Raw genomic sequence first — 1,130,237 nt, forward strand, 5'->3', positions numbered from 1 at the left:
GAAGGGGACCCCCTGGGGTGGGGTTAGGCCCACTCAGTGGCCTGAGGGACCAGGCACCCCAGGCAGTACAGGGCACTGCGGCCAAGTGGCCAGTCGAGGGGTCGAGGGAAGGTACCTGGAACCCAGGACCCATGAACCCGAAGACCTGGGCTCCCCAACCTCCTACAGCAGGGGTGGGGAATGCCTCCTGAACTCATCAAGAGCTCCGGCCCCACCCCAGCCCAGCCTAGCCTGGCATGGTTCCGGTTCCGGTTCCAGCTCTGGCCACAGGCGGGATGAGTCAGGGCCGGCTTGTTGAAACCGATACCCAGACACCAGACACTGGGGTTCATGAATAATGGAATCTCCGAGTCAGGACCCCCACCTCAGGCCCCTTTTTTTCCTCCAGTACCCCCACCAGCCCTGAGGGCCAGTGGACCTCCCAGGAATCCAATGGGCAACCTTGCCCCACAGCAGGGGCCTGGGGTGGGAACTTGGTGACCAGGAGAGGCCACGGGGCTGGAGCCAGGTCCGTGCCCTGCTGGCAGCAGCCTGGCCTCCCTGGCTGCAGCACACAGCTGCTTGGGGGTTCTCCCTTGGAGCCTGCTGGCCCAGGGCCACACCTGGCCTCTTAGACTAAGGGTGGAAGCTGCCTGTGTGGGCACGCTGGCCAGGGTGGGGCAGCTCTGCCAGCTGTCTCCCAGCAATGCAAACAGCACCCCAGCTCCTCCCTCCCTGGGACCTGGGCCTTGCCTTTCACCCTTTGGCTTCCAAGGCCTGCCCTGAGGCCTCTGGAGCTAAGCAGATGGCAGGGGTACAGCACAGGGTCTTGGCTGGCTAGGCCCAGGAGTCCCAGCTGAGATGGGGAGGCCCCTGCACCAAGCCACCCACCCCAGGGTCCTGGATCCTGGGACCCTAACATCTTTTTTGTTCCCCTAAGATTTATTGATTTTTGTTGGAAAGTCAGATCTACAGAGAGGAGAGACAGAAAAATCTTCCATCTGCTGCTGGTTCACTCCCCACGTGGATGCAACAGCCAGAGCTGAGCCGATCTGAAGCCAGGAACCAGGAGCTTCCTCCTGGTTTCCCATGCAGATGCAGGGTCCCAAAGCTTTGGGCCGTCCTCTACTGCCTTCCCAGGCCACAAGCAGGGAGCTGGATGGGAAGTGGAGCAGTCAAGAACAAACTGTAGCCCATCTGGGATCCTAGCGGTTGAAGGGGAAGGGTTAGTCAATTGAGCTATTGCACCAGGCCCCTCCCTCCTGCCACCCAACATCTTTTTTCTGTGCTTTAAAAAGATTTACTTGTTTGAAAGGTAGAACCCACAGAGGAGATAGAGAGAGCACGCACTTCCATTTGCTGGTTTTTCTCTCCAGATGGCCAGCCAGGAACGCCATCACAGAGTCTCCCACCCGGGAGACGAGAGCCCAGGCACTCTCCCTCCGCCTTCCGGGGAGCTGCCGCAGGGGCCTCGGAATCAGGGGCAGACGGCAGCCTGAACTCAGAGCAAGCACCCTGATGCCGGCGTCACCAGCAGCGGCTTCCTCCGCTGTGCCACATCTGCCCCAGGCACTGTACTTGCCGGTGCCAGAGAGGGCTGCTGGGAGGGAATGAGGGCGAGGTCCTCGGGGCCACCTGCCCTGCGCTCCCCCCCGCCTGTGAGAGAAGGAGCTGGCCAGGCTCCTGGAATGTGCGCTCTGAGTGGCAGCGGCTGCTAGGTCTCAGCGTGGGTCCTGCCCCCACCCAGAGCAGGGAGACCTCGCAGCCCGGGGCTGCTGGGGACCCGCCTGGCCATTCTCTCATCTTCTACTGAGGTAGGTTGGGGTGGTGACACAGTGGGCTGAGCCACAGCTGAGGACGTCAACACCTCCCACGCGAGTCCTGCTTGAGTCCCGGCTCCTGCGCCTCCCGGTCAGCTCCGGCATCTGGGCTCAAGCCCTTGGGTCCTGGCAGCCCACCTGGGGACCCGGATGGAGTTCAGCCCTCCCACCTTGGGCCTGGCCTAGCCCTGGTTAATGAGGTGTCTGGCGAGTGAACTAAATGATCCAAGTTTCTCTCTCCACTCCCGTCATTCCGCCTTTGAAATAAATATTTACATCTTTAAAAAAAAAAAAGGCATAATAAGGCAGCACGCCCCTACAGCCTCCTCCCCAACCCCAAACACAAGAAAGGCGGGGCTCGGCAGACTGCCCTCTAGTGCCCCCTGCTGGCCCAGGGGACCTCAGCAGTGAGGGCCAGCGGGGCTCCCAACCACCGTCAGTGCCAAGGCCCCTCCAGGACCACCCCGCCCCGACAACAGCCCCCTCACAGGGGCCGGGGTCCCATCATTTCTCCTGGAAGCCCCACGCTAGTCATGGGGGCAGGGCGGGCTGGAGTCCGGACTCTGGATTCTGTCCACTCATTCCATGGTGGGGGTGGGCATCTGGTGCCCAGCTCCAATTTCTCCACAAAGCTTGCCCAGGATCATGCGTCTCCTCTGCTGTGGCTGGACCTTGGGTCCAGACTGTCAAAGACCCAGGGAACCCCAGGGGCCAGAGCTGCAAGGCCAGCTCAGCGCCTACCAGGGCTCAGGATGTCGGGTAATTATGGCAGGCTACACACGTGCTCACACCTGGGCAGGCGTGGGGACTCAGGGGACTCTCCCCCGGCCCCTGGGAGAGGGGGGGACAGGGAGACACACTAGCAGCGGGACTCGGTGGTGAGGGTTGGGAGTGTCGCTGGCTGGCAGGAGGCACCCCAGGCCAGGCTCCTTCTGTGAACAGCTGGAGTCCGAGCTGCACCCACGTGGTCCCCCAAAGCACCCCTCCTTTCTCTACATCCCACTCCAATTAGGGTCACATGGGGCCAAACAAAGGGGCCAGTCCCCACACTGCACAGACTCCCCTTACCCAGCAGTGGTGCCCACCAGGGCAGGAGGGCAGACTGCAGCCCAGCCCTCTTCTTTACCCTTCCCAAGCTGGAGAGCGCGCCCGTGCTGGGGTTCTGCAGGTCAAAGCGTTCCCCTGCACAGTCGGGCTTTCCCCAGCTTCTGCAGCCCCTCCCAGCAGGAGCCCCCACCGCGCCCCCCTCAGCACCTCTGACTCCTCTCCTCACCCCTGTTTGCTCGGCCATGTGCCCCAGACTGCCCCTGTACCCACAAAACCACTGAGCCAAAGGCCAGGCCACTCCGCTTCTCTAGCCCTGCCCTGCTTTCTTTGACGGCAGATGCCACATCCCCCGGCCACAGCTGACCAACATGTCTGAGGGATCACCACCTTTACAGACCCACACCTAAACAGCGGGCCATCCCCCTGCGTGGACCCCCAAAGCGAGGCCAGGAGAAGCGGTGACTCACTGCATCCTGCCCATTCTCTTTGCCCCGGGCTCCCGGGCCCACCCCTTCCTCCGACTGGGGCCCCCACCCGCAGACACTCGTCCCTGACTCATCCCTGCCACCTCAGAGTCCATTGTTAGGCCCAAAGGGAGCTGAGTTCATCACCTCCACGCTGCACTGTCCCTGGCTCTGCTTCACTCCTAAGACCGGGTGGGGCGGGGGCGGGGCAGAGGGCTCAGCATCTCTGCACCTGGGAACCAGCCGCAGCTCGGGGCAAGCTCTCCCATCTAGATACAAATTCACCTCCAATCCTCCGAGGAACACCTCTACGGCTGGCCAACCTGGCTAGAACCCGGGGTGGCCTTGACAAGGCCTCTGGCAGGTCATTGCCGCATGGCGTGGGAGGCACGGCCGGGCTGGGATGAGGCCCCCGATCCAGGGCTATGCCCTGGTCATGCTGTGACATCCAGGTGCAGGGGAAACACCCCTGCCGTCTGTCTCCTCTGACGTGACTGGGGCCAGGCACTGCGTGTGGCACAGCCAGAGAAGCCCTTCTGTGACACTGGCAGCTCAGTCACTCCACTTCCAGCCCAGCTCCCTGGGAAAGCAGCAGCTGCTGGCTGAAGGGGACGCCCGGATGAAGCTCTCAGCTCCTGGCTGCAGCCTGATCCAGCCCTGCCCATTGCAGGCATTTGGGAAATCAGCCACTGCATAAAATGTGTGTGTGTCTCAACCTCTCTCTTTCAAATAAACAAATATTTGGGGCAAGCACTGTGGCCTAGCAGGTGAAGCCACACCTGCCAGCTCTATATCCCATACACCAGTTCCAGTCACGACTGCTCCACTTGCGATCCACCTCCCTGCTATGTGCCTGGGGAAGCAGCAGAGGACAACCCAGTGGCCTTGGGATCCTGCACCTGCGTGGGAGACCCAGAAGCAGCTCCAGGCTCCCAGCCTCTGACCAGTCCAGCTCTGGTCATGAAGCCCTTTGGGAAGTGGGTCAGACGATACAAGATTTTTCCCTCTGTGACTTTCCAAGTAAAATAAATAACTCTCTTTAAGTGTTAAAAATAAATGTTTGAAAGATTTATCTTTTAAAGATTTATTTTATTTTTATTGGAAAGTTAGATATACAGAGAGGAGGAGAGACAGAGAGGAAGATCCTCTGTCCACTGATTCACTCCCTGAGTGACTACAATGGCCAAAGCCATACCCATTTGAAGCCAGGTGCCAGGAGCCTCTTCTGGGTCTCCCACACTGGTGCAGGGTCCCAAGGCCTTGTCTGCTTTCCCAGGCCACAAGCAGGGAGCTGGATGGGAAGTGAGGCTGCTGGGACACGAACCAGCACCCATATGAGATCCTGATACATTCAAGGCGAGGAATTTAGATGCCGGGCTACCACACCAGGCCCTGAAGATTTATTTTTATTTGAAAGGCAGAATTACCAAGAGGAGAGACAGATCTTCCATCCGCTGGTTCGCTCCCAGATGGCAATAATGACTAGAGCTGGGCTGATCTGGTGCCAGGAGCCTCCTCCAGGTCTCCCACATGAGTGCAGGATCCCCAGGACTTGACCCATCCTTTGCTGCTTTCCCAGACCATAAGCTGGATCAGAAGTGGAACAGCTAGGACTTGAACTGATGCCCCTATGAGATGCTGGTACCACAGGCTGAGGGTTAGCTCACTACACCACAGTGGCAGCCTCTAAAAAATAAGTGTATTTTAAGTGCAGTGACCCACAGACTCTTAGGATACAGCTTCAGTCCTCCTCTATGTCCCCTGACGACCTGGACTGCCTTAAACAGACCATGGTACCCGGGATATGGAGTGTCCAAGCAGGGTGCTATGGGTCCCTAGCAACAGGACGGGGTCAGTCCCAGCATGGTGCCCTGCCTTGGTCTCACCCCTTGGTGGCAGAGGATGTGAGCAGAGAACTCTGGGAGTAGTAACAGGGCGAGGTGGCTGTGTCATGTCAGGAACCCCAGCCCCCGGAAGAGCCTCAAATAAAATCTCCAGGGTGGGTCCAGAAATGGAAGGGCACAGCCCTTCCCAGGGCAGCTGGGGCCAGCACCCCTCGCTTCCCTGCCTCGCCCCCTCGAGCACAGCCTGCCTGCCCCAGTGGAGTTCCTGGGACAGCCAGGGCCTAGAACGGGCCCAGGACAGCCAGGGCCTAGAACGGGCCCAGCACAGAAGGACACCCAAGGTTGAGTGAAGGAATGAGTGAAGGCACCTCATTTGGTGAATAAGTGAATGAATGAAGCCACTGTCTTCAGAACACTCCTCACCCACTGGGGAGCAAGGCTGGAGCTCTTAACCACGAGGAGGTCCACTTTCTGGGGTCAGCACAGCCGTCAGCAAAGGCTGGGGAGGATGAGCCAGAAGGGGAGCTCTGAGACCCCGTCGGTGGGACTCTGGAGTGGGGCAACCATCGTGTGACAACAGGGTTACGGCTTAATTGCCCCTCGATGTGGCAATCCACGCGACACAAAACCACCCGCGCCACCACATAAACAACACAGCTGCTAAGACATGGCCCGACCAGGGATGGAGAAGGATGCAGAAGGAGACGTGGGGCAACGTATTCCTTTCACCTGCAGCCAAATGCATGGAACCAGAGTACGTGACTTAAGTCAGGCACAGAAAAAAAATAACACGTTCTCGCTCATCGTAGGAGCAGAGCAGACAGAACAACCTTCCTGTGAACGGACTGCACGTGATTGACAGGGATGGAGCAAGGGAGGGACAGAGGGAGGGAGGGACAGAGGGATGATGGGAGCTTTGAAGAAATTTGGGGACAACTGGGTGTGGTTGCAAAGCATGAGGAATACGCTGACGTCAAATGCTAACTATAGTGGGAGGAGGCTTTGGACCTCATGGGAACGCCACACAACTTCACATTTCCTGCTTTATAAAGATAAAATTAGTCTGGAATGAGAAGTTAAAATGAATGGAACCTGGGACTGTTGCCATGGCGTAGCATGCTAAGCCTTCACCCACAACTCCAGCACCCCACATGGGCACTGATGTGAGTCCCAGCAGTTCCAGTTCCCATCCAGCTCCCTGCTAATGGACCTGGGAAAGCAGTGAAGCACGGCTGGCACCTTGGGCCCCTCTCACCCACGTGGGAGACCTGGAAGAAGTTGGCTCCTGGCTTCAGACTGCCCTATTGTGGCCATTTGGGGAATGAACCAATGGATGGAAGATCTCTCTCTTCTTAGAGAAGATCTTGTCTCTTCTTAGTTTTCTGTAACTCTGCAGCTCTGGGTCAGACAAGCCTTGCTGTGGGCTGGCCGCCTGCCACACTCGTGTCTCTGAGCCTCAGCTTCCATTCATGTCAAATGGTGACAGGACTCCCACAAGGAGTTCACTGAGGGCCAGAGACACTGCCTGGGCACAGCAGCTACCACCGGGCTGCTGGGCACAGCAGCTACCACCCGGCTTGGCCCCCACACCAGCCTGGGTGTCCCCTGCCTTCTCTCACTCTGGGCTTCTGTGTTTCCATCAGCGGCAGTTCCCCTGTCACATACCTCAAAGACCACTTCCCAGGATGTCCTCCAAGGCAGCCCCTGCTGCCCCTGCACTCTCAAGCCCTTCCTGTGACACGTCTCATGGCTCCCCAGACAGGCCAGGGCTCAGCTGGAGCAGACCCACACTGCTCTGTGAACACTGCGCCTTCTGCAGTTCCTGGGCCAGGTGCTGGGATGGTGTGCCTTGGTCCTCCCGTCACCCCCGGTCACACCCTCTGCAGGTCCCTGGTAGGATGTGGGGGGTCAAAGCCACTTCTTTGCCCGAAGAAGCATCAACCAGCCTGCACACACAGAGTGCCATGCCAGGCACAGGCGGCAAGCAGATGGTATCTGACAGCAGAGCCGCCCCCTCGCCCGCCCACCCAGTGACCACGGCAACTGGGCCCGCCTCCCCTCCCGCCCCCAGAACAGTCGGCCCATCTCTTCTCACCATGGTCATGCTATGGCTCTGAGAAGGGGGTGGGGGTCGGGGGAAGGCTGGCCTGGAAAGGCCCCTGCACAGTTGAGCCACAGGGGCTTGGCCACCACTCAGGCCCAGGTACCAAGTTGGAACCCTAGATCTCCACTTTTTAGCCACATGCCCTCAGGGGAACCCCAACTGCTCGCCAGGTCAGTGGGAGTGGGAACTCCAGGCCTGGCCCTGCTAGTACCAGGGTGTGTCACTAAGGAGCATCTGGGGAGACAAACCTGGGTGCGAACCCCAGCCTTCAGGAGCTGTGGAGCTCAGCCACTGCACATGACTGCGCTCAGGGCGCAGGGCCCGGGGTGCGTGGCACACAGCCCGGCACTTCACCGACACAAGTGCCGGGCGGTGGCCTCCTTGCCTCTTTTCCTTCCCTTTTCTCCCTGACTTATCTTTGACCCCCCCATGCCCCTGCCCCACATCCTGGCATCCTTCCTTCCTTTTGTCATGCCACAGCCATAGTCACACTCGCCCAGATGCCCCACACTGCCCCAGACGCACATCCAGGCCTCAGCAGGTGCTGGCATCCGTGACATGGGTGCACGGATCCTGTTCCCATGGCAACAAACACTACAAGGCCCCCAGTACCAACGGAAGGCTCCTCTCCTTGTCCCTCCCGCTGCCCCATTCCCCCAGGGCCCTGGACGGTCCCCAGGGCACCCGGCTATCCCCAGGCCGTCCAGTCTGCCTACCTTGGCGGCTAGCCCCTCGTCCACGCAGGCCGGATGCTCACAGAGTAGTTCCTCCTGGGCCAGGCTCCCGCTCGGGTCCTCTGCAGCAGAGGGGCAGAGAGACGGGTCAGGCAGGGTGGGGCACCCCGGGGGCCCAGCGGCCTCCCCGGTCTCCTCAAAGTTCCCTTTAGAGGAGGTCAATGTCCCTTCTCTTTCAAATGCCCACTTATCTTGGCAGGAATCTGTTAGCGGAGCCAGGAGCCCGGGTCTGGCTGTGGTTCCCCAGGGAAATGATCCGGATTCCACCGGGAGAAAATAGCTTTGGAAGTGGACTGGGGGCTCTCTGTCCCAGGAGTGGTACTGAGGGGTGGCTCACTGACCTTGTGGGGCCCCAGGCTTCCTGGGAGACCCCCTCCCCGACGCCCAGGGCTGCTGGCAGGAGGGACACACTCCATGGCTCCAAGCTCGCCCCCCAACCCTGCCCTCTCTACAGGAACAGACATCCGGGTAAACCCCCCTTTCCCTGTTGTCTGTCTCAGACCCTGAATACGACCCCCTCCCCCAAGCTGCTTTGCTTCCTGGGGGCTGGGGCACCCCCAACCCCACCCAGCCAGCTGGATGCAGGGGGGAGGGGAGAAGCGGGGCGACCTGGTGGCAGTCTGGGTCCCCAAGGCGCCGCGCCCTGCGCAGGCCCTCCCCGCAGCGGCCGAGGCCCCGCCCGGCCCCCCGGCGCCCCCGGCCGCCCGGCGCGGCGCCCCTCCCCCGGCCAGGCCCGGCGCTGCTCCCGCCCTCCCGCCGGACCGAGCGCCCCAGGCCCGCACTCACCCATGCGGGCCGGCGGCGGGGAGCCCGGGGAGCCCGGGGAGCGCCGGGGAGCCCGGGAGGCCGCTGGACCCTCGCGGCGGGAGGCGGGGCGGGGCAGGTGGGCGGCGGGAGGAGCCGGGCGCGCGCCACGCCCGCAGGGGGCGGGACGCCGGGCGCGGGTCCGGGGCGCCCCGCGGGCGGAGCAGCGCCGGGCTCCGGAAAGGCCCCTGCGCGCAGGTGGGGCACCGTGCCGCCCCGCGGGCCCCGCGACTGCTTGGCTGAGATCGGAACACCTCGGCTTCCTGGGACGGGGCACGGAGGCGCAGGGGAAGCCGGCGTGGAGAGGGTCGTGGGGACGCACCGCAGGGCCGGTCCCCGTCCCCAGCCCCATTTAGCGCAGCGGCGAAGGGCAGGGTCCTGCAGAGGGGAGTGGGCCAGCCGCCGCCACTAAGGCTGCTGCTGCGCCTTCTGTTGGCTCAGTTTTGCCAACTTGCCTGAAGGGCAAGTCTGTCCACACAGGTACACCTGCTGTGAATGCTGGGCTCCAAGCTGCACACAAGGCTCCGCCGTCAGAGCGCCAAGCAGAGCGTCCCCGCCCCCCTAACCTGCACCAGCCACTCCTTCCCACTGCACCCCGCTCTGCCTCCTCCTGGCCTTCATGTAAATGGTATCACACATCACTTCGCTGCAGGTCGAGATCAGGAAACCCTTTGCTCTACAGAAGTGGGGACAGGTGGCTGGCTGGGACTCCCCAAAGAGACCCGCTGTGCTTGAGCCTCCTGTGCTTTGGTGCCTGCAATTCTGGGTCAGCCAGACCTGAGTATGGAAGGGCTCCGGTTCCAGGCTTTGGGGGGGCTCTGTCCAACAGGTGGGAGTAGGCTCCTGGCCGCTTCCCTGGAGGCCTCTCTGCTGGAGTTGGTGCCTGCCAGGGCTGGGTGCTGAGGCTGCAGAGTCCCCAGAACCTGGCCCACGACCCTTGGCAGAGGGAAGTGTAATGGTCTCGGGTCTTCCAGGTTCCCTCCCTGAATTTGTTCAGCAAAGCAGAGCATGGGGGAGGGAGAGCAAGGGACTCCCAAGGGTGTCCTGAACGCCCAAGGGTAAGAAGGAAGCAGTGGCCCAATGACCCGTGCCCGCACAGGGGAGCTTGCGGGGCCTTGGAACTAGACAGCCTCACGCTCCACGGCCAACTTCCCCCTGCTGCGGCAGGGCCGGCAATGCCTGCTGGCCCCTGTGGCGGTCAAGGCGGGCCCTTCAGGGACCCCATGAGGTGGTCCCCATCCTGCCTACCAGGGTGTCACTGCCTACAGGGTAGGGTGGAGGTCAGAACTTAAGGCCACCACAACCCCAAGCAGCCCCTCCTCCACCCCTGCTCCACCTCATCCCCCACCCCTACAGCTCTGAAATGTTTCCCATGCACCTTGCCTGGACTTTCTGCAGCACGGCAAGGCACCTGGCGTCAGGCCCCAGCACCCTTTGCCCAACCTCTTGGGGTTCCTCCACCACTAAGGTCTGGGACAGCCGTAGCAGCTCCAGAGACCCTGCCATGCCCCCCGCAGGCCACCGCCACCGTGGGGCCATGTGGGGTAGCTGGCTCTTGAGTCCTGGTCCTTGATGCGCTGGTCCCAGGATGCCCCTGGCTGAGCTCCCTCGGTTTTCTATGATTTTCTATGGCTCGCTGTACTCACACTGCACCTGACCGCACACCGGGTACCCACTTGGCTCTGGCTGTCCCAGGTTTGTCAAGTTGTTGCAAAGCAGCAGCTTTGTGGACCTCACAGGTGAGCAGAGACCCCGAAAGTTCTTGGGGCTCTGAGTGGGCCCTGGGGAACTCGGTGGAGAGCTCAGGGACCCGTAGTACCCTCCCGCAGGCAGTCTGCCGTCCATCTACAGGGAAAGTGAGGTCACACCCAGGACACAGCCTGATGCGGACTGAGGTCTCTACCCAAGCTTGCTTGGCCAACCACATTTGCTTTCTTTCTTTCTAAGATTTATCTTTTTACTGGAAACTCAGATATACAGAGAGGAGGAAAGACAGAGAGGAAGATCTTTCTGATCTTCTCAATTCACTCCCCAAGTGGCTGCAACGGCTGACACTGAGCCGATCCGAAGCCAGGAGCCTGGAGCTTCCTCCGAGTCTCCACATGGGTGCAGGATCTCAAGGCTTTGGGCTGTCCTTGCCTGCTTTCTCAGGCCACAAGCAAGGAGCTGGATGGGAAACGGGGAGTCCAGGACTAAAACTGGTACTATATGGGATCCCGGGGCGTTGCAAGGCGAGGACCCTAGCCACTAGGCTACCACACCAGGCCCTGGATTTGTCTTTTTGAGAGCCAAATTGAGACAGGCCACTCCCATTGGGCCTGGAAGCCCTGGGAGCAAGGACAAGGGGTTGCAGAGAGAGAAGATCCTAGCACAGAGAGTGATGGAAGGCAGCAACCTGGCTCCCAAGGACCCGTGTCCACTGCCTGCCCTTGGCTGCGCATGGGCCTGACCTCTTATAATACAATACCCTCTGTCGCTAATCTCCTCCTGGACCTTAACCCTCCCAGGCAGACCTGGGACCCGCAGATGCCAGAGGGCATCTCCCTGCATGTGAAGAGGTCAAGCCCTCCTCCCGGGGCTCTCACTGTCGTGTGGAAGGCCCAAGCTGCTCAGCCTGGCCCACAAGCCCACCAGCCCATCCTGCTTCCCAGCTGCTCCCTCAACCCCCATCTCAGCCCCCTCCACGTGGTCTCTGCCAGGCCCGGCCAACAGGCGCCTGGGCAGGAGCCGGCCGGCAGCCATGTTTGGTTTGGCTAAGCAGAGTGTTCCAAAAGAATTTGAATCGGTTGCCAACTTTGAAAAGTCGGGAGATTTCACATAAAAATTCACATTTCTGGCTTCTCTTGACAAACCAGAGAAGTCTGGTAGCTAGGGGCCCTGTGTTCCTGATGGACCTGGGCTTTGGCTTTGTCTATCTCAGACCAGCACAAACCCCACCTCCTTCCCCAGTCCCCACCACTCCCTGCCGCCTCATGCTAGCCCCACGTCCAGCTGACACCTCTGCTCTGTCACTCGCCTGCACAGCCTGTGCCTCCTTGGGGCCCAGGTCCAGTGCTCCAACTCTCTGGAAGGCTTCCCCATCACCACTTACATACCCAAATTCCACTCGGACCTTCCCACTGGACGCACACCATCCCGGGACAGGATGGGCTACCTCGTTCTTCCTACCCAACTGCCTGCGGGGTGGGGTGGGGTGCAGGGGTGGTGTCCCATAAGGGCACCGGCTTGTGTCTCTGCTGTTCTACTTCTGGTCCAGCTCCCTGCTTGTGACATGGGAAAGCAGTGGAGGATGGCTCAAGTCCTTGGAGCCCAGTACCTGGGAGACCCAGAAGAAGCTCCTGGCTTCAGACTGGCTCAAGCTCTAGATGTTGCAGCCATTTGGGGAATGAATCAATAAGTGGAAAATCTCTCTATGTAATTTCCTTTCGAATAAATAAATCTTTTTAAAAGTTTGACTTTGCATACTTGTTTTTTGGTCTTTGCTCAAGTGGCTACTAAGAAGTTTAAAGTCACAGGGGATCCGTGGGCCTGCACTGTTCCAGACCCTGAGAGCAGGAAGTGTACATCTTGTCCCCAAGTTACAGATGAAGAAGCAACCAGCAGGAGGGCCAACATGCTCAACCCTAACCCTGAGTGATGAGGCTGGGGTTGTAACTGACTCTCCAGACACCACGGGTGCTGCCTCACCCAGCTGGCCCCAGGCTGACACAAGTGTCCAGAGAGCCACCTGCTTCGCCCACTCTGCAGGGAGAGCCGGTCACCTGTTATCCCTGACTCTGACAATCCCTTCCGCCCTGAGGCTGTCTTCCTTGCCCACCAGCTCCCAGCCCCAGTACTGGCTGGGCCTGGGCTGCCCCTCCCAGGAAGCAGCTGTGGCCTTGAATGTCCCCTCCTACACAAGCCCAGCCCTCCGGGGAGCCTGCCCTTTCCTGGCAGCTGCCGCCGGCCAGGCCGAGGCTGGAGCATCCCCCACCACATGCACCAGCACCACTCAGGGCCTGGCCCAAAGCCACAGGGCACATCCTGGGCAAACGGGGGCTGTGTCCAGGACCCTCACCAGTCCCTGCACCAGGCAGCATCACAAGAGGTCTGGGAAAGACGCGGGGTCCTGAGCCCCTTCCACCCGGACTGGGAGGCATCCTGGGGAAGGGATACAGCCCAGGGCCCCTGACATACTTCTACAGTCCGGAACCACCACTGCTGCCTTTGTCCCCAGAGGCCTGGGGTCCTGGCCATCGCCCTGTCCACCCACACCCCCTGGGCTCCAGAACAAGACATGGGAGGGATGCATGCAAATTCCTTCCTCAGGGCCAGAGACACCATCCACATAGTTGCTACACGCGGGCCTAGGTCTGGCCAGCCACTTCCCTTCTGGCACCTGCCATCTGCCCGCTGTGGGCCTCCTCCCAGGGTTCCTCAGAGGAAGTGAGAGTAGGGAGGGAAAGCCAGACCCAGGCTGCAGGAGTGGGTCCCACCCCAGCAGGAGCCCCACTACCCCGAGCCCAGAGCCGGGCTGGCACCAAGCCCTAACACCCACTCTGCGTGGGTCCAGACCAGCTGGTGGCAGAGGACAGAGCCCACAGACAACTGTGGGCTTCGGCTCAGTCCCAGATCTGCTCATGCACTATGACATGGCACCCCGGGCTACCCTTGGGGTGAGAAGTACATGGGCGCATGTGGGCAAACAGGCCTTATCTGGGCTGAGGGTGAACAGTGTCTGTGGGTGTCACCCTTACAACCTAGCCAGTCCTCACCAGCATCAAGGGGCCACCAGGAATGTCCCTATCTCAGAGGGTGGCAAGGGCAGGGCTGGGGTTGGAACCCACGGAAATAAGTGTCTCAGGATGCCTGGTCTCATGTCAGACTGCCAGTTCAAGTCCCGGCTGCTCCACTTCGGATCCAGCTTCCTGCTAATACATCCCGGGAGGCAGCAGAAGAAGGCGCAGGTGCTCGGCTGCTGCCCCCACATGCTCCTGGCTCCTGCCTGGCCCAGTTCTGGCTGTCACGAACATTTGCAATATGAACCAGAAGGTGGAATAGCTCTGTCTTTCACTCCCTCTCTCCCTCTGATAGGGGCATGGACCAGGGCACAGATCCCCCTGGCCTCCTGGGACTGGGCAGATAACCTTCACCGCCACCCTGCAGGAGCCTGCCAGTCCCTTCCTCCAGCCTCCTCCACACATCCACAGGTGCCTGGAGCCCCTGTCCACCTTTCCCTCATGCCCTCCTAGATGCCCATTCTCCTTGCCAGGAGCTGCAAGTCCCTCTCCACTTTAAAGACCCATGTGCATGTGGCCAAGCTGCTCTCTGCTGCTTCCGGGGTGGCTCGGACCTTGTCATCCCCCTCCAAGCCCTCTGGCTGCCATGATGGGTTCGGAAAGGGCCCAAGCCTAGCCGGGGGTGCTGTCCCTCGGGAGAGCTTCCTCCACGACTTGGGGAGGCCATTGGAGAGGACAGCTGGCGCATGGCAGGACTCTGCAGGCCACATGCAGCTTCTGTCCTCACGCCAACACATCCTGAGGCAGGCTCACAGCAAGCATGTCAACTGTGCTGCAGGACGCAGGGGCCCACTCCCCGCACGCACCATCCCAGGTGCTCCAGCTCCCCACGAGGTTGGAGGAACCCCCACACCCCCATTCACACAGCTCCTCTGATGCTGCACCCAGGAAATGGCCAGGTTGACATACAAACGCAAGCAAAGGCTCAGCATGCTTGTGATCTTGCCCTGGTCTCTATGGGGCTCAGGCTCTCTCTGAAAAATGAGAATGGATAATGGCAGAACTGACCCTCACGTCCTGAGACCTGTAAGAAGAACATTCTAGAAGAGCTTGTTCTGACACATGGCTCTGAGAGAGCCCTATGGCATAATCCGGGAGGTGGGCAGGACCCTCACGCCTGGCCCCTCCCCCTCAGCAGCAGCTCCTAGAAGGGGCTCTGAACCCTGTGCTGCCACAGCCATGATGCACGTGGCACAGGAGTGGGCCACCTCTGGGAGTCCCCCGGGTGCTGGGCCTGCACCTACCCCCCAGGTCCTCGATGATGTCCAGGGTGGAACTCCGGGAGAAGCGCTCCACGGCCCCCAGCTCCAGCTCAGCCAGGTCACCCGGCAGGGCCTCCAGCTCGTAGGCGCCCCGCTTCCGCCAGTACAGAAACATACTGGGGCCAATGGAGGCCTGCCGAGAGGCGGCAGGGACCACTGGGGCTGGCCTCGGGCCGGCCGGCCTGCACAGCCCTCCCCGGGGAGGGAAGCATTCTGGGAGCGGCTGGGGGCCTTGGAGCTGACCAATGGCCAGGGCCCTGGCCCCACACAAAGAGCCTTTCTTCCCCTCCTACAGACATTTTACAAATTTCGCCTTCCCGGCCCCCTCGAAGCCCCCGCTGAGGAGATGGGCCGGCCGTCTGGGCCCGGTCGAGGCCCGGAAAAGAGTGCGATTGTTTCGTGGGCGCTTTGCCGGGCTAAGTTTTCAGAGGAGAAAAATGTGCTGCCCCACAAACAATTCCAGCTCCCCGCCCCTGACCTCTGACCTGAGCCCCCAGCCCCAGGGGCCCCTGCAGAATCTCCTAATGAGTAGAAGCACTTTTAGGGGTACCCTGGGTGGCCCCCTTGTGGCAGCTTCCAGCTTGGCCTGGGTCTCCTCCCCTGACAGTTCTTCTGAGCCAAGGCCCTGGGAACTCCTTAGGGTCAGAGGGCAGGAGTGCTGGCCAGCCCGCCCTTCCCCAGTTGGCCTGTGAGGGGCGATCTGCCCTCTGGGGTCTCACCCAGGCCCCACCCCACCCTGTCCGGCTCTGTTCTCAAGCTCCCTTGCTCCTCAGACTGTGTGGCCACACCAGCCGTAACTGCTGCACACACCTGGGCTGAGCGCCCGCCTCCTGCCCTTGCTGAGTTCAAGCTCAGCGCCTGGGCGGGGAGCACAGGGGTGCCAAGCCAGAAGAAGGAGACGCCACTGGCAGGGTGAAGCATCAGTTGAGGCAGCTCCAGCCCCGAGCCTCATGCATAGCCCTGTCTGAGACCTTGGCTTTCCCCAGCGGGTGGCTGTGGTTCCCCCTGTGACGCACAGTTCCCAGCCAGCATGGAGGCCGAGCAGGGCGAGTCTCTGCCTGGAACACCAGCAACCCATATGTGTGCTTGGCTACACTTCCCATCTAGCCACAAGGCCCATGTAGTGAACCAGCGGATGACCAATCGATCGCTCTGTCTCCCTCCCGTCTCAGTAATTCTGCCTTTCAAATAAACAAATAAGCACATCATTAAAAAAAAAAAAAACAGTAACAGAAGTGAATTGGAGGTGTGACCAGCAAAATCTGGGCTGGAACCCCGGCTTGTTTGGCTTTACTGTCAGCTTGGAGGCCTGGACAACTGCCCGCAGGAGGCAGCCAGGAGGTCAGGGGACAGAGAAGGGTCTAACTGGGGAGCAGGGCACCTTGCCCTGGGCTTCCCCACTGCACTCTGCCCGCTGCACAGCCTCCTCCGTTTGAGCCTCCCCGGCCGGCCAGGCCCCAGGAGAGCTGGCCTGGCTGCAGGCAGAGGAAGGCCAGCCTGTGCCAGACCAGATGCCTGGCAACAGAGAGCCACATAGCCCCAGCTCAGGCAGGTGGCTGGAGGGCTGTGCTTTCCTGGGAAGGGAGGCCAGCGGGGTCAGCCCAGGGCTGCAGTGGGGGTGTCCACCAGGCAGCCTGCACGCCCCCAGCTGAGCCCTAAGGTGCCAAGGGGCACATGCTTGAATAATACAAACCACATGCCTGCTGCCCCCTCCCGGCCCAGTGCCAGGGGGACCAAGGCAGACCCTTGGGCCATGGTCATAAGCACCCACACGTCCTGGGCTCCAGTTCATGTGGCAGGCAGCCAGTGTGGAGGTATCAGACTGAGGTTTAGGGAATGATGGTCCCCCAGTCCCAGCAGCCATTGCTGGACTCAGGGCCCTTCCCAGCAGAGGTCAGGGCTGTAAATCAGGGTGCCACAGGGAACCGCCACCCTACTGCACCCCTCTTCATCTGGGCCCAGAGGGAACACACCTGTTTGAGAAATTACAGTTGTAGGAGCACTCTCCACTCTGAGCATCCACCTGAAAAGGTCCCAGGTCCACTTGGTGTCTACAGGCTGGGTCCCCTGAGCATATGCTGAGCACCTGCTCAGCATCTCCAGTCCCAGATGAGCCCTGACTCCTGCCTCCCCGGCTTCGTGGGCTGTGGGCCAGGCCTCCTCCAGCTCCCAGGGGATGCTCCCCTGCCGGCCTTTGCCTCAGCCTCCCCTGCAGGAGGGCAGGAGGCAACCCCAGTCAGGGGGGCAGTCGAAGGCAAGTGGACACTCCTGGACTGTTCCCTGCACGTGGACATGCCTGGACCAATCCCTTGGGAACCAGGCCAACTGGAGAGGCAGCTAAGGACATGGGGGTGGCACAAGCCTACTCCCTCCTGAGCCTGCTGGGTAGGGGGTTGGTGGGCTTGCCTTCTGCTGCATCCCCAGCTCCCGCAGGGGCCGTTTCATTTCCCAAGCTGAGCACCAGCCCCACGGCAGGGCCATCACCCCTCACACTGTGCACCCGAGCAGCAGCCAGCAGCGCACAGCTCCAATGCAGATGCTGAGGCTAAGTGTATGGAACCTGTCATGGCCACACAGAGATGGGAAGAGGGGGAACTGGGCTGACACCCTGAGCTGGGCCTCGCTGCCTGACACGCTCCCAGCCTGGCCCAGCAGCCACACCTGCAATCCAGAGACGCAGAGGCCTCTGAGCTGGAAGCCCAACCCCCAGCCCCACCCGGCCTACCTCCAGGGACCATCCTCCGCGCCGGCCCTGGGTAGGAAGACCAGCAAGAAGCTAAGAGCCCAGTGGCTCAGGCACTCCACTTAAGCTGCCCACTTGGCACTGGGTGCTGTGGCCCTGGGCAGGGGACTCTGAGGTTTCCCTCTTGTCCCCTGTCCCAGCTCTTTCTGTGCTCGGTGGGGGCCAGGCCAGGCAGCAGGACAGGAAGTTGGAGGCCTTGGATGTGGGGAGGGGTCCAGCCCTCTGCCAACCACAGCTGTTTCCTTGAGAGCAGAAGTACCTCGTGAGGGCCCCAGCCTTGCACGACCCTGCTGAGTAAGGGGCCAAAAGAGGAAGAACAGCAGGTTCAGGACAGGCCCGCCCCGGGGCAGCCGCCCCTTGCCTGCTCCCTGCAGAAAGTCAGGGCTCACACACCTGGAGCAGCTTCCTGCCTGAGCACACCGCTGGGTCGGACGAGGGCCCTCGGTCTCCTCCACATCCCTCTCCCTGCACTCACCCTCCACGGCTTCCCACCAGGCTGGGCCCCCAGGCTCTCCGAGGACAGTTCCCGCAGAGTTCTGAAGAGGTGGCCTGTTTGGAAGGCAGAGTGACAGGGGAAAGGAGGCGCTTCCCTCCAGCGATTTACTCTCAAATGCTCACGGGCCTGGGCTGGGCCCACCCGAGGCCTGCAAGCAGGAGTCTAGCCAGCTCTCCCACAACGGAGGCAGAGCCCGACCCTAAGCCATCATTGGCTGCCTCCGAGGTGCGCTGGCAGGACACTGGATGGGGAGCCGAGCGAGGCCTCTGATACAAGATGCAGGGCTCTCAAACAGCGGCTGCATTCACTGTGCTAAAGTGCACCCCATCTTCTCAAAACCTTGGTTTCCCCATCTGTAGAATGGGTTGAGAAGGGAGCCTTGCCCAGGGACCATGCAGAGGTGGCCAAGGGCAGCTGTTCACACTGTCACCCACCCTGTCCCGAGGGACTGAAGGCTGGGAGATGCCTGTATCCTACGCCCGAAAGCAAGGTAACCCCCTTTCCTCCCCTCCCAGTATCTGGGCCCCCAGGGCAGCCACAGCCTGCCAGCTGTGTGAGTGTTGAGAGTGGCGATGCCTGGTGTGAGCTGCTGGGGACACGGGCACCCAGGCTGGGCTGCAGGGCCCTTAGCATTGAAGTATAGTCAGAGCTGTGTTACATAACGGGCAAGATGGGGGAGGGGCCAGCCACCCCCACCCAACTCCCACTCAGACCTGTGGTGCCCTGTTCCCCTGGCGGGGGTGTGTGCACAAAGCCAAGGATCCTCCCCAAGCAGCGCCCACCAGTGACTGTTGAGCTGGCATGGCTGGGATGGAGGCCTGGAACTGGCACTGCGAGAGGGCAAAGAGCAGGGCACAAGCCCCTCCCCTCCAAATTAAGCAACTCTGCAGACCAGATGCATGGCCCCAAGCCCAACCCAGCCCCGGGGCCCATCCATTTGGAAGCTGCTGGAAAGCTAGACCACCACCAGCCTGGCATTGAACCAGCCAGCCCTCAGGTTTCAGCCAGCCCAGCCCCAGCTCTCCCCTCCATGTCTGTGGCAGCACCAGAAGGGAGCTAAGCCAGTGCCAGGGCCTCATGCCTTGGGTTCTCTACCTGGGGACTATCCAGAGATGCCCAGGACATGTCAGGAACCCAAGTAGATGTGTGAATGGGGCAGGAGGTGAGCCCCCATGCCAGACAGGGGGCTGAGAGGAGGGCCCCTGCTCCTGAACCACTTGGCTAGCCTCCCCATCTGCTGACCGGGAGTGGCTGCCAGGGTCCAGGCCAGGACTGGACAGGCCAAGTGAGGCTGAAGGCTGCTTCTCAACCCAAGCGGGCCTTGAGCTGTTCCTGGTCCAGCAGGGTGCACGGGTGGACTCATCATATCCATCCCCAGGGGCCAGCTTTGAGGTGGCACCAGCTGGCACTGTCCTGCCATATAAGGATTTACAACTCTTCTACTATCATCTGCATTTAGAGAAAGCTGAGAGCCAGAGAGGCTGGGACACGGGCCCTGGTTGGCGGGGGCCGGGGGCCACCTCCAGAGGCTCCCTCCATGACCCAGACGAGGGGCGTCCGCATGCCCTGGGGCCATCACAGCCCTGGCCAATGGCTCTAAGCCCACAGCCTCAGGAGACCTGGAGGCTGAGCCAGGCCTCCTGCCCCTTGAGCCCAGGGGACTAGGGGCTCACCTGAACCGACAACGGGAGCCCCCCTGGGGACAGCGTGGTGGGAAGGTGGGCACCCCTGGCCTGGCAGCACTGCCTTCTTCCCCACACCGGGCAGGCTGACTATGCCCCAGCTGTCCACCTCATTGCAGGCTCTGCCTTCAGTGACTCAGCTCCCTTGGCTAATGCCTTGTCCCGGCCAGACTTGGCCAGCACCCCCTGCCTCCCTGGTCCACACTCTGGTCAGCCTCTAGAACCAGCCAGGGCATGAGAGCTAAAATCCCAGTTCCTCATCCTGCCAACAAGTTGCTTAGCTTCCTTGGACCTCAGTTTGTTCATCTGAGCAATGGGGCTATTCTGAGTACCACTCCCAGGGTGATGCAGGAATTACATGCCTGAATCCAGAAGAGACCTTCATGTCCAGGTCTGTGCGGTGGGAGCTGCAAGGACGTTCAGCTTGGGCTGAACTAAGCTGGAAGGCGGCCTGGTGTTGGTTAAAAGCCCCGGACACTGTGGCTACTGGGGCAGGGAAGATGCTCCTTGCGACACTCCCAGCTCATCCCTGAGGGTTTGAATCGAGTCTGGCTTCCTCCTCACCCCCAGCTGGTTCCCTGTTGACGCACAACCTGAGAGGCTGCAGGTGACAGCTTAAGTATGTGGGTCCCCACACCCAGGGGAGACCCGGATGGAGTTCCAAGCTCCCAGCTTCAGCCTGGCCCAGCCTTGGCCGTTACTTGTGGAGTAAACAAGACGAAAGTCTCCTCTCTCTCTCTCTCTCTTTTTTTAAGATTTATTTATTTTATTACAAAGTCAGATATACAGAGAGAAGGAGAGACAGAGAGGAAGATCTTTCATCCGATGATTCACTCCCCAAGCAGCTGCAATGGCTGGAGCTTAGCCAATCTGAAGCCAGGAGCCAGGAGCACTTCCGGGTATCCCGCATGGGTGCAGGGTCCCCAAGCTTTGGGCCGTCCTCGACTGCCTTCCCAGGCCACAAGCAGGGAACTGGATGGGAAGTGGAGCTGCCGGGATTAGAACTGGCACCCATATGTGATCCTGGCGCGTTCAAGGCGAGGACATTAGCCGCTAGGCCACGCCTCCGGGCCCATCTCCTATCTCTTTCTCTCCTTTCAAATAAAATGAAAATGAAAACAGATTTCTTTAAAAAAAAAAAGATTTGGGCCCGGCGCGGTGGCGCAAGTGGTTAAAGGTCCTCGCCTAGCACGCCCGGGATCCCATATGGGCGCCGGTTCTAATCCCGGCAGCCCCGCTTCCCTTCCAGCTCCCTGCCTGTGGCCTGGGAAAGCAGTCGAGGACGGCCCAAGGCTTTGGGACCCTGCACCCGCGTGGGAGACCCTGAAGAGGCTCCTGGCTTCGGATCGGCATAGCATCGGCCCGTTGCGCTCACTTGGGGAGTGAATCATCGGACGGAAGATCTTCCTCTCTGTCTCTCCTCTCTGTATATCCGCCTTTCCAATGAAAAAATAATAAAAATAAATCTTTAAAAAAAAAAAAAAAGATTTATTTATCTTTATTGCAAAGTTAGATATACAGAGAGGAGGAAAGACAGAGAGGAAGATGTTCCATCCTATGATTCACTCCCCAAGTGACTGCAATGGCCAGACCTGTGCTGATCCAAACCCAGGATCCAGGAACCTTTTCCGGGTTTCCCACACGGGTGCAGGTCCCAAGGCTTTGGGCATCCTCTGCTTTCCGAGGCCACAAGTATGAAGCTGGATGGGAAGCAGGGTCGCCAGGATTAGAACCAGCACCCATGTGGGGTCCCGGCTTGTTCAAGATGAGGACTTTAGCCACTGGGCCACCGTGCTGGGCCCCACACAATAACAGTTGCCAGGGAGCCCACTGGTCCTGTCTGTCTAACCTATTAACCTACCTACCTAACCTGCCTAAACCTACCTGCCTCCCTCCCTCCCTTTCATCTTCCTTCCTAAACACTGGTCATACTGTGGGACCCTCACTTGCTGCATTAGACTGGCAGCCCCTTGAAGCCTTCCTTCCCCCCCTACGTCCTCTCAGCCTTGCCCAGAGCAGGTGTCAGAGGATTGCCTGTTGACTTGAACTTGAATCAGTTCACAATCAAGTATTTCCCAAATATCTCAGGCTGGGAGCAGCTGGGCTCTCATCCTTGGTGGGAAGGAGGACCCAGCTGGGGGCAGGCCTGGTTGGCAAAGTGGCTGCCAGTCTTGCTACCAGCCATGGCTACAACAGGCTCTCAGAACTGGCCAGACAGGCCAGGAGGTGGGGCCTTCCTGAGAGCCAAGTCTGGGCAGGGAACAAAGGCTTCTGGGTCAGGCTCGAAGCCATAGGACACCCGAATCCAGGATGCTGGGCTCTCCAGATCACCACAGGCTTGGCCGCCAGACCCGTCGGCTTGAAGCTCCTGTGGCTGGTCCCCAGGACACGCTGAGCAGAGGCCCGGGGGTCTTGGCCAGGGCCCAGGACTCAGGCGCTGCCTTCAGGAGCAGTTCATAGGCAGGGAAGTTAGAGGGCAGGCCTTTCCTGGAGTGGTTTGGGGACTGATCCCTGAGCATCCTGCACAGGCCCATGAGGTCCTCGCCTGGTTCTGCTCGGCACATCACCAGAAGGACGGTGCAGTGGATTAAGCCAACTTGTGGCACAGCATACCATGCCAGAACCCCAGTTTGAGACTCAGTGGAGGGACCTGGATGAAGCTCCTGGCTTTAACCTTACCCAGCCCTGGCCACTGTCACCACTTGTGGAGTGAAGCAACCGATGGAAGAGATCTCTGTTTTTCCTTCTCTATATACTTCTGTCTTTCAAATAAATACATCTTTAAAAATACATATATGAGGCCTGGCGTGGCGGCCTAGTGGCTAAGATCCTTGCCTTCAATGCACCAGGGTCCCATATTGGGTGCCAGCTCATATCCTAGCTGCTCCACTTTCCATCCAACTCCCTGCTTGCGGCCTGGGAGAGCAGCTGAGGATGACTCAAAGCCTTGGGACCCTGCACCCACATGGGAGACCCAGAAGAAGCACCTGGCTCCTGGCTTCGGATCAGCTCAGCTCCAGTCGTTGTGGCCACTTGGGGAGTGAATCAGCGGATGGAAGATCTTTCTCTCTCTCTCTCCCCTTCTCTGTATATCTGACTTTGCAATAAAAATAAATAAATCTTAAAAAAAAAAAATTAAATCGGGCCTGGAGGCGTGGCCTAGCAGTTGAAGTCCTCGCCCTGCACGCCCTGGATCCCATATGGGCGCCAGTTTTAATCCCAGGAGCTCCACTTCCCATCCAGCTCCCTGCCTGTGGCCTGGGAAAGCAGTTGACATTGGCCCAAAGCCTTGGGATCCTACACCCGTGTGGGAGACCTGGAAGAAGCTCCTGGCTCCTGGCTTCGGATCGGCATAGCATCAGCCATTGTGGTCACTTGGGGAGTGAATCATCGGACATAAGATCTTCCTCTCTGTCTCTCTTCCTCTGTTTATCTGCCTTTCCAATAAAAATAAATAAATCTTAAAAAAAAAAAAAGGTAAGCCAACAAGCCAACCACATCGAATTTAGAAGGGAAGAAAAAACCCACAAAACCCAATCCCCACAGGATGGGAGGCCTTCCCATTTGCTTGCACTGTCGTTGGTCTTTTTGTCAGAGATTAATTGGCTGTATCTGTGTGGGTTGTCTTTTGGTGTTTCTATTCTGTTGCACTGACCTTCCTCTCTATCTTTGTGCCAGTACCAGACTGCTTTGATAACCACTGCTCTATAGTAGGTCCAGAGGTCCGGAACTGTGATTCCCCCTGCTAACTTCTTGTTCTTTAGGATGGTTCTAGAATAAATAAATCTTTTTTTAAAAAAATTAAATCAAATTAACTTTAAGGAGATGACCCAGAACTTTGGCTTCAAATTTTTTTATGCATCCTGATTAAGAGTTGGGAAACCAAGCTTGCCTTTCCCATGGCCCATGGGGATGGGGAACAAAGTCCATGGTCCCACAAACCGGACTTTGAGTTTGGATCAACGTTACTCCAGGTCAGGAGTGGCTTCAACACGAGGCAAAACTCAGGAGAAGTCTTACATCCCAGGCCTCAGGCTCTGTCTGCAAGTAGTTTAAAATATGTAACACCCGACACAAAGTTGCAAACAAGGGGTACAGGGCAAGAAAAACGGGCCCACAGCAATTTGAGATACTAAAAGAATCAGACTCGCCAGGAAGCATGACCTGCTCACTGCGTAACTCTGGGTGGTTGACAGTAATATTTACCTTCACTTGTCTGCATTCATTTTTGGAGTTGAGGATGCATGCCCATGTGGACCTCCGATCAGGGTGGGAAGTCGAGGAACTGGGAAAGTGGATGAGACCACTGCTTCCAACTTCTCTTCGCGTATCTGAAGGCGAGAAGGGAAACGCAGCCTGCCCACATCAGTGCCTGGGGATGGGTGACGGCCACCGATGTCACCCAGGGTCCCCGAAGCGGAGCATGTCCCGAGGGTTCTGCTTCTCTGTGGTTTCGATAGCTCTGCGGTGCTGTTGCTCAGTCGCTCCAAGGCGGAGGCAGTCCTTCCCTGATCCATGGCTGCTGTAGTTCCTTAGATACTTGCTGTCAATGCTTGGCTGGGGGGTTGTCTTATTTGTTCTGTCTTCCATCCTGTGCCAATGTACTAGATGTTCTCTGCAGTCCTCAGGGAGCTGTCACGTCCTCCATGCGCCTCTGGGCACGCTGCCCACTGCACAGGCTCAGCGGCCAGGGAGCCCTAGTGCTGACACACGCACTCCACGGTCAGACCACAGATCCTCTGGTTTACCCCATGACTGGAATTTTGAGTCCAGTGGTTGAGTTGGAGAGGTCCCCAAAAAACCTCACCTGAGATAACCCAGACCTGACGGCCAGCCAGTGCAGGATCCGGCTCAATCACCCACATCAGCCTACACACACCAGTGGTTGCAGTCACCTAGTCAGTTCTGTTCCCAACCCCACCTCATACACAAACCAATGAAAGCTGTGGCCCAGCCTAACCCTACCCACCACATAGCCTTCATGCACACCAGTGGGACTGCAGCCCAGAGAGACCCCCCAGTAACTTCCTCCTAGACCTGGGTTCCTACACATGCCAATATATATAGCAGATTAGTCCAGGCTGTCTTACATCCCAGTTGGTTCTCATACACACCAATGGGTATTGCAGCCTAGATCAGCCTGACCAATCACACTGTCCAGTCCATACTTACGCTGATGGGTACTGTCCAGCTAGGCCTTTCCCTGGCCCTGGTTCTCATGCTCATTGATGGGAGCCACAGTCCATCAGAAGGGTTCCCACAGCTTTCTACTTAGCCCACTCTCAGCCTCAGATCTTGTACTTTCCAGGTGGTACTATGGTCTAGCCCAATAGGGCTTGCCCTTAGTCCTGGCACTGCCATCCTGGAAGATCATAGGAGGTGCAGTCTGACCTGTGGGGTACATGTATTGGCACTGGGCCTCCTCACTCGTCCACCTGAAGCCTGTGTGATGGAAAGCCTGGGGGACGTCACAGCCAGTCCATCTTGGCCAGCAGGGGACATCGACGGCCTTGTCAGAGGATGAGAAGCAGAACAGGTTGGACAACTCTCCTGGCCAAACTTTGGAGCATGTTCCTGGGTCTGTGGCTGCACTAAGGTAAACTTGGTCAGCCAACAGACCATGGAAAGATTTTCTCAACCCTGAAATAACAAAACTAACTTCTCAGCATGATCAAAATCACTCAAGTAACACCTTAAGAACACTTTTCCACACTGAGGTCTCTAAGGTGTCATTACAGACCAGACTGGACTGCATCCCCGGGGGCTGATGTAGCTTGACAGCAAGGAGTGGCCCTCCTCCTCACCCCGACTGCAGACACAGGAGGAGGGGAACGGAAACATTTGTCCCACCCCTCCTCCATACTTGAACCTCCTCACCCTAACTGGAGGTCCAAATGGGCGTGCATCCCCCTCAGTTGTACAAGCAATACTAAAATTTTTAAAAATCAACAAAAACACTTAAAAACTAAGATATTGATGCTGGTAATGCCAAGAGAGACTTGCCTGTGGCCACAGCTAACGAACAGGGGAGCCTGTCCTCTGGGCCGGTGGCTAACCCTCCACCCTCCCACTCTCCATCCCTCCCTATGGGACGGGGCCCACAGGTGTCGGTCCCTCTGGCACACCGCGGCTTCTCGCACTCAGCCCAGCCTGGTCTTGGGCTGCACTCAACACGGGAAGCTGTGATGCTCTCAGCCCCTGCCAGTTCGCTTCCTCTCCGCGCAGGTCCCCCAGGCACTATTTATTTTAATGTCAGGCTCCAGGCTGCAGCTTGCACGGCCTTTCCCGGTTGTTTTGTTTTTTCTCCCTCCGATTTCCACTCCCAAGGACCTCTTCACTGCTTGGCCCAGGCTTCTCACGCCTTCCCTCCTTTTCCAGGAAGCACTGACCAGGGACCTGTGCCATCCTAGCAGTGCCAGCTGCCTCCCCCTGCCACAAGGTGTCCGCCGTGGTGGTGAGGAAGGCTGGAGAGCTTGGGGGATTCCCCTGCCATTCAGAGCCATGACCTGGAGACTGAGTTCCTGGGCTCAGTGCGCTGGGGCACAGTGGCAATGGGGCTGGCTGCCAGGCAACCACGGCGTTCCCTGGGGCCAGCCCTGTCTGCCCTCTCAGCTCTATCCCTTCTTTGCTTACTCAGCTCTCGGCATACCCAGATTGGACCTGCCACGCCTGGCTGGTGATTACCCCTTCAGTTGCCTCCCCAGGCCAGCCTTTTCCTGGCAAAGCCTTGGAAACATGTGCCGGGGCAAGGACTTTCAGAGTCTGCCATGCAAGTCATGCGGCTCCCCCTTTGCTGCCCAGATGGCCCCTTTATTGATCTTAGGCACTGTCTGGGCCAGGCTTGTCAGCCAAGGCCCCCTCCCTCTGCCAGGCCCAGGCAAGATTGCAGATCTGGGGCCAGCCTGCTGAGCCAGTCACTGGCGCAGGCCCCAGGCCGGGGAGGGGTGCGAGCGCTGGGGTTTTGCTTTGTTTTTTCCCCTTTCACTTGAACTCCTCTATGATCAAAACTTCAGTTTTCTATTACCCAAAGTCCAGAGGAAGTATTGCATCCTCTCTTCACTTAGATTGTGCCTCAGAAAAAAAATCAGCTCCCACAGCTCTGAGTGCAAACGAACAGAGCAGGTGTTCCAGATAGCGCCCTGCTCTGGCCCAAGGCTCTGCGTTCTTCCTCTGGACGTTGTCCTCTTTTTAGATTTATTTTAAGGGCCCGGTGTTGAGGTTTAGCACATATAGCTGCCATTTATATAACGCCAGCAACCCCTATGGCTGCTGGTTAAAGTCCTGCTGGCTCCACTTCCGACTCGCCTCTCTGCTAACGTGCCTGTGAAAGCAGGGGAGGATGGCACGTCCACCTGGGAGACCCAGAAGCCTCAGCTCTTGATCAGGCCAACGCGGCTCGTTGTGGCCATCTGGGGAGTGAACTGGGGGCTGGAAGATCTCTCTCCATCTTTCTCTGTAAACTTTGTCTTTCAACTAAAACCTTTTTCTTTGTGGAAAAATCTGAGAGGCTGGCATTTTGGCTTAATTGCTTATCCTCCATCTCCCAGCGCCAGCATCCCTGTGGGCGTCAGTTTCCATCCAAGCTGCTCTATTTCCCATCCAGCTTCTCTCTTGTTGCCTAGGAAGCAGGAGGATGGCCCAAAGCCTTGGGACCCTGCACCAATCGGAGCCCCAGAAGCGGCTCCTGGCTCCTGGCTGGCTCAGCTCTGGCAGTTACAGCCATTTGGGGAGTGAGCCAGCAGAGGGAACGTTGTCTCCTCTGTAAACCTTTCTGATAAAAATAAATCTTCACAGGAGGGTCTGGGGAGGGGTGGGAGGGTGAACCCCAGTACCTATAAAACTGTGTCACATAATGCAATGTAATTAAAAATAAATAAATCAATCAATCACAAAAAAATGTTTTTTGGAAGACAGAGCAACCCACTCGGAAGAAGTGCTTCCGTCTGTTGCTCACTCCCACAACAGCTGCAGTCGACAGAGCCGGGACAGGAACTCCACCTTGGTCTCCCACAGGGGTGGCAGGGCTCCCAGTTCTGGGCATCCTCTGCTACCTTCCCAGGTGCCTGAGCAAAGAGGGAAGTGGAGGCAGTGTGCTTCAAGCACTGGGTTGCTGGGGATACAAGTGGTGGCTTAACCCACGGCACCACGGGACAGGCCCCTTAATGTTCTTTATCATTCGTGTTCCCCCGTCCTACCAAGATTTAATTTTATTGGAAAGGCAGAGAGATGTATAGAGAGGTGCAGAAAATCTTGAATCTGTTGGTCCACTCCCCAACAATGGCCACAATGGCCAGAGCGGAGCCGATCAGGATCCGGGAGCTTCCCGAGGCTGGACCACCCTCTCCTGCTTTCCAGGCTCTAGGCAGGGCGGTTGGGACACGAACCAGCAACCGTACGGGATGCTGGTGCTTGGCGGCAGATGAGCCTTAGGCATGGAGCCAGCCCCCTGTGTGTCTGGACGTCACTGTCCACAGCAGTGAGACTCCTGGACACAAAGGCCTAGCACGGCCAAGCTGCAGGATGAATTCATGTTCTCAAAGACTTCCTCCTGACAGATGCTCAGGCTCACGCAACGCCGGCCAGGATGCCAGGCACAGGCACACACTCACACGTTCAGTGCTCACTCTCAGGGTATAAGGAGAGTTTATGTAAAACCCCCAGGAGCAGGTTCTGGCTAGGGCGGACGGGGTCATGGCCTGAGGCATCAGTGTGTACCAGAAGCCCAATGCCTGGCTTCCCGTCAGGCCCCGCCAGGAGTCACGGACCATTTCCCATGAACCGAGCCTCTCTCACTGGGGTGCACAAGACTTTGTGGTCACCCAGGAACCCCAAGACAGGAAGCAGGCTGAGGCGTCCATCGTTCCAAGGTTAAAGCTTCCATGGGGCCGCGCTCACAGCAGAGCCTGCGGCTGCACTGGTTACACTGCCTGGCAATTTCTAAAACTTCATCATGTACAGAATACAGACAGGGTACAACTCCTTTCACCATCAGAGCCACAGCTGACCGGAACTGCCAGAAAGCCCAGGCTCATCTGAGTGTCGTCCAGACCGCGGCAGGTCCACCGGCCAGGTCTCCGGGGTCCCCAGTGCAGCTGCCTGACGATGGCTGGTCATGTCTTTCTCTTCTTCACTGGCGGGGACTAAGGAAGATGACATTTATGTCTAAAAGCAAACTTAGATTTAATAGAAATGCAAACCGCATGGCACCACCTTCATCTTCACAGTGACCTGCTCTCAGGGGCCTGTAGCAGGTGTTACTGGCACTGGGGAAGGGGCGACTTGAAACAGTCGGTCATGAGGCTCCCAGGCTTCCAACGGCCTTGGCGTCACAGAAGGAATGGCAGTGCCCAGACCGCTCCGCTCAGCTCTGCATCCCCAGGGCCACCACAGAGCTCTGGGAACAACCACCATCCACAGTATAAACGAGCATCAAAGTGCAAGGCCACGAGAAGCGGCAGTCCCAAAGTCAGTCAGGAACCGTCCTCAGTGACTGCCCACTGCCCCCAACACAGACGCGGATCAGCTGCTGACAAAAGCACTTCCAGCGACCGTGACCCTGGGAGAATGGGAAGAGCAGATGAAGCCTCCGGTGCCCCACGAGGCACAGGTTCAGCTGTGGAACCCACAGGGCTCTGCAGTGGGCCAGCTGGCCAGTCCTGCCTGGGTAGCCAGGCCTCTCCCACCTGTCTCCACTGAGGCCGAGACTCAGGGCACGTCCGGCTTTAAAAGGCAAGCTCCAGGAGAGGATTTGTTAACTGCCAGCTGTTTCCCCAGCACACAGCAACCCGGAGTGTCCAGGCAGCAGGAGGGTCCGCCCTGCCCGAGGCTCTGCAGTCCCGTCTCCCCTGCCGGCTCGCCTTCCTGGCCTTAGGCCCAGGTTCACATCCTGAGCCGGTCCGGGACTTTCTGAGGAATCGAGTGTGACCCACCCATCTTCACGGTGTACTTTCACCTGTGTTAGAAAACTCGCCAGAGAGCCATGAGCCACGTGGGAGACCACGCAGCTCTAAGAGGGAAACTAAGAGCTATTTACAACACGACATTCCCAGATGACACAGAAAACTCCACGTGCCTCGTGCCGCAGCAGTCCAGCTGAGACGGTGCCCCTCAGCCAGTCTCCGGGACAGGCTGGCTTTTCTGCCGGAGCCTGGGTCGCCGGAGCATGCTCAGTTCGGTAATGTCTTGTCCTTCTCTTATCCCCATTTTTTCTGACGCTCCAGGAAGCTTCATATTGTAGTCCGTTGTGACATAGGGAATCGTGCCCTCGAGCCCATGCTGCAACAGAAACACAACCGTGTACATGAGGAGGTGCGCCCTTCCCGCACGCCTTCTTTCTGTCCAAGTCCACAACCACCACCACGAGAGGACGCGGGTGCAAAACGCACTTCGTCCTGGCAGCAAAGGCAGAAGCATGGCCGCTGACCACTCGCAGCACCAGCAAGTCACCAGGATGGATGCCTGTGTCCCGGATGTGACTCCTTTGAAAGGAGGGGCACTGAGGTCCCCCCATGCCCCCGTACTGGCAGCCACACAGCAAACTTTGCCCTTGGCTCCCAAGGGCATCCTAGCACCAAGACAGTTTCAGCTGGGCTTGTCAACAAAGTCTATCTCCCAGAAAGCAGACCCGGTCCTGGGCCCCACCCCACTTACCTGGCTCTTGAAGACGCTATGTGGAACGGACACGGCTCCCACGAGCAGACAGTTGACCGTCCTCAGCTCCTCGGGGGGCATGGGCGTGAGGATGTGGTAGCGCTGCTTCTCCATGTCGATGCCCCTGCAGATGCCTTTGAGAGCAGGTTGCAGGTGAGTCCCCAGCCGCCACCCCACCCCACCTTGCAGTCAGGGCAACGGCCCTTCCTGGGCTGGCTGGGGGGAACAAAACTTCCCTAGGGTTCTGGATGACTGAGCAAGGCAGAGAACCCACCGCTGCCCTTCATCTGAGATGGGTGCTTCCTTCATTCTCGTTGGTTTTATTCTAGCACCTTCCACATGGCTAGGCCCACATCCCTGACCTCAGCCAGCTGCAGCAGGCAAGGAGCCAGGGCTGCTGCAGAAGAAAGGGCCTGGCCCGCCGGGGGACTAACCCTCCGGCTGGACCCCAGAGCTGGGTGACAGGAGGGCCAGGCCCCGCGCAGCCACATCTGTGTGTAGCCACTCCCAATTGCAGGGTTTAATGTTGAGTTCCTGACTCCTGGCGCTGCCCTGGCCCAACCCCAGCTGTGGTGGGCATCTGGAAGGAAGTGAACCAGGGGATGGGAGATCTTGGCTTTCTCTGACTCTCAAATAAATAAGATTAAAATACACAGACAGCAGGAGTGTCCGGCTAAGAACTTTCTGGCAGCCTAGTGCAGAAATGCGTGCACTGACCACATGGCATGGAGCAGAGCAATCTACCACATTTTGCAAACAGACCCACAAGTGGGCTGGAAGTGGCAGAGGAGAGATGCCAAGCTTCAGTCAGGAGGAGACCTTGGGAGCGGGCCTGCAAGGCCTGAGCAGACAGGGCAGGGCAGGAGAACGGTGGCAGCGTCCTCCAAGGCCTGCTGGACTCCCGTCTCAGATGCCACAGAGACCCTGGGAGGAGCAGGCTAATGTGGACCTGGTGCATGGATGCGGCTGTGCTCGGGAAGGTGACAGCTCATGCCTACAAATGCATGGAAACTTGCATTACTCATGAGAAAGAAAGCACGCTCCACTTACTGGTTCACTCTCCAGATGTCCACATTGGACTAGAAGCTGCTGTCTCCCACAGGGCTGGCAGGAACCCAACTGCGTGAGCCATCCCTGTGACCACCCAGGGACCGCACTGGCAGCAAACACGACTCAGGAGCTCTCTGGGGACTTGGGCATCATGACCCTAGCTAGACCCTTGAGATGGATTCAAAGCATAGCACTGGGCAATGTGGCCTGAGCAGCTGCTTCCTGCAAAGCCCCAGACTCTAGCCCCAGTCCACAGGCCCCAGCTTCAAGCCCCTAGGCCCAGGCCCAGCCCCAAGCCTTAGCCCTCAGCCCCAGTCCATAGGCCTCAGCCCCAAGCCCTCAGCCCTCAGCCCCTAGGCCCAGCCCTCAGCCCCTAGGTCCAGCCCCAGCCCCAAGCCTCAGCCCCTAGTCCCAAGCCCTCAGGCCCCAGCCCCCTGCTCCAGCCCTCAGCCCCTAGCCCCAAGCCCCCTGCCCCAGGGCTACCTAGTCCCCAGTCTCAGCCCCTAGCTCCAAGCCCTCAGCCCCCTGCCCCTACGCCCAGCCCCAGCCTCCAGCACCAAGCTTCAACTGCCCTGCCCCAGGTCCTAGCCCTCAGCTCCCAGCCCCAAGACCCCAGTCTCAGCCACCAGCTCTAAGCCCTCAGCCCCAGCCCCCAGCCTCAAGTCCCCTGCCTCAGGCCCACCCCCAGCCACCAGGTCCCAGGCCCAGCAGAGGCACTCTGATGCGAGGTTCAGACCACTCATGCGCTCTCCAGGGACCCAAGGCTGTCACTTTTGGGATGCGGTGCATGCACAACTCACCGAAGCCCAAGCAGTCACAGATGGGAGTCTGTGCCAACAGGACGGGCCCTTCTGAGTACCCAGTGACGTCATCAAGAATCCTGCAGAGGCCAACCCAGCTGGCGTTCAGGGCGTACATGATGTGGGTGGGGGCGACATCGGAGTGGGTGACCCGGAGGGCCACTGCATTGAAGGGGACCTGGAAGACAGATGTGCGCCCTCCGCTCATTCCTTTCTCCTTGGAAAGGCAGCTGCTTGTGGTCCCAGCAGACTGGTCAGCTATCAAGCTGGGGCTGCCTGCCCATCCCCAAAGGACCTGCAAGGAACAGACCCTAACCAGAGCCAGGCCAGGCCGTGCTGTGTCCACGTGGAAGACCAGAACCACCACCCAGACCTGCATACTCCTGGGAGTGCTCATGCCTGCAGAGACGTGCACGGAGCTGGTACGCAATGGGTGAGAGGAGAGACCACATCCACGGGACAAAACGCCTGAACTGGCTTCCCATGGGACACGGGGAACTAAGAAAAACTGACCCCTACCCTGGAGCACAACAAAAATGACAGAAACATAACTTCCTGAGATTTGTTTTCAAAAATAAATGCCGAGGTCAGCACCAGGGCATGGTGGGTCAATCTCCAGCCTGTGGTGCCAGCATCCACATGGTTGTTAGTTCAAATCCCTGCTGCTGGAAAGAACAACGGAAAATGCCCCATGTGCTGGGCCCTGCACCCACATGGGAGGGCCAGGAGGCTCTAGGCTCCTAGCTTTGAAGCAGCCCAGCTCCCACCATTGCAGTCATTTGGGGAGTGGGCCAGCAGATTTCCATCTCTCTGTCTTTCAAATAAAAAGAAAGAAATCTTTATAAAAGGTCTGCCGGTGACCACAGCTCGGGGTCTCCACCTGACCCTGGCCAGTCCCCACACTGACAAGGGCTTGCTGCCGTCTCTTCCAGGGAGGGATGCCACAAAGCCACTGAGCCACCAGTCCTGCAGACAGCTCTCAAGAGCCATGGGGCTAGGGCCTGGCAGCATGGCCTAGCAGCTAAAGTCCTCGCCTTGAACGTGCCAGGATCCCATATGGGCACCGGTTCTAATCCCAGCAGCTCCATTTCCCATCCAGCCTGTGGCCTGGGAAAGCAGTCAAGGACGGCCCAAGGCTTTGGGACCCTGCACCCATGTGGGAGACCTGGAAGAAGTTCCTGGATCCTGGCTTCAGACCGGCATAGCATCGGCCGTTGTGCTCACTTGGGGAGTGAATCATCAGACGGAAGATCTTCCTCTCTGTCTCTCCTCCTCTCTGTATATCTGACTTTCCAATAAATAAATAAATCTTAAAAAAAAAAAAGAGCCATGGGGCTGGACGGGCTGCAAAGTGGACCCTGGGGCCACCTCCCAGCCCACGCCTTCACCGTGCCACTTGGGCAGGCTGACTCTGAGCCCTTGGCCTTGGCGTCACCATCAGAGGTGGCACTGCAGGATCCCAAGAAGGTGAACACGGAGGAAAGGCTGCTGTTGGAGACTTGTGTCTCCGGGCAACCCCACCTGCCACCTTGTGGGCTTCCTCCAGAGGCAGCGGGGGGGAGGCAATCCAGGCACCGAGGGGCAGAGTGTAGTAACAGGAGTGCTTGGGGGGCCAGGGCCACGGTGAGTGCACCCTGAATCCACAGCCACTGTGCCAGGCCTGCCGCAATCCTGCTTTTAGGTGGGAGTTGGGCAGGATGCACATGCCCGCACCAAGCACAAGGAGCCCAGCCCTGGCGCTGTGTGTGAAGGCCTACTCTCCAGCGCCGGACCCCCTGCACCTCAGTCTCATCTGAGAAATGGGGTGGAGAGAGCCCACCGTGTGGCCACGTTCCGAGAACTACACCAGGCAGGTCACAAGCATGCAGCCAAGACCGCAGACAGCTCTCCCACAAGCCCCAGTTACCTCATACGGAATCAGACTGTGCAAAGGCAGCACTTCCGGCGTGGGGGGCAGCAGCTGGCCCAGGTATCCCAGCACCGCCAGGTCACGGAGAATCCGGTTATGTGATTCTCTGCAAGGCAAGTCAGCCAGGTCAGTCCCACGGCCGTGTCCCCACAGCGACATCCTCCCTCTCCTCCCTCAGGCAAAGCCCTTCATGGAAAGGATCCCCTCCCCTGGGGCCGGTGGAGGTGCCAGGTAACCACTCCCTGGCAGCGGGGCCAGGTAACCACTCCCCTGGCAGCGGGGCCAGGTAACCACTCCCTGGCAGCGGGGCCAGGTAACCACTCCCTGGCAGTGGGGAGTGGCACTCTCGCTCACTTCCTGAGAACACCGGATGGAGGTAGGAACATGTCTCTAACCATCCCCCCCCTGGCCCAAGCATATCTGAAATTTCCTCACCTTTTCAATAAGCTTTATTAAATCAAAAACAGGGCCCGGCAGCGTGGCCTAGCAGATAAACCCTTGCCTTGCATGTGCCACAAACCAAGTGGGCGCTGGTTTGTGTCCTGGGTGCCCTATTTCCCTTCCAGCCCCCTGCCTGTGGCCTGGGAGAGCAGTCGAGGACGGCCCAAAGCCTTGGGACCCTGCACCCGCGTGGGAGACCTGGAAGAGCTCCTGGCTCTGGATCAGTTCAGCTCTGACCTTACGGCCACGTGGGGAGGAACGAGTGCGTGGAAGCTTTCTCTGTCTCTTTCTCTCTGTAAATCTACCTTTCTAATAAAAATAAGCAAACCTTAAAAAAAAAAAAGCATAGCATAAAGACCCTCCTTTAAGTCAGCCAGACTGAGGGCTGTCTCTGGAAGTTTCCTGGGAGAACAAAAGCAGACTCTCCTTCAAACAGAAGACATGCTGCAGAGGGAGAGGGCGCAGGTGTCCTCCGGGGAGTGACGGCGCCCTCACCTGTTCCTGTCCGTCTTTCGGAAGCAGAACTCCGACTGCACGTTTAGCAGCTTATGTCCCATCAAGATGAGCGGGTACTCCTTGTCCTCGTCGGACAGCTCCAAGCTCTCTGCGAATTCCGGGAGTTCGAAGCTCTGGTTTCGCACCTTGGACTTGCTTTTGGTGTAGAGACCGTCCACGCTTTCCACGTACTCCGGGGTGAGAGCAGGCATGCACTTGCTCTGGGAAGAACTGAACTGCACCACGTGGCTGGGGGCCAGCAAGCGGATCAAGTCGATGAGCAGCAGGAGCCCGCTGTCTGCAGGCGAGGGGTGGAGTCAGCCCGGGAGGAGACCCGGGCATGCTCTGCCCAGGACGGCCCCGGTGGCAGGACGCGTGCTTGGGGACCACAGCTCACCCCCCAACCCCTGCCCAGAGCTCACCTGTCACCCAGCCCATGGTGTTGACGATCAGAGGGGCCTCCCTCTTGTAGGAACTGAACACGTATTTTACTATTTCAATGTAACTCTCGCAGCTGTCCTTACAGGTAGGCATCCCGTAATACACCATCTTCTGCGGCCTCCTCTGATGGGTGAAGGGCGGCCCTGGGGACAGGAAGGCGGCAGCTCAGGCCACGGCCGAGAGGACAGACTCACCACCCGACAGCACGGCAGCGACCCCACCTTCAGCTTCCTGCAGACTTCTCACACTCCCCCCACACAGCTCCATTCTGACCAGACCTGGGAATGACGACCTGTTACCGGCCGGCTTTGCCCCAAACCCTTCAGATCCACCAGCGAGTGCAGAGCAAGCAAGTGGGCACGCCACAGCCAGGGCTCCCTCGTGGGAAGACTGCACCCACTGCCCTGGGCACCCCCTTCACCTCTAAGCTCAGCCACTCCCTCTGTGCCACCGCTGCCCTCCACTGTACAGATGACACGCAGCCCGAGATGCACTGGCAGCGGGCAGGCAGCCAGTGGACACCTCGTTGGACATGAGCCTGGGGCAAGAACCAGAACCCAACAGCAGCCGCAAAACTCGTCAGGCAACCCAAGCCACTTCCTATCTATCCTCGTTTGTGGCAAGGAGCAAAGCAGTGTGGCAAGGCCAAGGCCGGCCAGGCAAGGGGCCAGGTCAGCAAGAAGGCAGCTGAACTGCAGCTCGTGCAAGGCCCCCTGGGACAGAACTCCAGCTTGTGGTTGGCTACAGTGACCAGAGCTGGGCAGCGTGTTTCCCACAGGTCGGGCAGGGAAGGCCAAGGACAAAGGCAGCCTGTGGCACGGCAAGTGGCCTGGGTCCATGGGGGATGACGCACACAGAGGGACCAAGGCTGCGCAGACCAGCAGGGCAGGAAGCCTGCTGGGGGCTCTGGGGAACCTCCGGCAGCGCCAGCCGCAGGGAGGCAGGGCAGGCACCAGCCGCCTGTCACCCCGCCTTATCCATCAACAGGCAGACACACAGCTGCAGGGAGGCAGGGCAGGCACCAGCCGCCCGTCACCCCGCCTTATCCATCAACAGGCAGACACACAGCTGCAGGGGGAGGGACAACACAACGGCCAAGTTAGCTAATCCCCCACCTGCATCCCACATGAACGCTGGATGTCCCGGCTGCTCCACGTCCCACCCAGCTCCCTGCCTGTGGCTGGGAAAGCAGCAGAGGACGGCCCAAGGATTTGGGAATCTGCACTGCGTGGGAAGCCCAGACGAAGCTCCTGGATTTGGATCAGCTCAGCTTCAATCATTAAGGCCATTTGGAGAATGAACCAACTGACAGAGACCTTTCTCTCTGTATCTCCTTGTCTCTGTAAATCTGCCTTTCCAATCAAAATAAACCTTAAAAAATAGTAAAAGCCTTTGGCCCAGTGAGGTAGACTAGTGGCTAAAGCCTTCACCTTGCATGCCTGGGATCCCATATGGGCACTGGTTCATATCCCAGCTGCTTCGCCTCCCATTCCCAGCTCCCTGCTTGTGGCCTGGGAAAGCAGTCGAGGACGGCCTAAAGCCTTGGGACCCTGCACCCGCGTGGGAGACCTGGAAGCAGCTCCTGGCTCCTGGCTCCGGACTGGCTCAGCTCTGTCCGTTGCAGCTACCTGGGGAGTGAACCAGCATATGGAAGATCTTTCTGTCTCTCCTAAATTTACACTGTAAATGTGACTTCCTTATAAAAATTTTTTAAAAATAAGAAAAGCTTTAAATAATTTTGAAATCAAGCTAAAAAGGACATAGGGAAGCTTAAAGCGCCATGGTGACAAGTCTGCAACAGTACGAACATCCAAAACAAAAGATGCACGAGTGTGAGGGCACAAGACTTGGTCACTCAGCTCTACGTGCGGGCGTGTCTCCCTGTGCCTTGGGACGAGCTGGTGCCTGCCCACAAGGCTGCCTGGCCGACTCCGCGGACTTGGTGGGAAGACCATGGCTCCCTGGCAGTGGCCCTGGGTAGAGTCAACATGCAGCTGCACATCAAGTCCAGGCTGGTCTCTGAAGCCCAGCACCCGCTGGGCTCTGAGGGGAGGGCTGCCGCACTGGCCTGCTGGGCTCCACCACCAGCACCTGCAGATGGCGCCGTTCTGGGAAATTTCTGTTTTTCTTTCTTGTCTCGCAGCCTTTCAAACAAGTAAATAACTAAAAATTTTAAAAATCCAATTTATTTGCAAGGCAGAAGGGCAGACAGAGATCTTACAGTTGTTCACGCAGCAGCCTCAGTCAAGCCAGGACAAACCCAGGTGTCTGGGATTCTACCTGGGGCCCCCACGTTGAGGTCGAGTACTTAAGCTGTCACCTGCTGCCCCCCGGGACGTGCCTGGTGGGCAGCTGGATCAGAAGCAGAGTAGCCAGGGCTGGCACGCTGCTATAGTGCCCTGCTTGGGACACGGGCCTTCCATTGAGTGCAGGCTCGAATCCCAGCGGCACAATTTCCAACCCAATCCCCCACTAATGCACTTGCGAAGCAGTGAAGGATGGCCAAGAACTTAGATACAGGGCAAAGTCCCAACAGATGCCAAGTTAACCCAGCAACCAGGACTGAGCAAGTGGGGTCAACGCCCTGAGGCACAGCGTCACTTCTGCGGGTCCTGGGCCTTCATCAAGATTACTCTACCATGTCCTCTCCAAACACGGGGAGGCCAAGAGTGGACATGTACCCAGAGGGGCAGACGCCCGACGTGACGGCCAGCGCTGCTCCTGCCAAGTCCCAGACCCCCATGTGGGAGACTCGGGGGTTCCGGTCTGCCGATCTGAGTCCTGGCCCGGCCCTGGCCACTGCAGCCACTTGGGCAGTGATGCAGAACACGGGATCTCACTTCTGTCTCCCAAAGGAAAAAAAAGAATCAATGGAAATAGCATCAAGGTGAGGAGTAGGCACTGGGCTGAGCAGCTGTCAATCATCGGCTCCAATTCCACTGCGGCCAATGCAGACCTGGAGAGGCAGGGGCGGGCTTTCCACACTAAATTCTTAGCTCGCAGTTCTGCCCAAGCCTGCAGACACTTGGGGGAGTAAGCCAATAGCCGGACACTCTGTCTGCTTCTCACACAAAACAGACCAGGTCGTAAAGGATAAGAAAGGCTCTAGGAACTGTTCCTGATGGAAACAAAGTAAAGCTATCCAAGCCAATGCGGAGCCCACAGAGGCACACTTACACTATCACCTAAATAACTGAACTCTTAGGAAAATATCAAACTGAAGAATTAAAAGCCTGCTATATGTAAAATAACCAAACCCTTGTAAAGGAAGTTGAAGATTACATAAAAACTACAAGAGGGCCCAGCACAGTAGCCTAGCAGCTAAAGTCCTTGCCATAAAGCAACAGGATCCCATATGGGCACCGGTTCTAATCCTAGAGGCCCCGCTTCCCTTCCAGCTCCCTGCTTGTGGCCTGGAAAGCAGTCAAGGACGGCCCAAAGCCTTGGGACCCTGCACCCCTGTGGGAGACCCGGAAGAGCTCCTGACTTGGGATTGGCTCAGCTTGAAAAGGAAAATTTTAGGATAGAGGAATTTAATGTGCTTTTTCGCCTTCTGTACTTTGCTCACTGAAAAAGACAATGGATAGCTGAACCAACATCCCTAGCTGAACAAACATGTCGTGACTTAGACAGAGCCTGGGAACTGGAGAGAGATAGGGGCACCTGCAGCTGCATCGGATTAGGTCATAAAGTCTTGGGACAGGCGTCTCAGGAAGAAGTGCGATGAGGAATTGAGGGCGCAGTGGAAAAGACCCCAACTGCATGGCAAGGCAAAGGTCTTTTCTGGCCCCTATCCTGAGTATGGTTTTTAGCCTTTAAAAGGAAAGCTGAACAAAGGCTCGGGGTTGGTGTGCCTAGCCTCCTGTGTGGGGACAGGCCCCAGGACCAGCGCTGATCGAAGAAAGCCTCTTGCTTTTGCATCAAGTCTCGTCTTCGTTGGTCATTGGGGGGACTCACTGTCTCGGGGAAGGACGGCAAGGTGGCCCCACTTGGGGGTGCTTACAAGCTTCGGCCATTGCGCTCACTTGCGGAGTGAATCATCGCATGGAAGATCTTCCCCTCTCTCTCCTCCTCTCTATATATCTGCCTTTCCAATAAAAATAGATAAATCTTGAACAAATAAACAAAACAAACAAAAAAACCAAGAGTGCCCCGCGGAGACGGACAGGAAAACGTAGGGTTGTCACAGGTTCCAGTACTGCTTGCGGCAACTTCCAAACGCTCAGAGCCTCTTCTCCCAAGAGCCCACGGCTGCAGCCAGCTGCAGGATGAAGGCCAAGGGCTCCTTCTGCTCAGCGCAGCCCTCGGCGTGCCCGCCAAAAATGAAGGCACTCTAAGTTTAGAAAATTCCTCTAGCTGCTAATCTTACTGTTTGAAACAGTATTTGAAAGTCAGAGTTACAGAGAGACTGACACCTCCAAGGCTGCACAGGTGAGACTGGGCCACGCTGCGGCCGGAAGCATGCTGTGGGCTCGCCCCGCAGTGCAGCCGGGGCCCTTGGGCCATCCAACACTGCCCTTTGTCAAGCCAGCAGCAGAGATGGACCGGAAACAGCTGGGACGCAAGGCAGCACTGCACGTGATGCCGGTGGTCTCACCGCCCGCACTGTAGATAGCACTGGCTCCTAATATTACTTTGTTTTATGTGTAAAATTTGTTTATTTTTATGGGAAGGTCAGATGTACAGAGAGGAGGAGAGACAGAGAGAAAATCTTCCATCCACTGGTTCACTGCCCAAGTGCCTACAACAGCCAGGCTGAGCTGAGCGGATCCGAAGTCAGGAGCTCCTGCCCACATGGGATCCTGGGCGGCAAGCAGAGGACTTAGGCCACTAGGCTACCACGCTGGGCTCCTCATATTACCTTTTTTCTTTTTTATTGTAAAGCAAGCAAATCATATTTCTTTTTTTTTTTAAGATTTATTTATTTTTATTGGAAAGTCAAGAAAGATATTGCGTCCACTGATTTACTCCCCAATGGCCGCAACAGCCAAAGCTCAGCTGATCTGAAGGCAGGAGCCCGGATCGTCTTCCAGGTCTCCTGTGAAGGTGCAGGGTTCTAAGGCTTTGGACCACCCCTCACTGCTTTCCCAGGCCACAGGCAGGGAGCTGGGTGGGAAAGGGCTGACGGGATTAGAACCTGCACCCATATGGGATCCAGCATGTGAAGATTTTGGCCACTAGGCTACTGCACCGGGCTCATATTACCTTTTCAAAAACTGAGTTCCTTTCATCTGATTTCAAAAACAGAAACAGACAGGAGCTGTGATATAGTATGCTGAGCACCCATCTGCAGTACCAACTACCAACGTTACACATGGATGCCACTTTGTATTAGGTGCTCCACTTCCCATCCGGCTCCCTGCCTGTGGCCTGGGAAAGCAGTCGAGGACAGCCCAAGCCTGGCGGTCCTGCACCCGCGTGGGAGACCCAGAAGAAGCTCTCGGCTTCTGGTCGGCTCAGCTGTGGTCAGTACTGGCATCTGGGGAGTGAGCTAGCAGACGGAAGGTCTTCCTAAGTCTTTCCCTTAAAAAAAAAAAGATTTATTTATTTTTATTGGAAAGTCAGATACACAGAGAGGAGAGACAGAGAGGAAGATCTTCCATCCGATGATTCACTCCCCAAGTGAGCGCAACGGCCGATGGTATGCCGGTCCGAAGCCAGGAGCCAGGAACTTCTTCTGGGTCTCCCACGCGGGTGCAGGGTCCCAAGGCTTTGGGCCGTCCTCCACTGCTTTCCCAGGCCACAGGCAGGGAGCTGGATGGGAAGTGGAGCTGCTGGGATTAGAACCAGTGCTCATATGGGATCCTGACGTGTTTAATAAGGACTTTAGCTGCTAGGCCATGCTGCCAGGCCCTAAAAAAATCAATAAATCTTGAAAAGAAGAAATGAACGCGTGCTTTGGCTGTCAGCACTGCTTCACCCATCAGTTCTCGAATAGTTATGCCTGTGCTGTACAGACCGAGGGGAAATACGCTCGTAACGTACAAAGATGCAATGAGTCGCACTTGTATGTCCTAAAATGGAAAATAAGCTGAGTTCACTGTGTCGGACCAGAGATGTGGAGAGTCCGGGCCTTCTCGTGTCCCGTGGACGTGGGAGGTGTGACCACTGCGGACCTGCGTGAGCCCAGGACACTCAACAAGCACGCATACTTACCTAGGACGGGTTCTGTGATATTAAGTAACGAAACGCAACCAGGAGGGGTGAACTCTGTCTGTCCCAGGTCACACTCCAGGTAGTCAACACAGGAAATACTGAAAACAGCAAAACAGAAACAGAAGCCTTTACATGCCTATACCACTGCAACGACAAAGCAGATAGTAAGAATTTTTTTTTTTAAGATTTATTTATTTTTATTGGAAAGGCAGATATACAGAGAGGAAGATTTTCTGTCCGATGATTTGCTCAAGTGACTGCTGTGCCGATCCGAAGCCAGGAGCCAGGAGCTCCTCTGGGTCTCCCATGCGGGTGCAGGGTCCCAAGGCTTTAGGCCATCCTTAGCTGCTTTCCCAGGCCACAGGCAGGAGCTGGATGGGAAGTGGAACTGCCGGTACTAGAACCGGTGCACATATAGGATTCTGGTGTGTTCAAGGCGAGGATTTTAGCCACTAGGCCACGGCACCGGGCCCGACAGTAAGGACTTTGTGCTGCACAGACACGGTCTAAGTATGCAGCTTTTCTGTTTCGTTTTGTTTTTGTTCTAAGATTTATTTTTCCCCAGCCATAGGTTGCTTTGTACCTAAGCAAGTGCCACACTGCTGGGAGAAAGCAGCCAGGGCTGGTGGGCATCCCGGGTGTGGCGCATGCCAACTCTGTGGGAATTATAGCAATGTGCCGGGATAGCTGCTTATTCAGTCTGTGGGGAAGGCAGGGATGCCAGCCTGGGCTACGCCACCCTGGTCCCTGGCAGGGGAACTGCAGATGGCCCAGGGAAGGGGGTCTGGGGACATGCTGGACGGGGAAGGAATGCCTTCTGGCATCTTCCATGGACCGGGCCGCTGCACATGCAGTGAGGGACCTGAGACGCAGTGGTTTAGAAGGGAGAACCAGAGGGTATGTCTGGTCAGGACAACGCATGCGCCCACGTGGGAGATCGCACCAGATGAGGTTTTTGGGGGGACTGTCCTGCTGGATAGAAGGACTCGGACCCCGGTCACCGGGGTCCGAGCGTGGAGTATACACATTGGGACTGGGCGTCCTGAATTGCTGATGCCCGGGCCGTGAACAAGTCCAGATGCACACGGGAGACATGACAGCCAGCTCATCCAGACCAGCAGGGGACATGGACACCTCGGGGGCGGGAAGAACGGGTTGGACAATTGGCCTAGGCAAGCTAGCAGCACGTTCCTGGGTCTGTGCAGGCACTGAGGTGGACTCTACCAGCCACCAGACTTCGGAAAGAGAGCGATGAAGCCAACAGCTTCTCAGAACTATCAGAACCACTCAGCTAACGCCCTCAGAACATCGAGGAGCGTGCCCCTCCCAGGGTGGCTGCCAATGGGGGTACAGCGAGCAGTCCCCTCCCCCACTGCAGACAGAGAAAAAAAAGAAACATCGGTCCCATCCACTTTGCGCCACAATCAGCCCCCTCTATCCTAATGAAGAAGTCCACATGGGGATACATCTTTCTCAATTATGTAAACAATATATAAAATAAAATACGTATTTATTTATTTTTCTTTAAAAGGCAAATTTACAGAGATAAGAGAGAACTCTTCCATCTGCTGGTCACTCCCCAAGTGGCAGGAGTGGCCACAGCTGAGCTGATCCAAAGGCAAGAGCCAGGAGCATCGTCTGGGTCTCCCACACGAGTGCAGGGACCCATGGATTGGAGTCGTCCTCCACTGTTTCCCAGGCGACTAGCAAGGAGTTAGATGGGAAGTGATGCAGCTGAGACCCGCACTGACGCCCATACGGGATCCCAACACTTGCAGGCTGAGGATTAGCGTGCTATGCTACTGCGCTTGTCCCCGCCTCTCCTTCCCCAGGCATACTGTTAGTAGCTCCCAAGGTAACAGTGTAAGAAAGAGAAACGGAAAATGTGTGGCAGTGGTTGTAACGTTCATTCATAACATGGACACAACCTGGGTATTACCAAGATGTCCATTTTGGGATCCATCGTAATGGTTCAGTGGCTGATCCTCCCCTTGTAAGCACCGGGATCCATAATGGGCGCTGGTTCTAATCCCAGCAGCTCCACTTCCCTTCCAGCTCCTGCCTGTGGCCTGGGAAAGCAGTCGAGGACAGCCCAAAGCCTTGGGACCCTGCACCCATGTGGGAGACCCGAAAGATGCTCCTGGCTTCGGATCAGCTCCGCTCTAATCATTGCAGGTACTTGGGAAGTTAGTCAGCAGATGGAAGATTTTGCTGTCTCTCTTTCTCTCCATAAATCTGATCTGCCTTTTACAAGAAAAATAAATAAACAAAAATGTCAATTTTATTGAAAACCATTTGTTTAAGATTTATTTATTAAAGGGCCAAGTGTGGTAGCCTAGTGGCTAAAGTCGTTGTCTTGCACACACACCAGCATCTAATATGGGCTTGGCTTCCCATCCAGCTCCCTGCTTGTGGCCTGGGAAAGCAGTCAAAGACAGCTCAAACCTTTGGACCCTGCACCTGCGTGGGAGAACCGGAAGAAGCTCCTGGCTCCTGGCTTCGGATCAGCTCAGCTCCGGCCATTACCATCGCTTAAGTGATTCAGCACATGGAAGATCTTTTTCTCGGTCTCTCCTCCTCTCTGTATATCTGACTTTCAAATGAAAATGATTAAATCTTTTTAAAAACACATATAAGGGCCCAGCGCGATGGCGCAGTGGTTAAGGTCCTCACCTTGCACGCCCGGGATCCCATATAGGCGCCAGTTCTAGTCCCAGTGGCCCCTCTTCCCATCCAGCTCCCTGCCTGTGGCCCGGGAAAGCAGTCGAGGACGGCCCAAAGCTTTGGGACCCTGCACCCGCGCGGGAGACCCGGAAGAGGTCCCTGGCTTTGGACCGGCATAGCATCGGCCGTTGTGGTCACTTGGGAAGTAAATCATCGGACGGAAGATCTTCCTCTCTGTCTCTCCTCTCTGTATATCCGCCTTTCCAATAAAAATAAAATAAATCTTAAAAAAAAAACCACACACACACATAAGCACTCTTTAGAGGCAGAGTTGTGGTGCTCACCAGGCCACCACCTGCGATGCCGACGCCCAGTCCCGGAGCAGTGGTTGGGCTGCAGCCGCTCCACTTCCTACCCAGCTCCCTGTTAACTGGGAAGTGGAGGAAAATGATTCAAGGGTCTGGCCCCTGGCCAGCCACGTGGCAGACCCAGCTGGAGTCCCGGCCTAGCCCTGGCTGCTGCAGCATTTGAAGACGCCAACCCGCAGTCCACTCTGCTTTGATGCAGACACACAGAACACCCCACAGTTCACGGGGCTGCAAAGACAGCAAGTGGATAACGGGAAGGCCTCCTGAGAGCACGCCTGGGGCAAGGCAGCACCTGCACCCTGCAGTATGCTCACTTGCTTGCCACATGCCAAGCAGCAGTCCCTGGGAGTGCTGCCACTGCCCTGAGCAGCGAGCCTGGCAGACAGGAAGCACTCCTAGGGACTCATGACTCCAGCAGAGCGTCATGGAGACCCAGCTCCCTTACCTGTTCAGCAGCTGGTTGATCAGGTACCTATTGAAGGTTGACTTTCCGACGTCCTGGGACCCACAAACCAGGATGATGGGGCAGCCATCTATTTCCTCTGCAAAGCAGACAATGGAAGGAGCCCAAGATGAACAGTGTCTCAGGGCGCATTGGCCCAGCCCTGTGCCCCAGGCGCACCAGCCCTGACCCTCACCAGCCCAGTGCCCCGGGTGTACCAGCCCTGACCCTCACCAGCCCAGCCCCTCACCAGTACTGTGCCCCAGGCGCACCAGCCCTGACCCTCACCAGCCCTGACCCTCACCAGCCCAGCCACTCACCAGCACTGTGCCCCGGGCGCACCAGCCCTCACCCTCACCAGCCCAGCCCCTCACCAGTACTGTGCCCCAGGCGCACCAGCCCTGACCCTCACCAGCCCTGACCCTCACCAGCCCAGCCACTCACCACAAGAGGCGTTGACAAGTTCTTCTAGGGCCGCAAGCGCGCTCTCGGTTAAGTGAAGGCCTTTCTTTCTTTTCTCTTTCTTGATACCGACGGACCTCATGGCTACATACTGGGCATTGATTTGCAAAGTTGGACTCTGAAATGAACAATTAAAGAAAGATGAAGAACACACATTTATTCAGTTGAAAACTATTAAGCTGCACGCGCGCGTGAGCGACAGAGGGTAATTTTGATTCCTCCTTTCTCCCACGCCCCTGAACATCCACCCTGGCTGCCTCATTCATCCATCCTCTGAGTGGGACAGGCCTCTCCTCCCACAGCCGTGCCAGCTGCCACCCTCTCAGAGGTAAGCACACACAGGTGTAAGAAGGACCCCATGTGGAGTGGATGCTCAGCACATTGATGCAGATGTTGAGTGCCACATTCAAGTCCCAAAACCTTTGCTTCCAGCCATGGGAGCATGCGAGGCAGCAGGCGCTGCTCCTCACACCTGCAGGACAGACCCACGTGGAGCCATGCTCCCGGCTCCAGCCTGGCCAAGCCTGGCCCTGCAGGACAGACCCACGTGGAGCCATGCTCCCGGCTCCAGCCTGGCCGGGCCTGGTCCTACAGGACAGACCCACGTGGAGCCACGCTCCCGGCTCCAGCCTGGCCAAGCCTGGCCCTGCAGGACAGACCCACGTGGAGCCACGCTCCCGGCTCCAGCCTGACCGGGCCTGGTCCTACAGGACAGACCCACGTGGAGCCACGCTCCCGGCTCCAGCCTGGCCCTGCAGGACAGACTCACGTAGAGCCACGCTCCCGGCTCCAGCCTGACCGGGCCTGGTCCTACAGGACAGACCCACGTGGAGCCACGCTCCCGGCTCCAGCCTGACCGGGCCTGGTCCTACAGGACAGACCCACGTGGAGCCACACTCCCGGCTCCAGCCTGACCGGGCCTGGCCCTACAGGACAGACCCACGTGGAGCCACACTCCCGGCTCCAGCCTGGCTTGAACCCTGCGGTAATTGGGAAAGAAAGGGGCAGACAGAAAGGTATCTGCCTCGCCCTCCAACTCCGCCATTCTGCCTTTCAAGTAAGCAAGCTCATCTTGAAAAGAGAACACAGAGGAAGCAGGGATACACACGTCAGGTCCAGCGGCATCTGGCAGAGGCAAAGGAAGGCCTTGGGGAGCTGCTGAGGGGAGGCCACCAGGGGAGGACATGAGGGAAGGGACCCACACCCAACACTCAGGACGCAATCAAGACACATCCTGTTAAGACCGACTCCAGCAAACAGTGGAGTGAGCATCTTCATGACGGCACAACAACCTAACCCTCAGCCTGTGTGCCAGCATCCCACATGGGCGCCGGTTCTAGTCCTGGCTACCCCACTTCCCATCCAGCTCCCTTCTTATGACCTGGGAAAGTAGTGGAGGATGGTTCAAGGTATTGGGCCCTTGCACCCATATGGAGACTCAGAGGAAGTTCCTGGCCTCAGGTTGGCGCAGCTCTGGGGAGCAAAGGTGGTTAGAAGATCTCTCTTTTCTCTCTCGCTCTGTCTAGAATGAACTGAGGCAAGAAGGAAGCTGGGTGGGAGGGGTGCTATCCCAGGGAGAATGGGGGGTATCAACCACAAAGGCAGCTGGGATCCCCCCAGCCAAAAACAGAAAGCTGAAAACAACAGAACAGGTGTCTTATCACAGCATCCGGAATCCAATGGTCTGTAACAGGGATTCCTCTAAACCCCGCACCTGAAGTGTGACAGCACCCACCCACTCACCTGAGAGCTTCCTACCTGGCCATGAGATGACCTTGACTCCCTCCCCAGGGTTGGGGAAACCTGCAGGAGTCGCCCCCTCCTTGCCTCTGGCCCTCTCCTGGCACCTGCTCTAGATCGGCAGCCATTTGCCCACCCTCATCCCTCTCCTCCCCTCTCCTTCTTCTCTCCCCGCCAATGGCCCCTCTCCATCCCCCCAGCAGCCCTCTCCCCCCGTGGTCCCTCCCCTCTCCTTCCCCTGCCCCCCCAGCAGCCCCTCTCCTCTGGGTCACTGACTGGGCTGGTGTCTTCCTCCCTTCCTCTGAACAAGCACACCCCCTGGGCACTCGGCCCTCCAGCTCCAGCCCCCATCCTTCACGGCCTTGGCCTTCTTCCCCTTCTCCGAGCAGGCAACCAGCCCAGGGAGCAGGGCCACACTGCCCCAGGCCACCTCCCCCTCCCCACCAAAGCAGCTACCTGCCCACAGGTTGTTGGCTGCCCACCAGCAACCTTCCCAGTGGGGCCCTCTTTGCCCAGGATCCCTCCCGCGGGGTCAAAATCTTGTCTTCCAGCCCCCCGGCATCCCCTGTGGCTATGGGTTCCCAATCCCTCGCCCACCATCCTCCCAGCAATGTGGACTCACATTCCACGACCTGATCCAATCTCCACTGAAGCCACTCCAGGTCTACAGGCCCCCAGCCTGGGCAACGCCACGCGCTCCAGTGTGCCCCCAGCCTGGGCAACGCCACGCGCTCCAGTGCGAAGGCCCACCGCCACCCACACCACATGTGGCCTGTCCCCGACTTGTGCAGATTAAATTCAACCTGCTGGCTCTCAAGACATACTTACAGTAACAGCACTTGCCTTTAGGGAACCAGCAACGTGGCCAGCAAGAATTCAGACGTGGCAAGAGACGGACGTATAAATATATCCAAACTACATTCGTCCTTCACCGAAAACCAGCCCTCCCCCCGTGGACAGTGCTGCGAGGCCAAACAGTGAGACGGAGGACGCCTGCGCGATGCCGGCTGCCACCTGCCACCTGCCTTCCACAAGGCCTCGTTCTAAAGCACCACACCACACTTGGGCGGCATGCGACAGTCAACCGACGCACTGGCGTGAGCGATCAGAGAGCAGAAGCTGGCTGTACCTCTTGCAGGAAGACGTCAGGCAAGCCCAGGTGGTTGCTGATGAAGTTTACAGTGGAGTTCTTCAGACGCTCGAGCAGCACAAAGGAGCACAGGGGAGAAAAGTTCTTCATCGACCAACTTCTGTCCTCTGCAGGGAGAAAGGCGAGTTGCAGGACCGACCCCGGCACAGATGCGGGACAGGGGCCGAGTCCAGCAGCCAATGGCAATGCCTCCAAGGACCTGGGTTACCCCCAAACCTGGGGGAGAGCTAGGCTGCTTGCCTCGCCTCCGGATCCAGCCCTGGCCCAGGCCCAGCATGTGGGGACTTGGGGAGCCCGTCCATCAAGCAGCATGGGAAGGGCACCTAGCAAGCAGCCAAGTGCTTGGGGTCCAGCAGCTTACTGGGCTAAGCCAGCCTTGGGCACGTGGACTCTGAACACTGCAGCACCAGTCTGAGTCCCAGCTGCTGGTGTCTGTGTGATGGATGTGGAAGACAGGAAGGTGTGAAGAGCATCGTTCCTTTGCAGGCAAGGCCGCAAGGAATGTCCCGCTGTGTCTCTATAACACCTGACTGCAGCTCCGCCTCCCTTTGCATGGACACCGGACAACCCCATTGAGATTTCTGTAATCTGTTTAGGCATTGTCTGCCTCTGCCGGAGTTACTGTTAAATATCAATGGGAGCTTAGAAGCTGATGTTGCTGTTGCCGTTTTAGCCAAAAAGCTGTTATTGCTGTTGGGGCTGCATCCTGTGGCAATAGCTAATCAAGGGTGCTAACTCCCCTTTTGATCCTATGCTAATCAAGGGTGTTTTGTCTTCAGGTGTAGTGGGACTCTATCCCTCTTGGATCTTTCAGGTCCCTCCTGTGAAGCCCTTCCTTCCTTGACTGTCTCATGACCAAGCTGTAGAGTAATTGTGGTAGGGATGTGTTAGTGATTGATATGCACCATCTATTGAGAACCTTTTCCTAGCCAGGAGCCAGGTGCCAGGCACCAGGTGAATAGCAACCTAGCCTTAGGTGAAACAAATGGCAGAGTTATCTTTAGAAACACCCACTTGACCATGACGTAAATTTCTGAGCCAGAGTTTGACTGATTTTGTATAAATAAAGCGGACAGCTTTTGTGCGTGGTCCATTATGATGATGAAGAGTTACTAGTGGTCCGTCTCTCTCTTTCTTTGCGCCTCATCCACGCACCCTTCACGAGTTCCGAGCTCAGCTGGAGCTCGACTCCGGCACCCAGCTGCTCCCCTCCGGGTTAGACTTTCTGGCTAACACACCTGGGAAGGCAGCAGGTAATGGCCCAAGTGCTTGGGTGCGTTATCTACCCGAGACCACACAGGCGACCTGGCCCATGGCTGTGGGCCTGGCCAAGCCTAGGTCACTACAGCCACTTGGGGAGTAAGTCAGTGGGTGGAAGACCTCTCTCAATCTGTCCCTCTTTTTTTTTTTTTAAAGATTTATTTTTTTATTTTTATTGCAAAGTCAGATCTACAGAGAGGAAGAGACACAGAGGAAGATCTTCCATTCACTGCTTCATTCCACAAGTTGCTGCAAAGGCTGGAGTTGCATCCATCCGAAGCCAGGAGACTCTTCCGGGTCTCCCACTTGGGTGCAGGGTCCCAAGGCCTTGGGCCACGCTCAACTGCTTTCCTAGGCCACAGGCAGAGAGCTAGATGGGAAGCAGGGCTGCCCGAATATGAACCAGTGCCCATATGGGATCTCGGCACACGCAGAACGAGGACTTTAGCCACTAGGCTACCGCACCAGGCCCTGTTCTGTTTCTCTTGCAGAGAAATCTTCGTAACAGCACAATCCATGGGTCCGCTTAGGATCCAGCTTCCTGCTAACGTACAGCCTGGAGAGCAGCAGCTGCTGCCCCGGCAGGAGAGGGGGTTTTAGGCTCCTGGCTTTGGCCTGGTCCCGTCCCGGCTGTCACAGGCATGGGGGTTGGGGGCCATGGGAAAGGTCTCTTCCTCAGCCTTTCAAATGAATCAGCTAAAACCAAGAGACGGTTGCGGTCGGGTGGTGTGTTGAGCCACTGCTCGGGACACCAGGGGTTCAAGTCCTGGTTCCTGCACTTCTGGTCCTGCTACTGCATTCTGGGAGACGTGACTCCGCTACCCAGAGAGAGGACTGAAGAACCCAGGTGTTTTCTGCCTTTGTGATTCTGCCTTATGGCTTGGCTGGGGCTGTGTGAACTCCAGGCCGGATAGTCTTGACACCCGGCAGGACACCTGGCAGGTCACGCGGGCAGACCACTCCCCAGGAAGGAGGTACCTGGTGTTTGATAAGATCCACCGCCCTCTAGCTCATCAGTTTGTACCTTTTGAAAGTTGCTGTTTCAAACCCACCAATAGAAGCCTGCTAAATCATGACTGTATAATTAATAGCCTAAAATGTATAAGAACTGGGGGCTCGATCTGGCTCGCCGGCTCTCTCCTTTTTGCCCTCCCTGCGGATCCTGCAGCAGCCTCGCTGCGGCTGCCCCTGCCCTGCCCAGCCCTGCCGGGGGAGGGGGCTGGGAGACCTAGGCTAACCTGAACAAACCACCTTCATGCCTCAGCACCGACTTCAGACTGGATGCTTCTCTGGGGATTTCAAAATCCGGCCCGAGGACCAAGCCTCACTTCCTGGCTCTTGTCCTCACCGTGACCCTAAACATGGGCAAAGCGAAGAATGGCAACTCCACTCCGTCTTTTACAACGGCTGTTTCTTCAGATCAAGAATTATGTCTGCGAGTCTGTTGCAGGAAGCCATCCATGTTAAATAAGACGAGTGCTCTCTTGCATAAAATGGTAAAAAGTCAGTCAGGCAGCCGGCATACTGCCCAGACCACCGCGCGTCTGCCAACCCCGGGCCTTCCTGCCACGAGGTGGGCCCTCGCACAGGGCCGCTCTCCTTACCCAGGCTGAGGTGGGATCTGAGGGCGATACGGGCCTCCTTCTTCATCTCCTTCCGGCTCCTCTCCGGCATGGAGTAGTGCAGCGCGTTGATGGTCAGGTACGAGTGTGTGCAGGCGGAAAAGACCTCGCGGGCGGGCTGGCCTTGGCTCAGGGTAAAGCCAAACACCTCCACCTGGCCGTAGAGGCAGGTCAGACGGCAGACCCCGCTGAAAGTAAAGCTCTGGTGGGGCAAAGAACAGAGCCTGTAGCAGGCAGCTGCAAAGCTCTGAAAACCCTAACCCGCCCCACCAAGGGGCGGCCGAGGAGGGGCCAGCGCTGGGGTGCCTTCCCGTGGGAGGCTGTGCTCGGTCCCAGAGTCCTGGCTTCTGCCCGGCATGGTCTGGTGCTCCCTTTCAAATACACGAGTAAATAAATCTCTACCTAAAAACAAAAGCCAGCTGATCTCTTTAAGTAGTGGATTCTAACCGTCCTGGGCACCGTGCGGGGCAGTGTCCATTCTCAAGCCAAGCTCAGCCCCCGTGGCCAGCCCGGCTGCATCACGGGGCCCGGGCCAGTCGCTGCCCCTCCCGGGCGTCCATGCACGCCCCCCACCCCTCAACCCCACATCTTTAGAGGGATCCCCCCGACCTGGGGCCCGCGCCCTCCGCGCGCTCCGGCCGGGGCGCACCCACCTGCTCCGCCCGCAGCAGCAGCAGCGCGCGGCCCGGGCCCAGATGCCGCAAGGGCACGATGTGGCCACTCGCAGGGCAACTCGGGGCGGGGGCCGGGGCCGGGGTCGGGCTGGGAGCCGGACGGGGGCTCGCGATCTTGGGTCGCCAGGTGGCCGCCACCGGGCAGGCGCTCTCCCGCCACTCCGCGTCGGCCGCCGCCGCCTGCAGCAGTCGCCGCCGCCCGCGCCGCCGGCTGGACCAGCGCGAGGTGCCGAGTCGGCGGCGGGCCCGGCGGCTGAGCATAAGCTTGGGCCGGGATTTGCGGACCCGCAGCCACACGGGACGGCCCGGACCCCGCTTGAGGAGATGCGGCGCGTCCGCCATGTTGGGCTCCCCGGGATCCCGGCGCACGCGGCTCTCGCGAGAACCCGAGGCCACGCCCCGCGAGCCCCAGAGCGACCGAGACGGGCGGGCTCCGGGCCGCTGGTGCCCTCTCTCGGCGATCTTCGGAAGTGCACGACGACAGAGCTCCCCTATTTACATGATGCAAAAGTCTGCCCTGGGGCCAGGAGTCTCTCAGGAAATCCACCTGGAAAGGTCTAGCATTGGCTTTTTAAGCAAAAGAGCTCAATTTGCATATCTGTTGTTTGCATGCATTTGTCTCTAGACCAAATGGAGGAACCCTGCATGGCCAGGCTCAGGGATGGGGACCTGTCCCCTCGGAAGGGGGGTGCGTCTCCTGTGGTTAACTATGGCCCCGGGCTGCAACATTCTATAACCAGCAAGCTTAAGGCACCCAGGGAGGCTGCTCCTCGGCTTCTCTGCTTCCCTCCGTGGGAGGCCAGGGACCCCACTCCCAGAGCCAGGTGACAGATCCCACAACCATACAGAGGAGGGGTCCTTGGCTACCCTCTGGTTTGCATTCATGCCTTGGTCCTGCCCAGTTCCTGAGTGGGACCGCAGGTCCGGAAGGCCAGGGCAAACAGCCTGGTCTCTATGGTTGACTCCAGTCCCACCCCTTCCAGAGGCCTGAAGTGGCCAGGCATCACCGCAACTGACATCCATTCTATTTAAACAGCCAGGCCTGGTCAGGGGGCACCACAGGGCCATGCTGGGCACCTGGTCAGCATGTTGTGGGGCACGGCTCACCTGCTCAGCATGCATCTTTCCTTGGCCTGGGCTCTCAGCTGCTACGAGACAGAGTCCTCGGCGGACTTCAACCTCCCTGGGGACTACCTCTTGGCCGGCCTGCTCCCTCTGCACGGGAAATGCCAGCGCGTGACACACAGACCCCAGGTGACCCTCTGTGATCGGTGAGTGATGGGTAACCTGGGGCACAGCACCTGGCCGTCAGGGCCCCTCTGCCTTGCCCTGGTCGCCACTGGTCACCTGTTGAACCGCCCACGATCCTTGCTGTATTACATTGTAGTTCTGTGTGAATCCATGGTAAGCATGAGTCCCCAAGGGACAAATACGGAGATGCCGGTGCTGACGCTGCGGCACTGTGAGCTAAGCTGCCGTCTGCCTATGGGATGTGCTAGGATGTCTGTTTAAGGTCCTAGTTACTCTAGTTTGGATCCAGCTTCCTGCCAAAAAGCCTGAGAGAGAGCAGCAGAAGGCGGCCTAAGTGCTTGAGTCTGCCTGTCACGTGGAAGTTTCAGCTGATGTCCCAGGCTCCTGGAGGCGACCTGACCCAGCCCTGGCTGTCGCGACCATTTGGGGAATGAACAAATGCATGGAAGATCTCTTTCTTTTTGTGGTTTAAATTCATGTGTGTGGGGGGAGAGATGCAATAGTTGATACCTGAAGAATTTGGCAAAGATAAATTAGAAAGTCAGAGGTTTAGTCAGTGAAAAATGGCCGCTTCTGGTTTGAGAAAACCACTATTTGCAGACTGAACGAAGGATGGTTCCAGAGGCCTGACCTGAGGGCACTGTCAAAACTTGGCTACAGGTTGTCGTACACGTTGGCAAAGGGGAATGTTCTAGAAATCTTAGCCCAGCCCAAAGAGCTGGAAATGGGAGCCTGGGAGGTGAACCGGGCTGGGAGAGAGGCAGCCAGGCGAGAGCCAGCTAAGACGGCTGAAGGCACTGAGCCTCCTTGGAGACTCAGGGGACAGAAGCACGTGGTTCAGACAGAGCCGCCTCAGGGCTCCAGCAAGGCCCTGTTGGGTTCCAGTGCCCCGGGAGGGGCCACAGAGCACACAGGCTCTAAATGTGCCAGGGAGCAGTGCGAGTTCAGTCAGGCTAAGCAAGCAGCTGCTGATTCTGTACCCACCTGTGTAGGTAAAGTGAAAGGGGTGTTGGGTCTAATGCCAGCCTAGATGTTATGATGGAGGCTTTTTTTTATGTGATTAGCATTTAAATCAATGGACTGAACAAAGCAGATGACCCTCCAGAATGGGCTGGGCCTTGTAACAGACAAGACCGTGGGCAGGCAAGGGGAGAATTCTGCCTTCAGATCGCCTCTGCACACCGGGATATAACGGCAGCACTTGCCCGGCACACTGGCTTGCCCTACAAATCTACACATGCCAGCCGCTGGAATCCTGCTAGTTCCTTAAAACAAACCTCTCTGTATCTATAGACACGAGGGAACAACAAAAAGTTCGTGGAAGATGCACATTATGGGGAAAAAAAGTCTTGCACCAAAAGCAACTCAGCTTTCAATTCTGTCTTGCACCTGCTTTTTGCAGCACCTTCTTAGGGTTCACGGTTGTTTCCCTAGAGAATCCTAGTGAACAGGTGGGCTCCATGGCATGTGTATTTTCTGCAGGTGAGCCCCTGCCCCTCCCACGGCCCTCTGCCGCTGTGTGTCCCCAGGCCATGCTGAGGTGTTGCCTGTAGGGGGCAGTTGACTTGGGCCACTTCTCTCTGCCCTTTGGATGCTAGAAGGTCACAGTCTGGGGGGCAGCTGCGGTGAACACGACTTCAAGCCTATCAATTCTGGCTGCCCTTCCCCCACAGGCCAGGCAGCTTCAACGGCCACGGCTACCACCTCTTCCAGGCCATCCGGTTTGGCGTTGAGGAGATCAACAACTCCACAGCCCTGCTGCCCAATGTCACCCTGGGGTATGAGCTCTATGACGTATGCTCCGACTCGGCCAACGTGTATGCCACCCTGCGCGTGCTCTCCCGGCTGGGGACGCGCCACGTGGCCATCCGAGGAAACCCGCAGCACTACGTTCCCAAGGTCGTGGCAGTCGTGGGGCCCGACACAACGCAGCACGCCGTCACCACTGCCGCCGTGCTGGGCCCCTTCCTGGTGCCCCTGGTAAGCTGTGGCCGGGCAGTGGGCCCTTGCCTATCCCCTCCAGCTAGCCCAGTTTGGGTGGGACCTGCATCTGCCATCCCTTCTGAGGCCAGGCCAGCTCCTGGGGACTCAGACTTCCTTCCTCTTTGAGGGCCACCTAGAAATTCTAGAAATTCCCTGCTTCTGCCCTCATGGGAAAGCCCACTTCCTGTGTGCCTGCTGTGGAACCTCACGCCCTCTTTCTACCCCTAAAGCTCCCACGCCTTTGCTGAGAATCAGACCTTCTTTGCTTCCCTGCTGCCAGCTTGCCCAGGGCTCCCTTCCCTCGCCTGGCTGCTCCCCTGCTGCCTCCAAGGCTTGGGGTCTCTCCCCTTGTGCAGCTCAGTCCCTCTGGTTCCTGCGGCCTGGCTCCTGTCCGGCTTGGGAGTCCCTCCCAGCTGGCTCCTTCTTGATCTGTCCTCCAGACAGCCCTGCTCTCTGCAGGTTCTCTCTCTCTCTCTCTCTCCACCTTTTGCCGTGGGACTTTTCTGCAGAGTCTCCCATCCTGGCTTGCTCTACCTGTTAGTTATTTAAAAGGATGTAAGAGTTCTAGTGCTAGGTTATAGGATATTAAGATACTTTACGCCGCAGCTAATTCTCGCAACCTGGTTCTTTACCGTGAGCTGAAAACACCAGACGCAACGACATATCTTAGGAAGTTTATTCCAGCGAGGCAGGAATAGGGGAAGGGGAAGGAGGGGGAAGGGAGGTAAGAAGGAGGAGAGGGAGAGCAGGGGAGAGGAACCAAGGAGAGAGCAAGAGCAAGAGAGAGCAAGAGAGAGAGAGAGAGAGAGAGAGAGAGAGAGAGAGAGAGAACCGAGTGGGGCAGGAACAGGGGAAGGGGAGGGAAGGGAGGAAGAGCAGGGGAGAGGAACCAAGGAGAGGAAGAGAGAGAGCAAAAAGGGGCGAACCGCACCTGGGGGCCTTTTTTGTCTGCCAGGTGTGGGGGGGGCGGGGATTGGGAGGGATTGAGGTCAAGGCCCCAGGGGATTGGTGCCTGCAGGTGAATGCCTGGGGATGATTGGCGAGTGGGCGGGTTTGGGGAAGGGGCTGGGAGATTGGGGGTGGGATTCTCAGGTGGAATGCCAGGTTACATCTGATTGGTGGATGGCTGGACTGGCGCGAATCCCGTGAGCAGTGAGGAAGAAGAAATGGCGCAGGGTCCAGGGTGGGATATTGGAATAAATCCTTATATTCCTCCCTTTTGTTATATATAAAGGAAGAGGGGCATTGTTCTCTATGGCTTCTAGGAGCTGTTTTCTCTTGGCAGTGGTTGCAGCCTGGTGGGAGGAATGGGAGATGGACGAACCCTTCTAGTCCTGCAAAAGAAACTGGTTAATGGTTTGATTAGAAAAGAACTTTTACATTTCAGTGGATGGGAATGGAGGGAAGGGCTATTAAGAGTCCCTTGGAAAAGCTGGCTTGAGTTCATTTTCTGTTAGGCAGGCCTTCTTATACTGGATTCATTACTCCTGACTTCATTACTCCTGAACGGTCAATGCAGACAAAGTAGCTTCACCAGGAACCAGAGACCCTGACTGCCTATCATACTATCTAACTCCTCACATTTCCAAACAGGAGTGAACAGGGATAACGGGACGACGACCGCTCTAGCTTCTTCGAGCTGAAAGGGGGCGTTGAGCAACTGTAGCAGTAGGGGGGTTCTAGAGGTTCCTGGTAGAAGGTAGAAGTCATCAGATGTCTGAAGTACTACTGCCTGGCACTTGAAGGCTTCTCTTTCTTGGTCTAGATAACAAAACATATTAGAATTATAATCTTTCCCAACTTAGCAGGTCATGAGTTCAGTTAGAAACCCAGTTGGAATACTTGGGCTTTCAAGCTTAGATATAAAAGAATTGTCCGGTTTCAACCTTTGTCAGAGGAAACATTGCATTAGATTAAAACAATGGACTAGATTTATATTAGGTTTAACTAAACTATTTCACATCCCAAATTTTGAAACATACCCAATGAATGCAATGGGACACATGAAACCTTTTCGGTTGTATAAAATTGTTATCTGAAACAATGAAAGGATTAGTATGTGGCATCAGAACATACAGGTAAATGCAAGCCAACTTCCATTTGGAAATGCTATAGTAGTTTTGCATCTAGCTAGGGAATGGGCAAGTGTTTGATTTTTCTAAACAATTATACTTTACCAATCGTTGTAAGCCCTAAGAGTTTCAAGAAGACATCTAGCCTAGAACATAAAGCACAGCACTTAAAACATTCTGGTACAAGATCTACTGGTCACATTGTAGATGGCACAAGATTTAAACTATTTCGTTTACAATAACCCAGCAGTTTATAGTATTCCAACATGATTTTACAGAACTTTATACACTTTAAGGCAGAGGCAAGCAATCTACTAACTTACAGGTTAACAAGCATGTACTGGCAATTGAGGAACATAAGAATCTTAAGTAGATGAGCTGAGAAATCCGAAATGACTCGGCAAATAAGGAGGACATGAAGTCTACCTTATGACAGTTCAGGGATCCTACCTCAGTGAAGTCTAGTAAAACTGAAGAGCGAGATGGCAAGCATGTCTATCAGGAGCCTGGTCATTGATGCAGGCTGAACAGTTACAGGTTAACTAACTTTTCCCTCAAAATGGCTTCTTTTCTGAGCTTCTAGATTACTCTGTCACCTAAGCTAATTCGGGGCTCCTGAGAGACCCTGATGGTCACTGTAAGAGGGAAGAAGCCAAAGCTAGCTAGGATAGAGAAGGCAGTGTCCAGATGGAAACTTACAGTTTTCCCTTCCACTGTGAGAACCACCCGGGGCTCTTGGGTGCTGTTCCGTGGTGTCACCGAAGTCCGTGGATGGCCTTGAGCCTGTGCAGGTTCCTGGGCTGCTTCCTGTCCCATGTGGGAGATCCAATGGGAAATGACTGACCTGAAGTACTTGGCCTTCAGGGGCAGTCACATCTCCAGTGACCTCCTTGGTAGCTGGGACACGGCCCTGGGTGTCCTTTCTGATGATTCTTCGCGAAGTGTCCATTGCTTCTGCAACGAAGAGCACTTGGGAGGCCTCTGGGGGTCTCACTGGAACCAGGAGCACACACCTCTCTCATCCTGCTCTGCCATGGGATCCCCTCCTGGTCTTTAAGGTAAAGACCATAGTGACCCCTTTAAGAGGATATCAGGGTATGTTCAGGTCCCATTTGTAAGTTTCTAAAGTTCTGTCCTAACGTCCAGGGTAGTTAAGAATCTAGCATCTATACAGCACCTATTCTCTTCTGTATAGGATCTAATGGAATATACTCAGTCATTCCTCAAGCATTCTAAATTGGAGGATTTCTCTGTGGCCCTAATCTCAAGGAATTATTTACAAAATGAAGAGATTTAACTTAGCAATTTTCATCTATGAACACTTTCATCTATGTTAATTAAATAGACTACATAGCTTGCCACATAAACATGTACATGCATATCAGTTAACACAGATTATAAAACAAAACAGCTTTTGAAAAACAAGTTTAAAGTTTCAAAATGCTTTAAAGTTACCAGCTTAAAGTTACCAGTTATTTAGAATTATATCTTGCTTTCAGTAACCCAAATTAAAGATGCTTTCAGTTGGAACCTGTAGCTTACTGTTTAACTTTAGCTCTATCTGCAATGGATGCAATAGTATCTATTGGAACCTAGAAACAAACGTAAGCATCTATTTACTTCACATTACATTAAGTTACAGAACAAGTTGCATTTTTTCTTTTCCTTTTTTTTTTAAAAGAAAGGCTAAATCACTTATCTCTTACTCCACCCCTCTCTGCTAAGGGGTGGGAGGGAAAGCTACAGAAATGTAGGCCTTAGGGTGTTTGGATGTGGCCAAGACAAAAGAAACTGGGAGAGCAAGTTAGGCTAAGGGCTAAAACAGAAAAGTTCTAAACAGGAAATCTTTGCTTCCCAGTGGGGAGCAAATGGAGACCTTCAAACAGTGGGGGATGGCAGGGAGAGAAAAGGCAAGATGGCGGACAGAGAGGGTGGGGGTCGACTGCACATGGAGGATAAGATGGCGGTTGCACGTGGCACCAGGGCCCTGGAAGAGGGCACTGGGGTTTCCTACTTCATAGCTAGAAAACTACGGAAAAGACAGACAGAAAGCCGAGAGTGAAGAGGGAATGAGACTTCCCCGATTTTTCCGAATGCATGCAGCAATGAGCTAGGTTCCGAAAGATGTCCGGATCCGAAATGCCATTAACTGGCCACTTGAAGGAGTTAGCTAGGGAATAGTGGGGCCAATCCACAACACAGAGGCGTATTAAAGTTTTAGGTAACAAGCCAATTCAAGGGTGTCTAAATTTGCTAGAAGGCAGCCCAAAGGGGAGTTGGGAGGAACTGGCAATGAAAAAATAGCTCCCATTATTACAACTCAGGACTGATTACCACGGTGGACCCAGTGGTCCATAAAAGCGACCCAGTGGTCAGGAAAAGACGGCTCTCGTAGAAGGTCGTCACCCCCTACGTAAGGGACGAGCCAGGTCCCCAAAACACCGCCTGTATCCGAAGTCGTAAACAGCCCAGTGGCCCGACTCGGAGGGACAGGGGGGCCCCCAGAGTGACCCAGTGGTCGGGGGACTTACGCCCAGTGGCTAAGAGACACGGCACCCGGCTGGGGTTTACCAAGGTGGACCCAGTGGTCCGTAAAAACGACCCAGTGGTCAGACCCAGTGGTCAGGAAAAGACGGCTCTCGTAGAAGGTCGTCACCCCCTACGTAAGGGACGAGCCAGGTCCCCAAACACCGCCTGTATCCGAAGTCGTTAACAGCCCAGTGGCCCGACTCGGAGGTACAGGGGGGCCCCCAGAGTGACCCAGTGGTCGGGGGACTTCCGCCCAGTGGCTAAGAGACACAGCACTCAGCCGGGGTTTACAGAACCGGTCTCCCAAAAACTCCCAGAAGTGGAAAATCAGACCTATTCAGAGGAGCACAAATATGCCAAGCCAAACCCAAAACTCCAAGGGCTGAGGAAGGGAACCCTATCTACAACAGTGTATGCATGCAACAACTTGGCATTCGGAAAGATGGGGAATACCTCGTGTGCTCCGCGTGGAGATGGAGTACCGGGGAGCACGCGTCTGGGCAATGGCGCTGCTGGATGGATGCAGATGCCAGCACGGTCAGTTAGATGAACTCAGGAACGGCCACGTGGAGGTAGAGAATTCTGGAACCGGCAGGCGAAATCAGGAACAGGCCGAAGAAGGCAAAATCAGGAACAGGCCGTTGGAGATGAATTCACGAACCAGCGGGCGGATGGAGACGGATTCTGACGGCTGCTGACGAGTCTCGGTGGCGCAGATGAAGACAGTTAACACAGATCACAGTTCTCACGGTTCGGGTCCCGGTAGTGGCCAAAGGCCCGAAGGCCACGTGGCCAAGTGCCGGGGGAAACCGACCGGTCACGGCACCAAATGTTAGTTATTTAAAAGAATGTAAGAGTTCTAGTGCTAGGTTATACGATATTAAGATACTTTACGCCGCAGCTAATTCTCGCAACCTGGTTCTTTACCGTGAGCTGAAAACACCAGACGCAACGACATATCTTAGGAAGTTTATTCCAGCGAGGCAGGAATAGGGAAGGGGAAGGAGGGGGAAGGGAGGTAAGAAGGAGGAGAGGGAGAGCAGGGGAGAGGAACCAAGGAGAGAGCAAGAGCAAGAGCAAGAGAGAGAGAGAGAGAGCAAGAGAGAGAGAGAGAGAGAGAGAGAGAGAACCGAGTGGGGCAGGAACAGGGGAAGGGGAGGGAAGGGAGGAAGAGCAGGGGAGAGGAACCAAGGAGAGGGAGAGAGAGAGCAAAAAGGGGCGAACCGCACCTGGGGGCCTTTTTTGTCTGCCAGGTGTGGGGGGGGCGGGGATTGGGAGGGATTGAGGTCAAGGCCCCAGGGGATTGGTGCCTGCAGGTGAATGCCTGGGGATGATTGGTGAGTGGGCGGGTTTGGGGAAGGGGCTGGGAGATTGGGGGTGGGATTCTCAGGTGGAATGCCAGGTTACATCTGATTGGTGGATGGCTGGACTGGCGCGAATTCTGTGAGCAGTGAGGAAGAAGAAATGGCGCAGGGTCCAGGGTGGGATATGGGAATAAGTCCTTACACTACCCTCTTCAGCTCTGTTCCCTGTAGAAACCCTGTGGGGCTCCTCGGTGGCCTGCAGGCTGAAAAGCACGGCCTTTAGCTGTAGAGTTAAGCCCCTCTGCCACCCTCTGCCCTGTCCTGCCCTGCCCAGTGCTCTTTCTTCCTGGCGCAAGAACTGCAGCTGAGCACAAAGCCCTGAGGTCCCCAGACACCCAGTACCAGCACCTCCCTGGAGGTTGGTTTTGTTTGCTGGGCTCTGACTGCAGGCTCCCCCTACCCCTCCCGTGAGGTGCCCACTTCTTCCTTGGCCTGCACGAGGCTCTTTGTGACTTGTCACCCTGTTCTGACGCGTGCTGTTCTCCCACAGCTAGCACAGGGACCCAAATGCAGGCTGTACAGCTTGGCGGAGGGGGGGGGGGACCCTGGGTTCAGGCAGATGCTTCTGAAATGGCTGCCGGACCCCCCACAGATCAGCTACGAGGCGAGCAGCACGGCGCTCAGCGGGAAGCCGCAGTACCCCTCCTTCCTGCGTACCATCCCCAGCGACAAGCACCAGGTGCAGATCATGCTTCTGCTGCTGCAGAGCTTCGGCTGGGTCTGGGTCTCGCTGCTGGGCAGTGACGACTACTACGGCCAGCTGGGAGTGCAGGCGCTGGTGGAGCTGGCCACGCCACAGGGCATCTGTGTCGCCTACAAGGACACCGTGCCGTCCTCCGCCCGGCCGCGCGACCAGAAGATGCAGGAGATCATAGCCAACCTGATCCGCTGCAACAGCACGGTTGTGGTGGTTTACAGCAGCCGGCAAACGGCGCTGGTGCTCTTCCGGTCTGTGGTGCTGGCCAATCTTACCGGCAAGGTGTGGATCGCCTCGGAGGACTGGGCCATCTCCACGCACATCTCCAGCTTGCCTGGGATCCGGGCCGTGGGGACGGTGCTGGGCGTGGCCATCCAGCAGAGACTCGTCCCCGGCCTGCGGCAGTTTGAGGAGGCCTACGCCCGGGCACACAAGGTGGCCCCTGGGCCCTGCCTCAGGGGGTCCTGGTGCAGTGCCAACCAGCTCTGCCAAGATTGCCAAGCGTTCACAGAACACAGGATGCCCACTCTGGGAGCCTTTTCCATGAGTGCAGCCTACAATGCATACCGGGCAGTGTACGCCGTGGCCCACGGCCTCCACCAGCTCCTGGGTTGTGCCTCTGGAGTCTGCTCCAAAGGCCAGTTCTACCCCTGGCAGGTAAGAAAGCCCAGCCCCAGATACCCTGGACTGGGCAGAGCAGCCAATCCTGACAGCAGCAGGAGGGGCCGGGAGGCGAGGGGCTGGTCTCCTCCGTTAGATAAATCCTTTCTCTGAACCTGTCTCCTGTTTGCCAGGCATTAAAAGTGGCCGGAGCTAAAAACCTTTACGAAAGAGTCCTTTGCAACAGGTCTCCTGTGAGAGGGCTGATTGGGCAGGTGAAAGGGCATCCCAGGAGGGTACAGGGCGCTCAGGAAGGCAGGCACCAGACCACCTGGGTGGACTGAAGTCTCCCAGGATGGAAGCCTCAGGACGCCCATGCCCTGGCTTCCCTGTGCTCTGAACGTGGTGTTGCTGGTTTCAGCTTCTGGAGGAGATCCGCAGAGTCAGCTTCCAGCTGCATGAGGACACTCTGATGTTTGACGACATCGGGGACCCGCTCAGTGGCTACGACATAGTCGCCTGGGACTGGAGCGGGCCCCGCTGGGCCTTCACTGTCATTGGATCCTTTATGTGGCCTTCAGTTCATCTGGACATAGATAAGACCAAAATCCAGTGGCCCGGAGAGGACAACCAGGTAACGGGGCTGTGCCCGCTCGGCAGGTGGGGAGAGCGCACTCCCCAGTGGCCACAATAGCACGTCCTCAGGCGAAAGCCAGGATGCAAGAGCTTCTTCTTGGTCCCCCCACGGGTGGGAAAGGCAAAAGTGCCCCCTTCTGCTGCTGTCCCAAGCTCGTCAGAAGGGAGCTGGATTGGAAGTGGAGCAGTGGGACTCCAATTGGCACTCATGGGATGCCAGCTTGGAGGAGGCAGCTTAACCGGCAGCACCACCATGCCCGTCTCAGCAGCTGGCTGACTCATGGACAGCCTGGGGGTGATGCTGACTGAGTTATGCCAGGCAGAAAGGGTGCTCCAGGTACTAAGTCAAAAACCCTGTACCCAGTCTTGCTAGGGGAGCTAGCAGACAGGTGTCCAGCTGGGCACCGGCTCACTCATTCAGGAGATCTGCCCTATGCACTGTGTAGAAACTCTTTTTCTTCTTTTAAAGATTTATTTATTTGTTTATTTATTGGAAAGGCAGATATACGGAGAGGAGGAGAGACAGAGAGGAAGATCTTTCGTCCGATGGTTCATTCCCCAAGCGGCCACAACGGCTGGAGCTGAACTGAACAGGAGCCAGGAGCCTCTTCTGGGTCTCCCACACGGGTGCAGGGTCCCAAACTTTGGGTTGTCCTATACTGCTTTCCCAGGCCACAAACAGGGAGCTGGATGGGAAGTGGAGCTGTTGGGATTAGAACAGGTGCCTACATGGGATTCTAGCACATTCAAGGCGAGGACTTTAACCACTGCACTATGGTGCCGGGCCCCCGTGCAGAGATGAGCTGTCTCTCACCTGGGCTCCTCCGTGGCGCTGCAGGACACCCGTGGCCTCTTCCAGGTACCTCCGTCGGTGTGTTCCAGCGACTGTCTGGACGGGCACCAGCGAGTGGTCGTGGGTTTTCACCACTGTTGCTTCCTGTGTGTGCCTTGTGAGGCCGGGACTTTCCTCAACATGAGTGGTGAGTGAGTGGGGGGAGCGGGAAGGCTCAGCAGGATGCACACAGCACACAGTGGGGGGCATAGTCAGCCTGTGTTGTGTCACTGTGAGGTACAGGGTGGAAGACAGCTGCCAGCAGCCAGCTGGAAACCCTTGCCTTCTATTGATGTGTTGTTTCATCCTGAATCCAAACACACTTGCTATCTTCCCATTGTCCTTGCACAGAGCCCTTCTGGTGCTTTTTCTAAAACTCACTGGCACCGGAAGGGCTTCTGTGCGGGCAGGCTGCAGCATCTCCGCAAGGCACCTCCCAGCCAGCAGTGCAAGGGGCAGGTCGCTAAGGATGCTGGCCCATGGAGCAGTGGGACTGCATCTCTTCTGTCCTCAGAATCGGGGCTCAGAGCCCAGCGGGGGGCAGGGGACAACTTGGGATGATGGATCAGGGAGAGGGTGGGCAAGGCCCCTTTCCTAGGGCTGGCTGTGCCAATCACCAGATAAACCTTGTATCCTGGACCTGCCAGAACCTTCTGCGCCTTCCCTTTCAGACCCACACAGCTGCCAGCCTTGTGGCCAGGAAGAGTGGTCACCCGAGGGGAGCTCCACCTGCTTCCCACGGACTGTGGCCGTGCTGACCTGGGACGAGCCCATCTCCTGGGTGCTCCTGACAGCCGACACGCTACTGCTGCTGCTGCTGCTGGCCACAGCCAGCCTGTTCGCCTGGCACTTTCACACTCCTGTTGTGAAGTCTGCGGGTGGCAGCCTGGGCTTCCTCATGCTGGGCTCCCTGGCGGTGGGTAGCTGCAGCCTCCTGGGCTCTTTTGGGGAGCCCACGCCAACCTCCTGCTTGCTGCAACATGCCCCCCACTTCCTGGGATTTGCTGTCTTCCTGTCCTGCCTGACCATTCGCTCCTTCCAGCTGGTCATCATCTTCAAGTTCTCCACCAAGGTCCCACCATTCTACCACACATGGGCCCAAAACCACGGGGCCGGCCTGTTTGTGGCAGTCAGCGGGGTGGTCCAGCTGCTCATCTGTCTCATGTGGCTGGCCGTGTGGACCCCTGTACCCATCAGGGATTATGGCTACATGCCCCAGCTGGTGCTACTGGAGTGCACAGAGGCCCATTCCGCGGGGTTCATGCTGGCTTTCACCTACAACATCGTCCTCTCGGCCTGCGCCTTTACTTGCAGCTACTTGGGCAAGGAGCTGCCCGAGAACTACAACGAAGCCAAGTGTGTCACCTGCAGCCTGCTGCTCAACTTCGTGTCCTGGGTCATCTTCTTCACCATGGTCAGTGTCTACCGCGGCAAGTACTTGTCCGCCGTGCGTGTGCTGACCGGCCTCATCAGCCTGAGCAGTGGCTTCAGCGGCTATTTCCTCCCCAAGTGCTATGTGATCCTCTGCCGCCCGGACCTCAACACCACACAGCACTTCCAGGCCTCCATCCAAGACTACACCAGGCGCTGTGGTTCCTCCTGACCAGGGCACCAGACAGGGACAAGCTGAGGGCAGCCGAGTCTTCTGCTTCTCTTTGATGATCTTTACATAGTTGATAAGGGTGCAAAGGGTCAAGGGCTACAGGAAAGTGGGTAAGACCATTGTTTCCACATTTTCTCTCTCTCTTTTTTTCTGTTTCTGGGGGAGGGGAGAGATAAAGGGAGAAGCCCCACCCAGCATCTGACCACCCCAGGTCCCTGATGTGGGGTATGCTCCAAGAGTCTTGCTCAAGTAGTCTTTTTTTTTTTAAGATTTATTTGTTTTTATTGCAAAGCCAGATATACAGAGAGAACAAGAGACAGAGAGAAAGATCTTCCATCCAATGATTCACTCCCCAAGTAACCGCAACGGCCGGTGTTGCGCCAATCTGAAGCCAGGAGCCAGGAACCTCCTCCAGGTCTCCCACGCGGGTGCAGGGTCCCAAGGCTTTGGGCTGTCCTTGACTGCTTTCCCAGGCCACAATCAGGGAGCTGGATGGGAAGTGGAGCTGCTGGGATTAGAACCAGCGCCCATATGGGATCCCAGCTTGCTCAAGGCGAGGACTTTAGCTACTAGGCCACTGGGCCTGTCCTTTTCAAGTAGTTTTGATAGTTCAATAGGTCTGAATTGCTGCCAATCTTGCCTCTCCAAGCACGGTGAAATCTTTCCAGAATCCACTGGCTGACATAGTTCACCTTAGACTCTTCGTTTGCCTAGATTTTCACCTCCAAAACGTGGCTGGGGCCGTTGATGGATTTGTTCTGTCCTCCGTCCTGTTGCGGTACCAGGTGTCCTCTGCAGGCTCCAATGCCTTGTCCTCCTGTGCACCTGGATATGCTGTCCACTACTCCATCTGAGCCTCTGAGGAGGCTCGGCTCTGACACTGGCACTCCATGGTCAGACCAGGGAACCTGCACCTCTCTTCATGGTTGGGGTTCTGAGATCAGCAGTTCAGTTGGCAGGATCCCCATAGAAGCTGCCTGAAGTGATCCCAGACCTGATTCTTGCATGTGTATGCCAGTGCAGGGCCCGGCACAGTCCGTTACCCCAATCGGCTTATGCACATGCTGTTGGTTGCAATTGCTGGGTCAGTTCTGTCTCCAGCCCTGTCTTCCACATGAACCAGTTGCAGTCTAGTCTGATGCTGCCCACCACACACTTGGCCCTCACACAAACCGTTGGGAGCTGCAGCCTAGTTGGAGCTATCCAGAATAACCCCCACCAGGCCCGCCCCTGCCCTGGTTCCTGTGCTTGCCAGTATTTACAGCAGACTGGTCCAGACTGTCCCACATCCCATTCAGCTCTCATACATGTCAATAGGCATTGAAGCCTGGTTCAACCTAACCAGCTCCACTATCCAGCCCACACACATGTCGGTGGGTGCCATTATGTCTAGCCACCCCTGCCCCAGTCCTGGTTCTCATGCTCTCCAGTGGGAGTGGTAACCCAAGAGGGAGGAGCCCACTATTTCCCTAATGGGCCCATTCCCACTCCCGGCTCATGGAATCTCCAGATTGTTTGAGGACAGTGGATTTTAACCTCTGGGGTGGACTCCAGGCGTGCTGCCGAGGTCTGGGAAGTCCAGGAGGCCTTTGGGTAACCCAGTCTTGGCTTGGGATGTGAAAGTGCATGGAGAGCCCAGCATAGGCTCCAGCTTGCCAATAAAGAAGGTGAAATGGGTGCTTGTGTTTTGGCTTAGTTTCCTGTCTGGGGACACTTCATGATTTATTTATTTTCATTTGAAAGACAGATTTACAGAGAGAAGGATCTATCTGATAGTTTACTCCCCAAATGACCACAAGGAGCAAGGAGCTGTGCTGATCCAAAGCCAGGAGCCAGCAGCCAGGAGCATTTTCTGAAGCTCATGTGGGTGCAGGGTTCCAAGGCCTTGGGCCATCCTCCGCTTCTTTCCCAGTCCATAAGCAGTGCTCTAGGTCCAAGGTGGAACAGTCGGGTCTTGAACTGACATGCATATACGGTGCCTGGAGTGCAAGTCAGAATTAACCTGTTGAGCCACCTCGCCTGTCCCTAGGGAAGACTTCAGGAGGTGCCGCCTGGCTTGGCGTTGCCAGGCAACCGCGACAAAAGATCCGGGCCTTGTCCCGCCCCCTTCTAGATTCCATTGGTGGCTTCGGAGAGGCCCCGCCCTCAGGGGTGGGGCTGGGGCTCTCAGGTCTGCGCTTCCCGTAGCGCCCCGATGAGCCGGCGCGCCCTGACGCCACGTCCGGCGCGACGCCGACGGCGTCCGGCAGGGTGGGCTGGGCACGCAGCGCCAGGGCTGAGGTCCGCGGGCTGTGTCTGCGGCGGGTGGCGGGGCCTGTGAGTCCGGCTAGGGGTCGAGGCGGGCGGGAGGCCCCGGCAGGCTTTCCGCCCGGCCGCTCCGGACCCCGCTTACCGGGGGGCTGCCGACGGAGCGGGCGCCCCGCCAGCCCCGTGCAGTGTCCCCGGCGCCCCGACCACCTGTCCCTTTTGGCCCCGCAGGCTGACAGTGGGCTCCTCTTGCGCGCACCTGTCACCTTGACCAAGCCCTCGTTCGGCGCAGCGTGGGCTGACCAGTGCCGTCTAACGCGTTCTTTCTCCCTCAAGTGCAGGGGCTTAGCCTCGCTCTGGCCGCGCCATGGACGGCTCCTTCGTGCAGCACAGCGTGCGAGTCCTGCAGGAGCTCAACAAGCAGCGGGAGAAGGGGCAGTACTGCGACGCCACGCTGGACGTCGGGGGCCTGGTGTTCAAGGCGCACTGGAGCGTGCTGGCCTGCTGCAGCCACTTCTTCCAGAGCCTCTACGGCGAAGGCCCCGGGGGCAGCGTGGTCCTCCCCGCCGGCTTCGCCGAGATCTTTGGCCTCCTGTTGGACTTCTTCTACACCGGCCACCTTGCCCTCACCTCAGGGAACCGGGATCAGGTGCTCCTGGCTGCCAGGGAGTTGCGAGTGCCCGAGGCTGTGGAGCTGTGCCAGAGCTTCAAGCCCAAAGCCACGGGGGGACAGGCCTCGAGCGGCCGAGCTGTCTGCCAGGGGGTGGACAGCCACCTCCCGGAGCCGGTGGGACTGCAGGAAGAGCCGCTCTCCAGGACGCTGGGCCTGGTCCCCGGGGAGCCCCAGGGCAGCCCCGGCCCCCAGGCTGCCTCGCTCCAGCCCCACGCTCAGGGTGCCAGCCCCTCCTTCCTGCGTGGGAAGTTCAGGCAGGCCTTGAACCCTGGTGTCTCGGAGGACAAGGAGCCGGAGGACTGCAGAGTGCCCCCCAGGCCCTTGGAGGCCGAAGGTGCCCAACTGCAGGACGAGAGGCATGAGGTACTGTGCCCGGGGAGCTGGGACTGGGGGAGGCGGGGGCCTGGGCGGGGCCAGCAGCTGATGTGGTCTGTGCCAGCTTCCTGGGGGTGCCCGGACCATGCCAGGGGACCTTGTCTCCCCAGGGTAATGAAGTCTGGTTGGGCTTTGGGTTCTCCACAGGCAGGGCCGTGCATCTGTCCCGGGTCCCTGATGAAGGGGCGTGTCCCGGGGGTGGCCTGGGCTGGATGTGGAGCTGGGTCCCCTCAGGTGACCCTGTCCCTGCCCGTGTGCCGCAGTGGGAGGTGGTGGTCCAGGTGGAGGACGGTGCTGGTGATTCCGTGTCGGAGTCCGAGCCCGTGCTGACCCGGCGCAAGTCCAGCCAACTCCGAAAGCCGTGTGGCACCAAGCCAGCCCTAGGCGCGGGTGCCACGGAAGCTGCCGAGAACAGAAAAGGGACAGCCGTGCCTGTTGAGTGCCCCACATGCCATAAAAAGTTCCTCAGCAAGTACTACCTGAAGGTCCACAACAGGTGGGTACCCCGTTGGTGTTCTGGCCCTGGGCAGCGGGAGAAGGGGCAGTACTGTGACGCCATGCTGGGCTCCAGTCAGGCCCCCAGAGTGCCCGGCTTTGGTCATGGGCAGGGAGCACCTGGCTTTGCATTGGCTCCGTCCTCCCCGTCCTCCTGTGACCTCTGCTTGGGGGGGCAGGGTCTGTGGACACCTTAGCAGCAGGCCCCGACCACTGCAGACCTTGGCCTACATCTGGCATCTGCCAAGGGGGTGAGAGCAGCCTGGGGCTCCTGTGTCGGTGAGGGCGCGGTCCTGGGGTTCAGAGCTTCAGTTTGCGTCTTGGACCGGGGTGCTGTTTTGTGGGTTTGGGGCTTCCTGTTTCTAGGGAGATAGCTGAGGGGTGTTGGGGCAGCGGAGAAGCCCGTGGACTGAAGCTGCAGCATCTGATAGCGCAGCCAGGAGGCCCTGGGCAGTGTTCACTGTAGGCGCCTTCAAATGTGGAAAACATGTTGGGGCGCACCGCACTGGTCACACCCCAGGTGCACCCCAGCTTGTGCTCCCTGGCGGTGGTGGCTGTGGGTTCGGGGCGCACCGCATTGGTCACGTCCCTGGTGCTCCGTGGCAGTGCTGGCTGTGGGCTCAGGGACCAGGCACTTGCATTGCAGAGCGCTCTCTTGTCCTGTGAGGCTTTGGGGGCGGAAGTGGCAGCAGGGTGACATGCCTTCCAGTCCTGCTGGTGCCCACCCAGAGCGTCTCTAGGCCCCCACTTTGCTCTCTCCTGCCAAGCTAGGCCGGACCACACACACACGTCAGTGGGCCTCTGTAGGAAGCTGCCAGCGTCCCACTAGAAGGGGGAGGGCATGCTCTGCTAGGGCAGCCGCCGCCAGTGGGGAGCCTGAGGTAGTCTGTGTTCCACTGGGTGCCACCAGGGCATTCTATGTTCCACTGGGTGCCACCAGGGCATTCTGTGTTCCACTGGGTGTCCTGAAGTGCCACCAGGGCATTCTGTGTTCCACTGGGTGCCACCAGGGCATTCTGTGTTCCACTGGGTGTCCTGAAGTGCCACCAGGGCATTCTGCGTTCTGCTGGGTGTCCTGAAGTGCCACCAGGGCATTCTGTGTTCCACTGGGTGTCCTGAAGTGCCAACAGGGGATTCTGTGTTCCACTGGGTTTCCTGAAGTGCCAACAGGGGATTCTGTGTTCCACTGGGTGTCCTGAAGTGCCAATAGGGGATTCTGCATTCCGCTGGGTGTCCTGAAGTGCCACCAGGGCATTCTGTGTTCCACTGGGTGTCCTGAAGTGCCACCAGGGGATTCTGCGTTCTGCTGGGTGTCCTGAGGTGCCACCAGGGGATTCTGCGTTCCGCTGGGTGCCCTGAGGTGCCATCAGGGGATTCTGAATGCTGAATTGGCCTTGAGTGATGACGTCGTGAGGTCTCTGTCATGGGGCGCGTTCCCTTAGTCTCCCATGTGGGTACAGGGTCCCAAGGCTTTGGGCCGTGCTCTGCTGCTTTCACAGGCTGCAAGCAGGGAACTGGAAGGGAAGTGGAGCAGCTGGGACATGAACTGGTGCCCACATTTGGTGCCGGTGCTGCAGGTGGGAAGGTCAGCCTACTAGGCCATGGTGCCAGCCGCCGGCTCACATTTAATTCTTTCTGGCTACTGAACTTACACCTGCAGGGAAAGCTGCCTGGGGCGGGGAGAGCAGGTGGGTGGCTTCCCTGGTAGGCTCGGAGATGTTACGTGCATCAAGTGGCGGCTCGGGGCCTGGTTCTCTGGGTTGTCAGGAGCTGACGCTGGGTCACTTGGGCTTTCAAATGGCGTGCCAGGTGAGCCCGCCCTCCAGGGTGGCCTGCCCTGCTGAGCACCGTGCTGGCTGCGGATGGCGCCTGCCAGAAATGTTAGCACAGCACTGGCCCTTGGTCCTCATTGAGTGACTGCATGGTAGCGACAGTTTCTGGGCTTGCCCCTGTGTGTACGCCAGTCAAGGTCTGAGCAAGCCCACCCAGTGAACCATGGCTGGCCTCAAGACATCTCACTTCCTTGCTGTGTGGCAGAGTGAGGGGTGAGGGAGAGGTGAGTGGTCTCCTCAGCCCCCACTTGCTGTTGGTTCCTCTGCCTGGCAGGAAGCACACTGGGGAGAAGCCCTTCGAATGTCCCAAATGTGGCAAGTGCTACTTCCGGAAGGAGAACCTGCTGGAACACGAGGCCCGGAACTGCATGAACCGCTCTGAGCAGGTACCAGGGGCTGGCCCTGTGCTTGTGGGCAGGCCTGCGTGGGGCTTGGTCTTCATGCCGTCTGGCAAACTTGAGTCATCAACTCTGTGTCCTGGGGTAGTGGGGCACAGGTCCCTGAGGCAGAAGGGACAAGCCTTGGCCAGACCTTGGGGGAGACTTTTTGGTTTTGCCCACTGGGCTGGTGGCAAAGGGGTGCCCCAGTGGATGCTCGCCACTGGGAAAGGCCTCCCACACTGCCGCTCCCACTGTGGGCCTGTGGGGTAGGGGCGGCTGACCCGCCCTTCTCTCTCTGGAGGCCTGGGTCGGTGGGTCGGGCTGCTTGGTCCTGTTCTGCTCTTCCGGCCTGGGCAGGCCTGGCGCGTGGTGGGTGCAGTGTCAGTGGGGTCAGGGCAGGCAGGTTACGTGTCGCCTCTCCTACCCTGCACCCCCGCCCCAGGCAGAGTCTTGGCAGCAGCGAGTGGAAGCCCCTGCAGAGGCTGCCGTCGTAGGCAGAGGCCTCGCCTGACCTGGCCCTGCTTGCCCTCACACTGCCAGGTCTTCACGTGCTCCCTGTGCCAGGAGAGCTTCCGCCGGAGGATGGAGCTGCGGCTGCACATGGTGTCCCACACGGGCGAGATGCCTTACAAGGTCAGCTCAGCCGTCCCTGGGGTCCCACCCCCGTGGCCCCCATGGCCCCTGCCAGGGGAAGGGTCATGCGTCTTGTCCGTAGTGGCTGTTAAGCAGCTGCCTTCCCTGTCTATCCACGGTCCACCACACCTGTGGTCGGGCCATTGGCTACAGCCGTGCCTTCAGGCCGTTTGGGGTGTCCTGTCTGCTTCCCTGGAGGGCAGGTCAGCATGTCCCTGGGTGTGGCCTGGGTAGCAGGATACAGGGGGCAGGCGCTGGGCACTGCCAGGACCGGCTGTCCTGAGAGCATGGGGCCTGTCTTGCAGTGCTCCTCCTGCCCCCAGCAGTTCATGCAGAAGAAGGACTTGCAGAGTCACATGATCAAGCTGCATGGCGCCCCCAAGCCCCATGCGGTAAGAGCCAGGCAGGGCAGGGGCTGGGCACACTCCCACAGGGCTTTTCCAGCAGGAGGGAGGGGTTGTGTCTGTCCAGAAGTGGTCCCTGCTGTCACCTCTGGGACGCAGGCCTGTAGGACTCCTTGTCCTCACCCCGGCCCCTTTGCCTGACCCATCTACTCTAGTGTCCCACCTGTGCCAAGTGCTTCCTGTCCCGGACGGAGCTGCAGCTCCATGAGGCGTTCAAGCACCGCGGGGAGAAGCTCTTTGTGTGCGAGGAGTGTGGGCACCGGGCCTCGAGCCGCAACGGCCTGCAGATGCACATTAAGGCTAAACACAGGTGCTGCGCTCGCTGGGGCCCTGGCATGGGTGGGCAACCGGCTCGGGGAGCTGCTGGTCGTTCTGGCACGGGTGGGCAACCGGCTGGGGAGCTGCTGGTCGTCCTGGCACGGGTGGGCGACCGGCTCGGGGAGCTGCTGGTCGTCCTGGCACGGGTGGGCGACCAGCTCGGGGAGTCCTGGCACGGGTGGGCGACCGGCTCGGGGAGCTGCTGGTCGTCCTGGCACGGGTGGGCGACCGGCTCGGGGAGCTGCTGCTCCTTGTGGGTGAGGGTTCCTGTTCCTGCGAATCTTTTGCTTGCAGCTCTTCTGGGACGAGCAGGGTCGTGGGTCCCCAAGAAGCTGGGGGGCAGGCAGGCTTCAGGCAGCCACAGGCCCCCTCCCTCCGGGCCCTTTCCTGGTTTCCTTGGTTGTCTGTGATGCTGCTCCATGGTGCCCCAGGATCGAGGTGGCCCTCCCTCCACCCACTGGCTCCCCTCAGTGATGGGCCCTGCCTCTGCCCCCGGACAGGAATGAGAGGCCGCACGTCTGTGAGTTCTGCAGCCACGCCTTCACCCAGAAGGCCAACCTCAACATGCACCTGCGCACACACACGGGCGAGAAGCCCTTCCAGTGCCACCTCTGCGGCAAGACCTTCCGGACCCAAGGTGAGGCGGCCTGTCCTGTGCGGCCCCTCGCCCCGGGCCGAGGGCCAGCGGTCGAGCCCTGCCTTGTCCCCACAGCCAGCCTGGACAAGCACAACCGCACCCACACAGGCGAGAGGCCCTTCAGCTGTGAGTTCTGTGAGCAGCGCTTCACCGAGAAGGGGCCCCTCCTGAGGCACGTGGCCAGCCGCCACCAGGAGGGCCGCCCCCACTTCTGCCAGATCTGCGGCAAGACCTTCAAAGGTGCCCGGGCGAGCACCAGGGGAGGGGCGGGCTGAGTCGCATGGAGGCTCTGTGGCTTCTGACTGCCTGTGCCAGCAGTAGGACCTTCTTGCTGGGACCTCGCGTCCGCATGTGAGGTGACACTGGAGCTTCTGGGGAGCAGGGCCTGGGCAGTTCTTTAGGGCCAAGCCGGGGCCTGTGCTGCAGCTACACCCCTAGGGGGGTGGCAGGAAGTGGCCCCCAGGCCTCAGTCGCAGCTTCCTGCTGCTCTCCTGGCTCCGTATGCGCCTTGGGGCTCCATCTTCCATGTTCCCCTCTCCTGACACCGGCCCCACCTTCCCTTCTGCAGCCGTGGAGCAGCTGCGTGTGCACGTCAGACGCCACAAGGGGGTGAGGAAGTTTGAGTGCACTGAGTGTGGCTACAAGTTCACGCGGCAGGTAAGTCAGGCGGAGATCTGCACCAGTGTGCGGCTGCTCCTCGCTTTGTCTGCTCACCGCCGCACCCCGCGCCTGCAGGCCCACCTGCGCCGGCACATGGAGATCCACGATCGCGTGGAGAACTACAACCCGCGGCAGCGCAAGCTCCGAAACCTGGTCATCGAGGACGAGAAGATGGTGGTGGTGGCACTGCAGCCGCCTGCGGAGCTGGAGGTGGCTTCAGCCGAGGTCATCGTGGAGTCCCTGGCCCAGGGTGGCCTGGCCCCTCCGCTGCCTGGCCAGAGACTGTGTGCTGAGGAGAGCTTTGCCAGCCCCGGAGTGACGGAGCCATCCCTGCTCATGACGGCAGCCGTCACTGAGGACTGCGACACGTAGCACGCCCGCCCACCGAGACCCGCTGGCCCCGGACCCAATAAAACATGCTGTTGGACTCAATTTTTCAGCCTGCCTGGTGCTCCGTTCCCCTGTAGCCTGGGGCTGTAACGTGCTGCCTTTTCGCCTGTGCCCACCGCAGTGCCCTGCCCAGTGCTTGCTTGTCCTTAGGGCTAAGCTCACAGTACCCTAACTCATCCAAAGAGCTCAGCTGAGTGAGCCCCTGTACCCAGTGCTTCTCTGCCTTTGGCTCCAGGCCCTCATTTTCTACATTCTAGGCCTGGGAGCATTGGCCAGTGGGCACTCACGCCTCCTGTTGTGAAATTGAGGGGCTGCAGTTGGTGCAGGTAAGACTGACCACTAAGCCTGAGGTGTAAGGATGGAGAGGTGTAGCTGTGGTGCAGAGGCCTAGTGACTAAAGTCCTCACTTGGCATGCGCCAGGATCCCGTATGGGCGCTGATTCATGTCCTGGCTGCTCCTCTTCCCATCCAGCTCCCTGCTTGTGACTTGGGAAGGCAGTCAAGGACGGCCCAAAGCCTTGGAACCCTGTACCTGCATGGGAGACCAGTAAGAAGCGCCTGGTTCCTGGCTTCGGGCTGCCTCAGCTCTGGCTGTTGGAGCTATCTGGGGAGTGAACCAGTGAATGAATCTTTTTTGTCCCTTCTCTCTGTAAATTTGACTTTCCAGTCAAGATAAATAAATCTTGAAAAAAAAGATGGGGGCCCGGCATGGTAGCCTAGTAGCAGAAGTCCTTGCCTTGTACTCCTGCGATCCCATATGGGCGCGGGTTTGTATCCCAGCTGCTCTGCTTCCCTTCCGACTCCCTGCTTGTGGCCTGAGAAGGCAGTTGAGGACGGCCCAAGGACTTGGGAACCCTGCACCCAAATGGGAGACCCAGAAGCTTCTGGCTCCCGGCTTTGGATCAGCTCAGTTCTGGCCTTTGCGGCCATTAGGGCAGTGAACCAGTGGATAGAAGATCTTCTTGTCTGTCTCCCCTTCATTCTGTAAATCTTTCCAATTAAAAAAAAAATGGAGATGCATGGGCTCACAATGATAGCCTCACCAGCCAAGACTCACCAGGTGGTGTGGCCCAGTACATGTGGGGCCTTAGTGGGGCTGGGCAGGCAGGGCTGTGCTAGAGGCACCTCCTGGAAGGATCTGTCCCCTGGGAGGACACTGGCTGGGTCGCCTGTGGTCATTCTGGGTCCTGCAGTCCTGGAGCTGTGAGCAGCCCTGGGCAGCTGTGTCGTGGCACAAGGCACACAGGTGGAATAGATGGCCTGGGCCAACATGTTTTAATTTTGGAATTTTCCGTCCTGTGACCCTGAGTAAGTCCACATCCCTGGTCTTGAAGCAGTGGGTTAGTAACAGCATGAACTTTACAGCCAGAGATCCCACTGTGCCCCTTGTTAACTCCTGGGCAGGGAATCACAAAATTGGCCTGGTGCTGGGGACTCTGCTCTCCTGGGCCTGGCAAATTTTTTTTAGAAAAAGGGTGAGGAAGGGCCCGGCACGGCAGCCTAGTGGCTAAAGTCCTCGACTTACACTTGCCAGGGATCCCATCTAGGCACCGGTTCATATCCCAGCTGCTCCACTTACCCTCCAGCTCCCTGTCCGTGGCCTGGGAAAGCAGTGGAGGACGGCCCAGTCTTTGGGACCCTGAGCCCATGTGGGACATCCAGAAGAGCGGCTCAACGCTCGCTGCTGTGGCCTCGTGAGGAGTGGACCAATGGATGAAGATCTCTCTAACTTTTCTTTCAAATACAGATTAAAGAGTCCGTGGGCAGAATTCTAAAGTGCCCACTTACAGACATGTGGTCAGGTCCACCAGTGGCTGTGATGGCCATGATCCAAGCCAGGTAGCACTTTAGTTCTATCACTGAAGAATGCCTGAAGGCCCACTCCATGCTGGCTCGGCTGGCTCCTGCACAGTGGCAGGGAGCTGGACAGGAGAGGCGAGGCAAGACCCAAACCCATCAGTGAGACCTGCTCTGCCAAACTGCCACTCCTTGCCCCACTGCAGAACAGGAACACTCCAGCCATGGGTCACTGCCAGGGCCAGCAGCAGGTGGCAGGGCTTGAGAGTCCAGGGCCAGTGCATTTGCACACGCTGGGCCTGAGCTGCTTCGTGAAGCCTGCAGGAGCAACAGACAACACTGGTTTCCCGTCCAGGTATGGGCGTCTCCTGCGGCCATAGCAGCGCTCCTGCTTTGATCCTTCCCAAGTCCCAGGGCCATCCCACAGGAGGGTGGGGCTCCTGATTGGGAGAGAGAGGACAGCAGGGCTGCAGCTGGCTCCCTGGTGACCAACTGCCCAGGGAGGTCAGAGACAAAACCAACCTGGTGGTGCCCTCCTTCCCTGCCAATCCAAAAAGGAAAAAGGCCCGAGGGTTCTGACCCGCCTCCTTCGGGGCCTCAGCCTGGCCCAGGCACAGCCTTTGCGGCCTCCCCCAGACTGTTCCCACAAGACACAGCAGCCGAAGGAAGGGACACGAAAAGTCTAGCAAACACTTTTATTTCAAAAAGTACTGAAGGCCTCCTAAACCCTAGGTAGGATTCTGGACATGTGAGCCCATAGGATAGCTAGACCAAATAATAATAATAATAAATACGTAAATCCAACCCACCTTGCCGGGTAGGACTGGGAACCGGTCGCCTAAGACAGGACAGCCTTGATTACACGTCTCTGAAGCTTCCAACACGAGTGCGACCCAGGCAGCCCAGCAGTGCAGATGGACACGGCCTGGCCAACCTTGCTCCACCTGCAGAGCTGCGCCTGAGCAATGCGGACCGGCAGCCGCCACGCCTGACCGCAGGACTCCATCCTCAGACTGCACAGGAAGGGCCTTCCGGGCAGAACCCAGGGCTCAGTGAACCCTGCCTGGCTGAGCCCTGCCCTGCTGTCCCCGCTGCGGCTGACAACACAGCTCAGTGCCTCCTACTGCCCAGCACTCAGCAGCATGAGGAGGCCGTGGCCCGATGCCGTCTTCTCCAGACGGAGCGACAGGCAAATCCAAGCTACGGCTTACCGCCCGCTTCCCAGAGAAAGCCAGGGCCGCCTCGTCCCCAGCGCCCCCGTTCTTGCAGAGGGCTCCAGGACTGGCACTTTACGGTTTGAAAATCACACACCCCCCTTCAAATCCAGGAAGCGGCCATGTAGGCCGGCCCCCTCCAGGGCTTCCTTTAGGCACAACCGGAGTCCCCACTCGGAGGCCTGGAAAGGTCCTGGGCAAGTGCAGCTTGCTGGGATCAATGGCAGACACGAGACGCCACGACCTTGCACACGCGCGCAGGCTTCCGTCTTCTCCTTCACGGGCCTGGAACCCCACGAGGACACACAGGCCAGGCAGACCCAGAGGCCACCACGCCAGGTCCTCTGCGCGGCTGCTGCAAACCCTCATGTTCACACTCCCACCTAGGCCCACGGCCCCGCACTCGGCTCTGCCCCACAATGATAACCAGTGCTGGACATCGAGCTGGGCACCCAAAAGCTCTAGGTTCCAGACCAGACCCTCTTGGGAGGGTATCTGTAACCTGTTCTCCCAGGATGGGAACAAGGTGTGTGTGTGCTGCCTGGGGGTGACCCGGGAGAGCCAGGACATCTGCAAGTGGAGGGGGACCTCACCCCAGGAAACGCCTTCAGGCCGGGCAGAGGCCTTGTGGGTGATGGATCCTGGGCTCGCTGGGCTGCCCAGGGGCCCACGTGCTGCCCAGGAGCACAGCCTGTCCTCACGCACAAAGCAGCGGGTCACTCACCCCGCAGGTGCTAGCTCCCCAGCACCGAGGCCCTCCCTGGGCCTGGCCGGGGCTAGTGCAGCTCTTCAGGGTGTTGCGGTGGCCGGGGCCGGCCTGCGTCCATGTCGTGGCTGCTGCTGTCCAGCTCGAAGCCGCGCCCACCCAGGGGTGTCTGTGGCATGAACTGGCGGAAGATGCTGACGCTGCCATGCCAGAAGGTGGGCTCGGGGAGCCGCCCCACCACGCTCCACGCCCGAGTCTCTGGGTCGTAGGCTTCCACCACATCTGAGAGCTCAAAGGTGTTGTCATAACCTCCGGAGACATACAGCTTCCCTCCCAGGACTGCCAGGCTGCCCCCCACGTGCACCTGCAGGCCAGAGGGGATGAGTAAGTGGGCAGGTGGAGGCTGGCAGGGTCCCGGCTACTCTTGTCTGGTGAGGGGACCTGGCTGAGGGAAGCAAGGGGCAGCCTTGGCACTTCCTCGGCTATGAGCTGGCCTGGACAAGCCAATGTCCTTTCTATGGACTACCTGGGTAAGCAGGCGTCCAGGGTCACACGCAGTGTCTGGTGCCCTCTGGTGGTCAGGGCGGGATGCCCACATCTCCTGTCTAGCACTTGTCTTCTGCAGTAGGGATCGGAAGCATGTAGGGTCCACAACTGACACTGGCAGAACTGGCACTTGGTCCCATGTGTGGCTGAATGGCACCACGCTCCCCAGCCCATCAGCGTCCATCCTCTCAAAAGCGGGGACCCCAACGGGGCAGCAGCAGTTGTTGGCTGGGCGTTCTGCTCAGCACACAGCAAGCGTTTCTTTCTTTATATTGGAAAGGCAGAGTTAGAGATGACAGAGAGGGTCGGAACTGGTCAGCCGGGAGTCAGGGGTTTCCTCTGGGTCTCCTGTGTGCCTGCAGGGGCCCACACACCTGGGCCATCTGCTGCTTGCCCAGTCACATCCACACGGCATCATGTCATAGGCGGAGACTGAGCCTATTATGCCCTATCGCTGGTGCTGGCCCCTCACAGCAGGCATTTGACAGGTGTTTCCAATGGTTGGCATTGACACAGCTGGTAAAGCTGCTGTCTATCACGCTTACGTCCCATATGGGCACGAATTAGGTCCCAGGTGCTCCACTTCGGATCCCACACCCCGCTAATGTGACGTGCCTGGGAAGGCAGTGGATGGCGGCCCAAATCCTTGGGACCCTGTTCACACGTGGAGGACCCGGGTTTGGTCTGGGCCAGCCCTGGCTGTTGTGGGCAACTGGGGATTAAGCCAGTAGGTGCTAGGTCTCTGTTTTTCCCTAACACTGCCTTCTTTTAAAAGTATTTTCTGGGTCCTGTGCGGCAGCCAGGTGGCTAAAGTCCTTGCACGTGCTGCGATCCCACTGTGGGCAGATTCATGTCCTGGCGGTCCTATTCCCATCCAGCTCAGGTTGGTGTCTCGGCAGCCCTGCTTCCCATCCAGCTCCCTGCCTGTGGCCTGGGAAAGCAGTGGAGCACGGCCCAAAGCCTTGGGACCCGGGACCCACATGGGAGACCCAGAAGAGGCTGCAGGTTCCTGGTTTCGGCTTGGCTCGGCTCAGCTCTGGCTGTTATAGCCACTCTTGGAGAGTGAATCAGTGGATGGAGGAGCTTTCCTCTCCATCTCTACTCCTCTCTGTATATCTGAACTTCCAATAAAAATAAATAAATAAATCTTTAAAAAAAAAAAGTATTTTCTAAGTTCAGTGTCTGAGGAATGGGCCTAGTGTGGGCAGTCCCAAGGGCCTCCTGCCTGCTCTCACTGCTGGCTGCCCCATGAACACACTGGGCATGCCCTGCCCCCGGGCCTTGGCACCTGGCTCCTCCTTAGAAGAATCCTGTTGCCAAGGTCTTGGCCAGCCCCCTCATCTCCTTCCCCTCGGGCTCAGAGGAGGGCGTCTCAGGCAGGCAGCATCAACCCCCGCCCTGCCCCGTGAACCACTCCCGGCCCACGCTGCCAACCCACCTGGTTCATGGACGGGATCTTGTCCCACTCGTTCTTCAGCGGGTTATACACGTCCACCTCGGCAGAGTCATCCCTGCGGAAGGAGCCGGCGGCGGACAGCTGCTCAGAGCTCAGCATGGTGCCCTGGGAGGCCCCAAGCCCCCTTTGGTGGGCGCGGGCTGCCCTTTCCCTGTGTTCTATGTCCCACGGCAGCTCTCCCACCAGGAAGGCCCATCCCGAGCTCTCAGGCCCCGGGACCTGCTCACTTTGGACTCACACAAAGTGGCCACAAGCCCCTGCCCTGTCCTGCCCACTGGCCATGCGCAGCAGCCAACAGGGTGGGTAGGAGGCACAGGAATGAAGACACCAGGGTTTCCTTGACCGTGCAATCTAGATCCTTCAGCTGTGACACAGTGCTCCCCACCCCTCCCGAAAGGGGGCCAAGGGTACAGCCTTCAGCAGCCGAGTGAGACACTGTGAGAGAAAGCAGTGGTGGTAACGGCATCTGGGGGCTGGGCGGGGTCAGGCCAAGACAGCCTTGGTGGCCCACTCTTGGCCCTGCCGGCGAGCGCACCACCTGCTGAGGACACCATGGGCAAAGCGGGCAGACTGCGTGCAGGACACACGCTCCGCCTGTCCTTCAAGGCCGGTCGGCTGGTCGCGTCCTGAGACAGCACTGTTCTCATGTCAGTCCCACCAGCCGCTGTAGGCGGTAGGACCAGGCTGCCCGCCCATCGGCTCCCCTCGCCCCAGGGAAGGCAGCGAGCTGTGGTCAGCATTGCCCAGATGGCAGTGCTGATGACGGCGGAGGGCTGAAGCCTGCGTGGGTGCTGGCCCTGGGCAGCAGAGATGGGCACGAGGCTGGCGGGTGAGGGGCAGGGGCATGTGGCTCATCAAGAACGCATAGCAGGGGCCTCAGGGCCTCCCACGTGAGGACAGATTCTCCCGAGACACAATCCTAGGCCCTGTCTCACTCTCAGGCCTTCTCCTTCTGCCCTCAGGCCGGTGTCCCTGCTCCCCACAGGTCACCTTGGACGGACAAATGCCACCCCCTCCCCTCCCCGTCCTTAGGGCTGGACTTGCAGCCTCCCTCCTTCCACCTGCCAAGGCTCCCCTGGAGTGGCTTCCCTCAGAAACCAGGAGGCCAGACCCCACAGGCACCCCTGTGGTCTCCAGGGCGCGCTCACTGAGGCCCTTGGCGCAGCGAGGGGCTGGGGTGAACGCTCTGGCACTGCGCACGGCTGTATTTATAGCTGCCTCCAACTCCTCTGAAGACACCTCCAGGACCGGGGCGGGGGAGGGGGCAGGGTCAGGTGACATTCCAGAACCTGAGCAGAGCTGGCCGAGGTCCTGGGCCACTGGCAGGGAAGAACAGGGGCAGGAGTTGCATTCCCTCTGCAGCTTGCCCGGAGAGCCTGTGGGCACAGGGGCCCTGAGGGGGGCTTGGCAGAACAGGCAGTACCACCCCGGGGGAGGGGGCGCAGGTCCTCCCAGGCTCCCGGTGGGCGAGGCCTCTTTCTTGCCTGGTCCTGAGGCAGGCTGGAGGTCATGTGTGTGTACACGTGTACACACATGTGCACACACAGATGTAAGGCAATGCGCCCCAGAGTGCCCGGTTCGAGTCCTGCCTACTCCACTTCCAATTCAACGTTTAGCTAATGCCCCTCACGTCGGAGAGCTGGATGCTGTTCCTGGCTCGGGCCTGGCCCAGCCCTGGCTGCTGAGGGCATTTTGGGAGTGTGTCAGAGGATGGAAGTTTTCTCTCCTGCCTGTCACTCAAATACATATCTTAAAAAAAAAGGGGCAGGGGGAGCGTGGAGTCAGCCTCCAACCCCACGGGCCCAGGCTCCCGCTCTTCCTAGCGGACAACCTGCACTCACCGGACGAAGTACATCAGTCCGTTCAGGGTCACGGTCTTGGGCGCGAAGGACCAGGGTGGGAGCTGGCCACAGTCCACCAGCGACCACAGGTCGGTTTCCGGGTGGTAGCACTGCATCACCATGGTGTCCTTGCCGGCCAGGGAGCCGATGGCGTAGAGCCGGCCGCGGCAGGCCGTGGTAGAGCAGTTGTCCATGGGATAGGTCATGGGCTGCAGGGCCTCCCACGAGTCGGCGGTGTGGTCGTAGCGCTCGGTGCTGTCGGCGGCCACCACGTACAGCAGCCCGTCCAGCACGGAAGAGCTGTGATACTCGCGGGCCTTCAGCATGGGCGCCACCTCCGTCCACTCGTTCACGCTCGAGTTGTACCTCCACACACAGTCGTACAGCCGGGAGCCGTCAGATCCACCTGCCAAGGCGCGTGAGGCAGCGTCAGCCCGCTGGGGGTGGACCAACCTCCAGTGCCACGCGGTGCCTTCCCTACCCTCCCGGACTGCCTCTCCCTAGGCAGGAACTAGCTTCCTTGGGGCTTCAGCCCTGCCCCTCCAGAGCCCAGGGCTGAGACATGCCATGCTGCAGGATGGCCAAGCCCTCGCTGGCTGGGCCCTGAGGCACAATGCTTAAGACACACACAGAGACAGCCTTCTTCCTGACCCAGGGCCCGACCGGGCGTGCAGGTCACACGGGGTGTTTGTTTGAGAAACTCATACAGCTGCTCCAGTGTGATGCTTACTTATCAGTAACTCAGACAATCCCCGAGTGGCACTGGCTGTGGCCCCAAACTAAAGCACCCCACCTACGGGCATTTGCAGGGACTCCCAAGAAGCTTGGGGTGGGCCGGGGCAGTGCCTGCAACTCTGATGGTGAGAAGACGAAGGGTAGTGCCAGGCCCACTTCGTGGCATCCTCACCTCCCAGGCAGCGCGGCACCTGCCGAAACCCGGAAGGGCGTGGGGCAGCATGGGGCCAGTCTGGCCAGTTTGGGGAGGGAGCTCAGACCTGCTGGTCACACTCGTGTGTGTGTGTGTGTGTGTGTGTGTGTGTGTGTGTGTCTATGGAAGGTCAATCCCAAACAACACCGAGCCGACCTCAGCTCCAATGAGCTGCAGGCTGCCAAGCAGACCATGTCCTCGGGTCGGATGCGTCCCACGCGTCGCCCATCGCAATCCGTGTGGGAGGGAGCGAGCCTTGTGTGGCAGGCTGGGCACAGCCACAGCGATAAGGCAGCCCCGGGCCTCCCCGCCTGATAAGGGCCACCAAGGCCGGCCTGTGGGTTCTTTCCTTATATAGCAGTCCCCCGGAGCGCCCCTCCTCGCCCCGCTGAGGTAACCTCCTGTGTGAACCAGGATTTATGGCTAATGAGAAATGTGGGAGAAGCCCAGGATTCAGGCAGGCTGGGGCCCGCCCATCATGACTCGGCAGTGTTTTGGGGTCTGGGCCAAGGAACTGCAAGAAAATCTCTGAGCACGTGACCGTGTTTACAGTGGCAGGCCTCATGGGGCCTGAACGCCACGTGACTTGCAGCACGGGGCCCAGGTGGGTGTCCCTGGAGAGCCGAGTCAGCCGGGACAAGTGAGTCAGGAGGTCCCATGGCTCCGTGGGGACGGGCGAGGCCCTGGAAGGGCGGGGGCATGTCTGGCCTCCTGCCTGTGCCCCGATGCCTTAGGGAGAGAGAGAGAGAGAAAGAGAGAGAGAGAGAGCACCCATTGTGTGGGTACATACCTCCAGTGCCTCCCCAGTGACCACCAGGCGAGGAGCTGGCCTGGGGCAGAGGGCACCCAGACCCACAAGCAGCTACTTGTCTCTCCTGGCACAAGGGGCCCCTTCTAGGCCCCGAGTGTCACCCAGCGGATGGAGCTTGGCCTCGGGGCTGCCCTCCCGTGGCAGGTTTCGGGGGTGTCTGCTGCGGGCGGGTGGGCTTCCCCGGGGCACACAGAGCCTCACTCTGAACACGGCCCCCTTGGGCACTCACCTGTCACGTAGATGTCGTTGCCCAGGGCCACTATGCTGTAGCCCCCACCCAAGTGGTCGGGGAACTCGGCCAGGTAGCGCCACTGGCCCGTCTGTGGGTTGTAGCAGTCGACGGTGACCAGCTCGTCACAGTCCTGGTCGCAGCCGCCCACGAGCACCAGGATCTCGGCGAGGCCGGTGGAAGGGCGCGGGCGCATTCGGGGACAGGGCCCGCGGTCGTGGCGGTCATAGCGCGCCGCCTGGAAGTCGCGCGCCTCGCGCAGCAGGCGCAGGCAGGGCGGGCAGCGCGCCACCAGCGGCTCGGCCTCGACGTGTGCCAGCAGGTAGAAGCGGCGCACGAAGGGCAGGCGCACGGCCTCGAGCAGCTGCGGCCAGTGCGCGGCGCGGCGCGGCGGGTCGGCGCGCACCCAGCGCAGCGCTAGCTGGTAGGCGGCCTCCTCCTTGGGCACGCACAGCCCGTCGTCGCGCAGGTAGCGAAGCAGGCGCGCCAGGGGCAGTCGCTCCAGCTGCTCGGCGCCCAGCTCGCCCACGTGGCGCAGGATGAAGCGCTGCGCCGCGCTCGCCAACCCCGAGCAGCTGAAGGCCTCGGCGAAGTCCTGCATGTCCAGGCAGTTGGCCAGGTCGAGCTGCTGCTGCAGGAAGGCGCCGCACGCCTCCTTCACGGCCGGGAACTGCAGCAGGTCGGCGGCGCGCAGCAGCGGCTCGGCGTTGTCGCCGCTCACCGCCACGCGCCCGGTGTAGCTGAAGTCCAGCAGCAGCTGCAGCATGTCGGGCGGCACCCCGTGCAGGCGCACCCGCTCGGCGCGGCTCTCGCGCAGCTGCCCGGCGAACATGGCGCGGAAGTAGGGGCTGGCGGCCGCCAGCACGGCGCGGTGCGCCGGGAAGTCGCGCCCGCCCGCCGCCTCCAGAGTCACGTCCAGGAACTTGCGCTCGGCGCGGAGCTGGCTCAGGCCGCGCAGCAGGCTCAGGGCGTGCGCGGGGTCCGAGAAGGGCAGCACGGCCAGGGGCGCCGGCCGCTCCATGACGCTCGCGCTCCGGGACCCGAGGACGCCGCGGCCGCCGGGCACCGCCGCTCTAAATACGGCCGGGCGCCGCGGGCCTCCGGGAGGCGGGCCGCGGCCAGCGCCGCCCACTTAACCCCCGCGGGCCCGGCTCGGCTCCCCGCCTCGCGCCACGCCCGCCCCCGGCTCTCCCGGCTGAGTCACGGCCGTCCGCGTCCTGCCGCCCTTCCGGGGCTCCCAGCGACTCCCGCTGGCGCCCGGCCCCTGTCGGCCGGTGATCGCTGCCCGCTCGGCTGGGCCGTGCGCGGGACTCGTGGCCTCCCGGGCCCTGCCCACCCGGGCCCTGCCCGCCACCCACCCCGGCCCGGCTGTGGAACAAACCCGGGAGAGGCGAGCCGGCCGCCAGAAGCCGCAGCCACCCCCGTTCGCGCCCGAGCCCCCGGGCTGGCTTGGAACAATGGCTCTTTTTTTTTTTTAATTAAAAAAAAAAAAGTGTTTTTGAGTCACATTATTTCCAAGGATTGCTGGCTAAACCCGTCGCCGGGCTGCCAGCAAACTACAGTTTTTATTTATTTATTTTTTTAATTCAGGGCCGAAACAGCAGGGAGTCTGGGGATTTTAAGATGCCGTTTCTTTCTTTGGCGCACTCAGCGGCCGCGCCGGAGCCCGATTCCAGGAGCGTGCTCCGCCGCGTTTTTGCAAGAGTTTTGAAGTCAGTATCCGAGGCAAGTCCCAGGGCCCAGGGCCAGCTCCAGGTGTGCGTGAGGGGTGGCGGGGAGCGCAGCTAAGGCCTCTGCGCGAAGGCACAGCCGGGGGAGGGGGAGGAGAAAGTTCTGATTCCTCCAGGGTTTAGCTCCAAACAGAACCCCGGGAGGCGGAGCGTGGAAAACAAGGCCGCTCGCCGGGAAGCCGCCTGCTTCGGAGTTTGGGCGGAGTTTCGCTCGGAGTCCAGGCCCAGCAGTCCTGCAGGGGAAACTCGGGTGTCCGTGGCGTACCCGCCGGGGGCCTCCAGGAACGCGCGCCCCTGCGGCCGCCCACGTGCGTCCCGGGCACCGGGTGGGGGTCCAGCGGGGCCGGAACCTGTCAGAATTCCACCTCCGCCTCGGGAAGCGAAGGTTTCCCACGCCGCCCTGGAACCCCGCGTCGTGCTGCCTGGATCGGGCTGCAGGGGCCGCCCGGGGCAGGAAACCCTTCAGGTGCCCGGCCGGCCGCCTGTTGCCCATAGAAGGACTGCTCTCACGGCTATAAACGGCCGCCGCCGCGGCATTCCTGGCCCCGGAGCCCGGCCAATCGCCAGGGTGCACGGGCTCTGTGAAGAGGAGGAGCGAATCAGGAAGTGGCTGCTGGCCGGCGCGAGGGCCAGGGCTCCCCCAGGTCAGCCGTCCACCTGGCACAGACCGAGGGCTGAAACCTGATGCGTTCCTACCCGGCAGGATTGAGGGGGTGGGAGGGCACTTTCCCAACAACAGGGGGCATTTAGACGTCACGTGTCACTTGGAGAAGAATGGAGACATTTACTGCCATGGAAGGATGGCCTCTGCTATAATGTCAAGTGAGAAAAAAATCAGATTACCCAGCGTGAGTCAGTGCGTTTGCGTGTTCATACACCTTGAGAGAAAAAAAAAATGAACATTTCCTTGAGGTGATAAGACTTGCCTTTTGCTTCCTGCAGTTTGTGGCTGAGCTAAACATACCTACGTTGTGTATTCAAGTCATGCAGAAGTGCTCCAGTCCAGGACGAGGCAAGGAGTTACTGCTGCCCCACGCGCAGGCAGGCCCTGAGCCGGCGCTGGGGCTGTGTGCTGGGGCTGTGTGCGGCTCAGGCCGAGCAGCAATGTGGGAGCAGGGAGAGGGCCGGATTTAGAGCCCTCAGCTGTTTGGAATTCTCCAGAGCCTCCTGACCAAGTGTCCACTCGCTGGGCTCCTGGAGATCAGGCAGCCTGCATGTTGGCCCGTGCCTGGAATTGCTGCTGCGCTGTGCTGGAGAAGGCGTTTGCTCCAACAGGCTACGAGAGTGGTTACACTTAAGAAGTATTTCTAGGTTAAACCTCAGCCAGCCCAATTCTGAAGTTAACCTCTTCTTTGCCTGCCCACAGAAATAGCCTCTGGCTTCTGGCTCATTCTCCCAGGCAGGGCGAGGCCAGGCTGAAGCCAGGATTTGCACCCCATCTCCCACATGGGTGGCAGGGACCCCAGGACTTATAGCTGCCTCCCAAGCGGGAAGCTGGGCAGGGAGCAGAGCAGCCAGGACTGGAACTGGGGCACCGGTGTGGAATGTGGGTACACCTAACCTGCACCCCTGCCTGAGTAACACGCTGACAATGTGATTTAGCGGAAGGTGTGATTGTAAAAAGAATGGCACCCTTTAATTTAGCGACTTCCCTTGCTTTTTCCCTACACCTGCTCTGTGTTTTGGGGACGCTAGGGTTCCTCCTGTGGGACTTGAACGTGCCTTCCATATAGAAACTTTTTATCTATATATATAAGTCAGCTGTTTCCAGAGCAAGTGTGTTAGCCCTTACATATTCCACCAGTATGGACCGCAACACGCACCCAAAACCTGCTTGATGCATGGGTCTTTAATTTGTATTTTACTACGTGAAATGCCAGAGAGGCAGGAGACAAAGGGTAAGACAAACGCAGACGATTAAGTGGAGCAAAAAGCTGAACATCAGGACGCTGCTCTAGGGGAAAATGAATCTGAAGTGTCCACACCCACGCCGGACCACAAGCTTTCCCGAATGAATGTTCGCCCAAATGAACGTGGCCTCCTGACACTTGGGAAGGTGAATCTATACTTGGTAACTGGAAGTAGCTGCCTTCTCCAGTTACCGCCTGGGGAAGCGTGGTATTCTCAGTATTTTTAACTTGTCACAACCTGTGCTCAAGTTGGCGCTCTGTCCTCTCTCTGCAGGCAGCAGAGGCTCGGCAGGTGCAACTTCTCAGAGAAGACAAACACTGCCTGACTGCAAGGCGTGGCCTCCTCGTGGCCAGGGCCTCGGTTAAAGCAGGGCCGCAGCCTGGGGGCCGCAGCCTAGGGGCCGCAGCCTGGCCCCCGAGCCCGGAGCCCGGCAGGAGCGCCATGCACCTGAGAGCTTAAACCCTCCACGCAGGCAAAGCCAGCTCGGCTACCCCACATCCAAACCCCAGGCAGCCTGGGGGCACTGGGAGGGAATGGTAACTATCTCATCTCTGCCTCTCCTTCTGAGGGCTCACTGCCCAAGGCCAAATCACAGCCTGCCCAGATCCTCCCCACGAAGTTTGCCTGCGGTGGCCTGGGCAGGCGCAGCGGGTACTGCGTGCCACCGGCGCATGCCAGGACTGCCTGTTTCCAGCAGACCCGTGGCAGGGAGAGCCGACACCTGCCATAACCCCAAGGTGCGAGTCTCTCTCCTTGGGGGAGCGAGGGGGGCACCCAGGGGTCCCGCCCTCCGAGGCTCTCTGGTCTCACTCGCGCGCTCAGCGGGGGTGATGTTCAGGACGCGTTTAACACAGGGAAAAGCCATCGGGGATCAGTCAGGCTCCACCTGTCCCAGCTACGCGTCTGGGTATTAGTAACCTCTAAACTTTTTTTTTTTCCGGGGGTGTGTGTGGGCGGAGCGACACGGGCGCAGGTGGAAAACGCGGGACTCCACCATCTGCAGGGGCTGGACACAAAAAACTGCGGACAGACCCCGCGCCCGGCGCCCCGGCTCATCACGGGGGACCCCAGCAGCGGGCAACCACGCCGCACACATGGAACCCCAGGAGGACGGCCACTTGGCGAGCCAAGCGTTGCGCTAAAAGCATTTCATAGCTGGGCGAACCGGGGAGTGCTCCGGAAGCTGAGCCCAGCAGGACTGGGTGACCCCACGGAGCAGCGTCCGCCAGGTCCGCCCCCTGGGACGGCGGACACTCGGTCACCCGCTCCTGGGACTCGAGGGGCCCCTGCTGCCTGCCCACCCAGGCTCCGAGCCCCTCGGCCAGCGTCCGCCCGCGGCGCCTCACCTGCCGCCGCGCTCATCCCACGAGGCACACAACCAGGGATCGGGGGGCGGCGCCGAGGGGGCGGCGACGGCGACAACCCAAAGCGAGTTTTTTGTTTGTTTGTTCAAGCGAGCGTTTCCACACCGCGGGCTCCGCCGGCCGACGGCCTCGCCTCGCCGGGGCGCCGACCCCGTGGCCCCCGCCTCGCAGGCCTCCGCGCCCCGTCCCGACCCCGCCTGCAGCCGCGAAAACAAGCCCGCTCCGCCTCGAGGGACGCGGCCGCGACGTCAGGGCCGCCTCCCCCACGCGGGGAGCCCACCGCGGGGAGCCCGGCCCCACAAAGGGGCGGCAGCCCGAGGCCCCGGGCCCCGGATGCGAGGCGCCGGCCGCCGCCTCCCGCGACCCGGGCGCTCCCTGCCACCCCCACACAGATGCGGGCGCAGCCGCCCCTCCCCCTGCGGCCGAGCGGGCGCGAGCCCCCGCACCTCCCCCGCCGCAGCGGCCCTCAGGCCGGGGAGACCCCGCCTCCGCACACCCTGGCTGTCGCCGCGGGGCCCCATGGGGGTTGGAGTCCCGAGGCCGCCGTAGCGCGCCGCAGCGGGCCGGACGCGGACTACGACTCCCATAAGGCTCTGCGCCCCGCCCCCGCGCCGACGGCCCCGGGGCCGCCGCCAGACTACATCTCCCGTCAGGCGTCGCGGCCCTCCCGCCCTCCCTCCGGAGACACGAGCCGAACTGGGCGTCAGGTCGGGGAGCCGGTCGGGTTCCCGCTCGCCGCCGCCGCCGCCGCCCCCCGCCGCCGCGCCTCTCCCGCCTCGCCGGCCGCGGGAGCTGCAGCGGCCGCTCTGCTCTGCAGCCCGAGTCGCGACACGCCGAGCCCCTCTTCGTCTCCAGCCGGGGCCACCCCTCCCGGGTCCGCCCTCGCCCGGCGAGGCCACCGGAGCCCACAGCCCCGAGCGACCCCGCTCCCGCATCCCGGCCCCTGCACGCCCCGCAGCCGCCGCACGCCCCGCCGGCCGGAACATGGACTCCGACTCGTGCGCCGCCGCCTTCCACGCGGAGGTGAGTGAGGGCTGCGTCCCCCGCGCCCCCCGGCCGCCCCCGCCCGCTCGGCGCTCCCCGGGAAGCCGCCGGACCCTCGGCCGCCCGAGCGCGGCCCTCCCCTCCCCCAGCCCCGCCGCCCGCCCGCCCCCCGCGCGGCCCGCGCCGGGTCCTCCCGCCGGGGCTCGGCGGCCCGCGGGCCTCGGACGCCCCCTCCCCCGGGCCCCCCTCGGCTGCCCGGGGCGCCCCTCGGCGCGCGCGTCGCCCCCGGGACCTGTCTGCCGGCCCGGCCCCTGCCGCCGGCCTGCTGGCCCCGTCCCCGCCCCCGGGGACGCGGTCCGAGCCGCCGCGGGCCCCGCGCGCCCGCTTTCCCTGCCGGGGTCCCCTCCCCCTCCCGGGGGGCTCCCCGCGCCCCTCGGCGCGCGCGGCACCCGCAGCCCTCTCCATCTCCCGGGGTCCGCTGGCCCCCGCCCCGCCCCCTGGCCCGCTCGCGGCCCTGTGCGCCCCCGCCCCCTGCGGGGCTCGGGGCCGCGCGTCTTCGGGGTCCCCACCCTCCGGGGCCCCGAGCCTGGGCGTCCCCCACGCCGCCCCCTCCGGCGAGCTCGCCTCCCCGTCCGGGCCCCCGCCCCCCGCCCGCGGCTCGCCTTGCTCGCTCCGCCCCGGCTCACTCCCCCTCCTTCCGGGGCTCGGCCCTCGGTTCTCCCCGCGCCGCCCGCCCGCCCCCTGCCCGCGGGGGTCCGGGGAGGGGCGGCGGCGCCGGGCGGTCTCCCGTGGCGTGGCGGCCCGCGGCGGGGGCGGTGCGGCCTCCCGAGCCGGGGGACCCCGGGCGTCCTCCGGCAGCCCCCCTCCCGGCCCTGCGGAACGGGCCCCGCACCTTCCGGGCCCGGGTGTCGGCGGGGGGCGGCTTCCGCGGAGGGCGGGGAGGGCCCGCACGGCCATCTGCTCCCCCGCCCCCAGCCCCAAGGCGGCCGGGCGGGGAGGCGCGGGGCTTCGGGGCGAGGGCGTCGGCGCCCGCCCGGCTCCTCATCCTCTTGCGCGCCTTCTCCGCCCGAGGAAAAGTTGAGTTTGGGGACCGGGCATTGCGGCCCTCCCGCCTCTGGCGCGCCGCGTCCCCGGGTGGGGGCCGGAGCTCGGGCAGGAAGCGCGGGGTCCGTGGGGTGCGGAGGCGGGGGTCCCTCCTGCGCCCGGGGTCGGGGTGGCCGGCACCAGGTGGAGAGAGCGCTGAGTTGAGGGTGAGGGGCCGGGGCGCCCCACTCCGCTGCCGATCGCGGGTCCGAGGCCGAGCCGGCCGCCTGGGAGGAGCTCGCGTCTCGCATCGTGCCGGTCTCGTGCCTCGAGGCGGCGGGAGTCCCGGGCTGGGGCTTCTCCCGCACCCTCCGTGTCACGCCCCGCTGCGCCCCGCTCCGGCGCCTTGAGGGTGCCTGGCACCCCGTCTGCAGCGGCTGGGTGCCGAGAGTGGACTTGCTGAGAGCTGGGCGGTGGGCCTGGGAAGTCACTTGAAGTAACCGGGTCCCAGCTGCGTCGGTAGTTGATTCTCAGTGGAAAAGCCGTGGCGACAACTTGGAATGCCAGTCGGCCTAGAGCAGCAGACAGGGTCAGCAGGGCCGGGAGGCACGGACAGGCCCAGGGCGCTCCCAGCAAGCCGTATCTCCCACCCCGCTGCCCGTGTTCTGGGCACGACCCTCCCGAGGGGGTCCTGATCTGAGCCCCCGCCCGGCTCTTCAGCAGTGTGGCTTCGGAGGGCTTGCCTGGAAGCTCTCGCCTGTGGTGTTTTGGGGTGCCTTCCAACCTGGTCCGTTCTCCACAGGAGTACTCCCCAAGCTGCAAGCGGCGCAGGACCGTGGAGGACTTCAACAAGTTCTGCACCTTCGTCCTGGCCTATGCCGGCTACATCCCGTACCCGAAGGAGGTAACCTGGGCACCCTGGGCCTGCTGGGGCTGACGGTGGGCTGGGGTGGGGGCGGCCCAGCCAGCGCCCAGCTTGCCGGCGGCCTCTGTGAGGCTCAGTTTGGTGCTACTTTAGGGGGACCAGGGAGCTGGGGCGGGAGCCAGCGGGGCCTGGGTCAGCGGTAGAGGGAGAGCTTGGTGCAGCCACTCGTAGGCAGATCTGTGCAGTCTGGTGCCAGCGTGTGAAGCCACTCACGGTGCGGGGCTTCCCAGGGGCCGCCCCCTGCACTGGCCCCTGTGCTCTGGAGTGGGCGGTGCTTCAGACCAGCCCGGTGTCGCCACTGTCTGCAGGTGATGCACCGACGGTGTGGCAGGTGCCAGAGGGCGACCCAAGTGCCAGAGGGCGACCTGCTGCTTTGGGGCAGTCCTCGCCTGCTTGGCTTTTGTCAGGCTGGGTCATTGCAGGTGTTTAAAAGGGTATCAACACCGATTTAAGTTTACGTAATTAAAAAAAAGCCACTCTTAGGAGGACGAGTGGAAAGAGGTTCCACAGGGAAAATGCGAGAAGGGAGAGGTGGCTGCAGGATCTTGGCATTGGTCATTTCCTGCCTGGGACAAGGGCTGAGGGTCCAGCAGCAGGAGGTGGGCTCACTGCTCGTTTGGGGTTGTGCTGAGGAACATGGACCTTGGCACACACCCTTAGAAGCCCCCATCTGGGGCAGGCGGTGGGGGTAGCAAGCTGGCCAGGGTGGCTCTGGGGGTGGACAGTGGCAGCCCTAGGTGGTGACCGCCCTCCCCTGGCCTCTGCTTCGCAGGAACTCCCCCTGAGGAGCAGCCCCAGCCCTGCCAACAGCACTGCGGGCACCGTGGACAGCGATGGCTGGGACGCTGGCTTCACGGACCTTGCGGGCCCCGTGGCGTTGCCCGTCTCTGACCGCTGCTTCAGCCACCTGCAGCCCACCCTCCTGCAGCGAGCCAAGCCCAGCAACTTTTTGCTGGACAGAAAGAAAACGGACAAGCTGAAGAAGAAGAAGAAGAGGAAGCGAAGGGACAGCGGCGAGCCCGTGACGGAGAGCTACCGGAGCAGCTTGATGAAGCTCGAGGCCCCCGACGCGTTTGTGGAGCCCCCCACGAGCCCCACGCTGCAGGACATCCCCCAGGCCCCTAGCGACCCCTGCTCCGGCTGGGACTCTGACACTCCCTCGAGCGGATCTTGTGCCACTGTGTCCCCCGATCAGGGCAAAGAGATGAAAATGGAAGGCAAACGGACTATCGTCCGGCAGGGGAAGCAGGTGGTGTTCCGAGACGAGGACAGCACCGGCAACGACGAGGACATCATGGTCGATTCTGGTGAGTGCGCTGGAGGAGGTGTCCCCGGCAAGGTGGGAAGGGGCGCTGTGTGCTCGACAGGATCAGAACTCCAGCTGGGGGCTGGCTGTGGCCCAGGGCCGGCAGCGTGAGAACAGGTGCAAGTCCCCCCAGTGACACTCGCCGTCAGGCCTGGCTGGCTGACAGGTGCTCCTCCCCGCCCCTAACTGTCCCCTTTCCCTCCAGACGACGATTCCTGGGACCTCGTCACGTGTTTCTGCATGAAGCCATTTGCTGGCCGCCCCATGATTGAGTGCAACGAGTGCCACACCTGGATCCACCTGTCCTGTGCGAAGATCCGCAAGTCCAACGTCCCCGAGGTGTTCGTCTGCCAGAAGTGCCGGGACTCCAAGTTCGACATCCGCCGCTCCAGCCGCTCCCGGATGGGCTCCCGGAAGCTGTTTCTGGACTGAGCGCCGGGCGCCTGGAGTCCCGGGATGGCGAGCACAGAACTCTGAGCTCTGGTGCGGGCAGGTCCCCGCCACTCAGGTGCCTAAGCAAAGGGACAGGCTGTCCGGGGCCAACAGACTGTATAGCCGGTGACCGAATAAAGCCTTGTGCTGGCCAGAGCTGCTGCCAGACCTCTGCTCTGGGCTGTGACTGGACCCTTGGGCTGTGGGTGCGGCTCGGCCCCATTTTGGTTGTCATTGTCAGCAGGCGCCTGGTGCCCGCCTGCTGGGGCGAGCGTAGCTGGTTCTCTGGCATCCACTTTGTTAGGAGAGTTGCTCCTGCCTGGCCTGGCCGGGAACAGCCATACGTGTTGGTGTGTCCGTCTTTACCGTAAGTGTCTGGGCTGCCTCTGCCCGGCGGCTGGCCGTGAGCAATTCTTTGGTTTCTCCTGTTTGTTCAGAAAGGGACAGGGCGGCCACGACCCTGGAAGGGGCTGCTCGGGGTCAGGTGGCCCTTGTTCATAGCCTGGCTGCCCGTCTTGCACGGTGTGAACTCCTGTCTTTTTGCACGATGCTGCTGTGAGTGTGTTGGCTGCTGCTTGCTGAGACAGGCAAGCTGTGTCCCAGCCTGGGAGCGCTTGTACTCGAGTCTTCCTCGCTCTGTTCGTGTCAGGCAATCTTTGGGGAAGTGTGGAGGGTGGCCCCCGGGTGGTTCTTCACGGCCCTCAGGCTGGCAGGATGGTTTGTGGAGTGCTCTGGCTTTAGAATCGGTGCAGAGTATGTTGGCGTTGGCCTGCAGACGCAAAGCCCTATGGTGTTGGGGTTTCGGAGGTCCAGGTTGGAATCCAGGCCCAGGCCCGGGAGGCCCTGGGCATCCTCGTGGACCCCGCTGCAGGGCTGTGCCAGCCAGGCCGAGCCAGGCTTTCAGAGTTGCAATTAGTGAAGTGTTTGTCCATCTGTTTCTCCTGAGCCTCGTTGTAAGGCCCGAGAAGTAATGCTGTGTTCTTTGTTTGCAAGGGGAAGGGTGCCAGGGCTTCCTGCCGCCTGGGGGACCCCCGGCCCACTCCTGGGCACCTGGGCTCCCTCGGGTGCTGGGGTCGCAACTAACCGGTGGAAGTTTGGGTTGTTCTTTCAACACTTGTCCAGCAAATTTTTTTATGTTTCTTTTAATGGTTATATTAACACAAAAGTAGAAATAGTTTCTGAACCCCAGTTTATTGTGAAGGGAGAAGTTGTGTTGTAGAGAAAAATTGTCCAGCTGGTTTTGAAACAGCCTGGCTCTGCCAGCCTGAGCCCCCAGGACCAAAGAGCTGCCCCAGCCACCCCGTCCCGTGTTCGCCCTGTGAGAATGACCAAAGGTTTTAGAAGTAAGAATATGCGTGGTTTTAGTTTTCCCGCTCCGCTGGCTGCGGCCAGAGGTGTGCTGTCCCCTTCTGCCAGCACCTGGCCCTGCCCTGTCCGGGCTGTTGGCCCCCTTGTTCTGAGGTTAGAGTGAGCTGGGCGGCTGGGGGGCTGATGGGGTGGGGACAGGGGATCACCCCAGGGCAGGCGGCCTCTGTCCTGGCGTTCATGTGGTCCTGTGGAACTGTGGGGTCTCTGTGTATAAGGTGAAGCTGTTTCTGTGAAACTGTATATTTTGTAAATAAAGACAGTCCTACTTTGAGGTCGGTGCAGCTCCAGGCGTGTGTGTTTTGTTACAAGGTCAATGGGGGATCCCCTTCCCGCAGCCCCAACCCTGCAGGGAGGAGCCTGAAGGAACGGCTCTCACTTTCTTACACTGGGGGGAGATTAGGTCCCAGCCAGGCATTGAAGCCGGGGATTAGAGCCCCCCTGGGTGCACATTTTGGGGGGCTCCCTCGTGTGCCTGCCTCTTGAGACTCAGGGTGCCAGCCTCCTCCGAGCTGATAGAATGGGGGCTGCCCACAGCTGTGAGTGGTGTGGGGGGTCACAGACGGCCGCACTGGAGCCCAGCAGCAGGCGCTCCTGACCCCGGGTCACAGGTGCCCGCTGGCCCCGCCCCGTCCCAGCCGCCCCGCAGGCCCCGCCCCCGCCGCCATCTTTGTTGGGGGCAGCGAGCCTGGTCGCAGGGATGCCTAAATCCTGCGCGGCTCGCCAGTGCTGCAACCGTTACGGTAACCGGAGGAAACAGCTCACCTTCCACCGGTGAGTAGCGGGGGCGCCTGGCGCGGGGAGGGGGCTGCAAGGGGTTTGGCGGCCGCGCTGGGGGTGGGACGGAGCCCTGCACGCCCCCGCGGGGCTGCCCCGCAGGCTGCCGGGCGCAGGGGGGGCGCGGCATGCGCCTGGCGGGGTGGGGCGCACGGAGGCAGCTTAGAGGGTCCCCGCTCCCGGAAGTGGGGGCGCCCAGGGGCGGCCTTGGGGGACCGTGGGAGGATGTTGGAGACCCTGGGCGGCCGGTCGCTCTCCGGCCCTCCCCTCCTGCCTGCCCAGGAGGGTTTGCCGGCTCCGAGCCCTGTTCCGTGTGCGTGACCGTGGGTCCGTGCGCTCTCGTGGGGGTCTGCATCCTTTTGCCTTGCTCTGCGTTTCCATAAACACTCTGGCCACAGAAAAAAATGTACGGTACACCCCCGGGCACACAGCCGGCGAGTTTTCACCCCGACCGAGCGAACCCTCCGCAGAAAGGGCCGGGGCTCCCACCTCCCCAAAGGATGGAGGAATGGCCGGCCAGATGGGAACAGAATCGGGCTCTGGCCCGGGCTCGCTGCTGCCTTCCTGGAGCCGGGTCACATGGGTCACATGCTGGGCACGCTTACATGGGCTGCGCTCTTCCCTCCGCTGCCCGTGTCCACGACACCACAGCGCGGCTGCTTCTGCTCAGCGCCTCTGCAGAGCGCATCTGGGTGTCTGCGCTCACTGGTGAGCGGAAGGGCGGAGACAGGAGAGGCTCATTCTGCTGGGTCTCTCCGCAAATGGCGGCCATGCTGGCTGGATCACTATGGGTCACTTTGCAAATGGCAGCCACGCTGGCTCGGTCACTCTGGGTCTCTCCCCAAATGGCGGCCGCGTGGGGTCACTCTCCAAATGGCGGCCGCGGCCAATCTGGGCAAGGCCGGAAGTCCAGCAGCTCTTCCTGGTCTCCCACATGAGAACTGAGTAGCTGGGCCGGCTGGCGCTATCTTCCCAGGCCATCAGCAGGCAGCTATGGGGAAGGCAAGATGGGATGCTGGGGCTGGCCTGACCGCCGTGCCCCAAGCCAGCCCTGCCTCCCCGTCTCATCTTGGCCTCTCTGGCTTTTGACGGAACCCATCCGTGGCCTCTTGTTGCCACAGCTTCTCGGACACAGCTCGCGTCTCGGTGACCTTGGCTGGATGCTCGGGGTGCGGGGCCTGGCCTCCTCCAGGGCCGCAGCTTGTGCGAGGACAGTGCTCCCGTAGGCGTGTGCACAGGCCTGTGTCTGCTTGCACTTTGGCACTTGCGAAATGGAAAACTTCCTGCAGTTTTTAATTAATATTTTTTATTTTTGAAGAGCTCTGTGTTTGCTGAAAGGCAGAGTTAGGGCTGGTGTGGTAGCCTAGTGGCTAAGTCCTCATCTTGCTTGTGCCAGGATCCCATATGGTTCATATCCTGGCTCCTCCACTTCGCATCCAGCTCCCTGCTTGCAGCTTGGGAAAGCAGTAAGGGTGGCTCAAAGCCGTGGGACCCTGCACCTACATGGTAGACCCAGAAATTCCTGGCTCCTGGCTTCAGATGGGCACAGCTCCGGCCGTTGTGGGCACTTGGGGAGTGAACTAGCGGATGGAAGATCTTTCTGTCTCTCCTCTCTGTAATCTAACAATAATAATAGTAACAATAATAATAATAATAATAAAGCAATTTGAGACAGATTGCATTTCCCATGGCAGACAGGAGCCTAAGTACTTGGACCATCTTCCACTGCCTCCCTAGGTGTTAACAGGAAACTGGATCAGAAGTGGAACAGCCAGGCACCTGAGTCACTGCTCCACACCGGCTCGGCCAGTGCTGGCCCGAGGCGGCCCCTCACATGTCCCCCGTCTCATAAAGTAGATGCCATCCGTCCTTTCCTGGTCCCGGGGCACACCTTACCAGGCATACCTTACTGCATGGCTTTCAGGAACCTTCCAGAGCTGCCCTGTGCTCGCTCCCACCTGCTGCCACCCTGTGGCAGTCAGGAAGGACTTGGTACCCTGCCCGTGCCCCCTGCTGCACTCTATCAGCGAGCCAGCTGGAGACCACAGCTTCACTGCGCCTCACCCCTGCTGCCCGGATGCTGCCTGCTTGCACCCACAGCACCACACCCCTTCTCCTATTCTCCGTGGCAGCTGTGGGCCTGCTAACACAGGCCGTGTGGCTGGTTCAGTCCTCCTCTGCAGTGCAGGCTCCTGCAGGGAGCACACAGCAGCGCGAGCCCTTTGGGCTGGTGGTGGCCATGTTCCCGCTCAGGTCCGCCCTGAGCAGTCATGGCTGAAGTTCCAGCAGTCAGATAGGATGCGTTTCACACTCCCCACCCTCCCTGCTGGCTTGAGTGCCATCCGCCTTACCAGCTTGTTCACGTGCAGCCCGTGCCTCCCCCTAGATTCCCGTTCAGCCGCCCGGAGCTGCTGAAGGAATGGGTGCTGAACATCGGCCGGGCCAACTTCAAGCCCAAGAAGCACACGGTCATCTGCTCCGAGCACTTCAGGCCCGAGTGCTTCAGTGCCTTCGGGAACCGCAAGAACCTCAAGCACAACGCTGTGCCCACCGTGTTTGCCTTCCAGGACCCCGCACAGGTAGGGAAGGAGGAAGGGGCTCTGCCAGCTGGCTTCCGGAGCGCCAGACGTGCCTATGCCAGCCTGCCTTTGGCCTGCAGCTGAGGAGCCCCTGGTGAGCAGCGCTGTGGCTGGGCAACTCTGTGTGGCGCCAGTTCCCTGCCACTCCTGGCCTTGGGGCCGCAGCCCATGTGCTCAGGCTGGAAGGTAGGGCCGCAGGAGTGCCAGGCAGCAGAGCGGGGAGGCGTGGGATGCGGGAAGGGCAGGCTGTGGAGGGTCAGTCGCTGCGTGCCCAGGGCCCCTCAGGTCTCCTGTCCTTGCTGGGCGAGACTGCCTCCCCGGAGCTGGGTGTGGGGAGGGGAAGGAGGCCTGGACCCCGTGGCTCCATGGCAGCCAGAGGGGTTGTGGCGGAGTCTGATGGAGCTGTGGCACTTGTGGGTCCTGCTCAGCAGTCCATGAAGAGTGAATGTAGGAGCCACGCGGCCTTGACAGGAATCCTGGAAATGGGCCCACAGGAAGTGAGCAAGAGTGAGGCGGACCCTGCAGGCACCAGGGGGGCCCACTGGCCATCATCCCCGCTGCCCCTCCCCCCCTTCCCTGGGGCTGTGCTGCAGATGCAGGGCCTGCCCTTTGTGCCCACTGAGGTGGGCACCGACGGGGTACTGGATGGGACCAGCTCCTGCTGCAGCCAGCATTTAGTAAAGCTGCTGGGCCCTGGGCCCACCCTCAGCATTCAGGGACCTCTGACCCAAGATTCGGGTTTGTTGAGAACCAGTACCCCATGGGCAGTGAGAGGAGAGCTGGAGCTGTCACTTGTGCAGCAGGCAGGTCCCACAGTGGGGCTCAAGCCAGGCTGGGTGGGAGTGAGGTGGCCCAAGTCCGGTGTGTGGCTGTCCTCAGGCCTCCGCATCAGCTCCCTGTCCTGCGCGTGTCCCACAGCTGGTGAGGGAAAACACGGACCTGGCAGGAACGGGAGGAGATGCCGCCCAGCAGAGGGAGGTGAGTCTGCCCTGGGCCGGGCTCTGGGTGTGCGGCTGGCCTGCGAGACGGGCCGGTGCCTGGGGTGCTTTCCAGTGGCTCGACCTGAGCCTCAGCTGTGACAGGGCTGGGGCTGGGCTGGCTGGGTGTGACACTGCTGAGATGTGTGGCCTTCAGGACTGCCCCCTTGTCGCAGGTCCCCAAGGCCGAGGCTGGGGAGCCGGGCACCGGGAGAGGCTTGGACACAGCACTGGAGGAGCGGCAGCTGGTCCCGGACGCCGAAGGCCCCCTGAAGCTGGTAAGGGCCAGGCTCAGGGATAGCATGATTTCAGAGAACCCCCCCAATTTCTCAGCTTCCCAGGCATCGGTCACTGGGCCCCTGGACCCCTTGGGGTTTCTGGAAGTTCAGTTGCTGCCACCCGCCAGCATGGCACCTTCCGGCTGGCATTGGTCTCCGGGCAGCCCTCCACTGTTGCCCGCCTCTGTCCTCAGGTGCGGCCCCAGAGAGTGGAGGTGGCAGAGGGTCCCAGCCAGGGGGCCGGCCCCTTGGGCCCGAGGGGGCCTCTGCCCAGGCAGCCGTCCGACCACAGCTACGCCCTCCTGGACTTGGGCACCCTCAAGGAAAAGCTCTTCCTCACCTTGAAGGAGAATCAAAAGCTGCGGAAGCGCTTGAAGGCCCAGCGGCTGCGGATGCACAGGCTGTCGAGCCGCCTGCGTGCCCACAGGGAGGGGCTGCCGGGCCCCCAGACCGCGGCTCAGCCGGAGCTACACAGCTGAGACCTTGGCGGCTGCTTGTCGGGCCCACGCATCGGCCACCGTGATGTGGGAGAGCAGCCCAGGTGGCAGGTGCTGAGGGGACCACTGCCTTAGGAGCCCACCTGGGCCCCACGTCGGATTCTCCCCAAGGAGTATGGGCCGAGCGGCACCCGGCACCCTGGCCGCCTCCCTGGGCTGAGTCGACAGCTGGTCAGCAGGTCCCCTCCCCAGCTGGCCTGGTTAGAGATGAATTTATTTACAAAAGTTACAGAATGCTTCTTCGGAAGGCAGCTCGGGAGCTCCCATCTGGGTCTCCGCGTGCTGCTGCTGGCCCAGCTGGCTGGGCAGGCGGCTGGCCCAGGAGTGCAGCAGCTGGGATGGGCCAGGCTCTGCGGCCATCCCCCCTGTCCAGGCAGGCATCCTGCTACCTCTGACTACAAAGTAACGATGCTGACTTTAGTTAATAAAGGAAAAAGCAAAAATCTCAGTGTAGTTCATTTCCTTAATTTGCTCAGGCAAACACCTGGCGCAGTAAAGGCAGCTTCCTGACTTGGGATGTGGCTTGCAGGTGCAGGGCCAGCTGCACCCCACTGCGGGGGACAGGGTGCGCCCCTTCTCCCTGCTCACCCAGAAGCACAGAGTCAGGCGCCACCCTTGGCTTGCAGCACAGGTTTATTACAGGGACAGCGCCTCTGGACAGGGGCTTCCAGCAGAGGGAGGGCACCCAGGCTCTGTCCAGAGCTGTGGCTCATGCTGTGTAGCATCTCCTGTGTGTCATGGTCACTCAGAACTGGGCATCAGCATGCCAGGATTGCACGGCCTGAACCACTTGTAAGGACTGGAGGGAGGTGTTGTTGGCAATTGCTGAGTCCAGTGGTGGCAAGGGAAGCAGGTCGGGAGCAGCAGCTAAAATATCTTCAGGTGGTGGAGTGGGACTGCCACAGCCCACCTATGACAGGCCTGGGACCACGGCCTGCTCCTGGTGCGGGCAAGGGATGGAATCTCTGGGAGCAGACACTCCCGGAGTCCCCTTGGAGAACTGCGCCACCTGCTGGGAGCTTGTTGGAGCAGCCAGGGGCTGGTGCCATGGGATTTGGCACTCTGGCCCCTCACATCCCAACCAGTTCTCTAGAGGTGCGAGGAGGTGCAGTGAGGACACCGGTCAGCTCATGCCCATGGGCGGGCTTCCCCAGCAGGGATTCGAGAAGTGTCGGAAGGGCGGCCCTGGGCTGAGAGCTGGGCTGTGGGAATGACTTGAGAAGTGCTGGGGGTGGGGAAAGACTGATGGCCAAACCCGTTTGTCCGCAGGTAAAAAGCAGTTTTATAGCCCACAATCCACCCACATTCACTAGGTGATAATATCTCAGGTGCTCCCTGCACGAGGCCGTGCCTCTGCAGACACCGTTCCTTCTGGCTCGCCTCCCACGTCCAGTGCAGGTTTTGGGAAAAGTCCTGTGTGCGAGGGCAGATGTTCCAGAAATCCCTCCAGTCAGCACCGAGGGCTGCTGGGTGGCAGCGGCAGTGAGGGGCCCTTCCTGCCAGGAACACGATCTGTGCCATGGTGGGCCCAGCCGGGCGGCCTCAGGTCTGCATGCAGCACCCACCGGAGCTGGGTGTCTGCGTGTCCCTCCACATAACTGACAGGGTGCCACCTTCTACAGGAATAAAATAAAATAAAAACATCTCATGTTTGGGCTGCTTCTGGCTTCCAATGCGGAGATCCCAGGGAGATCGGTGCGGCCTCTTCCTTCGCCGTGGCCGCGCCTTACCCGTCCGTGTCGATCCTGTGAGCTGTGGGAGGAAGGCCATGGTGACCAGGGCTGTGGAACGCAGGCTGGCGCACGGCGGCCCTGGTTAAGCCCGATGGCGCCGATGGGCAGAGCTGCTCCAGGTGCCAACCCCGGTCCCTGCCACGGGGCAGCTACTCACACTGCTTTGGTATCCTGAGGGCCTCACCGTCCAGCACCATCACCTGGTGCAGGACTCCTCGGAACTGGTAGAGCACCTTCAGGTTCTTCTCTTCACCCACACAGGGGTCGTAGAAGCCTGGCAGCCCGGCCTGCAACACAGCACCACGCTGCAGTGCAGTGGGAGTGCACACAGCCAGACCCACCCAGCCACTCCCCACCTCTATGCTAGGTGCCAGGCCCAACTTCCTCGGAAGCAAAACCATTCCGATAAAGTCCCTCTTGAGGTCTAAGAGGCAGCCCTTGGCCCAGGTGCTGCCACACGAGGCATCTCTGCCTTGTACCCAGTGGGGCGGTGCAGCCATACCTTGGAGGCCTCGGTGAGGGTGAGCTTGGGGTGTGTGTGTGTGTGTCCCTGTACCTTGGAGGCCTGGGTGAGGGTGAGCTTGGGGTGTGTGTGCGTGTGTGCACGCGTGTCCCTGTACCTTGGAGGCCTCGGTGAGGATGAGCTTGGAGTCCTTCACCAGGCACTGCAGTGGCACGGTCACGTCAATCACTTTCACCTTCTCGCTCTTCCTGCTCTTGTCGTTGACGAACTTCCCGTACCAGGCGTTCACGATGATGAGCCCTGTGGAGCGGCACCGTCAGCAGAAGCAGGCCCTGCCCGCGTGCTTCCCCACGCAGCGCTGAGGCCCTGGGCCCACTCGGCCGACGGGGACGCGCCCGCTCACCCATTCTGGACTCTTCCGCCTCGATGATTCTTCGGACAGACTCCTGCATCAGGCGGACCTGCCGAGAGCAGGTGAGAAGTCAGGGCCCAGCAGGGGACAGCGGGGTTCAGCGAGGGGCCCGGGCCTGCTCCTGCTAGCATCACCCGTGGGAGGGTGGGCTTGAGGGACCCAGACACGCAGTTGAAGTAGATTTCATGGCTGGAAGCCGCCCTCCCAGCTCCTCATGAGAAAAGCCCTGGGCTCACACAGCCGTGTCCACGGCCAGGCTGGGTGGTGCTGGCGGCACTTCTGCAGCTCAGCCCTTCTCTGACCAGAGAAACCTGACAATGTCGCTGCCAGCTTCCCCAGGACAGCTGTCCCCTCATGTCCCACATAAGGCAGTAGCAGTCAAGGAGCTTGTGTCCCACCCCGGGGACCTGGGGGGAGTTCCAGCTCCCGCTGCCACCACAGACCCCAGGAGGCAGCCTGAGTATCCGGGGGGGGGAGGGGGGATCCCTGCCAGCCGTGGGGGAGGGCAGGCCCGAGCTACTGGCTCTGGCATCCGCACGGGTATCGGAGTGGGGCACAGCATGCAGTGTTTCTCTGCTTCTCAAAACCAAATAAATACATAAATAAAGGATGACATGTAAAGACAATAGGAGGGTAACACCACCCAGTGTTTGAAGGAAGTTTACAACAAGGACACCGGCCTGCGGGCCGCAGTCGGGGAAGAGGCCTGAGGGCCGAGGGTCTCCCGGGCTCGGGGCAGGTGCTGGGGGACTCACGGCGGCCTCGGCCTCCTGCCTCTTCTGCAGCATGTCGCTGGCCGTGCTCTCCCTCTGCTTCTCCAGCTCCCTGTGCGAGACACGGCGGGCGTCAGGGTGCTGCTGTCCCGTGGGCACGGGGAACCACCTGCACACTCCCCACCCGTCTCCAGAAAGATGGCACCACAGCGCCAGCCTCTGAGGAACCACGGCCCTCTGGGGGTCACCGGGACCATTCTGCTAGGAACAGCTCCTGTTCCTTCAGACACACACATCACACACAAGCGGCAGCGAGGCCCAGGGACTTGGCCTCAGCATACACCTGTTTCCCAACCCTGGCCAGCACGGCCTGTCAGGGTCCTGTCTGCAGTGAACTGGAGTGGCTGTGGTGCTGTGGCCAGGAGCTTGGCGTCGAGGCTGGCACCGGAACCTGCAGGCACACGCTCGGCACGAGCGGCTGTGGTCACAGTGGGCAGGCCAGCTTCTTCCCTCCCAAAGTGGCGATGACAGGAGGGGTGACAGGTCCTGGGGCCGCCACACTGCCCATTCATTGCCTATTAACTCAGTTTCCTGACCAGCCCCCGCGGAGTCCCCCCGGGCATGCTCAGCCATGTTTAACTCACTTTTCTTTCTGAGCCCTGAGGTACGGTTTGATGATCAGCCGGTGCATAGCGAAGTAGAGCACCAGGGGCCCCACGGTGGCGTAGAACACGGCGCTGGGGAGGAGCTGGTCCGTCAGGTGGATAGGGAAGAAGTACGTCTGACTGGCCCGGTTCAGCCTGTGGAGCGAGCACAGCAAGGACCCCAGCTGGGCAGGGCTGCAGGCCCGGGGTGCGGGGTCCGAGCAGAAGGCCAGCGGGTGTGCACACAGCACGCCACAGCGAGCTCCAGTCGGGGGCCCACGGTCAGCGTTTCACTGCTGGATGACATGTGTGACAGGTCCCACCTCGTGCGGGCCTCAGGGGCAGAGCCACAGTGTGAGGGCCAAGAGGAGGAAATGTCGCTTTGGTTGTTGTGTCCAAGACTGCGGAGTACGCCATGGGACGCCCTTCACGTGTCAAAGGACAAGCCGCACCTCGGTCCTCAATGCCGAATCTGAGAGCTGCAAAAGGCAGTGAATCCAGAACCGTCCACACCTAATAGCGGAGCAGCAGTGACTGGACCACTGTCCCACAGACAATCGAGTTCTATGCCACAGGGAAAAGCAGAGCCTTTTGGGGACGAGCAGCAGGCGGGGTTGTCCTCTGCTCTGGGCTCCAGCGGTTCCAGAGGTGAGCAGCCTTGAGCCGGAGTGAGTGCTGGGCCATGCCAGGGGCCGCTGCAGCTTGCAAGCAAACTGTGGTCATGTTAAGATTGAGAGATGAGGGCTCAGAGCTGGGGACGCTCAGGGCAGGGGTTCCCACAGAAGGGAGCACAGAGCGCTGTATCATGGCAGGACTCAGCCGAGGTTAGGCCCAGGCAAGTCTGAGCTCAGAGCTAGTTCGCTGTTGCCCAAGGACCTCTGGGAGAGCCTGCAGTGTGTAGTCTCCACGGCTCACTCAGCACTGTGGACACAGGGCACACATGTGGGCATGCTTAGGCGAAACAAAGACCAACCCAGGTGTGAGAGTCAGAGATAAAGTTTATAGAACTATCCTCAAGAAGAAAAGATAAAACACCCTTGCACAGAATGAAGACACATTCTCCAAGGGACAGGAAGCATGGCGAAGTAGCTTTGTGAGCAGGGCTGGTGGCCCAGAGGCTCCTGAGTGGCTGCCGGTGCCCAGCAGGCACCACCACCAGCGGGCACCACCCTGAACTGGTGGCCTGGAGGCTCCTGAATGGCTGCCAGTGGCAGCGGGCACCACCACCAGCAGGCACCACCACCTGCGGGCATCACCACCAGCGCCTGGATCCGGCTCCCTGCCAGCAAGCAGGGCCCAGGCACTCCGCTCACATGCGGTGCATCACCAATACCAGTGACACGCCAGGTCATGAAGCAAGTGTTGATATACTTAAGATCAGAATCACACAGAGTATATCCTCTGATCCAAAGCCCAGACAGTCAGAAATTAGGCAGAATATCAAAAGGAAATTAGAAACAGATGGAACTTAACAAGAGCAAAAATATAATAAACCCAAATCCATGGGCCAGGCAGCTGGTCCCAGGACCCATGCCATCCGTGTCAGAGGCCTGATGCCCATGTCGGGCTCCTGGGCACAGACAGATCTCGGCTGTGGCTGGCATCGCAGCGTGGCGACACTGACACCGTTCATGGGTGCTGGTCCTAGCCAGCGTCCTGCTGATGCTGAGAAGCAATGGAGTGTGTTTCTGCGAGCCAGCAGACGCAAGACCTCCCTGCAATCTTTCAAATAAACAGATCAGTCAACTAACCAATCTTACAGGATGGAGGAAAACAGTACTTAAAGCAAAATGTGCAACTTAAAAATGGATCATCTGATATTTGACCTTAAAAAACCAGGGGAGGCCTGGCATGGTGGCCTAGTGGCTAAAGTTTTTGCATGCATGCGCCGGGATCTCATATGGGCACTGGTTCATATCCCAATGGCTCCGCTTCCCATCCAGCTCCCTGCTTGTGGCCTGGGAAAACAGTTGAGGACGGCCCAAAGCCTTGGGACCCTGCACCCGTGTAGGAGACCTGGAAGAGGCTCCTGGCTTTGGATGGCTTCAGCTCTGGCCATTGTGGCCATGTTGGGAGTGAGTCAGAGGATGAAAGATCTCTCTTTCTGTCTTTCCTCTTCTCTGTACCAAGATGGGAAGAGCTTGGGAGCAGGGCGCGTGTTGCCAGCAGCAGAGGGTCTGGGCTCAGGATGGAAGAGGAGCTGGACACTGGCTCCCGAGCCGTCTGACAGCAGATTCTGCAGATGCTCAAGTTCCGCATGGAAGACGTGTGGCGTGTGCGTACTGCCCACACATTCTCCTGCAGAACCCTTCTTTTCTTCAATTTGAAAGGCAAAGAGAGGCAGGCCGACAGACAGGTCTCCCACGGGGAAAGGCCTGAACAGCCACGGCTGGGTCAAGCCAGGAGCAACATCCCCGTCAGGTCTGCCTGGCGTGGGCACGGAGCGGTCACTCACTGCCCACCAGGGTATACATTCGCAGAGAGCCGGATAGGAGCCCCGGCATTCTGGTACCAGACATGGGTGTCCTGCTTTCACTGCAGGCCCAAACACCTGCTCCAAGTGTGTCCTCACCCCTTCCTGCTGGCGGCCAGGCGGCACACGACAGCTCCAGAGCTTGGGCCCCTTTCCGCAATGTGGGAGACCAGGATGAGGCTGCTGGCTCCTGGTGTGGCCTGGGACTGCTATGATGGTGAGTCACTTGGGAGTGAACCAAAGACCATCTCCCTCTCTTTGTTATTCAGTCTTTCACATAAACATAAAGCTAAGAAAACATCTAATAGAGTATAGTGCTATGTAGATAGTACACTGTACAGTTTAGGGACTAATGGCAGGTGCAGGTTCCACGTAGACACTCCAAATAGCTCGTGTTGCGGTGGCTACCTGTGAGTGTGACTCCTGGGGGAATGAACGGCAGGCGCAGGGTGGGGCCTGGGTGCCAGGAGGGGTTGAAAGCCCCAAGGAGGTGGTTGCGGAGGAGGCCTGTGCCCGCAGCGCTGCCTGCTGGGCACCTGGGAGACCCGCACCACTAGAATGGCTGGAGTGCAGGCTGGGGGCCACGGGAGGGGGTGGGAGGAGAAAAGTTGCAAGGGAGGGGCGTACCCTCTGAAGACCAGGAAGGCTATTTCTGGCAAAGTCTGGAGAAGCCAAACAGGTGTGATTTCAGAAGCACACTGAAGGGCGGCAGTTGCAGAGGAGGGGTCTGGACACAGCACGCAGAGGGTGTGTGCCCTGCCAAGCTGCCTGGTGAGGGGTGGAGCTGCAGCCCGGGCACTGCTGTGGAGGGGCCAGGACTGGACAGAGCGGGGCAGTGCCCAGGGACAGCAGCAGGAGCATTCAGCCCTCTGTATCCACACCCCAGACTTCACAGTTCAGGGCCAGGGGAGTGGTGGCCAGCCCTCCCGCCCGCCCGCTCACCGGAGCCCTCCTTACTTGACTTTGAGGGAAACGCCCTGGGGCACTCCGATGCTCACGGCAGCTCCCAGGACGCTGTGCCTCGAGATCTTCCTCTCGGCTCCGTATTCCACCACTGTCCCGAAGAAGCCGGCTCTGGGGGTGTGCAGCAACAGCGTCGTGAGGCTGGTCAGCACCAGTGCCTCCCTGTGGCAGAGGCACGCGCCCACCCCCTGCTCCCAGGCACACAGTGCCTCATGTCTCAGGAGCCCTGGTCCTCGCCAACACAGGCACGGGCATCCCACGAGCGTGTGCAACTTACTTGAGGGAGCCTTTCACACGCGTCTGGTCGTCATCCTGGAATTTGTGCTGGTAGCTGATCAGTGCAAATGAGTGAGGGATGCCCAGCTGCACAGACAAGAGGCAGATGCTGCACAGCTGGCCCACGTGGCACAGGACATGAGCCGGCCACCGCAGCATGGCAGTGCACCAGCAGCCAGGACAGCCCTAAATCCCTTCATGATGTGTACGTAGCCAGACAGAACACTATTCCATCCACGGCTGGGTTTAAAACTGCGAGACTGTACTTTCGCCTCAATAACTTGACTCAATGGCATCAAGCCTGTGTTCCTAGGTGGTAGCCGCTGGTGGCAGCCAGGGGCTCCTGCCCGAGGCCTGTCCTAGACCAGTTCCTGCTCAGCCTCACCTACTCACTGGGCACCCATGGGCCCGTGCGTGTGACTCGGCCTCGTGGCTGCCCCCTGACTTTGCTTGAGGCCCTCAAGGCGACAGCTCCCTGGGTTCACCTGCAGGGCCACGGTGAAGTGGCTGGTCTTGGTGTCCCGGACAATGCTCGTGTTCATGGCCGACTGGAGGCCCCAGCGCCACTGCAGGTAGCCCACAGTGTTCTTGTCCAGGTTCCGGGCGAGGACGGTGGTAAGGCCAGGCCGGATTCCTCGGGATGAGAACTGCAGAGCGCAGTTTGTCGTCACAAAGCTGCGGAGAGGACACAGACAGAAATGGTCACGGGCGGTCTCTGTTCTCAGCCTCCTTGGGCACTTGTGCTCCCCAGGCCGGCCCCCAACAAGCAGAGACTGTGGACCAGGGCTCACCCACTCAGGAGCAGGGTGTGGGGACCCCCTTTCAGAGCTCCCTGTGGCGGTCACACTCCTACCTTGCTGTGACAGAGGCTCTTGTGGCTGGAATCACCCAAGGACCTGCACAAAGGGTGGCCCAGCCCACTAACGCTGCTCCTGTCCCTGGCATCCTGACAGCCTAGGCAGGGGCTGGGGGCTAAAGGTTCGGCATGCGCAGAAATCAGAGTGCCACCGAGCACAGCCCGCTCCCACTCACAGTTTCTGGCTGCGGGTCGGGCCTCAGTGCCCAGGGGCTTCTGATGGGCACTTCGACTGAAGCTACTGGCAAGGCTGCTGCTGCCAACTGTCTGAACAAGGGATGGAGTGCCACCTTCTGGTTACAAGTGGGCATTGCACTACCAGAGCCTGGAAAGGGCAGCTAAGTTAACAATTCCAGCACTCACGAAATGGCCGATACTTAGTCTTTCACTTCCACATCACTTCAAAAGTGATCATTTTACTCTAAAAATAACAAATATGGTCATTTTCTCTGTCATTACTGTCTCGGTCGCTGCCAGGAGCTTTCCATGCCCAAGTGGCCAAAGGGCGGCAGCTGACACCTCAACAGTGACTCAGTCACACAGGGAAGCTCCCATCAGCTCCTGCTTCAGTCACCCAGGGCCACGGGAGTGAGCAGGGACCAGGGACAAGAACCCAGTGGAAGAGACAGCACTGTCCAGGGCGAGGAACAGCGTTTGGCGTGGGGACCGGCAAGGCAGAGCCCTGACCTGGGAGCCAAGGACCACTCCCATGGGTTAGGAGCCCCACAGGCACTGGGTGCTGGACACAGCTGCAGAGGCCCAAGACCTGCCTGCCTTGAGCCGGGGGGCTGCTCAGCGGCCACTCTGGAGCTCACCCAGAGCCCAACAGCCCAAGGTCTTCCTCAATGACGTGCCGCTGACTTGTCTGAGCCTCACAAACCTCCAGCTCCTCCCTGGCAGCTGTGCATCCAGGCCAGCCATGGCGCTGACGGCAGGCAGGGTCAGGACACCGCTGACCCGGCACCAATGCCCTGGGGAAGCACAGCTCTGCCCCTTCCCAGGCTCACTGAACCTGCGCCCGGAGCAGGGGTGGCCCCCCCATTCTTCTGTCCACCTGGCTTGTGCTTCCTTGTCCGGAGGACAGGACAGCCTTCCAGGGCTCAGGCCATGGCGCACAGCAGCCCATCGCCAGGTGTGCGCACTGCACCTCAGGACTCCTGGAGCTCGTCAGCCCACTCCGCCCAGGACTGCCTTTGTGTTCCATTCAGGACTGTCTGCTCAGACTCCCCTGCCCTGCCATGTGCGAAGGAAAGCAGGGGTTGCTTCAGCTTCGGCATGGGGGAGTCCCAGGATCCCCCGGCATCCCACACTCTCTCTGGGGCCAGAAATGACCCTGGTACTTCAGACAGCCCTGTCCAGGCTTCCTGTGAAGGCCTCCCTGTGCCGTCTCACCACCCTCACGGGCCGGGAGCACAGCCAGCACCCCACTAATCCCCATCTCCAAGCATTAACAAGTGCCCCTTGCAGCCACTCCCGCACTGCAGGGCGTGCCTGGTAAGCCTGCAGGACAGACAACTCCAGGTGACCCAGACTACAAGGAACACAGGCTCTGGACAAACCAACTCGACCACTCAAGGGCTCCTCCCCTATTTACCATCTTGGTGTGAGGTTACGGAACAGCTTGAGACCAAATAACGGTCCCTGGAGGTCTCCAGCTCCAAATTCCAACTGAAAAACACGAAGTATTAATTAATGATGTTTCCTTCCCGGTGGTGACCCAGATCCCAGACTGGAAGTCCTACCGGGGGCCGCACCTCCCACCTCAGGGTCACCCCGCCCAGGTGAACCCGTCTGCTGGTCACACCCACAGCGCAGCTTTCTGAAAGGGCATCCGAAAAGGCTGACCCAGGCCCCATAGCGTGCCTGGACAGCCGATGCCATCTGTGTCCTCATGCTCCACTTTGGGGCTCCCCAGTGGCCGGGGATGGCACCCCCACGGGCAGGCCCACAGGCGTACAGCCTGGAAGTCACGGCTGCTCTGGCTGCTCCACCCACTATCAAGGTGACTGTCCAATTAATGTGATGCAGCTCAACTTGCTGGACCTGAGGTCTGTGCACAGGGGCCTGACTAGTGCAGGCTCAGATGAGTGGATGCTGCACGTTCCAGAAGCAGCCAGGTTTCCTGTTCTCTGTTCTCACCTTAGGCTGTTTAGCAGAATGCCAGGACTGCTCAGCTAGGAAACACAATTTCCTGCCGGGTCAACTTTTGCAAGTCTGACCTTCGTAACCCTGTTACCCAAATGACGTGGCCCCTGCGGCATCTGGGGGGCTAGCTTGTAGAGGGCAAGTTCCCCAAGAAGGCTTTGAACGAACAGGACATCACAGCCTCTGGAGCCTTACCTCTCCCCAGCCCTTGGCAGATGTGACTCGCCGGAGCGCGAAGTTAATGGAGCCCCCTCCGTTCCCGTTCTGGGTCGAGAGGCTTCCCGAGAGGATGGCTGTATCTGTTGTTGTCAAGGGAGCCTAGGAAACAAACCTGCTGCTAACACCCGAGCTTCAGCATCAGAGATGCCGCAGACAGAGGCCGAATGAACAGGTGCGCACCCAGGGAGGGCCCAATGTGCAGGCGACACTGCGGTGAGGTCATGGGGTCAGGTGTACCACCGGTGCCTCCCCTGAATTATGCCAAGAGGGCAACCTCCTGAAAAGGCCTGAATGGGCAGGAGGGGGCCAAGTGTTGTGGTCTCAGCGTGCCAGTGGCAATGAGGCTGCACAGCGAATGCACCAGCCCTGCCCAGTGGCTCTGCAGCATGGTATCCTGCCTTGGCCCAGGAACTGCGTCTGGCAGCTCGAGGAGGTGGCAAGTTCCTGTCGGTGCAGCATGCTGATGGCCATGTCCATATCATGGGCAGAAGGTGACGGTCCATCACTCCCGGGGGCTGGGGACACTGGGCTTCTGTCTCGGTGCACAACGGAGTTCCCTGAACCACCCACGGGGACCTTGGGCTCCGACTTCCCCGAGACCATGAACACTTTCTAGACCTGAGACGGGCCTCAGTGCCCTTGTGCGCTGCAATCAGTGTTTTTCTTTGCCAGGCACCATGGGCATGCTTTTCCAGAGGTGAGAGAAGCTGTGAGAGGCTGCTGTGCCAGCGCCAAGCGTTGTACTACAAGACATTTCTGTGCTTTACCTCGATGGACTGGGATATGTGCATTTTGTTAATTTCGATCTGAGGGAATCCGCTTCCAGACACATCCTCATACTCCTCATCGTAGCGATCGAAAAGGTCCGTGGCGTCCACTCCAACACTGATGGTTCCCTGGGCGGGGGAGCGGCTGGTCAGCACAGGGGAGCCATCTGTGGGAGGCAGCCGCCCGTGTAACAGGACCAGCTCCGCAGCCTGGGGGCCCGGCTTCTCCACCCAGCATGAACGCCACAATTCCATCCACCATGGCAGAGTGCCATAGACTCCCAGGCCAGGACAGCGCTGCCTGCAGCGGGAGACCCTGTCTGCAGGTTTGCAGGGGGATCAAGGTTAAGACAGGGAAAACCAATGCAGCTGGATTTTCAGAGACCAAACAGGGTGCACGAATGTATAAAATCTGCCTTTCTATCAAAAATAAAATAAATCTTAAAAGCCCTGACTTCAGGTTTGATGCTGCGGTGTAGCAGGTAAAGCCACAGAACAGAAACAGATTCATTTATTTATCTTTACTGGAAAATCAATTTACAGAGAGAAGCAGATACAGAGAGAAAGACTCTTAGTCCACTGGTTCACTCCCCAAGTAGCCTTAACAGCCAGAGCTGAGCGGTTCAGAAACCAGGAGCCAGGAGCTTCCTCCTCTGGGTCTCCTACATGGGTGCAGGGTCCCTAGGCACACGCAATGCAGGGACTTTAGCCACTAGGATACTGCACCAGGCCCAAGAGATTTGGATATTAAGGAGCAGCCCAGGGGGTCTCTGTGGCACAGTGGCTGCCATATTGCTGGACACACCTGCACTTGGAATGCCGGACTGGAGCCCTGTTCCACTCCCGACCGCTCAGACAGCTGGGCTTGCATCACACAGGTGGGAGGCCTGGCCTCAGCCTGGTCCCTGTCAGCCACAGCAGGCACAGTGGGGAATGAACCAGTGTGGGAGACCTGTCCCTCTGGCTTCCAAAGCAAAAGGAAAATAGATAAAAATTCTAAGAATAGTAAGAACATTTTTAAGTGACCACTTAACCGCCCTCATCTGCAGTGTCAGGAGAGCGGGCAGCAGAGCTGGCGGAAAAGGCCTTCGAGAGCTGGCTGCGTCTGCTGGGACTGCCGTTCCTGCAGAGTTCAGAAAGCTCGCTCCGGGGCAGAGCGGCAGCAGCTCTGCCGACAGCAACTGGCGAGCCGACTTCAGAAGCACGCCTCTGGGACACGTGAGTAAACGCGACCTCTCCCGATCCTGCTGGCTGTTATTCTGCCGGCCCAGGAGCACCCAGAGGTGCCGGACCTGCCGCTGGGCCCCTGTGCCCTGCACAGCCGGCCGGCTTACCTTGGGGTTCGTGCGCTGCTGCAGGCGCCTCTCCTCCCGCTCTCTCTGGAGCCGCTCAAACTCTTCCCTAATTTCCGCCGGAGCCCTCCTCCTTTCCACGACCTGAGGGCAGAATCAAGGAGATAGCTGAGGACCCAGGCCGCGGGGACACGCACTCCAAGACCACGACACCAGGCTGGGTGTCCACGTGGTGGCTGGCTGTGCTGTCTCCCAGGACCTGAGGCGACAGCAGGGCACCAGGACAGGTGCGTCCTTCAGCTCCAGGGACTGAAACACCTTTTATTTTAGTAACTTATCCGAGGTTGCAGGAATCTTACAGTCACTTTAAATCTGAGTTCATATTTTCTGATCGGTCCCAGACAACAACCAGCAAGTTGTTGAAAGGCAGGAAGCTCTCACCACCTCGGTCGGCCCAGACGGTGGCTGCCTGACTGCCGGCAGACCACCCTGTCACAGTTGGCTGTCTCAGCTGAAAGCAAGTGGGCTAGGCATGAGTGCACAGGTGGCGACCAGTACAAGGCAGGAGCGACCCCAGGGGCCGCGGCAGTGGGGGCAGGCTCCACCTGTGAGGCCCCACTCTCCCGTCATGAGCAGTCATGAGCTGTGCAGGGCAGAAAGGGCCTAGCACATAATCCCTGTATCAGCGGGAGACACGGAGAGTCCTGAGATGCTGCTCATGGGAACCCAAAGCTGGGCGACGCGCGAGAGAAAGCTCCTCGGAAACCTCAAGATGAAGAATCATTTTTAAAAACAGACACTGCTCAAAGGTCAGTGTTTTTTTTTTTTAAAGATTTATTTTATTTTATTTGGAAAGGCGGATTTACAGAGAGGAAGATCTTCCATCCGAAGATTCACTCCCCTAGTGAATGCATCGGTCGATGCCAATCCGAAGCCAGGAGCCTCTTCCGGGTCTCCCACGCGGGTGCAGGTTCCCAAAGCTTTGGGCCGTCCTCGACTGCTTTCCTGGGCCACAGGCAGGGAGCTTGATAGGAGGTGGAGTTGCCGGGATAGAACCGGCGCCCATATGGGATCCTGGGTGGGCGTGCAAGGCGAGGACCTTAACCACTACGTCATCGCGCCGGGCCCCAAAGGTCAGTGCTTAATTCTTACTCTACAGTCCTCTGAGCATGAGCATGTATGTGCTTGCACACAGTGTGTATTTACAGAAAAGTGATCTGGGCCTGGTGCGGTGGCCTAGTGACTAAAGTCCCCTTCCTACCTCCTCTAGCAGCATTCACAACTGACAGCGGGGTAATCACTGGGGAGGGTCCGTGCGCCTGGCCCCTCCAGCCTCCTAGTGTACTAGATCAGGGTAACTACAGGAAAATGTGGGGCTCTGGCCACTCCCTGCCTGCATGAAACCTTGTCTGTACTGCGTGCTTCTCAATCTGACTGCAGGATGAGAGCTTAAAAGCCCGACTCCGGCGGCTCAGCAGTGGCTCCTGGAGTGTAGCGGGAGCTGCTGTCACCAAGCTTGGGCAACAAAGACTCCCAACAACCTGCACTCTGCAACAATAGTGCCAACCCCTCCTGGTCAGGGTCCATACAGGTGCATGCTCACCTGGACCAGTCACCAGCTGGTCCCTGCCCATACACCACTTGGGACGGACGGACAAGGGAGCGTGGGATGAGATCTCTAGGAGCCAGGCGCCCCGGGGATGTCAAATATGGAAGCTCCTGTAGATGCAGGCAGGAAAATGATCCTACAAGCTTGTTTTCTGGCTCTAAAATCCTACCACTGCCTATACCTACAATGCCAGGATGTACTTAAATTGCAGAATGTTAAACGTGAAACTGTTACTAAAAGATTATACTACTGTAATCAGATGAGGGAAAATGATGGGTGGGGAGGGCGAGGGGAGAACCCCCATAGCTACAAAAACGTATCATGGAAAACAATAAAAGTAATGTTTAAAAAAATGAGGGGGGTTAAGCTACCCAATCCCTAAACTGTTGGCTGGCCTGAGAACGCTATGATTCTAGCTAATCAACTTCGAATTTTGGAATCATTTTGGAAAGTTGTTTAGAGCTTTGCAGTACCCAGTGTCCTCGGCGCTCACACCTCCCGCGTTTCAGAGACCATCACCAGCGTGTCCATTAACAGCACAGTCCTGGGTCTCACCAGCTTTCTCCCTTTCTGTGCCAGGATGCCACCCAGGATGCCACCCAGCATTTAGGATCGAGTCGGCTCCATCTCTATTCTAGGACAGTCCCAGCTTCTCCCTGTTTTTCACCATCTTGATTGTTATCACAGCTTTGAAGAGAGGGTGACTTCCGACACTGTCAGCTTGATGTCAGGGAGCAGGGAAGTGAACCACAGCTCACGTCAGGGATGCATGGTGGGGGTCCGGCCCAGCAAGCAATGCTACACCATTCAGAATCTCAGAGTAATCTGGGTTATGCAGCTTCCATTCCATTGGCTAGCCGTCACCAGGTTCAACACCGTCAAAGTCCCAAAGCTCAAAGTTGGATTTGCACCATTCTGACGAATGTCCTAATTTAATGAAGACTTCACTGCAAATACAATTTACTTAAAGAGCTAAAACAGTTTGATAATACAAGGTGAGAATGGTTCTATCTCCTTACGTTTCAAAATAAGGAATGAAAAGTGGCCATTTCATAATCCAAAGAAGCCACATCTTCCTGGAGTCTAGCAGTGAAGCAAGTGTGGATGACCTGCTGGCATGGGCAGGACTTCAGCCTGCGAGGGTGCTGAGGACGACCTGCTGGCATGGGCGTTTCCGCCTGCGAAGGCGCTGGGATCCCCAGCACAGACATCAGACACTCAGGACACTAGTGGTGCCCCACACCCTCCACCGGCCACCGGGTGCTGAGCCCAGGACGCTCAGGGTGCCCTCCACCGGCCACCGGGTGCAGAGCCCAGGACGCTCAGGGTGCCCTCCACCGGCCACCGGGTGCTGAGCCTCCTAAAGACACGGCTTGTGGGTCCTTGGCAGCAACAGCTCACACTCTGGGTGGGAACGGTGCACCCTAGGAGGACGCCTGCTGCTGGCTCGTGCAACAGGCAGGATGGCTCAGGTTGCCACCACCTCCTAAGCACTGACTCACCTCCGAAGGTCTCTGCGGTGATCATCTGTGCAGCGAAGGCTTAGTACCAATGTGGAAAATAGAAAAAGTCAATTCTGAACCATGAGAATTTTATTACCTTACATGAGTTCACAAAAAAAACCAGAATATAAATCAGCTGGGGGGAGTGAATGTGAGGAGGGGATGAGGGAAATCCCAGAACCTATGGAATTGTATCATAAAATAATAAGTTTACTTACCCATCCCCTGTGGCTGCCTACATGTTCTTGTAATTGCTGCTATCATGCAGCTTTGCTTCTTTCCAACGGGACACTAACAGGGTCTGGCAGCAGGAAGCCATGCGGCATTTCTCTGCGGCAGAGATGGGACAGGGCTGCAGGGGACTAAAATCCTGCCCTTTGTGCGAGCATCATGACCGGGGCTGACAGCCCTTGGAAAGCTGCAAGCAGCCCACGGCTTCACAGGGCGAGGGAGCTCGAAAGTTGTGTGTAACACGTGAAAAGTGGTAAACATGGAAGGGGAACGCTAAGCTCTCAGGCTTAACACTCAGCAACACGAGGCAGTGCTGTTTCCAACAAACCAGAGACCATGAGCCAAGAGCCAGCTGCGGGCAGTTAGGGCAAGCAGATCAGTGAAAAATCAGACATAAAACAACAGGCAAAGAATGGACTGAGGAAACTGGACAACCCAGCAGAGTCTCAAGTTGATTGTTCCCTGAAGGTCTTTAGAAGGTTTTCATTCAAGAATGAGATGGACACATCTGCTTAAAACCAAACACCTAGGTCCGGGCGTGGGCTGGGCTAGGCTAAGCTCCAGCACCCACCAGTTCACATGAGAGCCGGGTCTGGAGACGGGCCAGGTCATGGTACTTGCTGGTGAGTGCCAGGACTGGAGGTGATGGGCCATGTCAGGCTGGGCCACAGGCACATGTGAGATTGGGGGCTAGAAGTGAGCCTGGTAGGGGAACTTCCATGCTAGGCTGTAGCTCCCACCAGTGAGCACGAGAGCTGGGGCTGGGGGAAGGCCAGGGGTAACCTGGGTTGAAGCATTTGCTGACGAATGCTCAGACTGGGGTGGACCTTGTCAGAATCCACCAGCACGCACATGACCCAGGGTTGGGAGCAGGCCTAGTAGGAGAACTTTGGGGACTTCACTGCGAGGCTGCTGTTTCCACTAGTTGCGAGAGAGCTGGGACTGGGGGTGGGCCGGGCTTTAGCACCCGTCAGTCAGCATGTGGGCTGGGTCTGGGTACAGACCACAGCATCCACTGGCAAGTGCCAGGATTGGGTGTGAATCATGTCAAGTGAACCATGCTACAGCCTGGCAAGTGTAAGATCCAGGGCTGGGAGAGGGCTTGGCAGGGGAACTGTGGGCACTCCCCTGCTAGGCTGCAGCTCCCACTGGTGAGCATGCTGGCCAGGGTTGGGGGCAGCCCAGGCAGCAAAAGGTGGCAGCACCTGCTGATACACATATGGGAAGGGTAGACTGAGCTAAGCAGCAGCACCCATGGATGCGCGAGAGCCAGATGGGACACAGGATGGGCCGAACTAGGCCACAGCACATGCTGGCATACGTAAAAACTGGGGCTGGGGTGGGCCTGGTGGGGGTTACTGGGGGTCACCTTGACTAGGCTGCAGCACCTGCTACAGTGAGGACTGGGCCTCTGGCAGGCTGAGCTGGACTGGGCTGGGCTACTGTACCCAGCAAGAAACGGAGCTGCAGCCACCAGTATGTGCGATGGCTGCATTGGGCAATGGACTCAACCTGACCCCGCAGAAGCTGTGCACACAAGAGTCAAGTCTGAGCTCGCCCCAGGTGAGGTTTCCTGAGGTACTCTCCAACTAGACCACTGGACTCCAATGCCAGCCACAAGAAAAATCACAAGATAAGTGGTTCAACCTTGGAAAGCATGTGTCAGGACTGGGCCTCCTCAGCTGCCAGTGGCACACAGGGGCGCCCAGCCCACCTAGGCCAGCAGAGGACATCGACTGCCTCGTTAGAGGATGGAAAGCAGAAGAGCTGGACAACTCTCCCAGCCAAGCTTTGCTGCCAGTGTCTGGGTCTCAGATGCACACGGAGGTGGACTTGGTCAGCAAAAAGACCTCGGAAAGATCTTCTCCACCCTGTGCAATGAAGCCGACAACACTGCAGAACTACCAAAACCGCTCAGCACCACCCTGGGGACATTATTCCTCACGCTGGGGTCTCTAACGCATCATCAAATGACCGCCCCCACCCTGGGGGGCTGATGTAGTTTGATGGCAAGGAGTAGCCCACTCTGCTTCCCTGCTGTGAACACAGGACAAACAAACAAACAACTGAAGCATTTATCCCACCCACCTTTCTACACACCCTAACTGGAGGTCCACATGGGCACGTACCCCCTCACCTACGTAAACAACATGAAAACTAAACAATTAAAAAAGAGAAATATATGGGCCTGGCATGGTGGCCTAGTGGCTAAAGTCCTCGCTTTGAACGTGCCAGGATTCCATATGGGCGCCGGTTCTAATCCCAGCAGCTCCATTTCCCATCCAGCTCCCTGCTTGTGGCCTGGGGAAGCAGTCGAGGACAGCCCAAAGCCTTGGGACCCTGCACCCGCGTGGGAGACCTGGAGGAGGTTGCTGGCTCCTGGCTCCAGATCGGCACAGCACCAGCCGTTGCGGTCACTTGGGGAGTGAATCATCAGATGGTAGATCTTCCTCTCTGTCTCTCCTCCTCTCTGTATATCTCACTTTGTAATAAAAATAAAAAATCTTAAAAAAAAAAAAAAAGAGAGAAACATCTAAAACATGTCAAGGGGGTCTCATGCAACAATGGAAAATAAAAAACAACCCAAAATGAAAGTTAACTCAACAGGATTAATAAATAGTCCATGAGAATTTCTTGGGTATCAGAACAGGTTTCTTTATGAAATCAATTAACATCTGCCGCTGTAGCAAATTAGAGCTTTACAACTAACTTTGATGTTCCTTTTTTCACTTGATGTCCATGTCCTGACTTTCAGATAATGACGCAGAAGACACGGCATCCAGGTGACTAGCACTCGGGTCACAGCAGGAGGAATGGACTGAATGCTGCGCTAGCCCGGTGCCTGGCCACATGCAGCACAGCTGCCCAGGGCACCCTGCCCACATTCGGCATCAGCTTACTCCTGAGGATATTCAGACACCCACTCGCTTTCCCTGACAAGGTTCTGCTAGCACATCACAATGGGAAGGGGACACCCGGGCAGCTTCCCTCTCATCCTCTCCTTCCACGTTCCCAAGAGAAACACTTGCTAAATGCAGCCACTGAGAACGCAAGGCGAGAGGCCCAAAGGCATGTAGGAAGGTGGGACCCAGGAGGGACCGCGCTGCACAGCCTTCAGGAGGTCAGCTCCCATCAACCGGCTGGCCCACCTGGCACCCCCACCCCGGGGGTGACAGTGATAGATCAGCAAGCCGGAGGGCCAGCCAGACTCGCCCAGGCTCAGCGTTACAAACTGTCAGAGCCAACCAAGTCTAGAACTCAGCGTTTGAAATGCAAGGCACAAAGGGGTTCCAATGTCCTCAAATGGTCTCGAAGGCCGCAGAGCTCGGGGGTGGCTGTGTCACAGCTACTTAAATGACTTCTGGGATGCCACACATGCAGGTTCTCTTACCTCCCATCCTTCCATTTCCAGTCCTTTCTTCCCGTAGATGTCATAGATGGCCCTGGTTTGCGGGTCACTAAGCACTGCAATTAAAAACAAAACAAACAAACACAACATGTTTACAAAGTGTAAGATTTCCCATTCCCTTCTGATATCCCTGGCCGCGGTACAGCTAAGTTCCTATCTTGCTGTTGTTCCCTGTCCAGTCATAATCTTCCTAGAGATCTTCTGTATTTCTTTTCATTTCTCTTCTCTCTCTTTACTTCAAGATTTATTTATTCGAAAGGCAGAATTACAGAAAGAGAAGGGAAGGAAGAGGTAGAGATCTTCAGTCCGCTGGGACCCAGCCTGCCGGCAGCTACGGCCAGTGCAAGGCAGAGCCCGGAGCTCCAGCCGGTCTCACACACGAACAGCCCGGTCCCAAGCACTTGGGATATTTTCTGCTGCTCTTCCAGCTGCATTAGAAAGGATCGGGATCAGAGGTTGAACAGCTGGGACTGGACTGGCACCTGCTCCCGTGGGAAGCCAGGTTCACAAGCCAGAGGTGTACCAGGTTGTGCCCTTGTGCCAGCTGCCACTCCTCGGCTTAGGCCTAACAAGAAAGGAACTTTATGACTCCTTAAACCATCAGAGGATGGTGTTTGGGATCTGCTAAGTTGCTGCCACTCAGCATGAAGTACAGTGGCTTGGAGGAACCCACCGCAGGGGCCGGCGTGGCGAGGGATGGGTTAGGCCCTGCCAGCACCTCCTCTACAGGTTGGCCTCTGATCTAGTTCCTTGTAGAAGCATCTAGAAAACAGCACAAAATGGCCTCAGTATTCAGGACCCTGTGCCTTGGGGGAGACCAGATGCTGTTTCAGGCTCCTGGCTCCAGCCTGACTCAGCTCTGGTCACTGCAGCCATTTGGGGAGTCATCCAGCAGGTGTTAACTCTGCCCTACCTCTCCCCTGCCTGCGCTGCCCTTCAAATAATCTTTTTTGTTTCTTTGTTTTTTTTTAAAATTTATTTTCAAATAAGCTTTTTCTAAGTTGATTCTAGTTGCTAAAGAAGCTTAAAGTAAAACCAGGACAGGATCTGATATTATAAAAACATGTCATTCAGTATGCAGCTAAGGCTAGCTGCTGCTTCCCAGTCTCTATCTGTAAGTCACTGGCGAGAAGCCCTCTTGTGACACCCACCACGTCTACAGACTTCTCAGACAGGCTGGCAAGGCAGTGAAGGACAGAGACCAAAGCTGCCCGTCGGTGGGGCCAGCAGGTGCCGCCTCTCCTCTGCGTGGTCCAGCTCCACTCCAGACCCCTCCCCACAGCTCCCATGCAGTCAGGTCTAACTAGCAGATGACAGAAATGACTCTATCCATGATCCAACCTAACAGGAAAGGCCGAGCCCCGGGAAGCACGGAGGCAAACGGCTAGAGCCAATCTCCAGGACTCAGCGGGACTCGTCTGCTTTCCATGAGTCTCCAGGCAAAGCCGGGACAGCTGTGCTGCGGGCTGTCCTCCTGCAAGCAGGGTCAGGTGTCCTGTGGATTCCTCCCCACCCCTCCAGAATCATAACAGGCTATCCGGGTGACAGTGGCAGTGACACACCCACCTAGACAACGGACCACAGCAAGAGGAACTTGGTCACGCAGGTGGTCCGAAGAGTTCATCTGGCAGCACGTACCCCAAGAGCTCACACACACAGTTATTCAAACCTAGCTTTCTGGTAACACTTTCAAGCAAGCCACCTCACATACAGTGTGTCTGCAGTAAGAAGTCTATGCATTTTGAAAAAAAAAGACACCACTGAATTTCTGTTCTGCCTAATTAAAGGACAAATCAGCAATAGCTCTGGAGCAAACATTTTATTTTATGTAATATATACTCTAACAGTGATGATCAGATATTTATTCTTAATATTGTGGTAAAAAAACATGAACCTTCGCAACTTACCATTTAAAAGCGTGCAACTCCCTATTGCAGCCACAATGTGGTATAATCACTCCTCCATGTCTAGGTCTTTTTATCATTACAGATGGATGCTCTGCACCCACCTGTGGCTTTGACCTGTGCACACACACGCACTGCACTCTTTCTGATATACTCAAGTGTAGCATTTTCGGTTACTTGGTTCTATTTCCTCTTTACTTTCAGGTTATTTTTCTTCTTGTTAGAATCTTTCCTTAATTGGATGCTACAGACTCAATAAAAATCACTTTTCAATGAAGAGAAGCACTTGCTTCTCCTCACCAAGAAAGGACCTTCCCACACCCACCAGCCCTCTCCCTCCGGGAGTTTCGTTCAGAAACCAGCCAGTGACCTACACCGACGGCTCCCCTGCGGCCGGGCGCGGGCAGTCACCGCACATGCTGCCCGCAGAGGACTGTGGGAAAGCGCACCCTGCTGCCCCCGGGCTGGGCCCCCTGACCTTCATACGCCTGGTGAACAAGGTTAAAGAGCCGCTCCGCCTGTGACTTCAGCTCCGGGTCCCTGTGCTTGTCCGGGTGGTAGAGCATGCACAGCCTCCGGTACGAGGCTTTCAGCTCCTCGGAGGAGGCCTGAGGAAGGAAACACTGCATCAGAAGAGAACGCGGCTCCAACACGAGGAAGGCCGGAAGCAGAGCGAGGAAGGGACCTGCAGCCACATGGCCACCCGTGCGTCATCCTGGCCAAAGGGACACATGGTCACGCTTTCATTCCCACCACTGACGGGTGACCAGCTACATGCACCAACTGGGACCACTGTGCCGCAAACACTATTCCCAGACGGTACGGAAGCTCGATTCCCCAGCCTGGCTCACCATGTTCTGAGCTGGAACTAAAATGTCCCAGCGCCTGGTTCACACCTCCACCTCAGTGATCTAACAAGAACCAGGAAAGGCCCTCTCTGCTGAGAATCTGTGCAGCTTAACAAAGTGACAGGCATTCAGTCCACTTTGGACCAAGCCGACAATACACATCAGTGCTGCAAAGACAGAACTGTGAGATGCACAGACATGTGCTTCAGCCTCTGATTCTGCAAGGCCGTGAGTGAACACTTCCCCCACCTCCCCTCCCAGGACTCCCTCCCAGCCCTGCTGCCCCCACGCCTCTCCGTCTCCTGAGCTGTCCTTCTGAAAAGTCCAGGGCTCAGCGCGATGGCGCAGGTGGTTAAGGTCCTCACCTTGCACGCTCCAGGATCCCATATGGGCGCCGGTTCTAATCCTGGGGCCCCACTTCCCATCCAGCTCCCTGTCTGTGGCCTGGGAAAGCAGTCGAGGACAGCCCAAAGCTTTGGGACCCTGCACCCGCGTGGGAAACCCGGAAGAGGCTTCTGACTGCAGATCGGCATAGCATCGGCCATTGCGCTCACTTGGAGAGTGAATCATTGGACGGAAGATCTTGCTCTCTGTCTCTCCTCTCTGTAAATCCGCCTTTCCAAATAAAATAAAATAAATCTTAAAAAAAAAAAAGTCCAGAAGGCCCAAAACCAGTGGTGTGGGCCCCCCAGGAACTCAGCCCTCCAGAGCGCAGTGGGGGCACCCCAGGAGCTCGGCCCCCAGAGGGCAGTGGGGGTGCCCCAGGAGCTCAGCCCCCCAGGAGCTCGGCCCCCCAGAGCGCAGTGGGGGTGCCCCAGGAGCTCGGCCTTCCAAGGCAAGCATTGGTGCGTCAGGACTGGAGTGCAGGTTCCCCAGGAGAGGCCAAGGAGGCCATCGCAGGGACCAGGTCAGGCCACACTCCTATTTCTGCATTCTCTCAGTTCTACTAATGAGTTGTTCACCAAACAGGTCAAATTTTTCTGTACTTCAGGAAGAACTGCTGGCACAAATAAATTCCCGTCTCTGTATACACCTCACTCGGCACTGGAGAACTGGGTCAACCGTGCCTCTACAGAGTTCTCCATGGAGGACTCCACAAGGGGACAGGTGACATGGCCACAGGAGCGCAGAGGCTGCAGCGGGCCAGGCCAGGGGGTCGGCTGGATGATCTCCAAGGGCCTCTCAGCTTGAACTTGACACAGGTGCTGGACCAGCCACAGGGCGGCCTGCTAGCTCAGTGAAAGTGCATCTGTCACTTCCTGTTGGAGCTCCTGAAAGTGGCCCTGTGCTGATCTTCCAGAGACAGGTTCAAGCCCGTGCAGACTAAGCTTCCCTGCTCTCTAAGACCAGATTCTGCCCACTCCCACGGCTGACCAGCCTCTATTTTCCCTTAGGGGTGGCCTTGGGAACCACACGGCTTAACAGTTATGTCGAATGCCTCCCTCTCTTCTCCGCTCCCTTTACTGATGAGCTGTACAACATACCAGCTGTCCACGCTGGCACTTGAGACACACGGCCTGTGTGTGGAAGTGGGAGCTGTGACCCAGGTCTCTCTGGCACAGTGTAAGAACAAAACCAACAGTGTCCACTACAGCAAAACCTTTGAAATCACAGTTTATTATCTGAAAGCAGACACAAAGAATGACAGATTGCCCATCGTGGTTCACTTCCCCAGATATCTGCTGAGGCTGTGCCAGGCCAAGGACGAGCGTCAGGAGCTCAACCCAGGTCCCTCGCTGCACTGGTAGGTGCCCGGCTCGGAGAGCAGCTTGTATGAAGCCTCTGGTTTCCCCAGAACCTCGACAACAGCACCCCTCTCACAGCTGTTGGAGGGGCAAACGGGGAACAGGAAGTACCTGTACCAGTGCGTGACAACAGAGTGGGAATGTGGCCACCCAATTCCCACATCCTTTAGGAGACCTGAGCGATGCAAAAGAGAGACTGCCTTGGTGTGGGGACAGCGAGGAACCCCACGCAGGCAGCGGAGGGACTGTCTTGGTGTGGGGACAGCGAGGACCCCCACGCAGGCAGCGGAGGGACTGCGTTGGCGTGGGGACAGCGAGGACCCCCACGCAGGGCAGCGGAGGGACTGCGTTGGTGTGGGGACAGCGAGGAACTGCTTTGGTGTGGGGACAGCGAGGACCCCCACGCAGGCAGCGGAGGGACTGCGTTGGCGTGGGGACAGCGAGGACCCCCACGCAGGCAGCAGAGGGACTGCGTTGGCGTGGGGACAGCGAGGACCCCCACGCAGGGCAGCAGCCTGGCAGGCCCACACGCTCTGGGGACAGCCCTTCTTAGTCCACGCTTTCTGTTTCAACAAAAGACTGGGTCCTGGCAGGGAAGGGCCCAGGGTTTTCACCTCCACATTTCTCCCTTGTCTTCTTCCTGGCGTACGCCCCCTTCCCGCCAATGGTAAACATGTAATGCATTTCCTGCCTCATCGGCCAACATGCCACCTGTACTGATGGTCAGTGTTTTAGACACAAACAGAAAATAACGGGGAAATAAAAACGCAGCTTCTGGCTGATTTACATTAGGTGGTTATGGGAGCGGTTTAGTCATTAGAAATTATTTCCTTTCTGACAATTTAACTGCTCTACCTCAACTCATAAAAGTTACAAGATTGGACAGACATATTTAGCTGACTTTAGGTTAGAATGCCATTTCCTGGTTATTAAAATTAAACTATATGACAAGGGAGAGAACATCCACTCTGTGACACATTTTTTTTATCACATTATTAAACAGCATAATGTGCTATTGATTAAATAATGGAGATGAGAAGTTTCATTTTTAATAAATATCACATTCAATAAAAGGTTAGATTGGGCCTTTCATCATTACTGAATCGTTAAGGTCACTAGTTCGATATTTCATAAATGATAACCTCTCTCACTATCATAAAAATACTGGGATCACTTCAAAACGTAACGAGATATCATCAAGAAGGATACTTACTCCTAGAATTCTATAACAAAATTAAGAAATGTATCACGGTTTAGGTACAGAAAGTTCTACCACTTCAATCACGTGGTTACATTCTCACTGGCTGACTAACCGGGAGGCCACCCGTCAAGCCTGGGCCTATTCCAGCTGAGCGCACAGGACGATGTATCTTCCACCGCACAGGGGTGGAGTCAGAAATTAGTAATACAAGCAAAACTGAAGAAATACGTTTGCAGATATTAAACAACATTCTCTAAATAAACAACAAATTGAAACAGAATCACCAGAAAGCTAACAGAATTAGAAAATACACGTAGAGATAAATAAAAATGAAAAACACAACACACTACGACAACATTTTCAGGACCAGGTGAGAGCATCAGCGCCGGGGAGCTCCCGGGACAGCATGAGCAGCAGTGATGGTGGCCGACCAGAGCTACGTCACCAGGCAAGATGGCCGCCTCTGATGCGAGTGCCTCAGAGACCGTCCGGGCTCTTCCAACACCAACTTCCTGCTCACGCACACGCAGGGAGACACAGGAAGTCCAATTCTGGCTGCTGTGGCATTTGGAGAGCAGCAATGGAGAGGGGGCTCTCCCTCCATCCCCTTCTGCTTGTCAAACAATTAAAAAAATGAAAACAAGAAACAGCCATCTGACCTAACCTTGGCCCACATCAAGGTGCCTCCGGGGCTCAGCACAGTGACGAGGGGCTAAATTCTTACCTTGCATGTACCCTGATCCCATATGGGTGCCGGTTCATATCCCAGCTGCCCCACTTCCCATCCAGGTCCCTGCTTGTGAACTGGGAAAGCAGTCAAGGACGGCCCAAAGCCTTGGGACCCTGCATCCGCATGGGAGACCCAGAACAAACTCCTGGTTCCTGCCTTCGGGTTGGCTCAGCTCCAGCAGCTGTGGTCACCTGGGAAGTGCACCAGCAGATGGAAGATCTTTCTCTGTCCTTCCTACATAAACCTGCCTTTCCAATAAAAAAATAAACGAATAAATAAATCATTTAAAAAAAACCCTCCATTTAATTCCTGGTCCAATTCCAGCTTTCTGCCAGGGATGATCCTGGAAGGCAGAGGTGACGGCAGAAAAAACTGGGTCCTGTCACTGTGTGGGAGACCAAGAAGGAGCCCTCAGCTGCTGGCTTTGGCACCAGCTCAGCCCGCTTTGTAGCCATTTCAGGAGAGGGCCAACAGAATTCCCTCGCTGCCTCCCAAATGAACGCTGCCACTCGAGCTGTGGTTAACTGGCTAGGGTGCACTGCATCAGGCAAGTGTCACTGCTGAGAGATGCAGCTAACAGCTGGTGGGCACCTGGGCCTGGGTAACACTCAATGTGCCAGCACAGATGCCTATTTTTAAAAGATATGTGGAGGGCAGATGCTGGCATGCCAGCAGACAAAGTCTGGGGACCTGGGCGGTGGGCACGCAGCCCCAGGTTGGCACAGCACACTGCGGGAAGACTGGACTTGCGGATCTGTGTGCTCACGGGAGGCAGAGGAGCAGATCTGGAGACGTGGCAGGGGTCGGGGAGAGGACTGCCGAGGGAGAATCTGACAGGTGCAGTGACTTCTGGGGATTTCCACAAACCAGGCTACTGAGCTCGCAGGTAACAAGGGGGCTGAGACCGGCTGGTTTGGAAGGGCGAAGTTAGAGGACGGGAGCCAAATTAATACACCTGTCCACGTGGGCGATCCGAGCTGGGACTGTTGGGATCAACCACTGCCTGCCAGCACAGGACATGAACCATGTGAAGCTGGGCCATGACACCCAGCATGCAAGAGAACTGAGCCTGGGAGATTCTTTGGGGGATCATGGGATCACCCCTGTGGGACTGCCATACCAGCTGGTTTGCACAAGGGTTGGGGGTGGTGATAGGCTGAGCTAGGCATGACCACTCAAAAGCCTGTGCCAGGTAAGGGCCTAGCACCTGCTGGCACACGAGAGATCTGAGTCTGGGAGTAGGCATGGTGGGGCAACTTGGGGAACTCCCCTGGTGAGCTGTTACTCTTGCTGGTGAGCACGTGAGTCAGGGTTGGGTGTTGGTCGGGGTGAGGGCAGGGTGGGGTGGTTGGACCAGGCAGGCCAGGTCATGCCAGGCTAGGCTAGGCTATCACATCTACTGTTTGCAAGAAACCCAGGGTTGAGGCAGGCTGGGCAGGGCTAGGCTCCAGCATCTGATGGCAAAGACCAAGTTGGGTGATGGGTTATGCTGGGCTGGGTTGGAGCAACCAGTGGCATGTGTAAGCTGTCGCTGGGAGTGGGCCTGGTCAGGGGGCTAAGGGGATTCCTTGGCTGGGCTGGGGTTCCCACTGGTGAGTGTGAGAGCCAGAATGGAGGTGGTGAACTCAGCTGAACATGGCTGCAGCACATCTTGGCATGGGTCTGGGGTGTGCCAGACTGCGCTACGTTTCTGCACCCACTGATGCTCCCAAGAGCTAGAGTGGGTGTAGGACAGGCTGGGCTAGGTCTCGGCACCCACCAAACCATGTGAGAATTGCGTCTGCGGGTGGACCAGGCGTGACTGGGCTATAGCCGGAATGGGTGTGGGCTGGTTGGGCAAGCTGCTGCACCTGCCAGGACAGGAAGTGGGCCAAGAACTCATCAGTGTGCGTGAGGTCTGTGACTGAGAGGAACTCCTCTGTCAGGACGCAGTCTCTGGCCCTACAGCATCGGAACACGCTCCACATCAGGTACCCTGGGATGACACCTAGTGGCCATCTTCCCTTTCTCTGCCCACGTTCCCCAAATACAGGAAGACAAAAGGAGACTGGAAACAGTTCCCCGTTTCTGGAAGCTCCCCACCCTAACCTGTAATCCACAGGCGTAGGCATCCCTCCCAACAATGTAAACATCATCATATTTATTACAAAAAATCCTTCTGTTAGAATTCTTGTTAAAAAGGGCCTCTTGGGTACAGATACACATACGAACACGCACATATCAGACACACATGGATCCCGGCTCAGGTGCCTGGGAAAGCAGCACAAGAAGGTCCAAGCCCTTTGCTTCTTGTACCCACACTGTGAAACGCTACATCTGTATTTGTGTCTTGTTCTGCAACAGGGTTGCATCAGTTACCCAGTTTTAACATTTAATTCAATAGCAAGTTATACACACAAAAGCTCTTTGGGATCCGATGTAAGGGGGTCCTTCCACCAAGAAGCCCATCACGGCCCTGGGCCAACATGCTGCTCTGATAACCATCTAAGAATCCCAACATGCATGTCTCAGCAGCTACGGCCCACCTGGCAGTGTCCCCAGGCTGACAGAGCCCTCGTGCTCCGGGACCACTGCAGAGGGCCTCTGCTTCACACTGGCACCTGGGAGCCATGAGCATCACCCTGGCGCATCACTCCTTGGATGGCGCTGTGGCTCGGAGAGAAGCAAGTACCGTTCTGCCCGGGCTGGCAGGCCCAGTCTGTCTTCGGAACACAGCACCAGAGCTATTCCACAACAGCCAGAGACGGGACAGAGCACGGCAGGAGAGATTTAAAAATACCTCACTCTCACACTCAGTCCAGGAACACGAAAGCCACCAAGTTTTTGTTGCTGAAGTTTGCAGTTTCAAACTCAAAATTCCAGTCCCTATCTATGTTACTGAATTTCATCAACTAAGCCCCTACAAACTCTATGCTATTGGATTTTGGACAATTTACCTAATTGCTACTATCGGAAATTCATTACTGTCCATATGTTCCACAACAACGTGATTGACATAAACTGCATCAGCTAGTAAAAATCTGCATTTTCTAAATGACACTTGGTACTCACACACTTTAAAGGATAAAGCGGATTTGAGAGCTAATAACACCAAGACAGATGACGCGTTCTGCTGAGTCAGGGCCGCCGTGCAGACTGTGATGAGGGGCCTTCAGTAGACACTGAGGACGCTAAGGGCCTAACTCACACGCACCTCGTGCAAATGCAGCCTTTAACTGGACCTGGCCACAACAGCAAAGCCCGCACAGCCCGCCCACTGCACTGCTCTGGTCAGGCCTCACTACCAGCAAAGCCCGCACAGCCTGCCCACTGCACTGCTCTGGTCAGGCCTCACTACCAGCAAAGCCCGCACAGCCTGCCCACTGCACTGCTCTGGTCAGGCCTCACTCACTTCCCTGCCACACCCTGAGGCCGTTTCTCCTGCCCTCTGCATTGACACGGGAAAACAGGCACACGGTTCCTGCCCATGAGTCCATCCTCAAAGCTAGAGTCCAGCAATGCTCTGCATCATGCAGCAATGGGAGCCAAGGTGCAGGCTGTCCTAACTCCTAACGCATTCTGCTGAGCAGTCCAGGTAAGTGACACAAGGGGAGCAGGATGTGAACTGAGACCAACCTGTGTCTGGTGAAAATTCAGCTGTACACAGATAAAAAAAGCAACTGCATAAAATTCATGGGCTCCTGCAGAAATGCACTGTCCTTGAGAAAGACCACTACTGGTGCCGGTATGGCACACACGGAACAATGTCCACTTCTGCCGCCGTACCAGGAGAGAACGGTCACTCTGCCAGCTGGAATCCGCGGTGCCCAGCGGGGCAGAGCCGCCGTCCCTCTCCCAGACACTGCGGGGTGCATGGTCCTCACTGGTCCTGGCACACTAAAGCCCAGGCACACGTCTGCTTTGCTGTTCTCATATCTAGCTTTAAACAATTTCCCTGAGTGAAAACTCTGATTCACCAAACTGAAAGCTAAGACATCTCCCAAGAGCAAGTTTCCTAGAATGACTAGACTGCTGAACCTGCAATGAGCTCCTTAGGAACATAAGTCCAAGGCCCAGCACGATTGGCTCAGTTGCTAAGTCCTCGCCTTGCACACGCAGGGATCCCAAATGGGCACCAGTTTGTGTCCCAGCTGCTCCACTTTCCATCCAGTTCCCCTTTCGTGGCCTGGGAAAGCAGTCGAGGACGGCCCAAAGCCTTGGGACCCTGTATGCATGTGGGAGACCTGGAAGAAGCTCCTGGCTCCTGGCTTCAGATTGGCTCAGCTTCAGCTGTTGTGGCCACTTGGGGAGTGAACCAGCATTTTCGACAAAAATAAATAAATCTTATGTCAATCAATGGATTCTTCAACGACCCCATCATGCTTGGAGTGGTGAGAGTGGCAGCAATTCAGACCTGTTGAACTATCAAAACCACTTGAGCAAGACCCTTGGAGCATGCCCCATATCCAGGACCTGGGGTGGGTGGGAGACTGGGTGGGGCTTCTCCTTTAAAATTTCCTTTTACATCAGATATATTAAGAAAACAATAAAAAATCTTTTAAAAATAATGTAAATAAAGAATAATAAAATAAATAAAAAATAAAAATTGAGCAAAATGGAAACAAAGGGGCCTGGTGCAAAGGCTCAACTGGCGAATCCTCCCCTTATAAGTAAGTGCTGGATCACAATTGGCTGCTGCCTTGGGCTGCAATCAAGGCGGTAAGCGATGAGCCCTGGGACAGGAGTCCCCAGAAAGCACAGAGAATGAGCACCTGGCAAGGAAGGGAGCAGGGCGGGGGCAGTGCAGAAGGGGCTAGGCGGTCCCAGAGCCACCTGTGTGGACTCCAGGCAGCAGAGCAATCCCGACAGGGTTTCCACAGGCTTGAGAACTCAAACCCGAGGCTGGGCGTCAGACCCCCAGCATCCAACACCACCACCGAGGAGCCAAGAGACCAAGCAACCATCTATGGCGGAGGAGGAATAGAGCCAGTCGTCAGCCCTGACTCAGGTGGCCCCATTTGGGAGTCACAGGAAAGCAACGAGGAGGACCCCATACTTACAGCATACCACACTTACAGCATGCCAAGCCCCAGCCGCCCCAAGGTGGACACACCAGGACCCTTTCACAGGGATGGGGTCTCACCTGCACTCCACTCACGCATGGAGCCCCGCAACAGGGAGGTAACAGGCTCAGAGAAGTGGCTGTGACACCAAGCCCAGTGCCAGCTGTCAGGTCATGTGCCTCAAGGTCACCGTCATCACGCTGACCCCTTCAGAAGTGCCACCACTTCTGGTCATTTTAAATGGTGCCAAGCAATGCCTAACACGCAAGTCCCAGGTGATGTGCCCTCAGCTGTCCTCTGATCCTGCTTCCAGGGCACCCAGGGCACAGGTGCTCACAGAATGCTGCCTATTTTTCTGGATAGTCAGGCTGGTTGGGCTGAACCAGGCTTCAATGCCCACTGACATGTAGGAGAGCTGAATGGGATGTGGGACAGACGGGACAAGTCTGCAGTACATGTGGACAAGCACGGGAACCAGGGCAGGGGCGGGTCTGGTGAGAGTTACTGCGGGTCGCTCTGACTGCTGCAGCTCCCACTGGTTTGTGTGGTGGGCACAATCAGGCTGGACTTCAGCACCCACTGGCTCATGTGGAAGACAGGGCGGGAAACAGAATTGACACAGCAATTGCAATCACCAGCTGACTGGGGTGATGGACTGTGCCAGACCCTGTACTGGCATGCACACACAAGAATCTCGCACTCTCCTGCTGGACAATCCCTGGCTTCTGCAGAAAAGGCCCTCAGCAGGCGGGCTGCCGCTCCCAACCGCCAGCTCCTCCCCAGGAGCCTGTGTGGTGGCGGGCCACCATGGGCGGGGGAGGAGGAACTCACCAACACTGCAGCCTCCGTAAAACCTATGTCCCCATTTTATTGTTTCATCTACTAGTTGTCTTAAATCCTTTCGTGAACAAGACAGAGTGTAAATAAAATAAATTTGAAAGTTTAATAAAAATCTAAAATTCCACAGCCAAACTTACTCTGGCATTGCTTGCTAGTTGCACTGGGAGAGGGCAGTGCAACTGGCTGGGCATCCTCAACAGGCCACACCCCACCAAACCCAGCCCCCCAGCAGCTTCTGAGCCCCCGTGGGCACCCCTCATCTCTGGGGGTCCTCTTCAGAGCCAGCAGCCGTCTTGGCAGGGCTTTCTTACAGCCTTAATTCCCAGAGAGGCTCCCCACCCTCGAGTGCAGGAGGCAGCCCTGACAGCTGTTAAAACTAGGCCTTGTCAGCAGAGAAAGACAACATAACGTGAGGAACCCACAGCCCAACACTTGGTGTGGATAGCCCCAGGATGAAGGCACCAAGAGCAGGTTAGCATTTTGGAAAAGCAAAGCCTCCTGCTGATGGACAAATACTGACTGAGCACCCGCTTACACACAGCCACACTCAGCGAGGAGCCCTGCACCGTGCACCCGCTTACACACAGTGACACTCAGCGAGGAGCCCTGCACTGTGCACCTGCTTACACACAGTGACACTCAGCGAGGAGCCCTGCACCGTGCACCCACTTACACACAGCCACACTCAGCGAGGAGCCCTGCACCGTGCACCCACTTACACACAGTGACACTCAGCGAGGAGCCCTGCACCGTGCACCTGCTTACACACAGCCACACTCAGCGAGGAGCCCTGCACCGTGCACCTGCTTACACACAGCCACACTCAGCGAGGAGCCCTGCACCGTGCACCTGCTTACACACAGCCACACTCAGCGAGGAGCCCTGCACTGTGCACCTGCTTACACACAGCCACACTCAGCGAGGAGCCCTGCACTGTGCACCTGCTTACACACAGCCACACTCAGTGAGGAGCCCTGCACTGTGCACCTGCTTACACACAGCCACACTCAGTGAGGAGCCCTGCACCGTGCACCTGCTTACACACAGTGACACTCAGTGAGGAGCCCTGCTCGTGCACCTGCTTACACACAGCCACACTCAGCGAGGAGCCCTGCTCGTGCACCTGCTTACACACAGCCACACTCAGCGAGGAGCTCTGCACCGTGCACGTGCCTAACGCACTGCCATGACCTCTCAACCGCTCACTGACGGAAAGGTTAAGCTGCTCCCCTGGGGCACCCACACAGAACAGCAGCGACAAGGCCCTGTGCGAGCAGCCTCCCTCCGGCCTCTCGGAGCTGGAGCTCCATTCTGCAGGCTAGGGACCCGTTCAAGGTCATCCCGGGGGTAGGACTCCAGGGCTGGACTGCTGCCCCGCAGCCTCACGCTCACACAACGCTCTTCACCTGTGTAGAGCTTGGTTCTGAGCTTCACCCCTCACACCAAGGGCCACACTGACCCAGCTTACGGTTACAGACAGGAAGTTGTGGGCATGGCGGTGGACACGGACACACATCTTTCCAGACTCACCCTCCCTGACTGGGATGAGTGCCAGAGGCGGTCAGGGAGCTGGCTGAGGGCTCAGAAGGCACCTCAGTGCTGCTAGGGCCCTGTGTGTACCTACTTGAGGCTTTTTTTTCCCCCTTTTTAAAAAATTATTTTTACTGGAAAGGCAGATATACAGAGAGAAACAGAGACAGAAAGATCTTCCATCTGCACTTTCAATGCCCAAGTGGCCACAACAGCCAGAGCTGAGCTGATCCGAAGCCAGGAGCCAAGAGCTTCTTCTGGGTCTCCCATGCAGGTGCCGGGTCCCAAGGCTTTGGGTCATCCTTGACTGCTTTCCCAGGACACAAACAGGTTGCTGGATGGGAAGTGGAGCAGCTGGGACATGAACTGGCGCCCATTTGGGATTCCGGCACATGCAAGGCAAAGATTTAGCAACTGAGCATTGTGCCAGGCCCTTTGTTCCACTTCTTAAAAATTTATTTTCTTATTAACTTGAAAGCTAGAGTGACAGAGAGGGGAGACAAATCTTCCATCCATAGGTCCACTCCCCAAAAGGTCACAATGGCCGGGGTTGGACTGGGCTGCAACCAGAAGCCAGGCCCTAGCCCGAGCAGGGTGGTACTGGGCCAGTTTGTCTGTGCTACCAGTCTGTGGTACGCCAGGCAGAGCATGGTCTGCCTGCCTTCTAGGTGGGGTGTGGGGAGGCATGTGACTACCAGGGTGCCTCAAATGCTTCTGACTGAGAACTCTCAGGCAAGTCTGGGTTCCCCTGAGCAGCAGGGGTGCAGGGACCCTCGAGGGCGCAGGTGCCGGTGACACTGGCTAGCCCTTCACTGCTAAGTGCTGGCATCGCATGTAGGTTTCTGGCTTTGGACTGGCTTAGGTCCAGTGTGGCAGTCATTTGGGGAGTGAACGAGTGGACCACAGGATGGAATATCTTCTTCACTGTAAATCTGCTTTTCCGATAAAAATGAATAGAGACAGAGAGGAAGATCTTCTGCCCAATGATTCATACCCCAAGTGACCATAATGGCTGGTGCTGCGCTGATCCGAAGCCAGGAGCCAAAACCTTCCTGCAGGTCTCCCACGCGGGTGCAGGGTCCCAAGGCTTTGGGCTGTCCTCGACTGCTTTCCCAGGCCACAGGCAGGGAGCTGGATGGGAAGTGGGGCCCCAGGATTAGAACCGGTGCCCAAATGGGATCTTGGCACTTTTAAGGTGAGGACTTTAGCTGCTAGGCCACAGTACTGAGCCCAAAATGCATAAATCTTAACAAAAACCACAACCAAGGGCAGACAGCAGAACTTCCAGCGTCCCAAGACAAACTGGCTGCCTGAGCTGAGGACGCAGTTTCACGCACAGGGATTCCAACAGGAGGGTGCGTTTCAGACAGATCCCACCTGCACAAGCACGGGAGGCACTTTCACTCACTGGGGCCTGTGCTGTGGCACAGCAGTCAAGCTGCTGCTGCAGGACTGGCTCTCCCTCCTGGCACGCCAGTGCTTCCGCCATTTCAGACACAGCTCTCAGTGGATGTGTCTGGGAAGGCAGCGAGCGAGGGTCCCAGCGCTCGGGCCCCTGTCATGGTGTGGTACACCAGCATGGAGCCCCTGGCTCTGGTCTGGCTCAACCTGGTAGCTGAGGCCATTTGGGGAGTGAACCAGGAGATGGAAAAACCTTTCTCTCTGCCTCTGAAATGAATATATCTTAAAAAAGATAAAAAGGAATATTTCTGTGACCCCCATCCATTAGTCCAGTAACACTGTCAGGCCTGGAAACCCCAGTGGTCTCAAGGCATACCTGATAAATGTTTCCCCGGAACCCTGGCTAGACTGACTGCTCCGCATCTCCCCGACCACCTGCAGCTGCTGAGGGGCCGCTGAGCCGGACAAACAGGTCAAGGCCAGTAAGTCGTCACTAGCAGACCAACTCGATCTGTGTGGAGACAAAGGCTCATTCCAGAAAGGCTGGCTTCATCCAGCAGCTCTTTCTCTAAGAACTGGAAACAAATAAACTCCTGCCTGTTTCCCACGGTTGGAGCAGTTAGTCCTGCCTGCTCCCTTTCTGATCTAGCTCCCTGTTGCTGTACCTGGAAGATGGGTCCAGTGCCCGGATCCCTGTCACACACCCGCTGGGAGACCCAAATGGAGCTCTGGGCTCCTGGCTTCAGCCTCGTCCAGCCCTGGCTGCTGTGGCCACTTGAGGAGTGAACCAGTGACTAAAAGATCTCTCTCTAAAAAAGAAACCTCTTTCAATCAGCTAAACAAATCCTTAAAAGAGGGCCCTGTGCAATAGCCTAGTGGCTAAATCCCCGCCTTGCATGCACCGGGGTCCCATATGGGCACCAGCCCTAATCTGGGCAGTCCCACTTCCCATCCAGCTCCCTGCTTGGGGCCTGGGAAAGCAGTCGAGGACGGCCCAAGCCTGGCGGTCCTGCATCCCCGTGGGAGACCCGGAAGAGGCTCCTGGCTTCTGATCGGCTCAGCTCCCGCAGTTGCAGCCACTTGGGGAGTGAACCGGCAGATGGAAGATCTCTCTCTCCCTCTCTTTCCTCTATCTGTAAAAATCTGCATTTTCAGTGAAAAAGAAACTTTTTTTTTTTGCCCTCAGCCTCACCTGGGTTACAGTGCGAGTTCTAACCCAGAACAAACACCCCTAGGTGCCGTAGGGCGGCCTAGCAAAGGCCGAGTTCTCAGAATCGGGTCACCGGAGGCTTCCGTGGTGACCGCGCGCCCGTGTGGGGTGCCAGGGACAGCAGTCCAGCCGCGTTCACCTGCCCAGCAGGGACATCAGGTGTGCCCAAGGAAACACCTGCCATGGGGCTGCGGGGAGAAGCGCACGGGGTGGGAGGAGGGTGCGCCCCGGGCGCAGGCCCACGTGGCGAGGAGGACCTGCTGCCCGCGTCCCCCGGCGACCTGACCTTGGAAGCCCGCCCGCCCTTCACGCCGGACTCGTCCCCGTCGCCCCCGCGCGCGCGTCCTCCTCCACGTCCAGGGGCCCGGGTCGGGGGCCGTCGCCCGCCTCCCTGGTCGGCCGCGCGTGGCCCGGGGCCCGCGTGGGGCACAGCGGCGGGGTCCGGTCCTGCGGCCGCCGTGGGCAGCGGCGGAGGCCGCCCCAGCAGCCCCGGGCGGCGGGCGCAGCGCGTCGGGGGTCACCGGCGTGCGCGGCCGCGGCGGAGGCCGCCAGCTCGGCCCTCCCGGACGACCGGGCCCGGCCGCAGCGCCCAGGCCGTCTCGCCGCGGGCCTCACCTCTCTGCGCACGTTCAGCAACGAGTAATAGTCTTCATTGTCCAGCTCCTCCTCGCTCAAGGCCGTCGCCATCTTCGCAACCTTTCACCCGGCCAAACCGGCGAGGCCGTGCCCAAGAGGGGCGCGCCGCCCCGACAGCGCGCCCGCCCGCCGGCGCCACAGCGGCCCCTGGCGGCGCGGAGCCGCCCGCCGCCCCGACAGCGCGCCTGCGCCCTGCGCCCTGCGCCCCCGCGCGGCCGGAGGCGGGCGGGCGCCGGACACGTGCTGTCCACCCGCCCGAGGGCCACCTGCCCCCAGGCCTGTCTCCCGGTGAGCGGCGGCGCCCCGGGGCCCGAACGGTGGACCCTTGCTGGAGTGGGGCACTCTGCAGTCAGATCTGGGCGTTGAGGGAATGGCCCCTTGTGCCACCAGTGTTGTCCCCTGCGGGCCCTGTGTCCAGGCATGAATTTGTCCCTGATCGGCCTAGTCTAATTGATTTCCACCTGGTGCCTGCTCTTTGGTGCATTATTAAAGACGTCTTGGTTATACTCACGTAAATAATTAAACTGTCTGAGAATGGATGCCCGTTATCCACTGACGGCGTGCAGCCAGCCACTCTCCTGCCACCTGTTTGGGCCTTGCTGACCTGAGTGTGACCCTATCTTTTCTCGGGATGCTTTGTTCCTGGAGGAGCCGCCGTGGGTTCAGCAGCATCCCTGTTGCCCCCCGTGAGCTGGTTCCTGGAGGCCCCCAGACACTTGTCTGATGTGCACCCCTGGGCCTGGGCCTCACCCCTTCCAGTCTCGGATCTGGTGGCGTGAGCTACGTGGGTGTAGTCAGCAGAGGCTACCTCAACGACAGGTTGTCGCCCCAGGCTGCAAATCGAGAGGCTGGGTGCTCCCCGCCCTGCTCACGGTCACGCGGGGTCCACGGGAACTCCCTGCCCTGCTCGCGGTCACGCGGGCTCCACAGGAGCTCCCTGCCCTGCTCGTGGTCACGCGGGGTCCACAGGAACTCCCTGCCCTGCTCACGGTCACGCGGGGTCCACAGGAGCTCCCTGCCCTACTCACGGTCACGCGGGGTCCACAGGAACTCCCCGCCCTGCTCACGGTCACGCGGGGTCCACAGGAGCTCCCTCGCCCTGCTCACGGTCACGCGGGGTCCACAGGAGCTCCCTGCCCTGCTCGCGGTCACGCGGGGTCCACAGGAGCTCCCTGCCCTGCTCGCGGTCACGCGGGGTCCACAGGAACTCCCCGCCCTGCTCATGGTCACGCGGGTCCGTGGGAACTTCCCGCCCTGAGGTCATGCATGTCCATGGGCCCTTGTGGTTTTTATGGGCTTTGCTTTGCTTTCTTTTGCAGAGCTGTGACATGGATTAAGCTGCATGCACACTCTTTTTTTTTTCCCTTTGGTAAAGTTTATTTAAAAGGTGAGGAAACCACATTCAGGGGTAGAGTGGGCAGAGAGGGACGGGGGAGAGGGATGGTGCTGCTTCCATCTTGTGTCTGCAGGAAGAGAGAGCAAGCCGGTTGCCTGGCTGCTGCTGCAGCCCTGCTGCGGTCCTGCTGTGGCCTCAAGGCCAGGTGGAGGGCGGACACCCCGGGGAAGGGGTCAGTGGGCTGGAGGGGCTGCTGTGCAGGTGCAGATGATCCTCTGATCCTCAGGTTTCTCGAATTTGCTGGGTTGTGATGCTCAGTTGGGTCTAAAGCTCTTGGCCGTCCCTGCCCTGCTTGGAAAGACGCAGCCTCTTCCGATCACGTAAATGGAACAGAAGCTGTGTCTCGCTCCATGTTCCTGGGACAGAGATCGACCTGGTTTTATCACCGCTCAGACAAAATAAAGTGCCGCTGGGGACTCCAGGGCTCTCTGCTGGCGGGCCTGCGGTGTCACGTGCTGTGGTCGAGAGGACCTGAACTTGGATAGCCCAAGTTTGAAAAGTCCAAAACACACATCAGGCTGTGGGCTGCAGGGCTGGGTGTGATGCCCAGGCCCCTGTCTGACACCCTGGGATGGACACTTGGCTCTGGCTTCCTGCCGAGGCAGGACTAGGTGGCTCAAGTCCTCGCCTTCCCGCCATCCACGAGTGGGGCTGGCATTGCACTCCCAGCTCCCCGCTTCTGTCTGCCCTGGGGCTGGTGACAGCATTTTAGAAAGTGAATCAACAGATTGGACTTTCAAATCAATGAAAATGAAGAATGAATGTAAATTAAAAAAAAAATTCTAGCCAGGGTTGGTGTCACAGTGTAGCCTGTAACGCTGGCATTCCCTGTGGATGCTGGTTCGAGTCCTGGCTGCTCCATTTCTGATCCAGCTCTTTGCTAGGGCTCCTGGGAAACGCGAAGAGAATGGCCCGAGTGCTTGGGCCACTGCCAGCCATGTGGGAGACCTGACGGAGCTCCAGGCTCCTGGCTTCGGCCTGGCTTAGCCCAGTTATTGAGGCCATTTCGGGAGTGAACCAGAGTATGAAAATTCTGTTTTTCCTTCTCTCCTTGCAACTCTATCTTTCACATAAATAATGAAATTTTTTAAAAGAGTCATTTATGTTTATTGGAAAGGCGGATATACAGAGAGGAGAGACAGAGAGGAAGATCTTCCGTCTGATGATTCACTCCCCAAGTGACCGCAACAGCCAGTGCTGTGCCGATCCGAAGCCGGGAACCAGGAACCTCTTCTGGGTCTCCCACACGGGTGCAGGGTCCCAAGGCTTTGGGCCGTCCTCCACTGCTTTCCCGGGCCACAGGCAGGGAGCTGGATGGGAAGTGGGGCTGCCAGGACTAGAACCGGCGCCCATATGGGATCCCGGGTGTGTAAGGTGAGGACCTTAACCACCGCGCCATCGCGCCGGGCCCAATAATGAAATCTTTAAAAAAAATTTGTTTTGGTCATTCTGTAGCCACTCAGAAAGCCCTAAGGAAAGATGAGGCCTTCCTTGTAGCATTTACTGGTGACAGGGTTAAGCGGAGTAAGTCCAGCTGAACTGAATTTTGGACAAGCAGCAGCTGACAGTGCCTGTGCACTTACACTGAAGTCAGGTCTGACCGAGCATGCTGGAGTTCTGTCTGTCCCTCTCGGTTTCCTGAACTTAAATCCTGAGATGGAAGGAAGCCGGCACCTGCCTTTGTCCCTTCTACAGCTGGGCTGAGTCCTCCCCCACCCCCCGCAACTCTTCTATAATTCAGAGGGGGTTAAAAAAAAAGATTTGTTTATTTTCACTGGATAGGCAGATTTACAGAGAGGAGAGACAGAAAGATCTTCCATCTGCTGGTTCATTCCCCAGATGGCCACAATAACCAGAGCTGAGTCCATCGGAAGCCAGGAGTCAGGAGCCTCCTCCAGATCTCTCACGTGGGTGCAGCATCCCAAAGGCTTGGGCCATACTCTGCTGTTTTCCCAGGTCACAAGCAGGGAGCTGAAAGGGAAGTGGAGCAGCCAGGACTTGAACCGGCGCCTCTGTGGGGTGCTGGCACTAGCTTGTTGAGCTACCGCGCCGGTCCTTCTGAAGGAAAATTTACTTTTGCACTTTTGTTAGCGCTGCACAAGCTCCTCCTGCCGTTCAGGGACTGCTCTGCCCCCGTGCACCCCGTGAAAGGAGGCTCTGCCCCCATGCACCCCGTGAAAGGAGGCTGGGCCGGGAACTTTAGACGAAATGAAGAATTTGCAAGCCCTCCAGAGCCGTTTTCTTAATGTTCTTTGGTCCCTGAGCACTTGGTGACTTTGTCACTGCCATCTGGCGCCAAGAGGATGACTACAGAAGTGGAGGTCACCCGGAGAAAGAGCCTGGCGTGTGCCCGCTGATACAGTCACCCGGAGGGACTGAGAGCTGAGCTGCCCCAGAGCCTGGCCCCAGGGGCAGCCTGACTTGGACAGAGACACGGTGATGGCGTGGGGGTCCCTGCAAAGCTCGCACCCTATGGCTACAGTCGCAGAGCCGCCTCTGGGTACGGCGTTTTCACAGAACCGGCATCTGTGCCATCCTGCATGCGGGTCGGGCTTCCCTGCTGTCGGCCACTCGAGGTCCTTGGTCCCTGCATGTGTGGGCATTTCAGGGATTTCATGGAGCAATGGGCACTTGGCCTGGCGGAGAGGATTCCTGTGCTCCACCTTTGAGTATCTGGGTTCAGTTCCCAACCCTGGCCCCCGTCGGCAGCACCTGCCAATGCAGAGCCCTGGGCGGTGTGGCTGCTTTTGCTCACACAGCAACGAATCCGTGGATGGCAGCTAATTTTCTCAAAGATTTGCTGCGTTTGTTGTTTTGTATTCATGGGAAGTAGAATTAAAGGTTAACTTGTTTTGGCACAAAAAGTTTTAAAACCCGTGCATAACATGAAATCTTCAGTGTGTGGAGGAGCTGCTGTTGTGGCATAGCAAATGAAACTGCTGCCTGCAGTGCCAATATGCCGTAGCGGCACCATTTGAGTCCCAGCCGCCTTACTTGCAGTCCCGCTCCCTGCTTGTGGCCTGGGAAAGCAGCAGAGGACGGCCCAGGTGCTTGGGGCCCTGCACCTGTGTGACAGACCCAGCAGAAGCTTCCTGGTTTCCACCTGGCCTCAGCCCAGCTGGGCCATCTTGGAACTGACCCAGTGGATGGAGGCTCTCGCTCTCTTCCTCTCTCTCTCTGTGACTCTGCCTTTCACAGAAATAAAAAAATCTGTTAAGAAAGCTTGTGGGAAAATATGTATTATGAGGAAATTATACATGTGTTTAAACTTTTTTTCTTTTAGATAATTTTTTTCTTTTTTTTTTTTTAATCTTACATAGTTGATTAGGGCACAAAAGGTCAAGGGCTACAGGAAAGTGGGTAAGACCATTTTTTTCACACTAATATAATCACTTTTCCCCCCTGTTTCTGGGGTCAGGGGAGAAACAAAGGGAGAAGCCCCACGCAGCCTCCCACCCATCCCAGATCTCCGATATGGGGCATGCTCCAAGGGTCCTGCTCAAGCAGTTTTGGTAGTTCAACAGTTCTGAATTGCTGCCAATCTCGCTGCTCCAAGCATGATGAAATCTCTTCAGAATCCACTGGCTGACATAGTCTCTTCATGGTTGGGGGAGGGATCTCAAAAGAAACTTCGTCTGAGGTGATTCCAGACCTGATTCTTGTGTGTGCTTGCCAGTACAGGGTCCAGCACTGTCTGTCGCCCCAGTCAGCTTATGCACATGCTGGTGGTTGCACTTGCTGGCTCAGTTGTGTTTCCAGCACTGTCTTTCATACGAAACAATGGTTGTTGCAGCCCAGCCCGATCCTGCCCCCTTCACACTCAACCCTCCTGCAAACCACTGGGAGCTGCAGCCTAGTTGGAGCTACCCACAATAACCCCCACCAGACCTGCCCCATACCCTGGTTCCCATGCTTGCCAGTATGTACTTACAGACTGGTTCAGTCTGTCCCACATCCCATTCAGCTCTCATACTTGTCAATGGGCATTGAAGCCTAGTTCAACCCAACCAGCCCTACTATTCAGCCCACACACATACTGGCAGGTGCCTTTCTGCCCAGCCACCCCTGCCCCAGTCCTGGTTTTCATGCTCTTCAGTGGAAGTGGTAACCCAAGTGGGAGGTGCCCACTATTTCCCTTCTAGGTCACTCCCACTCCTGATTATGCACTCTCCAGGTAGTTCTGGAGTTTAACTTGACAGATTTAGCCCTCAGTGCCAGCCTCTGCCAGCTGATGCTGCGGCAAAGCTCGACTAACGCTCACCCACTCTAATTTTTGCTTGTACCTGTCGGAACAGTCAGCCCAAACTGGCTTTTCCCTGATGTAGCTCACATGAGGCCCACAGGTGTTGTAGCCCGGCCTGGTCTGTTCTGCCCCCATCCCAGCACAGGCTCTCCAGTGGGAGTGGCTGTCCTGCAGGGGAGCCCTCCCCCTTCTGGCTTTGCCCCCTCCCTCCCAGGTTCTCACGAGTGATGTTTGGGCACTGCAGCCACGTCTGGTACGGCTCACCTCACCTTGGCATTCCTTAATGTGCACTACTGGTATGTACTGGGACCGAACCTGGCCTGACCCACACTCTATGTTGGTGCTCGGATTTGCCAGTGGTTGATGTGAACGGGTTCAGCCTGGTCTGCCTCCCACCTATGCCGTATGTATGATGGTGGGTATCTTCCTCTGTCCTGGTCTGGGTTGCTCCCTATCGTGGTTCTTGTGCTTACCTGTAGGGGCTGTGGTCCGAAAGAGGAGTCCCAAGCTCCTCCTTCAGAACCCCTCCCTATGCCAGATCTTGTGCGTACTGGTGGGTCCATGGGCCAGCCCTCATTGCTGGCCTTCACTCCATTCCAGTTCTTACTATTGGATGTTTCAGCCCAGCCAAGGCTTGTCTATACCCAGACACTGCTCACACATGGCTCAGTAGGGGCAGAGACCAGGCCTAATCTGTCCTACATCTACCCTGGTCCTCCAAAGCACTAGGTGGTACTAGAGTCTAACTCAGTCTGGCGCAACTCAGATCCAGTCCACACTTGTGCTGAGGGACACTGTAGCCATATCCAGAACAGAACGCAGCCTGCACTCCAGTCTCACACTCACCAGGGGGAAACTAAACCAGCCCCAGGGTGTCCCCTCAGATCCCCAACCAGGCCTGTTCCCAGCCACAGATTACGTGTGTACCAGTGGTTGCTCTGACCCAGTTGGCTTAGTCCCTCACCTATCTTGGCCTTTGCCTTCAATGCTGTGGCCTAGTATCCCTGGCTCATGCAGACCAGTTGATGTAAGAGCCTAGCTCAGCATGACCTGTGCTCCATCCTGATTTCTGTTCTTCCGTATGAGTTGAGGTTTGCTCGGCCCTGCCCGGTCCACCCCCTTCCAGTTGCAGCTCGGCCCACTCCACATCCTGTTTTAGGATGCACTTTCGGGTGCTGCTGCCTTGACCTGCCCAGACTGTTGTTGGTTTCTTTACCTCTAAGTGATGGCTAGTTCCATGATCACAGCTAGCTCAGCCTGTCACCACCCCAACTCTTGAGCTAACCAGTAGGACTTGTAGTTTCACAGTGCTGGGCTCACACTTCCCCCACAGAATCTACCCCCAGAGCTGGTTCTCTGTTGTGTTGGTTAGTGTCTTGACCCTGCCAAGAGTGACCCATCCCCTGTTCCACCACTCAGTCAGGTACTGGGACCTATCCCTGCCAGACAGGCCCCCATCCATATCTTTCATGTGGACTGGTGTGTGGCAGTCAGTGATGCTCTAGCCTAATAGCCCATCTCGGGATTCCCATGTGGGCTGGTGAATCAGTCCGGCCCAAATAAATCTTATGGATTCTCCCCTCTGGCCACCAGGTCTCAGTCCCCTCGCTTGCCAGCAAGTTCCGTGACCCTGTTGCTGGGAATCACCCAGAATTCATCCCTCACCTACACTCACACTGGCCTTATCCATGGATGTCCTTATGCAGCAATCACATATCCTAAAATCCCCAGAGCTTGCCGCTGGGCGGCCAGCAGGCAGAACATCGTGCCCAATAGGCATACTGGCCACCCAAAGCCTAGGATTCGGTCACCACCTGGGTGCAGTGACTTTGGCCTGAGTCCCCAGCATTGGGTCTGGCCTGGTGGGGCACCCCCCACAGCCGCCACACTGCAGGGAGCTGCTTTTTCCCCAACCCCACAGCCAAACCCATGTAATTAAACTTTTTGCACCAAAACACACTTGTCTCTCTCTCTCTCTCTTTTTTTAAAGATTTATTTTAAAGTCAGAGATACAGAGTGAAGAGCACGCGTACACACACACATACTCACTCACTCCTTCTCTCTGCTGGTTCATGCCCCAGATGACCACAAGGCCAGGGCTGGGTCAGGCAGAAGCCAGGAGCCAAGAGCTCCACTGGGGTCTCCCTCCTGGGTGGCAGGGCGGCATACACTTGCAGCCTCATCTGCTCCTTTCCCCAGCCCTTTGCCAAAGCAAAGCAGCCAAGACATGAACCTCTGCCCATACGGGAAGCTGGCGTGGCAGGCAGCAGCTTCACCGTCCAGGCCACAGTGCTGGTCCTCTTGCAGTTCCATCGGAAGGCATCAGCCTCTTTGAAGCGCCCCTGTGTCCAGTTTCGTCCGTTGCGGCCACACAGGCCCCGTCCTGCTTGTCAGCCTCTGGTTCATCTCTCGTCTTTCTTTCCTGACCTCCTCCCTGGCGGCAGCTGTTGGAGGCTGCAGAGCTGCTGTGTTTTGATGGGCCAGTGCTGCGTGGCTGACCATTCAAGGCCACCCTCACTGTCACCTTCTCCCTTCTCCTCCAGGGTTATTCTGTGCTCTGTTTCTCTTAAAAGTTTCTTTCTTTGAAAGGCAGAGTTAGAGAGAGGAGAGAGAGAGATCCTCCGTCTTCCATCTGCTGGCTTTCATTTCATGGATGGCTGCAACAGCTGGAGCTGGGATGTTTGAGCTGGGAACCAGGCGCTTCATCTGGTCTTCCAAGTGCCTGCAGCGGCCCAGCTCTTGCGCCATCCTGTACTGTCTTCCCAGTTGCACCGGCAGGGCGTTGGGCTGGAAGTGGAGCAGTAAGGACTCAACTGGGCATCGAAATTGGATGGCAGCATTGCACGTGGAATGCCACTACACCACAGAGCTGACCCCTTTCTTTCTTCTTTAAAAGATGTATTTGTTATTTATTTGGAAGGCAGAGTTACCGAGAGAGAGAGGGCAGGTGTGGGGGCGTGGGAGTGTTGGCGGGGGATCTTCTATCTGTGGGTTACCTGCAAGTGGCCACAACGGCAGGAGCTGGCTCAGGCCAGAGTAAGAAATCTTCAACTCCATTTGAGCCTCTCGTGTGGGCGCAGGGACCCCCGCACTTAGGCCACCTTCTGCTGCTCTCCGAGGCCTGTTAGCCGGGAGCTGAGCACAGACGGAGTGTCTTCAGTGTGCCCAGTACTCCAGGACGAGACGCTGGAGTTGCCACGGGGCTTAACCCGCTGCACCACAGGCCTAGTCCCAAGTCCACTTCTTTTTTGTTTGTTTTGGTTTGCTTATTTGAAGTCCAAGACTGGGCAGTGGAGCTTCAGCAGTTTACAGGGTGAAATATTTCCCATGCTGGAATGACCACACCCCTGGGGGGCAGCGAGGGCACACACAGCATACAAGGTCATGCCAGAGCAGGAGTGCCACAGTACCAGCTCAGTGCCAACATGGTTGGAGGTCTCAGCCGGAGGAAAGGTGCCTCGGTGAGAAGGGCCTGAGTATCGAGTCACCACTGGCTGCTTCCAGGGCAGCACGTCACAGCAAGCTGGGTCCACAGTGGAGAAGTGGGGCCAGTGCTGTGGCACAGCTGCCTAAGCTGCCACCTACAGTGCCAGTTCTCATATGGGTGCCGGTTAAAGTCTCAGCTGCTCCACTTCCAATCCAGCTGCTTGTTAGTGCACCTGGGAAAACAGCAGAGGATGTCCTGAGCGGCTACTTGGGCTCCTGCACCCACTTGGGAGACCTGCATGAGCTTCGGGTCTCTGGCCTCGGCCTGGCCAGGCCCTGGTTGTTGTGGATATTTGGGAGTGAACCAGCAGGTAGAAGACACGTCCCCCACCTTTCTCTGCCTCCGTGATTCTGCCTTTCAAATAAATAAGTCTTAAAAAGAGAGTGGTAGGGACCCAAGCCAAGCACTCCAGTGTGGGCACCCATTCCAAGCAGGAACTTGACTGCTACGCCACACACCCACCCTGTCACCGAGGCTCTCAGGGGAGGGCAGTGACGTGGCCTGGTTTTCTGAGTGGGTGAGAGGGAGCGACCGTGGAAGCATCGCCCACCGAGGTGGCACTGCAGGGAGACGATGGTGTCCGTGAGCTTGGGCAGCGTGGCACATCAGATGCAGAGTGCCCATGGGGACGCAGGCAGGAAGGGGAACCACCCGTGGTTGCCTTGGGCTCCTGGGCAGGGAGGTCACCTTCAGAGCCCGGATGTTTTGAGCTCCACTGGCATAGAGCGAGGCGCTAGTTGACACTTCCCAATGCAGATGGCACCTGCCGTGTCTCTCCTTTTGCTGTTCATCTACAGCGGTTTGCATTCAGGAAGGAATCCTGTTGATTAAACTCAGCCTCCCCATTTCCTGCGACACTGTGGGCTTCAGAGCGCGGTGGACGACGCGGCTGCTTTCCCCTTAGCCATGACCTCTGGCTTGCACTGCGTGGCTCTTGCTCCCCGCGTGCCTGCGCTGCACCAGTGCCCCCTTCCCGCCCCCACGGCCGCACCCTCGGTGATCTGGTTCACTTGCTTTTGAGCGCTATTCACTCTGACTCTTCCTTCACGGATCTTTGATTACAGCCAGAAAAAGAGAAGCAAAGCGTTGTTGGTTCCTCGCACACACCTGAACTTGAGGCTGTCCGCTTGGCTGCATCTCTGAGTGTCCGCGCAGGGTCACTGTCCTTCAGCTTGAAAAAACACCCCAGGGTCTTCCTGAGCCTGGAAGAACTCTCTCGGGGACTTTTCTGAACTTTTGCGCATCTGAAAATGTCTTTCTCTTCCTCTCCTTAACAGAGGATGCGTCCTCTGAGTCGAGAAATTCACGTTGACAGTTGCTTCGTTTGCGGCGCTTTGAGGGACCGTGCTTCGCCCCTTAGGCGCCCGTCCCTGCTGCTGTGAAGCCGTTCTTCTCTTCCGGGACTCAGGAGGACAGACGGCTGTCTCATCAGAGCACCAGAGTGCTACGATTCCTCTTGTCTTTATCTCCTTTCCTTTTATCTCTAAAGGAGGCTGTTCCCTCGGACCAGTCTTCCACTTCACTAATTCTCTTGTTTTCCTAATTTTACAACTGCTTCATTGAGGTATAACAAATTCCTATCTTTTTTTAATATAAAGATGTATTTATTTTTATTTCAAAGTCAGAAATACAGAGAGGAGACACAAAGATCTTCCATCCACTGATTCACTCCCTAAGTGCCTGCAACGGCTGGAGTTGAGCCAATCTGAAGGCAGGAGCCAGGAACTTCCTCTGGGTCTCCCACGCGGGTGCAGGAATCCAAGGCTTTGGACTGTGCGCGACTGCTTTCCTACTTCACAAACTGGTGCTCATATGGGATCCAGCACGTGCAAGGCGAGGACTTTAGCCGCTAGGCTTCCGTGCTGGGCCCAAATTCCTATCTTTTAAAAAGGATGGTTTTATTTGTTTGTAAGGCAGAGTTAATGAGGGCAGAGAGGAAGAGAGAGTGAATGAACATGTTCCATCTGGTAGTTCACTCCTTAAATGGCCCCAGTGACCAGGGCTGGGCCGGTCTAAACCGGGAGCCCATGTCCTGGTGCGTCAGCAGGGAGCTGGATGGGACATGGAACAGCTGGGACTCCAACCAAATGCCTATTTAAAGTGGAGAATTGGGATTTTGATAACGTGTTCTCCCCCGAATCCATTAGTGTCATTAAAATGATGAACATCCCTATTGTGCCCCACCCCGATCTTCCTCGTGCCCCCTTAGTCGTCTACCCCGCCTTCACCGCGGTCCCCAGGGAATCAGCGGTGCTCCACCTGTCACGCAGTGCAGCTTGCATTCTCTGCAACTTCTCAAACTGATGCGCAGCTAGCACGGTGCTGCGCCTCCCTGCCCCGCGCTGCGCCTTCCTGCATGGTGCTGCGCCTCCCTGCATGGTGCTGCGCCTCCCTCCCTGCCCCGCGCTGGGCCTCTCTGCCCCGCGCTGGGCCTCCCTGCCCCGCGCTGCGCCTTCCTGCCCCGCGCTACGCCTTCCTGCATGGTGCTGCGCCTCCCTGCCCCGCGCTGCGCCTCCCTGCCCCGTGCTGCGCCTCCCTGCCCCGCGCTGCGCCTCCCTGCCCCGTGCTGCGCCTCCCTGCATGGCGCTGTGCCTCCCTGCATGGTGCTGCGCCTCCCTGCATGGCGCTGTGCCTCCTTGTCCCGCGCTGCGCCTCCCTGCTCCTACCCCCACTCCAAGAATGGCACTCCCATTTCATGAATTCCTTTCTTACTACCCTTTTCTCATATTCCGTTTTTTTTCCCCCTGAAAATACAGATGTTTAATCGCACTTTTGTATTGCACAGTTTGCTAGGCACGAGTGTTCGGATGCTTTGTAGGCGTTGTTATGCCGTCAGCGTTATCACTCAGCAGCTTTTATCAATGGAGGTAAAACTGGTTGTAAGCCCTGAGCTTTGTAACCTTCCTGTCCCTTTTCCCTCCCAAATATTGATTTATTATTGTCGGAAAGGCAGATTTTACGGAGAGGAGGAGAGACAGAGAGGAAGATCTTCCATCTGCTGGTTCGCTCCCCAGGTGACCACAGATGACAGAGCTGAGCTGATCTGATGCCAGGAGCCTCTTCAGGGTCTCCCCACAGATGCAGGGTCCCAAGGCTTTGGGTTGTCCTCAGCTGCTTTCCCAGGCCACAGGCAGGGAGCTGAGTGGGTAGCGAAGTAGCCGGGATATGAACTGGTGCCTGTATGGGGTCCAGGTGCATGTGAGGCGAGGACTTTTAGCCACTAGGCTACTGAGCTGGACTCTCCTTTCTGTTTTTGAAACATGATTTTTATTGTTAGCAGCCTGAAATTCCATGCCATGTACTGTGCGTGGATGCTATGTATTTAATTATTGGATGACTTATTCTTTCTCATTGGAACCCTGACTTTATAATTTGTTTCAATTCTAGAGCTCTTTATTGCTCTCTGATTATCCTCTATTCTTTTTCTTTTTTAGTGATTTATTTATTTTTATTGGAGAGACAGACGTACAGAGAGGAAGATCTTCCGTCTGTTGATTTATTTCCCAAGCAGCTGCAATGACCAGAGCTGTACTGCTCTGAAGCCAGGAGTTTCTTTGGGGTCTGTTGCATGGGTGCAGGGTTCCAAGGCTTTGGGCGGTCCTCCACTGCTTTCCCAGGCCACAAGCAGGGAGCTGGAGGGTAAGTGGAGCAGCTGGGATATGAACCGGTGCCTAGATGGGATCCCTGGCAAGTGTAAGTCGAGGACTTTAGCCACTAGGCTGCCGTGCCGGGCCCTTCCTCACCCTTTTTCTAAAAAAGATTTATTTGTTTATTTGAAGGAGTTACACACGGAGAGACAGAGAGAGACAAAGAGTGACGCGGTGGTCTTCCCCAATGACAACACCAGCCAGGGCTGGGCAGGCTGAAGCCAGGTGCCTGGAGCTTCCTTCAGACCACCCACGTGGGAACGGGTGCCCAAACATTGGGCCATCATCTAATACTTCCCCAGGTGTGTTAGCAAGGGGAGCTGGACCAGGAGTGGAGGAGTCCAGGACTGTCCCAGCGCTGAGCGGGACACCAGTGCTGGGCGGCGGCTCTTACCTGGCCTGCCACAGCAAGTGCTTGAAATGTTTTGTTTTTGTTTTCCAAGACCGTTCTACTCTGAGCATTCCAATAAATGCTCCAGGCACATGCTCGTGTTTAATACATGCTAAAACTGGGAGGAGAAAGGAGCCGGAAACAGAAGCTGCTGCGGAGAAATGGAGGATTTTCCTGGACCATCTTCCATTGCTTTCGCATGCGCCTTAGCAGGGAGCTGAAGAGAGCAGAACAGCTGGGATTTGAACCTGCACTTTGTTTTTTATTATTTTTTTTAAATTTTATTTTTAAAGATTTATTTTTATTATTTTTTCATTGGAAAGGCGAATATACAGAGAGGAGAGACAGAGAGGAAGATCTTCCGTCTGATGATTCACTCCCCAAGTGAGCGCAACAGCCGATGCTATGCCGATCCGAAGCCAGGAGCCTCTTCTGGGTCTCCCATGTGGGTGCAGGGTCCCAAAGCTTTGGGCCGTCCTCGACTGCTTTCCCGGGCCACAGGCAGGGAGCTGGAAGGGAAGCGGGGCTGCCGGGATAGAACCGGCGCCCATATGGGATCCCAGGCGTGCAAGGCGAGGACCTTAACCACTTGCGCCACCGCGCCGGGCCCTGAACCTGCACTTTGGGTCTAAAATGCTGGCGTCACAGGCAGCAGCTGACCTCACTGCCTCCTACGGTCATCCCTCAGAGCACCCCCCGTCCTCATAGGAGTGTCTGGGTTGGACTCCCACCTCCACTTTCTAGCCAGCTTCCTGCCGCTACACCCACGGGAGCCAGCACACAATGGCTCCAGGTCGTGGTTCCCGGCCCCTGTGTGGGAGACCTGGATGGGGCTCTGAGCTCCTGGCTGTAGCCTGGCAAGCCTCTGGGGAGTGAACCAGCAGGTAAAAGATGCCTTCCTGTCTCTCTGTCATGCTTTCAAATAAATAGCAAACAAATATAAAAATGATAAAGTCTGGTGGGTCTCTAGTCTGGTGGTTAAGACATCCACATGACACACTGAAGTGCTTGGGTTCAATGCCCAGCTCTGATCCCTGACTCCAACTTTCTGCCAGTGCCAACTTGGAGGCAGTAGTGAGGCCGAGGGGTGCGCGTCCTTGCCACCCAGGTGGAGGCCCGGGCTGAGAGTTCCTGCCTCCTGGCCTCGCCCCCCGCTGCTGCGGGCATCTGGCAATGAGCCAGCATCTCAGACAGTGCCTCTTTCTCTCTCATTCTGTCTCTCAAACAGATCAATAAAAATTTACCGAATATATTTAAACATTCCTTTTTATGTATGCATTTATTTGAAAGACAGAATTACAGAGAGAGGAAGTTAGAGAGAGCAAGAATCTTCCATCTGATGGATCAGCCCTCAAAGGCCGTACGGTTGGGACTGGACTAGGCCAAAGTGAGAAGCCTGGAACTTCTTCTGGGTCTCCCACATGCGTGCAGAGGCCAAAGGACTTGGACCACCTTAGTTGCCTTCACAGGCGCATTAGAAGGGGGTTGGATTGGAAATAGAGCAGCTGAGTCTCAGACTGGCGCCCTTACGGGATGCTGGTGTTATCAGTGGCCCGATAGCCTGCTATGTCACAACATCGACCCCCTTCTTTTTGTTTATTTTATTTCTTTATTTTTAAAGACTTATTTTGATCAGAAATGCAGATTTACAGAAAGGAAGAGATACAAACATCTTCTATCTGCTGGGTCACTCTCCAAAAGGCTACAATGGCCAGAGCTGACCCTGTTCAAATCCAGGAGGTAGAGCTTCTTCTGAGTCCCCCACACGGCTGCAGGGTCCTCCACTGCTCTCCCAGGCCATAAGCAGGGAGCTGGATGGGAAGCACGGCAGCTAGGACTTGAACTGGGGACCCATATGGAGTGTTGGTGCTTGCAGGTGAAGGGTTAGCCAATTGAGCTATCATGCTGGCCCCTATTTTTGTTTATTTTAAAGGCAGAGCAACAGAAAGCGTAGTAGAGAAGGTGTGTGTGTGTGTGTGTGTGTGTGCACGAATAAGAGAGAACGCATGTGAGAACTGTCTCCCAGTCCCTGGCACACTTCCAGATGGCCGTAACAGCTGGAGCTGGGTCAAGTAGAAGCCAGGTCTCCTGGCAGGTGACAAAGACTTCAAGGACACAAGCCATCACCTGTTGGCTGCCTGAAATGTTTTTTTTTTAATCATATTTATTTGACAGGCAGAGTGACAGAGAGATGCTGATTCACCTGCCAATCAATGGCAGCCATGGCTGGGTCGGGGCCAGACCGGAACCAGGAGAGCAGGACTCCATCCAAGTCCCTCTTGAGAGACGGAGACCCAAGAGTTGGGGCCATCTTCCGCTGCCTCCCCAGGAGCCTCGCCAGGGAGCAGGGTTGAAGTGGAATTGCCAGGACTTGAACCAGTGCATTGAGATGGGATGTTGGTGTTGCAAGTGGCGGCTTCACATGCTGTCCCTTCCAAATCAGCGTCTCCTGCGGGGCTCCCCTTCCTTCCTGCGACGTCGTGCGAGCTGTGGGGATGACACAGGCACTGGGAGGGAGTGTTCGGCTCCAACTCACCTGAGGCGAACCCCGATGAGTCTGCTCTAACGGCCCTTCGTGACTCATGGGCAGTGCATGCAGCGTGGACCCGCTGGACACAGGGGGGAGTCACACGCTGGGCAGGAAGGAGCTGGACCCGGGGAGGTGTTGGTACTGCACTCAGAATCATGTGCAATTTAAAACTAAAGAGGTGATTAGTCCTGGAATTCATTGGATGCTTTTGGAGAGCAATTGATGATCGGTAGCAGAAGCTGTGGAACATAAAACTGTACCAAACTTATTCTTTCCAATGGGTAAGTTTCATGTTTTTGTATACTTCTCACAAGAATATAAAAACATATACTGAGGGTGAGGGTCAGTGCCGTGGTGCAGTAGGCTAAGCTTCCACCTGCAGCGCCAACTTCCCTCTTGGCCAGTGCCAGTTTCTGTCCTGGCAGCTGCTCTTCTCATCCAGCATCCTGCTTGTGGCCCTGGAAAGCCCAGAGGATGGCTCTGGTCCTGCACCCATGTGGGAGACTCTGGGGAGTTTCCTGGCTCCTAGCTTTTGATTGGCTCAGATCCAGCTATTGCTGCTATTTGGGGAATAAATCAATGGATGGGAAATTTTCTCTTTCTCATCTTTTTCTCCTCTCTGTAATGTTGCCTTTCAAATAAGAAACATACAAGCATCCTGGGAGACTTTCCATAGTTTTTGAATTGAGAGATCTTGTGTCAGTCCTAACCATTTTCTAGAAAACCAAGCCATGAGCAGGAATGGGCATGGAATGTTCTAGAACTCAGCAGAAGCACCACAGATGGCTGCCATACCTGACACTCGGTGCGTGTGGCTGGCATTGCTGAGGGAGTTTTTGGCATTGGGAAAGAACTGCTGGGGCCTCAGTGCCTAGCCGAGGCCGTGGTTGCTCAGGGTGAAAGCAGCAGAGCCGGAGTACAGCCGGAGCATAGCTGGAGCAGAGCCAGAGTACAGCCGGAATACAGCCGGAGTACAGCTGGAACAAAGCTGGAGCACAGCCAGAGTACAGCCAGAGTACAGCCAGAGCAAAGCTGGAGCAGAGCCAAAGTACAGCCAGAGTACAGCCAGAGCAGAGCCAAAGTACAGCCGGAGTACAGCTGGAGGAGAGCCAGAGGAGAGCCAGAGTACAGCCAGAGCAGAGAGCCGGAGGAGAGCCAGAGTACAGCTGGAATAGAGCTGGAGGAGAGCCGGAGCACAACTGGAGTACAGCCAGAGCAGAGAGCCGGAGGAGAGCCGGAGCAGAGCAGATCCAGAGGAGAGCCAGAGGAGAGCCGGAGCACAACTGGAGTACAGCCAGAGCACAGCTGGAGCAGAACCGGAGTACAGCCGGAATAGAGCCGGAGCAGAGCCATAGTACAGCCATAGTACAGCCGTAGTACAGCCAGAGTACAACCTGAGTACAGCCAGAGTTCAGCCTGAGTACAGCCAGAGCACAGCTAGGGTACAGCTGGAGCAGACCTGGAGTACAGCTGGAGTACAGCTGGAGCAGACCTGGAGTACAGCCAGAGTACAGCTGGAGCAGACCTGGAGTACAGCCGGAGTACAGCTGGAGCAGAGCTGGAGTACAGCCCGCTGCTGCTTGGTGTGGACACAGCCTCCAGAGTGGACTGCTCCGTGCTCTTCCACCAGACCCGTGATATCAAGCCCCAGTGTGACAAATCCGGGCAGTGCCCTAATCCCGGGGTGGGGGTAAGACTGCCCTCCAGCACACTGAGACCTCCTTCTCCAACTGGAGGTGATGACACTGTCCACAGACCACAGCGCCTCAATGGGCACTTCTCTCCCCCCACACTGGCTGTTCCTACTGAGCCCGCCTGAGCAGAATCTTCTAGCTTCTAGAACAAAGTGAACATTGGAGGGTACGGCTGCCAAGCCAACTCCTGGGGCACTGGCGTCCACCTTGCAGTCCCTGGGATCAGGCCCACCTCTGCACCCCTCCAGCGCCCTGCTCCCGCCCATCACAACCCTGGATTCCTGCCACCTGCGTGGGAACCTGGATGGAATGTCGGGTACCTGGCTTTAGCCAGGGGCAGCCCACTCTGCATTTCTAACAAACACTTAAAAATGCAAAAACACTTATTTGTGCTTTAAAAAAGAAGTTTTATTTACTTTAACACTTGAAAGACAGAGTTACCCATAGAGAAGGGGTTGCGGGGAGAAAGAGAGAGAGAGAGAGAGAGGTCTCGGATCCTCTGATTCACTCCCCAAATGGCTGCAATGGCCAGAGCTGGGCTGCTCCACAGAACCGAGGCAGGAGCATCTTCCAGGTCTCTCAGATGGGCACAGGGGCCAACAAGCATCTGGGCTGTCCTCAGCTGCTTTCCCAGGCCAGAAGCAGGGAGCTGGACGGGACGTGGAGCAGCTAGGAATCCAACCAGTGCCTACATGAACCAGAGGCTTAGCTTGTAATCCCACAGCACTAGCCCCTTAAGCGATTGTTCAAAGAACATTCCCGCTGCGAGCCAGACACGGAATCTTTTCAACAGTTCTGGGATGTGGTGGGCGGTGGAGGAGCTAAGTACTCACCCGGCTCGCAGACCTAGTAACTAGTGATACAAGTTTGACTTAAAAAGCAACAAAAAAGTTGGTAAGCTACGTTTATCTGAGCAGAGGAGCCCGAGGAAGCCCTCCCGAACGGTCTGAAACTGCTGAGGCGGGGCCCGTGCAAAACTGAGAGTTCAGTCCAGATCTGTCCCTGCTGCCCCCGGAGCCCGTGCTGGCAGGAGCCCGGGCGGGATTTGGAGCCAGCTGCGGAAGCCAGCGCCTCCTTTGTGGGGTTCAGCGGGTGTCGTCTGAACCGTGGGTGTACCGTCCCCCCCCCCCCGCCCCGGTTCCCGAGCCCCCGAGTTGGCCTTTCCCTTGTTGCCTTGATGCGTCTCCACCCGCGTTTCCGTTCTAGATGCGTTCACGCGGCGATGCTGGAAAGGACTTCTAGCTGAGTGTGCCATAGCGCCTGCTTTATTTTAGAATTCCCTGGGCTCTGTGGCACATAAAGATGTTATCCGTGACCCACAAAGGTGGAGTATGTTTACCGCCTGCTCGACAGCTGTGGCTCCCAGATAAAGTCTCTGTGAATTAAAAGATAAGGACTGGCCGCGGCACCACAGCCTCTGTCCCTTCCCAGCTGTCCCTCGGCAGCAGAGGGCAGACTTGCGGCCCCGATGTTCACAAGAAATCCACATGGAAGGGGAAGGTGTGGGGGGAGTGTCTCCGTGTCACCTGTTTGTCCCAGATGAGGCAGTCGTGATGCTTTGCATCTACACCCTCTGTGTCCACTCTGAGCCCTGCATGTCCTCTTCAGATGCACGGCCTCCTGCCCTGGGGACGGCATGAAGGTAACCCTCGGTGTTGCCTTTCCGGGTCCCGTTCTGCTGTTCCCCGGCTGACCCAGAGCTAACTGCGGGGCGGGGTATTCCAGGTGCGCTGTGGAGTGATGGGTCCTGTGGTTTTCCAAAAGGGAGGAGTGAGTCTCCTTCACACCGTCCCTCTCTGGAAGGTTCTCTGGGACCTGGTGCCTCACCTGCAGAGCCAGAGCACGCGTGCGAGACCCGGCATGCTCACTGCTGGAGGCAGGGCACTGAATCCGGAAGGGGGTGAGTGTGTTAGCAAGAACATTCTCACCCCAGCCTTGGGGAAGGAGCTTTGAGGCAAAGAACCTTTCTCCCAAGGATGACAGGACTGAGGCTCACCTTGAGGGTGCCCCAGCCAGGGCTTTCAGGAGGGAGGCCCTCTCCATGTTAGGGAGCCTTCTGCCAGCTCTGAGCTGTGGGGTGAGCCTGTCCCCAGGCCGTCTGTTGTGGCACCAGGCAAGGCAGGTGCTATGCTGGGGTGTGGGGCTGTCTCCTTCCCCTCTTCCTCTCTCACCTGCCTCACTGCCACATCTGTCTGACTGGCAAGGTGCTCAGCCTGGCACAGGAGTCCATGGCAGGGCAGGGAAAGCGTGAGAAGGCTACAGATGCCATTTCTTCCATGAGGCCACTCTGAGCCCTGAGTGTGCACTCCGAGCCTGCGTGTCTACTTTGAGCCTGCGTGTCCACTCCGAGGCTGCGTGTCTACTCTGAGCCTGTGTGTCCACTCCAAGCTTGCGTGTCCACTCCGAGCCTGCGTGTCCACTCCGAGCCTGCGTGTCTACTCTGAGCCTGCGTGTCCACTCTGAGCCCTGTGAGTCCAATCCGAGCCTGCGTGTCCACTCCGAGCCTGCGTGTCCCCTACTGAGAGCCCGCTCCCTGGATTCACGGGTCACAGGAGGTTTGAGTAACTAGTTCCTCCAAACAATACAAATGAACCAAAGTTTTGAGGTTTGGGATCACCATGGCAACGCCCCAGATTCCCTGCCAGGTCTGAGAATGACACAAACTGCTCCTGTCCTTGTTCTGAAACTGACCAAAGCCTCAGAGCCCGAGGGGCTGCCCGTTGGACAGTCAGAATGAGTGTGTTTGCAGGGACCAAGTCCCTCTGTCGCATGGGTGTAAATGGCTGAGCCGTGGCCTCCCCCGCAAAATGAAGAGGCCCATACCCTGAGCCCCAGAACCTGGGAATGTGGCTTGATTTGGAAAAAGATGTAGTGAAGCACTTCAAGGTGCAGACATGCTGGACTTGGGGAGGACCCTAAGTCCAGTGACAAGTGTCCTGCTAAGCAGGCAGGGTGAGATTTGGGAAACAAAGACATGGGAGGTGCCGCGGGAAACTGGCCAGGGTTTGGGTGACGCGGCCGCCAGCTCTGGGAGGGCCGATGGCTTCACTCAGAGTCTTCAGGGGACAGTGTACCTGCTGGCCACACAGCCGCCAGCCCTGGGAGGGCCGATGGCTTCGCTCAGAGTCTTCAGGGGACAGTGTACCTGCTGGCCACACAGCCGCCAGCCCTGGGAGGGCTGATGGCTTCGCTCAGAGTCTTCAGGGGACAGTGTACCTGCTGGCAATGCCTTGTGCACTTCTGGCCACCAGATCCGTGAGATGACACATTCCTATTGTTTTTTACGAAAAAAAAAAATTAATTGTAGTTTTAATAGTGTTTGCATAGTTGAGAAGGTTGCATGCCCATGTGGGCCTCCGATTAGGGTGGGGAGGGTCCAGGTGTGGGGGAAGGTTGGGGGGACACATGTCTTAGTTCTTTCCTTTTTATTTCCCTGGTTTGCTGCAGCAGGGTGGGCGGAAGGAGATTGCCCCTTCCTGTCAAACTACAGCAACATCTGGGGTGGGGGCTGGTCATCTGACGACACTTAGAGACCCTGATGTGGGAAGAGTGTTCAAAGGGTGTTGCTTGAGTGTTTTTGATGATTCAGATTTTCTTTGTTGCACCAGGGTTGAGAAAATCCAAGGTCCATCGGTTGACCAAGTCACACGAGCAAGTCACACTTGCTGCACCCAGATGCCCAGGTGCTTGCTGCAAAGCTTAGCTAGGAGGGTTGTCCAATCTGTTCTGCTTTCCATCCTCTGATGAGGCAGTCGATGTCCTCTGCTGGTCTAGGTGAGCTGACTGTCCACTGCACAGACCTTGGCAACTGAGGGGGTCCAGTCCCGATACCGCACTCCGAGGTCTGATCACGCATATTGTGATGTTTTTTCTCCGTGGTCAGCGTCTGAGTCCAGCAGTCTGCTAGGGAGTCCCCCAAAAAACATTACCTGAGGTAACCTCAAACTTGACTCTTGTGTGTGCCAGCTAGTGCAGGGTCCGGTGTGGTCTGTCACCTGCACCAGCCAATGCATGTGTTAGTGGATGCGGCTGCCTGGTCAGCCCTGCTCTATTTCTCACACAAACTGATGGGTGTTGTGGCCTCGCCTGGCCCAGCTTGCCACAGGCCTTGATGCACACCAGCAGGTGCCATGGCGATGGACGGTGCTACTTAGCTCAGGTCTGCCATGTGGGTGGGTGCCTTGGTCTGACCCAGACATGGCCTCTGGTTTCCTCCGTCTAGAGCATTCTATCTCAGCTCCCTCACCTACCTGTGCAGTGACCCCATCCGAGGAGACCCCTGAAAGTCATTCCTTCCCTGTCAGGCATACCCTCAGCTGCTCCCACTCCAACACCTCCCAGACCCCCTTCCCCGGGCAATCTGCAGGTCCCCAACCGGGGGGCCAGCCAGGGGGGCATGTCTTGGCCTGGCATTCCTCAAATAGACAAGTCTACTGGCACACTGATACAGTTAACATGAATTTGGCACTAAGCACCAGCTACTGGCTGCTTCTCTCCCAGCAGTGTAACACTTGCCTAGGTACGAGGTAGCCTAGGCAGCTGCCTACAGCTGGGATTCATGCTGTTTGAAAACATCAAGTTCACGGCCTCAGGGACCTCGGGCTCGGCTGGCTGGTGCTAAGCCCATGCCTTCCTGTGCTCGAGTTGTGGCAGAGCCCGTTCCCTCTGACTGATGAACATGATTTTTTCTCTTGAGGAAAAACAGACTCCTGAAGCAGTGTTTGGAAGGGTCACCCTGCTGGCCGGTCGGCCGGCTCGGCCCTGGCAATGCCTTGGCATTCACCCACAGGTGAATTCACGCAGAGGCTCACTGACTCAACAAGGTCTGGTGCAGCTCTTGGGTCCCCCTGCCCTCCCCTCTCCCTGCGGCTCCCTGGAAAGCCACTTCCTGTCGCTTTTCCCCCTTACCCTGCTCAGATTCCTTTGTGGCATCATAAATGGTTTCCATGGAAACTAAAGGTTGGGATAGAATGGCACCCTTGCACACAGAAAGTTGAGAATGAAATGAAGGCTATTGTTTTGTCTGCTGGGGAGTCTCTGTTATGACTTCGGGGAGTAGGAATGCACGTCCGTGATTCTTTGACTTCTTCTGAAGATTTTTTTTTTTTTGGGGGAGACTGACTTACAGAGAGAGAAGAAGAGATAGAGAGACAGGCAGATCTTCATCTGCTGGTTCTCACCAAAAGGCTATAACAGCTGGAGCTGGGCAGATCTGAAGCCAGGAGCCAGCAGCCAGGAGCTTCTTCCACGTGTCCCATGTGGATGCAGGGGCCCAAACATTTGGGCCATCCTCTGTTACTTTCCAGGATCTGGAGCTGCTTCTGGGTATTTCAGAAGGAAATACTGTACAGTACTCCCAAGTACTTGGGCCATCCTCCGCTGCTTCCCCAGACACATAAGCAGGGAGCTGAATTGGAAGTGGAGTAACCAGGACTTGAACCAGAGCCTAACATGGGATGTTGGCACTGTAGATAGATACTTAAAATGCTGTGTCACAGTACCAGCTACAACTTCCTGACTTTCTGCCAGTTTCCAGCTGCCTGACCAATGAGGTGTCGAGCACCCTGGACACACCCCAGAGCTTGCTACCCCTCATTCCCAGGCTTTCTCTCAGTGTGTGTGTCAATGTCAGCAGATGGGTCCCCCTGGGCGAGATTGCGGGTGACACAGGGCCTCTGGTAGGAGACATCACAGCCAAAGACTCCTTGTCTGTCATGTACATCAGGACCCGTGAATGGAGGCAGAGAGAGGACCCGGAGCCCCGTGAGCGCCTCATGGCCAGGAGTTCAGAGCTGTTTTCTCCAGGCACCAAGGGCAGAGCCACGCAAGGCACAGAGCCCTCTGAGGTTCCCGGGGTCAGGGGAAGCAGGCCCTACCCTAAGCAGCCCTCTGATGGTTGCAGGGACTGAGCTGTGTGTCTGGTGGAGGAGCCAGGTAGACGCCCCCAGTCTCTGGTGCCCTGTGCCCCTTTACAGAAAATACCACCCGTGTCCCACTTCAGATGAGGTATGTGTCTGTGACCTTATTGTCACCACACCAGGACACTTTGCAGAGCGAGGAAGCTGCTGTTAATTACTTCCTGACGACAGGGCTAAGAGAACTGTTCCTGAAAAGGAATGGCCTTGGGTCGCGCCAGCCCTGGCCAAGGATCTTGGGGTGAAAGTGCTCGGGCAGCCATGGCCTGGTTTGGCGGGTGGGCAGTGGGAATGCGCTGGCTGCCAAGGGCTAAAGGTTATGGTCTGTGGTCTGTTTATCTTTTCCTACCGTGTCGGGACCGCCCAAGTTCCTTCCAGGGACTCGTCCTCACCAGGAGCAGCCCCGTTCCCCATTTCCTGGCGTCTGACACCTCTTCCCCATCCGTTCCTGCCTGCGTTTGGCACATCAGCCAACCTCACGAGGTCTGCTGCACGCATGTACATCCAGCCTCACGCTCTGCGCACACCTCCTGCTGGGCCAGGCTGTGGACCCGGGCTGCTTCACTGGGCAAAAATAAGTCTCTCATCTGACTTTCTCAGAGTCTATAATCTCTGCTGAGTTATCCCCCTCACCCCCCAGATTTAATTAATTATAAAGGCAGTGTCACACAGAGAGGAAGGGAGAGAGAACTTCCAGCTGTTAGTTCACTCTCCAAATGGCCACAATGGCTGGGGCTGGGTCAACCCAAAGTTAGGAGCCTAAAGCTTCGTCTGGCTCTTCCACGTAGATGCAGGAGCCCAAGCATTTAGGGCATCTTCTGCTGCTTTCCCAGGTGCATTAACGAGGAGCTGGATTGGAAGTGGACTTGATGACTATGGCCTGGGGAGGCAGTGGAGGATGGTCCAAGTACTTGGGACCCTGCAGGCACGTGCGAGACCTGGAAGAGGCTCCTGGCTTTGGGTTGGCTCAGCTCCGACTGTTGCGGCCATTTGGGGAGTGAACCAGCGGATGGAGGATCTTCCTCTCTGAGGGTCTCCTTTCTGTAAACCTGCCTTTCCAATGAACATAAATAAATCTTAGGAAGAAAAGAAAGAGCAAGGGAGGAAGGAAGAAAGTGAATTGAAAGTTGCACCCATATGGGATGGTTCTCCCTGCAGGTGGTGGCTTAGTAGTCTACTCCAAGAGAGACAGAGAGAGAGAGAGAGAGAGAGAGAGAGAGACAGAGCGAAAGAGAGAGAGAAAATTGGAAGTGGCACTCATTGGGATGCTGGCCCTGCAGGTAAAGGCTTAGCAAGCTACTCCACACTGCTGGCCCCGTGCTAAATTCTGCTGAGACCCGCTCATGCCCAGCTCCAGGGGCTTCCCCGACAGCTTGCTTGCAGGACAGCCAGCTTCTGTTACAACTTGCACATCTGTTACAACAGCCTTTCCTTATCTGTGGGATAAGGCTTCCTGCAGCCTGAAGAAGTATCAAACAGAACGTTCCAGAATTAAGCAAGTCATGAGTTTTAGTAGTTCCATGATGAACTCCCGCTCTAGCTTGCTCCTGCCCGGCGTGTGCACCATCCCGGTGTTCAACATACCCACGCTGTGATGCCTGCCCCCTTGCCAGCTTATAGCTGTGTGTGACCAGATCAGCTGAGCTGGTGTTGCATTGCTTGCATTCAGGTAACCCTTATTTTTCTTGATAATAAGCCCCAGAGCAAGCACTGTGGCACTGGCAATGCGAATATCATATGCTATGTACTGCTTCCTGTGTGCGGGAAAGGGAGAAAGTACAAGACGATATTTTGAGAGAGACAAGAACAGCGGTCCCACGCATATTGCTTTTATAACCATATATTGTTATCTCTATTTTATTCTTTTAAAGCATTTATTTATTTTATTTGGAAAGCAGAGTTACACAGGGAGAGACAGACAGACGTTCTACCTGCTGGTTTGTTCTCCAGGTGGTCACAATGGCCTGGGCTGGGCCAGGTCCAAGCCAGGTGGTTGTCACATGGTTGTAGGGGCCTGAGGACTTGGATCATATTCCGTAGCTTTCCCCGGCATGTTGGCAAGAAGCTGGATCAGAAGTGGAGCAGCCAGGACTCGAACTGGTACTCTTATGGAATAATGGTGTCACAGGTGGCAGCTTAATTTGCCTCATACACTTGATCATAGACATGGATACGTAGAAAAATTGTGGTGGTCTTATGGAACTACCAGGTTGCAGGCACCCAGTGGGGTCTGGAAGCCTGGCTGCTGTGGACAGGGGTTTGGCCTTGTCTGTTTCCCTCCCTTCCCTTGCTGGCTCTTCCCCCTCCTGCCCTTCTGGTTTGCAGACTCTGCAGGGTGTACCTGCCACAGGCCCTCTAGACTTGCTGCTTCCTCTGCCTTTGAGGGTGTGCCCCACGAATCTCCTTGACACCCCCTTCCTGGGCGCAGTTCACATCTCAGAGTGTCCTTGGGCTAGCCCAGAATACACAGCAGCATCTACGGAACACTCCCCATCCTCCTTGCTTGCTTCGACTCTTTTTTCTCTCATTCTCTCACATTCTCTCACTATTCTATTTGTCTTGCTTATTCCAAGCACTCCTCACTAAAATGGATGATGGTTGTGGCAGAAGTCTTAAAGATCTTTCTTTTAGGGCCAACGTTGTGGTGCTAAGTCAGTGTCCCATTTCAGAGCACTGGTCGGAGTCCCAGCTTCTTCACTTTCGGTCCAGTTCCTTGCCAATGAGCTTGGGAAGCAGTGCATGATGGGGCGCCTGAACTTGGGCACCTGCCGCCCATGTGGGAGACCCAGATGGAGTTCTTGGCTTTTGGTCTGGTCCAAATAGCTGTTTTAGCCATTTATGGAGTTAAGCAGCAGGTGGAAGATCTTTAACTCTGTCTCTCGTTTCAATAAATAAATCTTAGAAAAAAAAGAGATCTCTCTTGTTTTCTGCTTTCCCTCAAGCACCCAGATCACTGCCTACTGTATCCTTGGCGCTCAATAAATATTTGTCAGGTAATAGAGGAACTAATGCAGACTCTTCAAGGAGTGACCCAGACTCGGTGGGTTTAGGGGACAGTCCTCGGCTGGCAGGTGGCCTCCCTGGTCCCTTCCTGCGTGCTCAGTGGGCATGTGGGGCCTCTGAAGGCGTGGCCGACCTTCCAGATGACACGGCGTTTCTGGATCCGGTCTAGTTTTGCTGCTCTCGGGGGCGGGGACCAATTTTGGTTCTCATGGGGGAACTTTTGTGACTGGTGCATGCTGCTGGGATCCTGCCAAGTGCCGGCCACAAGGCCTGAGGCCGCTGCTGTAACACGGACAGAAAGGGAAGCCACACTTGGAGTCCCCCAGCCTCCCAGCAAAGGGAGGGTGGTGAGCTGAGGGCCACCACGTGGTGACTTGTATGTCCCTCAGATTTACATGCCAAAGTCCGAACCTCAGCTAGCTTGGGATGTGACAATGTTTGGGGAAGGGGGCTTTAAAGGCAGTCAACTGGAAATCAGGTTGTTTGGGTGGGCCCTGTGTTGGCATGATGGGTGTCCTCTTAAAGCAGGGATGAGCGTGGCATGGCGTGGTGTTGTGGGGACCCAGAGGCTGGGAGTGGCGAGGCAGGAGCCTCCACAGGGGGACAGAGTGGGCATGGCTCTGGCAATGCCTGGATCCCGAGTTGCGGGCCTCCAGAGCCATGGCAGAAGGAGTGTGTGTGGTCCCGAGCCACTTGGTCTCCTGAGTGAAGGGATCCATTGGGGGTTCTGAGGGAAGTCCCAGTCTCACACCAGTGAGTCTGATCTGGGGAGATGTAAACTCGTCTTTTTGGAAATCTAGGCTTTCTGAGGGTGATGGGGGTGGTGGTGAGACCCTTTCCTGGGAGGAGAGTGCGGGGTATTTAGTCATCACACTTGTGGTCAAGAGCCGTGCATGATACGTGTCCAGATCCACCTGCAGTGAAGCCATTCATGGGCAGATGTCTTCAGCACCACGTTTTTCGATGATTCCGACTTTAGTTTCAAATCAGTGAAGACAAACATGGGGAGAGCCCACGAATCCTGCTGAGCCTGTCCCAGCTGCCAGATCACGGCCTGACGGAGTCCTGGGGCAGCTAGCCACGGGTCAGTGATCCCAGTGGACGAGTGTGGGAGGGACTTCCTGAGAGTGTCCGGCCTGCCCTGGGGACACTTGTCACCTGGTATCATCAGTGATGCCAGCCAACACCAGGTCACAAGGATCTGCACTTCACTGTCCCAGAGCCAAGATGAATGGTGAGTGGCAAGTTTGTGTGGAGATCTGCACCCCGATTAGCCATGCTGGGAGCCCAAGCAGATAATGTCTTCTCACATAGAAAAGATGCTATTGATTTCCTGTGCGTATTATCCCAGAATGTGCGGTGTGTACCTGTGGAGGAGAGACCAGCTTCCATCACTCGCTTTATGGGAAGAGAATGGTTATTGCATCTCTCGCCATAAAATATAATCTCTTTTTCTCTTCCAAAAATCTACTCGTCCCTCTGGGAATTCCGGGTCGTAATCTGTGAAAGCGAATTGATTTTTTTATTGCATTATTTCTTTTTGCATGTGCCAGTATTTTTATATTTGGCTTCTCTACATTTTCTCATTGTTCTCTGGGGTCTGGCTTTCCCAGCTTGTCAGTTGAGCTTGTCTCGAAATAAATGTGGAACAGAGCCGCCGCCTGGAAGCCCGTTCATAGGCGTCCACACAGTGGCTCCCGGGCCGTGCTGGGACAGGGGTGCCCCGCTCCATCCATGGCCAGGGGCTGGCACTCAGGAGCGCCTGGCAGGGCTTGGGAGGTGACACCGTGCTCTGAGTTGTACCCCGAAAGTTCAGACCTGGCCGGTCGCTGTGTAGACATGGCCAGCCAGCGTGCAGCTCCAGCCACGTCTGACCTGTGACTCCACCTCTGTCACATGGCTGTTGTGCTCCTGTCCCCCCAGTTCTCTTCAGGCTGTCTGTCCAAGCCGGCCACCAGCCCTCCTGTGTGCCCTGCCCCGCCCATCAGACCCTTCCTTACAGATCACAGCATCCCAGCCTTGGCTGGCACTTGACTCACTACAAGGGTGCCATTTTTAAGTTCATTTTCCTTTTTATTGGAAAGGCAGAGAGAGAAAGACCTTCAGCTACTGGTTCAGTCCATGTCAGCCTGTAACTGCTGGGGCCAGGATGGGCTGTGCCCGCTCTCAGCCCTACAGGACTGGCAGGGGCCAAGCACCTGACCCATTCCCAGGGCCCACATTAGCAGGAAGCCGGAAGTGGATTTGCTGCTGGACACTCGGATACAGGACATGGGCGACCCACTCAGTGTCTTAAGCACAGTGCTTGCCTCAAGCGTGCCATTTCACAGGCTGCTACGCTGGAACCTCTGCCCACCCCATTTACCTTCCGCTGTGCTCGGAACCAGCTGAGCTCACTTTGCATGATGGACAGCTGGGTTTTTACAAAGAAATATATGAGGGCTGGTGCTGTGGTGTTGTGGAGGGACCTGCCACCTGCGGTGTCAGCATTCCAAATGGGTGCTAGTTCAAGTTCTAGCTGTTTCATTTCTGAACCAGCACCCTACTGATGCCTTTGAGAAAGCAGTAGAGGACGGCCAAGTGCCTGGGGCCCTGCGTCCATGCAGGAGGCGTGGAAGATGTTCCTGGATTCCTGATTTGGACTGGTTCAACTCCAGCGAGTGTGGCCATTTGAAGAATGAACCAACAGATGGGAGATCTCTCTGGTCTCGTCCTCTTTTCCTGTAACTCTGTCTTTCAAGTAAATACATTTTCTCAAAAAAGAAATTCATGTAACAATTACTTAACAAACATTCTCAAAAACGCTTTTTATAAAGATTTTAAATTTTATTGATTTGAAGGACAGAGTTAGAGAATCTTTCATCTGTTGGTTCAATGACCTACACAGGGCCAGGGCAAGGGCAGAAGCTTCCTGTAGGCCTCTCTGATGGGTGCAGGGCCCAAGCACTTATCCCAATCTCTGCTGCTTTTCCAGGTGCTTTAGCAGGGAGCTAGATGGGAAGCGGGAGAGCCAGAACTCAAACCCATCCCCATATGGGATGCCGGCACTGCGGGGGGAGGCCTAATGCCCTCTGCCACAGCACCAGGCTCCATGAGCACACTTTGTGACAATGTATTATCACGTATGTAATGTGTAGGTCATATTTGCCACACAGGTCTCAGTGTTACGGCTCCCAAAATTTATGGGCTGAATCTTAGACCCCCTCACTTCCAAACAGGTCTGTCCTTGGAGATTAAATTAAAATGTGAACGTTAGGCTGGGTCTAATCTAACAGGACTGATGTTTTTGCGCAGAGTGGTCAGCACGCTCCGTGATGGGAATTACAGCCTGAGAAGTCCTTTGGAAAAAGGCGAACGTGGCCCCAAGGTGCGCGTAATGTACCCCACAGCGTGGCAGCGTGGTGCTTGATGTGTGCTGGGTCATGTGGCTGCTACCCTCGTGGCCTGGGGCTGATCAGGAGCTGTGCTCGGTGCCTCTGCCCAGCATCACCAGAGACAGTCGGGCCAGGAACAGATCCAAATCCCTGGAAATTTTCAGCTGAATGCAGACCATTTTGGCACTACGGTAGAAGTGAAAATTCCCACATCCAACCATGGCGAGTTGGGACTTCTGCACAGAGTAAGGCCACGTGAGGATTGGGGAGAGGGACCAACCAGTATCCCTTCACCTTGGGCTCCCAGCTTCAAGGGTAGGGAGAAAATGAGTGTGGGAGCTGGCACTGTGGTGCAGTAGCCTAAGCTGCAGCTTGTGGCACTGGCATTCATAAGGGTGTAGGTTCTAGTCCTGGCTGCTCTACTTCCTATCCAGATGCTTTTGGCCTGGGAAAGCAGTGGAGGATGGGCCAAGTCCTTGGACCTGTGAAGCTATGTGGGAGACCCAGAGGAGGCTCTTGGCTCCTGACTTTGGATCGGCTCAACTCTGGCTGTTGTGTTCATTTGGGAAGTGAACCAGTGGATGGAAGATTTCTTGCTCCCAGTTTCCCCTTCTTTCCTTGTAACTCTGCCTTTCCAATAAAAATTAAAATAATTTTTTTAAAGAGAAGAAATGTGTGCGGTCTGAGCTGCCCTGCGGTGGCACCCTGGCAAATGGTTGCAAAGCCCAGGGACATAGGATTGAGGCCACCTCTTAGTGTCACACCAAGACCCTGCCTGTCCTCGTCCACCCCCAGGCTGCTCACCTGCCAGCTTGGCCTTGTCCCATCCTGCCCCCGTGGCATATTCTCCCGGCCAGGTCCTCCTTCTTCCTGGGTAGGTGCAACCCTAGCCCGGTCCCAAATCCCAGTGATATTCCTTGTGCCAGTGCTGGTCATGGCTTGTGCACATGGACGAGGATACTCTCTTGGGGTCCCCCCAGACATCATGGGGGGCCCATGGGTGACAGGAGCAGCATGCCCACACTCCCGTCCAGCCCAGCTGCTGACTTCTTGCGCTGTTTGTTTTTCCATAGATTGTTTCCAAAGGGCTTCACCAGTAGCTGCAAGACTCAAGTTCTATCCCAGATACAAAGACAATGTCCAGTGTCCAGGAAGGTCTCCCGAAGCTAATGGTCCTTGCTCAGGAAACGCTTAAGCGAACAAAGCCAGCAATACTTGTATTTGGGTTTCCTAGAACTGTACTCATTGCTGGGGATCAACTCAATTATCAAAACCCATTGACTCTGAAAACGTAGCTTCCACATCCTCCGTCCCACCCCGATACATCAGGCAGGCGACGTTCCCTGTTAATGGAATTCCCACCTGCCGTGTGATTAAGTGAGGCCCTCTGCACCCTGGGAGGCAGCTGTGGACATTGGCCAGGTCACATCTGGCTGGGTGTTGGGGGCACAATAACTTTGTGAGGAAATCAATTTTCGCTCCCTGCGGCTGACCCAGGCTCATCTTCACAGGCTTGCCTCTCTCCACTGTAACACAAAAATTAAATTACATCCCTTGTGATTTACTCGGTGTGTTTTGTTGGGAAGTTCATGGCACGTGGTTGGCACGTGGTGCGTGTTAGCAGGGTCCCCAGAGGAGGACGGGGAAGGTCTTGGCTGTGCCCAGTTTTCAAGGACAGGGTTGGCTTAGGAAGGGGAAGAGCTGGGCAGCCGGTCCCCTCGCTGCATGCCCAGGGTTGTGGGGCTGCCCTTGGACTAACTGCCAAGCTGACACATCTTTGTAATGCCAGAGTCTCGCGTGTGCTGGTACACGTATCTCTCCCAAGTGTCTGAGAATAAAGTTGAAGTACCTTTCCAAAATTTCGAGTCTACCTCCTTGATCTTTGCTCTAGAAGCCTGCCCAGAAGGACCCCCATCCCCCACATTTTATATTCTCTCTCTTTCTTTTAAAGATTTATCTCTTTGAAAGACAGAGTTACAGAGAGGGAAAAAAAAAAGAGAGAGAGAGATAGAGAGGGAGGTCTTCCATTCACTGATTCACTCCACACGTGCTGTGAATGCCAGAGCTAGCCAAACTGAAGCCAGGAGCCAGGAGTCTCCCGCGTGGGTGCAGGGGCCCAGTACCAGGCCGTCCTCTGCTGCCTTCCAGGTGCATGGACAGGGAGCGGGACCCCAAAGTGTCACACCTGGGGTACCGCAGCTTAATCCACGGTGTCACGATGCTGGCCACTTCACTGGTCCTTTCAACTGGCCTTTTGCCATCATAATCAACCTGTGAACTGCCGGTGCGCGTTGCCAAAGATAAGTCACTGGAGAGTGTGGCTCAATCTTTGCTGTTGAATTAAGTGAACCTTGCCCCACCCTGACCCCCCTTCTGGATATTCAAGCTGTCAACACACACACACACAGGACCTGGGTCTCACATCCATGGGGCTGTCACACACACAGGGCCTGGGTCTCACATCCATGGCTGTCACACACACAGGGCCTGGGTCTCACACCCATGGCTATTTTCATGGATGATGGAGACCCTTTGGTTCTGCAGAAGGTCAGTTCTTTCGCTCCTAAGACCCAGTGATGAGATTGGTCAGCCAGTATCGGTCAATGTGACTGTTGCATCAGTGAATTGCTGTAGGTTTCCCGTCTTCCTGGCCAGTTACCATGGATATGGCTTCTGTTTGTGTGGCCGAAGCTGCCCTTCTGTGAGATCTACCCCCTGTAAGAATTCAGACAAGCTTCATTTGCTTTTCATTCTTTTTAATGGCGGTAGAAGGAATACAGATCCAGAGAAAAGTGCTGGGGAGGGGAATGGAAATATATCTACCATATGCTTATGTATGATCAAACATTTGCATGTCAGCTTCTCTCACAGCATGAATCTTGAGCATGGCTCAAGCTTTGGGCCTGAAGGATGTTGGGGTTTGGGGTGCACACCCAGTCACTGCCTCCCTCTCCCTCCCACCGCCTGCCACGTTGCAGTGGAGCCACCAGCTCACCTGTCCGTCTGCTCCCTTACCCCAAAAGCTGCCGTAGATTTTGTTTTCCCAAAGTCTCCTCCAGGAGGGTTCTCAGTGCAGACAGCTCTCAGTTTCTGTGGAACGAGTGAGTGGTGGTCTGCTCGCGTTTCTGTCTTTTTATGCAGCTGAGAAATCTAACAAAGTCTGAAACTTGGGTTAGGACCAAGCTCTTCTGCTGCCACCTAGTTCTGCTCCTGACTCCAGCTTCCTGCCAATGCGCCAGGGGCTCAGCAGGTGATGGCTCTGGGGCTTGGGCTCCTGCCGCCTGGCAGGAGACCTGGCTGGAGTTTCCTGTCCAGGGCTGCCCCAGCTCTGGTCCTCCGTGTCTCTGCATTCTCCCTTGTCTGCTCCTGGGTGTTGCTGCTTGCTCTGCGGGTTCTGCTGGTCCTTGTTCGTCTCCGTCACAACTGCACAGGCACAAGCTTGAGCATCGGCTGCCCACACTCACTGCCCCATCCTCTCAGCCCTCCCATCTTCTCTTTCCAGTGCCCTACAGCAAGAATCTGATTGTGTTTCTTTATAGCAGTGCACTACTGTCTGTTGCGGGTCAGGGTCTCATGGTTCAGTTAAACACAGCTAAGACCCTGAGGCTTCTGCAAAGAATCAGAGCTGTCAGCGGACTGTGACCCAGGGAAGTGTGAGGGGCGTGGTGCCAGGAAGCCAAGCAAGGGAGCTGCACCCCTTCCTGCACCTCCTCTTGGGGACAGCCCAAGGCAATCCTTGGTCCTAAGTCAGTGAGCGACTTAGCAAGGATCCCCCAGGTGGGAGATGCTGGGGGGACGAGTCTTTCTTCACCATTGCCAGCGTGCAGACCTGCTGTGGCCGTTTCTGCCTCGTTCAGAAGGGTGACATCACTGACGCACGAGGGCAGAACTCGGAGCTCATGGGAAGACTGGGGCAGGCACAGTGGGCCGGCCAGGCCCCTTCTCTGCACCTCCAGCGAGTTTCCCTGCTGCTCAAGCCAGCCGGTCTTTGTGATTTACTCCTGGAAGTGCCGTGAGGGGAAGGCAGTGCAGGGCAGAGCTGGCTTCGCAGGCAGGTGGCCTGTGCTAGGCACCTCCAAGAAAACAAGTTTGTTTTTACTTGAGAGGTACAAACATATGCAGCAAGATGGGGGAGCGAGAGAGAGAACCCTCCCATCGTTGGTTCACTTGTCAGGTGCCTGGGAGCCTGGGATCCAGTTCAGGTCTCCCGTGTTGATGTCAGGGGCACAATCCCTGGAGCCTGCCTCCTGGGGCATGCATTCGTGGGCAGCTAGACTCAGGAGTAGTTGGGATTGAATCCAGGCACTCTGGGCGTGGGGGCACGGGAGGGGTCCCAAGCAGCGTCTGGACAGCTGGGCCAAATGCTCACCCCCTGGCTTGGCCTGATGCTCTGCTGTCCCTGCTCAAAAATTCCAGGGAATTTTTACATTAAGGCTTTGCAATTTCATCTTGTAGCAGGCACTGCAAATCCAGGGCCAGTCATGTTGGCGCAGCTTCTGGAATACACAGACAGGGAGTTGTACAAAGCAACATACGAGCGGAATGTGTTTGCTGTTTTTGATGGTGTCTGTCTTTCTCCCCCAGGACAAGGACACGCCGCGAGCCTCCCGAAGTCCGTCATGGGTCTTCCTGCCAGGAAACCTCACGCTCACCTGATCCAGCTGTCTGTGCCTGACCCCCAGGGAACATGTTGCCCATTGTGGCTTTCATTTCTTTCCATTTCTAAGAGTTTTGGAAAGTAGACGACCCATGTTAGCACTTAGCTGTTTACTTAATAGCTAAGCAAGCAATGGGAACACACACACACACACACACACACACCCCTATGTTTGCTGGGCCAGAATTAAGAACCACTTCTCTGTTGAAGTCTCCCCTGCTTTCCAGGGACTTAATTTGTGCTCACGGGCACCACCATCCAACCTTTATCCTTGGGGTGTGTGTGTGTGTGTGTGCGTGTGTCCTGCCAGGTGCAAGCTCACGGGTACAGTGGGCGGAGCAACCATCTCATCAGGCATTCCTCTTGTTAACTGAGTACTACCTCGGAGCTAACAAATGTGTCCCATTTTACTGTAAAAATATACCTTGTCCCAGGTCACATGACAAATGTAACCATAAAAAGTTTAAAATGCTATTATTTAAAATTTATTTTCTCATAAAAAAGGGTTCCTGAAATGATCATGATTTGAATAACTTACTCTCTGGTGGTCGTGCGTCATGCCTGGCCCGCGGCCAGCTGTGGAATCCTGGCGCTGCTGAAGAGCTTGGTCACTGTGAGCAGCCAGCAGGTGCATGTGGCCTGTGTGGGCAGCTCATGCCCTTGTCTGCTCCGTCCGCGCCAGCTGGAAGCTGGAAGCAAAGGGACCCATTTTACACCCTTTCCTTCTCTGTCCTAAGATGACATTTTTTGTGACATTGCTGTAAAGTTTGGGGATTTATTTGTTTTAATTTTTGAAAGGACGAGTGACAGAGAGGGTCTCCATCTACCGATTCACTTTCCAGCGGCCACAGCGGCCAGGTTGGGCCGGGTGGAAGCTTCTTACAGGTCTCCATTCTGTTCCAGGCACGTTAGCAACGAGCTGAAGCAGAAGTGGGGCAGCCTGCAACTAGAACCGGTGTCCATACAGAGGTGCCAGCACTGCAGGTGGCAACTTCCCTGGCTATGCCACAGCACTCGGGGTAGGGATCGAGTCACGGGAGCTGCCCGCTGCCCTGGAGGGTCTGCGTCGGCAGGAGCCCGGAGCCGGAGCTGGGTGTTGACTTCAGGCTCGTGGGCTGCAGGGCTCTGAGCTGAAAGAACAAGTGGCTCTGCCTTGGGAGTGATTTTTAGTCTTCACTTTGGGGACCTTTATCCTCCCTCCCCCGTGATGCTGGTCTAACCTCAGGGTCAGCCCATGTCGTGCACCAGGGAGCTCAAGGTCAGCATTGAGTGACCAGCGGTGCCTGAAAAACCTTTCTTGCCCCTGGTGTGGGAGAGGGGCTGGAAGGCAAGGTTGCCACCTGCCTGAGTGGCCGCCATGCTACAACACGCTAGAGCGGGTGCTATCGGAACAGTGCAGCCTCCGGAGCAGCAGGCGCAGGGCTGGGAATCTTCACTGAGTTTGTTGTCTCGTTAATGTTTACTACAATCCTGTAGAAGGCATCTTCATTTCCTACAGTGGCTGTGACAAATTGTCACAAGATGAGTGCCCTCCACACACACATCGCGAAGCTCCAGGAAAACCTGGAGCACCATTCCATTGTCTGTTCCAGCTTCCAGAGGCACCTGCATCGGCTGGCTTGTGGCCCGTGCCGGTCGTGTTGAGCCAGCGGGGAGGAGCACCTGCAAGCCTCTCCACCAGAGTGCTGCTCCCCGCTGCTCCCCCCTCCCTAGCTTCCTCCCACATGGATGCTCTGATCACGTGGGTCCAGCCGGCTACCTGCCACAAGGGCCTGGAAGTCCACGGCAGGTGGCTAGCGTGCTCGTGGGTTCTGGACAGCAGCACCTGGGCGTGTTTTGGCTGCTGTTCGCGTCTCACATTGTTGGTCTCATGAAGCAGGAAGCTGAGGCTCACAGTGACCTCCCTGCCCAAGCTCCCCCGGCTGAGCCGGAGCCCTTGGAACTTGGATCCGGGGCGCCAGGCCCTGCAGCTCTCTCTGCTGTGTGCGGTGCTGTCTGTGCTGACGTTTCCCCAACCTCACCTGGAAGTCCTGCTGGTCACGAGCATACTGAGCAAGACTCCTCTCCCTTGGCTGACCTGCGGCCAGGGGCCAGGGGCCAGGGGCTGAGACGCTGACCTGTGTGATAAATCAAAGATCCAGAAAAGGTTCCCGACTCTGCAAACCAGGAGCTCACAGCAGCCCCGCCCCCGCCTGCCTGCAGCCAGTCACCTGCTGTGGCCCCATTCCCTAGCCCTATTGGTTCTGTGCTTAGTAGACTTTCGTTTTGTCCCTAAAAGCAGGGCCTGCAGCCAGCAGCCTTGGCACACCCGGGCGCCTGCTGGACTGCTAGGTCTTGGCCCACCCCGCACCTGCTGCGTGGTCATGCTTGGTGACTCATGTGCACACCGGAGGAGCAGCTGGAGGGATCACGCTCCATGTGGGGCGGCTCCTCAGCACACCTGGCTGCCTTCCCCATCCTCTCTGCAGGTGCCCCACAGTCGGTGGAGGAGGATACACCAGGGAGATGTGTCTGCTGCTCTTTCTCTCTTGGTTTCTTTGAGTTGGCATCAGGGGAGGCGCTGGCAGCTGGGGGGCACGGGGGCAGGGGTCGTCTTTGTGGCCACACCCCCTTGGTGCACTGTAGTCTGGTAGAGTCCCGGCCTGAGTGAGGGTGAAGGGTTAGGCGGGTGGGGGCTTTGACCTTGGTGTTTGAGCAGATCCGCTCAGTCTGAAACGGCTTCGGCGTGTTGGTCTGGTACGTTCCGGGCACTGTGGAGTTTTGGCAGAGTGGCCGGTAAGTATTTTTACTTCCTTCCTCCCTAATGTTTGCCAGACAACCACAGTCATTACTCGGGAGCAGGAGAGGCTCCCCCAGCAGGCAGAAGGGGCCGGGTTTGCTTGCAGACGCTGGCTGAGGAGCCCGTCGCAGAAATGGGCGTGCGGCACCTGCCACACAGCAGAACACTGCAGGACTCGTCACAGGACAAGCCCCGGGCTTGCTGGCTTGGCTGCTGTATTATGATTATTTTTAAATGTGGTGAAATCTACCCAACACGAGGTTCCTTTACTGAGGACTCTGAAGTGGACAGGCCAGGCACCCCACGGTGCGGGGGTACCACCGCCACTCCTGGCCAGAGCGTGTCCTCTTGCAAAGCTGACGCTGCCCTTCCAGCACACCCGTGTCCCCCTCCAGGCCCAAGTCCGCCTGCAGAGGTTGTGAGTAAAGGAATCCAGGTGCCTCCCCCGGGTGGATCACCCAGCACTGGTCCTTTCGTGGCCAGCTTGTTTCAGTTCATTCAGCCTGATGCAGTTCTGTTGCCTCTAATTGATAAAAGATACGTCAGATTAAAATGATTTTTTTTTCTTTCAGGCTGCTTGCCTCTGAGCAACCTGGGTTCATCTGCCGGGCAAGGGCAAGCATTCGCTTTCACAGAAGGGACAGCCAAAGTGGGAGACACCCAGCGTGTGCGGGGCACTGCCTGGCTGCCTGTCTGGGATGGGCTGGTCCCCACAGCAGCCTCCAGCCGGAGGGCATGGAGGCCGGTTCCCTCTCTGCTCCCTCTCCAAGTCTTCAGGCCCCAGTTCCCAGTTCCCCAGGCAGATTTCAGTTTTAATGTCAGTACCTTCCTGACCACCAGGGACCAGGCTCCTTCAGAAAAACCTCTCTGCCTGTAGAGGAATCACAGCCTGCAGGATTTAGTTCAGTAAACACGGGACTCTTCCGTGATGCACTTTCCCGATGAAACCCACACTTTGGGATTAATTAAACTCCTTTCTAGCCGCCTGCCAGTGTAACCTTTCTTTTATGCTTCTTAGGGGGGCACAAGACGTAAAAAGTCAAATCTATTATCTTCATGACTCAGAGGGAAAGAGCTGGGACCGAACTACCTGACACACTGGGGCGTATGTGTGTGCTTTAAACTTTCTGGATCAAATGGGAGCAACTGAACTGTGTTTGCTGAGCCATCAATTTAACCAGGGACTGAGTGGCTTGGCGTTAAAGCCATAGAAGCTTCAAGGAGTCGGTGGTGGTGGTGGTGGGGCCACAGCGATGAAAAACGTGAACCCCCAATTTCCTGGCACCCCAGGGGATGCGAGGCAGCCGGAGGTCCGTCCCTGCTGCCTTCCCGTGTGTGTGACAACTAATTAACGCTGCAGCTAATCCTTCCCACCGCTGCGTTTTTGACAAACTGTCACTCCGAGCCGGTTGGGAAAACTCGGTGTCAGCCACGGCAGGGTCATGCGGCCACAGCAGGAGGCACAGCCGCAGGCAGAGGTGACCCTGCCGTCTGCAGCTGCCTGCTGCAAGAGCCGGATCCAGGGCCTCAGCTCCACGTCCCAGGGGCGCCTTCCCCACCGTCGCTCTCTGAGTTTGAGACAAGTTTGCCTTTTGAAGATTTCTTCTTCTTCTGTTTTAGTTTGACCCAAAGCAGTGCACACACAACCTATCAGGTAAGGATGTGTACCTGTCTGCCCGAAGTGTTGCCTCTCGTGGTTCTGCTGGTTCCTCCGCTGTTGCCTCACTGTGATGGGCAATTTGGGACACGATTTTGCTCAAAACCCCCACTCGTTTCTTGTTGCCCTTTGCTCTCTCTTTTTAATAATAATTTTTTTAAAAAAATCTTTTTTTTTGCTTTTGAGAGTCAGACTGGACAAAGAATTCCCCTCACCCTCTAAATGCCTTCACCAGCTGGGGCTGAGCCAAGCCGGCAGCCTGGAGCTGGGAGCTCCATCCAGGCTCCCCTGTGGCTGGTAGGAGATGGTGCCTGGTGCCTGCTCCCTGCTTCATGTGATGGCAGGAAGCTGGCAGGAGGAGCTCAAGGAAGGTGCGCAATCCAGGCGTTCCGTGGGCCAGGGCATCTCCACGCGTGGCATAGTCACTGGGTCAGGTGCCCACCGTCTCCCTTGATGTTTATGGCTGCTTTATTCGGACACGGTTTGTGAACCACAACATTGGCTCTGCTCGAGGATCGGTTCTGCCAGCTCACCAAGTTGTGCAGTCAGCTCTAAATCCAAAACGCTTTTGTCCTCCCACACCCAATACACCTCTTCCGTTCGCTCAGCCTCTCGGTAATTGCTGTCTGCTCTCCTTCCTGTGGCCGGCTTTGTGAAGGCACGGGGATCCGGCCGCGCTTTCTGCTTGCGTTTTTATGGTTACTGCTCGGAGCGCCTTTTCATGAGCTCAGCTGCGCTTTACTCTGCAGAAATGTCTAAAAGGTCCTTTGTCTTTTTAATTTTTATTTATTTATTTTTAAAGATTTATTTTATTTTTATGGCAAAGTCAGATATACACAGAGGACAAGAGACAGAGAGGAAGATCTTCCGTCCGATGATTCACTCCGCAAGTGGCCACAATGGCCAAAGCTGAGCTGAACTGAAGCCAGGAGCTTGGAACTTCTGCATCTCCCACGCGAGTGCAGGGTCCCAAGGCTTTGGACCGTCCTTGACTGCTTTCCCAGGCCACAAGCAGGGAGCTGGATGCGAAGTGGAGCTGCTGGGACACAAACCAGCACCAATATGGGATTCCGGCACAATTAAGGTTAGGACTTTAGCCACTAGGCTACCGTGTTGGGCCCATGTATTTTTTTTTTTAATTATTATTTGTTTTGCTTGAAAGAGAGAGAGAGAGAGGGAGATCTTCCATCTGCTAGTTCACGCCCCAAATGGCTGCAATGACCAGAACTGGGCTGATTTGAAGTCAGGAGCCAGGAGCTTTTCTGGATCTCTCACCTAGTCGCAGCAGCTCAAAGCCTAGGGCTGTCCTCTGCTTTCCCATGCCATTAGTAGGGAGCTGGATGGGAAGTGGAACAGCTGGGATTCGAACTGGCGCCCATGCGGGATGTTAGTGTTTATAGGCAGAGGGTAAGCGTGCTACATCACTGGTCCCTCATGTATCTCTTATAAGACTTCCTACCCTGTCCTCCAGAGACACAGAAGAGGAAGAGAGGGAGGCAGGGAGAGAAAGAGAGAAAGAAAGAGAGAGAAAGAAAATCTTGCATTTGAGGTCACTCCCCAAATGACTGAATAGTCAGGGTTGGGCCAGACTGAATCCAGGAGACTGGGGCTGGGTCAGGTGTGCCGTGTGGGTGACAGCTCATCTTTACATCTTCCGTTGCTGCTTCCTGTGCTTAGGGACGTGGGACTTGCCCATCCCATGTTTGGACCACTCTTCCTGTCTCATTTAACGGATCCCTTTCATGAGCCAGAGGACCTGCACTCAGCGCCAATGGCTACGCGCCCCACAGCCTCATCCTCACTGTGAAATGTTGTTGAGTGCCCCACGTGCGATGAAACCAGACCACACTCTCACAGGTGCTGGTCTCTGAGGTCAGAGGTCCTGATGTATTTGAGGTCATCATGAGCTGAAAAGATGTGCTGCTTGCTGATGTCAAAAGCCACTTACGGGCCTCGCCCTACCCAGCAGGTACTGCAGCCTGGTCAGGGATTCCCAAGTTACCAGCCTGACTGGCCTGCAACTTTGGCTCTCGCACACGCTGGTGAATGCTGTAACTTGGCCCAGGGAGGCCCCGTAGGACCTCCTGCGTTGCTTGCCACCACTAATTCATTATTGCTCATCTTATTAGAACTCAACCCAGGTCTCCCACATGGATAGCGGGAACCTAAGTTGTTGAGCGCACACCAAGTATGGCCTTCCCGTGTGTGCATTAGAAGGGAGCCCGAGCCAGAAGCGGAGGTGGGACCGGCTCTCCAGTCCCATGATACCGAACCCTGCACTCGTACGAAAGATCTGGAAGAGCTCCTGGCTTCAGTTCAGCTCAGCGCCAGCCTTTTCAGCCATTTGGGGAGTCAACCCGCAGATGAAACAGCTGTCTCTCCTTTCTGTAAAACTGTCATTCCAATAAACATGAATAAACCTTGGGGCTGGTGCAATGGCTCAACTGGCTAATTCTCAACCTACAAATGCCAGCACCCCAGTTGGGTGCTTGCTAGTGTCTTGGCTGCTCTACTGCCCATCCAGCTCCCTGCTTGTCTCCTGGGAAAGCAGTGGAGGACAGCCCAAAGCTTGGGACTCCACACCCACCTGAGAGACCCAGAGGAGGTTTCTGGCTTCGGATCGGCTCAGCTCTGCCCATTGCGGCCACTTGGGAAGTGAGCCCGTGGGTGGGAAATCTTTCTCTCTGCCTCTCTTCTCTCTATAGATCCATCTTCCCAATAAAAATAAGTAAAATCTTTATTATTATTATATTTATTTTTTATTTTTATTTAAAAATAAGTAAAATCTTAAAACAATAAATAAGTCCTTAAAAATTACTTATTATTTTGAAAAAGTTACATGTAGGTAGGCAGTTTGATCCACTGAGCGATGTTCCATCTGCTTGGTCACTTCCCAGATGGCTCCAACGGCCAGCACTGGGTCAGGCCACAGCCAGACGCAGTTTCTTCGGGGTCTCCCCTGTGGGTGGCAGGGTGTCAAACTTCTGGGTTCTCCTCTGAAATGGTGCTGAGGGCAGAACGCCAGCCCTGAAGTCACCATCTTAACGATTTTGTGTCTCTCAACCCATGAGCGTGGATTTTGCTTATGTAAGTCTCAACCATTTCAACACTATTTTTCATTTTTCAGTTTTTGATGTGGTGGCTCATTTTCGTATTGCTCCTATACATTTTGTAATGTTTGGGAATACAGTGGATTCTCCTGAAAGATCCTGTATGGTACAGCGTTCTTGGGCTTCGCTTAACTGTTGTGTTTCTTACAATTTTCTGCATTAAGACATGTCAGCTATGAACGGAGACAGTTTGCGTCTGCTTTTACAATCGGATATGTTTTCTGCGTCTTGCTTGGCCTCCCTGGCTACAGCCTCCAGCACAGCGCCGAGCAGAGCCGGTGACGGCAAACCTCTCACGTCATTGCTAGCTTTGGAGGTGAACTCTTCAGTCTGTGGCCCTTGGCCGTGACACAGGCTAACTGCGGGCTTTCCCTCGATGGACTTTGAGCCGTCCATCAAACCTGGACTTTGAACAGGTTCTATCCTGTTCCCAATGTCACAGGGTGCTGGGGCTGCTGGAGTGCTTCTCCTGCATCTATTGAGATGAATGTGTGGTTTTGTCCCTTATTCTATTAATACGGTGTATTACATTGATTGATTTCCATATGCTAAACTAACATTCCATTCCTGGGATAAAATCCCACTTGGACATATAATCCTTTTTATATAGATCTGACTCGCTCGTATTCAATTTGCCAGTATTGCTGGATTTGATTACTAGTATTTTGCTGAGCACTTTGTTGTTGTTTGTATTCATAAGGGACACGGCTACGTGATTTCCTTGTGATGTCTCGCTCCAGTTTGGGCACCAGGGAAGACTGATCTTACAGTGTGGCAAAGTACTGCTCTCCCCGCCCCGGACCGCCCATTCTAGCTTTTAGAAGTTTGGGAAGGGTTGGCGTTAGTTGTTTAAATACTTAGTAGGATTCACCTGTGATTTTTATGGCTGGTGTGTGTGAAAAAAAAAGTTTGATGACTAAATTGAGTCCGTTTATTTGTTATAGATCTATTCAGGTTTTAATTTTTTTTTTTCTTGAGTCCCACCCTGCATTTTCTCTTTTTCTTTCTCAAATTTTATTTTATTTATTTTTTAAAGGAATCTACTTGGAAGGCAGAGAGAGGAGGAGATGATACAGATATGGAGACCAATCACTCTTCTGTTCATTGATTCACTTCCAAAATTTCTGCAACAGAACTTTCTGAGCCAGATCGGAGCCAGAAGCCAAGAGCTCCATGCCAGTCTCCCACCTGGGCGGTAGGGATGCACGCGCTGAGCCCTCCCCCGCTGCCTCCCATGATGCGCTGTAGGAAACTGGACCAGAAGCAGAGCAGCTGGGACTTGAACTGGCTTTGTGACATAGGATGCAGGTGTTCCTGGCAGAAGCCTCAGTCGTCGTCGCTACCCCCACCCTTCCCTCTTAACGTTCGATATTTATATTGTCACCTGCTTTTCTAACTTTAAAGCACAGCCTCCTACTTTGGCTTCTTGTAAATCAATTATTCAAAATCTCACTGGATTCCACGTTGTCGTTTAAGGACACTGACACCTGTTCCTCCTTCCCTCCTTTTTTGCTGTAGTGTCAGCAACACTTGGATGGCACTGAACTGATGGCAGGTGTGTTCTGTTCGGCCAGCACAACCAACTCGGGCGCTATGTCTGCAGTCAGATGGAAAAGGGAAAAACCCCGCAAGTAGCTGGAATAATGGCGTAGTGCGTTAAGCCTCCACCTGCTATGCCTAACATCCATGTGGGCACTAGTTTCAGTTCTGGCTGCTTAACCTCTGACCCGTATCCCTGCTAATGCCCTATGAAAGCAGCAGAGGAAGGCCCAATCTTGGGCTCCTGCACCCATGTGGGTGACCTGGAAGAAGCTCTGGGCTCCCAGCTTTGGACCAGCCCAGCGCTGGCCATTGCAGCCATATGGGGAGTGAGTCACTAGGTGGAATAGCTCCTCTGTCTCTGTGTCTTTCTTTAACTCCAACTTTCAAGGAAAACAAGCAAATCTGTTAAACAGAAATAATAAATTAAAAAATTATATCTTAAAAAAAATTCCCATGGATGGCTTCCCATCATGATAGCATCCTGTACCTGGGCAGTGCCTGGTCCAACAGTGGGCTCTGTGCCCCTTTCCAAATCCAATAAAAGGTATACTACTCTACTGACCGTTTCACAGAAGCGATGACACATTTTGCTTGCTTCATTTTTGGATCATTACTTCTTGTAAATGTTTTGTTGTAAAACTTTCTGAGACCATCAGCCTTTCTTTTTGTTTCTCGAATGAGCTGCCTGAGTCCCATCGTCCGTTCTCTCCATGATTCCCCTGAGTCTAGCAGACCTGCCCATCAGAGAGCCTGCGCTGAAGCCTGGCTGCGTTCTTGCTTCAAACTAGACAACTGCTCATTAGATTTCCAGCAGGGTTCTTTTTTAATGAAAAAAAAAAATTCATTTCTTTGAAAGGCATTTGAGTGAGGGGGGAAAGATGGATTTTTTCAAAGATGACGTTATTTGAAAAAGCTACATTGAGAGAGAGAGAGAGAGAGAGAGAGAGAGAGAGAGGAGATCATTCATCCTCTGGCTCACTTCCCACATGACTGCCAAGGCTGGAGTTGAGTCAGTCCAAAGTCAGTTCCTAGGAGCTTCGTCTGGTCTCCCATGTGGTACAGGGGCTGAAGGACTTGAGGCAGCTCTCACTGCTTTCCCTGGAGCGTCAGAAGGGGGCTGGACTGGAGGTGGAGCAGCTGGGGACTCACCCATCTGGGAAACCAGCACTGTCAGGCGGTGGCGTCATATGCTATGCCACAGCACTGGTCCCTCTAGCAGCTTTTTAGAAAATTATTTCTTTTTATTTATTTCAGCGATACCAGGATCCTGGAACTCAGCCTGGGTGTCCCTCCTGGGTGGCAGACACCCACCTGCTTGAGCCATGCGCGTCTGCCTCCTCGGGTATGTGTAGGCAGGAAGCTGGACTGGGAGTGAATTCTCCTATACAGGTACGCAGGTGTCTCAAACCCGCATTAAGAGCATCCGCGGATCCCTCGCACCTGCAGCTCCGAGGACGACTCTGCCGGTCTTCAACCTGCAGCGGCTCACCTGGGCTCCCCCGAGCCCTGCCTGCTCCCCCACCCCTTGTCCTGGTTCACTTGGTTCTGAACCATTTCCTCCCGGAACTTTGTAGAATTCTGTTTTCCTTGAGTTGTCCCACCCCTGTGAAGAATAGCCTAGGTCTTTCTAGAATATAACTTCAGCAGAATTTAGAGAAAAGCAGGGAGTTCGTATTGAAAATGTGCCTCAAGATGCCCAGGAGAAAAAGGTGTGACATAAAATCAAGGAATTGATTTCACTGTTAATTTCTTGTGACTTTTCCTGGTTTTGACTAATTATCCCTTCTGCAGGCTAGATTAATTTTTGAATTTAATATCATTGTATAGGGTTCAATCAGAAAGCGGGATAATCAAGGTTAAACTTGTTATATAATTAAGCTGTCATTTTTCCTCCCCTGTCTAAAGTGGAAATGCTCAGAATTTAGTCCTTTAACGTTAAAACTACTCTGAATATTGGTAAGACTACCGGTGAATTTTTAAGGAAGATAATTGAATGTATGATCTTACGCAGCATCAGGCAGCCTGAATCAGGTGCTTCATTAGAAATATTTCAGGTTGATCCAACATATTTTGTTAAGAAAAAAAAAAAAAAAGGCAAACCATATTGGATGTGCAATCTTCCCTGTAAGACGAGGCAGTAATACAGGAACCCGGGCCCCTGCACCCAGGAGCCCTTGCGGGTGGCCTGAGCGGGTTGCAGTTCAGGCAGATTCCAGAATGTCTCGGTTCCCGTCTGCCACAGCGGTGGAGGTTCGGGGCTTGACGTGGGTGGGAAGAGACGCGGGCTGGAAGTATACGGGGCTAAGTTGGGGGGGGGGTGTATCATCAAAAATCATGGCATCATGAGTGTTTTTTAAGGAATAATTTTGCCTTAACCTACACAAACCTTTGGACCAGCACACAGGTAACTGCTAGAAAAACCACCACCGCTTAAAACGTGCCCTAGTGCGGCAACTGCGTATTTTAGCACATTCCCAGCCGAAGAAGTTGTTGGCTAATCTGAGCAGCTGGATTAAGGACAGACAGACACAGCACTTCAGTAATAACACCTGTCACTTAGAACTGGAAATTGACACATCCTAGGATTCCCGCCTTGATTTACGGGCAATAAAAGTGGCAGGAAACGGAGGCGCAGGCAGCGTCGCAGCTACGGTTTGTATGATTTTGTCAAGTTCACACTCCTGGTTTCACCCTCGCGCCACCCCAGGCTGGAGTATTTAATATTTAACAATCTGTATTCTATCAATAATAGATGTGCCTGCCTTTCCCACCGAGGGACCGCAGCAGGCTTTACTGCAGACAAGAGGAGTCATGTTCTGTCACCTTCTTCTTATGTGCCTGTTAATGCCCCGTTTGTGGCCGAGGATCCAGGGAGGGGCTCGAGTCATTTGGAGAGAAATGGGCTGTACTAATGCAATCGCAGTGGCGTGTGGGAGAAGCCGGGATCGCTGCAGCTGTTGGTCACAGACGCATGCCATGGCTGGGCCACGGCACGTCTCCCTCCCAACCCCGCTGAGGCTGGCCTGTCCGTGCTAAGGGGAAGGCTGCCCAGGGAAAGGACTTGGCCAAGGTCACACAGCTGATTTCTGGCAGAGCCAGCGTAATTGAATTCAATTCAATAAATGGCTGGAAGACATAAAGAAACAGATTCCAGGTCACATGACTCCCCCGCCAAAGACTCTCACAGCGGCCACAAGTCTGTTACATTGGTGAGTCAGACAGTTGATCAGCTTCCCCAAGGTTGGCCTCTTGGGAACTCAACTGGAAGTCCCTTCGCATCGCCACCCCACTCCTGGCCTCCACGGCTCGTGCTGGGCCTGCCGCGCTCTCCCTGCCAGTGTGCCTGCAGCCCGTTCAGACTGCGTCTTACCCGCAAGCCCAGGCACCCATCCTGCACCCCTCCACCTGCCTCCCTGGCTTGCCCTCATGTGGGAGACCCTCCTGCTGAGTCGTTCTCCTTTCTGCTAGGGTGGCTCCTCCCACCATGCTTGGAGCTGCCTTGCCGCCAGGTGCCAGGTGCCAAGGACAGCCTGAGCTGCTGGTACAGCAATGAAAACACACATTTGCACAGCACATGGACTTGTCTGGGAGGGTCTAACCCGTTCTCCTGGGGTCTCCCTTTTGAAAGCTCCTTCTCTGAGCTTGGAGGACTGGGGGAGCTGAGTGAGTGAGGGAAGAGGCAGGGTCTTGGATTGAACGTTTGGAAGCTGGGAGGCATTTCTTCTCACAAATGCTGAGCGTGCCACAGCTTGGCTCTAGGCACGGGCCAGCCAGGTGTCCCTAACCAGTGTGATGTGGGTGGACTGTGCCTTCCCGCCCTGCTCTCAGAGTTCCGGGCAAAGAAAGGGGAGCCCCTCGTGTTCGCACTGTGGAGTAAGTAGGCTTTGTGCACAGACACAGGAAATTACAGGGAGAAACAAACTGAATGTCACGGCTTTCCTTTTTTTTTTGAGTATCCAGCCAATTCACCAGGGTCTGCTGTCTGACTTCTCACCACTGCCAGCTCAGGTGCTGCTGCTGCAAATGGAAGAGGCTGGCTGAGCAGCAGGGGCTGCGGCAGCTCCGGGAGGGAGGACGGCGGGCAGCTCCGGGAGGGAGGACGGTGGGCAGCTCCGGGAGGGAGGACGGCGGGCAGCTCCGGGAGGCAGGACCGCGTGGCGCTGCCGGCCCCTGCTCTGCGGTGTCTCTGACTCCGACTCCGGGAGACTCATCGACTATCGATTATGACCTGTGCCCGGGGGATTGTGGCAATTTCAACAGCTCTTTTTAGGGGTGTTTTTTGTGGTGCAGCAGCTTAAGCCTGCATCCCATATCTTAGTGCCAGCTACTCCACTTCTGCTAATGTGCTCAAGAGGTAGCAATGGGGGTTCAGGCGCTCGGGTCTGTAGTACCACCTGGGTGGTGGTGAAGAAGGGAAACCTGATTGGATTCCTGGCTCCTGGCTGTGGCCTAGCCCGACCCTGGCTATCGCTGGCTTTGTGAAATGAATGTCTCTCTCTACCTCTGAAGTTAACAACAGTTTCAAAAAAGATTTGCTTGTTTATTTGAAGGGCAGAAAGAGAGAGAGAAGGACTTTCCATCTCTGCCTTGATTTATTCCCCCGATGCTCATCATGACCAGGGCTGCGGGCGCCTAAAGGCAGAAACAAGTGGCAGGAACCCAGTTCCTTGGGCCGTCATTGCTGCTTCCACTCAGCAGAAGCTGGAGTCAGGAGTCCATTCAAGCCCAGGCGCTGGCGTGTGCCCGTAGGCACCGTAACAGCTCTGCCAAGAGCTGCCCTGGCTTATCCACTTTTAGGTGGGAAGGCTAAGCTCCCAGCAGCCACACAGCTTGTCCAGTACCACCAGGAAACATCAGAAGAGGCAAGGTTGGAACCCAGGCCTGGCCATTGATCCAAAGCCTGCTGCAGGGTGCTCCCAAGTGGCCAAGGAGCGTTGGCAGCCACAACGGAGGAAGCGGAGGCGTTTCTGCTGATGCCACGATACCCTCGGCCAAGCAGGAGTTTGGAAACAAAGCCCTTTGAATTCCCTCTCCTCTCGACTTCTCCCTCTTGCACAATTTACTGCTGACAAGGCGGCGGGCTGCAGAATGAGGCTGGATCGTGGCTTCAGCCCGTCGCGCTCCTCACTGCCAGGGAACTCAGAGCTCCTGCAACAATCCTCTGTAGCCTTTAATTGGGTCTTTGGGGAGGCTTGACCCGGGCTGGGGGTGGGGGCAGCAGGCGAGGCTTGTGGGGTGCGAGCTGCACTCACTCGGGGCACTCACTCGGGGGATGGTGACATGAATGCAAGGGACCATCTCTGCAGGAGCAGCTGAGGTGCCACCCGGTTCACCTCTCCCTGTCCCTGCTGGGGCGGGGGCCACGGGGCAGAGGTGGAGTTTGTTATCACTGCTTTTGCTCTGAGAGACAGCTCTCCCTGCTGGCTGCACTACCCCCTGCTGCGAGTGGACTCTCCTTTGTGGCCCGGCTACCCCTCCCTGTGTCCGAGCACTCTGCCAGCCAGCCCCTGCACTCCCCCGAGCCTGGCACTGGAACTCAGGGCTGTCTTCCAGAGTGCCTGGCTTCTAAGGTTTCACAGGAGAAGAGAGGTATGCTGCTTACCCACGACCCGGGCTCCATGTGTGCCTTGGGACAAATGGTTTCTCGTTTCCATTTCAGCTTTCCAGCGCCAGGGACTCATCTCACTGAGATCATTACAGGGGCTGGTGTTGTGGGGTAGTGGGTTAAGCTGCCATCTGTGACGCTGGCTTCCCAGTGCGGGCAATGGTTTGAGACTCAGCTGCTCCACTTCTGATCCCACTCCCTGCTGGTGTACCTGGCAAAAGCAGCAGAAGAGGCCCACATACCTGAGTTCTGCCAACCATGCGGGAGACCCAGATGGAGTAGCAAGTTCTTGGCTTCAGTCTGACCCAGTCCTAGCTATCTGTGGCCATCTGGGGAGTGAGCCAGCTGATGAAAGATCGCTTTCTCTCTCTCTGTTTCTGCCTCTCTGTCACACTGACTTGCAAAAAACCAAACCAAAACAAAACAAAAACATTTTTTTAAGGTCTAGTGCAAAGCCAACGGCAACTCAGCAGCCACCATGCCCATGCGACCCCTGGCTGAAGTTCTTGGTTCCACGTCAAAGGAACACACCTGTGGATGCCCAGATGGTCACATCAGTACATGAGCGACAGGTGGCAACAGGGTAGTGAGGAGGGAGTCCTCTGGGGAGTCAGGACGCGCATGAGGGAAGCATGGCCCTGCAGGGGCTCCCACGGCTGTGCTGTGAGCCAGCTGGGAGGTGGGCTGATCTTCAACAGGGCCTCCTCCGCATGCTGTACAGAAACAGCCGTCCCAGGACCCAGTGCGGTAGCCTAGTGGCTCAAGTTCTCACCTTGCACACGCTAAGATCCCATATGGGTTCCAGTTCTAATCCTGGGGACCCTACTTCCCATCCAGCCCCTGGCTTGTGGCCTGGGAAATCAGACAAGGGCAGTTCAAAGCCTTGGACCCTGCACCCATGTGGGAGGCCCAGAAGAGGTTTTGGGCTCCTGGCTCTGGATCAGCGCAGCTCTGGTCGTTGTGGCCACTTGGGGAGTGGATCAGTGGATGGAAGATCTTCCTCTCTGTCTCTCCTCTTTGTATATCTGACTTTCCAATAAAAAATAAAATAAATCTTAAAAAAATCACTCAAACCATTCATGGTTTAAAAAAAGAAAGAAAGGGGAGGAATCAAGATGGTGGAATAGGGTAAGGACACATTTAAACAGAGAGAAAAACATTTAATCAGGATGAAGCAGAGAGGACATATTCAAGGAAGTAGGAAAGGCCAGAACAACAGCAGAGGGTACCTGGAGACTGACAGATGCGGGAAAGCAGCGGGCACAATGGCGTGGTGTTGCAGTGATTGATACTCCAGGGGCATTCAGCTAACAGTGATCTGAACTCCACCAGCAGCTGGAACTCCACCAGCAACCAGGTGGGAAGGGACTTGCACTGGGAGCTTGGGAGGTGAACCCAGACAAAGAACTGTCCGTCCTGCTGGTCCTTTTGATTTGACCAGGAGCAGAGACAGAGCAGCAGATCTCAGACGGGCAGTGTGAGAACAGTGTGGATTTCAGAGCACAGTCAGCCCCCTAGAGCCGAATTGGGCGCCATTTTGCGTAAGGAGGCAAAGGCAAGGGAAAGGACTGAGCATGCTCTGAGCACGGAGTGAACTCATTTCTGACTCAGTGAACTGCGTCAACATGGCATTCTACAGGTTCCACCCGAGACAGGTTTGAGTAGCACTCGGATCTGATGGCCAGCAGATCAAGAAATATAGTGGTGGTACGTCAGTCACCATTTTTTACACTGTGGCAATAGCTTTAGGACTGCAGGGGACAACAGTGAACTACGCATATGCTGAGCTCGCAAGAACTCACCGAGTTCAGCCAATTGTACTCTTCCCATGGGAACATAATACCGACTGTGGCACCATACAGGTCATAATAGGTCCGTGTGGCACCCAGACCTAACGTCCAACAGGTTCCGTCAATATCAGCGCCACCAACAACCTAACTATATAGGACACATGCTGTCTCTCTAATCCTGGGACCTGCTCCAACAGGAAGAGGGAGAAAGGTTACAGAGGCAATGGTGCAGCCTCAACACGGTATCACAGGAGGAGGAGAGTGGTGAGCCAGGAGCTGTGGCTGTGGAGACCCCGGTGGAAATCTGACATAAGAACCCAGACCTGGAACTCACTGGAGGTTGTGGCACAAGTGGCTGCAAGCAAAAAGTTGTGTACCAACTTCAGTAAGTAAAATCGCATTGTAGACCTGTGGGTGACACAGCTTAGAAACCTGCTCCTAGGAGAAGACTCTGCTAACTAGAAGTGCAATGACCAAGAGCAAAAGAAGAGACAAAGGCACAATGAATATTACTGAAAACTCCCCTGCAGAGGAGCAAAACCCTATGCCAACCTCAGAGCTAACTGAGGAAGACATCGAGAAAATGGGGCATACAGAATTCATAAGACTCATTTTAAAGCTTCTGATCAAAAATGAGAAACACACAGAAGAGTTCAAAGAATTGAAGGAAGCAATAAAGCAAATCAAGGCTGATATATCAGAAATTAAGAACACAGTAGAGCAAATTAAAAGTACAGTGGAGAGTCTCCAAAATAGAATGAAGGAAGAAGAAAAAAGAATCTCAGAACTGGAAGGTATTTCCTGTCATTGGGGGAAACAAACAAAAAGCTGGAAGCAGAGCTGGATCAGCCCAAAAAAAGTATTCAAGAATTGAAAGACACTATTAAGAAGCCAAATATGAGTTATGGGAGGGCCCAGCAGTGTGGCCTAGTGGTCAAAGTCTTTGCTTTGAATGTGCCAGGATCCCATATGGGCGCCGGTTCTAATCCCAGCAGCTCCACTTCCCATCCAGCTCCCTGCTTGTGACCTGGGAAAGCAGTTAAGGAGGACCCAAAGCTGAGAACCGGAAGAGGTTCCTGGTTCCCGGCTTCGGATCGGCGCAGCACCAGCTGTTGCGGTCACTTGGGGAGTGAATCATCGGACGGAAGATCTTCCTCTCTGTCTCTCCTCCTCTCTGTATATCTGACTTTGTAATAAAAATAAATAAATCTTTTTTAAAAAAAGAGTTATGGGAGTCCCAGAAGGTGCAGAAAGAGAAGCTGAGTTTGCAAATATATTTAATAAAATAATAAAGGAAAATTTCCCTAATCTGGAGAAAGAATTGGGAAACACGATCCAGGAGGGGCACAGAACTCCCAACAGAGTTGACCAAAAACCATCTTCACCAAGACACATGATTATCAAGCTCTCTTCAATTGAACATAAGGAAAAGATCCTTAACTGTGCTAGTGAAAAAATTCAACTGACATATAAAGGAATGCCAATTAAGCTCACAGGAGATCTCACAGGAAACTCTACAGGCAAGAAGAGAATGGAGTGACATATTCCAGATTATAAAGGAAAAAAAATGCCAGCCTAGGATAACATATCCAGCAAAGCTTTCTTTTATCTTTGAAAATGAAATAAAATTCTTCCACAGTAAAGAAAAGCTTAAAGAATTTGCCTCTTCCTAACCTGCCCTACAAATGATAGGTCAAGACGTTCTCTTGACAGAGAAGAGCAATGGCACCCACCAACACCAAGGGCAAATGGGAGGAACATCCAGTAAAATGACAACAGAAGACTAAAGCAATGAACAACCCATTGCTAAAATGACGGGACCATCCATACATGTTAAACTCTGAATGTAAATGGCTTAAGCTCAATCAAACATCATAGATTAATAGACTGGATTAAAAACCAAAACTCATCTATTTATTGTCTAGAAGAGATACACTTCACCAACAAAAATCAGCGGAAACTATATTGCATGGGTTTTGTTGTTTTCTGTTGGTTTCATCTCTTCAAAACACTTTCTTCTGATTGGATCATTCAATGACTCGTAGATCATGCAGTGGCATCATTTTCTTCATGAAGGTTCTTGATTTTCATCTCTTCAGCTACACGTTAGGCATTTTGTAGCATGTTACTTAACTTCATGGTGTGGTTTTTCTCCCTGATGTTGATTTTGTTTTGTGGCTTTTCATTTAAGGGGATGTATAGTAGCTGTGTAACAGGGACTGTCATGTCTAGTAACATGTCATTTAACTTCATGGCATTGTAAATTTCTATTTTTGCCTTTATTGTTGATTTTTGTATTATGACTTTTCATTTAAGGGGATGTACAGTAGCTGTGGAGACTAACATCCAGATGTGAGGATACAATGTAGTATGTATGCATTTGTATTTCCAGACAAAGACGGACTTGCAACTGTGTGCTGTATCTTGACAATAGGATGCTGGACTCTCTGCCATTGTCCATGCCCGCAATGATGAAGATATGACTGTGTATGAAGAACTATATTTTAGTAATGATATAGAGGAACTAGGTGTGGGGGGGGAGGGAATTGAGGAGTGGATAAGGGAAATGCCAGGAGCCTATGGAACTATATCACAAAATGATAATAATAATAATAATAAAATGTTAAAAAAAGAAAAAGAAAAAAAGAAGCAAACAAACAAACCTCATCTGAGGTGATCCCAGGCCTGATTCTTATGTGTGCTTGCTTGCCAGTGCAGGGTCTGGCACAGTTGCCCCAACTGGTGGTTGTACTTGCTGGCTCAGTTCTGTCTCCAGCCCTGCCTTCCAAATGAACCAATGGGTGTTGCAGTCCAGCCTGACCCTGCCAACCATACACTTGGCTCTCACGTAAACCATTGGGATCTGTAGCCTAGTCAGAGCTCCACCAGGCCCTCCCCCTTGCCCTGGTTCCTATGCCTGCCAGTATGTACAGCAGACTGGTTCATTCTGGCCCATATCCATTCAGCTCTCATACATGTCAATGGGCACTGAAGCCTAGTTCAACTCAACCAGCTGTATTATCCAGCCCATGCATGTGCTGGCGGGTGCCACTCCAGCCATGTCTAGCCATGCATACCCCAGTCCTGGTTTTCACGTTCTCCAGTGGGAGTGGTAACCCAAGAGGGTGATGCCCACTATTTCCCTGCTGGGCTCATTCCCATTCCCAGATTTTGCACTCCCCAGGTGGTTCTGCAGTTTAACTTGACAGAATTTTGCCCCCACGCCAGCACCTGCCAGCAGATACTGTGGCAAAGCCCAACTAACCCACACCCACTCTGCCTTATGCATGCACCAGTAGAAACAGTCAACCCAGCCTGGCTTTTCCCTGATCCAGCTCATATGAGGCCCACAGGTATTGTAGCCCTGCCCAGCTCGGTCTGTCCCCCATCCCAGCTCTCCCGCGCACCAGTAGAAGTGGTGGTTCAGCAGGAGAGTCCCCTGCAGCCCCATACTGGGTTTACCTCCTCCCCCCTTCAGTCTCATGTGTGCTGGTTGGGTGCCTTGGCCCAAGCTGGCGTGGCTTGCTGCACCTCAGCATTTGTCGGTGGATGCTGTAGCCTGGCCGGACCCGGCCCACCCCCAATTCCAGCTCACACTGGTTGGGGTGACAGCCTAGCCCAGCCCAGCTGGCCCCCAGTCCCAGCTCTCATGTGAACTGGCTTGTGCTGCAGCCCAACCCAGCCTGACCCACACTCAGTTCTGGTGCTCGGATTTACCAGCAGGTGATATGAACTGGCCCAGCCTGGTTCGACCCCAATCTGAGCCAAATGTATGCCGGTGGGTGCTGTTCCCTGGTCTGGTCTGGGCTATCAGTGGTTCTTGCGCTCACCTGCAGGGACTGTGTCCCAACTGAGCAGTTCCGCCAAGCTCCTCCATTGGAACCTCTCCCAGTGCCAGATCTCACACCTTCTCTGACCAGCCTTCACCCATTCTGGTTTTTACTGTTGGGTGCTACAGCCCAGTTAAGCCTGGTCCACATCCAGACACAGCTCATACGTGGCTCAGCAGGGGCAGAGACCTAGCCCAGCCCATCCTGCACCTACCCTGGTCCTCACGAGCACCAGTGCGGACTGGAGTTAGCCCAGTCTGGTGCACCCCAGATCTAGTCCACACTTGTGTTGAGCGATGCTACAGTCATGTCCAGATCAGATCACAACCCCACTGCAGCTCTCACACTCACCAGTGGGTACCACAACCCAGCTGGGGTGTCGTCCCCTTTTCTCCCCAGCCAGGCTTGTTTCCAGCCCTAGATCTTACGCGTGCCAGTTTTTGTTCTGATCCAGCTTGGCATAGTCCTGCCCCTGTCTTGGCCTTTGCCTTTGGATGCTGCAGCCTGGCCTGACCCAGCCTGCCCCCAGTCCCAGCTCTCACTGACAGGTGCTAGAGCCGGGGTGCTGGAACCTGGGCCTGCTCAGGATGCACCTGTGGCAGAGTGTGCAGAGAGCTCGCTCTGGATCATAAGCCTCGTGCTGCAGTGGAGAAACTCCCAGAGCAGGAAGCAGCCCAGGGTATGCAGAAGCATCTTCCAGGGCAGGTTCATCTCCCCAGCAAACCTGCTGCCCTCTCTGGCCCCACTCCTGCTTTTGCATCCTGTAGGAGACCCACCAGCCAATCCCGACTACTTGGCAGCCTGGACTGTGCACCTGCTGTGTAAGCAGGTGCCTCACTTTCCTCTCACCCACTACCTCCCTGGCACTGGGCGCCTTCCCTGCTGTGACTGGTCTTGTGCTCTGACCTGCTCTGAGGACCTCCCGTTTGCATGCAGAATGACTGAGTCCTCATCTGGGAGCGACGCCCAGACCTGCTGGCTCTTCGCAGCCGTCCCTAGAACATCAGGCTTGCCTAGATTTTACTCACATCACAGGCTCTGCCCTGGTCCTGCTCCTCCTGATCCAGAAGAGAAGCCCACCCCAGGCCCTTTGCACTGGCTCTTGCCACCCCTGCGGTGCTCACCCCGCCCCCGCCCTAGAGACTCACCTTCCTCCTGCCTCACCCGCTTCTGTCTGCTCAGAGATCACGAGGCTACCTTCCCTGACCGCCCCTGCCCTTTAAAGTGAGTTATTTATATATATGAAAGGCAGAGTGACCCAGAGACGAGAGAGAGAGAGAGAGAGAGAGAGAGAGAGAGAGAGAGAGAGAGAGAGAGTGCTTCCATTCCCTGCTCCACTCCCTAACTTCCCAACACTCTGGGCTGGCCAGGCCAAAGCCAGGAGCCGTGCGGGAGGCGGGGACCCAGCTTGGGCTGTCGCCTGCTTCTCGTGCCTCAGCAGGAAGCTGAACTGGAAGCAAGGGGTAGCTGGGACTCCAACCAGCCTGTCCACTGGGGGTGCGAGCAGCCGCTCTTCCGGCTTCCTCCCGCTCTGACAATGTGCAACCGCGAGGGCGGGAATTTTGCTCATGGGGCCTGTGGCGCAGGAGGTGCTAAACAATGTTGCATGATGGAATGAAGCCAGGGCCAGAGGAAGGGTGAGCGGGCTGAGAGCAGCGGGAGGCCAAGGCTCCTGTGAGCGCAGGCGACAGCGCAGGGAGGAGGGCAGGTGACAGCACCTCCAGCTCAGCCGTCTCCAACAGAGGCCTGAGAACCCGCGCAGTGCACGCAGTGCAGTGACACCTTCCCCGACACCCTCCCCTGACTCCCTGACCTCTCCTGCTCTGGACCTGGAGCCGCGTCTGCTGCGTCCTCACAGCTGCTGGGGCTGGTGGACTGTCAGGGGAAGCTGGCAGCCTCTGGCTCTGTTTCTGACCCCAACTTCAGTGAAGATCCAGGAGCGAGGGGGAAGAGCAGAGCTGTGTGGCTCTGCATTGGCCGTGACTGCCAGGAGGGAGAGGCCTGGGGCTCGTTGGCACACCGACACACTTCTCTTCAGGGATGGGGTTGGCACTGATGTGATGTTGGCGCACTTTTTTGATAAGATTTATTTATTTTTATTGGAAAGGCAAATTTCCAGAGAGGAGAGAAAGATCTTGCACCTGCTGGTTTACTGCGTCAGGGCCTTTACAGAGCTGAACTGATCTGCAGTCAAGAACCTCCTCTGGGTGTCTCACCCACTGCTTTCCCAGGCCACAGGCAGGGAGCCGTATGGGAAACGGAGCAGCTAGGACACAAACCAGTGCCCATATGGGATGCCAGCGCTGCAGGTGGAGGGTTAGCCTTACTCCACACACCACAGTGCAGGTCCTGGGATCTGGCTGTGGGGCTCTGAGTTGTCAGTCTGATGCATGGACGCATTTAGGAAGTGCTGCTCACAGGGAGCTACCTCAGAAAGTGGAGGTGTAAAAAGGGACATTTCAGAGTTCACCCCTCGTCAGCGTGCCTGGGCTCAGTGCCCGGCTCTGGCTCCTGGAGCTCCGTGTGGGACACCTGGCCCCCGGCTTCTGCTGGCCCCGCTGGACAGTAAGCCAGTCACGAAAGCTCTCATTTGGCCTCCCTTTTTCTGTCACTCCGTCTGCTTTCAAATGAATAACCAACCTTTTAAAAACTGATTCTAATGGCAGATCTTGTTATGTCTATTTTATCACAGTGTGAACCGACCGTTTGAGAGCATGGATGAGAAGTCAACCTAAGGGTTCCTGGGCACACTCCCTAGCCCCGTGTCAGGGGTTCTGGCGCAGAGGCATGGCTGGAACCAGAGGGGAGCCGCCCAGGCTGGGAGCTATGCACAGAAGGTGGGGAAGATGGCAGAGGTCTGCAAGGGGTTTGTCACTCCCGGAGCTGGCAGCCCTGGGTTCTGCCCTCAGCTCGAGGGAGGCAGCTTGTAGCTGGGGCTTTTGCTTTGTGCTTGCCTCTCATTGAGGCTGAGGTCATGGTTCCTGACGTGGTCTCCTTTTTTCTTCATGGAACTCAGCACCTGGGAGAACTCGCATGTTGGTTCGATTCCCTAGGAGAAGTTATGGAGGGCTGGGAGTCAAGTTTCATATAAAACACGTGTTATGAAAAAGTTAGACATGGATTTTTTTCACAAGAAAATAAATATCTTATTTAAAAATTTTATTTCGTTAGTTGCAGAGAGAAAAGGTGAGACACATGGATTTTCTATGCACTGGTTCACATTCCAGATGGTTGCAGTCACGGCAGCAGCAGGCCACACCAGGAGCCAGGAGCTTCATGTGGGTCTCGCCCCTGGTGGGAGAGGCTCGAGGACTTGGGTCGTCATCTTCTGCTTTGTCAATCTGTCAGCAGGGAGCTGGACTGGAAGCGCGGCACCCATGTGGGATGCTGGCATTGTAGGCTGTGGCTCTTCCTGGTGTGCTGTAACGTTGGCCCCAAACTTTTCTTTTGGTTCCACTTTTCCAGTAACTTCTTTTGAGTGGTAGGGGCAGAAAGAGAATGCCAGCGTACCCATTTGCTGGTTCACCCCCCAAAGCCTACAATGACTGAGGCTGAGCTGGGGCTGAGGCCGTGGCGGTGGGTGACAGAAGCCGCCACTGCCTTCTCCTGCAGTGTGTGCCAAGTGGAGGCAGGGCACTGGGCCTGGGTGACCTGAGGTGGGACACATGCACGTTCAAGGTCCACTGCATTCCACCCATCACCCATGTCTGCTGTGGGGGTGGCTGCCACCTGCTGTCCCCCAGTTGCGTCAGCAGGAAGTGGGTTGCGAGTGGAGGTGCCAGGCTCTGCTATGGAGGTGGGCCGAGTCCCCCGCTGTACCACAAGACCCGCCCACCTGCATCCAGTTGCTTTCCAGTGTGTAGTTGGCGGAGTTGAGCCCATTGCCATTGACACGCAGTCCTGCTGCTGTGCGTTGTCCCTGATGGGAGCTCCGTACCTGCATCCCCTGCTGCTTTCTGCCTCTGAGCTTGGAATCACAAAGTAGGTGTCATTTTGTGGCTGATTTATTCCACTTAGCATAATGTCCTAAAGTTTCATCCTATAACATGGGTCAGAATTTCCTCACTTTTCCTTCATCTGGATGGTATCACATTGCGGAATACTCTGTGTTTTATCTGTCCGGTGGACACTTGAGGGTACTTTGGGCTCTGATGAGTCATCCTACTCTGGGCATGCGTGTCCCAGCGTCACTTGAGTTCCCACTTTCACTTTCTTGGTTTATGCCCAGCAGTGGAATTTATGGATTCTATGGTTATTCTATGTTTAATTTTTTATGTATATTTGAACTCGGTTGCTTTATTTATTTTTGTTTAGATATATTTGAAAGGCAGAGTTAGAGGGAACAGCCAGGGCTGGGCCAGATGGAAGTCAGGAGCTAGGAGCTTCGCCCAGGTCTCTCATGTGGGTGCAGGGACCCAAGCACTTGGGCCAGCTCCTGCTGTTTCCCTGAGTCATTAACAGGGAGCTGGACCAGAGGTGGAGCAGCCGGGACTTGAACCAGTGACCATGCAGGTTTACGAGCACCTCAATGCTGCTCCATGTGTTCATTTTTAAAAGAAGATTTTGTGTATTTATTCATTTTATTTGAAAGGGAAAGAGAGAGAGAGAGAGAGTCTTTCATTTGCCGGTTCTCTCCACTAATGGCTGCGATGCTTGTGGCCAGGAATCCCGTCCAGGACTCCCATGTGGAGGGCAGGCGCCAAGCTCTTGGAGCATCTTTCACTTCATTCCCAGGTGATCAGGAGGGAGCTGGATTGAGGTGGAGCAGCCGAGACTCAAACTGGTACTCTGATACAGGATGCTGACATTGCAAGTGGCAGCTCCTAGGCTTAATTTTTTGAAGAGCCATCATACTGTTTCTTTGCTGTTGTTGAATTTTTATTTACTTATTTTCATAGTACATATAGTATGTATGTATATAGTGTGCACACAGAGAGAGCGAGCGTGTGCAAGCTCGTCTGATCGCCTGCCCCATTCTCCCTGCCAGCTGCACCACAGCGACCCCTCAGTGTGACAGTGCTTCTTATCTCGCTTCATCCTCGCTGGCACCTGCTGTTCTGTTTTTGCTGCTTTTCCTTATTTCTTGGTAACAGGTCTCCTAGCAAGGATGAAGTGTTTCCACTCAAATCTTCTGTGGCATCTGACTCTATGAACACTTTCTTGTCAAAAGCTCAGTCATGGGTGCAGCTGGTTGGTTAAGCTGCCACCTGCAACACTGGCATCCCACATGGGCACTGGTTTGAGTCCCAGCTGCTCCACTTCCCATCCAGCTCCCTGCTTGTGCACCTGGGAAGGGGCGGAGCATGGTCTAGCCCTAGGCTCTGTGCCATCCACGTGGCAGAGCAGGATGGAGTGCCTTGCTGTGCTGTGCTGACCATCCCTCCATCACTCTGCCTTTTAAATAAACCAATCTTTAAAAAAGGAGAAAGCCCCTTCATTCTTTCCTCCACTCCTTCTTCTGAGCTGCAGCCAGCCAGTCCACATTAGCATCTCCCAGGGACACCTCAGCAGGAAGCTGGAGTGAGGAGCAGAGCTGGCACTCAGAGTGGAGTGGCATGTCCTAAGCGAAGCAAGCCAGACACTTTCAGTCACTCTGCGTTCCCGCCAACCCTGGGAGACAGGCGCTGCTGTTAATCCCGCTCGGTCATGGAGGATGTGAGGCCTCAGGGAGCCCCTGGCTCAAGGTGACACAGAGCAGACTCAAGCCCAACCTACCTTACTGCTACATCTTCTACTTATTTGTTGGAAAAGCAGCATTATAGAGAAGGAGGAAGAGAGAGAGCGCTTGCACCTGCTGGTTCACTCCCCAGTGTGTTGTAGTTTCTGGGGTTGGAGCAGGCTGAAGGCACTGCATCCAGGTCTACCGGCTGAGTGACGGGGTCCACACACGTGAACCAACTTTGACTGCTTTCCCAGGCGCCTTAGCAGGGAGCTGGATTGGAAGTGAAGCAGTTAGGACTCGAAGTGGTGCCCCTATGGGATGGTGGCATGCCACGTTGTGCCCCGACTCCGGCTCCAGTCCTGTCCTTTGCTACACCCCTCTGCCACCCAGTGACCATCTCCTGGGTGTTATGGATTGAATTCCCTGCTCTGAGCTGTGATGCTGTGTTCCTTCATTGTGTGGACAGGTCTCAGCAGAGCACGTGTTCCAGGCACGTCTCACGTATGCTTGTTAAATCTGTGAATCACTTGTGATCGCGCGATGCCAGCTGTATGACTCGGGCTGCTCCCGTAGTCCAGCTCTAGAGAGTAAAGTGTTTCATTTGTGTCTTCCAGCTGAACTTTTGTGATCCGCTGTAATTTCTGGGGAGAATTTCACAGGATGTGAGATCAGATGCCATGTCTCCCTCCACCATGAGTGTAACTGGCAGAAAAACAATTGTCAGGTGTCACAAGAAGAGGGAACTTAGCTTTTAATGCCATTACCATGCGGTGATTGTACTGTGATTCAAAATATCTGTAGCTGTTCAACATTCTGTGGTTTTCCTCAAAAGATAACCCTTGTTTCAATAATAATAATAATAAAATTATGCACAGGATGTTGGGGTCCATGTGCTGGCATAGCAAGTAAAGGCTCCACTTGTGGTGTCGGTACCCCATATAGGCAACACTTTGCATCCTGGCTACTCCACTTTTGATCAGCTCCCTGATGATGGTCCAGGTCCTTGGGACCCTGCACCCATGTGGGAGACCCGGAGGAAGCTCCTGGTTCTTGGCTTTAGATTGGCTCAGTTCTGGCCATTGTGGCCCCTTGAGGAGTGAGCAGATTGAAGAGGTCTTTCCTTCTCTGTGCTAATTTCAAGTGAATAAATGTTTAAAAAGAAGTCAGGATTGCCACTTAAAACAAAAACAACACTGTTTAAAACTAGAGAATGAATACTCTTTAAAAAATACTTATTTGAAAGTCAGAATTACAGAGTGAAGGGGAAAACTTTCAGCTGCCGATCTACTCCCCACATGGTCACAATGGCCAGCTCTAGGTCGGGCCAAAGCCAGGCCTCCCACAGGGCTGCAGAGGCCCAGGCGCTTGGACCATCACCAGGGGGCTGGATCAGAACTGCAGCAGCAAGGCCTCGAACCAGTGCCCATACGCTGGTATCTCAGGCAGCTGGCTCACACACCATGCCACCATGTCTGCCCAATGCATGCATGTTTTTGCGAACCTCAGAAGACGAGTCCTTCTGTGTGCTCTTCCCTCCTGCCGCGTGCTCCCCCACGTCTGTGGCTCACAGGAGCCCCCCTGGCTCTCCTAGCCCTCCATGGGATGCTCTGCACTCACAAGCATCTGTAAATGCTCCCCCCCCACTCCGAGGAACACCCTGGATCACGCCTTGTGTCCTGCCTGAGTCTCTTCTCTGTCTTACATCTTGGTACTGCTCCGTCTCCGTGCGTGGAGGGCAGCCCCATATATCTGCAGGGGCTTCACTGGCTTGTCTCACGTTTTTGTCCCTGAACGTTTGAGATGGCAGAAGCACAGCGTCGGCGACAAGGACACAATTTATCTCAAGTTTTCGGTTGCATTTGCAGTTTATGGTGATTTCCTGTTCTGCTTCCTAACACATTTGTGCTTTTGCTTTTGTTTACTTATTTTTCAAAGACAGAGAGCTGGGAACAGAGACACACAGCGCACAGAAACCTCTCATCTGCCAGTTCACCTCCAAAACCCCGCCGCAGCTAACGCCATGGGCTCAGAGCTCGGGCTCATCTCCTGTGTGTGGGGATCCAGGCTCTGCAGGCATCCCCTGAGGTCTGTTACCAGCAGGTCACCTCCAGGAAGGCAGCCAGGGTTTGAACCCAGACAGTATCCTAACTGTCCCCAACTCCTGTGTTGAAGGCCAAACCTCCAGTACCTGAGACCGTGATGTCATCGGAGACAGGTCTTCCAGAGAAGTGGCCATGTCAGAAGGTGGCTGTCAGGGTAGGGCTCTGGTCCACAGGGATGGCTGGGGTGCACGGGAAGTGGGCACACACACATATACACGGACAGTGGTCAAATGCGCACACATACATACACAAGGACACGGGGAGTGGGCACAGACACACAGAGCGACATGGGGAGCGGGCACACACACAGGGACACGAGGAATGAGCACACAGGGATGGTGGGAGTGGGTACACACAGAGACATGGGGAGTGGGCACACACACAGGGACACGGGGAGTGGACACACACAGGGACACGGGGAGTGGGCACACACACACAGGGACATGGGGAGTGGGCACACACACAGGGACACGGGGAGTGGGCACACACACAGGGACACGGGGAGTGGGCACACACACAGGGACACGGGGAGTGGGCACACACACAGGGACACGGGGAGTGTGCACACACACAGGGACACGGGGAGTGGGCACACACACAGGGACACGGGGAGTGGGCACACACACCGGGACATGAGGAGTGGGCACACACACAGGGACACGGGGAGTGGGCACACACACAGGGACACGGGGAGTGGGCACACACACAGGGACATGGGGAGTGTGCACACACAGGGACAGGGGGAGTGGGCACACACACAGGGACACGGGGAGTGGGCACACACACAGGGACATGGGGAGTGTGCACACACACCGGGACATGAGGAGTGGGCACACACACAGGGACATGGGGAGTGTGCACACACACCGGGACATGAGGAGTGGGCACACACACAGGGACAGGGGGAGTGGGCACACACACAGGGACACGGGGAGTGGGAACACACACACACAGGGACACGGGGAGTGTGCACACACACACACAGGGACATGAGGAGAAGGTGACCGTCTGCCACTGAGTAGTGAGCTTGGGCAGAGCCAGCCCTGCTGGTTGCCGCCTTGCGGGCTGAGCGACTCCGCAAGCCCGAGGCCTTTTCTGAGGCGCCGGTGTGCAGGTCTGCTCAGCCGCATCCGCTGACTGTACCGTCTCCGCCTTGGGGCCTCCAGCCTCCTCTCTGAGTTCCGTGCCCACAGCAGCCTGGCTGCTGGGACAGGGCAGGACTGGGCCTCCCTTCCTTTGACATTCTTTTCCGCCCACTGTTACGTACTTGTCCTAGCTAAGTGCTGGTACTCAGGGCCCGATACCAGGGAAGGACCGTCTCGGATCCTGAGAGAGGCCATGGAGACTAGTTCAGGCGTTGAGTCCCAGGCCCATGTCTGGCTCCAGCTTTCTTCCTCTCTCGTAGCCACAGCACAGGTAATTGGGTTCCTGCCACCTCCATACAAGGGCGGCCCGGACTGAGCTGCCCCATTTGGTGTTTGGGGACTGACCCAGCGGATGGGCAGTCTTTCTGTGTACCTGTTGTTGTCTTTGCTTCTGGAGAAAACAACAAACAAATAAAACCCCCTGCTGTCCAGTATGCGCGTCAAGAGAACTACTGCAAACATTTACCAGGAGGAAAAAAAGTAGCTAGAGGATGCATTAAAAATACACTAACGACCCAATTCACGATTCCTGGTTCCAAATCGTTTTTGCTTTCTTGCTTTTCAATGTAAGCTGCTCTTACCGATTGCCTTCTTTCTGAGGAACTTTCTGGAATAAGTCGCTGAGGTGGCTTAGAATTCTGTGCCTGGTGCAGCCCTCGCAGAAGCCTGCAAGTCCGCCGGCAATCGGAGGGGTGCATGTGCTTGTGTGTGTGTTTGCACGCAGCTTGAGGGTGGGCGCTCCACCTCTGCCAGGGCTGCCCGTGGGTCCCCTCTGGGCCAGGACCAGCACGAGATGGAATGAGTAGGATGGTCGTGGGTCTGTGCCTCCCGAGCCCTTGGTGGCAGCGGCAGCCGGAACCAGTGCCTGCAGCCATGACTCAACCGCCTGTCCCCTTTCCCACTTTGCCTCTCTGACAAGGTGCTCCTGCATACGGAGGCCAGCCCCAGTGGCTCATTGCAATCCCCATCATTAATGTGCCTTTCACGCTTCTTAATTCCCTCCAGAACCTTAACAATCATCAGAAGCACGGAGATGTTCTTCCCAGAGGAAGACATCCATCACGCGGGCCCAGCCTGCTCCTCTGTCCCCGGCGCTGGCAGCGAGGACTTGGGTTGGCAGTGGGAGAAGGAGCCAACAGGTATTTTTAAAGAGGCTCTGCCCACTGGAGGACGGGCACGAAGATATCCCCTCTGAGCCTTTAGTCACACACATCCAAGGCAGCAACGGGCTCCATCATTTGCATCATGCAGGCATTAGATGTGGTCCAGTTACACGGAGCTCCGCTTGACAAAGCACAAGTGCCAGCGCTTTCCAAGCCTTGACGGAGACAGACAGAAAAGGCAGCCAGGCAAATAATACATCACCCTGCCAAGGCGGTTTTCCATTTTTAAAAGGACAGAGCGATCCCGCTGTATGTCGGCAGCTTCTTTGTGAGCAAGCTTTCCTTGACATTTGCTCCTGCAGACCGGCTGGCTGGTGGGCCAGCTCTCAGAGTGCTGGCCGGGCCCAGGCCACTGCTCTGGGATGCTAGCCCAGACCCACATTTGGCCTTCAGATGTGAGAAGGGCAATAGGCCCAGTTTTTTTAGCACAGGCAACAGTGGCCAATGAAGTCAGGACTCTGATGGAAAGAAAGAACAGTGTGTTTCAGGCTGCTGGAAGATGCTGGCTGGGATTCAGGCCGTAGGGGAGGGGAGCCTGGGCTTTCCTGGTGGCACCCAGCGACCCTGTGGGGCTGCAGATGCCAACAGGTGCCTCGGGCACCGACTTCACGGGTGAGACCTGTTGGGTAAAGGGAGAAGCAGGCATCACCTCTGGAGTAAACTAGCATGATAAAATCCCAGGCAGGGTGGCAAGTGGCCATGTTTTTTCCTGGATCTGGAGATTCAAGATGTGGTCGCCGGGGCTCAGTTCCTGAATTGTTCTCCGGGAGTGGGCCGGCAGCGAGGCCGTGCCACGTGAGGTCTTGGGGGAGAGGGTGAGCTGTGGGTTTTATTGTTTCCAGCCCTCGGTCCTGGCTGGCCTGAAAAATCGGAGGGTGCTGAATGATTAATCCCGGGCTGCCCTAGAAACTGTTCGTCAGCTGCTGAGAGGAAATAGCCCAACGTGACGGCAAAAGAGCAAATGGACTTGATCTGTGAGTGATGATGTTTGAGAAGACGAAAGAGGAGGAAGTCTGCACGTGTCTGAAGGCTGTGCTTCATACAATCAGAATTCAAACAGAACTAGCCTCACCTCTCCCCCATCTTGCCGCCTCCCCCTCCCCCCCAAAAAAGGACAGATTCCCATTCATTTCTGGACCTTTCCGGCATCGCCTGGTGACGCCAGCCCCGGAGCCCCGGCTCTACTGCAGAGCAGCAACTTCATGAGCTAGGCAATTTCTTTCAGGAAACCTATTTTTGAATTGTTATTTACTACTCAAGTCTTTCCTTTTTGCTTTCAGTACTGCCACCCAGGCAGTGGGATGCTTGGGGAGGAACAGACGCCCTCTAGGGTCTGCTCTGCCGGGCGAAGAGTGCCAGCTCTCAGCATCCCAGCCAGCCGAGCCTTGAAAGAACACACCACGGCGGAAAGACAAACAAGTCCCACTCGTTCAGGATTCAGATTTTTCTGCTGACATTTTTTTTTCCCCCTTCACGAATGTTTTAAAAAGTAAACTTCTTTTAAAAACATCTGCAATGCTTTTGGGTTTCGCACTGTTCTCTCTCTGATAGCCATATAACTTGCTCATCTCGTTTATGTCTTTGCTCATGTCTTAGGTTTTTTATTTCTTCTGATGGCTTATTTATTGGCAAGAGAGAAACACACACAGAGATATAGAGTTTGCACTCATGGCTTTATGTGCTGCAGCAGCCGTGGCCGGGTCAGGCCAAGACGGCAGCTCAGAGCTCACTCCAGGACTTGCATGGGAACCAGTTCCTGGGGTCATCACCGTTGCATTGGCAGGGAGCTACAGGCAAGCCCAGGGCTTGAACCCGGGTACTCTGAGATGGGACACAGATGGCTTAACCACCAGGCCGAATGTTTCCCCCTGTGTCAATTTCTTAGTGACGTTTGTCCCGACAGGTCCTATTTTAACTCATGCCAGCCCAACACTGGCTTCCTTGATTCCCCTCAATAGGTTTTATGTCATTTTTTCCCCTATACCACTTCTGACCTTCGCACACACTAGAGAGCAGCTCTAAAATGTTGCCATTTTTCTCACTTATTTAATTTATTTAAAACTAACAATGCAAAGAAGTCCTCGCATGTGTTAGATCACTCCCCAGCTGCCTGCAGTGACTGGATCAAGTGGAAGCCACAACTCCACCCAGATGTCTCCCATGTGTGTGACAGGGCCCTAACCAGGTGGGCCATCCACCAGTCACTGTCCCCCGCCCCCAGCTTGGTTCTGCAAGAGTAGGAAGCTGGAGCCGGGGCCCAGAAGCCAGGGCAAGGTGAGCCCCAGTACACAGGAGTGGGGCGTAGGAGTCTTAGCTGCTAGGGTAAACAGCAGGGCACTGTTTTTACCTATTTATTTTGATTTACACGTTTTCTCTTGAGAGGAGAGAGAGGAGACTGGGGGAGAGGGTTCTGTGGAGGCGCGCATCTTCTCTGTGGACCAGACAGACGCAGGACAGAGTGGAGCGGGCTGCAGAAGGGATGCCACGGAGGGAGCATGACAGCATGGCATGCTGCAGGCGGGCACCAGGCCTGCCGCGCCCAGCTCGCTCAGTGCCCTACGCAGGCGTGCTTCTGCTCTCTGGTTTCAGCGCTTCCATGATCCCTGATGAAAGAGCTGCAGAAGATTCTGGACACAGACTAACTTCACATTGATATGAGAGTCAGGATTTTTAATCGGTTTTGAAAATTGTGATTGAACAAAAGCGAGTTTCGCTCCCTCCCTCGGAAATCTCGCCCAGAGCCGTGGTTTCAGACACCACCAGGTGCTGATCACGGCCGCTCTCTGCTTACAACTTCTCTGTGCTCAGAACAGATGAGGGATCGTAGAAAGGTGTGTTATAAGCAATGATGCATGGAAGTTGGCGTTGTGGTACAACAGGTTAAGCTGCTGCCTACCATGCTGGCCCTCCCATGAGCACAGGTTCAAGTCCCAGTGGTTCCACTTCTCATCAGGCTCCCGGCTAGCACACATGGGAAAGCAGTGGAAGATGACTTAAGGACTTCTGGCCCTGGGTGTTGCAGCCATCTGAAGTGAATCAGTCAATGGAAGAGTCTCTCTTTTTCTCTCTGTACCTCTGCTTTTCAAATAAACAGTCTTAAAAAAATAATTAAGCACAGATTTTCAATTTTTTTTTTTTGCATCAAAACAAGCTTATCTTTTACTGCCACATTTCCATGGACATTTAGAAGCTCCCACACGCGTCACATTCAGTCGTCTTTTCGGAGTCTCCTGTGGGGTATGTCACAGGCATTATTCAGAACTATTAGCAGGCCCAGATGGAATTTGGGATTCCCGCCCACTCTTAAATCTGCTCCCCCTCTAGGCTTGAAATGCGTCACCATCAACTCAGTTGCTGTGGCCAAAACCCCAAGAGCCAAACTTGGCCCCCAAACGTTCCTTCTCTCAAATTCAGTCTTTTAACAAACGCTGGCCGGTCTACTTTCATCATTGTTCGTCATCCACTGCAGACCCGCGCTTCCGCCTAATATGTGTTGCTCTTTTTCGTGGAGGAGGTGGTACTGGGACTTTGATTGGTGTATGTATCATCCATTGCTGCTTTGGGGCCACAATGTCAGCCTTGAGGAGTTGTGACAAAGATAACAGACTCTCCCAAACATAACATACTTATCAGCTGGCCCTCCATTGAAAATATCTGCTGACTCCTACTGTGGTGGGTGGGTAAGAGCCCCAAGGATATAAAGCCTCAATCTCCAGAGTGTGAAAAGTGTACCTTGTTGAAGGGAAAACAGCTTTGTGTGTGTGTGTGTGTGTGTGTGAGAGAGAGAGAGAGAGAGAGAGAGACAGAGAGAGAGAGAGAGAGCTGTGTAAAGATGGGGCTCAGAGGGGCCAGTGCCGTGGCTCAACAGGCTCCCCCTCTAAGTGCCGGGATCCCATATGGGTGCTGGTTCATGTCCCGGCTGCTGCTGCACTTCCCATCCAGCTCCCTGCTTGTGTCCCGGGAAAGCAGCAGGAGATGGTCCAAGTGCTTGGGCCTCTGCACCACTATGGGCAACTTGGAACAAGCTACTGGCTCCTGGCTTCAGATCAGCTCAACACCAGCTGTTGTGTCTTTCTGGGAGAGTGAACCAGAGGATGGAAGATCTTTCTCTCTGCAAATATGTCTTTCTAATAAAAACAAACAATTCTTTTTTAAAAAATTCTTTCATTTTGATAATCTTTACATAGTTGATTAGGGCACAAAGGGTCAAGGGCTACAGGAAAGTGGGTAAGACCATTGTTTCCACATTAATATAATCACTTTCCCCCCCCCCTGTTTCTGGGGTAAGGGGAGAAACAAAGGGAGAAGCCTTCGTGAATTGGTTCAGCCTAGTGTGCTCCTAACCTATGCCAAATGTATGCTGGTGGGTACCTTTCCCTGGCCTAGTCTGGGTGGCTCCCTATTGTGGTTCTTGTGCTCACCTGCAGGGACTGTGTCCCGACAGAGGAGTTTCCTAAGCTCCTCCATCAGAGTTTCTCCGATGGCAGATCTTGCGCATATTGGTGGGTCCATGAGCCAGCCTTACTTAGTCCATCTCCTGTCCTGGTAGTAACAGTGGCCTTTCCTGACTGGCCTTCAACCCATTTTGGTTCTTACTGATGGATGTTTCAGCCCAGCCAAGGCTTGTCTATACCCAGACATTGCTCACTCATGGCTCAGTAGGGGCAGAGACCTAGCCTAGTCCGTCCTACATCTACCCTGGTCCTCCAAAGCACCAGATGGTGCTGGAGTCTAACCTAGCCTAGTGTGTCCAGTCCCAGTTCATACTTGTGCCAAGGGAGACTGCAGCCATGTCCAGACCAGAACATAGCCCCCACTCCGGCCCCCTCACTCACCAGGGGGAACTCCAACCAAGCAAAGGTGTTCTTTCTCCAACTAGGTCTGTTCCCAGCCCTAGATTATGCATGTGCCAGTGGTTGCTCTGACCCAGTTGGCTTAGTCCCTCACCTATCTTGGCCTTTGCCTTCAATGCTGTGGCCTAGTATCCCTGGCTCATGCAGACCAGTTGATGTAAGAGCCTAGCTCAGCATGACCTGTGCTCCATCCTGATTTCTGTTCTTCCGTATGAGTTGAGGTTTGCTCGGCCCTGCCCGGTCCACCCCCTTCCAGTTGCAGCTCGGCCCACTCCACATCCTGTTTTAGGATGCACTTTCGGGTGCTGCTGCCTTGACCTGCCCAGACTGTTGTTGGTTTCTTTACCTCTAAGTGATGGCCAGTTCCATGATCACAGCTAGCTCAGCCTGTCACCACCCCAACTCTTGAGCTAACCAGTAGGACTTGTAGTTTCACAGTGCTGGGCTCACACTTCCCCCACAGAATCTACCCCCGAAGCTGGTTCTCTGTTGTGTTGGTTAGTGTCTTGACCCTGCCAAGTGTGACCCATCCCCTGTTCCACCACTCAGTCAGGCACTGGTCCCTATCCCTGCCAGACAGGCTCCCATCCATAGCTTTTGTGTGGACTGGTATGTTTCAATCAGAGATGCTCTATGCTAAAAGCCCATCTCAGGACTCCCATGTGGGCTGGTGAATCAGTCTGGCCCAAATAGATCTTATGGACTCTCCTCTCTGGCCACCAGGTCTCAGTTCCCCTTGCTTGCCAGCAAGTTCCGTGACCCTGTCGCGGGAAGTCACACAGCATTCATCCTTCACCTACACTCACAGTGGCCTTTCCATGGATGTCCTTACGCAGCAATCACATATCCTAAAAACCCAGAGCTTACTGCCAGGTGGCCAGGAGGCAGAGCCTGCCCAAAGCCTAGGACTTGGTCACTGTGTGGCGACAGTGCCCATGGGCCAAGTCCCGGGCATTGGGTCTGGCTTGGCTCGGGTGTTCTCTGCAAACAGGCTTCCCTCACTGTGGAGGACTGCTGTCATCCAAGCCTCCAAGGTTGAACCCCCCCAAAACAAACAACTCTTAAAAAAAAAAAATTGACCCAGCGAGATTTGAAGATGCTGACCTTGAAGACTAAAGTGGTGTGACACGAGCCAGCAAGTCCTGGTAGTGCACTAGAATTCACAAGTGGTGACGGCTGGCCTCTCCCAGTGTGTTGGGAAGGAGGCTGTCCTTGCCAACACTCTCAATTTGGCCTAGTGAGCTGTTATCTGATGCCTGGCCCCAGAATTGGTTGTTAACATATTTCTGCTGGTTTTATTTGCATCACTAAAATGACATGTTCTAGAAGCTCCAAGAAACTAGCATCCGTGATCGCAGCCATCATCAGAGCTTGGCTGGCATGGCTGTTTCCAGCTGGCCTTTCCACTTCGTCTCCTGTACATATCAGGTCTCTTCTCCCCATTGTGGCAGAGTGGCTTGTTTTGTTTTTTTTTTTGTTGTTTTTTTTTTGTTTTTTTAAGATTTATTTATTTGAAAGTCAGACATACAGAGAGGAGAAGAGATAGAGAGGAAGATCTTCCATCTGCTGATTCACTCCTCAAGTGGCCGCAATGGTCGGAGCTGAGCCAATCCAGAGCCAGGAGCCAGGAGCCAGGAGCTTCTTCTAGGTCTTCCACATGAACGCATGGTCCCAAGGTCTTGGGCCATCCTTGACTGCTTTCCCAGGCCACAGGCAGAGGGTTGGATGGGAAGCAGGGCTGCTGGGATTAGAACTGGAGTCCATATGGATCCCAGTGCGTGCAAGGTGAGGACTTAGGTGCTAGGCTACTGCAATACCCCTGTTTCCTTTACTTTTTAAAGATGTATTTATTTTTCTCAAAAGCAGAACAGCAGTGAGAGGAAGAGGGAATGAGGGAGGGAGAATTGGATGGTGAGAGAGAGAAAGAGAGAGAGAGAGAGGGAAAGAGAGGGAGAGAGATATTTTTCGTCCTCTGATCCATTCTGTAGGCACAACAGCCAGATCTTGACTACACTAAAGCTAGGAGTCAGAGACTTCTGCTGGATCCCCTACAGGAATTGTAGGGGCTCAAGTATCGGAACCATCTCCCACTGCTTTCCCAGGTGTGTTAGCAGGAAATTGCAGCAGAAGCAGAGTGGCTTAGACTTGGATTGACACTTGGTGATATGGGATGCTGGCATTGCAAGCAGCAGGTTGGGCTGCTGTGCTACAACACAAGCTCCACAGAGATCTTTTGGAAACATCAGTGAGACAGGAAGCAGTGCGGTGGCATAGCCCGCTAAGCCACTGCCTGTGAAGCTGCGATCCTGATCCCACACGAGCAGCAGTCGGAGTGCCAGCTGCTCCACTTCCAATCCAGCTTCTTGTTGGGAAGGCAGTGAAGGACGGCGCCAGGTTTGGCCCGGCCAGCCCTGGCTATTGTGTTGTGGACAATCAGGCAGTGAACCAGCAGATGGAAGCTCTTTCTCGCTTCCTCTGCCTCAAGCGTTCTCCCACATCACACATAACCGAATGGCGCATGTCTACCCCCTCTGGGCCTCAGGGAGGACTTCCCAGCCTCCTGGGGTTCACAGCAGCATCGTCAGCGCTCCAGCCCTTTTATCGTTATCCTGTGACTACCACCTCGCACCATCCAGCTGTTAGTCACCTGTTCTTCCCACCTCCCTGTGAGCGGCAAGGGCAGGGGCTTGATGTATTTGGCCCCAGCTGGGCCAGGGTCTGCGATGTCAGCGCCCCCACAAGTGTCATCCAGCAAATGCTCGTGGCACCAAGGTCCAAACTACATCATTGAGGAGGCAAATTGTTTTTTCTGCCTTGTTCTCAAAAGTCACTATGCATAATACATTCCTTGTTTACATTCCAAAGGTTTTTTCTTTTTTAAGATTTATTTATTTTCATTGGCGAGACAGAGAGGAAGATCTTCCTTCTCTTGATTCACTTTCCAAGTGGCTGCTACAGCTGGAGCTGAGCCGATCTGAAGCCAGGAACCAGGAACTTCTTCCGGGTCTCCCACGCGGGTGCAGGGTCCCAAGGCTTTGGGCCGTCCTCGACTGCTTTCCCAGGCTACAAGGAGGGAGCTGGATGGGAAGTGGAGCTGCCGGGATTAGAACCGGCGCCCATATGGGATCCCAGCACATGCAAGGTGAGGATTTAACGTTTAGGTTACTGCGCTGGACCCACCCAAGTTTTATAAAAACAGACTTAAGTATTTATTTGAAAGGAAGAGGGAGGGAGAGAGAGAGAGAAAGAGAGAGTCTTCCATTTGCTGGTCCACTTCCCCAATGACTGGGCCATACTGAAGCCCGAATTCCAACAAGGTGGTCCTTCGGCCACCTTCCACCTGATTTTTCCAGGCACAGTTGCATCAGAATGGAGTAGCTATCTCCGAATTGGCACGCACATGTGGCGCTGCTAATACGGGTTAGCCTGTCACACCACAGCCCCGGCCCCTGTTCAGAATTTTTTGGAACATGCAAAAATATGTGCACACACAGTGAGGCTACCATGTGCTTCCTGTGGGACGTGTGTATCATGGTCTGTCCTTCCCGTGCTCTCGGTGCGACAGTGAGGCTCAGGGCTTTTCCTCAGCAGCAGGCAGAGATCTGCCTCGGCATTTCCATGGCTGCACCATATCCTGCATGTTAACACTTTAAAAGAATAAGTTGCTTGTCATGTTTGAAAAATGGAAAGGCTGGGGCCAACGTGATAGCTCAATTGGTTTATCCTCCACCTATTAGCACCAGCATCCCATACGGGTACCAGTTTGTGTCCCAGCTGCTGCACTCACCTTCCAGCTCCCTGCTAGTGGTCTGGGAAAGCAGCATAGGATGGATCAAAGCTTTGCGACTGTGCCCATGTTGGAGACCTGTAAGAAGCTGGCTCCTGGCTTTGGGTAGGCTTAGTTCTGATCATTAGGGAGTGAACCAACAAAGAGAGTTCTTTGTCTCTCCATCCCTCCTCTCTGTAAATCTGCCTTTCCAACAAAAAGAAATAATAAACATGGACAATCTAATGATGCTGAGATGCCTCTCTGCCCACAGGCTTTGCATTCAGTGTGTGTGGCAGCTGTGCGCTCCCTCCTGGACACTCTCCAGCGAGTGGCCACGACCACAGCGCTGGTTTTCTGGCAGCTTTTCCTTTCTCGGGGTGTTCTCTTGGGGCCATGTTACCTCAACGACTGAGTAAGGGCTCCCGGGAGTCAACATAAACTGCAGCTGGACGTGCTAGGCAAAGGTCAACGTTGTGGCACAGTCAGTTCAAGGGCTGGCATTGGGCATGGCAGGTAATGTTACCACCTTCCATCCTGGCATCCCAATTGGGCACCAGTTCTAATCCCTGTAGTCCCATCTCCCTGCTGATATGTCTGGGAAGGCAGGAGAAGATGGTCCGAGTACTTGGACCCTTGCCCTGCACAAGGGAGATCTGAAGGAAGCTCCTGGTTTTAGCCCCGCCCGGACTTGGCTGCTGTGGCCCTCCGGGAGTGAGCCAGGAGATGGGAGATCATCGTCTCTCCCTCTCTCTCTGGAAGGAACTCTAACTTTCAAATAACATACGAGGAAGTCTTAAGGAGGGCCGATTTGAGTCCCAGCTCTCTGGTTCTGCTCCAGCTCCCTGTGAACGTGCCTGATGAACCTCGGTGCAAGTCCTGGGGTCCCTGCCATGCACGTGGGAGACCTGGGTGGGGTTCAGGGCCTACGGCTCTGGCTTGGTCTGGACCTGGCCGTAACAGCCATTTGGAGAGTGGGCAGTAAATGCAATCTCTCTCTCTCCCCTTCTCCTTATAGCTCTTTCCAATACATAAATCAACCTGCCATGAAAATATATAAATAAAAGGTGTTGAGGAAACATCACTAAGAATACAGGACTCCAGCTGCAGTCGCCAGTCCTCAGTGGTGGCCCGAGAACTGACTGCCAGCTGTCATCCTGAAGAAGGAGACAGCTCTGGGTAAATCAGCTGTCCTGGTGTGGTTCAGCTGCTCCCTGCAGGGGCCCTGCTGCTCCCACACGCCTTCTCTACAGACTGGGGGAGAGGGGACCGGGCCCCCTGCCTCTTGGGCTGCAGACAGTTGATTCTGGTCCGTCAAAGCTGTTCATTGCGGGGATCACGATGCTTTTTGCCCAAAGTGGATCTCCCACTTCGCCTGTACTGAAAACAGAAGGCATTTCTCTGGTCCTGAGTCCAAATTCAATAGAAACTGTCAGGCTGCAGTTCTAGAAGGCTCAAGAGGGCGTGGAACGACTCCAGTTATGAATAGAACATCCAGGGGGGAAAAAAAAACACCAAAAAAACAAAAACAACCACCTGGATTGCTTCTGAAAGTGTTGTGTGAAGGTGAGACACATTCCACCAAAGGCGTTCAGATATAACAACTCTGATAGGAGCCCCTGGGGAGCAGGTGCGCTCAGGTATGTCTTATGTAATAGCCGGACAATGTGGAAGAGTTTTATGATCCTAACCAGCGTTTAAACAACCTCTGTTTCAACCTTAAAAGCGAAGGATAATGTTCTGTTCTGGATGTTAATTGCTAAAAACAAAACGGAACCGAGATGCAGTGGCTGTTCCTTGTACCCCTTGCCCGCTAGAATCTGGCTACACTTCAGTGAAGCAAATATTGAACCAAGGAAACTACTGATTTGTTTCAAAATTTCAACAGATTCCCAGTTCATAAATCAATCCCTTACTCTTCCAACTATATTTCAAATGTGTTGAAATTTTGCCCTTTGTGGTCTAAATGTCTCATTCTACTTGTGGTACCTGACCAGCCTTTAACCTGTCTCTAGGAGCACACACCCCATGCCTGGCTGAGGTCACTGCCGAATGGATGTCTGGCTTTTTGCTAATTCATATTTTCTATGGACGTTTTGACAAGCCCCTTGTCTACATGAATTCCAAATGTTTTTGCATCAAAGTTAGCTAATTTTATTTATCTACTCATTTTAAATGTTAATTTTCTTTATTGGAAAGACAGATTAGATTTACAGAGAGGAGAAACAGAGGAAGGTTTTCTACCCGATGGTTTAATCTCCAACAGGCTGCAACGGCCAGAGCTGAGTCGATCTGAAGCCAGAAGCCAGGAGCCTCTTTAGGGTCCCAAGGCTTTGGGCTGTGCAGTACTACTTTCCCGGGTCACAAGCAGGGAGCTGGATGGGAAGTTGAGCAGCTGTGACACAATCTGACAGCCATACGGGATCCCGGTACTTGCAAGGTGAGGATCTAGCCGTTGAGCCATTGCATGGGGCCACTTCTTTAAAAAGAGAGATTAATTGACTGATTGATTGATTGACGGAAGACAGAGTGACACACAGAAAATTGTTCTACCTACTAGTTTGCTCCTCACACAACTGCCATAGCCGGGCTGGGCCAATCTCCCACTGCGGCAGGGACCCGGGGACCTGAACCATCATCTACTGCCATTGTAAAGAAGAGTGGGAAGCTGGCTCAGAAGCAAGCAGCCAGGACTCGAACTGGCACTCTGATGGGAGGCACCAGGGCTGCAGCGGTGGGCAGCGCCCCGTGTCCCAGCTTGGAATTTCGTCTTCCACGAGCCCTGCACATTCCGCATGGAAAAAGCAAGGGGCCTTGGGATTTCCTTGCATTCTTTCCTACAACTGCATGCGACCCAACTATTATCTCAAAAGAAAGAAGTTACCAAAGGAAGGGTAAGGGGAGAAACCACTTGGAAGTCAGACTTTCAGAGGTCACCTGCTGTCTCCTGATCCCAGTCTGAGCTTGGAGTCGGGAGCTCGGCCTCAGCAGTGCTGCAGCTTCTGACACGTACAGTTCACACTTCCTGGTCTCCCAATCCATCCACTGTAAACTTCAGTACTTCCAACAGAAGGAAACAAATTAAAAAAAGTTTTTTTTTTTTTTAATCAACTTATCAACACCAGGAGTAATAATGTTTATTTCTGGAAGTTGACCAGGAAAGGATTTTTCTTTCCCTTCTTTTCTTTCTTTCTTTCTTTCTTTCTTTCTTTCTTTCTTTCTTTCTTTCTTTCTTTCTTTCTTTCTTTCTTTCTTTCTTTCTTTCTTTCTTTCTTTCCTTCCTTCCTTCCTTCCTTCCTTCCTTCCTTCTTTCTTCTTTCTTTCTTTCTTTCTTTCTTTCTTTCTTTCTTTCTTTCTTTCTTTCCTTCTTTCTTTCTTTCTTTCTTTCTTTCTTTTTCTCTTTTTCTTTTTTTTTTACAAATACGTTTAGTATAATAATTTAACATTCTTACTGTTTACCTTATAGTCCAAGTTCAGCATGGTAACTTTAAAAAAAGATTTCTATTCTGTCTTTACTTCTGTCATTTTCTCTTTCAAGTAATTAAATTAATCTTAAAATATCTCATACCAGAAACAGGCTGGTGTTGAGGCACAGTAGATTAAGCTGCCAGCTGTGACGATGGCATCCCATACCGGAGCACCAGTTTGAGTGTTGGTGGCTCTGCTTCCGATGCAGCTCCCTGTCAAGGCACCTGGGAAAACAGTGAAGACGGGCGACCCGGACGGAGTTCTAGTCTCTTCCATCTTGACTGGGTCCCAGCCCAGCTGTTACAGCCATCTGGAGAGTGAACCAGTGGGTAAAAAAAGATTTCTTTCTCTCACTCTTTCCCTTTCCTTCTCCCTGTCTCTGTCACTCTGCATTTCAAATAAAATACATCTTTCAAAACTTATTATTTTGGATTTATTTGAAGGAAGGGAGGGAAGAGAGAGAAAAATAGATTCCATCTGCTGGTTCCCACCTCAGATGCCCCCCACAGTGGGGCGGTGAGTTGGGCCAAGCCAGGGCCTGGAGGTCAATCTGCAGTGGAGCTGGACTCTGCCTGACGCACAGACAGCTCCCACGCTGGCCTGGACGGACGGCTGCACCGGTCACCGGCCCGGTGTGACTCTCTTGAGGAACATGAAGGCCAACGAGGGCCAGGATTCTGAGGGATGTTCCAAGCGGGTCTTCCAGTAGGGCCACATCCTTGGTCTGAAATACTCACCTTATGAGTGGTCCGCAGTTTTCTGTACTTACTTAGGCACTGTGTGGTTAATGAAAATTAATACATTAAAAACTCTCCAACCTACTTTGAGAGAATAATAAAACCATGCTGTATTGGCATAAATAATTTTTATGAGAAATAATGAAATTTCCCAAAACCTCCAAAATTAGCATTTTAATAATGTTATATAATTTTGATATTCTCTGTAGTATTTGACTTAACTGAAAACAGCAGGCTGGGCCTGGTGCAGTAGTTCAATTGGTTAATCCTAACCTTGCAAGTGCCAGGATCTCATATGGGCACCAGTTAGTGTCCCAGCAGCTCCACTTCCCATCCAGCTCCCTGCTTGTGGCCTGGGAAAGCAGTTGAGGATGGCCCAAAGCCCTGGGACCATGCACCTACATGGAAGACTTGGAAGAGGTTCCTGACTCCTGGCTTCACACTGGCTCAGCTCTGTCCTTTGCAGCCACTTGGAGAGTGAACCAGCAAATAGAAGATTTTTCTCTCTCCTTCTCTGTGTAAATCTGCCTTTCCAAGAAGAGCAAATAAATAAATATTTAAAAAAGAAGATAGTGGTCCCAGTGTAATAGCCTAACGGCTAAAGTCCTCACCTTGTATGCAACATAATCCCATAAAGGTACCAGTTTGTATTCTGGCTGCCCCACTTCTCATCCAGCTCCCTGCTTGTGGCCTGGGAAAGCAGTTGAGGACAGCACAAAGCCTCGGGACCCTGCCACCTGCGTGGGAGACCTGGAGGAACCTCCTGGCTCTTAGCTTCGGAACGGCTCAGCTCTGACTGTTGCAGCCACGTGGGGAGTGAACCAGCAGATGGAGGATCTTTCTCCTTGTTTCCTCCTCTCTGTAAATCTCACTTTCCAATAAAAATAATGACATAGTTTTAAAAGAAGATAGTAGGCTAATGTGGTGCCAGCATCCCCAGTGGTTGCTGGTTCGTATCCCAGCTGCTCTACTTTTCTGCCGCAGTTCCTGGTGATGCGTCTGGGAAAGCAGTACAAGATGGCCCACATGCTTGGGTCCCTGCACCCACGCGGATGCCATCAGTGGATGGAAGCTCTCTCCCAACATTTATTCTTCTCTCTATAACTCAACTAAAAGTAAATAAATCTTCAAAACCAAAAAAGACAAAACAGACGGCTAAATCTGGTTTGTTCTTGCTTGCAGTCAGCTGTAGGCTCACGTCCTGCCTGGCCCCAGGAAGCCTGCACCATCTACACGTAGGGACCCCATAGGGTTGTGATGAAAACAGCCCTGACCTGGTGGGTCTGCAGGGAGAACAGCCCCTGCTGCACTGGGTGGACCAGGCCTGCCTGTCAGGCGATTCCCATGGCAACGGCGACGCTGTCTGGAGGCCCAGCAGACAGGCAGTCTCCTGCGTTCCCACCTTGCGCTGTCTGCTCAGCTGCCCCATAGGCTGTGTTCCCTTTAAGGAGCACGCTCAGCCTTATCCATCTTCTTCCTTCAGCATCGGACAGTGTCTGGTCCTCAGCCGGCATCAGATGTGACTTTTCATATGAACACATAGTTGAAATATAAAAGCAATATCGTGACAATGTTAAACGTCATTTCTGAGGTGTGTACCAGTGCTTTTGTGTGTTTTTTGGGAGGGGGCTGTAAAATGCAGTGTTTTACGCTTTTCATTACATATTACACGTGAGCACTGGAATTCTGAACACTTCTCAGTGACGGGAAAACTGCTTTTTTATAATTTTTTATAGTATTTGAGAAGCAGGATGACAGAGAGCGAGAGAATCTTGGACCTGCTGGCTCACTCCCCAAATGTTCCTAACCGCCAGGTCTGGGCCAGGCTGAAGCCAGGAGCCGGGAACCCATCCAGGTGACAGGGCTCAGGTTCCTGGGTCATCCTGTGCTGCTTTCATAGCCGCATCAGGAAGGCGCTGGCTCAGAGGGACAGCCGCATGGCCACTGGGCCAGGCAAGGTGGGCGCTGCAAGGTGCCAGCACAAGGCTGGCCCGTGCTCTGTGGGAGTGTAGCGGCAAGCATCCCACTGTGCGCTGTGACACCCTTTGCTGGCTGAGGAGCCAGCAGCATTGCAGGGATGCGTCCTTTCTTGGATCTAGTGTTTTTTTTTTTTTTTAAATTTCGTCTCATTTCCTCAGAGCAGTTTCCCAGAAGTAAGCTTACTGGGGTCAACAGATGCAGACGTTTTTACGGCTTTTCATACACGCTGTCAAATTGCTTTTCCAAAGGGTTATACTAATTCACACCGCCACCAGCACTTTCCAGAACGTCTCGCGTGGCAGGAATCGCTACCACAGGTGCTATTAACACGCTCATCGATAACGTACTGCACCCCGATTGTTCACGGCTGGCATTTTCCAGAGACTTCATAAAATGAGAAGTTTGTGCAAGAGCGAAACCCTTCTTCTGGGACATCCTTATTTCTGGAGACCGGAAAAGGAACACGTTGTTAGGGCTGGCCCCCGACTCCCGGCGACAGCCAGCCCGCACGCCCGGAGGGCGGCTTTCCCCGGGGGCTGGAGGCGGCAGGGCTGCGGCTCTCCCTCGCCCGTTCTGACTGAACTCGTGAGGCGTCAGCGCCCCGACGCCTGCACCGAGGGGCGCCCTCGTCCTGCAGCCCCGGCGCGCCCGAGGCTCCCCGCTACCCCGTCAGCGGCCTCCGCCTGCCTGGGACGGGCGTCTATGAGTCATCGCCAGCGCCGGTCACATGGGCGACGTGACCAAAATAAAGTTTCAGTATTTTAAGCCGCTGGAAAAGGGGACAGCCGAGAGCACCGGGGGGCGGGCGGACGGCCCCGGGGACGCGGCGGCGCGGGGCCGAGGGGGCGGGGCTGGCGGGCCCGGGGGCGGGGCGCCGCCGGCGGGGGCGGGGCCTAGCGGGACGCGCGCGCCCCTCCCCCCCGCGGCCGGCAGCGACGCCCGGACTCCCCGAGGCTGACGGGCTCCGGAGCTGCGGCGCCTCAGCCGGCCGTGGCCGCCCGGGGCGGCAAGGCTGCGGGATTCCGGAGGTCCCGTCTCGCCCGCCGCCGTCGCCGAGACCCCCACGGGCCGGCAGCGGCTTCCCCGGGAACGTCCTTCAGCCCCGGGAGCACGCGGGAAAAGCCCCCGCGCGCCAATGAGCGAGCGCCTTCCTCGTGACGGTCACGCTCGGGGGCGGGGCTTCCCTCCGTCGCGCCCGAGTTCCGGGAACCCCCTTTGATTGGCCTGGACGGCCTGGGAAACACTGTGGTGACGCCCAATGAGAACGCCACGTCTCGGCCTCGAGGAAATATTCCGCGTCGGCCCCGTGTTGATTGGACAGTTCTTTCGGGCCGTGGCCACTAGGAAGCTTTGTTTAGGTCTGGGAGGCGGGCTTTCCTGGGAGTGGGTGGGGAGGGGGCGTTGATCCTCGACCAATCCCTTCAGTCCTCTGGGTGGTGACCAGCCAATGGACCGGACGGATAGGACGCTCCTCCCGGAGAGTAGTGAGACCCCTGGTGCGCGGGGATTGGCGGCGGGCGCGGCGAGTGGCAGCCGCGCGGCCCAACGGGCGCCGTGCGTGGGCCGCGGGGCGGGGCCAGGGCGGGTGCGCGGCGGCGGCGGGGTGGCTGGGCCGGCGGCGGCGGCGGTACGAGGCGCGCGCTCGGGGTCCCGGTCGCGAGGAGGAGGAGGATGTGGCGCGCGGAGGGGAAATGGCTGCCGAAAACAAGCCGGAAGGTAAGAGCCGGAGCGCGAGGGGCCGGCGGGCGGCGCGGCGGGCGGCGGGACCCGGCCCCGCCGGACATCCCGGGCATCGGCGGCGCCGGGCGGGAGCGCGGGGGCGCGGTGGGCGGGCGGCCGGGCGCCCCGGCCGGGGAGGGGGCCGGCGGGGCCGGGGAGGGGGTCGGGGGCGCGGAGCGCGGAGCGCGGCCGAGTGCCGAGGTGACTCGCGGGGCCGGCGGAGCGCGGCGCCCCACACCCCACCCCCGGGGGCGGGCTGGGGCCGGAGGGGGCGGGGGGCGCGCGGGGCGCGGGGCGGGGGCCGGGCCCGGCGAGGAGCAGCAGCAGGAGGAGGAGGAGGAGGAGGAGCCGCGGCCGGCCGGCGCCTCCCCCACCCGGACCGGGCATCCCCGCCGCTCTCGGGCCCCCGGCGGCCCGGGGTGGGGGCCGCGGGGCGGAAAGTTTATCAGCCCCGGGGCCCCCCTGGCTCCGCGCCCCGCTGCTCCGGGCCGGTCCCCTTCGGGCGGCCGCGGCGGCGCTCTCAGCCCTCGCCCGGTGCCCTGCTCTCCGGCGGGCAGGCCCGACGTGCCGTTCCCCCGGCAGCGCCTCTCCCCGCCAGGGGGACCCCCGCGTGCTCGGCGTCCCCCGGCCTCGGGCCTCGCGCGACCCCTCCCCCTCGCCGCCCGGGCAGGGAAGGGGGCCTGCGCACGTCTCCGCCCCTCGCCGGCGTGCTCCTGCACCCGGTGCCCTTGCACCCTCGCAGCCGGGAGGGTGGGGTCCCCGTGCCTGTGGCAGGTCTCCACACTCCCTTGCCCTTTACCTTCCGTGACCCCGAGCCTCCCTTGGCATTGGGGTCGGCCCCAACCGTTGCTTCTCCGGGGCAGCTCCTGGGGCCTCCACACCCTCACTGATGACCCTTGTGGCCCAGACAAGGGGACTCGGGCGACCCGTGGGGGGTCGGAGGTGGGGAGGGCTGTGCTGCTCAGAACTCCTTTTGAAATAGGGGAGCGGACCGTTCTTCCTGATGCTGTAGAGTCTGCACACTTTCCTGGGTTGGGCTGAGCTCGTTACCTGAGCACCCTCCCGGATGCCCTCTTCTCGCTGAGGAGCCAGCTGGGCATCCCGGGGCCCCTTCCCCCACGTGCCTGTCCTCGCGACCGGCTCGCTCTCCTTGGAGTGGCGTGTCTGGGCCCGGGTGGGCGCCCCGGGAGGGTGCGGGGCAGGGCTGGAGCAGGACAGGGATGGATTGTTGCGGCCACTGGGCCTTTTCCTGGGAGGGGACAGCGCTGCCCAGGTGTCCCCAGCCCGTGGTTAGGTGAGCCTTGTGCCCTTGTGTTCTTGCTGCTCTGCTTACTGTGCTCTGTGCAGGGGGAGGGGGTGGGGGGCCGGGCTCTGGCCGTCCCACACTCAGGCGTCGGCACCTGCCCTGGAAATAAACTTCCCGATTCTTTTTTGAGAGAACTCTTTCCTCCTTCTGGCTGCTGGTTCCCAGTCAGCCATATTTAGTGAGCCTGTTACCTTGACTTTTTCTGATTTTCTCAGATTGTGTTAGTGTTGGCTGGGTGGGGAGAAGCCATATGCCTTCCCAGCCAGAGCGGGAGTGAGGCACCCAGGGCGCCCGCGTGCTATTTGGGAGGAGCTTGCCGGGGTGTTCCTTATTGTACTAGAACCTTCCCTTGGTCTGGGTGTTGTCTCATGGGATGGAGCTTGTGGCTGAGGCGAGGGGCAGACTTGGCTGCTGTCTGTTGCCTGCCCTTCTGGGTTCTTGGGGGAAGCAGCAGAGGTGGCCATGAAACGTGGGCATTTCTTGCCATGCTCACAAGCAGGTGTGTGTTACTGGAATCACGTGGCCCACAGATGTCTGGGAAGTTAGAGGCTGAGGTGACCGGCTCCCGCGTGTGTGACAGTGTGGACCTGGGTCCTGAGCGCTCACTCAGTGCGTCCCTGCCGATTCTCACTGCGCTTTGTCATCCGTCCTGTCATGATGGCCCCGGGCTGCTGCGTGTGGTGGGCTCCCTGTCGCACGCCCGCATGTGGGCATGCTGACCCGAGGGGCTCTTCTGCCCGAGGCTGCAGAGGGTGCAAGGTCTTCACTGCAGTGTGGGGTCACGAGCTTCGGAGTAGGTGAGAACAGTGCATCTCCCTGGCTGTGTTTGGGCTGCTTGAATCCTTGAGAGGGGACGTGTTGCTCTGGGGAAGGCCCCTTCCTCCTGAGGGGTGGGAGGCATTGTGGGTATCGTATCCCTGGGGCTCTGTGGCTGTAGCCAGCTGCTTTGCCTCTGTTGGTCTCCTTACGTTGGAAAGCTTAGCTTGGGTCTGGCTCCACGTGGACCCTTGGCCTCCCCAGCAGGCCCTCCTTGGTGCCCTGGCCTGGGGAACCGAGGGGCGGAGGTGGCCCTGGGAGGGTGGCTGAGCTCTGTCTGAGCTCCAGCACCTGCCTTTTTTGACTGAGTTTTCCAGTGGACGCTGTGCCCCTGGCCGGAAAGTGGAGCATTTGGCCTCCTTTTCTTTCTTTTGGGTCTGTCTGAATTTTCTTGCCAGTTTTATTCTCTCTGACTCTGTCGTCAGCTTGGTGGAGCTGTGCGTTTTAGGAGGAAGTGTGGCGAGCTCTGGAGAGATGAGGAGTTGTGTACCTGTGGTGTGCTGTTGGCGTTTACCCAGGAGTTATCTTGTTTCTTGTGTCTGCCGTGTGCCCTTTACCGCTCTGCCTTGTGGCATCTTCCTTGCTAAACAGGGTCCTGTGCGAGGCCCTTGGCAAGGAGGGGCTCTGGAGGTCAGCGGAGCATGTTTGGGGTGTTGTCCGCCTGGGGCCCCCCTCCAGTTGATGTCTTTGTGCCGTCTGGGTCCCCCGGCCCCTGGCTGCTGGAGTCAGCCTCGTGTTCGCACTGCTGCTTCGCAGGGGAGCAGCCAAGGCGGTGTTCTGGAGCATCCCTTGTTTAGCCCTTCCTGTTCCCACGCTGCCCTTTCTCAGCACACGTGGCTTTCTGGACTGGGTCAGGTGGCCATTTGTCTTCTAGAAAACCTTACTTCTGGGAAACTTCCGGTTTTTCCATATCCTCAGTGAGTGGATTCCAAATGTTGACACGGACAGAGCCGAACCGTCTCTGCTCAAGGTCGTGTGGAGTCAGCTTTGCGTTTTCAGGAAAGCAGGGCTACGTTTGGCCTTCGGGACGTCCTGCCTCTTGCCTCCATGTTGAGGTGCCGTGGGTGCAGGCTGTCCCCCAGGGGGCCCAGTTCTGAGAGGCAGGCAGGTGTCATCCTGCGTCTGTCTGAGGGTTTGGAGGTGGCCCCTCTTGGGCCCCGGCTGGCCCGCTTACTTTGTGCCGGGCCTGCTGTGCCGTTTCTGCAGTTCTGAGCAAACTTCTCGCCGTGTGCACTAGTGTCTCTTTCTGCTTACCCTCGTGGGGAGCAGACCAGACCCTGCTCTCCCTGTCCTCCTCCTGTGGCAGTTGCCTCTTGTTTGAGATCCTTGAAGATTGCCCGCTATCTGAGATCATTCGGGAGCGAGGAGCTGCAGGTGCCCGTGGCTCGGGTGCGGTGAACTTGGTGGTTTTTAGTGTGCGTGACGTTTCTGGATTGTGCTTGTCTTTTACATAGTCTTATAAGGCATTTTTTCCCCCGGGCTTTGGTTTTCTGAGTTGTAATCTTGCAGATACACACTGTGTGCTGTCCTGTTGCGCTTTCCCACCTCCTGGCAGGAGCAGGGGTGGTGAAGGGGGCGCGTGTGGGCTGGGGACGCTTTTTCCAACTCTGCGTCTGGGACGTGGGGTGTGTGTGAAGAAAAGTGAAGTCCCCCTTCTGAAGCTGCTTGTCCACTTGGTGTGTGTGCAGTCTGCACCGGCAGGGCCAGGCAGGTCCTTCTCTGCTTGTGATCGGGTTGGTTTGTGGCATCAGGTGGCAAGAAGTGCGCACTGCTAGAAAGTGTTACATTGAAATTGATTGCTTAAGTAAGTGTTGACCATTCTTGGGCTTGATATTTGATATAATTACCACTGCTTTTGTCTATTAATGTGACTTAATTTTTTTGTGCTTTGATGTCACTGTTAGCTTTTTTAAAAAAATAAGCCCATTTTTGGGTAAATAGCCTCAAACTTTTTTTTAATTGGGAGTTAGGTGCAGTGATGGCGATGCTAATGAAGTGGAATGCGTTTTCCTTCTTGCTTCTCTGTTCAATCTGCGTTCCCCTTTCACTGTATGTAAAGCCAGTTCTGCCCTTTGTCCCTTCTCTGCAGACCCTTGTGCGGCATTGTCATGGTATGTGCTTGGCAGTATTTGTTCAGGTGAATATGTGATTGAATATTCTTTGTGCTAACAGGTGGTGTGTGTTTTTTGTACATTTCCGTTTTATAGATTACTTTCCAAGTTGTGTTTTCCAGAGTCACTACTTTCCTTTCTGGGTTTCGGTCTTTGCTTTTTGTCCTTTCCCACAAGAGGAACATTCTGTAACTGCTCCTGTCCTTTTTATCGGACAGTGTAGTGTTTATAGAGGGACTGTAGCTGCTCCTTGGGTGCCCTGTAGCCCTGGCTGCTGTCCTTGGTCCCTCGTGGCAGGCAGGTGGGTGAGCCTACTGCCCTGGGCGAGCGCTGCTCGGGGTGTGCCACCCGAGAGCTTGTGGGTGAGACCTGGCACTCACTAGGCTCTGGGTCCCCACAGCTGGAGTTTGGAAGTTTGCGCTCTGTTTGGCTGGCTGCTCTCTGACTTGGGCCTCTCTTTGGCATAGAACTTGAATAGAATGTAGTCATTCACTGTGCTTTCCAGGTTCTAGTATAATCCTCCTTTTTCTTTGCCCTTTTTTTGAATTCCTAATCAGATTCAGAATATGGGTTGATTGTACGCTACCATGTTCTTCTATTTTGTGCTTTTCCCGTTTGTGGAATCCATCCGTCCTGTGCTTAAGCCATGTTATTGTTCCTGCGTCATTAGAGACATGTTACCACATGGATGCCTGCTCTCCCGTGGGGTGAGCATTTGTTACATCCTAAAATAAGTTTATTTCTGTGCATTTTGACAGTGGACAGAAGTTCCGGAACTTTAATGGTGGGTGCTGCTGTGGAGGTTGTGTCGTGTCTCCCTCAGGACCGCTCGCTTCGGGCTGGCCTCTTCGTGTAAAGATTCGTGCTGCTTCCTGAGCACCTTTTCCTTCTCAGTCTTTTACCCTGGGCTTCAAAGGAAATATTACGTGCCCCATTGCAAAGAGAGGTCTCAGGTTAGCCCCTTTCCCTGCTTTGTTAGAGAACTGTTTGTTTATTCTTAGCTGATGGGCACAGCTAAGATCAGAGGACAGAGTTTAAAATCATCCCCTTCACCCCACTGTTTGCTCATTCCTGATGTAGTTGTATATTCTCTTGTTCATACATTCTTTGCTCATTTGGAAATGTACAGTTTTGTTTTCTCCAAATTTGGCTTGATTTTTCAAGTCAGCAACAGATCCCTCACTGAGATTGTTAGCAGAGTAGCTTGGAGGGAGGTGCTGCTGGGGCCTGCCTACAGGTCGCCCGTGCCAAGGACACGCTGAGAAGTAGATGGCGCATTTCTCAGCTGCTGGCTCCTGGTTCTGTCAGTCTCACCTCTCACCTCACTCGCTCCTGCAGCCGCACTGTGCTTCCACCTCCTCCCCAGAAAGCCAGCTCTGATTGCCAGTAGCTTGTGCATATGGCACCTTCTGGGTGTGTTGTCTTAGGGCTAGGCTTGTGGAGTGCCTTGGGGCTTGGGGCGGTCGGTCAGGCGTCAGCCCAAGCAGCCTGGCCTCCGCTGCCTTTACCAGTCACTGTGTATGGTGGCTTAGCCTCCCTAGGCCTGGGCATCGTAGCTGACCGAGGAACTCGCAGGCGCTCCTGACGCTGGCTGGCTGGGCACCCTGACCCTGAGGCCTGCTGTCCAGAGTCTGGCACGGGACAAGCCAAACATTCTGCTTAGTCGTTACAGTATAAATTCAACAGGATATGTCTCTGTGTTAACAGCGTCACGGCTAGCTGCTCTTTCAACTAGCTGAAAGGGAAGATGAGGAGAAGGGAGGCAGGAAGGCCTTTTAGAACAGGTGTTGCTGGGAGCTGTTTCTGAAGGAACCTGAGTACAATAAAAAATGGAATGTTTTTAAATCCTTTTCTGAAAGGTGATATAAGGCTGTGCTGCATTGGTTTTCTGGGCAGTTGAATATCAGCTTGTGAGCAAGAATAGTAAGAAATTGGTAAAGAGTGTGAAATATGTGGAAAGGAAGAAAAAATGCTGCAGTGAAAAAGTTAGGATGATAAGTGACTTCAGGGTGATGACTGGAATTATAAATCGGTCTTCTTAGAAAACATGGTATGTGTGGACACGTGTGTGTATGTATGGACATGTGTGTGTATTGTATGAAGAATGCTGCTTGAAATGGGGTGTGGAGAAGACCATCGAGGCCTGAAATATTAAGTGTCTGTCGTCTTTTTGAATTGAAGTGGCTCCTTTTTTAGCGAAAGGAATGTAAACTTGGATGTAAGTTCGGCAGAATGGATCATTTGAAAAGGGAAGATTCGGGCTAGGACGTTTCATTGCGAATCCACAAGGGGGTAGCGATGTTCTATCAGAGACATTCATGGTAGCGTGTGAGATGATCCTGTTAACATTTTAGATTCACAGATAGGACTGGCACGTTTGCATTTCAGCTTACTAAGATCTTCCTTTAGAATGTTTATTGACAAATTGTTATTGCATAAATTAAAGAAAATCCCATTTGGAGTGAATGGCTGTTCTCGGTGCTGGCCTGGTGGGACGAGAGGACGGGCTTGCTCGGAGCTTGGAGGGATTGCTGACGGCTGTGCGTCCCTGGCATTTGGTGAGACTGGGATGATGACTCTAGGAGTCAGCTACCGCCGTGTCCTGAAAAAAGGGATCTTGATAAATTGTGTTTAAACTTCACCGAAGTTTGTATTACTGTTTGTATTTTCAGTTCTGCTAAGACATGAAAAATGTGAACAGTCCACAGCGGTAGCCGCTTTTAATAGCTGTAAATAAATCAAAATTTTATAATCTCTTTTTATTAGGTTATATTGCATCGTTAGATTAAAAAACTTTCTTCTTTCACATAAAAATTCAAGTAGCTTGCCTTTGGTCTTTGGGTTCCACTCCGTTATATTCAGAACGACTTAAAATCAGGTGTGCTGTGGCAGTGCCAGGTGGTTCTCGGGCAGGAATGCAATCCCTCCAGCCTGGCGGGCTTTCTCTTCTAGATGGTAAGCTGTGCCTAGGTCAGAGATGGACGGTTGGCATGGAGATTTGAGTCCTGCTGGCCATATCTTTTAAAAATATTACTTCTGGCAGTAAGAATATCAGCCAGTTTTGTGACTTGTGCTTGCCTGCACCGTGTGTGCTGTGTACTCTGCGTGTGCGGTCCAGGGAAGGGTTAGTGCACGGTCTTCCAGTCCCTCAGCCTGAGCAGCTGCATTACCTGTGCTCCGGGCCCTCCTGAGCTGCCTCCTGGCACACACACACACCTCAGCACATAGGTGGGCACCGAAGGGAGGGCAAGGTATCCTCACGCTGCCCAGCCTCGGCTGGCAGGGCTCAGCTCTGGTGGGAGTCTAGACTCAGCCTGGCATCTCAGGCTGTGTCATGAGTGCTGGGAGTTGTAGCTCCTTTGCTAGAAAGGAGCATGTCTTTTGTAACTTGGCTAAGTTGGAATATTCTTTCCTTTGAGAGGCTAAGCCTAGATATTAAATTATGTCATAGAGTTTTTTTTTTTAGGAGGGGACATTCATTTGCTCCTGAAATATTTTAGATGATTTCATTGTTGATGCTTGGATCTTTGATATACCTTTATTTTTATTACTGAGCTTTGTGTTGGAGTAAGGTTTCTGTGCACGGAAGTAGCTGTTGACAACACTTCCCAGGGGTCACCGTGGTTCCGTGCTGCCGAGAGCAGCTCCTGGAGAACGCTGCCTCGGTCGGAGGCTGTGCCTCTGCTCTCACACGGCTGCCAGGCCTCCTGGAGTTGGTGAATGGCAAAGTGTAAAAAGGTTCATTTTCTTTGCTTTCTTGAGGCTTTGCTGACGTTCTGGATATTTGATTTCCAAGAAACACTTAGAAATAAAGTGTGTGCTTTCTTTAAATTTTTTTAAAAAGATTTATTTAATTTCATTGTAGAGTCAGATAGAGAGGAGGAGAGATAGAGAGGAAGATCTTCCGTCTGATAATTCACTCCTCAAGTGACTGCAAAGGCCGGTGCTGTGCTGATCTGAAGCCAGGAGCCAGGAACCTCCTTCAGGTCTCTCACACGGGTGCAGGATTCCAAAGCATTGGGCTGTCCTTGACTGCCCTCCCAGGCCACAAGCAGGGAGCTGGGTGGGAAGTGGAGCTGCCAGGACTAGAACCGGTGCCCATATGGGATCCCGGTGTGTTCAAGGTGAGGACACTGGGACACTAGGCTATGGTGCCGGGCCCAATGTGTACATTTTTTTTTAAGCTTCAGTATTTTGGCGAGAGTAGTTGACTTGCACGGCAGCTGATTGGTGCCCTGTCTTGTTCTTCTTTTTTTTTTTTGAGGTTTTTTAAAATTAATTATTATTTAAAAAGATATTTTGACAACCTTTACATAGTTAATTAGGGTAAAAAGGTTCAAGGGCTACAGGAAAGTGGGTAAGACTATTATTTTTTCCATATTGTTTCCTTCATGTTTAAAGAGGGGTGTTACGGGAGAAAGCCCACCCAATTTCCCACCCTCCCCAGGTCCCGGATGTAGGGCATGCTCTGAGGTTCTTGCTCAAGTGGTTTTGATATTGCAACAGTTATGCATCGCTGCCAGTCTTGCCACTCCAAGCACTATGAGGTCCTTGAAGAATCCACTGATTGACTTAGTCCATCATGGAGTCTCTGTTTGCCCCATATTTCGCTGCCAAGCTATAGCTGAAATGGTTGGTTTCCCTGTTCTGTCTTCTCTCTTCTCTTGGTTAGGGTTCTGAGTCCAGCATTTGCCCTGACTTGTTCTTGATGACAGTTCATGGGCATCAGACAGTAGGCAGTCTGCTAGCCAGCCTCCTCCTCCAGGGAGACACACCCGCAGGAAGTGAGAGCGGGTGGGCCATGAGGAAGCGTTTGAGATTACTGGAGTTGATGATTAAGAAAGGAATATTTAGTGGTAGAGAGCCTTTGTACAAACTTTGTAATTTTCTTGTTTCTAAAAAAAGATTTATTTATTTTTATTTGAAAGGCAGATTTACAGAGAGGAGCTAGAGAAGGATCTTCCATCTGCTGGTTCACTGCCTAAATGGCCACAGTTGCTGGAGCTGAGCTGATCCAAACTTAGGAGCCAGGAGCCTCTTCCAGCTCTCCCACGTGGGTGGAGGGTCGATTCTCTGCTGCTTTCCCAGGCTGTGAGCAGGGAGCTGGATGGGAAGCTGGGCTGCTGGGATTAGAGCTGCTGCCCATATGGGATCCCCGTGCATCCAAGGTGAGGACTTGAGCCACTAGCCCATGTGCTTTAAAGAAAGCGTCATCATCGAAGTGGCTGTGGGGATTTGATTCTTCTCCAAACATTAATGAGTTAGCCTTATTTGAGAGCGAGCCAGCAAGAGAGAGATCTCACACCTGCAGGTTACTCTGCAAGTGCCTGCAGCAGCTCAGCCAGCTCACAGCTCAGTCCAGCTCTTCCCACCCTGGGGTGGCAGTCCTGTAACTCTTTTTAAAATAACAGCAGTATTGGGCCCAGCATAAATTGGCTATTCCTCGGCCTTGTAAGCACCGGGATCCCATATGGGTGCTGGTTGGTGTCCCGGCTGCTCCACCCCCCAATCTAGCTCCCTGCTTGTGGCCTAGGAGAACAGTCAAGGACAGCCCAAAGCCTTGGGACCCTGCCACCCACGTGGGAGACCCGAAGAAGCAGCTCCTGGTTTCAGATGGGCTCAGCTCTGGCAGTTGTAACCACTTTGGGAGTGAACCAGCCAGTAGAAGATCATTCTGTCTGTCTTCTATAATTCTGCCTTTTCAATAAAATAAATAAATATTTAAAAAGCTTTATTAAGATGTCATTCATAAATCATAACTCGATCTTTAAATATGTGTCATGGGGAGAGAGAATGTGGCCTAATGCTTGAGGTTTGCTTGCCCTGTTTTGGGATCTCTGAATTTAGCTGTCAGCTCAGGCCGTGGGGTGATTCAGGTGGGATGGGGTTGAGTTCTCCGCTGTTGGTGCTGGCCAGGCCCAGTCTCTACCGTTGCAGGCACTGGGGGCGTCAGCAAGTGGGGGCGTATGCTCTCTGTCTGCTCTCAAATACATAAACATTTCAAAAAACTTGCACAGGTTGCTGGTTTTTAGTGTGTTTGCACAACTGTGCAGCTACCAGCACTGTCTCGTTGAGAAGCATCACTGTGGGAGCACCTGGACCCGCCTGCGGCCTGTCCTCCCACCTCGGGCAGTTACTAGTTTACTTTGTCTGTGAATTTGTCTATTCTAAATCTTTCACATGGATGGCATCGTAGAGTTTTTGTCCTTGTGTGGCTGGCGTGATGTTTCCAGGTTCACCTGTTACCCCGTTCCTTCTCAGGGCAGACTTGTGGGGATGTGCCGTGGTTTGCTTAGTCCCCAGTCATTGGACATCTGAGTTCTTCTCTCAGGCTGTTGTGAGAAAATACTTCTGTGCACATGCGTGCACACCTTTTGTGTTATATTTTCAGTTCTAGGGAGGGCGTTGCCTGCCCCGTATGCTTACTTTTTAACTTACTCGGTTGGTTCTACTTTGAAAGGCAGAAGCAGGTACACACACGTGAGAGATCTCCCGTTCTCTGGTTAGCTCAGCGAGTGCTAACCTGGAGCTGGTGGTGTGGCGGCGGGGACCCACCGGCCTCCTGGGGTGCATTCAGGGACCTCAGGCAAGGTGGCTAGCTGGGGCTGCAGGTGCTCCAGCTTGGACACTGGCATCCAGCTCCCCATTCAGTTTTCCGAGGAGCTGTCAAGCCGTTTACCATAGTGGCTGCGCTCACACTGCCCTCCCTCCAGTTTCCCCACAGCCTGCTCGCACTTGTCACTGTCCTTCTCTGCTTACAGCCGCTCTTGTGGGTGGGAGGTGTGGAATGTCATTATGGCGTTGTTTGCGTTTCCCTAATTACTAATGATGGTGCACATCTGCTTGTGTGCTTATTGAATATTTGTATGTATGCTTTGGAGAAAGGTCTGCTCAAGTCCTTTCCCAGTTTTGATGGAGTTGGATTTTCATTTTTTGCAGTTTAAGAGGTTTTGATTGAAACGGCTGGATATCGTTTCCTTACCATGCACGATTTGCAAATATTCCATTCTCTGGCTGTCTTTCTCACTTTCTTGATTGTGACCTTGGAAGCACAGAAGTTTTAAATTTGGTAAAAATCCGTTTATCTTTCTGTTTATGTTGTACTCAGAAACCATTGCCTATTCCAGATCATGGAAATTTGCATGTGTGTTTTCTTAAAAGTAAGTTTTAGCTCTTGGGCCTGCGTCTCTGATATGTTGTGTCGGTTTTTATCCGTGGTGTGAGGGAGGCCTCCAGTTTCGTTCTTTCGCACGTGGGTATTGAGTTGTCCCAGTAGTGTCTGTCTGAAATCGCAGTTGTTGAAGACCGTTCTTTGCTCGTGGGGCTGTGTTGGCAGTCTTGTTGTTAGCTTGTTGTCTTCACACGTGCGGGTTAGCATACGCAAAGATATTTCAGGAAGTTTGTGGAAAATTGAGCTAAAATCACATTTTTGCTCAATGTTTTGAAATTTGTGCAGGGTTTTTCCTAATATATATTTTATGTGTACCATGAGATTTTTTTAAAAAGATTTATTTAGTTTTATTACAAAGATAAACAGAAAGGAGGACAGACAGAGAGGAAGATCTTCCGTCTGATGATTCACTCCCCAAGTGAGCGCAACGGCTGGTGCTGTGCTGATCGAAGCCAGGAGCCAGGAACCTCCTTCAGGTCTCCCACACGGGTGCAGGATTCCAAAGCATTGGGCTGTCCTTGACTGCCCTCCCAGGCCACAAGCAGGGAGCTGGGTGGGAAGTGGAGCTGCCAGGACTAGAACCGGCGCCCATATGGGATCCCGGTGTGTTCAAGGCGAGGACTTTAGCAGCTAGGCCATGGTGCCGGGCCCGATATTTTGTTTTTTTATACCAATATAAGCTCTCATTTTTAATTCCATGAATTGGTTGAAATATCCTTGTATGCCTGTTTTCTGCTAGTACCACACTGTGTTAGATATAATCTTGTGGTCATTTAAAAAAATTTATAATTTAAGAAAAATTTTTAAAAGAGCTACAGGAAGGGATTGTGCATGTGCTGGTTCATTCCCCAGGTGGCACAGTGGGCAGGCCTGAGCCGGGCGAAAGCCAGAAGCTTTGTCCACATGGCCTGCACTGGGGCCTGGGCTGCAGGCACCTGGGCCGTCTTCTGCTGTTTCCTCAGGCCCCAGCAGCGTGCTGATCAGAAGCAGGGCAGCAGAGACGTGGGCCAGCGTGCGTGGAAGGAGTGCTGACGCTGTAGGTGGCTGCTGTGTCGCTCTGCTGCGCTCACTCCTGCCGTGAGTTTTGGTATTGGAAGCTGTCATCTTTCAACTCTCTACTTATTTTCAACAATTGTTGTGGCTGTTGTGGGTCTCCTATATTCCCATATGAATGCTAGGAATCACTGTCAGTTTCTGGGGAAAGGCAGCTGGAATTAACTTCTATCTGTGATCTGTTTAAAACGGGAGGTAAATCTTGGGTCTGCTGTATGCTTAAGAACTCCTGGAGAAGTCATTCAAGTATCTTACCTCAAAAACACACTGTTTGAATTTGTTGGCTCTCTAGGCTGCCGTACTGATGTGTGGTTCACTGTGTGACTGGAACTGGGCCTTTCCAGGTTATAAGAGAACAAATGGCTTCTTGTACATGTTCCTTTGATGTGAAGGCTTGCTGATGCCTTTTATGTTTAGGAAAAAAATGTTGGTGTTCTTGTTAAGATGTATTCTGGTGAATAGAGAATTGGTAGATTATATATATGAATATTTAATGATTGAAAACATAGAATATGTTACCAAAGATTGTGACACTGAAATTTGTTTATATACATAGCATATAAAATGTATGTATATATAGTGGTGCTGTTGTGGGAGACCTCTGAAGACTTTTTGGTTCTTGTATTACTGGGGGAACCCTGTGAATGTTGGTTACCGTGCTGGTAAGTTAGTTCATTTATTTGACATGTAGGACCTGCCCCGTCCTCCCGGAGCTGCTGAGGGAAGGTGGCTTTGGTCTCGATGCCTTGGGAGTTAGAGCCAGGAGCTGTGCTGTAGGGTCCAGGGCCTGGACTCCAGGGGCTGGGGTGCCTGAGCGCCTGGAAGGCTGCTCTGCTTCACCAGAAAGCGGGAGGACAGTAGGAGTTATCTGGGGAAGAGTTGGGGAGGAAGGTTTGATGGTGAGGTTGGCTGCAGGGCGAGCTGTGTGGGGTGGTCTGGCTGTGTCTGGCTGCTGGCCGCTGCTGGGGAGTGACCACCGTCTCAGGTCTGGTCTGCGAGGCCCTGTCTGAGCAGGAGACTTGATCATTCTGAGCCTGCTTACTACTTGTATAGCCTTTTGATTTTGAGATGCTTCTATGACAACATAGAAAAGTCTAGGCTTTTGAGGGAATGTTTCCATACAATTCGTAAGTGAATTATTGCAGTGCTTTACTAAGAAATACAGAACTGGTAAATTGAGTCTTTTTCTGGGAAACTTGTTTAGTGTTTGAAGTTAGTATTTCCTTTGGTTTGTGCATACTTCAGGATCCTGTAGGGAACTAGAAGTAGGTAGGGAAGCAATGTGACCGCTGAATGGAAACAGTTGTGGTGGAGCACAGACGGCGCTGGGAGGGCCTGGGGAGGCTCCCTGAGGGAGGGGGCTTGATCCGGACTCACTGAACGCAGGCCTGGGTGCTGGAGGAGACGTGACAAGCGGAGAAAGTGCCAGGCAGTCCTGGGATTCCGGTGTGTGGGATCAGAAAACCCGGAAAAGTTGGCATCTACTTCTAGAGGCTGGGAAAATCAGACGGAAGCCTGAACTGTATCCTGTGCTCTGGGAAAGTTTGTTTTTTAGCTTTTTAAATTCTTAATTTTTTTTTTTTTCAGATAAAGGACTGGAATTGGTTGGATAAAATGAAATCTTCGAAGTGTTACGGAGGGCAGCTGCCTTTTGTTTCTGTAGGGTTGCAGCAGGCGCTCAGACTTTGTTGAGGTTTTAGATGTGTGGCCTGTACTTTGATGCTTCTTGCTCCGGGATGCTGGCGCACACGATCGGCACACTTGCAGACTTTCCACTGAAATGAGACTCATCCCGGAAGTTGTCTGGAACTGCTCTCCTTTCAGATGGAATTGAGTGCCCTTGCTGTGGGCACCCGGGCACTTTGTGGTTTTCCTGGTCACCCCACATTTTAATTTGTATCAGAGCTTGTCTGTTTCCCGCCTCGTCTCAGCGGGTCGTCGGGAGTGCCTGGGTTGGCTGGAGGAAGGCGTGTGTGAAGGACTGCTCAGCGTTGTGTGCGGCACTGAGCTGGCGATAGTTTTGTGTTTGTGTGACTGGTGGAAATGTGGCCCTTCAGAGACGAGCTCAGATTTTGAGCCTCAACAGCTGGAAGTTTGGCAAGGCCAAACTGAAATAGGGACTATTGCAGAGAGCCTCTGGGAAGACTGGGTTTAAGGTGTTTGCCCTGTTTTAGACAATATTAGTGTAACTTTAGAATATGCATTTATAGCATGAATTGGAAATGTGAGTCGGGGTTAGGGTGTCGTTGATATCACCCTGACATCTTTGCCTTTGTTACTTTGGCAGAGCGGAGCAGAATCCTGCTGAAGGACTCCACCTGCAGGGTGTGCTCTGGAGGGGCAGGTCCACACACAGACACAGCCCCCGGGGAGTGGCAGCCTGCTCTGACTCTGCCACCTGGCTCTGTCCACACTTGATGTCTCCTGCTGAAGGAAGGAGTGAAACTGTAGCAGTGAGATGACCGTGGGTGGAGAAAGAACTTGAGGGGAAAATGCAGAAAATGCTTGCATTTCTTTTTTCCATAAGATAACTTAATTATTTGAAAATGAGAGAGGGGGTAGAGAGAAAGAGAAATTCGTCCACTGGTTCTCTCAACAAATGGCTGCAGCAGCCTGGGCTGCGTCCGGCTGAAGCCAGGAGCCTGGAACTCCATCAGGGTCTCCTGTGTGGGTGGCAGGGGTCGAAGCACTTGGCCGTCCTTTGTTGCTGGGCTTCCTGACGCCCCAGGGTTGACACTTCAGTGTGAGTAGCAGGTGGGGCTGGGCAGGTGTTGTCACTCAGGAGCGTAAGCTCAAGTGCCAGTGCAGCCTGCCGTCCTGTATGGGCTCGAGTCACAGCATCCTGGCTGTCCCACTTCTGTTCCAGTTCCCTGCTGATGCACTGGGAAAGCAGTGGGTGGACTCTACACCCACATGGGTGCAGTTTGATGTTTCTCAGCCTGGCCTACCTCTGGCTTTTGTGGTTATTTGGGGAGTGAAACAGCTAGAATATGCTGCTTATTCTCTTTGCTAATCAAATAAATGAATAATTATTTAAAAGGGCCCAGCACAGTAACCAAACAGCTAAAGTCCTCGCCTTGCACGCACTGGGATCCCATATAGGCTCCAGTTCTAATCCCAGCAGCCCTGCTTCCCATCCAGCTCCCTGCTTGTGGCCTGGGAAAGCAGTCAAGGACGGCCCAAAGCCTTGGGACCCTGCACCCGCGTGGGAGACTTGGAAGAAGCTCCTGCTTCGTTTCAGCTCAGCTCCAGCCATTGTGGCCGCTTGGCGAGTGAATCATTGGATGAAAGATCTTCCTCTCTATCTCTCGTCCACTCTGTATATCTAATTTTCCAATGGAAAAAATAAAATAAATCTTAAAAATAAAAGAAAATAAGAAAATGAATGACTAGAAGGTAGTGGAGCAAGAAGGGATGCTGATTGTAGAAGGTTGAGAAGATGTTTCCAGTTTTGTTCCTCCAGAGAGTTGGAGTAGCCTGAACACCAAGGGAAGGTGTTGATTTTGTAGATTTGAGTGAATTGAGAGTCAGTGATTCCTCGGAGAATTTTGGTGCTATATGCAGAGTTTGGGTAGAAATGATGGCTGAAGCTGAGGAGGAAGTCATCAAAATGAGCAGCTGAAACACACACGTCGATCACATTGATGATGCCAGTGTTTCTGTGGGCACTGCTTTGGCCAGGCCTCTGCTTCAGGGCTCCTTGAGATGCCAGGGTGGGTGGTCACTGGGAGACTGAGCTGGCGTGGTGTCTGTGTCCAGGTCCTGTGGCCCTTGGGAAGATACACGGCCTTGTGGGCTTTGGGCTGAGGCCTCCTCTGCTCCATGCTGGCCGTCACCCAGAGGCCATCCCCAGTCCCTGCCCGCAGGAGCCTCTCCAGGTGGGCAGCTTGGGTCAGCAGAGTGAACAGCCCTTAGCTCTACCACATTGTTGAGCTGACAGCAGCCTGGGGAATGGAGTATGTGAAGATGTTGATGTTGGGGCATGGGCAGTCATGATGCTTGTCCATCGCAGTGGAGGGGGGCTAGTGGTGGAAGGTGACATCTCCAGGTGAACACCCTGGAGAATGCAGATGGAGCGTGTGACCTGGAGAGAGGCCGTTCCAGGTGAAGGTCAGGGAATCTCCTCTCAGGATGCCTTGGCGAGATGAATCCGCACACCCACGTACCCTGGCTGCTTGGCTGAAGCAGAGTGCCCTGCTCACCTGATGACCTGCGGTCCTTCCACAGGTGTTTCACTTAATGAAAGGGATGGGCAAACAAATGCTTATTACAGCGTCTTACTGTTTAACTTGAGGCGAACACCCAGAATTGAGCATCTCTTTGTTAACTTGGGTTGATTATGTAGTACGCAAGTTACTGAACTGGGCCATGTTTAATGCTATTTTTAGGACCCTCTGAGTAGAGTGATGTTACACCTTTCAGATCCTTGTGTCTAGTTTTATTTTATTTTTAAAAGTCTGTCTTTGTTGTGATTGTCTTTCTTTTGCTTCTCTCTGTGTGTCAGCTTTTAGCTGTCTTTCCTCGCTTCTGAATTGTTGCTTCTGATCTTGTCTGGGTTTGGCAGCCTGATAATTAAACTTGCTAAAACTGTGAGTAGTCTAATAGGAACCGAGCCGTGGGATGGGGGTGAGGTGGTGGGGCCCTTGTCCTGGTGAAGCACGTGAACTTTTGTGGTGGACTCCGTGAAGCCGCTGACCTTCAGGAGTGGGTCTGGCTTCCTTCTTGTTCAACTGTGTTCACAATGTGTGAGGTTCCCAGACAGCCTCGTTCCATTTAGAGGAGCTTACGCCTCAGCCTCATCGCTCTGCTGTGGGAAACTGTTTATTATTCTCTGCTTTGGTTTGGATGAAGTGTTAGTTTTTTGGGCAGGAGCAGGGACTGTGAGGTGGTGAGTAGACCGTGGAAGCAGGGAGGCTCCTGAGCCCGGCTCCACACCGAGACCTGTGCCACGTCCCTCTCGAGCCTGGGTACCAGATGACTGTTCCTTGCCGCCTTCCAGAGAAATTTGTTTAGTTGTTCTGTGCAAACTTTCACATTGTTTTTTTTTTTAAGTGCTCTAAAAATTATTAACGGTATCAGCAACTATAATTTAATATTTTACTTAGTTTCTTTGAGTGTGTCTAATTGATACATGTATTTTGGACATTAGAAGTGCTGTTTAGTTGTATTTTTGGACTGCTGTACATTGCTTCCTAGACAGATTATAATTTATGAAAATCCTAATGATGTGATTCTTATCTGGAAAGAATAATTTTCTTTTTCAAATTCTGAAATCACTTTCTGTTTTACAGGAATTCCTGGTAATAGTAAATCAGTCTGATTCCTTAGGCCATGCCTCAGGCTTGGACTGTTGTAATAGTTCCTGTGTAAGTGGCACAGGACTCGGGCTTTGTGGTCTGTTCTAGCCACTTGTTCACTGTTGAGCTCAGTTCTGAGTGTTGAACTCAATGTGAGAGCCCAGTTACCGTGGAGGTTACCGTTTCACTGTTGAGCTTAACCTGCCCCAGGAGTAGGAAGTCGGCTACCTACTAGACTTTTCCTTTTAACCCGAGTGTGTACTTTAATTTTGTCTGTGTATCCCATAGGAGTGTTGTAAGGGTTATTACAGCATAGTAGTAGCACTTAGGATATATTTTAAACTTCTTGAAAAGAGGTAATATGAGAGCTCAAAATATTTTTGTACAGTACTACATAATTTTCTTCCCATTAACCTTTTGTGGCTTAGGAAAAGGCTAAGGTAACTCATGTCTGGGTCTCTGCGTTGATTTTCACATCATTAACCTGATTTTATGGTGTATTCCCCACAGCCTGTCTTTTGACAGAGCCTACTTTCTTACTTAGGGGCTGTTCCCTAGCCAGAAAGCTCAGCGTGGGCTCTGTTGGTCTGACAGCTCCACCCCTGCACTGTCCCAGCTCTCATTTCTTACTGGATCTGATTTCTTGAATGACTGAGGGATGGGATCCCCTCTTGAAATCTTCCAGGACATCGCTGGCTGGATCAGGACTCCGTGTCATCACGTTCCCTGTTCAGTGATTTGTTCTCGTGTCCATGGCCAGAGCGCTGCACACAGTGTGCTGGTCAGAACGCCCAGGTGTTGGGGCCAGTCCGGGCTGTGTCAGCAGAGGGAGAGGGTGGTCCAAGCAGAAGGCCTATGGTCAGTCACAGAGCAGGAGACGGGCTGCTTGCTTTCCTGTGAGTGTCATTCATTCGTAAGTTCAGCAAACATTTTAGCTTCTGTTTTGCACTAGGCCTTGTGTTAAATTCTGCAGAGGCCGAGACTGATGATGCAGACATGCCTTCAAGGATGCTCTTTGGTGCAATCAGATTTTGAGTGTGTTAGAGAAATATTTATTAGAGAAGAGAAACTGCTAGATTGGCTTTGGCTGCTGAATGGTCTTGGGAAGCAGAGTGCCCAGAAAGCTTGCTAGCAGAAGACAGCTCCGACAGGAGTGCCTTTCTGAAGTTACGCAGCAGTTCACAGAGCGCGTTGGGCAGACTGCTTAGTGGCCCCAGACACGCCTCTTTCTGGGCATTTCCGTGGCAGTTGGCTGTGGCTTTGTGGCTCAGTTCTAGCCAGTGGAGCAAGAGACCAGGGCCACTTGCAGGCCAGGCCCCTGCACCTTGGGGTGTGGTTGTGCTGCCCCTTTCCTGCAGGGGGGTCCTCAGGATGGCTGGCTGCTTTTGGTATTCCAGCTGTTAGCAGGTTGTCCTAAGAGGTGCCCTTTGCCTCCTGCTAATCCGAACACCATGCCCAGAATGCAGCACGGATTGGGCAAAGTGCTAAGAATTTCAGACTCTGCTTTAGTTTTGGTTATCTATAAAGTCGTATGTAAGATCAATGAATTTCAAGACACAGTTTAAGTCTTGATAAAATGACAATTTTAGTGTATTTTAATTGGTACAGTGGTTTTTTGGCACTCACTGTGGCCTTTCTCTGTCATTGATTTAATATGCTATATGGATCCTCAGCTTTAAAAGTACTCGATGGAGACTTAAACATCCTCAGTTTTATTTCAAAGAACTGTAACTACCATTTTCATCAAGCTTCTCTGTTCTAAAGCCTGCAGTCCCAGCTTGTGAATGGCATTTTGTGTCATCATCTGGACTGTCAGCATGGATTGTGAAGCTGCCCCAGGCTCTCTGGAGAGAGAGAGAGTGAATGCAGCAGCGTCCAGGTACCATCTTAGTGACGGGGTCCAGGTGTCATCTTAGTGACGGGGTCCAGGTGTCATCTTAGTGACGGAGTCCAGGTGTCATCTTAGTGACGGGGTCCAGGTGTCATCTTAGTGACGGGGTCCAGGTGTCATCTTAGTGACGGGGTCCAGGTGTCATCTTAGTGACGGGGTCCAGGTGTCATCTTAGTGACGGGGTCCAGGTGTCATCTTAGTGACGGGGTCCAGGTGTCATCTTAGTGACGGGGTCCAGGTGCCATCTTAGTGACGGGGTCCAGGTGCCATCTTAGTGACGGGGTCCAGGTACCATCTTAGTGACGGGGTCCAGGTGTCATCTTAGTGACGGGGTCCAGGTGTCATCTTAGTGACGGGGTCCAGGTGTCATCTTAGTGACGGAGTCCAGGTGTCATCTTAGTGACGGGGTCCAGGTGTCATCTTAGTGACGGGGTCCAGGTGTCATCTTAGTGATGGAGTCCAGTTTTCTTGTTGTACTCAGCAGCTGTTCTCTCTCTGCACTGCACCATTTATGTACACTTAGGACAGTGATGAAAGTCTTCCTGATTTTTGCAGTGAGGCACAGCTGTGTTTTGTTCCCAGCGTTTATACCTAGTGGGAGTCCCTTATTTCCCGTTTGTCCTCCACCTGCACTAGGATTTGGTCCTACCATCAGACCTCTGGTCTGTCAGCTCTTGATGGTGTCTGACGCAGGTTGGGTGCTGCTCTTACTTTTGTAGACGCTGTGGGAGGGCTGACAGTAAGGGAGAGTGTGTTTTAGAAGCGAGAAGGAAACACAGACTCCTTTACCGGCACAAGCAGTGCTGCTCAATTGTGAGGGCAGGGAATTTCCCAAAGGACAAGAGGGATGAATCTCATGTTTAAGTTGAAAGGAAGTCAGCCCAGGGAGGCAGCATGAAGACCTGCTGCCGAGGGAGGGCTGAAGGCCTGATCTCGCTGGTCTGCTTGGCACAGCTCCCTGCACCGTGTTGCACAGATGTCTCAGCACTGGGGCAGAGGGTGGAATGGGATGCATGTGACTGCAGCCCTCTGGGTCTCCTCGGTGAAAGGTGGTTTTGTCTCTGATCCAAGGAAGGCAGAAGCGAGAGCTTTGATGGCTCACTCCCCAAGGGGTCACTACAGGAGTGCTGTCTGTGGGTGGAGCTGCCTGGTTAGGGCCAGCCTTAGCAGGAGCTGGAGCTGGAGGCTAGCTGGGATTTCACTTCAGGTACTCCGGCGTTAGGTGCCTTTGCCACATGGGGGGCAAGGACCCAGGGACTTGGGCCATCATCTCCTGCCTCCCAGGGTACAGGAAGCCCGATCAGACACAGAGGGCCAGGGCTCGAACCAGACACTTGGATTCAGGAGGTAGGTCTCCCAAGCAGTGAATTAACCCACTGTGCCATAAGACCTGCTCCTAAACCTGGAGTTTTTAATGTGATTTTTGCAACATCATTTATTATGATTTTTGTGTGCGTGACTTCAGTTCCAGCTTTTCTGGCTCTCCTTGTTGGTACGTTAACTTTAGCTGTTAAGGCTTTCACTTAGGAGGCTTTGGGCATGGCGTGTCTGTTGCGTGTTGGTTCAGTCCCTTTGAGTCTTCCTGTTTGTTGTTTGGGATATTTTGCACTAGGTGCCATCAAACTCTGAAGTTGGGTGTCAGTTCTGTTTTTGTGAAGCTACTTGTTGCTGTGTTCTAACTGTAGTGATTTTTAACTTTGAATTTAAGACCATTGTTACATTGGTTTGAAAGTGATAATCTTAAACTTTTTTCTAATAGCATTTTAAATCTTAAATGTAAAACATTCTTTTTGATACTATAAAGCTTCAAGTTTCACTTAGAAATTGTAAAGATATATTTATTTTTATTTGAAAGGCAAATTTTACAGAGGAGGAGATACAAAGAGAGAAGGTCTTCCCTCTGCTAGTTCACTCCCAAAATAGCCACATGACTGGAGCTGAACTGGTGCAAAGCCAGGAGCCAGGGACCTCTACAGGTCTCCCGCACGGGTGCAGGGTCCCAGGGTCTTGGGCTGTCCTTCACTGCTTTCCCAGCCCACCAACAGGGAGCTGAATCAGAAGTGGAGCGGTTGGGACTCTTGGTGCCCATGTGGAGTGCTGGTGCCACAGAGTGGAGGATTAGCCCAGGCTGCGGTGTTGGCTTTGTGCGATGATTGGGCTGCTGCTGCTGACAGATGTCGAATCAGTTACTTCTCAGGCACCACAGTCCCATGCCCAGCGTCACGGATGGAGACTAACTTTGATTAACATAGATGGACACATACCGTTGATCAGGTCACAGGTCACAGGCACCGCCGGTCAGATCACAGGTACAATTGATGGGTGACGGTAGAGGTCCTACAACAACAGTTTTCCAGAAACTGTAAAGAATTAAGGAGCTGATGGTTCTCCTGGCAGCTTAAAAATCATGTTGTAGGGAAGCACTTACAGAGACCTTGAGGGTGCTCTGACCTCTGCAGTATTGCATTGTGGATCTGAGGAAGGAAGACTGCAGCTTAATGGAGGTCAAGTTTAGTCAGAGTTCAGTACTCATTTTGTATAAAATATTCAGACAATTCTAAATTTGTTCTTAGAAAGTCTTAACATTGTTGAAGAGTCTTCCTTCCTTTCTTCATCTCTCTTTTCCTTTTCTTCTTCCATTCCCTTCCCCTTTCCTTTTTCTTTTCCTTCTTCTCTGCTCTGCTTCTCTCTCTCTCTTTTTTTAAATTGGAAAGGCAGATAGAGCAAAAGATCTACATCTGCTGGCTTACTTCCCAAATGGCTGCAATGGCCAGAGCTGAGCTGATCCAAAGCTGGGAGCCAGAAGCTTTATCTGGGTCTCCCACACAGGAACAGGGTCCCAAAGATTTGGGCCACCCTCTGCTGCTTTCCCAGGCAGCATACAGGGAGCTTGAATGGGAAGTGCAGTGACCGGACATGAACCAGTGCCGTATGGGATGCCTATACTTGCAAGGTGGAGGATTAGCCTTTTAGCCATTGTGCTGGCCCCTAAAGATTATCTTTATTATTTATTTTAGTTTATTTGAAAGCAGAGAGCTAGATGAAGGAGAAGAGGAGTGGGACAGATAGCTGTCATCTGTTGCTGCCCAGAGCAGCCAGGGCTGGACGAGGCTGCATCCCCTGGGAGCTCGACAGTGGATAAGCCTTCTCCTTGGGGTGACAGGAGCCACCACCATCATCTTGGTACCATTGGGGACTGAGGGTGGGACTCTGACCTAGGCGGACTAGGTGTGGGATGCAGTCATTTTAACCCTGATGTTAATGTCCACACTGAAGATTATTCTTAACCACCCAAACAGTAGTGCTTAGTGCTTGGTGGCACTTTTGGGTTCAAGCACTTTGGCGTGCATTATCTGGTGTGATTCTCCACCTGTCTTGTTAGACAGGAGAGACAAGTATCCTCCTCTTTCTCTGAAATTCCCTCCGAGGCCAGTGACTTTCCCAAGGACAGCTGGTAGGTGGTAGAAGGGACCTCTGTTCCCTCCGAGGCCAGTGACTTTCCCAAGGACAGCTGGAAGGTGGTAGAAGGGGTCGCTATTTTAAATATAAAATATTGAGGGTGGTTGTTGAACTTGTCACTGTCTTTGGTCTTCTAATTATATAAATATATGGTTTATAATGTGAAGTCTAAAATTTTGTTGAATACTGAAACCCAAAGGAGATACTGTTCTTCCCTTGATGTGCTGTTGTATAGGAAACTTTAATTGTATTGTTGAATTGAAGCAGCCTGAACACAGATTTGGTCTTCCTGTGTCCTTGTGACCTACTTGCCGAGCTGCCATTTGGCACTCAGAGCTTCTTCTGAATGAGTTGGGGGTTGCACTTGACTGCCATGAAATGCTTCTTTCAGTTGGCATTGACTGAATTGCAAAATGAGTATGACATTGGTCTTCACAAAAATCTACTCTCCAGCTCATATGCGTCCCGTCAAAAACTTCACAGCAGGAACACACGTGCAGTAGATGGATCTTTTGTCAAACACTCCTTGTAAATTTTGGAGTGGGTTTAGGTCTGCTGTGCGAAGGACTTTAATTTCTCCTAAATCATTTGTAAATTTGTTTGAAGTAAATTTGTTTGTTTTGCTCTTAACCACTTCATTAAACATTTCCTATGAACAAGGACGTTCTCCATAACAATAACAGTAATCAAAATTGAGAAATCATTGAGACATTTCTACTAGCTAATCATCAAATCCTGTTCCAGTTTTGCCATTTGACCCAGCGGTGACTTTTGTAGAAGAATGTCCGGCTGGCACCTGGGGTCTCATTGGTGTCTCTTCAGTGTCCGTTAACACAGGACAGTTCTCACGCCTTCTTGACTTTGATGACGCCGATGCTCTTGAAGATTTCAGGCCAGTAGCTTTGTGCAATGTTCCTCAATTTGGTTTGTCTGATGTTTCCTTATGATCAGATTCAGGTTTTTTCGTCTTTGGCAGGAATATCACAGAAGAGCCAGAATATATCTTTTCAAAGATTAGTTTTACATTTTATTTTCTGTTTCCTTAGAGCGTTTCCCAAAGTGTATTCTGCGGAACTAGCACCTACTGTGTTCTCAACACCGTGCCACCTATAGAAGGTAGGATTTGAAAAAGCTTTTGACTTACAGGAAGGGGTGGGCTTGGAAGTGACAGCACTTGGAAGGTTCTGCCTCGTAACTGCTGTGTGATCTTAGATGAGTTACTTAATCCGGGGAGCAACACCACTTGCTGGTTGACTTTCGGGGTTTAACAGGACAGTGAGTTTAATCACATGGAAAATTCTCGGCACTCTGCAGAGGTTAGGTTCTAATTGACAGAAAGATTCTAGTTCTGCCCCATACCAGGTGAGCTGGAGTTGCAGCCATGTGGTATTATGGGAAAGCCACAGTGTCTATTTGAATCCCACTTGAGCAATTGATAGTTATAGATTTTGTGCAGATTAACTTGAACCTCAGGTTCCTGCTCTGTAAAGTGAAGGTGACTAAGCCCTGTGTTTTAGTGTGATGGTTAAATGAGATCATTGTAATGCCTCATATTTAGTAGAGCTCCACAATAGAAGCTAGGTTGCATGGTCACACATAGCTCAAGTTGTGATGGAGTTAAAGATGTAGGAGAGGGTATCCCGAAGCCACTTGTAGGGCGTCCTTGCCCGTTGTCTTATCTGCCTCCACTCTCATGTTTCTAGATTGAAAATCAAAATGTAGATCTGGAGAAGTTTATTGAACTAAGAGTCACCCTGGACCTTGACCAGAGGTTGGTTGTGATTAATAAGAAAATCATTAAATCTGAATCCTGGAGGGTAGCAAAGAGAAGTGACACACGACTTCGCCAGGCAAGCATCTGAAGTAGCAAAACTAGCTTTTGTTTTTTGTTTTGCTTAAAAAGCAAATTATCTTTTAAAATTTAGTTAGATAAATACGACTGAGTTCAATTGATTTTGAAGACTTTGGGTCTGTGAAGTCAGACCAGTGCTTGGAAGGGCACTGGGATCTGAGTGGTGGCAGTGGCAGGCTGGCAGTGCCTGCTGCCTGAGCCCTTGGAAGGCTTTGGTATCTGAGTGGTGGTAGTGGAGGTCTGGCAGTGCCTGCTGCCTGAGCCCTTGGAAGGGCGTTGGGATCTGAGTGGTGGCCGTGGAGAGCTGCCTGAGCCCTTGGAAGGCATTGGGATCTGAGTGGTGGTAGTGGAAAGCTGCCTGAGCCCTTGGAATGGCGTTGGGATCTGAGTGGTGGCAGTGGAGGCTGGCAGTGGAGAGCTGGCAGTGCCTGCTGCCTGAGCCCTTGGAAGGGCGTTGGGATCTGAGTAGTGGCAGTGGAGGCTGACAGTGTAGGCTGGCAGTGGAGAGCTGGCAGTGCCTGCTGCCTGAGCCCTTGGAAGGACATTGGGATCAGAGTGGTAGTAGCATAGGGTGGTAGTGGAGGTCTGGCAGTGCCTGCTGCCTGAGCCCTTGGAAGGGCGTTGGGATCTGAGTGGTGGCAGTGTAGGCTGACAGTGTAGGCTGACAGTGCAGGCTGACAGTGTAGGCTGGCAGTGGAGAGCTGCCTGAGCCCTTGGAAGGACATTGGGATCTGAGTGGTGGCAGTGTAGGGCTGGCAGTGGAGGCTGCCTGAGCACTTGGAAGGCATTGGGATCTGAGTGGTGGCAGTGGAGGCTGGCAGTGGAGAGCTGGCAGTGCCTGCTGCCTGAGCCCTTGGAAGGCTTTGCGATCTGAGTAGTGGCAGTGGAGGCTGACAGTGTAGGCTGGCAGTGGAGAGCTGGCAGTGCCTGCTGCCTGAGCCCTTGGAAGGACATTGGGATCAGAGTGGTAGTAGCATAGGGTGGTAGTGGAGATCTGGCAGTGCCTGCTGCCTGAGCCCTTGGAAGGGCGTTGGGATCTGAGTGGTGGCAGTGGAGAGCTGGCAGTGCCTGCTGCCTGAGCCCTTGGAATGGCGTTGGGATCTGAGTGGTGGCAGTGTAGGCTGACAGTGCAGGCTGGCAGTGCAGGCTGGCATTGGAGAGCTGCCTGAGCCCTTGGAAGGGCGTTGGGATCTGAGTGGTGGCAGTGTAGGCTGACAGTGTAGGCTGGCAGTGGAGAGCTGCCTGAGCCCTTGGAAGGACATTGGGATCTGAGTGGTGGCAGTGTAGGGCTGGCAGTGGAGGCTGCCTGAGCACTTGGAAGGCACTGGGATTTGAGTGGTGGCAGTGGAGAGCTGGCAGTGCCTGCTACCTGAGCCCTTGGAAGGAGTTGGGATCTGAGTGGTGGTAGTGGAGGCTGGCAGTGGAGGCTGGCAGTGCAGGCTGGCATTGGAGAGCTGCCTGAGCCCTTGGAAGGGCGTTGGGATCTGAGTGGTGGCAGTGGAGGCTGACAGTGCCTGCTGCCTGAGCGCTGTGCTGCTGTGTCACAGGGCGTGCTTGTGTTTCCTGCATCAGTTCCTTTCCTACTAATTAAATCCAAGCACATAATAATTAGAGTTTAACAGAAAATTGTAGAGCTTTCTTTTTAATTTTATCACTCTCAGTTGTTAATCAGATACGTGCCCAATAATATTTAGCAATTTGATACACTGTTACAGCAACTTTGGACAGTTCAGTATAGTGTTGAGAGATTAATCTTAATCAGCTTGAATAATTGTGTGATTATTCACAAAACCAAAGTTTGTATTAATTGTGAGTCAAAATAAAGTGGGTGTATCATTTCTAAGTTAGAGATAATATGGTTATAATTTACCTTATAGGAGTGACAGACTGTCTAAGGGAAAGGTCCAATACATTTTTTCAGATTTAAATAAAGGCAGTGTGAATCTTGGGTTTAGAAATAAGCATGAAACACGCGTTCTCTATTTACAGTTAAGTAAGTGAGTGAAGCAATTTTTGTTTAGAATTATACTATGACTTTAAAATGATCATTTGGAAACTACTTGAAGGTTTAATGCATTCTCTAGAGTTACAACTGGCACCCAATCTAGTCAGGTCAATTTTACGAGCTTCATTTGTTGTTTTTTTTTTTTTATTGGGAAGTAGGTTAGAATATTATTTTGTGAAGTTATGTAGTGTACATGCGTGTCTTACTAGATAATGACACTGAACTATTTACTGACTGTGGATGGACATGATTCTGCGTGTCAGAGTTTGGACTGAAGCCAAGGAGCACCCTGGTTTTACAGTTAACTCTCTATATCGTTGCTAGCATTTAAACACTGGCACATGGTTTAACTTCATCATCTGTGGTTATTCTAAAAATATTACAGAGCAGTTTTAAAAGTGTATTTTTGTGTGCTATAACCATAGGATTAGATTTGCAGCAAAGTTACTCCTTATCACACTTTAACTGGAAAAGTTGAAACTTGAAAATTGTGAGTTTTAACATTTTGTGTGTTTGAGGTCCCAATAATTCTTTTCCCAATATTAAAATTGCCATTTTTATAATGCACAGTGGGAAAATTTACCCATTGCATTTTTCTTAAAAACATCTAGTTTATATTTAGCATTAAGCTGAAATTCTGGAGATGGCACAGTTTAAAAACTGCCTAAGGGGAACACACCGGCCTGTCCTGCTCCTGGTCCTTTGTAGCTCAGGCTGCACAGCCATCAGATGCTCTGTTAGAAACTGGTGGGAGGCGGTGCTTCTGTGGTGCTTCTCCTTTCCTCTTTAAAAGCAGTGAGCAAACTCCACTGCCTGACTCGGTCTCAGAGTGGAAGACCTAAGCTTTTTCTGTAGTCCTATACGCATGTGTGCGCGTACACACACACAGAGTCCCACACACTCCTACACACACGTGCGTGCGTACACACACACAGTCCCACACACTCCTACACACACGTGCATACACACACACAGTCCCACACACTCCTACACACACGTGCGTGCACACACACAGAGTCCCACACACTCCTACACACGTGCGTGCGTATACACACAGAGTCCCACACACTCCTACACACACGTGCGTGTACACACACAGAGTCCCACACACTCCTACACACACGTGCGTGCACACACAGAGTCCCACACACTCCTACACACACGTGCGTGTACACACACACAGAGTCCCACACACTCCTACACACACGTGCGTGTACACACACACAGAGTCCCACACACTCCTACACACACGTGCGGGTACACACACAGAGTCACACACACTCCTACACACACGTGCGGGTACACACACAGAGTCACACACACTCCCACACACACGTGCGCGTACACACACAGTCCCACACACTCCTACACACACGTGCGCGTACACACAGAGTCCCACACACTCCTACACACACGTGCGCGTACACACACACAGTCCCACACACTCCTACACACACGTGCGTACACACACAGTCCCACACACTCCTACACACACGTGCGTACACACACACAGAGTCCCACACACTCCCACACACACGTGCGTGCGTACACACACACAGTCCCACACACTCCTACACACACGTGCGTGTACACACACAGTCCCACACACTCCTACACACACGTGCATGTACACACACAGAGTCCCACACACTCCCACACACACGTGCGTGTACACACACACAGAGTCCCACACACTCCTACACACACGTGCGCATACACACACAGAGTCCCACACACTCCTACACACACGTGCGTGTACACACACAGAGTCCCACACACTCCTACACACACGTGCATGTACACACACAGAGTCCCACACACTCCCACACACACGTGCGTGCACACACAGAGTCCCACACACTCCCACACACACGTGCGTGTACACACAGAGTCACACACACTCCTACACACACGTGCGTGTACACACACACAGAGTCCCACACACTCCTACACACACGTGCGCATACACACACAGAGTCACACACACTCCCACACACACGTGCGTACACACACAGTCCCACACACTCCTACACACACGTGCGCGTACACACACAGAGTCCCACACACTCCTACACACACGTGCGTACACACACACAGAGTCCCACACACTCCTACACACACGTGCGTGTACACACACAGTCCCACACACTCCTACACACACGTGCGGGTACACACACAGAGTCCCACACACTCCTACACACACGTGCGTACACACACACAGAGTCCCACACACTCCTACACACACGTGCTTGCACGCACACAGAGTTCCACACACTCCTACACGTGCGTGTACACACAGAGTCCCACACACTCCCACACACACGTGCGTGCGTACACACAGAGTCCCACACACTCCCACACACACGTGCGTGTACACACACAGTCCCACACACTCCTACACACACGTGCGTGTACACACACACAGAGTCCCACACACTCCTATGCACACGTGCATGTGTACACACACAGAGTCCCACGCACTCCTACACACACGTGCACACGTACACACACACAGTCCCACACACTTGTACAAGCACGTGTGCGTACACAGAGTTCCACACACTCCTACACGTGCACACACAGTGTGCCAGTGCACATGCCTGCGTGCTTTGTATATATTCCAGCAACTAAAGTCCTTCGCACAGGCTAAAAGGACAAAAAAATTAATAGAAACCGGGGTCTAACCTCCTTATTAGTGTCCAGAATTCAGCTTAAAACAAACTGCTTTCTCAGAGACAGGACTGCTCATATACAGTTCAGAGTAAGCCTGTCATTGAGCACTGAGCGTAGTGTTATTTTCATAAGTGGTGCCCCGTAAATATTGAGTATCTGAATTGAGTATAGGTTTTAGTTTCACCTCTCACAATCAGAATGTCATGAGGGGTTTTTAGAAACGGGAGTAAAGTCGCTCGAGGGAGGAGGAAGATCCCTGCGCTCTCACCTTCACGGCAAGGAGCCTAAGCGCAGAAAGTGACCAAGGTTTAAGAGTCATTAATCCAGAACTTTCTGTGAACTGCCTTAATTGGGAGTTTTTCCTTTGGATTCATAGCAAGATTTTAAAAAGTTTAATCTTTTGCTATTAAAATTTTGCGTTCTTTGAATAGCAGTCATTTAAAAATTTGTCAAATTTTTCAACTGCTTGTGGAAATACGGGATGGGAGTTATAATTCAATTGGTTATGTAGTTCCTGGACCAAAAAGATACAGTGTGCTAAAACTCCATAAAATATTTCTGTAAGATTCAGTAAATTTTTTTAGACTTTATTTATTTCTTTTTTTCCTGTAAGATCTTTTCATTGAGAAGAAATATGTTAATTGAACAAAAAAATTTTTGAAGAGGACTTTGTGAACCTAGAAAATATTTTTTATTATGTTTTTCATGTATTCAAAAAACTAGACTATGCTTTGTGAAATTACTGTAAATAAACTGGAAAGGTGTACAAAATATAAAAGATATTTTTTACCTTTGACACTTAATGGATGCCTGGACATATATATTATATATATATTATATGTATATATGTGTGGTTAATAAATTAATGTTTTATTGTAATGTGCATTAAGTTATAACTTCTATAGATTTGTGCTTGAGGGACAATGAGATTTTTTTCTAGTTTTCTAATGGTTTGGGAAACTGAAAATATTAAGTAACTTACCCAAGGTCACACATTTACAAAGTAGCAGAACTGGACCAGAATCTGGGACGCCTGACTCTGAGTTTGGTGTGTGTTCTGCCTGTTAAGGGAGAGTTGTTTCAGCTGTGCTCGCTGGAGGACGCAGGCCTCGGTGCTTCATGCTGCCGGCTGCCTGGTTGTGGTCGGATTGCAGACTGGTGATTTCATTGGGCAGCTAGAAAGAAAATGCAGTGAGTAATTTGCAGGGTGATCCAGATTTGTCAATGCTGGCATGAAAACTTAAGCCGGGCGAAAGTGCTATACAATAGGAGCGAAATAAAACTTATTAACATAAATAATAAGTAAATGCAGTGTGAAGAAAATTATCTCAAAATGTAAGAAGGAAAATATCTTAGAAATGGTCAGGTAGAATGATAATAAGCTAGTGGACAGGTTATAGTCTGAAAAGAATTAATTTTTCTTGAACTCATTTAGAATTATATTTTAAAAATACATTAATTACATCGTTGTGCTTATGTGAATCTAATCAGTTAAAAATATGTTTCCAAATTCCAGCTAGAACGACCAGCTTCTTTTTGTATCACCTGGTGGCTGTCAGGGTTAAATTCCATATATTTGTAAGATATGTGATTTGTTTCTGAAAGGATGAGTCTCATTTGTATTCTAGGAGCTAAAGTAGTACCAGCTTATGCATAAAATTGTCACATTTTACTGTAATTCTTATTTAAGAAATCTAAAACCTTCTCAACTGGTTAATAAAAGAATTGCGGGTTTTGTGAGGCTGAATCCTTGTGCTGAGCTGTGCTCTGTGGAAGTGGGGGCGCAGCCCTCGGGTGGCATGTCAGGGGCACGCGCCTGGTGAGCCTGGTGAGCGGGTCATGCTGCCATCTCTGACACGCGTGTGAGGGAGCCGCGGGGCCTTCCACGTGTGTCAGGCTCGTGGGCGTGACCGAGCTTAAGAAGACATTCTCCTGTGATTTTCTCTGAATTTATTGTTTTTTTCTTTATAGATGATCATGGGAACAGCAATAGTAGTCATGTAAAAATCTTTTTACCGAAAAAGCTGCTTGAATGTCTGCCGAAATGCTCAAGTTTACCCAAAGAGAGGCACCGCTGGAACACTAATGAGGTAGATACATTCTTACTTTTAAGGATATCATTGTCTTAAGATCAAATGTGGCAGGTTGTTTCGCATAGCAGTGCTTATAGTAGGTTCATATTCAAAATACTGACCAAGGAAGTTGCACATGAGAAGAATCATCTGTTTGAATTTGAGAGAAACCCATGCTTCTTGGTCTTTCTCTGGTGTGCTTGGTTGTGTTGAAGAATAGATAACTTGCCTGATGATGTTAGGGTGTCATGGGATTCAGTGTTTGTTGCTCTTGCAGTTAGTGGTTCCCCTTGCTTGCCTCTCAGTGAGGCTGTTCTGCTCTGAGTGTGGTGAACGCACGGTCCTCTGTCCCCCTGTGGGCTGTGCTGGCAGCGTGACGTGTCTGTGGACGTGGGAAGGCCAGCGCGTGCTGAGGAAGGATGTCGTCTTGGCTCTCGGCAGTGAGGAGTGAGGCAAGTGCCGCTGCGTGTCGGCGTCCAGCGCAGAGCAGGTCGCTGCCCTGGGAAGAGCATGTGCAGGTTGCCCTTTTCTGGTGGATCTTGCTCTGGGGGGACGTTTTAATCATAGGAGTGGATCGCTTTCTCATCTTTTTGGTTTTGTAATCTGAATATTTCATTCATTTTAGGGTAATGGCTGTCAGTGCCGTGGGGAGCTTTGGAACGTGTCTCGGTTCAGGGCGGTGTTCTCGCAGGATGGCGATGTGGGTGGGATATGTCTGACGCCTGTCTGGGATCGCATTCCTCTGTTCGGATGGTTGGGGTTCATGATTTTGCTAAGTTGGCTTAACTCTTGTGCTGTTGGTTCCGCATTCACTTCAAGTTAGATTAAACGTAGTGTTGGGTACGTCTATGGTGCCCTGTTTGGAGATGGCACACAGGACAGCGTCAGTGCGGTGAGGCCGTGCCCGGGGAGGTGCTTCCACCTCAGCTTGACACAGATCACTTTTCTTTGGAGCTGTGGGGGTGTGTAAGTGAAAGTCTCTTATTACGGCTTACAGATTTAAATGCTCACTGGACTCTTACAGCTTTGCTGCTTTTCTCAATATTTTAAAATTTTCATTATTTGCATAAATTGCATTTTCTTGTCAGAATAGTCTTGCTTTGACGAACATTAGTTTAGAGGTGCATGGTTTTAATCAACTCTTTATTTACTTTCAAAAATTGTAGAGGTGAATAAAATAGTGCAGTGGGAAAGCCTGCTTGTTACTGCAGCACAAGGTTGCACGTTTGGAAAAGTAGTGTGTTTCTTAGTCTTCCCTGAGTCATAGTTTGATGTTATGTTATTGTGTCAGTTGCTGTTATAAGTCTAACAAAACACATTTTAAGTGTGTGTTTTGTTAGTATTTTGAATGAAATTGACAACTTACTTTAATTGATTGGAAATTACCTTTGAGATGAGAAACCACCTAATGAATTAGAATCCGTGCTCGTGTGTCTTGTAAGGTGGAGGTGCGAGTGCTGGAGTTGGAGTTGGTAGATTCATTACATAAACAACTGGGAGACTTGTTGGGACCTTTGCGCTTAGCCCCTCCACAATTGGGTGTTTACCTCTAAGCAATTTACTTGGTCCACTTTGCTGTATTAGGTGCATTATAAAGCACGCCATGCAGGTTATCCTAGAGGAGGCGAGGAAGAGCAGGGAAGAAGCCCAGCGTCCTGTTGGCCCAGTACAGCTGGAAGGGCCGCAGGGATCCTGCAGTGCCGGGGCTGAGCAGTCCTTGCGCCCTAGGCTGGCCACCTCTCTTGGCAGTTGGTCAGCTCCACGTAAACACACATTCTTCTTTTTTTTTTTTTTTAAAGATTTATTTAGTTATTTTAAAATTTCTATTGGAAAGTCCGATATACTGAGAGGAGGAGAGACAGGGAGGAAGATCTTCCATCCGATGATTCACTCCCCAAGTGAGCGCAATGGTTAATGCTGAGCCAATCCGAAGCCAGGAACCAGGAACTTCCTCAGGGTCTCCCACATGGGTGCAGGGTCCCAAAGCTTTGGGCCGTCCTTGACTGCTTTCCCAGGCCACAAGCAGGGAGCTGGATGGGAAGTGGAGCTGCTGGGATTAGAACTGGTACCATATGGGATCCCAGTGCTGGGCCCGCAAACACATACTGCTAGTTGAGAGAACTGGACTGAACAGTTAGCCATACTTCTGAGTAGAGGAATGTCTACTTTTTTCTTATTTATTGCTGGCTTTCGGAAAAAGAAGGGAATTTGGAGTATGGTAGCAAAAGAGTTCCATTAGATTTCAGTCAGACCATCAGTACGTTCCTGCAGCGTTGTGTTTCTTCCATTTGCTAGGTCATGGTTGGTGTTTTCCCCTCCTGTCCTCTTGCCTGTTGACATTAGAACCTGGAGGATACTGGATTTGATGATACTGGATTTATTGGGGCTCTGTGGGCCTGTGTAAGACAAACTAGTCAAAAGCCCGTGAACCCCCCGGCCTGCCCTCGGGTTTCGTCTCTGCTGCGTGCAGAGCTGCTTGCCCTCTGGAGTTGGGAAGGTCGCTGTGTTTTGGCTGAGGAGCCCCTGAAGTAGTTGGCTCGTATCGAGAAGCTGCCTTGTGCAGACTGCATTTCTTAGCTCCCACCTCCTGGGACGAGGGGCTCCTGTTGGCAGAGGAGTGTAGGAATGAGAGCAGCTGAGAGTGCAGTGGGATTGTGTTTCCATCACAGTCTGGCACAGTGCGTATTCCACATGACAGACGGCTGGAGCTGTCTGGGTGTGAAATATCGGCTGTCAGCTTTCTCTCCAGTGCCTGCCCCGTCCTTGCTTTCACCACGTGGAGTGGCATAGTGAAATTCCTGGGTTTAAAGTGCCTTCTCTGTGCTTCTAAGGAATTCCTCCATTTAGATCTGTGTTTTGGCATTTCTGGCATCGAGGGAGGATGACAGTGCCAGTCCAGCGGCAGTCATGTCTGAGTGCCTGTCCTTGAGAGGGACTGGGCACTTGATAGAATGGTTTCTGAGCTGTAACAGTAGCGTTGCAATGTGGGTCGTGTTTCCTTTTTAGGGATGAGAGAATGTAGGTAGATGGTTGTTAAATAATTTGGTCAAGATAGGACACTGAATAGAGTCAGTTTCCAAGCTTCTTCTGTGTTGCTTATTCTTAGGAACTTTCATTCTGTTGTTTGTTTAGGCTTCTAATCAAAGATCCCATAGCTTTATATCCAGTTAATGTGGTCAGCACATCCATTCTATAATGTGGCTTTGAATTAAAAAACAGTGGTATTGGGTCCAGTGTGTTCGCCTAGTGGCTAAAGTACTTGCTTTGACCGTGCTGGAATTCCATATAAATGCCGGTTTTAATCACAGTGGCCCTGATTCCCATCCAGCTCCTTGCTTGTGGCCTGGGAAAGCAGTCAAGGACGGCCCAAGGCCTTGGGATCCTGCACCCACGTGGGAGACCCTGGGGAAGTTCCTGGCTCCTGGCTTCAAATTGAACTCAGCTCCGGCTGTTGTGGTCACTTAGGGCTTGAATCATCAGATGGGAGATCTTCCTCTCTGTCTCTCCTCTGTTTATCTGACTTTCCAATAAAAACAAATCAATCTTTAAAAAGAAAAGAGTGGTATTGCAGGTTCATTTGGGAATGTTTGGTGAAACTCAGCTTACTAGTACGAGCACTGTGAAGATGACAGGTCTCAGGACCTGGTCTGAGCTACTTCGAGCCTTTGCACATTGGAACATAGGAGTCTGCTGTCCTTGCGTGGGGTTTGCAGTTGCAGTATCTAAAGATGAGTTCACTGCAGATGATGCTTTCCCAGCTGAAGACGCGAGGAGAGTTGAGGATGACGGCAGGGTCAGCGGCTGGCATTTGCCTTGCTTGCCAGCGAAGCTCGAGTTCTTTACCCGCGTAATCACAGACCCAGGCTGAGCCTGTGCAGCGGCTGCAGAAGTCTGGGCCCTGCGGAGCTCCACATCACAGGATCGCAGGGATGGGAGCCTTTTTTTTCCTGCCAGAGGCGGTTTGATTATTTATAATGTCACTCGTGGACCTACGAAAATCCCAACTTAAGAATTAGCTGGCTGTGCATTGTTTTTTTGTTTTTAATTTATTTATTGGAAAGTCAGATATACAGAGAGGAGGAGAGACAGAGAGGAAGATCTTCCGTCTGATGATTCACTCCCCAAGTGAGCACAACGGCCGATGCTATGTTGATCAGAATCCAGGATCCAGGAACTTCTTCCAGGTCTCCCACATGGGTGCAGGGTCCCAAAGCTTTGGGCCGTCCTTGACTGCTTTCCCAGGCCACAGGCAGGGAGCTGGATGGGAAGTGGAGCTGCTTGGATTAGAACCGGCGCCCATATGGGATCCCAGTGTGTTAAAGGTGAGGACTTTAGCAGCTAGGCCACACCGCTGGGCCCCCATTGGTTGGGTTTTAAGCCTGGGTTTTGGTTGCCTTGGCCGGGCCAGACCAGATGATTTTGTGGGAAGGAGTGATGTTTGCGCATCCACGTTACCAAGGCAGGCAGTTAGGGGCTGGAGAGTCCGGCCCTGTAGTCTGTCCTGGGGGCCTATGTTCTCTGCTGTCCCAAAGAACAAGTCCAAATCAACTTTTCCAAAATTCTGCTGCTCTTTCAATGACTTCTAATCTTGTTTTCTGAAATTGTTTTCGTTGTTCATATATATTTGCAAGTATAATAGAAAGTCACTTCAAAAATTATGGAAAAATGGAGTTGCAAGATTATTTGGTGACAGAATGTTGAAGTTTGAAAATAGCTTCATAGCACACATATCTGTGAGTTTTCTGAAGGAGCCTTGTAATAAATAGCAGCATTTCTTGGGAAAATACTTTTGATTCTTAATAATGAATGTTATATTATAGGCGCAGGATAATGAAGAAAATACATGGAAAGTAGAAATTTTGGTCCCAGCACAGTGGCTCAGTTGGCTAATCCTCCTTCTTCAAGCGTCAGCATCGTGTGCGGAGGTTTTGTGCCTCGACTGCTCTGTTTCCCATCCACAGCTCCCTGCTTGTGGGAACGTGGCGGAAGATAACCCAGAGCCTTGGGACTTTGTACCTACGTGGGAGACCTGGAGCCCCCTGATTCCTGGCTTCTGATCAGCTCAGCTCCCGCTCACTTGGGAGCAGGTGGAAGATTTTTCTCTTTTTCCCTGCTTCTCTCTGTAAATCTGCCTTTCCAATAAAAATAGATAAATGTAAAAAAAAAAAAGTGGAAATTTTATGCGTATATATAACTTTAAGGAAAAACTTTTGTTTTTTCTTTGATCTATTATTTGAAAGGCAGAGTGACAGAGTATGGGGCAGAGAAAGAGAGGATTTTGCTTTGTTCCTAGTGGTTGTAACAGCAGGGACTGGGTTGTGCTGGAGCCAGGAACCTGAAATTCAACCCCTGTGCCTGTCAGGGATTCCAGGTGCTGATCTGCCACCTGCTGCCCGCGGTAGCAGGGCACTGTATTGCAAGTGGAGTGAATGAAAGAATACTTGCATGGACGGGAGTTGAGCCTGTCACAGGCGGTGGCTTAGCCCCTTGCACTACCGTGCCCATCCCTGGGTCTTATTTTTATGTCTAGGGCAGGGGAGGGAGAATATGTTAATTACAGTCACATTCGTTAGAGTACCAGTTTTTATTTTGGAATCAGTTTGGTATTCACATCTTCATTAGGTGAACTATTACAAGGTTTTTGCATTTTAAGCTAATATTTTTAAGGCCCAGAGCCAGAGATAATTATGCTAATAGGACTTTCTGATTGCACAAATGACTACTTCATAATTATAAATATTAGTACTCTCTATATGTTGTCCAGACTGAAATTTCTTTTGTTTAATCATTAATTAGCTGTTTGACTTAAAATATAACGACTGCAATCCCCAGGCCCCAGATGGAGGTTTCGGATGGCATGCTTCCAAGGCCAGGCCAGTGCAGCACCACAAGCCTGTGATGAAACATTCTCCCTAAATCCGTTCCAATCACTGCCATGCTGCTGCTTTTGAACTATTTATATTCTTTCTTTGGTTTTTCTCCAGTACAAAGTTTCTCTAAAGTAAGCAAGCAAAATGGAATTCTAGTTTGTACTGATTCTTAGAGTTACATTGTTTTAAGTTAGAGAATTTGTATTAAATGAATATTTAAAAAAATTGTTCTGAGTGGTAAAGATGTTTTTGTAGTTGTGGATCCCTAACAGGCAGCTAAGATGCTGTGGCCCCTGTTGGAGTCTGGCTTTGGTGCCTGGTTCTGCCTCCTCCACCTCCAGTCCCTGGGAGGCAACACGTGCTGCCTCAGCTGACTGGCCTCCTTTGGCCTGTGTGGATCCCTGACCCCAGCCTCAGCCACTGCCATCCTGAGTGTCCCTGGCATGGAGCAGTGGCTGAGGGTTGTCTCTGTTCCTGTGTTGCAAGCACATAAGTGAATATTGCGACATTGCAGAGAGCAGTGTAGGTTCAGATCCATACATCCAAGGTGACTGTCATGTCTCCTGTGTGCATCCAGACATGCTGTCCACCACACAGGCATTTGCAGCTGAGAAGGCCCATTCCTGACACGCACACTTCAAGGTCAGACCACACATCCTGGGATGTTTGCCTGTGGCCAACATCCGCGTCCAGCCGTCTAATTGGGTCTCCCAAGAAGCCTTGCCTAGGGGTGACCTCAGACTTGACTCTTGTGTGCACCAGCTAGTGTAAGATCAGGTATGGTCTGTCACCTGCACCAGCATTGCACGCATATCAGTGGGTGCTGCTGCCTGGTCAGTTCTGCACCAACCCTATCCCTCACTTGAACTTTTGGGTACTGTGGCCCAGCCCAGCCAGCTCACCACAGACTTGGTCCTCATGCATATCAGTGGGTGACCCCCAATAGCTTCCACCAGTCCCACACCCAGCCCTGTTTTTTGTGCATGCCAACCTTTGCTGCAGCCCACCTGGGCTAGGCCAGCTCATATTCCATTCGGCTCTCGTGCACACCTGTGGGTGCTGTGGCTTACCTCAGCCTGCCCTGCCTCCACACTTGGCCCTCATGTGTGCCGACAGGTGCCACTGCCTTGTCCAAAGTCTGGCCCACTCCCAGCCATTGTTCCTGTATTTACCAGCAAGAGGTACACCATAACAGGGGCCCACTCACAGTTAACCTGCCAGGCATGTTCTCAGCCTCAGATCTTATGCCTGCCGGGGGGTATTGTGGTTCAGCCTGACATGACTTGCACCCAGTCCTGGCACTTGCCAGTGGGTGCTATGGCCTAACCCTGCTGCCTACACCCATTCTGGCTCTTGTGTGTGCCAACAGGTGCAGCAGCCTAGCCCATGGCCACCCCGGGACTGGCCTATACCTCGTGCTAGCTCTGACGCTCACTAGTGTAAGCGGCAGGCTAGCAAGGGAGTCCCCAAATTTTCCTCACCAGGTCTGCTCCCAGTGCTGGGTCCTTCACATGCCAGTGGATGCTGGAGCTCAGACTGAGATGGCCTGCTCCCAGTCTTGGCATTTTCCAGGCTACAGGCTAGCTCAGCCTAACCCAGCCTGGCCCACCCCCAGTCCCGGCTGTTTCTGGCAGGTGCAGCAGCCTAATCCCGTCTGGCCGATCCCCAGCCCTGATGTGAACTGGTGGAAATTGTAGTCCAACCTGGCCTGCCCTGCTGCCTGTCCTGGCTCTCACCTGCCAGTGTGTGTATGCCCGTGCGTGCTGCAGCCCAGCCTGGTCCAGTCTGCTCCAAGCCTTGGTTCTTGTGCTCACCTTGGGAACACTGCCTCACAGGGGAGTTTCCTGATTTCCTCTACTAAGCCTACCCCCAGCAACGGACCTGGTAGGTGCCCTCATCCTGGCATTTACTCACTGGCATGGACCTCTGACCTAGCCCAGCCTGGACCACCCCAGACCCAGCACTGCTATGGCCTAGCAGGTGTTACAGCCTAGTCTGGCCTGTTTTGTACCTGTTCTGATTCTTCTGACACTAGCAGGTGTTGAGCTCAGCCTAGGTAGACATACATTCTTATATAGGTTTTGTATTTTCAATTTTTTTCTTTGTATAATTTTATGAAATCCTTAGATTTGGGGTTCTGATTTCTTCTTTTTGTTTTTCTTTTGCAATCCAGCTCTCATTAGGGTTCTGATTTTTTCTTCTCAAGTATGGAACGCTTCATGGATCTGCATGTCATCCTTGCACAGGGGCCATGCTAACCTCCTCTGTATTGTTCCAGTTTTAGTATATGTGCTGCCGAAGTGAGCACCTGGTTTCTTAAATTTCTGTTTTCTCTTACAGAACTCTCTCATCTTTTGGCTCACACACCAAATTGCAATTGCCAAGCCCAAGCCAGTAGCCAAGATTTTAGTCCAGGTGTCTCGTGTGGTGGGAACTCAACTAGGAATTGGATTTGGGAGTTGAACTAGCACTTGAATCCAAGCACTCTTATGAGATTTTTGGCATTCCAAGTAGCGTTTTAGCTACTGTGCCCAACATCTACTCCTGTAGGGTTACAATTGTTCCATGACTGGTTTTGCTAGTGTCTGTCTGTCTGTCTGTCTCACTCTCTCTGTCACACACACACACACACACACACACACACACACACATGTCTGTCAAGATTTAGTTTTTTGAAAACAAAACCTACAGAGAGAGAACAAGAAGTCCTTCTGTCTGCTTTCATCTTCCTGAGCACGGGGCCATCTCTGGCTTCTGTGCCTGCACGCAGTAGAGACCTGGAGAGTGGGTAGAGCAGTGGGACCCACATGGCATGGTGGTGGTCAAAGGCACGTGCGTAGCCCCCCATGCCCTGTGCTGGCCTCTGTGTTGTTACTTGTTTGAGGTGGACATGTTTGCGGATCCTAAATGTAAGTGACGCTGAAAAGCACGTGCTGGCTAAGTTGGAACATTTCAGCTTGGATGACTTGGGGAATTAGTCCTGAGGTGGCCTTGTTGTTCTGCCTGTGTCGGTAGTTTGAACCCGAATAGCTTCTCAGTGTAGGCAGATCTTTTCTGGGTAAATTGCGAATAGGAAAAATGCAGATATCAGCAGCTACACAGGGAGTAGAGCTTTATTTATTTATTTATTTATTTTAATTTTTAAAGATTTACTTACTTGTTTTAAGGGCAGAATTTAGAGAGAGCGAGCATGCAAGTGATATTGTCTATCTCCTGATTTAGTGGCCACAGTGGCCTGAGCTGGGCTCATCCAAAGTCAGGACCCTTTTGTGTGTCTTTCACATGGAGTTTAGGAGCCCCAAGGACTTGGGCCACCCTCTGCTGCTTTCCTAGGTGTGTTAGCAGGGAGCTGGCTGGGAGGTGGAGCAGCCGGCTGGGGCTCGAACTGGTGCCCATCTGGGGTGCTGATGTTATAGGGACAGCTTTACTCGCTATGCGAGAGCATAACCCCGAGAGCTAGGCTGTGGGGGTGCCACTTGTGATTTTTGCACACGGTTTGTGATGCCAAGTTTCAAATTAAATATGATAGTTTTGTGCCTCTTAAGTTAAATATAATTGCCCTGTCCAGCCTAGTAGACTGATGGGAAATGGAAAGTACAGGTGTTTCTCCAGCAGCCTGTGTGTTGAATAGGAAGGGTAGCCACTGCAGTAGCAGAAGTATATGGGATGCACTGATGTGCTGGGCCCGGATGTCAGCTTGTGTGGGTGAGGGAGACAGGCGTGGTAGGTGAGTGCAGGCCCATTGTGCCCTGAGCAGTGGAAGGGTGGCAGAGCTCACCTGTGGGGAGTAATGTTTGTAAAATTTGAATAGTATGTTAAAGAAAATTATCTTTTTTTCCCCAAGTCTGAAAGGGTTTATTGTCATTCACATCTTTCATAGAAAAAGCAATGTAGCAAGCGAGGCTTATCTGCGTGGCTCTGTGTACATCAGGGAGCCGGGCTCTGCCTGCGTCACGTGCAGCAGCTGCACCTGTGCAACGGCCCTTGCAGATGCAGCCCGGGGAGCAGGAGCCGGCACAGGTGCAGGAGTCACCTGAGGCGCAGGAGCAGTTGGGTCCATCTCAAGGGAAGTGAGGCCCGAGGTTCCAGGCGAGAAGCGAAGACTCTAACTCGGATTCTGGAAGGCGCGCTAGAAAATTATCTTTAAAGGAAGAAAATTCCTGTGGGCTTACTTATTTTCTTAACTGATTTTTAAACTGACCAGCATGTAGTGAATGGAGGAATACCCGAGCCACAGTTCAGTGTTTGTTGAATAGCTAAAATCTGAAAAACACAAGAAACTCAGTGTGAATTTCTTAAGTCTTGGAGTTCTGCAAATGTAAAACCCAGAGAACATAAAGCAACCACAAAACTGGTAAAATTTATATGAGCAGCATTAAAAAAATCAGCAGGTCTTGTTTTGCCAAAATAACTTCTCTTACAGTAGGAATATCATACTCTGAGGCAAGTCCTGTTGACTCTGGCGGGGACACTGTCTGGGGCCTGCAGTTTCTGTCCCTCTCCCCAGTGAGAAACTGTTTTTTGCACAGTAAGCAGTCTCTTGTCCTGGGCACAAATAAATAACTTAGTGTTCAGTTTATATCTTTCTTCTTAAGCCAGTAGCAGTGATGGCACTGCTGAGCCCGAAGGCAGATGTATCCTCAGATCACAGACTGGAGCGACGGTTTGTGTGCTGAAATATGTTTGTTACAGGCATTACTTTTTTCAATTTATGTTTTTTTAAAATTCTTTCATTTTGATAATCTTTACATAGTTGATTAGTGCACAAAGGGTCAAGGGCTACAGGAAGGTGGGTAAGACCATTGTTTCCACATTGATACTGTTTTTTGTGTATCCAGGGTAAGGGAAGAAACAAAAGGAGAAACACCCCACCTAGCCTCCCACCCAGCCCAGGTCCCCGATGTGGGGCATGATCCGAGGGTCCTGCTCATACAGTTTTTTAAAGATTTATTTATTTTTATTATTTTTTTATTGGAAAGGCGGATATACAGAGAGGAGAGACAGAGAGGAAGATCTTCCGTCCGATGATTCACTCCCCAAGTGAGCGCAACGGCCAATGCTATGCCGATCCGAAGCCAGGAACCTCTTCCGGGTCTCCCACGTGGGTGCAGGGTCCCAAAGCTTTGGGCTGTCCTTGATTGCTTTCCCGGGCCACAGGCAGGGAGCTGGAAGGGAAGCGGGGCTGCCGGGATAGAAACGGCGCCCATATGGGATCCCGGGCGTGCAAGGCGAGGACCTTAACCACTGCGCCACCGCGCCGGGCCCTGCTCATACAGTTTTGATAGTTTAACAGTTCTGAATTGCTATCAATCTCGCTGCTACATTCACGATGAAATCTCTTCAGAATCCACTGGCTGACATAGTCTTTTCATGGTTGGGGTTCTGAGATCGGCAGTTCTGTTGGAGGGATCCCCAAAGAAACTTCGTCTGAGGTGATCCCAGACCTGATTCTTGTGTGTGTTTATGTACATGCTGGTGGTTGCAATTGCTGGCTCAGTTCTGTTTCCAGCCCTGTCTTCCACCAATGGTTGTTGTAGTCCAACCTGATCCTGTCCCCTTCATGCTTGGCACTCACACAAACCAGTGGGAGCTGCAGCCTAGTTGGCGCTACCCACAATAACCCCCACCAGTCTGGCCCCCTACCCTGGTTCCCATGCTTGCCAGTGTGTACTGTAAACTTGTTCAGTCTGTCCTACATCCCATTCAGCTCTCGTACATGTCAATGGGCATTAAAGCCTAGTTCAACCCAACCAGCCTGACTATTCAGCCCACACACATGCTGGCAGGTGCCTTTCTGTCCAGCCACCCCTGCCCCAGTCCTGGTTTTCATGCTCTCCAGTGGGAGTGGTAACTCAAGAGGGAGGTGCCCACTATTTCCCTACTAGGCCACCCCCACTCCTGATTATGCACTCTCCAGGTAGTTCTGAGGTTTAACTTGGACAGATTTAGCCGTCAGTGCCAGCCTCTGCCAGCTGATGCTGCGGCAAAGCCCAACCAACCCTCACCTATTCTAATTTATGCTTACACTAGTCGGAACAGTCAGCCGCGCCTGGCTTTTCCCTGATGGAGCTCGCATGAAGTCCACAGGTGTTGTAGCCCGGCCTGGTCTGGTCTGCCTCCATCCCAGCTCATGCTCTGCAGTGGGACTGGCTGTCCTGCAGAGGGGCTCCCCACATTCCCCCTTCTGGCTTTTCCCACTCACTCCCAGGTTCTCATGTGTGCTGGTTGGGCACTATAGCCCAGACTGGTATGGCTTACCTCATCGACGCCAGAGGGCGTTGTAGCCTGGCCCGACCCAACCCATCCCCAATTCCAGTTGATGCTGGTGAGGGTTATAGCCTAGCCCAGCACAGCATGCAATCAATCCCAGCTGTAAAGTGTACTGCCTGCAGCTGAACCTGGCCTGACCCACACTCTGTTCTGGTGCTTGGATTCGCCAGCGGGTAATGTGAACTGGTTCAGCCTGGTGTGCTCCTAACCTATGCCAAATGTATGCTGGTGGGTACCTTTCCTTGGCCTAGTCTGGGTGGCTCCCTTTTGTGGTTCTTGTGCTCACTTGCAGGGACTTTGTCCCGACAGAGGAGTTTCCCAAGCTCTTCCATCAGAGTCTCTCGGATGGCAGATCTTGCGCATATTGGTGGGTCCATGAGCCAGCCTTACTTAGTCCACCTCCTGTCCTGGTAGTAACAGTGGCCTTTCCTGACTGGCCTTCAACCCATTTTGGTTCTCTACTGATGGATGTTTCAGCCCAGCCAAGGCTTGTCTATACCCAGACATTGCTCACTCATGGCTCAGTAGGGGCAGAGACCTAGCCTAGTCCGTCCTACATCTACCCTGGTCCTCCAAAGCACCAGATGGTGCTGGAGTCTAACCTAGCCTAGTGTGTCCAGTCCCAGTTCATACTTGTGCCAAGGGAGACTGCAGCCATGTCCAGACCAGAACATAGCCCCCACTCCGGCCCCCTCACTCACCAGGGGGAACTCCAACCAAGCAAAGGTGTTCTTTCCCCAGCTTGGTCTGTTCCCAGCCCTAGATTACGCGTGTGCCAGTGGTTGCTCTGACCCAGTTGGCTTAGTCCCTCACCTATCTTGGCCTTTGCCTTCAATGCTGTGGCCTAGTATCCCTGGCTCATGCAGACCAGTTGATGTAAGAGCCTAGCTCAGCATGACCTGTGCTCCATCCTGATTTCTGTTCTTCCTTATGAGTTGAGGTTTGCTCGGCCCTGCCCGGTCCACCCCCTTCCAGTTGCAGCTCGGCCCACTCCACATCCTGTTTTAGGATGCACTTTCGGGTGCTGCTGCCTTGACCTGCCCAGACTGTTGTTGGTTTCTTTACCTCTAAGTGATGGCTAGTTCCATGATCACAGCTAGCTCAGCCTGTCACCACCCCAACTCTTGAGCTAACCAGTAGGACTTGTAGTTTCACAGTGCTGGGCTTACACTTCCCCCACAGAATCTACCCCCAGAGCTGGTTCTCTGTTGTGTTGGTTAGTGTCTTGACCCTGCCAAGTGTGACCCATCCCCTGTTCCACCACTCAGTCAGGCACTGGTCCCTATCCCTGCCAGACAGGCCCCCCCCCCCCCCAATCCATAGCTTTTGTGTGGATTGGTTGTGGCAATCAGTGATGCTCTATGGTGGCAACCTATCTCAGGACTCCCATGTGGGCTGGTGAACCAGTCTGGCCCAAATAAATCTTATCGACTCTCCCCTGTAAACTCTCAGGTCTCAGTCCCCACACTTACAAGCAAGTTCTGTGGCCCCATCTCTCGTCCCTCACCGACACTCACACTGGCCTGATCCATGGATGTCCTTAGGCAGCAGTTACATGACCTAACAACAGGAAGGATCATCCTGTCATCCTCTCCTTCGCCGTGTCTGACCCAGTGTGCTAAAAGCAGTTGTGAAGCTCAGTGTGTGAACCTGCGCTCTTCCCTGCCTGGCTGCCCAGTGTCCAGTGTTTTGCTAATGCGGAGCAGGTGTTTCTAGTTGATAAGTTCTGTAATCTTGGTAATGGTGTTAAGTTGAGGTTTTAAAAGGAGTTCCTAAAAAATAACAAGCTTCCAGTTCTAGTGCTGTTTTAAATTTAATTTTATTTTTTATTGGTAAGGCAGGTCAGATTTACAGAAAGAAAGAAGTTCCATCTGTGGGTTTACTCCACAAGTGGCTGCTGCGGCCAGAGCCGGTCTGAAGCCAGGAGCCAGGAGCTTGTTCCAGGTTTCTTATGCGGGTGCAGGATCCCCAAGGTTTTGGGCCGTCCTCGACTGCTTTTCCAGGCCACAAGCAGGGAGCTGGATGGGACGAGGGACAGCCAGGACATGAACCAGTGAACATATGGGTTACCAGTGCATTCAAGGCGAGGAGTTTTCCACTGAGCCACTGCACTAGGCCCTCTGGTGCTGTTATAAAACTGAAATGTGCATGAATACACACACACGCACACACATGCACGCACACATATGAAATCTACACATGCATGAGAGGGCACAGACAAGCCAACAGGAATGTGATGAAAAAGAAGTTATGAGGGTATAAGTTGTGGAGAATGCAATGAAAATGTAATTTTATTTGGTGACAACTTCTTAAAAAAATGCATGTAAGGGGACAGGTCATCAAAAAGTTGTAAGAATGAAAGGCTGTGGGCCCGGCGCAATGGCTCAGTGCTTAAGGTCCTCACCTTGCACGCCCGGGATCCCATATGGCCACCGGTTCTAGTCCTGGCAGCCCCGCTTCCCATCCAGCTCCCTGCCTGTGGCCTGGGAAAGCAGTCGAAGAAGGCCCAAAGCTTTGGGACCCTATATCTGTGTGGGAGACCCGGAAGAAGTTCCTGGATCCTGGCTTCGGATCGGCATAGTATCGGCCCGTTGCGCTCACTTGGGGAGTGAATCATCGGATGGAAGATCTTCCTCTCTGTCTCTCCTCTCAGTATATCGGCCTTTCCAATAAAAATAAAATAAATCTTTAAAAAAAAAAAAGAATGAAAGGCTGTGCCAGGCTGTACAGAGGTGTGTAGCCCAAGTCAGAAGAGAAATAGGTGACGAAGAGGTCCTGGGATGAGGGTAGCCCTTCGACCCTGGCTTGGGGGACAGGAGGCTAGTGTGTGTTGCTCAGTTCTTGAAGGAGTTCCCTTTGAGCTCCTGTGTGCTGCCCTGGGGGAAGGGGGAGTGTGTGCTGCCCTGGGGGAAGGGGGAGTGTGTGCCGCCATGGGGGAAGGGAATTTGTTGTGGAGGGTCGCCGCTGTTTGTGCTCTGGGTTGGGAGAGCAGGCAGGTGGGAGTTGTGCCTGTTCTCAGAACAGTGAAGAGAGAGTTGAAAGAATTGAAACTGCCGCCTGCTTTGTGTTTCTGAGAAAGGGTACATTAAAATAGCTTCAGAGTGAGCAGGCCTATAAGCTAGGAGTTCAGTCCGAGTTCAGTCTCTTCCGGATAGACCTGTGAGCTGCGTGGGGCAGGGCCCTGTCCGTGTCAGAAGGCAGATGATGTGCACGCTGCAGCTTGACTCTTTGTACTGTTGAACACAACTTAGATACTTAATTGATTGGTTTTAAGAATAATTTTCATTAAGTGCTTTAATATTAATTTTTAAAAATATTTAAGCATTTCTTTAAGCAGTTCAGAGAAATTACTATGTGGTGGTCATGTGTGTCTTATTTTATAAAGAAATGAAGATGGTGAGGCAGAAATGTTTTGGAATCAGCCTTTGTGGTCATCTAACATGCTGTGGAGTACTGTCCTCTCCCAGGCACTGTGTGACTGCCTGCCGGACTGGGTGGGGGTGGACTAACTCTGCTCTGTGCTCTGATGGTGCAGACATGGCGTGCATGTTCAGGGCCAGTCAGGGAAGGATGTGTCAGCCAGTGCTTTGGCCACTCAAGTGTGTTTTGCAGGAGCTCCATCGGTTCCTGGGATCTGGATACAGGGAGTAGGGATGAGGAGGGATGCTTTGTCGCTCAGCTCCTGAGTGATGCTAGTGCCTGTCATTGCACAGGGAAGATGGGAGGAGGGAGAGGACGGAGGACGGAGCCGGCGTGTTGTCTGTTAGCCGTGGAAGCAGAGATGTTCCACAGTCCAGAAGCCCAGGGAGACAGATATGAGGGCACTGCACTGAAGGCCGGAGCCGACCTGCCATCCCCCTGGGTGCTCAAGATAGATAGGGAGGGGAGACCAGGCTGGCACAGGACAAGAGGGGCCTGCTCTGGGGGGTGCAGAGTCCGCAGGTGCCAGGGAGTGGTGAGAGTGCTTGCTGCTATAACAAGTGATCACAGCTTCATTACTTTAGGATTAGATGCCTTACTTGGCAAAGATCACCTTGTGGGCAAGAATGCCCGCCTTTGTGGAGGCTCTGAGAAAATCTGTCTCCTTGTCTGGCCCACCTTTCTGGAGGTTTTGCACGTCCCTGACATGCGACCCAGCCGTCCCCTGAGCCAGCAGTGTAATCCCTGACCCTGCCTCCACCCGCAGCTCTCACCCTGTCCTCTTTGGCTTTGAAGGACCTCTCTGATTCATTTGTGTCTGCCTTTGCTTTTCCACTTGGGGCGACTTCGCTGCATGTTTGTTCTCCTTGCTACCTGTTGAATGGAGTCCTGTCTCAGTCCCTCCTTCATTACATTTTAACATCATTTATTCAGTCACTGTGCTTATTGAACGTTAGACTCTTGGGAACACAGTGGTAGACCAAGCAGGGATCTCTTCCCTGTGGGACTTGCATTCTAGTGGCAGCTGCCTAGCAGGTATTAGGAGCCTTCCGGGGCTGCTGTGTCTCAGGAGGCCAGCACTGCACCTGCTGAGGTTGCTGCTGGGGGTCCAGCCTGAGCTGGACTTGCTTACTTGGTGTGGGTTACTGCTGGAGCTGACCTGCACTGATTGTCTGCCCTGTCCTCCCTCACACAGCCAGCCCCTGTTTCCTGAGGGAGCTCGTCTCTGAACCCCGACCTGCAGGAGTCCCTCTTGTCTTTATTTTTCTTTGTACCAGCTTAACTTCCTGAGTCCACAGCACAGAGCCAGCGTCTTACACACCTGGCCTTCCCGCCTCCCTCCTGTCCTGTCACACCCACTGGACCACTCCCAGTTGCAGGTGGACTTCACCTCCTGGCCTTCTGTGACTGTGTCCTGTGGCAGCAACATTGGACAGTAGCGCCAACCGCTCTCTTTGTACAAGTTCTCAGTTGTCAACTTCAGATGGGCAGGTACTCCTACCAGCTCAGCCTGTTCACGTCTCCCTGACCGTTGCATACTTTCTTGGCTGCTGCTTCCAGCATCGCCAGCCTTTGGCATGCCCACTTAGGGCTGAAGAGCCTGCTTGATTAGGAAGAGCTCCGGTCTTGCCAAAGGCTGGTTGGCTTTCTTCATCTCTGGATCCCAACCCACTTTCCTCTAATGGGCTTGAGACCAGTAACCCGCCTGTTTTCTCCTAATCAGGGAGCTTCCATGCATCCCAGTTCATTCAGGTGAGTGCAGGGGTCCTCCAGTCAGACCAGTTCAGCCTCATGAAAACTCCCCTGCTCCCCAAACTTTGTTCAACAGGGTTGCATCTTCCTCCCTCTCTCTGTCCCCAGAATAATGTCCATTTTCTGGCTCCCCTTCCCGGCCTGTGGCCAGCTGCTGTCCGTCCTGTGGCTTCTCAGCTGAGGACTTTGCAGGGGAAGCCCCTTGAGGGTGTCTGTGCTGCTACCCCATGACCCTCTTGATACAATTTCATCTCTTGACATGCCAAAAAATACTATATATATATGACTTCCCAATTAAGCTTGCCTGTTTCATCCTGTGGTTGCTTCATATGGGACTGACCCACAGGGCACTCTGTCCCCCGAGTCTGCCCTTGCAGTGGTCTCTCCTTCCCTCACGCAGCATGGACGGCACCAGGTCCTTGTGTGCCTTCCTGAGCACAGAGGTTCTTGGTGTCTGGACCCTTTTGCAGTCCAGTGGAAAAGCCTGTGGGTACCTTCTCAGAATTAGGTCTTATGCCAACTATTGAAATTTAGTCTTCAAAATATTAATAAAATGGAAAATGAATTATGATATACTACAAGATCCAGTGGTAGGTCTGTAACTGCCGTGAACTTGAAGTAGTGATAAACACAAAATGGAAGTATGACTTAAACAATTGGAGGTATTGGCTGTATCACTGTTTATTATTCAGTGAAATAAAATATTGCGCTGTGGTTGGAAGTTAGTGGAAATAAGGATGCCACTCTTATCGAACTTCATGGAACCCTATTCTATCATAACCATTTAATTCTTTTTAAGTTTTTCTTTTTAAAAAATTTTTAAAAATTTTTATTGGAAAGTCACATATGCAGAGAGGAGGAGAGGCAGAAAGATCTTTCCTTCTCAGGTTCACTCTCCAAGTGGCCGCAATGACTGGAGCTGAGCCGGTTAGGAGTCAGGAGCTTCTTGCAGGTCCCCACACAGGTGCAGGGTCCCAAGGCTTTGGGCCGTCCTCTGCTGCTTTCCCAGGCTTCAAGTAGGAAACTGGGAAGAGAAGTGGGGCAGCTGAGGCATGAACTGGTGCTCACATTGGATCCCGGTGTTTGAAGGGGGGCCCCCACCTGCTTGCTTTGGTGTCTGGCCTCAGCAGGAGCTGCCAGGGTGATCCTTGGGGATCTGGGAGCACAGTTAGGGTGGTAGGCTGTAGTCCAGCTCTAGTGTATGTGACATCTAGGAGTGCACACCAAACAGGTGAGTGAGCAGTGTCTCCCAGCGTTCAAGTGCTGGCTTTGCCAAGAACCTTGAAGAGAGTCGCATGCTGTGGTGCTGTGCCTGATGCCCTCCCAGGAGTCAGGAGAAGCCAACCACTCCCTCTGCTAGTGCCCTCCTGCCCTGCTGTTGTGCATTGGAAGGCCTTGGACAGCTCTTAAACCGGCCAGGGCCTGGGCCCCACCTTGTACCAGTTTGTTGGACTCTGGTTAGGTCCCAGCCTTGGGGAGTAAAGCAGTGGCCGTGAAATTGTTCCCTTCCTCCCTGAAGCATTGTAGGTGGTTCTGAAGTATAGATGGAGTGAGAGCCACTGCTGTTGACTGGTTCTTCAAAATGAATGAAATTGGGTTAAAAGAAAGCACAAGGGAGTGTGGTAGGGAGCATTTGTATTGTGGGCTTCGTCACTGAGGCACAGGTCACCTGTACCGAGGGCACTTCTGAGCTGGGATTGAAACTGCAGCAGCTGGCACCTGTTAGGGCGGAGCTGGTGGTGGGGAACAGTATGCTTTCCTCTTTGCGGTCTGACCCCAGGTTAGCTCCTGTTCTCCGCGTCTCACTCGGTCCCTCTCCAGCAGCTTGCATCTGTTCCCTCCGTGCCTTAGGTGCCATTCTGCTTCCCACTCTGTCCTGGAGCATGCTGAAGGCGAGGCTTCCTGTAAGTGTTGGTCAAGTTTAGAAAGACTGTTTTGCATGATAATCAGTTGTTAGAAAACATTGTGTTGTTGGCTTAGCAGGGACAGATCTTGAAGGAAGATCCAGAGGTCGTTAAGCCCCCCCCCTCACAGGAAGGGTTCTCTGAGTGGAGTTTGGTGTTAACTGGTCTGCTGTAACTTTTCCTCTCTTAGTCTAACAGAGATATTAACCATTGTTGCTGTTCTTTCTGACAGGGATATATTCTCACAGTGACAACAAATTTAGCAGGGTTTAAAAACATTTCACAAACATGCCATGGCAGTTTATCTCAGTTTCTGCTTTCCCACTTTCCAGGGTAGTTATTTCCCGTCTAACCCACCCTTTAGTTGACAGTTTGCTTTACTGTTTGATTTTTTTTCATATTATTCATCTGTTTCCCTGAGTTGTCTGCTTGTGATTTTCTGTAAACTATTAACAGTCTTAATAGTTAGCCTCCCTGTTTACACTTTTTCATGAGGTTGCATTGGAAATAAATTGTTCTTGAAATGCAATTTAATTTTTAGATTGATTTAATTTTTGATGCGATTTAGAAACATGTAGGATGCTTTTTGTCTATCTTGCGTGTGGATACATGTTGCATGTCTGTCTTGCATGTGAGTACGTGTGGATACGCGTCGTGTGTCTTACATGTGAGCATATGTGTAGTTGCATGTTGTGCCTCTCTTATGTGTGAGTGTATGTGTGGATACGCATTGTGTCTCTGACACGTGAGTGCATGTGTGGATACATGTCGTGTCTCTGACACGTGAGTGCATGTGTGGATACATGTCGTGTCTCTGACACGTGAGTGCATGTGTGGATACATGTCGTGTCTCTGACACGTGAGTGCATGTGTGGATACATGTCGTGTCTCTGACACGTGAGTGCATGTGTGGATACATGTCGTGTCTCTTACACGTGAGCGCATGTGTGGATACATGTCGTGTCTCTGACACGTGAGTGCATGTGTGGATACATGTCGTGTCTGACATGTGAGTGCATGTGTGGTTGCATGTCGTGTCTCTTACACGTGAGTACATGTGTGGATACATGTCGTGTCTCTTACACGTGAGTGCATGTGTGGATACATGTCTCTTACATGTGAGTGCATGTGTGGATACATGTCGTCTCTTACACGTGAGTGCATGTGTGGATACATGTCGTGTCTCTTACACGTGAGTGCATGTGTGGATACATGTCTCTTACATGTGAGTGCATGTGTGGATACATGTCGTCTCTTACACGTGAGTGCATGTGTGGATACATGTCGTGTCTCTTACACGTGAGTGCATATGTGGATACATGTCTCTTACATGTGAGTGCATGTGTGGATACATGTCGTGTCTCTGACACGTGAGTGCATGTGTGGATACATGTCGTGTCTCTGACATGTGAGTGCATGTGTGGATACATGTCGTGTCTCTTACACGTGAGTGCATGTGTGGATACATGTCGTGTCTCTTACACGTGAGTGCATGTGTGGTTGCATGTCGTGTCTCTTACACGTGAGTGCATGTGTGGATACATGTCGTGTCTCTGACACGTGAGCGCATGTGTGGATACATGTCGTGTCTCTTACACGTGAGTGCATGTGTGGATACATGTCGTGTCTCTTACACGTGAGTGCATGTGTGGATACATGTCGTGTCTCTTACACGTGAGTGCATGTGTGGTTGCATGTTGTGTCTCTTACATGTGAGTGTATGTGTGTCTGTCTTACATATGAGTGTACGTGTGAGTATAGATTATGAATATGAAGATGAGTGTTACGGATACCGTGTGTTTCACTCGTGATGAGAGCTGGCCTGCCGCATCTCACAGGCTCTCCTGCGCACGCTGTCCTTCTGGAGGACAGTTGGAGGACTCAGTAGTTAACAGGTGCGTCACCTGACAGCACATGACAAGTACTAGTTCACTTCGTCAGCACAGAAAGTACTAAGATCACATTGATGCTTTGAATAACATGAAAAGAACTTTCTTTCAAAATGTGTCATGAAGTGAATGAGAAATGAAGCCATGGGGTTAAATTGGCTAATGTAGTCCCGTGCTCAGAGATTTTAATAATTTCTAGAAGTAAGAAGACAGCTCAGTAGGAGCATGAACAAAAAGCTTGAGCAGGTATTCCGTGAATATACTAAAAATACTCTTTAAGTGGGTAGACTCTGAAGCACGTGAATTATGTATTAATAAAGCTGTTATTTAAACAAAAACTGCCACGGTTTGCAAACTGTAAAGACAAGCAAGCAGATAATCAGTGCTCAAGTTAGACTGGTTCTGTGGGGGAGGCAGGAGAGCGGGGCTGAGAGCAGGAGTCTGTCCCTGGCCGGGAGGACCGCGCTGCTGGCCGCTGCTGGAGGCTGCTGGCCGCTGCTGGAGGCTGCTGGCCGCTGCTGGAGGCTGCTGGCCGCTGCTGACCGCTGCTGGCCGCTGCTGGAGGCTGCTGGCCGCTGCTGACCGCTGCTGGCCGCTGCTGGCCACTGCTGACCGCTGCTGGAGGCTGCTGGCCGCTGCTGGAGGCTGCTGGAGGCTGCTGGCCGCTGCTGGCCGCTGCTGGAGGCTGCTGGAGGCTGCTGGCCGCTGCTGGCCGCTGCTGGAGGCTGCTGGAGGCTGTTGGCCGCTGCTGGAGGCTGCTGGCCGCTGCTGGAGGCTGCTGGCCTCCCACGTGGCTGCCGGATCCTGGTGTCTGTGAGTGCACACCGCAGGGACCAGTGTGCTCACACTCATATATGCCCTTCATTTCCCAGCGGCTGCTGCTGCTTCTTAAGATTATTTTATTTTTATTGAAAAGTCAGATCTGGAGAGAGGAGGAGAGACAGAAAGATCTGTCCACTGCTTTGCTCCAAGTGGCTGCAATAGCTGGAGCTAAGCTGACCTCAAGCCAGAGGCCAGGAGCCTGGAGCCAGGAGCCTGGAGCCAGGAGCTTCTTCTGGGTCTCCCACGTGGTGCAGAGTCCCAAGGCTTTGGGCTGTCCTCGACTTCTTTCCCAGGCCACAAGCAGGGAGCTGGGAGGAAAGTGAAGCAGCTGGAATAGGAACTGGCACCCATATGGGATCCCAGTGCATGCAACGAGAAGACTTTAGCCACTAGGCTATTGCACCAGACCCCATTTCCCAACTTCTTAATGATGGAAAGGTGGATAATTACAGGCTCATTTGTGAAGTTGGAAAGTTTCAGGGTAGGAAGCACTTTTTGATGCGGTTGTACGTTTAAATCACAAATCACTGTTACTTTGAAAGCCAGACAGAACAGTAACTGTCCTATTTATTGAACAAGTTTTAAAAACAGGTTAGTGGGGTATTTGTATCACTTTCCACTGTATATGTTTTTAATTTAAAAGTTTGTAGTAAGATTCCTTTGTATTTAGAAGTAAGTTTTCATATTGAATCTATTCAGATAATCTTAGGAAGTTGCGTTCTTCTCATCATCCGGCACTTGCTGTGAAGTGCCCTTGTCTGCTCTGTTTCTGGGGAGCTGCCTTCCACGTGGAGCTCTCCTGTGGCTCCTTTTATTCTGTGTGTACCGAGGCAGCAGTGGTCCAGACATGCTGCGTTCTTGCTGTGGCTCTGGATGCGCCATGGTTAAATGGTCTGTTAAAACCCCTTGGATGCGAAGCCTGGAGGAATGCTTGCTCTAGTTACATGGACTTTTAAAAGGTTCTTTTAGTGCAGAATTCGTGTGGGTTGCTTCGCATGTGAAGTGCTCTGTGTCATTGAAAAGGAGCCCAAACAGATGATTTCTTCCTGGGTTAAATTGAAAGCAGTAAGTCTTCTTTAGTATTACTTGTAGTGCTTCTGAACTATTTGTAAAACTGCAAATAGATTTCTTTGTTACATGTATGATTTGAATTATATGTAACTTTTGAAAATTTTACATTAACTGAATTTTTAGAAGTTTTTATAAATCATTACTTCAAGCATTGTATCTATTTAATCTTTTTCGTTTAGTGGTTATGTTGAGTAGCTTCTGTGTGCTCTTGAAAAAAAACAGCCGTTCATGGCGCTGGTTAGGACAGGCAGCCTGTGTTCGAGGGTGGAAGGGGGTCTTACATAACGAGGGTGTATGTGGTGTTCTATAGTAAGGAAGAGTGGGAATTTATAGCCAAGTGTCAGTGCGTGTAATATAACTAGGAGGAAATATTAGAGTACAGAGAGATTCTGCTTAAAATGACGGCAACTAAAATGCCGTAGATGAGCGTCTCAGGAAGGAGGGGTCACAGTGCAGGGTTGGGACCTGTTGGCCTGGTGTGTGCCCAGGCTGGAGGAGGGCAGGGGGCAGGGGCAGGCGCGTGGTGGAAGTGTGAGTTGGAGAGCAGAGACAGAGAGGGACTGTGCTCCGTGTGCTTTGCATAAGGTCAGGCTTTAATCATGGGCAGTCCGATCCAGTCCAGCTGCTTCCCCCAAAGCCCTTACTTTCCAACAGCCTTCACTGGATATGTCACCATCCTTAAACCATCAGCCACGAACCCATTACTAACGTGACATGTTAATGTGCGGTTTAGATATCCGTGTGAGTTCAGGGAGTCAAACAGGAGATATCAGGCATCATCTGGGGATGATGGGAAACCAGCTGAGCTGATACTTAGAGTGGAAAAGGATTCTTGGCTGTACCAATTCGAGAGGCTTTTTACTAAGGTTGGGATGCACGTGTCTGACTCGGTGGACCCTGAAGTTGGGAGCGGAGCTCTGAGAGGATTCAGAGGAGCTGGGCTAGGATGTGGGCAGTGGGATACCGTGTCAATCCCGAGGGCTGTGGTCTTGTAGGAAGATAAACACCAGAAAACTCTTGGAGTGTGGTATTATAAGGATGGTAAAGTCTGTGAGTACAGGATGAATTGGAGCCACAGAAGAGGCATCATGAAGTATGCGTGAGCGTAGGCATGGTAGATCTTTTTAAGAGTGACACTGAAGTTAAAACCCAAGGGCAGACACAGAATTAGCAAGCAAGCTTTTCTAGGTTGCAGATACTATCGCTGTGTAGGAATGCAAGATGGAAGTGCTTCAGCTTGTGGAGGGTTTAAGGAGAAAGACAGGCAATGCTGAAAAGAAAGTTTGACTCTGAAGCTTTCTGGGTCTGGGATGTGGTGGGGCACGGTAGCTGTGTGTGGGACCAGCTCTGCAGTAGCTTTGGTCCTGGTGCCATCGGACTCAGGGCGAGGAAGCAGGTAGGTGACTGCTCAGCCCACAGAGCTGCGAGGAGCCTGAGGGACTGGTGGGCGGAGACGGTCAGAGTGGGCACAGCTTTTGGAGGAGGGACTTGGAAAACTTGAGGCCTTGAGCAGGAATCCAGAGCCTGGAACCTTCCTTTGGGTGGTAGGACTCAAGGACAGATACTGTTGATAGCTGGGTTGAAAACCGAGAGCAGCGACAGACTGGGGAAGGAAGTCCATTGGGCTGCACGCCGTGGAGTTACCGGAGGGGGATGTGCACATTTTCTATGTTGGGAAGTAAAAGAACAGAAGTAACCACACCGCAAGAAACACCAGACATAAAGTCTAGACTGAAAGGCCGTCACTAAAATCCAGATATCACAGGGACTTGAGGCCTGTTGGGCCACCACCTTGCAGCCAGAGGCTCTCAGTGCTGTGGAGCTGTTGGCCGGATGCTGTGGAGCACTGCATTCAGTGTGGGAAGTCTGCAGATGGACTGTGTCCGGATGCCAGGGTGGTTCCGTGGCAGATAGGGTATGGTGAGCCGCTCCCCCGTGGGTATTCATTCAGATTTCATCCATCAGTGTTCGGTGTTTTCTCTATGATAGCGTGTTTGTCACGAGATATAAAATAGTGAACACAGTCAGTGTTCAACTTGGCAAACAGTTTATGGTCAGGCAGGACAGGTCAGCTGAGTCCCTTTGTGTCTGACGCTGTGCTTGTCCCTAGCACAGTGATCAAAATGTAGTCCTCTCGGGCCAGCACCGTGGCGCAGCAGGGTAAGCCTTTGTCTGTGGCACCGGTGTCATATGGGTGCCAGTTCATGTCCTTGCTGTGCCACTTCTGATCCAGCTGCCTGCTAATACACCTGGGAAAGCAGTGGAAGGCCAAAGTGCTTGGGACCCTGCAACCAAATTAGGAGGCCCTTGCTGTTTGGGGTGTGAACTAGCACACGAGGAGCCCCTCTCTCTTTGTTGTAACCTGCCTTTCAAATAAAAACCAGTAAACTTTTTTTTTAAAGCGTCTTTTCAGAGGGAACAGCCACTAATACGGCACATGCATTCTTGCTCTGGTGTTACAAAGCAGCAGGAGTGCATCTGAAGGAAGAGGGCAGGTGCTGTGGAGACAGGGTTCCGATCTGGAAAGGAAGCCAGGGAAGGCCTTTCTTCCGAAGTTACTTACTTACTTACATGTCAGACAGAGGCTGACAGATCTGCCGTCTGCTGGCCTCTCCCTAACTGCTTGCAACAGCTGGGTCTCCCATGTAGGAGGCGGCTCTGTGAGCCATCACCTCTGCCTCCCTGGATGTGCGAGGATCCAGACCAGGCACTCTTAATATGGAATGTGGATGTTCCAGGTGGCATGCCAACCTCCATCTCTGGTTTGCTTTTTATAGCCTTCATGCTGTTGCTGGAGTGGCTCATGAACTGGAGGCGACAATGGGAGTTGAGAGATCACTGTATATATTTGCAAGAATCAAGTGAAAGCTGCTGATGGTGGAGGTGGCACTAAGCTGGCGGCAGTGGAGCTGGGTGGTTTGGAGACAGCGTGTAGAAATAGCATCAGTCCGACTTGGTGAGGGGGAAGAGGGCCTCCCAGACTGGAGTGTGGAATGCGATACCATTTTCTGTGTAAAATGAAGGCAGATCAGTCACGGTGGGTAGTAGAAGGTGAAGAAAGGAAGGCAGGGCAGTGCCAGGTGCTGCTTCACAATGCCCAGGTGGGGCACTGGGGGGTGGGCTGCAGGGCACCGGAAGCCCTGGCTTGGGTAGGTGGGAAAGAGAAGTGAGGGCATTGAATGGCTGCATGCTAAGGTGTTGATCTAAGCCCTTGTCGCATACAAAATGTGTATTACGTCCTTGCCTCCAGAAGACTTAAATTCTGAAGGGGGAGGATCTACAATAAATGAAATAATTTGTTAAGTGAGTCGTAAAGGAAGCAGAGTGAGAGCTGTCCGTGGAAGCGAGGAGCGCTGCGGTGCGCACAGTGGGACGCGCAGTTACGGAGGGCGGCATTGATGGAGTGTGCGACACCCAGGGCCTAGGCTGCTGCTGCTGGAGCTACTCCAGGGTCGAGATTGCTGCCTAGCACATAGTACCTGCTCAGGAAATGTGTGGTTTCAAAAAGTTAAGAACATTTAAAAATACACATTTAAAAAAACCTGTGGCCCTGACGTTTCGTATGGGTACTGGTTCTAAGCCCGCTGCTCCACTTGGGATCCTTGGGACGCGACACCCACATGGGAGACCCAGAGAAGCTCCTAGCTTTTGTCTCTGGGTCAGCTTTGCTCCGGTTGTTGTGGCTGTTCAGGGAGTGAACCAGCAGATGAAAGATCTGTCTCTTTCTCTCTTTGTAAAATCTACCTTTCAAAGAAAAAATAAATAAATTCATTAAAAATAAGTCCAAACCAAACTGTTATGTGGATTTTAGAAATTTTATACCCAAATAAATCCATCTTTTAATTGTCCACCATCATCTCATTCAGCTTTCAGTTTTATTATGCCTTAAAGTGGTGTTGTGTGTGACGGTTGTTTGAGGCTAGTTAACGAAAGTAGCTGGATTTAAGCTGCATTGGGTCTGTATTAAATTTAAATTTGTGCTCCTTGCAATTACTCTTGCAGTTTTCGGTTAATTGGGCTGCTTCTCTAGGGAGTATTTTCATGGGCCTTTGGTGTAGTTCTGCCTCCTGATAATCTTATTGTTTGCTGGAAATCATGCCGACAGGCCGTCACTCCTTCTAATTTAGGCTTGCTTGAAGAAGGCTGCCATTTATTTGCTGAGTCTTAAGGTTTTATTGGAAGGTTCCAGTGCCATATATAACTTGGCCTTAGCTAAAGAAGATCTTGCTTCTTTTGACTGCTAACTGTAGGGCTGTTCTGTTAAAAAGGAGTTTGATGCAGGTGTTTTAAGACTATAAAGTCACAGCTGTAAGTTGCCTTCTGCATGTTTGAAGGGCTTCATATAGTCAAGAGAATGGAATCGCTTTTGCTGTAGGTTATCTCTTCTCAAGAATCACTTCAATGTATTTTTATTATGAAGTATTTAAGAATAGACTTAATTATAAAAGTAATAAATGATCATTGGAAAAATTGTGAAAACATGGAATTGTAGAGTTATAAATATAAATTTTTTTAAAAGATTTATTTTTATTATTTTTTCATTGGAAAGGCAGAGGAGAGACAGAGAGGAAGATCTTCCATCCGATGATTCACTCCCCAAGTGATCGCAACGGGCCGATACTATGCCGATCCGAAGCCAGGAGCCTCTTCCGGGTCTCCCACGCGGGTGCAGGTTCCCAAAGCTTTGGGCCGTCCTCGACTGCTTTCCCAGGCCACAGGCAGGGAGCTGGAAGGGAAGCAGGGCCGCCGGGATTAGAACCTGCGCCCATATGGGATCCCGGGCGTGCAAGGCGAGGACCTTTAACCACTTGCGCCACCGCGCCGGGCCCTAAATATAAATTTTTTAAAAGATGTATTTATTTTTATTGGGAAGGTAGATTTAGAGAAAGGGAGAGACAGAAAAGATCCTCCATTTGCTGGTCAGTGGCTAGAGCTGAGCTGACCTGAAGCCAGGAGCCGGGAGCCTCTCCTGGATCTCACACGTGGGTGAAGGGTCTCAAGGCCTTGGACCATCCTTTGCTGTTTCCAGGACATAAGCAGGGAGCTGGATGGGAAGTGGAGCAGCCGGAACACAAACCGGCACCCACATGGGATCCTGGCACTTGCAAAGTGAAGGATCATGGAACTGAGCCATCCGCACTGGACCCCAAACAGAAACTTATCTCTTAAGGTTATCCATCCTTAGGGCGAACAGCTGTCACTAATTGGATTTGTATCCGCCTTTGGACTACAAAAATAGTTATTGTTGAGTCATTGATTGTTCCCTTTTGATTTGACATTTTCTTTACCATGTGCAAATATAAACGTGTGTGTGTGTCTGTATTTATTTGAAAGGCTGAATCACAGAGGGAGTAGGAGACAGACAGAAGGAAGGAGGGAGGGAGGAAGGGAAGGAGAGAGAGAGAGGACTTTCATTTACTGGTTTACTTCCCAAATGGTTGCAAAGACCAGAGCTGGGTTGGCATGAAACCAGGAGCCGGGAGCTTCTTGTAGGCCTCCTGTGTGGGTGCAGGGGTCCAAGGCTGTGGTTCGTCCTCACTGCTTCCGCAAGCACATTAGGAGGGAAGAGGATCAGAGGTGGAGCAGGTGGGGCTTGAATTGGCACCAGTATGGGATGCCAGCCCCTACGAGCTACACCACAGTGCTGGTCCCCTATGGATGTTCAGTTTTTTTAAAAATGCTGATTTTTGTTTTCCTTGGTGATCTGTTTCTTCCCTGCTTGTATCAGTACCACCTTGTTTTTGCTTACACACTGTAAAGGGAAGTTATTGCGTCTTCCCTCTTTTTAAAGATACATCATGGAGTATGACTTTGCAGTGCGATGCATTTGTTCCTGAATGCCCTGTGACTGGTTGCAGTGAGTTAAGATCATGTAATCTTTTTTTTTCCCTGCTTGGCAGCAAAAGTTGTGGATCAGTGAAGCAAAACTGAAGCAACTTTTCTTGCTACTGGAGATGAGATTGAAATAATTTCCCACCTTTATTTCTCTATTGTGCTTGCTCACACATTGGACATGTCAAAAGTAAGGGACCAAGTGGGTGAATGCTTGAGTGTCTTTGAGGTCAGAGCTCACTGGGCAGGGGTCTCATGGCCGAGTTCCCGGTGCAGGACCGGACAGGCCTGAGACCGAAGCCCCTGTGCAGGGTTAGGGATGTTTTGGGAAGCACTACTCACTGCTAAAACACTCCAGCTTTATTTATTTATTTATTTTTCATTTGTAGATCATGCAACTTGAAATGTGTTTTCTATTTGGAGAGCCTGATTTATTTAATTGCACTGAGATACACACAAAATGAAACACGCTATCTTACCTGCTTACAGTTTTCTTTGAGGCAGAGTCCCGCAAATGCCCGTCATGGCTGGGGCTCAAGCCCAGAGCCGGAAACATGTGGTTGGCAGAAGCCTAATGATTGGAGACGTTGTAAAGTTGGAGTCAGTAGCCAGAACTGGGTGTGTATTCATTTGAAAGGCAGAGTGTCAGAGGGAGGGAGGGCAAAGCAGGAAAATCTGCCATCCACTGAAGGGGCTGTGCTCTTGCGGGCTGGAGCCGGGCCAGTTAAGATCCTCTGCTTCATCCGGGTCTCCATGCGGGTGGCAGGGACCACTTGGTTGTCTTCTGCTGCTTTCTCAGGCTTGGTAGTGAAACTGGATCAGAAATAGATTTTAAGATGCACAGTTTAATAGTATTGAGCTCATTCACAATTTTGGGCAGTCATCACCATCCATCTCCAGAATTCTTCCTTTTGGGTAACAAACTATATGCCTGTTAAATAACAACTTCTCAGGCCCGGTGATCGACTAAAGTCCTCATTTTGCATGTGCTGGGATCCCATATGGGTGCTGGTGTAACCCAGCTGCGCCACTTCCCATCCAGCTCCCTGCTTGTGGCCTGGGAAAGCAGTGGAGGACGGCCCAAAGCCTCGGGACCCTGCACCAGTGTGGGAGACCTGGAAGAAGCTCCTGGCTCCAGGAAGTAACTTCCCATCTCCCCTGCCTTAGCTTTGGCACTCACCTCAGTACTGTCTTATCTATGAAAAAGGAGCATACACTGGTGTATTTTTTTGTGACTGACATTTTTCATTTTCATGTCATCAACATTCACACATGTTATAGCGTATCTCTCCTTTTTAAGATTGAATGATATTCTATCATGTATATACCTCATGGATTTTTATGCAGTTCTCCATCAGTGGAGTTTGATTTGCATCTGCCTTTGGATATCCATGAAGATGGTATATATGAACCTGTGAGAGAGATATATATCTGAGAACCAGTCTTCTAGAAAGAAGTTTATTTTACTCTCCATGTGGTTTTTGTTTTGTTTTGCTTTTAAATTTTTATTGGAAAGGCAGATCAGGTTTACGGAGATTTTTCCCAAGGCTTTGGGCCATTCTCTGCTGCTTTCTCAAGCTTATTAGCAGGGAGCTGGATGGTAAGCGGGGCAGCTGGGACATGAACTGGTGCCCATATAGGATCCTGGCTTGCAAGGTGAGGATTTAGCTATTGAGCCATCAAAACAGATCTAGGTCCTTCTCATCCCCCACCCCCGTTGTCTTTTATTTTTTTAAACCTTTTATTCACTGACTCTAATCTGAGTTTAACTTCTACTTCTCTCCCAGATCTCTTAGATCTCTGGTGTTTTTAAACTTGTTAAAACCTAGGGAACATTTTCCAGTGTTTTATGAGTTCTCAGCCATTTTCAACCCAAGGCTTCCCCCACCTCCATCTTGGCCCCTGGGCTGTTGTCAGGTCCCTGGTTTTCCTCCCACTGGTTGGCTATTCCATCTTGGTTTTCACCGACCAGCATTTAAGGTTAGGGCTTAATTACAGACTGACTTGTCTCTGTGAGCAACTAATGTGGCTGTTTATGAGAAATTAGACCAAAACAAATTCTTGCTTTTGGAAAGAAGAGAACCAAAGGCAGACTTAATCAAATATTCTCATTGTTTGCATGTACAAGGTAATGATTTTCTTTGTAACTATTATGAGCTGTGTGAATTACACTAATTAATTTTTAAAAAGATTTATTTATTTGAAAGGCTGAGTTACGGAAGGAGGGAGAGACCGATGGGTGGGGGGTTGGGGGGGATATCTCTTCCATACTTTGATTCTCTCCCCAAGTGGCCCCATTGGCCAGGGCTGGGCCAGATAAACTAGAAACCCAGAACTTCTCCTGGGTGCCCATGTTGGCACAGGGCTTTGAGCCATCCTCTGCCAGTTTCTCACATGCATTAGCAGGCAGCTGGATCGCAAGTGGAGCATCTGGAACTCAGTTGCCAGCATTGCATGGTGGCTTAGCCAGCTGCGTCGTGATGCTGGCCCATACACTGTTTTTAAGGAGAGGGCAGCATTCTCTCCAGCTTCATTCAAGTATATTTGACAAAAATTTTATATAGTCAAGGTATACAGTGTGCGACTTTAAGTACACATTGTGTATGTATCAGTTCTAACTGATACATCGTATATCTGTGTATGTGTGTGTGTGCTTACACAGTTCAAGTCAGCGGTGCTACCAGTGCATCTTATAACTAAAAACCTGTATGCTATGTCCCGCATCCCCCACAACACTTGGCCGCCGCTGCCTCTCCCCCGCCTCTGGGCGTCTGGGCCTGTCTCTTCTTGATGTCCTTTCTTACTGTAGCAGCAGTTTGCTGCAGGTGGACTCTGATGTTGGTTTCTGGAGCTGAGGTCTGTGCCAAGTTCATGCTGGAGCTGCCTGCTCGGGGTTTCTGCTGGAGGATCTGACGGCTGGTCTGTATGTGTGCAGTGGAGCTGGCCGTCTTCCTGCCTGCCAGGTGCCTGAGTCTAACCCTGGAAGTTAGGTTTAAACAGATCTTTCAGCAAGTTGCAGAGCAGAGTCAAGAATGTCAGAGTTGCTCTGGCTCCCATGCCCTGTTTTCCCCACTGACGTTGCTGTGTACACTGTCACTCCCCAGTGAACCAGTGTCGGCCACTTGTAAGCAGAACTTACCCTTGATTCCTGGCTCCCTGGGTTCCTCTAGTGTCCCTCTCCTTTCCAGGGTCATGTGCAGGATGCCTTACCACATCCAGTTGTCTCAGCTTCCTGTGCTGTGGTAGCCTGACAGTCTCGGCCCTTCCTGGTTTTACTGACCTGGACAGGCTGCTCGTGAGCGGGGCTCTGCTGTTTCTCTCACGATTAGACTGCGGCTGGGAGGGCTCGAGGAAGACCCAGAGGGGAGCTGCCGTTCTAATCACATTATGTCCAGGCAGCTTGCTCTCAGCAGGACTCAGTGCAGAGATTTTGAGCCGTCTCTGCTTGTCTTTGCTTGGCTCAGGTGCTGTTCAGCTTTCTGCACTGAAGGGACCATTTTTCTTCCTGTAGAGGTCACTTTTGATACTTTCTCCTCCTTTTAATGTGTATTGAATCCAGCGCAATTCCTACTGGTCCTTTTTCCAAATACTCATTTCCATTCTGTCGGATTCCCTCCTTAGAGGCACAGCTGCACTTGGCTGCGGCGCACGCCGGCTAAAGCTCCCGCTCTGGCGGCTGTGTGTCCCCTTGCCTCCTCCCAGCCCTCCTTGCATCTTGGGGTGCCTTCCCGTGTGCTTGACGGGCCATCGCAGCTCCTCACGCAGCTCTCCAGGCCTGTGTGGCCTTGTTCCCTCTCCAGCTCACACTGGCCTCTGGGCCCTGTGTCCCTTCAGGGACTCTGCTCCTTTAGGCAGTGCTGTTTCTCCTGCTTAGACTGCTGGTGTCATCCACCCTGTTTTCCTCCAGATTTTCATTGATACGCGTTTAAATGTTACTTCTTCAGAGAACACTCCCCCATGGCAGGGTCTGTGAAGGAGACGCCTTGGCTGTGCATTCCCGCAGGATTTGGTACTTTCTGCTCTAGACGCTTGGATTCTTGTGTCAGAGCTGCATCTCAGTTAAGATGGACGAGGCTCTGGCTGCTCCCTCGTTCCTGTGTGTCCCTGTTGCTTGGTACTGGACAAGTGTGTGTGTGAGCTTTCACAGTTCAAGTCAGTGACCTGTTCAGGCATGGTGTGTTGGGTGGATGAAGTTTGTCTTTTGAAAGGTAGACAATCACTCCTTTAAAAGGAAAGCATTTGAGCGGTAAGAGGAGGGAGAGAGAAGGCGAGTGAAAGCACGAGCTTGTCCAGTGGCTCACTCATGGGATGTCCTGGATGCCTGGGGTTTGGACTGTGGTCTGGGATCTCTCCCAGGGGTGCTGGGAACCCAGTCCCATGCGCCATCGCCACTGACTGCCTCCTGGGTCCTGCATTAGCAGGAACTGAAACCAGGAGCCCGAACTGGCTTCTGAACACAGGCCCTCTGAGGTGGGGGCAGGCGAGATACCTCCGTCAGCTGTACTGTCTAAGTATTCCCTCTTGGCCTGGCGCAGTGGCTCAGTGTCTAAATCCTTGCCTGACATATGGGCATATGGGTGCTGGTTTGTGAGCAGGCTGTTCCACTTCCTACCCAGCTCCCTGCTCGTAGCCTGGGAAAGCAGTGGAGGATGAACCAAAGCCTTGGAGCCCTGTACACAAGTGGGAGACCCAGAAGAAACTCCTGGCTTCAGATTGGTTCAGTGCTGGCTGTTGTGCCCATATGGAGAGTGAATCGGGTTGGCAGGTCTTTCTCTTTGTGTAAATCTGATCCACCTGGGGCTGGCCTGGGTCGAGACCAGGATCCAGGAACTTCTGGGGGTCACCATTTGCTGCCCTCACCCAGGGTTTGTTAACAGGAAGCAGGAGAGGACGTGGGCTAGCTGTGACTTGACCCGGCAGTCCTGTATCGGCATGTGAGTGCACAGGAAGCTACTGAACTCGCTGTGCCACAAGGTCCCACTGCGGCACCTGTGCCATTTTTTGGATTTGCAATCTTGAGGTTGACGTTTGCCCATCTTCAGAAATGAGGCACAGTGTCTCCCCTGTCATGGGAATGGAATGTGAGGGGGCCATTATCGTAGTAACCACATTACTAATTTTATTGTGTTTTTAATTTCCAAGCAGTGTGCTATGCAGTGCACATTAATTATTTTGTTAATTCTCACAGCAGCCCTGTTAGGTAGAGATGCTGTTATTTTTGTGTTATAAATGAAGAATCTTTTTAAAAAGCATGCTTGTTTATTTTTAGGTGAAGAGATGAAGTGGGCAGTAAAGGGGGAGGGAAGGGTCTTCCATCAGCAGAAGTGAGCCTTAGCTGAGAAATTAGACTTGTTTAAGGCTGTTCAAGGAGTGCCATTCTTGTTGAAACTCAGATTGAACTAATTGGTGCCACATCAGAGTCCAGAAAGGCCTTCTTGTAGCCACTCCCACGTAGCCACTTCGCCTCCCAGGAAAGCTTTGCTCTTGGAGTTTGAAAATCTTTAAGATACCTGTTGGCATTGAGAACATTGAATAGTCTTGAGAGGGTGGGCGGTCCTAAGCTGCTGTCAGCTTTAGCACCTGTGAGAGGAGTGTGCGCGGGGCCTGCAGGACAGCCAGAGACCTTCAGGCAGAGATGGCAGACTCTGGTCAGACTCGCCTGGAGTTTACTAGAAACGCACTTACTGAGCCACTTCTTTGATTTCCAAAGTGGGGCTTGGGGGACTGGGGTTGTTACTCAGCCTGAAGGTTTTGTTTGTTTGTTAATTTATAGGTTTTTTCTTTGTGAAAAAGAGAGAGAGAATGGATCTTCAATCTGGTGGTTTGCCTCTGTGATGGCTTAATCTCAAGGCGGGGCCAGATTGGAGTCAAGTGCTGGGAGCTTCATCCAGGTCTCACGTGCGGGCTTGGGCCCAAACACTTGGGCCGTCTGTTCTCAGGCCATTAGCAGGGAACTGGATCAGAAGTGGAACACATGGGAACAAAGTAGCATCGATAAGGAATGCTGGCATAGTAGGCAGCAGCTTTTCTTGCTGTGCTGTTGACGCCAGCCCCTCAGCCTGACATTTAGAAACAGTGAAGAGAGAAAATGGGGGATGTTGTGTTGTAATAGTGAAGATTATCCCATAGGAAGCTTGTGCAAGCATTAAAGTAAGCACCGTGCGGTTAGTGAGTTTAAAAATAAGTGGAAACATGAACAGTAGGCAAGTTTGTTTCCCTTTCGCTTTGTATTTATTTGGGAGAATTTGGCATATACCTTATTCCCTTCTTCCTGGTGAGTTAGTATGAGAAGGGGCTGGGTTTTGGCTGAGACAAGATCGGCCAGTTTGAAGAGCAGATTTCAGTGTATCTGAACTAACATATCGTGTTCAGAACTGGGAGTGTGTCATAATTTGCCTGTGAGACCTTCAGAAACTTCATGGCAAGTGTGAGTGCTGTGGTGCGGTGAGTTAAACCACCACTCGGGACGCATGCCTTGCAAGTCGGGGTGCCAGTTGCAGTCCTAGCTGCCCCAGCACATGCTGGGAGCACAGTGCTTGCGCCCTGCCATGGAGTACAAGAGCCAGACGGAGGGCCCAGTCCCAGCTGGTGTAGGCATCTGTGGGTAACCGAGTCGACACCTTGGGGTGTCACACACTCTCTCCCTTTCAAAAAGTAGGTGAAATATATAAACAGTAATGAGAAAGGTGGCAAATGTGTATTATGAAAAATGTATGAATTAATTTTAAAGTTTTAAGTAAATGAATTTCTAATTGCATTTTCCATAAACTTTTCTGAAGTGCCCTCATGAAAATTAGTGTGCTCCCTGCTAATGGGCCTGGGGTGCAGTGGGAAATTACCCCAGGTCTTGGACCCTCGCCCACTCGGGAGCCTCGGAAGAGCACTTGAGACCAGCCCGGCTCTGGCCATTGTGGTCATTTGAGGAGTGAAGCAATGGATGGAAGAGGTCTCTGTTTCTCCCCCACTCTCTGTACTTCTGCCTTTCAAATAAAATAAGTAGATAATTTTTAAAAAAAAGAACATTATGTGACACCAGCATCCCATGTGTGGGCACTAGTTCTAGCCTGGCCGCTCTGCTTTGGAGTCGGCTCCTGCTGATGGGCTGGGAACAGCGGGGCCCGAGTGCCTGGCTCCTGCTTGGGCCGTGGCAACATTTGGAGAGTGAGCCAGTGGATGGAAGATCTGTTTTTCTTTCTTTCTCTCTCTGTAATGCTTTCAAGCAAAATAAATAAATAATGAAAGAATTCTTAAAAACCAAGAAAATTAGTAATAACACATGCTTTACATTTATATATTTATGTGTTTAATGTTTGATTATAAACAATTCTTTTATCGCATGTGACAAGAAGCCAGCAGGCAGGTAGGGCTTCTCTACCCTCTTGGCTCTGCCTGTGGCTGCGTGAGTCCAGCACACAGGTCATACATGTGCATGTGTGTGTCATCCATGACTGTCAACATGGTGAGCATGTGGACCACCCTCCACAGTTTCCTGAGGCCTTTTGCGGTCCCTTCCTCCTTGGGGAAAATAAGTTACATTGTTGAGAATAAAATTCTAGGTAGAAAGATATTAACTTGTAGTTTAGCTCTTAGGTTTTTGGTTTTTTTGTTTGTTTGTTTTGCTTTTGGAATGGGTGAAAGAGAGTGGAGAGAGAGTAAGAGATTGAGAGAGAGGTCGCTCCTATGCACTGGTTTGCTTCCCAGATGTCCACAGCAGCTGGACTGGACGGCGGTCATGCTCCTGTCGCTGGATATGTGGTGTGTCCCGGTTGGGAATGGATCCAGAATCCAGTAACTGGAACTATTTCCACCGGCTCCCAGGGTCTGTGTTAGAGGAAGCTGGAGTCCGGGGCTGAAATGGAGAGTTGGGCCAGCAACACTTTCACTCCTCTGGTTTTCTTTCTTTCATTAATTATTGTTGAAAGAGGCAAACACACAGAACTCCCCTTCTACTGGCGCACCTCCAGCATGCCTGCTAGAGTCGAAGGTTTGCCTGGCAGAACCCAGGGGCTGAGAAGAGCAGGGTCCATGTCTCCATGTCTCCCCTGGGCAGCAAGACCTAACTGCCTGAGTGGCTGATTGATTGGCTGCGAGCAGGAAGTGCGCAGCCAGAGCTGAGCTGAGCTGGGCCCCAGGCTCCGGGGGTGGTCTGCATGCCTCTTAGCCAGCAGACCAGATTTTAATGAGTTGAAAATACAGGTTACTGTATTCGTGAAGCCTTTAGAGGAACAGCGTAGAACAGAAAATCTAAGAAAAATTTATCAAATAACATTTTCAGAAAGTTTGCAAAAGTGGTGAGAAGGGGGAGAGAAGGAAGGGTGTTTCCTGTGGGGCCGCACTGGATGACTCACGGGCAGCTGTCTTCTAATTGATGGCTTTGCTGCCTTGCTGGAAAACAGACATCAATTCTAACGTGAAATGGTAAGGGCAGTATAATCCCTGCCTAACTGAAGGGTATTCTTAGCTCAAGTGCATTTTATTCTGGTGATTGTTTTATTGAATAGTTTGCTGCTGATTTATTTATTTACATTTAGAGATTAAAAATAATACATTTTGCCCAGTCACTAAAATCAGCTTTTGCCTGGGCGTTTCCTTTTCCTTGCAGAATCCATTTGCTGAAGCTGGTGTCTGCTGTGGAAAGCATTATGTAATATTGTTAAGTTAATAGCCGTTTTGTAAAGAATTAGTGAAATGTGTAGCATTCTGCTTTAATGGATTTCTTCAACAATCTCCGTTTAGCTTCTCAGGCTCTTTAAATTTTCTTGGCTTTGTATTCATTTCTGTCCAGTTCATCTATGTGCATTTTTTTCAAAGTAGTATGCTTGAGGTGAAAATGGCAGCATTTTTGTCATAATGTAACCTTACTAGAAATGATGTTCTTTTTTTGTGTTTGTGTAAAACATTAAACGATTTCCTGTGCTTATAAATACTGCACTTTATCCTTCCCAAAAGATAAAATATTATTTATTTACTTATTTTGTTTTAGAGAGAGAGGGCAAAAGAAAGAGAAATCCTCCATCTGGTAGTTCACCCCCCCAATGCCTGGACTGTCTGGGGCGGGCCAGGCTAAGGCAGACACTGGGACCTGGAAGCACTGCCCTTGGGTGGGCACACGAGCCCCCTGAAGGTGTCCTGGCTGCTTTGCAGGGATGCCCTTGCCTGAAGATTCTTACCACGGAGTAGGACTGCATTTGTTGGAAGGTCCATCCCTGTAAAATGTGCAGAGAGCACTTCCTCTGGGTGAGACTGGCCTGTGGGAGCGCTGCTCCCCGACCCCCGGCGGCCTGATGGGTGGGGAGGGTGGCCCTTGGCCTGCTGTTTCAGTGGGCCAACCCACAGATACCCCGCTGTGCTTCTCTGCAGTGAAGACGGCCTGTCTGTGCAGGTCAGCCTTCAGGCGGAGGGAGGGGGCATTGATCAGGGTTTTTGAGTATCATTTCTTTTTGATACAGATAGCAATTAAAGAAACAAGGTGTACTTTGAACTAGCCTAGCTGGGGTAGACTGGCCTTTTCCTGCACTTGCTTTCCTGTACCCGTGTGTCAGCTCGTCTGTTCCCCTCCCTGGCTGACTGTGGTCCTCCCTGCAAATTGGGAGGTTTCTGGGGAAGGATCTTGAGGCCCTGCTGTCTGGGGTCTGGGAATGCAGCCGAGAGGGAGGAGGCTGAAGTGGAACTGCAGTTAGGCCTTGGGGTGGGAGAAAAGCTGCTGAAGCCCATAACCCTGAGAAGGAAGGAGTGGAGCTGACGCTGCTGCTGTTGAGAGCACACTGACAGGTGCCAGTTACCCAGCTGCGGCCGTTGTTTCTGGAGACTTCCACAGCTGCTGTGGTCTGAGAGGTGCACCTTGATGGCGGCCTGACCAGCTTGCTGTCTTCTGCTTTGACCGTGGGGCTACAGGGAACTGCTCGGCCTCGGCCTCCCCTCCCTGCAGCGGCAGAAAGACGTTGAACAACATTTGCTGCTATCCTTTTGAGATTCTCCTTTGAAAGCCTGTGTTTGGCGTTACCATTTTTTGTAGCAGATTTGCCATAATTTCTGATTAAGTAGGTAAAAGATGGGCATTGTTTTTGTGGAGTTATTTGTGAAGATTTGGTCCTGGTGATGTCGAGGCACTGAGGCGCACTTGCTGACTTGCAGAGTACAGCCTGGGGGGCTGACACACAGAGCAGTGACCAGGCTGGTAGACATTTTGGGCTAATGTATTTTGAGAATTGCTGAATCTAAAAAATGATTCAGAACACTTTTAAAAAACATTAGTGAGGGGTCTTCACAAAGGTTACAGAAAATGTGTGTTATGGAAAACGACCATGAATTTCAAAAATGTGTTGCACCAGAATAAACCTTGTGATCCTGTTTTCAATGAACCTTTGGATCCCCTTGTAATAAGCTACCTTATTGTTAAGTTTATTATTTCATCAGTATATACTTTGGTAATGAAAGGGCTCCATAGGATCTGAATAGGCATGCTTTTTCTCCTTTTTAAACAAAATAATTCAGAAAATTAAATAAGTAACGTTACACTGCTGAGTTCTTGGTGTGTGTTCTTGGTGAGTTCTTGGTGAGTTCCACACATGCGGAAGTGGCCTGCTAACAGCAGTGCAGGCGTGGTTGGACGAGGTACGGGTCCCTCTGTGCTGTTGAATGACGTGCGTGCCCCCCAGCACCAGATGCACGGGTGGCAGACTGTGAGCTGCGGGGAGATGAAGTGGCGCTTGCCCTTCGGTGGCTGTGCAGCGCAGGCAGCCCTGCCCTGGGGTGACTGCCAGAGCCAGGCCCTTGCAGAGGCTGCTTTAGCTGGGGGTGACCATAAGCTGCGAGAGCCAAGAGTCTGCTCCTTTTAGTAAGATCCTCCCGGACAATTGTCTGTATTTTAATGTGTAAGTATTTTTGGAATTTGATTTTAACAAGATTATCTAGATGTTACTACGATGAAGCAAAACTGAACTAGGCGAATGCAAGAAGAAATGGCAGAGGCTCAGGAGCAGGGAAGCCAGGTCCTCTGCTCGCTTGTTGTAGTCCCACTGTCATCGAGGCAGGCTGCCTCTGTTAGGACCTGCTGTCTAGCCTCAAGTCAGGGAGTGCAGTGGCTTGCACTTAGCTTACTGAGAGGAAATGCCAAGGACACTGTGTGATGCTGTTGGTTTCAAGGAGTGCAGCGCCTGTTGGACTGACTGCCACTCGTGCTCTCTTGCTGCTGAGTCCAGTTTGTCATGATTTAGGAGGTGTCTCCATGGGTACAGAGCCTGACTTTTGCCATCCTTTTAAAAAGGACTGTCTAGTTTGTTAGTGGGGAAAGTGAGTGAATAGTAACGTTTGTTGAGGAAATGTAGCCTGTCAGGCACTTTTTTCTGTAGACATTCCTTGTTTTAGGCTTTTGTTAACTCTGTAATAGCAGTAGAACTAGTAGGTTGTTGTGCTTAAAATGTGGTCTTTCCCCTTAGCAGTGTGAGGTGAACAGAGCCCGCAGATACACAGTTTATTTTATCATGTGTCATTTTATTGTTATACCAAACGTTCCAATAGCACACATTTTACACAGCTGCTTCAAATGAGACAAATTTACAAAAACTCAATTTTGGAACTCATCCCTTAAGGGGGAGAAAGAAACAAACCAAAAAACCCACCTCACCATGCTTTGTCACAGTGTGATTTCTGATATGTTGGCAACTTAGGAAACACTGGCATTTCCAGAAAATAAGGCGGATCCCAATTGGAATGTTGGTACTTCCTGGTCACTTTCAGTTGGAGATACTCAGAGTTTAAGTACCGTTGAACAGTTAAGTTTCTTGGTCAAGTTCTAGAAGCATTGTGTTGGGAAGAGCTGCTGAGGCAGCTCTGCAGAGTGTGTGTGGAGTGTTGCGTGGGTCGGTGGAGTGCAGCGTGGGTTGGTGGAGTGCGTGGATTGCGGCGGTGGGTTGGTGGAGTGCGGTGGGTCGGTGGAGTGCAGCGTGGGTCGGTGGAGTGCGTGGATTGCGGCGGTGGGTCGGTGGAGTGCAGCGTGGGTTGGTGGAGTGTGGCGTGTCGGTGGAGTGCGGTGGGTCGGTGGAGTGCGGTGGGTCGGTGGAGTGTGGCGTGTTGGTGCAGTGTGGTAGGTCGGTGGAGTGCTGCGTGGGTCGGTGGAGTGCAGCGTGGGTCGGTGGAGTGCGGTGGGTTGGTGGAGTGCAGCGGTGGGTCGGTGGAGTGCAGCGTGGGTCGGTGGAGTGCGTGGATTGCGGCGGTGGGTCGGTGGAGTGCAGCGTGGGTTGGTGGAGTGTGGCGTGTTGGTGCAGTGCGGTGGGTCGGTGGAGTGCTGCGTGGGTCGGTGGAGTGCGGTGGGTTGGTGGAGTGCAGCGGCGGGTCGGTGGAGTGCGTGGATTGCGGCGGTGGGTCGGTGGAGTGCGGCGGGTCGGGGTGCTGGTTGTACTCACTGCGGCTCCTTTGTTTTGCAGAGATCATGATGCAGCCGTCCTTTTGGATTTTTTTTAATAATGTGTGACCCTTCACCTTTGATCCCCTGACCTGCATTACCTTGGTAACCATTTCATTTTTTAATTTAATTTCATTTTTTAATTTTGGTGTACAAGCTGTAACATTTCATCTTTCAAAGTGTAACATGCTGATTTCCTCAAATAGAGGTACCCCTTTGAGTGATAAATTTACAAAATGCTGTCTTCATTTTCTGTATTAAAATTCATTTCAGTTTTAAAAATAAAGTATAATCTGTGTTTTCATCCTTTCAAAATTTAAGTTTAATGAGTGCATTTCCCCATACAGTATATTTCCTTTTTATTCATGTTTTGTAGAAGTTGAATGAAATTGTTTATATAGAACTGACACACATTCAAAAGCCCTGCAATGCCTCCACCCTTGTACACTCTCATGCGTGTGCGTGCACAAACACACTCCTTCCTTCCACCCATACACACACACACACACACACACACTCTCTCTCTCTCTCTCTCCTTCCCTCCACCCTTACACACACACACACTCCTTCCCTCCACCCACACACACACACACTCCTTCCCTCCACCCTCCACCCACACACACACACTCACTAAATTTCCCTCTACCCTCACACACACACACCACACACACTCCTTCTCTCCACCCTCACACACACACACACACACACACACACACACACTCTCTCTCTCTCTCCTTCCCTCCACCCTCACACCCTCACACTCTCACACACACACACACACACACACTCCTTCCCTCCACCCCCACACCCTCACACACACACACACACACTAAATTTCCCTCTACCCTCACACTCCCACACACACACTCCTTCCCTCCACCCCCACACCCTCACACACACACACACACTAAATTTCCCTCTACCCTCACACTCCCACACACACACTCCTTCCCTTCACTCTCTCTCACACACACACACTCTCCTTCCCTACAGCCTCACACACACACACACACACACTCACACACACACACACACACACACTCCTTCCCTACAGCCTCACACACACACACACTCCTTCCCTTCACTCTCTCTCTCACACACACACACACACACACACACACACACACACACTCCTTCCCTTCACTCTCACACACACACACACTCTCCTTCCCTACAGCCTCACACACACACACACTCCTTCCCTTCACTCTCTCTCACACACACACACTCTCCTTCCCTACAGCCTCACACACACACACACACACACACTCCTTCCCTTCACTCTCACACACACACACACACTCTCCTTCCCTCCACCCTCTCTCACACACACACACTCCTTCCCTTCACTCTCACACACACACATACACTCTCCTTCCCTACAGCCTCACACACACACACTCCTTCCCTCCACCCTCACACATTCCTTCCCTCCACCCTCACACACACACACACACACACACACACACACACACACACACACACTTCTTCCCTACACCCCCCCACCCACACGCATACACTTTGCACCCTCCCTCTATAGAATAACTTTTCTTTTCGAAATACAAGCATTGTTTAAAAAGTTTGTGAAAAATGGAGTTAAATTGTTTTGGTGTTAAAAACTGTTTGAAACCCATGTGTACAAGGAATTTTCAAGGGGCCCATGGAGTATATGTATTATGGAAAAACATTCATGGATTTCAAAATTTTCACCAAAATGTTTGCATGAAAATAAACTTATTGCAGTTTCCATTTTTGCAAACTTTTTGCAATTTCCTCGTAGTATTAATTTGAATTTCTTAGTCTTAGCTACTGCATTCTTGCATTCTTAGCGTGTATTTTATATACTAAAGTATTGTTGTAGATAGAAGGATACAAGATTGCCTCATACCAAAGTTCACTCCTCTCTTCTTTAATACTTTATTTCTTTATTTGAGGCAGAGGGACAAGTAACAGTTTCCTTTTGACCAAAAATGCTTTTGTCTCTGCTAAAACCTAGTTAGTCAGCTCTGATGGTCTGTATGCCAACTGTCTTATATGCTATTTCCTGACTGTTTCTCAAACAAAGCACATTTTAATGTATTCTTTTCAGAAAATTTTAAAAAGTAAAACAGACTAAAATCACACAGCAAAAATAAAAGTTAATTATTTGAACTGACCAGATATTTCTAAGAAATCATGTTCTTGAAGAAATCTCCTCACGTGGTCCACTGAAGCACAGATTATTTTTAAGTGTGTGATCATTTTATTCTAACATTTAATGCTGATGTTTTAATTGCACACAGCGGAAACTCTAAATGAGCACTGAAGTGGGTTTAAGTCCTCTCTGAGCTTTGTTGATACCTATAAAAGTTTATATCGTTCATTAGAACCACAAATTAAAATTAGTCATGGAGAGCTGTTTGTTGGAACTCTCAGGAATGCTGCTTTCGGCGCACGTGCTTCCATGTATGTCTGCCCCCGGAAGGGTCCTTTGTCCTGTTGGGTGTCTGAGTTGGAGAGTAGCAGAGCCGAGACTGCAGGAAGGGGAAGCATCCAGTGACCAGCAAGACCCCGAGTTTATAAACATCCCAGCAGCTGAGAGCAACTTACTTGCTGAACCTGGAATTTTCAGGGGATTTTTTCATAACATCACTTTGCACAGTTGTGCAAGTGTATCTTCCAGGCCCGCCTCAGACTTCCCGTGTGTTTGTTCCTTGATGCCTCGTCCTTCCAGCCCCGGAGGCACGCGGTGTGCTTTTGAGTTGATGGTGCAGCGTTGCAGGGCTGCAGCACGCCCACACTGCTGCCAAAGCAGCCGAGTGTGTGAGGAGCGGTGGGTGTTGCCGTAGTCCCCAGAGTCCTGGCTCCTTGTGCCATGTTCTCTCTGCCCAGCACCGTGTCCCCGTGCTTGAGGTGGTTGCGGATCCAGTAGCAGCTGAGGACGTGCTGATGTGGCCGCTGTTGTGTTTAGTTAAGTCAGTTAGATGTGCTTTGAGTTTTTATACTTACTATGTTTTATGATAACTTATTTTTTTTCTGAGAGAGAGCACGTGACTTAAATTTGCCAAATATTGCTTACTGGGTTAATATTTCTAATAAACTGAGCTGCCTGGGCATAATTTCGTAAGCAGGATTCACTGAGAAAAATTTCATCTGGACAAGTCAGAAGACCTGCTTTGAACTAGCAGGGTGTTAAAATGTGTCCTTGGCCCCAGAATACTCAGACTGCAGAGACATGCATCTCGGTGAGAACCAGTGCCCTGTGAGGCTGGCATGGAGGGGTTTGTGAGAGACACTGCATTGCGGCTACCTGCTGTCCGTGCTTCGGTGTAGATAACTGTGTTTTCAGGGTAGCTGAGAGGATGGGTGGAACACCCTGTGAGAGGTAACATTGAGAACTCTCCAGAAAATGCTTTTGCAGCTGAACCCCATGCTGTGCTGTGTTGCTGGCAGTCACAGGTGTGCCATGAGGCAGCGGGAGGCCCAGGAGCCAGGCTGCCTTGGCTTGATCCACTGCGGCCTCGGCTGAACACTGTGTGTGAGTCTCCTGCTCGCGGAGGGACTGGCGATCACTGCGCCTGCTGACAGGTCGTGTGGCGAGTTGGTGAATGCCGAGCCCTTCCGGTGGATCTGTGGGCCACTGTGGCTGGGAGGGAGAGCTCACAGCTGACCTGGTGTGGCCTTGGAGACCCTTGGGTGACTGGGGGGGGCACCTCTAGAACAGGTAAAAGTTCAGGGACACGATGTTCGATGCAGGTTCCCAACCTTCTGTGAAGGAAGATTGAGGTCATGAAGAGCTCTTGTCCCTTTATTGATAAGTTGTCAGAGCTCTTTCTGGCTGTGGAGACCCAAGGCAGGCGATGCCCCACCCGGGGGGCGGCTCTTGCTCACTGTGCCTGCTCTCTGCTGCCCTGGTTTCTCAGTCTAGCTAGCTTTCCAGAGTTCAGAGATCCCAGCCACCCAGGCTTACGAGGCTTTAGTGTCCTCCGGAGTCAGTGGGGAGGACCTGCTCCCGTCCTCTCTGCCTTCTGTGCACTGTAATCACTCAGCTTTATGCAGGCAGTGGATGGGGCGTTAGCCTCGTTTGCAAATGAGAATGTTGGTGCTTAGGTTGGTTAAATCAGCTCTCCCAGACCCACAGCCTAATAAATTGCGGAACTGACACTTAAATCCAGGTGTTGCTTATCCCATAGCACCTGCTGCCTTGCGTTTGCAAACTTGGCCAAGCCACTCACCTAAAACGTCTCTGCAATTTTGATTGCAAGGATTCTAGCTGGATGCTGTATTGTCTCAGCTGTCAGACCCTTAACGTAATTGTAGCCTGCCTTCCAAATACAGTAAAAATAAAGATTGAACAAAAACTTCAAAAGTAAGTAAGATAGCATGTCTAATTAGTAAGCTCTTAAAGAAAACGTACCTGCCTGCAGAGGTCTCCTTCTGCCCTCCAGGATCTGCCCTGTGTGGCCCTTGGAGCTTTCTCACTTCTCACTGTGCGCCTGGAACTACCTTAAGAAACTTGGGCCTTGAGCCCACGCAGCCTCAGTCTCTGCTGTGTGTTCTAGCAGAGAGCCGTTGGTCGGTACATTTAGAAATGCAGGGTGAGTTTTGTGAACAAGAAGATGACTGGTGTTCCAGTAGCTCTGCGCTTCTGGAGTGGGCCAGTGCTCCCGGCCGGCTGACTGCGCTGCGGGCTTCCAGGGGTCTTTGCGGGGGAGTTGAGTTGTTGAGCCAAGGGTAACTTGCCCAACAGGAACATCAGATCAGAGACTAATTACAGAGTTTGATGAAGTGCAAGGGCCAGGCAGTTTCTTTATCATTTTTACTTTTGCCCTTTTTCACTTCCTCTCCTCTTGCAATAAAATTTTGAAAATTTATTTCAGAGAGAGAGAGGGAAAGACTAGTAGCTTTACCCTCTGGTTCCCTGTGCTGGACCAGCAAAAGCCAGGAAGTGGGTCTGGTGTGTGTGACTGGCTCAGCTAAGCCGTCACCCGCTGCCTCCCAGTGCGTGTTAGCTGGGAGCTGCGTCGGGCAGCCCGGCGTGGAGCTTGACGCCTGAACACTCGGCTAAACGCGAGTTCTTCCTCTTGGCTCTTAAGACTTTATTTTCCATTTCTGTTGCCTCTCTCACCTGCACCACAGGCCTGACCCCACGTTCCCCGTGTTCCTCGTGTGTCTGTCATCAGACTGGGAAGCACCTGCAGCCTCTCAGGTGCCCTGGAACTAGTTGGTGGTGAACTGAATGCTTCTCCATTGGTCTTGCTAGCTTATTTTCGAGAACAGGGACTGTTATCTGCCCCACCTTCCAAGCATGAACGTTGTCATTTTTTTTCAATATCCAGTGACCATGTATTAACTGAATATCAAAATACTGCCAGTAGTGTTTTGAATTTTACAGTTTTTCTGTCATTCTTTCCATTAGTATGTTTATAGTTTTTTTCTTCAAGTTTTTCTTCAAATTTATATAAAGTTTACAAACTTCATCACACATTTCATCACAGATTTCAGATTTTTTTAAAGATTTATTTATTATTGTTGGAAAGTCATATTTACAGAGAGAAGGAGACAAGAGAGAAAGATCTTCCATTTACTGGTTCATTCCCCAAGTGGCTGAAATGGCCAAAGCTGAGCCGACCTGAAGCCAGCAGCCAGGAGCTTCTTCTGGCTCTCCCACATGGGTGCAGGGTCCCAAGGCTTTGGGTTGTTCTCTGCTGCTTTCCCAGCCCACAAGCAGGGAGCTAGGAGGGAAGTAGAGCAGCCAGGATACGCACGGGCACCCCTCTGGGATCCCAGCGCGTGCAAGGTGAGAGCTTTAGCCGCTAGGCTACCGTGCTGGGCTGCGGATTTAGGATCTTAATTGAGGATTTAGGTTCTTCTCACTCTACCCTCCTTCCTCCCTGCATTCCCAACCCGTACTCTTCTCTTGTCTCTGCTTCTTTGTTTCTTTTTCCCCTAATTTTTATAGTAGCGTGCTTTCACTTCACTTTGTCATCACAGGCTTAACACTGCACTAGGTAACAATACCAGCACTTAGCAGATAGGAAATAATAAAAATAAGAACAAAAACCCTACTTTTCTTTAGGAGCACAAAAGCTGGACACAATAATCAAATCCCAGGCGAGCAGTTTCTGTACTCTGTATTGTCACAGATCAGGGAAAACACATGATTCTTATCTTTTTAGGACTGGTTTATTTCACTAAGTTGCATCTGTTTAGTTGCAAAAACCAATATTTTATTCTCTTTAATGACTGGATACTGTGCCGTAGTAAATAGCCCATTTTCTTTACCCAGTATTCAGTTGCTCGGCAGCTGGGTTGCTTCCATAGCTTTGCTGTTGGGGATGAGCTGCTGTAAACATGGGGTACAGATAACTCTCTTATTTGCTGATTTCATGAGTTTGGGTAAATTCCTAAGACGGGGGTGGCTTTATCATGGGGTGGAGATATTCTTCTTTCCTAAGTTGGATTGTGTGTCTAGAAAACGTAGAGTGTTTAGCATCCTGAATTTAACTGAGAAATGTTAGACTTCACTGTCCGAGCAGGACAGACTGGGACTGTTGGAGAGGTCCCGGTGCCGGGCCGCTTGGCATGTCTGCTGGCTGGCTTATCCAGCTGGGAGGTCCAGTGTCGCCACCCCTTGTGTTGCTCCTCAGGGGACAAGGAGCCTGTGGCCATCCAGACTTGCTCTCTTAGTAATCATGTGTTGGGGTCAGAGGAGGCGGAACGCGTGTGGTGGTGAGTTGCTGGGATGAGCTGTTGCCTCCGGAGGTCACAGCTCTGCTGTCCATTCCCTCACAGACATGCACGGCTCAAGGGTAGAGTGATTGTGAGGGTGGGTTAGGGCAGTGCCACCCTATGAAGGTCGGGAGGCCCTGTGTGCCACCTGGAACCTCAGCAAGTTGGTTCAGGTGCCAGGCAACCTGCCTTGGGAGTTTCTGTCTGCCAGCAGCTAGCCATTCTGAGGCTTTTGAGAATAAGAAATACATAGTGAAGGTGTGGGGTAGGTGTTTATTCCTTATTGAAAATCTGACCTAGCAAGAAGAGTTAATCAAGAGACCAGCAACAAAACTGCTGCACAAGAGCGAAATAATAGGAAACAATAGGAAATGTTTGCTGATTGTTCTGTGTAGAGCAGGTGGTGGTTACAGTGGCGATGTGTATCGCGCCTCTGAATCCTGGGGTTTAGACCCTTGCTGGTGTCTACACTCTTCCTTCGGAAGGTGTCCCAGTCCCCAGGACCGAGAAGGGTGGCGCAGGGCTGGTGGAGCGGACGCTCGTGTCCCCAGTCCCCAGGACCGAGAAGGGTGGCGCAGGGCTGGTGGAGAGGACGCTCGTGTCCCCAGTCCCCAGGACCGAGAAGGGTGGCGCAGGGCTGGTGGAGCGGACGCTCAGCGCGCCCAGTGGTTCCCGCGGAAGCACCTGGCGGAGCACGTTCACAGAGCAGACATTCCGCACATGCTGGTTCTATACTCTTTCCTCCTTAGCGCAGGTAATTAGGAGTGGGTGCTGACAGGCAGCACATCGTGGGCCAGAGATATCGCTGTAATTAAAGTTTTAATTAAACAAACACCAGACCAGGCAGATGGTTCTTACCCCACACCCTGTAAACCCAACACCCTTGGCTTTTCCATTTTGCAGACGAGCAAAGACAAGAGGGGCATCGCGTGGTAGTGCACCCGAGGGGACGTGTAGTCCTGGGGACTACCTGGGCTCTGATTTTGGAAGCCTCCGTGTGATGCCGGAGCCAGGGAGAAACACTGCAATCTGAAATGGAAAGATAATGCGTCCAGGTTTATACTTCAAGTCAAGGGCATTGCTACAGCCAGCTGCTGGAGCGCAAGGCATGTGGTTTTGTGCTAGATCTCAGAAGCTGACAAAGTGTTATTCAGGATCAGCAGCTAGATCCAGTATTAAATTAGAGTGCTAGCATCCTGAGTTTACGGCTTTGTTGCTCTGCGGCTGTGCAGAATTGAAATGTGACTTGTGCCTGTCTCCTGTAGGTCGTCTGTTACGTCAGAGTGACCTTTAAGACCAGGTGCAGAATTGGAAACAAAACAAAACATAACACTGGTCCCAAGTGGAGGTAACAGGAAAAGACTTACCTCCTCTCAGGGACATCCCACCCACCCCTCTGCCACTCTCAGCGAGCTCCAGGCTTGTGTTCCAATTCCATCGCTGCCAGCTGGAAGCCAGGGCAGTGCGGGAGCAGGCGAGGAGGTCCATGGCGATTCATGTGGCCCTCTGGGGACTCACCTGTTTAATGACTTGCTACTTAACCATGTCCGTGATTTTCAGGCATTTAGTGCAAGTAGGAAGTTCCACATTGGAGTTACCAGCCGGTGAATGTAGGTTGCTTTTGCCACCTGCCTCTCACTAATTTAGACTTGGTTGGTAGATTCAGGACTGAGGCTGTTCATTTCCTGTTTTGCGGTAGAGCGATTGTGACAGCTGTTTCTGCTTGGCTGACCGTGGTGGTCCTCAGCGTCCCTCTGCTTGGCTGACCGTGGTGGTCCTCAGCGTCCCTCTGCTTGGCTGACCGTGGTGGTCCTCAGCGTCCCTCTGATTGGCTGACCGTGGTGGTCCTCAGTGTCCCTCTGCTTGGCTGACCGTGGTGGTCCTCAGTGTCCCTCTGCTTGGCTGACCGTGGTGGTCCTCAGCGTCCCTCTGATTGGCTGACCGTGGTGGTCCTCAGTGTCCCTCTGCTTGGCTGACCGTGGTGGTCCTCAGTGTCCCTCTGCTGCTTTCAAGGGAAGTGGTGCCTTTGCCTGAGGAAGAGCTCGCATCACCCAGGAAGTGCACAGGCATCTTGTCATGTCCAAGACTATGTCGGAAAATGGCAGAGCCCGAAAGCCTTCTAGCTTAAAACTCCATAACTCAGAGGTTGTGTCCTCCTAGGAGACGCTGTGGTGAGACCTGGCTCTGCCGGTGGACGGTGGGGTGTTGTCCCCCCAACGCTGGCTCAGCTGGTGGACGGCGGGGTGTGCTTGGTGCTGTCTGGTGTAAGGAAGGCTCTGTTGCTTGGTGAGACGTTCTTTGGCTTTACAAGCCAATTAAATGTGAGCTGCTTTGATCGAAGAGTCTTTTGTTTGTGTCCAGGTACTACTGAAAGATGGCATTTGAAATGTGGAGTTTAACGTGTGACCTTTGAGTATGCAGCAGGCTGGATGGCAAGGGTTTGTTCTGAACGGGCTGTTTGCTGTTCTGAGTGTGGCGGCTGGACCTTGCTCCCCACAGAGGGGACGAAGCCCAGTGGGAGAGTTTTGTTTTTCCTTGCTATACTGGGCTGCTTTGGTCCTTCTTGGAGCCTGTGTTGTGATGGGACCTGGATGGTGGTGTACTCTCTCCAGAGCAACTTTTGTTGAAATATGTGTTCAGTAGAAATTGGAATTTCAGTGTGTGCACTGTCGTAGGCATTTTGAATGATGCAGTAAGCAAAACCGATGGGGGAGAGGAATGCCAAACCTTTACCCAACAAATCGATCGTAGCCCATGAAGGTGCTGTTACTACTCCCATTTCACAGACGTGGAAACCCAAGTACAGAAACGCTAATAGATTACCTTGATTATTGCCACACAACCAGTAATTGGTATTGCTTGTGTTCCAACATACCATGCTGATTCTCTGTTTAAAAACGTACTTACAGAGTTTGGTTGTAAGGAAAAAAAAAAAATGTCAGGGATAAGATGTTGAGAACAGGGAGGCCAGGTGGATGGCTTAGAGGGATCCGGGATGCCTTTGAATGTGTGTGTGTGCAGGGCAGGAGGATAGCCATGGGTCTAGTGCCATAGCTTGGAGGGAGCGTGGGGGAAAGCAGGAGGAGAGGCAGCTGGAGTTTTATCCCACAGGCCCGGCAGGTCACAATAAGGCCTTCTGATTTTAGTGATGGGAAGGGAAGTTTTTGAGCTGAAGGATTGCTTTGAATAGAAGGATAACGTCTGGGGAACGGGCAGCAGTCTGCCGCACGTGGCCCACATCTGTGTAGGCAATAGGTACAAGAACAGGATATGTTTTTTAAATGGTCTGGCAAAGTGACCAGTAATTTTGTGTTACATGCAAATTGCCTGAAGTTTGCTTGTCTGTGTGCCCTTGACCCCAGCTTTCCTGTAATGGAGCCACACTCCTTCGCTGGGTCTAGTCTGCAGCTGCCCAGTGGAGTCATCCTGGTAGACCATGTGGCTTGCTGACGTGGACACTCACCCCTTGATCCTTTCCTGGGGAAGGCTGCTGACTCCTGGTGTAATGGGAGAGTTGGAGTCAGGGACCATGTGCAGCAGGAGCAGGTGACTGGTCTAGGGCAGTCAAGAGTGGTCAGCTGCGGGCAGGGCTGCTGCCTGACGTATTGTATTCAGAAAGGAATGAATGTTGCTGTTTGGTTGGGAACACCGCAAGAGTGGCAGGGGTCAGGAGAACACCTGTACCTGTAGGACATGTCGCCTTTACGTGATGGTTGGAGTGGAGCAGAGAGAGGCCTTGTCTGCAGCTAGGCTTGGGGCGTTTGCAGCCTGTAGGAGGCTCTTTAGGCAAGTCTTCAGTCCTGTGTTGGGGAGTGTGTGGCTGATTAAGTCTAAACGTGGAGGAGGTGACCAGGGAGACCAGAAGGTGGGGGTGTCCTGGACATGGAGGAGTTTGTGCTTTGCTGACCTTGGTGAGAGCTGAGTGAGCGAAGTGTGGTGGGCACAGGCTGGTGGCGCTGCTTCAGGCAGAGCGGGCGGCAGCACGTGGAGCTGGGGCCTTGAAGGCGTTCAGTTTTCTGCAGCCGCAGAGTGGGCCGGGCTGGGGCTGAACGACTGTGAGCCGTTTCTTGCCTCAGTGGAAGTTCAGGTCCCTCCTGGGATCAGTTTGGGGCAAGATTTCTTTTTTTCTTTCTTTCTTTTTTTTTTTTTTTGTTGTTGTATTATTTCTTTTGATTACATTGCATTATGTGACACTGTCTCATAGGCTCTGGGATTCCCCCAACCCCTCCCCATACCCTCCCCCCATGGTGGATCCCTCCATCTTGTTGCAGTATTACAATTCAAGTTCACCTAAGATTCTTTCATTGCAAGCATAAGTCCAGCATCTTATTGTCCAGATAAATTCAACGGTTTCTTGGGGAGACCATCTCTGGTGTGAAAGCAGAGCTGGCAGAATATCATCCCGATCAATTAAAAGCCACAACATAACATCGACATCAATTTACAACATTATGGAATTAATTGACATGGTATTGAGTAACAAATATGTTAAAAAATGCAAATTCTTAACCACATCCTCTGACTACTTCATTGACATTTCAATTTTGGTTTATACACAGAACCAGCCGCTATATACCTTAAAATGGCTATAGGGTACTATTCAACTGTCTTGTGACTATTTTCATTTTAGCATTCAGCAGTTTATAGTGTTGAAGCTTAATTTTGCTGAACTTGGCAGATTTTGGGATAGTCTAAACTGGCTTATAACTCCAACAAGGCATATGTCAACAGTTGAAGTGCAGAACAGTTTTAGGAGGGGTGTGCAGAGAAATCTTCAATACCTTAGTGAGGAGTAACTAATCTTTGTAAGGCATGTGTGAGTGCATGCTCACCATTTCCTGTCTGGTTCCAAGCTTTCCTTGTTGTTCTCTGTCTATTCCAATTTGTGTGTGTACGTGTGTGTGTGTATGTTTTGAAGTGGGGGGCTTCAGAGCGACCTTGATGGTCACTGCAAGATAGGGTGGGGATCCAAAGTTGGAACTAAGTGAAGACCAGAGAAAGCTCTCTCCCTAGTCCTGAAGGAAGCTTACTGTTCTGATGACCTTGGATCCTGCAAGGAAAGGTTTGGGCTTCTTTCATCCCATGTGGTAGATCCAAATGGGGGTGGATGACCTCAAAGTTCTTGGTCTCCGAAGGCATTCCAGTTTTGGGGCAAGATTTCTGAGTAAAAGTAAACTATCAGAACACAGGAAATCATGTTGACAGGATCTTCTGAAGTCCAGCCTTTCAGTAGGAGTTTTACTCTCACTAGAAGACCTTTCACTGAGTCATTAATGAAAATGTTAATCCAGTGTGGACGACTCCAAGCACACAGACATATGCACACGATGAAGTTTCTTTAGGTTCGTTCAGCATGTTTTCACACGCTCAGCTGTGCTTCAGCACAGTTCTTAAATCCTGTTGGTGATGATTAAGAATCCTAAATGTGTTTCAGTTCCAGACAAGGTAGTCCCTTTCCTGTAGTGACAGATGGAAGTTGGCCTGTGAAGTTAGCCAGCCCTGTCCGGCTGCCTGCATGCATGTAGGACACACACGGATGTGTGTGGTGTGTGTACATGAGAGAGCTCTTCAGTAAAAGTTTGTAGAACATGAAATTAAAACATTTTTTTTTTGTCCAAAATTGAAATACAGACACTTTTCCGTGATACGCATTTCCATGAGCCTCCTGAGGAACTCTCAGATTCTAGCCTCTGGTCCACGCGTGTCTGGGGTGTCAGAACTCCCCTTTTCAGTGTTGCACCCCGTAGGAGTCAGATGTCCGGACAAGCTGAGGAGGACAGCCCAGCTGCTGGCGTAGGGTCAGAGCAGACAGCACAGGGTCTGTGTCCTCAGAAAGCTTACACTCACCGTAGCTTCCTGTTTCCTTGTCTTGTGGTATAAAATTTAACCAAAAAGTCCTTAAAATCTGCGAGCCCTGTTCTTTAGGAAGAGCTGTGTGTTAAGGAAGTTTATATTCCTGGACAACTTGTTTACTGAAGGAACACATGTGTGATCGTTTTTCTGTATATGGGATGAGGACTCAGCCTGCTTGCTGCTTGTTGAGGTCACACTTCAGTCGGCCCTGAAAGCAGCCCGGGGACCCGCTCTTGTCTCTTGTGACGTCCACGATGTCCAGTGACGGCCGTGACGCCCAGTGATGGCTATGATGCCCAGTGACGGCCGTGATGCCCAGTGACGCCCATTGACGGCCATGACTCCCAGTGACGGCCATGACGCCCAGTGACGTCCAGTGACGCCCATTGACGGCCATGACTCCCAGTGACGGCCATGACGCCCAGTGACGTCCAGTGATGTCCAGTGACGTCCATGACGCCCAGTGACGGCTAGTGACGGCCATGACGCCCAGTGACGGCTAGTGACGGCCATGACGCCCAGTGACGCCCAGTGACGGCCATGACGCCCAGTGATGGCTATGATGCCCAGTGACGGCCGTGATGCCCAGTGACGCCCAGTGACGGCCATGACTCCCAGTGACGGCCATGACGTGCTCTGCCTCGTATTGCTGCAGGAACATGAGAGGAAAACTCAGTAACTGTCGTTTAGTAATAGTACAAGCTTACTCGTCACATTTGTGTTTTAAACTCTATTATAATTAAAATGTTTATCTGATGGGGAAAGAGTATGGATACTAAGAGCTGGAAATTAAGCAAGAAATTAAAATAACATTAATGGCCTTATTGTAATTTGTTTTGAGTTTTTTCTCCTCACTAAATGGTATTTTGCATACAAAGTCACCTCTTCACACATAAATCTTTATGACAAATGGACTAGAATATGTCCCAGCCCAAGAAGAGCTGTTTTATGATGCCATTTGTAAATTACAGCACATGTATGGAAGAGAACCAAAGGGTGGTGGTTTCTTCTTATTCTTTTTGAGCACTGTTGGTGATTATTCACTTGGCAGGCACAGAATACTTGTATCTTTGGAGGTGAAGTTGGTGTGTCTAGGAGATGAGTGGGTGCTCTGCGGTTTGGGCATTTTTAAAAAAAATTAGATCCATATCATGAGAATGCTTAAAAAAAAAAACAGAGTATAACATTTAAACTAGGACTGTGTTTATCCCTTCACAAACGCTCTGCTGACCCTCGGCCGACGCAGCCATTCCAGCTGGAGGCAGCTGCTCGGCGTGCGAGTGACCACTTGCCCTTCCTTCCTTGGGGTGAGGCTTCTGTTGGTCGCTGAAAGTCCTCTCTGCCACTCAGTTGTTTCTTAAATGAAACCTTTGTGTTTCTGGCCACAGTGAAGCAAAAAACCAAACCCATGGCTGTTCCCGATGCAGGACGGCTGCCCTGCACGGGCCACCTGCCCTGCACGGGCCACCTCTGCACCTGTACCAGAACGTGGCAGCTTACCCAGGCGTCTGTGCCTCTGCCCCAGCTTTCCTCTCTAGGACAATGCACAGTCCCAGTGCTGTCATCGTTGCTGTGTCCCCACCTTGGGCCCTGTCAGCACATCCTGTTCCGTGCTTTGTTCTGACCTTGGCTCTGCTGCCCACATCCCTGTGTGCCTGAGGCTGTTGCCATGGCATATTGCAGTATCTGTTCTGGAGCCTTGAATCCACTACACTTGGAGCCTTTTGGTCATGGGCACTGGGTCTTGTGTCCCCTTGCCCTGTGTCCAGCCCAGCTATGGTGGTGAGTGAGGCTGGGGAAAGTGACAATGGGGTGGTGGCCCTGTAAGCCAAACCTGTAACTCTAACTGTTCTGGTGGAGGACAGAAATAAAATTTTTTTAAATTTATGTAAGTCTAAACTTTTGGTAACAGAAAGCAAATGTGCACAGAGCCACGGGAAGCAAGTCAGAAGTTGATGTATTCAGGAATAACGATATTTTATGTAACAAGGATATAATTTGTAATTTCAGTTTGTTCTCTTGGCACCGTAAGGCACTGGTTCATTGAACAGCCCAGGGAGACAGGCCGTGTCCCGAGGTCTTCCCTTGCGAGAGGCCCAAGCTCTGCTCAGAGTCCGTACGCTAGGCTTGTGGAGATGAACTGGTGTGGTGGCTGAGCCCCGCACACGTGCCTGCATGCCCTGGTCCTTTATCACTGGATTACAGCTTTGTACTTGCTGGGGAATCGGTCCCACAGTGGGAAAGCAAGTCGGACGCGTCTTTCCCTCTAGCAGCGTGTGCGCTCAGCTCGCCCTGGGCGCCTCACACGCACAGCGTTCAGGGTTCAGCCTGAAATCACTTGGTTTTTTTTTTAAGATTTATGTTAAGTCAGAGTTAAAGGGGGAGAGAAGTCCTCCACCAGCTCCCTGTACCCCTCAGGTGGCCACGGTGGCAGTGCTGGGCCAGGCTGGAGTGTGAACTTCATGTGTGCTTCCAAGTGGGCGGAGAGGCCTGGGCACTACACCATCTCCTGCTCCTCCTCGGTGGTCAGCAGGGAGCTGGACTGAGCGGCTGGGACAGGATGGCTGCACTGGAAACCACCCAGTGTTAGGACTCTTCTCTGGGGAGTCCCTGAGCTAGGAGAGGCCGCTGGAGAAGTCACCACAGCTTGGGAGGGTCGTCTTCTGGTTAGCAAGCATCTGTCCTATGACAGATAGGACCCCAAGCATAATCCTTGGGGTCCCTTTGAAGAATTGTGTTGTTTTAAATGATAAAACTGGATGGAAGTAACAATTGGAAGTGCTCGGAATTGAGTCTGAAATTTACCTTTTGTCCTGTACTTGAGCACATAGTGGAGGCCCCTCTTAAAGCGTGCTGTTTGTTATATCAACATACTCAAGTGTGTTAGTCCGAGCGGGAGAGCTGCTTAAACAAGGTCTTATTCCTGGGATGCCACTTTAGAATAAAACAAAGCAGAGCTTCCAATGGATTGCTGAACAAACACAGTAAGACCTTCTCACATTAAAATAATTTGAATGTGATCCTTGATCACCCCTGAGCTGATACTTGATGAATGTTTTGTGGCCTTGTGATGGTACAAGTTTTAACAAGTAAAGAAGGTTGCGGTGATCACAAAAAAGAGCAGTTGTGTGAGAGTCAGGTTTGAATCGGATGGGTGTGCATGCGGTGGATGTCTGCACGGATGCCCCAGCACGCATGTGTCTGTGTGTGTTTAGTAGGTACTTCCGTCTTTACTCCCAAGTTGCCTCGAGAAATGGGGCAGATTTTCTTCAGTTAAAAGCAGAAATAGAAGCGATGGTCTTGACCCATTTTACACTTGTTTATTTCGAGTTCTCGCCACTCTCGCTTATGGGTGCAGCAAGAAGAGGGAACCGGGAGGCTGACACATTGTGGTGAGAGCTGGCAGGGTTTGTAGGGAGAGCCTTTCCATCCTGCCAGCTCCGTATCTGGCTTCAGGACAATTCTATTAGTGAATTAATTCTACTCCAAACCCCAAATTAATTTGAACCAAATGTTGCTAAAAAGGAAATATTTTCAAGTGACCTATTCTTGCCTCCCCCAGAGTTACTATCAAAGAGCTCCATGGTGTGACTCAGCTCTGGGGAGCTCTGGGGATCTGCTGTCCTGAGGCCTCCATGGTTGTCCCTGAGGCTGCGCCCCCTCAGCAGGCTTCCTTCTCCCTGGCCCTCACCCAGCAGTGATGACTCAGCCTCGCAACCCCTCGGTCTCTGGTGAGAATGGAAGCCCCGTGAGGGCAGGGCCTCTGTCTTGTCTCCCTTATATGACCAGGGTATAGGATTGTGCACAGTGGCATCTGAATGAACGCTGTGGAGTGAATGATGCATCAGTGTGGCACCCTTTAAGAATGACCCCCTTTTACTTGTTGTTTGTAAGTACTGTGGACCGTGAATATGGAAATGTGGCTGTGACTGAACTCACTGGCAGCCCAGCTCAGGATCCTGAACTCGGCTGGTGGTGTGGACACATGCCTGTGGCCAGGAAGGAGCAGCAAAGTGGGAGCCTGCAGGGACAGGTAGGGAGGTCGGAGACAAGCAGGTACTTGGGCAGAAAGCAGGAGAGAGAAAATGCTTTCCACATCAGGACACAGAGGGGACTTGGGGCAGTTACAGTCCTGGGCCAAATAGTGGCAATTTGGGTTTGTGGCCTAGTACACACTGGCATGTGGTGCCATGAAATCCTGTCGCCTGAGGACGCAGCTGGCTCAGTCTGGGCATGTCCTCCATGACGCTTGCACTACACTGTCACCTGCAGTGACTGGGCCTGACACACTCAGCGGTGTGTCTGTGTCCCGTGTACCATCCAGCGGGTGCTCTGTGTCCCGTGTACCACCCAGCGGTGTGTCTGTGTCCCGTGTCCCACCCAGCGGTGTGTCTGTGTCCCGTGTACCATCCAGCGGGTGCTCTGTGTCCCGTGTACCATCCAGCAGTGTGTCTGTGTCCCGTGTCCCACCCAGCGGTGTGTCTGTGTCCCGTGTACCACCGAGCGGGTGCTCTGTGTCCCGTGTACCATCCAGCCGTGTGTCTGTGTCCTGTGTACCATCCAGCCGTGTGTCTGTGTCCCGTGTCCCACCCAGCGGTGTGTCTGTGTCCCGTGTACCACCCAGCGGGTGCTCTGTGTCCCGTGTACCATCCAGCCGTGTGTCTGTGTCCTGTGTACCATCCAGCCGTGTGTCTGTGTCCCGTGTACCATCCAGCGGGTGCTCTGTGTCCCGTGTACCATCCAGCCATGTGTCTGTGTCCTGTGTACCACCCAGCGGGTGCTCTGTGTCCCGTGTACCATCCAGCCGTGTGTCTGTGTCCCATGTACCACCCAGCGGGTGCTCTGGTCACTCTGGGGCTTTATTATTTATGTTTTGGCACAGGCCAGATTTTCATTACTGTTTTTTGAAAACCTTTGAGTTTGTTTTTTCCCCCAAAGACCAGGGGGAAACACACCCGAGGAGGTAGCAGATGAGTTTGTCTTGTGATGAATTGTTCAAACTAAAACTTCATATTTAACTTATTTTTCCTTTTATTTGTCAGGTTTTGTTCATTTCAGTGTGAACTTCAGCTGTTTCTTACACCCTGAAGGAATCAACTCAAACTAGGAAAAGTACAAGTTGAATTAAAATCTAATTTTTTTTCACATGGAGAAGTGACCAGTATTTCTGATAAAAATGGTAGATGTGTTTTAGTTCCTTTTAAATAAAGAAGCAGTTTCCATATTTTTATGAACTAGCAAGCAAAACAAAAAGGCTTGAGGCGTGATGTATTTTTTATTAAGCCTATCGCTGAATTCTTGTGGTTATATACTTGAACCCACCCGTGGAGTGTGCGGACTTCTGGGGTGAAGAAATAATTGCAGAAGACAATTAATGAGGCAGAACTCACAGATCCATATTGATAGTTGTGGAGTCGTCCATGGAGGATACAAGTGAAGAAACGTAGGGTTGGACTTTGTGCGGAACCGAGGGGCTGACCGAGAGTTAACTTACTAAGTGTGCTTAGTACAGCCACCCACATGTTTGCCCGTCGATTCTTACAAGGATTGTGTTTTAGTCATGCTTAACAGACCTCACTATAATTTTATTATGGTGAATATCCATGTCTGATGCAATAGTGACTGTTAACAGCCAAGAAGAACCGCAGTACATGTCATGGTGTTACTTTGTGCATGTAGGAGATCTTGGGACAGGTTAACCAGGCGACAGCCCCGTGAGCAGAGGAGCGGGTGTGTTGCTCCGTGGTTTATGTCAGAGGCGTCTTGGTAAATCGGAGCAATCTGGGATGCTGACTTGTGGCACTATGTCCTGCTGCTGCCTTAGTGCGCATTTTGGGATTAAAGTATATGACCAACAAAGCTGAAAGCCACTGTCAAGATGGCATATGTGGTGCCTTGCTGATTTCAGATCTAGTGTCAACATTTGTGCAGTTTTAAATGTCTGACATAAAAATTAGAAGGGCAGTTGTGTGAATGAGTGCCGTCTCGTGGCCGAGGGGGACTCCCACCCGAGAAGCGGGGAGGACTTGTGGAGAGGAGCTGCTTCCTCGCGGCCCGTGAAGGCTTCTCTTCCCCCCCCACAGCTGTGTTGGGGGTCCCCTGCTGCACTGAGCATGGCCTCCCAGCGCCTCAGTTGACTTCTGGGAGATTCTGTGACACCTTCATGTGGGGAACTTTCCCAGGCAGAACGAGGACTTGCCTTCGCAGTGGAAGCTCTCTACCTTCCCAGGTAAACGAGCCTCTGGTGGCCTTGACCAGCTCGGCGCAGGCCACTGGTGGCTTTGCCTTGGGGAGCAGTGTTTCCGGCATGGGTGCATCTGGGCCCCTTGGCAGGTGGACCAGGAACCTAACCTCCACCCCGGAAGGTCGTGGGACCCTGGGAAGGTCGGCCCTGGTTTCTCTAGCTGGGAGGCAAGGGGTTAGATCCTGTGGTGAGAGTTGGTCCTGAAGGTGAGATGGCTTGACAGATTGTGCAGAGGTTCCTGCAGGTATGCGTCTCTCTCTCTCTCTCTCTCTCAGTGAAGGTATGCCCTCCCCTCCTGTTCCCTTGCTTTTTGTGTTTTGTTACAGTAACCAGACACGGGTGTTAATGTCAGTATTTAGGGGAAGCATCTCTGGAGTTACAGTGACAGTTTTAAGTCAGGAGCGGGGAGCATCCAGCGCGTGGGGGGAACATCCAGCCTGGGTTGGGGGAGCATTCAGCTTTGGGGGGCATCCAGCGCGTGGGCGGAGCATCCAGTCCAGTCGGGGGGTTGTGTAAGGCTGGTGAGGTCATGTGGTTTAGCAGATACATGCAAGACTTGACGTTCAGTAACAGGCTAAGTTGGTGACTTTGTGTGGCCTGTGAATAATGTTCCATAAATCTGCAGATAGGCTTAAGCAGGGAAGAGGTTCCCCACCGCTGATTTGAGTCGAGGTTGAAGCACACACATCTTAAATAAATAAAAAAGGAAAAGGGTGCCTTCCGAATGTCTTACTTTCAGAGAAGAAATTGAGCTTGAGCTTTTAACCAATCAAAGGCCTAGCCAGCTTTAATCCACAGATAATCTGTAAGTAGCATTGTTGCATGAAGAAAGCATCATGCAGTTTCAAAAGTGATGGCACAGACACCACCTCAGGTTTGGTCTCTCTCTCTCTTTCTCTTTTTTTTAATGTTTTTATTATTTATGTTTATTGGAAAGGCGGATATACAGAGAGGAGAGACAGAGAGAGAGGAAGATCTTCCGTCCGATGATTCACTCCCCAAGTGAGCACAACGGCCGATGCTATGCCGATCCGAAGTCAGGAGACTCTTCCGGGTCTCCCACGCGGGTGCAGGATCCCAAAGCCTTGGGCCGTCCTAGACTGCTTTCCCGGGCCACAGGCAGGGAGCTGGAAGGGAAGCGGGGCTGCCGGGATAGAACTGGCGCCCATATGGGATCCCGGGCATGCAAGGCGAGGACCTTAACCACTGTGCCACCGTGCCGGGCCCTCTCTCTTTTGTTAAACATTTATTTTTATTAGAAAGCCAGATACACAGCGAGAAGGAGAGACAGATTCACCCCCCATGCATTCACAATGGCCAGAGCTGTGTCGATCCAAAGCCAGGAGCCAGGAGCCTCTTCCAGGTCTCCCACACGGGTGCAGAGTCCCAGGGTGCTGCCCATCCGCAACTGCTTTCCCAGGCCACAAGCAGGCAGCTGGATGGGAAGTGGGGCAGCTGGGATTAGAACCGGTCTCCATATGGGATCCCGGTGCATGATTTTACATCAGCCTTGTTAATCTTGGTTACCAGAATGCTGCCATACCAAACTGTGCCATTAGAGACCTGGCTTGGGGTTCTGCCGCTTGGACGCTGTCAGCCGCTGCTGGGGTGACAACGGGCACACCCTGTGTGGTGGTTTGATTACACGTTGTGTCAGCCATACACCCTGACAGCTTTCTTCCAAGGCCCACTGAGGTAACGCGACAGTGGGCCAGGCTCCCCAGGACGCCAGCACAGCATCTTGCTGGAGCTGACAGCAGTCGGAGAGAAACGAGTCTCCCAGGTTGGTTTCCTCTTTACTTGTGCCAATATGATGGGGAGCATGCTCTTACATATGTTTTAATACATGTTTCTGTGATATAAAGACGAAATTGTGTGGCCACTTGGCCTTGACTTCTTTGCTTTTGGGTCAGTCCCCTCTTTCTCCCAGCCTCCCTGGCTGCTTAGAGTTAGGTGGGTGGTGGTTTTCTTCTTTTTAATCGTTATCAGGTGACTCTACAAATCTGAAGTGAAAAATACAAGAATTAAGATACATTTTAATCTTTTAAAGTCCTAACAGCCTCAATAAAGAGATTTTAAGTTTTTCGTTTTAAAGAGCTGAACAAGTGTCTAAGTTTTTGCCTGTTCTGTCCTGGCACACAGCACTCTCAGGGCTGCAGCCAGAGTAAGTTCCCACTGGGCGAGGTGGGCTGGGTGTGGCTGCTCCTTGGCACCGTCCCTTACCTTCCAGGACCTCTGCTGTGGTTTTGGTTGCCTCTTCAGGCGTGTTGGTTCTGGGAGGGACAGGCTGGCCATCTTAGCAGGGTGGACAGCCCCTGGTTACAGGCCATCCCGGCGGGGGTGGGGAGCTGTCCTGCTAGGGGCCCTGCCAGCAGCCTAGAGGTGCTAACGGGGCGTCTCCTGTGTTAACACCTGGAATCCATGGGGCTATGTGTTCACCTGACTGAGAAGAGGATTGAAGGTTTCAGCTGTGTAGTTTAAATTACCCCAAACCTCAGGCCCACTCCCCACCCCCCATGATCCAGTTATCCAAGCATTTACTGTGATTAGGAAGTTCTAGGAACCAAGGGTGGGCACATCCTTCCCTCTGCCTGCCTTTCCGCACTAACCAGACAGATTGACAGGTCAGCTCCCACACAGAAACGTTGGCAGTAAAGGTCCAGTAAAGGCCTGGGCGCATGGGCGCAAGCACAGGTACAGGACCAGGTGCAGGGGCCTGGGCACATGGGCGCAAGCACAGGTAAAGGTCCAGGTGCAGGGGCCTGGGCACATGGGTGCAAGCACAGGTAAAGGACCAGGTGCAGGGGCCTGGGCACATGGGTGCAAGCACAGGTAAAGGACCAGGTGCAGGGGCCTGGGCGCATGGGCACAAGCACAGGTAAGGTCCAGGTGCAGGGGCCTGGGCGCATGGCCGCATGGGCGCAAGCACAGGTAAAGGTCCAGGTGCAGGGGCCTGGGTGCATGGGCGCAAGCACAGGTAAAACCTGGTCCAGGTGCAGGGGCCTGGGCGCATGGGCGCAAGCACAGGTAAATACACAGGAAACCCTGGCAGTTGTTTGAAGATGGGGTGTGGTCTGTGACAGGGCCTGTCTTTTGGATGCTCACCTGTCCACTCTGGGCTGGAAAATGCATTGGGAGGTTCTGCATTTTTTTTGGAAAAAAAAAAAAGTCTATTCATGAGAGAGAAAAATCTGGTTAACTCTCCAAATAGCAGTGGCCGAGGTCGAAGTCAAGAGCCTGAAACTGCGTTCTCGTTGGCATACGGGCATCTGGCCTGTCCGCTGCCGCTCTCCCAGGCGCCAATCTCTGTGCAAGTGAAGTTGCTGGGAAGTTTGTGTTCAGAGTGATGCCACCCTCTCTCTCTGTGAACCTGGTAAAAAATAGCATGGCAAAAAATTTCTGCTATACTGAATATTTCATGTGGAATTAAGGAGCAAAAACTGCTTTTAGAAAGCACTAGATTTGGAAAGAACAAAAGCCTTGTAGGTTCTTAGGAAGAAACTGTAATTAAAAGATTTGCTCAGATGTATTGAAAGAAACCCATGCTGCCCTCCCCGCACTGATCACCTCTCAGACACCAGCCTTGCTTGCTGCTGACTTTGACGGAGCTGCGTTGATGCCGATTTGATGGCTGTTTTCAGTAAATGTAAAATAGCTTTTTCATCTTCTGATGTAGATGTTTAATAGAAAGTAAATGTTTGACTTGCTTTGGTTTCTGCTGAACCTGTATTTAGATCTACACAAACAGCTCGAATGAAGTGAAAACATCACTGGACTAACTAGCTATTTTAAACATTTCAGGATGTGAGGATGCTAAATGGGGTTCCCTTTTAAAAATAGAAATGGCTGCTTGCATTTACATAATTACTGCTAACTAGCACAACATTTTAGATGGTGACAAACTCAGGGTGGGAAAGTATCTGTTTTTAAAAGCCTGGTAAAAGGATGCTGGAAGTGCTGCCTGCACAGCTGCTTGGGGTGGAGGGTCTTTGCAAATGCTGGAGCTGGAGGGTGTTCTGCTTGGGGTGGAGGGTCTTTGCAAATGCGGGAACTGGAGGGTTTTCGGGGGCGCCAGCTGTGTGGTTTGAGAAGCAGGTGCATGGCCAGGCAGACTTCTCAGAGTCCAGGCTGGAGCAGTGGCCAGACTTGGCCGCCTTCCTTTCCGAGTCTGATGGTAAGGTTTGGCATCGAGGCTGCCTTGCTGCTTTGGGTGGCGTGGACTGAGTGCTGTCTGCCTCAAGGGACCCCGTGAGATTCAGGGTCCATGTTGAGGAAAGCACAGACAGGTGTTTCCGGGCCTGAAGAGAAGGGTTGTCTTGCCTAGGCTCATCAGTAGTTCAGCCCAGAAGCTCAGGCCTGTCCTTGCTGTTGCCTTTGTTCTCTTCATATTCCAAACATCGAATCTAGCTCGGTTTTCTTGTTCTCCTTCTGAGATCCAGCATCCCACCTTCCCACTGGTGTCACCCTCATCCCATTCTTTGACATCTGTCACCTTTTCCTGTTTCCATTCTTGCTGCTCTTGCAGTGTGTACTGTTCCCTGGGCAAGGGCCAGCAGAGGAAGGCTACTCAAAATGGTAGGATTAAGTGAGGAACTTACTGTGGCCTTTGGTGGCTTCCCCCGGGCGTGCTGGGCCCTCCCACACGCAGAGTGCAGCCCCCAGCACGAGACTGTTCTGCCACCTCTGACCCTCAGGCACCTGCCCTCAGGCGGCGTTGAGACCTCAGATGCCCTAGCTCCCTTTCTTCATCCTGCAGTTTTCTTTCATAGTATTTATTACTGTCTGAGACCATCTCTTTAGTCTTTTTTATCTTTTCGAAGGTTTTTCTTTGTTTTCTCCCAACCCCAGCAGTTCTTTCAGGGGACAGCTGTTTTCTGTCCAGCTGTGAGTGAAGGGACTCCCCTGTGGGAGGGGACCCTTGAAGTGGGCTGCTGGCCAGGGGCAGTGCTTAGCTGGGGAGCTGGCAGCCTGGAGTGTCATCCTGTTGTGCTTGTCAGCAGCTCCTCGGGAAGATGCTAATCTTAAACCTTGTAGGGATGGAAGTTGAAATTTAGGGACTTGAGAGAGACCTGAAGGTGATCCTCCCGGTCTGCCATTGAGGTCACAGTTGGCATTCCTGGTCGTCTCGGCCTGCAGTAAGGACTCAGCCATGAGTCAGCTTCCAGGGTCAGTGACTGAGTCTGGGTTTATTCCACCTGGCCTGAGCGCTGGAGCTTTTCCATGGCTCTCCCCAGAAGCTTTGGAGTGTGATGGAGTGCTGCTTGCGTTCAGCGTTCGTTCTGGGGTTAGGTAGCAAATCTATTACGATAATGATGGCGAGCCACTTTCTGCCACCTGGTAATGCTGGGGAGTGCCCTTGGTGACTTAATCCAGGTTCTGTCTCCAATTGAGACATGAAGGTGAGCAGGAAAGCAAACGTGCACATTCAAGGAGTAATCTAGACAGGGACAAAGCTGCCCTTAGCATGGATGGGGCTGGCCTTGTGTGTGGGCTCGAAGCCTGAGAGCTGGTGCAGGCGTGGGGCTTCTCTACGTGGCCAAGGGGAGTGGGATTGCTGGTGGGGTTGGGTGCAAATCAGCAAAAGGGTCCTAGTGCAAGGCACGTGACAGGGCGGGAAGTGATGGCCTGAAGGTTGTCATAGGACACAGTCTCTGGTTGTACTGGACATTTATTATTATTTTTTTACTTTGAATTTTAAAATATTTACTTTTTAATTAATTTGTGACAGATTCAGTGTTATTGATATAATTCTTTTTAGGGTTTGTTATTTATTTAAAAGGCAGAGTTAAAGAAAGAAAAGAAGGAGGAGGAGGGGGAAGTGAGGGAAAAATTTCATCTGAGTTTTACTCCCCAGATGGCCGTAATGGCCACGGCTGGGCCAGGCTGGAGCTAGGAGCTTTCCTCAGGTCTCCTGCATGGGGCAGGGGCCCGAGCACACGGGCCGTTCTTAGCTTGCCTAGGTGGGAAGCTGGGAGCTGGACGGGAAACAGACCACACAAGACTCCTGCTAGCGCTCATATGGGGTGCTGGTGTGCTAGGCTGCCCGCCAGCCCCTGTAGCCACGACGCTAAGAGTACAGTGCCGTTCCTTCCCTTGCTCCCTGCCTTCCTCACTCCCCACCTTCCTCCCGCCCCCTTTTCTCCTTTCTACTCTCCCCCCTTCTTTCTCTATTTTTAAGTATGGAGAGAAGCATTTTATCACTATAATTTTGATGGGTTGACACAGGAGTGGTGTGGTTAAAATGTGATTGTCACGTTGATTTTAAACTGTTTAGCTTCTTCATAGCATGTCATACTCCTGCTGTACCTATAACTATTCCATCTCTCCAAAATTCTATTCATTTGTTTTCTAAATTTATTATCAATTTTATTAAAGATGAATGCTTCATTAATTTGTCTTTGTCTTTATGGCAATCACTATTACACTATTTTATTTTCCTTTTTTTTTTTTTTTTTTTTTTTTTGCTGCTAGGCCATTGTGCCGCCTCCTCTTTATTATTATTATTGCTTTATTTTGACAATCTTTCCATAGTTGGTTAGGGCACAAAGGGTCAAGGGCTACAGGAAAGTGGGTAAGACCATCGTTTCCATGTTACGGCTTTTTCTTCTGTATCTGGGGGTGAAGGAGAGATAGGGAGAACCCCACCCATCTTTCTCTATTTTAAAGATGCTTTAGATTTCTAGGTGGCACTGGTGGTGAGTTTGGACATTGCAAAACTTGGTTTTTGGTGCATGGAAGTGGGTTGTGATTGAACAGTGGGTGGAGGGGAGGCTTGGCTGGTGGAGCCTGGGCTGTCATGTGGGTCATCCACGGCTGTCATACAGACCAGCTCAGGGGATTGTCCCACCTCAGTGCTCTGCCGCATGCTCACCTTTGCAACATCTGACGTTTTTGGAAAGGAAAACGCGGTAAGGCCTCTGAGACCTAGAGAGCCCGTGAGGGTGTTTGATTTTGCGTTGGCACTGAGTCTGAACTACATGCTGCCCTGCAGGCTCAGTGCAGAGCGTCTTCAGATGCTGGCGGGGGCCTGGCTTGTGGCACCTGGGAGGCTTCTTCTGTCTGCTTAGAACATGCTGCACTCCGAGCCACTGCGACCTTGCTGCTGCCTCTCTCAGCGCTGTGCAAGGAGCAGTCACTTTGCAGTCAAGTTAAAGTGAATGGACCTGGGCAGAACACGGACCCGGGGCTCAAGCCCAGAGCTGGAGGAACACGATTGCCCTTGAGCCTCAGCCAGTTAGACCAGGTTCAAGAAAGCTCTCCCAGGAGTCCTGGGCCTGGGTTCTGCCTGCCTGCAGGTAGGCTTGGGGAAGGCCTGTGTGCGGGGCTGCCAGGTGTTTTCCAGTGGCTAGTGTGGTGAAGGTGTCTGTACACCTGTGGGGAGGAGACCTGGCAGTGCCAGCTCGGCCGGCTTACCATGCGGGAGCGCGAGGAACAGCTTTCTAGAACTTTGGGTTCTCTACATGGGAGTTCCTACTTCAGGTTTAAAAACTGAAGACCAGACATGGGTGGCACAGATGGTACACTGTGTTTAGTGGGCCTTAAATATTACTGTTACTCATTCCTCCTTTTCATTGAAAGAACCAAAAAGATGTTCTGCTCACAATGGCTTGGTTTTCCCTTCTCTGTTGTTTTCCTGTTGTCCTTTCATGGCGAGGTATTTTGCAGAAGTTGCTGGCTGACCCAGATCCGTCGCTTGGCCCTCTTCTGGGTTTTGTGGCGCAGCCGCAGTTGTTGGCTTAGGAAGGCAGAATCCAGTGAGTTGAACAATTGCAACTCTGTAATCCTTGTTCTTGCAGTTGAATCATGAAATATATCTCAACATTGCTTGGGAAACCTAAATATGCATATCTATTTAAATATGTCGGAAGATGCATTTATTTGTATTGGAAAGGCAGATTACAGAGAGGAGAAAGCTCTTCCGTCTGCTGGTTCACTCCCCAAGTGACCACAGTGGCTGGAGCTGAGCTGATCCAAAGCCAGCAGGCTGGAGTATCTTCCCAATCTTCCATGTGGGTGCAGGGTCCCAAGGCTTTGGGCTGTCCTGGACTGCTTTCCCAGGCTACAGTAGGGAGCTGGGTGGGAAATGAGGCAGCGTGGACATGAACCAGTGCCCATAAGAGATCGTGGGTGTGCAAGGTGACGACTTTGGCCACTAGGCTATTGCGCCAGACCCTAAGTATTTTTTAATATTATTTATTTGAAGGCTGAGTTAAATATTGTCTGTCTGCTGATTTATTCCCCAAATGACTGCAGTGACTGGAGCTGGACCAGTCCAATGACAGGAGCCAAGAGCTTCATTCAGGTCTCACACATGGGTTTAGGAGACCACATATTTTTGTGTGTTCTGCTGCTTTCCCACTCACATTAGCAGGGAGCTGGATCAGAAGTAGAGTAGCTAGGACTCAAACCAGTGCAATGTATAAACACTGACCCAGGTCCACGTGTACACACACTGACCCAGGCCCACGTGTACACACACTGACCCAGGCCCACGTGTACACACACTGACCCAGGTCCACGTGTAAACACACTGACCCAGACCCGTGTGTAAACACACTGATCCAGACCCGTGTGTAAACACACTGACCCAGGTCCACGTGTACACACACTGACCCAGGCCCACGTGTACACACACTGACCCAGGCCCACGTGTACACACACTGACCCAGGTCCACGTGTACACACACTGACCCAGGTCCACGTGTACACACACTGACCCAGGCCCACGTGTACACACACTGACCCAGGCCCACGTGTACACACACTGACCCAGGCCCACGTGTACACACACTGACCCAGGCCCACGTGTACACACACTGACCCAGGTCCACGTGTAAACACACTGATCCAGACCCGTGTGTAAACACACTGACCCAGGTCCACGTGTACACACACTGACCCAGGCCCACGTGTACACACACTGACCCAGGCCCACGTGTACACACACTGACCCAGGTCCACGTGTACACACACTGACCCAGGTCCACGTGTACACACACTGACCCAGGCCCACGTGTACACACACTGACCCAGGCCCACGTGTACACACACTGACCCAGGCCCACGTGTACACACACTGACCCAGGCCCACGTGTACACACACTGACCCAGGTCCACGTGTACACACACTGACCCAGGTCCACGTGTAAACACACTGATCCAGGCCCACGTGTAAACACTGACTCATACCCACGTGTAAACACTGACTCATACCCACGTGTAAACACTGACCCAGGTCCATGTGTAAACACTGATCCAGGCCCACGTGTAAACACTGACCCAGGCCTTTGTGTGGACACACCAACTCAGGCCCACGTGTAAACACTGACCCAGGCCCACGTGTAAACACACTGACCCAGGCCCACGTGTAAACACTGACCCAGGTCCACGTGTAAACACTGACCCAGGCCTTTGTGTGGACACACCGACTCAGGCCCACGTGGGATCTTGGTACCATCCTCAGTGGTTTTACCCACCACACCATAGCTTTGGCCGAGCATCAATATTTGTTGAAATTTTAGTGTGTCCTGATTTTGAGGGGATCATCCGGTGTACTTTACAAGGTCTGGTGGCTGCCCATTCCTCAGGTTCAGTGATAGAAGGCGATTGTCAGAGAGAGAGGTGGTGCCATTGGCCTGCGTGGTGGCACTGAGGTTGGGAGTTTCCAAGGAGAGGATCTGGGAAGGGCTTCTCCTAAGCTTCGTCTCAGGTGGACTCGTCTCTGCTTCAGTTGGCTGAGCTCGCCTGGTCCGGCCGCTGGAGGGACCTCATGGTTTCATCTCACAGGAGGCCTCCAAATGGGCCTGGTTGACATGAACACCCATTTTATTTCCAATAGAGAAATGGATTATGCAGACCCAGTGCCAAGGTTCTGTTGCTGTCTGTCACCTCTGCATGCCTCTGCAGGCACCTCTGCCTCTGTGATATTCCTGCTGTGGTGCTCCTCCAGGAGCACGGGCTGCCCTTGGAGGCCAGCCTGTCCAGGAGTGGTGCTCAGCTAGCTGCTCGCTTTGGGCTGTGTGTGACCCGGGGTGCTGGGCAGCGGGCTGCAGTCCGTGTTTTCCTGTGGATGGAGCCTTCTTGGGAAGGAGCTAATGGTGTCATGTATGCAGGCTTTCTAAATAAATGACTGCTTTCTTAGTGTTTTGAATTATTTTCTTCAGCACTTGTTTTGTTGCTGTGGTTTGAAAGCTTGCCAGACCTGTGTCTGCACAGCGCCCTGCAGGGCTGGATGTACAATCAGACCAAACAGTTTAAGGTTGAACGTAATTGGGAACTCAGCAATTGCCTTGTATTTGATAAAATGGTGGTGGAATGTTTGAGAATTATTTCTGTGTTAAAAAAATTATATATGTAAGACATACAAATCCACAGTTTCACTGCCTGACAATAAAGAAATTGTGTCTGAACCCACTGGGCAGAAATGCTAGCCTGATACATATTGACTTGACTTTCGTGATGAAAGCAGTAATTAACTGGGAATACATCCTGGCAGTTGATGCCTCTGCTGTGACCTAGGAACTCAGTCAAATCGTGTAAGGTTGAGAGAGGGGAGAAGAACGGGTTGAAGTAGAAAAGCTTTCTAAACCCAAACTTCTGCCAGGCCTTTCATCAAGTGATCTGTTCTTGTTTCTGTGCACTTGGGTAATAGAGCCATAAACTTGGTGAACTTGATGTTGCCTCCCTGTTAAACAAGGGTCTTTGTGTTTACGTTTCAAACACAGCTGTGAGATTTTTATGGTTGGCCTGTCAGTTACCTGTAATTGAGCCCTTCTTGTGCGCCTCTGTGCTGGTGGGGAAAATGCTGTTAATAGCCCCACTCCCTGGAGTGTGTTAAAAGATGAAATTGAGAGCTCTTTGAAAAGTCACCTGTGAAATCCAAAGTTTTGTTTACAAGGCCAATAGAGATTGTATTGCCAGAGCTTAGGATAAATACCCGGATAAAAGAGGGTGGAGAGGCACCCAGCAGCTGTTGCTGCTTCAGGGCCAGGCGCTCTGGTGTGTGGTGTTTGGTATGGCATGAGGTGTGCGCTCCGGTGTGCAGTGTGTGCTCCGGTGTGCGGTGTGCAGCATGTGGTGCAGTGTGTGGTGTGCACTCCGGTGAGCAGTGTGGCATGCGGTGTGCGCTCCAGTGTGTGCGTGTGCAGCATGCGGTGCAGTGTGTGGTGTGCGGCGTGTAGTGTGCGCTCCGGTGTGTGGCATGTGGTGTGCAGTGTGTGCTCCAGTGTGCAGTGTGTGGTGTGCGCTCCGGTGTGTGGTGTGTGCTCCAGTGTGCAGTGTGCAGCCTGTGGTGCGGGGTGCACTCCAGTGTGCAGCATGCGTGCAGTGTGCGGTGTGCATTCCGGTGTGCAGCATGCAGTGTGCAGCACGCGGTGCAGTGTGCAGCGTGCGGTGTGCAGTGTGTGCTCTGGTGTGTGGTGTGCAGCATGCAGTGTGCGCTCCGGTGTGCAGCATGCAGTGTGCGCTCCGGTGTGCAGAATGTGGTGCAGTGTGTGGTGTGCGCTCCAGTGTGCGCTCTGGTGTGAGGTGTGCAGCATGCAGTGCGGTGTGCAGCGTGCAGTGTGCAGCATGCGTGCGGTGTGTGCTTCAGTGTGCAGCATGTGTGCAGTGTGTGGTGTGCGCTCCAGTGTGCAGCGTGCAGCCTGCGCTGCGGGGTGCGCTCCAGTGTGCAGCATGCGTGCAGTGTGCAGTGTGCGTTCCTTTGTGCAGCGTGAGGTGTGCAGTGTGTGCTCCGGTGTGCGGTGTACAGCATGCCGGTGTGCAGTGTGCAGCGTGAGGTGTGCAGTGTGTGCTCCGGTGTGCGGCGTGCAGTGTGCAGCATGCGGTGCGGGGTGCGCTCCGGTGTGCGGTGTGCAGCATGCAGTGTGCGCTCCGGGCTGCAGAATGTGTGCAGTGTGCAGTGTGCAGCGTGCGGTGTGTGCTCCAGTGTGTGCTCTGGTGTGCAGTGTGCAGCATGCAGTGTGCGCTCCGGTGTGCAGCATGCAGTGTGCGCTCCAGTGTGCAGCATGCGTGCGGTGTGTGCTTCAGTGTGCAGCATGTGTGCAGTGTGTGGTGTGCGCTCCAGTGTGCAGCGTGCAGCCTGTGCTGCGGGGTGCGCTCCAGTGTGCAGCATGCGTTCCTTTGTGCAGCGTGAGGTGTGCAGTGTGCAGCGTGAGGTGTGCAGTGTGTGCTCCGGTGTGCGGCGTGCAGTGTGCAGCATGCGGTGCGGGGTGCGCTCCGGTGTGCGGTGTGCAGCATGCAGTGTGCGCTCCGGACTGCAGAATGCGTGCAGTGTGCAGTGTGCAGCGTGCGGTGTGCGCTCCAGTGTGTGCTCTGGTGTGCGGTGTGCAGCATGCAGTGCAGTGTGCGGTGTGCAGTGTGCGCTCCGGTGTGCAGAATGCGGTGCAGTGTGTGCTCCGGTGTGCCATGTGCTCTCCAGTGTGCGGTGTGCGGCAGGGCATGGAGTTGGGGGCGGAGCTTTGAAGCCCTTCCTGGATCTCCAGTCCTGCACAGCGACACCCTGTTGCTGTGCACACACCGGACAGCCTCCCCAGTTCTTTGCAAGAGAGTGTTAGGCCAACTAATAAAGGAAATACAGCTCGGGTCCGGATGCTGCCATCCCGGTTCACATAATTACAGTGAATTTTTCCCAAGTTTCTGCTTCTGGAATTTGAGCCGCCTCCTGATAATCAAAAAGCACCTATCTTTGGAGTTCCAGACAGTCAAATCATTCCAGCTCCAGAGTTTACCTTTTATTTGCAAGTAACTTGGTAATGAAAACCTTCATGGAATCTTATCAAAGAAGTCACCCCCAAGAATAATATGTGACGTCAAGAAAGCCACAAAGACATAGATCAATTTTATTTCCATGTATTAGCATCAGGCAATCGGAAGCTGAGATTTTAAAGTTAGTAACATTTGTAATAGCTTCAGAAACGTTGAATACCTTAGAGTGAATGTTAGGAAATGTCCAGCACCTCTTCTGGGCTGCTGCAGAACATCATGGGGAAGCTAGAGCTGCATAGGAGGAGGCTCGTTTTATGTATCCAAAGACGCAGTATTGGTAAGATGCCTATTTTCCCTGAATTAATGAATCCAGTGCCAGCCTGGTAAAAATTTAGACAAGCTGATTGTAAACTTGACATGGAAATGCAAAGAACTGGGGACAACTAATCTTTTGAAAAAGAACAAAGCCAGAAGATTGCACTGCCTGGTTTCTGGACTTCCTATGAAGCTGCAGTAATCGAGACAGTGAGGTGTTGCATAAGTACAGACGCGTGAATCAGTGGCACAAAGCGGAGTCCGGAAGTAGGCCCACGCACTCCCGGGTCACCTGGCTGGACAGGTGCAGCGGGGGCTTTTGTAGAACAAGTGGGTACCGATTATGTACTGATTACGCCAAAAACAAAACTCTCAACTCTCATACTGTGTGCAAGGAGAACTCAACATGGAGGATAATTCTAAACTGAAATTCTGAAATTATGAGACTTCGAGAGGAAAGCACATAGCGGCCCTGTGAGTTTGGCCGAGAGTGGCTTCTTAGATGTGATGCTGAAAGCACAGCCGCAAGTGGTGCGAGTTGGCTCCTGTGACAGTGAAGGATGCTGTTCTGAAGAAAACGCTGTGCAGACAAGCCATAGACTGCAACGTCGTATTAAGCAGGTTTCTAAGGAGGGACTGGCGTTCTGGTGTGAGCTGCTCTTGAGGACCTTGGGGCCTGCACCTGTGTGGGAAACCCGGAAGAGCTCCTGGCTCCTGGCTTCAGATCAGCTCAGCTCCGGCAGTTGTGGCCACTTGGGGAGTGAATCAGCAGATGGAAGATCTTACTGTCTGTCTCTCCTCCTCTCCGTAAATCTGACTTTCCAATAAAAAAAAATAAATCTTAAAAAACACATCAGATTTAAAAGCAACTATTGTAGAAATGGACAAGAGATTTGAATAGACATTTAGGATTCACATACAACATGAAGGATGTTTAATGTCGTTAGTCATCAGAGGAGTAAAACCTGAAAATGACAAAGGCGTGAGCACACACCCAGCGGGACGTGCGGGAAGCAGAAGACCAGGAAACCCTGCTGGCACATGGTGAGAGTGAAGCACGCTAGTGAAATCCAGATCTTGGTGGTCAGAGTGGAGTGGCACAACCAGTCAAGGAAATTCCAGTTTCTTATAAATCTGTACTTTTTAATGGGCGCATTTATAACATGACCCAGTGATCTCACTTTTAGATATTTTTATCAAGTAATGAGAAGGTACTTTTATACAGGTGTGTGCGTCTGTGTCAGTCATGGCTTTACTCGTTACCTTCAGAAGCTCAAAGCTGCCCAGATGTCATTGAGCTGGTGAGCGCATGTCTGTCCTTGACGTACTGGGCAGCCGTGGGAAGAAGCAAGCTGACAACGCCACCGACTCCCAAGTGCATGAGCACCGCTCAGAAGGCAGGCTGGTGCCACGACGCCACACTCTGGAAAAGGCAGAACTGTGACAGCGAGAATTGTTGCTGGGGATGGGAGTGGTGGAGGGGCACTGGGAGGACACTCAGGACTTGGGGAGGCGGTGGAAGTTCTCTGCCTCTTGACTGTGGTTATGATTGCTTGAGAGAGAATGGCAGGTACTTCCCCAAAAGAGGATATGTGAATGGCCTTGTCTCTAGAGAAACACGAACTCACACCAGCATGAAGTGACATCTTTTAGAATGGCCGAGACAGACAGATGCCATGAGGCTGAGGCCCAGCTGCAGTGCTCCTGTGCCGTGGGCGGGGCCCAGCTGCAGTGCTCCTGTGCCGTGGGCGGGGCCCAGCTGCTGTGCTGCTGTGCTGTGGGCGGGGCCCAGCGCAGTGCTCCTGTGCCGTGGGCGGGGCCCAGCGCAGTGCCCCTGTGCTGTGGGTGGTGGGCTGACGATCTTGCTTCGGAGCTCTGTTTGACAGCCTTCCTGCCCCCCGTATTTAATTGGACTCGTGGCTGTTTACCTTGGAGTAATGAAAATACACATTCACAGAATAGTTTAAACAAGGATGTTTATATAGGGGCCCAAAGTTGAAATAACACAGGTGCCCATCAGCTGAATGAATAACCACAGTGGGATCCTACTAAGCAGTAAAGAAGGAACGGCCCATGCAGCCATGTAGGCGGAGCTCCCCAATGGCAAGTACGTACCACATGAGTGCGTCTGGATAAAATCAGTGAACAGGTGAACCTGGAGGTCAGAAAAGGTGTCTTGATAGTAAGAGGGAGATGAATTGGGTGCAGGAGATGTGCAAACTGTCATTCAGGATGGTGGTTGTGCGATGTACATTATTGCTGTCACTCACTGGACAGGTGCTAAGATCAGTATCAAACTGTCCTAAAATCCACTCTGATAGACATTCCGTTCAGCCCTACGTCCTTTTAGCTGTTTATTTGGTCATTGTTTTGTGCGTTTTGCGTAACCCCAGGTGTTTTTTTTCTTAATTTAATTTTTTTAAAAATAATGATTACATGGTTGATCAGGGTGGGAAGGATCGAGGTTTAGGGAAAATTGGATGAACTCATTGCTTCCAAATTTGCTATTTCTTCTTGTTCTTGGGGGAAGGGGAGAGACAAAGGGGGTAACCACTCATGACTTTCCCCTCGTCCTGGTACCCAGGGATGAGGAACCGCCACCTCATATCAACGCAGAGTCTCCGTGTGCATGTATTCCTAGGGTTCTGGCCATGTGGTTTGGATAGTTCTAGAATGCTGCGGATTTTGCTATCCAAGGATTACGTCACCCTCCCAGGGTCCATTGGCTCCATTCACCAAGACGTTTTGCTGTCATCGGTTGTTTGGGCATAATGCCAGTTTGTAACATTGTGTGGGTCTGCTCCCATGTTCTGCAGAGTCATGGGAAAGGTTCTGTTTGCAGTTGAGCTGCTTGTGGCACCGTGGGCATAGACTGTGTAACAGGTGAGCAGCCCGTGCTTCTGTCTCTGGGCCTTCAGTCTCTAGAAACTCAGGATTGCGAAAAACCTTGAGGACTTGATGTATGTGTGCTCACAAGGGGCAGCCCTTTGTAGGAGCTGCAGTGGCAGGTAGCCAGGGCCACAGCGGAGCTGAGTGGTGGAAAAGATGGGGCCGTGCCCCTCGCTCCAGCTCCCTTTGAACCTCACTGTCTGGCTTTGGGCTTTGTGTTCTGCACTGTCGGTGGGCCTCCCGTCCTCGCCCTGCTGTTGGCGGTTCCCGGTTCTGCTGCCCCGACTGTGTGTCTAGATAGCTACTCTGCATTGCTCTCCCACCACTCTGCCCATAAGCTTGCCTCCGCTGGACACTCGTCTCGCAAACCTTCCCGTTTCCTTTAACTTGGCTGCTGGGTGTCTGCCCTGCTACCCCATTCAATAGGAGCTGAGCATTTCTTCAGGAAGAACCCAACTGCCTCCTCAGTCAACGCCGTGGCCTGCTCGTAGTCCTGGTCTTTTCTGCCTTCTCTTCAGCATTTTTGATGTAACTTTTCTTTTTCCTGAATTACAGAGATGGAGGAAGAGCAGGAAGGGGGAGAAAGAGAGAAAGAGGGAGAGAGACCTCCCATCGACCTACTGGTTCCCCACATGGTTGCAACTGCCAGTGCCAGGCTGGGCTGAAGCCAGGAGCCAGAAGTTTCATCCGGGTCTTGCACGTGAGTGGCAGAGGCTCAGACACTCTGACCACCTCGCAGTGCTTTCCTAGGACTAGGAAGGAGCTGTATTGGAAACAGAGCGGTGGGGCCACAAACTGGGGCCCATATAGGATGGTGTGTCTATCCGCTGGTCCCGAGAGAAAGCCTTGCTCTCTGTGCTCGGGAACGCTGTCTTCCCGCGTCATTGCCAGGGCCTCTGTCCTTCCTGGCCGCTCTGTGCATTGGCTGCTGCTCAGGCGTGTATCGTCGGCTCACGCTGCACTGAGGGTGACCAGCGCTGCCTTCGCTGCGCTTCTCCGTGGAGGAGGCATGTCGGTGGCCTCGGTACGCTCCTGATGTCCAGAGCCACAGTCCTGATTGTCCCACGTTTGTTCCTCTGGTTCAGGGTGTCCCTGAGCTGAGGCCAGTGACCCAGCAAGTGCCTCTGCTTCCTGTCCATCCTCACTCCCTGAGCTGTGAGTGAAGGCTCTTCGATCCACACCCTCCTGCCTCCCCAGTGAGCCTGGGCAGGGGTCCCAGGGGCTCCCCTCTCGTCTGTCCTCTCTGTCCAGCTTGTGTCGGCCTGCAGGCAGGCCTTGGTCTGCAGGATGAAGGTGCAGTGCCTCGGAATGCTCTCCCCTTGGCACAGTGTTCTGTTCCCCTGGCGCCTGGCTGGCGGTCAGCCCTCCCTCCTCGCTGTCTGCCTCTCCCGCCGATTCGGTGACTCCCTGCTTTGGCTGGGTTTGTGTGGTGCCTCACATTTTTATTAATTTGTACATGTGCCTGTCTGCACACACTTGGCTCTCCCTTGGTGTGTCCTGGGCATCGTACATTGAAGTCACTAGATACAGTACACAGCTGGACTGGTGGAAAGCCCACTCTGCCCCCCTGGGAAGGCTCTCCTGGGCCTCCCACACAAGCCCCTGCGGCTCCAGACACCCCAAAGGGACGCAGAGCTGCCACTGCCTGTGTTAAGTGGGATCATGAGTCTGCAGCTGGGCCTCCGTCCCTCCAGGGGAAGGACCAGTGTGAGGCAGGGCTTCCATGGGTGTGGTACTAAGACGGAGTCCCCTGTTCCTTGCAGGGATCAATCAAGGTGATCGATCCTCTCAGGATTGCCCTCTTCTTGAAGGGGGCAGGGAGGGAGAAAGACACCCCTTCCCTGGTCAGAGAGGCTGTCCTAATCCAGGGATGGGTCTCCCATGCCCAGTGTGTGTGTGGTCCCCGGGCCTCACTCAGGCAGTGGGCAGCAAGCAGTTCCTCGTTCAGCTTGGAAGCGGTATGTGGGACCAAAGAAAAGGCTGTATTCTAGTTAGGTTCTTACCCTGACCCCTGACCCCAACATGGCAGATGGGTGGCAGCAGGTGCCGAGTGGGTGGGAGACGTGCCAGCGCCCGTGGCCGTGGGAGCTATGCAGTTGGGCACTTTGAATCGATGTCTTTAATAATTCCTGTGTAAGCAACAGAAGGAACAGGGAAATTGTTTCTAAGACGGATCAGGGTGACAAAGTTGGGAAGTTGGCTCAGACCTCGGTGCCTCCCTCCCCGGCCCTGTGGCTGTTATTTGAGGATATTTTCTTATTTAATTTTCCTCCTCCTCATTTCTTAGTGCCGCAGTCTTTTCCCCCAAAGGGTGTGAAAGAGGGAAGTGCTAAATGGAATATTCTCATGCCGTGATTACTTGCCTGGGTCTCTCAGGCTCCTTCACGCAAAATGCACTGCAGCCACAGCAGCCCCACTGCCCCAGCCCGCATGGGCTGCTGGGTGGAGCGGACGGGCTGCTGCGCCTGTCCCAGTGGGCTGCTGCACCTGTCCCACGTGGCTGCTGAGTGGAGTGGACGGGCTGCTGCACCTGTCCCAGTGGGCTGCTGAGTGGAGCGGACGGGCTGCTGCGCCTGTCCCAGTGGGCTGCTGCACCTGTCCCACGTGGCTGCTGAGTGGAGTGGACGGGCTGCTGCACCTGTCCCACGTGGACTGCTGAGTGGAGTGGACGGGCTGCTGTACCTGTCTCAGCGCCCAGCCTGGCTGCTGGGTGGAGTGGACGGGCTGCTGCACCTGTCTCAGCGCCCAGCCTGGCTGCTGGGTGGAGCGGACGGGCTGCTGCACCTGTCTCAGCGCCCAGCCTGGCTGCTGGGTGGAGCGGACGGGCTGCTGCACCTGTCTCAGCGCCCAGCCTGGCTGCTGAGTGGAGCGGACGGGCTGCTGCACCTGTCTCAGCGCCCAGCCTGGCTGCTGGGTGGAGTGGACGGGCTGCTGCACCTGTCCCACGTGGCTGCTGGGTGGAGCGGACGGGCTGCTGCACCTGTCCCACATGGCTGCTGGGTGGAGCGGACGGGCTGCTGCACCTGTCCCACGTGGCTGCTGGGTGGAGCGGACGGGCTGCTGCCCCTGTCTCAGCGCCCAGCCTGGCTGCCTACTCTCGTAGGGACCCTTGGGTCTGAAGAGGAAATTGAGATCCACCTTCAAGCTAGACATCCTGTAAGGATTCAGTGTTTCAATAAGTGCGTTTTGTCTACTCTAAATTGCTTTTCGGTTGGTTTGCTTTTTGGAAATCCGGTGTGTGGTTTCCAGCATGTCCTTGAGTTGGTACAACAGTGAGAGCTGCAGGGCGTCCCGCAGCCGTGTCACCGTGGCTGCATCCAGTCTGCTGAGTCGTCAGAGAGCTGGGGCCTGGAGGAACTGTGAGCTGACATGCCACCTCGGCACACACCCTGTGGTACCCCCGCCCGGCCTGTCCCCCCAGGTCCCCTGTTTTGTGAAGGGACAGTACAGAATGTGGGTGAGGTGCTGCAGTCTGATCCAGGAACACCTTAGAATGAGATGTGCTGCTGGGTGAGCTTCCAGCAGCTCTGGGCTTTGTGTAGTCCACTGTTCGGTGACCTTCAGTAAGATGGGGCTCTTCTCGGGGCCTCATGTGACTCCTGCTAGAGGGAGGCTGCTGTCCTCTGGGCTCGCAGTCGCTGTGACACTGGGAGGGAGGAGGACCTGTGACAGGGCTTTCTGCTCTGACCTCACCTGGGAACAGCATGATTGAGGTGCACCTGCAGCTTGGGGTGCACCCGTCCTGCTGGTCCCAGTGCCTTCCTGTCACACTGCAGCCTAGACCCAGAGGCCTCGGCATGCCCTGCTGGTCCCTGGGTGCCCAGTGTGGGATGCCCAGCGGAGGGATAGGCTCCAGAAATTCTTGTGTGCCCTTGGGTCTGGTCACATGCGCTGCTCTTGTGCCTTTGTCCTTGCCTTTGCTGCTTTCAGAACCCCAGCTGTTCCTACTGTGCGCCTGCATCCCAGCTCCGCTCAGATGACTGCTTCCCTCAGCCCCCTGTTGGCCTTTGGGGCACCCAAGGTGTCCTTTGTCTCCTTGCCAGATGCTAAGCAACACGGGGTGGGCGTTCCCCTTGACCCCATGGCTGTAGGCTTTATGTGTGTGGTAAAGAGGGGGTGCGTGTGTGTGGCAGGTGTCCTGCCTGATGGGCTGGCCAGACTCTTGCCTCAGCATCAGCACACAGCCGCTCTGCTCAGCTGGGCCTCTCCTGGTGCTGTGGACGCTGTGCCGGCCAAGCCCCAGGGAGCTGCGATACCCTGTCTGGAGGACATGCTTAATGGGCACTCTCCAAGTCTGGCATTTGTGTGGGTGAGCTGGCAGCTCAGTCACCTCTTGACCCTCAACTGTGAACTGGGGGTGTAGGACAGCAGCCTCATTGCCCTTCTCCAAGTTTGGCTGTATTCTCGTGGGGTTGAGGGTTAGGAAGATGGACATAAGGTTTTAAGAGTAAACTGAGTCAGCTGTGGTAAATGTTCTTCGCCAGGCGCCAGGTCTGTCATTGTGAGATCTAACCCCGAGAAGCCTGCAGAGCTTACTGGGGCTTCTGTGTGAAGTGCCCCTGGCCGCCCTCCCATCTGCTGCTTCGGGCGGGTGCTGCTGGGGCTCCTGGAGGTGCCATTTTTCACCAGGAGTGGTTATTGACAGGTCAGCGTGCAATATTAATTTAGCCAGATTCTGGCGTCTTCAAAGTCACACTTGAGTATTGAGAAATAGCTGCACCTACTTGATCAATTTCAATTTAATTAGGAGACATCAAATCAAAGAATTAACATGGTAAAGTACAGGAATAACCACAGGCATCCTGGTCATCTCTTCTGGTGTTTTTTTTTTTTTTTTAATTTAAATGGAGCAGGTGGATTAAGCAGAGTGACTTGCCATAGTCTCTTGGTGAGTAAGAGAAAGTTCAGTGATTGGTCTGCTGCAGTCATAAGAAGCGTTAGATGGAGGCTTATGGAGGCTGGAGGATCTGCACAGCTTTTAGTAATTTAGATGAAAGGGAACCCAGACCAGTCACCTCATCGATAGTATAGTATTTGGATTGAGTTTCTGAATTCATAATACACATGAAGGTCAACTTTACCTCCTTGTCCATCTACACGCTGAAAAGAAACCTGTAGATGTTCTTTCTGGGCGAAGTGGTGGTGGTTCCATTCTCCAGAGCTTCCTAAAATAACAGGCACTGCTGGCCCTGCACAGGTCGGAAGCGGTGTGTTTTGCAAGTTCGTGGCCAGAACAGGCACAACATTGAGGCCGTGCGGCTTCGTGGCTTTTCCAGCCCCAGGCACGGTCTCAGCTGAGCAGGTGCATGGCAAGACAGGGATAGGCAGGGGAACACCCATGGATGTATAGAGAGTGTCTCCAAGGAGCTGGTGGAGCTGACACCTGTAGCAGATGTGGGGCTCACAGGAGATGGCCCCGTAACTGGCGTCTTGAGAACTCTGCCATGCCCGGCTGATTCTGTGATCTTACGTGTGATCAGTGTGTGCATAAAACACTTGGAAAACCACACCTAACTGATCTTTCTGGGTCCTTCGTCCATGGGCAGAGCTCTAGGGAAGGCTGTGGGAGGCACTTGGGGCTGTGTCAAGGCTGCAAGTCAGGAAGTTGAGGAGGCTGCCCCGGCTGTCCGCGGCTGTCCCCGGCTCCAGGCTGCCCCGCTGTCCCCGGCTCGTGGACGTGCCTTCCCATGGTGCTGTCGTGGAATTTGCAGCTTTCTGGCTCTTGGCTTCATCTGTATCCATTTGGTCTTGGGAGCAGCAGTCCCCAGCTGCTGTCCTGGGCCCAGGAGGCTGCTCCATGGTTAAAAGGGCACTTCTTCCTCCCGCCCCCCCATTGGGTCATGCTCCAAGTGGACAATCCAGACGATTCCAAAGCCTGCATGGTTTTTACTGGTTGGCGTGCTGGGTGGGAAGGAAGAGCCGCAATCTCAAAATCCTGTATGGAAACTCTGTTTTTGTTCTTCCCTGTTTACGCTGTTTTCCTGCACCTTCTGTGGGAGTAGAGTCCCGGGGTGGCCCAGGCCTTTGAATGTCTCTCTTCAGCCCAACTGGAGCCCAACTTTGCAGGGTTGACTGCCGGAGACCAGCCCCGGCTGACTCGAGAGCTTACAAAGGATGCGGGGATCAGCGAGACAATAAGAAGGAAAGAGACGAGACGTGGACCACTGTGGCATGAGGCTCATAATGGACAACTCAGAAAAGTCGCCTTCTTTGTTTGTACATAAATCATCTCAAGCTTTTGCACAACATCCAGTTGTTTCATTTTTATTTCATTACTTGATTACAAAGACAATCCTAAAAACATTATTATTATTTTACTTCAGAGAAAATATTTTCAGCAAGCTATTACTCACTCAAACCTGCAGTGACCTGGCTGAAGCCAGGAACTCCATGGTTGGCAGCACATGCAGTTACGTAGTGACAAGTGGTTTGCTTATATCCAAAATCAATTTTTACTAAAGTGAAACTAATATTACTTAAAATATCAAGAGTACAGAATTAAAAGGAAAGCTCATAAATGAAAGGAATTTATAAAGGCATATATCATAGATTCTTTATCAAATCTTATAATCAATCATGAGTTCATCACTGTCACCTAGTGCTGATTCAATTGTTTTTTGTTCTTTTGTTAAAGGGCAGTGAAAGGGATCAAGGCAGCTCAGCCAACATACAGAGGGCTTTTACAAGAAACTTTCTTTTATCTTTATAAACTGTTTTCTTTCCCTAAATATGAGTGCCAATATAAGATAGAGAGTTTAAGCCATTTTGAGGGGGTTTACATCTATTTCCTTATAAAAGATGCCCCATATATTTTTGCTTTCTGTGGTGAGAAACTAAAATGTGTCATGTCATGTGTTGTAACAGTTCGAGGTGCATGGTAAACAAACTCTTTGTACCTCCATGATTGCCATCTGTTGCAAGATATTATCAAGCCATTTCTTAAGGAAAACATTAATTATATTAGGGCAAGCTTCAGGACAAAGGTGGGCACATAACAGGATGTTGGGAAACATAGTGGGCTCAATTGTACTATTGTATACTTTTAGCTGTGTGTCATTGCCTTACGTCACTAAAGATGTTTTTATCATAGCATGATTGATCAGTTTGAGGTGTTATACCAGTTGCAGGAATCATTCCATATTTGCATTAAAAAACACCACCACCACCCCAGGAGAATTCTATGAAACATCAGAGAGGTGATTGAGTTCCATGCAATGAGGTGACCAGAGACATTCTGCCGGGCCTTGCCATGCAGCCAGAAACTCCTCGTAGCCTTGCTCACCGAGGAGCGGTGCTCATCACACACCCATGCCATCCGACCCAACTGCATGACTTCCCGCAGTTGACCATCCCAGACATGTCCCTGCTGCAGTTTGAGCCTCACAAGGCAGTGTCCATGCAGGTTCGTCAGGGCTGTGCTGGTCTTTGACTGGAACTTGGTGTGTGCTGAGCTGTTGTGAGTGGTTCCACGCACACCTCGAATCCCTGTGATGTGTCAGGGTTCGGGAAGGTCATTGTGTCCCCACCGTCCATCGTGTGGCATTCCAGAGCACAGCAAGCAGGGTCAGGGACTCGTGCTGCCTGTCAAGTGAGGAGACTCAAAAGGCCGAGGTGTGTTCTGTCATCTGCCGGGCGTGCCTGCCAGCAGGAGCCTGTGGCTGCTGGGCTAGCTCCAGGCCCAGCACCCTCCTGTGGGCCTCAGGAGCTTGGGACTCTGTGCAGGGAGTGCGTGGTTTGGAACCGCTGGCAGTGGGAAACCTGCCGCAGCGAGCAAGGCTCGGAGCGAAGGGGCTCCCGTGTCCTCCAGGATGTCAGCCTGAAATGCAGTACATCTGCTAATGACGAGACAAGGTGTTGCCTTCCGCATGGAGCAGCTGTGTTAATTACATCCTCTCAGACATCCCCTGTGCCTGCCGCTGCTGGCCAGCTTGCTTTGTTTTAAATTAATAGACCCATTTGGAGGGAAGTGGGAAGGGTGTCCCTGGGGACCAAGTACCCTCCACTCCTTGGATGTGGGTGAGGACATTAGCTGAGGGCCAGGAGCTGTGACAGGGCCCTGAGGGGAGCCGGGAATGCAGCCAGCACCAGGGATGAGGGGACGCTGAGTGGTCCGTGCACCGGTCATTGTTGACCATGCTTGTGCACAGTGTCTCCTGCGTTTGTCATTGCTGTAAGGCGTGAGACACCGGGGTGGGGGAAAGTATGGCTTGCGTCCGAACCTGTTCCTCAGCCCCTTGCTTCACCATGTGTTAGGGTCCAAAATCGCCCCTCCGTTGAACAGCAAAGAACCAGACGTGGATGCAATCAGCAAGCAGAGCTTATTGAGCTGGCTGGCCAGGGTCAAGCTCCTCACACGGACACGCAGGACCGGTGGATGAAGCAACACCCCGAGCTAGGGACAAGCCAGATTCTTATAGGCCAGTTTGACCGTTACAGCAAAGCCCGCGCCCGCGAAAAACACTCCAGTCATTTTTAAGCAAATATGAAATACTCCAATCAATTACAGGCAAGACTAAAGGCCTGCGAAATGCCTCAAGTCTCTATTCATCATGACAAAACAAAATTGTTCTAAGCTAAGGGGTTACAGATGCAAAGCAATAGGTAACATATCTGTGAAATACAGACCATGGGCTATTTTACCCTTATCAGGGCCACTGACCCTTACATCCTGAGCCTGGGTGCGGGGGACAATGGGCTCTTGCTCTTACTCTTATCGGTGCCTGCAAAAGACCCACTGACCTCACAGCCTAAGCCTGGGAGCGTGGCCCAAGTTATTTGTAGAAACTTCTTTTTTACTTTAAATTCAGGTTGCTTTTGGCTTACTCAACCCACTTCTAATATATAGACCTTTTAACATCTTGGTTGCTTCTAACACATGTACCTGCCTCTCGCAACATGGCTGAGCAGCCCCAGCTAAATGCTTCTGGGATCCACATCTCTAAAACCCAGGGCTGTGGTGTAACCTAACCAACACCTGTCGTGTACCCGGCCTGGAAGGAGCTGCCACACAGCAAGTGCACAGATGGGACAGTGGTGTGCGCAGTTCCGGTCTCCCTTCCCTTCAGGCTCTCCATGAAGGGTCGGTCCTGTACGAGCGGGGGTGGGGGCAGGTGGCTGTGCTGTGACCAGCCTGCAGGGATGAGCTATGAGTCTGCTGTGAGACGCACAAGCCAGGCTTTCCTCTTCACCTTGCAGTGCATCCCCAGGCTCGCCATGCTTGGGTCAGCAGGTTTCATGGGGGCCTCCCAGGAAGTCATGCCCTCCTGGAGGCAGTTTGGCCTGAGTAGCCATAGGCTGGAAGGTCGAATCCTTCCCTACTAGTGGCTTCAGGATGCTTAGCACGCCAGTCCAGCATGCTAAGGAGAGTTCAACCCTCCTCCCCCATTTGTTTCTGAATGAGGCATTATTCCCAAGAAGTCACCAAGTGTGAAAATGTGTGTTGTCTTGCTAATGGGACACTAATGAAATATTAAAGTGCTGCTTCCTGTAAGTCTCCTGGGGCCCCTGAATCCTCTCGGTGTTAGGTTTTAGTGGCTCTTTACATGAAGAGCCCCAGGGATTGAATAGATCTTGGTACTTTAACAATAACCTTGGTGTTTCTGATGCGATAACAAAGAGGTTCACTGATGTGCATTGTGGCTGGGTTGGGGAGAGGCTCTGTCCCCTTGTCCAAGCAGCGTTATTTTGATCAGCCCTCCTGGCAACTCCTTGTGCCCTGCCTCTACTTCTGTCTTTACCTGGACTCAAGGGCCACATGGACAGAGCTCAGGCTGGGAGCCAGGGACCACCCAGTCCTCATGTGGACAGAGCTCAGGCTGGGAGCCAGGGACCACCCCGTCCTCATGTGGACAGAGCTCAGGCTGGGAGCCAGGGACCACCCCGTCCTCATGTGGACAGAGCTCAGGCTGCGAGCCAGGGACCACCCCGTCCTCATGTGGTCAGAGCTCAGGCTGGGAGCCAGGGACCACCCCGTCCTCATGTGGACAGAGCTCAGGCTGGGAGCCAGGGACCACCCCGTCCTCATGTGGACAGAGCTCAGGCTGCGAGCCAGGGACCACCCGCCCATCACTGAACCCTGGGAGCCAGCCACTTGGCTGGGTGGGGGGTACATTTCTGCTCCCACATTGTAGGAAAGTAGCTCGGCAAAGTGAGACCGTTTGGTGCTGAGTCCCAGAGCTCAGTGGAGCCTAGCAGGTGTCCCTTGAACTCTGCCACCTGTGCTCCGAGCAGCTCTGTTGCCCCCAGCCACAGTATCCTCCTTCCCCCTCTGCTTGCTTGGTCTCCTCAGACTACAGTCCATGTGCTGAGGCCTTGAGTGATTCCCATTACCTGTGGTTCAGGTCTCCCTTGTCTCCAAAAGCAAGTCGTTCTGCCCCGACCCTGCTTGTGTGGAGCCGGCGTCTCTCCTGTTGGACTTGAGGTCTGTGTTGTCCTTGCTCTGGCTGCCAGTGCCTGGGAGCTGGGAGAGAGCTGCCTTGGCTTGCTCCTCCCTAGAGCGGAGTGTTGCACACGGCCCCATGTGGTTCCCATCAGGTTGGTCAGCACTCTGCAGCAGTCCTCAGAACCCCTGGCCTTGGGTTTCCCTGGCCCCCAGCCTTGTCAGGGCGCCCATTGCAGCAGGGCTGTTGAATGCTGGTACACCTGGCCTTCTCCAGGGAAGACGTACATCAACTTCTTTCTGGAAGTTATCCCCAAGAAAACTTCTTCCTGCCCTGACGACTTCTGGGTTTTTTTTTTTTTAATTATTGTTTTTTAAGATTTATTTATTTATTTTTATTGGAAAGGCAGATTTACAGAGTGAAGGCAATACAGAGAGAAAGTATTTCCATCTACTGGTTTACTCCCCAAGTGGCCGCAATGGCCAGAGCTGAGTTGATCCAAAGCCAGGAGCCAGGAGTCTCCTACGCAGGTGCAGGGTCCCAGGGCTTTGGGCCGTCCTCGGCTGCTTTCCAGGCCACAAGCAGGGAGCTGGATGGGAAGTAGAACAGCCTGGATTAGAACTGGCCCCCAGTGGATGCAAGGTGAGGACTTTAGCTACTTGACTATCTTTTTAAAAATCTTTATTTATTTATTTGAAAGCGATGAGGAGAGATGGAGTTCTCATGTTTTTGGTCCAAACCTCAAATGGTCCCAGTGACATTTTACCTGAGAATCCCACCCACAGTCTCCTAGCCTCATCCCCACTTCCGCCCACTCACCAATGATTCTTAGGCAATCACCTGTGGCAGTCTGAGGCACCAATCCCCTGGGGCCTGTCCTTAATCCCTCCCAATCCTCGCCCCCTCACTCAGGTTCACCTGAGTGACAAAGTGGCCTCAGGTGCGTCTCGCTCTTCTCCTTCTGGCCTCCCTTAGCCCCCTTCCCTTCCCCATCCCATCTCCACCACCTCCACCCTGCTCCTCTGGAATAAACCTCCTAATATATAATAAATAAATGAATAAATAATCCCAATGACTGGGGCAGGAGCAAGCCAGAGCCAGGAGTGTCTTCCTGGTCTCCCACGTGAGTGCAGGGTCCCAAGGCTTTGGGCCGTCCTCCACTGCTTCCCCAGGCCACAGGCAGGGAGCTGGATGGGAAGTAGAACAGTATGGGGTGTTGGTGCCGTAGACACAACTTCAGTCCCATTCCTTTTCAAGGTGATTTCTTTATGTGTGAGCATGTTCATCTTCTGAAACTCTGGTGGGCCAGACCATCATGCTCAGTGTCAGAGGAGAATGATGGCTGTGGGGTGGGGACATAGGCCCTACGAGGTTTCCCAGAAGAGTTGGTGTGGACTTGAGTTGTTCGGATATTTGAGAGGAATAGCCAGGACCTCCAGGAGACGGGACAGTGTGGATGCAAGCATCCCATCAGGGAGCAGGGAAGGTGGAATTTGGAGGCAAAGGAGGGTTCTGGTGAGGGCCAGTTGTGCCTCAGACTGCCTCATGCTGCCTTGGGGTTGCCAAGCAGCGCTGATTCCATTCTTGTCTCCCGGTCGGGGAAGCAGGGTGCAAGAAGGCAGGGCCGCCTCTGATGGCGTCACTGTTGTGCCCAATGCTAAGATTGCCCCAGGCTGTTGCTGCTGCATAAAGCTTTCAAATAAATGAGTTGCGGATTAAGGCACGCTCACAGAACTGCGTGAACTGCGTGCTGGGGACCATACTGGCTGTTGGCCATGGCCTCTGGCGGCGGGTGTGTGGTGTGGGTGCTATCTGCCCATTTGCAGAGCTTTGCCTTAGACTCTTGCGGGGTTGGGGGGGACACATGGTCTTGGGGAGGCTTGCGGGGTGGGACCACATGGACGTGATTAGGTTTGGAGCCTGCCTGGGGGCTTCCCGTTGAGCAGGGTGAGGGTGTGGAGCACTCTCCCCGTGAGCTGGAGGCACCAGGAGCTGCCAGGTGCCACAGCCTTACCTGGGCTTGCGCTCTTTCCCTGTTTGCACCTGAATGACTGGACCTGCTGAAGCACCAATAAAGACATACCATACTGCCTGAAAAAACCAGCCACAACCTAATTCTCTCTCATCAAGAAACATGCCTTCGGCCTTGGACACAAGCAGAGCCCAGACACAAGCAGAGCCAGCCATGCCGCAATGTGCCTCTGGACTCAGGAACCTTCACCCTGGCTGCTGCCACTGGACTCGGGCTTAATTACGCTTTCTGATTTATTTTTTAATTCATTATTTTTTGGAAAAAATAAACTAAAAAGGAAAGCTGCTTTAATGGAAGCTTTTAAAATCCAGCAGCTGTGGATTCCTCTACCGTTGTTGAGTGGAAGCGAATTCATTTAAGTAGTTTGATTTTTCTTTAAAAAGCATGTATTTATAAAGGTTTCAAAGATTAGACTCCTTTCACTCTAGGAACCCAAATGCCATGCTTGGGGATCATGTCTGTGCTGGTATTTCTCAGCCACGACATAGGGCGGTTGTGTATTTTGTGTTTTCCCTGTCCCCCCCAGCCCTCTTGATTTGGGGGCATTCGTGTAAACGGGGTGTGTGAAGCTTCGTGGAAGTAGGGGACCATGTGGGCCGGAGGCGCATGGTGGAGCTATATCCGTAGTATATTACCTTCCAAGATGGAGGAGGCCGATGTGACTTAAAGGTTGAGGGCGCACCCAGGTGTACTTGGCGTGTGGTCCCACAGCAGGTGGCCTTGGCCCAGCGGGGGGAACAGCCATGGCCACTGGGCTTAGTGAGGAGGCAGAGTCAGGATAGTTGGGGTCACAAGGGAAGCTAGCCAGACCCTGCTGCTGTCGGTCTTGGACTGGAGCCTGTGGGTAAGGGGGTGCCTCACAGACTTTTCTGGGTGCTCCCCTCAGCCTGCACCCTTGAGACGTCAGCCATTCTCAGACGCACTGCAGGAGCTGGATCCTGCTGAGGCTGTATGTGGGGTTCTGGAGCTGCCCTCCCTCCAGGACAGCATGCCTCAGAGGAAACCGGGCTGCCAAAGAAAGGGGCAAGCAGGGAGATGCTATGCGGTCAGCGGGTCAGGATCCCCCCATCCCTTGAGACGTCTGGGCCTCTCCCTGGCTGGCCTGGATCCGGCTCCCCCTCCACCTGTCAGTACATCCCGGGAGCTTCCCAGGCAGCGCACAGTAGAAAGCTCATCCGGTTTCCAAGAAAGGACGCTCAGAGAGACGGCCAAATTGAGTTAGGAGTGCCGGGAACCAGCTGCAGGAGAGTTCCTGTAAAGCCGCCCGCCTTCCAAAGCCGCTGCCCCTGGCGTTTGCAGCAGCTTGGTTTATGGGCCGCGTGTTGGCCCTGCACTTCACGGCCTTCCCTTCTGTCTTAAACTTGCACACCTTAGGAATGAGGCCACTGATTTTCTGAGTTCCTCTGTCTGCGACCGCAGCCCGTGGCAGGCGCTGCACCATCCCACTCTTGGGGAAGGACGGCATACATCTACGCAGCACGCGTACGTACTTGCTGCCTGCTTTGTTCACACACTGAGCATGTGTGTGACGAGCCCTTGTGCTGTGTAGATGCCTTACCAAAGGCCAGAGACCCACGTGGACCCCGAGCCTCCCCTGTGGAGGAGGGCGGAGGATGTGCGTGGGGAGACTGCAGGCCACTCTGGGAGTCCACAGCGATGCTGTGTGGTGGGGCTGCAGTGGGGCAGGTGGTGTCTGAGCCGAGACCAGTGGATGAGCAGAGGGAGGCAGGTGGAAGGAGCTGGCAGGGCATCTTTGTTCCGGGCAAGGCAGTTGCTCACAAGGTTGTGTCATTGAGAGTGTGGCAATGTCCCCTCCCCTGGAGGGGGGCTGGAGGATGAACAGCACGGGGCCTGCAGGTGAGGTGGGCCGGGCTGCGTATGCAGTGGCGTGCACGTGGCAATGACACAGCACCTGGGGACCCCCCCGTTGAAGCTGGTAAAGCACCAAGGAGACGTCCAAGGGTCCCCAGGAAGGGTTTGCATCGAGGTTCGGGCTTAGGCGAGGACTGGGCTGGGCTGATAAGTGCATGCAGGGAGCTGTTACAAGGCTCTGCCCTTGCTGTCAGCAAGCCAGGTGATGACTGGTCCCCAGGGACACAAGTGACAGATTCAAGAGATTGTGGTAGAGGCATCTGGAGGACTGGATCGCCCATGCGAGACAGAGGGCGAGGGCGAGACGGGAGCTTGCTTGACCAGCAGGACACAGCACCCACTGCCCCGTGGGGCCTGGGATCGGCAGCACTAGGTGCACAGCAGGACAGAACTCAGCGATGGGAAACTGAGATGGGCAGGATGTATGTGCTTCGGGAGGCAGGGGCACGGGCAGGTGGGCAACCTCCACGCGGAGTTCACCAAGTGAGAGGGCGGGGAGCTGGAGGGAGCCGGAGGAGGGGCCTAAGTTCAGCCTGCCGGGGGTGGGAGCAGGGAAGCTCCCTGGCTCCTTTGCACAGTGTGGTATTAGGTGGGTCTCAGGGGATGCCTTGCCTGGCTGGGCCCAGCACCCATAGGGCCCCAGACACCCCAGTTCTGGGTCTCCAGCTCACACGGCACCTGCTGGTGAAGGCCCTTCAGCTCCTGTCAGGGAAGAGCTGCTCCGTGCCCTATCAGCAGCGTTGGCGCTGAGCAGGGCCAGCATATGAGAAGCCTTCCCGCCACGTCTCACGCCACCCGCCCCTGCAGAGTGCTCTGGAAGAATCTTTTAAAAAGAAAAAAATCTGAAGGAACCTTGCCTTTATGCTTAAGTGAAGCACAGACCCTGTTTGTCCTGGGAGCCAATGGGAAGCCAGAGGTGGTGGAGTCAGGGGCAGTGGCCCCTCAGCTGCCACTGTCATCACTGTCATCCCCAGTGACAGAATTTACATCATTAATCATTGGTGGTGATAGAAAAGTCGTTGAAATAGAATGTTGTCACAGGATAAATGTCTCCATTTCGCTCTAGTGTTGGTGCTGGAACAACACTGTGGTTTCAAAATGATATTTATGTGTCACCAGGACCCTGGCGACACTGGCCAGTACTGCCCACAGCCCCTCCCAGGGAAGCTGAAGCTTCCCACCGCCCTGGGGCCTGGCGTGTGCAGCCCTCAGGAGCTGCGAGAAGGGAGGGTGGCCAGGCTCCAGGGGTGCTTTCTGGTAGACATGTTGGTGCCTCGCTGCATGATCCTCTGGTGGCACCCCCTCCATGCCTGCCCACTGTTTGATTCGGACAAGATCCAGGGTCTGACCCTGGCCCAGCTATGCTGGCAGCCATCACCCACTCAGTTTCAAGGGTGCGGTCACTCCAAAGCCACCACAGGCCACAGAGAAGCAAGAGGAGACACAGCAAGCCAGAGAGCCCCGTGTTTGAAAGCCTTGTCACTGTTCTAGAAATACAGGCCACCATGAGTTTTGGCCGGCGCCTTTCTGTTCTGTGACCTGAGAACACTCTGTTTTTGGAAAGTGTGGAACTGCTGACACCGTTTTCCGATGGCCGTGTCTCTCTCTGCCTCCGCTGGGGCAGGTGCCGACTGGCGGAGCCTCAGGGCCGAGGGGTGGGGCAGCATTTGCCAGGGCTGGGAGGACTCCTTGGCTTTGGGGCCTTGGAGCCCGCATGGGCCCTTAGGGGGTGTGCACACCAACGGCAAGGCAGACATGCCAGAGGCCAGGCCAGGAGGCTGCTGCCCCTGGTGAGTGATGGTTCGTTGGGGACTGTGTTAGGGACGTGTGGGGTGGGACCCAGGGACTGTGTTAGGGACGAGTGGGGCCCAGGGCCTAGGGGGACTGTGTTAGGGACATGCGGGGCCCAGGGACTATGTTAGGGACAAGTGGGGCAGGGCCAGGGACTGTGTTAGGCCCAAGCCTGGGGTCTGAGATGTTTCGAGAACATTTGGCAGGTGACGGGTGGGTCCCAGTTACAGGTGGGAATTTCTTAAGAGCCTAGGAGATGTGGGAGTGGTCAGCGACCCTCCAGCCAGGTGTTGCCCAGCGTTGCATGGCATGTGTTAGTCAAATTGTAAGAATGTTTGTGAGACTACGCACGGTGATCTCTGCTTCGACTCAGAGGCCATTGCAGGCCCTTTGTCGGATTCCTTGCCGTCGCTTCATAAAGGAAAAATCATTTGAGCACCAACAGTGTAAGAGAAGCGTGACTTTAAGAATGCCTCTTCAGGGGCCCGGCGGCGTGGCCTAGCGGCTAAAGTCCTCGCCTTGAACGTGCCGGGATCCCTTATGCTTGCTGGTTCTAATCCTGGCAGCTGTACTTCTCATCCTGCTTCCTGCCTGTGACCTGGGAGAGCAGTCGAGGACGGCCCAAAGCTTTGGGACCCTGCACTCGTGTGGGATACCTGGAAGAAGTTCCTGGATCCTGGCTTTGGATCAGCACAGCATCGGCCGTGGTACTCACTTGGGGAGTGAATCATCGGACAGAAGATCTTCCTCTCTGTCTCTCCTCCTCTCTGTATATCTGACTTTCCAATAAATAAATAAATCTTAAAAAAAAAACAAAAAGAATGCCTCTTCGGTGGAGTAAATGAAATCAGTTCATTCCATTGTTTTTTTCCTTTTTTCTCTCGCCTTGGCAAAGAGCGGCAGAAATCTGTTTGGGATGAGCAGACAGACGGAGGTCTGGCCGGGTCTCCAGGCTGGCAAGGCTGTGTGTTCTGGCGGTTTCCGGTCATGGGATTACTGTCGTGCAAGGGGACCTGGAGTCCTCCCCTGGTAGGAGCAGTGCCAGCCGAGTTGGCGCTGTGTGAATCCAGCCCAAATCTCCCCCGGGGATGCTGGCACCCACTCCTTCCTGAGTGTTCCAGGAGGATGGCCCAGGGGGCGGTGAGGGGGCACTTCCTGGTGGAGGGTGGCAGGCTCCGCTTACTGGTTCCCACTTGTCCTTGCATGTGTAATAAATCTCATGAAGAAGGTAGATTCCTTCAAATAACTATCAATTAAGGTCCTTTATGATCACAGCCAGGATGATGAATTAAAGTCAGTTTAAAGAGAACTGTTAAAAGCAATGGCGGCTTTGGGAACGCTGCATCTCTGGAATGCCACTTCCCCCCCAGGCCGGGCTGGCACGTGGTGCCTCTGCAGGCTGGCGCCCCGGGCAGAGGCTCCCAGTGCCATCGATTGCGTGTCAGTTGTCTGTCGCCCTCACCCCCCGTGACCTGAGCTTGGGAAGGGGAAGGGCCGACCCCTTTCTGTCCCTCCGTGGTTCGAGGACCAGAGCTGTTCTCCAGCTCCTTGTGGACAGAGGCCTATGGTCAGGACTTGGGGCAGGTGGAAAGAACTTGAGACATCTGCCCCCACCCCCAGTGCTCCATGACCGCGGGGTGCAGTCCTCAGCTCATGCCAGCTGCCCCATGGCCTATGCTAAGCAGGTGTCAAGGAAAGGTGGTGTGGGGGAGCCCTCCCAGGCCTTTTCCTTGGCGGTGCTTGGGTAGTCGGTGTGTGGGCAGGGCCAGCTCAGGCTGGGGAGGAGTCAGGAGCGTGTGTCAGGCTCCGATGTCCTGGTCAGTGTCGTGCCCGTGCGGTGGCCCAGGTCTCCCCACTGCCGGTTTGCACTTCTCGGCCTCACAGAAACCCCCTCTCCTGGGTTAGCCCTGGGTCTCTGCTTCCTGCTGGTTGTGTCCCCCTGTCCCCCACGTATCCCTCCAAGGGTGGCAGACTGCCCGAAGAGTCAGGTCCTTGCCACCTGACGTGCTTTCTTGCACCACATCTGTGTGACAAGCCCCTGTTCCCCAGCAGCCCCACCTGCTTCCCCACACTTGCAGTGATGCTGAGTGCTGGTGCGTGCTCCTCTGAGCGAAGAGCTCATTGGTCGTTCTTCAAGCTACCAGTGCTGGATGGAGCACGGGGCTGCCTGTGAGACCAAGGTCATGGCGCTGGTGAGATGCCTACCCGGGCAGCCGCAGTGAGACACGCTGGTACTGGCTGGCTCAGGTCTTCTCTCGTGGCTAGAGACCAGGCACTCACCTTGTGCCAGCAGGCTTCTGGGTGCAGACAACCTCGCCTGGCACCCCGGGCAGCTGCGGTGAGGGTGGCTTTCTTGGTCTCTGAGTCTCCTGGTTTTGGCAGGCAGTGCTTGTTTATTGCAGCTCCTGCCAAAAACATCAAGTATGAAATTCACCAGAAATGAGGAGTCCTTGCCGCCCCCACTTGAGGCTGTCAGCTGGTCGGAGCCCCCTGATAGGTTCCCAACTAGAACTGGAAGTTCCTGCCTGAAGCTGTGGTGGATGGTCAGGACGTCGGGCTAAGCGGAGCCTGGCTGCTGGGCGCAACTCCTCCTGTGTGTTTCTAAGACTTGTTTATTTCTAAGAGTTACAGACAGAGGGGGAGAGACAGCAACTTCCCTGATTCGATCCCCATGCGGCCACAATGGCCAGAGCTGGGCCAGGAGCCTCGTCTAGATCTCACACTTGGGCCGTCTTCTGCTACTTTCCTCAGGCCGTTAGCAGGGAACTAGATGGGAAGTGGGGCAGCTGGGACACAGACTGTGGCCTACCAGCGACTCAAGCAGCAGGTTCCTGGGCTTCCACAACCCCGCCCCCAGTCACTGGTCACCACCCAGGTGCTATCCTGGGACCTCAGGAGTGTGGTCTGGAGGGGCTGAGGAGAGGAGAGCGTCCTTGGACATGGCCTGGACGGAGCGGGGGACAGCCAGTCCTGTCCTCTCTACCCTGACCAGGGAACGACGGCTCCCAGCTTCGTCCCCTGAGCATGTGGGGAGGTGACCCTGGGCCTCGCCTCCCTGCCTGGCTTGTTCCTCCTTCACCCACTGCGTGTCAGCTCCGCTCTTCTCATCTCGGTCCCTGTGAGGAGGAAATATATATTTAGACTCCTCTGTACTTTGCGTGGTAACAGCCGCTTTTTTCCTGATGAAGAATGAGGAAAATGGGTCAGCTGTATTTACTAAGAAGCGTGTTCCAGCTCCTTTTCGGAGGCTATTTATAAATGTTGACCATGCGAGCTCCATCTCCACGTCTCGCTGGAAGCTGCGGATCCTGAGTACCCCCGTTACTATGCCGGGGATGCTGGAGCACGGCCTGTCAAGGAGGGCACACGGGACTCCTGTGGATAGCGAGTCTGATGAACTCTGGCAGCTCTAGTTTGCCATTTGGTTCGATTGCCCTGGGAGGTTTTTCGTGTGGCTTTGGTGTGCCCTTCTTGGCTGTGGGTGGAGAGCCCGACCCTCCCGGGCCCCTCGCCTGCTGTTTGCTGATGACTTTTTCTGTGGCTTTGTCTTCTCAGTCATTTTTTTTTTTAAAGATTTATTTGTTTTTATTTGAAAGGCAGAGTTACAGAGAGCGGCAAGACGGAGGGAGACCTGGCTGCTGCTTCGCTCCCCAGGTAGCTGCAACTACCAGAGCTGGGTTATTCCAAAGCCAGAAGCCTGGAGCTGCTGCTGGGTCTCCCACATGGGTGCAGGGACCATCTGCTGCTGCTTGCCTAAGTCGTGAGCAGAGAGCTGCATTGGAGGTAAAGCACCAGACCAGCATCCGCACGGGCTGCTGGTGACATTGGCAGAGGCTGACCTGGTCAGCTCTGGAGCACCAGCCCTGCACCTCAGTCTTCAAGAATGCCAGCCAGTAGTGACTACGCCCAGTTCTTAGCTAGTCCTGCTCACACGGCCCCTGGAACTTGGCCTCAGCTGACGGTCCCCACGGTGCTTACTGCCGGGACCACCAAGCCCCTGGAACTTGGCCTCAGCTGACGGTCCCCACGGTGCTAACTGCTGGGACCACCAGCTGCAGGCACCCTTTCTGTCTCCAGTGCCATGTCTGCCCCATGGGCTTCTCCCCCCCGCCCTTTTCCCAGGCCTGGAGAGTTTGGGATTCCCCTTTGCAGAGAGGCTGGATTGTAGCGCCCCAGGAACCTTCAGTCCCACCTAGGCCTTGAGGGTGGAATCCTAGTAACCATGGTTGGAGCCCTGGTTCCACAGGTCATCTTGGATTCCCAAGGTCCCTTCTGCAGGGTCCTGCTTCTGGAGGCTCCCTCACCCAGTCCCTGGGGCCTGCAGGACGTAGGACGTACGTAAGCGGCCCTTGGCTGGGCCTTCCACCAGGGGGCAGTGTACTAGAGCAAGCACTGTGCCCCCCCCAGCTGTGCCAACCTTGGAGCCTGTGTGTGGGTATCCTGTCCACAGTAAAAGTAGCCCTTTGCCCTCACCACTTCCTGAATACCTGCCCTGGACCAGGCCGTGCCCCGTGAGCTGATTAAACCCACAGGGCAAGGAAGGCTGACGCGGGGCTGGTCGTGGGGATGCCTGCTGCTGTGCTCTGCCTGCTCCGCCCGGGGAGGTGCCTGGACCAGGTCTCCCCCAAAGCACAGATCCCCAACTCATCTGGGCCTCAGTGATTTTATTTTTTGATGTCCCCAGGTCCTGGGAAATATCTGACAGCTCTGCTTATTAAGTAACTAGATCTATAGATCTTAATAAACATTTATGTCTTAACAACCTCATAGCTATTGGAAAATATGCAGGATTCAAAAAACGTCATGCTTGGGACCAGCATTGTGGTGGAGCGGGTTAAGCCTCCTCCTGTAGTGCTGTCATCCCATATGGGCACCTGTTCAAATCCCAGCTGCTCCACTTCCCAGCCAGCTCCCTACTAGTGTTACCTGGGAAAGCGGTGGAGGATGACCCAAATCCGTGGACACCTGCCCCCTGAGTGGGAACCTGACTTCAGTCTGTGTCCATCTGGGGAATAAACCAGCAGATGAGAGATTTCACATTTTCTCTCTCCTCTACCCCAGTCACCCTACCTTTCAAATAAATAGATCTTTTTAAAAATTCTATTTTTCTTCCGAGCTGTCTGAGAGGCAGAGAGAGAGAACTAGGATAGGAGCCAGCAAGAGGACTCCTGTATTGGTTCCCTCCCTTCAGGTGCCTGCAGTGGCCAGGGCGGTGAACCAGCCCAAGTCGGCCGTGTGCCTGGCAGGGACCCAGCTGCACAAGTCGTCAGCAGTGCCTCCCAGGGTCTGCATGAACAGGAAGCTGCAATGGCCAGCCGGAGTGGGGCTTAGACCAAAGCACTCACTGATGGGGTAGCTGTCCCTCTTGGGCACTGGGTCACTTTTCAAATCAAAGAATCAGATTGGACACTGCCTCCCTAGTTTCCTGTTTGGGATTGATTTTTGCAAGAAAGTCAGTTGGGTTCTTATCTCAGCAAGCCCTGAAGCCCTGGCTTTGCAGTGGCAAGGTGTCCCTGGAAGGGATGGAGGATCCTCTGCCGTTGTGACCTGCCCGCGGCTGTTTTGCTGTCTGGCGGGTGTTGGCGTGTGTTGTGGGGGAAGTCAGTGTTGATTGTCTTCCTCCGAAACTTAAACCTCAGGGTGCCTGGGTGCCTGGTTTGAGAACCACATCTCTAGACCCACCTGGCTTTCCCTGCCTATCCAGGAAGCAGGTCAACCACCCCGGGATGATCAGACTCCCACTTGCACATCTGGGGTGCACTCAGGGGACACCCCAAGATCCAGGTGTGCCTCCAAGAGCCCTGCTCCTGTTGGTCTCCTGCCATCAGCCTGGCCAGCTGTTGGGTGCAGACTTGGAAAATTCTCCCTCAACTAAGCGCCCTCCAGTCTCTGGCCACACTGTGCACTCTGGCCAAATGCAGCCTTGCCGTTCGGAGTGAAGGCTCCTCGTGTTGCTTCTGTGGGTGCGTACATTGGCCCCAGGGATCAGGGAGCCCCCTGAAACAAACCCCACAAGCCAGGGGCTCGGTCTCAGGTACAGCTTTGAACTTTGGCAGGTAGACGTCTTGGCCTTGCTCTTCCGAGTCCCATAGCCCCCCACCTTCCTTGCTTGCCATCTACCTTCACCACGACTCACTGCAGGAAGGACAGCTTTGCTGCCCGTGTCTGCCAGGAGCTCCCCAGCTCCTTTCTACCCCAGGATGATTGCACCTGTCCTTTCTCGTATCTGAAACCTTCTGACTTCTGTCCCCGCCCTGGATGGTCCCAGCTCGTTTTCCAGGTCTCACTGCAAATGTCCCTCCTCAAACAAGCAGGCCAGCCCAGAGTACTGCTTTGGTTTGGGTGGGGTTTGAGTGTGCCCCCCCAAGACTTCACATGTTGAAATGTAAGAGGGCAGAGACCTAATCGGACTGTGGTGTTTAGAGGTAGCCCTCTGGGGGCCAGTGCGGGGACACAACAGGCTAGCCCTGTGTGGTGCCAGCATCCCATAAAGAGACCTGGTCGGCTCCCAGCTGTTCCACTTTGCATTCAGTTTTCTATTAATGATCTGAGGAAAGCACCAGAAGATGGCACGAGGACTTGGGCCCCTGAACTGGGTAGGAGACCCGGGAAGCAACTCCTGCCTCTGGCTTGAGCTTGGCCCCGCCCTGTGGTCCCTCGTGGGGGATGGAGCCAGCAGATTTTCCCTGTATCTCTCCCTCTCTCTAAAACTTTCAAAAAAGTCAATGCAAGTCTTTTTTTTTTTTTTAAAGAGTTGTTTTTATTTGAAAGGCAGAGTTATAGAGTGTGAAGGAGAAAGAGGAGAGAATAAGATTTTTCTTGTTTTTTTTTTTTAAAGATTTATTATTTTATTTTTATTGGAAAGGTGGATACAGAGGAGAGACAGAGAGGAAGATCTTCCATCCAATGATTCACTCCTCAAGTGACCACAATGACCGATGCTCTGCCGGTCCGAAGCCAGGAGCCTCTTCCGGGTCTCTCATGCAGGTGCAAGGTCCCAAAGCCTTGGGCCATCCTTGACTGCTTTCCCGGGCCACAGGCAGGGAGCTGGAAGGGAAGCGGGGCTGCTGGGATTAGAACCGGCGCCCATATGGGATCCCGGGCGTGCAAGGCGAGGACCTTAACCACTGCGCCACTGCGCCGGGCCCAGAGAATAAGATTTTTCAACCTCTGATTCACTCTCCAAACGGCTGCATGGCTGCAATGGCTGGAACTGGGTCAACTCAAAGCCAGGATCTAGGAGCTTCTTCCTGGTCTCCCACGTGGGTGCAGAGGCTCAAGCTCCTGGGCTGTCTTTCTCTGATGCTCTCACAGGCCCTAAAGCATGGAGCCAGATCGGAAGTACAGCAGGTGGGACATGAACTGGTGCCCAAATGAGATGCTGGCAGCACAGTTAGAGGCTTAACCTACTAGGCTACAGTGCCAGGTCCCCAACATAATCCCTAAATGAAGGCAGTTCTGAGTGGAGTAAATTCAGTATGACTGAGAAGCGTTGCAGTGTCTGTGTTCCCATCTGGAGTTTGGATGAAAACCCCGACATGGCGGCGTGAGCTCTTGCGGCGTGTGTGTGCCTGCTCACTGGTTCGGTGAGGTTTGCGCAGTTCCTGCGGCTGAGCTGGGAGAGCCCGCGGGGCAGGCCGTGTTCCTGACTTGCCGTTGTCCGTGCTAGTCCTGAGCAGAGTGCCCGCTTCTCTGGCTGCTTCCAAGTTCTGCCAAGCTCTGCCCTCTCTCTCTCCTCCCCTTGGCCCCCGCCTGGTCCCGTAGGATCCAAGTCCTCACCTCACTGAGGGGAACTGGGGGGCCAGGTGTGCTGTGATGGGACAGGGAGCCTTATCTATCTTTCTCTGACTTCTTATTTCTGCTTCTTAGAAGAAAAAAAGATTTATTTTTATTTGAAAGGCAGAGTTACAAAAAGAGGGAGACAGAATCTTCCGTGCATTGGTTTTTCTACCCAAATAGCTGCAATGGCCAGACCTGGACCAATCCGAAGCCAGGAGCCCGGAGCTTCCTCTGATTCTCCCAGATGGGTGTAGTGGCTCCGAGACTTGGGCCGTCATCTGCTGCTTTCCCAGGCCATAAGCAGAAAGCTGGGTGGGAAGCAGAGCAGCTGGGACTTGAACCAGCATCCATATGGGATGCCAGTGCTGTAGGTGGAAGCTTCACCCACTGTGCCACAGCGCTGGGCCCCAGTTATTCCCGTATGGATCCCTCCCCGCTGCCCCTTCCCCAACAGATAAAAGGTGCATTGTTTCTCAGCTGACTGAAAGCTTCCCCTAACCCACTGCTCCAAGGAGAAGCAGGTGGAGGGAAAGGCCTGGCCCTGGCCCGCAGACCTCTAGCTGTCATCCCTACAGCCTTTTCTGGGTCGCATATTCCCAACAGCACGGCCACTCCAGGCCCAGCTCCTCCTTAGTAGCTTGCAGTCACTCCCTGTCTGTCTCCCAGCCCACCGCAGACATCTCTGGCCTTGGCCCAAGTGCAGAACAGGGCTCAGCCTCGGAGGGGCTCTGCTTGCCCCTCTGCTTGTCACCCTCCCTCCATGTGACCTCCACTGGCCTTGGCTGCCCTGCATCTCCCCTGCACGTGACCAGCCTTCACCTTCGTGGTTTCCAAGACTGGGCTGTGGTTGTTGGGTTCTCTGCTTCTGAGTACGCTGTTTGCTGGGGGCGGGGGTAGATGCGCTTGGGCTGCTTGAAATGAAAGGGTACAAGGACTGAGGGCAAGGAGCAGGTGCTGTCCGCACCTCTGATGCCCTCACCTGCAGCAGGTATGGGAGCTGGGCGTCCTGGGGGCTGACCTTGAAAGTGTGCCCAGGGGCTGGTGCTGGCATTGTGCCTCACCAGGCCAGTCCTCTACCTTCCAACACCAGCGTCCCCAATGGGCACTGGCTCGTGTCCCAGCTGCTCTGTTTCCCATCCAGCTTGTGGTCTGCGAAAGCAGCGGAGGATGGCCCAAAGCCTTGGGACCCTGCACCCGTGTGGGCGACTGTTGGCTCCTGGCTTTGGGTTAGCTCAGCCCTGGCCATTGCGGTCATTTGGGGGAGTGGACCAGCAGATGGGAGATTGTTCCCTCTGTGTCTCACTTTCTCTCTGTAGATTTGCCTTTCAAATAAAAATAAACAAATCTTAAAAAACAATGTGTGTCCAGGGCCGTGGATAAGTGCATCCTGAAGCTACTCAGCATCCTACTTATGGTTTTTTTTGGGGGGGGGGGAGTTGGGATAGGGGTGATTTTGTTTACAGAAAATTTTAAGTGTCACAGGTTAGACATGTTCAGGCAGGAAAATAAAAGGAAATACAAGAACAACAATAGAGATCAGAGATGCTTAGCGTTGAAAGACGCCCGTGCATCTGCAGGTGCCTTAGTAACGAAAGCAGAGGTGCTTGGGGTCTCCCATACAGCACACGCCACCGAGTGTGCCCGAAGTGCCAGACGTTGGTCAGAACTCACGCACTTGTTACCTATGGCGTCGTTAATCACATGATCTTCACAGTGCGTGGGTGTGATCTGCCAGAGCTCAGCTGGGGACACAGTCCTGGCTGTGCACACCTGCTGGCAGGTGTGTCTGTGGCCAAGGTATAAAACCATCAGCATACCCACTGTCAGGTTGTTTTATTTGTTTCTCTCAGGAGAGAAATCCTATGTTTGTACCTTGGGGCGCCGTATTTTGTTTTGTAACTAAAGGAAGGCGGGCAGAAGCCAGAGGGTGCGCCGTCGAACGCACCTAGCGGCCGTTCCTTTTGGTCTCACTTCTTTCACTTGGGGAGTTCTGTTGACAGTCACCCATGGTGCTGTGTGTCCAAGGGCCCTGTCTCTGTACCGCTGGCTGGTGGCGTCATGTACGGGTAGGAGAGAATTTGCTCGGTTATCGATCTAGGTGGGTTTGGGTTGTATCCAGTATTTTTTTTTTTAATAAGATTGATTTCTTTTGATTGGGAATGCAGATTTCCAGAGAGAAGGAGAGACAGAAAGGGCTTCCATCCACTGATTTACTCCCCGAAAAGCAGCAATGGCCAGAGCTGAGTCCATTTGAAATCAAGAGCCAGAAGCCTCCTCTGGGTCTCCTATGTAGAAGAAAGGGTCCCAGGACTTTGGGCTGAACTCTGCTGCCTTCCTAGGCCACAAGCAGGGAGCTGGATGGGAAGTGGAGCAGCCAGGACACCAGTTGGCACCCATAAGGGGTGCCAGTGCTTGCAGGTGGAAGCTTAGCCCGTAGAGCCATGGTGCCAGCCCATTTCATTTTCGACTGTGACAAGCAAAGCTGCCATGCACTTCTGTGCTCAGTTCTTCACATGGACACCTCCTGACTTTTCTCTGGGGTGTAGACCCAGGAGTGGCAGGCATGGATCATACGGAAACTCCCATATTGCTTTTAAGGTGCCATCCCTACCCCGAGCCCGAGGGCCCCAGTGCTTGTGCAGAAGGTCTGACAGGTGTCAGGGGCATCACCCCAGGGTGTGCTAGTGCTGCTGAGTAGCTTCCTTTTTTAAAAAATTTAAAGCTGCATTGTTTTAGAGACAGAGCCCCTCAGTGTGTGGGTTCACTTCCCTAATGCCCACAGTAGCAAAGGTTGGGCCACTTCTGCGTCAGGGGGCAGGGGCTCTGTCTGTGTCTCCGTGTGTGGAGGCGCTGGGGCTCGGCCAGCAGTCTGCCAGGGGCGAGGGCGGGGTAAGAGGTGCCACAGGGCCCACCCCCGTGAGCGTCTTTCCGTGCGGTCCGCCATGTGTCTTCACGGATCTGCTGAAGTCTCTTGCCGATTAAAAAAAAAAAAAGAATACATGGATTCCTTGAGTTTTTCAGGATCTTTATTATTGTTTTTTTAATAAGAAATGTTTTGGGCCCAGCATGATGGCTTAACAGCTAAATCATCACCTTGCAACTGCCGGGATCCCATATGGGCACTGGTCTGTGTCCTAGCTGTTCCACTTCCCATCCAGCTCCCTGCTTATGACCTGGGACAGCAGTCTAGGATGGCCCAAAGCCTTGGGACCCTGGTACTCACGTGGCAGATCCAGAGAGAGCTCCTGGCTCCTGGCTTCAGATCAGCTCAGCTCTGGCCATGGCCATCTGGGGAGTGAACTAGTGGATGGGAGATCTTTCTCCTCTGCTTAAATTTGATCTACCTTTTCTTTTGAAACGAAGATTGGAGAGAGTGAGTCCCATCCATTAGTTCACTCCCCGAATGGCTAAAATGGCCAGAGTTGATAGGAGCCAGGTGCTCCTGGGTCTCGATGTGGGGCAGGGCTCAAGGACTCAGACCATCCTCTGCTTTGTCAGGCTGTGAGCAGGGAGCTGGATCAGCAGTGGAGCAGCTGGGACACGAGCTCCCAGGTGTGGGATGTGGGCACCGCAGGCAGAGGAGCAGCAGGCGTGCCTCTGGCTGGCTCCTGGTTCTCCCCGTGTCACGCTGCTGTTCAGATCCGTGCCTTGCGAAGACCTGGTGTCCTCTGTGACTTCTCCTGTCGTCCCCTCTTTAGTCTCTTTGGAAGAACAAAACCCGGTTTTGATCATGCTCGAGTTTGTCACCTTTTTTGTTTGTTTTTGTGAATCACGCTTGTGGTGTCCTGTCTAAGCAGTGTTTGATTAGCCCAGAATTGGAAGTACTTTCTCCTGTGTTCTCCTCTCCAAGTGTTTTCTATTTTAAACTTATGTCTACACTCCATGTTGAGTCGGTTTTTGCATATGATGTGAAGCTTGAATTGAGGTCGGTCCCTCTCCCCCTCTCCCTCCACCCCCCGCCTTTTTAAATGATTACTTACTTATTTCAAAGACACAGTAATGAGAGAATCAGCCTTCTGTCCTCTGGTTCATCCCCCCAAATGACTACAAATAGTCAGATCGGCAGCGGGCTGCAGCAGGACCCAGGGACTCCTGGGTCTCCCAGCTGGGTGGCAAGGGCTCCTGTAGTTGGCCTGGTACTTTGCCGAGCGCGTTAGCAGGGAGGTGGCTTGGAAGCAGGGTAGCCAAGACCCCAAGTGGCACTCTGCCAGGGGTTGCCGGCACTGATGCGCCTTAATGCTGACCCTTAGTTTATTTTTTGCATGTAGATATCCAATTACCAAATACTCATTTTGAAAAAAAAAAAAAACTTGTTTCCCCACTGCACGGCACTTTCCTCCTGTGTAAAAACCTGCCAGTGCCTGCATGTGTATCTGGATAGATCGGCTTCGGTGTCTGCTCCATTGGCCTCCCGGGACTGTCTTTTGCACAGGGTCATACCCTCCTGGCAACTGCAGTGCTGTAACGAAGCCTGAAATCCTTTGAATCAAAGTGTTGCTTGCTCTATAACTTTGTTCTCTCTAGTTGTTTTAGCCTTCTGCATTTCCATTCAGAGCAAAGCCTCCTGGGAGTGAGCCTCCTGCTGTGTTCTCTGTGGATGACCTGTTCAGGTGACCCTGTTGTGCTGGGCTCCCTGGGACCCAAGAGCCACGGCACGCACAGTGCTCGCACCTGGTAAAGGGAGAGCTGTTTGTGCATGACGCGCAGGCTGTGTGTTGACCTTAGGGTTTAGAGATGGTCTTTCCCTGCCAAGCCTGGGTTCCACCCCAGGAATGCAGGCTGGACCCATGCAAACATACTTGTGAAAATTGCCATTGCTGGTCAACCACAGTCAAGGCTTGAATTGAGGCACTTGGAACTTCTCTTCCGTCTTCTTTCCAGTGTGGTCTGCGCTAGGGGTCCATGTTAGCCCCCTGGAAGAGTGGGTGAGAGCCGGGCAGGAGGGCTCTCTTTCCCAGAACACATCTGAGGAGGAGGAGAGAAGCAGAAACTTGGGCATTGTGCTTTGCTGTGTCTCTGGGTGTGGCTGACCTTGGCATGTGCCATGTCCCCCTCGTCTCGCTCCAGGGTGGTCGGTGAAGGGCAGGAGCCACCGGAGGCCCTGCACGCAGGTGCTGTCAGCCCCATGGCCAGCACCACCCGCCTCCCTCTGCTCTGGCTGACTCTCAGCTGAGGGTTTGGCAGAGGCCCAGCCGTGGGGGAGGAGGGACAGGCTCTGGCCGAGCTAGAAGACACCATTTCGGTGGGCTTTTCCAGGACTGCTCAGCCGAGGCTGCCCCTGGGGAGAGGAAGCTGCTACATTGTCCAAATCAAAAGTCTTCTACATTCCTCAGGCCGGTTGGAAGCACTTAAGCAAGTCATGGCAGGCAGCAGAGGCCGGGGCCTCCCTGCCACGGGCTTCAAGGGTGAGAGATGGCTCACCCCCAAAGGCACCTAGTGGAGAATAGATCCAGAATTCATAGGAGGAAATGGGGTGAGCATCCTCCCAAATAAGTTTTCATTCTAGAATTTGCTGACAAATCTGTTGGAACACTGGTTACCCCGTCAGTGTGGGGTACTGAATATGACTGAGGCACATCTACCATCAAAGAATAAAGCATTATGAAACCAGTCAGCTGTGGGCTCCCCACTTGGCAGTTTGGAAGGAAAACCCTTTCTCCTTTACAAGGCCAAGCGACTCCTTAATTCCTCCCAGGAGGTTTCACGTTAAAACGTGTTCACTGCCAGCTGACAAAAAAGGCAAGTCCAGATTTATTACCCTGGCACCTGCAGCAAAAAAAAAAAAAAAAAAAGAGAGAGAGAAAAGACGGATGATGAAAATGTATTTAATTATCATTCCGTGCCACATCCCTGCCTGCTCGGTGGCAGGGCTGCAGCTGCTGGCATGCACTTTATTTTAAAGTCAATGTGCTTATCTGGAGAGGAGTAAATTGACGTGGGGGAGGAAGGAAATGGCGACCTCTGGACCCAGCTGAGCAAATGCAGATTTGCATTCTGGGCTGTCTGCTTTAATTGTCTAATCCAGCCCACATTGCATCAGCTCTGGGATTTGGCTTTTGCAAAGAAAACATTTGCAGAAAGTAAACTTTTCTGTGGCCTGTTTGAGCCCAGACGAATGTTTTTAAAATGTTTCTCCTACCTGGAGTATAAGGTGTGCGCAGGTGGCAGATGCTAATCGTTTCTACTGTGGGGTGTGGAAATTGCTTTGCTGAATGGAGGAGGCCTGGCTGGACCCCCCTTTTCACCAGATAAGCAGGTCAAAGGGTCGAGAGAGGTGGGCTCCAGTTCTCAGTGGGTTGAGGGTCCTGGAGCCAGAGGCCTGGATTTGTGACTCCGGAAAGCCTTTGTGTTCCTGTAGCCTGTAGCTGTTAGTGGTCTCACGAGGGGAATGAGCATGACCCCAGCTCCAAGAGCTGACCCTCTGGGAAAGGCTTCTGCGGCATAGCCTGGAATGGGGTATGCAGGGATGGGACCAAGCAGCGACACTGGGTCTCAGGGAGAACATATTAGGTTTCCGCCCGTCCCTGGGGATAACTTTGGCCTGGCGATTGGGGGTCTGCACCATTAGTTCCCAGCAAGCATGTGCCATTTTCAACAAAATAGCCCAGATGATAAGCAGCGTCCAGTGTGACCACTGTCCTGCCGGATCTGCTTATCAGGATCTTCTGTATATGCTGGGGTTTAATGCAAAGTGGTGGGTTTCCCACTGCAAAGAGAACGCGGTGAGCTTTGGGAAAAGACATGTGCTGCATGTTTGTGATGGGACGGGGCTGAGGGGAGGAAGGAAAGCTCTGCCTATGCAGTGGGCTGTGAGCTGGAGGCTCCCAAGCTTTCCAGTCTGCTGACCAGACCTTGCCATTAAGACAGAAAGGGGATTCCTTCATCATCAGCAGCAGAAACATCTTAGAAGTCAGGATCGCCACCTCCACCGTCATCACCGCTGTGTCGTCACCCACTGCCACTGGCACCACAGCCCTGCATGGTGGAACCGCTGACCTCATGGTGACCGCATGGTGACCGCATGGTGACCACATGGTGACCTCATGGTGACCGCATGGTGGAACTGCTGACCTCATGGTGACCACATGGTGACCGCATGGTGACCTCATGGTGACCGCATGGTGGAACTGCTGACCTCATGGTGACCACATGGTGACCGCATGGTGACCGCATGCCTCCAGGTAGCCTGACTACCTGGCATTCCTGATCTTTCCTGACTTCTCCTGGCACATGCCAGCCCATCTGGGACTGTTGTTCTTGTTTTTAATTTAAAGATTGATTTATTTTTTTGAAAGGTAGGCTGAAAGAGAGGGTGCGCACACACACACACACACACACACACACACACACACACACACACACGCTTCTGCTGGCTTACTTCTCAAATGGCCATGGCAGCCAACTTTGAGCCAAGCTGAAGCCAGGAGCCAGGAACTCCATCTGGGTCTCCCCTGTGAATGGCAGGAGCCCAGGTACTCAGGCTGTCTTCCGCTGCCTTGCCAGGAGCATCTATAGGGCCTACATCGGAAACAGAACAGCCAGGGCTCCCGACTGGCACACCGATTCAGGCTGTGTCACAAATGGCAGCTCAACCCACTGCACCATGGTGCCAGGCCCTGGGACTCTGGGTCTGATGCTTGATTTTGGGGACACTGACAAGTTCACTTCATGGTCAAGCTGCCCAGACACAGCAGAGAGTGGGGGCTGTGTTATACTCTGCTCCACTGTCCCACGGTTCCCTAAACCCAGCAGGACCTGGGGGCGGTGTGCTAGCACCTGGAGCTGTCACAGGAATAGCTTTCAACAATCCTCCCGTGTGTCTGGAGCACCTCTGGGAGTTACCCTCGTGTCCAAGCATGTCTTGCACATGTGTCCATCTGACGCCTGGAATCTTTGGGCTTCAAGGTCACTGCCTGAGGAGCGAGCATCTCCTACGTGGGTGGAGTCCAAGGTGCAGAGATGGACGCACCCTTGGGCGCTGCTCAGGGAGACTGTGTGCAGGTGAGCCTGATGGTTCTGCTTTCCACTTTCGTGTTTATTAAGCACTTCATGTATTCCAAAGCCACATACTATAACGGAGACAGTTTAATACATAATGGGTTGTGTGTTTCATAATTATCATATGGCTCCAGTCCAGAAAGCAGAAAAGAAAATGAACAGGATTGGTTCCTGCAACAGAAGGGAGTCAGCATGGTGATGTGCACACAGGCCTTGGAGCCACCGGAACGAGCCATGGGCTCCCAGTGCAGGACCCAGTGCCAGCCGAGGCATGGCCTCTTGCCCTGCTCAGTTGAATTCTCCTCTCCCTACCCTGTGCTGCCTATGGGCGGGGCATATCACACAGGCTGTTCCTGCTGCCAAGGTTTAACCTTGAAGAAGCCTATTCAAGCCAAGGCAAACCCCAGCCCCCTGGCACGGCATGATGTCATGTCCTTGTGGTGACACTTGTTTGCTGTGTCTGTCCCCCCCGGCCTCACAGCAGGCTCTGTGAGGTCAGGTCCTTTGTTCCCCCTCCTCTCTGGCCCCCAGGATCCCACCCAGCACAGAGGAGCTGGCAGAGCGGAAGTGAACAGGCCGAGCGGAGGGCTGGGGTGGAGCGCGTGCTGAGGCTTCCTGCAAAAACAGTGGGAGAGGTGGAGGTACTGGACATATTTCCTGTACAGTTCAAGTCCAGGACAGAAAGGCAGAAGTATGGAGAGATAGGGAGTGAGAGAGACGCTGGTTCACTGTCCTAATGGCCAGGACAGCCAAGGCTGGGCCAGGTGCCTGAAGCTCTGTCAGCATCTCCCATGTTGACAGCAACGGACTGGTCACTTGTTCTGTCTGCTGCTGCTGTGCTAGGCACGTCAGCAGGGAGCTGGAGCAGAAGTGGAGCCTGTATGCGCTGCCAGGGTAGCTGGCTTAACATGCTGCACAGCAATGCTGGCAGCTTCCTCACCCCCTGCCCTCTTGCTGTGCTCAGACCCTCGTGGCTTGAATGATACCCATCCCATAGGAGAAGGATGGCCTGCTGGCCTGCACGCACGGATTCAAATACTAATCCCATTTGAAGCAGTGCCCATAGATCTGGGCACCCTGCAATCCAGATCCTGGAACCATCGTGGTGTCCCTGCCGTTGGGGGAGGGGAGGGTCACCCAGCACAGAGCAAATGGCCTCTGGGTCCTTACAGAGGAAACTGGGCGTTCAGTGATTGGCTGTGGGTCAGTCCTTGATAATCAGAGAAGGCTGCCTGGCAGGTGTCCACGCTGATGATGCCAAGCCCAGGCTTGTGGACTCACAGAGCGTGTCAGCAGGCGTCCCTCTGTCCGTTTACTACGTGTGGAACACACGGCTAGGAGCTGTGGAGCAGCGATGCTGCCCACGTGTGCTTGGCTCCCAGTCCTAACGCCTGTGACATCTTGTGTGGCTGCATCCCTGCATCCCTGCATCCCTGCATCCCTGCATCCCTCCCGAGCTCCCCTAAGCTCCCACAGTGTGGTTCTGGCAATAACTATGTATTTTCTTTTTCTGGTAAGGTTATGTATGTATTGATTTCAAAAGTGTGACAGAGAGGGAGGGATGAATGAGAGTGACAGAGGTGTGTCTTCCATCTGCTGGTTCACTCCCCAAATGACCCCAATGGTTAGGGCTGGTCCAGGCTGAAGTCAGGAGCCCGGAACTCCGCCCAGGTTTCGTGGGGATGCAGGGGCCATCTGCTGCTCTCTCGGGTGCATTGGCAGGGAGCTTAGGGGATGCCAGCATTGCAGATACTGGCAGTGGCCCCCTGGCAGTGGCTCCTGACCCAGCTTCAGTAGTCCTGGGGCCTCGGGTCCAGGGGCGTCTGAGGTAGGACACCCTCGGTGCCCTCTGCAGCTTTGCACGAGACGCTCTCCCCAGCTCCCTGGCGGCTTTGCCAAGATCAGGCCGTGCGGAGTCTGGTGTCTTTTCCGCGGTGAGGGAGAGGGTAGGGCCCTGAGACTTTCCTCTTACTCCCCATGGTGGTTGACCTTGAAACAGATTGAGTGCCAATGGCCCATGTGGGAGGTGATCCCAGAAAGCAAACCGGGGCGGGGTGGCAATCCAGGAAGCCCTGTGTTGATGAGAAATTAATGGAGCACACTGCCCAATGGTGCGTTGTTGCCTGAGGGAGCCCCTGCCCGTCATGGGCAAAAGGTCACTTCTGAGCAGCCCTGCCTGCCAGCCAAGGCCAGCCAAGACGCGCATGCTCAGGTGGGACTGTGAATGACCGCCACAAGGGCAGAGGTGACAGCTGTGCCCCTTTGTTCACTGACCGAGCCCAGAAACAAGCTGGATGCCCGTGCTCCCCTCTTGGGGCGTGGCTGGCACAGGCTGCTAGGCTGTAGCAGCTCGGATGGGGGGACCCACTGTGATAAATTCAGCTCTTGGAGAGGGACATGCCAGGGACGTGAGGGAGACACTCCCCTGGCTGGGGCTGGTGGCTGTGGGTGGGGTCGGTCGGGCAGCTGTCCCTGGGGGCCTTGCCCCTAGGTGCACAGGGCACAGCTCTTGGGCTCTGCCACCCACAGTTGTACCATGAGTTCCACCCAGACCTTCCTCTGTCTAGGTCCTGTTTTTTTTTCCCCCACATTTTTTTTTGGAAGAAATCTCATTTTATAAATGGTTTTTTACACATTCCAAGTGCTGTTCACAGCGCTTACACCCCGTTTCATAATTGGCCCATACAATACACCCTGTTCAGAATTTTTAATCAACCGTGGCAAGTTGCCCTAGCAATTTAAATAAAAAGTATATAAATGAATTTAGTATTTTAATATTACAGTGACATTAGCCTTATATATGTGCTTAGCAGTTTCATGCAGTATTGCAGTTTTGTAAAATATTCATCCTCATTTGGCTGGTGGATGAAGTCTGCAGTTAAAGCCATGGGCCCTCCGTGCCGCCACCAGGGAAGGCAGTGGAGCCCTGGGGGCCTGAGGGGCTCAGATGGTCAACGGGATCCAGCGACCCCAGGGAAGCCCAGCTGAGGAGGGACCGTGACCTGGTGAGCCTGGGCATACCCTCTACGGGCCCCTGGCAGTCTGCCTGCTGTGCAGGGAGTGAGAAGGCATGCGTGGACAGACTGGGGACACCAGGCACCCCTTCAGTCCCCAGCGACTTTTTTTGGGAAGATTTGTTTATTGCAAAGTCAGATATACAGAGAGGAGGAGAGACAGAGAGGAAGATCATCCATCTGATGATTCACTCCCCAAGTGAGCACAACGGCTGGTACTGTGCTGATCCGAAGCCAGGAGCCAGGAACTTCCTCCAGGTCTCCCACACGGGTGCAGGGACCCAAGGCTTTGGGCCATTTTCGATTGCTTTCCCAGACCACAAGCAGGGAGCTGGATGGGAAGTGGAGCACCCGGGATTAGACCTAGCGCCTATATAGGATTCTGGCATGTTCAAGGCAAGAACTTTAGCAGCTAGGCCACTGTGCTGGGCCCTCCAGCGACTTTTTTTTTTTTTAAAGATTTCTCTAAATGTCTTTATTTGGCAATTTTACTTTTTTTTCCAACTCTTTTTATGTATGTGAAGGAGGCGTGTCCTGTGCGGATTTAAGAGTATAATGATACATCCCCCCTCCCATGCCCCCCCCCCGCCACCTCCTTCCCCCTGTTCTTATTTTTCTTTATTTTTACAGTGGCATACTTTCAAATTACTTTAGGATTCAACGGGTAGAAAAAAACCACTGTTTCTTAGGAGCTAGAAACAATAATCAAATCTCAAAATGTACTTGGTTGTGTTACACACACACACACACACACGCGCGTTCTTGGTATTCCATATTAGTTCCCACAAATCAGGGAACACACAGTATTTTTCTTTTGGGGACTCACTTATTGCGCTGAGCATAGCGGTTCCCAGTTGCACCTGTTCGTAATGAACAGGATCCCACATGGTGTGTAGAGGCCACTGGCCGGCTGTCCGGTCACTGTCCACGGCCACCTGGGTGGACTCCGTCTTCCCTGCTGTGACTTGAGCTGCCATCAATGGAGGGAACAGAAAACGCTCACGTCCTGATTTCATTTCATTTGGGTAAATTCCCAGGAGCGGGATGGCTGGGTCACGTGGTAGAGGTGTTTGCACGTTTCTGGGGACTATGCTTCTCCCATTCGCATTTCCAGCAGCGGTGGGTTAGGCACCTCTCCCTGTGTCTGCACCCCCAGCTTTGCCTTTAGGTGGCAGCTGTTCTACCTGGGGTGAAGGGAGAACTCGCTGCCGTTTCTGATCCCAAGCACCTTATCGTCTATCTGTTGACCATTTGTATTTCATTCTTAAAATATTGCCTGTTCATACTCTTTTTGTTTTTTTTTTAAAGATTTATTTATGTTCTTTGAAAAGTCAGATATACAGAGAGGAGGGACAGAGAGGAAGATCTTCCATCCACTGATTTGCTCCCCAAGTGGCTGAGGCAAGCCAGGAGCCAGGGGCTTCTTTTAGGTCTGCCATGCAGGTGCAGAGTCCCAAGGTTCTGAGCTGTCTTCTACTGCTTTTCCAGGCCACAGGCAGGGAGCTGGATGGGAAGCGGGGCAGTCAGGATTAAAATCAGCACCCATGTGGGATCCTGGTGCATGCAAGGCAAAGATTTTAGCTGCTAGGCTGCTGTGCCAGGCCCCTGTTCATACTCTTAACCCGTTTCCTGACTGGACAATTTATTTTGTTGTCAGATCTCTCGAGCTCCTGTCAGGAACAGGCCTTATTGTCCCCATCGGACTCTTGGGGAGCTGTGGACACTGGGAGGTGTGACATGGTGGGACATCACCGGACCTGGCGTCTTCCACACTCAGTGTTTGTGCAGCATGGCTGTGCTCTGCCCGTGTCCGTACCGTCGATGCTCAGAGAGGCAAGATAAGGTGCAGCTCTTTAACGGCAAGAGCCCATCAGGCCCGGGCGCCCGACCCCTGAAGCCTGGGCGCCCGACCCCCGAAGCCCACCGGCACCAGGGCTGGGCTGACTCAGGAACTTCACACACGGGAGATGACAGTGCACAGAGGGCAGTTTCTACAAGCCAGTCTCGGCAGGTTCTGCTGTCCCCCGACATGGGCACGCTCTGTCCCCCCTACTTGGGTTTAGTTCTAAGCTTCCAGGCGAATGCAGACGACGGGAACAGCTGCCGAGGCTCCAGTCTCTTCCCAGATAAATCTGACTAATCCAGTCCTTGTGACTAATCCTCTCCGAGGCTTTATCTTCGGAACTGATGATTAATTGAAATAGGCTAAATTGTTCTCATTTCAGCCCCGATACCTGGGTGTTCCCCAGGGAAGTGGGGTTGGGCAGCAGGATGGTGCCTGGGAGGGGGTGTGAGGGTCCTTGAGCTGCTGGGACCCCAGAGTTGCTAGCGGATGGGGCTGGGCTGGGCCAGGTTCCTGTGGGAACTGCGGCCTCTGCTGTGACACAGCTGTGCATTCTGCTGCAAATGCCGTTGGGTCAGACGCCTGTAGGAGAACCCCACAGCCGAGGCTGGACCCTGAGGCTCTGGGAAAGTGGTGACTTCCCGTCCTGATCCGCTGGACAGCAGGAATTTGCTCCTGGATTCTAAGCCCCCCACGGTGGGTAGGCACAGAGAGAGCAGAGCTGGGAGGCGCTTTGGAGGACATCCCCTCGCAGGTCCACTCCGACTGGAGCCCTGAATGGGGACGCTGGTGCCCAGGAGTGCAGCAGCTCGCTCTGTGTGTTACCCCTGAGTCCACGTCTCTTACCTTAGAACTCACCCAGCCTGGCAGTTCCTTTTCCCAAAGGACACTGAGTCATCCCCAGCACTGCAGCTTGAGTAAGTGCGGAAGGGAAGGGCAGTGACGCGGCTTGCTCGCCCTGGAGTGCTGGGACGGCTGTCTTCGCCTCGTCTGGTGTTCATCACCAACCCCAGAGATGCTGCAGCATCCCCGCTCGACCGAGGGGAAACTGAGGCAGCAGCAGCATGGCTGGCCGGGTTGGAACTGTGGCTGCGTGCAGGCCGCGTGCAGGTCTGGGTAGCCACGTCCTTGGACCTCTTGCTGCTGGCTGCCTCTCAGCTGTTGCCACGTGGGTGACAAATGAGAACCTCATCTGCCCAGGGGTGGGGGACAGTGCCAGCTGTGCGAGCTTGGCATGGGGGCCACACCAGCCGCCTCACCGCAGCCCAGCTGCTCAGAGGGCCCTGTGTTTTCTCAGAACCTCCCTGCTCCGTGACCATGCCCTGTACAAGTTTCTATTGCAGGGCCCAGTTTCCTTCCCATCCTGATGGGAATGGCTTTGGGACTTCAGGGTTTTTTAAAATTTTATTTGTGTATTCACGCTTTATTTGAAAGACCAACAGAGACAAACTGGCAGCTTTGGTCCACAGCTCATGTCCCGACTGCCTGCAGTACTGGGGCCTGGGCTCAGTACAGGTGGTTGAGGTGGGCAGGGCCCAACCACTGGAAGTCCATGAGGGTGCCGGGGAGGCGGCTGCGCTCCGGAGACACAGTGGAGGCCTGTGGCCTTGGGCGGTGACCCCTGCACAGCTCACGAGTCAGGACCCAGACTGTCCCCATGGAGGTGCTGCTGGTGGGCACTTGTGTGTGAGCTGCAAGTGGCAGGAGAACAGGCCACAGCTGGGCAGACAGACAGGGCTCCTGAAGCCAGCGTGCCGGGGAAGGGCTCCCATCGGTGGGCTTGTCTGTAAGCAGACGTGTAGGCAGGCGTTCCGAGGTGCGAGCTGAGTCCCTGCAGTGCGCCTGGGCCGTTTGTGGATGCAATGGGCTGGCATCGGCCCTCACTGGAAGAAGCAGGCTGCACTATTGACTTCATTTTGCTTGCGGCTTTGGGTTGGGGCTTGCAGACAACTTTCCTGTAGCTGAGCGGAGGCCAGGAGTCCTCCAGGGGACCTGAGGATGGACAGGCGAGGTGCGTGTGGGGTAAAGCAGCGGGGAGCGTAGGGACTCCCGACGACATCTGCCTGCTCAGGAGTCTGCAGGTAGAGGCTGTGGACCAGATGGGGTTTGTTCATTTGCTCATTCATTCAGCAGTGACTAAATGCCAGCTTTACATCTGGCTAGCTGCTGGACTGGAGGAAAATAACCCACTCCGAGCCTTGTTTCATCTCGAAGACCTGGGCTCTGGGAACTATGCCCCACTCACAGCAGAGGCAGCATGAGGATTAAGCGGGGTGATGTGGCTGTGGCCTGGCACGTGCTGGACGCAGTAGATTGCCGAGGAAGGGACAGAGGTCGTGTTATAAGCAACATCTTTACCCCGGGACTGTTGGGAAGACCCTGAAGGGCGGTCTCGGAGAAGCAGCAGCTTCCTGGATTGAGCGAGAGGCCACGGAGCGGACCAGCCTTCCCTGTCCCCCACGCCCACACTCTGCCCAGCAGTGTCAGCGCTCTCTGACGTGGCTGGATGGCACTGCCTTGACTCTGCTGTCAGCCAGAAGTCCAGGATGGGGGTGCAGTGTAGACTGGGAGTGATGTGTGTCTATGAGCGTACAGTGTAGACTGTGCTGTGTCTGAGGGTGCAGTGTGGACTGACTACGTGTGTGGTGTCTGAGGGTGCAGTGTAGACTGACTATGTGTTCTGTGTGTCTATGAGCGTACAGTGTGGACTGTGCTGTGTCTAAGGGTGCAGTGTGGACTGACTACGTGTGTGGTGTCTGAGGGTGCAGTGTAGACTGCTGTGTGACAGTGCAATGTAGGCTGCTGTATGAGGTTGCAGTGTGGACTGTGCTGTGTGTCAGGGTGCAGTGTAGACTGACTATGTGTTCTGTGTCTAAGGGTGCAGTGTAGACTGACTATGTGTTCTGTGTCTAAGGGTGCAGTGTAGACTGACTATGTGTTCTGTGTGTCTGAGGGTGCAGTGTGGACTGACTATGTGTGTTGTGTGTCTGAGGGTGCAGTGTAGACTGTGTGTTGTGTGTCTGAGGGTGCAGTGTAGACTGTGTGCTGTGTGTCTGAGGGTGCAGTGTAGACTGTGTGTTGTGTGTCTGTGGAGGCTGCCGTGCCGGGTGTCTCGGGTACTGGAGTGCAGTGTGGACTGTGGTGTGTGTCTGAGGGTGCAGTATGGACTGTGTGCTGTGTGTCTGAGGGTGCAGTGTGGACTGTGCTGTGTGTCAGGGTGCAGTGTAGACTGACTATGTGTTCTGTGTGTCTGAGGGTGCAGTGTGGACTGTGTGTTGTGTCTCTGTGGAGGCTGCCGTGCCGGGTGTCTCGGGTACTGGAGTGCAGTGTGGACTGTGTGCTGTGTATCTGGAGTGCAGTGCTGTCTCCGTTACCGAGGTCCTGCCTGGTCCTGCTGCTCCCTTGAGCTGCAGCGCCAGTCTCTCCTTTTCCAGCCAGTGGTCCCATCTGTCCCCCTCCTGCGTGCCCTTCCTGGTGCCTCTGTCCATGCCCACAGGTGCGCTGCAGGGAGAAAGCGTGAGGTTGTTTTTGAGCTGTTTCTGGCATCCGGCAAGGTTAGCAGCAAAGGAATGGGCACTATTGTGATACTCAGTGCGTGTCAGCAAGTCGATTTCAGCTGTGATCACAGCTGTTTGGTGCAGGGCGTTTGACTGTCCCCTCAAACAGTGAGAAAGCCAGGGCTCACACTCACCTAGGAGCCATCACTGCCCACCTGTGCCTACTTTCCTTATGGCAAGTGCGAGTGTTTTGTAACCTGAGGATCCTGGTTTGTTACGTTTTTTGTTTTTTTGTTGTTGTTGTTGCTTGTTGGCATTGAACTTTCTGCTGACATGGTTGTAATGTCACCAACAGGCCAGCCTGTGGCTGTGCCATCTTTTTCTTTCCACATCACTGTTGTGGCTTCAAGGAATTTGGTATAGATCCTGTTCCTGGAATCCAGCCCAGTCTGAGCCACAGGAAAGATTCTAGAAGCTGTTGAGAGCATTCCGTCTCCACCACGCCTGGTCCTGGAAGGAGGGGAGGGGCCAGACTCCAACCTTGGGGACTTGGCCGAGACCACGGCGGGCCGGGTTCCCTTACAGTCTGGGACCCACAGCCCAGATGTGGGTCCTTCCGCTGCCTCCATCCTCTTCCGGCCTGGCTGGCATCCGCTCACAGGCCTGCCCATTACACCCCAAGCAACGAATCTGTTCAAGAATGCCTGCAGGAAGCCTGCCTGCTACAGACGTTCCCATCCACCTGACCCTGGGGTTCAGATTTCTCACTTCTTTGTCACCCCCTTTTGTCCCGAGTCTCTGCTTTGCAGGGGGAGTGCTCTTGACAAGATGGAAAAACCCAAGGGCATGGGAGTCACTGCACTCTGTGGCCTGGCAAGGGCCTTTTAGAAACAGCATTCGTTCCGTGTCTTGCCCCCTTTCTTTTGCCATGAGCTTTTGGATCCACATGGCACATAATCCCACGTAAGCAGCTGAGTGTCCTGCTGGCGTGGAACCCCAGCACGACGTGGAGTCTGAGAGTGACAGCTCAGCTTCTGGCAGGGAGGGGCTGCGGGCCCTCAGATCCGGAGTGGTGCTGGTGGGCTTGCTGGAGCTGTTGGTGACCCCTGGGACAGGGGGCTGGGATTCGTGGGAGTGGTGATGCCCCAGCGGGAACTGGACCACTCACTGTGTGGGCTTGTTCATTTCCTCATCATTTCAGGAGAAACTTTCATTGCTTCGGGCAGCCAGTCTGCAAGAGCTGATCCCTGTGTTGTGGCTGGGTTTTTTTTTTTCTTTTTTCCTCTTTTTTTTAAAAATTATGTTTTATTTATTTGAGAGAGAGACAGAGAGATCTTCCATCTGCTTGTTCATTCCCCAAGGGCCACAAGCATCAGGGCTGTACCAGGCATAAGTCAGGGACAGAACTTCGTGGGAGGCTCCGGTGTGGGTGGCAAGGGTCGTGGTATCTGGGCTGTCTTCTGCTGCCTTTCCTGTAGGGGGCAGTGTCACAGACTGCAGCGTGACCTGGTGTGGTTTCCCGGTGTCCTCTGGGAGTGCTGCTCAACGACCGACAAGTCCACAGGCTAACTGGCTCACAGGTGCATGCCGGTGCTGGGTGTGTGTGGAAAGACAGGCGCGAGCTTGGCTGTGGGTCCCAGACTGTCAGGTGTTTGCGGGGACTTGAGGATAGGAAGTGTTCAGCGTGGTCCCTGGCGCCACGGCACGTTAGAACTTCTTAACTGACGTCCCAGCTGACGTGAGGACAGGAAGCTCCACTTCTATTTACCTTCGTAACCAGCTGCTCCGTGTGTGCTGATAAACTACAGAATCATCCCATTTGTTCCCCGAGTTCTCAGATTCTGTTACCTAGGGCAGTTACTGCAGGCTGCCTCCTGAACCCCTGAATGGCAGATAGCTACTTGGTTAGGTGTGAGCGCGCCTCTGCAGAGTAGTAGGTGCCTGCTGTGTGCCTGGCCTATGGGTGTACATAGTCCGAATGGTAAGGACTCTATTAGTGAGGCAATAAGAGACCCTGGGAAAGTAGATCACTTACCCAGGGCCACACAGAGGGTAGGTTCTGAGCTCAGAGCTGCACAGCTCTGAAGACAGCCCCAAGGGCAAGGGGCCCCCTGGGGACAACGCCAGCAGGCACTTGCTTCCAAGTGCAGTGACGCTGGCTGGTGCTCTGCCTTCTCTGCTGGCCTGTCTTTTTCTCCCTCTGCTGCACGGTGCAGCCTGGGCTCCTCAGCTGGACCAACTCAGGGCCACCTGACCTTTCTCAGCACGCACCTGACTTTTGTCAGCTGATTGTCCGCCGTCAGCAGAGAGCCAGAAGCATGGAAGGCTGCTGTGTTTATTCGTTGTCTCTGAGGCTTGGACGGGCGACCTGGGAAGGAGTCCTCCAGCCTTCTTAGCCCTGACCTTGCCCTGAGTCAGCTCCACCTGATCACGGCTGGTGCCTCTGGGTGATCTTAGATCAGGGCTGGGTGGGCAGGTCCCTTGGTGTAGACGATGCCAGGCACCAGGAAAGCACCCTGCTTCTTTGCTCACCACCCCTCCCCGTCTGTTTCCACCGCTGCTCTGCCTTGGGACCTGAGCTGCCTCTCCCTTAGATCGGCAGGGTCTGCAGTGATTCAGGGATGGCTCGGCTCCTGCTTGTTGCAGCCAGAGTCCTGCTCCGGTGCTTAGGAACCAGGGCTTGAGGGTTAGTAAGGCTGGAATCCTGAGCACACTTTCACCTTTCATAGAAACTTAGAAGGGACAGGAGTGCCTCAAGGTTTGGGGCACTGCCGGGTGTAAGATAGTCTAATGGATTCCTGCTGTTGTCTGTCAAACAGAATCAGGCTCCTCCCAGAGACGGCCTGGGCTGTGTTCCTGAGCCTGGTCCCTTGCTCTGCGTCTGACTCTGTGTTCACAGGGTGAGCTGGAGCAGGGCGTGGGTGGCCCTGATGTGTGGCTAGCAGCAGCACTGGGTCACTCAGAGGGGGTGGGAGTTGGGCTTCGTCTGCCTGGTCTTTCGTGCCATCACTAATGATGCGGGCAGCAGCGGGTCTGGCCCACGCGCTGAGGAGGCGAGGGCTGGCACGGCTCCGGGAGTCATTCAGCTCCTTTGCAGTAGTGTCTTCAGCGTGTCCTGCTGGGGAAGCTGCAGCAGAAGCAGGCCGTTTTGCGGGGAGTTCTCTTCCACTGAACAGCTGTGACCTGGCATCTGCCTGGTTTCAGGCACACTGCTTGGGGTTCACCACTCCCTGAATCCAGAACCGTCCTGGACTCTGCAAGCCTGGCCCTGGCCTCCCTCAGGACAGTGATGAGCCAGTCTCCTCTGTGGGAGGGCCCCGAGCAGGCAGTGCCCCTGGGGGAGGGTCCTGAGCCAGCAGTGCCCCTGTGGGAGGGCCCTGAGCTGGCAGTGCCCCTGTGGGAGGGCCCCGAGCAGGCAGTGCCCCTGGGGGAGGACCTGAGCAGGTAGCACCCCTGTGGGAGGGCCCTGAGCCAGCAGCCCCCTGTGGGAGGGCCCTGAGCCAGCAGCCCCCTGTGGGAGGGCCCCGAGCTGGCAGTGCCCCTGTGGGAGGGCCCCGAGCAGGCAGTGCCCCTGGGGGAGGGTCCTGAGCCGGCAGCGCCCAGGGGAGGGTCCCCGGTGGGAGGACCCGAGCAGGTAGCACCCCTGTGGGAGGGCCCTGAGCCGGCAGTGCCCGGGTCTCTGACCAGAACTTGGAAGGGAGAGCACATTCCTCCTGGCACCTCCAGCAGGTGGATCTTCCAGGGCACGCTGTGTCCTGAAAGTTCACAAGGGCTTTCCGGACAGTTTCCCAGGGTCCCAAGCAGCCTCTTGCATCCTGCTCCTGCTCGAGCCAAGCCTTGTTAGTGCCCCTGTCTCCGGCCCGGCCTCTCCCCTCCCCTGTTTACCATTCGCTGTTAACAACCGTAATTACAGTATAGTTGTGAGATGAAAACATGACTAAATTACGACACTGCTCGTGTAACAATCTCTTAAAACTGACTCAGAAGGCAACAGCTGCACAATGAGGCCATAAATTCTTGTAAATGAACTTGTCGGTGGCAGCGGTACCTGTGTGGCTGGTGGTGTGAGAGATAACTGGGCTTTGCTGGCTTGGGGAGGGAGCACCATGGGTGGACTTGGAAAGAAACTTCGCCCTTTGTTGTAAACCACTTGTTCTCTGATAAGAACAAAGAGTGTTGGGGCTGTGGAAGCAAAGCCTCCAACTGACAAGGTGGCACCAGGATGCCTTCTCCCCAAAGGGGTGTTCTGTGCGGGGTCCCCCATGGAGGCGCAGGCAGCAGGGGTCTGGCAGTGGTCTGTGCGGGGGGGGGTCCCCTGTGAAGGCGCAGCCAGCAGGGGCCTGGGGGTGGTCTGTGCAGGGTCCCCCGTGGAGGCGCAGCCAGCAGGGGCCTGGGTGGGGTTTATCAGCCAGCAGTAGCAGTCTCATGGGGGCCCACGTGAGCTGCCTTGGTCCTCGTGGATGGGCTGGCAAGGCCTGCTGTTCTCATGCCTAACGCACTGAGAGACACAGTGTACCCAGCGGAGCCCCTCAGGCTTGGGCCTGGGACCTGTAAAATTGCGTGTCTCTGTGCACTTGTTTCACATTTGCTATTGCAAGAAAAGCTTGCAAGCCACACACCTGGGGAGCAGGTGCTGAAGGGAGACGCTCCACGTGTTCACCCTACCCATCCTGCGCAGAACGGACTCGGGGGGTGCCCTCTGGGGGGGCTGCCGACCTCCTGCCTGATGTCCCTTCCTGTGCCTTTCCCGTTGCTGCTGTCACCGTTACTGTGGACACGGTGGCCTCAAACAGCACAGGTTCACTCTTACAGCTCCAAGGCCACCAGGCCAAAGTCAAGGTGTCAGCCAGGCTGCCTGGGGAGAGCCCACCTCTTGGCTTTTCCAGCTTGCAGAGATCCCCTTGGCTCGTGGTCCCTGCTCCCGTCTTCAGCTTGGCGGATGCCCATCTGTCCTAGCTCCCTGCTCCTCGCCTCTGTTCCTTTTCCATTTCTAAGGACTGGTGGGATTGTTGGGCACAGCCAGACTTCTTGTCCACTCCAGAACCAGCTGATGAGTGGCCTTTTTCACACGTGCAGCCTTAATCCCACTTTGCAAGGACGTAGCGGTCATGGGCTTGGAGGACTGTGATGTGCACAGCTTTGGGAGCCAGTATTCTGCTGAACCCAAGCAGCGTGACCGCTGGGCCTTGACCCCTGGGCCAGCTTCACTTTTGAGTCCTTTTTGCTGAGTATGGGCGGGACTTGGACTTGAGAAAGGGGAGCAGAGTGGGAATGTCCCCGGTGTTGCTGGCTGCCACAGACATGGCGGGCACTGACCGAGCTCCTGGCCAGTGGCAGGGGCTGGACTTGCAGAAGCTAAACCCGTAAGTGAGCATGCTCCCATGGTTTCACAGACTGTGTCAGAACCTTCCTGAGTGAAAATGGCAAGGGGAGGGGGCGGACGTGGTGGCTCAACTGGCTAAACCTTTCCTTGCAAGTGCCAGGATCTCATATGGGCACCGGTTCATGTCCTGGTTGCTCCAATTTCTGTCCAGCTCCCTGCCTGTGGCCTGGGAAAGCAGCAGAGGATGGTCCGAAGCCTTGGGATCCTGTACCTGCATGGGGGACTTGGAAGAGGCTCCTGGTTCCTGACTTTGGATCAGCTCAGCTCTGGCTGTTGTGGCCACTTGGGAAGTGAACCAGTGGATGGAAGATCTTTCTTTCTGGCTCTCTTTTTCTTTTCTCTTTTTTTTATTGGAAAGGTGGATAGAGAGGAGGAGAGACAGAGAGGAAGATGGTTCACTCCCCAAGTGCTGCTTTCCCAGGCCACAGGCAGGGAGCTGGATAGGAAGCAGGGTTACTGGCATTAGAAATGGTGGCCATATGGGATCCTGGTGTGTTCAAGGCAAGGACTTTAACCACTACGCTATCGCACCGGGCTCTCTGGCTCTCTCCCTAAAAAAAAAACCCTACCTTTCCAATAAAAATAAATAAATCTTATTTTTTTTAAAAAGGAAAGAAAATGACAAGTAACTAACTTTTTTTTTTGCCTAGAACCCTTCCCTGGAGAAGGTCCATGGCTGGAAGCTGGCCAGGAAAAGGTACATTTCAACCAAAACCATTTTCAAAATAAAAGAACACCGTGCAAATCCCTGACGTTGTGCAAGCCCCCAGCCGTTCGTGGCCAGCGGTTTGCTGCCCTTAATCGTTCTGTGGCTGCAGAGGTTTTATGCGCCTGGTGGCCTGTACTTTGTTTCCTGGACCCTGTGCCCGGACGCTGTTGCCCTAGAAGTGGCCGCATGACAGATTTCTGGAGCGTGTCCCCAGGGACCTCCAGCTTCCACGCCTGCTGCCGAAAGCCGTGAGCTGGAAGAGCTGTCGACAGAGCCGTTGTCTCGGGCAGTCGGGGCGGAAGCACCCGGGGCTGCTCTGCTCCCGGCTCCGCAGCTTCCTCCAGGGTGGCCACACACTATTTATTTCCTTTAATTAAGCTGCGATTGCTACGTTGGCTCGCCCTCCCTGGATGCTTTATGACGCCCAGATTTCTAAGTTGCTGAAAGTTTTTTTTAATTTTATTTTTTAAGCGGATAGTAGAATTAAGCAGTTATTAGTATTCACGGAAAATGTTCGTGGCAGGCTTCGCACACGTAATGAGAAGCCACCTGCAGCTCGAAGCAGTACTTGATAATGCTGTAATTAGATCTGAGATGCAAAGAAGCTCATTAAAATGAAATAACATATTTGTCACTGTTGTAAGAGGTGCAGATTGCCTAGCTCCATGCTGGTCTCCCGACCTTGAGTGTTGGGTGGGGTCCTTGTTGCCGGCAACTCAGAAATGACATCAGCAACCAGGCAGAGTCCTCATGTTCATCGCCGTTCAGCTGGTGTTGGACAAAGCCGTCCGGATGACCAGGGCAGTCAAGGATTTGTACGTGGCGTGCTCGGTGGGGGCAGGGTGACCACAGTCCTGTTTGAATGGACAGTTCAGGTGGCGTGTGGGAGTGGGTGGGGAGGTGGAGGGGTCCCTGTGGGACCTGGCGATGCTGTGGAGCCCACAGGAAGTGACAGCGCCGGGGACCACTGCTGACCCCTTTAGTCCCCAGCTCGACCAAACCCCTTAGCAGCAGCAGGCCTCGGACAGCTGAGCATCAGCGAGTGTTTCCTGGGTCCTGGCAGCGAGACCCCGGGCCGGGGAGGTTTGTTCCAGGCTGCATGGGGTACACAGAAAAGTGAGGCGCCCAGCGAGTCACTGAAGTTTCCTGCGTGTTTCTTGCGGTAGGTGTGACTCAACCTTGCGTGCACTGGCCCGGGACCCATCTCCAGCAGTCTCACACAACCTCAGCTTGTCCCATGTCCACTTGAGTTGCTTGAAGTCGGGCAGTAAGCGTGTTCTGGAGCCGGCATGTAAATCCAGATCTGCCCCCCGGGATCCTTTACATCGTGACAAAGTAGTTCAGGCCCAGGGGCAGAAGCAGAGACCTGGGGGTGGGGCTGGGAGGTCCCTGTGTAGGCACCAGCTTTCTGAATGCCCCCCACCACCCAGACTCTTAATGACCTCCTCTGTGAACCACGTGTTCCCGAGCAACCCTCGTATACCATCTTAGAGATGAGGAGCTTGAGGCCTGGCCCTTTCCAGCGGCAGCTGCAGGTAACCAGGCTGTGGGCAGCAGAGCTGGGCTTCCGCTCCGCTCTGGACTGCAATCCCATTCTTACCTTCTCTCTCAAAAGCTGTAAAGAGTTCTCAAAAGATAGGGTGTCATTTGGAAGCCATCATGATGATGTGTGGCCTGAGCATCACGGGGCAGGGCGCAGCGAGGGAGCCTGGGGCTGGGACCTGACCCGCCTCCAGGGGAGCGGGATGTCCTTGGGGGTGTGTGGCTGCTTGAAAGGGAGCCCGCAGCCCTCCTCAGGCTGGCTGGATTGATTTTTCAGGCTGACTCTCTCGGCACCAGGTCCAGATTTAGTTGTGCTGGAGAGCTCGTCTTTCAAAGTCCAGCTGAAATGTCACCTGCTCTGCAGAGACTCCCCATCCCTCGAAGCAAAATGAATCACCCCGCCCCCGCGCGCCCCGCAGCATCTGTGGACACCTCCAAGAGTCATTCCACGGGGTCCTGATTTATGTGTTTACTGGCCTGTCTCCCCAGCGAGACAGGGCCTTGGCGGGCCTGGGGTAGTGCTGTGACTAAAGCAGGTGCAATAGCCAACACCCGTGTAACTCAGAGGCCAGCGGGGGTTTAATTGACCTAGTGCCTGCCCTGCTTCCCAGGATCACTCGCATCCATGAATACATTTAGTCTGATAATATCCGTGAGTTCTCTTCACAGCTGCATTTTATAGAGGAGAAACGTGAGGCCCAGGGAGGTACGTGACTTTTCAGAATGGCTGGCCAGTGGTGGAACCAGGGTTTTCAAACCAGATAAGCTGGGGGGTGGGAGGGGGGTGGGTAGCTTCTGCTTAAAGTGACGTCAGCCTGTTCCCCTTGTAGGCAGTGACTCTTTAAAGCAGGGGCATGTCAAGAATTTTATTCCCTTATTCTTTTCTAAATGGTCTGAATTTAGAAAGGTCTGGGACAAGTGTTTGGGGTTGTGATACAATTACAGTTACTTTGTTCTAAGCTGCAGAAACCATTTGGCTAAATGAAGCAGACACCTAGACACACACACACACTGTGGGCTGTGAGTGGCTTGCAGAATGAACTGGTGGAAGGTAGAAATGTGTCGAGATTTCAGGTAGAAATTTCAGGGAGCAGTAAGTGACTGGAACTGTAGGACTGTCTTGCTGTGGTCAGTCAGCCTGCCTGGGGCGCCGCTCTGGCCTGCCGGGCCTCCTGGCTGGGCAGTGAAAGGGCCGGGGTGGGGCAGGGTGGGAGAAGGCTGCTTGCGGCCCATGTTGCGTGCTCAGCCCTGGCAACGGTGGCAGCTACCCTGGGCTCTCCATCAGTCCCTGACCCATAGTTCTGCAGTTTGGGCGGGTGATGCTTTCTGAAAGGAATATTCACTGGCTGTGACCTTTTCAGGTTTTTAACATTTTGAGGGAATTGATTGAATTGATCCATGCCCATTCATTTTCTGCCTGCAAAGGACATGAGGATGGCCTGCCTGGCCCCGCCTGGATGGGTGTGCTGGAGGGCTGTGCTGCATCTCTCATTGGCACCTGGCCTTGAGACCAAGAAGGTGGGCTCTGACCATGTGGTCCCTTCTCAGAGGGTTCTCTGAGTGGGAGAGAGGGCGGCGAGAGTGGCTCTCCCGGTGGCCAGCCCAGTGTCTTCCAGAACGGGAATCACCCTGTTTTGCCAAATCCTAACCCTCCCTGTCCAAAGCCGACCTGTTGCCACTCCCATGTAGCCCTGTGATGCCTGAAGTCTACAGGCACCTGCCGCCTCTGCCCTGGCTTCTGCGTCGATGCCAGAGAGCCGGAAACGGCGTGGGGAGAGCCGGGCAGATGGGAACTGCCAGAGAGCTCGGCCTTGCTGTCTCCCCACCCACTGCCCAGGCCACCCCAGGGTCAGATGGCATGTGGTCGCCAGGGCCATGGGGAGTGGATCCAGTACCCCTACCTGCATCTCTCTGCTTGGGCCCCACCCCGTTTGCATAGGGCTACCCCAAGTAGTCCTGCTGCCACCTGGCCCAACCCTGAGTGGTCCCACCCTCCCCTGGGCCCACCACCTTCTCCTGCCGTGGTCCCTGCACTGAGCAGCAGGTTCCTAAGCTGTCTGTGTCCTGCAAACCCTGCTTTTCAGGAGTGCCTGCTCCTCCTGGCACTCAGGGACATATCCAACACCCACAGGTGCGTCTGCTTGCTCCTGGCAGTGGTTGCCAAACCTTGGGGAAGAACACATGGAAAGAGTGCCCCTCTGCCCAGACCAGCTGCCTGACCTTGTATTCTTGTCCTGGGCTCAGGGAGGGCCGTGTCCTGGGCTCAGGGAGGACCGTGTCTTTGGCTCATAGGGACAGTGTCCTGGGTTCAGGGAGGACCATGTCCTGAGCTCAGGGAGGACTGTGTCCCAGGTCATGGGCACAGTGTCCTGGGGCTCAGGGAGGACCGTGTCCGTGTCCCGGGTCATGGGCACAGTGTCCTGGGTTCAGGGAGGACCGTGTCCATGTCCCGGGTCATGGGCACAGTGTCCTGGGTTCAGGGAGGACCGTGTCCGTGTCCCGGGTCATGGGCACAGTGTCCTGGGTTCAGGGAGGACCGTGTCCGTGTCCCGGGTCATGGGCACAGTGTCCTGGGCTCAGGGAGGACCGTGTCCCGGGTCATGGGCACAGTGTCCTGGGCTCAGGTGTGTAGTACAGTGATCTGGTGTTGTTACTCTGGGTGTCCCATCTACCCCTCCTGGTGTCCGGTGTGGAGTCTGCTAGCATTTAAATGTGGAGGTTGCCTGTCTCCCACTTTAAATAGCATCACTCTTAAAATTAATTGAATCATTAAAAATTTTTTTTGACATGTGGAAGGCGGGAGAGAGAGAAGGTTGGAGGAAGGATGGGGAGAGAGAATGAAGGAGTTAGAGAGGGAGAGAATCCCCTTTTATCCACTGGGTTCACTCTACATTGCCACAGCTGCTGGTGTTGGGAAAGCCAAAACCAGGACCTGTATCCAGGTCTCCTACCACGGTGGCACGGACTCAAGGACTGGAGCCATCTGCCCTGCCAAGTGCAGTTACGGAGCTAGATTGGGATTGGAGCAGCCGGGACTCAAACCAGCATGCTGATGTCTGATGTGCAATTCCAGTGTTCCAAGCGTTGGCCTCACCCTCTGTGCCGCAGCGCTGGCCTCTGGTTTCCTTTTCATCTCGTTTGAACAGCAGAGAGACCAAGCGGCAGCTCTGTGGGCTCACCGCTCTCCACGCTGGAAGGTGACCCTGTGGCAGTGACCACTTGATGCTAGTGAGGTGCCCACGGTCCTGTCCTCCTGCTGACTTACTCATTCCTTTGTGCATTTTTTGGTAAGAAAGCCTTGCAGGTCTTGTTTAGCTTTGGTGGACTTAAGGTACACCCCAAATTGGCTGCATTCTTCCGCAGGGCCTCTTGGGGGTGAGCAGTTTAGCGGAGACTCCCTTATGGGGTGCCTCCTGGAATGTTCTGGAAGGAGGTCCAGGGGCTTTCCTCCTCCTGTGTTGTCCACTGTATCTTCTGCGGGGCTGGGAGGGCTGGGACAGAGCTGTCTTGAGTAGGGTGGGTGCAGGGGTCTGACATCAGACCTCAGGAGGGCAGCTTCAGGCTTCCAGCAGTCCTTGTGGGATGCAGAATGTGATGTGAGTGTGTCTGTGTGTGCCTGCCTCTGTGTGTGTGAGCACCTGCCTGTGTGTGTGCGCGTGCGCCTGCCTGTGTGTGCACCTGTCTGTGTGTACGCAACTGTCCCTGTGTGTGCCTGCCTGTGTGTGCACCTGTCTGTGTGTGTGAGCACCTGCCTCTGTGTGTGTGAGCACCTGCCCGTGTGTGTGTGTGTGCGTGCTTGCCTGTGTGTGCACCTGCCTGTGTGTACCTGCCTGTGTGTGCACCTGCCTGTGTGTGTGAGCACCTGCCTGTTTGTGAGCACCTGCCTCTGTGTGTGCCTGCCTGTGTGTGCACCTGTCTGTGTGTGCACCTGCCTGTGTGTGCACCTGTCTCTGTGTGTGAGCACCTGCCTCTGTGTGTGTGTCTGTATGTGTGTATGACTCATGGCCAGCCCCAACTTGAGGATCATTCTGTTGTTATAAATAAGCCTGATTTTTATATTCCCATTTGACTGTGGAGTACAGCCAGCAGACCAAAGGTAATGCATTTTGGCTGTCCATCGGGGAAGGTAAATGTGGTTTATAAGCTGCTCTGGCCCACACAGAGTTGGGCAGCCCTGGCAGCTGAAGCAGGGTGAACTCCAGATGGAGGGAGGGGACAGGTTGGCGATATGTGCCTGGTTTCTGCAAAGGAAAAAAGAATGGTGTGCCGCCTGTTAGCTAATCAACGGTGGGGACAAAGTCCTGACAACAAGTGAAGAAAACTTAGCTGGCAATAAAGCAAGAGACTCTTTATGGTGGTTTTTATGGGAACATTTTCACTTTGGGAGTTATTAGAGTTAGTGCCGGTTGTGACAAAAGCCGCATTTGCATATCGCCAGTGATGGAGGCTGGCTGGAGCCTGAATGCGGCATTAACTGCATTTCAGAGGCCCTTTCAGAAGCCACGCAGGATGACGTTTATGGCAAGCTCGATGTCGCATGTCCGGCATTAGTTACTGCTTCTCGTGGCCTGTGGAATGCAGATTCTACTCACCACAGCAGCTTCCTACACCGGGAGCAGGCTCTGGGGAGGACCAGAGCTCCCCGGGAGAGGGGAAGGAGCTGGGCTGCCAGGGTTGTTCAAGGTCCAGGGGCTGCTGTAGCCTGACCTGGGCGAGAATGCATGGCAGGGACAGCAGGAGTTTGTCCCAGTTCTTTACATTTTATACGATGATTCACATACAGGAAACCAGCTCATTTTGAGTGAATAATTCAATGACTTTTAGTGTATCTGTAGAATCTATAGCCATCATAGCGTCATAGCGGTTGTAGAATCACCCCCAGGCTGCTCGTTCCCCCAGCTCTGAATGGCCACTCATGTGGGGCGTCGGTGGGCTTCCTGCTGTGCATGAGGTTACACAGTTTGTCCTTCCTGGTCTGGCCTCTTCCCCCTCAATGCTGTGTTTACCAGGTTCACCGTGTATCCCAGCTCCTAACTAATATTCCACTATGTGGATACATTTTATGTATTCATCAATTGATATTTCCAAAGCACTTATAATTTAAAAAATATATGTATATATTCAGGAGGGAGAGAGGAAGGGGAGGGGAGAAGGAGAGGAGGAGAGAGAAGGGAGAGAGAGCAAGAATGAGAGAGAAGAGGAAGAGAGAGACTTCCTCTCCATTGGTTTATCTCTAAATAGACAAAATCCTCAGGCCCCTGCTGCTCGCCCCTGGAAGTCCCAGTTCACCGCGGATGAGTGGGCGCAAGAGTTGAGGATGCATTTTGCAGTCTTGGGGGAGGAGTGTTCTCCAAACCCAACAGGTGTTCCTTCCGCCAGGGCAGCTGCAGCCTGGAGATGGTCCTGGGGGAGGGCGTGATGACAGAGCTCAGCTGTTCACAAGGGTGTTGCCCCCTTCTCCTGCTCAGCTCCCTCCTAGGGACTCCTTCCACATGCCCGTGCACATGTCGTAATTCGGCAGTCACAGGGGATTTACAACACCAGCACTAAGCCAAAACATGACAAGGGAAGGTACGATGCCTTCAGTACCGTCACCCCAGGCCTGAGACCCCTGCTGCTGCTCAGGTCCCCTCTGCGGCCTTCTCCAGGCCTGTGCAGTCGAGGGCTGTTGACCAGCTTGGAGTGAGCTCCCACGTGGGGTGGCCACCCCGGAAGGTCTGATGAGAGGTGCAGGAGGCAGTCTGCAGCTCACAGGGTTTGTCTTCTGCCAAAGGCTTGGGGTGATCATGGAGACACACGTTGGGGGCTTCTGCCTGGTCCCCATTCAGGGCGACTCTTAGGGGCAAGGGTGAAGCCAAGAGTGCTGTATTTTTTTTTTTCCTCTTCCAGAAAATCAGCAGGATCCCTTGGTGACTCAGCTCTTAGTCTTAATTATGCTGCTATGTAAATATTTCCGAGGTCCCTTGGTTTTCGCAGTTGGCATTATATCATTGTTAATAACTAGAGGGCACGTTATAAATATGCAAACTAATAATAATGCATTAACACAAAGAACATCGATAAACTGCTGTGGAGCCTGAAGCGTTTGGCAGCCTTTTCCCTTTGCTGGGGAGGCCGCCCTCCTCTGCTCCCAAATCCTGGTGGGGCCCCAGCTGGCTGCCCCCTGGGCTGCCGGGGAAGCTTCTGTTCCTGTGTTCTGGAGTGTTCTGTAAGTCCACAAGTCTCCTGTCGAGAGCCAGGTGAGTCATGTCCCGGCTTGTTCTCTCTCTGGGAAGACAAGATTGGAGCTAAAGACTGGAGGGCTGTGTCCGTCCTTGATTACGTTGGAAAGATCCCAGCCCCCGAGGGTGGAGACGCTGCTCAACTTTCCTCGTCAGCTCTGCCAGTGAACAAGGCCTCGGGAAGCCAAGTCAGCTGTTTGGTCTGGGAATTCACTCATTTGACAGGTGTCCACCTCGTGCCTCCTGCGTGCACGATGGCTGTGCCTTCCGCTGCCGGCGGTGTGATACCATGAACGTGGTCAGCACCTGTATGGAAGCATAGGAGCCCTGGGGTGCTGTGTAGGGAGGGAGTGCTCAGTGCAGACCTGACCTGGAAATATTTGGGTGAAAGGTGGATAGGCAGGGGTGTGGGGTGTGTAGTGGGAGTAGGGTGTACCAGGAAGAGCATGCTCAAAAATGGGAAAGGAAAGCATGGGCGCCCCAGGGAGAGGAAGCAGGGTGCCATCTGGGAGCTGCTACCCGGGAATGTGGGGAGGAGAGACACGGTGACATGGGTGGCGTAAGTGAGGGGGCATCTGTCTCCGAAGGCCTTGCCCATCTCGCCAAGTGGAGGGATGCTTCAGAGTGCGGGCTCCATTCTGGTGGAGAGAGGAGAGAGGGGCAAGCACGGTGGCTGGGACTCACACGTGTGCTGGCTCAGCTCTGTGAGTGTTCAGGGGGCTGAAACTGCTGCTGCATCTGCCGCCAGGCACACGAGGCAGGTGTGTGGTCACTGGAGCTGTGCTCGCCTAGGCAACAACAGGATGCAGGGATCTCAGCTAGAGCTGGCACAGAGGAAGGTGATGGTTCTGGTCTGTTTACCGCTGGGGTGTGGACCTACCTTCTGTGTTCTTACGAAAAGGTAATCCAGAAGCAGGCGATGTAATTGTCCACCTCATTCCGCAGCAGCTTCAGTGAGGGTTAAAAAGAAAGGAGAGCTGCAGTTCTGAAATGGCAAGATCCCACGTGGCTTGCAAGTGTCTCAGTGGAGGTGGTCTTTTTGGTCTGGGTTTTGTTTCTTTTTAAGCCGCTCCCACCCTAGTACATAGGATATACAGAGAGGAGGAGAGACAGAGAGGAAGATCCTTCGTCCGAGGATTCACTCCCCAAATGAGTGCAACGGCCGGTGCTGAGCCAATCCGAAGCCAGGAGCCGGGAGCTCTTTCAGGTCTCCCATGCGGGTGCAGGGTCTCAAAGCTTTGGGCCGTCCTCTACTGCTTTCCCAGGCCAGGAGCAGGGAGCTGGATGGGAAGTGGAGCCGCCAGGATTAGATCCAGCGCCCATATAGGATCCTGGTGCATGCAAGGCGAGGGCTTTAACCACTAGACTATCATGCCGGGCCCCTAACTACTAATTTCACAGCTGTCTCTTAAGCTGTGCGGTGGCTAAAGCACCTTTGGGTCTCTTTCTAACTGTGAACAGGTCTGCAGCCCGGTCTTTTATTAAAAGGTCTTTAATGACTGCATTGCGTTAGAACCGATTTGGTGCAGGGTAATGGTGTCTGTGGCCAGGATAAAAACCCCCATGGCCATCCTTGTTAGGAGATAAGTGATGGAACAGACTTCGGCTCTCCGAAGGAGAAAGCAAAGGGTGCGGCTGCCCTGCTTGTCCTTGGCCGGCCCTGCGTCTCAGTGGTGGCATGCTTGAGCTGAGCGTGGCGTGGCAGTCTGCTGGAAGTGTGGGCTCTTCACCGCGGCCATTGGGCCTCACCTGGGCAGGTGCCGGGTGTCGTCCCTTCCTGGGGGCAGGAGCCAGATGTGCCAGGCGTCATCCTCTCCTGGGAGCAGGAGCCAGATGTGCTTGGCATCGTCTCTCCTGGGGCAGGAGCCAGATGTGCTTGGTGTCGTCCCTTCCTGGGGCAGGAGCCAGATGTGCTTGGCGTCGTCCTCTCCTGGGGCAGGAGCCAGATGTTCTGGGCATCGTCCTCTCCTGGGGCAGGAGCCAGATGTGCTTGGCGTCGTCCTCTCCTGGGGCAGGAGCCAGATGTTCTGGGCATCGTCCTCTCCTGGGGCAGGAGCCAGATGTGCTGGGTGTCGTCCCTTCCCGGGGGCAGGAGCCAGATGGGTTTGGGCCAGGGCAGCTGGGATAGGCCCTTTTGCTGGCATTGCTGGCGGGGAGGGCAGGAGGGATAGGCCCTTTTGCTGGCATTGCTGGCAGGGAGGGCAGGAGGGAGGCACTGAAGGCTTTAGAGGGAAGTTGAGGCGTGTCTGCGTAGGACTGACTGAGGCAGGCAGGTTCTGGTGTGGTGAGAGGCAACTGTCCTGCTATTGCCCTGGGGAGGGAAGTGGCTTTCACAGTGTCTATAGTAATAAGGCCTGGTGCTGTGGGGCAGATAAGCCATCACAGGTCTCATATTGGAACACCAGTTGGAGTCCCTGCTGTACCATTCCACTCCAGCTCCAATTTGTTCTCTGAGTGACACACCTGGATTTGTCTATTAAAAGCAAAAACAAAAATAGAATGGGCCTGTATCGTGTAACGGGTAAAGCTGCCTCAGGTGCCAGCATCCTGTGTGGACGTGGTTCAAGTCCCAGTTGCTCCACTTCTGATCCGGCTCCCTGTGAATGAGCCTGGGAAAGCAGTGGAAGATGGCCCAAGTCCTTGGACCCCTGTCACCCACATGGGAGACCTGGAAAGAAGCTCCTGTGTTTGGACTGGCTTGGCTCCGGCCATGGTGACCGTTTGGGGAGTGAAGCAGCAGATGGAAGATCTCTCTTTCTCTCTGGACTCCAGGCACAGGTGTGTTCCCATGAGTGCCTGGCACTTGTCTGGCTTCTCACTAGTTCAGGCTCTCTGCAAGAGGCAAGGGGAAGTCCCGCCGGCTGCCGTGGGGGCCAGCAGGTGGCCAGGGGATCATGAAAGGAGCTGGGGCCTGAATTTGGCCTGTGGTTCCTGGCTGAGAGTGGGCTGGGGGGTAGATTTGGTATCCAAACACAGTCTGAACCTGGTTTGCACTTTTATTATGAGCAACAAGAACTTTTAGGTGTGTGAGTATAAAATACAGTATTGTTACTGTGGGCATGCTGTGCTACAGGGCATCTTCAGAACCAACTCATCGGGCACAACTGACCCTGCTTATGCCTCTCTCACAGCCTCTGGCAACCACCACTCTGCTTGACTATTTCATTTATATAAAAATTGTTTATCTTATTTGAGAGAGAGAGAGAAACAGTATGTATTGGTCCCTATCCTCCGCTTTATTCCCCAAATGCCTGAATGCCTTCGACAGTGGGGGCTTGGCTGGCCAAAGCCAGCATCCTTGAACTCCATCCAGACCTCCCATGTCGGGGGCAGGCACCGACTCCTTGAGCCATCACCCGCTCCCTCCCATGGTGCCCTCATAGGAAGCTGGAATTGGTGGTGAAGCTGGGGTGACTCAAGAACTCCTGGATGAGTTCTGGGCATGCCAAAAAGCACCTTAACTACTACACCAAATGCCTGCCCTGAGTGTGAGTACTGTAGATATTTACAGCCACACTTTACCCTTCTGTGACTGTTGATGGCTCCATTTATTATACAGTCCCCTGGGGTCAGCCGTGTTATCACACATTCAGGATTTCCTTTGCATTCCTGTGAAGAACTTAAAAGAGTTTATGGCGGGCTGGGTGTTGAGGTGGATGAAGACCCTGGCAACTTGCACCTGAGGGTCTGAGATTGATGCCTAGAACTGGCTCCTGACTTGAGCTTCCTGTCAGCAGTTCTCACCATGAACGAGAGACAGGGGTTCCTCATCTTTCACAGGAGACAGGGGGTTCTCACTATCCACGGGAGACATGGGGTTTTCACCATCCACGGGGGCCTAGGGGTTCTCACCATCCACGGGGGCCTAGGGGTTCTCACCATCCAAGGGACACTTGGTGTGACTTCCTGGCCTCTGGCCAGCTCAGTTCTGGCCACTGCAGGAGCTAGTGCATGGGAGCTTTGTCTACCTCTCAAATAAATAAAAGTTTTTAAAACTTCATGTCAAATGCAATTAAATGTATTCTTGTGCAGAAAAAAATTGAAGCATATGCATAGTTTTCCTGGTGAGTTCTCCATGAAGTGTGCAGGAGGCCCTCCATGGCGCCCGTCTCTGCCCTTCGTGTGAGAGTGCACAGTTGGGTTCTTTCGACTATTGCGGATGGTGCTGCAGCGAGCCCGGGACAGGAGCCCTCCTCCCATCAACATTCAGGGCTTGGGGCCTATTGGATACGCGCCGGGACACGGGGTCCTGTTCTCATTTGTTCTAGGTGTGGACTTCTCATCTGCCAGAAGACAGACATCTTGTAGGGTTGTGGCAGGAGGCAGTCAGGACTTGCCCGGACTGTGCCAGCCTCAGCCCTGTGGCTTCTTCTTTGGCCACGAGAGCCAGGAAGAAGCTCTCCTCTGACGTCTGCGGTGGCCAGCAGAGGCCAAAGGTGGAGGAGCTGCCTGCCCCTCCGTCACCCTGGCTGGGGAGGAGCCTTTTCATCCCCAAGCCTCAGCCCCAAAGCGTTGCTCTGCAGCACCAGCTTTAGTGGATGAAACTTCCACCTTGAAGCAGTGTGGTTTTTATTTATTTATTTATTGGCAAAGTTCTCCTTACAGTGCAGTAGCCTGGTGGCTAAAGTCCTCTCTCCTTGCGTGTGCAACATAATCCAATATGGGTACCAGTTTGTGTCCCAGCAGCTCCACTTCCCATCCAGCTCCCTGCTTGTGGCCTGGGAAAGCAGTGGAGGACGGCCCAAAGCTTTGGGACCCTGCATCCGCGTGGGAGACCTGGAAGAAGCTCCTGACTCCTAGCTTCAGCTCTACCTCAACTCCGACCATTGTAGCCCCTTGGGGAATGAATCAGCAGATGGAAGATCTTTCTCTCTGCATCATCTTCTCTGTATATCTGCCTTTCAAATAAAAATTAAAAATCTTAAAAAAAACCTTGGCCTGGCAATGATGGATTCTTCTGGTGTATGGGAAAACAGAACTTGGAGCTCTTGGCCCCCACACAGTGTGTGTGTGGCCTGGCATGGGCCCCTGGGGCGCAGCTCTGTGCTCGGTGGGCTGTTCTGCTTCATAATAAATGTTGCTCTCAGTGTCAGGAGCCACAGCTGCATCTCAGGTGAGAAGCAACGGGCTGGAGGAGCCCAGGAGCAGGAGGGAAAATTGCAGTCGGAGAATCCAATTTTTCATCTAGTAACAAAACAATACGGTTGTGTATTCCCATAATATCCCTTCAGCTTCCTGTGGTCTGGATTCGCATCTATTTTTAAAAATACTTGCAAACATAACTCTGCGTTGTGCGGACCAACCAGAGGGTCTCCAGCTTGGAGATTTAGCGTAAAATAAACTCTGACTGGAGCAGCACACAGCACAGCGGCCTGAAGCGCTAGACAAGCCATTTTTCTCCAGCGAGCTCAGGGACCAACGTGCACGCTCACGGGGGTCGGCTGGCGTCGGAGCCCAGGACTTCGTGCAGAACGGCGAGCTGGATGGAGGCTGGGAGAGAAATGGAAGGTACGGCTCCAACAAGTGCCAGCTGGAGGGGGCGGGCCAGCTTGGAGGGAGCTGGACTCCTGCCACAGGCCACGCGTCCAGCCCCGGGAGGGTGGCTTCTGGGCACTTTGGAGCTGGCCCCGGAGGGTGGTCAGTGGCAGCGAAGTGTGGTGTGCTGTGGATGGGTCTGAAGCTGGGCTTGAGGCATCTCTCGGAAGGTCCAGCTCAAGGACTTTGTCCACTTGCTGGGCGTTAGAGCCCGGGCTTTCGCGACTGAAGCCCACTTCTTTCCCATAGGCTGTACAGTGGCCTGCCTCAGCCCTGGCCCCTGAACGGGACGTGGTCCTGGACCCCCATCCCATCCGTCGCTGTCTCCCACAACTGGCTTGGTCTGCTGTGGTTACCCACGTTGCCAGCCAGTAACACCTTGTTGAGCAACTCCTTTCTAATTTGAATAATGCCTTAAAAGTTAAGGGGCTCGTTTTCCTTCACTTACACTAGAATCTCCCCTCTGAGCTCCCAGCCTTTCGTCTCGAGCATCCTGAGGCTCTGCTCGCTGTGTCTTTCTAGGTTTTGAAACATGTCCTGACGTCATTTTCAGCTGGCTGTTCCCTTCCCTGTCTGGGTCTCTACCCCCCTCCCCACCTCCCGTCACCCCAATCAGCAGGTGCTTCCGAGAGCCACGGTTCTCTCCGAGCTTTCTGGTCACTGTCTCAAGAAATGAAATATCACTTGTCTCGGAGTCCAGGAATTGTGCTTGGCCAGTGAGGCGGATATGAATTAATCATCTCAGAGAATCCCCCTGAATGTCAGCTTGGCATCCTTCCAAAGTACTGGGCGGATTACATTTCTTTGTGTAAATAACATTAAATCCAGTTCAAAGCCCCATTTGCCATGATTACAGGTTTGTCCCAAACCATGAGTTCACGGGGCTCCCCTGTCAGGCTGTGGCAGAACCCCAGCTTAGAGTCCAGGAAGAGCCTTCTGTGGCGGCTGCTGTGTGTGTGTGTGTGTGTGTGTGTGTGTGTGTGTGTGTGTGTGTGTGTGTGTGTTTGTAGTACATGCGTGGTGGTTGCTGCCTCGCTTAGCAGAACCCAGCAGCTGGCATTCCAGGTTGGTTGCTTCTTGTCTGGCTAAGTAGGGTCACCATGAGCCTTGATTAGGTAGAAAGCCATGGTGCTTGGCACCTGGTCTTCGCGGACCACCCCCTCCCGTATCCCTTCTGAGGTTCCGTTACCTCAGCCTTGCTGATCTGACCACGTTCAAGTCCTTCCATCTGACACCATCTTCTCCTGGTACCAGGGAGCCCGTGGGCAGCTATCTGCCATCCTCTCCCCTTTTCAGGAGTCGGAGACTTGGTAAATCCAAGCCCTGTGCCCAGCCTCTTCCCACAGGGCAGCCAGCAGCATCTCCTTCTGCAACACAGGTGTTCTACAATACAACCGTGGTTGAATGGATAAAAAAGGCATTAGTTCGCCCAACAAATACCCACGTATTTGAAGACTTGGGAAACTAAAAGGTTGCCATCTCCCTAGACAAAGGGGAAGATGCACCTGTCTTGTTCACGATGCATCAACAAGGATCAAGCTAACTTCTTTCCAGGTGATCCTTGTGACTTAGATTCTCTGTGAATCGCCCTGGCACACAGGGTCCTTTTGGGAGGGAGGTGCCACAGGGCAGGGAGGAAGGGGCTGACTGGAGTCACACTGTGTGTGTCAGAGCCGGAAACTGTCACGGAGCCTTCTGGAGGTCAGTTCTGACTCTCATACACCGGCTGAGTTTGGCCGTGGGGAAACAGGCGTAGCCCATGGTCTCCGTCCCTGCCGGGTTCTAAGTCGGCTCCACAAGAACAGGAGTTAACCCTGAGAAATTCCGAGGAGACGGAGTGGTCCGGGGGGTCATAGCGTCCCTGCACTCTGCCTGCTGTGCATGTTGCTTTTGTTGTCATCAGACAGCGAGCTGCTCGGGAGCCAGGACTGCATGCTGCTTGCTGCCCCATGCCCGGGAGGCACGGGAGACTCTGTCATGGTCTGAGTGTGAGAATCTGTGAGGGGTGGGCACGCCGAGTCCCTCGAGATGCTTGCCTCCCGTATGGGAATGGGGGGTCAGTCCTGGCTGCTGTGCGTCCCACTCCGCTGCCTGCTACTGCGCCTGGAAGCGGTGGGTGACAGCCCGCTGAGCTGATTCCTGGAGACCAGACTGGAGTTTTGGGGTCCTGGCTGTGATTGTCCCAGTGCTTACTTTTGTGGGCATTTGCAAGGTGTGTCAGGGCTGTCATCCTGGCTGTGTGGTGTGGGCGCGGAGCAGGATGTCTGCCAGTGACCCGTGAGAAGCAGGGAGTAGAGCCAGAGCTGCCCCCACTACCACGGCGTGGAGGGTCTGAGCACAGAAGAGAGGGAAGAGAATGAGCCACACTCGAGCCAGGCACGTGGCAAGAGCAGGGCCCTGCAGGGGAGAAGGTGAGGTGGGAGCCTGCAGCCCACCGAGCTCACGGAGAGCAAGGTGGGTAGGGCAGGTGCCGACAGCACAGCGTGACGTGGAATATGGTACCTTCTGCAGAGCTGTGGTATTCTGGTGCCAACTGGCTTATAGGCCGCCAAGCTTTCTAATATACGTAGATGGCATCCTTTGCCGTTCCCGACAGCCCGCCAGGCTGACTGCAATTCCTACCACTTTATGCTGGTAGAAGCGGGGACTTAGATTCAGTGCTTGCCTCAAGTCCCGTTTCTGCAAACTGCTGAGCCTGGGTTCTTAACTGCTTTCATCTAGGCGTGAACAGAAGTTGGTGATCAGCACAGAAGGCTTCACGCAGGGTGGACCTATTCCCCTAGGGGGCTGAGACGTGGCTAGGGGTGAGGTTTCAGTTCAGTAGATGCTGGTTAGGGGCTGGGAGAGCATGTTCCTGGCCGGAGTGTCCCTGACAACCCTGACCTCCACACCCATTTGGAAGCGGTTTCCTGAGCTCTGCCATGGTGGAGTCTCCAAGCAGGTAGGCATTACCCACGATGCCATTACTCCCCTCACCTGCTCCCTGGGCCCCCTGGCCTACAGTGCTGCTGCGTCAAGGTGCTAAGTGGGGCTCCAGCAACTTCAGAGTGGTGCGGTTGCGCGGAGGTGGTGCCGAGTTCTGGCGTTTCTGCAGCCTTCTGGAACTGAGCAGCTTTTAGAATTTCCAGCCACAATTTGTATTCAAATGAAGGTCATTTGAAAGGTGTAACACAGTAAACAGCCATTATTTCATTTTGATGGTGGCACTAAAATTATAGTGTTGGCTGAATTATTTTAGTGTGGGACCATTACCATCTCCCTGAAACACTTAGAGGGGTTCTTCGAACGCTGCTGCAATCCTAAAATTAGGAGAAAATTAAAGGCCACAAAGTGTGGTGGTGGTGCGGCTGAGGAAGACGAGCCCTTGGGGGCAGGACCCCTCCTCTGCCCCTGCGTGGAGCTCCCAGGAAGGGTCTGAGGAACCCTCCCTGCAGCCTGCCCCTCTCAGTCCTCTCCTTACACCCCACAGTTGAGGCCTTCTTCCCTTGAGCTCTTATTTAAGATTTATTTATTTTTTTACTCGAAAGAGTTACAGAGACGGAAAGACAGAAAGAGATCTTCCATCTGCTGGTTCACTCCCCAGATGGCCACAATAGCTAGAGCTAGCCAATCTGAAGCCAGGAGCCAGGAGCTTCCTCTGTGTGTCCCATGTAGGCGCAGGGGCCCAAGGCATAGGGCCATTTCTCTACTGCTCTCCCAGGCCATAAACAGAGAGCTAGGTCGGTAGTGGAGCAGCCAGGACTTGAACTGGCAGCCATGTGGGATGCTGGGACTGCAGGCAGATTAGCTTCCTAACATCCAAACTCCAGCCTACCCCTTGGGCTCTGCTCCAGAAGAGCAGCACCCAGGGAGGGCCCTCTTCTGTCTGAGCACTTCTGGAGCCTGGGGCTTGCTTGCTTTCCATTGCATCTGGGGCTCAACCCACTGGTGCCTACAAGTCATGGGGCACAGTGTGTGTGTGTGTGTGTGTGTGTGTGAGAGAGAGAGAGAGAGAGAGAGAGAGAGAGAGAGAACCATTACCTTCCTCCTTCCACAGGTCCAGCTAAGGATGGAAGAGGTGGAAGGTGGGTGGAAGGATGGGGGCCCTTCATGGTGCAGACCCGGAAACCAGGGCCCCAGAGGGAAGTGACTTGTGTTGGGCCATGCTGCACATTGCCCAGGAGACTGGACCTGGACCTGGGGCCTCTTCGCGTGCCTCTGGGTGTGGGGTTCCCTTGTCTGCAGCCTCTGGGGTTCTGCAGAGTGAGGCAGGCTCATGCCAGGACGGCACAGTGGGTTTGGAATGATGCTGTCTGAGCCAGTTTGTGGGCATTTCCACAGTGAAACACAAAGTGCGATGAATGAGGACCAGGCAGTGTGCCAATTCAGATCCAGATCTGCCACTGCAAATTGCCAAATAAAACACACACACACACACACACACACACACATCTTTGCTCTCCCTAAGCCTTGCTGGATTCGGGGGTTTGCAGGGAAGGACTCAGCTGCCTCTCAGAGCAGCTTGTCCTCCCTGAGAACAAGTTGAGAAGGTCGGAAGCGTACTCAGTAGGAGATGGCGATGGCCCCGGGCCTTACTGGGCTCTGCGCTTCACCTACGCAGTTGCCATGGCTGAGTTCTTGCTTGGCACAAGTATAAGCATATTTTTCCCATCATGTTAATGTGAGAGTCTTTTCATGGACTGCAAGGAAACCTTTATTACATGGTACAGTAAATGCATTGTGCTGTTTTAGGCTGCCCGTCACAGTGAGGAGTGAGCCCCCAGCTTCTGCCCCTCAGCCAGTCTGGGAACCCACAGAGTGGCCTGGCAGAACATTCTCCAGCTGCTGTGCGGGTGGTCTGGAGTCGCGCTGGGAGTGTGCTCAGGAGAGCCCTGTTTGGGGCTGAGGGTGAGGGATGGCGCCCTGGGCTGTTCTCCGCCAGGGGTTGTGTGCCAGTAGACTGCTTCAAGGGCTGCAGCTCTTGAGCAGCTTCCCCAGGGCGTCCTTGACATGAGTGCTTCCTGCCTGTCTCACTCAGGGGCCCTTTATTCACTTCCTAATCCCACTTCCTCACCACCAGTGCCTCCTCCAAGTCACAGGTGGCCTGGCCCTGGGTGTCCCTGTGTTCCTGATTGGATGGTAGAAGGCGTGGCTGTGGGCTCCTTGGCCCTCCTAGCACCCCCCCCCCCCCGGTGGTCTCTCCCTTGCTAGAATCCTCACTCAGTTCTCTGAGCATGCTGGGTGTCAGACACCTGTGCAGGCTGTAGGACTGCTGAGGAGGGCACAGGAGGGGAGCAGGCAGGGCACAGGAGGGGAGCTCAGCCTCAGGACTTGGATGTGTCCAGACCTCTGTAGGACCAGTCCTCCTGGCTGTGGGCTTCCTGCCCATCCTGCCGCTAGGTGGGGGACGTGGGCAGGAGGTAAGGGTTATTGCACTGCACTCCCAGGAGTGGCTTCTGGCTGAGGGAGCCTGGGCAGCTGCCTGTGTGTGCTCCCCAACGCTGCCTGTGGGACCTGGGCATTAGCATTGCAGCCTGCAGAAAATGCTGAGCACTGGGTCCAGTTCTCTGTCGCCTCATGCAGGCTGTCCACAGGTAAAGTCCAGAGGTCTGAAGAAGGCAGCTCTGAGGCTGCTGTTGGGTTCCAAACCCCCACACCATCTTGGCCTTGGGGGCCATGCTGCCCACCCCCCTCTCCCTCTCCTGCTCAGCTGTTCCAAGGCTCAGCTTTAAGCTCAGCCCCTGAAGTTAGCACTCTCCTGTCAAAATCTGTCTTCATACTGTGTTCTTTTCTTCTATAACCCTTATCTCAGCTTGTCTTTATGTATTTATTTCAGTGTTTTATTTCAGATTTCTGTCTTCCACAAAGCTTTTTGAAGGCAGGTTCCAAAACTAATTTCTTCACTACTACAGTTTAGTAACTGGCATATGGTAAACCCTCAATAAATACGTTGTTGGATGGCTGGATAGTGACTGGGTGAATGGATGGGTAGATTGGTGGATGGATGGATGAGTTAGGGGACAGATGGATGGGTAAATGCATACAAGTGGGTGGAAGGGTAGGTAGGTAAGTGGGTGATGAGTGGGAGGGCAGGCAGATGAATGAACAAAGGAATTGGTGGATATGTGGGTAGATGAGTGTGTCGGTGGATGGATGGATGAATGGATAAGTGGATGGATGGATGGACAGGAGGATAAATGGGTGGATAGATGCGGGCAGATGCATGGTATTACCAACGACTTCTGCTGTGTTCCATGAAGATTAAACTTGATAGTTCAAAATATAGTTGACCCATTCGATAGTAGAGGCTCTCCCCTCAGCTGCAGGCCTGGGACGCCTGCCCATGTGGAGCTGTGAGTGTGGAAGTGGTACCTACTGCAGAGCGGACTGGGCTGCTTTGGAGATGAGGCAGAGGCTCAGCCATCCTGGCCTCTCTGGAAAGGCTTCTTGGGTTCATCCCCCGAGTGATGTTCCTAGGGTGTGTCATACATTGTGTATGCGACAGCTAGGACCCATGTGAGGCAGAAGGAACACTGTGCTTCAGGGCGAGCCCTAGGAGACAGGGAGGAGCCTTGTGGGGCCTGGGAGGGGCTCCATGGGTTGAGAGAACCTCTGACTTGGGGAGGGACCCTGTCAGGTGGGAGGAGCTGTGAGGGGGAGGGGTCCTCTGGATGGGGGAGGAGCAAGAGAGACAGGTGGGAACCCTGTGATCCAGGGAGAGGAGAGTGAATTCTTGGCTGACCCCTGCACCCCAGCCCCAGTCGGAGCTGCAACGGCTGACCCCTGCACCCCAGCCCCAGTCGGAGCTGCAACGGCTGACCCCTGCACCCCAGCCCCAGTCGGAGCTGCAACGGCTGACCCCTGCACCCCAGCCCCAGTCGGAGCTGCAATGGGCAATGTACGGCCACTCTCACAATACAAGTTTTCTCCGTGGAAAGGAAGAATCCCTTTACACACTTTTACAAAGCCAAATCTAATTTAGGTTTTGATAAGGGAAGGAGCAGTCCTATCACCCTACTCCAGCGCTTTTTGTCATCGCGCTATATTTTAAAAAATACTTTCATCGCAGACCTGATACACACGATGTCTCCGCATTTATTTTAAGAACACATATAATACAACTCAAAGTTAACAGCACAAGAATAATTTCTGCAGTAACAGTTGTAGCAGATCTGGGAACGGCCAGGGGGAAGGTGGCGGACAGAGAGGATCGCGCCTCTGAATGGCAGCGCGGGAAGGATGGATGTGCAGGCGCGGTGAGGAAGCCGAGCCTCCCAACGTGAACTCCATTTCAATGGTGAAATTCTCACGGATTACAACTCCCTTCATTAGCATTTTCACACATGGCTGGCTAGCATATGAGAGCGAGGCCTTCTGCACCCGCAGATGCTGGGTGCTGGCGCGGGGTTCCACAACTGACCTCCGAAGGCGTAAGTTAACCCTTTCCAGGCTGACCCCTTCCCCGCAGGGATGGCAGAACCTTGTGGAAACGCAGACTCTGCCGTCTAGGATGTGGAGGAGGTTGCTCTGGGGTGCAGTCCTCCTGCGCCCTACCATCTTCCTCTGCGTGTCCTTCTTGGCACCTGCACAGTGCTGAGGGGCACGGCGGGGATCCGGGCAGGGCAGATCTGGCTGCTTCCATCCAGCTGCTGCTGTGCCAGCAGCGCCTCCTCTCCCGTTGCTCAGCTGCCTGAGTTGCCAGGTGCCGTGTGGCGTCCTTCAGCCTCAGATGACGGTCACAGGATGGAAAGATGAGCTGCCAGAGGAGGAGGGAGGTCATCCGTGGACTCTGGTCAGGTTTTGGATGCCCACAGGCTGAGCCTCGTACTGGGAGAGGCTGAGCGGTTAGGGATGTCATAGAGGTGTGCTTGCCCTGGCGAGGCTTGTATCCTAAGCAGAGAACATGGCAGGGAGGAGAGTGATCTTGGGTGAGTTCCTGTCTGTCACAGGACCTCGCAGGACCTTCATGTGGACCGTGAAGGGGGCTTGTGGAGTCATGGCACCAGCCAGTGACCCCCACTCATCAGGGGGTGCTTCTTGTTCTAAGTTTGGAGCTCCAGGATGGTGGTCCCTGTCACTGCCTGTGCCTCACGCTGAGTGGATAAGGACAGACACGGAGGGTGTGAGCAGGTGCAGGGAGGACATGGCCCAGCCTCCTTGTGGGCATCCCTCTCTGACTTCCTCCTGGGGGCACATCCTGGTGATTCAGGCCTGGTAGTTTGTTGAGCAGGCTCTTGGGCAGGTGCTGTGATGAGGCACATCACAACTGGGGTTCTGTTTGCTCTCCTTGCTCCAGGAACATCCTGGGGTGAGCAAACCTGGGGTCTGCAGCTCTGTTTCCACATTCTCATCCCCAGGGGAGTGTTTAAAAACTGCTGATGCCAGGATCTAGCACCCCCAGGGCCCACCACTCCAGGGCCCATCACCTCCAGGGTCCACCACCCCCAGGGCCCACCACCCCTAGGCTCCAACACCCTCAGGGCCCACCACCCCAGGGCCCACCACCCCAGGGCTCTAACACCCTCAGGGCCCACCACCCTCAGGGGCCACCACAGGGCCCACCACCCCTAGGCTTCAACTCCCTCAGGGCCCACCACCCCCAGGGCCCACCCACCCCTAGGATCCACCACCCTTAGGGCCCACCAGCCCCAGGGCCCACCACCCCTAGGATCCACCACCCCCAGGGCCCACCAGCCCCAGGGACCACCACCCCTAGGCTCCAAAACCCTCAGGGCCCACCACCCTCAGGCTACAACACTCCCAGGGTCCACCACCCCCAGGGCCCACCACCCCTAGGCTCTAACACCCTCAGGACCCACCACCCTCAGGGCCCACCCACCCCTAGGGCCCACCACCCCAAGGCTCCAACACCCTAAAGGGCCCACCACCCCCAGGGTCCACCACCAGCCCCAGGGTCCACCACCACTAAGGCCCACCAACCCCAGGGCTCCAACACCCCCAGGGCCCACCACCCCCAGGGCCCACCCCTACCCTCAGGGCCCACCCCCACCACCCTCAGAGACTGCACACAATCCTGGTGTGGTCTAGCAGCTGGTGTTACTGAGATGGTCCCCGGGTGACACTCCTGTGCAGCCCAGGTGGAAGACTAGCCAAGCCTTCTGGAAGAACGTCCTGTTCGGCCAGGATGAAAGATGAGAAAGTGGGCCCAAGGTTTGTCTTCGTAAGACCCCTCCTCCTTCCTCCTGTGATGTAGCGTGGTGTCACTGGCATGCAGGTTGGTGTGTTAAAGACCACTCTGCTCTTGGCTCTGGGAATCCATGTCCCCCTCATCCCTGTCACACTCTCCTTCCTTCCGCTATCCCAGCCAATGCCGCAGGGGCTCCTGGATGGGGCTCATCTCCCATATGGCAAGAGCGGGTGTCTCCTGTAACCATGGCTCCCCTGCTGGAACTCTGTAGGGCTCGGCTGCCCTTACCTCCTGGCCTTCCTCCCTAGGAACATTATCCCTTCAATAAAATCAATAGGCCAGCAGCATGCCTGGAATCCGGAAAGCCAGGCCTGCCCAAGTTCCCTTATCACATCACAGTTCTAGTGGTCGTGGCTGGGCTGTGCAGCTAGGGAGTGATGGTGTGTGTGGTCCTGGGCCGAGCTTCAGAGAGCACGCCCCTGGGGCCGGGGGCGCGCATGGGTTCTCCCTGTGCAGGATGGCTCTGCTGGGGAAAGGCCTGCTCTGGGTGCTGGAGCTGGGCTTCCTCTGCCGGCTCAGACCCCCCTGCCACATCCTGGCACCCCATCAAGTGTTAAGGAGTGTGGGAGGCAGGCCTAATGAAAACCTGGTTTCATTTTGCATAATCAGGCACTATTGAAATGATCCTCTCCGTGCGGCATGCAGCAAATTAACAATCTGACTTATATACAATAAAAACCTGAGCATTGTACAAAGCGACACTTCCTGGGTGGTGATACACAGATGGAAATTCATTTAATGAACTGCAAGTCTCCAAATGGATTTTAAACTTCTTGTAATTACCCTGGAAAGAACCCCAGCAGAAATAGAAAAAAAAAATCTCACAAAAACCCAGTGTCTTGAATTCTGCCCTCCTCTCTCCCCGCCCCCTGCGTGGTGGTGGACAGTGTCCCTCCTCGGTGCTGCGAGGTGGACATGGCTGTCCTATGGTTCTTCCAGCCCATCCCTCGGAGAGGGCCCCGCCACCTGCAAACTGGCCACCTCCATCCTGGCTTCCCCGGGTCCTGGCGACAGTGTGACTGTAAGGCTGGGGACTTTATCCTATCACTCCCAACCCGAAAGGTTGCAGGACTGGGGAGGCCCGTCTGGGCAGCTGGCTTGACTAGCCATGTCTACACCAAGCCAGGCAGGTGGCAGCACTGCTGGTTTCTGGTGCCAGAGGCCACCAGAAGGGTTCCACCAGGCCTGGGTTCCAGCCAGGTACAGGAGCAGTGAAGGTGCCCCGGGTAGTGCCCCGCTGAGCTAGGCATCAATGCCCAGTGAGTCGTCTCCTGCTGCCCACCAGGAGCCTCCTCTAGTGGGGGTGGAGGACAGAGGGAGCCACGTGGGACTGGGAGGGGAAGATTCTGTGGAAGGGGGCATGGAGTGGAAGTGACATCCACAGAGTGCCACACGTGCTAAGTACCACAGCGTGTTCCATATGTATTACGGGCAGTGATTTGACTAACGGAGAATTTAGATTAATAACATCCAGGCCAGAGAAGTAATTTCCTTTGAGAAAGCGATTTACATGCACTCCGCCAGAAAGAGCCGTCACTGCGCTCTCATCGTGTCAGCTCAAATAATGAAGTTGGAACTAGCACGGAAGGTTAATAGGTCCGACTTATCTGCTTAGAACTGAAAAGGAAGATTTACAGTGTGGAGGCTGTTTTGCATATTTCCAGTGGGAATTGAAAGGTTTTTTTTGCCTCCCCCCAAACAAGATTTATGAGCACCTGTGGTTCAGGTCACCTGGCTTTATTGCTCCTAACTGAGGCAACACACCTCATCATTTGGGTGGATGCTCTCGGCATCACCGAGGGCCACCCTCCCCGGGACGCTGGCGAGGCTGGCTGGCTGCCGGCACACCAGCTGTCTCATGTCAATTGCCTGCTAACTGCCAGGGAGAACCGGAAACAGCCCACCACTCGGATCTCCCAGAAACATCTCTTGATTGATTTTGTCCTCACGTGCTGCTGGTAACATGGCGGTGAGTTGGTCCCGGGCTTGGGGGATGACGGGGAATGGGACAGCAGAAGCCTGGAGCAGAAGACTGACAGGACTGGCGATTCCAGACAGGAAGTGGTGGGACAGGGCCTTTATGCACTGCCTCTCCATGAGCTGTTCTGGGAGCCCCAGCAAAGATTCTTGCCAACTCTGATCTGTCTGCAAGAGGGCTGGGAGCCATGGCCTTTTCAACCCAGTGCTTTCCTGCCATGATAAAGTTGGAGTGTGATGTGTGAGAAGACAGGGAGAATAGCTCTTGGAAGGCCTCCTGCAGTCGTTAGCATAAATGTATATAGTTCATTAATTTTTATTCTTTCTTTTGAATGCAAACTATAAAGTTCCCCTTAAATACTGCCTTGATTATACCCCTCCATTTTTTTTTAACCTCACCCCAACATTACATTGCAAATTTTCAAATATGAAGGGGCAGTGGAAGGATCATAGAGTACTTCAAAAAGTTAGTGGATTAATGGATTAAGAGATAAATTTATTGTGTCTACACTTATGGAGGGTCTTGAAAACTTTTATGGTAAATGCATGTTATTATTAAGTTATGCATGGACTTTGAATTTTTTTATAACAAAATAACTTCATACTTCCATGATTCCACTGACTGAAGAACCCTTGGCATATCCATCACTGTTATATCTGATTACATTTGCTTTGCCACATACCCCTCGTGTATGGGATTCCTTGGTCTGTCAGAGGTTTTGATGCTTTTGACAGAAAAATAGCAGATGAAGCACGTGTCGTCACTGGCTATTTCAGCATGCATGCTGTGAGCGGTTTACTTTTTACAGTAGAATTTCCATATGACGAAACACGATTTCTAACGTGCCATCTGATGAGTGTGGGAAGATGTGTCCACCCGTGCAGCCCAGGCTCTTGTTACACAAACCAGTGCCTCCTGGGTAGGAGACACTCCTCATCTCAGAGCACCCCGGTTCGATTCCCGGCTCCAGCTCCCGAGTCTAGCTATCTGGTAGGGCAGACTGAGTGGAGAGGGGATGCTGAGGGCTCCGTTGGCTGGGACTCCTGTCACTGTGGGAGCCCTGGCCTCAGCCTGTCCCGACCCTGGCTGTGGGTCAGTGGATGGGAGCTGTCCATCTCAAATAAATAAGCTAACTGAGGTGGCTCAGGGCACTGGCAGTACCCCACTCCTTTGCTGCTTCCCAGGCACAGCTCCCCTCCCCTAGCCAGCCGCCACTCTGACAGTTTTCAGCATAGGTTTTTTTTTTTTTCCTATCCTAGAATTTCACGTGAATGAAATTTCACATTGTCTTTTAGAGAAGATGTTTTTTCACTCAGCTCATCCTTGAGATCTGACTGGGTTAGTGCAAGTATCGTAGTTCTGTTTCTTGTTTATTGAATGTGTTCCAACCGTCTTGCATCGTGCGAGCCTGACATGCTTTGTTTATCCGTTCATTCATGGACATCTGGTCTATTTCCAGTTTTGGGCTATTACGAATGAAGCTGTGAATATTTTGTGTAAGTCCTTTTGGGGGCCGTGTGGTTCTGTTTCCTTTGGGTAAAGGCCTAAGAGGTAATTGTTGGGAACGGTGCTCCGTCTTTTCCTCTCTCTCAGGCTCCTTTTTCCCTCTGGAATGATCGTGCTGAATCCACCCACAGGGATTGAGGATTCCAGGTTCTCCACATGCGCCTCAACATGTAGTGCTGTCACCCTTCCCAGTTCTGCCATTCTGAGCTCATTCCCCCACGAGTAACACTATTTTTCGCAGGCTTCTTATATTTATCTATTATATATTTTTATGTATATTTGATTTTCTTTTTAGAATTGGTTTGCTGCTGTTCTTTGTCTTAGGGATACAAGTCATGTGTATATACCAGCTAGATATTTCACAAATGTCTTCTCCTAGGATGTGGCCTGCCTATTTATTTTTCTAGTGGCATCTTTTTGTGAGTACAAGTTTTAGATTTAGCTGAGGCTTAATTTATTGCTTTTTCCCTTTCATCGTTCTTGCTTTCCATGTCCTAAGAAATCTAACTCTTTTGTGTTTGCTTCTGGAAGCTTTGTATGTTAGCTTTTACATGTAAATCTGTTACCCACCTTTTGAAGTTTTTTATTTACAATACTGTGAATAAATTTCACGTGCTTCATATATGCCGATGTAGAAGTACAGTGATTCATGCCAACCCACCTGCCCTCCAAGCCATGCTCACACCCCTCCTTCCTTCCTTGTGTTTTCTTCTTGTAATGTCCACAGTGACTTTCAGTTTGTCTTAGAATCATCAGCTTAACTTCCCACTAAGAAGTCATCGAAGTATAAGAAGAGAGAAACAGTGCTCCTTAAGCTTGTAGACAGGGATGCGAACAAGAATCGAATCTCAAATTGTCAACTCCACTTAAATGTTACATTTTTGGTATTCTGTGTATTGCTTACCACAGATAAGACATAAGACATTTGTCTTTTTAGGACTGGCTGACTTTGCTAAGCATAAGGGTCTCCAATGGTGTCCACTTTGTTGTGAAAGCTTGGATGTTGTTCTCTCTTACGGATGTGTAGTATTCCATAATGTGTGTGTGTCTGTGTGTGTATCTTTATCTATCTGTCTTACATTCTCTTTATGGGCATCTGGGTTGAATTTATGTCTTGGTTATTGTGAATTGAGCTGCATTACATGTGGAGGTACAGATAACTTTTAAATATGTTGATTTTCTTTCCTGTGGATAAATTCCTAGGAATAGGATGGCTGGGTCCTATGGTAGATGTATTTTTCTGGTTTCTGAAGAATCTCCATGCTGTCTTCCATAATGGTCGCACTGGTTTATATCCTTGCCAGCAGTGGAATTAGGGATCCTCCACATCTGGGTATTTGTTATTTGGAACTTTGAATGATAGTCACTCTAGTTGGGGCGAGGTGAAACCTCATCATGGTTTTTTGTTTGCATTTTCCTGATGACTAGTGATCCTGAAGGTGGTTTTTGTTTTAAATGCATTTTATTATTTTTACTTGCAAAGCAGATTCACAGAGACAAGCAGAGTGAAAGAGAGAGAGAAAGAGAGAGAGGAAGTTTTGTCCACTGCTTCACTTCCTTATTGGCTACAATGGCCAGAGCTGGGCTGAAGCCAGGCGCTTCCTCTGGATCATGCAGGGGCCCAAGGATTTGAGCCATCTTCTGATGCCTTCCTGGGCCATAGGCAAGGAGCTAGATTGGAAGTGGAGCAGCTGGGGCACGAACAAGGGCCCACATGGGATGCTTAGTCTGTTGCACCATGGCACTGACCCCTGAACATGTCTTCATATGTCTGTTGACCATTTGAATTTCACCCTTTGAAAAATGCCTGTTCATGTCCTTTGCCCATTTCTTAACTGGATGGCTTGTTTGTGATGACTGAACTTATTGAATTCTTCATGGATTTTGGATATTGATCTTGTGTCAGATGCAGTTTGCAAGTGTTTCCTCCCGTTGTGTTGGCTGCCTCTTTGCTCTATTGAGTGTCTTCTTTGCAGTGCAGACACTCTCTGGCTTGATACAGTCACACTTGTCTATTTTAGCTTGTATCGCTCGTGTTTCTGGGGTATTTTCCAAGAAGTCCTTGACAATGCCAATGTCTTCGAGAGTTTTCCTGTACAATTCCATGGTACCAGGTTATAGATTAAATCCTTGATCCATTTTGAGTTGGCTTTAATATAACATCTTGTTTCATACTTCTGCCGGTGAAGATCCAATTTTCCCAGCATCATCTGTTGAAGAGATAGACTTTCTCCAGGGGTTGACTTGAGCTTCTTTGTCAAAGAGTAGTTGCTTGTAGAAGACTGGATTGATTCCGGGGGTTTATATTCTGCTCCATCAGTCTACATGTCTATTTTTGTACCAGTACCAGGCTGTTTTGATTATAATTGCCCTGTAGTATGTCTTGAAATCTGGTATTGTGATACCTCTAACTTGTTTTTGTTGCTTAAGATTGATTAAGCTATTTGAGATCTCTTGTGTTTCCATGTAATTTTAGCAACATTTTTTTTTTCTAGATCTGAGAAGAATGTCATTGGTATTTTGGGGGGTTGCATTGATTTTGTAAATTGCTTTGGGTAGCGTGCACATTTGCTGATACTAACTTTTCCAATCCACAAAAATGGAAGTCTGCCATTTTTTGGTGCATGCCTTCTCTTATTTCTTTCTTTAATGTTTTACAATTTTCATTGTAGAGATTTTTACCTCCGTTATTAAATTTACTCAAAGGTATTTATATATTTTTTATAGCTACCTTGAATGGTACTGATCTTAAAAGTTCTTTCTCAGCCATGGCATCGTCTGTGTATATAAAGGCTATTGATTTTTGTGTGTTGGTTTTTTTTTTTTTCCCTGCAACTTAACAGGATTCTCTTATTAGTTCCAGCAGTCTGTTAGTGGAGTCTTTTGGTCTCTCTCTATATAGAATCATGCCATCTGCAAACACAGATAGCTTGATTTTCTCCTTTTCAATTTGTATCTCTTTGGTTTTTCTTTTTCTTTTTCTTTTTTTTTTTTTTTTGTGCGGGGTGGTTCTGGCTCTTTCAGAACTGCACTGAGTAGCACTGGGGACAGAGTCCGGGATCTTAGTGGAAATACTTCCAACTTTTGCTTGTTCAATATGAAGCTGGAGGTGTGTCTGTCATATATTGCCTTGATTGTGTTAAAGAATGCTCCTTGTAGATCCAATTGCTAAAGATTTTTTCTTTTAATCATGAAGAGATGTTTTATTTGATCAAACGCTTTTTCCAATCTATTGAGATAAAATAGGATTTTAAAAATTTTTATTTGAAGTCAGACTTACATAGAAAAGGAGAGACAGAGAGAAAGATCTTCCATTTACTGGTTCATTCCCTGAATGACCACAATAGTTGGAACTGAGCTGCTCTGAAGTCAGAAGCCAGGAGTTTCCTCCAGGTCTCCAACATATGTGGAGGAGCCCACGGACCTGGACCATCTTCTGCCTTCATTCATCAGCAGGGAGCTGGATTGGAACCAGAGGAGCCGAGACCTGAACTGACACCCACGTAGGCTGCTGCACTTGCAGGCAGAGGGTTAGCTTGTGGAGCTGTGGTTCCAGCCCCCAGTCATATGGTTTTTATTTTTCAATTTGTTTTTGTGATGTGTCACGTTTCTTAGCGTCCATATATTGCACCATCCCTGCACATCAGGGATAAATTCCAGTTGGTCCAGGTAAGTGGTAAACTGACTTGTATAAGGCAGGAGAAAACATGATTGTTTTCCCCATGACTTCTTGCTGTTCAGCAGCACTGTCAACAAAATTTCTGCTTGGACTCTGTACGATGGCTCAGTGGCTAAATCCTCGCCTTATATATGCCTGGATCCCATATTGGCGCCAACTCATGTCCTGGCTGTTACACTTTCCATCCAGCTCCCTGCTTGTGGCCTGGGAAAGCAGTGGAGAATGGCCCAAAGCCTTAGACCCTGCACCTACGTTGGAGACTCAGAAGAAGCTCCTGGCTTCAGATCAGCTCAGCTTTGGCCATTGTGGCCACTTGTCAAGTGAACCAGTGGATGAAAGATCTTTCTCTCTGTATCTCCTTCTTTCTGTAACTCTGCCTATCCATGAAAAATAAGTAAATCTTAAAAAAAAAAAAGAATAATTCTCTCTTGTGCAAAATTAGTTGGCTATGTGAGGCTATGTCTGTTCTGAGTCTGTTCTACAAAACTCCTTGTCTGTGCTGCACGGAACTTGCACTGACTTGATTACTGTGACGTAAGCGTTCCGGTTTGTTCTTTGCCGCTGTACCACCTTTGCATTTCCACGTCTGTAAAGACATTCCCAGTGATCCGTGGCAGGGTGAGGGACCAGGTCACCTGGGGGAATTGTCCTTGGAATACCGAGTCTTCCGGTCGTGCAGATGGTGCGGCTCTCCAGCAAGTACGCCTGCTTCCTAGTGGTCGGTGGAGATGCCTTGTGTCTTTTGTTAACTTCATTCCTAGACACTAAGCTCATTTATGGGGGAGGGAAGGGAAACTATTGAAATTTGAATAATGAATATGTCTGTTTCTTTATTTTGTGTCAGTTTTTATTACTTGTTTTTGGAAGCCCTGTTATTGGGCACATGCACATTCATTGTGACAATGCTGTCCCTATCAGTTGCTTGAAATCTCTCTTTCTGATAACACTCTTTACCTCGAAGTCTGCTTTCAGGGCCACGCTAGACTTCTTACACTTCTGTTTCAGCTTGTCGGCTGCCTTTTCTTCTTCGTTATTTCTTTTTTCTTATTTACATTTAAAATATGTTTCTTGTAAAGGGTATGCAGTTGGGTCTTATTTTTTAATGTATTCTGACAATTTCTAATTTTTGATTTTTAAAAATCCAAAATGTTAAGTTTTGCTTTGTGTGTTTATGTGTACTGTGGTTAGTATAGTTGGATTGAGGCAGACCGTGTTGACGTGTGTTCTGTTCCCCCCTTTCCATTGCTCTTTGGGTTACTTGAGTATTTTTAGAAAGATTTTCACTTTAGCTTCTCCCTTGATTTTCAGGGATACCATTTTGCGTGGTTGCCCTGGGGATCGTAGCACCAAGTCCCAACTCTCGCGATCTACTTAGAGCTAGCACGTGCACTGCTTCCTGTGGGAAGAATCTCACACGTGCAGCTTCTCGCTGCCCCTTGCACTGCGTGTGTCGCACGGATCAGGTCTGTGGAAGAGGGTACTTCAAGAAGCTCATGGGAGTGGATTGCCTTGGTGGGAAGACTTTGAATTCATAGTGTTTTTGTGTGTTTCTTTTAGAAATTATTTATTTGAAAGTCAAAACTACAGTGAGAGGGAGAGACAGAGAGAATCTTCCATTTGCTAGTTTCCTCCCCAAATGGCTGCAGGGTGTCCGGCTGAAGCCAGGATCCAAGAGCTTCATTCAGGTTTCCCGTGTGGCTGGTTGGCCCAGAGCAGCAGGTGGACTGGCGTAGCAGCGAAAGTAGTCCCCTGTGACACTGACAGCCCGTACGAGTGTGTGTTTGCGTCCCAGCTGCTCCACTTCTGACTCAGCTCCCTGCTAATGGCTTTGGAAAAGAAGCCCCAGAAGGCCAAGTGTCTGGGACCTTGCCACCCCAGCAGAAGACCCGGACGGAGCCTCTGGCCCAGCCGTGGCCTTCGTGGCCACTTGAGGAGTGGGCCGTGGATACAAGATCTGTCTCCCTATAGCCCTTGCTATAACTCTGCCTTTCAAAAAAATCATGTTTCAAACAAAATTTATACATTTCAAAAGATGCTGACATCAAGTTATTTTTAAATTTTCATGAACTTTTTTGTTGTATTAAAGATTTATTTGCTTTTATTACAAAGTCAGATATTCAGAGAGGAGGAGAAACAGAGAGGAAGATCTTGCATCTTATGATTCACTCCACAAATGACCGCAATGGCCAGAGCTGAGCTGATCTGAAGCCAGGAGCCAGGAGCTTCTTCTGAGTCTCCCACATAGGTGCCGTGTCCCAAGGCTTTGGGCCGTCCTCAACTGCTTTCTCAGGCTACAAGCAGGGAGCTGGATAGGAAGCAGGGCCACCGGGATTAGAACCAGTGCCCACATGGGATCCCGGCATGTGCAAGGTGAGGACTTTAGCTGTTAGGCTACTGTACTGGGCCCCATTTGAACTTTTTGGAGTATCTGCCTGTGCCCAAAGCCCTATAGTGCATTATGTATTTTATGAAATTAAGAGAGAAAAATGGTGTCTTCTCTAATCATCCACGTTTGAGAAAATCCTCTTTCCTTCCTGTTGATGTCACTTCCCTTCAGTGTGAAGACCTTTTTTTTTTTGTCTCATATGGAAGATGTGCTGGTTGCCAATGTTCTTACAGTTTATGTTTGTGAATTTTTGAATTCAGTATCATTATCTGTCAGACATGGCATTCTGGGTGGACACTTTCTCCTTCTCCTCGCCTCGTTCCGCGCCTCACTGGCTTGTTCTCCTCCATGTACCGTCTTGTCTCTGCCTATTTTCAGAATATTCCCTTTGTCTTTGTGTCATTCCTGCGCGCGGCGACGTGGGCGGGTTTCCTGTTTGTTGTGGATTTGCTGAGCTTCCTGAATACGAAAAGCCATCTTTCCGTCAACTTGGAAAACGTTTGGTTTTTCGGAGAGCGCTTCTGCCCTAGTCTCAATCTTTTCTTGGAAACATAAATTATACATTTATTTGATCATACTTTTCTTTCGTAAGTCACTTTGCTCCAACTTTCTCTTTTTCAGACAGATCAGGATTTACCAGTCAGCATCGGCGCTGTTGACAGTTTGGGTAGGTCAGTGTGTGTGTGTGTGTCTGGTTCCCATGCATTGTGGGGTGTTTGTGTGGGTGGGTGGGCGGTTCCTACGCGCTGCGGGGTGTTCAGCGTCTGTGACCACGACCATCGGATCCCAGCAGTGTGCCCCACGCCCCTCTCCTTGTGACAAAGTGTCCCCAGACAGTCCCAGAAGTGCCCTGGGGAACGGACATCCCCTGCACTTGTAACCCACTGAGAGAGTATCCGGTCACACGTCATGTACCAAAAACAAGTTATAAAAAAGGAGACAGTCCGATGGACAGGCCGATGCTCCGTCCTCCCAGTTGGGTGAATGCGCTGGGCGGCTGCTGTGTGCGTCCAGTGTGGACAGGGTGCTCCGTCCTCCCAGTTGGATGAATGCGCTGGGCGGCCTGCTGTGTGCGTCCAGTGTGGACAGGGTGCTCCGTCCTCCCAGTTGGGTGAATGCGCTGGGCGGCCCGCTGTGTGCGTCCAGCATGGACAGGGTGCTCCGTCTTTCTGTCTCTGCTGCAATTTACTCTTGACGCATCCCAGGCTCGTTTCCCCCCTTTCCTCACTTGAGCTTCGTTATTATTGAGTCTTGCAGTGTTGGTTTTCTAGTTCCAGTGTTGGTTCAAAACGCAAGTCATGGCATTCGGGTGTTGTGAGACCACCAATGAAATGACCCCTGAAGATATGGCTTGTTACTGAGCCTTCGGAGAGGGTGGGGTCCAGCAGGGACACCCCAGGGCTGATGGGGAGGTGGAAATGAGGGCAGAGCCTTGGTTGGGGTTCCCAGGAGAAGGCCAGGCCGGGCACACAGGCCTAGCATGGGCTGGTTGCAATCACGGCTTTGGGCTCTGGGTTGGTGGAGCTGACTCCATGTGCTTGGGTGCTTGGGTGCCTGGGTGCTTAGTGCCCGATTCCTGGCGGGGTGAGTGTCAGCATATGAGAACCTGTGAGGTGGGCTGCAGGCTCGGTGCTCTGTACAGGAACCAGCTGCCAGGGGCAGGCGTTGGCTGCCTCTAAGGACAGCTCTTGCTGCATCACCCAGAGGTCAAACAGGAAAAGAAAGTGGCTTTTTCTTCACTCTTAGGCAAAATTTGGCATTGTCTGTGGAGCTCGTCAGGCCTGGGGTCCTCTGTGGGGCCCTGCCTGATGGTGCGGCTTTCTTTAGCAGGAGCTTGCTTGTTGTTTATTTATTTATGTAAGATTTATTTATTTAGGGCTTGGCACAATAGTGTAGTGGCTAAAGTCCTCACCTTGCACGCACTGGGATCCCATATGGGTGCCGGTTCTAATCCCGGCAGCCCCGCTTCCCATCTAGCTCCTTGCTTGTGGCCTGGGAAAGCAGTTGAGGACGGCCCAAAGCCTTGGGACCCTGCACCCGTGTGGAAGACCTGGAAGAGCTCCTGGCTCCTGGGTTCAGATTGGCTCAGCTCCAGCCGTTGCGGTCACTTGGGGAGTGAACCATTGGACGGAGGATCTTCCTCTCTGTCTCTCCTCCTCTGTATATCTGCCTTTCTAATAAAAATAAATAAATCTAAAAAAAAAAAGATTTATTTATTTACCCAAGAGGCAGACACCCACACACCACTTTCAGCTATAGGTTCACTCTCTAAATGGCCACAGCAGCCTAAGGCTGGGACAGGCTGAAGCTGGGAGCTTTGTCTAGGCCAGCCGAGGTGGGAGGGCCCAAGCACTTGGGGCATTTTCTTTTGCTTTCCCAGATGCATTAGCAGGAATTGGGTTGGAAACGGGATGGCTAGAACATGAACCGGGGCGGCTGGAACATGTACGGGGCGGCTGGAACATGAACTGGGGCGGCTGGAACATGTACGGGGCGGCTGGAACATGTACTGGGGCGACTGGAACATGTACTGGAGCAGGTAGAACATGAACTGGGGTGGCTGGAACATGAACCGGGGTGCCTGGAACATGAACTGGGGCGGCTGGACATGAACTAGTGCCCCTATGGGATGCTGGCATTGCGGTTGGTGGCTTAACTTGCTGCACTACAGCCCTGCCCCACCCTCGGCCTGTCCGGTCCTGGAGTCTCAGCGGCCTGCCCAGAGTCTGTTCCACGCACGTGACTGACGGAGAGCGTCACACACGGCTCCTGGGCAGCTCCTTGGTGGGATTTGCTCTCATTTTCTAGCTGCTGTGATTACTCCAGACTTTGGTTGTAAAGTGAGAAAGACTTCAGTTTCCATCTGAGTATCAACTAGCCCATGGCAAGAAAGCTATTAAAAGAGAAAGCCCAGCTCCCCACCCCATCCGGGTCCCTTTTCCTGCTGTCCCTGTGGAGGGCGCCCCATCCGGGTCCCTTTGCCTGCTGTCCCTGCGGAGGACGCCCCATCCGGGTCTCTTTGCCTTGCTGTCCCTGTGGAGGGCGCCCCATCCGGGTCTCTTTGCCTGCTGTCCCTGTGGAGGGCGCCCCATCCGGGTCCCTTTGCCTGCTGTCCCTGTGGAGGGCACCGCCTGCATCCGGGTCTCTTTGCCTTGCTGTCCCTGTGGAGGGCGCCCCATCCGGGTCCCTTTTCCTGCTGTCCCCTGCAGAGGACGCCCCATCCGGGTCCCTTTGCCTGCTGTCCCTGCGGAGGGCACCGCCTGCACTGGGCTCTCTGCAGTTTCAGATGGCTGCTCTCTTCTGGCACCTGCTCTTCCTCTGTCACCGGAAATGGGAATGTTTCCGCCCCAGGAATCTTACATGGCGTGATTGTGTTTTTCTGTGTTGGGAGTATTTAAAGTCTCTGTGTGTTGTTTCCTTTGATGAGGGTTCCCACCCTGTTGCTGTTCCCTCTGAGCCCCGATGTGTTAGGCTTCCAGGCCACATTTTGTTCATGGTTTTGTGTTTTTCTCTGTTAGGGTCTTAACTGTGGTCTCTGGGACATTGATACTTTGGTCCAGAGCCTGTCTACTTTTCAATAACTTGTTCTATTTATACCCAAGTAAAGTATGTGTTTTCTCTGTTGGGAAAATTCTCCACCTAGTTATTGCAACCTTATAAATCTCTTCATCTTGTTTTTTGCTTCCTCTGTGACTAAGCCATCCGTTTCCAAGAGGGCTGTGTTGTCTCCAACCCAATCTCCCGATTCATATTTCTTCCTGTAGCTTGGTCACAGTTACCACGCAGTTTTTAAGGCCAAGTTCTTCGAGGTGTGTCTTTTCCCGCTCATCACATTCTGTGAATTATTGCTTGCTTGGCGCATGCAGTGCGCGTCTAACTCATGTATCCTTTGGTATTCTGGGATTTTCAGTGTGAGGTTTTCCCGTCTCTGTGGTTCTGGGAAACTCCAGTTATTGGTTCTTCATTTGCTTCCGCTGCACGCACGGCTCTGTCCTTCCCTGTCTCCCTCATAGATACTGACAAGCCTTCTGCTCTCCAAAATACTTTCACTTGCTCATGAACAAGAAAACATTTCCTATTTCTTTATCCTTTCTTGCTGCTGTGGCTGGCTGCATGGCCTCTTCCATCTGTTACCTGCTTTCCCTTAGGCCTGTACCTCTGAAGGCCTCGTCCCCTCCTTGGGACCCAGAGCCCTGAGCGCTCCTGCCTGGTGCCCCACCCTCCGTACCCTGGTCTCCGAGCTCATCGGCGACCACCAGGAGCCCTCCCAGGGAGCTGTCCAAACCAATCCACTCAGAATCCACTCCCGACCTCTCGACCTGCTCCCTGGCACCCAGCACCATGCCGTGTGCCCTGTGGTGGCCACGCTGTCTGACACATCCTCCTTGGACACAGTGGATGGTGAGGGAGCATCAGCTAGATGGGTCAGCACTTTGGCCATACTTTTTGCTTAATTCACCTCCTGTGTTTTTATTTTCGTTTTTCCAAGTCAAACATCTCTGCCCCAGAGCAGTGTCAGAATCTTCGCACACATGGAATTATTCAAATCCTCGTGTATTTTTATATTGTGATAAAATGTATGTAATACAGACTTGCCATGTTCAGCGCTTTCTCGGGCTCGCTCGGTGCCCTTAAGAGCGTGCTGCTGCCGCCGAGCCTCACCCCACCCTTCTCAGAGCTCGTTTTGTCTTCCCTGGCTGTACTGGTGCCTCCAACCTGGCTGTGCTCCGCCCTGTCCCCGGGGTTGCCACGGGGCTTCTCTGCAACTATTCCTGTTTCACACTGCCCAAAGCTTTCATCCCTCCTCTCACCACACACACACACGCACACACATGTACACATATGTATGCACATGTACACACATACACATGCGTGCACACACGTGTACACACCCACACGTACACACATGCACACAATACACACATGTACACACACGCACACACACATGTATACACACAGTTAATTTTGAGTTCTTCTTTTGCTTATGAATTCTGTCAACATGTAGCACACTGCACCCTGTGCTGTGGAGTGAGTTGGGGTTCTCGGGGGCCACCCTGCCCCTCTTCTCACAGACATCCAGCTTGGCCAAGCCCCAGCACCCACCTGGTACTAAGTGTGTGCTGGGCACTTTTGCTTTCCTGCTGTCCTTACCATAGGGGTGAGACTGGACGTGAGCCCCCCGTGCAAGAGAGAAGAGAAGCAGACCACCGAGTCACCCCATGTAGCCTGCCTACTCTTCCGCCTTAACCCCACAGACCTGAGTGGGGACCCACTTTTCCTCCTCCTCCTCCTCGGCTCCTGCCTTCCTCTCGGGAGAGCCTGGCTGGTGAGCCTGTTGGGGAAGGTGTTTTGTTCAGAGGATCGTGGACAGGGCATTGGTATAAGCTTGTCCTTGGCAGGTGGGGGTTCTGGGGAGAGGGGATGAGGGTGACCTAGGGAGTGAGTCTGGTACAGACAGGAAATGGAAAGGTCTGCCAGTCTCCCCCCGGCACACAGAGCAGCTCAGCTCACGGGCATCGTCCTGGCACCCTGTTGGCCTCCCTGGTGAGGTTAACAGCCACTTTTGCCCAGTGCGCTTAAGCTCTAATGCGAAGCGTTTGTTTGCACATGGTCAGCTGGTTTCAGAAAGAGGCTTGTGGGAAGCCACAGGCAGGTTTTTATAGAATCCTGGAGCCTTTGAACAGGAAGGGACTTTAGAGGACACGGTCCTGGTCCTCTCGTATGAGCTTACGTTCGGCGCATTAATCCCGTGCCAATAGGAAACACTCCACACTTTCTTATAGTTATGCGCTTAGACATTGCTTAGCATGATATTTCTAACTTCTGATTCTTAAAATTTATTTCCATTTTATTTGGAAGGCAAAGTAAGGGGAGATAGATTGATATGATACATCAGCCAGTCCTCCACCCACTGGTTCACTCTTCAAATTCCTACAAAGCAGTGCTAGCCTGGCTTCAGCCAGGAGCCTGGAATCCCATCTGGGTGTCCCATGTGTGAGGCAGGGACTCGGGTACTTGGGCCATCGCTTGCTTCCTCTCAACATGCTCATTAGCAGGAGGCAGGAGAAGCAGTGGGCCAGGACCTGAACCCAGGCACTCCGAGAGGGGCTGTGAGCACCCCAAGCAACATCGCCAGTGCTGCTCAAGGGGCCTGCTTGCTCTACGTTCTGAGAACCTGAACACTGGAGTTTCCAGACAAGATTCAATGGGGCATTCCTCACGGTCATGGACTCCAAGTCCCCGCAGCATTCTCCCTTCCTGTGACCTCTGATCCCACCTCTGTGAGGGTGGGGCCTCCTCCAGCTCCCAGGAGGCGGCTGAGCCAACACCCTGTCTTGGAAAGCCATGTGCTGCACCCTGCACTAGAATGTTCCCAACTCCTACGTGAGTGAGCCGCCGTGCTCACTCCTTTCTGTCCCCCTGAGTGGTAGATGTGCTTAGGACATTCCTGTTCCCGCTGGCCTTCAGTCAGTTCCCCTGAGCGTGCTGGTTCCTGCCTCTGATCTCTGGAAGCAGAGTCCCCAGAGTCCAGCCTCCAGAAGAGTGTCTGATGTTGACAGGGGCCACGTGGGCTCCTGGGACGTCTTCCCCCAAGCAGGTGTCTCTGCCTGTCCTTCCATACCTTCTTCATGGGACAGTGACACTCATCACCATCTTGACTGTCCTCTTAGGAGCAAGGTCATGTTTTCAGGACTTCCGTTGACAAACCACACACGTGGCTTCTGCTCGGAGCCGGGCGTAGCGTGGCTGCCTTTCTCTTTCTTGACCACATCCTTGACGGATGCCACCGAGCTGGTGCCTTTCAAGTTTAGATTCAGATGGACTCCTTTGTCAGACAAGCTCTCCTCTGTGCCCTGTGTTTTGGATGTAGGTGCAGGCCCTGCCTCCCTCCCAGCAAGGCGGGAGACAGATGGTGGGGGAGCCGGGAGGCCCGCTCACTGTGGTCCAGTGATGAAGAGCAGATGAAATGGGCTGCTGTGGACGTGGCCGTGAACACAGGTCTAGGCCTGCCCTCTCCGGCTGTGGAGCTGGCTCTTTCTGGCACAGGCTCGTTGCGGCTCAGCCCGTCAGCAGGTGAGCATCTTCCCGGTGTGGTTATTCGTGGAATTCCATGAGCCCTTTCTGTGACTCTGTACCAGTCACTGGTAGAAACGTCCCACACAGTAGAGCTGAGGCCAGAGCCCACGGCACACAGTCAGGAATGACCTGTACCTGCTGCTCCCTATATAGCGGCTTCAGTGACCCAGCCAACAGCGGGGCCCCTGATGCCCTTCCATCCTGCCCGGGCCACTTCACCCAGCTCACAAGGGCAGCATGTGGACTTTGCTGGCTGAGTGACTGAGCACCGGAGGCACCACAATCCAGAGAAAGCAGGTTTTGTCTCAAAAGCAGACCTGCTGCTCGGCAGTGACTCATTCCTGGTGATGCTGAGGAGCGCCCCAGAGGCCCAGCTTCCCTCTCAGAGTCCCCCAAACCCGTAATCATCCGTGTGTCAGTGACAGATGTACAAGGCCACGCAACTCCTGAGGGCACAGGGGGCGAGACCATGGTGAACTGCCGCTGATCCCAACCTGGGTGCCACAGACGGCCTGGTCTGGATCATTCTCTGTTGCCAGAGCTGTCCGGTGTGTGGCAGGATGCTCAGTAGCATCTGCAGCCTCTATCTGCTGCCGCGAGGAGCAACCCCATCCTGGAAGTGATAGTTAAAAAACACCAGTCGCTGGGCATGCCTGCATCCTCTCCCCGCTGCCCCGTGGTCTTGAGCCATGGGCCGGGAAGGTGGAGCACTGATTCTTCCCCGTCCTATTCTTGGTGGATGTATCAGCGGAGTGACAGATTTGTCCCCTAACGATGGTTTCAGAGGTCAGTGCTGTGATGAGTTCCTGTGCACTGGCTGCTCCATCAGCGCGGAGGAGCGTGGTCTCAGAGCACGGCTGGTGATGAATCCCCAAGTCACAGAGGGCTGACCAAGTGGCCGGTCCACATGAGAAACGCCAGAATTGGGCCTGGCGACTTGGGGAGGCTCTCGTGGAATCGGGGACCTCATCAGAACCTGCCTATAGCAAAAGAGGGCTGCGGTCTGGGTGGCAAAGCAGACTGGCAGAGGAACCCAGTGCGTGTGCGTGGGCGGGACTCGTCACTCCGTGACTGGGGGGCCATGGAGGAGGGCCATGGTCAGCGCCAGAGTGGTCACTTCCATGAGAAGCAGTAGTGATTCTCATCTTTCAGTGAGGATTAAGTCATGTCCTCATAGGCTGAGGACAACAACAGGTCTCCCACTTCACCCAAGGACCTGGTTTGTGCCTGGGGCCGGCACGTGTGCTGGGAGAGGTGAGTCAGGACCAGCCATCTGATGTCAGACACAAGATTATTCATCATGATCATTTTCATCTTGAAAATTAACTCCCTGTGGAGGAGGCCGGGCTGGGCTCTGCCTCTCATAGGTTTAATTCCACTTGAACATGTAAGCTGTTCTGGGGCGCAGGGACGCAACCAGTTACAGAAAATGATCTCCCCAGCGTTCCTTGAAATAAAGAATCACCCGGCATGCTTAGGAAATGGGAGTTATGGTGGACACCACATTATTTTCAAGATGGATCACCTTACGGACGAAAGTTCCGTCATCCAGTTAATGGTGAAAAATTGTCTGTTTGAAGAGAGAATAATTGCCAAGGAGCAGAGAGGCCAAATGCGTTGGTTTCTTTCAAAGCCAGAGGGCTGGCCGATGGGGGATGGTACCGATTGCGTTTGAATTCAGGCACGAAGCTGAGACCTCACTGGAAAACTTGGTCAGGAACTTGAAAGTGGGTCAGCAAGGCGATGCGGCTGCCCTGGATGTGCGAAGGCTGGCCCCTCAGCCGGGCAGACTCCCACACCGCCATGCTCCTGCAAGGACGTGCTGGTGCACCCGCACAACCTGGGGCAGTGTGTGCTCTGCCAAGGACGTGCTGGTGCACCGCACAGGCAGGACAGCGTGTGCTCTGCTTGCCTTGACCACTGTGACTGTGTCTTGCCTGTTCTTTTTGTTTTTTAAAAAGATTTATTTATTTTTATTGCAAACTCAGATGTACAGTCAGGAGGAGAGACAGAAAGGAAGATCCTCTGTCCGATGATTCACTCCCCAAGCGGCCGCAATGGCTGGTGCTGCGCCGTTCCGAAGCCAGGAGCCAGGAATTTCCTCCAGGTCTCCCACATGGGTGCAGTGTCCCAAGGCTTTGCGCTGCCCTCGACTGTTTTCCCAGGCCACAAACAGGGAGCTGGATGGGAAGTGGAGCTGCTGGGATTAGAGCCAACGCCCATATGGGATCCCAGTGCGTGCAAGGCGAGGACTTTAGCTGCTAGGCCACCACGCTGGGCCCTTGCCTGTTCTTGTTTTCCACCATTTGAAAAGGTGTCACCATCACAGAGGAACACCAACCCTGTCCACGTCTCACCTGTGGGCCCGTTTTAACTCTGGGAAATCCTGGCGACTCTCAGAATCTAGGTTCAGTTTGGGAGAAATGACCCATCAGCCGCTCTGTGAATGCATTCATTTTTCTTTCTCACTGTTTCTTAATCCTCTTTCCTGTTTCCGGTCTTGTCTTTTCAACAAGTACTTTCTGAGCTCTGTAGGTCTCTGGGCTTGGTGCTGGGATGGCCAGGTGGATCTGGGGGATGGAGAACAATTCATGTACAGCCTGGGACACGAGGTGGGACATCAGGAAGGCTGGGGGACAGAGGGAGCTTGCAGGGAGGCCTGGAAAAGCTTCCTGTAGATAGTGCAAGGGTAGGAAAAGCCAGTTCTGGAATAGCTAGGCCTCCTCTGAGCCCTGAGTGGTCCAAGTGCGCTGCCGGATGAACTGAGCACCCAGACATGCACAGCCACTGGCTAAATGCATCACCCAGAGGGTCGGCAGGGCCTGCATAGCTTTCCCTCAGTGGAACTTCCTGCTGAAGCCCAGACGTGACTGAGTTCAAACTCCCCTCACCCCTTTTAGAAATAGCCCCCCCATGCTTAGCCTCGCTGCCTTCGCGAGCGGGTTGGGGGATGCTGCAGGGTGCAGTGCCGGGGATGCCGATGGGGGAGGGCGGGACGAGGAGCTGGGCCCGGCCTGGATTCGGAGCCTTAGAAGGAAGGGACGCGAAGGGAGGATGTGCCAGGCGCAGCGGTTCTAGGCTCAGCTAGGCTTCCAGAAGGACCAGGGGTTTCCTTGTGGAATTATCTGCAGCAGTTGCATTTGGGGAAGAGGTTCAGCTGTAATTCCGGGCTTACCTTGTGCCATGGGACTGGCTTCTGATCGCCCTGACTGTCCTTTGTCTGCTGTGCAAGATGGGGTGCCTGGAGGTGGGGGAGGGTTAAGATAGAGTTTACACTCCCCATTGTGTAGCAGTCTAAGCCTGCTACAGAAGACTTGGAAAGTGCATAAATGCAGAAAAGAAAAGAAAAGAAAAACAAAAGCCTGAATCATGGTATTCTTAGAAACCCTATGGGAAGGAGCCTGGAGGAGTTTGGCCCGCTCAGTGTATTTGCTGGGGGTGGGCAGGGGAGGGAGACTGCTCTGTACTCTTGGTCAGCTGTCCCGAGGCCAAGATTGGGAGTTAGCTGATTATCAGAAACATGATACAGCGGAGACAAGCTCCCGCTTCCCCAGGGCCAGTTCCCGGACACAGCTGAGCAGGGACAAGATGGAAACGAGCTCTCTGAATAGTGCTGGGCTCCCCCGCTCACCCCCGACCACAAGCAATGGCCGTTCAGCTGTCACGGGGACTGTCCCCACCTGACCCTTCCCAGATCCCCACCAGCCCCTGGCCCGGGAGGGCAGGCGCCTCTCATCCCTATCCGTCTTCCCCGTGCGTCCCGTGTGCACATCCTGATCGCGGCTTTAACCCCTTCACGATTCTGTGTGTGTGGCCACCAGAGCTCTCTCCCCGCTCAGAGGACCCGCCTATCTCAGCTCACGTTTCTTTGGCTTCTGGGAAGGACTGGCCAGAGCCTCTAATAAAATCCAATTTCTCCACTAGGCTACCGGGTGGGAGTAAAAAGAATCAGAGAGCGATGTTAGTATAATCACTGGCAATGACCTCCTGTCACAGGCTTTCTCAAGTGCCCAGTGGTAAGGATGAAGAAACAGGCTGGTGGGGCCCGGGCTCTCCTGTCGGGCCACCCGCCAGGAGCAGGGTGCACGCCCCACGTGGTCTGCCATGGCGCCGAGCCTCTCCCGTAATCATTACTGAGTGACAGAAGAGGCGTCACATGGGCTGACCAGGCACTGGAGAGGAGGATGCTTGCCAAGGGCCAACAGCCATGCCCATGCAGCCACGCCCACGGAACTTCCGGTGGAATTGGATGGCCGAGTACCACTGCCAGGTCCTTCCTGGGCTTCAAGACCCCGTGGGTCTTGAAAATGTCCGGACTCCATTAGAAGCACCGAGTCTCTGTTTATTTCCTGCCTTCAGCTCTAGCCTTCCCCTAGCCGCCAGGGCCCCATGTCCCCAGAGCCTGTCGTGCTAGTCCCTGGCTGTCTTCCCTGTGAAGGATCCTCCGTAGGGGCTCTGTAGCATCTTGCTTACCCAGTGTGCCCGTATCAGTCTGTGTGTTTCCACCCCCTCCTCCTGAGCGGGCCATAAACTTCACCCGGAGACACAGACGCTTTTCAGCCACTGTGGTCCCTGCAGTCTTGGATACATCACAAGGACCTAATTCTTTGCCCACTGGATCCACCAATAGAGTGGCTCCAGGTGTGTGCTCTGCCATGACTACATGAAACCTGGCACTGAGTGAGGGGCCTAGGGTGGGCACCCCTTCCTTGTTTGGGAATAGTGCATGGGGACTTGAGCCATAGGACACGGAGTCTGCGTCTGTGCCGTCTTGAAAGCAGGACTGGGATGAGGTGCGGGGAGGCCTTGGCAGGCTGGCTCCATGGCCTCCTGTGTCCTGGGGCATCCAAGCAGGAGGACGATACGGAATTGCTTTCTCTCTGGGCCCTTGGTGTACATGGGGGAGATTCTTAGGAAGTGTATGCATGATTGTGGGCAAGCGCTGGGCATGCAGCACAGAGCCTGCAGGAATTACAAGTGGAGAAGCACAAACCGAGCCAGCAGCCCAGGTGTGTGCAGGAGCGTGGTCAGGAGGGGACCCATCCTTAACGCAAAGTCCTAAACATTTCTCAGAGGAAAGAGAGAGACAGTGTGGATGCGAGAGAGAGCGTCCTGTGCCAGTTTACTCTCCAGATGCCCCAAGGGCCGGGGCTGAGCCAGGAGGAAGCCAGGAGCCAAGGCTCTGAGCACCCTGGGTTGGCAGGAGTCTGAACATTCAAGTCATCGCCTGCTGCCTCCCGGGACGCACTGGCAGGGAACTGGAGCAGCAGAGGAGCCAGAGGCACACAGGCACACTGATGGGAGTGTGGGCATCTCCAGCTGGGTCCCACCACACACCCCGTGCTTGTTTGTGAACAGGACACCAGATACCAGTCCAGTCAGGACAAGGAGTGTGGCCGTGATGTCCCAGGAGAAGGGGAGGAGCTGGGTGTGGCTAGGAGGGAGGAGCTGCGTATGGACAGGTGGGAGCAGCTGGGCGTGGCCAGGTGGAGCAGCTGGGCGTGGCTAGGAGGGAGGAGCTGCGTATGGACAGGTGGGAGCAGCTGGGCGTGGCCAGGTGGGTGAGTCAAGGGGACGGAGCCTCTTATCTCCTGCAGCTAGGAGCCCACCTAGTGGTCAGGAGTGGCTGCTAGCCTCTGTAATCTGCACTGGATCAGTCAAGATTTCACAAGTTAATGGTTATGCCTTGATTGCCTACATTTCCTGATGCATGGGGACCCCTTACAAGTGACTCTGAAAGGAACTGGATTGCTAAAAAATGCAAACTGAAATATTCATTGGAGATGATTATTTCACATTATTGAGTAAGTGCAAAAAGAATGAACTTTCTGTTCGTTTATGGTAGAATCCATAACTATCTGAGCCACTTAGTGAATAAAATATTTAACCTAATTTATGTGCCTTAAGTGACCCAAGGATAAATGTTATGGTTTCGTGCTGGAGAAAGAATTAAAGAAAATAAACAGTCTTAGGGCCTCCTGCCGATCTCTGATGAGGAAGGAGTACTGGCTTGGCCCAGCATTCCTGGCAGGCACTGGCATCTCTCTGTCCTCTGTGGGTACCACCCCAAGTCTGCAGCGCCCTTGGCCTCTGCCCGGAGCCCAGGGCTGGGGGGGCACCACAAGGGCTTCGGGCACATCTTTCTCTGCACCCCACTTGCTTCTGAGAGCCAGGAACTCTGGGGCTCCGTCACTGTGACGTGTGGTGTGCTGGAATTGCTGTGGCATGCTGGTAGGCACCTGCCCTGGCTTGCAGAAAGTGTGTGGGGACTCGGGTGGACCTGGGCAGGGAAACTGGCCAAATTGTGAGACCTCATGGGTGGCCAAGCTGGCCACTGGGGGCCTGAGTTCTCTTGGGGCCTGGGGTTCCAGGACCGTAGCCCAGCTTAGTGATCGAGGGAGGCCCTGCCTGTGCCCCCTGGGTCTTGGTGCTCCTGTTCAGGTACTTTCATGTTTCTGCTCTCCTTACATCTGCCTGGCTTGGCTGCCTGGTCTGACTGCTGGTGCCGCAGCCTGCCACAGGGAGGGGCTCACACTGCTGCTGAAGCCCGGGGCTGCTGGCTAGAGGTGGGGGTAGCGGTGGTTACACTGTATCTGTCCTCCCCACCTCCACCCCTTCCCCCCCGACCCCTGACCCCCGTGGAGGACAGCCCCTGTGTTCAGTCACCTCTGGCAGCTGGTCTGCGGACAGCCCCCGTGCTGCCTTGGACCCATGAAGCTGTCACCTCAGGCCTGCTGTTTGCTCAGGGTCCTGGGTCCGGCAAAGAATGCTGAGCTCATCTTGTGTTGCCTTGTCTCCCTTAGAATGGAAGCTTCCCGGGCTCAGGGTTGCTTGCCCCTTCTCCCGCATGGGAACTCTGCACACTGAGTTTCGAGAAGAGTCCCAGGGGTCTGCTGCCGGGTGACTGGCAAGTGACAAGACCCCGTGCTGGGGCGTTCTGGACCCAGGAGGCATCTTGGTGGCTCTTGGAGACCCCACTGTGAGATGAGACAGGAAGTGTATGAGTGAAGTGAGCTGTTTGTCCAAGTCTCAATCCTAGCAACCCCAGTTCTGCTTTCTGTCTGTATTGAAAAAATATTTTTAAAATATTCATTTATTGACTTATTTGGCGGTGTTGCAAAGAGATACAAGAGAAAGGGAGATTTTCCATCTGCAGGTCCACTCCACAAATGGCCGCAGCGGCCAGGGCTGGGTCAGGCCCAAGCCGGGTGCCTGGGGCTCCAGCCAGGTCTCCCTCGTGGGTGTCAGGGGCCCAGGCAGCTGGGCTGTTTGCTACTGCTTGTCCACGTACATCAGAAGTGGAGCGTCCAGGACCTGAATTCTCACACGGACTTCCATCACCACAGGTGGTAGCTTAGCCTGATGGGCCAAGGTACCTGTGCCACTCTCTCTGTCTCTGGGAACCTGAGTCTTCTGGTTGCCTCCTCGGAGGGAGCCGTGCAGGGTTTGCCCTTCTGTGCCAGCCCGTTTCATTCAGCACGATATCGTTATGGGGGAGCCCAGACAGCAGCCCCCACTTCTCCATAGTCAGTGGAGTCCTGGGACTGTTAGGTAGAAAAACCTCAGGAGTCAGTACCCCCTGAGTTTAAAACTGCAACCCGCAGGAACTTCCCATCCATCCTGCTTCCTGCCAGTGCCTTAGCCTTGGCACTTGCCAGTCCCTCAGGGCCTGGTTATCAGATCAACTGGCATGGCATGCCAGGACTGCATCCAGGGACCGATAAAGTGGCACGGCAAGCTTATCCTCCCCCTGCAGTGCCAGCATCCCATATGGGCACCGGTTTGTCTCCCAGCTGTCCCACTTCCCATCCAGCTCCCTGCTAAGGGCCTGAGAAATCAGCAGAAGAGGATGGCCCAAGTTCTTGGGCCCCTGTACCCATGTGGGAGATGGAAGAAGCTCCTGGTTCCTGGCTTCAGATGGGTTCAGCTCTGGTTGTTATGGCCATGTGGGTCATGAACTAGCAGATGGAAGATCTTTTTATCTCTCTTTGTCTCTCCCTCTCTCTCTGTAAAATGTACTTTTCAAATAAAAATAAATCTTTAAAGATATCGCCCTTATTTTACTCAAGAACGCCCCCAAAAGGCAAGAGCAGGGATGCTAGCAATTCAGACGCAGCACAGCGAAGGCACGCAGCCTTCAGTGGGAGGAAGGAAGGTGCGCTGTGTGCTGGGCTGCTGAGGTCAGGGAGAAGCAGCGAGACGTCTGTGCTAGTTTTGCTTTTGTACCTCCCCCTGCACTCGGCGTAGCAACAGGGGGATATGATGGCTTTGTTGCCATGGAAATGGCTCAAACATGCAGGAGCAAATGTAGTGTTGAGGGGACCCCCTTGCACAGGGCGCCGTGGTCTTGGAACCCCCTTCCTGGGCAGGCAGTCGGCCTGCTGGTTCGGGTACTTGTGTCTCATGTTGGAGTGCCTGCCTTGTGGCCATGGCTCTGCTCCCACTCCAGCTGCCTGCCAACACACACCCTGGAGCGGAGCCAGTGGTCATGGTTCCAGTAGTGGGGTCCTCCTACCATTTGGGAGAGCTGGGTTGAGTTCCCAGCTCCTGGTCATAGTCTGTTCTATCCCTGGCTGTGGTCTGTTCTATCCCTGGCTGTAGTCTGTTCCACCCCTGGCTGTAGTCTGTTCCATCTCTGGCTGTAGTCTGTTCCACCCCTGGCTGTAGTCTGTTCCACCCCTGGCTGTAGTCTGTTCCATCCCTGGCTGTAGTCTGTTCCACCCCTGGCTGTAGTCTGTTCCACCCCTGGCTGTAGTCTGTTCCACCCCTGGCTGTAGTCTGTTCCACCCCTGGCTGTAGTCTGTTCCATCCCTGGCTGTAGTCTGTTCCACCCCTGGCTGTAGTCTGTTCTATCCCTGGTCATAGTCTGTTCTATCCCTGGCTGTGGTCTGTTCCATCTCTGGCTGTAGTCTGTTCCACCCCTGGCTGTAGTCTGTTCCACCCCTGGCTGTAGTCTGTTCCACCCCTGGCTGTAGTCTGTTCCACCCCTGGCTGTTGTCTGTTCCACCCCTGGCTGTAGTCTTTTCCACCCCTGGCTGTAGTCTGTTCCGTCCCTGGCTGTAGTCTGTTCCGTCCCTGGCTGTTTCAGGCTTCTGCGGAGCAAACCAGGTTATAGATGCACTCTCTGTATCTCTGATCCTTCCTCCTTAAGGCCGAGTACTACTCTGCTGCTGTGTGTGCTGTGTTTGGCTTACCCAGCACCAGTGACGGCACCTGAGCTGGTTCCACCCCTTGGCTCCTGTGAACAATGCCACGAGGCCTTGTGGGCAAACAGCTGCCTGACTTCTGCTTTTACCCTTCGGTGAAGATACCCAGCAGTGGAGTGTTGGATCGTAGGACTGGTCTCTGATGTTTCAAGCGACAGCCAGTCTTCCAAAGTGACCGTGCTGTTCCAGAGTCCTGCCGGCGACACACGGGGTCCTGGTTCCTTCCACACGCTTGCCACACACGCGCCACTTTCTGCCTCTCTTTGATGGTAACCATTCCGGTTGGGGTGAAGTGGCTCACTGTGGCTTTGCCTCACACTTCCCCAGTGAGTCATGATCCTGGGCGCCTTTGGAGGTACCCATGCCCAGGTCTGCTTTTGGGGGAAGTGCGCTGGGGTGCTTTGCCCACTTTGGGACTGAGCTGTTTGGTTTCCTCTTGAGTTGCTGAGTTGGCTGAACAACCCTGGTTTGCTTGTAAGGCCTGAAGAGGTTGCACATCCCCCGGGGAGAATGGTGACAAGCAGGTGGGGGGCTGCATACGGGGCGGGGGGCATCTGGAGGTGGACAGAGAGCCCTGGCTGTAGGTGTGGCTGAGGGCAGACACAGTGAGTTCAGGTCCCCGAGACAGCCTCGGCGGACCTGGGTCTGGCATGGCAGAGCAGCCTCTCCCGTGCTGAGATCACAGCCATGCCAGCAGCAGGACCTAGTGGCCTGGAAGCAGTCTCTCACTCCTTTCCCAGGAGGACTCATCTCCTGGGGGCCCTGGGTGTCTCCCCCTGTTCCTGGCTGCAGGTAACAGGTGGCCAGGGACAGAGCCAGTGGCCTGGAAGCAGCCTCTCACTCCTTTCCCAGGAAGACCTCACCTCCTGGGGGGCCCTGGGTATCTCCCCCTGTTCCTGGCTGCAGGTAACAGGTGGCCAGGGACAGAGCCCAAGTGCCATCCAGCGTGCGACTTCCTGCCTCCCTGGGGTGACGGTCTGTTGGTTGGTCCTGAATATATTCTTGGTTTGAGTTTCCAGCCTCTGGGCGCTAGCAGAGTCCTCCCCCATGTGTTGCCTGGACGCTTCCAGGCCCCAAGCCATCCCATGCCTGTCCCTCTGCCTCAAGAGCCCCCTGTTCAAAGCTGTCAGCCCCAGGCAGCCTTGAGCTCAGGCCAAGGAGGCTTGGCAGTGGAGCTGCCAGGCCGAGTGAGGCCATAATCTTGGAATGTAGAAACCCAGCATGTTTGTGCGTCCTAAAAATACAGCTCTTAAAATAGACCAGGCCGCGGGGGAGGCTGGAGCCTGCCAGGCGCAGGTTCCGAGGCCCGCAGCGCTCGAGGGGGCTGGGCTGCTGGGGCGGCGCGTGACCAGGCAGGGGCGCCGGGAGAGGTACCCTCAGCTCTGGGTCTGAAGGGGGGCAGTGGTCCAGACCTTGTTCTTCATACCCTGCCCACAGGCAGTGGGCAGCGGCAGTCTCACCTGCCCGACGCTTGCGTAGATGGAAATCCTGAACAGGAATGGAGCCTTGGGCTAGGCTGCGCAAAAACTGCAAGTGACAGTTTGTGTTTGGGGTGTGAAGCTCAAAATAGCCCGGGAGGCTCGAGGGGGCTGAGCTGCGTCTGCCGGCAGACGACTGCTTTGCCCTGGGAATCCCGACGCCCACTGCAAGTGGGAACAGCGCTTCTCCCCCCGTCGGCTTGCTCCGTGAGACAAGGCAGCGGCAGGGCAGGTGGCTGCCGGGACCACAGGCCTTTCTGTAGCTAAAAGCCCAGCCCAAACTATAGCTGGGAATACCGACGCTTCAATGCAGCAAGGTGGCATACTAGTGCTGTGCCTCCCAACAGGGTCATTTTGACCAACTCAACGCCTCATCGCTTTCTAACGGTGACCTCTCTCCCGTGGTGGAAACCCTGGCTAGGCTCCGCCAAAGGCCGACCTGGACTGAACTGGCACCCACGTGCTTAGCAGTGGTCAAGGGTCCTTTTGAGGCTTGGGAATGTTAGTCTGTGGGCCACCCAAGACCCCCACTGAGTTAAGGGGAGAGTCTCAAGGAGTCTGGGGAGGGGCCCTGCTGGCAAGGCTGCCTCTCCCTGTGTGTTTTTCCAGCCTTAAACAGGGCAGTCTGTTCTGGGTGCTACAGGCACCTCGGCTGCAGCGCCACATGCTAAATGATCCGTGAATTTCCTTCCAGCTCTGAGAATCTCTGATCCTATTATTCCAAGTCAAGAAATTTTGAAAATGACAGGATACAATTTCTGCTCCCAACAGATGCCAGGGACCTGTAAGTTTCCATGCCTCACGCTGAACCTGGACGCGCGAGCTGGACTGGCACCCAGAATCCCTCAAAGCTTGTCACCTTGAGGGAGTCCTCAGCTGCCATGCTGGCGAGCTCTGGGGTCCGCGTGATGTGGCAGCTGGCTTGCCAGGCTGAGCGGGCTTGGTCAAGGGGGATAGCCCCGCCTCTTCTCACAGCCCTGGCCCCATCATTCCTCACTCCACCGCGGAGCGACCCCTTCCAGTGTTGGCTGCACTGTTCCATCTGGACCCTCTTCCCTCTGTGCCTGGAACGTTCTGCTGTCCCCCGTCTGCCTCCAAGGTCTGGTCCGATGCCCTCAAGCTAGCCTTTACCTGCCTCTCCTCCGGAGGCACGAAGAGTTGATGTTCCTTTCCATTTTCTTTTGTAGACGGGCATTCAGCTCCACAAATTGTAACCATGGAGGCTCCGGCCGAACCCGGCCCCACCCCGCAGCCAGCCTTGGCCCGTCCCAGGGGAGGCTGCTGCCTTTGACACTTGTGCGAATTGTGTCAAGCCTTGGTGCCTCTTGCTGTCTGAGTGCCCGTGTGTCCCTCCCACGCTTGGTCTTCTCTTGATGCTTCTCTGCTTTGTCCGCGTGTTCTGTGTCATTGGACACGGGGAGGAAGGGGCAGGGTCTGGTTCATTTTTATCACCAGATCTTGAGTGCTATGCAAATTGTACACACAGCTGTCAAATGGATGATTGCATCAAGCATGGCGAGTGACATGGAAGTGAAATTAATTTCACAGAACTTTGATATTTCTTATATTCTTAAAAAACTCATCTAATAAACATAACCACTCATGTCCAGAATTAAAAATAACGAGCCTCCTTCCCCCTGAAGAATGTCAGGGGTTGATGGCAAGTGTTTGCCTGCTCACTCCTTCTCTTCATAAAAAGATACAGAGTTACAGAGAGAGAGAGAGAGAATCTTCCTTTCATTGGTTCACTCCCCACATGGCTGCAGTAGCCAGAACTGGGCTAGGCTGAAGCCAGGAGGTTCTCCTGGGTCTTTCACATGGGTGCAGCGGCCCAAGGACTTGGGCCATCTTCCACTGCTTTTTTTTTGCAAGCAATTTTCAGGGAACTGAATCAGAAACGGAACATCCAGGATTGCCCATATGGAAGGCTGGCACTGCAGGTGGTGTCCTGATGTGCCACAGTGCAAACCATCTCCCCTTCCCCCCTTTTGATAAGCATTTCCCAGGCAGAGACATTGGACCCAGGGCATCCTCCCTGTTTCTGTGTCCCACGTGGATAATTTTTAACAAGATATGGGCCGATGAGAAACACTGTAGCCCTGCAGGGTGCTGGGTGGACCAGGGCCTTCCCCCTCCCTGCACCTGCAGGTGCAGCCTCAGAAACGGCTTCAGGCTGCAAGCTGAGAGGTTGGCATCCTGACCTCAGCTCTGCTGTGTAACTTTGTTGACAAGGCTTTTTTCTTCTTTCATTTGCTTTAAGATTTTTGTTTGGGAGGGAGAGAAGTGGGGAGAGAGTGCATGCATTGGTCTACTCTACACATACTTCCAATGGCTTGGGACGCAGCAGGGAGAAAGCTGGGAGCTGGAATGCCATGCAGACCCAGCAGAGCAGAAGCTGGGAGCTGGAATGCCAAGCAGCTCAGCTGGGCAGAAGCTGGGAGCTGGAATGCCATGCAGCTCAGCTGGGCAGAAGCTGGGAGCTGGAATGCCATGCAGGCCCAGCAGAGCAGAAGCTGGGAGCTGGAATGCCAAGCAGCTCAGCTGGGCAGAAGCTGGGAGCTGGAATGCCATGCAGCTCAGCTGGGCAGAAGCTGGGAGCTGGAATGCCATGCAGGCCCAGCTTGGCAGAAGCTGGGAGCTGGAATGCCATGCATGCCCAGCTGGGCAGAAGCTGGGAGCTGGAATGCCATGCAGGCCCAGCAGAGCAGAAGCTGGGAGCTGGAATGCCATGCAGCTCAGCTGGGCAGAAGCTGGGAGCTGGAATGCCATGCAGGCCCAGCAGAGCAGAAGCTGGGAGCTGGAATGCCATGCAGGCCCAGCTGGGCAGAAGCTGGGAGCTGGAATGCCATGCAGCTCAACTGGGCAGAAGCTGGGAGCTGGAATGCCATGCAGCTCAGCTGGGCAGAAGCTGGGAGCTGGAATGCCATGCAGGCCCAGCTTGGCAGAAGCTGGGAGCTGGAATGCCATGCAGGCCCAGCAGGGCAGAAGCTGGGAGTGGGGAATGCTGTCATGTCTCCCATGTTGGGATCAGGAACTCAGCTCCCAGGGCAGCACTGCTGCTTTCCAGGGTCTGTACTGGCAGGGCTCGGGCTCCAGGCAGCACAGCTGGGTGTTGGCGATCTAACACGGGCTATGGGCATCTCAGCCACAAGGCTACATGCTCATGCCATCGCCCTCATCCCTTACCTCCTCCTGTCTGCTCAACAATGGAGGATTCCTGTCATCTCTTCAAGCTCTGAAACAAGACAGTTCTGTACCTGTGCACCAAGCCGCGCACTCCTACAGATGTAAACACAGACGGCTTCCGTTCCTTCGGCGTGATCTGCTTCTTCAGCCAGTATGTTAAGACGCCATTGCATGTTAGCTTTGAGCTTGAATCTTGCCGTCTGCAGGGAGTGATGCTGCTGCCTGGTGGCACATGTGTCTATCCCTTAAATGGAGGAGGGGATGGATCTGGGGTGGGGCGACCCTGCCTTGTTTCTCTGCGTCATTTTTCATTGTCTTTTCTTTCCTGGGACCACCGAACTCCAGAGGAGGTCCTCCAGGTAAACTTCCCTGGCCATGAACAGCCCTGGAAACGTTGGTGACTGTGGTCTGTGCCCGCATGAGGCACCTGCTTTTGTGTGCGTGGTTCAGGTTGTTCCCAGCAGGACTGTAGGGAAGGGGGGTTACTGGTGTTCCTCCCATAGGCACTGGGTGTGGAGTTACGTGGCCAGTCCCTCCCAGGCCTCGGCTTTGGGGCCGCCCTTTAGGAAGGACTCCTGTGCAGGGGGATGCCTTTTCTTCATTTACTTGTCATGGCTTTCAGAACATCCCACAGACCACAGGCCTCTGGCCTCTCAGATCCAGGGTGGCCATCAAGGAAGTGACCAGCATGGCAACTGGTCCTCCTTCTGGCCTCCCAGATCAGAAAATGACTCTGTTGAAGCAAGTTTTAGCATTTTTAAAAAAAAGATTTATTTTTATTGGAAGGACAGATAAACAGAGAGGAGGAAATAGATCTTCCATCCACTGATTCACTCACCAAGTAGCCACAATAGCTAAAACTGAGCCAACACGAAGCCAGGAGTTAGGAACCTGTTCCAGATCTCCTAAGTGGGTGCAGAGTCCCAAGGCTTTGGGCCGTCCTCGACTGCTTTCCCAGGCCACAAGTTGGATTGGAAGTAGAGCAGCCAGGACAAACTGGCACCCACCTGAGATCTTGGCTCATGCAAGACAAGGATTCTAGTCACGAGGCCATCGTGCTGAACCTGAAGTTTTAGGATATTAAAGAGGGCACACCAAGAAAGACATCATGGAAGCAGTGGCTAAAGACTTGGTATTTAGAGCCAGGGGTGTTAGGTCTACCAGTTGTCTGTGGTGCTTGGACTAGAGAAATTCCAGAGACTTCTGTACCTTTCCAGGTCTCCTTTCATCTTTAGCCCTGATGTGGGCCCAGTGCCAAATATAGGCCCTTGCCCCTCCAGCCAGCCACCTGGCCACAATCATCGCATGGAAGGTAAATTTTTGCTGCAGCTTGGGGTGGCAGTTGTTCTCAAATCCTTTTGCCATGTCCATGCCCTTACCCTTCCCAGCCAGAAAGCGTTCCGGCTGGAAGAGTTTTAACCTGCTGTCTGCAGCAGTGAGCGTGCCAGGGTGGGAGCCACTGAACAGGAGGCCTTGAGCCTGATGTAATGGCTCAATGGCTGTGCCAATTTTTGTCCCGGCTGCTCTACTTCCTGTCCAGCTCTGTGTTTATGGCTTGGAAAAACAGTAGAGATGGCCCAAAGCCTTGGGACCCTGTGCCCATGTGGGAGACCTGGAGGACATTCCTGGCTCCTGGCTTTGGATCGGCTCAGTTCCGGATATTGCAGTCACTTAGGTAGTGAATCATTGGACAGAAAAATTTCTCTCTGTAAATCTGACTTCCCAATAAAAATAAACTTTTTAAAAGAAAAAAAAATGGAGTGGGTCCTCTCTCTGAAGCCTGGAAAGACAAGAGGTCACCTTGCTGGCCTCCCGTGCCTCTCCCACGCTGGCTAGCTCAGTGTCCAGGCTGGCACGAGGACTGCAGTGGGCACAGTGGACTGCTGTGAGGCTTGGTGCCAGTGGGGGCAGGCAGTCCTGGCCCGGGGCCGTCAGCACCTGGGTCCTCACAGTGCTGCAGAGCCCCTAACTTGCTCTGTCCCGCAGCTCCTGCTGTTTCCCCCAAGGCTCGGCCCTCCGTTTTTCTATCTGCTTGGTATGTTGGAGAGTTGGCCTGAACAACTTCCAGAAGGAACTCCAGGGCCCAGGCCTTTATTTCTGGAAGCTTCTGTAGAGCTGTGATGTCTAGAGGGCAGCACGGGTTATGTGTGCAAAGACACCAGGGCACCTTGCATGTGAAGGGGGCACAGGGACTGTCAGGGCCTGGGACAGCAGTGCCAAAGCCTGAGCTGAGGGACACAGCCTGAGAGTCGTGCCTCCTCGTGGAGGATAGGGTCCCGAATGTCCCCTTGGCTTCCCTGAATGACATCACCACCAGACACGCTGCAGGTTGGTGACAGAGGAGTCAACGGCATGGGCTCCAAGGCCAGGAGCCTCCAGGAGCTGGAGGCTGTTCATTCCACTGCGGTGGAAGACAGAAAACACACACAGGAACGCTATGAGCCCTTTTCAACCCTGAAATAAAAACTGTCTCACGCACAAGCCTGCTTCTGCACTCCGCCCCAGCTCAGTTCCTCCCGTGCCCGTCCTGACAGCGGCTCTAGCCACTGGCTCTCTTCCTCGCCCCTTTCCCTCACTGTCCTCTCTGCCCAGGGTGGTGCTGGCTGTACCAGAGGTCCCCTACGCTGGCAGGCTTTGAGTGTTTCCTGTCTCGGGCCCCCTTGAGACATGGCTGAACAGACACAGATGTCGCTGGGCTCCTGCGTTCCCAGGAGGGCCATGGTGGCACACTGGTTGTCAATGTTAGGGTGCTGAGAGCGCTGTCATGCTCCTTCTGACAGTACTTCTGAGTTCTGAAGTAATAGTTCTAGAATCAGGAATTGGATGGTAGTTGGGTAGGACTGGGAGTGTATTATTTTTCTTTTTTAGGACTTATTTATTTGAAAGCCTTATAAAAAGAGAGGAAGCGTCAGGGAGAGGTCATCCAGTCACTGACTTACTCCTGTGATGGCTGCGATGGCAGAGCTGAGCCAGGATGAAGCACTTTTTCCAGGTGTCTCATGTGAGTCACAGGTGCCTGAGCTCCTGGACCATCTTCCACTGCTTTTCCCAGGCCACTGGCAGGGAGCTGTGCCGGACATGGAACAACCAGGACATGAACTGATGTCCATGATGGCATGTGGCATTGTGGTAGCTTTAACTGCTATGCTATAACACCGGCCTTTGAAGCACATACAGGCTACAGGTAAGTAGGCAGATGACCTTATACCAGCCAGGCCTGTGGCTGGCAGTTAGGGCCTCCTGAGCACTCTTGTCATGCAGTGGCTTTAGCCTTGAGCCGAGGTGTGGGGTAGCACGAGGCGCTCGACCAGGGCTACCGAGAGAGTGGGGGTGGCCCAGCATCACAGGAGGCAACCTTGTCCTCCCTCCCATGGGGGATAAGAGTTCTCATCAGGGGCTGGGTGATCTGGGCTGTTGTCACCTGCCCCACCCCAGCACAGTGGCCCTTGTCAATTCCAGGCCCAGGCACATCCTCTTGGGGCACTCCCTGCCTGCCACTGGCCTTTGTGCTGAGAGGAGGCAGAAGTCTGTGGACCCGCCCAGCTGTGGGGGTGGGTGGGGAGAGGAGGGCAGGAGCTACAGTGGGCTAGACAGTGTTAGGTGTCAGGGATGCTTGGGAAATGCCCTTCAGACCAGTCAAGCCCTGGTCGCGTGGAATCAGCCTGTATTGACGTGGGTGGTTCCTGAACGTGGCCTTGATGGATTGTGCTGTGGCAGGACCTTGACAGTGAGAAATGGGGCTGGGTGGCGCAGCAGGAAGGTGCAGGGATCCCTGCTGGGCCCGATCCTGCATCTGAGTGAGGGGTCTGCGCAGGCGCTCCTCTGGGTGGCCCCAGGAAGCCGGCAGATGTGCAGTTCTTGTCTCAGCGTCTCTGCCTCTCCGGGCCCCTCGGGAACATCGTCATCCATTTATTTCCGCCTGTGTCCCTGCAGGCCATCACAGTGTTGCTGAATGCACGCCTCCTGCACTCTTGCTCTTTCTCTCTGCACCATTCTGTTTGCTTCCTTCTCATTCTTCTTTCTAACCACAATCCAAGCGAGCTGTTGGACAGAGGGAGAAGGGGCAGGAGGGAGACCTGGGGCTGATGAGGGGCTCATGGGCTGGCGTGATGGTTAGACACTAAGTACAGCAGCAAATTATGTCAGTTTCACCTTAAGAAAGCTGTTGTTCGCTGCTCCCCACCCATTTGGGGTAGGCAAACAGTGAGACAGATCAACCTTTTTTAGCCTTTAACTCCCTTCCTCTACCACTGAGGGAGGCTGAGACCTAACATGGGGCAGCTGCTTTCTGAGCTTTGGGTTCTTCAAGGTCATTAGCAGCAACAATGACAAACACTGCCTTCGCTCAGCAAGCCATGAAACAGCGCTCACATTTGTCCCTAGGGACCAAGGGAAGGTAGGGGTAGGGAAGTGGAGTGACCCGTCCCAGGCCAGGCAGTGGTGGACTGTCAAGTCCTGCCTCACACCCAGGTCCCTGGAGCGTGGCTCTCCAGCACCAGGTGCAGGCTGGGACAGACGTGCCACTGGGAGCAGGTAGCAGAATACACGTTGGAAATGACCACCTGTGCTGGCGATTTAGCTTGAGCTGGAAGGGAAGCTGGCCCCAGTCTCAGTGGTCCCTCTGCCTTTGTGCGTCCTTCTGTGTCCCCAGCAGCAGCTGTGGGTGAGCCAAGAGTGCTGGCTGGGGCTCCCCGTGGGGACACCCCTCCAGGTACTGTCCAGCTGGCTGTTGTAAAGCGCATGGATGACCCTGGTGCGAGTCCTGGAGGAGACTGGCAGTACGGCAATGGGGTGTTGGGGTGAGCTTTCATCTTGGTTGCAGCCTCCTCAGCCTGGGACAACATAAAGTAGGCTCTCTCAAAAAAAAATTGCTTGAATCTTGGTTTTCCAGTTTTTGGAAGTGTCCTTGTAAATTTTCCCAGCAATGTTTGAGACCCGAGGGATGTAGCTGGTCTTCATTGCTGAGCTTTTTCCCTTCTTTTTCTAACCACTCTCTTTTCTCTGTCTGATGGAAGGGTATTCATTGGCATGCGCTGGGAGTTATCTGAAGGAGGGTTAGCTATGACAGGGACTTGGCATGTTCTTGGCAAACACTAGGCAAGAATTTGCATAGGTGGGAACCCCTGCTGCCTCACCCCAAAGCCACAGAAGTGCTGGGTTAGCTAGGCAGCAAAAATGTCACTGGATTCAGAGGTGAGCCTGGGAGGTTTCCACGTTCAGAGTCGAAGGAGAGCGGTCCTCCTGTGGTCCCCAAGTCAAGGAACTAAGGCTGTGTTGGCGTGGGCTCTAGGGAGCTGGAACCAGGTTTCTCGTGCCAAACTGGAAGTACAAAAGGACTGTTCTCTTCTGTCCATGGAAGCTGGAGACATCCTCACTGACATGCCAGGCCCACAAGCTGCAGCTATCGGAGTGGTCTTGTGCAAGAAGTCATGGGCACAGACTCGATGCCTTCAGGAGGCCAACTCCTGCCCACCTGTGTGAGCAGAGGCTTGGAGCTGAAAATTGAATGCAAAATTTGGTCCAGAACTTGTGAGACCTTAAGGCCCTGTGAGATGTAAGCAAACCACTCAACAGGTAGATTCCTTGACACGGACTCTGATAAAAGCCCTATGGGAAAATGCTGGGAGACTCCTGCTGGACCAGCCTGGAAGTCTGCCGCCCTGAGCCAAGTGCTAGGACAGGTGAATGCTTGTTGTGGATGCCAGACCAAGTGCTGCCTCAGATGGTTCAAGACATGAATTGAGAGATAAAACTGGGGCTGGTGTGGCAATGCAGAAAGCTCCTCCACCCTGTGGTCTTCACATCCTGTATGGACACCTGGTCATGTCCCAGCTGCTCCACTTTCCATCCAGCTCTCTGCTTATGAACTGGGAGAGCAGTGGAGGTCAGCCCAAAGCCTTGAAACCCGGCACTATGTGGGAGACCTGGAGGAAGCTCCTGGATTGCAGCTTCAGATGAGCTCAGCTCTGGCCAGTGGACTGTCAAGTCCTGCCTCACACCCAGGTCCCTGGAGCGTGAACCAGGTCCCGTTTGGAGAGTGAACTAGCAGAAGCAAATCCTTTCTCTCTCTGCCTTTCAAATAAAAATAAAATTAACAAAAACATTTAAAAAAATAAGAAATAAAATCCATAATGCTCGCATAGAGGACAATGGAGGAGAAACAGGTAGTTTTTAAAAAATCCTAAATATTTATTCCAGAAAAAATCTATATTTGAAATTAAACGCAAAACGTTTCTAATTGACAGCGTGAACGTAGATAGTGTAAACATACTGGCAAAGGAGGAGTTAGTCAGCTGGCACAGTCAGAGCATCCAGGCTGCTGGGACCCCGAGGTGGGAAGGATGGGGTGAAGGTCCGACACATGCACACTGGGAGTCTCAGGAGGAGAAGAGAATGAGAAAGGGGCTTGCCCAACAAGCCTGCAGCTGAGAAAATAAAGATGTGGAACCTTCCCGGTGAAAGCAAGCCAGGGTCCCAAGCAGAATACATCACAACAAAACTCCACACTACGGGTAGACACGTGGTGAAGCCAGTGAGTGGCAGTGAGGCAGCGTCTCGCGCGCTGCCAGGAAACGCCGCGGCATGACCTTGTTCGTCCTCGTGGACCTAACCCGGGGCCCGCATGAGACCGCAGCTGCCTTCGCGTCGTCGTATCTTCCTGGGGACAGCGCAGGGCCGCCCTGGCACCTGGCTCTCTTGGCGTGAGTCTGCACGGCACTGGCAGCATGCGGCTGGCCTTTGCAGGCAGAGGCACCACCCGGTCGCGTCTCTTCCCAGAGCTTTTGATGAATGGCTCACCTGGCGTGTTGCTAGTGCCGTGACTGCTCCGTGGATGCCTTTCCGGGATAAACCTTCGAGAGGGGCTGCTGGCCTGGGATCCGCTTGACAGGAGCTGCCAAGAACAGAAATGTGATCTTTCCAGGGTGCTTACCTCCTATTAATAAAGGAAAAAAGCAAACTAAATTAGTCTTGGGAAGTCAAGTGCCATATGAATCAGCTTTTCCGCACTCTGAAAATATCTTGCTAAGAATTTATAGATCCCCTAAGTTCTGCTGATTTTTTATATTGTTTACTTTCCTCTCCAAAATATCAAATAACTCACCGATGGTAGGTAGGGTGGCTGTAAGGGCAGTTTGAAATGAGGAATGGACAGCAGGAGAGGTTTCCTTCCAGGGGGTCAGTGCTTAGGGGTGAGTCCCTAAGACTAATGGTGCTGGATTAATAACCCAGGGCTGCTTCGATATTCATAGCCTGTTCCCTCTGAAGGCTGGGATATTTCCCACTTTTATGTCCTGCACAAAACTGTAAAGCAAAGATGGTTTCATTGCAGCTGTGTGCGTAATGAGATGCGCAAGAGCCGCTCCTGCCCATTAATCAGCCTTTGGGGAGGCTGCTGGAGGCTGACCTATTGCTGCTGGAGCTGATCTGAATGCAATGATTCTTCCCCTGTGGGAGTCAGTGCTGCAGGACCCAGGGGGCCGTGCCGTGCGGCTGTGCTGACCAGAGGAGGGGGTCACAGCTTCAGCCACACTAGGGAATAACTAGAGGCGCTTCAGTGAACAGGCAGCAAGGCCTTGGGGGCTAGCTGCAGGATGCGGCATTGGCAGCGAGCCTGTGTGGTTCTGGGTCTGTTGAGCCCCCTCTCTGTCCTGCCCCACTTGGGGGTGACTGAGGAGGGCGGTGCAGCTGCGTCTAACAAGAATTTGGGGTGTCCTCTGGGCCAGACACTGGGGGGTCATTGCTTCTTTCTCTGGGGTGCTCTGGGAGGAGTGGGGGACTAAGCCGAGCCCCAACCCAACTGCAGAGGGAGAGAGATCGGTTCACACCTTGCTCCTTTGCCTGCGGAGGGGGTGGGCACACCACGAGGGGGCCATGCTTGGGAGGACTACTGGGGTAGTCCTGTCTGCACTAAATCAAAGAAGCAGAGAAAAATTAATGGAGCACAGGCTGGGGGCCCATACAGGCCAGGGCTGAGAGCAGGTCGGGGGGCCCATACAGGCCAGGGCTGGGAGCAGGTCCGGGGGCCCACACAGGCCAGGGCTGAGAGCAGGCCAGGGGTTCCACACAGGCCAGGGCTGAGAGCAGGCGGGGGGGGGGGGGGCACACAGGCCAGGGCTGGGAGCAGGCCAGGGGTTCCACACAGGCCAGGGCTGAGAGCAGGTTGGGGGGCCCACACAGGTCAGGGCTGAGAGCAGGTCGGGGGGGCGGGGCACACAGGCCAGGACTGAGAGCAGGTCAGGGGTTCCACACAGGCCAGGGCTGAGAGCAGGTCGGGGGGTTCCACACAGGCCAGGGCTGAGAGCAGGTCCGGGGGCCCATACAGGCCAGGGCTGAGAGCAGGCCGGGGGGGTGGGGGGGCAAACAGGCCAGGGCTGAGAGCAGGCCGGAGGGGGGGCACACAGGCCAGGGCTGAGAGCAGGCCGGGGGGTTCCACACAGGCCAGGGCTGAGAGCAGGCCGGGGGGCCCACACAGGCCAGGGCTGAGAGGAGGCCGGAGGGGGGGCACACAGGCCAGGGCTGAGAGCAGGCCGGGGGGGGGCACACAGGCCAGGGCTGAGAGCAGGCCGGGGGGTTCCACACAGGCCAGGGCTGAGAGCAGGCCGGGGGGCCCACACAGGCCAGGGCTGAGAGCAGGCCGGAGGGGGGGCACACAGGCCAGGGCTGAGAGCAGGTCGGGGGGGGGCCCACACAGGCCAGGGCTGAGAGAGAGGGCATCCATCACAGAATGGGGTCCGCTGGGATGTCCTTGAGGGGCCTGAGAGCAGGCCGGGGGGTCACACAGGCCAGGGCTGAGAGAGAGGGCATCCATCACAGAATGGGGTCCACCTGGATGTCCTTGAGGCGGCACAAAACCTGAAGCATGGAGAGGCAGGTTTAGCTGAGGATCTGATGGAAGGGACTCGCTGGGGTGCCTGATATGACCATGATGTTCTTGTATTTCTGCTGGGTCTAGGTGCATGGTGCCGCCTTGCTGTGTGTGTGAAGAGGAGGGCACACTGTGGAGGGGAGGGGAGCCAGGATGGAGAAGAATTCTGGGGAGAGCCATTCTAGGTTTCCTGCTTAATGTGCTCTCCTTCCCAGAATTCAGAAAAAATAATGTGAGCTAAGGCCATACAATTAGTCTCCACACATTCTGGGAAAATAAGGAAAGAGAGAGAGAGAGAGAGAGAGAGAGAGAGAGATCTCTAACTTCGGACCCCAAACTAGAGGTTAGAAGGAAGGATACCTGCTGTCTGTCCATTCTCCCTCCACTCCTCTTCCTCCTCCTCCTTTTCTTCTTCTTTAAAGAGGTACTTATTTGAAAGGCAGAGTTGGAGAGAAAGAGGGAGAGAGAGAGATCTGCTGGTTCACTCCCCAAATAGGCGGGTCTCAGCCAGGAGCCAGTGACCCCATCTGGGTCTCCCATCAGGGTGGCAGGAAGCAGCAGACTCCCGGGTGAATTAGTAGGGAGCTGATTTGGAAGAGGAGCAGCTGGGAGCACTGCTCATAGTGGATGGTGATGTTGCTCAGTGGCTTGACCTGCTGGACCGACACTCCAGCACCTGCTGCCCTTTTCTGATACGAACTTTTCCTGGCTCGTCTCAAGCAGTGATGTAGTCAGGCATGGCGGGAATGCCCAGCCCTGAGGTTTTTTTTGTTTTTTTTTTTTTAAGATTTATTTATTTCTTTACTAAAAAGTCAGATATACAGAGAGGAGGAGAGACAGAGAGGAAGATCTACTGATTCACTCCCCAAGTGGCCAAAATGGTCGGAACTGAGCTGATCTGAAGCCAGGAGCCAGGAATCTCCTCCAGGTCTCCCACATGGGTGCAGGGTCCTAAGGCTTTGGGCCGTCCTCGACTGCCTTCCCAGGCCACAGGCAGGGAGCTGGAAGGGAAGCGGGGTTGCTGGGATTAGAACCGGCGCCCATATGGGATCCCGGGCGTGCAAGGCGAGGACCTTTAATCACTTGCGCCACCGCGCCGGGCCCCCAAGGTGAAAACTTTAGCTGCTAGGCCACCGCCCAGGCACAGTCCTGGGATTTGTTTTGACCCATGGTTGAAGTTGGTGGCTCAGTAATTTTTCAGACTTATTTGATGGCTTGAGGGGCTTCTGGGAAAAGCACTGAAGAAAGGTCTTTGTCACTTCACTCTCCTTATCACTCACCAGCTGCTCGGAGTCATGGTGACATCGTGACTACCAGCATCAGTCGGCTGCTCTGGGGCTCGATGGCAATGCTCAGGCTGCATTTAAATATTTGCAATTAAGGTTGTAACTGGGAGACAAGGCTTGGGAGAGGCCCCTTGGACCTGAGGAGAGGACACGTTGAACTTGGCTTGTGCGGCTCCGTGACCTGGAGATCAATGCACATCACATTGCATTTTCTTACCCATTGCTTAGATTGCCATCCACACCTGGCTGCCTTCCTTCAGTGTGTTCTGCCCGCCCGGGGTGTGTGCGGTGACTCCCTGGCTAGCAGTGTGTGAGCCTAGCCCGCCTGGGGTGTGTGCAGTGACTCCCTGGCTAGCAGTGTGTGAGCCCAGCCAGCCCAGGGTGTGCGCGGTAACTCCCTGGCTAGCAGTGTGTGAGCCCAGCCAGCCTGGGGTGTGTGCGGTGACTCCCTGGCTAGCAGTGTGTGAGCCCAGCCCGCCCGGGGTGTGTGCGGTAACTCCCTGGCTAGCAGTGTGTGAGCCCAGCCAGCCCGGGGTGTGCGTGGTGACTCCCTGGCTAGCAGTGTGTGAGCCCAGCCAGCCTGGGGTGTGCGCGGTGACTCCCTGGCTAGCAGTGTGTGAGCCCAGCCAGCCTGGGGTGTGCGCGGTGACTCCCTGGCTAGCAGTGTGTGAGCCCAGCCAGCCTGGGGTGTGCGCGGTGACTCCCTGGCTAGCAGTGTGTGAGCCCAGCCAGCCTGGGGTGTGCGCGGTGACTCCCTGGCTAGCAGTGTGTGAGCCCAGCCCGCCCGGGGTGTGTGCGGTGACTCCCTGAGCCAGCCTGGTGAGCCCAGCCAGCCCGGGTGTGCGCGGTGACTCCCTGGCTAGCAGTGTGTGAGCCCAGCCAGCCTGGGGTGTGTGTGGTGACTCCCTGAGCCAGCCGGGTGAGCCCAGGCTGTTGCAGCTCTGAGTCAGATTCCTGCAGGCAGAAACATGACTGAGGTGCCTGTGATGACATGCAGATGGGGCAGAACTGGCAGAGGCCCCTCCTTCTTAACTGGAGGAAGGTGGGGTAGACTGGGATGCACCCATCTGTCTTTGGCAGTCGGGATTGGGCATGGATACAAAGACCCTCCGACTTTTCATTTGTTTATTTCAGAAGTGATGCCTGATGTACATTTACTGCCAACCAGAGATACTCAATATATTTCTTCCTGACACTTTTCTGGGTCCAATTTTATGGCAGAAACTAAGCCCAGGAGACAAAAGTGCATAATGTGGACCAGCAAGCAATGAAATAGCTGTCAGGTGCCGCATTGTCTTACTTGTGGAACACAGAGCTGGGTGCCAATGACTGTCTGGGTGGCGCGGAGCGGACCGAAAGCCAGAAATCGCAGCATGAGCCGTTGTGGATGGCCAGGCACGCTCAGCCCCTGGTCCCCCTCCCAGTTTTTCCAGCACGGAGATCTTCTCGATCAGGTCCCTGGTTGTTCTCTGAAACGGTGAATTGATTTTCTGTGTCTCCTCCTTGCTGTCCCCGGGTCTAGATCCTCCCCTCAAGGTGCCTTTTCTCCTGATGGCTCTCCGCTCATCCTAATTCTTGGCCTCTGTGCCTAGTTCTGGGCCGTCCTTGTTATTTCCTTGTTATTCCAGCTGGTCACGGGCTGCTTTGTGTCCCTGTAGCCGCTTCTCCAGCTGAGCACACGCTCAAGAAGTGCTTGTGTAGTCATGGGTGAGACTCTGTGCACGCCTGCTCTCCCTGCCCTGGCCTTCATCCATGCTCACCATTAACCAAGCCTCAGAGCCTCTCTCCTCACCCTGCCCCACCCTTGCCAGGTGCTGTCGAGAAGGCACTGGAGGAAGATTTGAGGGCGTCCCACCAAACCTCAGTGAGAGGATTTATTTGCCATTGCACAAAATGGGAAGGCCAGTAGAACCCTCCTCATGGGACAGTCCATGAGGATGAAGATGGTGTTAAATGCAAGGGAGCCCGAAGAGTTACAGATCACAAAGCTCTCTGTTGTCATGACGATTCATTCATTTGGGTGTTCATTCACTCATTCAGCAAATAGTGCTAGAACTGTCAGACGTGATGAGCCAGTCCCTTCTGTGTAATGCCTCGCTCCTAGCAGGGTGGGAAGACCAGGTACAAACGCCACATGGTGTACAAGGTGGCTTCGAGCAAATGGGTGGGGACATGGAATGGGAAGACAGCACGCGTTTTCTACGAACTGTAAGACCCTCTGTCACATTGCAGAATGAAGAAGAGTACAGCATGGCACAGTTTCGGAGAGAATGGGAAGTGGGAGGTACTGCTGGCTTGGTATGAGACTGACTTGGATTCAAATTCTGGGTCCTTCCTTCGCCCTCTAGGGCAACTAGTTTAGTCTCTGTGAAACGCACTTTCCTTCCTCGTGTGAGGTAATGACGCTCATTTTCCAGGTTGTTGGAGGATAACAAGGGTTTCAGTTCGAGTGTAATGCCTGGCAAACAGTAAGGGCTTAATTCACGGGGGCTTTTATTGGTGTTACGGTCATCATTATTATTGCTCCCATAAAACCAGGGCGCGATTAGTCATCTGCACCGAGCGTCTGTGGCTCGGTTTAGGATCTCTTAGGATTCCACAAATGTCAAGGAACCCGTCCCTCCCTCCCCACCTTTTTTTCCCCCCATGAGCGATGACTGAGCAATTCGACTTCTCCAGGGCAACGGCTCTTGAACTTTTTGTCTCAGCATTTCTTTGCAATCTTAGAAGTTCAGGATACCAAAGATCTCCTGTCTAGGAGTTGAACTCCGAAAGTTACTGCACTAAAGTGAAAACTGAGAAATCATTAGCATATTAAAGTAATGGTAACAGACTCATTAAATGTTAACAAATAGCACATCGGTTTCTGAAGAGTAACATTTTTTAGAACAAAACAAAATGTAGCGGAAAGAGTAACACTGTTTTACATTTTTGTAAATTTCTTTAATGTGTGGCTTAATGACAGACGAGTGCCTTCTCATCTTCAATCTGGTTCTATATTTTGAAATAAATGAAGAAACTTAGCTTCATACAGATGCGTAATTAAAAGGGAAGCAGTGTTTTAATAGCCTTTCCAGGCAACTGTAAGTATTCCTCTTTGACACTCCAAAACCCTCGAGTGGGCGTTGCCTGGAGCCAGGCTGCAGGGGGCAGTGAGACCAGGGCTGTGCTACTCTTGTATCTGTTAGATATAAAATTTTTAATTTGAAATGCAGATTTACAGAGGAAAACAGGGGAGAAGGAGGGAGGGAGGGAGAGAGGGAGAGAGATTGATTCCATCCGCTGATTAATTCCCCAGATGGCTGCAATGGCAGGAACTGTGCCCATCTGAGCCTCCTCCTCCAGACCTCCGAAGCAGAGATGCAGGGGCCCAAGCACCTGAGCCGTCCTCCACTACTTTCCCAGGCCATGGCTGGGAGCTGGATTGAAAACAGAGCAGCTGGGATGCAAACTGGCGCCCACGTGGGGTGTTCATGCGATGAACTGTGATGCAGTGCAGCACAGCACTGCAGGTGGAAGCTTAGCTTGCTGTGTCATGACATCAGCTCTGTACTTGTTACGTCAAAATCTGCTGCCTTATCTTTTTTTTGGCGGGGGAGGGTGACTTATCTTTTCATACAAATATTTTTAGGAAGATGTTTGGCCTGCACATGGCTTCGATCTTTTTGGAAATATCGGTTCATGATGACACATTTCATTGTCCAATAGCCTGTCCCCTCCGAGACGAGCATCACTCCCGAGATGTCTTCAGCAAAGTCTTCAAGTTTTGCAAGCTGCAAAGTTCACAGTGATGAATATAAATTTTCCCCCAATTCTAATTTTTACTTAAAAGAACCTCAGATTTTATCACCGTCAGCAAGTATTGCCTGTTGAGGCGACAGTCACACTACACTCGCTTGCAGGAGCTCATATATCTGTGCTTTACGCCATGCTCCGTGTGAGGGATCCCCTGGGTGGACGGGGACACTCGGGGCCCAGCACACGGGCTGTGGCCATGGATGCTCAGTGTACAACTGAGAGCACGTGTTCCACGGTTGTTAGCTAGAATATTCTGTCATTGGCTGGTGCTGGTGTTCATGTTTTCTACGCCCTCGCTGGCCTCACGTCAACTGCCTTATGAATTATTGAGGGAGGCATGTGGAAATCTCCATGATTATAGATGAGTCTTCTTAAAAGCCTGTTGGTTTTTGCTTCAGGTATGTTGAGACACTATTGCTTGGTCCAGGAGCATGTTTATAAACTGCTTTATCCTCTTGATAAATTGATTTCTTTATTCTTTTGAAATAACCCTTCGTCTTTCCCTGGTAGTATTTATTATCCTGAAATATAATCGCTGTGATATTAACAGTGCCAATTCTGAGTTCTTTTTACTAGTGCTGACAATGGAATTTTAGTTTCAACTTACTCCTTGAAAGTTTTATTTTTTTATTTTAAAATTATTTATTTATTTATGAAAAGAGGGGAAAGAGACACCTAGAGATGTGTCATCTGCTAGTTCCCTCCCCACACTGCTGCAATGGTCAGAGCTGGACCTCTCTGAAGCTGCGAGCCAGGAGTTTCTTCTGGGTCTACCATGTGAGTGCAGGGACCTCTGACCTTGTCCAGCTTCTGCAGCTTTCCCAGGCTACCAGCAGGGAGCTGGAAGAGAAGTGGAGCAGCCAGGACACGAACTGGCACCCTTATGGGATGCCAGTGCTGGGGGGGGATTAGCTTGCTACCCCAGTGCATCGGCCCCACTTGTAAGTTTTTTTATTTTCTAACTACTTATTTATTTGAAGGGCGGAGTTCCAAAGAATGAGAGGAAGCAACAGAGAGTAAGAGATCTTTAACTTGCTGGCTAACTCTCCAAATGGCTGAAACTGCCAAAGCCAGGGGCCAGGGAGTCCGTTCTGGCCTCCCACGCAGGTGGCAGGGGCCGCAGTACTTCGGTCAGCTTCTGCTGCTTCCCCCAGGGCATTAGCAGCGAGCTGGGTGAGCGATGGAGCAGAGGGGACTTGAACTGGCGCATGGCTATAGGATGCCAATGTGGCGACCAGAGTCATCTTGCTGTGACGCAGTGCTGATCCCAATATTTATAATTTTAAAAATTCTGATGAATTTGGAAAGCGAAGTTGGGGGAAGGAAGTGGAAAATACTCCCATCTCACGGCCTACTCCCCAGACATAGCTTGATCTGGGCCCTGCTGAACCTGGAAGGGTCCCAGTGCTGGACTGGACTGGAGGAGCTCCAGCCTGGGAAGTGGGTGCCCCACGCCGTGATGACTGCTGTACCTATGCTCGTTTTCTTTAATTTCCTTCCAGACAGCATATAATAGGGTCTTACTCTTAGTCCTATTTTAAGTAGACCGCTTACGCTTAAATGGGAGTATCGTGGCGTTGGCATTCCGTTTGTTTTCTGTTTTTTTTTTCTTTCTGTTGCTTGTTCCTCCCTTTCTTTCTTTTTTTAAAAATTAAACAGATTTTGTTTTGCGATTCCGTGCTGCCGTCTTTGCTGGCTTCTCAGCCGTTTCTGTTGTCTCAGCGGCTGCTCTGTTTCCGTCTGCGATGAACTCGGTTGCTTTCCAGGTGCTCTGGCGCCGTTTGGGGAAGAGTGTAAGAATCTGGTCCTGTTAGGCTCCTGGAACCTCTGTCCCCGTGCTTTTCTGCCCTCCTCACGTGCGGGACTTTGAGCTATGCCACCAGCCCTGGAGCTCAACATTAGTGATTTTGCTCCAAGTAGTTATTTTCGAAAGAGGTGCAGACGACAGACAAGTGCATGTTTAGTTTTCATTTCTTTGTGTTGATAGGATTTGCATCTTCATTTCCCACCACCCCTTCCCCGCCCCCCAGCCCCACCGCCTGCCTGAATGACTTCCTGTAATGTTTATGTGCTGGTCATAAGTCCTCTCAGCTTCTATCTGTGAAGAAAGTCTTCACCTTCAAGAAGTCCAGGTTGGCAGACTTCCCCCGACCCCAGCTCCCCAGTGGGTTGAAGCTTTGTGTCTTCCGGTCTGGTCCAGTAGTTTCCAATGAGTGTTCTGCAGGGATCCATTTTGAATTCATCTCTGCACACCTGCGTCTCCTGTGCCCTCGTCTTGCAGGTTTAGGGGTTGCGCTGCGTTGAAGCAGGTGCGCTGTGATGCACCTCTGTGTAGTTGTCTTAAATGTCTTAGGCTTGGAGATCCCCAAGCTTCTTGCATCAGACTTGGAAGTCTTTGGTCATTATTATTATTATTTTTTTAATTTATTTGAAAGAGTGAGAGAGGGGTGGCGGAGAGAGAGAGAGAAATAAAGGCATTCCACCCATTGGTTCACTCCGCAGATGGCTGCAACCGCCAGGCTGAAGCCAGGGAGTCAGGAGCTTCTTGCAGGTCTCCCACACGGATGGCAGGGGCTCAGGCACTTTGAGGTGCTTTTTCAGCTGTTAGGAGGGGCTGGTTGGTAGTGGAGCAGCCAGGTCTTGAAGCGGTGCCCACATGGGATGCCCACATGGGATGCGGTGCCATAGCGTGGGCCCCATGGTCCATCCTTTGCCGGCTGTTTTCCCTGGCCCTTTTCCTCCACGGGGAGTTTCATGTATGTTGAGTTATCTAAGCTTGTGACCTCTGTCCTGTCCCCCACCCCGCCGAGCCCCTTTCTTGCCCGTGGGCTTCATTTTGGATAGTTCCCAGCGCTGTCTTTAAGTTCACTAGTGTGTTGTCTGACTTTCTGTTCTTTCTGCCCGGTGCTTCTCACCTCAGATTGCATCTTGGATTCTCATTGCAATTTTTAGCTCTCTCTCTTGGGTCTGTTGAATTCTTCCACGTCTTACTGTTTGATCTTACCGACCGATTCTTATCACTGTGTAATTTCTGGTTTGCTTAGGATTCATTTTTCTTTTAAGTCATATTTTCTTGCTTCCTTTTATGTGAAAATTTCCTATTTCATCCAAGACATTACACATTTGCCATGCTGGGGACTGTGGACAGTTTTTGTCCTATAAGGCTCCCTGAGCGTCCTTCTGGAGGGAGGCCACGTGGGATCAATGCCATCCCTTCACCATTGGTCGTGGGTCTGCTGCAGCACAGACTCCTAGTGCCACAAGCCCCTGTGCCCTCTGTGCCGTGATGTGATCCAGGCTGCCCGCAGGGCTCCCCTTGCCTGTTTTCCAGCACTCAGGGACTGCTGTCCTTCCATGCCTGCTGGTGTCTAGGGTCCAGAGAGCAGCTGTTTCCAGTGTGTTCCCTTGTTTTACGGCTGTTCTGAGCAGGTGAGTTTGCCTCCAATGGGGCCATGTACCAAGTCTAAATAACCCATATTCTTCATATGAAAATCGTGCTGTGTGAACAGAAAAGCTAGTTTAGCTTGCAACTCAATCATGCACATGCGTGCTTTTAACCATCGTGCTTGAGTTTGGACTACATTTTTTTGTCACAAAGAATACATAAAAACAAAACAAACAAACAAATAAACAAAAACCCTATGGAACCCAAGATTTGGGTTTAATACAACCAGTCACATTTACTGCTTTTCCAAGGAATTCTCAAGTAAAACTGGTGAGAGTCTGTGTCTGTGTGTGGGCGCTTCTGCAGGTGCATGGCAGGGAAGTGTACCTGGCCTGCTGGGGCAGTCAGATGCTGCTGCCCTACTGTGTTCAGGCCCCTGGCATTCTACCCTCCCCTGCCCTGGCTCCAACAGTGCAAATCCAACCCAATGACAAAGGGCGCGTCACCTTGTAGGATTTTACAAAAATGGTTTGGAGCTCAAAAGTCCCTGTTGGGTTTTGGGGATACCCCCCAGGACCTGCAGACCGTATTTTAAAAGCTGCTGTATTTCCTGCATTCATGCTTGACCATGTGCCCAGAAAAACACGCATGGGTGTTATAGATGGCACTGCGAATGTGTGCCACAGCTTTGCAAGTCATCGGGATGGGCATCAGTAGTAAGAACACACACACACACACTGTAGCGGATTTGTGCAATGGGATGGTACGGAGCCGGCAAGATGAATACACTTCGGCTGTGTGTGTCTCACATTGCAACAGGTGAAGGGAGAAAAACGAGTTGCAGAAAGAAATGGTTGGTATTGTTGATCGAAGCTCAAACTGTAAACACACGTGTGTGTCTGCCTGAAGATGTGGGAAATGCAAGGCACTGTTGGCGCCAAGAGGGAGGGAGAGAACGAGGCGGTGAGGACAGCAGTGCGTGGCTGTAACTGTCATTCTTGGTTCTTTCCAGGAAATCAGTGTGAGAGCGTGCAGTGAGCACATGGCTGGTTGTCATGCAGGTTTCTATGGTATTTGGAAAGCTTGGACCCTTTAATCATTATCGTGTGTGAGAGAGTGTGGGTGCTGTGTGACAAGGGCACCGTGCTCTCCCCAGGACCAGGAGCTGTGTGGACGGGGAGACACCGCTCCCCTGGGAGGTGGGGCTCAGCTTCATTCTGCTGGAGATGACTGGGACTTGAAGGATCCCCAGGTCCAACCCAGACCTTTGGGGATTGGGTTTTGTGGGTTTTTTTCTTCCCTTCTAAATTCGATGTGGTTGGCTTGTTAGCTTACCTTTTTTTTTTAAGATTTATTTATTTTTATTGGAAAGGCAGATATACAGAGGAAGAGAGACAGAGAGGAAGATCTTTCGTCTGATGGCTCACTCCCCAAGCAACCGCAGTGGCTGGGGCTGAGCCAATCCAAAGCCCGGAGCCAGGAGCTCTTCCTGGTCCCCCATACTGATGTAGGGTCCCAAGGCTTTGGGCCGTCCTCGACTGATTTCCCAGGCCACAAGCAGGGAGCTGGATGGAAAGCGGGGCCGCCAGGATTAGAACTGGCGCCCATATGGGATCCTGGTGTGTTCAAGGCAAGAACTTGAACCACTACACTATCGTGCCGGGCCCCTTGGCTTGCCTTTTGAAGTGACTCAGTTTCTCTTTCAGCTCTTTCTTGAAACCCGTCTTTGTGGAAGGGTTGTTGCATTTCTGCTGTGTGCCAGCTGTATCAGTTACTTCTTTTTGTTGCTACAACCACATTGATGCAGTGGTGTTATTAGCAATTGTTGCCTTTTCGTTTGGGCTCTGCTCCTCACCATGGAAGACTCTTGCAGTCTTGGAAGCTAACTATGTGAAGACTAGAACCTTCGGGGCTGGTGCTGTAGCCGGCTGTGGGAAGGTTTCTTCATCGATTTTATAATGGGATCATTTGTAATGCTTTAGGTAATAAAAGGACCTTTTGAAATTGTTGATAAAAATATTCCACTGACCCATCAAGCACTGTCTAAAGATTTGCTTGAATTTAATTGAGTAGAAAGAGAGGCAATACACGTATTTATTAGTCCTTCCTACTTGCAGCTGTCTGATGGAGAAAAATGGAAGTAGAATCCTCAAGATCACATTAATGCATCTGTGAAGGTGGGCTGGGGTCTGTAGGGTTTAAAAATAGAAGCTGAAAGCTTTGGGGATATGTCGCCTGCCAGCATGTTCCTGCCGATCTTGGCGAGAGCCTACAGGCCGGCCAGCAGCCGGCAGGGACATGAAGACAGCGCTGCCCTCTCCTGTGGCCCTGCTGGCATTTCAGAGCCCGCGTGCCTCACCCTGGTGGTTCTGACCGGGAAAGTGGATATTTAAGTTTTAGATAAATTGAAAAGCAGTGCAGCTCGGGGGAACGGGTGCATCTCTGCATCCCTGGTGACTGAGGCGGTCTTTGACCATGCTTTGCAAACAGCAGCTGTGGAGTTAGCCTGCTGTTCTCCTATGTTAAGACCTGGTGCCAATGGCTTGACCTCTGGGTACCTCACTGACCGCACACACGCACGAGGAGGCGGTAGCAGCACCCGCCTAATCAGCTGGGATAAAACGTGTGAAAAGCTCTCAGGTGTGTCTACAGGGAATGATTGGGCAGTGGGTGGTGCCTGTTATGGATGCGAAGTGACACTGTGTATTCTATTTGTATCGGTGATTCCTGGCTTAGAAATGTATCCTGTGGAAACTGCTTAGCATCGGTATTTAGGTACATACTTACATGGGTGTTCATGTGGCATTGCTTGTCGCTGCAGAGGGACCCAAATGCCCATTGGGATGCACCAATAAAGCAGACTCTTTTGCAGCAGTTACAAAGCACAGACAGGGGTGGACATTTGACAGAGTATTTAAGACCCCTCATGGGATGCCTGAGTCCCACACAGGAGTGTCTGGGCTTCCGTTCCAGCTCAGCTTCGAAGTCCAGCTTCCTGCTAACGTGCTCCCTTGGAGGCAGCGGGAGGGAACTCAAGTGCCTGGATCTCTTGCCACCCTCAGGGGGGACTCCAGTGCAGTCCCCACCTCCTGGCTTTGGTCTGGTACCAGTCCTGGCTGCCTCAGGCATCTGGGGAGTCCACCAGCAGGTGGAAGTCCTCTGCCTTTGCCTTTCTGCCTTTTAAATACAGTGAAAATAAGTAAATGAGACGTGAGAAAGGACAGAGAGATTTGTACATATTGGTATGAAAAGAAAGATCTATACATTTTATGTGAGCAAAAATTAGGTTGTTTTGCCATTTGAATTTGAAAGTTTTAACCACATGATTAAGTTGAAGCAGCTTCCGGTGAAAGCCGTGTACTGGTCAGCTGCCTTCCACAGTAAACATTTTGTTGCACTTGCTTGCCTAAGATCCACCTCTCCGCCCATCTGCCCTCTTACTGTTTGGATGCGCATGAGAGGAAGTTTGTCGATGTTAATACAGGAAGGCATGCAATTCACTAGGGTCACTGTTTGCTGACAGTTCCTTTGAAAACGTAGGCCAGTAACAATAAATATTTTGTACATACATGGATATAAGAAATCAGGATGCTTATATATGTAGGCCTTCAGCATCACAATAAATCACTTACCATTGTAAAAATATTGATTTGAAAGCCAAAGTTACCGAGCGCAATAGATACGTGCATAGGTACACATATATACAGATGTATATTTGAAGAGAGATCCCCCACCCTCTGTCTAACTCACTCCTCAAATGATCACAGCAGCCAGAGCTGGACAAGGTTGAAGCTATGAGCCAGCAGCTTCAACTGGATCTCCTACAAGGGTGCAGGGGCCTAAGCACTTGGGCCATCCTCTGCTGCTTTCCCAGGGGCACCAGCAGGGAGCTGGAGCAGAAGTGGAGCAGCTGGAATTCAAACCAGCACCTGAATGGGATGTCACCTGCACATACTGTGGCTGAACCAGCTATACCACAGTGCCAAACCCACAGAAAGCCACTCCTCATGGCAGTCAGTTGGAACCTGGGTCCCTGAAAGCCACTCCCCGTGGCAGTCGGTTGGAACCTGGGTCCTTGAGCAATGGGGCTTGTCTGTATGAAGCAAGCCACGTGCTAGTCGGCTTTCAGCTACGATGACCCAAATAATACAAACCACGGCAAAGGCTGCTGCTTCCGAGGTTCCTGTCCACGCTGGGTGGGACCCCCTGGTCCAGGCATCTAGTGAGGCTGGAGGATGGGAGAGCGAGGCTTGCACGTCAGGCAGAGATGCAGCGAAACGCAGGCACACACTTCCCCGGTGCCCACTGGCCTCTCCGTGAAGCCATCGTGATGTGACCATTGGACTCCACCTTGCCAGTCCCTTTCCCAAGGGCCCCCCCAGGAGCCTGATCAAATCACCATCCTTGGTCCTCAATTACTGATCCTATTAAAGCTTCAACAGGAGACTGAGGTTATCAGCCTGGCATGGGTTGAGGGAGACAAAGGACGTTCTAGAATAAATCCATCCATGTCACGTGGCACTGCGGTGGTCTCATCCTCCAGCACCTCCTCGCCTTCTTTGTCATCAAGTTTTGCTCTCATGGTAAAGGTGCCGGCAACGTGCCCTGCGGCCAAGAGGACAGATCTCAGGTGCCGGTCTGTCCCTGAAGTTTGGAGTCCTCTCTGAGGTCTTGGTACAGGGGTGCTGAGCTAACACAAGCTTCCTTTCACATCTGCACTGTCAGGCAAGAGCCTCATTTTCCTGAAATATTGAGAAATGAACGGAGCTATGTGGAAGACAGGTGGATACGCGGGGGCGAGCCATCTCGAGGGGCGTTTTATTCCGTGAGATGCTTGGAGCTAATTGGCATGTGTCAACCTGGCTAATGGGAATCACTTTAAAGTTTGAAACCAAAGTTCTGGAAGGCAGGAAGATGAGTCTCTTAGCTTGGCTCCAAGGGCTGAAACCCACCTGCTAATCTCCTCATTTCCGTGGGCTGCAGGGTGTGGGAGGAAAATGGCTAGCCTGTAAGGGTGAGGGGGGCGTGAGTCAGACCCATATATAATTTACTTTCCTGGAAAGATAGGCGACAAGTTCTTCCAATTGCTTTTCTTCTGGGGGCGTGTACCCTGCAGATTCTGCTGGGAGTTGGGTGGAGTCCGCCGTTACAAGTGGCGAGGCATCCCCCACCCGCCCGCTGTTGTCCCCAACCCTGTGGAAGGATTCTGCAACATTTTAGAGCTTTGCAGTGCAGATTTAAAAAAATATGTTAAGTGCTGTCAGGAGGCTTGGATACCTCCATCTTCTTTAAATAAATGGGTTTTACAATTGCAAAGTGGTGACTTTTTTCGGGTGGGGGGGGACTGTGATTCACAATAGCTCCACCTTCCAAGGGAAATTTTAGACACAGTGGGTTCTAAGACACTAGCTGTGAATTTTTTTTCCTTTAGCATTTGGGAATAAAGTTTAAAGTTTCCAGAGCAGCTGACATATTTCAATTTAATCCATTGCTGCCGTGTTGGTCTCTTGTTGAGAGCATAACGCCAAGGCCATGGAGATGTTTCCACGGTGTAAATAATTTGTGTGTTCTAAGTTGTCTAAACACGGCGTGTGTATGATAGGCACAGTAAAATTGCCTGGATGCGGTTTTCCATGACGGACTATAATGGCTGCCTCGGAGTCATTAGAGCCGAGTATGTAAATAATCCACATTTAAAAATTGTCTTAACCACGTTTAGACAATGGATGAATGCTTCCTCCACATTCATTAATTCCGCCAAGAATTCACATCCCTGGGTACCTGGAGGCATCGCCTGCTTCCCCTGGCACAGGCTTTCCGCCCGCTGTGTCCACTGGCGTGGCTCCCGGGTGCGTTGGGTAACTGGCACTGAGCCTGTCCTTTGACCTTTAGCAGTGCAGGCTGTGAGTGCAGCGAGGGACGGCCAGGCTTCAGTCCCCACCCGGGGCTTTCTGCCACTCGCTCTGCTCCCCCTCCTTTCTGCAAAGACACGTGTGTCTGGGGCAGGGAGGTGGACTTCCTCTAGAACTGCCTCTGAGCCCGCAGGGCACTGGCGCCCAGGACACACGGGGGCCCAACTGGACCTGAGCTCTGACAACAGGTCGTGGCTGCCCTCTCTCTGCTTCCCCTGTGGAACGATGGCGAGGCTGTCCTTCAGACCTGGTGGGCCGATACCCCAGGTTCACCTGCTGAGATCTCAGGGGCATCTATTGTCGAAGAGGACCAGTGAAGGTCTCTCTGTGTGTCACACACACACACACACACACACACACACTCATCAATCAGAGCTGAAATCTTTTAACATTTACAGTTTTAAATGAAATCCTTGTTGAGAGTCTCCTAAGCTAGATTTATATCTGATTCTGCATTGAACTGTGTCATTATATGGGGCTGGGAAACTCTTACGAAATTAAGCGTAATGCGAAAACATGCTGAAAAGACAGTTCTTTAGAAATGTGGAGCGTTATCGCGTTCTAGGATATTGGAGAGAGGAAATATGCATAAAGGCACAGTTACCACGGACATTTTCCTTTTAATGATCCTTGTACATCCTTGGTAGGGAGCTTTGCTGACGTCTCCTCGCAGATGAAGGAAAATTGAGACAATATTGATACGCCGCCTCCATTTTGAGCTGCAAAGCGGGCCAGGCTAGTGAGCAGGCTGTCTCTGTTCCCAACAGAGAGGCCCAGCGTTCCTTTGGGGGCCCTGGGAGAGCCTGTCACTGGGGTCTGCTGTGTGGGGGGGGCAGACCACACACGGAGCATGGCCTGAGAGGTGGCCACAGCGGGGAGAATGAACACCAGAGCTCCTGGAAGCTGCATGGTGCCAAGGTTGTTGGGTTTTCTCTGTGGAGGGCTCAGGGGTGATGTTGGGGACAGACTCTGTTGATGTGGCCCTACCCCAGTGGGGTTGAGTTCCCTTTGTCTCCCTGTCTCCCATCCCTCTTGAGTCCCTACTCAGCTTTGTGTCACAGGGAGGCACTCCCATCTCCACTCTGGGCAGTACCGATCTAGCTCAGCATCACTGGACTCTTGCTCCATGCCCTGGGGATTTTCTGCCTCCCTCCCTGCCACTCTGAGCCAGGGACTCATGTGGTTTGCTGGCTTCCTCACACCCTTCCCCTGGGCTGGGCACACTTGACCAGAGACCTATTTCTCTTTTCTGTTTCTGCCCACCTCCTCCTGGCTGGGACTCTGTGGCTCTGGGCCTCTGCCTGCTGCTGGGCCTCCACTGCGTGCAGTCACTGGGCTTCTGGAACCCTCCATCCCCACCCCTCATGCTCTCAACAGCTCTCCTGGCAGTGTTGGCGGGGTCTTGAAACACCTCCCTGAACCCGTGCCCTCTAAGCTTGGCCCTGCCTGCCACCAGCAGGAGGATGGGGGTGGGGACAACAGCTGAGACATCATTCCTTGCCCCTGAGAAGGAGCATCCCCCTGTGGGCAGCATCCCGCGGGATCAGGTGACAGCCAGCCTGCTCTGTTTGGCGGGACTGGCGGTAGCCAGCTCTGACACCTGCTCCCCTCCCTTCTCGAGCCTCTCTGATTCCCTCCCTTCCAGAGCCTCTGAGATCCTCAAGGCATTTGTTTCTTGGAGTTGTTGGAAATGAAACAATTTCATTCTAATTTGGTCATGCAATATCTGGTTCTTGACCACCAGAGGTCACTGTAATAAGGTAGTAAGCAGGTGTTTCAGCATCTCTAACTTCGTGGTTGCCTCAAGAAAGCAAAATGAAAGCAGACACAGCCCCTCCCAAGCCTGGATTTCCTAGCTGGTGTGGGTGTGCTGCAGGGCGCTGGGTGGGGGCTGGGTGGGCCTCTGCTCCTGCTTTCTCCTGTTCTGTGGAATGTTGCCTGTGGCAGAGGGGACACATGACTTCTGGGGCCCCTGATGTCTATCCCTGGGCAGGGCTCTCCGGCTGCATCCTCGGAGCCCATGCTGGCTCCTGGCAAGGGTTTGGCCACTGTCACGGTGTCACCACTGGGATGGGATCACTAGGCCACAAGGGTAGCTTTGGCCCTTGCTCAGGGGCTCCGCTCCCAGTCCTCCTGGGCCCTCCCCACTGGTGTCTGAGAACGTTGGAATCCCCTGCCTTCCCTTGCAGCAGTCCGAGATGTCCATCCAAGCAGAGGGTTCCATCTACAGCACATGGCAGGCAGAGATGGTCAGCGCTTGGGAGCGGGAGTGGGTGGTAGGCCTGTGGACAGCTGCGATGTGGACCATCTGGCTGGGGCGTCTGTGAGGCTCACGCTGGCATCCCTGCCCACTTGGGAAACCTCCAGGTGTCTACACACGGTGAAGTAAGCTATGCAGCCAGGACCGAGGGCAGCTGCAGGTAGAGGTGCCCCATGCCTCCCTGGGTACATTGACAGGATGGCTGGGCTTGAGGGAGGTGGCTGCCTCACCTGTTCCTCCGGAGGGCCCTCTTGTTGTCAAGGAGGGTCAGGAGTGGTGACCTCCGGGGTATGCTTTGGCAGCGATTTCTCCCCAGATGTCTCTGCAGGGCATCGCAATGTGCACGTACAATGTGCACACACAATGTGCACACACAACATGCACGCACGTGTGTGCCCACAGGAGTAACTGGCCCCGTAAGGGGAGACCCCCAGGGAGGCATGCTGCTGGGGACCCGGGGTTTTGTTCTACACCCCAACGTGTGATGGGTAGCACGAATGCCTGGGCTTTGGTGACTAGCAGGTGGAGGCTGTGGCTGGTGCTGAAGGAGGTGTGCTGTGACCTGGAAGGACAGGTGGAAGCTGACTGCTGAGGCTCAGCTCCTGCCTGCTCCAGGTCTTCCCTCCCAGACCCTCCCTGTCTGCACCCTCCTCTCCCTCCTCCTCCTTCCAGTCTAGCAGCCAGGCCTCCGCCATTGTGTGTAAACACCCAGAGCCGAGCCCAGCCCGTCTGCGGCCGTCCCTCTGGGGACTGTGCCAGTCCCAGGAACACATCTCTGCCCTGGCAGAAACTTGCGCAGGTCTCCAGAGGCCTGCACAATCGTGCCTGCCCTGTTATTTTGTTGTGTGTCTCACACTTGTGCGCCAGTCTTCCTGTATCCTCCGTGTTCCTGACACTCTGTGCTTCTCTCCTGTCCTGTTCTTGCCTGGTGCCTGACAGTTCCTGTGCTGGTTCTCCTGGAGCCTCTGTATGCCTGACACTTTCTGTGTTGCTCCTTATGTTCTGTTGCACCTGCAGCACAGGTCTTCCTGTGTCCTCCCCAAAAAGCCAGTGTCTTAGCATTTGAAGGTGACTTGGCAGAGGTCACCCTGTTGGGAGATGGCAGAACAAACACCTCTTCACTTTCTGTGATGGGTTGCCTCCAGAGATGAGACCACTGTGTCTTGGAAAGGTCCCCGGCTGTCATCAACCTCCTGCCATGTCTGTCCCCAGCTGAGAGAAAAGCAGTCAGCCACCTGCACTGACAAACCCAGCAGCCAGGCCTGAGTGATTACCCCTGGCCAACCGCTCACCCTCGGTGTGTAAATGTCTCCCTATTTGGGAGATTCTTGTTACTCTGTTAGAAGCAGGATGCACTGCCCACAGATGCCCTGGAGGGAGGCGGGCAGAAGGGCTCCAGGGAGGTGGTGAGTGTTACTGGACCATGGCTAGAGTGCACCGTGCTGATGGGGCCTGAAGAAAGCAAAGGGATGGACTGAAGGGGTCCCCCTGCTAGGACGGCTCCTCCTGTGAAGGGGTCCCCCTGCTAGGACGGCTCCTCCTGTGAAGGGGTCCCCCTGCTAGGACGGCTCCTCCTGTGAAGGGGTCCCCCTGCTAGGACGGCTCCTCCTGTGAACGGGTTCCCCTCCTAGGACGGCTCCTCCTGTGAACGGGTCCCTCTCCTAGGACGGCTCCTCCTGTGAAGGGGTCCCCCCCTGCTAGGACGGCTCCTCCTGTGAAGGGGTCCCCCTGCTAGGACAGCTCCTCCTGTGAATGGGTCCCCCCCTCTAAGGACGACTCCTCCTGTGAACGGGTCCCCCTCCTAGGACGGCTCCTCCTGGGAATGGGTCCCCCCTCCTAGGACGGCTCCTCCTGTGAAGGGGGTCCCCCTATCTGTCCTTCTCTTCTGTATGTCCCTGGATGGTGCTTGGGTTCAGCATACCCTTCCCTGCTACCAGCTCCCCCGGCCACTCAAAAATGCAAATGCAGAGGTCTGGGATGTGTCACATGGAGATTTTCCAATTCTGCGAGGCAATGTGAATTAGGCCGTTCAGCAGTGATGTGGTATTTAAAGAAAAATGAAGGAAAAGATGAAATTAATGTGGTTCCTTCCCACACTGCTTTTCCAGATCCTGTGACACCCCACCCCTCTGGGAAGATGTGGGATGCCTTGCGGGGTGCCTGGGTGGGACGGGGAACCCCCCCATGAGGACCCCCTGCTTTGACCTCCGCAGAAGTGTGCGAGAAGTCCAATTTCAGAGCCGTTCTCTGCATATTAATAGCAGTATTACTTTTAAATTGAAAATTTCATTTTTCCTGCCTGGTATGCAAGCAAATAATTGAGACCTAATTTACTTTATTTAATAAGCTGGCAGCCAATGTGGTTAAGCCCACACTGATAAAGCTTGGAGGGCATTTGTTTGCAGCTTCCCAGCTCTCTCGGACTGGCTCCTCTGGGTGGGAGTCCTCTCTGTACCTGCAGAAGGTCTGTATGCCAGGCCATCATAAGCCCCTCACCACACCCCTGAGAAAGTCTTGCTGGCCTCCCAGATGCCAGGGCAGCCCTGAGCCTGGGTCTGCTGTTGGCACAGCCTCAGCCATTGTGGCACTTGTGGAGTGAATCAGCAGACAGAAGATCTTCCTCTCTGTCTCTCCTCCTCTCTGTATATCTGACTGTCCAATAAAAATAAATAAATCTTTTTTAAAAAAATGGCCTAACACCATGGGAAAATTGAAGCAATTTTTTTGTGGCTCACAGGGAGGGGCTGCCTGGGCTTGGGCTGCCTCTTGCACGCTGGAGGGCCTGGTGCCCCCTGTACCTGGTGTGATGAGCAGGTGCCCGGGGCGGGGCACGATTATGAGACTGATTCCGTTTAGGAAGGAGTGTGGCACGGGGGCAGGACTGGGAGGTTTGGAGTTTGGGAGTCATATGGGATCCATTCTGATTTTCTTTTTCAAAAATCACTTATTGGGGCCGATGCTGCGGCGTAACAGGAAAAAACCTTGTCCGTGGTACAGACATCCAATAGGGGAGCCAATTTGAGACCTGTCTACTCCACTTCCAACGGCCAGCTGCCTGCTGGCAGCCTGGGACAGCATGGAGGACTGCGACAGAACAACTGCTTTCGGTGGGGGGCAGAGGGATGGCGCACAGAGCACGTTAGCAGGACTGCGGCTTCCCAGGGGGAGGAAGCAGGGCACCCCAGACCTACAGGAGGGTGTCTGGCTCTGTGTAGACCTGTGTCTCTCTGCACACTTGGCTGCTCCAGCCCTGGGCCCTCTCCCTCCTTCCTCCCCCTTGCCAGCAGAGGAGGGACCCAAGTGTCGCCCACTTATGGGTCTCCTGGGGACTGGGAGAGCTCCTGAACAAGCCACTGGCTTTCTATCACCAGGCGACTTTTCCCAGTTTTCACTGATAAAGAGCAGTGCTGGTGTTGTGCTGTTCCTATTCTGGCACTGGTTCATGTGTCGCCAGCTGGTGGCTCCCGTGCTCGGTCACCCTGAGGGTATGGCAAAACCCTTGGCTGTGGTGGTGGAGCCCGTCTGGGGGTGTGGAGTACAGAGAAGGTTGGAGGGGGAGAGGGTAGGGCCTCCCCAACACAGAAAGGATTAAGATTCGCTCTTTTCCTGGATGGCACTTGGAGCTGCACTTTAAGATAATTTGAATATAATTGCTTTAGGAACAGAACCCATTAATTATTGTGACAAGGAGAAATCTTGAAGTGTGGAGGAAAGGAAAGAGAGGGGAGAGTCACTTCAAGGTAAAATAAACCGTAGCGGCCCAGACTGCCCAGGTGATGCCCAGGGTGCGAGCCTGCTGGCTGCATGCAGGTGGCGCACCCAGCCACAGCCTGAAGGCCCCTTATGGCGGGCGTCAGGAAGTGAGCTGACCCCTGGGGCACAGAGGCTGTGAGCCACAGCCCCAGCGAGGCTCCACCGTGGCCCTGGCAGGGACCCAATGGTCCCTAGGGTGGGGCGTCTTCCTGGGTGCCAGCAACACCAGTTCCCAACCTCTCTCCTGGGGGCTCCTCAGGCTCCCCACTGGTCCTCCGGGCCCACGGCTCCTGTGTTTTCCTTGCCCTCGGTTCACCTTCTGCCAGTGCTGCTCTCCCAGGGGGCTCAGAGTAGAGAGGGGTCTGAGCCCCCATCTGCTCTTCTCCCTGCCTGGGGCCTCTACCAGGGTGTGGGCTCCTCCCCATGTCTGCGATTCCAGATCATTCTAGAGAGTTCATCTGTTTGGGACACGAGAGCAGCCTCTCATGTGCGTTGGAAACTGGCCTGTGCAGGAGAGTGCCCTCTCCCTGTCCCTGCCCTCTCCCTGTCCCTGCCCTCTCCCTGCCCCCTCCCTGCCCCTCTCCCTCTCTCTCTGTCCCTCCTCCTGCCCCCTCCCCGCCATACATGTGAACTGGCTCAAGCATGTACTGCTGTCAGGAGTGGGTCAGTGTTAGAGCTTGTATCACAAGCTCAACATGTTTTTGAAGAGGCAACGTCACAGATAATAAGAGGTCTAAGGTGGACGGTACACCTGTGTGTTGCAGGCTTGGCCAGTTCTCGCGGTGTTGGGTAGCTCTTGTCATCTGAGCTCTGGCCTGTCCGGTCTAAATCCCATCGTACCTGGAGGAAGGGCAGCCAAGGCGCCTGGGAAGCGGTCCAGCTGCCTGCCCGCCTCGGCCACTTCTTGAGGCTGAGCCCCTCTCGGGCGGCTGGGGACGCTCAGGTCAGGGGTCTCAGAGCTGCCGTTTGCTTTGGATTTCAGCCGGCCCTTCCTCCCCCCTTTCTTCCTTTTTCCTTTTCTAAAGGATTCATTTATTTACTTGAAAGTTGCACATACAACAAAGCTCTTCCATCTGCTGGTTCGCTCCCCATGAGATCACAGTGGCTGGAGCTGAGCCAGTCTGCGTCTCCCACGCAGGTGCAGGGTCCAAGGCACCGTGCCATCTTCTGCTGCTTTCCCAGGCCACGAGCAGGGAGCTGGTTGGGAAGTGGAGCAGCCAGGACATGAATCGGCACTCGTATGGGATGTTGGTGCTTGGAGGTGGAAGATTAGCCTGTTGAGCCATGGTGCCTGCCTCTTGCTACAGAACCCCTGGTGACCCCGTCAGATCCTAGTCGCCCCTCCCCACCTTGACCTCCAACCAAACATTTCCATGGTGTGGCTGAGTGCTGTCGATACCTTACCCGGGTATCACGCCTTGGGGCGTGGACTCCAATGGGGTTTTTCATAGCAGTCATGTCTCGTTCAGATCACGTGATGGATGGAGGAAACTGCGGACTCTGGGCCACGAATCCTGCACTGGGGAGTTAGGAGCTGGCTGGAGCTGTAGGAATTGCACCTCCTTGAGTCTCTGGAGTTACTGCTCGGAGCCCTAGATGCCCCTCTCCATCCTCTTCCTCGACCTTTTGGGGGCCCCCACTGCCGTCTGTGCCCACCTCTAGCTGCCAACATTCAACTTGTCCATAGATGACCTGTGAGGACCGGCCCCTGCTTCCTGCTTGGCTCTGCTTAAGAATTTCATGTCAAGTTCCCGGGTGAGGAAGTGCCAGCCAATCTGTGGGCAGAGTGGAAGATACCGAAGAGCTGTCCCCATCCTGGTCCCCGTGTTTGCCCAGCCCTGTTCACGCAGCACACTCCTCCCCACTCCTGAGGCCACAGCGAGCTGAGTAGGGTCACGCGAGTCACAGTGGGTGGGGTCCTCGGCTGCTCCGTGCATATCCCTTGTGCTGAAGAGGCATTGCCGGGTCACTGCCACCTCCACCCCGGTTAGTGGCAAAGCCTTCTGCACATAAGCTTTGGTGCCGTGTACCTTCACAGATGACTCACACAGCAGAAAGCTCAGCTCCAGCACGTCCTGCCTGGGAGGGATGGTGGGGACAGCACAAGGTCACGTGCTGACAGTCCTGGAGGGAGGTCAGGGTGGTGCTTCCGGGGTGGCGTCCCTTTTCTTCCCCATGGTGCCTCCTCTCACTGCCATGTGACCGCCTCGCCTCTTCCTGCGGGCACATTGGCCCTGGCTGGTTAAGGTCCAGCAGCACCATTCGCTTCAGTGCAGCCTTCGTGGCCAGCGGCCTATCTCCACGCACAGCCACACTGGGCCGGTGGCTCTTCAGTGTAAGAATTTGGGGAGGGGGTGGCACCATTTGGCTCCTTGGAAGGAGTTTCTGCTTCACACCGGAAGGGTCCTTTTGGGGCCTTTCCTCTGCCGGTCGCCAGTCTGCCAGGGCAGTGATGGTCACAGCTGCATGGCCTCCTGCCCTTGGCTCCGCGTGCTGCACACGGGCAGGCTTTGAGGCCTCTGCATAAGGCAAGACAAGCCGCCTGCCCCAGGGCTGTTCAAGTCAGGAGCCCGCTGCTGAGTGCTCCGCGAAAGCGAAAGCTGAGTTGCCGGAGGCTTCTCCCGACTTTCCCAGCACAGCCCAGGCCTCCTTTGCTTTCTGGAGCCGCCTGGAGGGCGCCTGCCAGAAGCGTGGCCTGGCTCTTCCTTTTTTTATCCCCGCTCAGTTTGTTTCCAGGCCAGAGCTTCAGGAGGTCGCCGGAGCTGTGAAAGCCGACAGACTCGGGAGCGCACGTGGAGCGCACGGGCTGCCCGGGAACAGCTTTTGTTTGGTTTCCCCGTGTTCCCAGCGGATGCGCCAGCCCGGGGAAGCCCTAGCACTCCCGATTCAGTCTTGGCCCAGAAGGCTTTTGTTCCATTTGACAAACACGAGCCCAGCACTTCCTTCTTGCTGGGGGAAGCCGCTGTCTCAGGATGGAGCAGTCACCTACTTGTGCCTAAGGCTGCCAAGGTACTGCTCAACCCATGCGGCCATTGACCCAGGGTCGGGGGGTGCCACCTCGAGCAGTGTGTGTACCAGTGGCGGCTAAACATTTTGCAGGTCAACTCTGGGGGCAGGGCGTATAGGGGGTAGGGGTTGGCCTGAGTGTCCGTTGGCCTTGCATCCGGGTTTGAGCCTGGGCTGAACTTGGGGTAAGAGCTGAGCGGACAGACACTGGGGGAGCAGGAGGGAGGAGCCTGTGGCTTGGGCGGTTGGGTGGGGACTGAGGGGGTGCAGGGGAGAGCAGGTGTACACAGCAGGGTTTCAAGGTCCTGCCCTAGCACCTAGGACTGTGAGGGTTTTGTTTTGATTTATGTGATTCTTTTGTATTTTAAACACACACACACACACACACATACATACACGGAATTTTTTTTGAGAGAGCAAGTCAGTTTCCATCTGTTGACCCATTCCCCAGTTGCCCACAGTGTCCAGCGTCCAGGCTGGAAATTCAATCCAGTTTTCCCCGGGATGGCAGGCACTCAGGTCATGCAGTGTCACCCGCCCAGACAGCTGGAGTCAGAAGCCAGATGGGATGGGGCTCAGCTGTGATCAGCAGTGTCTCACTGCCAACACTTGCCCCCAGAGGTCTCCTTGTCGTTAGCACACTGTGTCTCTAATAGCTAAGGCTCGGTGAGTGTTTGTGAATTCGCGACAGAGTGATAGAGTCCTGACACCACCCGGTGTGATAGCCTAGGGGCTAAATCCTCACCTTGCATGCACGGGGATCCCATATGGGCACTGGTTCATATCCCAGCTGCTCCACTTCCCGTCCAGCTCCCTGCTTGTGGCCTGGGAAAGCAGTTGAGGACGGCCCAAGGCTGTGGGATTCTGCACTCACGTGGGGTACCTGGAAGAAGCTTCTGGCTTCTGGCTTCTGATCAGCTCAGCTCTGGCCTTTGTGGCCACTTGGGGAGTGAATCAGTAGATGGAAGATCTTTCTGATTCTTCTTCTCTCTGTAGATTTGCCTGTCCAATAAAAATAAAAACTGACTGTGATGCTGTCAGTTGAACATCTTCAGTTATAAAAGTGAGGTAAAAGGAACAAGGCCAGGTGAGAGGACGTGGAGTTTGCAGCTTGGAGCCGTGGCTTCCAGGTAGCCCATGTGATGGTGAGGGGTGAAGGTGAGGGAGCTAAAGGTGGCTGAGGAGCACGGACGCTGCAGCAGGGTAAGATCCAGGCAGGTGGGGTGGCCAGTGCACGGGCACAGGGAAACAGGACGTGATGGAAGACCCAGGCTCGGCTCCTGTGTATGTTCAACAATGGACGGCAGCCCAGCAGCTTGGTCCACCAATGGTCAGTTCTCTCTGTTCTAGGGCATGGACATCCAAAGTCACCCCCATCGCCCCGAGGAGGAGCCTCCCTGCCTGCCCCTGGCCTCTGAGCCTGGTGGCCCTTGGCTGGCAGCTCTGTGTCCCTCTCATCTCGCCTCCACGTATGCAGGACCTCACCCCTTGCAGGGTGAGGGTTCACTCTACTTCACTCATGTTAGCTTGACAACATCTGCAAACATCTCACCTTTATGGGGTTAGGACTAGAGCGTGTCCGACAAGGCAGGGACAGACTGAACCTGCCTTCCTCTGAAATAGCCTCACACACTCCTCCCCTCTGGGGCAGAAGGGCCTCCCTGACTGTACCACTTGAAATGGGACTTAGCTCATTGGGCATTGTCTTCCCACAAAAAAAGGGCAGGTTGCAGCTTCAAGCTGGGACCAAGTTCAATACTCTGGCCTTTTTGGGCGCTTGTCTTCTCACCCTACAAGAGGTCAGGGATGCAGGGTGAGGTCCTGTGTAGGTGGAGACGAGATGGGAGGGACACAGAGCTGCTGGCCAAAGGCCACCAGGCTCAGAGGCCAGGGGCAGGCAGGGAGGCTCCTCCTCGGGGCGATGGGGGTGACTTTGGGCCTCCTGCTGGCTCTGGAGCACAAGGCTGAATCCCTGGGGGGGCGGGAGGGGGCATTTTCTGCCCAGTGACGGAGAGGGAAGAATAAAGCAGGTGCTCCTCTGGGATGGGCAGCAGGAGAGCCTAGAGGGCATGGCTTAGGTAGCAGACACTTTTCAGGCTTCTTGTGCTGAAGGTGCAAGATAAGGTGTTAGGCAGCGGGATCATTGGACAGAGTCCACTGCCTTGGCTTCCCTCGCTGCCTTCGAGGTGGAGGCTCTCCCTCTTCCTCCTCTCCCCCTCTTTCCTTCCTCTTCCCTCCCTCTCCCTCTCTCTCTTCCTTCTCTCTTCTCCCTCTCTCTTTCCTCCCTCCCTTTCCCCTCTCTCCCTCCCTCTCTCCCCCTCTCTCTTCTCTCTCCTCTCTCTCTCTCTCCCCCTCTCTCTTCTCTCTCTCCTCTCTCTCTCTCCCTTCCTCCCCCTCTCTCTTTCCTCTCCCTCCCTCTCTCTTCCCTCTCTCCATGTCTCCTCCATCTCCCTCCCGTGTTCTCCCTCTTTCTGCATCTTCTCTCTTCTTTCCTTCTTTTCCCCCTTCCCTCTCTCTCTTTCTTCTTCTCCCCCTTTCTCACTTCCTCCATTTCTCTCTTGAGCTTTGCCCGTTCATGCCCTAGCTGCTTCCTTGTGGTCCAGCCCCTTTTTTCTGAGCTTCAGCATTGCCTCTCTTGTCCTTTGAGGCTCCACCATGCATCTCCCTCTTCCCTCCTGTCCTTGTGAGGTCAACAGCCTCTCCACGATCAGCCGTGGCTCCTGGTTGCTGGTGTTCAGGACTACCCTTGCTGCCCCATCTTGGATGGGCTGGGTGTAACCACCCCCCCCCCCCCGGTAGTGTGGAGCATGGAGCATGCACACACACATGCTGGTAGGTAATAAATGTGGATTGTCATTGAAAGAAGTTGGGTTGAGATGGGTTTTTCTGGTGTTGGCCAATACTTCCATTTAGGAATCCATAGATCAGATTTTGCAGCTGTCACGACAGGCATTGCCTGCATTTCATGCAGTGAACTGGTGACCTCTGAGGCTGAAGCACCTGCTCTGTGTCCCTCAGACTGGGTAAGACTTGAGCAGCTCTCCCCAGCCCCAGCTCATCCACAGATGGCTTTTGCTCAGGGTGCTGAGCAGAGCAAGGAGGGAAGGTGATTGGTCAGTCCATGCTGTGGACATCTGCAGGCCTCTCTGGCACTGGAAGGCTCATGTGCCTTGGACCCATGCCTCTCCTCTAGACAGTGCTGGACAAACAGAGACAACCTTTGACTCGCCGGGAAGGACCCTGTCTTTGATGAGTTTCAGTGCACCTGTTAGGTTCTTGCTTGCTGTCCTGCTTCTCAGAGACCAGATGGGAAGGTTTGAATGTTCTTGAATTGGTTCCCAGACTGTCTCTTGGTCTAATTCCAGCTTTCACTCATTCAGCAGATATTCCAGTGTCTATTGGATTGCCAGGCATGGGCCCTTTGCAAAGGCGGCAGCAGAGAACACAGGGGGCCATTCCCTGCTTTCCCCAGGTGTGCATGCTACTAGTGGATGCAGAGCAGCTTCTGAGAAGACCGGCTTCCCTTGCAGAGACAGGCTTCTGTGGCTCACCCGGCAGCAGTTCCCTCTTGCCAACAGGAATTCATGCTCACACATCCGGAGCCAGCTTTCCCTGGAGAGTCCGGAGCCCCTGTAGTCCTGAGGCCCGGAGGGTCTCAGCCTCTGCAAGCCCAGCATGCCAGGGGTTGGCATTGAGGGCACCTGGAGCTCAGTGATTGCTAGGCAGGTGCTTGGGAGCCTCTGGGAGAATTTCTCACCTCTGCAGAGGGAGTGTGAGCGTTGAGTGCTGGATGGGGGAAGGGAAGCTACTCTGATTCCACATTCATCCCAGTCAGGGCATGGTCTAGCTGGGAGACAAGCCCGGTGACAGCAGCCCTACCTCCAGGCCTCCTGGCACGTGAGATTATGCATTTTTCCTTCTTTAAAGTTGAAGCTTCCATAGCTTTGCAGCCCAGAGAACCCTACGGATAGACACTTTAGCCCCTAGGTGTGCGCCCATCATGTCTTTATTTTAGGCCACGTCCAGGTTCCCAGGGGTTGAGCACAGGATATTCTTTTCTCAGCTTTGAGATGCTTGCGGCAATCAGGGGATTTTTCTTTCATCCATCCTGGCCCCTGAGCTAATGTCTTCCATGCAGTGCAGATATCAATAAGTGCTTATTGAGTTGAATTTGAGCTCTTAGGGCAGGATTTAAATTTAGCGACTATACACGGGCTGCTGAAAAATTATGGGAAGCCAATCAGCGGCCCACAGGGAGGAAGTGCCAGTCGAGGCGTGCGCTCCTGGGCTGGGCTGGGCGATGGCAAGGGGAGTGAAGGTGCCCTATGCACTGTGCAGGAGAGAATCCATCATGCGTCTGGAGGTCTGCTTTTTATTGAAAAATCCATTTGTAAATAATCTGGACAAATAAAGTAAAAGGCGCTTTATTGGGATTCAGAAAAATTCATGGGCCCAGCCAGCTTTCAGCGCTGGGGAGCTGCCAGTACTTCCTTCCCCAGCTGGGGACCCCTTGGCAGCTCCAGTGGCTGCCCTGAACCTGGGGGTTGCTCAGTGTGTTGGCTGCGAAAATGCGCTTACTCTCTCTGTTTTCCATTCTAGCTTTTATGAGGGAGCCCTGGCCTTGTGGGTTTATTGGTGGGTCTTTGCAGGGGGAGAGGGTGTTCGCACCGCTCCTGCTCTGTCCCTGGCTGGGAGGGCGAGCTCGTAGGGACCCTGGGAGGCCCCTGGTGGCACATGGTGTCTACCCGCTCCAGGTGACGCCCTTCCTTGCGGGCTGCTCCCTTGCCCTCTTGGCCAGTGCAGGGTAAGTCATCCTTCACTGAGCATGTGCTGCCTGCCCCACTCTCGGCATGGCACAGCGCCTGTGCCAGACGACCAGCCTCTGAAGAACTGGAGATGTGAAGCTGTTGGCTCAGGCGCACACAGCTTCGGAGGGGCGGGACCAGGATCAGAAAATGCAATTTCTTCTTGGAGCTTCCCCACCTTCCACTGGGATCACAGTGGTCATATTTTCTTTTTTCCAAACCACAAACTGGATGCAGATGGCCTGATGCAGAGTAATTAGGCAATAAATAGTCGTTGAAGGAAGAAACAAGTGAGTAGGCACCTGGATCAGCCAGCAGGATAGCTCTCAGTGAACCACCGGGTCTGCTGCCCCTCCTCAGAGGGGCCACAGGTAGAGGGGTCCCTCCGAGGGAAGCAGAAAAGGAGGGTCTGGACCCTGTAGGTTGCAGGGGCTGGGGACTAGCGGATGGGTCAACACAGGGGCCATTGGGGCCTGGCAGTGGGACCCTGTGTGTAGCTGCTGAACTGGGCTAAATTTGTCATGTCAGCCCAGTCTGGAAGCCTGACTCTAGTCTTAAGGCTTGGGCCCAGCTTGGGAAGATATTATACAGTACACCATAAAGTTACGCAGCATTAACCACAGGCCCAAATTGCACCTATATTTTAAAAAGCATTGCACAGCTGAGACTTACAAAGCCCAGCGGCAGCACGAGGCTGACTCTCTGCTTCCTGTTCTCCCAGTTTCCCGTTTTGCTCTCCCCCTCTTCTGTGCCCTTGGCCCTTGGTGGCTCCGTGGGAGGGGACTGCCCTTGGCCCTGGGAGGGAGGAGGGGCTCTGCTCAGAGGCTGGGCCCCGGGTGTGCCTCACTGCCCCTCTCCTCCGTCTGCAGAAGGGGAAGCTACAGGAGAGGGGCCGCTCAAGTAGGAGGGGCTGGTTCCGGAAGTCTCTGTGCTGTTCTGTGCCCTGACGTCATAGCTGTCAGGGATCAGAAAGAGGATGTGTCCGCTGTTCCTGCTGTCCCAGATCTGAGGATGTTCGTGCAGGGGCCGCTCAGGGCTCTGGTTCAGCTTCCTCGCTGATTCATGTTAGGTCCAGAGATTAAATCACTTTTCATGCATGCCTTGCTTTCCTTTGCTTGAAAAATGGGTCTGGAATTGGTGGTCATTTCTCTCCTTTTCCAAATCTGAACAATGTTTGGGCCTTGAAAAAACAAAGGCCCATTCCAGCCTGGGATCCTGGGCTCTGGGGAAGCGCACAGTGAGGCCTGGGGTCCCCGGCTGGCTGAGCGGGCAAGCTCACTGCTGTAGCCCACCAGCTGAGACCTAGGCATGGCTGGGTGTGGGCAGTGAGTCACTGGGGAGGGCAGCCAGAGAGCAGCTCTGCCTCATGTCCCTTTGCCCCCACAAGCTGTCATGTCCAGTCAGTTGCTGTTTTGTTTTGTGGGGCACTGGAAGCAGGTTTGCTTTCTCTGCCTCTGAACACCCCAGGAAGGTGAGCTTTGGGAGCAGGGACTGGCGTGGCGTGTGTCTGGGAGTGGTCAGAGGCTGTCACCGGGAAGCTTGCTTGGTCTGCTACGTGGAGGTGCCTGGGGCTGGCTGAGTGGGAGAGGGGGCACACTGCAGGCCAAGGAACCCGGCCTGACCGTGCCGCCCGCTCCTGCCCCTCCTCAAGCAAGGTCGCCAGTGACAGATGAACGGGAGGTGGCGGAGGTGGTTTGGGTAGGGTTGGACGTGTCGCTTGTGACCTTGAGGGAGCCGTGTTCCTTCTATTTGTAATCCTGGGTGAGGACAACTGACAAATGGCCTAATGGGAAACAAAAGCAAACAATAGACTCACTTGAAAGATACAGTGAATAGAATTTAATTGAATTTTTTTTTTTTTTTGTTACACACATTGATTTGACCCTGAAAGATGTATAGAGTAAATCATTAGGGGGATTAATATACATTAAAATGTAGTTTATTATCATGCAACTTTTATTGTGCTTGTAGTTGTGTTTTTAATTATTATTTTAATGACTTTCTGTATTTCAAATTGTGATAGATCTATTTCATTTCATTTTATTATTTTTTTTTAAAGTCAAATGGACTGTCCTTTTGCAAGGTGCCATGCCGTGCAACTGATAAATATTGCTCCTTCATTACTGAGAAGGAACAGATTAGAAAGACTGAAAATGGGCCAATTCCCACACTTGAAGAAAAGCCAATTAATATCTAACCATTAAGCACAAACATTGCAGATGAGTCTCTCTGTCTTATCTATTCTCTGGGCTCCCATTGGATCATCCCAAGATTGACTTCTCAAACCAAGGAAGCTCTGTAAGTGGAAATGCCTGGGACCGATGAAAACAAAGGACTTGAAGCACAGAGCACTGAAAATACCCTGCACCTTCTTCCCCCGGGATGGATACCCCGAGCAACAGCGGGGTGACGTGTGTTCTCAGGAGTAGTGGGTCTGGGCTGAGTGAGGGAGCAACGGGGTGGGGTGTGACCGGGCTGAGTCTGAGAGATGAAGCAGAGACTGGCGGCTGTGATGGGGGGACTGGGGTTTGGGGCCATTTCTCCTGTGGTAAGGATGTATAGTTGCCCCCCTCTCCACCAGGCACCTGGCAAACCTTTTTGGGACGGGTGCAAGTGCTTGCCCTGGTGCTTCTCGGAGCTTCACGTGCAGCCAGACCTATGTGGAGGTCAGCTTTGCTACCACTTGCCTCTGTGGTGGTGCAGCTCAGCCCCAATCCTGAGTAGCCTCCTGCTGGCTTCCCCCGTGGCTCTGGGTTCCTGGAATGTTTCCGCTTCCACAAGGTTGGCAGGCAACATGTCTTGGCAGCCGGACGCAGGAGAGCATGTGTGAGCCCAGAAACATTGGCGTTGGTCTAGAACCCCGCACCAGGATGGATCGGGCGACCTTGGACAGACATGGTTGTTCAGTTATCTGTTTGTTTGAGGTTGATTGAATCTGGGCCAAGGACTAGAGGCTGGGAATGTAGCAGGGATAAAAATGGAAGAAGCCTCTGCATTCCAGGGAGGGTGGTGACAAGGCCCCGGGCCAGACCGTCGACACCTTGCACAGATGTTAGAATGTCAGGTGGCGCACAAAGGGAGAGAGGGAGGGCACGGTGTCATCGCATATAGGGGCCAGGCAAGGTCTTGCTTGCGAGGAGACGTTTGAGCCGGGGGCCAGAATTCCAGGAGAGGAGTCTGCTCGAAGCACAGGTGTCTGCTCTTGGGATTTAGGCCTGCCAGCAGGGCCCAAGGTCACTGAGGGTGAGGAGACCACAAGAAACACTGGAGACAAGCTGGTGAGGAATGTCCGTTTATTCAGCCCAAGTTCCAGGTTTATAAACATCTAAGAAAAGGGAGGGTAAGAGGGCATTTTCAGGTAGTCCCTTCACCCAGTATGACACTGTGATTGGATGAAAGGCACGCCTAATCCTGTTGACCTTCCAGTCGTATCAGAGGTCACATTCTATATACAGGGTTGGAAGTGGCACCCTAGACCAGGGCAGACAAGCTCTAGGTCATGCCCATCAGGTAGCAGGCAGAGACCCAGGGATAATTTCCCACACTCTAGAAATACAAAGGCCCCTGGCCGGGCAGCGAGGCCATTCAGGGAGTAGCAGGGGGACAATGTGCCTGGAGCAGGGGCCGGATCCTGCAGGCCTGGGAGGCTGTGGTGAACATCTTGGCTCTGCTGAGGGAGGAGGGAGCCTCCCTGGCTGGGATGAGGGGGTGACTGGAGCAGAGGCCTTTGCAGCCATCTGCTGAAGTGCTGGTCACTTCCACCGAGTGGGCAGTCGTGAGAATGGGGGACGTTTTGGAGTCAGGCCAACTAGTGCAGGTAGAGCAGAAGGAGTTTGCTTGTTACATCTCAGAAGTGGAGGAGGTAAGGGATGACTCCATGTGTGTGATTGCACACTGGTGGGCTGGAGCAGATAGCTACAGAAAGATCAGGCAGTGTGTGCGCTGGGCAGGGGAGGGACCAAGGTGCACCAAGGTAACAGATACTGGGGTGGGGTTCTTATTTTTACATAGGCAGTTGAATAATGAACTTGGAGTTCAGGGGAGACGATCAGATTTAAATGTGAAATTGACAGCAATGTAGAGATGGTGCTTGAAGGCGTCCAACTGGGTCAGGTCAGGGGAGGGTGGGAGGCGTGCATGGTGGGGTTGCAGAAACGGACCTGTGGTGGAGCTTTGGGGAAGCTCAGAGTTCAGGGAGTGGTAGGTGAGGAGGAATTATGCAGGAGAAGCTGAGCAACAGCAGCCGGCGAGCGTGGCGTGTGAGAGGTCGAGGGAAGAAGACAGATCTCACAGCAGCAGGTGTCGGCAGGGAAGTATAATGACGTCAGAGTTCACTGGGGTGTGCCATGAGACGTCATCAGTGGCCTTGGGTAAACATCTGGTACAAATGGGTCTGGGAGAGACTGGAAAACAAAGTCGTAGGCAGCCAGTACAGACATTCTGTGAAGGGCGCTTGCTTTGCAAGGAGCATGGAGGTGGAATGACAAAGTAGCTCCATGCTCTGAAGTCGCAGTCCGCTGATCTGCGGAATGGGACACTGATAATACCTGTTTCGTAGAGCTAGTGGTGAGATTAGAGATTACCATGTGCCACGTGCAGACCTTGCTGGAGCCGTTCCCAGTGCTCAGAGCCGGAGTCGGGCAGGAGAACGGCCAGCTATGTGCCTCTCTCTTGGGCCGTTTCAGGTCAGCTCTGTTACTCTGACCTCCTAGGATTGGAAGGAAATCAAAGTTTGAGGCCAGAATTCGCCGTTTTCAGCAGTTGTGAAGTATCATAGGAGGCTCAGAAAGTCAGGATGCCGCATTCCTGCCACGTGCTGGCTTATCTGTGTGGCTGCGCAAGCGAAACATGCTACTCACATCCCGAGACCCAGTTTTATTGCCTGCCTTGCAGAATGGCATATTGCAAGATTAAAGTCATTTTGACTTTGAGTTAGAGCCTTTGAAGTATAACTTTTTTTCTCTAATTATGAAAACACATGCTAATTGTAGGGAAAATGGGAAAAATGGAAGAAAATGTGCAAAAAAAGAAATCCATCTAAGACCTCATACCCAAACCCAACTGCCTTAGCATCTTTATAAATTTCCTTTCAGTGTTTTATAAGCTCTTTCAGATCATATCTCAGATGATACTGTGATAGAGCTTCGTATCTTGCCTGACTGCATCATGACATTCGGTGCTTTCTGACTTTTTTTTTAAAAGCGATGTAGTATGGAATCTTTACATTTTCTATTTCAATGTACATCGGAATGCAATGGTCGTGGCAGTTACCCCTTCTGTGCCCTTTGCTGGGTTCCAGGTCCTGTTGTAAGCACTTTCCATGAACTTCCTCATGTCCCATCCTGTCTGTGATGCCCCTGCAGTCATCATTCCCAGGTTACGGTCAAAGCCTGCACCGGGTTGGACCCCCTTTGGGAGCCAGCATTGTTCTCTTGGGAGGGGGCTTGGGCACTTGAATGAAGTTACTTTCTCCGTGGAACCCCCGCCCATGTGTGGGCACAGAGGCCAGAGACAGGCCCTCTACGTCACAAAATAAAATGTAATGAGGTCGGTCTCCCTCTTTCTCCCCCACCGTCTCTTGGTGGCTTTGTCCTGTTTACCTGTTTCTCTTGGTTCACATCATCTCTCCTGCCAGTGCCTCTTTGAACAAAGTTGGTTGCAGTCAGAAGTCTACAGCATGCAAGGACAGAAATAACTGTGTCCTTGAGAAGTGACTGTGTCCTTGACAAAATGCCAGAAATTGATCTCGTGTCATGACCCAGAACACACATGGTTGTATTCATCCGTGATGGATTACCTGAGCAGAAGTTGTAGGGAAAAGTACTACCTGTGTTGTACTCTGGTGCTTTCCATCCTACTTGATCAGAAACTATTATTATTATTATTATTATTATTTTCCTGAATGGGTTAGAACATGCAGTTAAGAAATGGCTGCTCTGGAGGGCACGTTGGTTCAGGACCAAGGACAGCTGCCCCTCTCTGGGATCTGTCTCCTCTAGGCTTCCCTTGCTGTTTCTTTTTGGTTCCCTGATTTCTCCAGCTGGTTGACCTGGCCCTTCCTGGACTTAGTGTGGCTCACCTTCAATCTTTATGGTGTTTGTTGCTGTGTTACTCTCTGGGGACATGCCTAATGTTTCTAGAACACAACTTCTTGGGGAGAAGGCATGGGACTGTCCCTTTAGTGCTTGACTGGGGTCCCCAAGTTAGTAGAGCTTGACAGATGATAACAAGAATGATACATACATGCTACTTCTGGGGGGCGCAGCTGCCTGCAGATCCACTAGAGTCCACTTCACGTTGGGAAAGGAGGGCCTTGTGTTACTGGACTCTGTTTCTTGGGACTAGGGAAGAAAAGGAGCAATTCAGTCCTTCCCTCGTTCGTACTGCCTTGTTGCAGCCCTTTGAAGAGTGGCCTCCGCTTTTCTGGCAGTTTTGACATTATGTGCATCGTGACTTCACGCTGTGTCTCAGGAAGTTGTTTTTGATGGTTGTGTCCTCTCTCCTGTGGCCCATGCCACCCTCAGATGACATGGTGTGACACTGCGGGGCTCTTGGCTTGATGACACGGTGTGACACTGTGGGGCTCTTGACTTTCATCTCATGCTTGATGTGACTGAGGAGCAGGAGCACATTTCTCTTCCCCCCGTCCAGTGGGATCTGAGACTCTGAGGACGGATCCCTTGATCAAGGGAAGGCCGATAGAAACCCCTCCCCCAGGGATCAGCTTCCGGATGCATCCATCATTTTGCATTTTGATGGAGCTTCGTGGGGCTCAGGCGTATGATCTGGAGTGTGGGGCATCCACACAACACCTCAGTCATGCAGAAGGTTGAGAAGCTCGTGCTGTTCTGCCTTCCCAAAGGGAACTCTGCTGGAGCAAGATGGCCCAGGGCCACAGCCAGGAAGGTTGTGTTCATGCAAATGTTAGGGTCTTCTGAGACTAACTCGACTGCCTTTCCAAGCCAGAATGGAACAATTCCCTCTGCAAAATTCATGAGTTCTCCTTCTGTTATCAGAAGCAGGTGGGCTCAGCCTTCTTAGGAAGAAGGGTTTTGAAATCCAAACACCTTTCATGTATTAATGGCCACCAGTGGCCTCTGATCAAGTCACACTCTGTTAACTACACAATGAACTTGTTTGAAGTGTAAGAATTGTGGGCACTTGCCAACGAACCTCACTGGCGTCTGCTCCAGCTGAGATCCTGGTATTTTCCAGATGCAGGCAGGTCTGAACTTCGCAGACAGGTATTTGTCGACCCTGCTTCCTGCTACGTGAGGTCAGCTTCTGTTCAGCTGGCGCATGCAGGCAACGAAGCAGGCTTTCAGCCCACACCCCTTCCCCATGGAGTCTGCCTTCACTCCATTCTCAGTCTGGCAACCTTGGTTCCCTCAGCTTGAGGCTTGCAGCCCTTGTCCGGGGGTGGAGGGGCGTGCTGGCATCTCCCCCTCCTCCAAGCCTCCTCTGTTTCTCTCTTGTGACTTTCCTCCAGAGCCAGTTGCTTTTACAGATAATGGGATTTCATTGTGGGGCAGCAGAGCCCCCTGCAGCTGTCGGCTGTGCGGGAAGATACGGAGTGGTGATCAATGGTTCCCATCCGGATGTGTTCATTTTGGGATGGCTGTGTCTGTTTATTAGGTCTAGTGGATCGGTGAAGTGGCTGAAGGTGAGCATTGGCTGTTGTTCAGCAAGGGAGCGGGCTGCTTTGAGTTCAAGGGGCCTGGAGCAGCTCGGCTTCGTTCCTGAAGACCCCAAAGCCGTGGACTGCGCTCTCTGCGACGTCTCTGGAGGAAACCCGTGTCCGAGGGCTGGACATGGGAGTGGGTTAGGGCAGAGGTCCCTTGGAGCGTCTCCATGCTGTGGCAGGGTGGTTGTTTATTGATTGAAAGAGAACACGCATGCAGCTGACTATAAATCCTTCACTTATTCAGCTGGGGATCCAGCAGGTGTTTCAGAAAGAGGTGGCCACACAAACACCCAGAGGAAGCAGAGTCCTTTGGCATATCTTACCCCCGTCCCTCTTTCCTAATGGGAGCTGGCAGTTGCCGCTGTTGGTGGCACTTTCCGTGCAGAGAGAATCCTGCCAAGGTTGGAAAAGAAGCCAAATTCTTGGAGCACTACTTGTGTTTCCCATTCAGGTTTGTATCACTGCCCTGGGAGGCCTAATGACAACACGGCTTGTGTTTCCCGTTCGGGTTTGTATCACTGCCCTGGGAGGCCTGATGACAACACGGTGTGTGATCTTTTAGGCTCTTCTGGTTCTTGAATGGAACCGGTCCCATGAGCAAGTCTACCTCTTCATAGGGGAAGCGGGTTGGGGTTGAAGAAGGCAAACTCCATGCTGAGTTGTCCCTGGGCATTCTCTCTTTCTCTCTTTCCTTTGGACATTGGAAAAAGCCAGATTCGTCCGAGGCCTCACCAAGGCCTCTTTCTGGAATAATGGCAGAGTCCTCCAAGTTCTAACACTGGTCACCTTTCCTTGGGCTAGCAGTGTCAATGTTCTTCCTCTGAAGATTGCCGATATCTCCAAGAATAAAGCAAAAAAGTCTGAAACTCTGTGTGCCACTTTTGCAGCTGGCCCCGACCGAGGGCTCAGAACCAGATTGACTCCTATAAAACTGGACGAAGCAAGTGAGATAAGAACATTCTGATCTTAGTCCGTGGTCGGACAGGACTGTGATCGCACAGTCTCATCGAGGACGGCGAGCCCCACAATCATTTTGTATCTCTGCCCAGAGACTGTGTGACACTGGTGTTTTGGGGAGGGAGGCCACGCAGGTAATTGTCATCACCTTGTTCAGTTGATAGCACAGATGTCAGACGTTGGAGAGGCTGAGGTGGCCAGAAACATCACAGAAAAAAAGGCTCTTACAGGGAAGCTGTCCCATAACACCTTATGACCTCTCTAGAATATTCTGTTGCACATCAGCTGTTGATATAGAAGGTGAAACTTCCTGAGGCTGGGCAAAGAGCATTTTGGGTGAAAAGTACAGGGAGCCCCAGTGGTTATTCAGTGCTGACTAGCTGGACTGGACAATTCTTCCTCTCTAAACAGGTGGGAGAGTTGTTGGGAACCTCAGAAGGAAAAACGGCAGTAACAGTAGGGTTCCACTCTTTGTAGAGAGTGGAAACGCAGCCTTTATTGGTTAGGATGACCCACAGGGAAGTGGAATGTCGGCCCTGGGCAAACCGACCATCCTTTGCTTAAGACTGCTATGCTGGCGATTTTCCAGATGTCAGGAAAGCCACCCAGCCGTGGTGCCAAGAGGCTCAGCGCACCCCAGGCAAGACTGTCAGCTGTACGTGATCAAATGGCTCCCAGCCAGCGATGCAGCTGACTCGTAGGATCAGCTGGTGGTGGAATGACAGGGATGAGGATGGGAACCGGGGGGAGTGAGCAGGAGACAAATGACAGTGACCGAAGCTCAGAGTTTCTGCCGGCTTCTCAGAAGTCCAGTGGAAACACATTTCCTCCTGGAATTCCACATTCAGTGCAGCTGGTCCTTGCTTGCTTATTCCTTGAACGTGCTGATACACCTGCAGTGCGTTCTTTGGAGTTCCTGAAGCTACTATTAGTCTACTTGAAAGGCAGAGAAGGGAAGAGACAGAGTGAGGCATCTTCTATCAGTTGGCTGATTACCTTCTATGGCCACAGCAGCCAGGCCTGGGCCAAAGCAAAGCCAGCAGCCAGGAATTCTATCTTGGTCTCCCACATGGTGGCAGGGTTCTAGCACTAGAGCCATCTTCTACCTCCCAGGCACATCAGCAGGAAGCTGAATTTGAAGAGGAGCAGCCAGGACTCCACTAGTGGTGGCTTAAAGCACTGCACCACAGCGCCAGCCCCTGCAATGTTTTCCCTTGTTAATATTCATTGAATTGGACATTTAGAATGAACTGCATTTTGTTGTATATACATTATAACTCAATGAGGCTGATTTTAAAAACATTGAGCCTAGTGATTCGGTGTGTGCCAAGAATTTACATGCATTCGCTTATTTAATGCAATTGTGTAATCCCACATTCCAGGCGAGAAAACAGGTGCCAAGTGCCTTGCCCTGAACACACAGCTAAAGGTAGATTGGTTTCCTCTTTTTCTAGTGTAGCATTAACACATTCAGGACAGTAAAAGGGTGACATGGGACCTCGAAGACAGTGATGCCTTTTCAGCAAGTTCAGGATTGAAGTTGAAGCCCGGACAGTCAGGGGTGCAGCTGGCCCTGAGTGCCTGGCTAACACCACACTCTTCTGAGTCTCCTGTCCTAAAATGCCTCCCTCTCTCTCTAGATAACCTGTATGGGTTCATGGGCCCACAATGCATCTGCTTTCCAGTGGTATAAACAGAGTGGAAACTTCAGTGAGAGTACCCGCAAGCCTGTGCCCAGGTTGGCAGTGGAGGCAGCTGGCGGGCTGGAGACAGGTCACCTAGGGGCTCCAGTGCACTCAGACAGCAGCTCCTCAATTACTGCTGCGGGATGCTCTGCAGGACTCAGAGGCACCCGGCCTGATGCTCCAAGAGAAGGGGGGAAATTGGATCTCCTAAACTTTAAATGTTGGCTGGTAAACCAAGAGGGAGGAATACCGTTTGGTGGAAGGCCTGAGCCTGTGGGCTGCCAGTCTGTGACCTGTGCTTTGCAGGTGCTGTTGCTGCCTTGCTGTCCCTCCTTTGTCTGCCGTCCATGGTCTTCAAGCTCCCCCACCCGTTGCCCTTTCACAGACAGCCAGCTTGGTTCTGCTTACCCTCCTGCTGATCCTCTGCTGGGTCTCTCTGTTTCTTTCCTGGGCTCCCATCCCAGTCTGCAACAGCTGTGCCCTCTCTGCTCAGCCCCCATCGAAGTAAGGTTTCCAAAGCACAGCTCTTTTTGGGATGCCCACATCCACCTGCATGAAAGTCTTCCCTGCCCTCCCTCCCCGACCCTGGTATCTGTGGATAAAACTGCCCTTGTCTGGCGCCGTCATGCCTCTGCATTTGGTCCCTCCCTGTCCTTCCAGCTCTGCGTTTTGCTGGGTTTCCATGCTCTGCAGACTCTTCTTCCTGTCGTACTCAGGTCTCCCCACAGTACTTGCTTGCCTCACTTCTCTGCATTGGCTCATGCTTTTCCTAGTTCCGTTCATGCTGTCTGCCTGGCAACCTCTTATACCAAGACCCACTTTTAACTCTAACTCCTTGGTGCAACCTTCACTTCTCTGCCTCTCAGTGTGCACAAACCATCCACGCTGAGAACTCAGCACTTAGCATCTTGGGGTTGCTGGGATACAACGGCATTGGATCCTGCAGCCTTGTTTGTCTTCCCAGCTGTGTTTCCAAGGGTCATTTTGTGTGATTGGTACCTCACACGGTGCCTGACCTGTGGTAGCAACTCAACAGTTCGTGGAATGATTGGACCAGTGTTGAGTAAATGAATGGAAGACTGGCTGAACCACTCCTTTGTTCTGTTTGTCCTGGATGTTGGGACAGTTGTTTGCTGGTTCTTCACTGGTGGGAGCTTTGATGGTGGAGAGAATGTGACACCAGGTCCATGCAGTAGAGAGCCAACTGGGCCAGCTTGGTTCCAGAAGTCCAGACTGTTAGGCATTGGTTTTGAATTATTATTTGCCGTTTTGCAGGGAGTCCTCCAGACATCCTTGGGTTCCCGAGGTCTTTGTCACCACCACCACTCTCATTAACTGTCACAGAATGTTACATACTATGGAAATAAAAAGAGAGCCATTCTGTATGCTGACCGTTTATCACAGGCGGTGATCATGGTGGGAGTATGTTGGCTTTGACCTCCAGGTGGGGATGGAGAGCATCCTGCACTGGCTGTGTCTTGGCTGCAAGCTGGGGATGTGCACAGGTGGGCACGGCAAGGGGTGTTTATTACATGGGCCTGGGGTTGGCATGTTTATCATAGACAGGAGACCCACAGGGCTGTCCTGGGGATGCCAGGTGGGAGATGCCAGGAAGGGGTATGTGAAATGACTCTTTATTTGTTTAACATCAGGCCAGTGTTGTTGTTTTTTGTAAGTACAGTGAGTAGTGAATTCTGGGGAAAATTTGCTTCCACTATAAACATGTTCGTTAGGAGTCATTAATATGACATTCACACATCCCTAATAAAGAGCATAACACAGAAATCTGGCACCATGGAAATGCCCAGAGGACATTAAGTACGAGTCTTAAAACCAAGAGTATTGGAAACAAGATATTTTTACTTCTCGTTTGGGAATAATATAATTGCGTTTTGTGGGTCTAGCAGATGCTGGGGCCAGCTGCTAGGAGAGCCTTGGAATTTTTTTCCCCCTCAGTTTTGGTCCCTTATAGTTAAAGCCCTTGTTTTAGAACTCCCATAAAAACTAAACTTTAAGAATTATCCCTTAGTTGAAACTTTTTTCTTTTTTTTTCTTTTTTTGCATGTGCGGATTATACTGGAAATTGCATAGACTGTAGAGATATTTGTAACAGCTGGATTCAGGTGAATGATGAAAATACACACAAAGCATATAGAATGTAGACAGGTACATAGGCATATGTATACATACATGTAGACATGTACAAATATGTGACATGTTTGTTGCAATGAGCCCTTTGTACAAAGCCCCACCCACTAACCTTTCTCCCTTCGTGACCTTTTCCTGACCCTCAAGGCCGGCTGGGTCTGGGCTGAGAGGCCTGGGTGGGTGTCCTGGTCCTCCCCTGAGGCTGTTCCAGGGGGAACTGTTGGAGGGGACGCTGGGGTCTCTGGATTTGACTGTTTTATAGCGTTGGGCAAAGACGCCATCTGCACTGGCCTCGCCTGGGGAGGCAACGGACGAAACCTTGAGAGGCCTGGCTGAGGAGTTGGTTCCAGCAGGCCCTCCGGCTCCTGAGGCTCACCCAGCGGGTGTACGGCTGCTGGCTGCCTGGAGGTGGGACCGGGGCTCCTCCCCTGAGTGTGACCCTGTGGCATGAAGCACCTCCCTCACCACCTGACTCTAGGTTAGCCCTGTGGGCATGGCAGCTAGTAGAGATGTACCTGGGCCATCTCCACCGGCTCTGGAGCTGAGCTAGGTGGAGGAGGTTGTGGGCGGAGAACACACCCTGAACTAAGGGAACCAGGCATGAAACAATACAAAATACTCATGCCTGCTTTTTAAGATTGGTGTAGTCATAATATTTCCTACAAATGAGATTAAAAACAAGGTGTGTTATTAACTGTTTCTCTCTCTCTCTCTCTCTCTCTCTCTCTCTCTTGCTTCTAGACCATTACAAATTATGCACACAGCTTGCCTTGGTGGCTTGTCGTCTCTTTCCAGAGGACAACACTGCTCTAGGGCTGGCAGACTGGCCACGCACCGCTTTTGTGGGTTCCCCCCCCCAAGATTTATTTTACTTATTTGAAAGTCAGAGTTAGAGAGAGAGAGAGATCTTCCAACTGCTGGTTCGTTCTCCAGCTGGCTGTAAAGACACAGAGCTGGGCCAGAAGGAAGCCAGGACCCAGTCTCCCATGTGGGTGCAGGGAGGAGCCAGGATTTGAACCGGGGTTCACATGGGATTGCTGGTGTTGCAGGTGGCAGATTAACGCATTATGTCACAATGCCAGCCCCTGTGTGCTACCTTTGTGAGCGAAGTGAGCTGACAGGGCTGTTTCTCTGGGATGTAAAATGGGGGGCCCTGCACCTCTGTGTGTCCACAGCCTGGACACCAGTAGCCAGTGGAGGCCCTGGCTGTGTTTGCAGCCTTTAGAGGAGCACTCTGCGTTCTTCAGCTCCGCTCCCTAGCCTGTCAGCAGCGTTTTTGGAGACCCTGAAGGGCACAGCAGTGATTAGGGCCTGGCATGCCACCTTCTACGGTGCCTAAGGAGCCAGGGAGGGAAGAGGACCACACCCGGAGCCCGTGCGCCAGCAGGCCCTGGGCATGGCAGCTGCTGGCCGGAGCTGGAGATCAGTGTGGCGTGAGGCAGGAGGCAGGGCTTCCAGAGGGATGGGGTCATGAAAAGGGCCCGACAGATGCTACCAGCAGGCTTGCTAGCAAGGGACAAGAGGAGCTGGGCACAGTGATGTGCTAATTTCCTACCTGCCAGTTCCAGCAGAGTGGCCTGCTTGTCACTGCCACGGGCTTGGTAGTCTAGCCCGATCACTGGACAGTCCACATGCCAGGGGATGGAGGGGACAGATGGGTGCCAACATGATGAAGGACCAGGGAGGGATGGGAAGCAGAACTGCACTGCCCCTCCAGCCTGCTTGCACTGCTCTCCTGATGGGGCTCAGCCAGTGCCCTGGGAGGGTCCTTCTGTCCTCCGGACATTCAGGGACTAATGCTGAACAGATCTGAAGGCTGTGTAAGATCCCATCATGCCTTGCTCCCGTGTGCACACAGGTGTCAGACCTTGGCAGCGTTTATCTATGTGAACGTCCAAAGGACAAATTTTAAACATTGGAAATCTGCAAGCCAGACAGTCTTTGCTTTGGAGCCGGCAGTGGAGTCCTTCATCTTGACACCTGAGCCATTCCTTTTGGCACTGATGCAGTGTTTAGGTGTAACAGTCGGCGTCTGTGGTCTTTAGCACATCTGGGATGGCTGTCTAGCTTTGAACATGTTCATTACCCCAAGAGCAAACCCCAAACCTAATAAGCAGTCCTTCCCCACCCTCTTCTTCCCCCAGCCCTTGGTATTCTGTTTTTTTTTTTAATTTAATAAAGATTTACTTTATTTTTATTGCGAAATCAGATATACAGAGGGAAGGAGAGACAGAGAGGAAGATCTTCCGTCTGATGACACACTCCCCAAGTGACGGCAATGGCCGGTGCTATGCCGATCAGAAGCCAGGAGCCAAGAACTTCTTCCAGGTCTCCCACTGGGGTTCAGGGTCCCAAGGTTTTGGGTTGTCCTTGACTGTATTCCCAGGCCACAAGCAGGGAGCTGGATGGGAAATGGGGCTGCCGGGATTAGAACTGGCACCCATGTGGGATCCCAGTGCGTTCAAGGTGAGTAGCTTTAGCAGCTAGGCCACTGTGCTGGGCCTCTTGGTATTCTGTTTTCAGGAGATTTCTCATCCTAAGCCCCTGTGAGTGGCATTCAGGTGGCTGCCTTTTGCCCTCTTATGGATGACGCTGCCATGCTGTGTGTGCCAGTTTTCAGCTGTCTGGGATGTGCCTGTGTTTTTGGCTTGTGTGCTCTGGGACTCTTCCGAGCCAGGCTTGAGCTCCAGAAGCAGTGGGAAGGAGTGTGTGTGCCCGGGCCCTGAGAGCAGACTTCCTCCTCCCGTTGCTCCCATTTTCACTGTACGAAGAAGATGGGCCAGAGCTGTGGTTTCTCCTGTCTTCTCCGGGTCTGAGGCTTGTCGGAGCTTTGGGGAAGAGGAGAGAGCTTGGCGATGGTGAGAACGCTTCCCCTTCCGTCTGCTGTTTGTAATCTCCGGGGAAGGCGTTTTAAGCAAAGGGTTCCATGGATACAAGTTCTGCCCCTCACAGGAGCAGATACCTTCATGAACAGTCTGCAGGGTTTGGGGTTAGAAATGAACTTGCTGGAACACCACTCGGTCTGGACCTTCCTGACCCACTGAAGGTCAAGGGGTCGTGGGGAGACCCCAGGTTAGGCAGGAGCCAAGGGCTGCCAGTCTGGGTGGGCAGGTTGACTTTGCCCCATGCCTTTCCTTTGTTATTCTCCGTGGAAGCTTATGGTGGCACACGATGGTGGCACAGTGTGGGCTCAGGGGGCATTCCACTTGGGTTCTGTAGGTTGTGTTTGTGTGAGCTGGGATGACTCTCCTACGGACTCGGTGCCCGTAAGACAGGCATGGTCCCTTTGGCATAGTTTGATATGAAGATCCAACAGTGTACCTGGCTCCAGGTGGCACTCCATCCTAGTTAACATGCTGACATCACTGGCATCAATGGCAGATGGTGCAGCCCCTCTTGTCCAAAGTCTCCTCGTGGTGCCACCCTCTCTTAGCACCAAATGCGGGCATGCTATGTGTTGTGTGGTCCATGGGCATGCCTGGACCCATCTTCCCAGACTGTTCCTGGGGGTAGAGAAGGCAAGATCTGCCCATCTCCTGAGGAGAGCGATGGACTGGGCACACTGGGCAGCAGGAGTCAGTGTTTAGACAGGTGTCCTACACATCCAGGCCAGATTCTGGGCAGCATTGGGGGTGACAGCCCTGGTGGTCATGTCTAGCTTTGGGGCCCAGCCAGCATCAGCATGTCAGAGCTGGGAGCGGGATGCTGGCTTTGGCTTGCTCAGAAAGACCCCTTGGAGCCAGGATGTGTGCTCTTCCCGGGGAGCTCGTGTGGGAGCTATCAGAGCCTGGGATAAGCCAAATTTAGTTTGGGGTGGAGGGAGCAGCGGCCAAGCTGAAGGACAGTTCCCATGTCCATGTGACTTGCTGGGACATCTGCTTGCTTGCATCACAGCACATCGGAGCTTGGCTCTGGAGCCGATGGTGTGTTTGACTTCCATGCCTGGGCACCACACCAGCTCCTGGACTTTTTGCCATCCTGACTGTGAGCTCGTCCACAGCAGGCGCCTGACCTGTGACAGGTGCTCCAGAAGGATCGGAAGCTCTGCCAGGTTGTGGTGAGTGCTGTGGGAGGATGCTCTGTGAGCTCCTTTTTGGCTCTGGCTATGTCCCTGTGAATCATGCACTCTGAGCTGGGCTGCTGTGGTTGTCTTCCTTCAGCTAATTAGGAGTTAATTATGGTTAACTGCTGCATGCACCAGCTTATACGGTCTTGCTTCAGCCACTTCCCAGCCTCAGATACTCATTTGTGAATGTGCTTTTACTCACACAGGGCTTGCCTCTTTTCCTTTCTACCCTCCACCCAAGCTGAGCAAGTGTATCGGGTACTTCCTAGCTGGCCCAGGGCACTGCTAATTCCTGGGGATGCACCAGAGGACATCACCCCTGTGCAGGGCCCAGTGCGGGACACCAGAGGACATCACCCCTGTGCAGGGCCCAGTCAGTGCGGGACACCAGTGAGGGCGTCACCCCTGTGCAGGGCCCAGTGCGGGACACCAGAGGACATCACCCCTGTGCAGGGCCCAGTGTGAGATGTTCTGCAAGCATACCGACTGCCCAATTCCACACACTGGAGGGATGCGTAGGTTCTGGAGAGTGGGAGAGGGACTCTGCCCTAAATGGGATGTTATGTTGGAGGGCCTAGACCCAGGAAGTGTCATTCCATCTGTGTACACTGAGACCTGCAGGAATTAGGCTCCTACAGAGAGGAAACAAGATGTGAGAAGGCTCAGAGATGTGAGAACCCTGTACAAGGGGACCAGCTACTCATTATCTGGGTCCTTTAACTGTAATCAACAGGAACAACTTGCACAAAGCAGCTGCTTGGTCGCTGCTCCCCAGGTCCTTGTGGAGGGGACTGGCTTCCAGATGCAAGTGGCCTGGCCTCTCTGTGTCCAGTCATCGGCTCCCTGGGGGCAGTAGTCGGTTCCCTTGATGAGACGTGGTCTTGATCTCCACCTGGGGTCTGTTACTCTCCATGGCGTCAGCCCCATTTTCTGCTGTAATCCACTCTGCCGCCCCGGTATTGGGTGTCCCCTCTTCTTGTTCCTCAAACCCAAGTGTAGGTGTCTCCAGGACCAGACGCAAACTCCGTAGTGTCCAAGCCCAGAAGAGGCTCCTGGCTGCTGGGTAGATGGGCTGGTGGCCTGCAAGCTGCCCTCCCTTTGGCAGCCCTGGTCGCAGGGAGCACCGACAAGGAGCGTTTGCTGGTACTAAGCGGCAGCCCCATGTGCCCTGGCCGCACCACAATCAAGGGAGCCATGTAGGAGCTCAGCCTGAATTTAACGTATGATCCTGCCAGTTTCATGTTAGCAGATCTGTTTGGAGCTGGAAGTAATGGGCCGTATCACATCTCAGAGCTGCAACACTGCCTTATGTTGATGTCATCACCGGCTTTTTATGGAAATTATTAATAAATCAGTATTTCTATCTGCAGCGGTGTTGTGTCTATAAATATTTAATTTACCTCCAGGTGCCCACACTTTCTCCGTCTTTGCCCTCAAGTCTGCTGAGCGTGCTCTTCTCTGAAGCGCCGTTCAATAGATTAAGTTATCAGTAGGGGAAAGGCTGACTTTCTCTTCACGTGGCTCTGTCTTTTCAATCACTGTGTGGTTTGGCTGAGGGGATTAGGACTCAGGTGGAGGGAACACGACGTCTCCCTCATGACAAAGATGAAAGATCCGTCCAGCCTCGGAAAAGGCGACACCTGCCAGTGGTGGCCTCGCGTGAGTGGAAGCCCGCTGGGGTCGGCAGGTGGTTCTGCTTCCGGTAAATGACATTTAGAATCCGCACAGGGTGTCTGATGTTTTCTTTCCACAGAGAACTATTTTTTGTCCTTGCCGCCGACTCATCTTCCGAAGCCTGGAGCTTTGATGCTTGCGAAGGGACAGGCGGAGTGCGGGGGACTGAGACTCTGGGTCGACCCTGCGTCCAGAGCCAGTGCTCTCCTAGCAGGGGGCAGCTCCAGCCTCGCCGCAGAGGATGGCCACTAAGAAACAGCAAAAAAAAAAAAAAAATTTCCTTTCTGACTTCTCAGGATCCGATGTGAGCTAACTGTTGCTATTATCTTTTTATTCTTCTGTTGCAGGAAATTGCAGCTTATTTAATAACATTTGAGAAACACGAAGAATGGCTAACCACTTCCCCTAAGACAAGGTAATGTCCCCGATCTTGCAGTTTTTTTTTCCAACATGCATAGTGAATGGATTGATTCTTATAGAGGATCTGGTTTGGTCCGACAGTCTTTGAGAATGCCACCTGCCAGCTTGGACCACATGGGCCAGTTCGTTGACCAGAGGTACCGCTAGCAAGTACGGCTGGATGGATGCCACGCGGTGTGGCTGCCAGCCTGTGGGCTGGGCCTGGTGACTCAGGCTGGACCCTGCAGTCGGGTGTCAGTTAGGCAGGCGTGTCAGGGAAAGCTTGTTTTGGGAACGGGCCTACCTGTCAGCAGCTTCCCCCTGGAAATGTGAGGTTTTAAGGAGAGAAGTGAGTTTGGAAGCCCACTTTGATCTCAGTGCATTGACAAACTCTAAGCCAGGCTCTTCCTGGTTGGGGCAGGAGGGTGCTGTCTGGGAAGAAGCTGGGCTGGGCTTGTGGTTGGGTACGCGACAAATGTCCCGCAGCCCAGGCCCTGCCACAAACACTGACTTCCTATTGCCACTTGGGGATAGAGGGACCGGACACAAACAGTGGACCTGCGTGCCGGAGGCAAGACTTCCTGTCCTGACTTTCTGAAGAACATGACGTGGGGGCTTGGGGTCTCCTTTAAAGGCAGCGTCTTCTTTCCTCCCCTTTCTAGGTTTTCATTTTCCATGAGTTTCCTTCTAGAAGCTTCCAGTTGCTGCGCCTTGGCTCTGAGGGGATAGGGCCTGGTATAGATCAGCTCACAGCACAGCTGGGCAGCAGGTCTGAATGTGACAGGTGGGGAGGCCCAGGCTGTCTTCTAGAAGCACCTGGAGTCCCCAGGCTGGCGAGCTGGGACTGGAGAGCGGGGTCTGAGCTGGACCTGCTGCACCCTCTGCTAAGCTGTGGAGGAGGCAGGGCCTCATCCGTCACCTGTTTTTTGTTTTGTTTTGTTTGTGTATTTGAAGTTATCGCTCCCAGAGGCTTGGCTTGCTGTCACTGGTCAGTGTCCTGTAGCTGAGGCCAACCCTCCTGTCTGGGGCCAGGTCAGCAACGTGAAAGATTGGGTCCCGAGACTCCTGGTCCCTAGGGCGTTCTATTTGCAGGAATGGGGCTGGGGCGAGCATCTGGCCTGAAGGGGGTCAGGGCTACCGTGAGGCGGGGAGGCATTCGACATACATGTCTCAGACCTGTCACGCTCATGGCTGCTTGCTCCAGGACGTCTGCTTCTAGAACTGTCATTCCCCTAACTGAGGGGTCATCCCGTGAGCTGCAGGGCCCAGCTGATCCAGGTGTGGAATGGGGGCCTCAGGCTTTGCTATTCCCAACATTCCTGGGTATGGGCTGGGACCACTTACTTGGAATCCTCCCCTTAAAACAAGCAACCTAACACCACCCTCCCTCCTTGGAGCAGAAGGAGGCAGGTTTGGTTTCACTCCGGGCTGTCCCCTGACTGCTCCTTCAGCGTTTCCGCGAGGCCCTCGTGGGCAGGCAGCAAAAGTGCAGGCAGGAGTGTCCCTAGAGTAGGTCGGTGTTTGAGTTCAGACCCACAGACACATGCTGAGCCTGATACAGCAAGAGGGTTGAGTTTCTGCCTTGCTTTGGGGTTTCAGTTGAGACATGAGTGTCATTCGGAGTCATGCCTGACTAGGAGTCAGCGACACCCCGCCTGAGGCCCAGCAGGTGCAAACACGGCGGAGAGGGATCTGGGTGTTAGCCCCGACTCAGTCACTTGGTGGCTTGGCCAGTGTACCAGATCACTCCCCTGTCTTCTTCCTATGTGAAAGGAAGTTGAAGTAGGCCCTACCCACCCTGCGTTGTTGTGGGCATCAGATGTGATGCTGTCCGGAACTATTTTCCCACCCTGCCAGCCCCGCTTTGAGTCGTGGTGCGGAGGGGCCCCCAGCCTGCCGGGGCTCCCCTAGAGCTTGGAGGGGTGCATTTCTTTCCTGAAGCCAGAGGGAGGAGACAGAAGGTTTCCGTTGCTGTCATAGCATCCACTCTGTGTTTATGCAAAGCGCTTCGTCCCAGGAGAGAGCAAAGTTGCTGCGCTTGTTCAAGGATCTTCCTGAATTAGTTGTAGAGTTGAATTTGGATCCCCCACCACCCCCCTCCCCGCCACCTCTAGGATTGAAATTAATTGGTGCTGTTAACTGCTGAGCCTGTCCAAGCTGGCCTCTCGGAATTAAGGAATTAATGGCACCAACACCCTGCTGAACGCACAGGCGACGCGGCTTCTGTTTGCCCGCTGCCGCCACTGCTAATTTCATTTTGGAAAATTAATAAAAATGAATTGCACCGCTGACATTTATAGAGTTTCCTAATAAAATGATACATTGTTTGTGCGGAGGAATCCCTATTAAATTAATTGCTGTAATCAGTCCACATATAGATGTTGGTACAGAGGCTGCGGAGGGACCTACGGCCGGTCTCTGTGGCTTGCTGATGGTGAGGGTTATAAATTTAGCCCTCGCTCAGATCCTGCCCTAATTACAGAGAGGGTCCCGGGAGCCCGGCTCACCTGTTTAATAATGAGGTGTGCTAGGAGGATACAGCATCCGGTCGAAAGATCACCCTTCAGGACGCCTTTCACTGTGCTTGCCCTGGGCTCAGCTCCCAGACAGCATTTGGAGACCTCGGGGTTCGCCGTGCTCCCCGGTCCTCCCGAGGACTTGGAAGGAGGAGTGTTCCTCATTCTCGGTTCCTCCTGCTCCTCCTTCCCTCTTCCAAAGTGCTTGCCTGCCCGCAGCCAGGCCCCTTCCCTCTGTGTCTTGGCTCTTCTCCGGAGTGCCTGTGCCCACCTGTGCCCAAGGTGTCCTTGCCATTCCTTGTTCACTTACTCACTGCCTCACTGCCTCCTCTAAGTCTTATTCTCACAGTCAGAGGAGTTTTTAGGCGACGTGATCCGTGACCACGGCCGGACGCCCTCGTGTGAGATCAGAACATGAGCTTGAGTGATGCCAAGGAAGAGATCTGAGTTTGCTGCTGGTTCCTGCTTTTGTTTCTTGTTCATCTAACCCCAGCGTTGGCCAGCTGAGCTAGTACCTGCTCCTAGAGGCAGGGCGGGCCCGTGCACCCCCAGGGCTGCACAGGGAACAGACGGCAGCACGGGTCTCGGAGCCAGCTGCACTGTTCACAAGCTTTTCTTTCCCACTGCACTGCCGTGTCCAGAGGGCGTGGGGGATTTGAAGGTGTCACTGGTATTCCTCCCCAGGCAATCACTTCCATGAATTCTGAACCCCTCAAGGGACCCAGGTGCCTGCGAGTGCCCCTCTCTGCTGCTGAGGGTGGTTCAGGCACACCAGCCTGGTGCTCTCCTGAGCTGCCCTGCCTGGTCCACCTTGGCTCCTTGTGCCCAGGCTGCATGGGAGAGATGCAAAGGGCAGGTGCGGAGCCAGCTGGAGGCAGGCAGGTGATTGCAGGGATGAGCCATTCTGGTCATTTATTCTCCATCCCGTTCCCGGCCCCGGGACAAGGGCCAGCTTCTCTGGAATCCGAGGACGCAGCAAGCTCAAGATTGAAGTGAAAATGCTTCCTGCTCAGGAATCCTGTTAACGCTGGTGGGGAGGATGGGACATGCTATTAGCTATCTAATTAATTCATTAGATTGATACTGATAGCACCTTGACACTGAAACACTAAGGGTCTTGTAATAGAATTTTTCTATAATGAAGACTAAACACTTCTTGCCAATAAGCAGTAAACAGGCATGGGAAAGTCATGGGTTTTTTTTTAATGTGTTTGGATAGCGTCTCTTTTGCACCAAATAAACTTCCCTTTTGTTTTTTTTTTATCTGTTTGAGATGCAGAGAAGCCCCCATCTGCTGGGTCACTTCCCAAATGCCCAGATGCCCCCACTGGGCCAGTGCCAGCAGCTGGGAACTCACTTCCAGTCTCCCACGAGGTCAGCAGCAGCCATTCCCACTGCCTCCCAGCATGTCAGAGCCAGGTATCACACCCAGGCCTATAAGTGCTAGCTAAATGCCTGCCCTTAAACCTACCTATACATTCCATTTTCCCATGAGCCACGTGTGAGGTGTAGGGCCCCGGGAGTGTGCACTGCCTTCCACCACCTGCCCCTGTCTCCCACCCCAGTGCTGACTGCAGATCACAGTTCAGCCTGAGTCCTGCAGGCCCCCTGGCTTGCCCTGCACCTGCTCTGTCGGGTCTCAGCCTGCATCCCCTTCCCAGCCCTGGTCACCGACGTCCCTGTCCCTGTCCCCTTGGCTTCATGCTTGTGACGTCACACCTGACTCAGAGGCTGGGGCCGTGCCGCCTCCTCTTGCCAGCTCGTCCTCCCTGGCCTCCCTTGGAGTTGCTCCCCTGGGTTCTCATCCCCCCTCTCTCTGTTCTGTTGGTCTTACTCTCACCTGCCATTTTGTTTCTTGTTTTTGTCTCTTTCCCTAACTCCTTTTTACTCTGCAGAAAAAAATGCCTCAAGAAACTAAAATCTTCCTCCCTCCCTCCCTTCCTTCTTTCCTTCCTCCATCCTTCCCTCCCTCTCTCTCTCTCTTCGCTCGCTCCTTTCTCTCTCTCAGCAGGCATTTAGCTCAGCAGTCTTTGCACCCTATGCCAGAGTGCCAGCTCCGAGTCCTTGCTCTGCTGCCACCCCAGCTCTGTCCACGCATGCCTTCACGGGCACGGGTGACGGCTCCAGTGCTTGAGTCCTTGCTGCCTATGTCAGAGACGCAGACAGACCCCTGGGCCCCCGGTTTTGGCCAGGTGCAGCTCCAGCTGTTGGGGGCATTGGGGAGTGACCCAGTGGGTGGAAGACTATTTAAACAAATAAAATAAATGTATTTGCAATATTTTAAAATCATTCGTTATGTATTTGAGAGGTAGGGAGAGATAAATAGAACAAGAGGGAGGGAGATATTGAGAGGGAGGGAGAGGAAGGGGGAGAGAGAGGCAGAAAGAGAAATAGTGGGTGCTCCCTCTAGTTCTCTCTCCAAATGCTAAAATAGTGGCTGGGAGCTGGAAGCTCAGTGCAGGTCTCTCCCGTGGATGGTAGGAACCCGGCCAGTCACTGCTGGCTCCCAGGGTCTGCGCTGAACAGCCAGTGGGAGTCCTGAGTCAGAGCCTGGAAGCGATCCCTGCTACACGGAGCCCGCTGAGAGCCTGCTCCCCCCCAGGCAGTTTTGAGGAGGGTAAATGCACAGCTGCTCCAGACAAGGAGGCCTGGCGCTGAGACCCTTGGCCACAAAGCCCCTCCCACAGCTGGTGCTGGCCGGCCCGCCCCCTTCTCCCGTGGACCACTCTTGCTTTGGAGGGAAGTGTGTTGCGACCTCTCTCCAGAAGGCCATCCAGCATGCCACGCACATCTCTGTGACCGTGGCCCGTGGACACCTCTTGTCTTGGTGTGGTGTGGGTGTGTCTTCTGGGATGGCTCTCACCCAGGGGCCCGTGTTGCACACCGGAGACTTCCCGCCCGGCGATGCCTCTGATCTCTTTAAGCAGGACACCCTGGCCAATGAGGAATATTTCTGAGAATAAAAAAATCTGCCCCTGGCTTTGGGCTCACAGAAATGGAAAGGCATTTGCACGCCCTGTCAGTGCCCATTGACTAATGTTGTTGCTGTGTTCTGCCTACCAGTTTATTCTTAGTTTCTTCGTGCCCCTCCTGCACTTGGGAAGTGGGGCTTGGCCGGCGTCCCTGTAACGGGCCCTGTGATGTCCATGGTGTTTCCTCTGCACCAGGTGCTCGCCACGGAGACGGGTGGGCCTGGGGGTTGCGGCATTCTGGGGCAGGAAGGGAAGGCGTGCTTTGGAATAATCTACCTTTCACAGCTGGCGAGTTAGTGTGTGACGAGCAGTTAGCCGACGGCCTGGGCGTTCTGGGCTGGGTGAAGCGGTGTCACTGGCTTTGCTATTCTTGGGTTCCCCACTGCCCTTCATCACGGAGCTTTTCTAAACAAGTGCACAATCAATCAGAAGCAGAGCTGGGACGTCTTCTCTTGTTCTCCAGCTTGGTTGTGTGACCCAGTTTCCACATGAGCCTCTGCTTGGTGAGCAGTGTGTGTGTGTACTTACACCAAATGCACACACATGCTCAGGAGCACCAGACACACGGACAGTTCCACATGCTATAGCCACACTGCACAAGGCCCGTGAAACAGGGACATATGCACACGGTCCACAACCCTTGCATGTGTACAGTACAGAAACACACACACACACAGGTCCACACATATACCCCTAAACCCACAACACTCACATACATACACACTAATACATGTTTGTGCATAGGAACACATACACAACCCTGAACCCACAACATTCAATCACACACTGCTACCTGTACTCGATGCTGTCCTCTCTCTTCGTTCTATTATTCAACAGCACGAGGAGAGAACATTTTATTCTAAAAGAAAACATTAGGGGCTGGTGGTTTGGCATGACAAGCTAAGCTACTGCCTGCAGTGCTAGCAAGTGTGGGTGTGAGTGCTGGTTCAAGTCCCGGCTGCTCCACTTCCAATTCAGCTCCCTGCTAATGGCCTGGGAAGGCGGAGGGAGGTACCCTAAGAGCATGGCCGCTGCCCGCAGCTGACAGCCTAGCCGGGCTCTGGTCACTGTGGCCATTTGGGAAGTGGACCGGTGATTGGAAAATTTTTTCTTTCCTCCTGTCTCTTCCTCTTTCTCTCTGTAACTCTGCCTTACCGATAAGGAAAATAACTCTTTTCCAAAATAGACAACATTAATGTTTCCGTCCTGGCGGTTCCTGGCCTCTCTTGGTACGGAACTGAAGTCATCAAGCTGTGTAGTTTGGGGTGACCCAGGGCCCGGGGGAATGCATGTCCTGACTGTGTGGCGCCTTGGTGACTCGGGCAGTGCTTCTGGCCATGCTCTGTGGCATCTGCAGGCCCTTGGCGCCGACGTCTTCCTGGCTAGGTGCCTTCCGCCTGCATGGAGTCGGAGCTCGTCTGTGGAGGAGCAGTAGCCTGGAGGACAGCTGGCCACAGGCGTAGGGAAGGTTGCAGAGCTAGGCATGGATGCTCACAGGCAGTGCACTCTGGAGCAGCGAGGCGGCCATGGAGGCAGGCAAGGGGGCTGCTGTGTCTACAGCCACACTGTGACACAGACCACCTGCAGGTGCCAGACACCACAATGTCCACATATCACTGACCTGGGCTCTGCACTGCACAGGGGGAGGCTGCTGGCTGGCACTGGGAGGAGGCGTGGCAGTGAGCTTGCTTAGTCCTCAGCTGGCACCCAGTCCTCTCCTTCATGCGGTTGTCAGGGGGCACTGGGGCACTGGGGTTGTCTGCTTATTTAGTGGATATGGTCTGATGGCTTCCCCCGCATGATGAGCTGGGTGTGTGACTAAGCAGTGACTAAGATGGTCAAAGGGCAGGGACTTCACTCTGGAGAGCGTGCAGGAGCAGCTACCCCACAGTAAGTTCCCCGAGGGCTGAGTTCTAGGCAGAGGTCTGGATGCTGTGTCTTTGTGGTGAGAGGCAGTCACAGTAGGGAGAGCAATGCAGGTGGGGCCCGGTCTGGGGGTCTGGGTCCATGAGGCCATAAGGGGGCAGGCTGGGTGCAGTGAGAGCCCCCATCCCCACAGCCGGAGCAAGCAGGTATGTGAGTAAATGAGACCAGCACTGTTGCCCTGGCTGTTGGGGGGATGGTGGGGAATGAACCGGCAGGATGTTGGGCGGGACCCCAGGAAGGCCAGGCGTTCTTCTAAGCTTGGCAGAGAGCCCCTCAGTGCATGGAGGGGGACACTGGGGCCCCATCTTTCAGAGGGCACCCATGTTCTTCTAGCTACTGCCCCCTTGGTACCCCAGAAGTCACAGTCGGATCTGACCTCAGTGATGGGCCCCCCTCCCCAGGCCAGAACCGGTGTCTGTGGCTCAGGATTTGGCAGATGCCAGCTGCCTCCTGACTGCCCCTCCTGCCGGCCACTGTCCTGTCCTCCTCCCTGCCCCTCCTGCCGGCCACTGCGTCCTCTCCTCCCCACCCCGACAGCTGCTGCTCCTACAGGTGTAGCTCAGTCCCCCTTCTGTGGGGCAGAATCCTGACTGAGGCTTTAGGGGTGAGACCTGGCAGGGGACTTGGTGTGCGGGCTGTTCTCTGCCGTTCTCTACCATTCTCCGCTGCCAGTGTGGGCGAATACTGAATGCATGGGCGAACAATTCTCTCATAGATTGCCAAACTTCGAGTTCTTTTGAGCTGTTGCCCAGAATTCCATGGCAAGAAGCTAACCTCTCCGCTTTCCAAGTGAGCGGCTTGTCACAGCTTCTCATTGAGAAACCCTTATGAGGGGCTGGGATTCCCCACGGCAGGCTCGCCCCCTGGTGCTTCATTTCCTTGCCCCTCGCCAGAGGGTCTGCAGGAATACACACGAGTCCTGCAGTTTATTAATTTTGCATTAAATAATTAATACTAAAGTTAATTGATGAATTATTCAATTTTCAGGTAGATGGAATGATAAATATTCATAACTTGTTTTATTAAGGGAATTTCCATTTCCTATGTCATTAAATCTAGATTAACGAAGACTAATTTTAAATGAAGATTGAAAACAATTGTGCTTTGGAATTAATTTAGTAAGTTGAGGTGGGTGCTTTGTGAGTTTATCCCATGCTGTAAAGTTGGGGTTCAGTGTCTGGAGACGGGTCTGAACTGGCTGAAGTGACACAGCTGTTCATTCAGGAAGCAGCCCTAAGTGCGCTGGGGACTTCTACAATGTGGCAGGTGAAGTTGGAAGGCAGACTCAAATTGTGCCCTGCCTTCCGTAGAGCAGGTTTCTGCTGCCAGGAGTTGCCGCTGAGGGGTCACCCACACTGAGTGCAGCCTGGTGCAGGGCCTGGTCAAATCCCTGGGGGTTTCCCCAGGAGGTGAAGGATGGCTTCGCCTTCTGGCCAGATGCTCCGCTATGAGCTGGCTGCAGCTTTTGTTTCCCGTGGTTTTATGTCCATCCTGTTTCTGCTCGTTTGTAAGCATGTCTGCAGATCAGGAGCCTCCATCCTCCTCACGGCCCGGTCAGGGAGCTGATGTCCACGGGTACACTGGGGACACAGAGAGGGAAGGCAGAGGGAGCTGGAGGGCAGGCCAAGGACGGGTGCCGGGAGAGCAGACATGCACTGCCTTGCTTGCCCTGTCCAGCCACCCTTCTCCACCCGAGAATGAGGCCGTTGAGACCCAGCGGTCATTCTGCTTGTCCAGTCACCCCGGTTGAGGCTAGCATCATTCTGACTCACACGCGAATGCTTTCCTCTATTACAGGTCTTAGGGCCACTCCCAAGGAGTGGGCACGTGGGCAGACCGTGCCCTTTCACTCGGCCAAGTGCTCCTTGTTGGCTAGTGTCCCCTGGCAGCTCCTGTGGGTCCCCCGGCTTTCGCTGCCAAGGAGAGCGCTGGCTGTGTGGGCTCAGGCGCCTGCCCTCCTCCAGTCATCCCTCAGCGTTGGAGCAGAAAGAGGCTCCTGCCGGCAGGTGATGCAGAGTCCTGACATGGTGGTGTCACTGAGGGAGGCGCCAGGGTTGGATCCGGTTCGGGCTTGAGGCCTCGTTAACCAGGAGGATGAGATACTATTATTGACACGCAGCTTGCAATGGCCGCCTCTAGGGAGCTAGTGCGGAAACCCCCAGGACAGCCCCTGTCACCGGGTGTGTGTCACCAGCTCCGTGCCGTCCAGCATTTGCCAGCAAGCCTTTACTGCCACGTGCAGGGGCTGCTAGCCGGCCCTGCACGGTGACAAAGGCAGTGGAAAACACGGCCCCGATCTAATTGGAGAGACATGTCACGCATATCTGAGATAACAAGAGCAATGGCAGACAACACACAGAGTGGAGCCGGTGTGTGTATGTGTGTCTGTATGTGTGTGTGTGCACGCACGGAGCTGGAGGAGGAAGGCAGATCGGGGCCAGGATCAATTGGATTCAATTGATTTCAATGGGAAACCCAGCACAGCAGCATTGGTCAGGTGAATTTCAATCAGAAGAGTGTGCTTGGGCAGGGGGTGGCACGCTTGGGCAGGGAGTGGCATTGGGCAGGGGGTGATGCACTTGGGCAGGGGGTGGTGCGTCAGGCAGGAGGTGGCGCACTCGGGCAGGGAGTGGCACGCTCGGGCATGGGGTAGTGTGATCAGGCAGGTGGTGGTGCCCTTGGGCAAGGGGTGGTGTGCTCAGGCAGGGAGTGGCACACTCGGGCAGGGGGTGGCACGCTCGGGCATGGGATAGCATGCTCGGGCAGGTGGTGGTGCCCTTGGGCAGGGGGTGGTGTGCTCAGGCAGGGAGTGGCAAGCTTGGGCAGGTGGTGGTGCCCTTGGGCAGGTGGTGGTTGGCTCAGGCAGGGAGTGGCAAGCTTGGGCAGGGGGTGTGTGCTCAGGCAGGTGGTGGTGCCCTTGGGCAGGGGGTGGTGTGCTCAGGCAGGGAGTGGCACGCTTGGGCAGGGGGTGGCTTTTCTCACCTTTAAGTTGCCTGGAGGCAGATGAACAGGTAACCTTGGCCTAAGAGATTGTGTGGTTCTGGGCGCAAGCAGTGCCAAGTGCTAAGGTGCCAAGGGGCCGGGAAGCCAGGCCTTCTAGAGGGGGTGGTCTTGGGAGGTGGGGGCTCTTGGGATGGATCCCTGTGTGTGTGCCTTGTAGGCAGGCGGACCCCAGGGGGCAGGAAAGGAACAAGGTAGACACCCAGAGTTCCTGCTCAGACAGGAAGAGGACACACCTAGACCCCACTTTCCGAGAGCCTGGGTGGGCACTGGGATGTTGAAGGCTGCCCCAACCTGGAACTCCAATGCCTGTCTCTCTAGTTTGAAGCCTGTCTAGCTTGTAGGGCCACGAACAGGCATGAGTAGGCGGTCACCCAGCACTTCTCAACTAGGGAAGCCCCCTTCCTGCCAACCCCGGCCTCAGGAGCCGTCCCTGCAGCAGCTCCCACTCAGACAGCCCTTCCTATCTGTCGAGGACATGCTGGGGTTGTGGGCCACAGTGATGGGTCCTCCCGTTGGCTGGAGTGACACCGAGGATGGTGGTGGCCCGGGTCTGCAGCCCAGACCGTCCTTGGCTGTAGGTGGGGGGAGTCTTAGGGCACCTCGCCCAGGAGCCCTGGGCTTGGTCCCCTGTGTAGGGCTACCCTGACCAGCCTCATTTTAGGTTGTGATGGGCCTCTCCTCTTTGGTTCCTTCTGGGGACAGGGTGGGCTCAGTGCTGTACCCAATTTTGGTATGCTTTCTGCACTATCCCCTCACGGCTGCTGGGAGCCTTATGCGAACAAGGAACCGAGTGCATTTTCTGGGCTCTGGTACCCTTCCCCCAGCCCTCCTTCCCGCTGCTTTGGAAGTTTTCTCTCCTGGGCGGCAGGCCTGTGCTGAGCCATTTAATAGACATTGATTAGAAATGATTTGAAGCTGCTACACTTAAGGGGAGTCGAGAAACCAATAATTAATCCTAGCTACCGTGTGCCCAAGAGCCCAGTGGCTAGGGTGGACCACTCTGGCCCTAAGCTTCGGTTTTTTGCCTTCAGAAGTTCCAAGGAACTGGCTGGGATTGTTCAGTTCTCAGCCCACATGCTCCTTCCCGAATGGCGGCTGGCACCTGCAGGTCTAGGGATGGGTGTGCCTGGGAGGTGGGGTGGGGCTCCTGCCTTTCAAAGGAAGTCACTTTGTCCTCTGGGCTCCAGGGTCCGTGCTGTTCCCTGGCTTCGATCCCGCCCTTCTGGTGGTAAATGATGCCCAGGGACCTCCAAGTTTAGGGGACCTGTGTGCCTCCTGTCCCCAAGTCATCCCCATGCCTTCTGCTATTGCCTCTGTAACACGTTGCCTGGAACAGGATGGCTCACGGTGCTTCAAACTGGCCGTTTCACTATTCTGTGGGTGTCACTGCCCTTGCTGGTTGCCACCAAGCTGTCAGTGGGCCTGAGTCCCTCATGGGAGGCCTGGAGGAAAGCTGTCCTCCACTTGCCCCACTACCCCAGACCCCCAGCTCCCCTTCCCTCCCCCTGCGAAGCCAGCAGCATCTGTCACCTCTCTGCTGCCTCCAGCTTTCACATTTGAGCTACTGGACTTGTTTCGGCTGTGGGACAGCAGGTGGACAGGGGACAGGTTGTTTCCTGCCTCTGGTCCCCAGGTTTCTTTCTCTCAGGGGCTGCGGTAAAGATGAGATGAAATGACCCGTGGAGGAGGAGTGGCACCAGGTGGCAGGCTGAGCGCACTCATGGTTAGCACCGCACTGAGCGCCATTGTTTTTAATCTGACCATGTGGGTACCTCCCTGGTAGAGGGTGGGGGTTGGATCTTCTTAGCCCACCACCTGGAGCCCACAGAGGGCTGTGTGGGTTGCTGGGGCATCGTATGACCTAGTGGCAGGTGCGTTTGCTGCAGGACCAGCGCCCGGAGCCATTGGCTGCTGGGCTGTTCCTTTACTTGTGGCCCCCAAGCCCTTTGCCTTACTCTGTGGGTGTTGGGGCCATGGGCTGACCGTGTCCTGGGCCTCCCTCCAGAGTCCTGCGGGCTGTCTTAGCAGTACATTTCACTTGCTAAGTTCTCTCACCCTCCTCGAAGCATCTGAGGGACTCTCCTCGTTTTCTGCTGTTAGTGGCGGAGGTTGCAATGCTGTGCCCACTCGGCAGACAGAGGAGGCAGGTGCGTGGCCTGCCTGAGTCACGAGCCGTGGCCAGCTGCAGAGCCAGTGCGTCCTCTCTCAGGCCCCTGTGCCTTGGGCTCTTTTGGGGGGTCCTCTCTTGCCCCTTTCTGTCCCTCCCTCTTTGGCGACAGCTGTTCTAGGGGCCCATCCTGTTCTTGGTGCACCAAGGAGACATATCTCACCCCGGCCCCAGGTCTCCAGGACTCTCTGCCCTCCGTCCCTGTGGAGTGGCTGGGGGAGGGAGCAGTGGATCCTGCTGGTTTCTGCCTTCTAGACCTTGCACAGGGTGGGATGGGGACTGGGTACTGGCCTTCTGCCCTGTGGGATGGGTTGGTGCATTTCTCCCACACTTCTCCCTTTGCCCTTCCCGGGTGGCCTCAGCCCTCTTTGGGGGTAGTCTGGCCCTGTCTCTGCCGGTCCTACCTCCCTGGACTCCTGGAGAGCGTAGCATCAGCATGGGAGAGGCGAAACTTGCTGAAATGCAACGTGTGCGGATGAATTATTCAGTGAGTCTTGGTCTGACTTGATTAAGACCAGGGTCGTCCTTTCCTGTCGGAAGCTATGGACAGAGGCCCGGGACCTGGAGGGCTCCTGGGGACCAGTGGAGCTTGGCGAGCTCAGGGTGGGGCACCGTATGGGCTTCCGTGTGTGCTTTCGGCCTTGCACCTGTGTGACTCCCACCCCCGACCTTGGTGGGAGGAAAGAGCCCTGGGTCTGCAGAGTGAGCACAAACCCCAGGTCAAGGGTGTCTCCACCTGTCTCCCTGGGTCCAGAGAAAAGAACTTGGGGCCCTGGCGTGGCTTCCAGCGAGCCTGCCCAAGCCGACAGGAAGGAGGCGTCCCCAGCATGGGCAGGCCAGGGTGGCCCGGATTTATCCCTGGTGTTTAACACCATCATGGAGTTCAGGAGCTTGTGGCATTTTAAATGCTGTAGAGATTAATTTATATTCCAACACGATAATGAGGAAGCGCCTTTTGTCCAAGAGGTGAGATATGCAAAAATAACCTTTAAGCTTCTCATAATTAACCTTTAATGATATTCTCTCGCTTTAGCAATATATTTTATGCTTCAGAACTGTCACGGACAAAAGGAACTCAGCACTGCTTGCATCCGAATGCCTGGCCAAAGTGGGCTCGCTCTCACGGACCGGCTTTGGCCTCTTCCTCTCTCAGTCCAAGACCACCACGGGGGCGGGCTACAATAGTGAAACAACCGTGGGAGCCCGTGGGTTTGGGCAGTCTACTATGGCTGAGTCTTCAAGGTGAAACCTTGCACCTTGCTTATGGCTCCCGACAGGGCTGCTAACACCTGGATCCACCCTTTCTCTGTCCTTGCTCCTCTTGACTTTGGCAGTCAGCGTGTCCCTCAGCATCCCCCGGGGACTGGATCCAGGACTGCCTGCAGATGCCGAAAGCCATGACAGTGCTTAAGTGTCTTGGACAAAAATGGAATAGTATTTCAAAAGAACTTATACACATGCTTCCATAAATCATACTTCCTTATTTTCATTTTATTTGAAAGGGGCAAACATATAGACACAGATTCTATCCATTGGTTCCCTCTCCGCACATCTGCAGGAGCCAGAGCTGGAGTAGATGAACCAGGATCCCAGAACTCCACGTAGGCCTCCCTGTGGGTGGGGAGGACCCAGGCGTCTGAGCCATCACCACTACCTCCCAGGGCAGCCATTAGCAGGAGGCTGGATCAGAAGTGGAGTGGCTGGGGCCTGAGCCAGGCAACCGACACACCTTCAGTCCTCTCTGGGATATTTACAATGTCAAATGCAACGTACATGCTGTGTAGTGGCTGCAATGTGTTATTTTAAAATTATTGTTTTCATTTGTGTTTAACCTTTTAAAAAATAGTTCCAGTCTGTGGTCAGCTGAATTGGCACAGGCAGAACTGGCAAATGCAGTCTGGCCGGACCTTACGGCGCACACGGAGCCTTTCCCAGGGTCCCCGTGATGTCTCAGCACCATCCCGTGGGGACGCGCTGGCCCCACACTGTTGGCCTAGGTGTGTGTGCATGGGTGCTGAGAGCAGAGGCAGAGCCCCCTACAGGGTCACCTTGCAAATGCCCAGCATGGCCAGAACTGCTCTAGGGCTGAAGCCAGAAGCCAGAAACACAATTTGTGTTTCCCAAGGCAGAGGAAGGAATGCTAGCACTGGAGCCATCATGCTGCCAGCGAGAATTGATCCTGTTACTCCAGGGTTGGACACAAGTCTCTCAGCCTCTGCCCTGGTCCCTGATGTGTATGACAGGTTGGACCATGTGATTACCTAGACTGAGAGAGGAGGCACTGGGCCACGTGATTGCCTAGACTGAGAGAGGAGGCACTGGGCCACGTGATTGCCTAGACTGAGAGAGGAGGCACTGGGCCACGTGATTGCCTAGACTGAGAGAGGAGGCGCTGGGCCACGTGATTGCCTAGACTGAGAGAGGAGGCATGGCCACGTGATTGCCTAGACTGAGAGAGGAGGCACTGGGCCACGTGATTGCCTAGACTGAGAGAGGAGGCGTGGCCACGTGATTGCCTAGACTGAGAGAGGAGGTGTGGCCACGTGATTGCCTAGACTGAGAGAGGAGCACTGGCCACGTGATTGCCTAGACTGAGAGAGGAGGCACTGGGCCACGTGATTGCCTAGACTGAGAGAGGAGGCACTGGGCCACGTGATTGCCTAGACTGAGAGAGGAGGCACTGGGCCACGTGATTGCCTAGACTGAGAGAGGAGGCGCTGGGCCATGTGATTGCCTAGACTGAGAGAGGAGGCGCTGGGCCATGTGATTGCCTAGACTGAGAGAGGAGGCGCTGGGCCATGTGATTGCCTAGACTGAGAGAGGAGGCACTGGGCCATGTGATTGCCTAGACTGAGAGAGGAGGCACTGGGCCACGTGATTGCCTAGACTGAGAGAGGAGGTGTGGCCACGTGATTGCCTAGACTGAGAGAGGAGGCACTGGGCCACGTGATTGCCTAGACTGAGAGAGGAGGCGTGGCCACGTGATTGCCTAGACTGAGAGAGGAGGCATGGCCACGTGATTGCCTAGACTGAGAGAGGAGGCATGGCCACGTGATTGCCTAGACTAAGAGAGGAGGTGTGGCCACCTGATTGCCTAGACTGAGACAGGAAGACATTGAGTGCTGAGATCATTGAGTCAAGTGTGTGGTGGTGACCCCACCGTGACCAGGGAAGTGATTCTTCCCTGGGTACCCATGCTGGGTAGAGGCCACAGCAGGAGGTAGGTTCCGACTGATGGACCCTTGTCAGGGTCGGCACAGCGTCTAGCCAGGGTGGGTGGCCTGTGTGGTGTCCGTCCACAGTAGCCTCAGGTGGCGGCTCTGGAGGAAGCATCAGGCCATTGGGGATCCCCAGGAGGTGATGTTCAGGTGGACGTGAAGCAAGGGGAGAGTCGTTTCCTGTGGGAATCAGCCTCCCAGTATCAGGGACCCCACGGAGAGCCATCTGGTCTGACTGGCGCTTGCAAAGGTCTGGGGACCCGAGTGTGAGAGTGGGAGTGGCTGGCAGTTTTGGCTAGAAAGCCTCGGAGGCACCCCTTCTGAGAACCGTGGGCTTTGCCAGCTCATGAGGCAGTGGCTCTGCTGGTCCCTCTCCTCCCTCAGGCCAGTGCCCTTTGTCACCAGTGCCTGTCCTTCTGCCAAGGCCACTGCAGGTAAGAAGGCTGTGATGCCATTCCCCCCAACCACTCCTCTCCCATCTCCGATTTGATCTGCTCAGGCGACGGATGACACAGTGTAGTGCTTCATTCTGAACTCTTGCAGACCCAAAAGATTAAATAATGGATTTTGTGATCTGCTGAGCCCTCTCCTAGATTGAATGATAAGATGTCCATTGGAAAAATCTAAATATTGATGAGTTTTAACTTTTCTATTGATTTGGTGGTGACATGTTTTGAATAATGATTTCCGTGAACAAGACGAGGGTCTGTGCTGCGGATGCAATGTCCGCCATGTTAAACCCGCCGAGTCACGCCTAGGGCTGGATGGGCTGTGGTGGTCTTGTGTCTCCCCATGGCTGAAGATCCAACCAACGTGTGACTTGAAGCTCTGCTCCTGTTCTGTGCTTTTCTCATCTGCTCCTTGTCCCTGTGGGGAGGGCATGCAGCCTGGCAGCCTGAGACAGGTCACCCAGCGATGAGACATGACAGGAGTGCCACAGGACCCAGTTCTCATACTGGGTGCTTGTGACCAGGGGTGAAGGGAGGTGAGCAGGGCCTTGGGGTTCATCATGTTCCCTCCTTGCCGAAGCCGTACCCTCAGGATCTGGGAAGGGATGTCTGTGACCCTATAGGCCAGGTTGGCTCACACTCCTCAAACCCTTCCTACAGGACCTCCACTTCTGGCTGTGTTCTCATCCATACCCTCTTCACTTGTGGCTGTTGGCATCTCCCCAGGTCCCAAGACGTAGGCAAGGGTGTCCATGGTATAGCTGACTAGCCTGCCACTTGTGGCACTGGTATGCTCTATTGGAGTGCTTATTCGAGTCCCAGTTGCTCTGCTTTCTAGACAGCTCACTGCTACTGCTTCTGGGAAGGCAGCAGAAGCTGGTCAAAGTGTTTGGACCCCTGCCACCCACTTGGGAAAGCATGGTAGTGTTGCTGGATCTTGGCATCACGCTGGCACAGTCCTGACTGGTGCAGTCATTTGGGGAATGAGCCAGCAGATGGAAGAGCTCTTTCTGTCTTTGTCTCTCTCTCTCCTTAGTTGCTTTGCCATTTAAATGAATACATAGATGAACAGATAAGTCTTTAAGGTTGGACAGGGATTGGAACGGCATTGCCCCATGCTGTTGCTGATGGTGCGCTGGCTGCTTTGCAGGGCGTCTGGCATCCATTCATTCCTCATTCACCCACCCAAGGCTGATTTATCACCCTCTTAGCTCATGCCAGGTGGGCACCGCACCTGTTCTGGCTGCCCAGCGGGGGAGAAGATGTTAACAGATGATTCCCCAGGGAGTTGATACATGACCTCATGAATTCCAGGTGTATGCAGGTTACTAAGGAAACAAGGGGGGCATTTAGCTCAGACTGGAGCACCTTGCAGACAAGGGGTATCCCGGCAGGACTGGGGTACCTCAGCGTCTGTGAAGCAAGCCGTTGTCTGGAATCTGGGAACCATCCTGGAAATTGGAGCTTCCCTTCCCTCTGCATCTAGACCCCGTGTGCCTGAGCCCCTGCTCCATTCCAGAGCTGGCACGTGGGGGTGTACCCTCAGAGGGTGCCTGCATGGCCAGGCCCTGCCTGGGTGCTGTCGCAGCCAGTGGTCGTGGGGCACACAGGTGTCCCGGGTGGCTCCTGGGAGAGGCTCACGGAATACAGTCAGCGCCTGGCGTCTCTTGGACTTCTTCCGGTTCACCCTGCCCCTTGGCTGATTCTGCGTTGTCTCCTTTCACTGTGAAGGAGCTTCATCATGAGCATAACCGTGCTGTGGGTCCTGGGAGGCCTGGGGTGCCCATCACAGGGGGCCAGAGGATGCCCACCTGGTGAGGCAGCATTCAGCTGAGACTTGAAGGACCAGAAGGGGTCAGAAAAAGAGTTAGAAAGCTTCTCAGTGGACTCCTGCAGCTTGTGCAAGTGTCTGGAGGAGGGGAGAGCAGCAAGCAGGGTTGCGGGTCTTGGAGTAGTAATGAGTGGACCAGTCAGACCCCGCTGGGCCTTTCAGCGACACTGAAGAGTATTGGTCTTACCTTATTTCTGATTTTCATGGCAACCCTACAAAATAGAAAAGGTTACCTGGGCCTGGTGCGATAGCATAGTGGTTAAGGTCCTCACCTTGAACGCCCGGGATCCAATATGGGCGGCGCCAGTTCTAATTCCGGCGGTCCCGCTTCCCCTGCAGTTCCCTGCCTGTGGCCTGGGAATGTAGTCAAAGATGACCCAAAACTCTGGGAGAACCAGAAGAAACTCCTGGCTTTGGATTGGCTCAGCTCCAGCCATAGCAGCCACTTGGGGAGTGAACCATCAGTTGGGAGATCTTCCTCTCTGTCTCTCCTCTCTGTATATCCGCCTTTCCAATAAAAATAAATAAATAAATAAATCTTGAAAAAAAGAAAAGGTTATCCTGGGCCTACCACATTCCCCATGAACGCAGGTCCACTTGGCTTCCCCAAAGCTCATTTCTTGCGCTAGGTTCTTGGTGTGGACAAGGGCAGGACTTGGGCCTTGCTGAGGGACACAGGCTGGGTATAATACCCTGTGCACCTGCTGTCTTCCTGGGCCCACGCCCTCGGGCAGCACCGTGTGCAGGCAGTGCTTCATCCATAGATCTGGCACGTTGTAGTTTTATCGAGATAAATTGACATGTAGTAAGTTCAGACTTAAAGCGTATGACCAGGCGAGTTCTGATAGGTGTGTGCAGCTGTGGATGCCTTAGTACCGTCAACATAGCGGCCATGTTTGTCACTTTCAAAGTGCCCCCTGCCTGTCCCCTCTCTGGATGGCCATCGCCTGCTCTGTGTCACTCTGGGTGAGCAGGCTTTTCCCTCCAAGCTGTCCTACACACTGTGCTCTTAGACTCAGGGAACTATTTTGGTGTTCATCCAAGTTGCTCCCTGTAACAAAAGCTCCTGTCCTATTCCCGAAGAGATTTCTGTTCTTTTGAGATGCGCCAGCCGTTCACCCACCTGTCAGCTACGACAAACACAACTGTGATGAGTGTGCAGACTGAGTGGACAAATGCTTTCACTTATCTCAGTGAAGTCGGGAACTCGAAGTGAAAGACGAGGCGCATATTAAACTTCCAAGAAAATGCCAGCCTGGCTTCCGAAGGGCCTCCCAAGGGCCTGGGTGCTTTCACACCCCCACGGGCAGTGCGTTGAGCATTGCAGGGGCTCCCTGGCAGTGCCCACCTTCAGTGTGGCCTGCCTGTTGATCTTATCCTTCGGGTCATCTGCTGTGTGTGCAGTGCCACCCTAGGTTCCCGCCGACGTGGGGTCCCTCCGGGTGCCTCCTTGCCATCCACCAACAAGGGCGCCTCAAAACATCGTAGGGATGCGGAATTCAAAGATCAGCTTATTTTGGTGCAACAGAATTTTTAAAGCCACACATGGCCTTTTCATCATATTATTTCTCATGAGCTTTGTGGATACTCTGACCTCATGGATGATGAAGTGCAGTTTCAAAACTTTTGCCTGTTTAAAAACTTGTGTTTGCTCCTGTTGATAACCTGTAAGGATTCTTTGTGTATTCTAGATACAAATTCTTGATTGGACATATTTTATGTCTTCTGTGAGCATTTTTTTCTTAGTCTGTTACTTCTGTTTTTATTTTTCAAATTGGGACATTTGAAAAGGAACAGTTTTTTAAATTCTGATGATGTGAGATTCATCAACTCTTTCGTTTGTGGTTCATGCTTGCTGTGCCCACATTTAAGAAACCCCCATTGGGACAGAGGGAAGACTCTCTTCTGTGTCGAAATTTCTGCCCCAAGGTTGGCAGTTGGGTCTACCATCTTCCCAAGTTCATCGTGGTGTGTAATGTAAGAGAAAGGTCAGCGTGCTTTAGCTGCTGCCGTGGCTGCCCAGTTGTCCCAGCTGGCCAGGGCTGGGGCAGGCTGAAGCCAGGAACTTCATCCAAGTGTCCCATGTGACTGCAGGGACTCAAGTACCCAGGCCATTTCTTGCAGCTTTCCCAGGCTGTCAACAGGGAGCTGGGTCAGGAGCAGAGCAGTCAGACTTGAACTGGCACAACAGGTGGCAGCTTTACCTGCTATTCCATGTACCAGCTCCACGTGGGCCTTTTCCTAAACCTCCTGTCCTATTCCGTCTTTCTATATGTTTGTGCTGGTGGGTGCAAGTGCTACATCAAATAGCTTTTAAAAATCACTTTAAGTGTCTTATTTGAGAGAGCCCTTCTGTCTGCTGAATCACTTCACAATGGTCGATGCTTGACCTGCAAGGCCAGTGTCAGGTCTCAGTCAAGGTCTCCCAGATGGTGGCCGGAGCTCCGCCCCTGGAGCTGTGACTGCCTGGAGGAAGCTGGGCATGGCAGCCAGAGCCGGAAGTGAACTCAGGGACTTCCATGTGGGGCATGGGGTCCCACCCACCGGGCCCCGCACCCGCCACGCCTTGTTGCATTAATGCAGCCTTATAAGATGTCTTCAAATCAGGTAGTGTGGACATCCCGACTTTGCAGAATCATCCGACTTTTCAGAATCATTTTGACCTTGCCACATTGCTTTAACTTGCACGTACATTTTAGCCTCTGCTTGTCAACTTTCACAAAAAGCCTGCTAAGACTCCGATCACGGTGAACCGGGTACGTAGATTCATCCAGGCGGAGGGGGCATCTTAACAACAGCACTAAGCTTTCCCACACAAGAGAAGAGAATTAAGAACAATACTGGGTGTTGGCTTGTTCGATACAGAGTTAGTTACGGTAGTGTCTACTGAATTATGTCACCCACACAGCAGCATGCCCTTCTGCTCTCACTTTATAATCATTGGAACCCAAGTTCTGTGAATTAATACCCCTGCTTTCAAGAAAAAATTAGTATGTATATAATATCTACACAGGGAGCGGATATAGTAAACTGTAAGAATGATTAAATCTTCAATAAATATCATCTGTAAAACTACCAAATGTCCCTCTTCAGGAACATGATGTATTTCTCTATTTGAAAATCTTTCCTATAGCTATTTTTAAAAATAGTTTTATAGACAGATTTTGTGTATATTTTTTATTAGATCCATCCTTAAGTTTGATGCTGTGGTAGTCACATTTAAATTTTTTTTTTTCCCTTTAAAAATACATTTATCGGGGAGGCTTTATGAGTTAGAGAATCAACATTGCTGAATCACTGTCCAGTGGCCCTGGAGGTCAGAGCTGGGCCCACCCTGCCCTGGCCTCCCACGGGGTGTCAGGGCAGCCTGGAGGTCAGAGCTGGGCCCACCCTGCCCTGGCCTCCCACGGGGTGTCAGGGCATCCTGGAGGTCAGAGCTGGGCCCACCCTGCCCTGGCCTCCCACGGGGTGTCAGGGCATCCTGGAGGTCAGAGCTGGGCCTACCCTGCCCTGGCCTCCCACGGGGTGTCAGGGCAGCCTGGAGGTCAGAGCTGGGCCCACCCTGCCCTGCCTCCCACGGGGTGTCAGGGCATCCTGAAGGTTCATGTTGCACTGCTAGTGCCTAGACATGGGCTTGTTTTCTGCACCTTGGCCTCATCGTCCAAAAAGATATTAAACTCAGTGGTTTGTTCTAATAACTTGCTAGTTGATTACCTAGGGTTTGTCTGCCTAAGCTATCAGTTTGTCTGTGAATAAATGTGATTTTCTGTTCTTCTCTCCTAGTCTATGAGCCCTGTGTGTCGTTTTCTCGGTGTGTTGCCCTGGCTGGGGCCGCCCCTGCAATGCAGAGAAGGGGAGGTGTTGGTCCTTCTGCTGTCTCTTCTGTGATGGGGAAGCACTCTCCTAGTAAGCGTGATGCAACTGTGGGGTTTTCACCTCGTCCGGGGTGAGGACGTTCCCTCTTAGTTTGAGGCAAGTGTTTTGGGGGAGGGGAAGGTGTTCACTTGAATGATGTTGCAGCCCCTCACACAGCGCAGCGACTTGTCTGAGGCCCGGTGTCCCGTTCCTGCTTCCCTAAGTGACAACGCACCTGCCAGGACTTCCCCACGATGCTGCCCGCTGCCCTCTAGCCTTGCTTCGATTCTTGCTGCACAATGCCGGAGCCCGCGGATGCTGCCTTTTGTTAAATGCTTTTTCTGCATCTCTTGAGATCATGTGGTTTTTCTCTTTCAGTCTGTTAGTATGGTGGAATTACTCAAATTCTCAGACGTTAAACCCACCTTTTACTTGGCTATGACTGTTTTTCTATAACTGGATTTGGTTTGTTCAGCATGTTGGAGGGATGCTGCTCTGTAGGGTTCTCCCCTTAGCGTGTCTCTGTGTGGCTTGACTGCAGCACAAATGCTGGATCTTAAGCTAGTTCGGATCTGGTGCCTCCCGAGTGTATTGCGGAAGGGCTCGTGTGGTAATCAGTGTTACTTTTCCCTAAATGTTTGCCCTTTGGCAACAGTGAAACACTGGCCTTTAGGGTGCAGAGTTTTCTTTGAGGGTAAGTTGTTAGCTACTCATTCAACTTTCCTACTGATTAAAGGTCTTATTTTAGGTTGATGTGCTTTAATGAATCATCTGGGTACTTTATGTCTTTTACAAAATCATCCATCTCATCTACATCGGATGTTTTTTTTCCCCCAGAAGTTAGTCCCTGTATTCCCTTCCAATTCGTGTCTCCTCTCTTTGCCCTCATTGGTTTGTGTAGGAGGTTGTTGCATTCCGGGTTTATCAGTCATGTTTATCCGACGCACCTTTTAGGTGCTGCTGCTGCCCGGAGCAGTCCGTTTGCCGTTTATGAAGGTGGGGAGATGGGGGTGTAGTCCGTTTGCCCTTTATGAAGGTGGGGAGATGGGGGTGCAGTCCCTCCTTCTTGTTCCTCCGTGGATGACAGCAGCAGTCTCGCGTCACTCCTGCCCTGGTTCTGAGGTGTGAGGGAGTTCCCAGCCTGGGGCACGGCCGTGCTCAGGGAGGCTTTTCCCTGCCTGAGGTCGCTGCCTCCCCCGTCTGCTGGGGGCTTCCTCCTGGGCCCCCTCTTCTGTGAAGGCCCCATGGCTGCCCTGGGCAGGCTCCTACCTTCCAGCTCCTGCAGTGTGGACAGTCTCCCCGAGGGACCCCCCTCTCCTTCCTTGCAGCTTTAGCACCCGGATCTCTGTTCCCGACTCTCCACCTACAGAGGTCACAAACAAACATCACATTTGCTTAACCTGATGAAGGACTTATCTTGCCCCACCCAACCCACCCCCATAGCATTTGGTAGCAAAAGCAAGCATCTGCCTGGTTGTAAGTCCCCCCTCTTTCTCTTTGGAAGCCCACATCCAAGCTGCCTGGCAAATAGGGCAGCAGGATGGCAGGTGCCCTGTGTGGCAAGTTTGGGATCCCTCCCTTAAGCCCTGGTGCCACTTGGAGAGTCTGCAGGCCATGCCACCCATCCCCATGCCAAACTGTGTCACCTTGTGTTCCTTCCCCAGCGGCACCTCACCCACCTCCTCGCCCTCTGAGTGAGGGGATGGAGTGTGCAGAAGGTCCTTCCACGTGCTTCCTACCCCTGTCCCTGATCCTCGAGTACCTGCCCTGTGTGTCTCCCTGGACATGCTCATGTGCTGGATCCCTGCCTCCTCACTCAAGGGCAGCCTCCTGCCATTTGCACCACCTACTCCTGGTCCTTGGGTGCCCATGTGCTGGACCCCTCCCCCGTCACTCAAGGGCAGCCTCCTGCCATTCCCATCCTGCCTTGAACCTGAGTGTTTTCCTGCCTGTCAGGTCACTGCTATCAGCACCACGGCCGTCTATGGCGTGTCCTATCTCTTAAAAACACAGAGGGCCTTGCTGGCAGCTGCTGTCCTGTCTCTCCTTCCCCTGGCAGCAAATCAGCTGGACTGGTCGTTGTGTTCATCTGCCCTGCTCACCTCTGCCATTCCCCTCTGGACAGCTCTTGGCTGTTCTCCCTTCCTCTCCCTAGGGCAGCATGGGGCATGCCGGGCGCTGCCCCCACCCCTCTTCCTGGCTCCTGCCTCTGCAGTGGCTGCTCTCTGCAGCGGCTCCTCCTTTGCCCACTCCTTGCTCCGTGGGCTCCACCCTCAGAGTCTCACATTCCGAGTTTCCCTAAAGGCTCCCACGCGACCCTGCCCCGGTCCTTGGACTCATGTGCCGTCTGTGTGCCATCAACCTCCCATCTGGAACTGCAGCCTCTACCTTGACCTCCCCTGGGGCTCCAGTCTCCTCTGTTCTCTCAGAAGTTGGGCAGGTGCTTTATCTCGCTCATGTCACCTCACACCCATCACTCCACCTGTCGGGAACGAGCCTTGCGTCTCTGCCTCCTCCTTCTTTCGGAATCCACCAGGATGCTCTGCTCCCGGCACCCATTCTGTGTGCCCTCTCCTTGGCTGCACTTCCCGCTGCTGGGCTTCCATTGCCCCTGCCACCTGTAGTGTGCCCATGTGGATCACTGCATTCAGCTCACAGGAGCAGAGCTGGCTAGGCAGCCTGTACCGTTGGTACTGCTGTGGGCCCCGTGGGTGTTGGATGCGCGGAAGCAGACGTGGGGAAGTGACAAGACGACCCTCTCTTCTGTCTCCTTTCTCTCTTTTTTCCCCTGAGCAACACTTCCGAATTGCTTCGTGACTGCGGGTTTTCTGGCTGGGGCACAAGCTTTCTTCCCTTAAACCGCGCCCCAACCTCCCGCCCCCGACGCCCGGCCTGTCCAGCGAGGTGCAGCATGGACATTCAATCAGGCCCCGCAGCCACCAGCCACTCAGCTGCAGCAGGGGAGTGCACCTGCCTGCTGCCAGTGTTACTTTGCGGGGGTGGGGGTGGTGCTCAGATGTCCTGCCTGCGTCCCCTTCTTTAGTCTCCAACAGTCTCACATGAATTCAGCGCTCACCATTGCGGCTTTGTAGAACAGGCTCAGAGACGCAGACCGCGCATGCACAGCTGGGGGCTCACAGGGCGTAAGCCAGGGGACCTGGTCGGGAGCACCTCTCTGATGCAGAACCATTTACCTGAGCTATTCTTTTTTCTCCCCATGAGAGCTTGTTGCCCTTTTTTCCTAAAGGGATCCCTATGGCAACTCCTCCCCACCCCCAACCATGAGAAGATAGCCTTTCCAGTTGCACACAGAATCACAGGTGTCAACAATCTCTCGTGGGCGCTAACCCTTGGGGGCCTTCACAAGCTTTTCCCTGTCTGGGCTCGGCTTCTGGGCTGCTTTCCTCATAGCAGCCAGCTGGCGCCCCGAGCTGGGTCTCAGGCTTTCTTACGCCAGCAGGAAGAGCTCCGGACCGAATCATCCACAGTCTGCCGGACTCAGTTCTGGGTTCTACAAAACTGAGTGAAGGAGAGAGAGAAGAACAAACAAACAAGACACTGCGAGCGGACGCTTTCAAGTTCCGCTGGGTTAGCATGCTGGTGATGCACACGGCAGCAAAGCTTTAATATAATTAAATTTTAAATTCCATGTAGAATCTCGTGGGTAGGCAGATGTACCGGTATGTTAAACTTTATGTCGCTTGAAAACGGCTTTCAAGTACATGAGAGGCAGGCCGTCGGCCGTAAAGTGACGTGCTTTATGGGGCCGCAGCACGGCTCCCATCGCTGCCTTTTAATTAAGCGTGCGCGCGCACGCGGAAGCAGCCCGGTCTTCCCTTACGGCTCACCTGGACAAGGTGAAGCGGCTTGACTGTTCTGTGAACCCGCGAGGATGTCTATGTGCGAAACAACTTTCCGAGTAAGCATTAACCTTCGTGCCCTGCAGTCCAGCTCAGCGCCTCCCCTCCCCAGGCCCTGGCCAGCTGCGGAGGGCCCTGGGCTGGCCGGACCTTCGCACCCCTTGCAACCAGGTCCAGAAACCTGGAGAGCGGAAGGGTGTGCGGCCAGGAATGTCCCCCCAGCCAGGTGAGTGGTGACCGGTTCTTGGTGCCTGCCCTCAGGGGGGCTGCCAGGGCCTCAGGCAGGCAGGAGCCTTTGCTCCTGGGCCTTCACTCTGTTAAATGCTGCCGCTGACAGCATCCAGCCAGAAACAGCCCCTCTAGGGCTATGAGGCCCACAGCGGTGCCCTTGGGAGCGGGATACACCCAGCCCCTTCTGTTGTTGGGGACCGGGTTTGCTATCAGACTGCAGAAGAATCTTGCTCAGGGCTGGGCGCAGGGTCCCCTGCTCCGGGGTCTCAGGGCCAGGCAAGCGTGTCCTGCCGTCCAGCAGCTCGCAGCTGACTTGAGGAAGGACTTACAGGTGTGTGGACGTGCGTGTGTAGGCACGGGGGATGCGGCCACTCCAAGCAGCAGAGGCTCCCGAGGCACAAAGGACTTAGGTGTGGTTGTCGGGCTCATGGAGTTCAGGGTGGGCTCACTGCCCACCGGATGGTCACTGCCATATGGATCACAGTGCTGTGTGGCTTCCCCGCGGGGCGCAGGTTTCTTCCCTAGGAAACCATGGGCTGACTGGTCCCTGCCAAGGTGCTCTGTCTGCACCTGTGCATTCTAGCCTGGCATCTTCCTGCCTTGAATTGCTCCAGCTTCTGCAGGAGAAGGGCTTTTTTGGAGACCCGGATCTGGTCCTCTTCCCCTCCCCCTAGGTGACCCCAGGAGAAGATGGGCTGCTGGTTTAAGTGCTGGCTTCCAGAGCAGGCTCCAGTCAGGGGACAGTGTTTGTCAGCCAGGTGGGTAGGCCAAGCCTTTAACACACTCTGGGAAGGACTTGTCCCCGCGAGCCAAGACTGTGTCACCGTGGAGACACTTTGCAGTGCTCCAAGTCATCTGTAGGGTCACCTCGGCACTCCTGAGAGCCACAGCTGGCCGTCTCCTCTGGGCAGCTGCAGGAAAACCTCACTTCTGGTCCAGCCCACAGCACACCTGAGGCTCTTTCCCGAAGGAGTTGGCCAGACTTCTCTTCCTCCAGGAGGATTCCCACCAAGCCTTTCCTGTGGATAACTCCAGCTGCACAGCAACTCTCCTTCTAGTGACGCAGAATATTCAAGGACAAGACCTTTGAGGGCACCAGGCAGAGTGAATTCTTTGTCCAGGGTCCTTCTCGCTGCACCACCGTCAAGTGCAAGAGGGAGCAATGTTTTCCTTAGCTAGTACAGCCCCCATGGCTTGCCTGCCTCCCGCTTCCCTGGGTCCGTCCCCATGGCTGCTCCTCCATGCCTTGGGGAGGGGAATCCCATGTGCCCTTTCATCTTGCTTTAAAGACGGCTGCTCGCAGGAGGCCAGCGTGCTCATCGGTTGAATTTATGGATCATCTAAAAACTTTTTTTAAAGGGCTTAATCCAACCTGAGCCTTTATCTTTGAAGGAATCTGTTTAATAGTGCAGGGAAAATTGGGTTTTTCAGACAACAGGTATAGAGCCCGCAGTGTAACCTGGGAGAAGAAATGGCGGTCCCAGGGAGGCCTGGGCTCAGTAGGTGGGCGAAGCTGGTGCAGAAAGCCTGAGAGAAGCCTTCTGAGCTGTGGCTGCTCCTGGGGAAGGTCAGGACTCAGGAGCCCAATGGCACCTCCGTGACCAGTTGCCCTGGGCTGAGGCCATGCCAGGAAAAGGCTGGCCTGACTGTTGAGGATGCCCCCCGGGTGTGTGAGCTCCTGGGAGCCATGCACCTGACCCAGGACATCTCCAGCTGCCCTGAAGGGAGGCACACAGCTCTGTGACCTTGGGCTGCTTCCCCTGCGCCTGCGTCTGGGCTGCTGAGCCCACAGGAGCCACTGGGTTGTTGTGTGCGCGAGTGATGGCTCCTCTTAACTGAACACTCCCGACGTGCGTGGCGTGGTGCCGAGTGCTGTAATTGGATCATTTTCTTTAAATGGGAAGATGTCTGGGAAGGCCCTGGAGTACCTTACCCTGGGGGATGCTCCCCTGTGGGAGGCGACTCCTTGTTCTTGCCCTCGGAGGATGGGCAGTTAGCTGACCCTACCTGCTAGGACCCCAGCTTCAGCCAGCTCTGTCTGGGCACGCATGGCTCCCCCTGGGCCCCGGGACAGTTGAGGCTGAATCTCAGTGGTCCTGAGGTGGAACGAGGTGTGCCTGAAGGGGCAGAGGTGGGAGCAGAACTGGCCCAGATGCTTCCTCCTGGGCTTCCCTTAAGGGTCTCTGTTTCACGCCAGCAGACCAGGGACGCTGTGCAGTGTGAGGGCAGAGCGGAGCCCCAGGATCAAGCACTGGGATGCCTAGGCCTGCCCCCTGGCCTGGGGCTGAATGCAGGCAGCAGACCTAATGTGTCAGAAGTGGGGAGGAAGGAGAGCTGGTGTGGTTGACTGCGGGCTTTGCTGTTGAGGAAGCTGAGCTGCCGGTCCTGAGAAATAGAAAGTGATAGAGGCCTCATGGCAAAATCAAGAATTCCCGCTTCCTCCTCAGGGTGGGCGTGGGGGATACATGCCCCCAAAAACACCAGCTTGTCTCTGCTTGGTGCTGGGTAATTCCTTCTGGCGGCCCTGGGAACTGGCCGGTGCACTGAAAGGTGCTATGCCGCGTCGCCGTGAGGTGCCCACCGCATCCCCACCACACGTGTCTGCGAGCCCTCCTCATTGTCCTTGGTTGATCAGAATCAGCCCAGCTGAGACCACTGCCCACGGTGTGCAAGCAAGCAGATTCTCCGCAGACGAGCCCGTGTGCTGAGGGTCATGGGCATTCCTGCAGGGTACTCCAAGAAGGGCCAGGAATCCGACACAAAGGCTGACGTTGTCACTGCTGGTTGGTGCCACAGATGGGCCCGGAAGACCCGTCTCATCTTGTCCAGGTGGAGGAACAGGCGTCAAAGGCTGCTCATCTATTGATCGACTCAGCTGCCTGCATTGGTTTACAGGGCGAAAATTAATGCCACAGATGTTTACTGTATAATAGGATTTGAAATCTGCCGGGGAGGGGGAGGAAGACAGCACCCGTTGAAACCACTTGGCCAACAAGGAGGAGAAAAACACTTTTGCGTAAAGGAGGATTTGGGTCAGTAAGTAGCACGTGGTGCTGGCTGTCAAACACTGACACCGGCCCGTTTTCTGCTGGCCAGCACTGCCGTATGTGTGTGTCTCCTTGGTTTGCTCCTGCACGCGGCTTTGATGTGGCACTGGGAGAGAGTGTCGCTTCAGAAATGGAGCATCCGAGCCTAGTTCACAAGCGCCTGGTGCGTCATTAGCAGTGATAGCCTGGGTCCACCTGCAACCATGCTGGTCCCTTCTCCTCCTGGCATAGGTGGCCTGGCCGAGGTGTCTAGATGTGAGAGCCTCGTTCACGAGCACCTGGTGCGTCATTAGCAGAGTGAAAACCTGGGTCCACCTGCAACCATGCTGGTCCCTTCTCCTCCTGGCATAGGTGGCCTGGCCGAGGTGTCTGGATGTGAGTGGGTTGGGGGGCTCTGTTGCCCGGAGCTGGGTCTCTCTATGTTGGGGCGTCCTGTAACGTGGCATGCCTCTTGCTGGTGGAGCTATGGAGGTGAGTGCAAGTGCTAACCATGGCAAAGGTTTTTTTCTCTCTGGAGCTGGAGGCAGACAGGGTACCCTGGTTTTGTCTCCGTAGAGTTCTCTGGAGGATGAGACTTGGGGTCCATGTCCCCAGCAGGGACTGTGGCTGGCTGCCCACACAGCCCTGTTGACCCCTGAGGTCTGGAAAAAGTTTGCGCATGGGCCCAAGTGCACCGCTTTGCTGGCATTCCTTTCCTGGCATTTCCCTCTCCAGTCGGCTCCGAGATTAACGTATTCCATTATACGTTATAATGCGGTTTTTTTTTTAAAGCCAAATCTCCCTTCACAGATTGCTGTCTTTGTAATATAGGAATTATTTCTCAGTCACTTTAAAAGTCCTGCTTCATTAGCTTGGTGACTGTTTGGTAATTTGCAAAGTCACTTTCACAAGTTTTAATACTGCCCGGTTGAGACTCACAGTAATAAATGTATTAGATCTTAATAGTGTTATGATTCTGTCTGAAGTGCAAGAAATGAGAATCAGTAATTAGCTTTGACCTCAACACAGGCTCGGGAGGGATGGTGCCTTCGTGATCCGAGCATCCACCGTGACTCGTGGTGTCTCGGGCGACGCCTTGGGACCCTTTGTCCAGCCAGGGTGCCAGTTTGGCTGTCCCCATGGGCTGGTCCCTTCTCCATGTGGTGGCTTAGGCACTTTCTTTCCACCCCAGTGTCCCCTGTCTGGACCCAGCCCTGCAGGGGGCCTCCCAGGGCAGGCGCAGCTTCTCCTAATTTGCAAACCCAGACAGGGACCCTCCCAAGCTTCGGCTCTCGCTGCCCCGTCCCCTCTCTTTCCTGATGGATGGTGGCACCCTCTGTGAGAATGTGACAGGGCAGGAAGAGGTGGCGCCATTCTTAGTTTTCTTGTTCTTCCTGTATTGAGGCCACCTTTGTGCCAGGCTGGCACTGGGGGGCCTACGGCCAGGGACGGAGGTGTCCGGCTCTGCTCAGAGGCTGCTGGGAACCGTCCCAAGGAGGGGAGGAGAGGGCGATGGGGAGTAGTACTGGCTTGGCTCAGTTCCCTGCAGGTGCCGTTACTGCCCTGGTGGCTCCTTACCGCTTAGGGTCCTTCCCGGCCCTAGACGCTGAGCTCCGCTCCCTCTTGTGGAGAGAGGGTGGGTGGGCCGTGCACTGGAGCCTCCCGCAGCCCCGTCATGTTTCATTTGCACTGATTAATTTGGCGTCTGTGCGAACCGAGGGGCTGGAGCTCTGCACTAACCTTTCACAGATGTTTCAAGCCAAGGTTTTCTGGTAAAATCGATTTTGACATTTTGATAAGAACTCATCCGCTGTGTTCTATGTTTTGAATCTCCAACTCTAAGCTGTTCTGAAAAGCAGCCGCAAAGCCCCATCTCATTTGTGAAATCTGCATACTGCATCAGCAGCAGAAGCTGCCAGAACTTTGAGGTCATCTAGAGGCTCGAAGGGCGTCGGGCGAGATGCGCTGATGCAGTACCCCGATGCTTCATCAGCCCACTGAAGGTCTTGACCCCTCTTCTGTCCAAGCTGGGCTTGCTGTGTCCAAGCGTTAATTTAGGAGGGGACGAAGTGAGTCCCAGGTGGCATCAGTTCACAAAGGTGTGGTCCGCTTCCATCAGCGAGGGCTTTACCGGCAGCGGGGTGCAGGCTCTGCTTCTCGCTCCGTTGTTGGTGACCCTCTGCAGAAGTAGTGCCAGCCACAGGAGACAAGCACAGCGTGCATGGGGAAGGATCCCGGGCCAGGCTGGGAGGGTGATGATGAGTGAAAAGTGCTGTCGTGGGCAGCAGGGAGGGGCATCCTGAGCGTGGACCACCTGCATGATGGCACTGCCCGGCTGGCACACTTCTTCCCTCTGCTTGGGGCTCCTTGTATGAGCAGGTGCATTCTGGGAGTTTTCATGAGCGACAGTGAGCATGTCAGTGAGGGGCTGAGCCAGTCTGCAGTCCGTGTGAGGACAGTGGGAAATGTGCAGCCAAGGCTCAAGGAATCAGGAGACACGAGGTCCGGGCTTCTGCACACACCTGCCGTGGCCTCCGCCATGATCGCAGGTCTGTGGCACCTGCTTCAGGCATTAGGGCTTGTGTGTGGTTGGACGGTCTTTCCCCGCAGCATCATGTGCAGTTGGATGGGGTTGATTGATGGCGTTAAAGGGAACACAGCTGGGGTGCACCCACCTGTGTGGTGTCAGGGCCACTTCCTGTCGGAAGATGAGGAGTTAGCCCCGGGCATGTCCGCTGACTTGAAACTCCTGTGTGAGGAGTTGTGTCAGATAGCGGGACCACGTGATCCTGTCCTGGAGTTGTCAGCACGTGGGTCACCGTGTCTTACAGCTTCTGGTTGTTCTCTGATGTGAACGCAAGCAGCTAACCTAGGCCTTTAACTCTGGCTAACTCCAAGCTCTTCCCAGGGGTCCCTCCCAGCCACCGGCATTCCTCCTGCGCCCGGGAGCTTGGAATTCTCTGTGCCACCTGGCTCTTTCGCTCTGCGCGCGCGCGCGCACACACACACACACACACACACACACACACACACACACACTCAGGCACTCACGCACACACACACACACACACACACTCAGGCACTCATGCACACACACACACACACACACACACACTCTCAGGCACTCACGCGCACACACACACACACACTCAGGCACTCATGCACACACACACACACACTGAGGCACACACACACACACACACACACACTCAGGCACTCAGGCACTGAGGCAGTGGGAGGTGTTGTCTCTGCTCCATGGGGCATTCATTCACTTTCTGAAACAGGAGCAGGTGGAGAGAGAAATGCCTCATCTCAGGTGCCACGTTGGCTTTCTATGCACCTGGCACCCCTGACTCCTTGCTGATCAAGGGAGAGCTGGAGCTTCAGCTGGGTGGCTGCGGGTGGCTTTGTGAGTCAGGGCTCCCCAGGCCTTCATGGGACTCTGTGGAAGCCTGGAGCTTACAGGAGCAGGAGTCACGCCCGACGGCCTCTGGAACCTGTGCCTCGGAGCATACGGGGAAGGAGTGACGTCAGAAGGGCTCTGGGAAAGTGGAACTAAAAGGGGATTTGTTCTGCTGCCAAAATATTTGAAACTCATCCATTTGTGGGATATTAAAAAAGTTCGTGGAACCTTGCTCCCTCAATCTGCATGATTTTAATTTTTTTTTTTTTTTGGTAACAAATAACCCTATTTTAAAATTCCATTTACCATGAACTTTTGGAAGTCCAGTGGTGTCTCATTAAATATCTCCCCACGTCCTGTGACTAGGATATCCCTGCCCAGTCCCCAGCCTCTCTGTCTCAGCACTCTACCAGCCAGAGGGTTGGGTGTCACATCCCCCAGGTAGCAGCAGGGGAGAGACTGTGAGAATCGGAGTGGTCTGATAGTGCCAGGTCTCTAAACAGGTGGTTCGGTTGGGGTGACATCCCTGGGGACAGTGGGAAGTGACCTCAGAAGGAGGGGGCAGAGTGAACATTATCCTGTCTCAATGAGGTGTCGGGTAGGGCCCACTGTGGCAGGAGATGGTGAGATCTCGGGCCACGGACTGTGTGAGCCGGGGCGTGGGACTGGGCAGGGTAGAGTGGCTCTCAGAGAGGGTGGTGTGGCAGAGACTGCAGGGGGCTCCGAGCCTGTTCCTCTGCCTGACCTGCCACGAACAGGCCCCGAGGCTCTGGGCAAGGCCCCACGGAGGGGGTGCTTGGAAGCTGCTTGCCAGCCCATACCCTGAGCTCCGAAGCTTGGGACTGTCCCCCAACTTCACAGCACACAGCGTACCCCTCCCGCTTGCCCTGCACGAGGCTGGAGTGGGTGCACTGTGTCTCCCATTCAGGGCTTCGTTGACCCAACCCCCCGTGCGAGCCGATGAAGGGGATGGTGTCTGGACTCGGAGCTCTGATTGTGGGGGAATGCAGACACGGAGGTGGCAGGTGTTGATACTGTCTCCAGAGCCACCCGGGCTCCTTGGAGTCACAGCAGAGGTTCACTCGGGCAGGATGTGAGTGAGTCAGGCCCACTCTCAGTGAGCACCAGGAGCCCTCCCACGTGGTCAAGTGAGGGCCGGAGTCCATGCCCTCATGCAGGAAGCTGGCGTTCATGGTGACTGTGAACCTACACTGGCTTGGCCCTGGGGTAGGCTTTCCATGGGCAGGTGAATTTCCTGAGAGTGACAGGTGACAAACGTCTTCAGGGACAGGCACTGTCTCTGAGAACAAAAGCTACTAACTCTGGAAAGGCTGTTTTGAGGACTAGAGGAGAAACACAGGACAGTGCAGGGCTGCCTGGGGTGGCCAGCCCACACAGACCCTATGTGCACGTCACCCATTCTGTATTTGTCTGAGAGACGGAGTTCAACTGAGCATCTCCCATCCTGTTTCATTCTTCAATGGCCAAATGGCTGGAGCTGGCCAACCCAAGGCCAGGAGTTTCCAGGTCTTCCACGTTGGCAGTGGCAGGGGCATGGGCACAATGTCTTCTGCTGCCTTTCCAGGTGTGTGTGCAGGGAGCTGGACTGGAGGTGGGGCAGCTGGGACTTGAACTGGTTTCCGTATGAGATGCCGGCATTGCAGGTGATAGCTTGACTTGCTGTGCCGTAATGAGAGCCTCTAGGCGAACATATGAACGTATGTAAGCAACATATGAAGCCACTAGCAATGTGACAAACAGGATGAACTAAGTGGTGTGTATCCTGGAGAACATGGCATTGAATCAGAAGTCGCATAGATCCCAGCCCACAGAGATTCCCTGTGTCGCTCTCCTTAGCCAATCCCTGCTCACGGCTGCTGTCTTAACCTGCATCGTTTGGACCTTGTGACCGATCCCCACTGTGGCTTCGTCGTGTTGCTGCCAAGTCTTGATTTTTATAATTTCAAACTTTTAGGCCAGGCTGTTTCTGCTGGGCATCAGGGGCAAGAAGAAGGCAGTGCCTCTGGGAGAAAGGATTAATCAAAGGTACACACTTAGCAAGTGTGTATGTGAGAAGGGTGTTTGTTTTTTTAAAGATTTATTTATTTTTACTTGAGATAATTACATAGAGAGATAGGGAGAGGCAGAGAGAGAGATCTTTCATCTGCTGGTGTGTTCCCAAATAGCCAGAGCTGGGCTGGTCCGAAGCCGGGAGCCAGGAGCTCCTTCAGGGTCTCCAACGCGGGGGCAGGGACCCAAGGACTTGGGCCATTCTCTGCTTTCCCGGGCCATCGTCAGGGAGCTAGATCAGAAGTGGAGCAGCTGGGACTTGAACTGGCACGCCTACAGAATGCTGGCTGCCACAGGCAGAGGATTAGTGTGCAATGCCGCTGTGCTGACCCCTGGAGTATGGCAAAGTTTAAACAAAGTTCCAATCACCTTCAAGCCTGGTGCCAAGTTTCTCATGCACACATCCCAAGCAAATTTTTAAAGATTATTTTTTATTTGAGAGTTAGAGCTGCAGACAGAGAGATCACCCACCCACTGGTTCACGCTCCATATGGCTACGAATGCCAGGGCCGGGATAGGGCAAAGCCAGGAGCTCCATCCATATCTCCCACATGACTGCAACGGGACCAAGCACTGGGACCATCTTCTCCTGCTTTTCCAGGCGCGTTAGCAGGGAGCCGAGTGGGAAGTGGAGCAGTGGAGACAAGAATGGGTGCCCCCATGGGATGTCAGTGCTGTGAGTGGTAGGTTACAATGCAGAGGTCAAAAGCAGAGAAACTTCTGGATTCACCAGAACTCTTCTGTTGGAGTTATCTTATGTGATTTAAAAAAACATTGGCGATAACTTCAGAAGTCCGTGTTGGTTCAGTGTGGAAAGCGACTGGCCAAGCGTACCCAGGCAGGTTTGTTGTCTGAGCTGTGTGTTCAAGCAGTGTGGCATGGCTAGAGTTAACGCGTACTGGTCAGGCTCCTTTCCTGTTGGGAATCTTTTAATGGATGTTTTTTCTTTTCCAATACTCAGAGTCCCCAGGGCTCAGCCCGTGGTTTTCCACGTCTTTGTCTCCCGGGAGCTCACTAAGAACTCGCTAGCTTTAGTTGCAAGCTCGTGATTTTGGAGTTTGTTTCTTTTTCCTTTTTAGCTAAAATCGGAGGCGACTGGTCAGCTGGAATCAGCAGCCTGGCTGTGGGGAGAGATGCCAGGCTGCATTCTTCTTATTCGGCCAGTCAGTTCTTCATCAAACCTTCTGCGTGCAGCCAGAATTTAGAACAGTATTTAGATTTCAAACGGATTTCAAATATTTGGGGGCAGGGAATCCCAGGGCAGTGCTTAAAGGCCTTTTCAAGGCTCATATAAAAGCAGGGAATAGTTTCACTGGGTCTTTTTTTAATAAAACATTTATTTATTTCTATTCAAAAGGCAGATTTACAGAGAGAGACAGAGACAAAAAGATCCTCCATCCACAGGTTCGCTCCCCAAATGGCTGCAACGGCCGGAGCTGAGTCGATCCAAAGCCAGGAGCCAGGAGCTTCTTCCGGGTTTCCCTCCCATGTGGGTACAGAGTCCCAAGGCTTTGGACCGTCCTCCACTGCTTTCCCAGGCCATAAGCGGAGCGCTGGATGGGAAGTGGAGCAGCTGGTATATGAACTGGTGCCCATATGGGATCCTGGTACTTGCAAGGAGAGGATTAACCCATTGAACCATTGCACCAGGCCCACTGGGTCTTACGATGTTGGCATCTTAGCACAGTTTATGACCCTGGACAAGGCCTGGGCAGCACTGGGCACCCTCTGCCCTCTGGCTCCCTGGGAGCATTTTGGGCAGTGGCATCTGTTTTTATCAAGCTCATTGCTGGCTTCTTGCACCTGCTGACCTGAGCTGTCTTTCAGATTGATGCTTCACTGTCCACAGTGGGGCTTGAGTCCTGAGAGTGAGTGCACACGTGTCCAAGCTCAGTGGGTCCTGGAGTAGACCAGGTGACCCCAAGACAGTGGCTTCAAAGCTTGCTTGGTTCCCCACATCCAGGGGCTTGGATTCCAAAAGGAGCGGTTACAGCATCTGTCCTCTGCTCGGTGTTCTTTCCTTCCGTTAGTCTGGACTGGTTCCCGTGGGAGGGGAGGGAGGGGTTGGGCATGTAAAGCCAGAGGCAATACAGACAGGGAGGGACGGGGGGAGCGTTGTAGGTAGAGTAAGCTGTGTTCAAGTTCAAGGGCGGCTGGTCTCTCTGCTGTGGCTCCCGTCGTCTTTTTAAGTCTGAGACAGTCTCAGCGTCTTCCTCTTGGCTCCTCGTACCGCCCTCTCTTCTTGATGCTCAGGATGCCGGTCAACAAAGCTTTGCCTTTCAAGGGAGAGCCCAGCCTTTTCTAATCCTGACCCAAGAAACGCTGGTTTTAGAAAATCAAATGCTCCCCAGTTCGGAAATCTAAGACTCAGTCTCCTGTGGTCAGGACTTTTCCCCTTTGCTCGGAAGCGTGCAGATGAAGGGGCTGAGGTCACTGGTCCTGGAGCCAGCGGGAGTGCCCTGGGAGGCTCTGCTCCTGGGAGGAGGGGAGAGCTGCTGGGCCACCTGTCGGGGCTCACAGGCAGTGGGTGCAGGGGCTCTGGGCCCATCCTCAGTGCCTCTGTCTTCTCCCTGTGGAGCCTGCTCATGGGAGGGCTCAGAGGCAGGGTCTCTTGGCCGCGCCCCCTTTGGTTATCTACTCACAGGTCCCTGTGGGGGGCTGCACATCGCAGTGGGGTCGTTCCTTCCATGCTCCTCTAGTGCCCCCGGTCATGGGGCAGGGCAGCGGGGCTGGGAGCACCTGCCAGGAGAGAGGAGCTGGCGTCACAACTCTTCTGAGCTGACGAAACCAGAACGAGTGTGCCCCTTTTCTCAGCAGAGGAAGGATGGCCCCAGCCTTCCCCCAACTTAGTCACCATGGACTGAAGGGACCAGGGAGGAGAGGCCTGTTAGAGGCACAGATTGTGAACAAGAAGCCGAGCATGAGCCTGGGGGCAGCCCAGAGACCCGGGGCTGGGGACTGTGAGGAGGGGGTTTCTGTGCACTTAGGGGAGGGGCTCAGGCACTGGTTACACTTAGGGCCCACCCACTTGTTACATGTCATGCCCATCTCACTGGTTACACGTTGTGCCCACCCACTGGTTATTGGCAGGTTTGGGCAATAAAATTCTTTCAGTTTTCTCATATTTGATAATTTCATAGTAAATTTTGGTGGAAGATTAAGCAGTTTTTCTCATGGATTTATGCATATATGGTAAAACTAGGTTGCTGGAAAATTCAGGGACTATTAGCAAAAAGGCCAGGATTAAGAGCCTAAGGGGTCAGCCGGCTGGAGCAGCGCTCAAAGAGCCTCCCGCCGTGGCTTTTGTGTGGAATGCTCCAATTCCCGAGTGTGGCCTGGGAGTCATATCTAAGCTTTATAATTTACATATAGAGAGCCCCTTTCTTCCTGTGCATTAAGTTGTATAGAATCAGAGATTAAAAAAAAAAAATAAGGTTCTGAAGACTCCTTTAAAGGCAGGGATGGGATGTTGGGTGTCGGGCGGTTCTGGGTTCTATGAGCTTCTCCTATCCAGGGCCCAGGAGGGGCTGCTGGATCTCCAGGCTCTGGTGGTGTCCAGGCACGGAGCCTGCAGGATTCCAAGCTGGGGTGGTAGGTGAGGTCTCCTTGGTTTTGCAAGTGGCTCTTTGCTTTGTGACTCTGGATGCCCAAGTTCAGAATGGCAGGCACTTTCCAGATGCTGGTGCTCAAACGCGCTTAGAAGCGCAGAGAACCCAGTGGCCCAGCACACCAGTGCCCTTCGCCTCAGATCCAGGCTCCTTCCTTCTCCCTCCCAGCAAACAGAGGATTGCCCCCAAACCGTCCTCAGCCACCTGGCATCCCCAGAAACCCCTCCTGCTCCCCCCACCTTGGGAAAGGCAGGAGAGCAGCCAGTGACTCCGGAGACCCACACCCCTGCCTGGAGCTCCTGGCCTCCCTGTGTGTCCTCCAGGCTGTGAAAAAGGAAGTGAGGTGGACACAGGATGTGCCCAGGGTGACGCTGGTACTCAGGGTGGATCCAGGAGAGCAGCTGTTTGCTCTTGGTGACTTCTGGCCACCTCTGCCCACCGTATTTCTGCTCTGTAACTTTGCCACCTCCTTCCCCTGGCAACCCGAGAGTCTTGAAGCCATCTGGCATGGGCAGTCTGCTTGGTCACCTGGGCTGCTCCCCTTGGCAGTGCCCCGCACTCTGAGCCTCACTTGTCTGGAAATGGCAGCAGCATGGATCGGATGCTGTGCCAACCTCTTGCCCTGGGTGCCCTGGCTGCCACTGCCTGGGGTTTCCCTCCCACTCCCAGGCTGCCTTCTCTCTCCCCAGTGAGCGCCTCTATTCAAGCTGACCTGTGTGTGGACTTCTGCTCCCTGCTCGGCTTGCTTGGCAGTCTTCCCCCAGGCAATTTCACCTCCCTTTATGGCTGTGGTGCTGACACCCGTGTCCCCACAGTGACTTTTCTGACTCTTGGGCACTCCGCCTGGACACCCATTCTCTCCTCTGTCCCCTGAAAAGGCCTCCCGCATCCAGTCTCTCCCCGCTCGGTGACCCCGGGCCTGAGTGTCCCTCTGTGCACACCGTGTGTGTCCTGGCTCAGGGCTCGGCATCCTCTCCCCAGTCGCTGCAGAGCCCTCTTCCTCTGCCTCCTGCTCCCCATCTCTCCTTCCCTTCTCCTTCCATCCGTCCCTCGTCCCTCTCCCCTCTCCCCTCTCTCTGCTCCTTGGACGTGCCCTCTCTGCGGAGACTCTTCTAAGCCTCCATTTTGGTGAGCTTCCGACATTCTAGTGCCTTCCTGCTGCTTCCAAATCCGGTTCACGGAGGGCACATGCCCTGGCCTCTTCCCTCCCTTTCCTCCCGTCGCCTGGCTCCTCTATGCGCTTCTCCTTGAAGATTTCTACATCTCTCTTCCCTCAGCACCCCTGCCCCCCTTAACTCCTGCTCAGCTTACAGCTCAGCTTGGCTGGTACCTCCTCTGGGAAGCCTTCCCCAGTGTCTGCCCATGTAGCAAGCAAGCATTCACTGAACAGCTACACTGCCCAGGCTCTAGGACAGAATGTGGACGAGAAAGGCAGGTTCCTGCTCTCAGGGAGCCAACAGCCTCTGGGGAGGACCGTGAGGCCCTGGGTGCAAAACAGCCATGAGGGTTCCAGTGGGCAGGGTCTGAGGAGAGATGAGTCAGGGCACCTGGAGACCTCAGAGAAATAGAGGCAGTAGTGTGGGGAGGCTGGGCACCTGTGCCAGCTACTGTCACAAGGCAGAGTAGCTTGGGGACGAGTAGAGGTCGTGCATGCCCTGTTGACCTTAAGAAAGGCAAATCAGTGGTGTGACCAGCAGGTGCGAGGAGGTGAGAGCGGGAGGATTCGCCTCCAAGAAGGTGGGGAGCAGCCAGAGTCCAATGAAGCCAAGGAGGTGGCCAGCACAAAGTCAGGACCTCAGCGGTCAGCAGAGGGCACCAGGGCGAGGTAAGTCCTTGAGGAAGTAACAGACGGAGCTGGAGCCCCTGGGACAGGGGCCTCTGGGAACAGGGATGCTTTTCCCCGAGATGGCCAAAGAGGGGTGGGGCGAAGCAGGTGGCTGTCTGGGGAGAGTGGTTGGGAGGTGGGCCCTAACACATCACCCTTTGTCTCCTTAGGGAAAAGTGGAGTGCAGTCTGGGCCATGAGGAGCAGAACAGGTCGGTGTGAGGGCTGACCTAGTTGTGTATGGCATTCATGGGGTGAAATACGTGGACCTCAGGGAGTGACCAGTGAGGTGTGGTTGGGAACCCCAGGCTGTAGCACCCACTGAGAGGCATCACCTGGGGTCCAGGTGCAGGGTGCAGGTCACAGAGCTTCTTGCCTGTCCCACTTCCCCTCTGTCTTGTTCCTTCTCCTCTTCCTTTTCTCCTCCTTCCTCCTTCGTCCTCCCCCGCGCCTCCTCCCGTTAGGAGATGGCCAACGTGGTGCTTAGTGGTGGTTCCCACAGTGGCTCATGAGAAGCCATGGAGAGCAGCCCACTGTGGCCTTGGAGGGCTTTCCTAAGCTGGGGCTGCCTAGATGTGCATTCTGGCATGGAACTAGAGCAAGCAAGCATTGTCCCCAAGAACGGGAAAGGCTTGCGATTGCAGTTTCAGAGCGTGTCTGGAATGGCAGGCAGCTGGGGTTGGGATGGAGGCAGTCCACAGAGGGCAGGTGGAGGAGCGATGCCCCAGACCGGGTGTGCAGGGCTGGGTGTGTGTCGATGGGGCGCAGGCAGAAGGATGGAGCAGCTTCCAGGGCCCAGGGGCCTTGAAGGAACAAGCAGGGCATGTTATGGTGAGTGGCAACAGTGGGTAACATGTGTGTCAGTCATCTCTGGGCCCAGGGATACGTGGGGTTTGCAGGCAGGCAGCCTGCAGGAAGGCCACAGAGAGACAGGGGTAGCAGGTCTCCCCCAGGCCTGGGACCTGAGAGCAGAGTGACAGCCTGGGACAATTTGGAGGGGATACTATACTGGACCCACAGACCCTGCAGAAGGAGTGGGGCAGGGGAAGAAGTGCAAGCAGGACCCGGGGTGACCAACCTGGATGAGGTCCCCCTCTGCTCCCACCACTTGTCACCCCCACAAGCTCTGTGATGCTTACCAGTGGATGGTACATCCTGGGCTGCAGCTTCCGCTGCCAGCACAGGCCTTGGCACCCAGTGTGTGCTCAGCAGCATCTGTTGGCTGATGGAGCGAGGGGTTGAGCCCCGCCACGAGACTGCTCTGACGCACAGAGAGCCATCCAGGTGGGGTACCAGGAGGGGCTTGACTGCCTTACTCCCGTGTCCAAGTCAGATGCATCCCGTGTTCTAACTGCAGCATTGTTGGCAAACAGCAGGCCATGGGGTGTGCACCTGGAGCTGCTGGGATCCCCAGGCCCCAGCTGGCCCTCTGGCTAGCTAACCGGAAGTTGAAGCAGACAGATTGGATTGACTTGTTGAAGGAGTTTGCCAGTTTGTGGTGGGAATTGAGTTGAATTTATTATCTTTTGTTTTTTTGTCAGCAGTACTTTGCCAAGGATTTATTTCATCTGAAGATTGTAGCGGCTGCTGTAGGGTGGATGGGTAGCTGGCCGCATGCCAGCACAGCCTGTGTTTGGGCTGGCATCTCTTGCCCTGTCTGGTGCCTCTGTAACTCAGGAGCTGTGGTGCCTGCATCATGTCACAGCCAGGGTCATGGGGCCTTTGACTTTGACTGGGACAGGCCCCCCTCTCCTGCCCTGAGCCCAGGAAGTGCTGTACGCAGAGTTCTACCTCTGAGAGCCCGGGAGTATCCGAAACATGCAGACCGAACCCGGGGGGCGTATTTCCCCTTTGCAAAGGATGACTAACTAAATGCAGAGAAGACCATTTTCATGGTGTGTGAGCGTACCGAGGGCAACGTGACTATCGGAACACCAAGAGAAATGATAGAAACAAGTTTTTATACCCTCTGATTTGTGTTTCAGTGGTTGAAATGTGTTTATTATGAGGCTGCTCTTTTCAGGAGTGTCCTGTGCTGCAAGGCCACCGTGCCCTGTGCCTTTCAGCACTGACACTTTCCGAGGAAGTGGCTTACACACAACACGGATGAAAAACGTTCGAAGAACAATAACGAAACAGAAGCTAATGGCTAGAAAAAGTTACCTGTTGTAAAAAAAAAAAAAAAAAAAGACAGAAAGACAGTGGAAGTTGGCTGACTCACTCCTGGTTGGTAAAGATAAAGGATCATCCGCTGTGCCTGTGTCAACATACAAACTGGTGGTCGGAGACTAGTTAGGGTGGGTCACTGGCTGCTTCATAGACTAGTTAGGGTGGGTCACTGGCTGCTTCATAGACTAGTTAGGGTGGGTCACTGGCTGCTTCATAGACTAGTTAGATCGGGTCACTGGCTGCTTCATAGACTAGTTAGAGCAGGTCACTGGCTGCTTCATAGACTAGTTAGAGCGGATCACTGGCTGCTTCATAGACTAGTTAGGGTGGGTCACTGGCTGCTTCATAGACTTTTAGACCGGGTCACTGGCTGCTTCATAGACTAGTTAGAGCGGGTCACTGGCTGCTTCATAGACTAGTTAGAGCGGGTCACTGGCTGCTTCTTAGACTAGTTAGAGCGGGTCACTGGCTGCTTCATAGACTAGTTAGAGCGGGTCACTGGCTGCTTCACAGACTAGTTAGACCGGGTCACTGGCTGCTTCATAGACTAGTTAGAGCGGGTCACTGGCTGCTTCACAGACTAGTTAGAGCGGGTCACTGGCTGCTTCATAGACTAGTTAGAGCAGGTCACTGGCTGCTTCTTAGACTAGTTAGAGCGGGTCACTGGCTGCTTCATAGACTAGTTAGAGCGGGTCACTGCCTGCTTCATAGACTAGTTAGAGTGGGTCACTGGCTGCTTCATAGACTAGTTAGAGCGGGTCACTGGCTGCTTCATAGACTAGTTAGAGTGGGTCACTGGCTGCTTCTTAGACTAGTTAGACCGGGTCACTGGCTGCTTCATAGACTAGTTAGAGCGGGTCACTGGCTGCTTCACAGACTAGTTAGACCGGGTCACTGGCTGTTTTATAGACTAGTTAGAGCGGGTCACTGGCTGCTTCATAGACTAGTTAGAGCAGGTCACTGGCTGTTTCATAGACTAGTTAGAGTGGGTCACTGGCTGCTTCATAGACTTTTAGACCGGGTCACTGGCTGCTTCATAGACTAGTTAGAGCGGGTCACTGGCTGCTTCATAGACTAGTTAGAGCGGGTCACTGGCTGCTTCACAGACTAGTTAGACCGGGTCACTGGCTGCTTCATAGACTAGTTAGAGCGGGTCACTGGCTGCTTCATAGACTAGTTAGAGCGGGTCACTGGCTGCTTCATAGACTAGTTAGAGCGGGTCACTGGCTGCTTCATAGACTAGTTAGGGTGGTTACTGGCTGCTTCATAGACTAGTTAGGGTGGATCACTGGCTGCTTCTTAGACTAGTTAGAGCGGGTCACTGGCTGCTTCTTAGACTAGTTAGAGCGGATCACTGACTGCTTCATAGACTAGTTAGAGCGGATCACTGGCTGCTTCATGGACTAGTTAGAGCGGGTCACTGGCTGCTTCATAGACTAGTTAGAGCAGGTCACTGGCTGCTTCTTAGACTAGTTAGACCGGGTCACTGGCTGCTTCCTACACTAGTTAGAGCAGGTCACTGGCTGTTTCATAGACTAGTTAGGGTGGGTCACTGGCTGCTTCATAGACTAGTTAGAGCAGGTCACTGGCTGTTTTATAGACTAGTTAGAGCAGGTCACTGGCTGCTTCTTAGACTAGTTAGAGCGGGTCACTGGCTGCTTCTTAGACTAGTTAGAGCGGGTCACTGGCTGCTTCACAGACTAGTTAGAGCAGGTCACTGGCTGCTTCATAGACTAGTTAGAGCAGGTCACTGGCTGTTTCATAGACTAGTTAGAGCGGATCACTGGCTGCTTCATAGACTAGTTAGGGTGGGTCACTGGCTGCTTCATAGACTAGTTAGGGTGGGTCACTGGCTGCTTCATAGACTAGTTAGATCGGGTCACTGGCTGCTTCATAGACTAGTTAGAGCAGGTCACTGGCTGCTTCATAGACTAGTTAGAGCGGATCACTGGCTGCTTCATAGACTAGTTAGGGTGGGTCACTGGCTGCTTCATAGACTTTTAGACCGGGTCACTGGCTGCTTCATAGACTAGTTAGAGCGGGTCACTGGCTGCTTCATAGACTAGTTAGAGCGGGTCACTGGCTGCTTCTTAGACTAGTTAGAGCGGGTCACTGGCTGCTTCATAGACTAGTTAGAGCGGGTCACTGGCTGCTTCACAGACTAGTTAGACCGGGTCACTGGCTGCTTCATAGACTAGTTAGAGCGGGTCACTGGCTGCTTCACAGACTAGTTAGACCGGGTCACTGGCTGCTTCATAGACTAGTTAGAGCAGGTCACTGGCTGCTTCTTAGACTAGTTAGAGCGGGTCACTGGCTGCTTCATAGACTAGTTAGAGCGGGTCACTGCCTGCTTCATAGACTAGTTAGAGCAGGTCACTGGCTGTTTCATAGACTAGTTAGAGCGGGTCACTGGCTGCTTCATAGACTAGTTAGAGCGGGTCACTGGCTGTTTTATAGACTAGTTAGAGCGGGTCACTGGCTGCTTCATAGACTAGTTAGAGTGGGTCACTGGCTGCTTCACAGACTAGTTAGACCGGGTCACTGGCTGTTTTATAGACTAGTTAGAGCGGGTCACTGGCTGCTTCATAGACTAGTTAGAGCAGGTCACTGGCTGTTTCATAGACTAGTTAGAGTGGGTCACTGGCTGCTTCATAGACTTTTAGACCGGGTCACTGGCTGCTTCATAGACTAGTTAGAGCGGGTCACTGGCTGCTTCATAGACTAGTTAGAGCGGGTCACTGGCTGCTTCATAGACTAGTTAGAGCGGGTCACTGGCTGCTTCACAGACTAGTTAGACCGGGTCACTGGCTGCTTCATAGACTAGTTAGAGCGGGTCACTGGCTGCTTCATAGACTAGTTAGAGCGGGTCACTGGCTGCTTCATAGACTAGTTAGAGCAGGTCACTGGCTGCTTCATAGACTAGTTAGGGTGGTTACTGGCTGCTTCATAGACTAGTTAGGGTGGATTACTGGCTGCTTCTTAGACTAGTTAGAGCGGGTCACTGGCTGCTTCTTAGACTAGTTAGAGCGGATCACTGACTGCTTCATAGACTAGTTAGAGCGGATCACTGGCTGCTTCATAGACTAGTTAGAGCGGGTCACTGGCTGCTTCATAGACTAGTTAGAGCAGGTCACTGGCTGCTTCTTAGACTAGTTAGACCGGGTCACTGGCTGCTTCCTACACTAGTTAGAGCAGGTCACTGGCTGTTTCATAGACTAGTTAGGGTGGGTCACTGGCTGCTTCATAGACTAGTTAGAGCAGGTCACTGGCTGTTTTATAGACTAGTTAGAGCGGGTCACTGGCTGCTTCTTAGACTAGTTAGAGCGGGTCACTGGCTGCTTCTTAGACTAGTTAGAGCGGGTCACTGGCTGCTTCACAGACTAGTTAGAGCAGGTCACTGGCTGCTTCATAGACTAGTTAGAGCAGGTCACTGGCTGTTTCATAGACTAGTTAGGGTGGGTCACTGGCTGCTTCATAGACTAGTTAGAGCAGGTCACTGGCTGTTTCATAGACTAGTTAGAGCGGGTCACTGGCTGCTTCTTAGACTAGTTAGAGCGGGTCACTGGCTGCTTCATAGACTAGTTAGAGCGGGTCACTGGCTGCTTCTTAGACTAGTTAGAGCGGGTCACTGGCTGCTTCATAGACTAGTTAGAGTGGATTACTGACTGCTTCCTACACTAGTTAGAGTGGGTCACAGCTGTTTCATTTTATCATTGATACAATGATGCAGACTTTGTATCATTGAGCCCATCCAATATGCTTTGGTGACATAGTCAAGTGTTGTCTTCTCCAGCATATACATGCACAGGTACAAGATGCCTGACAGATGTGTGCCGGGCACCAGAGATGTGTGTGTTTCCAGGTAGAACTTCTGCGCTGTCACGGGCAGTGTTCCTCTGATCTCTCACTGTGTGTTTAGATTCTCTCATCCCTAAAAGGCAGCCTGCTTGGCGACAGAGTGCCTGCATCTTCACCATCTGTCAGCGTGCTCCCAAAGCCACTGTATTGATTTATGCTTCCAAGTGTCAGTGTGTGAGAGTTCCCATTTCTGCACATTTCTATCACAGATTCAGATTTTTTTTCTCCCAATCGGAATGTGTGAAGCAGCTCGGGATCGTCCTCATTTGCACTTTTCTTGTGCGCAGAGAGGCTGGCGTGCCTCCTATGGGACATCAGCGGCCTGAGTGTCGCCTTCCACACACGGCCCGTTCCTCCTTCTAACTCCCGGCACCGGACTCTTTGTCTTTTATTTTGATTGATTGACAGGGATCTTTTTTAAAAATATATTTCCTAAATGCTGATCATCAGCCAGTTGTATGTATTATAAACATCTTCTACAGTTTGAGGAATTTTAAAACAAGGTATTTTCCATACTTACTTCCGGTGGATAGAAATTCTTAATTTTGGTGCAGTTGCAGTTTATTCCTCTTATTTTTTATGGTAAGTTTTTGCAAATGCTCTTTAGATCTCTTTCCATTGAAAACAGTGTTATTTTTCTACATCATCTTCTAAAAATTTGTCTTCATGTTCACAGTTTAATCTACCTGGAGTTTATTCTCTTTTCTCCCCCGGTTAGAGACCTGGCGTGCCATCCCATGTGTTGGGTGATGTGCAGGTATTAAATGTCCATCTGCTCTGTCAGGTGACTGACCCACCTCTGGGCTCCTGATTCTGTCCCAGTGGTCACTTTGCTCCTGTTTCAGTCCACCATAGTCCCAACCACTGCGTTTTCTCCAGCTTTGACGTCAATCTTGATGGAGGGTAGACAGTGTTTCCTGGATGTGTTCTCCAGAGGTGTTCTTTAAGTTTGCCTGTCCTGGGCTGTGATTACAGGAGATGATCATCAAAGTCCAGTCGAGACTTCGTTGGGGTTACAATGAACCTACCTGTCAATTCAAAGAGAATTGATCGTACTATGATATATTATGATACTGAGTTTTCCATCTTGAAACATAGCGAGCTAGGCCACCTTAAATATGTCTCCTAATGGGGTGTTTTGCCTTCCATATTGGAGTGCCTGGCTTAAGTTCTGGCTACTCTGAGTCTGATCCAGCTCTCTGGCCATGCCTGGGAAGGCAGCAGAGGACAGCCCAAGTGCCTGGTTGTCTTCCAGCCATGTGGGACATCTGGATGGAGTTTGAAGCTCCTGGCTTCAGCGTGGCCCAACCCTGGCCGTTGTGGGCACTTGGGGAGTGACCCAGTGGATGGAAGATCTCTCTCTGTCTTCTACTTTTTAAATAAAATAAAAATTAATTTACAAATATTTCTTCAGTGTGTCCTAAATGTACCCTTAGGATTAATCCAAAGAATGTATTCTTGGACACTTTAGGTCTTAATCGTAAGCAGCTCTGTTTAAGTTCTATTTTACGTTAGCTGCACATATGTATGACTTGGTGTGCTTTGGTACACCGACTGCATATTGGCCACTTTGGTAAACTCTTTTACTACTTTGCCTCTGGATATGCTGGGTCCTAGGTGGGCAGTAGCATCCTCCTGGCTGTTATTCTCCCTCCCGTCCCATCTCTCAGAAGTGAATGTTCCTGAGCTTGAGTTACCGAGCCTGGGAGGGCTCCAGGGCACCCCGAGGAGACGTGGTGGTGGCGTGCACTCCATTGCCAGTCTCACAGTAAGGACACCCTTCTGATGTTTTGGGATGAACAACTGTTTTCGCTAAGAGGGTTTTTTTTTTTTTTTATGTCCTAAATGCTGCTTAATGTTTTTGAGTAGCTTCAGTGTAAGCCACGGAGAATGGTCACATAATTTACTTCCTATAATGAGCTCACATTGTGAGTTACATTCACTTATTTATTCATATTTATCTGTGCAACATGGCAATACTGGCACATCTGACTCATTCACCCATGTTATAATTTTTACACATGGCCTGATTGGTTTTCTAAGGTTTTCCTACAGGAGTTTCTCGTTTGTGCCCCCTGAGTCTGCCTGTATCTTTCTCACAATGCTTGTGTCAGGCCTGGCGTGACATGTGAGTGTCGTGTGTATGATGTATGGAGTGTGGAGACTAGGTCCAGGATGATCTGTGCGTGCAGTGCTGGGAATATTGGCTCAGTCAATATTTATAGAAACGGTAGAACCATCTGGGTCAGGGTTATTACCTCAATTTTTAAACTTTTTAAAAAGATTTTATTTATTTGGAGAGAAAGATAATTCTTGTTTAGAAAAAAAAAAGCTTTATTTATTTTTATTTGAAAGAGAGAGAGAAGGAGAGACAGAGAGACCATCCACTGGGTGGCTCACTCCCCGAGTGGCCGCAGTGCCCGCAGCTGAGCCTCTCCAGAGCCAGGAGCCAGGCGCTTCCTCTGGGTCTTCCACGTGGGTGCCAGGAGCCTCCCTGGAGTGTCCCACGTGGGTGCCAGGAGCCTCCTCTGAGTGTCCCACGCAGGTGCAGGGCCCAGCACATAGACCAGCCTCTGCTGCTTTCCCTTGGGCATCAGCAGGGGGCTGGATCAGAAGTGGAGCAGCCAGGATTTAGACCAGTGTCCATATGGTATACTAGTACTGCAGGCAGATGTTTAAATAGACCCACAACGACACCAGCCTGCCTCCAGCTTTTCTGATGTTTCCAGGAAGCTTCAGGCATGTCTGCTTTCATAGGGCTGTGATGCCCAGTTTACCTTCTCAGGGATGGATCCCCAGATCTCATGTTCCCTCTCTGCTTTTGTGACAAGTGTAGTGTCTGGCTGTGTTCTTCTCGCTCCTGACATTGTCCTTCTGTCACCAGGACGTTGTCAGCTGCATTGTTCTTTTTCAAACATCCACATGCTGACTGTGCTGTATTCACAACTATTTTGTATGTTATGTCTTGTTATGTGAATTTCTTTGGAATGTTTTCTGCTTCCTGCCTTCTTTGAATGTATTTTTGTTGTCTTTTTTCTGATGTTTTGAGTTGGAGGTCTTGCTTATTAATTTTCAGTTGTTTTCTCTATAAGGACTTTAGATGAATAAATTCTTTTCTAAATATGCTTTGAATGTGTCCCATGAGGTTTAGTACTTTGATTATCATTCTGTTCTAAATGTTTTATAACTTTCATTATGACTTCTTTTTTGAGTTGTTTAAAATTGGTTTCCTAATTTCCAAACATACAGCAATTTTTCAGGAATGCTTTTGCTACTCATTTCTAAATTAATATTTGATTTCCAGTTCAATTAATTATGCTTAGAAAACATGATCTGTATGGGGAACTTGGAGACGTGGAGTGAGGAGACAGGAACTGTGGAGTCTGTGTCTCCGTTTGGGGGTGTGCCACGTCCTGAACACGTTTGTGGGATCAAGTTCATCACTGTGTCGTTCAGATCATCCTTGTCCTTTCTGAGGGCGGCGTGCAGCACCTCCCACTCTTGAGCTTCTCCTGGTCTTTCCGGCAGAGCTTCTCTTTTCAACCTATTCACCCAGAACTGGAAGAAAGCACGGCTTGTTTTGGGGCCCATCTGTCCAGTGGCCGTTCACCAAGGACCAGAGTTGCACCTGTCATTTCATGTTGCCATGGAAATGCACTTGGAATGCATGGTATGGCTGGTCCTCCTCCTGGTTGGCTCCCATGGCTCCTGTTTCTGTCCCTGCACACCTGTGCACCGTGCCCCCACCCTCCACTCAGACTGCTTCCTATTCAACATGTCCACTTCTGAGGTCTCTGTGCTCAAGGAGCTGCTGCCGAACCCCTTCCCACAAATGATCCCTCCCACCTCAATCTGATCTGTCCCTTTTTTAAGATTTATTTTATTTTTATTGAAAAGTCAGCTATACAGAGAGGAGGAGAGACAGAGAGGAAGATCTTTCATCTGATGGTTCACTCCCCAAGCGGCTGCAACTGCTGAAGCTGAGCCAATCCAAAGCCAGGAGTCAGGAGCTTCTTCTGGTTCTCCCATGCTGATGCAGCATCCAGAGGCTTTGGGCTGTCCTCTACTGCTTTCCCAGGTCACAAGCAGGGAGCTGGATGGGATACGAACTCACGCCCATAGGAAATCCCAGTGCGTGCAAGGTGAGGACTTTAGCCACGAGGCTATCATGCTGGGCTCTGATCTATTCTTTAGGATATTTTTTGCACTGAGGTAAAATTCACCATTTTGCAGGGACCGATTCAGATACCTGATGCATTTAAGTGTGGTGCAGCTGCCTCTTTCCGGCTGCAGGATGTTCTTGCTCTGGAGTAGAATCCTGGAGTGCCAGGTTGTGCCTCCCCTTCCTGCAGGCACCCAGCATTCCTTCCCGTGCCCTCTCTCCCTCGCTCTGGGCATTGGCCTGTTTCACGTATCTGTATAGCTGGAGTCTCATGCTTGGGCATTCTCTGCCTGGCTTCTTTCACAACCTTCAGGCTTCTGGGGTTCACTCGTCAGGGGACCCACGGACTACGCGCTGTGTGTCCTCGCATCACTGGTGAACACCTGAGTGGCTTCCCACTCTTGCCCCCTTTTTTCTTCTTTGCCCTTGAATCCTTGCTCCTCTCTGTCAAGAGACAGGCTCGGGGTGGATCCAAAGGTGTTGGAAATCTTCAATTTGTGAATCCGGAAGTGCTCCTACAGAGAGGGAAGTGTGGGGAGAATGAACTAGCAAGTTGTGGTGGGGTGTTTGGAATTACACAGTGACCAGCCAGTGATGAGGACGAGTGCTAATGGACACTGAGGGCTGGAATGGAACACCTGCCTCTGGCAACACACGGCCCTCCCACAGGGACCCTCCTGCAGCTCTCCACACCCCATCCCACCTGCTGCGCTTCCCGGCTGGCCTGTTGCCCACATTCATGCCGGGTCTCACTGAGGAGACGGGAGGACACGCGTCCTTGGCAACAGGAATGACATTTGCCTCCTGGGCAGTGTCTGTGGGATGCCCTGAACAGCGAGGCTGGGAGCAGTGACTGACTGGCTCCATCTTCTTGACCTTCATCTGTGATCTGCTGGGGTTTGGACAGCGGAGTGTCTGCTGATCTCAGCAGCAGTGGTTGCAGGCTCTGGGAGCTAGAATTGGATTCCCTCCCAGGGTTCTGAGATGAGCTTCATCCTTCCCATGCCAAAAACGTGCTGGGGGCAGTGAGTGTAGGAGACCTGGGGGCAGAGCTCGCCACATCCCTCTTGTTTAAGCTGAACCTTCCTCAGGGGATTCAGAGTGGCCCGTGGTTGCTCTGTGTCCTCTTGAAGGTCAGTGACCCCGGCTTTGAACTCAGCCTCTGCCCCTGGGACTTGCCCTGGGACCTTGATGACATTGGTCATAACCCAGAGCCCTCTCATCTCTATGTCCTGAAATGACATCACTGTCTGGCCTGCTAGGGGCCCCGTTGACACTGGGCTCTTCAACTTCTGTGCTAGGGCACAAAAATAGGGTTCTTCTTGTTGTTGTTGAAATGCATTTATTTGAAAGCCAGAGTTAGAGAGAGAGGGGGAGAGAGAGAGACCCTCTACCCACTGGTTCAGTTCAACAGTGAACAGTCAACATCTGGGGCCAGGCCAGTTCAAACCCAGGATCCAGGAGTTTTTTTCCTGGTCTCCCATGTGGGTGCAAGAACTCAAGTACTTGGGCCACCCTCTGCTGCTTTCCCAGGCCTTAGCAGGGGGCTGGATCAGGAGTGAGGCAGCTGGGACATGAGTCAGCATTTATATGGGATGCCAGCATTTTAGATGTTAGCTTTACCCTTTCTCAGAGTCTCATTCTGTATTATATTTAAAATTATATTTATTTATCTTCCTCCTGTGTCTCCAGGGGTGGAGGAGCTTGTTCCTTGCGGTCAAACTGCAAACATACGGGGGTGAAGGTGATGGCTTGAAGCCACCTTAGAGACCCCGGTGTGGAGAAGAATGTCTGGAGGGTGTTACTTGAGTGGTCGTCATAGTTTGGAGACATTGTTAGCTTTGTTGCCCCAAGGTTGAGAAATGTTTCTGAAGCTCTATTAGCAGGTCTGTTTCAGTGTATCCACAGACCTACGCAATTGCCCCCGGCTTGACCAGGAGAGCCATGTAGCCTGTTCTGCTTTCCATCTTTTTCTAGGCCCTCTGTTGGCTTAGATTGAGGTGGCTTGCCGTGTCTTTTGTGTGCGTTTCGGTGTGCTCTGCGTTGCATCAATTGAAGATACCTGGTTCTGGTACATGCATTCCAAGGTCAGACCACCTATCTTGTGATTATTCCCTGAGAATGGGGTTTGAGTCCCGTGGTCTAATTAGGGAGTCTTCCAAGAAATCTAACCTGGGAAGTTCTGAGACTTGACTTTTGTGGATATACCTACCTGGTCAGTCCTGTTCCCATCTCTGGCTCCCATGTGAACCAGCAGGTACCACTGCCTAGCCCAGCCTAGACTGCCCCAGGTTTGACTCTCATGCATGCCAGCAGGTGCTAAGGTCTAGTTGGGGTGACCCCAAATAACCCCACCAGGTCCACCTTTAGCCCATTTTTGTGCATGGCCAGCCCTGACTGTCATGTGAAGCAGCAGCTGCTGCTGCCTAGCCCAGCCCACTCCTAGTACCAGCTCTCACTAATAGGTACTGCATCTTGGCTTGGCCCAGCCCACATGGATTTGATGGATGCAGCAACCTTGCCTGGTCCAGACAGCCCCAAGCCTCAGCTCTCATGTTCACCAATGGGAGCTGTGGCCTAGCTGACTTGGCAGGCTGCCCCTACCAGGTCTGCTTCCAGCCCCAGATCTTGTGTGTACTGCTGGGTGCCTCAGCCTGGCCCCAAATCTAATTTTAAAACAGTGATTTTTGGGGGGAGAAGAGGGGGTTCACTATTATTTATTTTATTTTTAACAAGTTCATTCCAGAATAGTTTCAAATTTCCTAAACATTGTGAGGCAATAGTACAGAGTTGTTCTATATTCTTCAACCTGTCTCCCATAGTGTCTGGCACCACACCTAGCTTTGCATATTTTTTTTAAAACATTCATTTATTTTCATTGGAAAGTCAAATTTACACAGAAGGAGAGACAAAGTTCTTCCATCCGCTGGTTCACTCCCCAAATGGCCAAAATGACTGAAGCTGAGCCAGTCTGAAGCCAGGATCCAGGAGCTTCCTCCAGGTCTCCCACATGCGCGCAGGGTCCAAGGCTTTGGGTCATCCTCCACTGCTTTCCCAGGCCACAAGAAGGGAGCTGGGTGGGAAGTGGAGTAGCTGGGATGTGAACTGGTGCCCTTACAGGATCCTGGTGCTTGCAGGTAGAGCATTAGCCAATTGAGCCATCGTGCCAGCGCCATCCATATGGTTTGTATCCAAACCATCTTACCTTCCCTGACAGCCCCTAGTAATCACCTTTATGCATTAAGATTGAATTAGTTGCTTTAAGCTCCCATGTGAAAGAGAGCCCAGGGGTATTTGTGTCTTTGCTGTCTGGCTTTATTTCACTCAACGGGATGTTGCGCAGTTCCACCCATTTGTCTGCTGACAACAGAATTTTACCGCTTTTTTCATGACTGATAGCATTCCACCATGCACAGATCTTCATACACCCGTTGCCGATGGGAGGTGTAGACAGGAAAACAAGGGTAGATGTTCTTCGCAGCAGAACCCAGCAGAGCCCAGCATGGCCCACTAGGACACGGGCAGAACTTAGCAGAACTGGGAAGGCCCACTGGGGTCCAGAGGGAGCAGCCGTGTCTGGCATGGCCATGCAGAAGCCCCAGGGCCCAGCTCTGACCACAGGCTCCCCTGGGCACTAGGGTCACACCCCTGTGATGGCCTCTGCCCCTCCTCCTCACCTCCTGCCTGTGGAGGAGTCCGCAGGAGCGGCCAAGGGCAGGAAAGCCCCAGGGTGACTCCTGTATGGGATTGATTAGATCAGAGACTTAGTCCAATAGCATCACCAGCCAGGAAAACTGATGCTTTAAAAAGAAAAAGGAGCTCAAGTGCATCAGTCAGAATGAGGAAGTGTTTGCGAAAAAGGCTTTGTTCTCCGAGGAAACAGCCACAATGGAATTGTAATCAAATTTCTTAATTATTACCATAAATCTCGGGTGCATAAAAATACACCAAGCTCCTTTTCAGAAAGTCACTGCTTACAAGTGCCTTGGATGAGGGGGTGGAAATCCAAATAGCTCATGTGTGACTGGAAGATTCCAGACACAGAGAAGCTGGCAGAGCAAGGCTGAGCTCACAACCTCACTTCCTTCTGGGCCAGGGGTGTGAGGGGCATGCTGCCTACCATGCAGTGGCCAGAGCCTTGGTGACCACTTCTGAACACGGGACAGTCACAGTGACGGCCCATGGAGAAAAGCAGCTGGAACCGCATTCAAAGGAGGCTGGCTTCTCCCTGCCGGAGTGTTGTGGCCGGGGAGGGTGGGGCAAGAACTGGCCAGGGTCTAAGGGCTAATGCCCACACCTGGATGCTGGCACCTGGAGATGTCCAGGTGTGAACTCTCACTGCCTTGGATGCTCTGCGGAGGATGGCAGGCGGGGTCAGGGCCACTGACACCGGGCTGTGGTGCCAGCGGCAGGGGAGAGCTGCGTCATGTGTGATGGAGACAGACACGTGGCAGTTAAACTGCAAACACCTTCTCCTGGGTCCCCCTGTCCCATACTGCAACAACAATCCTTGTGTCTTCTGTCCCCGACCCCCACTCCCTGCAATGCTTAGCTCTTCAAGGAAGCTAGAGAGCGTATCTTGTGTGAACAGTCGGCAACACGTCTGTGTGATAGCACAATTCCATTATAATGGCCACACACCCAGCAGAGAGGCACTGCGCCAAACAGTCTCCGTGCGGCGCTGAGCCGTAATCAGAATTAACATGCGGAATCGCAGCCTTTTTCACAGTGTGCTTTCCTGTACAGGGGCCAAGGAGAAGCCTACTGGGCCCGGGGCGAAAGGAGGGGCAGACTGTACTGCTAACCTGGAGTCTGGAAGGCTCAGCCTCTTTGCTCTGGCCGCCTCAGGTCACCAAATGCAGGGCAGGTGCTGGGCTCAGCCCCCGGCTCCTAGTCAGACCAGGTTGTTCAAAGGCCTGTCCCTGGCAGTCTCCCTGTCCCTGCTCTGGGCAGTGGACAGCCAAGGGGAACAGGTTAATCCCCTGAGCCCGTAGGCCAGCTGCAGGCACTAACCGGCAGCTGGGTCTGTGCTGTCTCAGTCCCGGACGATTAAGTATCAATGAAATCCCCCCTAGCCCATGAGTTCTGTGATCCCGCAAATACTGTTTTTAGCATCACTGATGTTGCTGGCTGCCTCCCACATTTCCCCAGGTGACCACCAGACAGACATTGAGACCAGCCATCAGGGCTGCTCCCCAGGCAGGTTGGGCCAGGTCTGAGGGCCTTTCTTTGGGGGCTGGGGCTCCTGCTGTCCAAGCTTGGCTCTATGCACCCCCACCTGTCCATCCTGACCTCCGATTTCTCCTCTCAGGAAGGCTGGGGCAGGGTAGAGATGGACGCCCTCTTGTTCGAGAGATGTAGTCCTTTGGTCATGTGCTGCTTAGAGGGGAGAGTTTTGATTAAATTTTCATATTCATTACAAAGGTAAGGGGGTGCATATGTGAGCCTCTGATTCTGACTTAAATGGAGGATTGACGCCTCCGTGGAGGTGAGATAAATGTCTCCAGTTTCCAGCCTATGTCCACGGGAAAGCGGAGAGGGAGAAAGTGGGGTGCTCCTTGCTCTCCCATTGTCTCTTCACCCTGGAGTTGCTGTTTGAGGCCCTGATGTGGGGAAGAGAGCTCCGAGGGTGTCACTTGAGTGGTCTCGATTGTTCTGGGAAGTTGTCGGCTTTGTTGCATCAGAGGTGAGGAATTCTTTAAGGCCAGTTGGCTGTCCTTGTCTGCCTCAGCGTGCCTGCAGGCTAGGTGCTGGCTGTGGAGCCTGGCCTGGAGTGTTGTTCAGTCTGTCCTGGTGTCCATGTTTTGATGAGGCACTCAGCGTCCCCCATTGGCTTAGATGAGCTGGTTGTGTGGCCTTTCATGTCCATGTGGGTATGTTCTCCATTCTTGCATGAGGGTCAGCAACTGAGGTGGCCCAGTGCTGCAACGTGTGTTCCAGGGTCAGGCCACATGTGTGCGATTATCCCTGAGGTCAGGGACTGAGTGCAGTGGTCTAGTTGGAGAGTTCTTTTGAGGCCCCACCGGGAGCCCCTCAGAAACCTTGCTCCAGGAACCATCCACGGGAGGCCCCGGAGAGAGGCCCTTGGACTTCACTCTTAGGCGAGTTTTGCAGTCAAGTGTTGTGGGTAAGAAGCTTTGTCATTGCTGCAGGTGACTCTCCTCGAGGGATGGAGGCTGAAAGGAAGGGGAGAGAAACCCAACCTTGGGGCATGGCAGCTCTTCGTGTGTAAGAAGAATAGGTGTCTTGGGGGGCTGCAGAAGCCCTGGGTAGTTTAGGGAGGTGAGTCGGGGAAGGCTCTGGCCCCTTCCGTGTTGGTGTCTACGCAGCGAAGTTCTCTCTTAGGGCGGGGAGCTTTGTGCTTCTCACCCACAGGGTGAGAACAGGGTGACTGTGGGCCTTCATTGTTATGTTTTATGATGCAGCAGAAAACAGCTTGATTTACTTCTGAAAAATACTCGATACTTCTGGAAAAGTTGTAAATAAAGAGTTGAACTTTTTTGATTATCACTACTCTGAACAATTTGGTTCTGACAAACTCTTTAAGCTCTGACACGTTCGTCTGCACATCCCGTTGCCAGAAGGCCAACTACGGAGTGGCCTATGTTACACATGGCACATCCCATAGCCAGAAGGCCGACTACGGAGAGGCTGGGAGACACAGCAATTCCTGCTGCATGCCCTCTGTGACGTTTTGACTGAGGACTGGGCCGAGTCCAGGGTGTGTGGGGTCATGGCCTTGAACCAAGCCACTGCCCCCCACCTGCTGGACTCACCCTTAGGGCCCTCTTCCTGCTCTGCTAACCCCATGACACCCAGCTGGTTCTCTTTGTCTCTGCATTTTCACTCTTGGCCCAGGATGGCAGCTAAGAGGCTGCGCCCAGACAAAGTGGCTATTGGGCTCAAGGTTCCTGTGGAAGGAAGGCATTGTCTCCTGGGCCAGCAGGGTGCATGGGAGCTCCAGGCTGTGGAAGCTCCCTGCACTGTTGGGTGTAGGCAGAGGGGAGTTCTGCTTTGCTGGCTGCCCACAAAACCTGTGTGATTCAGCCAAGCACAGCAGGGATCAAGGAGCCTCAAAGATGTGTGTGTGTGTGTGTGAGACGGGGTGGGGGCAGAGAGACAGAGCGATAAAGAGATATAAAGAGAGTCTCTTACTGGGACTGTCCTTGGCAGCAGTGGGCTGCTTGGTGGAGCCAGAGGGCAGAGCCGTCCTCACAGAAGCTTTCTGGAAGTTGGCACCCTGAGAAAAGAGCACCCATCCTGGACCCTTTTATGGCCACTGCTGCCAAACCCATGGAAGGCTTGAAGGCACTGTGGACAGTCCCCTGCCCCCCAGTAAGGGGCCAGGGGACAGTGCTGGGAAGTGATGCACCTACTGCGTGCACCTGCGCATGCTGCATCACAGGATGCTGAAGCCACAGAAGACCCAAGGAGGCTCCAGTGGGAGCACCCCAACAGTGGGCCATCTGAGGAGACCACACTCAGCATGAGGCAGGTCTGGGGTCACTCGGGGAGAGACGCTTCTGTCAAGACCATGTTTATACTGCAATAGCAAAGGATATACTTTCTTCTCAAGTGCAAATGGAATATTTATGAAAATATATATTAGATTACAAAATATACATTAGATCCAGTAAGTTCTATAACACAGAATTATTACAAACAGTATTCTGATCACAGCACACTAAAAGCAAAGGCTCAGTCGTCTGGAAATAGAACAAACCTTCCATTAAACGACTCTGAGATGAAAGTGGGCAGACAAAAATGATAAGGAACTGATGAGAGCAGAAATACCGCCCACTAGAATTTGTGGGAGACATTGAAAGCGATGATAAGAAGAAAATTCACATCTCTAAACATTTTTATAGATAAAATTTTTTAAAATGAAAGTAAGTGAACTAAATCCTCCGCTCAAAGAGCTAAAAAGGGAAGCGGAGTAATGCAGAAGACCACACAAGAACGAAAATAATAAAGATATAAGGGAAGAACGAGGCAGAGAACGGAAGGACAGTATATCTAATTCATTATCCCCAAATCTATGCTGCTGGGTTTTTCTTAATAAAAAACGGACAGAATACTTGCTGATGATAAAAGCAGAAAGGACAAAGAGATAAAACAACCAACGCCGTGGGAGACATAACTGTTGAAAGAGAAGAAACAGAAAAAATTCCTGAGGTTACCATGTAGGACTCTATGCAAATCAATATGAAAACGTAGGTAAAATACAGTATTAATTATGTGCAGGAAGTCTAAATACACCAATTGCTATAAAACTAGCCAGAAAAAAAAAATTAAGGAAGAACCCCAGAGAAAGTGCCAGATCAAGATGGTTTCACAGGGAAATTTTACCAAACTACCAAAGACTTGCTGTTCGTTCTTTAGAAATTGCTCCAGAGCATTGGAATTCCTTCTAGTCCTTTCTAGTCTTCCACTGATACCTGAACCCGAGGCGGCAGGATAGAGTGAGTGTGAAATGTTACAGATAATTCATGTATTGAAAGTGCTTAACCGTTTACTCATAGACCGAATCCATGTCAACCTACCTTAATCATCCCCCTATCCCCTCCCCCTGCAGGAATGCAAAGTTGATTCAATACGAGGGCATTCCTTAAAGTATTAGATCTAATACTTTTTAAAAAGTCATGATCTCCATGGATGCTGGGGACCCTTGGAGAGAATTCAGCAGTCTTGAGGTGGCTGTGTCTGTCGCTCACACAGTGCAGGCAGTGTTTCATGGCATGATTCCTGAAGTCGGGGTCCTCCTGTCTGATGGAAAGACTGAGGCATTCCCAAGATCAGGCTCAAACAAAGCTAGGATGCCTGCTGTCTCCTTCTCTGTCCTACTGCCACATAGGAGGGATTCACAGTTGGAGAAGTTGGCTAATGACCTGGGTGCAGACAGAAAGACTCAGACCCATCCTGGTTTGCTTGAGTACACTGGGAAGCCCTTGGAGGACCACCAAGGGCAATGATCTACACCAGCTTCCTAGCACACCATAAGAATCAGTGAGTGGACAGGACAGCAACATGGAGACAGAACACTGAGCAGCAGTCCAGGAATGCAGGGACAAAAGCTCATCAGGAAATCTTCCAAGCACTTGTGAGTGCATCAGAACATCCCGGAACAACGGGAAGACAGCTCTTGGTCTTGAATGGGTTGCCTTTACATCAAGCGGAAAAGCCAGTTTGTCTCCTCCATCACTTAAACACAACTCCAGGAAGAATATCAACCAGATATTTCATAGAGCCCAACAACTGATATTTAATTAATATGACAAAGCAAACATCTCATAACCATGAAATTCTCCTCCCAAACTGAAAACAACCATAGAGAATAACTACCAAACATGACGAAGATAAACTGCAAATGGATCTGAGGTCTGAATATTTAAAAAAAAAATTATGAAATGCTGGAAGAAAGCATGGGTGAGCTTTTAATATCACAGCTATAGGAAACTTTTCCTGACTTTGAAAGTTCAGAGATAGTAAAAGAATGCTACACTTTTAAAAATAACAGCACATGAAACTAAACACTTTTGATGTGGAGAAAAAGAAAAACACTTCCGCAGATATAGTTAAATATGGAAGATGGTGTTGGAGAAAATAGGTATCAGATGTAATGGGTTAATATCAGATACCTGAAAAACTGTGAAAATCCAGGAGGGAAGATCTGATAGGAAAAAAAAAATGCAGAAGACGTGGAGGAGAACTGGCATGCAAGTGCACCGATGGCCCTCCGCACGAGGCGTTTAGCTCCACTCCTAATGAGAGAAATGCAGATGCTTTGAGATATTGTGCTTCCCCTGTCGTATTGGCAAAAATTAAAGAGCTTGACGATGCATCTGTTGGCAAGGCTGTGGGGAGAAGAAGTCCCATTTGCAGGAATTCATCTTGAAGGCATACCTACAGGTCTAAAAATACCCATGCAGAGTCTGCCACTGCAGAATTATCTAAGTCCGAAACAGATTCTACGGGCTCTCTGCCTCTTGCCCAGGGTTACACCCCATGATGAACTCATCCTAAGTGCAAAATACCCTGAGTCAAAGACGCATTTGCTACGTCCAGCCCTCCTGCACTTGACACTCAGAAACACAGTACCTGGTGGATCCTCCTGTGAGAGGGTAAGTCCCCAGGGCTTGTGCATCAACAGAGTGGTTCGGGCCACCTGTGCTACTCAGGATAAAAGAAATCCACATTCAGTATTTGAAATTCCTGAATATCTATCATTTATACACTATCATAAAACCAGAAAATCATGAAGTCAAGCCATGAAGTTGGGAGCACTAGATCCTGGAAACAACCCCCATGTCCACACACGTCGGAGTGGTTGAGTAACTTGGTACGTGAAGTGTACATGCTGTGTAGCCTGCTGGGTTCCTGTGCGACTACGGAGGAGGAGAGGACCATCCCCATGAATTCACACAGGCAGCTTTCAGGACACGCTGACGAGTGGCCAAAGCCCAGAGCAGGAGGCTGGTGGCAGGTGGCTGGGTCAGGGAGCTGAAAGCGGTAATTGCTTTGGTTACAACTTTTCATGCTGTAAACTTGTAGTGAATTTTATGGCATGAAAATTGTACCTAAACAAAGCTGTTAAAAGAACGTCTTAGGGTGTTACCGTTGAGTAACACAGAACATACAGTAAGAAATCTCTCTGTAAGTTTTAGGAAAAAATCCCAGAAGCATAGGGAGGGTAGACCAGAGTCTAGTGAGACCCATCCTCAGTGGGGGTGAGTGGCCCCAGGGTGGGATGTATGGGGAAGGGCGTTCTTCTGGTCTACCTCATGCTCTTCTAACACTAATGCTGCTGTCAGCTGGCTCACGGTTCAGACAAATTCATCAAGGCTGGAGACAAAGCCCCACAAGAAAAAAAAGCCAACAAACAGGAAAGAACGAGACTCGGGTGTGAGGTCAGCTCGTCTTGGGGGGGCATTCCCCCGCTGTCTTTTGGACCATGTGCCTCCAGGATCATCATAAAAAATAAGTGGAAAATACCTTAGAGGGTTACCCAGTTGATAAGTGTGTTGTCTAGCATGATGTGGATGAGCTGTGCTCAAGAGGGGTGTTTGTGTGTTGGGAGCCGTGAGAGCCAAGGGTCTCTAAACTGGCAGGAGGTGTGGCACGTGACGAGCTGAAGGCTGGACTTAGTCTTGTGCTGTTGGACTGGCTCTTGAGGCACCACATGGAGGGATCCCACAAATGTGCAATGGCCTCCCAGTAGCAAGCCTGAGGTCCTGGTCTGCTTCACCCTCACCTGTCCCTCGAACAAGTCCCAGGGACCTCAGGAAAAGGGGTTCTGTCAGGGCTGGAGTGGAGGAGGCACGTGTGGGCTGGGTCAGTGAGGACCAAAAAGTCGAGAGGTGCCTGGACCCCGTGCGGAGGTGCTGGGCAGTAGACTGAGGCCACCACGGCTCAGCTCTCAGGCCATCGAGCCTCGGAGCCGATCTGACAGTGGACTGGTGCAGATCGCTCCCACATGCCTCCTTGCAAAATCTTGTGGATTTCCAGAGGACAGTTAGAATTTTTCAGTGAGGAAATGTGGCAGGCACCGCCTTCATCAGGCTATGAAAAATGAGCTTCAGCGACCATGGGCTGGACATCCTGCAGCTCTGGTGTGGGGACACTGGAAAGACCAGCCTCGTTCCCGTGGAAATCCTGCCCAAAGCATACAGCTGGAATCTAATTACAAGGAAGCATCAGACCATCCAAACTGAGGGGTCTTCCACAAAATAATTGGCCTGTTCTCTAAGAAAAATGTCAAGGTCACAAAAGAAACAACGCACCGAGGAACCGTGCCAGATTGAAGGAGACCAAAGAGACGCAGAGTGCTGGATGTTGCTCTATGCTGGTGGGGTCCTGTGTCCTGTTTACCCTCAAGGACAATGCAGGGCAGTCGTCTGGGGTTGTGATTTTTAGAAGTGTGCAAATGGGGGGAGCGTGGTGGCCTCCATCTCCTCTCAGTCCAGAGACACAGGGTCTGGGTGGGCACCTTTGTGTGTCGGGAGGGAGGTCATGAGGGAGGAAAGGGGGTGAGACGGACAGAAACTGAAGGGGGTGTTGGCTGTTTGGGAATCAGGATGAAAGAAATGTGGGGGTGGTTTGCATTATTTTTGCAGTTTCTATTTCTAAACAGATTTCTGTCTAAGTAAGGCCACTGGTATACCCTTCTTGGTAGTGTTCATTCCTGAGCTCATACTGATAAAGAGACCTTAAAAAGTTCATAGAAAATGGGATTTTGAAAGATAAATTTGGTGCCAAAGAATCAAAACCCATGCATCATTTTTCATAATACACGTTTTCATGAATGTGTGAAGACCCCTCTTAAAAAGGCAGCGTTAGCTTTGTGGTCAGGGCTGTGCTGGTTTGGAATGGCATGGATTGCTGGGCTGCTGGGGGAATGTCTCTGTCCTTGGAGTGCTGGCCTATGGGGACAGTGAGGTGTCAGGTGACCTGACACCGCCTGCCAAGTCCCCATTTAAGCTATATTACTTGTCTTTTTTGTTTGTTTGTTTTTTGGAAGAGGGCTGGTTTTCTTGGTGGCCCTCCTTTAGAATAAATTACCCCAGCTCATTGTTTGTGTTAGCAACACTTTGTGGAAATGATGAAAGCCATGTGGCAGGCATGTTGCCTGACCAAGCATAGGGAACGTGTCAAGTAACAGCGTGGAGACACACACGGCCAGGGACGCACTGCCTGGTGAGCAGTGGATCAGAGGGCGGTGTCAACTGGGGTCCCCCCTGCAGAGCTGCAGTAGAGAGTCTCCTGGGATTGGGGTGTGATTCACAGTCTTCCTGGTGAGTGTAAATTAGGGAGTCTCTCTGGAGGGTGTAGAGAGAGAGGAGTGGGAGCCGGCATCTCCCCTCAGAGATAAAATTCGGGAGTCCCTTGGCGAGCTGTAATTCAGGCATCTCCCCGTGGGTATAATTCAGAACCTCTAAGAAACTTTCTAGTGGTTGTGATTCAGGGCGTCTTCATAGGCTCCCTGGTGTATGTGGGGGGGCAGGTGTAACTCTGAGTCCCCTGGGAAAGTCACGTTCTCGCAGCCTGATAGACAGCTGAGGGGCTCATCTGTGAGGGAAGGACCTTGGGACTAGAGTGAGGCTGCCAGGGCCACCGTTCAGGCAGTGTGCCAGAGGGAGGGGGCTTGGGTGTGTGGCCTGAGGCTGGAAATGATGGTGGGCTGCTGGGGCGGAGCACCCCCAAATCCAGGCAGCCTATGTAGTCTGTGGGTACACTGGGTGGGAAGGACAGCCACCTGTCCTTCCGTGGAAGACTTGTGGGCATCCAAGCTCGGTTTCCTTAGCACCAAACACACCTTTCTTCGTGAAATAATATTGAAAGCTTAGCAAAACAACAAAAGTTGTCAACCTTGTATGTGCCTTCCTGTTAAACTTTCAAAAACTGGATCGTGAGAGCCAAACAACTGGAACATATGCATCCTAGATTTTCTGAGAAAAATTTCATAGTACTTTCCAGCATTAGAAAGTGCATTTTAAAAAAAATGGTATCTTAAACACACACAAAATGGCAGAGAGCCTGGAGTCTGCAAAGGCCTGGGCTCTGGGTGCCCATACCTCCCCCAGCCCACGAGAGGGTGCTGAGCCTGTGGGGAGGACTTCTTCCACTGCTTACAAGCAGCTCTTTTTTTAAAAAAAAAATTAATATTTAATATTTGTTACAAATTTGAGGGGGTGACATATCTTTATGGGCTTCTGAATCCAACTTGGATGAAGAGGATTGTGGAGGGAAGGCGAGCGAGGTAGGCGTTCCTGTTTGCCCTCCTGTGTCCATGGAGGTGGGGGCGGGGTAGACCTCTCCTTGGTGTAACATTATAGCATCATGTATTATCGCATCGGGAGGAGATGTCATTTAAGCCCTGATGTGGGGAAGAGAGCTCCGAGGGTGTCACTTGAGTGGTCTTGATTGTTCTGGGAAGTTGTCGGCTTTGTTGCATCAGAGGTGAGGAATTCTTTAAGGCCAGTTGGCTGTCCTTGTCTGCCTCAGCGTGCCTGCAGGCTAGGTGCTGGCTGTGGAGCCTGGCCTGGAGTGTTGTTCAGTCTGTCCTGGTGTCCATGTTTTGATGAGGCACTCAGCGTCCCCCACTGGCTTAGATGGTCTGGTTGTGTGGCCTTTCATGTCCATGTGGGTATGTTCTCCATTCTTACATGAGGGTCAGCAACTGAGGTGGCCCAGTCCTGCAACGTGTGTTCCAGGGTCAGGCCACATGTGTGCGATTATCCCTGAGGTCAGGGACTGAGTGCAGTGGTCTAGTTGGGGAGCCCCTAAGAACTTCACCCAGGAGGTTCTCAGACCTTGCTCTTCTGTGTGCTAACTGGTACATGACCAGGCTCAGTCTGCCTCCTGCACCATCCAATGCCTGTAGCAGTGCGTGCCGCTGCCTGATCAGTCCCTTCCCAGCCTGGCTCTCATGTGAACTAGTGGCTGCTGTAGCCTACTCTAGCCTAGCCCTCCCTCAGGCTCAGCTCTTACACTCACTGCTGGGTGCTGCAGCCTAGCCTGGGTGACCCTTGTGAACCTCTGCTGTACTCATTCCTAGCCCTGATCCTCTCATGTGCTGGTGGGTGCTGTGGCCTATCCCAGTTTCGCATGTACCAGCAGGTACTGTGGCCTAGTAGGGAAGTCCCCAAAGATTTCTTACTGGCTACACCTCTAGCTCTTCCATGTTCCCGCAGGTGCAGTGGTCCAGCCTAGCATGGCCCAGCCCCAGATCTTCCATGTTCCTTTGGGTGCAGTGGTCCAGCCTAGCATGGCCTGCCCTGAGTCTGTTTTGGATGCATTGGCAGGTGTTGTAGGAGGCAGCTCTTTTGAAGCAGGAAAATCGTAGGGGCCTGAAACAAACCATCACACACATGCGTGTGCACACACACACACCTTCAAGTTTTATCTGCACTGTAGCCTGTGTTGGAATGTCCATCTTTTTCAAGGTGGCATAATATCCCACTGCATTGCTTATTGTGTTTAATCCAGTTATCCGTGGTGGCCACCTCATTTGTTTCTACATTTTGACTATTGTGACTAGTCTTGCTACAGAATAACTAGTGAATGTTTGCTCAAGTCTTGCTTTCAGTGCTTGTGGCCATCTTCCCAAGATGGAATTATAGCATTGAATGGTATTACTTGTTTGTTTATCTGAGAGACAGAGTTAGAGAGCGAGCGAGAGAGTGAGCAAGAGAGAGAGCGAGAGCTCTTCAATCCATCCACTGATTCACTTCTCAAATGGCTACAATGGCTGGGGATGGAGAAGGCCAAAGCCAGGAGCCTGGGGCCAGGGCCCAGGAGCCAGGGACTTCTTGTGGGTCTCCCACGTGAGTGGTAGGTATCCAAGGACCTGGACCATGTCCCACTATGCTCCCAGGTATATCAGCAAGGAGCTGGATCAGAAGTGGAGCAGTCAGGACTCAAACCGGCACCCCTGTTGCCAGTGCAGCAGATGGAAGCTTAACTCACTCCATCACAGTGTTCAGTTTCGCACAGCAGCTGTGCCAGCCTACGTTTCCAGCTTGTTGCTACACACCAAAGTCCCAACTTCACTTCATGCTTGCCAAGCTGTGCTACTTATTTAATAACAGCTGTCTTAGTGGGAGTCAAGTGGTGTTAAAGTGATATTTGAGCACTCATGCTCAAAGCTTTGTGTTACCAGGTGACATGCAAAATGGACACTCATCTCTGTCCATCAGCAAGGGAACTGTGCAAGTCTGTATGCCAGATCGCAAAGGGCCGCACAGTAATGGCAAAGAATGACTTGCAGTTGCGAGAGTTGACAGGAGGCCCATGATGCGTAGTTAGGTGAACAAAGCTTGCTGTAAGATTGTTACAAACCACTCAGAGGAATGTCACTGTGTCACTGTCCTGTGTCACAGGCATGCCCCGTGCCATGGTGCACTGTGCTTCATTTGATTGCTATTCTTTTTTTTTTTTTAAATGGAAGATCTGTGGCAACCCCAGCAAGAGCAAGATTATTGGCAATAATTGTCCAACAATTCAGATGATCATTAGCAATTTTCCCCACATAGCACTTTGAACTAAGGTACATACTGTTTGTATATAATGCTATTGCACGCTTAATTCACTACATAATAGCATAAATATGGCTTTTATATGGACTGGGAAACAAACCACCCACCCCGTGTGACTCGCTTTATTGTGATTTTGTTGTGGTTGGGAACTGAACCTCAGTATTGCCAAGGAACAAGGCTGGGTGCTGGCTGTGAAACGGAGCCTGCTGTGGCCTAGTGTATTAAGTCAACACGACATATCGTCCAAGCAGGCAAAGAATCTTCTTAGAAACACACAGAGAATATTCTAGGAAACTGCGCACCAGGTTGTTTTCTGATTACATCTGAAAAAACCCAAGGTTAGCAGGGGAGGGGAGTTCAACTTTTAAAGGAGGAAGATGGAGAAAGAGAGGGAGGGTGAGGCTGGGCCAGGCCAGAACTGGGATTCAGGATCCCATCCGAGCCCCGCACAGCCATGGCTGGGTGCAAGCATTTGAGCTCAGGTACCTTAACAGGGAGCTGGATCAGAGGCAGCTGGACTTGAACTGGCACACCAATATGGGATGCTGGTGTCCCACACGTGAAGCTCAGTCAGCCGCACCATGATGCTGGTCCCAGGAACTTCATTTTTTTTAACTTGTTATGCTCCCAATTATTTGGATAGTTTTCTTCTTTAGGAGAAACGTTTTACTTTTATAATTTGGCAAATAGCAAGGATGAGGAAGAAAACCCAAAAGCATGAACGCCGAAGTGCACCTCATGGAACACAAATGCTTCATCCTGAATCCATGTGTATTATAGAAACCTGGAGCGGAAATTGTTGCTTTGCCTCAGGTCAGGCCCCTCCCTGGCCCCAGCAAGCCACGCTGTGCAGGGGGTCATCCATGTTGCTCACGTCACCCAGCACCTGCTGCCCCTGTAGCTTTTGGTTTTAAATGGCAAGATTTCTTTCTTCTAGCCAGTACACGGTAAGGTTTTAACATAGGGGCCTTTGCTTCTGACTTATCTTTTGAGAAAGTGAGATATTTCCGACCATGCTTGCAGGATTCCAAGACCACTCCTGCCTGGCATGTGGCTTGTTTGTTTTGCTTAATGTAATCGCGGCTCTGTTTTTAAGAGCCCTTGGACCTGGAAGGCTGCCAGGAACTTGTCAGCGGCCTCGCTCAGAGATGAACCGTTCTGTGCTCCTGTTTTAAATACAGCGAGCGACCAGGTAGGGCCCTTGATGGCTTTCTTCCGCATCCCAGAGATGAGCGGAGGCTCCGGCGATGATTCCACAGTGACTGCTGAATTCTCTGATTCTGGGTGTGAGCGTCTTATTAATTTGCCTTCTGCCTGAGTGCCAGGTGCAAATTGTTCTAATAGTTTAAGTGTTGGGTGTGGAGTCGTGTCACACCCTGTGTTGTCAGGGGCTGCGACCTCACAAGCGGTGTCACACCTCTCCCTCCTCCCTGCCCAGCCCTAGTCCTCCCACTCTTCAGAGCTGCCTCTGTGTGGTGGTGCAAACACTGTCACTGCATTCCAGCACAGTCTTGCTGCGGGGGGCGGGGTGCACCAGCCCTCTGTGCCTGCATGGGCAGATTCCACCACAGTGATTTCCAAGTGAGTCATTCTGTTCGATTCTCAAAGCTGGTAGATTAATAAAACCAGCCAAACAGAACCCTGATTAGTTCGAGATTGCTTTAAATGCGGTCGTTAAGTCTCAGGGAACGTGTAATTTTCTCCACATCTGGTACAGCTGCAAGGCTCGAGGGATGAGGACGGGGTTTAGGTGACAGGGAGGACAGCGAGGAGCCGCTCGTCATGGGTTCCTGTGCCGCTGGGCTGCAGCTCCCAGCGAGGGGGCTCCCTGGTGTGGCGATGGGCCTTACACAGTCTCTCTGGAATGTTCTCTTCTGGGGCCAGAAGGACAGTGCAAACCACTTGGTCGGAAGCCCAGAAACTGCTCTGTCATGCCCGATGGCTGTCCCTGTCTCCGCACCTTAACACCCTGACCTGTGGAATGGGCCGAGCCCACCATGTCCTCCTTTAGCTGGACGAGTCTGCCTGTGGGGCGAGGGGCTGGGGAGGAGAGAGCCATCTTGGTCAGGAGAGACTGAACCCGGGAAGTACCCGTCTGCTCGGCCGCTCCCCTGCTCTCTGCCTGGGGCTGGGGTCTAGGGCCCCGTCTGTGAGACGCTGACCTGGTGTCGCAGGAGGCCCTTGCTCTGCCTCCTGCTCTGCTCTGAGGCAAGGCTGCCAAGCCCGGCTGGCTGACCCCGCCGTGTGCCTGACTGACTTGGCTGGGGCCCGGGCATGTATCCTTGGACTGGGATGGCCCCATTAGTCATGGCTGGTGGTTGCCACTTCCTGGAGCCTCATGTTTTCTCATGGAAGAACATGCCAGAACCTTGTGGGAAGATCCATGTGACTGTGGAGCGCTGCAGTGGGGATCCAGGTAGTTTTGGGGTTCCTGGGCTGTGTCTGGTTCCTGGGTCTGCGGGCCCAGGAGCCGGCGTCAGCTCAGCCTGTATTTGCGTGGGAGACTAGCGCCCCAGGACGGGGCAGTGAGGGTGGCAGGAGAGCCCATGCCCTGGGTGCCTGTACCCTGTCCAAAAGGCACTGGCCATACTTTGTGCCTCCCAGCTTCCCAATAGCTCTGTCAGGTGAGGTCTGGGCTTTGCCTGTGCCATGCTGACTGTCTATGGCAGGGTTAGGATTTGCACCCAGGGGTGAGGTTCAAATGCGGGAGAAGGAGAACTTGAGGGTGACTTCCTGGCCTGGCTGTGAGCCGAGGTCGTCAGTTCCATGCACAAGTCCTTGGTGAGTCATCCTGGTTTCCTTGTGTAGAGCGAGCTGCCATCTTGCGGCGCTGGCTGGAATGTCTGTGCTGAGCCCTGGACCCTCACAGGCACTGCCACACTCCAAGGGGTACCGTGTCCACTGCAGGGACACAAGTTTCCTCTGAAAGCTGGGCCGGGCACCTCCTGGAATTGATGACTTGGGAGTGGGCTGCCACAGCAGCTCCGGTGTATCTGCTTGTGGGAGGCTGCGGCTGACTGTCCCTGCTCTCAGAGAACCAGGGGTCACTCCACCTGCAGGCAGGCTGATGCAGCTCCCCAGACTGCTCCTGGTCGGGGGAGGGCCCAGGAGCCAGGAGAGGAGGGGGAATTCTTGCCCTGAGTAGAGCGAGCTCAGTGCCACGGCATCCAGGAGAGCCTGGCAGCCGGCTGGGGCCCACGAGCTCTCGGATTCCCATCAACGTCTCACTCCATTTCCAAGGCGAGAGGACAGTGTTGCAGCTGTGCTGTGTTCATGCATTGTCCTGTGTGCCCCAGCATCACAGGTTATCTGCAGGCAGACACACATGGATGGAGATCCCGCACAAACACAGGCACGTCAGGAGTTTAATTCTGAACATACATCTTCAAGCAGATTCATTCCTAACCACATGAAATGCTTGCAGCCGCGAAATGCAACCTTTAGAAACACGATATGAAAACAAACAAAACAACCCCATTTTTACGAAATTTCTAAATCTGTCCCATGTGTAGTCTTCCTTCCATTCTTCCTGTGTGGTCAAAATACAGCTATCTTTTGGGAGAGATGATTTTAAAAATAACCCTATTGGGGTTGGCATGGTGGCATAGTGGGTAAACGCACTCCCTGCAATGCCAGTGTCCCAAGTAGGCATCAATCCAGGTCCTGGCTGCTCCATTTCTGATCCAGTTCCCTGCTGGTGCACCTGGGAGAGCAGCATAGGAAGTGCTTGGGTCCCTGCAGCCATAGCAAACCTGGCTCTTGCTTTGGCCTGCCCCAAGCAGACTGACCATTGGGGATTGAGCCACTGGCTGGAACATCCTGCTCTGTCTCTTTTTCTTTCTCTGTAACTCTTCCTTTCAAATAAATAAGCCTCTTCTTTAAAAAAAAAAAAAAAAAAAAACCCTATCTTCCAAAAGCGTGGTAAAGTTTCCAGTCGATTTGTTTAGTACTTCCTCCTAATCTTTGAGTCCAGAACTGTGTGTATAGATGGAACAGATCTATATGGAGGATATATTTGGACAGGTATTGAATATAATAAACTATATTTAAATATTTATATGTAGAATTATTTTTTTATGGCGCTCTCCCTTAAATCACTGAACAAGGTCCCATCATTTCTGCACAAGATGGATGAGCGCCAGCTCCCAGCACGCAGATCATTCTTGTCTTCGAAAAGCCCTCAACTTGGGGATGATTTCTGCTGATGATCTTCCCTGCACATTTGTCATCATGGCGAGCGGTGATCCCACCGTGCTACAGCAGTGCTCCCGGGATGGCTGCCCAGTATAGAGCAGCAGCACATTTGTGGACCGCAGAAAGGGGAGAAGGCAGGGAGGAGTGGGTGCTGGGAGCCTGGAAGGGAAGCTGGTCCTGGCGCCTGGCCCACCTTCCCCCAGCTCCCAAAGCAGCTAACAGCCGAGAGCGGCACTTGCTCCTCTTCTGTTAACACTTTGGATTCTGCGACTTCCGTGACCCACTCGGCTCTCCCTCCCTGCCTCCTGGGCTCGCCCTCTGTCACTATGCGTTCTCCCCCAGTCCTGACGCTTACCTGGGCAGGAACCGTTTGTTTCTGAGGTCAGTTCCTCCGAGGAGTGTGTGCAGTCTCCCGGGCAGCTCCGTGGCAAGTAGATTGACTTTTCAGAGCAGAAGGTGGGGTGCTGAAAGAACTAATCCTAAACCCACACCCAGCAGCCCTCCCACCATTTGGGGGGCATTCACGCACACCGCACACCCACCACCCCTCCCACTCAGGGGACAGTACCCACCCACACTACCTCCACCCTGGGGACGGGGAGCCCACTCCCATGACACACTCCCAGCAACCCTCCCTCCCAGGAAGCAGGGTTGACTCTCCTCCAGTCCAGCACCACCTGGTATGGAGGCTGGGTGGGCATCGTGGCCCACGCTCTGGCTCATGGTGGCAGCTGTTGCTCTCACCTTTTTCCCCATGGGAGGGAGAGGCAAGAAGTGGCCTGCCCTTAGGAATGCCACTGATGGAATCAGTGTAGTTAGCTTCGTCATCGCTTGATGTCTGGAGGCCTCAAGTTTCTCTCTGGAAGATGTGTAACAGCTACGGTGACTGCATGCCAGAATGTGCCCCTTCTAGGCCCTGGCGGTTTCAGAGGTCCACGTGGAGCCACACCTCCACTGGCCTGGGGGTGAGGAGCAGGGCAGCCTCTAGCTGATCCCCACTGGCCATGTAGTCGGAGCAAGAAATGAGCTTGGCAGAGCGAAGCGAGTCCTGACCACCACAGGTGGGTGGAGGCAGGCAGGTAGCACCAATGGGGTGTGACACTCTTCTCTCACATTCACCCGGTGCCCTGGCTAGCCCGGAGACACTCCCCACTCCCCCACACAAGGATGCTGGCTGGTAAACACACCAGGGCCCAGCCACTGGCCGTCCACACATGGCAGGACACAGGAGAGCTTGGGAACAAGGCCACGCTTGAGCCCTCGCTGAGGTTGGCAGGAGAAGCTACAGAGAGGGGCTCCACGCTGCCAAGGGGCATCACTGTGCCCATCGGGCTTCTGCGTGCTGGGATTCTGGAATGATTTATATGAAAACAGTTTAAAGCATTTACTAGCTGTACGGACTAATTTCCAATAAATCAGACCAGATCCCCCTGGGAACCAGAAATAAATGAGGGCAAAAGAAATTGCCAAGGGTTGTTGAGCAATAAAGAGATGGGTTCTAGATATCTTAAAATGATATTTAAGCGGACAAAGTTGATTTAGCTGTCTTTTTTTCATGTTGAGGAGGAAGATTTAAGCGTACGGCGTGCCATTACAGCCAGGAATTATTCACTGGGGGACCTGCAGCATTCGTGCACAGTCCACTGAATGGCAATTTTCCTTCTCTGGTTTCAGTCCTAAATTGTAACAAAAAGGCATTAATTGCTTCATTCCCTGCAAAGTGCGTTAAAAAAAATGTTCCCAGAAAAAGTTTGCATTGCGTGTTTGCAGCCAAACTTTGTTGTCTAACTTTTGTTGTCTTTCCTAATTGAGAAATTGTAAACAAATATACAATGTTCTAAATTGCGCGTTCATGGCACCTGCCGTGCAGATGGCAGGAGTCCAGCACCGTGTTGCATGCCTTGGATAACACAGGAAACCCAACCAGAGAGATGTGTGTGAATGCTTCCAAACTACCACAGGAAATGAGACTAAAAGACAAATTTACTTTGGTGCAAAAGAAAAAAAAAAAACTTAAAAATCCATGCTTTTGAGGGGTGTTCGAGTTCATGGAACCTGTTATGAAAAAGCTACACATGGGTTTTTTTTGGTACCAAAATAAACTTAGCTTTTTTAAAAAAGATGTATGTTATTGGAAAGGCAGATTAGATTAGAGAAACAGAGAAAAACCTCTTCCATCTGCTGACCACAACAGCCAGAGCTGAGCCAATCCAAAGTTAGGACCCAGGAGGCTCCTCCGGGTCTCCCACATGGATGCAGGGTCTCAAGGCTTTGGACCATCCTCTGCTCTGTTCCCAGGCCATAGGCAGGGAGCTGGACAGGAAGTGGAGCAGGTGGGGGTATGAACCAGTGCCTGCATGGGATCCCGGCCCTAGCAAGGTGAGGATTTATCCACTGAGCCATTGCACCAGGCCCTAAATTTAGCTTTAATCTCAGGTTTCCCCACACATTTTGAAGAACCCTGTTGCACTGCTGGGCAGATGGGGCCGTGAGCCACAGAGAAATTTGCTGCAGGGGTGAGTGTGTACCCAGGTGAGGAGGAACCCAGGGCCAGAGCTCACTGAGTGCTCGGGGAGGCAACAGAGGTGCCAGGGCCCTCGAACCCATTGTTACTTCTGCTTGGAGCCCTTTGTCTCGAGTACCCACAGGTCACCTCTGCTCCCACATCTCTGTCCCAAGGGACTGCCTCTGCAGCACACATGTGTAAACCACTCTGAAATTGCAGCTCCGTTTTCAAGTCTTTATCTGAGTGGCAAAGAGCAGAAAAGAGACAGAGGGCGCTCCCTTTATCTGGTTGAATGCCCCGGACCGCTGGGGTTAGGCCAAGCCAATGCTGGAGCTGGGGCTGCAAGCCAGGTCCCCCAGGAGGTGGCAGACACCACACCTCCGGAGCCCTCCCCACTGCGTCCCTGTGCCTGCATCAGCTGGAGACAGGAGCCCTAGGCTGGGATGGGGCCAAGTGCTGCAGGCAGGATGCTGGCATCTCAGCCACTCGACTAGATGCCCATTCCCCCATCTCATATCCTCGCTCCCCAATTCCTCACTTTTCCTCCCAGAGGCACTCACTGCTAGTGGCACTGTTAGTGTTTCCTCCACGCCTCCTGTGAGGGCAGAGGCTCGGTTGTCTACCCTCTCTCCTGAGAGCCTAGAAGTGTGCAAGATGCTGTTGCAGAGGAGAGAAGTCTCCTCTCACAGGTGCACAGCTAGATGATACCATCCTATGGGCAGGGCCAGCCTGCCCTGCCCTCCAGCCTGGTCCTCAGCCCTGCCCTGCCCTCCAGCCTGGTCCTCAGCCCTGCCCTGCCCTCCAGCCTGGTCCTCAGCCCTGCTCTGCACTCCAGCCTGGTCCTCAGCCCTGCCCTGCACTCCAGCCTGGTCCTCAGCCCTGCTCTGCACTCCAGCCTGGTCCTCAGCCCTGCCCTGCACTCCAGCCTGGTCCTCAGCCCTGCCCCGCCCTCCAGCCTGGTCCTCAGCCCTGCCCTGCCCTCCAGCCTGGTCCTCAGCCCTGCCCTGCACTCCAGCCTGGTCCTCAGCCCTGCCCTGCCCTCCAGCCTGGTCCTCAGCCCTGCCCTGCACTCCAGCCTGGTCCTCAGCCCTGCCCTGCACTCCAGCCTGGTCCTCAGCCCTGCCCTGCACTCCAGCCTGGTCCTCAGCCCTGCCCTGCCCTCCAGCCTGGTCCTCAGCCCTGCCCTGCCCTCCAGCCTGGTCCTCAGCCCTGCCCTGCACTCCAGCCTGGTCCTCAGCCCTGCCCTGCCCTCCAGCCTGGTCCTCAGCCCTGCCCTGCCCTCCAGCCTGGTCCTCAGCCCTGCCCTGCACTCGGGGTCTAGCACAGGACTCCCTGCTCCATCTGCCGGGCTCCTGCCTGATTACCAGGAGCAGGGATGGTCGGGCCAGCAGGCATCCGTTCAAAGCCAGAGTGGCAGCTGTGAGCCAGGCTCTTGCCCTCACAGTCTGGTGGCGGGGAGGTGGCTATCTCAGTGAGGAGACGGGGAAGGGAAATTACTCTTTTTTTTTTAAATTAAAACTCGATCGTCCCACATTTTAGATATATGCAATATAGATGACAATGCAATGTCTGAGACACTGAGCAGTTTTCCTACAGAGCCCTGCTCCACCCTCCCAAGGGGTTTCCAACATCACGCACATTCCATGCAGGTTTTTTTTATCCGTATAAGGAATAACCTGACTTGTGGAAAAGAAGTTTCAACGGTTAAGGACATTGGCCAGTTGGAGTAAGGCCTTCCTCCTGGTGGATGGTGGGCAGTGTCGGCGCAAGTCTGAGCCAGGGCCAGTGATCTCATCCTGGCACAGGGACCCAGGGGCTGGGGGCCCAGGCTTGCTCTTTTGTAACAACCCCTATAGGAACTGCAGGGTGTCAGGGACCACGCCCCATCCCCAGCAGTTCCACCTATAAGCTTCCCACCTCCCTTTGGAGTTGCCCTGGGGACCAGGCCTCCAGTCACAGCAGGCCCCTGTGGAACACATGCCGCACTTGTGTGAATTACTTCCACATCTTGGCGTTAGAACTATGAATCCGTGATGTTGTATGACAAACCTGCTTCTTAAACATTAAGTTGTCCAGACCATAGCACGCCTAGGACAGTGTGCATGACAGGCTGGGTCAGGCCACAGCCCACTGGCAGGTTCACATTAGGGCCAGGACTGGGGGCTAGCTGGACTGGGCCAGGCTACAAGTCCACACTGGAAATGCTGAGATGTGGCGGGCCATGCCAGACTGGGCTGTAGTGCCCAGGGTACAACACATGAGACCCAGGGTAGAGTGTGAGCCTGGTAAGGGGGCCACAGAGAGCTGCTGTGCTCGCCCACTGCTCCCATTGGTGGGCATGAGAGCTAGGATCAGGAGCAGACCAGGCTGGGCAGGGCTACAACGCCCGTTGGCCTACATGTGAGCCGGGTTAGGGGAGAGCCAGGCTGGGCTAACTGACTGTATCCGTTGGTGCATTTATAAGCATGTACCAGTCTGGTTGGGCTTTGTTACAGCATCAGCTGGCAAGACTGGGGCTGGGGGCAAATCCTGTCAAGCTAGACTGTGGAACCACCTGGAGAGTGTGAGATCTGGGACTGGGAGTGGACCCAGCAGGGAAACTGGGGGAGACTCTGTGATGGGTTGTAGCTCTCAGTGGTGCGCATGAGAACCAGAGACGGGGGCAGGACAGGCTAGACAGGTGGTGGTACCTGCCAGCTGGAGTATGGGCTGAATGGTGGAGTCGATTGGGCTGAGCTAGGCTACAACACCCATTGATGTGTATGAGAACTGAATAGGACACATGGGACAGATGGGACCAGTCCACTGCACATACTGGCAAGCACAGGAACCAAGGCTGGTGGGGGCTATTGTGGGTTACTCTGACTAGGCTGCAGTTCCCACTGGTGTATGTGAAGGCTGAGTGTGTGGTGGGCAGGGTCAGGCTTGGAGGCAGCATCCATTGGTTTGCGTAGGAGATGGGGGCTGGAGACAAATGACATGGCAGTTGCCACCACCAGTGTGTGTATAGGCTGATGTGGGTGACTGACAGAGCTGGACCCTGTACTGGCAAGCACACACAAGAGTCAGGACTGGGATCACTTCCGATGAGGATTCTTTGGGGATTCCCCTAACTAAACTGCTGAACTCAGAGCTCCAACCATGGGGAGACTCGCAGGATCAGTGGACTGGCAGTGGAGTGCATGTGTCAGAGCTGGTCCTCGTCAGTGGCTTAGAGCACTGGACGCATATCCAGGTGCACATGGAGGATATGGCAGTACACTGGGCCTGCAGAGGACATCTGGTACCATAACAGAAGGAGGAGGGAAGAACAAATTGATCTGCTACCCAAGCCAAGCGTTGGCAGCAAATATCTGGGCAAGTGGAAGCTCTAAGGTGGACAGTGTCAGCCAGTGGACATTGGAAGGGTTTCCTCATCCCTTGGCGACAGCATTTCAGAACTGTCGAAACCACCCAAGCAGATCCCCAGAGCATGCTCCACATTGAGGACTCTGGGATGACACCGGGTGGCTGTTCCTCGTGCCTGGGTACGGAGCTGGATGTGGCTTCTCCCCTTGTCTCGCCCCTCCTCCCAGATACAGGAAGAAGAAGAAAATGTGGAGACAATGGTCTGCTTCACTTTCTCCTAACCCTTGAATCTTATAATCAACCTTGTAAACATCAACAAAAATAGAGTTAAAAAATTTATGCAATAGATAAAAAAGAATTAAGTTGTGTAGTCAAAGTCATTTGAGAAAGCTGAGCAGTATTAACAAAGCACAAGTTCTTGTTTGTGGATCATTCCCCAGCTTTCACGCTTGCATCCGTTGTCTTGCGTAGGCTTATTGTCTCCCTGAGTCTCCGTTCTTGCTATCCCTCTGTTTTGGGATCCCTCTCCTGTGTCCTTGTGGCTCTCTCTCTATGAACACCCACTTCCCATCCCTTATCTGCATTTTCACGTATCCACCAGCAACTAGGGTCTGAAAATATTCAATGGAAGATTCTGGAATTTAAGAACTTGCTGGTTTTAAATTGTGCTCCATTTCAAGTAGTGCAATATGGTCTCTCCCCACCCCACGCTGTCGGCGAGCCCATTCTGCTGCCCAGGTCATGCGTCCACTCCCTGTGTGCTGCCCACAGGGGAACTGCCTCCACACTTCCCAATGCCTATGTCAGGCAACCTCCATTTTACCAAATGGCAACCCCCTCGTGCCAGGTGGCACAGCTGACAATCTGGACAACGCACGTGTGCTTCCTTAGAGCGAAAAGGCAAAGGCCTTGTCTGTATGAAGGTGCCGTGAATGGTTTCTGGCAGCTGCTGGTGGGCAACGGTCTTGAGATGCATCCATGCAGACAGAGGGGCCAGCTAAGCTGGGGGGGTGGGTGGGCAACAAAAGATTGGTGGAAAATGCCCCTTTGGAAAAAAACAATGCACCAAACTAAGCTTATCTGTTAGGTTGACTTTCTGATAACTTTTGAAGTCCACTGCTATGTGAACTTGTACACAAATGGGACATTTTAACTTTCCTGGGACTGTAGGAGGCATGAGGCTTCCGACCGTCAAATACTGCACTGTATGTTTCTTAAGACCAAGGGCATTCCTGTACACAATACAGAGGCCAGGAATTCAGCTCCCGTGCCTCACCATTGCTTCCTCCTCCCACCTCACATGCTTGTCCACGCTCGTCCCAGCAGAGTTCTCTACAGTGACAGGAGCAAAGCCTGGAGCAGCCCCGGCTGCAGGCTGCAGGCTGCAGGTGCTTGTCTGGTCACTTGGGCTCGTTTAGAACAGCTCTGCAGGCTCTCCGTCTGTCTTGGCACTCTGAGGAGTGTGACGGCCGTGCCATAAGCACCCCTTAGGTCTGGGTGCGGTTTCTCTGATGTTCCTCACGGCTGCACGGGGGCGTGCGGCGTAACCCAGAAGTGCTGCTGTCTGTCTGTCACGTCAGCACGCACCTGAGGTCTGTCCGGTTGCTGCACTCTTCACAGTAAGCCTGCCGCTTTCCTTTTATATGTTTTGTAATTAGTAGCTATCACAGGAGGTGATACTTGGGGTCATGTGAATATATTTTTAAGGATTAATTAAATGGAGTAGTAAAGAGCCAGAGAGGAGAGAGTGAGGCTCCAACCACTGGTTTGCTCCCCAAATGCCTGTAGTGGGAGCTGGCCCGACTCCAGGAGACGGGAGGTCTCCCCCAGGTGACCTCGCCACTTCCCCCTTGGAGCTGCTGAGCAGGCAGCTGGGCTCAGGAGCCCTAGCTGGGGCTTAACCTGCATGCTAACCTGCATCTCATTGCTGGCTCAAGTGCCTGCCCTGTGTGAATGTCCTGTTTTAAAAATCAAACTTAAAAAATGAATTTTAAATAACTTTGTTGGATATCACTTCAATTCATCCACTTAATGTGTGTCATCCAGTGCTTTCCAGTACATTCACAGATCAGTACCACCAGTAAATTGAACATTTTTAACACCTGCCAAAGAAACCTTCTGATGCTTAACTAAATTCCTGCTCCAACTCCCACCTACTCCCCACCCAGCGCTGTGTAACCATCAGTTCACTGTTAGGACAGGTTATTGTGACTTAAATGAATGGAGTCATATGTGGACTTTTAGTGATTGGCTTCTGTCATGTAATATGTTTTACTGGCTCATCCGAGTTGCAGCTTGCATCCGTGTTTGTCCCTCCTTGTGTGCGTTAGTTTACCGTTCCTCACGTGACGGATACTGGATTTGTTTGCACCTGTTGGCTGTTGTGAATAATGATGCTAAAAGCATTGACGCCCCAGTTTTTGTGTAGACATAGTTTTCATTTCTCGTAGGCACACACATCTAGGGGTGACATTGCTGGCTCATGTGGCGGCTCTGTTGAGCTATTTGAGGAACCGGCAAGCCCAAACTGATTTCCAGAGTGGCAGCACAGGGTATGCTCCCGCCAGCAGCGGTGCGGAGCCGCAGCCTTTGTTCCCCTTTGATTCTCTTGATTGGAGTCCCAGCAGGCGTGAAGCGGCATCTCACGCTGCTTCCGCTGGGCGCTTCCCTGGTGGCTTAGGAGGTCAGGTGTCTCTCTGTTTATTTGCATATCCTCCACTGGTGTGTTTTCCTTGGAGAAACGTCCCTGCAGAGGCTCTGTCTACTTTGTAATTGGACAACTTGTGTTCTTTACGTAGCGTATTTTTATTAGATGTGCGGTTTGGAGATTTTTTTCTCCTAGGCCGTGAGCTGTCTTTTCATTCTTTGGAGGGTGTATCCTTTGATGCACAAATGCTTTTTGTGAAACCCACTTTATCTCATTTTTGCTCAGTTGCTCAGGCTTTTGATGTCGTGTTTACAGCTATGTTTTCGTCTAGAAGTGTTGTAGTTTTTGCACCTGCTTTTAGATCTTTGATGCATGTTCATTTTGTGTGTGCATGTAAGGAAAAGGTCCGGTTCCATCCTCAAGCAAGTGTCTAGTCACCCAGCAGCGTTTTTTTGAACAGACTTCTTTTCCAGTTGGGTGGCCTCGGCACTGTGCTGGGAGATTAATCGGCCACTGATGCAGAGTTGAGTTCTGGACTCGCGGTGGGGCCTGTTGCTGCAGCCCTGCGCTAGCACCCCATGGCTGTACAGGACATTTTAAACTGGGGAAGCACACATCCTACTTGGCTCTTTGGGAAAGTGCTGTCCCTCATGACTCTGTGTGACCCGTAGAATCCGCTGGTTGGCATCTACAGAGAAGTCAGCCGACCTCTCGCTGGGGAGCTGGGAGAGCGTTGCCTGCTGAACAGGGTCCAGGTTTGTGAGCCATGAACAAAGATGTTTTTTTCTTTATCTGCATCATCTTGAATTTCTTTCAGTAGAGCCTGCAAGTCCGCACAGGTCAAGGTCTTTACTTCTTAAATGATTCCCCAGTCACCTGTTGCTTCTGCTGTAATTTTGTGTGGAATCGCTTTTTCTTAATTTCATTTCCGGATTCCTCACCTCAGCCATATGAAATTTGACTGAGTCTGTTCGTTGCTCTTACACCCTGCAGCCTTTGTGTATGTCCCAGTGGGTTCTCAGGTTCCCTGGGGTTTTATATGTCAGATCATCCAGTCTCTCACATTGAGTGCAGTGCTCACTGTGGGGCATGGTAGACGCCTTCATCAAGTTGAGGAAGTCCCCTTCCCACTGAGTATATTCACAATCTTTAAAGGGTGTTGGATTTTGTCAGATGAACTTTCTGGGTCTATCTAGATGACCACGTCACTTCTGTTTGCTAATCTGCTGGTGACTTGTATGGTGTATTACTTGGTTGATTCTTGGATGCCTTCCTAGGATAAGACCCGCTGGGGCATGGCATGAAATCCTTTTAGCAAAATGTTGTTGGATTCAGCTTGCTCTTATTTCGTCAAGGAGTTTTCTGGCATTGGTATCCACAGAGGCATTGCTAAGTAATTTTGCCTTTTCATGATGTTTCTGTCTAGTTGGAGTGTTAGGGTGGTTTTGGTTTCTGTGTTGCCAGTGCTGGCCATGACATGGGTCTCCCCCCTCTAGTCCCGTACTAGGCAGTGGGTCTTCAATGCTGGCCGTGGCATGGGGCGCTCCCCTCCAGGCACAGAGCTGGGCAGTGGGTCTACAGAACTTCGAAAGTGCGCTGGGGCTTAAGCCCACTTTAAAGTTTCCACTTCTCATTGTTTTCCCAGACTGTTCTTGAAGGTTTATTTTTATACATGAGCATAACATTGCATTACATTTATAAATTAACTGGGGGAGAAATGGCATCCCTCTAACGCTGAGTTGTCTGATCCAAGAACAAGTCCCATCTTCCCATTTGTCCAGGAAGACTTCCGTGAAGTTTCCTTGCAAAGGGTTAGCAGGCGCCTCCCTGTATTCAATCCCAAGCATTCTATCCTCGTTGCCACTAAAATGGGATTTTCTTGATGGTGTTGATTTTTAAATGTCAGTTTTTATATTCTTCTGCTTTACTTCTTTTTAAAAAACTTTGAGTCGTGATGGAGCTCCTCCTGTATTCAGCACTGTTGGTGCTGTGACTCCAGTCTGTTTGTTCTCCCTGCCTCCTGCCATTGCATTGATGAACACACCTAGCGTATATTTCTGTTCATGTGTGGATGGACGTGGAAGTTATTTCCTGTCCACTGTAATTGTCAGGTAGTTTCTCAGAGTGGTGATGTCAGTTCTCGTTGCCTTCTGTAGCATGCGGGTGTTGTTCCACTACCTGGCCAGGATAAGCTAGCATCAGACCTCCGATGGCGCCAAGCCGGGGGTTGGCAGGGGACAGAGAAGCTGCTTCAGTGATCATCTGCAAGTTCCTGGTTCCTGAATGCTGACCCGGATGATCCCGTCCCGTGGACGCCAGCCCTGGGGGTGGCACACTCCTGCTGCCCGCTGCCCGCTTCTGCTCAGAGCCCACAGCCTCTCTGACATAAGGGGCTGCTGAAAACCCCTCTCACAAACTCCTGAGAGCAAATGGGGCTTCCACATGAGCTTGCTGAGCCTTTGCGAAGGGAGATGTGTACAGACTTGGCAAGTCTCCATCCTCTGCATGTGTTAACTGTCATGTGACCCCCACCCATCAGCACTCTGTGGATGACAGCTTGCCTGGGATCTACACAGCATTTAGGGATACTCAAGACCCAGCTCCTTGCAAGGGCTTTTAACATGCTTGGACAAAAAAGACAGTTTACCCCAAAGGACGTCATGGGGGCCAGCCTTGTGGCCTATTGGTGCGTGTGACACCAACATCTCATATGAGAGTCTCAGCAGCTCCACTTCTGACCAGCTGCCTGCTCATGGACCTGGGAAGGCAGCAGAGGACCACGTGCTTGGGCTCCTGCATCCATGTGACAGACCAGGACAAAGCTCCTGGCTCCTGACTTCAGAGCAGCCCAGATCCAGACACTGAGGTCACCTAGGGAGTGAACCACTGAATGGAAGACCTCTCGTCTCTACCTCCCTCCCTCTCTGTAACTCTGCAGTTAAAATAAACATATCAGTCTTTTTTTAAAGAATATTTATTTTAATTGGAAAGTCAGGTATACAGAGAGGAGGAGAAACAGAGAGGAAGATCTTTAGTCTGCTAGTTCACTCTCCAAGCTGTCACAATGACTGCGCTGATCTGAAACCAGCAGTCAGGAGCCCCGTCCAGGTCTCCCAGGCGGGTGCAGGATCCCAAGGCTTTGGGCCATCCTCAAGTGCTTTCCCAGTTCACAAGCAGGGAGCTGGATGGGAAGTGGAGCCTTTGGGATTAGAACCAGCACCCATATGGGATCCCAATGCACGTAGGCTACTACGCTGGACCCTCAATCTTTTTTTAAGATACCACTAGATAAAGTGACTTTAATACCCAGTGAGGACTCCAGGATACCCATAGAATGCCCCCCATGAAATGAATGTGAAGGGGAAAGACCCTGGAGCTGCAGGGGACTGCTCATTTCTCTAGAGTCCCTGAGAGCAGAGCTGTCCCTGTCCTTCTGTGTCTGAGGTCCTGCCGTCTCCGCTGGGCCTCTCTGGTGTCCAGCAGCCCCGGTCCAGGCACTTCCTCCATCAACATTTTCCTACCATCCCATCCCCTCTGCAAAGGCCACCTCATCTTGGACTGGTAATGGTGACAGGTCCCTTCAGGTTAGTCCCGCCCCCTTGCCTGGTGCTCTGGTGGCCAACAGCTCACCCTGGAGGCTGCTGTGTCAACTGCAGATCTAGGTGGGGCTTATGCCCCGAGATGCTTTCTGGGCAATGCCAGCTGTCTTAAACAGACTTGTTGCCTTTGGCCCTGAATTTGCTCAGCCCGCTTGCTGACCAAGCAGGCCCACTGCTCCAGGCTTGTGGAAGTTGGTTTGCTCTTTTGTCTGTTCATTTCTGATTCACAGTAATGGACTTGGTTCAGCATTCTACAGGGACCTGCTTAATCCTCCCTCGTTCCCTGCCCCCTCCCATGTAGTCCTGGGTATCTTTGAGCATCCAAGAGCTAGAGGAGCTCTTGCCAGACGTTTCTCTGCTTGTCTGCCTTTTGTACTGTGTGGTGTGGGCCAAGGTGCCTGGGACCCTGTGGTTCCATTGAGGGCATGAGTTAAGATAGGCCACGGGCAGCAAGGAGCCAGTGTGTGCTGTGCTGGGTCTCAGGGGAGCGATACCCCAGGAGTTCACTGAGAGCTGAAGTGGGTCGGGAGCTAAGTCCCACTGGTTTGGCGGGCTTCAGAGCGATTCTGGGGGAAGCATGATGCCCAGGGGAGTACCTTGCCCAGTGTGCTGAGAGCAAGTGTAATGGATTCTAGTGGCGCTGAAGACACCAACATGAAGGCCGGGGTCATATTCTAGGTGATCAGATGAGCACTTGGGGCCTTTGAGTGGGAGACCGTGTCTTGGAGTGGCCGTTGCTGGGCAAACCTGGCCAGAAGATTCTGTAGGTCAGTCTTGGTCTGGTTCCAGTGTGTGACTGTTGTGGGAGCATCTTTGATTTTTTTCTGTGGAAGCTGTTGTGTAATTACCCTTGTCCTTCATGGAGGCATTCGTTTCCTTGATGAGCCGAGATGCTGAGGCTGTGCCGTAAGAAGGAGGTTGGGGGGAAGAGTTTCAACCTGCCGCTGGAGTGAGAAGGCGCTCTGCACGGGTTACTGTCTCCTTGATCGGCTTAGTCACCGTGCTAATTGCTGCTCAGGAAATTCTGCCAAGTTTGTTGTTTCAGACTCTTAGCTTTTAAAATATTGCAGATGTCATCGCAAATGCAAATTGTGTTTGGTATCTGAGATAACTGTTGATCTATTAACCCTCGGAGGCTGACTCACAGCCGGGTGGTGTGAGGAAGAGGAGCCGTGCCCTCGGCTGGTTAATTGCAGTCGCGGATGGCGGAGGCAGCTGTGAAGTCACTGCTCGGCACCCTCTCCGAGAGAACCCACGGCTCTGTCAGCTGCAATCTGTCGGCATCCACTGAAACAGCCTCACTCTGCAGCCCCAGCGTGGCCTGTCCACCCCGCAGGCCACCTGCTGGCTGCTGGGTCACGGCTCCAGTGCCAGCCTCTCAGCGTCTCCGTCTTTAGCTGGCGCCTCCCCGTCCCAGACCAGGGCAGGCTGGTCAATGTTGAGAATTCTGACATTTCTAGAACTTTTTCTATGGTCTTTTTTTAAACGAGTCTGACTCTCGCAACAGCAGGAATAAATCGAAGGAATCCCAGATGCCTTTGTCCACGCAGCTCAATCTCCCAGCTGTGAATATTTTGTCCTGTTTCCTTCATTATTCTGTCTGCATGTGTGTAAGTGCGTGTGTGAGCACACGGACAAGCCTGAAGCGTTCAGAAGTATGTTTCCGACAGAATGCCCCATGAACCCTGAGTCCGTCAGTGTGTGTCCTCAGAATTAGGACAGCATGTCACGCAGCCCAGTGCGTGAGCAGCATCGGGCAGGCAGCGCCGATACAATCCCGCTAGCCAGTGAGAGACGGTATTCCTGTAACCAAGAATGCCCCAGTAATATGTAACCATCATCATCACCATCAGCATCACCATCGCTCTTGTCCCCTGCTGTGGGATCCCGTGGAGACCTAACGTTAGGCTTGGTTTCCGTTTCTCTTTCATTTCCCCGGATCTGGAGCAGTTCTCTTCCTATCTCGCGACCTTGGCTGTTGGAACTCACGCAGCTCAGTTTGTCGGGGGAATGTCCTTTGGTTTCAGTTTTCCAGATGTTTCCTCAGGCAGGACCATCAGGGGACAAGGCTACGTCCTCCTCGGTGGGCCCTGGCCCGGCTCTCCTGCTGCTGGGCCTGTCAACTTTAATCATGGGCCCAGACACCAATCAGTTTTCTGCAGTGTAAAGTTAGTGTTTTTTTTCTTTTTCTTTGTAATTAATGAGCAGTTTGTGGGGAGGTAGTTTGGTTTTATATCAATATTTGGCTTTCAGGATGCCAGCTGGTGATTCTTTTTCCTAACTGATTTATTGTTCAGTACTTCCCACCATATTGAAGAGTTTGTGCTTGCACTCACTCACTCACTTATTTGCTCGTTTATTTATTTGGACCCATATGTGCTCATGGGCTCCTCCCCCAGCCCAGGAGTTGTACCGACTGCAGGCTGTTGACTGAGCCCCATTCGGTGGGTTACGTGTTTACCCAGCGGTTTATAATCCAACTATCCTGATGATTAAATCATCATGTATTTGGCCACAGGAGCCCCTCTGATTTGGCTGCTGTGTCCTCTGACAAGTCTCCAAAGCATTTGTTGCAACATTTTGTTATGGAAAACTTGAAATAAATTGAACATTTTTCTTGGTGGACATCTGTGTGGGTCCCATTCTGCCATGCTGACTGCATCACAGAATCAGCCAGCAGCCATTCTTTCACTTGTCCAGCAATAGGTGTCAGTTTTAAATTGCCTTTCCAAGTACATTGTACATATCAGCACACTTCCTCCCTAAGCACTGGGACATTTTGTCTACAGTTCAGTATTTGATTACAGTTCTTGCAGATAACACGTGTAGTGCAATGTACAGAAAGGAAGCTTGCCATTTCCCAAGCTTGGACCGGCGGAGACACCTGTGCAGCCTGCATCCTTGCAGGACGCGGAGTGTTGCAGTCGCCCCAGTCCGTTCCAGTCTCGTCTCCCTCAGCAGGCCCTGCCATGACGTCATCCTGGGCCCGTCTCAGAGTTTCACGTGAATGGGGCTGGGAGCAGACTGTGTCCGTCTGCGTAAGCTTGAGTTCACTCAGCCTCATGACTTGCACATTCATCCTTGATGTTGACTGGGCCTGTGGTCCATCACTTGTGACATCCTTCCGATATCGTCTCTCTGACCCAGCAGAGGGTTCCAGGGTTCCCCGACCCTGGGACGAGCTCTGTCTCTGAGGAGCCCCAGCCCCGCCTGCTGCTCCGTTTCTGGATTCCAGCTGAGTTAGTGGCTAGGCATGTGGCAGTGACTCTGGGCACTCTCCCTCCCAACGGGGAGAGCTGAGCTGGACGTGCGTGCGCTCTCAGAAACAGACACGTGCCTGCGCACACCTGCTTCAGTCTCTGTGAAATCCTGTGTCTGTGATGGCACCTGCTCTAATGTGATACCCAGGCATCGTTCCAACTCAACACATCTGACTCTTCCTTCTCCAGTAAGAAGTTTCCCCTGAATGGATTTTGTATTTTGTTTGTGTTAGATTTTTAAGATCCCTCCCTGTTCTCATTGACTTTTTATTATGATGGAAAGTATTACTACATTTACAAAAGTCAAAACTGCAAAAAAAAAAAAAACCTAGAGACACGTCAGTCTCCGCCCCCCAGCATGGTGACAAAGCCGCGTGACTCTCGCTAGGTCTTCTGTGCCAAGGTAAGCCAGCACACATCTAGTTTCTTCTCTCTCTTTGCTCATCCACAACGGGGCTACTATAGACACTCCTTTGCTGTTGCTTCTTTTAAATATCAAACTTGTCTATTTTGAGAAAGTTGCTGGTGCACCTGCAGTTCAAGGCACACGTCGACAGCACAGGATCCCAGAGGTGAACTCGCTCAAGGTGCAGAGTGTCTTCACCTCCAGGGTCTTGCCAGTGGCCCCTGTAGCCACGCCGGCTTCCTCCTGGCCTCCACCCTTTTTGCCCCTGGCAACCACCCTCCACGTCTGTGAAGCTACCTTTAGAAGAATGCCACCTCTGAGGGCTCACACCTGGGTTGTCTGACTGTTTTCACTCAGCGGTTCACATGGACCTTTCGTGCTGCAGTTCGTGGGTGGCTGAGCAGTGTTTGTGGGGTGCAAGGCACAGAGTTTGCTCAGCAGTTGACTTGCTGAAGGATCCTGGGGTGCTGCACACACAAGAAACGCTACAGGCCAAGCATCCCTTTATGAAATGCTTGCTCACCGGAATTATTTCACCTTTGGGATTAAGCTTTTGGAATATTTGAATATATAAAAAATGAGAAATCTTGGGGATGGGACCCATGTCCAAACACATTTATGTATTCACTTACGTTTCACATGCACCGTGGGGGCCTGACCTGCAGGTCATTTACACAGTAGTTTTCATAATTGTTTTTTAGGGGGCATGAACTGGTGTTTTGTGGTGTGATTTTCCGTCTGCCATCACACCGTGCTGAGTGTCTCAGGTGTCAGGTGTCCAGCTGGCTTTCATGTTCTCGTTTTTTGCGTCACCGTCGACTCTCGATGCTTTGGGGTTCTGTGCCTAGGAATGCAGTCTCTGCGTTGTGTGTTTCATTTTTGCTCCGCCTTGCTGTACTTTGCATCCCCCCAGCACCATCACCAGGAGCGTGTAAGTCTTTCTCCAGCGTCCATAAACCCTCAGCAGCGACTGACATGGTCACTACTTTTTAGCACAAGCATTCTGTCGATGTGTGACGATACCTCATTGTGTGTTAAACGTCCGTTTCTCCAACGGCCAACGGCCACCTGCACACTCTGCGTAGTCAAATGCCGATCGGCCTCCTCTGTTCGTTTTCTCACCGCATCATTTTATTCTTAAGGTTGAGTTTGGTTGAACTTTATTTCTTGAAGCATTAAGCCTGCGACTATAGAGTAAGTTAAAAATAGCATCACAAAAATTCAGAAAGGAAAGGGAGAGAAATAGCTTCCTATTCTTAGAGTTGTATCTATGAACTGCACTGTTCTATATTAATTAAAAGATTAAAAAATAAGCAAGAAAAGCTGAAAGCAAGATGAGCGTGAGACTCTTCGTGTATCTGAGGGGTGGTGCCCCTCCGGCATGGCCTTCCCACGTGCCTCTCGCCTGGAGTTCTCCTGCGTGCCGAGACTGGCTGCTGTGTGGGCGTGTGGGGTTCCCCTCTCCCTTGTGGGTCCAGATGGGTCCCCTGTTCTCCTTGGCTCACACCACAGTCTCGCTACCTGTCACTGTGGAGTAATTTCTGTCCCGGTGACAGCCACCACTCTTGTCATTCCTCTTTGCCGTAACTGTGCTTTCTCCCCCTTTGATTAAGTTTAGCTCCTGGTGATCCTATTGATTTTGTTGAGAAAAATCCAGAATTTGGATGTCTTCTTTTGCTCTAACTCATTAATTTCCCACTTCCCACCAGCACCTGCCTGTTCTGCCTTTGGGCTTGGAGTTTGGTATTTAAGAGTTTCTTTCATTTTTATTAGAGATCATTATTTTTCGAGTTTCCATCTGATCTCTGTTTTAAAGATGTCCCGTAAATTCTGGTATTTAGTGTTTTGATGATCATCTATATGTTTTTGGAGTTTCTCTGTTGTTTTAGGTCTTTTTAACACTAGTTTTTTGTTGTGCTTGTGACCAAAAATACTTCTTTGTAACACTTGGATTTCTTCATTGTATTTATTTTTGTTTACTTGAAAGGTAAAGTTACAGAGAGGGATGGAGGCAGGGAGGGAGAGAGCCCGCCTTTCCATCTGCTGCTTCACTCCTCAAATGGCCACAGTGGAGCTCCTTCCTGGTCTCACAAGTGGTGGCTGGAGCTAGGTACAAACATCCTTTGTTGCTTTCCTAGGTGTATTAGCAGGGAGCTGGATCTGAAATGGAGCAGGTAAGACTTGAACCAGCACCCGTATGGGGTGCTGGCATCACAGGCCATCGCTTAGCCCACTACATGCAGCGCCGACCCCTCTTTGTAGCATTTTCTGTGCTGTGCAGTGTATGATGGGTCAGCTCAGGCAGGATTCGCTTTCATGAGTAGTGCGTGGGTGCCTCAGAAGGAGGTGCCTCTGTAACAGCTATGGTCTCCTCACACGTCTTTAGGGCTCCTGGAGTCTGGATTTCTTTTGTAACATATGTGATGTTTTAGTGTATCACACTTTCCACCCTGCAGGGTTTGCTCAGTGCAAGAGTAACAGTTTAAGCTGCAGTGTCACTCCACTGCCAGAGTGTGCCCTGGTAGCTGCCGTGTGTGTAGGTCTTCACCAAGTACATGGCCACTGTGGGCTGGACATCTCTACCTACTCGGTCCGCAAGCTGGAGTCCCAGCGCAGGGTCCACCACGGGTCCCCTCTGACTGCGACCAGGAGCTCTGATGCCTTCTCACAGGACACAGCTAACGTCTGAGGGGTCTCTCAGAACAGGGGCCCATCTGAAGCTGGACTGCACGCAGGGTAGTGGGGTGAAGGGATGAAGAATCTATCCCACTGCTCGTGAGTCCACTGCTGCCCAAGGAGCAGGCAGGCGATGGGCTGAGTGTGTTTGGAGTTCATGCTCTTGGATCCAGGTGGCCCTTTATAGTCTCTCACACCTGGTATTTGGGGGGGGTCAACCTTGGGCCTTAACGTCCCACAGATGCCCCGACATGGGGAGGAGATGGCCAGGGATGGGGTGGGATAGGGTCTAGGAGACCCCGGCCTCCTGCCCCACCTGGGACCTGTTGGATAGGAGGCACGGGCGTCCCTCTGCCCTGTGGTCAGGCAGCTCCAGGGTGCGCCCACACAGGAATTCCTCCATGCCAGGGGGCTGGGCAGGGAGTGTTGGAGCCTGCACCAGTACAAGTTCCTGGCTCGGATTGCTTGGCGCCTGTTGCAGGCTGCTCAAGGAAGGACTGAGTTCTGTGAGAGGGGTTTGGGGTGGTGGCCAAAGACTGAGTGTGGCCTTCTCCTGTTTGAGCCCCCAAACTGTGCCGATCCCTGGGAGTCCTGGGCGGGCTCAGCTGGTGTCGGTGCCATGCAGAGGTTTCCTTGACCCCCCAGGACCTTCGTGATGCTCCTGACGTTGCCCCACCCCAGAGGCAAGCCCGTTCCACTGTTACTGCTCTCTTCAAATGCCTTTGGCTGTGGTCAGGCTGTGACCGACCGTGGAGCACTGCGCCAGGTCTGTGGGAGGCAGAAGCAAGGGGACGCTGGAGGAGCACAGCCTCGGAGACCACGTGGGTCTCAGCTCTGCAGCTCGCTGGCTGTGGTGAGGGCCCGAGGACCCACTCAGCCTTGCTTTTCTCAGGAACAGGTTAGAGAGGGTGATTCCTGCCTCCCAGGGAAGGCAAAGGAACCGGGCAGTTGAACCCTGTGGGCAGGGAGGATGTTGGCTGCCTCTGACGCCTGCCACGCGGCACCTGCCCGTGGACACATACACACTCGGGAGCACACAGGGTGTGATCACACAGGCACGTCCGGCGGTCTGGCCTGGGAGGCAGCAGTGGCTCTGCCTCGGGGCCGTTGTCTGAACTGCCTGTTCCCCACCCGAGCGGCAGGGGTCACCGCTGCTTGACTGCCACATGCGGCATGAGGCTTCTTGGTCACTTGGACTCAGGGCCGTGAGGACTTGCGCTTGCGGGAAGGGGAGCAGGGCTTTGGCCTTCTCCCTTTCTCCGGCCTGCTCTGGTTCTCCCCTCCCCTTCTCCTGATTCTTGCCAGACTGTCACTCATAGAATGCGATGCCCTTGAGGGTAGGGTCCTTGCTACCGTGTGAAGTGATGGCTTTGCCGGGTACGAGGGAGCTGGTGTGTCTGTGGGCTGGCAGTGGCGTGTGTCCTTGGTCCTTCCCAGAGAGCCCTGGCCTCCTGCGCACGCTTTTATCACCCTTATCTTGGCAGAGAGCCCCAAGGGGAGAGTCCCACAGTGGGCCGGGAAGTGCCATAGGTCTTCCTGTCGCTGTCTTGTGGGAAGCCCATGTGCTCCGTGGCCCAGGTTGTCCTGCTAGGCCTTGCTGCCCCCCATGTGGCTGTCATTCCTGTCTCAAAGGCTTGTGAGATGTCCAACATCTGTCCAGTGTGGCCAGCAGCCCACTTCCCATTTCCTTAGGGTCTCCAACTCGTGTGTTCTAGGTCTTTGCTTGCTCACCAGGGCGCTGTTCCTCCCCGCCCTTGCAGGCCAGCCCCTCAATACACCTGTCTGTGGCTGCAGTGAAGGTTAGTCCTGCCTCGCTAAGCCTGTCCGTCCGTCCGTCCCTTGTTCCTTCATCCAGGGGTTTGTTTTAGGGGCTGAGTGAGGCAGTTTGGTTTCTGCCTTCCTCGAGGTTCCATCAAAGAGAGAATGGGGATGGTGAACCAGGTGTGTGTGTGTCTGTATCTGTCAGTTTGTGTGACTGTGTGTGTATGTGTGTCTGTGTGTGTGTGTCTGTGTTTGTATGTGTCAGTTTGTGTGACTGTGTGTGTATGTGTGTCTGTGTGTGTGTGTCTGTGTTTGTATGTGTTAGTTTGTGTGACTGTGTGTATGTGTGTGTCTTGTGTGTGTCTCTCTGTGTGTGTGTGCATTCTGGGAGAGCAGGGGGTGTTTGGAATACACAAACCAACGTCACCAAACATCTTGTGGGAGCCAGAAGTACCTGACATGCTTGCCCAGGGTACATGTGTGGAGGTCAAGGGCTCTGCTTTGTAGGGCCTTGGAAGCTGACTCGGCAGCCTCCCGGGTGGTGCAGGGAGGTGCAGGGACAAGAAAAAACGCTGGACATGCGTGGTGATGCAAGGGGGTGGTAAAGTGCACCGGACCCCTGTAGCTGCAGGGGCGCGTGACGCAACGAGGCTGGGGTCGGCTCAGAAACCTTCCCAGGATGTGCTGGCTCTCTGACCCCCAAGGAGGGAGGAGCTTTGAGAGGCTGAGTTTCTGTGCGGCTCATGAATATGCAAAGCAGCTTTTCTTTAACCTCAAGTTTTATTTTATTAGATGCATTGCATTTATTTATTGGCTCCCCATCCTCCTGCAGATCTATGGGAAATTTAAAGAATTCCCTGCCCCATCTGCAGGGCAAAAATTAGGGGGGCCAGGGGGAGGTTTCTGGGGAGCAGTGTGGAGGACCAACAGGCTCTGGCTTGACTGTGACCACAGCGTGATGGACTGTCCATGCCCACTGTTTGAGGTCACCTTGGCACCTCGTCACAAAGCCAGAGCTCCCAGGCTGTTCTTGCACCTGCTCTGGAGGGAGGCTGATGTCCAGCGAGGTGGAGGCCGTAGGCTTGGTCCGCCTCAGTTTACCGCTGAGGACCACAGACCTTGTTGAAAGCAGGACACTGCTCAGGGTCAGGCTGCAAAGCAGAGAGGCCTTGGTGAGCCCTCACCCCAGCGACGGGGCACTGCCATGGGGGCTCAGCTTCCACCCGAAGGAGGGGAGTGCAGGAGGCGGCCCAACGCAGACAGCTTGTGTCCTCACTGCCGACGAGATCCAAGATACCAAACAGTGTTCTAAAACTGTTCTGCACTTGCTAAAATTAAGGGATTTTTAAAAAGGAAATCTGCATGTACTGGCTTTATTTTTAAATCTCATCATCCTTTGAGAGAGGAGCCCTAAATTCACGCCCTCCCATCGCTGCTTCTGCTGCTGGGGTCCCAGTGTCCCTTACGGCTGCCTGGAGTGGCAGCAGGGGTGGGATCTCTCTTTCTCCTTGGGTCCATTGAATAACAACGGCCAGGGTCAGTGGGACACTGCCACCCCCTCCAACACGACTGCCTTGGGGGCCAGCCACTCCAGGTCGTGGGGACAGACTCAGGCCCCCTCCCCTCCGGCACTGCAGCTGCAGCTGCTTTGCACCATTGCTGCTGCTGTTTCTGTGACAAACTGGAGTCATCAGCGCATGCTCACCGCCTGGGACCAGCCATGCAGGGAAGCACCCCCACGCCACCCCGTGGTCCGTTGCCCCTGGGATGAGACCAGAAGCATCAGAAGGATGCCACGGGGTGCCCACTGGCTTGAGCTTGCACTGTCTCCCACCCCCACCTCGCCTCAGCACTCTGGGGGTTTGCACTGTCCACCCGTGGGGATCGCAAGGCTCAGGCCCTGGATTTCATGACTTCAGGGATAGATCTGAGATCCCTGGGGAGGGTCTGGTCACCCGTGAGGAGCAAAGAGGGGTGGGGGAGTCTCCCAGCACCAGGTGCCAGCAGGACTGGAAACCACTCCAGAGGACTGGGCAGAATGCTTGGGCATTTCACAGGATTTCCAAGGGTCACTTTTCTGGATTGGTCCTCCACTCCAGAGAAGGTCACCAACATCTGGTTGACTCAGTTCTCCCCAGTTCAGAAGTTGGGGGGTCCTCCCCTCAGCCGTAATAGCATGTGTTCCCGGCCTGGAGGCTGCCTGTATGGCAGTGTGCTTCCTCTGCAGTGCAGCCAGCCCTGCGGGAATGTGGCAGGTGCAAGCCCTTCTCAAGGACCCCGGGTCTGGGTCTTAACTGCGTCCCCCGCCTCCTCCCCCTCCCTTGGCCCAAGGAGTGCTGGGTGGGCAGGGGAGTGGCATTCCAGCTTTGGGTTGCATTGTCCCCTCACCCCAGGAGGAGCCTGCAGGAAAACTTCCCTTCATGCCCAACGCCCATGCGGTGTTGGGGGAGTGTGTGCAGGCCCTTGTTTCCTGCTGCCGCCTGCCTCTCAGACACACACTTGTCTGAGCCACTTCTGTGCCGTCCGCTGGCCTGTGACCCTGGGACTGGCTGTGCCACTGGCTACTCAGTCCTCTCCTTCAGTCGTATTTAAATGGACCTTTAATGCCTGCCAGGGAAGAATAGGTTTTTCTTCCCCCCCTCCCTTCTTGCTTTAAAGATTTGTTTTATTTATTTGAAAGAAAGCTGCAGAGAGAGAGAGAGAAAGACACAGGCAGAGAAAGAGAGCTCTTCCATTTGCCAGTTCACTCCCCAAATGGCCTCAGTGGCCAAGGCCGAGCCAGTCTGAGCTCAGGATCCAGGAGGCTCCTCTCCCCCTGCTCACATGGGTGCAGACCCCAAGCACCCATCTTACGCTGCTTTCCCAGGTGGGGAGCTGGGTAGGAAGTGGAACAGCCAGGACTCAACCAGTGCCCGTGTAGGATGCCAGCATCGCAGGTGGCAGCTTGATGTACCATACCCCACGCTGGCTCCAAATCCTATAACCCCCATACCCAGGAATCCTCACCCAAGTTCCTGGACACACTGACCTCTGAGTCCAGTGGCTGATGCCCAGGGGATCTGGAGCCCAAGCTGAGTGCTCTGTCCCGTCAGCCTGCGTAAGGTCATCTCTGGGTATCTTAGCCCTCCACGAGCCACCTGGCTCTCCTGGCAGCGAAACATCATTTTCTATTAAATGATGTGTCTGACATTTACCAAATTTTTATGTGACAATTTAGCAGGAACCGGTCGCATTAAACAGCCTTATTAATATTGCAGTAACATGATTAGGCAACCATCGTGGCCGACAGACCGTGGGGGCTGATTTATGAGCTCCAGGGAAGAGAGGTGCAGGGTCTCTATTGACCAAACCGCCTTCTGTGCCGTTCGGGTCACGATCGATGAAAGCTGGGGATGGCTCCCCGCAAGGACACAGCCCCGTGAGCAAGGGCGTCGTGGAGAGACTGAGGCGTGCACAGCCCAGCATGGCTCCTACCCTACTGTGTTCAGCCAGCTCTTCGCTGGGGTTTGATGGAGCCCAGAAGAATCTGCTTTGTAGCTGGGAGCCTGTTAAAGATGGCTCTGGATCTGGCCACTGCCCCCAGCACGGGGGTTCTCTGCAACAGACGAGGGCAGTGCAGGGAGGGTCCAGCCGGGACCAAGTGCCATGGGGGAGTTGAGGAAGCCAGATTTAATTTCACGCCTGGGAAGGAGGGAGGTGGCAGCAGTGACATTTGAGAAAGGCCTTAAAGAGCTGAGCGGGGGAGTCTGGCCTTCAGCCAGAGGAGGCAGCTCCCGGTACGGACCAGGCACGTGACGGCTTTTCACAGCTGAAGTTCTTGGACACACTTGGCTAAGGGCAGCGCGTGCAGTGGCTCAAGGCAGGAGGCGAGCTGTGCTGCTGATGGCAGGCAGGGGTCCTGGTCAGTCGTGGGCAGAAAGTAGGCTAAAATCCAGATGGGAAGGGCTTTGCCAGCCAGTCCTGGGACCTGCCCCTCTCTGGAGGATCTGGGTGTGTGTGTGTCCAGCCGGATGAGGAAGGCCCCTAGGGTAGGTGGAGGGGAGCCCCAAGGTGGGTCCTGTGGAGGTGAGGCTGCCCCCGCTCCCTGCTGAGGGTGGTTCAGGGCAGGGGCAGTGGAGGCGGGAAGAAGGCCAGAGCAGGAAGCATTTCGAGGCATGAGTGGCTGGCTCTGCCCCTGGGTTCTGGCATGAGGCTGCTGCCCTGGCATATGACCATGCCCTGGCATGGTGGGGCTTTTCACCGGCCTCTGTGCTCCCGGAGCTGGGAGAGCCAAGGCAGTGGCAGGAGGCCTTTGGGACTGGACTGCAAGGCCATGAGGAGGCCAGGGCACCCAGACCTGGCGAGCAGGTGAGGGGAAAAGACGAAAGCTAGGCCAGAGGTCACAGAATACCTGCAAGCATTCGATTTCTCTCTTGGCCTCATAAGCACTGAAGGAAAGCTGGAGTCCAGTTAGGCAGCAGGCCCTGCGCCCAGTCCCCTGCATAGGTGCTGTGGGGTACACAGGATCCCTGGTGGCATGTGAGGCCTGGGAAATGCTGTTGTTTTCATTTCTCATCCAGGGATTTTCTGGGGCGGGTTGAGGGGGAGTGACAGGTCTAGAGGCCCCAGGGCAGTTCCCAGGCTCCTTGAGCCCTGCAGGTTGGCCCCTGAGGAGCTGCTTCCAGGTCAGGGCCTGACGGCCCTGTGAGGGGTTCCAAGCTGGTGCAGTCCCTGGAGGAGCATTTGGGGAGGGGGCTCCTCGACACCTGCAGGAAGCAGCCCCTGGCTGGGTCCCTCTGATGACCACACAGTTGTGCATTTGAGTTAGCAGCCTGATGATTCACAACAGCATCTGTCGAGGGGACAGAAGGCTCGGGTTAGGGACAAGGTGAGGGGTGCCAGCTGCCCCATCCCTGCCCTCGGTCCTCTGATCACCACCCTGCTGCTAGGACTCCGTGTGCTGCCCCGGCTGGCCCTGCTCCTCTCTGCAGCACCTCGCCCCGCCAGGCTGTCGGCCCTGCCTGTCTCTGCCATCTGGAACACCCCCACATCTCTTCGCATCATCAGCTCTGTCTGCCCAAGGGTCACCCTGGTCCCAGTTTCCATCCTGGCCTGCTCACTGGAGCTGGCAGGTCTGTGCTGTGTGCCGGGGGCAGCGTGGCTTGGCCAAGGCAGGGGCGAAGGTGCCTGTTGTTCTCCCATTTAGGAGGTGGGTGGTAGGGAGGGCTGTCACTCGAGGTCCTCTGCCTGAATTCTCACTTGGCGAGAGACTCTTCATTTCTCAGCCCAGGTTAAGGGCAGCCAGATTTCTTGGCTCATCTCGCTGCCACTGGGAGCCAGGCCAGGCTGGGGCGAGAGCCTCAGAGCCATCGTGTTGAGGAGTGGGCAGAGAATCTCGTCCTCAGAGCACTACTGTCCATCCACCACTGGTGGGAGCCAGTGTACGGAGGGGCCCACAGGAGCCTGGGTGGTGGCAGGTGGACAGGAGCCTTCGTCCCATGCCAGGGCACCTGCATGTGGAAGGAGAAGGCCAATTGGCCGCTCGGCCAGGACAGAGTGGAACCTGCACGTTGGGTGAAAGCCCCCAACAGGGGCAAGAGGCCTTGGAGTTCTGCCCCTGGTAGGGAGATGGCCGAAAGCTGACCAGGCTGCGTCAGGGAGGAAGAGGGCAGGGAAGTGTGAAGGGAGGCCGATTCGGTGCCTCGGGCAGCCCTGGCACCTTCTGCTCTTGGCTGATGTGTGTGTGTGATTGTCATGTAAGGGTGTGGCTGTGACCAGGCCTCCCTGTGGCAGGGGACCCAAGTGGACCTCCCTCCACCCTGTTAGCTCCAGCAAGGCTTGTGTGTGGCCTGTGGCCTCAGGGAAGTGACCAGGACAGGGCCAGCCTGCCAGGATGAGACCATGGCAAGAGTCTGTTGTTGTGGAAGACGCTGTCCAGCTGGAACCAGTTTGTACCTCCCCCATTCCACATGGTGGACCAAGTGGTGAGGGCAGGGCCTGTGCAGGGCTGCTGGAGCCATGTGCTCCCTGGTGCTCAGCCTGTGGGGTTGGTATCCTCCCCTGGGGGTGCTGAGGTACCCTGGGCGGCCATGGACGTGTGTGCTGGACAAGGTCAGCCTGGGCAGGGCTGCCCCTGAACTTCCAGAACTCATAATTGGTCCCTTGTGGCCGGCACAAACTGACGTCAGCCTGTCTGCTCCTCCCCTCCGCTCTGTCGGCTTTGGAAGAGGAAGTGTGATGTTTTCCAAAATGCATTTTTGTGCTTTGCCACTGAAGATAAACATTTTCTAGACAAAATAATTCTATTTTCATATACAGAACTCCCGTCTCGGGTTATCTTGTGCAGAGCACTTCTCTGCTTTGTTGTCATGTGGGTCTGTGTGGTGCTGTGTCCTGGCCTCTCATGGCACGCAGGGACTCCCGGGACACGTGGTGGGCAGGTGTGTGTGTGCGGTGGCCGGTGCGTGTGCGGGTGGCCGGTGTGTGTGCGGTGGCCGGTGCGTGTGTGGGTGACACGGCAGGCCGGTGCGTGTGCGGGTGGCTGGTGCGTGTGTGGGTGACACGGCAGGCCGGTGCGTGTGCGAGTGGCTGGTGCGTGTGCGGGGTGACACGGCAGGCCGGTGTGTGTGTGGTGGCCGGTGTGTGCGCGGGTGACACGGCAGGCCGGTGCGTGTGCGAGTGGCCGGTGCGTGTGTGGGTGGCCAGTGTGTGTGCGGGTGACACAGTGTGTGTGCAGGTGACACGGCAGGCTGGTGCATGTGCGGGTGACACGGCAGGCTGGCGTGTGCCACAGCCTCTCCGAGCTCCCTTGGCTGATGCCCCCCCACCTGGTGTTTACCACGCTGATCCCTGGCAGTGTCTTCTCTGCCCATCTCCCTCCTAATAGTTATGGATTATGGAAAAGGAGAACAAAGCCCATTAGGAGGTTCCCGTGCGTTTGATTTGAGGGAGTTCTCATCAGAGCGGCTCCGTTTATTGGCCTTTAGCGTACGGCCGTATTCCCTTCTCACAAAACGAATATTGCCTTGTCTCCTTGAGAAAAATTGATTTCAACCAGGAAGGAGAAGAGCTAGCCGCCTCCTCCTTTTCTTCTTTTTTCCCCTTCCTCCCACAGAGACAGAATTTATCTCCGAGGTAGGTGGGGGGAAAACAGGAATAATTGGACCAGAAGCTAATTCCCAGAGATTCATTGTCTCGCAAGCTCCTGGCAGGGCGTGGGAAGCGTGCCTCGCGCCACATGCTAATGATAAGTGACAACTTCAGCTGACCATAGCATTGAGATATTTAGTCCTTCCTGCTAGCAGATGACACATTCATTTTCTCGCAGATTTATGCTGGATTATTAATAAAACATCAGTGTTGGGATCGGACAGGTGAGGGGCTATGGCACTGAGGCTCCACTGAGGAGGTATCGGCCCGAGCTGTGGGTTCGGACGTGAGCCTGACACTGCGAGGTTCTGTGTCCTCCTGGGCTGGGGCTTCCACAGCCTGAGCAGCACTGAGTGGCCTGGGCAGCACTGGGCAGCTGGCATGGGAGGTGCCCCTCTCCCCGAGCACTCACCCCACAGGTGCTTACTTGCTGTTTACAAGGCATGACAGGGGGAGGGGGCAGAGACAGCTGCTGGTCCAAGTGGCCACCCGCTCCCCTGCAGAAGTCCCAGAGGTACTGCAAGCCCCCCAGGCGGGCCCCTGGGGGAGGAAGGGCAGAAGGCCCCCCCCCCCCCAGGCGTGCCCTTAGAGGTGGCTGATCTCTCTGGAAGGTACCTCTCCTTTCTCTTCCTGTTGGCCTTTATTCTTTTTGGGGGTGTAAGGTGCAAAGGCTCTCTGCTCCAATTAGGTAAGGCCTCTCCAGGACCCCACGGGCTCCCTGGACCTCCTCTTAGTTGCCAAAGTGGTGCCCCCTTGCCACACACGTGGCCACAGGTCCAGGCTCACAGGCACCTCACGTTGTATTTAGAATAAAAACCCGGGAGCCTTTGTCATTCAGGCCTGGCCAGGAAGCTGCCCTTCAGCCACACCTTGGCCCTGGGAGCTGTCCATGGTGAGCTTGCCTTGGACTTGGCTTCTGCCCAGATGCTGTGTCCTGTGACCAGATGCTCAGGTGGCCTCGCTACCCTCACCCCGCAAAAAAGGTGGGTGTTGTTGCACCCACTTATGTGCTTGCTCTCTCCTGTGGGCCCGCCTTCCAGCTCCGGGCCTGCACAGGGTGGGTGCTGAATTCTGGCTCCGCCACAGCCATACCCTCACAAGAGCCAGAGCTGTCGAGTCAGGGCTGCAGCGCCCAGAGCACCCCACGAGGGCCGGCCATGATAGCTGCTCAGTAAATATTAACGGAATAAGTCACGGGGTGTCATAACAGATTCTCAAGCTGAGCCCTGGGGAGCTGTCGGGCGGGAGACCTTAATGAGTCCCTGCAGACCCGCTCTGGAGCGACTCCCGGTCATTACCGTCTGTCCATATGGGTCTCCTCTGCTTTTCCCCGTAACCTCCAGCAACAATTTATACAGACAGGCCCACGTGTAATGATCCTTGGGAAGTAAAAATTGACTCCTGCCTTTACACTCTGGTGGCCCTCACATGCTGCCCGCCGCACCCTGCTGTCCATTCACCCCGAAGGACATCTAGATCGTGGAGGTGGGACTCTGGGGACACCCAGGGCCAGGGGTGGGGGGACGGGGTAGTCCACCCCTTTGGCTGTCCCAGCCTCTTTCGCTGCTGGTGGCTAGCACTTCACAGCAGCAGCCACCAGCTGTCCCTGCTGTCACTCAGGACAATGAAAGTACATGTGAGGAAGCCCCCAGGGCCTCTGGCTCGCTGCACCTGCGGGTCCCAGGATGGGGAGAGCAGGCACAGTCAGGAGGCTTCCTGGCTTCCTGGGGGCTCTGAGGGCTGGGCGGCTACTTGGGCTCTGATAAGAAAGCCTCATTAACGATTTTTCAATTTGCCCTCATTTTAATGAACAGGAGCTGGGGCTGGCCCGCCCAACAACGAGCTAATCATATAACGCAAATTGTTTGTACCTTCTCCCTGTCCTGATTATGTCTGTGGCTGCAGCTGGAATTTATTATGCAAAGCAATTGGTTTCCATAGTTGGCAGATTGTAGCCCGGACCAGGCCCCTGCAGTCCTTCCTTACTGTTCCACAAATATCTCAGAGGGGCCGGGCCTGGCCAGGGGTCAGGGACAAGGGTGCTGAGCTGTCCAGAACAACTTGCCTGCTCTCTCATCCAAGCTTGGAACCTGAAGACCCCATGGGTACATCTTCAAAAGGCAGCAGGCTCAGCCTGATAAGCCTGTGCCCTCCCAAGAGACCCGGGCCACAGCACAGGCTCCTTGGGGCTCCGTCTGGCACTCTGTCAGTCTCGCTGAGCGCCAGCCGTCAGTTCCAGCCCCACCAGGCCTGTGTGGGAAGGAGATAAGCGAGCAAGAGCTGCTCCAGCACACCACATTCCCCTTCACAACGCAAGGAAGGTCCCCAGGTGCCGGTTAAGTCAGGCTCACCCCGTCTTGCCATGACACACTGGTTCCCATAAGCCCTGGGAGTGCCTGGGGTTCTGTGACTCTGACGGGCAATCATACGTAGCGAGACACCAGGATGGGGTACAGGCTGGTTGATTTCTGGCTCAGCCCTTGCCAACTGCATGGCCCTGGAACCCCCTTCTGTGTTCTGGGTGACAATACCCCAGCTGTAATGTAAGTAGCCCCAACACAAGGAGGGAATAAGGGGCTCTGTCCCATGCCAGCCACCAAGTGTGGGCTTCACAAATGCCAGCTCTTCTGGGTACACAACAGGTGCCATGGTTGTCACAGACATTTTGGTCCAGGCTGTGTGCTTCTGACGGTGCATTTAAATCGGGCCATTTTGTGTTGGAAAGATCAGAAGGAACGTTATGGGGACATAAAATATGCCTGCTGCAATTAAGGATGGCATTTCCCATTTTCTAACTGCCCACTGGAACGGAGATTTACCACTGGCCTCGGGATTGGTGCCCTCTGCTCCAGGACACTGGGGGCCAGGCCTCATCACAGGAGCCTGTTTTATGCTTGGGGTCAGAACCTGGGGGCAGTCAGAACTGCACTAATTGCATTTCCATGCAGGCAGGCCTGTGTGGTCTCAGGGAGGGGACAAAGAGTGGAGGGAAGGCAAGGACCTGCGGCAGTTTGGGGCTGGTCCACGCCGCAGCTGACCTGGCCTTCTCCAGCTTGCAAGGACCTGCGGCAGTTTGGGGCTGGTCCACGCCGCAGCTGACCTGGCCTTCTCCAGCTTTGGAGATGGGCTCTGTTGAGAGGCTGTGCTCTAGGCATGTGCTAGTGCCTTGGGGGGTGCCACAGGGGCAGATCTGAGGGATCCCCGGGGCAGGCGCTTGTTGCCCCAAGCCCACGGTGCCAGGCCAGGTCAGGAGGAAATGCTCCCGCCTCCTCCACCCTGCAGAATCTCTATTATCTTCACAGTTGACACTGATGCCATGAGGGAGTGACAGGAAGTGGGCTCCAGGAGGGAGAGTGTGACAGACCTGTTGCGGGAGCGTCTATGCTTCCCGACTCTGTAGGGCCCATCTAGTCTCAGATGAGTGTGTTTCTATCCAACCTCCACACACGAAATCTCTCCAGAAGCACCCTGCTCTCATCACTGTGGCTTGTGATCATCCTCTTCCCCCTAAGACACTGGGGGAGCGTGTGGGCTCCTCTCCTGGTTGGGTTTCCCAGCTGCACCCCATGGTATGCCACAAGTCTGTGCTGGCTATGAGGCATGAGGAGCAGGGACTCTGTGTCTTGCATGTATGTATCAGAGGGACCCAGCAATTTGTCCAGGGTCACACAGTCCATAAAAAGCCGAGCCTGGGACTTCAGATGTCATCTCATCTCATCCCACATCTCTCAATTGTGTTGTTATGGGAAAGTTTGAGCATCTATAGGATAGTCTTCCCTCTGCCATCATCCACTCCCGTTCTTGCTCCATCCGTGCAAACCCATGCTCCCACCCTTATCTTAGACACTGTGCCATCTCACCAGTATTTCAGCAAATCCTTCTCACGCATGAGGCCTCCCATAAAGAATGCCCGTGCACCACCATGATATATCCTTCCTGCTCGGAGAGCTCACTGAAGAAGTTAGGTCTTGGTCCTATGAACTTGGCCAGTCTTGGTCCCATGAACTTGGCCACACCTCTGGGTTTTGCCGACCCCATCCTCATGGTGCTGTCCCTTGTGGTTAGGTCGAGAGGCCTGTGTAATTTGCATGTCTTCTAGTTGTGGCTGTGGGAAGGTGTGCTTCCATCACGCATGTCCGGTCGTCTCTTCTGTTAGGTCACCATCATCGGCCATCGTCACCAATGGTGCATGAACTCACTGGGGATTCCAAGATGGTGCTGTTTCCCTTTCTTCTGTTGGTTGGACTCCTGCTATAGAGAACTCCCATAACCAACTTTGTGGTGTAAGAGGTAAAGGAGCCAGCTGCAATGCCAGCATCTTCTACGGTGCCACTTTGAGTCCCAGCTGCTCCACTCCCAGTCCAGCTTCCTGCTAATGTGCCTGGGAAAGCAGCAGAGGATGCCTCCAGGCTCCTGCCTTGCCTGGCCCACCCCCAGCTGCCGTAGCCATTTGGGGAGTGGACCAGTGGATGGAAAATCTCTCTCTATGAATATTTCATTTCCCTCCATAACTGTGCCTTTCAGTAAGTCAGTCATTTTTTTTTTTTTAAAAAGGAGAACTTGTATTTCTCATTCCACACTCCCTAGAACTGGTTTGTAAGGGGAGATTAGGTAAATGCCTGATTCTCCCCCACAATTCTTTTTTTTTCCCACTTTTTAAAAATTTGTTTCCAAAATAATGTTGGGCCCCCCCAGCAACACACAGTTCTGGCTATGTTAGCGTGTGTTAGGATTCGTCATGTACCCTCAGGTGTAAGGATGCTCACTGTCTTAGCTGCTGGTATTCCCATGGTCCCGTCTTGGTTCTATTGGGAATCCTTCAAGTTGACGCTTCAGTTCTTTTCATACTAGTTTACGTCTTTGATGTAAATGGCCTCACACGTATGAGTGGAAACTGAATGTGTTTCCCCTAAAAGCAGGAGTGAGGCAAAGTGTGCTCCCAGCTCTGTTCACTCTTGTGCTGGAGGTTCCACCTAATGCAATAAAGCAAGAAAAAGAGGCAAAGGGTACCCTGAAAAGAAAGGCGGGAGTGAAACCTGCCTTTTATTCACAGATGGCATGACTATCTATGTATGTGCACACACACACATATGTAAAATATCCTAAAACATCTACAAAAATATTATTAGAGGTTGTATTTTTCTTATGTGCTATTTATTACTTATCAGTTAATTACTTATGTTTTTGATTAGTTTAACAAGGTCACAGGAGGCAAGTGCAATATGCGAAAGTTAATTGTATTTCAATGCAGTAAGAATGAGCACTCCAAAGTGAAATTAAAGAAAGCAATTCTATGCATAATAACATCAACAAAAGTTTAAAAACCTGGACTTAATTTCTAAATTGTAAAACCTGTACACTAGAGACTATGAGTCTTGCTGGGAAAGACTGACCTCCATGGAAAGACTTTCTGTGCTCTGTAACTAAAGGCTCGATGTTGTTATCGTGGGAATGATATGACTTTTATATCCAACGTAACACCTAGGAAAATACCAGCTGGGTTTATACACCCCTCCTCCCAAAAACTTGCCAAGCGGATCTTACACTGTATACAGAAATACAATTCTCAAAAAGAATAGTGTTTGGGGATCCATGCTACACTGTAGTATTGGCATAAGGACAGACCATGGACTAGAACACGAACTCCAAAAACAGGTGCATGCTTATGCTTAATTTATTTTTTATTATTTTTAAGAGTTACTTATTTATTTGAAAGACAAGGTGACAGGGAAGAAGAGAGAGAAATACCTTGCTTGCATTGGTTCACTCGCTGCCTGCTCACGGCAGTCAGAACTGGACCAGGCCAGAGCCAGGGGCCAGGAACTCCATCCAGGTCTCCTATTGGGCCGTCACCCACTGCCTTCCTAGGAATGTCAGCAAGACCCTGAAATGTAAGTGGAGAAACTGGGACTCAAACTGGTCCTCCACTGCAGGATGCAGGCGTCTTCAGTCACGGCTTAACTCACTGTGGCATTAAAACCCAGAAAAGCAATCCAGTGGGATGGACATACCAGTGCATGTAGGGGAGGGGGCAACATGGCTAGCCTTCTCTTTGAAGCAAGCAGTGCTGGGACAATTGGATATCCACAAGACCTTCAGCTCACACTGTACACAGATGGGTCACAGATGCAAGCCTGAGCCAAAAGTCTAAAACTCTAAAAGAAAACGTAGAGAAGGTTTTTGTGTCCCTAAGTTAGGCAAAAACAGTGTTAACACAATCCTAAAAACACAACTCGTAGGTAACATGGATAAGTCGAATTATGAAGAAAATGAGAAAGAAAACCTAATAGCCAATGTGGTAGCACAGGGGATTACGCCCCAGCCTACAAAGGCAGCATCCCATATTGCAGTGCTGTTTGAATTCCAGGTGCATCACTTCTGACCCATCCCCTACTAATGCACCTGCAAGAACAGTGGAAGGTGGCCCAGGTGCTTGGGTCCCCGCACCCACATGGAGACCTGGGTGGAATTCCAGACTTCTGGTCCAGAATATTCTTCTCTCTCTGTCTGCCTCTTCTAATAGCTCTGCTTTTCAAATAAATAAATAAGCACACCTTTAAATGTTTAAGATGAGAAAAAAACAAGATATGGAAGGAGGTAAACTATTTGCAAATATTATGTCCAAGAAAGGACTTGTATCCAGATGATACATAAAAATCTCATTCAACTCAAAAATGAGGAGATGAACAACCCAATTAAAAATGGGCAGAAGAGTCAACTCAGTTGCAGTGAAGAAGCGATGTGAATAGCTAATAAGGACATGAGAAGATGCTCAACAACATTAGTTATTAGGGAAATGCAAATGAAATCCTCTGCACACGCCCACCAGGACAGGAAACAGGGCCATGCTGGTGAGTAAGGATGGGGATGCAGGCAGCGGGAGCCTAGGGTGCCACTAGGGTGCCTCTCGCCAGGCAGCGGGAGCCTAGGGGTGCCTCTCGCCAGGCAGCGGGAGCCTAGGGGTACCTCTCGCCAGGCAGTTGGAGCCTAGGGGTGCCTCTCGCCAGGGTGCAGGGTGCAGTGACCGTATTGGAGGAGAGACTGGCACTTTAGCGTGTGCGTGGTCACACTGACTGTCACATGCTGTTGGCTGGGTTTTAAATCATGGACGGAACATCCACTCCATTTTCAAGCTGCAGAGAGATTCGCCTGTCTTTTCTCCTGGAGTCTGCACAAATGCATTTATTACGGTAAAATGTCTGGCCCCGTGGGAAGACGAGGTATAGATCGAACCTCACCTTCCATCCTGTGCTGATCCAGGGACTCCTTGGGACCACTCCCCCTCCACATCCACTGTGTCCGTGACATTTGTACCTGTGGGTGGGAACATTTCTGGGGTTTCCATTCTGTTCCATTGTTCCAGTTACTCGCATGCCAGTTTCATCCTTTTAAAATACAGAGGTGCAGCAGTGGAAGCTGCTGCCTTAGCATCCCATATGGGCTGGGTTCAAGTCGCAGCTGCTCCACTTCTGATCCAGCTCCCTGCCAATGGCCTGGGAGGGCAGCAGAAGTTGATCCAAGTCCTTGGGCCCCTGCTTGAAGCTCCTGGCTTCATCCTGGCTCTGTCTCGGCCACTGTGGCCATTTTAGGAGTGAACTTATGGATGAAGATTCTCTCTGTAGCTCTGCCTTCAGATGAACAGGTAAATATTAGAGATTTATGGCTGTGTTAATAGCTGGTGGTATTAACAGTCCTTACACCTCACTCTCTTCAGATGAATTTACCTGACTATTTGTGGCATGGTTTTGGAATCTTAACTCTTCCTTACCTAGACATGTCTTTCTATTCATCAAAATTTACTGCTCTTTGTCCTTTAGAAGATATCTATAACTTTCATCTTTAGGTTTTGGAAATTTCTTTTTCCCTGCGGTATCTATGGCATCTGTGGTCTTGCAGTTTTTCATCCGTGTTCACATCCCTGCCTGTCCATCCGGGTCTTAGCCCCCCTGCGGCTGCTTTGCTGTGGTGACGCCTGCTGAGCGCCCATCGTCCTGCTGGCTTCGCTCTGTTGCCATGAGCCTCACAGGTTGGATACAAGGGTCGCCTGGTCCACAGCCTCCCTGCTTGGGATGAAGCTCCCTGGGCTCCAGGTCTTCTCCTTGATGTCCCTCCATCCTGCTGCTCTAGGGTCTCTGAAGGTTTCCCCGAGGTTCTCTTGGGGCCTCTTCTTGGGCCAGGAGAGTTTTGCAACACTCTCATGAGGTCTTCACTCCTCTCTGGGGAAAACAAGGTGGGCTCGGAGCCCATTAGTCGGACCTTGAGCGTTCCCGAGGGGTTGTTCAGAGATTGGGAGGGCTGGACATACTCTGAAGCTTGGGGGAGGCGTTCTGCTGTGCCCCCTCCCCAAGTCCCCTGCCATTTGGAGATGGGAGTGAACCAGGGGGTGTTTTGTGCCACCTGCTGAGTGCCATGCTGACAGCGTCAGTGACAGCAGTGTGACACCATGCATGGCTGTTCCCGATTGGTCCAGTCAGAGCAGAAATGGGGAGAAAGCAGTGTTGACACACACCGCCTGCACTATGCCCAGGAGACAATGAAGTGCTGGCATTGTCCAAAATCTCTAATTTCCAACATAACTGCTGTTTAGTCACTGCTCTGCAGTGCAGTGACCTCGCCCTGGGTGGGGTGGGGACAATGAGCTGCAGTCCTCCTGGCGCATTGGCTTTGCTCCTCCAGACAGTTCAGCATTGAGTCATCAACAGCCAGTGTCCCGTGGTGAAATGGCCTCTCATTCAGAGGATGGAGGGGCCGGTGGCTGGAGGCCCTGGCTGCCGTGGGAGGAGGGTTGGCGTATGCCTGCACACCCAGCATCATGGAAGCCTCCCAGTGTGGCCTTATTTGTACTGAGTACTCTCTCACCTTCCTCGGATGAGATCTGCCAGCCTCATGGGTACAGAGCCCCTGGCTTTCCCTGTGCCCAGAGCTGGCCTTCATCACGTGCTGCTGGCTGCCGGGGGTCTCCCTGGAAGGCATTTGCTGAGCTTGCAGCAGCTTTGCCTTGCACTTGTCCTCAGTGGCCAGAAGGCCCTGGCTTCGGGTCTCCTTGGTATTCCAGAAGTGTCCGCTGCAACTACAGATGTGCAGATCAGAACCCTCTGCTCTCCCTGGCTGCTACAGGCCTCCTTACTGGAAGAAAACCCTTTCTGATGGTTTGTCCTTTCGTAAATGGTGGAAGGATGGCCATCCTCTCCTTCCCTGTAGCCTTTAGCAAGCAGGAAACAATTTTCCTAAGATGCTCAGCCTGGGGACTGGATAGATGAATTTTCCCGGCTGTGTCTGAGGCCTCTGACAGCTGAAGCCCAAATGGGAAAGAAGCAGGTACTTAGCTTGCTGCGGAAGAAGGGCTGTGGACGCTCTTTTGTATCCAGCCATCATCTAAACTCAGGCAATGAATCAAAAGTATTTGGCCCTGGCGACCGGCTCTTCCATTGGTCCGTTCTTAACACAGTCATCTGCCGTCTGCGTTCAACTTATTTATTTCCTAATGCCGGGTGATGGATTAAAAGATGTGTGGAAAATCCTTCTACGTGAGATAAGATATTGCCGGCTGCCGTGAGGCCCCGGCTCTTTTTGCTTTCCTCTCTCTCTCAGCTTTGCCTGCTTTCCGCACCGGGCTCAGGCCCCCACGCTGTATATCCTGATCAGTTTGTAGAAATCACTAAGGGATGTTTTCTAAGCCTGTCATTGACACATTTAATTCATTAGGTACCAAATCCGCAAGCAAATTTTGGCTGGCTATAAAACATGGCTAATCCAGAGAGCAGCAATAAAAGGTGAAAAATTGCGTCCCAGCAAACGTGGAGTGTTGCTTTTTTGGTAGAGGCGCACACCGGTCCCAGCGCACCCCTCTCCATCAATCTTCCTTCTGTTCGGGCCTCTTGTTAACGTGCTTGTTTGTCGCTCGCAGACCCCAGAATGGCTCGATGATCCTCTACAACAGGAAGAAAGTGAAGTACAGGAAAGATGGGTACTGCTGGAAGAAGAGGAAAGACGGGAAGACGACTCGCGAGGACCATATGAAGCTGAAGGTCCAGGGGGTTGAGGTAAGAGCAGGCGAGCGTCTCCCAGCCCGCCAGTCAGCCTCTGGGCCAATGGAGGATGGCATCACTGCAAGTCCTGGGGCGCCACGGGCAGCTGGCTCCTGGTCCTGGGTCCTGGGGCACCACGGGCAGCTGGCTCCTGATCCTGGTTGTCTGGCTTTGTCTATGAAAATGGGTGTCACAGCCCCTCTTGTTGTCCCAGCACCTCTGGTGGACGGATGCGGTCTTGCAAGGTTGCCGTGCTTGGTGCAGAAGGGCCTGCGGGTGCCAGGAAGCGGGGAGGTGGTGCGACAAAGTGTGTCCTTGCCAGGTGCCCTGCAGGTCTCTGTGGATTCCCCTGCTCCCCAGGCCAGGTTCACTCCCTCCGTCCCCTCCTGTGTGTCACTTGCACGGAGGTTGGAGCTGATGGGGACCGTGCAGGGGTGGGGTGAGTCACGGTGTGTGAGGTTCTCGCAGGGCTGAGGCTGCAGACATGTCTGGCGCAAGCTCTGGCTCTGGGCCCCTGGGAGAAGATGGGGTGCATGCTGGGTTCCCAGCTGTCATTCCAATCCCCAGGGCCCCTCAGCATGGACAGCCCTCACTCCTGTCTCCACGAGTACTGGGGGGCCGTGTCTCTCGGCCAGCCACAGAAGGAGAGGGCGAGGACTGGCGGTGGGTCGTCAGCCTGGGAGTTGGCGTGCACTCACCTTGTGAGGAAGGTGACTCGGGCTGCGGGGGGACACCAGGATCCCAGAGGCCCATCTTTCTCCCCATGGCTAGAGGGAGATATTCTGGCGCCTTGAGGCGTCCGGCTGGGAGGGTCACCTACTTCCACTCTGGGGGTCACCCTTCCATGCTAACATGCTGTGACTTTGTCGTAACGGTTTATTGTGTACTGATCATGTGCTTTGATGACTGTTAAAAATAGCATCAAATGGCTTCTTGTCTATTACCCCACAGAGAGAAATAACTTTTGCTTTATGAGGTTTTTTTTTTTTTTAAATGCGTAATAACACTGCTTTATGATGATGAACAAAGCAAAGCCCCGATCCGAGAAATTCCCGTTCCTCGCCCTCTCCTGCGCTCGGCTCTGGCACAGCGTGGTCTAATTGGCTGCACGGAACATTAACGCGCAGATTACGCAAACAGGCAGCTCCAGGCCCAGCCAGGAGGCCGGGGCCGACACTGTGGAAATCCATTAGCCACTGTCCACGGGAGGCAGGCTTGGCTAAGGCAGAGACGGCCTTCATTCCTCATGATGGAGCAAAAGGAGAGAGGCCGCAGGGAGGGAGCCCCCAGGGGCACCGACAGCCTTGCAGCAGGCGGGCTCCACCCCCGGGGGCAGCTCCCCCGCAGTACCCAGGCAGGGTTGCTTTGCCAGCAGGTGGACCTTGTCCGCAGTGCCCAGCAGCAGCGCGGAAGCCCAGGGCGGGTGGACTTCGTTGTCTTCCCTGGCACTGTGACAGGGTTCTTGCCGAGTAGAGCTGCTCTGGGGAGCCTCCTGGAGTGTGTGCATGTGTCTCTCCGATTGCATACCACAAACTGGCTCCTTGGAACTCAGGGGAGCAACGCCTGTGGGGCTTCCCAGCGGGAGTGGCCGTGACTGTGGGGAAGCAGCCGTGGGAGGTGGGCTCGGAGACACAGGCTGTAGGAGGGGGGCGTGGTCACAGTGAAGGTGACTTGTGGTGTGGCGGCCTCTCCCAGAGTCTCCCGGATCCTGACTCCGTGCCTACTCGGTGCCAGGCCCCGTGGTGTCTACAGAGGAAACTGGAGCTGTGTCCTCTGCTCCTCTAGTTCATGGTCAAGGTGAGAGGCAACTGTGCTCACACACAGTGTCCAGAAACATCCAGAGCCTTGAGGAAAACGGAGTTCAGAGTCATTCATTTGTGGCATCCATGCTCTGTGCGGGGGGACCAGGGCAGGGGAAGCCAGCACCCTGGGTTCACTCACCCCGTGGCTGCCCTTTCCTCTGGCTCTTGTCTTTCAAGCTGTGTCCATGTCGCATGTGGACCTCCTTGCTGCCCTGTCCCCGACTGCCCCGGCCTTCTTACCTGTCCTATACGAGTCCACATGGGGACTTTCTCATTCCTTCCGCTATTGTAGTGTCACGAGCTTTCCTGGACAGCCTTGCACATGTCTCCTCATGCCAGGTCGCCCTCTTTGTCTCCTGAGTCGCTGCCACACCACTGCTAAGTGGCTGTACCAGCTGTGGGTCTCCATGACGCTTACAGATGGGAGATGGGGAAGGGGGCCGTGTTATGACACTCTTGAGTTTTTCTTAATGAGTAGCAGGGTCAAGCACTTTCTCACATTAATGGGATTTTACAGGCAGACTCCAGCCCTTGGACTCTGTCTCCTGGGTCACCACCACGCCTGGCCTGGGGCTGGGATCCCATTGGCCTCATTCAGGGAGAGCAGGTAGCCAGGCCAGTCACCCTGGGTCCTCCCCTGTTAGGCTCCTGCCTTGGTGGACTCCCCATCCTGGCGTGAGGGTGCTGCTTTCTGCACAGGGGTGGGATGGCAAGGAGCCAGCCCCCTGGGCTCAAAGCTTGAAACCACACTGAGATCCACGACTTAGCGCATCACTGGCTACGCCAGCTCTGAAGACCCCCTCGTGGGTCAGCCTGCACCTAGACTGCACCCTGGGGCTTGCTCACACATTCCTTCTGGGCTCACGACCCACTCTCAGGTCCTGGAAGCTTGCAGGGCTGGTAATCTAATCACAGACAGGCCAGCCCTCTCATTCACCACTGGGTCCCCAAGTCAGGCACAGGCCCAGGCTTCCAGATCTCCAGTGTCCCAGGAAGCCCCGCCCACCGATCCTCAGGAAAGCATCTAGCTGAAGACATATTAGACCCCTCGCTTCTATTTAGTTATTTTTAAGATTTATTTATGTGAAATGGAGACTGTGGTAGTGGGGGGGGGGGGGAGAGTGACATGGAAACAGAGTATCCCATTGCTGTTTCATTCCCCAGACAACTAAAATCACCCCTGCTAGTCCTGTCCAAAGCCAGGAGCCCGGGGCATCATCCAAGTCCCCAGACACTGGGGCCAGGAGCTGGGTCAGACGCAGAGCAGCCGGGACTCAAACTGGAGCTCTGATACGGGGTGCTGGTGGTGCCTGTAGCAGTGTAGGCTGATTCACCACCATGCGGCCCCTACTAGACCCATCTTAAGGAGAAGAGGGCTGAACCTCAGAGAGCATCCTTCAGGAGCAGTGAGAGTTGGGACCCGAGCCAGACTTGTGGGTGCTGAAGCTCCCACCACTGCTTCTGCACCTGTTGCTCCATACACACGGAGTTGATCTCTAGATCCTTTGGCTCCAGTCTGTCCGAGTGGGCTCCGCCAGTTACTGTTGTCCCCAACGCCATTGCGGGGCACGGGGATGCTGGGGTGCAAAAAAGAACACGTGGTCTCTAGTCCCACAGTGAGGCAAGGAATCATGCGTGCACCTCAAATGCAGGTTGTGAAGCTGTGGGAGGAGACCAGGCACCTAAGGCTGGCTTAGCTGGAAGGCGGGAGGGTGTGCTGGGAGCCAGCTAGATCACAGGCGGGAATGGGAAGTGACAAGTGGTTGAGCCTGCTGACCAACAGCTTACATGACCGTGGGCAGCAGGTGACCAGAGACGGTCCTGGTGCTGTGGCTGTCCTCAGCCACTCTGACCCGGACTCAGCCTGCTCTGTGCTGGGAGGAAACCCCAGCCTGGATGCTCCCCAGGCTGTAAACTGTCCCATCCTCTCCAATGGCAATTTGCAGACACCAAGAAGGAGTTTTACTTTGCTGACCTTTTGATGGCTCCTTCCAGCTGGAAGCCTGAGGTTGCTTCCAGGCATGGCCTCATTACAAGTGAGGCCACTTCTAATGTTGGACCACATCTTCTTTTTTTCTGTTTTCCTTTTTTTTTTTAAGCATGTTTTTTAAAAGTGGGGATGATATTGTAGTTACTGCATTAGGAATTAACAGGGCATGAAATAACTCTCTGCCTTGTGGCAATGCCAGATCATTTCAGCTCCGCTTGCAGCCGTAAGATTAATAGGTAGCTTGCCTGCCGCTGATGGAAAAATGTTTTAAATAGCCAGCTACAAACATGTCTGGTGCCCAAATCAAGTTTGAGAAACAACCATGAATAGATAAGGAGGAGGACGGGGCTGATGATATGGCCTGACTGCAGAAGCACACAGAGGACAAGTATGTCTGTGGGGTGCAGGCAGGGCCGTGTGTCCCTGCTCAGGGGAGGGTGAAGCGTCTGGGGTCTGCAACCTCACCGAGTCCCCTCCAGGCTGGATCCGGCAGCTTTCTCCTGCAGTATCTGGTTTCTGCCACATCTGCTCCTAGGCCGCCACCCCCCATGCCGACCTCTGACCCCTGCAGGTGCCCCCGCTTCTCCTCTCCCCAGTCCTTGCCTGCAAGTGCTTCCCCGACCTTTGCCTCGGCTTCGTCCAGCTCCGCAGGGCGACGCTGCGAGCCAGCGTTTTTCTGAAGCCTGAACAGCCCGTCTAGGTGCTCAGGAGCCGAGCTGCCTGATCCACGCAGAATATGCAGAGATGCGCAGGACAGAGCCCCCCACCGACCGGCACTGACAGACGCAAGCTCCCCCTTCCAGTAGGACATAGCACTTGTGAAAGCGGCCAACTTCCAGGAGCCGGTGCTGTGGTATAGTATGCAAAGCTGCAGTCTGCAATATTGCCATCCTCCAGGGGGCGTCAGTTCAGGTCCTGGCTACTCCACTTCCTATCCAGCTCCCTGCTCAGCACAAGTTGGCCCAAACACCTGGGCTGCTGCTACCCACATGGTAGACCCAGAAGCAACTCCTGGCTCCTGGTTTTGGCCTGGCCCAACCCTGACCCTGGCAGCTGTCTTGGGGGAGAGAAAACCAACAGATGGAAGATCTCTGTCTCTCCCACTTTCTCTGTAACTCTGCCTTCCAAATAAAACAAACCTTAAAAAAAAAAAAAACAGCTTACGAATCAAAGCTTGAGAGTGTTTGCATGACCCTGTGTGGGCCCTCGCTCTGGACAAGGACATCCGCCGAAGGATTAAATGCTTGTTCTGCTTCAGCCTTGTTCGAGGTTCACCCCAGTCCCACAGCTGGGATTCAGCAGTGGCAAACTTTTTATCCAAAGTCAGACCCTGGTCTTCAGCTCCAAGACCACTGCCCGTCTGGAGCTTGGCATGGCTGGTTCAAGTGTCCGGGTGAGCCAGTGGGTCCGGGAAGCCTGCAGTACAGCTCTCGGCTGCCCGCTAACCTGAGTCCTGGGCGGCGTTCTGCTGCCTCATGAGTGAGTTAAAGCTCCCTTGCCTGTTACCACTCTGCATCCTGAATCCACAGCATTCGTAGGAGCGCGTCCACGTAATACAAATTCTCATTGATAAATAAGGTGATGTTAGCCATGTCTGGAGGAGCGTGGAGCCCCGATGGACGGGGAAGGGTCCTCTTCTGCCTTGGTCTTTGGATGTGTGAGTTGAGGCCCTGAGATGCAGGTGCAGGCAGAGGCGGTGTCGGTGAGGGCCCACAGTGGCAGACCGATGCGTTCTCACCATGTGTTTGTGTGCTGGAAAGCGGCTGGGGGCTCTCCAGAGTCCCTTGTGTGAGGACACGCATCCCACTTGGGAGCCTAGCCCTCCTGCTTGGTGGCCTCCCCAACGCCCCGCCCTCAAATGCCACCACCCTGGGCACTGGTGTTGCACACAGGAAGTCCAGGGGGGTGCAGCGTCCAGCCTGTCGCCTCTTGCCCAAGATGGCCTGCTAGACTCGCACTGCGTACCTGGCCGTACCCGAGCCGCATCCTCTTGTCCGGTGATTGGCTGTGTCACTGCTGGTCATGGCTTTCTTGTCCTCATTTCCCCCGGGGACCATAAGAAACAGCACCAGCAAGACCCTTGCTGTCCACTGTCTGCTTCAGGGGTTGGAATCAGGACCCAGATGTCCAGAGCACTCTGTGTCCAAGTCCTTCCAGAAGCTTCTGTGTTCCCAAGTGAACGGCAGAGGTGACCAGGTGTCTGTTCACTCCCAAGTGGGTCCTAACACCAAAGTGCCTATGCTCCCAGGACATGCTTCACACTTGCGCTCAGCAAGCACACAAGTACACACACCCACACACATACACCCCCCCCCCCCACACACACACACAAGAGTGAGTATGGGACTTTCAGATCCTTTCAAGTACAAAGATGGCTCAGGCAGTCATTTGAGACTTCTTTGTGCCACAGTGTGGCCCAGGGTTGCTGTGGGCGTCCATTCAGAGCAGCCTCCTTGCACCTTTGCTGGCAGAGGTGTGTGTGCTGGGATGCCTGACCCTCCCATCACAGAGTCAGGAGCCAGAAAGGGGTGGCCGGCTGAGAGGCCTGGCCTTTGCTGGGAAAGTGGATGGGACACTTGTGGCTGCTTGTCCCTGAGCCCAAGGTCAGCCAGGCCAGGATCTTCCCCCTCGCTGTCTGCCCGGGCACTGGCCTTCCTGACAGCCAGGTGTGTCTGTCGGCAAGCTATTTCCCAGAGAGAGACGCCTGCAAGCAGAAGGCAGGCCCGGAAAGTCCTTGGAGGAAGGAGGTCCGTAGCTCCCGCATGCCTTGTGTGTGGCAGGAGGTAAAATATCGTGTAATTTCCCCTTTTAAACTTGATTTGAGTCTTATTAAGTGAGGAACTCCCAGCTGAAGGTAGATCCACGGAATATCCACTTGATATGCTGAGCTTGTATTTAATTATTATCATAACAGTCTCTTAACATCGTGGCAGATTAGCCCACCAGGACATGAAAGGAGATTTTAGCATATTCAATTACAACACCAAGCCTTGAATCCCACTGTCGAGCAGGCGCCGGGTTGGTGTGTCCCCGGCCACAGCACCTGGCGTGGGTGAGCATCATTTGCAGCTACCTGCAGGAGCCTCGATGGGTCAGAAGCCTGTGCTCTCTCCTTGCTGAATGCCCAGCCATGGCTGTTTGTGCTGGATTAAAGGATAGCTCTGGCCTTCATTTGACAGAGTCGTAAAATATTGATCTCTGCATTGCCCCAGTCCCCTAACACTGCTGGCGAAGTTCACGCCCACCAGCTTGGGTCCACGTGGGGCCAGCTACAGCTCCCTGTCACATGCATTTCCGTGGATGTGAAGTTGTTACTGGTAGAGGAGAGACTTCCCGCTGCAGTGAGAGACGTGGGGAGAAGGCAGAGGTCACACAGGGAGCTGTTTGAGTAGGAGGCGGGGCGAGAAACGCTGCTAACCGTCCTGCGGGGAACGGCCGTGCACACAGTTGCCCCGGCTGCACAGGCTTTGCTGCTGGCTGCCTCCTGTCCACTGTTTTTCTGGTGTGGCTTTGGGGGTTTCCAGTTCCTGAGCTCCCTGGGGCCCTCTCCCTTGCTTGCCATGCTGGAACTTGGGGTGGGAAGCAGGTGGTTCCAGGGCACAGCCTTGCTGTTTCAATGACCTTCCCTTCCTGCAATCAATTCAAATGTCACGCATTGCCACGTGGCTCTGGGGGGCCTCACTTCCTGTTAGAGGAGGTCCCTGCAACGCCTGGGCCATGGATGGGCCTGATTAGCATCCTCGGGGAGCCAATTAACGTAGACTCACTGACCCTCCTCCTGCCCTGCTGGCCAGCGGCCAGAAGCCCACGTGTTGCTGGGAGCCCATGCACCTGTGAGCCACTCACGGGCACTGAGCTGAGCAGTCATGACACTTGCTGCCCTCTGGATGCGGGCTGGGTCTTGCCCCCGTGCCCACCCTCCCCAGCAGGCAGCTTTTTGTTTGTGCTTTTTGTTTTCATCTCAAGGAGGAAAAAAAAAAAGTTGGAAAGCAAATTTCACGAGTTGGCCTGGCACGTCATTACTCAGCTCCCAGCACCTCTTAAAAACCTCCCCGAACCAGTGAGTGGAGCCTGTCCTTTCTTATTCTGTCGTGGGCAGCCAAGGCTGGCGTCTGGCAGGTGTCAGACTGCCAAGAACACACTGGCCATGCACAGCTAATCCACAGCCCTCTGTTTCCAGGCAGAGAGCCCTGGCTCACCTCTGAATCTTGCCCACTTGCTCCCCACCCCGCCCTGTGCTGCACACGGTGCTGGAAGTACATGGGATGCCCATTTGTTTGAAGAGGGGAGAGAGAGATTTTTCGTTGCTGAATCACTTCCCAAAGGGCTGCAGCTGGGTCTCCCATGCGCAAGGACTCAAGTCCTTGGACCACCTTCTGCCTCTTCCCAGGAGTGTCGGCAGGGCGCTGCAGCACCCAGGGCGTGGCACCCACAGCAGTCCTGGGTGAATGCATGTGTTCTAGGAAGGACCATGCAGTGTTTGTGAGCCTGAAGGGCTGGCATGTGCGCTTTAACTCCGACAATGAAGTGTGAAAGCAGCCATGGATGGCAGGTGAAGAGTGGCACACGGCTGTAAACAGTAAAACTGTATTAATAAAAAACAGATCAAGAGCCAGCTTTGACCACGTGGTCAGCCACCTCTATTCTAAAGGTGGAGGCAGCTTCTTTCTTTTTGCTTTTCTTTTCTTTTCTTTTCTTTTCTTTTCTTTTCTTTTCTTTTCTTTTCCTTTTTTCTTTTCTTTTCTTTCTTTTCTTTGTTTCTTTCAGACTTACTGATTTTTATTTGAATGGCAGATTTACACAGAGGAGTAGAGACAAAAAGAGAAAGATCTTCCATCCACTGATTCACTCCCCAAATGACTGCAATGACCAGAGCTGAGCTGAGCTGAGCTGAGCTGATCTGAAACCGGGAGCCAGGAGCTTCTTCCAGGTCTCCCATGTGGATGCCTTGGGCCATCCTCTTCTGCTTTCCTGGGCCATAAACAGGCAGCTGGATTGGAAGTGGAATGGTTGGGACATGAACTGGCACCCCTACGGAATGCTGGCACTTGCAGGTAGAGAATTAGCCAGTTGAGCTGTAGCACTAACCCCAGCAGCAGCAGTCTACAAGGAGTGGGTACTGTGGGCATAGGTGGGAGTTCGTGGGGGTGACCAAGGACTTGTTCCAAACCCCTGCTGGCATTCACATTCAACTTACATCTTAACAACAAATCAGTGTTTTCATTCACAGCCTATCTGGTGTGGGTAAAGCTTTTTCTTACTTCTAGGGTCAACACCTCCACATACTGTAGACACAAACTTCTCACTCTAGCTTGTCCACACAAAGGGCAGTTGGAGAGCGGGCTTCGGGACATGTGCGGCATCCCCTCAGCCTGGGGCATCTGTCGGTGGCACCATGCAGAGGGAGGGGCAGGTCCAGTGACACCTCCTGCACTTCCCTGACTAATAGGACAGCTTGGCTTGTGGCCCGTGCCTGGCTGAGTCCAGCCACATCCGGGGCTTGGGGTGTCCCAGTCAGGAAGGTAGGAACACCTGCTTATTTGGCCGGGAGCATGCCTCGGTCTCTCCGGTGCTGCTCTCAAGGAGCCGGGGCTGGGTGACTGTACGCAGAGCAGAGGCTTGCTGAACCGATGGTTCTGGAAGTTCCAGGACGCAGCTCTGGGTAGGGCCTCATGGTGGGTGATGTCCTGATGGCAGAAGCAAGCCGGAAGCTGAGCGACAGGCAGGGCCACACTGGCTGTTTTTGTAGACACCAGTGTCAGGAGCCAATGAACTCCATGAGGTCAGCATCATCGCCTTCCCAGGGTTCTGGCCTGCGACCTAATTATCTCCCATCACCCACCACCTCAGAACACGGTTACGGTGAGTACTGAGCGTCCAGTGTGCAAAACTTTGGAGGCCACACTCGAGGCACATTCAGACCGCAGCAAGAAAAGAAACTGCCCAGGCTGGCTGCAGTAGAAGTCGCTCCCCCAGCTGACCGGAACAGTGGCCAGGGAGAGGCTGGGCAGTATTGGCCCAGGTTTCGGTCAACACGTGACAGCAAGAGAATCATGGAGAATATTCTTTCATCTCGGCTGCCACGATTGATGTTCAGGTTCCTGTCGGATGTGTGAGGCAGACATTTATTACCGAGTGTGAGGGATGTTGACTCTTGGCAAATTGATTATCAAGAATTTATTTTATTAAATATTCCAGGTGGTATGTGATACACGGAACCGCTGCTGCCATGTGGCTTAATGAGCCCCGGGGGGAGTGGTGAAAAAGTCAGAGGAAGTCACGGGTTCTGCTAGCTGGTGCTCAGGAAGAACGTGGGTTGGAGTCTGGAATGGGCCCCCCCGTGAGGCCTCCCCTTGGGGCGCACAGGGAACTGTAACTTCTGCTCCGTGGAGAGCCCTGACCCCTGACGTTCACGCATAAATCCCTCTGCAAGCGGCTGGCCTCCCTGCCGACGGTCCCCCACATCCGCCACTCACACCCTCAAATCAGCCACCAGGCTCCAAAGTTCTCTAATTACCCGTGTTTTTCCCGTCTCCCTGGGAGGGCAGTCAAAGATGACCGAGTGCTTGGGGCTTTGCGCCCTCACGGGAGACCCACACGGAGTCCCTGGCTCCCGGCGTTCTCTTTGTCTCTTCTCTCTCCATGTCTCTCTTCTCCCTCCCCTCTCTCTTTCCTCCTCTCTCTCTCTATCTGCCTGTCTCCGCCTGTCACTCTTGCTTTTCAAATAAATAAATCATTAAAAAAATTTCCCTGAGTTTCTATGGGAGAACAGTGTGCTGTCTGAGGTACTTCAGAAAATGGATGGGCTTAAAAACATTATTATTAAAAAATGTTTATTTTAGTGCAAAACTATAATGGATTATTTTCTCGTAATACACACATTCATGAACTTTTGGAAGACCCCTTGTGTACATATTAATTTCAAAGCTTTTGTCACTAAAAAAAGCATATATTTTAATTCCATAGCCTTTAATCGCTTTTTTATGACAGAGCGCGAGCGAGCTCCCATCTGCTGGTTCACTCCATAAATGGCTGTGGGCTAGGGCCTGAAATAGCGAGCTGGGAACAGCCCAGGTCTCCCCGAGCACAGGGAGCCAGGTGCTTGGGGCGTCAGCGCTGCCTCGCAGGACCCCGGAACTGGGAGCTTACCCTGGGCATCCAACCTGTTCGACTGTGTGTGATATGGGCTGCAAGGGGTTTAACTGCTGTCCCCCCCCTTTTTTTTTTCAAGATTGATTTTATTTATTGCAGAATTACAGAGACGGGGAAGGAGAACGAGAGAGATCTCATCCATTGCTCACTCCGCAATGGCCGTTGTGTCAGGAGACAGGCCAGACAGAAGCCCACGCACTGGGTGGGCTTCTGTGTGAGTGTGTGAGTGAATGCTGAGTAGTCACTAGAGTGGAGTGACCTCCATTCCTCAGAGCTGCCGGGGGAGGACAGACGAGCTGGCCACAGGCTCTGCCACCGCGGAGGAGCCCGGGAGGGGTTGGTGAGGGTGAGCTGTGACTGGGCAGCGGGGCTCCCCGGTGACCTTGGCCTCCCAGTGACATTTTAAAGGTGTCCGTGGCGTCTGATAGCTCGGGTTCTCAAATGCTCCGTTTCTATAATCTCAGGCAGATATTCTAGCCTGTGATCTTCTCAGTGGGAGACTGCGGGAAAGTAAATTGGAAAATCCCCAGACTCCCAGCTTCGCCAACGCGTCCTCGCTGTCCCGTGCTGTGTGGCGTGTGCTCCTCCTGTGGGGCCAACACCTCACCTCCGGCCCCAGCACACGTGTCTGCCTTTCTGTGTGCAGCAGTCCACGGGGTCAGACCTGCCTCCCAGGGGATGCTGCCCTGAGTTCTGGGTCTTCAGGCACGGCTCCCAACACTTCACACGTGGGCAGTGGGGCCGTGTGGGTGCCAGTACCCCGGTTCACTGGGCATGGCTGCTGAAGGGAACCTTGGGGAAGCAGATCCCCTCCCAAGCAAATAAATAGCTCGCAGGCGTGATATGAAATGTTTGGAAACAAGACACCACGCAGTATTTTGGCCTTATTTTTGTTTTTCCCTTTTCAGAACACCTGGCAATGAAATGCTCAGGCTAAATACCAGATGAGTGTGTGCTCCATTATGTAGAGCAACTTCATCTCAAACTTTTTTTTTCAGCCCTCCAGATGGAAGCACAGTGTAAATGTGGAGAGGCTGAGGAGGGGAAATGAAAATAAATGCTCCGAGAAATAAAGAATCTGTTTTCTTTTTATACTTTCTTTTGCAAATAGTGTTTGCAATGACATATTGTGAATGGACTGAATTATAACAAAAGCAGAAATGAGACACAGCTCCGGGGTGGGGAAGGCAATTGTTCGGCTCACTCCGACGGGTACAATGCGGAGTGGCGTTTTTTTACACTCAATTAGTCTGCACATTGTGTTGGACACAAACTGGAGCGTAGCGCGTTCGGGGGGGTGGGGGAGAGTGTTCTTGCATGATTAAGGGAGATGAAATCAATTCCGTAAATTACCCTGCACTTTCTTTGGTCAGAGATGTTTTTTTTCTTTTCCCTGGTAAGGAGGGAGCCTCCTCTTGGGGAGAATGAGGCAGGCTGGGGGGAGGGGGTCCCCTCCTGGCCTGACCCACGCTGTCCAACAAGGGGCTCCCCCCCAAAAAAATCCATGGATTTTCAGGAGTGCTTTTTCCACACTACCGATCAACGGGGCCAGAACTCTGGGCCTGTGCCTTCAGTAGTGCACCGTGTCTGCGCCGTGCCCATCAGAAGAGGGGCACAGGTGTCCTGAAGACCAACACGTGCTCGTGGGCACTTAGGCAATACCAGCATTTCCAGGCCTGCATGTTTCTAGACCCATGTTAGATTTATGTTGCTTCGTTAACCTTCCATGCATTTTAAGTGCTCCTAATATGGTAACATGGAGAATCGCAGCCTCATCTCCACCCGTGTTAGATGCCAGCAGACAGGCGGGTGGCTGCCGGGAACTGGGGAAAGGGAACTTGGGGGACTGAACCAGTGCTGGCCCGGGGGCAGCTCTGTCGTCTCCTGGACAGGCATCAAGGAGGGGCTCAGGAAATCAAGAGTTTCTCAAACTTTCCTTTTCAGACAAGTCCCCAGGGGTAAAATAGCAAGACCCCCAGCAGACAGGGCCCATGCTATCTGGACCTGGTGTCCATCCTTCAAGGAAGTTGTAAAGGAGCAAGAGCGAGGGATGGCTGGCCCACTCGTGCCCTGGGCTGGTGGGACATCACCCATGCCTGTTACTGAGCCGGGCCTGCCACCGTGGCTGTGGTCAGGGCACCTGGCCTTGGCTGCCCCAGGGCACCTCTCTCTGCCATGACCAACCCTTCGGGAGTCCACATGAGAAATTCAAAACGCCCACACTAACAGGAAGACAATAGGCGAAACCTGTTAGGGATAATACCCAATTACAATAATTTTTTTTCTTCAAAAAAAAAAAAACACATCAAATAAATAATGCAGTTGATGTTACTTTGAGAGAATGCAGCAGCATTAGTTAATTTACATAAATTATACAACTCATTATCTTTGTTTATAAAAAGCCTTAGCAATATTTTGGCTTATGGATCTACAAGGGAGACAACTACCACGGGTTTCTGTTGTCTGGTTTTCCTTCTTTATTTATGGAAAGTGCGTGTGGTGTTGGATGGATCCCCTGGGGCCCACCACCCTTTCCTCATGATGAATGGGACACAAGAAGTTTGACTTTGGTTTATGAAAAGCTAAATAAATACAAGTGAATTATTCCAGCCAGAGAGAGTGCCCGTGGCAGCTGTGGCTTCCTCTGCTGACACCAGCATCTGTGGGGCTGGAGAGGGGACCCACGGGTGGGCTCCCAGACCTCTGTCCTCCCCTTGGCACTGTGAGGGCTGGGCTCTGGCCCAGGGCTACCTCCTGCCCAGGCAAGACCTCAGAGCTGCCCAGAGGAAGGGCTACGGCTTCCCAGCCACCCGTGGCTGCGGATGTGGCTCACCTACATGCTGCGTGTCAGAAATCCATGCTGCACATTCAAAGACTTGATATATATACATATAAGCCATGTTCAAGAACTCCTTTGAAAAATTGATTACATAGGGAGAGAACACTTTAAATGGAATGGCTGGATGAAACATATTCTGAAAATTAGTTCTATGTGTTTGTTTTGGAACTCCTTTGCTCTTGCTGCTGGGACATGCTACATGTGGCTTGTGTTGGAAGGCCGGGGGCCACCTGGGAGCCAGCCAGGCTGGGGGACATGGAGCCTCCCTCAGCACGCCCATTCACCCATCCTGTAGATTGCGGCTCCGACTCCCCGACCGGCCCCGCAGCGGCTCCAGCTCGTGACCAGAAGCTCAGTATTCATGAGGCGGCGAGGCTGGGCCTTGTCAGATGGTTTGGCTGCAGACTTGAAGGGTACCAAGAGAACAACATGATACAAGAAAATTGAGCGCTGTCCCTCGTTGCTGCTTGGCTATCGCTTCCAGCTGAAATATTAAAGAGTTTGCCTGCAAATGTCGAAATCCAGCTCTCAGGTTGTTTGCGAGTGCAAATGGGTGAATCCTAAATTCTGCTCTATCACTGATGCAGACCTGAGGTGTAGTGAGAGAGCAGGCCCGTCCCGGGGCAGAGCCGGGACGCTTGTGCGAAGGACGCAGTGTGGACAGAGTTCAGCTGTGTGCAGATCCGGCCCGGCTGTGTGCTGTGGTGTCAGGACGTGGGGTAACAGTGTATTCAGACTGTGACTCCATGGGTCAGATGGGGTGCGCAGCAGGTGTGGCCCGGAACCCCAAGGCCCGTGCCCTTGTAGTGCTTGGGAGTTAGACACAGAGGGAGATCTGCTGCCATTCAATTGGTGATTGATTCTTTAACATATCTGTCCATCATTCACTCAAGAAACATAATTCTATGCATGCTGGCTGTGTGCCAGACACTCTGCTAGGCATCGTGGATCCAGTGATGCACAAAGCAGGTGTATTCTCTGTTTTTCTCCACACTCCCGGCTCAATGGAGGTATGGAGCCAGGGCCGAGGTCTGCAGTGAGTCCCTCAGGGCCCTCAGAGCGAAGGCTAGAGTGCAGTACCCAGGATGCATGTCCAGATGGAGAAGAGTGACTGTCCCTGGACTTTGGTGGCCCTGAAGTGCCCAGGTCCACCTGCACAAGGGCGACTACTGGAAGAGTTAGGGGGAGGCCTGAGCTGCAGGCTCCTGGTCTGTTCTCAGTGGCCAGAAAGACAGGGATCTGGAGCCAAGTGCCTTGGGAGGGGAGTTGTGGGAGTAAGGCTGTGGGGAAGGACTCAGCTGTTGGCAGGTGTTGGATTCCACTCCAAGGTCATGGGAAGTTGCTGACGGGTTCATCACAGGGGGCAGGCAGGCAATGAGGAAAGTTCTGGATGGATGACTCTGCCCTGTGCCAAGGAATACTGGGCGTGTCACTCAAACCCTCTGGGGGTCTGTCTCTGAATCTGTGGGGTAGACAGACTGCAGGAAGGGAGGCAAGCTTGGCCAGAACATCCTGCAAGATTCCTTGCTGTGGGGAAGTATTACCGTGCAGAGCGCCATCTCTTCCCTCCTTGGAGTTGTTTGCCATGTGTTTCCTTGAGACTGAGTCTGGCTGGCATTTCTGGGAAGTCTTTCACTCTTGTGGCAAGAGTCCCTTGGTTTTGGAAGATGAATCACCAAGCTTGTCATTTTGTAAGTCAGGGAGGGCGGTATAGGCACCTGCAATCTTTTAGGAGCTTCCTGAATGGTTCACTGTGCGTGTCAGGTGGATCAGAGATCTCCTCAACTTGGACCCCATTAGGGGGCACTGAGGAAAACTTTAGTCAGGGGCTCTCTGTGGGCAGGTGTGCCAGAGACCCAGACACATGGGGCTTGCTGGGACCACTCCACCACATTCAAGTAGCCAGACCCCCACCAGTGCAGTTCAGGTTGCATAAGTCGCACTGCCCATGGGGAATATGACACGATTGACAGAGCAAACAAATCTCTGGTGGACTCAGGGTCATGCTGGAGGGTTCTTGTTGCACCCTGACAACGTCTTTGCTGAGGAGGCAATGGGGTCGGTTGTCATGAGTGCTCCTGATGACAATCTGTGGACTCAGAGCCATGACAGAACTGGCGAGGAGCATTTCAAAGTGTGTTTATCTGTCTCCCAAGGGAGATGCCTGCTGAATGTGTGCATACAACTTAGGAACCCAAGGGCGGGGGACCAAATGTTGGCTGGCTGGCTGGCTTGCTTGCTTGCTTTCTTTCTTTCTTTCTTTCTTTCTTTCTTTCTTTCTTTCTTTCTTTCTTGACTTATTTTTATTGCAAAGTCCGATATGCACAGAGGATGAGAGACAGAGAGAAAGATCTTTCATCCATTGATGATTCACTCCCCAAATGACTGCAATGGGCAAAGCTGAGCCAATCTGAAGCCAGGAGCCAGGAGCCAGGAGCTTCTTCCAGGTCTCTCACATGGCTGCAGAGTCTCAAGGCTTTGGGCTGTCCTCTATTGCTTTCTCAGGCCGCAAGCAGGGAGCTGGATGGGAAGAAGGGCCACTGGGATTAGAACCAAAACCCATATGGGATTCCTGCATGTGCAAGGCCAGGGCTTTAGCCACTGGGCTACCATGCTGGACCCAGCTTATTTCTAAAAATACGCAGACACCACCAATGTCAGTGGCATGGCAGCTGGTTGTGAACTTGCCATCCCATCCATATCGATGAGAACACCTGGAAAATCAGTGTAAGTGCCATGGGACAGCAGGCAGCTCTGGGCAGTGTGCTCAGAGGAAACACATGGGCATCTCTGGCTGTGGGGCAGGTAAACTGAGCAGCATATGCAGCTGAGTGTGAGGGATGCCTGTAGTTCACAGTGAGGGCTGGGAGGTGAGCAGAGAAAGGCGCTCAGAAATCTGCTTAGCAGGTGCCCAGCAAGGCTGTGCCTGCCTAAGGTGAGAACTGCATAGAGAGCAAGCAGTAAGATAATTACTGAAAACCCTAAGCTACAAAGTCTCCTGACTCCCAGAGAACCCGAAGATGTGCAAGCTCACTCCTTGCTGAGCTCTCTCTGGACAGGACTTCTCCAGACCCATCCTGACACAGGCAGCCAGCTAAGGGGCAAGTGTCACACACACTTACAAAACAAAACCCAGTGTTCTTCAAAGGCAGAGAGCAAGATCCACTCTCTTCAGTATGTAATTTACCATTTCCTGCAAGAGTGAAACAAGAACTGTGAAGACATAGCTGCTTCCAGGAGTATCATCAGTCAGTAGAAAGAGTCTAAAATAACAGGGAATTAAAAGGGTTTTAAAGAACCCTGACAAGACCTGGCATGATGGCTCAAAGGCTAAATCCTCACCTTAAAAGCACTGAGATACCATATGAGTGCTATTTCGTGTCCAGGCTGCTCCATTTCCCATCCAGCTCCCTGCTTGTGACCTGGGAAAGCAACAGAGGATGGCCCAAGGCCTTGGGCTCCTGCAACTGTGTCGGAGACCAGGAAGAAGCTCCTGGCTTTGGATCTGCTCAGCTCCTGCTGTTGCAGTCATCTGGGGAGCGAACCAGCAGATGGAAGCTCTTTCTCTCTGTCTCTCCTTCTCTCTGTAAATCTGATTTGCCTTTCCAATAAAAAGAAATAAATCTTTAAAGAGAACTGATGACATTCTCAGTTACGTAAACGAGAAGATACATGGAGTGAGGCAAGAGTCATGTCATAAAAAAGATCCAGACAGAATTTTAATATGCAAGATCTAAACAGAACTGATTTATTTGTGTTAAGAAAGCATCCAAACATAGCATTTGAAAACAGCCCATGTATATTAGCTCAGAACATCAGATATTCAGACACAGCTAAGCTGGGTTTTCTGGACCTGGGCCCCTCCCAGGACCAAGGTCAAGGTGGGGGCTGGGACTGAGGTCAAAGTGGGACCTGGGATTGAGGTCATGGTTGGGGCTGGGACTGAGGTCAAGGAGGGGGCTGGGACTGAGGTCGAGGAGGGGGCTGGGACTGAGGTCAAGGAGGGGGCTGGGACTGAGGTCGAGGACTGATTTCTTAGCTGAATGCTCAGCTGATTGGGATCTATTTGTAAGCTTTCCTAATTGTGTTGTGGATTTGGTTCCTTAGCAGTTGCTGGACCAGGGGCTTCTGCTCTTAGCTGACTATCACCTTGCTGTGTAAACTTTGCCAACATGGCCACTTGTCTCATCAATAGATAGAAGTTACATACAACCCAACCACCCCACAGCAAAAGTGACTTTTGATCATCTTAAATCAGTTCTGTTGGTTAGAACATGCAGTTATAAACACAGTCAAAGGGTTTGGATTATAACAAAAGACAAATGTCAGTTGTTAGGGATTTCGCCAAATGTCATGTTAGGGGTGGCTGTCACGATGACTTAGCGCCCTGTCAGACACAGGTGGCATGTGCAAATTACTCAGCCCGAAGGAGCCGGAGAAGAAAGTGCGGGGATGACCCCAGGGTCTCGGTGACTGTGGAACAGCACCAGCCAATTTCATATGCGTGTCACTGGAGCCCAGATCACGTGGCAGAAAAAAGCTTAAAGCAATATCAGGGGCCCGACACAATGCCTTGGTGGCTAATTCCTTGCCTTACACACACTGTGATCCCATATGGGCGCCAATTTGTGTCATGGCTTCTCCACTTCTCATCAGCAACCTTCTTGTCACCTAGAAAAGCAGTAGAAGCCAGCCCAAAGCCTTGGGACCCTGCAGCCATGTGGGAGACTGGAGGAGGCTCCTGGCTCCTGGCTTCAGATCAGCTCAGTCTAGCTGTTGTGGCCACTTGGAGAGTGAACCAGTGAATGGAAAATCTTTCTGTCTCTGCTCTGTGTAAATCTGCCAATCCAACAAACAATTAAAAGAAATAGCAGACTGGATTTTTGCAAATTTGACAAAAATGATAGAGTCACAGGCCATGGAAGCTCAATGAACCCAAGCACAAAGCTAGATAAATACAAATGATCCTACGTATAGACTCAAATGGATAAAGACAGGTCATAGGTCATAGGTCATACAGTAGCATCAGTTTATTCAAAAAAGGGTCTTCATTTTCTTTTTTCATTTCTTCAGTGACACATTAGTCATTCAGTAGCATGTTATTTAACTTCATGGCATTGTAAGTTTCTATTCTTCTTCCTCTTGTTAATTTTGTTTTGTGGTTTTTCACTTAAGGGGACATATAGTAACTGTGTAATGGAGACTATCAATCAGGAGTGAGGATACAATGCAGCATGCATCTCTATTTCCAGATCAAAGATGAACTCCCAATGAAAATGTTAAATATATCTTGACAGTAGGATGCTGGACTCTGCCATTGTCCATGCCCACAGTGATGGACTTATGACTGTTTATGGAAAACTACGTTATTGTAATAAAGTAGGGGAGCTCAGTGGAGGGGAGGGGATTTGGGGAATGAGGAAGGGAAATTCCAGAGCTTATGGAACTGTACCATAAAATAATAATAAAATGGAAAAAGAATTAACAAAAATAGTGTCAGCAGGAACAGTAAAATACTCAGGAATACATTATTAAAAAAAGAAAATTGGAAACACTTTTGTTTGAAATAAATATCTGTGTGAGTTGGAAGACACCCCATGTCAACGGGTCCCAAGACTCGCCATTTCCAAGGTGACAATAATCCGTAAATGCAGTTCTAGACAGGGTAAAATTAATTTTTAGTATTGTTTTGTGATACAGTTGTGTAGGCTCTGGGATTTCCCATCCCCTTTCCAAGTTCCCTCCCCCACCCTGCCCATCGATTTCCCATCTAGTACTAAATAGGTGACCCTTCATTAGCAGTCCTAAGTCCATCATGGTGCTGTTGAAGTGTTTCCGACATCGTAGGCATGGACCAGACAGTGCCGTTCTTGCCAAAACATCCGCTGGCCACTGCATAGGCAGACAAGATGAACCTAAGATTCATTTTCATGTGGAAACGCAAGGGACCTGGGTTTGTTATGGCCATCTTAAAATGAATAAAAGTTGGAGAACTCAGACTGCTCGGTTTCAAACTATTAAGCCATAGTAATCAAGACAGTGAAGTTCTGGTGCAAGGTAGACATGTAGACCAACGGAATAAAATTAAGAATCCAGACATATTTCCAATAAGGGGGATAAGACAACTTACCAGGATGGAATAGTTTTTTCAAAAATGCTCTGGGCCCCTGGAGATACACACACACAAAGATAATGTGGGCCCTGGTCTCACACTGTACATAAATGTTAGCTGAAAGTAGGTTGTAGACCTAAGATAATGGAAGCATCAGAAACTGTGCAAGATGAATGGGTGTTTGGCACAGCAGTTTACATGTTGCCTGATGTACTCACATCTTCTATCTGCTTGTATCTGATTGACTGAGTTCAAGTCTCAGTTGTGTTATTCCAGCAGCTTGCTAATGTGCTCTCGCAAGGCAGTAGGTGATGGTTCATATGCCTGGGCTCCTAACACCTAAGCAAGACCCTGGGAGGGATTCCCTGGCTCCTGGTTTCAACATTTGGGAAATAAATACGTGGATGGAATATTTTTCCCTCTCTTTTTGTTTATCCCAAATCAAAATTAAACAGTTAACAAAATTTTGGAATTATTTCTTTATTTGAAAATCAGCGATACAGAGAGAGAGAAAGAGAGAGAGAATTTTCCATCTGTTGGTTTACTCCTCACTTGGCTGCCAACAGCCAGGACTGGGCCAGGCGGGAGCTGGGAGTGTCCTCGGAGTCTGCCTTGTGCGTGCAGAGGCACAACCACAGGGGCATCTTTTCCTGTATTTCCTGGGCACATTATCAAGGAGCTGGATGGGAAGTAGAGCATCCAGGACTCAAAACAAGTTCCATATGGAATGTTGGTGTCCCAGGCAATGGCCTAACCTGCTATGTCACAATGCCAAACTCACAAAATACATTTTTTCAAAATTAACAGTCCCAGCTTATTGACTTAATGGTAGGAAATGAATAAATCTTAGTGACTAAAACTTGGAAAATGATGTCTTAGTATGGCACCAAGTGCATAAATGATTAAGAAAATTGAAGTTGGGCTTCATTGAAATTAAAACTTTTTGTACTTTAAAAAAATGGCATCAAAAAAGCAAGAAGGCAGCCTACAGCCTGGGAGAAAAAAATTGCCGGAAGTTTGTTGGATAAAGGACTTATAGGTAATTTTTACAGTTAACTAAAAGAAAAATAACTAAATTTGAGATGGACAAATAATCAAATAGACATGCAAGAAGATGCTTGAATGGCTAATAAATATGCAACAACTTCAGTAAATCCTCAGAGAGAGCAAGGCCACATTGATATTCCACGAGTGTTGGCAAGAAGACTGCAGAGACACTAGGTCCACAGACTGCTGCTGAGGGGACAAGCGATGCTACAGATAGAGTGGGGCAGAAAGTATTAAATATGGAGCTGCCACATGAGCCAGAAGTTACAGCTGCAGGTGTATACCTGGGAGAAGTACGACTTTGCAGTCATACAAAATGCCCAGGATAGGGCAAATTCCTGAGGCTGCAGGGCTGGGTGCTCCAGGGGGCATGGGGAATGATGGCTGGTGGTGTAAAGCTTCTTAAACCCGTTGCAAATGTTACAAGATTAGATGACAGTGATGATGCACAAGGCTCTAGGTATACTAAAAATATCAAAGCACACTGTATTTGAATTTCACAGTTAGAGAGAATCTTCCATCTACTGGTTCACTCCCCAGATAGCTAAAATGGCCAGCGCTGGGCCAGGCTGATCTAAAAGCCAGAAGCTTCATTTAGGTCATCTGCATGGCAGGGAATCAAGTACTTAATCCATATTCCACTGCTTTCCCAGGCATATAAACAGGGAACAGGATAGGAAATGGAACAGCTGGGAACTTGAGTTGGTGCTTATATTGGCTGCCAGTTTGCAGACAAGAACTTACCATGCTACTCCACAGTGCTGGCCCTAAGGTACACTTTAAATTAGTGAACTTTATGCTGTATAAATTATGCCTCAATATGATAATAAGATAGTTGGTTTAGTAAAACAAAAGTAGCGATAGTATGCAGGAAGATCTTCAAAATGTTCCTGGAAATATGAGTGATGCAAACTCACGCCTTGGCTGTGGAAGCCATCTGGGGACTAAACTGGAAGATGCTCTCTCCTCCTTCCTTTCTCTCCACAGCTCTGAATTTCTAATAAATAAGTAACTCTTTTTAAAAAGAACAAAAAAGCTCTGAATGGATTAAAAACAGATTTGCACCAGAATAAACTTATCTTTTTAACTTCATTTTTCCATGAGCTTGTCGAAGTACCCTCACATAGGGCCCACGTGCACAACGACGATAATTTAAAGGGAAGTAGGGAGCAACGGAAGTGTGTTATTGAAACGTTCTTATCTTATTGCCGAGACGCTATAATATTTCTGAAGATAAAACACTGTGAATAGAGACACATATTGCAAATGGCTTATAAGCCAACAGTGAAGATAAAACAGAAAACTCTAAAATAGTCAAAATAATGATGTCAGAAAAAGAGGAAAATGAAGCAGAACAAATGAAAACAGAGCTGGATGGTAGAGTTAAACCCAGCTTTATCTGTAATTGCGTCAACTGTAAGTGGCTTAAACATTCCAATTACAAGCTAGAGATTAGAAGACCAGACAAGAATATCAACGTCCGACTGCATGCTCTTGACAAAAGCACACTTTGGCACAGATGGGTGAAAAGTGGAAAGATGAGAAAAGATAACATTACAAATGTTAACCGCAAGGAGGCTCAAGTGACTGGGTTATCAGGCCGACCTCAGGAGCCATTTTGTCATGATGGAGAGTGCGTCGGGAAGATGCAGCACGCTGAGCACGTGTGCCTTGTTCTGTAGCTTCAGGATGCATGTCAGAGCGGTGTGGAAGAACACCTGCACGTTCGCAGTGGGAGGGCTGGCGGCTCGCTCTTGGTGATGGGAGAGACAAGTAGACAGGAGATCAGTAAGGACACGGAAAGGGCTGGCACTGCCACCAACCTGAGCTGTTTAGAAACAGGTGCCCGGCACCCCCGGAAAACATGTCCTTGTCAACTGCAGGTGGACCATTTGCTGATAGAGATCACACAGGCTGCCATGAGACAAGGCTCCTTGAGTCCCAAAGCATTGCCTTCACTGATAGTAGTTGAATAAATTTAGAATATAGTGGCAGAATAGAATATCTGAAAAATAAAACCCAAGTATTTGTAAATTAAACAACATATCACTAAGAGCAAAAGAACAAAACTCACAGATGACAGGAGAAAATGTTATGACATGAAAGTAAGTTTAAAAACAACATCTGAACTTTGTGGGTTGCAGCTAAAGCAGAACTTAGAAGAAAAGTTATGGTTTTAAGCACTTATCCTAAATCTACATTAATATCAGTAAATGTGATCCATATTGGCAGAAATTTGAAATGTGACCTAAACTTTCGCAAAAAGGCAGCCGAGTAAAATCATTTAAGTAGAAACCGTAGTGTTAACACCAGAATAAAGTCAATGAAATGTTAAGAAGAAAAGCAATAGAAACCAACAAAACAAAGAGGTCAATAACTGATGGATCTGTATCTCCTCTGATTGGGAAAAAATCCAAATTATCAAATTATAAATGAAAAAGAATGCCTCACTACAGATGTCATATATATAAAATGATTAATCAGAAAATATCATGGAAATGTTATAGCAATAAAGCTGATAGCTTCGATGAAATGAACAAACTTTTCAAAGATAAAAATGACAAAATTAATATCAAAATGAAAATCCTGAATATCTTTATTTTAAAAATTGGATTTATGATGGAAAAAATTTCCTGTAAACTCCTTCATGGGAAATCCCATCAAACATGCAAGGAAAGGATCTTTACCAAATATTTTCAAGAAATCCCAGAGTGATGGAACAGTTCCCTGTTCATTTTGTGAGACCAGACTGTTTGATAGCAATGGCCCTTCCAGCCAAAGACCTTACAGAGAACTATAGACCGGCGTCTCTCATAAACATAGATGGAAAAGTTCTTAGAAGGATATTTGCAAGTGTAAGGCAGTTAGTGTGGGAAAAGAATAACACACTATGATGAATGGTTTTAATTGAAGGTATACAAGATTGGTTTAATATCTGGAAATGAACATTCCTATTAACAGTACCAACAATATTGACCATAAAATCACCTTAACAAATGCAGAGAAAAAGAAGTTCTAATTCTATAGAACCATTGATTTCAAAAAGAAATTCAGCCAACTATGACAAAAAGAGAATTTCCATGGTTTGATAAAGGATCTCCAGAAATAGTTTACACTCAATATCACATTTAACCTTTTGTTATTGTTCTTGTCACCAACCCTGGGAAATGGCCAACATGTGCACTTTGCTACGTTTATTCAGTCCTTGTCTGGAAGCATCCACAGTTCATTAAAGTAAGGGAAAGAAACAAAAGGTTTGCAGGTGGGAAGGAAAGGACTAAAGCTCCACTTGCAAACAAAATAATAAATGCCAAAGATTTCTGGGACCAGCAGGGAAATTTGTGTAGAGTAGCAATGAACAGTTGCTTACAATATCCAGCTTACAATAGCATACAATTTAAAACATTTTAAAGATAAGATTGACAAAATGTGTAAGGCCTGCACAATGAATAATAAATCGTTGCTGAGAGAAATTGAAGACTAACAAATGGGAGTGGTATACCATGTACATGGACTGGGAGATGTTTTCACTGGTTATCTTCAAACTGATCGATAGCTTTAATCAAAATCCCACCAATGAAAATACAGAAATTACGAGCAAATGCCGAAATTTAGATAGACTTTTTAAAGAACCTAATAATAGCTAAAAAGGTTTTTAAAAATGATAATACAGTTACACATTGTACTATTTAATTCCTATCCGTGACCTACTGCTATAATAATCCAGACACTGTGATGCTGGTTTCATTGAGTGGCTGTTCCAAGAACACACATTTCTGGTTTCAGCTTTTGGACCTTCCTTAGATCTGAAGTAGAAAAAGATTCCCAGTAATGGTGTGTGTGTGTGTGTGTGTGTGTGTGTGTGTGTGTGTGAGAGAGAGAGAGAGAGAGAGAGAGAGAGAGAGAGCGAGCACTCTCCTTTCCAGCGTTTCATTCTCCAATGAGAATCGGTGGAGGTTGGGGGAAGGTGAAGGAGGCAGGAGTTGAGAACTCAGTCAAGGTCTCACCCGCGGGTGGCAGGATCTTAACTACTTGAGGTATCAGTGCTGCCCCAGGGTCTGTGCTGGCCAAAAGCTGGTCATCTGAAACCACGGCTGGAAGCTGAACCCATCCATTCTGATGTGGGATGTAGGTGTTTTTAACCGTCCGGCCAGATGCCTCTTTTATTTTTGCACACGTGACTTGTGCATGGGCATATGTGTGTGTGTAGACTCTCACACATTTTACTAAATAGACTTTTTTTGGATTTTATCTTTCATTTGAACCTGTATTGCGTGACTCCCTCTGCTTTAATGTCTGTGTGGTGCGATCACTTAAGCTGTCCACTACCATCTCTGTACCATCCTCTGTCACCAGATTTCATCCTGTGGATAACATCCTTGTGTGTATTCTGTGTATTCAATACCTGTCGACACATTTTCTTATGTGGGTCACTTTTTTAAACTGAATTCACTGGAGTGGGGAAAAGACAGAGAGGGGCAGAGAGGGGTTCCAGTCTCTGGGTCACTCCTGGAAACTCAACCCGGCTCTCCCACAACTACTTGAGCTGTCATGTGCTGCCTCCCAGGGTGCACGCTAGCAGGAAGTTGGGAGCAGAGCCGGGACTCGAACCCAGGCACTCCGAAATAGGATGCAGGTTTTTCAAACAGGCGCTGAACCTCCCAAGCTGAACACCCATCCCTCAGCAGGCTTTCATTGGAAGACTTAATGTGAACCAAGTAGTTTGTACTTGTCCAAATGTCTCTTCAAATTCGAATAGTAATGCTGGGTCATGGTGCATGAGCACTTAAACCTGGACACCGATGATCAGAGTTCCCTGCACAAAGATGTGAGTGTAGAACTGCATGGCTGTGTCCGAGAGGCCCTGTTACTTGCCAGATGTGCCCATTGCATGCAGTCTTGCCCCCGGGGCAGGGCACTGTTGGCTTGGCGATGGGTGAGCTCCCACCACTATGCGGATGTGTGTGGCGCTTGGCTCAGCTCACAGAGAGGAACCATTGCATCCACTCCCATGCATGTTCAGCGTGTCTGTAGCCATGGCACCCACACCAAGAGTTTTTTACCTGTTGTTGCAATCTTACGTCAACCCTGCAGCATTTGACTGAGAAGAGATTTGGGCCCAAGAGGGTTAAATTATGGATTATGTCACATCTTATCACAGAGCTCTGATTCATACTCAAGGCTTCCTCATGCCCAAGCTCAGGTTCAATCAGCAAGTTGCAGCAACTTGAACTTGTCAGTCTCTCCCAACAGCACCGGTTTTGCGTGTGTGGTTCAGTTCACCTGTTCTGTGGATATGTGCTGAGCACCTGCCTAGGGTCTGGGGAACACAGAGTCAGGGGCTCCAGAGAACGTCCTGGTCCGGGCAGAATTCCCCGTTGATGGGAGAGGCGTGATCTCAGCACCTGATCATTTAGAAGAGCGCTGCTTGGTGCAGAAACTCAGTGATCTTGTAGCAGGAGGGTCTTGTTGCATCTGGCATCAGAGCAGGCGGTGCTGAAGAAGTGATGGTTCACTGAGAGCGTCACTTAGGGGTGAGAGGGCATGAGGAGAAGGCACAAAGTGTGGGGCAGAAGGAAGACCTGTGCAAAGACCCTGGAGAAGGGTTTGGAATTGCAGGAGGCAGAGCGACAAAGAGTAATGTAGTTGAAGGGGGCAGGGCTGAGAGAAGGGTGGGAACTGGACATAGAGGCCTGTAGCCTGAGAGCATGGAAGCCACTGGAAGGTCAGGGGAGGGTCCTCAGTGAATTGTGATTCAATGGCTACTTGCAAGGGTGATGTGCAGAAATCCAGCAGGAGAGACTCCGCCTTCCATTGTTGTTCCAGGCAGGTGCCCCTGTTCTTTCTATTTTACTTGTCTCCTGTTTGTTTTCCTTGGTCAACTTCTTCCCCCAACCCACTTCTATCTTGTTCACACACTGCAAGCTTCAGGCTAAAGAAGGGAGAGGTTGCAGATGGCGCGAGTCTGGAGCAAGGAAGGCAGGACCTGGCCACCTGCCTCCTCATCCTCCCACCCTCACTTCAGCCACAGCAGCTGCCCATGTCACATAAGTCATCTTTGCAAAGCCGCAGCGTCCTCCTAGGTAGAACATCAAGCATCTGGCAGGGCTGCAGCTGGAACACAACAGGCAGCTTCTCGCGCAAATGCCCTCCACCTCCAACCCCACACCTGTCATGCCAGGGCCTGGCTCTCTCTCCTCCAGCAGTTGATTTGGGGGCTGACAGGGCCCACTGTGGAGGGTCTTGGGGTCTTATGGGCCTGGATGCCAAAATACAAGCACCTCCATTATCTGGAATGACAGGAATCTTGAATGAGTGTCCAAGCACCTGATCAATGAGATCACTGGTATCCCAGCTCCTTGGAGTGGAAAGTGGCCAGGATGAGGTTCTGGGCCAGCAGTCCCTCCCCCACCCCATCCCCGGTCAAGGGGAGAAAGGAGGTGGTGCACAAGCCAGACCTGCTGGTTGCTGTAGAAACCTGGTGCTGCCTGTCTGACCCCTCAGTCCTCCCACTGCCTTTGTTCCTGAAATTGGCCTTAGCAAACAGAATTGGAATGACAAACCAAAACCTGGTGACCGTACGCTCGCCAGCTGATGCTGGGCACCAGGCCTCATGCTGCTTCCTTTGCCCCATCTGGCTTATCCAAAGCCCTCTGGGGAAGGAACCCTGCAGAATCTATCTAGAAGCTTCCCCTGGGGCTCATCCGTGGGAGTGCCAAGGGAGTCCTTTGTGCCCATGTGTTTGAGGCAGGAAGCACCTGGGTCTGTGCTACTCCTTGACCTTCCAAGGGTCTCCTTCAGAGACTTCTGCCCAGCCGCATGTGGTGTCGTGGGAGGATCTGGGGTGACCCGTGGACGTCACAAAGCACAACCAAGGCACCCTTCTGGTGTGGGGCTGGGGCTCCACCATCACAGGAGGCTTGGGCTTGCAGTAAAGGCCTTGCAACGGACAGCATCACCTCCTTCCTGGCTGAAGCCAACCTGCGTGCTGTGTGATTGCGATTCAGGCTGCAATTAACTGCAGCTGCACGTTTGTCGTCCAGCGTGTGTAAGCGGCCTCTGTGTAAATGATTTCAGGAGGTTCTCCTGGACGAACCGCACTGGTGTCTGCATGGATGGAGGTGCACTCTGTAACTGATGCTAGCGCTGCGTGGTGCGTCTTGGGGAAACCGTTGCTGTAACTTGCAGAGTTATCAAAGCCAAATTGGGAGAGTCCTGTTGAAAAGCAAAAGGAAACAAAACACCCCCAAATATCTCGTTAATAGGAATCCAACATAGCACCCACTCCCGTGACCTTGAGAGCCAAGTTCTTTGCAAATGCACAAGGATTGATTTCCCTCTTAAACTCCCCGGAGAGGACCTGAGTGGGCAGTCGGCAGCCATTCCCTTGCCCCTTACCCGGGCAGCCCATCTGTCACCTGTCCCTCCGTGTCGAGGTCCCTTGCTGGCAGCAGACACTACATTCCAGACATCAGGTTCAGTTTGTAAAACTATAGATTCATAACCCCCCCTCCTTTTTTAACTAGGCAGAATATTCATCTTGCACACCAAATTGAGACTCTCTTTAAAATTATGGCCTCCTGGGCGTCAAGGTTGTAGGTTTATACTTAATAAATCGCGGTGCTTTACAACAGGCATGGCAGGGGCCGGGTCTGCCACGTGGAGAGAAGAATTGTTGCAGAAACAAGAGGAAAACCTTATTCCCAGTTAGCTCCCTGGCCCAAGAATGCAGCCTCCGCCCCTTGCATAAGAACTCACTGTGTGTGCAGGCACAGCAGTCACAGCCATGAAGCAAGAAAACAAAACTTGAAATGAGTGTATTCTTAAATGAAGGAATTAATCATGCTAAATTAGAAAAAGCATTAAAATAGTTTTAGATTAATACAGACTGTGAATATCAATATAACTGCAGCAGCTTAATTTGGCACAAAAAGCATCTAATGAAATATTTTAATATTACTGTCCATTCAATTTACCAGCTTGAGTTTCATGAGGTATTAAGTGGCTTCTAAATTATCTCTGCCAAATCTCCCACATCCATGTGTTTTGTTGTTGCTGTTTGTGGAAGGCGGAAAGGCAGACACGTATGTGTGTGTATACGTGTGTAATGTGCCTGCCTGCTGTGTGCCAGTGCCTGCGTGCATCTGTACACGCATGTGTGGATGTCTTCATATGCATGCACCAGGCATGCTTGCACCTTGGTGTATGGTGTGTGCGTGTCTGAGTGTGTCTGTGTGTGTGGATTAATGAGCCTAGATCCCAGTTTCTACTTTGTGGAACAGGTAAGGCACAATCCCCCATTCTTGCCAGCTGTGCCAGGAGCTGCATTTCCCTCTTCCTGGACCTTGGCGGCCTTGCCCGGCACCGGCTGCTGCAGGGGAGCATCTGACAGCAAGGAGGAGCCTGAGCCCACTAGCATTTCATCAGTCGTGGGAAGGGCATGATGCACCTTACCGCAACGGAGCTCGAAGGAGGCCCCTTGCTCGTGGGTTCTCTGACTTTCCAATGCAATGGAAACACGCCAGCATTCTGGACAGGGATCCAGCTTTGCAGCTGGAAACAGCGTGAGCATGAGTCTCTGAGGGGTCTGCAGTCTCACACCCTGACGCGGTCCGCTCTGAGAATGGGCTCCCTGTGTCACCTCTGTGTGGCCCTGTGCCCGAGGCCAGCTTGCCCTCGCCTCCACAGCCTTCCTCCTCGTTCCCTGCAGCTGGTGCCTCTCGGTCACCGTGCCCAGGTCAAGCAGAGCAGGAGAGCTGGGCCACCATACTGGCTGGACAGCAGTTTATGTGTTGCTCAGCCCTGCAGGGCTTCTGATAACAGCTTCTCTCAACCTCCCTCTTGACACTCCTTTTCCTAGGCTTTCTTGACCCAGAAATTGGGGTCTGGATGACCGCTTTCATCATCCAGAGTCTAGAGTATCCTTGCTTGAGGAGTGAATAGAAGAGTGCCAGGCAGGAGAGGAGGGTGTGCAGAGCGGGCCATGCAAGGGAGGGAGGCCATGCAGGGAAGGGGGTGTGTAGAGGGGGCCGTGCAGGGGAGGGGGGCCGTGCAAGGGAGGAGGTGTGCAGAGGGGGCTGTGTAAGGAAGGGTCCAGGCAGGAGAGGAGGGTGTGTGGAAGAGGGGGAAATGCAGGGGAGGGGGCTGTGCAGGGAAGGGGGCGTGCAGGAGAGGGGGGGTGTAAGGGAGGGGGCGTGCAGAGGAGGGCGTGCAGGGGAGGGGGCATGCAGGGGAGAGGGGCGTGCAGGGGAGGGGTGTGCAGGAGAGGGGGGATGTAAGGGAGGGGGCGTGCAGGAGAGGGGGGCATGCAGGAGAGGGGGGTGTGCAGGGGAGGGGTATGTGCAGGGAAGGGGGCGTGCAGGGGAGGGGGCGTGCAGGGGAGGGGGCCTGCAGGGGAGGGGGCGTGCAGGAGAAGGGAAAGTGCAGGAGAAGGGTGTGCTGCCCTTTGGTGGGGCTGCAGTAAGGGGGGGGGCCAAGCACAGCCAGCAGCAGGGGGTGGGGTTTGCAGTTGCCAGCTTGTCACTATGTCAGGGGCTGAGGAACTTGGATTTGCTGCTGTCGGCCCTTGAAAACAACTGCAGTTTTTAAGGGAGCAGGACAAAAATATAACAAAATGAACAGCTACAGGTGCAGAATCCAGCCCCAAGAACCACACACAGTGAGTTCCGTTTTTGGCAGTCTAGATGATGGCAGAATGGGAGCTGCCCTGACTCCCCAATACGTAGGAGCTAGTTCAAAGAACCACGGTGCTCTGCAAACACATATGGAATGAACAATGCCTTTAAAAATTTATTTATTTATTTATTTTTATTGGAAAGGCAGATTTACAGAGGGAAGGAGAGTCAGAGATCTTCCATCTGCTGGTTCACTCCCCAAGTGGCCACAACGGCCATAGCTGAGCCAATCCGAAGCCAGGAGCCTCTTCCTGGTCCCCCCATGGGTGCAGGGTCGCAAAGCTTTGGGCCGTCCTCTACTGATTTCCCAGGTCACAAGCAGGGAGTTGGATGGGAAGTGAAGCAGCCAGAAGATGAACTGGCATTTATATGGGATCCTGGTGCTTTCAGGAGAGGCTTAGCCAGCTGAACCATCGTGCTGGGCCTGGAAAGAATGATTCTATAAAAGAAAAAATCCACCAGAGGAAACCGACACCAGCCCCCGAGGGAGCAAGCACCATGTCGGTCTTCCTTGTCTCCCCCAACCTCTATACTCTACACAGCCCTAGCTGAGCTCTCTGAGCCTGCAGGCTGCCAGTGGATTTTCATGGCCTGGGGTACGCTGGGCCGTCCCGACCCTGGATGTGGACTTCTCTGGATGTGGACTTCAGAAACACCCACTGCACGAGACGTGGATCCGAAGGCAGGTGTGAAGAGGTCAGGTCAGGGGGACTGGAGCTAGATCTCCTGCCCGTACACCTGCCAGGGGATCTCATGGCCAGAAGCAGGTCTCCAGCAGCCATGCAGTGATGGACCCCACACCTCCTGGCAGTGTCCAGGAGCTTCTCTGCCCAGCCTGGCAGAGGTGGTTTGTGGTCAACCCAAGTGCACTGGACTTTCTCAACAAACAGCAGCAAAAGGGTCGTCCCGCCCACCAAGGCAAGCCCAGCAGGTTACCTTAATGCTTCATCTATCCTGTTAGGTTTGGAATGATGTCCGGGTCACCTAAAGGGCAAGGTGGCCAGTACGGCACAAGCATTCCCTCTAGCTGACTTCCTATGCCGTAGATTGCACGAGGGTATGGCGCCTCAGTGCTGGGGCCATGCCACCTGTCCCTCCCACTCCGTGTTGTTTCCACAACCCCACTCCTCCGTGCCTGCACAGCATTAGCGCCTGTGCATGGAGATTTCCTTTTGTGTCCGTCTCAGGTCCTCGTCTCAGCTTCCGAGAGGACACTGGCCCACGGGGGATGTCAGGTCCTCTCCCCCGCGTCTGGCCTTTCCCCTTAGACTTAGCACAACCAAATCGGAAACATGAACTACAAGTTCAAATGCCTCTGTTGCCGTGACGGGTCACCCACCCAGCCCCTTAGTCCAGGATTCTTTTTTATTTTAACTTTTAAAACTATTATTATTATTTTATGATACAGTTCCACAGGCTTTGGAATTTCCCTTACCTCCTCCCCATCCCACTGAGTTCCCCTATATTATTACTATAGTATAATTCTTCATAAACAGTCATAAGTCCATCATTGTGGGTATGGACAATGGCAGAGTCCAGCATCCTATTGTCAAGATATATTTAACACTTCCATTGGGAATCCATCTTTGATCTGGAAATAGAGATGCATACTGCGTTGTATTCTCACATCTGGATAGGATAGTCTCCATTACACAGTTACTATATGTCCCCTTAAGTGAAAAACCACAAAACAAAATCAACAAGAGGAAGAAGAATAGAAACTTACAATGCCATGAAGTTAAATACATGCTACTGAATGACTAATGTGTCACTGAAGAAATGGAAAAGAAAATGAAGACCCTTTTTTAGAATAAAATGATGCTACTGTGTGATCTATGACTCAGTGATGAATTTAATGAGAAACAGTTTTGAAGAGATGAAACTTTTACAAAAAACATTGAAATCCGTAAGATGATGTAGTTTTCACTGACATTTGTTGGTGAGATATGTCTTCTGAGGGCAACAAATAGATGTTTTTTTTTTTTTTAAATCCAGTCTACTAATCTATGATGTTTGATTGATGAGTTTAAGCCAGTTACATTCAGGGTTAATATGAATGAGTGGTAATTTGGTCCTGTCATTTTAGCAATGGGTTGTTTATTGATTTAGTCTTCTGTTGTTATTTTCCTGGGATGTTCCTCACATTTGCCTTTGCTTTTGGTGGGCGCTATTCCTCCTCTCTGTCAGGAGAACATCTTTAATATCCTTTGTAGGGCAGGTTTGGGAGAGGCATATTTTAACTTTTCTTTATTGTGGAAGAATTTTATTTCATTTTCAAAGACAAAGGAAACTTGTGCTGAGTATGTTATTCTGGGCCAACAATTTTTTGCTTTTTGAATCTGGAATATGTCACTCCATTCTCTTCTGATCTCTAGAGTTCCCTGTGAGAGGTCTCTTGTGAGTTTAGTTGGCATTCCTTTATATGTCAATTGATTTTTTTTCACATACACATTTAAGAATCTTTTCCTTATGTTCAATTGAAGAGAGCCTGATGATCAAGTGTCCTGGTGAAGATCGCTTTTGGTCAAGCCTGTTGGGGGTTCTGTGCCCTTCCTTAATGTTATTTCCCAATTTTTTGTCTAGATTAGGGAAATTTTCCCTTATTATTTCATTGAATGCACCTTTAATCCCAGCTTCTCTTTCTGCACCTTCTGGGACTCTCATAACTCTTACATTTGGCCTTCTAATAAATGCTTTCCAGTCCTTGAATACTCTTTTTTTTTTTTAAGCTTTACTCAGCTCTACTTCCAGCTTTTTGTTTGTTTCTTCCAATACCTTCCAATTCTGAGATTCCTTCTTCTGCCGCCTTCATTCTATTTTGGAAGACTCTCCTTTGTACTTTTAATTTGCTCCACTATATTCTTAATTTCTGATATATCAGCTTTCATTTGACTTATTTTTCTGTGTGACATGTTCCCAATTTCTTGAACTCCTGTATTATGTGCTTCTCGTTGTTGATAAGAAGCTTTTAGCAAGTGTTTTGAATTCTGTATCCCCTGTTTTCTTGATGTCTTCCTCAGTTAACTCTGAGGTTGGCAAAGGCTTTTGCTCCTTTTCAGGGGAGTCTTCAATAATATTCATTGTGCCCTTGTCTCCTCTTTTGTTCTTGGTCATTGAACTTCTGGTTAGTAGATTCTTCTTTTTGGGACAGTTTTCTAAGCTGGAAATGGAGCTGAAACAGGAATCAGAATACGGAATGTGGGTGACTCACAGGTGTCCACATGACTGCCCCGTGCTCAGTTCTTGGGGTGTGGGACCTAGCCTCCCTAGCTGGGACCATTGGAGTGAGCCGAGTCCCCGGGGCTGCCCCTCCCTGCCTTGGGTCTGGGCATCACACAGGCATTCTCCCATTTCCTCGTCTGAGCAGCAGGTGAGTCAGTCAGCCCACATCCCTCCGTCAGCCCTGGAACGTGGAAAGCATGTCCCAGTCCTTGTTCCGGTTGGTCTCGTGGGTTGGCTGTTGTTCTCTGTACAGTGGAGATTCTCGTGGGGAATGTGTGCACAGGCCCTTCCCTGACACCAAGGGATGCTGTGCCGTGTGCTTCTCCCTCCCCTATGCTCATCTGGTCCCACAGTTATGGTGTTTGCCATGGGCACACCTGCCACAGGGTCTCTGTATGTTCTACATCTGTCCGGAGCACACTCTCATCCCTTATTTAGTGCCCCCTTTGGGTCTCAGTGCCAACAGCCACTTCTGGCTTTGCTAATGGAGCCGCCTCACCTGGGCATGGGGTTGTTTGTCTTGGAAGATTGACCTAATTTGTGCACAGTGGACTGGGGTATCACTCGTCTTTCCTGTCGCAAGTGCAGAAAAAACAATTTGGGCAGTTGCACTGGAAGCATATTACTCCACAGAGTCATCATTTGACCCTGCTGGCTGGCCATCCCCAGGCTCTCCATGGCCAGGGGACCTCGGCGGTGGAGGGGGGGGGTGGACATGTGTCCCAGGGAGTGGAACTGTCCACCCTGACTGGAGAGAGTATAGCCATGTGGGTGATTTGTTTAGGCAGATTGCTTCTGGATAGCTCTACCACCATCACCCAAGCCGCTGGTGATTAACAGATCCTGAGACTGAATGAGTGCCATCTCCTGCTCTTTGTTTTAACCTGAGAAAAGGTGGAGAGAATCCTTGTTGGGAAATTCCATGCCAGATGGGAGGCACTGGAGCAGCCTTCCTCTGAGCCCGCGACTCCCCATCCACAGGAGAAGGTCTAGGCTGTGAAGCCTGCCGCTGGCCATGGTGCTGATTCTGGGCTAACTCTAACCTTCCATGGTACTGACTTGGACCTCAAGGAACATCCATGGTTCTCCGATGTGGTTGTTGAGCACCACCAGTTTCTTGTCCACCTGATGGCATCCACCCAGCAGACGCCCAGGAGCTTCAGCTTTTCCTGAAGTACAGACCACTGATGGCTTGGAAGGAGACAGGGTGTGGGCACCCTGGTTGAATGCTATACGCAGCAAAGCTGCTCGCAGATGTCAGAGATGCAGCTGGCCTCCTTTTGAGGGGTACAATTGGGTCCCTAGGGAGCGGTCATTAGGACCCCATGCTCCTGGCAGCTGCTCTGATCATGTTCCTTGTCTCCAGCCACTGGCGCCTGAGACCTCCACAGTGCTGACACTGGAACTGGAAGGAGGTTTCACAGTGCAAGGAACCAGGGATATTTCTAAATCCTCAAATCCACGGGCCATGTATGTCCTTTTTTCAGGAAAGAGACCTGCTCTCCTGGTGCACCTCTCCCAAGGGGGTGTGTCAGAAGTGGCCACCAGTGTGCAGATGAGGCTTACTGTCTACCAAGCACTGGGCCGGGTTCAAGGGACCCAAAGACCAAGGCCCTGTGGTCTCTGCTGGAGGCACAAGGACTGAATGTTAGGAGGCTGGGAAGAGCTGACCTCATAGGGAGATGAGTACATGGCAGAGTCTTGACTGGTAGTGCTGGTGGGGGGGTCAGGCAGAGTTAGCAGCCCAGGTGGAGTGGCAGAAGTTGCAGGGTACATTGCATGCTTTGCAGCTGCCAGGCCTGGAAGAAGATTTTGGAGTGGCCATACCTCTTTGAAACATCTTGGAAGTCCCAGTAGAGGTCATCCCCTCTGAGGCACACATGTAAACGTAGTGTCTCTCTGGTCTGGAGCTGTGTGTGTTCAGGTCAGGCAGGCTCCTAAGCAATGAGATTTCATGAATGAAATCCAGACACAGACCCAGAATGACAGAGAGACCCACATGAAGGTGGAGAGAGGCTGGGGTCAGGGGTCTCCACAGTGAGGAACCCCAAGGGTCTTTGTGACAGCAGCAGGTGGAAGAGACAAAGCCTCAGGGAGAGCATGGTCCAACAAGACTGGTGTGCTAGCACCCAGGGCCATGGTTTAATCCACCAGCACATGGGCATTCGTTCTGTTGCCCTTGGAGTCTGATCCAGTTGGGGATATGAGAAGTGCATTTGAGAATCACTACAAAACATGTGGCATTTTTTATTAAGACCATCACAAAAGACAAACATCAGGCAGCACTGTGTGGTCTGGCAGTGTTAGAGGACAGAGGCGTGGGTGCAAAGGAACTCCCTGTTTCCACTGGGGGATGTGTCTTCCCTCGCCCCAGGCTGCTCCATCTTTCTGGATTCAAGCTCTTGCCAGCTGTGGTCCCTCCCCTGCCCCAGGCACATGTGCTTCCGGTTTTAAATTTGGATGGAGTCATAGGTGGAGGCGTGCGTCCCCTGCCCTCCTTCCTGGGCACAGCAGTGGGGGTGGCTTGGGACATATGGTGGTGGCTGGAAAGTTCACACCCCTGAGACTCTTCAGACTGTTTTGCACTTCCCATGCATGCTTTGAATTGGCTACCTTGTGCACTTGGTGCTTTAGTCTTCCCGTGGCTGCGGCAACACCCCCTAGTGGGTGGTTGCCTCCTCCACTTGTCATTCCTTGCCGTAGATGCGAATCCTCATCATTTCATCGCCATTATCAGCTTCTGGCATGAGCCTCCCAGTTACTCTCTCTGGTGGTGGAGAAAGCTGCAGATCTCGGGAAAATGCACAGCACTGTTTTCTAATCAGTCTTTTTCCCAGCTTGGAAGCTCTGAGGTTTCCTTTGCTCTTTATGGTTCTGGAATTTTCCCCATGCTGCAGGTGAGGGAATGAAGGCTTGCAGGTGCACTGCTCCTCATGGAAGTTCTCCCTGCAGGGTAGGTGGTGACTCCTGAGTCCAGTGTCCTGTGGGGTACGATCCCACTCTGAGCCCACCGGAGTCTCAGTTGGCCATGACCCCCTGTCAGGACATGGAGAACCCTCGGGGATGCCCTGGTGAGCAGGCTATGGTGTTGGCCGTCTTCCTGCTGCACCCCTTGAAAGCAAAGCTGGCTGGGCCTTCAGTCCAGCAGACACAGTGGCTTAAGGCTGGGAAGGAGGGGACCAGGACAGGCTGAGACAACAGGAGCGGGGAGTGGGCTGTGTCAGGATCCGACGTCACGGCGGATCAGGGAACTGCAGGAAGAAGGCCACACTGGTAGCAAGGAGCATTGAGCGGTGGAGGGAACCAACCAGGTCTGCTGGGAGTGGTAGGGCAGCATTCATGGGCCTTTTCCAGACCTCAGTCTAAAATGCAGCTTCATGCCTCACTCCTGGGAGCTGTTCAGGGAGGGAGCATGCCGAGCTCCCGGCCTGGTGCCTGTGCGCCTGCTGCACTTCGCCCGCCAGATGGTCAGCTTGTCCTCTGGGCCACATCATCTCCCAGCAGTGCAGGGGCCACTGCCCAAGGGCCGTCCTCTGAGGTCATTTCAGCTGCCCAGACCGTGGAAGCTGACAGCCATACCTGCACTGGGCTTTATGCCTTTCCTTGCTGGCAGCGGCTGAGGGCTGGAACGCTGAGACCAGGAGTGGCTGGCCACTGTGGAGGGCTGCCAGCCTGGGTCTGTGCCATTGGTAGCACTTCCCTCATAGGATTTTTGTTCTTGTCCATGTTGGGCCTCTTAGCTGGAACTCTGAAGGTGTGTGTGCAAAAGCAGCTGGGCAGGAAAGGGAACAAGGTGCCAGCCTCCTGGGCCATCAGCGGGAAGGGCATAGGGCATCACTCAAAGCTGGCACCAGAGGCATTGCTCTCAAAGCCAGCCTGTGCTTGGCAGAAGGGCACACGGCACAAACACACTCAAGTTTGTACTGGAGATTTTAGCTCCCAGAAGCCTGAAATGAAATACATTTGCCACTTGCACTGAAAAAAAAAATCTACTTATAGAAACCAGATCAAGTTGGTAATCTGAGGACCCAGGAATGAAATATCTTAGAAATCAAATACATGGAGATTGAATTGCTGCGATGGCTTGACCTGAGACAAGAGGAAAAGCTTCCTGGACAGCCCCTCCCCTGGGGATCAACTCTAGGCTCCTCTCACCTCCTGGCGGTTCCTAAAGGAGAGAAAAACATAACAAGAATTTGCAAGCTCTTCTGTAGCAGGTAGAAGCGCCATTCTGGGCTTTCTTGAGGCCACCTTGGGCTCTGAGTCAGCTCTGGGTCCCCAGGGAGAGACTACGTGCAACGTTGAAGCTGCCTGACCTCCACTGCGGCTGCCCCGGCCTCGCCCTCTGTCTAGAGGTCTCAGTGTCTGGGAGACAATACAGTCAGACAAAATGTCTGTCTTTGGAATGTTGGCTCAGACACCAAGATCTTCATTATTATTATTATTTCATTTTGTGACATAGTTTCATAGGCTCTCAAACTGAGCGGTAGCCAAAGTCTCCACATTGAACCCAGGTTGAATTCTACGAGGGAAACCTCTTCCTGGCTCTTACAAGGCATCCAGGCCATTGCCTCTCCCTCCATCCTGCCCTGTGAGGGGTCCCGGGAGCTCCAGCACAGCTCAGTTTCTTTGGTGCCAGCAAGCTGAGTTGGGTACTTGCCCTCCCTGTGCCCACTGGTGTGGCTCTCTGCCTTGGGGGGCAGGCCGAGGAGCGCTGCAGAGTCCTGGCCCTCCCAGTTCCACTCCCATCTCACGTCAGCAAGATGGCATGTGTGGGGGATACCCTCAGAAAGCATAGCCCTACCCATCCTCCTGGGTGGGGGGCAGGGGGCCACCCAGCACACTGTCCAGCACCCTGCTGTTTCTGGTTTGAAAGCTCAGGCTAATGTCCGCGGAACTGTTCCTGCTGCATCCCCCCTGTCTCCCGCTCCCTGGAAGGCAGGGGTGGGAGGGGGCTGGGGGGAGAGCGGGAGCCCAGGCCCAGCTGGTCCCAGCAGCCTAGTCCCCACCTCCCACTGCCGCACGGGATGATGTGCACAGTCCCTCCTGCACCTGGATGTCGTTACAGGGCTGGCGTCCATGTGAGCAGAGCCCATTCGGTCGTTTGTCAGTACAGACAGAGGCACGCTGAGCCGATTTACAGGAGCAGGCACATGGAGCAGAGGAGGGGCTTGGACAAGGTCTGGATCATCCTGTGACCTGCGCAATCCATTCCGGGTTTTTGTTTGTTATTTGCTTTCTTGCCGTCCTCTGAAGAATGTCTCAGTGCAGATTTCGTAAATCCATGCCGTGTTTTCATCTATTAAAAATGAAGTGTCATGTATTTCAACAAGACAGAGAGGAAAGGTGTGGGATGCCTAGAAAGGAAATCGGCCATTCCTAATGTTTAGGTTACTGCTCCCCTGCGGGAGGCAGAGAGGGAGCAGCCTTCTGTACCTTGGGCTTCCGCCACCCTCGACAGCTGCCCAGGTCACCCTTTCTGCCGATGACTCGCAGTGACCGCTGGGACCTGCTTGCAGCTTGTTGAGGGGTTCCGTGGCAGTGAGTGTTTGGGGTTTGCAGTCTCCCCCAGCTCCATGCTAGCAGCCTCGTGCACCCCACCTGCCAGCACTTGTAAAGACACCCCAGGTAGGCAGGTGTTTTTCCACAGCTGCGACCACACCCAGAGCCATCCGGGGCTTTCCTGGTCTCTGTCCTTGGGACAGCGATTGCTGTTATTGCTCAGAGGAGGTGGTTCACCCAGAGCAAGTTCACCTGGCCAGTGACAATGACTGGGATGCTGGGGCTGGGCTGGGGTCGGGATTGGGTAAAGGTTGGCTAAAGAGGGCTAAAGGTGGGTGTGTGAAAGAAAAAGTTGTGTTCATACGGAGTGTGCCCTGGCCCTGGAGGTCTTGGCCGGTAGGGAAAGCTCTCATCTACTAGTTCAGTCCATAAATGCTGGCAATGACCAGGACTAGGCCAGGTAAAAAATCAGGATCTGGGGACTCCATTCGGGTTTCAGGTGTGGACAGCAGAGCCCTAAGCACTTGAGCCGTGAGCTGCTGCTTCCCAGGGTCTGTGTCAGCAGGGGCTGGAACTGGAAGCTGGGAACTGACAATGCACTTCAAATCCAAGATGTGGACATCACCAGCATCCTAACCAAGTGCCAGATGCCTGCTCCAGGCTTTGGTTTCTGATCTCATGGGTGTTGGAAGGTTACACAGGGCAGCATTCACAGGGCTGGGAGCATCGCCTGGCCACACATACTTGGCACTGCAGAGCCAGTCCTGTCTCATAGTATATCTGCACCTGTGACCACTCATTCTGCTCCCCCAGGCTGGAGGACTAAGCCCCTTATTCGTTTCTGCAGGTTGCATTCTTTTTCCTCAGATTGCATCAGCCAGAAGGGAGGGCTTTAGTTTGTCTTTCCGTGGGATCCGCGCAGCAACGCGTAGCACTTGTAACGTCAGGAGAGCTGGGGGAACATGCAAGCTGAGTGGATGGCTGACAATGCTCTGAATCTGCGTGTGAGGTCCAAATTACTTCCAGGTGTGTGTCATTTCAATATCAGTCATTTGGGGAAAGGCCCACCATGTGAAATTTAGTCAACAACTATTTGTTGGGAGTTTACTGTAGGCTGTGCAGTGCCCGTGACTGACAATACTCAGGCTTGTTTAGAGGAGCAAGAACAAGTCACTGAGTGACTCACCAACGAGCCCCAAACATCACAGCTTGAAAAACATGTTTTCATTCCCGAACCATTTCCGCAGGCTGGGGAGTCAGGCTTTATGGGATCCTGCAGCCCCAGTTCTCACGAGACTGCTGACAAACTGCTGGCCAGGTCTGCGGTCATTTGAAGGCCCAGCTGGCTGAGATCCTCTTCCAGTCTCACTGCCAGGGCTATCGGAGGGACTCAGTTCCACACAGGCTCTTGAACTGAGAGCTGTGCTCAGCCTCACGTTCTTGCCATGTGGGCTTCTCTGTGAAACATTGGCAACACAGCACGTGAAAAGAGCCAGACACGATGAGTGGGCCTGAACCTCATTCACTCACACTTTTTTTGTAACAGACTTGCTGGTTGTTTTTAGGAGTCTTACTGAGGCAACAAGCTTGTTGAGAATAAGCACTTTGCTCAAGATGACACAGCTAGCGTGTATCAGGGCCCGGGTCTGACCCTGGTACCTACAGTTCTAACCTGCACAGTGTACCCCTGCTATGCCTTGTATTTCCTGCATTGTCATCAGTAGCTCTACTAGCAGAGAAAGTGGTGAAGAGTTAGCTGACCTAGGGTGTGTGTTGAAGATGTTGATAGAATCGATAGTTTGTATGTGAGAGAGGGAAAAGAAAGATTTTAAAGATGATTCTGAAGTTGGACACATGAGGAGCTGGGTGGATGGTTGCACCATTTCTGTATCTTGAGCATCATGGAAGAGGAACCGAGTTGAACAAAAAGATCAGGAGTTATATTTTGGCCACATGGCATGTGATGTTCAAGTGTATGTGTTGAGTACTCCATTGAATATGTAAGTCTGCAGTTAGGAGACAGTCAGACCAGAGGTATAGGTTGTGTATTCATCAGTCATGGATAATTATGAGAAAGGAGAGAATGACCAAAGATTGAGGGCCCTCCAGAAGAAAGGAGAGTCAAGAAGGAAGCATAGGACCCATGGGCCAGAAGGAAAATCAGTAAAGCACTGTGACTGGAAACGAAGGGAAGAGAGTGTTCAAGGAGGAAGTGATTGGCTGTGCCAAGAGCCTGATGACAGTGTGATCGCGCAGATGAGCCCAGGCAGGTGGGGGACAGATTGCAAAACAGTATGTGCAGAAAGCTTCTAACTTGGCATACACAATCTCTTCCCTTTAAAAAAAATAAGAGAAAAAAAAATTTTGTAAGACATTTGATTGTTAAGTCTATAGATCCATCTCAGTCCATGAACATGGTATACCTTTATTCTAGCTATTTCAGAAGAGGAGTTGTAGGAGAGCTGGATTATGTTGTTTCCTGTAAAGATAATGAGTTTTGTTCTGGAAGATAAGTCTTGGCACATCCTTTGGTCCAGTTGGTCTCTGAATCTCTGTTAAGGCTGGTCTCTTTTGACTTTTCCTTAGTTGTAAGCTATGACCCATGCTCTGAGTGTATGGTCCTTGATACTTAAGGTCTGACCTTTCTGGAGCCTTAATCAAATGCCCCCAGTGCTCATTAGGGTTTCCCAGTTCATAGCCCTCTTCCTCCCCAGGCCTCCTTGGGCTCTGGAAATCCCGTACTGTCAGCCTGACAGCAGCTGTGGATCTTGCTCTCCCTGAGCAGCTCTTTCCTCAGCTCATAGGGAGTCTTTCTGGAAAACCCTACATTTGGGTGCTTCCTTTCTCACAGGACCGCAGTCCCAGTGTCTTGCTGTCCAGTGCCTGCCAAAAAGTAGCCTGAGGTATCTGTGCTGGGTGTAATGGTTATCCACATCAGAAGAGCATGTCTGCTATGAATCACTCCATCATGGCTGTCATAAACATCCTTTGTTAATCTAACATTTACCGTTTCTTCCTGTTCCCCACGCCAGCTCATCGCCCTTATCAGCAACAGTTCTGCATGAGTTTGTAGTGTGACATGGTGTAGTCTTTCAGTCAGAAATAAAATCAGGTTAAATAATTTGTCCTCTGAAACGGATAGAGACTGTCAGGAAGCCTTTTCAATTGGCTGCTGTCTCAAGAGGACTCTCAGGGAAGGAATTATTGAGACAGAAAGCCCTTGGACAACCAGCTGCATTGTCGAGTCTACGGGCAGGCCCCTTGTAGGAGGTGTAGGCGGAGAGATAGAGAAGCGGGCAGAGATCCCAGAGCAGTGGTGGGGACTGGGTTTCCAGCTCAGCCCTTCTCAGAGGCGTGTGGTCCCCCAGGGTGCTCAGGTGCAGGATGAATTCCCAGCTCTGGAGGTGTTGCTGGATCTTGTCCTAGCCCCTTGAAGTCCCCAGGAATGCATTCCTTGCTCTAAGGGACAGTGAGCACGTCTTCTCTGGCTGTGGATCTGAAACAGAAAGGGAACCCATATCCCTCTCACCTGGTCCTTACAGCCTTCTCTGCTGAGAGGCACACTCCCTCATCTCCATGATCAGAATCCTAGCCCCTTGTTATAGGGAAAAGAATATAGTCCAAATGACATAGCATACTATAACATAGACAGCATAGCATCGTGTAATGTAGTGTGACAGGACAACACAGCACAAAATAACATTACAACACAGTATAGCATGAATTAGCATAATGTAACATCACAGCTTAACATAGCATGTATCTATTAACCCAAAGGACCTCCGGCATCCAAAGTATTGTGTTAGAGATGCAGGTCTGACGTTGTGTACAGTGGGTTAAGCAGTTGCCCGTGACAATGGAATTCCATACTGCAGTACTGATTTGAGTCCAGGTTACTTTGCGTCTGATCCAGCTCCCTGCTAATGTGCCTGGGAAAGTGGCAGAAGATGCTCAAGTAATCTGGCCCCTGACACCCACATGGGTGAGTCTCTAGAGCATTCCAGCAAAGGTTCTGGAAACACTCAGCACGGCAAATTCCCAACAGCCTTGCAGTCCCCTCTCCTGCCCCTCTAACCAGTCCAGGGGGGTCTCTGAGCTTGCTGCTGTCCTGGCACAGCCACGAACCCAGGGGGTTGCTGACTTGGAAAGGCTTACACCGTGGAACCTAGCATGGTGACCTTGTCTCTGGCCTCTCTGCATGTAGTGTGACCTTCACTGAGTCACTTCTGCCACCAGGGCCTATCCCCGAACACTCCCAATCGAACACTATGGAAGCAAAAAGAACAGGATTGCAGAGACTGCATGGCCCGGGGGCTAAGGGGACATTGCCTCTTCATAGTTAAACACTGTGTGAAACAGGCCAGGATGTCCGTATAGAAGGTGCTCTTCAAGTGTGAAGGGTTGGTAACACCACCTTGGCTCCCTGCGATTCAGCAGCCAGTGTCGTCCCGTGTGACAAGCATGGGCGGTAGCCTGGCCTGGCCTGCTCAGCCACACCCTCTCTGGAGTTCTGCACTTCCTCCAGCTGCCATGTGACTCTGACCTGGGATGCTGCCAGTCTCACCCAGAGCCTATCTCCCCCGAGCGGACACTGGCCATTGCGTTTCATGCTCCAGGGACCCTCTGATGCCATCCTCCACCCCCATCTCCCCCTCTTCCCACTTCAGGAAGCGTCACCCAGTCCCACTCTGAGACACGCACACTGCTGATGGCAGACCTGGGGCCAGGGCTGGTCCAAGCCCGCCCTCTGTGGGACAGGATTTCCAGCCCCTCTTTCTGGCGTGTCTCATTTTACTTTGAAACATTAGGTCTCCTTTTGATTGGGGACAGGTCCCAGGTCTACTGAGGGCCGGGTAGAGGAGCAAGCCCTAACATCTTGGAAGGAAGGGCCCAGGCCACTGGAGGCGTCCTGACAGCCAAAGCTGCATCACTGTAACCATGATTCACTTACATCCAGAGTGCCTGCTTCCCACACCTGCAGTAAATTTCAGTTTAGAATAAAGTAAGGAAATTGCTTTGCTGTATCCTTCTGTGAGAACCAAGCTGCCACTGTGCAATCTGGATTTGACATGGCTTAAAAAAAAAAAGTTCTCATTTGAAAGCGGCAGAGTGAATGTCCAGTGAGTCGCAGATGTCCTTCTGGGCACAGCTGCTTGGAGGCACACGGCCCGAGAAGCCGGCTCCTGCCGCATGCCCAGGCTGCCTGCACACCCAGCCCGGGATCGGCTGCCAGCCCCTCCTGCCTTCTCTGCTCACCGTGCCCGCCTTCCCACCGAGTCCACCCCATCCAGCATCCGCATTCCCAACAGCAATAATTGTTTAGAAACTTGCATAGAAATTGATTGAACCAGAAAATTGAAAGATTGAGAATAATTGGCAGGCAATGAGAGGAAGTGAATTCGAGTCCTGTGCTTGGCTGGTGACATCTTCGAACTCTCCTGGTTTAAAGGAATTCAGGAGCATCTTTATTTGAATAGTCTGTGTAGCACTCAAAGTAAATATTAATTCCATTATGCCATAAACTTTTATTTATCATGACAGCCAGTCATAAAGTTCTCTTACTAGAATATAGCTCCTAAATTGCATATCATAGATGAGACAGAGCACACACATTGGGTTCCAACAGCAATTACCCACCATCCTTTATGCAAGCTGGTCTTAAATGTGCTTTCTAAATAGAAGTCGCAGCCTGAGCTTAAGCAGAAGATCTTCCACGGCTATTATCCATGAACCAGAGATACGAGGACGGAGTGACAGAGGAGCCGCGGCCGCAGGGCCCAGACACGGGGATCAAAGTGCACCCATACCCACAGTAGTAATTCGTCTGGAATGTCCCTTGCATATTACGGGTCTGACTTTTTAAATTACGTAAATTGCTCATTAGGAGTGCCTTGTAATTGCCTTCCTCGGTGGTATTGTGAGAAGTGTGGGTTTTAATTATTTTTTTGATTTGTGGTGTGGTTTGACTTGGTTCAGGGTGAGAGCTTGAAGATATGGATTGGCTCTAACTGTCAGCCTAAGTGAGAACAGATCACTCTGTCGGTCCAAGTCCCTGCTTTGTGTGTGAGGGGGTCTGCGCATGCTCAGAGGGGTCAGCCCTCACTGACCGCTAGCCACACAGGCCTGGGAGAGAATCCTGTGGAACCAGCTGTGCAAGGTCGTGCGAGGAAGCAGCTCTGCATCCATGGGTGGACGGGAGGGAAGCTGCCTCAGCTTGCCCACAGCGAAGACAGCAAATGCCAACATGTTCTCCTTGGAGGGTGGGGCAGGCACACGGGGTGCTGCGGGGGGGTCAGGGTGCACCTGGGGGCATCAGCCGCCTTGCTGCTATCCCCTACAGCCCAGAGGCCCTGGTCTGCCAGGCTGTGTCTGTAGGCACACTGTTCTGAGCTGCAGTTCAGGCTACCAGCTTCCCCCGGGCCCCAGGGCCCAGCCCCTGTCATCTGGCCCGGGGAATTAATGAATTAGGAGACCAGAGCCGTGGCTCCGGGGGTAAACTTACAGGACCTGTGTGGGCTCTTCTTCAGCCACTGATGAATAAAAACTCGATCAGGATGCCAGTCCTTGAAAGGCAGCTAGTTTAGGGCTCATTTTTAGAAAGACGGGCGATTTCTTTCTGCAGGATAAAATTGCGCATTTGTCAATACAGCAATAGCATCAACTGTTTTCTCTTGAGGGGTCTCTTGGCTGAATTATTTTCCATCAGAAGCCTTTCTGTTTGAAGACGCTGGTGTGGGCTCCTCTGTGCATCTGGCTCGTCAAGAGGGCCCCTCCCCAGTCCTCCCGAGTCCCGCTTGCCTTCTCCTCAGGCTCAGAGGAGCGGATGGCCTCATCAGAAAGCCCTCTGCCCTTTGTCCCTCTTTTCATCACTCCGGAAGGAGGTGACATTCTGTCCCAGGCCAGATTTCAATATGGGCTGCCAGTGGTGGCTGTCATGAAGCAACTACTGGTTGTGCCTCTGTAAATTTTTACACGCTGCTAAATTACTAACATGCAGCACGGAGAGTGATGCACCTGTAAGATCTGCAGTTCTGAGCTTCGCGCAGGCACAGCAGGTGCCGTCAGTGGGGAGTGGGGTGCGGGACTTGCCCTTCTCCGTGACGACTGCTTCATGCTCCTCCCCACCCCGCAAGTCCCTCAGTGAATGTCTTACTCCTCAAGGGAGACCTTCAGGGAGTCCCTCCCAGGTGCTGGGCTTCCTGGTTGGTGCCTACGGCTTTTTCAGTCTCATGGGTTGAATGAACTTGATTTAGTATTACCCACCGCGTCTGAGTCCTGGGCCAGGCCAAATTAGTCTCAGGAGATGCAGACTGCCAAATCTTGGCAGGTGCAGGGGAACAGGAGGGGAAGGTGGCCCGGTGCTGGGGAAGGGCGAAGAAGCCATCCTGCGACATAGCTGGGTGTCGACCCCTCGCCTACACGTGGAGGTGGACCCGTGGCCTGCCCCCGGGTGCTCTGGGGAGTGTTCAGTGAGTCGCTATGCGAACACACAGATATAAGATCCAGTGGAGGCTAGCTGTGACAGCATTGTCATCATTGCCCGATTTCTGCCTGGCTGCTGCCCAGGGACTGAGGTAGTGTCTCGCACGCTCTCCTGTGTGCTAAAGGGCCTGGCTGCCTCACCACAAGGTTTGGATTAAAGAAACATGGCACCTTCTCTAAAACAGAGATATCTTAGCTTTCCTTGGACATCGAAAATAATCTATTATAAAGGTGTAAACAGTATTAACGTGTGTAAAGGAAAGGTCCCCTTACACTCAGTGTAGACAAATGTACATATTTTTATGCATTGATGCTATCTTATATGAGGGTGCTGTGTAATGTTTGTGTAAAATGAAGTTCAAAGATGATACAGAATTTCCATAAATTTTACCCCCTTTTGTGTGCCCCACATAGTTGTAACCACGGCTGTATTATGGATGAGATTCTACGTTGCACAATGCCTTGCAACAGCCGTGAGGTTGCCCAGTGCCCTATCCTGCCCTCTTGTTGGACACTTCCATCATTTTCACAATTTGCTTCTTTTCCGTGTTTCATTCATTGGCAGGTGTTCATGGAACAGCTGCTAGCATGCACCGTTCCAGGTGCTGGAGCTGTGGGTGTTCCAGGTGGCCACATGTTCCAGAAGGGATGAGAACTGGTATAGGTCAGGTGATGGTGAGGGGCGGGAAAGCAGAGGAAGCCATGGAGGGCGGAGGAGGGGTCAGGGAGAGCCGTCACGAGGAGCCACGGGAGCAGGGAGGAAGGAGCAGGGAACAGGGGAAGCCAGTTATGACAGCAAGTCTGTGGCTTGGAGATATTGGGAAGCTTGAAAGGTTATATGAAGTGAAACAGGTCAAACACACACAGGTACATGTAACATGTGCACGTGTGTGTGTATGCATAGTCATACTTCTGTGAGCTGTCCAAGAGTAAGAAAATGCACAGAGGTGAGGACAGGGGCCCCTAGGGTTTGGAGAGAGACTGGGAGGTTACAGCTTAGCAGTCACAGAGGTCCTGTTTGGGCTGATGAGGACATTTTGAAAGCATGATGGCTATGGCTGCACAGTGTGAATATCTGTCATGCCACTTACAGTGCACTTGAAAATGGATATTAGTCGGCTCTCCAGGACTGAACTTAGCATGGAGAATGTTTTGTAAGTGGAGTTGCACGGTGAGGAAGGTTCTAAGAAGCTCTTCTCCTTCAGCTCAGCACTGTGGCAATTCCACCACGGCTCTCCAGGAGCGTTCCCCTGCGTGTTCCTCCTGGTGTCTGTAGCCACGCTCTGGGAAGATCAGTGTGGGATGATAGCAGACACAGCTCCCGCCAGCAGCTGTGCATATTTTGACATAAACAGTTTACTTTTCTCCAGGAGAAATCTCCAGAAAAGGGGTTGTTGCATTTTATCATTATATAGTACATACATGGTTGGCTCTGCAAGAAAATACCAAAGCCCAGGCCAATGGAGCTTCTGTCCTGAGCAGGAGTGTATATTTTAGGCAAAAAGGAAAACCCAATAGGAAGAGGAGATACAAGATCCTTGATGCCACCGACCAGGAGAGCCTGGAGTTGAAGCCTACCCCTCGGGCACGTGTTTCTGTTCATGTGTTTGTGTGTATGCTTCTGTTGGTGTGTTTATGTGTGTGTCTCTATTGTGTATTTCTGTGTGTCTGTGTTAGGGTGTGTGTGTGTGTCTGTTGGGGTGTGTGTGTTGATGTGTGTCTGTGTTACGGTGTGTGTGTGTGTGTCTGTTGCGGTGTTTATGTGTGTCTGTTGGGGTGTGTGTGTTGATGCGTGCATGTGTTAGGGTGTGTGTGTGTGTCTGTTGCAGTGTTTATGTGTGTGTCTGTTGGGGTGTGTGTGTGTCTGTTGCGGTGTTTATGTGTGTCTCTGTTGGGGTGTGTGTGTTGATGCGTGTCTGTGTTTATTGCAGCCGGTAGGTGCTGGCCTCTCCTTGTGATGTCAGTGTATGTTATTCATGGTCAGGGATGCTGACCAACTCCCCTGAGCTTGTCCATTTCTGTGTCCTGTGACTGTGTGCTTAAGTTTTTTCCCACTTTTATTGGATTGTTGGTTTTCTTCTTTTTGAGTCAGGTGTGTCATCTGCTGGTATTTTAAACCCAACTTTAACCTGCCTTTTCATGGTCTTTGGAATGTCTGTCATAAAACAAAAGTTTTAAACCTTTGACCACACCTAGTGTCATTGTTTCTTTTATGGATTCCATTCTATTGGTATTTCCAGCAGCTCAGCTGCCCTTGCACCCGCAGATATACTTTTGTGTGCACTCTCTCCTGAAAATGATACACTTTTATATTACAATTAGACCCACACAGCTTTGAGGTAGTTTTGATATAAAGTTTGAGGTGTGGGACTGATGCTCTGCTGAGAAGGCCAACTGCCCGTGTTTGTAGAGTCCTTTTGGAATGTCTCTTCTGTACCATGTATCTGGTTGCCTATCAAATCACCAATGCCAGAGTGCTTTAATGATGCTTAGGTAAGTATGAAAGGTAGATGGTCTCATTTCTCTAACTTTCTTCTTTTTCAAAATTGCTTGGGCTCTTCCAGTTCCTTGGCCTGGTGATAAATGTATTTTTGAATCAGCTTGTTTGTAGCTGTAGGATGAATCATGTTTACATTTTGATTGGTATTGTGTTGTATCTATAGATCACTTGTGGGGAAATTGGAACTTTTTACTATGCTGTGTCTTCTGATACGTGATCACAGTATATCTGTCCATTTAGGTAGGTCTGTAAGTGTTTGCTTCATATATTTTGAAAGACATTTAAGATTAAGTGTTGCCCTTTCATTATTATTTAATACATATTTCTTTGTCCCTTGGTAATATTTATTTTTTGTTTGATAGTCTACCTTGCCTGATAGTATTTTAACCACTCAAACCTTTTTATCTTGGTGTTTGCATGATATGTCTTTTTCCATCCTTTTACTTAAAAAAAAAAAAAAGATTTGTTTATTTGAAAGCAGAGTGACATAGAGGGAGAGATGCAAAGAGAAAGTGATCTTTTTTTAATTTGCCACCTGGATGACCACAGGGGCCCAGCTCTGGGTCAGACTGAAGCCAGGAGCCTGGAACTCCATCTAGGTCATCTGCAAATGTGACAGGGGCACAAGGACTTGGGCCATCTTCTGCTGCTTTCCCAGGTGTGTCAGTAGGGAGCTGGATCAGAAGTGGAGCAGCCGGGACTCGAACCAGCACTCTGGAGTGGGATACCAGCATTGTAAGCAATGGCTTACTCAATCTGCTGCACTTGTAATGGCAGGCCGCAGCATTTTACTTTCAACCGACATGTATCATCATATCTGGAATGAATTTTCTTATAGGCAGCATACAGTTGGGTTCTTTTCAATTATGTATTTGAGAGGCAGAGAGCTACACAGAGAGGAGGAGAGGAAGAGAGAGAGTGAGACAGAGAGAGGAAGAGAGAGAGAAGATTCCATCTGCTGTTTCGTTCCTTGTATGGCAGCGATGGCCTACAAGGGTGACAAGCAGCCATCGTTGTTTTCTCCCGATCTTCATGGGCAGGAGCCTGGAGTTAGGCACCATGGCTGGGAATCCAGCCTAGGTACCTGGATGTGGGACACAGGTGTCTTCACTGGTAGACTGCATTCTTGCTCCCAGTTGGGTCATTTTTATTACACATTGTTTAATGTGTCTTATTTAAGTCATTTATATTTAATGTAGTTATGGATGTGTTTTATTATTTGTATACTTTTGCTTTCTCTGATTTTCTTGCTTTCTTCTTTTATGCCTCCTCGGTGCAGTTTGAGCATTTCTTACAAATTCTATGTATCTAGTGTGGCTTTAACTCTCTCTCTCTCTTTGTATATTATTTTAGTAGTTGCTTTGTGGATTATGATATGCATTCTTAATCTATTTCGAATCAGTGCTTAACAGCTTCAAGTGGAAATAGAAGCCCCTCCACCATATAAATCCCTTTTTACTGCCTCCTTATGTTTTTGAACTTTTATATATTGCATCTACATTTTGCTTTCAACTATGAACATACATTACAGGACCCGCGAGAAGAATATATTTTGTTTACCCAAGTGTTTATTGGTTCTGTCGTGACCGCCACATCCCTGATGCTTTAGTTTTCCTCATTTTCTTTCGCTCTGAAGAATTCCTCCTGTGGGCAAACCTGCCGGCAACGAATTCTGCTAGTGTTCCTTCGGATGACGCTGTCTTTGTTTCACCTTACTTCCCAGCGGCTATTTTTCGCTGGAACTAGGAGCCTGAGTTGGCGGCACTTCTTTTTGATTTTTTTTTTTAATCACTGAACATCCATCATTTCCATTCTCTCCAGTTGCTATGGCTTCTGAAGAGAGCCTTGCACCCATTCCAATGATTGTTCCGCTATCGAAGGAGTCCACACTTTGTTTTTACTGTAAAAGAACAGATAGGTGACAGGTTGTTTTGTCTCTGCCACAACCACCTCACTCAAGCATCTTATCGCTTGAGCAGTCCTAGGTAACGTGTGAAGAAATGACTGCAGTGTTGTGCCTGCAAAGCTTTCTTTGCTGAGATGCCCACAGCGTGCCAGCCTCCTTCCTGGAAGGAAGCTGCCGCTGCCCCTGCCTGCCTCCAGTTGTTTTTCATTATCTTCAGTTCTCAGCAGTTAAGACCGTCTCAGGTTTATCCTACTTGGAGTCCGCTACACTTTCAAAATCTCAGTTTACGTCGCTTGCCAAGCTGGGGGAATTTTCCTCGGGTTTTTTTCTGCACCCACAACCCTCCTCGCCCTTCCCGGTTAACCCTTCCATTCCACAGTGCTGGGGGCTCTGCTCCTTTTTCTGTTTCTTCGGATTGGGTGCGAGCTATCTTCTCTTCTGCGTACTCGCTCTGTTTGCTGCCATCTCCAGGTTGATGTAGCCCACCTAGTGCTTTCTCCGCCTGGGTGATGATCATTTTCATTCCAAAATTTCCAGTTGGTTTTCCCTCATATTCTCTATTTGTTTTCTGAGATTTCTTCCCTTTCCATTTGTTTGAAGAGTGTTTAGCCTTGCTTCTTGGAACATAATAACTGCTGTGAAGTCCCTGCCAAATCATTTCACCATTTGTGTATCTTATTCTATGAAAACTGAGACTTTTCCACTTTGTAGCATGCCAGCTAATTTTGGATTGTGTTCCTGTGCTTTTTTGAATAATATCTCCCAACACTCTGGGTCCTGCTGACATCAGAAGGAGAATGTGGGTGTTTTAATTTTAGCAGGAGCTAGTCCAGTTGAGTTTAGGCTGAATTTGCGATCAGAAGCCTGTTACCGCCAGTGGCCAGCCTGTGACGCGGCCGCTGCATGCCCCACACGCTGGTGCTGTCTCTGCTGGGTGTGCAGGAGCAGTTCCAGGTGTGCATTCTGGGGGTGAGCCACAAGTTCGCCAGCAAGTTTAGGAAGATTCTCCCTCTCCCTGCTGCCTGAGCCCCAGCTGTCTGCCTGCAGGCCAGAATGCTGAAATTTCAGTAATCTTGTTCTGTTGCGCAGACTCCATAGCCACAGCTACATCCGGAGCTGCAACACTAAATCAGAGAGAGGGGGAGGAAGAGAGAGAGAGAGAGAGAGAGAGAGAGAGAGAGAGAGAGAGCCCACAGGGGCCTTCCTGCTGGCGATACAGCTCCAGTTCTTGGGTGCTTCCACTTGTAGGCTTAGCCACTTGCCTCTCCCCACCCTTGGCGTCGTCACTTCAGAGTTACCTAGGGGCCGCTCTGAGGATAAACAGAAACCCATGCTGAAGTTGGGGCTTTCCTTCTGCTTCTACCCCAAGTGTCGGGGACCTCCTGTTGCTCCAAGTGACGACCAAACGCTGCTCCCATCAGGTACCCTGACCTGACTGGGCCATGAGGGGATCTGGGATCTTACCAATCTGCAATCTGAAGGACTTGGTGAAGGGTGGTATTTCTGGCTGGAATGAGTTTTGCCTGAACCAGTGAGGTCCACAGGCAGAGAGACAAAGACTGTGTTGGCAAGCTCTCCTGGAACCAGCCAACAGAAGTCAGCAGCTGCAGGATGTTACAATGTTACAAGTCAGCTCCCTTCCTCTGACACCTGCCCACATCCGTTCCCTGCACCTGCCAGTGAATCCTAGCCATTCTCTCAGCTGGTCCACAAACGCAGCTTCTTTGTTCCACACGGAGCTTGTTAGCCTCACATCTTGGGGGCGTACACTCACTCTCCTCTTTGATGAACTGCACTCCGGCAGCTGTGGCTGAGACCTCTCTCCACGTCTTCCTACAGCCTTGGGAGGCCTTCATGCCTTGCTCAGTCCTTCCTGCCTGACACTGTGAAAAGAGATTAGAGGCCATTTTTGGACGTCAAACCTAGAGTCTGATTCGTTCCCCTATGTTCTCCTTAGTATTAGAGAGTGATTTCCTAAAGAAAGGGGCCATGCTCATCCAATATACTGAAGCCAAAATCTGGGTAGGTTTATTTTTAAAAGTATCCTCGGTAATCTTAGATACCGTTATCACTTTGACCCGGCATACCGGGAAGGGGATGGTAGGAAGACAGGTTGGGAAAATAGTCTACCTCATTGTGGACACTGACCACCCTCAGTTAGCAGTTGGGAAGCAGGGCCAAGGGCAGAGAGGGCTGGTGGAGGCATAGAGGGCCACTCTGGTGCATGGGCAACATGTTTTGAAGGCATTTTTGCATCAGATTGAGCAGAATGGCCTGGAAGGGATCCATACGCACGGGCTAGACAGGATGGCGTTCCTGGCAAGTTTTTAAAAGACAGGGGTCTGCTTGCACAAGGTGCTGTGCTCCAGGCCAGAGTGCTCAAGTCTGTTCCCACCCGTGTGTGCCAGTCATTCAAACCCGTGGAGGCAGAGACCTCCAATTAGTGGTGTCCCCATAACAGCTCCTGCCTTCATCGGTGTTGAGTGGACACACCTGTGACTGAGTTAAGAACACTGCTCCCAGTGATGGACAAGAAGGGTTCTTGGGTCCTTGGGCCTTAAGCTTGCCATGTGGATGCTCTCAGTGTGTAGCCCTTTCCCAGTGCTCTCTGGGGAGCCAGCGCTGCATTTGGCATCTGTGTTGCTGTCCAAGCTCCTGAATCACCACTTCTAGCTGGGCCTTACTGCTTCTCATCCTGGAAGCCAAGTGTCTCTAAGCAAGCCAAGAGGCTGTGATGGCAGAGGGAAAGATTGGGAGCCATGGGGGGAAATGTTGTGCTTTTAAATTGTTATGCAGCAAATGGATCCATAACTTCAGTTGCACAGTTGGGAGGTTTTGGCAGCCGGTCAGGCATAGATCTCTCCCTGTGGGGCATAACTTTCTCCCTGCAGCTCTGTGTCCCTGGGACTCGATTTCACATGTGCTTCAAGAGAACCAAAAGCACTTTGCTGTCCATCTGCAGCCTGGAAGTACCAGAGGCTGACCGCCACAGAATCACGCTCTCCTTCCAGGTCCCGACAGAATCCTGAAAGTTGTAATCATCCCGAGACTGTCCGGCTGAGAGGCAGACATGACCTTGACACACCGACAAGAGAAGTGATTAGATTCAGAGAAAGAGTGCAAAGGGATGAGGATGTTGCAAAGGGTTTGGACTCCAGGGTCGGTGATGGGTGTCAGGGAACACGGAGAGCGAGTGAGAACATGCTTGAAGGTTCAATTTCATTGCTCCTTCTCCTGGAAAGCAATTGACAGCTGCTGACATTCAGAGCAGTGCTGGGACCAAGGTTCATGTCGGATCTACCCACAGCTCTGAGGACTCCAGGTGCTGGGGTGGGGGTGGTGAGGGCATGGAGGCAGAAACACATTGCCTCTGTCAGCAGCTCAGAACAATTGGCCTGGCTCGTGCGCAGGGGAGGCAGAATTGTGTGAGACCCAGAGATTAGATGGGGAGGAAGCCAGCTGCTGTCTCTGCTCCCCCCGCCCCCACAGCTGACCCCGTGGGCTCTGGGAAGAGTGGAGTTTGGGAAGCTTGGCTTTCACTCAGTTGAGCACTTCACAGCTGGACCAACGTAGACAGCTCCCTCAACCTTCCTGGTTCTCGCCTGCCAGATGGAGGCGCTGCTGAGGCTGAGCTGACAAAGGACCACCACTTGGGCACCTGAAACAGTAGAAATTATTGCCTCCTGGCCCTGAAGACCAGGAATAGAAGAGCAGGCCTAAGCAACAGCCTGGAGCTGAAGGCTCTGGGCGATGGGGGTCTTCCTGCCCCTTCCGTTTCTGGTGGCCGCCACCATTCTTGGCAGTCACTGGCTTGTAAACACATAACTCCAGTCTGGTGCTCTCCTCCCCGTGGTGTTCACAGAACCCTCTTCTAGGCACATCTGTCATTGGATTTAAGGGCCTGTCTAGTCCTTTACGACCTTATCCCATTTATACCTATAAGACCACGATTGAAATTTAGGTGCGTGTGGGGTTTTGGGTGGTACTGTTCAACCATGGACAGTGATCTTAAATATTAACTGAGAAACAGCTGCTGTGGTGCTGCAGGTTAGCCTGCTGCCTGTGGTGCCACCATCCTGTATAGGAATGCTGGTTCAAGTTCTGGCCACTTTGCTTCTAGTTTACGTTCCTGCTAACGAGCCTGAACAGAGGACAGTAACCAAACACTTGAACTCCGGCCATCCTTCTAGGAGACCAAGATGGAGTTCCTGGTTTCTGCCTTTGGCCTGGTCAGACCTGGGTGTTGCAACCATTTGGGGCATGAGCTAGTGGATAAAAGAGCTCTCTTTCTCATGCCAGTAAATAAATCTTTACAATGATTAAGTACTCTGTCGCTTAGCACTCTGTCTGATGCCAGGTGTGTATTGCTGTTCCCCACCCATCTACTGAGTCTTTGTTGTAGTGTCGTTCCCAGAGGGAGCAGCAGTTCTGCTCATTGCCTTAGTTGTGGATGTTCACGTGCTGGGCATTCTGCCAGGCTGGGCATTTGCCAGGGCAATGCAGAAATGAAAGGCTTGGCCTGTGGCTTCAAGGAGCTCAGGAGCTGGAGGCGGCAAACACGTAACTGACAACCATGGTGGGAGGACGTGTGCTCATGCGCGTGCCAGGGGTATGGGGGGCAGATGCTCCAAGGCCTCCTAGGAGAAGTCAGGGCCCCACAGCCGAGAGTGCAGCATCATGTGGAGGAGCTGGCAGAGGGGCAGGAGTATCCATTTGCCACTTGGCATCTGGGTGGTGGGAGGGCTGGTGAGGGAGGAGGGGACAGGTTCTGGCCCGTCACAGGGTGAGGAAATGGAGAGAAACTTGTGAGACACACGGACATTATTCTGGAATATGGTGGGAGAGGGCAGGGAACAGCCCTTCTCAGGGACCGATACTGCGTGAGGGGCACAGGGAAGCAGGACTGGGACCAGGAAGGGAGGGTTGGCATCAGATCAGGTAGGGAGTGGGATCCCAAAGAGCTACTGGCCCCACTAAGGCTAACCTCGTTGTGGTCATCCCCTTGGCTCTGGGCACAGCTGAGTCTGGGACAGGGCCTTGGAGTGGCTGGATGTGGCTGACCCTGGCTCTGGGCACAGCCGAGTCTGGGATGGGGCCTCAGAGTGGTTGGACATGGCTGTTAGCCATGTTAGCTGTGACTGTTCTTGGCTATAGGTACAGCTGAGTCTGCAATGGGGCCTCAGAGTAGCTGGGTGTGGGTGCCCTTAGCTCTGGGCACAGCTGAGTCTGGGATGGGGCCTCAGAGTGGTTGGGCATGGCTGTGGCTGTGGCTGATGAAAGGTTGAGTCCTTAGCCCCACTGTGTCCCTGAGAAGTCGCTGCACCTCTCTGCAACTCCGTGTCCCCATCTGCATGGTGGGTATGAAGATGGTGTTGCTGTCGGGTTACATACAGACAGGTGTGACTGTCATGGGTGGCTGGTGCTGCTGTCTGAGCAGAAGGCCACCAAAGGGGTCTCAGAAGGACCTGGGCAGAGGCCCTGTCAGAGCTGTCAGCAATGCCTGACACTTTGTGCCACATTAAGACAAGGTAGCAAAGGGCCTGGGAGTGGGTGAATTGAACAGTCTGCATGGTGTGCATCCTATGAGCTCAGGCCAGGTCAGCGACAGTTTCACTGGAGCATCCCAAGTGGGGCAGAGCAGGACCAAGGGCAGAGGGCAGAGAGGTTGCAGCCACTTTGAGGCTCTTTGCAAGAGTGACATTCTTCGATGGCTGAAGAGAGAACCATTGCTGCCTGGAGCTCTGTGTGGTTGAGTTCCCACATCCCTGCCCTGCCCAGTTCTTGATCCTTTGACTCCACAGGAAGCTGTAGTAATTGTGTTCCAGGAGGCCTTCCCACCACCAAGTCCCTGGCAGACATGATGCCATGGACCTTCCTAAGGGTCACTGAAGGATGGGGACAGAAGAAGCACAGGGTAATGGGCATGGATTTGGTGGGCCAGCCTGAAGCAAGTGGGAGTTAGAGGAGTGGGGAAGAAGTTGTACTGCAGAGCAGATGTCAGATCCAGTATGCCCAGGCAGTGCCAGGGAAGTCTTGCCACTCAGAGGACAAGCCCACGGTCTCCTAAGCTAGGCAGAAATCACACTTTTCCACTGGTCATTCGGACATGGCACCATGCAATGCCAGGTGGCACACGTTGCTTCTAAAGCCGGTCCATCACGGCATCGCTGGAGTTTGGTGGATCTGCTCACTGAAGAGTGTTGGGGGGTCTTGTTCAGGTGGCTGTTGACTTTTCATGAACAGAACATGGCATGGGGTGACTTAGGAGGTGGGGCCTGAGGTGGAGGAGCAAAGGGCAGTGTGGGTTTCACAACCGTTTTGGGGGGGGATTATATATGCTTACCCTGGTTACAGAAAAATGCAATGTGACCAGAGCTAAGTAGTATTGATTTTCCTCCTCCATTTTGGTATTAAATGAATCACAGTCAGAGAGAACCTTGACTATATTAATGGGGTTTCCTCAGATGACTGCTCAGCCAAGAGAGCGACCAAATTGGAGTTCCGTGGAAGAGGATTATTGGATGTGACAAATGGGAGGGGAGGAAGGTTTTTCCTCAGCTATTTTTGGGGGATTACATAAAATATCGTGCAAAGGGAGAGCCCATCTCCTCTGCAACCGGGTGATCAGATCGTTCTCCCACAGTGCAGGGCCACACCTGCTAGCAGCGAGCACCGGCTTCCGGAGCCTCGTGACTTGTTTGCTGCTGTGCCCCAAAAAATCTGCCGCGGGGGCCTCGGGGGACAGTCAGTGACTGAATGCATGGTGACAAGTGACCACGCACCCAGTGGGGAACACTGGGAAAGTAAGATGGAGTATGAAGCCGTGCGTGCAGCGCAAATGGAAGCGGACAGCTGAGGAGTTTTGGAGAGCTTGTCAGTCTGTTCACTCAGGCAATGTTGAGTCCTTCATTCAGGCAGTCAGAATGTTTCAGGCTCCCTCCTGCTAGCGCTGGGAAGCGGTGGGAAGACTCGACATGAAGCCAACTGCGGTCCTCATCCTTAGAGGGCTTGACGTGGAGTTCTAAGGCTGTGCTCTCCTGGGGTGTATTCTCAGCACTTCCCTGATGTTTTAAGCACTATTCTAGAGCCTCTTGAGCATGTTAAGATTTCAATGTGCACACCCCTCCAAAAGAAAAAATGTTCTGTACCTAAACTGATGACACATATCTTGCTAGAGTTATAAGCCAGTTCAGACCATCTAAAAAACAACCAAGCTCAGCAAAATCATGCTTCAACACTATAAACAGCTAAATACTAAAATGAAAATAGACACGAGACAGCTGAGTAGTAATCTATAGCCATTTTGAGGTGTATAGAACCCGGTTGACTATAAACCAAAACTGAAATGTCTATGAAGAAGTCACAGGATGTGGTTAAGAACCTGCATTTTCCTATTAACATATTGGTTAATCAATACCATATCAATTAATGCCATAATGTTGTAAATTGTTGTTGATGCTATGTTGGGGCTTTTAATTGATTGGGACGATACTTTGCCAGCTTTACCTTCAGACCAGAGATGGTCGCAACAAGAAATTGTTGAACTCACTAGGGTAATAAGACACTGGACTTTATGCTTGGTAAATACTTCCAATGAAAGAACCTCAACTGAATTTGAACTGTGGAAATGCAACAAGGTGGAGAAATCCACCATGGGGAGAGGGTTTGGGGAGGGGTGGGGGGGGATCCCAGTGCCTATAACACTGTGTCACAAAATGCAATACAATTAATAAAAAAAAAAAAAAAGAAGATTTCACTCTGTGCTCTACAGCTGCTCATATGAAGTGCGGCTCACGTCTGTGTATTGACCGGCGGCCAGTGTTCTCCCAGGTTAGTTTAGGCAGCATGATAGCACATCTCTATTCTTGTGCTTTCTATAAATGCAAATGAATCATCTTCCAGTAATGAAAGCTTCGTTCTGTCCCTTCTGATCTTCATTTCCGTGGTTGCCTTTTCTTGCTTTATCACGCTGGTAAGGATCTCCAGTGTTCTATTGGCTAGAAATGGTGGCTGTGGGCATCCCACTTCACCTTCAGTTATCACGTGTGCTGGGTATTTTGTTGGGATGCATTGCTTCTTGCATCATCTTTACTCGTGACACTTGCTGTAGAGTTTGGCATGTATTCTCTACCAGATGAAGGACACTTCTCCTCTAGTTCCAGTTTTCTCCGAGATTTTGTTTGTGTTGTTGTAAAGGAATCACTTCTTCCAGATGGGTGACAGGCTGTTCTGGCTGAGACATAGCAGGCATTACAGCAGCTGCCATGTACTGAAGCTGGCAGGGTGAGTGGTCAGGCGGCTACTCAGCTGAGCTTGCAGTGGTCTGCACTCCTTAGCACCCATTTGCTGCACCGATGACTAAAGTGAGGATACCCGCCCCGCTTCCGTTGAGTTCTTGAGAGTGGTGCTCAGTTCTGTCTTCTCCCTGGGGTGTGCTGCTGTGTGTCCACATTCCAGAGTGAGGAGAGGGCTCACTCCAGAGGATCCCCCTTCCCTTTCCCCATGGAACTCCACAGGATTCCAATAGGGATGGGTCAACTGCCAACTGAGCTCATTAGGCTCATTTGAGGACAGCGGACGGGTAGCTGGCTAGACCCACAGACACAGTGGCCCCACTGGACATGGACTTGGCATCCCACTCCAGTGATTACAAGTCCCTGCTCTAACAACAGAACCACTTGGACACGTAGATCTCTGGGACTGTGTGATCAATTGTCCTCAACTTAGCGGGGTGTACCCTGATGTGCAGATGAAGAAATAAATGGCAGAAAGCCCTTTGGGGAAGGAAAGGCAGGGAGGGGGGTTCATCCCAGTGTATGCAAGTGAAGGGTTTTCAAAAAATCATGGAAATTGATATTGCAAACACACACATACAACCAACTATGCATGGATTTCATCCCAAATAAAATTGTCTTTTCAAAAATGTTATTTATGACCTGGGCATAGTAGTCTAGTAGCTAAAGTCCTCATCTTGCATGTGCCAGAATCCCATAAAGGCACTGGTTCATGTCCCAGCTGCTCCACTTCCCTTCCAGCTCGCTGCTTATGGCCTGAGAACATAGCAGAGAACAGCCCAAAGCTTTGGGACCCTGCACCTTCCTGGGAGATCTGGGAGAAGATCCTGGCTCCTGGCTTCTTCTGATCAGCTCATCTCCAGCCATTGAGGCCACTTGGGGAGTGAACCAGCAGATGGAAGATCTTTTTCTCTGTCTCTCCTTCTCTCTGTAAATCTAACTTTCCGATAAAAATAAGTAAATCTTTTAAAAATTAAAAAACACAGATGTTATTTAGATATATCAAAGAGGGGGATGTTGATTAATCTTTCATCCTTTGGTTCACTCCCCAAATAGCTACAACAGCCAGGTCTAGGTTAGGTGCAGGCAACTCCATCTCCAACCCCATAGGCCATCTTCTGCTGCTTTTCCAGGCACATTAGCAGGAAGCTGAATTAGAAATCAACCTCTGGTGTCAGGCATCATGACCTCTGTCCTCTGCTGGGCAAGTGGCCACTGCTGCTGCTTTGGGCCACTATTATGCCACTGCTGCCAGCAAGGTGAGTGCTCGCCCAGCTCCTGTATCAGATCCTGGCTACCACCTGCTGGGCAGAGTCGCTGGACCCTCTTTCCATCACAGTCCTTAGGATTGTGGGGGAGAGTTTCCCTCCCTCTTCCCACAGAAGCAACTCATCAGCAGGTGTCCTGGCCGTCCGTGGTAGATCCGTTCTCTGTGACCGGTTCCCGGGCCCTTTAGCTCCTCTCTCTGCCCTCTGCCAGGACCCTCTGGTTTTTCAACTTATCTTCTTTCCTATTAGGAGCCACCCCAGGGGTTTGCACCATCTCCAGGACCCCTGCGGTGGTGTTGGCTCTCAGTGGTGTGTGTCTTCACTGTCCAGTGACATGGCCAGGCCCCCATGCCAGACAACCCCAGAGTCATCCCCATTGTCCTTGCCCATCCTGTGCTTGGGCCGGTAGTTCCCTTGGGCCTCCTGTGTCAGGTTCAGTGTATCCCCCACTGAGTTCTGCACTACATGACCCTACTTAGAGTCTGACAGGAGGGGAAGTGGAAACCTACTCTGAAATGAGGCACCCGTTACCTTGTTGGGATGTGCCAGTACTTCTAGGGAGGGGTGGGCACTCTGGCTTGGGAGATCTGGAGGGGTCTTGGTAGGCTTTTGCCCAGTTGCCTGGAGCCTGACCTCAGCATGGCATACTTTGGCTTCATGGCTTGTCACTCGCCCTCAGCTGTTTGTGTAACCTAAAAGGCAGTGATCAGCCAGCTTCAGAGAGGGACAAGTGGTAAACGTTTTGGGCTTGCCAACACTGCTGCAGCTACTCCACCTTGGTAGGGCAGCCAATATGGTATGCACACAAGGCTATGGGTTCCAGTAAAACTTTATCTTCATTCATAAAGCAGGTGACACCACCACAGAGCATTCAGTGACAGGCACTGAATCTCATCATCACTTTGGGAATTCTCAGTCACTGCTGACAGGTGCATCGGACGTGCAAGGCTGGAACCATTGTCTGCCTGTTTCCTAGCTGTGTGTGTGTGTGTTTTAAGATTTCTTTCTCCTGAGGTTCTTCTGCATCTCCCACATGAGTGTAGGGGGCCCAAGGCCTTGAACCATTCCTTGTTGCTTTCAAAGAACAGCAGCATGACACTGCGTGGAAAGTGGAGCAGCCAGGACACAAACTATTCCCCATATGGACAGCAGTGCCACAGATGGAAGATTAGCGTGACAGAGCACCACACCAGCCCCACCATTCATTCATCTTGGGACCCGCTGCTTGAGCCAATGAGGGCCCCAGCACTGTCTGCTTGCACTCTTCAGGGACTTTGGCATGAAGAGTCTTACTCCATGAATCAAATGTGGTCTTAGCCCCCCAGGTACCTGGGATTCAGCCTCAGCCTGACCCTTTTAGGCCCTAAGTCCAGTGTTATTTGGTACCCAGTTACGTGAGAGTGGAGTCAGGAAGAACTTGCACTGGGTTATCTGATTCGGTAAGTCTTGCTGGGGCCAGGCCAAAGCCCATGCAGTACGTCTGGCTCCGCATGCCTGGTCTTGGCCCACATCTGGGTCCAGCAGGATCCTGGACTATGTTCCACAGCCAGGGTGGGGGGCAGTTCCCTCCACATCCCAGTACCATGCCTCACATGCAGTGGAATTCCTGGCCATCATCATCAGCTATCAGGGAGGAAGGGGCTAGTGGGTTCACTCCAGACTTGGGTCTGTGACTAGAGAGTTCAGCCATAGCATCACAGTAACACGGGGTCTCCTGGCTCAGAAACACAAGCCCTGGGAACAAAACAGCTCTGCTCAAAGTAGAATAACATCACTCCATACAGCAGGAAGATATTAAGAGCAATCTTCAAGTCTCTGGGTTCTAAGGTTTAGCGCTTTGGAAATTCTTTCCTCTAATGGAAAAGATCTTAAACGAAGGGGAAAATGATCAATTATGAACACAACTGCAATGTCCTAATTGTTAAAAATATTAACTTTAATTATTTAGAAAACATTTAGTCACAGTTTATGTTCATCTAGGGAATGAGATCCTAAAACCTCAACATAATTAGAAATTACATTAAGTTATTAATTTAGGATTCAGGATTTTTTTTTATCAAGTTGTTACTTCAACTTCTTAATGCTTCTGCAGCCTAGAGAAAAAGTAGTTACCTGCTTGGACTTTTCAGGGAAGATTCCGGAAGGATAGAGATGCAGTAAGTGGAGGTAAGGTACTGTGCTTTCATCTCTGTGGTGGCTTTCAGAGCACATGTCCATAAAAAGGAAATCAGCTCTCCCAAAGCAAGAACCATTCAGATGCTGCAATGATCAGACTAAACCTACTGAAAGAAATAAAAGGGCTGATGGTGTGGGGTGAGGACAATAAAACGAAGGAAAAAGAGAGTCTAAAAATGTCTAAGTGTAGTTGGAAACAAAAGTATATAGAAGTCACAATGCAATAATTGAAATTGTTAAACCCACGTTGGAGGTGAGCATTGGCACGGCAGTGAAGACACTGCATCAGAGCTCCTGGACCTGTGTCCTGGCTCCAGTCCTGATTCTGTCGCCCTGGTAACACACACCCTGCGAGGCAGCAGATGATGGCTCAAGTAGTGGGTCTCCGGCACTCACGTGGGATGCCTGAATCGGTGTCCCAGCTCCTGGCTTGGGCCTGGCCCTGCGTTGCTGCTGTGGGCATTTGGGGAGCGAACCAGCATATCTGTCTTTATACCTGTAACTCAAATAAATAAATCTTAAAACTCCTTGCAAAGGAAACATTAGAAGTTGAAAGAGAGCTCTGGCAAAGTTAAAGATAAATCAGAGGACGTTAGTAATAAATCTATGCCCAAATTGTTGAATGCCATGCGATGGAAGTGAAGATGGATAAAGTAGGGAAGTGGCAACGACTGATGCTGAAATTCTTTAGAACCTCTGCATGGCAGCCACCCAATTCAAATAGTCCGCTGAGTCCCAAACAGGGAAAGCAAACACAAACCCTCACCCAGAACATACACAATGTGATGCACAGAGTTAGACAGCTGTCCATCAGAGTGACAGCCGACTCCCCACAGCAGCAATGAGTCCCAAGAGACACTGGACCAATCCTTCTGAGTGCTGAGAGGCTCTGCCCACCTGAAACAGAACAGCCTTTCAGGAACGATGAGGCTGTGAAAGTGTTTTCTGCAGCAAACCAAACCTGAGGAAGTCAGCCCCCAGCAGTGTTAGAGCCTGCAAGGCCATGGGGGCACTGAGAGTTAACCCAAACCCCCCTGCACCCGCGGATCATCCGAGAGTTAGCCCTAAATCCCCCTGCACCCGCGGATCATCTGAGAGCCCTAAACCCCCCTGCACCCGCGGATCATCCGAGAGTTAGCCCTAAACCCCACTGCACCCGCGGATCATCCAAGAGTTAGCCCTAAACCCCCCTGCACCCGCGGATCATCTAAGAGCCCTAAACCCCCCTGCACCCGCGGATCATCTGAGAGCCCTAAACCCCCCTGCACCCGCGGATCATCCAAGAGTTAGCCCTAAACCCCACTGCACCCGCGGATCATCCGAGAGTTAGCCCTAAACCCCCCTGCACCCGCGGATCATCTGAGAGCCCTAAACCCCCCTGCACCCGCGGATCATCTGAGAGCCCTAAACCCCCCTGCACCCGCGGATCATCCAAGAGTTAGCCCTAAACCCCCCTGCACCCGCGGATCATCTGAGAGCCCTAAACCCCCCTGCACCCGCGGATCATCTGAGAGCCCTAAACCCCCCTGCACCTGCGGATCATCTGAGAGCCCTAAACCCCCCTGCACCCGCGGATCATCCGAGAGTTAGCCCTAAACCCCCCTGCACCCGCGGATCATCCGAGAGTTAGCCCTAAACCCCCCTGCACCCGCGGATCATCCGAGAGTTAGCCCTAAACCCCCCTGCACCCGCGGATCATCTGAGAGTTAGCCCTAAACCCCACTGCACCCGCGGATCATCCTAGAGTTAGCCCTAAACCCCCCTGCACCCGCGGATCATCCGAGAGTTAGCCCTAAACCCCCCTGCACCCGCGGATCATCTGAAGGTTGGTGGCATGCTCACTGCTTGCCGAAGCCCCTCGTGGTCATTGCTAACTACTCTAACGATCATTGCAGGGTTTGCCAAGGATCCCTTCTGCACGTGCCCCACCCACCTCCTCAGGGTCCCCCAACAAGCAGCTTCAGAAGGGTGGGATGAAACCTGGCTTCACAAACCCTCTGACCCCCCCACTCTGTTTACCCACCTATTCAATCCCCTTAAAACCAAAGTCTTCTTTGCTGTGACTGGCTGGCTCCTGTCTTTCTTCAAATCCTAAAATCCCTGATGAACAGAACTCCCTAAAGCAGACATCTCTGGATGCAGAGGCAGACCAGGGCAGGAAGGTCTGGGACATGAGGATGGAGGGAGAGAAAAGAAGCCATGACATCCAGAATGAGCCTCAGCAGTCCCTGCTCCCATTGTTGAGGGAAATTCAAGGAGTTCCTGGAAGACACGATGGAAAGCTGACTTTATTGTGGCACAGAAACCTTTTTCTGAGATCCATGCACTTTTTTTTTTCACAATGCAGTTTCCATGAACATATTCAAGATCATTCATGAATGTCAAGCTTTTTGCATTAAAGTAAACTCCTCTCTTAGCTCTGTACTCCAGGAAGCATTTGCAGTACCCATGCAGATGTGTTCCCCACTGCCTAATCAAGGGCCTTCCCTCAGCTGTTCCCCACACCGGCTCCCAGCGTTATCAACATCCCACTCTGTGCAGGCAAGATGATGCAATTTCCAACGTGTTGAAGTAAAAGCAGCAAACCCTTCTGCATAGATTTATTACTAACAAGGGCTTGCTTGTCGCTTTGCTGTCCTTGGCAACTGTCCCAAGGAGTGATCAGTTTTACTTCCTGACTCAGTTCCTTCCATTTAGCCTCTTGTAAGCTGACTCCAAGCTGACTCTGCCTCTGGAACCCCCTACCCCCTTGCTGAATCAACTGCCAACTCTCCATCCTCCTCGAAGATGACCTGGAGTGGTCGCTCATTTCCCCCACTTGTTCTGACTTGTTCCCAGGGTGGTTCGAATGCCCATCCCACTCACAGCTGTGCCTTCTCCACCTGCTCTCCTGGCCTGTCTTTCCTCAATGAGCCTTTGGAGTGTCCTTCCTCTCTTGTTCTTTCTGAAACTTTCCAGCCACCTGCCATCTCAAGTCCTTCCCCATGGCGGGTCCACGCCCAAGCCTGATCCCTCTAAAGACAGCAGTCACATTGCACTTAGGGCCCACCCTAAGCCAGGAGACCTCAAGGTACCTTGATAGCATCTGCCAAGTCCCCTCAAAGAGCTTTAGATCACATGGGTAACGCCTGACATTACCTACCACCTTTGAATTAGAGCAGAGGGGATTCCAAAACACCAGAATGTACAAGCATTGCATGTTGCAGGAGGCAGGAGGGTTGGCACCAAGCCCGGCAGCCTCTAAGAACACCACCACTCACAGGAGGCACACTGCATCTGCATGTCACAGCCACCCGATGGAGCTGCTGGATCACTGTTTCAGACCCTTTGCCCACCCGAGCGAACGCTGCTCAGAACCACGTGGCCAGCAAGCCCAGAGGTTTTCTGTATCTTGACCTTTCCACCCTCACAGTGGCCCCGGGCTGTGGATGAGTCAGCCATGAAGGGCAGTGGTCACTCAGTGTGTGGCTGCCTTGTCCCTAAGCCCTCTGTCCCTTCTGAATGGGTTGAGCCCCTGGGGGCAGTGGAGGCTCCTTGGAGCTTTCCACGTTTTGGTTGCTTGGGGTTCGGGACACTGGTACTGCACCCCACCAGCTGGTGCGCCAGGTCTGGCTGCATCCACGGAACTCACCCCCTTCAAGCTATTCCATGAAGACCCTGAGAGGGGGCTTCCTGTTTGGAAAGCTTTGGGGGTACAGGGTGGGTAGTGCTGTTTTTTGGGGGGAATGGGGTGGGGTGGTACCCGCCTGTCTTTCCCAGCCCACTGTCAGGAAACCTCATAAAAGAGGCCGGTGAGGACTGGAAAGACATGTTTATTTTATGAATGACTTCAGGGAAAGAGGAGGGGAAAAAAATCACCCAGAATGTCAGGCAGGGGGCTGTGTTCTTTTTATTACGTTTTGTCGGTAAACAAAAAAAATTGCCACATTTAATACTTACACCAGTCCCGTGGGATTCCTCTGACTAATGTAAAATGACAGTTGTCGCAGCATTCTGTATAAATACAAGTCTGTTTGCCGGAGCCTGTTCTATTTTTAATGTAAACCACACCTACCTCGTTTTGAAGAATCGTACCCTTGGAATTTAGAGGCCCGTCTGTCGGCTGCTCGGGGACCGTGTTGTCTTAGGGGCAGCGCGGCGGCAGGAACCAAAGGCATCCCAACTTTCCTTGCTTAATGTGAGAATTATTCACCTAATTTTCCTGCAGCTATTGTGCTGTTTAATTTATCGCCGTGCCCAACTGCAGGATGATGTGGCTAATGAGTGACACAGTGTACACGGTGAGCCGATCCATAATTTAGGAGACGCTGATGATCTTCGTGCAGTCTGAACAGAGCAGGCAGTAAAAAATAAAGAATATACTCGTGGTTTGTATAAATATGCACAGACCCGCACACACACACAACGCGATCAGGCGGCCTGTAGCACCCTTGCATGTTCGGAGCATAAAGTCCTCTCCCCAGAGATACACAAGGGAAGCTGTGTTTCATGAGCTCACAGTGCACCCCATGGCCACCCCGCTTCCAGGACCAGCGGCCAAGGAAAAGCCTCCACGGAGGGGTCGAGTCTCGCCCCGGTGCCCGTACTGAACAGCCAGAGGTGGAGAAGGCCTGGGGTGGGCACCGTCCAAATACACCTGTCTTCCCACGCAGGATTTCCCTGTTCTCTGGGAACATTCCCGGTTGATGGTCCTGCACTGGTAGGGAGAGTGCGGGGTCTCTGCTGTGGGCTGCCAGGCGTAGGGGTCTTTGTGTATGACGCAGGGACCTCTCGTAACAAGACAAGGCAGAGCCTGTGTGGTCACCCAGGCCAGGACAGTGCCAGACACTGTGTTGCTGATATGCCACAAACAAGTGGAGGTCCCGGGAAGCAGGTGGATTTGTATATTACGGATTAGGTTGGATAATCAACTTTATTTTCACTTTGCCTTTTGTGGTCTCTTGAGTAAAGCATTTTTGTAGCTTGCTCAAAAAAATCTCTCCTTATATTCACATCTTAATGATCATCTCAGTGAAATGGAGGATTTATTTTGTATTATTGCACACATGTGTCAGGGAAGAGGTAAGGAGGGGACAGCAGGCAGGGCGGCTGTCACTGTGTCCTGCTGGGTTCTCCACCTTGGGAGCTGTGGTCTGATGGGCACCATGCATGCCCTTAGCTGGACGAGCAGAAGGGAGAGGAAAGGCCATTTGCATTTAATATGGAATATGCATCCCTGTGAGTTCACAATGTTTACTGTATTTACAAAGAGAGACAGAGAGAGGAGATCCATTTTTTGGCTCACCAAATGCCACATGTGGCCTGGTCTGAGCCAGGAACCAACAGCTCCACCCAGGTATCCATCATGGGTGGCAGGGGCCCAGGGTCTTTAGCCAAGGTGGACATCAGCACAAATTTGGAATCAGGAGTGGTGCCACCACTAGCAGCACCCAGGCACATTTAATAGGGGTACAGACATCTCAACAGGGTCTTCACTTCTAGGCAAAATGGCTGCCCCCAAAGTTTTATTCTTTTAGGATTTATTTATGTATCTGAACATCAGAGCAACAGAGAGAGAGAGAGGGAGAGGTCTTTTACCTGTTGTTTCACTTCCCAAATGTCCGCACCAGCCAGACTTGGTTCAGGCTGAGGCAGAGCCAGAAGCCTCTGCTCCATCTCCCCATGTGGGGCTGGGGCTTCATTTTGCTGCTTTTCTCAGGCCATCAGCAGGGAGCTGGATTAGAAGGCAAAACAACTGGGACACAACCCGGGGCTCATGCGGGATGCCAGCCTCAAAGCTGGCGGCTCAGCTTGCTACACCACCATGCTGGCCTCTGCTTCCAGAATTTGCATGTAGCTCTGAGGCTCTCAGGTGCTGGTGAGAGGTGTGGACACAGGCAGGAAGTAGAGATCTCATCGTTAAATCAATGTAACTTGTGAGGAGCCATCAGAGAGCTGGCCTCACGGTGAAGAGAAGGAGGCAGGGCCAAGAGGTGGGTGGGTCCTTTGTCCCACCTGCTCTTGGCACGGGAGTCCTAAGGGGACCCCAACCTCTTGCCAGCACTGGTGTCTCAGGACCTTGAAGCTACTTCTGAGAGGCAGGCAGACTTGCTGGGGGTGGAGCCAGGATTTCTGCTTGCCTAGCTCTTGTTAGGATTCCACGTGCCTAAAGCATCATTCCCCCACCATGCCCTGCCCCAGCCCAGCTGGTCCTTTGGCAACTTCTGGCCTCTGCCTCAGGAGGACCTGCCTGCGTTTTAATCTTCCCCTGGGGGACATCCCTCTTGTTCCTCCCTTGACAGTCCTGGGAGATCTCTAGTTAAAGCAACAACGCGGTTTAAAAATACCCTCTCCAGATGTTGGTTTAAAATGACCTGTGACTGGCAGCGGTGATGGAAGAGGCCTGACACCACCCCGGGCCCGGCTGTTGTTGTCAGCTCGCAGAGCCGGCCTCTGCAGCATCGCCAAGCCATAAAACCAACAGCTCTGGAAGCAGCGCATCAGTCATCCTTAGCACCTGGCATCTGGAGCGCAGGCCTGGCTCCCTAACTAGAACACACGGGCGGCCCTGAGCTGAGGGAAGCTGTCCTGGTGCGGTATACAGACCATTTGAATGGACCTCTCTGCCTCCTGGAGCCCGCTCAGCTCCCCGCAGGACAAGCCGTTCTTCACCGCTTATCCAGGCTTGCCAACAGGCCCTGCCATTTCTCCATGAGACCCACCTGGTGTGCGGGAGAAGGGCCCTCTGAAGCCAAGCTGAGATGCCATGGCCAGCGTTCTGAGCTGTGGTCCAGATGTTTCTGTGCAGGTGCCGTAGAGTCCTACACGAGATCCCAGGCTGAGTGCTGGTTCCCCGTGCAATGCTGAAGGGTGGGGAATGCATTTCTGGAAGGCTCCCCTGCTTCCCTGCCCCAACCCCTTGCCGTCAGCAGTCCTGAGGCACACCAGGTGCTGTACTCACTGACCTAGCTGGTGCCCTTGACTGGGGCTCCAGTGTGAGGCTTTGGAGAGAAAGGCCACCCTACTCCTGAGCCCCACCTTCAGGTCACTCGGGAGCAGCCCGAGGCCACAGGGGCAGCACGCTCAGGGAGGAAGGGTGGATAAATATGGGTATGTGCCTTCCCGTATGCCAGGCTGACACAAGGCAAGAGTTTTGTCACTCAGCAGAGGGTAATGTGCTGTTACACAGCGTCAAAAATGGACCTCTGCCATTACTGGGCCTGGTCAAACCAAAGGCAGGAGCCTGACGCCACATCCGGGTCATCGTCCACTGCCTTCTCAGGTCCATTAGCAGGGAACTAGACCAGGGATGGGACAACTGGGACTGGAACCAGTGCTTTGATGTATCAGTATTGCAGGCGGCGGCTCAGCTCACTGCAGCACAATGCCAGACCTGGCAATGTTGGACCATGAATTGTAGAGCACAGAGATTTGTGTGATGGTCAAGTGCAGTTAAAAAGGATGAGGCTACGGGTGGTGGGAAAGCAAACAGAGTGTTTTGGAGGCACAGGTGTCTGTCTCGCTGGCGCTGGTGCCAAGCTTTCTAGCTCAACAAGGGGCCCTGTGCTAAGCACCTGTGAATTTGCTTTTTGTTCCTTGTCCTGTGAAACACAGAATGACACAAGTCTAGGCTGGTCATCCAATGGGGAACTGCCACCTCCTGCCCCGCTACTGCCTGTGGACTGTGTGTTCACTAGCCACAGCGTTGGCTCCAGGGAAGCCCCTGGTGGAACTGAGCAGCGTGTTGGCAGGCAGCCATGCAGAGTGGAGTGGGGCTTGTGGATGTTGGTCAGGCTCTTCCTATCAGATGGTCACCCACAGACACCTGCTCCAAGCATCACTGTGCAGCTCTGATGCAGGTGCCTGGTTTAGAAGAGTCCCAGTGAGAAGAAGCAGGCGAATTGACTTGGAATCCCCGGAAAGCACCAGCAGGCAGAAGTGGCTTCTCCCTGGTGCCCTCTGGGGCTCCTGGAGGTGCAGCCTAAGCATCGTGACCATCCTTATTCCCCTCGAGTGTGGCATGTGGCTGAGGGAGGACGCTTAGCAGAGAGAAGAGCGCATGGTGGTGGCCGCCATGACCATGCGGGATGCCACCCAAAGGCGGCGTGGTTGAGGCAATGAGCCTGAGCCCACGGGGCTGGGCTAAGGAGCTGGTGGTGGCTTCTCCCTCTCATCACATGCTAGCATTTCATAGCCTGAGCATTGGCCTGGTGCCCAGCCACCCAGAGCCGACCTCAGGGCTAGCTGCCTGCAACCATGTGCTTGGGTCCCGCTCCCTGTGTGTCCTGGTAAGCTGAAGCTGAGAGTTCTGTGTACCTTCCTTGGAGGAATGAGCCGTTTCTCTCTGCTGGCCTTTGCTCCTCTGGTACATGGCTGGAGTACAGATGCTGAGAACCTGAGTTACCTCCACATCCGACTGGTGCTCAGACAGGTCCTGGAGGATTCTTGAGCCAAGTGCTTCTGAGTCCATAGCTACCCAGAGGTCTTTGGTGCCTTGCCTTGGGCTGGTGCATCCATGCCATCTACAGTACTGGGCATGGAGGACCTTGGCCGAGTGTCCACACACCTGTCTTCCTTTGCAGAGAGACAGAAATGGCCTGGCAGGCAGGGAGGCGGTGGGCTGCAGTGAGGACTGTGCAGGCTCATTTCATGCATTAGCTGGGCCAGCCGTGGTGCCCAAAGTTGGGTCAAATGCCAGCCTGGGCATCTCTGTGCAGGTGTTCTACTGGTGTGATTGACATGGAAACCCATGGACTTGAAAGAGAGCAGATGGGCAATGGTGACCGAATGGACAGCATCAGCTCTTAGCCAAGTTCATGGCCTGCACGTGTGCCCGTATGATCGTGTGAGCCCAGCATCTCCACCCACATGGACATGCACAAAGGACTTCCGTAAAGGAAACAGAAACAAAAGCCTGTCTTGGTGCAGAATGTTTTTGAAACTCATGCACCGTTTTTTCATCATATGCATTTTTCACAGATTTACTGAAGATCTCCCTGTATGGCCACTTGTGCTCTATCCCGGCACTCTGCCAACTCAGTCCATAAAGGGGCAGGTAGTAAGTTAGTCAGGGCTTTTCCAGCCACGTAGTCTCTTGCTGAAGCTGCCATACCCTGCTGTGTAGCAGGAAAGTAAGGTGACAGACACAGGCCACAGCTGCCCATCTTCTCCCCTTCTCAGGGAGCAGGTGAGAAGGGGCGACATTGAAGCTGGCACTTTCTTCTCCTTTTCCCCTCAAGGTTGTATCCAGAGAAGAGCTTCCCCTAGCTTAGATCCTCTAGAGGAACTGGGGTCCCTTTTGGACACAGGGTCGGCCAAGGCCAAGGGAGGGCCCCTGAGTTAGCCTTCCCTGATGGCTGCCTTCATTCATGGAACAGTCATCCACCCATTTATTTATCACAACTTTTCTCTCTCTCGTTCATCTATCCATTCATCTGTGCACGCGTATATACAGTCCTACATATGAGCATTCCCCCTCACCCATCTTCTCCTTCACAGGCACGTCCTCAGGGCCTGCCCTGCACCAGACTATGGGGGCAGATGCTGGGCCTAAGGCACTCACCCTGTGAACCAGTGCGCGCATGGTCTGCTAACCGCAGTGAGGGATGCTGCAATGAAGATGAGGCCAGGGTGTCCGTCACCCTGGAAACCCTTTCTTCTTAGGCCCAGTCCAAACTCACCGTTTGAACACCAAGTCGGCGACCACCAATGGTCTCTAAGATGGACCTTCCCCTTGAGGCCTCTGCCCTCTGAGTGTGGACCGTGCTTTCCAAGCCTGAAGCTGCCTTTCGGGGGCCAGCCCTCAGCACTCCTAGGGTTTGCTGAAGGAATGAGAAGTAGTCCAAGGGTGTGGAGATGAGTGTAGCATTTGGGGGTAGCTGTGAGACTAGGAGTACCATGAGGAAGAGGAACTGAGTTGCCCCGTCTTCCTGCCCATGGGCACGGGGAGGACCTGCACACATGTCCTGTGCAGAAAGAACAGCTCTGGTAGGTAGACACAGCTGTCCTCGTGTCCAGCGGAGTGAAACATTTCCACTCTCTCTTATGTCCAGAAGGAGACTCAGTGGCTCAGAGATCCTCTTGGTTAGCGCACGGTGCGAGCTGAGCTCTGCCTTTGAGGGAGCCCGTCCGTTTGTGCCTCTCCTTCAAGCCAAGGCTGGAGTTGGCTCTCCTGCCAATGGTGATGCTGGCAGGCCCGCTGGCACGAACCCAGCCAGCCTGGCTGCCACCAACCTCGCGTCTGTGCGATTGTTCTGCCATAAACATCATCTGTGTGTGTGTTCTCCGTAGGCGGGCTGGGCTCACCAGCTTGGCCGGGATCCAGCGCTTTCTGTCCTCACAGAGCTCACAGTTGTGACTGTCTGGCTTTGTAGGAGAAATGAGATGCTGTGCCCACCAGGAACCAGAAGTCAACCTCAGAAGGGGCCCCAGACCTGACTTCCTGGGGAACTGATGGTGGGAGAGGGGCAGCTCGTCCTCTCTGCTCTCCATGACCAGCAGTGTCCAGCACCATCACACACGAGGATGAGGGACAATGGCCATCCTCGGTGTTGGTGGGATGCTGTTGGCATGCGGTGATTCATGGAACCTTCCCCCTAACCCTTGTCAATGCCATTTAACATACGGGGAGACCAAGGAAGAGAGCGGCCTTTTCACTGGGACGAAACAGACACAGAATGCAGCCGCCCTGCCACCTCTAGACTGGGAGGGCATTGCAGCTAGAGCAGCTGCAGGGAGCTCTGGGACCCAGGGCCTGTCCGGGCCGGCAAGGTGGATCCAGAGCCTGGGTCTCTCTGGCATTCTGGGGTGGAACAAGCCCCCTGTCCCTTCCCAGCTGGAAGCCCCTCTTGCCAGCTCGGGACTGTCCAGTTCACCTGCCCCCACCCTGGGGGAGAGAGTAGTGGGATTTGAGTTCTCTTGGTTAAGCTGTTCCCTGCAGGAGAATCACAGGTAACCTGCCTGGAGGGTGAGGCTGGGGGCTCAGAAGCGACTCCCCGCAGCCATGGCAGGTGCCACAGTGGACCCACAAGGGTGTGTTAATTTCTTTCTTTTTAAAAAAGGTTTATTTTATTTTTTATTGGAAAGGCAGAATTACAGAGAAAGAAGGAAAGACAGAAAGATCTTCCATCTTCTGGTTCACTCCCCAAGTGGCCGCAATGGCTGGAGCTGAGCCAGTCTGAAGCCAGGAGCCAGGAGCTTCTTCTGGGTCTCCCACATGGGTGCCAGTGTCCCAGGACTTTGGGCCGTCCTTGACTGCTTTCCCAGGCCCCAAGCAGGGAGCTGGATGGGAAGTGGGGTAGCAGGGACACTGACTGACACTCACATGGGATCCCAGTACCTGTAAGGCAAGGATTTAACCGCTAGGCTATTGTGCTGGGCCATATTTTCATTTCTTTTAAAAAATGGTATTGCAAATTTTTATTTTTCTTCCTGTTGTTAATTTTGTTTTGTGGCTTTTCATTTAAGGGGACATATAGTAACTGTGTAATGGAGACTATCAATCAGAAGTGAGGACATAATGCAGTATGCATCTCTACTTCCAGATCAAAGATGGACTCCCAATGAAACTGTTAAATGTATCTTGACAATAGGATGCTGGACTCTCTGCCATTGTCCATGACCACAATGATGAACTTATAATTGTTCATGAAAACTATAATATTGTAATAGCATAGGAGAAACCAGTGTGTCGGGGGAGGCAATTTGAAGAGGGTTGAGACGGGAAACCCCTGAGCCTATGGAACTGTAACATTAAAATAATAATAATAAAACCCGCTTATTTGAAAGAGTTACACAGGCTAGGGGAGCGGGGGAGGGGAGGTTGAGCTCTTCCATCGGCTGGTTCACTCCCCAGTTGGTTTTAACAACAGCTGAGGTTGGGCCAGGCCAAAGCCAGGACCAGGACCTTCCTCTAGGTGTCTTATATGAGTGGCAGGGGCGCAAGAACTGGGGCCATCCCTCACTGCTCTTCTCGGGCCATCGGCAGGGAGCCGGATTGTAGTGGAGCAGCAGGGACTTGAACCAGAGCCCTTACGGGATGCCTCTATTGCAGATGAATTAATTGCCATAACATCATGCAGGCCCCTCACTTCTTTAAAAAAACAGAAAAAGTTTTATTTGTTGATATAACTGATTTGAAACCCAGAGAAACAGAGAGGGGGCAGAGATCTTCCAGCCTGTGATTCACTTCTCAAATGCTGACACAGCCAAGACTGGGTCAAACCCAAACTGAGAGCCTGGGATTCAAGCCCTGGACTCCCCGTGGGTGGCAGAGACTCGAGTACCAGAGCCATCGATACCACCTCCCAGGGTGTGCCTCAGCAGGAACCTGGGACAAAGAGCAGAGCCAGGAGAATGGGCACGCCCATGTGGCATGCACGTGCCGGCATGACAACCCCTGTGCTGGGCGCTCACTCTAGTCCCCTTCTCTTAGAATCCTGGGGCACAGTGATGCAACCCTGAGTTGGGAATCAGGGCACTGTGGGGAGGAGGAAAGAGTCAGGAAGACCTTCCTCATTACCCAGCAGGTCAAAGGGCACTGTAGCTGCCCAGGTGGCTGAGGATGCAGCCGCAGCCCGTGAGGGCCTGCACACTCCCAGCCCTGATCCACCTGCCTGTGTGCTTTCTGTGGCCCCTCCCCTGCATTCTGAGTTGTATCCCCCACTCTCCCTTGGCGTATCCATCATTCACACATCTCTTTGCTCCTCTGAAGGCCTGAGCTGGTGCCCTCCGCCCTCAGTGGGCACTGGGTCCACAATCATGCATCATGCCCTGCCAGCTGGCGACTCCTTCTCCTTGACCCCATGCACTGCTAAAATATCATCCTGTGGATCAGAAATGAAAAGGGTACAACCTTATTTCTTCCAAGATCATCCAATCTAGCCCAGAGGTATAATAAAACCCCAAACTTCCCTTGCAGGAAAGGTTCTTTTATAAGTAATATCCTTCCACGTTAAGCAGTCTGCACACTACTGTGAAATCAGACACCAGGCTCAGTGAGTCCAGTGACGTGGGAGGGGCGGGCCTTGCAGGGGAGCGGGGGATTGCAGCATGCATGGCCCAGGTGACAAATGGCAACAAATGGCAACAGATGGCCATGCAGTTCTGGAGTCCCTACCTGGGCCACCTTATCCAGCCACTGCTGCCACAGCAGACAAGAGCCTTGGCCGTGTGTTGACTGAGCTTGTTTTCTTAAAACAACAGTGTAATTAGAGTAATGAGATGAACTATAATCTTTAGGTGCTGACACACTGTTGTTATCATTTCAATACCATGACACTCTATGACCATGACCTAGCAGCCAAGTCTGCGAGGCGGGGGGCTGCCTTCGGCCGCACGGCCAGCCTCTGCCCAGATCCTTCCCACTTTGCCCTCTCCCACCACGATCCGGAATCGGAGAGGAGACTCTCAGGCCTGCTTGCAGTTTCTTGGTCCCATTACCCACACATGAATACTGAGGTAGAATCGACCTAATTGAGCCCAAAGAGTGACGTCCCTGGCCTTGACGGTGGCTGCTTTGAGAGATTTAGCTGTGGGGGTTTGTTCATCGCCTTGCCTGTCTGTACAGAACTGTGACAGGCACCGTGAGTTTGCACGAAATGGGCTTGTGACACGGGCTCTGGAAGCCAGGGGCACTAACCTAGCAAACTGTCACGAAGATGCATGCTGTCCCATGGAACTTGCAATTGGGCCCCATCCGTGAGGCCAGTGCATTCTTCAGGGCTGCACATGGACAGCTCGACCAAGGATGTGCCTGACACCACTCTGTCTGGGGCTCCCCAGTTCCACTCTCCATGGCCCAGACCAATGCTATTCCACTTTGATTATCTTCCTGGACATACGTCATTTCTTTAAAAAAAAAAAAAAAGCATCCTTTAATCCAGCCTGCTTCTGGACTCTACAGAGATTATGTTCGCTGTGCAAACCCTCTGGAATTGGCTTCTGACCTACAGTATTCTATCCTTGAGGCACGTCCATGTGGTTGGCCCATAGCTGTGGTCCATTTCCATGGCCACAGGAGGCCCCACAGTGGGACCCTCTACACCTGTACACTGCCCTTACTTCTTCTCCCACTTCCAGTCTAGCCTTGAGTCTAGCCTTTTGTGGTCATGGATGGTGCCTACGTATTCCTCGGAGTGCACCTGCCAGGTGTCCAGTTATGGGCTGCCCACCCGAGTTGTTCATGCTGCTGATAGAGTTCTGAGGTTCACGACCTCACTGGGAGAAGCTGAGTCTCCAGGGACTGAAACACGGAGACTGCCTGGCACCCCCACTTTGCAATGTGGACCTTCCCATGGAGCCTTTCTCCCCTGGTCTACCCCAGCATGGCGGCACTGGGCTCCCCATAGGGGGTTTTCTAAGATGCCTGGCAAAAGGTCCAGGCTGCCTCTGGCCAGCCCAGACATGTCCAGTTGTCACTGCCACCACAGCCTGCTGATGAAGTGAGCCAGCAGGGCTGACTGCAGGTTAGCCCAGGTTCAAGGTCAGGGGTTTAGGCTTCGCTTCTTTCTTTCTTTTAGATTCATTTATTTTTATGTGAAAGGCACATTTTACAGAGAGAGAAAGAAAGAAGGAGCAGGTCTTCCATCTACACTGGTTGATTCCCCAAATGGCAGTCAAGGCCAAAACTGAACTGATTCGAAGCTGGGAGCCAGGAGCTTTTTCTGGGTCTCCCACGTGGGTGCAGAAGCCCAAGCAGTTGGGCCATCCTCCACTGCTTTCCCAGGTCATCAGCAGGGAGCTGGATCATAAATGGAACAGCCAGGACATGAACTGATGCCCAAACGGGATGCAGTGCCACAGGTTGGAGGATTAGCCTTAGTGGGGTGCAGTGGGGTACACAGCTGTGTTGCTGGTTCTCATTGGACATAGACACTCAGGTGCTCAGTCATCTTTGTAACTTTCCCCAGCGATTGTTGCAAGGTGGTCCCAGCAGCAGGGCCAGCGGAGTTCCAGGGCCCGTGACATCAGCCTCCTCCGGTGTGTGTGCAGAGAGGGAGGGACTGGGGTCCAGCCGTTTGCTGGTTGTGGGTGAGGGAGCCGCTCTTCCTGGCACCATGCATTTCTTTTCCACCTCAAGTCTTTTGTCCACTCCTCTATTTGACCATCTTGTTCTCATACAAATTCTTCATACTGTCTTGCTGCTGATCCTTTGTCCATTTTATATGTCACAAATACCTTTTGTTTTCCAGTTTGGAGGTTGTCAGGCTCTTTAATGGCAAAGAGGCTGTGGATGAATAATTTTTAATATACTCAAGTGTGTCAGTTTTACAGTTTGTAGTTTTTAATCCTATTGATAAAATCCTTTCTTTTGTCTCAAAGTCAGAAAGATATTCAGCACATTTTTAAAAAAAGTGTTAGCATTTGGATGCTGAATTTGAACTCTGGGGCTCTCTGGGGCTCACTGCCTTGGCTGTGCTGTTGTGTGTCCAGCGCCTGGTTAGTGGGGCTCTCTGGAGCTCACTGCCTTGGCTATGCTGTTGTGTGTCCAGCGCCTGGTTGGTGGGGCTCTCTGGAGCTCAGTGCCTTGGCTGCTGTTGTGTGTCCAGCGCCTGGTTGGTGGGGCTCTCTGGGGCTCACTGCCTTGGCTGTGCTGTTGTGTGTCCAGCGCCTGGTTGGTGGGGCTCTCTGGAGCTCACTGCCTTGGCTGTGCTGTTGTGTGTCCAGCGCCTGGCTGTGACCCTCCATGTGACTCCAACAGGCAAGTGCTGATAGCCATCCTCACGTCCCTCTCATTTGGGCTACATGAATAGGGAGAATTCATTCTGCCTGTGGGAAAGGGGTGTTACGGCCTCCAGGGCAGCTGGCCCCTGGACTCCTCTAGTAGTCTCCCAGGCTTGCCTTCTGTATCTCTCACTCTGCGGTGTGTGGAGAAGCACTGGCTGCTTGAACTTGAACCTGCATCAGCTGCGTTTGTGCTCACACCGTCACAACACTTGGTATAGGGATTCAGTCTGATAAATAGTGTAGAGCCCAGCACATGGTCAGTGCTTAAAGCCTGTGAGTCAAGAGGCCAACTTAAAACAGAAACGATGTTTTAAAAATATATTTGAAAGACAGCAAGGGAGAGGAGAGGGGAGGGGAGAAGAGAAGAGAGGGGAGGGGAGGGGAGGAGAGGAGAGAAAAGGAGAGGAGGGGAGATCTTCTAGCCACTTGTTTACTCAGCAAGCCGGGGCTGGGCCAGCCTGGAGCTGGCATCTGGGAACTCCATCTGGGTCTCCCACACGGGTAGCAAGCACCCATGTACTGAAGCCATTCTCTGCTGCCTCCCAGGGTGCACTCTGGCAGGAAGCTGGATCCAGGAGCAGAAGCAGGGACTCCAACCCAGGCACTCCAATGTGCAAGGCAGGCATCCAACATGTGGGAAGACTCTACTAGTGTCCGTGGAGAAGACAGGCTGCCTGGGGGTGAGGGGATCATTTTAGCGGGGTTGGTGGTGGTAGGGTTGCTGTGTCTCCATGAACAGTCACCCCCTCCTCTTTCCCAAAGACCTTTGTATTCCCTAAAAACTGCACATGGAGGAAGGGGCCCCAGCACCCTGGGCTCTGGCCCCAGCTGCACTTCTTCCCTGCTGTGTGGCCCTGGACAGGTCGTGTCTCAGCAGCAGTGGCCCTGCCATCCTCTGGATCCTGCTTTTTCTTGTCCCTGACTGTGATGGAGAGAGACAGTGGATGACCCTGAGTGGCCTCTGCTGAGGTCTCCCAGATGTGGATGGGAAGGTCAATGCCAGGGGCTTGCTGGGTAGCTGACTGGGCGCTAGCAGCAATCCTGCCCCTCTGCAATGTTAAACCACTGGGCGAGCTGCTGGGAGGAGATGCACTTGGCCATAGCATCTCCTGGCCTTGCAATGGGGCTATCACACATCAGCTAATTTAGAGTTCTCAGGAAGCAGAGTAGAAAGTTCAGCTGTAGCCTCCGCAGTGGAGGTGGACTCGTTGCGGGGGGACCATCTTCCTCCCAGCTCCTGGAACCTAGTAGATGGAAAGCACCTTCTCTGTGTCCACAATGTCAGTAACAAGTTGGCTAGCATCGCACTGCCCTGCTTGGAAGGCCATTCACCCCCTCCGGCAGATACCCAGACCTGCCTGGCTCCTCAGTCACAGGAGCTCTCAAGACCCTGGGAGACCAGGCCTCTCAGCGCAGAGCTGCTGGTCCCAGCTCTGCTCTGCAGCACAGATGTCCCCTGACCATCAGCTGTCCTGAGCTGTGCTGCTCAGCTGCTTGAGCCTGGCTTTGGAGGGGGGCTGGCCCCACTCTCCTGGCTGTGCGTTTGAGATGGGCAGGAGATTCTGCACTGTTTCTGGCAGCAGGCATTTAGCTGCTGCCGCCCTAGTGCCTGTGTGGCTCATGTTTATCAGCAAGAGATGCGCAAACGGGCCTGAGACATAGCTGAGGACTTCTTACCCCTGGCCGTCTCTTGCTGCAGCTCCCTGTGCACCTCTCTGCTGGAGGAAACCTTGCTAGCTGAGCCCTCCTCTCCCATGAGCACAAATTATATCTCCTGCTGGCTGTTTGTGGTACCACGTGCCTGCACTTGGTCCACACAGCCCAGCAGAGCCGGGCCACCCAGCACACCACCTCCACTGCCCCCTCGAAGGATCAGGGATGTGTCAGGTACGGGATGGAGATGAGGTCACCCATGAGAGTGCACAGCCACTGCCTGTTCCCTGTGGAACAACCATGGCCCAGATGCAAGTGACAAGACTTGCCAAGTTGTCAGTCACCCGTGGGAGAGGAGAACTAGAAATTAGGGACCAGCAGGAGATGTTACCATGGGGGCTGTCCAGACCTCACCGATGCCTGAGGTGCAGATGGCAAAGTCCGGGCACGCCTGGTTCCCAACACAGCAGAGAGAACAGGCACCACGTCCACTCTGTGACCTTGTCGCGCAGAGAAGGAGTGCAGTGGCCCAGGAAGGGTGTGCTGGCGATGCCCTCGGGCACCTGCCCAGCACAGAGCTCCGCCCCATTCCCCCTTTCGTGTCTCCTGTGGATTTTCCTGGGGTCGCAACTGTGCTGTTCAGCATCCCCAAACAGCCTGTGGTCCCTTCTTGTCGGGTGGCATGCTCCTGTCCCTGGAGGTCATGGTCCTGGGCTACAGGCTGAAAGCAAACCCCAGCAGCAATAGAAACATCAGTCATTGCCCCTGCCCTGGAGTGTGAGCTGGTGACACCCGGGATGAAGACAATTACACAAAGTATCATTTCACACCATCACCTCGATGGTGCACTCTGCATTAATTTGTCGCTATGCTTTCTCTCCAGAGTTGGCAGAAGGGACTCATGGCGTGTCCCGGGGCCTCTGAAGAGGTTCTGTCCCATGTGTGCTAACAGTCACCAGATGTGCTTGCTTTCTGTCATCTCCACACTTAGCCCTGGCCTGGCTAGTGTTGCCATGCCCTCGGTCGCCCCATTCTACTCTGGCTGCTACCACAGAGTGCCACCACTCAGATGGTATGGACCACCCACCTCTGTGCCCCTAGAGTCCTGGAGACCACAAGTCTGACAGTGAGGTATCAGCAGGTGCTGGCCAGAGCCAGGCAGGAGCATCCCACCCAGCAAGGGCCATGGCTGCCTCCTGGCTCCCAAGCAGACCCTAAGCGGGCCACTTAGACAAGGCAAGAGCAAGTCCCCTTGTCCAAGAAGCCCTGGGGTGGCCTCTGCCCAGGCTGCGAACCCATGACTGCTGTCACAGGGTTGGGCTGTGGCCTTGCCCTGAGCCCAGTGTCCCTGGACATGGCTGCCTGGGGCAGAGGCCAGGGGCGTGGAGTCGGGGGAGCCCCCACTCTTTTGTCCCCTTCTGTCGGGCCCATGCTGTCAGGGTGGGTGGGGCCAAAGGTCCTCCATGAGTGCCAGTCTTGGGGAGCAGCTTCAGCCCCACCTTCAGAGCTACTCTGGGACCAGATGCCATCTCTGGAACTGGACATTTGTAGTAAAGTGCCAAAAGGGCATCATTACCAATGGACCATGACCTCCGCCTGGGAGGAGGGCAGTGAGGACAGCACCGAGCAAGCGAGAAGGCTTCCTGCAAGGACGGAGTGGCAGGTTCCCATGTTGGCATCACCACTGACACTGACACCAAGAGCAGAAATGGAAACCGTCGGGAAAGTGCTGGGGCCAGGGTGGGCTGGACGGCAGCCACAGCCAGTGAGGCACTAGATGGCATTGGCTCGGCCTCTCATGGACAGGCTGGTCCTGGGAGAGTGGAAGAGAGCGGGGAGGAGAAGCGACAAGGAGGGAAGAAGGGCAGGAGGAAGGAACCATTGGGGAGAAGTCCCACATGGGGAGGAGGTCCCTCAGGAACCAGCAGCAGCACCAGCTCTCCTCCATTTTCTGTAAGCCTGGGCTCCCGAGGTCCCTTCCTGTCCCACGTGTGTGCCTTGGCCCCTGCTAAGAAGCATGCTTGGGAGATGGTCGCCTCTGAGTCCCAGCCTGGCTTCTGTCCTGGAGCCTATGCAGAAGCTCCTAGCCTGAGCTGCAGAGCTCAGCATCTGTCACTCATCTTCCCTTGCCCATGTCCTTCCCAGGGGAGACCCCCAAGCCCTCAGCCCTGGGTACTCACCCCAGCAAAGGAGTTTTTAAAGGAAATGGCCCCAGGCCACCTCTTCTGCACTTCACAGCCTCATTGGTGCAGCCCTGCTCCTGCAGAAAGCCCTGTGGCTCCAGCTGCCTTCTGGCAGAAGCAGAAAGAGGTGGGGTTTCCCCATGGGCTCAGGCTAGGGACTAACTTCAGCCTGGGAGCATTTCCAGTTGTGTGCAGAGAAGTGACACCTCGTACCCCCACCACACCCGTGATCCTTGGCAAGTTCCCAGTCTCTAGAGAGGAAGCCAGATCTAATGTGACCATGTGTGTGTCCCCTCCGAGGGAGCTAGCCCCACCCAGGAGCAGCCAGGGTGGTCTGGGCCCCTGCTGTGGCCCCTGCCATGGCATTGGATGCATGCTGTAGTGCCGAGACATCTGCGGGTGTCCCCAAGCATCTGTGGGTGCCAGACACCCCCTGGGGGTTACCTCCTTGACCCCTCATGGGGCAGGAGTCTGCTCGGTGCCCAGAGGTCACTGCCTTGACCCCTCAGGGAGTGCTCCTGTCCTGCTCCGTGCCCAGGCTGGGCTGTGTGCCATGTGTGCACTGTGACTGTCAGGCTCTCACCTCTTGAAACCTGCGTGGTCTCGTCCTAGCACAGAGATTGCAACCGTGCAGCAAGTGCCAGGATGCAGGGGTGGGTGGTGCCTGCTCCATTTCCTGCCAGAGCAGAGTGCCCAGCCTATGCCTGGCACTTCATTTCCCTCTCTGTGCCAATAACCATCCCATTGGACTCTCAGTTCTGACCTCTCTTGAACCCAGAGCCCACTCCGCACCTCCCCTGAGTGTCTGACACGCCTGCCACCCTGGCACGACCAGACCTGAGCACCTCCCTTCTGCATCTGCCGCCCCGCACCCATCCATTCCCTCTCAAGGCCAAGGGGTTGTCCTGCATTGCTGCCTTGCCCCACTTGGTCAGTTGCTCCACCAAATCCAAGTACTCTGCCCAGATAATGTCCAAGTCCACTCACCCTTACCCTGCCCCCGGCCTCTGGCGGTCTCCTGTGACCTCTGCGTACAGCCACCAGGGCCTCATAACCACCAGTATCACCTCCCTGTGCCCTGCTCACCAGGGTACTCTCTTGGCTGCTGCTGTGACCAGAGCAAAATCAAAACCCTTGCCTGTGGCCTTTGCCCCACGTGGCTGGCCCTACATGCCAGGGACCCTCTTGTTACCCGTGGCTTCAGCCAGCCTTGCTAGGCCTCAGGGTGCTGTGTGGCCCCAGCCAGCCTTGCTAAGCCTCAGGGTCTGATCAGCCCGCTCCTCTGCATAAGCACTTTCCCACTCCCAGGACACTCTGGCTCCACCCGTGCAGGGCTGAGCACACACGTCCCCAGGACGGGAAGGTTCACCCAGCATCCCAAAGCCTGGCGAGGGCTAGGGCAGGTACAGTTGAAAGAATGGAAATTCTATATGGGATTGCTGTGGGCAGGCTTGTGGGGGGTGCACAGGTCTGAGGTGTGGCTGACTTTAGCAGGGTTGTGACAGCTTGGGGATCCTCAGGGCTGCAGACGGACCTGATTCCACAGAAGCAGGGGCACCCTCCAGCCTGCTCGCAGGGCCGCTGTGAGCACACTGGGTTGAGCCCTGGGTGCCCCTCAGCAGACAGGCCAGGCACCGCCATGCCCTGCACCAACACACACTCCAGAACGTTCTGGCCCTTTGCTAATGCCGTTTGGGCTCCAGAGCCTCTCCCTCCTGGACCAGCACAGCAGAGCCTGCAGGTGGTTCTGGAGAATTTAGACATGTATGTAAGTGTTGACAGCCACCTCCTCCTCGGGTCCCTGAGTCACCTGCAAGTTCAAACCCTGCCTGTCCCACGACCAAGAACAAGTCACGTCTCTGAGCCTCACTTTTCCTGTCTGTGACTGGGTCAGTGTGCTGCCTGCCTGAGCTTGGCGGGGTGTCCATGGCCCCGAGCCCTGCGTGCTCCAGTGCATGCCCACCTTGCTGTGACGGCCCACTCAGCAGCACGACTGCGTCTGTGCAGTCCTCTCTTGTCCTTCCCGTGAGGGCTTCCCTGCAGGTCCCCATCAAAGCAGAGGCTCCCTGGGACCCCTTCATTCTGGTCTCCACTGCAGGAAGACTGTGTGCTGACTTCGGTGGGGGAGGGGTGGATTTCTTGGCTGAGAGGGGTGATTCAAGCTGAGGGCCCTACAATGCCATCCAATCTCCCAGAGCACCGGGTAGGGAGAAGAGTGGGCACCGAGGACCCTCCACCGTCCTCGATTCTCAATCTCGTCCTGCTTCTCAATCTCGCTCTCCCTGGGTGCAAAAGGTAACAGTTGCCAAGGGGACAGGACCTAGCCTTCCGTCCCCCTGTCCCCCTTTCAGCTTCAGGAACGAAATAGAAATGCCCAGGGCCTGAATCTTACAGCCTGGCACTACGTCGCCAGCTGGGCACACTTGAATGGACCTCTCTGGGCCTATTTCTTGTGAAATGAGGGTGACAGTTCCCCTCCCACTGGGGCAGTCACTTTCATGTGACAAATAGAGAAAGTCAGAGAGAAGGCGAGAGGAATGCGCAGGAGCAGCCTCCCTAGGCCTCACTAACAATTTCACTTTATACCCAGAGGGCCCTGGGAGGCCACGGAAGGGTTATGGTTTGTTTATTTTTATTTCTACTGTCTTTGAACAGGCAGACGTCGTAATCAATGTATGTTTTTTAAAGATTACTTCCACTCCTGGGTAAAGAGCAAATTGGAAATGCGAGGGCCAGGTGAGACACAGACAAGGTGTTCAACACAGCATCTCGCATCCAGAATTCTCAGCAATGCGTGGAGGAAGTGCCCAGTAGTGCAACCAGGAAGTGCTCGGCACTGCATGCAGAAAGCACTGGGGATACAAGCAGCACTGTAGTTGTTCCACCATCAGTGGTGACTTTGTGTCCCTGTGGGTCTGCAGGCTGCTTCTTCATGGGGGTAGGGGCTGACATGCACACAGGGGTCTTTGAGCTGGCTTAGGGCGCAGAGGAGGGTCCCGGCACACGCAGGCTCAGGGTGTGGAGGACCTGGCACATGCCGCCTGGTGTGCTACAAGGGAGCTGCGACATCCCAAGGCAGAGCCTGACTCAAGTGCTTGGCGTGATTGCGTTTGTTGCCCTGAGTTAAGTGGGCACTCAGAGCCTGGTGGCAGGGTATTTAAAATCCTTTCAGTGTTTCTCAGCCCACTGTTCCTGAGCTTATAAAAACGTTGCCGTGGGTTTGAGCCCGTTACTCTTCATCTTCTACTGTCTCGTCCCGTCTCTATTCCTGTCCAGCTGCTCGCAGCAGGAACCTGAGCTGGGACCCTCAGCCACCCCCATTGTTGCAGTCACTCAAGCATCCACCGTAAGGGGTCCTCACCCTCACCCCTGACTCCTTCCTTCTCTCTCCCTCCCCTTCTTTATTTCTCCCTTTGTCCTGTCTGTCCCTCCCAAGGTAGCACAGAGCTAAAACCTTAACCGAGTAGGCATGGATTTAAATTTCCACTCTGCAGTGTGTTTGTATTATTCTTGATTCTTTTTATTTATTTTTTTAAAACATTGTATTTATTTGAAAGTCGGAGTTCCCTCCACAAATGGCTATAATGGCCACAGCTGGGCCAGGCCAGGACTGTAACCGGTGCCCCATGGGACGCCAGGATCGCAGTGTGGCTTTGCTGCCTTGTCACAGTACCTGTCCATATTGTTGGTTCTTAACACCTCCCTGCCTTAGTTTCCACCTGGGAAACAGAGTAACTCTAGCACCTATACTTCACACTTGGCCTGGGTTTTTGTTCAGGAGCCTTGTGATGGAGGAGATGGAACAGGGACCCCACCTCCACTTGACAGCTCATCTCAGATACCATGAGCAGGGCTCAGACTCCCACCGGCAGCCCGCCCACTGCTCCTCCCTATGCCACTCTGGGCACTCCTGGTCCCCTTCTCCCAGAGCCAGCTCCTGCGAGAAATCCAGGCACACTGCTCTCTCCAGGGGCTGGTGAAAGTGCCTCTGGAACTTTCTGTGCAGTTTCCTGGCTGGGGGGAAGAGCCCGGGAGAATAGTCTGTGTCGTGTCTGAGCAGAGAGCCTGGGTTCTTGAGCCTGGGGTCCTGTGTTCCCCCAAAATTAATGAGCTGGGAACTCAATCCCCACATGCGTGTGCCAATGAAATCTGCAGGTGCAGCCTTGTGGGAGATCGGGGAGGACTGGGACTTGATGAAATCCTAAGATCGAGGTCCCCGTGATGGTATTCCTAGCCTTGTCAGCAGAGGAAGCGAGACCTGAATGAGGGCACCTGTCCTGTCTCCCTTCTCCCTTCTGCCATGCTTTCATGCAGTGGGCAGGCCGTGAGAGGCCCAGGCAGACGCCAGTGCTGTGCTCACACCTCCCAGCCTCCAGATTCCTCTCTTCAGTGTCAGTCACCCGACCCCGGCGTCCTGTGACAGCAGCAGGAAATGGGCTGGGACATTCTCCCCACCCTGGCATGAGGTGACGCCCACGTGCTTGTCACAGGGCTGTCAGCAGATCATGTGTTTCCCCGTATGTGCGGCAGCCGGGGGAGGCACTAGGGGACTCGTGGGCTTGTTCTCAAAATGCAGGAGCAAGGCCAGCTCTTGGGGGAACCCAGGGGACATCCCACTTTTCCAGGCTCCGTACTATGCTTCTCTTTGCAAAAACAGTTCTGGTGGGTGGACGGGGGGCCGCACGATCAGTGGCCACAGCGGGAAGGGGTCCCGTGTCCCATTTAGGTTCTCTGGTACCAGGGGGACAGGCTCTTCGGTCATGTTTCAGAATCTGTGGCTAAAAAGCCTTGGTTCAATCAGCAAGATGTGTCCTGGGAGTAAGTTCGCCTGCTGTCTGACGGCCACGGAGGCAGGTGGGAGCAGGGCTGCAGTTAGTTCACCAGGAGCCTGCACATGTCAACAAGCTTCTCATCCTCGGTGATAAGTTCACCTCTGCTTTAGGAGGTTTGATGCTGTTTGTCTTTTTTTATCTATGTCTGGAGCCTAGGCGGCTACCACTTCTGGCTAGCGTGTGGGTGATGGGGCCTTCTTCTTCCCCCATGCCTGCTGCCGTCCACCTGCACCCATGTCACATAGCCCAGGCCAGCGTTTCCCTGTGAGTCCACAGAGCCAACTGCAGACTGCAGACACCGTCCTCCCTGCTTCGGGACCAAGCACCTGGCCTTCAGCCATCAGGGGTCACCGTGGGCGTGTCGTCTGGGGGAGCTCTGCTGTTTCCAGACCCCGCCAGGCTGCAGGATGGCGTGCTGGGGCTCCTCTCCGTGAAAGGCATAGCCTGTGGGCGGGCAGATTGCTCTGGCTCGGTGGGCTGGGGGAGCACGTGTCTGATTGGCAGCAGTGGTGGGAAGAAAGCATGGAGCTGCATGCCAGGGGCACACAGGGGAGCGAGAGCCTCCCTTCCAGAAAGTTCCAGGAGGCTTTCCCTGTCAAACAGCAGGCTCAGCCTTGGATGAGGGATGCCAGCAGGGGCAGGTGGATGTGGTCTCCATGCACTCACTCCTGGTATTGGTCCTGTGGACCAGGTGACTCTGGGGACCCCAGGAGTCAATGGACACCTTTGCTCACCCATCGGTCACATGCAGGGACCCGGCGGAGTCGGGGAAAGTCACACTGCCAATGGCAGGGGATCCACAGTGCTCACCACAGGAGGGCGAACAAGAAACTGCAAAGGAAGCACTTTAGACCCATGCATTGGCAGAACTTGGCAAATGGGCACCACTCTGATACTTCCTCTGCAAGGACAAAGAGGTAGCTCTCTCACCCACTGGTTCATGTTCCCTGTTGCCTGCGGCAGCCACAACTGGATCAGCCCAAAGCCAGGAGCTTCATCTAGGCCCCCCAAAGCCAGGAGCTTCATCTAGGTCCCCCAAAGCCAGGAGCTTCATCTAGGTCCCCCAAAGCCAGGAGCTTCATCTAGGTCCCCCAAAGCCAGGAGCTTCATCTAGGTCCCCCAAAGTGAAAGGCAGGGATCCAACCACCCAAGCTGTCACCTGCTGCCTCCTGTGGGCCCATCCACTGGAAGCTGGAATTGGGAGCAAAAAAGGAACTCAAACTGCCCTCTTGTCTGGGATGCGGGAGTCCGAAGGGACCTTCTCACCCCAGCACCTGCCTCAGGTATCAGTGTGTGGGCTTCAGGCAAGGTGCTGGGAATAGACGCCTGAGAGGGCAGAGGGGAGGGTGGGACACACACCTGTCCTTGGAGCCGCTCCTGCGTGCAGCTCTTCCCAGCTGCTGTCCTGCAGCATGCCAGGGAGGCTGTGCGCGAGTTCCACAGACTCAGCGGAGTGAGCATTAGACATTCTGAAGTCTAGAAGCTGAAGATCAGGGGCTGGGTCAGCTCATCCCAAGGTGCGTGTGGAGTCTGGCCCACGCCTCTCCCGGCCACTGGTGGATGCTGGGCAGACCTGGCCACCACCTTTACCTCCTCCCCACCTTCACCCTGTCCCTCTTCCACCTGTACTCTCATCTCCACCTCCATCCCCATCCACCTCTACCCCCACCCCCAACACCTAACTCCTCCTACCTTCACCTCCATTCTCCATTCCTACCCCCACCCCACCCTTACTCTCACCTCCACCTCCGTACACACCTCCACCTCCATCCATACCCCCCGCACCCCCACCTGGTGTGTTTTGCCTGAGCGTCTGGATGTTCCTGTCCTTATGTAAACAGTCACACAGATGGAAGGCCAGCCCCCAAGACCTTACTTTAACCTGATGAGCCCAGGCCGGACCCCACATTCTGAGGGACCAGAGGTGAAGATTCCAACCCCTCGTGTGGGGGCACAGCTGAGAGAAACAAAATGCTTCCTGGTAAGTCCTGCCGCAGTCATGTCCCGTAGGACCCCACACTGTGGCGGGGCACGGTGGGCTGAGAAGATGCCCTTTGCGGCGGGGATCATGGCACCTGCTTGAGAGAGGCAAGATGACAGAAAGGCCTCAGTGTGCCCACATGGTGCTGGCCGCGTGGTGGGTGCCTTTGGTTTTTGTGTCACCCCCACTCCCCACCCAGACTAGATAATCCTCAAAGCTGTTTTTCTCTGTCCCATCCCGCTCAGCCTCATCCGCCCCCAGCTGGGCAGAGTGGTCAGGCCGCGAGTCGGGTGCTGGGATCTTCAGCCAAGGAGGAACGCGTGATGAAAACAAGAGGCCGTTCCTCTCTGCTGGGTTTGTCTGCAGCCACTTGGCAGTCAGGGCACACGACGGCTTGGATGAAGGGAGTTTACTGCTGAACTTAATAGGGTCGTTTTCCGCAGCGCGTAAATCTATCTGGGCTCAGCTGTGGCTCCTAGGTGGCTGGGATACCAGCCGCTGTTAATGGGACCTGCCCTGGAAAGCAAGGCTGTGGGCATGAGAGCCTTGTTCTGGATGCTTTTTCCATGAGAAAGGATCGTGCTCATGAGAGCATTTAGACTGCAGTGACAGAGGTTCAATTCAGCTCTCGGTTGCAGCTTGCCAGCCCCACCTAGGGGGTTGCCTTGGACCTGCCTTAGGAGCGAAGGCACATTGGTTTGGGGAGTCCTTTCCCCTTGCCCCCAGGACCCTCAGAGGCTTGTGTTATTGGGTGGAGTGATGAGAACATATCTCAAGCTCTCTGGGTATAGGTTCACCCAGTGCATTCGGCTGAATTCTTTACACAGGCCAGGCTCCTGGCCAGTGCTGACAAGACAAAGGCACGTGGGGTGACTTGGGTCCCCAGTCTGACAGACTCTTCATGGGAGGTGCTGGCAGCCAGAGAAAGCTTCCCTGGGGAGGTGGCCTTCTGGCTGACACCTGATGAATGGCTGTGAGCTCTCCAGACCAAGAGGGAAGGCGCAGCAAGCCCGGGACCCCAGCACAGCTGCATCCTCTCACTGCATAGGAAGAACGAAAATATCCAGTTCCTACCTATACCAGCCAACTCAGTGACTTTCCCATAGCTTGACTTTTCAAAAAGTCAAGGTGAATCACATTTCATGCAATAAATATTAACCTGGGAGGTTGGGGGTACATTAAACTTTTATGCACAGCAATCAATTTCTATGCAAGAGAAGTTGCTGCTGGTTAAAGGAGTTTGGGGTGAACACTCCGGTGGCGGGGCTCCTCCTGCCTCCTGGGCTTGGAAGGTTCCACCAAGCTGCTGTGGGCTGGGTCCGTGTGTATTCATCATCATTGGGCCTCTGCTCGCTCTCCTGTTCTGCCTCCCTCGCTGACTCCAGAAGCTAGCCTCACGGCTGCCCACTATTTGGGTGCCTTCTTGAGCAGGAATCCAACAGCCAGCCTGTTCTTATTTACTTATTTGTTTGAAAGGCAGAGTAACAGAAGGAAGAAGATCTTCCGGCTGTTGGGCCCTCCCCTCAAATGCACACGATGGCTGGGGGTTGGGCCAGGGCCAAGGCCAGGAGTTCAGAGCTGCAGCCACAGGCCATAGGGACCAAAGCACTCAAGTCATTCCCTGTGCCTCCCAGGATACACATTAGCAGGAAGCTGAACTGGAAACAAAGGCAGGAACTGAAATGCTGAAGCAGCAGCTTAATCCCCACGCCACATGCCCATCCCCCTTCAGGAGTATAATATTCTAAAACACATAGGACACACTCCATGTACATTTAAAACCAACTGTAAACTGTCCTATTTCCTATTTTCTGGTAGCCATACCTACTTTCGAATGACTCCGTGTCCTCATGAGAGTATGGCATATGTTCCTACCCGCTTCACGTCCCAGTCTTGAGTTTTGCAACTTAAGCTTATTGTGTCTTGTTAATAGTCCTCATGTGTTTAGTGGGCATGGGTAGAATCAGTGGATGTGGGTAATTAACGGACTTGACTAGTCTGCATGAGTAGGACTCACGGACTTTGAGTTTATGGTCGTGGTGGACTTGGTCCACCTGTGGAAGGATGGTGGGCGCTGGTAGACTTGGTGGATATGGGCAGAGTTGGCAGACTTGAGTAAAGAGGATGGACTTTAGAACTGGTCAGTGTGGGCCAAGATGTGACTGGATGAATGAGATGGTCTCTGCCCCCCACTCCGCGCTGAAGGAGGCGCTCTGTAGAAAGAGCAGGCATTGTCCCACGTTTGAAGCCTGTGAGAGGTGAATGTGTGTCCTGGGCCCTTGTCTGCCCCAAGTGCTACATCAGCAAGAATGTGCGCCCGCTTTCCCCTTCTATCTCTTGTGGACCTGGGTCGGGCTGTTTCTTTTGCATCCATTTCACACAGTGATTAATATCTTTTTTAATGTTCAGCTGCAGTGAATTCTTAATAAATTATTTTGTAACACGTTGAAATCACTTTGTAAGCTTTTTGTTAACACCTTTAAGAGGCCTCAGGCTATAAAATATTACTTTATCATCTCCCCAATGCTGGACATTTGATGTAGTACTTCTGTCTCAGAGATTGTTAATAAATAATGAGAGGAGGGACGATCGGGGGTGACCTTTGGTGGAACATCACTCCTCTACAGAACTTCACTTAATCCTTCCTCTGTGCCATCTTACGGCTCTCAGGATACGGCAGTTTGCGTATCAGGTGCTTTGGTTCCTGCCGGTACGTGATATTTCACAGGACGAGTGGCCCTGGGACGATTAGTCCACGTGGTTGCCTCTGGGGCCCTAGGGTGGCTGTTAGCCCCAGGAGGAACACATCTATTTCTGGTGTACCAATTATGTGTGAGAGGAATGCTGGCATGCGTCTTATAGCTGGGATGCCATGTGTGGAATGTGGCACCATGGCAGCTGTATATACAGTGTCTCTAAAATGAGCTTTCGTAGGTGGCTCCACCATGCCAGATACCCTCAAAAGGCACAGCAAAGCAGGGTGCTACAGGGTCTAGGAATGCCCTGTGGAGACTCACAGAACCATGAAGGCACTGAGGTTAAAGCCAGAAACCCCAAAAGGCTCCCCTAGGCCAACCCATTGGCTCCCGGAGAGCAGCTGAAGCCCAGGAAAGCCAAGGTGGCAGGTGAGACATTCCAACTTGAACCTGGAAAACCCTGGTCTCCTTAGCCAGGGATGTTTCTAGATTCACTTTATCCATCCATCCATCCATCCATCATTCACCAACAAATACCCCTCACAGGTGCACAGGGATCAGGAAAGCTTTGTTCTGGTCTGTAAGGAAATTGCACAGGAGCACATGACTGACCAGACAGGGGACAGAGGTGTCCCTGAGAGGGGGAGGCTGAAGGTGAAACAGGAAGGGTGAGCCAGTGTTCTCTAGGTAGCAGCAGAAGGGTGTCCCGCTGTGGTGTGGTTGTGGAGTCTGTTCTTGGATAGGCCTGACAGAAGCGTGGTACCCACTGCTTCCAGGCTGTGTGGCACGGAGCGAGTGCCGGAAGACACCTAGTGCAGAATGAACGGATGCGCGAATGAGTCGCTTGTCCAAGTGGTGGATTACTTCCAGCCCACATGTGGCTGGTGAGGAAGGTGTGCCGGGGCAAGGGGGAACTTTCTCCTGCAGTTCAGCCTGCCTTACGCTGGGCCCAGTGACCCTGGCCTGTCATATCCAGGCTTGGGAGACCCAGCCTTCCAGCCCCTACCAGGGGCCTCCAAGCTGTGAGATTTCTTTGCCGCCCCCGTAGATAGGGTTAATGGTCTTAATCGGCAACACCAATTCAGGCATCTGAAAATCACCCTAAAATTATCTCAGGAACTTTATTTCCTCGAATACTGAATAGATCACATTTTATTGTTGAATACCGAAATCTCATTACTTTAGGAAGTACTATTACTGGGATATTACTAGAAAGGAATTCCTCTCTTTCCTGATTAAAACCTCCCATTCATATGTTAAAAAAAAATCATCTCAGGTCTTTCTAACTTTTTCCTTATACTTCTAAAAGTCTAAACGTGCAGTTCAGTGACGTCTTTCCAGGAGCCCACCTCTGGGGTGGGCTCGCTGGGCAGTCCTTCTGGCCCCCTCTCTGGGGAGGAAGGGCCTGCCCTCTTCCTCTGGTTTGGCTGCCTAAGATTCTAATTGAAGTCTTGGTGCCAATAAATGGCTCCCCGTGCCGGTTGGATCACCAGCCAGCTGATGCCGAAAAGCTGGGGACAGGGGGCAGAGCACATGTGTCCCACTGATGGATGGAACCAGGGGGCTGCTGCTGCAGGCAGGCCTCCCCTCTCCCACAGAATTAAGAGTTTCCTGGGCCTGGGTCCAACCGCAGGGGTGTTCCTCATACTGCGTGTCAGCTGGCAGCCTTCCACAGGTGCCCACTTCTTCCTGGCCACTCTGTGAGGTATGTTCCCATGTGGACACAAAGGGTTACAGGTGCACAGAAGGAGTCAGGCCCTAGGTTGGGCCTGTGTGGCTGGCATTATTTCCTGTCTTCCTGGCAAGGGCCGCAAGTTTTCCCTGCTCTGAGTACTCGCCTGGACAGCTGCTGGTAATCCAGCTTGGCTTGCCCCAGCAGTGGGTCTTCAGTGGCCCAAAGAGCATACATAATTCCCCAGGGAGGTCAGCTCCGGGTGCACACATCACCAGGGAGAGCTCTGAGATGGCAAGTCCTGTGGCATGGCTGCTGGCCACAGTCCAGTCTCTCTCGGAATGGACAGGGTGTCTCTCCTGCCCAGTTGTAGACATAGCCAAGCTGGCTGGATTGCTGGTTCCCAAAGCTTATTAGGGGAGAGGACATCCCAGCTGCCCCCTTTGATTGCATGAATGCCTGGGCTTTGGTGTCCCGTCAGGCATTTCCTGTTCAGTGCACGGCGTCTGTTGCCTTCATCTGTGCCATTCTTTCCTCTTAAAAAAAAAAAAATCTGCTGACAGGAGCTTTCTGACTTGTCATTTTGGAGATCATCAACAAATTCTATAGAGAGGTGACCTCCATTATAGGAGAGAGATGGGGAGTTGGACAGGACCCAAGCCAAGGAGTTGCTTCAGACTGGCAAGGTGACATTGTGTGGCGTATCAGCATGCAGGACCAGCTCGCTTCTCCTCGGAGAGTAATTATTTCTTTCAGAGCAAAAGGTCCAATTTGCTCTAAAGAACAGAGCCCCAGGTAAAAGGAGAACGCCTGCCATGAACTCCCGACACAGAGACCAGGCGCCCCGGGTGGCTCTGCCTCACGCTGTCCATCAGCACCGCCCTGGTCCTGGATTGGCTGGCTTTATCTGTGCTCCCTCCAGCTGGGGCACATCCAGGACTGGCACACCTTGCTGGTGATGTTGGTTCTTATTTAAATATATATGCATATTTAAAATATATACATATATTTAAAGGACAGAGTTACAGAGAGCTGGAGAGAGACAGAGACATCTTCCGTCTGCTGCTTTACACCCCAGATGGCTACAACAGCCAGAGCTGGGTCAGGCCAGAGCCAGGAGCCACGTGGGTGGCAGGGGACCAAGCACTTAAGCCATCTTCCACTGCTTCCCTAGGCCTTTAGTGGGGATCTGGATGGGAAGTGGAATAGCCAGGACTCAAACCAGCGCCTGTGTGGGATGCTGGTGTGGCAGGTGGAGACCTTAGCCGCTGTGCTAACAATGCCCTTCCCTGATGCTGGCTGCTCCCTCTTCTGGCACCTGGCCCTGAACAGGGCCCAGCAGCTCCTTCAGAGAAAGGATGGGAAATCTGTCACCCAGGTCACTCTAGGGACACTGCATGCTCATAATGGTCCCTGCTCCTAGGTTCTTAGTAGAACAAGAGGCCCAGGTCACTGCCTTGGATGCCAAGAGCACAGCAGGTGCCATTCATGACCACAGTCTCCCAGCGCCACCACATTGGGTACAGACAGCAACACCAGGCTGCAGGGTGGGAAGCTTCCCCCCCACCCCACCAGACCCGACCTTTCTAGGCCAAGGGCTCCTGCTGTATGCTGTCACTCCTGGGGTGGCACTTGTCACAAGGACAGCTGTGTCTTGTCAGCCCTTCCCACAAGCCATTTCTCGGCCTTCCTTTCTGACACTGTCTCAGCATCCTACATGGTCCCAGGCCAAGGCAGGTGGGTCGCACCCTTTTGCTGAAGTGGCTGGGTGAGGACCTGCCTGGTCATTGTTAGGGCCTGGACTGGAACCCACGGCAAAGCCCACACCACAGTCACTGCAATTTCCCGACTTGCCGCTGCCGACTACCGCACTGCATTGTGACAGAGTGCGCCCCAGCTCTGGTCCTTCTGCCTCTGTTTTGTGGGTTCAGTCAAAGCTGATGTATTACTTCAAGGCTACAAGAGGGGACCTATTGAGGTACAGGTGCTAAGGGGTCCAGCTAGGTCCCAGGTTGGGCGGGTTGCTGCCTGTCCCCTCCCTTACCCCCAGCAAGGGGACGAGGAGGAGATAGGGCGTTGTCAGGTAGTGGTTCAGGGCTGGAGCCTCAGCACAGGGCCCAGGAACATGGGAAGCCTGTTTGTCCTGCTCATTCTGGCTAGAAGCCAGAGTAGCCTCTGGGCAGGGCTGATTCAGGCCTCCCACAGGCAGCTGGTCTACCACAGCTCATTGCAGATGGGATGCCTGGAGCCCATAGGGATTGCATGACCTGGATGAAGCCATCTGGCTAGTTAGAGGCAGATAACAGACTTGAACTTTGGCCTCCCTGATTCGTGCAAGAGTCCAAGGGACAATGCACAAGACCCCCTCACTTTGGACACCGCCTACAGAATCAGGGGGTCTGAAGGTCACCCTTCTGCTGACACCACACAGAAACACAGGGGTGCCCAGTCCACCCTCAAGCCTAGCTAACCCTCTGAAGCACTGAGGCCCGTTGCACCCACAGTTATGGGTTTAGAGTGAGAAGACCCAGACTAAACGCAGCCAGGGCAGACTTTGGAAGGGCAGGGCCCAGGGAGAGTCCCGTGCATGCAGCTCCCACTGTCCTCCCTTTGTAGAATGCTTCCTAATGTTCTTACCACATACCAGGGCATCTCAAGGGGCCTTGGTGCCCAGTCTTTCCTGGTTGACAGCTCCTGTGACCCCCGCAGGGTCAAGCTGAAACCCTTGCCGATGACCCAGGCGGTCTCAGGTGGCACAAAGCCCCGGACAGAGATGCTCTTGTCTCTAAGAGCCTCACATGAGCCCTGGGGGAAAACCAGCGTTCTCCCTGGGTCAGGTTAATTCTGGGTGCAAGGTGGTCCCGTTTCAGAACATCTGGAAACCACCTCTGAGTTCATTCTTTGCCAGCCTCTTTTCATCTTCATTCAAAGCCCCTGCACCTCTGCCTTGGTCCCCGGGTTCTGCCGGTGGCTGCCATGTGCCACTTCCAGCTGCCTAGGAGCCCTGTCCTAGTGACGGCTCACCCTTTCTGTGCTCCAACACCCACCAGCCCTCTGTGGAAGCAGCCATGTCCAGTATCCCCACGAGTGACGCCGTGCACCTCCCCTCTAGCGGCAGTAGCAACTTTGATTTGATTTGATGGGTATGAAGAAATAAAACTCAGAAGTCAATTGACTTTTAAATACGGAACCAGCGCAGCCTGGCTCTCGTGGTGTCTGCTAAATTTTAATGGCATTTAGTAAGCTTTTGTGGGGTAGGAAGGAGAAGCGACTCCATCCAACCTCGACTCAGCTCTGGGTTTTATAGTGCAGAACATCTTCCTGCTACAATCCGGAGACTTTAAAATGTAATAAGGCACATTGGAACCCAAGGGTTTTAAAGCCCACGTAAGATGTGCACATCCAGAAGTGGGGAGGACTCACCGTCATGGCCCACCTTGGAGACGAGGGAAAATGCACCTTCCGGGGAGGCAGTCAGTGCTGCACACAGCCCAGCTTTTGTTTGCTCGCATGTGGTACTGCTCAGGCCTAACCCAGGCCCGTTGCTCAGAGAGAGGGAGAACTGTGGCTGGCAGAGGCGTGGATGCTGGCCGCTGTTGAGTTTCTTGCTCTTGATGAATGTGTTTACTCAGATATATTTAACATCATGTGACACACCAATTAGCATATCAATTAAGGAAAAATGCGACACTTCCATTCTCGCAATTATTTAGGAATCGATTCCTGCTCCCACATGCATCTTGTGACATGGCTCTAGCACATAGGATGGGGTTTTCCGAAGCAATCGGCCTGTTACAGAGTCCTTGGCTGTGGCACTTTGTATTCATGGTAGTCGCCCTGTCCAGGTCACCCCCAGCACACCTGCTGTGCGGCTCTGGTGACTGCGAGATGCTGCAAGAGCAGGCCCTGCCTCCGCGGGCATCGAAGCCGCTGCCTGCGGATACCCACTCGTGTTGGCGATTTCCCCAGGACGTGACTCTGCTCCCATGATCCTTGTATCTGAGTGCAGAGCAATTCCTGAAGCTCGCTGGGGTCTGGGATCGAGGCTCCCTGGGGACACGGTCCCCTGGCATGACTGGGATGCATCTGATATCCGCATAGCCGGCGGTGGAAGTGGGGCAAGACCCTGCCAGAACACACCCTCCCCCTCCCGCTCCCAGGAGTCCCCTGCTCTGTCCCCAAAGCTGTGGCCTTGACCTGCGTGCTCTGGGCTCCCGGATTCAGGAAGAGGCATGGTCTCCCCAAACAGAGGCTGCCAGGTTTGGCTGCCACACCCCCAAACACATCCCTCCCAATGTCCCTTTATCTCTAGGCCGTGCCAGCAGCTGTCCCTGCCCCATGCTGGCTATAGCTGCTGCCAGGGGCAGCTGCCCCTGATATGTGGGAGACCCCAGGACAGCCTGTAGACTGCATGTTGCTGATGAGCTCAGTTCCGGGAGTTTGTTTTGTTTTGGTGAAGTTTCTTGCCATATTTATGGCATGCGGTTATTTATTTAAAATAGCCTTTAATTTTTTTTTTCCTTTAAGTGCCAAAAACCATCCCCAGGGCCTAAGCCTCCATCCGATGGCACGCCATCCCTCCCAGCCTGGCTGTGCTTGGAGCAGACACGTGTCTGGGTGGCTCATTTTCTTAGCCCTACACTTGAACAATGCTCTGCATTTCTCAATCAGCTCCATCCTCTCAGGGTTAGTAGTTATAACAGTCTGCAGCCATCGCATGCCTCATACGGGCTGGTGCTGCGGCAAGAGCTTTGCGCCTAAAAGCTACTTTAATACCCATGGCAACCTTCAGAGCAGACACCTGCTGACTACGCACCCTGCTCGGTGTGTGGCTTATGGAGAGCTCAGCACACATGACTTCAGGATGCCGGACCAGCGGCTCCGTACCCCATGCAGCCACCACCTTATACCTCGCCCCTCACTTGTCGTGCAAAAATGATGCACCGTGGTGCGTCAGGGGACAGATCTAGCCAAGAAGTACCACTGCCCGGTCACCGCTCTGAGCTTGGGTGTCGCAGGTAGAGGCTCGCTCCACCCCTGGGTGGAACCAGCAGGAGCTTTTGGAACAGGACAAGGGAGTGAAGGAAGGACTCCAGCCCAGTGTGCCTCAACCTGGTACAGGCAGCTTTCCAAACAAAATCAAGAAGGACCTCACACATTGTTGAATGTCCTCCAGCAACCCTGGGTTGTCGGGATCCACTGCTGGGCTGGGGACCCACTGGCAGCTCTGCCTTTAGGATGTAATACGTTGTGGCAGCAGTTGACCCAAGCTCCTCCCAACCCCCATCCCAAGCTGGCTGCAAGTGAATGAAGTAAGGCCCACGTGTGGACACTGCCCGTCCTCCCCTCCCCAGCCACTCTCCTGCCTCCGCACTGTGGGCCTGGGGAAGTCAGCCCCGAGCTCTCTCAGAGCCGAGAGGCCCAGAAGAGAGCAGGAAGCCACAAAGGGTGAGCGCCAGCTTGCAGACACGACCTCACTCTCCTGCCTTGTGAGAGAGCATATAAATGATTTGCTCTTTGCCTCTGAAGAGGACCCTGCCTCTTTAATAGAGGCCAGATTTGAAACATGACTCAGGGAGTCGTACAAATACTCCGTCAGGAGCGCAGTGGCTCATTTCATTGTTCTCGGCGCATGGCGTCTTCATTATTTGCGCTGTTGATAAAAGGCAGCGTTCTCAGCAGATCTGCACTACTCCATTTAGCTGAGAACAATGATTTATCCCCCCTCACCAGTGGACATCCTCAATTTCCTTGGGTAATAAAGAAAGATCCCCCGGACGCGATGAGCAGGGTGGACCAGCCGCTCTGTGCCCGGCACAGGCCAGGCGAGTGCCAGGGGTCCTGACCAGCTGCCCCGCTGAGAGAGGAGCCCCGCAGGCCGCCTCCAGCCTGGCTGGCAACCGCCGCCTCTGGTGGAAGCTGGGAAGACTTGTCATTGACAAATGACCCAGCAGCAGCCGGGGCCCTGATGGGAGACAGCCCATCTCAACACAGACAACGTGCCCGTCCCATCTCCTGCTGGAGAGGAGACTCCAGCAGAGAACTTGGGCGCTGCCCCCAAGCCGGGGATGGGCAGAGCTGCCCACGGGAGCCTCGTTTGCGCTCTCAGGAATCCAGAGACTGCTGGGGGGCGGGGCGGGGAATAAGTGTGATAGCCTCCAAGAGGAAACGGGAGAACTTCCAAATCTACACACAAGGAAACGGTTGCCATCTGTGGGTGGCTTCACGGCGCCCACTGGTGGGCAGAGGGAGGGTGTGGGTATGGATGTGGGAGGGGCTGCAGACAGCAGTAAGGGCACCCTGCAAAGCTGTGTCCCCAAGCAAGGAGTGGCTGGCTCCAGCTCAGCCTGGCCTGGTGGACAGGAGAAGGATTGAGAAGTCTTGGGGCGCTCCTCAGGTCACAACCCCACATTCCCTGATGAGATGGCTCCCAAACTGGCCTTCAGGGGGCTTCAATTGCAGGGAAGGGAGTGGAGGAACCCCTGAGTAGGCGGAGTGGACGGGAGAGGTCTCTACCGCCTTCCAGATGTCCACCACCCCTGCCGAAGGTTTGCTTTCTCCATCAAACCTGTCCTGTTGTGCACAGTGGGAGTGTAGGCAGGTGGCAGCTCGGTAGACCTGCATGTTCCTGGAAGGTTCCAGAAGCAGCCGATGGATGAGTTGGTGGCTTGAGCCATGTCCGTGGTTCGCTGAGGTTGCTGAGTGAGCTTCTAGGACAGAGGAGGATGCAGACAGAAGTCTCTCAGGCCCGCCCTGAGCTACCCATGCCAGCCACAGCTCTGGGACCAAGCTCAGCGGGCTGAAGCAGAGAAGCAAATCCTGGCTCAGAGTTGTTGTTGCTATGGAAACCTGGGTTATGAGCACGAACCGGTTGCCACTGGCAGGGGCAGGGTGGGGGCGGTCTGAGCTGATCTCACTCAGGTGTGTTGGCCAAGAAAGGAAAGGTGCCAGGCACAGGATGGTATCAGGGCCAGAGGCAGGCAGGTAGCTGAGCCTGTGTCGCTCCACTTTCCAAAGCAGCAGGAACCCAGGCCTGCCCCCACACGGGCCTGGGTTCTTTGTGAGGGTCCCCGTGTCCCCGAGGTTACCCAGGCCGGAGGATGGCAGTAAACACAGGACCTAGTTCCAGGAGCAGACGTGAGACTCGTGTGAGTTTGTGAACTTCAGAACTGGTCAGTCTTGCCACTGCCACCTGGGCCGGCTCTGGAACTCGCAGGGCCTGCCGCTGTGTGACTGCTCCGGCCACTCCTGTGTGCTTGTCCACTGTTAGTGCTTCCTGCTTGGAAGACTTGTGGTGTGTCCAGGGCTTCCAGGGGGAAACCCAGGGAGCTGGCCCCCACCACCACCACCACAGTGCTTGTCGTCTTGGGAACTCCAGTCCAGAACCCCAGAGCGTACCTGTTCTAGTGCCCTCAGCATGCTGCAGTGCCCTGGACACTCTACCAATGAGCATATGGGGTAGCCGGGGGTGAAGTGTCAGCGAGCTGTCCGTCCCTCCTGATCCCTTGAAGAACTGCCCTCCACCCAGGGCATGTGTTTGCTGAGGTCACAAACCTCGCATGATGGAGCCGGGCATCCTCCCCAGGCCTGGCTCTAGGGCCTCCTTATGCCTGGAGGTGGGACCCCTGTGCTCATGCCTGTCCCTTATGGGGTATCATTTCCTTCCATCTCTGCCCACACAAACAAACCCCTGCCAGGTGGGTACCACTGCCCCCGCTGCTGGCTGAGGGGGACGCTGACTTACCTTTAACCTGCATCCAGTGTCTAGAAGGAAGGAGATCCCAACCTCAGCCTCTTTCAGACCAGGAACCCTATCATGTGACTGTTCTGAGGAGGGTTCAGCCACGGCAGGACAGTGCTCGGCATGTCCCCATCACAATCCCAGCCCAGCGGGATCACCCGTCTGGCCGAGTTCCCAGGGGAGCATGAACTCTGGGGGGATTCACCTGCTCCAGGCGTATCCCACAAGCTCCCAGAGCCCTGCATTCAGCAAAGAGTTCCTGAGAACTTTCAGGGTCTGGGGTACTGGGAGGCTGTCCAGCAGGTGAGGCTGTCCTCGGGATGTGAGATGGACAAGCTGTGCATGGTGGGACACTCACCAGGTGGGCACTATCTCAGATACACAAAGGGGCAACTGGCCTGGCCCCAGCAGGACTCATGATCCCCACCCCCCAACTCGGCACGCAGGTGATCCTCAGCCTGGCTCCCTAGCATTAGCAAGACAGCTGCCGACATTGCAGGCTCTGCCGTGCTCCCACATCCAGAAGAAGAAAGAGCTGTCTTATCCTGCGTCTTTGCTCTGCATCAGTGTAGACCCCTTACTGCTGAACCCGCCACTGTGGCTGGGCCAGGGCATTGTTGAGGGGTGGGGGAGGAAATACAATTAGTCTGATCAGCAGTGGCCCATGGACCAACTCCAGCCTATGCATCTATTTTTGTAAATAAAGTTTTCTTGGTGCACAGCCATGCCCAGATGTTTACACACTGGGCTCAATGGCAAGATGGCACAGGATGGGGTGGGGCAGCTGGGCTTGTTGTGGGCAAAACCAAAAGCAAACAGGCCTGGGTCCTCATCAGACTTGGGGATCTCTCCTGGGAGATGGGGTTAAGATTCTCCCAGCTGTTTTAAGCCTTATATAACGGGGACAAGAGCAGACATCCATCGTTTATACAGCATTCCTAATTATTCATCTCTTCATTTGGCAAATGAAGCTTGGTCTGCCCATGTGTAGCTGTCCCTGGGTTCTGACTTCAGAAACGGCAAATCCCCGAGGTGGATGCCACCTGTACAACCTCCACTGGAAGAGCAGGCACACAGCACGCAGCTCGGCATTTCCCTGTAGGAGCGATGGAGGGCCAGCACCTGCTGAGACAGGGGAGAGCCTGGGAAACCTGCCAGGGGAAAGACGCCCGTCACACAAGGCCACGCATGGGCTGTTCCATTTGTGTGAGGTGCATGGCAAGGGCAGATTCACCGACACAGGAGGCATGCTGGGAGCTGGGGGTGGGACAGGGCAGGAGCCGGTGGGTGAGTTTTGTTTGGGGTGAAGGAGGGGCTTGGGAGCTGCCCAGTGGTGAGAGACTAGAAACTATTGAATTGCAGATTTTAAAAGAGTGACGCCTATGCACCGCAAACTACAGCTCAGTTGAAAAAAGAAAAGAAAAAAGAAAGAAAGAAAATTTAAATCCGAGCCAGAGCTAAACCTTAGGGGAGCTGGGATAGGCAAGCCCTGTGTCCTTAATGGGCATCAGAGGGGAGCATGAGGCCGAGGGACTTGGCTGGGCTCTTGTTGAGCTGGTCGCTGCCACAGCCTCCCCAGTGCCCTTCAGCACAGATGCCAGTTGGCCTCTGGTGGGGGTGTCTGACAGCACTACTCATGCCAGAAGGTACCCCCTGCAGCCCCATCCTGGCCAGGTATCCCATAGCACTCCAGTTCTGACATGTCCCCCCGCTCAGTGAGGGCTACACACCTGCCAGCAACGTTGGCACGTACGGCCACCATCGTTGTGGAAATAGCATCTCCCAGTGCGGCCTAGTTTTTAAAATGTCAATACACCAAGATCTACCTCCCCACATTACACTTTCTCGACCACGCTGCTGTCTTCATGCCCTAGAGCGTATGTGTTTTTCTAACTTGGCTTTCAAAAGCAGTTGGTTTTCAAAGAGACATCACAGGAGACTGGCTTTGGCAGTGGAATAAGTTGCTTTATTTTGTTTTCCTTGTGGTCGGAGCAAAATACGTGGTGGATTCCCTCATTGAAATGCACCTTGGTCACGCAAGTGGTGTTTTTATTACAATTTGAAATCCGCCGTGAAGGATAGCTCTGTGTAGAAGTTCCATTCCCCGCAGAAGTAGCCTCCTCAAAGATGTAATTTAAATGCAGGGAGCCAGCAGAAAAACAAACAAACAAAACACTGAGATGCCGGCACAGGTGCTGGGAAATTGGGAAACAAACTACTCTACCTACAACTGGTCCTCCTGCTGGGTTCTGTCAGCCTTCCCCCACACGAGGGTTCATCTGAACTCACTCGAAGACAAGAGCAGGCCCCCTGCTCTGACAGGCACCCACGAAGGGGTCACTTTGAGCACTCAGACCCCCTCGTGGCCACACTGACCTCCCTGCCTTGCAAAGCACAGCCCACGGCTGAGCTCTTCTGGAAGGCCTGTGCCATGCAAGCCCACGCCCAGGCAGATGCCCGGCTGCCAAGTGAGCCGCATGGAAAGGGCAGTCCTTGATTAGCTGTCATCACTTCCAGCAGTATCAAATCAATTTCATTAATTATTGTGTGCTAGTAGCCAAAGCCAGGGTCTGCAGGAAACGTCTCTGGAATTTGAGGAAATTATTACAAATCGTGCATGAAGACCAAGCCCGGGCACCACGTGCCTCAACATGTCTGTCATGGACATGCACATCTGGCTCCTAGGAGGGAGTGCCTGGAGAGCTTGGTGGCGCGCGTTCCTGCTAGCTCAGTCCATCCCTCTCTGTGGGCATCCATTGGCTCTCACTCCCTAACTCCTGGCCACCTTTCCACTGGGAGTGCTGAACTGTTGAAACAGTTCTTCCTCTTGACTGCCAAATTCTACCATGCCTAAGTAAGACCTGGGTGTAAATTCAGACTGAAGACCTTCTTGAAATACTTGAAGACCTTCTTTGGAACTAAAATAACAGCCCCCTCCCCCCGCCCAGAATTCTGATGCCAGGCTAGGGTTGGTACTTTTGGTGTGACAAAAGATATCTTGCCCAGCCTACCGCATTGGTGCGATGGTTCTGGATTGCTAAGCCACACTCTCAGCATGCCTGCAGTGCAGAAGCACCACAACAGCCACAAATCAAGGAGAATAGTATCCAGCACGCACCGGGCATGCAGAGTGGGCCAGCAGGCACCGAGCACCCAGAGTGGGCCAGCAGGCATCGAGCACCCAGAGTGGGCCAGTAGGCACGAGCACGTAGACTAGGCCAGCAGGCATTGAGCACCCAGAGTAGGCCAGCAGGCATCGAGCACCCAGAGTGGGCCAGCAGGCACCGAGCACCCAGAGTGGGCCAGCAGGCACTGAGCACGCAGACTAGGCCAGCAGGCATCGAGCACCCAGAGTGGGCCAGCAGGCACCGAGCACCCAGAGTGGGCCAGTAGGCATCGAGCACCCAGAGTGGGCCAGCAGGCACCGAGCACCCAGAGTGGGCCACCAGGCACCAAGCACACAGACTAGGCCAGCAGGCATCGAGCACCCAGGGTGGGCCAGACACAGTGCCAAGGACTTTATCATAGTGTTGTAGTATCTGGAATGGGTAATGAACTCAGCAGTGGGAAGCTGTGTCATGGACTCGGGCAGTCTGCCTCAGTTCGGCAGGCTCTGCTCTGAGAGTCCAAAGCCCCAGAACAGCAACAATTTCAACAGCATCAGCTGATATCCCTACCTGGCAGACATCTGATGAGGGGATACAAACCAGCATGGCAGGTGGACTCCTGAGAGACCCTGGCCTTCCTCGGTGACCTCCCCACATGGCCTCAAGTGCTCAGCACAGTGCCCGCTGTACAGCCCATGGGAAGGGAAAGAATGGCACTTCTGCCTTAGCCCATTGCCGTGGCTGCACTGTAGCTGCACCTGCAGAGGGGGCTGGAAAGGTCAGGTAGCCTTTGCTCTGAATGACCCCAAGCCCACCCAGACAGTTGTGGGGGCGGGGTCTAAAACTTAAGAAGGGAATGGGTGAAGGTGAACAGGTCCCAGTGCAAAGCTCGAGCAAGTCAGATCTGTCGGCCCAACACCATTTCTTTCTTAGCTCCAGCCACTGCTGCTACCTGACAGATGAGTAGGTGAGGTCATCGCTCCACAAGGCCTGGCGTGGTATAGACAGAGTTGGCAGGTGATGCCACCTTTCCCCGGACAGGCGACGGCCCCGGCTTCTTATTCAGAAGCCAGGCTCCGGGACCAGGCACGGGGAGTTGGTAAACCAAGTGATTCATTGTATACTCCGGAGTTCGCATGCCTCGCCACGTCTGAACCCGTCATAGTGTGTGGTGTTCTTGTCCCCACTGGACAGAAGCCACTCAGGACTCAAGCCACATCCCTTAGATGCTAAACCCGATGCTCTGACACTGAAGCCCCGCAGAGCAGGTGCAAAAAGAAGAAAGGAATCCTTTGTTGCTGTGAATAATTAGCCCAGAGAGAGAGACAAGAGCTCAGGTTTGTAGATGGTTTCTGCTGAGGAACTCCAGCCACACATTCTTCCTCCAGTTGTTGTGTTAATGGACAGAAAAGTGATTCAATCAGATCAATAGGGTGGGGCCAGGGTTGAGTCCTGGCAGCTTTATACAGCAGGGGAGAGATTAAGGAGAACAAACTTGTGCCCTCCTGTGCAGTGCCCTCCACTGCCCAAGACAGTGCCAACAAGAAGACCCCTGGCCCCTGCACTTCCAGAATGATGAGCCCCAATACACCTCTTCATAAAACTAGTCAACTTCAAGGCTTCTGTCCCAACTGAAGACGAGCTATACAGAGACAGCTTAGATAAATACAGTAAAATGATAGATATATGGACAGATGAAAGAAAGAGACAGCGAGAGAGACTCCTAGAGGTCCTAAAGGTAAAGTTTGACAAGTGGGGCAAATGCTTTCCTGTAAGCTCTTAGTTGATTGATTATGTAACTGGGCACTGCGTACAGGGGTACAGGTATGGGTCCAGGGACCTGGTAATCTGCGGGCCAGGCACCGTGCCACACACTGGGAACCTAATGACAGCACTGTCAGACATCTCAGTAGCACTCCTGCAGAGCTGAGCAAGGGGCAGAAGGGGAGAAGCAAGGTGTCAAAGCCAAGGGCATGTGTCCTTAACAACAGCAAAAACAGCATAGTGCCAGGCCAGATTTTGGGCAGGGACTTAGCCCTGTGAGAGCTCCTGCTTCAGGGACACAGACACACATGGAGGTCTTTGCCACAGGAAAGGAAGCAGAGGGCCCAGGGTGGACATGGCTGTCAATCTGGATGAGTGTGAGGACCATCCCTCGTTCCCTCACCGATGCACCTAGGTGCCTGTTTGTTACCCGTAAGTATGGTGATCCAGAATACGAACTCTGGCTGTCTCGCCCAGTGCGTGCCTTGGATAAGGGGGTTGTTTACCTACTTCGGTATTCTCGTCTGTGAAATGAGAGCAGATACCTCCTCCTTAGTTGTTGAGAGGGTGGAAGTGATGACATACAAAGCCCTTGCGACACTACGGAACAAAGAAAGCCCAAGTCAGGTGATGGTGACAGTGACGGTGATGGCGGGCCACCAATGACAAGGCAGTTGGTAATGAGGATGATGTAGTAAATGGTGCTGATGTTGGCTTGGGGAGGGGGTGAGAATGTGCTGACAGTGGTGCTGCGAGGGGATGAAGAGGAGGAGGGAGCTGGTAAAGATGAAGATGACTCCTGAGAATTGCTGAGCCTTCCCTGTGCCAGCCACCACCTGCAGTGCCGTGGTGCGCTGAGGGGAGCTGTCTGTTCTTTCAGTCCAGCAGCAACAGAGGAGTCCAGAGGTGACCACAGGGCAGGGCAGGCCTGGAACTCCTTCCCTGCTGAAGGACAGAGTAGGGCTGCTGTGCCCGCTGCCATACCATGCCTGGGCAGAGATGAGACCTGGGAAAGCTACAAGGAGAGGCTTCTCTGCAGTGTATGGGAACCCAGGGAGATGTGAGGTGGAGGGTGGGTTCTGGTTCCATCCTGGAAGCAGCACCGGCAGCAGACCCTAACTCATTGCCTCCCCCAGAGGCTTGCGCGTGGCTGCCATGGCAGGACTGCAGTTTCTAGTCTCACTTCGCAGGAACAGTGGGACTGGGGCCAGAAGGGGGAGCAAGTTGGCCAGAGCCCTTACATGATGGTGGGCCCAGGTCTGCTTCTTCTTGCACACTGCTATGCAGGCCCCAGCACCATGTGTGGGGACCCCTGCAGGTGGCAGAGAGGTGGGAGGACCTTGCAGAGCCTCCCCTGCAGCCACCAGAGGCACATCAAATGCCCACCAGGTCCTTGTGTTTCTCAGTTCAAAGGAGTTTGTGCCTGTGCATGCATAAGATACCAGCAAATCTTTGCCGGCTTGTCATTCTTCCTTTTTTCCTTAATTAGGAGAGGGGTAGTGAATCACAGACCATAATACTCTGACGCTCACCAGCCTGGCGCTGGGAGTGGAAGGGCCGTGAGCTTGGGGGTCACCTCTGACCCCACTGGGGTCAGCAAGGGCCCTGCTTCTCCTTGCCCTTCATGCTGTAGATCCTACTTCTGCCTGAGAGCCTTGCTCTCTGCTCTCCTCTCTGTTCTGCGTCTGTCAGGTCGGTGAGCTCTGCGCCTGAACCTGCCCCATGTCCTGACCACTCACTCCAGGGTCCCAGCCTGGGGCTCCTGCCCCTACCCCAAGTGCTTCCCAAGGCCTTCTGCGTGACTCAGTTCTTTTTTTTTTTTTTTTTTTTTTTTTTGGATAATACTAATGTTTTCCATATTGTTACCTTCATGTTTAAAAGGGGGGTATTAAGGGAGAAGGCCCACCCAATTTCCCACTCTCCCCAAGTCCCGGGTGTACGGCATGCTCTGAGGTTCTTGCTCAAGTGGTTTTGATATTGCAACAGTTATGAATCGCTGTCAATCTTGCCGCTCCAAGCACTATGAGGTCTTTGAAAAATCCACTGATTGACATAGTCCATCATAGCTGAGATGGTTGGTTGACCCGTTCTGTCTTCTCTCTTTTCTTCGTTAGGGTTCTGAGTCCAGCATTTAGATTAGTAAGATCTCCAAAGAAACTTCTTGTATGTGCTAACAAGTACAGGGCCTGGCACCGTCCATCGCTCCAATCAGCTGCTGGTTGTAATTGCTGGTTTGGTTCTGTTTTCACTCCCGACTTCCACTGGAACCAATGGGTGTTGCAGTCCAGCCTGGTTCTGCCCAGCACATACTTGGTCCTCACCTAAACCAGTGGGAGCTGTAGCCTAGTTGGAGCGACCCACAATAACCCCCACCAGGACCGCCCCTACCCTGGTTTGCCAGTAAGTGTAGCAGTAATCCAGTCTGTCCCACACCCCATTCCACCCCAGCCGCTGTTTAGTTTTATGTCCTCCCGTGGAAGTGGTAACCCAAGAGGGATGAGCCCACTATTTCCCTCCCAGGCCTCTCCCACTCCCAGATTCCAATTGATGCTGCCCAAACAAACCTCGCCCACTTTAATTTGTTTGCACCAGTAGGAATAATCTGCCAAGCCCAGCTTTTCCCTGATCTAGTCCACATGGGGCGCACAGGTGTGGTAGCTCTGCCTAGTCTGGTCTGCCCCCATCCCAGCCCATGCTCTCCTGTGGAAGTAGCTATCCTGCAAAGGAACCCTCCCTTATTCCCCTGCTGGCTCTGCCTACTTCCTTTCTTGTTCTCAGGCTGGTTGGACGCTGCGGTCCCCTCCGGTACAGGCAACCTCACCTCGGCATTCCATATTGTGCACTGGTCTTTGTTGCGACCGAACCTGGGTCGACCCACACTGGTGCTTGGATTTGCCAGTGGATGACGTGGACAGATTCAGCCTGGTCTTGCCCCCACGTCTGCCAAGTGTATGCCAGTGGGTAGCTTTCCATGGCCTTTTCTGGGCTGTTTCCTATCATGTTTCTTGCGCTTACCTGCCGGGTCTGTGTCCTGCCAGAGGAGTTGCCCAGGCTCCTCCATCAGAACCTCTCCCAATGCCAGGTTACACGCTTACCAGTGGGTCCATGAGCCAGCCCTACTCCGTCCACCTCCTGTCATAGCAGGAACTGTGGCTTTTCCTGACTGGCCTTCCACCCAATCTGGTTCTTGCTGTTGGATGTTCCAGCCCAGCCATGGTTTGTCCATACCTACGTATGGCTCACACATGGCTCAGTTGGGGTTTGAGACCTTGCCTAGTCTATCACACATCTGCCCTGGTCCTCCAGAACACCAGGGGGAGTCGGGGTCCAGCCCGGTTCGGTGCATCCAATCCCAGTCCACACTTGTGCCAAGGGAGACTGCAACTGTATCCAGATCAGAACGCAGCCCCCCTTCCAGGCCACGCGCCTCTTTGTGGGAACCTCAGCCCAGCTAGGGTTGTCCCCTTTGCTCCCCAACCGGGTCTGTACCCAGCCATAGCTCACTCGCATGCCAGTGGTTGCTCTGACTCAGCTTGGCACAGCTCCTCACCTGTCCCAACCTCTGCCTTAGACACTGTGGCTTCGTGTCCCTGGCTCCCGCAGACCAGTAGGTACAAGAGCCTAGCTTGGCATGACCTTTGCTCCCTCCTGGTTTCTAGTTTTACTTGTGGGCTAAGGTTTGCTCATTCGTACCAGATCTACTCTGTTCCCTACCAGTTGACACGTTAGCCAGCCGTTGGAGCTACTTTTGCAGGACAAGCCCCAAGCCCAGGCTTCTGCATGGACTGGTATTTGGTGCCCAGCATTATTAGTGATTACAAATTTTACAAAGGAAAAGTTACTGCCTGTTTGAGGTCCGAGAATCACAATGGGTTCAACCTGGAGCTAATTAAGCAGTGACTCAAAGAACAAAATCCCCAGAGCTCCCCAGTCCCAGAGGCCTCCCCCCTCGGTCTACTCACCCCAAAGGAAGCAGCCCCTGGAACCTAGCAGGCCCGGACACGGCTCACCATGTGCCCATGGCGGCCGTCCGGAATCCAGGCATGAGACGCCCCGTCCTGAGACCCACCAGCTGCCGGGAGGCTACTGGAGGTTTAAAATTCCCAGGCCCAAGGTCGTGCCCCTCCCAAATCCCCTTCGCCGCCCAATGAGGGCGGCGGGTGGGTGCCGGACCTGCCCAGTCCCAGAGGCCTCCCCCCTCGGGTCTACTCACCCCAAAGGAAGCAGCCTCTGGAACCCAGCAGGCCGGACACGGCTCACCATGTGCCCATGGCGGCCGTCCGGAATCCGTGACTCAGTTCTTAAAGCTGGAGGGGAGCTGTACCCTAAGGCACAGAAAGGCAGAGCTGGCTTTTGGGGAGCCTCCAGGATCCACATCCATCAAACCCTCCCATGCTGGTGAGGAGGTGGCCTTTCCCTAACTGTGGGGGAGTCATGACCTAGTCACTACATGTGGGGCAGATGAGTGTTCTCAAGAGCAGCCCTTCTGTGTCTCTACTGAGGATGTGTGACACGTCCACAAGAAATGCTGGGCCTCAATGGCTGTGGCCGTTGCTGCTGTCATGGTCACTGTGAGTGTAAGCCTCACCTCCCCGGGGTGCCCAACCCCCATGTTGTCTGTCCTCTGTGAGCCCCACAGAGAGAACCCCTGCCTGTGGCTGGTGTAGAGATACAAACGAGGTCTGCATTGCTCGTTGATGGCCATGTCTGTAGCTCTCAGGTGGAAAGCAGAAGGAAGATGTTAGGAACCTGGAAGTGAGATGACCAGCCATGGAGCTGGGCCCTGGCGAATGTCCAGGCCTTAGACTGGACCCACAGCCTCCCATTGTCCAAGCCCCAAGAGAGACAGGTCCTGGCTCCAATCAATGCACCTGCTGCCAGCAGCTCCTGCCTGCTGACTGCTTGTCAGAGCATTTCCTTCCCACAGAGGCCAGTCAGTCCCTTGGCGGGTGCAGATACCAAGACAGGGGACAGAAGGACTTGGGCCTCTGAAGCCTGTGGCCAGGGCAAGGGGTGTGCCCTCTGCTCCCACAGCTGGTGCTGCCTGAGCTGATAGTCCTGTGAAATGGAGCTCTGCTGGGGCAGGCACCACACCCTTCCTTCATGCCACTCACAGAATATCACACACCAAGCAGGTGCTATGGTGGGGGGGGATTGAGGCTCCTGGGCCTGCTCCCCACATCACAGTCACTACAGAGCACCACAGAGCAAGGCCGCGCTATGAAGACACAGCCCTGGGTGCTATGACAAGCTTTCTGCTCCATCCCTCCCTGCCTTCACTCTAATTTGTTGCTTCCCAGCCCTCTCCCTCCTATCCCCACCTCCTCAAGTGGGGAACCCCTCTCTCCTGGCACCCTGATGGGTATCGTGGGGGGAGCTCTCACTTGTATGCTTGTCCCCTGTGCACTGCCTTCACAGCCGTGTCTTCTGACCTGATGAGGGGAGGTGGCAAAGGGAGTGGCTCCTTGGTCCTGGCCTCCTAGGGAGGCAGGTGCACAGCGTGCTCTGAGCGCTCTGACCACAAGCTCAGGTTCTCTGCAGATTGGTTTTGACTGGCCCTTTAGAGCCAGGGGTGGGTGGTCACTAGGTCGGAGGAGGCCCTGGGAGCCACAGGCAGGAGGGCAGCTCGCTGACCATGCAGTAGGGAGGCCGAAAGTCAAGGTAGGTCTATGATTCTCCAGGATCAGACAGACAGGAGAGCTGGAAGTTGACCATGTGATCCTAGGGGGCGGAGGTCTGGGAAGCTACATCATCACCACGCACAGTTTACCACTGTCCACTGCTACTGGTGTGCACGCACAGCAACTTTGGCTGCCCTGTCTGTTGCCAGCCTGTGCCCATGCTGAGCTGCACAGGAGCCTGTGGACAGGGCTGACCCTGCATTTGTGTCCAGTTACATCCCCACAGGCCACCGTAGGACTTGGGAGGAGCTTTGCTGGGGCCTGGCCCCTAGAGAGCCTGGCCATCTGTGTTGTAAGCATTTGCAGGGCCAGGGCCAGTGCATGGCCCCAACTACCTTGGCCTGCTGTCCTCAGACTCCCTTCAGGGGGGACACCATGGCTCTGGGTTCTAGACCAGCTCTCCCTGGGAATTCTGTCCAGGAGTTCTTGGATCCCCATGTCCAGCTGGGAGAGCTGGTAGCACCTGCGTGAGCTCTGAGACCAGTCCCACCACTCACAAGCCCCGGGATCACACGGCTCATTTCTTGTCTCTGAGCCTCAGGTGTCCCCTGTGTAAACGGAGATGCCGACACCAATTGTGTCAGAGGAGCCACCGTTGAGACACTATATCTGTGACAAGTTCCCTCGAGACCTGCAGCCCAGGAGGGACAGGGTGAGATACACAGGAGCCCGCTGCCCTCTCTGGAGACAAGAACAGACTTGCTTACCACAGTCCCTGGGGGACAAATGGACACACCATAGCTGTGGGCTTCTTCCCAGGCCTGGGCAGGTGTCTCAACACTGCCCACTTCAACCTCCTGGTGCAGCACACACACACTGGGTCTGGCCCTGCTGGGTCAGTTCAAGGTGGCTTTGTGGCCCCACCTCTGGTGAAGCCCTGGGTGGCACGGCCAGCTGGTCCCCTGGGCCTGGGCAACTGCGTGACTCATAACACCCTTGCCACAGCTCGTGCATGTTTGTCTTCCCCACTCCTTCTGTGTCCCTGGGCCCTGGGACACTGTTACCCATTTCTCACAGTTCTGGAAACAGTTGTTCAGGGAGACCTGGTCTGAGTCCTGTATCTGGGAGACGCCTGGTCTGCTGCACTCAAGGTGACAGGTGACAAATGGTGAAACACCTGCTTTCCATGGCCACTTTGTTTCTAAGATTTATTTTATTTATTGGAAAGGCAGATATACACAGAAAGAGAGAGAGAAAAATAATCTACCATCTACTGGTTTACTCCCCGAATGGCCTCACAGCTTGAGTGGGCCACGCCGAAGATGGGAACCAGGAACCTCTTCCAGGTCTCCCATGTGGATGCAAAGTGTCAAGCTTTTGTGCTATCTTCCACTGCTTTCCCAGGCAGATTAGCAGGGAGCTGGGTGGGAAGTGGGGTAGCCAGGGCTTGACTTGGCACCCATATGAGATGCTGGGATTGCAGACAGCAGCTTCATGCTCTATGCCACAACGCTAGCCCACCTTGGCCACTGCAGAGAGCTCTGACTTTGGCACACAGCCTGCCGGTAGCTGCATGGCCACCATCGCAGGATGCAGGTTTGCACAACCAAGCCCAGCCCTGACCCCGTTTCTGTCCCCTGCGGTTTGGACATGTGCAGAATGTCCCCAAGGTGGAATGTGACGGTGGGCAGGCATTCCGCCCGGCTTCTCCGACAGCTCTGCCGACTCCTGAGTTCACCCTCATGGCTGCAAGCATGGAAGTTCACGCTCTGTCCTCACTCACTAGTGTCCCGTCATGCGGACACCCAGGAGGGCAGCTGGCTGAGCCGTCCGTTCCTGGGGGACATCCAGGCAGCTCCTGCTTGGAGTTGTCCTTGGCGCAGCACAATAAACACTCACAGGTTTTTGTATTATCACATGCCCTCATTTCTCCATGGAAAATACATGCGAGGAAGATTGCCAGGCCGTGTGATAAATATGCTGAAGTTTATGAGAAACTGTCAACCTGGGGTCCACAGAAAACGCATTTGCTTCCTTCCCATCGGCAATGTGTGCGTTCCAATCACTCCACAGCCTTGCCAGCGTTTTGTAATATTTACTTTATGGAGGGCCGGATGCAATGGTCTAGTGGCTAAACTTGCCTTGAATGCGTAGGATTCCCAAATGGGCTCCAGTTCTAATCCCAGCAACCCCGCTTCCCATCCAGCTCCCTGCTTGTGGCCTGGGAAAGCAGTCGAGGACAGCCCAAAGCCTTGGGATCCTACACTGTGTGGGAAACTCAGAGGAGGCTTCTGGATCCTGGCTTCAAATCAGCTCAGCTCCTGCCTTTAAAGATCTTCCTCTCTGTCTCTCCTCCCCTCTGCATATCTGCCTTTCAAATAAAAATAAATAAATCTTTTAAAAAAAAAAAGATGTACTTTATAGATTTGAAAGGGAGAGTTGCAGAGAGAGGGAAAAGCAGCTCCCCCATCTGTGGTTCATCCCTCCAAGCAGCACGAGGGCTGGGACTGGGCCACGCCGGGGCTGGGAGTCCAAAGCTCCCTCCACATCTGCTGCATGCGTGGCAGGCCCAGCCCTTGGACCATCCTCCACTGCGTCCCCAGGTGCATTAGCAGGGAGCTGGATCAAAAGCAGAGTGGCTGAGTTTGAACAGGCGCTCTGCTACAGGGCACCTGGATCACCTATAACAGTCTGCTGCGTCACAGTGCGGTCCCCCCAGCACAGCGTCACAGTGCGCCCCCCCCCCCCCCAGCGTCACAGTGCGACCCCCGCCCCGCGTCACAGTGCGCCTCCCTCCCCGCACAGCGTCACAGTGCAACCTCTTGGCAGCACCTAGCACGGTCACTTTAAGCTACTGAGATTTTACTTTGCATTTTTCTACTGGGCTCTTTTTTTTTTTTTTCAAGTGTTTGCTTGTCTTTGAGAGGGCACCCAAATATTTATGGTCCCTCTTCTGTCTGGGCTGTTTGTTTTCTTATCATTACCGCCTGAGTGTTCCTGGCACGTTGTAGAGGCACCTCTGTGTCATCTGATTGATTTGCAAACACCCTCTCGCAGCGTGTAGCAGATCCTCTTCCTTCCCTTTTATTCTCTTCGTGAAAAGATGTTCTTCAGTTGGGAAAGTCAAAGTTAGCAATTTATGCCTTTATTAATGTGCCTTTTGTGTTATATCTAAGCAATCTTGGCCTTAATCAAGACCGCAAAAGATTTTCTCTGCTTTTTTTTTCCTAGCTTTAGTTTTATGTTATGTCTTTGATCCATTTTGCATGAATGTTTACGTCTGGGCAAGCCACTCTGAGGTTCTTTATTGTTGAACATACAGATATCTGATTTTCCCAGCACCCTGGATTGTAACGCCAACCCTTTCTTCAACAGGTTGTCTTTGCCCTGTGCCAGAAGTGGGTGGTCCACACACCCTGGATGTATCTCATTTCTAGGCTCTGCTGTGTCAATAGATCCCTTTGGTGGCTGGAGCTTCATAGTCTTAAAGTCAGGTGGTACAAATCTTCTAGCTTCTTTCTTTTTCAAGATTGTCCTGGCTCTTCTGCTGTCTTTGCTGTCACATGGAGATTTCAGGATGAGTGCATTGACTGGGCCCCTGTTGAGCCTATAGACAGGGGTGGGGAGAGGGGTCACCACTGCTGGGCTCCCACCCTGTCGCTGTGGGGGAGGGGTCTGTCCCACCACTGCTGGGCTCCCACCCCGTCGGTGTGGGAGAGGGTCTGTCCCACCCCGCCCCCTCCAGGTGGGGCGTCACCTCGCTGTTGGGGTCCTTTGCCTTCCTCCCTCAGTGTTTTCAGGGTTCCAGCGCATGGATATGACTTGTATTTTAGTAGATTGTCCATTTTTAATATTTTTGTTGGTATTGTAAATGATGCGATGCTGTTCTTTTGCGTTGCCAATATCCTTTGCTGTTGTGTATGTGTGACCTTCAAGGGTGCGTAGGAGCTGGGTGGGTGCTGGGAGAGAGTACAGCCCAGCTTGGCAGGGGAGCAGGTGCTTCAGGCAAGGCAGGAGGTTCTGTGACAGGGGTGTCTTTCAGAACCATGGGCATCCTCCAGACTTGGGCTCAGTGCAGTAGCCTGGGATGGTCATGAACTTGGCTGCTCTTCCATGGAGGAAGCTGTTGGGAGAGACTAGGCTTGGCTTCTGCTCCTGGTGCTTCTGAGAAGGTCTGTGTTTGTGTCGTTTCCTTAGTGAGGAACCAGACCCAAAGGAACAGAGCGCCTCCCCCAGGGTCTCTTGTTTCCACTTAGAAGCCAGGGTCCCTGGGCCACAGTGGGACCCTGGCTACCAAGAATAGTCGTGGAGGCGTGAGAAAGCAGCGATGGTGTTCCCAGGCACCTGTGCGGGTGTGGTGCTAAGCTGCCACCTGCCAGGTCACTTCGCCTGGGACAGTGACCAGAAATACTGGAGGGTAATGGACCTCTCGCTGAAGGGAGATGTCCAGGGTCATAGGCTCCCAATGACAGGATGCAGCTCTTGGTCACCTAGGGCTCTGATGGTCCAGGGGCCCTGGACTTTGAGAACAGTTGATGGCAAAGGGGGCTGTTCAGGACTGTGCCCTGGTCCCGGCAGCTCCAAGCTGGGACATCCAGAGCCTTGGTCCCAACCTTGGTTTTCTGCATGTGGATACAAGGACATGGTCATTGGGTGTGCATTTGCTCAACCTGGACCCAGGAACCTCTGCCATGGGCACGTCCAGGTCGTCAGTGGGATGAGACCCCATGTTTCTTTAAGGTTTCCAATGTAAATTTGAAAAGCAGTTATCATATTAGTCTTCTGCAGTTGCCATTGTAAATTACCAGAAACGTGATGACTTCAAAGAACACAGACTTTTCATCCACCAGTTCTCCTCTGGGGTCTCTAGGGCAAAATCCTTGCCTGACCCACCTTGTGGGACCCCAGGTACCCCTGACACGTGACCCTCCCTCCATCCCAGATGCTGGCATGGAACATTCCTCTGACAGTTACATACTGACTACAGCCCAGAAAAAGGGTCTGGGCATCTCAGGATGTGTGTGGTCACGCTGCCCCGCACCCCGTAGCATCCTCCCCGTGACTGTGTGGGGTCCCTGGCTGAGCATCATGCTTGCTGTCTAGCTGAGGTAGCACCCGTTGCATCCACACAGTTGCTTGGTTCAGAAACCACAGGGGGTCCCTCGAGTGCTCCTGCTATTACATGACTGTGTCTTCTTGCGGCCCCCTCTCTGTATTTCCTTCCCAGTGCCTGGGATGGTGGGCTCTTGCTCGCCTCACTTGGCGGCAATTGCAGAACACGTCCTCCGACGTGGCTGAGAACACCTTGATCTTCGCCCTCTTTTGTTCTGCACACGGTGACCTGTGCTAGCTTTGCCCTAGTTCCCACGGCCAGGATTACTGCTTGTTGTGTATACGCTTCGTTCCTCCCGTGAGAGAGCACATGTTAGGGGTGCATCCCACAGGGGTGCTGCTCAGAGGGTCAAGGCCTGGGTAATGTTCCTGGTCATCGGGGTAACTCGTGAGTTCTACATCCTCACGTGCTTTGTCTTCTCTGTCTTGGCCTGAGAAAGGGTGTGGAGACCATTACAGGTGCATTCTGCTTTTCCTTGTCCTTCGTCTCATTTCCGTTCTCTTAGTCTGATTCCCAACCATTGCATCTTCCCTGAGAATTGTACCTTTTAGCATAAGGGAAGTATTTTTCTTGCTTCATTTGCTGCTTTTTGACCTAAATTCTGCCTAATCTAACATCATAGCTTTGGCTCTGTCCTTTCACTGCTTTCCTCCCCACTGGTGGCTGCTGGCCACAGAGCATTCCATATTCTTCTGTGGCCACTGGCCACCAAGAACAGGTTGCTTGGCTCCTGTTTCCTGGCCCCGATTGGCTGGCTTGAGCACAGACATTCCCGTCCCGCTGTGTTTACATTTGGGTCCTGCTTCTGTGGCTGTGTGTGGATGCTGCCTTCAGTTGTACCCTGGCGTTGTGGAGTCTCAGGTGTTCCCGAGAAGATGGCATGCGCAGTGTAGACAGCACGAGGTGCTGAGCTGCAGGGTGACCAAGCTGCTGGGCTGCAGGGTGACACTCTGGGTTGTTCTGTTGGTGGAGACCTTACTGCCCCAGGGTCCTCCAGGTCCACTCCCTTCAGCTTAAGCAGCAGGCTCAAGGTCAAGGTCAGCCTTGTAGTCTCCTAGCAGTCCCTCTGAGGGCCCCTGTGGGAAGACAAGCTTTAAGACCCCAGGGGAACTCTGTCCAGAGCCCCAGGACCCATCCCACAGGGGAGGAAGAGTGGACACCTCCCTTGGAGCAGCTGGGGAGAGAACAGGGGACTGAGGAGCGAGTGTGGGTCTTGATGGAGTGTGAGGTTCTGCTGGGGGTGGGCAGCTCAGCATGCAGCCTTTGAGCATCATTGCAGTGCTAGGGAGGAGATGTGGCCGAGATGGGGTGGGTCCGTATCTGTCCCTGTTGTCCCAGATGCTTGGGGCTGGTGAGGGAAGAGGCTTGGGCCCCTGCAGGCTGGCTCAGAGTCCTCCCACCTGCTCCCCTCCAGCAGGCCCATGGACACAACCTCCTGAGGCTTCACTGCCCACTCGCAGGAGCCCGTTGGAAGTCCCGCGTGGGCCTCCCTCACAGGGGTGAGCCTTGATCTTGGGCAGTGAGTGACTTTGACCTTGGGAAGGCCCGAATCCCCCCCACCTGTGAGAGGGGTTGACACTGCTGGGCTAAGTGTGAGGATCCCAAGAACCTGTGAGTTGGCCTTGGGGCCCTGGGGGCGTCACCAGGTCCCTGCTCAGCACGGAGGGACAAGCTGCATAGGAGCTGGGCCCAGGTGGGCAGGGTATGTGGGGACAGCCCCTCTGCTGGGGCCTCAGATGGAGGGGTTCCTGCTGTGACATTGACCCCCACCCTCCCAGGCCACAGCTGCAGGAGAGTTGCACTAAGGGAGCAAGGGTTCCCCCGAGTGGCACTGCCCAGTTGTGTCTGTGGTAACCAAGCCCTTCCTCTCGTCTCCAGGCTGCTTTGAGCCCAAAGGAGGAGGTGGGATCTGAACCAAGGAGACAAACAATGCTGAGCAGCACCTGGTGTGGTAGAAAGAGGGTGGGAGGTGGCCCAGGGAGCATGAGGTGTCATTAACAATCCCAGGGCGCCAGGGACTCCCCACACCCCATGGGGAACGCTGTTGTGTCCCGAGAGGCTGAAAGCCACCGTGGGAACAAGAGATTCTGCCCTGGGCACCTGGAAAATGGCCTGGAGTCACAGTCAAACTCTTGGCTTTGCCTGCTCCATCTTCCAGGCACCTGTGTCCACACATGCACACACATGCTCACACACACATGCACATGGCTTGCATGCTGAGGGCAGCAGCTCTCTGCAGAGGCAGCCGAGTCCTCTCGGTCCCCCAGCAGCCCACCACGAGCCTGTCCTGGCATTATAGCCCCAGCGTGAGGTGCCATCATGACCCTGGCCGGTGGACCTCAGGCCCGAGTCATGGCTTCCTTGGCCTCAGGAGCCGTCAAAGCCAGCCGCCTGCCTCCCACTGAATGTGGTTTGTGTACCCTGAGGCAGTCACTGTGTCACTGAGCAGACCCTTCCAGGGTGGGTCCTGGTGACCTGGCTGTCCGGGCCCAGGCTCCAACCTGGCCACCGCCTGGCAGCAGGCAGAGGTGCCCAGCGCTCCCAGAGGCTGAGTAACGTATGGAAGGGACACAGGTGGCAGAGATGGGTCTCTGAGTCCCTGGCCCTTCCTGGGGGCTGCAGTGTGCTGGAGAGCCTTGGAAAGTGCCCCGCTCTGTGGCCCTTGTGATCTTTACCTTGAAGCCGGAAGCCACAGGCTACAGGGTAGGCTCCTGCAGGTGTGAGGGTCCTGGGTGCTCAGGAAGACATGACTGCCCTGTGTTGGCTTCACTTCCTGTGCCCAAACACAGAGACTGTAGGCCGTGCTGGGAGTGAGACTGCAGAGGCAGCACCAGACCCCACGGGCTGCAGGAGAGCCGAGCATTCCAATGTATGCCGAGGCCCTGGGTCTCTATCCAGGCCCTGCGTCGTCCTGCACAACCTGTACCTGGACATGCCCACTAGCAGACCAGGATGCTGCTGCTCTGGTCATCAAGGCACTGCAGGGCACCACCCAGGAGGGCGGGAAGCCAAGGCCAGCTTGGGTTATGCTCCTGGTGTTAGCCCAGCATTGAGATCAGTCTCACACTACTGCCAGGGGAGGACTCGCTTTATCTGATGCATGTGGCCATGAGAAGGAAGGGATTGAAAACTCTAACAGGTTGAAAGATGAGCCTCGGGCCTGGCTCCCTGACCAGAGGGTGCACCGTTGGCAGCCAACACTCAAATCCACTGTGTCCATGCTACCAGCCCCACCCAGGTGGTCATCAGGCCCACCCAGGGTCCCGTCTACAGCTGACATAGCAAGTTGCTCAGGGGAAATTAGAAAAGCGGGCTCAGGCCAGGACTGGCTGTGGGGTCATGGGCATGGATGAGCTTAGGGAGGGACTGGGCATGTGTGCTTTGGCCTTGCATTGGCAGTGCCCAGCCTAGGGCCTGGCACAGGAAGCTGCTCAACATGTGTGTCAGGTTCCAGCTTTTCCTGAGCTGCTTCTCAGTGGACAGTAGGTGCCCACAGCCCGCTGGCCTCTGTCATGCAACTCGACCAGGAGGTGGAAGAGGCCCTCACGGGTGAAGGGATTGTGTGCGTCACTCTGAAGGTGCCCGACATGACTCTGGGACAACAGGTTGGTCATCTCATAGCTACACTGGTCCTCTTTGCCCCATTGGGCAGCAGGCTGTCTCAGGGATATTTCTAGACCCTCCTGGCCCCAAGCGCACCAGCTGCATGCAGGAGCCCACACAGTTCTGCCCTGGGTCAAGCATTACCCATGTGCTTGGCATCCGCCTTTCAACAACAGTGGCAGCTGAATGTGTGACATTCAATTAAAGGCCTAATGCAATGCTGGCCAGGAGTGCCCCCTCCCTCTCTCTCTCTCCTCTTTTTACCATGGGGCTTCTGAAGACCAAGGCTGTTCCTGACAGCTGCTGAGCTCACTGGCCTAAGGGAAGGCTTGGGTCTGAGAAGGACTCTTGCCCTGTGGGAGGACCCAGTAGGCATGGCGGAGTGAGCAGAGGGCTGCCCGTGATGGAGTCCAGCCAGCTTTGCCTGGCTGACCGTCCAGCCTGCTCTCACTCCTGACGCTCTATTTGTGCCTGCTGTGCTCCTCACCACCTGGAACACCGTGCTGGCCTGTGTGCTGCTGCGATGCCCCAAGGGAAGGGGGCTCCTTGGGGCCATATCCGTGAAGCGATGAGTGAGTGCGTGGCTTTGGGTAGGGTGGGTTGCTGTTTTCCTGGCTTGCTCAAGTCTGGGACATCCACACACACAGCTTCAGCTCTGAGGCAGCTGTGCTTGACCTAGGAGGACAGCTGTCCGTCCTGCTTCCCAGCTGTGTTCCAATCTTCCCCCAGTAGACTCCCAACACCACATGAATGCCTGCCTGGATGCCCCGCCCCATGCTCAGTCTGCTCATTGCTCAGATCTCCTCAAAGAGAGGACATTGAGAAACATGTAAGGACCGGGGCTGGGTCACTCTGTGACCTGCACCTGGACAGGGTCCTGAACATGTCGGGGTTCAGTTTCCCCATCTGCAGAGTGGACATAGCAAGTGCATAACCCTTACCACCCTGAGGCCTGGTGAGAGGAATCCCCGATGGAACAGTGCCTGGCACACAGAGGACTTGGGTGGAGGTGGGTGGTCCAGGTAGGTGCTTGGGTAGCAGATGGGAGGTGAGGAAGAGAGAGGCAGGAAGGCTGTTCCCCAGCCTGGGCACCTAGGGTTCACTGGTCAGCAGGTGACAGGTGCTGAGGCTGGTCTCACAGAGCAGAGGGCACTGCCACCAGAGCTGCTCTCCCTCGGGCAGGCAGTGTGGCATGAGAGAGACTCTGAGTGTGCCCAGGATGCCAGGGTGTTCCTGACTCTCCTCTGAGGGTCCTTGAGATGTCCAAGGTCAGCCTCTGGTGAGATGTGACTGTATCTGAAACCACGAGAGCATCACAAGGCAGGAAGCAGGTGCTGATGGGCTGGTGAGCTCCTGGTGCAAAGTGACAGCTCTCTGGGGGTGGACCAAGCCTGCTGCCTGCTCGGCCTGGTGCTGCCACACTCAGCTGTGGTCCCTGTTTGCAAGATGCAGTTCCCAAGAGTGACTGCAGGTGCGTGACTGTGTGTGACAGATGAAGGGAGTCAGCGAGTCCTACAAGGAGAGGGTCGGATGAAGGGCCAGGGACTGCCTCGGAGTCCTGGCAGGTGCTCCCAGTAGGGGCGGATGACGAGGACTTCAGGACCAGGGAGTCTGCCCTGGAGGAGACAGCAGGGGTGGGCTTCCAAGGACAGACAGGAGGATGTGCCAGGTCACATCACAAGCACCAAGGAGGGCCTTGATGGCGCAGACAGGGGTCTCTGTGGTGTAGGGGCTCTGCTGCTATCTGAGGAGGCCTGGCAGGTGGATGGGATACTGTGGGGTAGACACACCTCAACATGATGCAGACACATGTAAACAGCAAACATTTTAATCACCCTCAGCTACAGGCAAGGGAAGTGGGATTTAGAGGTTAAACCAAAGTTAAAACCAGCTGGCAGGCTCTGGGCCTGGGCTGTCTACACAGCTTATCGACTCAAGTCTCTAGGCTCCTCCACCTTCCCATAGGCAGCTCCCAGTGGGTGGCCTGGAACCCCTACCTACCTCGCCAGCCTTGGGCTACTGGGCCACAAGTTCCACACTGAGGGCAGGCTTCCCTGAGGCAGCAGAGAGCCAGCCGGTGGGTGGGAGTGACCCTCTGCCTGCTGCCGCTGGAAGGCATAACGAGGATCCCTGTTAGGTCCCCCACAAGACCCACTTGCCAAGAGTGGATGATTAGAACTGCCTGTTGGAGTGTTTTCCGAAGATTTTCTCTGTCCTGATCCGGAGTTGGTTCCTAAATAAGGATTATGAAGATCTTGTGTGAGTCAGGCCAGACCATGAGGACAAAAGGAACCGGAGCATGGCAGCTCAGCAGACCCAGGTGGGGTCTGGCCAGGACCAAGCCTTGGAACCTGCATATGCCCTTGGGGTCTTGCTGGAAACCCTGACAAAAGACAGACCCCCTGGCCCAGGACAGACCCCTGCTCGTAGGTGAGAGGTGCCACCACACACTCCATTCTGTGTTTCTGCTTTTGTTAGTTGGGAAGGGGTCCTGCAGCAAACTGTTCACGTCTCTCTGATTAGTTCATTAGGCCACGACCTTATTTGCTGACTTCTAGGGTCAACTGTGATCATGAGGAGAGCCCTACAACCAGGCATTCATCTGTTCATTTAACAAATAATCCTGTAACATTTCATGTGCAAGGAAGTTCCCTGGAGAAAACCAGAGGGTAGGGTATGAGGTGAGAGACCAAGGACACAGGGATCTTTCCACCCTTACTGGCCGGGAGAACTCCTGCCCACCCTCCTGAGTGTGGCAGATGGCTAGAGCACTCACCATCTGCCCTGGGCCCCACTATGACTTCCTAGAGGTGAGCCCTCTGCATCCTGGGTGGGTGTTCCAGGGCACGGGGTGAAAAGAAGCCCACACACATCCTGTCTCCAAGGGGGACAGCACGGGCTCTGGGGACCCCAGGTGTCCTTAGCTCTCTTTGGACTCTGGCATCACCAGAAGAGCCACAGTGGGCTCCAGGCTACCCCTCCATCTCCATGCCCTCCCCAGGATCCAGGGATAGCCACTGAGCTTTGGGCTTACGCCTCCTTAGCATACACTTGTGCACTGAGGACCTGCTCAGTGCTGGGCCTGGTGCCAGGAGCTGGGCGGGAATGCTGCTCCGAGTATACAGCAGGCCGTCCTGGGCCTAAGAACTCGGCTGAGCTGCAGCCTGGGCATCCAGAGGGTGCCTCCCTACCTCCTCCCCCAGCCTCAGCATTAAGGAGGGGCTTCCTGTCCTGGCTGGACACTGAGGGGTCCTGAGGGTAAGGAGGCCTCCTCAACCAGCCATGGCCATGTGCCCAGCGCCAACGAGAGCCTGACATACCAGAACATGGGCCATCCACAGTAGGATTGCCCATCCTGTCCCTGGGTGTCCCATGGGAGAAAAAGGACCAAGGAAGGGGCAGGTGCTGCCTGGGCAGCAGCACCAACTCCTATCTTGGCTGCTGACGTAACAGTGACAGGCGTGAGCACACAAAGCACTGCTTCCAGCTTACAGCCTGAGTTACGGCATGGATGAGACAAAGGCCAGGCATTGCTTCAAGCCGAGCGCTCCAGACGGGGCCAAGCAGAGCCCATTTACAGGGAGATTCTTTCAAAGATTAACTTCAGTAAAAGCTTCAAGATTTGACAAATCCATAATTAATCCGCGTTGCTCAGAGCTGCTGTCACTGGGGGCTGGCGACAGCTCAGCCACAAGGCAGGGCTGGGGTGGAGCTGGTGATATGACAAGGCCATCTTGCACTCACTTGGGGAGGGGCTGTCAGAGCTCTGGGGATGTGGGCATCGTGAATGGGGTCATGTTTGTGCCTGGTTTCAACGTGTGGCTGACAACAACAAAGTCAGGATTGGAAAGACCTGGGGACCAGGGGGAGGTGAGGTCTGGACCTTGAATCTGGCCTGCATTTCTAGAAATTTCTCAGGGAACCTGCAAGGCCATTCTTGCAGCACCATGGTGCAGGCCCCTCTTTGCTTATTCAACATTCTAGGACATGGTTCCCTCCTGAGCTGTTGCAGATGAATCTTCTTGAAGCAAGACAGCAACCTAGGGGTTTAGACAGTGATGTCCCCATCGTTAAGACGTGGGAGACAAGGACATGTTCAAGCCAGGAGTCCCAAAAGTGAGCTTGGCTACTTTTGACTTTTAAAAGTCCATACCAGAACGACATTGACCTTTCGGCAGCTTCCTAAGTGGCCCCCCACATTTCAGACAGCTGAGCTGACGTGTGCCTTGTGAGCACCTACACAGCCAGTCACTGATCTTAGGAGCTGCGACCTGGGCCACCTGGGTGTGGGGAATGTGAACACAAGCTGTACACATTGGTTGTGAGCGACCCCAATGTCCTGGGTCCCACATGACCTCACACTCTCGCTGTATGTCATCCTCACCAGCACACCTGGACCCCGGGGAGGCCTGTACAGGCCCGGGACCACGCAGACAACATGGTGGCCTCGTGGCGATTTGCTTTGAGCAGTGTGAACAGTATTGTATTTGGGAATTTGCCAAGAGGAAGTGATTAAGGTCAAAGCCTCTCCAACACTGATCTCTGTCAGGCTGTGTTCTCTTTCATCACACTGAGGTTGGCTCACACTGAGAGTGTGTTCTAGGTAAGCAGGTTCCACCCTCTGCATGCATCATCAGCACAAGGCAGAGTTAGAGGCCCAGCAGGTGCTCAGGAACAAGCAGGTGGCTCCAGACCATTCTTCACCGCAGACACTGCAGGTGCCCTGAGACCAGCTTCAAGGACTGTGGGATCTGGGTTCTGGCAAGTTCTCCTATCTCCTCAGCCACTCCTCCTTGGTCCAGAGAGAAGGAATTGGCAGCACTGCCAGCACCTCACCCCGTTTATCTGTTCCACCTCCCTTCCAGCTTGCCATGGGGCTGGACTAGTCAACACCAGAGTTGATCTCTGGAGAGAACAATCCTTTTCCAGAATGTTCTAGACTCATACCTACAAGGAACAGAGCAGGAAGGTCTTTGGCACTAGTCAGACCCAGGAGGGTTGCAGGGACATTCCTGCCATCGGGGAAAGCCACCTGGAGCCTCCCTAGTTTGGTGGTCCGCACAGCCTTTGCACTGGTGGACTCCTGGAGGGCCGGGCTTTGCCGGGCTCGCACTGCTCCAATCCTGGCCCTAGAGCAGCTGCACTCAGTAAGCGGGACCTGTGGGGTGGGAACTGCAGAAAGGAGCAGCAGACGGAAGAGCTTTCAGGACAAACCTCGCTGCTTCTGAGGCCTTGCCAAGGGCCAGCTGTGACGTCAGGACCACCGCCTGTTTACTTGTCTTGGATGACCCTCCCGAGGAGCCAGAGTCGAATCCAAGCCCTCCCCCCCCTTGAAGGCCACGGTCAGAGCTCTGGACAGTGGAGAGCCCAAGCTCCCATTTCAGCCTCTGTCCATGCCACACCTTTCTGTGAACCTGCTGGGGAGTCACTGTAGACTCTGGGCCATTTCCCACCCTTGCTCTCCCTGGGGTGACTCACCTTGCCTCTGCACCTGCACCCATCCTCTCAAAGCCACACTCAAGTGCCTCCCTTTTCCTAAGGACTGCTCACCAGCAGCCCCTTCAGAGTGACCCCTTAGTCTGTGGTCTCTGCATGTTCGAGTCCTTTGGGATCCTGGGTCCTGGCATACCACGGGGGTTCAGGGGGCCTCTTCTTGGTGGCATTGCCTCTCTTCTGCTTACAGTGATGTTATTTCTGTCCCCGGTGCATACAAGCCTGGAGACACGCCCAGCCCCAGCTCTCTGAGGGGGCCAGTCCCTTGCTGTTGGGGGATTCTGAGGCGCCCTGCTGCCAGAGACGTTTGGAGTCAGGACAGTTAGGCTCCACCACCACGTGGGCGAACATCCCCAGGTTACTTCTCAATTGAACACTGATGTCCAAACGTGATCAACATGATAGTCCATATGGCTGTTGTGGGTTGAGATGTGATGGTTAGTGTGGTGCCGTCAGTGTCGTGTGAAGGCTTAGTGGGTGTGCAGTGCTTAGTGGGTACGCAGCAAGTGGAGATTGTCAGTGAGGACAGTGAGGGTGACGGAAATGGACGACGATGATGGGACAGTTTGGGGATAAGAGTTCCGGTAATGGGAGTGAGAAAGGCGATGATGGTGGAGAGGGTTCTGGTGAGGGAGATGGGGGTGACGGTGTTGGCGGTGGGGAAGGTATCGGGCTGCAGATGCCAGTGAAGGTGGGGGTGGCGCATATGGGGAGGGCGATGATGCCAAGTGTTTCTGACTTTTCAAAGCGAGGCCCCGTGCCTTCCGGTCTTTGCAAATCAGACAGAGACCACCCTGTCCCTGTGCCTTCCAGCCTCTGAGTGCCCACTTTTGTAAGCATTTGATCCAGAAGTTTCTGTGCCCTGTGGGCCGGTCAAGGCACCAAATAAACTCTTAGCTAAACCCTGCACTTCCAGGGCCCATCTGGTGCTTCCTGTTACAGTTCCACACAGCCCTCTGACATATTTTTATTGTCGGGTTAGAAGAAAATATTCCACTCATTTGCAACGTTCTCATTATATTCCCCTTATAACAATTTCTAAAAGAGAATAAATGTAAAATATTTCTCTGTATTGTGGCAATATTTCAGCCTGACTTTAATTCGCCGGATAGTTTTCCAACTCACAATTCTTCTCACCTTGTGATGACAGTTAAGAAATCCTCAGGCCTGGGAAACAGTGGATCATGAGGGTGTGAAGCGGCAGGACCCTGTATGGGGATCCGGGAACAGCAGCCTCCTGCCAGCTCCAGGAGCCCCCGACCCTGGGAAGAGAAAGCCGAGCCACTAGTCCCCTCCCACCCCCCAGCTCCCCTTGCCAGGCCTCGTCTGGGAACTCAGAGATGTCTCTTCTGGGGCCCTGCAGCCTCTGTGTCTCCTCAAGGAGTCTTCTCAGGTGGTTTGGCCTGAAAGAACAGCCCTGGGAGCCTGTGGCCAAGGCCCCTGGTCCCTGGTGGAGCCTGGCTGCCCCAAGTGGCCATCATAGCTACTCAACCCAGAGACCCCGGTCAGACCTATGGGCATGCGGGTTTTCAGTTTCCATGCTAGAACCCAAGAGGGCACGCCCACCCTGCCAAGGACCTAGCTCCATGCTGACGGTCCCATCTCCTGTGGTAGCTTTCAGCTTACTTGCAGATGCTGGCCCCCTAGGAGAATTCCTGGTCCTGTACCCATGCTCAGTGCTGCACCCTCCTCTGAACTGCCCTTGTCTTTCCGGATCCTTGCCAGCAAGCCTTACACCTGAGTACCTGGGGACACCCGTGCTCGCCTGCACCCACTCCTGAACCCCCAGAGCTGACTCATCCTTGGGACCTACCCCTTGGTACGCACAGCCTAAGCCACTGTTCTTCCATTTGGAGCCCAAGACCCCAGTTGTGGGTGACTGTGTGTTGGTTGCCCACCTCGCTGCCATGGCTGGTGGGGACAGTGGTGGCGAATTGCTGATGGAGATGCTGGGGGACTCTAGGGCCCTGAAGAGGGCTCAGGAAGTGTGGTGAGCTCTGAAGAAAAAACGCCATGCTGAGGAAGTGACCAAGCGGCCGTGACGAGGCAGTGCAGTGCATAGTGCAGCGCTCATGTGACCAATCAGTGTGACGAGGTGGTACAGGGCACAGTGGGGATGCTCATGTGACCAAGCGGCATGACACAGCGGAACAGGGCACAGTGGGGACGCTCATGTGACCAAGTGGCATGACAAGGTGGTACAGGGCACAGTGGGGACGCTCATGTGACCAAGCGGCCATGACAAGGCGGAACAGGGCACAGTGGGGACGCTCCCAGGACAAGTACCAGTGCCTTTTGTGTGTACACAGGAATGTGCCTTGTGGGTCACGAGTTCCCCTCTTTGCAGACTAGAAACAGGCTCAGCGAGGGAAAGTGACCTCTCCTGGGTTATATGGCCAGGAGACAGACCAGGTTCCACAGTCCTGGGCGGCTGCAGGCAGGTTCCCCAGGGAGTTCCATCAGTGGGCATTTCCAATGCTGTCCAGAGGAGCCATGTGGAGCCATGAAGGATGGAGATCACGCCCCACACTGGGGTGCACAGGTGCCAGTTCCATGTCACAAGACAAGCCCAGGTTGTGTCTGGTGGACAAGGCCTCCAGCTAGGCCTCACAGCCGGCTCAGCTTCCACCTGGGCAGAGGTCACCAGGCCAAAAGTGGCCTTTGTCAGCAGTGCTGCCACTGCCCCTCTTAGCAGGGCAGCAAGCTCCTTCCGCCGCTGCCGCCACTCTGTTGCTGCCTTGCTGTCTGCTTGCTCTCAGTTGAACATTTGCCGCCCCCCTTGTGGCCCCATGGCTCCATTATCTCTATCCAGGGCCCTTTGTCTCTGGCTTCCCCAGAGGGTTATTTACGGCTTTGTTTGTTTCTCTCTCTGCAGGAAATGCTGAAACTGGGCCCCCAATGGGGAGGCAAGGAGGGAGGGGGTAGTGGCAGAACCAGGGCTCACCCTGCCTTGTATGCAGGCTCCCGCACAGGGTTCACCCCTACCGGAGTCTCCAATCACCACAGGCCCCCAGCGCTGGGCAAACCAGCTCCACCAGAGGAGGCAGGCAGTGCCTCCCACAAACCGGCACGCATCAGCCCCAGCTCCCAGCACTCAGGGATATTAGGTTGCTGTAGCTGCTTCCCTTGAGGGCGCAGAGGGATAAATGCCCCACCAGGCAGGGGGATGAGTGAGTGGGTGAGAGCATGGGCTCTCCTGCCAGCCCCCTCCCCTAGCACTTCCTGGTGGCCTGGGGACTGTGTGTCCCCTGTGAAGCCGTCTGAATGGGACTTGGTCGGGTACCTGCCCACTCCTTCCCTGCCCTGGCACGTCTGCACCTGTAGAATTCCTGAGCACCATGGCAGCTTCTCTCTGCAGGGTAGCCCTCCTCACCCCAGCTTCCCACTTCTCTGGCCCAGGTTATAGGGGCCCACAGGAAGAACCTGCGGCCTCACATACACACACACAAACACACACCCCGGCTGGGTCACCAGGGGAGCCTGACCAGCAGGAGGAGCTCACTCCAGAGGCTGTGGCAGCATGTTGTGCCGCATGGACAAGCGCAGACACGACAAGGGCAGGGAAAGGCAGCACAGCTTGGTAGTGGCCGAGAGCAAGAGGGGGTGCCCAGGAGAGCAGCAGAGGGTCTCCCCTCATAGACACGTTCTGTGTGTCAGCTGTTCCGAGGCCAGCACTGGGATGTGCGGGAACGGGACGCGGCAGGCAGCCTGGCTCTCCCTGCAAAAGGAGGCCCACGGGGCCCGCTGCCCCAGGTGCTGGCCAGCCTCTAGTGTGGGGAGGACCTTCCTGCAGCTGGGCCACCACCCCAAGCACCCTCTCTTAGCCTCATTAATGGAGGAGGAGACCCACAGCTCCATCACCCTTCAAGCCCCGCTTCTCTTAATGGCGTCGGTACTGGCAGCGCCTGGCCTGTGGAGGGGACGTGTTCAAACCCCAGCTGCTCTGCCTGCACCTGCAGCGCTCACCGCCTGGGGGACAAAGCAGGCCCACGGCTCTTTCATCATTCCTCCCAGTCAGGCCTGAGTGCAGACCTGCAGTTCTGCATCCGACACACGGGGCCCTGCCCTGGTTCCAGTGGGACTCCTGTCCTATGGTCATTTGTGTTTTTAAACAGAACCTTTGAGTGTTCCAGCACCGACCCGTCCCTGTCCAACACCAAGAGAAGAGGCCGGCAGCAGGCTGCACATGTGAGGGTCTCCTTGTCTGGGGGCAGCTGTGACACAGTCACAAGGGCATGGGCCCAATCTACCTGAAGGCAGAGTGACCCCACTTAGGGGTTGCACCCTTGTCCCACAGCTGGGCACTGTGGATGACAGAGGAGCTGGGCAGACCTCTTCCCTCTTTCCTGCACCTGCTACCAAGAACCAGCCCAACTTGAAGGCAAGGAAGATGGGTCCAGCGGGACCAGCAGAGCCAGGCTTCCTGAGCCCATCCCCTGTCCGGGGCTGTGGTGGCTTAGGCCACAGCCTGGGGGAGTTAGAGAAGCAGGTGACAAGGCCCAGGGGAGCTCAGGGCAGGAGCAGCAGGCCCAACACCCTCCTGGCCAGGCTTAGTCTCCTTCTCCACCCCTGCCTCACCATCCCACCTCTCTAGAGGCTGTGGCGTCTTCAGAGGCCAAGTACATCCAGGGCACTGTGGCCATCCATCTTGGAACCTTGAGACAGCACGAAGATTAGGTGGGCTTCCTGTGGGGCATACTAAGAGGCAGGAAGCATGATGTGATGGGAGATGGGGGATCCTGAACTTCCAGGGAAAACAGCAGGGAGCAGGCACCTGGCCAGGCTCTGCACCCAGGGCGTGCCTGGAGCCGAGGGCAGGGCTTTGCGTGCTCAGGGTGTGCCCAGAGCCAAGGGCAGGGCTCTCCATTCCCAGGGCGTGCCCGGAGCCAAGGGCAGGGCTCTTGGTCCTGTCACCTGGGGGAGTGAGAGTAAGTTCACAAACAGACCACACATGTAGCTTTCATGCCAACTCCACTGCCACCTCCAGGCTGTCAGGTAGTGGGGCCTGGGTCTGGCCTCACCCTCACCTTCACCAGGGGCTTGGGAAGACCGAGTACCCCAGGACAGAGCAGAGAGGGAGACACGGGCAGCATCCATCTATACCCGCGTGGCAGGGGCTGTAGCTGCCAGATTGTCCCCTGCCTGGTGACTCTGCATTCCGCCTTTCTGATGGACTGCGCCATTCAGAGGGGATGTGGTTTTTAATAAACTGTTTCCAAAATTAGCCTTTGCCTGCCTAGCAGCTGCCACAGGCAGTGTGAGCCACACTCCTTTTCCACCTGCCAGAGGTCACCATAGCAGTCGGGATGATGGGGGAGAAGGAGGTGTGGCCGAGGAGCTGATGAGGCAGACTGGCACTCTGACCTTGGGCCTCACTTTGCCCTTGTTCCTCAGGGCACTGGGACACGGGGTCGGGAACACCTTCATCCGCCCCATGGCTTCCTCAGCTGTGGAGCGGTGGAGGCTGCAGCTGCTTCCTGCAGAGCGTTGGGGATAAAAGCCAACGGCATACACTCCTGGCACGTGGTGGGTACCCAGTGGGCATCCTGTGAGCGCCGTTCCTTCTGCCTTCCCGTGGTGTCCTGGCAGCTTTACACAGCCCGGGCTCCATCTTGGTTTTCCCAGTCTGCTTTGTGCATGGTCTGAGAGCCTTGTCTCTCACTCTCCCCAGTGTCGTCCTCTGTGAGCCCTGTGCTGCCTGCAGAGCCAAGAATTTTTGTGCTTTAGTTTTGATATTTTGTTATCTGTGTTTTTAAACAATAGGGCTCTCCCCCCACCGCCCCATATTTCAAGAACAGAAGCTCAGGTGATCTCAAACATGTTTGTGCAAAGCACTCCCCCTGACTGTGTCTCAGCCGCTGCCCAGATGCCTGTGTGCCCATGTTTTGTCCAAAGGTTTCCAAGGGATGCACTTCTTTGCTCAGCTCAGGAACAGCCCGCGATGTGCCCATGCCATCCTCAGGGGTAGAGGGCAATGGAGGATTCCAGCCTCAGAGAGGCCCTCTCTCGCGTGGAGATAGCAGGAGGGGAGGAGAGGTGGGAGGCCACAGACCCTGAACCGGGGAGCCCCTGGTCAGTTTCCCAGAAGAGGGGTCCTGGCGTGAGTTCCCAATGAGCTCAGACTGGCCAACAGGAAGGGCAGCTTTGGAGGTGGACTCAAGGCCAGCTAAAGGTGGCGATGAGCTTGGTGCCCAGGGTGGCACCGGTGTAGAACAGCCCCTTGCACATGCGCTGTGCGGGAAGGGGAACAAGTCCCAGCCCCTCGCTAGAGCCCTCAGGAATCCTAGTGACACCTGCCACTCCCTCCTGCATGACCAAGGCGGCTTCAGCCCCACCCACACCCGTAGGCTCTGGCGAGCACCTGCGCGGAGCCGTAACCCTAGCACCGGCGCTGAGTCCTGCCATGTGCCTGTGCACACTCCCCACCAGTGTGGTCCTTCCTCTCCAGCTCCTGGGGACCCCCAGGACTTCCCCCATCCTCCAGGTTTCCATGGAGAAGTGCTGACTGTTTTCTCTCCCCTTCCATTTCTTCCTGGGACTCATCTGCATCAAAGCGAGATCCCTGATGTTCGGCTCTCCACAAGGCCGTGGTGATTAAGCACTTAAATTGATTAATCAGATTTCCTGTGATGAGAACTACTGTCACTCATTAATCTGAGCAGGATTATAAATAAGAGATGGCAGATACAGGAGGCAGACACGCTGACGGATCTCCGTGCAGCCTGAATCACAAGCAGGCGTGTGCTTGCTGAGGGCTGCAGCCGTAGGCAGCCCGGGAAAGCGCTTCCCCAGGACAAAAGGAGACCTTAAAGCAGCCCCGTTTTAATAGGGGAGCCTGCCTAGATGGCCTGCAGCCCTAGGTAGGCAAGCTGGTGCATCTTTGCATACCAATGGCCTGACTGTGTTCCAGGGAGAGGGGCGGCTCTAGGGCAATGCGAGCAGGGGCCCAGAAACCACTGAACCCCAGACTTGCACCCCAGGAGCCGGCATGAGGCAGGCCTCCCTCCACCTCCTCTCCTCAAGGTGTGACTTGGCTCAAGTTCTTGGCTTCGCAGAGCCTCTGTTACCACTCCCCCAGCGTTAAGGTCAACTGCTTTGTGAGGCTGCTGTTACTGCCCACAGAATCTATGTCTATGAGAACTTCCTGAGAGCTTTGAGGACACAAGCATCCTCCCCAAGGTCCTGGGTGATGTGTTTTGTGAAATACCTGTATGTAGGTTGGGAAAGAAGCAATTACACCAAAGTATGTTTAAATTTCCATTCCATGTCCATAACATTGTGCAAGCACGCTCACACGCAGCAGATTTCTAAGGTATATGGCCAGCATGGTCTCTGCCTGCCTTCACTTCCACCCCCTGCCACCTGCCCCCTGAGCCCTGTGCCCAGCTGGTGTTCTTGGGAATAAGATGGGCATTACAGCTAAGTGGCTATGTGGACCATGAGCAAGCATCCCGACCCTCGTCTTCTGGGAGCCCAGGTCCCTGTGGACCCTGCAAACTCAGTCACATGAGTGCCCACTCTGGCTTTGGTGTTCTCGTCTTCCTTCCCACCCATGATTTCCGCAGGACACTGGCCCCATGGACAGACCCACCACTACCTAGTGGGTGTTCTCCTTCCCCATGTGCCACCCATGTCAAAGCTTGCTGTGCCAGCCCCACAGGGCATGGGAGCTTCAGTGTACAGCCACATCCCACATGGGATGCAGGCTCGGTATATGTGTGACAATCTGCCTGTGTCACTGTGCCCCAGGGCTGAGGTCCCTCAAGGTCCCCACTGCCTGCTCAGTCCCAGCCTGGCACACACACTCGCTGAGTTGAAAATGCTGAGTCCAGGTGGATGGGAAGCCTACCAGGTACTGATGACCATGCTGGGTAGAGTACAGAGCCACCCAGAACTGGGCTGGACAGGGTCACCCAGGCCGCCTTAGCATGTTAGCTTCCATCCAACTCCTGCTGCGCACGTGGCCCTGCTCGGGCACTGGGAACCCTCTCTCTCCTTCCAGCAACATAGGGAAGCAGTTGTAATGCCCAGCTTGAGTACTGAGGTGGAGGTGGGGAACTGGGTGGGGCAGTGCAGGAGCTGGGCTTTGTGGATGGGGAACTGCTATGTGCAGCGGGGCTTCTAGGTGGTGTTGCTCAGGCCTCCTGGGTTCTGTGTTTGCTGTCATCCTGTCTAGGGTCTCGACAAAGCCTGTGCACTGGGGAGCCAGGGAGGTGGGAGGGGTCCAGCTTAGTCTCTGTAGGACAGGCCCAGAACTTGCTCCATTTCCTCAGGCTCCCCTGCGGGAATGGGTCTGTGAGCTCCTGGGAAAGACTGCGGGTTGGGGGAATGCTGGAGACCAGCTCCGGCTGACTGAGAGCTTGCAAAGGATGCGTGGATCAGCGAGATGATAGGAAGAAGCGATAAGACACAGACCACTATGGCATGATGTTCACAATGGACAACTCAGAAAAGTTGCCTTCTTTATTTATACGCAAATCATCACAAGCTTTTGCACAACATCCAATTGTTTCATCTTTACTTCATGGTTAAGAGAATACAAAAAACAATCTTAAGGAAAATATTTTCAACAAACCATTACTCATTGAAACCTGCAGTCACCTGGCGGAAGCCAGGAACTCCACAGTTGGCAGCGCATGTGGTTACATAGTGACAAATGGTTTACTTATACTCAAAATCAATTTTTACTAAACACAAACTAATATTGTTTGAAATATTAAGAGTACAGAATTAAAAGATCATAAATGAAAGGATTTTATAAGAGCATATAACATATGTTCTTTGCTAAATCTTATAATCAAATCATGCATTAATCACCGTCACCTTCACCTAGTGCTGATTCAATTGTTTTTTGTTCTTTTGTTAAAGGACAGTGAAAGGGATCAAGGCAGCTCAGCCAATCTACAAACAGAGGGCTTTTATAAGAAACTTTCTTTTATCTTTATAAACTGTTTTCTTTCCCTAAATATAAGTTCCAGTATAAGATAGAGAGTTTACACCATTTTGAGGGGGTTCACATCTATTTCCTTATAAAAGATGCCCCATATACTTTTGCTTTCTGTGGTGAGAAACTAAAATGCGTCATATCACGTGTTGTAACAGTTCGAGGTGCATGGTAAACAAACTCTTTGTACCTCCATGATTGCCATCTGTTCCAAGATATTATCAAGCCATTTCTTAAGGAAAACATTAATTATATTAGGGCAAGCTTCAGGACAAAGGTGGGCACATAACAGGATGTTGGGAAACATAGTGGGCTCAATTGTACTATTGTATACTTTCAACTGTGTGTCATGGCCTTACGTTACTAAAGGTATTTTTATCATAACATGATTGATCAATTTGAGGTGTCATACCAGTTACAGGAATCACTTCACATTAGCAGAAAAACAACAACAACACCCTCAGAAGAATTCTATGAAACATCAGAGGTGATTGAGTTCCATGCAATGGGGTGAGGCAGCAATGAGGTGACCAGAGACATTCTGCTGGGCCTTGCCATGCAGCCAGAAACTCCTCGTAGCCTTTCTAACGGAGGAGCGGTGCTCATCACACACCTGTGCCATCCAACCCAACTGCACGGCTCCCCAGAGGGGAGGGTGGGCAGAGCTGGCCTGCCCTTAGAGCTGGAAGCCTGGATGAAAGGTCTCTTCCAGGTTGGCTAAGTCTTTAAAGATCCTCCCCACCCATCTCATAAAGTACCCAGCTTAGAGATGGCAACTCCACTGCTGTCACATCTTCCATGGACCATGACTTCCAAGCCTTGTCCCCCAGACCTGATTGTCCCCAGCTTGTCTGAGAGCCTTCGCCAGGTCTCCAGCCACTCCACCTGGTCTCTCAGCCGTGTGAGGGACCACAGTGGCCCTCGCAGATGGTGGGGACCCCAGGCAGGAGGCAAGTCACGCTGCAGCCTCTGCCGTGTGCACTTGGTTCAGCCCAGGGGTCTGGCTGTGGGACACCAGGCTGGGCTGGAGGCAGAGAGGCCTGCCTGGGAGGGCCCCACTGTGCTGTGGAGAAGCTGCCGGCCAGGGAGAGAGGCCTGCCTGGGAGGGCCCCACTGTGCTGTGGAGAAGCTGCCGGCCAGGGAGGGAGCCAAAACACAGCCTAGGCACGATCCTGCAGCCTTGGTGGGGAGGCACCTGGCACAGAGCAGATGTCTAATTCTGCCTGAAGATGGCGTAGGGAAGGGGAGGTGGAGTTTACAGTTGGAGTGGGTGAGAGCCAGGTGGGGTCAGGGACAGGTGCTGGAGCAGCACCCTGAGGGGCTGTGTGCAAATTCAGGGAGTGTAGACTCGGGTGTTTCCCTAAAATCCCCTAAAAAGGCGAGTATTCCGGGACATACCCGGGACATGATTCGACCTTCAAGTCACAGCCACCATCACACAGAAGAGGCTGGAAAACCCAGTGAGAATTTTCCACGTGTTTCAGGAAGGCGCCAGGTGCCTCCCAAATGGTGGTGGCTGAGGGGCCCTGATCAGCAGCTGCTCCCCACAGCAGTGTTCGAGCCAGCACACGGGAGCCAGGCGGCTGTCACGAAGCCTTCTGGCGGTGGCCATGGGCGTCTAGCTCGACCTTGGGCTTCACTTTCCTCATCAAGACAGAGAAGGAGGCAGGGTCACAGGCAGACACGCCCAGGCGTCCCTTCAGCTCCAAACGTTTTCCGAGCTGATGCATCTTCCGCCCACCGGCTCACCTTGCTGTCGGCAAGAGTTAAGTTTTAATGAGAAAAGAATTTCTCTCTGGAATATTGCGTATAATTAAACCTCTGCTGTGGAAACACACACAACAAGGCATCTAGCAGACATTAACAGTACCGGACGAAGTGAGAATGCCAAGCATACGACCCCCGCCCCCATCTTCCTCTCCCTGTGACATGGATTATTAAGTCAGGTTTCGAAAAGTTCCTATGAAATATTTAAATATTTCATGAAATATTCATCGTCCCCAAAATTGCTTCCTAACAGATCCTTCGGTAAATATAACAATATTTGATCACAAAAGCCGCTCAGCCTGACACTGGCTCAGAAAGAGTGAGGTTGGAGGCTTGAGACCCACGGGGGCAGGAAATACCCCTGATGTGAGATGCTGAGCAATGCAGGCCACGAACCTGACCACAAACCTCGGGGGCGTGGAGGGACACAGAGGCCTCATAGTGGTGTGGCTGGAGCTGAGCTCACGTGGGAGGGGCCCCCCTTAGGGCTGGTGCCTCTGCAGGCCCCTGTAAGAAGCTCTTCCTCAAGCAAAGCTTGAGGACGCTGCTCCACTGGACAGGTGCTTGATGGACCCTCAATGAGACATGAGTGGCTGAAGGGCACTGGCTTGACTGTGGTAGACACTGGTTGAGTGGTTGGCATGGGGTCTGAGGGCTTTGGATGGGTGTGGAGAAGGCAAGCTAGGCTGGCTGAGTGCTGCTTTGAGAGGCCACTACACCCGTCCCTTCCTAAAGGCCCCAGGGCCAGTGCTCTCTATTCCCCCACGCCCTCAATCTCATCACCACCAAGTTTCTGCAATAGGCCTGCAAAGTGGCACCCCCCCCCAAAGCCACAGCCCTGCTTCTGCCCACCCCAGCCTCGTGAAACAGTGAGACGGGTGCCAGGCTGCAGTACGGGCACCTGGCATCTCATCCTCTGCTGCACCTGATCCTCACTGGGAACTCGGGATAGATTAGACCCTCACTGGCTCCACCCCTCAGCTGAACTGCAAGGACTCAGGGCAGCCTCGACAGCCTTCTGTCTATGTGGTTTTGTAGGTCCCTGTAGAGCCCCACCTCTACCTCCAAACCTGAGTGCAGGCCCAGCCTCCTAGAGAGAGCGCTGTCCGGGGGCTGCAGTGCTGGGGCTGAGGGACCCTGTGTGCAGTGGAAGCTGCTCCCTTCTTTCCACAGTGCGGAAACTCAGCTGCAACAGAGCTGAGCTGTTTGCCCAAGGTCACAGTGGGAGTAAATCCAGGTTTATGCCCGGGCGGTCCAACCCCAGCCACAGACAGCACACATAGTGCGTCTGCCCAGCAGGCGAGCAGCCCACCCTGCCATTGTCCCCTCCTCCTCCCCCTTGCTCCGGCCCCAGGTTTTTGCAAGAATAAGGCCAAGTTGGGGTACATCATCTCCAGGCCTTCCCTTCTCCCTCCTCTCCTTCCCTGGAATTTGAGGTGAAGAGGAGGCCACCAAGATGGATGGGCCCCTCCTGGCAGCAGGCCCCGGCATGGGAGGAGGCCTAGCCGAGCTGAACTCTGATAAATGGCACCTACTGCCAAGCACTGCATTCCCTGACTCCCGGGCCAGCAGGAAGGCATGAAATCCAACACTTCAGTGGCCGTGCAAGGCACAGGAGCCTCTGTGTGCTGGAGGAAGGACCATCTGCCAGGAGAGAACCTAGTCTCCAGGGGCGGAGCACTTAGCTGCAGAGGTGGAGAGCTGGGCGGGAGCCAGGCCTTCTGCTCCTTCTGGGTCTGTGCAGGCTGTTGGAATGGGAAGTCCCCAGATGGACGGCTTGTGAACAGCAGCAAGGTGCTTCTCCCGGTTACAGAACCTGGGATGCCCACGTTCAAAGTGGCAGTGACTCAGAGTCCCATGGGGCTCCCTCAGTGCCTTCTCTTGGGCAGATGGGCGGAGGTGTCTCAGGGGTCTCGTGCACAAGGGCTCTGAGCCCACCCCTCCCACCTCCCTGGAGGTTAGGGCTACAATTTGGACGTAGACTATTCCCTGGCAGGCCCTCTGTGGACCTGGAACTTGGTGTGAGGCAACTGTCTGGGCTGCACTTGCCCAGACAGACACCAGCTCCGAGGTGCCAAAGTAAAGCATGTCATGAAGCTGCCATGAGCAGGGGCAGCCCAGGACCATGGGGCAGCTGCCGGGTGCTCGACCCCATCAGCAGGGGCAGGGTGGCCCAGGACCACAGGGCAGCTGCTGGGTGCTGCTGCTTAGGGACAGGAGTGGTCACTTGCACATTTCAGAAGAGAACAGCCAAGAGGCAGGGCTGGGAGCCTCCAGGCTGGTGAAGCAAAGCGTTCTGGGCAGACCCCACATGGGGTGAAACCAAGCTTCCTCCTGGGCAGTGAAGCACAGCTGGCCTCAGAGGACGAAAGCAGGAGCCACAGTTCCCTGAGCCCCAGGTGCTGCAGCCCATGCTCCAAGCAGTTCCCCAAGAGGGGAAGGTCCTGGGTGTCATGCCTTGCAGTAGGAAAAGGCCCCTCGAGTTACAGGGGACAGCAGATTTGATGTCCCTGCCACCCTCTTGTCCTACCAGGGGAGATGGAGCCAAAGGGAAGGCCAGCGGGCCAGCAGGGACGTGGGCCCTTAAGGACCATGGACACTGACTTAGAAACCACCATCTAGCAGGCCCTTTAGGCTCTGGGTCCTGGCTGTGACGTGGCTCTGCTGATGTTTCCTCCATGGGCCTCCAGGAGTACACACCTCAGCGCAGCTACATACAAGATGTCAGGACACTGACTGAGGAGACCATGGCCTGGGGCCCCAGTGGCCCCGGCGAACACCCCGACAGGCGTGGCACCACTGCCTTGCTGGGGACTGCTCTCAACAGCAGTGGCCAGAGACAATGCGGGCCCCTATTGCCTTGGCTGGGCTCTGGATCGAGATGGAGGGGAGGAGCCGACAGCTCTGAGACAAGCGGGATGGAAGAAGCTGTGCAGGTGCCCAGGACCACGGCCACAAGCCCTGTCGGCCCAGGCTGCAGGATTCAAGGCTGCCTTACACGCAGGTCGGCCATGTATTGTATTCTGCCGAGTCATATTTTAGTGCTGCCGAATAGTTGCAGGTGACAGGAAACCTGTTCCTTTCCCATTTTAGACATCCAGGAAATTTGTACCACATGCAGCCTGCATGTCATTACATTCTTTAAAATATTGCCTCCTCTGATTCCAGAGCCCACAGCCCCATCACAAGCCAGGAGGAATCAGGGTCAAGAATGAGGCCCCTCCCCTGAGCCCTGCAGCCCTGTAGCCCAATGCAGGAAGCCCACTGCCCTTTCCCTGGGGTCCCTAATTCCAAGAGGCTATAGGACCCTCTCTTATGTCCATGGGGAGGCCCATCCCAGGAGGAACAGGTGTAATTACAGTAACCCAGGCAAACACTGCTTTCACAGATGTAGGATCTGCCGCTGGACTTAAATAAACACAGCTGAACTCCCAGGCCAAGGAAACTGAGCCTCCCGCCTTGCCATGTGCAAGTGTCCAACAGTCCCCATCCCCCTCCCTAGCCACCCATAGAGAGCCATTTGTCTGAGGTTCTTCTCTGCAGCATGCATCTCCCACCGGGGAGCTGACCAGGGCAGCTGGAATAGCTGTACCCTCATGAGGACCACTGCTCCCTGGGGGCAGGTAGCCACCCTCATTGCCTGGTATCACCTAAGGATGGGAGGGTCTGGACTCTGCTCGGGGACCATAGAGTGACTCAATGTGCCTGGTCTCCAAAGATGCTGCCTGGCCTACCCTGTCTCCTTCAATGCTGGCCCAGCAAGCTTTTCTGGAGCATGTGCGTGTGCCCTGGGCTGTGCCGGACTGGAGGGACAGAGAGGAGCCTGAAGCCACGCCTGCTGAGAAGCTGAGACAGGGCAGGGAAAGCTGGCTTCCTTCTCCAGGGAGCCCTCACCGGGCAGGCTCCTGAGTCCCAGGACTGAGTTTACACACAGCCTTGGCCACAGAGCCCCAGACAGACAGACAAACGGGTAACATCAGCCGCCCAGAACATCCCACCCACTCCCTGCCTCTCCTCGTCCCCCGTGCTCTGGGGGAACGGCCATACACCTTAATAGCAGCATCTCTCTGCCAGCTATGTGGACTTGGTTGGAGTCCTGGGCTAGACACAGGTGCAGGCAGGTGGGTGGGGCTGGGAGTGAGCCACAAAGGAGCTAGAAGCTCTGGGCTAGGCAGTCTCTTCGGGAAGGGAATCCTGGAGCAGGGTGTGTGGGTGGGGGAGAGGGTGGGCGCACGAGGCAGGCAGTGCTAGCCTCAATGTGGAGACTTGCACCTGAGGTTCACTGGGCCAGCAGGGAAGCAGGCAAGGATGGGACCTGCACCCCATGTGAGGGGACCCTCTCCAGGCTCCCGAGCCTTGGGCAGGATGGAGTCCCTGTCCCCCACCCGTCCAGCCCAAGCCATCATTTCTTGTTTGTTAATTGAGGAGAAATGTGCCTAATTTGAAACTTTTGAACCTCAGCAACTCAATGGCATGAAATCTCTTCCCAAATCGTGTTCACTGTCGCCAAAGACAAGCCACATCCCCTGGCAGCCGCCCCTTGTCCCTGCTTGGTGATCTGATCCCCCAGGCTTGCTCCTGAGGTTCATTCCTGGTGTGGCATGCGTCCGACCTTTTGCTTTTTCATAAGTTTTTTTTTTTTTTTTAAAGGCAGAGTGACTGAGAGGGAGAAACTGAGAGAGCTTCCTTCTCTTGGCTCACGCCCCAAGTATTTGTTACAGTCAGCGCTGGGCAGGGAGCCCAGAGCTCCATCTGGATCCCCCAGGTGAGGGTCAGGAGCCTGGGCATTTACGGCTTCGTAGAAGCACCTGCAGGAGGCTGGACTGGAAGCACGCATTCGCCAGGACTGGAGCCGGGCTCTTGGTCATGGGCATGTGCATCTCTGAGGCTTAAACCTGTCTGTCCCCACTCTGTGCTGGGCAGTTGGATGGCTCTGCTGCCTTCAGCGAGTGCACTGCTCTGTTGATGGACACGCAGGGGCGGGCTCTGTCCGCTTCCAGTGAGGGCTCACGTTTTGGCTTAGTGAGCTCATGTCTGTGGTTCTTTGGGGTGCATTTCTGGGAGTGGAATTGCCAGGTCACAGAGAAATTCCCTGTTCGGCTGCATGGGCCACAGTTTCTCACCGACGTTTCAAAGGAGACTTTGGAGCAGCCTGCAAGAGGCAAAGCAGAGCGGTGACCCAGCTGTGCCCCCGGGGACTCGGGGCTCTGGGCGGAGCCCATGGGAGGTGCCCCAGCTGCTGTCATGGCACATGCAGTTCTGTGAGGAGCTGTGTTTGGGAGCAGCGTCTCCTTCTGCCACCCTTGTTCTCAACGTGTAATCAAGCCCATTAACAGGTCAGACCCAAGTCCAGGGGGCTGGCCCAAGGGAGCCCCTGACGGAGGGACGGAAACCCATTCACCTGCAGCCTATTGTCTTCTCGCCATGTGTCGCGGGGTGGGGTCTCCATGTGCTGGGGCCCCAAGTCTGGGATCCTCTGGTGGGAAGGAAAGTCCCCCATTGATGCCTCTGGGCCCTTCCACAGAGAAGACAGCCCTTCCCACGTTTGACGTGCAGATGAAATAGTTCTAGACGCTCGGACACCTGAGCCTGTGCTGAGCCCAAGGCCTGGGGGAGGTGGCAAGCCCATCCTTGCCAGCCTGCTGGGAGCTGGGAGGGTGTCAGAGGCTCCTGAGGCTGAAATTACAAACAGGAGCCTCACGTTGAGTTGGGAGTCAGGCTGTCTGTACTTTGCACCATGCCAGGGAAACCCTCTGGGATTGTACAGTAGGGGGTGAGAGGTGCTGATTCTTACCTTTGGGGTTCAATTGCCAGATGGAGGGACTAGCAGAGTCCAGCTAGAGGTTGGGGTGAGGAGTTTAGGCCCCACAGGAAGATTGAAGGGGAACCCAAGGGAAGGGTTAGCAAAAGGGGTCTCATGAACTTTGGAAACAGAGTGGCTAGAAAGGAGGTGGGGTCAGCACACAACTTGTCCTGGGGCTCCTGCTGGCCCTCACCTTGCCCCCCACCCCCTGCCCCAGGACACCCCACCGGGGCGATAGAGGAGTGGGTGACAGGCAGATTGTCCAGGCCAGTAGGCAGCAGACTGTCCAGTTGGCCTGTCCAGTAACAACCTGCAGTGTTGGCCTGCAGGCAGGAGAGGGGCTTGGCTCCTGGTAGGGCCAGGTGGCAGGGAGACCCCCTTCAGGAGGGAGGGAGAGAGCAGCTGGGGCGCCTTCTTGTCTTGCAGCTAGCACAGGGCCCTTGTTCCTACAAGTCCCTGCCTCACACTGTGACCTAACCCCCTCCCATCCCTCAGGCAGGCCAGGGCCAGCAATGCAGCCATGGTGGTCACCCTGATGGGTTAGATGCAGGAAGGGCAATCGGGGTGCTCCCAAGGAAATCTGGATCTCGGGGGACCCTGTGCAGAGCCTGGAGGGGTGGCATTTCATAGCACTGTGCTGTAGTTGGGTGAGGGTCCTGGAATGTGTGTCTCTGGGACGGGGTGAGACTTGGCATACTCCGTGTGCATGGGACAGGACTCCAGGAGCCCTCGTGACTAGGGCATAGAGGACATCCTCCCCACACTGTGTGAGCAGGAGCCTGGGGCCCCGGGCATGGGTCAGGGGATGCTGCTGTGCTCACAGAGATGGGGACAGCTGTCTCAGGCCCCATAAGGGAACAAACTACAAACATGTGTGTCTCTCTAAGACCTCCTCTGTCCGGCACTGAAATCCCGCTGTCCTCAGGCAGTGCATCTGCCAGGCCAGGTTCAGCATCCATCATTCCCCTGGAGACTCACACAGACACTCAGACCCAGGGACCAAGCCCTGCCCTGGCGTGGGTGCCACTTAGCTGTGTTGGCATGGTGCAGATCTACATTGACTCCTGCCTGCTGCTCCCACCAGATGCCCACGCTCAACTCCCAAAGACCAAGTCAGACTGCCTATCTCAGGGAGGGTAAGGAGCCTGCCCTCCACTCTTCCCCCTCCCATCCTGGCCTCTGCCAGCAGGCCCTGGGCATGGGCAGCAGTGCTAAGCAGTACCTTGGGCTGGACATCTCTCCCCATGCCTTGTGGCAAAGCTGGGGAGACTCTCTGTCAAGGTCAGGGAGCCCCCAGGGCCAGCCCTTCCTGCTGCCCAGCCTGAGTCCTCTTGAGGCTCAGTCATGCCCAGGAACTTAGGACCCTCCCCTACTGAAAGCCACCAGAGACCCCAGGGCAGGGCCTGGCTGGAGGGACAGTCTCATTTTTCTTTCCTCAGGGCAGGGCCCCAGGGCACAGACCGCTGCCTGGACTTACTGGCCAACCTTGAGTCTCTGCCGCCAAGTGACTCCATCTGGGTGCCTCCCTGACACATCTGCCACCCGCCGGGGGCAGGGAACGCTCCTCCCCGCCAGGCCGTGCACCCCACCCCACCCTCCCGCCGCCTCTTTTTTGTAGAGATGTTTTTGTGATCCTGAGAAAGGAAAGAAAAAAAGAAAATTGGGGAAAAGGCCGATTCCCTTTGTCCAGCTCATTAATTTTGCATGCTCGGGCCCGAATTAACCTTGGCAAGCCGACGGGAGGAGAGAGTAATTCTAACCTTAAAAATCTGCTGATTCAAGCTGGTTTCAGGAATTGGACTCCACTTAATGCCTTGGCAGGGAGCCCAGCTTCGCATTAACATAGTCACAGACCCGGCCTGGCATCTCCCTCGCCGTCTTCATGAACAAAGCCCCACTGCCCGTTGGCAGCACAGCTCCGTTCCCAGCCTGGCCAGCAGCCTGCAGGCAGGCATCTGAAGTGTGCAGAGGGGCGGCTGGACGGTGCCACCAGTGCCAAAGGGAGGGGCGGGGTCCAGGGCACAGCTGTCATTGACCACCAAGGCTGGGAATCCCCGCAGCCCTACCCATCCATGCCCACTTGCAGCAGAGAGAGCCCGTTGAGGTCTGGGCAGCGCTTTGCTACCCAGGCCCTGTAGTGCAGCCTGTGAGGAACCTTGGGGAGTGTGGTCCCACCTCTGCCTCTGCTCTTCCTCTGGGAATTGGAGACCAGGAATGGAGGATGAGGAGCAACTGGCAGGCTTCCTGCACCAGAGGGCTGCCACCAGCCCCCTTGCAGTGGCACCATGCCCAGGCTGCTTGCAAGGAGGGCACCTGCCTCAAGGTGTGAGTGGGAGGCCACGGTCCTTGTCAGGTATGTGTGCAGGTGCCTGGTCAAGGTGGGGCTCTCGACCCCAGGGGTGGGAAGGGAGGCAGGAGGGGGACAGTCCACCGATGGCATGGGCTGCTTCCAAGATGAGGTCCAGCCACTGGCTGGGCTCTGAAAAACACGTGTCAGCCAGCCCACTTTGGTGAGAGAAAGGGACTGTGTGCCTAGTACTTTTAGCAGATATTTGAGCTAAAGGCAGGACAGAAGCATCAAAACAGGTTAAAAGGAGAGGAATCTACCAGTGGAAGATAGCTGAATTAGAACATGTACACACACCACATACATGTGTGTACATATGCATTTTTTAACATATTGGCTACTCAATACTATGTCAATGAATTCCATAACATTATAAATTGTTGCTAATGTTATGTCAAGGCTTTTAATTGATAGGGATGATACTCTGCTGGCTCTACCTTCAGACCAGAGATGGTCTCCCCAAGAAACTGTTGAACTTATCTGGACAATTAGCTGCTGGACTCTTTGTATATGCTCGCCATGAAAGAATCTCAACTGATCTTGAACTGCGATAATGTAACAAGGTGGAGGAATCCACCATGGGGAGAGGGTTTGGGGAGGGGCAGGGGGAATCCCAGTACCTATAAAACTGTGTCACATAATGCAATGTAATTAATTAAAGTTAAAAAAAGAATATGTCCACATACCACATACGTGTATCACATACATGTATCACACATGGGCCAGATCCCACACATTCAATGCATGCCACACGTGCCCTTACACTGGGCCCATGCACACATACATACACATATACCACACATATGCCGTGCATACAAATGCCACATGTACACCAAACCTACGTATATACATACCAAATGTGCCACACACAGACACGTATAAGCCACGCCTAGATTACACACATGCTATACTTACGTACATATTTACACACACCACACATGTGCTCACACATGCCACACACAGTATACCCTTACCCAGCCAGCATGTGCTCACACCGCATACACTCTGCAGGCATGAACAGCAATGTGCCTTTACCCATATTCACATACTGTATTCCACCTGAGGACAGCTCCTGCTGGTGCTCAGCGCGGCACGCAGGGCCAAGCACGGAGGCGAGAGAGTGTCCTACCAGGGCCACAGGGGACCAGGTGTGGGTGGTGTGGGATTTCCGAGACAGTACGGGCAGGTCTCCACCACCTGCCCCACTGAGGCGGTGTGTAAGATCAGGCCGGGTTCCTGGGATGCCTAATACAGCTGCCAAGCCCTGGTGATGATGGGAGTGGGATGGGCAGGCCAGGGCAACCAGGTACCTGATGGACTCCAAACAGCAGGAGCCAGGGCTGAAATGGAAGAGCCAGCTGGGAGTGTGACACAGAGCGTCGAAACTCACCCACCTCTGCCCTCATGCTCTTCTCCAACTCGTTCACAATCAACTCCCGCCCTAAATCTAAATTTACCTTATTATCAATTTTTAGCTATTATTCCATTTTATGGCTCCTAATTTATTAATCTTGGAACCCCCCAAAAACAATAAAGTTGAAACTGCAGGGATTTTATTTCTGTCTTTAAGCATGATTTTATGCCTTTGTAGCTAGGAATTCATTAATTCTTATTGCCCTCCTCATTCATGCTGTCATCGGGCAGCAGCTGCTGCCTTGGGGTGTTTGTTCTGCACATGCTCAGTGGCTCCTCTGTCAGAGCCCAGGTGAGAGGGTCAGGCAGGCCAGGCCCAGGCTCGGCAGTGCCCCTGGGGCAGGGCTGTGCCCTCCCCAATCCTGTCCGGAACCCCCTTGGCCCTCAGCTGTGCTCACCATTTGCTGTTTAGCCCCCACCAGCTCTGGAATAATGTGCACCTGCAAGGTGGTCTAGAACTTTCTTGAAGGTGTCAGGGGAGCCTCCAGTCTGAGGACCCTCCATGAGCTTCCCTGCCAGGTTCCCCATTGCTGCCTGCCCAGACTGAGGGGTGCGAGGCCTAGGGGAGCGCGCTGTGCCCTCCTTTCCCTCAACCTGAGTGGACCCCCAGGAACACCCCTGCCTCCATGTCTATTTGGTCTTCACAACTTGCCTAGGGTTTCCTGCCCCTTGGCTGTCCTGCCGACACAAGTGCCCAAGGACGTCTGTGGGGGCCCAGGAGCCCTGAGCACTTCTTGCAAGGGCTGGACTCCATGGCTCTCTCCCTGTCAGCAGGATGGGGGACTGGCATCCTTGTGATGCGGCTGCCCCTGCCGGTTTCCATCCCCCGCTTTGGTGTCCTCCACCAACCTTTCCAGCCTAGCTGGCCCACCTGGCTGCAGCGGCCCTCCAGGTGCACCAGAAAGAAGGGGCTGAACTCAGGAGAGTCTTCAGGTGATGGGATCAGAGCTTCAGGTCCACAGTCTGAGACCTCAACGTCCAGGAGGTGTTGATGTAGCCGGGCTTCATTCCTCATCAGGTCCTCCTTTGAGGCCAGCAGAACACCCACATCTCAAGCCTGGCTCAGGTTCCTCTGGGGTAGCCTGGCCTGAGCCCATGTGACCCAAAGGCAGGCCTTGGGCTGGGGGGTCCAGGCTGTCCCCTTGCTGAGTGGCTTCCTGGTGCTGGGGAGGCGAGGCTGCTGTGGGAGCAGCCCACCTGAGCTCTGGATCAGCCATGACGTGATCTCCCAGATCCCTGCTGTCACCCAGCCCCAGGCCAAATCCACACGCAATCGGTTTAGCTCAAACTCATTTTAAAGCAATTCGCTATTTAACAAGTTCTGAGGCCCGGGTGCTTTTGCAGGCAGCATGTGAATTGAATCATTCGGCCTAATCTTAGATTAATAGGAACCAAATCCTTCAGCGAGGACAGCCCCTGGGGCACTATCCCTTTGTTGATAAGGCAGGGCTGGAGCAGGGGCTGGGCAGGGGGGTACTGGTGCCCAATCTCAGCCACATGACCTTGGGCAGGGCAGGGGGCTTAGCCTGTGCAGGCCTTGGTCTTCCCTGCATACAGGTCAGCAGAGGGGAGTGGCCTGCCTGACCATGTCACCCTCTGCTCCCCTCTAGGCTAGGCCTGGCCCTCCCAAGGCCTTGAGCATCAGACTCAGCTCTCGGGGCACCGTGGGGAGCAGCAGGACCTGTGTCTTGGCACAGCTGCTGCCAACCAGGCACTGGAAGGGTTCCACTCCCACTCGGTGTTTGAACAGCACCTGTTTCTTCCCAGTCAAAGCTTGGGCAGGAAGGGAACCACTTTTGCCCTGCCTCTGTGAGCACCTTCTTCCAGGAGACCTACCCTTCAGGCTGCAGGGGCTCTCTGCTACCCCATCCCGGGAGCCCCAGGACCAGCCTCACAGCCGAGGTGGGTGCCACTATCACCCCAAGTCTGGCAGTGAAGGACTTGACAGCCTCTTGGGTCACAGCAGGAGCCTGGCCAGCGACTGTGATATTGGCTCTGCTATAGCAAAGGAAGTGCGGGGGCGACTCAGAGCCACGTACTAACCCTGAGCCTGCACTTGACCCTTGGGTTCCCAGCCCTGCCCAGCACTCTTCCCAGGATGTGAGTTCTCCAGCAGAGTCTGGGGCGGCAGAGCAAGACATGGCCATCAGTGGGGGATCTGCTTCCCACGGGAGGGTGGCAGAGGCACAGGCTCAGCCCCCAACCCAGCTCCCCAAGGGGACTCGGGAGAATGCTGGGAAGGGTTCCAATGCCCTTGCTGGGCTGAACTCTCCGCCTAGGATTCCTGTGTCTACTCAAACTGTTCTCTGCCACCTGTTGGCTAGCTGCCCATCTCCTGCGCACCCTCCTGGCTCAGCATAAATGGCACTTTCTCCCCTGGACTGCATCATGCTTTGTCCTCGTACCTCCCTCAGTGGGAGGCAGGTGGCCCAGCAAAGCCGGAGGCCACGCTGAGGCTGCTGGGAGCTGGGGCCAGGCTGTGGGCCAAGGTGGCCATGAAACCCTCCTCGGGAGGACTGTGCCTGAAGTCTTGCCTGTCACATGCTTGTCTGAGGGAGCAAGTGGGGGGCAGTTTCAGAAAGCTCTAGAAATTACTGAGCAACTCATGTTGACCCTGCTGGAACAGCATGTTTCAAATTGCAAACATTCCAATTCTCCAGATGCTGACCTCTGGATTCCCCAGCCACGGACTTCTGGCATACACTCTGAACCTCTACCCCTTGGCAGAACTTTCTGCAGTTCTAGGATGTCCTGGGCTTGCAGCGGTTAAGCCCTTGACATGCTTGCTCACACAGCCGAGGAACTGACGCTTTTCGTTGCGTCTCATTTTATGACGACTCAAATGTGAACAGCCGTGTGTGGCCGGTGGCCGGCTCATCGGACAGGGCACCTCGGGGAGGCTGGGGAATCAAGCTCCAGGGATGTGTTTCCAAACCACATGTGGATTGAGACAGCAGGCTCACATCTGCCCATGAAGGGAATCCTCAGGGAGCCACTGCTGGGACTCGGGGGAGCGGGGGAGACTGGGGCAGGAAAGGACACAGTGGAGTATTCTCCAAAGAAGAAGCTGGGAGGCTCCGGGGAGGAGTGAGGGGTGGGGAGTGGGAATTTCCTGACCAGCAGGCCCTGAGGTTAGATGACACGTTCTTCTGCCAAAGAACCACTGGGACCTTCTGGTTGGGTGAGGGGATCTCCATCTATTGTGAACAAATTGCAAGCTTATAAAGGCTGGGGAAGGGGAGGGGTGGAGGGCATCTCCCGGGTAGTCCCCCCAACCCAACAATGACACCGTAATTGGCTGGAAGGCACTTCTATTCCCCTAAGACCCTCCAGTCCTGTCAGAGGTCAGGTTCAGCTGGCCAGGCTGGAAGCTGTGCCTCAGGTCATGGGCAGGTAAGCTATGAGCCACACCCACCAAGCAACAGGCAGAGATCTAGGGGCGAGCTCCCACAGGAGATCGAGGCAGAAGTCTCCCCCAGCACCTCTTGGGGTTCTTGTTGGAGTCACACCTGTGTGTTCCATCCGCCTGGGGCTGGCCCTGCTCCGCAGCTGCCTCATGCAACTGCTGATGGGAATTCACCCTCCCCAGCCAGACAAGTTAGGGCTCAGCAAGCCACGGCTCCCGGGACAAACCTGGCCCATTCCCTGAACTAAGAATGTTTTCAATACTGTTTGAATGTTTTTTTAAAAAAAAAAAGCAAAAATAAAACCTCTTGTAATGTGAAAAATCACATGACCTCAGATTTCAGCATCCCCAAAGGCAATTTTATTGGGACACCTCCCACATCCACCTGCTTCTGGGGAGTTGACCTGACTTGCCAAGCCAGAAACAGTCTCCCTGGCCCTTGACTCTGTGAGAGGCAAGGGGCATGGCAGGGGGACCCCAAGCAAGGCCCAGAGCTCAGTGGAAAAGCTTCAGTGAGAGGGACAATGATGAGTGGGTGAAGAAATAGAATGTGATGCCCTGCCACGTGACATGACAGATGCAATTCTCCCCAAGTGGACTAGTAACAATGTCGTCCCACAAAGGGACACGGATGGGGTGGCATGGGTGTGTGTACTAGGAGAGATGGTTCACGAGGAGGCAGGTCACGTGGGTCCCAGGACTAAGGGGCTGGCCATGTGGGAGTGATTGTCCCCTGGGCTGCCCTACCCACCTCGGAGATGTCAGCTATGTGTGCTGTCCACCCCAGGCCTCTCAGCCTTCACACCAGCTTCCTGTGCTGCCCCCCACGCTAACTGCCATCTCCAGCCCAACCTGAGTCTGCACCGCTGGTGTTTTGTGGGCACTCATTGGGGTGTCCAGTAAGCCCCTCCAAGTCATCTAGCACAAATCCAAAATCGGCTCCCCCAAGGCTGCTGTACCCCAGAGGTTCTCATCTGGACCCCCGTCACCACCCAGCCAACAAACACGGACATCTGAGCCTCCTGCTGTGTCCACTCATGCCCTTCTTGCTGCCCTTGCACATTCCCGTGCCCACAGCCCTCCTCTCTCATTGCCCTCCGGTGACATTCCTCAGCCCCCTCCCCACTCTAGGGTAAAGCCAGCCCCCTCGCTGTGTCCCTGGGTGGTGTCCTGCCTCTGTCCTCAAGCCTCCCCTCCCCAGGGACAGCCCCTGCTGCCCCACCCCTTCTCATGCCTCCACCAGCCCTGCTCACCCCATCAGCCTCCTCCAACCCCGTCCACCTGCTCCGCAGACACCGGGCCTGGGCACCCTGCCATCTCCATTGCCCTGTGAGCTCTTGACTTCAGCTCCAACTCCACAGCCAAGAGAAGGCATTAGGACCATACCCGTTATACGGGCTTGTAAGGACAAAGACCCACATCTGGATCAGGCCTCTTCCATCTCTGGGAAGTTCAGCTCATCAGGAGATAGATCAAACCCAGAACAAGGACGGGGAACCAATGGACCAGCGACAGCACCACCTTCAGGTTCCCTTGGCAGTGAACCTTACCCCTGGGGCACTCAGCTTGGAGCAACGTCACAGACTCCTTTCCTTGTGTGTCTGGGCAGTCTTCAGCATTCAGTGCATGGGCCACAGTAAGGCAGGCACTCTCTGGACCTTTCCTGGTCCAGGGCAGCTGGGCAGCTAGCTGGAGCCTTCCTGCCCTCGGGCTGCAGGAACGTGAGACCTAAGGGCCCAGATGCTCAACGTGGGGCCATGTGGGACAGAACTCCTAGAGGCCGGTCCGCCACCTGTAGCCGTGCTCCCACCCCTCCCAATCTGATGAGCCCAGCAATGCAGGATCACCAAGCTGGGGAGAGCTCAGGCTAAAAATAGACAAATACAGTTCCAGCAAGGCCCCCGGGGCTCTTCTGATTAAAATGCAGGAGCCTTCACAGAGTGGCAGTGTGGTTTTCCATTTTAACTTCGTTTTGCTGATCTGATGGTTCCTGGCAGTTCTGGGTGGGCTAGGGTTGGGACATGGCAGTGGGCGGGGAACAGGATTTGTGCTTGCGTCTTCCTTCCCAAGAGGGACCTGGCAGGCACCCGGGGAATTCTGGCCAGCTCCCGCAAGTGGAGTTCAATGAGACTGACGCCTTATCCAGACAGAGAGGTATAAGCAAGCGGCACTCGAGGTAGACACATGACCCACAAAGGGCAGCAGAGTGGGAGACCGGGAAGTACGCAGAGGGTAGCAGCGGAGGGAGGCCTCTTGTCTCTAAGGGACAGGAAGATTGTCCAGTGGTCCGCGTCCCCCTCACTGTGGCTCAACGCGTACAGCACACCAAAGAGGTCGCCCGTTCATATGAGAGCGTTCACGTGATGGAGGCTCCGGCAGGTCCCTCACTCTGAGGCTTACACCAACTGTCCCATCTTCTTTGGCCAGGAGTGAGTCATCAGGACAAAAGAAAGCAAAAAACCAGAGAACAAAAGAACACAGGGCACCTTGCAAGCCCAGAAGAGGCAGGGAAGAATATTGCCTTCTTAATAATAAATACATTTCATGGGCAAGAATTGCAAGGGAATCGTTTAAATTAATTTCCGCTTTGTTTGTTCGGTTGGTACAGGGCTTCAGTCCCAGCTGACAGCGATCTGTAAAAGTTCTAACATATTGGAAATCTGATTTTCCTGCAGCCAGATTCCCACAGTCCAAAATGATTTCTTTTCCAGCTCTGATAACCAGACAGGCAGGGCCCCAACAGACTCCCATTCAAGCCAGGGCCTTTGGGTCTGGTGCGTGAATGATATCAGCGGAAGACCCCCATCTGGAGGGGCTAGCTATTTCTACGTGGAGAGCTGGCAGTGGGGCTAAATCAGCAGAGAGAGGAGTCGCAGGGCCGCTCCCCTACATGGCCTGTGGGAGCTCCTGTGGTGGGAAGCCAGGGAGAGCTGGGCAGCCAAGGGAGGGACAGTCACCCTGGTTTGCAGTTGAAGGCTCCGAAAGCAAAGGTTGAGGCTTGGACGTTTATCTTAATTTATTCGTGTATTGAAAGGCAGTTACAGAGAGATGGAGAGATCTTCCATCTGCTGCTTCACTCCCCAAATGACCACACTAGCTAGGCCAGGCTGAAGCCAGGAGCCTGGAACTCCATCTGGGTCTCCCAGGTGGGTGGCAGGGACCCAGGCATTGGCTCCACAGGGGCTCCCGTCACTGGGCACTCAGAGCCTGACATGGCTGGGCGCCCTGAAGCTGGCATGGTTCCTCTGGGGCTCTTGATTCCCGTCCTTGGTCCATTTCACCAGCAAACTCACCGCCCCTTCTCCGCCACACACACACACACGCACACCAGCACTGCCACTTGCCAGTCAGCTTACCAGCCTGCTCCCAGTTGCCAGGCCCCTGGGGACCTTCCATCCCTACCCACATCACCCTTCCTAGACGTGATCCCTGCCCCCTGATAGCCAGTCTGGCTCTAGCTGTTTCTCAAAAGCCAAGTTCTCATGCAGTGGTGCGATTTATTCCTCAGCTGACAGATGTGTGCCAGACAAGTGGTTATTCAGAAAAAAAACTAGGAAGAAGAGGTAACTGGGAGGCCTCAGGCTCTGGAGGTCCGTCCCAGAAGCAGCTGCCAGCCCTGCCCCTGGCATTGGGCAGGTGTCCACTGGGGCTACCTGGCCATGGCGGGTCTGGAGTGTGTGTGTGTGTGTGTATGTGTGTGGTGGGTACATGCACACATATATGAGTCCTCTTGGCTCCTTCCCTGAGCACCAAGGGGCTCACCTGGGATGTGGGGATGGATGCCAGAGACACTGCAAACCCCCAAAATAACTGACAGCTGCTGCGCCATGGGGCGCTTCCTGGTTCTCAGCTGTCTTGGATTTTCCGGCTGCTCCTCAGGCCCTGAGGAGAAGGCCCACCCAGCTGCCCACCTTGGGGTCCCTGCCGGCAGATCCTCTGTTAGTCTTGGTGCTGGATCCCACTGTGATTGCACCCCAGTCTCCCTAGGCCTTCTGTATCCTTCCACTGAAATGCCTTCCCTCCTTCCTTCCTTCCTTCCTTGCTTCCTTCCTTCCTTCCTTCCCTCCTTCCTTCCTTTCTTCTTTCCTTCCTTCCCTCTTTCCGACTGAATTCTCGTTTTTCCTCTCTCCCTAGTGCTTGTACGGCTGCTATGTCCACTCCTCCATCATCCCCACCTTCCACAGGAGGTGCTACTGGCTCCTTCAGGTAGGTGGCTGGGCCTCAATTCTTCTGTCACTGCTGCTCGGGGTGGGTCTGCGGGGACACAGGGCTGAACACGTGGCCCCGCCAAGGGCCCTGGGTGGGCCCTCCCTCCTGGAGACCTTGGCTGCGTGGCGCTGAGGGTAGCACGGGGGCCGGCCCGGTGTTGTTGGGAGCGGACGCAAGTGGAGTGGGCCTGCCAGCAGGGGCGGCCATGCTCACCAGTGAGGAGTAGCATGAGGTGCTCCAGGGCGCCCTGGCTTCTGGGGCCAAGGGCTGCAAGTTCATTGTCTCTGACAGGTGGGTCACAGCACGCAGTGTGCTGGGTGCCGTGGGGTTCCAGGGATGGCTTGGCGAGAGGAAGCATCCACGAACTTTGTGATGGGTTCATGATGTCTACCGTGGCGGAGCTGGGCAAAGTGGTAGCTTGGGATCAGGCCATCTCCTGGAAGACTGGGGTCCGCCGTGCTGCTGAACCCGGGAAGGGGAAAATTTCTGTGGAGCTTGCTGGCCTCTTGCTGACTGGGGACATTCCGAATGCTGTCTTGCCTGCTTGGAGGTGCTGCTGTGTTGCTGAACCTGGGTCCCTCTGAGAGCTGGCCCTGGGGTCTGCAGCTGTTTGTGGACCTGGTAGTCCTTGTCTCCTGTCCTTCCGGGAGTCCCTGCCCGAGGCCTTCCTGTGGTCTCACTGTCCACACCCACCTGTGAGCTATTTGGTGGATGCTTGAATTGAGGGGGCGGGAGCAAGTGGTGAGTGCTACAGTGGTGTCTCCAGGGGCCAGAGGCCCATGGCCCTGGTCCATCAGCTAAGGCGTCCAGGTGCTCAGAGCTGTGCGCACAGAGAGGCCCAGCCCCACCCACCCCGACGTCCCAGCCCCTCTCACCCTGCCGTCGCAGCCCTTCCTGTTCTCCCTCAGTTGCCAGCAAGTCTGGCAGCACTCGGGCCTGAGCCTGTCTGAGGACTGTGGACGGGCCAGGCTGCCACTTCCCGGCTTGCTGCCTGACCCTGGCGCTGCCTGCCCGGAAGCCTGACACGTTGGCTCCTGGCTTTCCTGTGACTCAGCCCTGCCTCCCTGGAAGGGCAGGGTGGTGCTCTGGTGCCAGTCGACAAGGAAGACCCCGCAGCCTTGCCCCGTTTAGTGACATTTAGTAGGAGTGCGAAGGAAGGGGGTGTGTCCTGTGTCCTCCAGTCCTCCGGCTCATTGAGAAGGAACACATCTCTGGGCCAGTCCGCAGCTCTCGGCGACTTCTCTCTGACTCTAGGGTCTGTTTAGACTGGTTCCCATTCTGGTTTTTATGTCTGCCCATCCCCTCATCAAAATGCCCTTTGAGTCTTCTGTCCAGCTGAAGCAGCACCCAAGGGTGGGCTTCCTGTCCACCCCCCATCCCTCTATCCAGGGCTGTCCAGCTCCTGCTAGACTACATCCCCCTCGTGCAAATCTGCCGCATCCTGAGTAGCTGCCACCCTCCATGTTCTAGGTTTTTTAATCCCGATGAGTGTCCTTTCCTGGAATCAGACACCCGGGGGGCTTCCGGGAGGGTGGAGATCATGCCCTGCCCCCACTGCAGCCGCTCTCGGGGGCTGCTCCTGTGCCTAGCCTCATGCTTTGCTTTCCTGGCCTCCCTGCACAGGGCACATTCCTACACGACTCGTGGACCTCTGGCATGTCACCTGCCAGCTGGCAGGAAGCTAACATCTGCCCATGGGCCAGTGTCATAGCCATGGGCTCCTCTTGGCTGGTCATGGGCCTCTCCTTTCTCCTCCGTGCCAAAGGGTGGGCAGACTGTCATGCCACTCCATCTTGGTGTCCTCCAGGCTTGAGTCTGCAGGCAGATGGGAAGGTGTGCAGGTGTAGGGGTTCCCAACTCGCCTCAAGCCCACAATGGACAGCAGGAGGCTAAGGAGCCAAGTCCGAGGCAATTAGCGCAGCCCACATCCAGCTCAGAGCTGGGAGTGAATGCAGTAGGCGAGGAGGTCAGGGCAGTTTGTTCTGGTGCTGATTACAATGCCAGGACAATGACAACGCGGTCAGGTTTAACTTCTCTGACGTTCATAGGCAGGAAGTATAAGAGACTGAATTCCCAAGGAAAGGCATGGGATTGGAGGTGTCCCAGCAGTGACTGTGGTGACAGCCAAGAAGGGAGGCAGCTGGGATGCCAGCCCAGTCCACCACCCTTGAGCACCACCTGATGCCGCTGGGGCAAGGGACCCAGGGCTGGCCACATCTGCTCTCAGGCTGCCTCCCCGCAGGTCGGCTGGGCCGGAGGAGCCTTCTCTCTGGTGTCAAGGCTCATGAGCGTATCCGTGTTTTAATGTAGGTTCTTGCTTTCTGCAGATAGATACACTAAGTGAAGACTGGCATTGTGTACAAATAGGAATAGAGTCTATTTGACGATTAGATAGCAAACATACATTCACGTGCCCCCCGTCCCCCGAGAAAGACCCAACGTGGATGAGCCAAAGAGCTTCCCACGTACAGGAGGAACAGAAAACCCAAGCAGTGTACCCATCCTTGGAAAGATCCATCCCAGGCCAGGTTAGCGGGAGAGTGGCAGAGGTTAGTCTGTGAACACAGGAGAGCTGTGCGTTCCAGCATGTTCTATGGTAGAAAGAGGGTAAGTGAGAGCCAGACCTCTAAGCACGGCCCAAAGGAGTTCCATCTTTCACCTCTCCCTATAAGGAGCAGGGTGGCACCCCAGTAGGATATGCAAATGAGGCAGAGTCCTAAATGCAACAGGTGCATGCTGGAAAAGTGGGCATTTGCAGTCAACAGTGAACAAACCCTCCAGCTTGGCACACCTAGCAAGCTTCCTGCTGGTTTGGCCCACCCACATGGAGCAAGGAGGCTGTGCAGGATGCCTCTAGATCAAGCAGAGCCTCTTCAGGAGAGGCACCTGCTCTCCATCCAACACTGGCCGCTGTCACAGCCTCTGCTCACTCAGCAGCCGTCTGTCCACTGACGACAACCAGCCCGAGAACCTCCCACTGCGGTCCCTCCAGGCCACCTTAACACAGAGAGGCTCCTCCCACAAGGCTTCCTTCCCACCCTGCCTGTCAGCCCCCCTGGGAGGGGACTCATGTCTGTGCCTTACCCAGCACAGAGCACCTAGCATGTGGGAGGGCCTGCCTGCCAGGACAGGAGTGAGCAGACACACAGGCATCAGCAGAGGGGCTGGGAGGGGCCATTAGTGCTGTGAGGTTGGAGCCGTGCGACTCCCCAGGAGAGCACTGCCTCAGCCCTGCTGTGTCTTACTCTGTCTCCTGTGTCATGCCCCACACCTTCCCACCACCACCATCTTCATTTATAATCTCTTATTAGGATATGAACATGGAGGCAATTCTTGGACACAGGGTACTAAGCCCACTTAGTCCATGGATGACCAGTGGGCACCATGTGAAGTGGGCAGCACTGGACAGCTCCGAGTTTCTGGAGGCAGCAGCCAGGACCCAGATGAGATGAGCTCAAGCCAGCTGTCCAACTGGCACCTGGTCAGTGTCCACTCAGCTCTCCCCTGGAGGTTACCTCTGTGGGCTACCTACATCATCAGCTAAGGTGGGGCTCTGTGGGCAGGAGCTTTGTGGGGCTCCTCCACTATCATGAGTCCTGGATAGACCACAGAGGTCAAAAAGGGGTCAGGGCATGGGTCAGCCCACAGTCCGTGGGCTTAAGGAGACAGGGCAGGGCTTGGCTTCTGCTCTTAGTGCCGGGCTTTGGGCAGCCTCGCAGCCAGCAGATCAGAGGAGGTGCCAAGGGGTCAGTCAAATAGGAAGGGTCCCTTGGCCTCAGCTCCCCAACGTTGGGCTTTCCTGCTGGTGGAGGGGAGCAGGCAGTGGTAGCTCAGGACACCACCTTCTCGTGTCTCCTGCCAGGACAGCAGGTCCTGACCTCAGACTAGACTTCCCAGCAGCTCCTGCAGGGCTCATCTGAAATGACTCCTGTTCCTAATGAGTGTTTTCCCGTGTTGCACTTGTCCTTTATGTGCTGAATGAATGCTTTCCAAGCAGCAGCGAGGCAGGGGTGTGTCCCCCATGCAGCTGCCACCCCCTGCCAGAGGCTGTCTGGCTGTTGATCCCGGCTTGCTGGGCTGGAGGCCTCCAGGGATCCTTCCTGGCCTACCCTAGCCACCCATGGAGGCCTGGGCAGGGCAAGGCTAGAGCACTCACAGAGCAGGTGTCGGCTTGGGTGCACGGCAGGTGTTAACTGCAGGAGGAGCTCTGGGCTCAGCAGGCAAACAGCTGGCTCTGGGCACTGCCAGAGCCCCCACACTTCAGATATGACCACTCAGCCCATTGCCAAGGCTGCCTCCTCCTGTCTGGGCAGGAAGCCCTCTCCACATGCCCCCATTTCACTAGGTAGAAGACAGAGGCTCCCAGAAGTCCCACGAGGGCAGAACTGGAGTGGGGCTCCAAGGCCCCTACTGCTGCAGGCTGCCTCCTTGTGGCGAGCACTCTCATCCTTAGAGGTGAGGCATTTGAGAGGCAGACAGGTTGGGCACCTTGTCCCAGGTCATGAAAGTAACCAGGAAGCGGAGCAGCTCCTGGGCCCTGACTCCTGTATGTGAGCCGCTGCTAGCCTAGGCCCCCAGAACCAGCAGGTGCAGAGGCCCCAACACTGCCCATACAAGGCCACATGGCCCAGCTGGCTGACATGGAAGTGCCAAGGCAGCTGAGCCCTGGGACCTGTGGCAACCACACATTCCATCTGCCTGTTTCAAGCCAGAGTCTCCAGGTGGGGCTAAAACCCTTCCTCCTGCCCCTAGCCTGTTGCTGCAAGGAGCATTGAGCTACAACGGCAGCAAGGTGGTACACAAGCTCCCTGCCCCCTGTGCCTAGACCAGTGAGAAGGTGCCAGGTCTGGGCTGTGTCCTGTAGACACAGCAACTGGAAGTGAGGGAGCCCAGCCTAGTCCATGGCCTTGTCTTACAAAGTCTTAGCCTCAACCCTGGAGAGTGGAAGGTATGGCCGACGTATTGGTGGACTGGGCTGGCAGTAGAGGCCCTGCTCGTGGGTGCAGCTTGTATACCACCAGGGCTCAGGGAGGCCACAACCCTGGCCTTGGGCAGCCTTGGGTACCTGGCTGAGCTCCAGGGCCACTGAGTTTCTGTCCTCCGTCTCAGCGGCTCTGGGATGGATTCCCAGTGCTGCACAGAAGAGGCTACGCAAGGCCAGGGAGAGTGAGGGACCCCCAAAGGTGGGCGCAGGTGGGACTAAACTCAGACGCAGTCCCCATGAGCTCCAGGCCACACAACCAGGCCCGAGAGGCACTGGGGGTGGTCCACAGAGAAGGGAAGACAAAGCTGCTCCCACACCCTGTTGGGACCCATCGTGGGACCTGCTCTCAATGCCACAGATGTGAGAGGCCACCGACCCTGGCCACCCACCTGGGCCCTTTGAGTCCCTGAGGGGTCGGTCTGCTGCTAGATCTCTTTGTTACACACCCCAGCTGACCTTGCACCCTTTCTGGACTGGGTGGACTTGACAGGGGCCCTGGGCCAACCTGGCAATGGCTGAAAGCTGCTTTGGACTCTGAAAGGAGTCGTGGATGAGGGCAGATTCAAAGCCTCATGGAGCAGGCACTGGTGGTGGTCAGCCTCGTCCTCACCAACACACATCCCAGGCTGGAGGGTTCTAGGGTAGGGCATCCCTTATCCCTGTTGCCATGTGAATTTGGGCTGAGGGCCCAGAGGGCCTGGGCTTGGCTCAGCCAGAAGCAGACCGAGGGCAGGAAAGTTGCAGGCCCACGCTGGAAAGCCAGCTCAGCCCACAGGCACAGCAGGAACTACAAGCATCCAGCAATGGTCAGGTCGTTAGGCAGCTGGGGACGGGGTCTGGTCCTGCAGGATGGGCGAGGGGCTGTGGACAGAGCACCGAGACAGGAGCAGGACTGGGCTGTAGGAAGCAGCAGCACTCGAGCTGGGAAAAAGCAGAGGCTGTAGCCAGATGGAGGAGCTGCCTCAGCCCAGCGGTTCCAGAGCGTGCTGCATCCCAGGATCCACCCTGAAGGCGTCCATCTGTAGAGGAGAAAGGCCTTCTGTGGCTGGAGTGGGGGCTGGTCACGGGGAATAATATGGGGGGAGGTGGCAGGGATGAATTGTGGTCTTGCTTCCATAATTCTTGAGCCGCTGTCTCGTTCCGGCTTTATTCTAACCCACAGCTTCCACATCTTTCTCCATTTAATGTCCCCTGAATAACGCAATGAGAAGGTAAGGTAGACACTGGGAATTTACAGGGCTATGCAAAAAATTGCTCCATTCCATTAAGATTTCAGGACCCTTGCCAAGGCTGCACGGCAGAGCGGGCAGTATTTCCTCCTCAGATGCCTTCGCCTGATTACGATTTATGATGCCAAGGCCACTGCAGTACCCACTTAAAGGCTCTGGGAAATATGGCAGTCCTTCCCTTCATCCCCCCAAAATAGCTATTATGGCTATTATAGTCCCTGCAGAAAGGCACTGGGCATTTTCCAGTAGGTCCTGTCACCTTGATCCTGTGTGTCACCCTCCGCTCTGGCGTATCCAGTTGGTCTTCTCAGCTGGTCTCACCGCAGAGGAGGATGAGAGCATTTTGGCCCTCACCCTGCAGGTGGCATCGGGGCCAAGGATAAGGCTGGAGGTGTAGCCGAGCCTTGTGGGGAGGTAAGAGAGAGAGACCAGGAGAGACCTTCCCGCAGGCCAGAGAGACCTTCCCGCAGGCATCTGACACTGCAGGGCCCAGGTTGCAATTCAGCTATGTTGTCCCTGGCAGAGTGAATTCACCTTTTGGAATCTCGTTGCTGTTTCAGTCCCAAACACGTCCCTGCTGAAGTCAATGAAAGGATTACCCGGTCTCAGAGCCACGCAGGAAGTGGGATGCCATCTCCAATCTCTCCATTCGCTGGCAGTCCCTCTACTGCTGTGTTCCCCCCGCCAGAGCCAAGCCCTTGCTCCCTGTTCCTCCCCACTGGGGACACCATCAACCTCCCCCGTCCAGGCTGCCCAGACCAGCCTGGGAGACAGAGAATGGAGGAAGCTGCTGCATCCCCGGCCCCTTAGAGATGAGAATTATCAGTTAGCCTTGTTATCCAGAACTTGGCCATGGGCTGGTCCTCCCATCCGTGGAGGCGTGTATGCCTCCACCACAGTGTTGCTTGGCGAAGCGGTTGCTTTTACTGCAAAGGTGGGACAATGGACAAGGCACTTGGGTTACTGTCTCCATTGAGCACGCCGAGGATTGCCACTCCCTCCTCCCCTCGGAAGCGAGCAGGAGGCCAAAGCTGCTTAATTTGCCTTCTAGGTGGCTTATGACGCTGGCTCTGGTTTAATTATCCTCTGTGTGTAATCTTGCTTTGACATGCGGTCTTGAAGGTCCCTAATCTTCTCTGGAGCAAAAGGGAAGCTGCAGGTTCTAAAGCCAGAGACAAAAGTTTGCCTCCAGGAAATGCTTTCGGTTTTGCCTCTGAAGGAGCTCAAAGGGCCACGAGTCAAATTCAGTTGTAATTGGATAGAACGCGTGGAAAGGCAAGTCCAGTGCAGGCTGTCCATATGATAGCCAGACACACCATCTGGCCTCCTGCTCTGGACTCCAGCTGTGGTCCCCACTGTGCCCCCACTGTGCCCCCAGCCATAATCCCAGCCAGTCTGCAGGGACGGGTTGTAGGTTGGAAAAGCAAGGTTGGCCCACAGTTCCATGTCACCCCTGCCCAACCCCGATGCCAGTTCCATGTCACCCCTGCCCGATCTCGATGCCAGCTCCATGTCACCCCTGCCCGACCCCGATGCCAGTTCCATGTCACTGCTATCTGACCCCGATGCTGTTTCAGTTGTCTCAGGTGAGGCATAGCATGCAGTCCAGCCTCTTAGCAAGTAGTCCGTCACTCCACCTTCTGCCGCTCTAAGAGACAGAGATGCAGTAGGAATGCACAGCCAAATGGAATTCATTATTAATATGTGTAATCTGTGTAGTATGTGGTGGGTGCAGGGGGACCTCCGCTGAGAACCAGCTATGATCACAAGTCTCGAGCAGGTGGTTGGCTGGGACACCTGGGAGGAAGCCGGGTCCTGGTGCTGGCTCCACTCTGGCTGCCACGGCACGAGGGTGTGGTGGCTTTTGCTGTGCTGTACAAAGTCCCACCCAGGGCCTGCCTCATTCACGCTTGGTCCTCCACCCAGGGGAACCAAAGAGTCTGCAAACGGCCCAACGATGACACTTTCCAGAACATTCCAGCTACCAGACCCCTGGCCCCAAGTGAAGGCCCCAGAGCCCCAGCCCACCCTTGACCCTGGCCCCTGCCTCCTGCCACAGATCTGGCTTTGGCTTTGCTGGGGCAGCTGGGCCCCTACAGTCTCGGTTGCCAGCTCGGCAGTTCTGCTCAGCACGCCTGGGGCCCTGGCAGCCGCTGAGCCGTTTCTCAGCAGAATTGTGGTCATTTTCTGTCGCCCCCACCTTGCTCCGTGGCTGGTGGAAACTGTGGCTGCTTCTGGAAGCAGAGCTGTCCTTTCCTTCCATGGTACATGTCCTACCACTCCCTAGGTGTCATCTCACACAGACACACACGACACACATGCACACCACACACACTACGCATGCATTCCACACGGTACACCACTTGTGTTACATATACATACTACATGTTAAACATATTGCACACCACATATACACATTGAATATATATACTACTTACACACACATTTTCACAATGTGATACACTATACATATATGCTACGTGCTGCGTGCATACCACACTGCACGCATTACATATCACATACACAAACTAAGAATATACACTATGCTCATAACACACACTATACAACATGCACATTTGACAATATGACACACGACATGCTGCATACCTACCACACCACACACTTGATGCATCGCACAATTTACATGTGCACAAACAGCAACACCCATGCACTGTATGCACACACATCTGTATGTGCACACAACATACTCAAAATGCATGCACACTCCAGAGAACATGTGTGCATGTCTAACATGTGTGTGCCCGTGTTTGTGCAATCGGCAGGTGCCTACACATGCGTGTGTTCATGCAAGTGCGTCATGTGTACACAACCACACAATGACTCTAGACACTTGCACACCCCTGCTTCCCGTGCCATGGGAACTTGGATACCTCTGCAATGGGACCCCAAGGGCATGGCCAGCCAGCTGTGAGGGGCTGTAGGCCTCGTCTCCACTGGGAGCAGGGTGGGAAGCACAGAGGCCTCCACTTGAAGACCTGGAGGCTGCCTGCCTTCCTTCCTGCCTTCCTTCCTTCCTCCTTTCTGACAGTGTCAATTACACTCCCAGCCCTGCAGTGAGCCTGCAGCGTGCACCTGCCTTGCTCTGCCTCCCACAATGTGGCTGCTGTTCCCCGGGCACTTTCGGCACACCTGGAGGGTGATCACGTGTTATAGCCCACCAAGCAGTAAAGGTGCAGACCAGGGTGCCCGGTGTCACTGAGGCCACCTGGCAGGAGATCCCTCTGCAAGCCCAGTGCGTGGTGTCAGGGGTCAGGTGTCATGCCAGGTGCTGGGGACACGGGGAGGAACCTGCAGCCAGTGGGGCGGCAAGGGTCGTGCACTCTGATACAATGAGACCAGGGTTGTGTGAGCCCTTGGGAACGCAGAGCGTGGCCCTGCACGCACCTGCTGCCTCAGGCTGTGTTCAGTGAGTGAAGTTTAAGCTGAACATCCATGTTTTTCATTGCCTTTGCAAATATCCTAAAGAAAACTTGCTTTATCTTCTTTCCAAATCAAAAATGAGGCTGCAGTTCACGGGCCACCTACACCTATGCAGTCGACACAACATTACAGTCTACAAGACTCCCAAAGACCACCTGCCTGGGCTGGGCCCCACCCACCCTGGCCCCACCCACAGCCTTGTCCAGCAGAACTGGATGACTGATTTGAAAATTATAAAGAGACAGGAAAAGATCTCTTCTAGCTGTTGGTTCTCTTTGCAGAAGGCCACCATGGCCAGGGCTGGCTCAGACCACAGCCAGGAGCCAGGAACTTCCTCAGGTCTCCCACTTGGGTACAGGGGCTGACGCCCTTGGACCAGCTCCTGCTGCTTTCTCAGGCACATTAGCAGGGAACTGGATCAGAAGTGGCACGTCTATAGGATACCAGCAACACAGAAGGCGGGTTTACCTGTTAAGCCACAGCACAGTGCTGTCATTTTAAGGGTACAGATGGGCTTGAACTTGGTGCTTTTTGTCCACAAAGGAGCTCCAGGCAAACGCTCCTTTCCTTGTTTAGGTTCAAGGCAAATAGAGGGAGAATGGCTCAGGGTGTGTCCATGTGTCCCACCAACTGTCTGAATACTTTGGGTTGGACGTGGGTTTGCCTTGTTGGCCTGACCCAGCGGGGACAGGAGTGGGTACTTGGTGATCTTTGTCCTTCAACCAAGGCTAAAACGGATGAGTTGACTCTGGCCCAGGCAGGAGGCTTGTCAGAGGAAACAGTATTGAAGATGGTTTCTGAGCCAAAGTTATTCGGCTGCCTGGAAACATCCTTTATCTCTTACTTTCCAGAGGATAATAATGTTCAAAGACAAGTCACTCTTCCAGCACCTGTGGGGAAGCCAGCATTGGGATGGGCAGCTCCTTCTCAGTGCAGACTCACTTGCTTACTCGCTCTGCAACGGGAAGTACAGCCTTGGCGTGCTCCCTCCTGCGCGGTCACCAGTCAGTGTGAAATCCAGGTCCAGTGTGCTCAGACTGGCCCGCCCCCAAAATCCTGGCAGCCACATTGCCGCTGGTAGTGGACACTCAGCCAGGGTGCTGGGCAGGGTGCTGGTGACCAGCTGACTCCATGGGGCAGTGTAAGGGGATCTGCTGGAAGTGGGGTGCTTTGTTTGGTCAGTTCTCTTGGGTAGCAGGTATTTCCTGCCGCCCTGTATGAGTCAGGTAGGAGCCACAAACTCCTCTTTGAGTGTGAAGATAATAGGAAATAGTTTATTGCGGCATAAGAAAGGGAGAGTGCCCCATGGGCCTGAGGGCTGGGACAGCCCTGGTGGGAGCCAGGCACTGCCCATGAGGACAGTTACGCGGAGGCCCACAGGGGCCTTCTGCAGACTCCACTCAGACGCGCAGGTGAGCAAGAGCAGCTCGCCTGCCTATAGCACGGGAAGTGGCACTGTGGAAGGCAGAGAAGCTTCCATGGAACTTCCTGGGAGTCGGTCAGGAAGCATCTATCTTGTCCTACCTGTGCCTGTGAAGCTTGAAACCATGCATGTGTGTGCACCTGCACCTGGAAGTGTCCACACGTTCGCAGCAGGATCCAGACACCAGATGCTAGCTCCTTCTGGAAGTTTCTACTCCAATCCTTCCCTTTCTCGCTTAACCACAGGACAGTCGTGCCTGGGAACTGATGAGAGAGGGTGAATGTTTTCCTTCAGGGGCCTCTTCTTGACCCAAGTCTGGCCCCTGCATTAAGGACATTTTGGGGATCCCGAGATCTTGCTGGCCCTGTTGCATACTCGGTTTAGGGGTCACCAGATGCAATGCTATTGCTCAGGCAGCTGACAGGTCAGCGGGGAGCTGTGGCATCGCTCCTGGCTCTCGGCCTCCTGGGGTGTGGAGGCCGCCCTCCAACCGTTGTTGTCCATCTCCTGAAGGACTCTGGGGGATTCCTGTATCTGCAAGCTGAACAGGGGCAATGTAGGATGACGGCCGCTCCCTCGACACATTTTAAGCACACTCCCAAACTCTGTTCATTTTGTCTTTGATGGGGAGGTAGCCTTCTGGGTTTTTCTTTCAAGAGATGCAGATTTAATGGACTGTGATTTTTCTCCTGATCTGCTATTTTTTTTTTTTAGAAAGAAAGAAGCAGCAGCATTAAAAAAAAAAAAAAGCAACTCGGAATTTCTATGTGCTCTGAGAGAAAAAAAAATCTGCTTGATTTTCAGGCTCTAGATTTTCCTGAGAGATTAGTGTACTTGCCTGCCAAGATGTTAGCTAAAGGAAAACACATTTGCTATAGATCAGAAATATTTATCCTTTCCTGGGCAGCGGAGCCACGGAACCTCATCAGGATGAGCAGCCTCTGAAAATAGGAGCCGAAACGCCACTTGCCCCAGCCGTGGGCACTAAGGGGCGTTGGCTGCCTCTGCAGATCGGAAGCCTCAAAAAGGAGGGGCCCCAGGGAGGTGGCTGGGGACACCTCACAGATGCCAGGGGTCAGGAGAGAGGGGCTGGGTCACTGGGTTGTCCTTGGCCAAGCACAGTGGCCCTGCTCTGCTTTTTATAACCCTGTGTGTCGGGGCCCAGAACATGGGCTACGTACACAGTCTCATTCGTGCTACTTTCTCTCTCCTCTCTCTCTCTTCTCAACACATTGTGATCATTCCTCTTCCCATGAAGTTTTCACAGAAGAGCATTTGGCAACCACAGACCGTGTCACTTCCTGGCACAGGTCGCTGGGTGTCCTTGTGGGTCCCCTTGTATTATTTCTGGTCCGCCTAATTCCAAGCCGCTGCCCCTACCGCACTTTCCCCCATCCCGCTGCTTAAAAGCGAGTTTGGCTGCTGCGGAGTGGGAGAAGATGCAAGCGCATAAATAATGGAGAACTCTGGCGATTCTTTCCGCCCTGGAGGTACCGCCTGTGTCCTGGAAAGAGGTGGAAGAGGGACCGAGCCTTGTCGGGGCTGAGCTTGCTCCGGCAAGCAGCTCTGGGCACCTCTTCCTCTCTGAACTCTGTCCTTCTCGGATTGTAGCAACAGGGGTTAGGTTGATGCCTCTGCTTTCCCTCTGGGGTCTTACGGGCAGAAACTCAAGTCTGGTGCAGGAGCAAGCAGTATGGGCCATGCGGTGTTGATGTCTCTGGGAACCCAACTTTTCCTTGACCAGCAGTCAGCATCCGTACCCAGTGGACAGAGCAGGGTCTGAGACCTCCTGCGGAGGGCCTCCAGTTCCTAGGGAGGCCTGGTGATTCCTTGAGTTGGGGGAGCAGCATCCTCCCAGGTCCCTCCGGGATGGGTAGCTGTGAGCCGCGCGTGCCTCCCCAAGCTGGAGTGTGTGTGTGAGCTCTCTGCTGCCTGGGCTTTGCTAACCAGGAAGCCCATGCCCTTTCACTCGGCTTCCCCTAGATCTTGTTCAAACAGAATGACTCCCAGGTTTCTCAAGGATAAACCAGCCCGAGAATGACTACAAATCCTAGGAATTTACTGTGCAGCTGCCTGCTCCCTGTTATCTATTTGGGGCTTGTTCAGAGCGCCTCCTGGCTATAATTTCATCACCCGAAGATGAAAGCTCCTTTTGTCCCCCTCAGAATTGGGACTCTCCCTTCTTCCCTCCCCTTCTCTCTCTGTCTCCCTCACTCCTGACCCAGGGCTGGCTTTCAGAACGAATTGAGCAAACCCAGCCACCTGGACCCATAGGGGCAGCTGGCAGCAGTCTGGTGCTCTGCTTGAGCTGTGTTGACTGGAGACGGTGCTCCCACGCAGGCAGCCTAAACAGGTTAGGGGCTTGCTTCGTGGTGCTTGAGCCATGACACAGTCCTCAGATATCGGGAGGATGAGAAAGAGAGAGAGAAAGAGGCTGAGGGCCAGGCCCAGGCTGCCAGGGAGATGGGCTGCATGGAGGACCTGTAGGCTTGTGATGGCCGAGGAGGCAGGGTGACCCGTGGACATGGATTGTGCAAAGGCGAGTGTGTGGCAGTGGGTGTGTAAGCCCCAGAGGATGAGAAGGTAGTGAGTGGCAAGCCGCACACATTGACTACATGTAGGAGCTATGTGAGCCCTGTGAGTCACCTCCTGGAGCAACAACCAGGCAGGCACGGGTCCCCTCCCTGTACCTGCTGGCTGTCATGGCACTGAGGCACATGGCCATGACCACATGTTCCAGGGCTGGGGTCGGGCCTCACTCGTCTGACTCGGAGCATAGGGGCAGCATGAGAGGATAGTGTCCCCAGCTCCTGTGCTGTGTTCTCTTGACAAAGGGGCTCCTGGAATAGCATGTTATCCGACTCTGTTTCCTGGGAGGCTGTGGTCCAGCTAAGGAATGGCGATTCTTTAGCACCTCCCTCCCGGGCTGGTCCTTGCACTGTCCTGGTCAGGGAACCCAGCTTCGAGTAGACACAGCTCAGCAGCCTCTGGCCTGAGTCCCTACAGAAACGCACTCCCTTCCTCAGCCACGCAGAGGAGGTGCAGCTCAGGGAGAGAGGCATGGAAGCCACGCCGAGCTCCACCCCGAGAAACCGGGACAGGAGCCAGTGTCCTGGGCCATAGGGTCGCTGTTCTTTTAGTCTCACTGAACATGAAACTCATCACCCTTGGTAAGCAGACAGGAAGTGGTCACTGCTATTCCCCCAGGCCACTGGCTGATGGCTTCTGACAGGTGGCAGAAGCAGCCCAGGTCCCCCTGCTGTCAGTCATCATGGCTGTTGCTCGCCCCCTGGGAAGGCCTAAAGCAAGAAGCCAGCTACTGCCCGCTGCCTACGGCCAGCCCCTACCCTCTTGGCTGCCGGCTTAGGAGGGCAGCCTGTGTTTCTGCAGAGCTCCATCCTGGCACCACCCACCGCTCCTAGGTGACCTTGGGCTAGTCCCAGCCAACCTGGAGAGAGGGGAGAATGGCCCCAGCCTGCGTGTCGTCCTTCACCGTGGACCCACAAAGGCCCACCCAGCTCTCCTGGGGGTGTGGGCTCTCATTTCACAGCAAGCAATGCCTTCATTCTCATCTCAGTTGCACAGTCCCACGGGGCCTTCTCCCAAGGACCTGGCCTTGGTGGAGAGAGCCTAGAGGGCAGGGGACAGAGGACCCAGAGACTACACCTGACCCTGGGCAGCTCCAGACCCTGAAAACACCATGCACTGGGTTCAGGCTAGATAGGGGCCAGCAGCCCAGCCACATTCTGCGTGGAGAGGGCAGCTCTGTGGATGACAGGCCTGGGCTGCCAGCTCCTGTCCAAGACCCTCTGTGCTCCCTGGTGTTAGCATTTAACTCAGCTCCTAGAGTGTCGGGGAGTCTGGTGGTGTGCAGGAAAGATGTCTCCAGGCTTACCAGGGATGCCAAGGTGACAAGGGGTGTGTGTGTGTGTCTAGTTGTGGACTTGTATGCCCATGTGAGTGTGTCTGTGTGAGTCTGCACATGTGTGTGGGTGACTCCTGTGTCAGGGGTGAGCCCATGTGGGTAAGAGTGTGCATGTGTGTGTGGTGGCTTAGCGCTTCACTCTCTATGCCAGGCTGATTTCGGCCCAACTTCTGTGTCATCCAGTGGTGTTTTAGTGCCAGGATCGCACACAGGCCCAGCTGTTGGGTCACCACCCCTCCTCCCAGGGCTGCAAAAGCAGAGTCTCCTCGGGACCCCTTTCCATCCCTCTGTTTGTCCTCTCAGTCAGGGGCAGTTCGGACTGTGCTTCCAGAGCTGGGCTCCCCGTGGGCAGAGGCTCTGCCATCCCCGTGGGTGCCGAGGAGGCCATATCAGCACCTGGGCTGACCACAGATCTCTAGTGTGTAGGAACCTGTGACATGTGGGGTCGTTTGTCCACAACGCCACTGTGTGTGGGCTGCTGCTGGAGGTCTGGGAGCAGCAGCCAAGAGACAGGAAGCTGAACGAACAGATTCTAGAGCATTCTCCAGGGAAACCCTTCCTGGAAAGCATCGTCGGTCCCTGCCCTTCCAGTCAGCAGCAATTCAAGCGCCAGGCCTGCGGCCAGCAGAAGGCTATTTGAAGGACACGTTAGGGAGTGAGTCAGAAGTGTGGCCACTGCGTGCAGCCATGGGGGTGGAGGGAAAGGCCCAGGAATGGGGGTTTGCCCCAGGACCCACCGCAGGTTGAATCCTTCCCGACACTATCTCTGGCTCCCGGTTCGGGTCAGTGTCTGCGGCCCACCAGGAAGAGGTCCTGCTTGGTAGAGTGTGAGCGGGGCAAGAAGTGTTCTCCACTGATTTAGCAATTCTAAGCTCCGGATACCCACTCCAGCTTGCTTTTCAGATCAACATCCACCTTTTGTTTTTTAGTTGGGGGATATACCTAGTAGTAATGGAAGGATGGCTGACCCGAATTGCACATTTAGTTGGCACCCTGTCTCGTCTGGCTGCCTGCTGCAATGGGCTCTTCTCCACCTGCTCCTTACTGCCCTTCCATCTGTCTGAGCAAGAGTGTGGGAGTTCCACAGACACCTCCTGGAACTCACATTGCTCGGTTGCCTGTGGCTCCACAGGGTCCCATGTGTCACAGGGTCTGCCCCAAGACCCCCCTGGGAGTCCCGGGTCTTCCCAGCCAGCCCACACCACTGATGCTGCAGGAGGGGCCAGTGAGGAAGTTCAGGGAACTTCAGGCGTGGCCAGGCTCCCAGGGCCCTGGGAGAAGGACACAGCCCACAGCTGGCTGCTGTGCTCGGGGTTGGGACAGTGCAGCAGCAAGGAGGAGCTCGCTCATGGCCAGCCAGGGCAGGTCCCAGGTGCCCAGCAGCCTTGGTTCTTGGAGCTGCCCTGCTCCCTCCCCTCTGTGGCGCTGGTTCTCTGCTTCCCTTGGGCCCCTGGCCAAGGACGCTCCAGAGCACAGCCTCCATGCAGAAAAGTGACTTCTGAGAAAGCCTCCTCGTCTCTGTGGAGGCACATTTGCAGCCGAGGCCGTGTGCGGAATTTTTATTCCTCTAACGCAGCCACGGCAGGATTTAGTACACAAGCTCTCCCGAGGAAATGCAGCCAATAACGATTTGATGGGCGCTGGCAGCCGAGCTGCGTCTCCTTAGGAATTCCGTGCGCTTGGACAGGAGCTCAGGGACAGTGGGTAAATGGGCTCCCATTTGTCAGGGCTGCTTGAAGGGAAGACCTGCCCCCAAAGCCAAGAAGTCACCTTCAGCTCCTGCCTGCCAGGAAGGGAGCCGTGTGCTTCTCCAGCTGGGAAGTGGGGGGACTCTAGCCTTTGACTCTAAGCAGCTGCTAAGCCCCAGGGTACTAGTGCACCCAGGGTCCTGGCGATTCATCCACAAGGACACGGGACACTGGGCAGCGGCTGATGCAAATGGAGCTACTCAGTCTGCAGAGAGATAGAGATGAATGTCTGTGGTTAACAGCAAGTGTGATCGATTTTCAAGGACTGTCCAGGCACTTTCCTTACTCAGCACACACAGGAGTTTCCTGTAAGGGCCAGAGAGAGGGGTGGGGCCCCTGTCCTGTATTGCATAGCTCACACTGGGTATGGCTGGGCTCAGAGCAAAGGCAGCTGGGAGCAAAGCTCCCCAGGGACAAACTGTGACCTGCACCTCTCTATTCTGGCCTCCTGGGGGTACCTGGCTGTCCTTGGCAGGCAGGTGCAGGTGGATGGCAGAGCCCCAAGCCCAGTCCTTGGCAGCCCCAGTCTTCCTGGTGAAACAGTGGCAGATGATCAAACACTGTTGTGCAGCATTACGGCAGCTGGGTTGGCAGGGCTGGGGATCGCCAGCTAGTGAAGCAGTGAAGGGGAAACACGAAGCCAAAGCTGTGCCAGTATGACAGCCTTGAGCCCCAGTGCTCAGCGTCACCTCCCCGTGGAGCTGGCCTGCACATGCAAGGATAGGGCTGGTGGCCTCCGACCTCCAAGGACAGACAGTGGACACGTGGTGAGGGTGCAGACAGCGCTAAGCAGCCCCCAGGCCCTGGACCTTCTTTGCCCACTCACACGCTCATCTCTCAGAGCGGGTGAGAACCTTGGTAGGACAAAGTTCGGACAACTCTCAGCCTGAGCAGCACATGCAGCCAGACTGGGCCATGAGCTGCGCTGGATGGGAAGAGGGGTTCAGGGCCCTGGCCATCCCCTGGGGTCCCCATCTCTCTCCCGTCCAGGAGCCCCAGTCCTTTCAGGGTCCAGCTTGGCTCTGTCTCAAGACACATTCTCACCCTTTCACGTACCCACACTCACATACATCCACACCTTCACAGTGTGGACAGCCAAGCTCTCGCAGTTGCACAATCACACCAGAGCACGCACACACACAGTCCCCACAATGACACATCCACACACTTGTCCGTGCATTTGCATGCTCAGAACTCACACAAGTGTGCTCTTGTAACTCACAAACCTCCTGTTTACACACTCACACTTACATGTACTCATCCCTGAACACACACAAACCTGACACAACTCCCATGGCCACAGCCTTCACACTCACATTGTACACAAACACAGACTCAGCCATTCCCACATTCACACACACTCTGGTGCTCAGACCGCCCCACCTCACACCCTCACGTTCACACTTAGCTGACTTCCTGCAACTCTTGTTCTTGTGAACTCTCCCTTACTATACACCCTCACCTAGCAAACAGCTCACACACACACACACACACACACACATAGCTTGCACACTCATTCACAACACTAACACATGGACACGGCCACACACTGCCCGCACACTCTCGGTTCGTAGTTGCATGTTCACACACTGACAGGCTGGCATTCAGGCTGCCTTGCAATCGCTTCCCCCACACACTTACACTCATGCCACACATACACACTCACACTTACACACAAGTACTCACACTTACATTCATGTACACTCACACACAACACACCCACATACACAGACCCCCGTGCTCCTGACAGCCCCAGCTCTGCAGCCTCCATGCCGCAGGCCAGAGCCCCAGGCTGGCCCTCAGCCCTGACCGGAGCAGGTGCCAGGCAGCCCGCCAGGCAGCAGAGGGGCCAGCCTTCTGCCTATCTACCCTCCCATCCCCCTCCATCCTCCCCCAGAAACAGCACTTTATTCCACTCTCTCTTCTCTCTGTTGGCATCTGGAAAGCCCTGTGCATTCCCGGGAGGAAGACGGCCCCTCATTGCCTCATGGGCGCAGAGCACAGCACTGCAGTAATTGAAAGTGGCTGGACTCAAATTGCATTTTCTCAGGAGCCAGGCGACGGGAGTGCGGGAAGGAGGAGGGTGGGGCAGAGGGAGCTGCAAGTGCCAGGTCTGAGCAGGCCCTGGAAAGGCAGGGCGGTCCCCAGGAAAGCTCCTGGAAAGCTCCTAGCAAGAACTGAATAAAAGCAGAGCATTGGCTGCACCCCATGGGGGGGCGGGGACGCTCAGTGGGCAGCCCTGTCACCTGCCCCGGCCCCAGGACGCTTCCCCTCATCTCCCCAGCTAGCCACACACTGGGTCCTCTACCGGCACAGGGCAGCTTGCCAGCTCTGTGGTGTGGAGGCCGGTTCCTGCCCCAGGGTCTTTGCTCATGGTTTCCCCTTTCTCCAGCGTCCACGTGTCCCTTCGACAAGTCACTGCTTCACCAGCTAGGCTCCTCAACAGCTGCGCTCTGGACAGGAAACCAAGCTCAGCAGCCTTGCAAGGTCAGAACTGCATTGTGGTTGCATCATAGAGGGAGACATTGGAACCCAAAAGCCCCCTTGCTCGGGTGGAAGGGGGTGGAGCTGGGCTTCTTCCCGGGACCCAGGCCTTGAGGTCAGACTTAGACCAGGGCAGGGCCAGGCCTGGGGCTCGTCCTGAAGCCCCCACCCCGTCGCCCCCCGCCCCCCGTCCCATCCTCCGATGAAGGCTGCTGCTGTTCTGTCCTTACTCTCAGCAGGAGAAGCTGCTAGAAGCTGGGATGTGGGGCCTGTGTAGGTTGCCAAAGCCACTTCAGAAATTACTGGGTCTGTGGACAGTCAGGACAGTTACTCTGCAATTCTACAAGGACCAAAGAGCAGGGAGGGTTGGAAAGGAAGGATGATGGAAGGAGGGGGCTGGGGGGACAAGGTAGAGGAAAGAAGGCAGGGATGAAGGGAAGCTGGCAGAGCCTGAGGGAAGGCCAGGGGCTGGAAGCACCGCAGGGAGGAGTCCCAGGCAAGGCAGTGTGGCAGGTGCACCCACATGGCCCTACAGAAACGCAAAGGACAGTACCTGCCAGGATGACCACGCCTCCTTCCCCAGCCCCTCCCCACCCTGATTTCCACCAAGCTCTGCTCTCACCCTCACTCCCCCCAAGGCGCAGCAGAGGACTGGGGTGGCCTAAGACTGACTACTTGGGGTGTCTGCTGAGGCTCCTCCTGGGGCTGGGGCCCCTCCCAGAGGACAAACTAGTGCTGTGTTGCCGGTTTGATTTCTGGGCTGTCGGCCTCCACGGGCCTGATCATTCGCAGACACTTGTAACACTTCGCCCCTCCCGCTCAACTCTATTTCTGGATTATTGTCTCTAAGTTTCAGAATGGCCCTGGATCCCTGAGTGGTTTATAAATTAGTGCTGCATTCTGGGAGCACCCAGCAGTGCTGCTATATTTTAGCTGGTGTCAGAGTTTCCATTATAAACCCCATTTCTCAGAGGTTTATAACTCGGCCATAAAAATGCACTGGGGCCCGAGGCTGGACTGGACCTCACATAGCTGTTAAGTGTCTTCCAGGTCCCCAGGGAGGGGACATCCAGCAGGCATCGTGTGACTGAACCAGAGGCCAGGGCTCAAAGGCAGAATGTGTGGCAGCTGAGAGGACAGGAACATGGGACCTTCCCACTGCAGCCAGTGAGCTTGCCCGATGTATGGTCTGCCCAAGTGAGCTGGGCCAGGCCCGATGCAGGGTCCGCCCACATGGGCTGGGCCAGGCTCGATGCAGGGTCTGCCTGAGTAAACTAGGCTCTTTGGCAGCCAGTGGCCAAGGGAACAGCCCTCCATCTCTTAGCACGACCTCTGACCATCGCCCCTATGTCATTCAGCAGAACACACCTGCCCAAGCCCACGGCCACAGGGGTCCCCTTTCTGCAAGCCACATCCAGCAAGGAAACAAAGGCTTTTCTTGTGGGTTTTCACGCCAGGAAGAGAACCTACACTTGGCACAAGAAAGGACTGGAAGTCATACTTAGCCAGTGTTAGGTAAAGTGCCCACTACAGAGCCACCCCCAGCAGTCAGCGGGTAGATTCAGAACAAGCTCTCAGGCCTGGGCAGCTGGGAATTACCGGGAATTATCACTGGGTTGATTGTTTTGTTCAATGTCCCCAGGCTGGTATGCGGGAGGCTCATAGCCCTGGACAGCCTGGGGCCCATCCTGCTCCTGAGACCTGCTGGTGTCCACACTCCTGATGGTGCCCCCGTGTGCCCACTGCAGCAAGGGGGTACGGTGCCTAGAACATGACCAAAGACTGGAGTAGCCCCTGTTGTGGGTGTCCCAGGCAGAGACTAACCCAAGGCAGGGGCTGCAGAGAGGGAAGCGCCAACCCCAAGCACACATCAGTCCCCATGGACAACCTGGCACTCCTGGTCCCTGGCACAAGGATGTGCAGTTCGTTCTGCTGCCCAGAAACTCACAGAGTCTTCTCTCTTGGGTTTGCCCTGAGGGATCAGGGGACTGGGGCCCCTGCGACATGACACCCCACTTCACAAGCAAGCCCTGAGGTTCCTACTTCTGTCTGGGGGCCTTGATCAGAGTCCCTGTGAACTGGGGTCACAGTACCTTTGTTGGGTGCCACTCCGCTCCTGATCAAGTGCCAGCCACCCTGCATGGCTCCTCTGCCAGCCAGCTCTCTCGGGGAAGGCTCTGGGCCCTGGACCTCTAATGTGTGCCCCCATTCCTTGGCCCCTGCTCACTCATTCCTCAGCCAGGCCCTTGCACCTGCCATGGGCTGGACAAAAGGTTAGTCCATGTGTGTGATCCCAGCATGGTGACTCCACTTCCTACCCATGCAAATCCCCACAAGGAAGCTGTGTTTATCGCAGACTCAGCCAGTCTCAGCCAGAACACTGCACCATCGATGGGGCGCAGGAGGAAGCTCATCTTTAAGAGCAGACAGTCCTGGGCCCAAAGCCCGACAGGACAGCTCAGCTCTGTGGCTTGGAGTATGCGTTGCCTCACCTGAGGTGCAGGGTTTATCCTCTGCATGTTAATGCTAAGAGAGAAAGAAGTAACGAAAGCAAATGGCTTGGTCTCTTCCCAGCGTTGGTCATGTGTGGGGACTGATCCTTGCTACCTCTGTAGACACAGCCCTCGTCGGAGCAGATGAGCTTCGGGGACAAGTGGCTCAGGGTACCCAGGAACCCCTGGGCTATGAACACAGCTGTCTCCTCCCACTGGAATGAGGCTGAGGGGAGCAAGACACTCAGAACCCAGGGCTGTGCTCAGCAGATTTCAGCAAGGACAGTGCCAGAGGGTGCCAGAGGGGTTTCCTGGCCCAGCCCATTCTCCCAGAGTCAGGCCAGGCCCTCTCCATGGAAGGGACTCTGACACTCAGGCCTGTGGAACAGGTGGCTTTTTTGGCCCCTGAACTCCGTTCTGCAATGGAAGCACCTTGTGCACATTTCCCAGGGGAACAGGAGCCAGAGGAGCCCATGCTCACCTCCTTCTGGACTTCCCGTGATCTCCAACCGAAACCTGCGAGGGGCAGGCTCGTGTGGGTGCACAGAGCCAGGTCCCAGGGCTGCCCAGCCCTGTGCCTGGCTCCTGCTCAGGCCCTCCCTACCCAGAAGGGGCTGAGGCCTGCCCCCCGGGAAGCACAAACTGTCAATCATAGAGTGCTTCATTCATTCACTCCTTCATTCATTTGTTCATCTGCCAGAGAGCCAAGCAGACAGATCTTACACTTAGGTAAGAAGGTGGCCCCAGATGCTGGCACTGCAGCCAACTGTGTCACCTGGAATAGGGTCACAGGTGGAGGAGTAAAACGGATCAGACAGGTGGGCAGGGGTCGGGGGTCCCGGAGGGAGGACAGGTGCACCTGTTGGGAAGGAGGTATAGATCTCCCGAGTGATGGACAGCTAAGGAGTTAGCAAGCAGCTTCCCTGAGCTTCTGGGGTTGCTGTGGCTGTGCCAGGCCAAGGGCAGTGGCAGGTCTGCTCCATGAGCCTTGCTGCAGGACAAGGGTCAGCCACACGAGCTGTCCCAAGCCCCTTCTCCGACCCTGGGAGTGTCTCCTCTGCAAGTCGTGTGTCACACTCAGTGCTAGGCACAGAGGGGCGCCTGGGGACACAGACACGGGGGTGAGCAGGGAGTGCCCTGAAGTCTCTCCTTGTGAACAAAGCCAGGGGGTAGTGCAGGGGACAGCACCCTGGGCACAGGAGCAGTGGACAGAGGTCTCTGCTCCTCTGCTCCCAATAGGGATTGGCTCGCTCTTGGTGGTGAGGGGCCTCTAGGTGAGAGGTGGTTTCTGAGGTCCAGGACAGAGTCCAGGGCGGAGCTGGACAATTCCAAGCAGATTTGCAGGGGGGCTTCTGGGGTGTAGTGTGCACACACACACACATAGAGCGAGAAGGTTCTGACTCCCAGTGTAAGGAGTGAACCTGAAGACTGACCCCATCATCCTTGACTCAGAGCCACACTGAACGCCTGCTTGCCCAGCACTGCCTTGAATCCCCTAGGTCTCGGTCCCCTTAAGACCCACTCGCCTAAGTGAGCTTCAGTCCTTTTAGCTTTACATCGTGCTCTCTGACGGTGTAAAGGGCCCTGCTCCACCAATCCCCTGAGGCATCTATCCCTGGTGCCCACTTACAGCCACATCTGCCAATCCCACACCCACCTGGAGGCTATAAAGATCCCTCTGCCCTTTGCTCTCTCTCTGCTCTGCTCTTGTCTGTCTGTCTGTCTCTTTCTCTCTCTCTCTCTCTCTCTCTCTCTCTCTCTCTGCTTCCTCTTCCCCTCTGCCACACAGCTGCCTCCCCTGCCAGAATAAAGGACCTCTCACGTGGCTGACTTATGGTGTCTGGCATCTTGGGTTTGTGGGAAAAAGCTAACACCCAGGCCTGCCTTAGTGGCAGCTGCTACGTGGGCCTGGGAGAGCAGTCTTGCATTGCGAGTCTCCTGGAGCTGCTGGACAGTGTGCCATGAGCCTCGGAGTCCAGAAGCCCCAGGTCAAGGGTCAGCTGGGCTGGGCCTCCCAGGGTGTGAGCAAAAGCCTGTTGGAGGCTGTCCCGCTCCCTGCTGCTGGCTTAACTCCTGACCTCGTCTTCACGTCCACCGGCATCCCTCCTATCGTTGTCTCTGAGCCCAAATTTCCCGTTTCTGCGGGGACATCAGTTATATGGGGTCAGGTCCCCGTGATACCGAATGACAGCCTGCAGCAAGCCCCTTGCCAAGGCCGCAGAGTGAGATCTGAGAACTGCAGCATAGGTCTTTGGGGGGACCACAACTCAACCTGTGACAACAGCCAGGAGAGGGAGGGACAATCGGCCTAGACCCCCTGCGCCTCCCACCAGCTCCCAACCCCCAGTGGGCACAAAGTAGAAGCAGCTGCCCTCCACAGGGCTCAGGTGTACATGAAGGAGCCATGACTCCGAGGGAGGAGCCCCCAAATGGTTAAGGCCAGCACTCGGCTCACCATTGCATGAGTGTTCTGTCTGCCCCTGCTTGCTCTGTGGTCCCGTGGAGGCTGGGGGCGTGGCCCTGGGAGGACAGGAGAGGTCTGCTTCACAGTCGGGCAATGCCCAGACTGCAGGGGGAAGTCCGGGCCACAGTCAGCCAAGGACTGAGACAGCTCCACATGGCGTGAGTGTGGGCAGAGAAGAGCCACTGCCCCCTCTTACCGCTGGGCACATGCCTGCCCAAAGCTGTGGTCTCCCCTGGGCATCTGGGGATATCTCACTCAGGATGAGCACTCCTTCCCAGCCACCCCGATTTAGCTCCAAAAACGTGTGACTGAGACCCGAGAACTGAATCCCAGAAATCAGAAAGTTGAGAGAGCCCAGCCTTCCTGCACCTGCACCAAGCCCGGTCCCCTCACTGCGCTCACAGAAGGACGTTACCCACGCAGGGTGTCCCTTCTTCTAGTGGCCTTGAGGGTGTCCTTAAGACACTAGCGAGAGGGGCCATGGCAAGGGGGACTGCTTTGCCAGACTGCCCAGTTCTCAGTGACTGGGTGTAGCTTTGTGCCCCACACACTAGTAGGATGAATCATGGGGAGGGAAGGGAGAGACTGAGCATAATGGAAGTGACAACTGCACGTCGATGTCCCACCATGCGTGTGCTCCACTGGCCTTCGGAACACTCACCACAGAGCCTACCACCCACTCCAGGGATCCGTGCTGCCCAGCGTTAGACTCAGGCCAGGGTCTCGCCAGGACATGGGTCACTTCCCACAAGAGTGACCGGACTTGCACGCCCTGCCACTCCCTCCTCAGCAGACCCTGGAGTGGACAGAGTGGTCAGGCCCCAGCGTCCTCCCCAGTGACCCCTCCCTTACTCTCAGGGGAACTCAGATCCATACAGTTCTGCTTTTTCTCAAGATCTTGGTCTTTCTCAAGAAGTTTGACAGGCCCTGTGGGCAACTGGGCAGAAGGACAGGGGTCGCGCACAAGGACATGAGGGATTGTGCAGCCTGCTGGTGCCAAGCTGGGCTGCAGGAGCTGAGTGAGTGTGTATACCCCCGCCCTGCGGCCCACCCTCTCTGGTTGGAGAGGGGGTCTGGGAAGGACCTCACCACCCCTCCTGCTGCGTGGGCTGAACATGGCCCTCCGTCCGTGGAATCCACCTCCACCTCTGAGGGTTTTGTTTGGGACTTAAAACACTTGCTCAGATTAATGACCAAAAATGTCAGATGTGTCCACAGCTAATTATTCATTAGATGCCTAATTAGTGTGGGATGATCGTGACATTTTTATGTTATTAATTTTTATACTGCAATACGAATTAAAATTGGTCTGCTGTCCTAAAGCCTCTGGTTGGAGTCACCCTGTGGGGTTGGGGGCTGGGAGGAGGAAAGGGCCATGGGTCAGCTTGCTGGCCGGGGTCCAGAGCGCATGCGCCCCACCCCTGATCAGGGCGATGATTCTGCCAGGCCTCCTCCGAGCTGGACCTTCCTGGGGCCAGGCTGATGGCGGGAGAAACCAGGGAAATGCGGTAGACCAGATGGCTCCCCAGGGCTCATTTCAGGATTCTATGTTCTTTGTTTTCTTCTCTGCAAGACAAAGAATGTTGAGAAATCATCCTAAGAAACCCACATGGAGAAGGGACGAAGCTGTGCACCTCGGGGGTCCCCCGAGTGTCAGACCTCACTGCCCACACCCCAGGGACCAGAGGAAGTAAAGATGTTGATGCATTTCAGACAACCAGGGGTCAGAGCCTGTGTACGTTCAGTGGATCTTCCTCTCTTGGACAAACTTGACTCTGCTTGTGGTTCCACGTGGGAAACATGATGCCCGTGTCGGTGTTAATGTTCAGCCCTGCGGAGGTGTGGGAAGATGCTGGAAACCCATGCGGCCCCTCTACGGGCGATTCCACGCATGAGCTTCCACGCCAACTTCCAGGCCACGACTCAGTGGTCTGTTGTGGCAAACAGGCTCCCATCGGGCACGGCAGCGGTGGAACCCCCGGTCCGTGAGCTGGTATCACAGGAGCATCTTTGGGTGTCATTCCTTCCGGAGGCATGCACCCTCCTGCCGCTTCAGCACTGGAGCCGGTTGTAATTATTTACACGTATCTTCCTGACTATGCCTGTCTGGTTCACCTTTGAAAAATATCCCACGCGTGGGATTACTGGGTCACAGGCCACTCCTCAGGGACAAGCCTGGGTCCATTACTGCCTGTGATCATGGCCAAGTGCTGGCATCTCCCTGGGGCCATTGCCCACCCACTCTGAGTGGAAGGGACCACTGTGGGAGCTGGTGCTGCTGAATGCCAGCACCTTCTCTGCTATGGTTGCTGTGTGGCAAGTGCTAGCACACAATGCACTTGGGTAGATGTTGGCTCTTTGCATCTTACCATCCCCACGGGAAGAGGAACGTTAGAAAAGGATGCCTGCAGCACGAGTTGAGAAAGGTGTGGGGACTTCCCAGGTGGGAGACTCCAGTTGAGCTGGAAGGCAAGGTGGCTGATACCTGGGGCTGGTTCTCAAGCCTGGGCGGTCAGAGGCAGCCACAGTGGCTGGCACTGGACTCTGACGTGTGATGGCAACCCCAACAGAAAGAGAACCTGGAGACACGCTTTCTGCCCTTAGACCTGTCCGTAAGTGGAGGGGACGTCCAGAGGTCTGAGGTGAGGCCCTTCTAAAGGAGTCCTTCAGTGGGTGGCCTAGGAGACCCTCCTACGCTCAGCTCATAGACCCTGTGGTTCTGCTCTGAGCCAGGACCGTTCTTGGCTCGTGGTTCACTCGACTCAGGCCAGTGGCAGAGCCGCTGAGATTCTTGCCGTTGCAGACCAGAGCAGAGTTCAGAGAAGCTTCTTGTGAGAAGGCTGGAAGGACAGATAGGTGGAGTGGTGCTCCCTAAAGCCTGTAGCCTCAGGGACCTGCGTACATTTAGGGACTGTGGGTCAGTGTCCATGAGTCCAACGAGGGACTCAGAGCTGGATCCTCCTTCCTAAATTGAAACACACACACGCCAGACATGACAGAATGAAGCTAGCAATGGGAGCCCCCAAATTCGAAGCCCCTTCCGGGGTGTGGCTGGGCCTCCCTGGAGGCTGAACCCCCCCGCAGAGCCCACACTCCTAGCTGCCCTCATTTCTCCTCTCCGTAGCCCCCACGATGCTGGGCCTGGCTCTCACCCACAGGACGTGCTGTGTACACTGGTGAGATGCCTGGAGGCCAAGGTTGAAGGCGGAGCCCAGAGCAGGGCTGTGGGCGGGTCTGCCCCACCTCCCTGCAGAAGGCAGCCAATCAGCAGAGCATGAGGCTGGACAGCCTGACCCCCTGCCTACCCTTGCCAACCACCCCCCAACTGCCCCACTGCAGGAGCAGGGGCCAGGCCAAGCACTCCAGGTCACACATCCTATGGCAGAGGAGCCTGGTTCCTGACACCAGACACTTCCTGTTGGGGGCTCAGGAGATGCCAGCTCACAATGGCACTTGGCAGCCTCTGCATTGAGGGTTGGCACAGGGGCTCAAGGGAGAGGATCCTTGGCTTGGGACCCTCCCCTGCTCCAGGGAGAGGAAGTAGAGTCTGAGAAAACTCCAGCCCCCTCCTCTGCCAACACAGTTGGAGCCATGTTGGCTGTCCTACTGCAGATGAAAAGGAGGGAGAAAACAAATGTTAATGTGCAATTAAAGTTGGGATAATAAACAGATGCTCTAATTAGAAGCCTTCGCAAATCATCAAAAGCTCGTTTAGGAGGTGATATGCCAGAGGGGCCGTGTGCAACTCTGTGCTGGCAACGAAGGGCGCGGGGGACTTGGGGAAGCCTCAGTCATCTTGGCAGGTGGACAAGCCCAGAGTGGTGGGATGGGTGGCAGGACTCCAGCCAGAGCGGCCCCAAGGGAGCTGTGCCCGGGGCGGTGCAGCCTGGAGGTTCCCCCTGGGGTCCAGGCATGCACAAGGCTGGAAGACAGACGTTAGCCGGGCTTTGTAGACCCCTCTAGAATGTCCTCAGCCAGGTCTTATGTGCGTCTTATGTAAGACCTCTCTCTAGGCCGTCTCTGCCTTGCCCTCTGCCCGGTCAGTGATGTCTCCATTTGCATGTCCATCTGCAGCGCTGGACCCTTCCTCCCTGGCAGCAGAGGTGCTGCACTCACCTCTGTCCCTCCCTCTCCCCAGCTCATTCTGCCTGCTCCTCGTGAGGCTGGCTTGCTCGCATCCACCCGTCCGGTCACCTCCACACCTGGACAGCACGTCCTGTGTGTTCTGTTCGTAGCACTCCTCCCGTTCATCCCCATCTCTCTATCTGCACAACCACTGTCCTCCTCGGGGCCATCTCACCTCTGCCTTGGAGGTTGGTCACCATCGTCTTGTTCTGCTCATTCCAGGGACCTGTCTCCTGCACTGGTGTCCAGGCCACACGACTGTGCGGGTGAACAGCTTCCTAAGATGGGTCACCTGGGGCCACTCTCCTACCCTCAAATCTTCAAAGCCCCCTTATGGTGGGGGACAAGAAGCAACTCCCCAGCATGGCTCCCTGCCCTCTGGGACCCCCACCCTGCCAGCAGCCCAGCCTCATCTCCACAGCTTAGCACTGGCAGATTCTACCTGCCAAGTCCGGTGACAGAGTGACACTCAACCCTCAGCCTGTGGCTTGCTCTGAACCACCCTCCCCCTCCTCCTCTTCTTCTTCCTCTTCCTCTGCCAAGAAACGCTCCAATGCCAGGACACACTGGGCAGGCTCCGGAACCCAGCTCTCCCATGGGATACCAAACTCTGACTCAGGAGTCCTGGCGAGGTCGCTAAGAATGCAGGGTCCCAGGCCCCATGGCAAACCTAGAAGGGTTCAGAAATTCCTGTGAGTGGGACCAAAGAATCAGCTTTCCAGGCACCACCCCTCTGCCACCTACAGCCCCACTCAGGGACCGCTGTCCTCCACTGGGCTGGGGTTTCCTCGAATGCCAGTGTCTTTGGGGCCAGGTGTGTGCCTGGTCCTCTCTGCTTCCTGGAGTCTGAGTCCTAATGCACTGAAAGTGATGGCTTTTTAAATCACTCTCCCACATGGGCACTATCTCCTTCACAGACAGGGAACTGAGGCACAGAGGGAGTTCAACGGCTGGCCTCAATCACAGATAGCTGATGGAGGATCTGGGGTTCAAACCCAAGGAGTCGAGTTCCAGAGTTGGAGCTGGTAACTGTTCACATCAGTCCCTCCGCCCCGCCCCCCAGCGCCCAGCCTGAAGCAGGTGCTGCAGTAATGGATGCGGGAAGCGCAAACAACTGTGCTGGGAGCTCACTTCCTTGGGTGAGAGGCGCACTTGACATAAGGAAAAGTGCTTGCCTCCAGGCTCAGGGACAAGGCTCCAAAGGCACAGGATTGTTGTATTCAGGAAGAGGGGTACCGCCCTTCACCACCACTCCACCTGCCCATCACTCCCCCTGAACAGTGGCCCTGCCCTAACTCACACAGCAGCTCCCACAGCCCTGGAGTTCAGCGTGTCTAGAGCTGGCATCTGTCAACATCTGCACATCTCGGGCAGGTGCAAAGGACAACAATGCCACCATTGCCCAGAGACTCCTCACGGGGGGCGGGGGGGGGGGAACGCCTGACGTGGGCTGGGAGGAATCGAGGTCTGGGTCATGTGGCAGAGCACCAAGTTGGATGGTTTGATGAGTGGCCTGATGCCGAGTGGAAGGCACCACGTGGGACCTGTCTCCCACGGCCCTCATTCACAAGCCCTACAGGACCTGACCCTATGGGGCCTGGCTGAGAGGGGAGGAAGGGGCATGTAGGGTCCTGTGATCCCCCTGTCCCAGGGGATGGCTGGGAATCTCCTAGAGCTCACTGGGAGAGCAGGGTCTCTGAGGGGGACCTCACCTCAGCAGTTCCAGTATCCCTGGACCAGATAGCCATGCAGCCTGCGGGACGAGGCTGTAGAAGCTGAGGATGTTGGAGGCCCCTCCCCGCAGCAGGTGAACGGCCTTGGCACCTCCCCAGTGTATCCCAGTCTTCGCTTGGCCAGGGAAGCCCCGGCCATCACTCCGCAGAAGGGCAGTCAGGCACACACACCATCCCCTCAGCGTGCACAGCCAGCTGAGCCTTAATGTTAGTCACTCCCAAGCTCTCATCTTCCTCCCATTGAGCTTGTGATGAAGCTCTTATCAGTCCACCGGGAAATGAGAAAAATAATAAGGACGTGGTAAGCTTTTCACAAGCTGCGTGTCCCTTTCCGAAGGACCGTCCTCCGCCCCGAGACGGTGACCTTCCCGTTGTGGTGACACTTGTGATGTTTCGGCTTTTGTGAAAGTCGACGGGGTGATTTTTTTTTTTCATAACGACTTACTTAACAAAATTTAAAAGGGCAATATCCTTGTCAGTTCCCTTGCTTTTAATTGAAATTTTTACTAAGATAATGGCAGCTTCCTGAGCACTTGTGAGAAATGAGACAGAAAGGACCTGTTCCCTCCTGCCCCACTAGTACCACTTTCTGCCAGCATGATGTCACAGCCCAACAATCTTGCTCTGTCTCCCCTGGGTCACGTTTATTTCCACGTGCATGGGTCTCTTTGCATGTTTGCGGTTAGTTCCATTGTCTTAGCACTTGTTGGTTTGTGTTTACACCGCCACAATCAAGACTGGAGATTGTCCGGGGTTGTTGGGGTGTCAGGGGGTGAACACTCCGGGTCGTTGGGTTGTCATGGGGTGATCACTCAGGTTGTTGGGGTGCCAGGAGGTAAGCACTCCAGGTTTCTGGGGTGCTGAGGGGTGACTCCTTTCTGCTGTGAGCGATAGACCTTGGTCTCTCCACACCACCAGTTTCACCCATTGGCCTGTTGCGGGTCACGAGGTGTGGCCGTGCTTTGGTGACTGCAGAGGGACCTGCCAGCTGTACACATGAACACGAGCCTTGTCTCCTCTGGCATAAATGCCCATGGTTGCCGTTGCTAGGTCGTGTGGTATCCACATGTTTAGCCTTCCAATGAAATTGCCGAGGTTTTGTCTGGAGTGACCATGCCGTTCTATTCTCCCAACAATCCTAAGAATGCATGAGCCGTCCAGGTCTCCACGTGCTCACCAGTGTTTGGGCCCTCCCTGAAGGGACGTAACCACGTCTCTATGCCTTCTGTGCACAGCTCTGTGGAGCTGACACCGCTGAACATCTCTCTGCGCTTGTTGCCATCAGTAGATCATCTTGGGTGGGATGCCGACGCGTGCCTTCTGTGCATCTTCTGATTGAATGAGTTCATCTTCACCACTGCATTTTGTAAGCTTCCTAGGCGACTTTACAAATGTTTCCTCTCGGGCTGTGGCTTGTCTTTTTGCATCCTCTTTACGTGGATTATTGCAGAGTAAATGCTTCAGCTTGATGAAGTCCAATTTGTCAATTTCTCTCTCTAAGTGTTTTTAGCATAAGTTGCATAGAGCCGCTTCCCTGGGATTTTTTTCTTATGTTTTCCCTAAACATTTACTGTTTTACAGTGACGTCTGTGATCCACGCTTAGTTAATTTCTCTGTCAGCTGTAACATTCAGGTCAGCTTCCTATTTGTTTGGTTTTTTTGGCCCCAAATATCCAGTTGTTCCAGTGCCTCATACTTAGACGAGAAGCCCGTTTCGGCATGCTCATTTGTGCGCCTGCGTCCACCTGGATGGAGAGAGCTGGGTGATTTCTGGGTTGCAGCCATGCTCCCTGACCGACATGCCCATCCCCAGCTGAGACACTTAGCCCAACACACAGACTTAGTTCTCCCCAGCTTGGGTGTCGGCCTCATCCATGACTACACATCTCCCTGTGGCCCAGTTGAGGCTCTGGGAGCAACTCTGTGCCACCCTCTTGTTTCTCCCGGAAGCACTTTTCCCGAACAGCCTCCAGAGCCCACCCGTCTGCTGGTTGCCCTACAGTGGGTAGCAATAGCCCACCAACTCCCAGATCCCAGCTTCTTCTCCTTCCTGCTCAACCAGAGACCCCAGTGCTGGTGCCAGATCCTTCTGCAGGTTCCCCCTCCCCGGCCCAGCCATGGAATGACACAATTGACATTCTGGGGCTTTCTTCTTCTAATCAGAGAGTGGGTTTCCTCCATGCAGATACCCTCAGGGGCAGCGATGCTATCATGGCTTCAGGAGTCAGTGATGGTCTCCTCACAGGGCCTCTTGGGAGGACAGGGTGCCTGCTGCCCCTGATCAGTCCAGCCTGGGCGCCAGGCACCCAGAGATCCCCAGCAATCATGTTCTCATAACATCCCCAAGCCACCCATCCTGTCCCCTAACTGCCTCTCCTCCACCCTAGGCTATGGCCGGGCTGGGGCACTGGGCCACAGGTGCCTCCTGCTTGAGCGTTTACTAACCTTCCATCAGTTACAGGAGGCTCTACTTATGGGCTCAGGGAGGAAGCCGTCCCTGAGCCTCAGTGTCCAAGTCCTGGCCAGGACTACAGAGAGGAGCCTGAGGCACTGACCCACACCAAATATGAAACTGGGCTCCCAAAATCCCAGTAGTTGAGGTCAATAATACTTTGATATAGCGCTTCCCAAAGTTAAAGTCAATGCAGAAAATCCAGGCTAAACAAAATATGGAACTTTTATGGAGACACAGAATCCTCCCATCCACTGACTCACTCCCATGCACCTGCACCAACCGAGGTTGGACCAGGTTGAGGTCAGGAGCCAGAACCTCCACCCAGGCCTCCCACGCGGGTGGCAGAGACTCAAGCACTGGCAGCATCGCCTGCTGCCTCCCAGAGTGTGTGTTAACAAGAAGCAGGAGAGGCGCCGGGACTCAAACCCGGGTCCTCCGATAGGACATGCAGCTGTCCTGAGCAGTGTCAATCATCTGCCCCCAAATTTGCAATATAGATGTTTATGAAAAGACACAGCACTCAAGTAACCCCTGAGTGCACTCACACCCGATAGCACAGTGCCTGGTTCAAACCCCAGCTCCTCCACTTCTACTCCCGGGCCCAGCCCCAGTGGGAAGGAGCCAGTGGACGGCATGGTAACTGCCCCAGAGCCTAGCCTGGCCCCCATGTCCCGGGAGCTCCATTTGAGCAAGCTCCTCCACACCTGCCTGTGTGACTCAGCATCAGAGCTTTTGCCCTCTGCATTTCCCAAAAACTCAACCTGGCCAACAGACATTCCAAGCTCCAGGAATGTCTGTCCGTCCCCAGGGCTGTCCCTGTGGGCGCCCGCCCCTTCCGACCCCCACCGCCTGGCCGCTCCCTAGTCCGCCTGCCTGTGATGCCTGAGAAGTTTTGAGTATGCTGGTTCCCCGATCAGCTTAAAATATGAACATCTCATTCACGTCTCACAGAACTCCACTCTGAGAGGCTGTCCGACCTCACTCTTGGGTGCTGTGTCAGGACCCAAGCCGCACTGTGCTTGGAGCTGAAGTCCCCATGCACACACCTGCTCCCTGGGACCATCCAGCCTGTGGGAGATAGAGCAACAGCTGGTCTCACACCATAGATGCTTCCCCAGTGAGCTTGCTTACCTTTGAGATGCCAAACCTGCCCTGGGGGCAGGAAGGCTTGAAGGAGCTGGGACCAGAACCAAGAGCATTGTACACAGGCCTGAGACTCCTCGCCCAACCCCGGAGGGGAGCAGGGAGTACAGGTGACCTGGAGACTTGGACCTTACAAGACCAGCACAAAGTTGGGGTGCACCACATGCTTTCTCCTAGAAGGCACTAGAAACTGCCTGTACCCACAGCCAGGCAGCTGAGGGTCCCACTCCAGCTTCACACTTGCAATCAGTTCAAGAGGAGGATGCCTCCCCAGGCCGTGGCTCTCGGGCCCCACAAATTCAGGCAGCTCCCCTCCATCCTGCCCCTCCGCTTCTAGCCCCTTCTCCTTCCAAAACTGGGGCCAATAGTAACTCTAACCCTCAGGTGTAGCTCCCTGATGGGGAAAGTTTGGCAACACAGGGGATAAAGCCCTTGGGATGAATCATGGAGCCCTGGCTGCAGCCCCGGGGCCCACATACTCCACACCCACCCTAGCCTGTGAGGGGACAGTGCTAACTGCCCAGCCCGTGGACAGCCCCAGGCGCCCAGTGCAGAGTCAGACTGCTTCCAGAGGCACAGTGTGGGATCTGGTTTCCAAGCCTTCTCCTGTGTCCTTGATCATCGAAAACCTGAAGTTAGGGCTGATGTTGTAGCACGGAGTGTATGGCTGCCATGTGCCAGGCCAGCATCCCATAGGGGTGCCAGTTCACGTCTAGGCTGCTCCACTTCCGACTCAGCTTCCTGCTAATGGCCTGGGCAAAGCAGTGGAGGATGGCCTAAGGTGGAACTTGGATGAAGCTCCCAGCTCCCAGCTTCAACCTGGCTCAGCCCGGGCTGCTGCAGCCACTTGAGGAGTGAACCAGCAGATGGAAGAGCTCTCTCTGGCTCTCCCTCACTCACTCTGCAACTCTTGACTTTCAAATAAGTGAATAAGTGAATAAATAAATCTTTAGCTCCCCTGCTGCGGCCGGGGGGGTGGGGGGGAAAGGAAGCAAAGGTCAGGACTCAGGGCCCCGCCCTACTGGAAAGCAGACTGGGCAGCTTTTGGCGCACCTGCTGGTCTTCGTGATCCTGAGGTCTGTGTTTGGGGACCAGAATGCAGAAACTGACCCAGGAGACAAGCTCTGCTTTCAGCTAGAAGGACACTCAAGGACAGTCACAGCTGGTGCTTTGCTGTGGGAAGGCAGGGGGCATGTGAGGGCCTCCTGGATGCCCCAAGAGACCCAGTTCCCTCCCTCAAACTCAGCAGCAAGCAGGCTAGGCAGCTCCACTCATCACCTGCCTGTTGCGGCCACCTGCACAAGGACCCAGACCTGGGGCCCCTTGGCATCTCTCCCTCCCTGTCACAAAGCTCTCCAGAGCATCATGAAAGGAGCTGAAGGCAATAATTTAAGAGGTAATTTGTTGTTCATGTGGCACTGACACATTGAGCTGACCAAAGTGCCCATGGGAAGATTGTTAGGAAATAGTAAGTCGATCGATGGAGACGGCATGGTGCCATGGTCAGTCCCTAGCCCCGGGACATACACTGGCTTCTGTGATTATGAAAGCCAAGTCCACTCCAGGGGCCTCACAGGCCCTGCATGATGCGGAGTCCTCCTAGCAGTGTCAATTGTCTGAGACGTTAAGGAAGCTGCTGAGGGGCAGAACCCAGAGTGGAGCCGGGGTCTGTGTAAGCCAGGGCTCGTCCCCTGGAAACCGTGTGTCGAGCACACAGCAGGACTCACTCCACGGACTGTTTTGGTGGGAGGGGGGAGAGTGTAGGGGAATGGGAGCACCGAGTGGCCTCTTACCATGCACAGGGAGCCCTGGTCCAGGAAGGACATGGACTCCAGCACTCCGGGGACTGAGGCAGAGGCCGGCCTCCAGCAGGCTGGCCATGTGCCCCCAGCAGGCAGATGGGGGACCCTAAGGGGAGAGGTGCTCTGGACTCTGCCCCTTGGTTCCTGAATTTTCCCACTGAACTGCCATGAGAGCAGAGGGCTGCCAGGAGAGGGCTTCACCTGTGCTCAGCACCCCAGAGCCCCTCCTTTCATGCCCAGCTTGGGCACCCGCAGGATTGGACATTGCCTTTAGGGTAGAGGGCATTTTTAAAAACCCTCCTACAAAATGCCCCAATCTGCTGGCATTTTTGAGACTTCAAATGATGTGCATCTTTTAGAAGTTTGAGGCCCCAGGAGAGATGAAAGCAGGACAGCCAGAGGGAGGGACATGCGTCGGGAGCACCCCTGGCAGTCCACTCCTCACCAGGTGGCCTTCAGGGGCTGCAGGAGGGAAACTTCTTGATCTACAGGATACCTGGCCAAGCAACCCCCACCTGCTGTGCCCACCTGCCTGCTTTTCCGGTCCATCAGTCAAGTTAGGCATAAGGATGTATTCTTGTCTCTTTGTTGGAGCTGGAGAAGGCAGCGCCTGACCCCCTGCTGGTCAGTGTGGGACTCACTCACTGGCTAGAGAGCGAGTGGTGAGTGAACCTTCAGTCTACGGTGGAGAAGGAAGCAGAGAAGGGACAGAAGGAGGGAGACACCAGCAGAGGGAGGGACTGAGCGCTGAGTCCAGCCTGGCCAGAGCAGGATGGTGTTTCTCCCTAGAGACCCCCGGCCTGTGTAAAGGGTGAAGCCCCCTTTAGGATGAAAGATTCATCTTAGACCAAAACAGGTAAGAGTTCCTTGGAACTAACAAGATCTTGTCAGGAACTAAGGTGGCAGTCGTGGAGCCTAAAAATTAGTCGCTTGCTTCCCCTGCCTGAATCGTGAACCTGTTGAGAGGCACAAGAAAGTATGAGAGTTGGCAATGAGTGGGGCTTTCTTTGTGCCACAGCTGTTGTGTCCAGATGTGAGGCAGCCCCCAGGATCTAGCCACATGTAGGACAGTCATAGGGTATTGACCTTGCTGGGCTGCAGTGGAACCTGCCTAGGTATCTGCCAATTAGACACCCGGAAAACATCAGGGGCTTCCCTGACCCGCCACAAGTACCAGGTCTGTGCCGAGCCTCGCCCCTGAGGCTGGCCTGACTTTGGCAAGAAGCAGCACAGATGGACCATGTCCTGCAAGCAGGCCTGCCTGACCCCCTGCAGGGCTGTCTGACCTCACCTAGTTTCCTCCCCAAGGGGGCACCCTCAGGGGGGCACAAGGGTTGCCCTAAAGGCTTGCAAGGGTGGGGAAGGGGTTGTTCTGCGCCACAGGGAGAGTCCAGGTCGAGCTCTCTTCATGCAGTTTGTGGTCAACAAGGTGGGATCTGTGGAGAGTTGGGGACCACAGGGCTTAAGTCCCCAGACTTTGGAGCTGGACGCAGCATCAGGAAGTTTACAGGCCCATGTCTTCACGGAAGTCAAGAGTGGGGCCTTGGCAGAACCCCGATGGCCTGATGGGGGCAAGGGAGGAGCCTTCTCCTAACCCCAGCCCTGCACTCTGCCCCTCCTCCATCCATGCTCTCATGGAACCTGGCTCCCTTTGGAGCCTTATGGAACTGACCCCTCAGCTGGGAGACCCCTCCCCACCATCCATCACCCAGCCCACCCCATCCCTCAGCCACTGGGGTGGCTAACAATCACTCTTTAATTGACTCAGGGGGCAGTCACCCTGGCCCTTGCAGAGCCCAAGGCTGGCTGCTGGTCGAAGCCAGGACCAGGGTTTGACCATGAAGCAATCTGTAGCTTTGTAACTGATTTGTGTCTTCCTGGTGCCCTGGAGCCTGCTCTGCCACACCCAGAGAGGAAGGGAAGCCACTTGTGGCCAGGGAAGCTGTGTTAATTGTTCGCATGAAACTATATCCCATCTCACATTGAATCAAGCTGCGTTATGAAGCTTGTAGGGACCCAGATGGCTCCCTATGGGGTAGCACTGCCCACCCCATAAGGACTGTTGTCCCGTCCCTGCTCTGGCCCTGCCACTCTCCATCTTCCTGTCTGGCAGTGACCTCTGCAGCCTGAGCGCTGGCTGCAAAAATGAAGCAGCTGCCCAGGGTGGCACAGGTGATGAGTAGAGCAGAGAGGAGCTATGTCCCAACTGGGTCTCCTCCATGGGATTTCCTGAGACCATGAACCACCAGGCGCTCAGGGCTGTGGCCTGGGGGCTTCCCCTAACCATCCTCAGCTTCAGGGAGGAGCCAGCAAGAGGAAGCTGAGCAAGTGGCCTAGACATCACCTCTAGGACGTGCAGGGCAAGTGTGCTCTTTGCTATCAGAAACTGCTTTGTCCCCACCTGGGGAGAGAGGTAGGAAGAACTAAAGAAAGAAACGGGTCGGGGAGTGCCGGTGGGGAAGAAAGAAGCAAACTCCCCCTAAGAAAGGGGAACCAGCATAAGGGAGGTGGCCACCCCGCCCCTTCTGAGGCCAGCCTCACACAGGACACCAAGGGAACAGGCCACCAGCCCACACTGGGACAAGGACGAAGGCCCTAGAAGCAAACTCAGACTTTCAGTGAGTGAACAAATGCATGGTGTTAGGGGCCAGCACGAGTCTTCCACAGTGGCTTTGCCCTCTAGGCTGATCCTGCTGAGAGCAGAGAGACCCCTCTTGCGGCCAGGGAAGCTCGGGCACTGAGCCGCTCATTGTTGCAGCCGGTCTTCCTAGAAAGGAAACTCCTGGTTAGCACATCAGAGTGTGGGCTGTTATTCAGAGCTCTCAATCCCTGTGCTTGGTGCTAAATTTATATACTGTTATAAACAGCGTAAAGGAAAGGAACATTTAATCTGCAGCTAGATGAGGCCATAGCATACCTTAGGGTCTTGGGAGCTACCGTCCAGCTCAATGAGGAGGGCCTGGGGCCTTTTCAGGGGGTTGTGGAGAGGTTAGGCTGCTGAGCCAAGTTCAGAAGCAGCTTGTTGGTGGCAAGAGTGCATCTTTGATGTCAGCACAATTCCTTGAGAAGCCTGCTTGATGGCTTGCTCTCTCGTGAGAAGGATGTAGCAAGATGCTCTGTAGAACGCAGAGGCTCTGGAGCATGCTTTGGCTGAGTTCTGATAGAGGAAAAACACTGTGTTTAGAGATCCCAGTGCTTCGTGAGTTAGATGAGGCCCACCCAGCCTGGGGCCCAGGCTCGCTCTAATCATAGCCACTCACACCCCTTCCCTTTGGTTAACATCATATCCAAACCTCTGGTTGTGCAGACCGAGAAGGGCTAGATTGCTTTGCTTCCCAAAGGCCAGTTTCTGGAATCCGCATGCAAGCATGATGTATCTTTGAGCAGGCACTGTCGCCAGTCGCCAGCTCATCAGAAAATGAAATGAAAAAGAGCAGCAACACGGCCTGGTGGTGTGCTCAGGACCTCCAGGCGACATGATCCTAGAGGAAGAATCTAAGAGCCCTCGGTTTCCTGGGTGGCTCAGTCAGGTACCCCCAAGAATCAGATGATCAGACGTGCTTGGCCCCGGGCTCGGCGTCCGCCAGCAGAGTGTGATGAAGTGACTGGTGGAAGTGGCCGAAGCCAGCGCCTAGTGGGACTCGGCTGCCTTGAGCCATCCCCTCCCCAGGGGCCACAGCCGTGGGCCTCAGACGGCCATGCCCCACACGGTCACTGGTTCTCAGAACCAGGCAGGGGCCACAAAGTGTGCAAACAGCCTGTGTTGGCAAGAAAGGTTCCCCAGGAGCTCCGGCCTTGTTTTAATCAGGGCAAAATACGATGCAGGATGAGCTCTATGCGGGCAAGGCGAGGCTGCTGAGTTTAGGTTCCACCTGATGCAAATAACCTTAATTGTAAATCCTTTATTTATAGACTTGGGCCCATAACAACCTCCGTGTGGTATTAAACTAAACGCTGACGAAGGCGAGGTAGGCTGTGCACACGGCAGCTCCCATCATCCTGAGCATGAGTGACAAGCCTCATAAAGCTCAATATTCCCTCCCCTTCTTCTCCCCCCCTCGATACAGTGAGTCCCAGGTTCTCGGCGGGGCGGGGAGGGGGCAGATCAGTGGTGATTCTCATGTAAAATAAATTACACTTCGTTTTCATTAAAAAGCAACTGCGCCTGACTCAGCACTTTGAGTGCAGGGAGGGGCTTTGTGGCAAGATCAAAGGACAGGCAGAAGACTTGGACCTTGAGCTGGTCCAGGGTGGTCCCCAGAAAGGCAGGGAGGCTCTGGTTCCCAGGGTGAGGCTCTGATTCTGCCGGAGCTGGCCAGGGCTGGAGAGAGCCTCTTGAGGACTCTGTTCTGGGAGCAGGCCAGGGACCTGCAGCAGAGCCAGGACTGGACACAAGCTCCTGGGTCCCTCCAGGCCTGTCCTTCTGCAGCCTCCAGTGTGGGAAGGGTTGTCTCCTAGAGCTGCTCACCACAAGTGAGGGGCTTCAGACTACAGCCCAAAGCAGGTCCAACTGTGCTGGCCCCTCTCGACCCCTGCAGGAGGCCCCTTGACCCTAATTCCCTAAATGTCTCTTGAGTTGCTCCTAGTGACTGAATGAGCAGGAACCAGGCCCCATCACACCTCACGCTGTCTCAGCCACTTCTGCATTATCCTGTCATCTCAGCCATCACAGCCTCCAGGGAGCTCCAGGACCAGGTGTGGCTGAGTGGCCCTCCGTCCCTGGCCCGGTGACTGCCCAGGTACTGGTTGCTTAGCAACCGGGTTTGACCTCACGCAGTGAAAGGAGAACAGGAGGCATATGGTCTGACCACAAAGGACATGTCAGCCCACAGTTTATGGGGTGAAGTGTGACTAAGTGGATGGGACATTGCAGGGGTCATTGCAACATACTGCTTCTAGGACCTTTTGCTAGGCAGGCAGACTGCCCACTCCAGGCAGACAGGTGTACCTTGCCCTCTGCCAGGAAGGATGTCGAGTGCCCTAACCTACTCCGGGCCTTGAGTTCAGGAGGTTCCCCCACCTCCCAGCAGTGTGGCCCAGAACTGGCCAGAGACCCTAATAGTCTTTTCCTTAACCAGACTCTGCGTACCAGGGCTGCACCAACCTCCTGCTGGCTGCGATGGGCTCACCTGATCCCACCTGGCCTCCCAGGAGCCAGGCCCAGGGACACGTCCAGTCTAGGCCCAGTTTCCCCAGTGGTCAGAGGAGCCCTGTCCTCTGAGGGAGTAGTATTTCATCCAGGAGCTTCTTGGCCTGTCCTCGTTGATGAATCCCTTCCCATTCTGTGCATGTAAATCCTTCAGCTCCAAAGAAACACCATCTCCCGCCCCTTGCAACAAATGAGATTTTAATTTGAGATGATTTTATTTAGCAGATTTTATTTAGCAAGTCCCAAACCTTGGACTTTTCAAGAGGAGACTCTAGTGTTCGGTCCAGCCTCAGGAGGAGGGGGTAGAAGAAAGACATTTTTTTTCTTTCTTGTTTTCATCCCAACACAAGTGGGAGGTGAATCCCCTTTTTCATCAGCGGGGAGGGCAGCCCCTCCTCCCCCTCAGAAAGTTCCATCGCAGGTAGTTTCTGCTGCCTTCCAGCAGCCCCTGCCTGACACACATGGGGATCGCAGGCTCAGGAAGCTCCCGTCCAGGCCACTCATTGGGACACTCAGGTCAGGCTGGCCACCACTCAGCACGCAGTTCTCAGCGGCGTAGGGCTGGGCTGCAGCGGGCAGAAGCGTGATTTGTAGCTTTTGCTAATTTCCCCACAGCCGACATCCCTACCCTGGCTAGTTCTAATCTGCAGGTTGAGTGTCCCTTATGCAAAATGCTTGCGATCAGAAGTATTTAGAGAGAGAGAGAGAGAGATTGAGAGAGAGAAGGATCTGTGTGTACACAGCAAGTGTGCTGGAGAGGAACCTGAAGTCCGCACACAAGAATCACCACGTTTCACACCTACTTTGAACCTGTAACCTGGACACAATTTTAAACCGTATTTCAAATAGTTTAGGGTCACGCATGGGAGCTTGCATTTGTTTCTGCCTGTGCTCAGAAAGGTTTGGGAGCCTTTTGGTGTTGGGATTGTTGGAATGGAGATGCCAAACCAGGTCGATAAGACGTGGCCGAACCCGGAGACTGGAGGGAAGAGCACTCAGCTGCTCACAGCACTAGGAGGCCTCTGCTTTGGATCCTTTTTTTCCTGCAAAGGTACCGTCTGCAGGCCTGAGCCCCACACCCCGAGTCTCACTCTGACTGTGGCGCAGGTATCTGTGGACAGTTCACCAAAGGGACCACGGGTGTGATCTCTGGCTCCCCAACATCAGCCCTGCACCAGGTGAGCACAGGGCACGTCAACCCCAACTTTCTACCTTGGCAGTGGGGGCAGGAGGGAGTGCCCTGGCCAAATGGCATCCAAGCTCTGTGCTGCTGCCCCTCAGTGAGTCCTAAGCCTGTTCTATTCCTCCATCCCTGGAACCCTCCCCAGGCGTCACAGCTCCTTTTCAGCCTCCGAAGCCCCCAAGCCCCTTCAGGGCCAGGACTGCAAATCTGAGACTCTTTGACCTAATTGGTGGGGCACAAAATGTCATAAAAACTTGAGCCTGCATATAGAAATCTGGAAATTACAAAACCCCAGTTGTATGACTTTTATTGCAAAATCAGAAGACCTAGCCCCCATGGACCTCACTTGTTCCATGGCTGCCAGGTGCAGGAGCCCCCAAATCAGGATGTAGCCCCTGGGGTTACCAGGGGTACACCCTCCAGGCCTGGTCACCCAGGCTCAGGCCGAGGAAGCGACTGCCTGCCATTTCTCACAGGCCCTGTGCTGCAGTTTTTCTTAGAGAAATATTTCCCTCTACCCAGGTTTCTTCCAAAAGTGGGGAATGAAAGATAGAGTCAGCAGGCCATGTGTTTGGAGAGAAAGCAACACTGCATATTTCTTGGTGGGAGTGAAGAATATTCCTTCCAGGCCACTGCAGGGAACCATCGCGGGGAAGGCGCCACACTAGAATTTGTGGTCATGGTGCCTCCCAGAGTTGTGGTTGCTGTGTGTGGCCTGGCACGTTGGTGCCTCTTGTGCCTGATGGAATAGCACCAAAAGGACTGCACTGTACACACCCTTGACCTGGCACACAACTGGCCATCTCCTTGGCTTACCTGCCTGGCTGAGTCTGCCCCCCCACCAGGTCCTACCTTGTTGCACAGAATTTTTTGGACAGGCATGATAAGGGCAGATGTGGGAGGGCAGGATGCCAATACAGAAAGTCCCTGCCCAGGCAGGGTGACAAGGGCCTGATGGGCGAGTGATTTGACAAAGCCACAGTGCATGGCAGGACCCAGGTTAGCCTCAGAATCAAGATTCCAGGTCACAAAGCAGCCCCCTGTGCCAGCCTGCCCTTTTACCACTCACCACATGGACCACCTGGCAAACTGGCAAACTGTGATTCCTCCTTTGCAACCTCCCTAGGGGGCTGCCCCCTTCAGAAAGTCAGTCGTGTCCTCATTGGCTCCTCCTGAGCCCCACAAGAGCCCAGCATGTGTGTGCCATGCTTCTGTCAATACGATCTGGTTTATGAATGTGTGCCTAGTGCCCGCCTGGTCCAGGACTGGTGTATAGTTGGAACTCAGTGAATAATTCAGTAAATAAGTTGGTGGATGGATGGATGATAGATGGGTGGATGGATAGATGGGTGGGTGGATGGATGGGTGGATGGACAGACAGAAAGATGGATAAGTAGGTAAATGGTTAGAAGGAGGACACAGAGGACTCTGGCCATGGGAACGCAGGCTGGAGTCAAGCACTTGAACTGGAGTACTCCTAGGGCTTCATCAGACTGAGCTCATCTTGGAACCAGGTTGCACCCAAAGGACAAAACTGATTCAGAATCCCAAAACAACATCTCTGAGCCTTGAGTCCTGCCTTGACCTCAGCTGCGGCCACCGCTGCAGCACAGCTGGGGAGAGAGCAGACCTGCACTCCCCTGCACGCCCCTTCTCAGTTGCCCAGCTCCCCCAGACAGGAGTCAGTGGGTTTCCAAACCCTACTCAGAACATGAGTGGGAACTCAGAGGCCAGTTGAGGTTGGAAAAGCAGCAAGCTGCAGGCTCTTAGCTGTGTAGCCCCACAAGGTCAGGAGAGCCGGTGGCTGAGATCCTAGACTCGTTGGCTGTTGTGCGGAGGCCCTGACCCACCTCCCTGTGTGGAAAGAACTGCTTGATGAGTTGCATCTAGCTGCCTCACCCCGCGAGGAGGGGGCAGCCTGTAGGTCTTTCGCTAATGATACACTCCAGTGAGCTGCACTCCACCTGCCCTGGTACAGCCACCTACAAAACGGCGAGGAGGAGGGTCCCCCGGCAAACTGGCTTTTGCCAGCCAAGGACACAGGGGCTATTTTGAGCAGGACAAGGTGACATTCCTTGCCGCCCCAGCTGTGCAAGGCCATGCTTTCATGCCCTTCGTCTGCCCTCTGGCTTCCCTCCCTTTCTCCACCCTTAAGTGTGGACTCTCCGGAATTTGCTTTCTGACCCCTGACCTCGTGGGATGGGCAACCCCTGCCAGCTCCTCTCTGGCGCAGAGAAGGAAGCAGCACCACCATCAGGCGTTGACGGGGACTGGATGCACTGAGTTAGAGGCTGGGAGCCGGGGTGGTTTGGTCAATAAAACAAATTGGTTTAAGAGAAAATAAAGGCACGTTCGCAAGCATATTAGGAGAACCAAGTAATTGCTGTCCAAGGTGCATGGAATGTAAATCTATGTTTACTTGGAATTATTACAATGTGATATTGATTACGCAGGTCCTGCCATCGCCTTATAAGTTATAGCTTATTGAAGGGTAGTGTGTTGAACAAATAATCTTCCATGACATGATCACTGAAACACACAGAAGACAGGCCAGCCTGTCACTCACCCGCCTTGGCTGCAACCTGATGGGTCCTGCACTTCCGTGGGAGGGCTGCTGAGCCCCGGGGCACACTGCATGCTGCACCAGCAGGGGTGAGCCCGTGCATCCGGCCCTGTGCCCCAAGCGTCTCTGGCTCCCTCAGAGCCCTACACCCCTTCCTAACAGCAGAGGGAGCCTCCAAAGAGTCAGCTCCCAGTGTTTAGAAAAAGTGAGGCCTGAGCTTCAAAAACTTTTATGCACCTAAATAAATGATAAATTTATTATCGTATTTCCATTTTTTCACTAACTGTTTCAAGTTCCCTTGTAGTGTGGTTGCATGAAGACCCATTTATTTATTTCACTTTCTTCTTAATTAAAAATGTTTAATTACAAAGGCAAATGGGCTCATTGAAACAAATGAATATATTACTTTTCAATATTTAAAAATATTTTTCTAATTAGAAAAAAATGGATCCGCTGATAGTAGAACATTCATAAGCTACTAGAAAACATTTTAAAAATTAATAAAAACCACCTGTAATCCCGTAGCCAAGAGAGCGCCGTGGGGTCCATCTTGCTCTGTTCTCTACCATTCCCTCGTTCTCTTCCTGTGGGAGAATATTTTTGGAGTTTAGTGTTAGGCATTTTTCCTTACAATTATACAAGAATACTTCAAAATGTTCCTAGAAATAGAGTTTATGGATTAAGTTTGTTCTGATGCATAATAATTTAAAGTCCATAGAGAGGGTTTTTTTAATATACATTTTCCATGATCTGTGGAAGATCCTTCAGTCACTTTTGAATTTTATTCAAAATACCATTTTTGGCAGCTGCCTAATATTCCATCTTGTGGGTGGGCCACCACCTGTCGTGGGCCGTTTATCACACATGCTGAGCGTGCGTACACAGAAATCTCATCTGTTCCCTAGGCGTTAACACAGCTCCCCGTTGCCAGCGGCAAACAGTACAGAAAAAGCCGGGCTAAGTGGGCAGCCTGTGTGAGCACTGTGCTCGGTTCAAGGCTCCAATGCCTCCTTCTGGAAGTTTCTCACAACTTTCGAGCTACACAGATGGCTGTTGCAGCTGGCTCCCATTCTGGGGGGAGCACAGGACATTCCTAACCACGGAAGGGTTTTGTGACAAGTCCTGTTGTGTTATATGCACGGTACAGATGCAGGCGTCCCCCTCCTGTCCAGTAATTCCCAAAGAGAACCTTCCTGTCATCCACATAGCTTCATCCGCGGTCACGGTGGCGTCATCACATCCGCGGTCACTGTGACGTCATCACACCCGCGGTCACGGTGACGTCATCACACCCGCGGGCGCGGTGACGTCATCACACCCGCGGGTGCTGTGACGTCATCACACCCGCGGTCACGGTGATGTCATCAACCCGCGGACGCGGTGACGTCATCACACCCACGGACGCGGTGACGTCATCACACCCGCGGTCACGGTGACGATCACCATGCACCATGCCCAGTCTGGGGCAGTTGTTGGTTCTGTCCTCGACTGGACCTGTGGTTTTGTAGGGGCCACAGTGTGGGTTTCCCTGGCTCTTCCTTCTGCTCGGGTGTAGATGGTGTGCCTGTGGATGGCACCTCACCAGGGTGGCCCGGAACCTTCGCCGCCACATCCTCTCAGCTCTGTTAGGTGGTATCTGTAAGGCTTTCTCATGGTCAAGTTACTTTTTTTTTTAGCTATTTATTAAATATTTGTGTATTTATTCAAAAGGCGGAGTGTCAGAGAGCATGAGGGCCAGTGGGGAGAGAGAGATCTTCCAGCTGCTGGTTCCCTTCCCAGTCAAAACAGTCCGGGCTAAACCAGGCAGAAGCCAGGTGCCAAGAATTCCCTTGATCTCCCCTGTGGGTGACACGGAAGGACTTGGGGTCTTTCCCAGGAGCATTAGCAGGGAGCAGGATTGGACAGAGCAGCCCAGACTCAAAGCATGCTTACAATATGGGATGCTGGCATCACAAGCAACGGTTTTCCTTCCAATGATTCACTCCCCAAGTTGCCACAATGGCCAGAGCTGAATCAATCTGAAGCCAGGAGCCCAGAGCCTCTTTCAAGTCTCCCACACGGATGCAGGGTCCCAAGGCTTTGGGCCGTCCTCGACTGCTTTCCCAGGCCACAAGCAGGGAGCTGGAAAGGAAGTGGAGTCGCTGGGATTAGAACCAGCATCCATATAGGATCTCGGCACTTTCAAGGCGAGGACTTTAGCCACTAGGCTACTGTGCCTGGGCGCTCTTCACTTCCTTGCCTGAATGCTATCCCAGCCATTGCCCAGTCACGATGCCCTAGGTTCCAGAATGTTCCATAGCCTCCGCCGCTGTCAGTCTTTATGTCCCAGTAGAAAAGCACATAACAGACAATATTGTTCATTTTTAAAAACAGGTGTTGATTTTAAAGAACTCGCCAGAGGCACTGTGGGGCCCTTTCCCACCCGGGGGGCTGAGAGAGGGGACATGAACTGGAGGGCAGCCGTGGGAGCTATGCTGAGGGAGGACGGAGGAGGGAGAGGTTTGTGAGCCAGCCAGGGCCCTGGCAGAGTCTCCATCCACCTGCTGGGCTGCAGAGCCCAGAAGGCACCTCTTCTCCTTCCCTAGGAAAATGTTCCAGCTCCTTCCATGTTGTCTACGTGGGGTAGGTTCCCCAAGACCAGTGGGCACTGGCCCAGCCCCCCAGTGAGCGGAGACACCCCACGTCACCACACTCTGCAGGGTCTGGGGTGCACAGGAGAAGCAGGGGATCCCCAGCAGCCTGTGCCAGTCCGTGGGGTGAGGCCCCATCCGGGCAAGCTCTCCACGAGGCAGGCACCCATCAGAGTTGCGAATAGGTTCAGCAGCTGCAATCATTAAGATAAAAGTCTCACTAATGACGCCAGCGCTCTTTCATTCTGAGATCTTAATTTAATTGGATTTTTTTTAATTAAGAAAAGGAACCATAATCCAGCAGCAAGCACCACACTGGTGCCGTTTTGCCGAAATCCAACTTAAAGGACTCAGCCGCAAAACTCTGCACATCCCTCTAGCCCGCAGGTCATGGTCACCTTGAAAGAAGGGACAATAGCAGGACTTAGTACCTGAGCCGGGAAGAAGAAGCCAAGCCCCTGCCATGTCCACCTGCCTGCCAGTGCTGCCAGCTCAGTAGGGCTGATAGCACCATGGGACTCAGGAACCAGGATGGGCACTGCCATGACTGCCCTGCCTGGGTTCCCAGGGCTGTTGGCCACCCAGCCCAATAACCCCAAGCCAGGGCGCTCTGTGTCACAGCCCTACACCAGCAGCCCCACCTTCTTAAGGACTATGGTCTCCTGGCCTGAGCTCTACCAAGGAAGGGGAGGTGCCTGGGTGTGCCTCCTGCCTCCAACCTTCCCCCACCAGTGTCACAGCCAGGGCCTACTTGGTGATAGTAACTGATAATTTGCAAATGGGAGTTCAGTGAAGCTTCCGCAGTCTCAGGTTAAAAGCTCAGAGCACAGAGAAGTGGGAGCCCCAATGCCTGCTGCACAGCCTTGCACACCTTGGCACCTGCAGAAGGACCTCATAAAGCCACAGGCAGTTTTTCAGAGTAAGAGTGGGAGGGCAGGCAGGTCTCTATCCCATGGGGGGTGCAGGAGCCCCATAGAGCTGGGCTTCCCCACAGAAGCAGGCCCATTGCACCCCTACCTTCTGAGAGCACCCCACAGCAAGCCAGGCTCAGCCTCTGGGACGGAAAGGGAGTGCCCCAGGTCCTAGCCGGAAGAGAGTTTAGTTTCCTGTGATCCCGATGACTCTTTGTCAAACAAATGCACACAACCTTTGAAAACATCCCAATCTGAGAAGGGGCCCCAGGGCCCCCCACTCCACCCTCCACATCCCTGACCTGGTCCCCAAAGCAAGTAGGGAGTGGGCAGAACCTGGGTGATACCAGCAGGGAGTCCTACATCCCATCTGGTGATCCTTCAAGGTGCCCCTGCCCACCCTGTGCCCATCCCAATGCCCCTCAGGTACCTGGGACATGGGCTGTGGCCCATCCTGCAGCCCAGGTTCCACATGCTGAGCCCGAGGAGTAGGAGCCCACACAGGGGCTAACCATGCCCTGCCAGTCACCAGCAGGGATGCTATGGGCAGAGCCTCGGGCCTGGAACATGAGACATGCTCATGCTCTCCACAGTGAGAGCACCTGCTGGGGAGGGGACCACGGGCAGGGCACAACCAAGAGGGGGCAGACGAGACAGACTGTGCCCTCTGCTGCTTGAAGACCGGGTGCTGCCAAGCACAGGGCCGCATCAGCTCACTGTTGACACCACCCATCAGCCCACAGGTGCTACTGGAGACGCTCATGAGCAGCTGGAAGCCAGGTGGGCAGTGTGGTGAGGGAGAGAGCCAGGCAGGGCTGGGGCCTCGGGAAGGTGAGCAGACAGGGCTGGCAGCCACTGCAGGGTACCCAGGGTGTGGATACCACGGCAAGCAGGGCTCACGCAGGGCCTCAGTACAGAGAGCTGGAATGAACCATGAGGACAGATGTGGGCAGTGAGCCCTCTGCGTCAGGGAGGGCCCCAGGGCCAGCCACATCTTCATCTTTATGCTCAACACATCCAGGGCACAGGAAGGTGCTGGCTGAGAGAATATATGTGCAGGCTGCATGCTGGCATCACAAGCCACTTCCGGTCGTGTTATTAATCATCTCATCCCCTTTGCCATCTGCTCAGCCACTTGGGCTGAGATCGGCAGTCTTGGAGCAGCCTCCAGGTACCCAGTAGGGTGACAGAGGGATGGAAGGCAGAGGTGCAGGCTCACTCCTGTGAGTCATGTGACCTGCAGGGGACAGGGGGCAGGGGTCCCAGCTCCTGCCGGGTTGCACAGCTACAGCACCAACTCTGCTCTTCTCAGAGCTGCCTAAACAGAGGGCTGAGGAGCCCTGCACCTGGTCACTCACCGTAGCCCAGGGCCAGACAGTGAACCCAAAGCCCCCTTGCACACAGAGGTAACTTCGGGCCCCTCGGGTCTACTCACAGGACCCCAGGCCCAGAGCTAGAAGAACCCCTGCCCTGTACCCATGCCACTCCCCGAGGCAACAGTAACCCTGGGGTCAGAAAGAAGGCATGACTTTGGCCAGGGAAGCGGCCATCAGCTCGACAGTGTCTGTGGCCGTCCATCCCAGGCCCCAGGCACCATGGCTTCCCTGACGACCCAGGTGTGTTCTCAGGCAGGGGCGCCACAGCCAGGCCTTAGAAAGCCTGGGTTTTGTTTTTGTGGTTTTTTTTTTTTTTTTTTCCATTGGAAAGGTGGATATACAGAGAAGAGAGACAGAGAGGAAGATCTTCCATCCGATGATTCACTCCCCAAGTGAGCGCAATGGCCGATACTATGCCGATCCGAAGCCAGGAGCCTCTTCCGGGTCTCCCACGCGGGTGCAGGTTCCCAAAGCTTTGGGCCGTCCTCGACTGCTTTCCCGGGCCACAGGCAGGGAGCTGGAAGGGAAGCGGGGCTGCCGGGATTAGAACCGGCGCCCACATGGGATCCCGGGCATGCAAGGTTTTGAACTATCTCTCCAGCCAAGGGCAGGGACCAAGACGTCACTTGGAGATGGTAGCCCGAGGAAGTGAATGCTCCAGCAAAAAGCCAGGCCAAGGGAACCAGCGCCCACCCACCTGCCTCCGAGCCCTCTGGGCTGAGGCGAGGCAGTCCTCAGCCTCCCACACACCTGGAACCCTCAGCCCTTGCAGATCTGCTGTCCTAAAGCCAAAGGAACAACACGGGCATGCGCATTCAACTGCTGTTACTCAGCGTATTTCATGGTGTCTTGCCCGGGCTGAGGACAGGAAGGCACAAAGCTATTTAATTCAGCTCCTCTCGTGCGGCTCTGAGGAGTGACTCCATTGAGATCAGCAGCTCGGAGCAGCAGCCTGGAAAGGCTGTGGCATTTGGGGTGATTTAAGTTTTGTTCGCCACCACCACAGCAGCTGCTATTGAACCTTCTGCTTGGCTCTCGGCTGCCCGACCCCCACGTGGGCTGCCCAGCACTGCCAGTTCTCGAAGGCCACCGAGCCCTGACAGGTTGCCATGACACTGTCATGCTGCCCACACTTCTCCAAAATGCAATCTCCTCTTTTTGAGAAGTATCCACAGCCAAGTGAGGAGATGTGGGGTGCTTGGGCAGCATGGTACCCATGGCCAAATGCCTCTGCACACTCCAACTCTAGGGTCTTCCTGCAGCATTAATCCTCGCCACGCTGGCTATGACTGCTGCACCTCAGCCTCCCCAGCCTGCACGTGGACACCCAGCGCCCTGGGGCCTGCACGTGCTGTTTAGTCGGAGCCTACCCACCCTGACCAATCAATGCTCTCTTATCTAACCTCCTACCGGTGGGCAGATGTGGAAGGGGGGGTTATGACCTTCATCCCCAGGGCTGGGGGGTTCACCCACCGGGTAAACTGACGCCTACAGCTGTGTGAAATGGGGGGCTCACCTATTCACCCGTCAAATGTATTTTGTACCTGCTATACCCAGGGCCGAGAACAAAGTCCTGCCCCACGCCCACCACCTCCCCGCTCCCCAGGCTGACATTCTAGAACGGAGCACCTGCGATTAAGCGTTGGCTATGCAGTAGTCGGTGCTGCCAGGGAGGACAGCAGTGCCGGCCCCGGGGAGGACAGCAGAGCCGGCCCTGGGGAGGACAGCAGTGCCGGCCCCGGGGAGGACAGCAGTGCTGGCCCAGGGGAGGGGAAGGTGTTGGCGTCCTCCATTTCTGTTGGAAGTTTCTAGAATGCAGGAGAGGACAAACAAATGGAGGTGATTCCTAAGCTACAAATGGTGAATGTCTGATCAACCCAGGGGGTCCTAAAGACAGCCTAACCCTACTTCCCCTGCGGCGTGCCCCCTCTTTTCCTGGGGGTCGCCTGGACCCTTATCTCCAGCTGGGACACAGAAGGCAGATGTGGCTGCATGGCTGCTGGACAGGACTGGCTTCCTCATTCCATTCAAGGTCTGGGCGTCCCTGCACTGCGGGCGCTAACTCCGCTCTAATCCTCCCTTGAGGGTGGATTACCAGTGCCTGGGATCACCAGGGTGGGATTACCAGGCCTGCAAAGGTCAGCAGAGAGGCTCGGAGCAAGCCGCCGCAGGGCTTCCCCTCTGCAGTTGCGTGAACTCTGGAGATGAATGAGAGAGGGCAGCGTCTTCCAGACAAGCGGGAGAACCCCTGCTGAAAGCAGCCTCCTTCACCCCTGTATCCCGGGACGATGTCGAGACCCCAAGACGAGACAACAAGCCGTGTGGGCACGCGTGCATGGGTGTCTGCAGGCTTGTGTGTGCAACGTGTGTGTGTGGTTCCTGCTTGGTATGTGTGTGTGTATGTCCACGTGTGGATGTGTTGAACCTGCTTGTGTAAGATGTGTTCACGTGTCGTTGTGTGTACATATACATGTGTATGCCTATGTGTTTGTGTGTTAACGTCTTTTTGCATCTGCTCGTACTTCTGGGAGTGTGGGACTACGTGTGCCACCAGACATGGTCACTGTTTGACGTTTCAGCTTCCCCCCTGGGATGTGGACACCGGGTTCAGGAACAGGGAGGAGCCCCAGCCGTGGGAGCCCCGGGGAGTGGAGAATGAGGAAGAGGGTGAGAGACCATGTGGATGGAGGCGATGGTGAGTAAGACCAGGAAGAGAAGGAAGAGTTGAGGCAGTAGAGAAAGATGACAGACAACCTAAGATGTGGCATGATGGAGACACAGCGGGAAAGCCCTGAATGAAGGGGGCTAGGAGTGTCCGAGGGGCCTCCACCACACTGTCCCTGCCTGGGTCCTTCCCCGACTGTAACCTGCCAGGAGCTGACCCACCCATGGAATACTTCCGAAGAGCCCAGGAAGGTCATTTTGGAGGAGGTAAAATAGTCTTTGGAGACAGGCCCAGTACGAACAAGCTTAGTTTCACTGCTCCAAATAAGCATTTATTTAGCGCCCACTCGTTGCAGGCCTGCATAGAATGCCAAAGCAACATCAGCCCAACCCTGCCATACTTTCATCACCTGACTCTCCTGCCTCACCCCCATGGTTATCCACAAGCATCCATGGTTATCAACAGGCTATGAAGAATCTCACGGCCATGCATGGCTCTGCAGGCCTCTGCTCAGCCGGGGCATGAGAGCCCTATGCCGCAGCCACAGCCCTGCAGGAGGAGTGATGGGTCCATACTTAGACACGCCTCTCTGAGCCCCAAGAGCTCCTCTTTTGGTATAGCGGTGGGGGAAGAGACAGTGAGACCAAGCCAAGCCCCAATTCTGGGCCATTGGTTCAGGCATGTGTCGCTCATGCATTGGCAGACACCCATGTGGCTCCATGTCCACACAGACGTAATACAGTCCTCATAGACCTAGCCTGTGGGTAGGAGATACTTAAAACAGGCCAGTATAGCAGCTAAATGACAGCAGGGGCCCCATGTGGACCCCCCATGTCCCAGCCTGGAACAAAGTCTAGACAAAGGAGACCCTGAGCCAGGAGATGTTATGAGAGTGAATGCACCATCAGAGGGACTGGGAGTGGAGAGTAACGCAGATGGTCGTGTCCATTCTCGGGAGCCCTGAGAGCTGGTCCTTCTGGGAACTGAGTGGCCCCAAGCGCAGGGGATGTGGCAGCCCTGAGGACATGGACAGCAGGACTGGCTCATAGGGCACAGCTGGAGAAGGAGTGGCAGGGCCGGCAGGAGCAGGCAACCTCTGAAGGCTGGAGCTGTGCAAGGGCAATGGTGGCCTCCACGTGAGTGAGTGAGAGACGAGCTTTAGGGACAGCCCAGCAGGCCCCCACCCCACAACAGCTGGGGAGGCGGGGTTCCCACCGCATCAGTGTCATCCAACAAGCTTATGAGAAAACACACATTCCCAGGCTTTGGCTTAGGCAGGCCTATCTGTATTTGTATTTGCATACTGCTTGGGTGAGTCCCATGCACGACTGAGGGCTTCCGGTCTGGGCCGGGCATTCTGTCCTGGGCTTACTGTGCACCAGTGAAAGTTGAAGAGAGAAAGGGGAAGGGCTCTGGTCCCAAACACACCAAGCTGTGCCTCAGTGGCCTGTGTGTCCCCAGGAGTACCCTCTCTGTTGCTGTTTCCCAGTGAAGTTATTGAACAGATGAGTATGGCCTGACAGGTGTCACCAACAGCAGCATCACCACCATCTCCTTCATCACTGCCAACATCATGTCCATCCTCCTCCTCATTGCCATCGTTACCATCACCATCCCATCGTCACCTCCATCCTCCTCCTCATTGCCATCGTTACCATCACCAGCCTATCAGCATCTCCCTCATCCACTCCATTACCACCATCAGCATCGTCTCCTTCATCACCAGCCTGATCATAATCATGATCACACCCCATCATTGTACTCATCTCTACCATCACACCCACGGTCACCATCGTACCACCCAAGTATAGACAGCGTGCCCTGGACTACAGCCCCCACAGTCTGCCAATGCATGTTCATACTGTGCTGTGAACGAGGGTCCTATTGGAGGACTCAGCATATAGGGGCTGGGGGCAGGATAGGGAGGAGGCATAGAGAGAAGGAATTGAAGGGCAAGACCTTGCCACTCTGAGCATGTGCCAAGGACTGGTACAGGATGCCAGCAGTTGCCAGCAGGAGAGGGAGTATGGTGGTGCCTAACCTCAGCCAGGGCCCTGGTTTTTCCCTGAGGGACTTCAAGGGGCCCTGGCTGATGTATTGCTCCAGTTTGCTTCTTGAGCCAGGCTCTCCCCTGGTCCCCAGGTGGCCGAGATCTCAGGCCCTTGCTGGGCAGCACCGACGCTGCCCAGGACGCTTGCTTCCCCGGGGCGTTACGGGTCTCCCCTTCTCCTTCCTCATCCCCTGGCCCAGGAGAAGAATCAGTGCTCCCTGGCAGGAGGCCACAGAGTGCAGACACTGGGGAAACCTTAGGAAATCAGAAAGAGAACTAGCTGAGAACCAAGGGTTGCTGCTCTCTCTGTCCAGATGCTGAGGGGTTAAATGGGTTCGCTGTGATGCAGAGCCAGGCCCCTGACCCGGCACAGTAATCTCTTCCCTGCCCTCCAGGCCTGGAAGGGGGTGGGCTGTCTCACAGGTCTGGGTTACTGTTGCGTGTCAGAGCTGACTGTGCATGGTCCTGGGGCGGGGCCCAGATAAAGCCACTGCTGGGTTTGGTTCTGCTCTCTTTCAGCGACAGCATCTTCTCGCTGTGTTCCCAGCAGCAGAAAAGGCAGACAGCCTCTTAGCCTCATTCTTAAAAGTATACGTATATGTATATATACATACACACTATATATATATAAAATGTGTATATATATATATATACACATTTTTTCATTTGCAAGGAAGAGAAAGAGGAGAGCTTCCATCCACTGGCTCACTCCCCAAATGGCTGCAACAGCTGAGACTGGGCCATTTAGGAGCCAGTTCTAGAAACTTCACCAGAGTCTCCTGTGTGGGTGCAGGGATCCAAGTCCTTGGACCATCCTCTACTGCTGACCCAGGCGCATCAGCAAGTGGCTGGATCAGAACTGGAGCAGCCAGGACTAGCTGCTGTGGAATGCTGGTACCACCACGGGCAATAGCTTAAACGCCTCTCAGCCATTTGCATAAGGGCTGTAGCCCATCCGTGCGGGTCCTGTCCCCATGACCAGGTCATCTCCCGAAGCTCTGGCCACATTCCGCCACTTTTAGGGAATCCAAGCATTCAGACCCCATGGAAAGGAAGTGCCCAAAGACAGGAGAGAAGTGGAACTCGGAAGCTGGGGGCCTTGTCTGGTTCCAGCTGCCTGTACCAACGCCTCCCCTCCCTGCTCAGGACAAGTACCTGGAGTGTGAACACCTCCCAGCCTGGCTCCCAGCCCCCTGAGACCACAGTCACATTGTAGGCTGTAGGATCCCTGGTTCTGTCACCACATGGCACAGCCCAGGGAACAGAAAGCCACAGACACTGCTTTTCTCACAATGCAGGCAGGCAGACAACATCAGACTATGGGCAGCACTGGGTCCTGCTGCAGGCTGGGGCGATCTGCCCCAGGCCCCTCCACAGCTTCTGGTAGCCCACCTCTGGGCTCGCAGCTGCACCCACCCTAATGGGAGGGTGGCTTCAGGCTAGCTGGCTTACTGCTGAAGGGCCCCCTGTTTAAAGTGGCATTCTGAGGTTCCAGGCAGACACATGTGTCATGGGAACACCAGACAGCACAGTGCTACACAAAGTGACAGTTCTAGCACCCAGTGGCAACACCCGGGGAGGTGGCAAGCCAGAGAAACCCACTCAGAGGGGGAAAGCACACACCACAGCAGGGTGGAAGAGAATGCAGATCCAGCATCAGCTGCAGATGGCCACCTGTGTGGTGTCTGGGCAGCCTGAGAGCCCACCAGGGCGCTGCCAGGCCAAGAGGGTTTGGAGTCTGCAGCAGCAGTTCACCTGTAGAAGAGGAAGACAAGAATGCAGGCCCCCATGCAGAACCATGAGTAGGGCAGGGACCCCAGACACCTGCCAGCCCTTGCCCAGTAGCATCCCTTCCTGGGGATGCAATACCCAACAGGGGTACCATGATGAGTGAATCAGAAGTTCTGGCACCTCATTTGCTCAACCAGGATGTTGGGGTTGCCATGCCCCAGCCAGCGGAGCAGAAAAATAAGTGAATCAAGGGCTGACTCAGGCCAATTCCTTTCCAATGAAGCTGATCTCTGGCGCCAGGCATTCTGCTCCACGGTGATCAAGCTGCCTCTATTTTTAACTCCTGGGTCGTAGGGTCATCTGACAGGAGGAGGGCTGTTTGTGCCACCTTCGATGCCTTGTAGAAAGGTCTGCCTGGCCAGCTCCAGCTCCTCTGCTACCCAACCACCTTTCTGGGCAAACACAGAGGCAAAGCAAGGGGCCCAGCCAACTCAGGTCCAGCTGCCAGTTCCGTATTACAAGGTCCCAGACCTACCAGCCTGGACTCTACCCCAGGGTTGCCCCAGATCAGGACACCGTTGTCGGCCCATAATGGTCCTGATCCCCACGGTAACCCCGTGTTGAGCTCTGGGTTGCTGCTTCTGTCCCTTTCCCTGTCGCTGAACCAGCAAGATCCTCTGCTCTCCTGGCTTCTGTGGACACACCAGCAGAATGGGCTGACAATGCCCTCTGGAGGGCCAAGCGGACCCCTGGGCTGACGATGCCCTCTGGAGGGTCAAGCGGACCCCTGAAATCGCTCCCAGTGAATGCTTGGCTTGAATGCCAGTCACCTATCTGCTGAGCCATGCCTGGCTGTTCTCTGCCGAGCCAGGCCAGCTGTAAGCCAAGCTCTGCCCACACCACCCAGCTCCACCTCCACTCTTCTGGCTCAGTACAGAGTGCCGAATGATTAGCAATGTATGGCACAGATGTGGGCCGGGAAGGTGGGCACACCTGCGTGTCATTGGTCTATCGTGCCCACACTCAGCACTTCCTGTTCAACACCACCATGGACAACAGGGGAAGGGGTCTGAGGGGGAGAAGGAGGTTACAGAGCAGGGCTATGGACCTGACAGTAGGGAGATTGGTTTTTGGAGTACAGGGGAGTTTTAAGTGCCTTGTAGGGGTGACAGCTGGGACCACAGCCGCCTCAGGACACAGAGATTGGTCAGGGGGAAGCATGGAGGCATGGAGTCAGCCAGCATCTTCCCTTCTCAGAGCTCAGCCCAGGTCACCCCTGCACCACTGGCTGTTCGGGACCTCACGGTGCACCTGGTGTGTGGCAGGACCCAAGGGCGGGAGAGGAGGACCCGGTTGGAGTTCAGGCTCAAAAGGGGAGCATTTTGATTGATCAGCAATGTCTGGCATGGATGTGGACAGGGCACATCTACCATGTGTGGCACGAGGCATGCCCCCTGGCTGCTTTTACTGGGTCAAGATGGATGCCCCAAGAAGAGGAGCCCTCACCTCTCCCAGCCTCACTCCCCTGAGAAACAAACCCTTCTCAGCATGGCCGACACAGACCAAGAGACCCTCTAGTGACAGTCATGACCTGGGGCACCCGGCCCTCCTGGACACAAGCCTGGTGACCAGTGTAAGATAAGAGGTGCCTGTTCACTTGTCTAGCACCAGACTTCCTCCCTAGCCATACACACTCCTGGCAGCCTAGCAATGGGCTCAGGTCCTTGCACCTGCACCCCATGCTCACCTTCAAACTGGTCTCCTCAAGTCTTACTCTATAGCAAAGTTCAGCCCAAGCCCTTCTCATAGGGCCCGATGGCATCTTCTGCCTTGCAGTTGCTATGGTAACTAGTCAACTGCGCTATTCAGCAAGAAAGTCACCACTGACCAGACACTGTGCATGGTGCCAATAAAACTTTATCCACAACTCAACAAGTGGAGGGCCAGAAGCTGTGATTTACCAGCCCTGTACTCAGACCAGAGCATCGTGTCCACAGCACTCCCAGGGCACTACTGTTCGCTGAAGGGCTCCGTGATCTGGAGAGACTGGGGCAATGGGATGGAGGAAGCCAGACAGATTTTCCCAGGCCCTTCCGAATTCCACTGGGAGCAAGGATAACGTGATGTTCCCCAAATTCACCAAATCATGAACCCTACTCCCAGGGGTCTGGCAACGTCTTCCCTTTTGCTTCACATTCCTGCCAACACCACTCAGTAATTGAGCCAGTCACACTCAGCCACTCCTCCTCTCCCAAAGGGATATGGCCTGCTCCTGAGTCAGGGAGAAACCCAGGAGGCAGGGGACACCAAGTACCAGGTCAAGTGCCCCCAGCCCTCCTGCCCAGGCCCACTCAGCGATCTGCCTCTGGAAGGTTCCTTGTCCCCAAACCAGGTCATATGGTTTAGAAGTCAGGCTGGCTCACTGCCCTAGCAGGGTAGCCTGTTTGGTGACATGAATAGCCATGCTCCCAGGAAATAGGGCCAAAATGCTGACCAGTGCTACCTCTGCCCCTGCTCCCAGAGGAACCCAGACGTGTGCGAAGAGGTGGGGCAGGCCTGGGCAGAGAGAGAGGGCAGTGGCTGAGATGAGTGGAGAAGGGCTTGCCCAGGGGAAGTCGGGCACTTCCTGGGACACCCAGGCCCTCCATCTGTGTTCATGCTCCCCAGGCAGGCACATGGCAGCTGGCCTGATCTGCAGGAGTCACAGCAGCATAGGAGAAGCTTCTAGAAAGATGGCAGATTCATTGCCTGGCCGTGGACAAGCTTGTGGCAGCCGGAGGAGGTGCTGGTATCACCTGCCATCGTGTAAGTGAGAGGAAGTCAGGGAGCTGGGAGATCTCCAGGGTTCCAGCATCTGAGGGTGACAGGTTCCGTTCTGGTTGGTTTTTCTCCAAACTTGGCAAATGTTCTAGAAGCTTCAGTGCTCCAGACAAAGCAGGGTGCAAGTGGGGAGATAGCAAGACAGGTGAGGGGGACCTGGGGGCTCCAGGTATGGGAGCCACATCAAGATCATATCGGCAGGATGCCCGTCTGGGGGACACTGCAGGGACCTAGGAGCTGCGTGATCTTTTCGCCGAGCCAAGGGACACACAGGACACCCACCCGTGCAGTGGCCACTAACCAGTAGTGACTCAGAGCAGCACCTAGGCTGGGCTGGCAGGTTGGGGTGGCAGCTGCCTGACCGGGCTTAAGGGACACCAGAGGCTACCGTGGCCCACTGGGCAGGTGTCCCTGACCACATGGGCCTGCGGATGGGCTGAGTGCCCAGCACCGAGCCAGCCCTTACACACCACCTCTCCCTGAGCCAGGCTGCTGGTCAGGGGGTGTGGAATCCGGCTCTTGGCCTTAGGAGGGTCGAGGTATCCACAGCCGTGAGCTCGCCCTCACTCTACCCCCCACACCCATGCAGCCCCCACATCTGGAGATGCTCACTCAGAGGCATACAGAGTGAAACCCTTTGACTTGGGGGAGGTGATGAAGTTTTGCCAGGCCTCCGTTGCCCCGAATGGCATTTGAACACCAAGCAACATGCAGAGCCGATGCATGGCTCTCAGTGGCCTGGAGCTGGGGGCACTGGGAAGCCATGGGAGGTGCAAGAAGAGAGAAGCAGCTGGCAGGTGGGGCACTCAGGCCCATGTGCTCAGGGACCTCTACCCAGGGTGGAGGTGGAAGAACCCGTGGGCTGGCCCAGGGTCTCCCAGGCCAGGGAAGGAAGTTGCCTGCCTTCTCTCCAGCGCCCACTGGTGGCCCAGAGGATCAGCACGCCCTCACCTGGGGGATGAGAAGCAAGGCTTGCCCTGGCTGGCACCCCGTGGCCTGGCTCAAGGGATCTGTGTCCACACGCTCCAGGGGCTGAGCTTGCCTCCTACAAGCAGACCCCTCCCCAGGTCCCAAGAAGGGAGTCTGGTTGTGGTTCCGACAATGCTCCAACCCCGGCAACTATTGGTGACGGTCCTGGCGGCCTCGGAAGAGCCCACGGAGATGCTGTTCTTTGCATTGCTAAGCAATGGTGGCTGTCGGAGAAAATTGAAACATTGATTTATCTATTTGTTTTGCAACCAGGACTAGCAGCTTCATTACTCTGTTCCCTGGAGACACCCTCCCACATGCTCTTATTTGAAAATTAACTCTTTTTACCTAGGAAGGGGTATCTAGGGGTTTTTAACTTGGAAGAAGTATAGAATCGATGCCTGGGCCAGGAGCCAGGAACCAAAAGGCCAGGCTGCCCAAGGCCCGGCCCACTGGTGTGATCCAGGACCAAACCCCCTCCCTGACCGTCCCTCGCCTCTGCCACCTGCCCACAAGCTCTGCCTGCTCTGTCCCTGTCCCTTGGCAGTCAGCCCTGACCCACAAGGCCCTCACACATGCCCAGACCTTTACCAGGTGCAGGAGACAGCGACATGAGCTCCACTCTGCACAGTAAAGCAAATCACCTCTAAGAGCCATCGCCCATGAAGCTCGGGGCACACCCTGCAGGGAGGACAGGGGAGCCTCAAAGCTGAGGATTCAGACCCCTAGAGATTGCTGCAGGAATCACGTTCTCCATGGCGTCTTCACTCTTAGAGGAAAAATGTGTCCATGACACCTGTGGCAGCCTTTGGTGGTGAACAGGGGCTCCCTCCAAGAGCCCTGCAGAGGGGAACAAGGTTGGGAGCCCCCACAATCCCACATGAGATTGTGGGATCTGATGGAGAGCTAGTGAGGTTGGGGGGCTGCCCCCCCACACACACCTGCCAGGATCCTTGCCAAAGACAAGCAGGGTGCCAGCGGTGGTCACACTCTGAGGGAGAGGTTAGGAGGTGTTCCTTCACCAGCCGAATTCTCCAAGGACGGAGAGGGAGCCCAGGGATGGGCCTGGTCACCAGGAGCTCTCAGGGGATCCTGACTCCAGCTCCAGCCTCAGGAGGGGCCTCTGTCCATTTGAGGTACCACTGGGTCATGGGTACTGCCAGTGGTAGGGGCACAGTCAGGGGCAGAACAGGAAGGATTTCTGCCAGGCAGCATCTGCACTTCTGAGGAGAGGTCAAGGGTTCTCAGCTGACCCCTGGGGCTTGATGGACTCAGAGCTGTAGTCCCCGCCCAGGGTTGATTGGCACTGCAGGGGACGCCACGGGCTGCCTCTCACAGCTGGGGGAGGCTGTTGCAAAGGACCCACGGCACCTGGAGCAGTCACCTGTCCCATGGCACAGGTGTTACCGAGGCTGGGTGAAGCATGTGAGCCACGTGATGCATGCATGACGCCCACGACAGGCAGAGGAGGAGCTCCATGTAATTACACACATTCATACTTCAGCAGCAAAACGTATGGATATTCACACGCAGAGGGCCGAGCTGCAGCTATAAATAGCCCGGCAGCCGCGCAGGTCACGTTTTGCCACTGGATGAGTTATGAACAAGCTTCTGGTTTTCAGGGCTTTATGGATTTCAGAATTGGATTGTGGGGCTGTAATATCATTTCAGATGGTGATGAATGCCCTGCATGGAGCCGGGGGTGCAGGCACGGTGGATTTCCCACGGCACGGCCACACAGGGCCCTCTGCCAAGACTTGAGAGCGCCGAGGGGATGGGCCTGAAAGATGTCGGAGGAAGAGCCATCCCGACACTGGGAGGAGCACATGCAAAGGCCCAGTGGTGAAGTCGAGCCTGTAGTGGCAAAGGGCAGTCAGGAGGCCAGCACACCTCCGGCTGGTGGCTGAGGGGGAGAGGGCCAGGCTGCAAAGGACTCAGGCCCCAGGCGCTGTAAGGTGCGGGGAGTTTGTGTGAGTGAGGAGGCCAGCGGAGGACTGCAGAGTCCCTCAGGGTGCACAGTGGCCTGCAAGGGACAGAGGGCAAGTGGCTCCAAGTCAGGCTCATGCACAGGTGGACAGGGATGCAGAGCAAGGACAGAGGACATGTCCTTAACCCCCAGCCCCCCTCTGCCTTAGGTCTGTCCCAGGGCCACTCATGCTAACCCCCAACCTGGCCCCTGGCACTCCTATGCCAGCATGGCTTTGCCATGTCAAGTGAAGTGACTGGGCTGGGCCTCGCAGGACAGGGGCTCACAGGACAAAGTCAGAGCGCACCAGAAGGAGGGGAGGTCAGGGCTTGTCCCAGGAAGGCAAGACTGGAAGAACCCATGGGGACTAGCAGATGGAGTGGAAATGAGGGCTGGGCAGGGTCTAGGGGGAACCAGGGCCCTGGCTGTGCCCATGCCTCAGACAAGTGGGCCTCACCCTTCAGGCATGGCCAGCTCCAGCATGGGTGTCAGCAGCTTGAGTTGGAACAGCCTAAAGGGTAGCCAAGGATGGGAAGATAAAGTCCAGAAATCAGGGGCACATCCTTGGCTCAGGTACCCATATCTGAAGCAAGACTTCTCTGGACTTTCCCGAGGCCCAGATAAAAACTGGGCAGCCTGTGGCTGGATCGCTAACCGTGGCCCGTGGGGTGGATGCCTCAGCTAGCCAGGGCTGATGACTGGAGAACCAGGACAAGGGTGGGGTCACCTGCTCCCAGGTCCCAGGCCCCACAGCCTCCCACACCACCCAGGTACCCTGTGCCCTTGGCTTGTGTCAGCACAGAACTGCATAGTGCCCTTCTGGGCATTGGGTGGCACTGCCTCTCCTTGGCTGCCCAGGCCTCACAGTATGGGTGACCAGCGGAGGGAGTCACTTTGTCCATCTGGGTGTCTCCACCCAAGGCCAGGGGAAGGGAAGGGGGCTTCCTGGCAGCAGCCAGGGAGGGGTGGGGTGCAGCAGGGAACCATCCCCCGCAGCAGCCTGCCCTGCTGGGCTCCTGCAGGTGGCCTGCTGAGGGCTGGGCCCCTGGGCAGGAGGACCCGCCGCCCCCGACACAGCACCCACCTCTGGGGAGGGTGCCCTTGTCCTTCCCAAGCACCGCCCGAGCACTGAGTGCGGGCGCACCTTGCCGCCTTCCCCCTCGCCTGAGGATCCTTGCGAGTTATTTAAGAGCTTCTTCCCCCTTTTTCCCATTTTGATGATATGTTTCTAAATTATACATTAAACGTACAGGGTGAGTAATACCTCGCAGCTTTGCCGTGTCAGACCTAATGTGACATTCCCCGCTGCCGCCTCGTGTTTCCAGGGTTGAGGGGGAGGCATTCCTTTCAGCTGCATTTAGCTTCCTGGCGAACACCTCAGACGCCCAAGACTCCTGCCCCCACCACGCACTTGGCTCCTGCAGGAGACACACCTCCTCCTGTTGTCTCCAGCCCCCTCCCCAGGGAAGGCCCACGGGGCGCAGAGAAGCCCCCGGAGAGCAGAGCCAGGCGGTTCCACTGGGGAGGCCCCGACCACTGCTGCCGCTCTCATGCCCACTCAAGCGTTCCTGCAAGACTATGGGAACCTACCAGGGTCCAGACCTGTGGGATATCCGGGGGGGCTGGGCTCCCAAGGGGGCACAACTGCTGTCCCTTGGGGTCCTCATAGGGGGTGACAGCTCCATTGTCCTCCCAGCCTCAGTGGGAAAAATCCTGTCCCTGTGCCTGAGGCCTGGCTTCCCCGCTCCGGCCCCCACTCGCCCCTGCCCCCCATGGCTGGCCAGACTTGCCCCTGGGGTCATCACTTAGCCCCTGTCAGGGGTGCCAGACCCTGGAGCCCAGCCAACAGCCCACAGGCAGGAGCCATTCGCAGGGGGGAAGTGGGGGGTCAATTTATTCTACCCAAGTGCCTCGCTCTGCCGTCTGTGATGGAGGGTGCTCCCAAGCCCACCCAGTTATTGGGCGCTAGGACGGCCCCACAAGCGGGCACTTACTACTTTCTGCCACAATCAGGGAAGACTGATTGTGCTTGGATAAGTGCAGCTTAAAATTGAAAACCAAGCAATTTACCTTCAATCGCTCCTCAGAATTCCGTGCAGCCGGAGCTGCCACAACGGAAATAGACCCCCGTCCTGCCTCAGAACCCGCCGTTAGGGGTGGGCTGAGCTGGAGGAGGGGCTGCCTCTTGCAGACTCACTCTGAGCTGCTCCTGCATGAAGGTCAACGTGGCCCGAGCTGCTGCCCCCTCCCTCCCAGCCGTGGCTGGGCCCTGGGGTGAGTGTGCTATGCAGAGGGACAGGTGATCCAGCAGTCCGAAATTTGTTGTCAGGAAGTGGGGTGGGACAAGCACCTCCTCCGCGCCTGGCTCAGAGGCAGGTGGTCCGAAGCCCGCCCTGCTTAGGAGAGCAGAGGCTGCTGTCGGGGGAGCCTGGGGAGCCTGGGAAGGCAGACCCTTGGTGACAGTGGTCGGAGCTCATGGCGTGACATGCTGGGTCTAATTCCAAGTCCAGTTGTGACCGGAGGGTGTCATGTTAGGCAGTCCTGTGGCTCTGGCCAGAGAGGGTTGTCATCTCCCAGCTCCCTAATAACCTCCCGCAAGCCCTGCCACTGCTGTGGGTAAATCCTGCAAGCTTTGCCCAGCGTCCTGGGACAGAAGCAGGCGGTGTGGACAGTCGGGAGGCCCTGGCGGTATGGACAGTCAGGAGGCCCTGGCGGTGTGGACAGTTGGGAGGTCGGGCAGGGCCTTGTTCTTTGGTTTCCTTTTATTGCAGGAGAAAGTGGAGTATGTGGTGATGCGAACCACCCCCAGCTGTAGATGCGATGGTGACTTCCCAAGCCCTCAGTCAAGGCCACCAGTATAAGCTGTTGTGATGGTCTCAATCCCAGCTGTCCCCAGGCTGGCCACAGGCAGGCCCCCAGGCTGTCCCCGGCTGTCCCCTGCTATCCCCTGGCTGTCCCCAGGCTGTCCAGTCTATTCCCAGGCTGGCCCCCTGCTGTCCCCTGGCTGTCCCCAGGCTGTCCCCAGGTTGTGTGGCCGTGTGGCTGCAGCCCAGGCCATCTCCTATTTAACTGGCACTCTCCCCATCCCCTTTTCTGTCTGCACAGGCAGGGCACATACACACATGGGATCTGCACACCCTGACATTGCTGGTTCACACCATATGTACTCTGGACATAAGGGCTTGAGGACCCTCGCCCTGGTGGTCCCCTCCCTGCAGAGCATCCAAGGGACGACCTGCCTCCCTGGTGGGGCGCAGGGAGTATGAGGGGCTCCAGGCTCAGGGCCGTGTGCAGCACCCCAGCCAGAACCCATCCAGAAGCAGCAAGGGGCAACAAAGTCGCAGGCAGGAAGAGCAGCGAGTCAGGCAGGGCTGCTGGACACAGGCAGGGGGCGGTTAGCAGGATAGGGGGCTCACTACCCCACCCTGAGGGTAACAGGGCTGTTCTGGGTCTGCGGAAGCTGGGGCTCCTGGAGTGACACCCTGGACTGGCCTCGCTGCCTATGCCTTGGACACATGCCGGCAGATAGCATGTAAACATGGCCACGTGCAGTCACGCACCGTGTGTGGGCAATCACTGCTGCAGTCCCCCAATACTGCCTCCCCTACGACATCACAGCCACATTAGCCTGCGTGTGCACACCTGTCCAGGCGAAGCCAAAGTCCTCCAAAGATGCCTGTCTCGGCATGCGCCCGCCATTCAGCTCCTATCTTTACGTTTGCATTTGCTCATGTTCGTTGTCACAATACGCTGTATGCCTACAGAAAAGTGCGGGAAATCCACGGCAACCCACGGGAAAATCACTGGAGGACACGTGCCACTCCCCGGAGCCAGAGATAACTACACAGGCTGGCTCTCTCTGACAGCACATAGTGACCAGGACTGAAGCCACGCTGCTTCCACGCAGCACGCGCCGTCCTGGCCACCGATTCGGCCCCATCCACATCTCTGAGAGAAAGGCAGGGTGCAGAGATGACGGACTCAAGAGAGAGAAATGCGTTATTGTAGAAAGTGCAGCTTGCTCAGAAACGGAGGCCCTGGGTCGGAACGAAGCTCAGATCAATTAAAACAATTTACTTTGCTGCTAATGATTTCAGACCATTGTAATTTATCGGTAAGTAAATCACTTCAAAATCACATTCCTTTGGTGGCTGCCCAGAGAGAATTCTAAGAAGTTCTAGGAGAAATTAGTCTGGAATCTGTTAGCAGACCATGACTGCAAAGAGTGTGTGTGTATGTGTGTGTGTGTGTGTGTGTGTCAGGGTAGGGGGGTTGGAGGGAGCTTTCTATATGGCTCTAAGATCTTGAAGTTTCCAGAAGCAATTAAAACTTCCAAGTAGTTCTTTGGTGTTCGTGGAACAAGTGGCAAGAGGCTACTGAGAACTGGTGGGAAACCCCACCCAAGGGCCCTAGTGGTGCTTGGGGGCGGGGAACAAATCCTTCCCATGACTCCCAGGTCCATGGGGAAAAACCGAATTCCAGCTCCTACCAAAATCCACCCAGCATAGCTGACTGCCGCTCTCCTCCTCTGCCCCTGCCTGGCCCCTTGGGCCTCGACGGCTTTATGCATCAGTGGTGCGTGGCTTGGACACCCCATCTCCTCTTTCCTTCTGGTCACAGGCAGCCATCCCAATGCAAGGCCTGGCTGCTCACTCTGTCTGCCATGCCTCCCGCCATGGTCACAGCCCTGCTGTCCACCATGCAGGGTCGGTCCCAAGTACATCCAACACTGTTCCAGCCACCGCACTCTTTCTTGTCCCTCCGTCTGGGTGTGCAGGCCACATTCACTCGTGCTTGCCACGCCTGCCATGCACCCACCTCTGGGGTGTGTTGTGCCCCAGCATCCACAGGGGCAGGAGTGGCTAACACATGTTTGATAGAATGGGTAGAGTGGGATCTCCAGGACAGACACCTGTTTCTCTGTGTGTGGTCCAGAGCACCCTACTGAGGCCAGCCAGTATTTCAGAGTCTTCCTTGCACAAGAAGGGTGCTTCATGGGTCTCTCCCGTCTAGGACAGCCAAGTATCTCATCAGGGACAGAAAGAATGACAGATTAGAGGCTGGTGACCAAGGAGGAAGGACCAGGAGGGAGGGGCCCAGACTGTGGGCCAGGGGACTTGGGAGACTGGCAGGACCCAAAGGCTCCCACTGACGGCTCAGAGCAGAAAGGACAATGGTAAAGTGAGAGTGGCCACTTCCGGAGCAACTGGTGGCCCTGGCAGGGTCCCAGCAGAGAGGACAGGACACTGACCAGGGCAGAAGTAGAGAGAGAGAGAGAGAGAGAGAGGTCTGGGACCGTGGTGGAGGGCGGGGGGCAACACCTGCCATGGTTTGGTTGCGTTATTAAGGCAGAGAGGGATCCAGGGTGACCAGAAGATTCAGGCTGAAGAACCAAAAACATTTGGGGCGGGGCCATTTGTGATCAGGCCATGGACATGTCAGTGGGCATAACGAGCAGATTTGAAGAGGGGTAAGGCAGTCTGAACTGGAGACCTGGTTCAGGTGATGGGGGCCACCCAGGAAGAGAAGGAGGGGCCCCAAGGTCAGGCCCAGCATAGCACTCCCACATTTTATGTCCCAGGAGGAAGAAGGCACAGGGTGTCAAGAGGGAGCTGATCAGCGAGGACTCCATAAGGTGAGAGAAAAGCACTCCCCAGGCTGGGGGTCCACGGGGTCTGAGGTTGGTCAAACCCCAGCCAAGGGGCAGAGGCACCACATGCAGCCGCTGACTCCCCACAGCGAGCCTAGTAAGCGCCATCTCAGAGCCAGCACACCCCCGCCTGCGTCTCGGTAATTCTCATCATGTTGTTGGCCTCCGCCGAGACTCCCAGGCAAGGCAGAGAGCCTTTTTTAATGGAACATTGAGAAACCGTTTTTAAAAATACCTTTCGGAAAGCTATTTCAATCCTCCCGCCTGCGGCAAAATTAATGTAGAAACTTAGCACCTTCATTTGGTTCTGCTGTAAGCCACAATGACTGTAGCAGGCTGCCTCCTCCGCAGCCCGTTGAATCTGGAGGTGGTGGGCGGGATGACCGCCAGTACCTGCTGGGCCCAGGCACTCCCGGGGACCCCTGGGGCAGGCTGAGCATGGTGAAATTGGGCCCTGTGGGTGAAGCCAATGAAATGGAGAAACTGAGGCCCAGGCTGGGACATAAGCAGGGTTAGCCTTGTGCCAGAAACAAGGAGATGACACACAGCCCAGGGGGACCAGAGTGATGGGGAAGGAGGGCAGCTCAACACTCCCTGTCTGGGTGCCATACTTACCCAGCCATGCCCTTAGGAGGCAAAGAGCCAGGGGCTGTGAGGACCACGGGGGCCTTAGCAGTCAGCTGTCTCCTGCCCAGCCTGGGGCACAAAGACCCAAGCCTCTGATAGTGTCTCCTCGCAGAAGCCCCTGAACTGGCCCTCTTTCCCAAGGAGGCTGTGTATTTCAGGAACAAACCAAAGACAGGGACTGTGGGGGAACCTCGCTGTCCTTGGGTGGCCATGGTAAGGGAGGCTGGTGTCAGGCTGTTCCAGGCTTCCCCAGGGTCCCAGCTCCAGCAGCAGCAGCAGCAAGCCAGGAATTCAGCCAGAACCGACCCATGCCCCCCTCTGTCCTAGGAGTTGGGCAGAGGCCAGGTATCCCCTGGGGAGAAGAGAGGAGGTAAAGATGAGTAGTGGAAACAGGATGGTGCAGATGGTAAAGGGGCTCACTGAGTTGGTGGTACCTGGCACCATCCCCACAAGCCAAGATGCCTCTTCTGAAGCCTATTGTGCGGGGCCAGTGCCAGGGCCTGCAGAGAGAGGGAGGAGGGTTGGAAAGGCAAATACATACTCCTTGCAATTGGGCCTCTGGAACAAGGGGTCAGCTCCAAAGAGATGGGTTTGACTTGGAGCAAAGCTGAAGGCCGATGGCTCCTGGGCGCAGATTTGCCCAGCATCACCCACCCACATGCCTGCTTCTCTCCCATGTGTGCTCATTATGCATCCCATACCCGCTACATGGGACCTGCCACTCCCACCCCCTCCATCTGGGACACGTCCCCATCTGGACTGACACTTGCCCACTCCTCAGAGGAGGAGACTAACCACTCGCCACTACTGCCCTTTTCCTCTGTGGCTGAATCAGCTGTCAGCTACGATATCTGTCCAGCTCCATCTGGCAGGCTTGCCCTGGTGCTCTGCTCTTTATGGCCCTTTGGGGACAGCAGCTGCTGGGAGATCAATCCACCTGGGGGCAGGCACTCAGTGACTCCCAACATGAGTGGAACCAATGGCCCGAGCAAGGAAAAGCTGTGTTTTCCTGGAGAATCCTGGACATGGAGGGCATGAAGGGCCCTGTCTGGCCCTGGGCACCTCTGCGTTTCCTCCCCCTGTATCCTCTGGCATCAGTCTTGGTTGGCAGTCTCAATCTCTTTGCTGCCCAAGATACTTCTGCCTCCTTGCTCATGGCACTCCAGCCTGTTCCTCCAGGCTTGCCAGTACCCACCAGAACAAGAACCCACCACATGGGAAAAGGGCCTTGTACAGAAATGTTGGCTCCCGTAACTTTCAGCTGCACCTGACCCTGGCAGGTGACTTGATCTTTGTGAATATCTGTTTATCGTGCCTCCTATGATGGCACCCTTCCTCAGGGCCAGTGTCAGGATAAGATGATGTGACATGTTAGCTCAGGCTCGTGCACAGGTCAGAAGGCTGCTGGGCAGCAGGGAGCATCATGATACTTTCTTATTAGTGACGAGCTCATTCATTGTTGACTGTGGGTATAAGACCTGCACAGGAAGGAAGAGGGACCTTGGCCCCAGCCTAGGCAGCCTCAGGGCACACCCTAGGAGGTGCATGGAACAGAAAGGCCTCCCAGTGGGAGCTGGAACAGCCAGGGAGCTCCAAGGCAACAGAACCAGTAGGATGTGCAGTGACAGACAGAAATCTGTTTTAAGGAATTGGCCTCTATCATGGTGAGACTGCACACCCAGGCCAGAGACCCAAGGTCCAAGGGCCGTCAGCTGAAAGACCCCCTTCCTGCTCGGGGCACTCCAGTCTTTTTCTGTTAAGACCTTCCGTTGCCTATTTGAACCCCACTCACATTGTGGAGCATTACCTGCTAACTAAAGGTCTGCTATTTTCAATACTGATCTCATCTCAGGGATTGCTCAGCAGGGTTTTGGCCAAATAGCTCCAGGCCCAAGTCAAGTTGACACATAGGATTGACCAGCACCGAAAGGTCAACCAGATGCCCAGGACATCTGCCAATCCAGTGATCTTTGGGGCCTAGTGGCTTGGCCCAATCTGATTCATTCTCTCCCACCTCTGACCTCCTGCCCATGGGGGGAACCCGGTGGAGAGTTTAAGCAAAGGGTGGTGTTGCACTTGCGTCCTGTAGTTCAAGCAAGGCTCCTGGGAAGAGAGCGAGTAACTCACTCCTCACTTGGAGAACAGGACCATGTTATCACGGAAGGCACTCAAGCCAGACCCCAGCCAGCTAGAGCTCCTCCAGCTGCTTCTGGCTGGGCAGAGGCTGGCAGGTGCTTCTACAGGATGCTCTGGCAGTAACAGGACTGCTAGAAGCCAGGGTTCTCCAGGGGAGTAGCTAGAGACCCAGCAGGCACAGACCAGGAGGTGGTCCCTTTAAGATGACACTTGTTTGCCAGCGAGGAACTTGTCTCCCACGGGAGCACAGATCAATTCTCTCGCTTTTATCTTTTCTTGAGGCTCAGCTTGATGAAAAGTGTCCTGTATCTACGGCCGATAAATAACCAGGAACTTGCTCTATCTACTTTCATTTGATTTTCTTGAACAGTTACTGCCAGCGGGCCTCGCCTTCTGAGGCTGAGACTTCAAGTGACTGAAAGAACTTCCCGACTGAGGCCGACAGGGACTAAGCGGAAACGCTGCTTAGTGCATAGAAAAGCTCTGGTCGTGATCTGCACAGCAGGAATGTGGGCCAGGAGTCGGATCAGGGCCCGCTCCCCAGGCTCAGGCCTGGCCTGCCTATAGCCCAGGAAGACCACCATGTTCAGATGGCACAATGTCCATCATAGCCAAAGGCTTGAACTGGAAGACAATATTGAGACCAGGAGGCATCCGGAGAAAGTTGCCTGGCTTGAGGAAGGATCTGGATTTCTCAGGATGATCAGGGAGGGATTTGGGAGGGTCAAGCTTCATGAGCCTTTGGTGCTATCTTCCTTCCCCTAGGGAGCATTCAGGCTGCCTGTGATCCTGGTTATGCACCTGTCTCAACACCAAGAGAGTACCTGCCCTGAAGCCAGAAACTCTGCCTTTCAATACTCAGAGTGCTGTCAGCATTTAGCAAGCCCTCAATGCTTGTCAAATGGAAGGGAAGATGGATGGATGGATGGATGGATGGATGGATGGATGGATGGACGATGGGCAGGCAGATATGAGGATGAGTGGGTGGGAGGAAGGATGAAAGAATGGATGGACGGATGGATCAATAGGTGTATGTATGTATGGATGAGTGTGTGGAAGAATGGAAAGAAAGTTGGATGGTGGATGGGATGGGTGGGTGGGTAGGTGGATGGGATAGTTGGATGGGTGGGTGGATGGTATAGGTGGATGGATGAGCGGATAGTTGGTTAATGAGTAAGTGGATGCACAGATGAATAGATAGAAACAGGTGAGTAATGAAAGGATGAACAAATAGATGTATGAAAGATGGATTCTTGGGAGGATAATTAATAATTGGATAAGTGGGTGGGTTGATGGATAAATGATGGACGGGGGAAGAATACATGGATGAATGGATGTATCATTGGAAGATGAATGAGCAGATGGTTGCATGATGGATGGAAGATACCTGGCTGTATGGATGAGTGGCTAGGTGGATGGATGATGGATAGATATATGGATGGGTGATGGACAGACAGATGGGTGTAAGACTAAGTGAACAGATGAGGAACATGAATATTTCTCAAATCTTTCAAGGGCTATCACATCCTAATGAGTGGAATCCTCTGTGGATCCAGCAACCACAATCATGGTGACTAGGGAGGTATATTTTGACTCAGACTGACTTTCCTACTGCATTGTCTGCTGGCAGCCTGGACAGGTAGAGAGGGGCAAGCCTGGGGTCCCTGGAAGTGTACGGGAACCTCCGGAGCATCCTCTGGGTATGACAGAGATGACCTTGGGCAGGCAGAGGGCAGGGTTGGGTGCCCTCAGAAACCCATTCTAGCTGAATCACTGGATTTCACTTGAGCCCCTGCCTTCATGTGATTCAGTGGAGCCAACTATTCCTGGGTCAGCCTCTACCTTGGCTCCTGCAGCCCACACTGAGGGCAGCCCTCTTGTCCACACTCTGACAGCTTCCATACACTGCCCTGAGGCTCCCCTACTGAAAGCTGGCCAGGCAAGAGGACAGAAAGTGCAGGCCTGGATCTGATACAGGTGAGGGAGAGGGGATTCAGGAAGAGGCAAGGAAGAGCTGTGAGACATGCCTCTGGTTGACTGGGGCATGCTCAGTACTGGGAGCCCCTTTGACCCTCTGGGAGTGGGTACGTGTCTTTGGTACCTGCCTCTCCCACTGGAAACTGGGACCCGAAGGATCTGGGAAAGTCCTGAGAGGGAAGCTAGGACCCAAGGCTGTGACAGCAGGGAAGACAGACATGCCCACCTGCCAGCCGAAGCCCCATTGACCCGCTCAGCTCCCTCGGTGTCTCTTTCTCTCTAGAAAACCTAATTGCCACTCTGCCCGTCAATTGCATCAGAGCTGCGGGGCGCAGCCGAGGCTCACCTTGCTCTGCTTAAATAACACAGGTAGTGAGGCTATCGACAACCTGCCATCCATTAGACAGTGTCTCTGACATCACCAGAAGCTGGGGAGGGCTCCCAGGGCCCCTGCTAGCCACAGGTCCAGCCCACATCTGCGGCAAGTCTTCAAGAAGAGGAACAGCAGGCAATGGGAGCACAAGCCCTGGCCTGCTACCCAGGACGCAGGAAATGAAGCAAGGGTGGGAGCTGTGGGCTCAGGAGGTGTGCCCTGGGGACCCTGGGGAGAGGGGAACAGTGTGTAGGGCACCCCCTGGAGGGAGTGAGTCTGTCCCACCAAGGCACTGCCTGCCAGTGGACCCTCTACGAGGCTTTGTCCTGCCTCTGTGAGTGGGGAGCAGTGGAGAAAGGGGGTGTTGATGAGTCGACTGCTCTTCCCTGGGCCTGGGTTGGAATTTTTTTTTCTTGATGCATAAAAATTCCCAGCAGCATGGCAGGTGCCCAGCTACCAGGTCACCCCGGCTGTTCTGTCATCAGACATCATGTTTACCCGTCAGATGCTATTTCCCTGACACTCGACACATAATAATGATCTCCTCAGAGCGCCTCCATGAATGATGCATGAGGCGCCGTTCAACTTTGGGTGTTCACAACAAATCAAAGCCCCTTGGAACAGCCGAGCTGAATAGCAGTGGCTGTGTCCGGCCCTGGCCCTGGCCCTGGTCCTGGAATCCCCCCAGGGACGCTCAGGGCCTGGTCTGGCTCTGCAGCAGTAAGCCAGCCTCAGCCAGGCCTGCACCAGCAGGGAGGGGAGCAGGTGCCAGGGTCCTGAGACCTTCCTGGGGATGGGAAAAAGCAAGTTCCAGGCAGATTTCCCCTGACCAGGTCCCAGAGGGTACCCCACACACAGCAAGCATGACCTTAGGCAGGTTGTTTTGTTTCTCTCTGAGCTTCCCTCCTTTCTGTCTGGATGGGGCAAGGGTGACTCTCCTGGGGGATGTCTGAATCCAAATGCAGGAGCTGTTGGGGTTCCCTGCTGCTCCCTCACCTCTCTTGCCTTTATCCACGACCAGAGCTACCTGTGTGGTCCCCATGCCTCCTCCCCTGGAGCAAGGCACGGCTGTGTGCTTGCTGAAGCCCTGGGTGCAGGTGCTAGGAGCAGCACACACCCACTGACCAGGAAGAATCCTCAGGCCAGGTCTTAGGCAGGCTGGTGTGGCAAAGCCAGCCTATAGAGTCCTGTGCCCAGATACCATCCATATGCACTTGTACCCAGACAAATGCAGGGATAGCGGGCTTACCACCACTCCCTTCCCCAGCACATCTGTAGCTCAGAGGGAGCTACATCTCAGAGGGAGGTGCTGGATACCCGGGCTCCCTTCTCCTCCATCTGCTTTCCCCCAACCCACCCTCGGCTCCCTGCAGGAAGGGAGGAGTTGGTTCCTACACATGCATGTCACTTGGATCCCAATCTGTGCCTAATCGATACTGGACAGTGGGGGGAATTTACAGATCTATTTCAAGCATGGCAGAGAGCATCAAACCAGGTCAATCTCTTACAATTAGCCACATGTCCTTCCATACAGCCTTCAGTTCTCCTATGCTGCAAAGTTAAAGCAGCAGATGGGAGGGTTATATCTCTAACCATGCAAACATCTGAACTCCACAAAATGTACTAGCAGGTACCTGCTGCTTACAAGTATTAGAGACAGGGAGCCCTCTTAGAGGCCTGGCAATAATGGCTGCAGGAGGCAGGGGTGGGCAGGGGGTGCCCACTCTAACCCTAACCCTGCACCCAGGGAAGGAGGCACCCTTCTAAGGCGATCTGAGCTGCTGAAAACATAGCATGGAATGTCACTGGCCTGGACAGAGCCTTGCCCTGCATGTGTGCCTAAACTTGGGGTTGGCACCAAGTAGGGCACAGGCAGCATCTGGGTGTCCAGGTGGTCCCAAGAAAGCCACCCAAGGGGGTAGAGGCAGGCCTCTCCTGCTCCTGGTCGCTGAGAGCCCAGGCAGAGGTGAAGGCGAGAGCCATGCTCAGACCTGTGGTAAAATGCGTCCCACTGAGCAAGACAGGACTGTGTAGTCCTGGGACTCTGCGATCCCAGACCAGTTGCTGCAGCTCTCAGGCACTGCTTTCTTTTGTCGTAAAGTGGGCATCATGAAAACCCTGTCCCCAAGCACAGCTGAGTGGTGCCTGGTTGCTGGGGAGGGCAGGCTGGAGCATGCCCGGCGCCAGGGGGTGGGGGTGGCCTCCTTGATGGTGCAGGGTGAGACTGGGTATGAAGAGAGGGCTGTGCCTGGGGGCCTCTGCTACATGTGTACCACAACAGCAGTGCGTTCTGCTCACTGTGTGCTTTTTCACACTGTTGTGAGGTCTTCAACTCCTGCATGAAGCATCGTCTCTATTCATGTGCTTGGATCCCCTAAAACTGCCCAAAACAGCCTCCCCACCCAGACTACAGACCACTGCCAGCCTGCAGGGCCTTGATCGAGGAGTCAGAGTCCAGGAGAGGGTGGGCCAAAGGAGCAGGCAGCCAGGGGGAGGACTGGTCCCATGGCTGCTTCAGCCTTTCAGCAAAAGGACAGGCCCCTCCAACCCAGGGCAGGTGTCTGGGGGCTCTTGGGGCAAAGAGGGTTGCACTTCCTGGGCTTGGGCGGTTTTCCCCAAATGCCCCTCATTCCCATCTCCCCCCATGGCCAGAACAGGGAAAGCCGGGTAGGGGCAGGTCAGTGGGGGCTGCATGACCCTTGCTGCAGCGTTCTCAGCTGTAGGAGATTGCAGGGGGCAGAAGCAGGCTGAAGCTGGGCTGCAGGGAGTGGTCTGAGCTACAGAAACACAGGTGTGGCCAGAGGTTTGGGGTGTAGGTTCTGTCCAGGGAACAGCTTGGTTGGGACATACAAGGTGTGCTCAGCCACATTCAGAGCCCTGACCCCAAGCTGCACCACCACCTGAGTGCATCCGCCTCTGTTCACATGATACCAGCCTTCCCAGACCAACACAGAGACGAAAAGGGGAGAAGCTGAAGATTCATGGAGCCCAGAGCATGCTGCATTCTGGAGAATGGAGATATTTCCTAAGTAATGACAATGGAGTCACAGTGTGACCTTCCCGGAATCACTTCCCAGATATACGACAGTGACAACAGCCACTGTGTCAACACGGACACGCCAAAGGCTCCCCAGAGCCACTACTGGAAAAATGCATCCTGCGTGATTAGCATTCCTCACTTGGAGAGGTTTATGGGTCGTCACCGTTATCAGCAGTCACACATTTCAAGAACCCATAAATGACACCACCCCCCGGAGACAGAGCCCAAGCAATCTGCTGCCAGCATACCCTGCCTAGACTGGCCCACAAGTATCACAACAGGCCCAGCTCCTGGGCCCCAGGCACTGCCCCCCTCAGTCCTGCCAACCTCCCTCACCTTGATCCCACAATGCCCTGGCTATGCCATCTGCATTTCTTCGTGTTGCCTGGCAGAATCAGCCTGCACAGGTGGGAGGATATGTGACAGGACCATAGCTTTGAGCCAGGAGCCCCTCCTTGACACCCCTTTCCTTCCTTTGTTCATTCGTTCCCTCATTCATCCATGTAACACTGTGGTTACACTGGTAACACTGTGCAGGAGTGCCAGGCCATATACAGCAAGACTCGGATACCAGTATCCACAGTGCTCTGGTCCTCATGGCTGGAACAGCTGACAAGAGGCAAAGACCCTGGCTCCTGCCCTGCCCAGGCCTCCCTCTGGCTGACCCTGAAGCTGTCCTCAGAGACAAGCAGGCCATGCATGGTACAAGTGGATGCTCTGGCTCCCCACCGGGCAGGCTGCTTGAGCTTGTCCTCTGGGCATCCATTTCCTCAGCTCTAAAATGGACCCCTAATCTTCCAAGAGCTACAGAATGGGAGCAAGGCGCACTGGGAACTCAGCACTTCCACGTTCCATATGCACTAGAAGATGACTTGGATAATTTCAGGGATTCTCTCCCTTGGCTTTGGGAGAGAGACTGACTTGCATCCACTGGTTCACTGCCTTTCAGATATCCCACATGGGTGCAAAGGCCCCAAGCACATGGGCTGCTTCCCCAAGTGCATAGGCAAGGAGCTGGATCAGAAGTGAAACAGCTGGAACTTGAACTGGCACTCACATGGGATGCCGGCAACACAGATAATGGCTTTACCTGCTACGCCACAGCACCAGTCACCTCCCAGCTAGTTATTCTTGAAAGGCAGAGGCCCTGGGAGAAGTTCTGAGGCCTCTCCGTTTGGAAAAGGCGTGTGTGATGTGAGAAGAAATGACAGGCCACTTTGGGGAGGTGGGAAGTTATGGAGCAGGACACAACCTACAGAACACCTCTGCAGCTCTGCCCAGTGTGCATCCCCCCCCATGGAGTGGCCTTGAGTCTGTCCTTTGCCCTGTTCCAGCTTCAGGTTTTCTATCTGTCAAGAGTGGGGACCGGGGACCCCACTGTTTACGTCTGGATGCTCTGAACAGAATTGCTGTGAAAATCTAGTGAGCTGAGGAACACAAGAGGAAGGCCCAGTGATGCGTGAACCTAAGAGATTATCACTCCCACCAATTGCCCTTTGAAGAGGGTATTTCCCTCCACTCAGCCAAGCTTAACTTGGATGATGAAGACCCAAGCCATGCTTCCCCAGCTGCAGTTTCTGCGCCTCTGAATGTGGAAACACAAAAGCATCCTTCGCCAAGAGGCAGGAAAGCAGCAGGCTGCGAGCTGCAACGGCACACACAGAATTCAAAGTGCTGTTTCAAGCAACCCTGTCCTGTTGATACCAACCTGGAGAGCCCTCAAGGAGTGCTCACAGAACTCTGAAATGAAAATTACTCCTTCCCTCACACACGGTTCTCACTACTGCTGGTGAGCCTTGCTGGGGCTCCTCGCGGAGCTGAGAAACCACGTGGGGCTGGCCAGGCAGGAGGCCATCTCAAGGAGCTCCTAAGGCCAGGTCTGGGAAAGTGAAGGCAGTTGGAGCTCTGTCCAGGGTGCTAAAAAGGGAAGGCATGCCCCCAGGGAGTGGAGAGCGCCTGAGCAAGGCTTTTGGGTGTGCTGTCCGGTGTCCTGACGTGAGCGCTGTCCAGGACTCCCACAGGGACTACATGGCACCGGGTGCTGTCCATGGTTCTGGCATGAGCGCTGTCCAGGGCTCGCACAGGGATGACATGGTCCTGGGTGCTGTCCGGTGTCCTGACGTGAGCGCTGTCCACAGCACTCAAAGGGAAGGTGTGCTGCTGGAAATGAGCATTTGAACAGGTGTATTCTGGTTGTTCCCCAGAATCCTGGAGGAGAAGGAGTTGACCCTCTGAGGCTAAGCCCTGCCTCACCTTGATCCCCCCGTGAGCTGGAGGGGAAACACCAGCAGACAGAAGAAGGGTGAGAGGGAGGGGAGGGGCCATTGGAGTAACAGCTGCGGTGGAAATGGGAGGTGTGCTTGCAAGCAGGGGGAACTGAAACCTCGAGTGATAAAATAGAGATTCACCCAGTGATAGCAGGGAGATAAATGGAGCGAGTTACCTGAAGGGCTCGTTTTTGTGCAAATGTTTGGGGCTCTATAAAATAAGGCTGTTTATTATAAATCTGTCTCCTGAATAAGGCTTGCCATCACACAGGTGTCACCTGCAGTCAAGTCTTCTCTCTAAGACATCCAGAGCTGAGTCCTTGGGGTAATGTGTGGCTGCAACTGTACTTTCTGTTACACACAGGCCCTTCCAAGAGGGAAAGGAAGGGTACCTGCTGGGCCCAGAGACAAAGCAGGAGCAGCCATAGGCTGCTCTCAGAATCTGGGGACTTCTGGGGCCCTGTAGTGTCCTGGGATTTAGCAGCTAACATCCATGGTCATGGCTGAGAAGGCTTTCGGGTTGATGTTGAGTTCAGATGGGGGGGCTCTTTTTCCTGGTCCTTGCTACAACACTAGATAGGGAAAAGATAGCAGAGCACATTTACATGACAGCAAAGAGCTGGGGAAGAGAGGAAGACAACACATATACAGGTACCACTTTAAACATGCATGTGTGTGCACATATATGCATGTTGTACACAAACACGCAATGCACATGTAAGATACATACATTCATTTGCAGACATATACACTACTTATATGCACATATATGTGTGCACAACAAATACACATATCACACATATATTCACAACACAAAAATGTGCATCATTATGGCATACCCATATACATTCATTACACATGCACATATAGATATGCCAAGTATATGCACATATATATATAACACAACACACAACACACACACACACCTGACAGCACACAGTGTAGACTCTGTTTTCAGAGGACCAGACGGTATGGTACTCACAGGAATTGGTTCAATGCCGAATCCCCTTGAGTGTGGAGCCCCTGAATGGGCATGGGGCATCTCCACTTTCCATTCAAGTGTCCTGGGTTCAAGTGCCAGTTCAAGCACAGAGGGGTGGCCAGAAGCAGGCTCCTTGACTGCTCTGAGCCCATTTCCTCTGCTCTATAGGGGGGCTGATCCTAGTGAGGCTCCTGGTAGAATCCAAGGAAGGGATCCCCTGAAACCCACAGTGCAGGGCCCAGGTCAGGGAGGCAGACCTCTCCTTGTGATGCCTGACTCGGGGCATGCAGCAGGTGGACCCGCATGCTCCTGAGGCAGCCCAGATGCCATGCTGACATGATCATCAGCATCGCCATCATCGCTGGCACCTCACCTGTCAGCATCATTCCCATCTGTATGGTTAATCTGGAGATTACAGTGTTCAGGGGCTGAACCCCCACCTTCCATCCTACAACCTTTCTGCTCCTTCAAAAGGGATACCTGCTTTCCTCCCAGGAGACTCTACCCACAAACATTGGCTTTCCAGCTCTTTCTATCTCCCCCATTTTCAAGACTTTGGCTGGAAATCTGGCTCCTTATGGCAGATCCCAACCAGTTCCAATGATGCTTACAGCACCTCCCTAATGTACCACCTCTTGATGCCTACAGTAAGAGACCACATGTCAGGGAATGTCATCAACCAGACAACCACGCTGCTCTCCTTGTCAGCACAAGTTGAGCATTGTGACTTACATGGAGAGCCTGGCTTTGACTGTTTACCTCTCCTCCCATGATGGCAAAGAGATAATTAAAACCGTCCCTGTTTCTCCCATGCTACATTAGGTTAGCTCAGCCCACTTACAATGCCAGTTGGGAAGAAGATGTGTTAAGAGCCATCCTGTTCTGTTCCAGAAAGGAGTCTTTGTTGTTGTTGTTGTTGCAGTTGATTTTTCATTCTCTCTTCACCTGATTCTGGCATTGGTACAGAGAGGAGGGGACTTGCTCAAATTCTGATCAAGAAATTTGCATCTAAGACAGAAATTGTAGGGAGACTGGGTCATGGAGGTGGATAAGGCTGCTTCCCAGCCTGCCAGATGGGAGACAGGGAAGCATGGTGAGACTGGGAAAGCCTATTCCAAGGCAGAAGGCCAGAGCTTAGCTCTCTTCCTTCCACATCTGAGCAATGCCATGGTGAGACATTCCACCCCAGGCAGTGGTCCCCCCAGCTCACTGGCTCAGTGATGCAGAATTAGGCTTTCCAACTCTCACTCTGCCATCTGCTGTGGAAGCTTCAGCCTCTGGAGGGAGCAAGACAACAGCAGCAACTCTCCATGCACCTTGAACCTGTCAATGCAGCGGGAGAGAAGGGACAGGGCGAGCTGAAATGCCTGCCACAAAACTGGTTGAATACCCATTCCTGAGCAGTTGGCCAGCTAGGATCAATGTACACACACATACACGCGCAAGGCTCGGGGCTATCCAGAGAGGGTGGCCTCCAGGTTCAGTGAGTGTGCACTGACCAGGCAGCAGCCCCCACCTCGCTGCTATGGAGGGAAGTCAGCGCTGATCTGCAGAAGCTACTTCTCCTGACTTCACTGTCCACCAAGTGTTGCCTGAGACTATCAGATGAAAGAATCCAGAAGCAAACAGTTCCTAAGACTTGCATTGCCTGCTCTGCTTGGAGTGTGGCTCATCCCTGGGCCAGGTGTATCCACACAGTATGTGCTACCCACCCAGTATTCACCCTTAGCCCACCAAGTCAGCGTTGCGATATGGGACTTTTAGCCGTAAGACACGGTACTATTAGTACTTTCAGGCACCCAATGAGGGTCTTGGAAGAGACCCTGCCACACGCTGGCAAAGTGATGGACACAGAGAAATGTGCATGAAAAAAAAGGTAACAGGAAAATGAACCTCCAGACCCAGCCTTGACACCCACTAAAGGACAGTGTCAGGACAGTGAGCAGACCCATGGCTCTCACACATGGATGAGTCCACTTGCTAGGGGACAGCCACTGGAGAGGATGTTAACTGTCCTGCTTCAGGAGTGCCGCCAACGTTTAGGGATAGAGGTCAAAGATACAGCTGGACATCCTACTGAACGTTCACAGCCCTCTGTGCTCCCAAGAGTGACCCAGCCCCCAAAGTCTGTAGTGTGAGGCTGCGACGCCTTATTTAGAGCAAACATGTGTCCAGGTACTCCCATGATGCTTTGTAACCTGGAGAGGGGTGGGAGGAGAATGGCTTCCCAGCAGGCTGTGGCTTAATGCTGGGGACACAGAACCACGCTCCCCCCACGCCCGCTCCTCTACACTACCTCTCCCTTCTGTGCTATGCTAGCCTGTCTTCCTGGGAGACTGCCAGGACTCAGAGAGCAGGGTCCTCCAGCCATCCCCGGATGCCCAACATGGGGGTTGAAGGAGGCAGGGTGGGCGGGGGGCTCTCCAGACACACCGCGGCTGAGCTGACATCAGCTAATTCTGTGCTGCGAGATAAAGACAACTGGAGCAACTTAGAGATGTTCCAAGGTTCGGCTTGAGAAATTAAACCTGACAGTTCAGACCCAGCCAAAGGACTGGCTGACAGGAGCAGGTGGGAAGAGGCACCAGAGGACACAACCCTGAGGACAGGTGCAGGATGAAAGGGGTGGGGGAGGGAAGGCCAAGGATGCAACCCACCCAAGTTGCCTTCCCTGCCGGGGAGACAGGCAAAATCCAGGGATGCAGCAGAGCCTGGCCACAACAGGAAGGAGGGAGTAGGGGGCCGACACCCTCTCCTCGGGCTGGCGAGTGGTCCAAGAGCTGTCGCAGGCTCTGGGAGGACGCCCACGGCAGGGCCAGAGAGCCCAGAGTACTCCGATGTTGCAGGGTCAAGCCACAGCCAGACTGTCTTGTCCCCATCACCTGCCAGTCTCAGCAGGGTGTGGACAGGGACCGTAGTCTTGGATGCCAGGAATTTTCCGTTTGCTCCTAAAACACAGACTGAGCCAGGTGGCAGCCTGAGAAGGAGGCAAAGGAGGCGGGTACAGGGCTGGGGCGCAGATAGCTAATCCCAGATCCCCAACAGCAGTGTCCCCAGGAGCCCCAGGAGGAAGAGACTTCACATCAACTTCCCAGCAGGTGCACCTGCCAGCAGTGACAGCTCACCTCCTCCGTCACCCCCTGTGAATTGCAATTACCTGGGAAGTGGAGGAGCTGGGGGATGTGGTGCCCAGGGCTGTGTGTGCCCAGGTCCTTCTGGAAATTTCCTGGAACGGGGGGTTGGGGAGAGAAAGTCTGTGTGATCCGAGGCAGCACAGCCCATTCCCTGGGACCATTGCCACCTGGAAGGGCACTTTGTGTATCACTTGGCTGGGGTTTGTTGTAAGATTCCGTGCGCTGCTGGCATGTCCCGGCTCTGCTGTGTCTCCAGAGAGGACGCATGGGTGAGGGGACACATGGGTAAAAGGGATACATGAGAGCAGGGTGCGTTCTCCAGGTAACCCCTGTGACCTTGTCCTTCCGTCAGACTTTTTTTTTAAGATTTATTTTCTTTTTATTGGAAAGTCAAATATACAGAGAGGAGGAGAGACAGAGAGGAAGATCTTCCATCCATTGATTCACTCCCTAAGCGGCCGCAACAGTCGAACTGAACCAATCCGAAGCCAGGAACCAGGAGCCTCTTTCTGGTCTCCCACGTGGGTGCAGAGTCCCAAGGCCTTGGGCCACCCTTAGTGCTTTCCCAGGTCACAAGCAGGGAGCTGAATGGGAAGGGGGCTGCCGGGATTAGAACTGGTCCCATATAGGATCCCGGCACACTCAAGGTGAGGACCTTAGCCACTAGGCTACAGCCCCAGGCTCCTGTAGGCCTTTAATTCCACAGAAATGACCATCAGGTGCACAGTCAGTTACCTTCAAAAGCCAAACCTCTGGCATGTTGTGCCCATGAGAGACATCTGTTGAATGACTAAATGAACAAAAGAGCATCCTTTATAGGTTACCTCTGCCCTTGCGGGGGTGTGACAGGAGGTAGAGCCCCCAAGAACCCCACTGAGGACTGGGTGAGCCGGAATGCTCTGACCTCTGGCACTCTGTCCAGAGCACCACACTGGCCCCTGTTTGCCTCAGGGAGGGCAGAGGCGGGGCCTGACCCCAGAGAGTCGGCACTTGGCAATCTGCCTTTTGCCTTCCCCGCTCCTATCAGCTCTCTTCAAAGGAGCTGCTGGCCCGATCTGCCTGCAGCCCCATGATTAATTGCCATTCCTGGGTGCAAACGTCTCACACCAGCTCCATAGCAACAGAGCTTTGCAAATGCCAGCAAGTGGCTTTTCCAAAGGGACTCTCCCTCTACACAAAATAGAACATTTTCAGTGAAATTTAAACACAGTTTGTGAACGGTGCTCTTCTGATTTCTTCACACTTCACAAATGCTTTCTTTGCAAACACGGGTGTCCCAGTTACCCTGGGCTGGCGCCAAGGCCCTCGGCCCAGCAGCTGTTTCCTTGGCTTCCAGATAGCTGCAGTGAGACCTGAAAACAAACAGGGGGATGTGTAGCTTGGGGGGGGGGGCGGCATTTGCACATGTCTGTGGCACACGTGCACCTATGGGGTGTGTATTCAAGTGTGTGTCTGTGTGATGCATGTATGCATGTGTGAAACAGCAATGGCCACGTCAGGGCTGGCCAGCAACCCAGACCTTGGCTGTGAGAGTTCTGGAACCCGTCTTGAGCTTTATCGGAAAACAATGCTGTGATACAATGCAAACTTGGCAAGGCCAAGACGGGAGTGGGGATTGATGAGTGAGTGGCTGCAGCCCCTTGTCCTGCCAGACCCTGACTCCCGTGGGTAAAGCATGAAAAGACTCAGATAAGCTGTCACACAGAAGCACCCAGAGACGCTTACAGGGTCACTCACTCAGTAAAGATGTACCTGCTGCCCTCCACGGGTGACCCTCCACGGCGACCCTCCAATGACCTGTGCAGGCTGAATGTTCTGCTCACCAGTGCCTCCAGGGCAGTCAGCCACCTGTTGATGGCCTCCTGGGAGCTGGGCTTCCCTGTGGCTTAGGCTGTGCTAGGGTCAGGTTGAGGAGCGTGGAACTCAGCCTAGGCAGGGCTTCTGCTTTGGGAGTTCTGGGAAGAATGAAACTCTTGCAGTTTGTTTTGTTGGTTTGATTTGGTTTGATCAGATTTGAGATAGAAGCATTGCAGCTGGGTGCTGACAAGGAGTGGCACGTGAAGGGCTCCAGCCCTTGGGGACAGAAAACATGGGAGCAGCCAGAGGCAAAGCAGGCTGAGGGAGGTAGCACAATGTGGTCGATGGTGGTGGCTGGGCCAATCGCGGAGACTCTGGGATCCAGCACGGGGTTGCATTCATGGGAATTGGGGTGCCGAGAGAGGCCAACTGTCCTGGCACCATCAGGGCTAGGACTCAGAGAGATGACTCACTCTGATGGGACAGCTTGGCTTAAGGACAGGAGCCCAGCCTGGTGCAGGGCATATGGACACGATGGTTATCACGTTCTCACCTCCTGCTGGACAGGAGCAGGGTCTCCCCAGGGAGGGTCCTTGTGGATTAGTGCTGCCCCTGCTGGCAGGTGCTTAGAGATGCCCAGCAGTGGCTGGCCAACACCAGGTGGTTGGGTCTCTCTGCCTGAGGAGGGGTGGTGGGGTTCCCAACTCCCTGCAGGCAGCAGGCACCCGCTGCATTGCTGCGACAGCTGCTATGTGCCTCCCAGGGACATTCAGGAGTAGCGTCTGGGGTTGCCCATTCAACTCCCTCCCCTCTGCCACCAGCTGCTTGAGGGTTGAGGACGCGACAATAAAGGGACAGGAGAGAAGTTTGATCACGTTGCAGTGCAGGAAGCCAAGCCCCTTGGTTCTGGGGGACACACTGGCGTTTTCTGCAAGGGCTTGGGCTCTGGGCCAGGGGTGGCTCCCCCACATCGTGGGTACTGCGGGATCCAGCATTCCCCAAGGAAGCTCCTGGTTATCAGCGAGCTCCAGGAGCCACTGGAGAGAAGAGCAAGATAAAGAGGGATTTAAAAAGTAAATAGGCAAAGGAGAAACCATATTTTCTAATGCCAACCTTGCCCTGCAGTGGCTTAGTTAACCCCCAGTCACTCTTTCAAGACATTCACTGGTGAGGGCCACAAGTACCACAGTGCTTGCATTTTGTCTTGTCCAACCAAGATATCAAGGAGGAACCAGGGAGTGCATTAAGAAAAAAACATACGGCCCAATTCAATCATGATTTCCCTCTAAGACAATCGCTGGGTTGTCTCCGATACGGTTACCAGAGCACAGAAATCCTATAGATGCTCCCTGGGCCGGGCACAGCTCCCTCTCCATTGGCTCCACAGCTGGCAGTTTATCAGTCAGGGAAGAGCTTTGGGGCTTCTGCCTTTTATGGGGTTTAGTGGAGAGCTCTCCAGGTGCTTCCACAGCAGGAGGACGAGGGGGCCTCAGGGCTTAGTCTCCCAGTCATCCCCACTTCTAGCACCTGCTCCACCCTCACTCCTACCAGGAAGACATGGAACAGATAGAAGCAGGGCTGAGGGCTACGCTTGCGGCCCCTGGCCAGCCCACTGAGCTCCTGATGTGCCTTCCTGGTGGGCAGTGGAGCAGGAGGCCGTTGAGTGGAAGCCAGTATTGTTCTGGGGCCACCAGCAGTGGATGGCACCGGGTGCTCCCTTCTGCATGTCCCCTTTGCAGACCAAGAGAGGGGCAAGCACTTGCTGCATGGTGGCTCTGAACATGAGGAAGGGACCAAGGCAGGGAGAAGGCGGGGGGGCGGGATCTGCTAGGGCTCCTGGCCTCTCTCCCCCTCCTCCTGCACTGGGGCACTCGGGGCAAGTTGGTCCCTCTGGGTTGAGTTTCCCCAGCAGGAAATATGAGAGAACAGATAAATTGGCCTTGGACAATTGATGGCCAAGGGTCTTCTACTGTTGGTCAGGTCTTGTGCCCTGGGAAGGCTCTGAGCCAGGACTGGAGGACATCTTGTGCACAACCGAGGTGCCGAGGGCCGTGGTTAGCACGAGGGTCTGCTCATCAGCTGACGCTTGTGTCACTGGGGTAAGACCTTGAGACGGCCCCACCTCCCCAGAGGCATCATCCCACAGGGTCCAATGGTGTGGCAAGATGGGAGTGGGAACCTCTGGATTCATGGAGGTGTGCAGAATGCTTCTCCAGGAAACAGAGTTCTGCCCCGGTCCTTGCTGTGCAGCCATAGCAATCTCAGAGATCCCATCCCTGTGACTGGGAAAGACGATCAAGACTCTCCCTGCGGTCAGAGCACTCACTGCCCCAGGTGACTGGAACTTCCCAGCCTCCGGCCTAAAGGAGCATAGCTCCCCACTCTGACTCTACTTGGCTTGGCTCTGGGTGCCATTTCTGTGAGATTTTAGGGAAACTGATTCTGGTTTCAGGCTCAGCTGGATCCAGGAGTTCAAGCCTTGGGCTTGGCTGTCTCATCCCCTGAAGCCAGGTTCCTCCATGCCAGTTGCCTGTGGGATAAGCTGGCACGAGGTGGCTTTCAGGAGCAGGTTAACTCTTCCAGGTTTAAGTCTGGCAGGAAGCTGCACCCTGCCTTCTCATGGCTCCAGCCAGAATTCAGACAGAAGCACCAATGACCTGTGCTGGGGATGTGAGCCTATCCCTGAGCCAGTCAGCCTGGGCCCAAATAGGTAGAGCTCCCACCACCCTGGGGACCTGCTGCACTGAGCTACTGCCTTGGGACCCACAGGCACTAGGATGAGAACCAGCACCGCCTTCCAGCAGCCGTGCAACACGGGCAGCTCAGTGGGGGTGATGACCAGGAACAAGTTCCTCCAGGCTCACTGAGGGGACAGATGGACAGGAAAGGGGCCAGGGTACATCACTCCTCCCGAGATGCTGCTGTAACTGATCCCATTGTCATGGGGTCCATTCACTGCCTAATGGGACGTGGCTCTGGGTCAGCCCACCTGCCCTCGGGGCAGGACTGGGAGAGGGTAGGAAGGACAGGGAGGGCAATGGGTTTGGCGCCCAGCTTCTGGGAAGACACGGCCAAGTCTAAGCTTGCAGGCTGGGCTTCTTGGAGGCTGCTGGGACGGAGCCTATGGACTCGACATCCGAGAGAGAGAGAAGTGCCCGAATCGCAGCCTCCCAAGTCTTGATGCCCTGACATCAGCACGACCCTGCTTGCCCGTAGTCTCTGCTGGACCCCTCCCCCAGGGGTGCTCCACATTCCCGAGAAAGACCCAGGGCTTGCTCCCCCAGGCCTGGTTGGAGCGACCCTTGCGATCTGCAGTTGCTCTAAATCAGCTCAAGGTGAGAGCAGGACACAGACGGGATGCAAACCAACTGGCTCTGCCAGCTGCAGCCACCCGCATCCCTGGCAGGCCAGAAACAGATGGGCAGGTGCCCAGCACCCAGCTAACACATCTAGCTTGGGCTCCAACCTGGTGGGTCAAACATTGTGGTGCCTCCTGGATTGGGGTCCCAGCGAGGGATGCCTCCCCACAACCTCCCATCTCCTTCCGGACCTGCCACCCAAGAACAGATGTCATCCATTTGTTTAAAAAATCTGCTTGCCATGTTCAGTCCCCATCTCCCATGGGATAATGAGCGTCCTGTCTTCCCTGCCCACAGTGCCCCTTGTGCAGCAATGACCTCCCAGAGCTCCAAGGGGGACCTCAAATCTTAGCAATCTGGGGTCTGGAAGAAGAGGGGTTCCGTCTGACCTGCAAGGCTCGAAGCCCAGGTCCTGACCAGCTCTGCCCCCCTGGGCACCCTGCCCCCACCTCTCAGGCTCCCGCCCTTTCCAGTCCCAGCTGTGATGTGGGACAGTGGCTCCCGCAAGGCACAGAGCTCATCCAAGGCCCCCCACACACACACACACACGCTGCACCAGCCTCCATGGACCTTGTGCTTGGCCCCCACCCACTCAGTGTTCATCTGTCACTCTCCCACTCACCACTATGACCACCCGAGGTCCTCTGCTACTAAAGCCTCCATAAGGATTTTCCCCAAGGCGAAGCCTGGCCCCCAACCAATGCCACCGAGCACCCGTCACAGGTCCCTGCCCTGTGTGTGTCCTGAGCAGCCAGGCTTGCCAGAATATTCTCACCAGCACCATCCAACCACAGTGGCTGGGCCTCCTAGGAGCCTTCAGGTAGAACATCTCAGAAACTTCTAGAAAAGACTGACTCCCTCACATACTCAGAAAGAGAGGTCATTTGGCCTTGGCCCCAGCACTCCCTCCGGGTCCGGGATGGCCCAGGCACAGCATCAGGCATGGTTGCCTCCAGGGTGTTTTTCCCACCAGCCTCAAGGAGGCCGGGCAAGCCCACAGCATGCATCCCGGAACCCCGTGCCAGGTGGAAATTGTTTAACTCCATTCCCACAACTGGAAAATCCCGGTAATTGTGTAATAACAACAGCAGCACTCGGCAATTTCCCATGGTTTTTCATCTTCAAACCACTTTGCCCACATTAACTAATTAGGTCTCCCAGCCTCCCTCGGAAGCAGGGAGGGGCTGCTGGCCCCAGGCTCCCGCGGCACACAGGCAGCGCCAGAAAGGGACCACGGGCGCTCCCAGGGCAGCCAGCCCCTGCACCCCGCGAGTCCCCCATCTCAATGCTTGCTGGGCTTTATGCACAAACTCTGTGCCCCCCCAGCCACACTGAGCACCCAAAAGCAGAAGCATGCCCTGGGTGGCTGGGGGAAAGAACGTGACTGACCTCTGGCTCCACCTAGACCAGGGGCTGCAGGAACCCTCATTGGACTCGTTTCCTCCCCCTTTTTGCTTCTGCTTCAAACACCCCTGACACTGAGGGCCTGGCTCTCTCCACTCTTTGGCAGGTGCCCTCTGGCTGTGTACCCTCCCACCTCCGCTGCTGCCTGACCACTGGCCTGCCCAGGAGGAAAGACAGCAGCTCACAGACCCACACCCAAGTCTTCAACCCCGGGCAGCTCTCCACAGCCCCCTAGTGGCCACTAGGCTCCCTGGAACATTCTGAGAAAGAGCAGATGCTGACCCTGGGCTAGGGTGCCCCAAGTCCTGAGGTCAGGCCACAGCCCGCCTCCCCCAACCACCACCATCACAGCCCCCCACCCAGCCACAGTCCACTGACTCCTGCAGAACCCCGGGGCCTGGATGAAGGACAATGTGCAGACGGGGCTCAGGGCACAGGGCTGGGTTGGGAACGTGGCACTCCTGGACACCAAGGTGTTTCTGTAGAAGGTCCTCCATGCCCCAGAAATGGCCCAGCCCTGTCACGTGGTTCAGAAAGCAGGGCTGGGAAGCGAGCATGTGCTGGTGTGCAGGCACACCAGGGCCCCCACAGGCACCGAGTGTGAACAATTCTGTGCCCCAAAGCAGGCAGCAGACCCTGGGCAACGGGACTGCCAGCTGTCGCCTGCCACCTTGGGCCTTCTTGGGAGGCACAGTTCCCCCCATCCCATACTCCGGGCCTCAGTTCACCCCTCCTCCCCCTGCCGGCTGGCAATCCCAGGACCAGGTCTGCCCCGGGCTCCCTGAGACCCCCACCTCAGACCCCCTGTGCAGAGCAGACTGGTAGCAAAGCTCTTGGATCATGGAGCAAGCTGGCAGAGGCTTCCTGCCTTGCAGCCTGGGGACGATGCCAGCCTCGGGTAGCCTGGGCCCATCACATGCCCACCCTGCTGGGCTTCCCGGCTGCCTGGTGCCCTTGTCTTGTAGGTCCCTACCCGCAATGTTCACTGTGCATCCAGGAACAGGTTCACAGGGCGCTAAGGGGGCACGCATGGAACCGAGGGGGCTCATGGTGCCCACGGTGCTGGTTTTCAGGCATGGCCCCCTCCTCCTGGCTGGCCGACCCTCATGGTGCGCGGGGAGGTGTGCGGCACCGTTATGCGCTGTGATGACTTTCAGGGCAATGTGTATGTATTCCCCATCCGTTGGCCTCGCTCCGTTTTTCATGAGAACTGGCACGGGATTAATGACTGAGCCGCAGAAGAGACGGAGCCCCATGCCACTCTGATTTATTGGCCACTTAGCGTTGATGAAGCTGCAAACAAAAGTCAAACAGATGTTGCAGCTGCGTTTTTCTTTATCAAAACCCACAGCTCTTTGCATTTGTAACCATGTCTTGCATCGCAGTTCCACTCACTCTACAGAGAGGGCTGTGGGCCCCAGGCTTCCTTTCCGGCTGCTCAAGACCCACCCCTTGCAGTGGCCGAGAGGAGCTTGCAAACATCCCAGGGGCTCCTGCTCCAGGCAACTTGAGGCCCTGCAGCAGAAGCCTCCTGGGGCACTCCATGCTGGGGTGCAGGAGGACCCTTCAAACCAGAAGCCTCGCCTCCTCCTGCTCACAGCAGCAGCAGGGCCCCACCTACCCCACTGACAGCCATGCCGGGGACCCTGGATGTGAATGCCACAGGGGTCAGGCCCTTCCAGAGCCCTCTCCTTGCCTTGCCTCCCTTCCAGGATGGTTAAGGGAGGAATACCATCTCTCCTTGCTGAAGAGCAGGCACTGGGAGACTCTGGGCCATCCTCCTGCCCTGGCCTGCCCTGCCCTAGTCTGGCCTGGCCTGGCCTGGCCTGGCCTGGCCTGGCCTGAGGTCCTGCCCTCCAGGCCGGCCTCCCAGGTTCGGCCTTCCTCTCTGCTGCTTCCCGGCTGCCCAAAGCAGTGGACAGACTGTAAACCCCAGCTGTTGCAGACAGAGGCTGCTGAGTAGTCAGTCAAGTCACAGGGGCCACTCCTTGTGACCCTGGCCAGGCCCACCTACCTCCCATCTCAGCCCTGGCCTCCTGCCCGATCCTTGCTGCCCAAACTGAGCCAGCGATATTTTCATATTTAAACAAGTCTCAGTCCTTCACCTCCCTGCCCACACCTCCTGTCATTCAGGAGAGGAAATGCTGAATCTTGCCCCACCACCTGTCCCCGGCCTGGACTCTCAGGTTCCCCCACTGGGGTCTCTGTGGCTCAGGTGCCCAGGACAGGACGGTGTGAGCCCGTGTCTGAGGAGGGAAGCAATGTACTCCCATGCCCCGACCTCCCTCCTGGCACAGTCTCCCCCATGGAAACCACCCTGGGCAATGACCTTGGCCATAGCTATGGGCAGGGTCACCCTTGGGACAGGGAGAACTGGGAGAAAGCACATCACATGGGCAGCCAGGCTCTGACACTGGGCACCAGCAGAGGGGCAGCTGGGGCCAGAACTCCCCCTCTGTGCGTGGCACCAGGCCCAGGAGCAGGGAGGCCGCCCGATGCCCTGGAGACCCCAACACTGCTGCGGCCTTCCTTCCAGAGATGCTGAAAGTCACTTCATTTGAGCCCTATCAGGAGTGCTCCCACAGACTGTGTTCAGCAGTGCTAGGGTCCCATTGGGGTGTGGAGGTTCGTGGTCAAATAGGCATGGATGAGCCCACGTGTTGCAATGCCAGAGAGGACTTCCCACACATGGCACCACCCAGGCTCCCACGGGCCCTGCACCAGGACCTGTGCCACCCAGGGTCATGCTCTCTGCAGAGCATTCCCAACCCTTCCCGTGCCCATGGAGGCCAAGTGTATCATTCTGGCTCCCTTTGCAGGTGAGCAGGCTAGCTGTAGACCACCTGGGGCTCCAAGCCCTAGTACCTTCAAAACAGCCCCAGGCAGCCAGAGTGGGCATGGCTGTGGCTTCCGCTGCCTCTGAGGTTCCACTTGAGGCGTTTTGGGGGAATTGGGAGCGTGGAGTGCTTCGTGGTGATGGTGATGGGATTCATTGACTGTGCATTCACTGGGCACCTCTGTCAGCCTTGGAGCCCCAGATGCTCAGCCTCAGAGTGTCAGCTGGCACCTGCTCACGGCTGGGCCTGCATCAGAGGTCTGAACCCATCGAGGGCCTGGGATTTGGATGATCATAGAGCCACAGCCTTGCCTGGGCAGCTCTCTGGTTCACTGGGTGCTCAAGTCCTGCAAGGTGAGGGTTTAGGGGTGCCTACAGCTCCCTGGGCTGTGGAATTTCCTGAGTGGGCACAAGGGACCCCCGAATGCCCTGCAGCCCTGGCTGGTGTTCACAGCGAGTGGGAGGACAGGAAGACAGGGAGAGGGTCATGGGGTGGTGTGTACTGAGTGGTCAAGAAGCCAAGGATGACACAAAGTCCCCAGGAAGCTCCAGAACCTTCTGGAGAGTCACAACCTGAGCTGTCCCTCCTGCAGCATACAGGGCAGGGCCTGGAGAGTGATGTGGGCCAGGTAGAAGATGGCTGCTCCGGGTCCCAGGCGCCACAGAATGAAGCCCAGCAGGGACGCCGAGAGAGTGGCCGGCTGAGCTCCCCGCAGGTCCCCCCAATGCCTGCTCACACTCCCTTTGCTGCAGGTGGCCACTCTGCCCCGTCTCCTTGGTGACCTCATCCAGCCAGCTGCTGGTCTCAATTGAGCCCACCAGGATGCCCTGCCTTCCCACCAGCCCCACTGGGCTCCCTCCTGGCTTTCATTTGTACAAATCTGTAATACCAGACATTCTGCCACCTCCAGCTTCCCATGCAGAGGTTGAAGAGATAGCGTATCCAGACCAATCAGACTCAAAGCCAACCACCATCCTGCTGTGGGCAGGTGGAGAAGCTGGGCCATCAAGGAAGGCTCCCCGAGAAGGCAGGCATCCTGTGCTGTCTTCAGAGAACAGGTGGAAAGGCTGGTGGTGCAGAAGGCGGTAGGCGGGAGCTGCAGCATCTGGGGTCCGCTTCCTGATGGGGGTGGGCCACCATGTTGGCCTCCTGCAAGGTACATGGGGCCTTCTGGCTCAGAGGAGCAATGGGACAAGAGGCTGCCGCCCTTCCACTCCCAGTGGCTGACACATGACTCCTTCCCACAGAGCAGGCTCCTCCTGCTCCCAGGGCCAGATCAGAGGCAGCCCCAGGGAGCTGGCTGGTTCCAGTGGCTCCTTGATCTGTAAGTGCCTTGCTCAGCAGTTGGCACTGCCACCCAGCCAGGCCAGGCAACTCCTCCACCCAGCCCCAGCCTTGCAGGGTACAACACAATAGGCTGCAGAACACAGACCTGCCCCCTTCTCCCCAGGGCCACCCCAGTCGTGCCAGGCACATAGCACACCTGCCCAGCCCACCTCCCCCTCAGCATATGGCCAGGGTGAGGTGGGAACGCATTTGGGCCAAGCAAAAAGAGGCTAGCACATGTCTTGGCAGGAACTGAGCTTGGAGTCAGAACGCTGGCTGCCAGCCCAGGCTCCTGGCCCTGGCTAGCCTCATGGCTCTGGGCAAAGCCACAGCTTAGGTCCCTTGGTGAGGATGGCAGGCACCTTGCCCTGCCCAATTCAGCCCAGCCTGCCTCCCTGGCTAACATGGGCATCAAATGAGATAATGGCTGGAAAGTGCTTGGAGAAGAAGAGAGTGTGTGTGATGTCAGGGATTAACATTATTATTAAGGAGCGTGATTACCGCAATCCAGAAAAGCCGCCAGTAACGAGGAAGCTCCTGTTGGTGTTGATTTAATTTCCTGGTTAACTGAGCATTGGCAAGGAAAAAAAAAAACCTGTATTTCAACCGTTATTGAAAATCCTTTTAAGATATGCCCGTCTCTTCTCTCACACCGGTCCTAGTCCAGTCTAGCTGTTGCTTACTCATGATGGATTGATTCATGGCTTCATTTCTTACTCTCGCTCGGACCACATCCTGCTCAGGGCCTGGGGTCCTGCCCACTCCTGGTCAAATAGCAACTGGGGAAAGCAGAAAAGATCCTTAGGACAAGGAGGAAGGCCTTCCAGTCGGGGTGGGAGGGCTGGGCCAGGCCGGCCTGGGTATGTCCATGTTCATCTATCAAGTGTCGCGAAGGTTTCTCCATGACTTAACACCACTGATCCGACCCAACAAACAGCCTCACCTTTGGGGGGCCCTGGGAAGGTTCCAGTGGGCCCCACACTCGTTACAGTTAAGTCACCACCTTGCCAAGCCCCAGTCACGCCTCCCTGTCAGGGCAGGCAGAGGGCAGAGACCGAGCGGCTTGCACCGAACTCTTTGGGGCTCCGTGGGGACTTCTCCCCTTCTTAAGCCCCCAGTGGGGCACCAGGGAGGCCTGAGATCCCTAGGTGATGTTGCCTCAGTGAGGGGCAGGGGCAGCTGGGGGCAGACCCCAGGTCAGGAAGGGCTCTGGTCCTTGAGAACGGGAGCAGGGGACTCTGCCCCCCTGTGCCATGCCCACTACTTTGCCCTAGACAGAAGAGGGCAGAGGCCGTGTCAGGGCTGCCCACAATAGGAAGAGACAATGAGTGCATGGCTGACGTGAAGCAGAGCCCAGACGCCGTGGGCACCGGTGCTGGCATGTGGCATGGCACTGCCATGCACGCTATGTATTGAGTCACACAGCAGCCCTGCAGGCCTGTGGCTTTTCTAGGGGATCACCGCGGGAGGGGCAGGGCTGCATGGTGCTGAGTGGCTGCAGGCCGGGACACTGCCTCACGCTGTCTCGGCTCGCACTTGCTAGGGGCTGGGGGTGCCCTAACCGGGGCAGGCCCCGTGCCAGCCCCATGCTGCCAGTCTCTGTGCTCTCCCACCAGAACCCCGACATCGTGCTGGTGCATTATCTCAACGTGCCAGCCATCGAGGACTGCGGCAAGCCCTGCGGCCCCATCCTCTGCTCCATCAACACTGACAAGAAGGAGTGGGCGAAATGGACCAAGGAGGAGCTCGTCGGGCAGCTGAAGCCCATGTGTGAGTAGCCGCACTGGCCGTGGGGGCCCTGCCTCCCTCGGTTCACACCGGGAGCTGACCCCAGCACCTGCTCCTGTCTGCATCGCAGTGCACCTTCATCAACCGCTTCCCCGCAGGCAGGGCCCCAAAGCATCCAGCCCATGATAGCACAGGCAACAAAGGTGAGGTTCCGAGAAACACATACACGTCCCCACACAACAGCCGGAGCAAGGACAGAGCCAAAAGAGCTCTCAGAACCGCTCCTTCCAGGCCACAGCTGGGAGAGGGGCTGGACTGGGCTGCAGGGAGGGGTTGGCCACAGCTGGCCCTGCTTCCCACCCCCAGGCCATCTGTGCCAGCCCCAGGCTCAGCCGAGCATCTTGAACTGGGGACCCGTGGCAGCTCCCAGCCTGGGTGGCAAATGGTGATGGAAATTGAGCTGGATTTCAGTGTGTCAGCCAAGTGATGCCAGCTGAAGCATCTTTCAGGGGCAAGTCACTGAACGCCAAACGCCATGGGAGCCGGGGGACTGGGACCAGGATCAGGGACTCCGTCGGGATCTCAGCTCTCTGGGCCTCAGCTCCCAGGATGTCTCTCCTGCCCCCATTGACAGCTAGGCTTGGGAAGTGCAAGCATGGGTCTTTAGTCCCAAGGAGGTTGTGAGCTGCCCAACCCCAGGCCACGGCCCGGGGTGTACCAGAAGTGCTGGCCACCGGTACCGTGGAGAGTGGGTCTTGGCTCATTAGGAATCAGGATGAGCTGGGCGGTGGCTGGGAAGGATCCAAGGAGCCACCAACACACCCTTCCCAAGTCCAAGCTAGGGCCCGGGGGCACCTGCAGCCACCACCCTCCTGAGGGTCCCCAGGCACGCAGAGGCAGCCACGTGTCTGAGGATGCGTGTGAGGGGGGACCGAGGGCTCTGGGAGAGAAGGGGGCCATGCAGGAGGAGACCGCCCAGACCCTTAACCCAGGCGGCCTCTTTGTTGGGGTACAGGGGCCCCAGCTCCAGGCCCTCCTGTCCGCCTCTTCTGTTAGCAGTGGCCAGGCCTGCCCACCCCATGCTGGACAGGGCTCGGCTCAGCTGAGTGATCTTAGTGGGCACTGGCGGGAGTGGGCACAGCCTCCCACTCAGCCAGAGCAGGAAGCAGAGCTGATGAGTGGGAGGGGCAAGGCTGCAGGACCTTCAGCCACCCTCTCCTGTGCCCCAGTCCCTTCCTGGAGACAGAGAGGCAGGACCTGGGACCTCTGCCTCCAGCTGGCTCAGCAGGACCTGCTGTGGCTCTCCGGCCTTGCACACCCATTTCCTGGGAGACAATCGCCATGGGTGCGTTCGGGTCACCTTGCAGCAGCTGCCACCCTCAGGGGAAGCCCGGATCCTCTTCTGAGGGCTCAGTTGTCGCTGGTGAAATGTGGGTCCTGAGGGGTGGCTCATGCGGGGAAATGGAGACCAGGGCTTCTCCAGCCTGGGGCTCCCCAGCCACAGCCCACCTTCCCGGGGTGCCCTCCTCCCCTTTTTTTCCAGGCACATTCCTGCAGCTGTCGGCCTACAGGAAGGAATTCCCTGGGTCAGAAGCCTTTAGGTCCCCAACCCACAGAGCTATCCTCAAAGGGCTGCCCTGACAAACCGGGGCTCACCGGTGTGGGCGCACGCATGGGTCACACAGGCACAGCCCAGCAGGTGCAGCCCTGGCCGGCAGCTCCAGTGAGAGCTTTGGGGCTAATGGGATTGGAACCTGGGAAAGCAGAGGTGTGCCAAGAGCCCACCAGGCACGGTTTCCGGCACCAGGCGTGCAGCCCAGCACTGCAGCCAGACACGCTGGCTTCCCCACAGCCCCCATAAATCATGTCCCTTCAAAGATGTCGCAATCTGACTTCCCGACGTTTCCAAATTTCTCTGCCCTGCGGCAGGCTTGTCAGGGGCTTAATCAAAATGTTGTGCTTCTTGGCGGGGAAGAAAGATGCTGATCCGTAGCCCTAGGCTCACCTGCAGCGAGATGGGGGCCTCAGGACGCCCAGGAGAACCCCATAACCCCAAGGCCTGCAGTCAGGCCTTCTGGTCAACCAGTACTCTGGGGCTGCCTCCTCCAGAACCCAGACTAAAAACTCAGGGGTCTGGTGGGAACTCCCAGCGCCCACAGATCCCTTCTGCCCCTTGGGATCTTGTAAAAAGCTGCCAGTGGCTTAAATGGAACGGGAGGGAATTTCTCTGATGCAGAGCCACTCACGGTCAATATGACCACCCCACTTGTCAACTGGTCAGCCACCCAGGCTCTTCCCAGAGGGCAATTCTGCTTTTCTCAGGATACTGACCCCTTTCAGAAAGCCTGAGATGGCTGCTACAGCTCCTGCCATCACAGCTGCATTCCAAGCAGCGGGAAGGGGAGAAGATGGAATAAAGGAAAAAAAAAATCTTTCCTTTCACATCACATCCTTGCCATCCACGTCATTAGCAGAAGCTTTGTCATATCATACGGTCAGCTCCAGGTGCAAGGAACGCCCTGTCCCATGCCAAGAAGCATAAAGCTTAGCTAATCCTCCACTTCATTTGAGGCCCTTGGCCGCATGTGGAGCTAGCATGCTCTGAGTACATTCGCCCCACTAGGAGCACCCCCACGCCCCTGCCAGCTCTCCGCCCTGCCCCTCTCCCTGGCAGCCGGGAGGGGGCCGAGAAGTGACAGGTCCTGCCTAGCAGTGGGTAAGGCGGAGCCATCTGCAGTGAGAGGCAAAAGGGACACCTTGGGCTCACAGCTCTTCTTAAAGAGGTTACCTGCTTGGCTGTGGACTGCCCCGCCAGCTGGACAGCCCTGCACTGCCGGGCAAGCCCTGGGCCTCCCCGCAGGCCTCGGAGGCCCCAGAGGTCACCCAGGAGCCACCTCCCAGCCCACTGCTCCCAGATTCCCCTGGTCCTGAGCCCTGGGGCCTCTGCACAGATGCCATTGGCAACACAGCAGAGCGGGGACACACAGGAAAGCCCAGCCCACTCCTACATCCATGCGACACAGAAAGCCCCCCCGACCACGCCAGGTGCTCAGGCCACCCTTGGCCTGCAGGGACACCTGGGAGCCCAGCAGGTGCAGCCTGGGACCACTGCATCCAACAGCAGTCTTGGCTCTGTGCCCTGGAGGCAGGAGCAACAAGTCTCTGGTGGAGGCTCATGCCCTCCTACTTGGGCATGGCTTGACCAAGGTGGGTAGGACCTCTTGCCCCTCCAGGGGACGGACCCCACTCCCCAGAGTCCCTGGACGTCAGGGAACTTCTCAGATGTGTAGCGCTTGGGGTCCAGACCATGGCCATACCAGAAGTATAAACTTCCAATACTGGGCAGTGGCAGCTTCCCTGGAAATGAGCCTACACACAGCTGGGCACTCCTGGGCACTCAAAGACTTTCGAAGACCCTGTAGACCCCAGGACCCGACAGTGAGCAATTGCCCACCGCCTGCTATGGGCTCAGCCGGTGCCACGAGGAGAAACCCAGGTCCTACCCTCAGGGACTCTCCCGGGAAATCCTGCCCACGAGTCCAGCAGATGACACCAAGGTGGGCATGTTACTCTGCCTCCATGCCCAGTGCCAGCACTGCCAGGGTGAGAGGCAACTGTCATGGGAGGCAGGTAGGAGACAGGTGGTCCTTGTGCCTGGAGGGTGTGGAGGGTTGGGAGGGTAGAAGCCGAGGAGGCTGTGGGGCGTATCTGTAGGGAGCAGCTTACAGGGGCACAGCACTGCCTGGGCAGCACTGAGCTGAGGGAACACACAAGGTTCAGGCCATTGGGTCTGGGGGAGTGACAGGGTGGGGACCTTGAGGGGTGTGAAGAGCTGAGGTCATGTCAAGTGCGAGGGGATGGAGGCCATGTTGAATGTGAGATGGTGGTCATGTGGAGTGTGAGGGAACGAAGAGCACGTGAAATGTGAGGGGATGGAGGTCATGTTGAGTGGGGGGGCGGAATTCATGTCAAAGGTGAGGGGACAGAGGTCACACCGAGTGTGAGGGGACAGAGGTCACGCCGAGTGAGGGGACAGAGGTCACGCCGAGTGTGAGGGGACAGAGGTCGCGCTGAGTGTGAGGGGACAGAGGTCATGTTGAGTGTGAGGGGACAGAGGTCGCGTCGAGTGTGAGGGGACAGAGGTCATGTTGAGTGTGAGGGGACAGAGGTCATGCCGAGTGTGAGGGGACAGAGGTCACACCGAGTATGAGGGGACAGAGGTCACGTGGCATGTGATGACCAAGGCTGTGCTGATAAACGAGGCGGGGCAGTGTGAGGTGACGAAGCCCTCCCTAGTGAGGGGATGGAAGCCGTGCTGGGTGTGATTCGTGAGAGCACTTGAGTGTTGATGACCAAGCCACGCTGACCCTGAAGGAGGAGGCCATGAGGAGTGTGGGGAAGGCAAGGCCGGTTGGAGCGCGTGGTGATGAGGGTCCTGGGTGTGTTACATGGAGGCCGCCTAGATTCAGCGTGGTGATGGGACTGGGATGGAGCACTGTTGGGGTTCAGGCATGATCTGTGGGGGACCAGGTGCTACTGTGGCTCCCAGCTTACTCTGGGTTACGCCTAAGCATCTTGGGTCCTTACCTGCAGGAGCCGAGGGCTTAGCCTCCTCCTCCCACACACAGAAAGGCCACCCTGCTGCCTTCAGGCAGGCAGAAGTCTGTGGCAGCCCTGGGGAAGTCCAGGGGCCATGGACAGGGAGCCCTGTGGTGAGGGGAGTGACAGCCAACAGCAGGCCAGCTGGGTCAAGGTCTCTCCCTGGCTGTTGCCTCTCCTCATGGTCATGACTGGCTGTGGTCATGGTCATGGTCTGGTCACGGTCATGTTCTGGTAATGGTCATGGTTATGGTTGTGGTCTGATTGTGGTCATGGTCATGATTGGCTGTGGTCATTGTCTGGTTGTGGCCATGGTCTGGTTATGTTCACTGTTGTGGTTGTGGTCTGATTGCGGTCATGGTCATGATTGGCTGAGGTCATGGTAGTGACCTGATCATGATTGTGGTCTGATTGCGGTCATGGTCATGATTGGCTGTGGTCATGGTCTGGTTGTGGTCATGGTCTGGTTGTGGTTGTGGTCTGGTCATGGTTATGGTTGTGATCTGATTGCAGTCATGGTCATGATTGGCTGTGGTCATGGTCTGGTTGTGGTCATGGTCTGGTTGTGGTTGTGGTCTGGTCATGGTCATGGTTGTGGTCTGATTGCAGTCATGGTCATGATTGGCTGTGGTCATGGTCATGGTCATGATTGGCTGTGGTCATGGTCATGGTCTGGTTGTGGTTGTGGTCTGGTTGTAGTCATGGTCATGATTGGCTGTGGTCATGGTCTGGTTGTGGCCATGGTCTGGTTATGTTCACTGTTGTGATTGTGGTCTGATTGCGGTCATGGTCATGACTGGCTGTGGTCATGGTCATGGTCTGGTTGTGGTTGTGGTTCTGGTCATGGTCATGGTTGTGGTCTGATTGCGGTCATGGTCATGATTGGCTGAGGTCATGGTAGTGACCTGATCATGGTTGTGGTCTGATTGCAGTCATGGTCATGATTGGCTGTGGTCATGGTCATGGTCTGGTTGTGGTTGTGGTCTGGTCATGGTCATGGTTGTGGTCTGATTGCAGTCATGGTCATGATTGGCTGTGGTCATGGTCATGGTCTGGTTGTGGTTGTGGTCTGGTTGTAGTCATGGTCATGATTGGCTGTGGTCATGGTCTGGTTGTGGTCATGGTCTGGTTGTGGTTGTGGTCTGGTTGTGGTTGTGGTATGGTCATGGTTGTGGTCTGATTGCGGTCATGGTCATGATCGGCTGTGGTCATGGTCTGGTTGTGGTCATGGTCTGGTTGTGGTTGTGGTCTGGTTGTGGTTGTGGTATGGTCATGGTTGTGGTCTGATTGCGGTCATGGTCATGATTGGCTGTGGTCATGGTAGTGACCTGATCATGGTTGTGGTCTTCATAAGCCAGCAGGGCACTCCACCTCCAGCATCCCAGACTTCACCCAGCCTGTGGGGGAGGCCTTGCTGTTGCTAGCACCCAAGCCCCGGGCTGCATTGTCATCAGTCTTTTGTTTCCTTGTGATTTTTCCAGACAAAGACCAAAGATTCGGTGGGGGGGGGGGGTGTTTATTTGTTTTGCTTTTTTGCTTAGATTGTAATCCTGGTGATTATAGAATATCAAGACGTAAAATCAACAAAGGCTTCCCTGGGCCCTGCAGCACCCGTTCCTGGTTGATGAGCGCCACCTGGTGGCCGGCAGCGGCCCACTGAGCTGCACACTTCAGTCCCAGATGGGTGTGGAGGGCTAGGGACCAGGATGCCGGAATGCCGGGATGCCAGGATGCCGTGTAGGATTCTGAGGAGGTTGGGCATGGAGGTGGGGGCGGGGGCGGGCAGTGCTGAGAAAAGCAGAGGCCTGAGGCTGAAGCTCCATGTTTGCTGAGTTGGTGGCGGGAGGTCCATCCCGGAGCTGCAGGAGTTGTCCCTCAGCCCTGTCAGAACCCGTGGGGGACGGAGGGGCCCAGGGCTGACAAAGGAGCCTTCTGATCACAGAGCCAGTGTGCTGTGGCTGCAAAGTCCTGAGGGCTTCCTTCTGACCAGTGAGGGAACGAGAGTCGAGGGCAGGCCGAGGCACCCTGTCTCTGGGCCTCCTCTGAGTCAGCTGGCACTTGCTGCCCCACCCCCCACCCACACCGCTGAGACACAGCAAGGCCAGAGCAGAGACGGAGCAGGACTCTGGGGCCTTAGAACCAGGACTTCCTGAGGAGCAGGGCTGTCAGTGGGGTCCCCAGACATCCTCTCAGGGGAGCCCCAGCTGAAGCACGTCCAGCAAGAGTGGGGGGTCTGTATTCTGTGGGCTTCCTACTGGGGCAGTCAGGTGGGAGGGGCAGCCGTGTTATTGGGGTCTCTCTGCAGACTCGGAGTCCTGAGGTCACAGAACAAGTGGCACCTTGCCACTCGTGTTGACTTGAACTTGGGAACAACGTGGGGTACCACGAGAGGAAGCCCACCTGAATCCCTGTGGCACCCAGCAACAGGGACATCAACTGTGTCATCCCGAGCAAAAATCTCTCTCCCTGACCGTGAGCCTGGGACCTGACAATCCCACAGGAGGATGGGACAGTGCCAGAGGGCTGGAGCAATTTCCCTGGCAAGCTTGGCTCTCCCCTTGGGTCCAGAGCCATTGGTCCTGCGGGCAGGCACATGGGCCTTGGGGTCTGCAGGTGCCCCTCCTGTAGGAACTTCTGGCCAGGGCTGGGGTGGGGACTTGCTGCCCCTGCTGGCCCTTGGGAATTGGGCTTGTACTGAAAATGTGTGTGTCTCCCTCTGGTCAAAGATTCAGAACCCAAGAAAGAACTAAGAAAAGCCCTGAGCTCCGACACCCATGCCCTGCCCGGGGGGCAAGGGTGCAGCCCCTTGCTTCTGCTTATTTTCTCAATGGGCTTCTGTGGGATGCAGCTCAGGGCTGGTATCGGGGACACAGCTCGACTTATCCCTGTCCCAAAGCTGTCTCCATCATGTGGAGTTGATTCTGAGCTGGAAACTGCCTCTTGTCAAATGTAGAATTCCTGGCCCTGGCTCACACTTCCAGAATCTCAGAATTGTTCTCCAATGACCCTGAAGGCCCAAAGCCTGCTAGGTGGGAGCTGACCGCCTGCCTGCAGCATCCCCTCGGACACCTGGCCTCTGGTCAGCCATCCAACCAGAAACCACCTGAAAACCATCTGGAATGCCTCAGGGGGTCCCTCACCCTCCACCGCCCAGTGGCCTGGAGGCCTGGGCAGGCAGCTGGTCACTTCTGCAACCATCTCTACTCCTGAGGCAGGCTTAGGACGCTGGCTGCATTTGTGCCTGAATGAAAAGAAGCTTACAGAACCACGAAGCCGCCTGACGTGGAGATGACCAATGAAGCCTCATTCCCCACCCCATTGCACTCTGGGCAACCCCAAACCATCAGACCTTCTAGCACATTCACCCTCACACGAGAGGCCCGGCCTCAGTAATGGGGCCAACTGGCCACAGGGACTTGCTGGACGTGGTCAGGCAGGAAACCACGGCCATTCGCATCACTGAGCCATCTCTTGGATGTTGAGGCCAGCCTTGGAGTTGACGGCCCCTCTGTCGTTGCTTCAACAGCCACAGAGCTCCTTCTGCGACCCCTCAGGTTCCCTCCTGAACCCCAGGCCCCGGCCTCGGCCCTTTGGAAGGGAGCCCAGAGGCCCTCTCAGCACCAAGAACCCCAAGCCCCCTGGGGAGAGGTGCGCACGCGCCCCCTGCCGCGCACGCGCCCCCTGCCGCGCACACACCTGTGGGCACGCTCGCGCCATCCTCGCCCCCTCAGCTTCTGCCGCGCTCCTGAAAATGAGATTTCTGGAAATCTTGTCCCCGGGACCAATAGGAGAACCGAAGCTGAGTGGTGAGATGGGGAAATTGAATAGCGCAGGGGTGTCTGGGTAGGCGAAGTTAAATCTAATGAAAATTTCATCCGGTTGAACCAAGGAATCAGAAGCGGGGCCCTGATGCCTGTCAACAAGGATACAGCAAAAATTCAAACAACACCACTGCCCAGTGACCCTGTTGCCATGGTGACAGCCTGCCAGTGTCGACGGCCTGCGGGAGTGGGAAGGGGCTCCCGCCCGCCCCGCATGGCAGAGGGCACTCCTGTGGCTGCCACCATCTCCCGGGGTGTCCCACTGCCCAGGCAAATGGTCACAGTATCCCTCTTCTCGCGTTGCCAAGGAGACTTGGTTTGGAGAGCAAGTGAAATGGTCATTCTGGATCTTTCTGAGGTGGCAGGCCAGTGGGAGAGTTACAGATGAGGCAGGGCTGGGAAGGAGGACGCTCCCACCCCCCACCCCCGCCGCCCAGGGCCCTCCAGGTCACGACAGGGCTGCTTGTCCTCATCACCTGCTCCCCAAAGCACCAAGAAATCCCCTCCTGTGTGTATGGCAGCTCCAGCAGGTGCTGCCTGTGCTGTTGCCATGGTGACCGCAGCCCCGCTGGACCTCCCCTGCTGCCTGTCCTTGCAGAGGCAGAGCTGGCTTGGAAGGTGGTCCCTAGGCTGCCATGGAACGACCCGGAGCTCCGCTTGCTGACCCAGGCCCACCTCCATCACTCACAGGTGTCGCTAAACCAGAACCCTTAGGGAAGTACTCATTTTATAAAGCAAAGGCACCCACTTTACAGATAAAAACACCGAGGCTCCCCAGGCCACACTCAGCTGTAGCCACACAGCTCCCGCAGGCTATCAGCTTCTCGCAGTCCCAGCTCCTTCTCCCCACGTGGCCTCGCTCTGTCCACGAGCTTCTCCCTGAGCCATCAGGAACCCACGTTGGCAGCTTCCACGCATGACCAGGGTTCCACACGCCCTCCTCCCTCGCCCCAAGCCTGGCAGCCCTGCCGCAGCCAAATGCTGCCCCCCAAATCCTACATCAGCTGGGGTGAATTCTGTCTTCCCGCCGTCTCAGCCACAGTGGGTGGGGCCAGGCACGACCCTGGAGACTCCAGGCCCTCAGAGCCCTCTGCAGCCTCATGGCGGCCTTCACCTCCTCCGTCCAGTGGCCTCCTCTGGACTCTCCTCACCCGACTCTGCCCCCACTCTCTCAGGCTTCGCCACCCAGCTTCTCTTTTGCCCTGATCGGGGCAGTGGGCTTGACCAGCTGCATGGTGGCCAGCTGTCCTATCCATCCTGAGACAGCCCTGCACTGGGAGCCATTGCCCAGCCCCACTCACCTGCGGGATGACCTCAGGCCCTTGTTCCTGCATGTGTGACAAGAACATCGGAGGACCCTGGGGCGGTCGAGACCAGCCTGACCCCCTGCAGGCCTGTGGGGCCTGGCTACTGCCACCCCCCAAGTTCCTGATGCAGGAAGACAGGGCCTGGGAATGTGCATGTCTCGTCCCTCCCCTGGTGGTGGGACCGGACCCTGAGAACCAGCCAGCACTGGCCCTGGCTGATGCTTGTTCCGTCTGGAGACCCAGCTACAGGTCCTTGGCATCTGGCGCAAACCTGGCACCCACAACTGCTGTTGGTGTTGGTGTTGCCATGACCAGAGCTCAGGGGCAGAGGCCGTGACCCCAAGGGACGAGGAAGCTCCATGCCCACCAGGCCAATAGCACCGGCTGCTCCCACATCACTCTGCCCACATCAGTGAGCACTTTGCATACAGCATGGGCAGTGGGCGACTCGCTTGTACCCACTTCATCACATATGTATATACGTCACACATTCCCCATGCATACATACACCCCACACACGCCATATACAACACACGCACACTGATACACCAGGATACAGTGGCAGGCAGGGTGTCTCTCCCTGGGGTCTGGGGGTTGGCAAACGGGGAGACCTGGACCCCACAGGGCACTTGAGTCTGCCTGGGCTGTTGCCGCAGTTGGCACGTTTGTCCCCTCATCAGCCCCTATTGAAACGCTGGCCCCTGTGCAGCCGTGTTGGGGTGGAGCCAAGCGGAGGTGTCCAGCTGACCTTCCCAGCCACAGCAGGGCTCTGGGGGACAGTGTCTCCATTGCCCTCCTGTGGGGCCCCAGCCCCCGGGGCTGTGAGCAGCAGGGGTCTGCTGGTGACAGGTGACCATGCTGCACACGGCTTCACGCCCAGGGGCGGCCTGAGAGGCGCCCTCCTGAGCCCCACAGCCCGGCAGCCCAGCAGCCCAGTGGCCCCTTGCATAGCTCGCATCCGGAGGCTGCTAGTCCACGGCCTGGAAGCCAGCAGGGGTGCTGTCTGGGGAGGCCTCTGCCCCGGCTGCACTCTGGGGTCTTGTCCTGCTGTTGTAGGAAACACCAATGTCATGGACTAAGGAGGACCACACACAGGATTTCATTGAAGCTTGTTGCTTTCTTAAAGACCTGTTCCCCCAATGACAGTCACTCCAACCCAGGATAGCGGGGGGAGACAGGACTTCAGCAAGTGGATCCGGGGACACATAGGCCCAGCTCTGCCCCTCTCCCAGGGACCTGGGGTGGCCAAGGCATGGGTGGCCAAGCGGGCAGAGCCCTGCCCCAGCCCCCTCCCCTGGGTCTCAGTCTCTCTTCCTGGCGGCTGGCCACCTCTTGCGTAAACTGCTCATCAGGAGACGCTCTCAGCACAGGCCACCTGCTGATGCCAATCATTTCGTCTTGATTATTCATATTAGTGGAAGCGACACAAGTTATATTGGGGGTAAACACAGCGTGCGGACCAGGTCAATGTGGGAATGGGCCTGTGGGGAGGGGGCGGGTACCGCCACAGGCACCCAGCCTCAGCTCCACAAACTCCATCTCAGCCAGGCCCTGCTGCAGGAGACTACATGGTCCCCATGCCTTCTTGGGGACCTGGCCTGCTCATGGGTGGTCAGCGTGTCCCTCCTGGCTGCTGCTGGCCTGAGCAGGTCCAGCCATGCTACAGGCTGTCGGCCCCAGCCCGGGCACCCCAGGCATCCTCAGGGACCTGCCTGGTCCTAGTCTTTCTGGGGACATGGGTGTCCTCCATCCCTGGCCCCTCCCCCAGCCCAGGTCCCTTGGAAGGGAAGGCCACTGCAGGACCCGTACAGGGGCTCTGTGAACAGGCAGGGATGGGTGGGGTGTTTCCTGGGACTCCCCTGTCCCCCTCCATGTAGCATGTTCTGACTCATGGCCTTTCTGTGCAGCCTCCCTGTGGCTGCTTAATGAAGCAGGAGGTGTGTGTGTGAGCCCTGCCTCCTAATGTGACATGTGTGGCATCCCCTCTCCCGCTGACTCATCACCAGTCGGCCAGCAGAGCATGACGCAGGAGGTGTCTTGGGAATGGCATCTGACCTTCAGCACCAACAGCTCGCCACCTGGGCAGGATGGGGGCTACCCCCACACCTGAGGCGAGGGGATGGCAGGACAGTAGGCGATCCGTGTGACACATCCAGTAAATCCCAGCTCACAATCTGCTACCCTCCGCTGGGTCTGCATTCAGAACCTTTACAACAGTAGGAAGGCGTGAGGCAGAAAAGCAGCTGGCACCCCCCTCAGTGTGGGGAGGCAGGGAGCTGGATGAGCAGAGAGAGGTTAGAGGGCCCACCAACCCCAGATCGAGGCCCTAGGAGGCCGGAAGCCAGTGCTGGGCTGCCCACCGACCCCAGCCCGAGGCCCTGGGAGGCCGGAAGCCAGTGCTGGGCTGCCCACCGACCCCAGCCCGAGGCCCTGGGAGGCCGGAAGCCAGTGCTGGGCTGCCTGGGGACGGTTCCTTCCCTAAGGTGGGCACATCCTGGAGAACAGCTAGCCTGGCTTGACTGTGGGTCTGCCCTGGGTCTCCAGGGGCTCTGTACGGGGGTGGTCCCAGCTGAGTTCAGCTGTGCAGCAGATCAGCCCAGTGGCCCTGGTCAGCACCCTCGCACCTCGAGTGCCATGCTTGACACAGCGCACCCAGCCGTGCCAGCATCTCCAGGCTGGGCCTGCAGTGCCAGGTCAGGCCTCTGCTTGCACAGCCTAGCCAGGTCCACAGTCCCACCTGCCGGTCCCTGCAGCAGCTGTTCCCTTCCCTTCCTGAGCCTCTGCTTGCTTGTCTGACAAATGGGTCTGGAAGGGTCCCAGGGCATGGAGGGCACCGGGCAAGTGGACAGGCCTGGGACCACTGACCCTCCTCCCTGGCTCCCCAGGCCCTCTGATCTGTGTGCTTCCTTGGCGGCAGGGGCTGACTTGGAGACAGGGACCCAGTCTGGCTACAGTAACAGGTGCCCAAGAGGAGAAAACCCAAGGAGGGGGCATTGCGCCAACACCAGCAGCCCTCCTCCCTGCCCCCTGGATTTTTAGAGAATTCCTCCTCCAAGGAGCCCAAGCTAGAGGCTCTGCCATCTCAGGAAACAGGCTGCCCACAACACAGGTCCCTGTACAACTGCCCCTACGCAAAGCTGCAAGCAGGCAGATCTTCAGGAAGCTCGGAGTCCAGGTGCCCCTCGGCCCGTGTCCACTCCCTCCAAGGACAGGGACAGGATGTAAGACCCTGTAGGCCTTCGGGGTTACAGACTGAGGAGAGCACGCCAACCCCGGGGCCTGGGACACCCGACAGGGAGGGGCTCCCACCAAGCCACACCCCTTCACTTATGGGTTTCTTGCCATTGGAATGTCATGAACATTCATGACCAACACAAGCCAAGGGCACAGCTGCCATGGCAGGCTGACACGAGAGCTGCCTCCAGCACTCCCAGACACAGCCTGCCTTCCCCCTGGGCAGTCCCAGGGCAGGGCTGGCCCCACGGTCAGTGTCAAGAGCAATCTGCTGCCAAGCGGCACTCAGGAAACACCAAACCTCCAGGCTCTGCATCCTGCCTGGCCCCCTGGAGAGGCAAGAGCCCAGAGGACCCAGTGCTGTGAACTGCCCAAATCAGCAAGCGTGTCACCGGACCCAATCCAGGTCCCCGTGTGGGCCAGCTCCCTGCTGTGGCACCCGACATGTCCCCAAGGGCTCCGTGCTCCACAGCCCTTCTCAGCACCATAGCACATTAGCACACCCTACCCAGGAGGCATTATGGGAGAAGCTTCCAGCAAGGGCAGAAGAACTGCCCCTCACCCTGGGGACTACCCAGGAAGTACTGGGCTGGGCCCCATGCCAGAGTTGGGGTTTGGCCACCCCTTGGCCCGTCTGTGCCAGCCAAGGAGAAGGACAGAGGGTATGTCTGACAACCCACAGATGATTAGACATGGCGATTTAGTCCATAGGGCCAGCCCTTCCCTGCTTCCCTCCCCACCCCACAGCCAGTGGCTGGGACAGTACCAGGGAGGAGGACCGAGCCAAAAGCCCAGGGCTGCTCAGTGGTCAGCACTGGGCTGAGGGCCCACCGCCCAGGCCCAGGCCCCTCCCCTCCCCTCCCAGCCCTAGAGCACACCTCCAGCAACCCCTTCCAGGCCTTGCCCACTGCACTCGCCCGTCACATCTGTCCTCTCTCCCCACAGTCCACGGCATCAAATGGACCTGTAGCAACGGCAACAGCAGCTCCGGCTTCTCGGTGGAGCAGCTGGTACAGCAGATCCTGGACAGCCACCAGACCAAGCCCCAGCCGCGGACCCACAACTGCCTCTGCACCGGCAGCTTGGGTGAGTCGGGGTCCCTGGGGGCAGCCCTGAGGGTTCGTGGTGCCGGGGAGGTTCCACCAGGAGCTGGCGCCACTGCAGGGTCCAGGATGGGCACCGTGGGTGAGAGCGAGGTGTTTCTGCAGTGGCAGCTCCCTCGGGATGTGGGTGCAAGGGCTGAGGCGAGAGGGGCAGAGGCTAAGAGCTCCGGCCTCTGTCCACCCACAGCGCATTCCTGGCAGCAGGCCCAGGTGCCCAGGCCCTGAGCTTGTTCAGAGAGTTCTGTCCTGTGCCCCGATGGCCTCTCTCCGCCCTCTGCCTCCAGAGCGGAGTCTAGCCCCTCCTTGGCCCCAGGGCCTGGGGGCCGATCTCTGGCTTGCTCACCAGACCCCCCGAAGGCCAGGGGCCTCCTGCATGCTATCCTCAGCCTGGAAGAGATGGAAGTCAGTGTGGGGAGGACTCGGGGTGGGACATGGCCACCACCGCTGGGCTGGCACCCTCTGGCCAGCAGGCCCCCTTCCCGTGTCTCTCTGTGATGCCAAGTGAAGCTTTTCCTGCACAGTGGAAGCCTCCACATGCTGCGGTGTCATGGTAGCAGAGGAAGATCCCCAGGGCAGCAGAGAGCCGCAGGGCCGGGGGAAGCAGCAGGATGGGGTGGTGGCCTGGATGCCGCTGGGAGCCCCAGCCCTGAGTCTGCGCGTGTGTGTGTGTGTGTGTGTGCGTGCGCGCACGTTGTGTTCTGGTCTTCGCAGGAGCGGGCAGCAGTGTGCACCACAAGTGTAACAGTGCCAAACACCGTATCATCTCCCCCAAGGTAGAGCCCCGGTCAGGGGGCTACGGGGGCCACTCGGAGGTGCAGCACAATGACGTATCCGAGGGCAAGCAGGAACACAGCCACGCCAAGGGATCGAGTCGTGACAAGAGGAATGGTAAGGTGGCCAAGCCCGTGCTGCTGCACCAGAGCAGCACCGAGGTCTCGTCCACCAACCAGGTGGAGGTCCCGGACACCACCCAGTGCTCACCCGTGTCCATCAGCAGCGGGCTCAACAGCGACCCGGACATGGCGGACAGCCCCGTGGTCACGGGCGTGTCCAGCATGGCGGTGGCCTCCGTCATGGGCAGCTTGCCCCAGAGCGCCACGGTGTTCATGTCCGAAGTCACCAACGAGGCCGTGTACACCATGTCCCCCACCGCCGGCCCCAACCACCACCTCCTCTCACCCGACGCCTCCCAGGGCCTCGTCCTGGCCGTCAGCTCCGACGGCCACAAGTTCGCCTTCCCCACCCCGGGCAGCTCAGAGAGCCTGACCATGCTGCCCACCAACGTGTCCGAAGAGCTGGTCCTCTCCACCACCCTGGACGCTGGACGCAAGATCCCGGAAACTACCATGAACTTTGACCCCGACTGCTTCCTCAACAACCCCAAGCAGGGCCAGACGTATGGGGGCAGCGGGCTGAAGGCGGAGATGGTGAGCGCCAACATGCGGCACTCGCCGCCCGCCGAGAGGGCCTTCGGCTTCACCACGGTCCTGGCCAAGGAAATCAAGACGGAGGACACGTCCTTCGAGCAGCAGATGGCCAAGGAGGCCTACTCGTCCTCAGCGGCCGCAGCGGCCAGCTCCCTCACCCTGAGCGCCGGCTCCAGCCTCCTGCCGTCGGGCGGCGGCCTGAGCCCCAGCACCACCCTGGAGCAGATGGACTTCAGCGCCATCGACTCCAACAAGGACTACTCCTCGAGCTTCAGCCAGCCGGGCCACAGCCCCCACATCCACCAGACCCCCTCCCCCAGCTTCTTCCTGCAGGATGCCAGCAAACCCCTCCCCACCGAGCAGAATGCCCGCAGCAGCCTGGGCGAGTCTGGGAGCACCTTTGTGATGCCCGCGGTGAAGACGGAGGGCTCGCCCCAGAGCAGCTCTTGCAGCGGCCACGTGGAGACTCGGATAGAACCCTCGCCCTCCCTGCACCTCATGCAGTTCCAGGCCAACTTCCAGGCCATGACTGTCGAGGCGGAGGTGACCATGGAGACCTCGCAGGCGCCCGAGGGTGGTGAGGTCCTGCTGAAGTCCGGGGAGCTGCAGGCCTGTAGCTCCGAGCACTACCTGCAGCCGGAGTCCAACGGGGTGATCCGCAGCGCTGGCGGCGTGCCCGTCCTCCCGGGCAACGTGGTGCAGGGTCTCTACCCCGTGGCCCAGCCCGGCTTGGGCAACGCCACCAACATGGAGCTCAGCCTGGACCACTTCGACATCTCCTTCAGCAACCAGTTCTCCGACCTGATCAATGACTTCATCTCCGTCGAGGGGGGCAGCGGCACCCTCTACGGGCACCAGCTGGTGTCCGGGGACAGTGCGGCCCTGTCGCAGTCGGAGGACGGGGCCCGCGCCCCCTTCACGCAGACCGAAATGTGCATCCCCTGTTGCAGCCCCCAGCAGGGGAGCCTGCAGCTCAGCAGTGCCGAGGGCGGGGCCAGCACCATGGCCTACATGCACGTCGCCGAGGTGGTGTCCGCCACCTCGGCCCAGGGCGCCCTGGGCATGCTGCAGCAGAGTGGCCGAGTGTTCATGGTGACCGACTACTCCCCCGAGTGGTCTTACCCAGAGGTAAGCTGCTCGACCTCCCCGTCCCCCCGCGAGCGTGCAGTCTGCATTTGCATGTCCAGCTCTGCCGTAGCCAACCTGCTGCTTCCTGACATGGGAGAGGGGTTGGGGACACGTAATCCACCTGCTGTGCCTTATTTATTCTTTATTCCCTTCTTTTGGAGACGAGAGTCCTAGGGTTGCTATCCTAACATTCCCAAATGACCACAGAGGTCACCTGTACCCCTTGGACTTTCACTTCCCTGCCAAGTACTCAAAGAGTTCCCACTGGCATCTTGAGGGAGCACACCGCATACACAGCCATCTCCCAGAGCCTTGCAAGATCTGGTGTGGGCCTGGGGTCTGCACCGAGTTCTGCCCCAGCTGCTTCCGAACCGTCCCCTGCCCCCCACCTGGGGAGGGTGCGTGGGGACACAGGAATCGCAGGGGGAAGTTTTTCTTTTTCTCTAGGGGAGCACGGCACAGGAGGGTGCATGCCCTGTCACCCACGGGCAGTGCCCCCCGACTCCTGCTCCGCTGAGCTGCCAGGATCTCTGCATCTCCCACGGGCGCTCGCTCAGGCCCACGGTCACGCTGCCTTGACGGCCTTGCTCTCCTGAGTCCCAGGCCAGGCAGCCGCCTTCCCTGTTTCTGAAAGCGAGAAGCTCCCCCTGGGCTGAGTGGAGGGTTCCCTGAGTGCCCTGGCTGGCTGTATCCACTCGGTCCCACCTCTTGATGAGGGCCCAGAAGGAGGCACCCGGCTCCATCCCGGGTAGCGACAGCCCCATAACCTGGAGATCTGGTCCCTGGGGACCTGCAGCCTGCATCTTGCAAGGCTGGGAGGGAGAGAAAGAAGCTTCCCTCCTTTCCCAGGACCTCGGTCTGACAGTGCAGGTCACTGGGCTGGGTCCAGACCAGCACACTGGCCTCCTTGGGCACAGACCCAGCTCTCTACTCCCTGCCCGCCTGCAGATCCCTGGGCTGCAGTTCAGCAGCTCGCCACACGAGGGCGGCCCAGGAGCAGGAGCAGCCGAAGCACTCGCGCACATCCAGCCGGGTTTGCCAGGAGCCCTGGGTGCTGCCTCCCAGGCACCCAGACACAAAAGCAGCTCCAGCTTGATCTGATGTGGAAAATGCCACTTGAGGCCCAGTGTAGCAACATGGGAAGGCTCTGGGGCCACCGTGGCACTGACCAACCACTTCCTCTTCGCTGTCCTCTCCCACCAAGGCTAAACCATGCCAGGAACAGGAGCCACACTGGGATTTGGCAAGAGCACCTGCTCTTCCAACACGGGCATGTCTGCTTCCTGCCCCGTCCCCTTTCCCAGCCAGCAAGAGGCCCCTCTGGGCACTGACTGTGCCAAGGGCTTCGAATTGGCCAAACTCAGGACCAGCTCTGCAGCTGGCACACAGCTCAGCCCCAAGCATCCGTGGTCCCCAGGTACCTGCTGAGCAGCAAAGCCGTGGCCAGGGCCACCTAACTGCCTCTTTGGAGTGTCCCTTCCCATCCTCCAGTGGCTCCCCTTTCTCCCACACTCTGCCCACTGCTGTCCCTTGGGCTGCGGCTAGTCACGCGCGCACACACACACACACACACACACACACACACACACACACACACGAACATATGTGTACATGGTACGTATGTGTGAACACACGCAATACACCGCATGTACACACAGAGGCACACTGGGGCATCCCTCCCGCCCTGTCATCCACCAGAGCTCCGGGACACAGGGACCTCACACGGCATTTGCTCCCTGCTCCCACCCCCACCCAGCCTCCCTGCGTCAGCTCCCACCATTGACATCGCCACTGCATCAGCAGAGAGGCCGCCGCAATTAGAGCTGCCAGGCACGCGCCACGTCACCGCCGCCACTGCAGTGCAGCCCGGCAGCTGTTGCCATGGCAACCACCCTGCACAGATGGATGCTGTGCCGGCCTGCGGCGGTTTCCATGGAGAAGGCCCTGATGTTCCCTAGGAATCCTCCCTGTTCTGTTTCCCAGCTGGAGCCCCAGCCTCGCTCCAGCAGCTGTGGGGTGCATTGCTACTCCACTACGGGATAACTGCCCATGGCTGCCTGAGGCCTCTCGCTCTCTCCATCATCTCCCAAGGTTCGGGCAATATGATGTTCTGAGCTGGCCTCCTGGGTTTCCAGACATCCCAAAGTGAGCTTGTACCCGTTCACCTGGCACCCCTCCCAGCCAGGCTCTCCCCGCCCCCAACAGCAGCACACACCCAGTAGAGGCCCTGGGAGGAACACCACCCAGCTCCGGGGGTGGGGCAGGCCTCCTGCCCTGAGCTCACTGCCGCTGCCTCTGAGCTTTGGTGGCCTGGCGGTCCGGTGACCCATCAAGAGCCAGCCCATCCCAGGCAAGGGCTCACCCCGGAGAAAAGCCCATCCCCTATCACCCAGCAGGGAAGGGACCCCAAGAAAGCCCCCACTAGTTCCTCACGTTGCCAGCCAACCCCAGCCAGGTCTGGAGTCCAGGGCATTATGAAGAGCGCCAGGCCCGCTCCAGGAGAGGCAGGGCCAGTCCCAGGGAGAGGGTCGTCTGGCCAGGGACTGCAGTGAGAGAGCCCCCAGGGGCCTGGCTGGGAGGTGGGCCTGGGGCTCTGGGCCAGCGCCCCGCCCCGTCTCGGGAGCGCCTCTCGGCCTTCTCCGGCCTGGACACCAGGTGGCGCTCTCCGCCCTGACCTGCGCAGCTTCGACCCCCACACACCGCGGGGAAAGGTGTTTACGGGCGCCTGTGGGTGGGTGCACCCCAGGTCAGCGGGAGCCGCCGAGGCCAGCGCCCCCGCTCCCTGCACCCCCAGCGAGCGCCTTCGTGCACTCTGGGCGACCGCCCCGCCTCTTAGCCAAGCCGTAAGTACAGGACCAGGAAGGCTCCGTCCGCCCGGGGCTCGACCGAGCGGGCGCGACAGCAGGTGCCGCCAGGCCCGCACTGGCCAGGGGGCCGGCGCCACCCCAGGCTGGCCCGAGGCCTGGGCGCCCCCCGGCCTTCCTGATGCCCGCCAGCCGCCCCAAGACGCCTCGCGTCCTCTCCCCTGGAGCTGCCCCTCCCAGCACGAGGCGGCCCGCCCTTCCATCCCAACACCCAGCTCTTGGTGGGACCATTTTTCTGTCCCATCTCTTCTGCGTCTCCCACCTCACCGGCCTCTCTCTTGAATCCCCTACACAACTTCCGGCCCCAGGATAGGGGAGGGGGGCAACCCTATGAGCTCAGGGCTGTTTTCAGGCTGTGGCGTTCTCTCAATCTGACACCCCCCACCCCCCAGGAAAGGCACAGGTCCCCCCCTCCCCTATGCCTCCCTGCTGGGTCGCACCTGGTGCGCTCTCAGACACGTGACTGGTGGGTTAGGAGGAGGGTCTGGGGTCACGATGGCTGTCCACGCTCTTCCCAAACCCAACGGGCTTAGCAAGGTGGCAGGGCAGGGCAGGGCATGCCAGCTGGGTCTAGGCAGCCAGTGCTTGCCAGCAGGGGGAGGGAGCAGGGAGGCCCCACCAGCCTGAGGCCGAGGGGCAAGGGCCTGTGCTGTGTGCCCAGCAGGGGCACGTCTCTGCCCCCCTCTGTCCCTGCAGGGAGGTGTGAAGGTGCTCATTACGGGCCCCTGGCAAGAAGCCAGCAATAACTACAGCTGCCTGTTCGACCAGATCTCCGTGCCAGCGTCCCTGATCCAGCCGGGGGTGCTGCGTTGCTACTGCCCAGGTAAGAAGCTGGCCCGGCCGCTCATGCCCAGGGTGGCCTGTGCGAGCAGATGGGATGCTGTTGGGTCCTGCTGCGTTGGTCGGCTCACAGGCCCCTATCAGGCACCCCTATGTGGGGATGTGGAAGACAACTTGATGAGGGGACAGACAGAGAACACCCCGCACTGGCTGCAGCACGAAGTGGAGGCTGCTCTGGGCCTGGAGAGCCAGGGAAGCAGGAGACCCCTGGTGGGCGGGCACCAAGAAGCAGCAGCACAATATCCAGGCATGCAGGCCTGGACAGAGGGTACAGGCCCAGACAGAGGGGTGCAGGCCCCAAGAGGGTGCAGGCCTAGACAGGGGGGTGCAGGCCTGGGCGGAGGAGTGTAGGCCCCCACAGAGGGATGCACGGACAGAGGGGTGCAGGCCTGGACAGAGGGGTGCAGGCCTGAACAGAGGAGTGCAGGCCTGGACGGAGGGGTGCAGGCCTGGACAGAAGGATGCAGGCCTGACGAGGATTCAGACCAGACGGAGAAGGTGCAGCCTGGACAAGGGTGCAGGCCTGACAGAGGGTGCAGCCTGGACGGAGGTGCAGGCCATACGGAGGGGTGCCAGCTGGACGGAGGGTGCTTGGCACAGACAGAGTTGCAGCACAGAACAAGGGATGCAGGACCGACAGAGGTGCAGGCCTGAACAGAGAAGTGCAGGCCTGGACGGAGGGGTGCAAGCCTGGACGGAGGGGTGCAAGCCTGGACGGAGGGGTGCAGGCCTGGACAGAAGGATGCAGGCCTGGACGGAGGGGTGCAGACCCAGACGGAGGGGTGCAGGCCTGGACAGAGGTGTGCAGGCCTGGACGGAGGGGTGCAGGCACAGACAGAAGGGTACAGACTCCCACAGAGGGGTGCAGGCCCAGACAGAGGGATGCAGGCCCCCACAGAGGGGTACAGGCCCCCAGAGGGTACAGGCCCAGACAGAGGGGTGCAGGCCTGGGTAGAGGGGTGCAGGCCTGGATGGAGGGGTGCAGGCCTGGATGGAGGGGTGCAGGCCTGGACAGAGGGGTGCAGGCCTGGACGGAGGGGTGCAGGCCTGGATGGACGGGTGCAGGCCTGATAGAGTATGCAGGCCTGGATGAGGGGGCAGGGCCTGGACGAGGGGTGCAGGCCTGGACGGAGGGGTGCAGGCCTGGATGGACGGGTGCAGGCCTGGATGGACGGGTGCAGGCCTGGATGGAGGGGTGCAGGCCCCCATAGAGGGGTGCAGGCCCCCAGAGGGTACAGGTGCTCCATACCCTCCTGCCACTTCCCTTGTGGTTTTGTCACCACCCACTTGCCTCTCTGCCCTTGCGTCTGGCCAGTAGCACCTCCATGAGGGGCACCAAGGTCACCATGGTGTCCCCAGGGCCAGCAAAGGGCCTGGCATGTCACAGGAGGGTGACTGACCATAGGAAGGAGTGAATGGATCTCCAAGTTTGGGGTCACTTTCCAGCTGGTGTCAAAAGGCCCCCTTGTCCGGCCTTGAGTCCCTCCCTGTCACTCACCCCCAGCATCAGCTCCGGGGAGTGGCCTGTGCGAAATCAGCAGCAAGCAGGAGACACTGAATTGGGTCGGGGGAGAGTGACCCCTTCCATTGGGGTGGCCTGTGAAAGGACAGGACATGAGCCCCAGGGCAGAGCAGAGCTGACCACGCTGGGGGCTCTGGGCTGATCCCACCTCTCCTTGGCTGCCCTCAGACCCACCTCCCACTGTGCTGTGCCCCAGCCTGGGTCTCCTGAGCCCCACACACCCTTCTGTCCCCTACACACACACACACACACACACACACACACACACACACACGGCCTCCTTGAAGCCTGCCCAGGTTGTGGAATGGGGCTGACTTTTACCTAAACTCAACTCCGTCAATATCCCAGGGCGTCAGGCTACTCCTGGGGGATCCTGCTCCCCGCCCACCGGCAGCCTGCCTGGCTCTGTGCTCCCTGGGACTCTGGCTGTGCTCCCAGCAGCCCTGGGGGCCCTGCAGCCTGACTGCCCCAGATGCCTCAGGCGAGGCACAGGCAAGGGCAGCGTGGTGCCAAGCTGTCCACTTACCACCTGCTGCTGGCTGGCAGTGGGTGCCACGTCTCATCCCCGAATATCAGGCCCCTCCAAAAATAAACGGCCTTCATGTGACCTCTGCATGCTGTGCCAGGAGCTGGGGTCAGAACCCCTGGGAACTTCTGGGCCACTTGAGCGCAGGGGTGACCTCTGTGCCAGGTGGGTGAGTGCAATGATGGGCAGGAATGTGGAGCCTGCCCTGCTCCTGCAGGTGCTCTGTTCACGAGGCCTGGGGTACCAGCTCTCTGAGGGTCTCTGCAGGTGTTGCTGGTCCCTGAGTTGGCAGTGGAGTCTCACTGAGTCATTTCAGTTCTTGTGGCCAAAGGCATCTCAGCCACCAGGCTTCGGGCAGACAGGGAGTGGGGACCCCTTTGTACAGCAGCTAACCCCATGTGGGGTCCCCTTTGGGCAATGCCTTTTTGAGGCCCAGATTGAAACATGTCACTTTGTGAGACTGGTCTAAATGTTCTCCCTCATTCATTCATTCATTTCCTAATTTACTAAACAGTGCCTTAGACAGGTTCCCAGAATGGAGCAAAGAGTATAATACCCAGCCCCCCCCCCCGCCCCCGCCCCGAGCCCCTGAGCCAAAGGAGCTTCCAGCATGGAGGGAGTCCTGCAGAGGAACCACTTGCTGCCCTGGGGATGGGGGGCTGCGGGCCACCCCGGGACCTCAGAGTGTCCCCAGGGGAAGCTGGGCCTGAGCTTGGAGGGTGATCCTTGAAGCCAGCACTAGACCAGCCTCATCACAAAAAAACCGCTCAGAGGCCACTGAGGGCTGGGAATGACACACGAGGGGGGCCAGGAAGCACGGGTGGCCACCGCCCACTGGCCTGGTGCACCTGCCCAAGCAAGCCAGAGGGTCCTGCTCAGCAGTCTCCATGCCATCCCTGGCAGGAAGAGACACACAGGCACACATTGCCCCCTCCCCAAGACCCCCAGGGAGCTCCTAGGCTGGGTGGGAGCCCAGCTGCCTCCACCTGGGGTGGACCGAGGTCCAGGGCCACGTGAGCGTGCTGAGCCGAGGCTAGAGTGGAGGGAGAAGAGGCACCCGGCCCCACCCTGGGACTGAACAGGTGTGCTTCGAACTCACTCACCGACGGTGGCTGAGCCCAGGCCAGGCACTGACTACCAGGGAAAAAGTAGGCCAGACCAGGTCCCTGCGCTCATGAGTCAACGGGGCAGTGGCCAGGCCCTCTGCTGAGCGCCAGCTCAACAACGCACTGCTGTCAGAAACCTGGGGAACCGAGAACAGACGATGGCCGATGGCCGGACAGTGAGGGGAGGCCGGGCTGGGTGGGCCCAGAGGCAGAAGCTTCTGCTGCCAGCCGCAGGGTGGAAGAACTTGAACTCAGGGAGGCTAGAGGAGATGGCAAGGGTCCAACACAAATCCCGCCAAAGTCGCAGGAAGGAGTTCTGCCTGGCTTTCCTGTCTGCGGGAAGGGAAAGATGAGTGAGCGTGTGGGGTGCGGACTGTCGGGGAGGATGAATGGAAACAGGAGGAGCGTCCTGCAGTGCTGGGCTGAGGGTTGTTCAACTTTCCTGCCTCGGAGAGGAGGGCTCCCTCTGGTAACACTCCCCCTGGCTTCCTGCAGGTGCACAAACCATGCCCCCGCCCCCTGCCCCAGCACCATTGCAACAGGAACAGGGCTCAGAGATGTCCCCACAAGGCTAATGGGCAGGCCCTTGGAGTACAGCAGTAACTGAGGAGATGGAGGGAGAGGGCAGAGCCAGCACTCGCCGATGGGCTGGCACCCGGGGACTCAAAGAAGGTCCTTCGCCCTCTGTCTCAGGAGAGCCGAGATCCCTTAGGTCGGCCACTCTCCAACGTCACTGCAGGCTGTGCCGGTGCCAGGGCAGAGTGGAAGAGGTTGTGCCCAGGAGGCTCATGTGGGACAGGGGAAGGCCCCCTTCCTTCCTGATGCTGAACTAGGCAAACCCCGGGAGAGGCAAGTGACCACAAGCTTGGAGACCTGCCCGGTGACACCACACTCAAAGCCACGGGAGATCCTGTTGGCTGGGAAGCCCCGATCAGAGGCGGGACGGGGGTTCCTGTTGGCTAAGGTCACGACCTGGACCTGAGCCTCTGCTGCCTCCACCCTGAGGTGGGCAGGGGGCGACACGTTGGTTTTCGGGGGACTGGGATCTGCAGCAAGTGTCCTTGGTGGGGTGGGGGTGGGGACAGCTGAGCCCTTTCTCTGTCCCAGGGAACAGCTGACCTGGACAGTGGCCTCCAGTCTGTGAACTGGTGAAAGCTGAGAACCCAGACAGTAGTGCAATCCTTGGGCGTGCCCTCCCTGGAAGTCTGTGCTGGGGACGCCCTGGCTGTGGGTATCTGGTGCCCCAATAGGGCAGGACACAAGCCACTACCCATGGGACTCCGGTGGGCACCATGCAACGACTGCCTGCACCCAGATCTCTGCCGTGGGCTGCCTTGCCTGCTGCCCGCAGTGACAGTGCCTCATTCAGGCACTCAGCACATGCAGTGAAAGCACTGAGTTGGGACAGGCATGCCCTCCCGAGTTTACTGTCCCGGCATTGAGGGAGGGGCAGCATCCGGGGTCTCCCAGGCAAGCTGGGACCTATGAGACAGGCACAGCTGGGAGGCAGGGGGACTTTGTGGAAACACACAGGATCCCATGTGAACGGAGTCAGATCAAGCCTTTAGGACAAGATAAGACAGCAAGAGGCACAAAAAGGCTCACAGCAAATGTCCCTGAACCCCGCCTGCGATGGCAGAGAAAGAGTGCAGGAACCCACGTTGTGTCTGGGGGAGAGGGCCCCAGGGCTCCTGCCCACCCTGGGCTTGGGGGAGAGGCCAGAAAGGTCCCCAGAACTAGCAGCCTTGCCTTGGGGCCGCAGGAAGGAGCCCAGCAGGTGCAGGTGGTGCCCACCCACCCCACCCCCCTGACCTCTCTGTCTTTCCCTTGCAGCCCATGACACTGGTCTCGTGACCCTACAAGTTGCCTTCAACAACCAGATCATCTCCAACTCGGTGGTGTTTGAGTACAAAGCCCGAGCACTGCCCACGCTCCCATCCTCCCAGCACGACTGGCTGTCCCTGGACGGTAAGAACGGTGTGCCTTGCTGGGCTCCAAGCGACAGGGACACTCAAGAAGCAACTGGAGAGAGGGATGGGCGTCCCGGGTCTGCGCCAGCCTGGGTCTGGCCGCTGGCTGGGCCCGCCCTCCATTTGGTCTCTGGAGGCCTGGCTGGTGGCTGGTGGCTGGTGGCTGCTGCCTGACCATCCGGGCAGCAAGCTGGGAGGTCCTTCTCTGGACAGACCCCCAGCAGCAAGGTCTATGCAGTGCTGCCTCCTGCAGGGTCGTTGCCATGGAGATCAGCCCCGCCCCCAGGCCTCTGAGAGGTGGAGAAAAGCTGGCTGCTCCCGACCCCTCCACCATGTGGACAGCCCTCAGGAAGCCCCAGGTCCAGCGGGAACAGCAGAGGACAAGCCCACTCCTGTGCCCTTGGGGAACCTGGGCCTCGAAGCGGTGGTTCCCCTAAGCCCTTCTGCTCCACCCAGTGCACCCCCTTCTCACCTCCTAGGCTCCCCCTCTTGCCTGTTGGATGCCTTCCCTGAACCACCAGGGTGCCTGCTCCCATCCCCCGCCCCAGCCGTGCCAGGGCACCCAGCAGCCGCTCTGGCCAGCGAACCGTCGGGATCTATTCTCAGAGGCAGCTGTGGGTCAGCAGGCGCCTGCACCCTGGCAGAGGCCGGAGCCAGCCGGGGTTGTGCCGGTGACCCGCGGGATGTAACAGAGAAGGGCAGGGTGATCAGGGGTTCCCGTTCAGGAAATCCGGTTTCAGTTTTACAGAACAAACGAAAAAGGAGCAGGGAGCTTCTGTGGAGCCCTGGCTCTCCCTGGATGACTGCCCCAGGTGGCCGCAACAGGGCTCTGAGGGGGTGGGGCAGCCAGCCTGGAAGGTGGAGGAGGCTTAGCAGGGGGTGCAGCCTCGGCCAAGCCGGGCGACCTGAGCAGTGAGGGCTGTGGCTTAACCACCAATCAGGGGGGCAACCGCACCGCACGCCAGCTTGGGTCTGGAGCTGGGACACCCTGCTGAACTCCACGGGCCAGCACGGCCCGAAGGAGATGCCTGCTGTGCACCTGCCGTCCTGAACCGCGGCGCTAATCCACCCCCTCTTTGATCTTGGCCAAATGATGGGAGAGGAAGGAGGTGGCAGCAGAGGGCCTTGGGGACCGGGCGTGTTCCTTTTTGTCCCTAAGTGGACAAAGAGGACAGCGTTCCCCCAGCAACAGCACGTTGGGGGGAAGGGCAATGCCAGTGCCGCAGCCAGAGCGCCAGCGTGGGGGGCGGAGGGGACAGCCAGCCGCTCTCCGGGAAGGGCGAGGGTCCTTCCCCTCCTCCCGCCCTCCCACTCACCACCCGGCCAGGCGGTGAACTTGGCGTCGGGCAGACGCCGCCCCTCCCGGCTCCGCAGCCCCGGGGCCCCGGCGCGCTGGCCCCACGGTGCCCGGCAAAGTGGCGGGGGCGCGGGGGCGTGGCGGCACGGCGGGCGGGGACTGCGGCGCCAGCTAAGTGGGGCACGGCTGCGGCGGCGGAGCGCGCGCACTGCACACTCCCGCGCGCGCGCACCCGGGACGCAGCCGCAATGCGGGGTGCCCCCCGCGGAAAGGCCGGCGGTGTGCGTGCGGGGCTGCGGGGCGCTGAGCTGCCGGCAGCGGCGGGGACTTGAGGGGCCCAAGTCCCGGGGGAGAGCAGAGATCCGAGGGGCTCCGGCCCACGTTTCCACGCGCTCGGCGCCTTCCCTTGCGTCCTTTGGCGAGCGTGGAGAGAGAAGGGCCGTAACTGAGCTCTCATACATTCCCCGGCTCCCACCCCAGAATGGCAGAAGGTGTGCGGGGACGCGAATTCCTGCCCGAGCCAGATTGAGCTGTGCGTTTGTTTGCCTGGCTAAAGGCCGCTGCGGGGCGCGGGGGCGCGCGCAGCACTGGGCTCAGCCTTTGTCCTCCGAGCGTCTTTGTCCTCGCAGCGCGGTCTCTGCCCCTGGCTCAGCCTTTGTTTATGGAGCCCCGCCCAGCGGGGAACGATCGTTCCCGGTGGAAGTGTCGTGGTGCGGGGACCCTCCCCTCTCCCTCTGCCATTCTGCAGACTTGCGTTAGGATGCGGGGAGGCGGGAGGTAAACCAGGGAGCCGCAGAGCCTCCCGCGGACCCAGGGCGCTTCCCTCTCCGCGGTGAATGTGAAGGGCAGAGGTGGGGGTTCTAGCGCTGTGATGGGAGCCCGCACGTGTGTATCCGTATGTATCGGAAAAGCCCAGCGCAGTGCGTTGATCAGGAAGGCTTCTCGGAGCAAGTGGCACTGCTGGTAAAAGCTGTAGCCTGCGCAGGCATCAGCCGGCTAGGAACGGGATGGGGTCGGCCAGGAAGAGGGGGAAGGAGGAGGAAGGGCCTTTGGTCAAGGCTGTCCCCGTCACGTGCAGCTTCAGAATGGATTTCCGCTGCGCCTGACCCCTGACCCATTGCTAGGGACCCCCAGGGAGGTCTGAGCAAGTCATTTGGGGATTGCCAGGGAAACCTCTTCCCCGCTGGAAGTGGGCAGGTCTCTGGGGAATGTCCCTCGCACCTGACATGGGTCCTTGGAACACGAGGCTGTGCTGGGCTCACTGAGGATTTGCTGTCTGTTTAGACGCCTGTGCTTGCAAAGGGCAGCAGTACAGACTGCTGCGTGCCCCGAGGTGCGAGGTGGGGCAGGCCCCCTCCGCCATGGACAGCTGGGAAGCCCCTGGTGACTCAGTCCCTGGAGGGGAAGGCCAGTGTGCCCCGTGTCCCTTCCTTCCTCTTCTCCCTTTGTTGTTATCTAGAAGCTCAGGGTCTGCCCATCCCCACTGCCCCATCCAGGTCCCAAGCCCACTAAGCTGCTTATCCTGGGCATCTGATTCGCCTGTCTGTGTGAGAGGATTCGAGACAGAGAGAGATGTAGCTTTCCTGGGCTTTGGCCAGTCACCTGGGGGCAGGTGACCTGGGGAGCAGGGGGTGACCTTGTCACCCAGGCAGAGCGTGGAGCTGGCTGGGAGCTTAAACCCCTCCCTCCAAGTGCCTGCCTCTTGGGCGGCTGCCCGGAGTGTGGAGGCGCTGGCAGGACTTGCTCCCAGCCGGGCAGAGGCTACTGTGGGGAGTGCATTCCAGAGGCCCCAAGCTTCCCAGATGGTCTGAGAGGCAGAGGCAAGTGTGCAGGAGCCTAGTGGGGCCGAGTTGTGTTGGCGATTGACTAAACTGGGGTAACAGACAAACTTGAGAACACTGAAGAAGCGGAGAGCTGCCTGCCCCTGCCAAAGCCAAGCTGGCAGTTCACCTGCCCGTCTGCCCCCAGGGCCACCTGTGGGAAGGGACAGGAGGAGAACTTTCTGGAATCCACCAGGAGTGAGGTCTGGGATGGCTTTAGGGTCACACCTGTGCATGGTGGTGGCCTCTGGCCACAGGAAGCAGCAGAAGCCAGTGAGCTAGTCATCGTCTTCCTCTTGTTTTGTTTTCGTTTTTTTAAGATTTAGTTGTTTATTTGAAAAGCAGAGTTAGAGAGAGTCGGAGAGACAAAGAGAGAGAGAGAGATCTCTCAGCCTCTGGTCACTCCCTCACATGGCCACAATGGCCAGGGATGGGCCTGGACCTCCGTCCGGGTCTCCTGTCTGGGTGCAGGGTCCTGAGCACCTGCACCATTGCTGCTTCCACAGGTGCAGTAGCAGAGAGCTGGCTGAGAAGTGGGGCAGTCCTAACCTGACTTGACACTTACGTGGGATGTGGGCATGGCACACAGCGGTCAGCACAGGCGGCAGCTGAGCCTGGTGTGCCACGATGCCGGCCTCTTGGTCTTTTTTTTAAATTGCTGTGCAGGTGCATGGGGTGCAGCGTCGCATTTCATGGTCCACAAGCAGGTGTCAAGATCAGAACAGACTTCTTGTCTCTGACGTTGTGTCATTTCTCTGTGTTGGGAAAGGTCCCAGCTCTGTGCAATAGAGAGGTGACTGTCGCTGACCCCACTGAGCCCGGGAGCACTGCTGTTTGTGCCTGTTCACACCTTCCATGTGTCCATCCCGCCCCATGCCCGCCCCATGCCCAGCCCTGGGTGCCCATCTGACCTGGGGACAGAGCCTTAGCTCCGGGACCCCTCCGAGGAGCCAGCTGCTGCCCCTGCCGTTTGCAGTGGGGACCTCACTGAAGGGATCTGTCGCAGCTCATCCGTGTGGCAGGGAGCTGGTCACCTTGGAGCTGGGTCTCACTAGTGGCAGTGAAAATGGTACCTTGCCAAGAAATGGCACAGACCCTGCGGAGGCTGGGGAGGCCGTGGGGGATGGGGGGAGGAAGCAAGGTAGTGTCTGCGAGGGACGCAGATGCCCTGGCACCTGGGGGCACCTGTGTCTGCCTGGGCACACAGATGCAGGATGACCCCGACCCCTGCTCCCCTAGGGGGTCCCGCGACTGGTTTTAAAGTTTGCAAATGGGAGGTTCAGACCCTGCAGCGGTCAGCACAGGCAGCTTTCGCTCGACCCCTGCAGGGGTGTCCTAAGCACCTAGGGAGTTCCCCACCAGCTGTGCGGTTCACACAACATGGACGCCCTCTGGGTTCTGACCTCCAGGTGACGAGGGCCCACGTGCCTCTGAGACCTGCAGGGGAACAGCCCTCCTCACCTCTCCAGCTGCCACGTCCCCTTGCCTGTTGCCATTGCCACGCAGCTGGTCCTCCCTTGGGGGGTGTCTCTGTGCCTCTCTTTACGACACTGGCCATTCACGTAGAGCACATTTAATCCAGGAGGAGCTTGTCTTAACCCAGTGAACATCTGCAAGTGACTTCAAAGACAATATCCCTCAATGGTTTCCAGAGGGCAGGAGCCATCTGACCAGGCACACCACGTGTGGGACATATTTCTGCAAGAATCCAGAGCAGCAGTGGGCACCCTCCACGCCCCCGGGCTGGGTGTGTGAGTCCTGCTGAGGGTTTGTGGCGCGGGCCTGGCTCTGGCAGGCACTGAGAGGGGTGCAGCCACGCGGGGCGTTGGGTGGTTCTGCCCTGCCCCAAGGCAGCCTCTTCGGTGCAGAACGGGCAGCACAGCTTCTATCCGCACTGCAGCAATCCTGGAGCTAGGGAAGAATACAGGGGGAGGCACAGAAGGGGCAGAGACAAGCTGCTGACCGGCTGGCACCCTCAGGGACAGCTGTGGGGCAGCAGGACAGACTGTGCCCTCGCCTCCTGCCTGCTGCCCCCCATGACATGCTAACAGGTGTACCCCCTGCTGGGGCTTCAGCAGTCTTGGGAGACCTCAGGGCTCCTTCAGCTCTCCTTTGGTTTGAAGACACCACCAACCCCACTGGTGACATCCCCCCTCTGTGGAAGCCCTGGTCTGCACTCTCCACCTGCACTTCTCTGTCTTCTGGAAGGTTCCTTGAGCAGTCACAGGGCTGGTTCTTTCCTGAGCTGCAGTCTTCCTCCTGCCCGTTCTCTTGGGGCTTCCTCCCAGGCAGGGCTCTCTCACCCAGTCACTAGAGCACCCTGATGGCTGCTGCTTTGTGTCTCTGATCCGGAACCTTCCGTCTTGCCGCCCCCAGCACTAACCAGCTCTGGTTCCCCTGGATGAGCCAGCATCCCTGTCAGGCCTCTCTTGTGGTCCAGCCCAGCTCCCCTTCCTCTCTGTGCCCTGTCCTCCTTCCTTGCCCTAAGGCAGAGTCCCAGCCCAGACCCTGGCATCCTCCCAGAGAACCTTACGTGCTCCCTGCCCACCTCCTCGACGCAGCCTAGAACTCCTCTCTCCTTTGTTTCGTCCACGCTCTGTTCCCCTCGATGCCCTCCCCACCACCATCATGCAGCCCCCAACAATCTCATGTGTCCTAACCCTGTCTTCTGGCCTCCTTCTGAGGGGGCTGTTCATCCTTGTGTCTCTGGTAGACGGGTGATGGGCTGCTGTGCGCCAGCCACTGCTCTGAGCTTGGGGGCACTTGGGTTCTCGTGGGGCTTATGTGCTGGTGGGGAGAAAGACAACCTACCACAAGGGGACAAACCAGGCTGTGCTGGGTGGGGGGCAGGGCACCAGCACTGGGGGCCTGGGAGCAGCTCCCATGGTGACTGTTGTAAGGTGGGAGATCAAGAAGAAGCAGGTGCTGTTGGCATTGGGCTGTAAGTGACAGGAAGGAGGAGGAGCCAGCCCCACCCCTGCAGGATCCTGGAAGGAAACACGGGGACAGGGAGACCACAAGAGCTCAGGAGGCACCATTGCCACAGGGTGAGAGGAGATGGGGGGAGCGCAAAGGGACCAGTGAGAAGGTGGTACTGATGTGACCAGCAAAATGAAGTCGAGGGACCTGGGGTGAAGTGGGGTGGGGACACTGGGAGGTGAAGTCCAGGCCCCCGTGATGATTTGGAAACGGAGGGCAAGAAAGAACATTGGGAGCCCAAAGAGTTAGAGGACGTTGGCACAATCGTGTCCTGTGTTGGAGAAGCGTCTCCAAGGGGTGGAGGGGCCGGGGAAGAAGGACATGAGAGTTAGGGCCAGCGGCCTTGTTAGCCACACCAAGGTCACGGACGGGCTTGGCAGTCTGGAGGCCAAGGGGAGATCAGAATGCAGTGGACGGTCAGGGGTTGTCAGCTGCTGGTGGTGTCTGAAGTCAGGTGCAGAAGACATGCCACAGGCCACCCCGTCCCCGCCCCCCACGTGTGGGGGTGTCCAGCAGAAGAGGAACTGGTGAAGGAGAGCTGCCGGCGAGATGGGAGGAACCCCAGAGGTCTGCTTAAGGAGAAAGAGCAGGTCAGCCAAGCCTAGTGCCAAGTGGAGCTGCTGGAGGAACCCCCGAAGGGAGGTCTGATGGGGGAAGGGACTCAGAAGCAGCTAGGAGTCCAGATGGAGGAGATGGTGCTGAGCCCAGCTCCTGCTCGGGGCCGCGACCTTCCGCCCTCTGTGTTTGACGGGCAAGCAGGGGCTGCTCGGATCCTGACCTAACCTGGCCTGGGAGACCCCGTGCCTTCACGAGCCCTAGCCCCCTCCTGTGCAGCCAGAGAGGAGCACCGGGCACTGCCTTCCCTACCTCCACTCTGGTGTTGGTCCCGCACAAGGCTTATGGGTTTGTGCGCCCCTAGGAAAGTGGCATCTCTGTCCATCCCAAGTGACCCCACATCCACCCTAGTCCCCAGATCTCACACTCACTTGTCAGCACTCCCCACTAGGGTGCAGGGGCTGCAGACAGGCCCCTGAGCACTGCTTGTTGCTGGCACATGGGACTCCAGCCTGGCAGGCCTGTGTGGGCAGCTGCACCTAGAATTTATTACATTGGTCTCCCATTATCCTGCCTCTTTGCTTGGGTGTGGATCATCCATTCTCCAGAAAACACAGCCTGAAAGAAAGGCCTCTGGGGCCAGGCTGGAGTCGTACAGAGACCAGCAATGTGGGAACACAGCCAACCCAGCCTTGGGCTCCTTCAGCCTCGCACCAGAATCCGTCACTCTTGCAAAGGGGAGGGGATGGTCTGCAGCCATGCTCCTTAAGTAGCCAGACTCAAACACAGAAAAGAGGCAGGGGCTGGGTGGGGAGCTGGGCAGCCTGGGAGGAAGATCTGAGTCCTTGTAGCCTGAGCAGGTGGAAGGGGACGCCTCCCACCCAGTCCAGCCCTGGCTGCACTTAGGAGGCCATCCCAAGCCTCCGCCAGGAGCCAAGAGCAAGGCCCTCTCCTTTTAAGAGCTCCTAAAAATATACACACTTCTCATCCTCCTGAGAGGCCAGCCACCTTGTCCCCTGCCTCACACCAGGGCATCCAGAATGGTCTTTGAAGGTCAAAGACTGGTGCCCTGCGCGGACACTGTCCACTACTGTGGACTCGGGGTCCTTCGTCGGAGGACGGATGGGGGAGTCCTGCATTCCACTCCTAATAAGCAAGAGAAGACACCATAAAGATTCAGGACAGAGTGAAATCAACGACATGCCAGAAACACACACAGAATGTCAGGGAGTTTAGAACTTGAGACAGACTTGGCCATCACGTCATCCAGCCCCCACATCCTTCTGGAAGGAAGCGCAGCCACCTGCCCCAGGAAAAGGGGCCACCTCCCGCCTCCTCGGTCAGAGTGCTGTCACCCTCCCATCTTCTTCCCCGTCTCTATCCCACAGCCAAGTTTCCGAAAGCCCCAGAAGCCAGGGCACACACGAGCCGGCTGGAAGCCCCGGGCCACATGACAGCCTGTGACTTCTTGGCCAAGGTCAAGGTTTGCCCATAGCAGCAGATGCTTTTTCTCTGCGTTCGCACAGACAAGGGAGGGACAGGGCCCTGGCGCCCGCACCATGCTTCCAGCCTCTGAAGCAGAGGGTCCCATTCCAACAGCAGCAGCCAGGGAGGTTTTGGTGGGGAGGTCCCTGTGTCTTCTTCCATGGATGTCCTAGGATGCAGGCAGGCAACTCTGCTCCAGCCCCTCCCACAATTAGGTGGTATCTGTAAAAGCCTGGGGCATCTTGCAACACTTGGGTACCACCAAGCAGCATTGATTGGTCCCAAGATACATGAGAGAGGAAGCAATTGTCTGAGCCACTTGACTGTCCCTTCCAGCAAAACCCACCTCCCGGCACTGCCCACCCAGAGACCCTGTGCACTCATGACCCTCTAGGTCTCCACTGTGTGGAGTGTGACAGAGGGATTCCTGCATGTTGGCCTGACTCCATCATCTGCTCTTGACTTTCATGCCAGGCGAGTCCTCCTCTGGCTCTCCCATCCCTATTGCTGGGACTTGCATGGGAGCCGACAGCCCAAGTTGACACGTGCCATGTCCCAGTGCCCCCTGCACCCTGACCACACACCTCTTCCCCTCTCGGCGCCCGCCGCACTTTGCAGACGCCTTCAGCAGAAGTGTGTTCTCTTCCCTCTTTGTAGTCTTCTATTCAGTACTGTTAAAGGAGTCAGTCCGCACAGTGCCCGGGGCTGGGAAAGGGACACAGAGGGCAGGTGTGGTCAGTGGGCTCCCCGAGGCTCCGTGCAGGGAAGGTCGGGCCTGGCTGCCTCAGGAAATTCCAGGAGCTGGCGTTGGCTCGTCTGGAAGATCTGGGAGGGTTCCTTCAACTGACATGTCAAAAATGAGCAGAAGTGACTTCATCAAGAAGGATGGCACGTATATTCCCAGCTGAGGGTAGCACTGTGCCCTGATGCTCTGGGGTGGTCAGAAACCTTGGAGAGGTCATGGAGTAAATGGGGGCAACGGGTCAGTCCAGGTGGGCGGGCAGCATGTACTGAATGTATACCCAAGGAGAGGCCACTGACCATGTGGAGGGAAGTGCCATAGCTACTGAGTAAGGAACAGATTGAAAGGGGGCTGGAGTGGGTATGGGTAGACCAGCAGACTGGTGACTGTAGGCAAAGGGGACAGGATCCAGAAAGATGGAGGAGGTGGCATCGGTAGGACCATGGGTTAGCTGCGGGCGCCGAGCTCTGTGTCATTCACCATGGAGAGCATCAGCCAAGAATTAACCTGGACACAAGGGGCTGGTATCTCTATGTGAAAGTGAGTGGCCAGTGATCATGGGTTTCAGGCAGGTATGTGAACATCTGGGTGACACAGGCCAGCAGAAGTGGTGGGATGGATAAGGATGATGCCACAGCCGAGTCTGGAGGCCGAGAGCTTTCTCAGTAATCAGCACTTCCGGAGGCTTGCTGAGAGCACGGGAGGTTGTGTGCCACAAATGCTGCGCCCAGGGGTGGTTGGCCAGCCGGCTCTGGGGTGTCGGTGACCACTGTCCTCCCTGCTGAGTGGGTCCTGACGTCCTTCCCGGCATCAGGCGAGGAGGGTGTTCACACCGACCCCGATCCAGGCCCCTCATCACTGGACAAGCTTCAGCAGTGACCTAAGCTCCCTGAAGCCATGGACAGAATCACCAAGGGTCCCGAGAGCACCCCCAAGGCAGTGACGCTCTGAGCCCCCCAGAGCTCACTGCAAGCAGTGATGGCCCCCCCTTCAAAGAGACCCTGATCCAAAGCAGCTGAGTGGAGAAAGACAGGCGCCAGAGGTCAGGAGGGTCCTGACCTTGGAGCTCCCAGTGTCAGCTGCCAGTGGGGTGCTGCTTCCCTGGCACCGCTGTGGGGCATCGCTCATTGGGGGGGTTGCCAACCTCGGGGGAGCTCCTCCAGCCCCCTCCAGTGCTCCACCAAGTGGGTATAGCTGATTGCCCAAGTCACCCACCCAGAGTCAGCACTCTAAATTACACCATTGGCCTGGCTGGCCCTTGGCCATGTACTGCTGAACTGACCTGTGACCCAGGCATGACTGGCTGCGTGCATGGCTTCTGGGAGGCTTACAGAGTCCCTCCCCCACAAGGTGGGGGACACTTTGCTTGAGGCGAAGTTAGTTCTTGGCTGCACAGAATGCCCACTCCCCCCCCCCCCCGCCTCTTCTGCCCCTTCTCCCACAGACCAGCCTCTGCTCTGCTGCCTTTGTGGAGGGAGAAGGGGGTGTCGGGTTTCATTGCTGTGTTTAGGCAGCTCTGCGAGGCCCAAGACAACGTTCTGTCCTGGGACATGGTAAGAGTGACCACTCCGGTCTTGCGTGGAGACTCCTGTGTGGAGCACAAGCTCCCTGGGCGGTGGAGAGGCACAAGCAGCCAGGTGCTGCACCTGCTGGCCTCAGTGTGAGCAGAATGAGAAATTCCAGGAGCCTTTGACTGCCAAGGTTATTATTCTAATGTGTTCTCTCAGTCACTTCTTCCCGTGACTCACCTGCACAATGTGCTGGCAGCACTGTGCAGAGGGCACCCCTGCCCCCGCCATGTTCTTCCCATTGGCTGGGCCCAGCTCCCCTCCACCCCAACTCCTGCCAACGCTCTCTCCTCTGCTGGGGGAGACCAGTGCCCCCTCCCTCCGTGCTGTGACTGTCTCCCCTGTCCCCAGTCCTCTGAGCTTCCTCCCCACACCCACATGGGAATGGCACTGTCAAGTGGTGAGCTGGGTGCCCACGGGGGAGGAGCCTGACTGCCCCCCACAGTGAGGGAAGCCTTCAGCCATCTCAGGTGCCAGCAGCTCACTGTCATCCTTCAGAAAGAAAAAGTCATCCCTGCTGTCAGTTTGTAAGTGCGAGGATGATTGTAACTATATGGGGAAGGCCTGGTCCTGCGTCCCTTGGAAACAGCGAAAGCTAGAGGAAGCAGGCATACAGCTGGGACCCTTTCCTGCCATAGGGTGTCACAAATATAACCCCGGGAGGTTGGGCCCTGTGCATTTGGAGCTCACAGTGCCCTGGGCTTGGGATATGATAACTGCTTTTATTACCAGTCTTTCCGCCTCTCTCTTGGAGAACCGTGGGAAAGATGGAGCCCTGGGCGCAGGGCAGAGGGTGTAGCAAGAAGTCTGAACCTCCAGGGTCCCCTGGCATCCTCCAAGATGCCCTTGCTCCTCCTTTGTCCTCCCAGTAGGCAAGCGGGTGCTCAGGGAGAGGCCTGACACTCCTACAAGTCACTTGAAGCCGGAGGCTGTGTCGCCCGTCTCCACCGGGCAAATGCAGATGTAGGGGACACTACTGGGGCGGCAGAGCCAATGGACAGACTCCCCCTCATTGGTCCCAGGGCCAGGAGGCGCTAGCCTGCTCAGGTGTGGCTGCAGCAAGAGGGGCCCCTGTGGAAAAGTGGCCTGTGGTATCAAGGACAGGCTGCTGGGGCTCTGGGGACACTGGGCTTTCTCCCAGCCTTGGGTGGCCTTTAGTACCCAGGATATCTGCGATTCTTGATACCTCAGCGCTGCTGGCCCAGCACCCAAGGTGGTGGGTATCTCCTAGGATGGATGCCACCACTCTTCTCTGTGAACCCTCCTTCACCTTGAGAGAACCTGGCATGTCTCCTGCTCTTGTGCCCCTTGCCCCTGGTTGTGTATTAACTAGCAGCCAAGCTGGAAGTGTTCAGCTGACTGCCGCCAACAGGATGGCAATTTTGTAGCAATTTCTCCATAACAATCTGGGTCCTGCAACATGTCTGGGTCCTGCGCTCTCTCACTCCATCCATCGTAACTGACAAGAGAACAGAAGGAGGAAGTACTCCAGGGTAATTCTACCGCAGGCTGTGTGTGTGTGTGTGTGTGTGTGTGTGTGTGTGTGTGTGTGTGTGTGTACTTCTCAGACCAAAATGCCTATTCCAAATTGTGACCCTACTGGACTGTGGGGTGTGTGGCGTCCTCGTTGAGGGCTGGGACAGGGCTCCCTGCCTCTTAGAATGGCTGATCGCAGCCCCATGGCAACTGCGATGCTCTCTGGGGCATAAGGTTTGGCTTCCTGAACGCCTCTCCAGGAGGACCGAGGGGGGTTGAGTAAGAATGGCTTTGAGTGGGGAGCTGGGTGGGCGGGGTGCAGCTGTGGCAGTGTGCACGGTCTGCCAGGAAGGTCTTCGAGCCCCTCACCAAGGGAGCTTGGAGGGGTGGGATTTGTGTTGAAAGGGCTTGCATGCTGGCATGAAAGGCAGCCTGAAGTTATGCTAGCAGGTGCCTGCTGCTGCCGAACAAGCCGTCTGCCCGGAAGTAGCAGAACTCCGGTGCTGGGCGTGGCTGGGCTCATCCACAGAGTCAGCTACAGCTGTGGGCCTGAGCCACTCCCGCCTACAATTCCTGTGGCTGACGCCCACACAGGGTCACCTCTGGGCAGCCTTAGCTCTGTCCTGGACTTTGTCCACCCTCAGCCCCCCTCTCACACTGGGCAGGCCAGGAATGTTGGCCACCCGGCTGCAAATGTGGGAGGCTTTCTCCCCAGCTCGCTCTCCTCCCTCCCCCACTGTGGTCTGGTGGGAGAGTGTAACCTGGCCGCTGCTCTCTTGGGGGTCACTGGCAGTGCGAATCTGCCTGACTCACCCCTGGCTTTCGCAAAGACCTCTAGGTCAGAACCCCTTGGGCCCATCCTTCCTGTGGCTCCCCCTGCCACGTTCCCTGCCTAGGGCTGGACACAGGACACAGGGTGCAGGAGCTGACCCACTCCAAAGGGGGGTTGGTCATCAGGCCCTCCTGACCTGGGCCTGACGTCTCCAGCCCATCCTCCGATCTTCATTCTCCAGCTTTCTTGCTTTATCTCTTCTCCCATGCATGGTGGTGGTGGAGGAGTTCAACCGTGCCGAGGTACAGTGAAGGCAGTGTAGAGTTAATCTACGGAAAGTGCACATTCCGGGTGTTCAGAGATGGAGTTTAGGGGGGCCGTTGAGATGCCCTTGTCCCGAGTTGGAGTCCCTGTGTTCACCAGCTGCCTGCAGCCCGGTGCTGTAATGCAGACTGGGGGAGGCGGTGGCGAAGGCTCAAGGACCTGGGTTCCTGCCTCCCATGTGGGAGACAGGGGCTGGATCAGGCTCTGGCTCCAGCCCAGCCCGGACGTGCCAGAGCATTTGGAGTTGGTCTGTCTCTGTGTCTCTCGTATCAATCGACAAAGGGTTCTTTGTTTTCAGTAGTGGTAGAGCTGTAGCGTCATCATCACAAATTGGTGAGCATTTTCAACCTGTCCCTCTGCCCAAGAAACCCCTGTACCCATATCATGCACCCCTCCCTCCCGAGTCTACTTCCTGTCTCTATACACTTGACCGGTCCAGACCTTTATAAAGGAATCGCACGCTGTGCAGTCCAGCTGTCTCTTCCACCCGGCCCCTTCCAGGGCTCATCCGGGTTAAAGCATCCATCTGTCCTTCGATATTTTTTCTGGCCAAATGCATGCCCCTCTGTGTCTGGCCGTCTGTTCTGGGGTACGGAGCTGGGAAAGGAGTTGCTGGGTCATGTGGTAACTCTTAATCTCCTGAGGAGCTGGCAGGCTGTTTTCCAAGGTGGCTGCACCACAGTGCTTGCCACAGCCACAGACGAAGGCTCTCACTTCACACCCTTGCCAGCCCTTGTTCCGGTCCATCCCTTAGTGGGCGTGACGTGGCATCTCATGGTGCGTTTCCTCTCTGAGTGACGTGGACGGCCTCAGATGGCAAGCAGCTTTTCCTGTCCTTGCTGGCCATCTGTGCATCTTCTTTGGAGCAGAATCTGTCCTCGTCTTTCGCCCATTTTAAAAACTGGGTTATTTACTTTTTAACTTTGGAGCTATCACAAGTATTTTTTTTTTCTATTCCAAATACAAGTCCCGATAAGTCCAGATAAGTGATTTGCCAAAATTTTCTCCCTTTTTGTGAAGTGCCTTTTTTCTTTTCACTTCTTGGTGGTGGTCTTTGAAATGGATAAGTTTTTCATCTTCATAAGCTTCAATTTTCCTATCTTTTTCCTTGGGTTGCTTGAGCTTTTGGTATCAGAATTAAGCAAGCATTGCCCAATGCCACTGGGTCTTTGGCTGGCAGCTTTGTTTGTGCTCCTCTGTTTGCACTGTTGCTCTACCATGAGTCCGTTCTTACATCTGGCGCGAGGCGGCAGGAATTTGATTTCGTTCTTTGTCGGGGATGTCCTGGGCTCCTAGCCTCTCTTTTTCTTGAATGGCCTTGCCGCCTACCCCTGCTTTTTAGGATGTAAACCCCACTCTGTGCACTCAGCTTCTGCACTTTTCACACGGCTGCTTGGTTTGATCACAGTCTTATTAGGGTACTCCCGTTTCTAATGGGAAGTGAAGACCAGGAGACAGGAGAGACTGCCCCTTTCACGCATGCGGCTGCTTTGTCACTCACGCTGCAGGTCCCACACCTGCGGAAGGATGCCTGTCCCGTGCCCACTCAAGGACCTAGGCTGGCAGCGGCTCCCATGATGGTCAGCTCTGGGGATAAGAGTATGGTGGCAGGTCACTGTCTATATTGATGCTTGTGTCTTTTGCCCCCAGTTCACTGGCTGAAGACAATCTCCACGACCCCATCTCACTTCACGGGATCCAGGGGAGTGAAAAATGCCTTGGGGTTAACTGCTAAGCACAGGTGGGGTAGTTACTTGTGAACACTCCAGAGTTCACATCTTACTACATCTTTGTAAGAACATCCTTTGCAGACATCTCCAGATTCTCCCCTTGAACGCTGTTTAAATGCTGGCGTGACGGTGTTAGTGTTTGCAGTTCGCACAGAATGACTGCAGGCTTGCAACTTGCAGTCCAGCTGTGCTGCTTGCGGGCTGTGTGGCTTTGGGCACACCCTCACTGGCTCCCCAAGCCTGGGCTTACCCTCTAGTCTGTGAGCACCTGGCCTAAGGGCAGACCCATGGCAGGCTCTGATAAACAGTAGCAACTGTACTCCTCTCAACCTGCTCCCCACAGCCACACCCCCATCCCAGCAGGCCCCGTCCCCGCGTGCACCCCTCCCATCCCCAGCATGTCCCGCCCCCTGGGTGCCTCAGGAGACCCTCGGCAGGGGTCAGGCCTAGGGGAATGACTGGCTGGATGCTCCAGGGGACAGAAATACACTTGGTCCAACAGCTGCCAGGTGGGGCTCTCAACAGTCTACTCTTTTTTTTTCCTTTCTATTTAAAAAAGAGACCCAGGGACACTCAACTTGCCTCAGCCTCCTGAAAGTCAGCCAGGTGTCCTGTCTTGCCCTTTCCTTTTCAACCTAGGATGAAAGAGGCAGTGTCCCAAGGGAACAGCCACCTGCGGGCATGGGGTTCCAGCATGCCCTGGGAGCTCTGAGGTCACTCCAGGAGCGCTTGGCTCACCCCACCCCGCCCTGTCTGGCTTTCCATGCTCTGGCCCAGGGGCACGACACTTCTGGAGTTCTGTGGGCTCTCAGAGATGGGCAGAGATTTCTAGAGAGGAGCGTAAGTGTCACCTCTGGCTGTCTGGGAGGAACACTGTGGGCAGCTGGCTCCAGTGTGGTCACAGTCTGGAGCAGCTGGAGGAAGGGTGAGGGCCAGCTATTAGCTGCCCAGCTCACACCTGCCAAGTGCTAGTGTAGCTTGCTCCCGTTCTCAAGGTGAGGGCTTTCATTCTGAACCCTTGTCTCCCCTTCGTGTATGACATGCAAGGGAACAGGTTTACAGTCCCTAAGGATGCGGTACTGTGGGCACTCATGATTTAAATCCAGTGCCCGGGGTTAGAATAGAAGGTCCCTGGCAACCCGAAACCACCCTTGCTCCTGGCTCCTTCACCACCTCCCCAACCCTGGCTTAGCAAAGTCAGTGGCAGTGGCTGTTATTGAAGGTGAGGTGCAGGGCACAGAGGCATGTGGGCACCCACTTCCCATTCATTCTTCCATTTCTCGCCCCTCTGTGAATGGCCAGCACCCACCTAGCCAGAGGCAAATCTGCTTTGCACCTGGGTAGATGGTCTCCACGGCCAAGGTGCCCACACACACTACCTTTCACAGCCTCTCCTAGCAACTGGCTTGACACCAGCAGGCCCATTTCTGTGGCAGTGACAGACACACCCACAAAGTGGGTGCTGGACTGGGAGTGAGGCCTTCGTGGGCAGAGCTGGGAAAGGGCAGAGTGCCTGCAGGGCGATTGTATGTGGGGTGACTGCGGCAGGGAGGGGGTTGAGCAGGCAAGGCTCAGCAGGACTAAACACCCAGTGCCCCGAATGTGCCAGTGCAGCCCTTGGCACAGGTCCACCCAACCCCCAGGGAAACCACACACAGCCCACTGGCCTCCTGGGCTGACAGGTGCAGGCGCAGAAGGGGACACAGCCTCCCCAGGGTGGCGAGCTCCTGACCTCTGACCATGCCTGCTGGGGCTTAGCTCCACCAGCTCAGGGGCTGTGCAGAATGGGCTGTTTGTTTATGTGCGCTTGGGGAGGGTCACCAGAGATTGCCTCTGTCTCTGAGGCTTTCCTTCCCAGATGGCAGGTGTCTAATGATGGACCACAGGAAGCAGCAAAAGGACGCCCTCATTGTGTACCTATGCGGGGGATGGGGAGCGCAGGGCACCAGTTGGGTGGCGGCTGAATAGTAACGGGATATATGTTAGAGGGAAAGGAAGGGACTGGGCTGCGCACGTCACAAGCCCAGGGAAGCTGCCTAAGGGTGCTGAGCCTCACCCAGAGATCAGACCCGAGCGGGACTGCCCAGGGCACTGGAGCGCCACCGAAGAGGGCAGAACTGGAGGCTCCGAGATGCTCATCTCCGCCCTACCCTGGCCAACGCCCTGGGCTGTCCGGCTAGGCATCCGGGCGCTTGCGCGGCTCCTCCAGCCCTGGCGCCCGCGTCCCTCCCTCCCTGCCTGCTTTGCCTGCCCGCCCAGCCAGCCGAGCTCCCCCGCCCCCTCGTTGCGCAGCGCCAGCCTCTCCCGCGGCTGCATTGCAGACGCCGCCGCCGCAGGGCGCGCCAGGGGCCCCCGGGCGCACCCGACGGCGCCGCGGGGCCAGCAGTCGCGAGCAAAGGCCGGGCGAGGAGGGAACGCGCGGCTGCAGCGCCCCTCCCTCTGCCAGGGCACCGGAGGCGTCGGACCCGGGCAGCGGGTGCGGCCGTCGGTCTCGGAGCCGCCGTGCCCTCGAGCGCACCGTGGCCGCCTCCCCATCACCCCCCCGCGGCCCTTCCTTTTATCCAGGCGGGCGGGCTGGCAGGGCCGAGGCAGCAGCGTCGCGAGGGGCCGTGACCCGCCGCGACGCGCGCCGGGGTCGCCCTCGGCCCGCACCCTCCGGGGCCAGCCGCCGCCGTCCAGCACCGCGCCGCGCCGAGCGGCTGGGGCGCAGTTCCGGCGCAGTCCGCGCGCCGAGCGGCTCCGCGCCCCACACCTGCCTCTGCCCGGCTCCGGGAGACGTCCGTCGTTCCGATTGGGCCGCACGGCGGGGCGGGCGGGGCGGCGGCCGGTGAGCTCACCGCCGCGCCCCGCCATTGGCCCGGGCGGCGCCCTCGGGCTGTGGCGGGGAGACAACGGTACCCGGAGCCCCGCGAGTGCGTTCCAGCTGCGGCGCGGAGCTGAGCGGGCTCGGGGCCGGGCGGGGCGGAGGAACCGGAGAGAGGCGACTCGGCGAGTCCCAGTGAGTGTGCGGGCGATCGGGAGGCCAGTCGGTCCGGCGCGTGCGGGGCGAGGGCGGCGGCCGGCGGGGGCGCGCCGGGCGGGGCATGGGGGAGCACGCGTGCCTGTGGGGCGGGGGTGCGGGGCGCGCGTGTTTGTGGCGCTAGTGGGTAGCGAGGCGGCGCGGGAAGGTGGCGGGGGCGACTGCCTGTGCGGCGCTGCTTGGAGCGGAGCGTGTATAGCGCGAGTGGGGAGGGGCCTGAGTGTGCGGGAGGACTTGCGTGGAAGAGTCGGTGTGAGACACGCGTGTCCGTGGGCACGTGGGAGGCGAGTGTCTCGCTGGCCGGGTACACATAGGGCCCGGGCTACATGGAGGGTATGCGTTTGCCGGAGGGGCATGCGTGGGGAGCTGGGCGGGGCTGGACACGCGTGTCGGCGGGTGGGTGGGGCGTGTCTTGGTGCGCGCGCGCGCGGGCGGGAAGCGCGTCTGGTGTGGGTGGAGCAGGTATGAGGCACGCGCATCCCTAGGGGCGCGCAGGCGGGGTCCGGGGGCCAAGAATTGGGGCGGCCACTTCGGGGACTTGCGGGGAGGCGTGGGACCTGATCCCCCTGCCACGGCCTTTAGGGATCAAAGCCAGCCCCTCGCGTGCGACTGTGGCTCGCCTTCGGGCGCGGACGCGCAGAATGGGGTCGGGAAAGTTGGGAGCAAAGGTTTGGAGAACTTCCACGGGCCTGCACACCTGCAGCGGGAGAGGCGCTTTCCGCCTGGTCGCTGCTACCGCGCGCACCTGCTTGGCGGCGCTGGCCGCTGCCCCTGACTGCGCCCTGCGCTGCAGGTGGCGCTGAGGGCGCTCAGGTGTTTGCGACTTTTTAAGTAGGTGGAGCGCGCCCGCCGCAGACACCACCGCCTCCCGAACATTGCGACTTTGCAAGTCGGTGGAGAACAGACCACCTCCCCCCACACAGACACACCAGGTTCTCTGCCAGTGAGCTATCAGATCACGTTGCTGAATTACCAGCATTTTTGCACACCACCTTTGCAACCGGTTGCCTCACTAAGCGCCTTTGCTGTGGTGTGCCTGGACCCCTGTGAACTCCTTGCAGGAAAGTGAAGGGCTTTCCCCTAACAGCACCGCTGCCTCCGTGGGAGGCCAATCCCGACTTCTTCACTCAACGCTCCCAAGTTGTTGTTTTAGATGGTGAAGTGCCTGGGTCTGCTACAGAAAGGAGCGCCTTCTTTGCTTAGAGCAGCTGTGGAGAGTTCCCACGGGATCTGAGTGCTTCGGAGAAACCCGAGCTGTTATTGCAAGCGCCGGGGCCGCGCTTTCCCTGCTGCGTTTACGGGAAAACGCTGTTCCTGCAGGGTCAGCCTCGGCCTGCAGTGAGCAAGCTCTGTGCTCTTGGTGTTACATTTAGGGAGAGGCAAAGTGGAATGCTCAAGGAGATGACGTTCACCTGTGCTTCCCAAGGGTGTTCAACTCACGGCGGCCCGTGGAACACCTTCCTGAAGCCTTCTGGTTGGTGGCGTTCCCGCCAGAGTCCACAGACGTGGGAAGTGTTGTCCTCAGCCCTGTGCCTGTCCCCGGCTTTGCTGGAGCCCGTGTTTGGGGCTGAGCTTGGCAGTGTTGTGTGCACGTGGTAACAGGTGTGACCGAGGTTTGCTTAGTGGCCAGCAAGTGTGAATGGTTGAGGGGCAAGCCTTCATTTCCTTTGGGAACTGTTGCCATCTTTCTGATAGTTTGATCATTCTGGAGAGTCTTTGAGTTTGTAACACTGTGTACGTGCAGCCTGCCTCTGTGGATGTTTAAGGAAAGTGAGCATTTCTGTAAGAGGCAGCGTTGGGTATCGCCAGGTGCCGCACAGGGCTGTCTCGTCCCACTTAGCGGATGCAGTCCCAGGCTGCTTCCCGGTGCTTGTTCCAGTCCCTTGTCCCTTCGTGACCGTGCCCTGCATGTTCGCTGTGTTGGCTCACGGCCCAAGGGCCCGGCTTTCTCTGGTTTCAAGCAGTCAAATGTTCGTGCTTGCTCCATTAACCATCTTCAAAAGAGGGTGCCCGGTTGGCCGCCCTGGTGAGCCGGCCACTGCAGCTAGGGGTCTGGCTTGGTGCGTGGGAGTCCCCCAGTGAGGTGTCCCTTTGCCACAAAGCCCTTGGCATCCACACGTGACAGGGTTTATTTGTGAACAACTCATTGAGATGCAGATTGCCCAGTTGGAGGCAAGATAAAAAAAAAATCACCAGGGAGGGATGGAGGAGGGCCACAGGAAGGACAAGGGGCAGGAAAAGGCGGAGGGACTGTGCCGGCGGAGAAGTTCAGACCAACGTCTGGCGTGAGGAGCATGTGTCTCATTGAACACGTCGGAGGTGCTTGTGGGCCAGGCAGGGGCCGCAGATGGCCAGGGCCCCTGCACGAGGTGCCCTTCTGGCCCTGGCTGCCCATGCATCTGCCTTTGGGGTGACACAGGGTGGGGTGACTCGGAGATGCCCTTACAGGAACTAGTTCCTCTCCAGTTCCGCTGGGCAGCGGGGATTTAAAAACACAAACGGCCCTGGTCATGGGGTCAGGAGCAGAGCGTCCATGTGATGGGTTTGGTATTTTGTTCTTTTTGTGAACTCCCTGAAGTTTCTAACTTGGGAGTGCCCAGGTACCTGGGATGTGGGAGACCAGGGAAGACATTTTCAAGCACCTGTTGTGTAAGGATGGTTAAAAATATTGTGACTACTGGGCCTACTGTGGTAGCCTAGTGGCAAAAGTCCTCTCCTTGTATGCACCAGGATCCCATATGGGTGCTGGTTCATGTCCCGGCAGCTCCATTTCCCATCTAGCTCCCTGCTTGTGGCCTGGGAAAGCAGTCAAGGACGGCCCAAATACTTAAAGATAAGTAATTTTAAAGATAATTTAAATAAATTAATTTTTAAAAAGGAACATTGTGACTACTGCTTAAATATGAATTTAAAGAAAGTGAAGTTTGGCCAGGCTGCATGTTTAAAGGTGCTGAAATGCTAACCCTGACCTTATGTGATATGTTTGTGACGTGGAAGGCGACGTACATGGCGTGAGTGAGAACTGACTTTGTGTGTAGCCAACATTTGTTGTCTACTAAGATGAACCACTTAGCCCCCTGCATGCTCGCCGCCCTTCTGCTGCCTGACCTTCACCCCCTCCAAACGTGATCCCTCTCTCTGCCCAGCCTCCTCCACACCCCACAAAACTGGACAGGAACCCCCAGTTGCAATCAAGCTGGCAAACTTACTCTTGTCCCACACTCCGTATCAAATTTTGCCTCTGCGTTCTCTCCCACTTTATGCTGATTTTTGTAAGGCCGAGTGACAGGGAGGGAGGCCTGGGGCCGCCGTCCGCTGGCAGCTCGGGTGTAGTTGGCAGGGAACTGGATTGGAAGTCAAGCGCCCGGAACACCAGTTGGGGCCAGTGTTGCAAGTGGCAGGCTTACCCATGCGCCACAGTGCCCGCCACCCACCTGTGTATTCTCTGGGCCTGTTCTCCAAGATTAGGTTAGCAGCCCTGGTGGGGGGTGGGGTGGGGCAGAGGCAGCCCCCTAGACCGGGCTCCCCGTGTGCTGTCTGGCATGGTCTGGGAGCCATGGCTCCGTGGGCATCGTCTGCTGACACGGCGTCTGGGCCTCAGTGCCTCTGGTGCCGGGCACAGGGAGAAGCTGGGGGCAAGAGTGGGCTTTGTAGAACCGCTTTGTGCGTTCTGGTCCATTTGTGCCATGGACACAGACGCTACACGAGCCCCCAGTGGACATGAGTTTTCCTTAAGTGGTCCTGAGTGGACCCTGACCACCTTAGACCCCGTGCTGCCTATGTGATGTAGCCTGGCCTGCCACCTGGCTGGGTGAGAGATGCAGAGGCCGTGGCTGCTTTGCCACCCAGACTGCAGTGGGCTGCACGCTGGATTCTGCATTGGCCCTGCCGCCGACTCAACAAGCGTTTCAGAACAGCCGACTCTTGTTCTCTGTCTCACCTATAGGCAGGCTCAGTGGCTTCCTGTCCTAGGCTGTGCGGTCCGAGTGTGACATACAGATTTGGGAAGTTTACTGTCTGTGAATATGTGTGTGTGTGCGATGCTCTTTCTGTAAGGCCGCACTGATTAAGCAGGCGCAGGCTGCTCGACTGGGTCATTGCTAAGCTAGCTGCTGGCGGTACCGTGTGCTGGATCTGGCCTCTGAGGTGTGTCTGTCGTGGTGTTGTGTTGGCAGGTGCCTCTGTGGGTAGCCAGAACATGGTCCCCAAGGTACACCTGGGGGTCAGGGTGCTGCGAGGCCAGGCTCTGGGTGGGCCCTCTGCTGGGCTGCTTCCAGCCAGCTGGCTTCTCTGGGGTGGACCGTCCCCTCATGCGGGCTCCATCTTCTGTCCTTTATTGCCTCCCGTCCCCATTGGGTGGAGAGTTTGGATTTTGGGGTTTTGGGAATGGGGGAACACCCCAACCTTCAATGCATTGCACTTTTCAGAGGAGGAGAATGTCATGGCCAGAGCAGGGAGAGGGGCTGCCAGGCAGGTGGGCCATCCAGGAGCCGTGTGTGATTGGCCTATTCCTAACAGGAGCGACACACATGCAGAAAGTACAGCCATCTTACTGCTGTCCCCATGGTCCCGTTTCGTCCTCAGAGACCCCGGAACCCAGTGTGGTTTTGTGCATCTTTCACTGGGCGCTGATTGGCTGCTGGACCATTCTCAGCAAATGGAACCTGGGCCCCTGGTGTTACATCTGTACTCTGCATTCTTTAAAGAGGACTTTGCTTCAATACCCTTAGCTGTTGTTCCCATTCCTTCCATTCTAAGCAAAATCAGTGTCCCAGCCTGTGTGTGTGTGTGTGTGTGTGTGTGTGTGTGTGTGTGTGAGAGAGAGAGAGAGAGAGAGAGAGAGAGAGAGAGGTGTTCTGTCAAGCAGTGAAACAGCAAGTCGCTGGCCTTTCACTGGCTGATCTGAAAGCTTTTATGTGAGTCTGTCAAAGCCTGTGTCCCCGATAAACCTGCATGGACTGGTGGCCTGACAATGACATTTATGAACACGTGATTGATAATGCTGCATTCGTAGGAGACAAATGATTCATATATTTGCATCCATATGTCACATACTTGTTGTAAAACCTGGAGTTACTTAGTCTACTCGTATCAACATATAACATACAACGACACATAAATAGTGTGCTTTGCACTTGCTGCGCGGTGTTGCTTGAATCTGGGGTGCACACAAGATGGTTTCAGCGAGTCAACTTGTCTGTGGTGAAAATTCTTTGTCTACAAGTTGGGAGACGAAACGGTTCTGTGGTGGTACAAAGCCTCGTTCTCTCATTTTTCAGACAATAAGCCAAGTGTCTTTAATAACACACCCCTAATATTCTTGCTATCAATTAAAATTGCAATCTTTTTTTCCCCAAAGGAAAAACAAAAAAAAAGTGAGGGAGATGGGCCTTGGATTCTTGAAGGGTTGAGCCGTGGGATGGCGGGCAGGTGTGGGCCCGAGCTCACAGTGTCATTGGCTGAGCCTTGCCGAGTGGACAGGGATGTCTGCCAGTTGTGGGGTGCAGGTGCTGTTAACCTGTGGGACTCTTAGGGCCCATGGTGGGCTCAGGTGGCCCCAGAGACTAGCCTGAAGGGGGATGCCCACCTCGGAGACTCTCATTCTGTGTGTGTCCCTGTGTCTGTGTACGGGTTGGAAGCCCTTGCAGTTCCCATTCCCCCTGCTGGGAATGTGAAGGCTGGACACATGAGAGCGCCCCCTCCACCCGGGAAGGTCCGTGGGCGGTTTGGAAGCACGGCCTCTCCCTTGGTCACTTGGTCAGCAGCTGAGCATGCTGGGGAGAGTCGCCGTCATGGGGGCGTACATGTGCCCTTGGTGGGGCCTCCTGCTTTGCTCAGCACAGCCTAGTTCTCCCCATCTTGTGCAGAGCGTGCCGGGCCACATGGGGTTCAGTGAGGGCTTTGGGAGTCCCCGAGACCCCGCCCCGGGTAGCCACCCGTAAACCGTAGCCCTCAGAAACTGAACCCAAAGATTGTATTCATATTCAGAGTCTTTTTATGGGGAGAGAAGTCACAGCTTTTACTGTGATTATCCAAGAGCCCCCATGACCAAAAGGCTAAGAAGTACCAGCGTGAGGTGTCTTCTCTAATGAGGGCGATTGGGTTTCTCTTTGATGTCGCTGAGCTCCGGGTGTTTTGATCCGGGTTGTGCTGCACAAGCACGGACAGTGATTCAGCTGGAGAGGCCAGGCAGCACGGGAGCCGGCAGGCCACTTGAACATCCTCCCCACTGTTGAAGAGATCTGAGAAGTTGCTCTTTCCATTGAGAATCACAGTTCTACACCCTGCCTTTTGGCCAAACTCCACATGCATTTACCTACAAACGTGGTGGTGGGGGCACTTACTCCTCTGCAGACAGGTGAAACGCCACTGACCTGCAAAGGAGTGATCACTTAAAGTTGGCTACATACAGAAAGGTTTTCCTTTAAAGCATTCAACTCATTGACATCCGGATTTACAAAGATGGGATTGGAGGGTTCCGATCTCTTTGTAAGATGCAGTTGGTGGCGGCTGTGGCCTCAAAGGCCCTGAGCAGTCCCTGGGCGCCCCTTCTGAGCTGCTGCTTCCCTGCCCCTGGGTGCTGGCCAGCCACCCACAGTCCTGCAGCCCACTGGCCGTGGCTCCTCTGCATGCATGCTGGCGCTGCCTTCTTGGGACCTTCAGCACTCAGGAGCAGCAGGAGTCGTGCTGTCTGGAGCAGCTGACACCCAGGGTTGAGCTGGGAGTCGACTGTCTGCTTCTCTGAGTTCTGCTGGATTTGGCTCTGACCTTGAACCAGCCACGTGAGAGGGTTTCATAGGTGCTTTCCTCTGCATGATCTTGGTCTTAATCTTTTGTGACTTGATTTTTTAAAACCTAATCTGATTGTTCACTGGTCAGCCGTGTCTAACAGAGTCCAAGGTGGCTGGTGAGAGTACCGAAGGAAGTTAAAAGCTGGAGGGACCGGACTGGGTCGGGAAGACAGTCAGAAAGGAGCATGTGAGGAGGGTTTGCACATATTCCACATTTGTAGGCAGGTGAGTCCCAGGGAAGCACCTGCTGAGGTCTGAGTCACCTGTTGACCTTCCCTTCTGTTCCGTGAGTGCTGCCTCAAGCCTGGTCTCTGAGTGGAGCCTGAGAGAAGCCCCCATCAGGGACTTGGCACCCACCCTGAGAAGACCACCGTACGGTTGTTGCTCTTCTACCTGCCCCCGACTTTGGCCTTGGCTGTGCATCTGTTCCGGCAGTTTCAAAGGAGACTGGAGGCTAGTGCTTCCTGGGCTTGGTGGGGTCCCCGGGATGATGCAGCCTCTGTGAGCTTGTTCGCGATGTGTCCCTGGAGACATCGTGGGGGCCGGGAATGGATGTCTCCTCTGTGTGTGAACACAGGCTGATCTGGCCTTGGCTGTCCCGGCAGCATCATAGCTGACACGTTGGAAAAGGCTGGGTGCCACGCCACCAGCCTGCCGGGGCTTCGTGACCAAGTTCACCCTGCCTGCCCATTGCTCAGTCTTTGGGGTTTTCCCATTTCCCCTTGACACAAGTCGCTTGGACTCCACCCACACGTCTTGCCACATGCTGGGCATTCCTCTCCAGGTCTTCTCATGACTCCCATCTCTTCTGGAGATGCACCATTCTCTCTGTGATGTGCCGGTCCTGGCCCTTGGCACCAATCTCGCTGGCACTGTCCCAGGATGCCTCGCTCTGTGTTGGTAGAGGTGCTTGCCTGCTCCACACAGCAAAGCTGCAGAGGCTGTGTCCACCCGACGGCTGCTTGGCGCTGTTAGCTGCCATCTCCCTGCCTTTCCTTGCAGGGCCCTAGCACAGCCCACTCCTGTGTGATCTGAGGGGCATTGCCTTGCTCATCCTGCACCCCTGGTACTCCCAACACCCCTGCTAAGCTGGCGCAGCCTCCACCTCCGGCCTGTTTAGCTCTCACGCTGAGCGGTTTCAGGTGGGGATTGATGGTAAACATCCCAGTGACCTGGACACATTTTGCCTGGAGTGCATGGAGTCTTAGTAACATCCCCGGTGGCTTTTCTGCATTTGTGAGTCACAGGAAATGAAGACCAAGAGGACAAAAACACGAAATCAGAATCACCGCACATGAAGAAGGGCCCCTAAGGCCCTCCCCTCTCCACCCAGGCTGTTCCTAGTGACCAGTACCTGGAGTGGCGAGTTTTTGAAAAGCAGAGTGTGTCCGTTTTCCCTGAGGCTAAATTTAGCCATTGCTTTGGAAAATCGGGTGGTACAGTCTGTGCCTCCTCTCCATCTGCCCTTCCCTTCTTGTCGGCTCTTGGACGTCTTACACGGCCTTGCCCGGAAGGGCACCTGCTGCACCCTTCCTGCCCCGTGCGTTCTGGGAGGGAACCGCGTCTTTGCAAGCTTCCCGAAGAATGCAGGAGGCTCCGGCGGGCAGCAGCCCCGGGCCTCCACAGGAACAGTCCCCAGTCGGCCTGCCGGTGCCCCATCAGCGACTCCTGCCAGCGCGGCCAAGGGCTGGAAATGGAAAAAGACACAACAGCCTCTCATTCCCAGTCCAAATAGCAACAGGAGGGCACATGTGCACTTGAGCCACAAATAACGCGTTTTAAAATAGCAGATGGTATTTGGTGACTGCCTCTTCATTCATTCACCTGCCAAGGCTGAACCTTCCCCTCTGCCCTGGCAGCAAGACCTGAGGTGGCTCTGCTGAGGCTGATACCACCATAGGGGCCGTTTGTTCTGATCCCGGGCATTCCGGTCCAGGTGCACCTGCCAAGCCCCTCTGGACAATCCTCTTTTGTGCAGTCCCAGTTCAGAGGTCATACTTAGCTCGACTTGTTGAGTGCTTCAGTCACCGGTGGCGGATGCTGTGGCCACAGTGTGTGTGTGTCACCAGCCGCTTGCATCCCACATGCCTTGGGAACAGCTAGAAGAGCTCCAAGTGGGGGGTCCATGTTTTCACTCAGTGGCCGAAGGAGAGTGGTACAGCCGCAGCATCCCGGCTGTGACTGTGGTGATGTCGGGTCTTGGGCTGCAGGGTCTGACACAGCACCTGTGGTTACACCATTTTCTTACCTGACCTGAAAGGTGGTGGTGGTGGCTGGCCAGATGAGCTCAGCTGTCTCACCTGCTTCCCATTCTTGCTGACCACTGGGAACAGGTGATGGAGCCACTGTTGCTGTCCCGGCCACCTAGGGCCATTGGGTGGGAAAGGCCGCTGGGTGTCAGAAGCTCAGAGAGGGAGGTGGGGCCCCTCCCAAAAGCACTCACTGTGTAGGGGTGCCAGGGGTGCAAGAGCAGGCTCCTGCTTTTGAAAAACCCTCTGGAGGAACAGGTGTAGTGAATGGTACCTCCATTTGATGGGTTTATAATGGTGGCAAAACTCGGAAGGTTTCCCAGTGTGCTGGAAAGTAGGCAGTCTGGGCCCAATGTGTTTGTGTATGTGCACCCCAGCACCTACAAGTGGGGCGACTTTGGGAAAATCCCGAGGGCTCCAATATGTAACTCCACCCGCAGCCCACACCCAGGGCTCCCTTGTCTGTGAGCTGTGGAGCTGGTCTTTGTGCTTGTTTCTGAGGGTGGTAGGTGTCACTGAAGGAGTCATGGCTTTCTGGGGTGTTGTCAGTTTCACAATGGGTTTGTATTCAGAGAGGGAACCCTTCTCCCTGCCCACCCTCCAACCCAGGCACTCTCTGAGTCCAGGGGTGGGGTTGGCGTTTGTAGAACCGTCGAGTCTGCTGCGCAGCTGAGGGAGACCGACCTGGCATCAAGGTCTGGGCACACTGCACAGAGAGCGGAGGAAGCAGGAGGTATTGCTGGGCATTGATCACCCACACAGCCTGGCTTGGCTCAGCCCTGTGGTGTAGACAATCTTCCAGAAGGTGCCCACACAGCTTGTGGGGGCTCCACACCACCACAGCAAATCCCAATTTCTCGGAGATTTATCTGTCTTTAAAATTACAAGATTACTGAGGAATTTTTAAACATGGATTTGTTTGTTTAAAAGGTGAAGTAGAGAGGGAGGGAGGGCGGGCTTCCATCTGCTGGGCCATCCCCCAAATGACTACAACAGTCAAGGGAACCAGGCACTCCCTCTGGACCTGCCACACACGGGTGTACACTCCACACACTTGGACTGTCTGCTGTTACTTTTCAAAGAGCCTCAGCAGGGAGCTGGATCAGAAGTGGAGCAGCCGGGACTTGAACTGGCGCTGATACAGGATACAGATGTCTTAAGCAGCAGCCTAGCTCTCGGTAGCACGGCAGCAGCCCCTGCTTAGGGATGAGAAACATCTAAATGCATACTGACTTGGAACACCTTCAGGAGAGTCCCTGTGAGGGTCGGGTGTTGCCTCCAAAAGAGGTGGAGAGCTGCTCTGACTGCCCAGGGGACAAGCCGGGCAGCCCAGGGCAGGGAGCCCCTGACCCTGTTGCTGGCTCAGAGATGTTGCTGCCTGTTTCCTGGGTCATTGTGTCACTCAGAGCTGTGCTAGGGCTGTGAGGATGCCAGAAGTCCTCGAGAGAACATGTGGGTGCAAGGTGAGGACTTTAACCACTAGGCCACTGTGCCAGAATCCCATATTGGCACCAATTCTAGTCCTGGAGGCCCTACTTTCCATCTAGCTCTCTGCCTGTGGCCTGGGAAAGCAGTGGAGGATGGCCCAAAGCCTTGGGACCCTGCACCTGCATGGGAGACCCAGAAGAAACTTGTGGCTCCTGGCTTCAGATCAGCTCAGCTCTGGCCTTTGTGACCACATTGGGAGTGAACCAGTGGACAGAAGATCTTCCTCTCTTTCTCTCCTGCTCTCTGTATATCTAACTTCCCAATAAAAATTTAAAAAATAAATCTTAAAAAAGTACGTGCAGGTACATGTTATAGAAAACAGAAGCGTACCAAATATCAAACAAGCCTCATGCCATTTCCCACCAGCTTTTGAAGAAACCCTGTGCTTTTTGCTTGTCTTGTTAGAAGCTGAAAGCTGAGGTATGACAAGGTAGTTGGATGGACCCCAGCCCCATTTACATTATACATGTATGTGTGTGTACATATATATATACATACATGCATATCTAAAGATTTACTTATTTGAAAGGCAGTTGGGATGCAATGGCTGGAGCTGGGCTGAGCTGGGTTCCCCACAGGGCAGGATAGCAGGGGTCCAAGTATTTGGACCATCCTCCACTGCCTTCCAGGGTGCATCTGCCAGGATCTGGGTAGGAAGCAGAGCAGCCCGTTGCTGCATTGGCGCTCCAGTACGGGATGGTGGTGTGCAGGCAGTGGCTTAACCCACTGCGCCTGCGTGTTTTTGAGACCCTACACGTGTATAACTCTATATGTGCTTGTGAGACCCAGAAATTAGGTGTATAGGTTTCCTTTCTGTGTAATTCCATGTACCAATAAGATCTAAGCACCGTGTGTAGCATCTGTTATATTCACGCAACACGGAGCTGGTTTTTGTCGTCATTCTGTCTGTGTATAAAAATACCCCAAAGGCCAGAATGAGAGCTACAGTGTTGTCGCACTGTCAGAAGTAGCCCAGCCGTGTGTGTGCACGTGGGTTGTTACTCATGCGGGCAAGAGATTTTCTAAAAGTTGACATGAGGAAAAAAAAAAAACTATGCAAGGATTTCAAACCTTTTGATAGCAAAATAGGCTTGTCTTTTAACCCCATTTTCCATGGAAGCATCCTCCTGTCTCCCAGCCCTGTCCTTTGGCGGGGCTAGAGAGTTGAGCCCCCAGCAACAGAGGCACGCCTGGCACCCACATGTTGGTATTGAGTGCCAGCCCTGTCCACTGACAGGGCCAGAGTGGTGAGCCCCCAGCAACAGAGGCACACCCAGCACCCACATCTTGGCGTCTGAGTGTCAGTTGCCATGAGAGGAGCCAGGACTCTGCTCCTTAGAGAAGGCATTTGCTCTAGGACATGGATGCGGAACCCGGGGTGTCTTGTAATGATAGAAAGTGAAGAAGGCAGAAGGCGTGCAGTGACCTCCAGGGGACAGAGGAGCCAGCCAGAGGAGCGGAGGGAGCTGTTAGGACAGCGAGCTAAATACCCTGCACACTGAGAGGATGAGCGAGCGAGCGAGTGAGCGAGCGAATAGCTACAAGAGGCCAGTCTTCCTGGGAGAGCCCCCAGAATCCATGCAAACCCACCCACCCTGAATATGGCCTGCACTAACGACCTGCCTCCGGAGATGAGAGTGCGCTCTGTAGCAGCCACCCCACCTGGATGGCCAGGGGCAGCCTCACCTGAACACCTCCATCCTCCGGCCCTGGCAGGTGTGGGGCAGGGTCATTACCTGTGACATCGCTCCCCAGAGACCCCAAAGCCAGGCACGTCATGAGAAAATGCCACATAGACATAAGCCAAGGGGCTTTTCTCCAAACAGCTGGGGTCCATGTCTTGGAGGAGGCTGAGCAGCAGGATATGCGGTGGGGTCCTGCGCTGTGTCCTGGGGCGGAACAGGTGCCGTAATAGAGATGGTGGTGCGTGCTGGTGCAAGTCCTCACTTGGTGCGTGGCAGTTGCACGCCGGCGTGAGTTTTCTTAGTTGTGACTGTGAATGGCTGCATAGCATACTGGCACTAAGAGAAAGCGGGTGAGGTGTACGTGGGAACTTTGCTGTACCGCCTGACCCTGTGTTTGCTGTAGAGGCTGCAGCCTTGGTGGGGGGTGGTCCCAATCTGCCCAGGCAGTCCCAAGCAGCCCCCGTCCTGCTCCCCACGCAGACAGCTCCTCACTGATATTCCTGCTCTGCCCTAGATAACCAGTTCAGGATGTCCATCCTGGAGCGGCTGGAGCAGATGGAGAGGCGGATGGCCGAGATGACGGGGTCACAGCAGCACAAGCCGGCGAGCGGGGGAGGCGGCAGTGGCAGCAGCGGGAGCCAGGCACAGGTACCGCTCCCCGGGCTCACCCAGGCGCTGCTGGAGATGAGGACTCGCTGCTGGCTTCCTTCTCGGGTGTAGACAGAAAGTTTGAGGGAGAACTTTTTCACGGCCATGCTTCTGGAATGTTGCCTGTGGCCTCCCTCGTGTGTGAATGGCTTTGAGCGACCTCACAGTTCCTGCCGTGGGGGCAGCATGGGCAGAGGGCATCCGATGACACGACGCCTGAGGGCCAGACGGAGCTCACATCTCCCCGGGTCGAGATCCTGTTAGACACTGCCTAAGCTTATCTTTTGTGTTTACTGCACCTGCGGTGCAATGGAATTCAGTCATCACGAAGCCCTTTAACTGAAGACCTGACGAGCTTGGTGGGCCCCTGAGGAACTTGATGGAGCTGCTGAAGGTAGCGCAGCATCAGGCCGTGCCCCCGATCCTAGCAGTGGCTTTCTGGTACATTCCATGGGGTCCCGATCCCACACCCACCGCAGCCCCTGGTTTCTCAGGCATTCCCTCGAGAACCCCGTCCCGTTGCCTCTAAGGCCACCTGCCCGTGAACTTCGCCTAGGAACTGGGCTTGGCACAAACTGCTTAAGGGTCTGGCTGGCTTTCCTTCAAACAATGCACTGCTGTAGGATCCTTACAAATACCAAGTTTTAATAGAAATATTTTCACAATAATAGTAGGTGAAGGCAAAGCAAGCAGCACCGCCTTGAAGACACCAGTGTCTCCACATTGCTGCCCTGATCTGGTTAGTTCTCCACCTTCAGACATCCATAGACAGGAACTGCTGCCCTGTGGGCAACTGTGGACGCCAAGGTCGGCTGCTAAATCCTACAAAAGAAGCTGTCCCTGCTTAAGTCACGGTGGACCAAACAGGGGACTCCCAGGACGTTCTTGTCCTTCCCATGTGCACGCTACGTGGGAGGAACGTGATCCAGTAAAGCTTCAAAGCTCCTCATTCAGTCGGGGCCTGCTGCAAATGGGCCCGGTCTCCCCGTGGCCCAGTGTGCTCTCGGAAGCTGGCTTCCCTGAATCCCTGTGTGACGCCCATGCAGATGGGGCTGCTTCTGTGCAATCCTAAAAGAAAGAGAGAGAGAGAAAGAAAGGAAGGAAGGAGGGAGGGAGGGAGGGAGGAAGAAAGAGGTCCTCTTTGCCCACGGAGACCAGGGCGTGCACAGGGTGCATGGCAGGTGTGGTCCTGCTGGCCTCTTGGTCTCTGAAAGCGTTGTTGGTTTTCCCAATGCAACGTTCTCCATTTGAGAGCAGGAGGAGCCCCAGGCCCCACTGGAGAACTCTATGGCTGCAGGTTAGGCTGGAAGGGCCGCTGCTGGGGCGAGTGTGAAGCGTGGAGGCCAAGGGAGCTGAGTTTACCGCCTGGGACTTGCTTAGGCTGCATGCGGCACTCCAGGCTGGCCTTTGCTCTCCCCTGCCTGCATTTGTTGCCGTTAATGGCACTGAACTCCCAGGGTCTCCAAGGCTGCCACTTTGTGAGAAGCAGCCGTTGCCCGTTCAGCAGCTCCTCCATGAACTGTAGCTGAGGCAGAGGAGGGATCCAAAGACCCGGGGGGACCAAGGAAAGTGGCTGGCCTCACGGGCTCTCAGCAGCCTGCACTCTGCAACAGGCACTCTCCCTGAGACAGGTTGGTGGGTACCTCGTTATCTGGGTGTTGGCTGCCTTAATCTCAGGGTGATCAGAGCTATGGGAAGATCCTGTGGCCAGGTCCTCCGGGAGGCCAGACACTGCCGAGTTCTGCTCCTTGCCTCGCGCCCCTTCTCGTGGCCTGCACACTTGCCCCTCCTCCCACCTCCCCTAACACACACTTTCCCGTCGCAGTGTGCTTCCGGCACGGGCACCCTGGGCAGCTGCTTCGAGAGCCGTGTGGTGGTTGTGTGTGAGAAGATGATGAGCCGAGCCTGCTGGGCCAAGTCCAAGCACCTGATCCACTCCAAGACTTTCCGTGGAATGACCCTCCTGCACCTCGCTGCTGCCCAGGGCTATGCCACCCTCATCCAGACCCTCATCAAGTGGCGGTAAGGCTGGGCCATGGTTGGCTAGGGCTGCCCTAGCGTGTGTCTGTGCACCGCCCCTGCCCCCTGAAGCCCCAGTCTAGCTCTTCCATGGGAGCTGCAGATGGTTAGGGCCGCTCTGGCCATGTCAGGACATGACACCTGCCGCCCTCAGCCCCACAGACAGCTAGGGCCACCCTGGCTCATGTCAGCACATGGTACTTGCTGCCCCCAACCCCATAGACAGCTAGGGCCACCCTGGACCATGTCAGCACATGGTACCTGCTGCCCCCAACCCCACAGATGGCTAGGGCCACCCTGGCCCACATCAATACCCGGGCTCCCGGTCCTCCCGCCAACTCTTCTGTGGGAGAGAGAATGCTGGCCACCCACTGGGCTTCCCAGCCTTGAGCTAAGGGATTTTCCCTTGAGGACCTGTCCCAAGAGGTTTGTGAACTCTGCCCAGGACATGCCCAGCAAGACATGGCCCCAGTGCCAGGCTTTCTGTTCCCTTTGGCCCCTGGCCAGCTGGAGAGCCCACACCATCCCAGAAGCCAGACGCGCTCCTTCCCGCTAGCCTCGGCTGATGGTGCGGTGCCAGGCGCGCTCCTTGTGGTGCGGTGCTAGGCGCACTCCTTGCCCCGTTAGCCTCGGCTGACGGTGTGGTGTCCCTTGCAGCACGAAGCACGCAGACAGCATTGACCTGGAATTGGAAGTTGACCCCCTGAACGTGGACCACTTTTCCTGCACGCCTCTGGTAAGGGGTGACTCCTGAGTATCTGAGCTGTGCACGTGTCCAGATGGGCGCTGGGATGTGCAGGTTCCCATCCACCACTGTGACTCATTGCTCAGAGATGCTGGGTACAGGTGTATGTGGGAGGGTAGTGTTGGCCCCCTGGAGATGGCCAGCGGGGACTGGTTTACACCTCTCGCTGAGGCAGTGTGCCTTGTCCTCCTCTGCCCTAGATGTGGGCGTGTGCCCTGGGACACTTGGAAGCCGCCGTGGTGTTGTACAAGTGGGACCGGAGAGCCATCTCCATTCCCGACTCGCTGGGAAGGCTGCCCCTGGGCATCGCCAGGTCCCGCGGGCACGTCAAGTTAGCCGAGTGTCTGGAGCACCTACAGCGGGACGAGCAAGCTCAGCTGGGGCAGAACCCGAGGGTCCACTGTGCTCCCAGCGAGGAGCCCAACTCAGACAGCTGGATGGCCCCGTGGCACAGCGAGGCCATGACCTCCCCAGAAGTACCCAAAGGTGTCACCGTGATCGCAAGCACCAACCCAGGTAAGAACCCAGGAAGGGCCCTGGCTGCTCGCGCATTTATCGGCTTTTTAAAATTCAACTTATTATTCCTGGTTTTCCTTTAAGAAAGCCTGGCGCTTCTTCCAAACCCTGTCCCCAAGACCCAGCAGAAAGTAGTAAATTTGCATGTCGGAGGGCCTGAGTGTGACCCCTGTCTAAGGGAGCAGCCATTGCCAGGGGCAGCGGTGTCCTGCACCCCGACCACATGCTTTGCGTCCCTCAGGCGTGGGAAGTGCTGGTTCTTTTGGGTTCCTGCCTCTGTCCCCAGTCCTGGCTCTCCTCTCTACTGCACTTTTCAGAGCTGAGAAGACCTCGGTCTGAACTCTAATTACTACAGCAGTGAGAGCCACAAAGATTATCCAGTCCCCAAAAATTGAACCCCGAGTCCTTCCGGCGAGGCAGGAGAAGCTGCCTCCCCATGCACTGAATCCGAGGAAGCAGAGCGCTAGTTCTAAGCAGGCTCTCCCTGACAAAGTCAGCCCCAGTGGAGGTGCCAGGGGCCACAGCTTGGGCCAGTTCCCTCCTGCTCCAGACACTGCAGGGCTCCACACCTCTGCCACCCAGCCCATAGTAACGTGGAGTCCCAACGGTCTTTCCATTGGTGTGTCTACAGTACAGGTGACAGGCAGTCCGAAGGGCGGCAGCGTAGGCAAGGAGGCGGCCCCTGTGCAGGTGCGTCCGCGGGAACCGATGAGCGTCCTCATGATGGCTAACAGAGAGGTGGTGAGCGCCGACGTGGGGTCCTACCGGGCCAGTACTGACAGTGAAGAGTGCCCACAGCCCATGGACGACCTCCAGGTGAGCCCCGCCCAGGTAAGCCCACCAAGGCCCAGGGCAGTCTGTTTCTGAAGATCGCCTCCCGCCCTCCCACACGTGAAGGGCGAGAAGCCTGACCTGCTGTGACATCAGACTGTCATTCCTGGCACCTATGCTTTCGTTGACCAAGTTAGAGTCTCAACAGAGCTTTCCCTCTTGGCACCAGTTCCTCCACAGACTCATGCCAGGACCCCCCAGTGAGAGTCTGCTGGTTGTTTTTGCTGCTAAGGAGCAGTTTATCATAGACCGAGGGCCCTCAGAATAGCGAGAGAATACACATTACGGGAGCATGGGTGGTATGAGGCTGTCCCAAGGCCTTGAAGCTGACCACCAGCCCCTTGTGATAAATTTAGAAAATCCAGGCTTCTTTCAAGACCTCAGCTTGTTGGGGATTAGAAGAACGGACACGTGCAGGTACAGGGAGGCCCTGCAAGCCAAAAATATGCCCGAGTCCCTCTCTTTCTGCTCCCCAGTGATAGCGCAAATAGCCGCGGGGAAATGGCCCACTGGGAATTTGACAGGACACGCACACACCTGCAGAAATGCTGCCAGTGGAGGGAGGCACCCAGAAGAGGGCCCAGGTCCTGGCCGGCACACTGGAGAGAGAGGCCTGGCTGCGGGGCCACTCCTGGGCAGTGCATCCCAGCCAGCCCTGTGCCGACTGGCCTGTGTGCCTCAGTGCGCTCCACTCCTGGGGGCCAGGGGAAGGCACCACCGATCCACGGACGCTGCACGCGAGGGAGGCCTCAGCCATCGCAGAGCAAATGCCATCTTAGACCAGAGACTAGCACAGTTCAGACTCCAGCGGAGCTGCTTGACACGACCTGGTAGTGCAGAATCAGCCTTCAGTGTGGGCATGGCTGTGTCCCAGTATAATGTCATTCACCCCAACAGGCTGGATCCAACCTGGTACAAACTACCCAACTCTGGCGGCCCCTCTTGGACCCCGTACTAGCTCCTATGAAAGCACACACCCAGCCTCAGACTGGGCCGTCCTGGGAACTAGGCAGTAGCCGGGAGCAGGGAGGCAGGTGGAGCCCCCGGAGCTGTCTGCAGCGCTGGGATGGTGCTGCTCGTGCTGTGTGCCGCCCTCAGGATTGATGGTGCCCTGTGACTGTGGGTGTAAATGACCACTGGGTGGCAGAGCTTTGTGCCAGCTGGCCTCTGAAACCTGGTTGCATGAATTAGAAAACAGCCTAAAGAGAAGAAAGCAATGTTGTATTTACAGAGCCTTGAGTGTTTTGCTGACTTAAGGGTGCATATCCACAGAAAAGTAGCAGTTGAAAGAAGTGTTCCAAGCACATGGAAAACTAAGAAAAATAACTCAAGAACCCGGAAGAGAGCAGGAAGCCAGTAGAGCTGCCACGAGTAGCTGCAGGTGGTGTGGCTGTGTGGTAGGGAGCAAGCTTCAGGAACCGAGAGCTAAAATCCTTAGATATTCACTTATTCATGAATATTGATGAGACAAAGAGATTGCTCGATGCACCGATCTTGCCTGTGCAGGAGCACTCCCCAGTCCCTGCAACATCCAGGGCTGGCCACGACCAGAGCTAGCAGTGGGAGCTCCACCGGATACCACGTGTGGGAGGGACCTGGCTGTTGAGCTGTCAGCCTGAGTCTCCCGGGATCTGTGTTAGCAGAAAGCTGGAGTCAGGTGCAGTCCCCTGACTGAGACCTGGAAGTGGGTTGTGGGTATCCAAGCAGGTTCTTAACTACTGGCCCAAATGCCTGCCTCCCTCCCTCCCCCCCACAAAACTGCTCAAGTATTTTAAGGAAACTTGGGAAAGCAGGTAGTGAAGTCGGTAAGGATGTGTCGCGGCAGCCCCCGTGTGCAGAGGGGAAGCGATAGATGTTGTTCCCGTGACGTGACGGGTAAGGATTGGCTGCCAGTGCTGGTTAGGTAGCATGAGAACAGGCTGCAGGGTCTGAGAGTCCTTGCAGGGGAGAAAGAAAACCAGGCCCACTAAGGGACACTCAACATTGGTAACAAAGTGGAGAGATAAAAGAACGAGACAGTGAAGTAGGCATATATATAAATGTTCAGACTTGATCCATTCATACTTGGAAAGTGGTGATTCTGTTAAAAGATTCTCAGAATTGATTTTTTTAAAAAAAAAAAGGAAACTAAAATACACCAGTGTATGCTGCTTGCTGGGAGAGACACACTTGAAATGAAATAAAGCGAAGGAAACGAAAGGATGAAGAAAAATATTAAGCAGACAGATGAGTACAAAAAGAAAACATAGTTTTCAAGGCAAGCAGGAAATGGGTGATTTATCGTTAAGACCTGGCTGCCTGACTTGCAAACATTGAAAACTGGCAACTGTGAACCCAGAACCACACAGGCACTCCTGTCTCGGAAGGTCTCAGGCCAAGTAGACAGGGAAAGGAGGTAAAATTTATGAATACACTTAGCTTCATTAATGTAGGTGACATATTTAATATGAGAGGAATACATGCTCAGCCATGCACTCTGGGTCACACCGAGTCCTTGCACTGACCGGTCAGGGTCAGAGGGATGACCAAGGAAATTCAGCTTTGCTCCTATTAAAGGCAGTCTCCCTAGAAACAAAGCCTGATTGATTCTGCAGGCATTAAGAGAGAGAGGTCTTCCGTTCATTGGCTGGTTCACCACACAGTAGCTACAACAGCTGGCCAGCACTGACCCCGGCTGCAGACAGGAGATCCATGCGGGTCTCAGACACTTGGGTATCTTCCACTGCATTTTCCCACATGCGCAGCTGCGAGCTGGGTCAGAGGTGGAGCAGCTGGAGGCATAGGGACTGCACATTGGCCCCAGTAATGGCAGTTTGTCTTCCTCCTGTTTGAAAAAGCTGATGTGTGTCCTCCTTATTTCCATGTAAAATATAACTCCTGTTGGATGAATATTTAAAAGACTTGTCAAAGATCAAACATTTTGTTTGGTTTTTTTAGATTTTACTTTTTATCAGAAAGGCAGATTTACAGAAAGAAGGAGATAGAAACAGTGAGAAAGATCTTCCATCTGCTGGTTCACTCCCCATGTGACCACAATGGCCGGAGTGAGCCGATCTGAAACCAGGAGCCAAGAGCTTCTTGCGGGTCTCCCACGCAGGTGCAAGGTCATGAGTCTTTGGGACATCCTCAACTGCTTTCTCAGGCTTTTAGCAGGGCACTGGATGGAAAGTGGAGCAGCTGGGACATGAACTGTCACCCATATGGGATCCTGGTTTGTGCAAGGCAAGGATTTAGCAACTTGGCCATTGTGCTGGGCCTGACAAGCATTTTTAATGGCAAGGCGAAGGCAGAGGTGTGAGAGCAGGTGGGCACCACACTGATGCCTCCACTCACTTGAGAACCGTGACTGGAGCATCATTCATTGGTTGATATTAGCTGAGGGCAGAGCAGGCACAGGGCTGAAGTTCCCCAAGACTAGGAAAGAAAGGCTTCAGCTCCACGGTACCTGGAGCTGATCACTTCATTAGGGTCTCCGGCGAGTTTTGGAGAATTACGAAACAACCCTACAGCGATGCTGGAGTGCATTGGTTGGGGATGTGTGCATGCCCCCTCTGCCCTGGTCTGTCTGTGGGGATGGGTGGGGACAGGCACCCTCCTGACCTGGGTGCCCTGTGACCCCGGGCTTGCAGGTGAACATGATGACCTTAGCAGAACACATTATCGAAGCCACTCCTGACCGAATCAAGCAGGAGAATTTCGTGCCCACGGAGTCCTCAGCCCTGGAAAGAACAGACCCCGCCTCCATCAGCAGCACCATGAGCTGGCTGGCCACTTACCTCGCTGACGCCGACCGCCTGCCCAGTGCCGTCCAGATCCGGTCAGTACAAGTCCGGGGGTGGGTGGCCATTGACCTTAGCCCTGGACTCCCAGCAGGTGTCCAGGGCAGACCTGTGTCAGCGTGGCGGAAGTGTGGTGTGTTCAGCCGCCTCCCTCGCAGGCGATGAGGGCCGGCCACGCAGGGGCAGGGCCCGGCCTGAGTCCAGGTCTGCTTCTTCTCCCGCTGCAGCAGTGCGCGCAGCGAGCCGCTCACCCCGTCCTCTAACACCAGCCTGAGCCCCGCCGGCTCCCCTGGCAGTGCAATCGCCTTGGAGAAACCCCCCCTCCCCTCGGCAGCAGACTGGTCGGAATTCCTGAGCGCGTCAACCAGCGAGAAGGTAGAGAATGAGTTTGCTCAGCTAACTCTGTCTGATCATGAGCAGAGAGAACTCTATGAGGCTGCCAGGCTTGTCCAGACAGCTTTCCGGAAATACAAGGTAAAATTGAACGGGCGGGCCCTGGGTGTTGTGCAACGGTTTGGAGGTCGGGAGGATAGCGGTGTTGGTCTCTGGGACTGAAGCGTTTAGGGCCGGGTCCTGTCTGTGATGCTTCGTTTGTGTTTCTCCAAATGGGTGGAATTTGTAACTGAGCTCACTGTGACACGTTCAGTGATTTCCCAGTTTGCAGAGGTTTTAGCAGCATAAGGCAGGTGGCGGGTGGGGGGTGGGGAGGCTGTCGCCAGCTCTGCTGCTGATGGGGGATGACCGTGGGTGTGCAGGGAGGGAGTGTTGGGGACAAATTCGGACCCCTGAGCACTTCCCGGAGGGGTCGCTGACCCGCTCACACACAGATGCTAGAACCTTTGGGTCCCTGCTCCCACAGTAACGTCAGTGGCATATTTTAAGAAAGATGAGTAAGATCGGGAAAGGCTGTGCACCACCCAGATTTAAATGCTTTCTAAAATGAGCACGTTTTCAGCCTCTTGACGTTGCAAGCAAGAAGAGTCAAGAGGTCTATTCTCTGGGTTCATTTTTCCCAATTTCTGTTCGTCCGGACTGCATTCGGGGAAACCCGGGGTGGGGGCTCATGTCTGCAAAGTGAAGTTTAACAAGCGATGATGCCATCTTGGTTTGTACAAAGCCCACGCTGATGTTGTCCCCTCACCTTGCTCTCTCAGGGCCGACCCCTGTGGGAACAGCAGGAGGTGGCTGCCGCTGTTATCCAGCGATGCTACAGGAAATACAAACAGGTGAAGCCCCGCCCCGCTCGACACCTGGGGGAGGCTCTGGGGTGGAGCTCGGCTGAAGGCCGCCACGTTTGGTCCCTGATGACCGGACCCGGTGCGCATCACCCCAATTAGAACATAAGCAAAATGCAGCACTTGACACACCGGCCAGCAGAGAACCGGAGTTGGCATTTTGGGTCTTTCGGCATCTTGCCACCTCTGGAACTGCGTCCTTTTGCTGGTGTCTAGCTAGGGGGTGCTTGGGTCCAAGCTGGGTTCCTTTGTGACAGAGGACCCCAGGGAGCCGGACGGGTGACTGGGTAGGTGGAGGCCAGGCTGGCTTGGGCTGTGGGTGTTGTCACCTCTGCTCTGGACACTGTCCTTTCAGCTTCTTGCTCACGTTAAGACAAGGAATTGTGGAAACCTTTGAAAATCAGCAGCTCAGAATATCTTAAATTGCTTTTACATTCCTCCATTAGGAGGTGCAAGAAGTGCTAAGTAGTCTCTGGGGATTTGCCTGTTCCCAAAACAATCCGTGGGGTCCCACAGATGGGGGGACCCACCAAGCATCTGGGAGGTACACCCCTGCCACTCAGGTACCCGTGCGGTTCATCCACGTGAGCAGTTCTGTTTCCGCTTCCCAGATGAAGAAGCCAAGGCTGAGATGTTAAAGAAATTTTTTGGTTACAAAATACTGAAAACTGCCCGAGTTGGCCTTTAGTGTTTTGGACAGTGAAGTTCAGTCTTGTCGGTAGATTCTAGAATCTCTTCCTAGGTTGTGCTCTAGGTCCATTTTAATCTTTTATTTCAAGAATAGGGAGTGTTAACATGTACCTGGGGCCTACAACAGGCACGTGGAAGACGCACGTTAGCTTTGAATGCCGTCTTCCCACAAGCTCCTGGAGGGCCCGTGCACTGCATCGTGCAAATTCAGGACCATGTTCTCTCGTTACCGTGGAGGGCTCGCTTCCGCTTCTTGTAGGTTCCTCTGTCCCTGGGTTTCTCCTGGGTTAAGCCCTCTAGATCATGCGGGGGCAGAGGCACCTCCAGTTTGCTGCCAGTTGAGTTCACGGTCCCAGAAAATGAAGGTTTATTGTGCAAACGCTGACACCACAGGACCTAGAGGCCTGCAGCGGGGGCAGCAGGGGCCGCTGTGTGGGGAGCAGCCTGGCACGGGCACGCAGGAGGCGCGGAGGCAAGGCCTCACGTCTCTGAGGACCGTGGGACTACTTTGGGAACTAGTAGCAGCTGTCAGAGTGTTTTGGAGGTGGAAGGCGTGAAGGTAGCCACGGTGTTTCTTGCGGGGTTTTGTTTCTGGCTGGCAGTTTGGGCTTTTGTGACAAGCGCTAGTCTAATGTTAACCTTGTACTCTCTGTTTCTCCCCCAAGCTGACATGGATAGCCTTGAAGGTAATACCGCACCCGTGCCCGCTCACAAACCATTCCACCCTAGTCAACAAACTTCACACTCATCGCCGCCCGCCCCGCGCGCCTGTCCTCCGGTGGTCGGTGTGCGTGGTGGGCTTTGCTGTGGCTCGGAGGGGCTGTGCGAGAGCAGGATGGCCAGCACCCTGCTTGGGGTGCAGCGTTCTCATTGGGCCACGGGCCCACAGACTAGTGGACAAGGACCACGCCTCCTGCTGGCAGCCCGCATCGCCTCGCATGGTCCTAAGTGCAGGGCGACAGACCAGGACGCTCCAGGGGACACAGTTCCTCAGGAGGCGAAGCTGCCTTCGTCCTCACTGCCTGTCCCCAGTGTCCCATGGTGACCCCACTGTCTATACCCGTCAGCCCTCCCAGCCAGGAGGCCCCTGCTCTGTGGCTTCTCCCTTCTCCCAGGCTGCCCCTCAGCAGGCTGGCCTGGGGGAGTTCTCTGGGAGTTGTCTGAGGGGTATTCGTCTCAGGCGGAACTAGCTTAGTGGTGTCAGCGTTGCATGATTAAACCTCGTGTTTGGGACCTTGTAACTCCGTCAGGGACTTGTCGCCAGGCGTGACAGTCAGCGGCCTCTTGCCGTGCGGCTCTCAGTTGGAGCGGCCAGCTGAGAGGAGCGTTGGAAGCTCCGTGTCACTTTGAGAGTGGGTTTTTGGATCCACCAATGTCCCAGTTTATTTCCAAGAAGGGCAGAGTACTTTGAAGGAGAAGAATATTTAAAGCGATGTGTTTAGTCTGAAGGCGGCCCTTAACGTGGAGTTCTCCCTGGGAAGGTGGGAGAAGGCCTCCTCTCTGCCTCTCCTGGGAGACCGGGAGTGGGGAGGACACGGCAGGCAGGTGCCCCCGCACAGCCCCTCTTGTCACCGTCTCCCTCTTCCCCCCACAGTATGCACTTTATAAGAAGATGACTCAGGCGGCCATCCTGATCCAGAGCAAGTTCCGGAGTTACTACGAACAGAAGAGGTTCCAGCAGAGCCGCCGGGCTGCCCTGCTCATCCAGAAGTATTACCGCAGCTACCGCAAGTGCGGCAAGAGACGGCAGGCCCGCCGCACGGCTGTGATCGTGCAGCAGAAGCTCAGGTGCGCCCAGTGCCCGCTGCAGGGCACTCAGGCCGGGCAGGGGCCGAGCACGCGGGGGCTGGCCCTTGCACAGCTGGCCCTGCCCGGTCCATCTCTCCTGGGTGTTTAACACCCGCCCTCCCAGTTAGCTGTGTCACTCCCGTCGAAGTGGCGCAGGAGCAGCACAGGGCTGTCTCTGTCGAGAACATGGGGTGCTGACTGAGAACCTCCGGGAGTCATGGAGCCAGAGGAGATGAACACTTGGGAACGGAAAGTGAGGCCGGCCATAAACACTTCAGGGGCTGAGCATCTGATGCAGCTCACAGCAGGGCCTGGGCTCGCATCCTGGCTCTGTGGTCCATTGCAGCTTCTGCTCATGCTTGCCACGGGAGGCAATCTCAACTACTTGAGTCTCTGCCACCTGTGTGGGAGGCCTGGCTGACTTCCTAGCTCCCGCATCAGCCGGGCCGGGCCTGACTTTCCAGCTTCCAGCACTGGCTAGGCCAGGCCTGACTTCCCAGCTCCTGCATTGGCCGGGCCGGGTCTGACTTCCCAGCTGCTGGCATCGGCCGGGCCTGGTGCTGGCTGTATTTTGGCATTTGGGCTGTGAACCAGTGGCTAGGATGGGGAGATTCTGTGTTTCCTTCCCTCCATCTCTCTTCCATTCTCTCTCTCAGCTCTGTGAAATAAATAAATTGAAAAAAAAAAAAACCTTAATTCTAGGAAAGAGTAGCCCTAAGAGGATATCCAACTCAGGTTGAAGGGGCTGGCTTTGTGGCACAGTGGGTAAAGGCCCAGCCTGCAGCACTGGTACTCAGCGTGGGTGCTGGTTCCTGCCCCAGCTGCTCCGTTTCTGGTGCAGCTCACTGCTAACACACCTGGGCCCTTGTGCCTGTGTGGGAACCCAGATGGAGCTCCTGGCTCCTGGCTTTGGCCTGGCTCAACCCTGGCCCTTCAGCCACTTGGGAGAGCGAACAAAATCTCTCTGTCTCCCTTCTTTGTAGCTCTGCCTTTGCAATACATAAGTAAATCTTGGATTAGAGCAGTTTTAAGAAGCCCATGGAATGCATTTTCAACAGAAGGAACTACTCAGCTGTGATAAGACTTGGAGAGCAGCCTTATTTTCAGTCTCCCTCTGTAGATGAGGGGCAGTGGACAAACGCCCACCTTTCTCTCCAGCGATGCCCAGATCCCGGGCCCTCTCCGTCATGGGCACAGCTCCTGGAACCGTTTAGCTGAAGTCCTCTGTTCCCACTGCCTGCTTTCAGCCTTGGCATGGCCAGCCTCCTCCTTGTGACAATAGCCCTGTTGACTTTTGCAGGAGCAGTTTGCTAACCAAAAAGCAGGACCAGGCTGCTCGGAAGATCATGAGGTTTCTACGCCGCTGTCGTCACAGGTACGTGAGTCCTTGTCACAGCCCGGCGGCCCTGACCATCACCACCATCCCCTGGCTCCCGCGGCCAGCTCAGCTCCAGGCAGGCAGGGTCGGCACCCCAGAGCACAGCAGGACAGTGGGGCCAGCCTATGTCTGTGCCACCTGACTAACCTGTGCCTGACCCGACATGCTGCAGTATCCTCTCGCTGGACCCCTCCTGTGCCAGTTGCAGGCAGATGACAAACCCATCCCCGCCCTCCCGGATGTGGCATTTCCGCTGAACGGCTGGCGCCCTCTGCTGGATGTGGTCCAGCTAGCAGGTTCTGTTAGATAACCTGGTGAGGCTGCTGGGTGATGGAGACCTAAGAGACCAGAAGGCAGCTGGCAGTGCAGGGACAGAGGGCATCTGACTGCCCCTTCCTCACCAGGGGCGTTGCAGTGAGCCGGAGGTGGCCCCCCAGTGCACAGAGCCTCAGCCCCTCCTTCAAGGCACCTTGGAGCTGCTTCCTTCCTGAAGACTCCGCTTTGGGGGTCCAGTACACTGTCCTTCCTGCTCCCCATGGGTCTCGATGTGACCTGGCTCCTGGGCTGCATGGAGAGGACTTGCCTGTGGCTCTACCAAGGCACAGGAACAGCATGGCAGGCAGCGGTACCCTGAGCCGCAGACTCGCCTGGTCTAGCTTGCTTTTTTTTTTTAAAAAAAAAAAAAAAAAAAACTCTGAAAACCAGCTTTCAAAGCATCTTACATTGGAGGTGCCAGGGTTTCTCTGCCCGCTTGCACTCTCTGCCTCACCACCCCATCCCCATGACTGGAGACTCCACCAACAAGACTGCAGAGGGAAGCATACGCAGACCCCATGGTGATGATGGGGGAACAAGGATGCCCACTCCTCGGGCGTGCTCTAGGGAGAGGGCAGGGAGTGGAGCGTAGGGGTGCCCTGCCTTCTCAAACTCGCAGCAGCTGCCAGACGGGCACACAGGCCCAAGGCGTGTGCCAGCAGGGGTCATGGACAGCATCACAAGACAGGGTCTGCCAGCTGTGCCCACGTCTGTCCACTGCCTTGCCCTGTGGGCAGCCCGCAGGCAGCACAGACAAGGGGCCCCTCCTTTCTGTCTCTGCACGTCCCACTGTCCAGACAGCTTGCAGTTTGAGACAGATGAACCCAACGTGGCGTCTCACCCTTTGGGCCAGAACATTCGCCAGTGAGGTTGCCCCGGGTGCCCCTGCTCAGTTCTTCCGGTTTTAGCACAGAGGTGGCGCTGCCCTCTTGGTAGTGAGCAAAACCCCAGGAAAGTTCTCTCCCTCTAGTTTTTTACACTCTGTGTTTGCATTGGGTGGGAGAAGAGTGGCGCGCACACCCACCAAAGGCCATCTCCCCAACGGTCATTGCACCAGGGCTGGGCCGGGGTCTTGGCAGTGGCCTCAGGGGTGACTGGGAGGGAGCAGCTTCCCCAGGGACTTGTGCCTCTGGTAGGATTACCTGTTATCGGAGCCTGGCCTCCGGAGCTCCCCGGAAGGCCCGAGTGCAGAGCGCACGAGACAGAGGGTCCTGATTTCTGTGTTACTTGGAAAGAAACGAAGAGTCCTGGGTGCTGGGCGGCAGGCGAGGGGCGTTCCTGGGACCTAGGTGTGCTGCCTGCTCCTGCACGTCCCACTGAGGAGCAAGTGTGGAGAAGCCCCAGGATGCTGCCATCAGACCGTCTCATGGGCCCTCGTGTCTCCCTGGGTTCCCTCCTAGTAACTTGAAGAGAAATTGTCGCCATGCTGGTTGTCCCTTAGAAACATTGCAATCCATATTAAAAAAAAAAAAAAGGGAACAGAAACCTTGTATACTCTCTCCTTAGAAAGGCAGGCAGGGGCCCCAGAAGCAGCAAGCAGTGGGCCCAGGGCCCTGGCCTGTGACACACAGTCCACTGCAGACAGGGCTCTGGAAGCAGTGAGCCCAGGGCTCTGGCCTGGGTGAGGATACATGGTCCACTGCTGACAGGGCCCTGGAAACAGCGAGCAGTGGGCCAGGGCTCTGTCCTGCACGGAGATGGCACGGTCCACCACAGACAGGGGCCCTGGAAACAGCGAGCAGTGGGCCAGGGCTCTGTCCTGCGCGGAGATGGCACGGTCCACTGCTGAATCTTGCTCCTGCTGACGTGACACGCCCCACCGCCACTCACCCTCTCTCTTCCCGGACAAAGAAGGCACTTGGTGTTCTCGCGGGGTTGCACTACAGCTGTTTGTACGATTCCTGTCATGACCTCTGTGCTAATAGCTCTTTGGTGTTGTTTTACTGTCCAAAGCCCCCTGGTGGACCATAGGCTGTACAGAAGGGTGAGTGCAGCTGCCTGCTAGCCAGTTTCTCTTTCTCTTCCATTTCCAATACTTTGCTTTTTGCTTGCTTGCATGGGGCTGCAGCCTAGGTATGCCAGTAAGTTTCACCTCCATTCTGAATGAAACAAAACACGATGAGGACTAACCCTAGCTACTAACACCAGGAGAGCAGGCGGGAGCGGCAGATGCAGATGCATGAGCGAGGGAGAGGGGGACCCCTCGGAGGTGCCGAAGGGCGTGCTGAGGCTCCCTGGAAGAGGCCTTGGGGCGACCCCGAGCAAGGCCCCAGGACACGAGACAACTCAGCAGTTGCTGCAGTGCGGAAAGCATGACGGCTCCCTGGGCTGTGAGCAGCAGGTGTGTCTGTGGGTTAGCACGACTGTGCCTGGTGCCCCGGCCCTGTCATCGCATGGCCTGGGTCTTTTCTCCATGTGCGAGGTGAGTCAGAGCACAAGAGTGTCCTTGCAGAACGGCCAGCCCAGGGTGGTCATTGTCACGGTGAACCAGACTAACAGCGTTGAGGGCTGCACTGGGCAGGGAAGACATGGGGGACCACATCTCCAAAACCCAAGGGTTCCCTGCTGCCGGGCGGAACGGAAGCTCGGGAGGCTGTGTGGGCTGAAGACCCTGGAGCAAATGGGGGTCTCACCGAGAGCAGGATGCTGGCTGGCCAGACGGGCAAGGGCAGGAGACCGCTGCGAGGTACAGCTAACAGGTCTGCAGTTACAGGGAGAGACTGAGCCACAGACACTTATAAAAAGCCAAAGAATATTCCAGCACTGGATATGAGTTGAGACCAGTTCAATAGCTCTTTTTTCTTTCAAATTGGAAACGCAGGCGTCATCCCGAGGAAGTGTGCCCGCACTAACCCTAGTCTTGCACTAGTAGTTTGTTCAGTCATTTTCAAGCTTTCCGAGACAAGACCAAATTTCAAAAGCTCTCTTAGAACCTCCGGTGTTCTCGAAATTTAAATTATTGCCTGGCTAACTAGATTTAGGTGCTAATATTTATTCATTCTATTCTAAGCCAGGAGTTGGCATACTTAAAAAAAAATCTTTAGGCATTATATTTTAAGGTAGGTACTTAAAAACTTTCCCTGAACTGGCTAAAAAGTAAAGACTGTTGGCTCTGGGGGCCATCCACTGTCCTAGCTACTCCTCCTGTGCGGTGGGTGCATGGGCTGAGTTCTGGCCGGGGCCTACACAGTGTTTCAGCTTGCTGGATCTCCCGCTGAGTTCGGTCAAGTTCTTTCCTACATCACAGGCCTGTTTTTGTAGGAGACTTAGAACCATGAATAGTTACTGTGGAAATTTATATTTAAAAAAAATAAAAAGCCAGAGCCAAGCCTAGCGCCCTGCCCAGCATCAGGCAGTGGTCTACACTGGAGTTGATTCTGGTCTCCAAGGTGGAGCTGGTATTGAGATGTCCATGTTGGAAACGCAACAGGAAAGGGGTCCTCCCGTGCCCTGGGTCGCCTGTCTGTGAACAACAGCAAAGCCAAGCCAGCACCCGGCCAAGCAGGTGCATGCCCTGGAGCTGGGGCGAGGGGCAGGTGCAGTGTCTTGCATGCTGCCAGGAGCCCACCTCTCCCTAGAAGGGGTTGCTTGTGCCCTCGGGAAGTTTGGCGGCCTCAGGTTTGTCAACGCCATACCCTCCCGCAGTGCTCCCATCACCAGCGACAGCCCCCGCCTCTGCCTCTCCGGTGCCTGCTGTACCGTCTTTAGTTCATGCGTGGAAGGAGTGAAACCTCGTCACCGCCCTCGCACCTGCTCCCAAGGTCTTCAGGGAGCTTGAGTGGTAGTACCCCTGCAGCCGCCAGGGCACCCCAGCACCTCTGGCCCAGGTGTCTGAGTGGAGCCAGCACTCCCTACGGCGCCCTCGCAGTGGCTCTGCCTCCCACAGCCCCCAGGTGGGGGTGGTACTGAAGTGCCAGAGGAGGGTTCTGTCCCTGGACTGGGAGAACACACTGTGCCCTAAGGTGTTAGCACCTGCAAGTGCTCCGGAAGTTCGGAGTTAGGTGACTGGGGAAACACTTCCAGATCGCCATTGCTGCCGTGACCAGCCAGGGAAGGCAGGGTGGGCTTGTCCCTTGTCCCAGTGAAGACCTCGTGGGCTCTTGCAGCAGCAGGCCAATGAGCAGAAAAGCCCATTTGGGTCTACAGAGAACTTGGAGGGGGCCAGGAGCACCAAGTGTCCTGCGTCCTGTTGATCCGGCCTTTAGGCTCACCCTCTAGCTCCCCTGGCACGCCACGGTCTGGAGACTGCCATAGCATCTTGACAGCAGAGAACTTTAGAGTTGACTCGGGCGATTTAGGCATTGCACCAATTAAAGCGTGTCGCTGGATTTTGGGGGATGGAAGAAGGTTTTAAAATGCACTGAAAGGCAATTGGGTGGCTTGAGAGGATCTCCTGTCCGACAGGATGTTGGTGCGGTGCAGGAAAAACCAAGACTACACACATGCAGAGGAAACGGCCAGAGACGGTTCCATCCCAGGCCCTCAGACTTTGCCTTAAAAAACAAACGCCTCTTAAAAACAAGTAAACAGATGCTCTGAGAGGTAGAGTTACAGGGAGAAGGAGAAACAGAGGAGAGAAGCTTTCCATCGCTGATCCATTCCCCGCACGGTCACGATGGCCAGGTCTCCCACGTGCGTGCAGGGGCCCAAGGACCTGAGCCGTCCTCCACTGCCTTCCCAGGGAGCGGGATGGGAGGTGGACCAGCGGGGACGCTATCGGATGCTGGCACTGCAGGCAGCACCTTCACTCACTGTGCCACAGCACTGGCCCCACAAACGTCCTGCATAAAATGAAAGATGCTTTTCCATGTCTCTCTGTGACACTTTTCTGTGTAGCAGAAAATAGTCTGGGTGAGAGATGCCACTCCACGGGGCAGTTCTGAGCAAATTCCTACTCTCCCATAGGAGCTGAGACTCCCAGGAAGGCCTTCTGTTATCCCGGGTGGGGCCATCTCTCATTTAAAAACCGATTTGTAAATTGCTCTCACAGGTGTCCATGTTCAGTAAAAGTGGGTATACATGCCTAGTGAGATAAAAAACAAGACACCTTGTGCATTTAAAAAAATTATTTGAAAGGAATATTTAGAAATAGAGATCTTCCATATGCTGACTTACTCCCCAAATGGCTGCAACGGCCAGGGCCTGGGCCAGGCGGAAGCCAGGAGTCAGGGACCCAGTGCTTCTGCTGCTTTTCCCAGGCACATTAACAAGGAGCTGGATGGAAACTGGAATGGCTGAAACCCAAACTGGCATCCTTAAAGATGCAGGTGGCAGGCTTTCCCACTACACCACAGTACCAGCCTCTTGATCACGTTTGTTTTTAAGATTTATTTTTATCAGAAAGTCAATTTTACAGAGAGAAGGAGAGACAGAGAGGAAGAGCTTCTGTCCATTAATTCACTCCCCAAGCAGCCACAACAGCAGGAGCTGAGCCGATCCAAAGCCAGGAGCCAGGCCCCTCCTCTGGGTCTCCCATGCGAGTGCAGGGTCCCAAGGCTTTGGGCCGTCCTTGACTGCTTTCCCAGGCTACAAGCAGGAAGATGAATGAGAAGCAGAGCTCCTGGGATTAGAACAGACACCTGTATGGGATCCCTGCACATGCAAGGCAAGGAGTTTAGCCACTAGGCTACCGTGCCGGGCCCTACATATTTTGAACATATTTTCTGTTTGAGAATGGGGCTTTTCAAAACACTTGCCCTTGCCCCAAGCTGCCGGTCACCTCGGTAAGCAGTGACTGCAGTAACACTCTGCCTTACCTAAGGAGAGCCGCCCTGTGACCTGGATCCTGCCCATGGGACATTCCCAGGCTCTGACAGTCACAGGGAGAGTTGCATCCAGGGACTGTCTGGGAAGTGCGCCTGGGGGCTGCAGGAGGAAAGGAGGCAGGCAGCCACTGTGGCAGCCACTCTGAGTGACCCTGTGTTCGGGGAGCAGTGAGGAGCAAGTGTGGGATGTGTCCCCGTGGATGTTTCTGGACTCTCCGAAGTAATCTTGTCTTACTTGCCTCTTTTAGGAGATGGATATTTTTGGAACACAGTGGCGTGCGATAAATCCCAGACAACAGGCTCTGTGTCTCTTCCCAGGCTTCCCTGTCCTTTTTGTTTTGCGATCCAAGTGAGGGTTCCGGAAAATGGCGAGATCTCCCTTTTCCTGAACTCCCCACGCGCTGTTAGAGCTCTCAGAGCAACAGGTAACTCCTCTGAAAGCCGCTCCTGGCTGCCCCGAGCTCTCCGATGACCAGTCTTGCGAGGAGACACCTGTCCTGCTCCCCTGACTCATGAAACATCTCTGGCTGAGCAGGTCCGAGTGGATGGCCCGTCCTTCCCCCCTTCAGCCATTGTCCGCCCTCCGTCCCCCGCATCACCACTGGCACTGAGGGACACAGACCTGCGCCTCTGCCGCTTCTCTGGGGCTATAGCTTCCTGCATCACGCCACTACATTCCGATGCAGCCTCTCTCTCCTTTTAACGATTTGCTTTTAGTTCAGTGGCGACTGCAGCAGTATCCCTTCTGCAACAGGAGGTGGTCAACCTCCTCCGCCAAGAGCGTTGGGGAGATCCAGGGACTGGGTTAGATTGGAGTGTCGCTGTCCCCAGGGCCCAGCCCAGGTTGGAGTTGCCCAGGAGCCACCGCGAGGACAGCAGTGGCCTTCTGCCTACAGATGTGCTGGTGTCCATCCCGTTAGTCACCTTTCTGAGCTCAGGGAAACAGCTGTACTTGTCTTCTGTGGAGTGGGACTCAGACAGACATGAGATGACGATGTGGGTTTGTTTTTAAGGGGGTGATTCTGTTTCTTAGTAGCCCTCATGAGTCTAACAGTTGTGGTTCCTTAAGAGAACCAACCGCTCAGATCCCCTCTGGGAGTCTGTGTGTGGGACTAGCACAGGGTCTGTTGGACATCTGTGTCTGTGGTGACAGTAGATCGCCAGACTGAATTCCAGTTCCATAAGTTCTGGTCTGTGTTTACCCAGTTTACATCCTGAAAAATACAGTGACCGCACCAGTAACACCGCATAAACCACTTCAGTCCATCGGTCCTGGTCTTAGTGTACACATCTCTTCCCTCTCTGAAACTTTTCACTTGCTTGTATTTCATGTGAACACATCATTTGTAAGATACAGGTGGATAGAAAGACATCTGGCCGACTTTTAAAGAATGACAGGACTATGACGAAAGCAGCACAACACTCACTGTGGGAAACCTTGGAAACAAACGGGCTGGAACCGCCACACAGGCGGTAGCATTCGATCTCCACACGTGTGCTTCCTGTCGGTCAAGATGCGTGCTTAGGTCAAGCATGCCTCTTCCTCTTTATTCGGCTTCTTGACTGATAGCAAAACAACGATTGGTTCTGTAGTTACAGGAAGCACTTGCGTTCTGGTCTGTCTGAAATGGCTCTGAATCAGAGCAGAATTCTGTTTCACTGGAGGCAATGAAATGTTCCAGCACTTTGCCAATAGACTTTTCACCTAGGGCAACACAACCCGGCGATGAGATGTTTCGAAGGGCAGTCCAAGAAGGTGCAAGCGTCAGAGGCCGCGTAGCACCAGCATGGTCTGTCAGGTGTGAGTCGGGAACAGGAAGCTAGGGGTCTCCTCGCGTGATTTTGGATTTAAAATCCAACAGTGCTGTGAAATTCCCAGGTGCATTTCTTGTAGGGAAAGCAGCATAGTGTCTTACGCAAGGTGATGTCTTGGGAGAAAGTGCGGCTGTGGCCAGTGGCACTTCCTACATGGAAAGCTTCCGAGTACCTGGGTTTATTTCTGTGAACCTGGGACAGCTGGAGGCAGTCAAACCAAACCGGAGGTCTTGCAGTGGGACACACTTGGGGCAGGTGTTAGGGTCCTGCAAACCTGTTGTTCTCCAGGCGCCCCCTGGAGGTAGTGGCAGTGTTGTGAGGACAGACATCGGCATGAGAGAAACTGCTTCCTTTTTCTCTTCTCAGTTCTTCCTTCAATGGCATTCTATAAAGCTGGTATCACTTGAAAACACCAGCTCATTGCAGTAACTTCTTGATGACGCTAAGAACTAAGTTCACCATCACCCAGAAGGAACTAGAGCCTGGGAAGTGCACAGGGTGGCCGGGGGGGGGGGGGGGGTGCCTGTCTCCAAGCAGACATTCCCTGGCTGTGATACCCACCTCTGCTTAACACAGGGTCTGTGAGGCTATTCCTAACTACAATATTTAATTTTTTTTACTTTTACTCGAAAGAGTTACAGAAAGAAAGCTCTTCATCCGCTGCTCACCTCCCCACATGGCAGCAATGGCCAGAACTGAGCTGATCCGAAGGATCCAGGAGCTTCGTCCATGTGTCCCATGTGGGGGGCAGAGCCCAAGGACTTGGGCCGTCCTCCACTGCTTTCCCAGGCCATGGCAGGGAGCTGGATGGGAAGTGGAGCAGCTGGGACACAAACTCACAACCTGGTGCTGCTCTGGGATGTCGGCCCTGCAGGTGAAAAATTAGCTTGCTGTGTCACCATGCCGGCAACGCCCCCCAGCATTACTAACTTTATAGCAGAGTATATTGGGACTCTAAAACTTTGTGAAAACTTAGTTTCTTTAAAAAAAAAATTAGTTCTGAAAGAAATTTAGAAACACTGCAAAAATAAATGTGACCGTTTTAACTCACAAAAAGTCTGTAAAGGTTACACGTCCCCCAGCCAGCTGATAGTAGATTGTTGGATTGAAGCTAGGAACCTTCCTGACTTTGGGATTCACTCTGCTTTCCCCCTCCATCTCCGGCACAGCTCTCCTGCAGCGGTTACTCTGTCGCGGAGGCACTGCGACGGCCCCTGGATGGGCTCTGTGCTAGTGCAGGGATCAGACCCCGGAGGGCAGCACGTGTCCTTGTCAGTGGCCGGTGAACGGGGCTCCCCCGAGGGCAGGGGTTGCATGTCCGGAAGCGAAGTTGGCATCGGTGCATGCCTTGCACTGTTGCGGCCCAGGGGTTGCTAGTACAGATCCTGCATGTTTAAAAACTGAACACAGACTGTAGCATGTTCCAGCTTTTTAAAAAGCCTACTTATAAAGTATGCATGTCCAAATCGAGGGACATAGATGGATGCACAATTCTGTACTGTAATAGGATCTGAACTCCTCCCCAGCCCGTCAAGGAGTTATTCATCCATGGGTCACTTGGTCACGAAGTCCAAAACGGGGTCACGTCTGGCTCTGGCTGTGAGCATACTGACACAGTCCCCAAAGTGCCTGTTTGGAGAACACGGTCAGGAGACCGCTGCTCAGCAGCGCTGGTGTCCGGGTTGTGTGAGGCCCCAGCCGGGCTTGACCCAGGCGGGGAGAAAGTGGGACGGACAAGCTGGTTCTCTGGAGAGTCGACAGAGGTGCAGGGATGAAGTGTTGCCTTCTGGGTGAAAAGCTTGGCAGGCCACCCAGAAGCCTTTGTGCTGGGAGGCGGGAACCTCATCCAGATGTTGTCACTTCCAGCCCCGGGGGGTATGGGAGTGATTGCTTTTTTAAAGCATTTCTTTCTCTGTTTGGGAAGTAAGCTAGCACTGAGTTTGCTGGTACCATTTACGATAGTGGAAGGGAGCTGACTCTTCAGGAATTGGGAACTGCCCAGGCCCGGCCAGGCCACTCCTGGCCATCCACTGATGCTTGTCTCACGCCCGTTCCGGTGACAGATCCTTCGTGTAGCATGCGGTTCTGCCAGCCCTGTCACAACACGGCATGCCCTGACTTGCGCCTGGTCCTTCTGCTGTCCTCACAGCTTACGGCCGCTCGCCTGCCACCCAGGCTCTGCAGGCGGATTTTTGCAGGAGCTATCTGGACTGGAGATGGTACCGGATCAGGAATTGGCTGATGTGAATTTTGCTCATGACCATATATTTGATAAGCAGAACAGGGTTCATTATTGGTGGCACGCCCACTTGCTGTCCATCTGGGAGCTCTAGGGAGAGAAACTTCAGTGTCTTTAAAAGAAAAAAAAAAAAACCTGCAGTGTGAACTGGGAGAAAGAAAGGGGCTAAGACAACACACTGCATGAGGACATTCAGAGTTGGACAGACACAGGGTCAAGGTAGCTGGCAAGTTCAGTCTCTCAGTGTATGAAAAGCTAAGCAAAGGTGATGTACAGTTCCCCTATGGGGCTGCAAGGCCGTGGTGGTACTCCACCAGGCTAAAAGCAAACGCATTTTCCAAGGCAAAACTTTTCTAAGCTGGCCAAGTTCCTGTTAACACTTGGTGCCACTTGACTGATTTTCTTCCGTTCTCAGAGCCCCGGATGGTACAGCAAATTTCAGAGCCGACATTCGAATCGCCTTGAGAAGGGTCATGTCTCCCCCTTTGAATGCTTCTCCCGGGAACTTCCCAGGAGTTTGTTTGGGGTTTGGGTCCCGGCTTCCCGCCTCCTGGGGGGGGGGTGACGCCCCTCTCCTCGGCAGGGCTGCGGTTTCACTCGATAGTTATCGCCTGGTGTTTTCTTGTGTTTCTCTTCCAGAGTGAAAGAATTGAAAAAGGCCAAGGAACTTGAAGACCTACAGCAGCACCCCTTAGCAATGTGACGTTGCTTTTTCAGACTGTTTTCATTTGTTTTTAGCAGAGACATGCAACAACACAACACAACACACACGCGCACACACACGCACACATGATCCCGCTGCAGTTTTGGGGAGCTCAGCTGCAGGATTTTAACAGGAATGTTTTTTGGTCATTGCATTTGCACTTTCATGGACAACTTTTCATTTGATCAGCAAGACATCTTGGAACTCAATCTTCTGTTGGATCACAGGAAAACCAGACACTGGGAGGGAGCGAAGAGGCTTCAACCCAGAGGAAGCTGCTCTCCTCCGACAGGGCTGCACTCCCACGTCGCGTGCAACTGTACAGACCTTTATACCAAAAACCTAGCTCAGAGACGGCGGGGCCACCCTGGCAGCAGCTAAGACGCTGAGCCTGCAGCTGGCGGCCTCTCCGAAGGGCTCCGCCTGCGGGACTGGTTTGCAAAGTGGAGGGCTCAGCTCGTGCGATCTGTATCGGGTCTGTGTGTTCTCATTTCCCTCACTGTTTCTTATTTGTCTGTCCTGTTTGTTTTAATCTCTACAGCACACTTAATGCAACTTTTGAAATCTGCAGGTTTTTACAGGCTTGTGGGAATTTGCAGAGGGGCGGGTGTGTGGCAAACGGGTAATGCATGGGATCTAATGAGAAACAGCTTCCAGAGGCTCAGTGTGTTTTGTCCCCACCACCTCCCAGAAGCCCCGTGAGTGACCATGTCGTCCCTTCTCTCATGTTCAGCACTTTAATTTCTTGGCCTTACTTTCATGTGCAATGAGAATTCCTTAAGAATCGGTAAAGCATGTAGCCTTTTTTAGTGACCTTGGAAGCTAGCCGTTCCAAGGGGTCATCAACCTCGCCTGGACATTGGCCACCTAAACAATCAGTGTGGTGCTGCGTTCTGGCCAGTAAAAATCCCATGTTCTTGGCTCTCTCTCATCCAGCGGAGCGGTGTCTGTGTATATAGAGAAAGTAGAAATGAAAGGTGAGAAAATATTTGAAAGGGATTATATTAATTGCTAAATATTTTATTCACAAAGGTCAATAACATGGCAAGATAAAATTATTTGTATAGTTTTGTCTGAATGAGCGAGAAAAATGTGGATGTATTGTTTGTATATATTGTATATATTAAAACAAAGAGATATGTGCATGAAATCAAGAAAAAGAAATGAACAAAGCAAAGCATTAGTGGCTATGGTCTGTAAAATGAAACAAAAAAACTTTATTTCACTATAAGAGTACTTTATTTTAAATGTTCTTTAGAAGAACATTTTGCTAAAGCATGACTTAACTGCAAAAAAAGAGCTACTGTATTTAGACTTAGGAAAAAAGGCAGAGTAACATTACTTTAAAAAAAAAGGATATGTTTACATTTAATTTTGGCTACCAGGAATTTAGTTTATTTTATTTATAATTTTTTTGCCAATGGTGCCAAGTAATGTGAATGCTAATACTGCTTAAGAAAATTCATTTACTTTTGCAAAACAGATAATCATTAAGAGAAATCAGTATACAGCCTAACACCATCCACTCCAACAAGGAACACGCAGAAGGATCAAAACCTGACAGAAGGAAACGGCACGCAGAGTAGGAAAATGTCACGTTTTCATATCTCCTGCTGGAAATCAGGAAGGGAAATGGAAATCACGCACACGCACACACACACACACCAGAACAACTAAGGAGTGAAAAAGATGTAGACTGATCCTGTGAGGGACGTCATGGACTGAACTCTTTCCACACAATGAGGAGCCAAAGAAATCCGACGCTTTTACAAATTAGAACTACTGAGGTTAAACTGAGAGGATGACGTTGGTGTTACTGATGCCAGTTTAAAACCCCCGGGTGAGGTTGGAGGCTCAGTTGGTGTGAAGTCGAGATGGTTTCTCTCCTCTTGGTCCTGGCTGCTGACTGGGAGGACTCAGGGCTTGTCGGGACGCCTGCCGGTGTTCACAGGTGAGCTTTTAAACTGGCGTCTTACAGTAAGCAGGTGGACACAAACAGATGGTGGTCAAAATTGGGGTCAGTGCTCTTGGTGCCTTTTCTATAATCGTACTTGTTTTTTAATTACTTCCTTTCACTGCCAACCTCGAATTACTGTACAGTATACGTCTTTCTGCTTGTGACTGGCTTTGACAAACAGTGACAGCCCCACAACGAGTAGCCACCTGTACATTTGTAAACCGATCTGACTCAATTTTGTTTTTAAATGTGTGGGTTATGTCACAGCTGTTACGGTCCCCCGGGTACCCATGTTTTACACGGTCCGACCTACAGGAGGACGCTGAGTAATCCAGGAACACACAGTTGCATTCATAAATGGGGAATGTGAAAGCCAGCTTTTCCGGGATACCCCAGGTTAACAGTGAAATTGGCTATGTCTGTTCCATTGATTAGGTTTCCAATAACTGATCTTTTCACCAGAGTAATGACCTCAGTACATTTGTTTTAACCCTCACGTTATTAGCCGAATTACGTTGGAAAATTCCAGATGATTAACAAGACTTCCCGTAGAATTAGGAGGGCTCTTAGGGAGGGGGTGGCAGGTGGGTCCCGAGCCTACCAGTCCAAGGTGGATCCTGGGTGAACTACCAACGCACTTCCACTGAAGCCAAGCATTTCTGACCGCTTCGTCTTGGTCGTCAACCTTAATTTCAACCATGATAGTTAAGCGCAGCTTTCTTGGATAATCTGAATTCCCAAGTGCCAGGAGTAGGACTTCGTTATAAAATTAATAGCTCATCTTAATTCTGTCTCCTGAAGATTGAATTGCTATTCTTGTTACCCATTTGAAATCAGCTGTACTGTGTGAACGACATAAAAAGACAATACCACGGTCCCCTCTGGCTGCACGGTCGCTTCTGGCAGCTCCACAAAGTAGTTGGCGCCCAACGTTGGGGGGGGGGTCCCTGAGACTTGCATGTAAAACTAGTCTAGATGTCTTCTTTTGTAAGTTTTATTTTTGTAATTGTGCATGTGAAGCATCATTGAATCAATGGATCTGTTGAAGAACTCAGCTGCTGGAAAACCATGCAACATGTTTGGAATTGCCCTTAAACTATGGAAAATGTTTTCTGAATGCTTTATATTCTTTCTGCTGTAAATTAAAAACAAAGAAAATTTCCCCATACTATCTGCGTTTTGCTTTAACCGGACCCGTTCTTGGTCCCCCCCAGTCCCGGCACTGTCTTGTGACCCAGCTGGAGTGCAGAGGCGCTGGGTGCTCCCGGGGGGATGCCTTCCCAGCACCGGGTATGGACACCTCTCACCTGACCCTGCCCCACCTGCCAGTCCATCATTTGTCAAGACAGTGCAGTCATCTGAGCCACACCTGCCCAGGCGCACCTTTTCCATTGCTTTGCAAGACGTTTTGTTTACCTAGACTGTCGGCCACTGCGGGCCTCCCCACCCCTTGACACAGCCCACCGCCTTGAGACATCTTGCTTGCTGGCCCTCCTTGCCTGCCTCTCTGGCCGCTCTGTGCCCACCATGCCCGATACTGCCCAAGTCGGCCTCCCTGGGTCCCCGTCCCTCCCGCAGCTCGGCTTGGATGCCGCTGGCCTGTGGGTGGTAACCACACCAAGAGCTCCGCTTCAGCAGGATCTGAACCGCCTCCCTGAGGAACCCGGTTAGACAGTGCAGTCCTGAGATCCCCTGTCCAGCGGCCAGCCTGCCGTGGGCAGGGGGCAGGGCAGCACAGCCCCGCCCCCGGCGCCAACAGCCCCGCTCTCGTGCCTCCGGCGACCCTGGGCTGGACCCAGGGGTCCTGGCCGCGACCCCAAAGCCCACCCAATGCCCACCAGGCCCACCCAACGCCCCAGGTGCCCCGGGACACCGCCCACGCCCCACTTCCGGCGCCCCCGTGACGTCGTCTCTGCGCGCCGCCCCACCCAGCCCCGCAGCCCCGGTTGCGAAGCTCGCTGATCCTCACCCGCCGCCTTGGTCGCCGAGATGTGAGTGAGGGAAGCCGGGCCGGCCAGCGCTGGGCACGGCCGAGGCCCGCGGATGCCCCCGACGCCGTCCGCTCCCTGGGGGGCGGGGGGCGCGCCTCGGAGCGGGCTTGGGAACTTGCCTTCCCGGGGTCCCGTGCTTCCACTTTGGACACTTGGTTGTTGAAAGTCGCGGGGTGTCCCCCACGCTGGGCACTCCCTCCAGGCTTCCGAGGAAACCAGACCCTCGGGATTCCAGGGACGCGCCCCTGGAACGTGCCCACTGGGGCTGCCGTGCCAACAGGCAGATCCCTGGGCAGTGGCTGGGGTCTGCGTCCACGCCTTTAGCTCCTAATGGCCTCAGTCGGTGGCTCCGCCTTGCTGACTCTCAGTTCTCTCTCTGCTGTGAAATGGGGGTGTTGGTGGCATTGCCCCTCAAAGCGAGGATTCCAGGAAAGGCTGACCCTGGGCGTGGCCCCTGTTGCCTGCCAGACACTGAACTCGGTGGGAACTGGCCTCTTCGCGGCCCGTGCCTGACCCATGCCTGCTGAGTGTGAGGGGTGCGGGTAGCCAGGCATGCGCTGGGCCACAGGCCATCTTGGACACAGAGAACTGTGGAGAGGAGAGGTGTGAGCTGATGATCAGAGCCAGGGTGCTGAGGGAAGGCTGGAGTGTGGGGTTAGGCCGCTGTCCACAGGGTGCGTGGCAGCTCATCTTGCTCTCACAGCCATCCTGCCCCCTGTTCCTCTAAGTTAGAATACCACTTCAGAATTGTTCATAAGCCGGAAAACAGGTTGTTTGTTTGTTTAATTGGAAGGTCAGACATACAGAGAGGAAGAGAGACAGAGAGGAAGATCTTCTGTCCATTACTTCTGTCCAAGTAAAGACCAGGATCTTTACTTCCTGAATGACTGCAATGGCCAGAGCTGAACCAATCCGAACCCAGGAGCCCGGAGCCTCCTCCTGGTCTCCCACGCAGGTACAGGGTCCCAAGGCGTTGGGCCGTCCTCTACTGCTTTCCCAGGCCACAAGCAGGGAGCTGGATGGGAAGCAGGGCCGCCCTGATTAGAACTGGCACCCATATGGGATCCTGGTGCATTCCATGCGAGAACTTTAGACACTCGGCACTAGGCCCTGGAAAACAATTATTTAAGTGCCTTTTAAAAATTAGTATTATTGGGCCCGGCACAGTGGCGCAAGTGGTTAAGGTCCTCGCCTTGCACGCCCGGGATCCCATATGGGCACCAGTTCTAATCCCGGCAGCCCCGCTTCCCTTCCAGCTCCCTGCCTGTGGCCCAGGAAAGCAGTTGAGGACAGCCCAAAGCTTTGGGAACCTGCACCCGCGAGGGAGACCCGGAAGAGGCTCCTGGCTTTGGATCGGCATAGCATCGGCCATTGTGCTCACTTGGGGAGTGACTCATCGGACGGAAGATCTTCCTCTCTGTCTCTCCTCTCTGTATAACCACCTTTCCAATAAAAACATAATAAAAATAAATCTTTAAAAAAATTAGTATTATTGATTTGAAAAGCGGGGTTACAGAGAGAGAGAGCTCTGTCTTGTGGTTCACTCCCCAGATGAGCACCAGCACTGGAGTTGGGCCAGTTCAAGGCCAGCAGCTTCTTCCAGGTCTCCATGTGAGTGCAGGGCCCAAGCACTTGAGCCACCTTCTGCTGCTTTCCCAGGCCCATCCACACGGAGCTGGATGTGAAGTGGAGCAGCTGGGGCTTGAACTAGCGGTCATATGGTATGCCAGCAATGCCTGCAGTGGCTTTACCCCCTGCTCCATAGCCCTGGGCCCTGCACACGGTTCTTGCCACAGGGAAAAGACCAGGAGAGGCCTGGGTGCATTTAAACCTTTGTGTGCCTTAAAACAACTCACGCGGGGCCCAGTGGCTAAATCCTTGCCTTGCATGTGCCAGGATCCCATATGGGTGCTGGTTTTGATCCTGACTGCTCCACTTCCCATCCAGCTCCCTGCTTGTGGCCTGGGAAAGCAGTCGAGGACAGCCCAAAGCCTTGGGGTCCTGCTCCTGTGTGGGAGACCCCAAAGATGCTCCTGGCTTTGGATCTGCTAAGCTCCAGAAGGAAGATTCTTCTCTCTGTAAATCTGACTTTCCATTAATAAAAAATAATAATATATATATATATTTTTTTTTTCCCCAAAGAAAAACTCAAGATGGAAAGTAGCATGCCTGTCTTGCGATCAGTGATACAAAGTAGAGGCAGTTACAAGGTACACTCAGAGGCTGGTCACTTGGATGTGCCAGCGCATGGGGGAGACCATGAAGGACAAGGACTGCCATGCGCAGCTTTGTTGAGGCCCCGGGAAGGATCTCTTCATCTGGGTTCTGTCAGCCCTGGAGGTCCTGGAGCAAGGTCCCAGTGCCAACAGAGCCATGGTGGGTCTGTAACATGCTCACCCTGTGCCTTTGCACCTTCCAGGTCCACGGGTACGCCTGCAGGGTCCAGTGCTGCCGCTGGCAGCAGCAGAAGACTTCAGCAGACACAGAACCAAGTAGATGAGGTATTGCTCCGAGATGCTGGGAGTGTGGGAGGGCCTGGAAATAGTTGTGTCTAGAAAAGTTCGTGAAGGTCAGATGTCTTGGCTGTATCACAGAGGTGATCGGTCTGCCCTGGCTGTTCCAGGAGCCCTGCTTTCTCTTCCAGCCCGTGCTTTTCCCCCTCAGTAGAACCATGTACCTAAAACACAAAACCCACCCTGAGAACATCTCCTAAAATTACTTTAAAACAATGCGGATTTAAGGATTAGGCCTACAGGTTATTCCTGCCGGGAGTCATCTTTCTGATGGATCTTTTTCTAATTTTAATCAAAGTGCTTTAGCCTGCCTCACTAAGAACCAGCCTGGGCTAGCCTGCCAGTTGCCCCTTGACCCGTGGGAAGCAGCCTGCTATGGCTTGGCAGTCTCTGGAATTCCTGAGCTATAGAGACCTTCCGAGAATCTCGGAGACGCAGAACCATGACAACCTGGGGACAGTCAGACCAGGTCTCCTTTATCCCTGAGTCGCTAGTGCGTGGCAGAGACATCTTGGTTCTGCATGTGGTGGCCGTCTCAAGCAGAACTGCATACGTGCCATCATCAACTCCTCTAGTAATGTTTGACCTGCTGGCTTTGTCAGTCAACTCCACAGTTTTAGACCTCTAGGTAAGAGACCCATTCTACCCTTGCAGCTTACTAACAAATCAGATCAGAGCCCTTTTGTGGAAAAAAGGGCAAAGGATCCTTAGTGGAGGTAAAATACATCATTGACTATGTCATAGCAAAGTGTACAACTTATCAGTATGTAGTGTATTCATAAAGTGGTGCACTTCTAATCTTACTCTTGATCCCAGAAGAGCACCCTGTACCCACGTAGCAAACTGTTTACTTATCCCCATCCTCCCCCTGCCCCAGTCCCTGGTTCCCTAATGAGATGGCTCTGTAGACCCGACTGCCTAGTTGGGGTGTGTCATGTAACTTATGACCTTTTTCTGGATTCTGTTACCTGGCGCAGTGTTTCAGTGTTCATCAGAATTGTGACATGTATCCGAACTCTATTTTCACAGTTGAGTAATATCCCATTGTATGTGAAATTGCACAGTCTCCTAGCTCAGTAACAAGTGCTTGAGGTACTTAAGTTGGTTCTACCCTCTGGCTGTTACACACAGTGCAGCTGTGACACCCTGGGCCCTCGCTCCTCTGGGTAGCGCTGCTGCACCAGAGGGTCCTCCCCCAGCAGTGCCCGAGAGCTGACCACCTGTTCACCAGGGCTTGTGGCTCCCCCAGCAGTGCCCGGGAGCTGACCACCTGTTCACCAGGGCTTGTGGCTCCCCGAGCAGTGCCCGAGAGCTGACCACCTGTTCACCAGGGCTTGTGGCTCCCCCAGCAGTGCCTGAGAGCTGACCACCTGTTCACCAGGGCTTGTGGCTCCCCCAGCAGTGCCAAGGGCTGTCCACCTGTTCACCAGGGCTTGTGGCTCCCCCAGCAGTGCCAAGGGCTGTCCACCTGTTCACCAGGGCTTGTGGCTCCCCGAGCAGTGCCAAGGGCTGTCCACCTGTTCACCAGGGCTTGTGGCTCCCCGAGCAGTGCCAAGGGCTGTCCACCTGTTCACCAGGACTTGTGGCTCCCCGAGCAGTGCCAAGGGCTGTCCACCTGTTCACCAGGACTTGTGGCTCCCCGAGCAGTGCCAAGGGCTGTCCACCTGTTCACTGGCTGTGTTTGGCATCCATGAATGGCTGAGCTGATTGGACATCTGAGTATCTTCAGAAGTGATTGCTATTCATTTCCTGAGTCCACTTTTTGATTGGGTTTGTCTTGTCGACAGCCCAGAGTTCTTTTTGTATTCTGCCTATTAAGCCCTCATCAGATACATGCTTTTCAAATATTTTCTCCCATTTGGTGGACTTTTATGTTCTCGATACAAATGTTGATTTTCGTGAAATCCAGCTTATCTGTTTTTCCCTTTTATTGCTCTTGCTTTTGGCATCAAATCTAAGAATCTAGGGCAAAACCCTCGATGATATTTAGCCTTATTTTTGCGTCTAAGAGTTTTGAACTTTCAGCCTCTACACTTGGGTGGTTAATCATTTGGAGTTAAGTTTCGTACGTGACGCAAAGTAGGAGTCCAGATTTGCCCTTTTTCATGGACTGTCCCAGCCCCATTTTGAAGACACTGATAGCCAGGAGCTTTTCCCAGGCCTTCCACATGTGAAGAGGGACCCGAGCACTGGGTCATCCTCCACTGCTTTTTCATTAGCAGGAAGCTGAATGGAAAGTGAAGCAGCTGGGCAGAGCCAGCACCCACTGGTTGGCTGGTTTCATGAGCAGCAGCTTCCCCTACTATGCCACAGCGCTGGCCCCTGAAGATACTGTTCTTGCCCCCGTCGCGTGGCCTTGGCACCTTGTCAAGAAAATCTGTTGATTTCTGGACCCGCAGGTCTGTCCCACTGTCCACGTGTCGTCTGTCGTTGGTCCAAAACCACACTGGTTCCTGTGACCTTATAGTGCAAAGCGTTAGCCCTTCACCCACACACATTTTCAGGATTGTTCTGTAATTCCATGTGGATTTGACTATTGGCTTTTCAATTTCTGGGAAAAGATACTGAATTTGATAGGGATTGTATTGAACCTGCACGTCACTTTGGGTAAGGTTGTCGTACCGTACTAAGCACTCCAGTGTAATCTTAGGATGCTCTATGTCATTAATTTTCTGTCATTCCTTACAGTGCTGCAGTGTTGTGCAAGTCTTTTGCCTGCTCGTTAGTTCCTAGGGGTTTTATTCTTTCAGGTCACCTGGTAAATGATTCTTTGTGGACTGCTCATTGCTAAGGTGTGGACACCACTGTCGATCCTGTAGCTCAGTTTCTCTAAGTTTATTAGCTCTTGTGCCTTTGTTGTAGATTCTTCAGCGTTTTCTTTGTATGTATCGAATCACCCACAAATAGAGTGAGGTTTTGCTTTTCCTGGCTCAGGGAGATGCCTTTTCTTTGCGCTGACCTGATGTGTTGTGGCACAGTGGCTGTGAACAGAATGCTCTCTCCTTGCTGATCTTCAGCCCTTCGCCCTGAGGGTGACACGAATTGTAGGTTTCCCCACAGATGTCCTTCATACCATTCAGGAAATTCCCTTAGTTTTCTCAGTGTTTTTATCTTAGTTACGGTCTGAGCTGAAGAGGATGTGCCGGTTCGTGTTGTCTGTCATGGTGGTTCTCCCGTTCCGTGATGGCTAACTTGTGTGACTGCTCTCACTTAGGTGGTGGACATAATGAGAGTCAACGTGGATAAGGTCTTAGAGAGAGACCAGAAGCTCTCCGAGTTAGATGACCGAGCAGACGCACTGCAGGCAGGGGCCTCTCAGTTTGAAACCAGTGCTGCCAAGTTGAAGAGAAAGTACTGGTGGAAGAATTGCAAGGTACTGCTCTTGTCACACCCCTCCCCAGTCTCAGCGGATCAGCAGAGGCTAAAATAGTGGCCTCTCATGCCTAGGGGAGGGGGCCTCACCTCTCTGCTTGGGGACGCTGGAGTCAGCCGGGGGGGGGGGGGGGGGGGGGGGTGAGGCGGTGGGAAAGGGGTCTCACCTCTTGGCTTGGGGATGCTGGGGTCAGCTGGGTTCTGCCCTGGCCCCTCAGCCCTGAGCATTGACCGATGGGAGAGGGCTGGGTGTGACAGTCATGACACATAAGGTTGTGTAGATGGCTCCAAGGTGGAGGGTACGGGATACACAGAGAAGCTTGCAAGGAGTGTGGCTGCAGTGGAGAAGGCAGGCTTGCGTGGAGTGTGGCCCGCAGCAGAACAGGCAGGCTTGCTCAAGGAGCGTGGCCCGCAGCAGACAGCCACGGCCAGACCCCAGCATACCCTGCATTGTACCTTGTTGGGCAGTGATGCTTCTGGACAGTCATGGTGCATCTGCCACCTTCTCGGAAGCCAGCACCTCCCTAGGACATGAATCCTTTGCGTGTATATGTGTGTGTATACATACACACACACGTATGTATATTGAAGATGTATTTATTTATTTGAAAGGCAGTTAGATTTCCAGTCACTGCTTTGCTCCCCAAATGATCACAATGGCCACAAGTGGGCCAAGTTGGAGCTAGGAGCCTAGCTCTCCATCCTGGTCTCATGTGGGGCAGGGTGCTTGGACCATCTTCCACTGCTGTGCTAGGCAAATCAGCAGGAAGCTGGATCAGAAGTGGAGCATCTGGGACACAAACTGGTACCCATATGGGATGCCAGTGTTGCAAGCAGTGGGTTAAAATGGTTTTTGTTTGTTTGTTTTTTGGGGTTTTTTTGGTCATTGTTTTGTTTTGCTTTTTTAAGATGTATTTGTTTGAAAGATAGTTACAGAGAGAGGGAGGGACAGAGAGGGTCTCCATCCACTGGTTCCCAGTGGTCACAGTGGCTGGGGCTGAACAGCTCTAAAGCCTTCCCTCCAGCTCTCTCGTGGGTGCAGGGCCTAAGGGACCATCTCCCACTGCCTTCCCAGTCCTTCAGTGGGGAGCAGGGTGGGAGGTGGAACATCTGGCACTAGAACAAGTGCCCTCATGTGTGCCAGTGCCATGGCTGTTTAGCCTGCTAAGCATGATGCTGGCCCCATGAATATGCTTTTAAAAGCAGCTGAGTAATCTCCAGGCCCTAATGGGAAGCCGGAGTGTGGGCTTCAGTTCCAGATGTGTACCCCTCTTTTCTGCCTCGCTGACTGCAGTCAGTGCCTGGTGTCTCTCGGTGACTGCAATGGTGTAACACTCTGCTGTCTGTTGCAGATGTGGGCGATAGGGATCAGTGTTCTGGTCTTCATCATCATCATCATTGCTGGTGAGTTACCCTGTGCCTTCCTAGTTGATGTGTGCGCGAGAACTTAGGGCAAAGTTCGCACAGAGAGGGCAGCGTAGTTTCAATCACCTTAATTTTTGTTCGCAAAGATTTTGCATACTTGATTTAAATCTGGAATTTTTTAAATAAACATTCATTCTTTAAAGTTAGAGAAAATTTGTTTATTTCTGTTGAGAGGTGCATTTTCTTATAAATGTATTTTTATCCCTTATGTTCTTGTATATCACACAGTGACTAGAACTGGGGGCTACCTGTAGTGCACCCCCACCATCAGCTCTTGGCCTTGAACAAGTCGATTAAAACTTGCAGACCTGTCTCTTCCCTTTGGCATGAGGGTAGTCATAGCTCCCACCTTGTTTGATATGTGAACAAATCTGATTATTGTGTAAAAGGAGTTAAAGGTGGCGCCTGGCATGTATAGGTGATGACAAGAATACTTATGTATTTTAAAAGATTTGTTTACTTGAAAGGAAGAGTTAACAGGGAGAGAGAGGGGTACCAATCCTGTCTGTGCCCCAGCTGGCTTAGCCCACTGCACCGCAGTGCTAGCCCCAACAGGAAACGGAGCAGCCAGGACCTGAACTAACACAGAGTGTTGGTGCCCCAGCTGGCTTAGCCCACTGCACCGCAGTGCTAGCCTCAACGGGAAACGGAGCAGCCAGGACCTGAACTAGCACAGAGTGTCGGTGCCTCAACTGGCTTAGCCCACTGCACCACAGTGCTAGCCCCAATGGGAAACGGAGCAGCCAGGACCTGAACTAGCACAGAGTGTCGGTGCCTCAACTGGCTTAGCCCACTGCACCACAGTGCTAGCCCCAACAGGAAACGGAACAGCCAGGACCTGAACTAACACAGAGTGTCGGTGCCCCAGCTGGCTTAGCCCACTGCACTGCAGTGCTAGCCCCAACAGGAAACGGAGCAGCCAGGACCTGAACTAGCACAGAGTGTTGGTGCCCCAGCTGGCTTAGCCCACTGCACCGCAGTGCTAGTCCCAACAGTAGTTGCTTCTAAATATATCTAAGTTATTGAGACACTCACACACCTGCTAGTGTTATTACTGCATGTACCTTTCTCTTGGCTCGGTCCCCGTAGCCTTCTGGAATGTGGCAAAGCTGTCGGCAGAAATTCAGCCAAATCCCATTGCGTTGACATTTAGATTCGCAGCATTTGCAGCTCATTCTGGACTCACACTGAAAGACTAAACTGCCTGCTTCCCTGTGTGTGACTCTGCCCAACAGTGTGGATTGCTACTTCGTGAAGAGCCGGTGAGGACGCAGCCTGCGCTTCAGAAGATGTCTTCGAGACTTTTGACTTAGAACCAGCTGTTATCAAGCCTACCTTCTGTTTTGTATGGGTTTTTTTGTTTGTTTGTTTGTTTTGGTTTTTTTGTTCATGTGAAGTTCAGTTTCTAGGAAACATGCCTTTGTTCTCTGATATGCACTCCAGGCTAGCAGTGGGCCAGTCCTGCCCACGTTGTGCACAGTGGCCACACGGGCCCAAGGTGACAGAGACCTCCTGAGCCCCAGAGAGCTCCTCACATACCCAACCTTATCACCAGTTCATGGCCTTGACTCCAGTTAAGGGAGTTTGTTCCAAGTTAAGCATCCCTGTCATATGCCACCGTCCTTAGTTCCACATTAGCCTCTCGTTAATCCCATTTCCAATCTGTACCTTCAGAAAAGACACTACTCTTTAGCCCACGTCTGTGACAGTGACGGCTGCGCCTTATCTGCCTGTAGGACTCTCGGTGTCAGCACAGCTGACCCCTGCTGTGCTTCAGGATGCTGATGTCTGAAGATACTTCCTTGTTATTGTCACATGTCACCTGCTACAGCTGTTAGCCAGAAATAAGAGCATTTAACAAAGCTTTCACAGAGCCATAGGTAGGACCAAAGTGCCTATTGCCAAAATGTTAGATACAGATAAAATCTCCTTAAGTCTGCTCCTGACAGATAAATTCAGGAAGTGCCAAATGAAACCTAAGGTGCCTTCAAAACTGAACAAAATTGTCCAGGAGCCGTGTCCAGCCCAGAAGCCTGGAGTACACAGATGTGTGGCTCCACTTGCGTCTTTCCCACGCTGCCGCCGTGGGGCTGGGCTTACCTCTGTGCCTTGCACATGGTCACCGTGGCCTTGCTGTGCTTCTAATGGTGGTGTGAGCCTCCAGACAACCTGTGTGATCACCCTCTGGCCCAGGCCTCACACGTGATGGCTTTGGGAGTCTGGTGTGTATCCCATAGCCAACAGCACACCTCTGGGGCGTGCCTGCACCGGATGCTGCCACCTGAGAAACGTGTGCAGGGCAGACTAACCACAAGCGATGGGGCTTAAAGAGGGAAGTCAGGCCCAGAGGCAGAGGGAGAGAGGGGCTTTGCCAGTCTGGAATATTCTCAAGCTCTTGTTCCCAGGCTGTTCTGACTCACAGAACTACAGCTAAGGGACACCTGCATCCAGGCGCCCTTCCTTAGTACCTGTACCCTCACATTGCCAAAGTGGCTTTCATCCACGGTGAGCCCTGCCTGTGTCCAGCTGCCCGAAGAAAGCCTAACCTCTGTGCGGGGTCTCTCGCCCTGTCTGACTCACACCTGGTGCTCGCCCTGGCCTCTCTGCTCAGTAACCCACTGGCTCCTGCAGTAACCGAGGAATACCTCACTCCTGTCTGCATGCCCGCTGTGATGCTCTGAATAAAGTATTCACGAACATGGTCCAGGCGTCTGTGTTGCTTGGGGAGGGATAGCTCCGACAGTGGTGTTTCCTGCAGATCCCCACTGGCTGTACCCGCAGCAACACTCCCAGCTCTCCCATCTGCCCTCCTGTTTTCCAACACTGTCTCCAGTGGCTCCCTTCGGGAAAAGTCCTCCCACACAGGAGATGTTGGGCCGCTGGTGCAGCTACCAAGATATGCTCAGGGTTTGGCATGCGGGCTTCTCAGAAGCCAGCGAGAGCTGGCCCTACAAAAGGTAGACTGGCCCGCTGCCCACTTGGGATAGATGGCCGTGAGTACATCTCCACAGAGTTCCCTTAATCCTGGGGATGTTTCCCCACATTTGCTTCCATGGCCCCTAGGAAAAACCAGGATGTATGGGTGGAGTCGCCTGCTTGTATTTACAGCGCAGAAACCCAATGCCATGCCCATTGTGAGACCTCAGCAGGAGCTGTCCCTACCCACCCCCCACCCCCTAGGGCAGAAGCCTACCCTCAGCAGGACCCGCTGTGCCTCACATCTGTCCCCCTCCACTGCTCCCATCAGCCGGTGCACACTTTCTGGACTGCCTGTATGCAGTGAGCTGTGTGTCTTGCGTCTTTCTCAAGAGATGCTGAAAAGTAAAGGCTCCTGTCCACTTGGGGATCTCATCCCCTCTGCCCAGACAGGCCCTCAGTAACTGTCGGCCTAATGAATGGGGTTTGTCAATGCCACGCCTCAGAGAATCCCCAGGGGAGGCAAGGTGCTGACCCAGTACACACTAGGAGTGCGCCTGCCTCACCAGTAATCTATCCGTCCTCCAGCCAGGCGCAGGCAGCTGTAGGCTGGGGCTCACCACTGGGATGAGCTGTGAAGGAAGCAACGCTGGCTTTCAGACTCAGCTCTCAAGGGACTCCTCCTGTCTTTCCTGGATCGTAGCATCACTCACACGCCGTGGGTGCTTCTGTCTGACCCCAGATACAAAACGAATTAATTTTAGGAAGACCAGATTGGAGTTTGAAGTCCCATTGTCCTACAAATAGGAGAGCTCAAAAAGCTTGATCATTGACATAAATACATCACTTAAGTATTTGCAGAATTTAAACTTGAAAATTTAAGAAACTAATAATTTAAAAACCTGAAAATTAATGGCTTAAATCTCAGTAACTCAACTGGGTTTGCCCAAGGCTGCTGTCCAGCCAGGACGCGGGACTCGCCTAGAGGTGGTTTCACGGAGAGCCAAGTTATGAAAAACACTCAAGGGAGCACACAGTCCTGAAGATCTCAGCCTCCCGCACCCCTGAGTTCCCCGCCAACCCCGACCTGGAGCCTCGGGAACACAACCACAGGCCTGGCCCAGCGCCCACCTCGTGACGGGCAGCTTCAGCGCCCAATGACTGGCCCAGTGGAACACGATTATAGCTTAAAGTTTTTGTCGTATTGAAACCTAAGCCGTTCCTAGTGATACCTTGGCCTTTGTCTTACAGCTGTGTGCACCGCGTGGGAGTAAATGCTAGGGAGGTTTGTTTTCAAGTTGAAGAGCATAATTTCCTTTGAAAGAGGAAGTGCTAGCTGACACATGGTTGGTTGTAAATTAGTTAACACTCCTGTCCCAAGGGTATGGTCAAAGCCAGCTTCCTGGAGGGAGGTGGCTGGAGCCAGCCCGCCCTGACTGTGGGGGTGGTCACCATCTTCTGTGTGGGGTAAGCTGTCCCGCTGTAGAAATCGAAACAACGATCATACTTCTCCTCAACGCTAGATTCTTCCCACTTCATCTGAAAGAAAAACGTAACAACAAAAGATCCTTGAGAAGGATTTGTCCCTAGGAAGTGTCTACAATTCTGCATCTATTTCACACCTGTTTTCCTAGCACACCCTCAGAGCGGTGGTGGCGCTTCCTTCTGGGAGGATGGTGTTTGGTTCTGTGCTGGCTGCTCCGGTTGCCACCCTCTCACCTGGTTGACCTACTAGCCCCCGCGACAGGCCAGTGCTGACCAGGCCATGGCCCGCGCTCAGCAGAGAGGTGATGGGGCCCGTGCTCTCGCGTCAAGCTTGCTTCGCCAAGATCTCTGTCATGTTTAGCGAAAGGGTATGCACAAACTGTGTGGTTTTTCTTATTTTTTAATCAATTTTATTTTTTATATTGATTACATGGTTGATCAGGTTGCGAAGGATCTAGAGTTATGGGAGAAGTGGGGGAACCACACACGACTTTCCAAATGTCCCAGTATAGTATCCAGGGATGGGGACCCGCTACTTCATATCAACCCAGAGTCTCAATGTGTACATATTCCGAGGTGCTGCCCCGGTGCTTTGGATAATTCTGGAATGCTGTCGATTTCACTGATCCAAGGATGATGTCACTCTCCCAATGGCTTACATAGTCAACCTCAAATCTCTATTCACCGAGATTTTTTGCTGTCATCGTTTGGGGTAGTTGTCCAGTTTGCTCTGTTCTACCATGACAGCAAATGAACGGCCATATTCTCCTTTTACAACAGGGCCTGTGTCCACTGCTCTGCCTTTTTCACTAAGTAGGACATGTTCTTGCAGATGACCCCAAGGACCTGGGCCAGGCAACCCAAGCCCCACCAGATCCCCTACCCCTGGAGTTCATAAACCTGGCATCCACCTTGAGGCAGGTCCCAGGGCCCAGGACAGGTAACTCGAGCCCTGCCAGATCCACTACCCTTGGGACTCACAAACCCAGCCCTCACTGGGCCCAGGCTGGCATGACTTGCCTCACCTCAGCATCCACAATGTTATCACACGGCCTGGTTTGGTCCAGCCTGTCCCCTGTTCCAGCTCCTGCTGGTGAGTGCTGCAGCCTATCCCAGCCCAGCCTGATTGCTGTCCTGGTCCTAATGTGAACTGGCTGGTGTTGTGGCCTGATCTGGCTCCTCCTGCCCCTTGTCCTGGTTCTCAGACCTGCCAGTGGGTGTTATCAGGTCCAGACTGGTCTGTCCCCAGACCTGACCCACACACATGTTGGCAGGTACTGTAACCTGGCAAGTCCTGGTTAAAAGAACAAAGGTTTGGCTCAAAGTGAGTCTTAACTGGGAGCTCCCAGGCAAGGTACACTAGTCCAGCACAGACAAATGGTGAGAGAAGTCACACCCTGTTGTGAACCCGTAGTTTTATAATCGGGTCCAAACAGGAAGTGGGATGGACCCTAGCAGGGGAAGGAACTTTTCCTTATATGGTAAGGTGCATGCTGATAGGTGGAATGCATCACTTCCGGTACAATCAAGGGATTCTGGGTATTGTAGTCCCCCTGGCCTGATGGCATCAGCTAATGCCTCCTTTCATCTGCCTCCCTCCTGCAGGCCGCTCCTTCTGCACCCAGCTGGGCCTTACAGTCTGGGCTGCTCCTTGCCTAGCTTTTTGTGCTCACCTGCAGGGACTGTGCCCCAATGAAGGAGTTCCCCAAGCTCCTCTAGCAACAAGTCCCTTCCCAGTGGTGGTTCTCACATACACCAGTGGGTCCTTGGCCCACCTCTTGTCCTGGCAAGAACAGTGGCCTTGCTCAACCAGCCCACACCCATTCTGGTTCTTGCTGTTGGGTGTTGCAGCCCAGCTATACCTGGTCCGCACCCAGACACAGCTTTCACATGGTTCAGCGGGAGTCAAGACCTAGCCCAGCCTGTGCTACACCCAGTCTGGCTTACGTGAGTACCAGTGGGGGCTGGAGTCTAGCCCAGTCTGTCACTCCCCAGACCCAATGCACACCTGTGTTGGTGAAGGCTGTAGCAGTGTCCAGCTCAAGCTCTCATCCTCACCAGTGGGAATGCCATTCCAGCTGGGGTATCCCCTTAGCTCCCCAGCCAGACCTGTTCCATCTGCAGTTCTTGGGTGAACCAGTAGACATTGCAGTTCCACTGGGGTGAGTCCACGTTACCTCCACAGATTCCGCTATCAGACCCACTCCTCTCACTCTTGTTCGCCCCTCCAAACCACTGTGGTCTCAGCCCTTACTGACACACACATGTCGTTGACTTGTCTATGGAGGACTCCCAGCTGTAATTCCTAACCTGACCATAAAGCCACAGGTCATGGCTCACAGCCACCTGTGTGATCCCATCATCCCCTTGTAAGTCAAGACAGGTGAGCATGTGCTGCGAGGCAGCCCGAGGGGAAAACCACACAGCCAGGCTACATGCGCCTATGTGCAGATCAACAAACAAACAAAAGCCTCCCAGGATGGGGTGGTCCCGGAAGCCTGCTGAGCATCCCTTCCCCAAGGAGCCCGCGTTCTCTTATTCCTTTTTAAATGTTTCTGATGTGCTTATTTTTATTTAGTCAGGTGAATTTCAGTTGTTCTATATGAGTTTCAGAAATATCACTTTCAGTAAATAAAATTTGGTGTTTATCGTAGTGGTTTCTTTATCGAGTGCTCTGACTTTCCATGTAGAGTTGTGATGGTTTCCCAGTTTTTCCTTTTCCCACTTTTCTGTTCCCTTCACCATCCTCGTCTTTCTGCTGCCTGGGACAGTGCTCAGCTAGGAGCAAGCCCACAGGTGAGCTGAGTTGATATGAAATACCAGATTGTAAATTGCGCTGTTCCTCCCTGTAAGAGGAACCGTGGCATGTTCCGCTTTCGAAACTCCCATGCTGCTCGCCTCTCTGGGTGAAGTCGGCCAGAGCAGGCCCTGGGACCACAGACGCACCGACGATTCCTCAGGCTGTTTCTCTTCCCCTTTTCTCAACACACTTTAACCTTTCATTTCCGGGTTCCCCTGCATCGTTTACTCATTCTTTAGGTGTTTATTCAACAATCATTGTGTGAAAGGAACTGTTGGGGGGCCAGTATGACTGTGATGGGGGGACAGGGCTGGTGGGGGGGTGGGGCTGCTGTGACGGGGCTGTTTGGGGGCTGAGCAGCTGTGACGGGGCTGTTGGGTGGCTGGGGCTGCTGTGACGGGGTTGTTGGGGACAGAGCAGCTGTGATGGAGCTGTTGGGGGGCCAGGGCTGCTGTGACGGGGCTGTTGTGGGGCCGAGCAGCTATGACCGGGCTGTTGGGGGGCCAGGGCTGCTGTGATGGGGCTGTTGGGGGCCAGGGCTGCTGTGACAGGACATAGGCCCTGGGTGCTGCTTCCCAGCTCCTTCGTATTGAGCCCTGACATTTAGCATTGTAATCTCTGTCTTCAGGCTTTGTCTTTATTTGAGTGCTTATTGCTGTTTTCCTTCCATAGAAAAACGTGATGTTCCCCACAACTGCCTCCCCTGGGACCTGGAGGCTCACTACACCACCGCGTGGCGGCAGGTGTGAGGGCTATTTCCGCTGTGCACAGCTCGGATACAGACACTGCCCTTACCTTTGGGGTCCAGCGTGCACTCTGTGTCTCAGTTCCTGCTGCCCCGGCCCTGCCTTAGAACTTCACCCTGCTGGTCCCTGCAAAGCAAGTGCTCGCCCGTTGAGGCGTCCACCTGCAGGTGGTGGGGGCCTTCATGGCAGGGGCACAGATGCATGGGGGGGGATGCGTGAGTGGTGTCAGCAAGTTTGCATGGCACTCCTGGTCCCTCATGCACCTTTCCCTAGAGAGGCAAAGGCCTGAGTTCTGTTGGAATCTCACCATGCTGTCCCCAGTGTGTTTTGAAACCCCTCTTGGTTTCTGTGGTTCTGTCAACTGCGGCCTCTTCACTGCCAGGCAGAGACCTGTAGACACACCAACAGGGAGCCCCACCACAGTCCGTGCTGTCAGCAAGCACTCAGAGCGGCCCAGCCCTCACCTGCCCCGTGAGAGGGCAGCGAAATGCAGACTGCAGTGAGGACCCTCACTAACGACCCTGCAAATTAGCACCTGGGGAGCACCTGGAAGTAATTGTCATTGTACGTAGGAATACGACTCTGGAAGCTTAGCCAAGGGCAGAGTGTGAAATGAAAGAAGGCAGGCAGAGGTCCGCCAGGTAATGAGGAGCCAAAACAGTCAGAATTCCCAGTGTGTAAGAAACACCTGTGCTATAAGAGCGGACTAGACGCTCCGGCCTAATGACCGCAGAGAACCCTGGGGCCGTTGCCTGGAGAGGGAAGGGTGCCTGTGGCGAGACCAAGGGAAGCCATGCCTGAGATCACACGTCCAAATGCTTGGTGCCAAAAATGGTTCAGATTTCAGAGTTGCGCTTTAGATGTGGGGGGTGGCAAAAAGCTCCAACGGGTAAGCCAGAGGGAGAGAGACCAACATTTTAATAGCAATTGATTTCTGATTGAATCTTCTTGGGTTTGGTTTTTCCTTGTCTAAGTTTACTACGATACGTTAGCCGCTTTCCCAGCACAAAGATGGGAACTTGGGAGTGACGGAGTCGTGGTTAGGGTTGCTCAGTGTTCTAGATGTCTGAGGTTGGGCTGCCCGGGGTGTTTAGCGGATGGGCCCGGGGCTAGGGAGGCGCAGGGACTGGGAGGGCATGAGCCAGGTCATGGGGGCTTCATTCAGAGCAAGTCCTCATCTGGGAGGCTCTTGGAAGCAAGCCTGCTGGGCAGCGTGTCTGAACGTGACTAGATCTGTCTTGGTGCACCAGGGTTACGGTGCTGGAATCAAAGCAAGGTTCCTGCTCTCAGAACTTCAGCTTCTGTGGGGAAGAGGCCAGGGGGAGCCCCGTGTGTGATGCGCGTTGGCCGGCAGCCCTGCACCTGCAGCCAGGGAAGCAGGGCGGCAGGTGCAGGGCGGTGCACACACAGTGGTGTTCAGGGCTTTTTGCCCATCCTCCAGTGCTGTCACAGAGTACCCGGCCAGGGTAATTGTGAAGGGTCCATGGGGCATGGGTCCATCATCCCCTGCCCAGCCTCTGGGAAGGCCCTTGTGGCAAGGCTCTGGCGGCATCTCCAGGGTGGGGCAGAGGAGGCCAGTGGCCTGTAGCAGCTCTCAGCAGAAGGATCTGTCCAGGAGAGGGTACCCACCACAGCCAAGGACCCTGAGCGTCCCCTGCCTCTCAGTTCTGTTTCAGCTCAAACCAACACAAGGGATGGAAGAACTCCCCTCTCTCTTCTTCTTTCCCGCTTTGCTTTAAAGATCCTTCAAGAGCTCAGCACGATAGCCTAGTGGCTAAAGTCCCCACCTCGCATGTGCAGGGATCCCATATGGGAGCCGGTTCTATCCCGGTGGCCCTGCTTCCCATCCAGCTCCCTGCTTGTGGCCTGGGAAAGCAGTCGAGGACAGCCCAAAGCCTTGGGACCCTACATCCATGTGGGAGACCTAGAGGAGTCTTCTGGCTCCTGCCTTCTGATCGGCACAGCTCCGGCTGTTGTGGTCGCTTGGGGAGTGAATCAATGGATGGAAGATCTTCCTCTCTATCTCTTCTCCTCTCTGTATATCTGACTTTACAATAAAAACAAATAAACCTTTTATTTAAAAAAAGATCCTTTAAAGGTTTAATCAGAGAGTGGGAGAGACAGAGAAATCTCCCATCCACTGGTTGACTCCCCAAATGGCTGCAATGGCCACAGCTAAGCTGATCCAAAGCCAGGAACTGGAGCTTCTTCGGGGTCTCCCAAGTGGGTGCAGGGTCCCAATGCCTTTGGCCATCTTCAACTGCTTTCCCAGGCCTTTAACAGAGCTGGATGGGAAGTGGAGCACCTGGGACTAGAACTGTGTGTGCTGCCCATCAAGGTGCAGCTGTGTTCCCGTGACTGCACGGCGGGTCTCTGTTGACCAGTTCTGCTGCTGGAAAGTGTTCCGGTCTTTGGTACCTGAGCTGCAGGGCCTCTGTGGCCTCGTGGCTGCAGGAGGTGCTGCCCTGGGCTCGGGCATGGGCCATGGGGCTTCCCACTCTCCCTCTGCAGCCGCTGGCTGGAGTGTGCCTTCCCCGGGCTTTTTGTGCTGGGAAAACAGTGCCTTCCCGGATGGCCGTGGGGGCTCAGGCAGGGATGTACCCCCTGCGCACCTCCCGCCAGCCTCACCCTGCTGACGGGGTGGGCTCTGCTGGCCTGCACGTTCAGCCTCAGCCACTGGGTGAAGGGATTATCGCTGGTGAAGCACCATGTGGGGGTACTGCTAAGGAAAGGGCTGTCCCTCCCCCTGCTCCGTCGTCCTCCCTATAGCTCGGCCGCCGTTCCCTGTGTCCAGGAGTGTGAGGCCATACTGTGACTGCCAGGGTGAGGGGCAAGCACCCTCACCTGCAGTTGGGCAGACCTGGGGTCCATCACAAAGCTGCTGCTGTTGGTGGGAGCCACTCAGAGTGTCACGCCACCTCCAGGGGAACCTGCGTGAGAAATCACCGGGCCGAGGCGGAAGCTCCAGGGAAGGATGCCTCCTGGATTCGGCTGCATCTCTCGTGGTCTCGGCGTTCCTGGCTGTACTCTCTTTGCTCTTATCTTTACGACTGGAATAATACTATGTATGTTCGGCAAAGGCTCAATGTTCCTTTATAGTTCTATGAAGCCTTCTGACGGGAGACTGGACAAGACTGGCAAGCAGTATGGGACAAAAACTATCAGGTCACTAGCTTTAATAAACCTACCTGGGAGTGTTTTTGAGAATTCCTAAAAAGAAGATTATTGTAGAAATCTATAGCTTAAAAAGTCATACAGGAAGAAAAACTAAAAGAAATAGGTTAATATTAAAACCACTGTTAAGGCACAAGGCACAATGAGTGTAAGGACTTATTCCCATATCCCACCCTGGACCCTGCGCCATTTCTTCCTCACAGCTCACGGGATTCGCGCCAGTGCAGCCATCCACCAATCAGATGTAACCTGGCATTCCACCTGAGAATCCCACCCCCAATCTCCCAGCCCCTTCCCCAAACCCGCCCACTCGCCAATCATCCCCAGGCATTCACCTGCAGGCACCAATCCCCTGGGGCCTTGACCTCAATCCCTCCCAATCCGCCCCCCCCCCCACACCTGGCAGACAAAAAAGGCCCCCAGGTGCGGTTCGCCCCTTTTTGCTCTCTCTCTTCCTCTCCTTGGTTCCTCTCCCCTGCTCTTCCTCCCTTCCCTCCCCTTCCCCTGTTCCTGCCCCACTCGGTTCTCTCTCTCTCTCTCTCTTGCTCTCTCTCTTGCTCTCTCTCTCTTGCTCTTGCTTTCCTTCTTACCTCCCTTCCCTCCCCTTCCCTGTTCCTTCCCCACTCGGTTCTCTCTGTCTCTCTCTCTGTCTCTCTCTCTCTCTCTCTCTCTTCCTCTCTTCCTTGCTCTCCCCCCTTCCCTTTCCCTTTCTCCCTTTTCCTGCCCCGCTGGAATAAACTTCCTAAGATATGTCATTGCGTCTTGTGTTTTCAGCTCACGGTAAAGAACCAGGTTGCGAGAATTAGCTGCGGCGTAAAGTATCTTAATATCCTATAACCTAGAAATAGAACTCTTTCACTCTTTTAAATAACTAACAATGAGAGCTAACCACTTAATGATTAAAACTGCAGTTGGTGCCACACCGCATCCACAAGAAATAGCAACCTCAATCTTTTCTCAACAGCCCCACTTACCTCCCTGGAATAACTTTGTAAAAATGTAACCACATGACTAAACAAATAAAATGTTCCTTTGCTGACTGTATTGTATATAAGCTGATGCCTTGCTTTTGCAAAATGCACTGAGGTACAACTGCCTTGAGTTGTGTCTGTCACTCACCGTATCCTTGCCCACCGTTCCCGGGGTCCTGTTCCCGTCGGACTGATTGCTCCTGGCTGAGCCGGTCCGTCGCATCAGTCCTTCCCCAGATGCTAACTTCAGCCGGCTGTGCATGCACCCGGAACAGACTCCTGTGGGGGCCGGCACTGTGAGGCACACCTGCCACACCTGTGACACTGGCATCACCCACGGTCGCTGGTTTAGTCCCGGCTGCTCTAATTCTGATCCGGCTCCCTGCTAATGAACTGGGAAGCACAGCAAAGAATGGCCCTGTGCGTGGGCTCCTGGGACCGCGTGGGAGGCCCTGGTTATGTGGCCCGTCCTTGGCTGTGAGAGCGTGGCGCGGGCGCGGGGGCGGGGGCAGGGGAGTGAACCCACGGGTGGGAAATCTCTTCTTGATGCGTGTTTCCCTCTTCCTGTAATTGTTGCTTTCAAATAAGTTCACAAATCCTGTGTGGTGCCGCAAGCTGACTGTGCATTGATCACCTCGTCCCGGGGATTTGGCTAAACACAAGGCGAGCTGCGGGCTGGGGACACAGGTGCCTGGGAGGGACCGGCTCAGAGGGGCGTGTTCAGGAGCTGTGGGCAGGGGGCGGGCAGGGGGCAGGCAGGGGACAGGAAGCGTTTACTCGCTGCCACTGCCGGCTTACTACTTGTCGATGTTTCCACCACATGAATATGTTACCTGTTTTTAAAATAAACAAAGATTTAAAACTATATATTCTGAAGAATTACGAGGGGCGGAGACCTGCTTCCAGGAAACAAGGGGTAGTTAATGAGCGCATGTACACTCTCTTACCTAAGTGTACACACACGTGTACAGAGACCAGAGACCGTAGGGTCTGTGCTGGGCTGATACTGTTTTTAAATGTTGGACAGTTACAATAACATTTGCAGAAATTATTGGGAGGCAGGTAGAGAAGCAAAATAGAGAAATACAAGTGATACATGGAGATTGCCCTGGATCTCCACAGCGGCTACCGCCCTGGCCTGGGAACACACACACACACACACACACACACACACACACACACACACACACCCCTGCCAGGGACACAGGGACGTGGCCATGCCTCTGGCCTCCGGGGAAAGATGACATGGTAGGCTCACAAAGATTACCCTGTGTGCTCACATGCAGAAGCGAGAGCGGGATTGTGTTGACAGATCCCGGGGACTGTCCTGCCAGTGCCCTGCAGCTCCTGTCTTGAGCAGGAAGGCAGAAGCAGAGCTGCGGGTCCAAGCCACGTGTTTGCAAGACATGGGAGTTCCCGTCTCTGCCGTAAATCCCCTGCAGTTCCCTGCAGATGTCTAGATCTTTCTTTAGACCTTAGGTCTGCTAAGCTGATATGAGAAAAAAAAATCCTGAAACCATTGTATAGCAGCAATTTGCATCCAGAATTTTATCTTTTCAGATTGATTGCTTGATCTGAAAGGTCTACCTCGCCCTAAGGCAGAATTTTGTTTGTCTTTTTAAAGCTGCTTTCTGCAGCCCCTGGAGCAGGTGTGGTCGCTGTTTGGCAAGTGGATGACCCCTTGGAATCTCCTTGCAGCTCGCTGAAGATGGCATCCTTCCCTTCTGCAGAGGGTGTTCTTACCACACAGCTCCACCTCTTATCACTCAGACTTCTGCTTCCTGGCACAGCAGGTGCAACAAGGCACAAGTGTAAGAAGCCATCCTGGCCACCTGGTGGCGCTGGTGCTAAGGAAGATGTCTGTTCCCAGGCTGCAAATGCTGGGTGCTTCAGGACCCTGGCCCTGGGGCCCTTGGGCAGCTGCCTATCCCTCCACCTCGTGCCTGGCACTCCCTCCAGCCCTGGTGCTTCCCAGGCAGGCTCCTGGTCGCATCCCCGAGTGCCCCCTCCCAGCCACCACCAAGAATGAGCCATGTCAGGAACAAGCATGGGAGGTCTGCAGGGACCATGCTGTCCAAGGCTACAGCCTTCTCCACCGGTCATTCATGACCGTTTCTCTGCATGGCCTCGCTGTGTGCCCTCTGCTGTCACCACAGCCATGGGAACCACAGGCCTCCCAGACTTTACCCTGGCTCCAGGCCTGCAGCCGCCCGCCCTTCTAGACTCCTCTGCAAAAAGAGAGTGGAGGAAGACGGAGAGCAGTGGAGAGAGGAGCAGCTCTCGGTCAGGCCCAGGAGTAGCTCCCCCTTACAGCTAAACCTGCTCCAGGAAGAATGACCTGGGTCCTCTGAATCCACAGGCTGGACCCAGAGGGACACGTGCCCAGAAACCAGGCAGCAAATGATGGCAAGCCACAGCACACAAGCAAGGAGCTCAGGCTGGGCTCAGGCGCTCTGATGGAATGGCGGGTTCCTGGCGGGTGTCTGATCATTGTCCTGGCTCCCTGGCTGTAGAGACTCAGTTGTTTTGCACTAGGTCGCTGCTGGCTGCGGGAGCCCCGGGCTGGGGTCCTAGCCCCTGCCATGGCTGGCCGCTGGGCGATTCCTGCCAGCCCCTGCCATCGCTGGCCATTTCTCAGTGAGCTGGTAGAAGCAGCATGCTGTGCTGTCTCTGTTTCTCAGGTAGGGAAAAAACGTAGTTTTAAAATAAAAGTAGGGCTCTCTCGTCTGGCTCAGCACCGACCCAGGGTGGGCTCGTCCATGGAAACCAGAAGATCCTGTCTGCCCACGAGGCCACATGGACGAGTCGGGAGTGAAGGGATTGTCCGTGGCTTCTGGGGTAACTGGTGAAGGTTTTCTCAAAGTGCTGTATTTCAAGTCCTGTTGGTGAACAGAGTTCCGCACCCGTTGAACTTTGATGCTGGGTGGCATTGCCGGCCCATCCTGCTTCTTTATGTGTGGCTGCAGGGCAGCAAATAAATGTACAGGGGACACTAGGAGCCAATATTTGTCACTTCAGAAAGGAGACAATTTAATATAACTCACTTCCAAAAATGGAAAAAATTGGGGCTGATGCCATGGCTCAACAGGCTAATCCTTCACCTTCAAGCGCCGGCATCCTATATGGGTGCTGGTTCTCATCCTGGTTGCTGCGCTTCCAATCCAGCTCCCTGCTCATGGCCTGGGAGAGCAGCAGAGGGTGGTCCAGGTCCTTGGGTGGCTGTAGCTACATGGAAGACTTGGAAGAGGCTCCAGGCTCCTGGCTTCAGATCGGTTCAGCTCTGGCTGCTGTGGCCATTGGAGAGGTGGACCAGCAGATAAAGCCTGTCTTTCCAATAAAAATAAACAAGTCATTCATGTGTATCTAGGCACATTGCGTGTTAACATTTCCTGCTTTCATCTGGAAAGGCCTTCTGAGGTTACACTTTGGGATTGCCCTGCCCAAAAGGCTCGGGCAGTCCACGAGGAGTCGACGCTGACACGCATCTGTCCCCACCCCCCTCTTTGGGGAGTAACACCTTTGCTTCAAAGACATTCAGAGCCTGGCGGTCCAAATCAGGACTGCTTTGGCAGCCTAGGCTCAATGCACCTTCTGAAAACCAGTGTGGTCCAGTGCACCGAGGCCCCAGCTCTGTCATGTTGCCCTGGATTCACCCAGACAGGCCATCAAGCTTGTCTCTTTGCCCACTGGAAAAATGAACCGAATGACGGAGCACACAGGGCCTGCGTTGCGCCTCGAGGGCGAAGCAGCGGCCTGTAGCGTTGGCACCAGTCCCAGCCGCTCTGCTGCTGATGCCGCCCCTGCTAACATACCTGAGAGATGCCCGAAGATGGCCAAGGACTTGGGCCTCTGCCACCCATGTGGGAGACCCAGTTGGAGTTCCTGGCTCCTGGTTTCTGCTGTCCCAGCCCAGGCTGTTGTGTGGCCTTCCAGAGAACGAAAGATCTCTCCCCTCCTCCGGTTTCCATCACTCTACCTTTCAACTAAATGAATCCTTTTGGAAAATGATGCAGTATCTTTATCGTACTTCCCCCTATGCGCTAAGCGCTAGGATAGCCGGCATTTGGGGTGTGTTCCTATTGTTCTGAGCCAAGCCCATAAAATGCTCATTGTGCTCAATGACAAAAAGGCAGTTAAAGCACACACGTGGCCCCGGCTTGTAACAGGCGTGGAGGGCTGTGTCAACAGGCACATACTTGTGGGAGTGGCAGTGTGTTTAACACGCAATCCAACACCTTCCCGTAGGTTAGTGAATGATGCTTGCGATGACATGAACGCTTCCTTGTGTTGTCATGTTCTAGGGTGTGACTCTGCTGGTTCACTCCCCAAAGGCCTTAACAGTCAGAGCTGAGCCGGTCTGAAGGCAGGAGCCTGGAGCTTCTTCCAGGTTTCCCAAGTGGGTGCAGGGTTCCAAGGCCTTGGGCCGTCCTCTGCTTTTTTTCCCAGGCCATACGCAGGGGTCTGGATGAGAAATGAAGCAGGCGGGACACAAACCAGCGCACATATGGGATCCTACCCACTGCCTTGAGGTGGCAGATTAGTATTTAAGCCGTTGCACCGGGCCCCCGGCAGTGGTTCTTTAAATCTCACTGCTGGGTGCTCGCTGGGCAAGAGCTCTGTGTCTGGTTTGGCACTGGCCCAGAAGTAAGAATGTTGCTCCTTTTCGTGCGGGTGTGGCATGGCAATAGGGCTCCTGTTTCTTACATGTGGTGACATAGGTGTGCATTAACCTGACCCAGCCACACCCCAGGGGGAACGTTCCTTCTGAATCCCGTGTCCTCTGTGTCAGCCCTCTTGTGCCCATCTCATCAGGCCGTGTTCGTCGGTTATGTGCGGATTCTTCCGTGGAGCTGTATCCGGAGTCCCCTCTGAGTGTCCTGGACGTCCCCGTGGGTCCACCCGCTGGTGGCTGTGACTCTGTCCTGCTGGCGCTGCTGTTAAGGCCACCACGGACGTCCGAGTGTCTTTTTGTGGATGTGTATTTTCATCCCCTCGGTGCCTAGGCATGAAATTGCTAAGTCATGTGGAAACTGTTTTTTAGAAACTACCGAACACTTTTCCAAAGTGGCTATCCCATTTTGCATTCCCATCAGTTTTGTAGGAGCTCCAGTTTGCCACACGGGCGTCCGAGCCAACTCTGGCCCTCATCCACCTGCTAATTTTAGCCGCCGCAGTGGGTGTGCAGTGACAGCTCGTCGTGGGCTTGGTTTGCGTTCGCCTATTCCCTGATGACGCTCAGCATCTTTCCATGGATTTGTTTGCCATCTTGTGATATCCGTTCACATTTCTTGTCCATTTTTAAAGTGTGATTATTTTTCTACTGAACGTTAAGAGGTCAGAACGTATTTTGGGCACAAGTTCTTTATCAAATGTTTTGAAAAATTCCCTCTCTACATGTGGCTTGCCTTTCATTTTACTGCTAGTGTTTTTTTTGAAGAGGAAAAAAGTGTTTAAAGTTCACCTGATTGGCCTTTCGCTTTTATAGGTTGTACCTTTGTGTCCTTTTAAAGTCGTCTGCCCACCCAGAAGCTAGCAGCATGGTCTTCTATGGTTTCTCTTAAACGTTTTATAGCTTTAACCTTTTGTAGCTAGTCTGTGTTCCGTTGTGAGTTGAGTTTTGCTCATGGTGTGAGGTGAGCGTCATTGTCCTGCCCATCTGATGCAAGCACTGACCCTTGTCCCTGCGTTGTCTTGGTACCTGGGAGAATGTCTCTGCTGAGCTCGCTTCCCTGTGGTGGTCCCTCACGCCTAGCTTCTAGGCTCGTGTGACACTCAGATAATCCATTTTTCAAGGAAGTCTTCAAATTTTGTGGGGTCTTTTGCATCTTTCAACATGATTTTGAACACTTGAGGTCCTTTGTCCATAGACATTACAGAATCAGTTGTTAACTTTCTGCCAAAGCTTGTGCCGAGACTTGGACTGGATTCACGTTGAACTTGATCAGTCTGGGAGGGATGCTCTTCCTGGCAAGAGTGAGTCTGCTGGTCCCTCAGTGTGATATTTCTCCCTGTGAAGGTTTGTATTTCATCTCAGCAGTGTTTGAAAGTCTCGCAAAGAGTATGCTAAACTTATCCCAAGGGATTTTAAACTTTTTTGATGTTATTATAGACAGTATTTGGAAGTTTTTTCAGATGCTCTTGTTGATGTCTAAGTTAAGTATAGCAAGTATATAGTTAAGTATATACATATTACATATGTATATAAATTGCTGTGTGTGTACATTGACTTGCTGAGGCTGTGTAATGATCTGAAATCGGGTTCATCTTGATAAATTTGTTTTAGATCACTTGAGAAGAATATGTGTTCTATTGTTGAAAGGTGTTGTTACGAGCCGATAGATTCTTTTCCCAAAAATGAGTCGGAGGAGCCTCTTAGACGCTCACGAGTTTTTATTCACCAGCCAGCCCAGGGCAAGGCGAGCAGCCCCGAAGGGCCACAGTCAGGGCCTTCTAGACTCACGCTGGATGGAAAACTATCGAGTCAACTAAGCTAGCCCTGGTGAGGCGAAGGGGGAGCTGTCAGGAATTCTTATCTTCTCAAGGCTGAACTCTTTCCCAGGGTTGTAAAAGACCTGTGTGCTGGCCTGAGCTGTCAGGGGAAACTTTGTAGCTGAGAGCTCATCTGAGGGTAAGGGGAAGGTTGACCACCTGCCATCCATTGCCAAGCACCACCAGGAGAAACAGTGACATTGTTAGTTATGTTAGGCTATCCAACGGGCAGGTGTTCATACAGAGTTAAGAGTACATCCTGCTTGGTAGCGAGGAGCTGGAGCAAGGAGCAAGCAAGGAGCCAGCTTTGCAGTTAGCCAGGCTTTAACGCAGGCAGTGGATGTCTTTCTGATATTCTGGTCCCGCACGTGTTGTGTTTTACTTGCCCTGAGATACACGTGGGCTTAGGCGGCCTGACAAAACAGACGCCATTTTGAGTTTTTAGGCTGCCACAACATATGTAGACTCTATAAATATATCGAATCACTTTGGTTAGTGACGTCGATCCAAATGCCAAATGACTTTCCTTCTGTCTGTTGTCGGTGACTGCGACAAGGCTACCCAAATGACCAGTTGTGACCATGCGTTCGTCCAGTTCTTCTTGCAGTTCAGGGAGGCCTTGCTTTGTGCATGTTGAAGCTCCTCTCGTTAGGTGTTTCCACGTTTAAAATGCTTGCGCCCCGTTGGTCAATTGGTCCTGCTGGCTGTCCAGGGGCAGCGTCTGTCCGTCTCCCATTGAGGCGCTCCCTGACATCGGTCGTGCGTGATGAGCGAGGCGGCTGAGGTCCTGACTTCCATCTGGCTGTGGATCTGCTCTGTGCCTCATTTTCCCGTTAGTTTTGAGGGAATACTGTCTATATTTCTTTTCATTTCATGTTCTCTCCAGAATCGGCTAGCCAGGACTTTCTCCTTTTTTGTGCCATTTTGTTGTTGCTTCCAATGTAATATTAAGTTTTATCACTTTCTATAGAAGAAACTGGACGCAGAGTGCTTGATCCCTGCTTAGGCTTTGTGCTTTCTGTCATACATGTTAACGTGTGTTATAAACCCTTCAGTCGCATTCTTCCTGTTTTCTTGTCAGTTACCTCTTAAGAGGTTACACAGGCATTGCGGCTTGCTGCACATGCAGGACACGGGAGGCTGCAGCTGGGTACACCCGCACGGAGGCTGCATTCTGGGCTTTTCCTGCCTCTGGTTGGAGGCCTGGAGCTGTGATGCACAAAGGCCCTGCGCCCGTGTTTGTGAACTTGCACCTGGGACAGCAGGTTCAGACCCAGTGGGGACCTTAGAGCAGCCTTTGTTCTGTACAGAGGCTCCTCAGCGTCATCGCCTGGGCAGCTCGCGGTGTCGTAGCCAGGCGCTGGTGGCAAGGCCTCTGCTTGGGTCTGTGTCTCCACCATGTCCAAGTGTGGGATGAGGTAGGCAGGCCGCCTGGTGCCCCGGCCCTGAATTCCACCCCCAGCCTGACTCCAGCTTCGCCCCAGGGTGGACTTCCGTAGCCCGTGTTGGGGCTCCGTTACACAAGCTGGAGGTGTGGCTCTCAGCCCAGCCTGGGCATTCAGGGGGCACTTCCTCTCTGTCCAGTGCCCCTGTTTGTGCCTCTCAAGATGGAAGCTGCAACATCACATTCAAGAAAATGACATTAGACATCCGAAGCATATGATTTTAAGGTTTATAAAATAAACAAGCCTCTAGAAAGCTTCCTTTGTAAACTTGAGCAGCAGCTTTTTTGATGGTGCTAGAACATACTGCCCGGGAAGTGTGTGGCTCAACGGCACGCGTGTCGTCTTGGCGATTTTTGCAGCCATCGCCGCAACCCTCTCCAGCATTCTTCACCCTCTGGGCCACAGTGAGGCCATTGGCCCCTGACTGCCCTTCTGCCTCCCCCGCCCCCGTGACCTCCATTCTGCTTCTGTGTGGGTGTGTGTGGCCAGCCGGGGTACTGCCGTGTGCCGAATCCCACCCTCGAGCTAGCTGCACACTGGACCCCTGCTGGGCCCCCACTCTGTCCTTTCCCATCCCGCTGTTTGTGTCTGTCCTTGAAGTGTGACTCTTGCAGGTACACAGAGCTGGGTAGTAGAGTTTGTTTGCCTCTCTGCCAGTCTCTGCCCTGTGCCTGGAGTGGGTGTAAGACTTCTTTCTAAACAGTTGCTGACGGGGAAGTGCCCCCTCAGATCTTTTGCTGTGTGCCTTACAGCTTTTTGTCCCTCAGTTTCTTCAGTGGTACCTTCCCTTGAGTCTCGCGTTTGTGCCCCAGAATGGGCTCCTGTCTCTGACTCGCCACACTTGCCATCTTGGCTGCCCCTGGCACCTGGCCTCTTTGCCAGCAGACAGAGTCGGCTGGAGCCATGGCTGTGGAGGGAGGCAGGTTCTGGTGCTTCCTGCTCTCTTGTCTGCCCGGAATCCTCTCCAGGCCGCCCAGGTTTGAAGAAAAGAGCAAGCAGCTGTCATGCCAGAGTGGGTTTATGGAGTCTTGCCAGAAGTGAGACCTGATTGTGTTTCAAGAGGAACCCTCCTAAGAATGCACACAAGAATGGCTCAAAGAAGAGCCCCGAGTTGGGTGCCACGAGGCATTCGAACGCACAACAGAGCGCTGTGCAGCAGCGGCCTGTGGAGCTCTGGTGGCGCCAAGAGGCACCTGTTGCTTGGGGAAGCCTGTTCATCAGGATGTGGTATTGTACAGCACTCGCCACTTTGCGATGGCGCTGGCGTGGGCACACCTGCTGCCCTGCCAGATGCAGATGGACCACAGTGCTGTCAGCGTCTCTGAGAGCGCTGCCATGCACGGAGGAGCAGCTGAGTGTCAGGCTGGTGGTAGCACCCTGCATCTCCTGGCTGCTACATCTGCTGATGGCCCGAGAGGCCAGGTGGAATGACAGGCCTGTTCTGGCTGGTCAGTGTGAGTCACTCTGATGCCCACACAACGCGGAATTGCCTAGCGACACATTTCTCAGAATGTACCGTTAAGTGGCACATGACTGTATTTAAATAATTTCTGTCATTTCCCTTCTAATAATAAAGAACCAGCTGCAGTTGGATATTTGAAGAAGTTGAAAAGACAGAACTCTGGTGCTTGGCCAGCCTTGTGTTGATTCTAAAACTGCACTTGACACCCACGTCAGGTCCCTCGCCCGCCCGGCCTCTGGGAGAGCCCTCCGATGATGCTGCGGAATTACTGACGGGGCCTGGCAGTGGCCTGGGCACCTCAGGGGCTCCCCCCACGGCCCTCCGCCAGCCCTGCAGTTCCCAGGAAGTTACCCTGCCAAGATCTTCCCTTCTTGGTTTGGCTGCTAGGCATCCTCTTCTGAAGCACGCATTGCGTATAGAATCATTTTTGTTCCTAATGTATCCAAAGTCTCGCAGAGGGACTGGACTGCATCTGCAGAGGGCCGTGTGGGACAACACCTCACCTCACGCGTCACCCGCAAGCAGCTGAAATGAGCCCCAAAGTGTAGCTTGCTGCTGCTGCAGATCTCATTCTCCTGTGAGTCCTTGACGAACTCCCACCCGTAGCATCCGTGAATGCCCCGTGTCCATCCAGGCCCCGCGTGGCCTGGGGAGAACATTCCGCTTCCTCAGAGCACGTCACAAGACTGTCCATTTAGATCACTGTGGAACACCCAAGAAGCCGCCTTCCTCGGGCGGGCCTGACTGTTCTTTCTTCACGCTTTCTTTCTAAGCAGTGCCCTTGGTCTCGCCAGGACGGGCTGTGTGGGAGCCACGCTCGGGGGCGACTGACGCCTCACCTCCGGCCTGCTCTGCCACTGGTGGCTGTGACCCCAAAGCCTTGTGCATGACTGTTCACGCCACCCGTCACGCTGGGGCTCCTTAGAGAAGGCTGTGGTTTTTGTCCCCAACATGGAATAATAGTGAAATCTCACGCAGACGAGAGAAAGGGGCTACAGGGGACGTAGAGGTGTCAGCTTGCAGTCCACTTGCAGCAAGCCAACTCATTCATTCTTTGGGTGTTTCATTTTAGGAAACCATTTCTTATTTGAAATTTCATGGATTTTTCTAAGTGTATCCTGATCTTGATTAAGAGAATTGACTTTTCTCTCCATGACAACTGCCAGAGGGCCAGTCCTTGTCACTCAGACTTGCTTCTGAAGTCGTAGCTTTCTGGGTGGAAGTTCGTGTCAAACCCCCGTACCGATGCAGTCCTCAAGGTTTCCTGATGTTCTCTGATGTGAGGCAGGTCCGTGCAGGCACCGCATCCCATGAAGAGACCTCATGTTTAAATGACTGACGCCTTAGTGCATTGGCCAACTTGTATGGGCTCTTGCCCTTAAGTGAAGTCAGCCTTTTACAGACTCATTCAGCTCAGCTCTTGCCCCCAGGTGACCTCGGTGGTAACAGGGTTTTTGATATGTGTCAGTCAGGCTGGTGTTTGTAGGCAGCAGGGGTACTCTGCATTCACAGAGATTTGGAAACGTGTGTTCTCTTGTTATAGGTGCCCTTCCTCTCTGCTATTTCTAGATGTTGCCTGAATTTGCCTGTTTGGCGTCTTCAGATACTCCATGGAGCACGCTGTGGCCTGATTGGGACTGGTGTGTTCCCAGGCGGGTCCCTGAACCTGACCCCGTTGCTCGGAGTTCATGTTGGCCGAGGCAGCGCTGCGTGCGTGGGTGCCCTCCACAGGGGCTTTGCCCAGCTTTCACTTTGATGTTCAAGCTTATTCACTTTCTGTATTACTAATCTTTTGATACTGAAAATGGCTATTATAGGTTGCAGCATTTACATAAATGTCACCCAAAAGCTTTACTTTCTTGGGTCAGACATTTAGATGTACATGAATGGAAGCGTTGTGTCCTTACAGCTTGCAAGGTGAATTTGATCAAATTGAAAACCTGTCTCAACTGCTTTTGTTACGAACTGCACATGTACTTGTTATTAATATTTTAATAGGGTAACTTTTTAAAAAAAAGATTTACTTATTATTTATTGGAAAGTCAGATATACAGAGAGGAGGAGAGAGACAGAGAGGAAGATCTTCCGTCCAATGATTCACTCCCCAAATGAGCCCAACGGCCGATGCTATGCTGATCCGAAGCCAGGAGCCAGGAACTTCTTCCGGGTCTCCCACACGAGTGCAGGGTCCCAAAGCTTTGGGCTGTTCTCGACTGCTTTCCCAGGCCACAAGCAGGGAGTTGGATGGGAAGTGGAGCTGCCAGGATTAGAACCAGTGCCTATATGGGATCCAGGCGTGTTTAAGGCGAGTACTTTAGCCGTTAGGCCACGCCGCCGGGCCCAATAGGGTAACTCTTTAAAGTAAAAATAAACCAATTGTGTTCCTGGAAGATTTGAAATTTTCCTTGTACTGCATCAACGAGTCTTCTCCCTGAATATGTGTTTTGTGTGACTTGGGAATGAATGCTGTTGGAACTTACCACACGGAGGTGAGTAATGTCATGGTGTCTGTGGAGGGTCTCAGGGTAGCTGGACCCCTTCCAGCAGCCACGTTCACTGCTGTGTGCAAGGTGGGCCATGAGAAACTCATCTGCTTGTGATAATTTATGGGATCCCAAATATATGCACACATGTGCAATACTAATTGTAATGACAAATTAAGGTCTCATTATTCCTATAGCTTATGTAAGGTGAGTTCATGCTTCAAAAGTCTGATTGACACATAATCAATGAAAAGAAATCTAACAACTTCAGGAGCGAGACCTGGAAGCTGAGAGGGCTTTGTCCACGTTAGCTGGTGAAGCCGTTCACAGAGATGACAGTAATTGCAGGAAAAGCAGCAGCCCGACCCTGGCAGGGGCTGAGGGACCACGCAAGAGCTGTCACTCAGTGCCCGCAGCCGCCTGTGTGCGCTGCTGTTTGGCGCCCTTAGCCCGCAAAGGAAGGAGCCAAGGCAGGAGTGCTTTGATGCGGTCGGGGACCCCCAGGGTGCCGCAGTGGGCGTTGGGGATCTGGACTGAGTGTTGTGACCACAGGCCTCCCAGGAGAACTGCCTCTTGGCGGTAAAGCAGGTAAGGAGCCCCGGGGGTTGCACAGTGGGACTGACCCCTTCTGCTCTGGGACCAGGTGTGTTTGTGGCATCCGAGCTCTGCTTTGGAGAAGTTGTGCTAGTGCAGCTTTGCTAAGCGGGGAGCGACCAGTCACCTTGCTGTATTCCGTGTCTCTGAGATGAGGCATCCATCCCTCTCCTGACAGACGTGTTCCTGGCCACTGGACCCTGTGCTCGGGGAGGCATGTGAGGGTCCCTGCCACTCGGCTGCACCTGTGTCCTCAGGAGGGGTGGACGGGCAGAGCCCAGCCAGTGAGCTCAGGAGGGGTGGACGGGCAGAGCCCAGCCGGTGTCCTCAGGAGGGGTGGACGGGCAGAGCCCAGCCAGTGAGCTCGGGCTCCTTCGGGCTCCGAGCCACCCTCTGGGAAGCGCACAGCAGGTTTCCATACAGACGGAAGCTATGTGTCTGCACCAACAGGATGTAAATCAGTGTTTACACGTGTGTGATTTTTAGAACGAGGCATGTGGGTGTCTTCCTCATGTGAGTCAGCTGTTTATTGAGCTCAGGGAGCCGAGGACAAGCAGGTCTCGGAGTTAAAGGGTTCAAGTTCAAAGTGTTAACTGCGGAGCACAAAAACTTGCCACTGTTCTCAAACCTCACTGGTGGGCAGCCTTCACGCAGAGGTTTTTTTCCAAGCTGAAAAAGTGCTACCATCATTTCTTGGGTTACAAAAGGACTGTAGTTAATCCAAGCACTTTGTCATTTCAGATTTAAACTATTCTGCTCTTAGGGCTTCGTAGGATTATGTTCTGTTCGTTTACTGGTTTTATTTTGTTTTGAAGCAAAGGCAGAGGGGCCAAAATTTCCCAGCCCGCTGGCTCACTCACTAAATGCCTGCAACAGCCAGGACTGGGCCAAGCCAGGGGCCCAGAACTCCATCCAGGTCTCCCACATGGGTGGCAAGGGTCGAGTGCTGGAGCCGCCACCGGCTGCCTCCCAGACACATTAGCAATAAGTTGCAATGAGAGCAGGGCAGGACTGAACCCCAGCTGCCCTGCTGCAGGCGGTGGGCTTCCAGGCAGCGGCTGAATATTGTGCCAAATCCCACTCCTAGCTTTGTTTTTAAATTCTAAAAGAATTTCATACTGGTGAACTGAAATAAAAGAAAAATACCATTTTTTTAAAAAAGATTATTTATTTGTTTATTTTTTTTTTCTTGGAAAGTCAGATTTACAGAGAGGAGGAGAGACAGAGAGAAAGATCTTCAGTCCATTGGTTCACTCCCCAAGCGGCCACAACGGCCAGAGCTGAGCTAATCCAAAGCCAGGAGCTTCCTCCGGGCCTCCCGTGCAGGTGCAGGGTCCCAAGGCTTTGAGCCGTCCTCAACTGCTTTCCCAGGCCGTAGGCAGGGAGCTGGAGGGGAAGTGAAACAGCCAAGATACAAACTAGTGCCCACATGGGATCCTGGCACATGCAAGGCAAGGACTTTAGCCAGTAGGCTACCGTGCCAGGCCCATGATTTTTTAAGGTTAAGTTTATAAATAACCACTCATGTTCTTTGTGCAACATAAAAGATTTATTTTGTAGTCAATGACAGGGTAGGGTTTGCCTAGCTTTCCCCCATGCTGTTTCATAGCTCGAGTTTTCTGAGATGGATGTCTCTGAACCAACAGATGGCCACGGCCTTTCACACACAGTATTTCCAGAAGCATTCAGAAGGAGCCCCACGTTTCTTATATCGTCTCCTGGTTCCAGCCAAGAGGTCACGCAGTCGAGTGTTCAGGCCTCCTCCAGACAAAGCCTGAAACGAGAGCAACGCAAACCCAAGGCTGGAGAAGCTGCGGGTGAATTTGGAGTCACTAGAGAACACACGTGTTGTCCCATCAGAAAGCAGTGGCCCTCTCATGCCCAGGGCCGTGCTGGGGACCAGCTTGCCGGATGCCCTGTGGGGCTCCCTGTGCCAAGTGGCTTATCTCCCTGGGGCCTGTGGCTGGTGGACACCGTCCCCGGGGTTTCATGTTTCCAAAGTGTGTTTTTGCTAGAATGTTAATGAGTCTCACACTAAAAAAGGCATCCCTGGTCAAACTGGGAAACGCTCGATGGATGCTCAGTGGGGCCCCGGGTGCTGTGACTTTCTGGGGTGTTCACGTGCCCACAGTCATTGGCAGCATGGGGGTGATGAGAGGACAGCCATGAGAAAACATCCAAGCTCATCGTGGCCTGCCCTGGGAGCATGCCCTGGCACCCCGTGCTCTCCAGCTCAGGCCCTCCCTCCGTGTCTCCTCACTTCTCTGCGCGCACGAGCCACCCAGGGAAGCTGGGGGCTTTGGCGGAGTGGGGCCACCCGGGTGACATCCCAAAATTCTGTGTCTCAAGCACTTCTGAAAGTGCCACCGCCTTGGGCTGCGGGCTGGCCGTGACAGCAAGGATGCTGCAGCGAGAGCAGGTGCCTCATCTCACAGCTGGTTCTGATTGACCCAACCAGGTGATGGGAACGTTTTGTTGCTGCCAAAGTTTATAGGAAGCAGAGTTGAGAAACAGTAGTGCTTTGAAACCAGCCTGGCCCATTATTTTAAGATGCTATTTTTGCCCGGAATGAGTTAAAGCCCCTGTGCTCAAGCCTAGAACGTGTCCTTCACCCGCCAGCAGCCACTCACCTTCCCCGAGGCGCCCCTCGCGTTGACACTGCCAGTCCCGGGATCTGCAGAACAGTTAGAGAAGCAGAGTGGCAGATGGGCTCTTGCTGGCCCAGACCACTCCTCGGTCATGCCGCACTGATGCTGGCCCCCTCGTTCTAAACGAGGCACGGCATTGACCCCAGGTACCTGGCTTAACCAGGTAACCAGGTTAACCAGGTAACCAGGGCCATAGCAGAAGGAGCTGGGATCTTTGGAACTGGACACCCTGAGTGCTGGGGCACATACAGGGAAAAGCCCCCCGGCCATGGAGACGGCCCTTGGGGTGACTGAGTGGGCACCTTGCAATTCCTGACTTCACAGGGACCCCTTACCAGGCTTGCTTGCCAGGAGGCAGGGCACACCAAGAGGAATTGGAAATTGCACTTGCTGGAAGTGCTCTGCCACCCCAGGACAAACAATTCAAAGTTGGAACCCAGGCCTGGCCAGGAGTCCCGGGGCAGGGAAAGAGGAAGATGAGAGAGGGCTCCAGGAGCCGGTCCCTCCCTCTGGGCTGCTCCTCCACCTGAGGATGTGAGCAGGGCGACAGGTGGGAGCAGGATCCTCCTACCTGCCTCCCTCAGCGTGGCGCCCCTGTCCACAGCCAGCTCCTGCCGCAGCATCTGCAGGAGGGCAGCACGTTCCAGCACCCGCACAGGCTCCCCATCAGGCACTGCGGAGCAAGAACAGACCCGTGGGACTCCGCCCATGCCCTCAGGCTCTTTCTGAGCATCTCTGGGGAATCCCTGGGTCAGGGAGGTGCAACTGGGACACCCTCAAGGGCCAGGGGCTGTAACCTGCCACTGGTGTGTATCAGAGCAGCCATCTACTGCTCCCTGCCCCCAGGGGCCACGGGCAGGAGGGCACGGAGCCTGGGGTTCCATATCTGCTTATCCCCATTCACTGGCTGCGGCCCCCGCTGCGGCCACCGCTGCCACCACAGTGAGCTTCTAGGTATGTGGTGGGGGAGGTCGGAGTAAGGTGCAAGATGGTGCCCGATGGAGCCTGCCTTTCCTGGAAAGCGAACAGGGTGGAGCACGGGCTGTCTCGCTGGATTTGGGACTTGGACAGAAGTGTCGCACTTGGGAAGGAGTTGGCTTCAAAATAATCCCCAAGGGACCTGTGTGGGTGTGAAACTGCTTCCGCTAAATGGCATGCAATGTGCTGGGAAGGTGTGTGTGGTTGTGAAGTATGCAGAGGTGAGACAGGTGTGTGTGATGTTCAGCAGGTGTGTGTGGGTGAGACGGGTGTGTGTGAGGTGCAGTGACTGCCTGTCAGATGAAGCAAGCGTGTGTGCAGCGCATGTGGTGGGCATGCAGGTGGGGCAATGAGTGGAGATGGCATCTGGTTAGGTCTGTTGGCTGTCCTGTGTTAGGACTGGTGCCCCAGAAGCCTGGCTGGGAAGGCACAGCACAGCCCCAGCGTGGGGCTCACAGGTGCCTCCAACAGGAACGAGAAGATGGCAAGAACGCACCAGCGCCGAGCACTTGGGCATTCTCCCGGGTGTCTGCTGGTATGCATGTCTGTCATGAAGGACAGAGCTCGGAGGTCAGCTGCCACCTGGGATCCCCCTCGGTGCCTCCAGTTTGGGGTGCTGACAGTATTAACACTCTGGGTTTTGTTTTGTCCTTCTGGCTGTCACATGTTGGAGACCCAGGGAGTTGATGTGTCTCTGGTCGCTAAGGACGCCGTGGGCCCCGGGACCAGAAGCCAGTGGGCAGTACTTGAGTGACCTCAGCAGTCAGAGGTCAGCAGAAAGCCAATGGCTTAGAAGAGTGGTTTCTTTTGTTTTCCTTAAACATCTAAAAGACATTAAATCCAGTGAAGTTTTATATAGGACCCAATGCTCAGCCTTTTCATCTGTTAAAATCAGAGGTAATTGCAAAATAACCTATCGGACTGATGTATTTCTTAAAATCCAACTTAGACTTGAACTGCATGAATATAAATCAAAAGATTAACACTCAGAAACCTACACTGTTTCTAGCTCCAGCATGCCACTCCCCTTTTAATGAACATTTTTGTGTCATATAACACATGTCGGATGATTATTTTTAATGATGATTAAATGTAGTGTTAGTCTACAAGGAAGCAGTCAGTTCTACCTTCAGCCAGTTCATTGAAAATAAGAACTAAAAGGGATGGGGGTTAAAGTTTACTCAAGGCAGGGGTGGGGGGCACGCTGGGGGGGGCACGGGAGCGGCTCTTAAGACTCACATAAAGAGGGGGCAATCACCACCTTACCTGAGAGCTGGAAGGACACTCCCGAGCCAGGGATGGGAAGAGATGAGAGAGGCTCTAACAGAGCTATAAAAAACCAGCAGGAGACCAGCTTGCACATGCTGGGAGAGAAGCCTGCTTCCCCGCTCCGTGGCAGTGCTCGCCCAGCCTGCTCCTTCCCGCTCTGCGATCAGCGATTATATATATATCACCCGCTGACCTCAGAACATCCTCCCGCAGCAGCACTTGCCGGCTATGGAGTCTCCAGGGCAATCACTCCACACCGAGGTGACTTTGTTAAGATTCACAGACTATAAATTTGCTGTCTCGTTAGCTCGTATTCAGAGGAGATGCCACGAAGGACAGTGGCGTTTGTAAGTCTGGCAGCAGGGACAGCAGCGATAAATCACGAGCTGAGGGAGGGGACAGACACGAAGCGGCCACGGCAGAGCTGTGGATTTATGAGCCCCAGCAGAAGTGACAAGCAATACGCCGTGAAATATGGCAATTTCCTTTCCTTTCCATCTTCCATGGGTGAACAGATGAGTCGGCACATTGCACTTGGGGTCACCATGCCCAAAGATGCCAGGCTGTGGATTGGGGCTGAAAGTCAGCTAGCTGCTGACTTGGAAACAGCATGGCTATGGTAGAAGTGGGCCAGACACTGCTGACCTCTCTGTCCACACACGTGGTCTCACGGAAAACAACAAGCCACGGGGTTTTCAGAGAACGGAGTGACCACTCAGAAAGCCGGTGCCATCCATCCTGAAGGTGAAGGGCAGGCCCCAGACCTCACGGATGGAGAACTCCTTCCAGAATTCAACCTTGCCACCATGTCCACTCTGCCAAGCCTGATCCACGCACACCTGGGTGGCGGTCACCTCAGTCTGTCCGCTGGCCTGCAGCCCCCGCTCAGCATAGTCAAGGGATGCTTGTAAGACAGGAGTTGGGTCTTGTCCACTCTTTGCTCAAAGCTTCCACTGGCCTCAATGTAAAAACAGTGGAGTTATTAGAATAAAAAGCTTGACCTTTACAACTTCAGGCAGATATGCCTCAAGACAGCTCCCACATTAGAAAACAGAAGGGAGATGCTCGGGCCCTCTGCCACGTGCACCCATGAGCGATCCGGATTCAGGGGTTTAGAGTGGCAAGGAGAGCGAGAGTCCGTCTGCTGCTTCACTCCCCAGATGTTCACAAGAGCCAGCAGACCTGGGCCAGTGTGGAGGCAGGACGCTCCATCCAGGTCTCCCACGTGGGCAGCAGAAAGCCAACCACTTGAACTGTCATCTGGTCCCTCCCATTGTACCCTGACAACAGGAAGATGGGTGAGCGGCGGAGGGCAGACCCAAGGCCAGGCACTCTGATAAGGAGTGCTGCACCCCAAGCAGCAGGTTAAACCGCTGTGCCATCACACCTGCCCCAGGAATTGACTTGAAATGCTGCCCCAACACACACAAAGCACGCGAAGCAGCATGAAGACAGGCCAACTACCCCGGATGTGTGTGTGTCACCCAGGCATGCTGGACAACTCAAGTACCATTTTGTCAGTAAGTGGGTGAGCTGCACTTCACTAAAATTAAAAACTCCTTCTCTTTGAAATTATTGAGAAAATGGAAAAAGCCATGACTAGGCGAAAATATTCACAAAACGTGTATCTGACAAAATACTGCTCCCCAGTATATTAATGTTCTCATGACGGTGAAGAGTCATGCTAAGGAAGGCCGTGAACAGCAGGGTGCAGAGCCAGCGTTGCAAGGCAGTGGACGCATCGCCAGCACTGGTTCAAGTCCCGGCTGGTCTGCCTCTGATCCAGCTCCTTGCCAAGGCACTTGAGAGGGCAGCAGAGCATGCGCCTGCCACTCCCGTGGGAGAGCTGACACAACCCCAGCTGCAGCAGCCGAATAGAGAGTGAAGCAGCAGCACACGGAGGGCTCTCCCCTCACTCCCCTCTCTTCATGAATTTAAGGATTATGTCACATGGGAAACAGCAACACTGAAACAAAATCGAGCAGAATTATTACAAATGAAGGACACAATGGAGCAAATTAAAAATTCAGTGGAAAGCCTCAACAATAGAATGAATGAGGCAGAAGAAAGAATCTCAGAATTGGAAGACATTTCTTATCACAATGGGAAAACAATCAAAGTGTGGAAAGTCAAGCTGGGTCAAGCTACAAAAAAGTATTCTGCAATTAAGAGACATTGTTGAAAGGGCAAGTGTAAGAGTTCCAGAAGGCACAGAAAGAGAAGCTGGGTTTAAAGATGTATTCAAAGAAATAATAAATAAAAGCTTCCTTAATATAGAGAAAGAATTGGGAAATAACATCCAGAAGGGGTACAGAATTCCCAATAGGAATGACCAAAAGCCATCTTCACCCTGACACATGATAATCAAGCTCTCTTCAGTCAAACATGAGAAAAAAATAAATCCTTAAATGTGCACATGAAAAAGTCAAGTACTTGAGCCCGGCATGGTGGCCTACCAGCTAAAGTACTTGCCTTGAACATGTCGGGATCCCATATGGGTGTCTGTTCTAATTCCAGCGGCCCTACTTCCCATCCAGTTCCCTGCTTGTGGTCTGGGAAAACAGTTGAGGACAGCCCAAAGCTTTGGGACCCTGCACTGTGTGTGAGACCTGGAGGAGGTTCCTGGCTCCTGGCTTCAGATCAGCATAACACCAGCCGTTGCTGTCACTTGGGGAGTGAATCATTGGACGGAAGATCTTCCTCTCTGTCTCCTTCTCTGTGTATATCTACCTTTCCAATAAAAAGAAAATAAATCTTAAAAAAAAGAGTCCAGTACTTTTCTTGTGATTGTTCCAATTAGAGGAGACTGACCACAGGTACTTTATTGTAGCCATGAAAAGAGACAGCTGGACATGGTAGGTGGGGCAGGTGGCCTGGAGGCTGTGACTTCTCCTGGGGCAGTGGAGGGGCCTCTGGGAGGGGACACTGAGCAGCACTCCAGGGGCGGGGAACCACCTGAGGAGCAGCCAGTTTACTCTGAGATGTCCACAGTGGGAGAGCAGGAGGATCACTGAGCCTGGAGCCCAGGGCCCAGCAGGGAGAGCGGAAGGCACAGAAAGCATCTGTTGGGACCATCGAGAAGTCTCCAGAACAGAACTGGTGGGCAGCAGGGAATCAATGCTGACATCGAGGAGGACATCCCGGGAGTGAGCGTCACCACATTGGCTGTGAAGGGGACAGGTGGCCAGGGCCGGATCACTCAGCAAGCCTGGGTGACACAGAAGCCGGGGACACAGAAGACAGAAATCTGCTCGCAAGAACCCAGCATCCTGGGCGCTAAGAGAAGCCATTTCTGTCCAGGAAAGGATCTCTCTGCCTTCTGTGGCACGCCCCAGCACTGCCCACTGCAGTGGGCAAACCCAAACCTGCCCATCTAATTCTGTGGCTTCCTGCCTGGGGGGCTTTCTGTCCAAGAGGAGCTCATTCTTTTGGCAAAAACTAATTGTTACATACACCTCTTCAACCCTATCTTCACACTTCTCCAGTTTGTTTGATCATAGGACTTTTTAAGTCCAGTTCACACACTCCCAGGAGATCAGGTCAGCTGGGTTTTGGAGGAATGGTGTGGGACTGTCCTGGCAAGAAAGGGTAGTGACCCCAAACAGAGCACAGCATGGAAAGATCCAGAAGGAATTTACTAGACCTGTGAGCCTGCCTCCAGAAATGCAGAATAAACGTGAACAATACGTAAATGTATTATGTAAAAGTTAAGCCACCACCTGTGACGCCAACATCCCTTCACAGTGTGCCAGTCTGAGTCGCGGATGCTCCATTCCTGGTCCAGCTCCCCAGTGGAGCACCTGCCACTCACGTGGAAGGCCCAGGGGGCGGGGTATGTGTGTTCGTTTATTCCTCTCTCTGTCTCTCCCTCTTCCTCTGTGTTTTAGAGAAAGAAAACTAAAGTTTTGAAGTATTTTTCTGAAGGCTGTAAGGAATTATACCAATATCCCACCCTGGACCCGGCGCCATTTCCTCTTCCTCACAGCTCACAAATTCGCACTGGTCTAGCATCCACCAATCAGATGTAACCTGGCATTCCACCTGAGAATCCCACCCGCCCACTCACGGCATCCCTAGGCATTCACCTGCAGGCACTAATCCCCTAGGGTCTGCCCTCAATCCCTCCCAATCCCCACCCCACCACACCTTGCAGACAAAAAGGCCCCCAGGTGTGGCTCGCTCTCTCTTCTCCTTTCAGCCTCCCTTCCTCCCTCCTTCTTCCCTTTCCTTCTCACCTCCGTACCACCTCCACCCCTTTCCTGCCCCACTGGAATAAACCTCCTAAGATACCTCGTTGCATCTGGTGTTTTCAGCTCACGGTAAAGAACCTGGTTGTGGGAATTAGCTGCACATAAAAATATCGTAATATAGTATGAACTAGAACTCTAACACTGTTTTAAATAACTAACAAAGGCAGCATTAAATCCAAGGTTGCAGATTCACACAGGCATCAGAGAGAGAACCGTGTGGGTGGCGCGGCGGGCGTGGAAGGTGGCAAGAGGGACAGAGAAGGACTGGGGCCAAGTGGACAGCTGAGCCCTCTGCAGGGGGCCTGGAGCTTCCGGGATGAGGGCATCTGAACTTGACCGGTTACCGTGATTCCCCCCTGGCCTTTAAGTTTCAAGACTCAAGGCACTGTGTGATGCCACTGTGTATTTCAGATGTAGCCCACCCACAAACTGCATTTCAACCAAATTTGGCCCAAGTGCTCCACCGTGAGAATACAAATTAATGGACTACAGAGCGTATCAATGTGGCGTCGTAATCACCATTAAATAGCAGCTAAAAGACAAAGAGAACAGCTGCTATTATGTAAAATGAATGACAAGAACGCCGTGAAATGGGTGGGTGGGGGAAGGGACTCACTCACACCCAGCTGTGCTCCGGGAATCTGCATCCCAGTTCTGGGTGTTCCTTGGGCGTGTGCGTCTTCCTTAAATTTCACCTGGAAACTCTGTGGGGGAAGGGGAGGCGGCCGGGAAAGCTGGGGCTGTGGCGTCCTCCAGGGCGGTCTTGGGGAGAGGTGCCCCCTGCCCCCACACCCCGGATTTCCCTCCTCCAGGAAGGGGCTGGCTGCCAAGCTCTGTCCTTGCCTGTGACTCAGACACTTAAAATCGCTGTTAGCGGACAGCTCCACAGCCTGGCCTAATTAAGTTACGGCCAAACGAGCTTCCTCCCATCAGCACACATTAATGACAGTGTCACCTTGTCTCAGAAAGGGACGAGCAAGGAGCCAGCGCATCGTGGAGCTGCCAGTGGTCTGTGTCCTAAGCAAGCTGGCTGCACACTGCTGGGGCAGGCAGGAACCGCTGCCACCTGCTTGGGGCAGTGGGAAAGCGGCTCTTTAGGTCAGTGGGTAGTTGTGCGTGTGCTGAGGAAGTCACCAAGTGACGCCGGCAGGTGGCTTTTGCCCTTAGAACACCAGGATCTCTTGGACAAGCATGAAGACACATAGACCTCTTTCGGTCTTGTGGGAAATAGATCCACGTTCCGCCTCTCTGTCGCCATCTTTGCCTTTTAGTACACAGCTGTGTTTTTTTTTATTTTTATTTTTTAACAATATTTATTTCGTTAGTTGAAACACAAAATAGCAGAGAAAGGAAGAGACAGAGAAGCTGCTGGTTCACTCCCCAGATGGTTACCGCACAGGTCTGGGCCAGGCCAGAGCTAGAAGCTTCTTCCAGGTCTGCCATGTGGGCGGCAGGGCCCCAAGCACTCGGGGCATCCCAGGGACCTTACGAGGCAACTGCCACCAGGATTTGAACCCATGCTCCGATATAGGATGCTGGTATCCCAAGCAGTGGGATACCAGTTGTGCCACAGGTCAGTCCCATGGCCACGACTTCTGCCTGGCGTTTGTATGGACTGTGGCGGTGAGGACGTGGCAGGTGGCTCAGTAGATGGCTGCGGTGCCCTGAGCCAGTGAGGGGAACTGTCAGCAACATGCTTGAGTGTACACAGTATTCTAGCCTGGGGCTGGGCCCAGGGAAGTGCGGAACTCTCATGTACAGTGGACACAGACCCTGTGTCAGACACCGTAGGGTCCTGCTCACATGTGATTTTACCTACGATATCTGACACAACCATTTAGTTCGAATGGCCTTGCAAGACCTGCCTTGACAACTGTGCTATGACAGTAACCCCGGCACCTCACAGCCCCACTGCTGCCCCCTTGAGAGGTGGGGGACAGGGAAGGAGTGGAGGCTGGGCCCCAGAGAAGACCAGAGCAGAGCAAGGCTGGCCCACATGCCGTGGGAGGAACGATGGCTCCACGCCATCCATTTACCGCAACAAGGAGACAGGAAGGGTCGCTCACCTGTTCATGTCAGTGTGTTTACTGAGCACCTGCGGTGTGCCAGCTACTCTGCTACGTGCGGTGTGTGACAATGGACTAACAGAAGTCAGAGGAGAGGATCCTTCAGTAGGCAGGTGTGACAAGCACTTACTTTGAAGCCCTGAGTCTACCGGGGAGATGGAGAGGAAGATGATTTCTATGGAGCAGTCAGCATGGGTCCTTGGGAAGAGAGGAGGCCCAATGTGGCGGCCACGGGGCAAGAGAACACCCGGAAGTCCGAGGTGGCCCTGTCAGAGAGGGCAGAGGAAGGGAGAGGGCCAGGCCACCCAAGCTCTCGGTTGTCTCTGTAAGGATGTCCTGCCCCAAAGTGAGACCCACTGTGGATAACGGTGTGACATCACTCAGGGAGACCACGCCCCCCACCCCCAGAGAACCTGGGTTTGCTTGACTCCAGCTCACTGCCAACACACACCTTCCATGAGGCACTGGCTGTCTGGCAACCTGGTTTCCGGCCAGTCCCTCACTCACCTTTCTCTGTGCCAGCCACACCTGTCCAGGGCCCCTGCAGGCCCTTTCCTGCTCTTCTCAAACCCTGCCTCACCTCAGGACCCAGCCTGGAGGGCACCTCAGGGTGATGGCAGCAGCTCTGTGCCAGGCTCATGGCCAGCTGAGGGAGGGACAGTGACTGTAGGATGGAGTAAATGAAGGGCATGAGCTGTAGGCCAGGGTGGGCACTGCCCCCTGTCTTGCTCCAGAAGCTGTGGGCGGAAGAGACTGGCAGGGATATGGTGAGCTACTTTCCTGCTGGCACAGCAAGAGGGTCCTGTCAGTGAGATAGCCCTTGCCAGCCTGGGAATTGGCCCTCACCTTGACTCTGGACTTGCTGGCCATGGGCACCATGAGAAGGTGTCTGCAGCTGGAGCTGCTCTGGGGTGCAACCTGCTAGCTTAGGGAGGGGTCTTCACCCACTGCCCCCAACCAAGGGGCACAGGGCTGCCATGTCAGCTCCACTGTGCAGATGGCCAGGGCATGCCAGGCCCGCTGCTGACAGTGGCTGGCCTGGGATGTGATGTCCAGCCTAGATTTACCTCATTACCCTTGAATCCTCTCAAATGGCTTTTGACAGTGCTGGGAGCTGTACGGCATGTGCCCGATTTCACAAGGGTAGCCCTGGGCTCAGGGGCCCATTCCATGGCAGGGGTGCCCAACAGGAGCCATTTTGTGAAGTGGGACCATATGACACCCCAAACTGGAGAGAATACCCAAGAGAGCAGCTGCCTGCCCCCGAGGAGAGGCCTGGGTTTCAGAAAGTGCTTTCAACATTTAGGCCTAACATTCCCAAAGGACCCTGGGGTAGCCTGCTCTGCTGTCACCCTGTGACCCACAGCCACCCCATGAGGAAGGAGGATCTGCCAGAGGAGCCATGACCAGGTTCTGGATCTAATCCAGCAGGGGAGGGTGCCAAGCGGCAGCCAGCAGGACAGAAAGGGTGATGTGCCACGAGTCTGATTCATCTGATTCCCAGGCACTTGCCGAGGACAGGGCCAAGGGACTGACTCACCTGACCCTTCCAGCCCAAATGTCGGGTTACGGGTACTGGAGGGGACTTTGGTTGTCCCTGGTAGCTGGTGTGAGGTTGAATGAAAAATAATTCCAGTGGGATGGTATCCCTGGGTGGCCCCTCTGGGAAGACGATTGGTGGTCATTTCATTCTCTGTTTTTACTTCCTGTCTTTAACTCAAGGGTCACATATGGACGGAAGTGATACAGCTCACTTGCCACACTCAAGTCTTCACCCTTAGTGCCTCTGAATGTATTTGGAAACTGACTCATTTCTGGGGGAGAGGTGGATCTTTCATCCTTTGATTCTCTCCTCAAGTGATCCCGGCCAAAGTCAGGAGCCCAGAACACCATCCTGGTCTCCCATGTTAGGTGGCAGGAGCCCAAGGCCTTGAGCCGCCTTTGGCTGCTTACCCAGGGGTATGAGCAGTGAGTTGCATGCAAGTGGAGTGACTGGGACTCAAACCAGTACTCCAATATGAGATGCTGCCATCACAAGTGGCTTAGTCCACCACAGCACAACACGAGCCCTGGGGACGGAGTCTGTAGGAGGGTAACCGAGTTTTAACTAGGGGGCAGCCATTTGAGGACATCACTTGGGATCCCAGTGTCCCATGGTGGAGCCCCTGAACTCCAGCCCCACTCTACTTCAGTTTCCTCCTTGCTGGCACATGGGGTGGCAGTAGAGTCACAGAGCAGCTCACAGGTCCTAGCAGTGTGGGGGCTGTCCTTCAGGTGGCACCCCAGAATAGCTCCCAGGTCCTAGCAGTGTGGGGGTGTCCTGCAGGTGGTGCCCCAGATCAGCTCCCAGGTCCTAGCAGTGTGGGGGTGTCCTGCAGGTGGTGCCCCAGATCAGCTCCCAGGTCCTAGCAGTGTGGGGCTGTCCTGCAGGTGGCGCCCCAGATCAGTTCACAGGTCCTAGCAGGTCTCCCTGTATCAGGTTTTAGCAGGAATAAGCTTTTTAAAGGAATTGAATGATAATCAGAAAGTTAATCTTGAGATCCATGTCTGCATTTTTAACAGATGCCCAGTAGATCATAATTATCCTGCAAGGCAAATGAAAATGCATTTGAGAAGGGGATCTGTAATCCTATATTTACAGCAGCACAATCTACAATAGCAAAGACATGGAAACAATCCAGATTTAAAGATGTATTCATTTTTATTGGAAAAGCAGGTTTACAGAGGGAGAGGAGAGATGGACAGAGAGCTCGTCCATGTGCTGCTTTTGCTTTACTGTAATAAATCTTTTTTTTTTTAAAGATTTATTTTTATTATTTTTTTCATTGGAAAGGCGGATATACAGAGAGGAGAGACAGAGAGGAAGATTTTCCATCCGATGATTCACTCCCCAAGTGAGCGCAACGGGCCGATACTATGCCGACCCAAAGCCAGGAGCCTCTTCCGGGTCTCCCACGCGGGCGTAGGTTCCCAAAGCTTTGGGCCGTCCTCGACTGCTTTCCCAGGCCACAGGCAGGGAGCTGGAAGGGAAGCGGGGCTGCCGGGATTAGAACCGGCAGGTTCTAATTAGAACCGGCGCCCATATGGGATCCCGGGCGTGCAAGGCGAGGACCTTTAACCACTTGCGCCACCGTGCCGTAATAAATCTTACAAGTGCTGTAACTGCTTTCACTTTGCCACAACACTTGAACTCTTATCCAATAAACTTTTTAAAGACTCTTTACCTTATCGGGGTCTTGCTCGCGGGACGAGGAACCCGGATATTTGGTGCCATGACTCGGTGGCAGTAAGTCCCTCACCTATAAGATTTTGATTATTTTTTTGCACCAAAATACTCTTATTTCTAGTTCCATGAGCTTTTTAAAGTCAGTTCATATCTATAAGACACACCTGTTAATAAATTCATTTCTTGAGCTGTGGTCCCTAAGCCAAGTGATGTTCCAGCAGTGGCAAGGCACTGGGTGGAGACAGCCCTGGGACTGGTGTGTGCACTTGCTGAGGTTGGGTCTGCCCAACAATGCAACTACAGCTGGAGCTGAGCCGATCTGAAGCCAGGAGCCTCTTCCTGGGCTCCCACATGAGTGCAGGGTCCCAAGGCTTTGGGTCATCCTTGACTGCATTCCCAGGCCACAAGCAGGGAACTGGATGGGAAGCAGGGCTGTCAGGACACAAACCAGTGCCCATATGGGATCCTGGTGTGTTCAAGGTTACTAGGCACTAGGTTACCGTGCTGGGCCGCCTCCACTGAACTCTTACTGAGAGGGATTGTAGGGGCTCCAGCAGCCCTCTTGGGGTTCAAACAAAAAGGAAAGCAATGGGCCCGGCACGGTGGCGCAGTGGTTAAGGTCCTCACCTTGCACGCCCGGGATCCCATAGGGGTGCCGGTTCTATCCCGGCAGCCCCGCTTCCCTTCCAGCTTCCTGCCTGTGGTCTGGGAAAGCAGTAGAGGCCGGCCCAAAGCTTTGGGACCCTGCACCCGCTTGGGAGACCCGGAAGAGGGTCCTGGCTTCGGACTGGCATAGCATCAGCCGTTGCGCTCACTTGGGGAGTGAATCATCGGATGGAAAATCTTCCTCTCTGTCTCTCCTCTCTGTATATCTGCCTTTCCAATAAAAAAATAATAAAAATAAATCTTTAAAAAAAAAGAAAGCAAGAAAATGGCAAAAGTGCCGAAGCATTGGAACCTTCCAGCGGAAGAAATTGGTTGTGCAAAAACTGCGAGGAAGCTCGATACTCCAGAGTTCATGAGAGTCTTTGCTCTGAAGGAGAGCACCCTGCCATGTAAAAGAATCTCTGGGGATAGTTGTCGGCTCTGTCACTGCTGAGCATCACGGCACACAGGCCAACATCGTGGCACTGCGGATTGAGCGATTGCCTGCAACACCTGCATTCCATATCAGAGTGAGAGCTTGCTCCTGGACACTCAGCTTCCAGCCCAGCTCCCTGCTGCGGTGCCTGGGGAAGCAGCAGGGGAAGGCACGCCAGCTTCAGGCTGGCCCAGCCCCAGCCACTGCAGCTAAGTCCCTCTCTAAAACGAAGTGCATGGCATGACATGCATAGCTCCCCTGTTGCCTCTGTTTGCTGAACAGAATGCCATCTTAGAGCCCTGGGGACCCAAACACCCACCTGGCCAGCCCCTCCCCTGTGTCTGAGTTGACTCAGCTCAAACTCAAATGAAGAGCCGGAAGTTCTTGCTTAGTTTTTGAAAACAAAACACACACCAAAAAATCACGAATCTAATAAGCACCTCTTGCTAAAAAATAACTGTGAGTTTTGACAAACCAATTATCGTGTAACTGCCACTGCAAGCAAAACGGTTCAGCTGCCAGAAGCACCCCACCCCCTCTGTGCTGACCCCGTGTGGTCCCTGCCAGCCCCCTCCTCGCTTTGCATGCCTGTCACATGAACGGAGTTACCTCTGTCTTTGGAGCTTGGTTTCTTGCATTTCACATAAAGCGCAGGAGAGTGGAGTGTCGCAGGAAGCGGTATTTAGGGGACTTTTTATAATGACTGTTACTTTGTAGCATTGCATGGAAGGCGTGTCACAATTCACTCTGCTTGCTGCTGGAAGCGGGATCTCTGGGGATTGCCAGTGACTTCCATGTGACATCAGGGGTCACGTGTGTATGCAGGGGTCACAGACTACATTTCTTGTGGGAGGATCGCTGGGTGCAGGGTCGGCAAAGGGCCATTCGGCTCGCAGTCTCAGCGATCCCTTGCGATGCTGTGTGCTCTCACAGGCAGTCGTATCTCTAGGGAGTTGTTTGCTTTCAGAAGAATTTTGGAAGTTAAACCTAGAAGCATAGAGGAGAGAGAGAGTGGTCTTCCATCTGCGGCTTCATTCCCCAGATGGCTGCAGCAGGCAGTGCTGGGCAGCTAAGGCCAGGAGCCAGGCGCTTCATCCAGGTCTTCCACACAGATACAAGGGGGCAAGTCTTGAGCCATCCTCCACTGCTCTCCCAGACCATAAGCAGGGAGTTGGATCAGAAGTGGAGCAGCCAGGAACTCAAACCAGCATCCATATGGGATGCTGGCTCTGCTGGCGGAAGCTTAGCTTGCTACACCACGGCGCTGGCCACTTGACATTTAATTTCATGTCACTAGGGTCTGAGTTGTGAGATATGAGCCTGTGTTTGGATATTTTGCTCATGGATGTCCGATTGCTCTGGCACAGTTTGTTGAAAACATCCTTTCTCTGTCGAAGGGCCTGGGTCTTCACCCAGGGCAGTGGCTTGTTGGCAGACCTCTGTCCTACCACGGCAGCAAAGTGTCCACAGCATGCTCCATGGGAAGGTGGCCCTGGGATTCAGCATTCCGCAGTGGGATCCTTGCTGGCAGAGTCTCCAAAGGGGCACAATGCATCACACAGCTGGGGCAGGGGTGCCAGAGGGGGAGTCTAGGAGCGTACATGGCGGCTGCACCCCAGCATCCTAATCTGTCACTTCCATAAGTCCCCATTCTGCATTCCACAGCTGGACTAGGCGTGGAATTGACATGTGATCTTGAGGACCAAGTCTTTAACACGTGGGCCTTGGGAAGCTATTCAGACCCTAGCACCTGATGTTACCATAGCTACACAGCAACTCTTTAGACGAGGTAGTGCCAAGCCTCCCAGTGTGTTCATTCAAAGTTGTTTTGGATGGGGCTGGCATTGTGGCCCAACAGGTAAAGTCGCCACCTGTGACACTGGCATCCCATACGGGTGCCACTTCAAGTCCCAACAGCTCCACTTCCAAGCCAGCTCTCTGCTAACGCCCCCGGGAAAGCAACAGAGAATGGGTCAAGTGCTCGGGCCCTGCACCTGTGTGAAGATGTGGCGGAGGCTTGGGTCTGGCTGTTTGTCGTTTGGGGAGTGAATCAATAGATGGACATTCTTTCTCTGTGTAGTTCCTTCAAACAAATAAAACAAACCTTGAAAACAGAAACAGGTTCCTGTGCGATGTCTTGATGGTTAATTCCTTGCCTTGCGCACTCCAGGATCCCACAGGAGCAGTAGTTCATGTCCCGGCAGCTCCACTTCCCATCCAGCTCCCTGCTGTGGCCTGGGAAAGCAGTAAAGGATGGGACCCTGCCTTGGAACCCTGCACCCACATGGGAGACCAAGAAGAAACTCCTGACTCCTGGCTTCAGAGTGGCTTGGCTCCAGCCAGTGCAACCACGCCCATGGGGCATGGACCAGCAGATGGAGATCTGTGTCTCCGTCTCTCTGTGAATCTGCCTTTTCAATAAAATAAGTAAATCTTTAAAAAAAATTACTTTGAGGGCTTGGCTTGATAACCTAGTGGCTCAAGTCCTTGTCTTGTACACTCCAGGATCCCATGTGGGCACCAGTTCTAATCCTGGTGGCCCTGCTTCCCATCCAGCTCCCTGCTTGTGGCCTGGGAAAGAAGTTGAAGATGGCCCAAAGCCTTGGGACCCTGGAGACCTGGAGGAGGCTCGTGGCTCCTGGCTTCAGATCAGTGCAGCTCTAGCCCTTGCGGCCACTTGGGAGTGAATTAGTGGACAGAAGATCTTCTTCTCTGTGTCTCCTCCTCTCTGTATATTTGACTTTACAATAAAAATAAATAAATCTTCTAAAAAATTATTTTGAATGTTCTAGTTTTGTGGTGTTTTGTACCATTTCATATAAAATTATAAAATCATTTTGTCCATATCTACAAACATATTCTAAGATTTTTACTGGGTGTGCATGATCAGTTTGGGGACAGTTTAACTCAGCACCACAATGCACTCGGCAGTCACCATTGACTCCAATGTTCTTTGATTTACTTAATCACTGTCTTGTGGCTTTCAGATGGCATATTCCACAATTATTTTGTCAGACTTATACCACAGTATTTGCGGTTTTTTATAAGTGGTATTATTTGTACGATCTCTAGTTACTCAGCACGGATGAATAAAAATGCACTTGAGCTTTGTTTCCTGCCTCTGTCCTAGAAAATAAACTGCAGAATCCACTCATTTTTACATTTTTCTTTAGTGAGAATCTACAAAAGCATTGATACTTTGTTTATTTCATTTGGTCCAAATATTTACCAATATTTCTTTTTACCAATTTTCTTTTTGTTATTTCTTTGACTCATTATGTAAAAGTAAGTATTTTTATTTTTATTTTTGAAAGGCAGATTTTTAAGATTTCATTTTTGGATGGCAGCAAAGACGTGGTGCAGAAGCAACATGCCATGGCTCCTGATCCGGGTCACCACGGGGGAGGGGGAGGGCGGCTCTGGCTTGTCCTCAGGGACACTCAGATTTGCTCAGCTGAGGCAAACACTTCGCAGCTACCAGTAACGGGAACTCCAAGGCCACGCATGGAGCCAGGGAGGAGGCTTTGCAGCTGGGACTTCACACAGCAGATGCTGCTCCGTTGTTGAGGAAACAGCTGGATGACCAGGCTGCACTGCGGGCCACCTGCAGCCGTGCATGCCCCTGCACAGGGCCCAGGCCTTGCAGAGCAGACACTCCTGCCTGGAGTCCTACCCCGCAGTGTCCCCAAGTGGATTTGAGTGAGATTTTGGCGCTGCCTTCATAACCAGAGCCTGGGTTGGCAGCTTGCAGCGTACACAGAAAGTCCAGCAGTGGACCTTCTCGTAGCTTCTCCCTGCCCTCTCATGCCCTCCGCGTGCACTGCCCTTTGTCCTTCTGGATGTTTCAGAAGACAATAACGGCCCAGGCTTTGACAAACCCAGGCTGGAAGAGCCGTGGAAGCTCGTGATGTCTCTGAGTCACCATTGGGGGGAACACTCGGGTGTTAGCAGATTTGCAAACACTTCCAAAGATTTCACCACAGTGGCTGCCTTTGTTTTTAGTATTATTATTATTATTATTATTAAAATTTTATTCAAAAGGCAGAGACACGGAGAGAAAGATCTTCCACCCACTGGTTTACTTCTCAAATGGCCCCAGTAGCCACGGGGCCAGGTCAAGTCCAGGAGTCAAGAACTCCTTGCAAGTCCCCCACATGAGCATGGGGACTGAAGCGCCCAGCCCACCTTGCGCTGCCTTCTCAGGGGCACCGACAGGAGCTGGATCAGAAGCAGTGCAGCCAGGACCTATGCTGGGGTCCATATGGGATGCTCATGACACAGCAGCAGCTTAGTCCCACAGAACCCCAGCGCTGGCTCCTGTCTTCCATTTCCGAAACAAACTCACAGCATCCACAGGTGTGACTGTGTGTGGGTCCCCTGCAGAGGAGAACCCAGCGGCACCTGTTTTCCTAACAGTCTGAGAGGACGACAGAGGTTGCGGCTTGCCTGCCCTGAGAGGCAGCCTCCGATGCATGCATGCCGGAAGGTGGGTCTTGCCTCAAGGAAGCCCAGGGATGGTGCACAGAGCAGCTGTTGGCCGCTGCCCGATCCTGGGGCAAAGCCTTCAAGGCCATGGCCTCGGCCTGGGGGCGTGACTTGCTTTGCTTCTGCCCTGCACCCACTTCCGCTTCGGCCCCTGGGGCCTCCGCCCTGCAGGGGAACTCTCTCGTGCAGCCTTTGGGATCAGACAAGTACTTTCCAAAGACAGTTCAAATCCAGCCACTCCTGTGAGTAGCCTGCATTTCTTTCTATTTTTCTTGTAATTTGCTGCCAAGTGGCGGCCTGCAGTGGTATTTGAACAGCGTGACCATGACAGAGTCCTGAAGGTTGGGTCTGGCTGTTTTGTACTGTTCCTAAGAGGTCCCACCAGGGAACCATGTTGCTGCTGGGCTAGCCTTTTCCACTGGGGGCTCCTCTGTGCAGAAAGCATGTGTCAGGCACAACCACAGTGTGACATGGGGACTATGGGCCATGTGTCTGACCTGGAGGTGCAGGGAATCAAAGGATACAAATCCACCTGACAGTGAAGGATCACGCACAACAACACGTGTTAAGTATTTACCTGCAGCAGGTGTAAGCCCTTATCTGCAGCAGGTGTAAGCCCTTACCTCAGCGGGTGTAAGCCCTTACCTGCAGCAGTAAGTGCATCATTTTTAAAATGCCTAGAATTCAGGACCTTTGTGGTGGCACACACACACACAGGTGCTGCCTTTGGCAGTGATGCTGGCAGCCCATGTCAGAGCACTGCTTGCAGCCCCTGCTACTCCACTTCTAATCCTGCTCCTGCTAACACGCCTGGGAAAGCGGTGGGAAATGGCCTGAGTGGTTGGCCCTGCCACTCCCACGCATGGGAAGGCCAGATAGAACACCTGGTTCTTAGCTTTATCCTGGCCCAGACCGAGCCTTAGTGCCCGTTGGAGGCGTGAACTCGTGCATGGAAGTTCCTTCTCTCTCTCTCTCTGTCTCCTTGTTTGTCTCATTCTTCCCCTCCCTCTTTGTCACTCTGCCTTTCAAAAAACTAAAATGAATCTTTAAAAAAAAAAATCTGGAATTTAATGCAGATTAAAAATGAACCTGGAAGGGGTGGGGGCTGGTGTGTGACACGGCAGATGCAGCATCGCAGATGGATGCTGGTTCAACTCCCGGCTGCTCCAGTTCTGATCCTTCTCCCTGCTGATGCACCTGCCACTCGTCGGGGAAGCAGTGGCAACAACGCAAGTACTTGGGCCCCTGCACCTGCAGAAGAGACCTGGATAAAGCCCCTAGTTGTTACGCCATTTGGAGAGTGAATCAATGCATAGATATCTCTCTCCCCTTCTGCAACTATACCTGTCAAATACAGGTTTAAAAATAAGTAATCCTTTTAAAGAGAGAGAGAGAGAGAGAGAGAGAGAGAGAGAGAAATGGGCTTGGCCTGTCTGCCAGCCATCATTTTTAAAAAGCAAAGCCGTGGAGACATGTTTTATAGGGCTGGGTTTCATTTCAGCTAAGAGGCAAGCAGGATCCAACACAGAATCACAGCTGTCTTTCCAAAGCCAAGGGCATTACGGCGCCTCTCCTGTCTGCTCTAAAATGTGAGGGGATCAGACTCAGAAACGCACCCACCACGGATGGGTTTAGGACGTTCCTCACCCACTTCTGTCCGTCAAGTGACGCCCACCCAGCTCCAGCCTCGCTGGGTCCTTCGCTGCCCTCTGTTTTGGGCCTCCTGTTTCTGGCTTCCACATCTGTCCATCTAATCCGCTCTAGGCTGCGTCTGCAGCCACACTTCCTTTGCACGTCAATGCCAACTGACCCCTGAAATGCAGCCATTCCCACAAAGCCCTGTGCTGCCTCAGCCCCTGCACCTCCGGCACCCCACCCATCCGGAGCAGCTGTGCCGGGCTTCAGCCTCGTCCCTGCCACATCACCTGTGAGTCACTGCTCACAGCTAACGGTGGCGGCCACTCAGGCTTGAGGCCAGTGGTCAGGGGCACTTTCTCGGGAAGCGTTTCTGCCTTTCTCCGCCATCGGCCATGAGGACACGGCACTGACCGTCCTCTGGCTCACTCACCAAAGGCACCATTCTAGGACAAAGAAGGTGAACATGGTGCCCACCCCCCAAGCCCCCTCCCCCACAAAAATTGGAAACTCAGGCATAATTTTTAAAAAGTGGTTTATTTATCTTGAAAGCCAAAGCTACAGAGAAATCCACCAGCTCGCTCCCCAGATGAATGCAACAGCCAGTGCTAGGCCAGGTTGCAACAGGAGCCAGGAGCCTCTTCCAGGTCTCCCACATGGGTGCACGGGTCCAGGTACTTGAGCCATCTCCCGCTGCTTCCTCAGTCCTTTTGCAGGGAGCTAATAAAAAAATGAAGCAGCCAGGACTTGAACCAGCGCTCTGACAAGGGAGGCAAGTGTACAGGTGCTTGCTCCCCGGCTTTCCCTCAACCCTCACCCCTGCTGGGAGCGTCTTGCGGGCAGTTCTGGAGATGGGGGTCGATCCATGAGGCTCCAGGTGGACTCTGTACTATGAATGCTGCCCAACTCTGGCAGCTGGACGACCGCGGTCAAGTTTCCCTCGCATCCGGTGACTTCTCTGAGAGGTCAGGGTCACGACCGCCCTTGCCTTGGCTGCTGCAGTGGGTGCAGTTCATTAGGTGAACTGCTGGAGCCACAGATGGCCCAGACACGAACGAGGCCAGCCAGTGGAACACACAGGGAAGCAGGCTTGAAGTCAACAGTTACGTTCTTAGCAACAGGGATTGCCGATGATGCAAATGTTAGAGACGAACTTGCACCAAGCAGCATGTGTGAGAGACAGCAGCTCCTCGCTCAGCAGAGCTGGATGGCAGGAGCTGCAGGGAGCGGCTGTGGTACAAGATGCATTGTATGAGCAGGAGGACAGGGGGACACTCGGAAAGCTCGCCAGAAGCGCGGTCAGTGCCGGTCCCCACGGCAGGCTCAAGCTGCTGCTCGCCACACCAGAGCCCTGGCGAGTGCTGGCTGCTCTGCTTCTGCTCCAGCTCCCTGCTGATGGACCTGGGAAGGCAGTCCATCAGCCGCAGGGCCTGGGCCTCGTCATCCTCGTGGGAGACCCAAAGGAAGCTGCTGGCTCCTGGCTGTGGCCTGGTGCAGCCCTGGTCATTTGCGGTCCTTTGGGGAATGAGCCAGTCCGTGCGTGTGTCACTCTCCTGGTGTCTGCCTTCCAAATAAATCATTTCCCACACATGCACGGCAGGTGTACTTACTTCTACCAGGCTCACACACACACACACACACACACAGCATCACACACACACACTTCCACCAGCATCACACACGCACACACACACACACATTCTACCAGTGTCTCTCTCACACACACACACACACACACACAGAGCAGCTGTGCTTCTACCAGGTTCATACACATACAGCATTACACACACACACTTCCACTAGTGTCACACACAGCAGGTGTGCTTTCACCAGCATCACACACACACAGTGTCACACACACACACACTTCCACCAGCGCCCCCCCACACACACACGGGAACATGCTGAGCTGTGGTGACTAGGATGTCACCCAAGCAAGAGTTTTCCAGCTCCATGATAACTCTAGGCAACCTGGTCTGCACCTGCTGGGGGCTGGAAGGTCGGCTGTACAGGTTGGCACGAGGGCAGAAGGACCTCTGTTGGGGATGGTCTGCCACACTGTGCCCTCCCCAGCACTGCAGTGAGAGCCAGCATTGACAGAACTGCCATTGTTGCGTAGTGGGTAGAGCCTGCACTTCCGGCATCCCATACAAGGGCCGATTCATGTCCCGGCTGCTTTACTTTTGATCCAGCTCCCTGCTAATGCCAGGAAGGTGGCCCAAGCAGCACATAGGAGCCCCGGAAGAAGCTCCTGCCTCCTGCCTTCAGCCCGGCCCAGCCCTGAACACTGCGGGGCATCTATGGGGCTACTAGCAGATAGAAGATCCCTCTCTCTCGCTCTCTGACATGCACATTTTTAAAAGATTCATTAGTTACTTGAAAGTCAGAGTCACAGAGAAAGAGGGAGAGACGGAGAGACCTTCCATCTGTTGGTTCATTCCCTGTATGGCAACCATAGCCAGAGCTGGGCCAGTCTGAAGCCAGGAGCCAGGAGCCAGAAGCCAGAAGCCAGGAGCTAATTCCAAGTCTCTCATGTGGGTGTCTCTCTCTCTCTCCGCTTCTTCAATAAAAGGAAGTAAATAACTTTTTAATTAAAAAATAAAAATCTGGGCCCAGTACAGTGGCTTAGAGACTAAATCCTCACTTTACATGTACCGGGATCCCATATGGGCACCTGTTCATGTCCTGGCTGCTCCACTCCCCATCCAGCTCCCAGACTGTGGCCTAGGAAAGCAGTAGAGGACGACCCAGAGCCTTGGAACCTTGTACCCCCATGGGAGACCCACAAGAAGCCTCCGGCTCCTGGGTTAGGATTAGCTCAGCTCCGACTGTTATGGCTGCTCGGGGAGTGAATCATCGGATGGAAGATCTTTGCCTCTCTTTCTCTCTGTGAATCTGACTTTCCAATAAAAATAAAACAAATCTTTAAAAATAAATAAGCAAAAATAGAAATCGGGGCCAGACCTGTGGTATACTGGGTAAAGCTGCCACTTGCAATGCCAGCATCCCATGGGCAATGCTTGGAGTCCCGGCTGCTCCACTTTGACCCAGCTCCCCACTAATACATCTGGGAAAACAGTCAGAGAAGGCCAAAGCGCCTGTGCCGTACCACGTGGGAGACCTGCGTGAAACTGTTGTTGCTCTTTGCAAAGTGAACCAGTGGGCCTGTCATGGTGGCTAAAGCCCTCACCTTGCACCTGGATCCCATACAGACGCCGGTTCATATCCCGGCTGCTCCACTCCCCATCCAGCTCCCTGCTTGCAGCCTGGGAAAGCAGGGAGACCTGAAGGAAACTGCCGGGTCAGATCAGCATTGCAGCCACTTGGGGAGTGAACAGCGGTGGGAAGATTTCTATATAGGAGACAGAGAGACCTTTCCAATAAAAATAAATAACTTTCTCTTTAAAAACAGAAAGGAAGGAAGGAAGGAAGGAAGGAAAGAAGGGAGGAAGGGAGGAAGGGAGGAAGGGAGGAAGGAAGGAAGGAAGGAAGGAAGGAAGGAAGGAAGGAAGGAAGGAAGGAAGGAAGGAAGGAAGGAAAGAAGGAAGGAAGGGAGGGAGGGAGAGGGAACCAGTGGGTGGATCTCTGCATTTCTCCCTCTCTCTAACTCTGCCTTTTAGGTAAACAAATGTGTCTTCAAGAATATAAAGATGTGGGCCTGGCACGATAGCCTAGCATTTAAAGTTCTCGCCTTACACGTGCCAGGATCCCATGTGGGCACTGGTTCTAATCCCTGCAGCCCCACTTCCCATCCAGCTCTCTGCTTGTGGTCTGGGAAGGCAGTCGAGGACGGCCCAAAGCCTTGGGATCCTGCACCCGTGTGGGAGACCTGGAAGAGCTCCTGGCTCCTGGCTTCAGATCAGCTCAGCTCTGGTCATTGTGGTAGCCTGGGGAGTGAATCAGTGGACAGATCTTCCTCTCTGTCTCTCCTCCTCTCTCTGATTTTCCAACAAAAAATAAAATAATTTTTTTTTAAAAAAGAAGATAACAACATCAACAACAAATTCCAGCACCATGACAAAACGTGCCACTGAGCAACCAACACATGAGCGACAAAAAGGAAACACAAAAGTCTCTTGGGAAAAATGATGCCACCGTGTGATCCATGAGCCAGCAAAGAATTCAACAAGAGAAAAATTATTTGGAATAAACAAAAACTGAAATAAAAAATATCAAAATACATAAGATGCAGCCCAAACAAACAAAAAACAGTACGGATTGGATTATTGAAGTTACACTTTCCATGCTGGTTTCTTATATAAGAGAAAACATATGGTATTTTTTCTTTTGTGTTTGATTCATTTCACTGAGCATAATGGTCTCTAAGATTGGGACCACCTAGTATAATATTATTCTTCTTAACAGCTGAATAATATTCCATGGAGGAGATGTGCCACGGTTTCTTTAACCACTCTTCTTTGAACACACTTCTACATTGTTTCCATGTCTTCACGATTGTGGATTGTGCTGCTGCAAATACAGGATTGCAGATCCCCTTCTCACATGCAGATGTCACTTCTATGGGTATATTCCTAGGAGCGGGATAGCTGGGCCATATGGCAGGTTTATTTGCAATTCTCCAAGCACTCTCCATACTGATTTCCACGGTGGTTGTACTAGCCTGTACTCCCAGCAGCAATGAAGGAGGGTGCCTTTCTCCCCACATCCACACCAGCAGGTGTGGTTAGTTGAGTTCTGAGTGTAGGCCAGTCTCTCTGGAGTTAGGTGGAACCTCAACGTGGTTTTCATTTGTATCTCTCTGATGGCTAAGGAGCCTGAGCATCTTTTCATATGTCTGTTGGCCATTTGAACCTGTTCTTTTGAAAAATGTCCATTTCCTTTGCCAATTTTGTTACAGGCTTGGTTTTTGTTTTTTGTTTTTTGTTTGTTTGTTTTTCCTGTCCTTGGATTTCTGAAGCTCTTTGTAAATCCTGGATATTAGTCCCTTATCACGTGTGTAGTGTGCAAAAATTTTCTCCCGTTCTGTTGGCTGCTTCTTCACTTTGTTAATTGTCTCCTTTGCTGTACAGGAGCTTTTTAGTTTGATGTAGTCCCCTTTGTTCACTTTGGCTTTGACTGCCTTTGCTTTTGGCGTCTTTTCTAAGAAGTCTTTTCCTGTTCTTATATCTTGGAGTGTGTTTCCTATGTTTTTCTTTAATAGTTTTATGGTTTCTGGGTGAATATTTAGGTGCTTGATCCATTTGGAGCTGATTTTCGTATAATGTGACAGGCGTGGGTTTTGCTTCTTAATTCTGCAAGCTGCTATCCTTGTGCCAACAGCATTTGTTGAATAGACCATGACTTTTGCCTGGATTGTTTTCAGTTTTGTTGTCATGTGTGGGCTCCCTTCTGGTGTTTCTATTCTGTTCCACTGATCTCTGTTTCTGTACCAGTACCAGACTGCTGCGATAACCACTGCTCCGTAGTATGTCCTGAGGTCTGGAATTGTGGTTCTCCACTTTTCAAGGTCTTCTTCTATTTCCTTTTTTAATGTTTTATAGTTTTCATCATAAAGGTCTTTCACATATTTAGTTAGCTTAATTCCTAGGTATTTAAGATTTCTCTCCTGTATTTTAAAGGAGACTGCACTCACAATTTCCTTTTCAACCATGGAATTATTTGTGTACACCTGTGCCATCGATTTGTGCTCATTAATTTTGTATCCTGCTACCCTGCCACAGTCGCATGAGTTCCACTAGTCTCTTGACTGAGTCTTTTGGTTCTGCTATGTAGAGAATCATGTCATCTGCAAATAGAGATAATTTCATTTCTTCTTTTCCAACTTGGATTCCTTTAATTCTCTTTTCTTGCCTAATAGCTCTGACAAGGACTTCCAATACTATAGTGAAGAGTAGTGGTGACAGTGGACATCCCTGCCTAGTTCCAGATTTTAGCGGGAAGGCTTCCAATCTTTCCCCATTTAGTATGATGCTGGCATTGGGTTTTTTGTAAATTGCTTTGATTGTGTTGTAAAATGTACCTTCTATGCCGGTCTTGCTTAGTGTTTACGGCAAGAAGTGATGTTGGATTTTATCAAATGCCTTCTCTGCATCTATTGAGAGGATCATATGGTTTTTATTTTTCAATTTGTTGATGTGATGTATCACATTATTGATTTGCGAATGTTGAACCATCCCTGCATGCCTGGGATGAATCCCACCTGGTCTGGGTGAATGATCTGCCTGATGTGTTGTTGGTCCTGTTGGCTAGTATTTTATTGAGGATCTGTGCATCTATGTTCATCAAGGATATCGGTCTGTAGTTCTGTTTTTCTGTTGTTTCTCTATCTGGCTTTGGTATTAAGATGATATTAGCTTCATAGAAAGAGTTTGGAAGGATTGCTTCTCTTTCTGTTGTTTGGAAAAGCTTGTGTAGGATTGGAGTAAGTTCCTGTTGAAACGTTTGGTAGAATTCAGCAGTGAAGCCAACTGGCCCAGGACTTTTCTTGGTTGGGAGGGCTTTAATTTCCGATTCAACCTCAATGCATGTTATTGGGCTGTTTAGATTGTTAATTGTTTCTTGATTCTATTTTGGTGGATTATATGTGTCCAAAAATCTATCCATCTCTTCTAGGTCTTCTGATTTGTTCACATATAATTGCTCGTAATACTTCATGATGATTCTTTGTATTTCTGAGGTATCTGTTGTTATATCTCCTTTCTCGTCTCTGATGTTATTGATGTTCTAACTCATACCAGTTGTTGACCTTGTTTCATGGCTTCTCAATTATGGAAATGTTTAGTGATGGAGTACTTGGGTCTATCATATCCAGATGTGGGGGAATAATGGAACATGCATCCCTGCTTCCAGACGAAAGATGGATTCCCAATGAAACTGTTGGACATGTGTAGACTACGGGATACTGGTCTGTCTGACTCTGTCTGTACCAACAATGTCGGGGTACACTTAAATAAGAGACTGATAGAATTATGATTCCTTATGAAGGACTACACCATTGTAGTAAAATGAGGAAAATCTGTCAGGGGGTGGGAGTTTGAGAGGGAAACCCAGCCTGTACAAAATTGTACCACATAATTCAAAATTCAAAATAAAAAAATATATTAAAAAATAAAAAAGCAGATAAAGATGTTTATTTGAGTGCAGAACATTCTAGAAATTCCTGCATCAATTTGTGTGATGCTCATTTCCAACGCTGGGGTGGTGTGGCAGGGGGCTGGGGGGAGGCAGGAGCTGTGGCATAGTAAGATAAGCCTCTTACTTACCGTGTTGCTGGCATCCCCTGTGGACCCCGGTTCAAGCCCTGGCTGCTCCACTTTCTATCCAGCTCCCTGCTAGTGTTCCTGCAAAAGCAGCAGAAGATGGTCCAAGTGTTTGAGCCGCTGCACCCACCCTGGGAGAGGGCCAGGGGTGCAAGGCTCCTTACAGGCACCGCCTGTTCCATCGGTAGTCTGAGAATGGGTGCCATCGCACAGGATGGAGAAGAGCTGTGATACAGCTGTTAGGCCGTTGCTTGTGGTGCCTGCATCCCACGTCAGAGCATCCATCTGAGTCCCAGCCGACACTCCTGGGATGGTACTTGGGCTTCTGCCACCCACGAGGGAGGCCCAGACGAAGTGGCCCGGCCCTGCCCTGATAGTCCGAGTCACTTATTGAGTGACCCAGTAAGTGTTATTCGTTCTTTGAAATAACTAATCTTTACATAGAGGGCCACGCTACAAGCTGGGGCATAGTTCTTCATTGTAAGAGCCCAGCAAGGGCTTGACTTGCACAATCTTGGTTTCTTATGCAGGGGCCAGCATGGCATCTTGTGCCCAGACCCAAGCGTGGGGTACATACTGGGGGGCGCCCCTGCACAGGACAGGCTGCTGTTCCAGGCTCCGGACCTGAGGCAGCCTGCAGGCTGTCATTGTGTACCTGTCGTTCGCACAGGGTGAGTGGCGTGGAGGGAGCTGCTGCCACATCACCCGCTTTAGTTCATGGAAAATGTCACAGGTGCTGAGTGCAAGATGTTCTGGGATTGGTGTGGATTTTGACATGTTCAAAAGTGTGATTCAGTCACCTGCGATCTCAGTCACCTGTGATTGTCAGGGTTCCTGTCGTACGGGATGTGCGACCGAGTGGTAAGCCAATCCTCCCCATGCAGCGCTGGCATCCCATTTGCACACTGGTTGGATTCCTGCTTGCTCCACTTCCAATCAAGCTCTCTCCTGCTGGCCTGGGGAAGCAATGGACGATGCCCAGGGCCTTGGGAGGCCTGGAAGAGGCTCCCGGTTCCCAGCTTGGGATTGACCCAGCTTTGGTTGGTGTGGCCATTTGAGGAGTGAACCAGCAGATGGAAGATTTTGCCCTCTGCATCTCACCCTTTTGCTCTCTCTGTAATTCTTTCAAGCAAAATCAAGCAATCTTTGAAGAGAGTTTCCTGAACTGACATTGTACTGAGCAGCGGAGGCACGGCTAGTCATGCTCCCGCCAGACACCACGCCGTTCTTAGTGGATCAGTCAGACGCACAAAACTTCACCAATGTAGAGAATTTACAGGTGATTTATTCCAAACAGAAAGAAATAATATAGTTTTCTAAAGATTTATTTATTTTGATTGGCAAGGCAGATACTTTCAGAGACAGAGAAGATCTTTCATCCACTGGTTTATTCTCCAAGCAGCCGCAATGGCCAGAGCTGAGTTGATCTGAAGTCAGCAGCCAGGAACTTCTTCCAGGTCTTCCCAATGGGTACAGGGTCCCAAGGCTTTGGGCCGTCCTCCACTGCTTTCCCAGGCCATAGGCAGGGAGCTGGATGGGAAGTGGAGCAGCTGGGCCATGAACCAGCACTCATATGAGAGCTTGCAAGGGGGAAGATTAGCTAATTGAACCATCACACCAGGTCCTTAAGCAGAAACAACTTTTTAAAAAGAGCAGTCATTTGCACCCCCACATTTTGTTGGGAATCTCACTCTGAGGCCAGAGCGGAAGTCCTCAGGCGGCTTCTCTGTGGGGGACGAGCTGCTTCCAAGCTTACACAGCAGCCAGCAGCTGCTCCCCTCTGCGGGCAGAGCAAGGGAAGCCCCAAGAGGCAGCCACAAGCTCCTCACTCCTGCACAGCATCGGAAGCCAGTCACCCACTTCCGAAGCTCAGGCGGGGGCTCACCACAACCGCGGAGTTTAGGAATAACAAGTGATGCGTGTGTGTATTTATAACCATCGCATTGATCTGTATTCTCGCTCTGGGTTCACTAGTGAGCATGGCCTGTGGTTTCCCTGTCTTTTCTCTGCCCTGGCCTGGTTTTACACTCAGGTAACTCTGAAATTCCCCAGGGAGTGCTGGGAGACCGTGACCCCGTGACCCTGTGACCTCGGGGCCAGTGCGTGTGACAGGAGTCATTTGGTTCCTAATAGTTTAGGGCAACACGCAGTCCTTCAGGCCAGATATTATATATTATGTTTTTAATTAAAATATATATATTTATATTTGAAAGGGAGAGAGACAGTTTCCACACGCCAGGCCAGCGCTGGGAGCAGGCGCTCCATCCCAGCCTGCCGCAGGACGACAGGAGTCTGACGACCTTGAGCCATCACTCTAGCTGCTCGGTGTTAGCAGGAGCCAGGGTGGGAGGTAACACCAGACCCTAACTGGATAAAGAGGTTTTATTAGGCTTCTTTTTTTTTGAGATTTACCTCTTTGTAAGGCAGAGTTACAGGGGAGAGAGATCTTCCACCTGCTGGCTCACTTCCTAAGTGCCCACAGTGGCCAGGGTAGGCCAGGCAAAGCCATGAGACAGGAACTCCACCTGGGACTCCCACGTGGGTGCAGAGCACTTGGATCATCCTCTGATGCCGTTAGCACATCAGCAGGAAGCTGGCTCAGAGACAGAAGAACCAAGACTCGAACCTGCACCCATCGGCGATGCCATTGCGGCAGGCAGTGGCTTAACCCACTTCTATGAATTTCTCCAGTTGCTTTGTGACTATTCGCATAGATTTTTTCCTGAAGTCAGCTCTGATCGTCTGCCTGGCTTCTGGGCAGTTGGTCGTCTTGTCTGTCCTCAAGTCTGATGGCGTACAGCTCCTGGCACAGGGCGTCCTCACACAGCCAGGGGTGGAGGTCATGTGAAACTCGCCCTGGAGGCCTCTGGGAAGCTGGTGGCTGAGACCCAGGCCGCAGCAACGCAGGCATGAGTGGGGGAGCTGAGAGCAGAAGAAGGGCCGGGTTCTAGGAACCCACGCCAGGATGTGCTTGTTCCAAGTCCAAGGACAGGAAGCTGCTCTGTCTTGGGGCAGAGGGAGGAGAGTAGCCGGGTTACGGAGGAGAAGGTCATTCCTGGTGATGCTACGTTCCCAAGCTGTCCGTGGGCCGGGCGCGCGTGGACCGGGCGCTGGGCCGTGTGCCCACACACTCTCACATACACACACTCTCTCATCCCCACACACATACACACAATCACACACACCGACACATGTACTCACACACAAATGCACTGTCCACACACACACACACACACACACACACTATTCCGTCACACCAGCCAGCGTTGGAACCGTGACACACATGCACACGGACTGAGCCAGGCTGAGGAGCTGGAATCCAACCACCACCATCCAACCCAAGCAGACCCTCGGTTGGCCAGGTCAGGCCTGCAGAGCTCGACGTGTCCCGTGGGTCCGTGTGGGCTGGTCCCCAGGGTGATGACTGTCTGAGATGGACCCTGGAGGAGGCTGCTTGGCGGATGGGGATGTGAGCAAACGCAAATGGCCTGTGGCAGAAACAGCTCGGAGAGTTCATGGACCAACAAAGACCTGCAAGACCAGGACCGAGGGCAAGAGGAAGACCGGGATGCATGAGTGGGGAGGGGGCACAGGGCTTCCCTGCCTCACGGCCACAGGGAAAGGGAGGCCACGGAGGGCAGAGGCTGGGCTCTCTGTGGTCCCGGGTGGGGGCTGTGAAGACCTGACCCCTCCCGGAGGCAGAGCCGCTGTCCCCCTCAGCCGCCTTTGCCTTTCCATGTGAGCGTGGGGACCCGTCGCGGTGGGGTCGGGCGGCATGCCAGCCCAGGGCGCCAGCAGAGAGGGCATCGCTCTCAGGGGACAAGGACAGGCCCTGGGTCAGCCTTAACGAGGTCATTCGGAGTCAAGGCCACGGAGGATGTGTCGTGGACGCAGAGCCGTCTTGCCCGCCCACGAGCCTGCACTTTTTACCCCTGGGTGAGCTGCCCACCAGTACCAGCCGCCTCCAGGGATGTGGGCGACATTGGCTGCAGACTGCGCCCCCGGCACCCTGGCTACAGGAGAAGCTCAGAGTCTGCTCAGCTATCCCCACCCCAACAGGAGAGCCTTGAATCCGGGGACCCTGGGGCCGCCTTGCTGCCCAGCACCTGCACACGGGTGGTGTCTACTGCCCTCTGGTGGTCGAGAGATTTTAAAATTCTGTCCAGTTAGTCTGACTTAATTCTTGATGTGGATGCAGGGCTGCCGGGATTAGAACCAGCACCCATATGACATCCTGGCATGTGCAAGGCAAGGACTTTAACCACTAGGCTACCGCACCAGGCCCTGCCTGGCAACTTTACGGAAGGATACTTCTTCCCATAAAATCTGCAAAAAATCATTTCACAAAGCGTTGATTAAGCTACACAAAAACATCAGAGATGTATCATCAACTTTACTTCTCAAAGAATATTATGATTTTTTAAAAGATTATTTGACAGGCCCAATGTAGTAACCTAGTGGCAAGTCCTTGCCTTGCATGTGCTGGGATCCCATATCGGTGCCAGTTCTTGTCTTGGCTGCTCTGCTTCCCATCCAGCTCCCTGCCTGTGGCCTGGGAAAGCAGTCGAGGATGGCCCAAAGCCTTGGGATCCTGCATCTGCATGGGGGACCTGGAAGAGGCTCCTGGCTCCTGGCTTTGGGTTGGCTCAGCTGCAGTCATTGCAGCCACTTGGGGAGTGACTCAGTGGACGGAAGACCCTTCATTTTGTATCTCCTTCTGTCTGTGTATGTGCCTTTCCAATAAAAATAAATCTTAAAAAAGAAAGATTGAGCAGCAGAGAGACAAGTATCCTCTAGTTCACTGCCCACATGCCCACAACAGCTGGCGCTACACAGAGGGTGGAGCCAGGAGCCGGGAGCCAGGGATCCCAGCTGGATCTCCACAAGTGGGGCAGGAACCCACCTCCGAGCCGTCACCACTGCTTCACAGGGTCTACAGGAAGCTGGAGTCAGGAGCCAGAACTGGGAGTCACATCTGGGAGCTGACGCGGGACACAGGTGTCTCAACCCCTCGGCTAGACGCCAGCCCCTTCCCCCACCATTCCTAAACGGTCCATTTCCTGTTCCTGGCAGAGTGCACGTTGGACCTGAGCTAGACCAGAAGTACAGGCCCCTGGCACAGGAAGTCACGCTTCCCCGTGCATCTCAGCTTGTGACACAACCTTAAAAAAACAAAACAAACAAAAAAAGACCATAGCAAGCTCTTTTAAGAATTCCTTTCTTGACTCTCCTTCCAATTCCCTTAAGGTTTGTGCTTACAAAATAGTGTAATATAAGTAATTGTGGTCTTGGAAGTATTGTCTATGCCATTTTCTAAACATTTACCACTATTTCCTGGAATTAACGCCAGATTCTGTTAAAACAGCAACCTTTAACATACACACGTCATGGTGACATCTCCTTGTAAATGGTTCTTATCTGATTAATGACCAAGTTTTCTAGTTGCCTCCGGCAAGCTAGATCTGATTCTGTTGAATTGTCCCAGAGTCTGAGATAAGCCACTGGCTCCAGCTGCGAGCACGTCCATGCTGAGGGCGTCCTGTGTTCTCTGAATGTCATTAGGTTCTCACTGCGTAAGATCAGCAAAGTTGCGTACTTGTTTTAAACAGAGTGATCACTTTATGTCCGTATAATCCGATCTCTGTGTGTCATATACAGAGATTCTATTTCAACCAGGTATTTTAAGCCTTCTTGGCATCCTTGACAGGCATTCCAAAACTCAAAAGTTTCAAATCTGGGCACTGTGATGCCCAGTGAGCCCATGAGGACTCGAGCCATTTCTCTCCCATTTTATAGAGACAACGGCGGGTTGGGCTGCTTGGATTAGATTAAAAATACTGTCAAATCACAAGGCAGTGCAAAATGCTGCTACACTAAAATGCTCCAGCCACACAAGTCCAACGGCCTCTTTTAGGTTATCAATTAAAATTGTTTTCTTAATTCAGAGGGGTCTAAAATTACAGCTTTCTGTAAAACCCCGCATGTTCTGCCTAAGATGGATAAACAGGTTCTCTCAGCTAATGAATTCTATGGTTCCAGCTGTACCTGTCTAAAATCTGTTTACCTATATTTGTGGGTTTTTTTTTTTAAGATTTATTTATTTGTATTGGAAAGCCAGATATACAGAGAGGAGGACAGGCAGAGAGGAAGATCTTCTGTCCATCGATTCACTCTCCACATGGCTGCAACGGCCAGAGCTGGGCCAACCCAAAGCCAGGAGCCAGGAGTCTCCTCCGGATTTCCCATGTGGGTGCAGGGTCCCAAGGCTTTGGGCCGTCCTCCACTGCTTTCCCAGGCCACAAGCAGGGAGCTGGATGGGAAACAGGGTGGCCAGGAATAGAACTAGTACCTTTATGGGATCCCAGCACATGCAAGGCAAGGACTATAGCCACTTGGCTACCGCACCGGGCCCAGTGTTTACCTATATTTGTAAACCATCTAAAAAACATGACAAACTCATGTTACTACAAACAACAGATAATTTTAATCAATTGATTGCAATTCTGAAACATCTAAAGACTTTAGAACATTACTGAAACTGATGTATTGTCCCACCCTAAACTAAGATTACTTTATCAACACAAAAATCTCTTTAGCTCTCAAGACTTCAATCTCAGACTGTTTTTTTTTTTTAAGTGTTTTTAAGTTACTGACATGTTGATGCTCAAGTTCTCTGATCGACCAAGTTATTCATGGATTCTCATTGTTTTCTCTACTGTACAAGTTAGGTTAATTGTAAGCCTGTGCTCTCGTCTCGCTGCTCTTTGAGTTTTCGCTTGATATTTGCTGAGAGCAGTCCACTGGGGAGCTCTGACTCTCCTCTTCCTCCCCTCTAAGACTCTAAAAGGCCTCTCAGACTGCAGGGTTTGAGCTCCAGACCCCATCAAGGGACAGCTAACTTACAACATCAGCAGCCTAACCGTCTCATGGACACTGCCTTACTTCACAGTAAGCATTAAGAGAAGGTACCCATGACACAGACTAGCTCAGTCCATTAAAGATTTCGGGATAGTCCCGAGCGTCCCCTTGCCTGCCATCTGGGGGCTGCTCTGTGGTCCACGTTACCAGGGGCCCAGAGGAGCCGTGGGCCGGGCAGCAGGAGGCTCTCCGATGCAGCTTTATACAGCAGCCCGCTCTCCAGGAGACCCAGCAAGGCCAGTGAGCCTCGGGCAGCGCCTGCTGGCAACGTGAGAAGCCGTAGGCAAACAGCTGCCCTGACAGAAGTGGCTTTCGAACAACCCTGTTGGCTCTGCCAGGGGCCAGGCTGCTGGACGTGGAACTGTCCTGGGCATTGAAGAGTTCCCGGGTCAGAACCAGGTCAGGTGCCCCGCTCTGCCCAGCTCCGCTGCTGTGAAGGGGACGGCCTGGGCTCAGTGACACCGCAGTGCGGCGGCGTGTCTTCATCTGGAGACACTGTGTGTAGCAGCCTCCTGCTCAGGCCGGCTCTGCTCTCTGTCCGGCCCAGTGGTGGGCGTCAATGGGCTGTCTCCCCCTGAGCAGTTTCACACCTCTCTTACAATGACACTCCCAGTACCCCATGTGCAGAGGTCAATGGTCCTGGCCCCCACATGTACCCGCTCAGGCCTTGGCATCCTCCTAATTATCAACCCCCTCCTGTGATCTTCGATTTGCCTCTCAGTAAGAAAACCTCTGGACTGAGATATCAGCAGAGCTGTCCTGGGGGTCCCACTGACCGTCCTCTGGCGCCTACTTGTTGGATATGTCTCCTCCAGACACAAAACCCAAGTGCCCATGTGTGTAAGACCTCAGATCCGTTTCTGCCAGCTGTCACCTTAGCCCTTGAGCGCCCTCTGCTGGAGCCCTGGCCTCCCCGCAGCCCCTCCTTACCTCCTACTGGGCTCAAAAAGGCCTCCACAGTGGCCGTAGCTCCTGCCCACTCCATAGCGCTTTGCTAAAATGCACGCACCGAACAAATAAAAAAGCTTTCTCTTTGCCATCGCCATACATATTATTTTTGTTTTCTTTTTTTTTTTTACACCCTGTTTCTTCACTAAACACTCTTTTAACCAACTCTTCCTAGGCCAAATCAAGCCTCATCTCGCTCACGTTCCAGCCTAGCCCTTCCCACCAGCACCATCAAACACAAGGCTGCAATGCTGGGGCTGAGCAGAAGTGACTCCAGGGCCCTGCCCAAGTCACGCTGACACTCCCACCCAGAAATGTTGAAGCAGCTCACAGTCTCCTGGCCTCGTGGGACCTGGAAGACCAGTCGCGATCCGCACACGGAGGTCAGCTGCATCCGGCGATTCCCTCCGATGGCAAATGACATCTGTGGTGCGAGTGGCCCTCCAGAATCGCGGGGCTCTAGACGCCTGGCGGAGGACAAGGGAGGAACCTGACCTTCTTACAGGAAGAACGCTGTGCTACAGCAACAACTCTGGTCTGGTGGAGAACGTCGACACCTCCAACGACTCGACAGGGAGCAAACGAGTAACGCAGCCAGGCTTTCTCCAACTGCTGAGTGGTGCTCCCCGCACGCTTGGTTGGCCCCGGTATTGAGACCTTTGTCTCCTACTCATGTTCGTGCCTTGCTCCCTCCGGTTCGTTCATTTGTGTGGCCACCAATCAAATGTGTGACTTCCCTGGCCCGCCGTCTGTACTGGGCAGTGACCCTCACCCAGCAGCGTTTCCAATAAACCTTGCTTTAAGCTGAGCTCTATTCTGTGTGGATTTCTGGTTCCGAAAATGTACTCCAACCTTACACATAGAAATTCTGTCAATTTTTGTGCTGGCCAGAAAATGGCAGAGGAGTTCCCAGACTGTGGACGCAGCTCCAACATCAGTCCATGCCTCGGTCACGAACCCCAGTCCCACCCTGTTACACCTCACAGGGACCACAGAGGAGAGAGGGGATTTTCCCTAGCTAAACACCTGGGGACGCTGGAAATGGCCGTCAGCTTTGTCCCATGGAGCTGCGTGGAAGGATGGAGTGGCACTGTGGAATTCCAGGTCAGCCAAGTATAGATGGGGTTGGGGTAGGCGGTGCCAATCAAAGGCCTTTGAAAGAATGAACTTCAAGATGACAGGGGAGCCAGGGCTGCCAAGTCCGTCCTCTGCGAGCGTGCTGCACCCCATGTGTGACTCTGGGGCTCTGTGTGGGCGCACCCCACTGGGGAGGTGACCCCAAACGCCCCTGTACTTGGCAGACTGAGTGGGCTTCGCGGAACAGCTACAGAGTGGGGAGAACTGGGGGGTGAAGAAGGGGAGGGCACGAGGAACAGGGGCTCTGAAAGTGAGAGCGATGGAGCAAATGATAAATTCAGCGACCCTGAGTCATCTAACATGTAACCGCCTAGCTCTCTGTGTGTGATATGTCGGGAAAGAGTGGCACCTGCCAAGATGGGTGGTTTTTAACAAACTTTTTCAAGGCATTTAGATTCATTCTACCAGGAACCAGAAACTTCTTCTGGGTGTGAGTGTTAGGGGTCCAAGCAGCTGGGCCACGTTCTGCTGTATTTCCCAGGTGATCAGCAGGGAACTGGGTGGGAAGTAGGGCAGCCAGGACACGAACCACAACCCATATGGGACGCCAATGTTGTGGACCACTGCTGTGCCTGCTGCACCACGATGCCAGTCCCAGGCAGATGCACGCGCATGCACATACAACCACACACACACACACACACACACAGCCTAGCCTGAGTGTTGACCAAGCAAGAGGTATTAACTGCTGAACTTAGTATGTACAGTGTTGTGCATGAAAGGAAAATCATGCTAATTTCAACTTCTTCATACTTTGCACTCAGGCAGGAAGGAGCAGCTGTCCTGAACCCTTACCTGGTGGGGAAGAGACACCTTTCTGAGAACCCAGCACATGGCGTCCCTGGTCCCTGCCTGGGCCGCTCGCCTACCACCTGAGGTCTTTCCCCATGTTGAGTGTAAGTCTTTGTTTTGTTTTTTGAAGTATTTATTGATTTGGGCTTGGCCTTGTGGTGTAGTGAGTCAAACCCAATACGTGCAGTGCCAGCGTCCCATTGGGCACTGGTTCAAGACCTGGTTGCTCCATTTCTAATCCAGCTCCCTGCCAGGGCGCCTGAGGAAACAGCAGTGGGTGGCCAGGTGCTTGGGACTCTACACCCAGGTGGGAGACCCAAATGAAGCTTCTGGCCCCTGGCTTCATCTTGGCTCAACCCTGGTAATTACAGACATTTGGGGAGTGAATCTGTAGCTGGAAGATCAATATCATCTCTCCCCACTCTGCAACTCTGGCTTTGAAATAAATAAAATAAACACTCATTAGAAAGTATTTCTTGATTTGAAAGCAGAGTGATGAGATAAAGGGAGACAGAGAAATCATCCATCCTCTGGCTCACTCCCCAACTGCCGGTGCTTGGGCAAGGAGCCAGGAACCTCAGGCAGGTGTCCCAGGTGGGCAGCAGGAACCCAAGGACCCTGGCTGTCTGCCTCCTCCCAGACCCATCAGCAGGAAGCAGCACTGGAGGCCCAGGAGCTGGCAGGCAGGTGTGGGAGGTGGACACACCTGCCAGGTGCCAACACCAGTCTCACCTCGGTTGGTGAAAGCATCTATGAGTCATATAGCCTGGGCTTCAGACAGCTCCCGCGGGCCCGACCCGGCCTTTCTGAGCAGCGTGTCACAGGGTGTGCCATCCCAGGCTTGGCATCTCTCGGGCGTCATGGGCTGTGCAGATCTCACCAACTTCTGCACCACTACCCCCTGCCCCAACCTTCTGCCACACCCTCCTAAGGACTGGATCCTGTGCCCCTGGAGAGAGTTTCCGTGAGGCTCCTCAGTCCTCACCAGGAATGAAGCCACCACAGGCTTCAAACATCCTTCTATCACCCAAGCCCTGGCCAGTAGAAACTTCTGGAAGGCACGCCCTTGCCTCCCCTTCTGCATGCCCAGGAGTCTACCAGCATTCCTTTCATCAGGCCCATCCTCTCAAAACCTGGGGCCCCAGCCCCTGGGTGGGCCACATGGGCCTCTCCAGACAGCCCACCTTCAACCTCAAGTCCAAGCTTCTTCCTCTAGGAAAACAGAAGCAAAGACTGCCCACTTGCTAGGAACGACAGCTCTAACAAACAAAAATTTGGACACTGGGTTAGACTTGAATTTCAGATAACTATCATTTCTGATAAAAAGCTTGAGGTAAATATTGCATGGGATATATTTACACGAGAGAATCATTTCTAGCTTGTTGGAAGGTCCTGTTGTATGGGGAAGCTCATACTTTCATCTCTGACAACCCTAGACCAAGAGCCCTGTCGCCCGGGTTCCCTCCTGTCCCAAGCACCTCCTGGCCACCTTGGAGTGACTTCGCTCCTCTGAGGGCTGGTCGAGGAGACCCCATGTGTGTGGCCACCTCTCTGGGTGCCCCTGCCAGAAACAGGGTCTCTCCCCCGTTCTTCCCCACCTTCCTGGTCAGTCCCTCCTCAGCCTCTTGTCACTTGCCTCCCCTAGCTTGCTTTGTAACTGGGGTTCGTCATTCTGGCACCATTTTTCTCTTTGTAGCCAGTGGGATGGTCCTAACAAGCCAGTCAGGTCAGGTCCTCACTGGCCCCTCCTCTGAGCTTCTGGACTGGAGTGATGGCATTGGGATGTGGCCACAGCCTGCCCCACAGCATCCCTGCTCTCGCTCCCTGGGCCCTCTGCTAGGCAACACTCCATGTTTCTGCTCAATGTCCTGGGTATCCTGGCCCCACCCCTTCTCCTGGGAGCTTCCCCAGCAAGAGCACAGGACCCACAGCCCTGCGCCTGCCCAGGAATCAGGAGGGCAGCTTCTCTCACTTCCCTCTTTTCTCGGGCTCCTGGAGCGCAGTAGTTCTACGAGGACATGGTTCTGCCCAGGGTGACTTTGACTGATCCTTGGCTGCAGGTCAGCTGGTGCAAGGCAGGCCCTATTGGGTGCCCATGTGCCAATGTGATGTAACATGGGGAGCAGAGCTGCAGAGACACTGGCCCCCTGGGATGTAGTGAGTCTAGGCAGCTGGTGAGGGCAGGTTGGAGCGACTTCAGCAGTTCACTGAATCTGAAGGAGTGATCAACACTGATGGAAAAGCGAGATCCATCATGCAACTGAGAAATCAATTCTTGGTGGCAAGGCAGTCCTAAGCTCTAACTGTGTTACATCGCTGAGCGCTCCAGTATCAGATGTTTATAGAGAATGCCATATTATTTCATCATTAGCCTTTATGATTTGATACAATCAAAAGCAAAATATGCAAAGCTTTTTAATCTGTATAATAAATCTATTTTATTTTTGATAATGCTCATATAGTTAAGAAAGATGCATATCTATGAGGACACAGGCACTCCACAACATTGTGATATTCCCTGTGTTTGGAATTTTGAATTCAGTAATCCAGTCGGGGGGGTTCCCCAAAGAAACCTCACCAGAGGTGCCCTCGGACCTGACTCGTGTGTGTGCCAGCCATTGTGGGTCTGGCTCAGCGCATCATCCATATCAGCCCGCACATACACACTGGTAGTTGCAGTTGCCTGGTCACTTCTGCCCACAGCTCCATCTCACATACAAACCAGTGGATGCTGAGGCCCGGCCCAGCCCTGCCCACCATACACTTGGCCCTCATGCACACCAGTGGAAACTGCAGCCTAGTCGGAGTCACCCCAGAAGCCCCACCAGGCCTGCTGCCAGCCTCGATTCCTATGAATGCTGGTATATGCAGGGATGTGCCAGTCTGCCCAGCATCCCACTTGCCTCTTACACACATTGGTGGGTGTTGGAGCCTAGTTCAGCTTAACTGAGCCACTGTCCAGCTCACACTCATGCTGGCAGGTGCTACTGCCTGTCCAGCGAGGCCACCCTCAGCATTGGTTCCCATACTCACTGGTGGGAGCTGCAGCCCATCAGAGAAGTGCTCACAATTTTCCTACTTGGTCCACTCTCAGCTTCAGATCTTGTACTTCACAAGTGGTTCTAGGTTTAGCTTGACAGGACTTGCCTCCAGTCCCGGATCCTGCTAACTGATGCTGTGGCAAACCCAGCCACCTTGTACTTGCTCTGACTCATGCGTGTACCAGTGGATGTGGTCGCTTAGCCCAGTCTGGCTGTCCTTACCCAGGTCACATGCACACCAGTGGGCTTTGTAGTCCTGCCCATCTGAGTTTTTACTCTCACCAGCAGGAGCAGTGGCCCAACAGGGAGAACCCTCACAGCTCCCCTACTGGGCTGCTAATGTGCTATTGGGAGCTGTGCATCAGTCTGGCATGGCCCACCTCACTTCAGCATTCACCAGCAGGTACTGTGGTCTGGCTCAGCCCAGTCTGCCCCAGTTCCAGCTCATGCTGGCAGACGCTACAGCCTAGCCCAGCCCAATCAGCACCCACACCCAGCTCTAGTATGAACTGGCTGGTGTTATGGTCCTACCCTGCCTGTGTTGTACCCCATCCTGGTTCTCACATGTGCCAGTGGGTGTTATGAACTGGCCTAGCCTGGCCCTCCCCCAGAACTGACCCACACTTATGCTGGCTGGTACTGTAACGTGGCCTAGTCTGGACTGCCCCAGCCTTGGTTCTTGTGCTCACCTTCAGGGACTGTGTCCTAACAGAGGAGTTCCCCATGCTCCTCTATCAGGCCACCTTCCTCTGGCAGATCTCATGCACTGGTAGATTCTTGGCCCACACCCTGTCCTGCAGGTACAGCGGCCTTGCTCAAACAGTCCACACCCATTCTGGCTCTTACTGTTGGGTGCTACAGCTCAGCCCTTCCTGCCCACCCCTAGACCCAGCTCTCAAATGGTTCAGTGGGTCCTGAGACCTAGCATAGCCTGTCCCATCCCTACCCTGGCTCTTGCAGACACCAGTGGATATGAGAGCCTAGCCCAGTCTAGCATACCTCAGACACAGTCCACCCCATGCCATGGGATACTACAGCCATGTCCAGTGCAGTTCACTGCCCCATTCCAGCTCTTATGTTCACTAGCGGGAACCACAGCCCAGCTGGGGCATCCCCTTAGCTCCCTGACTAGGCTTGCTCCCAGCCACAGATCTTGTGCATGCCAGTGATTGCTCTGACTAAGCCTGGCATAATCCATCACCCTTCTTAGCCTTTGCCATCGCATGCTGCAGCCTGGCCTGGCCCACCCCATCTGCAGCTTCAACTTTCACTGGTGGTTGCTGCAGCCTAGCCCTGCACAGACTGCCCCTATCCCTGGCTTTCATGTAGACCAGTAGATGTGACAGCCTATTCTCACCCACATAGCCCGCAGCCCATCCTGGCTCCTGCGTGTGTGCCAGTGTGTTATGGTTTGGCCTAGTCCCACCTGGCTCACATCTGCAGAGCCAACCCACACACCTGTTGACAACTGAAGCAGCCCTGCCTGACCTGATCCACACCCATGCCTGACTCACGTGCTCACCGGTAGGAGTGATGGCCCACCAGGGCAGTTCCCCAGGGTTCCCCACCTGGCCCACTCCCAGGCCCAGATTTCATATGTGTCAGCAGGTGCTAGGCACTTACTTGGCACAGTCTTCCCACCTTGCCCCCAGTCTTGGCCTTTGTGTGTGCTGGTGGATGTTGTGGCCACCCTGCTCCACCGGGTGCACCTGCAGGTGTTGCTGCCTGGACCAACCCAACCTATTCCCAACCCCAGCACCCTTGAGTGTTGGTGTGTTCCATGATTATGCCTTGTTCAGCCCGTCATCACTCCCAGCCCTCAAGCAAACCAGCTGGTAGCCAGTCCCACATGGGTAGGCTCACAGAATCTGCTCCCAGACCCAGTTCTCTCATGTTCTTGTTAGTGTCATGGCCCAGCCGGAATTGGTTCATCCCTGCCCTAACATTGGCAGGTACTATGGTCAACCCCTACCAGGCAGGCTCCCCAGCCATGGTTTTTGTGTGTGCTGGTAGATGGTCACTGATACCAACAAGCCCAGCTCGGGTCTCCCACGTGGATGGGTGAATTGATTTGGCCCTAAAAGGTCCTTCAGTTTCCCTTCTCCAAACCATCCCGTCTCAGCCCCCTGGTTCACCTGCAAGCACAGTAGCCTGCTTGGGGGAAGCCCCCCAGAAGTCACTCCTCACCTGTTGCATTTTCCTTTAGCAGTCTTCCCTCCCACACAACCCTAGACCCCATTTCTCTAGCAATGCAATCTCCCTGCCCCCACTAACGAGCATACAGATACCCAAGCCCCGGCATCTGATGGTGTATTGTGCTGCCCTGGGGCCCTGCCCGAGGCCCAAGACCCCATGTTCCAGTGCGCTGGAGTCTGCCCCCATGTATCTTTCAGAAAAAATAGAATAGGCAACTATGCTGGCATACTAGTATAATTAATACAAATTTGGTATTAACCAGGCCCAGGATGCCCACCAGCTAATTCTCCCAGCAGTGTAACACTTGCCTAGGTACGATGCAATGTAGGCAGCTGCCTGCAGATGGGGTAGAAAGCTTCCCAAGCCAGTGATCTTTCTTGAGTGGGATTTCCTTTCTGTGCAGATGATAGATACGTGCTTTATAGAGTACTGTTTGCTTGTTTATTCTTAAAGCAGGAGAATGGTCACTTTAACATTTTTGTTTACTGCTGTTATTTATTTGTAAGCTCTTCCATGTGCTGGAACACTTCTCAGAAGCTACAAACACCTGGGCTGGACCAGGCAGAAGTCAGGAGCCTGCGGTTCAGCCTCCGTCTCCAGCCTGGGCTGCAGCATGGGGCCGGGATCAGGAGCAGGGCTCTGGATTCGATCCCAGGCACAAAGGTTGGTGGGCGCTCGGGCACCAGGGCACACACTTGCCGAGCCTCACCGAGCTCTGCCCAGCCCTCCACCAACAGGCCAAGGCCCTCTCTCACTGTGGCCCCTGAACATTTCCCCCCCACAGAAACACCTGCTCAGCAACAGCAAAGAGGGAGTCACCCACTTTAGCACCTAGATGCCCCTCCTGGCCAAAGTTCCCATCAGAATGAAACCTTCCACTAAGAAGGAAAACAGAATTATTTTCATAAATAACTTACGTTTGTTTTTGAGCACTTACAAAATGATTCAGCTTATATCTTCCTGAGCATGTTCGCTTAGTTTGGTGTGAATTTCCTAAACTAACCCCAAACTGAATGATTTTATCCTTTCTCAGTTTTTTTTTTAAAAAACTATTTTTTAGGGAAAAAGATGACTCACACTCCAAATTCCTGTTTTTATTTTGTAACTTTTACCAAAATACAATAAAAGGAGTCTACAAAAACGCTCATGAAAAATACGTATTATAAAAAAAAAAACCGCACATGGATGTCAACTTTTTGCTTGAAACCAGGCTCAGCTTTCCACTCTATGTTGCCTGCCTTCAGATCGTGTGCTGGGGTGTAACACAGCCTGTGCCACACACACACAGCTCCCAGCAGGTCAAGAGAGCACGTGGTGGATTTCGTGGGTTTGGAAACCAAGGCCGCGCGAGCCCATGGGCATGGCCCATCTTTTTGTGGATGTGGACAGTGGACACCATGTGGCCACAGCCAAGAGGAGAAACCAGGGGAGAAACTTTAGCTTAAGTGATAACACCTCCCGTCTAATGTATCTGCTCCCCTACCCCCCAAAAATTTAGACAGAACTCAATGCCGTTCATGAGCAGAAGACAGGCAGACACCCCTTCCTCAGCCAGGACAGAAGGAACTCCTTAGTTTGATGGAGTATGTTTCAAAAACCCACAAAACAATCACACACAAAAGCAAGGACAGGCTTTCGCGTCACGCGGCAGGCCCAGCCGGGCGCCAAGCAGCAGGTCAAGCTGAGCAAATCAAAGATGGCAGTGTAGCCGAGACGCCAGCGTCCCACAGCCGAGGGCCTTGTAGGAGGCCCGGCTACTCCGCGCTTCCCACGCAGCTCCGGGCGGCAGAGGGTGGCCCCTGGGCGGGGTCCTGCCCACCATGTCAGGGGCGCAGTGTATTGCAAGCATTTGGTGGAGTGACTCAATGCCTGGAAGATCTATCTCTTTCTCCCTGTGACTCACCTTTCAAATAAATAAGGAAATCTTTAGGGGGGAGAGGACTAGAAAAGCAGAGACACTAGGAAAGTGCCCCTTGCTTCTGTTAACGTGGCACTCAGTCGGAGGCCGGTGGGCTGGCCCGTAGGTGGATGTGGCTAGCTGCGAGGGCGGCTCTCACAGCAGAAAGATGCGGGCACACACTTCACCGCCGCTTCTTCTCTGGATTCCCGTGTCACAGTTCGCAACCTCCCTCCTCTTCCTCCGGAAACTGGCAGCTGCAGGCGTCTTCCTCCTGAGCGGTTTGTACCGGTTTCATAAATGCTAGGGAAACAAGTGGCCAGTGCTCACACATGCTGTTGTCTGTGTTCACGCATTTCCCAGACCAGCCCTACGCAGCAGGCGGGACCAACCTGTTTCAACAACCTCGACCCCCATGCAGGTCACGTCAAAAGCGGCTTTTCCCCGACTTGCCTAAGATGGCTTTCCACCAACAAAACCCTTTATCTTTGAAAAATGCCTGTTTGTGTTTCCTACAGTGGCTTCCAAAAGCCTTGAGCATGAATTGCTACAGCCATACCCCAAATACACCCAAAGTTTCAGCTCCCCAGCACACAGTCCAGTGCTGAGGGCAACTCAGACATAGAGTGTTTCTTTCTATTCTTTCTAATGAAGCGTTTTGGCTTCAAGATTTTTCCACTATCCCCCTTGCTTTAATGTAAGAGTAAGGAAAGGACTGATTTGTGTGTCAGCTTCCAGCTTTGCTGTGCATGTAATGTTCTCGTGTCCTTGTTGAACAGCTGTCCACCTGAAACAAAGGTGGTGGTGGTGGTGGTGGTGGTTGGTCCCCACTGTCACTTGCTTGCTATGTTGAAAGCAACCTCGGGCAGCAGCCGGTGTAGCAGTTAGGATGTCTACTGCAGCGGGTCAGAACGTAATACCCAAAGTGCCTGGATGTAACTCTGTTGATGGGGCCACAGTGAGTTAAGCTCCACCTGCGATGCCAGCATCCCCTGTAGGAGTGCCAGTTGGAGTCCCAGATGCACTTCCGATCCAGTTTCCTGTTAGCACACCTGGCAAGGCAGAGGAGGATGGCCAAAGTCCTCAGTGCCTGCACCCATGTGGGGGACCCAGACGGAGTTCCAGCCTGCTGGCTTTGGTCTGCGCCAGTTCTGACCATTCAGGGGAGTGAATTGGCAGATGAAAGATCTTTCCCCCTCTCTCTCTATTAATTCTTTCAAAAAAAATTTAAAGAACTGAAATAAAGAAATCCACTGTTTTCATAACAGACAGGAAGGCTTCAGTTTGCAAGCCACCGGGGGTAACAATGCAGATGGAAGAATTGCAAAGGAGGATTTTAAGTTTGCTGCCATGAAAGAGCTCCCACCTGCAATTAGCAACATGCTTGGAACAAATGAAAAAAAAATCAAAGATGTAGCAGAGAATCCAGTGTCAATGTGAAGCATGAAAACACTGAACATTCGAAAATGGACTTGATTGCAGGATGAAGAGGAGTGAGGAAAGAATGGTGGGGGATGCCTGGGACGGGGGTGTGGGGCTGTCACTGAGGCTGGGGACCCCCGTCCCGGGTCCCCGAAAGGGAAGGAGAAGAACCAGCCTGATGAAATGTAGCTGGAAAATTGGTGCCTGAAGTGTTCCCAGATCCACCAAAGCTATAAAAACACCTGCCAAGACTGAGCGAACACCAACAGAACAAACCCCAAAAACCAGAGCCCAAGGGAGGCCATGTGACCTGGGCGAGGGGAGTCAAAGCCAAGGACGGCAGGCGTCTCTCGGGGCCCTCGGCACAGTGACTAGGATACTCCTTTGGGCACCTGCACCCTGTATTGGTGCAGTGGGCTCAGTCCCTCTCCACTTCTGACCCAGCTTCCTGCTAACGCACATTCCAGGACATCGGCTGAAGGTCTGAAGGCTCTAGGTCCCTGCCTCCCGTGTGGGAGGCCTGGACTGGCTTCAGCCCAGCCCACCTTTGGGTCAGACAAGGGGACGTGCATCAGTGGGTGGAAGATCTCTGGTCTTTTTCTCTCTGTGTCCCTGCCTTTCAAACAACGTTAAAATAAACAGATGAATTAAATAGATTTTAATTTAGAAAGAAAAATCACGTAAGCCAAAAGGAAGAATCACCATATTTTTTTCTAGAACCGAAAGAAAATAATTATGAACCGAATTTTGGGGCATGAACCGGTACTAGGATACACTCAGATGAATGGAAGGCAGAATTTAACTTCTGCAGATGTACCCGTAAAGAACGGCTGAAAAAGTCTCCGACCATAAAATAAACACGAGAAGAAGGAATGTGAGAACTTCAGGAAGGATGAACCATGGAAAAGCAAATGTATTGATGTTACGTTTCTGGAATTGTCTAAGTCATGTTTGGCAGCTGCAGTAGGAATTATAGCACTGTCAATGTAGTTCCTGATGTCTGTTTATATTTAAGACAAGTACAGATTAGAGGAGGTCCAGGGAGGGCAAAGGTAGGCACCTTCCTGCATTTCCTTTGAGCTGGCCAAGCTGGCATCAGTGAACTGTGACAGATTATGCATTTTGAAATAGAACATATGAAACTAGAAAACTTTCAGAAAATAATTAAGGGACCTGGGACTTGGTGAAGAGATCTCAGACCTTGCTCCCTAAACAATCAATCAATTGATCAAACAATCAATCCATAAAACAAAAGGGCACATTGGACTTCATAAAGTCACAGGGTTCTCTGTGGCAAACCCTGCGAGGAGCATGAAGGGACCAGGTGTTTACAAGCCATGGATCTGACAAAGACTCGCTTCCAAAACATGTAAAACGTTCATGAATCTCATCAATAACAGAACAAAATCTGGTTACAAAAAAAGAGGCAAAAGACATGCAGGAACAGTCCAGTGGCCAAGATATGAAAGGTCCTAACATGTAAAAGGGGACCTCACAGAATCTGTAGGAGGAAAGGGCTAAAGATAAGTTTATTCAGGGGCCCAGCATGACAGCATAGCGGCTAAAGTCCTTGCCTTGAATGCACCGGGATACCATATGGACACCAGTTCTAATCCCAGCAGCCCCGCTTCTCATCCAGCTCCCTGCCTGTGGCCTGGGAAAGCAGCAGAAGATGGTCCAAAGCCTTGGGACCCTGCACCTGCATGGGAGACCTGGAAGAAACTCCTGGCCCCTGGCTTCAGAAGGGCTCAGCTCTGGCCATTGTGGCTACGTGGAGAGTGACCCAGTGGATGGACTATCCTTTTCTCTGTCCTTCCTTCTCTCCATAAATCTGATCTGCTTTTCCAAATAAATAAATAAATAAATAAATAAAATTTTTAAAAAGTTCACAGAAAACAGACATTATGAAAAAGTGCTTGAATTTCCATTTTTGCATAAAAATAAACAAATCTTTCAACTCTACTTTTTACAAACCCTGTGTGTCCTCAGATGGTCCCATTGTATAACAGTCTTAAAATGACCAAAGTACAGAGATGGAAAGCAGACCAGTGGTAGCTGTCGGGGAGGGGTGAGGGAGCAGGTGTGGCAGGGAAGGGGCCATGGGTGGGAGAGCGTGGTGCTGAGGGATGGGAGGGGAGGGCTGCATACTGGTTGTGCAGATGCTGACCCAAATCTGCCCCGGATAAAGGCTGGAGCCATTCACACTCAGTGTGCGGGTCACATTTCTGACTGGTTTTGAAATTGTACACTATGAGCCTTTACTGTCTTTGCAATTTCCTGGAAATTGGCCTAGCTTGGCCTAGCTCTGGCTGTTGGTTGTCTCAGGAGTGAATCTGCAGGTGGAAGATTCTCTCACTCGGTGGTGCTCCACCTTTCAAATAATAAAAATAAAAAGCTCTTTTAAAATGACCTAAAACGTTTAAAAAAAAAACAGGATTACAGGTCCATTGTAATTCCCTAACTACCCATAGATACTTCTGAAAAGCATTTTGTAGAGAACTTGGCTGTGTTCGGGGTGCAATGGGAGGAACAGCGCTTCGCATCAGGGTTCGCAGGCAGCTTTGGGACTCACGTTAAAGATGTGCACCTGACACAGGGAACGGGCACGCAGGCGTGCCAGGAAGGGAGACATGAAGCATTTACGCCCTAGGCGAGAGCCCGCAAATTCACAAGGAAAGCACAGAGTGCCCTGGGGGCGGGGGGAGGGCGGGAAGCTCAAGCCACTCAACCGGGGGGCTTCTCAAAAGAGGACACAAAACACCGGACAGGTGCCTAATGTCCCCACAGGCAAGGAAATGAAAACTAAATGCAGTTAGGGACCAGCATGTGGGAGATCACTTCAGAAGCTCTCGGGACACCTGCATCCCGTATCACAGTGCTTGCTGCTTGCAAGCTGGTCCAAGTCCTTTGGGCCCCTGCGACCCAAATGGGAGACAGAAAAAGCTCCGGGTCCTGGCTTCCGCCCAGCCCCAGCTGTTTGGGAGAGAAGATTAACAGATGCATGATCTCAATCTCTCCCTCCCTTTCAAATAAATATGCAAATCTAATTTAAAAATACCTGCTACTCCACTCCCTATGCCAGCTTCCTGCTGATGGCCCCACGTGAAGTGGCAGATGTGGAATGTGGCCCTGTCACCCAGGTGGGGAAGCTGGGTTACATTCCCACCTCTGCAGCCCTGGCGCCTGGAGAACGAAGCCTGGGGTGGGAGCGCTCTCTTCCTCTCTCTAATAAATAAAAGCTAACAGTTTTAAAAGCGGGTGGCATTTCGCTTAGCCCTGCACTGTAGTGCTGGGTTCAGGAAGTGGCTCTGGCTCCAGACTCTAGCTTCCTGCTACTGCAGACTCTGGAAAAGCAGAAGTGATTCCGCAGGGAGTTCAGTGGGGTCGCCCAGGTCACCCACTCCTGGCTCCTGGCTCCAGCTCAGGTCTAGCTCAGCATGGGAAGGATTTCAGGACTAAAACAAAATGTAAGAGGTGTACGTCTGTCTCTGTGTGTGTCTCTCAAATCTAAAAAAAGAAAAAAAAAACCCACAAAACCACAAAGAGACACAACATCCTCCCATCACACAGCTAAAAATAGTGCGACAAGGGATGGGCTTGGGGCACCCGTACATCATCCCGGGGCTCGGGGTTCCAGTCCTAGCTCTTGTTTCCAGCTTCCCTCCAGTATTCCTGTGAGGTGGCAGGAAATGGCTCAGGGCTTGGCCACCCATGCAGGAGACCCGGATGGAGCTTGGGGCTTCTGACCAGGGTCTGGTCCAGCCTCAGCTGCTATAGGCATTTGGGAAATGACCCTTCTCTGTCTCTTCCTGCATGGTAGTCTCAGGTTCCAAAACAAAGACAGGCTGCGTGGACCCTGGTACGTAGACCAAAGTCTTTCAGCACTGTTATCTGGAGTAGCCCTGACCATGTCCCTCAGCGTCAGCATGGGGCAACACACAGACCACTCATCCAGCAGAACACACGGCAACAAAGCCAACTGCAGCCTGTGCCTCCCACGCCGCCCCATGAGGCCATGTTATTGGGCAGCAAAACTACAAAGTCGAGCAAGGAAGTGGACACTGGGAAACACTGGATGTGGTTAGTAGCTGTGGGAGGGAGGGTGCTGACCTGGAAGTGGTGACCTGGAGGTGGTGTGACCTGGAAGTGGTATGCCATGGGCTCCCCAGAGCAGATCATGTCCCATATCTCACTCTGGATGGGTTCGTGTAGATGTTCAATGGGAGGGGGATGGGGTGAGCCTTTTCTGAATTTTTTTGAAGATTCATTTATTTTACTTGAAAGTCAGACATACAGAGAGACAGAAAGAGTGGTCTTCCATGTGCTAGTTCAATCCCCCCAGATGGTTGCGACAGTCAGAGCTGGGGCCTCCCACAGCGTGCAGGAACCCAAGACTTGGGCCGTCCTCTGCTGCTTCTCCACACAGTAATAGGAAGCAGCTGGGACTCAGAAGTGGAGCAGCCAGGACTCAAACCGGCAGCTATATGGAATGCTGGCACCATGGGCATAGAATTAGCCTGCTACCCCATTGCATTAGGCCCTTCTCAATTTTTAAAATTGGTTTATTTGAGAAAAAAGAGATAAGCAAGAGAGAAAGAATGCTGCCATCTGTAAGTTCACTTCCTAAATGCCCACAATGGACAGGGCAGGGCCAGCCCTGAAGCCAAGAGTTAAAACCACTACCCCAGGCTCCCACGTGGACAGCAGGAACCCGGCTGCCAGCTGTCCCTGATGCCTGCCAGGGTCTGCATTAGCAGGATGCACAGGGACCCGTCATGGGACGTGGGCATCTTAACTGCTCACCCAACAGTAGCTTGCAAACTTCACATCTATGCATCTTTGTATCACAACATGAAAGGTTATACACTATTTTTCAAGGAAGCTGTAAGTGAATTACTGTAGTACGTTTTTAGATAAGACTTGGGGTTTTCCTGCAAACCATTTGAACAACTTCTAGAAGGACAGCTTTGCCATCACAAAGTAGCTCCTCTACATGAGCTGTCCTGCTAAGTGCAGGTCTTGTCCTCCACTCAGATATAGGAACAGTCTTTCCCGACTCTGCCATAAACACTAACAGCTCTCATGCTGACTCACCCCAGCCCTGCATTCCTTACCTGACTCTTGTTTGAATGAACAAACGAAAGCAGTTTCTGAAATCTCTCATCGTGTGATCATAATCCATCTCATGAAGTCCGCTTCCAAACCCTCCCAGGGTCCTGTGCCTTCCTCAGGGATGAATCTTGACTCAGGTGAACGGCGTTTACCACCCAGAGGAGCAGTGTGGGGTTGAGAGCTGGGGAGAATTCCTCTATAGGCACACACAGACACACACACACACACACACACACACACACACACACACACACACACACAGAGGCATGTGTGGTGGCCCTAACTGCTATTGCGCCTGAATGCTAGGGTGTGCTCTGCCACATCCAGGCTTTCTCTGCCCCAGCACTACTGGCATTTGGGGTTGCATCACTCTTTGTTGGGGGCAGGTGCACTGCAGAAGTGCAGCAACATCCCTAGCTCCCACCCACTAGGTACCAATGGCACACCATTATGATCATGCACCACCATGACCATGTACCACCATGACCACCATGACCAACGTGACCACCCACCATTATCACCATCCACCACCATCACCACCATGACCATCCACCACCATGACCATCACCGCCAACACCAACATGATGATCTACCACCATCACCATCCACCACTATCACCAGCCACCACCATGACCATCCACCACCCTGATCACCACCACCATGACCATCACCGCCATCACCAACATGACGATCTACCACCATCACCATCCACCACCATGACCATCTACCACTGCCTAATGTCTCCATTGTGACCACCACAACTGTGGCCTGTGATCCCATAACTATTTTTGTTGCCACATGTTTCCTGACCTTAGGAATGTCCTTGTTCCCAGCCATTTTTTGTAATTTAATCGTATATATTCCTTTATACCATGAAAACCCCTGCCTGGTTTTTTTAGATAAGACTTGTCTCCCACGGGTACATGGGCCTTACGTTGTTTGAGCAGGTACAGGAGTTTCTTTCTGCTCCGTTTGGCCAGGGAGAAGTGGAGCACGAGGAAGAAGAGCAGGAAGAGCATGGCAGCCCACGTCAGTGTCAGCAGGAAGGTGAACATCTGCGGACTGTGCCCTGTGAAGTGGAAGACAGGCAAGATGGACACACACACTCGTGCTTTCCCGGCATACTGCCAAGCAGGAAGGGAGCAGGCTTGGTTGTTTCCAACCTGCTAATTTAGTAAACTTACACAATTAAAAGGAAAAAAGACCTGGTAGTATTCATACAAGCCCACGCCAATGAAGTGGCAAGGTGCTCCTGGCGTACAGGAAATAGAGGACTCGCTCACCTCCTACCTTGGCATTTATTAGTAACTAATAAAAAGGGGTCCTGTAATCACCCTCCTCACCCTGTCCCCTGGGTTGCTGCTCCACTTCACTCTGGGACTGAATGCCAAAGCCCTGAGAGAAAACAAGGCACTCTGAAGGCGGGGTCAGAGGGCAGTGGAGGAGAGGTGCAACTGCAAATGGAGACAGATCAGATACCCACTGCAGTAGTCATGACACAGTCACTTGATTGAAGAGCGAGAAAGCAGCTACCTGGCTCTCCTGTTGCAGGTGCAGGCACAGTGGCAGAGGTGGTACCCGGAGAGGAGCCGGTCAAAGTCAGCCCGCAGACCACATCGTTGACATTCGTCCCCTTCACAAGCACAGACTTTCCCTCCGAAGAGCAGCTTAACAAGATCAAGGAAAATAGTGCAAATGAGTAAAACGCAGAGGATTTCAAACAAAACCCTTTGATATTCGCTACCAATGGAGCAGCTGGGGGATGCTGATCTGTGGGTCTGGTCTCTGGCTCCTCCAGTGTCCACTCGGTGTTCAAAGTTGCAGCCCACCTCTCCACTTCCTAACTGGACTCTTCTTTCTTCCCTGCTCAGGGAGCCACCTGGCCTTCTGCTGTGCCCTTCTCACCTGCAACACCTTAAGCATGTTTGACTATCTCGGGCACGTAGAAAGGATGGCATTACATTATGAATTTTGATATTAGCATCAAAAAGATCAGGGTGGAGCCTGGGCCTGCCGCATAGCAGATGACCTCGGGCAAGTGAAGCGCTCGGTTCTCTCCTCTGCTAAATGAGAAAGTGTACAGGCTGCTGGGACAACAGTGAGGAATGAATGAACGTCTGTTCTTTTGTGTGGCTGTCACACTCGACGGCTGCTTTCATTATCTTCACTCCCACCTCTCTCATCACATCATCACTGTCACCTTCATCACCACCACCATCATTCTCATCAATATCACCATCCTCCTCACTCACTCACGCCATCATTCTCATGATGTCATCATCACCATCCCCCAACAACACCAACAGCATATCATCACTGTCATCACCACCATCACGACCGTCGGAACCATCGTCACCTTCACTGTCACCCAGTTCCCCACCATCACCACCCTCCTCCTGCCTGTCGTCATTGCCACCGTCACACCATCATCATCGTCACCATCGTAGGCTTTATCGTCGCCATCATTCTCCTCACCATCATTATCAACACGGTCATCGTATTCATCAGCACTAAGGCTGCTGGGTCTTTTTCCTGGCCGCTTTACCATGTCTCAACACACCCTCCAGAGCCTAGCTCACACCGGCTCTCCGCAGATGCATTTGTAAACTCTGAGCAATTGGTACTGAGAGACTTTTCACAAAAACGAGTTTATCACAAACCAATGCACTTTTAAAGCATAACAAAAAATTCTTAGAAGAAAAATCAAATGAAAAAGAAACAAGGGCACAGAAAAGGTAGGCCTTAGCACCCCTGGCACATGTGAAATTTGGGTCTGGGAGTGGGCCTGGTGGGGAACCCTGGGGAACTGCTCTGGTGGGCCATCACTCCTACCGGTGAACACGTGAGTCAGGCATGGGTGTGGATCAGGTCAGGCAGGGCTGCTTCAGTTAGGTTGGCTCTGGGTGGGGGCAGACTGGGCAGCACCAGGAAAAACAATGTCACACCGGCACATGCAGGAGCCAGGATGGGCTGCGGGCTATGTGGGCGAGAATAGGCTGTCACATCTACTGGTCTACATGAAAGCCAGGGATAGGGGCAGTCTGTGCAGGGCTAGGCTGCAGCAACCACCAGTGAAAGTTGAAGCTGCAGATGGGGTGGGCCAGGCCAGGCTGCAGCATGCGATGGCAAAGGCTAAGAAGGGTGATGGATTATGCCAGGCTTAGTCAGAGCAATCACTGGCATGCACAAGATCTGTGGCTGGGAGCAAGCCTAGTTGGGGAGCTAAGGGGATGCCCCAGCTGGGCTGTGGTTCCCGCTAGTGAACATAAGAGCTGGAATGGGGCAGTGAACTGCACTGGACATGGCTGTAGTATCCCATGGCATGGGGTGGACTGTGTCTGAGGTATGCTAGACTGGGCTAGGCTCTCATATCCACTGGTGTCTGCAAGAGCCAGGGTAGGGATGGGACAGGCTATGCTAGGTCTCAGGACCCACTGAACCATTTGAGAGCTGGGTCTAGGGGTGGGCCAGAAAGGGCTGAGCTGTAGCACCCAACAGTAAGAGCCAGAATGGGTGTGGACTGTTTGAGCAAGGCCGCTGTACCTGCAGGACAGGGTGTGGGCCAAGAATCTACCAGTGCATGAGATCTGCCAGAGGAAGGTGGCCTGATAGAGGAGCATGGGGAACTCCTCTGTTAGGACACAGTCCCTGAAGGTGAGCACAAGAACCAAGGCTGGGGCAGGCCAGACTAGGCCACGTTACAGTACCAGCCAGCATAAGTGTGGGTCAGTTCTGGGGGAGGGCCAGGCTAGGCCAGTTCATAACACCCACTGGCACATGTGAGAACCAGGATGGGGTACAACACAGGCAGGGTAGGACCATAACACCAGCCAGTTCATACAGAGCTGGGTGTGGGTGCTGATTGGGCTGGGCTAGGCTGTAGCGTCTGCCAGCATGAGCTGGAACTGGGGCAGGCAGGGCTGAGCCAGACCACAGTACCTGCTGGTGAATGCTGAAGTGAGGTGGTCCATGCCAGACTGATGCACAGCTCCCAATAGCACATTAGCAGCCCAGTAGGGGAGCTGTGAGGGTTCCCCCTGCTGGGCCACTGCTCCTGCTGGTGAGAGTAAAAACTCAGATGGGCAGGACTACAAAGCCCACTGGTGTGCATGTGAGCTGGGTAAGGACAGCCAGACTGGGCTAAGCGACCACATCCACTGGTACACGCATGAGTCAGAGCAAGTACAAGGTGGCTGGGTTTGCCAGAGCATCAGTTAGCAGGATCCGGGACTGGAGGCAAGTCCTGTCAAGCTAAACCTAGAACCACTTGTGAAGTATAAGATCTGAAGCTGAGAGTGGACCAAGTAGGAAAATTGTGAGCACTTCTCTGATGGGCTGCAGCTCCCACCAGTGAGCATGGGAACCAATGCTGAGGGTGGCCTCGCTGGACAGGCAGTAGCACCTGCCAGCATGAGTGTGAGCTGGACAGTGGCTCAGTTAAGCTGAGCTAGGCTCCAACACCCACCAATGTGTGTAAGAGGCAAGTGGGATGCTGGGCAGACTGGCACATCCCTGCATATACCAGCATTCATAGGAATCGAGGCTGGCAGCAGGCCTGGTGGGGCTTCTGGGGTCACTCCGACTAGGCTGCAGTTTCCACTGGTGTGCATGAGGGCCAAGTGTATGGTGGGCAGGGCTGGGCCGGGCCTCAGCATCCACTGGTTTGTATGTGAGATGGAGCTGTGGGCAGAAGTGACCAGGCAACTGCAACTACCAGTGTGTATGTGCGGGCTGATATGGATGATGCGCTGAGCCAGACCCACAATGGCTGGCACACACACGAGTCAGGTCCGAGGGCACCTCTGGTGAGGTTTCTTTGGGGAACCCCCCGACTGGATTACTGAATTCAAAATTCCTAACAGAGGGAATATCACAATGTTGTGGAGTGCATGTGTCAGAACTGGGTCTCCTATGGTTGAAGTCTGTACAGCAGACAACATGCCCAGATACACACTGGGGACATGAGAACCAGTTCCTTGAGACCTGCAGAGGGCATCTAGTACCATGGAGGGCAGAACAAATTGGACAGCTCTCCTGGTCAAGCTTTGACAGCAAGTACCCAGGCAAGTAGAGACTTAAGGTGGACCGTGTCAGCCAATGGACCTTGGAAAGATTTCCTCAACCTTGGAGGAATGAAATCAATAACATCTCAGAGCTATCAAAACCACTTAGGCAGTACCCCCAGAACATGCTCCACACAGGGGTCCCGGGGATGATACTTGGTAGCCATTCCCCAATCCCAGGTACTAACACAGTGGGTTGCTGAAAGCAGCCCTCTCCCCTTCTCTTCTCTCTTTTCCCAGATACAGTAATAATAATAAAAAAAATGATATTAAGGGAATTGTATCACCCACTTTCCCCATTCCTTGACCCTCACCACCCTAAGCAATGGTCCACATAGACACGCATCTTTCTCAACTATGTAAACATAATCAAAAATAAAATGAAGTATTATTTTTAAAAGAAGAAGAAGTAAAAAGAAAATGTGAGGCCCAGATATTGAGTACTTAGGATCACAGCTCACATAACTGTGCCAATGTGCCTTAAGGGCTTATTCCTTAGGCTCACTCTTTGTACCTGTACAGGTGTGATGGCAGAGCAGCAAGTGGCTCACAGGCCAGCACCTGTCCACGGCACACAGCGAGCAGCTCGGGCTTAGACCCAGCTTGCACTCTCACTGTCTTGCACTCCATGGGCTTGTTTGCCATCTGTGGTGGGGTACACCAGAGTGCACGGCACATTCTGCAACGTGAGAATCACACTAGCCCCTTGTTCTGTGTCGTTCTCAGGGATGGCATGGAATACCTGAGAACTGGCCAGTCAGTGGTGCAGGGAGAGGCAGCCACAAAAATGAGAAGGAAACAGGAAACAGACCAATGGCGGCGGAAGAGGGCATAGGGTCCCTGGAAATGCTCTGGAAGAATTTCTGGGTTGCCTGCCGACAGCGCACGGGCCACTGTGGCCTCCCCAGCCCCGCCTCCCTGCTAAAGCTGCTGAAGGCCTAGAGCTTCAGTCTCTCTTTGTTCTGAAAAAAGCTGAACTCCGACTCTTCATTACACAAGCAGAAGGGAATTCACATTTGTCAGTAAAAGGAAGGAATACGTACTTGGTCCAGGGCCGACAGATGCTGCCTTTCTGGTTGTTAAACGTGCCAGTGCGACAGTCTCTGCAACCTTGCAAGAAAAGCAAAGCAGCCACAGGGTGAACATTCCCCCCGTTTCAAAACCGCTCCTACAACGGACGTAGAACAGTCATTACAGCACCCGACCTGCACTAACTGTTCATCAGCTCTTACAATGAAACCCCAGGATTGTTTTTCTTCTAATGGTATGTCAAGTGTTTTATATGCCTAGAGATGTAAGGATGCATGGCTCTAGGGATTAATAAAAGTTCTAGTTTCAAGAAAAGTCCATGTCTGAAAAAATAATGGAAATTAAAGTGATACTATCAGTACCTGACTCATTGATTCATTGCTTATCATTTAAAGGCTCTGCAAATCCATTTTGTATTTCCTTCCTGAAGAATCAAGACCCAAGCTACTGATAAGTTTACCCAATGAACTTGAGCTACATTAAGAGGAGAAAGCCTACCTTCTTTTGTAAGTTCTTGACCTTGGCCACAATCTTGTTCACACATATGGCATTCTGGCCCCAAGCAGTGGTACCCAGCGATGCACTCACACTCGGTGTTGCTGGTGGGAGAGCAGGCCGTCTTGGTCCTAAAAACACCTGCAAAAACCCCAACATGGAATGACCTTGACCTGCCTCCCTGTGAAGCAAATTTTCATAAAGGTGAGGCTCACTCTCCTTGCAGTGTTCCTATTGACTTTTGGACATAGCATTTACTTCTAAGTCTCTGTGAAGCCCTTTTGACACTTTCCAGTCAGCTTCTCTCCCAGGACGTCTGCTTGGCCCAGTGGTTCAGACACCAGTTAAGACACCCATGTCCACATTAAAGTGCCTGTGTTAGAGTCAGTCCCAGCTCGGCTCCCAACATCCAGTCTCCTGCAAATGCATGACCCAGGAGGCAGTGGTGATGGCTCAAGGGATTGGATTCCTGTTAGTCACGTGGGAGACACAGGGACTGAGTTCCCAGCTCCCAGCTCCTAGCTCCAGCCTGGCCCAACACTATGGTGAGTATCTGGGGCAGTGACCAGTGTGTAAGAGACCTCTCTCTGCCTCTCTCTCTTTCTCTCTCTGAAACAAAGAGATAAATGTAAAATGTTTACTCCCAGTGCAGGCATTACTGCACAGCAGGTACACCTACAGTCCAGTTGCTTGTCTTTCAGCAGAGCTCCCTGGAATGTGCTTGAGAAGCAGCAGACGATGGCTGAAGCACCTGAGTCCTTGCCACCCACGTGACAGACTCAGCCTGCCACATCCCTGCCTGTTGTGGCCACTGGAGAGTGGACCAGTGGACGGAAGATTATCTATCCACCCTGCGTCATCCATCCATCTCTCTTTCTGTGTCACTGATTTTGATATGTAAATAAACCTAAAAACTTCATTCTCACCCTCCCAAAAGAACCTCTCTCCTCAAACAAATGTTTCCACTAACATTTAACATTTAACAAGCTCGATCCACAAATAATTGCACTTACACTGTTTGACTAGACCTGTCTGCTGGCAGAGGAATCAGTACTGCTAATGCCAGATTTTCACTGGAGATAGTAAAGAGGGAATAAGCCATATTGTTCCTGGGAAAGAACAGCACATCTTTTCCAAATCATACCTTCGCAGCTCCTGCAGAGCTCACAGCTTCTCTGTTCACTGTCACAGGGGGCGCCGCTGGGAGGGCAGGGAGCGAAAATTCGATGGCTGCTTTTCCCACAGAAGGTGCCTAAGAAAGGCGGATAATGGCTGTGCATGATGGACAGTGGACAACCATGACCCGAAATCGCATGAGGTTTGCAAGAAGATGAGAACGTAAATGAATGACTCATCATCTGGACATCACAGTGATAGGCATCGTGTTGACTGCCTTTTTGAAGTTACACATGATGTGCAGGATTCTGCTTAGCCTAGCCACGGACTTAGAAACACGTGTATGTGATAACCAAATCAGTGAGAAAATATTCTCATTCTCTACTGAGGAAAACATAATGGTGTTCTGTCTGCATCAACCCAGGAGCCCAAGGTGAAGAGCTCCCCTGGGAGCTCAGAGGCCCTCGGTGGTTTCCTAGAGTTCACACCAGTCTCTCCTACTGTGGCATCCTGTGCACCTGCTGGTCCCTGCTGTGCCAGGTCAGAGTACGGGGGCTTGAACTCAAAACCAACATTTACTTGGGTCTTGCACTGTGCCCTATGTCCCTTTAGGGAACCCCGACCCCTGAGGTCCATTGAGACAGACAGGTTCTCTCATGATATCCAAATGACAAAGTCCAGGCACAGGAGGTTAAATGACACAGCCAGCATGCAGCACCCAGCAAACACATCGAAATGAATGAAGAAAAACTCACGTGGCTGGATGGACCGACTGAGCCAAGGTTTCAACAGAGTAGACCGGGGCACCCAATAGGCTGGTACTCACCAGCTGGACAGTTCGCACAGGGATCCTGCATTGGTCTTGTTCTCTCCAAGTTCATGATCAGCAGCACAGTAGTCACCATGTTGTAGTAGCCACTTCTCATCATGGGATCTTGCATGGATGGGATAGGAGCAGAGCAGATTCCCAAAGAATTTTAACCAAAAGAGATGGACTCAGAAATACCACTCTGCGAAAGGCAAACATTCCCAAGGTGAGATGGTCTCCCACCGCCACCCCATCGCGATCGCAGCCCCCTCAGACGAACACCACGTGGCTAAAGTGCTGAGGACCCTCTAGGCGCCATCCCTTACCACACTTGTCTTAAGTGCAGACAGGGACTTGCCTCACTGCAAAACCAGAGTGCCAACGTCTCCACTGCCAGGCTCTTGACTGTGATAGGCAACGAAGAGAACATGTGTGGATGGGAAGAAGGACAAGCACTGTGCCCACCAGCCCAGGTCCTGTCCTCCCTGCCACCTTGGACCCCTCACCTCATCTGCCCCACATGGACAAACCTTGAGCTCTCACGATTGCAGCTGCTTGCTCTGCAGTCTCAGGCTCAGAGGGCTGTAGGACCAACCCTGCAGTTGATGACTCAGCCGGGGCGGAGCCTCGCGGGAAAGCCCCACAGCGATTTCCTCCTGTGAAGTGGTTCCTTTGACTCTTGCTGACCCCCAAAATCCCCAGGAACTCCCAAGTCCCTTGGATGATAATGGCACTAGTGACCGCTTCTTGGAAGGGCTCTTTGATGTCTGGGACATTTCCCAGAGGACTTTGGGAACAGAATTTTGTCACTTAAAATCTATGGCAAAACTTTGTAGTATGTCCTTTAAAATACTCGAGAGGAAATAAGCTTCTAAAGGAAGAGGGGTATTTTTGTGGTGTGCTAACCCCCAGCTCCATGGTCTTGGTGGCACTTTAGCTGCCCTCCCTTAGGTACAGTTGAGGTAGTGGGCACCAGACCCACTTCCCAGTGCATGGCATCCTCGAAAGAGCTCTGGGCACTGCAGCCGCTGCTGGCACTACTGGGGCATACCATGCGAACCAGCCACTGGAGCCTGCAGGTCTGGGGCTGGCGTGGGCCAGGACTGCTAGGAATTCCCACCATGCTCCTGGCTGTGCAGGGCATATGAGATTGGAAGATGGAGAAATGGAGACCAGAGAAGTGTAGCATTTGTGAGTGGAGGTGAAATCTCTGAGGGATTTGGCAAAACAATAATATCAAATTTTAAAGCATTCCTATTTACTTGAAAAGAACAGAGAGAAACAGAACTTCTACTTGCTGGTTCACTCCCCGGATGCCCACAAGAGTTGTGGCTGGAAACTATCCAGGGCTCTCGCCTAGGAGGCAGAAACCCAAGCATTTGAACCGAACCGTGGCTGTCCCCAAGGTCTGCCTCAGCAGGAAGTTGGGCTCGGGAGCTGGAGGCAGGCAGCAAGCCTGGGTGCTCTGCCGTGGGATGCAGGGGTCTTAAATGAACACCAGTTCCTGCAAGCTGTTTTGAAAAAGATGTGGAGGAGGAAGGATTAGGAGTGGGGAGGACAAGAAAGATGGAAGAAGAAGGGAGAAGAGAGGAGAGGAGCAGGAGGAAGCTGGGCAGACCGGCTGAGCACAGAGTGGCCAAGACCCACAGAGGACAAGCAGGGGGCTCGGTGGGAGGTGTGGGCTTCAGAAACCATGGTGATTAAAACAGAGGGTTTTCCATGAGACTCCAAATAGACAAGAACAGTTTTTACCCTAGAACAATGGGGGGCTTGCATCAGGCAGTAAGAGAGAATGGGCTGCTTACTGCTGAACACCTGCCACACGCTAACCCTGCACTGACATGCTCCCATCATGCCATTCTCCTCCCGCAGAAAAGTTTAGTGGCTTCTGCTGCCTGCAGGTGAACCCTGGCCACTGCAGCCCTCCCAGATCTGACTCTGAAGTTGCCTTTTTATTAAAAAAAAAAAAAAAAATTTTTTTCTTACTTGCTGAACTTGTCAGAGTTAGAGACCGAGAAGGATCTCCCATCTGCTGGTTTACTCCTCAAACGGTCACAAAGGGCGAGAGTCGAGCAGGTCCAAAGCTGGAGCCAGGAGCTTAGGGATCTCCCTTGTCCCAAGGACTCGGACCATCCTCACTGCTTTCCTAGGCTACGAGCAGGGAGCTGGATGGGAAGTGGAGCAGCCGGGACATGGGCAGAGGATCAGCCTGCTAGACCTCCACACAGGCTCCTGAAGTTGCCTTTTTAAAAACCCAGCTCTTCAAAGTGCATAGTTGGGTGGATCTCAGTATGTTCACCATGCTGAACACCCACCCATAAAGCCCTACCCAATTCCACAATTTCCCTCCGGTCAGAAAGAAACCCCACACCTGTTAACAGTCACTCCGATCTCTCATCCCCCAGAACCTGCCCCTCACTGATCTGTCTCTTGCTATTCTGAGCGTTTCACGAAACAGAGTCCTATGCAGCCAGTCTTGGGGTGCAGTGTCAGCCCAACGCTGGCAGTGCTGGCATGGCTGACTGGAGTGCTGGCTCAAGCCCCAGCTGCTCTGATTCCTGCTCACGGGCCTGGGAAGGGAGCAGCAGGTGGTGGCCCAAGTATTTGGGACCGTGGACTCATGTTGGAGATCAGGTGGATGGAGTCCCTGGCTTCTGCTTCAATCGGGTCCAGGGCTGGTTGTTACAGACATTTGGGGCATGATGCGTGGAGGTAAGATAACTCCCCCGGCCCAATTCTCTCTGTCACTCTGCCTTTCAAATAAACAATTAAAAAATGCAGTCATACCAATATACATACATGGCCTTCTATTCCTGACATTTTTAAAGAGTTTTTTTAAGATTTATTTTTATTTGAAAGATATATATAGAGAGAGAAGAGACAGAGAGAGATAGGCCTTTCATCTGCCGGCTCACTCCCCAAATGGTTTCAATGGCCAGAACTGGGCTGGTCTGAAGCCAGGAGCCAGGAGCCAGGAGCTTCTTCCATCTCTCCCATGCAGGTGCAGGGGCCCAAGCACTGGGCCATCTCCCACTGCTTTCCCGGGCCATTAGCAGGGAGCTGGATCAGAAGTGGCCATTAGCAGAGCAGCTGGGACTTTAAGCACATATATAGGACACTGGCACCACAGGTGGGAGCTTACCCTACTTGCCACAGTACCATCCCGATGCCTGGCAAGTGTACTTTGCAATGTTTGACTATGTCAGCACTTCATTCCTTCTTAGGACTGAATAAATATTCCATGTGTGTGCATGCCACATACTGGTCACCCATTGCTCAGCTGGGGGACATGTGGGCTGCCTCCACCTTTTGCCTATTCAGTTTTTTATTTTATTTGAAAAGCAGGGATATAAATGTTGATTGAGATTTCCTACCCACTGATTTGCTCTCCCACACAGTCACAGCAGTGAGGGCACTGCCAGCCTGAACCCGGGAACTCAGAGCTCTCTCAGGGTCCCTCATGTGGTGGCAGAAAGCTAAGTGCTTGAGCCACCATCACCTGCCACTTCCCAGGGTGACTCTGGGGGAGCCAGGACTCCAATCCGGGCTCTGAGGCCTGGCCACGCCCCTGGCTGTTTTGGATGACACCGTGCCTTTGTGCGTTGGTTTTGGTGTCTGCACATCTTCAAAGGCAGCACAGCCAGCAACAACCTTGCCCTGCTCACTTTCTAAGGAGTTGCCAGGCTGGTTGCTATGGCGGCTGCATCACTACACAGTCCCACCAGCAAGGGATGGGATTTTCATTTCCTCACAATCTTAACATTTGTTACTTTTCACTAAGAAGAAAGTGGACAGCCATGCCAGTGGTTATGAAGAAGGATCTCACTGTGGCTTTGAACTGTTCCCCTCCCCCAAGATTTACTACACACACGTGGGCACACGCACACGTGGGCAGACACGTGCCCTGTGTAATGGCAGCAGCCGGATTTAGCGCTGTGGTTAAGAGCCCACACAGGGCGGCCCGGGGCTGAATCTGGGCTCTGCCATTTGTGGCTGGGTAACCTTTGGGCAGACTTCACCTTTGCGAGTCTCACTTTTTCCAACCCTTACAGGAACCTAATACGGTCAGTCATCTGCGTATAGTGATGACGACACGAAACAATGAATTGTGAGCCGTGATCTCGCCGCCTGGCACACAGCGCTTGAGGCAGCTGTGACTGTTACAGTGCGACTGCATGCTGAAAAGCCCCTTCCTTCCCTGGCCTCCCACACTGAACGTCAGGAAAGCAGCACACAGCACGCAGTGCTAGAGAAGCGGAAATGCACCTGCTGTCTGCAAAATGTGCTCACAGCTCTGGGTCATTCTACCTGTGACATCCGCGGGATGCCCCAGCCCAGCCTGGGCAGGACTGGCTGAGTGTAAGGACATCACCCCTGCTACTCTCCCCCTCCAAAAAGGCTGCTGGGCAGGCAATGCTCCTTGGGATGCCATACCAGAGCGCCTGGGTTCGAGTCCTGGCTCCACTCTCAAGCTCAGCTTCTGCACACCCTGGGAAGCAGTGGGTGGTGGCTCAAGGACTTGGGGAAAGCTACACTAGGTTCCAGGTTCTTGGACATCTGGAGATTGACCTAGGATGGAAGGTGTTTGTCTTTTGCTGCCTTTCAAATAAAGAATAAATTAAGAGTTTTTTTGGTGTGTGTGGTGGGGAGGGGTGAGGAGAAAGAGCGCTGATCAGCTTCTGACACTTTCCAAGTCGCCGCCTAACCAGGGACCACCTCATTTACATGTGGTATCCTGTGCTGAACGCCGTAAGACGACATTTAACCTGACTGTGGCTGTAACGCAGGGCCACTCACCCGGCCACGCTTTCGGACAGTTTGTGGGCAGGGTCGCCGCCTCCTCTGAAAGTGACGTACTTCATTTCCCAGCACAGTAATTACTTTACTTTCTCGGGTTTCTGTGCCAAGTCACAGAAAAGTTTTTATTAAGCCAAAAGAATCTCCAGATTCACTTTTTCAGTCTAAAGTGAGGCACAACCAACCACTTCTCAACAATTTTACCAAAGGATGCACTCAATTGGATTAGGGTGTTTAAAGACTCATAGTATTGAATTTTTGTGTGACAAAACATTTACAGTAAATGGAAGGAAGCTATATGGCTTCCCAGATACACATGTTGTCTAAGCTAGCACCAGAAGTGATATTCTTTTAGTTTTTCATTTGCTTTAAATAAGTGTGATATTCCTTCACCCTTACTAATCTCTCCAACACAACCAGAAATTCATCCCTTCCACAAGATCTCCACCAAACGGAAGCAGAAACAACCTCTAACACAGCACAGGTGTAGGGTGTAGACACTCCAGCAGCAAGAGGCACATCTGGGTCATCCACAGCAAGGAACACTTTGCTGTCTGTACTGTCTGGGAGCATGACATCATGTCTCTCCAGTGAACATACTTTGAGACTAAAGAGCACGAAGGGTCAATTGTAAACAAAGAAGTTACAGGAGAAAGCGGGTTGGTGTGGTGGTACAGCGGGGTAAGCTGCTCCTCGGCATGCCTGCATTGCTTGCCCATGTACCTGTGGTCAGGCCCACCTCCCCTTCCAACCTGACTTCCTGCTAATGCCCATGAAAGAGGCTGCAAATGAGTCCCCGTCGACACATGGGAGTCCTGCACTGAGTTCAATCTGGCTCAGCTCTGGCTGTTGTGGCCATTTGGGGAGTGAACCAGTGGATGAAAGATCTTTACCTCTGTGTCTCCCCTTCTCTCTGTATATCTGTCTCAACAAGAACAACAACAACAACCTTACTTTTTACTGGAAAGGCAGATATACAAAGGGGAGGAGAGACACAGAGAAAGATCTTCTGTCCGATGATTCACACCCTACGTGGCCGCAACTGCTAGAGCTGTGCCAATCGCAGGCCAGAAGCTAGAAGCCTCATCTGGGTCTCCCACACAGGTGCAGGGTCCCAAGGCTTTGGCATCCTCGACTGCTTTTCCAGGCCACAAGCAGGGAGCTGGCCAGATCCAGAAAAGTAACTTTTTAAAAGCAGATATGAAAAACAATTTTTCTGATGTTTTACATACTTTCACTTTTTACATTAAATACAAATTATGTAGATATCAAATACTTATTTTTTTAATCCTTTAAGTTATTACTGTCCACAAAACACAAATTGTGTGACATCCTCCACTCTAACACGAAATCAGAGCAATAAAAACAATCTCATGGAGCCAATCAGTAGTAATGGATGTTAGGTAAGCAGCATGTCTGGGGGCTCACACCCGGCTCAGCGACTGCCACCTGCATCCCGCTGGGTCTGACACCTGACTCCAGCTTCCTGCTGATGCAGGCCACAGGCCACGGCATGATGGCACCAGCAAGTGGGCTTCGTGTCACTCTTGTGGCAGACCCAGAGTGCAGTGCCTTCCCCAAGCTCCCACCTCCACCAACCCTGGCTACTACAGGTGAACTCAGGATGGGGCTGCCCTCTTCCTGTCGTTCGCTACCTCTCAAAATATCTTTCAAGAGCATGTATGCATCTGTAAGCATAGTTGAACTCAATCAGTCCTAGCTATTCAATGTCATCACAAACATTATTTTTACAGTATTTATTCATTTGAAAGAGTTATAGAGGGAGAACGAGGGGAGAGATCTTTCATTTTTTTTTTTTTTTGGTTTGCTCCAGAGATGGCTGCAATGACCAGGGTGAGGCCAAGCTACAACCAGGAGCCAGGAGCTTCTCTGAGCTGTGCTGTGTGTGGCAGGGCGCAAACAGTTGGTCCATCTTCCGCTGCTTTTCTCAAGCCATGAGCATGGAGCCGGATCAGAAGTGGAGCACCCAGGACATGAACTAGTGCCCAAACGGGCTGCTGGCATGCCAGGTAACCCCAGAATAATATGCTTGTCAAGCATGATACAGGTTACAAAGGAAATTAACCATCAGTGGTACTTTAAAATTTTTAAAACTTATTTGAAAGACAGAGACACACAGAGATAAAGATCTTTCCTCTGTTGACTCACTTCCCAAATGCCCGCAGTAGCGAGGGAAAGGCCAGCTGAAGCCAGGAGCCAGGCGCTCCATCCACGTCTCCCACCTGGGTGCAGGGACAGAAACTTAGCAGCCATCCTGCTGCCTCCCAGGATGTGAACTTGCAGGAGGCTGGGAACAGGAGTGGGGTCAGTACTCCAACCCCGACATGGCACGCAGGTACCCCAAGTGACATTTTAATTGCTACGTCAAATGCACGCTGCCAACAAACAGCATTTTTAAAGCCAATCTGTGATGTGGTCATCTATGAACTTCTTGATTAACTCTGATTTTGTAAGGAGGGACTCTGAGGACTGGACCCAGAGCTGCCTTAAATCTGCTTGGTCTAGGACCCCTTGAACATCCGCTTACCTCCTAGCTCTTAGCCCCCTTACGGCCGACCTGCCTAACCAAGCTTAGTGACCTTCAGGTTTCAAGTGTGCTGTCCATCAACTCCTTGAGCCTCACCGTCCTGGCATCCACCGACCGCCGCATCTGAGTCCCTGATCCACATTTCCTACCCCAAGGCCATGATTTGCCACCTTCCCTTTGTTCTCTCTTAGCTCTTCTCACCCTCCGCTCTGTTTTTCGTCTGTCTCTCTGCTCTCCCCTTCTCCCTTCCCCCTGCTGCCACCCTTGCTCATTCTACCTGCAGGGCTGGCACCCATCCCATACGGGTGCCGGTTCATGTCCCGGCTGCTCCACTTCTGATCCAGCTCCCTGCCAATGTGCCTTGGAGAGCACTGGAGGACAGCCCAAGTCCTCGGGCCCCTGCACTCACACGGGAGGCCCAGCAGAAACTCCTGCTTCCTGGCTTTGGCTCACGCAATCACTTGGGGAGTGAATCAGTGGATGGAAGATCTTTCTCCTAACTCTGCCTTTCAAACAGAAATGAATCTAACTCTGTATATTATCTGCCTCCTCGTGCCATGTGGCAGACTGTTACTACTCTAACACTGAGAAACTGAGAGAGCTCAAGGAACCAGACCAAGGACCGAGAGAAGCATCTGGATGCTCACCACAGGCCAGCGTCCCACCCCTCCTGTGACCCCCTCCTAAAATGCCTCCGCAGTGCGCGGGTTCTGTCAGCTCTGTCCACAGATGCGGGGCCTAACACCGTCACCGCACCTGGCGCTAGACCCCCGGGACATCAGCGAGTCAGCAGGAAAGGTTTCCGGGAGAACGGGAGCCACGCATTACCGTGGCAACCGTGACAGCAGCGCTGCCACCCAAGGCCTTGTACAGAAGCTCCCAGCCGTGAGGCAGCGGCTCCCTTCCCTCACCACGCTCCGGGCCGCCAGAAGGGCGTGGGAGCGGAGGACGGGAGGCAGGAGCCCACGGGGAATGGGTCGGAGCCCACAGCGCTCTCGCTTCTAGAACTAGCGCCCCTGGCGCCGCGGGGCTGGGGAGAGCGCCCCCAGCCTCTGCCACGGGCGCAGCCTGCGGCCAAGCCGCGTTCCTCAGGTTTTCCAGAAAGCCAACTCCCCGAAGCGCCGCGCGCGCCCCACTCTGACTGGATTCCCCACAGATGCCACAGGCGCCGAGTTCTCTCCCGCGCCCACGCGGGGCAGCCACCAGCTCTGACGGCACGTCCGACTCGGCCACTTCGTCTGCCCAACGGAAGTCCGGAGGGTCAAGAGCCGCCGCGGTCACCGCCTTCGCGACGCCCGGAAGAACGTGACCTTCCGGGGGCGTGTCCCTGAGGCGGCGCCCAACCCGCGGCGCGCCGCCCGCCTCGTCCCGCCCACTGCGGGCTGGCGCGGCCAATCGCGGGCGGGCGGCCTGGCGACACTGCGAGGCCGAGCGCCGTGGGAGGGCACGGGGCCCACGCGCGTGGCGACTCTTCGGGGAGGGGAGCTCGTTCTCGAGGCCCCTCACAGACCACAGGGTCAGAATTTCCCCCCTGGTCGCCAGCCTCGCCTTAAATGTCAGGGTCCGCCTCCTCTTCCCCCGTGTCGCCGACCTCACCTTTCAGGCTGCCAAGTGGAAATTCTTGGTGTCACCGGATCCCGTGCCCCGAAGCCGGCCTTTAGGGAGTGTTGAGCAATGTTTAGTGGCCAGAGGGCCCAGTTTAAATGCCACCTCTTCAGGGAAGCTAGAAAGCGGGGTCCCTTTACATGTGGTACCCGGGGCAGTGCAGTGAGTGGGGTGTAAATACCGAGGTGTTGGCACCTGCTCTGTGGCCGGGGACTGGGCAGTGACCAAGGCAGATGGAAGCAAGTGCTGTCCTTGAAATAAACAGACACGGTCACAGGGAGGGAGACGAGAAACCAGGACAAGAAGGCTGTGGCTGACTGTGGCCACTCCATCAACGGATGGGTCATTCTCCACAGGCAAAACTCACCTCTTCAATGCACTTGCTACGAGAAGCTGACCAGGTTGCTTGGAAATGAGTTTATGGGTCTCAGAACTCACAGATGTGAGAAAACAAAGTGCCGTGGGCAGCGGGGGATGGCTCTGCCTGGAAATCAGGCAGGCGACTTCATTACCAGTGTTAAAGTGATGCTTCTTGGTAAACGGCCTGAATTTTTTGACTTAGTTCTGTGAATGTGTGATGAGAAATCTGCAGGGAGTGCCCCGAGTGGTCATGACTTATCGCATAACCCGGCAGGGCACCTGGTGGGCAGGGTGTGAGATCTGCCATCAGGGCATCTGAATTGACTAAGGCTGAAGGACCTGTGCCAATCATTGCACCCTCCTCAGCCGCAGTCTTCAATCTGGGAATTGGAAATTACGACACCTGCCAGGAAGTCAGTATAGAATGCCTAGAGCCGGTAAGTGAGAAATGAAATGGTTACCATGCTATTTTAAAATGCAGAGATGGGCTGGCATTGTGGTACAGTGGGTTGCACAGCCACTTGGGATGCCTGTATCCCACACTGGAGCATCATTTTTTAAAAATTTTTTTTTCTTGAAAGGCTTTGTTTTTGTTTGAAAGGCATATTTACAGAGAAGAGAGAGATCTTCCATCTGCTGGTTCACTGTCCAAATGACTGCGATGGTCAGAGCTGAGCCGATCAGCAGCTTCTTCCAGGTCTCTCATATTGGATAAAGGGGCCCAAGCACTTCGGGCCATCCTCTGCTGCCTCTCAGGCCATCAGCAGGGAGCTGGATCAGAAGTGGCGCATCTGGGACACAAACCAGCATCCATGTGGGATTCCAGGCCTTGCAGATGGAGGACTCATTCGCCAGTGGAGCCATTGCGCCAGGTTGTGGGGCATTCCGGCCACTCTAGCTCCTTGCTGATTTTCCTGGGGAGCAGCAGCTGATGTCTGAGCCTGTGACACATGGGGCCCCGGAGGTGACCCGGGCTGTCACGGCCACCTGAGGAGAGAATGCGGCAGAATGCCAATAAATACCCTTAAGTAAACACTGTGTTTTCTGGAGCAGGGTGGAGAGCTGCAGCTCACTGCTCCTCGTGTGTATTTTATGAGTAGTGAGAACTGAATGGTTCGAAATGTGCACTGATTTATTCAGTACACACGAAGCACGCTGAAATGTCCCACTGTGTAATGTAAATATGTACTGACATTGCCTGTCAAAGAATTATAAGAAAAATATTTCACCAACCAAAACAATGTTACAGACCCTGAAACTCAAAAAACCTGCCTCTCCTCTTGAATGGCTGGCTCCCTGCTGGCCGCTGCCGCCTGCTGCCAGTGGGACAGGCTCAGCCGCATGGCCAGCAGGTGACTAGGTGCTCCTGGGAGCTGTCCAGGATGGTACTTTGTTAGGTGCTGACGGGGTGTGCCATCTGCAGCTGCCTGTAAGGCTGCACACCTGAGATCAGCCCAGACCACCACCCTCCTGCAGAGTTGAAATCAAAATGGCTTAAACATGGCTCACTGCTAACTGCAATTCTTTCTGCTTTTGTAGCTTCTGCTTTACTTGCTTAGGTAACAAATTGTGTGAGCTTGCAGGCCTAATGGCCCCAATCTCCAGCCTTATTAACCCATAGATAATTGAAGATCGGGGTCTGGTTGTCACAGGTGGTGCCAAGGTTGGAGCCCAGACCTGAGGAGAGTAGGCAGGGGCTGGCAAGCCGAGCTAAGCAAGGAATGCGTAATCCTGCCTCACTCACCTCTTGAGCTGTTGTAAATTGTGCCCCCCTTGAAGCTGTGTCAAACTGCCCCTGTAAAAACTTTGTAATTGTACTGCTCGAGGCCGCACTCCGGTAAGGGGTGTTGGTCCCGACCGCTCGGTTGGTCAGTCAGTCGGTTGCTTTGCCTCTCATTTATAATAAAACTTTGTTGTGACTGTCACTGGTGAATGTAACATTCTGTTTCAGTGGTCGAGTGGAAGTAACACTCCTCTAACTGGGATCCTGCCATCCAATGAGAGGTATAAAAAATAGGGGAAGGCAAGGTCGGAGTCTGTCCTTGGGATGTGAGTCCAGACAAGGTGTGTTGCCTCCAGAGGTTTGAGTACTGCTTGGTTCTCTGTGAGAACATGACCAAACCCAGAAACAGCAAGTACACCGCCCCAGACAACAGGGAATACACCACCCAGATGACAACAGACACACCACCCAGACGACAGCGGAACACCACCCAGACGACAGCGGAACACCACCCAGACAACAGGGAATACACCACCCAGACAGCAGTACACCGCCCAGACAGCAGTACACCGCCCAGACAACAGCCAAGTATCTTGTGGAGTGTGAGAGAGATCACACTGGAACCAAGTGTAAGAGGCTAGGGAGAGTCTTTATTGCCCCAGCTTGGCGACAGCAGCTCCCGCTGCACTCCAGGAGCCACTGCATCATGCAGCAAGTCAGGGCTTTTTCAGCTCTCATCCTGCAATCAGGTTCAGAGTCACACAGTACAGTTTCCATGTGCAGGAGGCAGGGAGAGAGCTACCAGTGCTCAAAGTTTTCCTGTAGTTAATTAACCTATTGCATTACAGCAGGAACAGGAGGGGCTGTTGGCAGAGCCTTCAGAGCCAGCTCCGTGCTGTCATCTCAATGGTAACTCAATCTACTATATGTAATACTTGCATAGTTTAAAGTGTGAGTAAAGCATTGATTTGATAAAATTAGAGCGTTTAGACTGATAGTTGAGGTGCTTGGTAGGAGTCCCACATCCCACACTGGGCTGCCAGGGTTCGGTCCCCAGCTCTGGTTCCTGCTTTGTACAAATGCGGGCCCCGAGGGGCATCAGACAATGGACCAAACCCTCGGGTTCCTTCCACCAATGAGAGTTTGAGTTCATCCTTGGCTTAGTACTGGCTGTTGTGGGCTTTTAGAAGTGAACTAGCAGAAGGGCTCTCTCACGCGCGCTTTCTTCCTCTCCCCCTCTCTCTCCTGAACCACCAAGCTTACAATTTTCCTGAGTCATGCCTGGCTGATGCTGCAGCACGCACCACCTTCAGCTCCCCCTATTGGTTAACTCCGGAACCGTAGCAAAACAGTCTTCTTTGGAGTTTACTTCCATCTACCTGATCCTTCATTGGTTCTTTCTGATTCACTTATTTTACTCGAAATTTCAAAATCAAAATTTTCTCAATTAATTAACTTGGAAAATTTTATTTGAGAATTCTCCATCTGGCACACCACCCGAGTGGCCATGACCCCAGAGTTCTGAGCTGGGCTAGATGGACGCCAGGAAGCTACACCCAGATCTCCCATACAGATGGCAGGGACCCAAGCTGGGTTCAGGGCGCACAGTAACAGCAAAACTGGGATTCCAACCCAGAAACCCCGAGCGACACATTAACCACTGCACCAAAATGCCTGTACCACTGGCCATTTTTTGAATTTAAAAGAAATTTTCATGGCATTATTAAGAATCACATGAAATGCTTGGAGGATTTTTTTTTTAATTTTGTAAACTAACGGATGTAGCCTTAAGAAATACTGACATACTTAGAATGCCATCTGATGTCACCTATTTCTCACGGACTTGCTCAGACATATTTTCCAATCCTGGAGATTTCTCCTCTAGTTACACTGGCACAAGTACAACCCAGGTATAGAGTTGGGCACTACAGTGCCCTCTGTGCAGTGCCTGCCAACGGGCTGCTGGGGCTTAAGGGGCTAAGCCACCCCCTCCACTGCTTCTAGTCAGCTTCTGATCCGGCTCCCTGCTAACCCTGAGAAGCAGATTTAGACTGCCCAAGTGCTTAGGCTCCTGCACGCACGTGGGAGACTGGGAAAAAGCTCTTTGCTTCCACCAGTCCAGCTCCGGGGAGTGAGCCAGCAAATGGTGGGTCTGTATGTCTCTCCCTCTCTGTAAACCTGCCTTTCCAACAAAAACAAAAGCTTTACAGTCACTCGTTTCGAACTTGTTAAGACTGATACGAGCAGCATCGCTCCGATCCTGTGAGAACACGGGGAAATACCCACGGAGGGCACCGCGAGCCCGCGGAGTCGCCGGCCCACGCGTGGGCGAGACCGGCCTGGAGACCCCTGGACCGCAGAGTCCCGAAAGACGAGGGGCACCGGGGCGACGCTCCAGGAAGGAGGACCCCCGGGGGAACGCACTAGAACCTCACGAAGCGCGGAAAACGGGCGCGTGACAGGGGGCACACACGCGGCCTGAGGCGCCGGGCAGGATGTGCCATTCCGTGGGGGACGCGGAGAGCCGCGCCAGGGCAGCGGTGCGCCGTCCTTCCCGCACTCCCGGGCAGGCTTCCCCCGCCGCAGCCGTGGACTCGGCCGGAGGTGACGTCACGGGACGCGCGGCGGAGGCCGAGGGGCGGGGCCTGGCGGGTGCGCGGCGCTGTGGCGGGCGGCGGGTCGGGGTGAGCGTGCGGCGCCGGCTGCCGGACGCGGGGTGCGGGGCCGGGGGCCGGACGCGGGGCGCGGGGCCGGGGGCCGGACGCGGGGCGCGGGGCCGGGCCGGGCCGGTCGCGGGATGCGGGGCCGGGGGCCGGACGCGCGGTCCGGGGCTTGTTGAAGTCACGGCTGTCAGGGCCGCTGTGCAGGGGCCTCGGCGCCCCGTCACGGGCGACCCTCTCGGCGCCGCGCGTGGAGTGCAGCTCCCGCGGAACGGCTCGCGGGAAATGCGGCCAGAGCTTCGTGTGTGGTTGTCAGAAAACACGAAGGCCGCTGCGGAAAGTTCGTGGGAACTCCAAAGATGGTTGGCGCAAAAACTGTAAAATCCACGCATGGGGTTTGTGCGTGTGTGTGTGAATGCTGATAACCACCCCTCCTGTGCGTGGATTTTAGACGTTTCTGTACCAACATAAACCCATCTTTTAGCTCTGTTTTCCACCAGCTCTTGGTCCAGGTGGCTTTAGGGGGACTGCGGTTGCTGTCTCCCTGTGTTGGGTCAGACGCAGCACAGCGGTTAACCGACGGTCCTCTGGGGCTCAGGCCCTTGTCTGTCAGAGCCTGGAGCCTGAGAAATACCTACTTAACTTTGAGAAAGTTCAAGAACTTAAGCATTTGACTTATCCTATTTTTTTTTTTAAGTCCCGAAAGAGAAAAAACCCTCGCAATGGCTGCTAAGCGAGCCCTGGTCATCCTGGCGAAAGGGGCTGAGGAGATGGAGACGGTCATCCCCGTGGACGTGATGAGGCGAGCTGGCGTGAGTCGGGCCTCAGGAGCCTTTCTTGTTTTCAGCTTTTGAAGATTGATTTATCTCCAAGGCAGAGAGCCTGGGCACGCTGGCCTGAGCCGGGCAGAGCCAGGGGTCTGCAGGTGCAGTGGGTCTCCCGTGTGGGTGCCAGGCGCAGGTGCTGGTCTACTGCCCACTTCCCCGGGCATGTTAGTCAGGGAGTGGGAGCAGAAACAGAGCAACTGGAACGTGAATTGGTACCCTGGTGTGGGATGGCAGCGTCACGGGCAGCAGCTTTGCGTGCTGTGCTGCAATGCCTGCTGCCCCAAGTTTTAGGATTTCTAGAAAGTTCACTTTGAATAAAATAATTGCAGAATAGCTGGTGTGGCAAGAAGCGCCTGTTTATTCAATCCCTGTATTTAGTGCTTGCTAATGTTTTGCCATATTTCTTTGAACCCTGTTTCCTAACTTTTTGAAACTGTCTCCTTATTTATTTGAAATGCGTAGTGACAGAGGCCTTCCATCTGCTGGTTCACCCCACAGGCCAGGCTGGAGCCAGGAGCCAGGTCTCCTGTGTGGATGGCAGCATGGTCACCCGCTTCTTCCCGGGCTCCAGAGCAGAAAAGCTGGCACCAGAGCCAACACTGCTACATGGGATGGGACATGGGTGCCCCAAGCCACTGCACTCAGTGTGTGTTTGAAAGAAGCAAATCTTGCATCTGCTGGCTCCTTCCCCAAGTGCCCAGCACACAGGGCTGAGCCACGTGCCCACCACACAGGGCTGAGCCACGTGCCCACCACACAGGGCTGAGCCACGTGCCCTCCACACAGGGCTGAGCCACGTGCCCACCACACAGGGCTGAGCCACGTGCCCACCACACAGGGCTGAGCCACGTGCCCTCCACACAGGGCTGAGCCACGCTGAAGCCCTGGGTCTGGAACCCTTCTTGGTCTCCTGTGGGTGGCAGGAACCCGCGTGCCTGAGCCGTGACCTGGCCCTTCTGTTGTGTGTCCAGCAGGTGGCCCAAACCTGGGCATTGCATTGTGGTATGCAGGCACCCAAGTGCCCGCTTGGTGGCTGTGCCAGACCGCCACCCCTCCAGCCTGTTTCTTTAGAGACCTAACACCCAGAGGCCTGCTGGTGCTTTTTCTTCTGTGCCCACCTGCCCTAGGAGTGCCAGCTCTCACACTGGTGTTGTGTGTGCACGCATGTCGTTAGAGTGGCGTGTACCTGTGTAACTGACATGGCTACACGTGGCTTCGTTCACAAGGGCCCCTTGGTGATGCCCTCGTGTGTGCACAGTATGCCCAGCCTTGTCGCTGTCACTGTGAGCTTTGTCCTAGGGATTCCCTTGGCAGACATGAGGGTTGTTCCCAGGCTGTGTCCTGAACATGGAGTTGGAGGTCGGGGACCATCCTTGCTGAATCCTGCCAAGGTCTTCCCAGTGTAGCAGTCCTACAAACAGGATGGGAAAATTCCTCTTGTCTACTTTTAAACTTTTGCAAGACAAACAGGTTTTCCTTGTTTGAACTTGGGTTTCTGCCTTTGAAACTGACCTGAAAGGGGCTGTTCAGGGCAGTGGGGAAGGGGCTCTGATGGCACCGCACGGGGCAGTGGGGAAGGGGCTGTGAGGGCACCGCACGGGGCAGTGGGGAAGGGGCTCTGATGGCACCGCACGGGGCAGTGGGGAAGGGGCTCTGATGGCACCGCACGGGGCGGTGGGGAAGAGGCTCTGATGGCACCGCATGGCGGAGGCGTGAGTCTCCGTGCGGCTCCTGCCAGTGTGCGCCGGGAGGCAGCTGCAGGTAATGGCACGGTCCCTGGCCCTGGCACCCACGGGGCAGACCTCAACTGAGTTTGTGACTCCGAGCATTTCGAACCAGTGGGTGGGAGATCTCGCTCTCGCTCTTACCTTTCTGCATCTCAAATAAAACAAGTTTTTTTTCAAAGTGAAGTTGAATGGTAACAGTGACCTTGTAAGATTACTCCCTGCAGTTATTAATAGGCTGGTCATGTAATTTATTGTCCACACTGGAACACTTGAGGGAACAGGGGTGTCCCAGTTAGGGTGCTGGGAACCCAGCTGCCGCTAGACCTGGTGATTCGGTATAAATTTGGCTAACACCAACTAATACTGGCTTAAACTCAGTGTGGTTCTGTGTTAAGGACATCTGTGAATACACCGCTCTCAGCATGTCGGGGTCGTTAAACATCCCGTTGGCTTCTCTCTCGTAGATCAAGGTCATTGTTGCCGGCCTGGCCGGGAAGGACCCTGTGCAGTGTAGCCGTGATGTGGTCATCTGCCCTGACGCCAGCCTGGAAGATGCGAGAAAGCAGGTTTGTGTCGCGTGTGGAGTGCTGCCGTCCTCAGGCCCTGCCGCTCGTGGCCCGGCTGTGCTGCCCTGCTCCCGACCGCTCCGCAGGCTGTTGCTAGCAGAGACCGACTTAACGGAAACTGCTGGGCTAAGATGCCTTTGCTGGTAGCTCCTCAACCCCCGGGGCTGTGAGCTTCGTCTCGCCTGTGGAGGTGCTCAGGGCCGCAGCGCTCAGCGCCTGGGTGGGAGCCCCGCGCAGGCTCAGGTTCTGCCTCACACACACGTCCTCACCTCCTGTGCTGACGGCTTGTTGAAGGCCAAGTGACACAGATGGAAACCGCTACATGCGACTTCACTGCCCACATGGCCTCAACAACTGGAGCTGGGCCAGGCCAGTAGGCAGACCTCCATCTGGGTCTCCCACATGGGTGGCAGGGGCCCACCATTGCTTTCCCAAGTTCCTTAGCAGCAAGCTGAATTGAATGTAGAGCACATGGGCCTGGTGCGATAGTGTAGTGGTTAAAGTCCTCGCCTTGCACGTGCCGGGATCCCATATGGTCACTGGCTCTAATCCCAGCAGAGCTGCTTCCCATCCAGCTCCCTGCGTGTGGCCTAGGAAAGCAGTCAAGGACGGCCCAAAGCCTTGGGAGCCTGCACCCGTGTGGGAGACCTGGAAGAGCTCCTGGCTTCGGATTGGCTCAGCTCCAGCAGTGGCGCTTACTTGGGGAGTGAACTATTGGACGGAAGATCTTCCTCTTTGTCTCTCCTCCTCTCTGCATATCTGACTTTCCAATAAAAATAAATAAATCTTAAAAAAGAAAGAAAGAAAGTAGAGCAGACTAGGGCTGGGACCATGGTGTAGTGGGTTAAGCCTCTGCCTTTGGCGCTGCCATCCCATGTGGCTGTTGGTTCATGTACCAGCTGCTCCACTTTAGATCCCGGACCCTGCACCCACGTGGGAGTCCCAGAAGAAGCTCCACTGCTGTGGCCATTTGGGGAGTGAATCAGCACATAGAAGATCTTTCTGTAAATCTACATTTGCAATAAAAGTAACAGAAAGTAAGGGTAGACTGCACTCAAACCGGAGCTTCAGCACGGGCTGCCACCAGCGCAGGCTGAGGGTGAGCTCACTGCACCGTGGAGTTTGCCCCCATTCTAATTTTTTTAACAGGCAGTGTGGGAATTGCATCTCTCCCACCCGCCCCCGTGTCAGCGTCCCTTCACGCCTCCCTCTGCTGACACAGGTGGCCTGCGACGCATTTCACGGGGACAGCTCAGCCTTGATTGGCACTGGGACTTAGGGCAAGGGAGAGGGCTGCCTGTACTGTGCCGCTTTTTAAAGTCTTAGAATTATGCTTTTCTGCTCTTTTTTTTTTATAAGTTCCTCATCTTTTTTAAAAATTAATTTTATTGCATTATGAGACAATGTTAAAGGCACTGGGATCCCCCCCACCCCTCCCTGAACCCTCTCCCCATGGTGGATTTCTCCACCTTGCTGCATTGCCACAGTTCAAATTTAGTTGAGGTTCTTTCATTGGAAGTATTTACCCAGCATAAAGTCCAGCATCTTATTATCCTAGTGGGTTCAGTGATTTCTTGGTGAGACCATTTCTGGTCTGAAGGTAAAACCGGCAGAGTATCTTCTCAATCAATTAAAAGCCCCAACATAGCATCAACAACAATTTACAGCATTATGGCATTAATTGACATGGTATTGATTAACCAATATGTTAATAGGAAAATGCAGGTTCTTAACCACATCCTGTGACTTCTTCATAGACATTTCGGTTTTGGTTTATATTCAGCCGGGTTTTATACACCTCAAAATGGCTATAGATTACTATTCAGCTGTCTCGTGTCTATTTTCATTTTAGTGTTTAGCTGTTTATAGTGTTGAAGCATGATTTTGCTGATAGGCTGTCAGAGATTGCAATAATATTACAATATACAGGTACTATTTTCCAGATTGACATCTTTTCATCTCAAATTAAGGCAAACATGTGGTATTTAACCTTTTGGGATTGACTCATTTTTCTTAGCATAATGGATTCCAGTCGGGCCCATTTAGCCACAAAAAATTGCATTTCGTTTTTTTTAATAGCTGAGTAGTATTCCATGGTGTATATAAACCATAGCTTTCTTATCCAGTCTTCTGTTGATGGGCATATCTGTTGCTTCCAAGTCTTTGCGATTATTGATTGTGCTGCTGTAAACATAGAGGTGCATGTTGGTCTCTTGTAAAACAGGTGTTTTGGATGTATTCCTAGGAGTGCTGTTGCTGGGTCATATGGTATGCTGATCTTCAGTTGTTTGAGTATCCTCCATCCTGATTTCCATAGAGGCCATACAAGTTTGCAGTCCCACCAACAGTGGAGTAGGGTTCCCTTTTCCCCACATCCTCGCCAGCAAGTGTTGTTGGTGGTTTTTTGTATGTGAGCCATCCTTACTGGCGTTAGGTGGTACCTCATTGTTGTCTTCATTTGGATTTCCCTTATTGCCAGGGAACTTGAGCATTTTTTCATATGTTTGCTTGCCATTTGGGTTTGTTCTTTTGTGAAACGTCTGCCCATTTTCTGTGCCCATTTCTTGAGTAGTTTGTTTTGGTGCTTTGGTTGTGCTGTAGATCTTTGTGTATCCTGGAGATTGGCCCCCTATCGCCTGTGCAGTGTGCAAAGATCTCCCTTTTTGTGGGTTGTTTTTTTACTTTGTTGTTTCCCTTGCTGTGCAGAAGCTTCTTAGTTTGATATAGTTCCATTTGTTTATTTTGGTCTTGATTGCTATTGCCTTTGGTGTCCTTTTTAGGAAGTCAGGGCCTGCACCTAGATTTTGTAGTGTGTTTCCTACATTTTCTTCCAAAAGTTTGAAGGTTTCTGGGTGTAGGTTTAAGTCTTTTGTCCATTTAGATTCGATCTTAGTGTATGGTGAGAGGTATGGGTCTATCTTCTTGTTTCTGCAGGCTATCAGCCAGTTGTCCCAACAGCACTTGTTGAATAGACCTTCCCATTTGCTTGGATTGTCATCTGTCTTTTTGTCAAAGATTAATTGGCTGTACCTATATGGGTTTCCTTCTGTTGTTTCTATTCTGTTCCATTGATCCTCTTCTTTGTCTTTGTGCCAGTACCAGGCTGTTTTGATAACCAGTGCCCTGTAGTATGTCCAGAGGTCAGGGACTGTGATTCCCCCTGATAAGTTCCTATTCTTCAGAATGGTTGTAGCTATTCGTGTTTTTTTGTATTTTCAGATGAACCTTTGTATCATTTTTTCCAGTTCAATGAAGAATGTTTTGGGTAATTTGATTGGGATTGCATTTAAAGTATATATTGCTTTTGGAAATATAGACATTTGCTTCTCTGCTCTTAAAGGCGGTGGAGGTTGTAGTGAGAGCTGGCTCCCTGTCCCAGGTGTGGCACAAAGGCTGGGTGACAGGACACAGGCGGCGGGCAGAGCCAGCTCGTGAAGGGAGCCCCACTGAGCACGGGGAGCTGGCCCGAGGCGGAGAGTTGAGCTCCCGGTGCTCAGTGCGGCTGGCCCGCTCGTGGGGCGTCCAGCATTGGCCCATGGTGCTCGCGGGCGGCGGGCTGAGCGCAAGGGGAGTGTCCGCGTGCCTTCATCCTGCTGAGTGCGAGTGTCTGGGTCAGGGCTGGCATGTGTGGAGTTGATGCTCAGACTCCAGAAAGAGAAGGTCCAGGCTGTCACGTTTTCTTCTTGGCTTTGGTGTTTAGTTTAAAAATAACAACAAAATATTCATGGCTCTAAAAAACTTAATTCTCAAAAGTATGTTGTAGTAAGTACTAGGTTGTCATTTTGTAGTTGAAAAAAATTTTTTAACTTTCAGTGTCTTAAAATATTATTACAACAGTATTTTGTAATTTCACGAACTTGGTATTAATTATTAGCTCTCTAGGATGTTTTGATATTTGAGATAATAAAATATTGGATGATTTAATTTCCCTTTGTCTTTTAAACTTTTGGTATTTTGACTGCTATGTACCAGCTTATTGCACATAATTCACATGGTGTGGACCTGAGTGCAGGCTCACGTGTCCCTGTCATGCTGCCTGGTCCCCCGCATCCCCACTGCACCCCTCGGAGTGCACCTCTGAGCAGGTGCATCTTGTCATACGTGTGCATACGTATGAGCGTGCAGACTGCGTGTGGTTGTGGGTGAGCTGTGTGCACGCCTGGGGCTGTGTTATGCATGTGCACATTGTGTTTGGCCAGTGAGCACACGTGAGGTGCTGTGTCACACGGGCACACGTGAGGTGCTGTGTCACACACAGGCACACGTGAGGTGCTGTGTCACACACAGACACACGTGAGGTGCTGTGTCACACGGGCACACGTGAGGTGCTGTGTCACACGGGCACACGTGAGGTGCTGTGTTACACACAGGCACGTGTGAGGTGCTGTGTCACACACAGACACACGTGAGGTGCTGTGTCACACGGGCACACGTGAGGTGCTGTGTCACGGGCACACGAGAGGTGCTGTGTTACACACAGGCACGTGTGAGGTGCTGTGTCACACACAGACACACGTGAGGTGCTGTGTCACACGGGCACACGAGAGGTGCTGTGTCACACGGGCACACGTGAGGTGCTGTGTCACACGGGCACACGAGAGGTGCTGTGTCACACACAGGCACACGTGAGGTGCTGTGTCACACACAGACACACGTGAGGTGCTGTGTCACACGGGCACACGTGAGGTGCTGTGTCACACGGGCACACGTGAGGTGCTGTGTCACACGGGCACACGAGAGGTGCTGTGTCACACACAGACACACGTGAGGTGCTGTGTCACACACAGACACGTGAGGTGCTGTGTCACACGGGCACACGTGAGGTGCTGTGTCACACGGGCACACGTGAGGTGCTGTGTTACACACAGGCACGTGTGAGGTGCTGTGTCACACGGGCACATGTGAGGTGCTGTGTCACACGGGCACACGAGAGGTGCTGTGTCACACGGGCACACGTGAGGTGCTGTGTTACACACAGGCACGTGTGAGGTGCTGTGTCACACACAGACACACGTGAGGTGCTGTGTCACACGGGCACATGTGAGGTGCTGTGTCACACGGGCACACGAGAGGTGCTGTGTCACACGGGCACACGAGAGGTGCTGTGTCACACGGGCACACGTGAGGTGCTGTGTCACACGGGCACACGTGAGGTGCTGTGTCACACGGGCACACGTGAGGTGCTGTGTCACACGGGCACACGTGAGGTGCTGTGTCACACGGGCACACGTGAGGTGCTGTGTCACACGGGCACACGTGAGGTACTGTGTCACACACAGGCACACGTGAGGTACTGTGTCACACACAGGCACACTTGAGGTGCTGTGTCACATGGGCACACGTGGGTTACAGAGGTCTGGGTGTTCCGTCTGAGCACCTGCAAGCACATGTTGGTGTAACATGTTCGCACACGCACACAAGGAGAGGTGTGTGTTTGTGTTTTACTTGCATACATGAGTGTGTGTGTCATGCACCTAGATGACCCGGTGTTGGTGAGCACCCGTGTGTACACACTTGGGCTCTGTCGTGTTTGTACACTCACACAGGTTACCCCTCGCCTCTCAGTGCAGTGTGGGCGTGCTTTTGTGTTCTTGTCTGGAGTGTGTTGTTGGAGACGACGGCTGTCTGTCACAGCAAATCGACTTCAATCTATTCATAGCCAGACGTGACGTCTTGCTTGGGTTTTGCTTGTGTCTCCTGTTTAAAGTGTGGAATATGCATTTCCACTTTTAAAATGCAGTGTTTTCACTTTTTTCTTCTTAAACTTTCAGGGCCCCTATGACGTGATCGTCCTACCAGGAGGTAACCTGGGTGCACAGAATCTAAGCGAGGTAAGGGCAGCCCCGCCGGGACTGGGCAGCTCTGCCGGCGCGCAGAGCCGGGGGTCTCCGCTGGGTTGTCGCTCTGCTGGGTTGTCACTCCGCTGGGTTGTCGCTCCGCTGTTTCAGGGAGGGGGCTGTGAATGAAATGGCAACAGCCGAAGGAGCATGCACGTGCGAGCCTGAGTTCAGACTTCTGAGAATATTGACCATGGAAATAAGCGAACTGGTGGGGCGATTCTTTGCAGACAAGTTCCAGGAAAGGAGCTCCAAGTAAGACACTGGTCGCCACCAGCAGGAGTGTCTTCTGCCTTTGTGCAGGTGGCAGGTTAGGCATGCAAGGCTACAAGGCCACCTGTGTGTCCCTGGACTGTGAGGGTCAGCCCGCCGCAGCGGCTTGTTCAAGGCCTGATGAGGGCAGGCAGCAGAGCAGCCAGCCCTGAGTGGTGCTCCCGCCAGCCTCGACTGTGCTCGGCCACACCCTCGCTCCCCACCCACTATTTACCTGAAAAGCAGAAAGACAAGGGGCTGCCCAGCAGAGCCACTGCCTTGTTCCTGTCCATGCAGGTGAGGGGTGAGTGTCCCTCGGGCTAACTGCTATATCAGGATTCAAAGACAGACTCAGTGATGTAGCAGTGGTTGTTGGAGAAGATTGGCTGTTTTGTGGTCTGAACTAAACTTTGTTCTACCCAGGTTTCCTGGCAGGAGCCTGGAGAAGTGGCTTTGTGTCCGGCTGACTGACTGTGCTTCTTTTGCAGTCGGCCGCCGTGAAGGAGATCCTGAAGGAGCAGGAGCAGAGGAAGGGCCTCATCGCGGCCATCTGTGCAGGTACCGTGTGCTGCAGCCCGCAGCCCTGGCACGCCGGGCCGTGTGTGCAGGTACCGTGTGCCGCAGCCCGCAGCCCTGGCACGCCGGGCCGTGTGTGCAGGTACCGTGTGCCGCAGCCCGCAGCCCTGGCACGCCGGGCCGTGTGTGCAGGTACCGTGTGCTGCAGCCCGCAGCCCTGGCACGCCGGGCCATGTGTGCAGGTACCGTGTGCCGCAGCCCGCAGCCCTGGCACACCGGGCCATGTGGCCCGGAGGCCGTGGATCTCACACAGGAGCAGGTTGTTGCACAGCAGTTGGCATTTTCCGTGCTTGGCTGACTCGGAGGAGAGGGAGGCCCTCTGGAATCCAGGAGACAGCTTGTCACAGCAGGTCTTGCTGCCAGGAGGCTGTGCTGCCCTCAGCAGTCAGCAGCTCTGCCCCATGCTGGCTCTGCCTTGCTGGAGCCGTGGGCACTGTGCCGTACGTACAGCGTGGCATTTAGGACCAGTCTGCTTCCCTGCCAGCTGTGTGCTGGGACCACTGGAGCCTGTTCTGGCTCTCGGATCAGACAGCGGGCTGCAGCTTGGGCTCTGCCATGGAGGGCTCTGCCGTGGAGGGCTTTGCCATGGAGGGCTCTGCCGTGGAGGGCTCTGCCGTGGTGGGCTCTGCCGTGGTGAGCTCTGCCGTGGAGGGCTCTGCCGTGGAGGGCTCTGCCGTAGAGGGCCCTGCCATGGAGGGCTCTGCCGTGGAGGGCTCTGCCGTGGTGGGCTCTGCCATGGAGGGCTCTGCCGTGGAGGGCCCTGCCGTGGTGGGCTCTGCCGTGGAGGGCTCTGCCGTGGAGGGCTCTTTCATGGTGGGCTCTGCCGTGGTGGGCTCTGCCGTGGTGGGCTCCTCACCGGTGCCCTCCGGCCTCAGGACTCTAGGAAGAGCAGGCGAGGAAATGACAGGCTGATTCGCTAGAATGTCTGCAAGCTTTGTAGCAGAACTTGCAGGCTGGGGCCCCGGAGACTCCCGAGGGTCCCAGGCCAAAGGGGGCGCTTCCGAGGCACCTGTTGCCCTTTTCCTTCTCAGCAGTGATGACTGAGTGACATGTGCTTCTGGAAGCTTCCCAGTCCTAGAGCTGATGCAGCAGGGGGCAGCGCTGCTGTCCCCACATCCTTGTCTGAGAGGGCGTGGGGCCCTCAGTGCTCCGAGTGAAGGAGGAAGGAGTTGGGCTGGCTTTGTGCCCAGGGCCGGGAGAAGGCAGGACTGCACGGCAGGATGTCAACGGGTGTCCCTGAGCTCACCCCATGGCACGCCTGCCTTCGACCCAGGCGCTCTGGCCATGTGCACCCCGCACCACTGTGCTGGGCGCAAGTCCAGGAGACAGCTGTCCTGGGCGGGGGCGGGGAGCAGAGCTGGCACGAGAGGGTCAGGGTGTTCAGAGCGCTGCAGGTGGCACCAGGCCGTGGTTTTGGGGGGATTGGTTTTTGTTTGTTTGAAAGTGATCATAGTAGTTTATTTTAGGATTTATTTATTTTTATTGCAAAGGCAGACACACAGAGAGGAAGAACTTCTGTCTGCTGATTTGCTCTCCAAGTGGCTGCAACAGCCGGAGCTGAGCTGATCCAAAGCCAGGAGCCAAGAGCTTCTTCCTGGTCTCCCATGGGCGTAGGGTCCCAAGGCTTTGGGCCGTCCTCCCCCGCTTTTCCAGGTCACAAGCAGGGAGCTGGATGGAAAGTGGGGCTGCCAGGACATGCAACGGTGCCCATGTGGGATCCCAGCACGTACAAGGCAAGGACTTGAGCCGGTAGGCTATCATGCCGGGCCCTTGTGATGTTTTTGATGGTGATGCAAGTTTAGCCGCTAGTCTTGAGTAAAGGAACGAGAGCGGAGGTGGTCTTGAGAGGACAGTGCAAGGAGGCTTAGCTTGAGTGGAGCATGTAGGGCTTGCAAAGAGTGGGCAGCCACAGATGGGGCAAGGAGGACCTCGGACACGGGCATTGGCCAGGCGTCCTTTTATAAGTCACCAGCAGGTGGCGCTGGTGGCGTTCCACCCTGGCGTTTCGCCAGCCTTCCCCGCTGCTGCCCACAGCAGCCTTTGAGCGGGCGGCTGTGAGACGATGACACACTTAGTGCCTCCTGTCTCATGCTCGGAGTGAGAGTTCTGAACCTCAGACATCAGTACTAACAAGTGGCTCAGCATGGTGGGCAGTTGGGAGATGGTATCGGGCCCCCTCCCCCGGGGGCGGGGCAGCAGCGCAGAGACCCCTCCCTCTGCGGGCATGCTGCCACGTGGTGTCTTACACAGGGAGGCTGGTGTTGGGGTGTGAGCCCTCCTTCTGCGCCACGGGGAAAGTGCTGGATCCCCTCACAGGAACTCTGCATGGTGACCGCTTGGTCGGCAAAGGAGTTGGGTTCAAATTGACACTCGGGATTTGTGACAAGTTCTGCAGGACGTGTGTGATACAACCCCACGCGTGGATTTCCAGAACCTTCTGTACCGAAGCTATCTTCCAGTCCCTTTGTCAGCTTTCACGGTCTTCGTGAAGTACCCGCTTGTGTTGGGGCTTCGGATCTGAGGGGGAAAGCGACTTGAGGCAGCCCGCCCCCTCGTGCTGGGCAGAGGCTGACGTCATTCCAGCCTCGCTCACTTGAGCAGCCCACAGGCGTGTCACGGACTCCGACAGGTCAGGAGGGCCAGGGCTTCAGGCTTGCCCGGCAGGGACTGCCCAGGCCGTGGACTTAGCACCGTCCCCTTGGCTCTCAGAGCACACTGACCCAGAGCCTGTGTTTCCGGTTTCTCTTAGAAAAAGGGATGATAGACAATTTTTTTTGAGCCTTATAAGGTGGTGGTTAGAAGTATAAAGATTTGGGCCCGGCAGCATGGCCTAGTGGCTAAAGTCCTTGGCTTGAACACGCCTGGATCGTATGTTGGCACCGGTTCTAATCCCGGCAGCTGCACTTCCCATCCAGCTCCCTGCTTGTGGCCTGGGAAAGCAGTTGAGGACGGCCCAAAGCCTTGGGACCCTGTACCTGCGTGGGAGACCTGGAGGAGGTTCCTGGCTCCTGGCTTTGGATCGGCGCAGCACCGGCCATTGCGGTTACTTGGGGAGTGGACCATCTGGTGGAGGATCTTCCTCTCTGTATATCTGACTTTCCAATAAAAATAAAATAAATCTTAAAAAAAAGTATAAAGATTTTTGTTTTAGTTCTTATTTGAAACTGATTGGATATAAAATGTGCTTGTGTGACTTTGGCCATTTTCAGTGAATGAATTTGGATAAAAAGCTCAGGTTGGTGCTTGCACATTTCAGGGCTTCTGTTGGAGAGGCGCGGCATCAGGGGCCCCGGCTGCCATCCGTGTGAGTCACGTGATGGGGTCACGGCGGCGCTGCTGCCCCTCAGTCGTTGCAGGCGGGCTTCTCGGGATGGGGCACTCAGACCCAGCGCCTCTGGGGGCGGGCGTGGGTGGCTGGGTGTCCATTCTGTTTTTCCACTTACAAGTAGGAAGACCAAATTGCAACAGCGAAGTGCAGAGTGCAAGGCCTTTGGCGGTGAGCCCAGCGGCAGGCCCCTGGCTCACACTCGGTTCTGGTTGCTCAGGGCGCCGTGTCTGTGCCGCCTTGGGGTCAGGCCAGCCTTTCGGAGGCGCTGGTTACGGGGATAGTTCTGTCTCCGGTGGAAACCTGCTGGTTCGCCACGCCCTCCCTCACCGTCCCGTTGGACCCGTCTGAGCGCAGACTTGGCTCTTGGGCCCAGCACGCTTCGGCCGGCGGCGTTGGCCTTGGGCCTTCCGTACCTGCGTGTCAGCCATGTCCTCTGTGTTTCAGGTCCCACGGCTCTGCTGGCTCACGAGATCGGTTTTGGAAGCAAGGTTACAACGCACCCACTTGCTAAAGACAAAATGATGAATGGGAGTAAGTATCTGCTTGTAATTGAGGCACAAGGAGGCTTCTGACGTGAGCTTGCCATTCCCCCGAAGAGGCCCTGCCGGCCGCCACTGCCCAGACCCCGGCTGCCCAGGCCCCAGCTGCCCAGGCCCCAGCTGCCCGGGCCCCAGCTGCCCGGACCCCAGCTGCCCGGGCCCCAGCTGCCCGGACCCCAGCTGCCCAGCCCGCGCCTCGCCAGGCAGCACGGCATGAGTTCTGAACCAGAGGCCAGCGGGTTCCTGCTTGTCACAGATAGGAAGTGATGCCGCAGTGCCCGCCTAACTCGGGTCATGCAGTTCCGACAGCGTCCTTGTCCCACAGTCCGGAGTGACCTGAAGGCTGCTCTGCTGTACAGTGACCAAGGGCTGCGGGGACCCTGGTTCACTCACACGGTCGGACACATGGAATCCTTAGTTATTGCCAACGCAATTCTGTTCATAGTAAAATGTGCAAAACAGTGTAACTGAAGGGTAAGGGAAAGCTGAACTCCGCCTCGTGCCTCTCGGAGGTCACCTCTGCGAAGCCACGAGGAAGCTAGACTCGGCCCTGCAGTTTCAAGTTTGCTCTGACCTGACAGGCTGTGCTGCAGCCTCGCCTTGCGTACAGCTTAGTGATGGGCTTGCAGCACACACGCACGCCCACCCTCGAGTGCGTGAGCTGATCCACGGTGGGTGTGTCACGACGTGTGTCATCATGCTCGAATCGTTTTCCCTTTTTGTCTTCATCTGACCACTCTAGTAAATTCCAAAAACATCCCTGGGCATAGCCAGGGCTTCCAGAATAGAAGGATAACATGTTCTCTATTGCATGTTGCTTTTATTTGAAAATTGGTGAGCTTTATTTTTAGGTCAGTTTCAGATTCTCAGCAGCATTAAGCAGAAAGTACCGAAAATTCCAGTGCCCAGCCCCCATCATGCCCTGCCCCGCTTGGCAGATCGGGCGGGGTGGCAGCCCCACACTGGCCCTCGCTGTTACCTGGCATCCATGGCACGCATCCCGCCACACTGCATGGCCTCAGCTGTAGGAAGATATTAACTGGGCAACAAACTAGAAAAGTTGGTACTTTAAGAAAAAGGCTGTGGCACTGAGCTACAGCCCGTTTCCCTCCTGTCTTAAAGGCAAGGCGGGAGATCCATCACCGCCCACTTCCCAAATGCCCACAGTAGCCAGGCGGGCACCAGGCCTGGGCATCCATCCCCGCCTCAGGGGTGGCAGAAATCAAAGTGCTTGTGTCATCTGCTGCCTTTGAGACCTGTTAGTATGGGAGAGAGATCTCCAGCGGGTCACTGTGGGGTGTGGGCACCCCAGCATGCCATGGTGGCTGCCCGCCCCTGAGCATTGAAACTGGGCAGTTGAATTTACTTGGAGCTAATGGTGGTTTTAGGGTGTGGGGAGGAGCGTGCAGGACGAGCTGGGCTTCCTTGGGTGGCGTGACAGGGCAAGGCCCACGCAGGCTCCACCCTCCCGCGTCTGCCCCACGTGCTCTCATTTCTTGGAAACTTGAGATTGATCAGGGATTGAAAGTCGATCGGGAACGCTCACGAACTCGCACTTTAGGAATTGGCTTCCCTGTGTTCGCGGGTCAGCAGGAAACCTTTGAGACCAGAGTCGTCCCAACCCCATCATTCAACTCCGTCCTCTGCGGCTGAATGTGCAGCCATGTGGTGGAGACCCGAGCAAGGGCAGGCCCCCAAGTGCCCACCAGCTGAGCCTCAGGCCGACCCCGAGTGCCCACCAGTGGAGCCGCAGGGGCAGGCCTAAGTGCCCTCCAGCTGAGCCACAGGGGCAGGCCCCCCAGTGCCTACCAGCTGAGCTGCAGGCTGACCCCGAGTGCCCACCAGCTGAGCCTCAGGCCGACCCTGAGTGTCCACCAGCTGAGCCTCAGGCCCCCAAGTACCCACCAGCTGAGCCTCAAGCCGACCCCGAGTGCCCACCAGCTGATGGCAGTGCCTCTGCTGTGCTCTCAGGCCCGTGTGTGCTCGTGTGATATCACACAGCAGCGCCAGGGGCCTGTGGCAGCGGGGTGGCCTCTGGCAGTGCATCGAGGCCTCAGTGCTGCTGACAGGTGAGAGCAGGAGGCCTGGGGAAGGCTGCTGAATGGCAGACCTGTGCCAGGGTTGGCCAACTTCTCCGGTGCCTGGGAACAGACATTCAGGCTTTGTGGGACTGTGGGTCTGTGGCAGCTGTGGGATGGCCGTGGCTCTGGGTTGGCCAGTGCTCGCTGAAAAGCCTTCCGGCTCTGGGCGTTTTGCTTTGAGAAACACCTAGTACCTGACGCCTGCTTGCCCCTGTCTGCCCTAAACACTGCCTGCTGCTGGTCATCATAGCCGCCACCAGGTGGCAGCCCTGGACCAGCTGCAAGGTGCCAGCATTTGCCAGACCTTTTATTGTCCCGGTGTTTGTGGCTGGAGTCCCTGGCCCCGCTGGTTTCCTCGTTGGCATGGCTTAACCCTCAGTAAACGGGGTCCCTTCATGACACACTCCCTCCCCCCCCAGACCAGGGGTCCCGCATGGCGGAGGGGTTGTCTTTCTCACTGCAGTTACTTCCTGATGGCTTCATGGGGAGGAAGTGGGGAGACCTTGGTCCCTGTGTGTGCTGTGAAGCCACTCTGTGGAGACCTGAGTGTGTGGCTTCATTCAGGCAGCGCTGGGAGGGGCACGCCAGGAGGATGCTGCTGGCGGGAGTCGCGGAACAGGCCTTTCCTGAGCAGGAGGGCGGCGTGCCTGAGGCGTACTCACGCCGGGTATTGTGCCCTGTCTGCCCTGAGGCGGGGTGCGCAGGGGCTGGAGTGGCTCAGGGGAGTGGGATCTTAGCTCCTTACCTGCCCTGGGCCCCCGATGTCCCCTGTCACTGAGTGACAAGATGGTCAGACCCAAAGGACCAACGGCTGAGTGCCAGCTTCACGGCCTCTCAGTAAGGGCCTGCCCTGGCACCGGGCTCCTCCCTGGAGTCCACCTCGAATGTCCCAGCCTGTCCCGGCCACCAGCGCCAGCCTAGACCCACATCCTCCCTCCTGGTTTCTTGTCCATCTGTGGCAAGGCCAGACCCCAAGGGCTGCCTCTGCTGTGGAGTGGGATTCAGGGTGATTCCCAGGTTCTGAGAGAGCTGGCAAAGGCTCCCTGAGCTGGCTGTGCCCACAGAAAGTGACCTTGGCATGCCCCGCATGCACTGGATTCAGGGCTCGCAGGATTGCTGGGATGGGTCCCCTGGCAGCCAGTGATGTGGCCAGAGCATGTGCGGCCTGGCCCGGGGATGTGACCCTGTCCGTCCTCCCTCACAGGTCATTACAGCTACTCGGAGAGCCGCGTGGAGAGGGATGGCCTGATTCTTACCAGCCGCGGCCCAGGGACCAGCTTCGAGTTCGCACTGGCCATCGTCGAGGCGCTGCGTGGCAAGGAGGTGGCCGATGAAGTGAAGGCCCCGCTTGTGCTCAAGGATTAGTATAGATGCGTGCACGGAGAGGGCGCGAGAGCCAGGCCTCTTTGTGGTCGCTGAAGACAGCGGGTCGTGTCTGAAGTCCTGGCCGCGCACACCGCTCGGCCTGCGTGTGTCCGTACATTTCGTAGCTTTGCACAATAAATGGCGCTTAGCACGTGCTGGGGTCGCCACCTGTGTCCCCCTCTGCTCCCCGCAGGTGCAGCCACAAGCCTGGGAGGAGGCTTTGCACAGCAAGAGGAAAGGCCCCAATGCGACAGCCTACATGGCCTGCAGGGTCCTGTTCCCTGGCCACCCAATGTGCCATTCAGGATGCCAGGCAGGTGGGCTGCAGTGGGCAGCCCTGTCAGGCAGTCCCCCCACCTGCCCATAAGCCCAGATGGGATTGGGCAGCTGGTGGCTGGAGGAGCTGCCAGCAGGATGCGCTGTGAGCCCGGGGTGTTGGCAGCCATCTTGTCACTGCAGCGAGAGCAGCTGCGGTGGGCTGTCTGCTGGGCAGGGTGGGTGTTTCTACGTTTTCACCTTTTTCTTTTAAAGGTTGACTTATTGGAAAGAGTTGGGGGGCGAGGGTCTTCCCCTGTGGGTGCAGGGGAGCAGGTCACCTGTTGCTGCTTCCGGGCTGTTAGCAGGGAGCTCGGCAGTTGGACCAGCCAGGACGCACTCCAGCGCCCATCTGGGGTACCAGAGCTACAGGTGGGCGTTTTACCCGCTGCTACAACACCAGCCCATGTGTTAATTTTTAAAAATGCAAATATTGCAGGTTTTGATTAGCACTCTGCTAAAGATGGTGGGGACTGCTGGGAGAGTTGGGGAGGGGTGTGGCAGGCAGGGTCGGAGTGACGGGGACACTGGGACCCCAAGTGATGGTGGGCTTTGGCTTGTCCTGAGCAGCTGCTGCGTGCCTGTCCTGTCGCTGGCACATCAGGGCAGTCCTTCGGCCATGAGAAGGGGAGGAGGGAGTGGAAACACCCTTGGTGTCTTCCTGCAGGGAGAAGTGGGTAAGGAGGCCGCAGGCTGAATTCTACCACGTTAGATGGTTAGGGAAGCCTGGAGGATCCTGGGTGTGAAAGAGGCAGGAAGAGACAGGAAGTGCAAGGGCCTAGTGGTGCGGAGGGCTGGGGAGGAGGCCAGCGGGAGGGGCAGCCAGGCACCAGTCAGAGCTGCCCAGGGCTGGGGACCTTGGGAGGGGCGTCCCATCCTGGTCACGCTGGCTGTGCTGACGATCCCAGGGAGCTGAGGGTGCGGGCAGGTGGGCGGGATCTGTCACCACTGGCGCCAGGGTCAGGCTGGGTGTGGTGAGTGCCCACGGAGGGTGTGGTGGGAAGGGGCGCCAAGGACTCCCCCACATTCAGACTGGAGCGTAAGGTCATGCGGGGACTCCACCTGGGCGGGAGATGGGGAGAGCAGTTCAGGGTTCAGGTCCCAGGGCTGGGGATGTCTGGGACATAGACGGGGAGGGAAGCTGTCAGCCCACCGCCCCCGCCTCTGAGCAAGGCCCCTGGAGTGCGCTGGGCCAGGAAGGGGGCGGTAGCAGATTTCGCTCTGAAATTCCTGTGTACTTAGGACAGCAGGAGGAGGTGGTTCCGGGACTCGGGGGAAGATACCCGCTTCTGGGCCCCCGGTTTCTCGGCCTCGTGGTTGTGGAGTGTTGTGTGTGCCCCATCCCGTAGCCCTGGTCCAGCTAAGCCATGGACAGTGTGTGGGGGCTCCTCACCCTACAGAGCTGGTCCAGCTGAACTGGGGTGCCTCTTCTGGCCCGTCCTGAATTGCTAGCCTTCAGATCCTGCTAACATTGAGTCTCCACCCTCTAGCTGGGACTGCTTTCAGAGCTCACCGCACCTGCCATCTGCCTCTAGGAAGCGGGAGCTAAAGGAAGGTGTTGTCTGCACTGGCAGAGTGGCCTGGAGTTGGGAGTGACTCCTGGGGTCACCCAAGTCAAAGTTCATGGCCTCAGGGGCAGCAGCTGCCATCAGTGGGCTTCAGGCCTTTCCCCAGGCCAGAGCCCTGGCAGTCAGCAAGGGGGCCACTGTGTGGGGCAGCCCATGGTGCTGCTACAGGACTCCAGCCGCCAGCTGGGGGTGCTGAAGAGTGGGCTGTGTCGTCCCACAACCCTCAGGCTGCCTTAGGAGAAGGTCTGGTCTTTGTAGAAGCTGGAAACAGCCTGCGTGGTGGGGCAGAGCCATCCCTCGGGCTGCCCCAAGCTGGAGCATTCATGGGGAGCGTGCAGCCAGCCCCATGGTCCTACATCAGCTGGTGGCACGTCTTACCCTCCGAGAACCTGGACAAGTTCTCCTCGTGGCCTTGGCAGCAGCCTGCAGAACCCTCTGGTAACATCTGAAAATGCCTCGTCCTTGTCCCTGGCAAGGGAGGTGGCAGGAGCGATCTTGAAACCCAGAGCGCAGGCCCAGGCCTCCTGCCCCATTGTGGCCTCTGCCACAGCATCCATAGGCCACCTGAGAGGAAGGGCTGCGGGCAGTGCCATCAGAGTTGGACAAACCCTCCTGGACTCGGCCTGGGGCCTGCAGGCTGGGCGGGAGTGTGCCTGCGACCCCGCACTGGCATGGTCTTCAGTGCTGTCACCATCACCATCGTCCTCACTTCCTGGCACCTGCAGCGCCAGGCGGTGGTCCACACCCCAGTGCTAAGCAACAGAATGCTGGGGGCAGCCCGGGGGGCGGTGCTGGGCTTTCTGTGAGCCACCCCTGCCTGTGTCAGAAAGTTGTTGGGAAAATGGAATTAACAGTTTATTTGGGTGCTTGAAACTTTGAGATCTGTGCATAGTTTTATTTCATAGTATGCATTTGCTACGAGCTTTTGAAGATCCCTTGGTTGCTTGTGTTTCACAGTCTGTTTATCTTTTGATTTTATCTGGAACTTAAACTCATGTTTTAAGTGTGTGTATTTGAGGAGGCAGAGGGTAAAAGCAGCAGCACTTGCGTTCATGTGTTCACCACCCAAATGCCCGCAAGCAGAAGCCAGGACTCGGTCCAGGTCAGGACCTCAAACACGGAGGCCATTGCCACTACTCCGCAGGGTTTGCGTCACAGCAAGCTGGAGCCAGGAGCTGGGGATTGCACCTGCACTGATACGGGATGATATGGGACACAGGCATCTTTTTTTAATGCAAATTTTAGAGGAGAGAGAGGTCTACCATCCACAGGTTCATTCTCTTAATGGCTGCAAAGGCCAGAGCTGAGCCAATCTGGAGCCAGGAGCAGCTTCTGGGTCTCCCACGTGGGTGCAGGGTCCCAAGGCTTTGGGCCATCCTCCACTGCTTTCCCAGGCCACAAGCAGGGAGCAGGATGGGAAGTGGGGGCAGCCAGAACAACCATCAGACTTCATGCGAGCTGAGTTCGGGGGAGGGCCCGGCTAGGTCAGGCCATTGCATCTGCTGGTGCTTACAAGAGCCAGGATAAGTGCCACTTGGCAGGGCTTTGCTACAGCATATGCTGGCAGGTGCCAGGACAGGGTGGAAGTCGTGTCAGACTGGACCACAGTACCCCCTGGAAAGTGTAAGATCTGGGAGTAGAAGTGGCCCTGGTGGAGAAACTGCACAGTGCTGGGTTACAGTTCCCACTGGTGTGCATGAGAGCCAGGGCTGGGGGCAGGCCAGGCCGGGAAGAGCAGCCATGCCTGTGGTACATGTGTGGACTGAGTTGTGAAGTGGGGTGGGCTGAACTAAGCTGCAACACCAATAAGTGTATCCAAGAGCCCAGTTGGGATCTAGCATGGACCAGACTAGTTGCTGCACATATTTGCATGTGCAGGAACTGAGGCTAGGGGTGGGCCTGGTGGAGGTTTCGGGGGGTCGCCCCAACTAGGCTTCAGTTTCTGCTGGTGTATGTAAGGGGCAGGCCTGTGGCAGGCTGGATTTATACCTGTCATTTTGCATGGGACATGGGGCTAGGGATGGAACTGACCAGGAAACTGCAATCACCAGTGTGTCCATAGGCTGATGTGTGTAACAGCCTGAGCTGGACTGGCTGCCACATGCAAAAGATGGGTCTGGCTGGGGCCCCCCCAAATGGGATTTCTTAGGGGACTCTCCAGCTGGACCACTGGGGAGATAATAGGGTGTGTGGTGCAACCTTGGAATGTATGTGTTGGGACGGGGCCTCCGTGATCGCTGGTGCCTGGGCAGTGAATGGCATGAGAGTAGACAGCTTGTCATGTCAGAGATGGACAGACAACACATAGGTTGGATAACTTCCTGGCTGGGTTTTGGTAGCAAGAGTGCTCGGGTGAACTCTGTCAGCCGGTGGATCTTGGAAGAATCTTCTCAACCTTGGAGCAGTGAAACCAACAGCATCTCAGAATCACCAAAACCACTCAAGCAATACCCCTGGAACATTCTCCACATCAGGGTTTCTAAAACGACATCAAGTGGGCATCCCCCATCTCTGGGTACCAATGCAGTCTGGCAGCTGGGAGCACCCTCTCCCCCTCCCTGCCACCTCTCACCCCACAGATACAGGAGAAAAGGGAAGGAAAAACCAACTTGAAGCATTTGTCCCACCCACCTTCCTTCATACCTTGACCCCACCCTAAGTAGTGGTCCTTGTGGGCGTGCATCCTTGTCAGCTCTGCTAACATCAAAAATAAATGTTTAAGAAAGTGGAGCAGCCAGAACATGAACTGGTGCCCATAAGGGGTGCTGGTGCCACTGGACCAGCCCCAGCAGGTACCTTAATGCCCATGGATATCACAACTTCTGTGCTTGTTTTAGCTTTCTTCTTGCTGAGGGAGGATGCCCTCCTGCAGCTCTGAAGAGAAGACAAGAATGTGAAAGGCAGAACTATGAAGAGAGAGGGAGAGAGATCTTCCATCCACAGATTCACTCCCCAGGTGGCTGAAGTGGCCAGAGCTGGACCATTCCGAAGCCAGGAGGCAGAGCGTTCTCTGGCTCTCACGTGCCACCAGCCTGTGCTCACCTCTCCTTAGGCCCGCCCCACCTGAAGCTTCTGCAGCCTGGGTCCCTAACTAGTGGGTGGTCAGCTGAGTGGCTAGCCAGAGGGTGACCAGGAGGAAGCCTGTAATAGGTAGTTAGCCAGACAGGGGCAGACAAAGGCCAACCTCTGACCTGCCCTGGATTGGCCTACAGCAGTACGGCGGTGCAGAATACAATGTGCCAAGTTCATGGGCAAGATGAGGTCACCCTCCTTTAACACTTGCTCGTGCTTCCAGCTCCCTGATCCGGGAAAGACAACCACTCGGCACACTTACAAGAGCGTGGATCGCCTCGGGAAATCGGGTAGCACCATGTCATTAGTCTGTGAGGCACGCAGCCCGGTGTCACCTGGGTCTCAACACTTTGAAAGCTGTAATTATACAACAACCGAGTCAGTTAACTACTCATCAGGAAGGACTCCGAGGACGGCCCGGAAAGCCCTCCTGGCCCCTGGCCCCCGGCCCCCGGCCCCCGGCCCCAGCAGCCCCGTCCGGCCCTCCTCCCAGCGGCCTTTCTCCACGTGGACGGGCACACACCCACCCTGCACACCTTCTGGTTTATGCTTGTGTGGAAGTTGTGCATTCTGGTTTCAAAGGCAATTTTAGAGCAAGTAGCTGGAGCCCTGCTCTGGGTCGCCTGGGGTATCTCATCTGGGGGCACACTTTGCCATGGGGATCTGACCAGGTCAAGTGCGGGATGTGTGGGCAGGACACCGCTGCTCAACTGCAGTACACCTTACCTGCCCGGCCCCTCTGTGGATGAATCGTACCGTCTGTTAAGACAGGGTTGATTTGGTTTTGTGTTTTTTTTGGCAGGACACACACAGCAGACATTATCATTCTGCGTGTAAGTTCCAGAACATTCCTCATTAGCTCCCCCATTTCCCTCTCCTACAACTCCTGGCAGCTATAGAACATCCCCAGAACTGCTGGGGAATCGCTCTGCAGCCTCCCCCACAAAGCTGGGTCCACTCACAAGCAGCAGTCCAGCCCCTGAGCTGACAGCTGGCCACTGTAAGGCCACAGCAAGGAGCCTGGCAACTCGTGAGTGAGTACAGCTGTTCAGAGATGGGAGAGGGCTTCACTTCTTTTTTTCTTCAGAAAAAATAGAATTAAAGAGAAATTTATTTTGGTGCAAAAAAAAAAAAGAAATGTAGGCTAAGCTGCCACCTGCAGACCAACATCCCGTATGCGCACCAGCTCAAAGGCTGGCTCTCCACTCCGATCCGGCTCCTGCTACGCCTGGATGCACCGTACAGAAGCCGGCTCAAGTGCTTAGGCTCCTGCACCCACGTGAGAGCCAGAGAACGCTCTGCCTCCTGGCTTCGGAATGGTCCAGCTCTGGCCACTTCAGCCACCTGGGGAGTGAATCTGTGGATGGAAGATCTCTCTCCCTCTCTCTTCATAGTTCTGCCTTTCACATAAATACATGAATCTGTAAAAATTCATAGACTACATTCTCCATCACCCCCCCTTTTTTGTAAGATTTATTTATTTTCACTGGAAAGGCAGGTTCACAGAGCCAAGGAGATACAAAAAGAGCTTCTGTCTGCTAATTCACTCCCCAAGTGGCCACAACAACCAAAGTCCAGCAGAACTAAGAGCCAGGAGCTTCTTCCAGGTCTCTCATGCGGGTGCAGGGTCCCAAGGCTTTGGGCCGTCCTCAACTGCTTTCCCAGGCCTCAAGCAGGGAGCTGGATGGGAAGTGGGACCGCCGGGATTAGAACCAACGCCCACATGGGATCCTGGTGCATACAAGGCGAGCGCTTTAGCCACTAGCCTACAGTGTAGGGCCCTTCCATCAACATTTGGCATATGCCTCCAACCACACTTTCTCTTTCATGATCTGTCCGTAGTGTTTATTTTAAATAACGCGGCGTGAACATCATATACAAACGTCTGTTGAAGACTTGACTTGTGATGTTTCTGAGTACACACCTGGAAGCGGGATCGTGGGATTCTAGGTGGTGGTTGTGGTGTGACCGTGACTGTCGGTGGGAACTTTGCTGTGGTTCTCCACTATTTGTGAGGATTGATTCAAGTTTTTGTTGCTGATATTGACAAATCACTGAAAGCTCTCCTTCACAGGTGCTCAACACTCGAGGTAATGTTTTCGGCGACCAGTTTGTACATACTGCATCTCTTTTTTTGCAAGTGCAAGTATCTTCAGAGACTTCTTCAGACAGAAGAGCAGGTACACTCAGGTTTGGCAAATGGGACCAAGTGGCCTGTCTTGCTTCCCACCCCCAGTCAACTATACCAATTGAAATCAAGTTTCTGATTTCTTTTTGAGAGGGATGAGAGAGCTCCCATCTACTGGGTCTCTCAGATCTGCAACAGCAGGAACCTGGAATCAGGAACCAGAACTGGAACCAAAACGTGGGATCAAGTGCAGGTCCTGGGACCCGCGGGCATCCCAGTCAGCAGCATACACCTGCTCCAACTTTGACATTTTTTGTTGACAACATCTTTATTGTGAAATTGTCTTGTGTGTACAGATCTGGTAAAGATGTAGCTGGGCAATGGAGATCAGTGCTGGGTCATTCTTCAAATGGCCGCAGCAGCCGGGGCTGGGCCAGGCTCGTTAGGAGCCAGGTGGATGGCAGGAGTCCAGCACTTGCTAAGTCACTTGCTACCCATGTGGGATGTGAGAGCCCACTCTGCCATGGTGCTGTCCCTGTTCTTATTTCTGGTAAGTCTTGGGTTAGCTCTGGGATCTTACCTTGTTTATCATTTTACATTAAATTGTCCCTTTTGTTTAGCATCGATCATTCAACAGTCTTCATTCTTTATTTTCAAGTGGTTTAGAAGTTGTTGTACACGCAGTCCTGGGATAATCTTCCAGTCTCGTTTCTTCGTGTGTTGCTCTATTTTCTGCCGTAGGTCCACCTTTGTGTCTAGCACCCAGTCTTTTGACAATGCCATAAAATACTTTTTTGGCCAGTTATCACATTTTTCAATCCCAAGATTTCTACTTGAATTTTACTGATTTCACATCACTCCCGAGAATGTCCTGTGTCTTCACCTCTTCTAGCCGCTTTTCACATAACATGTCTACTATGTTTATAATGATTATTTTACAGCCTGATAATCCCAGCATCTGGGTTACCTGTGGGTCTGTTTCTTCTGGTTTTTGTTTGTTTGTTTTAAAGATTTATTTATATGAAGGGCAGAGTTAGAGCGAGGAGAAGAGAGGATTTTCCACCCACTGATTCACTCCTCAAATGTTGGCAACCACCAGGGCTGGGCCAGCTAAAGCCAGCAGTCAGGAGTTTCAGCCTGGTCTCCCGGGTTGGATGCAAGGGCCCAAGCACTTGGGCACACCTGGGGGACACACTGGCTGAGTATGGGACCCCCAAACACTTAGCGCTGGCCTTCCTGAGCGAGGGCATCTGGCTGATGAAAGGACTTTGATTTCGGAGTTGTCGCATCCTGGATGTCACTCCACTGTATCCTGATGTCCTGTGTCAGCGGGACACGTGGAGTTCTTAGACCTTTGCAAAGGTCTCTTCACTTTGGCAGGTCCGATCCATTTTTCTGTGGTGTTCTGAAGCTTATGGAAGTGTGTGCCACAGTGGTCTTATTTCTGAGTGAAGTGGGGGAGCTGTGTGCCACGGTGGTCTTGCTTCTGAATGAAGTTGGGGAGCTGTGCGCCACAGTGGTCTTGTTGCCCTGTAGATCTCTGGCATCCTTGGAGCCCTTCCGTAAGATGGCCATGGCAGACCTGAGGAGCTGGTAAATTTACTTATTTTCGTAAAGATTTATACGCTTTGCTTGAAAGTAAGAGTTACAGAAAAAGAGATGGAGAGCCGCCGCGGCTGGAGCTGCCAGCGCCATGAGTCAGAATCAGGTTTCATTCATTTATTTTTATTTAAAAGGCAAAGCAACAAATACACACATGTATTCAAAGAGAGAAAGAGATGAGAATCTTCATCCTTTGGTCTACTCCCCAAAGACTTGGCAATAGCTAGGCCAGGCCCAGACCAGGAGATAGGAACTCGGTGCACGTCTCCCATGGAGTCCGGGGCCTCTGCTGCTGTCCCCTGGGGCATGCCTTTACTGAGAAGCTTTAGGCAGAAGCAGAACCCAGACTTAAAGCAAGCCCTTCAACACAGGGCGTGGGCACCCCAGGCCAGGTCTCGGCTGCCACGCCCAACACCCACTCCTAGAACCAATCACAGAGCAGAATGGTGATGAACAAGCCCACGCCGTTTCAACGGATGTCTTCTAAGTCAGCCAGGACTTGATTCAGAGTGACTGGTGTATACACAACACAGCCGGGTTTTATGTGCCATGGAGGGTGTGGCATTTATGGGTGATTCAGAAAGAATAACGCGAGTTTGTGTGGCTGGAAATGGGCACTGGGTAGGGACTAAGTAAGGACAGGATTAGGGTGCATTCTCTGTGGACGGTGGCCTGTCTCCCTGCCCGTGCCAAACGTGACAGCCACCAAACTGATGCTGGCTGGCCCCTGGGTCATGCTGCGTTTGAGTCTGCAACTCAGATGCTTCTGTGAGTGGGTGGGGGTTGTTCGTGACCACTGCTGGCACTGTTGGGGAGAAAGCTCGAGGCACAAGTGGGAGCTGAGCAAGTCGGTTTCCGCATGTGCTTCCGAGCAGCCCCTTCTTGCTCAAGTCGCGAATTCCTGCAAAAAAAAAAAAAAAAAAAAGCAACAATTGCATGATTCAGCATGGCCGAGGCTTGGAAAGGGAGAAAAATGTGGCTCCGAAAAACAAAAACACAAACAGATCTCTGGCTGCCGGCCTGAGATCCTCCTACACAGCTGGAGTTCCCAACAGGATCCACAGAACAGCTGCGTCAGGAGGCTCGAGTCGGGGACGGGCGCCTGCCCAGCCCTGAGATGCCCACAGCCCGGATGCAGCGCCCGGATTTCAGTCTCAGCTCTGCCCCGACGCTCCTGTGGACCGTGGCAGGCACCGGCTGATGGCTTGGGGCCCTGCCATCCACCTGGAAGAAAGATCTAGATTGAGTTCCTGGCTCGTGGCTTCAGTGTGGTGTCCTGGCTCTGCCCGTTGCAGGCATCTGAGAAGTGGGCCAACAGATGGTGAAAAAAGTGGCCATGTTGCTGAGCTCTGGCCAAGCGAGCGCTCTCTGGGTTTTGGTGCTGCAGGGGGGTTGGTCCTGATGCCACAGTACACAACATTTCCTGTGCCTGGTCAAGGGCTTGGCCATCTGCAAGCTCCTGGCACGTGGGAGCTGTTCACACAGTCAAGGACACATGGCCATTAGTGCAGGCAGCTGGGGAACCTGGCACATGGGACAGCTGGCGCGAGACAGAGCCACACTGTGTGCGTGCGAAGCTGCCAGCCTGCCACTCCAGGTGAATGTGGAAGGCACGAGCCCAAGGCTTGAAGCACACACTGGGTGAGCTTCCCAAAGAATCGCATGTTTGTGCCGGGATGTGGCTTTGAGCAGCACACTGGGGCCTACAGGCCCCTGCCTCTGTGCCAGTGGTGACACTGGGCCGTGCCACCTGCATAGCTCCCAGCCCCGGCAAGCACAGGCACCGGGCTGTCCTGCAAACAGCAGACATGTAATTAGAGGCTCTGGGGCCGGGCGAGGCGGGGCACGGGCAAGTCTCATCCTGCGTGAGTGCCGTGGGCGCTGGTAGTCGCCCCTGCAGCCAGCAGCTGGCAGTAGAGGCTCCCATTACTCACCCAGCTGCAGACACCAGCCCCGAGCTTCCGCGCGGCCAAGAGCTGCGGTCCATTCCTGAGCACAAAACACCGTGTGCAAGGACGCTCTGCCGGCCAAGAACAGCAGGCAGGACGGCCAGGAATTCAAAACATACAGAACACAGCTTCCTGTGTGTGCTGCGCCTGGGGCGGCCCCAGGGCTCGGGCCAGGAAGCCAGTACTCTGATTTACACAAGACGGGCGGGCCCAGCAGTCCGGCAGTCCCAGGGGAGGCGCTGGGCTGAGCCCACAACTGCGAAATGAAGACACGCAGGAGGCATGCCACTAAGATGTTTACTTGACGTCGATCCAAAATAGTTTCCAAGGACTGAAGGTGCTGCCTGGCTCCAGGGAGCAGGATGCCCTGGTGTGTGCCCAGGGCTGACCAGCTCCCGGGGAGTGTGTGCAGGGCCCAGGGGAGGCGGGCAGCAGTGGATGGCACGTCTCGGAGGATGCTGCTCCAGTGAGCCTGGCCAGGTTTCTGGAATCCCAGGGTCAGTACTGGTGGCACGAGGGGCATGCCAAGCCAACAACCCACTAGCACCTCTTCTTCCAAGACAGGTGCAAGCTACCACTTAGAGTTGTTCCCGCCCACTCCCAAGCCCCCCTGCAGACCCACGGCCCCCATCTGCTGCCACGGGACCTTTGATGGAAAGGTTTTCCCCAGGGAGAGGAACAGACACACCAAGCGTGTTCACCTCTCCACATTCAGGCAGAACATGAAAGCAGGGGGAACATGTGGAAACATGCTCTCATCACAGAATCACGAAGTTGTTCACAGCCAGGTGAGAAGCAAGCCCGAGAGTTCATACTCCGTCAGCAGCTGCAGCTGCCTCGGCTGCTTGTGGCTAGGCAAGTGTCACACTGCTGGGAGAAAAGCAACCAGTAGCTGGCAGGCTTTTTGGGCCTGGTTAATGCTAAATTAATGCTGTGTTAGCTATGCAAGTACTGCCAGCATAGTTGCCTATTCTGCTTTTTTTTTTTTTAAAAAAAAGATATGTGAGGACCCGGTGCCATGGCCTAGCGGCTAAAGTCCTTGCCTTGAACACATCGGGATCCCATATGGTCGCTGGTTCTAATCCCGGCGGCCCCACTTCCCATCCAGCTCCCCACTTGTGACCTGGGAAAGCAGTTGAGGACGGCCCAAAGCCTTGGGACCCTGCACCCACATGGGAGATCTGGAATAGCTCCTGGCTCCTGGCTTTGGATCGGTGCAACACTGGCCATTGTAGTCACTTGGGGAGTGACTCATCGGACAGAAGATCTTCCTCTCTGTCTCTCCTCCTCTCTGTATATATATCTGACTTTGCAATAAAAATGAACAATTTTGGGCCCGGCGCGGTGGCGCAAGTGGTTAAGTCCTCGCCTAGCACGCCCGGGATCCCATATGGGCGCCGGTTCTAATCCCGGCAGCCCCGCTTCCCTTCCAGCTCCCTGCCTGTGGCCTGGGAAAGCAGTCGAGGACGGCCCAAAGCTTTGGGACCCTGCACCCGCGTGGGAGACCCGGAAGAGGCTCCTGGCTTCGGATCGGCATAGTATCGGCCCGTTGCGCTCACTTGGGGAGTGAATCATCGAACGGAAGATCTTCCTCTCTGTCTCTCCTCTCTGTATATCCGCCTTTCCAATGAAAAAATAATAAAAATAAATCTTTAAAAAAAAAAATGAACAATTTTTTAAAAACAAGTGAGGCTGGCATTGTGGTGTAGCTAGCAAATCTCCCATTTGCAGCACCGGCATCCCATATTTGAGAAAAATAAACAAACAAACAAACAAACAAACAAACAAAGACATGTGAGAGGGCCCTGTGCAATGGCATAGTGGTTAAGATCCTTACCTTGAATGCGCCAGGATCCCATATGGGCACCAGTTAATCCCAGTGGCCCTGCTTCCCATCCAGCTCCCCGCCTGGGATAAAAATAAATCAATCTTTAAAAAAACTATGTCAGAACTGTGTGCACTGCCGCAGGGGGGTTGGGGTGAGGCCTGGCCTCCAGGCAGGGGGCTGCAGATGCCCAGGGAAGAGGTCTGGGAACATGCTGGTGCGGGGGCTTCTGCAGAGTGACTTCTAGGGGTTTCTACGGACCAAGCCATTGCACTTGCAGGCAGGCGAGGGGGCCCTTCCCAGGCGCTTTAGCAGGAAGCAGGATCAGAAGCAGAGCAGCCGGCTCAGACAGAACACTGATCTAACCCACCATGACATGATGGGGCCCAGCACTTATGTTTCATAACATAGTTTAAAACAAGCCTTAAACTTCCATTAACATGTTTGTGCTTTGGGGACTGGGGAGTGGGGAAGGAAATGAATAGAAACGGAAGCTAGGCAATCCAGGCTTGATCCTATTACCCGGAGCCAACGCTGAGCTCGTCCCTCAGCGCTGGGCCCACTGAGCCTCACGGCCTGGTTCCTGCACTCTCGCACAGCCTCGGCGCTGGACCCACTGAGCCTCACGGCCTGGCTCCTGCACTCTCGCACAGGCTCACACGGGCTGATGGGCGGAGCGGTGCTGGTGAGGCAGAGACCAGCTGAGAACTCACGCCATGATGCCAGTCCTGGGTTGCTGTGTTCTCATGGGGAACAAGTCAAGGAGGGGCCGCTGCTGGCCAGCTGTCCTCCCCGTCCCTGCTTAGCAGTGTGTGTGGGAAGGGCCAGGAGTCGCCAGTACCACGGGATGCCTTCGAACTCAACTTGCTGATTGAAGCCTAAGTTAGCCAATGGAGTTCTGGACTGCGTCCTGGTGGGGTGGTGTCAGCATTGCAGTGGGCGCATGCTCCTGGACAGGGACAAGTGAAGACAACGGGCACATTCTTGCAAGATCAAGGAAACTTCCAGGCAAGAGGGAGGCAAACGTGGAATTCGAGGCAGATGGAGGGGGCGTTTTGAAAAGGTTCCTGGACCCTGTGCATTACAAAAAACTGCATGGGTTTCAAAACTGTTGACTATCAAGATAGACTCACATTCAACTGCTGCAGCACGCTGGGAAGAGGACCTCACTGAGGCACTGAGGAGCAGGAGTCATCAAACAGGGACCCTTTCAGAGCAGCATGGGTGCCCCGTGGCGGAGGGTGCCTGGGGGCAGGAACAGGAAACCACTGATGCCTAAGGGGAGAGGGTGGAGAAGTGGGGCAGTGTGTGGCACAGCAAGTTAAACCGCCACATGGGACACCTGCTTCTCTATCAGGCCCGGGTCCCGGCTCCTCCGCTCCCCAAATGACCTCCTGCAGGTGCACCTGCAAAGTAGCGGACCAGGCACAAGTCCTTGAGTCCCTGTCGCCACCTGCTTGGAGTTCCCGGGTGCTGACTTTGGCCTAGCCCAGCTCCAGCTGCCGGGGTAACTTGAGGAATGAACCAAAGGATGGAAGATCTCCCCCTCTCTTCCCCTCTACCCCCCCCCCCCGTCATACTGCCTTTTTAAATATCAAATAAATTTTTAAAAAATAGAAGTTCATGAAGATTGTACTCCCAAAAAACTGGAACTATTTTTTTTTTTGAAAGGCAGATGTACAGAGAGGAAAGAGACACAGAGGAAGAATTGAAGACATGCCAATAAACTCCACAGCACGTCATACACGCTGTGCCTGGCAGAGCTGGGACTCCCTCTGTCAACAGAGGCAGTGTGCGGCTGAGGCCCGGGCCATGTCCCATCACGGTGTCTGGAGGCTGCTGTTAGTCATCTCCCAGGGGTCCCAATTGCCATTTCTCGCCATCCCCTCCTCCGCCTGCACTGCAGTGGCATCCAGTTCTTCCCGTTTCGTTTCTCTTGCACCTGCTGCCCACACAGCAACCACTGTCATCTTGTTAAAACAAACCACGGACCTGGTGAGTGGCTACTGCCCATCCTGCACCTGCAGTGGCTGTCAACTTCTGCATGCAGCATACCCAGCCTCTTCCAGAGCAATTTCTCATGTTTGCTTCCTCTGCTGGTCGCCCACCTCCCGCAGCTACCACCTGAGGCCCTCAGAGGCGAACTCCTGAGGGAGGCAGGATGCTCTCGCCACGAGGTTGCACATGGATGCTAAGGTCCACAGAGACCCGTTTCCCTAGAATCTGGCGCATGGTTGATATGCAACAGATGTCTGTTGCCTTTACCCCCCAAACCCAATTTCTTTCTTTACAAAATCTCAGCAAGAATACCCTACCTTCCAATCACTGCAAAGCCTTCCACGTGCAGAGTCCTATCAAGGGTGTTACTGTGTCCCAACTCCTCCCCCACTTCACCAGCAAGCAGCAGCCGTCTGCCCTGCACCCAGTGACCTGGGGGTGAGAGTGGGCATCACAGCCTGACTGCTCCTGCAGCCTTGACCCAGAACCGCTAACAAGTGCCCATGCAGCACAGATGCTGTGAGAGTCAGGGAGGTTCCTGGCCTTCACCTAGGACTCAAGGAACCTGGTGGCAGCCCATGTACAAAGGCAGGTGGTCCCACTGCACCTGCTGGGTGGAGTAAGGTGAGGGAGATGCATCAGGGACCTTGGCCTGGTGCCCTCACTGACAGCACTGCAGGTGTGTGCTGCAGAGGTGCCACCCACGTGAGGGCTGGCATGGCAGGCGATTCCTGCGGGATCTCCCCAGGTGCCCACGGAGTCTGAGCTCAGCCAGTATCAGGGCCAGTGTCTCCTCCCTCCTTCTCTCCCCATCCGCGGATCCAAGTTCACCTTGTTAGAGGTCAATGTCATGATGTTTTCACTTGTGGATCATTTTAACTGAAGATACTTAAACTGCCATTTCTGAGGACAAGTGAGTCATTAGACTTCCCAGACTCCTTGGGCAGTGAGGGTCTAACACCAGGGTTGGGGTGGGACCAAGTCCTGGCTGCTCTGCTCCCGATCCAGCTGGGAAAAGCTGGGGTTGGCTCAAGGAGCCGCGCCCCTGCGGGTCCCAGGAGGAGTTCCTAGTTGGTAGGCTTTGGCCCTGCACAGGCCTGGCTGCTTAGAGAGCCAGTGCATGGAAGAACTTTTCTCTCTCTCAGACTCTGCCTTTTGAATAAGTAAGGAAATAATTTTTAAAAAAGATGAAGCTGTCAGATTGTTGAGATGTTTTATAAGAGTTTAGGCAAGAAACATTATTAACGGTGTCATAAATAAGTATTATAACTTTATTAAAATGAAAAGACAATATTCAAAATAATGCAACAAAATGAATAAAATCCTTTGTCCAATACTGTACACATAATGCAGAAATCAGTGCATTTTCTAAAGCATGTTTTAACCTTCATTTAGTTCATACTAAAATATAATAAGCTTTAAATAGCTCAAATATCATTCAGCAGTTTAAACTGTAAACAGCTTGTTTAACTGTTAAGAGAATGTTGTAGTCACAGGCCCCTGTTGGGCCAACAATCTCTCGTGCCTGCCTACACAAGACACAGCCCGCAACGCTGGGCACACACGGCCCGAGCTCCGGGCCCACCGGGCCTGGGGGAGGCAGTGAGAGCTTCCAAGCAAAAAGACGCTGACGTGACCTCTGGAATTAAGACGTACTGTGCTACTGGTCAGAAGTGTTTTACTTAACAAGCAAACAATCCCCAGGAAATACTGAATAGGAACCAGCAACACAAGGCCAGCTTGTGTTGTACTTGTTTATCATTAATACAGTCTAAAAAAACAAAACACGTGACACGCATCCGCACACGGCCCCTCTCGGCCGCAGAGCTGACCGCTGCGGCGTGGCTCTGCACGCCCCACGCGGGGCTCTCCCAGCGACCCGCACACCCCTCCTGTCTCCCGCTTCAGTGGCCTGGGGAGCCGGCAGGGGCTGCAAGGAACGACACTGGCTAACTCAGCTTTGCGCTCTTCAGTGTGAGAACACGGTGCCAAACAGGACCGCTTGCAAGAGAACAGGCTGCGAGGCCAGGATTCTTCACGCTCACCAAGGAACCTCGCTGGCATGACAACACCGCTTCTCCTTTCCTCTGCTCACTGCCGCTTGAGTCTCTAGCCTGCTGGATATATATTACTCTAGGACAGTAACTGTCTGGTTAGCCTGCAACTACAGCCTACGGTTGGACCACAAGTGTCTACAAGGGAACCTAACGCACGCACACACAGCAAGGCCGCCTCTCCTCCCCGCCCTGCTGTCACGGCTCGGGATCACCGCCTCGGACACGCTTCTCTCCAACGCTAACCGACTCGGGGTTCTTGGCCTCACAGCACCTCCCGACCGCCCTCAGCCTCTCATTAAGACAGAGTTCAACAACTCGATTTCGCAATCAGCAACACTTCGCTGTGAGCCTCGGTCCAGCTGGCAAGGTGAGAGCTGCGGCGCCCTCCCCGCGTGGAGCCCCGTCTACGGGGACACCACATAGGCGGGGTGCTTGCGCTTCCCGTGGCCGCCCAGCTGCACCCTGGCTTTGGAGTCCAGCTTCTCCATGGTGGAGACCGTTCTGCAGTCGGCAGGCAAGGGCTGCAGGTGGGCGCTCGTGCCCACTTCTTCCGCTTCCCTGAAGAACCTCTCGTACCTGTCCATGTAGGGCGGCCGCTCGGGCAGCAGGTAATAGTGGGTGGAGCTCACCTTCCTGCCGTTCTCAATGATGGGCAGGATGCAGGGAGCCTTACCGGCTGAGCCCTCGCTGTTCTGTCTCTGCAGCGCTTTGCTGCTGACGTACTTGGGGTCAGGGGCAAAGCTCTGTGTCGGGGGCATGACCCCGTTGAGGTACGAAGGCAGGCTCTTGGGGCTCGGCGTGCGCGAGTTGCTCCGGGACACAGGCTCCCGGGGGGGCACCTTGGGGGGCCTGTCCTCGTCGCTGTAGGTGCTGGACGTCACCTCTGCCGACCAACGCCGGTAATCGGGCTTTGCCGGCCTGGGAGGGATGGGGATCCTGGGGGGCACCTCGGGCTTGTCTTCGTCGGAGTTGGGAGAGGCTGCGTGTGCGTAGTTGGATACCCGTATGGCCGGCTTGTGAAAGGAGCCGGCCGGGCCTGAGTGAGACCTTCTCAGCCTCCGGTGGGCTTGTGGGGGCGGGGGGTTGGGCTGTGGCACGCTTCCACCTTGGTCAGGCGCACAGTCGAGGTCTGTGGCAGAAACTGCTGGAGTGTCAAAATAGGCGTAGTTGATCTGCCCACACCCACGGAAGCTTCGTCTGCCAGGAAGGTCGTACTTGAAATCAGAAGGTTTACAGTCCTCCAGGAGCAAGTCCGTGTCTGAGCTAGTCAGGAATTCCACCTCACAGTCCGTCTCGTCCAGACTGAGGTCTTCGGAGATGGGCAGCGGGGGCAGGGGCCTGGAGCCCCGCTCGCCGAGAGCGGCACAGGGCAGGAGCGAAGGGGAGGCTCTCACGGGCGTCAGCGGAGGCGTGGAGGCAGCCGCTCCGTTCACCGAGAGCTTCTTCATGCCACACACCAGCTGATCCTCCTCACGCTGCCCCGAGCTCTCACTGGGGGCGAGAAGAAGAGGCGGCAAGCTGGGTCTTGCTGCTGGGCCGTTTTCTGCAAAGCAGTGGCCGTTCACTGGAGCAGACCTTGACGTGTGCCCTGGAACGGACAAGAGACACGCGTGAAAGGCTGCGCCCCTAGCTGCGCGGCACCATCCCTGGCTTCCACCCGGCGGCCGTGACCCCGAGAACACCCAGGCCAGCTCCGCAGGTGTAATTAGAGGCCAGGAGCTCGGGAACGCACGTGATCTGGTTCAAAGAACAAATTATCTCTTCTATCTTCTCTGGACGTGTGCACAGCACACACCCACACATCTCAGGCAAATTCACAGAGCATGGGCAGTGTATAATTTACGTGAACACCAGACTATACCAGCCTTGCCATTTGAGACATGCGACAATACCAGGCACGCAGGACACGACATGAGATAAGCGCTCAAACCGAGAAGCAGCGCTTGACAAAAATCTAAGGAACATTCCAGGTTTTGACTGGCATATGACCTCCGTTCAGTGCCACTAAGAAAGATCCTAAGTATGCACAGAGCTGTCCAAGAACTAGCTCTTGATTAGAACCCACCCCTCCCCCTCGACTCATGGGCGAACAGCAGCCGAGCATAAAGACAGCAGAAGCAGCGGCCTGGACGGAAACAGGACAATCTCCCAGTCTGCAGCCGCTAGGGGTCAGGCTGTCGTTGGAAGTAGTTCAGCTTTCCTCATTTCAAACCCGGAGACAAGCTAGTCCCTGCAGCCCTGCCAGCGTGCCCTGCCGGGCTTCACTCACCCAGAGCCCGCAGGTGCTTCCGAGCAGTGGGGTTCACACTGCAGGCCATGGTGACTGGGTCGAGAGTTAGGAAGTTGCTGGAAGGAGAGAAAAGCACCTGGGTCAGAAGCAAGCCGCCGTCACGCTGGCATCTTAAGGGATTACCGAGTGATGCCTTCTCCACTTACTTGTCCAGCTCTCTCCGACTGCCCCAGCAGGTCTTCATGCTCCCAATGGCTTGGCCATTATGCAGAAATCCAGACTTTAATGGGACTCTAATCTCTTGAGCAGCCACGCCGGCTGTTGACATTGTGCCTTTTTCTGGGACGTCTCCCAACTGGTGAAACGCAGGGATTTTTAAGTCAGCCAGCGGCTTCCATACCCTGGGGTGGAGGCAGAGGAGGGCTCAGTCAACAGGACAGTTCAGCAATACCTTTACTAAAAACCTCTCAGCACAAACAGCTAACAGAGACTAGGCAAGTGGAGGTGGGGGATGGAACTGTAGACTTTTACTTCATTCTTACTGCACTAATTCAAGATTTAAAGCATCTAGCACAGCGCCAGTCTACCGCCAGCACAGTCAGTGGCCGTGCCAGCACAGCACGTTTCGGGGGCCCACACGCCTCCCGGGAGCTTGGTAGGTCAACTGAGCAGGCGTGGCTGTCCTTGATCTAGCTTTTCTCAGGCTGCACCAGTGACTCCAGAAGTGACCCTATCAACATTGCATGCCTCTGTCACTCACACGCCACCCACCTTCGCCAGTGCCCACAGCTCTGCACAGAGTTCCTCCACACCACCCACCGTCGCCAGTGCCCACAGCTCTGCACAGAGCTCCTCCACACCACCCACCGTCGCCAGTGCCCACAGCTCTGCACAGAGTTCCTCCAGAACCCAGCTTCTCTGTGCCTTCGGTTCGAGCTCGGCCGTGGGAAGAGAGGCTCTAGCTACTACATCCTATGTAGGAAAGAAGCAGTCATCTCTACAAAGACTGATGTCCCTAACAGTCAGCCGGCACGCTTCCTAGCCCGGGGGGGGGGGCAGGTGCCTGCCTCCCACCTGCGGCCTTGACACTGCCCTTGGTGAAGGCCCCGTGATTCAGGGCCTGCCTGGCTGCAAGGCCCTCAGCATCCAGACACCCAGCATGGAGGCCAAGGGCCGCCCCCTGAGACCAGCACATCCTCAACTTCAGGAACAACCCCATCCGTGACAGACCTTTTTTCTCACTCAAAATGTGGGTTTTAAAGAGAGAGAGGGGAGAGAGGGTGAGACAGAGTTCTCGACCCACTGGTTTCCTCCTCCAACTGCTGCAAAGGCTAGAGCTGAGCTGATCTGAAGCTGGAAGTCAAGAGGTCCTTCCAGGCCCCCAGATGCAGGTGTAGACGCCCCAGGACTTGGGCTGTTCTCCATCTCTCCAAACCTCAGAGGCCACCAGCAGGGAGCTGGATGGGAAGTGGAGCAGCCAGGCCGTGAACTGGCACCCATCTGGGAAGCCAGCCCTGCACTGGCCTACTACGCTACCTCCTCAGGTCCCTTTCTCAGACCTTCCATGTCTGCTGTTTTAATTTGACTTTTCTATTGTTTATCACACAAGTGTTAATTAGTGTTAACCTCTCCTGCCTTGAGGTATCAGTGTTCATTTATAACCAACTCACGCCCCCTCTTTGATACAGTGCTGCCAATTGGTCCACCAGCATCTTTCTGCAAGCCTTTCCTGCGGCTCCTCGCACACCTCGCCCTCCCCCGGCACTGCGCACTGAGCTCAGACAGGCTGTCAGGAAGCAGACCGACTGGGGACAGGGGACTCAGGATTGTACCTGCAACCACTCAGCGACCCCCAAACTCCCATTTACAAATCGGCTGCCACAGGAGCAAGGCTGAATCCCCATCATTCCTTTCTCATCATTAGGTGCTCAAGCAGTGAACAGCTGTGTAACACTCTTGTTGGAAAACATGCAAGGCATCGGGATGTGACAGAGACTCCACGTGCGACTCTGCCTCACAGGAAAAGGCAGACACGGATGTCCCACGGGGCAAAGATGGTGGCGACAAGAAAGGCGTGGCGGCCCGGGGACTGACTCGGCCACATGCTACTGCACAGCAAGCTGTTTGGAACCAGCCAGCAGAGATTTTATAACAGGGATAAAATAATACTTCAAATAGTTTTTCTTCATACCAGCCTCTAACGATGCAGGATAAATAAAGAAATCCATCATTTAAGAAATCTATGTGACTGGGAAATCTTTTTCAGGAGTTTTAGATTGCGAAAGTAAAGCAAGAATGTTATTTACAATCAAGTAAAGCTATAAAAAATTTTAAAGCCAATTAAAAAAAAAAAAGCTCCTCTCTCGCGCGGTGGACCCAGGCCAGGGGTTGACATGCTTTTCCTAGGCATTCCTACAAGCGCTGGCAAGACTACAGGGAAAGTGTCTGTGGTAACACAAAAATGAAAGGCAAGATAGGAAGATGACTACAGTATTAAAGTAGTTTGGAAGCACCCGTGTGAAGATGCTACATCCAGATTCCGGGAAACGCTGGGGGGCCTCCGGAGGCCCAGCCCCCACCTGTGGGCAGGCCAGCAGCACCACTGGTAATTACCGTGCACACGTCAGCCTCCCAGTGCCATCTAAACCTTAGCTTTCAACAGGACGATTGTGTAACCCTCGCCTCCGCTGAAATGGCTTTGGAATTCTAAACTTACGTTTCAATGGTCACTTAAAATTATTTATATGTTCTAGCAAAAGTTATTTTTTATTCATTGTTCCCATCACCTACTTGTTGGCTTTCTTAAGAAAAAAATTTTTTTAGTATAAAAAGAATTGTGTTCACTAAGCCAGCTCACTTCTGACCACAATGGTGTCTTTGTGTATTCATAGAAGGTGACCTGCCTCTCCATTTCAATGGGGAATTGTGAATGGCCGTGTTATGAAACCGTCCCGACTTCCTACTGCTTGCATGGGAGAAGCGGAGAGGGCAATGCGAGGGCCATGTTCTCGCTTGCTCGCTCTATGTATTTATTTGGAAAATAATTTCAAACTGTAGGCCCAGATAGATTCAGAAGCAAAGTTTCCAAATGGTTCTTCACATTGTAGCTGCAGGTATGTGCCACCTGCCGCCCTGCTCCACCCAGCGAAAACCTCCCAGCATTCAGCGCGCAGCACTGGGGGAGGGGCGTGTCAATCAATGTGGCCAACCTTGAGCTGAAAAGAAACAAACTCCATTGAAATTAAATTCAACTAATGCTGTATTGTTTCAGGGTTTGTTCATTTTTTATCTGCTTCCTCATAATTGTTAAACTAGCTGTCTTAGATTCCATCAGGTAAAGAATTACAAAAACACACCTATGATGGCAGATGGGCAAGCATTGGGACAGTGAGTGCCGATGGGGGTGGCAGGGGTGCACCGGATCCGGAGAACCCTGGGCAGCGAGCCCTCCTGAGGCTCCCGACCTGCCGTCCAAAGTGGTCAGATAGCAATCCGGGAGCAATTTCTGTCACCACCACCTGATTTCCTTTCGTCCCTTCCTTCTTTTTTTCTGCTTAATTCAAGATGGTTGGAAGCCTCTAAGCTCATCAGCTCCGAGAGGTCTGTAGTGGCTTCCCGTTCCCGCTGCTCTGCTCACACCCCCGGCCTCCGTCCTGCACAGCCGCCCCCGTGGCCCTGCCTGGCTCCAGCTGCAGCATGGCACTCCCCACTGCCTGGTGAGTCTGTTTCCACACGGATAGGCCCCTAGCATCTCACATTCTAAACTTCTTTCCCTCACTGCAGGTCTGCAGGCACCCACTTTACCCTTGAGCTCTGCCCGACGTGACGCCCAACTGTTTCTACACTTTCTCAAACCTGTCTTCCCCCCACTTACTGGCACCCTCTTGCCAGGAATCTGGATACACCCAACACACTACATACCAGGACCCAATTAATATTCCCTAATGACAGCTCACCCTAAGTTGGTCCACTGCTCACACATCTTCAAACTCCTCAATGCAAGCTCCCCAGGTGGTGCTGGGAGCCACCTTCTGAGCCTTTAAGAGAGCCTTCTGGCCCCACCGTGCCAGCCCTCTCCCCTGGGCAGCAGTGGCCCTGTCTTCTCAGTGCTGGACCCCAATTCCCTCCCAGCCTCCACACCTCCCAAGGGCACGACTAACAACTTGGCTTTTCCTGTGGACACAGCGTCACTTGTAATAGACAGACGCTGAAGAAAAGCCCATATCGCTTTTGAAAAAGCACACGTAAGGGTCACAGATACTCAAGGCAGTGAAGCAAGGCTCAGAGCTTCCTGTGGGCCGGCGCTGAGCGATCTGCCCCACTGTAAGGCAATGTGTTTAGAGCATGTTTATTAAATCCATTTCCAAATTCTGAAGTGGACGTGCCACAGAGTGCAAGAAGCCGGAGTTTAGATACGCAGTGGCTTGGTCATGGCCATGGCCACCGCCTCACTTGAGGCACCTGAAAGCAATGCTTTCTGGAAACAATGAGCTCTGCCTTCTCTCACTCTTCCTTCTAGATGATAATGAACCTACTGTTTTTCATTTTTTCATTTAAGGTCTCATTCTTTAAAAAAAAATAGTTACACCAAAAGGTACTGCACTTTCTTCATTAAGGTGAAATAAGTTGCTTTTGGTTTGAGGACTGTCTCTTTAAAATTCCCTAAAAAAAAGAAAAAGAAAAGGAAGGAACACCAGGATCAGGCTGCCTTAAGGTAGTAACCTAGGTTTGCTTACCTGGCCATCAGATCTCATTAGCACATCTCAGGCAATCCACAAGAGGGGGAGGGGTGCATTTTTGTCATACAACTCATCTACTTCTGCCAGTGCTTCCTTATTTAAGAGTGTGATGTAATTTCCTTCTTTCGATCTGGTTCTAGAACCTGATTTCTGTTTATTCAGTGATAAATGGGCTCCCCAGCGCATCTGACGATTACCTTCACAGCAGCTTCCAGCCCGGGAAGGGGCGTGGTGAGGGCTAGAACCCACAGCCATTTAAGAGTCTGACAGGATCAGGGCTGGTTCCAGGACTGCGGGTCCTGCCCATACATCAGTGTGTCTGCAGGTTTGTATTCATTTAACAATGAACACCTGAGGGGGGCTGGTTATCTGGTCCAGCACACTTCCAACCAGGCTAGCCGACACACTCAACATCCGGTTAAGTTTTTCATAACAATCCGGGAAAATGTCGCGGTGTGCTACTCCGCCGCACAGTCTGGGGAGCATGCTGTGCAAGCCGAGTTTATTTGTGAAAAGCAAAAGTACAGTTTGCACAGATTCTTCAAAAACAAAGGCCTCGATTCAGAGCTTTTCAGATTTCATTTGAGCAGGCTATGATTTGGCGGCACGGAGAGAAAGGGGGAGGCACGTTAAGAGAATTCCCTGCACTGGGTTCTGCTACGGTGGAAGGCAAAGACCATCTTCAAATGAGACGCGGGAGTGACTTTTAAATCCAGTAACAAAAAATACTCCTGCTCAAATGCAAGCAAAATTTGATCTCAGTTCATAGTACCACGCAGTTCAGTGCAGTGGAAACGGACGCCTGAGCCCGCCTTCTGCAGCTCCCTTCCTGCGGGGCTCCCTTCCTGGGGGGCTCGACTAACGGAGACATGATTTCCTCAATAAGTTGGAATACTTTCCAGCTAAGTGTTTTAAGAAATGGCAAGCCAACAAAAACCCTATTCGTTCAACCACCATAATCAATAGCCTTTTGATTCACTGAGTCTCCCACACGATTTTAGCAATAGCAGAAAAGCAGGAGAGCAGACGTGTATCCTGCTGTCCTGTGTGCTGCTTCAACCGAGTCTACAATCAGTAGCAACACACAGACACACACAGAGGAGGTTCCTTTTAACAGACTTCTAATTGTGAGGAGACACAAGTTCTAATCTTAGCGAGAACGACAAGGGCTTCAGGTGGGACAAACCACTGTAGATGAATACAGTTAATCCCAAATCATTAATAATCCCTACCACGACACACTTCTCTGCCAGGCATTGTTCTAGGTACTTTCTGTGCATTGATTTATTTAATCCTCAACAATCCCGCGAGACGTGTTACTATTACTGCTCTCACTGACACAGGAGAGTTCACACCAAGACTTGAGCAAAGGGCCTGCCTGCAGGGCCCTGCTCTGGGCTGCCATATACCACGCTGCCACCTCAGGGCCCTCTCTGGGCTGCCATATACCACGCTGCCACCTCAGGGCCCTCTCTGGGCTGCCATATACCACGCTGCCACCTCAGGGCCCTCTCTGGGCTGCCATATACCACGCTGCCACCTCAGGGCCCCTGGCTCTTAGCTGCCACACACCACACTGCCACCTCAGGGCCCCTGCTCTGGGTCACCACACACCACGCTGCTATCTCAGGGCCCTGCTCTGGGCTGCCATATACCACGCTGCCACCTCAGGACCCATTCTAGTCCACCGCACATCACACTGCCACCTCAGGGCCCCTGCTCTGTGCTATCACACACCACGCTGCCTCTTCTAGGCCTGTGGGCTCGCAGCTGGTGGAACATGACCTGATCTAAAACAACAGCTGGCTCTTAAGGGGAGTGCACATTTACTTTGGGGGAGATTTATTCATTGTTAATAGATTTTCTTGGGGCTTATGAAAGTTCCTGTTTTACTTCAACAATCTCAAATTCTACTAAATATTCATGAACTGTGCCTCTGGCATATAGATCTAAACTGGGAAGATAAGATATCAATTTTACCTTTCAAGACCATTCTAAACAATTATCTTTAAATCTTCTACCTTTAATGATATGCTAGCACCCCTCCCCCACCCCACGTAGCCCCTAGCATGGCATCTGATCGCAGGCAGGTCTGTTGCACTCAATACATTCTCACAGCACGAATGGCAACATGGCACTGCAACCAAGCTCCACTCTAAAAGCTGGCACTTAGTAACGAAATGATTTAGAAAAGCCCTTTCTCACACATCTCACCGACCCCCGACCCCCCCGGGCACCCCTGGGAAGAGCAGGCAGCCATGAGGCTTCGCAGACAGGCAATGCAGGCCAGGCTCAACTTCCAGCCAGCAACAAAAAGGCCAGCGGGGCTCCTCTGAGCTGGCTCCCCGCATCCCCCCAACTGCTCCGCTGCTCATTCTTGGGTCTCCAGGAGGGAATGATGGCCGGGGCTGGCTGTGCAGGGGCCCCCACGCACACGGGCACGCTCAGGACGAGTGCTCACTCCGCAGACGTGGACTGGGAGCTGGAGGTGAGGCTGCCGCCCAGTGACATCTCCCAGCGCCCAAGTGAGGCGGGCGAGCTCGTGACTGTGAGGCTGGCCACTGCCCAGGACGCGCTCAGAGGCCGACCAGGGCTCACCTGCACAGGTGCTCAAGGAAGGGCTGAGCCAGCGACTGCTTCAGCAGGCAGTCACAAGCAGTGAGGAGAAAGGGAACCCCCAGGCTGACACTGACACCCCATCTTCAGGGAGAGTCTAGAGGTGCTTCCCTACCTCTCCAGTGGCTCCAGCTGCCAGAGCCCATATTACAGACGCACTCAGTGAGGCCTCAGACATGTGTCTTTCTGTCTCATTTCAGAGCACAGGGAACTGAATTACAGCCCCGATACTCAGAAACTCCAAGGCGCCTGTGTTCCCGCCTGCCTGAGGCTAACCTGGCCCTCGGAGCCTGGCTTCCTGCCTGAGGAATGCCCGGCCCAACGCTGCTCGTGTCTCAGGGCTCAGGGCGCAGTTGGTTCCTGAGCTCCCACCAAGTGAAGCCCAACAGTGCCCAGGATGCTGAAGGCATGGGACGGTGCAGGACGGAGGGCAGGGCCACGTCCCGGGATTCCTGGAACTGCCCGGCAGCACCTCTCCCCTCCTCTGCTCTCCTTGCTAAAGCAATGTCATGGTATGCAGACAGGTCAGTTTCAAGCACGTCAGACCGTACCTGTAAGTAACTTGCTTCTAGAAGCCGCCATTAGCGCCAGCAGGAGGCAAGTGTCGCGGAGCTCAGCTTGCGAGCCAGGGGCAGCTGTCAACAGCTATTTCACATAAAACTCAAAGTCTACAGCGCAGTCACACCTCCCAGGACGGCCGGTGCGTGTTGGCCAGGGCCCTTTCGCCACGTAGGGAGAAACACTTCACTGACAAACAATTGAGCCTATCTGTCCAGAAGCAGCGGACATCACCGCGGACACAGAACATGACACAGATTTGCAGTGACGGCCCGATCTCGCTGAGCCTTCAACGTAGACCTTGCTCCATGTGCACTCGTGGGTCCCCGGCAGACAGCTCACAGAGCTGTGCACCGCCGAGACGCGGCCTGCGGAGGACTGACAAGCCAACACAGCTCTCGGCCTGCAAAGCCACAGCTCCAGACCTCTGCCCCGGCTCCGGGGCGGGCGGGCACCTGCTGCAGCCCACGGGCCAGGAGAGAAGGCTGTGCCCAGGAAACCTGGACGGATTCCTCTGCACATGCACGGGGCTGACCCCGCCTGATGACACCCTGGGCCGCCCATGGCACATCCGCAGGGGAGCAGCAGGTGCCTGGCGTGCCTGTGCGGGTCAGACGGCATTCAGAAGGCTTTTCTTACGGGCATCTCATTAAAACACAAAACCACAAAGCACGCGGCCAGGCTGGTCGGAGGGTCCCGACACGGCTGCAGCCCCTGCCCTCGCACAGCCCCGCAGAGGCTGGAAACTTCGCAAACACTGCTGAAGAACGCACACACACTTCAAACCTTACCTCTCCTCACCCCAGACAGTTGCCAGGAAACCAGTCCTGCCTTACCTGTGTAGCCGGTGTCCCTCCAGTCACGGACCCAGCTTTGTTTTAAAGCTACAGTGTCTGTTCCGGCTGCACTGCAGTTTATGACTAACCATCTATTCACTTTTTTTTTTTTTTTAATCAGGCAAGAGTCTGGCTTCGTTCCAGCAATGATGAAATCCTAATAGGGACCGAGCCGGCACCAATCATGGCCACAGACATCGCACACGTACCAGGATATGACAGACACAAGCAACACAACGCGATCGCGCTTCCACGCAGCGGAGCCCGGAAGATCGCGGCTCGGTCCAGCGCGGGGGGCTGCAGGACCCCGGCCGCCCCCGCCCCGGGCACCGCGCCCGCCGCCCCGGGCTCCCGGGCACCCCCGATGGCTCCGCACAGCCGCCCCGCTCGGCCCGCAGGGCCCCCGCAGGCGCTCACCTCCCCTCGGCGCCGTCGCGCGCATGTCCGTCCCGGCTGGCTCCGCGCCTCGGGCCCCGCGGACACCGCGCAGGCGCCTCGGCCCCGCTCGCCCGCTCGCCGCCCCGCACTCGGCCGCCGTCGGCCGGCGCGCCGCCTGCTTATATAGGCTGTGCGTGGGGCTGTGACGTCGGCGCTCGCGGCCCCGCCTCCCGCGGGCAGCCAATCAGGAAGGAGCGCCTCTTAAAGGGGTGCTGCTGCGGCTGGAGCGCGGCGGCGGGGCCCGGCGAGGTGGCGCGATGACGCGCGCGCGCGCGCGGTGCTGCGGCGGGCCTTGTTTCTAGAAGGCAGGCGTGAGGACCGCCGCGCCTCGTCCTTTGGAGGGAGCCCTGAGAGCCCCGGGGCACGGGGCTTTCCTCAGAAATCTGCGGGCAGCCCAGCCTCGCGCGCAATTTCCCATCATAGATTTGCGTGGTTTTCCCTCTCTGGAGAGTGGGCGAGACGAGGCCGGGTCGGAAGGGGAGCCGAGCGCGGGCGGAGTGAGGGGCCAGCGGGCCGTGACAGGGGGCTGCTGACGGGGTGCTGTGGGATGCTCAGGGATTCTGAGGCCCAGGAGGAAGAGCAGGGGCCGTCGGGGCTGTGAGGGTGGCTGGGGCGCAGGGGAGCCCCCCGCAGTCCCAGGGATGTTGACGCGGCAGGATTTGGCTTCTGGGCAGCCGCTGATGCGCCAGGACGAGACCCGCGAGCAGGAGGGAGGTTTCCCGGGGCGCCAGTGATGCAACACGGGCTTATAGTTTAACCGTAAAATAAATAATAGAAATGATAACAAACCCAGGGTAACTAAAGTAAAAAAAAAAAAAAAAAAAAAAAAAGCAAACAGACAGAAAGCCTGCGGCTATGGCTAGGACAAACGCTGCGGGTGGCGAAGGCCAGAGACCTGCGGCTGACCCCTGTGGCCCCCAAGGGGCCTCGGCTGCAGGGCCGACCCGACCCAGCCCAGGGGGCTGCAGGCTCAGCGCGACCTCACCTCCCGGGGCGGCTTAACCCGGAGTGAGGCTCCGGCCCCATCAGCGGGTTAACGATTAACCGGGCACCCCCGCAAGAGGATTTGCCTTTTCTGCAGTATTATTTACTTACCCATTTTTTTTTTCGTTGAATGCAAAGGCCTAATTTTGAATTCGAGGTCTTGAGCACACCCCCAGCTGAAGTCTCCCTTTGCCCTCTCAGTTGCTAGATAAATGTTTGGCCTCCGCTGGCCTCGGGGAGCTGGGAGGTGATCCCCGAGCCTGTGCTGGTAACCCCTTGCCCATCCCACCTCCTCGGCAGCTTCTTGCTTGTTGCCATCCGGTCACGTCTAACTGCTGATTGTCTTGCGAAGTTAAACAGTTTTGGGGTTTGTCTGTTTGTTTTCTGGTATGGAGAAAAGCCAAGCAGGTGCCCCTCACCCATTTTGCTGTCATTTATGTTTGAGCCCCCCGCCCCAGGCTGTTATCCGTGTAGAGAAAGACGTCACTGCAGACCTCAGAGCATCCAGCCTCCTCAGTGCAAACCCGGCCGGGCTCAAGTTTCTGGAAGAAACCCTAGTTCCACTGTTGGAGCCACCACAATGCGGCTGGGGTTTGTGCTTTGGCCTTCTTGGCATGTTTTACCTTCCCCTATTCATAAAACAGCGATAATCACCCCGGCAACCATCCAACACACCCCTTCTTCAGAGAAAGAAGATCAACAGGATGCTTGCAGTGTGAGCTGCGTGATGTGCGACTGTTTTGTGAATGATCAAAAAAAAAAAAATCATAAGATCACATGAGTAATACTTGACTAATGTGACGTGTATTTCTTCTGGCCTGTTTTAAACTTGCAAAATAAACACTTGATTTACTGCTTTTTGGGAAAAATTAGCTATAGCTGCTAATTCACTGAATTTTGTTCACAGTTCTAGTCATATAATATGATTTTCTCAGCTGCAGAGGAATTACATGAGAAAATTTACACTCCCACAAATCTATCATCTAGTAGTCTAATTAATGATGGCTTATGATAATATTATATGTCAATAATATTGCATAGTATTTTGGGAAGGATTTAAAAGGAAAATGCTAGGCAACTGGAAATAGTACTAGCATGTTTTATCAAGTGGCCAGTCATTGACCTTGAACTGATTATGTTACTAGACTTGGAGATTTATTTCTTGAATCTAACTTGTTTTAAATTGTATCCAGGGAGAAAGAAATTTAAGCGAAACCGTTTCTAATCAGTTTAATTTTGAGGCCATTTCCCAAGGAATTTGCAATAGCTGGGCTTTAAAAGGTAAGTTTATTAGAAAGTCAGAATGACAGCGATTCCATCCCCTGGTTAAGTCCCCACAGCTGCACACCCACCCAGATCTCCCACGCAGGTGGCAAGGACCCAGGCGCTAGGACCATGACCTGCTACCAGCCACTTTGATATGCGACGTGGGCATCCCAAGAACGCGGTGTAACAGGGAATGTGTGTCATATGACTCGCGTCATCCCTGGGCACCTGCCCTTCTTCCAGCACCCCCTGAGTGGAAGATGTTTGAGTTCTGGATCAGGAAGTGGAGTCACATGGCCTTGTTTCCTTGGCAGCCCTGTGGCTTTCTGGGCCCTTAGAGCAATCCCGCAAGATGTACCGAAACAGAAACATGCTGGCTAGGGGTCTTATCAGATCTGCTTGTGACTAGCATGTGGCTCCTGTAGAAGTCTCCACATTTTGGTATTTGGATTCTAGCTTTCTGCTAGTGTTGCCCCTGAGGGCAGCAGGGGCTAGGCCTGTGAGGGCCCCGAGTCCCCGGCTCCCTGTTTCCTGTGGGTAGGTAGCAAGCGAACCAGCAGGTGGGAGCTCTGTCTCTTCGATTAGAAAAGTCTTATATTAAACAAAAAAAATCAGTAGGTCATTCATGCATGGACGTGTATGTGTAGGTCTGATGGATAACTGTTGTTTCCCTAAAGCGTACATTCTAGTAGGAACCCAAGATGCATTCAGGCCCAAGGCCGCACCGCAGTGGAGGTTCTGTTGCGCTTCGAGCCTCAGAAGCCATTTGCAAAATAGCACATACAAATATTTCCATGCAGCATTCCATTTTTTCTCATATGGGATTGGGGAATAATACTTTCTCCTTGAAGATTTTCTCGTGAAAAGTATGTGTGCAGTCTACTTGGCCTGTGACTGAGCAGGCTGATTTTAACTCTAGCTTATTTTTTAAACCAGTACGGCCAGGGCTAGGCTGCTGTTCATTAGTGTGAACTGAAACAGGCTGCTGTTGACTTGTTTACTTTTAATTGATCCTTCCTTTACCCAGTGCCCCCTCAACAAACACTGGCTCCTATTGCTTGTTGTTGTTTTTCTAATTCCATCCCGTCTCATACTTACAGTTGGTGGCCTGTGGTTCCGTCGTCGATTCGTCCTCCCGATGCACACAGGGCACTTTTCTCAAGCTTCTTTGAAACCTTCATCTGATTTCATCTTTAAACCCTCCCCCACAAAAATGCTGCATTTCCTACTAGCTGGCCAGTAGGGTGTGCTCTAGTCCATTACCAAATTGATTAATTAATTAATAAAAAATATTAGTGTAGGCGATTCATTTAGAGATTTCAGAAGTACATTCCACATCTTTATTTCCACTAACCTATATGAGACAAAATTTATATGTATAAACCACACATGCATCAATGGAAAGTAAAATTGCATTGTGAGAAAAATTTTAGAATCTTCTCTGGTTTAGCTGTAAACTAATTTGGCACTATTTTAGCAAGTTTGTCCCTCCAGAACTGGCGTTTTCTTTCACTCTGGATAAAGAAGAGCAAGAAAAAGGAGTGCAGGTGCCTGTCTGAGTCCCAACTCTAGCTTCCGCTAGCTCTCAGACCCTGGCCTGCTACTTAACCTCTTGATACTGGTGGTACAGGCACGGAAGTCAACGCAAGCCGGAGGGGTAGACCAGAAAGTGCTTCTTTCACACCGGAAGTGAAGGCTCCAATCGGGCTCTCACTCTTGTCATGCTGTGTGCTCTGTGTTCACTGAGATCTGGGGCACCCCCAACAGGCTCCCAGACTCCCCACCATGGGGCACTGTACGCGACTGACTGCAGCCAGGAAGTGGGGTTCATGAAATCCCAGGGGTGCTCCCAAGGGATTCCTGAGATGCAGCGTCTTCCCAGAGCTGCCCCATTGCTCAGGATAAAGAGACGTTTAAAACTGAGGTCCCAACCGCCAGTGGGGAGACAGGACTTTGAGGGCAGTGGGGACGGGGCTGCCGGCTGGGTCCCAAACACTGTGCTGGCATGCCTGGATCCAAGCCCTCCTTCTATTCCTGATTCCGGCTGATGGCCCACGTCCGTGGATCCCTGCCACTCACATGGGAGCCCCAGGCTGTGTTCCTAGCTCCCACTTCAGCCTGACCCAGCCCTGTCACAGGTATGTGGAGAGTGTGAACCTGTGGATTAAGGCTCTCCATTTCTCTCAAATATGTAAGAATGTAACAGAGAGAGAGCCAGAGGGAGATGAGTGGAAGAAGGGAGTGTTCTGTTCCTGTTTGGTGAAAAAGTTGTGAATACAGGGAATTTGTTTTTTTGGGGGTGCATGGTATATTCTGTTTAATATTTTTTCTTTTTTTTTAAAGATTTATTTTTATTATTTTTTATTGGAAAGGCAGATATACAGAGAGGAGATACAGAGAGGAAGATCTTCCATCCGATGATTCACTCCCCAAGTGAGCCGCAACGGGTCGATACTATGCCGATCCGAAGCCAGGAGCCTCTTCCGGGTCTCCCACGTGGGTGCAGGGTCCCAAAGCTTTGGGCCGTCCTCGACTGCTTTCCCGGGCCACAGGCAGGGAGCTGGAAGGGAAGCGGGGCAGCTGGGATTAGAACCGGCGCCCATATGGGATCCCGGGCGTGCAAGGCGAGGACTTAACCACTTGCGCCACCGCGCCGGGCCCTGTTTAATATTTTTTCAATCGTTGAGAGGCATGCACGCCCACGTGGGCCTCACATTAAGGTGGAGAGGGTCAAGTGCAAAGGAAAGTGGGTGGGACACAGCTCTCCGTTGTTTCATTTTCCTCCTTTGTCTGCAGGGGAGAAGGGGGAGGGGACTGCTCCTGCTGTCAAACTACATGAGCCCCTGGGGGCAGGTGACCGGCCTTTGAAGATGCCTTAGAGACCCCAATGTGGGGTAGGGTGTTCCAAAGGTGTTGTGATTTGAGCAGTTTAGATAGTTCTGATAAGTTGTTGGTTTCATTGCTCCAGGGTTGAGAAAAATTTAAGATCTATTGGCTGACAAAATTCACCCCAGTGCATCCACAGACCCAAACCTTGACCAGGAAAATTTTCCATCTTGTTCTGTTTTCCATCTTGCATGAGGCAGTTGATGTCCCCTGCTGGCCTAGATGAGCTGGCTAGAGAACAGTCAGTAGTCAGCGAGCTGCCCATGGCATGCCGCCACTGTCCTAGCACTGGGCATGTCCTAGCAGACACACTGGAAATAATCCTTGCCCCTCGCGCACTTACAGTCCACTGGGTAAGAAAGATGCTAAATCACTAGCAGATATGGAAGTTGTAAACCAGTGTGCTGGGCCAGTGCAGATCCTATGCTGCTATTGCTGGCATCCCATAGGGACGCCAGTTCTAATCCCAGCTACTCCACTTCCCATCCAGCTCCCTGCTTGTGGCCTGGGAAAGCGGTAGAGGATGGCCCAAAGCCTTGGGATCCTGCACCCACATGGGAGACCCGGAAGAAGCTTCTGGCTCTTGGCTTTAGATCAGCTCAGCTCTAGCCACTGTGGCCATTTGAGAAGTGAACCAGCAGACGAATGATTTTCTCTCTCTGTGTAACTCTGCCTTTCAAATAATATGTATATTATTATATATAATAATAATGTGCTTCCAGAAGGATTTGGGGCAGGGTCATTGGATGGATGGCAGTTGGAAGTGAACTTTTATTTTTTTCTTTGTGTTGACTCACTCTCAAATGCCTTCCACAGCTTGAGGTTGGGCCAGGCCAAGAACAGGGGTCTGCCCTGTGGGTGACAGGGACCCAAACACTCGAGCCATCCACTGGAGCCTCCCTGGGTGCATGGTCATGAGCAGCTGGAACTGCAGTGGAACCAGGACTCAAACCCACATGCTCCCTGTGGCATATAGACATCGCAGTGTCTTAACCACTGCACAGAACACCTGCCTGCAGGTGTAGTGTAGAGACTCAATGCGCAGGGAAGGCCCCAGGGTGGGCAGGCAGGGAATAGCACATGTGCTGAGACCTGAGTTCCACTGAGGAGTGGTCCAGGTACAAGCCAGGATCAAGCAGGCCTGGGAGACAACAGTCACAGGAGACAGCTTGGTGGCGTGGTAGAACTGGACACCTTTTGTACACCTGATTGGATATCATTTGTATAAGAACAGTTGAGTGGACAGTAGGTGAATGAGAACACTTGGTGGAATATACAAGACAAAAGGAGTTCCAAACAAAAGTATAGAAAGAGTTGATGGGTTTTGTTGATAAGCTCAATACCTCCTTCCTTATCCCATATGACCCTCAGTGTATAAAGTCGGATGCCACTAATAAACTTCGGCTTTGACCATCGGTCAGAGTCCATGCGTGTTATTATTGGCTCCGTGCACCGAGTACATCGCTGCGGGACAGCGACAGGTAACCTCAGCTCTGACCCTGCTGGCTACCTCCTTGCCCACGTGCTTGGTAGCCAGAATGCAGAAAAGCCAAAGGAGCCCGGAAAGACTGAGTCTAAGTCTGTATTTGGACCTAGCGCGGACAGCACTTAATGATAGCCTGCAAAGCAAGGAAGGAATCAAGGATGATTCTGGCTTTCTGGCCTAAAAAAAAAAATTGTGAATGAGGGTGTAGTTTATTAACCTGTTAAGTTCCGAGTTGTTGATTCTGTGAGGATTTAAACAAAATTAGCATAGGTACAATAGCATTAAAAACAAAAAGACAGGTTTCCCTGTAAATAGAACATTGGGACACTCTAGTGTCTTGTACATTTATAAGGCAGCCAATGACTAAGTCATTGGGAAAATATAATCTTTCATGCATTACACAATACACACAAACATGACTTTCATGATCTGTTTAACAGTTCTTTTCAGTGGCGGGGAAAACAGCAGAAGGTTATATCGGGGGTCCTCCCGTCCCGCGGAAGAAATCACCCGACACTTGAGAGAGTCTCCCAGGCGCTTTATTCCGATCTGCCGTTGTGAACCGTTAACTCCGTTGTGACCGTTATGACCGTTCGCTAAAGCCCCTCCCCCGCCACACCCCCTGCTTATCTGTCAAACCTGACCAATCAGCTTAAAGATAACCAAGGCACACCAATCAGGGCAAAGGGCCAATCACAGGGCAGGAAATGGTCAGTGCCCCCAACAAGGTTACATTACAGTTTTGACAATGTGTTATCAGTTCCCCATGACACGGCCTGTTTGGACATCATGGCTGTTCTCGCCATTTGAGAATACCATGGCTTCTCCTGTCAGATTGCTGTCAGCGTTTTAGGTGTGACATCTTTTTAGGCGTGCTCAGCAGATGTTCTTTTGGAAATCCAACAAAGTTTATAAGATCATTCTTGACTCAGTTGCCAAGCGTGTGCAGAACACATGTATTTACAGTGCACATGTTTAGTTATTAGAACAAAGACCAATACCATTGTTTATCTCTAACAATGACACGAGAAGTGGGAAAAGCATGAACACACAACACACAGCTTCCCAACAAATAACCACCAGTAGCAAGCGTTGGAGCTCTCCAGGCAGAGGTGCGGCATCGGGACTGTGCGGCACCGTGTAGGCAGCACTGTTCCCCCACCTCAGGCAAAGGACAGCTGATCTTGATCAGGGACGATAGGAAACATAGTACACACCTCAAAAGAAAAACAACATCCTGTGGGCCCAGCGAGGTGGTTCTGGTGGTAATCCTCCAAGGCCTTACAGGAGCAGGAACCCCATATGGGTGTTGGTTTGTGTCCTGGCTGTTCTTCTTCCCATCTAGCTCCCTACTGGTGGCCTAGAAAAGCAGTGGAGAATGGCCGCAAATCTTGGGACCCTGCACCCACTGTGGACCTGGAAGAAGCTCCTGGCTCCTGGCTTTGGATAGGTTCTGCTCTGGCCATTGCAGCCATTTGGGGGGTGAACCACTGAATGGAAGATCTTTCTGTCTCTCCTTGTCTGTGTAAAATCTGCCTTTCCAATAAAAATTACAAAAAAAAAAAAAAAAAAGAAGAAGAAGAGAGAGAACTTAGGGGGTGCATGTGCATGGCGGGGACTTGGGAAGTGGAAAGGGAAATCCCAGAGCCTATGGAAATGTATCATGGAATAATAAAATAATTTTTTATTTATTTTTAAATAATTTTTTAAAAGAAGAAAACAATGACAGCCTCCTACCAGAAAACACTTCCCTGGATGCATTTCTCATATTACATATCAGTTATTGTTTTTGATTCGTGGAACATTTGGTAAAAGTAACTTTTGCAGTGAAGTTATGCCACTTTCAAGGTAAGCTTAAAAGTATTTTCAAACACTTAAATGACCCACCTGTTAATTCTCTTAAAAGAATAGAATCTTGAGGATTGGGGAGGGGGCAACCTTGGGGTCTGGGGATTAAAACATCCAGCAGCCTGTTGGCTGCTGGTGGGCACCAGGCCAGGATCATCTCCATGCTCAGAGCCCTGATTCCAGCCACCGCATACACACGGTGACCTGTTCCTCGGTGGCCAGTGCACCACTGGGTGCCAGGCTCTGCTTGCTGGCCACCTGGTGGCCAGCTCTGGGTTTTGGGGGCTTTGAATTGCTGCTTAGGTAGCTCCATGTTAAGCTCACTGTACTTCTGGGAGACTCCTAAAGACTAAAGACTCCAATGACAGAGTAACTTTTCCTTTGAAGGTAAGCGAGGGTAAAAAGACCTGGTAGGTTTGAGGAGAGAGACCAGATGATCTTTATGGAAAAGTCTGATATACCAACCTCCTATCAATCCTGGGTTGAACTTGTAATCACTGAACAAAGCTGGGAGACGAACAACAGTCCATGCAAAAGCTAAGGCTCAGAGCTTGTCTAGCATGATCATATCCTATTACCTGACATGATGATGGATCAGCAGATGGGTCTCATTAGGCAGGGCCATGACATTAACTAGCACTCGAGAACCATATCCAGGGGTAGATTCTGTGGGGGATGTGTGGGCCAAACCCTGTGGAAATTCTAACCCCACTGGTTAGCTCGAGTTAGGGTGGTGATCTACTAAGCTATATGTGACCCAGGAGCCTGCTATCACTCACAGATTAAGGAACCGACAACAGTCTGGACTGGTCAGGGCAGCAGCACCCAAATGTGCATCCTGAATAGGGTGTGGGGTGGGCAGGGCTGCAATGTTCACCAGTTCATACAAGGCCAAATGAAGGCCAGACTATGCCTGACACTGGCCTAAAACCCACTGGCATGTATGAGAACTGGGTCTGGGCGTGGGTCAAGTGGAGGAACTTAGGAAACTCCCCTGGTGGATCATAGCTCCTGCTGGTGAAGACATGATCCAGTCCTGGGGGTTGGACAAGCTGGGCAAAGTAGCTCCAAGGGTGGGTTAATGTGTGGATTGGTAATGGAACGGGGTGGATCGGGCAGAACTGAGCTAACCTTAGCCCACAAGCAAAATTAGAAATCAGGATGGAGCACAGGTCATGCCTAGCTAGGCTCTTGCACCTACTGGTCTGTGTGAGCCAGGGACGCTAAGCTACAGGGTCTAAGGCAGGGGCCGGGACAGGTGAGGGGCTGTGCCAAGCTGAGTCAGAGCAACCACTGGCATGCGCGTGATCTATGGCTGGGAATAGGCCTGGTTGGGGAGCTAAGGTGACACCTTAGCTGGGTTGAGATTCCCACCAAGGAGCGCAGGGGCTGGAATGGGGGCTGCGTTCTGATCTGGATATGGCTGTAGTCTCCCTTGGCATAAGTGTGGGCTGGGACTGGACGCACCAAGCCAAGCTAGATCCCATCACCGTCTGGTGTCCTGAAGGACCAGAGTAGATCTGGGATGGACTAGGCAAGGTCTCAACCCCAACTGAGCCATGTGTAAGGACCAACAATAAGAACCAGATTGGGTTGAAGGCCAGTCAGGAAAAGCCATTGTTCCTGCTAGGACAGGAGGTGAACTGAGTAAGGCTGGCTCATGGTCCCCCTGGCATGTGCAAAATCTGACATTGGGAGAGGTTCTGATGGAGCAGCCTGGGCAACTCCTCTGGCAGGACACAGTCCCTGCAGGTAAGCACAAGAAGCATGATAGGAAACAGCCCAGAACAGGCCATGGAAAGTTTCCCACTGGCATACGTTTGGCATGTGTTGGTGGCAGACCAGGCTGAATCAGTTTACATTACCCACTGGCAAATCCGAGCACCAGAACAGAGTGAGGGTTGAGCCAGGTTTGGTTGCGACAAAAACCAGTGCACAATACAGAATGCAAAGGTGAGGTGGCCTGTGCCAGATGTGACTGCAGCAACCAATCAGCACGCGTGAGAACCAGGGAGGGAGGGGGCAGAGCCGGCAGGGGGAATATGGGGTGGTTCCTTTGCTGGACAGCTACTCCCACTGGAGAGCATGAGCTGGGATGGGGGCAGACCAGAATAAGTAGGGCTACAATACCTGTGCGCCTCATGTGGCCTAGATCAGGGAAAAGCCAGGTTGGGCTGATTGTTCCTACTGGTGCAAACAAAATTAGAGTGGGTGAGGGTTGGTTGGGCTTAGCCACAGCATCAGCTGCAGAAGCTGGCACTGGGGGCTAATTCTGTCATGCCAAGCCACCGAACCACCTGGAGAGTGCATAATTTGGCAATGGGAGAGGCCTGGGAGGGAAATTGTGGGCTCCTTCCTCTTGGCTTACCACTCCCATGAGAGGGCACAAAAACTAGGACAGGGGCTGGGGTGGCTAGACAAAGAGGCACCCAACAACATCCATGAAGGCTGGATAGCTGAGCTGGTTAGATGGAGCTAATACCCATTGACATGTACGAGAGCCGAATGGGATGTGGGACAGTCTGGACTAGTCTGCTACATATACTGGCAAACCAGAGTAGGGGGCAGGTCTGGTGGGGGTTACTGTGGGTCGCTCTGACTAGGCTGCAGCTCCCACTGGTTTATGTGAGGACCAAGTGTGTGCTGGGCAGAGCCAGGCTGGAGTGCAACACCCATTGGTTCCGTGGAAGTCAGGGCTGAAAACAGAACCAACCCAGTGATTGCAACCACCATCGGGGCGATGAACTGTGCCAGGCCCTGTACTTGCTAGTACATACAAGAATCTGGTCTGGGAACACCTCAGACAAAGTTTCTTTGGGGCTCTCCCCAATTGAACTGCAGGACTCAGAACCCTAACCATGAAAAGACAGAGGACAGAACAAGTCAGTCAACTTCTCAGCTATACGTTGGCAGTGAAAAACTGGGCAAATGGAGATTCAAAGATGGACTATGTCAATCAGTGGATTCTTCAGCGACCTCATTGTGCTTGGAGTGACGAGATTGGCAGCGATTCATAACTGATGAACTATTAAAATCACTTGAGCAAGACCCTCGGAGCATGCCCCACATCAGGGACCTGGGGTGGGTTGGAGACTGGGTGGGGCTTCTCCCTTTATCTCCCCCTTTACCCAAAATACATGACAAAAACAATGTGGAAATAATAGTCTTAACCACTTTGCTGTAGCCCTTAAGCCTTTTTGCCCTAATTAACTATGTAAAGAATGTAAAAAATAAAGAAAAAATTATGAGAAAACAAAAGAATAGAACCTTGAAGGGCTGACACCATGTTGTAGTACTCTAGGTCAACACACTGGCATCCTGTGTAGGTGGCTTGATGTCCCGGCTGCCCCACTTCGATCCAGCCTCCTGCTAACGTGCCTGGGAAAGCAGCAAGAGAGGGCCCAAGTCCTTGAGCCCTGTATCACTTCGGCTTTCTGGAAAAAGCTCCCAGCTCCTGATTTCAGTTCAGCCCCATCTCCGGCTGTTGTGGCCACTTGAGGAGTGAACTAGCAGATGGAAGGTTTCTATTTCTCTTCTCTCTGTGTAACTTTATCTTTCAATTAAAAAATACATCTTTTTAAATAGAACTCTGCAAATATAACATTTGTTTCAAAGCTACGTTAGTGTATTGTGGAATTTATTGCTCTAAAATTTATGTCCATATAGGTGTCCTATATATAGAATGAGGACGGGACAGGAGACAGAGGGCGGAAGAGAGTGGTTTGGAAGGCAGGGGAAGGCTGTATGCCAGGTGATGGCCTAAGGATAAGAGAGACAAGGTGAGGTATGCTTTCCTATCCAAAGTGTTTCAAGACATTCGGCATCGGCAGTCCCATGGAGCAGATCGGGGAGATCAGTAACCTGGCTTTTCCTTGGTTTCAGGAAGCGTGTGCTGTGTGCAGTTACAATCCGGGAGTCCCAGGCCGCGGCTGCTCGGGAGGAGGCTCGGCATCCTGAATCTTCAGGCTTGTAAGAGTTCCAGGAGCGCTGGGCTTGGAGCAGGGTTCAGTAAGTAAGTGAGGAGCAGGGTTCCTTTGTAAGTAAGGATAGGCATTTCAAATCAGTTACAAAGGACTGGTGAATAGTGGTTAGATCGCCAATGTCTTTGTGAATATAATTTTTAAAAATTGTTAATTTTTTGAGAGGCACTGAGACAGAAAGAGAATCCCTGTTTCACTTCCCAGATGTGCCAGGCTGGTGCCAACGCCAGGATCCAGAACTCGGCCTGGATCTGCCACGTGAGTGCCAGCCGTCACCGCTGCCTGCCAGGCTGTGTGGGAAGCTGGAGCGGGAGCTGGGTGCTGAACCAGCACTCCGGTATGGGTGGCAGCACCCAGCCGCTGCCCTCAGGGCCCACTCCTTCGATTCTGTTGAGCTGTTCCTGACCTGTTAGTCTATCTGTTAGACCGTAGAGTTGAAACCATCGCTGTCCTAGATTGCAATTTAAAAATAATGATCATGAATGCTTGATATCTAAAGATGGCAGATTTTTCTTTATTTTTAAAAAAAAAGGCATGTTTGTGTAACCAAGACAAATGATGATTCCTTTGTTTCTATTCCTTGTGATGAGTGCAAGATGTTTGGGGAAATATATAACAAAAACTTAGTTTTCACTGACTCAGAAATGTTATAAAATGCACTCAGTTATTAATGCGTATGATCCTGATGTCTTAGAGAAGTTATCATATTGATCTAATAAATACTATCTATTGCACGTGTTTCTGATTTCTCCAAATTACAGAAAATTTTCCAGTCACGTCAGGCTTTTGGTTGCGTCTAAGCTTTCCTTAATACTTAACATACATTTGCATAGAGTTGTTGACTCTCTTGGCCATAGATACAAACTTACATTATGGGACATAATATTTGGGTGGAGACCAACAGCCCGAATGATAAGAAAACCACAGAGGAATACTCCTTAGCAACTTTAAAAATTGAAGAGTAGGCGTTTAGCGGTTAAGGAGCCCTGGTCAACCTTGGAAGTACCTGAGTTAGATCTAACTCTGGCTCCAACCCCACCTTCCCGCACATACAGACCCTCAGATGGAGCAGTGAGGGCGTCAGTAGCTAAGTTCCTGCCACCCACTTGGGAGAACAGGGCAACGTGTAGCAGCTTTAGCGCAACTCCTGCAGACACTTGTGGAATGAGCCAATCTCCCTCTTGCTGTTCTGCTTTTCAAATAAACGAAGAAAATTAAAGCAACTTTCAGAATCAAATCAAGGGTAAATCCTCGCCTTGCACACGCCAGCATCTGATATGGACTCTGGTCGTGTCCCAGCTGCTCCACTTCCCATCCAGTTCCTTGCTTGTGGCATGAGAAAGCAGTACAGGACGACCCAAAGCCTTGGGACCCTTGGGATCCTGCATGGGAGAGCCCCAGAAGAAGCGCCTGACTCCTGACTTTGGATCAACTCAGTTCTGGCCATTGTGGCCATTTGGAGAGTCAACCAGCAGATGGAAGAGCTTTCTCTCTGTCTCTCCTACTCTCTGCAAATGTGCCTTTCCAATACAAATAGATAAATATTTTTAAAACTCAGTTTTATTTTATTGAAAGGCAGAATGACTGAAAGAGGAGACACAGAAATGGAGAGAAACAGATCTCTTTGCTGGTCTATTTCCCAAATGACGTCAGGTGCTAGGATTGGGCCATACCAAAACCCTGTGGGCGGCCAGGGCCATCTTCTACTGCATTGCCAGGCTTATCAAATAGCAGGACAGGTGGCCATTGAATGCGCTGTGCACATTCACAATGTCAGCCCCTCAGAGAGACTCTGAATCAGTATTTTCACTAGCACTCTAAACTGAGGGGAATTACAACAAATACAAAAAATGTCCATAGCCAAAGGTGTTCAAGGCAGCCAACACTATTTATTTGATATCATTTATAATCGTGAAAAACTGGCCTCTTTATAGGCCTGAGTAAAATGTAGAATATTTATTTATACTCTTAGGAGAATAATACACTTACGAAGATTTTGTGATTAGGAATAATAACTAATAATAGTAGCATTTTACGTTATTAACTAAGTACTATTCCAAGGCTTTATATTTAGTAATTGAACTTGCACAACAGCCCTTGAGGTGCGTGCTGTTTTTGACCCGAGTTTTCGAGGTGAGGTTATGTTACGTGTCCAAGGTTACAAAGCTAGTTCCTGTGGATCCAAACCCAGCGAGTCTTACTTTACTTTTAACCATTACAAGTTCTTCCATTACGTTTTCTGAAAAAAGCAGAATATACATTTGAGTAAGATATCTACTGCGGGGTGTTTTTGTTTTTTTGCTGCTGTTGTGATTTGTTTTGTTTTTCGGTAGTGAAGAAAACCAATTCAAATTGGGTAAATAAAGAAAGAAATTCATCATCTTGGTGTCAGGCCAGTCTCGGGGTGTGGTGCACGTTGCTCTAGTCACGCTTTCAGACAACGTCATCCAGCTTTGGACTCTTTTTCTTAGTTTGAGATTCCTTGGTGGCTTGGTGGCAGCCAAGAGACCTCAGGGTCATTTGCTTTCTAAAAGAACTCACCTAAAGACAACAACAGAAGTCCCAGACTCGGTTCTCTCTGGTCTAGACTGCAGGGTGAGGGAGGCGTGTGCCATCCTTGGAATCTTGGCTAAAATCGGCTCCATTAGATGATAACAGACTGGGAGTAGAGGAAGTGAGAGTACCTAGAGAACGCTGAGTAAGCTTTGGGTTCATGCACTCGATCTTGGACTCCGGTGTGGCAATGTCAGGAAGCGGTGACACCTTTAAGAGGTGGGGTCTGGGGCAAAGTAGTTAGGGCACTGCTCTTGAAAAGGATCCATTCTTGTGAGAAGCTGGTTGGTTATCACAGAAGAACAAGACTGGCCCTGCCCACTCCCTGGGATCCTGCCTTTCTGGGTGATCTTTTAAGGGGTGTTCCTGTCGAGGTACCCTTTACCACACGATGCACCCAGGGAGGCTCTCACCAAAGCCCAGCCAATGCCAGTGCTGTGCCCGTGAACCTCAAAGCACCGGAGAAGGGACGCAGGGCAGGACAAGAGGGACCTGCGTGTTGGCAGTACACATCCAGGGGCCTGCAAGCATTTCCTTATCCACAGCAATTAGCATTGTGCCCTTCCAGGTTTCTTGACATTCAGTTCTTCCCAGAATCCTGTTCTTCTTTCTCCCTGTGCTGAAATGTAGGCATCTTTGAGGCTATCTTTATTTGGTTCTTAGCCATCTCATTTGATTTCTGACCTTTTATTTTAGCCACAATATGAGTTACACCAAAATCTAATTGCAGTCTTACCTTCCCTCCAGACTCCAATCTCGCATTTCCAGTTTGTTATCAGGGCGTCTCTGTTGGATGTTGGTGGTAGCTTGGCCTCCTTGGGAAGCTGTCTTTGAGATGGAGATTAGCCTCAGCCACCTTTGCGGAGCTGAAGGCTAGACACAGGTGCAGCAAAGGTCTCAGCTGACCGCACAGGAAATGCTGGAACAAGATTGACGCTTCAGAATTGTCTCAACTTGAGCAAGGAAAACTTGATCCCTCCAACTCCCGCTGGCCGTGTACATGGCTTGCCGGGGGAAGGAACAGTAACTGGGCAAGGCAGCTTGTTTCAGCTAACACTCTCTCCCAGGGGGGCTGACGGCGAAGTCATTTTCTGGCAATACTCTTAGGAGCCTGGCTTCCTTCCTCTTGCAGGATCCAAGTAGCTCATGACAGCAAAACCCCCTTTTCTCTCTCTTGTTAATTTATCCTTCCCAAAGTGGTTTTGACTTAGATATTTTGAGGTCATGTCATTCCATGCCTACAAGTTTAGAGTTGTGAAATCTGAAAAACACAACGTTTTGTTAACATGTAGTAAGCCTTTGTGTCTAGAAATGATGGAAGTCCTTTTTTTATAGAATGTTCATGTAGTTTTGCCTTGGCAACTCTAATTTTTAAAAATTCTTTGTTTTTTAAAACTCTTTGTTTTGTCTTTTTCTAAAATTTTCTGTTTGTTCTTTGGATATTCAAAGAGTTGGGTTCAAAAAAGTCTTTGTTTTATTTTTGCCTTGTGGTGTTCTTCTATAATTATTGCGCTGACACAGTCACTGACAACATTTGTATCATGTTATCCAAAGCCTTCTAATTGTCCTGATTTCAGAGATTTCTCTTTTTTTCTTTTGATAGCCATTGCATTTTTTTTCTCATCTCACACCCCAAGTTTAGAGTTTGTACCCATTCCTTCTTTTGTTAGTAGTGGTCTAGAACTTACAGACTGCGTGGGGCAGTTTCAATGTGGTTGATACTGACACCCCATATGGGTGTCAATTCAAGTCTTGACTACCCCACTTTTGATCTAGCTTCCTGCTAATGTGCCTGGGAGAGCAGAAGAAAATAGCCTGATTGTTCACATCCTGCTGCCCATGTGGAAAACTGGAGGAAGTTCCTGGATCCTGGCTTCAGACCTACCCAGCTCCAGCCATTGCTGCCATTTGGGCAGTCAACCAGTAGATGAAGAATTCTCTCTCTCTCTGTCTTTCTCTCTCTTTCTCCCTGTTTATCTCTCTCCCCTCTCCCTCCTCCTCTCTGTCTCTTGCGTTACCTTCCTGTGTAACTTTGCCTTCCAGGGCTGGCTGGATCAAAGCCAGGAGCTTGGAACCCAATCCACGACTCCCACATGGGAGGCACTGGCTCAGGTACTTGGGCCGTCACCGACTGGGAAGCTGGACAGGAAAACAAAACCAGAACTTTAGCCTTGCCGTTTTGTATTGGATATGGCTGTTCCAAGCAGCATCATTTTAAAAACTGTTAATTAACTTATTTTTATGTTATTTGAAAAGCAGAGCAGGATTGCCTGTCTACTGACGTACTTCTCTAAGTGCACACAGCAGCCTGGGCTTGGTAAGACCAAACCAAGAATCCAGAACTCAGTGTGGACCTCCTTTCTTGGTAGCAGGGACTCAACTACGTGAGCCATGACCTGCTTCCACCCACGATGCACCTTAGAAGGAAGCTACATTTGCAAGTGGAGGTGGGACTTCAAACACACGCACTTGTTTGGGATGGAAATGGAGGCATCCCACGTGGCCCGTAATAACTGCAGGAAAGGCCTGTTCCCACTCAGAACTTAACGTTTTAAAAATACATATCTGAGCAGAAGAGAGAGGAGAGAAAGAGCACAAGCGCTCATCCTCTGGCTCACTCGTCCAGTGTTTGCAACAGCAGGGTCAGGCTGAAGACAGGAGTCGGCTGCTTCACTCAGCTCTTCCTACATGCCCGGGAGGAGTCCAGCCCGCTTGGGCCTGCACCGGCCGGGGTCTGCATCAGCAAGAAGCCAGCGTCAGGAGCTCGAGGTACAGCTCCAATTCAGGCGCCCCGACAAGGGAGTCAGGCTTCGGAACCGATGGCTGAAACGCAAGGCTCAACTCTTGCCCTTGGCCTCGGGACTTCGGGGACACTGTGTTGTATTCCGGTATTGCCCTTATTAACAAAAGCATGACTTGTCACTCTAACTGTCCTTGTAGATATTTTACCTTCACTCAGTCTTGAATGCCTTTCTTTTTTGTGGTGCATTGCAGTTTATTTATAACGTAAAACCAATTTTACATTATTTTTACAGCTTTATAATCAGTTTTACATCAATTTTACAATCCCATACCCTGAATATTATTATCTTTCATCAATTTTGAAAAATTATTAGTCATTATTTGTATTGAGTCTGATGCCTATTTGCTATTCTTTTCTCTCCTATAACTTTTATTGGATATGTAATAGCCAGTCTCATTCTGTTCTTTATTTTTAATTCTTTTGCATTTTCAGTTTTTCTCTGTCTGTTGTAATCTGTGAAATTTTCTTCAAATCTGCTATTTCTTCCAATTTGCTATTCCTGTCTTCAGCAAAATATGCTATACAGCATAAATTGAATTTAGAATAATTGTCATCTTTAGATACTATGTTCTCTTTCAAGCATAATTGATAATTAGCTTGAGATACAGAGAGAGAAAGCTCACTTCTGTTCTTTGGTTCACTCCCCACATGCCTGCCATGGCCAGGGCTGGTAGAAAGGCGAAACCAGGAGCCAGGAACTCAGCCCAGGTCCCCGGAAGGGTGGCTGGTCCCCAGACTGCTGTCCTCCCAGGCCTGCACTAGTGGAAGCTGGAGCCACTCTCTGGGGCAGGCATCTAACCCAGGCGCTCTGACAGCGGGCTCAGGAACCTCAACCAGCAGCTCAACTGTGATGCAAAGGCCCAGCCCATGCTTGATCACCACTTTTTAAAAAAGATGCATTTGTTTATTTGAAAGACAAAATTAAACTCTCTCTCTGTGTGTGTGTCTCTGTCTGAGAGAGAGAGAGAGAGAGAGAGAGAGAGAGAGAGAGAGAGAGAGAAATGTTTCATTTATTGGCTCACTCCCCAAATGGTCACAGTAGCCTGGGAGGCAGGCTGAAGCCAATAGCCTGGAGCTTCATCCGGGTCTCCCGCAGGTGGGTTTGGGGCCGTCCTCTGCTGCTGTCTCAGGCCGTAAGCAGGGAGCTGGATGGGAAGTGGAGCTGCCAGGCAGAAACCAGTGCCCTGACGGGACTCTGGCACCGCGGGCAGGCACGTTGTCATGCCACAGCACCCGCTCCTGCGGGATCATCTCTGAGCATTTCTTCTTCCTTCTTTGATATGTTGTTTCACTTATTTAATCATAATAAACGTACTACTTTACATTTGATATGTAACAATTCTGATATCTGCAATCTTTGTGGGTTTACCTGTGAATTTTTTCTGCTTAGCTACACTTTCGGCAACTTGAATGTTTTGTGCTTTTTGATTCAAATCTGACTTTTCAAATCTAAAGTTTGCTTTAGAAGTTTGCGAGAATTTGAGGACTGGTTCTGCTTTACTCTGGATCTCCGGAGTCACAACACACCAGATCGCATTGGATAGACTAAATTTTGGGGCTGGATTTTTCTTTTGAGTCACTACACCAGTGTGAGGTCTGGTGTCCATGAGAATGGCTTGTGTGAGGAGTTTTTGAAGGGGAAGATTTTCCCTCCACATAGCCCCAATGTGAACAAACAGCGCAAGCATTTCCTTAACTCACCCACTGAAGATGTCACATTCTAGGTCCCAACAAGACGTGCGGTCTTTCAGCAGGCACTCCCATAGCATACAGGTCGCAGGCATTGTCTCCCAACCTACCCGCCCCCTACTCAGTCCACTGACACCCAAGGCTAGGCATCCACAGGTGTTTCTCCTGGAAAGAACCAGAGACCAAATATGCCAGGTTTTGCAGGCTGTTTGGTCTCTGTCACAATGGCCTCTTTCCGCCATGGTAGTAGGAGAAGAGCCGCAGACAACGGTTACACTACAACCCAACTGCATTTACAAAAGTAGGTGCCACATCAGGCGGGTCTTGACCTTGCTTTGCTGCAGACCCTCAGGAATGCGTGGATACCAGCATGCTGTGATCTCCGCCGTGTCAGGCCTCTGCGGGTTTCTCGGGCCATTCCCCCAGCCCAGTGTGGCGCTCCTGAAGACATCCGAGGTACTGAGTTTGCATTGCAGGTGTGCCTGGTTCTTCGGCCCCAGCCTCCAGGCTCATCTCACCAATACAGAATCTGTTGTGCATCCAAACGGCCCAGCAACCTTCATGAACCACACTTGCTGTACACGCCAAGTACGGACTCGTCAGGTGGGCTTTGATGCTTTTTTCCCTCTTCAGGTTTTATTTATTGACCTGAAAGGTAATGTCACAGAGGGAGAGGGAAAGATAGATCTCCCTTCTGCTGGCTCACTCCCCAAGTGGCCACAACAGCCAGGGCGGGACAGGGTAGAAACCAGGAATCCTGGACTTCATTTAGGTCTCCCCTATGGGTGGCAGGGGTCCAAGCATCCAGGCCGTCTTCTGCTGTCTTCCAGGAGCATTAGTAGAGAGCTGGATTGGAAATGGAGCAGCCAGGACACTGCATGTATTTGGGATGCCGGCACTGCAGGCGGCAACTTACTGTGCTGAGCCACAACCAAGCTTCTGTTTCCTCTGACTTGGGCCTGTTTTGCCAGTTTCTGGTGCCTCCTGCTACCTTGCATTTCCAGCTCAGCTGGGACACTCAGGCTGTCCTGAATTAACATTTGTTTCTCACCTCTCCCATTTCCGTGCTGTTCCTTGTACTCTCCTTGCGTGTTTTCTTCCCAGTGTTTCCCATGGCAACAACAGCCAGTTAAAAATGACTCTATCTTCGTATCTCTTTTCAGATAACATCTTTATTTATGCTTTAATTGGATGCTCTCTTCCCCCTCCAGGGCTTTCCCTCAGAGTGGAGTGGGTCGTTTTGATCATCCCTGCTAACTCCTTAGCTCGTTATCCAACTTTGGAGGCCTTCTTCTCCACTCTCAGAGCACCTGCCACCTTGCTTCAAATACAGTGAACACTCACAAGAGAGAGACCACCATGGCGGAGTGGGTCAAGCTTCCTACGCCACATCCCATGTGCCAGTCCAGCCTCCTGCTTGAGGCCAGGGAATGCAGCGGAAGATGGCCCAACCCTGGCTTCCTGTGGGAGACCTGGATGAAGCACCTGGTTCCAGCCTAGCTCAGTCCTAACCACTGCAGCCATTTGGGGAGTGAACCAGCAGAGAGAAGCACTCTTTGTGTAACTCTGCCTCTCAAATAAGTCTTTTTAAAAGAAAAGTCAGTCTGCAAGATGAATATATGCAAAGGTATTTGTTTAAATTGGGAGAATCCCATATTTTATCATAAAGCCCACGCCGTTTTCCGCAGCGGGTGCGGGGGTCTTAGCTTCTTCTTCCTTTTAATGATGGCCCGAGGCAGCTGGCGTGCGCCTTCAGTGTACACATTGCTAAGATTTCTCACTGTTGGTAAACACTCTTCTGCAGTATGATTTTTAAAAAAAAGTTTATTTTTTTTTCTCCTTGAAAGGCAGAGATTTTAAAAGATGTATCATTTTTACTTGCAAAGCAGATTTACAGAGAGAAAAAGAGACACACAGAGAAAGATCTTCTATCTCCTGGCTCACTCTCCAAATGGCCACAAATCATCCAAATGGAGCTGAGCCAACCTGAAGTCGGGAGCTTCTTCCGGGTCTCCCACGTGGGTGCAGGGTCCCAAGGCTTTGGGCCGTCCTCGACTGCTTTCCCGGGCCACAAGCAGGGAGCTGGACGGGAAGTGGAGCTGCTGGGATGTCACCAGCGTTCATATGGGATCCTGGCAGCTTGAAGGTGGAGGATTAGCCTGTTGAGCCACGGCACTGGCCCCTGCAGAGCTCTTTCATGTGCTCATGTAGTCCACACAGGCCGGCACTGGCTAGGGCTGGGCTTTGACCAAAGCCAGGAGCCTGGGACTCCACGTGGGACTCCCCAGTGAGTGGTAGGATCCCCAGCACGTGAGCCATCCCAGCCGCTCCCAAGATGCATGAGCAGGGAGGAGCTGGAGTTGGAAACAGCACTGACCTGGAACCCAGATGGTGACTCACCCACTGTGCCATGATGAGAATAAGGATGTTGCTGATTGGCCGCCTTTCTGCTTATTTCTTTGGGATAAATTCTACAAAGCCCAGGGTCATTTACAAAGGAACTGAGTTCACGCTCTGGTTAGGTTGGGGACCTGCCATGTGACATAGCTGGTTAAGCCACCCCTTGCCAGGTTGGCACCCCATATGGGTGCTCATTCAAGTCCTGGATGTTCCTTCTAGGTTGGGCCCCTGAATCCATTTGGAAGACCTGGAGGAAGTTCTGGGCACCTGGCCCAGGCCTGGCCCAGTTCTGGCCATCGGGTCATTTGGGGAATAAATTAGCAGATGGAAGATCTCTTTTTTTTTTTTCTATCTCTCCTTCTCTATAACTCTGCCTCTCAAACAAATACATAAATAAATATCTGTGTAGGTTTAAAAATGTACTTCCTAGGCCCAGCAGCGTGGCCTAGCAGCTAAAGTCCTCGCCTTGAACACACCCAGGATCCCATATGGGTGCCGGTTCTAATCCCAGCAGCTCCACTTCCCATCCAGCTCCCTGCTTGTGGCCTGGGAAGGCAGTCGAGGATGGCCCAAGGCTTTGGGCTCTGCACCCGTATGAGAGACCTGGAAGAAATTCCTGGATCCTGGCTTCGGATCGGCATAGCATCGGCCGTTGCACTCACTTGGGGAGTGAATCATCGGACGGAAGATCTTCCTCTCTGTCTCTCCTCCTCTCTGTATATCTGACTTTCCAATAAATAAATAAATCTTAAAAAAAAGTCTAGCTACCAAAAATAAATAAATAAATGAAATGTACTTCCTTTTTAAGTGTACAGAAAAAATTAGAAGCTAGTACAGAGATCCCATATACTACACAGCATGGTACATCGGTCATAATTACAAACCCGTAGAGATGCACTGTTTTTAAAACAAAGGCCACAGTTGTCCTCAGTGCTCTTCTAACATGCCCTAACCTGGAATGCCCACCTCGTGGCCTCTCAGCTGTGACAATTTCTCAGTCTTTTCTTACTTGTGATGATCCGACAGTTTGGAGCAGGATTGGCCAGGTGTCTCAAAGAACGTCCCCTCTCTGAGCTGCACGCTGTATCCTCCACGTGCCACCCTGAGGTTGAATCCCAACACCCGATGGAGCCTCACAGGGGGCGGGAAGCGTGGTGAGAAAGGCCCTGGATGGCGTCGAGTTGGCTGCGCCGTAGTCTTCCACCAAGACATCACGTTCCTGCTCCTAAGCTACTAGTGGAAGGCGCTGAGTTATGGGAGCCCAGATGGACTCAGTATCACAGCTGGAACTTCCCTGATGTTTTTCCAATGACCTGACTGGAGTTGCTGGTTTGGGGGAGGAAGACCACAGCAGTGACGCGCCATCTTCATCCGGGGACGTTGAAAAGACATGCTAGCAACACCATTAGTCACCACTGATGTTCACCTCAAGACCCCCACTCAGTGGCTTTCAAGTTCAACCAAATTCTGATCACAGTTTGGAGGTCCGAATCATCTTGGAAGCATCCCAAAGACTGACAAAAGCCGGAAGGCTGCTCTGCTCCTTGGATCCACGGGCGTTACAGCAACGCTGAAGGAAAGTCCCCGAGTGGCATCCTGACGATGCACACACCTGCATGCCAGCTGCAGCACCTCTACAGGTACTTGGCCAAGGGGCAGGTCTTAGCCACAGACAGCCGAGCTGCCCGCTGCTGCCAGTTCCTGGGCAACCCCGCCTAAAAAATCCCAAAAGGCTTGAGCACTCCAAGTTCCCACATCCTAATTTGATCTGTTCTGGGAGCCAATGAGAAAGCTTAGTAAGTGATTTATGGGGACAGAAAGAATGAATTTCCTCTGAGTCGGACATCCGACACCCACACGATGTTTCATCTATGATGCTGGGAACGAAAATTTTTGAGGAGAAATCTGATGCCCAACAGCATGTCTCAGTTCAGTCGGTGGCTTTTCCATGTGGCCGTAATGTGTATTCTGGAAGGTGGAGAACACACTGAATGAGGAGATTGGGCATGCCAGGGTCGGGGAGATGACACAGACGCCGGGATTTACGGGCTCTCCGAGGAGTGTCACTGCTTTCCTGTTATGGCATAAACAGGGAAAGACAGAGTGTGTTTCCCTGAGGTCAAACACGGTTACAAACAACCTCAAAGGGGACAGAGCTTCCCCCAAACAGATGGTTGAGCAAATCACCTGGTCTGGAAGAATTAGAGACCAATGGACCCAAGGGAATTTGACACAAGAGAAGGAGGGAGAATATGGGAAGAACCTTTTCAGCTTTTAAACTTTGCCTGTAGGCCTGGCATGATAGCCTAGTGACTAAATCCTGACCTTCCATGTGCTGGGATCCCATATGGGTGCTGGTTCGTGTCCTGGCTACTTCACTTCTCGCCCAGCTCCCTGCTTGTGGCCTGGGAAAGCAGTCAAGGACAGCCCAAAGCCTTGGGACCCTGCACACACATGGGAGACCCAGAAGAGACTCCTGGCTCCGGATCGGCTTTGAATCGGCTCAGCTCCGGCCATTGTGGCTATTTGGGTAGGGAATCAACAGATGGGAGATCTTCCTCTCTGTCTCTCCTACTCTCTGTAAATCTGCCTTTCCAATGAAAACAAATAAATCTTTAGAAAAACAAACAACACTTGCCTGTGTTGGGGGCATTTACATCCTAATATTGAAATTAATAACTACATTCTACCATTATGGGGGAAAAAGGCTAAAGGAAGGCTACTTGCAAAGACATCTTTGCTGGAGGAATTAGATTCTTGTTGGACCTAAAAATAAAAGAGGTTCAGATGGAAGGAATTCTGAGCCAGAAATTACGTGGAATCTCTCTCTCTCTCTCTCTCTTTTTTAAAGATTTATTTATTTTTTTTTGGAAAGGCAGATTTAAAGAGGAGAGACAGAGAGAAAGATCTTCCATTCATTGGTACATTTCCTAAGTGGCTGCAACAGCTGGAGCGAGGAAAGGAGGGCTCCAGTGCTGGAGCAGCTGAGCTGAACCGATCCACAGCCAGGAGCTTCTTCCAGGTCTCTCACGTGGGTGCAGGGTCCCAAGACTTTAGGACATCCTCCACTGCTTTCCTAGGCCACAAGCAAGGGAGCTGGATGGGGAGTGGAGCAGCTGGGACACAACAGGTGCCCATGTGGGATGCTGGCCGTACGGATGGAGGAGTAGCCAGTTGAACCATCACGCTGGCCCGCAGGTCTCTTCAGAGCGTTCCAAGAGAATGCGAGCTCTGCCATCTGGCTTCCAGGTGCTTTGGTCCACGTGAGCACGACGCTTTGCTGCACCATCACCCTTGCTCTTCACTCCCCCCGGGGAGACTCCCTTCCCAGAATCCCCAGTTCCCCTCCTCTAGCCATTATCTGTACTTGGGCACCCAGAGTTTGCTACTGGGATTTTCTGTTTCTGTGAGGTAGCGTGCAATCTCGCACACCTGTGTCCTCTTAAATTGGCCTGGGAAAGTGGAGCTGCGCTTGTTGGGGACAGTTCTTGATTCCAGGTGATTATGAATTCATTACTTTTATGAGAGAAAGGTGATTGCACACCTATAAAACTCTTCAACAGTGACCTTTGCTCACACTCAGCTCCAGTTGTGTTTAATCACGACTGCTCAGAGGTAACTGAACAAGCCCCAGGCGCAGCAGTTTACAACCCACACAGGCGGTCCTTCCGAGCCGAGAACCAGAAATGTTTCCCTATGTCTGTGGCCATAGCAGCCTCGGGATGTGTGTGAGCCATCCCCCGCCTGCTCTGGGACCCTCAAGTTTGTTCCGTAGCCCTGGCAAATGGCCAGGAGAACACACGGGGCAATGGTTAGCTGTTAGTCTCTTTACGCTTCCTGTATTGTCTTTAATTTCCCTGGTAGCTGGCAATAACATCTGAGCTTCAAGTTGCTGAAGGGTGTTCGGGAAAACCCACAGTGGCTCGGCTGAGGTCTGGCAGGCTGTGAGTCTTGGTGACGTAACAGGTTACAGCTCCAGAGCTCAGCCAACGGAGGAGGCAGGAAATCCTATCACTGCCAACACCTACGGGAAGCTCACTTGAGGCCCGGGACCATCATCTAGGGGAAAAAAATAGATTTGACACATTTTGTAATGTGCTGGGGGCTGCTGGGAGAAAAATTTGGACATGAGTCTTAAACACACAGAGATTTCTCTAAAAATGGGCAATCATTTGCTGGGACTTTTTAGAGGAACAAAGAAGAGGACACACTCAGCCTGACCGTAGACCCTGGGGCTCCCGCCATGCTTGGCTCGCAGCCCAAGACCCCAAAGGACATTGTTTTCTACTTAAAACAGCGTTACGAAAAACATGACCTGTATCTGACAGCATGAGCTCTTCTGAACATCACCTAGATGTTTTGTGGTTTGCTAGCTCTAACTGCTTCAGGAAGCTTTCCCTTCTGTTCTGGTGCAGGGTTTGCTGTGGTTTTGACCAAAGAATTCTGGAGCAGGATTTGGTGCTTTGTTAGAGAGACGTCTTCGCTACACTACCTTTTCCATTTACACCAACTAGTGACTTTTTAAAAGTAAGTTTTTATTTATTTTCATATTTTTTGAAAGGCTGGAAGAGAGGGAGAGATACTCGGCAGCTGTTCTTTTACTCCCTGTGTGCCCACAACAGCTGGGCCAGGCTAGAGGCAGGAGTGGCAACCCAACCATGTGGGTGGTAAGGACACAAGTGCTTAAAGTATCAACCCCCTTCTCCCAGGAAACCAGAATCATAAACAGAGTCAGGACTCCAACCCAGGTGCCCTGAAACAGGGAGAGAGAGAGAGAGAGAGAGAGAGAGAGAGAGAGAGAGAGAGCTACCCCCACAGAGCTGCACCCCCAGTGGCTGCCCCCAACAGGGCTGGCCTAACTCCATTTGCCTCTCCCACATGGATGGCAGAGGTCCAAACACTTGGACCATCTTCTGCTCGCCTGTCCAGGTGCGTTATCAGGGAAGTAGGGCCACTGGGACTCAGACTGGTACTTTGTTAAGGGGTGACAGGATTGTCGGCTGCAGCTTAACTCACTGTGCCACGACCCCAGCCCAGCCAAGTGGTCACTTACCCCACATACTCTCTGATCTTCTTGCACTTATTCTAGATTACTTTGTCAGGTTCTTTGATACTGAACTTTCATCATTTTTGACACTGAGGTCACCAGTGACCCTCAGATAGGTCTACTTGCCGTGTCTTCACCATTCTCGGTTATTCCTGTAACGGTAATGGGAGCATGCAGTGTTCTGCATTCTACAGTGATTTTATCTGCCAACACTTGTTGCTCTCCTGGTGCTGTGGCAGTCAGCTCTGCTTTCCTTAAATGTGCATGGGCATCTTGGAATGTGGCCTGCCCGCTCCCTTTAAAAGGTGGCATCGTGCATGTCTATGCAGTTCCTGTAGGCAGCAGGGGACTGGAGTTACTGTCCAACCCCATCTATTTGCTCACGGTGTTTTAATACTCAATGTCCAAACTCCATCTTCAGTCTCAGCTGGACTCTGGACTAGTGGATACCTGGGTTCCCATCCCGGGGCTGAAGACAGCAGGCATTGTTCCTCCTCAGCAGCAGCACCGCTGGGGAGGCCGGGGCCTGGGGCTGAGCTGGGAGCAGGACTATGCTCCCTCGGAGTCTCTGGGCCAGGAGCCCTGCTCACCTCTTCTCAGCCTCGGGCACTGACTTTCAAAGCTGGGCCGCCCTGACATGCAGTCCCATCTCGCCACAGCCATGTGCCACACGCTGCACACCGTGACCTGTCTGGGAGGACGCCAGTCCACTTCCTTGGAGAATTCCAGTCCTATTGGATCTGACCTCAGAGTTTAACAGATTGCATCTGGAAGAGTCCACTTCTTTTTTTTTTTTTTTGAAGATTTATTTTATTTTTATTGGAAAGGCGGATATACAGAGAGGGGAGACAGAGAGGAAGATCTTCCGTCTGATGAGTCACTCCCCAAGTGAGTGCAACGGCCGAAGCTATGCCGATCCAAAGCCAGGAGCTTCTTCCAGGTATCCCAAGCAGGTGCAGGGTCCCAAAGCTTTGGGCCGTCCTCGACTGCCTTCCCAGGCCACAAGCAGGGAGCTGGATGGGAAGTGGAGCTGCCGGGATTAGAACCGGAGTCCATATGGGATCCTGGGCATGCAAGACGAGGACCTTAACCACTGCGCCATGGCACCGGGCCCAAGAGTCCACTTCTAAGTAGGGTGTCAGCCAGAGGGGCTGAGGGTCAGGCTTTCATCGGCTCTTTGGCAGAGCACAGGTCAGCCAGTCACAGCGTCTTAGGAATTAAATGTTCAATGTTCAATTTTCGTTTGAATTCGTAGTTATAAACTGAGCTTGTCATCTTCTTCAGTGTTGTCCTTTTCAGAAAATGGCAGCACCGTCCACACAGCGCTGCTCAGGCCAGCCGGCATCCCGTCCACACAGCGCTGCTCAGGCCAGCCGGCATCCCGTCCACACAGCGCTGCTCAGGCCAGCCGGCATCCCGTCCACACAGCGCTGCTCAGGCCAGCCGGCATCCCGTCCACACAGCGCTGCTCAGGCCAGCCGGCATCCCGTCCACACAGCGCTGCTCAGGCCAGCCGGCATCCCGTCCACACAGCGCTGCTCAGGCCAGCCGGCATCCCGTCCACACAGCGCTGCTCAGGCCAGCCGGCATCCCGTCCACACAGCGCTGCTCAGGCCAGCCGGCATCCCGTCCACACAGCGCTGCTCAGGCCAGCCGGCATCCTGGGCTGCTTTCTCCTGCCTACACTGGCCCCCAGCGTGGGCAAGGCCGAGGGGCCCCTTCCCAGCCATTTCCTGTCTCCGTGTTTTTCACTGTCTTTGTTGCCGTGACCCTAGTAAAAGGACCTTGACCCTGCCCTCTCTTGCTTGAAATACTTAGTAACTTCCTATGTGGTTTTCTTGCTTATTTTAAATATTTATTAATTTCTATTGGAAAGGCAGAGTTCCAGAGAGAAGGAGAAACAAAGATCTTCTGCCCACTGGTTCACTCCGAAAGGGGCCACAACAGCCAGAGCTGAGCTGATCCGAAGCCAGGAGCCAGGAGCTTCTTCTGGATCTCCCTCACAGGTACAGGATCCCAAGGCTTTGGGCTGTCCTTCACGCTTTCCCAGGCCACAGATATGGAGCTGGACAGGAAGTAGAGCAGCTGGGACACGATCTGGCAGCCATGTGGGATCCTGGCGCTTGCAAGGTGAGGATTTAGCCACTGAGCCATCCTGATGGGCCCATTTGTTTACTTCTTTATTGAGTCTCCCTACCACCCCAACCTGCCAATAGACGCCACAGGGGCATGACTGTATTGCTCGATGTCCGTGTTCTCCTAGCACCAAACGCAGTGCCCAGAACAAACACAACCTGCCGGTCAGTGAGTTTCCCTAAGTAGTTGAATTTTGGACCAGCCATGTGACACAGCAAGTTAAGCTGCAACCTTCCATGCTGCATCCCGTATGAGCACTGGTTCAATTCCCCTTTACTCTACTTTGGATCCAGCTCCTTGCTGACCCACGTGAGAGAGCAGCCGAGGATGAAGCAAACACTCAGGTCGCAGGGAAGGGAGGTCGGGCAGGGCGTCAGGCTGCTGGTCTTGGTTGTTACAGCTGACTGGGGGGTGAACCAGCAGGTACAAGATCTCTCCCCAACTCTCTGTGTAACTCTAGCTTTCAAGTAAATAACAAATCTTAAAAAATAAAAGGAGAAAGGGGAAAAAAAAAGTCTTTCTTTTAATGAGAGGGGATGAAAAGAGAAGGAAAGAAAAAAGAAAGCCGTTATGCAGTGTGCGCCGCTCCCAGCTCCTCTGCTCCCCCTGCCCTGGTGTCCCGGGACCCCCTGACGTTTCTTCATTCCCATGACCTTAAGTGGCTCCCCAAGGCTCTGTCACCACACAGATCAAGTTCTTGCCCAGCACAAACTTTCCCAATGTTCTTGAATTTTTTTCCCTACATGTTCTTCATAGCATTAACCTTATAAGGTATACAAATATTTCTAGTTTGCGTTCAAGCAAGGCACAAGTGAAGTGAACTGTCGTCAGCTGTGCCGTGTAGCAGCAGTCTCGCCGAAGTGGTTTGTTCACCAGTTCCTCCCACCGCAGAGGCATTCAGGTAGGGATGGGGGACAGCTGAGCAGGTCAGGCTCTGCCTCTTCCTCCCGACCCTCTCTGTTGGGAGACAGAGCTCCCAAACGGCGTGTGTACACGATGGCTGGGCTGCAGACGCTCAGAGGAGGCATCTGGAATGCTGCAAGAGTCCCCCCACTGCAGCAGCATTGAGGCCAGGGCCAGGGCTGGCAGCCAAGGGGGACCTGGCTGCTGGTCTACCCAGCGACCATTCTTCCTTCTGTTACTCACTGACGCTCCATTTTGTTCGGATCGGCTTCAGTTCTCCATGCGTGCCCCTCCCTTGTGATGAGGTATTGCCCGCTGTGGTCTCCGTCAGTGAGCGGCTGGGAGGGGGCGGGTCCGGACACGGGGACCTGACAAACATACATCTCCTTCTCCTTCTGCCTGCCTGACACGATGTGAGCTCAGGTGGGGACGACGAGGACTGAGCACTGATGTCTGGTGGCACAGCTGACCGAGAAGCGTCTGGCATCTAGGACCAGTGCCCCAGCCCTGGGCTTCCCGTTCAGGGCAGGACAATGCCCCAGGCTGGGCTGTGCCACAGCCCGATTTTCCATCCCATGCAGCTGAGTGTAGAGCCCCATGAAGGCAGTGACACCAAAGCCAGACTCACTGTGCTCGCTTCGGCAGCACATATACTAAAGCCAGACTTGTTGCCTAGCAACAGGGAAAAGGGCAGCTGGTGAAGGAATACATCCCAAAGGCCCTGCTCACACTCCAGCCTATTTATTTGCTCGGAAGCAAGGAGACAGAACAAGAGAACAAGAGACAGAAAGATCTCTCATCCATGGGGTCACTCCCCAAAGGCCTGCAGTGACCAGGACTGGGCCAGGTTGAAGCCAGGACACTAGAACTCAATCTGGGTCTTCATGTAGGTGGCAGGGGCTGAACTTCTTGAGCCATTAAGGGTTTCCATTGGGGCCAGTGTGGTGGCTTGGTCGGCTAATCCTCCGCTTATGGTGTCAGCATCCCGTATGAACACTGGTTTGGGTTCTGGCTGAACCGCTTCCCATCCAGCTCCCTACTGATGATTTAGGAGATCTGTAAAGGATGGTTCAAATTCATGGGCCCCCTGCATATAGAGGGGGGCACCCAGAGGAAGCTCCTGGCTCCTGGCCTTGGATCAGCTCAGCTCTGGTCATTACAGCTGTCTGGGGAGTGAACCAGCAGATGGAAGATCTCTCTCCCCTCTCTCTTTCTCTGTAACTCTGTCAAGTTAAATACATGTTAAAGAGTGCTGGGGTCTGTGCAGTGGGTGTGGAGGGCACAAAGGTGTGACAAGAACTGTTCCACTGCACGCAAGGCTGCAAGGAATTTCCCGCTCCGTGGCAGGGCCTGGCGGATGTCTCTGCATCCACCTGAAGGCATCTCCACCTCCCTATGCACGGACACCGGACAACGCCGCTGAGATTTCTGTCATCTATTTAGGCTTTGTCTGCCACTGCAGAGTGGGTCTTTAGTATCAATGTGAGCTTGGAAGTTGATGTTGCGGACAACGCCTTGCAAAAGGGCCTTTTACTGTCCGTGCTGTCTCAGCTGCCCCATTGACCATACACTAACCCAGGCTGTTACGTCCCTGGCTGCAGTGGGAATCTATGTTAGGGTTCTTTCCTTCTTTCCCTGATCCTTCCTTCTGTGGTGCATTTCCTCCCTTAACTGATCCAAGACTGAGCTGTGGAATGAGGATTGTAGTAGGAATGTGTTACTGATTGATTTGTGCCATTTGTTGAGAACTTCCTGACCTCAGGATCAGGATGGATAACATTCTGCTTTAAGGTGAAACAAATGGCAGAATTTTCCTCGGAAACACTCACTTGACCATGACGTCAAAAGTCTGTGCCAGAGTTTGTGGCTGCTTCTGTATAAATGAAGCGGACAGCTTTCTTGCATTGTCCACTATGATCCCGAAACCGTAGTGGTCCATTTCCTGTCTCTCCACGCCTACTCCACGCACCCTTCGCGAGTTCTGAACCTGGCTGGAGCTGGACTCTGGCAAAAAAAGAGACACTGCATTGACAGCAAGCTGGACTGGAGAGTGCACCCAGACCTTCTGAGCCGGGTACCATGGTTCAAACCAAGCTTCACTGTTAGGCCAGTCACCCCAAAATTCAGCATGGGGGGTGCATAGCTGGTCGATGGGGCAGGGGTGGGGCCTGGGGTCTGCACCCATGTGCCAGGCAGGAGAGGAACCTTCTAGTTTGTGGCAGGTAGCACTTTCTGTCCTTCCCGTTGCCTCTCCTTGGCCCAAGAGGAGTCCCGAGCTGTGAGGGTACCGCACTCGCAGGGCTGACTGCCGTAGCTTGGGAGGCCCTTCTCTTGGGACCTGCGGCACCAGCTGCTGAGGATTCAAGCAGTGGCTGCTTCTGAAGTGTCTTCTGGTGGCTCCTCTTCTGTTTTGGGGTTGTCTTCTGAATTAATTTCCTTCCCGCCCTCACCACAAGAGATAATTCAAGACCCTGGTGTACTTTGCTGTACCCTGCCCCCAAGTCTACCGATTTCTAGCCTGCTGTGATACAAAGCATGACCCCAGGCCCCTGAAGCGCTGACCCGCCCTTGACTCGGCTTCTTGTCCTGCCCATACTTTTTGGGGGGTGACTCTATGAAGCCTGGCTCAGCACAAACAGCAGGTTCCTAGAGCAAGATGTGCAGACGGGGTAAGAGCAAAACACCGGAGACTTTCCCTCCTCCAAGTGGGTGTGACCATCCCTGGCTTGCACTGGATGAACAGGAGCCGTTCGGGAGACTCAGCAAGTGGTCCAGGGTCACACAGCTGCTTCAGGCCACCACACTCCCTTCGGTTTGCTCCCCTTAAGCGTCACAGTGCTGGCCCCCGAGGGGGGATGCCACTGGGTTTAGAGAGGCTTCCAGGGCTGTCATTTTCCTAAACTGCTTCCTTCGTGATGACTTTCATCTTCTTTGTCCCTTCCAACTTCTCCCTGAGATGCAGAGGGAGGATTACACGCAGTAGGGGCTCTCGGGCCAGTTCCAGGTGCAGGCTTACCAGCATCTCTTGGCACACTGACCATGAAGGCTTTCTGTCCTGACACTGTCATGCAGCCTGCTGTCCTATCCAGCCATGGCACAGCCTGCCCAGGACCTGCGGGCGGCGTGGCCTCTGGTGTGTTAGCCATGCTTGCTCTGGGACTGCTGGTTAGTGTCCCCAGCTAACCACACATGCCGTTGTTTCCCTTCAGATGTGCTGTTCAACACGGCTGACATGAAGGACACATCCTGGGTCGTGTAGCCATTCCTAGGCAAGACATTTCAACACAAAAACTGCAGCTGGGTTTTCTCCTTCAAGTGCCAACCATGAGTTTTGAAAAATACCGTTGTCAATGGAGGTTGCATTTCAAGACAGAATCTAGTCTGTATTCAAAGACCCATTTTTATGTTAAAATAAATCCAGGCAGGATGGCAGCATTGTGTGTCTTAGTGTGGGTTCTTGGGTCCTCATGCAGTCAGAGAAATTTGATTATGGAAGGCAGTGGTGCAGCCAATTATCCATCTTCCTAGGTTGCGCTGGAGAAAGCAGAAACCGCGATTGGGCGCGTTATTCCAGGGTTGAAAAGTATCAGGTGGGAAGAAAGTGAAGCCCCTAACAGGTGGCCGAGGGGCTCGGGAGGGGCTTGGTTGGCCAGGGACCTGGGCGGGACGGCCTGTGTGCTGCTCGCAATTCCGTTTGTCCTTCACATCAAATTGCTGATCAAAGCCGTGAGTCACAGCTGCAAGCCACTCTTCCTCTCCAGTCCCTCCGCCCCACAGCTCCTCCCCCCGACTTTGGCTCCTGAGATGTGTCGCTCTCGCCCACCCATCCCTCACACAGGCGTCCCATTCCCAAGCTCATCTGTCCCCCACCCTGCCACCCCAACCCCCTGAGTGCCATGCCCACCCACACAGGTTCCTCCATCTGCCAGCAGCCCTGCCAGCGGCAGAAACAAGGAAAGAGATGAGACAAAAGGCAGGCACAGCGTGGAGACCTTGCCTGCTGGTCCCAGCCCACCGTGCCCCGTTCTGGCCTCTGGGACAAGCCCGTGTCTGCTAGGCAAACCCTGCTCTACGCGAAGAACATTCTTCACCAGTTGGCTCCCTGTTGTCCACGCGTCCCCAATCACCCCATGTTACTCAACACAGCTTGCACCAACTTGGCCGTGTCTTTTTCCTGCCTCTGCTTCTATTTAATCAAAATCCACCTGCATTTTAGCTATCCATCCAGGATACAGATGGGTTCATGACTGCCTATCGCTCTGGTGGCGGCTTTCCTAACGGCAAGGCACAGAGGTGGAGACGTCAGGCTCCCAGCTGCCTTATCAGGCGATTAGCTATGCTTTCTTCAGCTGCAAGAAGGGGCCCCGGGCAGTGGCCACTCCACAGGCTGTGGTGAACATCTAGTGTCTCAATGCATGAGCTGATCTTTATAAACTAGCCTTCTTTCATCCTTTGCACAAAACGTGATGTGACCTGCACAGATTTTATTTGAAAAGACATCTCAGAAGGGATCATGTTGTGATGTTGTACATCAAACCGCTGCCTGTGAGTTCTGATTGCAGACCTGGCTGTTCCACTTCCGATCCAGCTCCCTGCTAATGTGCCTGGAAAAGCAGTGAAAGAAGGCTCAAGTGCTTGGGCCCTGCACCTGTGTGGGAGACTCAGCAGAAACTCCTGGGTTTTATATAACCCTGCCCCTGCCATTGCAGCCATTTGGAGAGTGAGCTAGTATTGGACGTGTCTTTTTTTTAAGATTTATTATTTATTTCCATTAGGAAGTCAGATCAGATTTACAGAGAACAGAGACAAAGATCTTCCATCCACTGGTTCACTCCTCAATTGGCTGCATCAGCCAATCCAAAGCCAGGAGCCAGGAGCTTCTTCCAGGTCTCCCACACAGGTGCAGGGTCCCAAGGCCTTGGGCCGTCCTTAACTGCCTTCCCAGGCCACAAGCAGGGAGCTGGATGGGAAGTGGAGCTGCCAGGATTAGAACCGGTGTCCATATGGGATCCCGGCACGTGGAAGGTGAGGACCTGAGCTATTGTGCTGCTCCGGGATGTGTCCTTTCGTAACTCTGCCTTTCAAATGAATAAAAAGAGAAAAATTACCTTTAGAAATATTTTGTTGTTGTTGTATCTATTTAAAATAGATAACTGGGCATATAACAATCTGTTTTAGAATACTGCTACTCAGTCCTTCAGGACGGCTCAGGCTAATCTTCACCTTGCAAGTGCCGGGATCCCACTTGGCTGCCAAATCGTGTCCCAGCTGCTCCACTTCCCATCCAGCTCCCTGCCTGTGGCCTGGGAAAGCAGTGGAGGACAACCTGAGTGTTAGGACTCTGCACCTGTGTGGGAGAGCCAGAAGAAGCTCCAGGCTCGGCTCAGCTCCAATCATTGCAGCCACTTGGGGAGTGAATCATTGGACAGAAGATCTTTCTCTCTGTCTCTTCTCCTCTCTGTGTATCTGACTTTCTAATAAAAAGAAAATAAATCTTTTTTTTTTTTTTAATGCTGTTACTTGTCGACAGTTGTTACTCAGGAAAATTAAAACACAACAGGGATTTTTAAGTCTTGTGGTTCCTGGACATCAGCAGCTTTTGTCAGAGGCTTGATTGGCAGTTTATCTACAAGTTACAAAGCAATGTGCTGTTTCTGATGAGCTCAGCCTGTGGCTGGCCCTCCGTGGGAGGTCACATGATACATACCCAGAGTTCCCCGTGGCCTGAGGAGCTGGGACGGCAGGTCCTCGGCCCTGTGGACCAGGGGACGGCAGGTCCTTGGCCCTGTGGACCAGGGGACTGCAGTTTCTCCCCCTTGGTTCTCCCAGCCGAGCTTGGTTCTGCTGTGAACCATCTTTTGGTCACTAAATAGCTGCAACAGCCAGGGCTGGAGGCTGCTGCCAGGAACCTGAGCTCATCCGGATCTCCCACAGGGAGACTTGGGCAGACCTGTCACTGCTCTCCCAGCGAATGGGAAGAAGCGGGCAGCTGAAAAGCAAGTGGAGTAGGCTGGGACTCCACGAAGATGGGATGTTGGCATGGCAATCAGTGGTTTAACCTGCTGTACAGCAACTCCCCACATCCTCCCCCGCCTTAATAACACGTATCAAGTATAGATTGAGAAGACTCACAAGATCGTTTTTTGAATTTTGATTTTGAAGTTTGAATTTTATGGTACAATTCTGTTGAATCTGGGATCCACCCTCCAAATCCCACCCCGGACTGATTTTCCCCATATTGTTACAATAATAGTCTTTCATAAGGAGTTGTAAATCCGTCGGTTTGTTGTGTAACTGTGCCCCGACATTGCTGGCACAGACCATGTCAGCCAGCACACGGTCCAGCATCCCATTGTCCGGATTGTCCAAAGGTTTCACTGGGGAAGAGTCACAAGATCTTAAACTCTAGGATCTAAATACTGACCTTATTTATTTAAGTTTATTGATTTATGTGAAAGGCAGAGCAACAGAGAGGGACAAGGGAACATAGATCTCCCATCCAACAGCCATTCATGGACAAAGTGAGACCCGGGAGCCGGGACCGCCACGCACACTCCCCACGAGGGTGACAGATCCTGGGGCCTCCCAGGCACAGCAGCAAGAAGCTGGGTGGAAAGCAGAGCCGAGAAGTGAATTCAACCTCTGACTCAGCTTCACCTGCAGGGGCACGGAGCCACTCTGCCTGGAGCTTCACGCTTCCCCGGGTGGCTGGGAGTTGAGTTGTATTAGTAATACCCAGATTCTAGGCATGGGAGAGGTGTGTGAGCTCCGACTTCCAGTGCCAGGAATACACTTGGGGACAATGATCAGAACTACTTCCTACCTAGATAGAGACGGGGCTAATTCATCCTGTGCTGGCAGGTGGTACTGTTTAGTTGCACCTCTGGGAGGTTTTTTTTTAGTTCAAATGACTGTGTGCATGGGAAGGAATCTTAGGCACGCTTATCTCTATCAAGTAGACGCGAGCTTCCCAAATCAGCATGTGTATGCATTTTTATGTAAATAAAGTACAAATCCAGTTTTCAAATTCAAAAATTCCTTCTGGAGTTGTTAAGGTGGAGTGCAAGGGCCTGTGGGGAGGAAGGGGTTAATGTGGTTCCGAGCTGGCCGGCAGTGAGCGCCCGGGGCTGGCGGCTGCAGGAGCCGGTCTTTCCGGTCCCACTGGGCTTTGGGAAGGGCTGTTCCTTTGCTCAAGAGAAAAAGTGTTTCAGATCTAGCAAGCCTGACCAGGCTCACACGTGACTTGTAGAAGGTAGGTTCTAGACCTTGGTAGAAACTGAGGCGAGATAGGGGGGACCTTGGGAATTGGAGAGGGCAAGAGCTGGGCTCCCTGTGAGCAGGTGTCTGCTGCATGGGTAACCAGCCCCGAGGGGTCCACAACGGAGCCTTATCTGGGATCTGTTTGCCAGTCGGGGAGGCACCCTTCAAAGCTCGCAGGCTCAGCTTGTCTCTCTCAGCCTCCCCATGACCTTGATTCTCCAGCGACAATGAAGTTACCGTTTTCGCTTTGGGGCGACTTTGTTTCCCCCCCCCCATTCCTTCTTTTCCCTCTGTCTCTTGCAGCAGCTTGCTTTTTTCAGAAGTTGCTTCATGTCACCTGTGACTAATTGGTTAAATAAAAACACGGCGTCCTTGGGGTTCGCGGCGTGCTCGTGCTGGGGTGTTTAGAACATTCTGTTCCAGGCCGGATCTGGAGGCATCAGCGGCCCCGCTCATACCATCACTCTCTGCCCGCCCATTCCTTCAAGACGTGAATGAAGTCCTCTCGGCCAAGCTGGGGAGAAGGCTAGAGCATGCCCACAGATGGTTCATCCTCACAGGAGCCTGCAAAGGCCAGCCAGCCAGTGTCAACCCGGTGTGCACCATCCTACAATCTCATTCCCCCTCACAGTCCCGTTCTCACCCTTCCGATTCTCTCAGGAAGTTACCCGAGTGTTACCTTGCCTTTTTGTTCGTTTTGCTTTTAATTCTGGGATGCTCTCACATTCTGCGTTGGCATATATTTGGTAACGGAATGCAGACCCTGGTGTGGGGCTACCGTCAGGTCCCCAGGCCTTCCTCCTGTGAGAAGGTCCCTCCCAGGCCGACAGACACCTGTGGCTGCAGATGCTGTGGACTGTACTGACACACAGAGGTGTTGTACGATTTGATTTCTTCCCTGCAGCTCAGCCACTCCCAGCTGGTCCTCTGTCCGTAGGCACCTGCAGTTCCTCTGCCAACCACCTTAAAATAGCCCTAGGAAAAGTATAGGTGGGCTTTTGGGGTCTCCCTCGTTCTATGCACAGAGAACCAAGCAGGTATGAGAAGTGAGCAAAGGGGGAGATGGAGCTGAGACCACCCCTCACCACCCCAGGATGGAGTGACGTTTCAATGAAGTGAGGTGTTCAGTACGAACAGCAATGGCCTGAAGACTGAAAACCAGGCTCTCTCCCCGTTAGTGGTGCACCATCCTACAATCTCATTTCACCCCTCAGAGTCCCCGATCTCACCGTTCTAACACAGGGTTGATGATGGCTGGCCTTTGCAGGGTCCTGTGAGAATGAACCAGATTCTGCGGGCACAAATGGCTCTGTACACAATGATGTTCTCTGGTGCAGCACCATGGGCTGTTGTTTTCAGAAAGGAAGCATAGGAGACAGATGGGAAAGGGCACTCAAGCTGGGATGCCTTCAGGGCTGAGTTGGGTAGCAAGGTGTCCATGGCCCTGGAAGGGCTCTCGCCTCCTCCCATCTGGTCCTTGCCCCTTGGAGGTGACACAAGCACTCCACACTCGTCCTTTGGCACTTTGCACATGCTTTATCGCTGCCTGTTTACGAGCCTGGAAGGGCCCGCTGAGGTCAGGATCCTGCTGGTGTGCAGAGCCCAGCGTTGGGCACACAAGCGAAGCCCTGAGCAAGGCCTCACGGCATGTCCACATGTTGTACGATGTTGTTCTGGGGTTTTGGTCTCAGCAGCCTCCTTAACTGGGGAAGGCTCTGATAATGAACAGATGTCAATTTGTAAGATTGATTGGAAATGTCCCCAAGCTGGGTCTGCAATAAAACTTGAAAGCCACTTTGGTGAGCTGTTGGGTGCACGTTGAATTGAATATTTTATCTCCATTATTCTTCTAGGTCAAAAGCATCCCTAGCAAAGTGCCTTGCAATGTTTCTGAGATTGTTTCTGCAGTTTTAAGAAGAAAATCATTTTCATCTTGGTTCTCATACCACTTGTTCCTCTCTTTGTGTTTGGGTTCCTAGATGACGTGCATGGTGCAGGTGTGAGGGAATGGGGCCCCGGGTGAGGAAGTCTGAACCCCTGCCAGCTCCCAGTGCCCGCTTCCTCCTGTCCCCAGTCTGGCCTAGCTCGCTCACTGGATCCTGCCTCCCTCCATTCACTTCTCATAATAGAGCATGTGTTGGTTGAAATGTGCAAGTTCACTCCTGCTGGGGGTGGGGGGTGGGGTTGCTTCAGGAGGAGCTCCCCAGGAACTGACACGTCTCCTGTCTCTGGGCTCTCTCTCTCTGGGCACTGCCCCCAGGCGTGCTGGAGGCTGTCTCCCCCTTTCCCTATCTCTGCTGGTCTACACTGGGTCTTCTTCAGTTCCTCTAAGGAGGTGGCATTTGTTCTCTGAACCCCAGATCTTGCTCTCTCTTTCCTTGACCTTGAACATGCTGCTCTTCTCTCATTGTCTAGCCAAGTGCACTGCCATGGTGCCCCAGTTTAAATAACGCTGCTTTGGGTGGGCCTTTCCTGACCCCAGGATCTAGGTTGAGTGTGCCTGGGGTGTGTTTCTGGAACACTCTATTTTCTGACACCTGCTGCATTTTAAAGTATCTTCCTCTAAATCAGGCTGCAAGCTCCTTTGCACCTTTGGAACCCATCGAGCCCGGATGAGCTGCTCAAGAGGAGGCCCACTGTGTGCCTCGTGGCACCCTGCTGGACACAGAGGAGGCCCACTGTGTGCCTTGTGGCACCCTGCTGGACACAGAGGAGGCCCACTGTGCGTCTCTTGGCACCCTCCCAGACACAGAGCGGGCCCACTGAGTGCCACATGGCACCCTCCTGGACACAGCCCTCACTCTCCACCCATTGACTCATTCATTCAGCACTTGGTTATTGATCCTTTTCTCTGTGCCAGGCTCTATGCCAGGCTCTGGACACACAGCGTGGAAACACGTAGCCCCCAGTTCTTGGCCTAGTGGCAGCCTTTGCCTTCTGGTCGAGGAGACGGATAATGAATTAAAGTAAACAGGGAGCCTGTGATGCCACTAGGCAGTTCTCATTTCATTTCATTTATTTATTGAAAGACAGACTTATTTGGGGTGAGGAGAGAGAAAGAGATCTTCCATCTACCAATTCATCCCCCAGTGACTGCAGCAGCGGAGCTGAGCCAGCCTGAAGCCGGAAGCCAGGGGCCTCTCCTGGATTTCTCACATGGGTCCAAGGCCTTGAGCCATCCTCCGCTGCTTTCCCAGGCTGTTAGCAGAGCTGGCTCAGAAGTGGAGCAGCTGGGACTCAAACCCAAGTCTGTATGGGATTTGACGCCTCAGGCAGAAACTCAGCCTACCTTGTCACGCTGGCTCTCAAGAAGCACTTTGGTTCCTCTGTGTGCGAAATAACCTCCACAGCCCCACAGGAACGCTTGTTAACTTCCTGTGGACAAAAGTCCCCGTGGTGGACTGTACACTGGCTCTATATTTAAGGGGATTCATCATTGAAGTGTAGCAGAAATGAATATGTTCATTGTAAAACTGGAGGGGCAATCAGTGGGGGGGGGAGACCCCCATGCCTATTAAACTGTGCCATAAAATAAAATAATAATTTAAAAAATGCCATTTTGTGTAGAATTCTGTCTTGGATCCTTTCCCACTGGGTCGGGCGGAATCCGTTCTGGCTGAGGCCACACGACACTCGGAGTTTGTTCTAGGGTCAGCCTTGCTGTCTCTGGCTGATTCTGCTTCCTTGTGTAAGAAACTCGAGTGGAGGGAGAAAAAGAAAAAGAGCTGCTGCTCTGCTTGACTCGTGTCTAAAAGCACAGGTGACCTGCCGAGGCTCGCGGCCCAGCCCCGGGCACCGTCCTGCCCAGCCCCGGCACCGCCCTGCCCAGCCCCGGCACCGCCCTGCCCAGCCCTGGCACCGCCCAGCCCTGGCACCGCACTGCCCAGCCCCGGGCACTGCCCAGCCCCGGCACCGCCCTGCCCAGGCCCTGCCGTGCTAAGTCTACACCCGGCTTTCTGTAGCTTAAAGCTACTGTTGGTTTTGATTGCTTGATTTTCTGGTCTTCATTTTAGCACCCACTAAGAGACCAGAGGCCCCCACGCCATCAGCAGAACAGACTTAACTGTTCATTGTGTGCCTGTGTGTTAATAATTTCGGTATTTTTCCTCCACTCAGTTTTTAAGTTTTACATGTTCCCTATTAGAATAATATTTCTTACGTAGGAACATTCTAACATGTTAGGGGATTTTAAAAATACACGAAAAAAAAAATTGACACTAAAGACCAAGTTTATTTTGGGGCAAAAAACTTTGAGTCCTGGCACGGTTTTTTGTGGTTGTTGTTTTGTTTTAATAACATGTATTTTTCACGTATTTTTGAAAATCGTTTGTGCACATGGCCTCAGAGTGGCTGGCGACACAACCAACCATCTTCTCACATTTCATGCTGCTTTCCACAGACTGGGTGCCTTGCCGGGCTAAGCTGCGTGTGCCCCAGAATGAAGGCGAGGCAAGCAGGTGCGCTCCCAGGAAGTGGCAAATGAGCTTTCCATTTCCTAGTAACAGTGGCCTGTAAAGAGGCGCTGAGTGGTAAACCCTGGGTTCTGGGGTGCACGCTGTGTGGCAAGGGCTTTCTGGGGCTTCCCTCATGGTGGAGTCTCCGTGGTTTTCCCAGGAAATAGAGACGTCCAGAATCAAGAGGCATGCGTTTTAATTTCCCTTCGCGAAGGCTGCTGAGATTCCCTCTCTGAGAGTGGGGTTCGGTGCAGACTTCCACCGCACACACGACAGGTGCACAGAAAGTCCCCCGCAGCCTCGGAGAACGCACACTGCGTCTCAAAACTGACGCGTGGGCAGTACTGGTTGAGCGAGAGAAATACACTAAAATGGCCATTTAGAAATTGCCTGCCCAAGCACACACACACACACACGTTTATTTATTTGCTTTTATTTTATTAGAAAGGCAAGGATACAGAGAGAGATCTTTCATCCTCTGGTTCGCTCCCCAAGGGCGGGATCCCAGCCCAGGTCTCCCATTAGGCGGCAGGGACCTGAGCTGGGAGCCGTTTTGTGCCCTGAGGAAGCTGGTCTGCACACAGCACACGGACTTGAATCCAGCATGCCAATATGGGAGGTGGGCTCCTGCACCAAATGCCCACCCCACCCCAAGTGTCTGCTTTAATTTATGCTTCAGGAAATCACACTGAATAAAAGCTTAGTGTACATATACACATATGGCTGGAGAGGTGTCCAAAGCCACAGACTTGAAGGCCAGAAAGACACATGTGTGTCCTGAAGATGGGCAGTGACTTGGCACGAGCCCGGCCCGTGCAGGCCAGAAGGGGATTTGTTTCCCAGCTGTTGCGGCGCGCTTGCTCCCACGGTCCCAAAGCAGACACCGGATTTGAGCGCCTGCAGTGATGCTGAAGAACGGCCACTGGGCTGCTCCGGCATGACTCACGGGAGAGATGACTCACCTACTGTACCAGCTGGCCAGCGACCACGCCGCTGCCCAGCCCCGGCTGCCTCGCTTTCCCGCTGCCTGGTCTCTGGACTTTCACAGGGCAGGCCACGTGGGCTTCGGCTGGAAGTACTTCTGCTTGATTTCTCCTTTAGCACAATTGTGATTCCGGATTTAGGATTTTAGGAGACCAAGCAATTGCATTTCTCTCCATCATTTAAGATTCTGACAAAATCCCACAGATAGCAGTTCCTTCAGTATGGGGGTATTTGTTCCAGGACCTCCTGGACCCCCAAGTCCCTTCTACAAAGTGCTTGTGTTTGCAGGCAACCAATGCACAGTCCACTGTGTACTTGCAGTCACAGGTGTGGAAACTTTCCTGCCAAGGGCCATTTGCATATGTCCCACATCCTTCATGGGCTGCACACACTGTCAAGTTAAACATGAGCCTGCTACAGAGTGGGTGGGCTTCAAGTTCCCCCTGTGGTCGCCTTGGCAGGGCCAGACCCATAGTTTTGTGAGCCTAGATGTTCCCCACGCTGCAAATCCTGTCTAGACTTACCATACGCCACATAAGGTCAGGGCGAGAAAACAGCCAGGGACCAAATGGTGTAGGGAGTAGTGGCCTGCGAGTGGGGATGAGGCCGTGGGCGTTCAGTGCAGACACAACTTCTGTGTTGTCTGAACATTGCAAGCAGAGGGTCACTGACTGGCCAGCTGTGGAAGCAGTGGCTGGAAAAGCAGCGGTGCCCTTTGGCATGTAGTAGCTGGTTCATCCCTTGAAAATAAGAGGTTGTGATGCATCGAAGTGTTGAGGGATTTTCTTCTGTGTCACCTGGGAAAGGTGAATTGTCTTCAGCAATGCCAGTCCCGATCTCTTGTCCCTGTCGGTGGAGTGACCCGCCCCTTTTCTCTGCTCTCTGTCCCCTTTGCCTCCACCGGAGGCTGCCCTGACCCGGGTCAAGCTGAGCTCCTGCCTGCAGGAAGCTAGCAGGCCACCTGTGGATGCGAGTCTACCCAGAGGAATTGCAGACCCGAGCCGGTACACCAACGAGACGGGATTGGAGGAGAGCTGCCGTTCCTTCTGGCATCAGTTGGCACTCGGTGTGTGCGTTTCAACCTCACACTTGACTTGGCTGTAACATGACTTGGAACAAGCTCCTTCCACCGTTCTATAAAAACCTTGGAGTCAGAGGTCATGCTCTTTGGCTCTTTCCTCCTCCAGAACACACAGTACCAGCGAACACAGCATGTGCCTGGGAGCCATTGCTGACATCACCAAGCTGGTAGAACTTGGCTTCTGCTTGGAAGCCGAGAAGGGGCCCTGGACGGCGAAGCACTGCCCACAGATGACTCATTTGTTCTGGACCTGCAGGAGGAATCTGAAAAGTCAAAACAGAGCAGGACTGATGCCAGACGGGTAGAGTAACTGGAACAGAGCTGGGTGTTAGCTTGTCAAAATACAGGGTCAGGGAGGATGCCGCCGGACTGCCGCCAGGGTATCGCTGCGGAGGGTAGTTGGGACATTAGGGTGGCTGGAGGTGAGGGTCGAGTCTAACCTGTCCCATGCAAGGCGCTCCGTGTCTTCCATGCTGTCTGCTGAGGATTCTGTCATCCTGTCCCTGTGTCCCCAGCACATTGCGTCTACTCTGGGCTGTGTGCAAGGGCAGGGTGGGGACTCTTGATTTCACGGAGTCGTCTGTGACGCACCTACATCTTGTTAATTATTTCCTTCTGGTGTTTGGGGTGGGGGAAGACGTGGAGTTGCTTTTGAAAATCTATTTGAAAACTGGGTTGAGAAAATAATTTTCTTTTGTGAAAAGGATTTTCTGTGGCTTATTAGAAGTGCTATGGAGTAACATTTAAACTTTTTTGAAGATTGATTTCTTTATTTGAAAGACAGAGTTACACACACACACACAGATTCTATCCACTGTTTCACTCCCCAGATGGCTACAACAGCTGTGGCAGAGCGAGTATGAAGCTAGGCTTCAGCAGCGTCTACATGGGTGCAGGAGCTCGACCACTTGAGTCATATTTTGCTACTTTTACTAGGCTGTGAGCAGGGAACTGGCTAGGAAGTGGAGCAGCCAGGACATGAACTAGTGTCTCTATGGAACAGCAGCATGGCAGGCTGCCACTGTATCAGCCACGCCACAACCCTGGCTGCTACAATTTGAATTCTTTAAAAACAGGTACGTAGCTCTGGGAGACAACTGGACAGAAGGCCAGCAGGGACACAAACAACACGTCTGCAGGAACAAACTGACTGTGTCGCTTGGTCACCTAGGAAGAGAGCAAGTGTGGCATTGGACTCTAGCCAGAGAGAACAAGCTGACAGGCAGCAGTGAGAGGTGGGTGACAGTGAAATGTGGGTGCCAGGTCCTTCCTTGGGACCCTGGTGGCCCTTGGAGCTCCGTTGGCACCAGGGGTTAGAAGCAGAAGTGTCCCAGCTTTGCTGTTAGGCCAGTTACTCAGTGAGGTACAATGGCGAGGTGGGAGCCAGGATGTCAGAACTCAGGACGGGGGAGCAATTGAGAATGAAGCAACGAGCAGGCTCCTTGGCAAGGGCCTTGGCAACAGTTAGCAAAGAATGGGCACATGGGAGCAGGTGCCACTGGAATCTCATCTTCTCCCACTGGGCAGAAGTGAATGCTGACCGACCTGGTGGGAAGGACTCACCATTGCATCCTTCATGGCACACGCATAATGAGCAAAGGAATACTGGGACACAGGCTTTGCCCTTGTGGGTCTGAGAAGCTGCTGGCAGACAAAGGCAGCCTTTGGGGTGGGACTGTTTAGGCTGGGGGTGAAGGCCCCAGGGACCCACCTGGAGCACTTGGATCCCCATTGGCTTCTGACTCCATCTGCTTTCCAAAGCACATCCTGGCAGCCACATCCCTGAGCAGCGATGGCTCAAGGAGCCAGGCTCCTGCCACCCCCATGGGTGTCTCTCTCTGCCTCTTCAAGAAATAAGTAAAAGACAGTAATGAAAAACACAAAGTAAACCTCACAACATGGATCAGTGCTTTAAAAGGAAAGAAACTACCCTAAAAGAGAGAGAGAGAGAGACCCCTTCTGCTGGATGGCTCCCTGGGGTATGTGACCTGAAGCTCCAAGAGCTGGCAGATGGGATGAAGGGCAGAATGGTCCCACCTTGAGGGAAGCCAGCGCTAGTCCTCAAGGGGACAGTGATGGGAGTCCGTGATGGGTCTTGACGCTTACAAGGATTTGAGCTCAAGAGCAAATAGGAAAGTGCCTATTTGTGCGTGGCATAGCACACTCCATTCTGCCTTTGAAATAGAGAGCTTGAAGGAACCAAAACCAGCAGGGATCTGTGGATCCCAGCCTGGAAACCCAAGTTCTCTGTAGTGAGCAGGAAGGACCAGTGAAGAAACAGGTGCACCTGCAGGTGGGAAGGAGGACGATCTGAGGTGGGCATCAGCAGGCGAGGCTCATTTTGTGAGGGGATAGGATTTTGAATTGGTTGCTGGGAGCAGGTGGGGATCCAGGAAGGATGGTGGAAGGCTGACCTATGGTCAAAGGCGTGTTCCTCTTCCGGGAGGGGAAGGCAGGAAGCAGCGGCAGCTGACTCAGACTTGGCCCTGCCTGGGAGGGCTCCTTCCATGGAGGGAGAGCCTCAGGTCTTACTGCGCTCACTGCTGGTGGCTCTTACCCTCTGTGGAACCAGGCAGGCTGGGCTCCCGCGCACCTCCTCCCGGGGTCCATGTCAGCCCTTTTTGGAGACCCGTCCTGTGTGACGCTCACTCTCATCACGCGCACAGTGACATCGTTATGTTCTGCTTCCTGTTGTCTATTGTCATCTGACTACACAGAAAAAAAAGGCATCCACCTGGAACAAGCTTTGGCAACCCAGGAGGTTAAGCCAACCCCTTCATCCCACATCGGTGCTGGGTGGAGTCCCAGCTACTTTGTGTCTGATCCAGCTTCCTGCAAATCCTTCCTGGAAGTCAGCAGGTGATGGGTCAAGAGCCTGGGCCCCCCCCCCGCCTCTCATGTGGGAGACCAGACGGAGCTCCAGGCTCCTGGTTTCGGCCTTGCCCAGTACCGGCTGTTGTGTTCACTTAGGGAGTGAATGGGTGGAGGGAAGATGTTTTTCTGCTTCTATCACTCTCCTCATTAAGTAAATGAAATTACATAAGCATTTAAATGGAATAATCAAAACTTCACAGGGAAGAGGGGGAGCCTGCAGCGTCAGGGGTGCACACAGCGGGCTCTGAAGGGCAAGGAGCCGGAAGTCAGGGGATTGTCATTTAGAACATGGAGGGGACAGAATGCTGCAGGAGCACGGAATGTAAGCTGACATGCACAGCACAGCCACTCCTCACAGAACTTACCAGAGTCCCTAAGCAGAGTCGGAGAGTTCCCCGGTCCCGGTGGCACAGCTTTCCTCCGGAGCTCTGTTAGGGAAACCCGGCTTTTCCCAAATTCATGCAGAAGTGTGCTCTGCTGCGGAGCCGGTGGCTATGAAAGGGGGAGGAGGAGAAGGAAGTTTGTTTCCTTACTCAGGAAACCTCAGTTTTCCCAGAGATGAATTCCTTGCAAGAGTCTGTAGATCAAAGGGCGCGTTGATTTGCATGTCAAGCTGCTCGGTCTAACTGCATGAACACCCAGCAAACGTATCGCTCTTTCAAAGTCTTGGGAGACTCATCAAGTATGCAGGGCCCCGGGGCCTGGTGCGTGTGCTCCAGCAGCTCAGGTGCCTCCTCAGACTTGGCCCCGGTGCCCGATTCCAGCTTCCTGCTGATGCAGACCCTGGGGCACAAGCAGCTGACTTCCTGCGAGGCACATGGGAGACCTGTGCTGAGTGCTTGGCTGCCAGCCCTGCCCCGACAGTTGCTGGCATTTGGGGAGTGACACGGCAGACGGGCGCTCTGTGTCTCTCTGCTTCTCAAAATAAGTAGATGTTGTGTTCATTTAATGCCTTAAATCAGAAAATCCATTAGAGTTCATTAACCTTAAGCATGACCTGACTGGAGTGGTGTGCACTAAAATATGAGTACGGTACTGGATATTTTTAACGCACCATTCAAAAAAAGAGAGAGACATTTATTTGAAAGCAGCATGACAGAACTATCCACTTCAAATTACCAAATGGCCTCAACAGCTGGGCTGGACCAGGTCAAAGCCAGGAGCCCAGGAACTCCATCTGGGTCTCCCCTGTGGGTGGTCGCAGCCCTGCTGTCCCAGGAGCTGGATCAGCAGAGCAGCCAGCACTGAGCCAGTATTCCGAAGTGGGATGCCGGCATCAGGGACCACAGCATGAAGCGCTGCGCCACAGCGCCAGCCCCTGCACATCAGGGTGGCTTACTTGAAGATGAAAGGGAGGGGTGCAAGGGGACTGGCCAGCCGCAGCGTCCTGAGCGAGGAAGAGCAGTGACCGGCTGGAGCCCTGACCCTGCTTGGCAGTTTCACCAGAAATGCAGCTGCAGGCATTTCCATTTCAGCCCTTGGCGAGATTCCAAGGTGTGTGAAGCAAAACTGCTACAAAACAGAAGAGGCTGTGGCGGCGGAGGCGGGAGGCCTAGGTCCAGTCCTCCCCGGGATGGCAGGAAGCAGTAGGCTTGCTGCGCGTCCTGTGGCGCTCTGTGCGCTCTCTCGGGAGAAATCAGGGTGGTTAAGTGAGCTACCAAGCTGGGTCCGTGGCTCAGGGCCCGGCCCGTTGTGTTGAGCAGAGACGGGTTCTTCCGGTGTTTGCAACGTGTCCCCGTTGTGACATACAGAATAACGTGTTGCCGGGACCCAGACACCTGCGCGGCAAGGATGAGAAATTCTCAGAGCGCCGTACTGCAGAGCGTGGTGATCAGCAAGCAGAACGCCTTCTGAGCGCACCTGTTCCCGGGGGAACTGTGAGACACCCCTGTGAGCAAATGCGAGGAGGCTGGCACTGCAGAAGGGGCCAGCCAGAGCTGGGGTGCCTGGGGTGCTGGGGCGCTCGGAACACTGGCAACTCCCTCTGAGGACCGGATACGTTTTTTGCTGCCTTCTGGGTTAGATTGCTTTGGGGTTCCCAGGAGGACCAAGTCTGGAATGTTCTTCTCAACATATATCCTCAGCGGGCCCTGTTGGCGCTTTGGCGTTTCCTGTCCTGCCCTGGGAAACCTAGCTTTCTGAATGATCTCACAGGACGCGTCCTCGTCTGTGAATCCTCGCCTCGGAAGGTCATGTTTTTTCCTTCATCCTGCCTGGTGCCACTGTCTCCAAGGAACATGTGTGGATTCCATTACAGCCCCACGGTTTCCCGCGTCCAGTAACAGAGATGTGGCTCTCAGTCTGTGTTCACACAGGACACCAAAGGTTACCAAGGCAGATTTATGACTTGTTACATCATTTTATGGGGGTGGGGGTGGGGGACTGACTCATTAGATCAGTTTATTCAGCAATTAAATAATATTAAGTCAGGCAACTGTACCAGCTCACACCAGCCTGGCACAGCTGCCTGCACCACCTCCTCCCTCTTTTAATCAGTGCCTTGATAAGGCTGCGCTGCAGCCACTGCACTGGCAGGACAGGCCTGGACAGAAGAGGGATGCTACAGCGGCTTGAGATCGCTCCTAGGCACAGCACCCTCCTGGGGGCAAGTGCTCAGAAACCTAAAAATCGGAGAGTCCCCATCTCTTTATTTGTTTGAAAGGCAGTGAGAGAGAGAGAGCAAACTCTGGCACAGTAGCCTACTGGCTGAAGTCCTCACCTTACACGCACCGGGATCCCATGTGGATGCCGGTTCTAATCCCTTCATCTCCACTTCCCATCCAGCTCCCTGCTTGTGGCCTAGGAAAGCAGTCAAGGACAGCCCAAAGCCTTGGGACCCTGTACGCACGTGGGAGACCCAGACGAGGCTCCTAGCTCTTGGCTCAGCTCAGCTCCAGCCACTGTGGCCACTTGGGGAGTGAATCAGCAGACGGAAGATCTTCCTCTCTATATCTCCATCTCTCTGTAAATCAGTGTTTCCAATAAAAATAAATCTTCAGGCAGAGAGAGAGGTTAGGCCAGGACAGGACATGAACTGGCACCCATTTAGGATGCTGGCACCATTGGCGGCAGCCCAACACACTCAATTACAGTGCTGGGCCCAGAACCCCACTTCACCTCTGAGGTTCTCCTGACTATCAAGGACTCAGAAAAACGAGAAGACCTGTACAGCCTTGTGTCAACCAAGCACATTCTAGAATTAGAATTTTAACATGTTTATTTAATCCTATAATTTGAAAATAATTTGACTTACAGAAAAGTTGCAAGAGACTCCCAAGCATTCCCAACTTCCTCACTTCATGTTAGCACCTTGCAAAAAGTACAGTTCTCCATAAGAGAAAATGAACATGAGTCATCGTGCTCGGCTGCACAGATCTCACTCGAATTTCATCCATGTTTCACTGAGGTCTGTTCCCTGGTACAGTCCCCCCCAGCACTGCCCAGGGCCTGTGGTCGGCCTGTCCCCTCGGTCTTCTCCGATCTGTGGCAGAGGTCAGCCTCCACATTCTATAGTCATGGTCCTTCTCAAGCGTGCTGGTGTTTATCAGATTAAAGTGAGGTTGCATCTATCTTATAGAAATGCCTAGAAGAGCTATCACACCCTTCCCCCGTGTGGGGTGACTAAAGCCACGTCACTCGCATGACTGCACACGCCGTCAACGCGTTGCTCACGCACTGAGCGGTCCTCGCAGGGGCTTTCCACTCGGAAGTTGCCATTTTTCCCCTTTGAAAATAGTAGGTGTTTGGAGGGAGGGGCCCGTGATGGCTCACTGGCTAATCCTCTGCCTGCACCCACTTGGGAGACGCTCCTGGCTTGGACTAGCCCAGCTCTGGCCATCACAGGCATTAGGGGAGTAAACCAGTGGATGAAAGATCTTTCTCTCTCTCTCTTTCTCTGTCTCTCCTTCTTTTTGTAACCTCTCCTTCCAAAAGCAAAACAAACAAAGTGTTCTGAGGGAGCCACTGTGACGGTGTGTAAATATCGTGTTTCTCCTCGGAGTGTTACCTGCTAGTCTTGGCACACACTGGAAGGCCACATCTTGCGATTTCTGTGGTGCTCTCATGACAATTTTCTTCTACTTTTTCAAAAGATTTATTTGTTTGCTTGGAAGGCAGAATTATGGAGAGAAAGGTAGTGAGTCAAAGGGACACTGCTCGATTCCTCAAGTGGCCACAATGACCTGGGCTGTGCCAGCCAAAGACAGGAGCCCGGGGCTCCATCCAGGTCTCCCATGTGGACCACAGGGACCCGAGGACTTGGACCACCCCGTCTGCTTTCCTAGGCTGTAAGCAGGGAGCCGGGCAGAGCTGGAGGAGCCAGGACTGCAGCCACGGCTCTCTAGGAGACACTGGCCTCGCAGGCAGGGGCTTGGTCCGCCTCTGGAACGGTGATTCTTTCGGATTTTTTTTTCTATATTTATTAGCTGGAATTCTGCTGTAATGAAGAGGCATTGCTTCTTGCCCATGAATTAATTAATTCAATTCTTTCTTTTAAAAAAAAATTATTTATTTTTATTGCAAAGTCAGATATACAGGGAGGAAGATCTTGCGTCTGATGATTCACTCCCCAAGTGACCACAACAACCAGTGCTGAGCTGATCCGAAGCCAGGAGCTTCTTCTGGGTCTCCCACGCAGGTGCAGGGTCCCAAGGCTTTGGGCTGTCCTTGACTGCTTTCCCAGGCCACAAGCAGGGAGCTGAATGGGAAGCGAGGCTGCCGGGATTAGTACCTGTGCCCACATGGGATCCCGGCTCATGCAAGGCGAGGACTTTAGCCACTAGGCCACCACGCTGGGCCCTAAATTGATTCTTACTATCAGCTACTGAGCCAGCATTCCTTATTGGTGCCAGTTCATTTCTCAGCTGCTCCACTTCCCTTCCAGCTCCCTCCTTGTGGCCTAGGAAAACATTGGAGAATGGTCCAAAGTCTTGAGACCCTGCACCCACATGGGGGATCTGGAAGAAACTCCTGGCTTTGGATCAGCTCGGCTCCTGCCATTGCAGCCATTTGGGGGATGAACCAGCAGGTAGATTCTCTCTCTCTCCTTCGCTCTGTAGTCTGCCCTTCAAATTAAAAAAAAAAAAATATATATATATATATATACATGTATATATATATCCAAAATAAAATAAAAGCACACCGATCCTAAAGTGTGTCATTTTGAGTTTTGACAAACATATGCACACAAGCAAAGTGACAGCTTAGGCAGAGTTCCTCTGTCCCGTGTGGCCTGCCAAGTTGATCCTGGCTCCAGCAATAAAGACAGCAAACTTTCCAGCATTTTCTATCATAGAATAATTTTTCTTTTTAAAAAAATTTTTAAAGATCTGGTTCTTTTTTGCAATTTATTTTATTTGAAAGGCAGAGGAACAGAGATGGTGGAGGGGGCAGCAGGAAGAGATCTTCCATCTGCTGGTTTAATTGTTAAATGACTACTGGCCCAAGCCAGGAGCCAAGAACTCCATCTGCGTGTCTGGAAGATGGCAGGGGTGCCAGCACCTGGGCCGACCTGTGTTGCCTCTGCAGCCACACTAACAGGGAGCTGGATTGGAAGCAGAAGAGCTGGGACTGGACGCTCTGATACAGGGTGCCAGCATCACAGGCTGCGGATTCATGCGCCTCGCCACACGCTGGCCCACGCCCAGACAGTTCTGCCTGTTGCAGAATGCCTGTAAGTGGGGTCACTGCAAAGTGTGCTCTTTTATGTAAAGCTTTGTTCACTCAGTGTAATGTTTTAAAATTACACCTATAGGATTTTATTTATTAGAAAAAAGAAAGAGTTCCTCCATTCGTTGGTTTACTTCTCAAATGTCTGCCACAGCCAGGACTGGACCACCTGGAGCTCGGTCTGGATCAGTCTAGGTCTGCCCGGCAGACAGCAGGGGCACAGCGCTGGGGACATCGCCGCTGCCAGGGTGCACGCGCAGGAAGCAGGCAGTGCGGGCAGAGCGATGTCCTGGCTGTGGGCCACAGGCCTGGCCCTCCTCACAGCGGCTTGCAGTCATGCGACTGTGCTGGGAGCGCATGCAGTGGCGAAGCATTTTCATGGATGTAAAAATCGGCCTTTGATTCCATCTGCCAGATTCCTGGCATGCTGAAGGCTTGGCTCGCGGGCACACGGGCACGCGGGCACGCGGGCACGCACAGTGGAGTACATGGGGCCCGGGGCGCTCACCCTCCCGCTGCCTGGATCTGGCTGTGTGACTGCTCGGCTGCTCCTTCGTGTAGTCCTGTAACTTCTAAACAAGGAGTGGAAGGTTGGTTTGTTTTTTAAGTGAAAAATATGAACTGGTTGGAAAAGACTTTCAAAACACTTCAAAGAGACAGAATTATCATTTGGAATCTCACTGTGCAGGAATTAAAGCTAAGCACATCCCCGGGCAGCCCCCAGAGCTGCTGTGGCCCGTGAGACAGGAAGAAGCGAGGAGCAGCACGGGCGTTCTCTCTCCAGCCCCTGCAGGCAGCCTTCTGTGCTGTCCGGGAAATACCTCCATTCTTCCCCAGGCACCATGTTTCTTGGAATTCTGCACCGGAAACCACTCATATTCTAACTTTGAAAGTAATTCAAGCCCCAGGGGGGCTGCGCAACGCCCCATGCAGTAGTGCGGGGGTGGGGGGGTGGGGGGGTGGCAGCAGGGCCCGGCTTACCACAGGAGGAGGAGGCCCATGGCACCCAGGCCCCTGCCCTGTGCTAAGCATGTGTCTTTCTCTTCTTCCCTGTTCTCCGAGTTGCGACGCTGGATGGCAACAGCAAACAAGACGCGTAAGGAAACTCTGCCAGCCAGTGTCCACAGCTCAGAACTAAAAGCTGGGTAAAGACAGGGCTGTGGGTATGTTGGGGCAGGCAGAGGAGGGGAACGGAAACCGGTAGGGTGGTCGCTGAGACGGACGTGATTGCATCAAGACCCCATCACGCCTGTGACTCTGGGCATCGGGCAGAGGGAAGTCCAGACAGGAATGAAGCCTGGGCAGGCGTGGGGCTGAGTGGCCTGAGGAACCTGGGCCACATGGTGGAAATCTCAAGAGCAATTTGGGACTTTTATTCATTTATTTAGTTTCACAAAAGGATTTTACTTCTTTGAGGGGTAGAATTACACACAAAGAGGCCTTCACATGCTAGCTCACTCCCTGTATGGCTGCAACAGTCATGCTGGCCAGGCCAGAGCCAGGAGCCTGAACGTCATCTGAGTCTCCCGTGTGGATGGCAAGGCTTCAGAGATTTGCGCCATCGTCCACTGCCTTTCCGGGCACTTTGGTAAGGAGCTGGAATGAAAGTGGAGCAACTGGGATCAGAACTGGTGCTTATCTGAGATGCTGGCAACAGGTGCTGGCATAGCCCGATGTGCCCTAGCTCTGGCCCCGGGCCTTGTTAGAGTGGCAGGGGCAGACAGCACTGGCATCGTGAGCTGAGGAATAGAGCCAGCTGATGGGCACCTCTTTGCCCAAAGCGGAGAGAGCAGCCAAGAGGTTCTCAGCCTGAGGCTGCGGGGGAGGGGAAGGCTGTTCTCAGGGTCTGGGGTAGGCCCAGGGCCCCCGGTGAGGACACTGCAGTGGGCCCGGGCGCACTGCTGGGCACTGGGTGCGTGATGCATTTTTAGAAGGCAGCCCTTTGTCGTGCCCTCCCGCTGGGTTCCGGTGTCGCATCTCGGGGAGTGGTAAGGGAACGTGGCCTTGCGCCTCCGGCTCTGGAGTGGAAGACTCCATTGCCTTTGCAGTCCTGATTTTGACCTTGTGAGGTCCTTGGGTAGCTGACTTCATCTTGCTAAGCTCTGATTTCCTCCTCGGAGAGAGTAATTGTCGATGACATTATGGAATTATGATGTCGATTAATAACATGGTTATAAGCGGCTGGCTGCAGAGCGCTCTGAAGTGTCTTTGAAATAGGCGTGACACAGAACCGGGTTAGTGACAACATGTGTGTCACGGTTACAAGAAACACATGGCATTTTCGCACCCAAGGACAGGAAAAAGTGTGGGCGAGCAGGAGGAGAGCGGCGTGGCACTGGAAGGAGATGAGTGGAGGGGGACACTGACATTTAGGCTTGGGACAGCTTGATGGATGTGACCGGCAGTTTGGTAATGTGGCTTGGGAAAGGATGCAGCCTTTAGCGGGTGGGGACAGAGTGCGCGTCACAGCCTGGTGTCCCAGGGTCACCTCGCCCCTCGAGTCCTCTGTGACCACAGCTGACTGACACCTCCTTCCGAGCAGCACTGAGCCGTCCCCCCCACGCCCTGGGCCATCATGGGTGCGAGGACACGGTTTGCCTTGTTTTCCTTACAACACAGTCACGTACCGGGCAAAACTGTGAGCTTTTGTCCCAGGGGGCGCCCCTCTGGTGAATGGTGAGAGGGACCACGGAGGATCTTCTGGAAGACACAAGATGGCTGGGGTGGGAAGAAGGCATGGCCGGTGACAGAGGGGCAGATGCTGAAGGCCCATTGGGGTTGAGGTGTCTGTCGCCCCGATGGGGCCTTTATAGCGCCGTTTACTCATTCAACAGACAGTTTTGGGTAGTTTGCTGTGTTGGGTGCTGCAGAGTATAAAAAGATGGTTCCTATCAACAGAAGCTTCTAATCTAACAGGGAAATGACTCTAAAATCAGGCCGGAGGAGATACAAGCCAGGAGCACCGTGAAAGCGCTGTAGAGGTCAGACAGGGCAGGACCCCTGCCCCCGGACCAGGAGGACCAGGGTGCTGAGCAGGGGCCAGCGCTGCCTGCAATCGAGCCAGGGAATTTGCAAAGCCACGTGGTGGAGGAGGCTGTAAGCAAGCTGCGTTGTGCTGGGCAGGGAAGGGCTTGCTCAGGCCCAGAGGAGACTGGCGCGGAGCTGGCTGCGGAGCCGGCTGCTGAGCCAGCAGAGCGTGGTGTGGGGGCCATCAGAGAGAGCAGAGCGAGGCGACTGCGGCAGGATGGCGGCTGCAGCAGGACAGCGGCCCCACCTGACCAGGCAGACTTTAGAGTTGAATGTCAGGCCTTGGAGCTGGCAGAGCACTTGATGATGGAAGAGCACTTTCAGAATTCTGTGTAGGAGAAACTGAAGGAGGGTGAAGCCAGAAGTAAGGGAGGACACGGAGACAGGACACGTTGGCAGCGAGGCGCTAGAGCCCGTGGAGGTGGAACAGGAGTTGCAGATGCACCTGACAATTGGGAGGAAAAAAATGCAATTTGGAGACCGCCAAACCATGAAAGGCAATCACGACTATAGAGGGAAGTGAGCGGCAAGGATTCCTCGAAAGGGCTGAGCAGGTGTGAAACTGGAACAGGGAAGTACAGAGAGAGGCCTGGACAGTCACCTCTGGCTCCTGCCACCCAGCGGGGTGGAGACCAGCTGGGCCCTGCAGCCCACGGCCACCTGGGCCTTTGCAGAGATGGGACTGATAAACACAAGCAGAGTGTCTTCCCAGGCCATGTCCAGCCAGAGCCGTCTCATCTCCGTCAACGTGATCAGGTGTCTAACTCCTGCTGTTTGGGCTGAATCCCACCGCTGCCCGTGTCAGCGTGGAAGCCCGCGCTCACACAGCGTTGGTGAATAAAGGTCATGTAGCTACGTGCTTGTTTGTAATTGAGCTGTAATTATGTTCACCACTCGGGCTCTGTGACTCACCTCTGCCCTTAATAACTCCACCCAGCCATCTGCCTCTTGCATTCAAACATGAAGTCAGTCCATCCACTTCTCTTTTTAAATCTTGGCAAAGCTTTAAAGATTCATTTTCGGGGAGGTGCGGGGGAAGGAATCCAGAAGTGCCATTTGGGACTGGCAGGGAGACCCATCCGCCCATCCCCACTCGGTTGCGGGTTCTGCCCTTCTCACTGAGCAGCCGGGGCCCTCCCCACGTCACTGCCCCAGGCGAGAAGGGCAGCGTGTCTGCGGTAGCAAAGGTGGCTAACACCTCCAACTTCACCCAGAGAGCAAAGCGCGTCGTGCAGGGGGGAGTTGGGTTTCCTGAGCATATGGTCCTGTTCGGAGCCCCGCGAACAGCAGTCCGCAGGAAGAGGCTGTAAATCAAAAAGGCCAGTAATGTTTTCCACCTGGCAGGGGCCAACGTGTGGGAGGTGGCGTCGGGGTGTCATCCCAAACACTTCCTGTGAGCCTGCTGAGCCTCCACAGCGCCGTGGCGGGGGTCTCCACGAGAGCTGTCTGCTCTCGTTGCTTCATAGCCACAGATGCTGAGACGTCTGCAAGGACCTGCGAGCGCATGTTTGAAACGTTGACGTGAGGTTGGTCTGCACAGACACCGTCTTGGACACCAAGGCCGCGAGCCACGTGCTGCAGGTCTTGTCTCTGGAGAATTGTACTTGCGTGTAATGATTCCTTTGAGCCTGAATTCACGCACCTGAGCTCTCACGGGTGGGGTCCCTACCGCTGCATCCCACCGCACTCGAGGCTCATGCCCATTTTACAGAAAGACCGAAGAGCGGCCAGTGGGCGCAAGGGAGCGGCGGGATGGGAATGCAAGCCCAGGTCTTGCAGTTATAGCTTCGTGGCCCTCTACTCCAGCACGGTCGCCCTTGAAGAGCAGACACCTCAGTCCACTGGTGTCCGGCCACAGGAAGGGCTCCACGTGGACACTGCCGCGTTTGGGGCCGAGGGGCCGTGGCTTCCAAGACGCCCTCTTCTCCACTGTGTTGGGGGTGGGGCAAACATCCCACGAGGTCAGGACACGGGAATCCAGGGAGCAAACCCTGCAAGCTTGTTTAGGTACAGCTCTTCTTCTTCTTCTTTTTTAAGATTTATTTGTATTGAAAGTCAGATACATAGAGGGGAAGAGAGACAGAGAGAAAGATTTCTGTCCGATGATTCACTCCCCAAGTGGCTGAACGGCCAGAGCTGAGCTGAAGCCAGGAGCTTCTTCCGGGTCTCCCACGTGCGTGCAGGGTCCCAAGGCTTTGGGCCGTCCTCAACTGCTTTCCCAGGCCACAAGCAGGGAGCTGGATGGGAAGTGGGGCAGCCAGGATTAGAACCAGTGTCCACATGGGATCCTGGCTAGTGCAAGAGGAGGACTTTAGCCACTAGGCTACTGTGCTGGGCCCTTAGGTCCAATTCTCATGCCCGTGAGTTTGACATGGGCTTAGGGAACTGCTTATTGTCCATTTATATTCCAGTATCCCAAGGACTGACAGGAGAATGGCCTTAAATAAATAAACAAAAACATCTTCAGTGCTCCAATATTTACCTGTCTTCACCATCTGCCAGGATAACTGAAAAAAAAAAGTCACCTTTTCACTAGTGGTCCTCCATGCTTCGGACCCAGAGCTGGACAGGAGCCCGCGGTCACGCGGAGCTGGAGGGTGGGAGTCGTGCAGGCCGTTGTCCGTGGTGGCTTGGGCGCCTTCCACGGTGAGAGTCCAGTTCTTGAACAGCAGGAGAGGCTCAAGCAATGCCACGCGTTCGGGTCCCCAGAGACTCCCACTTTCCAGGGCTGCTGCCTGGCTGCTGCCTGGCGGCCACTTCACC

At 54.1% G+C, this 1,130,237-nt stretch overlaps 12 protein-coding genes and 1 non-coding gene across 22 annotated transcripts; 7 read left to right on the forward strand and 6 right to left on the reverse strand.

Moving 5' to 3' along the window:
* Positions 1-27,614: 27,614 nt before the first annotated feature.
* Positions 27,615-52,423, reverse strand: NOL9 (nucleolar protein 9). The gene is made up of 12 exons (XM_040987839.1): positions 52,061-52,423; positions 51,390-51,609; positions 48,505-48,632; positions 45,618-45,753; positions 45,177-45,273; positions 41,700-41,797; positions 35,525-35,686; positions 35,103-35,400; positions 34,164-34,272; positions 32,258-32,435; positions 30,408-30,541; positions 27,615-30,032 (listed from the first exon to the last, which is right to left on the reverse strand). Exons 1-12 carry the CDS (start codon positions 52,421-52,423, stop codon positions 29,865-29,867), a joined length of 2,091 nt encoding a protein of 696 aa, XP_040843773.1. The 3' UTR covers positions 27,615-29,864.
* A 744-nt stretch (positions 52,424-53,167) lies between these two features.
* On the forward strand, positions 53,168-65,648 carry TAS1R1 (taste 1 receptor member 1). 2 transcript variants are annotated; one of them, XM_040987653.1, is made up of 6 exons: positions 53,168-53,352; positions 55,006-55,312; positions 61,873-62,634; positions 62,999-63,211; positions 64,073-64,193; positions 64,717-65,648. In XM_040987653.1, exons 1-6 carry the CDS (start codon positions 53,168-53,170, stop codon positions 65,646-65,648), a joined length of 2,520 nt encoding a protein of 839 aa, XP_040843587.1. The 2 variants fall into 2 exon arrangements, with proteins under 2 accessions (XP_040843587.1, XP_040843588.1); XM_040987654.1 differs by lacking the exon at positions 61,873-62,634.
* Positions 65,649-67,887: 2,239 nt separating this feature from the next.
* ZBTB48 (zinc finger and BTB domain containing 48) lies at positions 67,888-74,732 on the forward strand. 2 transcript variants are annotated; one of them, XM_040987840.1, is made up of 11 exons: positions 67,888-67,964; positions 68,232-68,931; positions 69,207-69,439; positions 71,545-71,656; positions 72,191-72,283; positions 72,589-72,675; positions 72,843-72,997; positions 73,506-73,642; positions 73,718-73,882; positions 74,211-74,299; positions 74,378-74,732. In XM_040987840.1, the coding sequence occupies exons 2-11, from the start codon at positions 68,263-68,265 to the stop codon at positions 74,672-74,674; spliced, it is 2,037 nt and encodes a 678-aa protein (XP_040843774.1). In that variant the 5' UTR covers positions 67,888-67,964; positions 68,232-68,262; the 3' UTR covers positions 74,675-74,732. The 2 variants fall into 2 exon arrangements, with proteins under 2 accessions (XP_040843774.1, XP_040843775.1); XM_040987841.1 differs by lacking the exon at positions 67,888-67,964 and having other exon boundaries at positions 68,132-68,931.
* Positions 74,733-77,170: 2,438 nt separating this feature from the next.
* Positions 77,171-85,288, reverse strand: KLHL21 (kelch like family member 21). Its single transcript, XM_040987843.1, has 4 exons — positions 84,221-85,288; positions 82,253-82,658; positions 80,394-80,466; positions 77,171-78,773 (listed from the first exon to the last, which is right to left on the reverse strand). Exons 1-4 carry the CDS (start codon positions 85,239-85,241, stop codon positions 78,480-78,482), a joined length of 1,794 nt encoding a protein of 597 aa, XP_040843777.1. The 5' UTR covers positions 85,242-85,288; the 3' UTR covers positions 77,171-78,479.
* Positions 85,289-90,149: 4,861 nt separating this feature from the next.
* Positions 90,150-94,994, forward strand: PHF13 (PHD finger protein 13). Its single transcript, XM_040987844.1, has 4 exons — positions 90,150-90,248; positions 92,035-92,136; positions 92,930-93,464; positions 93,669-94,994. Exons 1-4 carry the CDS (start codon positions 90,210-90,212, stop codon positions 93,893-93,895), a joined length of 903 nt encoding a protein of 300 aa, XP_040843778.1. The 5' UTR covers positions 90,150-90,209; the 3' UTR covers positions 93,896-94,994.
* A 953-nt stretch (positions 94,995-95,947) lies between these two features.
* Positions 95,948-100,814, forward strand: THAP3 (THAP domain containing 3). 4 transcript variants are annotated; one of them, XM_040987847.1, is made up of 5 exons: positions 95,948-96,034; positions 98,424-98,616; positions 99,535-99,621; positions 99,785-99,871; positions 100,066-100,814. In XM_040987847.1, the coding sequence occupies exons 1-5, from the start codon at positions 95,961-95,963 to the stop codon at positions 100,348-100,350; spliced, it is 726 nt and encodes a 241-aa protein (XP_040843781.1). In that variant the 5' UTR covers positions 95,948-95,960; the 3' UTR covers positions 100,351-100,814. The 4 variants fall into 4 exon arrangements, with proteins under 4 accessions (XP_040843781.1, XP_040843780.1, XP_040843782.1 ...); XM_040987846.1 differs by having other exon boundaries at positions 99,535-99,594; positions 99,770-99,871; XM_040987848.1 differs by lacking the exon at positions 99,535-99,621 and having other exon boundaries at positions 98,424-98,634.
* An 816-nt stretch (positions 100,815-101,630) lies between these two features.
* DNAJC11 (DnaJ heat shock protein family (Hsp40) member C11) lies at positions 101,631-137,223 on the reverse strand. The gene is made up of 16 exons (XM_040987845.1): positions 137,142-137,223; positions 122,458-122,587; positions 120,058-120,131; positions 113,367-113,468; positions 112,033-112,161; positions 111,242-111,364; positions 110,496-110,569; positions 108,531-108,720; positions 108,047-108,132; positions 107,764-107,880; positions 104,334-104,489; positions 103,732-103,801; positions 102,968-103,025; positions 102,722-102,864; positions 102,259-102,388; positions 101,631-102,120 (listed from the first exon to the last, which is right to left on the reverse strand). The coding sequence occupies exons 1-16, from the start codon at positions 137,211-137,213 to the stop codon at positions 102,095-102,097; spliced, it is 1,680 nt and encodes a 559-aa protein (XP_040843779.1). The 5' UTR covers positions 137,214-137,223; the 3' UTR covers positions 101,631-102,094.
* Positions 137,224-218,266: 81,043 nt separating this feature from the next.
* On the forward strand, positions 218,267-917,058 carry CAMTA1 (calmodulin binding transcription activator 1). Of its 3 annotated transcripts, XM_040987850.1 has the most exons (23): positions 218,294-218,404; positions 242,558-242,627; positions 250,013-250,131; positions 480,974-481,041; positions 588,640-588,775; positions 742,704-742,775; positions 836,765-836,918; positions 850,783-850,923; positions 851,652-853,495; positions 857,056-857,182; positions 862,187-862,321; positions 892,818-892,951; positions 894,777-894,973; positions 895,628-895,706; positions 895,916-896,231; positions 896,863-897,047; positions 900,692-900,879; positions 901,069-901,315; positions 901,996-902,067; positions 903,432-903,452; positions 904,361-904,554; positions 905,855-905,929; positions 916,706-917,058. In XM_040987850.1, the coding sequence occupies exons 1-23, from the start codon at positions 218,360-218,362 to the stop codon at positions 916,767-916,769; spliced, it is 4,683 nt and encodes a 1,560-aa protein (XP_040843784.1). In that variant the 5' UTR covers positions 218,294-218,359; the 3' UTR covers positions 916,770-917,058. The 3 variants fall into 3 exon arrangements, with proteins under 3 accessions (XP_040843786.1, XP_040843784.1, XP_040843785.1); XM_040987851.1 differs by lacking the exons at positions 218,294-218,404; positions 242,558-242,627; positions 250,013-250,131; ... (7 more) ...; positions 862,187-862,321; positions 903,432-903,452 and having other exon boundaries at positions 892,832-892,951; XM_040987852.1 differs by lacking the exons at positions 480,974-481,041; positions 588,640-588,775; positions 742,704-742,775; ... (15 more) ...; positions 905,855-905,929; positions 916,706-917,058 and adding an exon at positions 291,369-291,650 and having other exon boundaries at positions 218,267-218,404.
* Positions 258,185-258,291, reverse strand: LOC121161581. The gene has a single exon (XR_005884693.1). It is a non-coding gene; the product is annotated as a U6 spliceosomal RNA (small nuclear RNA).
* Positions 917,059-920,662: 3,604 nt separating the features above from the next.
* VAMP3 (vesicle associated membrane protein 3) lies at positions 920,663-930,729 on the forward strand. The gene is made up of 5 exons (XM_040987853.1): positions 920,663-920,717; positions 923,137-923,218; positions 926,445-926,603; positions 927,955-928,006; positions 929,263-930,729. Coding segments are annotated over exons 1-5 (315 nt in total). The 5' UTR covers positions 920,663-920,715; the 3' UTR covers positions 929,283-930,729.
* Positions 930,730-998,419: 67,690 nt separating this feature from the next.
* On the reverse strand, positions 998,420-1,014,072 carry TNFRSF9 (TNF receptor superfamily member 9). The gene is made up of 8 exons (XM_040987655.1): positions 1,013,955-1,014,072; positions 1,013,443-1,013,626; positions 1,012,645-1,012,752; positions 1,011,504-1,011,641; positions 1,011,020-1,011,086; positions 1,006,447-1,006,580; positions 1,005,848-1,005,982; positions 998,420-998,682 (listed from the first exon to the last, which is right to left on the reverse strand). The coding sequence occupies exons 2-8, from the start codon at positions 1,013,555-1,013,557 to the stop codon at positions 998,594-998,596; spliced, it is 786 nt and encodes a 261-aa protein (XP_040843589.1). The 5' UTR covers positions 1,013,558-1,013,626; positions 1,013,955-1,014,072; the 3' UTR covers positions 998,420-998,593.
* Positions 1,014,073-1,027,125: 13,053 nt separating this feature from the next.
* On the forward strand, positions 1,027,126-1,044,370 carry PARK7 (Parkinsonism associated deglycase). Of its 2 annotated transcripts, none has more exons than XM_040987854.1 (7): positions 1,027,126-1,027,141; positions 1,027,815-1,027,929; positions 1,030,136-1,030,237; positions 1,036,009-1,036,068; positions 1,036,815-1,036,884; positions 1,040,675-1,040,761; positions 1,044,055-1,044,370. In XM_040987854.1, exons 2-7 carry the CDS (start codon positions 1,027,840-1,027,842, stop codon positions 1,044,213-1,044,215), a joined length of 570 nt encoding a protein of 189 aa, XP_040843788.1. In that variant the 5' UTR covers positions 1,027,126-1,027,141; positions 1,027,815-1,027,839; the 3' UTR covers positions 1,044,216-1,044,370. The 2 variants fall into 2 exon arrangements, with proteins under 2 accessions (XP_040843788.1, XP_040843791.1); XM_040987857.1 differs by lacking the exon at positions 1,027,126-1,027,141 and adding an exon at positions 1,027,159-1,027,173.
* Positions 1,044,371-1,059,924: 15,554 nt separating this feature from the next.
* ERRFI1 (ERBB receptor feedback inhibitor 1) lies at positions 1,059,925-1,072,207 on the reverse strand. Of its 2 annotated transcripts, none has more exons than XM_040987859.1 (4): positions 1,072,126-1,072,207; positions 1,063,166-1,063,360; positions 1,062,999-1,063,075; positions 1,059,925-1,062,317 (listed from the first exon to the last, which is right to left on the reverse strand). In XM_040987859.1, exons 2-4 carry the CDS (start codon positions 1,063,285-1,063,287, stop codon positions 1,061,134-1,061,136), a joined length of 1,383 nt encoding a protein of 460 aa, XP_040843793.1. In that variant the 5' UTR covers positions 1,063,288-1,063,360; positions 1,072,126-1,072,207; the 3' UTR covers positions 1,059,925-1,061,133. The 2 variants fall into 2 exon arrangements, with proteins under 2 accessions (XP_040843793.1, XP_040843792.1); XM_040987858.1 differs by lacking the exon at positions 1,072,126-1,072,207 and adding an exon at positions 1,063,827-1,064,417 and having other exon boundaries at positions 1,063,166-1,063,730.
* Between the last annotated feature and the right edge of the window lie 58,030 nt (positions 1,072,208-1,130,237).

The sequence above is a fragment of the Ochotona curzoniae genome, unplaced genomic scaffold, assembly GCF_017591425.1.
Source record: "Ochotona curzoniae isolate NIBS_2020 unplaced genomic scaffold, NIBS_Ocur_1.0 contig_4792, whole genome shotgun sequence".
In the NCBI taxonomy this organism is placed as follows: domain Eukaryota; kingdom Metazoa; phylum Chordata; class Mammalia; order Lagomorpha; family Ochotonidae; genus Ochotona; species Ochotona curzoniae.

What these genes read in the sequence shown, in the direction of transcription:
- DNAJC11 (XM_040987845.1), bottom strand. Translation starts at nt 137,213, where the DNA reads ATGGCGACGGCCTTGAGCGAGGAGGAGCTGGACAATGAAGACTATTAC. An exon ending in ACATATCCCAGTCCATCGAG is followed by an intron (nt 111,365 to 112,032) that starts GTAAAGCACAGA and finishes TTTGTTTCCTAG; the next exon opens with GCTCCCTTGACAACAACAGA. An exon ending in CGTGTGAAAGGCTCCCTCAA is followed by an intron (nt 107,881 to 108,046) that starts GTAAGTTGCACA and finishes GCACACCCCCAG; the next exon opens with AGCCGGCTTCTTCGGGACAG.
- CAMTA1 (XM_040987850.1), top strand. Translation starts at nt 218,360, where the DNA reads ATGTGGCGCGCGGAGGGGAAATGGCTGCCGAAAACAAGCCGGAAG. An exon ending in ACCGCTGGAACACTAATGAG is followed by an intron (nt 250,132 to 480,973) that starts GTAGATACATTC and finishes CTTCTGTTGCAG; the next exon opens with GAAATTGCAGCTTATTTAAT. An exon ending in GCAGCGGGAGCCAGGCACAG is followed by an intron (nt 892,952 to 894,776) that starts GTACCGCTCCCC and finishes TTCCCGTCGCAG; the next exon opens with TGTGCTTCCGGCACGGGCAC.
- VAMP3 (XM_040987853.1), top strand. An exon ending in ACTGGTGGAAGAATTGCAAG is followed by an intron (nt 926,604 to 927,954) that starts GTACTGCTCTTG and finishes TGTCTGTTGCAG; the next exon opens with ATGTGGGCGATAGGGATCAG. An exon ending in CATCATCATCATCATTGCTG is followed by an intron (nt 928,007 to 929,262) that starts GTGAGTTACCCT and finishes TCTGCCCAACAG; the next exon opens with TGTGGATTGCTACTTCGTGA.
- NOL9 (XM_040987839.1), bottom strand. Translation starts at nt 52,423, where the DNA reads ATGGCGGACGCGCCGCATCTCCTCAAGCGGGGTCCGGGCCGTCCCGTG. An exon ending in ATCAACCAGCTGCTGAACAG is followed by an intron (nt 41,798 to 45,176) that starts GTAAGGGAGCTG and finishes TGCTGTTTTCAG; the next exon opens with TATTTCCTGTGTTGACTACC. An exon ending in TATCACAGAACCCGTCCTAG is followed by an intron (nt 35,687 to 41,699) that starts GTAAGTATGCGT and finishes TCCTGTCCCCAG; the next exon opens with GGCCGCCCTTCACCCATCAG.
- TNFRSF9 (XM_040987655.1), bottom strand. Translation starts at nt 1,013,557, where the DNA reads ATGCAAGATCCCATGATGAGAAGTGGCTACTACAACATGGTGACTACT. An exon ending in GCTCTGCAGGAGCTGCGAAG is followed by an intron (nt 1,011,642 to 1,012,644) that starts GTATGATTTGGA and finishes GGGTTTTTGCAG; the next exon opens with GTGTTTTTAGGACCAAGACG. An exon ending in ATCTGTCGGCCCTGGACCAA is followed by an intron (nt 1,006,581 to 1,011,019) that starts GTACGTATTCCT and finishes GATCTTGTTAAG; the next exon opens with CTGCTCTTCGGAGGGAAAGT.
- TAS1R1 (XM_040987653.1), top strand. Translation starts at nt 53,168, where the DNA reads ATGTTGTGGGGCACGGCTCACCTGCTCAGCATGCATCTTTCCTTGGCC. An exon ending in GGCCCGGAGAGGACAACCAG is followed by an intron (nt 63,212 to 64,072) that starts GTAACGGGGCTG and finishes GGCCTCTTCCAG; the next exon opens with GTACCTCCGTCGGTGTGTTC. An exon ending in GACTTTCCTCAACATGAGTG is followed by an intron (nt 64,194 to 64,716) that starts GTGAGTGAGTGG and finishes CTTCCCTTTCAG; the next exon opens with ACCCACACAGCTGCCAGCCT.
- KLHL21 (XM_040987843.1), bottom strand. Translation starts at nt 85,241, where the DNA reads ATGGAGCGGCCGGCGCCCCTGGCCGTGCTGCCCTTCTCGGACCCCGCG. An exon ending in GGACTGATGTACTTCGTCCG is followed by an intron (nt 80,467 to 82,252) that starts GTGAGTGCAGGT and finishes CTCCTTCCGCAG; the next exon opens with GGATGACTCTGCCGAGGTGG. An exon ending in AGATCCCGTCCATGAACCAG is followed by an intron (nt 78,774 to 80,393) that starts GTGGGTTGGCAG and finishes TCTGGCCTGCAG; the next exon opens with GTGCACGTGGGGGGCAGCCT.
- ERRFI1 (XM_040987859.1), bottom strand. Translation starts at nt 1,063,287, where the DNA reads ATGTCAACAGCCGGCGTGGCTGCTCAAGAGATTAGAGTCCCATTAAAG. An exon ending in AGTCGGAGAGAGCTGGACAA is followed by an intron (nt 1,063,076 to 1,063,165) that starts GTAAGTGGAGAA and finishes CTCTCCTTCCAG; the next exon opens with CAACTTCCTAACTCTCGACC. An exon ending in GAAGCACCTGCGGGCTCTGG is followed by an intron (nt 1,062,318 to 1,062,998) that starts GTGAGTGAAGCC and finishes TGTCCGTTCCAG; the next exon opens with GGCACACGTCAAGGTCTGCT.
- PHF13 (XM_040987844.1), top strand. Translation starts at nt 90,210, where the DNA reads ATGGACTCCGACTCGTGCGCCGCCGCCTTCCACGCGGAG. An exon ending in CCGCCGCCTTCCACGCGGAG is followed by an intron (nt 90,249 to 92,034) that starts GTGAGTGAGGGC and finishes CGTTCTCCACAG; the next exon opens with GAGTACTCCCCAAGCTGCAA. An exon ending in GGACATCATGGTCGATTCTG is followed by an intron (nt 93,465 to 93,668) that starts GTGAGTGCGCTG and finishes CTTTCCCTCCAG; the next exon opens with ACGACGATTCCTGGGACCTC.
- ZBTB48 (XM_040987840.1), top strand. Translation starts at nt 68,263, where the DNA reads ATGGACGGCTCCTTCGTGCAGCACAGCGTGCGAGTCCTGCAGGAGCTC. An exon ending in TGCAGGACGAGAGGCATGAG is followed by an intron (nt 68,932 to 69,206) that starts GTACTGTGCCCG and finishes CGTGTGCCGCAG; the next exon opens with TGGGAGGTGGTGGTCCAGGT. An exon ending in CGGGCGAGATGCCTTACAAG is followed by an intron (nt 72,284 to 72,588) that starts GTCAGCTCAGCC and finishes CCTGTCTTGCAG; the next exon opens with TGCTCCTCCTGCCCCCAGCA.
- THAP3 (XM_040987847.1), top strand. Translation starts at nt 95,961, where the DNA reads ATGCCTAAATCCTGCGCGGCTCGCCAGTGCTGCAACCGTTACGGTAAC. An exon ending in CCTTCCAGGACCCCGCACAG is followed by an intron (nt 98,617 to 99,534) that starts GTAGGGAAGGAG and finishes CGTGTCCCACAG; the next exon opens with CTGGTGAGGGAAAACACGGA. An exon ending in TGCCCTGGGCCGGGCTCTGG is followed by an intron (nt 99,622 to 99,784) that starts GTGTGCGGCTGG and finishes CCCAAGGCCGAG; the next exon opens with GCTGGGGAGCCGGGCACCGG.
- PARK7 (XM_040987854.1), top strand. Translation starts at nt 1,027,840, where the DNA reads ATGGCTGCTAAGCGAGCCCTGGTCATCCTGGCGAAAGGGGCTGAGGAG. An exon ending in TGGAAGATGCGAGAAAGCAG is followed by an intron (nt 1,030,238 to 1,036,008) that starts GTTTGTGTCGCG and finishes TTAAACTTTCAG; the next exon opens with GGCCCCTATGACGTGATCGT. An exon ending in GTGCACAGAATCTAAGCGAG is followed by an intron (nt 1,036,069 to 1,036,814) that starts GTAAGGGCAGCC and finishes CTTCTTTTGCAG; the next exon opens with TCGGCCGCCGTGAAGGAGAT.